Raw genomic sequence first — 1,153,433 nt, 5'->3', positions numbered from 1 at the left:
AATAAGGAATAAGCTTCTTTCAGTTTGGCAAGATTTGAACTGAATATTGAATGAAACAGCTTTCTCTCATAGAGTAACAAGCTTTTGAGCAGATTTGGGCTAGATTTCACTTCATTTGAACGGAAGCACTATTTCAACATTACTGGTCTCAGAAACCTGTAAACTGACAATCTTGAGCATTGAAATCCTAACATATGTTTTTGTACATATAACTTCTAACACATTAAAAACTGTCTCACTGCATTGCAGAAATCATTTTATTTTATAAGGCATAAGCATCTTTCAGTTTGGCAAGATTTGAACTGAATATTGAATGAAGCAGCATTCTCTCATAGAGAGACAAGCTTTTGAGCAGATTTGGGCTAGATTTCACTTCATTTGAACGAAAGCACTATTTCAACATTACTGGTCTCAGAAACCTGTAAACTGACAATCTTGAGCATTGAACTCCTAACATAATGTTTTGTGCATTTAACTTCTAACACATTAAAAACTGTCTTACAGCTTTGCAAAAACATTGTATTTCATAAGGAATAAGCATCTTTCAGTTTGGCAAGATTTGAACTGAATATTGAATGAAACAGCTTTCTCTCATAGAGAAACAAGCTTTTGAGCAGATTTGGGCTAGATTTCACTTCATTTGAACGGAAGCACTATTTCAACATTACAGGTCTCAGAAACCTGTAAACTGACAATATTGAGCATTGAACTCCTAACATAAGGTTTTGTGCATATAACGTCTAACACATTAAAAACTGTCTTACAACATTGAAAAAACATTGTATTTCAGAAGACATAAGCATCTTTCAGTTTGGCAAGATTTGCACTGAACATTGAATGAAGCAGCTCTATCTCACAGAGAGACAAGCTTATGAGCAGATTTGGGCTAGATTTCACTTCATTTGAACAGAAGCACTATTTCAACATAACTGGTCTCAGAAACCTGTAAACTGACAATCTTGAGCATTGAAGTCCTAACATAAGTTATTGTGTATATAACTTCTAACACATTAAAAACTGTCTTACAGCATTGCAAAAACATTGTATTTCATAAGGCATAAGCATCTTTCAGTTTGGCAAGATTTGCACTGAATATTGAATGAAGCAGCTTTCTCTCATAGAGAGACAAGCTTTTGAGCAGATTTGGGCTAGATTTCACTTCATTTGAACAGAAACACTATTTTAACATTATTGTTCTCAGAAACCTGTAAACTGACAATCTTAAGCATTGAAATCCTAACATATGTTTTTGTGCATATAACTTCTAACACATTAAAAACTGTCTCACTGCATTGCAGAAATCATTTTATTTCATAAGACATAAGCATCTTTCAGTTTGGCAAGATTTGCACTGAACATTGAATGAAGCAGCTCTATCTCACAGAGAGACAAGCTTTTGAGCAGATTTGGGCTAGATTTCACTTCATTTGAACAGAAGCACTATTTCAACATTACTGGTCTCAGAAACCTGTAAACTGAAAATCTTGAGCATTGAAGTCCTAACATATGTTTTTGTGCATATAACTTCTAACACTTTAAAAACTGTCTTACAGCATTGCAAAAACATTGTATTTCAGAAGACATAAGCATCTTTCAGTTTGGCAAGATTTGCAATGAATATTTAATGAAGCAGCTTTCTCTCATAGAGAGACAAGCTTTTGAGCAGATTTGGGCTAGATTTCACTTCATTTGAACAGAAGCACTATTTCAACATAACTGGTCTCAGAAACCTGTAAACTGACAATCTTGAGCACTGAAGTCCTAACATAAGGTTTTGTGCATATAACTTCTAACACATTAAAAACTGTCTTACAGCATTGCAAAAACAATGTATTTCATAAGGCATAAGCATCTTTCAGTTTGGCAAGATTTGCACTGAATATTGAATGAAGCAGCTTTCTCTCATAGAGAGACAAGCTTTTGAGCAGATTTGGGCTAGATTTCACTTCATTTGAACAGAAACACTATTTTAACATTACTGGTCTCAGAAACCAGTAAACTGACAATCTTGAGCATTGAAGTCCTAAAATAAGTTTTTGTGCATATAACTTCTAACACATTAAAAACTGTCTTACAGCATTGCAAAAACATTGTATTTCATAAGGCATAAGCATCTCTCAGTTTGGCAAGATTTGCACTGGATATTGAATGAAGCAGCTTTCTCTCATAGAGAGACAAGCTTTTGAGCAGATTTGGGCTAGATTTCACTTCATTTGAACAGAAACACTATTTCAACATAACTGGTCTAAGAAACCTGTAAACTGACAATCTTGAGCATTGAAGTCCTAACATAAGTTTTTTTGAATATAACTTCTAGCACATTAAAAACTGTCTTACAGCATTGCAAAAACATTGTATTTCATAAGGCATAAGCATCTTTGAGTTTGGCAAGATTTGCACTGAATATTGAAGGAAGCAGCTTTCTCTCATAGAGAGACAAGCTTTTGAGCAGATTTGGGCTAGATTTCACTTCATTTGAACGGAAGCACTATTTCAACATAACTGGTCTCAGAAACTTGTAAACTGACAATCTTGAGTATTGAAGTCCTAACATAAGTTTTTGTGCATATAACTTCTAACACATTAAAAACTGTCTTACAGCTTTGCAAAAACATTGTATTTCAAAAGGAATAAGCATCTTTCAGTTTGGCAAGATTTGAACTGAATATTGAATGAAACAGCTTTCTCTCATAGAGAAACAAGCTTTTGAGCAGATTTGGGCTAGATTTCACTTCATTTGAACAGAAGCACTATTTCAACATTACTGGTCTCAGAAACCTGTAAACTGAAAATCTTGAGCATTGAAGTCCTAACATGTGTTTTTGTGCATATAACTTCTAACACTTTAAAAACTGTCTTACAGCATTGCAAAAACATTGTATTTCATAAGTCATAAGCATCTCCCAGTTTGGCAAGATTTGCACTGAATATTGAATGAAGCAGCTTTCTCTCATAGAGAGACAAGCTTTTGAGCAGATTTGGGCTAGATTTCACTTCATTTGAACAGAAACACTATTTTAACATTACTGGTCTCAGAAACCTGTAAACTGACCATCTTGAGCATTGAAGTCCTAACATATGTTTTTGTGCATATAACTCCTAACACATTAAAAACTGTCTCACTGCATTGCAGAAATCATTTTATTTCATAAGGCATAAGCATCTTTCAGTTTGGCAAGATTTGCACTGAATATTGAATGAAGCAGCATTCTCTCATAGAGAGACAAGCTTTTGAGCAGATTTGGGCTTGATTTTACTTCATTTGAAAGGAAGCACTATTTCAACATAACTGGTCTCAGAAAGTTGTAAACTGACAATCTTGAGTATTGAAGTCCTAACATAAGTTTTTGTGCATATAACTTCTAACACATTAAAAACTGTCTCAACGCATTGCAGAAATCATTTTATTTCAGAAGACATAAGCATCTTTCAGTTTGGCAAGATTTGCACTGAACATTGAATGAAGCAGCTCTATCTCACAGAGAGACAAGCTTTTGAGCAGATTTGGGCTAGATTTCACTTCATTTGAACGGAAGCACTATTTCAACATTACTGGTCTCAGAAACCTGTAAACTGACAATATTGAGCATTAAAGTCCTAACATAAGGTTTTGTGCATATAACTTCTAACACATTAAAAACTGTCTTACAGCATTGCAAAAACATTGTATTTAATAAGGAATAAGCTTCTTTCAGTTTGGCAAGATTTGAACTGAATATTGAATGAAACAGCTTTCTCTCATAGAGTAACAAGCTTTTGAGCAGATTTGGGCTAGATTTCACTTCATTTGAACGGAAGCACTATTTCAACATTACTGGTCTCAGAAACCTGTAAACTGACAATCTTGAGCATTGAAGTCCTAACATATGTTTTTGTGCATATAACTTCTAACACTTTAAAAACTGTCTCACTGCAATTCAGAAATCATTTTATTTCATAAGACATAAGCATCTTTCAGTTTGGCAAGATTTGCACTGAATATTGAATGAAGCAGCTGTATCTCACAGAGAGACAAGCTTTTGAGCAGATTTGGGCTTGATTTTACTTCATTTGAAAGGAAGCACTATTTCAACATAACTGGTCTCAGAAAGTTGTAAACTGACAATCTTGAGTATTGAAGTCCTAACATAAGTTTTTGTGCATATAACTTCTAACACATTAAAAACTGTCTCAACGCATTGCAGAAATCATTTTATTTCATAAGACATAAGCATCTTTCAGTTTGGCAAGATTTGCACTGAACATTGAATGAAGCAGCTCTATCTCACAGAGAGACAAGCTTTTGAGCAGATTTGGGCTAGATTTCACTTCATTTGAACGGAAGCACTATTTCAACATTACTGGTCTCAGAAACCTGTAAACTGACAATATTGAGCATTAAAGTCCTAACATAAGGTTTTGTGCATATAACTTCTAACACATTAAAAACTGTCTTACAGCATTGCAAAAACATTGTATTTAATAAGGAATAAGCTTCTTTCAGTTTGGCAAGATTTGAACTGAATATTGAATGAAACAGCTTTCTCTCATAGAGTAACAAGCTTTTGAGCAGATTTGGGCTAGATTTCACTTCATTTGAACGGAAGCACTATTTCAACATTACTGGTCTCAGAAACCTGTAAACTGACAATCTTGAGCATTGAAATCCTAACATATGTTTTTGTACATATAACTTCTAACACATTAAAAACTGTCTCACTGCATTGCAGAAATCATTTTATTTTATAAGGCATAAGCATCTTTCAGTTTGGCAAGATTTGAACTGAATATTGAATGAAGCAGCATTATCTCATAGAGAGACAAGCTTTTGAGCAGATTTGGGCTAGATTTCACTTCATTTGAACGGAAGCACTATTTCAACATAACTGGTCTCAGAAACCTGTAAACTGACAATCTTGAGCATTGAACTCCTAACATAATGTTTTGTGCATTTAACTTCTAACACATTAAAAACTGTCTTACAGCTTTGCAAAAACATTGTATTTCATAAGGAATAAGCATCTTTCAGTTTGGCAAGATTTGAACTGAATATTGAATGAAACAGCTTTCTCTCATAGAGAAACAAGCTTTTGAGCAGATTTGGGCTAGATTTCATTTCATTTGAACGGAAGCACTATTTCAACATTACAGGTCTCAGAAACCTGTAAACTGACAATCTTGAGCATTGAAGTCCTAACATAAGTTTTTGTGCATATAACTTCTAACACATTAAAAACTGTCTTACAACATTGCAAACCCATTATATTTCATAAGGCATAAGCATCTTTCAGTTTGGCAAGATTTGCACTGAATATTGAATGAAGCAGCTTTCTCTCATAGAGAGACAAGCTTTTGAGCAGATTTGGGCTAGATTTCACTTCATTTGAACGGAAGCACTATTTCAACATAACTGGTCTCAGAAACCTGTAAACTGACAATCTTGAGCATTGACGTCCTAACATAAGTTTTTGTGCATATAACTTCTAACACATTAAAAAGTGTCTCAACGCATTGCAGAAATCATTTTATTTCATAAGACATAAGCATCTTTCAGTTTGGCAAGATTTGCACAGAACATTGAATGAAGCAGCTCTATCTCAGAGAGACAAGCTTTTGAGCAGATTTGGGCTAGATTTCACTTCATTTGAACAGAAGCACTATTTCAACATTACTGGTCTCAGAAACCTGTAAACTGAAAATCTTGAGCATTGAAGTCCTAACATATGTTTTTGTGCATATAACTTCTAACACTTTAAAAACTGTCTTACAGCATTGCAAAAACATTGTATTTCAGAAGACATAAGCATCTTTCAGTTTGGCAAGATTTGCAATGAATATTGAATGAAGCAGCTTTCTCTCATAGAGAGACAAGCTTTTGAGCAGATTTGGGCTAGATTTCACTTCATTTGAACAGAAGCACTATTTCAACATAACTGGTCTCAGAAACCTGTAAACTGACAATCTTGAGCATTGAAGTCCTAACATATGTTTTTGTGCATATAACTTCTAACACTTTAAAAACTGTCTCACTGCATTGCAGAAATCATTTTATTTCATAAGACATAAGCATCTTTCAGTTTGGCAAGATTTGCACTGAATATTGAATGAAGCAGCTGTATCTCACAGAGAGACAAGCTTTTGAGCAGATTTGGGCTAGATTTCACTTCATTTGAACAGAAGCACTATTTCAACATAACTGGTCTCAGAAACCTGTAAACTGACAATCTTGAGCACTGAAGTCCTAACATAAGGTTTTGTGCATATAACTTCTAACACATTAAAAACTGTCTTACAGCATTGCAAAAACGTACTCGGTTACTAAACGTAACCTCGGTTCTCTCTAGAAGAGCGAACGAGTACTGCGTCTTAGCTAAGACGCTACGGGAAAAGTCTCTTTTCCCGAAATACTGAAGCAAAAAATTATCCTTAATTTTGTATTTTTGTAAAGCGCATTTGCAGCAGTACACAGCCATAGGCGAGACGGCTCGTTCGCTCATTGGCTTGTTCTGCGGCAACTGCACAGCCTATCGAGCGCGGGCTGATGCAACATCAGACCAATAAGGGCGCTTCGCGCCCTTCTTGCCACTTCCCGCCGAAACGGGTGTGGCCCAACCTATAAAAGGAGCTCGAAAAGGCTGACTCACCTGATTTATTTCATCGCCGAAGCGAACCAGAGTGAATCGTACGCACGGCAGAGAACGCAGTACTCGTTCGCTCTTCTAGAGAGAACCGAGGTTACGTTTAGTAACCGAGTACGTTCTCTTACGAGAGCTCTCTCGTACTGCGTCTTAGCTAAGACGCTACGGGAACCCGATGTAAAACGCCGTGCGCGCAGGGATCACACACCGATAAACCTGAAGCAACGCCCAGGATTTACAGTGCACAGTCACCTGAGGGACTCACAGAGAGTCCGGGACAGAAAAAAGGGGGAAAAACCCTCCGTCCCATATCTAGCAGCATCCGTAGATGCGGCAATATGACATCACACAGCCGAGGCAAGGCCTGACCAATGTGGCAATGCGGGTCTTACGCAATACTGCCCATATAACAGTCGGCAGCGCCTAGCGCTCATGAATTCAGAATTCCCCTCAGGGCCCTGATTCTTCTATACCGACAGCAGCCTTGCTTGCAAGGCGGGAACCTCCAGGTTATAGAACCTGATAAATGTAGACGGCGAGGCCCAACCCGCCGCCATACATATATCCTGCAAGGAGATCCCAGTAGACCACGCCCACGACGAGGCGACGCCTCTTGTGGAGTGTGCTCTGACGCCCAACGGGCACTGAAGGCCCCTGGAAGCGTAAGCTAACGCTATGGCGTCAACTATCCATCTGGATAGAGTCTGTCTCGAAACAGCCATTCCTTTGGAACGTCCACCGAACGAGACAAATAGCTGCTCCGTCTGCCGAGAGGCAGCAGAGCGAGACACATAAGCTCTTAAAACCCTGACAGGGCAAAGAAGACTCGAGTCTCCATCCTCCCCTGACACCGGCAGGGCAGACAGGGCAATAACCTGAGCCCGAAACGGTGTGTTGAGGGATTTCGGCACATAACCGTGCCTAGGTTTGAGTATGACCCTTGAGTCATTGGGCCCAAACTCCAAGCACGACTGGCTCACCGAGAGCGCGTGCAAATCACCCACACGCTTCACAGAAGCGAGAGCCAACAAGAATACTGTCTTGAACGACAGATGCTGAAGGCTAACCGATTGGATAGGCTCAAAAGGGGGACCCTTCAAGGCCTCCAAAACCGCCGCGAGGTCCCACATAGGGACTGACGGATGTCTGGGAGGATTCAGCCTCCTAGCTCCTCTGAGGAACCGGATGACTAAATCGTTCCTTCCTATTGACTGACCGGACGCCGTTTCAGAAAACGCCGCGATGGCCGCCACATAAACTTTGAGCGTGGATGGGGCTCTGCCCTTATCCAACAGCTCCTGTAGGAAGGAGAGGACCTCCGTCACCTCACAACTAAGGGGTGAATAACCTCGAGCTGTGCACCAGCTGGAGAACACCGACCACTTCGAGGCATACAGACGTCGTGTCGACGGAGCTCTAGCCTGAGTGATGGTATTTAGCACTCCCCCTGCGAGATCAGCAGGTAACCGTTGAGTGCCCATACATGGAGGGACCACAACTCCGGTCGAGGGTGCCAAATCGAGCCCCTGGCCTGCGAGAGGAGATCTCTCCTCAACGGTACCGGCCATGGGGCGACATCTGCTAATTGCATCAAATCTGGGAACCATGGATGGTTCTTCCAAAGAGGTGCCACAAGCAGTATTGAACATCTCGTTTCTCTCACCCGTTCTATCACCTGCGGAAGGAGGGAGACGGGAGGGAACGCATAAAGCGGGCAGCCCGGCCATTTCCGTGACAGCGCGCTTTCGTTCTTGGAAAAGAATGTGGGGCAGTGAGCGTTTCCGTGGGACGCAAAGAGGTCCACCTCCGCCATGCCAAATCTCTCCCACAACAGCCGAACTGTTTGCGGGTGTAGAGACCATTCTCCCGTAGGGACATTGCCTCTGGACAGCCTGTCTGGACCCAGATTCTGCAGTCCAGGCACATGCACCGCTCTCAGCGAGCGCACGTTGCGTTGAGCCCAAATCAGGAGGCGTTCCGTCAGCCTGTACAGGTTTCGGGACCCGAGACCGCCCTGGCGATTTATGTAGGACACCACGGACATGTTGTCCGAACGGACTACGACGTGGTGATCCTTGATATGGGGACAAAAGCGCGTCAGCGCATTCTCCACTGCCAGCATTTCCAGGCAGTTGATATGATGGAGCTTTTCCCGTTCTGACCATAGGCCAAAGGACGGTCTGCCTTCGAGCAGCGCTCCCCATCCCGAAGTGGAGGCGTCCGTCGACACCATTTTCACACTCGGGGAAGTCCCCAGGCTTACACCTGATCGGTACCAGCCGTTCGCTGTCCAAGGTGCTAGAGCCGCAACACAGCTCTGATCGACCTTGAAATGCAGCCGGCCAGACGCCCACGCTCTGCGCGGCACCCGAGCCTTCAGCCAGAACTGCAGGGGGCGCATGCGGAGCAGGCCCAGCCGCAGAACCGGAGATGCTGAGGCCATGAAACCCAGCATCTTTTGACAGTGTTTGAGCGACACAGTCGCGCCACAGTGGAAAGAACTCGCTGCACGCTGAATGCCCATCGCGCGCTGTGGTGACAGCCGCGCCGTCATGGAACACGAGTTCAGAACTATACCCAGAAACAGGATCGTCTGACTGGGGTTCAGCGAACTCTTCACCCAATTGACACTGAGGCCGAGCTTCTCGAGGTGATCGAGTAAAACGGCTCTGTGGTCCATGAGCTCCGCTCATGACCGGGCCAGAACCAGCCAGTCGTCCAAATAATTCAGCACTCGTGTGCCTCTGAGTCTAAGAGGAGCGAGCGCTGCATCCATGCACCTCGTAAGCGTACGAGGAGCTACGGACAAGCCGAATGGCAGGACTGCAAACTGGTATGCCTGGCCCTCGAAGGCGAATCTCAAATATCGCCTGTGGTTTGACGCTATCTGTATTTGAAAATACGCGTCCTTCAGATCTATTGACATGAACCAGTCCCCTCTGCGAATCTGCGCGAGGAGCTTCCTGGTCGTGAACATTTTGAAACTGTGTTTCATCAATGCCCGTTCAGCTGTCTTAGATCCAGTATGGGCCGGAGACCCCCGTCTCTCTTGGGCACCAGAAAGTATCTGCTGTACAGCCCCCCCTCGCTTTGAGACACAGGCTCTACAGCCCCTTTGCTCAACAGTTTTGATATTTCGGCCCGCAGTATGTGTGCTACTTCTGTTTTGACCGTAGTTTCGACGCGCGCTGAAAAGCACGGTGGGCGTCGAGAAAACTGTAGCGAGTATCCTCTCTTTATAATGCCTAGCACCCAATCCGAAACCCCTGGAAGCACTGACCATGCATCTGCATGAATGGCTAAGGGCTGGATGCGAAACGCGCTCTGTTGACTGGGCAACGGCGGCGCTCGAGTGTGCTGCGCATCTGAGGCGGGGAGCGCGCTGATCACAGCGGGCAGATCACTATTCCTCGACCCCGTTCCGGCGCTTAACAGACTGGAGGGAGGCTGAGCGGGTCCCGTGGGACTCGATATATCTGCGAGTAACCGTGGGCTGCATGTGTGCACTTTTACCACTTTCAACTCGCTGTCTGCCTGTGCAGAATGTACGTGCACGGGTCTCATTTTTACAGAAGCCCCGCGCCGTATGTGACATAGTGTATGTGGGCACTGGGAAGTGGGCACGTTTACTATGCGGCGCGCTCGACCGATCTGTGTCGATCTTATGTGCGCTAGCCCTGTGTGCAGGGCTGTGCTTACATGTGGAGATGGGCACTGGGTAGTGGGCATCGTCACTGCATTTATAGCACCATCGGCCGTGGCCGGACGAGCATGCACGGGTTTCGTTTTTACAGAAACCACATGACGTGTGTGACATAGTAATTGTGGGCACTGAGGGGTGGGCACGTTTACTATGCAGTGTGCGCGACCGACTTGAGTCGACATTATGGGCGCAGGCCCTGTGTGCAGGGCTATGCTTACATGTGGAGATGGGCACTGAGGAGTGGGCATCGTCACTACATTTATAGCACCATCGGCCGTGGCCGGACGAACGTGCACGGGTTTCGTTTTTACAGAAACCACATGACGCGTGTGACATAGTGATTGTGGGCACTGAGGAGTGGGCACGTCTACTATGTAGTGCGCGTGATCGACTTGAGTCGCTTTTATAGGCGCGAGCCCTGTGTGAAGGGCTGTGCTTATATGCGGAGATGGGCACTGAGCAGTGGGCATCGTCACTACATTTATAGCACCATCGGCCGTGGCCGGGACACCAGAAATTACACCTTTTTCGGGAAATATCTGGGTAGCCGTGATAACGGTTTTCGTGTGCAGGTAAGCGGGCAACCGTACAGGCTTGCGCATTACAAACAACGCTGAAACAGTCACAATCTCTGGAAACTGAAACAGCGGCGCGCTTCGGTGACAGCCCGGCCGCAGCGGAACTCGTACACCGGCGCTTCGATGAAGCAGCCATCGTGTGTAGTGCCGACGCAGCGTCATGCAGCATGCGTAGATGGCTTTCCCAGGATGGCTTCGGGGCTCCCGGCCTCACCGTAATCCTCTGCCGCGGTCCCCGCGGCGCGGGGCGACGGCCAGTAGAGCGAGAACGGGGGTCTCGAGCTGCGTTGCTGAAGCTGTTGTGATAACGGCTTTTGTGTGCAGGCAAGCGGGCAACTGTGCAGGCTTGCGCATTGCAGAAAACGCTGAGACAGTCACAATTCCTGGAACTGAAACAGCGGCGCGCTTGGGTGAGAGCTCGGCCACAGCGGAACTCGTACACCTGCGCTTCGATGAAGCAGCCATCGTTAGTAGTGCCGACGCAGCGTCACACAGGAGGCTTTAGATGGCAACACCGCTTTTGCCGCCGTCCAGCAGAGGGCGGACAAAGGTGCGTCGCTATCGCCTGTTCCACCGGCGGAAGTGAGTGGTAGTTCCTGTTTTTAGCATCATCAGTGTGGAGAATGCTAGTGAGACAGACGAACGAGTTCGTGCTGAATATGGAGCGTTCCAAGCCTTCGCCACCTCTTCGTGAAGCTCAGGAAGAAATGAGGCGGGCTTTGAGAAGTACGCTCATCCGAAAGGGAAATACCATCCAGCCGGGAACGAGAGGGGGGGGCGCTGGTGCAAACCACTCGCGGCCGAGACACATCGCGGCCAACACGAGCATTCGCCCCGGCTCCTTCTCGATGTCAGCTCGTCTGCTGGGCTTCTGAGCAGAAGGCGCGAGATCCTCGGAGCTCGCCCAGCCATCACTGCCCGAAGCCAGCAGAGAGCGCGTGTCCTCTTCCCCCGACGCGGCCCTGAGATCGACTTCCTCGGACGACGCGCCGGCAAACAGCGGGCGCTGCCCACCGGGAAGCGATGCAGGGGGGGGCCGGTGAAGCAGGGCGAACCGGCGAGCTCGGTTGAGCTGAAGACGGTTCCGGAATCCGCTGGAAGCGATGCTTTTACGGCGCCTCAGCGCAGCGGAGAATGCAGGCTCAGAGAAAAAGGCCAGGCGAGTCCTCAGAGTCACCATGGCAACAGCTCGCAGTGGGGGCATCCGCCGTCAGCGAGCGAGCGCTGCATGATCTTCACCCAGGCAGGAGACACAGATGACGTACCGGTCTCCCTCGCTGAGTGGGGCTCTGACGAGCCGCAGGAAGGCATCTTAAAAAAGACGCGAGCTCTTTTACGAGTGTGTGTCGCAGGGCGAACACACACACACACATAAAGAACAGCTTGTATATAACAGGATTGAAAGGATATAGGCGCCGGATAGCGCAGCAGGAACGGCAATGGAAGGCGGCGATGCCAGCAGCTTCAGAATGGCTCGTCCTGCTGATGTGCTTTCTCAGACGGCGCTTGCTTCCTCCGTGATCCAGCGATGCGTGAGCTTCGCTGAAGAGATGAAAAATCAGGTGAGTCAGCCTTTTCGAGCTCCTTTTATAGGTTGGGCCACACCCGTTTCGGCGGGAAGTGGCAAGAAGGGCGCGAAGCGCCCTTATTGGTCTGATGTTGCATCAGCCCGCGCTCGATAGGCTGTGCAGTTGCCGCAGAACAAGCCAATGAGCGAACGAGCCGTCTCGCCTATGGCTGTGTACTGCTGCAAATGCGCTTTACAAAAATACAAAATTAAGGATAATTTTTTGCTTCAGTATTTCGTGAAAAGAGACTTTTCCCGTAGCGTCTTAGCTAAGACGCAGTACGAGAGAGCTCTCGTAAGAGAACAATGTTTTTCATAAGGCATAAGCATCTTTCAGTTTGGCAAGATTTGCACTGAATATTGAATGAAGCAGCTTTCTCTCATAGAGAGACAAGCTTTTGAGCAGATTTGGGCTAGATTTCACTTCATTTGAACAGAAACACTATTTTAACATTACTGGTCTCAGAAACCAGTAAACTGACAATCTTGAGCATTGAAGTCCTAAAATAAGTTTTTGTGCATATAACTTCTAACACATTAAAAACTGTCTTACAGCATTGCAGAAATCATTTTATTTCATAAGATATACGCATCTTTCAGTTTGGCAAGATTTGCACTGAACATTGAATGAAGCAGCTCTATCTCACAGAGAGACAAGCTTTTGAGCAGATTTGGGCTAGATTTCACTTCATTTGAATGGAAGCACTATTTCAACATTACTGGTCTCAGAAACCTGTAAACTGACAATCTTGAGCATTGAAATCCTAACATAAGTTTTTGTGCATATAACTCCTAACACATTAAAAACTGTCTTACAGCATTGCAAAAACATTGTATTTCATAAGGCATAAGCATCTTTCAGTTTGGCTAGATTTGCACTGAATATTGAATGAAACAGCTTTCTCTCATAGAGAGACAAGCTTTTGAGCAGATTTGGGCTAGATTTCACTTCATTTCAACAGAAACACTATTTTAACATTACTGCTCTCAGAAACTTGTAAACTGACAATCTTGAGCATTGAAATCCTAACATATGTTTTTGAGCATATAACTTCTAACACATTAAAAACTGTCTCACTGCATTGCAGAAATCATTTTATTTCATAAGACATAAGCATCTTTCAGTTTGGCAAGATTTGCACTGAGCATTGAATGAAGCAGCTCTATCTCACAGAGAGACAAGCTGTTGAGCAGATTTGGGCTAGATTTCACTTCATTTGAACGGAAGCACTATTTCAACATTACTGGTCTCAGAAACCTGTAAACTGACAATATTGAGCATTGAACTCCTAACATAATGTTTTGTGCATATAACTTCTAACACATTAAAAACTGTCTTACAGCATTGCAAAAACATTGTATTTCATAAGGCATAAGCATCTTTCAGTTTGGCAAGATTTGCACTGAATATTGAATGAAGCAGCTTTCTCTCATAGAGAGACAAGCTTTTGAGCAGATTTGAGCTAGATTTCACTTCATTTGAACAGAAGCACTATTTCAGCATAACTGGTCTCAGAAACTTGTAAACTGACAATCTTGAGTATTGAAGTCCTAACATAAGTTTTTGTGCATAAAACTTCTAACACATTAAAAACTGTCTCAACGCATTGCAGAAATCATTTTATTTCAGAAGACATAAGCATCTTTCAGTTTGGCAAGATTTGCACTGAACATTGAATGAAGCAGCTCTATCTCACAGAGAGACAAGCTTTTGAGCAGATTTGGGCTAGATTTCACTTCATTTGAACGGAAGCACTATTTCAACATTACTGGTCTCAGAAACCTGTAAACTGACAATATTGAGCATTGAAGTCCTAACATAAGGTTTTGTGCATATAACTTCTAACACATTAAAAACTGTCTTACAGCATTGCAAAAACATTGTATTTCATAAGGCATAAGCATCTTTCAGTTTGGCAAGATTTGCACTGAATATTGAATGAAGCAGCTTTCTCTCATAGAGAGACAAGCTTTTGAGCAGATTTGGGCTTGATTTCACTTCATTTCAACAGAAACACTATTTTAACATTACTGGTCTCAGAAACTTGTAAACTGACAATCTTGAGCATTGAAATCCTAACATATGTTTTTGAGCATATAACTTCTAACACATTAAAAACTGTCTCACTGCATTGCAGAAATCATTTTATTTCATAAGACATAAGCATCTTTCAGTTTGGCAAAATTTGCACTGAACATTGAATGAAGCAGCTGTATCTCACAGAGAAACAAGCTTTTGAGCAGATTTGGGCTAGATTTCACTTCATTTGAACAGAAGCACTATTTCAACATTACTGGTCTCAGAAACCTGTAAACTGACAATATTGAGCATTGAACTCCTAACATAATGTTTTGTGCATATAACTTCTAACACATTAAAAACTGTCTTACAGCTCTATAAAAACATTGTATTTCATAAGGAATAAGCATCTTTCAGTTTGGCAAGATTTGCACTGAATATTGAATGAAGCAGCTTTCTCTCATAGAGAGACAAGCTTTTGAGCAGATTTGGGCTTGATTTTACTTCATTTGAAAGGAAGCACTATTTCAACATAACTGGTCTCAGAAAGTTGTAAACTGACAATCTTGAGTATTGAAGTCCTAACATAAGTTTTTGTGCATATAACTTCTAACACATTAAAAACTGTCTCAACGCATTGCAGAAATCATTTTATTTCAGAAGACATAAGCATCTTTCAGTTTGGCAAGATTTGCACTGAACATTGAATGAAGCAGCTCTATCTCACAGAGAGACAAGCTTTTGAGCAGATTTGGGCTAGATTTCACTTCATTTGAACGGAAGCACTATTTCAACATTACTGGTCTCAGAAACCTGTAAACTGACAATATTGAGCATTAAAGTCCTAACATAAGGTTTTGTGCATATAACTTCTAACACATTAAAAACTGTCTTACAGCATTGCAAAAACATTGTATTTAATAAGGAATAAGCTTCTTTCAGTTTGCCAAGATTTGAACTGAATATTGAATGAAACAGCTTTCTCTCATAGAGTAACAAGCTTTTGAGCAGATTTGGGCTAGATTTCATTTCATTTGAACGGAAGCACTATTTCAACATTACTGGTCTCAGAAACCTGTAAACTGACAATCTTGAGCATTGAAATCCTAACATATGTTTTTGTACATATAACTTCTAACACATTAAAAACTGTCTCACTGCATTGCAGAAATCATTTTATTTTATAAGGCATAAGCATCTTTCAGTTTGGCAAGATTTGAACTGAATATTGAATGAAGCAGCATTATCTCATAGAGAGACAAGCTTTTGAGCAGATTTGGGCTAGATTTCACTTCATTTGAACGGAAGCACTATTTCAACATTACTGGTCTCAGAAACCTGTAAACTGACAATCTTGAGCATTGAACTCCTAACATAATGTTTTGTGCATTTAACTTCTAACACATTAAAAACTGTCTTACAGCTTTGCAAAAACATTGTATTTCATAAGGAATAAGCATCTTTCAGTTTGGCAAGATTTGAACTGAATATTGAATGAAACAGCTTTCTCTCATAGAGAAACAAGCTTTTGAGCAGATTTGGGCTAGATTTCACTTCATTTGAACGGAAGCACTATTTCAACATTACAGGTCTCAGAAACCTGTAAACTGACAATCTTGAGCATTGAAGTCCTAACATAAGTTTTTGTGCATATAACTTCTAACACATTAAAAACTGTCTTACAACATTGCAAAACCATTATATTTCATAAGGCATAAGCATCTTTCAGTTTGGCAAGATTTGCACTGAATATTGAATGAAGCAGCTTTCTCTCATAGAGAGACAAGCTTTTGAGCAGATTTGGGCTAGATTTCACTTCATTTGAACGGAAGCACTATTTCAACATAACTGGTCTCAGAAACCTGTAAACTGACAATCTTGAGCATTGACGTCCTAACATAAGTTTTTGTGCATATAACTTCTAACACATTAAAAAGTGTCTCAACGCATTGCAGAAATCATTTTATTTCATAAGACATAAGCATCTTTCAGTTTGGCAAGATTTGCACAGAACATTGAATGAAGCAGCTCTATCTCAGAGAGACAAGCTTTTGAGCAGATTTGGGCTAGATTTCACTTCATTTGAACAGAAGCACTATTTCAACATTACTGGTCTCAGAAACCTGTAAACTGAAAATCTTGAGCATTGAAGTCCTAACATATGTTTTTGTGCATATAACTTCTAACACTTTAAAAACTGTCTTACAGCATTGCAAAAACATTGTATTTCAGAAGACATAAGCATCTTTCAGTTTGGCAAGATTTGCAATGAATATTGAATGAAGCAGCTTTCTCTCATAGAGAGACAAGCTTTTGAGCAGATTTGGGCTAGATTTCACTTCATTTGAACAGAAGCACTATTTCAACATAACTGGTCTCAGAAACCTGTAAACTGACAATCTTGAGCATTGAAGTCCTAACATATGTTTTTGTGCATATAACTTTTAACACTTTAAAAACTGTCTCACTGCATTGCAGAAATCATTTTATTTCATAAGACATAAGCATCTTTCAGTTTGGCAAGATTTGCACTGAATATTGAATGAAGCAGCTGTATCTCACAGAGAGACAAGCTTTTGAGCAGATTTGGGCTAGATTTCACTTCATTTGAACAGAAGCACTATTTCAACATAACTGGTCTCAGAAACCTGTAAACTGACAATCTTGAGCACTGAAGTCCTAACATAAGGTTTTGTGCATATAACTTCTAACACATTAAAAACTGTCTTACAGCATTGCAAAAACATTGTATTTCATAAGGCATAAGCATCTTTCAGTTTGGCTAGATTTGCACTGAATATTGAATGAAGCAGCTTTCTCTCATAGAGAGACAAGCTTCTGAGCAGATTTGGGCTAGATTTCACTTCATTTGAACAGAAACACTATTTTAACATTACTGGTCTCAGAAACCTGTAAACTGACCATCTTGAGCATTGAAGTCCTAACATATGTTTTTGTGCATATAACTTCTAACACATTAAAAACTGTCTCACTGCATTGCAGAAATCATTTTATTTCATAAGATATACGCATCTTTCAGTTTGGCAAGATTTGCACTGAACATTGAATGAAGCAGCTCTATCTCACAGAGAGACAAGCTTTTGAGCAGATTTGGGCTAGATTTCACTTCATTTGAACAGAAGCACTATTTCAACATTACTGGTCTCAGAAACCTGTAAACTGACAATATTGAGCATTGAACTCCTAACATAATGTTTTGTGCATATAACTTCTAACACATTAAAAACTGTCTTACAGCTTTGCAAAAACATTGTATTTCATAAGGAATAAGCTTCTTTCAGTTTGGCAAGATTTGAACTGAATATTGAATGAAACAGCTTTCTCTCATAGAGAGACAAGCTTTTGAGCAGATTTGGGCTAGATTTCACTTCATTTCAACAGAAACACTATTTTAACATTACTGCTCTCAGAAACTTGTAAACTGACAATCTTGAGCATTGAAATCCTAACATATGTTTTTGAGCATATAACTTCTAACACATTAAAAACTGTCTCACTGCATTGCAGAAATCATTTTATTTCATAAGACATAAGCATCTTTCAGTTTGGCAAGATTTGCACTGAGCATTGAATGAAGCAGCTCTATCTCACAGAGAGACAAGCTTTTGAGCAGATTTGGGCTAGATTTCACTTCATTTGAACGGAAGCACTATTTCAACATTACTGGTCTCAGAAACCTGTAAACTGACAATATTGAGCATTGAACTCCTAACATAATGTTTTGTGCATATAACTTCTAACACATTAAAAACTGTCTTACAGCATTGCAAAAACATTGTATTTCATAAGGCATAAGCATCTTTCAGTTTGGCAAGATTTGCACTGAATATTGAATGAAGCAGCATTCTCTCATAGAGAGACAAGCTTTTGAGCAGATTTGAGCTAGATTTCACTTCATTTGAACAGAAGCACTATTTCAGCATAACTGGTCTCAGAAACTTGTAAACTGACAATCTTGAGTATTGAAGTCCTAACATAAGTTTTTGTGCATAAAACTTCTAACACATTAAAAACTGTCTCAACGCATTGCAGAAATCATTTTATTTCAGAAGACATAAGCATCTTTCAGTTTGGCAAGATTTGCACTGAATATTGAATGAAGCAGCTTTCTCTCATAGAGAGACAAGCTTTTGAGCAGATTTGGGCTTGATTTCACTTCATTTCAACAGAAACACTATTTTAACATTACTGGTCTCAGAAACTTGTAAACTGACAATCTTGAGCATTGAAATCCTAACATATGTTTTTGAGCATATAACTTCTAACACATTAAAAGCTGTCTCACTGCATTGCAGAAATCATTTTATTTCATAAGACATAAGCATCTTTCAGTTTGGCAAAATTTGCACTGAACATTGAATGAAGCAGCTGTATCTCACAGAGAAACAAGCTTTTGAGCAGATTTGGGCTAGATTTCACTTCATTTGAACAGAAGCACTATTTCAACATTACTGGTCTCAGAAACCTGTAAACTGACAATATTGAGCATTGAACTCCTAACATAATGTTTTGTGCATATAACTTCTAACACATTAAAAACTGTCTTACAGCTCTATAAAAACATTGTATTTCATAAGGAATAAGCATCTTTCAGTTTGGCAAGATTTGCACTGAATATTGAATGAAGCAGCTTTCTCTCATAGAGAGACAAGCTTTTGAGCAGATTTGGGCTTGATTTTACTTCATTTGAAAGGAAGCACTATTTCAACATAACTGGTCTCAGAAAGTTGTAAACTGACAATCTTGAGTATTGAAGTCCTAACATAAGTTTTTGTGCATATATCTTCTAACACATTAAAAACTGTCTCAACGCATTGCAGAAATCATTTTATTTCAGAAGACATAAGCATCTTTCAGTTTGGCAAGATTTGCACTGAACATTGAATGAAGCAGCTCTATCTCACAGAGAGACAAGCTTTTGAGCAGATTTGGGCTAGATTTCACTTCATTTGAACGGAAGCACTATTTCAACATTACTGGTCTCAGAAACCTGTAAACTGACCATCTTGAGCATTGAAGTCCTAACATATGTTTTTGTGCATATAACTTCTAACACATTAAAAACTGTCTCACTGCATTGCAGAAATCATTTTATTTTATAAGGCATAAGCATCTTTCAGTTTGGCAAGATTTGAACTGAATATTGAATGAAGCAGCATTCTCTCATAGAGAGACAAGCTTTTGAGCAGATTTGGGCTAGATTTCACTTCATTTGAACGGAAGCACTATTTCAACATTACTGGTCTCAGAAACCTGTAAACTGACAATCTTGAGCATTGAACTCCTAACATAATGTTTTGTGCATATAACTTCTAACACATTAAAAACTGTCTTACAGCTTTGCAAAAACATTGTATTTCATAAGGCATAAGCATCTCCCAGTTTGGCAAGATTTGCACTGAATATTGAATGAAGCAGCTTTCTCTCATAGAGAGACAAGCTTTTGAGCAGATTTGGGCTAGATTTCACTTCATTTGAACAGAAACACTATTTTAACATTACTGGTCTCAGAAACCTGTAAACTGACCATCTTGAGCATTGAAGTCCTAACATATGTTTTTGTGCATATAACTCCTAACACATTAAAAACTGTCTCACTGCATTGCAGAAATCATTTTATTTCATAAGGCATAAGCATCTTTCAGTTTGGCAAGATTTGCACTGAATATTGAATGAAGCAGCATTCTCTCATAGAGAGACAAGCTTTTGAGCAGATTTGGGCTTGATTTTACTTCATTTGAAAGGAAGCACTATTTCAACATAACTGGTCTCAGAAAGTTGTAAACTGACAATCTTGAGTATTGAAGTCCTAACATAAGTTTTTGTGCATATAACTTCTAACACATTAAAAACTGTCTCAACGCATTGCAGAAATCATTTTATTTCAGAAGACATAAGCATCTTTCAGTTTGGCAAGATTTGCACTGAACATTGAATGAAGCAGCTCTATCTCACAGAGAGACAAGCTTTTGAGCAGATTTGGGCTAGATTTCACTTCATTTGAACGGAAGCACTATTTTAACATTACTGGTCTCAGAAACCTGTAAACTGACAATATTGAGCATTAAAGTCCTAACATAAGGTTTTGTGCATATAACTTCTAACACATTAAAAACTGTCTTACAGCATTGCAAAAACATTGTATTTAATAAGGAATAAGCTTCTTTCAGTTTGGCAAGATTTGAACTGAATATTGAATGAAACAGCTTTCTCTCATAGAGTAACAAGCTTTTGAGCAGATTTGGGCTAGATTTCACTTCATTTGAACGGAAGCACTATTTCAACATTACTGGTCTCAGAAACCTGTAAACTGACAATCTTGAGCATTGAAATCCTAACATATGTTTTTGTACATATAACTTCTAACACATTAAAAACTGTCTCACTGCATTGCAGAAATCATTTCATTTTATAAGGCATAAGCATCTTTCAGTTTGGCAAGATTTGAACTGAATATTGAATGAAGCAGCATTCTCTCATAGAGAGACAAGCTTTTGAGCAGATTTGGGCTAGATTTCACTTCATTTGAACGGAAGCACTATTTCAACATAACTGGTCTCAGAAACCTGTAAACTGACAATTTTGAGCATTGACGTCCTAACATAAGTTTTTGTGCATATAACTTCTAACACATTAAAAAGTGTCTCAACGCATTGCAGAAATCATTTTATTTCATAAGACATAAGCATCTTTCAGTTTGGCAAGATTTGCACAGAACATTGAATGAAGCAGCTCTATCTCAGAGAGACAAGCTTTTGAGCAGATTTGGGCTAGATTTCACTTCATTTGAACAGAAGCACTATTTCAACATTACTGGTCTCAGAAACCTGTAAACTGAAAATCTTGAGCATTGAAGTCCTAACATATGTTTTTGTGCATATAACTTCTAACACTTTAAAAACTGTCTTACAGCATTGCAAAAACATTGTATTACAGAAGACATAAGCATCTTTCAGTTTGGCAAGATTTGCAATGAATATTGAATGAAGCAGCTTTCTCTCACAGAGAGACAAGCTTTTGAGCAGATTTGGGCTAGATTTCACTTCATTTGAACAGAAGCACTATTTCAACATAACTGGTCTCAGAAACCTGTAAACTGACAATCTTGAGCATTGAAGTCCTAACATATGTTTTTGTGCATATAACTTCTAACACTTTAAAAACTGTCTCACTGCATTGCAGAAATCATTTTATTTCATAAGACATAAGCATCTTTCAGTTTGGCAAGATTTGCACTGAATATTGAATGAAGCAGCTGTATCTCACAGAGAGACAAGCTTTTGAGCAGATTTGGGCTAGATTTCACTTCATTTGAACAGAAGCACTATTTCAACATAACTGGTCTCAGAAACCTGTAAACTGACAATCTTGAGCACTGCAGTCCTAACATAAGGTTTTGTGCATATAACTTCTAACACATTAAAAACTGTCTTACAGCATTGCAAAAACAATGTTTTTCATAAGGCATAAGCATCTTTCAGTTTGGCAAGATTTGCACTGAATATTGAATGAAGCAGCTTTCTCTCATAGAGAGACAAGCTTTTGAGCAGATTTGGGCTAGATTTCACTTCATTTGAACAGAAACACTATTTTAACATTACTGGTCTCAGAAACCAGTAAACTGACAATCTTGAGCATTGAAGTCCTAAAATAAGTTTTTGTGCATATAACTTCTAACACATTAAAAACTGTCTTACAGCATTGCAAAAACATTGTATTTCATAAGGCATAAGCATCTTTGAGTTTGGCAAGATTTGCACTGAATATTGAATGAAGCAGCTTTCTCTCATAGAGAGACAAGCTTTTGAGCAGATTTGGGCTAGATTTCACTTCTTTTGAACAGAAGCACTATTTCAACATAACTGGTCTCAGAAACTTGTAAACTGACAATCTTGAGTATTGAAGTCCTAACATAAGTTTTTGTGCATATAACTTCTAACACATTAAAAACTGTCTCAACGCATTGCAGAAATCATTTTATTTCAGAAGACATAGGCATCTTTCAGTTTGGCAAGATTTGCACTGAACATTGAATGAAGCAGCTCTATCTCACAGAGAGACAAGCTTTTGAGCAGATTTGGGCTAGATTTCACTTCATTTGAACGGAAGCACTATTTCAACATAACTGGTCTCAGAAACTTGTAAACTGACAATCTTGAGTATTGAAGTCCTAATATAAGTTTTTGTGCATATAACTTCTAACACATTAAAAACTGTCTCACTGCATTGCAGAAATCATTTTATTTCATAAGGCATAAGCATCTTTCAGTTTGGCAAGATTTGAACTGAATATTGAATGAAGCAGCATTCTCTCATAGAGAGACAAGCTTTTGAGCGGATTTGGGCTAGATTTCACTTCATTTGAACGGAAGCACTATTTTAACATTACTGGTCTCAGAAACCTGTAAACTGACCATCTTGAGCATTGAAGTCCTAACATATGTTTTTGTGCATATAACTTCTAACACATTAAAAACGGTCTCACTGCATTGCAAAAACGTTGTATTTCATAAGGCATAAGCATCTTTCAGTTTGGCAAGATTTGAACTGAATATTGAATGAAGCAGCTTTCTCTCATAGAGAGACAAGCTTTTGAGCAGATTTGGGCTAGATTTCACTTCATTTGAACAGAAACACTATTTTAACATTACTGGTCTCAGAAACCTGTAAACTGACAATCTTGAGCATTGAAGTCCTAACATATGTTTTTCTGCATATAACTTCTAACACATTAAAAACTGTCTCACTGCATTGCAGAAATCATTTTATATCATAAGGCATAAGCATCTTTCAGTTTGGCAAGATTTGCACTGAATATTGAATGAAGCAGCTTTCTCTCAAAGAGAGACATGCTTTTGAGCAGATTTGGGCTAGATTTCACTTCATTTGAACAGAAGCACTATTTCAACATAACTGGTCTCAGAAACTTGTAAACTGACAATCTTGAGTATTGAAGTCCTAACATAAGTTTTTGTGCATATAACTTCTAACACATTAAAAACTGTCTCAACGCATTGCAGAAATCATTTTATTTCAGAAGACATAAACATCTTTCAGTTTGGCAAGATTTGCACTGAACATTGAATGAAGCAGCTCTATCTCACAGAGAGACAAGCTTTTGAGCAGATTTGGGCGAGATTTCACTTTATTTGAACAGAAGCACTATTTCAACATTACTGGTCTCAGAAACCTGTAAACTGACAATATTGAGCATTGAACTCCTAACATAAGGTTTTGTGCATATAACGTCTAACACATTAAAAACTGTCTTACAACATTGAAAAAACATTGTATTTCAGAAGACATAAGCATCTTTCAGTTTGGCAAGATTTGCACTGAACGTTGAATGAAGCAGCTCTATCTCACAGAGAGACAAGCTTTTGAGCAGATTTGGGCTAGATTTCACTTCATTTGAACAGAAGCACTATTTCAACATAACTGGTCTCAGAAACCTGTAAACTGACAATCTTGAGCATTGAAGTCCTAACATAAGTTATTGTGTATATAACTTCTAACACATTAAAAACTGTCTTACAGCATTGCAAAAACATTGTATTTCATAAGGCATAAGCATCTTTCAGTTTGGCAAGATTTGCACTGAATATTGAATGAAGCAGCTTTCTCTCATAGAGAGACAAGCTTTTGAGCAGATTTGGGCTAGATTTCACTTCATTTGAACAGAAACACTATTTTAACATTATTGTTCTCAGAAACCTGTAAACTGACAATCTTAAGCATTGAAATCCTAACATATGTTTTTGTGCATATAACTTCTAACACATTAAAAACTGTCTCACTGCATTGCAGAAATCATTTTATTTCATAAGACATAAGCATCTTTCAGTTTGGCAAGATTTGCACTGAACATTGAATGAAGCAGCTCTATCTCACAGAGAGACAAGCTTTTGAGCAGATTTGGGCTAGATTTCACTTCATTTGAACAGAAGCACTATTTCAACATTACTGGTCTCAGAAACCTGTAAACTGAAAATCTTGAGCATTGAATTCCTAACATATGTTTTTGTGCATATAACTTCTAACACTTTAAAAACTGTCTTACAGCATTGCAAAAACATTGTATTTCAGAAGACATAAGCATCTTTCAGTTTGGCAAGATTTGCAATGAATATTGAATGAAGCAGCTTTCTCTCATAGAGAGACAAGCTTTTGAGCAGATTTGGGCTAGATTTCACTTCATTTGAACAGAAACACTATTTTAACATTATTGTTCTCAGAAACCTGTAAACTGACAATCTTAAGCATTGAAATCCTAACATATGTTTTTGTGCATATAACTTCTAACACATTAAAAACTGTCTCACTGCATTGCAGAAATCATTTTATTTCATAAGACATAAGCATCTTTCAGTTTGGCAAGATTTGCACTGAACATTGAATGAAGCAGCTCTATCTCACAGAGAGACAAGCTTTTGAGCAGATTTGGGCTAGATTTCACTTCATTTGAACAGAAGCACTATTTCAACATTACTGGTCTCAGAAACCTGTAAACTGAAAATCTTGAGCATTGAATTCCTAACATATGTTTTTGTGCATATAACTTCTAACACTTTAAAAACTGTCTTACAGCATTGCAAAAACATTGTATTTCAGAAGACATAAGCATCTTTCAGTTTGGCAAGATTTGCAATGAATATTGAATGAAGCAGCTTTCTCTCATAGAGAGACAAGCTTTTGAGCAGATTTGGGCTAGATTTCACTTCATTTGAACAGAAGCACTATTTCAACATAACTGGTCTCAGAAACCTGTAAACTGACAATCTTGAGCACTGAAGTCCTAACATAAGGTTTTGTGCATATAACTTCTAACACATTAAAAACTGTCTTACAGCATTGCAAAAACAATGTATTTCATAAGGCATAAGCATCTCTCAGTTTGGCAAGATTTGCACTGAATATTGAATGAAGCAGCTTTCTCTGATAGAGAGACAAGCTTTTGAGCAGATTTGGGCTAGATTTCACTTCATTTGAACAGAAACACTATTTTAACATTACTGGTCTCAGAAACCAGTAAACTGACAATCTTGAGCATTGAAGTCCTAAAATAAGTTTTTGTGCATATAACTTCTAACACATTAAAAACTGTCTTACAGCATTGCAAAAACATTGTATTTCATAAGGCATAAGCATCTCTCAGTTTGGCAAGATTTGCACTGGATATTGAATGAAGCAGCTTTCTCTCATAGAGAGACAAGCTTTTGAGCAGATTTGGGCTAGATTTCACTTCATTTGAACAGAAACACTATTTCAACATAACTGGTCTCAGAAACCTGTAAACTGACAATCTTGAGCATTGAAGTCCTAACATAAGTTTTTTTGAATATAACTTCTAGCACATTAAAAACTGTCTTACAGCATTGCAAAAACATTGTATTTCATAAGGCATAAGCATCTTTCAGTTTGGCAAGATTTGCACTGAATATTGAATGAAGCAGCTTTCTCTCATAGAGAGACAAGCTTTTGAGCAGATTTGGGCTAGATTTCACTTCATTTGAACAGAAGCACTATTTCAACATTACTGGTCTCAGAAACCTGTAAACTGAAAATCTTGAGCATTGAAGTCCTAACATGTGTTTTTGTGCATATAACTTCTAACACTTTAAAAACTGTCTTACAGCATTGCAAAAACATTGTATTTCATAAGGCATAAGCATCTCCCAGTTTGGCAAGATTTGCACTGAATATTGAATGAAGCAGCTTTCTCTCATAGAGAGACAAGCTTTTGAGCAGATTTGGGCTAGATTTCACTTCATTTGAACAGAAACACTATTTTAACATTACTGGTCTCAGAAACCTGTAAACTGACCATCTTGAGCATTGAAGTCCTAACATATGTTTTTGTGCATATAACTCCTAACACATTAAAAACTGTCTCACTGCATTGCAGAAATCATTTTATTTCATAAGGCATAAGCATCTTTCAGTTTGGCAAGATTTGCACTGAATATTGAATGAAGCAGCATTCTCTCATAGAGAGACAAGCTTTTGAGCAGATTTGGGCTTGATTTTACTTCATTTGAAAGGAAGCACTATTTCAACATAACTGGTCTCAGAAAGTTGTAAACTGACAATCTTGAGTATTGAAGTCCTAACATAAGTTTTTGTGCATATAACTTCTAACACATTAAAAACTGTCTCAACGCATTGCAGAAATCATTTTATTTCAGACGACATAAGCATCTTTCAGTTTGGCAAGATTTGCACTGAACATTGAATGAAGCAGCTCTATCTCACAGAGAGACAAGCTTTTGAGCAGATTTGGGCTAGATTTCACTTCATTTGAACGGAAGCACTATTTCAACATTACTGGTCTCAGAAACCTGTAAACTGACAATATTGAGCATTAAAGTCCTAACATAAGGTTTTGTGCATATAACTTCTAACACATTAAAAACTGTCTTACAGCATTGCAAAAACATTGTATTTAATAAGGAATAAGCTTCTTTCAGTTTGGCAAGATTTGAACTGAATATTGAATGAAACAGCTTTCTCTCATAGAGTAACAAGCTTTTGAGCAGATTTGGGCTAGATTTCACTTCATTTGAACGGAAGCACTATTTCAACATTACTGGTCTCAGAAACCTGTAAACTGACAATCTTGAGCATTGAAATCCTAACATATGTTTTTGTACATATAACTTCTAACACATTAAAAACTGTCTCACTGCATTGCAGAAATCCTTTTATTTTATAAGGCATAAGCATCTTTCAGTTTGGCAAGATTTGAACTGAATATTGAATGAAGCAGCATTATCTCATAGAGAGACAAGCTTTTGAGCAGATTTGGGCTAGATTTCACTTCATTTGAACGGAAGCACTATTTCAACATTACAGGTCTCAGAAACCTGTAAACTGACAATCTTGAGCATTGAAGTCCTAACATAAGTTTTTGTGCATTTAACTTCTAACACATTAAAAACTGTCTTACAGCTTTGCAAAAACATTGTATTTCATAAGGCATAAGCATCTTTCAGTTTGGCAAGATTTGCACTGAATATTGAATGAAGCAGCTTTCTCTCATAGAGAGACAAGCTTTTGAGCAGATTTGGGCTAGATTTCACTTCATTTGAACGGAAGCACTATTTCAACATAACTGGTCTCAGAAACCTGTAAACTGACAATCTTGAGCATTGACGTCCTAACATAAGTTTTTGTGCATATAACTTCTAACACATTAAAAAGTGTCTCAACGCATTGCAGAAATCATTTTATTTCATAAGACATAAGCATCTTTCAGTTTGGCAAGATTTGCACAGAACATTGAATGAAGCAGCTCTATCTCAGAGAGACAAGCTTTTGAGCAGATTTGGGCTAGATTTCACTTCATTTGAACAGAAGCACTATTTCAACATTACTGGTCTCAGAAACCTGTAAACTGAAAATCTTGAGCATTGAAGTCCTAACATATGTTTTTGTGCATATAACTTCTAACACTTTAAAAACTGTCTTACAGCATTGCAAAAACATTGTATTTCAGAAGACATAAGCATCTTTCAGTTTGGCAAGATTTGCAATGAATATTGAATGAAGCAGCTTTCTCTCATAGAGAGACAAGCTTTTGAGCAGATTTGGGCTAGATTTCACTTCATTTGAACAGAAGCACTATTTCAACATAACTGGTCTCAGAAACCTGTAAACTGACAATCTTGAGCATTGAAGTCCTAACATATGTTTTTGTGCATATAACTTCTAACACTTTAAAAACTGTCTCACTGCATTGCAGAAATCATTTTATTTCATAAGACATAAGCATCTTTCAGTTTGGCAAGATTTGCACTGAATATTGAATGAAGCAGCTGTATCTCACAGAGAGACAAGCTTTTGAGCAGATTTGGGCTAGATTTCACTTCATTTGAACAGAAGCACTATTTCAACATAACTGGTCTCAGAAACCTGTAAACTGACAATCTTGAGCACTGAAGTCCTAACATAAGGTTTTGTGCATATAACTTCTAACACATTAAAAACTGTCTTACAGCATTGCAAAAACAATGTTTTTCATAAGGCATAAGCATCTTTCAGTTTGGCAAGATTTGCACTGAATATTGAATGAAGCAGCTTTCTCTCATAGAGAGACAAGCTTTTGAGCAGATTTGGGCTAGATTTCACTTCATTTGAACAGAAACACTATTTTAACATTACTGGTCTCAGAAACCAGTAAACTAACAATCTTGAGCATTGAAGTCCTAAAATAAGTTTTTGTGCATATAACTTCTAACACATTAAAAACTGTCTTACAGCATTGCAAAAACATTGTATTTCATAAGGCATAAGCATCTTTGAGTTTGGCAAGATTTGCACTGAATATTGAATGAAGCAGCTTTCTCTCATAGAGAGACAAGCTTTTGAGCAGATTTGGGCTAGATTTCACTTCTTTTGAACAGAAGCACTATTTCAACATAACTGGTCTCAGAAACTTGTAAACTGACAATCTTGAGTATTGAAGTCCTAACATAAGTTTTTGTGCATATAACTTCTAACACATTAAAAACTGTCTCAACGCATTGCAGAAATCATTTTATTTCAGAAGACATAGGCATCTTTCAGTTTGGCAAGATTTGCACTGAACATTGCATGAAGCAGCTCTATCTCACAGAGAGACAAGCTTTTGAGCAGATTTGGGCTAGATTTCACTTCATTTGAACGGAAGCACTATTTCAACATAACTGGTCTCAGAAACTTGTAAACTGACAATCTTGAGTATTGAAGTCCTAATATAAGTTTTTGTGCATATAACTTCTAACAAATTAAAAACTGTCTCACTGCATTGCAGAAATCATTTTATTTCATAAGGCATAAGCATCTTTCAGTTTGGCAAGATTTGAACTGAATATTGAATGAAGCAGCATTCTCTCATAGAGAGACAAGCTTTTGAGCAGATTTGGGCTAGATTTCACTTCATTTGAACGGAAGCACTATTTTAACATTACTGGTCTCAGAAATCTGTAAACTGACCATCTTGAGCATTGAAGTCCTAACATATGTTTTTGTGCATATAACTTCTAACACATTAAAAACGGTCTCACTGCATTGCAAAAACGTTGTATTTCATAAGGCATAAGCATCTTTCAGTTTGGCAAGATTTGAACTGAATATTGAATGAAGCAGCTTTCTCTCATAGAGAGACAAGCTTTTGAGCAGATTTGGGCTAGATTTCACTTCATTTGAACAGAAGCACTATTTCAACATAACTGGTCTCAGAAACCTGTAAACTGACAATCTTGAGCATTGAAGTCCTAACATATGTTTTTGTGCATATAACTTCTAACACTTTAAAAACTGTCTCACTGCATTGCAGAAATCATTTTATTTCATAAGACATAAGCATCTTTCAGTTTGGCAAGATTTGCACTGAATATTGAATGAAGCAGCTGTATCTCACAGAGAGACAAGCTTTTGAGCAGATTTGGGCTAGATTTCACTTCATTTGAACAGAAGCACTATTTCAACATAACTGGTCTCAGAAACCTGTAAACTGACAATCTTGAGCACTGAAGTCCTAACATATGTTTTTCTGCATATAACTTCTAACACATTAAAAACTGTCTCACTGCATTGCAGAAATCATTTTATATCATAAGGCATAAGCATCTTTCAGTTTGGCAAGATTTGAACTGAATATTGAATGAAGCAGCTTTCTCTCATAGAGAGACATGCTTTTGAGCAGATTTGGGCTAGATTTCACTTCATTTGAACAGAAGCACTATTTCAACATAACTGGTCTCAGAAACTTGTAAACTGACAATCTTGAGTATTGAAGTCCTAACATAAGTTTTTGTGCATATAACTTCTAACACATTAAAAACTGTCTCAACGCATTGCAGAAATCATTTTATTTCAGAAGACATAAGCATCTTTCAGTTTGGCAAGATTTGCACTGAACATTGAATGAAGCAGCTCTATCTCACAGAGAGACAAGCTTTTGAGCAGATTTGGGCGAGATTTCACTTTATTTGAACAGAAGCACTATTTCAACATTACTGGTCTCAGAAACCTGTAAACTGACAATATTGAGCATTGAACTCCTAACATAAGGTTTTGTGCATATAACGTCTAACACATTAAAAACTGTCTTACAACATTGAAAAAACATTGTATTTCAGAAGACATAAGCATCTTTCAGTTTGGCAAGATTTGCACTGAACATTGAATGAAGCAACTCTATCTCACAGAGAGACAAGCTTTTGAGCAGATTTGGGCTAGATTTCACTTCATTTGAACAGAAGCACTATTTCAACATAACTGGTCTCAGAAACCTGTAAACTGACAATCTTGAGCATTGAAGTCCTAACATAAGTTATTATGCATATAACTTCTAACACATTAAAAACTGTCTTACAGCATTGCAAAAACATTGTATTTCATAAGGCATAAGCATCTTTCAGTTTGGCAAGATTTGCACTGAATATTGAATGAAGCAGCTTTCTCTCATAGAGAGACAAGCTTTTGAGCAGATTTGGGCTAGATTTCACTTCATTTGAACAGAAACACTATTTTAACATTATTGTTCTCAGAAACCTGTAAACTGACAATCTTAAGCATTGAAATCCTAACATATGTTTTTGTGCATATAACTTCTAACACATTAAAAACTGTCTCACTGCATTGCAGAAATCATTTTATTTCATAAGACATAAGCATCTTTCAGTTTGGCAAGATTTGCACTGAACATTGAATGAAGCAGCTCTATCTCACAGAGAGACAAGCTTTTGAGCAGATTTGGGCTAGATTTCACTTCATTTGAACAGAAGCACTATTTCAACATTACTGGTCTCAGAAACCTGTAAACTGAAAATCTTGAGCATTGAAGTCCTAACATATGTTTTTGTGCATATAACTTCTAACACTTTAAAAACTGTCTTACAGCATTGCAAAAACATTGTATTTCAGAAGACATAAGCATCTTTCAGTTTGGCAAGATTTGCAATGAATATTGAATGAAGCAGCTTTCTCTCATAGAGAGACAAGCTTTTGAGCAGATTTGGGCTAGATTTCACTTCATTTGAACAGAAGCACTATTTCAACATAACTGGTCTCAGAAACCTGTAAACTGACAATCTTGAGCACTGAAGTCCTAACATAAGGTTTTGTGCATATAACTTCTAACACATTAAAAACTGTCTTACAGCATTGCAAAAACAATGTATTTCATAAGGCATAAGCATCTTTCAGTTTGGCAAGATTTGCACTGAATATTGAATGAAGCAGCTTTCTCTCATAGAGAGACAAGCTTTTGAGCAGATTTGGGCTAGATTTCACTTCATTTGAACAGAAACACTATTTCAACATAACTGGTCTCAGAAACTTGTAAACTGACAATCTTGAGTATTGAAGTCCTAACATAAGTTTTTGTGCATATAACTTCTAACACATTAAAAACTGTCTCAACGCATTGCAGAAATCATTTTATTTCAGAAGACATAAGCATCTTTCAGTTTGGCAAGATTTGCACTGAACATTGAATGAAGCAGCTCTATCTCACAGAGAGACAAGCTTTTGAGCAGATTTGGGCGAGATTTCACTTTATTTGAACAGAAGCACTATTTCAACATTACTGGTCTCAGAAACCTGTAAACTGACAATATTGAGCATTGAACTCCTAACATAAGGTTTTGTGCATATAACGTCTAACACATTAAAAACTGTCTTACAACATTGAAAAAACATTGTATTTCAGAAGACATAAGCATCTTTCAGTTTGGCAAGATTTGCACTGAACATTGAATGAAGCAGCTCTATCTCACAGAGAGACAAGCTTTTGAGCAGATTTGGGCTAGATTTCACTTCATTTGAACAGAAGCACTATTTCAACATAACTGGTCTCAGAAACCTGTAAACTGACAATCTTGAGCATTGAAGTCCTAACATAAGTTATTGTGCATATAACTTCTAACACATTAAAAACTGTCTTACAGCATTGCAAAAACATTGTATTTCATAAGGCATAAGCATCTTTCAGTTTGGCAAGATTTGCACTGAATATTGAATGAAGCAGCTTTCTCTCATAGAGAGACAAGCTTTTGAGCAGATTTGGGCTAGATTTCACTTCATTTGAACAGAAACACTATTTTAACATTATTGTTCTCAGAAACCTGTAAACTGACAATCTTAAGCATTGAAATCCTAACATATGTTTTTGTGCATATAACTTCTAACACATTAAAAACTGTCTCACTGCATTGCAGAAATCATTTTATTTCATAAGACATAAGCATCTTTCAGTTTGGCAAGATTTGCACTGAACATTGAATGAAGCAGCTCTATCTCACAGAGAGACAAGCTTTTGAGCAGATTTGGGCTAGATTTCACTTCATTTGAACAGAAGCACTATTTCAACATTACTGGTCTCAGAAACCTGTAAACTGAAAATCTTGAGCATTGAAGTCCTAATATATGTTTTTGTGCATATAACTTCTAACACTTTAAAAACTGTCTTACAGCATTGCAAAAACATTGTATTTCAGAAGACATAAGCATCTTTCAGTTTGGCAAGATTTGCAATGAATATTGAATGAAGCAGCTTTCTCTCATAGAGAGACAAGCTTTTGAGCAGATTTGGGCTAGATTTCACTTCATTTGAACAGAAGCACTATTTCAACATAACTGGTCTCAGAAACCTATAAAACTGACAATCTTGAGCACTGAAGTCCTAACATAAGGTTTTGTGCATATAACTTCTAACACATTAAAAACTGTCTTACAGCATTGCAAAAACAATGTATTTCATAAGGCATAAGCATCTTTCAGTTTGGCAAGATTTGCACTGAATATTGAATGAAGCAGCTTTCTCTCATAGAGAGACAAGCTTTTGAGCAGATTTGGGCTAGATTTCACTTCATTTGAACAGAAACACTATTTCAACATAACTGGTCTCAGAAACCTGTAAACTGACAATCTTGAGCATTGAAGTCCTAACATAAGTTTTTTTGAATATAACTTCTAGCACATTAAAAACTGTCTTACAGCATTGCAAAAACATTGTATTTCATAAGGCATAAGCATCCTTGAGTTTGGCAAGATTTGCACTGAATATTGAAGGAAGCAGCTTTCTCTCATAGAGAGACAAGCTTTTGAGCAGATTTGGGCTAGATTTCACTTCATTTGAACAGAAACACTATTTTAACATTACTGTTCTCAGAAACCTGTAAACTGACAATCTTGAGCATTGAAGTCCTAACATAAGTTATTGTGCATATAACTTCTAACACATTAAAAACTGTCTTACAGCATTGCAAAAACATTGTATTTCATAAGGCATAAGCATCTTTCAGTTTGGCAAGATTTGCACTGAATATTGAATGAAGCAGCTTTCTCTCATATAGAGACAAGCTTTTGAGCAGATTTGGGCTAGATTTCACTTCATTTGAACAGAAACACTATTTTAACATTACTGTTCTCAGAAACCTGTAAACTGACAATCTTGAGCATTGAAATCCTAACATATGTTTTTGTGCATATAACTTCTAACACATTAAAAACTGTCTCACTGCATTGCAGAAATCATTTTATTTCATAAGACATAAGCATCTTTCAGTTTGGCAAGATTTGCACTGAACATTGAATGAAGCAGCTCTATCTCACAGAGAGACAAGCTTTTGAGCGGATTTGGGCTAGATTTCACTTCATTTGAACAGAAGCACTATTTCAACATTACTGGTCTCAGAAACCTGTAAACTGAAAATCTTGAGAATTGAAGTCCTAACATATGTTTTTGTGCATATAACTTCTAACACTTTAAAAACTGTCTTACAGCATTGCAAAAACATTGTATTTCAGAAGACATAAGCATCTTTCAGTTTGGCAAGATTTGCAATGAATATTGAATGAAGCAGCTTTCTCTCATAGAGAGACAAGCTTTTGAGCAGATTTGGGCTAGATTTCACTTCATTTGAACAGAAGCACTATTTCAACATAACTGGTCTCAGAAACCTGTAAACTGACAATCTTGAGCATTGAAGTCCTAACATAGGTTTTTGTGCATATAACTTCTAACACTTTAAAAACTGTCTCACTGCATTGCAGAAATCATTTTATTTCATAAGACATAAGCATCTTTCAGTTTGGCAAGATTTGCACTGAATATTGAATGAAGCAGCTGTATCTCACAGAGAGACAAGCTTTTGAGCAGATCTGGGCTAGATTTTACTTCATTTGAACAGAAGCACTATTTCAACATAACTGGTCTCAGAAACCTGTAAACTGACAATCTTGAACACTGAAGTCCTAACATAAGGTTTTGTGCATATAACTTCTAACACATTAAAAACTGTCTTACAGCATTGCAAAAACAATGTATTTCATAAGGCATAAGCATCTTTCAGTTTGGCAAGATTTGCACTGAATATTGAATGAAGCAGCTTTCTCTCATAGAGAGACAAGCTTTTGAGCAGATTTGGGCTAGATTTCACTTCATTTGAACAGAAACACTATTTTAACATTACTGGTCTCAGAAACCAGTAAACTGACAATCTTGAGCATTGAAGTCCTAAAATAAGTTTTTGTGCATATAACTTCTAACACATTAAAAACGGTCTTACAGCATTGCAAAAACATTGTATTTCATAAGGCATAAGCATCTCTCAGTTTGGCAAGATTTGCACTGGATATTGAATGAAGCAGCTTTCTCTCATAGAGAGACAAGCTTTTGAGCAGATTTGGGCTAGATTTCACTTCATTTGAACAGAAACACTATTTCAACATAACTGGTCTCAGAAACTTGTAAACTGACAATCTTGAGCATTGAAGTCCTAACATAAGTTTTTTTGAATATAAATTCTAGCGCATTAAAAACTGTCTTACAGCATTGCAAAAACATTGTATTTCATAAGGCATAAGCATCTTTGAGTTTGGCAAGATTTGCACTGAATATTGAATGAAGCAACTTTCTCTCATAGAGAGACAAGCTTTTGAGCAGATTTGGGCTAGATTTCACTTCTTTTGAACAGAAGCACTATTTCAACATAACTGGTCTCAGAAACTTGTAAACTGACAATCTTGAGTATTGAAGTCCTAACATAAGTTTTTGTGCATATAACTTCTAACACATTAAAAACTGTCTCAACGCATTGCAGAAATCATTTTATTTCAGAAGACATAGGCATCTTTCAGTTTGGCAAGATTTGCACTGAACATTGAATGAAGCAGCTCTATCTCACAGAGAGACAAGCTTTTGAGCAGATTTGGGCTAGATTTCACTTCATTTGAACAAAAGCACTATTTCACCATTACTAGTCTCAGAAACCTGTAAACTAAAAATCTTGAGCATTGAAGTCCTAACATATGTTTTTGTGCATATAACTTCTAACACATTAAAAACTGTCTCACTGCATTGCAGAAATCATTTTATTTCATAAGGCATAAGCATCTTTCAGTTTGGCAAGATTTGAACTGAATATTGAATGAAGCAGCATTCTCTCATAGAGAGACAAGCTTTTGAGCAGATTTGGGCTAGATTTCACTTCATTTGAACGGAAGCACTATTTCAACATAACTGGTCTCAGAAACTTGTAAACTGACAATCTTGAGTATTGAAGTCCTAATATAAGTTTTTGTGCATATAACTTCTAACACATTAAAAACTGTCTCAACGCATTGCAAAAATCATTTTATTTCATAAGACATAAGCATCTTTCAGTTTGGCAAGATTTGAACTGAATATTGAATGAAGCAGCTTTCTCTCATAGAGAGACAAGCTTTTGAGCAGATTTGGGCTAGATTTCACTTCATTTGAACAGAAACACTATTTTAACATTACTGGTCTCAGAAACCTGTAAACTGACAATCTTGAGCATTGAAGTCCTAACATATGTTTTTGTGCATATAACTTCTAACACATTAAAAACTGTCTCACTGCATTGCAGAAATCATTTTATTTCATAAGGCATGAGCATCTTTCAGTTTGGCAAGATTTGAACTGAATATTGAATGAAGCAGCATTCTCTCATAGAGAGACAAGCTTTTGAGCAGATTTGGGCTAGATTTCACTTCATTTGAACGGAAGCACTATTTTAACATTACTGGTCTCAGAAACCTGTAAACTGACCATCTTGAGCATTGAAGTCCTAACATATGTTTTTGTGCATATAACTTCTAACACATTAAAAACTGTCTCACTGCATTGCAAAAACGTTGTATTTCATAAGGCATAAGCATCTTTCAGTTTGGCAAGATTTGAACTGAATATTGAATGAAGCAGCTTTCTCTCATAGAGACACAAGCTTTTGAGCAGATTTGGGCTAGATTTCACTTCATTTGAACGGAAGCACTATTTCAACATTACTGGTCTCAGAAACCTGTAAACTGACAATATTGAGCATTAAAGTCCTAACATAAGGTTTTGTGCATATAACTTCTAACACATTAAAAACTGTCTTACAGCATTGCAAAAACATTGTATTTAATAAGGAATAAGCTTCTTTCAGTTTGGCAAGATTTGAACTGAATATTGAATGAAACAGCTTTCTCTCATAGAGTAACAAGCTTTTGAGCAGATTTGGGCTAGATTTCACTTCATTTGAACGGAAGCACTATTTCAACATTACTGGTCTCAGAAACCTGTAAACTGACAATCTTGAGCATTGAAATCCTAACATATGTTTTTGTACATATAACTTCTAACACATTAAAAACTGTCTCACTGCATTGCAGAAATCCTTTTATTTTATAAGGCATAAGCATCTTTCAGTTTGGCAAGATTTGAACTGAATATTGAATGAAGCAGCATTATCTCATAGAGAGACAAGCTTTTGAGCAGATTTGGGCTAGATTTCACTTCATTTGAACGGAAGCACTATTTCAACATTACAGGTCTCAGAAACCTGTAAACTGACAATCTTGAGCATTGAAGTCCTAACATAAGTTTTTGTGCATTTAACTTCTAACACATTAAAAACTGTCTTACAGCTTTGCAAAAACATTGTATTTCATAAGGCATAAGCATCTTTCAGTTTGGCAAGATTTGCACTGAATATTGAATGAAGCAGCTTTCTCTCATAGAGAGACAAGCTTTTGAGCAGATTTGGGCTAGATTTCACTTCATTTGAACGGAAGCACTATTTCAACATAACTGGTCTCAGAAACCTGTAAACTGACAATCTTGAGCATTGACGTCCTAACATAAGTTTTTGTGCATATAACTTCTAACACATTAAAAAGTGTCTCAACGCATTGCAGAAATCATTTTATTTCATAAGACATAAGCATCTTTCAGTTTGGCAAGATTTGCACAGAACATTGAATGAAGCAGCTCTATCTCAGAGAGACAAGCTTTTGAGCAGATTTGGGCTAGATTTCACTTCATTTGAACAGAAGCACTATTTCAACATTACTGGTCTCAGAAACCTGTAAACTGAAAATCTTGAGCATTGAAGTCCTAACATATGTTTTTGTGCATATAACTTCTAACACTTTAAAAACTGTCTTACAGCATTGCAAAAACATTGTATTTCAGAAGACATAAGCATCTTTCAGTTTGGCAAGATTTGCAATGAATATTGAATGAAGCAGCTTTCTCTCATAGAGAGACAAGCTTTTGAGCAGATTTGGGCTAGATTTCACTTCATTTGAACAGAAGCACTATTTCAACATAACTGGTCTCAGAAACCTGTAAACTGACAATCTTGAGCATTGAAGTCCTAACATATGTTTTTGTGCATATAACTTCTAACACTTTAAAAACTGTCTCACTGCATTGCAGAAATCATTTTATTTCATAAGACATAAGCATCTTTCAGTTTGGCAAGATTTGCACTGAATATTGAATGAAGCAGCTGTATCTCACAGAGAGACAAGCTTTTGAGCAGATTTGGGCTAGATTTCACTTCATTTGAACAGAAGCACTATTTCAACATAACTGGTCTCAGAAACCTGTAAACTGACAATCTTGAGCACTGAAGTCCTAACATAAGGTTTTGTGCATATAACTTCTAACACATTAAAAACTGTCTTACAGCATTGCAAAAACAATGTTTTTCATAAGGCATAAGCATCTTTCAGTTTGGCAAGATTTGCACTGAATATTGAATGAAGCAGCTTTCTCTCATAGAGAGACAAGCTTTTGAGCAGATTTGGGCTAGATTTCACTTCATTTGAACAGAAACACTATTTTAACATTACTGGTCTCAGAAACCAGTAAACTAACAATCTTGAGCATTGAAGTCCTAAAATAAGTTTTTGTGCATATAACTTCTAACACATTAAAAACTGTCTTACAGCATTGCAAAAACATTGTATTTCATAAGGCATAAGCATCTTTGAGTTTGGCAAGATTTGCACTGAATATTGAATGAAGCAGCTTTCTCTCATAGAGAGACAAGCTTTTGAGCAGATTTGGGCTAGATTTCACTTCTTTTGAACAGAAGCACTATTTCAACATAACTGGTCTCAGAAACTTGTAAACTGACAATCTTGAGTATTGAAGTCCTAACATAAGTTTTTGTGCATATAACTTCTAACACATTAAAAACTGTCTCAACGCATTGCAGAAATCATTTTATTTCAGAAGACATAGGCATCTTTCAGTTTGGCAAGATTTGCACTGAACATTGCATGAAGCAGCTCTATCTCACAGAGAGACAAGCTTTTGAGCAGATTTGGGCTAGATTTCACTTCATTTGAACGGAAGCACTATTTCAACATAACTGGTCTCAGAAACTTGTAAACTGACAATCTTGAGTATTGAAGTCCTAATATAAGTTTTTGTGCATATAACTTCTAACAAATTAAAAACTGTCTCACTGCATTGCAGAAATCATTTTATTTCATAAGGCATAAGCATCTTTCAGTTTGGCAAGATTTGAACTGAATATTGAATGAAGCAGCATTCTCTCATAGAGAGACAAGCTTTTGAGCAGATTTGGGCTAGATTTCACTTCATTTGAACGGAAGCACTATTTTAACATTACTGGTCTCAGAAATCTGTAAACTGACCATCTTGAGCATTGAAGTCCTAACATATGTTTTTGTGCATATAACTTCTAACACATTAAAAACGGTCTCACTGCATTGCAAAAACGTTGTATTTCATAAGGCATAAGCATCTTTCAGTTTGGCAAGATTTGAACTGAATATTGAATGAAGCAGCTTTCTCTCATAGAGAGACAAGCTTTTGAGCAGATTTGGGCTAGATTTCACTTCATTTGAACAGAAGCACTATTTCAACATAACTGGTCTCAGAAACCTGTAAACTGACAATCTTGAGCATTGAAGTCCTAACATATGTTTTTGTGCATATAACTTCTAACACTTTAAAAACTGTCTCACTGCATTGCAGAAATCATTTTATTTCATAAGACATAAGCATCTTTCAGTTTGGCAAGATTTGCACTGAATATTGAATGAAGCAGCTGTATCTCACAGAGAGACAAGCTTTTGAGCAGATTTGGGCTAGATTTCACTTCATTTGAACAGAAGCACTATTTCAACATAACTGGTCTCAGAAACCTGTAAACTGACAATCTTGAGCACTGAAGTCCTAACATATGTTTTTCTGCATATAACTTCTAACACATTAAAAACTGTCTCACTGCATTGCAGAAATCATTTTATATCATAAGGCATAAGCATCTTTCAGTTTGGCAAGATTTGAACTGAATATTGAATGAAGCAGCTTTCTCTCATAGAGAGACATGCTTTTGAGCAGATTTGGGCTAGATTTCACTTCATTTGAACAGAAGCACTATTTCAACATAACTGGTCTCAGAAACTTGTAAACTGACAATCTTGAGTATTGAAGTCCTAACATAAGTTTTTGTGCATATAACTTCTAACACATTAAAAACTGTCTCAACGCATTGCAGAAATCATTTTATTTCAGAAGACATAAGCATCTTTCAGTTTGGCAAGATTTGCACTGAACATTGAATGAAGCAGCTCTATCTCACAGAGAGACAAGCTTTTGAGCAGATTTGGGCGAGATTTCACTTTATTTGAACAGAAGCACTATTTCAACATTACTGGTCTCAGAAACCTGTAAACTGACAATATTGAGCATTGAACTCCTAACATAAGGTTTTGTGCATATAACGTCTAACACATTAAAAACTGTCTTACAACATTGAAAAAACATTGTATTTCAGAAGACATAAGCATCTTTCAGTTTGGCAAGATTTGCACTGAACATTGAATGAAGCAACTCTATCTCACAGAGAGACAAGCTTTTGAGCAGATTTGGGCTAGATTTCACTTCATTTGAACAGAAGCACTATTTCAACATAACTGGTCTCAGAAACCTGTAAACTGACAATCTTGAGCATTGAAGTCCTAACATAAGTTATTATGCATATAACTTCTAACACATTAAAAACTGTCTTACAGCATTGCAAAAACATTGTATTTCATAAGGCATAAGCATCTTTCAGTTTGGCAAGATTTGCACTGAATATTGAATGAAGCAGCTTTCTCTCATAGAGAGACAAGCTTTTGAGCAGATTTGGGCTAGATTTCACTTCATTTGAACAGAAACACTATTTTAACATTATTGTTCTCAGAAACCTGTAAACTGACAATCTTAAGCATTGAAATCCGAACATATGTTTTTGTGCATATAACTTCTAACACATTAAAAACTGTCTCACTGCATTGCAGAAATCATTTTATTTCATAAGACATAAGCATCTTTCAGTTTGGCAAGATTTGCACTGAACATTGAATGAAGCAGCTCTATCTCACAGAGAGACAAGCTTTTGAGCAGATTTGGGCTAGATTTCACTTCATTTGAACAGAAGCACTATTTCAACATTACTGGTCTCAGAAACCTGTAAACTGAAAATCTTGAGCATTGAAGTCCTAACATATGTTTTTGTGCATATAACTTCTAACACTTTAAAAACTGTCTTACAGCATTGCAAAAACATTGTATTTCAGAAGACATAAGCATCTTTCAGTTTGGCAAGATTTGCAATGAATATTGAATGAAGCAGCTTTCTCTCATAGAGAGACAAGCTTTTGAGCAGATTTGGGCTAGATTTCACTTCATTTGAACAGAAGCACTATTTCAACATAACTGGTCTCAGAAACCTGTAAACTGACAATCTTGAGCACTGAAGTCCTAACATAAGGTTTTGTGCATATAACTTCTAACACATTAAAAACTGTCTTACAGCATTGCAAAAACAATGTATTTCATAAGGCATAAGCATCTTTCAGTTTGGCAAGATTTGCACTGAATATTGAATGAAGCAGCTTTCTCTCATAGAGAGACAAGCTTTTGAGCAGATTTGGGCTAGATTTCACTTCATTTGAACAGAAACACTATTTCAACATAACTGGTCTCAGAAACTTGTAAACTGACAATCTTGAGTATTGAAGTCCTAACATAAGTTTTTGTGCATATAACTTCTAACACATTAAAAACTGTCTCAACGCATTGCAGAAATCATTTTATTTCAGAAGACATAAGCATCTTTCAGTTTGGCAAGATTTGCACTGAACATTGAATGAAGCAGCTCTATCTCACAGAGAGACAAGCTTTTGAGCAGATTTGGGCGAGATTTCACTTTATTTGAACAGAAGCACTATTTCAACATTACTGGTCTCAGAAACCTGTAAACTGACAATATTGAGCATTGAACTCCTAACATAAGGTTTTGTGCATATAACGTCTAACACATTAAAAACTGTCTTACAACATTGAAAAAACATTGTATTTCAGAAGACATAAGCATCTTTCAGTTTGGCAAGATTTGCACTGAACATTGAATGAAGCAGCTCTATCTCACAGAGAGACAAGCTTTTGAGCAGATTTGGGCTAGATTTCACTTCATTTGAACAGAAGCACTATTTCAACATAACTGGTCTCAGAAACCTGTAAACTGACAATCTTGAGCATTGAAGTCCTAACATAAGTTATTGTGCATATAACTTCTAACACATTAAAAACTGTCTTACAGCATTGCAAAAACATTGTATTTCATAAGGCATAAGCATCTTTCAGTTTGGCAAGATTTGCACTGAATATTGAATGAAGCAGCTTTCTCTCATAGAGAGACAAGCTTTTGAGCAGATTTGGGCTAGATTTCACTTCATTTGAACAGAAACACTATTTTAACATTATTGTTCTCAGAAACCTGTAAACTGACAATCTTAAGCATTGAAATCCTAACATATGTTTTTGTGCATATAACTTCTAACACATTAAAAACTGTCTCACTGCATTGCAGAAATCATTTTATTTCATAAGACATAAGCATCTTTCAGTTTGGCAAGATTTGCACTGAACATTGAATGAAGCAGCTCTATCTCACAGAGAGACAAGCTTTTGAGCAGATTTGGGCTAGATTTCACTTCATTTGAACAGAAGCACTATTTCAACATTACTGGTCTCAGAAACCTGTAAACTGAAAATCTTGAGCATTGAAGTCCTAATATATGTTTTTGTGCATATAACTTCTAACACTTTAAAAACTGTCTTACAGCATTGCAAAAACATTGTATTTCAGAAGACATAAGCATCTTTCAGTTTGGCAAGATTTGCAATGAATATTGAATGAAGCAGCTTTCTCTCATAGAGAGACAAGCTTTTGAGCAGATTTGGGCTAGATTTCACTTCATTTGAACAGAAGCACTATTTCAACATAACTGGTCTCAGAAACCTATAAAACTGACAATCTTGAGCACTGAAGTCCTAACATAAGGTTTTGTGCATATAACTTCTAACACATTAAAAACTGTCTTACAGCATTGCAAAAACAATGTATTTCATAAGGCATAAGCATCTTTCAGTTTGGCAAGATTTGCACTGAATATTGAATGAAGCAGCTTTCTCTCATAGAGAGACAAGCTTTTGAGCAGATTTGGGCTAGATTTCACTTCATTTGAACAGAAACACTATTTCAACATAACTGGTCTCAGAAACCTGTAAACTGACAATCTTGAGCATTGAAGTCCTAACATAAGTTTTTTTGAATATAACTTCTAGCACATTAAAAACTGTCTTACAGCATTGCAAAAACATTGTATTTCATAAGGCATAAGCATCTTTCAGTTTGGCAAGATTTGCACTGAATATTGAATGAAGCAGCTTTCTCTCATATAGAGACAAGCTTTTGAGCAGATTTGGGCTAGATTTCACTTCATTTGAACAGAAACACTATTTTAACATTACTGTTCTCAGAAACCTGTAAACTGACAATCTTGAGCATTGAAATCCTAACATATGTTTTTGTGCATATAACTTCTAACACATTAAAAACTGTCTCACTGCATTGCAGAAATCATTTTATTTCATAAGACATAAGCATCTTTCAGTTTGGCAAGATTTGCACTGAACATTGAATGAAGCAGCTCTATCTCACAGAGAGACAAGCTTTTGAGCGGATTTGGGCTAGATTTCACTTCATTTGAACAGAAGCACTATTTCAACATTACTGGTCTCAGAAACCTGTAAACTGAAAATCTTGAGAATTGAAGTCCTAACATATGTTTTTGTGCATATAACTTCTAACACTTTAAAAACTGTCTTACAGCATTGCAAAAACATTGTATTTCAGAAGACATAAGCATCTTTCAGTTTGGCAAGATTTGCAATGAATATTGAATGAAGCAGCTTTCTCTCATAGAGAGACAAGCTTTTGAGCAGATTTGGGCTAGATTTCACTTCATTTGAACAGAAGCACTATTTCAACATAACTGGTCTCAGAAACCTGTAAACTGACAATCTTGAGCATTGAAGTCCTAACATAGGTTTTTGTGCATATAACTTCTAACACTTTAAAAACTGTCTCACTGCATTGCAGAAATCATTTTATTTCATAAGACATAAGCATCTTTCAGTTTGGCAAGATTTGCACTGAATATTGAATGAAGCAGCTGTATCTCACAGAGAGACAAGCTTTTGAGCAGATCTGGGCTAGATTTTACTTCATTTGAACAGAAGCACTATTTCAACATAACTGGTCTCAGAAACCTGTAAACTGACAATCTTGAACACTGAAGTCCTAACATAAGGTTTTGTGCATATAACTTCTAACACATTAAAAACTGTCTTACAGCATTGCAAAAACAATGTATTTCATAAGGCATAAGCATCTTTCAGTTTGGCAAGATTTGCACTGAATATTGAATGAAGCAGCTTTCTCTCATAGAGAGACAAGCTTTTGAGCAGATTTGGGCTAGATTTCACTTCATTTGAACAGAAACACTATTTTAACATTACTGGTCTCAGAAACCAGTAAACTGACAATCTTGAGCATTGAAGTCCTAAAATAAGTTTTTGTGCATATAACTTCTAACACATTAAAAACGGTCTTACAGCATTGCAAAAACATTGTATTTCATAAGGCATAAGCATCTCTCAGTTTGGCAAGATTTGCACTGGATATTGAATGAAGCAGCTTTCTCTCATAGAGAGACAAGCTTTTGAGCAGATTTGGGCTAGATTTCACTTCATTTGAACAGAAACACTATTTCAACATAACTGGTCTCAGAAACTTGTAAACTGACAATCTTGAGCATTGAAGTCCTAACATAAGTTTTTTTGAATATAAATTCTAGCGCATTAAAAACTGTCTTACAGCATTGCAAAAACATTGTATTTCATAAGGCATAAGCATCTTTGAGTTTGGCAAGATTTGCACTGAATATTGAATGAAGCAACTTTCTCTCATAGAGAGACAAGCTTTTGAGCAGATTTGGGCTAGATTTCACTTCTTTTGAACAGAAGCACTATTTCAACATAACTGGTCTCAGAAACTTGTAAACTGACAATCTTGAGTATTGAAGTCCTAACATAAGTTTTTGTGCATATAACTTCTAACACATTAAAAACTGTCTCAACGCATTGCAGAAATCATTTTATTTCAGAAGACATAGGCATCTTTCAGTTTGGCAAGATTTGCACTGAACATTGAATGAAGCAGCTCTATCTCACAGAGAGACAAGCTTTTGAGCAGATTTGGGCTAGATTTCACTTCATTTGAACAAAAGCACTATTTCACCATTACTAGTCTCAGAAACCTGTAAACTAAAAATCTTGAGCATTGAAGTCCTAACATATGTTTTTGTGCATATAACTTCTAACACATTAAAAACTGTCTCACTGCATTGCAGAAATCATTTTATTTCATAAGGCATAAGCATCTTTCAGTTTGGCAAGATTTGAACTGAATATTGAATGAAGCAGCATTCTCTCATAGAGAGACAAGCTTTTGAGCAGATTTGGGCTAGATTTCACTTCATTTGAACGGAAGCACTATTTCAACATAACTGGTCTCAGAAACTTGTAAACTGACAATCTTGAGTATTGAAGTCCTAATATAAGTTTTTGTGCATATAACTTCTAACACATTAAAAACTGTCTCAACGCATTGCAAAAATCATTTTATTTCATAAGACATAAGCATCTTTCAGTTTGGCAAGATTTGAACTGAATATTGAATGAAGCAGCTTTCTCTCATAGAGAGACAAGCTTTTGAGCAGATTTGGGCTAGATTTCACTTCATTTGAACAGAAACACTATTTTAACATTACTGGTCTCAGAAACCTGTAAACTGACAATCTTGAGCATTGAAGTCCTAACATATGTTTTTGTGCATATAACTTCTAACACATTAAAAACTGTCTCACTGCATTGCAGAAATCATTTTATTTCATAAGGCATGAGCATCTTTCAGTTTGGCAAGATTTGAACTGAATATTGAATGAAGCAGCATTCTCTCATAGAGAGACAAGCTTTTGAGCAGATTTGGGCTAGATTTCACTTCATTTGAACGGAAGCACTATTTTAACATTACTGGTCTCAGAAACCTGTAAACTGACCATCTTGAGCATTGAAGTCCTAACATATGTTTTTGTGCATATAACTTCTAACACATTAAAAACTGTCTCACTGCATTGCAAAAACGTTGTATTTCATAAGGCATAAGCATCTTTCAGTTTGGCAAGATTTGAACTGAATATTGAATGAAGCAGCTTTCTCTCATAGAGACACAAGCTTTTGAGCAGATTTGGGCTAGATTTCACTTCATTTGAACAGAAACACTATTTTAACATTACTGGTCTCAGAAACCTGTAAACTGACAATCTTGAGCATTGAAGTCCTAACATAAGTTTTTGTGCATATAACTTCTAACACTTTAAAAACTGTTCTTACAGCATTGCAAAAACATTGTATTTCAGAAGACATAAGCATCTTTCAGTTTGGCAAGATTTGCACTGAATATTGAATGAAGCAGCTTTCTCTCATAGAGAGACAAGCTTTTGAGCAGATTTGGGCTAGATTTCACTTCATTTGAACAGAAGAACTATTTCAACATAACTGGTCTCAGAAACCTGTAAACTGACAATCTTGAGCATTGAAGTCCTAACATAAGTTTTTGTGCATATAACTTCTAGCACATTAAAAACTGTCTTACAGCATTGCAAAAACATTGTATTTCATAAGGCATAAGCATCTTTCAGTTTGGCAAGATTTGCACTGAATATTGAATGAAGCAGCTTTCTCTCATAGAGAGACAAGCTTTTGAGCAGATTTGGGCTAGATTTCACTTCATTTGAACAGAAACACTATTTTAACATTACTGTTCTCAGAAACCTGTAAACTGACAATCTTGAGCATTGAAGTCCTAACATAAATTATTGTGCATATAACTTCTAACACATTAAAAACTGTCTTACAGCATTGCAAAAACATTGTATTTCATAAGGCATAAGCATCTTTCAGTTTGGCAAGATTTGCACTGAATATTGAATGAAGCAGCTTTCTCTCATAGAGAGACAAGCTTTTGAGCAGATTTGGGCTAGATTTCACTTCATTTGAACAGAAACACTATTTTAACATTACTGTTCTCAGAAACCTGTAAACTGACAATCTTGAGCATTGAAATCCTAACATATGTTTTTGTGCATATAACTTCTAACACATTAAAAACTGTCTCACTGCATTGCAGAAATCATTTTATTTCATAAGACATAAGCATCTTTCAGTTTGGCAAGATTTGCACTGAACATTGAATGAAGCAGCTCTATCTCACAGAGAGACAAGCTTTTGAGCAGATTTGGGCTAGATTTCACTTCATTTGAACAGAAGCACTATTTCAACATTACTGGTCTCAGAAACCTGTAAACTGAAAATCTTGAGCATTGAAGTCCTAACATATGTTTTTGTGCATATAACTTCTAACACTTTAAAAACTGTCTTACAGCATTGCAAAAACATTGTATTTCAGAAGACATAAGCATCTTTCAGTTTGGCAAGATTTGCAATGAATATTGAATGAAGCAGCTTTCTCTCATAGAGAGACAAGCTTTTGAGCAGATTTGGGCTAGATTTCACTTCATTTGAACAGAAGCACTATTTCAACATAACTGGTCTCAGAAACCTGTAAACTGACAATCTTGAGCATTGAAGTCCTAACATAATGTTTTGTGCATATAACTTCTAACACTTTAAAAACTGTCTTACAGCATTGCAAAAACATTGTATTTCAGAAGACATAAGCATCTTTCAGTTTGGCAAGATTTGCACTGAATATTGAATGAAGCAGCTTTCTCTCATAGAGAGACAAGCTTTTGAGCAGATTTGGGCTAGATTTCACCTCATTTGAACAGAAACACTATTTTAACACTACTGGTCTCAGAAACCTGTAAACTGACAATCTCTTGAGCATTGAAGTCTTAACATATGTTTTTGTGCATATAACTTCTAACACTTTAAAAACTGTCTCACTGCATTGCAGAAATCATTTTATTTCATAAGACATAAGCATCTTTCAGTTTGGCAAGATTTGCACTGAATATTGAATGAAGCAGCTGTATCTCACAGAGAGACAAGCTTTTGAGCAGATCTGGGCTAGATTTCACTTCATTTGAACAGAAGCACTATTTCAACATAACTGGTCTCAGAAACCTGTAAACTGACAATCTTGAACACTGAAGTCCTAACATAAGGTTTTGTGCATATAACTTCTAACACATTAAAAACTGTCTTACAGCATTGCAAAAACAATGTATTTCATAAGGCATAAGCATCTTTCAGTTTGGCAAGATTTGCACTGAATATTGAATGAAGCAGCTTTCTCTCATAGAGAGACAAGCTTTTGAGCAGATTTGGGCTAGATTTCACTTCATTTGAACAGAAACACTATTTTAACATTACTGGTCTCAGAAACCAGTAAACTGACAATCTTGAGCATTGAAGTCCTAAAATAAGTTTTTGTGCATATAACTTCTAACACATTAAAAACTGTCTTACAGCATTGCAAAAACATTGTATTTCATAAGGCATAAGCATCTCTCAGTTTGGCAAGATTTGCACTGGATATTGAATGAAGCAGCTTTCTCTCATAGAGAGACAAGCTTTTGAGCAGATTTGGGCTAGATTTCACTTCATTTGAACAGAAACACTATTTCAACATAACTGGTCTCAGAAACTTGTAAACTGACAATCTTGAGCATTGAAGTCCTAACATAAGTTTTTTTGAATATAAATTCTAGCGCATTAAAAACTGTCTTACAGCATTGCAAAAACATTGTATTTCATAAGGCATAAGCATCTTTGAGTTTGGCAAGATTTGCACTGAATATTGAATGAAGCAGCTTTCTCTCATAGAGAGACAAGCTTTTGAGCAAATTTGGGCTAGATTTCACTTCTTTTGAACAGAAGCACTATTTCAACATAACTGGTCTCAGAAACTTGTAAACTGACAATCTTGAGTATCGAAGTCCTAACATAAGTTTTTGTGCATATAACTTCTAACACATTAAAAACTGTCTCACTGCATTGCAAAAACGTTGTATTTCATAAGGCATAAGCATCTTTCAGTTTGGCAAGATTTGAACTGAATATTGAATGAAGCAGCTTTCTCTCATAGAGACACAAGCTTTTGAGCAGATTTGGGCTAGATTTCACTTCATTTGAACAGAAACACTATTTTAACATTACTGGTCTCAGAAACCTGTAAACTGACAATCTTGAGCATTGAAGTCCTAACATAAGTTTTTGTGCATATAACTTCTAACACTTTAAAAACTGTTCTTACAGCATTGCAAAAACATTGTATTTCAGAAGACATAAGCATCTTTCAGTTTGGCAAGATTTGCACTGAATATTGAATGAAGCAGCTTTCTCTCATAGAGAGACAAGCTTTTGAGCAGATTTGGGCTACATTTCACTTCATTTGAACAGAAGAACTATTTCAACATAACTGGTCTCAGAAACCTGTAAACTGACAATCTTGAGCATTGAAGTCCTAACATAAGTTTTTGTGCATATAACTTCTAGCACATTAAAAACTGTCTTACAGCATTGCAAAAACATTGTATTTCATAAGGCATAAGCATCTTTCAGTTTGGCAAGATTTGCACTGAATATTGAATGAAGCAGCTTTCTCTCATAGAGAGACAAGCTTTTGAGCAGAATTGGGCTAGATTTCACTTCTTTTGAACAGAAGCACTATTTCAACATAACTGGTCTCAGAAACTTGTAAACTGACAATCTTGAGTATTGAAGTCCTAACATAAGTTCCTTTTCAGGAACTCGAGCTGCGTCGAAACGCTTTTGGGGAACGTCCCTGACGAGACCGACTCTGAATATCGTGTGCAATCAGTCCATCGGAAAGGCGTGACGTCACGGGCGGGGTGACGTAGCGACCAGGAAGCTATAAAAGCACGTGCCGTGCAGCTGGCTTCAGCTTCGAATCTGTCAGCAAGCGCTCTGTGTGCTTGTGTCATGTGTGCATGTCAAAGTCTGTCCTGTTGGTCCTATTTATTGTTGTCTGTCCCTTAGCCATTAAAAGATCGCTAAAACAGTTCAATATGCCAAAACAAAAGCAAAAGACCTAACATATGAAGGGTGATTCCAAGCCACGTTATAAATTGTGTGTTCCTCCCTGCCCTCGCTACATTACGAGTGGTGATACACTCAGTTTGTGCATGGCTTGCCTGGGATCGAAGCATGCTGAGTCGGCTCTCGAGGGGGCCGACTGCCCGCATTGTGAACGAATGCCAATGCGGACGCTTCGATCCCGCAGGGCTCTCTTCGAGAAGTGAGCCTTCGCAAGCGTTCCTCGCGATGCCGGTTCCGCTTTCGCCGAGGCGAAGCCGCGCCGGCATTCGTTGGGTTCGCAGATCGATCTGCTGGAAGGTATGGAGACGGGCACGTCCTTATCTCTTACCGTTCCCACTAGATCTGCCTGATCCCGGGGTTTGGAAGCCCGAGCTTCGGCTCTTCCCCCCGAGCATCGGGCTTGACGCTCTGCCTTTCTTGCTCCGAGGAGATTGACACGGAGGGCGTCGGCTAGCTTGTAGTTGCACAAACAAAGTTGCATAAGCACAGTATAAAACAAACAGTGTCATTACAGGATCGAGTCGATCCTCACATCAGTCGAGAGAGTCAAAGAAGGCCAGTCACTCACTGTCAAACAATTCCAGAGATTGTTAGGGCTGATGGCAGCTGCGTCCAACGTGATACCTTTTGGCCTGCTGTACATGAGACCCCTACAGTGGTGGCTCAAGTCCAAGGGCTTTTCCCCGAGGGGAAATCCACTTCGAGTTATCAAGGTCACGTGGCGGTGCCTCCGTGCCTTAGACATGTGGAGGAAACCTTGGTTCTTGAATCAGGGCCCGGTGCTGGGAGTTCCTTGTCACCGTGTAACGCTAGCGACAGATGCGCCCCTCACCGGTTGGGGTGCGGTCATGAGCGGCCACCCTGCCCGCGGTCTGTGGAGTGGTCGCCATCTAACATGGCACATCAATTGCCTAGAGATACTAGCGGTCTATCGAGCATTGAAATATTTCCTCCCAGACCTGAGAGGTCACCATGTGTTGGTGCGCACCGACAACACATCAGTGGTCTCTTATATCAATCACTAGGGGGGTCTGCGTTCGCGCCCCTTGTACAAGCTGGCACACCAGATCCTTCTGTGGTCCCAGGGCAAACTCCTCTCGATCAGAGCAGTGTATATTCCTGGGAGATTGAATGTGGGAGCAGACATACTGTCGAGACAGGGGCCGAGGCCCGGGGAATGGATGCTTCACCCCGAGGTGGTGAAGCAGATATGGAGAGTATTTGGCACAGCCCAGGTGGACCTCTTTGCGACTCAGGAGACATCGCAATGTCCCCTCTGGTTCTCTCTAGTTCATCCAGCTCCTCTGGGACTGGACGCTATGGTACAGACCTGGCCGAGGCTTCGTCTGTACGCTTTTCCCCCTATCGCTCTGCTCCCGGGAGTTCTGGCGAGAGTACGCCGGGACGGGGCCCGTCTATTACTAGTAGCCCCGTTCTGGCCGGGCCGAGTATGGTTCTCAGATCTAGTCTCGCTCCTCGACGGCTCTCCGTGGGAGATACCGATCAGGACAGACCTACTCTCACAGGCGCAGGGCACGATAGTTCACCCTCGCCCGGAGTTGTGGAAGCTGTGGGTGTGGCCCCTGAGGAGGCACAGCTGTTAGCAGCTGGTCTCTCAACCGAGGTTGTTGAGACCCTACTCCAATCCAGAGCTCCCTCTACGAGGAAACTGTACGCCCTGAAGTGGAAGCTCTTCACTTCATGGTGCAGAGACCGCCAGCTTGACCCAGCAGACTGCCCAGTTGGTACAGTTCTGGAGTTTTTACAAGCCAGGCTCTCTGCGGGGTTATCCCACTCCACCTTAAAGGTTTACGTGGCGGCCATAGCTGCTTTCCACGTCCCTTTCAATGGTCAGTCAGTGGGTAGACACCCCCTAGTTACACGTTTCCTCCGCGGTGCGCTGAGGCTGAGACCTCCAGTACGATCCCGTGTTCCCCCCTGGGATTTGGTTGTGGTCTAGAGGCTCTTTGTAAAGCTCCATTCGAGCCAATACAAGATATCTCAGATAGACATCTGACACTTAAAACTGCCCTGTTACTGGCAATCACCTCTCTAAAGAGAGTTGGAGATCTTCAGGCCCTTTCGGTGGCCCCTACTTACTTAGACTTTGCCCCTGGTATGGCCAAAGCATTCTTATACCCTCGAGCGGGTTACGTTCCGAAGGTTCCCTCTTTACACCACAACCTATTGTACTGCAGGACTTCTGTCCTCCTCCCTTTCGGGAGCCAGACCAAGAGAAGCTAAACGGTATGTGTCCAGTGCGAGCACTGGACGCATACGTCCACAGAGCTGCCCTGTGGAGAAAATCAGACCAATTGCTTGTTTGCTACGGTCCTTCTAACAAGGGTTCTCCTGCCACCAAGCAGACCCTTAGTCGTTGGATAGTCGAGGCTATCAACGTCTCCTATGAGTCCTCTGGTCTTCCCCCTCCTTTGGGGGCCAAGGCTCACTCTACTCGGGGTATGGCGGCCTCCAAGGCCTTCTCAGCAGGTGTGTCCCTCTTGGACATCTGCAACGCTGCGGGGTGGTCCACGCCCTCCACATTTGTCCGATTTTATGATCTTGACATGCGAGCCACGCCGGGCTCTTCTGTTCTCTCGTCTTAGCTGTGCTCTTTTGACTACACACTAGGCAGGGATTTGGAAGTCTGGCAGCGTGGGCACATCGTTCCCCAAAAGCGTTTCGACGCAGCTCGAGTTCCTGAAAAGGAACGTCTCAAGGTTACGTATGTAACCCTAGTTCCTTGAAGGAACGAGACGCTGCGTCGCAGAGCCATACTCCCAGCACCCCTGCCGGCGCTTGCTTCCCTACTCGAAGCTGAAGCCAGCTGCACGGCACGTGCTTTTATAGCTTCCTGGTCGCTACGTCACACCGCCCGTGACGTCACGCCTTTCCGATGGACTGATTGCACACGATATTCAGAGTCGGTCTCATCAGGGACGTTCCCCAAAAGCGTTTCGACGCAGCGTCTCGTTCCTTCAAGGAACTAGGGTTACATACGTAACCTTGAGACGTTTTTGTGCATATAACTTCTAACACATTAAAAACTGTCTCAATGCATTGCAGAAATCATTTTATTTCAGAAGACATAGGCATCTTTCAGTTTGGCAAGATTTGCACTGAACATTGAATGAAGCAGCTCTATCTCACAGAGAGACAAGCTTTTGAGCAGATTTGGGCTAGATTTCACTTCATTTGAACAGAAGCACTATTTCACCATTACTAGTCTCAGAAACCTGTAAACTGAAAATCTTGAGCATTGAAGTCCTAACATATGTTTTTGTGCATATAACTTCTAACACATTAAAAACTGTCTCACTGCATTGCAGAAATCATTTTATTTCATAAGGCATAAGCATCTTTCAGTTTGGCAAGATTTGAACTGAATATTGAATGAAGCAGCATTCTCTCATAGAGAGAAAAGCTTTTGAGCAGATTTGGGCTAGATTTCACTTCATTTGAACGGAAGCACTATTTCAACATAACTGGTCTCAGAAACTTGTAAACTGACAATCTTGAGTATTGAAGTCCTAATATAAGTTTTTGTGCATATAACTTCTAACACATTAAAAACTGTCTCAACGCATTGCAGAAATCATTTTATTTCATAAGACATAAGCATCTTTCAGTTTGGCAAGATTTGAACTGAATATTGAATGAAGCAGCTTTCTCTCATAGAGAGACAAGCTTTTGAGCAGATTTGGGCTAGATTTCACTTCATTTGAACAGAAGCACTATTTCAACATAACTGGTCTCAGAAACCTGTAAACTGACAATCTTGAGCATTGAAGTCCTAACATAAGGTTTTGTGCATATAACTTCTAACACATTAAAAACTGTCTCACTGCATTGCAGAAATCATTTTATTTCATAGGGCATAAGCATCTTTCAATTTGGCAAGATTTGCACTGAATATTGAATAAAGCATTTTTCTCTCATAGAGAGACAAGTTTTGAGCAGATTTGGGCTAGATTTCCTTCATTTGAACAGAAGCACTATTTCAACATAACTGGTCTCAGAAACCTGTAAACTGACAATCTTGAGCATTGAAGTCCTAACATATGCTTTTGTGCATATAACTTCTAATACATTAAAAACTGTCTCACTGCATTGCAGAAATCATTTTATTCTATAAGACATAAGCATCTTTCAGTTTGGCAAGATTTGCACTAAACATTGATTGAAGCAGCTCTATCTCACAGAGAGACAAGCTTTTGAGCAGATTTGGGCTAGATTTCACTTCATTTGAACAGAAGCACTATTTCAACATTACTGGTCTCAGAAACCTGTAAACTGACAATCTTGAGCATTGAAGTCCTAACATAAGGTTTTGTGCATATAACTTCTAACACATTAAAAACTGTCTTACAGCATTGCAAAAACATTGTATTTCATAAGGCATAAGCATCTTTCAGTTTGGCAAGATTTGCACTGAATATTGAATAAAGCAGCTTTCTCTCATAGAGAGACAAGCTTTTGAGCAGATTTGGGCTAGATTTCACTTTATTTGAACAGAAGCACTATTTCAACATAACTGGTCTCAGAAACTTGTAAACTGACAATCTTGAGTATTGAAGCCCTAACATAAGTTTTTGTGCATATAACTTCTAACACATTAAAAACTGTCTCAACGCATTGCAGGAATCATTTTATTTCAGAAGACATAATTATCTTTCAGTTTGGCAAGATTTGTACTGAACATTGAATGAAGCAGCTCTATATCACAGAGAGACAAGCTTTTGAGGAGATTTGGGCTAGATTTCACTTCATTTGAACAGAAGCACTATTTCAACATAACTGGTCTCAGAAACCTGTAAACTGACAATCTTGAGCATTGAAGTCCTAACATATGTTTTTGAGCATATAACTTCTAACACATTAAAAACTGTCTCACTGCATTGCAGAAATCATTTTATTTCATAAGGCATAAGCATCTTTCAGTTTGGCAAGATTTGAACTGAATATTGAATGAAGCAGCATTCTCTCATAGAGAGACAAGTTTTGAGCAGATTTGGGCTAGATTTCCTTCATTTGAACAGAAGCACTATTTCAACATAACTGGTCTCAGAAACCTGTAAACTGACAATCTTGAGCATTGAAGTCCTAACATATGCTTTTGTGCATATAACTTCTAATACATTAAAATCTGTCTCACTGCATTGCAGAAATCATTTTATTCTATAAGACATAAGCATCTTTCAGTTTGGCAAGATTTGCACTAAACATTGATTGAAGCAGCTCTATCTCACAGAGAGACAAGCTTTTGAGCAGATTTGGGCTAGATTTCACTTCATTTGAACAGAAGCACTATTTCAACATTACTGGTCTCAGAAACCTGTAAACTGACAATCTTGAGCATTGAAGTCCTAACATAAGGTTTTGTGCATATAACTTCTAATACATTAAAAACTGTCTTACAACATTGAAAAAACATTGTGTTTCATAAGGCATAAGCATCTTTCAGTTTGGCAAGATTTGCACTGAATATTGAATGAAGCAGCTTTCTCTCATAGAGAGACAAGCTTTTGAGCAGATTTGGGCTAGATTTCACTTCATTTGAACAGAAGCACTATTTCAACATAACTGGTCTCAGAAACTTGTAAACTGACAATCTTGAGTATTGAAGTCCTAACATACGTTTTTGTGCATATAACTTCTAACACATTAAAAACTGTCTCAATTAATTGCAGAAACCATTTTATTTCAGAAGACATAAGCATCTTTCAGTTTGGCAAGATTTGCACTGAACATTGAATGAAGCATCTCTATCTCACAGAGAGACAAGCTTTTGAGCAGATTTGGGCTAGATTTCACTTTATTTGAACAGAAGCACTATTTCAACATAACTGGTCTCAGAAACTTGTAAACTGACAATCTTGAGTATTGAAGCCCTAACATAAGTTTTTGTGCATATAACTTCTAACACATTAAAAACTGTCTCAACGCATTGCAGAAATCATTTTATTTCAGAAGACATAATTATCTTTCAGTTTGGCAAGATTTGTACTGAACATTGAATGAAGCAGCTCTATCTCACAGAGAGACAAGCTTTTGAGCAGATTTGGGCTAGATTTCACTTCATTTGAACAGAAGCACTATTTCAACATAACTGGTCTCAGAAACCTGTAAACTGACAATCTTGAGCATTGAAGTCCTAACATATGTTTTTGTGCATATAACTTCTAACACATTAAAAACTGTCTCACTGCATTGCAGAAATCATTTTATTTCATAAGGCATAAGCATCTTTCAGTTTGGCAAGATTTGAACTGAATATTGAATGAAGCAGCATTCTCTCATAGAGAGACAAGTTTTGAGCAGATTTGGGCTAGATTTCCTTCATTTGAACAGAAGCACTATTTCAACATAACTGGTCTCAGAAACCTGTAAACTGACAATCTTGAGCATTGAAGTCCTAACATATGCTTTTGTGCATATAACTTCTAATACATTAAAATCTGTCTCACTGCATTGCAGAAATCATTTTATTCTATAAGACATAAGCATCTTTCAGTTTGGCAAGATTTGCACTAAACATTGATTGAAGCAGCTCTATCTCACAGAGAGACAAGCTTTTGAGCAGATTTGGGCTAGATTTCACTTCATTTGAACAGAAGCACTATTTCAACATTACTGGTCTCAGAAACCTGTAAACTGACAATCTTGAGCATTGAAGTCCTAACTTAAGGTTTTGTGCATATAACTTCTAATACATTAAAAACTGTCTTACAACATTGAAAAAACATTGTATTTCATAAGGCATAAGCATCTTTCAGTTTGGCAAGATTTGCACTGAATATTGAATGAAGCAGCTTTCTCTCATAGAGAGACAAGCTTTTGAGCAGATTTGGGCTAGATTTCACTTCATTTGAACAGAAGCACTATTTCAACATAACTGGTCTCAGAAACTTGTAAACTGACAATCTTGAGTATTGAAGTCCTAACATACGTTTTTGTGCATATAACTTCTAACACATTAAAAACTGTCTCAACGCATTGCAGAAACCATTTTATTTCAGAAGACATAAGCATCTTTCAGTTTGGCAAGATTTGCACTGAACATTGAATGAAGCACCTCTATCTCACAGAGAGACAAGCTTTTGAGCAGATTTGGGCTAGATTTCACTTCATTTGAACAGAAGCACTGTTTCAACATTACTGGTCTCAGAAACCTGTAAACTGACTATCTTGAGCATTGAACTACTAACATAAGTTTTTGTGCATATAACTTCTAACACATTAAAAACTGTCTTACAGCATTGCAAAAACATTGTATTTCATAAGGCATAAGCATCTTTCAGTTTGGCAAGATTTGCACTGAATATTGAATAAAGCAGCTTTCTCTCATAGAGAGACAAGCTTTTGAGCAGATTTGGGCTAGATTTCACTTTATTTGAACAGAAGCACTATTTCAACATAACTGGTCTCAGAAACTTGTAAACTGACAATCTTGAGTATTGAAGCCCTAACATAAGTTTTTGTGCATATAACTTCTAACACATTAAAAACTGTCTCAACGCATTGCAGAAATCATTTTATTTCAGAAGACATAATTATCTTTCAGTTTGGCAAGATTTGTACTGAACATTGAATGAAGCAGCTCTATCTCACAGAGAGACAAGCTTTTGAGCAGATTTGGGCTAGATTTCACTTCATTTGAACAGAAGCACTATTTCAACATAACTGGTCTCAGAAACCTGTAAACTGACAATCTTGAGCATTGAAGTCCTAACATATGTTTTTGTGTATATAACTTCTAACACATTAAAAACTATCTTACAGCATTGCAAAAACATTGTATTTCATAAGGCATGAGCATCTTTAAGTTTGGCAAGATTTGCACTGAATATTGAATGAAGCAGCTTTCTCTCATAGAGAGACAAGATTTTGAGCAGATTTGGGCTAGATTTCACTTCATTTGAACAGAAGCACTATTTCAACATTACTGGTCTCAGAAACCTGTAAACTGACAATCGTGAGCATTGAAGTCCTAACATAAGGTTTTGTGCATATAACTTCTAACACATTAAAAACTGTCTTACAGCATTGCAAAAACATTGTATTACATAAGGTATAAGCATCTTTCAGTTTGGCAAGATTTGCACTGAATACTGAATAAAGCAGCTTTCTCTCATAGAGAGACAAGCTTTTGAGCAGATTTGGGCTAGATTTCACTTCACTTGAACAGAAGCACTATTTCAACATAACTGGTCTCAGAAACTTGTAAACTGACAATCGTGAGCATTGAAGTCCTAACATAAGTTTTTGTGCATATAACTTCTAACACATTTAAATCTGTCTCACTGCATTGCAAAAAACATTTTATTTCATTAGACATAAGCATCTTTCAGTTTGGCAAGTTTTTGCACTAAACATTGAATGAAGCAGCTTTCTCTCATTGAGAGAGAAGGTTTTAAGCAGATTTGGGCTAGTTTGCAGTTCATTTGAACAGAAGCACTATTTGAACATTAGTGGTCTCAGAAACCTGTAAACTAACAATCTTGAGCATATAAGCTTTAACATAAGTTTTCGTGCATATAACTTCTAACACATAAAAAACTGTCTTACTGCACTGTAAAAAACATTTTATTTCATAAGACATAAGCATCTTTCAGTTTGGCAAGTTTTTGCACTAAACATGGAATGAAGCAGCTTTCTCTCATTGAGAGAGAAGGTTTTAAGGAGATTTGGGCTAGTTTGCAGTTCATTTGAACAGAAGCACTATTTCAACATTAGTGCTCTTAGAAGCTCTATACTGACAATCCTGAGCACTGAAGCTGTAAGATAACTTTATGTGCATAGAACTTGTAAAACATTAAAAACTGTGTTTCTGCATTGCTAGAAACACATTAGTTCATTAGTCAGAGAGATCTTTCATGTTGGCAAGTTTTGCAGTTAACATTGTAAAAAGCTACATTCTCTCACTGAGATATAAGCTGTATTGCATATGTGGGCTTGTTTTAGCATCGTTTCACCAGAACCACTAACTAAACATTAGTGCTCTCAGAAGCTCTATACTGACAATCCTGAGCACTGAAGCTGTAACATAAGTTTATGTGCATAGAACAAGTAACACATTAAAAACTGTTTCTTCACTGCAAAAAACACATTAGTTCATTAGTCAGAGAGATCTTTCATGATGGCAAGTTTTGCAGTTAACATTGTAAAAAGTTTAATTCTCTCACTGAGAGATAAGCTGTATTGCATATGTGGGCTTGTTTTAGCATCGTTTCACCAGAACCACTAACTAAACATTAGTGCTCTCAGAAGCTCTATACTGACAATCCTGAGCACTGAAGCTGTAACATAAGTTTATGTGCATAGAACATGTAACACATTAAAAACTGTTTCTTCACTGCAAAAAACACATTAGTTCATTAGTCAGAGAGATCTTTCATGATGGCAAGTTTTGCAGTTAACATTGTAAAAAGTTTAATTCTCTCACTGAGAGATAAGCTGTATTGCATATGTGGGTTTGTTTTAGCTTCATTTCACCAGAACCACTAACTAAACATTAGTGCTCTCAGTAGCTCTATACTGACAATCCTGAGTACTGAAGCTGTAACTTAAGTTTATGTGCATAGAACATGTAACACATTAAAACTGTGTTTCTTCATTGCAAAAAACGTACTCGGTTACTAACGTAACCTCGGTTCTCTCTAGAAGAGGGAAAGAGTACTGCGTCTTAGCTAAGACGCTACGGGAAAAGTCTCTTTTCACGAAATACTGAAGCAAAAAATTATCCTTAATTTTGAATTGTTGTAAAGCGCATTTGCAGCAGCACGCAGCCATAGGCGAGACGGCTCGATCGCTCATTGGCTGCTCTGCGGCAACTGCACAAGCCTATCGAGCGCAGGCTGATGCAACATCAGACCAATGAGGGCGCTTTGAGCCCTCCATGCCACTTCCCGCCGAAACGGGTGTGGCCTAGCCATAGAAAGGGAGCTCGAAAAGGCTGACTCACCTAAATTTTATTTCATCGCCGAAGCGAACCAGAGTGAATCGTGCGCACGGCAGAGAACGCAGTACTCGTTCCCTCTTCTAGAGAGAACCGAGGTTACGTTAGTAACCGAGTACGTTCTCTTACGAGAGTTCTCTCGTACTGCATCTTAGCTAAGACGCTACGGGAACCCCATGTAAAGCGCCGTGCGCGCAGGGATCACACACCAATAAACCTGGAAGCAACGCCCAGGATTTACAGTGCACAGTCACCTGAGGGACTCACAGAGAGTCCAGAACAGGAGGGGGGGGGGCCCTCCGTCCCATATCTAGCAGCGTCCGTAGGCGCGGCAATATGACATCACACAGTCAAGGCAAGGCCTGACCCATGTGGTAACGCGGGTCTTACGCAATACTGCCCATATAACAGTCGGCAGCGCATAGCGCTTGCGATCTCAGAGTTCCAATCAGGGCCCTGATTCGGCTATACCGACAGCAGCCCTGCTTGCAGGGTGGGAACCTCCAGGTTATAGAACCTGATAAATGTAGACGGCGAGGCCCATCCTGCTGCCATACATATATCCTGTAAGGAGATCCCACTAGACCACGCCCACGACAAGGCGACGCATCTTGTGGAGTGTGCTCTGACGCCCAGTGGGCACTGAAGGCCCATGGAAGCGTAAGCTAACGCTATGGCGTCAACTATCCATCTGGACAGGCTCTGTCTCGAAACAGCCATTCAAGCGAGAGCCAACAAGAACACTGTCTTGAACGACAGATGCTTGAGGCTAATGGTTCGGATAGGCTCGAAAGGGGAACCTTTCATGGCCTCCAAAACCGTCGAGGTCCCATACAGGGACTGACGGAGGTCTGGGAGGATTCAGCCTCCTAGCTCCTCTAAGGAAGCGGATGACCAAATCGTTCCTTCCTATGGACTGACCGAGCGTTGTCTCAGAAAACGCTGCGATAGCCGCCACGTAAACTTTGAGCATGGAGGGGGCTCTGCCCTTATCCAACAGCTCCTGTAGGAAGGAGAGAACCTCCGTCACCTCACAACTAAGGGGTGAACATCCCCGAGCTGTGCACCAGCTGGAGAACACCGACCACTTCGAGGCATACAGCCATCGTGTCGACAGAGCTCTAGCCTGAGTGATGGTGTTTAGCACTCCCACTGAGAGATCAGCGGGTAACCGTTGAGTGCCCACACATGGAGGGACCACAACTCCGGTTGAGGGTGCCAAATCGAGCCCCTGGCCTGCGAGAGGAGATCCCTCCTCAGCGGCACTGGCCACGGGGCAGTGTCTGCTAGCTGCATCAAATCTGGAAACCATGGTTGGTTCTTCCAAAGTGGTGCTACATGGAGTACTGAGTATCTCGTTTCCCTCACCCGTTCTACCACCTGCGGAAGTAGGGAGACGGGGGGGAAAGCATAGAGCGGGCAGCACGGCCATCTCCGTGACAGCGCGCTTTCGTTCTTGGAAAAGAACACGGGGCAGTGAGCGTTTTTGTGGGACACGAAGAGGTCCACTTCCACCCTGCCAAATCTCTCCCACAACAGCTGGACTGTCTGCGGGTGTAGAGACCATTCGCCCGTGGGAATATTGCTTCTGGACAGCCTGTCTGGACCCAGATTCAGTAGCCCAGGCACATGAACTGCTCTCAGCGAGCGCAAGTTGCGCTGAGTCCAAACCAGGAGGCGTTCTGCCAACCTGTACAGGTTTCGGGACCTGAGACCGCCCTGGCGATTTTATGTAGGACACCACAGACATGTTGTCTGAACGGACTAAGACGTGGTGGCCTTTCATTCGGGGACAAAAGCGCGTCAGCGCGTTCTCCACTGCCATCATTTCAAGACAGTTGATATGTTGGAGCTTTTCCCGTTCTGACCACAGGCCAAAGGACGGTCTGCCCTCGAGCAGCGCTCCCCATCCCGAAGTGAAGGCGTCTGTCGACACCATCTTCACTCTCGAGGAAGTCCCCAGGCTTAAACCTGATTGGTACCAGTCCTTCGCTGTCCAGGGTTTCAGGGCTGTAACAGCTCTGATTGACCCTGAGACGCAACCGACATATCCATGACATATCCATATCCATGCTCCGCGCGGTACTCGCGCTTTCAGCCAGAACTGCAGGGGGTGCATGCGGAGCAGGCCCAACTGAAGAACTGGAGATACTGAGGCCATGAGACCTAGCATCTTCTGAAATTCTCTGAGCGAGAAGGTCGCGCTGCAGCGGAGAGAGCTCGCTGTGCGCTGAATGTCCAACGCGCGCTGTGGCGACAGCCACGCCGTCATGGAACGTGAGTCCAGAACTATACCCAAAAACAGTATCGTCTGACTGGGGTTCAGCGAACTCTTCGTCCAGTTGACACTGAGACCGAGTTTCTTGAGGTGATCGAGTAAAATGGCCCCGTGTTCCACGAGCTCTGATCGTGATTGAGCCAGAATCAGCCAGTCGTCCAAATAGTTCAGCACTCGCATGCCTCTGAGTCCGAGAGGAGCGAGCGCTGCGTCCATGCACCTCGTAAACGTACGAGGAGCCGTGGACAAGCCGAACGGCAGGGCTGTATACTGGTATGTCTGGCCATCGAAGGCGAATCTCAAGTATCTGTATTTGAAAATACGCGTCCTTCAGATCCATCGACATGAACCAGCCCCCTCTGCAAATATGCATGAGGAGTTTCCTGGTTGTAAGCATTCTGAAACTGTGTTTCACCAATGCCTTGTTCAGCTATCTTAGATCCAGTATGGGCCTGAGACCCCCGTCTTTCTTGGGCACTAGAAAGTATCTGCTGAAAACCCCCCCTTCGCTTTGAGCTTGAGATACAGGCTCCACAGCCCCTTTGCTCAACAGTTTTGATATTTCGGCCCGAAGTAGGTGTGCTACTTCTGTTTTGACCGTAGTTTCGACGCGCGCTAAAAAGCGCGGAGGGCGTCGAAAAAACTGTAGCGAGTAGCCTCTCTTTATAATGTCTAGCACCCAATCTGAAACCCCTGGAAGTGCTGACCATGCATCTGCATGAATGGCTAAGGGTTGGATGCGAAGCGAGTTCTGTTGACTGGGCAACGGCGGCGCTTCGATGTGCTGCCACATGGGCATTATGCCTGTGTCGTTTGAGGCGGGGAGCACGCTGATCACAGCGGGCAGATCGCTCTTCCTCGACCCCGCCACGGTGCTTAACCGAGTGAGGGAGGGCTGAGCGGGTCCCGTAGGACTCGTGATGTCTGCGAGTAACTGTGGGCTGTAAGCGTTCACATTTACTGCCTTGGACTCGCTGTCTGCCTGGGCAGAGCGTACGTGCGCGGGTTTCGTTTTTACAGAAACCACGCGCCGTGTGTGCCATAGTGTTTGTGGACACTGAGGAGTGGGCACGTTAACTATGTAGTGCGCGCGATCGATCTGAGTCGATCTTATGGGCGCGAGCCCTGTGTGCAGGGCTGTGCTTATATGTGGAGATGGGCACTGAGACTCTGCCATGTCTGAAAGCGTTAGCCATAAATGTCTCTCAGCCACAGTAGCGGAAGCCATAACCCGTCCCATGGCCTGTGCAGCAGACTTAGTAGCGCGGAGGGAGAGATCCGAAGCACTCCTCAGATCCGCGAGACAGATTGCTTCAGGTCCCATCTCATGCAGCTTGCGGAGGAGATCACCCTGGAAAATCTGCAGCGTGGCCATGGTGTGCAACGCAGACGCGGCAGGCTTTCGATGGCAACACCGCTTTCGTCCGCCGTCCAGCAGAGGGCGGGCAAAGGTGCGTGGCTATAGCCTGTTCCACCGGCGGAAGTGACTGGTAGCCTCTGTTTTTAGCATCGTCCAGTGTGGAGAATGCTGGCGAAACAGACGAGCGAGTTCGCGCCGAGTATGGAGCGTTCCAAGCTTTGGCCACTTCTTCGTGAAGCTCAGGAAGAAACGGGGCGGGCTTTGAACTAAGAGAAGTACGCTCATCCAGACAGAAAGCTACCATCCAGCCGGGAACGAGAGGGGGGCGCTGGTGCAGACCACTCGAGGCCGAGGCTCGACGCGGCCAGCGTGAGCACTCGCATCAGCTCCTTCTCAATATCAGCCCGTCTGCTGGGCCTCAGAGCAGAAGGCGCGAGATCCCCGGAGCTCGTCCAACCCTCACTGCCCGAAGCTAGCAGAGAGCATGTGTCCTCTTCCCCCGACGCAGCCCTGAGATCCACTTCCTCGGAGGACGCGGCAGCAGACAGCGGGCGCTGACCATCGGGAAGCGATGCAGGGGAGGCCGGTGAAGCAGGGAGAACCGGCGAGCTCGGTTGAGCTGGAGGCGGTTCCGGTATACGCTGGGAGCGGCGCTTTTTACAGCACAGCGGGGGATGCAGGCTCGGAGAAGAATGCCAGGCGAGTCCTCAGAGTCACCATCGGCAGTAGCTCGCAGTGAGGGCAGCCGCCGTCAGCGTGGGTGATCCTCACCCAGGCAGGAGACGCAGATGACGTGACGGTCTCCTTCGCAGAGCGGGGCTCTGCACGAGCCGCACGAGGGCATCTTTAAAAAGACGCAGCTCTTTTATGAGTGTGTGTCGCAGGGCGAACACACACGAGGATACAGAAAAGGATATAGGCGCCGGAACGCGCAGCAGGAATGGCAGTGGAAGGCGGCGTAGGCCAGCGGCTTCAGAATGGCTCGTCCCGCTGAGATGCTTATCAGACGGCGCTTGCTTCCTCTCGTGATCCAGCGATGCGTGAGCTTCGCTGAAGAGATGAAAAATCAGGTGAGTCAGCCTTTTCGAGCTCCCTTTATAGGGCTAGGCCACACCCGTTTCGACGGGAAGTGGCATGGAGGGCGCGAAGCGCCCTCATTGGTCTGATGTTGCATCAGCCTGCGCTCGATAGGCTTGTGCAGTTGCCGCAGAGCAGCCAATGAGCGAGCGAGGCATCTCGCCTATGGCTGCGTGCTGCTGCAAATGCGCTTTACAACAATTCAAAATTAAGGATAATTTTTTGCTTCAGTATTTCGTGAAAATCGACTTTTCCCGTAGTGTCTTAGCTAAGACGCAGTACGAGAGAACTCTCGTAAGAGAACACATTATTTCATTAGTCAGAGAGATCTTTCATGATGGCAAGTTTTGCAGTTAGCATTGTAAAAAGCTACATTCTCTCACTGAGAGATAAGCTATATTGCATATGTGGGCTTGTTTAAGAGTCTTTTCACCAGAACCACTAACTAACCAATAACTAACTAATAAGTGCTCTCAGAAGCTCTAAACTGACAATCCTGATCACTGAAGCTGTAACATAAGTTTATGTGCATAGAACATCTAACACATTAAAAACTGTGTTTCTGCATTGCAAAAAAACACAGTAGTTCATTGGTCAGAGAGATCTTTCTTGTTGGCAAGTTGCAGTTAACATTGTAAAAAGCTACATTCGCTCACTGAGAGAGAAGCTGTATTGCATATTGAGCATCACAGTCTCGCCCACAGCCCGAGAGAGCTTTGGTGCCGGAAGTAAATTTCCCATTCATTTTTCCCATTGACGTTTTGGAAAATCCGTATCTAAAGAGCTTTAGAGCATGTCTGAAGACAACCAACTACGGCTGAACTCATAAGCATACAACATATCATTTCGAGTGAAAAAACGAAGAGAAAATCCAAAAAAAGTCAAAGGTACAAGACTGTGTACATATTTCCGAGCGAAGGAACTATTCATCCCATAAACCACCGCGTCTCACTGAAGTCGACTGAAGCCACAACCGCGAAAGAGCCTTTTGAGCGACTTAAATCTGATAATGGCCACGCAAACTTTTTCCTCCAGTGAATTTTATATAGTGAATGTGCAGTTAATAGCAGTTTTTTTTCAGTAGTAATCGTGTAAATAATGGTGTTTTATATAGGTATTGTGTATTGAATTTTATATTTATAATTGTGTATTTTATCGTGTATTTTATATTGTGTGCGTGTGTGAAAGAGGTTAATGATAACGTTAGCAACATGGTGCAGTGCTTTGTACCTGACTGCAATCACCCCTCAGTCGTCAACACATTTCGTTTTCACCGATTCCCCAAGAGTGATGCCGTGAGGAATCGGTGGATAAGATATATCAAGTTAGTATGTTATTTTATTATTTTTTTCAAATGAATGTAAGAATGCAATCAGGGTGTTGTGTGCTTAATAGTAATGTTAGGCATGGCTGCAGGGGAGTAGCAGCCACCAGTGTTTTTTGCTGCTCACATGTGCTCTTAGGATGTCCAATTTTTCAAGTGACATAAGTTTATTTATTTATACAGTAATGCATTTATTTGTATTAATGCATTTGTTCATGCATTTATGTATACACATTACCTATCTTATGTTCGTGTTACGGTATAAAGGACATCGACGAGGTGTACATTTAAATCCATTAATGCATATTTATGACAGTAGTGCATTAAAACATTTGTTAAATTCATTTAGGTATTAATAGGAATGGCTGCATAGACCATGCAGCTAGCGATGTTTCTGGCTTCTGAATTTCTGCCTCTTAAGCTTCTACTTAGCTTTGATATTTAATAATGCAATAATAATTGCATAACTGTATTTGCTTAGGCTTTAACGAATAACTGTTTTGGTTTATGCATTAATGCATACATGTACTTGTTTAGGCATTAATGCATAACTGTATTTTTTTATGCTTCAATGCATACATGTATTTGTTTATGCATTAATGCATAACTGTATTTGCTTAGGCTTTAATGCATAAATGTACTTGTTTAGGCATTAATACATTAGTGTATTTTAAAAAATGCTTTAGTGCATACATTTACTTGTTTAGGCATAAATGTATTTGATTATGCCTTAATGCATATAAGTAAACCATGAATATGAATAACAATTGTTTTTTTTTGTTCAATCAGGCGTGCAGACAGGGCACCCAATCCCTACTCCAGAGTGTGCAGCTGCCATTTCAAAGATGGTCTTGAAAGGGGTCCAACTATGTTCCTAGGGCGTAGTCACAATGAACCTGTCGAGGACAGCCCTAGTCAGCCCCTGGAGCCCAGCACGAGTCAGCCCCTGGAGCTCAGCACGAGTCAGCCCCTGGAGCCCAGCACAAGTCAGCCCCTGGAGCCCAGCACGAGTCAGCCCAGCACAAGTCAGCCCACAGAGGAGAGCCTGCCCATGAAGTCCAGTCCCATTCGACATATGCATCAATGTTCCAGCTACTCTGCATCAATCCTTGATGAAAATGTCCTACGAATGGAAACTGGCTTCCCCGATAGAACCATTCTTAACATCTTTGTTGGCTATGTGTTGCGATTCAAGGAGTCTATCGTGTACTATGCTGGGTGGAAGGTAGAATGTCTGTCAATTGATGACCAGATCCGGAAGACTCTGATGAAGCTTCGTCATAATTACACTAACCTGCATCTTGGTCATCTTTTTCAATGTGGCTCATCCTGTGTGGCTAATGTAGTTCTGACTTTTATCTATGTTCTACATGAACTTTGGTTCAAAGACATCATGGCTGCTGTGCCAAGTCAGGAGAAAAACCAGACGAGCCTACCATTGTCTTTCCAGATGTTTCGTAACTGCAGGATGGTGATAGACTGCACTGATATTGAAATTGCTAGTCCAGCCTCAATGGACCTTCAAAAACACACCTACTCGTCATACAGAGGCATGCATTCATTCAAGATCCTGCTAGGTGTGGCACCAAACGCTGTCATTACATATTGCAGCAGATTGTATCTTGGGTCAGTCTCTGACAAGGCCATTGTGGCTAAGAGTGGCATCCTCAGTGTCTTCAAGCTGGGTGATGTCGTCCTTGCTGACAAAGGCTTTCTGATTCGAGATCTTTTGCCAGAAGGAGTCAGCTTGAACATTCCATTCCATTCTTGCACCATGGCAAGTTAACCAAGAGTGAAGTGAAACTCACAAAAGACATTGCAGGGACAAGAATTCATGTCGAAAGGGCAAATGCTCGTTTGAAAGAATATAAAATCCTGCACTTTATTCCTCACTCCTTACGAAGCCATGCTGACGTGGTGGTACAGCTCTGTTGTGCTTTGGTGAATCTCCAAAATCTCCTGATAAAGGAAGTGAATTTGAATGAGTGACTTTTTCCCTTTGGTGCTGAGCCCACACACACGCGGAGGAATGGACGCTGGGGAGCAGCGACTCTCGCTCACACACACACACACAAAGGAATGGATGCTGGGGAGCAGCGACTCTCGCTCACACACACACACACACACACGGAGGAATGGACGCTGGGGAGCAGTGACTCTCGCTCACACACACACAAACACACACACACACAGGAATGGACGCTGGGGAGCAGCGACTCTCGTTCACACACACACACACACACACACACACAGAGGAATGGACGCTGGGGAGCAGCGACTCTCGCTCACACACACACACACACACACACACACACACACACACACACACACACAGAGGAATGGATGCTGGGGAGCAGCGACTCTCGCTCACACACACACACAGAGGAATGGACGCTGGGGAGCAGCGACCCTCGCTCACACACACACACACACACACACAGAGGAATGGACGCTGGGGAGCAGCGACTCTCGCTCACACACACACACACATACACACCGAGGAATGGATGCTGGGGAGCAGCGACTCTCGCTCACGCACACACACACACACACACACACACGGAGGAATGGACGCTGGGGAGCAGCGACTCTCGTTCACACACACACACACACACACACACACAGAGGAATGGACGCTGGGGAGCAGCGACTATCGCTCACACACACACGGAGGAATGGATGCTGGGGGAGCAGCGACTCTCGCTCACACACACACACACAGAGGAATGGACGCTGGGGAGCAGCGACTCTCGCTCACACACACACACACACACACACACACACACACACACACACAGAGGAATGGACGCTGGGGAGCAGCGACTCTCGCTCACACACACACATACACACTGAGGAATGGATGCTGGGGAGCAACGACTCTCGCTCACAAACACACACACACACATACACAGAGGAATGGACGCTGGGGAGCAGCGACTCTCGCTCACACACATACACAGAAGAATGGATGCTGGGGAGCAGCGACTCTCTCTCTCTCACACACACACACACACACACACACACAGAGGAATGGACGCTGGGGAGCAGCGACTCTCGCTCACACACACACACACACACACACACACACACACACACAGAGAAATGGACGCTGGGAAGCAGCGACTCTCGCTCACACACACACACACACATACACACACACAGAGGAATGGACGCTGGGGAGCAGCGACTCTCGCTCACACACACACGGAGGAATGGACGCTAGGGAGCAGAACTATTACATTATATACACTATTTATACAAGTTTTGCTCAATATTTGGGAGCATATGAGCTCTGTAAAATGCCTCCAAAATCCCCAAGTTAGGCAGCCAGGAGTCATCACGGGAGATTGGCAATATCATGCACTGCTTAGGTGTCCAAATTATAAAATGGCATGTGGTCTTCCCTGTAATGTGCAGCTGCCCCTGCACTTGGTGCCTGTAGCTGTGGTCCCTTTTCAGGTGGTAGGTGCCACCTTCCTGGTGAAGGTAAAAGCTCTTCTCTTTCACCGCTTCCTCAAAGGTACTGTCCCTCCATCTGTTTGGACACTTCACCTCAATAATGCCCGTCTCTCCAACAAGACCATCAGGGGTGGCACCAAGGATCCCAGAGTCAGCCAACCATAAACCAGACCCTCTGACCTCCAGGCCGGTGCCCTCCTCGAATGCAGCAATACCCTCTGTTTCATTCACTATGCCCCACTGCACAGCCAAAACTCCAGAAAGGTCCCGGTTCCCACAGAGCCTGTTGATGAGGGAAGGGGTGGCACGTTTTGCGGACAGCACGCATCCAAATTTGCTGGCCGTTAGGCGACCTTTCCGCAGGGCATGCCAGAGGTAATTATCCCTTTGGCCCACTGTTGCTGTCTGGATGGCCATTATCTGGTCCAAGGACAGCCTTAAGGCAACAAGAACAGCATCACTGCCCAGGTGTTTATTGGCAGTTACAATGCTGTGACTGCAGAGATGAAGAAGGGATCCCTCCTGAGTTTTTGGCTCAGGAGTGAGCAGCCAGGAAATCAGGAAGTCACCAGTTGTAACCTGAAGAGAAGATAAATAGTGAAAAATCACACTCAACCACCTATTTATTTCACAAATGTCTGACAACTTCATTTATATGTTTAATGGATCAATGTGATGGTTCTAAATAAACTGAAATGATGCAACACACTTTACATTGTTATTCATTTGTTTATTCATTCATTCATTGATTTAATGTAGAATATTGTCACAGCTGATAGGTGTTAGCTGGTGAATGTCAGATGATTGTATAATGTATAATTTCATGCCATCTGCTGTAGCCATCAGTACCACTGCCAATCTCAAAACAAGCACTCAACCTTAACTAACAATGAGAGTAATTGGTTTTATCCTGACAAAGACTATTAGTAAAATTCATCCAGTGACTTCAAACTAAATTAAAAAAGAAGAAAAGAAAATCACAATTATTTTGTGAAAGACATTAAGCTGTGTTTAATTAGATGGTTTAGCATGTGTGTTCACTGTGTAGTTTGTGTTTATTTCAAAGCCCTTTATGACACAGGACAGGTTGAATATGTTTCTGTTCAAAGGTTCCAAAACATGTAGCATGCATTCTACAAATTCACCAGACCCGACATGTCAAACTCTACAACAAAACAAAATCAAACAAACAGATGGCCGGCACACACTAACCCAACTCTTGATGTTTGTTGGCATTTGTTGGAGCAAGCTCCTTATGATGCAGTAGATCCGACTTCTTTCAGTAAGTGATGAGGGCTGGAGGGAAATGGAAGTACTGCAGCTGCCTGACCCATTCTGGAGATCCAATCCACCACAACCCATCCAAAATTTCCTATGCATTAAACCCAAACCCGACACGAGAAGCTCTCACTCACTCCCCCCACACACGCACACAACATAGGCTACAACTATCCCACATATTTCATACCTCTAAGCAAGTAGGCTCCGCTTTTCTTGTTGACCTTTCAAAAAGAGCCTAATGTAAAGGAAAACGTAGGCCTAATCACAAATTAATAAAATAGGCTGGATTGGGCTGTGAAATATTATGGACCGTTGTAGCCTATGGATGGGAATCACCTGTGCATGCCATTTGAGCCATAAAAGAGGAAAATTTTGCACAGATATTTTCCAATTTTTAAACAGCAATTTTGACCCGACCCATACACATTATTTGGCATGTTGGCCTGCACATAGGCTGTCAACCTAAGCAAGTCTTATGTGAAAACCTATGTTAAAACAGGATAGGTGGGTTAGGCTGCCTAGCCTAATTTAAAATTATTTTTAATGTCTAGCATGTTGTGTTGTGTGTGGATGTGTTTATGAAACTGCTGGTAGCCGGGTCACGCTCTTAGACCAAGCTGCGAGGGTTGGAGGAAAAAGAAAAGACTGTCTGGGAGTCGGATAGCAAGGCTGGTGTACCATGGCTCACGGGTGCAGATCTGGCGGTCCGTGGCGTTCTGCTCATCAGTTTCAGCGGCCCACGGGCAGGTTGCTGACAAATGCCTCAACAATTTCCCACTTGTGGTCCATGCTCATTTTATTCATGAAGTTATAGTTATAGTTCATCCTTTAATGTATTTTCTTAATATCCACAACAAGTGAAAATTAAAAAGTGATGGTCAGCAAACCAAAAAGTGCACCACGCCAGCAGTCTGATGCATGGACCAGTGCATGGTCTGCTCTGGACCACCATCATATTCAGTTTATTAACTTGCCATGAATTATTACATAAATGTTCAGTAAATGCATGAAGAGGTATGCCTATGCTAAATATTGTTTTGACAGTGGCATCATAAAATGCTTGATATGACTAATACCATATGAAGACTACAGTAGCCTAGCTAAAGTGGACGATAATGCTAACTAACTTTACCAATCTCCCTGCAAAACTCACCACAACTTTGTAGGTCTTGTCCCTCATACTGGCCCTTACAAAACCCACAAGCTGACCCTCGTACAGGCTACACTCAACTATATGACCCAATTTGAAGTGGTTTTCACCCCTTTTAACACTTTTGTTTTCCTCCTTGAAAAAAGCCATCATGGCAGCCAAGGAAATCATGATTGCACTGATAAGTCTACCGTGCAAAAACGCAACATAAGGTTTTGTTTTTTTGTTTTTTTATTAATGATCTTCAGTCTTCATGGACCTTCACAGTGTTTAACCAGACAGTTCCACGAGTTCCACCAATCAGATGCATCACCGTGGGATTGTTCAGGATTATGTTATTTAATTTTTTTTATTAATGATCTTCAGTCTTCACGGACATTCGCTGGGTTTCTTTTACTCTCTATGGGTTTAACCAGACGGTTACACAAGCTCCACCAATCAGATGCATCACTGTGGGATTTTGGAATTGTTCAGGATTGTGGGTAATGAAGTACTTATCCAAGACATCGTGAATAAAAGGCATTTATCTCAAAACAAGGTTAGTGCCCCATGAACCTTTGGCGTTTATATGAGCATATACTATCACTTAGTACAGCCGTAGCTGGTTTTAAGTCTACCATGTATGATTACGTTTTTATGGCTTATACCCCAACTGTCAATGAAGAAATTGTATTGAATTTTTACTTCCGGCACCAGCTGTGGGCGGGACTGTGATGCTCTATGTGGGCTTGTTTTAGCAGAACCACTAACTAAGAATTAGTGCTCTGAGAAGCTCTAAGCTGACAATCCTGATCACTGAAGCTGTAATATAAGTTTATGTGTATAGAACACCTAACACATTAAAAACTGTGTTTCTGCATTGCAAAAAACACTTAACATTGTAAAAAGCAACATTCTCTCAATGAGAGAAAAGCTGTATTGCATATGTGAATTTTTAGCATCATTACTCCAGTCACATGATCCTTCAGAAATCTTTCTAATATTCAGATTTGTTACTCAAGAAATATTTATTATAAGGGGCCAAGTACTGAAGGTGCGAGGCACCTATTGAAATCGTTGGTGTTATTCTTCTTCTTCTTCTTCCACCGCAAGTCTATGGCAGCCAATAGAAACAATTGCGGGAAAGTTGTATAATTTGCCACGCTGATAGAGGACAGTCCCCAAATTAACTATAGCATATTTGAAGTCTCTAACTCCTATCCCTCTAGCGCCACCACTTGTCCATAAGTTTTAATATTTTTATGCTATTAAATTTTGAACCATAAGCCAGAAAAATGAAAATTCTTTTTTCCTCTTAATCCTTGGCCCATGCCAAGTCTCTAAATTCAAAATTAAACTAAGGTTTAGTTTTTTCGCTATTTAAAATCTTTCGAAAAATCTCCTTTTTCGAATTCGTCTAGACGGTTAGTCTGGTTTTTGCAAAAATTGGCTTAGATCATCTTCATACAATGCTGGCAAAAAGTTATGGAATTCAAGTTGATTTGTCCAACCGTTCTCAAATGACACGTGAACAAATTTGACAAAAAGCATGCAAGAATGCATGTGAGGCTATATCTATTTGCACCAAACTTTGTATGTGTCATTGTCACCTCACATTGACCATGCCACATCAATTTGGAAACAGCACAACCTATTAGTCAAGAGTAATAAACCATTCATTAACGGTTAATAATTACACTTATTAAAATGCTAATAACTTTATATTACATTAGCCTATTGCAATGAAACTAGTCTCAAAATATTCCCTGGCTTATGCCGATAATATAGATACCTAATATGCCAGAGTAAGCTGAACTTCCTGTCCGCTATTTTGATTTATGTTGAAAACCTACTTTTTCAAACTTCTCATCAACAATTGGTCCGATTTTCACCAAAATTGAATCAGATGATCTTTAGACTGTGGTAACAAAATTTTATGGATTTTGTATCAATATACAAAACCGTTTATTCGCATACCACCGTGACACATTTGAGCATCATGCCAAAATGACACTTCAGCCTGTGTCTCTGCTATGCTTTGGAATATTGACACCAAACTTTGTGTGTGCCATTGTCATCTCTCACAGAACAAGCCAAAATGGTTTGATTACTGCGCCACCTGTTGGTCAAAAGTGATAAGCCATTTAATCTTATTACTAGTGGTTGTATTTATGATTTTTCAGCCATTTCAATTACAATCATCCTAAAATTGCTTTAATTGCTCATTGTTGCACTTCGTGTAATGCTCCATGCCATGCTTAGCTCCTCAACTTTCCGCTGGAGTGCTTGGCCCCGTAATTGCTGCTTGCAACTATACTTATTATTATTATTGTTGAAAAGAGCTGAGATTTTTTTTTTTGATTAATTGAAATAACAGAATCATTTGTAACATGATTATTGTATTTATCATCACGTGTGTGCTAAAAAGTTTTATATTTCTATATATACTGACTCCTAGCTTTTGAATGATATAGTATATACGGTTACACTTGGAGTAAGACTGTTATGATGCTGAAAATTTTGGATCACAGGAATAAATTACATTTTAAAATATATTCAAAGAGAAAGCAGTTATTTTAAATAGTAAAAATATTGCACAATATTACTGCTTTATCAAACTGGTATTGACTGGTATTGTGTCATGTTGAAATATATAAATGAACATGACATAACTAGCATTTTCAAAGTGTATATTGTTTATGTGCTCTCAAATAAACTACATGATAATCTACATTATTAACATTATTGTGATGGTCACTGATAACAGTAGAACATTTAGAAGATGTGAATGAAACTTCATAATGTTTCACTTGATTATCAAGTCAAGTCTGCTTTATTGTCAATTCTTCCACATGTACAGTACATACATACAGATAATTGAAATTGCATTACTCTCAGACCCTTGGTGCATACAGATAACACTAACAGCAGAGCTTAAAAATCTAGATCAAATATAAAATACAACTATACAAAAAGGGCATGTAAAAAAAAAAAAAGGTAAATAATAAAGCAGCGCAAGGCACATGGCAGTGTAAGGAAGGTAGTGGGCGGACCAAGTTCGGGAGCGAGTTCAGCTTCCTGACAGCCTGATGGATGAAGCTGTCCTTCAGTCTGCTGGTCCTGGCCTGGAGACTCTGCAGTCTCCTCCCTGATGGCAGCAGACTGAAGAAGCTGTGTGATGGGTGGGTGGGATCAACTGCCATGCAGAGGGCTTTGCGAGTGAGATGGGTTCCGTAAATGTCCTGGAGGGAGGGGAGAGAGACACCAATGATCTTCTCATCTGCTCTCACAATGCGTTGCAGAGTCTTTCGGTAGGACGCGTTGCAGGCGCCATATCACACAGTGATGCAGCTCGACAGGATGCTCTTGATGGTGCCTCTGTAGAAGGTGTACATGATGGGGGGCGGGACTCTGGCTCTTCTCAGTTTGTGGAGGAAGTAAAGATGCTGTGATTTCTTGGCCAGTGCTGTTGTGTTTTCAGTCCAGGAAAGGTCCGCTGTGATGTGCACAGCCAGGAACTTGGTGCTGCTCACTCTCTCCACAGTCGCACCGTTGATGGTCAGAGGTACGTGCTGAGTGTGTGCTCTCCTGAAGTCAACAACAATCTTCTACGTCTTCTCCACGTTCAGAGAGAGATTGTTGTCACTGCACCATCTGGCCAGGCGGCTCACCTCGCTCCTGTAGTTTGTCTCATCTTTGTTGCTAATGAGACCCACCATAGTCGTATCATCTGCAAACTTAATGAAGAGGTTGGAGTTGTGTGATGGTGTGCAGTCGTGGGTCAGCAAAGTGAAGAGGAGTGGGCTCATGGTGCATGACTAGCCGTTCAAAGCACTTCATGAGGATCAGTGGTGGACAGTAACGGAGTATCTTTACTTCGTTACTGTACTTAAGTACATTTTTCAAGTATCTGTACTTTAATGGAGTAGTTTTATTTTGAGTAACTTTTACTTTTACTTCACTACATTCCAAAGCATAAAATCGTACTTTTTAACTTCACTACATTTCACAAAACATATCGTTACCCCCTATAATATATCACGTGCTCTGACTCGCAGAAGCGGTGTCTGATTCATCATGAACGAACTGAGTCTTTTCAAAATAAACTTAAATCGGATCGCAAATCGCACCAAACGATTAGTTTACGAATTAGAATGATCCGATTGCAGCCTACTGTCTATGGATTGCAGCTGTTCTGGAGTCGACCACTCACTGATTCAAATGAACCGTTTAGTGCGAGTCTACAGTAGTAAGAACCGGGAGATCTTGTGAGCGCGCGTGCGTCTGATGTTGCTAAAAGTAAGTTACTAATGTCGAAATTTTGGATTAATTATTGTAACTGAAAATCATATTTAGGTCAAAATTGTCAGTTGTTTGGGAACTAAATCCGTTGTAAAGAGGGATCTATTTAAGCCCACTGAAATGCTCGAGTGCAGACGATGCAGACACATAAATTTTAGGCAAAAAACTAAATAAATAAAAAATCAAACATTAAAATTACACAGATTAAATACAATAACTCATGCACGTTCAAATTCCCCGCTGCCATAATGTTAACAGTTTTATTAAAATGCTACCATCCATGTCAATGTCAATGTCAATGTCACCTTTATTTATATAGCGCTTTAAACAAAATACATTGCGTCAAAGCAACTGAACAACATTCATTAGGAAAACAGTGTCAATAATGCAAAAATGATAGTTAAAGGCAGTTCTTCATTGGATTCAGTTATGTCATCTCTGTTCAGTTAAATAGTGTCTGTGCATTTATTTGCAATCAAGTCAACGATATCGCTGTAGATGAAGTGTCCCCAACTAAGCAAGCCAGAGGCGACAGCGGCAAGGAACCGAAACTCCATCGGTGACAGAATGGAGAAAAAAACCTTGGGAGAAACCAGGCTCAGTTGGGGGGCCAGTTCTCCTCTGACCAGACGAAACCAGTAGTTCAATTCCAGGCTGCAGCAAAGTCAGATTGTGCAGAAGAATCATCTGTTTCCTGTGGTCTTGTCCTGGTGCTCCTCTGAGACAAGGTCTTTACAGGGGATCTGTATCTGGGGCTCTAGTTGTCCTGGTCTCCACTGTCTTTCAGGGATGTAGAGGTCCTTTCTAGGTGCTGATCCAGCATCTGGTCTGGATACGTACTGGATCCGGGTGACTGCAGTGACCCTCTGATCTGGACACAGACTGGATCTGGTGGCCACGTTGACCTCGGAACAAGAGAGAAACAGACAAATATTAGCGTAGATGCCATTCTTCTAATGATGTAGCAAGTACATAGGGTGTTATGGGAAGTGTTTCCGGTTCCGGTTTACCTAATTAATGCAACCTAAAAATCATTTAACAGATTTGGATAATAAAAGCATATTAGTATGTTATGTGTATGCCAGGTTAAAGAGATGGGTCTTTAATCTAGATTTAAACTGCAAGAGTGTGTCTGCCTCCCGAACAATGTTAGGTAGGTTATTCCAGAGTTTGGGCGCCAAATAGGAAAAGGATCTGCCGCCTGCAGTTGATTTTGATATTCTAGGTATTATCAAATTGCCTGAGTTTTGAGAACGTAGCGGACGTAGAGGATTATAATGTAAAAGGAGCTCATTCAAATACTGAGGTGCTAAACCATTCAGGGCTTTATAAGTAATAAGCAATATTTTAAAATCTATGCGATGCTTGATAGGGAGCCAGTGCAGTGTTGACAGGACCGGGCTAATATGGTCATACTTCCTGGTTCTAGTAAGAACTCTTGCTGCTGCATTTTGGACTAGCTGTAGTTTGTTTACTAAGCGTGCAGAACAACCACCCAATAAAGCATTACAATAATCTAACCTTGAGGTCATAAATGCATGGATTAACATGTCCTATGTGACGTCTGTTTTTATATTGTTTATCAACAGTAACTTTTGGATTAACTAGACGAGTAGACAGACATGAATGTTTATTCATAACCGTACTGAAAATAAGTAAATATTGTTAGCTGATGCTAACTGTCTTAGCTAACAAGCTTGCTGGTGCTAAGTTGAGGTAATTTTTATAAATAATGTCCAAATATTTTTATTCAACCACCTATATATATAGATTACATCTGGAGAGAAAAGAAAGGATGTGATGTTCAGAACATGGTAACTACAGTAATTATCAAAGTGGGAAGAGATGCACCCTGTTTGGCCAGGGGTGTTTTTACACCACAGACATGGTTTGAGAAGGAAAAAAATCCAGGGGTGTAGCCATTTTTTCAGAAGTGAGGGGGACAGAAATTATATATATATATATATATATATATATATATATATATATATATAGGCTATATATGTAGGCTATATAACATTTCTTTAATCTATATAGCTTATCAATCAACAGTTTTTGAACAGTAAGATTTTTTATGTTTTTAAAGAAGTATCTTCTGCTCACCAAGCCTGCATTTATTTTATCCAAAGTACAGCAAAAAACAGTAATATTGTGAAATATTTTTATATTTAAAATAACTTTTTTCCCTATTTGAATGTATTTTAAAATGTAATTTATTCCTGTGATCAAAGCTGTATTTTCAGCATCATTACTCCAGTCTTTAGTGTCGCATCCTTCAGAAATCATTCTAATATGCTGATTTGCTGATTATCAATATTTAAAACATGAGTATTTTTTTCAGTATTCTTTGATGAATATAAGGATCCAAAAATTAGCATTTATGTGAAATAAAAAGATTTTGTAACATTGTACACTATATCATTCAAAAGCTTACAATCAATATAATTTTAGTTTTTTGGAAAATAAATTATAGAAATGAACACTTCTACTTAGCAAGGACTCTTTTGTGGGTTCGAGTCTCAGGCCGGCAAGACCATGACTAAGGTTCTCTTGAGCAAGACACCGAACCGCAGCATAAATGATGCCCACTGCTCCGGGTGTGTGTTTTTGGTGTGTGTGTGTTCACTGCTGTGTGTGTGCACTTTGGATGGGTTAAATACAGAGCACAAACTCTGAGTATGGGTCACCATACTTGGCTGTATGTCACGTCACTTCACTTTACATTGATCAAAAGTGATGATAAAGACATAATTTTCTATTTCAGATTATTCCAGATTTCTATTTCAAAATAAATGCTGTTCTTCTGAACTTTCTATTCATCAAAGAAACCTTCTTTTTTTTTATTATTTCTGAAGGATTGTCTGACTGGAGTATTGATGCTTAAAATTCAGCTTTGAAATTTCAATAAATTACATTTTGAAATATATCCAAATAAAAAACAGTTAATATAAATAGGTTAGTAAAATATTTCAAAATTTTTCTGTTTTGCTGTACTTTGGATCAAATAAATGCAGAAGAGACTTCTTTAAAAAATATTAACAAGCTTACTGTTCAAAAACTGTTGACTGGTAGTGGATACAATAGGCAACTTCAATTTTTCTCAAATTTCTAACTTTTAATTGGCTTAGAAATCTATAACTGCTGGACAATAACAAATATACTTTAAATAAAGTATATTTGTTCATACTTTATTTATCACCTGCTGAAGATGACTTGAAAAACCATATATTGTTGCAATCGTATGTTTAATGTCTTCGTGTTTCCAAAAGTTTCTGGCCTTTTTTTTTCTGTTTAAAAACAGTTTTCATACAGCCATAGCTGGACGCTTTTGCCCATATTAGGAATTTCCTGATATGACTTTCTGCGCGAGAGCGCCCTCCGGCTTCGAGTATGAATGAAACACACACTGCAGGAGAAATGAACTCTGTGATGTTCATCTCGCTGTATTCTGAGTCCGAATAAAATATAAAATCATGTGCAGACTATGCCGTCTCTTTGAGTTTAAATCTATATTTATTCACACCAGCTCTTGAAAACCTCTATGCGAACACACTTGACCGAAAAAGTGCGGGGGACGAATTTCCGTGATATAAAAAGTGATTATAATCTACGCCCCTGAAAAAATCATTATGAAAATATAAATATATTTTCCTTTAAAATGTTCTTCCTAACTTCAGGCCTTATTATCATGTCATATATAGGCCTAACTGTGATGTTCTGTAAAACAACAAACTTTAAAATACTTTGTTCTTACTGGTGAAAGTCAGATGGTCATCTCTGTTTTCTCTCATGTACATCACAGTGTAAGCTTTCACAGTTAACATCACTCTCATCAGCGTTGTCCATATCAACAACAAAAATATATCTTGACTCCATATAGTGGTTATTTTGGAAAAAATCCCAGGTATTTTGAGCAGTAGGATTATTAAAAATATGTGCTAATATAAAATGTAATTAAGTAGCCTATATAAAATTTCAGTACTTTTTTACTTAAGTACATAAAAAATCGAGTACTTTTGTACTTTCACTTGAGTAAAATTGAAAAAGGAGTACTTTTACTCTTACTGGAGTAATATTTTATTATATGCATCTGTACTTTTACTCAAGTACTTGATTTGTGTACTTCGTCCACCACTGATGAGGATGGGAGTAAGTGCAACAGGACGGTAGTCATTGAATCAAGATGGAGATGGCTTCTTCGGAACTGGAATGATGGTGATAGTTTTGAAACATGTGGGAACAACAGCCTGACTGAGTGGACGTTGAAAATGTCTGTAAAGACATCATTGAGTTCTGCTGCACAGTCTCTCAGTACATGCCCAGGGATGTTGTCAGGACCCGGAGCTTTGCGCGCATTGATCCTGCTGAAGGATCTCCTCATGCTGTCCAGGGTCAGCATCATCACCTTGTCGCCGGGAGGAGGTTGAGTCTTCAGTGCAGTGGTGCTGTTTTGTTGCTCAAAGCGAGGGAAGAAGGTGTTCAGCTCGTTCAGCAGAGAGATGTTGCTGTCACATGTCCGTGGTGGGGGCTTGTAGTCCGTAATTGTCTGTATCCCCTGCCACAGGCTCCTAGTGTCTCTGCTGTTGCTGAATTGATGGGCTATCCTCCTGGAGTGCTGTCTCTTAGCTGCTCTGATGCCGCGGGACAGGTTGGCCCTGGCTGTTCTCAGACCCACCTCATCTCCAGCTCTGAAGGCAGCGTTCCGTGTCTTTAGGAGTCTGTAGACCTCCCCTGTCATCCACGGCTTCTGATTGGCCCGGACAGTGATGGTTTTTGTGACTGTTACATCATCAATACACTTGTTAATGTGGGCAGTGACAGTCTTTGAGTACTCCTGGAGGAGTTATTGTATGTGGCAGCCTGCTTAAACATGTCCCAGTCAGTTGTGTCGAAGCAGTCTTGAAGAACCTCTGATGATCCTTCTGGCCATACTTGAATCTGTTTTTGAACTGGTTTAGCGACTTTAATGAGCGGTCTGTATGCAGGCATTAGCATGACAGTGATGTGATCTGAGGATCTGAGGTGGGGGGAGGGGGAGGGCTTTGTAAACACCTCTCTGTGTGGTGTAAACAAAGTCCAAAATTGTATTACTTTGTGTTGGAAAGTTAAAGTGTTGGTGTATTTTTGGAAACACACTCTTTAAGTCAGCATGGTTGAAATCCCCAGCTATGATGTGAAAAGCATCAAGGTGTGCTGTCTGCTGCTCACTGATGTGCTCGTACAGTTCATTTAGTGCATCGTTCCTGTTGCTGTTTATGTTGTTTGGGGGAATGTAAACCCGTAATGAGCAGTATGGCAGTATATTCCCTTGGCAGATAGAACGGCCGGCACCTAATAATCATAAACTCCACCAATGGTGAGCAGTGTTTGCAGATCACAACAGCATTGCGGCACCACGCGTCGTTGATGTAAACACAAAGCCCGCCACCACAGGTTTTTCCTCCCGCAATGAGAGCTCTTTCCGCTCAATAGCACGTCAGCTGGTCGAGCTGAATAGCGCTGTCTGGAATGCTGTTGCTGAGCCATGTTTCCGTCAAAGTCAAAGTCACCTTTATTTATATAGCTCTTTAAACAAAATACATTGCGTCAAAGCAACTGAACAACATTCATTAGGAAAACAGTGTCAATAATGCAAAAATGATAGTTAAAGGCAGTTCATCATTGGATTCAGTTATGTCATCTCTGTTCAGTTAAATAGTGTCTGTGCATTTATTTGCAATCAAGTCAACGATATCACTGTAGATGAAGTGTCCCCAACTAAGCAAGCCAGAGGCAACAGCGGCAAGGAACCGAAACTCCATCGGTGACAGAATGGAGAAAAAAACCTTGGGAGAAACCAGGCTCAGTCGGGGGGCCAGTTCTCCTCTGACCAGACGAAACCAGTGGTTCAATTCCAGGCTGCAGCAAAGTCAGATTGTGCAGAAGAATCATCTGTTTCCTGTGGTCTTGTCTTCTTTTTCAGTTTGCATCCCCCAGTGATTGGGGGGTGTGGCCACATTCAAAGGTTGTTGCAAGCTATTTTTTTTGTCCAAAAAATCTTTTATTGTGTGGTATCATTATGATCATTGCTCATCTAGTGTGTCCCAGGCCTTACTCTTTCTTCATCTGTTATAGTAATAGGCTATGTTGTAACGCAGTGTTACAATGTGCCCCACTTGCCCAAATGGAATTTTAACCTGGTTAGTGTCTTTGGCTAGTTAGATAAGCATTAAAATAACAGATTGGAAATTAAAACAACAGCATATTTATCTCTTTTTAAATCAACCCTAAAAACTGAGATAATATATATATATATATATATAACTGGAGTAGGCTAAGAAATGTATCTTTGCCTTCGATTTGAATTTTGGTGCAGTTGTTTCCCTATAGAGCAGTGGTTCCCAATCTTTTTCTACTCGCGGCTCACACAACCACAAACATATGTTTGCGCGGCCCACTTCAAAAAAATTAACTTACCCCGCTATTGTTGGGTTCATAACTTAGTACTCAGAAGCTAGATTGTTAACTGTATTTATTGAATGAACTAGGGCTGTGCAATATGAAAAAAAAAAAAAACAAAAAAAAACTATCGCGATTTATTTGATCAATTTTGTGATTGTGACACACACTGGTATGCACTGGTATGCTTTTACAGTCATAAATGCATTCAGGATTAATTTGAAACATATTTCGAAAAGAATAGATACAGACGGTTAGTATGGGAACGCCCCCGGGAACGCCCCGTCACGTGATGTGAATTTAGCCCGTGGGGGAAAACATTGCATTGGCGCCAATTGAAATACACGGGACAATCATGCTGAAGAGTTGTTGTGTCGTTTTCTGTACCTCCAATCAACTAACAAATTATGAAAGGAAGTTCTACATCCTTCCTAATAAACATACAGAACCGGAAAGGATGACAAAATGGCTACAAGCAATAAGTTGTGAGGATGAGCAAGGGAAGTTATGGAAATCCCAAGACTAAGCATGTGTATGTGTGCAGTCGGCATTCATCACAGGCAGGCTACGTTAACATTGTGTTCATTATTAACGCTATCAAAACTGTGTAAGGTTGTTTCAGAAAGTGGCATGTTTAGCATAATTAGCCTTATCATTCTACCTTAAGCAAAACTATGTAACGTTAGCCTAGTGTCGAACATAAACCCATTTACCCACTTAAAAAAGCGTGTGGACACGTAACAACTTAGTTTTGTGTCAGAACTTTTATACTTTCATTCATAAATTCACCCTGTCTGTGTTTGTGAAACAATTGAATCGCGGAATCCAGTCAAAAATGGAACTTGCTGTATTAAGCAGAACTTCACGGAATTTGGCTATTTTTGAATGAATACATCTATATTAGTGCTGTAAAATGAATCAAATATCGATATTGACTTGTGTATATGAATATTAAAGTTAAAAGAGACTAAAATTGTTCTACGCGTCTCTGGGAATGAACGCTCAATATGTGCATTTTTGTCATTCGGATACACACGATGTTCGCAGTGTTTTCCCCCACACCGACTCCGCCCTCGCCACGCCCCCAGCTATGACTAGATGCCGACTGTATGTATACCAATTAGAGCTTTATCAAAAAGTTGTAACGTCAGAACAGACATAAGTCAAATTATCACTATAGTAAAGATGTAACAAAATGTATAGACTTATGGCAAAAAAAAAATCCCGTGTACAGGGACTTTTTTTTTCTTTTTTGCCATGCATTGTTCATAGAGCTCATTAATTAGCGGTGCCTCAGGTGTTTGCAGTGTGTATACAGTATGTGTATGCGGTCAGCAGTGAGATCGCATAAATATAACGCAAAAGCACATTAAAATAATGCATGAGTGCGAATCTCTTTGCTCACACTCAGATTTCCTTTGCTCTGTCACAAAACCAGATACACGCTTGCTCAGATACACGCTGCTCTGCGCGGAGAGAGTGTGCGCACTTAAAACGTGTCTCCTCTCACTTAAACTGCGTCCTGTGCACTCACAACTCTCTCTATGCTCATGTGCTAGATATTAATTATTTTTGCACGTTTTTATTTCTAGCCTTTCTTTTAATCGCACAGCCCTAGAATGGACTGGAAATTAACAGAAAATAATTGGCGGCCCACCTGCAATACCACCCACTAGGGGGCCGCGGACCACAGGTTGAAAACCACTGCTATAGAGTGTTGATATGGCAGTTAGTAAATACAGTATGTTTCAACATTCTAGAATGTTTGTGTGAACTTTTAAACCATGTGTGTTACATCTTGAGCCTGTTAGGCTGTGCTTATTGCTGGTTTATGACATTAAGCTGTGTTTTTTTTTTTTTACATTTTGTTTGTCAGTATTTTTCCCCAAAAAGGATTGCACATTTACACATTAAATTCACCAGTCTCAGTCACTTGAATTTATTCATCATGTTTATGACCATCAGCGGAGCAACGTATTGGCTTGTGAATACAAAAACACATACAGAAGCCACAGCCATGTTTTAATTTGTATACATTAACATGGTCATAATTTCCTTCCACAACAAGCCATTCTTAATTTTTATAGGCTATTTTAAATGAACTGAATTGAACTGCATTCTGAAAATACAATTTTGAAAAATTTTAAACAAACATATTATTATTTTACATTATATTACAAAGTGTAGATTTTAAATGTATTGAAAAATTCAACAGATAGAAATAGAAGCATTTGCAATAGTGGTGACAGACTTTTTCAACATCACTGTATATACAGTTCAGTATTTTCCTCTTTCTTTTACATTCCTTTCTCTTTGAGGATTCATTTAAGAAATTAATCTCAATTAAATGGCCAGTGTTACTTGGTCATGTACATTACATCACCACTTGTAAACTTGATATTCAATTTGCTTCCCTGCCAATGTCAAAAAATATGAAAGTATGGCCAATGGTGTAATACTGACTCTTGCTGACACAGTGTCTTTTTAGCTTGTACAAACAAGTTGCCACACAGTCTCTCAATGAATCAAGGAAGGATTTGGCGCATGAGTCTAATATTGATTACTTTAAAAAGCCAGTAAATTATCTTTATTATTAGGAAGTATTCTTGGAAGAACTGTTAGTGCAACTTAGCAATTATGTAATTATAATACTATTAAGTTCATTATTAGTACCACTGGTACACATTTATGTTTTTCTATTTGCAAAATGCAAACTATTAGCTATAGTCAAGCAGCAATAATACGCTTGCAATTAGTATATAAATGTAATCACTCAAAATCAGTCAACAATGAAAGTTGGTACTGGTTTCTTTGTCTTTTATATGCAGAAAAATGTCTCAGGTTATGCATGTAACCATGGTTCCCTGAGAATAGGGAATGAGATGCTGCATCCTCTAGAGGGCGCTTTGGGAATGCTGTCAGCATAACCGGTGCCTGAAACATGAATGAAATAACGTCAATGAGCTTGACATTGGCATCCTCTTTTTTGTATGAGGAGACATGGGCATGATACCGAAGCATGGCAAAGAGGCGCAGTGTCTCGTTCCCTATTCTCAGGGAACCATGGTTACATGCGTAACCTGAGATGTTCCCTTTCTTTTCTTAAGTAGTGGATTTATACGAGCCTGTCTATATGGAGGAGGAGGCCAGACTTACTCAACATAAAGACTGTCAATCAAGGTGGCCCTCCCGAGGGCAGAACAATTGATTACGAGCTTAGCTAGAGCTCAGGTGAGCGGAGGCCTCAGCAGAATGAATCTCTGAAGCGAGAGGAGGCCAAACCTACACACTCAATCCTAGTTTGCACTCAAACCTATTTTGAGCTCTTAAGAGTGGAGGCCTCATCATGACGACTCCCTAGAGTGAGAGGAGGCCTAAACAACACTCAATGCTAAAGACAGCTAGCAAGGCTCAGAAAAAAGGAGCCTACATACCAAAGTACTGTCTAAGTGGAGCTCCGGGGAGCAGAGGCTCCAGCAGGATGACTCTCTAAAATGAGAGGAAGCCTTACAACGCTCAACCCTGGTAGAGGAGCTCTTAGGAGTCGAGGTCTCAGCATAACGACTCTCTAAACCGAGAGGAGACCTGGCTACTCTCAGCGCCAGAGGCAGTTAGCGAGGCTCAAGAAAGAGCGTATATTAATTGCAATTAAATAAAATTGTATTTTAATTCACATTTATTTTAAATACAGTTGCTGAATTGTATAACACAGCTGAGTAAAGATTGGCTTTGCAGTTATAAAGATTTGCTTTACATAAGTACATTTTAATATGAAATCTCATAATTACTTCTGTTGATTGTCTTTGAAATACAACTAATGTTAAATTTAAATCTTATATTGAATAAGGCACTTCAGTGTCTATAACTTTTAATATTTTTGAGCATTATCAAATCTGGTTGATAAAAAGTAAATCCCAAAGGGTCTTCTTTCCAAAGACATGTTTGTAACACACTGAAGTAGGAAACTGTTACAATTATAAGTTAGGTAGAGCACTTTCAGCTGTGAGTCCCATAATGGGGGGTGCTGGCTAACAGGTTAATTGTCCAAAAACATTTCATTAATTTGCACTTAATCGTATTCTTTTTCAATATAGAATTTCTGTAATATATGCAATTTTTCAGAAGGAAAAGAAAACTATAAATTATTAATGGCATCTCACTGCTATTCTAAACAATTTATGTTTAACATATATCATGTACACAAAATTACTGAAATGTATTATGCAAAACATATTGTTACCAAAGCAAAAATCATCGCTTGGAGTGTTAGAGATTTTATTAATGAGCAAAATCCAGCAAACTGACATGAAAACAATTCAGAAATGTTTTGAAGCCTGTGCTGACACAGTAAAACAAGTAAGATGTTTTATGACCATTGTTCTGTTTTCCCCATGGGGCTCCCTTAAAACAAACACTATCAAGGTCAGGGAGACATTTTCAGTGAAAAACAGACTATGTCACTGTTTGCTCCATGCAAGACCAACAAAACCATTCCACTGAACACATAAAAACAAGACTCTCAATTGTGAACTACCATTAGATGAAACACATTTCTCTGGAACACAAAGCATCTAATTTCAATACCAGGAAACTGCAAATGCTGGGCTAGGGACCAAGAGAAGTGTTAGCCATCCCTTCCCATCCCCGAGTGCCTTGTCCTTGAACAAAATATACATTAGACATGAAAATACGTAAGTATATAAATGTTCAGTCTCAAAGCATTCTTCTAGGTCGTCCTCAGACGAGCCTTCCATCGTTGCCTCCAGTCATCCTGATTCTCCATGCATCTGGCCAGTTCATTGGTGCTCTGGGCTCCTGCATCCCTCTTGAGTATGTCCACGTAAGTTAGCGTGGGACGTCCTCTTGACCGATGGCCATGTGTTGGTTCCCATAGCACCAGCTTGCTGGCTGGCAGCTCTCGATGCCTTCGGCAATGTCCGGCAAGTCTCATTCTCCTCACAGCAATCTTATTGCTCACTCTTGGTATTCCCTCATACAGGATTTTCTTGGTTACATGCTCACTCTTGCTGATGTTAAGCACTGCACGCAACATCCTGGTGTAGCACCCGTCCAGGGACTTCTCTAAGGTTTGGATTCAGGGTCCAGCATTCACTGCCATAGAGGAGAATGGACTCTACCATCGTGTAGAAGAAGCGGAGTTTGATTTGGCGGGAAAGGTTGGAGTTCCATACACTGTTCGTGCCGTTCAGGGCCCTCCATGCAAGTGCCTTCCTCACTTTTAGATCTTGCTCAGTTGAGTTGACCCATGCGCCCAGGTATTTGAAGTCCTCAACTTCTTTCAGCACAGTGTCTCCTGCTGTTATCAGAGGTTGATGTTCTCGTGGAACGTTGTAGGTCATGACCTCAGTTTTCTTTGAATTTATCCTAAGGCCAACCTTGGTGCACTCTAGCTCTACCCTGTGTAGTAGTTCCTGTGGTAAAGCATCAAAAAAGCAAAATGTTTGAATATCAAAACATCAACATGAAATATAGGAGTTTTCACTGGCAAAATGATAAAACAGCCCCCCCCCCCCCCTCCCCAAAAAAGATAAAGAAAAAAAGAACAATAAATAAATAAAATGTGTTACAGGTACACACAAATAAATATCACACATCTGCTAATCAACTGACATAATTTGAATATGAATTTGAGTTTATGAATTGGATTCGAATATATCATTTATATCTACAGTATATATCGCAACTCTCCACATCTGAAGTTTACATTAAGTTTACATTTACATTACATTAAGTGGTTTTTACTATTGTTTATTTTTTCTTCTGAACAAAGGGAGCGACGTCAAGGTTCCTTGTCCGTCAGACCAGACGACTCCCGAGGCTGAAATCATGTGGATTTTTAAAACTCAGGTTTAGCCTAACATTCCATACACATCTCCCCAGTGTTCCCCCTTGTTGTGTTCCTGTCTCCCGCTCCCTCATAATTTGTGATTTCTGATGGGTTTCTGGAGGAGGGAAATAATTATTATTGAATTAATAATTCTTTTTTATGTATTATTGTTTTGCACTGGAAAGAAAGTTAATTATAATGGAAGTATAATTATATAAAGATTTTGCACTACACTTCCTTAAAATGTTGTCCAATTAAATTACAAATATTATTTTTTGCACTGTAAAGAACATTCTAGAAGTCTAATTGAATAAGTTTATTGAATAAGTTTGCACAAGGCTACAGAAAACTGATGTGTTTATTTTTCTTCAAATGCAGTCTAAGCCAATGAGTTTTGAATGTTATATTTTGTATTTAAGTGAAAATTAAAACGTATTATAAACTAAACAAATCCATGGTTCATTGTTGGCAAAATTATCATGATAGCCTTTATATTTTACATCTATGTGGTTCAGTCTTGTATATTTATTAGGGCTACTTTGCTATTCTATAAATATATAGGCCTAATAAATTGTATTATAATATGCTATAATGTATTAAATATATTTATCTAAATGTATCAATTAGTTTCCACAATATTCACCATAAGTCATCATTTCAGGTGTTATTTTTCAAAATTCTCTTCCGTGGGGGCATGTCACCGGGAGAGAATTCAATTTGTAAATGCTGGTTTTGAGACCATGAACTTGAGACGGTTTTGCACAGGGCACTTGTCCTGAGTTCAGACCCTGAGGTCTTAAAGTGACAGAAGCTGCTAATAAAGCCATTTGTGTCAATGTTAATCAAACATCAGAAAGAAAGTAATTAACTGGGGGGGGGGGGGGGGGGGGGTACTGTAAAGTACTGTAAAGTACTGTACAGTACTTAAGTACTGTAGAACTAAGAACTATTTGTCAATATACCATTGTCGGTACTAGTCTGACATTTCAATATTAACTAAAACATTTTTACCCAAATTCTTCCAAAGCACCACTAAATATTCTATTCTATCCACATTTTATAGCTCCAGACTCTTAATTTCAACAAAACAGTTGAAACACAAATAAAAACTCCAATAAGAGGAGATGCTTTTATTTAATATTAAATAATACAATTACAAATTCAAAGCTGTTAAAAGAGTTGAGTTAAGTTAAGTTGTTAAAAATAGTTTGCACCTTGCACACTATATAATCATTTTTTGCCCTCTGTCTTCTCTGTCAGAGGAGGAGGGACCTATCCAGGATGTAGGAGGAGCCATGGTTAGTCAAATATGATAGTCATGATGGCACCAGCTCGTAAGGAACAGCACAACTGCCTCTCTCTCACCTCTTCAGTGCTCACAGCATAGAATGCCCCTGAGGCTACTGCTGGAGACAACAAGACAGAGCAGCAAGGAACTGGGTGGGCCAGGAAATAGACACTCAGATGAAGCAAGTCTGACTTGCTTTTGCACTGTCACACTCAGAGAGAACTGCATGCTGTCTACAGGTGCTGCCCAATCACTGGACAATCTGCGGGACTTATAACAAAGAGAGCTAATTTAAAGGATACTTCAAGACGAGTCTGGGAGGAAGTTGGTAAGCATTTGGGAATGCTTTAATTAGTATTTTGGACAAATATATTTGTTTTCCTTCAATGGGATATACCAGGAGTGGATTCTAACAGGACTACTCCCTTTGGCTGCATGTGGATGATATTGTTCAAGTCGAACCAGAGGAAATGACTGTGTGAATTGAAACTTTGAAATGAGTAGCTGCTATGCTTGGGGCAACAATCTTGTGGTGTGGCTAGGGAAAGGACAGAAGGAAGAGGGAGGGGAAAGAGGTAGTCAGGTCTTCAACATTAGGCTTTGTTGAAGAATGCTGCAGAGGAGTGTTTAGCACAGTTTTTTTTTTGAGGAAACTGAGGAAAAGTCTGCCTTAGTGTGCCTTTGTTTCATTGAGATGTACAACACCACTGTTCAGATGGAGGCTTTGACACAGATATGGACTGGCAGTGCCAGCAACAAAAATTCCTCTCTGCAGCTATATAACATCACCGACTGCCCAAAGAATGACAACTTCAAATATCCACTCTACAGCATAGTGTTTTGCATTATCTTCATGGTGGGACTCATCACCAATGTTGCAGCCATGTACATTTTTACTTGTTCACTGAAACTACGGAATGAGACCACCACGTATATGATGAATCTTGTGGTTTCTGATTTATTATTTGTGCTCACACTCCCTTTGAGGGTCTTTTACTTCATCCAGCAGAACTGGCCATTTGGCAGCCTGCTCTGCCAGCTCTCTGTCTCACTCTTTTACACCAACATGTATGGGAGCATCCTGTTCCTAACATGCATCAGCGTGGACCGTTTCCTCGCCATCGTTCACCCCTTCCGTTCAAGGGGGCTCCGGACCAAACGCAATGCTAAAATTGTGTGTGCTGCTGTTTGGGTTCTAGTGCTGTCTGGAAGTCTTCCGACAGGCTTCATGCTGAACAGTACTAACAAGCAAAAAAACAACACAATAGCCTGCTTTGAGAACTTCTCCTCAAATCAGTGGAAGAGCCATCTCTCAAAGGTAGTCATCTTCATAGAGACAGTGGGATTCCTTATCCCCTTGATACTGAACGGTGTTTGCTCCGCTATGGTACTCCAAACTTTGAGGAGGCCACAGACTGTTAGTCGGGGAGGGAAGCTGAACAAGAAAAAGATCTTGAGGATGATCATTGTCCACCTCTCCATCTTCTGCTTTTGTTTCATCCCCTACAACGTCAACCTCATCTTCTATTCACTTGTGCGGACAAAAACTTTGGAGGGCTGTGCAGTAGAATCAGTGGTTCGGACAACCTATCCGATTGCTCTGTGTATTGCTGTGTCCAACTGCTGTTTCGACCCCATAGTCTACTATTACACGTCAGAGACGATACAAAACTCCATTAAGAGGAAGTCTCAGATGAACCGTTCCTTGATGTCAAGTTCTCTGAGGCTTTGCAGTCAGAGACAAACTCATCTCTTCAGTTCAGCCTTAGGTCCATAAAGAACAACATGTTTCACAATGAGTCTAATGTTTAAGGACAAGTACTGGTCAAATGGGTGTAAAGAAACTGAATATACAAAAAAGCACTCTGCAGTGGATGAAATGAGGCATAAAACATGAATTTTCCCTAAATTGTTTTGTTAACATCTCTCAGTACAGTAATTACACAACACACTTTTAGAGGGATTTAATTCCCTCCTAAAGTCATCCTTCAGCCCAGTACTCAGGGCACACCTGTTGTCAAAGGAATTATATTCAAACATTTGGAATACTTAACTTTGGAGTAAGAACAATATAAATATTCTGTAAATCAACTAGAACTTGATTAAAGTAGACCAGTACCTCTAACTATACAACTATATGTATATGTACTTTTTTTGACATTTACATAATGGTAAGTAAATGTGAAAATAACATACTAAGATATAAGCACTATTTAATTAAACCCACATACAAAATAGAATGATGCCATTTTATGCAATGCCTGAAGTGTAATAGAATTAACAAGCTGAAAACTTTTGTTGTCACTTTATATAATACTGTATATTAACTTTGCACTGACATTGATACTGTCATAATGCACAGTGTTTTTTTTCTGTTACAAACTTCACTTGAAAATAAAGTTAGATTATAAATATAGTTAGAGGTGTTTTACTATCGCTCCTTCTTGTGCATTTTCAATTCAAAAAGTACTATATAGTCTGTATATTGCAGCTTCAAAGTTTAAATATCATCTTAAAATATTTAGCAGTTACTGTTTAAACTCTTAATATCTATATGCCTCCATAAATGTACTAAATGCATTGTAAGAACAACATTTCCACCACTCAAAGTGTCAGTAACTGAACAGTGAATCAGAAGTAATTCATTCACTTTGATGTGAGGTGTGTTCATGAACCAACTGAGCTTTTTCAGAATTCTTTTCTCTGCATTGTTATAAATATGTCATCTGCTGCAGGCAAAAATAAGCTAAGCTTTCGGGTAAATGAGGTTGAAAAATATATTTGTAACCGCACAATTTGTGACATGATAGCACAGTGCTAGGTTTGGCAGGAATTGTTAACATCCAATCATGACCAAAATCCTCCCTTCTAAACATGCCTGTAAAAGTCTGTATTTAAGTGTTGCTATATCTGTAAAGGGAGATCCACAGCTCTTAAGCTGTTGGCACAACTGAAATGTCAGCTCACCCGTACCCATTGTGTTGCCACGCCATCCACAGGTAGTTTAGTTTAGGATTTGAAAAACAAAGAAAAAGAGGAAATGAAAGAGACTTAAAAAAAACTCTAATGAGAAGTACTGACTTCACTCTTACTCACTTCAAATGCAACTGTTCGCACTTAGTCATGCAAGGGACGTAGTGTTTTGCGTTCAACAGCACTGAACGTGACTGGATCATATTTTATGTATGTGTCCTCCGCAAAATTCAGAACTGGTGAATTACTTTGGGTTTTTAAGTTATAGATTCTTCTAATATTATATTTGGTTACACAAATATTTTAATACTTTGTTACATCCTTGACTAAACTTTATTTATCCTACATACACATCTCATTGGTAAGGTCCAATAAGGTCAAAAAGGTAGATTTTGTGTAGTCTCAGAACCTGTAGTTGGTCCACCAATTACTAAGATCGCATTTTGTATTCATGATTGTCTTAGACAATTTAACATTTTGGCAAGAAAGTTGCCCATGCTACACTTAACACATTTTGAATGCATTTTAAGTACGTTTTAGGCAATTAGCTAGATCTATTAGCAAAGATCTAAATATAGAAAACATCCTCAATGAGCAGTGTGTTAGTTCCCTAATATCAAACTGAAATTCTGTTTTATTTTCACTTCCTCAAGCTTGTCTTGTTTCAGCATGCATGTAGGTGAATGTTATAAAAATGTGCTGATAATTTTTTACTAAAATAAAAAAAAAAAAAAAATTCAGCATAAGAATTTTTTTTTTGCATTGTGACAGTATTTACATGCAAATTATTCAGAATTTATCTCCAAATTGTAATTATGATAGTGTGAAAAATCACTGTAATCCATCCATTTTTAAAGATCTGTTTTGGAACTACAGTAAAATAAAGTTTACTTAATTTTTTTTTATTGAAATTAATATTATTATAGAAAAACAAGCTTAATTTTCAAATTAATTCCTTGACAGCTGTTCTGAGACCCACCACTATGTACATTTTAATGGATGTCTACTGGTTTAAGTTGATTTTGCATAATTTCTTCTCAGCAGATTGTCATTCTGGCACTGAGGATGGAGCTGGTGTGCTTTTGATAAATACCGGATTAGATCTCCAAATTTAAAACAAGCATTACACACACATATTTTTTTTCCTGCGGCTCAGCAGCATACATATATTATTTAGGCTGTTTAGTCAGTCTGTTAGATTCTATTTTATCTGGATTTTGCAATAGTTGATACATTTTTTTTTTTATCTTTCATTTGCAATGAAGATGAGAGCAAACAAAGAGGCCAAAAAATCATAACAAAAGTAAAAAAATAAATAAACAATAATATATATATAATATAAATATGAGTATATGTTCAGTTCATACAGCTAGAACTTTCTAAAGATATATATAAACAATTATCTCATCAAGTTTGGTCCAAGATGTTGGGACAATCTTTGACAACAAGCTGACCTTCAAATACCACATTGCAGGAACTATGATGAAGTTTTGAATTGCACAAGTTTCAGATATTGATTTTTGCATACAGAACAGCCGCAGACTCCACACCCTCCTACATAGCACTCAGCCTTATCAGTATACATCCCATCCAGAAGGGTGAGGTCAGTAAGTGAGTGACGCCTCATGGTAACAGGCACAAAATCATAACTCATCTCTCCTTTCAGCCCTTAACTGCACCCTGCTGAGAAAGAAAAAAAGAAACCTCCCTCTATGTACTCAGTACTCACTAAATGTATGAGCTATGTTGAGTCTCCATTATTTAAATGTATGTGTAACGATAAAGACCTTCATATTCGGAAGAAGGAGGCGGGAACCGGCGGACAATCAACATGAAACTTTAATTACAAAAATAAACACAAAACCGTGCACCAGCCCCTCACGGACGACTGGTGCGCTCAAATAAAAACCAAAACACAACTAAAAGCCCAGGCCTGGTCCTCTCTCGTCCTTCACTGTCGTCGCTCTAGTTTTATATCCTTCCATCTCCTCCATGGGCCTCGAGACCGGTGGGTCGAACAGGTGTAGTTCATCTCCAATCACTCCCCCGGCCTCGCTCCCATGTCCCTCGGCCCCGCCCCACTCGTCACATACCCCCATCGCCCCTCGCAGGCCGGGGGGTACTCCCGAGACTGCGCTCTACTCCCCCCCCCCCCCTCCCTCCGGGGGGGCCGCTCACGGGGACCTGCGGGAACCTGGGGGTAGGACAGGCGAGGCGAGAGAAAAGGAGATGGAAGGAGGAGCGACAGAGACGAGAGAGGGGAGAGAGGAAAAAAAAAAAAAAAATTCCGGTTCCCAGACGCACCGCTGCTCGGCCCTCCACCAGCTGGGTGATCTCCTCCGCGGTGCCTGGCGGTGGCACTGGACGGCCCTCGGCGGACGGCACGACACTCCTCCGCCGCCCGGTGGACAGCGACGGCTCCTCCGGTTTTGGGCAGCCGGCAGGAGTCCCCCGTTCCCTGCTCCTCCCCGTGACATGGCGGCCGGCTCCGTCCCACCTTCTCCCGGGCTTCGGCACCACTGTAACGATAAAGACCTTCATATTCGGAAGAAGGAGGTGGGAACCGGCGGACAATCAACATGAAACTTTAATTACAAAAATAAACACAAAACCGCGCACCAGCCCCTCACGGACGACTGGTGCACTCAAATAAAAACCAAAACACAACTAAAAGCCCAGGCCTGGTCCTCTCTCGTCCTTCACTGTCGTCGCTCCAGTTTTATTCCTTCCATCTCCTCCATGGGCCTCGAGACCGGTGGGTCGAACAGGTGTAGTTCATCTCCAATCACTCCCCCGGCCTCGCTCCCATGTCCCTCGGCCCCGCCCCACTCGTCACAGTATGCAAACATGACTTGGATTTTAAGGATTATGTTGTTTTTTTGTCCTTTTTATGCTGCATCCTTAGAGCACAAGCCTGCAAAGAAGGAATAGGTCATAACAAAGCAAAGAGGCAAGTGTATATTTGTGAGTGACCTTCTGGCATTTCAACATTAGCACCACATTACAAGAGATGCTGTGAAGCACAGCAGTTGTCCAGAAAATAGCTCAGCCATCATAACTGTTCTCAAATCACCCCTGGCCCCATTTCGGCAGCACATTAAAAGCATAGTTGCTGTTAGCAACTTGGTTGGCAATGGGAAATTGTATTGCAACCAACAAAGTTGCTAACTTAGTTAGCAACTATGGTTTTGGGAAACGCACCCCAGTTTAATATTGCTTTAGAGTGGTTGGGATTAAATGTAAGATTGTAGGAATGTAAGAAGAGTTTTAGAATGAAGTGCTTCTGCACAACTGAGTTGGCTCAGAGCAGCTATTATGTTAGAACATATGCATTGTTACAGTGTGTCTTTAGTGCATGTATGTAAACTTACCATTGTGCAAGAGTGTCTATAGTACACAGCTAAGTGAAAGTGCAGAGTGCAGATGTACGTTAAAGACCATTGGAATGTGTTATTTTATTTTTATTTTTTTTCTGTAGACATGGTGTATGAAGGCAGTTTATGATGGATGTAGGATGCTGGGTGGTATTAGTTTATTCAGGATTCTGACAACCTGGGGGAAAAGCTGTTGCAGAACCTTGCCCCGTGGGTCTTGATATGATAACATGATCACTGATCATAATCTAGATGTGCTCTGTTTGACAGAAACCTGGCTAAGACCTGATGATTACATTATTTTAAATGAGTCCACCCCCCAAGATTACTGTTATAAACATGAGCCGCGTCTAAAAGGCAAAGGGGGAAGTGTTGCTTCAATTTATAACAACGTTTTCAGGATTTCTTAGAGGGCAGGCTTCAAGTATAACACGTTTGAGGTAATGGTGCTTCATATAACATTATCCAGAGAAACAAATGTTAATAAAAAAACTTCATATAAAAGTGCAAACTTCATATAGCCAAAATTGTAAATTCTACTTCTTGTTACAAGTAAGGAAGAACCATCACTTCTACCACAAAAGACTGCTTTTTAAGTTATTTTCCTGATGTATCCGAATTCCTTAGCATATCCAAAACCTCAGAACAACTTGATGATGTAACAGAAACTATGGACTCTCTCTTTTCTAGCATTTTAAATACAGTTGCTCCTTTACGCTTAAGGAAGGTTAAGGAAACCAGTATGACACCATGGTATAATGAGCATACTCGCACCCTAAAGAGAGCAGCCGGAAAAATGGAGTGCAGCTCGAGGAAAACAAAACTAGAGGTATTTCGTATTGCTTGGCGGGAAAGTAACCTATCCTATTCTAATTTTAAAATCTAAATCACTTCTAAAATCGATACTATTAGAGATAAAATTGCAACCATTCAGCTGTCAGCTACAGTATCGCATCAGACACTGTAGACCCCCTGAGGAAAAGTTCCACTCATTCTCTACTATAGGAGAGGAAGAATTGTATAAACTTGTTAAATCATCTAAACCAACAACATGTATGTTAGACCCCATACCATCTAAGCTCCTGAAAGAGGTGCTTCCAGAAGTCATAGACCTCTTCTGACTATTATTAATTCCTCATTGTCATTAGGATATGTCCCCAAAACCTTCAAACTGGCTGTTATTAAGCCTCTCATCAAAAAAACCCATCTTGACCTCAAAGAACTAGTTAATTATAGACCAATCTCGAATCTCCCTTTTCTGTCCAAGATACTAGAAAAGGTGGTATCCTCACAATTACATTCCTTCTTAGAGAAAAATGGTATATGTGAGGATTTCCAGTCAGGGTTTAGACCATATCATAGTACTGAGACTGCTCTCCTTAGAGTTACAAATGATCTGCTCTTATCATCTGATCGTGGTTGTATCTCTCTATTAGTTTTATTGGATCTTAGTGCTGCGTTTGACACGATTGACCACAACATTCTTTTGCATAGACGTGAACACTTTGTTGGCATTAATGGAAGTGCATTAGCATGGTTTAAATCGTACTTATATGACCACCATCAGTTCGTAGCAGTGAATAAAGATTTATCATATCGATTACAAGTGCAGTATGGAGTACCTCAAGGCTCAGTACTAGGGCCGCTACTCTTCACGCTTTATATGTTACCCTTGGGAGATATCATCAGGAAACATGGTGTTAGCTTTCACTGTTATGCAGATGATACTCAGCTCTATATTTCTTCGTGGCCCGGTGAAACACACCAATTTGAAAAACTAATGGAATGCATAGTCGATATAAAAAACTGGATGAATTGTAATTTCTTACTGCTAAATTCTGAAAAAAAACAGAGGTGTTGATTAAAGGACCTAAAAACTCTATATGTAATAACCTAGAACACTGTCTTAGACTTGATGGCTGCTCTGTAAATTCTTCGTCATCAGTTAGGAACCTAGGTGTGCTATTTGATCGCAATCTTTCCTTAGAAAGCCATGTTTCTAGCATTTGTAAAACTGCATTTTTCCATCTCAAAAATATATCTAAATTACGGCCTATGCTCTCAATATCAAGTGCAGGAATGTTAATCCATGCATTTATGACCTCAAGGTTACATTGTTTTAATGCTTTATTGGGTGGTTGTTCTGCACGCTTAGTAAACAAACTACAGCTAGTCCAAAATGCAGCAGCAAGAGTTCTTACTAGAACCAGGAAGTATGACCATATTAGACTGTTCCTATCAAGACTGCACTGGCTCCCTATCAAACATCGTATACATTTTAAAATATTGCTTATTACTTATAAAGCCCTGAATGGTTAAGCACCTCAGTATTTGAATGAGCTCCTTTTACATTATAATCCTCTACGTCCGCTACGTTCTCAAAACTCAGGCGATTTGATAATACCTAGAATATCAAAATCAACTGCGGGCGGCAGATTTTCCTATTTGGTGCCTAAACTTTGGAATAACCTACCTAACATTGTTCGGGAGGCAGACACACTCTTGCAGTTTAAATCTAGATTAAAGACCCATCTCTTTAACCTGTCTTACACGTAACATACTAATATGCTTTTAATATCCAAATCTGTTAAAGGATTTTTAGGCTGCATTAATTAGGTAAACCGGAACCGGGAACACTTCCAATACCACCCGATGTACTTGCTACATCATTAGAAGAATGGCATCTACGCTAATATTAGTCTGTTTCTCTCTTATTCCAAGGTCCCCGTAGCCACCAGACCCAGTCTGTATCCAGATCAGAGGGTCACTGCAGTCACCCGGATCCAGTACGTATCCAGACCAGATGGTGGATCAGCACCTAGAAAGGACCTCTACATCCCTGAAAGACAGCGGAGACCAAGACAACTAGAGCCCCAGATACAGATCCCCTGTGAAGATCTTGTCTCAGATGACGATCAGGACAAGACCACAGGAAACAGATGATTCTTCTGCACAATCTGACTTTGCTGCAGCCTGGAATTGAACTACTGGTTTCGTCTGCTCAGAGGAGAACTGGCCCCCCAACTGAGCCTGGTTTCTCCCAAGGTTTTTTTCTCCATTCTGTCACCGATGGAGTTTCGGTTCCTTGCCGCTGTCGCCTCTGGCTTGCTTAGTTGGGGTCACTTCATCTACAGCGATATCGTTGACTTGATTGCAAATAAATGCACAGACACTATTTAAACTGAACAGAGATGACATCACTGAATTCAATGATGAACTGCCTTTAACTGTCATTTTGCATTATTGACACACTGTTTTGCTAATGAATGTTGTTCAGTTGCTTTGACGCAATGTATTTTGTTTAAAGTGCTATATAAATAAAGGTGACTTGACTTGACTCTAGTTTTCCTGGTCTCCGCTGTTTTTCAGGGATGTAGAGGTCCTTTCTAGGTGCCGATCCACCATCTGGTCTGGATACGTACTGGATCCGGGTGACTTCAGTGACCCTCTGATCTGGATACAGACTGGATCTGGTGGCTATGGTGACCTCGGAATAAGAGAGAAATAGAAAATTGGTGACCTCGGAATAGGCGCCAAATAGGAAAAGGATCTGCCACACACAGTTGATTTTGATATTCTAGGTATTATGAAATTGCAATTATCAAAGGTATTAAAAAATGAGTTTTGAGAACGTAGCGGACATGGAGGATTATAATGTAACAGGAGCTCATTCACATACTGAGGTGCTAAACCATTCAGGGCTTTATAAGTAATAAGCAATATTTTAAAATCTATACGATGTTTGATAGGGAGCCAGTGCAGTCTTGACAGGACCGGGCTAATATGGTCATACTTCCTGGTTCTAGTAAGCTCTAGCTGCTGCATTTTGGACTAACTGTAGTTTGTTTACTAAGTGTGCAGAACAACCACCCAATAAATCATTACAATAAGCTAATCTTGAGGTCATAAATGCATGGATCAACATTTCTGCATTTGACATTGAGAGCATAGGCCGTAATTTAGATATATTTTTGAGATGGAAAAATGCAGTTTTACAAATGCTAGAAACGTGGCTTTCTAAGGAAAGATTGCTATCAAATAATACACCTAGATTCCTAACTGATAACGAAGAATTGACAGAGCAGCCATCAATTCTTAGACAGTGTTCTAGGTTATTAAATGCAGAGTTTTTAGGTCCTATAATTAACACAACAAGAAATTACTCGTCATCCAGTTTTTTATATCGACTATGCATTCCATTAGTTTTTCAAATTGGTGTGTTTCACGGGCCACAAAGAAAAAACGTCCTCTGCGTTTCAACAGCCTGGTCTCCACCTCTGTGAAACTGGCACGTGCATATCTGTTGACACAGGAATCACAGACTCTGCTGGTCAAAGGGTCAATAGAATGTGTTCCTCTGCCAGACAGACAGTCAGGTTATTACAGTCGGTATTTCTTGATTCCCAAGAAAGATGGGGGGCTGCGTCCAATCATAGATCTAATGTACGTGTATTTTCATTTTGAAATATTGCCACAACTCAGGAGGTTCCTGAGGTTCGCTTTTGGGGGCGAAGCTTACCAGTATCAGGTTCTTCTATTTGGCCTAGCTTTGTTATCCCGCACTTACACAAAATTCATGGATGCAGCTCTGGCTCCTCTACGACTCCAGGGCATCCACATTTAAAATGTATATAAACGACTGGCTGAATTGGACCCAGTCTCAAGAGCTTGCACTTCGACATTAGCATGTCGTCCTAGCTCGAATCTCTGGGGTTGAGACTCAACGCCAAGAAAAGTGCTCTCTCTCTGGCTCAGAGGACAACGTATTTCCGGTGCGGTATGGGATTCGATCACAATGCGGGCACAGCTGTCTCCTGCACACGTCGAATCCATTCTTAACACCCTAAAGAACATCAAGCTAGGCCAGAAAGTCACTGTTCATCATTTTCAGAAGGTTTTATGTCTCATGGCAGCTGCATCCACTGTGATACCTTTGGGCCTCCTGCACATGAGATCATTCCAGTTGTGGCTCAGAGCCAAGGGAATTTCATCCAAGGGCCAATCCCCAGAGGCAAATAAGGGTTACGTGCCAGGGGCTTCGTACCCTATCTATGTGGTTCAGACCCCAGTTTCTGACTTTGGGTCCCACTCTAGGTCCATGTTGTCATCGCAAGATGCTAATGACAGACACTTCCCTCATGGGCTGGGGAGCGGCCTTAGTTGGCCGTCCAGCCCAAGGGATCTGGAGAGGTCATCTTCTCGAATTGGCACATCAATTGCCTCGAAATGAAGACTGTATTTCTGGTCCTGAAATACTTCCTCCAGCAGTTGAGAGGCTACCATGTCCTAGTGCGGGTGGACAACACATCTGTAGTCTCTTACATAAATCACCAGGGCGGACTGCAGTTGCGCCGCTCAAACGAGTTAGCGCACCAGGTTCTGCTTTGGGCACAGGACAAGTTCCTGTCCCTAAGGGCGATTTACATTCCTGGGCATATGAATGTGGGAGCAGACTTGCTGTCCAGGCAAGCTGTGAAACATGGGAAATGGAAACTCCACCCCTAATTAGTCACTCAAATCTGGGAAAGATTTTAAGTAGCAGAAGTGGACCTAAGTGCTTCACAGGAGATGGCACAATGTCCCCTCTACTTCTCCCTGACTCATCCAGCTCCCCTGGGTCTGGATGCTATGGCACATGCGTGGCCCAGACTGCGTCTTTACGCCTTTCCTCTGATTTCTCTACTCCTGGGAGTCCTGGCCAAGGTCCATCGACAGGGGTCTCGCCTCTTACTGATAGCGCCCCATTGGCCGACCGGAGTTTGGTTCTCAGATCTAATATCCCTCCTCGATGGCTCACCATGGGCAATTCCAGTCAGGAGAGATCTTCTCTCTCAGGCACAGGAGACAGTATTTCATCCCCGGCCTGAGCTCTTGGAACCTTGACGTCTGGCCCCTGAGGGTGAACAACTAAGAGATGCTGGCCTTCCAGCCAAAGTAATAGAGATTATTCTAAGTGCTAGGACTCCCTTCACTAGAAGAACTTATGCCCTCATATGGAGTGTTTTTGAGGGCTGGTGCATGACACACCATGTAGACCAGTGCTGACCATGTGCCTTTTCCAGGAACTGAGCAGACCTCAGATGCTGAGAACCAGAGACTACTGGTCGCCGGACTTGTGTGCTTTGCAAAGTAAGGCATGGTAAGAGGCAGGAAACTCCTTGGAAATGCCAGGCATGTGATGTGCACTTGTGTGTCCAGGTGAAAAGGAACCAAATGACTTTTACCAACAAAAATTGGGTGAGTAAACAAGATGATTTTCACAGCATTTAGAAAGAAATATTCTAGGCTACAAGCTCCAGTTCTCAAAAGTCCCGGGAACCAATGTTATGTATGTGTTTTATGGCTTTATTCAAGTGATTTAACATTTTTAGTTTTTCACTAACCACACATTTTTTTTCTCAAAAACACAATCATGTATAAACATGCTGTTAACATATATATAACATAGCCCAGTTTGTGCTGATTACAGTGATATTAGACTTTAGCCATTTAGATGTGTATAAGAAACTGAACAAAGCACAAATGTCAGGGCATGACAAAACTTCTCCAGGCCCCCAAAATACCTTTAGACTCCAGAGGGTTAAGCGTAAAGGAGCAACTGTATTTAAAATGCTAGAAAAGAGAGAGTCCATAGTTTCTGTTACATCATCAAGTTGTTCTTAGGTTTTGGATATGCTAAGGAATTCGGATACATCAGGAAGATAACTTAAAAAGCAGTCTTTTGAGGTAGAAGTGATGGTTCTACCATACTTGTTACAAGAAGTAAAATTTACAATTTTGGCTATATGAAGTTTGCACAAAACTTAATAATGATGTGAGATATCATCACTTGGCTGCATAATTTCAACACTATCAACATCAATTCCATGTGACAGTATTAAATCTAGAGTATGATTTCGGCAATGAGTAGGTCCTGAAACGTGCTGTCTAACCCCAATAGAGTTCAGAATGTCTATAAATGCTGATCCCAGTGCAGCTTTTTCATTATCAACATGGATATTAAAATCACCACTATTAAAACTTTATCTGCAGCCAGAACTAACTCGGATGTAAAATCACCAAACTCTTTAATAAAGTCTGTATGGTGCCCTGTCGGCCTGTATACAGTAGCCAGTACAAACATAACAGGGGATTTATCATTAACATTTGTTTCTCTGGATGATGTTATATGAAGCACCATTACTTCAAATGAGTTATACTTGAAGCCTGCCCTCTGAGAAATCCTGAAAACGTTGTTATAAGTTGAAGCAAGACCTCCACCTTTGCCTTTTAGACGCGGCTCGTGTTTATAACAGTAATCTTGGGGGTTGGACTCATTTAAAATAATGTAATCGTCAGGTTTTAGTCAGGTTTCTGTCAAACAGAGCACATCTAGATTATGATCAGTGATCATATTATTTACAAAAAGTGTTTTCGTAGAAAGGGATCTGATATTCAATAAGCCAAGCTTTATCATTTGTTTATCCGTATTGCATCTGTTTTTTGTTTGTTGAACCTCAATTAAATTGTTACTCTTAACTTGGTTTGGAAGTTTTTTGTATTTTCTAGTTCGGGGAACAGACACAGTCTCTATAGTGTGATATCTAGGTGAAAGAGTCTCTATATGCTGAGAATTAACTGACCTCTGTGATGTGAAGCAGCTAGCAGACGGTTGGTTTAGCCAGTTTGTCTGCTTCCTTACCTGGGCCCCAGTTAGTCATCCATAAACTCTAAGACTATTTGGCATATTTCTAGAGAGAAGAGCGGCGCCACCCCAGGAGGGATGAAGATCATCTCTTTTCAACAGGTCAGGTCTGCCCCCAAAGCTTGTCCAATTGTCTATGAAATCTATGTTATTATGCGGGCACCACTTAGACATCCAGCCATTGAGTGATGACAATCTGCTATGCATCTCGTCACCATGGTAAGTAGGGAGGGGACCAAAGCATATTACAGTGTCTGATATCATGCTTGCAAGTTCACACACCTCTTTAATGTTATTTTTGGTGATCTCCAACTGGCGAAGTCGAACATCATTAGCGCCGGCATGAATAACAATCATAAGAAGAGAAGAGCGGTGTTTTGACCCACGACTATGCTGTCTCACTGTCACCCAGTTGCCCTGCTGCAGGGGCTCTATTGCCGGAACCGAACAATGTACAGGAATCCCTGAGCTAGATGCATCCAAAGCTGTATCTAAAGCCCTAACATTCTTACTGTCCTCAATTAAAGTTTGGAATGCGTGTCTCTAATTCTGAAATCTTCTATGTCAGCCTAACTATTTCCCTGCATTTATACCATGTGAATCCCTCATCAGCGACAGAGATAGATAAACCGCACATGTGGCAAGAGGTGCAAATAACAATAGCAGGAGAAGCCATTACTCACCGTGCTTGATGAAATATTCTTACCACAGTTGTTTGATGAACTTGTGAAAAACTGGAGCAAGAGAGAGGAGATGAGAAAAGAAAACAGTGATAGGTTCGAATGAAAATGCTAATGACAAGCTAACGAGTGCTAACGCAATGCAGGTGCACTGCACTCGCGGATATAAAATAAAAGTGAATGATCAAAATTAATCTGAAAATATCAATAAGATCGATAATATTGATAATATCAGAAATATGGTGTGAATTAAGTTATATACAAGCACCAAGACACTGTCCGGTCTCGTCTATGCAACCTTGATAAATCCCCTGTTATGTTTGTACTGGCTACTGTATACAGGCCACCAGGGCACCATACAGACTTTATTAAAGAGTTTGGTGATTTTACATCCGAGTTAGTTCTGGCTGCAGATAAAGTTTTAATAGTTGGTGATTTTAATATCCATGTTGATAATGAAAACGATGCATTGGGATCAGCATTTATAGACATTCTGAACTCTATTGGTGTTAGACAACACGTTTCAGGACCTACTCATTGTCGAAATCATACTCTAGATTTAATACTGTCACATGGAATTGATGTTGATGGTGTTGAAATTATTCAGCCAAGTGATGATATCTCAGATCATTATTTAGTTCTTTGCAAAATTCATATAGCCAAAATTGTAAATTCTACTTATTGTTACAAGTATGGAAGAACCATAACTTCTAACACAAAAGACTGCTTTTTAAGTTATCTTCCTGATGTAACCAAATTCTTTAGCATATCCAAAACCTCAGAACAACTTGATGATGTAACAGAAACTATGGACTCTCTCTTTTCTAGCACTTTAAATAAAGTTGCTCCTTTACGCTTAAGGAAGGTTAAGGAAAACAGTTTTACACCATGGTATAATGAGCATACTCGCACCCTAAAGAGAGCAGCCCGAAAAATGGAGCGCAGCTGGAGGAAAACAAAACTAGAGGTATTTCGTATTGCTTGGCGGGAAAGTAACATATCCTACAGAAAAGCATTAAAAACTGCTAGATCCGATTACTTTTCTTCTCTTTTAGAAGAAAACAAACATAACCCCAGGTATTTATTCAATACAGTGGCTAAATTAACGAAAAATAAAGCCTCAACAAGTGTTGACATTTCCCAACACCACAGCAGTAATGACTTTATGAACTACTTTACTTCTAAAATCGATACTATTAGAGATAAAATTGCAACCATTCAGCCGTCAGCTACAGTATCACATCAGACAGTGCACTATAGACCCCCTGAGGAACAGTTCCACTCATTCTCTACTATAGGAGAGGAAGAATTGTATAAACTTGTTAAATCATCTAAACCAACAACATGTATGTTAGACCCTATACCATCTAAGCTCCTGAAAGAGGTGCTTCCAGAAGTCATAGATCCTCTTCTGACTATTATTAATTCCTCATTGTCATTAGGACATGTCCCCAAAACCTTCAAACTGGCTGTTATTAAGCCTCTCATCAAAAAACCACAACTTGACCCCAAAGAACTAGTTAATTATAGACCAATCTCGAATCTCCCTTTTCTGTCCAAGATACTAGAAAAGGTGGTATCCACACAATTATATTCCTTCTTAGAGAAAAATGGTATATGTGAGGATTTCCAGTCAGGATTTAGACCGTATCATAGTACTGAGACTGCTCTTCTTAGAGTTACAAATGATCTGCTCTTATCATCTGATCGTGGGTGTATCTCTCTATTAGTTTTATTGGATCTTAGTGCTGCGTTTGACACAATTGACCACAACATTCTTTTGCATAGACTTGAATACTTTGTTGGCATCAGTGGAAGTGCATTAGCATGGTTTAAATCGTACTTATATGACCGCCATCAGTTCGTAGCAGTGAATGAAGATGTATCCTATCGATCACAAGTGCAGTATGGAGTACCTCAAGGCTCAGTACTAGGGCCGCTACTCTTCACGCTTTATATGTTACCCTTGGGAGATATCATCAGGAAACATGGTGTTAGCTTTCACTGTTATGCTGATGATACTCAGCTCTATATTTCTTCGCAGCCCGGTGAAACACACCAATTTGAAAAACTAATGGATTGCATAGTCGATATAAAAAACTGGATGACGAGTAATTTCTTACTGCTAAATTCTGAAAAAACAGAGGTGTTAATTATAGGGCCTAAAAACTCTGCTTGTAATAACCTAGAACACTGTCTAAGACTTGATGGTTGCTCTGTCAATTCTTCATCATCAGTTAGGAACCTAGGTGTGCTACTTGATCGCAATCTTTCCTTAGAAAGCCACGTTTCTAGCATTTGTAAAACTGCATTTTTCCATCTCAAAAATATATCTAAATTACGGCCTATGCTCTCAATGTCAAATGCAGAAATGTTAATCCACGCATTTATGACCTCAAGGTTAGATTATTGTAATGCTTTATTGGGTGGTTGTTCTGCACGCTTAGTAAACAAACTACAGCTAGTCCAAAATGCAGCAGCAAGAGTTCTTACTAGAACCAGGAAGTATGACCATATTAGCCCGGTCCTGTCAACACTGCACTGGCTCCCTATCAAGCATCGCATAGATTTTAAAATATTGCTTATTACTTATAAAGCCCTGAATGGTTTAGCTCCTCAGTATTTGAATGAGCTCCTTTTAAATTATAACCCTCTACGTCCGCTACGTTCTCAAAACTCAGGCAATTTGATAATACCTAGAATATCAAAATCAACTGCAGGCGGCAGATCCTTTTCCTATTTGGCGCCCAAACTCTGGAATAACCTACCTAACATTGTTCGGGAGGCAGACACACTCTTGCAGTTTAAATCTAGATTAAAGACCCATCTCTTTAACCTGGCATACACATAACAAACGAATATGCTTTTATTATCCAAATCCGTTAAAGGATTTTTAGGCTGCATTAATTAGGTAAACCGGAACCGGATACACTTCCCATAACACCCTATGTACTTGCTACATCATTAGAAGAATGGCATCTACGCTAATATTTGTCTGTTTCTCTCTTGTTCCGAGGTCACCGTGGCCACCAGATCCAGTCTGTGTCCAGATCAGAGGGTCACTGCAGTCACCCGGATCCAGTACGTATCCAGACCAGATGCTGGATCAGCACCTAGAAAGGACCTCTACATCCCTGAAAGACAGCGGAGACCAGGACAACTAGAGCCCCAGATACAGATCCCCTGTAAAGACCTTGTCTCAGAGGAGCACCAGGACAAGACCACAGGAAACAGATGATTCTTCTGCACAATCTGACTTTGCTGCAGCCTGGAATTGAACTACTGGTTTCGTCTGGTCAGAGGAGAACTGGCCCCCCAACTGAGCCTGGTTTCTCCCAAGGTTTTTTTCTCCATTCTGTCACCGATGGAGTTTCGGTTCCTTGCCGCTGTCGCCTCTGGCTTGCTTAGTTGGGGACACTTCATCTACAGCGACATCGTTGACTTGATTGCAAATAAATGCACAGACACTATTTAACTGAACAGAGATGACATAACTGAATCCAATGATGAACTGCCTTTAACTATCATTTTTGCATTATTGACACTGTTTTCCTAATAAATGTTGTTCAGTTGCTTTGACGCAATGTATTTTGTTTAAAGCGCTATATAAATAAAGTTGACATTGAGTTCATGTGTGGACTAAACCTGACTCTGTCTTGCTCTCTCGTCGTCATCAAGCGGATACTTTGGAAAACCAACTCCCTTTCTGCACCTGGTGGCTCTGAAGAGTGTCTGTGTGCTCGTGACTTAATCCTGGACTGCCATTCATCCCTCATCTACCAAACACTCTCATCCTTTCAATAAACTGTTCAGGCTTTAATTCAACCTCTGTCTCCGTTGTCTTCTGTCTTTGACACACCCCCTCTCTTAGGAAATGGTAGCTTATATAGTGCTCTTCATTCTGGTCTATAATCCATACTAAGACCAAGAACATTACGCCATGGTGTATCACTCCTATTACTTAAAACCTTCCTATTTAAAACTTTGACAACTTTTATACACGTCTTTTACATTAAACAAATCAAAGCTAAAACATCTCTTTTCATATCGCATATCACAAGGCCTTCACAATCATCCATTTTAGGTGACAAAATTTAATTATAAAAGGGGTCCTCTTCATTAGGTTTTATGAAACCTTGACAAAATTCTGAAAGGATCTTTACCTCCTGGTCTTTTAAGGCTGACCGCCACTTCATCAACAATTGATGAAGCAACCTGATAGATTTAAAACCAAACTTTGCAGCTGTCTCTTCAATGTTTTCAAAGTCCGGTTCAGCAGTATTCACTAAATGTCCAAGTGTTGTAAATCCTGCTTTAATTAATCATCCGGCATTTGCAGAAAAAAAAGAAAGTTTACCACTTCATCAAAACGGGTTCCATAGACCAGAGGTTCTTGAAGGAACCAAAAAAGTGACCTTGCGTTTTGTCCAGTCACAGCACCAAATATATTCCAAACTTTAAAAACATTCTCATAAAAAATTGGTGCATCTGATGCGAATTTCTTAGGGTCCATCAAAAAAAGAGACTTATCAAGACTTCCCATTTTTCTGTTGTCATTCTGTATAGATGTTCTTGTTCAGATAATGTTGCCTCAAGCCCTCTTTACTTTTTCTTTAGTTTTCTATACTTCCTTTTACGATTCTCTTTCCTTAAAAGCATTAGGGTGTTGTGTGAAAGACTAATAATATGTTTGTTTCAAGAGACAAGACTGACAAGAGCAAGGGTATCATCTAGTGGTTGGCTCAAGGAAGTTGCTTTGTATATATATATATATATATTAGGGCTGGTAATTTAACGCATTATTTAGATTAATTAATAATGGAGAAAAATATTGCACAACCAACCGAGAGAACCGCAGTCTTATGAGGATTATCAAGCAAAATCGATTCAAGAATTTGAGTGTACTTCACAAGGAATGGACTGAGGCTGGGGCTGAGGCTTGACACACAGACATGTCAAGGAGTTTGGCTACAGTTGTTGCATTTCTCATGTTCAGCCACTGCTGAACCACAGACAACGTCAGAGGCGTCTTACCTGGGCTAAGGAGAAGAATAACTGGACTGTTGCCCAGTGGTCCAAAGTCCTCTTTTCAGATGAGAGTAAGTTTTGTATTTGATTTGGAAACCAAGGTCATAGAGTCTGGAGAAAGGGGTGGAGAAGCTCATTGCCCACGTTGCTTGAAGTTCATTGTTAAGTTTCCACAGTCTTTGATGATTTGGAGTGCAATGTCATCTGCTGGTGTTGGTCCATTGTTTTTTTTTGAAAACCAAAGTCACTGGACCCGTTTTCCAAGAAATTTTGGAGCACTTCATGCTTCCTTCTGCTGACCAGCATTTTGATGCTAATTTCATTTTCCAGCAGGATTTGGCACCTGCCCACAATGCCAAAAGCACCAAAAGTTGGTTAAATCACCATGGTGTTGGTGTGCTTGTCTGGCTTACCAGACCTGAATATTGTCAAGAGGAAAAAATAACCAAAGACTTAAACTACTTCAGTTTGTGTGCATTGAATTTAATACACAAGTTTTACAAATAGAGTTGAATTACTGAAATAAATTTTTACACAACATTATAATTTATTGAGATGCACCTGTATATATTAGATAAATGAATTAATATTGTTATATGAATGTATGGCCCTCTCTCTTTTGTCATTGGTTGGAGGTTCGAGAACAGGTGGCCCAGGCATTCCTGTCAAAGTTCCAGTTGTCCGCCATTGAGATGGCCACATTATGCTCTGTGCGAGATGACCACTGAGGTAACCTCATGTTATCCTGCAAAACCTGCTTGTCATTGCCCATAAAATGACATTTGAGATCCAAAACGTACTCGGTTACTAAACGTAACCTCGGTTCTCTCTAGAAGAGCGAACGAGTACTGCGTCTTAGCTAAGACGCTACGGGAAAAGTCTCTTTTCACGAAATACTGAAGCAAAAAATTATCCTTAATTTTGTATTTTTGTAAAGCGCATTTGCAGCAGTACACAGCCATAGGCGAGACGGCTCGCTCGCTCATTGGCTTGTTCTGCGGCAACTGCACAGCCTATCGAGCGCAGGCTGATGCAACATCAGACCAATAAGGGCGCTTCGCGCCCTTCTTGCCACTTCCCGCCGAAACGGGTGTGGCCCAACCTATAAAAGGAGCTCGAAAAGGCTGACTCACCTGATTTATTTCATCGCCGAAGCGAACCAGAGTGAATCGTACGCACGGCAGAGAACGCAGTACTCGTTCGCTCTTCTAGAGAGAACCGAGGTTACGTTTAGTAACCGAGTACGTTCTCTTACGAGAGCTCTCTCGTACTGCGTCTTAGCTAAGACGCTACGGGAACCCGATGTAAAACGCCCTGCGCGCAGGGATCACACACCAATAAACCTGAAGCAACGCCCAGGATTTACAGTGCACAGTCACCTGAGGGACTCACAGAGAGTCCGGGACAGAAAAGGGGGAAAGCCCTCTGTCCCATATCTAGCAGCATCCGTAGATGCGGCAATATGACATCACACAGCCGAGGCAAGGCCTGACCAATGTGGCAATGCGGGTCTTACGCAATACTGCCCATATAACAGTCGGCAGCGCATAGCGCTCATGAATTCAGAATTCCCCTCAGGGCCCTGATTCTTCTATACCGACAGCAGCCTTGCTTGCAAGGCGGGAACCTCCAGGTTATAGAACCTGATAAAGGTAGACGGCGAGGCCCAACCCGCCGCCATACATATATCCTGCAAGGAGATCCCAGTAGACCACGCCCACGACGAGGCAACGCCTCTTGTGGAGTGTGCTCTGACGCCCAACGGGCACTGAAGGCCCCTGGAAGCGTAAGCTAACGCTATGGCGTCAACTATCCATCTGGATAGAGTCCTTTGGAACGTCCACCGAACGAGACAAATAGCTGCTCCGTCTGCCGAAAGGCAGCAGAGTGAGACACATAAGCTCTTAAAACCCTGACAGGGCAAAGAAGACTCGAGTCTCCATCCCCCCCTGACACCGGCAGGGCAGACAGGGCAATAACCTGAGCCCGAAACGGTGTGTTGAGGGATTTCGGCACATAACCGTGCCTAGGTTTGAGTATGACCCTTGAGTCATTGGGCCCAAACTCCAAGCACGACTGGCTCACCGAGAGCGCGTGCAAATCACCCACATGCTTCACAGAAGTGAGAGCCAACAAGAATACTGTCTTGAACGACAGATGCTGAAGGCTAACCGATTGGATAGGCTCAAAAGGGGGACCCTTCAAGGCCTCCAAAACCGCCGCGAGGTCCCACATAGGGACTGACGGAGGTCTGGGAGGATTCAGCCTCCTAGCTCCTCTGAGGAACCGGATGACTAAATCGTTCCTTCCTATTGACTGACCGGACGCCGTTTCAGAAAACGCTGCGATGGCCGCCACATAAACTTTGAGCGTGGATGGGGCTCTGCCCTTATCCAACAGCTCCTGTAGGAAGGAGAGGACCTCCGTCACCTCACAACTAAGGGGTGAATAACCTCGAGCTGTGCACCAGCTGGAGAACACCGACCACTTCGAGGCATACAGACGTCGTGTCGACGGAGCTCTAGCCTGAGTGATGGTATTTAGCACTCCCACTGCGAGATCAGCGCGTAACCGTTGAGTGCCCATACATGGAGGGACCACAACTCCGGTTGAGGGTGCCAAATCGAGCCCCTGGCCTGCGAGAGGAGATCTCTCCTCAACGGTACCGGCCATGGGGCGACATCTGCTAATTGCATCAAATCTGGGAACCATGTTTGGTTCTTCCAAAGAGGTGCCACAAGCAGTATTGAACATCTCGTTTCTCTCACCCGTTCTATCACCTGCGGAAGGAGGGAGACGGGAGGGAACGCATAAAGCGGGCAGCACGGCCATTTCCGTGACAGCGCGCTTTCGTTCTTGGAAAAGAACGCGGGGCAGTGAGCGTTTTCGTGGGACGCAAAGAGGTCCACCTCCGCCATGCCAAATCTCTCCCACAACAGCCGAACTGTTTGCGGGTGTAGAGACCATTCGCCCGTAGGGACATTGCCTCTGGACAGCCTGTCTGGACCCAGATTCTGCAGTCCAGGCACATGCACTGCTCTCAGCGAGTGCACGTTGCGTTGAGCCCAAATCAGGAGGCGTTCCGTCAGCCTGTACAGGTTTCGGGACCCGAGACCGCCCTGGCGATTTATGTAGGACACCACGGACATGTTGTCCGAACGGACTACGACGTGGTGATCCTTGATATGGGGACAAAAGCGCGTCAGCGCGTTCTCCACTGCCAGCATTTCCAGGCAGTTGATATGATGGAGCTTTTCCCGTTCTGACCATAGGCCAAAGGACGGTCTGCCTTCGAGCAGCGCTCCCCATCCCGAAGTGGAGGCGTCTGTCGACACCATTTTCACACTCGGGGAAGTCCCCAGGCTTACACCTGATCGGTACCAGCCGTTCGCTGTCCAAGGTGCTAGAGCCGCAACACAGCTATGATCGACCTTGAAATGCAGCCGGCCAGACGCCCACGCTCTGCGCGGCACCCGAGCCTTCAGCCAGAACTGCAGGGGGCGCATGCGGAGCAGGCCCAGCCGCAGAACCGGAGATGCTGAGGCCATGAGACCCAGCATCTTTTGACAGTGTTTGAGCAACACAGTCGCGCCGCAGCGGAAAGAACTCGCTGTGCGCTGAATGCCCATCGTGCGCTGATCGTCTGACTGGGGTTCAGCGAACTCTTCGCCCAATTGACACTGAGGCCGAGCTTCTCGAGGTGATCGAGTAAAACGGCCCTGTGGTCCACGAGCTCCGCTCGTGATTGGGCCAGAACCAGCCAGTCGTCCAAATAATTCAGCACTCGTATGCCTCTGAGTCTGAGAGGAGCGAGCGCTGCATCCATGCACCTCGTAAACGTACGAGGAGCTACGGACAAGCCGAATGGCAGGACTGCAAACTGGTATGCCTGGCCCTCGAAGGCGAATCTCAAAAACCGCCTGTGGTTTGACGCTATCTGTATTTGAAAATACGCGTCCTTCAGATCTACTGACATGAACCAGTCCCCTCCGCGAATCTGCGCGAGGAGCTTCCTGGTCGTGAGCATTTTGAAACTGCGTTTCATCAATGTCTTGTTCAGCTGTCTTAGATCCAGTATGGGCCTGAGACCCCCGTCTCTCTTGGGCACCAGAAAGTATCTGCTGTACAGCCCCCCCCTCGCTTTGAGCTTGAGACACAGGCTCTACAGCCCCTTTGCTCAACAGTTTTGATATTTCGGCCCGAAGTATGTGTGCTACTTCTGTTTTGACCGTAATTTCGACGCGCGCTGAGAAGCGCGGTGGGCTTCGAGAAAACTGTAGCGAGTAGCCTCTCTTTATAATGCCTAGCACCCAATCCGAAACCCCTGGAAGCGCTGACCATGCATCTGCATGAATGGCTAAGGGCTGGATGTGACACGCGCTCTGTTGACTGGGCAACGGCGGCGCTCGAGTGTGCTGCGCATCTGAGGCGGGGAGCGCGCTGATCACAGCGGGCAGATCGCTCATCCTCGACCCCGTTCCGGCGCTTAACCGACTGGAGGGAGGCTGAGCGGGTCCCGTGGGACTCAATATATCTGCGAGTAACCGTGGGCTGCATGTGTGCACTTTTACCACTTCCAACTCGCCGTCTGCCTGTGCAGAATGTACGTGCACGGGCCTCGTTTTTACAGAAGCCCCGCGCCGTAAGTGACATAGTGTATGTGGGCACTGGGAAGTGGGCACGTTTACTATGCGGCGCGCTCGACCGATCTGTGTCGATCTTATGTGCGCCAGCCCTGTGTGCAGGGCTATGCTTACATGCGGGGATGGGCACTGGGTAGTGGGCATCGTCACTGCATTTAAAGCACCATCGGCCGTGGCCGGACGAGCGTGCACGGGTTTCGTTTTTACAGAAACCACATGACGTGTGTGACATAGTAATTGTGGGCACTGAGGGGTGGGCACGTTTACTATGTAATGTGCGCGACCGACTTGAGTCGACATTATGAGCGCAGGCCCTGTGTGTAGGGCTGTGCTTACATGTGGAGATGGACACTGAGGAGTGGGCATCGTCACAACATTTATAGCACCATCGGCCGTGGCCGGAACACCAGAAAAACACTGTTTTTGTGAAACATCTGGGTAGCCGTGATAACGGCTTTTGTGTGCAGGCAAGCGGGCACTCGTGCAGGCTTGCGCATTGCAGAAGACACTGAGGCAGTCGCAACTCTTGGAACTGCAACAGCGGCGCGCTTGGGTGAGAGCTCGGCCGCAGCGGAACTCGAACACCGGCGCTTTCCCAGCAGTGCTAGGATGCTTTCGGGGCTTCTGGCTTCACCGCGATCCTCTGCCGCGGCTCCCGCGGCATGGGGCGACGGCTCGAAGAGCGAGAACGGGGTCCCGAGCTGCGTTGCTGACGCTGTCGTGATGCCACAGCAGGAGGCGGTGGGCGTGACTGAGAGCTCTGTGGGGCCGGTCTAGAGCGGCTAGCTGCAGAACTGGAGCGCTTCGGCAAGAAGTGCTTGAACGCCTGTGAAGCTTTCTGGTCCTCGCGAATCTCTCCACAAACTGTGTGTAGGGCTGTGCTTACATGTGGAGATGGACACTGAGGAGTGGGCATCGTCACAACATTTATAGCACCATCGGCCGTGGCCGGAACACCAGAAAAACACTGTTTTTGTGAAACATCTGGGTAGCCGTGATAACGGCTTTTGTGTGCAGGCAAGCGGGCACTCGTGCAGGCTTGCGCATTGCAGAAGACACTGAGGCAGTCGCAACTCTTGGAACTGCAACAGCGGCGCGCTTGGGTGAGAGCTCGGCCGCAGCGGAACTCGAACACCGGCGCTTTCCCAGCAGTGCTAGGATGCTTTCGGGGCTTCTGGCTTCACCGCGATCCTCTGCCGCGGCTCCCGCGGCGTGGGGTGACGGCTCGAAGAGCGAGAACGGGGTCCCGAGCTGCGTTGCTGACGCTGTCGTGATGCCACAGCAGGAGGCGGTGGGTGTGACTGAGAGCTCTGTGGGGCCGGTCTAGAGCGGCTAGCTGCAGAACTGGAGCGCTTCGGCAAGAAGTGCTTGAACGCCTGTGAAGCTTTCTGGTCCTCGGCGAATCTCTCCACAAACTCGTTGACGGAAGATCCAAAGAGGCCGGCAGGAGTTAGCGGAGTGTCAAGAAACGCAGCGCGCTCAGACTCCTTGATGTCAGAAAGCGTCAGCCACAAATGCCTCTCAGCCACCGTAGCGGAAGCCATTACCCGTCCCATGGCCTGTGCAGCGGACTTAGTAGCGCGGAGGGAGAGATCCGAAGCACTCCTCAGATCCGCGAGACAGATCGCTTCAGGTCCCATCTCATCCAGCTTGCGGAGAAGATCGCCCTGGAAAATCTGTAGCGTCGCCATGGTGTGTAACGCAGACGCAGCCTGCCCAGCAGCAGAGAATATCCGTGCGAGCAGCGATGACGTCATGCGGCAGGCTTTGGATGGCAACGCCGCCTTAGTCCGCCGTCCAGCAGAGGGCGGGCAAAGGTGCGCTGCTATAGCCTGTTCCACCGGTGGAAGTGACAGGTAGCCTCTGTTCTTAGCACCGTCCAGTGTGGAGAATGCTGACGAAACAGATGAGCGGATTCTCGCCGAGAATGGAGCGTCCCAAGCCTTTGCCACTTCTTCGTGAAGCTCAGGAAGAAAAGGGGCGTGTTTTGAGCTTGAGGAAGAGCGCTCATCCGGAAGATAGCTACCATCCAGCCGGGAACGTGAAGGGGGCGCTGGTGCAGACCACTCGAGGCCGAGGCTCGCCGCGGCCAACGAGAGTACACGCATCAGCTCCTTATCGATATCCCCCCGTCTGCTGGGCCTCTGAGCAGCGGGCGCGAGATCCACGGAGCTCGCCCAACCCTCACTGCCCGAAGCAAGCAGAGAGCACGTGTCTTCTTCCTCCGACGCGGGCCTGAGATCCACTTCCTCCGATGACGCGTCGGCAAGCAGCGGACGCTGAGCATCGGGAAGCGATGCAGGGGAGACCGGCAAAGCGGAGGGAACCGGCGAGCTCGGCCGAGCTGGAGGCGGTTCTGGTAGGCGCTGCGAGCGGCGCTTCTTACGGCGCTGCGGCGCAGCGGATGATGCAGGCTTCGAGAAGGATGCCAGGCGAGTCCTCAGAGTCACCATAGGCATCAACTCGCAATGAGGACATCTGCCATCAGCGAGCGCGAGCGCTGCATGGTCTTCACCCAGACAGGAGACGCAGATGACATGACGATCTCCTTCGCTGAGCGGGGTTCTGCACGAGCCGCACGAAGGCATCTTTAAAAAGACGCAGCTCTTTTGTGAATGTGCGTCGCAGGGCGAACACACACAGAGAATATCACAGAACAAGGATTATAAAGGATATGGGCGCCGGATAGCGCAGCAGGAACGGCAGTGGAAGGCGGCGGTGCCAGCGGCTTCAGGATGGCTCGTCCTGCTGATATGCTCTTCCAGACGGCGCTTGCTTCCTCGTGATCCAGCGATGCGTGAGCTTCGCTGAAGAGATGAAAAATCAGGTGAGTCAGCCTTTTCGAGCTCCTTTTATAGGTTGGGCCACACCCGTTTCGGCGGGAAGTGGCAAGAAGGGCGCGAAGCGCCCTTATTGGTCTGATGTTGCATCAGCCTGCGCTCGATAGGCTGTGCAGTTGCCACAGAACAAGCCAATGAGCGAGCGAGCCATCTCGCCTATGGCTGTGTACTGCTGCAAATGCGCTTTACAAAAATACAAAATTAAGGATAATTTTTTGCTTCAGTATTTCGTGAAAAGAGACTTTTCCCGTAGCGTCTTAGCTAAGACGCAGTACGAGAGAGCTCTCGTAAGAGAACACATGAATGAACCATGATATTGATTGGCAACATTAAAATATAATTATAAATGTAATACAAAATAAAATAGTTCATTTTTTTAATTACCCATTTAAAAAAAAAAAAAAAAAAAGATATTTTTTTAAGTGTATTTCTTATACTGTATCGGCTATGACTATTTTAGTTTTTCAAAGGACAAAATGAGTGAAAAAACTTTAACAGTACTTCAAACCTTAGAACTGTACATGAATTATGAGCTTCTAGAATGTGTGACCTTCTAACTGAACTCCTTTTCACAAATTGAATATATAATAAAAACAGCATAAATACAAAAAATACACAACACTTCTTTCTAACAGTCATTAAGTGCAAACAATAAGTGTTTTCTCTATATTCAAAATGCAAATAGAGACCCTTTTTTTCAAGCATGATGTAGAGCTATAGATAACTACAAAACCTATTATAGCCTACGTACTAATAACAGCCTAGATATGTAGCCTAATTTGCGTGCATCAGGGAGTCGCTTTCAAAGTGCAGGGGTATTAAAATCGCTTTTGAATGTGTGTGCACATTTTACTTTCTGTTTCGATTTAACAATCGCGCTAACTGTCGGCGTGGCTGTGCTTGTATTCTACAATACAAGACATTCATTTTGTCAGACGCTCTACGTACAATGAATTCTCATTTGATGTTTCCTATGGGCCAATAAGGGTCTTTGTTGTTTGTGCTGAAGAAAATTTAAAATAATTAAAAATAGTCTGGCCAATCCGAGACACATGTACATGCACATGTGGGGCCCATAGGCTGCAGCCTAGGCAAGCCTGTGCATTAATCCCTGCCTGATCTCACCTAAATGACTGATTAAAGCAGTGCATTTTTGCTTTTAAAATGGGGCAATTGCTGCACAATAGCTTACACATTGCACAAGCCTGATTATGTGAGCTGCATGTGAGGTGGCCTTATGAGTGTGAGCTTTGAGTGCGCATGAGCGCATGTCTCTAGGAGAGCATGCGACTGCTGAATGGTTTAAAAAGAATGGTTTAAAAATAAATTTTAGTGATGATACGACACTGCTTTTATTGTGCAAGTGACAAATCCTGTGTCAACTGTCAACTGTGTTAACTAAATATGAATTGTACTTCACCTAATTATTTTACCCACATCAGACAGAGTTTGAGACATTGTTGCTGCATGTCATGCAAAAACCTGTCACGGTAGGTGCGTCATCAGCTTGAGACTTTAAGATTTTTTTTTTCTTTTTTAGGAAAAGAACAGAATTACCAAGCAAGTATATCAAAGCTAGCAAAAGCAATGAAAAGAACTGCCTGGTTCCCAAAGGTAAGTTTGGTGGTAATTAAGTTTTTATATAGGGATGTATGATTGCTGAAGATGTGGGGGGAGTTGTGCTTTATAATTGGTGTCATTAAATCACACACCATTGTGTTATGTAAAAGAAAAGCTTGAAACAGAAGTTTCTACGCTCTCCTCATTCTTCTGCATTGTTGATTTTTCAACATAACAGTTACTATATGCAGTACATTCTCCCAAGGTGAAAATCATTCAGTGTATAATTGTTTTACCCAACCTCATCACTTTTGTGCAACTATGGGGAATTTTGTAGAGACACTAACCTAAAAAAAACAGGGCAATCAGGGCATTCATCATCCTCCAGGAGTTAAACAGGAAAGATGAGACAGTTTGTCATGAACTTGTACACTCAAGAATTCATGAAAGGTCAAAGCTTTATACTTAAAGTTACGGAGAGCATATCAAGTACTAGAATATTACCTGTTTGTTGAATGTAATCAAGAATATAGTAATTTTTGCAACACTTCATAAAAAAATAAAATTATATATATATATATATATATATATATATATATATATATCACACACATACACATGTTAACAAGTTAATAAGACAGATATTCTAAACTGATAACAAAATAAAACAAAAACAAACAAACAAACAAACAAAAACTACTGGTATCGGATTGGCATCTGTACTACCAGATAGTCAAAGCTGCAGTATCGTTATCATTATTGGACATGCAAAAACATGATATTTAGCATCCCTAACAGCTTGAACTGGCTGCTATAGAACAGTATTTGAGATGCAAAAATCCTTTTTGGTCAGTTTCCAGCTCTAAATCAAGACCCAGAAATACAGCTTGGAGAAAGTGTCTGAACGTTTTACAGCCTGAATGTTTTGAGTGTTTCTTGCTTCCTATCAATGGCACAGAAGTAATGTGAATATTGAAAGCTGCCATAAAAATTGTGGATATATCTGATAAATTAATATAAATGCAAAGCACTGATCTATATAATGACTGGATTGCTCATTGTGTTCTAAGCTGTCAATTCATAGTTTTCCTGTGATGTCACACACTTACAGGAGTGCCTACATGGAGGGAAAAACAAGGTCTTCATCCACTGATTGCCAGTTTTTTTTATGAGGTTTGAATTAAGTAGTAATGTAGTAAGACGTGATATTTAACCCCTTACCAATCACCCCACATTTTTGGCATGGAGACAGAAATTACATACCCAAAATAAAAAGGTTTCTACTCATGATTCTTTCTGACTAGATACATAATCAACATTTGTTTGTAGGCAGTGAAGTCACAGAAAGTGTTCAAGTGGCCATATTATTATCCTCTACCAGCAGAGGGCATCATTGACTGATAGCTAAAACTTTGATCTAAAATCACCTGATTGGAAGTGTATCAGTAACACAAGATTCATTTTTAAGATGTGTACGTAAATTTATTGTTACTTTAGATGTTATCTGAAATGTTTATGGCAGGATAAGCCATATATTTAAATCCTTAAGATGGGTGTGTCTGCTGGACACTTGCCGACACAAATAACTGATCCAGCACAAATTAGCAATTTGTCCTTTGTTATACAAATGTTGAGGATCTCATGTGTCTGATGTCTGCATGTTCATCTAATGTTCACTAGTCTACTGTACAGTTTAATGAATATGATGTGTAACTTTTTAATATGCAGAGGAAATTCCTGACATTAAGGAAATAACTGTTTACATGCTTGTGTTTTAAGAATGTACAGGGAAACTTCACATATAAAAATGCTGACTCGTTAAGTGATGTTTTCTCATTAAAATCAAACTATCTCTTGTTAATTCAATAGAATGTAAGGGAATACTATGGAATACCAATGTGATGGTGTGGTGGTTTAATGCTTTTATGACATCATGAGCAATTCAGTTCTCTTTTGTAGATAAGTGATGTAAACTGTTAGCAGTCTTTTGAACAATGTCTAATGAACAATGTTACTTGGTGAAAGACCGAATTAATTCATTAATTATTCAATCATTATTATTATTCCATTATTTGCAGTGTCATTCATGTAATGCACAAGATTAATTTAAAAAATAAATAAATAAATAAATAAATATATATATATATATATATAGTTACTAATAATTGTAATTTAATAATTGTAATTAATTATTGAACATTTGGTGTATTTTTGGTTCTGTTCTTGCTGCTGTTTTGTAAAAGTAAGAAGCTCTGGAAGGCTATGTGTTACAATTATTATTATTAAGTTGGCTTGAGAAAGCCAACTTACTGATATTGTACTTAAACGTATTATTATTTTTATTTAATTTTTAATTTAATTTATTTTTCTGAGACTAAATTTCTGACCCTAACTCCTCCTAGAGCTTTAACTCTACAGACTCCAAACTCAGCCCAGCTCTTCAGACTGATCTGAGTGTTTCTATCTATCTATCTATCTATCTATCTATCTATCTATCTATCTATCTATCTATCTATCTATCTATCTATCTATCTATCTATCTATCTATCTTCATAGTAACACTCTAGCAACTATCCAAACCAACCTAGCAACCACATAGGAACACCTTAGCAACCACACCGAGTACCCTAGCAATAGCATAGCAACACCCTAGCAACCACACAGAGTACCCTAGCAACAGCATAGCAACACCCTAGCAACAATCCAGGGTACCTTAGCAACCACATAGCAACACCCTTGCAACCACTCCGGGTACCCTAGCAACCACATAGCAGTACCCTAGCAACCACTCCGGGTACCCTAGCAACCACATAGCAGCACGCTAGCAACCACTCCAGGTACCCTAGCAACTGCATAGCAACACCTTAGCAACCCCCTGGTACCCTTGCAACCACAAAGCAACTATCTATCTATCTATCTTTGACAGACTGTATTGCATTAAAACATGCTTTTAAAACTTATTCAAATGTTTTACTATTTCATACTGAAACTGTCAAACTTAAAACTTTCTGGCCAGGCTTTCTCAAGCCAACTTAAAGTTTGTCTTGATGAACTTTTTTATCTAGTTATTATTATTTTACCACCATTAAGCGAAAGCAGATGAAAATGATGCAAAATGTTATGACATTACTTTAACAGTATTTTGATGTTTGTGAAATTATAATCTTTGATAGTTTGATCTTTGAGCTCTCTTTTGCAAAACACAATTTGTGGCCACCTTTCCCCTTTCATATCACCTCCATTACAAATGTACACACTAATAGCGCACATTACTTCCTTATTATCTTTCTTTCATTTCACAGGAATAGTCTTTATTGTTTATACTGTATGTCTCCAATTTGGACTTTAATATCATGGTTACCCTATGGTTAAGCTCATTAATAAAATCACATAGTGCAGATTTCCACTCAAATTCATCATATAGCAGGATATCTGAGACTGAAATAGAACACAAAATAGAGCTTATTCTGTAAACATGATTACCTGTCCACATCTGTGTGCATATAGCAGCCTGTGCATTTACTAGTTAGACAGAGCAAATTATTTATTTTTGTTTTGTTGCTTTGCACAGCTGATGTTCAGAGCATTCAGCATCTCTTCTAACATTTTGTGACATATTGTTAAAATATTTAATATAACAAAAAGTTGTAAAAAATAAAATAAAAATTATTGTAATAGGTTACTTACCATTTATGAGAACAAAGAGAGCAATGAATGGCTCTCATGAGCTTTTTTTTTTTTTTAATCATTATTATTATTATTTTTTATTAACAGATTCCCAAAGGATTGATTTCTATGAACCAGTTTATTTAAATGAATCAACACTGTACAGTCTATTATAATAGATGATAATTTATAATAATAAATTCTAATTTATTTTGAGTGAAACAGCACAGCTGTTGTAAAGTGAGTGGTTCTGAACCTGTTCTTTTGAGCCAATCTAATGCACACTTTACAGTGCAACCAGTGTGATCTGATTCCCAAATGACTCTTATGAGCCACTTCTTTTTTTAGTGATTCAGAAACATATAGCGGAACCACTGAAGTCTGATTTTTGAATGAATGAATCTTAGGAGCTGATTCTTTTGAGTCCAGTTGGTCTGCTCCACCCTTTGCCCATGCCTTCCTGCCCCTGGTCACTCTTGGCCCTTGATTTTGTCACCGGCTACCCTGAATCTAAGGGTAACACCGTCATTCTCACAGTGGTGGACCGTTTCTCCAAGGTTGCCCATTTTATTCACCTTCCCAAGCTCCCCTCAGCCAAGGAGACTCCTCAGGTGGTCGTTGATCATGTGTTCCGGATTCATGGTCTTCCAGTTGACGTGGTCTCTGATAGGGGTCCCGAGAAACATACAATGCAACAAGTGTAGTTGGATTCTTGAACGAAATATTCTTCCAACAATGAAGTGGCATGAATGTTGCAGTTCTTTTTAATTAATCAAAAACACAGTGCAACCATTGTAGTCCAATTCTCAAACAAATGACTCTTAGGACTTTAGTGAATCAGACGTTTATTTTAGTGAATCAGAAATAGTGAGACCAGTGTAGTCAGATTCTCAAATGAATTCTTCTTCTTCTAATGAACTAATGAGCCTGTTCTCTTTAATGGATCACTTAGAGTAGCTACTATATTGCTAGTTATTACTTTCATCATGACTTTCTAAACAAATAATTGTTACTGTCTTCAATGAGCCAAAAAAAGCTCACGTTACTCCTCTCTTCATCAGGTTACACTGGCTACCAGTAGCTGCTCGCATCAAATTCAAGGTACTGATGCTAGCCTACAAGACGACCACTGGCACGGCACCAACTTACCTAAACTCATTGGTTAAATCTTATGTGCCCTCCAGAAGTTTGCACTCTGCAAGTGAACGACGCCTTGTGGTTCCATCCCAAAGAAGTTCAAAATCACTCTCACGGACCTTTTCCTGGACTGTGCCCAGCTGGTGGAATGACCTCCCAATCTCAATTCGCACAGCTGAGTCTTTACTCATTTTCAAGAAACATCTAAAGACTCATCTTTTTCGCACTTAACCAACTAACACTAGCACTTTTCCTTTTCTTGTCTTTCAATTTTATAAAAAAAAAAAAAAAAAAAAAAAAACCTACCTATGCGTTCTATACTAGACTAACTGAGACTTGTCATGGCACTTGTATACTGTTGTTGTTCTCTTGTTGACCTGACTGCTTCTATTGTTCTCATTTGTAAGTCGCTTTGGATAAAAGCGTCTGCTAAATGATTAAATGTAAATGTAAATGTACTGTTATATGCTGTTCCAATGGATTTTGAAACATACTCTCTTTTATGAATGTCCGAATTTACCAACCAGCTTTTTCTTTTAAGTTTAGTTGATTAATTTTTCAAGTGAGCCAGTGAACTTTGTGACTCTTTTGGACATGTAGCAGCACTTTAAACAAGGTGTTATATAATTGAAAACAGGTGAGAAACCAGAGGCATTGAAAGTAAGCATGATTTTGTGTGTGGGTCTTGGCGGAGCAGTAATAATAATAATAATAATAATAAAAAATATATATGTGTGATGCATGTCCCATCATGTTTTTATTGTCATTATTAAGTGATGTAAAAAGCAACATAAATAAATAAAATTAGTACAAATAAAAAGTTAAATTATATTAAATAGTCAGTAAACTATTTAAATGTTATGGCTGTTAAATAATAAATGGCCAATATTTTATTTCATTTATGTTCTTTACTATTTTGTCTAAATAAAACTCTAAAATTTAATGGTTTTTAATGCTACAATTATATTTAGGCATCACAACATTACAGTGTGAAATGGATATTCATTTTGAGATTTGTTAAAGATCACATTTAACAGTGTCTTTGATGATGGAAAGGATAATCTTAAAAAAAATGTATCCAATATTGGCTGATAAATAAAAAATCTCTAATATCCTTCCATAACATGGCCCAGTATTTTACAGATATATTGAATGTTCCTAGACCGAAGACATAAATGAATAATGAGTAGTGTAATTTATTGAACAGTTCAAACTAAGCAACTTAAAACTTTATGTTGGTCAGCACAGCCAATTTGCATGAAAAAGTTGAGCCTGATACAAAACCTAAATAGGGAAATGGCCTTACGTGAAATTCCAGACTGCGCTGATTTCTGATGAAACGACACAAAATTTCACTTGTGCAATAATAAATTTGATGTTTGGGTTGTAGTGACTGATATAATTAATATAAAACAGTGTAAGTATTTGCAAGAATCTGAGCATAAACATTTATTTGTATGCAAGCTGGAGTTAATATTTGCTGCATTACAAAATGTCTAAACTCAATTTATAATGCAACACAAGGATGTGCTGTATGCTCAGTGTTAAAGGGGTCATATGATGCAATTTCAAATTTTCCTTTCTCTTTGGAGTGCTACAAGCTGTTCGTGCATAGATAAGATCCCTAAAGTTGCAAAGACTAAAGTCTCAAACCTAAAAAGATATTCTTTATAAAAGTTAACATTTGTCTACGGCCTCCTAAATGACTTTTTTAAACATGCCCCCATGTTAACGCAAAGAGTAACTTTTATTCTTGTTGTAGTTTTTTTGTTGTTGCCGCCGCCGTGAAACTACTTTGTTGGGTCTTCCAAAAGAGGACACAACTAAAAATTAGTGGTTAAGTTGAATTTACAACACTGTTCCAGAACAATTCAGCCCAAATATTCAGATGTGTGTAGTATTACGGAGGACTGTTTCCTGAACCTGCAGAGTAGCCTACATTGATGTCTGTGCACAAAAGCTGTTTCTGTAAAGTGGAGCAGTTCCAACTTTGGAAGGACAATCTGGTGCTTCTGAATGACAGCCTATAATTATATTCTTTATATATATATTTAAAGAATTTGCCACTGAAGATTCAAATGCAGTTCAAGTTTTGAGAGTTTAGTAGCATTGTATAGTAGCGTTTGTTGTTTGTCGTTTCTCCTATCACAAATGGAGACATGGTTTTATGTTTATGTGGCGAGATATGCAACTTAGTGCTTAAAACAACATTATAAATCATTATAATCCGTAATTATGTCCCCACTGGATGCAACAAATGCCTTATTTGTAATGGGTTTTATTGTTTTTGTCTTGACATGCCAGGAGAGGGCATCACAGTATGGAAAAGGGCATAACATTTCCGTCACATGCTTGAGGTATTCAGCCAATCACAATGCACTATATAGCCAGCCAATCAGACACCTCGCTTATCAGAGCTTTGTAAAGATCTATGTGTTTCAGAAAGGTGGGCCATAGAGGAGCAACAATAATGTACATTATGTGAAAAAAATGTGTTTTTTGAACCTTAAGCCACATAAAACATTGCATTACACCATATGGGTGGGTGGTTTCTTGGGCAGTTCTCAAGATTTTTAAATCAATACGAAGTTTAATAGGAGCTAGTGCAGTGTTGACAGAACTGGGCTAATATGGTCATACTATCACGACACAGAGGCAGGATGCAAGTGCAAGGCGATTTAATGACAAGATATATAATAGGTCAGACATACAGACTACAATGAATAATGAACGCAGATGGAGATCGGCGACGATCACAAGCTCTGATGGTGGGTGACGCATGGACCTCGGTGGACAACAGTGATAATCCTCGGTGATCCAGTATTTAATCCCAGTGAAGGTGCTCGTGATTCCAGTGCAGGGAACAAGAAGACACGATAAAGAACAACAGGGGGAATCCACGATCCAACACAACCAGGGGACAGAAAGGAACACAGGGAAGAACCACAATGATCTGACAACATGAGACACAAGTTACTGCACTTAAATAGACACAATGGGAAGCAGGTGGTGCTGTAATCAGACGTGATCAAGGACCACGTCCACAGACACACACCTGCACACTAAACAAGCCAAGAGAGAGACAGCGAATTCATGAACCGTGACACATACTTTCTGGTTCTAGTAAGAACTCTAGCTGCTGCATTTATTAAGCATGAAGAACAACCACCAAATAAAGCATTACAATAATCTAACCTAGAGGTCATGAATGCATTAATGACCATTTCTGCATTTGACAGTGAGAGCATAGAACATAATTTAGATGTAATTGAGATGGAAAAATTATGTTCTACAAATGCTAGAAACGTGGCTTTAAAAGGAAATATTGCTATCAAATAGCACACCTAGGTTTTTTTTTACTGATGATGAAGAATTGACAAAGCAGCCATGTGTTTTTTTTTCATAATTTAGCAGTAAGAAATTACTCGTCATCCAGTTTTTTATAATGACTTTGCATTCCGTAAGTTTTTCAAATTGGTATGTTTCGCAAAGCTATATAGAGCAGAATGTCATCAGCATAACAGTGAAAGCTAACACCGTGTTTCCTGATGATATCTCCCATGGGTAACATGTAAAGTGTGAAAAGTAATGGCCCTAGTACCGAGCCTTGAGGTACTCCATACTGCACTTGTGATCGATATGATACCTTTTCATTCACTGCTACGAATTGATGGCGGTCAGATAAGTATGATTTGAACCATGCTAATGCACTTCCACTAATGCCAACAAAGTTTCTAGTCTATTCAAAAGAATGTAGTGGTCAGTAGTGTCAAACACAGCGCTAAAATCCAGTAGCACTAATAGAGAGATACCACCACGTTCAGATGATAAGAGCAAGCCATTTGTTACTCTAATGAGAGCAGTCTTGGTACCATGATATGGTCTAAATCTTGCCTGAGCTGACACCTACAAATCTGGACCTTGTAGCCTAGAATCTTAGCTTAAAAATGATGTGAAAATCATTGTTTACTCGCTCAAAGAAAACAATATATTATCTAAAACACTTTTTGTTTTGAAAGGACATATGCAAATAGGCATGAATGATCATGAATAATAGTGTGATTTACACCTGAGAAGACAAAGGCCCAAATAATAAGCAGCATAATGAGTCTTTCAGTCAGGTGTGTGACTGAGAGTTACAAGAAAGAACGTAAGGACAAAATAAATGTATATATTTTTGTTTGTAGTTTATTTAGAATATGTTTACAAAACATATTACAATATATTACAAAATAACTTGAGATTAACTTGCGAGTGCAGTTAATCAGTTTATTAGGAACAATCAAAGCTGACTTTCAAAGCCAAATTCTTAGCTGAAATCATTCTAATATTCTGATTTGTTACTGAAAAAACTTGTATTATTATTATTAATAATAATGTTGAAAAGAGCTTTTTTTATGAATAGAAAGTTCAGAAGAACAGTATCGTTTGTAACATGATTATTGTATTTATCATCACTTGTGTGCTAAATAAAAGTTACATTTATATATATATTGACTTCAAGCTTGAATGGTATAGTGTACAGTATATTGAAAGTGAAAGTGAAAGTGAAAGTGAAGTGACATTCAGCCAAGTATGGTGACCCATACTCAGAATTCGTGCTCTGCATTTAACCCATCCGAAATGCACACACACAGAGCAGTGAACACACACACTGTGAGCACACACCCGGAGCAGTAGGCAGCCATTTATGCTGCGGCGCCCGGGGAGCAGTTGGGGGTTCGATGCCTTGCTCAAGGGCACCTAAGTCGTGGTATTGAAGGTGGAGAGAGAACTGTACATGCACTCCCCCCACCCACAATTCCTGCTGGCCCGGGACTCAAACTCACAACCTTTCGATTGGGAGTCCGACTCTCTAACCATTAGGCCACGACTTCCCTTGTTACACTTGGAATAAGACTTTTGTAATGATGCTGAAAATTTAGCTTTGATCATAGGAATAAATTAAAATTTTAAATATATTTAAAAGCAAAATTATTTTTTAAAAGCAGTTATTTTAAAGGGGACCTATTATGACCCTTTTCACAAGATTTAAAATAAGTCTCTGACATCCCCAGAGTTTGTAACTTTTGTAACAGAGTTTTAACTCAGATACTTTAGAGATCTTTTGTATGGCTTGTTAAAATTGCCACTTTTAGGGTATAAGCCCAAACACATATTTTTTTGTGTCTTTCCCTTTAAATGCAAATAAGCTGGTGCTCCGAGGAAGAGGGCGGAGCTTCAAGAGCTCAAGCTCCGGCAATTAGTGATGGGAAGTTCAGCTCTTTTCAGAGAGCTGGCTCTTTTGGCTCAGCTCCCAAAGAAGAGCCGGCTCTTTCGACTCCTGAACGGCTCTTAATTTAGGATTTTTTTGTAGGCCTTTATTTTACCATAACTTTGCAAAAATTAATGGTTTGTGTGTTGAAAACCCTTTCATGTGCAGTGTTTTTATGAGAATCCTTATAATTGCCTTATTTTGTGCATTTATTTTGTTACAAAACCATTCTTTTGTTTAATATTTTAATCAAACATTTTATTGCACAAATTAAAAAAAGAAAAAAAAAAAAAATCCACAGAACTAGAACCAAACTCAAGCAAACAGTATTAATGTCCTCAGTGAAGATTGGCATTCAAAAAAATCAGATGCCTCTGCTTTGATGGACTGATCCTATTTCTTCTTTCTGTGATTATCTGCCCTGTTTTTGAGAAGATTCTCTCTGAAGGAACCGATGTTGCCACAATACACAGTCTCCCCTCCATTAACATTGTCACGAATCGTTAACTTCAGTGGAGTGCCGCTTCACTTTATCCCCCTCTCTGTTTTTACATAATGGTATGATCCCATATACTCACATCTGATTGGCCGCGATGCGATTGCTGACCAATCAAAACAAAGTTCTGCCTTGAGGTAAGCAGCCAAAGGAAAAAAAACTGGGAGCCTGCTCTCACTTGATGCAGCCGGCTCTTCTGATTCACTACAAAGCATCGTCTCTCAGAGCCGCATCTTTTGCGCATGACCCATCACTACCGGCAATACAGGTGCTAGACTAGAAGAAAGGTGATTTGGAAAACTAACGCATGATACGTACTACTTCTGGAGGTGTAGCTGGATCACGAACAGTTGTCACTGCTCCATCCTTCAGGAGAAACTTTTGTGCAAAAAACTGCTTTATACTATCCCTCATTCACAAAGCAGTAAATGATTTGCGCAGATATAAGTGAATTTTGGTAGAGTTGAGAGAGCATCTTCTTCAAAAATAAAATTAATCCACCTCATCTTCAGCTGCTCAGATTTCGGGAGTAAGGACATATCTATGTGGATTCATACATCCAGCTACAGAACACCCTTCACATAAACACAGTCCACAGCAATGGCGGACCGTGTTTAACTCGCTGTGAACTTGCTCAGGGTGGTACTTTGTATGAACGGCAGTGTCTGTAAACTTTCGTGGGCGAGGCCTGTGGCTAATGTGACGTCACATTAGCAGCAATGCTGAAAACAGGTAGTTGGGATACACTGCTTTTTACTTATGGGGATAAAAAAAAGGAGTGATTGGATTTTTATCATTATAGGGTGATTTTGTGTACACACTGCCAACACACATTTATGTCCAAGCAAAATGTGAAAATGAATTTTGCATAATAGGTCCCCTTTAAATAAAAAAAAAAATATTTCACAATATTACTGCTTTAGCAAATGCAACTTGTACATGCAATAATGTATTTTTGATTAAATAAATGCAGGCTTGGTGAGCAGAAGATAATTCTTTACAAAAACTGCTCAAAAACTTTTGACTGGTATTGTGTCATGTTGAAATATATAAATGAACATCACATACCTGCCATACTACAAAGTGTATATTGTTTATGTGCTCTGAAGGACATAAAAAACTTTTTTTTTTGAAGAGACTCATGGGAGTGTGTGCCTCGCTTGGTCTTAGCTGTGTTCCAGGTTCCTGAGTGGGCTGCTTATTTGCATTGGCTCACTTTCTTTTGCACAGTTTTGTAAAGAAGTTAAAGCATGTTGTTTACACAAATAAACTACATCATTAACATTATTGTGATGGTCCCTGATACTAGAAGTAATTTATAGGAAAAAAAGAACACAAATACCATATAGCACATTTATTATCAGTGATATTTACAGCTTACTTGATTAATTTACACATCAGATGATCGCAAACAAAATGACAAGTATAAAACATTCAAAATATTTACACCACAGCAGACATTAATGAACAGAAGTTAAGTTACATTCAGAAACACAAGTATGCTTTGTATGTAGGCCTATACAATCCAAAAACTATTTAGAAACACATATGGCTATATTCGTGAACAGAGAATCACAGTAAAGTTTTGTCTAATCATTCTTAGGCTAGCAACATTATAACACATATTACTTTTATATTTTATTGCTGTCTTTTATAGAATAATAATAATAATAATAATAAAAAACATCCTGGCATCTTGGAACATTTAGATGATGTGAATGAAACGTCATAATTTTCATAAAGTTTCACTTTATTATACATTTAGTCAGCAATTATAGTTTGGAATTAAAGCTGAAAACAGCAATGAATGGATTGCCCCCTCGCACCCGGGCTCACCGGCAGAGAGTGGCTTTAGTAAAAAGGTGAACAGATAGAAATATGCATTTAAAGTCATTAATATAAGTGGAATATATCAAAGTATATTCCATATATGTGCCAATCTTCCTGTTGCCAGCAGGTGGCACTATCATTATAATGGTATATTGGCCTTCAGATGTGTTCAGGCCAGGACTCTTATCAAACGTGAAGTTTGGGGTAGATCGAACATTTTATGCCTTTAAAAAATTTACAACAACTTCTCTTGCTGTGGTGAGATATCTAATTTTGTCATGGCGCCATGGACACACCCTTTAACAAAAACTCAAGATCTCCACAATTTAACATTGCACAGGCCTTTAGATTAGACTGACCACAAAAAATACTTTAATGTCAAAACATTTCTAGGAATATTTTGTCGCAGCGTAAAACATATCACTTCCTGTTGCCTGCAGGTGGCGCTATGACTATAATTGAATATGGGCATGTAGATCTGTTAAGGGCAGAAGTCTTATCTAACATGTGAAGTTTGGGGCAGATTGGACATTGTATGTCTGAGTTACAGCAACTTTTTCATGGCGAATCATCAAAATTCGCTAGGCCTCCACGGACACGCCCTTCCACGAAAACTCAAGATCTTCGCAATTTAACATCGCAAAGGCCTTTAGATTAGGCATACCAAATTTGGTGTTGATCTGAATAAATCTCTAGGAGGAGTTCGTTAAAATACAACGCATGGAAATGACAAAAATTACACAAAATTTGCTCATAATATAAAAAATAACCAACTTCCTGTTGGGTTTAGAATTTTGCTCCAAGAGTCTTTTTTGTAGGTATTGGTGTGTTACATGTGTGTACCAATGTTCGTGCATGTATGTGAAACATAGCTGGAAGGCTGTTGATATTTTTAGTATAGGTGGCGCTGTCGAGCCATTTTGCCACACCCTCTTCCTAATCCTATATCAGACGTAAATTTTTAACGTAAATGACTTTTTGAGCATGTTTAAGCCCTCAGAAATGCGATTCATTTGGGAGAAGAAGAAGAAGAATAGACAAAGCAGATACAAGAGGGCTAATAAAAAAGACTTACTCATACAATGCATGTATATAAACCAATTATAATTAAGTTGCTTAAACAACTATAAATAAAACAGTGTCATGCATGCATGCATAGTTTAATACAAAGAACGGAAAGCCAATCACACAGAGTATATTTTACATTTAAAAACATGAGATGCAGTAGGATGGGGAAAAACCCACCATAAAGTATCGAGATATGTTTTTAAAAAGTTAAACTTAAATTAATTTTACATGACTTTCTAAACACGTGGCTCTCTTGTGCGAGTTCTTCTAGAAAATGTGCGAAATATGCGTCCGTTGTGAGCGGCTTGGTTTCAGTTTTGATGTAAACTAGACCTTCTCCACATTGCTGTTCTATTTTTCCGCAATATTTTGAAAGAACATCACAGCAGCACTGAATCTAGTGGCTTTGACTGAATAGGCTAACAAGAAAATTATAATGCAATGAAACTTACATTGTCATTGCATCTCGTGGGCCACTGATAAAGGCCAAAATATACTTGAGCCGACCGCATCCATGCACCGTCCGCATTTAGACATTTTCGTCATCAAGAGGGCTCGCGGACAGCCGCGCACCCCGCCTGCATGCAGGCAATTTTTGAGACCGCGCGGACGGTGAGTGTACAACAGCACACGCACGAGGAGAATAATGAGACAGAAGTGGTACTGCTTGTTGAGCTCGTCAGTCTTTTGAAAGATGTGCAAAGGCAAGACGGAACAGAGCACGGAATGTAAAGTATACCCGGGTCTGGCCTTAAAGCAGCTTCCTTAGCACACACCTAAAATTCGAATGCAACGTTTGTGCATTCGAATGTGGATTTTGATTTTAAATTTGACGAATATTCGAAATTCACATTTTTTTGACAGCCCTAGTGCTCTGTGTGTGAATGCTCTTATTAGATATAATTAAGGGAGACGTGCAAGACTGGACATTGTGTTTTCATACGGATTATTTTTTTACAGAATATTAGTTTAAAGGTAGACATGTGAATCTTTCTATAGATATATCTCTTATGTCTCTTTGTTGAGTATTTGCTGAGTTACAGTTTATTTTAATGACGTATTTCTAAATGAAGATCATGCAGACCAAGGTGGCAGACAGCGCACCCTGTTTGTTTTCTTTATTTTGTAAATACACAAAGTTTTGTTGTTATTATGTGTGTATACAAATAAAAGTAGATCCTTTACAGATTCGAATGATGTATTGCTCTTATCTGTGTATCCGCGTTTTTCGACCCCAGATGGTTGAGCAGAACACGAACCAGTATTTTTAACTTAAGCCATTGCAGTCTATTATCAGTCTTACTGTATGATGTAAGTGGATGGGAATCATGGTTAAAATATACAATAAAACAAAGCAAAACTTGGCTCGTGACAATACATTGATTTGTAAAGACACCAAACGATTGGTCTGTGCAAGAAACTGAACAGTATTTATACAGTTTTTTTTTACCAATGATTCACGCAAGGTCCCAACTCTCCTGAGCTCATCCTACTATGTGCGTTCTCAGCAGCAGGTGTGTGAGGTGGCTTCTTCTTATTCTTGAGTGTCAATGGCCCATTTGAGAGATTGTTGACAGTAATGCACTATAAGTCTGTGCCTCACCTGCCTGCTTGAGAACGTGCTCAAGGGTGACGTGCTCAGGAGAGTTTGAACAGTTCAGACATTGCATATGTTTTAGCCGTGATTCACATCCACGTACATTTTAAGACTGATAGACTGCAACGACTTGAGTTAAAAATATTGTTTTGTGTTCTTCTGAAGAAACAAAGTCAAATACATCTTGGATGCCCTTGGGCATAGCAGATAAACATAAAATAAAAATTTTGGGGTAAACTATCACTTTAATACAGAACCCCTAAAGGGTCATAGTGGTGGAAATAAATCAGAGTGAGTGAAAAAAATTTGGGGTAGAGGATTTTTTTGATTTTTTGCGTTTTCTCTCGCAAAACTTTTGCATTCTCTTACAAAGATATTTGCATTCCCTCACAAAATTATTTGCACTCCCTAACAAAATTATTTGCGTTCCCTCGCAAAACTTTTGCATTCCCTCGCAAAACCAGCTGAGCTCGGACATACACTTCATGTTTACTTTACAGCTTGTAGTGGTTCAAACAGCTCCATTAGTTCACAATCGAGTGGTTCATAGAGCTTTGTTTTGAACTTGGAATATTTTGGATATTCAGGGAAAATTGCATTCTCGTATAGGTTCCAGAGTTAAATGAGAATGTAACAGTGTTTGCTTTATAACATTTCTAATAATCTTTTATATTATTGAATCTTCAAACTGAATTCAAGAAAATTACTTTTCATACAGTATTCTGGGCTATTCTGCTGGTCTGTCTGCTTTAATAATATTGTGTGTTATCTGTGTACTGAATTTTTTCATCCAGTGTGTAACAAACGTTCGTAGTCACGGGAAGAAGGAGGCGGGAACCGGCGAACATTTAAACAAAACTTTAATAATAAAATATACGGTAACACTTTAGAATAGTTAACTCTTGTTTACTATGAACTACGACATTTTTCTCAATAAATTCTTAATTTGCTGCTTATTAATAGTTAGTATGGTAGTTGTTAGGTTTAGGTATTGGGTAGGATTAGGGATGTAGAATAAGGTCAAGCAGAATAAGGCATTAATATGTTCTTAATAAGCACTAATACATGGCTAATAATCTAGTAATATGCATGCTAATAAGCGACTAATTGGTGTTACCTATTCTAAAGTGATACCAAATATACCTAAAAGAGCACAACAGCCCCTCCTCGTGGACGACTGTTGTACACAAACAGAACCAAAACACAAAATAAAGTCAGAGCCTGTCCTCTCTCGTCCAACACTGTCGTCAGTCCTGCTTTTATCCTTCCGAAGTTCCTATGCTGGACTCGATACCGTGAATGGCGCAGGTGCTCCACCGGCCTCACTCCATTCCCAGGGCTCTCATCACACAGTGTTTTACATTAAGCGACATTTAGTATGTCCCAAAAACCGTGCCTTAATAAGCATACACTGACTATTTCTCCAAGTGCAAAACAAAGCTCTATGAACTGCTCCAATATGAAGTTATGGAGCTGTATGAACCAAATGTTTTGGGAAAGAATGCAAATGTTTTGCGAGGGAACAAAAATATTTTGCAAGAATGCAAAATTTTGCGAGGGAATGCAAATATTTTTGCATGAGAATGCAAAAGTTTCTCGGGGGAAGAGAACGCAAAAAAAAAAAAAAAATTGTTTCTCTCTTACCCAAAATTTTTTCACTCACTCTGATATTTTTCCACCACTATGACCCTTTATGGGCTCCGTACTAAGTTCTACTTGAACATTAATACTTTACATTCAGGAGGTCATATAAATTAATGGTTTCCAATGTATTTTTTATTTATTTTTAATCACACAACCGGCAAAAACAAATTACCTAATGTTTTTTTTTTTTTTCAGCTAACTGATTTCGTCCATTTGTGGTTTTAGATTTTTTTCTTAAGTCTAGGAGAAGTCTCATTTCACATGAATGAAATCACAATCATCTTTTGTTAATAGTTATAATACGAGTCAGCTTGCTTTTTGCACACACATTTTTTCTATAATACATGAAAAATTCTCGCAAAGAAGATGAAGATGAATTTTTTCCTATAATGTTACAATTACACACAATTACTTTCTTCTGCAGGACACAAGAGCACTTGTTTAGCAGGATTGGGGCTATTACACTATAAAATTGACAAAAAATAAAGTAAATGCAGCATTCTTAGAACTTAACTCTAAGTGTGAAAAAGTATAAGATCTATAAAAACGTCTCAGGTTACGAATGTAACCATGATTCCCTGAGTAGGGAATGAGACACTGTGTCCTCTAGGGGATGCTATGGGGAACACCTCGTCGTGACCTGTGTCTGAAGCATACATTGAAAAAAAACAACGACTTGGTCGGTGACAGCCTCCGACGTCACAACCGGCATGACTATAAATAAGCGCCCAGAGAATACGTCATTCACTTATTGGTCTGAAGCTTGCGTCCGAAGCATGGCAGGGAGCTAGAGGACGCAGTGTCTCATTCCCTACTCAGGGAACCATGGTTACATTCGTACCCTGAGACGTTCTAACTGCATCCTCTAGGGGTCGCTATGGGGAACAGTATACCCACGCCGCCATGCTAAGGGGAGTGCAGGCCAGAATCATGGCAAACACTAAGTACCAACTCTACCATTCCATGGGAGTTGCCCCTGGGACATTTAGATGGCTATCCCTGACATTATCCAAGATGAACGGGGCTTTTACCAACTCAAGAAAGGGCATGAAGCAACCGCGTGAAGCCCTCACCATATAGGATTTTAGAAAGAATGCAGAGCACTAGCGTGCGAACTTACCACAGTGTGGATTTCAGAAAATGAACAAAGACTTCACATTAGGGCTGCACGATGTGTCGTTTAAGCATCGATATCACGATGTATGAATCCACGATAGTCACATCGCAGGATGTGCGATGTAGGCTGTCGTAGTTGATCCGATATTCATTAACTGCACGGGCCAGCTGCTCCCCGGCCCTTGACGAATGTGATTCGCGGATTAATTGCACAGCTTAACCATCATAGAGTGAAAGTTTATCATTTGCATGTGTTCCTGTTAGTTTAGAGAGAGAGAGCGCGAGAGAAAGCGTGCTAGAGAGAGAGAGCGCGCGCGATAGAGAACACGCGAGAGAGAGAGAGAGACAGAGGGAGAGAGAGAGACAGAGGGAGAGAGAGAGAGAAAGAGAGAGAGGGAGAGAGAGAGACAGAGGGAGCGAGAGAGAGAGAGAGAGAGCACAAGAGAGAGCATGCGAGAGAGAGCACGAGAGAGAGAACGAGAGACAGAGGGAGAGAGAGAGACAGAGGGAGAGAGAGAGAGAGAGAGAGAGGGAGAGAGAGAGACAGAGGGAGCGAGAGAGAGAGGGAGCGAGAGAGAGAGAGAGAGAGCACAAGAGAGAGAGAGAGAGCGAGAGACAGAGGGAGGGAGAGAGAGAGAGAGAGCGAGAGGCAGAAAGAGAGAGAGAGAGAGAGAGAGAGAGAGAGGGACGGAGAGAGAGAGAGCGAGCGAGCGAGCCCCATTCGCACGCTCACCGTCTTCAAACAACAAGAGCGTATATTAATCAATTGACACGATGGTGTCGATGTTTAAATAATTTAAAATGAGCATGTAAGTGTGCTCAGCCCATTTTTGTTTGTAAGAAAAAATTAGATTAGATTTCATATCGCAATATATATCGCAGAAAAATTAAATATTGCAATGTACTTTTTTCCAAAATCGTGCAGCCCTACTTAACATGCACACTAACCATAACATGGATTTTCAAATACTGTTCTAAGGAGGGGCTCTTGTGGCACTCTGATTGAGCAGCTCATAGATGGATTGGTGCATCTCAAACAATATGTTTGAGATTCATCAACTCAATCTGTGGAAATAATACTGGAGCGCTATGGGGAAAAAACGGAGAACTCAGTCTAATATGAGAGGAGAACTCCGGATTCAGAGTAGCGCACTCATAAGCTACCCTTCCTGGAAAAGGGGAGTGCTGCTAAACTACCACGAGAATTGGCCAGATAACCCCTCAGGTTGAGGGAAGCGATGCTTGAAGTGTACTGTATAACAAATACACGCTGACTGAATGGAGCCCCAGGAACCAAGGTCTAACCATCTCGAAAAGGGAACGGAGTTGAGCGCGTAACCCTTACCATACTGTAGCAACAATCACTTTCTGGGGAATAATTAACTCAAATGAAGGGAATATTCATGAGTCTATGAATATAATGTGCTTATTGCTTACAAATATTAAGTTATCCAAAGAGGTAATATTTAATCATTTGAAGGTAACCTTTACTAGAATTAATTTAAATTAATCTAGACAATCTGTTCGTCCCGCGAACTGGAAGCTAGACTTCCTTATCAAAATTCAATAAAAATACCTTTCTTACAAACTCCAAGAAATATTAATCTTCTGATCAGGAAAAAACAATATTTTCTGTGTCTGTACTACTTAGATTACTGAAATTAATCCATAGAAAACAAAGCTTGTAGCTTAGATCACACGATTCAGGGTAATAGAGACCCCAAGTCATTGAATAATTTCACAAACATGGAATAGCCTAGACAACCTTAAACAGCAATTTTAAGTTGCGATATAAGAAAGTACTTGCTTTGATCTGGCTCTTGTGTGTAGCTGAGTTCAAATTGTCCGTCGGTGCGGCTTCAGCGTTGTTCTTTCCAGAGCAGATGATGCGTGAGCTCGATGATTAACGCGAATGTAAACTTTGCCAAAAGATGATTAGACTTAAGTTCGTTTGGCTCGTGAAGACAATTGAACGAAGTCAAATATCAGAAGACAATAAAGAAAAACTAAAATGAAACGAAAAGTAAAGAAGAACAAACGGAGAAACTTCTTGAAGTCCGGTTGCGAAGCTGGGAACCCCCTCTTTCTCTGGCGGAATGCCATGAACACCGGCTTCCCTTTGTTTTTATGTAAAAGTAGGTTTACACCTATCTTTCCGTATGAATCAATGAAGTGTAAGAAACTGAGGCGGGAAAAATCTTCTTTGTTTGCTGATTTCCACCCACTGGACTAATTTATGGCGATGACAAAATTAAACGTTTTTCTTAAGCAAGATTGTTCCTCTGAAACAATGCATCTTTTTGTAATTTGCTGTCAAGATTCGTTACAGTCGTGTTTTTACGATTATACAGACACCAAAAACTATGATTCTGCAAATCACGTATACAGAGATACAGAGTTGTTCCTAACTACATGTATATATAGTTTGATTAAACACACAGTAACATTTATATATTCCACTATGCCACATACATACATTTGAGCACATAAAGGGAGACATTAAAATACATTTAGAGCTAGTTTTATGGAAACAGGTCCATGGGCTAGCCAAAAATGCTCGTGCCTGTTACTGAATGTGTATGTGTCTGTTCTGTGGAATGTGTGGTCGCGCCATGAGTGAAAAGGGCGGGTGTTTGTCTTTCCTTTGAAGTTCGATCTTGTATCTTCTGGAGAGTCTCAGAGGCGTTATAATTCTCATCCACGCCAGGATGTTGCCGCCATGGCGGCGCCCGGGTGGTGAGTTATGTTGGAAGATGTCGTAAAACGAAGTTCCTTGTTTTTTTTTATCTCACGTTCTGGTCTTTGAGTGCAGAACGTGTTAGAGAGTCAGGATTCATTAATATGGAACAGATGGTTGAATACCATCCGCTCATTGGTGTTACATTCCGGTGTTGTCGGATAATGCCCTGTGGTCATTATCGGACAACACCCATCACAATGGCCGGATGGCAGGTGAATCATGACAGTCGGAGAGCAGGTGTTTGTTAGGGCTGAGGACTCAGCTCAATGAGGTCCTTATCCGTCTCTGGTGTGGTACCTTCCTTCCGGGGTTTCCATCGGAGACTTCCAATCCTGGTTGTCTTGAGTTTGGCTGCAGAGATTCGCCTCTCGTTGAGTTTCCTGTATAGGACTAAGGCCACGCCAAGGGTCAGGGTGTGGCCGACGACCATGGACACAGTGCTGTGTCAGCTGCAGTCCAGGCTTGGACAACAGGTGAGGTGTTCAGGATGGGCAATCGAGACAAGGCTTGGAGGGCTGCGTCGACGGGAGCAATGTCAATGAGCTGAGGCCCCCCTTTTTCAATCCACAGTTCTAACTCTGGACCTAGGGTGAAGTTGTAGTTCTTGAAGAAGGATGGGATTTCTAGTTCTGATTGATACTCTTCACTCGGAAGATGGTATAAGGCCAGATCGTCAAGGTGGAGGATGGCCCCTAGTGGGACTTGAATCCACATGCTCTGGTCAAGCAGGTTGACACGGGTGGCTGTGTCATGCTGGTCGTAGGTCAGTGTAGCGGTACGTACTGGGGTGTTAATGAGCCATGTATCACCTACAATCTCAGCTTGCGTCTCGGTGACTTGGCTGCGAGGCTGGGAGTCAGCAGGGCAACGCGTGCCGCTGATCATGGGTTGCGACCCGCAGATTCCATCAGTATTGTCTCTGAGAAACGGTTTGCTGGGGCAGAGGTAGTGGATGTCTTTAGTCAGGGTGCACATGTGCAGGTTTGGGGCTAAGTACAGCTGGGTGTTGCTGTCATGGTACGCCACCGCCTCAGGGGTACGTATCTTGATATGAGTGTTATCCTTCCAGAACCCCACATTAACAATGTCTTTGAGTCTGTAGATTCGGCTCGACTCTATGATGGGTAAGTTCAGGAGGAAACTCATCTCCTTCTGCTCAGGATCCACATAAAGGGGAATAGAGCTACCCAGAGAGTAGGCAAGGTGGATTTGCATAGGATCAGTGGGTGTGGTGATGGCGGAAGCCAGCACATTTTGCACCAGGCTTAAGGGTATCAGGTATGGTGGAATTCTTCCCATGGCTAGACTGTCGATGGAGGAACTCACTTCCCGTAACATGTCAGTCATTAATGCTGTGACCAGCTGCGTTTGGGCAAAGTAATTCTGGAAGACAGTTAACAGCTGTTTCATGTAATACAAGACCCTGTCGCCCACATTCAGTTCCTGGTGTGACGCTTTCCGGTCGTAGTATGCTATCTGGCCTTTAGCGCTTTTTTGCAGGTGTTGCTGGGCAAAAGCAAAAGTTGTTTTCAAGTGTCTAAGGAGCTCGTCAAGGTACTGGAATGTGGTGTAAGCTGTGACAAGGTTGGAGTCTCCTGGTTGATACAGCAAGTGTAGTGGCAGGGTCATCTGACGCCCAGTCATGAGTTCAAAAGGGGACACCCGTGTTGATTCTTGCGGGGTGGCTCTGATGGCCATCAGCACAAGGGGTAGTTTCATATCCCAGTCTATCTGGTTAGCAGACACATACTTTTTCAGCATGGCGACCACCGCTCTGTTCAATCTCTCTACCTGGCCGGACGTGATTGGATGGTGGCTGATGTGTAGTTTAGTTTGTACCCCTAGACATTTCCAGATCTGTTGCATGATCTCGGCCGTGAAGTGGGTACCTCTGTCTGAGTTGACTCTCAGTGGCAATCCGAACCGGGAGAAGATATGGTTCATCAGGAGGTATGCCGTGGTTTGGGCAGTGTCATTGGGTGCTGGCAGACACTCTACCCACTTGGTAAACTGGCACACCACCGTGAAAAAGTACTTGTTGCCTCTTGTTGACCTGGGCAGGGGTCCTACCCAGTCAATTTTTGAGGTCTGACCATGGGAACGTGATCCCTCTGCGTTGCAGTGGGGCTCTGTGGTTTGGGTTCGCTGGTGTGAACTGGCAGCACACAAGACATTCTCTGACGTACTCTGCCACATCTTGCTGCCTGCCGGGCCAGAATGCCACCTGTCTCAGTGTGTCATTTGTGGCTCTGGCACCGTGGTGTCCAGCACATGGTGTGTCGTGGGCGTACATTAGCATTACCCCCTTTTGGCATCATGGCACCACGAGCCGTGGCGATGTGCTGTCATCAGGTGCAAACCACAGAATGTCGTCTTGGACATGCAGCATGTGTCTGGTGTTATATAGGTGTCGGAGGCACGAGTCATCATTGAGCTCAACCTCAGTGATAGGGTGGTTGGAGGGGTCAGAGAGGTGGTTAAGAATTGTCTTTATGGCAGTGTCAGAGGCTTGCATATCCTCAATGTCGTTGTTGGAAATCTGCGGAGTTAGCGATAGTGACTGTGAGGCGGGCACTGCCACAGGTGAAGGTCGTTTGCTGCGGGTTAACACTGCAACATCAGGGCTGGGTGTGGGTTCTGGGGGTGACCACACCTCCCCATGTAGTGCGCCTGTTTTGGCGAGGGCGTCGGTTTGATCATTTAAGTCTTTGTCCAGCCCTGGTAGCTTCAAGTGTCCTTTTATCTTCTTCCAGTACACCATCATATTGTTCCTTTTTTGATGTTATCACATTCCTGGAACAGGTGTTGGTGTTTGACTGGCTTGTTGTTTGCCGTTTTGAAACCATTCTGTTTCCAGGCTGGAAGGTGCTAGAATTCAAAGGTACCGCACGCACATCCAAAAACTTTAAAACTGGGTGCTGGGCAGACAAGTAGTTGCAAAGGTAAACAATGAGTCCGCACACCAGAAAATGCTCCTTAGAAATTTTAATGGTTGCTCACCACGTGTAACGTTTTGGGCACAAGCCCTTCATCAGACGTGAAAACAAGTGGGAAGACACACCTCCATATATACAGCCATGCATGATCACATGATCACATACATCCATGATTAATCACATGACCAATCAAGTAAATTGCAATTACAACAGGAAAACAGATATATATATATATATATATATATATATATATATATATATATATATATATATAAACCGACATTTGTAATACAAAAAATATATTAAGTGGCTAAGAAAAGGCCTGCAGTGCTTGAAGCATAGCCTAGAAAGTTTTTTTTTTAAAAATGTCTCTACCACTGTAGGCAGTCGTAATAGATGAGCAAGAATGTAGATACATAAGGGGTACCACAAAAGTGTGTTACATATATCAAGTCAGCAAAACAATATTTACAATATTAACAAAATTACAGAAGTTATTTACAGAAATGGCCTCAGGTCAAAGTCTTCATTCAACCCTTTTGGAGCTAAAGTGTCCAGGGTATAGATCCAGAATGCTTCTCTTTTGAGTAGCAGACAATTAACATCTCCTCCGCGGGGGGGCTGTTTCACAAGTCGGAAGGTGGCACACAAAAGTCTGTACAAATGAGGATTTCTCTGATGTCATGGGCTGATGCGATCTGCAGAGTTATGAGAATGGCTGCTATTTCTGCATATTGTGATGACTGGGGACCTAATTTGAAATGTTGAGGGGGACATGGCTGGTCGTTGACCCACAGCACTCCTGCACCTGCCTTAAGGATGCCGTCGTGGTTGTAGGAGCATCCATCGACGTAGGCTGTGAGCATGCCTTGACATGCATTCTCTTCAAAGTACCTGTGACAGGTTGGTTGTTGGTGTTGGGGTTCTTGTACACCCATTTCTTCCGCAGATGTGTTATCAGAGCAGTTTTGGCATGCGGCCAGGCCATTGCCCAGTGCAGACTTGTGATTCTGTGCATACCGTGCCTCAACATTGCGTCCTTGGAGAGCCATTAACCATGTGGCTATGCATGAATTGGTGACCACGCCATCTCGGATTCGCTGGCTGTTGAGGAACATTACTGGCTGGTGGCAAGTCTCTATGATAACTTTATGTGCACCAATGTAGTTGGAGAATCGCTGAATGGCCCATACAGTGCAGAGCAGAGCTTTTTCACAGTCTGAGAACTTACACTCTGGTGAAAGCAGTGTCTTGCTGGCATAGGCAACAACTTTCTTGTCTTGGTCATGCCATTGGTAAAGGCCAGCACTGAGACATTGGTCGGAAAACTCAGCTTCCAGGTAGAATTCCTTTTGTGGATCGGGGTAAGCAAGACATGGAGCTGTGCATAAATGTCTTTTTAGTTCTTTCATGGCGTGTTCTTGAGCCTTCAACCAGACGAAAGGGCAGTCTTTGTTCAGAAAGATGTTGAATTCAGCTGGTGAGTTGGCGTAGCCGAACGGACACCTGTTGAAGGTGAACTGTCGGTTGCCAATTAGCCTCACCGACGTTCTGGTGGGAGACTGTGTATATTGTGAGGTGTTGGTCCTCGGTCAGCTCCATTCTGCACACCTGGTCTTTGGACACCGACATGACAGATGTGATGGCGATGAGTTTGAACGGTGCGGTGAACAATGTGTTGTCTGTACTCCCTTCGGGTATCAGTGCAGGTGGAATGGGCCCAATGACAGGTAGTACAAGTTCAAAGTCATGAAAGTCATGGCTCACTAGCCATGACAGCCGGTAGGCCTTGGGAATGTTGATGTTAGTTGCCATGCAGTTGTTGAACAGGATGTATACTACACAAGATGACACTTCAGTGAGGGGTGTGGCTTCCAGTGTGAGTCCGAGTTCCACACATTCAGGTGAGGGTTCGAAGAAACCCAGCGTGTGGTTTAAGGTTTGACCCCATCACATGTTGAGCCGAATAGCGACCCCTTTGGTGTAAGCTGGTACCACCATTTCCTGTTCGTTGACTAAGATGCAGACTTCTGGAATGGTCTGCCCTGACATGAGGTTGCCATGATTGATGGAAACGTGTGGCTGCAAAGTCAATGGGGCCCATACAACTTCATTAAAAATGTTCACATGAGCCTTGAGGTGAATCAAGAGGTCTGCTCCAATGTAAACATCGTGGGGCAGGTCCGGAAGGACCAGGAAATAATGAGTCAGGCATCGGTAATTTCATTTCACGTGCAAAGCGCAGATTCCTCTGGCAGACACCATAGAGGATGGGTGTGAGTTCAAAGGGAAACGTGTGCGCTTGCTGGTATAAGGGAGGTCAGGTGTCTTCTCAATGATTGCATTGTATAGTGAGAGACTAATGGCTGAGTTGTCTGCCCATATGGCCAGAATACTGTCCGCTGTGGTTATATCATGCAGCTGCAGTTCGGTCTTGACCTTGGGGCAGTAGGTATCAGAGTCTTTGGTGGCCTTGAAGGTGCAGAGGATTGAACTTGAGCCTTGGTTCGTTGTTGAGGCTGGGTACCCATGGCTGGCTGCTGGGGTTCCCGTGACCTTTGTGACCTGACAGTCTGGCTCTGTGGGAATTCCCGTGACCTGACAGTCTGGCACTGTGGGAGTTCCCGTGACCTCTGTGACCTGACAGTCTGGCACCGGCGACCTGTGTGGCTGGAGGGGAAGAGGTTCTCGCACTTGAGCCCAGACTTTGAGCTGTTTGAAGTCTAGTAAAGGCTCAAAGCGATCTAGCAGGTCTTTCCCGATGAGAAATGAATAATTGTTCATTGGTGAGACATAAATAGGATGTACTAGACTCATAGGACCGATCGTCAGGTGGATGGGAGCTACATTTCTGAGCTGGATGTCATTTTGGCTGTATGACTGCACATTCAGCTCGCAAGTGTGAAAATTAAGAGTTCGATTCTGTCTCTGAGCTTCAAATTTGAGCTTATCAAATAGTTGAGCCGAAATCAACGTGAGGTCTGAGCCTGTGTCCACAAGGGCTTCGAGTCTCATTTCCTTTTCTAAAGTGATGGTTAGGTAGAGTTTCCGAGCCACTCCCTTCTCGATCAGGTTCCCCAGGAGTTTTGGTGTTGGGGCTTGTGTGTTGATCGATAAGCAGGTAGGGTATGTTTTGTGTGTTGCCTTGTGGGTACAGATGACCAAAACAGCACTTTCTGGTACGTCAGTGTGTGGGATGATGCTTTCTTGGTCAGGAGTTGCAGGCGTAAGCTGGACTGAGTGGGTGTTGCTATTGTTTGATGATGCAACAGCTAGTTCAATAGTTAGTGGTTGAAAAACAGTGTTCTGTGTGCTTGGATCAGTTGCGGAGACGTGGGGAGTGGTGTTGGTTCCAGGCATAAGGTTTAGTCATGCGGTGTCTGGTTTATCCTTCTTGTCTTCCTTGTGAGGTTTCTTTTGAAGGAACTCTCTCAGTATACTCAGAAGTTCTGCAGCTTCGGACGTGGCTGCACTTTTCTTGTTAGATGTGGGTTCAGCCTTGAGTTTCCAAGCATCACGTCGAGAGTGTTCCCCCTCCCGGCTCCCTGGGCTTGGTGTTCTGGAGGCTGGAGGTCGGCTATTTCTGGGTTGCCGGCCAGCTTCCCAGGTGGCCCCCCCTTTTGGTTGTGGGAGGGGCGAGGCGGGTCCCAGGATACTCCAGAGCGGTCGTTCTGGTGCCTTGGACTGGCACCACCACCGCGACCGCGCTGCCCTCTGCTGGCTTGGAACGGTCTTGACTCTCGGTTACTGGGTCTATAACTGTGGTGCTGTTGGGCGCCCTCTAGGGTCAACTTTGAAGAGGACTTAGAGACAGGGCAAATAGTTGGGTGTTTTACAGTCTTTTCTGACACAGTCTTTTGTTTGGTGTAAGCCTTATGTGCGAAATCACGTAACTGTTGCTTTGACATGCTACGCGGGCACGCTAACACTCCCAAATGGTGGCTGACAGTAGGATGGAGGTTTCGCAGTTGCTGGTAGTCTGTTTTGACAGTCTCTGGTTGACGGTCTAAGAAACTGCGTACCTCACGACTGGATGTAATTCTGAGCAGGTACAGCTTGTCCCAAGTGGTTACGTTGGTGACAGTTTGTAAGTGAAAGTCTATATCTTGTAAGTAAGCGTGAATGTCGTGGCCTCCTGCAGGATCTGGGTTGAACGTAGGGATGTTTCTAGCCAGCTTGTCCAGTTCTTTGGGAGTTATGTGTCCATGGCCGGTGACCCGGACTTTCTGGAAGGGTTTTCCCTCCCCCACTGCTGACAGGGGTTCGTGCAGGCTGGCTGGTGACATTTTGAAAAGCAGGCTTTCACCCCCTTTTTCAGCTCAAAGTTCTTGGCTGGAAGGCTGGGGTTCACTGGCCAGGGGAAACTCTGTGGAGAGTGTTTCCTCTTTCTGGTCACTTTGCAGTCTATAAGAATGTTTGGTTACACTTTATTTTGATAGTCCACTTCAGACATTCTACTGACTATAAGTAACTTTGTAACTACATGCCAACTACATATCAACTAAATCTCAGAAATTTGCAACTACATTTCTACTATCTCTCAGAGTAGACTGTTAGGGTAGGTTTAGGGTTAGTGTTAGGGGTAGGTTTAGGCTTAGTATAAGTTGACAAGAAGTTGACAAAGAAAGTGTTAGAAGATATTAAGAAGACAGTCTACTAATACTCTACTAACTGCTAGTTGGCATGTAGTTGCAAGTTACTTACTGCTAGTAGAATGTCTAAAGTGGACTATCAAAATAAAGTGTTACCGAATGTTTCAGTTCTCTGTGAACCATGTTAAGTTCATCTTTTAGAAAGTCTTTACGCTGCTTAAGGTCATGGATTTTAGCTTGGGCCATTTTCAGGTGATTTTCATAGGCCTTAGCTTTAGCATCTCTTTCTTTCAGTTCGATTTCAGCCCTCTCAAGGAGGGCTTCACCTTGTCAGAGCTTTGCCTCGAGTCCCTCTCGGGCTTCTCTCTCCAAATGTTCTCTTTTGTCTGTGTCCAGATGAAGATTCTCCAGGGCATTTTGAAGTCTTTCCACTTCTTACTGTAGCTTTGGATCTGTGGCGTTCTCTTTCACTTGCTGGTCTTGGGTCTCGAGAAGTAACTTATCTAGACGACTCTGGGTGTGGGCCTGATGCTTCAGGGCTTCCTCCGCTTGAAGTCTTAGAGCCGTGGGTTCCTGCTCCAGCTCGTGGTTGCTCTTTTTGCTGATCCGTGCCTGGGCGATGAGGAGGGGAGCTAAGGTCCCTGTGATCCTGGCGAGTTCTTTGTGCGTGTAACTCTGTGTCGGATCGTTTGCCATCAGCTGGTCCATCTCAGTGTCCAGTTGTCTCTGGCTCAAGTGCTGCAGGTCACTGGTGTCCTTGGGCAGGAAGGAGGTCGTCATCATCTCCAGCCATGTCGCTAGCTGATCCCAAGGGACTGCGGGACTGGATGACCGCGACATCCTGGCTCACTGCGGACGAGAGAAACACAGCACACACACAAAGAGGCCAATGCAAGTGTGTTTTCTGGCTAACGAGCTATCGTACGGGCTATGCCGTCTATACGAATTTTGGCTAACTGATGCAGACAGTTAGACAGTTAGGCGGGTCCAATTAGGGGTCGGCACAAAATAGAGACTTGACAGGGGGTAGCCTCGTGGGTCACCTGGTGACACCGGCTGCTCGGTTGTCGCTCTACTACTTAGCTCTCCTTGGGGTCTCTCGGTGAACTGTAAGAAACAAAATCACAACAGCATGCAAAAAGGTGAAGATAGGAAAGAGCACAGTGAAAACAAAACACCAAATAGATTGGTCTGCAATGAAATGGACTGAATAAGAACGCTGGAAGTGTTAGGTAAAGAATAAAAGGGACTAAGCCTGCTCCTTTTTGCAAGAGTTTCTGCTAGGGCCTACAGCACGTGTGGCTATGGGAGTAAGAGACCTAGGAAAAGGGTGTGGCTTAGAGAGGAAATGGACCAAACACTTAACATATATATCTGGGGGAATATCTAATATTCTGTGCCTTATAATAAGTGGATAGGTTTTATCAAATTTGGTTCACCTGGTGGAAACCAGTGGCCCGGTCAGCCTCCCTGGCGCTCGCAAACACTCAACCGCAGTGTCCCTGGCCCTCCGTTACTCTGGCGCTGCGCACTCTCAAACAGCTTTTGACTTTAAACACAACCGGGCAACACCAAGATGTCAACCGCCAGACAGCACTACAAAATTGGGCTGTTCCCTAGAACCCTCTCTTAAAAAGAGAGTGGCCCCGATTTAGGCCCAGGTTTAGGTACTGGTCCCAGAGATTGCGTCGTGTGTCGGCTGGACTGATTGACTACCGTTGGAGTGCCAAATTGCTGATGTCTCCACTGCGTGCCGCAACGGACAGAGATAAGAGGAACCGAGTTTCACTCACAGCCAGTGTTGGTAACGCCGGTCGGCCCCCTTGCTCACTGGAAACCTGAGATGACTGTCCAATCACCAAGGGAGCTCTTACAATCAAATACACCAAGGATGAACAAAGGAAACTTGAAGTGAATTAAGGTTTGGTTTGTTTAATCATCAACTGAGTAAATATATATGTAGAAATGAGAGGTAACAGCTTTACCTAATAATTATAAAACAAAGAAAAGTAATTATGATAATGATGGTAATTATCAAAATAACCTAAGCCAAAAGAGAGAAAAGAGACAAAAAAAAAAAATAATAATAATAATAAAAGAGAAAAAAAAAATAATAATAATAATTAAATAATAATAAAAAAATCAAAATAGCAAAAGACAGGAATGAAACACGGTAGAAGAAGTGGCTGGTTTTCACCACAAGAGGGCGTATTCACTCTCTGGGCTTAACCTGGTGAGCAGAAAACTTAATTCAAATTAAAAATTCAAAACTGGTTTAAAATCAAAATTTAAAATAAGCATGCGAGAAGAATTAAAAGGAAAATCTGAATAATACCCTATAATAACCAATGAAAACAGTAAGGTATCATTAATTATTATGAAATTAATCAAAAAGGGTAAAAGTAGACAAATGCAATTCAGAACAGAATTGAAAAGAGAGAGAGCAGAGAGCTGCAAGCTGTGAACTGACTAAACAGGAGACTGCCACTAGATGGCTTACTTCCTTCTAAGTAGGTTAATCAGTGGTTGGCCTGAGACACTTAATGTACACTATTAAACAATTAAATTCTAATTCAAATCATGTTTGAACCAAATTCAAAGTAAATGTGAACAAAGGCAGGCAAAAATGGTCTAATACTGAAATAATATTCGCACGAGCAAAGCTGTAAATGCAAATAATTATTGAGAATTTAGACAGCTAATTCAATAAATCGCAGGGAAATAGAGATTAGTAATTAGAGCGCCTTATCTGAAAAGGCCACGAGATGGCACTCATGCAAGCTGGAATCAGAAGACAGGGCAACTTGAAACTTCTAAACAAAGGACCCCCCCCCCCCCCCCCCCCTGGTGTTTAGTCAGCGGAATTACAGCCAATTTCAATATGACTTAGAATCTGATCGTTTGTCAGGCTGATTTTCTGCATCAAAATCACAACTAACAAACAGACAAAGGTTTTATGACCCTTGAGGTGCTATATTAAACAACGCGTGAGACAGGAACCTTTCACTGACGAACACACGACTGTTAACAACAGGTTTTGTCCATCTGTTGACTCCCATAAACATTTAACAAAATAGCACTTATGATTTAAATGTTTTAGGTTTACAATCGGGTAGCTAAGCCAATTTTAGACCAGGAGTTTTTATAGTTTATTTTTGAATATCACTGTGGTTCACCACGAATTCAATAACGATATTTAATAAGCAAGGCCTTTTTAACTGAATCAAAGGAACATCGCTCATGTTCAGATTTAATTATTCATATTAAAATGTTCTCACTGCAGAGAGATCTTGGTCTTTCTTAACAGGAGACTTTTAACTTTATATTGCAGTTTACTTTTATTAAAATAACAGTGACTATAGGTATTTTTAGAGACTGTTAATGTGCTGAACAGCTGGCTTTGTGCCGAATGAGCTCGCTCGCAGCATAGATAATATTAACATCCAAGATATAGGCAAGAATATGACAATGAATATTGCTCACAAAAACAAAGTTTGAACGCTGCCTGCATTCTCCACCATAAAATATGTAGCAACAATCACTTTCTGGGGAATAATTAACTCAAATGAAGTGAATATTCATGAGTCTATGAATATAATGTGCTTATTGCTTACAAATATTAAATTACCCAAAGAGGTAATATTTAATCATTTGAAGGTAACCTTTACTAGAATTAATTTAAGTTAATCTAGACAATCTGTTCGTCCCGTGAACTAGAAGCCAGACTTCCTTATCAAAATTCAATAAAAATACCCTTCTTACAAACTCCAAGAACTATTAATCTTCTGATCAGGAAAAAACTATATTTTCTGTGTCTGTACTACTTAGATTACTGAAATTAATCCATAAAAAACAAATCTTGTAGCTTAGATCACACGATTCAGGGACTTCGATCTCGATGAGCAATAAAACAGTTCAATTCAAGCAAATTATGGTATTTAATAAAAACAGACTAAAGAGTACATAACTACACTTCACACGGAGTAAATATGAGTATATAGCAAAACGAACATTACAATTTAAACAAGATAAACAAACAAGAATAGTAATGAGATATAGAGGGAGAGAAATGAGAGAGAGAGAAAGTGAAGAGAGAGAGAGAGTGAAGACAAATCTCAGCATGCCAATTTTCAAACAGTTAACTTTGCAAGAGACCCCAAGTCATTGAATAATTTCACAAACATGGAATAGCCTAGACAACCTTAAACAGCAATTTTAAGTTGCGATATAAGAAAGTACTTGCTTTGATCTGGCTCTTGTGTGTAGCTGAGTTCAAATTGTCAGTCGGTGCGGCTTCAGCGTTGTTCTTTCCAGAGCAGATGATGCGTGAGCTCGATGATTAACGCGAATGTAAACTTTGCCAAAAGATGATTAGACTTAAGTTCGTTTGGCTCGTGAAGACAATTGAACGAAGTCAAATATCAGAAGACAATAAAGAAAAACTAAAATGAAACGAAAAGTAAAGAAGAACAAACGGAGAAACTTCTTGAAGTCCGGTTGCGAACCCCCTCTTTCTCTGGCGGAATGCCAAGAACACCGGCTTCCCATTGTTTTTATGTAAAAGTAGGTTTACACCTATCTTTCCGTATGAACCAATGAAGTGTAAGAAACTGAGGCGGGAAAAATCTTCTTTGTTTGCTTATTTCCGCCCACTGGTCTAATTTATGGCGATGACAAAATTAAACATTTTTCCTAAGCAAGATTGTTCCTCTGAAACAATGCATCTTTTTGTAATTTGCTGTCAAGATTCGTTACAGTCGTGTTTTTACGATTATACAGACACCAAAAACTATGATTCTACAAATCACGTATACAGAGATACAGAGTTGTTCCTAACTACATGCATATAAAGTTTGATTAAACACACAGTAACATTTATATATTCCACTATGCCACATACATACATTTGAGCACATAAAGGGAGACATTAAAATACATTTAGAGGTAGTTTTATGGAAACAGGTCCATGTGCTAGCCAAAAATGCTCGTGCCTGTTACTGAATGTGTGTGTGTGTCTGTTCTGTGGAATGTGTGGTTGCGCCGTGAGTGAAAAGGGCGGGTGTTTGTCTTTCCTTTGAAGTTCGATCTTGTATCTTCTGGATAGTCTCAGAAGCGTTATAATTCTCATCCACGCCAGGATGTTGCCGCCATGGCGGCGCCCGGGTGGTGAGTTATGTTGGAAGATGTCGTAAAACGAAGGTCCTTGTTTTTTTTTTATCTCACGTTCTGGTCTTTGATTGCAGAACGTGTTAGAGAGTCAGGATTCATTAATATGGAACAGATGGTTGAATACCATCCGCTCATTGGTGTTACAATACAGTATTTCAGAAAAGTTTTGCATGCACACTTACCACTTTTGTGTACCCCCTCGGCTACTTCGTCAGCTGAAAGGCCCTCGCCTTTATCCAGGTCCTTCAGCAAATCAGCTTGATAAGCCTGAAGCACTGCCATTGTGTGCAACGAAGCCACAGCCTGACCTGATTTTTGAAAAAGTTGTGTCTGTTCAATTGAGCTCCTTCCTGCTAAAAAATTATCTGTATGAAGAATTTCAGTCATGTTTCAGGCCCCACCATAGCACAGAAACTGCACTTGTTAAAATTACAAATGACCCGCTTCTTGCGTAAGATCAAGGCTGCATCTCATTACTAGTTTTACTTGATCTTAGAGCTGCGTTCGACACCATAGATCATGACATACTCATAGATAGATTACAAAACTATACAGGTATTCAAGAGCAGACTCTAAGATGTTTTAGATCCTACCTGTCCGATCGCTACCATTTTGTTTATTTAAATGGGTCATCTCATTTATCACCAATAAAATATGGAGTGCCACAAGGATCCGTCCTAGGTCCCGTTTTATTTTCATATATACATCTTGCCCCTTAGTAATATTATTAGAAAATACGGGATTAGTTTCCACTGTTATCCTGATGATACTCATCTATATATCTCAGCGAGGCCAGATGAAACTTCTAAATTATCTAAGCTAACAGAGTGTGTTAAAAATGTAAAAGATTGGATGGCCAATAATTTTCTCCTATTAAATTTGGATAAGACAGAGATATTAATTAATGGACCAAAAAAGAGGACACAGAATTTTGTAGATTACAATTTGCAACTAGATGGATGTACTGTTACTTCCTCTACAGTCAAAAATCTTGGTGTTATATTAGACAGCAACTTGTCTTTTGAAAACCATATTTCCCATGTTACAAAAACTGCATTCTTCCATCTTAGAAATATTGCCAAGCTACGAAATATGTTACCTGTTTCTGATGCAGAAAAGCTATTTCATGCATTCAAGACCTCTAAACTGGACTATTGTAAAACACTTCTATGTGGTTGTCCTGCATAAACAAGCTACAGGTAGCCTAAAATGCAGCAGCTAGAGTCCTTACCAGGTCAAGAAAATATGATCATATTACCCAAATTTTTCAGTCTCTGCACTGGCTACCTATTAAGTTCCGTATCAGTTACAAATTATCATTAAAGTTGCACGAATACAGGCATGTTGATGTATTTAGGACAGGGCCCTTGTCAAACGTGTGAAGTTTGGGGCAGATCGGACATTGCTTGCCTGAGTTACTGCAACTTCCTTTTTCACTGCATTAGTAGCATGCTTTAGCACTTAGCTAACTGTTGCTAGCTTGTTTTAGTATGCTTCTTGAATGTTGCCAGCCTATTTAACACTTGTTTACACTTTTAATATGTTCCTAGGAGTCCTTAACAGTGTTAACCATGTCACTTCCTGTTACCAGCAGGTGGCGCTATGACTATAAATGAATTTGGTCATGGGTGTTTTTCATGACAGAACTCCTATCACATATGTGAAGTTTGGGGAAGATCGGACATTGTTTGCCTGAGTTACAGCAACTTCCTGTTTCATGGCGAAACATCAAACTTTGTAAGGCCGCCATGGACACACCCCTTGATGAAAACTCAAAACCTTCGCAATTTAACATCACAAATGTATTCTGATGACCCTCACTAAATTTGAAGACAATCTGATTAAAACTGTAGGAGGAGTTCGTCAAAGTACGAGGCATGGAAATGGCAAAAACTGCACAAAAATTGTTCAAAATTCAAAATAACTTACTTCCTGTTGGGTGTTGGATTTTGTACCAAGATACTTTTTTGTAGATAATGGTGTGCTACATGTGTGTACCGATTTTTTTATGCATGTACGTGAAACGTAGCTCGAGGCGCACTCCGTTGAATTAAAACAGGTAGCGCTATCGAGCCATCTTGCCACACCCACTTCTGGAACCTGTATCAGATGTAAATTTTCGCCAGTCCTGATGCGTGTGCAAAGTTTCGTGAGTTTTGGAGCATGTTTAGGCCCTCAAAAATGCAATTCATTTTGGAGAAGAAGAAGAAGAAGACGAAGAAGAAGAACAATAATAAATTAAAGCTGCAATACTTAGAATTGAATTTTGGCCTTTAGTTGTGTTCAGGCCAGTACTCTTATAAAACATGGGATGTTTGGGTAAGATGGGGAATTGTATGCATGAGTTAAAACAACTTCCTCTTTTATAGTATTAATAGCATCGTTTTGCAAATACTAAGTGTTGCTAGAATGTTTGAAAATATTTCTAGCATGATTAGCACACAATGGCATATTTTACTGTGTTGCAAATAGTGCATAAAAGTGTTAAAAATAACACTTCCTGTTGCCAGCAGGTGGCGCTATGACTATAACCGAATATGGGCATGTTGATTTATTTATGACAGGACCCTTGTCAAACGTGTTAAGTTTGGGGCAGATCGGACATTGCTTGCCTGAGTTACAGCATCTTCCTTTTTCACTGCATTAGTAGCATGCTTTAGCACTTAGCTAAGTGTTGCTAGCATGTTTTAGTATGCTTCTAGAAGGTTGCCAGCATATTTAACCCTTTTTGACAAATTTTAATTTGTTTCTAGGAGTCCTTAACAGCGTTAACCTTGTCACTTCCTGTTACCAGCAGGTGGCGCTATGACTATAACTGAATTTGGTCATGGGTGTTTGTTCAGAACAAAACACCTATCACACGTGTGAAGTTTGGGGAAGATCGGACATTGCTTGCCTGAGTTACAGCAACTTCCTTTTCACTACTTTAGTAGCATGCTTTAGCCCTTAGCTAAGTGTTGTTAGGATCTATTAGTATGTATCTAGCATGTTGCCAGCCTATTTAACACTTGTTGATGCTTTTTAATATGTTCCTAGGAATCCATAACAGTGTTAACCTTGTCACTTCCTGTTACCAGCAGGTGGCGCTATGACTATAACTGAATTTGGCCATGGGTGTTTGTTCAGGACAGAACACCTATCACTCGTGTGAAGTTTGGGGAAGATCGGACATTGCTTGCCTTAGTTACAGCAACTTCCTTTTTCACTGCCTTAGTAGAATGCTTTAACACTCAGCTAAATGTTGCTAGCATGTATTAGCATGCTTATAAAATTTTGCCAGCCTATTTAACCCTTGTTGATGCCTTTTATTATTTTGCAAGGAGTCCATAACAGTGTTAAACATGCAACTTCCTGTTGCCAGCAGGTGGCACTATAAATATAATCAAATATGGGCATGTTGATGTTTTCAGGACAGGACTCTTGTCAAACATTTGAAGTTTGAGGCAGATCGGACATTGTTTGCATTAGTTACAGTAAATTCCTTTTTCACTGCATCACTAGCATGCTTTAGCACTTAGCTAAGTGTTGCTAGCATGTATTGGTATGTTTCTAGCATGTTGCCAGCTTATTTAACACTTGTTGGCACTTTTTAATATGTTCCTAGGAGTCCATAATTGTGTTAACCATGTCACTTCCTGTTACCAGCAGGTGGCGCTATGACTATAACTGCATTTGGTCATGGGTGTTTGTTCAGGACAGAACACCCATAACACGTGTGAAGTTTGGGATAGATCGGACATTGCTTGCCTGAGTTACAGCAACTTCCTGTTTCAGTGCATTAGTAGCATGCTTTAGCACTTAGCTAAATGTTGCTAGCATGTATTAGCATGCTTATAAAATTTTGCCAGCCTATTTAACCCTTGTTGATGCCTTTTATTATTTTGCAAGGAGTCCATAACAGTGTTAAACATGCCACTTCCTGTTGCCAGCAGGTGGCACTATGAATATAATCAAATATGGGCATGTTGATGTGTTCAGGACAGGACTCTTGTCAAACGTTTGAAGTTTGAGGCAGATCGGACATTGCTTGCATTAGTTACAGCAAATTCCTTTTTCACTGCATCACTAGCATGCTTTAGCATTTAGCTAAGTGTTGCTAGCATGTATTGGTATGTTTCTAGCATGTTGCCAGACTTTTTAACACTTGTTGACACTTTTTAATATGTTCCTAGGAGTCCATAACAATTTTAACCATGTAACTTCCTGTTACCAGCAGGTGGCGCTATGACTATTACTGAATTTGGTCATGGGTGTTTGTTCAGGACTGAACACCCATCACACGTGTGAAGTTTGGGGACAGATTGGACATTGCTTGCCTGATTTACAGCAACTTCCTGTTTCACTGCAATAATATGATGCTTTAGCACTTAGCTAATTGTTGCTAGCATGTATTAGTAGGATACTAGCATGTTGCCAGCTTATTTAACACTTGTTGGCACTTTTTAATATGTTCCTAGTCCATAACTCTGTTAACCATGTCACTTCCTGTTACCAGCAGGTGGCGCCATGACTATAACTGCATTTGGTCATGGTTGTTTGTTCAGGACAGAACACCCATAACACGTGTGAAGTTTGGGGCAGATCGGACATTGCTTGCCTGAGTTACAGCAACTTCCTGTTTCATTGCATTAGTAGCACGCTTTAGCACTTAGCTAAATGTTGTTAGCATGTATTAGCATGCTTATAAAATTTTGCCAGCCTATTTAACCCTTGTTGATGCCTTTTATTATTTTGCAAGGAGTCCAAAACTGTGTTAACCATGTCACTTCCTGTTACCAGCAGGTGGCGCTATGACTATAACTGAATTTGGTCATGGGTGTTTGTTCAGGACAGAACACCCATTACACGTGTGAAGTTTGGGGCAGATCGGACATTGCTTGCCTGAGTTAAAGCAACTTCCTGTTTCAAGGCGAAACATCAAACTTTGTCAGGCCGCCAGGGACACACCCCTTGACGAAAACTCAAAACCTTCGCAATTTAACGTCACAAAGGTCTTATGATGACCCTCACCAAATTTAAAGATAATCCGATTAAAACTGTAGGAGGAGTTCGTCAAAGTACGAGGCATGGAAAAGGCAAAAAAATGCACAAAAATCATACAGGAAATTCAAAATAACTTACTTCCTGTTGGGTTTTGGATTTTGTACCAAGAGACTTTTTTGTAGGTAATGGTGTGTTACATGTGTGTACCGATTTTCATGAATGTACGTGAAACACAGCTCGAGGTGCACTCCGTTGAAATTTAACAGGTGGCGCTATCGAGCCATTTTGCCACACCTACTTCTGAAACCTATATCAGATTTAAATTTTCGCCAGTCCTGATGCGTGTGCAAAGTTTGGTGTGTTTTGGAGCATGTTTAGGCCCTCAAAAATGCGCTTCATGACGGAGAAGAAGAAGAAGAAGAAGAAGAAGAAGAAGAATTAAAGCTGCAAGCAGCGATGAACGGGCCCTCGCACCCGGGCTCACCGGCAGCGAGTGGCTTTAGTAAATAGGTGAACGGTGAGAAATATGCATTTAAACTCATAAATATAAGTGGAATATATCAAAGTTTATTCCATATATGTGCCAATCTTTCTGTTGCCAGCAGGTTGCGCTATCATTATAATGGAATATTAGTCTTCAGATGTGTTCAGGGCTGCACTCTTATCGAACATGTGAAGTTTGGGGAAGATCAAACATTTTATGCCTGAGTTACAACAACTTCTCTTGCTGTGGCGAACAATCAAATTTTGTCATTTTTGCCATGGACACACTCTTTAACAAAAACTCAAGATTGCCACAATTTAACATTACACAGGCCTTTAGATTAGACTGACCACAAAAATACATTAATGTCAAAAAATCTCTAGGAGTAGTTTGTCTCAGCGTAAAATATGTCACTTCCTGTTGCCTGTTGGCACTATGACTATAATTGAATATGGGCATGTAGATCTGTTAAGGGCAGAAGTCTTATCTAAAATGCGAAGTTTGGGGCAGATTGGACATTGTATGTCTGAGTTACAGCAACTTCCTTTTTCATGGCGAAACATCAAAATTTGTCAGGCCGCCATGGACACTCCCTTTAACGAAATCTCAAGATCTTCCCAATTTAACTTCGCAAAGGCCTTTAGATTTAACTGACCAAGTTTGATGTTGATCTGAATAAATCTCTAGGAGGAGTTCGTTAAAGTACAACCCCTGAAAATGCCAAAAACAACACCAATTTTGAAGAGAACATTCTAAATAACTGACTTCCTGTTTGGATTCGGATTTCGTACCAAGAGACTTTTTCGTAGATATTGGTGTGTTACATGTGTGTACCGATTTTTGTACATGTACGTGAAACATAGCTTGAGGCGCACTCCGTTGAAAGTGTATATGCACTCAGTTGAAAGTGTATAGGTGGCGCTATCGAGCCATTTTGCCACACCCAATGGAATATTGGCCTTCAGATCTGTTCAGGCCAGGACCCTTATCACACATGTGAAGTTTGGGCAAGATCGGACATTTTATGCCTGAGTTATAACATCTTTTATTCCCATGGCGACACATCGAACTTCGTCACGGCGCCATGGACACGCCTTTTTTAACGAAAACTCAAGATCTTCACAACTAAACATCACACAGGTCTTTAGATTAGACTGACCACAAAAACTAACATTGATGTCATAAAATTTCTAGGAGTAGTTTGTCGCAGTGTAAAATATTTAACTTCCTGTTGCCAATAGGTGGCGCTATGACTATAACTGAATATGGGCATGTAGATCTGTTCAGGTTCGGAGTCCCATCAAACATGTGAAGTTTGGGGCAGATTGGACATTGTATGTCTGAGTAACAGCAACTTCATTTTTCATGGCGAATCATCGAAATTCGCCAGGCCGCCACGGACACGCCCTTCAACGAAAACTCAAGATCTTCGCAATTTAACATCACAAAGGCCTTTAGATTAGGCATACCAAATTTGGTGTTGATTTGAAGAAATCTCTAGGAGGAGTTCGTTAAAATACAAGACATGGAAATGACCAAAATTACACAAAATTTGCTCATAATATTAAAAATAACCGACTTCCTGTTGGGTTTAGAATTTTGCTCCAAGAGTCTTTTTTGTAGGTACTGGTGTGTTACATGTGTGTACCAATTTTTGTACATGTACGTGAAACATAGATCGAGGCGTACTCCGTTGAAAGTGTATAGGTGGCGCTATCGAGCCATTTTGCCACACCCGATGGAATATTGGCCTTCAGATCTGTTCAGGCCAGGACTTTTATCAAACATGTGAAGTTTGGGGAAGATCGGACATTTTATGCCTGAGTTATAACATCTTTTATTCCCATGGCGAGACTTTGAATTTTGTCACGGCGCCATGGACACGCCCCTTAACGAAAACTCAAGATCTTCACAACTTAACATCGCACAGGCCTTTAGATTAGACTGACCACAAAAAAGACATTGATGTTATAAAATTTCTAGGAGTAGTTAGTCGCAGTGTAAAATATGTCACTTCCTGTTGCCAATAGGTGGCGCTATGACTATAACTGAATATGGGCATGTCAATATGTTCAGGTTCGGAGTCTTATCAAACATGTGAAGTTTTGGGCAGATTGGACATTGTATGTCTGAGTTATAGCAACTTCATTTTTCATGGCGAATCATCGAAATTCGCCAGGCCGCCACGGACACGCCCTTTAACGAAAACTCAAAATCTTCGCAATTTAACATCGCAAAGGCCTTTAGATTAGGCATACCAACTTTGGTGTTGATCTGAATTAATCTCTAGGAGGAGTTCGTTAAAATACAACGCATGGAAATGACAAAAATGACACAAAATTTGCTCATAAAATTAAAAGTAACACACTTCTTGTTGGGTTTCGGATTTTGCTCCAAGAGACTTTTTTGTAGGTATTGGGGATATACATGTGTATACCAATTTTCATACATGTACGTGAAACGTAGCTCGAGGCGCACACCGTTGAACGTGTATAGGTGGCGCTGTCGAGCCATTTTGCCACACCCACTTCTGAAACCCATATCAGACGTAAATTTTCGCCAGTTCTGAGGTGTGTGCAAAGTTTCATGACTTTTCGAGCATGTTTAGGCTCTCAAAAATGCGATTCATCTTAGAGAAGAAGAATAATAATAATAATTAAAGCTGCAAGCAGCGATGAACGGGCCCTCGCACCCAGGCTCACCGGCAGCGAGTGGCTTTAGTAAATAGGTGAACGGTGAGAAATATGCATTTAAACTCATAAATATAAGTGGAATATATCAAAGTTTATTCCATATATATGCCAATCTTTCTGTTGCCAGCAGGTGGCGCTATCATTATAATGGAATATTGGCCTTCAGATGTGTTCAGGCCAGGACTCTTATCGAACATGCAGAGTCTGGGGAAGATTGAACATTTTATGCCTGAGTTACAACAACTTCTCTTGCTGTGGCGAGACATCAAATTTTGTCATGGCGCCATGGACACGCCCTTTAACAAAAACTGAAGATCTCCACAATTTAACATTGCACAGGCCTTTAGATTAGACTGACCACAAAAAATACATTAATGTCAAAAGATTTCTAGGAGTAGTTTGTCGCAGCGTAAAACATGTCACTTCCTGTTGCCAGCAGGTGGCGCTATGACTATAACTGAATATGGGCATGTGGATCTGTTAAGGGCAGAAGTCTTATCTAACATGTGAAGTTTGGGGCAGATTGGACATTGTATGTCTGAGTTACAGCAACTTCCTTTTTCATGGCGAAACATCGAAATTTGTCAGGCCGCCATGGACACGCCCTTTAACGAAACCTCTAGAACTTCGCAATTTAACATCGCAACGGCCTTTAGATTTAACTGACCAAGTTTGGTGTTGATCTGAATAAATCTCTAGGAGGAGTTCGTTAAAGTACAACCCCTGAAAATGGCAAAAACAACGGCAATTTTGCAGAGAAAATTCTAAATAACCGACTTCCTGTTGGGATTCGGATTTCGTACCAAGAGACTTTTTTGTAGGTATTGGTGTGTTACATGTGTGTACCGATTTTTGTACATGTACGTGAAACATAGCTTGAGGCGCACTCCGTTGAAAGTGTATATGGACTCAGTTGAAAGTGTATAGGTGGCGCTATCGAGCCATTTTGCCACACCCAATGGAATATTGGCTTTCAGATCTGTTCAGGCCAGGACCCTTATCACACATGTGAAGTTTGGGCAAGATCGGACATTTTATGCCTGAGTTATAACATCTTTTATTCCCATGGCGACACATCGAAATTCGTCACGGCGCCATGGACACGCCTTTTCACGAAAACTCAAGATCTTCACAACTAAACATCACACAGGTCTTTAGATTAGACTGACCACAAAAATAACATTGATGTCATAAAATTTCAAGGAGTAGTTTGTCGCAGCGTAAAACATGTCACTTCCTGTTGCCAGCAGGTGGCGCTATGACTATAACTGAATTTGGGCATGTAGATCTGTTAAGGGCAGAAGTCTTATCTAACATGTGAAGTTTGGGGCAGATTGGACATTGTATGTCTGAGTTAGAGCAACTTCCTTTTTCATGGCGAAACATCGAAATTTGTCAGGCCGCCATGGACACGCCCTTTAACGAAAACTAAAAATCTTCGCAATTTAACATCGCAAAGGCCTTTAGATTAGGCAGACCAACTTTGGTGTTGATCTGAATGAATCTCTAGGAGGAGTTCGTTAAAATAGAACGCATGGAAATGACAAAAATGACACAAAATTTGCTCATAAAATTAAAAATAACCGACTTCCTGTTGGGTTTCGGATTTTGCTCCAAGAGACTTTTTTGTAGGTATTGGAGAGATACATGTGTATACTGATTTTCATATATGTACATGAAACGTAGCTCGAGGAGCACACTGTTGAAAGTGTATAGGTGGCGCTATCGAGCCATTTTGCCACACCCGATGGAATATTGGCCTACAGATCTGTTCAGGCCAGGACTTTTATCAAACATGTGAAGTTTGGGGAAGATCGGACATTTTATGCCTGAGTTATAACATCTTTTATTCCCATGGCGAGACTTTGAATTTTGTCATGGCGCCATGGACACGCCCCTTAACGAAAACTCAAGATCTTCACAACTTAACATCGCACAGGCCTTAAGATTAGACTGACCACAAAAAAGACATTGATGTCAACAAATTTCTAGGAGTAGTGTGTCGAAGTGTAAAATATGTCACTTCCTGTTGCCTATAGGTGGCGCTATGACTATAACTGAATATGGGCATGTAAATATGTTCAGGTTCGGAGTTTCATCAAACATGTGAAGTTTGGGGCAGATTGGACATTGTATGTCTGAGTTATAGCAACTTCATTTTTCATGGCGAATCATCGAAATTCGCCAGGCCGCCACGGACACGCCCTTTAACGAAAACTCAAAATCTTCGCAATTTAACATCGCAAAGGCGTTTAGATTAGGCATACCAACTCTGGTGTTGATCTGAATTAATCTCTAGGAGGAGTTTGTTAAAATACAACGCATGGAAATGACAAAAATGACACAAAATTTGCTCATAAAATTAAAAATAACTGACTTCCTGTTGGGTTTCGGATTTTGCTCCAAGAGACTTTTTTGTAGGTATTGGAAAGATACATGTGTATACCAATTTTCATACATGTACGTGAAACGTAGCTCGAGGCGCACACCGTTGAACGTGTATAGGTGGCGCTGTCGAGCCATTTTGCCACACCCACTTCTGAAACCCATATCAGACGTAAATTTTCGCCAGTTCTGAGGAGTGTGCAAAGTTTCATGACTTTTCGAGCATGTTTAGGCTCTCAAAAATGCGATTCATCTTAGAGAATAATAATGATAACAATAATAATAATAATAATAATAATAATAATAATAATAATAATAATAATAATAATAATAATAATAAACGGAGCAATTCCAAGAGGGTCCTCACACTATCGGTGCTCGGTCCCTAATTAAAGCTGCAAGCAGCGATGAACGGGCCCTCGCACCCGGGCTCACCGGCAGCGAGTGGCTTTAGTAAATAGGTGAACGGTGAGAAATATGCATTTAAACTCATAAATATAAGTGGAATATATCAAAGTTTATTCCATATATGTACCAATTTTGCTGTTGCCAATAGGTGGCGCTATCATTATAATGGAATATTGGCCTTCAGATGTGTTCAGGGCTGCACTCTTATCGAACATGTGAAGTTTGGGGAAGATCAAACATTTTATGCCTGAGTTACAACAACTTCTCTTGCTGTGGCGAGACATCAAATTTTGTCATTTTTGCCATGGACACGCTCTTTAACAAAAACTCAAGATTGCCACAATTTAACATTACACAGGCCTTTAGATTAGACTGACCACAAAAATACATTCATGTCAAAAAATCTCTAGGAGTAGTTTGTCTCAGCGTAAAATATGTCACTTCCTGTTGCCAGCAGGTGGCACTATGACTATAATTGAATATGGGCATGTAGATCTGTTAAGGGCAGAAGTCTTATCTAACATGCGAAGTTTGGGGCAGATTGGACATTGTATGTCTGAGTTACAGCAACTTCCTTTTTCATGGCGAAACATCAAAATTTGTCAGGCCGCCATGGACACTCCCTTTAACGAAATCTCAAGATCTTCCCAATTTAACTTCGCAAAGGCCTTTAGATTTAACTGACCAAGTTTGATGTTGATCTGAATAAATCTCTAGGAGGAGTTCGTTAAAGTACAACCCCTGAAAATGCCAAAAACAACACCAATTTTGCAGAGAACATTCTAAATAACTGACTTCCTGTTTGGATTCGGATTTCGTACCAAGAGACTTTTTCGTAGATATTGGTGTGTTACATGTGTGTACCGATTTTTGTACATGTACGTGAAACATAGCTTGAGGCGCACTCCGTTGAAAGTGTATATGCACTCAGTTGAAAGTGTATAGTTGGCGCTATCGAGCCATTTTGCCACACCCAATGGAATATTGGCCTTCAGATCTGTTCAGGCCAGGACCCTTATCACACATGTGAAGTTTGGGCAAGATCGGAAATTTTATGCCTGAGTTATAACATCTTTTATTCCCATGGCGACACATGGAACTTCGTCACGGCGCCATGGACACGCCTTTTAACGAAAACTCAAGATCTTCACAACTAAACATCACACAGGTCTTTAGATTAGACTGACCACAAAAATAACATTGATGTCATAAAATTTCTAGGAGTAGTTTATCGCAGTGTAAAATATTTCACTTCCTGTTGCCAATAGGTGGCGCTATGACTATAACTGAATATTGGCATGTAGATCTGTTCAGGTCAAGAGTCTTATCCAACATGTGAAGTTTGGGGCAGATTGGACATTGTATGTCTGAGTTACAGCAACTTCCTTTTTCATGGCGAAACATCGAAATTTGTCAGGCCGCCATAGACACGCCCTTTAACGAAACCTCAAGTCCTTCGCAATTCAACATCGCAAAGGGCTTTAGATTACACTGACCAAGTTTGGTGTTCATCTGAATAAATCTCTAGGAGGAGTTCGTTAAAGTACAACCCCTGAAAATGGCAAAAACAACACCAATTTTGCAGGGAAAATTCAAAATAATCGACTTCCTGTTGGGATTAGGATTTCGTACCAAGAGACTTTTTTGTAGGTATTGGTGTGTTACATGTGTGTACCAATTTTTGTACATGTACGTGAAACATAGATCGAGGCGCACTCCGTTGAATGTGTATAGATGGCGCTATCGAGCCATTTTGCCACACCCGATGGAATATTGGCCTTCAGATCTGTTCAGGCCAGGACTTTTATCAAACATGTGAAGTTTGGGGAAGATCGGACATTTTATGCCTGAGTTATAACATCTTTTATTCCCATGGCGAGACTTTGAATTTTGTCACGGCGCCATGGACACGCCCCTTAACGAAAACTCAAGATCTTCACAACTTAACATCGCACAGGCCTTTAGATTAGACTGACCACAAAAAAGACATTGATGTCATAAAATTTCTAGGAGTAGTTAGTCGCAGTGTAAAATATGTCACTTCCTGTTGCCAATAGGTGGCGCTATGACTATAACTGAATATGGGCATGTCAATCTGTTCAGGTTCGGAGTCTCATCAAACATGTGAAGTTTGGGGCAGATTGGACATTGTATGTCTGAGTTATAGCAACTTCATTTTTCATGGCGAATCATCGAAATTCGCCAGGCCGCCACGGACACGCCCTTTAACGAAAACTCAAAATCTTCGCAATTTAACATCGCAAAGGCCTTTAGATTAGGCATACCAACTTTGGTGTTGATCTGAATTAATCTCTAGGAGGAGTTCGTTAAAATACAACGCATGGAAATGACAAAAATGACACAAAATTTGCTCATAAAATTAAAAATAACCGACTTCCTGTTGGGTTTCAGATTTTGCTCCAAGAGACTTTTTTGTAGGTATTGGAGAGATACATGTGTATACCAATTTTCATACATGTACGTGAAACGTAGCTCGAGGCGCACACCGTTGAACGTGTATAGGTGGCGCTGTCGAGCCATTTTGCCACACCCACTTCTGAAACCCATATCAGACGTAAATTTTCGCCAGTTCGGAGGTGTGTGCAAAGTTTCATGACTTTTCGAGCATGTTTAGGCTCTCAAAAATGCGATTCATCTTAGAGAATAATAATAATAATAATAATTAAAGCTGCAAGCAGCGATGAACGGGCCCTCGCACCCGGGCTCACCGCCAGCGAGTGGCTTTAGTAAATATGTGAACGGTGAGAAATATGCATTTAAACTCATAAATATAAGTGGAATATATAAAAGTTTATTCCATATATGTACCAATTTTGCGATTGCCAATAGGTGGCGCTATCATTATAATGGAATATTGGCCTTCAGATGTGTTCAGGGCTGCACTCTTATCGAAAATGTGAAGTTTGGGGAAGATCAAACATTTTATGCCTGAGTTACAACAACTTCTCTTGCTGTGGCGAGACATCAAATTTTGTCATTTTTGCCATGGACACGCCTTTTTTAACGAAAACTCAAGATCTTCACAACTAAACATCACACAGGTCTTTAGATTAGACTGACCACAAAAACTAACATTGATGTCATAAAATTTCTAGGAGTAGTTTGTCGCAGTGTAAAATATTTAACTTCCTGTTGCCAATAGGTGGCGCTATGACTATAACTGAATATGGGCATGTAGATCTGTTCAGGTTCGGAGTCCCATCAAACATGTGAAGTTTGGGGCAGATTGGACATTGTATGTCTGAGTAACAGCAACTTCATTTTTCATGGCGAATCATCGAAATTCGCCAGGCCGCCACGGACACGCCCTTCAACGAAAACTCAAGATCTTCGCAATTTAACATCACAAAGGCCTTTAGATTAGGCATACCAAATTTGGTGTTGATTTGAAGAAATCTCTAGGAGGAGTTCGTTAAAATACAAGACATGGAAATGACCAAAATTACACAAAATTTGCTCATAATATTAAAAATAACCGACTTCCTGTTGGGTTTAGAATTTTGCTCCAAGAGTCTTTTTTGTAGGTACTGGTGTGTTACATGTGTGTACCAATTTTTGTACATGTACGTGAAACATAGATCGAGGCGTACTCCGTTGAAAGTGTATAGGTGGCGCTATCGAGCCATTTTGCCACACCCGATGGAATATTGGCCTTCAGATCTGTTCAGGCCAGGACTTTTATCAAACATGTGAAGTTTGGGGAAGATCGGACATTTTATGCCTGAGTTATAACATCTTTTATTCCCATGGCGAGACTTTGAATTTTGTCACGGCGCCATGGACACGCCCCTTAACGAAAACTCAAGATCTTCACAACTTAACATCGCACAGGCCTTTAGATTAGACTGACCACAAAAAAGACATTGATGTTATAAAATTTCTAGGAGTAGTTAGTCGCAGTGTAAAATATGTCACTTCCTGTTGCCAATAGGTGGCGCTATGACTATAACTGAATATGGGCATGTCAATATGTTCAGGTTCGGAGTCTTATCAAACATGTGAAGTTTTGGGCAGATTGGACATTGTATGTCTGAGTTATAGCAACTTCATTTTTCATGGCGAATCATCGAAATTCGCCAGGCCGCCACGGACACGCCCTTTAACGAAAACTCAAAATCTTCGCAATTTAACATCGCAAAGGCCTTTAGATTAGGCATACCAACTTTGGTGTTGATCTGAATTAATCTCTAGGAGGAGTTCGTTAAAATACAACGCATGGAAATGACAAAAATGACACAAAATTTGCTCATAAAATTAAAAATAACACACTTCTTGTTGGGTTTCGGATTTTGCTCCAAGAGACTTTTTTGTAGGTATTGGGGATATACATGTGTATACCAATTTTCATACATGTACGTGAAACGTAGCTCGAGGCGCACACGGTTGAACGTGTATAGGTGGCGCTGTCGAGCCATTTTGCCACACCCACTTCTGAAACCCATATCAGACGTAAATTTTCGCCAGTTCTGAGGTGTGTGCAAAGTTTCATGACTTTTCGAGCATGTTTAGGCTCTCAAAAATGCGATTCATCTTAGAGAAGAAGAATAATAATAATAATTAAAGCTGCAAGCAGCGATGAACGGGCCCTCGCACCCAGGCTCACCGGCAGCGAGTGGCTTTAGTAAATAGGTGAACGGTGAGAAATATGCATTTAAACTCATAAATAAAAGTGGAATATATCAAAGTTTATTCCATATATATGCCAATCTTTCTGTTGCCAGCAGGTGGCGCTATCATTATAATGGAATATTGGCCTTCAGATGTGTTCAGGCCAGGACTCTTATCGAACATGCAGAGTCTGGGGAAGATTGAACATTTTATGCCTGAGTTACAACAACTTCTCTTGCTGTGGCGAGACATCAAATTTTGTCATGGCGCCATGGACACGCCCTTTAACAAAAACTGAAGATCTCCACAATTTAACATTGCACAGGCCTTTAGATTAGACTGACCACAAAAAATACATTAATGTCAAAAGATTTCTAGGAGTAGTTTGTCGCAGCGTAAAACATGTCACTTCCTGTTGCCAGCAGGTGGCGCTATGACTATAACTGAATATGGGCATGTGGATCTGTTAAGGGCAGAAGTCTTATCTAACATGTGAAGTTTGGGGCAGATTGGACATTGTATGTCTGAGTTACAGCAACTTCCTTTTTCATGGCGAAACATCGAAATTTGTCAGGCCGCCATGGACACGCCCTTTAACGAAACCTCTAGAACTTCGCAATTTAACATCGCAACGGCCTTTAGATTTAACTGACCAAGTTTGGTGTTGATCTGAATAAATCTCTAGGAGGAGTTCGTTAAAGTACAACCCCTGAAAATGGCAAAAACAACGGCAATTTTGCAGAGAAAATTCTAAATAACCGACTTCCTGTTGGGATTCGGATTTCGTACCAAGAGACTTTTTTGTAGGTATTGGTGTGTTACATGTGTGTACCGATTTTTGTACATGTACGTGAAACATAGCTTGAGGCGCACTCCGTTGAAAGTGTATATGGACTCAGTTGAAAGTGTATAGGTGGCGCTATCGAGCCATTTTGCCACACCCAATGGAATATTGGCTTTCAGATCTGTTCAGGCCAGGACCCTTATCACACATGTGAAGTTTGGGCAAGATCGGACATTTTATGCCTGAGTTATAACATCTTTTATTCCCATGGCGACACATCGAAATTCGTCACGGCGCCATGGACACGCCTTTTCACGAAAACTCAAGATCTTCACAACTAAACATCACACAGGTCTTTAGATTAGACTGACCACAAAAATAACATTGATGTCATAAAATTTCAAGGAGTAGTTTGTCGCAGCGTAAAACATGTCACTTCCTGTTGCCAGCAGGTGGCGCTATGACTATAACTGAATTTGGGCATGTAGATCTGTTAAGGGCAGAAGTCTTATCTAACATGTGAAGTTTGGGGCAGATTGGACATTGTATGTCTGAGTTAGAGCAACTTCCTTTTTCATGGCGAAACATCGAAATTTGTCAGGCCGCCATGGACACGCCCTTTAACGAAAACTAAAAATCTTCGCAATTTAACATCGCAAAGGCCTTTAGATTAGGCAGACCAACTTTGGTGTTGATCTGAATGAATCTCTAGGAGGAGTTCGTTAAAATAGAACGCATGGAAATGACAAAAATGACACAAAATTTGCTCATAAAATTAAAAATAACCGACTTCCTGTTGGGTTTCGGATTTTGCTCCAAGAGACTTTTTTGTAGGTATTGGAGAGATACATGTGTATACTGATTTTCATATATGTACATGAAACGTAGCTCGAGGAGCACACCGTTGAAAGTGTATAGGTGGCGCTATCGAGCCATTTTGCCACACCCGATGGAATATTGGCCTACAGATCTGTTCAGGCCAGGACTTTTATCAAACATGTGAAGTTTGGGGAAGATCGGACATTTTATGCCTGAGTTATAACATCTTTTATTCCCATGGCGAGACTTTGAATTTTGTCACGGCGCCATGGACACGCCCCTTAACGAAAACTCAAGATCTTCACAACTTAACATCGCACAGGCCTTAAGATTAGACTGACCACAAAAAAGACATTGATGTCAACAAATTTCTAGGAGTAGTGTGTCGAAGTGTAAAATATGTCACTTCCTGTTGCCTATAGGTGGCGCTATGACTATAACTGAATATGGGCATGTAAATATGTTCAGGTTCGGAGTTTCATCAAACATGTGAAGTTTGGGGCAGATTGGACATTGTATGTCTGAGTTATAGCAACTTCATTTTTCATGGCGAATCATCGAAATTCGCCAGGCCGCCACGGACACGCCCTTTAACGAAAACTCAAAATCTTCGCAATTTAACATCGCAAAGGCGTTTAGATTAGGCATACCAACTTTGGTGTTGATCTGAATTAATCTCTAGGAGGAGTTTGTTAAAATACAACGCATGGAAATGACAAAAATGACACAAAATTTGCTCATAAAATTAAAAATAACTGACTTCCTGTTGGGTTTCGGATTTTGCTCCAAGAGACTTTTTTGTAGGTATTGGAGAGATACATGTATATACAAATTTTCATACATGTACGTGAAACGTAGCTCGAGGCGCACACCGTTGAACGTGTATAGGTGGCGCTGTCGAGCCATTTTGCCACACCCACTTCTGAAACCCATATCAGACGTAAATTTTCGCCAGTTCTGAGGTGTGTGCAAAGTTTCATGACTTTTCGAGCATGTTTAGGCTCTCAAAAATGCAATTCATCTTAGAGAATAATAATAATAATAATAATAATAATAATAATAATAATAATAATAATAATAATAATAATAATAATAATAATAAACGGAGCAATTCCAAGAGGGTCCTCACACCATCGGTGCTCGGGCCCTAATTAAAGCTGCAAGCAGCGATGAACGGGCCCTCGCACCCAGGCTCACCGGCAGCGAGTGGCTTTAGTAAATAGGTGAACGGTGAGAAATATGCATTTAAACTCATAAATATAAGTAGAATATATCAATGTTTATTCCATATATGTTCCAATCTTCCTGTTGCCAGCAGGTGGCGCTATCATTATAATGGAATATTGGCCTTCAGATGTGTTCAGGGCTGCACTCTTATCGAACATGTGAAGTTTGGGGAAGATCAAACATTTTATGCCTGAGTTACAACAACTTCTCTTGCTGTGGCGAGACATCAAATTTTGTCATTTTTGGCATGGACACGCTCTTTAACAAAAACTCAAGATTGCCACAATTTAACATTACACAGGCCTTTAGATTAGACTGACCACAAAAATACATTAATGTCAAAAAATCTCTAGGAGTAGTTTATCTCAGCGTAAAATATGTCACTTCCTGTTGCCAGCAGGTGGCGCTATGACTATAATTGAATATGGGCATGTAGATATGTTAAGGGCAGAAGTCTTATCTAACATGCAAAGTTTGGGGCAGATTGGACATTGTATGTCTGAGTTACAGCAACTTCCTTTTTCATGGCGAAACATCGAAATTTGTCAGGCCGCCATGGACACTCCCTTTAACGAAATCTCAAGATCTTCCCAATTTAACATCGCAAAGGCCTTTAGATTTAACTGACCAAGTTTGATGCTGATCTGAATAAATCTCTAGGAGGAGTTTGTTAAAGTACAACCCCTGAAAATGCCAAAAACAACACCAATTTTGCAGAGAACATTCTAATTAACTGACTTCCTGTTTGGATTAGAATTTCGTTCCAAGAGACTTTTTCGTAGATAATGGTGTGTTACATGTGTGTACCGATTTTTGTGCATGTACGTGAAACATAGCTTGAGGCGCACTCCATTGAATGTGTATATGCACTCAGTTGAAAGTGTATAGGTGGCGCTATCGAACCATTTTGCCACACCCAATGTAATATTGGCCTTCAGATCTGTTCAGGCCAGGACCCTTATCACACATGTGAAGTTTGGGCAAGATCGGACATTTTATGCCTGAGTTATAACATCTTTTATTCCAATGGCGACACATCAAACTTCGTCACGGCGCCATGGACACGCCTTTTAACGAAAACTCAAGATCTTCACAACTAAACATCACACAGGTCTTTAGATTAGACTGACCAAAAAAATAACATTGATGTCATAAAATTTCTAGGAGTAGTTTGTCGCAGTGTAAAATATTTCACTTCCTGTTGCCAATAGGTGGCGCTATGACTATAACTGAATATTGGCATGTAGATCTGTTCAGGTCAAGAGTCTTATCCAAGATGTGAAGTTTGGGGCAGATTGGACATTGTATGTCTGAGTTACAGCAACTTCCTTTTTCATGGCAAAACATCGAAATTTGTCAGGACACCATGGACACGCCCTTTAACGAAACCTCAAGTCCTTCGCAATTTAACATCGCAAATGGCTTTAGATTACACTGACCAAGTTTGGTGTTCATCTGAATAAATCTCTAGGAGGAGTTCGTTAAAGTACAACCCCTGAAAATGGCAAAAACAACACCAATTTTGCAGGGAAAATTCAAAATAACCGACTTCCTGTTGGGATTAGGATTTCGTACCAAGAGACCTTTTTGTAGGTATTGGTGTGTTACATGTGTGTACCAATTTTTGTACATGTATGTGAAACATAGCTCGAGGTGCACTCTGTTGAAAGTGTATAGGTGGCGCTATCGAGCCATTTTGCCACACCCGATGGAATATTGGCCTTCAGATCTGTTCAGGCCAGGACTTTTATCAAACATGTGAAGTTTGGGGAAGATCGGACATTTTATGCCTGAGTTATAACATCTTTTATTCCCATGGCGAGACTTTGAATTTTGTCACGGCGCCATGGACACGCCCCTTAACGAAAACTCAAGATCTTCACAACTTAACATCGCACAGGCCTTAAGATTAGACTGACCACAAAAAAGACATTGATGTCATAAAATTTCTAGGAGTAGTTAGTCGCAGTGTAAAATATGTCACTTCCTGTTGCCAATAGGTGGCGCTATGACTATAACTGAATATGGGCATGCCAATATGTTCAGGTTCGGAGTCTCATCAAACATGTGAAGTTTGGGGTAGATTGGACATTGTATGTCTGAGTTATAGCAACTTCATTTTTCATGGCGAATCATCGAAATTCGCCAGGCCGCCACGGACACGCCCTTTAACGAAAACTCAAAATCTTCGCAATTTAACATCGCAAAGGCCTTTAGATTAGGCATACCAACTTTGGTGTTGATCTGAATTAATCTCTAGGAGGAGTTCGTCAAAATACAACGCATGGAAATGACAAAAATGACACAAAATTTTCTCATAAAATTAAAAATAACCGACTTCCTGTTGGGTTTCGGATCTTGCTCCAAGACACTTTTTTGTAGGTATTGGAAAGATACATGTGTATACCAATTTTCATACATGTACGTGAAACGTAGCTCGAGGCGCACACCGTTGAACGTGTATAGGTGGCGCTGTCGAGCCATTTTGCCACACCCACTTCTGAAACCCATATCAGACGTAAATTTTCGCCAGTTCTGAGGAGTGTGCAAAGTTTCATGACTTTTCGAGCATGTTTAGGCTCTCAAAAATGCGATTCATCTTAGAGAATAATAATGATAACAATAATAATAATAATAATAATAATAATAATAATAATAATAATAATAAACGGAGCAATTCCAAGAGGGTCCTCACACCATCGGTGCTCGGTCCCTAATTAAAGCTGCAAGCAGCGATGAACGGGCCCTCGCACCCGGGCTCACCGGCAGCGAGTGGCTTTAGTAAATAGGTGAACGGTGAGAAATATGCATTTAAACTCATAAATATAAGTGGAATATATCAAAGTTTATTCCATATATGTACCAATTTTGCTGTTGCCAATAGGTGGCGCTATCATTATAATGGAATATTGGCCTTCAGATGTGTTCAGGGCTGCACTCTTATCGAACATGTGAAGTTTGGGGAAGATCAAACATTTTATGCCTGAGTTACAACAACTTCTCTTGCTGTGGCGAGACATCAAATTTTGTCATTTTTGCCATGGACACGCTCTTTAACAAAAACTCAAGATTGCCACAATTTAACATTACACAGGCCTTTAGATTAGACTGACCACAAAAATACATTCATGTCAAAAAATCTCTAGGAGTAGTTTGTCTCAGCGTAAAATATGTCACTTCCTGTTGCCAGCAGGTGGCACTATGACTATAATTGAATATGGGCATGTAGATCTGTTAAGGGCAGAAGTCTTATCTAACATGCGAAGTTTGGGGCAGATTGGACATTGTATGTCTGAGTTACAGCAACTTCCTTTTTCATGGCGAAACATCAAAATTTGTCAGGCCGCCATGGACACTCCCTTTAACGAAATCTCAAGATCTTCCCAATTTAACTTCGCAAAGGCCTTTAGATTTAACTGACCAAGTTTGATGTTGATCTGAATAAATCTCTAGGAGGAGTTCGTTAAAGTACAACCCCTGAAAATGCCAAAAACAACACCAATTTTGCAGAGAACATTCTAAATAACTGACTTCCTGTTTGGATTCGGATTTCGTACCAAGAGACTTTTTCGTAGATATTGGTGTGTTACATGTGTGTACCGATTTTTGTACATGTACGTGAAACATAGCTTGAGGCGCACTCCGTTGAAAGTGTATATGCACTCAGTTGAAAGTGTATAGTTGGCGCTATCGAGCCATTTTGCCACACCCAATGGAATATTGGCCTTCAGATCTGTTCAGGCCAGGACCCTTATCACACATGTGAAGTTTGGGCAAGATCGGAAATTTTATGCCTGAGTTATAACATCTTTTATTCCCATGGCGACACATGGAACTTCGTCATGGCGCCATGGACACGCCTTTTAACGAAAACTCAAGATCTTCACAACTAAACATCACACAGGTCTTTAGATTAGACTGACCACAAAAATAACATTGATGTCATAAAATTTCTAGGAGTAGTTTATCGCAGTGTAAAATATTTCACTTCCTGTTGCCAATAGGTGGCGCTATGACTATAACTGAATATTGGCATGTAGATCTGTTCAGGTCAAGAGTCTTATCCAACATGTGAAGTTTGGGGCAGATTGGACATTGTATGTCTGAGTTACAGCAACTTCCTTTTTCATGGCGAAACATCGAAATTTGTCAGGCCGCCATAGACACGCCCTTTAACGAAACCTCAAGTCCTTCGCAATTCAACATCGCAAAGGGCTTTAGATTACACTGACCAAGTTTGGTGTTCATCTGAATAAATCTCTAGGAGGAGTTCGTTAAAGTACAACCCCTGAAAATGGCAAAAACAACACCAATTTTGCAGGGAAAATTCAAAATAATCGACTTCCTGTTGGGATTAGGATTTCGTACCAAGAGACTTTTTTGTAGGTATTGGTGTGTTACATGTGTGTACCAATTTTTGTACATGTACGTGAAACATAGATCGAGGCGCACTCCGTTGAATGTGTATAGATGGCGCTATCGAGCCATTTTGCCACACCCGATGGAATATTGGCCTTCAGATCTGTTCAGGCCAGGACTTTTATCAAACATGTGAAGTTTGGGGAAGATCGGACATTTTATGCCTGAGTTATAACATCTTTTATTCCCATGGCGAGACTTTGAATTTTGTCACGGCGCCATGGGCACGCCCCTTAACGAAAACTCAAGATCTTCACAACTTAACATCGCACAGGCCTTTAGATTAGACTGACCACAAAAAAGACATTGATGTCATAAAATTTCTAGGAGTAGTTAGTCGCAGTGTAAAATATGTCACTTCCTGTTGCCAATAGGTGGCGCTATGACTATAACTGAATATGGGCATGTCAATCTGTTCAGGTTCGGAGTCTCATCAAACATGTGAAGTTTGGGGCAGATTGGACATTGTATGTCTGAGTTATAGCAACTTCATTTTTCATGGCGAATCATCGAAATTCGCCAGGCCGCCACGGACACGCCCTTTAACGAAAACTCAAAATCTTCGCAATTTAACATCGCAAAGGCCTTTAGATTAGGCATACCAACTTTGGTGTTGATCTGAATTAATCTCTAGGAGGAGTTCGTTAAAATACAACGCATGGAAATGACAAAAATGACACAAAATTTGCTCATAAAATTAAAAATAACCGACTTCCTGTTGGGTTTCAGATTTTGCTCCAAGAGACTTTTTTGTAGGTATTGGAGAGATACATGTGTATACCAATTTTCATACATGTACGTGAAACGTAGCTCGAGGCGCACACCGTTGAACGTGTATAGGTGGCGCTGTCGAGCCATTTTGCCACACCCACTTCTGAAACCCATATCAGACGTAAATTTTCGCCAGTTCGGAGGTGTGTGCAAAGTTTCATGACTTTTCGAGCATGTTTAGGCTCTCAAAAATGCGATTCATCTTAGAGAATAATAATAATAATAATAATTAAAGCTGCAAGCAGCGATGAACGGGCCCTCGCACCCGGGCTCACCGCCAGCGAGTGGCTTTAGTAAATATGTGAACGGTGAGAAATATGCATTTAAACTCATAAATATAAGTGGAATATATAAAAGTTTATTCCATATATGTACCAATTTTGCGATTGCCAATAGGTGGCGCTATCATTATAATGGAATATTGGCCTTCAGATGTGTTCAGGGCTGCACTCTTATCGAACATGTGAAGTTTGGGGAAGATCAAACATTTTATGCCTGAGTTACAACAACTTCTCTTGCTGTGGCGAGACATCAAATTTTGTCATTTTTGCCATGGACACGCCTTTTTTAACGAAAACTCAAGATCTTCACAACTAAACATCACACAGGTCTTTAGATTAGACTGACCACAAAAACTAACATTGATGTCATAAAATTTCTAGGAGTAGTTTGTCGCAGTGTAAAATATTTAACTTCCTGTTGCCAATAGGTGGCGCTATGACTATAACTGAATATGGGCATGTAGATCTGTTCAGGTTCGGAGTCCCATCAAACATGTGAAGTTTGGGGCAGATTGGACATTGTATGTCTGAGTAACAGCAACTTCATTTTTCATGGCGAATCATCGAAATTCGCCAGGCCGCCACGGACACGCCCTTCAACGGAAACTCAAGATCTTCGCAATTTAACATCACAAAGGCCTTTAGATTAGGCATACCAAATTTGGTGTTGATTTGAAGAAATCTCTAGGAGGAGTTCGTTAAAATACAAGACATGGAAATGACCAAAATGACACAAAATTTGCTCATAATATTAAAAATAACCGACTTCCTGTTGGGTTTAGAATTTTGCTCCAAGAGTCTTTTTTGTAGGTACTGGTGTGTTACATATGTGTGCCAATTTCCGTGCATGTACGTGAAACATAGCTGGAAGGCTGTTGATTTTCTTAGTATAGGTGGCGCTGTCGAGCCATTTTGCCACACCCTCTTCTGAATCCTATATCAGACGAAAATTTTCACCAGGTTTGACGCGTGTGCAAAGTTTCATGACTTTTTGAGCATGTTTAAGACCTCAAAAATGCGATTCATTCGGGAGAAGAAGAAGAAGAAGAAGAATAATAATTAAAGCTGCAAGCAGCGATGAACGGGCCCTCGCACCCGGTCTCACCGGCAGCGAGTGGCTTTAGTAAATAGGTGAACGGTGAGAAATATGCATTTAAACTCATAAATTTAAGTAGAATATATCAATGTTTATTCCATATATGTTCCAATCTTCCTGTTGCCAGCAGGTGGCGCTATCATTATAATGGAATATTGGCCTTTAGATGTGTTCAGGGCTGCACTCTTATCGAACATGTGAAGTTTGGGGAAGATCAAACATTTTATGCCTGAGTTACAACAACTTCTCTTGCTGTGGCGAGACATAAAATTTTGTCATTTTTGCCATGGACACGCTCTTTAACAAAAACTCAAGATTGCCACAATTTAACATTACACAGGCCTTTAGATTAGACTGACCACAAAAATACAATAATGTCAAAAAATCTCTAGGAGTAGTTTGTCTCAGCGTAAAATATGTCTCTTCCTGTTGCCAGCAGGTGGCGCTATGACTATAATTGAATATGGGCATGTAGATCTGTTAAGGGCAGAAGTCTTATCTAACATGCAAAGTTTGGGGCAGATTGGACATTGTATGTCTGAGTTACAGCAACTTCCTTTTTAATGGCGAAACATCGAAATTTGGCAGGCCGCCATGGACACTCCCTTTAACGAAATCTCAAGATCTTTCCAATTTAACTTCGCAAAGGCCTTTAGATTTAACTGACCAAGTTTGATGTTGATCTGAATAAATCTCTAGGAGGAGTTCGTTAAAGTATAACCCCTGAAAATGCCAAAAACAACACCAATTTTGCAGAGAACATTCTAAATAACTGACTTCCTGTTTGGATTCGGATTTCGTACCAAGAGACTTTTTCGTAGATATTGGTGTGTTACATGTGTGTACCGATTTTTGTACATGTACGTGAAACACAGCTTGAGGCGCACTCCGTTGAAAGTGTATATGCACTCAGTTGAAAGTGTATAGGTGGCGCTATCGAGCCATTTTGCCACACCCAATGGAATATTGGCCTTCAGATCTGTTCAGACCAGGACCCTTATCACACATGTGAAGTTTGGGCAAGATTGGACATTTTATGCCTGAGTTATAACATCTTTTATTCCCATGGCGACACATCGAATTCGTCACGGCGCCATGGACACGCCTTTTAACGAAAACTCAAGATCTTCACAACTAAACATCACACAGGTCTTTAGATTAGACTGACCACAAAAATAACATTGATGTCATAAAATTTCTAGGAGTAGTTTGTCGCAGTGTAAAATATTTCACTTCCTGTTGCCAATAGGTGGCGCTATGACTATAACTGAATATTGGCATGTAGATCTGTTCAGGTCAAGAGTCTTATCCAACATGTGAAGTTTGGGGCAGATTGGACATTGTATGTCTGAGTTACAGCAACTTCCTTTTTCATGGCGAAACATCGAAATTTGTCAGGCCGCCATAGACACGCCCTTTAACGAAACCTCAAGTCCTTCGCAATTTAACATCGCAAAGGGCTTTAGATTACACTGACCAAGTTTGGTGTTCATCTGAATAAATCTCTAGGAGGAGTTCGTTAAAGTACAACCCCTGAAAATGGCAAAAACAACACCAATTTTGCAGGGAAAATTCAAAATAATCGACTTCCTGTTGGGATTAGGATTTCGTACCAAGAGACTTTTTTGTAGGTATTGGTGTGTTACATGTGTGTACCAATTTTTGTACATGTACGTGAAACATAGATCGAGGCGCACTCCGTTGAATGTGTATAGATGGCGCTATCGAGCCATTTTGCCACACCCGATGGAATATTGGCCTTCAGATCTGTTCAGGCCAGGACTTTTATCAAACATGTGAAGTTTGGGGAAGATCGGACATTTTATGCCTGAGTTATAACATCTTTTATTCCCATGGCGAGACTTTGAATTTTGTCACGGCGCCATGGACACGCCCCTTAACGAAAACTCAAGATCTTCACAACTTAACATCGCACAGGGCTTTAGATTAGACTGACCACAAAAAAGACATTGATGTCATAAAATTTCTAGGAGTAGTTAGTCGCAGTGTAAAATATGTCACTTCCTGTTGCCAATAGGTGGCGCTATGACTATAACTGAATATGGGCATGTCAATCTGTTCAGGTTCGGAGTCTCATCAAACATGTGAAGTTTGGGGCAGATTGGACATTGTATGTCTGAGTTATAGCAACTTCATTTTTCATGGCGAATCATCGAAATTCGCCAGGCCGCCACGGACACGCCCTTTAACGAAAACTCAAAATCTTCGCAATTTAACATCGCAAAGGCCTTTAGATTAGGCATACCAACTTTGGTGTTGATCTGAATTAATCTCTAGGAGGAGTTCGTTAAAATACAACGCATGGAAATGACAAAAATGACACAAAATTTGCTCATAAAATTAAAAATAACCGACTTCCTGTTGGGTTTCAGATTTTGCTCCAAGAGACTTTTTTGTAGGTATTGGAGAGATACATGTGTACACCAATTTTCATACATGTACGTGAAACGTAGCTCGAGGCGCACACCGTTGAACGTGTATAGGTGGCGCTGTCGAGCCATTTTGCCACACCCACTTCTGAAACCCATATCAGACGTAAATTTTCGCCAGTTCGGAGGTGTGTGCAAAGTTTCATGACTTTTCGAGCATGTTTAGGCTCTCAAAAATGCAATTCATCTTAGAGAATAATAATAATAATAATAATTAAAGCTGCAAGCAGCGATGAACGGGCCCTCGCACCCGGGCTCACCGCCAGCGAGTGGCTTTAGTAAATATGTGAACGGTGAGAAATATGCATTTAAACTCATAAATATAAGTGGAATATATAAAAGTTTATTCCATATATGTACCAATTTTGCGATTGACAATAGGTGGCGCTATCATTATAATGGAATATTGGCCTTCAGATGTGTTCAGGGCTGCACTCTTATCGAACATGTGAAGTTTGGGGAAGATCAAACATTTTATGCCTGAGTTACAACAACTTCTCTTGCTGTGGCGAGACATCAATTTTTGTCATTTTTGCCATGGACACGCTCTTTAACAAAAACTCAAGATTGCCACAATTTAACATTACACAGGCCTTTAGATTAGACTGACCACAAAAATACACTCATGTCAAAAAATCTCTAGGAGTAGTTTGTCTCAGCGTAAAATATGTCTCTTCCTGTTGCCAGCAGGTGGCGCTATGACTATAATTGAATATGGGCATGTAGATCTGTTAAGGGCAGAAGTCTTATCTAACATGCAAAGTTTGGGGCAGATTGGACATTGTATGTCTGAGTTACAGCAACTTCCTTTTTAATGGCGAAACATCGAAATTTGGCAGGCCGCCATGGACACTCCCTTTAACGAAATCTCAAGATCTTTCCAATTTAACTTCGCAAAGGCCTTTAGATTTAACTGACCAAGTTTGATGTTGATCTGAATAAATCTCTAGGAGGAGTTCGTTAAAGTATAACCCCTGAAAATGCCAAAAACAACACCAATTTTGCAGAGAACATTCTAAATAACTGACTTCCTGTTTGGATTCGGATTTCGTACCAAGAGACTTTTTCGTAGATATTGGTGTGTTACATGTGTGTACCGATTTTTGTACATGTACGTGAAACATAGCTTGAGGCGCACTCCGTTGAAAGTGTATATGCACTCAGTTGAAAGTGTATAGGTGGCGCTATCGAGCCATTTTGCCACACCCAATGGAATATTGGCCTTCAGATCTGTTCAGGCCAGGACCCTTATCACACATGTGAAGTTTGGGCAAGATCGGACATTTTATGCCTGAGTTATAACATCTTTTATTCCCATGGCGACACATCGAACTTCGTCACGGCGCCATGGACACGCCTTTTTTAACGAAAACTCAAGATCTTCACAACTAAACATCACACAGGTCTTTAGATTAGACTGACCACAAAAACTAACATTGATGTCATAAAATTTCTAGGAGTAGTTTGTCGCAGTGTAAAATATTTAACTTCCTGTTGCCAATAGGTGGCGCTATGACTATAACTGAATATGGGCATGTAAATCTGTTCAGGTTCGGAGTCCCATCAAACATGTGAAGTTTGGGGCAGATTGGACATTGTATGTCTGAGTAACAGCAACTTCATTTTTCATGGCGAATCATCGAAATTCGCCAGGCCGCCACGGACACGCCCTTCAACGGAAACTCAAGATCTTCGCAATTTAACATCACAAAGGCCTTTAGATTAGGCATACCAAATTTGGTGTTGATTTGAAGAAATCTCTAGGAGGAGTTCGTTAAAATACAAGACATGGAAATGACCAAAATGACACAAAATTTGCTCATAATATTAAAAATAACCGACTTCCTGTTGGGTTTAGAATTTTGCTCCAAGAGTCTTTTTTGTAGGTACTGGTGTGTTACATATGTGTGCCAATTTCCGTGCATGTACGTGAAACATAGCTGGAAGGCTGTTGATTTTCTTAGTATAGGTGGCGCTGTCGAGCCATTTTGCCACACCCTCTTCTGAATCCTATATCAGACGAAAATTTTCACTAGGTTTGACGCGTGTGCAAAGTTTCATGACTTTTTGAGCATGTTTAAGCCCTCAAAAATGCGATTCATTCGGGAGAAGAAGAAGAAGAAGAAGAATAATAATTAAAGCTGCAAGCAGCGATGAACGGGCCCTCGCACCCGGTCTCACCGGCAGCGAGTGGCTTTAGTAAATAGGTGAACGGTGAGAAATATGCATTTAAACTCATAAATTTAAGTAGAATATATCAATGTTTATTCCATATATGTTCCAATCTTCCTGTTGCCAGCAGGTGGCGCTATCATTATAATGGAATATTGGCCTTCAGATGTGTTCAGGGCTGCACTCTTATCGAACATGTGAAGTTTGGGGAAGATCAAACATTTTATGCCTGAGTTACAACAACTTCTCTTGCTGTGGCGAGACATAAAATTTTGTCATTTTTGCCATGGACACGCTCTTTAACAAAAACTCAAGATTGCCACAATTTAACATTACACAGGCCTTTAGATTAGACTGACCACAAAAATACAATAATGTCAAAAAATCTCTAGGAGTAGTTTGTCTCAGCGTAAAATATGTCACTTCCTGTTGCCAGCAGGTGGCGCTATGACTATAATTGAATATGGGCATGTAGATCTGTTAAGGGCAGAAGTCTTATCTAACATGCAAAGTTTGGGGCAGATTGGACATTGTATGTCTGAGTTACAGCAACTTCCTTTTTAATGGCGAAACATCGAAATTTGGCAGGCCGCCATGGACACTCCCTTTAACGAAATCTCAAGATCTTTCCAATTTAACTTCGCAAAGGCCTTTAGATTTAACTGACCAAGTTTGATGTTGATCTGAATAAATCTCTAGGAGGAGTTCGTTAAAGTATAACCCCTGAAAATGCCAAAAACAACACCAATTTTGCAGAGAACATTCTAAATAACTGACTTCCTGTTTGGATTCGGATTTCGTACCAAGAGACTTTTTCGTAGATATTGGTGTGTTACATGTGTGTACCGATTTTTGTACATGTACGTGAAACATAGCTTGAGGCGCACTCCGTTGAAAGTGTATATGCACTCAGTTGAAAGTGTATAGGTGGCGCTATCGAGCCATTTTGCCACACCCAATGGAATATTGGCCTTCAGATCTGTTCAGGCCAGGACCCTTATCACACATGTGAAGTTTGGGCAAGATCGGACATTTTATGCCTGAGTTATAACATCTTTTATTCCCATGGCGACACATCGAATTCGTCACGGCGCCATGGACACGCCTTTTAACGAAAACTCAAGATCTTCACAACTAAACATCACACAGGTCTTTAGATTAGACTGACCACAAAAATAACATTGATGTCATAAAATTTCTAGGAGTAGTTTGTCGCAGTGTAAAATATTTCACTTCCTGTTGCCAATAGGTGGCGCTATGACTATAACTGAATATTGGCATGTAGATCTGTTCAGGTCAAGAGTCTTATCCAACATGTGAAGTTTGGGGCAGATTGGACATTGTATGTCTGAGTTATAGCTACTTCATTTTTCATGGCGAATCATCGAAATTCGCCAGGCCGCCACGGACACGCCCTTTAACGAAAACTCAAAATCTTCGCAATTTAACATCGCAAAGGCCTTTAGATTAGGCATACCAACTATGGTGTTGATCTGAATTAATCTGTTGGAGGAGTTCGTTAAAATACGACGCATGGAAATGACAAAAATGACACAAAATTTGCTCATAAAATTAAAAATAACCGATTTCCTGTTGGGTTTCGGATTTTGCTCCAAGAGACTTTTTTGTAGGCATTGGAGAGATACATGTGTATACCAATTTTCATACATGTACGTGAAACGTAGCTCGAGGCGCACACCGTTAAACGTGTATAGGTGGCGCTGTCGAGCCATTTTGCCACACCCACTTCTGAAAAAAGACCATCTCAGACGTAAATTTTCGCCAGTTCTGAGCTGTGTGCAAAGTTTCATGACTTTTCGAGCATGTTTAGGCTCTCAAAAGTGCGATTCATCTTAGAGAATAAGAATAATAATAATAATAATAATAATAATAATAATAATAATAATAATAATAATAATAATAATAATAATAATAATAATAATAAACGGAGCAATTCCAAGAGGGTCCTCACACCATCGGTGCTCGGGCCCTAATTAAAGCTGCAAGCAGCGATGAACGGGCCCTCGCACCCGGGCTCACCGCCAGCGAGTTGATTTAGTAAAACGATGAACGGTGAGAAATATGCATTTCATGTCATAAACATAATTGCAATATGTCAAAGTCATTAATATGTGCCAATCTTCATATTGGCAGCAGGTGGCGCTATCATTATAATGGAATATTGGCCTTCAGATGTGTTCAGGCCAGGACTCTTATCAATCATGTGAAGTTTGGGGAAGATTGAACATTTTATGCCTGAGTTACAACAACTTCTCTTGCTGTGGCGAGACATCAAATTTTGTCACAGCGCCATGGACACGCCCTTAAACAAAAATTCAAGATCTTCACAATTTAACATTGCAAAGACCTTTAGATTAGACTGAACAAAATAAAATGTTGATGTCATTAAATTTCTAGGAGTAGTTTGTACAACGTAAAACATGTCACTTCCTGTTGCCAGCAGGTGGTGCTATGGCTATAACTGAATATTGGCATTTAGATCTGTTCAGGTCAAAAGTCTTATCCAACATGTAAAGTTTGTGGCAGATTGGACATTGTATGTCTAAGTTACAACAACTTCCTTTTTCATGGCAAACATCGAAATTTGTCAGGCCGCCATAGACACGCACTTTAACGAAACCTCAAGATCTTCGCAATTTAACATCGCAAAGGCCTTTAGATTTAACTGGCCAAGTTTGATGTTGATCTGAATAAATCTCTAGGAGGAGTTTGTTAAAGTACAACCCCTAAAAATGGCAAAAACAACGCCAATTTTGCAGAGAAAATTATAAATAACCGACTTCCTGTTGGGATTCAGATTTCGTACCAAGAGACTTTTTTGTAGATATTGGTGTGGTACATGTGTTTACCGATTTTTGTACATGTACGTGAAACATAGCTCGAGGTGCACTCCGTTGAAAGTGTATATGCACTCAGTTGAAAGTGTATAGGTGGCGCTATCGAGCCATTTTGCCACACCCAATGGAATATTGGCCTTCAGATCTGTTCAGGCCAGGACCCTTATCACACATGTGAAGTTTGGGCAAGATCGGACATTTTATGCCTGAGTTATAACATCTTTTATTCCCATGGCGACACATCGAACTTCGTCACGGCACCATGGACACGCCTTTTAACGAAAACTCAAGATCTTCTCAACTAAACATCACACAGGTCTTTAGATTAGACTGACCACAAAAATAACATTGATGACATAAAATTTCTAGGAGTAGTTTGTCGCAGTGTAAAATATTTCCCTTCCTGTTGCCAATAGGTGGCGCTATGACTATAACTGAATATTGGCATGTAGATCTGTTCAGGTCAAGAGTCTTATCCAACATGTGAAGTTTGGGGCAGATTGGACATTGTATGTCTGAGTTACAGCAACTTCCTTTTTCATGGCGAAACATTGAAATTTGTCAGGCCGCCATGGACACGCCCTTTAACGAAACCTCAAGTCCTTCGCAATTTAACATCGCAAAGGCCTTTAGATTAGGCATACCAACTTTGGTGTTGATCTGAATAAATCTCTAGGAGGAGTTCGTTAAAGTACAACCCCTGAAAATGGCAAAAACAACACCAATTTTGCAGGGAAAATTCAAAATAATCGACTTCCTGTTGGGATTAGGATTTCGTACCAGGGTACTTTTTTGTAGGTATTGGTGAGTTACATGTGTGTACCAATTTTTGTACATGTACGTGAAACATAGATCGAGGCGCACTCCGTTGAAAGTGTATAGGTGGCGCTATCGAGCCATTTTGACACACCCGATGGAATATTGGCCTTCAGATCTGTTCAGGCTAGGACTTTTATCAAACATGTGAAGTTTGGGGAAGATCGGACATTTTATGCCTGAGTTATAACATCTTTTATTCCCATGGCGAGACTTTGAATTTTGTCACGGCGCCATGGACACGCCCCTTAACGAAAACTCAAGATCTTCACAACTTAACATCGCACAGGCCTTTAGATTAGACTGACCACAAAAAAGACATTGATGTCATAAAATTTCTAGGAGTAGTTAGTCGCAGTGTAAAATATGTCACTTCCTGTTGCCAATAGGTGGCGCTATGACTATAACTGAATATGGGCATGTCAATCTGTTCAGGTTCGGAGTCTCATCAAACATGTGAAGTTTGGGGCAGATTGGACATTGTATGTCTGAGTTATAGCAACTTCATTTTTCATGGCGAATCATCGAAATTCGCCAGGCCGCCACGGACACGCCCTTTAACGAAAACTCAAAATCTTCGCAATTTAACATCGCAAAGGCCTTTAGATTAGGCATACCAACGTTGGTGTTGATCTGAATTAATCTCTAGGAGGAGTTCGTTAAAATACAACGCATGGAAATGACAAAAATGACACAAAATTTGCTCATAAAATTAAAAATAACTGACTTCCTGTTGGGTTTCGGATTTTGCTCCAAGAGACTTTTTTGTAGGTATTGGAGAGATACATGTGTATAGCAATTTTCATACATGTACGTGAAACGTAGCTCGAGGCGCACACCGTTGAACATGTATAGGTGGCGCTGTCGAGCCATTTTGCCAAACCCACTTCTGAAACCCATATCAGACGTAAATTTTCGCCAGTTCTGAGGTGTGTGCAAAGTTTCATGACTTTTCGAGCATGTTTAGGCTCTCAAAAATGCGATTCATCTTAGAGAATAATAATAATAATAATAATAATAATAATAATAATAATAATAATAATAATAATAATAATAATAATAATAATAATAATAAACGGAGCAATTCCAAGAGGGTCCTCACACCATCGGTGCTCGGGCCCTAATAATAATTAAAGCTGCAAGCAGCGATGAACGGGCCCTCGCACCCGGGCTCACCGGCAGCGAGTGGCTTTAGTAAATAGGTGAACGGTGAGAAATATGCATTTAAACTCATAAATATAAGTGGAATATATCAAAGTTTATTCCATATATGTGCCAATCTTTCTGTTGCCAGCAGGTGGCGCTATCATTATAATGGAATATTGGCCTTCAGATGTGTTCAGGACTGCACTCTTATCGAACATGTGAAGTTTGGGGAAGATCAAACATTTTATACCTGAGTTACAACAACTTCTCTTGCTGTGGCGAGACATCAAATTTTGTCATTTTTGCCATGGACACGCTCTTTAACAAAAACTCAAGATTGCCACAATTTAACATTACACAGGCCTTTAGATTAGACTGACCACAAAAATACATTAATGTCAAAAAATCTCTAGGAGTAGTTTGTCTCAGCGTAAAATATGTCACTTCCTGTTGCCAGCAGGTGGCACTATGACTATAATTGAATATGGGCATGTAGATCTGTTAAGGGCAGAAGTCTTATCTAACATGCGAAGTTTGGGGCAGATTGGACATTGTATGTCTGAGTTACAGCAACTTCCTTTTTCATGGCGAAACATCAAAATTTGTCAGGCCGCCATGGACACTCCCTTTAACGAAATCTCAAGATCTTCCCAATTTAACTTCGAAAAAGGCCTTTAGATTTAACTGACCAAGTTTGATGTTGATCTGAATAAATCTCTAGGAGGAGTTCGTTAAAGTACAACCCCTGAAAATGCCAAAAACAACACCCATTTTGCAGAGAACATTCTAAATAACTGACTTCCTGTTTGGATTCGGATTTCGTACCAAGAGACTTTTTCGTAGATATTGGTGTGTTACATCTGTGTACCGATTTTTGTACATGTACGTGAAACATAGCTTGAGGCGCACTCCGTTGAAAGTGTATATGCACTCAGTTGAAAGTGTATAGGTGGCGCTATCGAGCCATTTTGCCACACCCAATGGAATATTGGCCTTCAGATCTGTTCAGGCCAGGACCCTTATCACACATGTGAAGTTTGGGCAAGATCGGACATTTTATGCCTGAGTTATAACATCTTTTATTCCCATGGCGACACATCGAACTTCGTCACGGCGCCATGGACACGCCTTTTAATGAAAACTCAAGATCTTCACAACTAAACATCACGCAGGTCTTTAGATTAGACTGACCACAAAAATAACATTGATGTCATAAAATTTCTAGGAGTAGTTTGTCGCAGTGTAAAATATTTCACTTCCTGTTGCCAATAGGTGGCGCTATAACTATAACTGAATATTGGCATGTAGATCTGTTCAGGTCAAGAGTCTTATCCAACATGTGAAGTTTGGGGCAGATTGGACATTGTATGTTTGAGTTACAGCAACTTCCATTTTCATGGCGAAACATCGAAATTTGTCAGGCCGCCATGGACACGCCCTTTAACGAAACCTCAAGTCCTTCGCAATTTAACATCGCAAAGGGCTTTAGATTACACTGACCAAGTTTGATGTTGATCTGAATAAATCTCTAGGAGGAGTTCGTTAAAGTACAACCCCTGAAAATGCCAAAAACAACACCAATTTTGCAGAGAACATTCTAAATAACTGACTTCCTGTTTGGATTCGGATTTCGTACCAAGAGACTTTTTCATAGATATTGGTGTGTTACATGTGTGTACCGATTTTTGTACATGTACGTGAAACATAGCTTGAGGTGCACTCCATTGAAAGTGTATATGCATTCAGTTGAAAGTGTATAGGTGGCGCAATTGAGCCATTTTGCCACACCAAATGGAATTTTGGCCTTCAGATCTGTTCAGGCCAGGACTCTTATCACACATGTGAAGTTTGGGTAAGATCGGACATTTTATGCCTGAGTTATAACACATTTTATTCCCTTGGCGAGACATCGAACTTCGTCATGGCGCCATGGACACGCCTTTTAACGAAAACTCAAGATCTTCACAATTTAACATCGCACAGGCCTTTAGATTAGACTGACCACAAAAAAGACATTGATGTCATAAAATTTCTAGGAGTAGTTAGTCGCAGTGTAAAATATGTCACTTCCTGTAGCCTATAGGTGGCGCTATGACTATAACTGAATATGGGCATGTCAATCTGTTCAGGTCAGGAGTCTTATTAAACATGTGAAGTTTTGGACACATTGGACATTGTATGTCTGAGTTATAGCAACTTCATTTTTCATGGCGAATCATCGAAATTCGCCAGGCCGCCACGGACACGCCCTTTAACGAAAACTCAAAATCTTCGCAATTTAACATCGCAAAGGCCTTTAGATACCAACTTTGGTGTTGATCTGAATTAATCTCTAGGAGGAGTTCGTTAAAATACGATGCATGGAAATGACAAAAATGACACAAAATTTGCTCATAAAATTAAAAATAACCGACTTCCTGTTGGGTTTCGGATTTTGCTCCAAGAGACTTTTTTGTAGGTATTGGAGAGATACATGTGTATACCAATTTTCATACATGTACGTGAAACGTAGCTCGAGGCGCACACCGTTGAACGTGTACAGGTGGCGCTGTCGAGCCATTTTGCCACACCCACTTCTGAAACCCATATCAGACGTAAATTTTCGCCAGTTCTGAGGTGTGTGCAAAGTTTCATGACTTTTCGAGCATGTTTAGGCTCTCAAAAATGCGATTCATCTTAGAGAATAATAATAATAATAATAATAATAATAATAATAATAATAATAATAATAATAATAATAATAATAATAATAAACGGAGCAATTCCAAGAGGGTCCTCACACCATCGGTGCTCGGGCCCTAATAATAAATGGAGCAATTCCAAGAGGGTCCTCACACCATCGGTGCTCGGGCCCTAATAATAATAATAAACGGAGCAATTCCAAGAGGGACCTCACACCATCGGTGCTCGGGCCCTAATAATAAACAAAGCAGATACAAGAGGGTCCGCGCACCTCGGTGCTCGGGCCCTAATAATAATAATAATAATAATAAACGGAGCAATTCCAAGAGGGTCCTCACACCATCGGTGCTCGGGCCCTAATTAAACAATAATAACCCTGAATCAACAAACATAACTAACAAATATTGCTACAAGTGTGACTGCGTCATATAATAATTGCTGTTAATAATGTTCATCATCTGGCTGACTACGTCTTATATACATTTTTCTGAAAAATCCTGTCATATGTGCACAAACTGACAGTCACCACTTATAAGCTACTAATAAATATTGTAGAAACATAATTTTCTGTAAAGTTGCTTTGTAATGATTTGTATCGTAAAAAGCGCTATAAAAATAAACTTTAATTGAATGAATTGCTAGTGGATGTCATGGTAAACAGAGAAAGATTGCTTTTACCGTGGTCGTTTCTCAGTCATTGAAGACCAAGAAGAGAATGATGTCTTCTCCGGGTACTTATTTATAGTCGCGCCGTTAGTGATGTCAGAGGCTGTCGCAGGCCAACTCGTTGGTGTTTTTTCAGTGTATGCTTCAGCACACGGGTCACGACGAGGTGTTCCCCATAGAGCCCACTAGAGGACGCAGTTACAATTAGTTCCTTGAAAGGGAACTAATCGTAACACTTTACAATTATATTATACATACACTACAGTTACATTATTTTGGGTCAATAAGATTGTTTTTAAGAAATTATTTTATTTAGTATTAAAGTGAAAGAGTGACAGAAAATATGCGGTAACACTTTAGAATAGGTAACACCTATTAGTTGCTTATTAGCATGCATATTACTAGATTATTAGCCATGTATTAGTGCTCATTAAGAACATATTAATGCCTTATTCTACTTGAACTTATTCTACATCCCTAATCTTACCCAATACCTAAACCTAACAACTACCTTACTAAATATTAATAAGCAGCAAATTAAGAATTTATTGAGTGAAATGTCGTAGTTAATTGTTAACAAGTGTTACCTATTCTAAAGTGTTACCAAATATGCTTATAATGTTGTAAAAGATTTGTCAGATAAATGCTGTTCTTTTGAACACATCATTTTCAACATATTGTTTTCAGAATATTTCTAGACTACCAAATCACCATATTAGAATATTTTCTGAATGGTCATGTGACATTAAAGACTAGAGTAATGGCTACTGAAAATTCAGCATTGCAATGAAAGCAATAGATGCGATTTATAACTGAAAACTCTAAATTGTAATAATATTTCCCATTATAACTGTTTTTACTGTATTTCTGATTAAATAAGAGACTTATTTTAGAAACATTGAAAAATCTTTACCAAGCCCAAACTTTTGAACGGTAATATAAATTAACATTGAAAATAGTATATTTAATGGTATTTCACAATTCAATTTTAAATGTTCACCTTAGGTGCAAAAGGGAATTTTAAGCACAAAAAGAAAATAATTATAATAATATTTTTTTAAATAATTTACATATTACATGTATTCTCTTAAAAAATCAGCAAAGATGTTTAAACAGGTCATATGATGCTTTTTAAAGATCAGTATTTGATGTAACAGAATATGTTGACATGCTTTAATGTTCAAAAAACACATTATTTTTCAAATGCTGTACATTATTGTAGGTCCTCTATGACACACCTCTCTCAAACGCATTGTGTTCGACAAGAGCAGTCTGCTGCAACTGACCCAGTGCATTGTGATTGGCCGATCACCGCAAGCACTCGTCGGAAATTTAAGGCCCCTTTCCAAAGCTTCATCTTTCAAAATAAATGTAAAGACAGAGCCGTGTGACAGACACAGTGATGAAGCTAGTTTGTGTTTACAGTACACAAGCCACGGACGGTTAAGACAGCTGACTCCACTGTCTCTCTCTCTCTCTCTCTCTCTCTCTGTCTCTCTCTCTCTCTCTGTCTCTCTCTCTCTCTCTCTCTCTCTCTCACACACACACACACACACACGTGATGTGCAAAACTCCGTATTTGAACATTTGACTCCGCAAATACTTAAACTAATAAGAAAACATCCTTACAGTAGCTGATTCAGAATCGCCAGATTGTCATAGCAAAGTCAGAATTACCTCCTCTCAAGAGCAAAGGGCTCAAGAGCAATTATTTTATTTAACTGACTGATGAGGTAGTAGAATGACGTCAGTTCCATGGTGAATGAGGTTGTGAGCAGACCAATGCTGCACAAAATTACTGGTGCATGTCATCGTATATTAGTGTGTGTGTGTGTGGGGGGGGTCCTGGGGATGTGGGATCTGGGTTGGGGGGTCCTGGGGATGTGGGATCTGGGTTGGGGGATTCATAGTTCTGTGGTGCCTGGGGCAGAAGAGGGAAGGGGGGGCAAGTTCAGGAGCGAGTTCAGCTTCCTGACAGCCTGATGGATGAAGCTGTCCTTCAGTGTCCTTCATGGCAGCAGACTGAAGAAGCTGTGTGACGTGCTAGAGGGAGGGAAGAGAGAGACACCAATGATCTTCTCAGCTGCTCTCACTATGCATTGCAGAGTCTTTCGGCAGAACGCATTGCAGGCGCCATACCATACAGTGATGCAGCTCGACAGGACGCTCTCAATGGTGCCTCTGTAGAAGGTGTACATGATGGGGGGTGGGGCTCTGGCTCTCCTCAGTTTGTGGAGGAAGTAGAGACGCTGTTGTGATTTCTTGGCCAGTGCTGCAGTGTTGTCAGTCCAGGAAAGGTCCTCTGTGATGTGCACACCCAGGAACTTGGTGCTGTTTACTCTCTCCACAGTCGCACCGTTGGGAACGTGCTTAGTGTGTGCTCTCCTAAAGTCAACAACAATCTCCTTCGTCTTCTCCATGTTCAGAGAGAGATTGTTGTCCCTGCACCACCCGGCCAGGCGGCTCATCTCACTCCTTTAGTTTGTCTCATCTTTGTTGCTAATGAGACCCAGTCGTGTCATCCGCAAACTTAATAAAGAGGTTGGAGTTGTGTGACGTTGTGCAGTCGTGGGTCAGCAGAGTGAAGAGGAGGGGGCTCAGCACACATCCTTGGGGGGCCCCAGTGTTCAGTGTGATGGTGCTGGATGTGTTGCTGTCGACCCGTACTGCCTGAGGTCTTCCAGTCAGAAAGTCCAACAGCCAGTTGCACAGCGAAGTGATGAGCCCAAGTTGGACCAGTTTGTAAATGAGCTGTTGAGGGATGATTGTGTTGAATGCTGAATTGAAGTCTGTTAACTGATTATGCTTGACTGTAACAAAGCTGGTCATTGTTTCAAAACCTGCTGTTAGATTTTTAAAATGTTATCTATTTTTACGTGTAACGTTAATCCAAATAATGTAATGCAATTGAAACATTTGGTTTAATTACCAAATTCATTTTTCAATTTAATAATCAAAACAGTGGATATATGAGGATAACTGCAGTGTCCACTACCATGCATTACATATCAACCGTATAAGGTTTAGAATTAATTTTGTCATTGTAGGAAACACAAACAAACAAAAACATTATGTGTAAACTTTGCGTTACAGAGAGTTCAAGTCTGGGTGGCCAAAAGTTACATTTCAGTGACCTGGTTACCGCCTCTCTCTGCAAACACAAAGGATTTTTTTTTCTATGCATCAAGATGTGTAATTTATTGTGTCTGAAGAATTTTGACTAATGTGTGTTTGTGGGTGGGTCTTTGTGTGGATAAATTATGTTCATACATAAAAGGTGGACATTTGCAACAGCGCTTGTCCCTAAAATTGCTCCAGGGGTATGGTCAGAGACTGTCCTAAATGACAAATGTTGGAATGTAAATGACATTACATTCTGTGGACGTCTCACATAAATGTACATTGTATTTTAGTTAATGTTAATGTAACAAGGAGTCGGAGGCGTTCGGATCCATATGCAGCATTTATTAAACAGGAATGGCGTCAGGTGTGTCAGGGATAACCAGAATTGTAACCAGAAACAAGCCGAGATCGGGACAGGCAGCGGAGAATCAGAGTCGGAATACACAGTCCAAAGGTCAAAACACAGGAATAACAAACACAGGGAAAAACGCTCGGAAATGTCAGACTGGCTTAACAAGACTTTGCAGTGAGTGAGAGTGAGTGTGCTGCTTTTATGTGTGTGTGTAAATGAGGTGCAGGTGTGGCAAGGAAATTGGCTGATGAATGAGGTGCAGGTGTGGCAGGGTGATTGTGATGCAGTGACTCATGGGTAATGTAGTTTGGGTGTGGTGCAATAGTATGAGAGGTGCTAGTGTCCAAGTGACATCTGGTGGTTGATGGGTGGAATGGTCCTGAGTGAAGTGCCCTCTACTGAAGCTCATGGGCACTCCATCTAATGATCGGGACATAGCCCCCCCCCCCCCCCCAAAGGAGTGGCTTCCAGAAGCTCAAAACAATCTAGGAGGGCGGTGGAGCGGAGGTAAGAACAGGGGGAGGGATGGAGGGCCAGGTCCATGAGGAAGTGCAGTGGTCGGGGCCCGGGGCAGAGCAGGCGGAACTGGAGCCCTTCCTGGGCCTAACTCAGGAAAACAGGAGCCCCTCCTGGGCTTAACTCGGGAACAGGAGCCCGCCATGGGCCTAACTCGGGAACAAGGGTCCACCAAGGCAGAGCAGGTGGCATGGGAGCCCACCAGAGTGGAGCAGGTGGAGCTGGAGCCCACCAGGGAGGAGTAGAGGACCACCACAGCCGAGAAGATGGGAAAGAAGCCCACCAGGGGGGAGCAGAGGACCACCACAGCTGAGAAGAAGGGACAGAAGCCCACCAGGGCAGAGCAGAGGACCACCACAGTGGAGTCGATGGCACAGGAGAGCAAGTCTGCTCAGGTGGGACTGAAACAGAGAACATTAACAGGTTAATAGCGGCCTCCGTGGCCGTGATGAGATGGTAGCTGGCCTCCGTGGCCATTACAGGGCAGGCGGTGAGTTCATGGAGGACCTCCGTGGCCATGACAGGACAGACAGAGAGTTGGTGGATGGTCTCCACAGCCCTGACCAGAATGAATGAGAGCTCATTGACGGCCTCCCTGGCCGTGACAGGATAGGACGAGAGCTCTGAGATGTGACAAGGCTCTGTAAAATCGGCTGAGATGTGACGAGGCTCTGGTAGATCTGTGGTGATTTGATTGGGTTCATGAACATCAACTGTGACATGACTTAGTTCATGAAGATCAACTGTGACTTGACTGTGCTCATGAAGATCGTTGGTGACTTGACTGTGCTCATGAAGATCAACTGTGACTTGAATTTGTTCACGGAGGTTAATGGTGATTTGACTTTGCTCATGAAGATCATTGGTGACTTGACTTTGCTCATGAAGATCGTTGGTGACTTGACTTGGTTCCTGAGGATCAACTGTGACTTGACTTGGTTCCTGAGGATCAACTGTGACTTGACCTAATTCACGGAGGTTAATGGTGACTTGACTTTGCTCATGAAAATCGTTGGTGACTTGACTTGGTTCCTGAGGATCAACTGTGATTTGACTTGGTTCCTGAAGAACGACTGTGATTTGACTTAGTCCTTGAAGATCACCAGTGACTTGACTCGGTCCTTGAAGATCACCAGTGACTTGACTCGGTCCTTGAAGATCACCAGTGACTTGACTCTGTCCTTGACGATCACCAGTGACTTGACTCTGTCCTTCACGATCACCAGTGACTTGACTCTGTCCTTGACGATCACCAGTGACTTGACTCTGTCCTTGACGATCACCAGTGACTTGACTCTGTCCTTGACGATCACCAGTGACTTGACTTGACTCTGAAAGGTCAACGGTGACTAGCCTTGGCTCTGGAAAGTCCATGGTAACTAGTCCTGACTCTGGAAGGTCAACAGTGACTAGCCCTGATTCTGGAAGGTCAATTGTGACTAACCCTGACTCCGGGAGGTCAATGGTGACTAACCCTGACTCCGGAAGGTCAATGGTGACTAGCCCTGACTCTGGAGGGTCCACGAGCACCTGACTAGACTCTGAAGGGTCAACCGGAACCTGACTCAACTCTGAAAATTCAACGGTCACCTGACTAGACTCTGGAAGGCCAACAGGAACTAACCCTGACTCTGGAAAGTCGACGGTGACTAACCCTGACTCTGGAAGGTCGACGGTGACTAACCCTGACTCTGGAAGGTCCAGGAGCACCTGACTCGACTTTGGGGGGTCCACGAGCACCTGACTCGACTCTGGAGGGTCCATGAGCACCTGACTCGACTCTGGAGGGTCAACAGGAACTAGCCCTAACTCTGGAAGGTCAACGGTAACTAACCCTGACTCTGGATGGTCAGCGAAGACTTGACCTGACTCTGGATGGTCAAAGGTGACCTGATCAACGGTGACCTGACTAGACTCTGGGAAATCAACAGGGACCTGATCAATGGTGACCTGACTAGATTCTGGGAAATCAACAGGGACCTGAGTTGACTCATAAAGTTTAACTGTTGTCTCACTTGACTCTTGGGCGTTAATGGTGACCTGACCTTGTTCTGGACGGTCAGTGGAGACTTGACCTGACTCTGGAAAGTCGACTGGGACCTGACTTGACTCTGGAAATTCAACTGAGGCTGCCATCTTGTGCAGCGGCGCTTGGCTGGCGGCCATCTTGTGCAGCGGCGCTGGGCTGGCGGCCATCTTGTGCAGCGGTTTTGGGGCTTTAAAGTCCTCTGCCTCTCCCACAGTGAAAGGAGAACCACATAACAAGAGTGCAAAGTCCATTATGTCCCTTAAGCTGCAATTAAACTCCCCTCTAGGTAACCATGATTTTACTGGTTCATTGAGTCCAAAACGGAATCAATCCTTAAACAAGACTTCATCGTCTAGAGGAACTCGATAAACCAATTCACAGAACTGTTGAACATAGTCCTCAATAGATCGATCTCCTTGCTTTAGATCTAACAGCAGGTCAACTGGATCTGTGGTTAGGCTGGATTGGTGATATGCTGACATTGAAACAGGAACCGATACCTCAGTGACAAGGGGATACCGGGCTGCTGGATCCTGTTATGGCGAAGTCTTCTGTAACAAGGAGTCGGAGGCGTTCGGATCCATATGCAGCATTTATTAAACAGAATGGTAATACAGGCAGAGATCAGGAATGGCGTCAGGTGTGTCAGGGATAACCAGAATCGTAACCAGAAACAAGCCGAGATCGGGACAGGCAGCGGAGAATCAGAGTCGGAATACACAGTCCAGAGGTCAAAACACAGGACTAACAAACACAGGGGAAAACGCTCGGAAATGTCAGACTGGCTAAACAAGACTTCGCAGTGAGTGAGAGTGAGTGTGCTGCTTTTATGTGTGTGTGTAAATGAGGTGCAGGTGTGGCAAGGAAATTGGCTGATGAATGAGGTGCAGGTGTGGCAGGGTGATTGTGATGCAGTGACTCATGGGTAATGTAGTTTGGGTGTGGTGCAACAGTATGAGAGGTGCTGGTGTCCAAGTGACATCTGGTGGTTGATGGGTGGAATGATCCTGAGTTGATTGCCCTCTACTGAAGCTCATGGGCACTCCATCTAATGATCGTGACAGTTAACTTGTCAACAGTGAATTATTTTAGGATGTCATTGGACTGAATGTTTAGTGACAAATGACACTTCATTCCAGTAAAAATATAATCCATAGCCTTGGAGTGAAAGCAGCAGCAAAGTGTTCCAGTGCTGATAAAAATCAAGCAGGTTAAAACCCCAGGTTCCTTAAATATCTGTTCTACAAGACAGTTTGGGGTTGGACAGATTTTGTAATGGTTTTGAAGTCACCAGGCCTTCATTTATTTGTTCAAAAATGCAGTAGAAACAGTCATATTGTAAATTGTAATAATATTGTACAATAACTCTTTTCTATTTGAGGCAGCAGCGGATCTACCCCAATCATCATTAATGGGACCCCAGTGGAGAGAGTGAGCAGCTTCAAATACCTTCAAATGCCCTGCAAAGAGTAGCTGAGTACATCCCCAGAACATCTCTACCTTCTCTGCAAGACATCCACACCAGAAGGTGTAAATCTAGGGCTGTTAAGATCCTTAAAGACCCCACCCACCCTGGAAATCCACTGTTTCATCTGCTACAGTCAGGCAGACGCTTCTGCAGTCTGATGGCAAAAACAGAGAGGCTCAGGAGGAGTTTCTTCCCTCATGTTATCAGACTACTAAACATGGACATTAAACACACTGAACTTTATAGACTGATGTGTAGGGCTACCCAATAACTCTCTGCACACTGCACTTTTTTGACACAACCTAACTATGCAGCTCATCCTCACTGCACATTGTTTACATCTCTGCACATCATCTGTGTAGCAGTTTCTGTGTAGCATCTCTACAAATCATCTGTGTAGTAGTTTAATATATTGTGTATATTTCATTATTTGTATTTAATTATCTCCAAAAAAATTTCCTTTTTATTTTTTTCTGTTGTTTTATTATTTGGATGTAATTTTCTCTTATTTTTTTTGCACAGTCTAAAAAGAGTATGCCAGACTTACATTTCAACGCTTTTTGTATGTCATATAACAAATAAAACTGCAGTCTTGAATGGTGTGGAGCGTTACCTTTGATTGAGTTGGTGATAAAAAGGAGATGAGCAAAGGAGTGTCTTAAATTGGACTTTAGTACCATTAATATTTTCCTCTTAAGTATTGGAATGTTTTTTGTTTTTTTTATTAATTCTTGTATTACTATTTAGATTTTTTATTTTATTTATTTTTTATTAAATGTTTATTTGTAAAATGTACTTCCATGTGTGGCCTTTTGTAATGTTGCTTCACCTAGAGCCAGGTAGTTGTAACAATCTAAACAATATAATTCACCCTCAGATTTCAAACTTTAAACAACATTAAAAACATTAAAGACAAACAACATACAGTAAACATTTTATTGCTCTAAATTACACATTCATTTTCTTGATACTGATATAATTATAAAATTAATATCATTTAATATACTTGAATGTTTGCAGTTGTCACAAAATTATATAACAACCACTTGTTAATAAAATTTAAACTAAAATAAAAAAAACAATAAATCTGTTTTTCATTAGTATCGCTACTTCATGCCATCCGCATTCACACGCACCCCGGCAATGACGCAATGTGAGATTTCCATTTAAACCCTGCCCATTTGTAAAGTCCCGCCCACTAGCTGCAAAAGTTCCTCCCACTTGGAGGTCTCCATGCAGTCCAGCCCACTTGCGGCAATAGCTCCTCCCATTTGGAGGTCAAAGTCAAAGTCACCTTTATTTATATAGCGCTTTAAACAAAATACATTGCGTCAAAGCAACTGAACAACATTCATTAAGAAAACAGTGTCAATAATGCAAAAATGATAGTTAAAGGCAGTTCATCATTGAATTCAGTGATGTCATCTCTGTTCAGTTAAATAGTGTCAAGTCAACGATATCGCTGTAGATGAAGTGACCCCAACTAAGCAAGCCAGAGGCGACAGCGGCAAGGAACCGAAACTCCATCGGTGACAGAATGGAGAAAAAAACCTTGGGAGAAACCAGGCTCAGTTGGGGGGCCAGTTCTCCTCTGACCAGATGAAACCAGTAGTTCAATTCCAGGCTGCAGCAAAGTCAGATTGTGCAGAAGAATCATCTGTTTCCTGTGGTCTTGTCCTGGTGCTCCTCTGAGACAAGGTCATTACAGGGGATCTGTATCTGGGGCTCTAGTTGTCCTGGTCTCCGCTGTCTTTCAGGGATGTAGAGGTCCTTTCTAGGTGCTGATCCAGCATCTGGTCTGGATACGTACTGGATCCGGGTGACTGCAGTGACCCTCTGATCTGGACACAGACTGGATCTGGTGGCCACGGTGACCTCGGAACAAGAGAGAAACAGACAAATATTAGCGTAGATGCCATTCTTCTAATGATGTAGCAAGTACATAGGGTGTTATGGGAAGTGTTTCCGGTTCCGGTTTACCTAATTAAAGCAGCCTAAAAATCCTTTAACGGATTTGGATAATAAAAGCATATTAGTATGTTATGTGTATGCCAGGTTAAAGAGATGGGTCTTTAATCTAGATTTAAACTGCAAGAGTGTGTCTGCCTCCCGAACAATGTTAGGTAGGTTATTCCAGAGTTTAGGCGCCAAATAGGAAAAGGATCTGCCGCCTGCAGTTGATTTTGATATTCTAGGTATTATCAAATTGCCTGAGTTTTGAGAACGTAGCGGACGTAGAGGATTATAATGTAAAAGGAGCTCATTCAAATACTGAGGTGCTAAACATTCAGGGCTTTATAAGTAATAAGCAATATTTTAAAATCTATACGATGCTTGATAGATGGAGGTCTCCGGGCTGCAGCGATACCTACTTGGGTTTCCTGCTCATGTTATTTTTTTGTGTGTGCTTGTGGTCTTTTCCCCTTTGCTCTTGTTTCCACGTTCTGCGCTTGTGTTTCTAAAAGTTGCAGTTAGAGTTTTAGGTAAATCAGGGCAGGCTTCAGTGTCACCATTGGTCCGCTAGTTCTAGATTGACAGCTGCTCCTCTAGCCAATAAGTTCAAGGGGGATTGACGTCACTCCAATGCGACTCGTGGCTATATAATTTTAATTGCTTTTACATTTTTGATTTACGCTTATTATTTTTCAATCCATGACTGCGCTGCTTGTTATTTAAAAAAAAACATTTGTTTTTCGGTTTTGAAAACGTATTAGCATTATTTGTTAGAACACTGGCATTGTAGGCTACTCTCCCAGGAAACCCTTTTCTGAAACCCAATTCTGAATATTTTGGTTGAACTGTTCTGGAATAGTGTTGTAAATACAACTCAACCACTGATTTCTAGTTGTGTCCTCTTTTGGAAGGCCAAACAAAGTAGTTTCGCTTTCACAACAAAACATGACATGGCGGCAGCAACAACAGAGAGAATAAAGTTACACTTTCTTTCTTTCCTTAACATTTGAGCAGTGTTATGCAAATCTTCCCACACAGTGATGTAGACGTGGGGGTGTGTTTGAATTAGTTATTTTAGGAGGGCGTGGTCAAGTCCTAAATTATATAAAGAATATCTCTTTGGGTTTGAGACTTTAGTCTTTGCAACTTTAGTTTAGTTTTGCAACTGTCTCTAGTATATTGTCTTTGCATATGAAATTAGATTGGGGGGTTCAAGAGAAGAATCTTTAAGATTCTTATAAATCTAATGTGTTGCATGGGTATCAACATAATAATATGCACTCTTATTTAGTTATATTAACTAGTGATCCATCATAAGCATGCATAAAACATATGCAATTCACGAAAGACAATATACAAGAACAGTAACAGCATACAAAATGCCCTAAAGTATATGTAAGTTCATTCAAAGAAAGGTTTTTGAGAGACTTGAGTTAGAAGTTGCTTTGCCACATACCTGTAGAGCCATAAACCTAGTGTTATCAGATAAATTTGGTTACTATGGAACCAGAGGTCTGTTCTGCCTTTTTATAGGTGATAGTTGCATTTTGGAGGAAGGGCCCATAGACCCTTTGGTTAGATATTATTTGTTAAATATAGCACATAGTGATGTGTCTGATGAGGTCCAAATGCTTGGGGTGTCCCCAACTAAGGATTTTCATAGTCGAATCGGAATTTTCAAATCTTGCCAATATTCGACTGATAGTCGAATCATATGTTTTGGGGCGGGGCAAAATACATTAACAAGAGTTAAGTCAGACATTCAAATAACATAATTACTGATGTTAACACACAGGGAAAATGTGTAATGAACACCTTGCAGATATAAATAGGGTATATAATGTTTTATGTTTTGATGAACAGATAGCTAACAAAACGCCAGCGAAAGCATAACAATTAACAATTTTATTTTATTATTATTTTTTTTTTAATAGTGCTCTCATTATAACATTAGCCTAAAACGTTAGCAGTTAATGTTCATTTCTGTTTTGAGCTGCACGTGCTAAAGATGACCAGCAGAGTGACACATATGATAGCAAGTTTTTAATCAATGAGATTCAACTCATAATTTCATATAGATTATGCTTGGTTATTTATACAACATAACATTTCTTCACGAAACAATGTGCAGAAACACGGCAGCTAAACTCTAAAAATGCACAGCATTTTAGTATAATGGTCTTCTCATCATAATAGTATGTATATAACAGTCCCAGTCATACTTATTAATATTCTGCATTTTAGTTTGACCTGCTCGCGCTGTGCGCTGAAGAGATATCACAAATATATATCACCATACATATCACCGTAGTACTACAATGAAGCGCTTGACTCAAAACCAAATGTATCTTATATCAGGTAAATAATATATCCAAAAAATCCAGTCTCTGCCTGTGTCAGTTTGAGTCTTGGTAAGCTTTAAATCCCTGCCGCCAAGATGCTCCTATGTCGGTCACGGATTATGGAGAGTGAAACATAAATCTATATGGGTGGTTGGATTTATTCACGCACTTTAAAATATTAATTTGAAGCTTCTTTCTTTTCAGATTCTGACAGCTTTATCATAATAGGCTGTATATTAACTTATTGGGAGAAAAACAGTAGTTCATTGTGAAATCAGACATTTGAGCTCCCCCATATGGTATAAATGTATGTCAATAACACCCCGCGAATATTTGACTGTTAGATTGGTAGTCGAATCAGGCTCCTCGAATCAAAGCATCGATTCGTTGACTATTCGGGGTTTATTATGTATTATTTACATTTACATTTATTCACTTCGCAGACGCTGGAAGCAATCAAAAACAACAAAAAGAGCAATGAAATATAAGTGCTATAACAAGTCTTAGTTAGGTTAACACAGTACACGTAGCATGGGCTTTTAAATAATATAATAAAACAAAACAGATGTCTAGTGTTAGATGTCTTTACACACACACACACACACACACACACACACATATATATATATATATATATATATATATATATATATATATATATATATATATATATATATATATATATATATATTCACACACACACACACACACACAATTGCATAATAAATTAAAAGAAAATAGAATACAAAAAGATTAGAAAGGTAGTTAGATTTTTTTTTAAGAATAGAATTAGAATAGTGAGTGTTAAAGTTAGAGGGTCAAACAAAGATGGAAGAGATGGGTTTTAAGCCAATTCTTGAAGATGGCTAAGGACTCAGCTGCTTGGATTGAGTTGGGGAGGTCATTCCACCCGGAGGGAACATTTAATTTAAAAGTCCGTAAAAGTGACTTTGTGCTTCTTTGGGATGGCACAATCAATCGACGTTCACTTCATCAATTTCTTGAATTTTATGCGACCAGCTATTGGAAGCCAGTGAAAATTGATAAACAGAGGTGTGACGTGTATTCTTTTTGGCTCATTAAAAATAAATCTTGCTGCCGCGTTCTGGATTAATTATAAAGGTTTGATAGAACTGGCTGGAAGACCTGCCAAGAGGGCATTGCAATAGTCCAGCCTGGACAGAACAAGAGCTTGAACAAGGAGTTGTACAGCATGTTCCGAAAGAAAGGGCTTGATCTTCTTGATGTTGAATAATGCAAATCTGCAGGATCGGACAGTTTTAGCAATGTGGTCTGAGAAAGTCAGCTGATCATCAATCATAACTCCAAGGCTTCTAGCTGTTTTTGAAGGAGTTATGGTTGATGTGCCTAACTTGATGATGAAATTGTGATGAAACGATGGGTTTGCTGGGATCACAAGCAGTTCTGTCTTGACAAGGTTGAGTTGTCAAGTTACAGTATATATACTGTACTGGCAGAAGTGTATCTGTAGAGGACAGTGTTACAGTAGTCCTGAGCTGAAGCCGGATCAGTGTTTTGTGTGGCTCTACTGTCTTTGCTCACTCAGCCAGCATTAATTGGACCAGTTTATGTAGTTTTCAATTAGGCTGATTCATGTGTAACGTGTTTCCAAGAATCCAGAACAACAGAAGTACCCTCAAAAACCAAAACAGTACCAAATTATGGCTACCGTCGTGTTCCTGGAGTCATGTATGGTAAATAGTTTCAATGGCTCCTCATTTTATTATTTGGTAAACACTTTACCTTGTAGTTTCTGTCTAACATGATACATGAAAGTGTAGTCAGTTACAATAGATTCATGGTGTTAATCCATTTTTTTATTAGGGCCCGTGCACCGATGGTGCGAGGACCCTCTTGTTTCTGCTCCGTTTATTAGGGCCCGAGCACCGATGGTGTGAGGACCCTATTGTATCTGCTCTGTTTCTTATTATTATTCTTCCGCTTCTCCAAAATGAATCGGATTTTTGAGGGCTTAAACATGCTCAAAAAGTCATGAAACTTTGCACACGCGTCAAACCTGGTGAACATTTTCGTCTGATATAGGATTCAGAAGAGGGTGTGGCAAAATGGCTCGACAGCGCCACCTATACTAAAAAAATCAACAGCCTTCCAGCTATGTTTCACGTACATGCATGAAAATTGGCACACACATGTAACACACCAATACCTACAAAAAAGACTCTTGGAGCAAAATTCTAAACCCAACAGGAAGTCGGTTATTTTTAATAGTATGAGCAAATTTTGGGCAATTTTTGTCATTTCCATGTGTTGTATCAAACTCCTCCTAGAGATTTATTCAGATCAACACCAAATTTGGTATGCCTAATCTAAAGGCCTTTGCGATGTTAAATTGTGAAGATCTTGAGTTTTCGTCAAAGGGCATGTACGTGGCGGCCTGGCGAATTTTGATGATTCGCCATGAAAAATGAAGTTGCTATAACTCAGACATACAATGTCCAATCTGCCCCAAACTTCACATGTTTGATAAGACTCCTGACCTGAACAGATTAACATGCCCATATTCAGTTATAGTCATAGTGCCACCTACTGGCAACAGGAAGTGACATATTATACACTGCGACGAACTACTCTTAGAAATTTTATGACATCAGTGTCTTTTTTTGTGGTCAGTCTAATCTAAAGGCCTGTGTGATGTTAAGTTGTGGAGATCTTGAGTTTTTGTTAAAGGGCGTGTCTATGGCGCCATGACAAAATTTAATGTCTCGCCACAGCAAGAGAAGTTGTTGTAACTCAGGCATAAAATGTTCGATCTTCCCCGAACTTCACATGTTCGATAAGAGTCCTGGCCTGAACACACCTGAAGGCCAATATTCCATTATAATGATAGCGCCACCTGCTGGCAACAAGATGATTGGCACATATATGGAATATACTTTGATATATTCCACTTATATTTATGACTTTAAATGCATATTTCTCACCATTCACCTTTTTACTAAAGCCACTTGCGGGCGGTGAGCCGGGGTGCGAGTGCCCGTTCATCGCTGCTTGCAGCTTTAATTAGGGTTCAAGCCCGAAGGGGCGAAGAGCCCTATTGTTCCCATAAGGATTATTCTTATTATTCTTCTTCTTTTTCTTATTATTATTTTTTTTTAAACCTTCCGGGGGTTTTTGGGGGCCTTAACATGCTCAAAAACTCTTGAAAATTGGCGCACGCACATTGGAATCTGCGGCCATCAGGACGCCACAGAGACTTGGACCTGGGCGTGGCACAGGGGCTCTACAGCGCCCCCTGGAACACATTCAGAAATCTTGAACTATAGCTCACACACACTTGCATGTATTTATTTGAAACTCAGTACACTTATAGATCTCATTGAGCTGAACAACTTTCGTGCTCTATTGCCTAGGCTCCGCCCAACAGGAAGTCAGCTATTCAGGGCTGTTTAAAAAAAGCATGCTCTGGAATTTGATATATTTGTCATAGGTTTTTTACTTGATTGCCACCAAACTCGGTCAACATGATCTCAAGACATTGGGGATGAAAAATTGCCAGGGGATTTTTGATATCTCGAACGGTTTGCCCATGGTGTGGCGTTGAATTTAGGGCAAAAAATGAGAAACAGGAAATGCCTAATAACATCCACATACATTGCCTGAGTTTGATCAAAATTCATCGGTTTGTTCGTTGTATGATACCGAACGTAAATATGTTAATATTAAGAGTCAAAGTTATAGTGCCACCAACTGGCAGCAGGAATTGAGTCATTTTCAAAATGCTTTGAATTCAGCATCTTATTTTTACTCTATTTGCTTCAAACTACGTCAAAATAATGACAAAATGGCCTTTGTAAATCTGTTGTGGGGATATTGATATCTTATATATTGTTGCCATGGCAACGTGTCAAACTTGAATATTCTGTTATGGTGATTTTGAGGCAGATAACAACCTCAGATTTACATGAAACTCAAAACACATATCAGTATTATTGATAGCTAGACAATGCAAAAAGCTTTTAAAAGAGTGTGGAAGAGGCACTCTATAGCGCCACCTTTTGTCAAAAGTGGGGGGGTTAGTTTTAGTTACAGACACCAAACTCGGTACGTATATTGTTCTTATCAAGACGAACAACTTTCTAATTCACAGTCATCAGCTACGACCAACAGGAAGTCGGCTATTTTGATTTGAATGTGTATTTTTGAGATTTTACAGTTGTGAATTAATGCATACTCCTCACAGGGGAAGTACACTATACACACCAAACTTTGTCTACATGAAGAAAAAACATAGAGGAACTGAAATTGCGAACGGATTTTGGTTAGCTTGAACGGTTTTGTTGTGGTGATTTTTTGAAATGACAGTAAAAAGGGAATCATTAATTGTCTTGTATTTTTAAATTGCAGCTTCCAAACACTTTTTTGGAAGCAAACAAGCATTTTTTCATACAGAGATACAGAGAGGAAATATGCATAGTTTCATGACTTTACAGCACTGTATGATTAAAAGAAAATTAAAAAAATGTCAGACATCTCAACTCACTCTGTCCCTCTGTTTGAGGAATGTATGTGTGCTGACTGAGTGTGTGTGTGTGTGTGTGTGTGTGAGAGAGTGGGGGATGGGCATGAGCTGAGTGGCAGACAGACAGAGAGAGAGAAAGAGAGAGAGAGAGAGAGAGAGAGACTTAAACATCTCTTTAATCACCAGAAAAAAACCCTGTATTTTACATTGTTATTTTTTTGTTTGTTGTTGTTGCTAATTGTGCTGTTTTCATTACAGAAATCTCAGAAATACTTAAGAAATCTCTTAGGCCTTATCCTTTTCTGACAGTTTCAGGAATTAAAAAAAAAAAAAACTTATTTGTGCTGCAAATAATAATTTCAAACTCATTTGATACTGACCTCTGACACCTTGTGACATGACATTTATCTGATTTTACATAATCTCATGGATGTAACAGTAAAACTGTTCAGCTCACAGATGAAGACTAAGCTGTAATGCAAGCAAAACTATTTCACAAATGCTTATAGGTAAATAAAATCATAACAAAACACTTTTAAATTATTTAAGGATCTGGTAACACTTTAAAATAATGTCTCATTTGTTAACATTAGTAAATGCATTGGTAACACTTCATAATAGCTGCACTCATTAGCTAAGCATTAGTAAATAGTCAGTTCATGCTTTATATAGCCTTCTCCCAAAATTAATAGTCGTTAGTAAGCATTTTTTAAATACAGCCATAACTAAACTGTTCATGGTTTATATGCACATTTATTTTGAGGAGATTAAAGGCTGTAATCTTATAAAAAAAAATAAAAAAAAATAATAAATAAATAAACAAACACAGAACTCAGAAATATTTATTTCAAGATGCAATAAAAGAAAACTGTACACTTTAATTTATATATATATATATATATATATATATATATATATATATATATATATATATATATATATATATATATATATATATATATAATATATAATATAATATAATATAATTGCATACGTTTATATTTAATTTTTTTTTATCAAGTGTACAGCTGTACGGTTTCATTTTTTGCATTTTGAAAAAATATTTCTGTGTTCTTTATCCCTCTGTGTTGTGTTTAACTTTTCAGTTTGGAAGATCAATGATTCTTTAAATCTCTTTTGTGAATGCTATAAATGTATAAATAGTCCTCACTTTAGATGAGCTCACAAAAATAGATCGCTGGCAATTACTAAATGTTTTATAAAAACCTGACTTTATCATGAATTACAGCTGGAATATATGTCAATAAAGCAGTTATTAGCAAACTGACCAACTATTATCATGTGTCTAAATAATAAGATTTATATATTTACACTAAAATATATTAGTATATAAAATATATTTTAGTAAAACTACTAAAATAGTTCATTAATCATTTAATTTCACTTTCTTAATGATCTCATAAACCACTGACTTAACTCCTTAATAACTGGTTTGTAAATAATGCAATAATTTATAAATGATAAATTGATCCTTAAAGTATGAAAAAAATACAATGATTGAACTTTATAGATATGCTCAATAACAAAATATTTATAGCTGTATGTATGAACTGCTTAATAATGCCTATTAAAGGAGTGCTATTAGGCTTTTTCACTTTTTCAACTTTAGTTAGTCTGTAATGTTGCTGTTTCAGCATAAAAAAGTTCTGCAAAGTTACAAAGCTAAAAGTCCAATTCAAAAGGAGATATTTTATTTAACAAAAATCACTTTTTAAAAACTACAACGAACAAATTGTTTGGACTACAACAAGCATTTTCCGGGATTTGTGAAAACACAAATATTGACGAATGGGATGTGAAAAAGACTGGAAAATAAAAAAAAAACTCATTATATTCAGTTGTGCAGAATTATGAGGCAGTTTTTCCTATACTGATAAAATGAGCCAAAAAAGACATTTCTGTCACAGTGTCTGGGTTGTGTCCCTGGGTTTCCACTAGATGTCCCCCTTTCTCACGGTGTCTGTCACCTTATCACTTCCTGTTCCCTTATTTGGTCACCTTCCTCCTTGTTAGTAATTGATTGTTCCCCACCTGTCTCCTGTTCCCTCATTATCCTTCTGTGTATTTATACCCGGTCTGTCTGAGTCTGTGTTACGGAGTCCTTGTTTAATGTTGAAAGTTTATTCATGTCCGTCGCCTTGCCTTGCCTTGCCTTGCCTTGCCTTTGTGTCTTGTTTATGTTTGGATTTGGATATTCTGGTTTTGACCCTGCCTGGACTGTTTACCCCTTTTGGATTACCCTTTAATAAATGACTTACCTGCGATTGGTTCCTTCTCCTGTGTTTTCTGTAACACCGATCGTGACAGAAGGACTCCGTCAAAGTAGGAACCAGCGGTATGTCATTTTTCCGTTCCCCAGCCAAGATGGCGGAGCGGCGAACCAAGTACATTCGGTTGATCGTGAAGCAATGAAGTGGGTGCCCTGGCTCAGGTGTTCTGGTCCCTGGCCGAGGGCATGGGCTACAATGATGCGGCCCTCAAGGACTATTTCAATGGCGGGCTGGATGATCCAGTGTCTCAGGAGAAGATGGCGCAGTTAGAGACACTGGAAATCTGGGAATTCGTGCGCTACCTGCAGCATCGGCTTCGGTGGGATGCCCCAGCCACTTCTGTCTCTTCCGGCGGGGTGGTCGTCAGCCCAGCACCACTGCCCAGGATGGCAACCAGCCAAGCGCCACAGCACAAGATGGCCGCTAACCCAGCGCCAATGCCCAAATTGGCCACCGTTCCAGCGCCACAGCCCAAGATGGCCGCCAGCCCAGCACCAATGCCCAAATTGGCCACCGGTTCAGCGCCACAGCCCAAGATGGCCGTCAGCCTAGCGCCACAGCACAAGATGGCCGTCAGTCCAGCGCCACAGCACAAGATTGCCGCTAACCCAGCGCCAATGCCCAGATTGGCCACCGGTCCAGCGCCACAGTACAAGATGGCCGCCAGCCCAGCGCCAATGCCCAAATTGGCCACCAGTTCAGCGCCACAGCCCAAGATGGCCGTCAGCCTAGCGCCACAGCACAAGATGGCCGTCAGTCCAGCGCCACAGCACAAGATGGCCGCTAGCCCAGCGCAGATACCCAAATTGGCCACCGGTCCAGCGCCACAGTACAAGATGGCCGCCAGCCCAGCACCACAGTACAAGAGGGCCGCCAGTCCAGAGTCATGGCCCAAGATGGCTGCTTGCCCAGCACCGCTGCACAGGATGAGAGTCTCAGTTTACCCTCCGGAGTCGAGTCAGGTTCCAGTTGAACCTCCGGAGTCGAGACAGGTGCCAGTGAACTTTCCAGAGTCGAGACAGGTGCCAGTGAACTCTCCAGAGTCGAGTCAGGTGCCAGTGAACTCTCCAGAGTCGAGTCAGGTGCCAGTGAACTCTCCAGAGTCGAGTCAGGTGCCAGTGAACTCTCCAGAGTCGAGTCAGGTGCCAGTGAACTCTCCAGAGTCGAGTCAGGTGCCAGTGAACTCTCCAGAGTCGAGTCAGGTGCCAGTGAACTCTCCAGAGTCGAGTCAGGTGCCAGTGAACTCTCCCGAGTCGAGTCAGGTGCCAGTGAACTCTCCCGAGTCAGGGCTAGTCACCGCTGATCCTCCAGAGTCAGGGCTAGTCACCGCTGATCCTCCAGAGTCAGGGCTAGTCACCGCTGATCCTCCAGAGTCAGGGCTAGTCACCGCTGATCCTCCAGAGTCAGGGCTAGTCACCGCTGATCCTCCAGAGTCAGGGCTAGTCACCGCTGATCCTCCAGAGTCAGGGCTAGTCACCGCTGATCCTCCTGAGTCAGGGCTAGTCACCGCTGATCCTCCTGAGTCAGGGCTAGTCACCGCTGATCCTCCTGAGTCAGGGCTAGTCACCGCTGATCCTCCTGAGTCAGGGCTAGTCACCGCTGATCCTCCTGAGTCAGGGCTAGTCACCGCTGATCCTCCTGAGTCAGGGCTAGTCACCGCTGATCCTCCTGAGTCAGGGCTAGTCACCGCTGATCCTCCTGAGTCAGGGCTAGTCACCGCTGATCCTCCAGAGTCAGGGCTAGTCACCGCTGATCCTCCAGAGTCAGGGCTAGTCACCGCTGATCCTCCAGAGTCAGGGCTAGTCACCGCTGATCCTCCAGAGTCAGGGCTAGTCACCGCTGATCCTCCAGAGTCAGGGCTAGTCACCGCTGATCCTCCAGAGTCAGGGCTAGTCACCGCTGATCCTCCAGAGTCAGGGCTGGTCACCGCTGATCCTCCAGAGTCAGGGCTGGTCACCGCTGATCCTCCAGAGTCAGGGCTGGTCACCGCTGATCCTCCAGAGTCAGGGCTGGTCACCGCGGATCCTCCAGAGACTAGGCTGGTCACCGCGGATCCTCCAGAGACTAGGCTGGTCACCGCGGATCCTCCAGAGACTAGGCTGGTCACCGTTGACCTTTCAGAGTCTGAGTCAAGTCACCGGTGATCTTCAAGGACTGAGTCAAGTCACCGGTGATCTTCAAGGACTGAGTCAAGTCACCGGTGATCTTCAAGGACTGAGTCAAGTCACCGGTGATCTTCAAGGACTGAGTCAAGTCACCGGTGATCTTCAAGGACTGAGTCAAGTCACCTCTGATCTTCAAGGACTGAGTCAAGTCACCTCTGATCTTCAAGGACTGAGTCAAGTCACCTCTGATCTTCATGAACAAAGGCAAGTCACCTCTGATCTTCATGGACAAAGGCAAGTCACCATTGATCTTCATGAGCAAATACAAGTCACCAATGATCTTCATGAGCAGTGTCAGGCCAGCACCAATCTTCTGGAGTCCAGTAAGGACACCAGGGGATTACCAGAGTTTCGTTGTCCCGTTGATCCAGCCGCACGGAGTTCTGCTCCGCCCTGGGGGGCTTCCATCCTGACCACACGGTTGTGGTGGTCTTCTGCTCTGCACTGGGGGGCATCCGTCCTGACCACACGGTTGTGGTGGTCTTCTGCTCCGCCCTGGGAGGCTTCCGCCCTGACCACACGGTTGTGGTGGTCCTCTGCTCCGCCCTGGGGGACTCCAGTCTCCACCACACGGACGTGGTGGTCTTCTGCCCCGCCCTGGAGGGGCTTCATGTTGTTTTTTGTTTTTGTGTTCACTCCTGTCCCTGTTCCTCTCTGTGAGCCTGGCCCTCCGTCCCTCCCCCTGAACCTCCTCCTGTCCTCCTCCCTCCTGGTCTCTCTGTTTTGTGTCTACACTTCTGGTATCTGTTCCCCATGATTTTTTTTCTGGCCCTCCGTCCCTCCCCCTGAGCCTCCGCCTGTCCGCCTCCCTCCTGGTCTCTGTTTTGTGTCTGTCGTGGAGCGTCTGGGAGCCGCTCCGTAGAGGGGGGGGGGTACTGTCACAGTGTCTGGGTTGTGTCCCTGGGTTTCCACTAGATGTCCCCCTTTCTCACGGTGTCTGTCACCTTATCACTTCCTGTTCCCTTATTTGGTCACCTTCCTCCTTGTTAGTAATTGATTGTTCCCCACCTGTCTCCTGTTCCCTCATTATCCTTCTGTGTATTTATACCCGGTCTGTCTGAGTCTGTGTTACGGAGTCCTTGTTTAATGTTGAAAGTTTATTCATGTCCGTCATCTTGCCTTGCCTTGCCTTGCCTAGCCTTGCTTTGCCTTGCCTTGTCTTTGTGTCTTGTTTATGTTTGGATTTGGATATTCTGGTTTTGACCCTGCCTGGACTGTTTACCCCTTTTGGATTACCCTTTAATAAATGACTTACCTGCGATTGGTTCCTTCTCCTGTGTTTTCTGTAACACTGATCGTGACAATTTCACTCAGACTGAAAAATTTAAATTATTAGATCCTCATGAAAATATTCAAAATTAGATCACTGCATTAATTGCAAAGTAAAGACATGACCACTGGACAGGAAAATGCTTACTGGGTCAGAAGGGTCAGAAAAAAAACAGGTGGAGAAGACCAGAAGCACGTAAACTGCAAAAGAATTAAGAATTAAAGTGAAGGATTAAGTGTGAAACAATCAGGGAGCATTAGTCTACAGTGCCACCATTTTCCAGAACTGCAACTTTCCTGGAGTCTACGAATTACAATGTGTCAGGTTCTGAGAGACGTAAAAAGATCCCAAAAAATGAATTAATTAGAATAGCACAACGTATTGTGGAATACTATATTAAGACTTTATATATAGGCTTTATGAACAGATAGGTTTTGAGAGATTCTTGAAGGACTAGCATCCATGGGCGGATCTACAGGGGGGCAAGGGGGGGCAGCTGCCCCCCTAACTTTAATGATCCAAAAACTGTACTTACAAAAACAACCCACCACTATGTCCAATACACTTACCAAAAGTGAACAATTTAATTTTTAATTTTAAATGTATTATTCGCCCTTCCCCCCTGCCCCTCAAATACTTAGTTACGTCCCTGATTCAAACGTGCAGAGCGGCGTTCGCTCAATCTGGCTCATACACACAGCGAGTCTGCTTCGGTGCGGTGGCCCTGCAACCAGAGACTGAACTGCCCCGGACAGATCCTCTGAAGGTGAAGTGAGTTTCCCCAGGTGTAGTTTAAACACAAGTTTAACTTAAAGTTACATTTGTAATGAATGTATTGTATGCTAAAGACGATTCAGCATCAGCAAAAACAGCGAGTCTATTACGTTAGGCAAAATCAGCGGTCAAATCGCTCCCTCGTGATTTGTAAGAGCACTCTTCTCTTTGATTAGCCTGATTTTGATTTTAGTAAAGACAAGAACAGCTTAATAAAAAATATAAAATATTGAGGGGCAGCGCTAGGGCTGGGCTAATGGGGCTTAAGCCCCGAAAGTTTTTAGTAAAGCCCCGAATATTTTGTTAAATTGTCTTTCTCACAGAGCAAAACAATTCATCAGAAAAACAAATGTGAATAAGATAAAAGCGGCCGCGATTAACTAATCATGAACAGTGCATATTACATTTTTATTTATATTTTTCCCTTTGCATTAAAGGTACTTTTGACGTGCTTTTGCAACGTTGAGCATTGTAGCCAATCACAGACATGTCTGTTGATCACATCGGCCAATCAGAGGCGTTTAAATGAGTCGCTGTGCTGAAGATGTGTTTTGCACGAGCTCACCGAGTTCACGTTCTTAAACCTGTCATTATTATTGGCAATAAACTTAAGATGCAGATAAGAGATTCACTTGATATTATTATTGATGCTGCTCTGATGCACTACATTACGCAACGCTCTGTTTGTTGTTAGGAAGACTAAAAGTTCAGCGGTCTAGCTCATCAATGTCAAAATTATTAAATAAGTTAACAAATGCCTGGTAAAATGTAAGTAGATAATTTAATATTTGACTGTTTTACAATAGAAAAGTTCAACTTTTTTATTTATTTATTACATTTTGCCTTTTTGAATTGAAAATATGCTATAATTTCCTTGATTCATTTATGTAAATTAAAAATAAAATATTAGTTGCAAATAGTTACAATTATTTCACTAATACAACGAGCCTTTCTTTTTCTTTATTCCCTTAAATCGCTTTAATAATTAATTAATTAATTACTTTAAATAAAAATACCCAATTTTAGTTTGGGCTGTTACGTTACAACACACAATACAGTGCCAGTTAGGAGATCGATCATTTGATTAGCTAAGCCTAAGCAGTCCTATTAAATCCAATTCCTCTCTGATATCACAGCAATGAAACCAGGTTACAACTGGGGAAATAACAAATACAATAGAATTAAGTAGTCTAAACATAACTGGTGTGTGTGTTGTGAATTAGAAAACGTTGTAGTGTGTAAGGGCATGATTAAACAATAACTACTGTAGTTTAAAAGTGTTTCTGTGGTTTTTTTTTAAAAACAATTCATATATAGGGATTCCATGTACCCCTGCCACCCTGCCAAGACCTCTTGCCACCCCTTTGCCCCCCCATGCAAAATTTTCTAGATCCGCCACTGCTAGCATCACCTCCTCTTGTACGACCGTTTGAGGAATATATCTTTCAGATAGTACCGCTGCTCCCTATATGCAGAGTACGCAGTCTTCGTAGGGCATCAACTCCCAGAGGGGGCACCATCCCAGTTGCCATTCTCCCATCCGCGTTCGCGACCGCTTGCACCTCATGTTTGCGGATGAATATTCGTTATTGATGGATGGACATCTATGCCCATGTAAAGGACATCAGCAATCCGGCACAGAGAAAAGAAAAATAAAGAAAGTAAAAAACAAAACAAAAACAGGCATAAAGTTGGCTTGACATTGGACATTCGAGAGTCTCAAATTTAGGGACCGTCTCTAAAGTTACATGTGAAATTGTTATACACTTTTCTAACGTCAGTAGCATTTGAAGAGAATGACTTACAGTCATAAAAACAACTGTAATTGTTCATCTAGGTGACAGCTATAATGCACAATTAAATTGAATGTTTGATATTTATTAAAACAAACTGTAAGTCATATGTAAATTATGCTACTTTTTCACATGGGCTCAAACGCAAATTTGAAGCTCAATAGCATTTGAGGAGAAAGACTTGCAGTCATAAAACAATTGTTATGTGTTAATTTAGGTGTCAGCTACGATGCACACCTTATACATTTTTTATATATATTAAAATAAAGTGTTACTAAAGTTATATATATTGTTCTGTGTATGTGATTTCAAAGTCTAGATGGGTCGGATTAACCCTTTAACTGCCGTATCCCTTAAAACTTGATTGCCAGAGGGTTACTGTAAATGCTTATGCCCGCTGGGCACAGTCTTCCCGATGCCACCGGGGTGGCGTTTGCACTGATGGCTTGAGCCCGCCATCGCTGCTTGCAGCTTATTATTTTTTTTTTATGAAACTTTCTCGAAAAGTCATGAAACTTGGCACACACGTCAGAACTGGCAAAAGATTAGGTATGATATGGTTTGCTAAGGTGGGTGTGGCAAAATGGCTCGACAGCGCCACCTATAAATTTTCAACGAAGTGAATCTTGAGCTACGTTTCACGTACTTGTACGTAAATCGGTATACACATGTAACGCACCAATATCTACAAAAAAGTATCTTGGTACGAAATCCAAATCCCAACAGGAAGTCAGTTATTTTTTTTTCTCAGCAACATTTTTTGTCGTTTTTGCCATTTTCAGGGGTTGTACTTTAACGAACTCCTCCTAGGGATTTATTCAGATCAACACCAAAGTTTGTCAGTGTAATCTAAAGGCCTTTTTGATGTTAAATTGCGAAGATCTTGAGTTTTCGTTTAAGGGCGTGTCCGTGGCGGCCTGGCGAATTTCGATGATTCGTCATAAAAAATGTAGTTGCTATAACTCAGACATTCAATGTCCAATCTGCACCAAACTTCACATGTTTGATAAGACTCCTGACCTGAACAGATCAACATTCCCAAATTTATTTATAGTCATAGCGCCACCTGCTGGCATTAAGAAGTGACATGCTTTACGCTGCAATGAACTACTCCTTAATACTTAATAAAATTAACATTTTATTTTGGTCAGTCTAATCTAAAGGCCTTTGCGATAGTGAATTGTGAATATCTTGAGTTTTCGATAAAGGGCGTGTCCTTGGCGCCGTGACAAAGTTTGATGTCTCGCCATAGGAATAAAATTTGTAACTCAGGCATAAAATGTCTGATCTTCCCCAAACTTCAAACGTTTGATAAGAGTCCTGGCCTGAACACAGCTGAAGGCCAATATTCCATTGGGTGTGGCAAATTGGCTCGATAGCGCCACCTACACACTTTCAATATAGTGCGCCTCGAGCTCTGTTTCACGTACATGTACGAAAACCAGTACACACATGTAACACACCAATACCTACAAAAAAGTCTCTTGGTAAGAAATCCGAATCCCAACAGGAAGTTGGTTATTTTGAATTCTCTCTGCAAAACTGTTATCGTTTTTGCCATTTTCAGGGGTTGCACTTTAATTAACTCCTCCTAGAAATTTGTTCAGATAAACACCAAAGTTAGTCAGTGTAATCTAAAGACCTTTGCGATGTTAAATTGCGAAGATCTTGAGTTTTCGTTTAAGGGCGTGTCCGTGGCGAACCTGACAAATTTTGATGTTTCGCCATGAAATAGTAAGTTGCTATAACTCCGACATACAATGTCCAATCTGCACCAAACTTCACATGTTTGGTAAGACTCCTGACTTGAACAGATCTACATGCCCATATTCAGTTATAGCCATAGCGCCACCTGCTGGCAACAGGAAGTGACATGTTTTACGTTGTACAAAACTATGAATGTTTGATTTGATGACACCAACATTTTATTTTGGTCGGCCTAATCTAAAGTTCTTTGCAATGTTACATTGTGGAGATCTTGAGTTTTTGTTAAAGGGCGTGTCCATGGCACTGTGACAAAGTTTTATGTCTCGCCATGGGAATAGAGGTTGTTGTAACTTATGCATAAAATATCCAATCTTCTCCAAACTTCAGATATTTGGAAAGAGACATAGCCTGAAGACATCTAAAGGCCAGTATTCAGTTATAATCATAGCGCCACCTCTTGGCAATCGGAAACATCATGCAGGAAGATTGGCACATATAAATTGACATATTCCACTTATATTTACAACTTCAAATGCATATTTCTCGCCGTTCACTTTTTTACTAAAGCCACTACCTGGCGGTGAGCCGGGTGCGAGGGCCCGTTCATCGCTGCTTGCAGCTTTAATTATTATTATATTGATGTCAACATTGTGACTAGTACTGTTACGTAAACTATAACTATTGTTTAATGTAATGAGTTAACTCAAATTGAAAGTGTAAATTTAACAAAGTAATCACTCATGCAACAAAGGCACTCCAGTGACAGTGAGTATAAAGAAACATATCGGTCTAGATTTCTTAATTGTCGACACTGTTGTTTGTTATAGGAGAGGAGAGGACAGCTCACAATGATTTTTTTTCTCTTCCCCATGTGAAGGCAGATTTCCACTAGCAGGCCTAGGGAAGCAAACTATAGACAATTTAATTGTCACACATATATTCACATACACTCAAATATACATACAGTCAATAAATTACATACACAGGGGCTTTTTCTTCAGTAATCAGACACAGTTCTGCCTTTCTTCTCATTAAATTATATATATTTTTAAAAACTGCATTAAAATGCACACTTCAGAGTGTTCAGAGGCTTGTGTGTCTTTCAGTTTTTCCCACACAGCCTCTTTTGACAGAGATTTAAGAAAGAGTTAAATTATATTTTGTGGCCACCCAGTCAAGTCAACCAATGAGGAGAAAGTCGAAGGCATTCCCTCAAACAATGGTGCTTTCATGTCAGTGGCCCAATGGGCCTAGCAGAAGTGCAGGGTGACAGATAAAAACCATTAGGATGTGAGTGTGTGAGAGTCGCTGGGGGCTATATGGCCTCTGATCTGGTGGAATATTTTCAGTGTGTCACATGGACGCATTAAAGGGACTCTCCCTGCGGTGCCCATAGCCAAGACGCCCCTAACATGCCTCGCATTCAGCTTGAGGTTTTCAGCTATCGAAAAGCAAAGTCAAGTGAAGTACAAGTGTGACTCTATGTTGTGGTGTACTGTGAAATGGGTTATGAATATAGATGACTATTTTTAACCAGATCACATCTGTGGGAGGCACGGAAACCAATTTTGAATATCACACAGCACAGCATCTAAACCTACAACACACCATCTGAACTGGAAACATTTTGTGTGCATACAGTGCAGGGTCAGTCTAGGTAGGTTTCAAAAGTTAGATTTTTTTCAAACCCTTAAATGCAGTTGAGGAATAGGTACATTAAACCGTGAAAGGAATGACTTGTGAAATAATAGTAGGGTTTTTTTTTTTTTTTGGGTTACAATCTATCGAACATTTAATAATATGATATAGTGAGAATATGGAGTTCATAGTTAAGGAGGGAGAATAAACACCTCTATATTATTTAGAGGCCCAAACTAATCAAAATTATGCAATTTGGTGCAGGTGATTATATTTATATGGCCAAAATGTAAGATGAAATTTTGATAGCTTATAATACAAATCAATAAATCTTTTTAATCAGTGCATTACAATATTGCCTTACTCCATAAAAATTGCAACTAATTGTGTTGCTCAGTTACTTTTTATTGAAGAGAATGCACTGCATTACTTTGCATTACTTTTGCATTACCTTTTCTCATCTGGGCTGGGAGTTGGTTGTTTGTTTTTATTTTTTTTTATTTTATTTTTTTTTTTGGCAAAAGTCAAAGCCCTTTAACACCAAAAGTGAAATAAGGTTTTGTTTGTCTAAAGTGATTTTTGCTTATTAGTATCGTTGAATTGGATCATTGAATGTCAGCAGCAAATACATTGGTTAATAAATTGGGATTGAATACCTAAAGTATATCTGTGTTAACATATTTAAAAACTGCAGGTTTGCTTCATATTCTAAGTTTGCATTTCACAGTTTTTATTCATTTTGAGGAATACTAAATCTGTCCTAGCAAGTGAGATAGAACTACAGGCATTTTGTTTACACTGCACACACATACCTCTGCATTTACTCCAAATTTCTCCCAACATGAGGACAGGAGAGCTGCCAGTCAATAAATGGTAAAACAAAGTAACTTGCGATTCTTATTAAAATAAAAATAAAAGTCTGATATTTTCTTGTAAATAAAAAAGTAATCTTTTACTTTACTGAAAAAAGTAATCTGATTACGTAACTGAAATTACATGTAATGTATCACCCCCAACACTGTTTATAAAACAGAGCTTAAACTTTTCCTGTGCTATGCCCAATTTCGACCCCCTGCCAAATTATTACCCCCCTCGTTGAAGTTGTTACCTGATTGCCTAATCCTAACCCCTCCCCTACACCTACTCCTAAACCTACCATTATACTAGGGGGCTGATAATCTAAATTCAATTCAATTCAAGTTTATTTGTATAGTGCTTTTTACGATACAAATCATTGCAAAGCAACTTTACAGAAAATTAAGTCTACAATATTTAGTAGTAGCTTATAAGTGGTGACTGTCAGTTTATGTGCAAATGACAGGAATTTTCAGAAAAATTAATACAAGAAATAGTCAACCAGACGATGAACATTATTAACAGCAATTATTATGTGATTCCATAGTAAGTAGCAATATTTGTTAGTTCTGTATGTTGTTTCAGGGTTAGCATCATCTGAGGTCCTCTGAGGGGTTGGCATAATCTCTTCTCAGGTGTTCTGGATCCAGACTGGAGCTTGTGTAAATCTCAAAATAGAGAAACAAATAGAGGTCCTCTCTCGTCCTTCACTGTCGTCGCTCCTGTTTTATATCCTTCCATCTCCTCCATGGGACTTGAGACCGCTGGGTTGAGCAGGTGTCGCTCATTTCCAATCACTCCACCGGCCTCGCTCCATTCCCATGGCTCTCGGCCCCCGCCCCACTCGTCACATACCCCCATCGCCCCTCGCAGGCTGGGGGGTACTCCCGAGACTGCGCTCTACTCCCCCCCCTCCTCTCCCTCCGGGGGGGGGGACCGCTCACTGTGACCTGCGGGAACCTGGAGGTAGGACAGACGAGGCGAGAGAAAAGGAGATGGAAGGATGAGGAGCAACAGAGATCATTTGTAATTTTAACAAGTGCAGTTTGCACTTGTATCGTCTGAATTTTTTCGGTTCCGATTCTGATTCCGATTCTGCTTATCGATTCCGATTCTTATCGATTCCTAGTTTCGATTCCAATAAGACAAAAAATCCAATATAAAAAAATAAATAAAAATAAGTCAAACATTTAGATGTCAAACATGTATTCAGTTTTTTTTTTTTACAAAGCATTTTGTTGCAGCTAAATAATAAGAGCAAAAAAGTTATTGTTGAGATCCAGGTGCAACTGAGTCCTAGGCTGGCCGCACACTAGGCGATTTTAAAGGGTTAGTTCACCCAAAAATGAAAATTCTGTTATTAATTACTCACCCTCATGTCGTTGCAAACCCATAAGACCTCCGTTCATCTTTGGAACACAAATTAAGATATTTTTGATGCATTCTGACAACACTCTGACCCTTCCATAGACTGCAAGGGTCTTTATACGATCAACATCCAGAAACGTAGCAAGGAGATTGGTAAAATAATCCATGTGACATCAGGGGTTCAACTGTAATATTACGAAGCTATGAGAATGCTTATTGTGTGCAAAAGATAAAAAAAAAAACATAAAATATAATTAATCATAACTAGTTTATGATTAATAACTATGATTAATTATAATTATTTAGATCCACTATAAGTATTTATTGACATCTCAGTGTCAACTGTCTGTCAATTCTAAGAACGTTACTTTCCTGTTTAAGGAAAACAACTTTCTTACTGTACAATACTACTCAAAGCAGGTAGCAAAAATCTGCATGATTAAGGACTCCAGTTATGAACAAACAATGAACAACCTCAAGTGTGATACAAGTAAGACTTCATTAACTACATAAACACTTAAACTGATCTAACACACACACTCATACAGTGAGCATAGGAAAAAGGGTTAAAGTGTAAGCAGTAAAGAGAAGAGAAATAAAACATGAAGCTATCATACAATTTGATATCCAGCAGATCTACAGCCTGAAGGAAACATCAGTTTCTTAGTTCAAACACACCTTTGTAAAAGGTGCATATGATCCTTTAATGAATCAATTAATAAGACTAAGTTTGATGCTTGCACATCTCACCTGTTTGAAAAAGAGTCCTGGTGCACTTTGGGGCTCCATTTAGTCTCCATTTAGACTCACTGAAGTGAGTTGATGAGAAAGACCAGTTTGTATAAGAGAATCTTGGTGAATGCAAAGTCAATGCTTAAGGCCTGGCGCAAGCTCAGGGTGGTTTTTAAGGCTCTTAGCCAGAGGTGGAAAGTAACGAATTACATTTACTCGCGTTACTGTAATTGAGTAGCTTTTTTGTGTACTAATACTTTTTGAAGTAATTTTTTAAATCTGTAATTTTACTTTTACTTAAGTATATTTTGTTTGAAGTATTGTACTTCACTACATTTTAAAACACATTAATTACTGAGTAAAAAAAAAATAATAATAATAATATTAAATCACTCCCTGGAAACTACGACATAATGGGCAGGAGGACAAACTGGCGCTAAAATCACAAGAAAGATGCAGACGGACAAAACAGGCGTTAGTGGTGCAGACAGCGCTGAAAACGAAACCCCGTCATATTCTGAAGTTGAACTCGAAGGAAATGAAGTGAACCCCTGGCCATATGTATGCTCTATTATGCAGTGTAAGCTGTACTTGCCTAGGAAGACCAAACTAGCAGCTTATAAAATCTCGACAAGACATCAACCCTTCGCAAGAATGTAGAGGTAAGCTAAATAATTGCATCGCTGCATTGGTGGTTAAAATGAAGCTTTGACATTTTAGCAAGAGGTTTTGCACAAATTAGTCAAAAAGATAGCGGTGAGGAGTGTGCTATTTTTGTTTTAATGATGTGCACGCGCATTTATAGAGCGTTCTTTCACTGTGTGATTCAGTGTCCTAAAATGCATTTAGAATGATCACAAAATTGAAGATATAGGGGCAGAAAATTCACATGCTGCATTGCAACGTGATCTCATGAGAATACGTGTCTATTTTTACGTTAAATGTGGTTCTACCACACGTACATTTACTTACGTTTTCATGTACATAAAAACGTACAACTTAGACGTATATTAAATCAAAATCACACAAAGAATGCCATCTTTTCCTCCAAAAATCATCATGAATATATACATACATATACATAACAGTTCAGTAAACAAGTTAATTAAGAGACTTGCGTTTTAGACACCATATTGCCTTTTTTAGCTCTATTTCTACAACAGAAAATAATTCCAAACACAACCGTTTAAATGATTCGGTTCAATCGCAATGACTCGCTTATTAACAGTGACTTGCTGACACATACTGGCCATTTTAATTTCACATTTAAAGTATCTTTTGATTTTTTTAAAATAATTAATTTCTTATCATTGCAAATGAGTATTCAACATTTTATGTCTTGTATATCAAAACATTATTCATGCATTTGTAACTGCAGGTTAAATGCATTCTTGTCCTGCACTAAACAGTGTAATACATCTAAATGCCACTTCCAATGAATCTTCTGCATTTCCTCTGCATTAAAAGATGAGTTTGTTGATACTGATTTGCCTGGTAACAGCCCAAATGTTTTATTATTCTAAATAACTGATTCCTTTAAAAACAACTAGTTTGAGATTAATAGACCTATCCCAGGGGTGTCAAACTCAGTTCCTGGAGGGCAAAAGCCCTGCAGAGTTTAGTTCTAACCCTGCTCCAGCACACATATCATGTAGTTTTCAAATAAACCTAAATGATTAGATTAGCTGGATCAGGTGTGTTTAATTAGGGTTAAATCTAAACTGTGCAGGACTGTGGCCCTCCAGGAACTGAGTTTGACACCCTTGGCCTGTCCCATTTTTGACTCCCTCCCACTGTTAAAATGTAACTAAGTAATTTTTACTCTGAGTAAATTTTAAATGAGCTACTTTTTACTTGTACTTGAGTAAAATTTCATTAATGTAATGGTACTTTTACTTGAGTAGAATATTTTTGTACTCTTTCCACCTCTGCTCTTAGCTCAGCATCTTCTCCTGGAATTCCTGAATCTAAAAGAACTGCCCTGATCTGGTGATCAGTGATCTATATAGGGTGATGACCCTCAGGATTTGAGTGAGCCAATGAGGAATGGTACCTTTTGGAGGGAAGTTTTACAACTCTTTGTTACTAGTATGGTGTCTTGCATACGAAATTAGATTTGGGGCTTCAAGAGAAGAATCATTAAGATTCTTATAAACTAATGTGTTGCATAGTTTTCAACACATAATATACACTCTCATTTAGATCATGAAAATACAAACTCATAGATACCAAACATCATATAGATGAGGTTATATTAACTAGTGATCCATCATAAGCATGCATAAAACATACAATACACAAAAGACAATATTGAAGAACAGTAACAGCATACACAATGCCATAAAGTATATGTGAATTAATTCAAAGAAAGGTTTTTCTATGAATTTTTTAGAGAAGAGTTGCTTTTTATGTGCATTATGTATCTGTTATTGAGAGATTTGAGTAAAAAGTTGCTTTGCCAAATTACTGGGAGCTGTAAACCTAGTGTGATCATATAGTGTGCCTTTGTTTGCTGCACTGTAAAAAAAAAAATTGCGTCAACTTAAAAAAACAAGGCAACTTATTGCAAGCACTTTTTTGAGTAAACTTAACAATGGGGACTAAAGTCCACCCAACTTAAAATAATAACTTAATATCACAAGTTGTCACAACATAAATAGTCATGTTTACCTAAAAAATATCAGAACAAAATATTTTTTGTTTACTGAACACAAGGCCTATTATCTATAAGCAATTTTAAAGTGAAAAAAAGTGACATGACATTCAGCCAAGTATGGTGACTTATACTCAGAATTCATGTTCTACATTTAACCCATCCAAAGTGTGCACACACACACACACACCATGAACACAAACCCGGAGCAGTGTTCATCATTTATGCTGCGGCACCCGGGGAGCAGTTGGGGGTTTGGTGCCTTGCTCAAGGGCACCTCAGTCGTGTTATTGCTGGCCCAAGTTTCAAACCCACAACCCTAGGCTTAGGAGTCAAACTCTCTAACCACTAGGCCACGAATTTATATTATTAAAATAGTCTAAATAAATAAAAGACCATAACACAGATCAAATAACTTTTTTTATTATTGAAAGTTGTGTCCAAAGCACAAGGACATACCAAGTCTTGAATATTAACTTTACTCAATGCATTTTAGACTGAACTCAACACATGGTACATAATGCATGTTAAATAAATCCAGTGTTAATTATACCTTAATACGTTAGCAGTCTTGTGGCATGAAGTCACATGTATTTAACATTTAACATTCAGATTAGCATGGTCACTTGCGCCAAAGATGACACGCATAATCGTGAAGCGTATCCAATCTTTTTGGGGAAGTCGTGGCCTAATGGTTAGAGAGTCGGACTCCCAATCGAAGGGTTGTGAGTTCGAGTCTCGGGCCGGCAGGAATTGTGGGTGGGGGGAGTGCATGTACAGTTCTCTCTACACCTTCAATACCACGACTTAGGTGCCCTTGAGCAAGGCATCGAACCCCCAACTGCTCCCCGGGCGCCGCAGCATAAATGGCTGCCCACTGCTCCGGGTGTGTGCTCACAGTGTGTGTGTGTGTTCACTGCTCTGTGTGTGTGCATTTCGGATGGATTAAATGCAGAGCACAAATTCTGAGTATGGGTCACCATGCTTGGCTGAATGTCACTTCACTTTTTTTTTTTTTTTTTTTTTGTTTGTTTTTAAAGGAACTATTATGTGAAAATTACTATATTGCATATTTTAACATCAATTAATCCACTGGGCAAAGTTACGTCCAGTGGACATCTTTTTATGTCTTTGCAGACGTTGAAAAGACGTCCACTGAGGAGACAGAATGTTTTTATGACGGCTTTTTTTTAAATGTTTTTTATGTCTTCTGTACGTCCGATATAGATGTTCAAAGATCCTCCTTACAAGGTTCTATGACTTTATTTCAGTCAGACATCTAGAGAAGCTCTTATTGAGAATTAACAGAGGTTTAAATGTTGATACTTGATTCATTTGAAGTCACCATTGTGGTGGAAAGTGTTTGGTTTAGTTGTGATCTTGGTCCATTTACTTCTTGTGTTAGCTTGTCTCTTGTTGCTGTAACGGTATATTTTAAAACACTGTTTTTGTGGTGAAGACAGACAAAATTTAAAAGAGCTCAAGTGTTATCAGCTCTTTGTTGGTGATGAGAAAGTCATCACATAAGTATTTGAGATCATAAAATAAGTTTTGTAATAATTTGAGTAAAAGGATCATGTACTCACACACACACACACACACACACAGATTTCTAGATTTAGCATATGCATCACAACAACGGTGACAATTAAAACAAACAAAAGAGCTCCATACCACAAACTCCTTCTTATTTTCCATGCCCAGTGGATTAGGTTGATGCTAAAATACGCAATATAGTAATTTTCACGTAATTGCTCCTTTAAAAACACACAAAAAACCATGCAGTCTAAAATGCATTGAGTTAAGAAGTTAATATAAAAGACTTGGTATGTCCTTGTGCTTTGGACACAAACTTTCAATAATTAAAAAAGTTATTTGACCCGTGTTATGATCTTTTATTTATTAAGACTATATGAATAATATAAAGTTGTGGCCTAGTGGTCAGAGATTGACTCCTAATGCTAGGGTTGTGGGTTCGAAACTTGGGCCGGCAATAACACGACTTAGGTGTCCTTGAGCAAGGCACCAAACCAACAACTGCTCCCTGGGCGCCGCAGCATAAATGATGAACACTGCTCTGGGTGTGTGTTCACTGTGTGTGTGTGTGTGCGTGCGCGCTTTGGATGGGTTAAATGTAGAGCATGAATTCTGAGTATAAGTCACCATACTTGGCTGAATGTCACATCTCTTTTTTCACTTTAAAATTGCTTATAGATAATAGGCCTTGTGTTCAGTAAACAAAAAATATTTTGTTCTGATATTTTTTAGGTTAACATGGCTATTTATGTTGTGACAACTTGTGATATTAAGTTATTTTAAGTCGGGTGGACTTTAGTCCCCGTTTGTTAAGTTTACTCAAAAAAGTGCTTGCAATAAGTTGCCTTATTTTTTTAAGTTGACAAAACTTTTTTTTTTTTTTTTTTTACAGTGTTTACAGAGACCTGTTCTGCTTTTTTTTTAGGTGATAGTTGCATTTTGGGGGAAGGGTCCATAGATCCTTTGGTTAGATTAGGGGACATTAGACATTATATAAATATAACAAATAGTTGTGTCTGATTGGTCCAAATGTTACATAATTAAATTTTTCAGACTTAAACTAGATTTACTATTTTTTTTTTTTAATACACATGAAAAAAACAAAAACAAACAAACTTAAAACACACTATTTTAACTTTTCACTTTTCCCATTCATTTTGGGTCAATGAAGAAAAATGGTTAAAAACATTATTTTTTTTACACATCTTTAGAACAACCAAATCAAGTCTTTTTTTGTGTGTTTTTAGACCTATTATTTAGGAAAAGTCATCAAGCCTCTGAGATGAAGGGAACATTGGAAAGTTCAGTTCAGCTTGACCCCAAGGAGAGCTTAAGAAGAGCTTCTATCACACCAGAATTGCGCCTCTGAAAATTGTGAATTAAAAATCTGCATGAGCATGTACAATGAAGAAAACAATTTACCATACATGATCTCTCAACTGTTTGGAAATCTGTGTAAAAAAAAAAATATCTGAAAACAGAACCATGTATTTGTGTCCACCTCCGCAACCCTTCGCCTGCCCTACCCCACCACTGGAAAAAAAAAGTCTAGGGTCAGGATTTTTTTTTTTTTTTTTTGCCTGTAACAATATATCAGACTATTTAAAATGCATATAAATATCAGTTGTATCTCCCAATATTATATCTTAGTAAGATGATATTTAAATGCTTAGTTTTATGATCAAAGTCTCTGTATTTTTTAATTGTATGGGGCAAAATGTATAATCCAATAAAGTACAGTGATGATTCAGACGTGTACAACTAAACATTCCTCAAAAGCCTGATGTATCATACTCACATTTATACTCACACTGGATTAGATTCTGTTCTGAAAACGTGAGCGAATTCATGCTGATTTAATTAGATAATGTCTTATTTGCATATTTAAACAATATTACATAACACTAACACAAAACAATTGTCCTAATGCACTGTGATTAATCAACTGTGGAAGTATTGTAAAATCTATTACAATTATTTAAATCTACATTTGTACATTGTGTGAATGTGGCTTAAGTGTCCAAATATTTTTTGGGTCAGTGTACAACACTAGTTTGGGATTTAAGAAACTACATACAGTTAAGTTTATTTTAACTTAAGTTTTTAAGTTTTTCCCTACAGGCCGCACTGTACCACTTATATTATAAGCAGACAGGTTTTGTTGCCCAAAATAAGTTATAATTATAAAGTCAAAAGTCAAAGTCAAAGTCACCTTTATTTATATAGCGCTTTAAACAAAATACATTGCGACAAAGCAACTGAACAACATTCATTAGGAAAACAGTGTCAATAATGCAAAATAATAGTTAAAGGCAGTTCATCATTGGATTCAGTTATGTCATCTCTGTTCAGTTAAATAGTGTCGATATCGCCGTAGATGAAGTGTCCCCAACTAAGCAAGCCAAAGGCGACAGCGGCAAGGAACTGAAACTCCATCGGTGACAGAATGGAGAAAAAAACCTTGGGAGAAACCAGGCTCAGTTGGGGGGCCAGTTCTCCTCTGACCAGATGAAACCAGTAGTTCAATTCCAGGCTGCAGCAAAGTCAGATTGTGCAGAAGAATCATCTGTTTCCTGTGATCTTGTCCTGGTGGTTGTCTGAGACAAGGTCTTTACAGGGGATCTGTATCTGGGGCTCTAGTTGTCCTGGTCTCGGCTGTCTTTCAGGGCAGTAGAGGTCCTTTCTAGGTGCTGATCCACCATCTGGTCTGGATACGTACTGGATCCGGGTGACTGCAGTGACCCTCTGATCTGGATACGGACTGGATCTGGTGGCTACGGTGACCTCAGAATAAGAGAGAAACAGACAAATATTAGCGCAGATGCCATTCTTCTAATGATGTAGCAAGTACATAGGGTGTTATGGGAAGTGTTTCTGGTTCCGGTTTACCTAATTAATGCAGCCTAAAAATCCTTTAACGGATTTGGATATTAAAAGCATATTGGTATGTTATGTGTAAGCCAGGTTAAAGAGATGGTTCTTTAATCTAGATTTAAACTGCAAGAGTGTGTCTGCCTCCCAAACAATGTTAGGTAGGTTATTCCAGAGTTTAGGCGCCAAATAGGAAAAGGATCTGCCGCCCGCAGTTGATTTTGATATTCTAGGTATTATCAAATTGCCTGAGTTTTGAGAACGTAGCGGACGTAGAGGATTATAATGTAAAAGGAGCTCATTCAAATACTGAGGTGCAAAATCATTCAGGGCTTTATAAGTAATAAGCAATATTTTAAAATCTATACGATGTTTGATAGGGAGCCAGTGCAGTGTTGACAGGACCGGGCTAAAATGGTCATACTTCCTGGTTCTAGTAAGAACTCTTGCTGCCACATTTCGGACTAGCTGTAGTTTGTTTACTAAGCGTGCAGAACAACCACCCAATAAAGCATTACAATAATCTAACCTTGAGGTCATAAATATAATTAACACCTCTGTTTTTTCAGAATATAGCTGTAAGAAATTACTCGTCATCCAGTTTTTTATATTGACTATGCATTCCATTAGTTTTTCAAATTGGTGTGTTTCACCGGGCTGCGAAGAAATATAGAGCTGAGTATCATCAGCATAACAGTGAAAGCTAACACCATGTTTCCTGATGATATCTCCCAAGGGTAACATATAAAGCATGAAGAGTAGCGGACCTAGTCCTGAGCCTTGAGGTACTCCATACTGCACTTGTGATCGATATGATACATCTTCATTCACTGCTACGAACTGATGGCGGTCATATAAGTACGATTTAAACCATGCTAATGCACTTTCATTGATGCCAACAAAGTGTTCAAGTCTATGCCAAAGAATGTTGTGGTCAATTGTGTCAAACGCAGCACTAAGATCCAATAAAAACTAATAGAGAGATACACCCATGATCAGATGATAAGAGCAGATCATTTGTAACTCTAAGGAGAGCAGTCTCAGTACTATGATACGGTCTAAATCCTGACTGGAAATCCTCACATATAGCATTTTTCTTTAAGAAGGAATATAATTGTGAGGATACCACCTTTTCTAGTTTCTTGGACAGAAAAGGGAGATTCGAGATTGGTCTATAATTAACTAGTTCTTTGGGGTCAAGTTGTGGTTTTTTGATGAGAGGCTTAATAACAGCCAGTTTGAAGGTTTTGGGGACATATCCTAATGACAATGAGGAATTAATAATAGTCAGAAGAGGATCTATGACTTCTGGAAGCACCTCTTTTAGGAGCTTAGATGGTATAGGGTCTAACATACATGTTGTTGGTTTAGATGATTTAACAAGTTTATACAATTCTTCCTCTCCTATAGTAGAGAATGAGTGGAACTGTTCCTAAGGGGGTCTATAGTGCACTGTCTGATGTGATACTGTAGCTGACGGCTGAATGGTTGCAATTTTATCTCTTATAGTATCGATTTTAGAAGGAAAGTAGTTCATAAAGTCATTACTGCTGTGGTGTTGGGAAATGTCAACACTTGTTGAGGCTTTATTTTTCATTAATTTAGCCACTGTATTGAATAAATACCTGGGGTTATGTTTGTTTTTCTTCTAAAAGAGAAGAAAAGTAATCAGATCTAGCAGTTTTTAATGCTTTTCTGTAGGATAGGTTACTTTCCTGCCAAGCAATACGAAATACCTCTAGTTTTGTTTTCCTCCAGCTGCGCTCCATTTTTCGGGCTGCTCTCTTTAAGGTGCGAGTATGCTCATTATACCATGGTGTCAAACTGTTTTCCTTAACCTTCCTTAAGCGTAAAGGAGCAACTGTATTTAAAGTGCTAGAAAAGAGAGAGTCCATTGTTTCTGTTACATCATCAAGTTGTTCTGAGGTTTTGGATATGCTAAGGAATTTGGATACATCAGGAAGATAACTTAAAAAGCAGTCTTTTGTGGTAGAAGTGATGGTTCTTCCATACTTGTAACAAGAAGTAGAATTTACAATTTTGGCTATATGAAGTTTGCACAGAACTAAATAATGATCTGAGATATCATCACTTGGCTGAATAATTTCAACACTATCATCATCAATTTCATGTGACAGTATTAAACAATATAATAATCACTCTCACATCACTATTCAGTGCAGAGTACTGTTTATCGCTCATCGTGTAATAGCTACTTTACAGAGCCATTCTAAATTCCTGAATCTAGTTTAGCCTTGTTCTTAGTCTGTTTACCCGTGTCTTGATTCTTGCCTGTTATCTCATTTTTGTCTGATCTCTACTTGCCCTGAAGTTTATAGCCTGTTTTGGAATTAGCCTTTGCCTTGCTGTTTTGGACTGTGTTTTCACCTCGCCTGGACTGTCGCTCATGTTGTTGGATTACCCCTCTTGTCAAGCCCTCTGGATACTGTTAGCCACCGATCGAACACTCTTGTCTGGCCCTTGATATACCTGTGTGCCATTGTCTGACCCTTGCCTGTTTCGAGCTTGTTTAAGAATAAAGCTTTGCAAATGGATCTACATGTTTCATGTCTCTGTCACTCCGTAACAGCTATAATAGTATATAAATAACAGTATTTGTGGAGAAATGCAATTATAAGCAAAAATATCCTTAGTTTTGTCTCAGTTTTGAGTTATGTCTTTTTATATTACAAAATTCGCACAATAAACATATTTTCTACTCTTTAAAGGGGCCCTATTATGCTTTTTACATTTTTTAACTTAATTAAAAAAAAATCTACAAAGTTAAAAATATCAAAGTCCACTCCAAAGGGAGACATTTTGTTTTTTTAAAAATCCCTTTTCAAAGCAGTGCCCAAAGTTCCTACCACTCCCTTTAGGGATCAGGTGGTGAACTTGCAAGCACTGCCCCTGGAGGAGGCAGACCCAGCCCTGGCACTGCTCTGTCCAGTACGTGTGCTCCGCACCTACGTGGACAGACCTCAGACCAGCTCTTTGTCTGTTACCGAGGCCAGCAGTAGGGAAAGGCTGTCTCCAAGCAGAGGTTATCCCACTGGATAGTGGATGCTATTGTCCTGGCTTATCAGGCTTAAGACCTGCCATGCCCCTTAGGGGTGAGGGCTCACTCAACTAGGAGTGTAGCTTCCTCCTGGGCGCTGGCGCATGGCACCTCACTAACAGAGATCTGTAGAGCTGCGGGCTGGGCGACACCTAACACATTTGCAAGATTTTATAATCTCCGTGTAGAGCCCGTGTCCTCCCGGGTACTCGCCCCTTCGGGCCAGCAAGGACCTGCTCGGTGTCAATCCACTTGCTGCGCCATTTCACTCCGCGGACTGGATGCGTGTGCTATTCTCCTCAGGTGAGTTCCTAGTCAGAACCCTGGGTTCCTCCAGTACTGTTGATGTCCAACACTTGCGTACATGCCCTTTGGTCAGCCCTGTGTGGGACTAGGTGCCTCCATGTGTTGTGACTTGAATGCGAGTTGCTTGCGCTGCTCCTTATATACCCGCTCTGCGGGGCGGAGCTTGCGATGCAAATTCCACAGGCCAAGGTACTTTTTGTACCATTGTCTCATTTTGTACCACTCGAAGGTGATTGGGCTTTTGGGCGTGATCCCATTCGTAACGTCTCCGTTCCCTCCTTCAGGGATGAGGGTTACATACGTAACCAAGACGTTATTTATTATACATTGTTATTACCACTTCAGTTAATGGGTATTCGTGAAATAATCTATGATGGCAGCAATTTTGATGACATGTTCATAGTGCTGGGTTAATCATAGGTCAACATATGAGACACTTTGCAATTTATTGTTTAATCCAAACCATAATATAAGTGTTTTGCCTATATAATCTTAAAATTGCACATAAAATTTACATTTATATACATTTAAAATTTATAAAAAGTTACACTCTTAGAAGCGGTCTTTTAGCAGCAAGAGAGTTGCGTCAGCCCCAGGGTGGCCAGTGTCTGAGGGGGTATGAGTGGTTATAATAATTAATGAGTTGAGTGCGTTGGGTCCGTGGAACATACTGACGTCCGGGGAGGAAGCCCGGTGGAGCAGCAAGAGGAGCTTCTGCAACGACTGGTGGTGAGGTCCACTGAATAGGGCTAGAAATGAGTTGAGTAGGGATTATATTTTCAGGCTCATTCGTACTGTCTTCGGGAGCATGGAGTCGGGACAGGGCATCAGCCTTGATATTACGAGGGCTGGGTCTATAGGAGATAGTGAAACTGAACCTTGTGAAGAAGAGAGCCCATCTAGCTTGGTGGGGATTTAGGCGTTTTGCTTCTCTAAGGTATTGTAGGTTCTTATGATCTGTAAGTACAGTGAATGGATGAGCCGCACACTCTAGCCAATGTTGCCACTTCTCTAATGCTAACTTGATAGCAAGCAGTTCCCGATTCCCGATTTCGTAGTTCCTCTCTGCCGGGCTGAGCTTCTGTGAGAAGGCGGTGCATGGATGAAGTCGAGGAGGAGAGCCCTGCCGTTGTGAGAGAACTGCTCCCACTCCGGTGGTAGAGGCGTCAACTTCCACTACGAATGGGAGTTCAGGGTCTGGGTGAACTAGGAGGGGAGTGGTTGTGAAGGCTTGCTTTAGGGTGGCGAAGGCCTCAGTGGTGGCTGGAGTCCAGGACAGAGACTTGGGCTTATTGCGTAGGAGGTTGGTGATGGGACTAGTGATGGTACTGTAGTTCTTTATAAAGTGGCGGTAGAAATTTGCAAAATCTAGGAAGCGTTGGAGTTCTTTGACTGTGTAGGATTGAGGCCAGGAGGTGATTGCTTCAATCTTCCCCTCGTTCATGTGGATTCCTGATTCACTGATTATATACCCCAGGAAGTGCACTGAAGATTGATGGAAGGAGCCCTTTTCGGCTTTGAGGAAGAGTTGCAATTGTCTGAGTTGAGATAGGATGGTCCTTAAATGCACGCATGAAGTCCTGGAAGATGGACTGGGTGTTAACCAGGCTATACGACATGACCCTGTATTCATAGTGGCCAGTAGGGGTCACGAATGCCATCTTCCATTCATCTCTCTGGCGTATGTGGATGAGATTGTATGCACTGCGTAAGTCTAGTTTGGAGAATATGGTGGCTCCTTGGAGTTGTTAAAGTGCCGCTGGGATGAGGGGAATAGGATACCGGAACTTGACAGTAATTTGGTTAAGTGCACGATAATCTATACAGGGCTGCAAGCCTCCGTCCTTCTTCGAAGAAACTTGAAACGGCAGGAGAGTTGGATGGGACAATGTAGCCTTGTTTGAGAGCTTTCTCCACATTTCCTCCATGGCCTTCTGTTCTGGAATTGAGAGAGGGTAGATCTTTCCACTAGTCACTGGCTCACCGGGAATCAGATCAATTGCAGTCCCAGGAGCGGTGAGGAGGCAGTTGTGAGACTTTGTGAGGGCAGAAGACATCATGGAATTCTTGGAAGCAGGAGGGAATGTTGACAGAACGTTTCTCAGGAGGACTTTCAACGGAGGTGGTGTTCAAGTGTAAGTTTTGTTGGCGTGACTTCACTGGAGCTGAACGAGTGGGAAAACATGAAGGGAAACACTGATCACCCCGTCGTAAGATCTCACCAGAGATGCATTTGTCACTGCATTTTGGACTACCTGTAGCTTGTTTATTGAAGATGCAGGACAACCACTTATAAGTGCATTACAATAGTACAATCTAGAGGTCATGAATGCATGAACTAGCTTTTCTGCATCGGAAACAGGTAACATGTTTCGTAGCTTGACAATGTTTCTAAGATGGAAGAATGCTGTTTTTGTAACATGGGAAAAATGGTTTTCAAAGGACAAGTTTCTGTCTAATATAACACCCAGATTTTTGACTGTAGAGGAAGTATAATCTGTCTAGTTGCAAACTGTAGTCTATTAGAATCTGTGTACTGTTTTTTTGTCCAATAAGTAATATCTCCATCTTATCCGAATTTAATAGGAGAAAATGATTGGTCATCCAATCTTTTACATTTTTAACACACTCTGTTAGCTTAGATAATTTAGAAGATTCATCTGGTCTCGTTGAGATATATAGTTGAGTATCATCAGGATAACAGTGGAAACTAATCCCGTATTTTCTAATAATATTACCAAGGGGCATAGCAGAAAATAGCAGAGGACCTTGGACAGATCCTTGTGGCACTCCATATTTTACTGGTGATAAATGAGATGACTCCCCATTTAAATAAACAAAGTGGTAACGATCAGACAGGTAGGATCTAAACCATCTTAGCACAACTGAGCAGATACAACATTTTCTAAAATTTTAGACATAAATGGACGATTTGAAATGGGCCTATAATTTGCCAATACACTAGGATCTAGTTGTGGTTTCTAAATAAGAGGGTTAATAACCACCAGCTTGAATGGTTTTGGGATGTGACCTAAAGATAACGATGACTTAATAATATTGAAAAGCGATTCTACAGCTACAGGTAACAACTCTTTCAGTAATTTAGTGGGTACAGGATCTAATAAACATGTTGTTGGTTTAGATTCAGTGATAAGTTTATTTAGCTCTTCCTGTCCTATAGTTGTAAAGCATTGTAGTTTATATTTGGGTGTGATGGATGAAATGGAAGTATTAGACACTGTAGAAACTACATTTGTTATTGTATTTCTGATGTTATCTATTTTATCAGAAAATAAATTCATAAAGTCATTACTATTGATCATTGATGGAATATTTGAATCCGGTGGTGTCTGGTTCCCTTTCAAGGGAACTTAAAACTGTGTCCTCTAGGGGTCGCTATGGGGAGCACCGCGTCGGGACCCATGTCTGAAGTAACATTGAAAAAACACCAATGAGTTGGCCGGTGACAGGCCCTGACGTCACTACCGGCATGACTATAGATAAATAGGCGCCGGGAGAATACGTCATTCTCTTCTTCGTCTTCAGTGACTCTTCTGTTTGAAGCATGCACCTGAAATAACTGGTAAGAGCGATCTTTCTCTGTCTATCATGGCGACTACTAGCAAGCGTTTAGACCAGTGGTTCTCAACCTTTTTTTCCAGCGGGCCACACTCTGGTCCAAGTGCAAGTCTAGCGGGCCGCACACATATAATTTACATACTACGTCACCAATACAAACCAACCTGATTTATAATATTATGGCCTAAATATGATCATATCTAATCTATTACATTCATTGAAATAAATAAATAATTCTACTCCCCATAAATAAAACACCTGATGCTGTCGGGATGCTGATGTATAGTGTTTCTATTTGCCTGAACTTGTTCAAGTGAGTTGCGGGGCAAACCGAAAATCCAGCACTTCTCCTTCACTACTGATACTGCGACTATCCTTGTTTGTACATGTTCATTCGCTGGCATTTTTCACATTTCTTTTTTTCTCCCTTAAAAACTAATTTGTCCATTCTATTGCGCTGTTTTACCTTAACTGATGGCTGTTGATAACTATTTTAATTTAATTCTGCCAAAGTGCGCGCTTGTATGTGTTCGTTAAATGAGTAATGTTATGTGAGTAGGTCTGCTCATGTCTGAAAATAATATATGAAAAAAAAAATCACATAAAAACATTAGGATATAGCTTATATTTCATTAGTAGCCTATTTTTTTTTTAATTAACGTAAAAAATAAAATTAAATGTAAAACTGAAAGTTTTTTATTTTTTATTTTTATTTTTTTTAATTCAGCATATGGTGCGGGCCGTATTTGAATTCGTGACGGGCCGCGGGTAGAGAACCACTGGTTTAGACAATGTGTGCATCATGTGTGTCTGAGTTATTTGACACCCGATGATACACATAATCTTTGCGTCATTTGTTTGGGTGAAGAGCACGCATGCAATGTCTTTGAGGAGGCAATTTTCAATGAAAAAGCTCATCTCTCATTCATCTCTTTTCCCCGAGAAAAAAGAAAGAAAAAAAGGGCAGTCATCTGCTTCCCGTGGTTCAGGACACACCGTTACTGAGGCACGGAGGAGAATGAGCTTGTGTGAATCAGAGGTGGATCTGGCTGACGAGTTTATGAGAGGGACTTATTCCTATCGCGCTCGTTGGCGGCAGACGAGAGACAGCCTTGGAAGGATGATGTTATATCTTTAACACTTTCTGATACTGAGGTAAGTGCTCTGCCGGGTTTTTACACAGGATGAGCAGGAGATGTTTGAGGATGGCAAAGAAGCTGAGGCTAAGCCTTCTCAATCCTCCTGCCCTGCATATGTAGAGCTGTTGGAGGTTATGGATCTCACCTCAGCAAAGCTGGACTTGCCATGGAAGTGCGCTAACAAGGTGACGCCGTGAAGCCAAGTTAATGAGATAATTAAGTGACTAACTAAATGAAGACGCATTAGTGATGAACACCTGCTGTTTACAATCAACATCACTGAAGAAAAGAGAAACACAAGAACTACAACTGACTTTAAGCACAGCCTTGGATGAAATCAATTGAAAGGAAAAAAAAACTTTGCCACCATAATTGTGGTGAGTATTTGCTTTAGTTTAGCTCTTGAGCCTTTAAGCAGTTTTTATAAATTTGCTTCTAAACAATTGCATAATTGTTTTGCAGCAAACATTTGTGTAATGCAGGTGACTTATCCCTTTGATGGCTATGATCTTGATTAAATTTCTTGATTTTACATTTAAAGAAAAGGATTTGTGGTTTAGTTGTTAGAGAGGACTACCGTGTATTCACTGCTCTGTCTGAGCACTTTGGATGGGTTAAATGCAGAGTACAAATTCTGAGTACAGGTCACCATACTTAACTGTACGCCACTTTCACAAGAAAGAGAGAAATCTATTATGCAAATACCACCATATAATGCTTCAATATTAATACACATTTTGGAATTAGGCATTTAGCCATGAACATTTATCATGTGGTCCTCAACAGTGGTGAAAATTATTATTCATACTGTAGTGCATTATGGGAGTAATCCATGTATTGCAACATGAAGCATTTTATTGATTGTCACCATTGTAGAGATTCATATGCTGGTTCTTGATATATGTGTGTGTGTGTCTAAAAAGCACTGGAGTTCAAACTTCTGTATGTGTTACACAAATGTAAAATTCATACCCTGTAAATATTAGAGCAATGCTTTTTTGCGCATGCTGTAGTTTCACTGGAATTATTCAAAACCTAAACGTGATATTAAAGAAAATTAAACCAGCTCATTGTGACTATATGTTCCTCATTTGTCACAGTTCTCTCTTTACCACAACACCACATGCAGAGCTACAGAGAGCAATCTAGCACAACAAGTCAAGGGTCAAGAACACAACTAAACCAAACACTGATCTCCATGATGGTGGCATCATTTTAACCAATAAAACATCAACATCTTATCCTCTGTAATTCTCAATCACAGCAGGTGTTAATCAATAATGCACAATCATCATTTAATTAGTCACTTAATCATCTCATTAACTTTAACTCTTTGAGGACTTGGGATTTAACTTGAGAGTCATTTGACTTGGAAGGAATGACTTGCTTCCTCTGGTGAAATCGGCTGCTGGACTTTTACTCGTTGGCCCCTGGACTTCCCACCTCTGTACAAAACTGGTCTCTTAAGGTACAAATCACAAGGATACAAATTTGTACCCTATGCCAAGGGTACAAAAGCTGTACCCTTGAGGGTACAGCCCCAGTGACAAGTTATTGTACCCCTAAAGGTACAATTATGTACTTTATTTTCTGATAGTGTAACCTCAAGGGTACAGCTTTTGTACCCTTGGCATAGGGTACATAAAACATCAGCATCTGATGCTCTGTAATTCTTAATAACAGCAGGTGTTAATCATTAATGCACAATCATCATTTAATTAGTCACTTAATTATCTCATTAACTTTGTGACTTGGAAGGAATAACTTGGTTTCTCCTCTGGTGAAATCGGCTGCTGAGTTCTTGGGTGGAACAAAAATATGGCAGGACTTTTACTCTTTGGCCCCTGGACTTCCCACCTCTGGTTCTTACAGGGCTTTCAACCAAGGAGTTCCTTCAAAAAATATCAGAAGCAGGCATAGAAGTAACCGACATCGAGATTTACTGCATTCTGAGTCTATTCCTTTGTTTTGGCAAATTAAGTATCCCTTTAACATAGACACCATGTGGATCCTTTGTGGAAAAATGTTGAATCCTTTGTCCTATGAGCGTCATTTTCATGCATGCAGTGTCAAGGCTGATAAAAAAGGATTATACTGAAACCCGGAGATGAAATGGATTTTCAGGCAAATTACACTCACTCAGTAGATGATTGTTTCTATGTTACAGTTAGACATCGTTTTTAAAATGAAAAGGATTTAGTAAATTCTGATTTTAATTCAGCGTGTATGTGTTTATATATATATATTACTGTTAAATAAAAGTACAAAATTGTCACCACAGGTACAAAACTGGTCTCTTAAGGTACACATCACAAGGGTACAAATTTGTACCCTATGCCAAGGGTACAAAAGCTGTACCCTTGAGGGTACAGCCCCAGTGACAAGTTATTGTACCCCTAAAAGTACAATTATGTACTTTATTTTCTGAGAGTGTAGAAAGGACCTCTACATCCCTGAAAGACAGCGGAGACCAGGACAAGAGCCCCAGATACAGATCCCCTGTAAAGACCTTGTCTCAGATGACCACCAGGACAAGACCACAAGAAACAGATGATTCTTCTGCACAATCTGACTTTGCTGCAGCCTGGAATTGAACTGCTGGTTTCATCTGGTCAGAGGAGAACTGGCCCCCCAACTGAGCCTGGTTTCTCCCAAGGTTTTTTCTCCATTCTGTCACCGATGGAGTTTCGGTTCCTTGCCGCCGTCACCTTTGGCTTACTTAGTTGGGGTCACTTCATCTACAGCGATATCATTGACTTAATTGCAAATAAATGCACAGACACTATTTAAACTGAACAGAGATGACATCACTGAATTCAATGATGAACTGCCTTTAACTGTCATTATGCATTATTGACACACTGTTCACCTAATGAATGTTGTTCAGTTGCTTTGACGCAATGTATTTTGTTTAAAGCGCTATATAAATAAAGGTGACTTGACTTGACATACTTCCTGGTTCTAGTAAGAACTCTAACTGCTGCATTTTGGACTAGCTGGCATTTGTTTATTAAGCGTGCAGAATAACCTACCAATAAAGTATTACAATAATCTAACCTTGAGGTCATAAACACATGGATTAACATTTCTGCATTTGACATTGAGAGAATAGGTTGTAATTTAGATATATTTTTGAGATGGAAAAATGCAGTTTTACAAATGCTAGAAACGTGGCTTTCTAAGAAAAGATTGCTATCAAATAGCACACCTAGGTACCTAACTGAGGACCAAGAATTGACAGAGCAGCAATCAAGTCTTAGACTGCATTCTAGGTTATTACATGCAGAGTTTTTAGGTCCTATAATTAACACATCTGTTTTATTAAAAATTTAGCAGTAAGAAATTGCTTGTCAACAAGTTTTTTATATCGACTATGCAGTCTGTTATGTACAAATTGGTATGTTTCACCGGGCCGTGAAGAAATATAGATCCGAGTATCATCAGTGTAAAAGTGAACGCTAACACTGTTTCCTGATGATCCCAAGGGTAACATGTAAAGTGTGAAGAGTAACGGCTCTAGTACTGAGCCTTGAGGTACTCCATACTGCACTTGAGATCAAAATGATACCTCTACATTCACTGCTACGAATTGATGGGGGTCATATAAGTAAAATTTAAACCATGCTAATGCACTTCCATTAATGCCAACAAAGTGTTCTAGACTTAGAAGAATATTGTGGTCAGTAGTGTCGAACAAAGATCCAATAGCACTATTAGAGAGATACAACCATGAGCAGATGATAAGAGCAGGTCATTTGTAACTCAAAGGAGAGCAGTCTCAGTACTATGATACATTCTAAATCCTGACTGGAAATCCTCACAGTTACCTTTTTTTTTTTTCTAAGAAGGAATATAATTTTGAGGATACTACCTTTACTACTATCTTGGACAGAAAAGAGAGTTTCAAGATCAGTCTGTAATTAACTAGTTTTTTGTGGTCAAGACAGTTTGAAGGTTTTGGGGACATATCCTAATGACAATGAGAAATTAATAATAGTCAGAAGAGGATTTATGACTTCTGGAAGCACCTCTTTTAGGACATGTTGTTACATGTTGTTGGTTTAGATGATTTAACAAGTTAATACAATTCTTCCTCTCCTATAGGAGAGAATGAGTGGAACTGTTCCTCAGGGACAGTCTGATGCGATCCTATAGCTGACGGCTGCGTGGTTACAATTTTATCTCAAATAGTATCAATCTTAGAAGTAAAGTAGTTCATAAAGTCATTACACTGCTGTGATGTTGGGAAATGTCAACACTTTTTGATGCTTTATTTTTCGTTAATTTAGTCACTGTATTGAATAAATATCTGGGGTTATGTTTGTTTTCTTCTAAAAGAGATAAAAAGTAAAAAGATCTAGCAGTTATATTGCTTTTATGTAGGATAGGTTACTTTCCCGTCAAGCAATATGAAAAAAACTCTAGTTTTGTTTTCCTCCAGCTGCGCTCCATTTTCCGGGCTGCTCTCTTTAGGGTGCGAGTGTGCTCATTTTACCAAGGTGTCAGACTGTTTTCCTTTATCTTCCTTAAGTGTAAAGGAGCAACTGTATTTAAAATGCTAAAAAAAGAGAGAGAGAGAGTCCATAGTTTCTTTTACATCATCAAGTTGTTCTGTGGTTTTGGATACACTAAGGAATTGGGATACGTCAGGAAGATTTCTTACAAAGCAGTCTTTTGTGGTAGAAGTGATGGTTCTACTATACTTGTAACAAGAAGTAGAATTTACAGTTTTAGCTATATGAACATATAGCTATATGTTTGCACAAAACTAAATAATGAGCTGAGATATCATTGCTTGGCTGCATAATTTCAACACCATCAACATCAATTCCATGTGACAGTATTAAATCTATAGTATGATTTCGACAATGAGTAGGTCCTGAGACATGTTGTCTAACCCCAATAGAGTTCAGAATGTCTATAAATGCTAATCCCACTGCATCTTTTTCATTATCAACATGGATATAAAAATCACCAACAATTAAAAAGTTATCTGCAGCCAGCACTAACTCGGATGTAAAATCACCAAAATCTTTAATAATGTCTGTATGGTGCCCTGGTGGCCTGTATACAGTAGCCAATATAAACATCACAGGGTATTTATCATTAACATTTGTTTTTCTAGATGATGTTATATGAAGCACCCTTACTTCACCATTACATTAAGCCAAGCTTTATCATTTGTTTATCTGTATTGCATCTGTTTTTTATTTGTTGAACCTCAATTAAATTGTTACTCTCAAATTGGTTTGGCCGTTTTTTGTATTTTCTATTTCAGGGAACATTCACAGTCTCTATAGTGTGAAATCTAGGTGAAAGAGTCTCTTTGTGCTCAGAATTAACTGACTTTTGTGACGACGGTCGGTTTAGCACGTCTGTCTGCTTCATGACCTGGGCCCCAATTAGTCAAGTACAAACTCTAAGACAATGTGCTATATTTCTAGAGAGAAGAGCGGCACCACCCCAGGAGAGATGAAGACCATCTCTTTTCAACAGGTCAGGTCAGCCCCAAAAGCTCACCCAATTGTCTATGAAACCTGTATGTTATTCGGCACCACTTATACATCCAGCCATTGAGTGATGACAATCTGCTTTGTATCTCACATTCATACAAGTTGCAGGAAGATAGAAAGTTAGGGAAGAATTAGTTTAAGAGAATGGAAATGTGGAATCCCAAGTTTACAGCAATACGTGAAATTGAATAGACATTAACAGCCATCAATCACATAGTTAACCCTTGCATTGAGTTCCTCAATGAGGTTAAAATTATATTAGATACACCAGTACAAATGTCTGGAGGAGTTCCTTGCATCTCCTGTGTAAAGGGGTTCCCTTTGTTGTCGTTGAAAGGGGGTTTCCCGATGTCGCTGATTGGCTGGAAGTTCAGTAGTCACTGAAGTGACGCCTTGGGAAGCCTGTGGTTGGGCGTTGGCTGACGATGGGGAGTTGTGTGGGCTGGTTGAAGTTGAACGGGCACTCGAGGTCAGACTCGGAGACACAGCATTACAAAACTTAACTCAGAACACAAAACTCTCAAACGGAAAGAAAAGAAACTAAAGTAAAAGAAGTAAAGTTTGACGAGACTAGGTGGTGTTTTTTCTCATCGTGCCTAAGTAGCAGCAGGCATGCAGGCCGACGCATGCTGGAACCGTGCTCAAAGAACGCTAGTGATGACTAAGAGCATGACTAAAAGCAAAGCTAAAAGCAAGCTAAAAGCTAAAAATTAAAAGCCAGATTTGATGGTGTCCTAAGTATTTAAACTGGCCTTTTGACCACACCTCAAAATTTTGTCTTGACCTATTAGATATTGTCTTTGCTCGGGGTATCATAAATCATATGTTATCTTATCAAGCACGTGGTCCGAATTTTTCCGCTCTTGCAGGGTATAATTTTGGATATGATTCCTATAACAAGAATATGATACATTTGACAAATAACTGATGGTCAGAAACATTTCAAGCAAGCAGATTGAAGCACAAATATACTAAACATGAATATGAAACCTTAAGCTATCCCATAGTTATTAAAAGACATACACAATAAGTGATTATAAACATGATAGTCAAATGTGTGGATTGCATATAAATGAATATGGAATTAAGCGATGGACTGATATTCATTTATAAGTCATTTTGAGTTCATTTTGGTCCATCTATATCTAGAAAAGACAGTTTCTGTGCCATTCTCTGACAAAATATGTTCTGTGGTGACCAGAGATTAAGGAGGTCCCCTTAGGAATTTCAGTCTGGTTCTGCTAGGTGGGGGAAGTCAATCCAAGGATCTTGTTTATTACTCTCATGGGTTTACATGTGCTGGCCGGCATTGCACCTTGATTACTTGCCCCAAATTTGACAATCTCTTCTCCGAATTGAAATTGTAAATAATTGTTCTAGCGGTGTTAATGTTGAAAGCTGTTCTGTGAAAGAGTTGGTTGGTTGGTTATCTTGCTTCTGACTCTGGCACTAGGAATGATTTACAACCTCCTGTTGCCTTTCTGAGGAATTCGGCTCGTGTTTCAACCACAGTCCTGATCGACTCTTTAATTTGTCTGGTTCGGGTCTAATACGCTACAGAACCTTTACAAAACCGCTTACATAATTTCCAAATAGTGCCACTTCAGACTTTGTTTCTGGCTCTGTTGTGGATTATTGTTGTGCTTTTTTCCCCCTATTTCTGATGCTCTGTGCTGGGTGGCAGGAAGGTGGTGACACAGTTGTAAATATTCAGCTCTGAGAGCTCCGGCATAATCTCTCTTGGCCTGAGTCATGTTGTACTACATCGGAATACTGATAGTAAAATTAGTTGGAGTCGGGTTACTCATTCATGACTTTATATCTGGCTGTGTGAAACAATGATGTTGACAGTTACTTTCACCATAACAGTTACTAATTAGTTTATAATTGTTAATAATATAATATTAGTTGATAATTCAAGAGGGATGATTAAAAAAAAAGTTTTCCAGTTAAAGTCCGTTCATCATTGATTCAATGATGTCATCCTCCAGCTCAGTTAAATTTAAACAGTATCTGTGTAATAAAGACAACAATGTTGCCAAAAATAAGGTACCGTCAACTAAGCAAGCCAAAGGCAATAGTGGCAAGAAACCAAAACTCAACTGGTTACAGATTGGAGAAAAAAACCTTGGGAGAAACCAGGCTAAGGGGGCCAATTCTCTTCTAGCTAGATGAAACCATGATGGCATGCTTTAATTCCAGGCTGCAATACAAGACAGAATTGTGGAGAAAACTCATCTGGTTCCTGTGGACTGTGCTGATGTCCGTCAAGGTGACAAGGTCTTCGCAAGTGAACTGTCTCTAAGGGTGCTTTCACATCTCTAGTTCGGTTCATTTGGTCCGAACCAAGCAATTATACAATTATGCTTTTTTGGTTCCTTTTCAAACCACACTGATAGCTTTGGTCCGAACCAGTTGAAACGAACCAAAATGCAGTCACATGACAACATCCACATCACACATTGGCGATGACGTATTTCCTAAACTACTTTTCGATTGGTCAGAATTTACGTGTGGGAAAATTCCAACATAAATGGAAAAGCCAGCAAACAACACAGAGACAACACAACTATAGAGAGACGACTGTGCAGGCTGGTTTTGCCCCTGGCCCTAATATAGTACATTGTTTGTATACACCACAATATGGCAAACAATACATTTCTATAATGAAGCGCAGATGTGGCTTGAAAACAACGTTCTAATGCACTACAAACGGCAAGTGGGCATCGCTCGTAACTTCAAGCAGAGGCGTGCATTAATTCTTCTTAACTCTGACATGCTCATGGTCATCTGACCAAATTTCTCCTACTCCATATTCACTACTCCAAGTTTGTCCACGAGCTGCCATGCTAAAGTGCAAACTGTCAACAAACACTTCCTCATCCCATAATGCACAGCGCAGCTGACTACGGCAGCTGGCTTAGTCCAAAAATGGATCACGTTCTCACCACAAACACACCACTCCAGAGTTCGTTTGAAAGCGTACCGAGACCACCTCTTCAAGCAGGTCTTGGTACACTTGTTTGGTCCGCCTTTGGTGCGCACCCGAGTGCGATTGCTGCTTTCACACCTGCCCAAACAAACCGCACCAAAAGGGGAAACGAACTCTGTTACGATTCAACCGATCTAAATGAGGCAGGTGTGAAACCACCCTATGGCTCCATCTAGTTGTCATAGTCTCCTCTGAGATTCAGAGATGTTGTGGTCGTTTTTAGCTGCTGATCCACCATATGGACTGGATCCAGGTGACTGCAGTGGCCATCTGATTTGGATACAAATTGGATCTGGGTGGCTATGGTGACCTCGGAATAAGAATGAAACAGAATAGATGTAACAGATGTAGATGCCATTCTTATGATGTAACAAGTACATCAGGTGTTATGGGTAGTGTTCCCGGTCCCGGTAACATATTTGAATTATAGAAATGTGATAGTGTGTTATGTGTGAGCCAGGTTAAAGAGATGGGTCTTTAATCTAGATTTAAACTGACAAAGTGTGTCTGCCTCCTGAACAGTGTTAGGTATATTGTTCCAGAGTTTGGGCGCTAAATTGGAAAAGGATCTGCTGCTCGCAGTTGATCTTTTTTTTTTTTGTGACCAAATTTTTTTTTTCCAACAAAACAACATCCATTCGAACAAATAAAACAGGGAAGGAGGAACAACAGACACATCAATATTTTTACAATTTGAATGAAAATATGTATAGTCATTCCTTTATATAGTCTAAAATTTTGGACGAAAAACATTGCCATGCATCAATGATACTGTCACGATCATCAGCTGGAGTGCCCATGAACTTCAATTCAATTCAATTCAATTCAAGTTTTTTTTGTATACCGCTTTTTACATTACAAATCATTACAAAGCAACTTTACAGAAAATTACGTTTCTACAATATTTAGTAGTAGCTTATAAGTGGTGGCTGTCAGTTTGTGCGCGTATGACAGGATTTTTCAGAAAAATTAATACAAGACGTATTCTGCCAGACGATGAACATTATAAACAGCAATTATTATATGATGCAGTCACATTTGTAGCAATATTTGTTAGTTCTGTTTGTTGATTCAGGGTCAGCATCATCTCTTGTTGATACCATCATCTGAGGTCCTCTTAGGGGTCAGCATCATCTCTTCTCGGGTGTTCTGGATCCAGACTGGAGCTTGTGTAAATCCTAGTTACATTACATTTACATCTCGTGGCAAAACATAGAAAAAAATAGAGACATCATTAGCATAGCTGCTGTTCCGACAAAGTAAAATTAATTAAGGAAGACAACCACCTAGAAGTGCATTACAATAGTCTAGTCTAGATGTCATGAATGCATGAACTAGCTTTTCTGCATCAGAAACAGGTAACATGTTTCATAGCTTGGCAATGTTTCTAAGATGGAAGAATGTTGCTGCCTAATATAACACCCAGATTTTTGACTGAAGAAGAAGTAGCAGTGCATCCGTCTAGTTGCAAATTGTAATCTACAAGATTCTGTGTACTGTTTTTTGGTCCAATAATTTATATCTCTGTCTTTTCCGTATTTAATAAGAGAAAAATTATTGGTCATCCAATCTTTTACATTTTTGACACACTCTGTTAGCTTAGATAATATAGAAGTTTCATCTGGTCTCGTTGAGATATATAGCTGAGTACCATCAGCATAACACTGGAAACTAATCCCGTGTTTTCCAATAATATTACCAAGGGGCAACATGTATATTGAAAGTAGAAGGGGACCTAGGACGGATCCTTGTGGCACTCCATATTTTACTGGTGATAAATGAGATGACTCCCCATTTAAATAAACAAAATGGTAGCGATCGGACAGGTAGGATCTAAACTATCTTAGAGCCTGCCCTTGAATACCTGTATAGTTTTTTTTATTTATTTTATTTAACCTTTATTTAACCAGAAAAAGCTCTCTGAGATTAAAAAATCTCTTTCACAGGAGTGTCCTGGCCAAAATGTGCAGCAGTACAATCAATTACATCACAGATAAACATCACACAAACAGATTAAAAACACTTAAAAGCAGTTGCATATAGTTAGATCAACTTCCATTTGAACTTCCATAGACTTCCATAGAGTCAGCAGATTTTCTAATTTTAATTTAGATTGGAGGAAATTCCAATCAAACGGCGCTGCATACATGAAAGACTTCTTACCTAGCTCAGTTTGAGTAAAAGGAACAGAAAGAGTATAAAAGTTATGCGAACGAAGAAAATAATTCTTGATAATTTTCTGTTGCATAAAACAACAAAGATAAGAAGGCAACAACCCCAAGATGGCTTTGTAAATAATTAAGTACCAGTGCATTTTTCTTCTGGTAGACAGAGAAGGCCAACCTACTCTGTGGTACAAGGTGCAATGATGAGTTGAAGATTTACAATTTGATATAAACCTTAGAGCACCATGATAAACGGCATCTAAGGAAGAAAGAAGATAAGAAGGTGCAAACTGATATACAACATCGCCGTAATCAAGGACAGGGAGAAAAGTAGCAGAGACTAATTTCTTTTTTACATTAAAAGAGAAGCAAAACTTGTTCCTGAAATAAAACCCAAGCTTGATTTTCAGTTTTTTCTTCAGTTGAGTGATATGAGAGCTAAAAGATTGGGCATCATCAACTATGATGCCTAGATATTTGTACTCTTTTACTAATTCAATCACTGTACCTTGAAAGGTCTGAAGAGATACTAAATTATTTTCAAGTTTTTTTGATTTGGAAAATAACATATACTTGGTTTTATCAGTATTCAGAACAAGTTTTAAACTGTGGAGCCTTAACTGAATAATATTAAAGGCTGACTGAAGCTTAGACAAGGCTTGCTGTCCAGAGGAAGCGCTGCTATACATGACAGAATCATCGGCATAAAAATGAAAGTTAGCATCCTGAATGTCATAATCAAGGCTATTTATATAAATGGTGAATAAAAGGGGCCCCAGCATCGATCCTTGGGGAACACCTTTGGAAATCTCTAATGAATCAGATTGTTTACCTTCGGCTTGAACACACTGGGTTCTTCCACTCAGATAGTTTTTAAACCAAGGAATAACGTGACTTGATAAACCAACAACCTTCAATCTGTGCAGCAATATTCCACGATCCACTGTATCGAAAGCCTTTGATAAATCAATAAAAAGCGAGGCACAAAATTCATCATTATCCATTGACCCTACAATATCATTTAAAACTTTCAAAATAGCCGTTGTAGTACTGTGTTTTTTGCGGAACCCAGATTGATTGATAGACAACACTCTGTTTGCATTCAAATAGCATGTCAACTGTTCACTAATAAGGCTTTCTAATATCTTTGATAAAACGCAGAGCTTTGAGATTGGTCTGTAATTGTTCATTATAGTGGGTTCCCCCCCCCCCCTTTTAATAAAGGAACAACAAATGCTGATTTCCAAATTTCTGGAATAACACCAGTATTTAAAGAAAGATTAAAAATATAAGTTAAAGCGGAAATAATATAATCTGCTGCTAGTTTCAGATACACAGGCTCCATACAATCAGGACCTGAGGATTTGTTTATGTCAAGCAAACAGAGTGCTTTATAAACGTCAGTGCTCTTAATTTGTTTAAATCTAAACTCTTCCTTTTCTAGATGACTTTCTGCATTAATAAAATCAGGATCAGAGCCTGTAAAATTTAGTGATTTTAATAGAAACCCACAGGCAATAAAATGCTTATTAAAGCAATTTAGCATATGTTCTTTATCTGATATGCTAGTGGAATCCATTTTTATACATGAGGGAAAGCTAGACTTGTTTTTACTACCTGATATCAGTTTTATATTCTGCCAAAATGTCTTGGGATTATTTGAGTTAATAGTAGTATTTTCAATAAAATAATCAGCCTTTGCTTTTCTAATAGCGACCGTGCATTTATTCCGGAGCTGCCTAAAACGGATCCAATCGGAGCCAACATCAGATTGTCTAGCTTTTGCCAAAGCAACATCCCGCTCACGAATTTGAACAGAAAGGGCTTCAGAAAACCAGGGATTATCCCTACCTTTAACACAGAATTTTTTATAAGGTGCATGCCTGTTGATGATTGATAAGAATCCATCATAAAAGTATTTCCAGGCAGACTCAACATCGGGAATAAGAAAAATCCTGTCCCAATCATAGCGTGCTACATCAAAAAGAAAGGCTTGTTCATTAAAGTGTCGTGTACATCGTCTAGTGATAATAAGTGGTTTAAGCTTGGGTAATTTGGTATCTCTGACTATGGCTACGACGCAGTGATCACTAACATCATTAGCATATACAGAGGCCAAAGAGTACTTATGAGGCAAATTGCTAAAAATAAGATCAATTAATGTGGACTTTTTGTAATCCTTCAAGTTAGGTCTAGTAGGTGTCTCAACTAGCTGAAAGAGATTTAAAGAGACACAAATTGCTTTGAAACAATCAGATACTGACTGTAGCCAGTTCACATTAAAATCACAGAGAAGAACAAGCTCCTTGTAGTTCAAAGAAGTCACCGGGTGCATCAGAGAGGAAATGGCATCAGTACTAGCTGATGGGGGTCTGTAACAACCAACTACAGTAAGATGTCTTGGAAACGATAAGATTTAAAGCTAATAATTCATACTTTTTAACTACTGACTCAGAGAGCAACACAGTAACTTCAAAACTGTCCTTAACATAAATTGCTACCCCCCCTCCCCTTTTTGGTCTAACAGTCCTATAAACAGTATAACCATCAATATCTATGGCATTATCTGAAACTGTTTTTTAAGCCATGTTTCGGATATTACTATAACATCAGCACTGGTATTTTTTGCCCAGATACGCACCAAGTCCAACTTAGGAAGCAGGCTTCTCACATTCATATGAATAAAACCTAGTCCTAATCTAGATTTAAAATCAGCAGGAACTTTAAACGTTAGGGAAGCGTCATTAAAAGGACCAGGATTTGGTAATACATTTCCTGATATGAGTAACATAAGAACTATAAAACTCCGACGCCTTACTGTTTCACTTACATTTCCAACAGAAAAATTCAAACAAGTGGAACAGTTGAAGATGCTAGGCTCCTTATTTGTTTGAACAGAGACTATAGAGTCCTCGTACGTAACAGATGTCATATTTATTAATTAATTTCACTCAAAATCTCCCTTTCTTGTTACCATTTCTTATATTTCTTTCATTATTTTGTATTCTGGAATTTTATTTATTCTTCTAATATTGATTTATATTGATTATTCTTCTTCTATTAATTGAGATGTCATATTTCTATGGTTACACGGTCATTTTTCAGTTTTGTTTAATACGGTGCGTGGCTCCTTTAAGACTCTTTGCAATGTTCTGTCATGTTCCGGTTCCGGTTGCTCTCCTTCAGTTCGCGGTAAATGCGACTGAAGAGAGGTGGGTTTTACTGACGCTCTGTCTGAAAAGTTTGAAATGAGTTTTGTTTAACGTAGTATAACATGTACTTTGTTCTGAAATGTACTTTAATCGTATTCAAACATGTGCGAAGTTTGTGTGAATTATGTTATGAGTTAAAGCATGTATTGTTGAAGAGAAATCATTAATGTAAACATGAGTGTGCAAGCTCTGTTGGCTAAAATAATGCCTTTCACTGACAGGCTGAAATGTGAAAGAAGGCCACAGACTCGAGCTTGCAGTGATCTTTTATTTTTATTCATACAGGTATGTTCATTTTCATGTTTCTGTTTCTATTGTTTTTAATTTATGTAAAATGCTTTATTTTTTTTATGAAATGTTAAACAATATTGAGTTGTTTATTTTAGAAACTCAAATACATCAAAATGAGTAAATGGTTTCAGTTCGCGGTAAATGCGACTGAAGAGAGGCTGAAATGTGAAAGAAGGCCACAGACTCGAGCTTGCAGTGATCTTTTATTTTTATTCATACAGAATAAAATCCGGTCCGTGAAATTTCTGTTGTCCGGTCTCCTTCATTATAACACAACGCAGAGTCCCGACAGAGACCGGTCACATTGGTGCCGTGACTTTTGTTTGATGCAAGTCATCGTGGATCCTCATCGATCAACATCAGCTTGGTCGCCGGGGTTTGCTGCATTCTGGAACATCCAAATTCTGCCTGTATCTGTGTCAAAGGGAAGACAGGTTGGACATTAGACTGTATATAATTTAAAAAAAAAAAAGGTTGAAACTTCATATTTAAAAAAAAAAAAAAGTTTAAATTTGAAAAAGAACAATTTTTGTTTGATAATTTGATTGTATATTACTTTTAGGTGTGTACACATGTGAACAGTTTTTTTCTGTGGTCACTATCTGTTTTAATTTATTTTTGTTGATCTGTAAAACTCAAGATGTCACAAAATAGTGAGAAGACAAGTTACTTCCCTAATGATGGGTTTGAATTGGGTTTTGCTAGGGGGCGTATTTTTGGTGAATTTGAACAGACACCACTCAGAAGGACTATTAATATTGGCTCTCCTGATTTCTGTTCTACCCGTAATTCCGGTAGAGTACATACTACTGAATCAGAAAAGTGTAAAGGTGCTGCTTCAGACAGCCGAGACCACAGTAACGCTGACTTGAGTAAATTAATCACACAGCTTGCTCAACAAATAGGGCAGTCAATATCTTATCAGCTGAAAAAAAGCAGTGATAAAAAAGAGTGTCCTGATATTCAAACGCAGAGCATAGGGACCAGCCAGGTTCGCATGGAGTCACCTTCTCTTAATTTGACCGGCATGAAGTTAGTGATGAAGCCTGATGTTAAGGCACCTCCCTGTTTCAGAGGGGATGGATCTGACAAATTATCAGTACACGAATGGGAAGAACTCATGGATGTTTATATGAGAAAGAAAGGTGTTCCTTTAGCCGAACAAGCGGATGAGATCATCTCGAACTTAATGGGAAGAGCCAAAGATGTAATCAAGATAGCACTACGCAGCAATCCATCGCTGAAGCCTGAAACAAACCCAAGAATTGTCACAGACATACTCAAACAACACTTCAGTGAATTGACATATTCATCTATGCCGCTTGCTGACTTTTATGGCACTTTACCTGTAGCAGGAGAGAATGCAATGGAATATTGGATTCGGCTTAACAAAGCTGTTGATGTTGCTGACGAGGGTTTGAGAAGGCAGGGCAGAAGTATTGAAGATCCTACTCGTGAGGTGACACAAATGTTTGTTAAACATTGCCCTGACCAATCTCTGTCTGCTATCTTGAGGTTCAAGTCTGCTGATAGGTGGACAGCAGCTGAAATACAAGAACGTCTTGATGAATATCAAGCTGAGAAGAGAGCACAGATGAAGGCGCAGTCTAATCCTTCTGCCTTTGCGAAGACTGTAGCTGCCAATGCCCAAATGTCGAATTTGGATGATGGAACATCTGGAAACGTATTGAAAGTGTCAACAGGTCGAAGTGAGTTGCCAGTTACACCATCAGGTCAGACAGGTGACAGCTGCACTCAGTCTCTTATCAGTTTGCTTGATCGTGTGCTGAAACAAAGCATGCAAACCCCCTCTGTACCTGTAGATTCATTTAGGCATGGGAATGTGAGCAGGAAGTTTTGCAAAGTGTGCAGAGGCATGGACCACTCTACAGTTGCACATTGTAGAAGAGACGGTTTATGTTTGTTTTGTTTCGAACATGGACACAGGAAAATAGAGTGCCCGAAGTGGAGTAGTCATGACAGTCTGGAGGTAAACTACCCTCCACGAGTAACTGGTCCTTTAAACCATTAGACCCACATTTGGAGAGGGGATGTGTGGGTGATGATCAAACCCTCATAAGTGATCTGGAGCTGCAGTATGTGAATGCATGCCATACTGCATCTGATGGTACTTGCGTGATATATGCACAAAATATGCAGACAATAAAGGCTTTTGATGAGCTTTTCTATACTTCTGTGATTTTAAATGGTCAGTTCCATATGAGAGGAATGCTTGACACTGGCTCCATGTCTTGTACCCTCAGTGAGACAGCTGAACAAAAGTTGTTGGCTGAAAATGCTATCTTGGACAAGAAATCACTACCCGAGAATATCGTTCTTGTCTGTGTTGGGGGTAGGACCGCACAGCCAAAAAGTTTGTACGAAGTTAGTATGAAAGTGTATGGCATCAGCTGTCGAGTTCCAGTTCTCGTTGTCCCAGGACAACATGATGATTTAAATATTGGCTCCAACTTGATTAAACATGTTGTGAACAGAATGAAGAACACAGATGAGTATTGGGACTTCATATCGCAACGTGCTACACAGTTATCACCGGACGGTGAACACTTTTTAGATGTTATGTCAAATCTCACACGCTGGCGACATGATGAGATCCCTAGCAAAATCGGAACAGTAAAGCTCCATCATGCTGTCACTCTTGCTGCTAACCAGGAGCATTTAGTGTGGGGAAGACTGCCCAGCAACACTCCATTGTCCCTTGGGAGCACCATTCTCGTTGAACCAACTGCCTCTAAGACTATGCCAAGAAACATCATGGTAGCTCGTGTGATAACATCTATGTGGGGTGATAGGTGGGTACCTATGAAGATAACCAATTTGTCTGACCAACCTGTCAATTTAAGAAAGAATCGGAAATTGGCAGATGTTTCACCTTGTCTGGCTGTAGAAGATTTCCCAGTTTTCCAGGGCACTGGAAAGATAAAGGAAGGTAGTTCAGAGGTGGAAGCTACCCCAAGTTGTGCTTCAGATTTGAGATTGCAAGATGTTGGGTTAAGCGAAATTGACATCAGTCACTGCAAAGTTACTGAAGCATCCAAAGAGAAACTTGTGCAGTTGTTGTTGAATTACAATGATGTGTTCTCTAAGCATCCCTTAGACTGTGGTGAGGCTAAGGAATTTGAACATCGCATCCGACTTACAGATGAGAGGCCATTCCGGTTGCCATATCGGAGGATCCCTCCTGCTCACTACCAGAAGTTGCGCGAGGTGTTAACCGAAATGGAGGAGCAAGAGATAATTAGAAAATCTGTAAGCGAATATGCATCGCCATTAGTACTGGTGTGGAAAAAGGATGGAAGCCTCCGCATTTGTACAGACTTCAGGTGGCTTAATGCGAGAACACTCAAAGATGCTCACCCACTCCCTCATCAGTCAGACTGCCTTGCTGCTTTAGGAGGTAACAATTTCTTCAGCACTTTGGACTTAACCTCTGGATTCTATAATTTGCCCATGCATGAACAAGACAAAAAATACACCGCTTTCATTACTCCTATGGGACTACATGAGTATAACCGCATGCCACAAGGCTTGTGCAACAGTCCAGCTTCATTCATGCGGATGATGCTTAGCATTTTTGGAGATATGAACTTTACCAGCTTACTGTGCTATTTGGACGATTTACTTGTGTTTGCGCCCACAGAGCAAGAGGCCTTGAGCAGGCTTGAAATGGTTTTTCAGCGGCTCAGGTTACATCACTTGAAACTGAGTCCCAAAAAATGTCATTTCTTGCGTGATTCAGTGAAGTTCTTGGGCCATACTATTTCTGGCCATGGTGTCTCTGTGGACTTCACGAAGGTGGATGTTATATCCAAAATGTCCAAAATGCAACTTATGGAGGAAGATGGTTGCACTCCATCAGCACGAAGAATCAAGTCATTTTTAGGAATGATTTTCTATTATCAACACTTTATTCCTAATTGTTCTTCGATCGCCAAGCCTCTCTTTGCTCTGACTGCGGGTCAGAAGAGATGGAGTAAAGCGAAGGTTAGGAAGCCTGTGGGCACGTTTAGAAAGCTGAATCCAAGTGATTGGACAGTGGAATGCGATATTGCTTTCAATACACTCAAGGAGAGGTTGCTGAACTGTGCTGTGCTTGCGCATCCTGATTTCTCCAGGCCTTTGATTCTTTCAATTGACAAGTCTCTGGATGGCTTAGGTGCTGTGCTATCCCAAGTTCCAGCAGGGGAAGAAATAGCTCGGCCAATTGCCTTCGCCAGTAAGACCCTAACTGTGTCACAGAAGAAGTACCCTGCACACAGGCTCGAGTTTTTGGCTTTGAAGTGGAGTGTGTGCGAAAAGTTCAGTCACTGCCTCAAGGGGCACACCTTCACAGTTTGGACTGACAACAATCCACTTACGCACATTATGACTAAGCCGAAACTCGATGCCTGTGAACAAAGGTGGGTTTCAAAGTTAGCCCCTTATTCTTTCGACATAAAACATATCGCAGGAGTCAAGAACATTGTGGCCGATGCCCTAAGCAGAGATCCATTTGCAAGATCAATTAGTCATAGGCTCATGAATGAGAGTTACAACCGCTTACTTACCGAAGCTGATGCTGTAGGAGAAGAAGGGATACAGGATGTGTTTCGTCTGAAGGTTGATTGCCACAAGATAAGTGATCAGGTTGGATGTCAATCGAGCTGTCATGTGCAGTCATGTGATCCAGTTGCCGTCAAGACACTTTGCCATGTCCAAGATGACTGGGAAATGGCGAAGGTGACACGAGCAGTTCAGCTGGTGCAGTTAGTTCAGCAGATTGCAGACACTAGCCATGGTGAACAGCCTCTGCATATGTTCTCTCATGAAGAGTTGGAAAGAAGTCAAGAGCTAGACCTTACCATTTCCAAGGTTCTCCCTTTTGTGCTTCGTAAAAGACGCCCTTCAAGAAGAGAGAGGGAAAAACTCGACTATAGAGCTTTAGCCCTTGTCAAGCAATGGGATCACTTAAAAGTGTGTGATGGGATTCTGTACAGGGTGACTAAGGAACCTATAAGCAGACAGAAAAGACATCAGTATGTTCTGCCTGAGAGCATGGTAGAAAAAGCTCTACATGGTCTTCACGATCTTGCCGGTCACCAAGGACAGGCTAGAACAGTTCACTTGGCAAGACAGCGCTTCTTCTGGCCCAAGATGGAGCGCGAGATCAGAGAATATGTGAAGTGTTGTAGGAGGTGCATTCTGGCAAAAACACCTGAGCCAGCTGCTCGAGCTCCACTGGAGAGTATTCAGACTTCTGCACCTATGGAGTTGGTTTGTCTTGACTTTTGGAGTGCAGAAGATAACAAACAGCGTTCAGTGGATGTGTTGGTCCTGACGGATCATTTTACGAAACTTGCACACGCCTTTCCTTGCATCAATCAGACAGCTAAGCAAGTTGCTTGGAAGATATGGGACCATGTGTTCTGTGTGTATGGGTTTCCTGAGCGGATCCATACGGATCAAGGAACAAATTTTGAGAGTGAGCTCATTGCTGAACTGCTTGCACTTTCTGGAGTCTCCAAATCTCGTACAACGGCCTATCATCCTATGGGAAATGGCATTACAGAGCGGTTCAACCGAACATTGGGAAGTATGCTTCGCTCCTTGCCTCTGAGATCTAAGGATAAGTGGCCACAACAAATTCAGACTCTGACCTTCGCTTACAACTCAACAATACATGAGACGACGGGTTACGCACCTTTCCAACTCATGTTTGGCCGTGTCCCACGCTTACCTGTGGACATAATGTTCAAGCAAGTATCGAAGGATCCAGTGATTGTTGATTACAGCAGCTATGTCGCCACTTTAATGTCTAATGTCTAATGTCAGCTGAAATTGCTCAAAAACATGCTGTACAAGAACAGAGGAAACAGACCAAGATGTATAACCGCAAGATCAAGGGAGTACATTTGAACAATGGAGATAGAGGGCTCATTGCCAATAAAGGAGAAAGAGGAAAAAGGAAGTTGGCGGATAGATGGGAACCTACTGTGTACACCATTGTGGATAATGATCCCCAGACACACATGTACAAAGTGAAGGATGACAAAGGACACATTAAAGTGATACATCGAAACATGCTCTTAGACATCAGTTTCTTACCTGTGACATGTCCTGAGGATGAAACATGTGATTCAACGGTTGCCGATTGCTCGAGCGATTCAGAGTGTGAGAGCCAATCAACAAACTCCACTGATTCCTTGGAGGATGAAGATCCTAAAAACGAAATGCATTCATTAGTATTGAATGAGGATGTTTCAAAGAGTTCAGAAACATTTGACGTACAAATGGAACAGGACACAGAGAAAAGCGATGATACTTACTGTGTTAATTCTGGTCAAGACAGCCAAAACCAGATGCTCCCTGAAAAAACATTGAGCACCGGAACTTCTGATTGTGACAATGTATTGGCAACATTTGACTTTACTAATTCAGGTATCATTGACTCTGACTTACCTGTATGTGATGATGTGTCAATGCCAAGTCCTGAACAAGTGCAAGACACTATTACAACACGGGCTGGTAGAGTAGAAAAAAAGTCAACCGTCTGATTGAGACCATGGCTCAAAAGCCATTTAAAATGCCAAGTTTGTCAAACAGGTTCCAGAAAAAGTCACAGTCACTTTTAAGCCTATTCTAATATCCGTGATTGGGTAGGAAGTTTATTTTATGTTTCTTTTGACGATACGTTTTTTTTTGTTGCCATGTGATATGAGAATAATGTGAATGAGGATTTGTTGCAAAGGTTAAGTGTGGTATGGTGTATTTGGCAACATACTTTACTAAGTGGTTTTGAGGCCTGATCACCCTCAAATATCTCTGTATCTGTCAAGACAGATAGCTTTCATTGCTGTAACTGTGGAATTTTTGCATTGTGATTCTTTAGTAAATCCTCTTTATGCACATGCATAATTTTGGTGAAATTAGGGGAGGTGAATGTAACAGATGTCATATTTATTAATTAATTTCACTCAAAATCTCCCTTTCTTATTATCATTTCTTATATTTCTTTCATTATTTTGTATTCTGGAATTTTATTTATTCTTCTAATATTGATTTATATTGATTATTCTTCTTCTATTAATTGAGATGTCATATTTCTATGGTTACACGGTCATTTTTCAGTTTTGTTTAATACGGTGCGTGGCTCCTTTAAGACTCTTTGCAATGTTCTGTCATGTTCCGGTTCCGGTTGCTCTCCTTCAGTTCGCGGTAAATGCGACTGAAGAGAGGTGGGTTTTACTGACGCTCTGTCTGAAAAGTTTGAAATGAGTTTTGTTTAACGTAGTATAACATGTAATTTGTTCTGAAATGTACTTTAATCGTATTCAAACATGTGCGAAGTTTGTGTGAATTATGTTATGAGTTAAAGCATGTATTGTTGAAGAGAAATCATTAATGTAAACATGAGTGTGCAAGCTCTGTTGGCTAAAATAATGCCTTTCACTGACAGGCTGAAATGTGAAAGAAGGCCACAGATTCGAGCTTGCAGTGATCTTTTATTTTTATTCATACAGGTATGTTCATTTTCATGTTTCTGTTTCTATTGTTTTTAATTGATGTAAAATGCTTTATTTTTTTATGAAATGTTAAACAATATTGAGTTGTTTATTTTAGAAACTCAAATACATCAAAATGAATAAATGGTTTCAGTTCGCGGTAAATGCGACTGAAGAGAGGCTGAAATGTGAAAGAAGGCCACAGACTCGAGCTTGCAGTGATCTTTTATTTTTATTCCTACAGAATAAATTCCGGTCCGTGAAATTTCTGTTGTCCGGTCTCCTTCATTATAACACAACGCAGAGTCCCGACAGAGACCGGTCACATACACAAAGTTTGAAAGCAGTGACTTCAAACGGCAGTCCGAGAGAACGTTAAAGTTTGTATATATACCAATCCCCATCCAATTTGTCCATTTTAAAGTAAAAAAAATATCGTTATATGACGAAAAGTCTGAGTCATACCTGTAGCCGATGTTTCCCTGGTAGAGTATCACAACCAGAAATGCCACCAGAGCCGCGCAATTAGAAGAAACGAACCGCATTGTCCTTTCAAAGTCCAACTGAGCCGACAAACAAAAATAAAATATGAAGGTTTCTTTGCTGACGTGTAGTCTTGTGGTGCTCCAACTCTTTTCAAAGAGCGCTGCCTGACACCATGATGGAAAGAAGAGGGATCCACGCTGACGTCAAACCGCGTCCCGCACTGAAAGAAAATCAAAACAAAGACAAACAGAAAAGGATCAGTGCCAGAACAACAAACAGCGACCAATTTCTCAAAACGCTAGTTTATGGACAAGGCCACGAGCGTTGAAGAAATAAGCACTTTCCTTAGCGAAGTAGAGCCTAATACATTTAATCCAGTGGGTCGGCGTCTCCCCTTTGTTAGTAAAGATAAAGATATCCCGGCACGATCAGCTCTTCTCTTCCGTTGGTGGAGGTATAAAACCACACACGATCAGCAAACAATCCCCGGCTTGTCTTAACATAAGACGGCAAACTCCATAGGTAAAAAAGTAGATAAACATAAAACAAATAAAATTATCTTTGACATAATTTTAAGACAAGCTAAAACGTGCTACACACAAACGTGGACATGCTGCCATCTTGGATTTGGGTGCCATCTCGTGCCATTAGTTTTTTGTAATAGGTTTGTAATCAATCTAAGAATATGTCATATGTCACGCAGCACTAAGATCAAGTAAAACTAGCAATGAGATGCAGCCTTGATGTGACGCAAGAAGCAGGTAATTTGTAATTTGAACAAGTGCAGTTTCTGTGCTATGGTGGGGCCTGAAACCTGAAATTCTTCATACAGATAATTTTTTTGCAGGAAGGAACTCAATTGAGCAGACACAACTTTTTCTAAAATTTTTGACATAAATGGAAGATTTGAAATAGGCCTATAATTTGCCAGTTCACTAGGATCTAGTTTTGGTTTCATAATAAGAGGCTTAATAACCGCCAGCTTAAATTGTTTTGGGATGTTACCTAAAGATAACGACGAGTTAATAATATTTGAAGCGGTTCTTCGGCTACAGGTAACAACTCTTTGAGGAATTTAGTGGGTACAGGATCTAATAAACATGTTGTTGGTCTAGATACAGTGATAAGTTTATTTAGCTCTTCCTGTCCTATAGTTGTAAAGCACTGCAGCTTATCTTTGGGTGCGATGGATGAAACTGAAGTGTTAGCCGGTGTAGAATCTACATTCGCTATTGTATTTCTAATGTTAATTATTTTATCAGTGAAGAAATTCATAAAGTCATTACTATTAAACATTGATGGAATATTTGAATCAGGTGGCATCTGGTTATTTGTAAATTTAGCCACTGTGCTAAATAAAAACCTTGGATTGTTTTGGTTATTTTCTATGAGTTTGTGTATATGCTCTGCCCTAGCAGTTTTTAGAGCCTGTCTATAGCTGGACATACTGTTTTTCCATGCAATTCTAAAAACTTCCAAGTTAGTTTTTCTCCATTTGCGTTCAAGACTATGAGTTTCTTTCTGGGGAGAGTGAGAATTACTGTTATACCATGGCACAGTACGTTTTTCTCTAACCTTTTTCAATTTGATGGTGGCAACATCTTCTAATGTATTAGAGAAAATAGTGCCCATGTTGCCAGTCCTTTCGTCTAGTTCATGTGTATTTTTGGGTACAAATAGGAGTTGAGATGGATCAGGCAGGTTATTTGCAAATCTGTCTTTGGTGGCCGGAACAATAGTTCTGCCCAGACAGTAACGCTGAGACATATAGTTAATATCAGTGATACGCAACATGGTACGATATCTATATCAGTAAGATCGATTCCATGCAATATAATTAAATCTAGTGTATGATTAAAATGAAGAGTGGGCCCGGTGACATTTTGCTTGACTCCAAAATAGTTTATTAGGTCAGTTAACGCATCATTTGTATTATCAACGTGAATATTAAAATCTTCCATGATTAGCGCTTTAACAACTGAAGGTCTGAAGGGAAATCTGCAAATTCTTTTAAGAATTCTGTATACGGCCCTGGTGGTCTATACACAGTGGCCAGAGCAAAAGATACATTACATTTCTTTTGCATGTCTGACAGTGTAACATTAAGCAGAAGTATTTCAAATGAGTTAAACCTGTATCTTGTTCTCTGGGTAACATTGAGAACATCGCTTTACTGTATATTGTTGCAACACTTCCACCACGACCAGTCTGACGGGGCTCATGCTCATAACAGTAGTTTGTTGGAGAAGAATTGTATAAACTTTTTAAATCACTAAACCAACAACATATATGTTAGACCCTGTTCCATCTAAAATCCTAAAAGAGGTGCTTCTTTTAGGATTAGATCCTCTTCTGACTATTATTAATTCGTCATACCCTTGGGAGATATCATCAGGAAACAGTGTGAGCGTTCACTGTTATGCTGATGATACTCAGTTCTATATTTCCTTGTTGCCCGGCAAAACATGCCAATTTGAAAAACTAACTGAATGCATAGTCGATGATGGGTAATTTCTTACTGCTAAATTCTGAAAAAACAGAGGTGTTAATAACTTACTTACTTAGGCCTTTTACTATATATATTTCTCCACCTTGTCCTATTCTGTGCCAGCTTCTCCGAATCTTCTGTTGCCAGCGCTTTTCATCTCCGCTGTGACACTCCTCCTCCAGGTGTTTCTTTGTCTCCCTCTACCACGTTTGCCCTGTGGGTTCCACTGCAGGGGTTGGCATGTGATGGAATTCTTTGGTTTCCGCAATGTGTGCCCAATCCATCCCCATTTTCATTTCTTTATTTCCACTTATATTGCAGGCTGCTTTGTTCTTCCCCACAGCTCTTCATTCTTTATTTTATCAAGCCATCTGATGTTAAAAATATGTCTGAGGCAGTGGTTATTGAAAGTCTTGTAGCTTGTTCAGGAAGTTCTTTGTTGTTTTCCACGTTTCAGATCTATAGAGGAGTATGGTTTTTATGCTTGAGTTGAATAGCCGTATTTTGGTCTTGAGTGTGATGTTACGTGCTCTTCATATGGCCCCCATCATGCCAAATGCATCTCTTGCCTTGCCTGTTCTCTTCTTTACATGTCTTTACATCTCCGCCATCACTCGCTACCTCACTTCCCAGGTAAATTAAGGAGTTCCTCTAGTGGTTGGTGGTTAACCATCAAGATGGCCAAAGTCTTTATATTGGCCTTGAGCACTTGAGGCTTAGGTTGCCTTTCTTGGTTATTTTTACCAGGTGGCCTTCATTCCATTCCCCAGGCAGACATTCCAGATTCTACCAAACAGGTCATATAGTATTTATGAGGACATTTCTGCTTTAAGAGCTTCTGCTGGTATATTATCTGGACCTGGTGGCTTGTTGTTCTTGGCTCCCTATCACTGGCTTCCTATAAAACGTCATATATATTTTAAAATATTGCTTATTACTTAAAAAGCCCTGAATGGTTAAGCACCTCAGTATTTGAATGAGCTCCTTTTACATTATAATCCTCTACGTCCGCTACGTTCTCAAAACTCAGGCAATTTGATTATACCTAGAATATCAAAATAAACTGCGGGTGGCAGATCCTTTTCCTATTTGGCGCCTAAACTCTGGAATAACCTACCTAACATTGTTCGGGAGGCAGACACACTCTTGCAGTTTAAATCTAGATTAAAGACCCATCTCTTTAACCTGGCTTATACATAACATACTAATATGCTTTTAATATCCAAATCCATTAAAGGGTTTTTAGGCTGCATTAATTAGGTAAACCGGAACCGGGAACACTTCCCATACCACCCGATGTACTTGCTACATCATTAGAAGAATGGCATCTACGCTAATATTAGTCTGTTTCCCTCTTATTCCGAGGTCACCGTAGCCACCAGAGCCAGTCTGTATCCAGATCAGAGGGTCAATGCAGTCACCCGGATCCAGTAATTTTCCAGACCAAATGCTGGATCAGCACCTAGAAAGGACCTCTACATCCCTGAAAGACAGCGGAGACCAGGACTAGAGTCCCAGATACAGATCCCCTGTAAAGACCTTGTCTCAGATGACCACCAGGACAAGACCACGGGAAACAGATGATTCTTCTGTACAATCTGACTTTGCTGCAGCCTGGAATTGAACTACTGGTTTCGTCTGGTCAGAGGAGAACTGCCCCCCCCCCCCCCCCCCACTGAGCCTGGTTTCTCCCAAGGTTTTTTTCTCCATTCTCTCACCGATGGAGTTTCGGTTCCTTGCCGCTGTCGCCTCTGGCTTGCTTAGTTGGGGACACTTCATCTACAGCGATATCGTTGACTTGATTGCAAATAAATGCACAGACACTATTTAAACTGAACAGAGATGACATCACTGAATTCAATGATGAACTGCCTTTAACTGTCATTTTGCATTATTGACACACTGTTTTCCTAATGAATGTTGTTCAGTTGCTTTGACACAATGTATTTTGTTTAAAGCGCTATACAAATAAAGGTGACTTGACTTCCTTTCCTCTGTTCTGATCAGGGTGTCAGGTGAGGGAGCCATTCCTGGAGTTTTCTTTTCTTGGGTTCAACTGTGCTTTGCAGGTCCCTGTAAATGCTTCCTTTACTTGCTGCCAGTGGTTTTCTATTGTTCTGGGTTCCTCTTTAATTTCTTGTAGTGCTTTAAAGTGGCTTCTAAGTTCTATTTGGAAGTCTGCTTGTTTATCTTTGATGGTGAGTAGCAGTGGCCGTTTCTCCATTAGGGTGATTGGGCGACGCACCACCAAAGCACGAAAGGGAGGGATTTTTTAAATTTACATTTAACCACAGTGTTACACTAGCTTTCACTATTCTAGACTGTTTGTTCTGCCTCTAAATAGTCCAATCAGCGTCAAGTCGCGTTTTGTGTAATACCCCCCCTTTTTGTGCGATTTCTGTCAAACTGAGTCCTCTCATTGACTTCCACACAAAGATAATTTTTTTATAACTGCAGGCACTGCAATGCAATCTCAATTAGTTCTGGGAGGGCTTTCGTCATCGTGCGTAACCTTAACTTGAGCAACGACTGGTGGGAACAGTGACATCCAATAATATTTAAAAACTATTTTGAATTTTAACAACAAGAACAAATGGAAAACTACTTTAATGTCTTTATCAAATGTGAAAAACAAACCAAAAAAAGAAAGACGGGGACAGCTATGCCTTTGCCAGCTCAAATTTAGTTATCAGCTGAACTTGATCGACACATCACGGCGAACGTTACGTCAGCGCAGATTAATTCTATCGTGTCATTGAAAGAAATACCATTCACTCGTCTTAGTGATTAATTTGCAATTAAAGAATTAGGACCACCAAGTCCAAATTTAAACATCAAACAAGTATCTACAAAGGGCAGGAAGTCGTATAAATGAGGATTTTCGAGGACTTAGTATGAGCGGAGAAAAACCCTAGCAGGCTGCGAAGAAGCTGATGCTTTATTCAGCTCATTTATTGCTGCATTTTGTTCCATCGCGAGACCGTGACGGACATCACATGGACAACTACACGTGTCACCGAAATGCACCATCTCTCGGAGAAGGTGAAAAAACACAGAGCAAAGATGAATATGGATAGTAGAGAGCAGTGTAAGATAAGTGAGCAATGTAATATAAGTGAGTAATTTAAGTAAGCAGTGTAATGTAAGTGAGTAATGTGATATAAGTGAGCAGTGTAATACAAATGAGCAGTGTAATATAAGTGAGTTGTGTAAACAGTGATTTATGTGACTTCAATTATTTCTTATTAAACTGAAATCGAAGTAAAACACTTTTTTTTTTGTTGGAAAAACCACGTCCTGGTGCCAGTCTTCATTTGCTGCTGAATTGTTAACATGCATATAGAAACCTAAGGACAGCAAGAGATTGATCCCTAATGTCAGTTGTAATAATATAATAGTTCAGTTCCCATTACATATTTTTGTAGCCGTTAATTTATCAATTGAATGGGTGACCTATCATCATTAATCATGCAAACATTTGGTTAAAAGAGATTCCCTGGTCTACAGTTTTGTTGCGGTTTGGATGTGTGGCTCCTTCGTGTAATCAAGGTGTTGGACCGCTTCTGGGTAGTCATGCGGTGTACTACTGAAGGTCTTGGGCAAGGCACCTGCCGGGTAGCTGTACCACAATTAGGCCACAGCATCTAAAAGGATCGTGAAGATTGGCACAAGGGCTCCTTTTCCACTGGTCATCTCGTATGTTACATGGAGGCAGATTGCTCCTGCTGCTTTGCCTTGCCTAAATAAAGTGTATTGATAGCTGTGCCTTTTATATTTTCTTTTCTTTCTTTTAAGTTATTTTGTTGTGCCCCTGTTGGACTGTTGTGGTATTGGCTGTTCCAGTAGTATACATAGTGTGGGATTACAAATTTATAAAATGTTAAATCTAGGTTCCAATCTAATAGCATATAAACTGAAAACGTTTTGATATACAGTACATTTTGATGTAAATCAGGAAAATCAGGTGTCTGAGATAATGTCCTTTTGTCTTAGTGCTCTTCCTTGCCATTTGGCTTTTTAAGCTAAAAGGCATAGCTGTGCCTTTTGTCTCTATGATAATGTGAAGGTATCGGCGATACTGTCAGGCACCTCTGTATTTAAATGACAATGTTATGCTGACAAGATCAAAGATGGGAAAATGGCCAGTATCAGGCTGATCCCTGTATTGCATTTGCATGCTTTGTTTAGGTTGTCTCCACCTCTGTGTATTCCACCCCCTTAAAATTTATAAAAACTACAATGTCTTAAGGACAAGTTAGACTTTTGATGACTACAGCACCATGCAGAGTGTTCTCAAAAAAGAATTCTGCTGAAGATTACCCACGAGTCTCCTGGTCTTCGTTTCAGAGTTCCCAACAATAGTCTTAAGATTCTGTCTAGCTGTATACCTTATCCATCTTGCTAGTGATAACGACTTCTTTACCTTCCATCATTTTCCAGAGTATTAAAGCAGCTGCTTATAGGAGAGGTTCCTGGGTCCATCTTCATGCACTGCACCTCGTATTTTAGTGGTAAACTTCACCTCACAATATTGATTGAATCACTTGTTTGCAGTGGTTGTGCCTATGTGTGTGTGTGTGTGTGTGTGTGTGTGTGGTGTGTGTATGCTTTTGACTGTAGGCACCAGAGTTTAGAGCACGGTTGGTGAACTTCACGTTTATCCCGGACAGGAAACCTATCCTGACAGTGAATTAATATGGCCCTGTTACACTGCTAATTATAGTGTTCCTGGTAGCAGCCAATACCAGTCCTAGTCATCTTCTGTAAGTCAAGTCTTTTTGTTGCAACTACTGTGCCTCTACCATGACTGTGTGGCTCTTTTAATTGTACTATTTACTAATGAAGTGTCTTATTCTTTTACTGAAAGCACGTCTCTGTTTAGTTCATCTTTTGGTGTATTTCTATGAACCTGCTTGCCTTAGGTTAGGTATTCAGCAGTTAATAAGCAAAGTATATCTTGTTGTGAGAGGCACCAAGTGGCGTAGTCAAGAACTGTTAAGCCTAGATCTGGTTAAAGTTCTCCAAGGTAACACAATGTTTCTAGCATTTGTAAAACTGCATTTTTCCATCTCAAAAATATAAAAATATATCTAAATTATGACCTATGCTCTCGATATCAAGGTTAGATTATTGTAATGCTTTACTGAGTGGTTGTTCTGCAGGCTTATTAAACAAACTCCAGCAAGTCCAAAATTCAGCAGCTAGAGTTCTTACTAGGACCAGGACCATATTAGACTGGTTCTGTCAACACTGCACTGGCTACCTATTAAACATCGTATAGATTTTAAAATCTTGCTTATTTCTTATAAAGCCCTGAATGCTTAAGCACCTCAGTATTTGAACGAGCCCTTGTTACATTATAGTCCTCCACGTCCTCTGCATTCTCAAAACTTTGGCAACTTGATGATACCTAGAGTATCACAAGTCAACTGCAGCCGGCAGAACTTTTTCCTATTTAGCGCCTATACTCTGGAATAACCTACCTAACATGTTCAGGAAGCAGACACACTCTTGCAGTTCAAATCTAGATTTAAGACCCATCTCATTAACCTGTCTTACTAGGGGTGTAACGATTCACTAGTTTTCTCGATGCATCGATTACAAACCCTGACGATTCATTTGCATCGATCTTGAAACATGATTTTTGAATCGTGAATCGCCGATCTCGGACAGTAATCGATTTAAAACGCTAAGAATCAAATGAATCGTGATTTCTATAGCAATTCAATGCTTTCAAAATATATTCACATTAAATTACTACAAGCATGAATTAATGGAGACTGTTTACCACCAGAGCCTGTCACAGGATTGCGTTTGCGCTCCGTTCGTTTCTGTCGCAGCTGATGTGTGATCTCTCCTTAAGGACTCGTGGACAGTAATAATAAAGTGAATTAGTTTAATTTTTCTGTAGTTTGTCAATGGCTCTCTGCATCTTACTGACGGCGTTACTTGAGCAGTCGAAAGCTGCATATTTATTGCATGGACGGATTAACCGAATGTACTATAATTAACACCTCTGTTTTTTCAGAATTTAGCAGTAAGAAATTACTCGTCGTCCAGTTTTTTATATCGACTATGCATTCCATTAGTTTTTCAAATTGGTGTGTTTCACGGGGCCGTGAAGAAATACGGAGCTGAGTATCATCAGCATAACAGTGAAAGCTAACACCATGTTTCCTGATGATATCTCCCAAGGGTAACATATAAAGCGTGAAGAGTAGCGGCCCTAGTACTGAGCCTTGAGGTACTCCATACTGCACTTGTGATCGATATGATACATCTCCATTCACTGCTAAGAACTGATGGCGGTCATATAATTACGATTTAAACCATGCTAATGCACTTCCATTAATGCCAACAAAGTGTTCAAGTCTATGCAAAAGATTGTTGTGGTCAATTGTGTCAATTGCAGCACTAAGATCCAATAAAACTAATAGAGAAATACACCCACGATCAGATGATAAGAGCAGATCAATCAGATGATAAGAGCACACACACACACACACAATTAATCCCATTGTTATTGTTAAGGTAAGAACGATGGAAGACCAGGGCGGGATACAGTTAACAGTCTTCAATGAATAAAGTAAATTGGCTTCAATCAGAGCCAGAACAGAATAGTCAGACGACTGGATCTAAGAAAATCTACATAAACTTCCATGAGGACAGAGGCAGGGACCCCGAGATGTATACAGCCAGTCCGAAACAGTGAAGAGTGAATTGTGAATTGAATTGAATTGAACTACTGGTTTCGTCTGGTCAGAGGAGAACTGGCCCCCCAACTGAGCCTGGTTTCTCCCAAGGTTTTTTTCTCCATTCTGTCACCGATGGAGTTTCGGTTCCTTGCCGCTGTCGCCTCTGGCTTGCTTAGTTGGGGACACTTCATCTACAGCGATATCGTTGACTTGATTGCAAATAAATGAACAGACACTATTTAACTGAACAGAGATGACATAACTGAATCCAATGATGAACTGCTTTTAACTATCATTTTTGCATTATTGACACTGTTTTCCTAATGAATGTTGTTCAGTTGCTTTGACGCAATGTATTTTGTTTAAAGCGCTATATAAATAAAGGTGACTTTGACTTTGACTAAGTGATAGGCGTTGCGTAAATCGAGCTTTGTGAAAATCTTAGCTCCCTGCAAGACTTCGAGGGCAGATGACATCAGTGGTAATGGATAACGATTCTTGACAGTGATATCATTTAAACCCTGATAGTCTATGCAGGGATGCAGGGTGCCGTCTTTCTTTTTAACAAAGAAGAAACTGGCTCCCGCTGGAGACGAGGAAGGAACGATGGTACCGGCGTTGAGCGAGTCAGAAAGGTATTTCTCAAGCGCCTCCCGTTCGGGAGCAGATAATGAGTATAGTCTACCCCGGGGGGCCATTGTACCTGGGAGAAGATCTATACTGCAGTCATACGGGCGATGAGGGGGGAGAGAAGTGGCCCGGGAACGGCTGAAGACCTCCCGCAAATCGTGATACTCCTCCGGAACTCCAGACAAATCACCTGGCTCTTCCTGAAAAACAGTTACGGGCAAGACAGGGGGCACAGCAGAAGACAGACAATCGACATGACAAGACAATTTCCAAGAAAGAATAGTGCCCTCCGCCCAGTTAATCTGGGGGTTATGGAGAACTAACCATGGGTGGCCTAAAACCACAGGAGTAAAAGGGGAAAGAAAAATAAAAAAATAAATAGTCTCTCTATGATTTCCTGAAACAGTAAGAGTCAATGGAGCACTCATCTTCTGTACCCTAGGAAGGGAACTGCCATCTAGGGTGAACAGGGGGGTGGAGTCTTGTAAATCTAAGAGGGGAATACCTTGTTCCGTCAATGAAGTTCCCCTCCGCCCCCGAATCAAGCAATGCAGAGCAGGAAACTGACGATCCCAGCCAGCGGAGGTGCATGGGAAGGAAGTGCAGGACTTAGACGGAGAGACCCATGATTTAGCGCTCACCAGAAACCCTCCGCCTACTGACGAGCGCTGGCTTTTACTGGGCACCTAGAGACAAAATGATCAGCGGCAGCACAGTACATGCATAGGCGATTCATAATCCTGCGTTGGCGTTCCCGTGTGAATATACGAAGCCCCCCTAGCTGCATCAGCTCGGGATCAGCAGCAGATGGCATTGGCGGCTGGGTCGCTGTGGAAGGGGGAAGTAACGAAGCCTCCATTCCGCGAGCCCTTCGTCGCATGTCGAAGCGTCTTTCGATGCGGAGAGCCAACTCGACAAGGGAGTCGAAACTGTCAGGAACCTCTTGGACAAAGACCTCATCCTTAATCTCAGAGTTCAGGCCCTCAAGAAAGCGGGAGATTAGTGCCGGGCCGTTCCATCCACTCGTTGTGGCCAGGGTTCGAAACTCAATTGAAAAATCTGTGACTGACCTCCTCCCCTGGCGCAAGGTGAATAGGAGGCGGGATGCTTCGTCACTATGTGCAGACCGGTCAAAGACTCGGATCATCTCTTCCTTAAACAGAGAAAACTGAAGATGCAGTCTACCTCTGCCCCCAGTTCACTGCCGCCCACTCTCGAGCTCGTCCATTGAGAAGAGAAATCACATAAGCCACCTTAGATCGATCCTTGGCATAAGTGGACGGCTGGAGAGAAAATACAACCTCGCATTGGGTGAGGAAGGCTCAACACTGTGAAGGCTCGCCAGAGTAGCACGGCGGGTGTTTGATGCGTGGCTCAGAAGTGTCGCCCTGTCCAGCTGAAGCAGAGGTTTCATGACGGTAGTGGTAGAACTGCTGGGTTAGACCCGAGAGCTGGGCGGTCAGGGATTCAACGGCACGTCTCGTGGCGGATAAATTCTCCTCATGTTTACCCAGCAGAGCACCCTGGAGCTCAACAGCATTGTGAAGGGGATTACCACTCACCTGGTCCATCTTCTGGTCAGATTATTCTGTTAAGGTAAAAACAATGGAAGACCAGGGCGGGATGCAGTTAACAGATAGGCTGGTGTATCGCCATCTGGGCCTGGTGCTTTTCTTCTTTTGTTCTTCTTGAAGACCTGGCGCACATCATCTTCACATATTTGAAGAGCAGGAGGTGTGGAGAGGGGGATTGCAGGAGGTGTTAACGGATGTGTAGGGAGATGGTCAGAATGGGGGGTTTCAAATCTACAATAAAACTCATTCAGGTCCTTAGCAAGTCGTTGATTAGCCTCAGTGCAGGGGGATGATGTCTTGTAGTTTGTGATGGCTCTCAGTCCTCTCCACACTGAAGTTGAGTCATTGGAAGTAAACTGGTCTTCCAACTTTTTAGCGTAGGTCTTTTTAGCCGCTCTAATCTCTTTGTTCAGTGTGTTCCTGGCCTGATTGACCTCTGTTTCGCTGGTCCATCTCTTCACAGTCTTTACTGCAGGTTTAGCAGATTTAAGTTTCTGCTTATAGATCGGTATAAGATGAACCAGACAGTGATCAGAATGTCCCAAAGCTGCTCGTGGAACAGAGTGATATGCATCCTTTATTGTGGTGTAACAGTTATCCAATATATTACTGTCTCTGGTGGGACATGTAACATGCTGTCTGTATTTTGGCAGTTCACGGGAGAAGTTGGCTTTATTAAAGTCCCCAGGAATGATTAAAACAGAGTCCGGGTGTTGTTGTTCTGTCTCTGTGATCTGATCAGCGAGTTTCTGTAAAGCTGAGCTCATGTGCGCTTCACAGCCCAGTGAAACACACCAGTTTGAAAAACTAATGGAATGCATAGTCGATATAAAAAACTGGATAACTGGAGTAATTTCTTACTGCTAAATTCTGAAAAAAAAAAAACAGAGGTGTTAATTAAAGGACCTAAAAACACTGCATGTAATAACCTAGAACACTGTCTAAGACTTGATGGCTGCTCTCTCAATTCTTTGTCATCAGTTAGGAACCTAGGTGTGCTATTTGATTGCAATCTTTCCTTAGAAAGTATTGTTTCTAGCATTTGTAAAACTGCATTTTTCCATCTCAGAAATATATCTAAATTACGGCCGATGCTCTCAATGTCAAATGCAGAAATGTTAATCCATACATTTATGACCTCAAGGTTAGATTATTGTAATGCTTTATTGGGTGGTTGTTCTGCACGCTTAGTAAACAAACTACAGCTAGTCCAAAATGCAGCAGCAAGAGTTCTTACTAGAACCAGGAAATATGACCATATTAACCCGGTCCTGTCAACACTGCACTGGCTCCCTATCAAACATTGTATAGATTTTAAAATATTGATTATTAATTATAAAGCCCAGAATGGTTTAGCACCTCAGTATTTGATATATGAATGAGCTCCTTTTACATTATAATCCTCTATGTCTGCTACGTTCACAAAACTCGGGCAATTTGATAATACCTAGAATATCAAAATCAACTGGGGGTGGCAGATCCTTTTCCTATTTGGCGCCTAAACTCTGGAATAACCTACCTAACATTGTTCGGAGGCAGACACACTCTTGCAGTTTAAATCTAGAAATAAAATCTCATACCAAGCTTTACTATCGTAATCACAGGTTTATTATTTACATTTATTCATTTAGCTGACGCTTTTATCCAAAGCGACTTACAATTGCTATATGTCAGAGGTCGCACGCCTCTGGAGCAACTAGGGGTTAAGTGTCTTGCTCAGGGAAACATTGGCGTCTCACAGTGGATTCGAACCCGGGTCTCTCACACCAAAGACATGTGTCATATCCACTGCGCCAACACCACCACCAGCAAACAGCGTAGTCGGCAGGATATTTCGTGCATACAGAGGTGTATCACTGTTGTTATGGCCAGATATTTACCAGGAAGTGTACAAGAAGCATGTGACACAATGTGGCAGTGTCCGGTTATGACACTCTAAAGATTGACAAGGCGAAGGACCAATCAGAGTCTGTCTGACACACAGCATGAGCACCGAGGAGCAAACACACAGAGACAGCGCTGGGCTGAGGCTGTGTATCATCAGATCGCGTAAATCAGTGGAAAATGAATATGAATGACAATTCTGTCTGAAGAAATATGAAGTAAACATCAGTTAATATATCCATATATCTCCGTAGATATGCATCTTTGGTCTATAAATCCTTATTGACGCTGTTCGGTGAGTCTATGTGAACACAAATAAACCACTGCTGACGTGACTGAATATGAATGAGTGGTGAATTACTATTCAAAATGTGGCATAATACGGATTTATTATTTTGCACTCCTGACATAAATTACTAAATAACTGTCACTGCAACAATGTTTTATCAAAACATTGGTCAAATATCGAAGCTAGAGTCTTTAAACTTTCAATTGATGCACAGTTTGTCCAGATCAAGTAAGAGAATGATGTTTAATGTGCTGTAAAAGTGAAACAACAATAAACTGGGGCCGTCGGCGATGCTTGAATGCAAAGGGGTTAAAGACCAATCTCTTTAACCTGGCTAACACATAACATACTAATATGCTTTTAATATCCAATTTTTAGGATTTTTAAGCTGCATTAATTAGGTAAACCGGAATCGGGAACACTTCCCATAACTACTGATGTTCTTGCTACATCATTAGAAGAATGACATCTACGCTAATACTAGTCTGTTTCTCTCTTATTCCGAGGTCACCGTAGCCACCAGATCCAGTCTGTATCCAGATCAGAGGGTCACTACAGTCACCCGGATCCAGTACGTATCCAGACCAGATGGTGGATCGGAACCTAGAAAGGACCTCTACATCCCTGAAAGACAGCGGAGACCAGGACAACTAGAGCCCCAGATACAGATCACCTGTAAAGACCTTGTCTCAGATGACCACCAGGACAAGACCACATGAAACAGATGGTTTTTCTGCACAATCTGACTTGCAGCCTGGAATTGAACTGCTGGTTTCGTCTGGTCAGAGGAGAACTGGCCCCCCAACTGAGCCTGGTTTCTCCCAAGGTTTTTTTCTCCATTCTGTCACCGAAAGAGTTTCGGTTCCTTGCCGCTGTCGCCTCTGGCTTGCTTAGTTGGGGTCACTTCATTTACAGCGATATCGTTGACTTGATTGCAAATAAATGCACAGACAGACACTAAACTGAACAGAGATGACATCACTGAATTCAATGATGAACTGTCTCAGGTTACGAATGTAACCATAGTACCCTGAGTCGGGAACGAGACACTTCGTCCTCTAGGGGTCGCCTTGGGGAACACCTCGTCATGACCCATGTCTGAAGAATACATTGAAAAAACACCAACTTGTTGGCCGGCGACAGCCTCCGACGTCACTACCGGCGCAAGTATAAATAAGCACCGGGAGATCACGTCATTCACTTTTTCGTCTGAAGCTTGCGTCCGAAGCATGGCAGGGCGCTAGAGGACGCAGTGTCTTTTTCCCTACTCAGGAAACTATGGTTACATTCGTAACCTGAGACAGTTCCCTTTCGAGGGAACTTCGTACTGCATCCTCTAGGGGTCGCTTTGGGGAACAGTATACCCATGCCGCCATGCTGAGGGGAGTGCATGCCAGAATCATGGCGAGCACTAAGTACCAACTCTACCATTTCCATGGGAGTTGCCCCTGGGATGTTTAGATGGCTGTCTGCAAGTCTTGCCTGTCACACAGGGGCTACCGCTAGCTTAAGCATAAGCTTGCTGAAAGAGCTGTCTCAACAGTTCTCTAGTAGCAAAACCCTGTTTAGGAAGGTATCCGAGGATACATAGGTGGAGTGGTGCCCAAGATGAATGGGGCTTTTACCAACTCAAGAAAGGGCACAAAGCAACTGCGCGAAGCCCTCACCATATAGAATTTTAGAAAGAACGCAGAATACTAGCGTGCGAACTTACCACAGTGTGGATTTCATAAAGTGTGCAAAGCCTTCACGTGCACACTTACCATAGCATGGATTTTCAAATACTGTTCTAAGGAGGGGCTCTCGTGGCACTCTGATAGAGCAGCTCATGGATGGAATGTTGCATCTCAAAACAGTATGTTTGAGGGTGATTAACTCGATCTGTGGAAACAATACTGGAGTGCTCTGGAGAAAAAACAGAGAACTCAGTCTCATATGAGAGGAGAACTCCGAGCTCAGAGTAGCGCGCTCATAGGCAACCCTTTTTTGGAAAAAGGGGAGCGCTGCTAAATTAACACGAGAATCACCCAAATAGCCCCTCATGTTGAGGGAAGCGATGCTTGCGGTGTATAAACAAATACACACGGGCTGAATAGAGCCAAAGGAACCAAGATTTAATCATCTTAAGAAAGGGAACGATGCGGAGCGCGTAACCCTTATCGTACAGGATTTCAGAAAGTTCGCAGAGTCTTGCGTGCAAACTTACCACTTGCACAAAGTGTTTTCACGTTCACACTGACCACCATGTGGTTTTGAGAAAGTACACAAAGCTTAGCTTGTGTACTTAAAGGTTCCTAAGCATCGCAGAGGCACTGAATCGCACGGGAAAGGCAAGCTCAACTTTACAAACCTCGGCGAGGGGAGCCTCACCTGAGGCAGCATATACAAGAAGACTTCTGTAACTGCCACCTCCATTTCCCGCTAGATGCGTCAGCACCACTGAGCGGCCAAGAGACCCCTCAGGGTGACCTGGCCGGACAACCATGAAATTCCCTGCAGTGCTGTGCCAGGCCTATTGATCAAGGAGGCTCCCTCAGAAACCTGTGATCTCAGCCGCCTAATACCGGAACATGAAGCCAGATGGCTGGTGCTGGCGAGTGTTTAGTAAACACTGTAACTGAGCACTGCAAAGGAAACTCACAGAGTTTATTAGTAGACACGTAACCACCAGCAATTTAATACACATAAGTATATACAGAGAGGGTTACATTTACTCACCCACCCTCCTGCGATGGAGCACCGCTCAAGGGGCGCCTCCTTTTAGTCTGGATCATCAGTAGGGTGGTTGCTATGAACATAGAACCAGCCAAAAACATTATAGGTCCAGCGTAGGAGACTGTTATGCGAGAGGTTTCCACCTAAACTGGATCAGGTGGAGAGCTGGTGGTTACAGGGGAATTAGGAAGGGGAGGATAAAAGCAGAAGTTAACCCTCTGAAGTCGATTAACACATATACGCGTTATGAGGCTATTTTCTCCTGATAACCTCTTAGACTCCAGAGGGTTAAAAATCCCCAAAGGGAACGTGTAGATACTTCGGTATTACTCCGATTCGGATGAGAACGCTGCCTCGTCTAGATCACACCCCTTAGGTTCTGCTTACCTCCTTGTGACCCACGATTCCACTAACCCCGGCCCGCAGGTGGGGGAGAAGGTTGCTACACTAGCCTTCTGTGCCCGTCTTTGATCCTCAGATCGAGACAGGCCAGAACCCCTATGTTGTTCGGGCTCAGACCTGGAACTTCGTGGAATGAAGGATCTGAAAGCAAGCAGAGCGCGCCTTCATCTCCCTGAACTTCTCAAGTTGCCGTCTCAACGGAAATACCAAAAAGTTCAGAAGGCGAAACCTGAGCATCGAGAAGAAAGCCTTTTCATTCCTCTCGATGTCTGCCAGGTTCATCCACAGATGTCTCTCCACTGCCACCATGGCCACCATAGTCACGCCCATGGTGGAGGCGGCCTGCTTGGTAGCATGTCCTTTGTGTAGCAGTGTAATCCAGAATTCTCTTTAAACTGCGTGTGTTGACAGAGAAAAGGAGGAAGTGCCGGGAGGAGGGATGCAACCCCACTGAAGGCCCCTAATGAGCAGCTCCTGTGGAATGCAGTGCATGTGAGTTCCCTTTCAAGGGAATTTCGAACTGTGTCCTCTTGGGGGCGCTATGGGGAACACATTGTTGTGACCCGTGTCTGAAGCATACTTTGAAAAAACACCAATGAGTTGGCCGCCGACAGTCTCTACCAGTGCGACCATAAATCAGCGGCAGGAGAACACGTCATTCTCTTCTTCGTCTTCATTGACTGTTTTGTTTGAAGCGTGCATCTGAGAAAACGACCATGGTAAGAGCGATCTTTTTCTGTTTATCATGGCATCCACTAGCAAGGTGTTTAGACAGTGTGTACATCAGTGTCTGCGTTATTTGACACCTGATGACACACACAGTCTTTGTGTCTCTTGTTTGTGTGAAGAGCATGCGCGCAATGTCCTTGAGGGGGCAAACTGCGTGCATTGCGAGCATTTTTCTATGAAAAAGCTCCGCTTTCGTCTGTCTCTCTTTTCGAGGAAAGAGGGACAGCCAACTGCTTCCCGCATTTCAGGACCTGCCGCTGCTGAGGCACGGAGGAGAGTGAGCTTGTGGGGAATGCAGGTGGATCTCGCTGAGGAGTTTAAAGAGGGACTTTCCCTTTCATGCTATTCGGCGGCAGACAAGAGTGAACTTCAGGAAGAAGATGTGTTGTCATTAACCCTTTCTGAAAATGAAGTTAGTGCTCTGTTGGGTTCTGCCCAGGAAGAGCAAGAGATGCCTGAGGGTAGTGAAATTATGGATTGTGCAACGACAAAGTTGGATTTGCCATGGAAGCGTGCCAGCAAAGTGACGCCACAAGGTTGCCTCGACGAGCGTTATTTGTCTGATCATAGCCCTCCAGCCCAGGTTAGCCTTCCATTCTTGCCTGATTTACATGCAGAAGTCGAAAAAGAATGGAAGAGGCTGTTTTCTTCTCGCATCCATCGGTTTCAGCATACGAGTTATGCCAACATCGTGGCGATGCGTGAAAACGGCTATGAGAGAATGCCACCTGTAGAAGAGACGCTGGCTAGCTATATATCTGTGGGGGAAACATCCTCTCTTAAATATCCCTCTTTGCCATCTAAGCCCCTCCAGGATACATCCCGCTTAAACGGCAGAGCATGAGCAGCAGCAGATCAGGCTGTGGCTTCGTTGCACACGATGGCAGTGCTTCAGGCTTATCAGGTTGATCTGTTGAAAGGACCTGGATAAAGGCGAGGGCCTTTTCAGCTGACCAGGTAGCCGAGCTGCGATGCACAACAGACCTCTATCTCCGTGCTACCAAGCAGGCTGCCTCCGCCATGGGTAGGTCTTTGGCGGCCATGGTGGTAACGGAGAGACATCTGTGGGTGAACCTGGCAGACATCGGGAGGAAAGAAAGGGGCTTTCTTCTCGATGCTCCGGTCTTGCCTTCCAAACTTTTCGGTACAACCGTCGAGATGGTGGTTGAGAAGTTCAAGCTTATTTACTTAATAAAGTGCGCATAAAGTGGGTACTTTAAAATCCCATGAGGCCACAGAAGAGGATTTGTGAATGCCAGTGAAGCAGCACATCATGATGAATAGTACGCCCAGATTACATTCATACTACACGCATTTATGCACTCTTCAGAAAAAACAGTTCTAAATATTTCATAAAGAGCATAAAGAACCATGCTTTAAAAGTCTTACATGATACCTTTATGCTGTTATAAATAACATTTTAAATAATAGTTTGCCATAAATATAAGTATTATTAAATATTGTTAAATATTATTTATCAATATTTTTCCCCATATTTAATATTTTATAGCACACACACACACACACACACACACACACACACACAAACACACACATAATGCAAGTAATGACTAAACCCAAGTAATATATATATCTTTCAATTCGTACAGCTAAGTCTTTACTCATTTTCAAGAAACATCTAAAGACTCATCTTTTTTACCTGCACTTAAACAACTAACACTAGCACTTTTCCTTTTCTTGCCTTTTATTTATTAAAAAAATAAAAAAATAAAAACCTGGCTATGCTTTCTATACTAGACTAATTGAGACTTGTCATGGCACTTGTATACTGCTGTTGTTCTTTTGTTGACCTGACTGCTTCTATTGTTCTCATTTGTAAGTCGCTTTGGATAAAACGTCTACTAAATGATTAAATGTAAATGTAAATATATATATATAATAAAAATAATAATCTATCAATATGGATCATAAATTGTTACTTGAGGAGGAGAGGGTATCATTAAGTGAACAGAGCTGATTATACATGTTCTGTTAAACTAACAAGAGGAAAAATAAACATGACTGGTTTATGCTTTTTAAACATACATATTTTATGGAATTTTAAGTTAAAATCTATCTATCTATCTAATGTATATATATACACACACACACACACACATAGAACTTTCACTTCTTGTAATTAATTGTTTTTTTTAGAACATTTTTGTTTGTGTGGTTATTTTTTAATTTAAATTTTTCACATTTTCTTGAATCATCTTTTAATATACATAACAACTCAAGTATTTGTATTTAAATATATAATATAAAAATAAACAGAATATGTATAATTATAAAAATTAAAATCGCTGATTTAAAAACAAAAAAAAACAAAAAAAAAACACAATGATATATTAAACCAAGGTTCTAAGGTGTAAATTTGACTTTTGTGTAGGAGATTTTTTCACACTGTTTGGAACCCACTTTCAGTCCATGTGTTGGTCATGGTGTGGCATGAGTCTTCAGTTCTTTTATGAGAAGTGCATTAGACTATTCAGAGAGAGTCTAATGGTTGATCATATTATGGTATTTTGGAAGTGCCATAGCTCTATAATTTAATCTGTTTCCTCTTTTGAAGACTGTGTGGTTAGGAGACTCCTGTTGAATTTCCAGACTGCACCTCATGTTACATGAACACAACAACAAAACTAACTACAGCACAGGTTTTATTTTTAATTGCACTTTGTAAACCAGTTAAAACAAGTTAAAATAGGTGACAAAATATCGGAATAAATTTTTGGGAACCTAAGCATGCGACACTGCTGCATGCGTCAGCGACATTTTATCACTATGAAATAATGCAGCATTTCTGCATTATCTAAGATAGACCAGTTCCAAAGAAGGTCATGGAGTTTACACTGGGGAAGTGAAAGATATCTGGCCACATGTTATTGCTAATAACCAACAAAAATATTTCACAAAAACTTTACAGGTTCATCTGTATGACTGTAGCTGAGAATTATTACAGAAAAGTTCAGTTTTAGCAATATTTGATGTTGCAATATTAGTGCTATGATTTAATGTTTTGATGATAAATATTTAGTTTTGCTCAATATTGTAGCTGAAATTCTAAAAACAAAACAAAAACGAAAAAATTACTTCTAAATAATAAATAGGATCAACCTTTTTTTTCTTCAAACAAATAGAGTAATTCAACCCTGAAGTAACACCTTGATGTTTTTGCACATCCACAGCCAGTGCAGCCCATCTGTTTTTAAAAATCGTTAGGCCAGCGATATAAAAACAGTAATATGAAGATTAAACAGTATATAGAAGTTCATTTTAACATTAACAAATAATTTAGCCTTATTAAATTATGACATTCACACAAACACACACACACACACACACACACACACACACAAGGTCAACAAATGCTCAACAAGAACATTTACACATTTCATTCTGCAACATTAAATAAATCAGTAATTTCCCTTTGTGATTCTTTAAAAGCTTTTGCTTGTCTTCAAAAAAGGCTGTTGTTATCAAAAAGGCTGTTGACTAAGTCAGACTACAGAGGTTAATGTGACATTAAGCATTATCACGCTAAACAGGGAAACATCCACTCACTAACCGATTTCACAGCCTTGTTGTGTATATTTTATAATTATACTCTTGCACACTATTGTAACTATTCTTAAACTTTCAAGGATTTTTATTTTTAAGACTGAAAGTGTCTAACTCAATGGTGGTTATGTTGAATTAATGTGACTGTGGTGTAGTTTAATTTTATAGGACAAAATTAAGCTTTTCTGGTGATTGTATTTAGGCTTCAAAATTCATTAGAAAGTTGTATATATTTGTGAAGATAATTATGATGAAAAATTAGAGAAAATCTCTCACACATCATAAGTGAGTTTTTGGACAGTAATGAACAAAGATATATATATATATATATATATATAAAGCATTAATGTCCTTCCACTTTATGTGGAACCATTCCCATAACACAACTGGTCCACCTTCACGTTTGATCATAGAGATGATGTTCTCCTACTCATAAAACTTGCCTTTTTTGCACCAGACATAGCTCTGATCCATGGGTCCAAAAAGTTCCAGTTTGGTCACATTGTGGCAGAACGGAATCCGTTAGCCACTTTATTTTTTATTTTTATTTTTTGTTTTCTCTTTAACCAATCAAAAGAGGATAATCAGTGTGACGAACTATTTAAGGAGGGGAATTGTGAGAGGAAGAAAACTGGTAATGGGGAAGTGAAGTGTGTTGGTGGTTCGAGGAAGGTGCTGTTTTTTCGAGGAACGTGCAGAAGTACCGTGCTTTGGTATGAGAAATTGTATGACAGAAGTATGACAGAAGTTTGCAGTATCCTGGAGGTGGGATTTATCGGGGTGCGGATGACGTGACGGTGGGAATGAAAGTGAAACTGTGAGCGGCGTGGACGCTCTCTATCTCGGCTGTCGGTAGAGGTGCGTTGCCTTGGATTAGTCCTCATCGCGTTTCCTGGATTGTGCTGAAAACGAAGTTCCTGTACCTACTAAAGGCCCAAAACGAAGTCAAAGTCAAAGTCACCTTTATTTATATAGCGCTTTAAACAAAATACATTGCGTCAAAGCAACTGAACAACATTCATTAGGAAAACAGTGTCAATAATGCAAAAATGATATTTAAGGGCAGTTCATCATTGGATTCAGTGATGTCATCTCTGTTCAGTTAAATAGTGTCTGTGCATTTATTTGCAATCAAGTCAACAATATCGCTGTAGATGAAGTGTCCCCAACTAAGCAAGCCAGAGGCGACAGCGGCAAGGAACCGAAACTCCATCGGTGACAGAATGGAGAAAAAAACCTTGGGAGAAACCAGGCTCAGTTGGGGGGCCAGTTCTCCTCTGACGAGACAAAACCAGTAGTTCAATTCCAGGCTGCAGCAAAGTCAGATTGTGCAGAAGAATCATCTGTTTCCTGTGGTCTTGTCCTGGTGCTCCTCTGAGACAAGGTCTTTACAGGGGATCTGTATCTGGGGCTCTAGTTGTCCTGGTCTCCGCTGTCTTTCAGGGATGTAGAGGTCCTTTCTAGGTGCTGATCCACCATCTGGTCTGGATACGTACTGGATCCGGGTGACTGCAGTGACCCTCTGATCTGGACACAGACTGGATCTGGTGGCCACGGTGACCTCGGAACAAGAGAGAAACAGACAAATATTAGCGTAGGTGCCATTCTTCTAATGATGTAGCAAGTACATAGGGTGTTATGGGAAGTGTTTCCGGTTCCGGTTTACCTAATTAATGCAGCCTAAAAATCCTTTAACGGATTTGGATAATAAAAGCATATTAGTATGTTATGTGTATGCCAGGTTAAAGAGATGGGTCTTTAATCTAGATTTAAACTGCAAGAGTGTGTCTGCCTCCCGAACAATGTTAGGTAGGTTATTCCAAAGTTTATAGGCGCCAAATAGGAAAAGGATCTGCCGCCCGCAGTTGATTTTGATATTCTAGGTATTATCAAATTGCCTGAGTTTTGAGAACGTAGCGGACGTAGAGGATTATAATGTAAAAGGAGCTCATTCAAATACTGAGGTGCTAAACCATTCAGGGCTTTATAAGTAATAAGCAATATTTTAAAATCTACACGATGCTTGATAGGGAGCCAGTGCAGTGTTGACAGGACCGGGCTAATATGGTCATACTTCCTGGTTCTAGTAAGAACTCTTGCTGCTGCATTTTGGACTAGCTGTAGTTTGTTTACTAAGCGTGCAGAACAACCACCCAATAAAGCATTACAATAATCTAACCTTGAGGTCATAAATGCATGGATTAACATTTCTGCATTTGACATTGAGAGCATAGGCCTTAATTTAGATATATTTTTGAGATGGAAAAATGCAGTTTTACAAATGATAGAAACGTGGCTTTCTAAGGAAAGATTGCGATCAAATAGCACACCTAGGTTCCTAACTGATGACGAAGAATTGACAGAGCAACCATCAAGTCTTAGACAGTGTTCTAGGTTATTACAAGCGGAGTTTTTAGGTCCTATAATTAACACCTCTGTTTTTTCAGAATTTAGCAGTAAGAAATTACTCGTCATCCAGTTTTTTTATATCGACTATGCAATCCATTAGTTTTTAAAATTGGTGTGTTTCACCGGGCTGCGAAGAAATATAGAGACCAGCAGCATCGGGTACAAAATTTACACACCCACAATACATGCACACGTCCACAACAAGCACACACAATTAATCTAACTTTTTCCTTGACTATCGGAGAGTATAAAAAGAGTGTGAATTGAAACTAAGCTGTGAATTCATCAATGGATGGGTTGCTTGGACATAGACTTTCTTTTACCTCGTTTATTGTGACTGTCTGAGAAAGTTCATAGAATTTGCCAGTGTCAACATCATTGCTGTCTCTGTGCAGATCATGTTTTCCCCTCTTATAAAGAGAAAATGTATATTTCTTTATAGTTTATACTGATTGTTTTTTTTTGTTTTTTTTCTTGTTTCCATGGAAGTGTGTTGTTGACAACAGTGATGTTGGAATGTTTTTTTTCTTTGTGTGGAATTTAATTGGGGCTGAATTCCTAAAAATAAATGGTTAAACGAATCTGTTGGTTTCTAAAAGTTTGATTTGAGTTTCCCTTTTTCAATGTCTTCATATGTAGCTGGTGGGTTGTGAGAATTTATTTATTGCCAGGATTACATGCCTGGCTGGCGCCCGAACAAACCAAATTAAATATAAAAGTAAACATAAATGTTTAGTAATGGGCCACCATCGTTACAACATCACTCCATAAAACATCCGTACTGAACCACAGGTCTATCCAAATTACTTTTGGCATATTCAAGTTGGCTATTTATATTCTTCTTGGTCAAGTGTAGCGTTTGGTAAGGTGTCCTGACATGAAGGCCATGCTTGTATATTATTCTTCTTATACTCAGCATTGAAATTCTCTCTCTCTCTCTCTCTCTCTCTCTCTCTCTCTACTTTCATCGTGTCATTTAGCAAGTCTTTGGTTGTAGGGTTTTTCTCAGATGCTCTCAACAAACATTTTATCCTTCTTGAGGATATTGTGCTTTTTCTTCAACGTCCTCAAAGTTTTTCTGGTACAATAAATGTTAAACTTGAATGACTGTCTCTAGAAACATTTAGTGTTTTGGAAATCTTCTGGTAGCTACACCTTTCTAATCTTATTAAACACTTTCTACTTTATAGCCTTTGTGAGCGCTTTTGCCATATTTGCTGTTCTAGTACATACATTGTTTAAACATATGTATAAGTTAATTAAGTTATAGAGTTGACAAAGACTTTAATGAAATTTTGCATTTTACCACGCAAGTTAATTAAAATCAATCATGTTGAATAGGGGTTGAATAATTAGGTCAGCTGTATTATACAAATATTTTATAACTCAAAACATTACATTATATATTGACATTACCACTTTTAATATACTAATAAACTGTTGTAGATGCAATTATTATTATTTTAAATATGGATGTTTGCATTTGTAAATTATTAGTCTCTGAAAGTTGGAATTTAAATGTATTTATCATGTATATGAATCTATATGTAAAACTATATTGAATCTGCATGTATTGTAATTCATACTTTAAATAAAAGAAAATATTGTTCCTCCTGCATTAAAATGTAAATTAAAAGTTCAAAGGAAAAAATGCAAAGAATAAAAGCAAAAGTTAAATCTAAAATTATAATGTACAAATGTTATGATTTTGCACATTAATAGTGATATTGACATTAAATAATGACATTAAATATGATGATTTTAATGGTTTTGCAATTCTAAGTTATGAAAAACAAAATGATACTAAAATTATTATTTAAAGGTTCTACTGACCTTATCTGACAGATGATCATCTGGCATGACTCAGGGCTACAGACTTTGAGACTTTTGCAACATCTTGTGTGTGCACTCTATAAATCTGTTAAAATGTGTGGATATCCCTGATAATAATACACGTAAATGTGTATGTTTAAAAATGTTTATGATCAAAATAATTTTATTCCAGGTTTGTCACATACATTTATTGTTTATTGTTGATGGCTTACATTTCTTATAAGCCATCAACACTTTCAAAGCTTCCTTGTGAATGAATAAAGAGACACTGTATTCTTCTTTATATAACATCATTTATATACATGTGGCTTTTTACTGCTGTAGCATGTTTCTTGTACAGGAAAACAAGTACAACATCAGCATAAAGAACATAATCAGAGCACTATGGCCTCACATTTCACAAACTGTTTGCTCACTGCTGATGAACATAAAGAATAAAGATATAATATAAATATGTCAGTACTGGCATGTCAGCTTAATAACATAATTTCTCTTACAGATTATTACTTTCTCCACTACTTAAACAAACTGCACCTTTATCGTTTTTTGATTGTTAATCAAATAGTTTATGTACATAAGTTAAGAAATGTAACAGTTTATTTCAAAATAGTTAATCTTCCCTTTTTCATCTATATGAGAACTCATAACATCTACAGACAAAGTGCAATATTTTAATTTATATATATATATAAATTTTTTTTTTCATTAAATATTGGTCCTAACTCCAAAATCTGAAGAAAAACTGAAAAAAATTCTCTTTCAATTAATATTAGTTTTTCTTTTTTTTTTTTTAGGTGTCCATGTTTTTTACAAACTGCTGCTAAACACAATAACAGTCTACAAAAAGCTGTGCATGTAAATTATCTTCTACTCTCTAAATATACTTCATATTCTTCAGAATTATTAACTAACATCTGTGACATTAACACGACTCAACAGCTCTATCAAACATGAAATATCAAATATCTCCTCATTGTTAAAAAATACTGGAGATGAATGTAATAAAGCCATTAAAGTACATGGATGTGCATAGGTGTGGTCACCTGCTAAATTCACAAAGCAATGTTCATGATGTTGGGCACAAAGCAATCTGGTTTTCTTCTTGTGCTGAGTGATGCAGTGTGGGTCAGCGGTTAATAATAACATTTTAATAATGACAACTGTTTAAGTTAACAAACGTCTGACATTCTTTTCATGACTCTACCTCACTGTGTCCCAACCAGGTGCAACAATGAATTTTTTTGTCCATACTGAAAGTGAAAATTATGGAACAGCCAATATTTTATTTTATATACTGAGTTATGAAGAGTGGGATTTTGGACCAATGACATTTCACAGTGGGTGGTACACAGTACGAAGCCACAGGAACAGAAACCAAAATACTAAAGAGTAACATGAGGGGCTTGATCTATCACATTACACCTGGTTAGAAAACAGTGTTAGCTTCCTTGAACACCTCTAATAAAATTAAGCAAATTATATTTTACAATTGGCCAATAATGAAAACCAAACATATATTACATATCTTAGTTTTCTACAAAGTACTAAATGCCTGCAACATTTTTTATAACACTCTTTAAAACCATGTTTCTTGAAAAATGTTGAGTATTTTCAAGTCTTCAATTAATTGTCTTATTAATTACTTGTCAATTAATATCTGCAATTTTTGCAGGACAAAATGTTAAAGTCTAGAAGTGAATATGGGTGCAAATTTTTGAAATTAATGGTAAAGGGAATAAGAAACTAAAAAGAAGTGGAAAATAAAAATAAAAGTTGAGGCACCACAGACCTGGAAAAACCATGTATAAATCACAGGACCTGCAGTTTGAGAGAGATGTAAATTAAAATAGAAATATAATACAACAGCAAATGATACACCATGATGATACAATCACACCACTTTCCTTTTCCAAAAAGGCAGAGACCTGTAGCTTTACTACAGCAACATATTAAATTGTAGTCACCTAGCACTGTAGCTCTAAACTAGGGATGCGCGGTATACCAGTACTGCAAAAATACCGGTATACATTGTATTTCAAACAGTACAATATCATAATTTTGCTCAATTCTGTATTTGATGCACTGCAGCATTGCGCTACCCAAACAGACGTAGGTCACTTGAAACTGGCAAAAAGTGACAACAGAGAAACAAGATGGATCGAACTGATCAAGCTAATTCTACACGCCCACAATTAATCAATAAAGAAGGCAGTAGGAGTGAAATATGGCATTACTTTGTCTACAGAGGTAATGAAAAAGGTGAAGCTACAGACGTGAATGCACCACTATGCAAATGCTTTTTGAAATCATGTGTCACAACGGGAGGCAACACTTCAAATCTGGCTAAGCATTTGTCCCTAGCTCATTCTAACTTATTCAAGGAGTTCAGAGATCGACAGGTGAGTCCATCATTCAACTGGTTTAATTTAGACTTTTATTCACAACACTGATCAGCGCACATAGCCTACTTATAAGATACGGTAAACACGAAAGCTCAAATGTGCTTGCATGACACGCTAGAACCAATGAATGAAGATTAGGTCTCATTATTTTTGCACTTTTAAACAATAATATATTAATTGAATTTGAATGAATAAAGAGATTAGTAATATAAATTTCAGTGATAGTAAAATAAATGGCATATTACTATTACTGCCGCTGTGGCAACCCTAGAGGAATCAGCCGAGAGATCGAGAGTAATAGTAGTAATATGAATATCACTAATATTAATGTTAGAATAACACTTTACAATTAAGCTACATTTGTAAACGTTTATTAGGTAACCTGACATAACAGTATTATAACATTTATTAATCTAGATGAAGCAGTAATTATTATTTAAATATACTAATACTAGTTTAGCATGTTAACATTACTTTATGGAATGCATTAAACTAATTTGAACCCAAACACAAACCAAACAGTAAGCATTATTTTTCCTGTCCAAAAATCTGCAGCTGTCAAAGGAGCTGTCAAAAAAATAAAGATGTGATGATATGAACAGGTTTTTTTTTTCTTTCTGCAAAATCAAAATTGAACCTACAACCCGAATTCCGGAAAAGTTGGGACGTTTTTTAAATTTTAATAAAATGAAAACTAAAAGACTTTCAAATCACATGTGCCAATATTTTATTCACAATAGAACATAGATAACATAGCAAATGTTTAAACTGAGAAAGTTTACAATTTTATGCACAAAATGAGCTCATTTCAATTTTGATTTCTGCTACAGGTCTCAAAATAGTTGGGACGGGGCATGTTTACCATGGTGTAGCATCTCCTTTTCTTTTCAAAATAGTTTGAAGACGTCTGGGCATTGAGGCTATGAGTTGCTGGAATTTTGCTGTTGGAATTTGGTCCCATTCTTGCCTTATATAGATTTCCAGCTGCTGAAGAGTTCGTGGTTGTCTTTGACGTATTTTTCGTTTAATGATGCGCCAAATGTTCTCTATAGGTGAAAGATCTGGACTGCAGGCAGGCCAGGTTAGCACCCGGACTCTTCTACGACGAAGCCATGCTGTTGTTATAGCTGCAGTATGTGGTTTTGCATTGTCCTGCTGAAATAAACAAGGCCTTCCCTGAAATAGACGTTGTTTGGAGGGAAGCATATGTTGCTCTAAAACCTTTATATACCTTTCAGCATTCACAGAGCCTTCCAAAACATGCAAGCTGCCCATACCGTATGCACTTATGCACCCCCATACCATCAGAGATGCTGGCTTTTGAACTGAACGCTGATAACATGCTGGAAGGTCTCCCTCCTCTTTAGCCCGGAGGACACGGCGTCCGTGATTTCCAACAAGAATGTCAAATTTGGACTCGTCTGACCATAAAACACTATTCCACTTTGAAATAGTCCATTTTAAATGAGCCTTGGCCCACAGGACACGACGGTGCTTCTGGACCATGTTCACATATGGCTTCCTTTTTGCATGATAGAGCTTTAGTTGGCATCTGCTGATGGCACGGCGGATTGTGTTTACTGACAGTGGTTTCTGAAAGTATTCCTGGGCCCATTTAGTAATGTCATTGACACAATCATGGCGATGAGTGATGCAGTGTCGTCTGAGAGCCCGAAGACCACGGGCATCCAATAAAGGTCTCCGGCCTTGTCGCTTACGCACAGAGATTTCTCCAGTTTCTCTGAATCTTTTAATGATGTTATGCACTGTAGATGATGAGATTTGCAAAGCCTTTGCAATTTGATGTTGAGGAACATTGTTTTTAAAGTTTTCCACAATTTTTTTACGCAGTCTTTCACAGATTGGAGAGCCTCTGCCCATCTTTACTTCTGAGAGACTCTGCTTCTCTAAGACAAAGCTTTTATAGCTAATCATGTTACAGACCTGATATCAATTAACTTAATTAATCACTAGATGTTCTCCCAGCTGAATCTTTTCAAAACTGCTTGCTTTTTTAGCCATTTGTTGCCCCCGTGCCAACTTTTTTGAGACCTGTAGCAGGCATTACATTTTAAATGAGCTAATTAAGTGGATAAAAGTGTAAAATTTCTCAGTTTAAACATTTGCTACGTTATCTATGTTCTATTGTGAATAAAATATTGGCTCATGTGATTTGAAATTCCTTTAGTTTTCATTTTATTAAAATTTAAAAAACGTACCGACATTTCCGGAATTCGGGTTGTATGTTCCCTCTAGGTTTTTTTGGTTTGTCACATTGATACGTTTTTGTTTTTTTGCACCATGTGATAAAGAGTAAAGACTTACAAGATATGAAGATATTTAACTATTTTAATAGTATCTTTCAAAATTTAACCTACTGTGTGTTCCCTGGCTTGGCTGTAGGTTTTTTTTTTTTTTGTGTGTGTGAACATTTTGATGCTTTTGGTTTGTACATTTGGTGCAGCAGAGTTTCAAGCAGTGTTTTTAAAATAAAATTGTTTCAATTAATTTAACATTTGAGGCTGGTTATTGGTCACCTGTGGTATAGATTTAGTATCGATACCAGGGTATTAGATTCTGGTATCATACCGAAGCCAACATTGTGGTATCGAGCCATCCCTACTCTAAACTACATTAACCACTGAAAAAAAGCCATTGGTGGTGAAACTCTGGATTAGTTTTTTAAAGATCCCAAATCTCAAAGTAATGTTTCCAAAATGTCAAATTCTGGGATCATTTGTTTGCCCTCATGTTGTTCCAAACCTGTGACTTTTTTTCAATGACACGCAAAATAATTATGTTTATGAATCATTGTGGTATCGAGCCATCCCTACTCTAAACTACATTAACCACTGAAAAAAAGCCATTGGTGGTAAAACTCTGAATTAGTTTTTTAAAGACCCCAAATCTCAAAGTAATGCTTCCAAAATGTCAAATTCTGGCATCATTTGTTTGCCCTCATGTTGTTCCAAACCTGTGACTTTTTTTCAATGACACACAAAATAATTATGTTTATGAATGTTTTGGCTGCTCTTTCTCATATAATGAAAAATAAATAAATAAAAGAATTATATATATATATATATATATATATATATATATATATATATATATATATATATATATATATATGTGTGTGTGTGTGTGTGTGTGTGTGTGTGTGTGTATTTATATATACATATATATAAGGATTGGGTCAATTGAAATTTGTAATTTTTCACAGAAATCCTCCAAAACAAACATGGCTCTATAGGACATGCAAAGAAACACAAAACCCAGTGGTGTTTGCCATCAAATGGTGGTAATGAACCAAAAGACTTGAGAGACTTAGTCCCCATTCATTTTCATTACATGGCAAAGAGCAGCCAGGATATTGTTCAAAATGTAAACTTTTGTATTTCACAGAAGAAATAAATTGGTTTGGAAAACAAATAATAATTAAAACATTTTGTAAATTATGCATTTTTTATTATTGGGTGAGCTATTTCTTTAAATAACAAAAATCTCAAACTGAAGGCAATAATATACAGCAAGAAGAATTGTGATAATATATATATATATATATATATATATATATATATATATATATATATAGGGGAGAGCGGGGTAAGTTGTCACACTTTTCAAACTGTCTAACATTTAATGAGCACCGTAGATCAAAATGATATAAATGTCATATCAAATGAAAGAATGAAGTCTTCGGCACATATGTTGTTTTCATTACATTTTCATATCTTATATCATTACGGAGTTGTAGACTGTTGAATAGAGATTGTGCACTTGTGACAACTTGCCCCATCGGCAGGTTGTAGACTATCTAAAAATAAGAACACAACTATTTAATTCTGATTATTGATTTTAACTTTAAAATTCAACCAGAACTGGAAATGTAAAAAAATCATGCCTATAGAATTTTGAAAAAACTATTATTTCAATCCAAACAATACACATTTCAATCAAAACACGTTTTAATGGGCAAGACCACTTTACTTTGAACTTTAAACTCAAACGTTCTCTGGCTTGCACATAGATCCATGATAACTGAATGAAATACTGCAGATAACTCGCTTAACTTAACATGTTTAACTTCTGAACAAAACAGATTCCCTGTATCTGACTAATCAGACTCATCTTCAGTCACAATTCTGGCACACCTAAATTGCTTGGACTGAAGTGCAAGCATCATGGGCCCATTTGTTGATTTTTACACATTTTACCCAGGACTCTTTTGGACGAATGTTTGAAAATGGCAGAAGCACTCTTCATCATCTGATGATGACTCTTCTATTATTTTTCTTCTTTTAACTGCCTTGTTTTTAGTAGGTCCAGATTTTGACTCGCATACAACAATTTTGAAAACGTTTTTTTTTTAAATTTTGAAACCTATTTCTAAGAATTGCTCTGGAGTTGGTAGTCCGCTGTCAGCAATAGCATTGCTGGGTAAGGGTGAGCTGGTGATAGCAGAAGCATAAATGGGCATGCTAGACAGAACAGATTTGCTGCTGGGGCCTGGCAGGGCAGGGTTCTGAATGGGTCGATCTGTGACATAGGATGGTGCAAAACCAGTTTCCAGAAATACATCTAAATGTTTTTTGAGCATGTTCTATGTGTTTTTTTTGTACTGGGGCAAGTTGTCATATGTGACGACTTGCCCCAAAGTCATTGAGACAACTTGCCCCAAACTGACTTGTGTGCTAAAGTTGGCTAAATCTCAAGGTTAGCTCAATATAGCACGTCAGCTAAAGTATCAAAAGAAACGTTATTGTCTCCTCTATTTTGTGCAAAATAAAAAAAATTTACATTCATACCTAACAAAGTTGTATTGCATACAATTTAGAGTGGAACATTTTTACTCTTTAAGCCAAAAAATAAGAAAATTGTGCTAAACTCAGATTAGAGCGATCTTGACCACATTTGAACAGGAAATTGACTATAGAAGAAGTCATCACACAAAGTGGCTATTTGATTTTTGAGATTTGGAGTTATGAACAGTGTGACAACTTACCCATGTGACAACTTACCCCGCTCTCCCCTATATATATATATATATATATATATATATATATATATATATATATATATATATATATATATATAAAATAGCCTTCTCATAGTTCTACTTTATGTTTTTGAAATTTCAAGTATTTATAAAAAATGTGGAAAGATGTATATAATTCAGATGAGAAATACTATTCCATGTAAGCCTACCAATATGTAAAATGTCAAGTCCAGTTTCTCTCAGATATACAAAACAACATTAAATATGTTGCCCTGATTGTTGATATCATTGTGTAAACCCTCTGTACACCAGTTGATAGTGACACACTCATTAGAAATGTATACATCTGCCCTGCGTCAAATATGCTGAGACAGAATGAAAGTGTAACAAGACAGAAATGAAAGTGTAATGATATGCTGAATGTGACCTTATGCTGAACTAGTCTGCAACAATTTACCTATGTTTTCAAGGTTATGATTTTGCAGAACTATTTCTAAATAAATCTGTTTACAGTCATTCCGGCCTACTGTTGTCCCAGTTTTTCTTCCTATTAAGGCCAGTGACTCCAGAGTCTCCATGAAGCACAGCATGAATGTGTTCTAAAGTGTATCAAATGAACCTGAGGTGTCATTACTGAAATGTGGACATTGGTAAGTTTATGTTGCAGCAGATGTAATGGCCTCAGGTTTTCATTGCCCTGATTTGACAACTGATTCTCTACAGTAAGAAGAAGGCAGCAAAATAAAGCTTGTCAATTTGGCTGTGCAGCATAGGCACCTGGGTTTGGCACTTTTGAATTTTTGAACATGAGCCCCAATGTCTGAGGAAAACGTCCTTGCAATTTAGCTCTGTACTGAGCCAGTGTGCTTGGCAGGGTAAGGTTGTATCTCAGACGCCTCTGCTGAAGAAAGTGAAAGAAAAATGGAGGTTACGTTCCCTGACGAGGTGTTTGAATGCGTTTGGGCAGCCACTAAGCATTGCTGTTCTATAGTTCCTTCTTTACCTGTAAAAATCAAAAGAATCAAATTCATTGACTGCCCAAGAGGCCACGTTACATATCATCTAGTTATCTACAGAGTTTTTAAATGTGTGTTTTACAAAACTACTTAAGAAGTAATTTTGAAGGTCCTGTTTTATGACTTCAGATACTGTTGAGTTGTTAAATTTTATAAGTTTAATAAAAGTAGCTCCTACCCAGACACCCAGCCGTGAGTGGTGGTCTTTACACTGTGAGTTGGGAACCCCTGTTGGGTGGCCGTAGGGTCAAAGTTGAAGTCCAGCGATTCTCCGTCCATGAGCGTATCATGCAAGATAGACTCAACATCACATTCAAATCGCTCCAGAGGCATCCCATCCAGATCACTGGGCAGTTTCCCCAGGTGTTGCTGTTGCTGGTGGGGCATCATCCCAGGGCTGCACCCATATCTGTTGCTGTTAACACTGCAGTAAGGAGGAAGCCCACCTCCAAGGTGACTGGATCCTTCATACTGCATCTGCATGGCTGACTTGATGTTTCCCAAGCATCCACCAGCACCGCTGTGACCAATGCCGGTCAGAGGCTGCAACGATCGCCCATTCAGTACCAGAGATGTGGCTTGTCCGTGCATATTGTGTGGATGAGAGAGGGTATGACTGTGAGATGCACCACCTCCCATAAGTTCATTCCGCCCACTGCTGTATGGAGCCAACATACATCCGCTGCCTCCAGCTGACTGGGAGACAACTGTGTCCACTGAGGGCACTGAGAGATTTACAGGCTCTCCATCAGATGTAAGGAGCTCCTTTAGCAGCCCTGCTGTGCAGTTAAACTGGCCCATATTTCCTGGGTCCGAAACAAAACAGGGCTTACTTTCTGGCAGAGGCTGCATCGTCATGGGGGACATGCTGCCCATTCCTGGCTGACTGTAGAGACACTTACAATAGTCTTGTTGGGTCTGCTGGTTGACTGCTGCCAGATCTGGGGAACTGTAGGGGGAGTAACCAGGGCTGGGCTGCATGAGCGAAGAGGGTGAGGACTGGTTGGATCCTGACCCAGGCCCTCCTGTGGAACCCACTGCTGGGTTCTTAGGTGAGAGCAAGTTGAGGTTATCCAGAAGGTTCTCCATCACATTTTCAGAGCCCCTGTGACTGAGAGAACCAGCCATTTTAGACAAGCTGGGGAGAGTGGAGGTCATTTTGGCACCTGACCCAGGGCCTGGGTAGACCATGTGGACATCAGAGTCGCCAAGTTCATCATCAATAAAGGGCGAGAGACGGCCACTCAGTGTGCTGGAATTGGAGCTGGTGCGGGGACGGAAAGCCGTCCAGGCATCAAAGTCCTCGTTGCTGTGGGAGTTTGGACTGCCAGGCCATTTGCTGTACTGAGAGCCTGGGCTGTTTGCGCCCCCCTCAGCCCCTCCCTGAAGAGCAAGCTATAAAGTTAAACGTAACAATTTGTAAGAAACATAAATGTATACACTAATATATAGTGTGTACTGTTTGTGAAAGATTACAGCAGATCTGCTGAGCAGCTTTTACCTTTTTCTTTGCTGCTCGTCCTCTGCTGTTGGCAAACTTGCTGTTGCTGTCCATGGACGCAGCCCGGGGTCTAGGCCTCTTGCCGCTTTTGCCGCCTTCAGGATTGAGCATCCACCAAGAGCTCTTACCTGACCCCTCATTCTGCACTCGGATAAACCTACTATGTAGGGACAGGTTGTGTCTGATAGAGTTCTGTGGAAGAGAGCGAGAAACATTTTTGAGTGTAATGCCAGCAGTTTGCCTTGTTCCCCTTAAATTCCCCTCTGATGCTAAATCAGCAAAGTGCAAATCCTCACAGCAGCTGTTATATTAAAGCCTTTTTTTCTCTTCACCTCCATTTTCGTCCACTCACCATTTCCTTCACCCATATGCATAATTTTCTGACATTCAAAGAAGACTTGAGGATAAATTTCTTTGACCACTGGCCATTCTTATAAACATATTCTTGTAAACATTTACAGATTGGTCTCAGTGGTCCATTCAAACAGAATGAGAGAGTTCCTTCGAACTTTTTGTTTACTATGTTTTAGTGTGAATCATGAAAACATAATTCTATTTTTAGTGACAGATATTCCTATTTTAAGTGTAATCCTCAGATTTAGAGCTCCAAGACTATTAATGATATGTCCATCCTGAAGAACCTCTTCCTTCAAAAGTGGATGAACTGATTTGAAGGTATTACAGATGACATACCCTCTCAATTTTATGTGCAGATGCAAATATGTGTAAGCCATTTAACATATGTGTAAATCAGTCGATTCACTAAAAGAGCATAGCACTGTGTCGTTTTCAGAACATTGCTTTGTTTGTTTGAGTGGGTTGGCTTGTCAGTTTCTGCCCTCAACCAATAACATGAATTTCTTTTAGGGCAAATTTAGGGTAGTAAAAATTATGTAGTTTCTTTCACTCTGATGAGCTCACATCTCATAATGTCTGCCAAACACAGGTAAACATTCAACCTGGCATAGACAAATTGCCTGTTTTGTCATGGTGATCCCAATCATTAAGACAATCTTTTTTAAGAGAGGTGGAAAATGGGGAATTTTTGAAATGCTGGCCTAATGCCTCCTGTGTCTAGTTTAGAGTTGTTAATGGATAGTTACAGGATGTGATGGCAGCTTAAGATAGTCTTTGCAGTTCTTTGTGAACTAAAGGGCTTCATGAAGCACATGCAGCAACACATTTAAAAATGTAAAGATCAAATGTAATTCATGTAATTCATATAACCTATATGTTCTCAATGTCTTTCTAACTATGAATAAAATAATTTTTAATCAAATCAAATGTATCAATTGTAAGGCTGCATCCTAGTGAGGCTGCATATAGTCTGGTCTTTCTCAGAGTCTTCCTCAGCATTAAACTCTTAAATGAGACAGTCTAGTAAGTCATTAAAGCTTCCACCTCTTGCTCACAGCAGAAATATAATATTGAAATGTTTTAAAAGTTTTTTTTATTAAACATTATATTTCAGATTGCTAAGGCAACATTTCTCATTTTCATTTAACTTGTTGTGCTAAAATAAATAAAATTAAAACGGAAATAAAATTGCAAGTGTCAGTACATTTTTAAAAAGATCCATATTTTGACGTTTTTACAAAATTTATAGTCAAAAGGAATAACCTCAAGATAAAAAAAAATTGTAAAAAAACGCATGAAAAAAAAACTAGACTACTACTACTCGGTTACGAAACCCTCATTCCTTGAAGGAGGGAACAGAGATGTTATGTTAGTGACTGACGAATTGGGGGATCTCACTAGAGAAACGAATCGCCTTCGAGTGATAACAAAACAAGCCAATGAATGTTGGCGTGCGAGATTTGCATTGCGCACCCCGTCCCACAGTGCGGGTATATAAGGAGAGTGCGTGCAAGTCGCACATTCAGTTTTTCACTGAGGAGCCAAGACACTGTGCCTCGGCCATACAGCAGTGGTACAGCAACTGTGGTGATGGAACGCATCTCACTTTCAGTCAGTCACGTTCGATGTTACATCAGTGACTTAAGAATTGGGGATCCGTATGGAAAGCGTCAGTATTGCTGACCCCCTCCAGTGCCCTGTGAAAACCAGCAAGTCCTCCCATACCAGATAGGGTGGAAAATAGGACAGGACTTAGGGAGAGGAATCCACCACTGCTGTTCCATAAAGTAGGATATTGGATAACACTGGGAAAGCATACCCAAGTAGTGGAAACTGCGGAAGCCACGTTCTGTGTGGAATGGCCATAGGGCAGTACTACATATGGAAATCCCTGCGGCAGACTTAGTCCACCTGGTGTGAGGTCAATGCACAGCAGAAGGACTCTGCCAGGGAAAGACACTGACTTACCATGAGGAAAACTATACCGTGGAAGAATACATATGTGGGATCACCCGAAAGGGGAATCTCTACACACGGGCACCTATCCCAGCACAAGGGCTGACCTTGGGCATACACACGAGTGCTGAGCCTGGCATCTCGCACCCTAAAGAGAGCAGCCCGAAAAATGGAGCGCAGCTGGAGGAAAACAAAACTAGAGGTATTTCGTATTGCTTGGCGGGAAAGTAACATATCCTACAGAAAAGCATTAAAAACTGCTAGATCCGATTACTTTTCTTCTCTTTTAGAAGAAAACAAACATAACCCCAGGTATTTATTCAATACAGTGGCTAAATTAACGAAAAATAAAGCCTCAACAAGTGTTGACATTTCCCAACACCACAGCAGTAATGAGTTTATGAACTACTTTACTTCTAAAATCGATACTATTAGAGATAAAATTGCAACCATTCAGCCGTCAGCTACAGTATCACATCAGACAGTGCACTATAGACCCCCTGAGGAACAGTTCCACTCATTCTCTACCATAGGAGAGGAAGAATTGTATAAACTTGTTAAATCATCTAAACCAACAACATGTATGTTAGACCCTATACCATCTAAGCTCCTGAAAGAGGTGCTTCCAGAAGTCATAGATCCTCTTCTGACTATTATTAATTCCTCATTGTCATTAGGACATGTCCCCAAAACCTTCAAACTGGCTGTTATTAAGCCTCTCATCAAAAAAACACAACTTGACCCCAAAGAACTAGTTAATTATAGACCAATCTCGAATCTCCCTTTTCTGTCCAAGATACTAGAAAAGGTGGTATCCACACAATTATATTCCTTCTTAGAGAAAAATGGTATATGTGAGGATTTCCAGTCAGGATTTAGACCGTATCATAGTACTGAGACTGCTCTTCTTAGAGTTACAAATGATCTGCTCTTATCATCTGATCGTGGGTGTATCTCTCTATTAGTTTTATTGGATCTTAGTGCTGCGTTTGACACAATTGACCACAACATTCTTTTGCATAGACTTGAATACTTTGTTGGCATCAGTGGAAGTGCATTAGCATGGTTTAAATCGTACTTATATGACCGCCATCAGTTCGTAGCAGTGAATGAAGATGTATCCTATCGATCACAAGTGCAGTATGGAGTACCTCAAGGCTCAGTACTAGGGCCGCTACTCTTCACGCTTTATATGTTACCCTTGGGAGATATCATCAGGAAACATGGTGTTAGTTTTCACTGTTATGCTGATGATACTCAACTCTATATTTCTTCGCAGCCCGGTGAAACACACCAATTTGAAAAACTAATGGATTGCATAGTCGATATAAAAAACTGGATGACGAGTAATTTCTTACTGCTAAATTCTGAAAAAACAGAGGTGTTAATTATAGGACCTAAAAACTCTGCTTGTAATAACCTAGAACACTGTCTAAGACTTGATGGTTGCTCTGTCAATTCTTCGTCATCAGTTAGGAACCTAGGTGTGCTACTTGATCGCAATCTTTCCTAAAAAGGATTAATAAGGATTAGAAAGGATTTTCCCTTAAAGGATTTTTAGGCTGCATTAATTAGGTAAACCGGAACCGGAAACACTTCCCATAACAACCTATGTACTTGCTACATCATTAGAAGAATGGCATCTACGCTAATATTTGTCTGTTTCTCTCTTGTTCCGAGGTCACCGTGGCCACCAGATCCAGTCTGTGTCCAGATCAGAGGGTCACTGCAGTCACCCGGATCCAGTACGTATCCAGACCAGATGGTGGATCAGCACCTAGAAAGGACCTCTACATCCCTGAAAGACAGCGGAGACCAGGACAACTAGAGCCCCAGATACAGATCCCCTGTAAAGACCTTGTCTCAGAGGAGCACCAGGACAAGACCACAGGAAACAGATGATTCTTCTGCACAATCTGACTTTGCTGCAGCCTGGAATTGAACTACTGGTTTCGTCTGGTCAGAGGAGAACTGGCCCCCCAACTGAGCCTGGTTTCTCCCAAGGTTTTTTTCTCCATTCTGTCACCGATGGAGTTTCGGTTCCTTGCCGCTGTCGCCTCTGGCTTGCTTAGTTGGGGACACTTCATCTACAGTGATATCGTTGACTTGATTGCAAATAAATGCACAGACACTATTTAACTGAACAGAGATGACATAACTGAATCCAATGATGAACTGCCTTTAAATATCATTTTTGCATTATTGACACTGTTTTCCTAATGAATGTTGTTCAGTTGCTTTGACGCAATGTATTTTGTTTAAAGCGCTATATAAATAAAGGTGACATTGACATTGACATCTGGCGCCCAGCCGGCAGCTCTACAGATGTCTGCTATCAAGGCCCCCCTGTGCCAATGCCCAGGAAGAAGCCACACCTCTCATAGAATGTGCTTTCACTTTGAGGGGACACGGTAAACGTTGGGCCTGATATGCTAAGACTATAGCCTCCACTATACAGTGGGCAAGTCTTTGTTTGGAGACAGCCTTTCCCTTCTGCTGTCCTCCGAAGTAGACAAAGAGCTGGTCTGAGGTCCTGAAGCTCTGCATGTGGTCCACATAAATGCATAAAGCACGGACGGGACAGAGCAGAGCTAATGGCTGGGTCTACCTCCTCAACATGAGACCTCATATGCTTCTGACTCCAAAGGAGGAGATGGCGGGAGAGTTGCGACATGCGATAGAAACATAAACGGTTGATGTACACAACGGTCACAGTATTGTCAGTCCGGATCAGTACGTGCTTGTCGTGTAGCAGCGATTTGAAGCGGCGCAGAGCAAGTCATACCGCTAGCAACTGATATGCCACTGCAGATGTGGCCTTGACCAGGTGCCTGATGCTGCATGCCCATTGCACATGGCTCCCCAGCCTATGGCAGAGGCATCTGTTGAGAAAACAACATGCCTGGACACTTGCACTAGGGGAACCCCTGTCCATAGAAAAGCAAGGTCTGACCATGGGTTGAAAGTCTGGCAGCAGGATGGGGTAACTAAGACCCAGTGTTTTCCATGTTGCCATGCCCATCTCGGGACTCAGTCATGAAGCCAGCGCTGAAGGGGTCTTATATGAAGCGATCCGAGCGGCGTGAAAGCAGCAGCGGATGCCATATGCCCCAGGGGCCTCTGAAACTGTTTCAGTAGAACCGCCCTCCTGCTCGCCCCTCAAATGCAAAGCGGAGAAAAGGCCTGTGTAAGGGGAGAATCGATACATGAAAGTACGCATCCTTTTGGTTGATCGCTGCATACCAATCTTGTGGATGAATGCATCGAAAGATAATTTTCTGCATCAACATCCTGAACGGAAGCTTGTGAAGGGCCTAGTTCAGAACACACAGGTCCAGGATTGGTCATACACCACTGGTTTTCTTGGGTACAATAAAGTATCGGCTGGAGGGACCGGCTCTGTCGTATCCTTCTCTACCAGGACTGCGATTTCTGCTCGCAAGACGGGAGCATATTTGTCCAGCACAGATGTGAACCGGATGCCCCTGAACTTGGCAGGACGCTGGGCGAACTGAAGCACATAGCCAAGTCTGATGGTTCTCGTAATCCTTTATTGTACCCAAGAAAAGCAGGATCCAGAGTCTCCAGGTCATCCGTCTCAGGGGTGCAGCTTGCCATGGTGCTTTACAGCCCGGGCTGAGGCGATGACAGGCTGCGCTGCTTTCCCTCTGTGATGAGCAGGCGGAGGTGCTGATTCCAAGAAGAGGTGCTTTTCAGTCTCTCTCATATCAGCCAGGGTAAGCCAAAGGTGGTATTCCTGGACCACCAAAGCAGACATCGTCTGACCCAGGGACCGCACCGTCACATTCGTCACCCGTAAGGCAAGATCCATTGCAGTGTGCAGCTCCTGCATCACACCTGGGTCAGAACTACCCTCGTTCAGCTGCTTTAGTGCCTTGGCCTGGTAGACCTGCAGGAGGGCCATGGCATGCAGGGCAGAGTCGGCTTGTCCAGAAGCTCCGTAAGCCTTGGCCATCAGAGTGAATAAGAACTTACAGGCCCTGGATGGGAGGATTACCCCGGCAGGCAGCAGTGCTTTGCGGGCAAAGTTGCATCACAATAGCGCTTGACTTGGGGGATCTCCACATACCCCTTAGCCGCCCCACTGTCAAAGGTAGTTAGGGCGGAGGAGGCACTAAATCTGTATCGGGCAGAAAAAGGTGCCCTCCAGGAACCAATTATGCAGCCTTGAGCGTTCTGGAGATGGAGGGGCCTTCCATTGCAACCCGATGCTCTCTGTGGCCTGGGCAAGCATAGCGGTTAGCTCTGGATCTGACCAGGCACGCGGTGCAACGATCATGACCATCAGATGGACATGCAGACCAGAAGTACTCTTTTGAACTCTTTTGTCTTGACGACACTCTTGCTTTGTAGGTGAAAGGCTCGGCTCCAAAGCGAAAAGCTGAATGTGCGACTGCACGCACTCTCCTTATATACCCGCACTGACTGTTGTGTCCTCTAAATAGCACAAGCAAGTAGAGTTCCTCCAAATCGCAGTTTAGTTTGTCCATAAAACTATTAGGAGAAACAGGCAAAAAAAAAAAATGACAAAGAGAGCCCAAATTATATCAATGCGCGCTCATCCTGTGTGCAGGTCTGCAGTTTCCTTCCTGACTGACACATTTTTAGACTGTTTTGACAATAGTTGATGTATTAGTGGCGGTAGAACATGACTTCGGAACTTTGACATTCCAGCTAATCACTGTGTTCAAAGTTTAAGCATCATCACAGCTAGCCCGCTAATTCCCTATCTCTTCTGCAACTACAGTGTCCCAATACACATTCCTGTCTGTGGATACTAAACCCCAACCATCACTTTCATTGTGTGAAGATCCTATAATCTTGGGTTTGCAATGATAGTGCCATTACACGAATACCAAAACAGTACACACAATGAGAAGACATTATATAAAAGATTCTATAATGTTATGATCAAGTAAGAACACAATGTGCCAATGTGTCACAATGTGTCATCTATGCAACTGAATCATGTCATGATACTGACCTACAGTGAAAATGTGGTATATTGTGCTGTGATAAAAATTTCAGTATTTCATATTGTTAAATATGTTTATTCAATATACCTTTAATACAATAACTGTAGAGTTATACATTCATAAATTCAATCAATGAATGAATAAAATAATAAAAAACTAAAATAATGTAGAAGAAATTATTTTATGGTGTCCACATTATAAATAATAATAAAACTGTAGTTCTAACTGTAGTTGTAGTTTTTATGATCATATAAATTGCCTCTATGTTTCAACGTGCATTAATTATGTTTTAAAATGAATTGAATTTAACTGTGTACATTTCTGCCGGTGCTGCAATGTTCACTTGAGCTCATACATCAGGACGTCTGACTTCAAATGGCATACTGTTGTACTTTTCCCTTTTTTGTTTTAAATTATAATTTTCATTTACATGGAACATACTGGCTACTGCAGGAATATTTTAAAACCTTCTAGCATTGTATGAAATAAATTTCATATAAATTTTCTGAGCAAAGTATATTTTGAACTTACCCCTTAAAAAAAAAAATTTGATTAATTATTTAGTTGCATGACTGTTCTAAATAAAATGTACTAAAATGTTGGCAGAATTGGACAAATTCACATTTCTCCATTTAAATTCCCTTATATTTCCATGTTGTCCAAAATGTGTCAACATACCCTCACATTTACCACTATTACATATTCCAAGTGTTTTCACAAACATTCAAATTTCACATACACATTTAAAGCCCCTGCTACAGGAACAATGAAAAAAGTTAACAGCAAGAGCATAACACCAGGAAGTGACCACATGAAAGAAGACTGTCAGAGGAAGCCGACCTCACTTCCTGTCTTTCAGGAAGCAGTGGTTGTGTATTTGAGCCTTTGAGTTTGTGTTTGTGGAATGGACTGGAATGCCAGGCCACAGAGCCAAGCTGGGGGTGGAGAGAGAGCTGCCGTACTGCACTCCTCCTCTGGCAGACTTCTGTTTGGCACCAGATCCAGCCGTAGTCATTCTCACTCCAAAGAGAATAAACAGACCTACAGACCACAGATTCAAACCCAAGAGCTCAACTACAGCCAAAGCAGAGCCCACTTCATGACGTTAGATATGCTTTATAATGTCTCTGTAAAACACGGTCCGACTGGTCACGACAGACAAGTATACTATAAATCTTACAAAGAGCAGCTTTAAAGGAACATTTAATGTAAGTACTGCACGTGTAGCCTCAGATATCATGTCTCGCATGTGAAACATAAGGGTGAAATTAGGGTGAAAATAACTTAAATATAGGATATTTCAGTATGCATACTCTACACAAGTATGTGAACTCAAATGATTTTTTTTTTTTTTTTTTTTTTTTTTTTTTATTAAACAAACACAAAACAAAGTAACAAATCGCCCGACATACAACAAATATAAACACAAAAGTATACATAACATAAGGCATTCTACAGTGAACAGAAATGTGCAACAGGACCAGAAGAGTAATAGATCATCTGAAGGCACTATATCATACCAAACCTCAGAATATCAGAAATAGAGGCATTTATGCTGTCCAAATAAGGTGTCCAAGTGCGAGTAAAAGTATCAGTCGTAGATTGAATAAAAGATGTTAGGAGTTCCAGAGGAATAGTCTCTCTAATAACTGAATGCCATCCCTTTATAGAGGGGGGTTTATCGCTGATCCACGACAAAAGTAAATTCTTCCTGGCAGCAAAAGTTAACAGGTCAAAAAGACGTCTTTTATGCTTATTAGAAATAAGCTTACATGGGAAACCCAGGAGAAGAGACAAAGGGTCAGGATCCAAGGCCAAACCTAAGATATTATTCAATTGAGCTATGATTCTGGACCAGTAGGTCTGGATAACATGACAATCCCATATACAGTGAATATAATCTCCTATGTTAGATTTAACTGGGGCAGAGTGGTGAGTGAGCGGAGTTGAACTTGTGTCTTAGAAGAGGCGTAATGTGTATTCTGTGGAGAATCCTAAGCTGAATGGCTCTTACTCTATTGCAAACTGAAAGCCTATTGGCTAGAGACCAAACCATCTCCCAATCATTCTCCGAGATAACCACCCCAAGATCTCTTTCCCATGTTAATCTGAGGTGCGAGGTATTAACTGTAGAATAGGAGCATAGGGCTTTATAGAAGAAGGAGATCAACTTTTTTGTAGGAGGGTTTAAAAGCATCCTCTCAATTACTGAAAGTGAATATTTGGAAGTGAGTGTAGTATTTTTGAATATGTAATCTCTAATTTGCAAGAATCTAAAAAAATGTTGCCTAGGTAAATTATATTTTGAGGCTAAAATATCGAAAGACAATAGTAATCCCTCCTCAAATAAATCACAAATCCTACGTATACCATTAGCCAGCCAAAGGTTAAAACCAAGGTCCATAGTACTTGGCAGAAACTCTGGATTGTTCAGGATTGGCAACAGAGGAGAGGTTGTGTCGATCTTGTCTTCTAATCTTTGAATAGCACGCCATGCCTTAAGAGTATTACATACTAAAGGGTTATCACACATAGCTCTCCTCAGCTTAGAATCACGGATAAATAGTAAGTTTTGCAAAGGGCATTTAGACTGTGAAGATTCAAGATCAAGCCAACCTGATTTAGGATCTTCATTAAGCCACTCAACAATGAATCGAAGCTGGCAAGCCAACTGATACAGTTTAAAATTTGGGAGATCCAAACCACCCTTTGCACCAGGGAGCTGAAGCTTTGATAATTTCAACCTGGGTTTTCTTTTGCTCCAGATAAATGAACTTAACCACCCATTAAGCTCTTTTATAACCTTATTAGACAGTAAAATAGGAATCATCTGCATAGGGTATAGTAGCCGAGGTAGGACATTCATCTTTATCATGGCAACCCGTCCCAGCCAAGACAGAGGGAGAGTCATCCACCTGGTCAAATCATCTCTGATTTTTTCGAGCACTGGTGTAAAATTAGCTTTGTATAATTTCCTAAAAGTAGGGGTTATATTAATACCTAAATAAATAAAACCTTCCTCGGAATATTTAAAAGGAAAAGAGGAAGGTTGATTTTGGGATTTCTTATTCCCTATAAATAGGGCAACTGATTTAGAAAAATTTATCTTGTACCCGGAAAATTGTCCAAATTCCTGAATGAGGTCAACAACCGCTGGTACAGAGGTCTTGGGGTCCGAAAGAAAGAGTAACACGTCATCTGCATATAAGGAGATTTTGTGCCGCCTACCCCCCAGAGACACCCCCAACACAGCTGCACTCTCTCTTATCCTCTGAGCAAATGGCTCCATTGCTATCGCAAAGAGCAATGGAGAGAGGGGACAGCCCTGTCTTGTACCCCGGGATAAGGAAAAATTAACAGATCTATGACCATTGGTAATAACCGCGGAAAGGGGATCTTTATAGAGTATTCTCACCCACTTAATGAAATATTCACCAATGCCAAATTTTTCCAGTGTGTAAAACAGATACGGCCACTCCACAGAATCGAAAGCTTTTTCCGCATCTAGGGATAAAATACAAGAGCTAGAGCTGAGGTTATGGGAAAGCTCAATAATGTTTAAAAGCCTCCTGACATTATGGGTGGAGCTTTTGCCTTTAATAAACCCTGTCTGGTCTTCATGAATGATATATGGCAGAACCTTTTCCAATCTTAACGCTAAAATCTTAGATAACAATTTTAAATCTGAATTAAGTAAAGCAATTGGCCTATAGGAGCCACAATTTTCTGGGTCCTTGCCTTTTTTTAAAATGAGAGAAATATTTGCTTCGCGGAGTGAGGGGGGTAACCTGTCAGTCAAGAATGAATGATTGAGCATAGCTAAAAGAGGGTCTAGAAGCACATACTCAAATTCTTTATAGAGTTCGCATGCAAGGCCATCAGGCCCAGGAGATTTACCAGACTTCAAGCTATGGAGTGCGACTATAGCTTCCTCCCTTGAAATAGGTGCATTGAGAAGTTCCCTCTGTTCTTCTGAAACGACAGGGAGGGTTAGGCAGTCAAAGAAAGATATCATGTAGTCATGTTTTTGGGAAGAATGATGAGACTGATAAAGAACAGAGTAGAACTGTTTAAAAATATTGTTAATAATAATAGGATCAAAATAACGCACTCCCATGGGGTCTACTATAGAAGTAATAAATTGTGAGTCAGAATTGGACTTTGTTAAATATGCTAGATATTTACTAGGTTTATTACCCCATTCATATAATTTTTGCTTTGAATAACATATATTTGAATGAGACTGATAAGTTAGCAATGAATTTAAAGAGGTTCGCACAGCACTTATTTTTTCTAACAAAGTTGGGGAGGGATCGTTCAAGTAGCTACTAGTGGCAGTATTTAATTCTGACTCCAGGTGTTTCTCTTTCTCTAACTGCTTTCTTTTTTTGGTTGCAAAGTATGAAATGGCAAGGCCTCTGATGTATGCTTTAGTCGTCTCCCAGAGAAGTGAGGGATTGTTTGTAGATTCTGAGTTAATAGATAAAAATATCTTCAACTCTGAATTAAAGTATGAGAGAAATGTATCATCTTTGAGTAATAAATTATTAAATCTCCAACATCTAACAGGTCTAAGAAACCCCCTCACACAAATATCTAGCACCACTATAGCGTGATCCGATATAACAATATCTCCTATGTTGCAGCGTGTAATTGTATGCATTATAGTCTTAGGCGCAAAAAAGTAGTCGATCCGAGAGTGACACTTATGTGGGTGAGAAAAAAAAGTGAATTTATTTTGATGCGGGTTGAGAGTGCGCCAAACATCCAAGTATTCTAAGTCATCACACAGTGCAGCAAGAGCTTTGGACTGTTTGGTGTAGAGAGAGTCCCTGGGGGGAAAGCGGTCTAATAATGAATTCAATAAACAATTAAAGTCTCCTCCAATAATACACAATCCAGATGCGCGTTCTTTAAATTCAAGAAAAGTTTTTGTAAGAAATTCTGAGGAGTAATTTGGGGGACAATATATGTTTAAAAGTGAAATTTCCTCTGCGTTCAAAGTCCCCTTAATAATGATGTATCTTCCATGTTTGTCCTTAATACTCTCTGTGACATTAAAAGGTATACTTTTACTAATTAAAATTGCTACTCCTCTACTACTTTTCGTAAAGGATGAGAAGTGAATTTGACCAACCCATTTATAATGTGTTAGATTCAAATGTTCGCTATCACTCAAATGGGTTTCTTGTAATAAAGCTACATCTATATTTTCCTTATGAAGTCGTGTGAGCACTTTACGAATTTTAATTCGCCCGTGTAAACCCCTTACGTTCCATGTACAAAGTCTTAAGTTACCAGCCATTACTTAAAGAATAGAACAGATGGTGCTCTCCCCCTTTCAAACATTTCCATATTGTCATTAGGTCCAGTAAACAGATATGCGTGTGTCAGGGCATTACAGTAAACAATAACATAAATCAGAACAAGCCAAACTGGCAACATGAAAGGAAAAAAGAAAAGCAAAAAAAGAAAGCACGGTACGGAAATAAAAAAATAGGAAAAAAGGGGCTGTTTCCCCACGTCAAGGGGAACATTCTTCATCCCAAAAACAGTCAGTTACTTCTCCAGTAGCAACGGTACAAAAAAGTACACTCAAAATACAAAAAAAAAAGTTATCGAGATAGCCCCCGTCACTCAAAAAAAAAAGAGAGAAATAGAAAATAAAGTACGCAAACTAAAACTCACGTCGCTATTAGAACTCAAGAAGCTAGGTCCGCCAGGCACTCGTCTGGTCAAAATCCCAACACGGATCAGGTGCTCGTGCTGGAATTTGTATCACTCTTATCCAGGTACTGCGAGACAGCAGCCGCCGTCTCGAATACTTTAAGGGTACTTCCTATGTTGACTCGTAGCTTGGCTGGATACAGCATCGCATAGCGAGCACCCATATCTCGGAGTCGCTGCTTGACCGCGTTGAAATCCTTGCGCTTCCGTATCACTGAAGCCGAAAAATCCTGGTAGCATGATATTTTTCTGTCCTCATACTGCAAATCCCCATCCGCTGAACGTTTCCTGCAGGCATCGAGAACCCTCTGCTTGTCACCATAGTTGTGGAACCGGACAATCAGTGGCCGTGGCCTATCCTTAGCACCCGGTTTTGGAGCCAGCGCACGATGCGCCCTTTCAATCTTGATGCGACCACTCTTAGTATGCAGGCCAAGAAATTCGGGGATCCACGATTCAAGAAAGGTAACTGCATTGGTACCCTCTACCTCTTCGCGAAGGCCCAGGATTCGGATATTTCTGCGCCGGCCTCTATTTTCCAGGTCGTCGATATGTTCGGTAAGCATGGCAACTTGTTTTTCAAGAGTGAAAACGCGAGATTGCGCGTCCTCCGAAAATGCCTCAACCGCCATGATTCTCCGCTCCGCCTCATCCAATCGACCATTAACACTTTCCAGCTGCTGGGTATGATTATGCACTGTTTCTGCCAACGGGCCAAGTTTTTCATCTATTGCATTAGAGATCTTCTCAGTCATAATTTGAAGTGCTTTTGCAAGCGCCGGGCTAAGGTCAGTCTCGCTGCCCGCATCTGCCTGACTCTGTTCGGGCTCGTCGGCCGATCCCTCAACGGCCGAGTCTTTTTTCGCCGTTTTCTTAGCAGGTCTTGGCATTTTCGGCAAAGATTGCGGCCAGAAAGTCTCTAGCGACATACTACAGAAGATTTATAATTGAAATCCAGAGTTTGCGTACCTTATTAATAGAAAATAAATAAGCGTGACAGGAGCAACCTTAAACTGCTGCTACTTCCAAGCCGCCATCTTGCGCGCCCCTGAACTCAAATGATTTGATTTTATGTGTCATTACATTTAGAAATATGCTTCATCATAATTTATAATCCTGTGCAAATGAACAATGCATTCTCAGTTTTGCCACAAGGGGCAATATTGTGGGCATTATATAATGGCTTCATATATACAATGACTTAAGATTTACACAAACTCAGAAATGTTACTGTAATATAACTACCCAGATATCAGGTGATGTCACACCCCAAAAACATATTATGAATGATTCAATTCACCAAAAATACTTTTTGAATATATATTTCATTATTTTCATTTAATTTAATATATATATATATATATATATAAAAATAATCATTAAGTAAAAAAATTTTGTTTATTAGTTTATTATTATTTGAATAATGTGTATCTTTATAGTGTTACATCACTATAAAATTTTAGAATCGCTCAGTGCAGAGATGTAAACAATGTAAAAAAATGGTATTATAACATTCACTATATAAACACTGTGTACAGTGGACGTGAGCAGTGCAATGGGACACAATTACAGATAACCCATTATAATTAGTGATGGCCCAATGAGACTCCAACAGTAAACTGGTGCCATATTCAATTTCTGAAGTAATCCATGTGCTTGCCATTTTTTCGACAACAGTACAAATGGATTTTGAACTTTCGCTTTTATGTGTTCAGTGTAGACTAGTTGCCAACTTCAGAAAATGAAAATAAGGGACAATAGTGATTCTTTATAGGTAAATAAGGGACACTCAAAATATTTGTACTGTACCAAATAGTGAATGTCATTTCTGTGTATCAGCAGTTAATAATATGCATAAAAGGTGTATAAAAGGCTCTCAGAAATAATCTCAATAAAAATTTTGTACTAAAATGTTATTGCATTTTACTGCATTCTGTATAGTTAGTTGAAATCAGTTAAACTATTGGCATGTTTATAACTAGCTTAGCTACCTGAATAATATAGCGCAGATATTTCAAAGTAACTCTATCATCCCCTTGAGTACTGACATTGGATTCCGCCAAGTATGCATGCTTGCAATACTCTGACCAAGTATTTATATCTGCTACTTGCATATATTTCTTGCTTAGGTGTGTGGTTGTATATGTAAATTTGATTATACACTAAAATGTTAGTGATTTTACGTGACACACTAACATACACTAGTGTGTGTATTTGAGTGAGTGTACATGTCACTGTAAACTGCATAGGCAGATGGAGGTCATGTGTTCAGGCAGTCCATAAGCCAAGAACACTGAGTTCCTTTTCTATTTCTCTCCCTCCTTACTTCAGTCCCTTCATCCAAGGAGCATGAAAGGCCACACTGCACTGTGACTGTGACCCCTCCTTCTCCCTCTCATTCCATCTCTGTACATCCAAGATTTACTGAATACATCATCATTGGGAATCAAAACCCAGTTCCTTATCAGAATAACAGATGAGAAAAACAACATCAAAACAATGAAAATTCAGTACTTATACATGGTGGTCTGCCTGAAAGACAACTAGTCAGCCTTAACTCAGAGTCTTGTATAATTGGGCTGGTTTAGGGTTTAGATGTTTCTTACGCAGAGCAATAGCAAGTGGGTTGAAAGGTGGTGATGATTATAGGGGCTACGGCTGAGGGGGGCCCACTGGCGATCTTAACCGACTGGTTGAGGTCAGCCTAAAAAGCTCAGGACAGTTGACGGACCACTGCTGCTCATCGTCACGAAAGCCTTGCCAATTTTAACATTCAAAAGAGTTTAAAGCATTCAAACACAAGACGTGGAAAAACTAAACTGTGTATTCGCGCACTCGTGTTTGGTGCGCACGCAGAGAGTTGCATCTCATGGACAGCAACACTGAACTGAGCTGATGTGAAAGAGACAAATTCAGCACCTGCGGTGTTCTGTGACTACATGGTGCATGCAGAGAGATGCGTCTCAAAGTGCCTGAACACCGAATTTGCCTCTTCTTGCTTTCGTACCGACAAATACAAAATTATGTCAAAATACCCGTCTTGGAGATTATCCTCGAAAAAAATTGACGGTTACCTATTAAGTGAAAGTAAACAGTGAAGAAAGAAATTGGATGTATATCATTATAATAGATGCATTGTCTCTTAAAGTGACCATGCCTGAGGATAGTGAGGATAGCACAATAAAATAAACTGTGAAATATTATACCCAAAAATTCTTCATACAGTGGACTTCCAGTAAAATTCATAAAAAAAAAAAAATATTGGACCAAAAATTATTTAGACACTTTGACCTGAACATGTTTTGCCTAAGTGTTTTTTCTTTAATTGCAAATGCAACCTTTTTATACCACAGACTGAACAAAATTAAGCATTGCTTGGTAATTGGTCAAAAAAGTATTGATAGTTGTTTAAATATTTGGTTGATTGTAATTCATTACATATCTTTTTATCAAAGTTATAGGACATTTACTTGCTACATCATTAGAAGAATGGCATATACGCTAATATTAGTCTGTTTCTCTCTTATTCCGAGGTCACCGTAGCCACCAGATCCAGTCTGTATCCAGATCAGAGGGTCACTGCAGTCACCCGGATCCAGTACGTATCCAGACCAGATGGTGGATCAGCACCTAGAAAGGACCTCTACAGCCCTGAAAGACAGCGGAAACCAGGACAACTAGAGCCCCAGATACAGATCCCCTGTTAAGACCTTGTCTCAGAGGACCACCAGGACAAGACCACAGGAAACAGATGATTCTTCTGCACAATCTGACTTTGCTGCAGCCTGGAATTGAACTACTGGTTTCGTCTGGTCAGAGGAGAATTGGCCCCCTAACTGAGCCTGGTTTCTCCCAAGGTTTTTTTCTCCATTCTGTCACCGATGGAGTTTCGGTTCCTTGCCGCTGTCGCCTCTGGCTTGCTTAGTTGGGGTCACTTCATCTACAGCGATATCGTTGACTTGATTGCAAATAAATGCAAAGACACTATTTAAACTGAACAGAGATGACATCACTGAATTCAATGATGAACTGCCTTTAACTATCATTTTGCATTACTGATGAATGTTACCTAATGAATGTTGTTCAGTTGCTTTGACGCAATGTATTTTGTTTAAAGCGCTATATAAATAAAGGTGACTTGACTGGACTTGATTTATTCGGACACAGTTTAACTGATTTCTAGTAATATTTCATTACCATTTTCTAAACTATAGAGAATAAACTGTGATAATGTGAAGGTGAAGGTGTCTGAATACATTTTTGTTTGACTTTATTTAATTTTTACACTGAAGACTGTGCAGTAATATTTTTTTTATTTGATTAATCGGTTTCTGTACCTGGACATTAAAAAAATAAATAAATAAATAGAATGAACATACAAATTAAACAATTTCAAAAAAGGGCCCACTGGTACAAGCTGCACTGGGGCCCCGCAAACCCCAGCTATGACCCTGTTCTTAAGCACTGTTTTTATGTGTCTTTTTGTGTTAAAAAACAGCTAGACGGAGAACAGTGGGATGTAACCGACAGGAGAGGTCTTTAAAATGTAGACAGTTTTTATACTGGATAATTAACATTTAAATGCAATGCTCGTGGTGGGTTGTTTAAAAGATGCATAAAGATGATTAAAGAATGTGCATTGCGGTAGTGGTAGTAGTGGCCATGGTCACACTAGATTTATTTTTGTTTTTCATGCAAAATTTTCGGACAGCAACAAACAAGATAGAATGTCATGATCAGTGATGTCTTTTTTTTTTTTTAGATCAACTTCATAATAAAAAAATGTGAATATACATGATCTGTGCCCTGCTGGTGGAATGACCTCCCAATCTCAATTCATACAGCTGAGTCTTTACTCATTTTCAAGAAACAGCTAAAGACACATCTTTTTTTCCTGCACTTAACCAACTAACACTAGCACTTTTCCTTTTCTTGTCTTTTAATTTAAAAAAAAAAAAAAAAAACCCTACATATGCGTGCTATACTAGACTAACTGAGACTTGTCATGGCACTTGTATACTGTTGTTGTTCTCTTGTTGACCTGACTGCTTCTATTGTTCTCATTTGTAAGTCGCTTTGGATAAAAGCGTCTGCTAAATGATTAAATGTAAATGTAATGATCTGTCCACTTCCATGCATTCAGCACTGCAAGCCTGTGGCTTTACTGTATACGTTCTTTCAATTCAAATTTGCAGGTCAGAGTTCAACACAACTGAGCATTGGAACATAAATATAAACCATATAACAATTTAATTATTTTATTTATAAATTAATAATCCTTTTTTCATAACACACTTTATATTCAAGCAGAATCCCAAAGTGCTACAAATTAAAAACAAAAAGACAAAAGAAATGTTAAGAATCAATTAAAAGCATCTAACATCTAAAAGCATACAAAGTCTGTTGAGTCCTCAGATGGTCAGTGAGAGCATTCCACTGGTTCGGAGCATATAAGCAGAACGCCTGATCTACAGAGCTTGGTCCTACTAAATAAGTATCTAAATAAATTAATAACTAAATAAAACACTGATTCATCCAAATGATTTTCATGACAGAGCAAAATACTAAAGGTGGCAAATTAGCATATCAAAATAAATTGTTTTTCAGCTGAACTGTAAGCTTGCTGTCTGGTTTGAATGTGATGATAGAACCTGTAGGCCTGTAGAAGCAAGGAACAACTTCTAAAGCAGAACTAAAATGCCATTATAATTGTCTTCTTTGTGCACGAAAAAGGGAAAACTCCCAAGGAAAAGACAGCAGAAAGAAGGGCTGTGTGACTCAGATGTAGAGAGCTTCTCTAATAGTTAAAATACACAAAAAACTATTTCCAGCCTGCTCTTTATAATCAGACGTCAAAAAGACTAAAAACAAGTAACACCAATGTTTGATGACATAACATCATTCCTAGAGGACTTAAAAGCTTTATGCAGCCATAGGAGAGTGAATGCCATGACACCGGTGCAGGAGGAAAGCAGAGGCAGCAAAAGGTTATAACAAATGCAGTTATGCTCCTCATGACGGTCAAATCTCCTTCAAAAGACAAAGTCCTGAATAAAACGAGGGTCTAATTATGCATTCATTCTGAGTGTTAGCCTTGTGTTAGGTTATGTCTGGTGTAGACAGTGCTGCCTTCTGCTGACAGACATTAAGAATGTGTGAGTGTGGTTAGCAGGAGACAGAGAGTGCGCCTAGACTTGTCATTAGCTCATCACTTGCTCAGCAGGTCTCACACATAATTAGTATAACCAAAGCCCCAGAAGTGAAGAAGTCAGGTGTAAATGAACCCAAATGCTCCAAAGTATTAGCCCCGGAGAACTAGAGGTTTAGCATTTAGAACAAAATCTTAAAATGACGGTATCAAGTATTGTTACAGCACAATAAATAAAATAACTTTTGAGGCAAATTCCATGGAAGAAAATGATTTCTATAATTATTACTCACTTGCTAAGGCATAATTTTGGATAATCTAAAAAAATGAAATACTTTACAAATAGAAGGTAATCTCATTTGACTTGAAAACAACAGTATCATTACAAAAATCTGCTCATGCCTTTCAGGAGGTGTCACGTTTACCATGACCACTAATATGCTATAATGTGTTATGCTTTCACAATTACTGTAACTTTGTGGTGGCACACAACTAGTTGTCCCCAACTAGACATGACACTATTCGATGACTGTTGTTTGTCATGTTGTAAGAGCTCAGTTTTTGAGTATGCATTGCATTGTGCTGATTTGTAATAAAAGCATTAAACATCAATCTCTCTTTGTTTTTTTCTTTGTCACACTGTAAACCCTAATGTTGTCTTTACTTAAACAATCAAGTGTACTTGACTAAACATTACTTTAAATTTAGCATTTTGGTCCTGTCACTCAAAAATATAAGTTCAAATAACTTATTTACCTTCAAAATACATAAACTTAAGATTTCAAGTGCTGTGAGCTCAAAATCATGATTAATCCTTACAAAAGGTCATTTTCACAAATGTTGTTTTTTTGACTGTGAAATAATACATTCATACATGCTTTCAGTGCAAGGTGTCATTCTTGTTTTACCAGAAAACAAATGGCTTTCATTATATTACAATTATTGATCTTAATGAAAATAAACTGATTTTTATAAAAAATAAAAATAAAAAAATAAATAAAAAAACCCTGATACTTTAAACTTGATAAATAAACTTTAATACTCATAAACAAGTGTTTTTGTAATACTGGGGGTTGCACAGCTTGCAGTAGCCTTTCAATACAAGCTCATACATTTGTATTACAGGCACGTGCACATATATGCCACGTGCCAAAATGCATGAAAGAGTTCCTCACAGCCACCTCCCAAGTCTGATTAAAATATACAAAATAACAGAAATACAGCGAGGAGACATTATGTTTAACGTTAAATCAAATTAATTTCAAATCGGTTTAATTAAAATGGCTCTCTTTGGTCTTCCTTTGATGCGATCAGCCACGCAAGCAGTTCTGCCTGGCAACAAGAGAACTAATGCACTGATTGGTGGATTACAAAATTTGTGATTTTCGCATCGTCTGTTGCTGACACCAGTGCAAATTTCAAGACGTCACGGGAGTTTTTCTTTGTGTACCATTCTCGGTAAGTACAATTATTAAGATATAAAGTTATTTTGTGTGACTTTTTAAAACTGAAATATGTTTATTTAAATCCTTGCACGTTTCTATAATAAAAGAGAACACAGCCATAACGTTAATTACAATATTTCCTGGTCAAACTTTTCCGACATAAATGTTAGCCACTAATTAACGTTATTTTATTGATGGTTGGTTTTGTGATGATATGATAACTGCGATATCAAACGATTATTTATTTTATTAGTAATACTAGTAATTAGTAAAATATAAACTTAATCATTGTATAAGAGTGTATTTCTCGGCAAAAGAACATGGCAGCTAGAGTTACTTGAGACCAGTTAACGTTAGTGATGTTTTTTTTCTGGTCAAACTTTGACAACCTCGACATTAATTAACGATATTTTCTTCATGATTTTGTGATAGTATGATTATTGAAATGTCAACAGCTTATTTCTTATTTTACCTGTGAGATACATATTTGATGATTTTTTTTCTGTGTAAGAAAGAACATGGCAGCTACTGCTTAGACCATGTGGGTTATTTTTCCCGGGCAAACTTTGTCAGTTTCACCAGTAGGCCCTAATTGACAATATTTTCATGATACATTTCTGATTGATTGAGAAATCGACTTATTTGATATTTTGACTTGTAAAACGTAATATTTCGTAAAGTATCTATCATAAGTTATAAGAACATTGTTACTATAGCTACGAGTCTATGACGAATTAGTGATGTTTCGTAGATGGTAAAAATTAACGTCATGCTTCTCTCTAATAATTAGCTACAAAGCGATTTAGTCTCATCATCTGATCTAGGCTACCTTCCAGGATGATTGCCTTTTTTTATTATTATTAATCAGGGACCTTGATTCGCTGGTTTAGGAGCATTTTGAGTAACACTGTAAGATTACCATTTTAATTATAATGTAATTTTCTTTGTTTGACTTTGAATTAAACGTAATATTTTCATCTGTTTTTCTGTTACAGGTGATATGAGACAAGAACATTTGGAAATGTAAGTGTTGCATTTTTAACTCTGCAAAAAGAGGGGAACTTCTCAAACATTATCGTTTAAAACATGGTGGTCATACAAAAAACTGTACCTTTTCCATGCCTACACAATGACTGTCTTTGTACGTTCAACTCCATAAGTAGTTTAAAAGTTCATCTGTCAAAAATTCATGCAAAAACACACTTGAGACATGATCGGGAAATAGCACCACTTACATTTACTTGTCAGCATTGTGAATTTTCTGAGCCCTGCACTGAAGCAGATTTTCTGAAGCACTTGCGCAGTAGACATTTGAGTAAAAATCAAAAGATACAGTGTCCCTACAAAGATTGCAAGTTTCAGAGCAGTGTATATGCGACTTTTAATTCACATAGAAGTAAGAAACATGGTGAACATGACTGGAGAATGTTAAAGCCAGAAATAGTTTCTGGCCAAATATACGAGAGTGATAGTGAAGTACCAGAACAGATTTCTTTTGATGAGATTGAAACAGAAGACAATGAAGGCAACTCTGATTCTGCTGATTTAACTCATTCTGATTTAGCACATCAGTTGGAACACAATTTGGCTGGTCTTTTTTTAAAGATGCATAGCCTTCTTCATATTCCGGAAAGTTCTATTCAAGAAATCATTCAGCAATTGAATCAGATACATGAATTGTCTCTGCCACTGTTAAACAAAACAGTTTCTAGTGTCCTGAAGAGGTGTCATCCAGATGCTGATGAGTCCCTTATTGCAGAGGTGGTAAATGCTGTCTCAGAAAGCAATGTGTTTTCCAAATGCTGTGACTCCGGTGGATGTTTGTCAACAATTAAAAGAAGAAACTCCTATGTTTTAGCTGAGTTTCCTTTGGTTGTTCCAGTAGAGTACATGATTAATAGGGAAACAAAACCTGTTGTATATGTACCAATCCTACCTATGCTACAGAAAATCTTCAACAAGACAGACATTTTGGACAAAGCACTTTCATTGCAAGAATCTGAACCCAATACGTACAGTTCTTACAATGATGGTGACTACTTCAAAGACAATAGCCTTCTCAACAGTGAAGAATTTCGAATAGCTCTAGGACTCTATGTTGATGAATTTGAGGTAGCAAATCCGTTAGGAACCTCCAGAGGTAAACACAAAATTTGTGCAGTTTACTGGGTGTTGGCAAACATACCTGTAAAATATAGGTCAACGTTACGATCTATCCAACTTGGTCTTCTCTGCAATGCTGGTACAGTAAAGGAATATGGCTATGAAAAAGTCATGCAACCACTTGTTAAGGACCTTGTTCATTTGGAGCAGAGTGGTTTATTCATTGATCAGTTGGGATCAACTGTGAAAGGAACTGTCCTATATGTGTCAGCCGATAACCTTGGTGCTCATTCTATGGCAGGATTCCTTGAGGGTTTTACTGCGGAGAGGTTCTGCCATTTTTGTATGACAACCAGAACTGAGGCTCAGCACACAGATGTAGGTTGCAGAAACTTTGAACCTCGCACTAAAGACAGTCATGACAGGCATGTTGAGGAGGTTAAACAGGATCCTTCGTTGAGTAAGCTGTATGGAGTGAAACGAAGCTGTCCACTTACTGATACTTTGCAACATTTTCATGCTGTCACTGGCTACCCACCAGATATTTTACATGACCTACTAGAGGGCATTGTGCCAGCTGAACTCTGTCTCTGCCTTTCAGAGTTGATTGAAAATAAATACATCTCTCTTGAGTCAGTGAACCACGCAGTTAAGACCTTTGCTTACACTTTCTCAGATAAAACAAACAGACCTCAGCCAATTCCAAAGGCTTTTGCCACCAAAGGAACAATTGGTGGCAATGGCCATGAAAATTGGACCTTGCTTAGACTTCTTCCTCTTTTAATTGGGGATGATGTCCCAGAAGGATATAGTTCATGGGAAATTTTGATGCTGCTAAAAGATATAGTAGAATTGGCTGTGGCATCAAAACATACAGAAGAGTCCATTGATTTCTTGAGATGCAAAATAAAGGAGCACAGAGAACTGCTGCAATCAACATTCCCTGGTTTTAGATTGAAACCAAAGCATCATTTCATTGAGCATTACCCCCAGATGATTAAAGCCTTTGGCCCACTGTCTGATGTTTGGACAATGCGTTTTGAGGGCAAACACAAATTTTTTAAAAAAGTGATTCGTGAATCTCAAAACTTTAAAAATGTGGCCCTCACACTAGCTGTCCAACATCAGAGAATGATGGCATACTATCTCGACTCTAGCTCATTTTTCAGACCTCCAATTGAAATGAACAAAGTAAAAAGCGCACTGGTTACATCATTTCCTGATCACATTCAGCAGGTGTTTCATCAAATGGCACCTTAGCTAAAGACCGTTCTGATTGCTTCCTCTGTGACAGCTGATGGAATTGAATACCGTGCCGATATGGTTATCTCTGCTGGGTCATTGTCTGGTCTCCCAGATTTCAAGCTGATATCACAGATTGTAGCAGTGAACTCTGAGATTCTGTTTGTCTGTAAATCAATGTCAGCTTGGTACATTGAGCATATTCGGTCATATGAACTTTGTAGCAGCCATGTCACTTCCCTCTGTGTGATTCGGATGTCAGAGCTCAATGAGGTTTTCCCTCTATCATGTTACATTGTAAAAGGCAGGATGGTGGTGACACCTAAACGTTATATCTTTTGCTAAGTGAATGATCAATGTTTCATGTTTTTGCATGGAATTAACCCATTTTTTTTCACTCTGTTTTTTTCCGCCAAGTGTGTTGCAGTGAAGTCCTAAAGTCTTGAGGGTTGTCATCGAACTTCATATGGTATTTATAGCCATTCCAACTTTAAAGGGTTAGTTCATCCAGCATTGAAAATTCTGTTTTTAAATACTCGCCCTCATGCCATTCCAAATCTGTAAGACTTTTGTTCATCATCAGAATACAAATGTAGATATTTTTAATGAAATCTGAGAGCTTTCTGTCCCTCCATATACAGCCTATGCGACTACTGCTTTCAAAGTCCAGAAAGGTAGTAAAGACGTCATTAGAACAATCCATATGAGCAATCCATATGACATATGCAGTCAGTGGTTTAACTTCAATTTATGAAGTTACTCGGGTGGTTTGTTTGAGAGTAAAAATAAGTTTGCCACTTCATTTATAAATTATCCAAAACAAGTTTACGTAACATCTCTCACATCAACACAACATGCATGTATTGTGATGCTCTTGTCAAGTTGGAGAAGAAAGCCCTGTGAATAAAGTGTTATTTTTTCCCCCTGCAAACAAAGCACTTGAATCACTTCATAAAAAAGAGGTTAAACCACAGAAGTCTTTATCCACCACAGAATTACTTTAATGATGTCTTTACTACCTTTCTGGGCCTGGCTAGTTACATCAATCAAGTTACATCAAGGCTGTCAATCAAGGGACATAAATCTCTGAGATTTATTTATTTATTATTATTTTTTTTTTTAATATATATATCTTAATTTGTATTCTGAAGATGAAACGAAAGTCTAAAAGGTTTTTGACATTTGACACCGTTTTCCTGAGTGTGTTCATACATCAATCAATAGTAATTATTAATGTCTTAATTTGCTTGTTAGATGTCTTCTCAAGAGAAAACTCTCCTAAGAGTTATACTGACAGAAGGGGACATAAGGAAAGTCTCCCTTGCCAAGCACCTGACTCAGTTGACAACTTGGTTCTTGCTCTAAAAGAGAGTTTGGGGCTTAATTACAACTTTTCGCTCCAGTATGAAGATCTGGACTTTGGGAATGCACTTTGCAACCTAACAGACATATCAGAGCTTCAAGATAGAGCTACACTGAAAATCATTCCTATAATTGAACTAGTACCACTTGATCGAGAGAATGAACTGGATGACAATGCGAGCACAGCTGACACTGAGATACTTTCTACCTCATCACAGGAAAGGAAAAACCAATGGCCAAAAGAATTTGAGATCCCTTCCTTCACAGTTGATGTTGAATACCGCCTGCAACAGGGCAACCTGGCCTACCTCAAAGACAACACATACCTGAAACTGACCAAAGAACTAAAGCATGAAATCCTGGAAAAATTGGCAGAAACCATATTCAGCTTCAAAGCCTATCCAACAAATGATGACTATACACAGGTTGCTGCTGCTCTTGTAAATAAGCATCTATGTCTTCTGGAAAGTGGCTCATTGTGACGAGTGGGGCGGGGCCGAGGGACATGGGAGCGAGGCCGGGGGAGTGATTGGAGATGAACTACACCTGTTCGTCCCACCGGTCTCGAGGCCCATGGAGGAGATGGAAGGATATAAAACTGGAGCGACGACAGTGAAGGACGAGAGAGGACCAGGCCTGGGATTTTAGTTGTGTTTGGGTTTTATTTTATGCGCACCAGTCGTCCGTGAGGGGCTGGTGCGCTGTTTTGTGTTTATTTTGTTATCATTAAAATGTTTTTGATTGTCCGCCGGTTCCCGCCTCCTTCTTCCATATGAAGGTTGATATCGTTACAGTGGTGCCGAAGCCCGGGAGAAGGAGGGACGCGCTGCTGAAGATCCCTCGCCGCTGTGGTGAATCCGCGGTGCCATCGAGCTGGCGAGGAGTGTGCCGCCATGGACGCTCGAGGCGGTGGACTGGAGCGAGTTGCCGGGGACGGGCGAGCTCGCTACCGGCCGCCCACGATGTGGAGAGACGGCTGCCGTCCGTGAGGGAGCGGAGGAGTCGGCGCCGTTCGCCAGGTGGCCGGAGCCTGCTGCCTCCGCCGGAACGGGGAGGAGCAGGGAACGGGGGACTCCTGCCGGCTGCCCAAAACCGGAGGAGCCGTCGCCGTCCACCGGGCGGCGGAGGAGTGTCGTGCCGTCCGCCGAGGGCCGTCCAGTGCCACCGCCAGGCACCGCGGAGGAGATCACCCAGCTGGTGGAGGGCCGAGCAGCGGTGCGTCTGGGAACCGGAATTTTTTTTTTTTTTTTTTTTTTTTTTTCCTCTCTCCCCTCTCTCGTCTCTGTCGCTCCTCCTTCCATCTCCTTTTCTCTCGCCTCGTCTGTCCTACCCCCAGGTTCCCGCAGGTCCCCGTGAGCGGCCCCCCCGGAGGGAGGGGGAGGGGAGGGGGGGGAGGGGGGGGGGAGTAGAGCGCAGTCTCGGGAGTACCCCCCGGCCTGCGAGGGGCGATGGGGGTATGTGACGAGTGGGGCGGGGCCGAGGGACATGGGAGCGAGGCCGGGGGAGTGATTGGAGATGAACTACACCTGTTCGTCCCACCGGTCTCGAGGCCCATGGAGGAGATGGAAGGATATAAAACTGGAGCGACGACAGTGAAGGACGAGAGAGGACCAGGCCTGGGATTTTAGTTGTGTTTGGGTTTTATTTTATGCGCACCAGTCGTCCGTGAGGGGCTGGTGCGCTGTTTTGTGTTTATTTTGTTATCATTAAAATGTTTTTGATTGTCCGCCGGTTCCCGCCTCCTTCTTCCGGAAGAATATGAAGGTTATATCGTTACACTCATCTACCGGCTGGGGGGGCTGGAAGAACAGTTTAAAATTTAAAATGGGAAATTATCGGTCCAAAATGAGAAACTTGGGATACCCTGATGTAACCATTAATGGAAGAAAGCGAGGCATAAACAACCCTGAAGGAATTCCATCAAGAAAACACATAAAGAAGCCAAAGAAATGTGAAATAAACTTTCTGCCAAACTTTCCAGAGGGACATAATGATGACAGCCTTGAATCAGTTCGTGAAAAAATGCAAGATGAAATGAAGATGAAAACACCCAGTTCATCTCTTCTGGCACAACAGATGGACCTGACTTTCGCGCTTCGACGTAAAGAGATTGTTGAGACCACACCTGCAGTCAGTGATGTGCTTGAACGTTGGCCTGCTCTCTTCGGTGAGGCTCAGGTAAGTTGCCTTTCTGTTTTCAATATATTAATAGGACACATTTGAAGAAGATAGACTTAAAGGGATAGTTCACTTTGAAAATAAATTTTGGTATGTTTTAGCTTACCTCAAGGGCATCCAAGATGTAGGTGTCTTTTTTTCTGCAGTGGTTTCAATTTTGATATTTTTAGGTCAAACTGTTCTTGTCTGTCAGTCATATAATGCAGGTCGATAGTCACTGTCTCAAAACACAAGCACAGAGTCCAAATTAAAACAATTCCCCATAGTCCAAATGAAACAATTCCCCATCATAAGTACACATTGATGGCCTAAGACACGAAACGAGCGGTTTGTGTAAGAAAACGAACAGTATTTATATCGTTGTTATCTCTTGAAAACAGCACACGTCCAAATGATCTGACGGCGCGGGCGGGTATAGATATATACACTAGATGTCGCCTTGGCTGCTGCAGTTCATTGGAACGAAACCGTAGCCAAGGCGACATCTAGTGTATATATCTATACCCGCCCGTGCCGTCAGATCATATGGACGTGTGCTGTTTTCAAGAGATAACAACGATATAAATACTGTTCGTTTTCTCACACAAACTGCTCGTTTCGTGTCTTAGGCCATCAATGTGTTCTTATGATGGGGAATTGTTTCATTTGGACTATGGGGAATTGTTTTAATTTGGACTCTGTGCTTGTGTTTTGAGACAGTGACTATCGACCTGCATTATAAGACAAAAAAATGAAAAACCAAACTGTTGCTGGTATTCAGACTTCAGTTCTATGGAAAATAATATAGAAGTCAATGGGAACTAGCAACTGTTTGGTTACAAACATTATTAAAAACATTATTTTTGTGTTCAGCAGAACAAAGAAAATCATGCACGTTTAGAACTGTTTGAGTATGAGTACATGATCATTTTCATTTTTTAGTGGTCTATTCCTTTAACATGTTAAAAATATTTCTTAGCCTCTATATTATTTCCTAATTATTTAAAGCATTTCTATGTGCATTGTCTCCCCCCAGATCTGCTTGGAGTTCAACAGAATTACTGGCAAAAACGTAAAGCAAGAATTCTACGAGAACCTTGATAGACATAGTCCACGATTCATGGACCTTTTTAAAGCCAAAAGGGGGACTCCTGGACGGTACTTGGCTAACTTTTTAAATCAAGTAAAGGTTAGTAATTTTGTCTTATTTAAGATAACTTAAAAGATAACTTTTACTCACCCTCTAGTTGTTCCAAACCTGTATACATTTCTTTGTTAATGCTGAACACAAATGAAGATATTTTGAAGAATGTTTGTAATTGAACAATTTTTGGGTATAATTGATGTTCTTATTATTTCTTTTTAGCATGTAGTAGTCAACAGTGGCCCAGAACTGTTTGGTTACAAACATTCTTTCAAATGTATTCTTCCTTTGTATTCAGCTGAGCAAAGAAATTTATACAGGTTTGGAATAACTTGAGGATGACTAAATGATGACAGAATTTTCATTTTGGGGGAACAATCCCTTTAAAAGCATTTAATTTTGTCAGCATTTAATCGTATATTCTCATAAAAGTGCTTCAAATATATTGGTTAGTTGTTAGTTGTTCTGGCATTAATGGAATTTCGTGTTTTCCTCTACAGTCAGCCCAGCCAATGGAGGTCCGAACCCTTGTGATTCGAGGACTACCTATCATGCTTGGAGATGATGACTCCTCTTTCTTCAAGTCATGTTTAGTAAGTGCATCTGTTCTTAACCTGTTTACATTAAAATAACCACGTGTGCTCCCATTAGTCTAAGCATTTGTCAAGCATTTGAAAATCATTTTGATTTTAAAGCATTAGTTTACCCAAAAATATAAATTTGCAGGAAATGTTCTCATCTTCAGACTATTCAAGATCAAGATGAGTTTGTTTCTTCATCTGAAAAGATTTGGATAACTTTAGCATTACATCACTTGCTTACAAATTGATCCTCTATAGTGAACAGGTGCTCAAACTCGTTCAAACAGCTGATAAAAACATCACAATAATCCACAATTAATCCACATGTTCGCTCTTTGGACTCTTACTTACAACACCCATTCACTACAGAGGATCAATTTGTGAGCAAGTGATGTGATGCTACAGTTCTCCAAATCTTTTCAGACGAAAAAAAAAATCCTCTATATATTGCATGGCCTGAGAGTGAGTGCATTTTCATGTTTGGGTGAACTATTCCTTTAAAATACAAATGTGTCCAAGTCTTCAAATTAATAAACGTCATTTATTCTGCATACTTGAAAAAAAAAAGTATTGTCTTTGCTGGAAACATTTTTATAAAGTCAAATGCATACTTGTCCATATAATTTGGGATTAGGGTTAGTGATTTGTGTTTTTAATAACTCTAGTGCACGTTCTGATAAACATGCATTGAAAAACATTTGATTCCTGATCGCAATACTCTTTTTATGTCTGTTTTTTCACTAGGTGTCTGATCATCGCAACTCCATCCTTGATGTGCCAGTGGGCATCTTATTTGAGGACAATGAACTCCAGCCCCCAAATTCCTTGCATTTAACTTCTACGATTGGGATAATACTTGAAGGTCAAGTGGTGATGGAAAAAATGCAGGACCTCCCACAGGCTATGTGTCTCCTCTTCGGTCTGATCTACGCACTAGACCTGAATTACCCAAAATCATTTGCCAACACATTTGATTTCATCCAGCGTGTGCTAATGTCAATGGGACCGAATTCTCTCAAGCCTAAATTGCAGTCTCTGGCAAAACAGCTTTTTGTTTAAAAAAAACTCTGTGAGAAAACTGTCACTGTGAGACTTTAACACCACTGTGAGAATGTTCTACAAATGATTTGCAAGAGATAATATGGTATATTGTTACCATTGTTACTACCTCTTCAGTTTGTGACCCAGAAATGTTTTGTTTCAAAAACCGTCACTGTGAGACTTTAATATCCATTATCTATTATGAAGGAAAAAATGGTTTAAATTGTTCTATAATTAATGTCCAGTCGTTAATTTAGTATATTGTTACCATTGTTGCTACCTCTACAGTGTGTTTGTGACAATAATATTTCAATTACAGTATAGTTTGTACTGTAATATTGAGCAAATTTGGTCAAAAACACTGACTATGGTCAGTATGTTTTATTGTGATTGCATAAAGCTTAAATCAGTAAAATGTAAAAATGTATACATTACGTTTACATGTTCAGTACATTAACACAAATGTGAGACTTAAGTGTAATGTTTAAGTGATCAGAGTTGTACAATTGATGTAGTTCACAACTTAATGTTGGACATTGTTGCCACTTGCCACCTGTACAGGGTGTGACTCGTTTCCATTTGACATTTTGGTCAATAAAGACTCAAAGGATCAATATGTTGTTCATTGTTTTATTCAAGTGCAGTGTGCACAAAGCTTAGTCAAAAATAATAACTTTAAAATTAAAGAAATAGAATTAAAATTAATTCTTTAGAATTAAATTCTAATTTCAGTTAAATTTTCATGTTGACTTTACTTAAATATACAAGTACACTTGAAATGAACACTAAGTTAAGTGAACTTTATTGTTTAAGTACATTAAATAATCGTCAAGTTTGGTGAACTAAACAATTTAAGTCAAGTCTACATAAGCACCAAGTTAAGTAAACTTAAATATACACGTTTTGGGAGACCCCATTACTCAATTAAATTGAGGGAACGAGTTTACTCAAATCATTTGAGTTCAATCAACTTGTTAGGGTTTTCAGTGCATAACAGCCCTGATGGACACAAATTAACCTGCAATTGTATCCCTTTGTTAGAACTGTTATATTGTATTATACTATATTATGTGACGTGGCATGTAGCAAAGTGGTGTCCCATACTCGAAATTTGTGCTCTGCATTTAACCCATCCAAGTGCACACACAGCAGTTTGTAGTGAACACACACATACACACACACACACACACACACACACACACACACACACCGTGAACACACACCCGGAGCAGTGGGCAGCCATTTTTGTTGTGGCACCCAGGGGGCAGCTGGGAGTTCAGTGCCTTGCTCAAGGGTTTTACATTACATTACATTATATTATATTGTATTATATTAGATTACTTAGCAAGGATACATTACTCAAAATGACAATAAAGACATTTCTAATGTTGCAAAATATTTAAGGTAATATGTTTTTTTTAAGTTTCTATTCAAAGAATCACAGTTTTCCACAAAAATAAGAATTGTTTCTTAAACTGAAAATCAGCATATTATAAACATTTCTGAAGGATAATGTGATAAATAAATCCAGCGTTGTCAAAACAAAACAAAATCACATTTTAAAATATATTGACATAGGAAATGATTATTGTTCATTTGTAAAAATATTTCTGTTCAACAGTATTTTTAATCAATAAATACAACCTTTTGAGTATGAGTCTTACAGACCCCAAACGTTTGAATGGTAGTGTATTTAAATAATTGTTTTAAAGCAAATATTGATATAGTTGTTATAATGTGTTAAAAATATTCACCATATCATGTAATTAACTTGATCAAAATGTTTAATCAATTGACAGTTCTGTTTCTTATGCAAAAACATTTCATTAGGCAGCACATCAGGGAGTTCCTTGAGCTGGCAACAAGACTGGAAACTCAAAAATAATACCTGTGCCAAGTTCTGTCCATTTTAAAATTATTGTTCAGCTGTTTGGCTTTATATTTAGCCCCCCCCTCCATCGGTGACAGAATGGAGAAAAAAAAACTGTACTCAGCAGACAAGAGACTTTGATTCATTGCCAAATAAAAGTAAACACACAAATTATTTATCCTGTCACAGAGATTCAGAAAGAATTCAACTTTTGCTTTCTCTATCCTTATGTCCAGACACACAGGTGCAGATGATTTCTAGCATGCAAGTCAGGTCAGTCAGAGTGTCAGGTGTTCAGGACTAACAAGGAAACAATCTTCTCTTAGATTTGTACTATGCAGGCATACTGTGTTGACCACTTCCTGTTGTGCACTTCCTGTAAATTCTGTCAGTGGCATGCTGAAGAAGAATAAAAAATGTATAAAAATTCACACCTGATACTCAAAGTCTCAAGCAGGTGGGATGCATATCACCAGCTTCCTCACTATATAGTATGACTGTACAATTAATCAAACAAATGAAGATTATTAATGGCATTTAGCAATGAATTATCATTGGAATTATTCAAAATTCACTAGATATTATGGTTGCAACAATGTCTGTTCAGAACCTATGTATTAGACTGCAACAATTTTCTTGTAAATCGGAACAATAAACATGCAGTAACCTACTCAAACATGTCTTTCAAATATGTAAATGTCAATTATACAATATAAATGAGCATCAAAATAAAGCAGCTTTTTTTTTTTTTAATTGGACTCCAGACATCGTCATTTATGGGGGTCTTGGCAGCAAAAATCCCTGCTCAATGTAACTTCTATAGTATGGTTTTATGACATAGTAAAACAGGAAATTCATTACTCGTGGAAACCTCCAACCACCAAAAATTATCTGCTTTTGCATAAGCAAAGTTAATTTTTTTATGAATTCTACAGTAAAATGTTTATTTACATAGTAAAGAACTGAATTGTCCCTTTAAGTAAAGCTGTAAAAAATTATCTTTAGTATTCCACTAAAAATAGCCGCTGTTTTTCAGAAAAGGGTGACATTTTTAAAGCCTTTCAGAATAGGACACTAAACCGGCTTGGAGTGATAGCTGCGAAGTCCTTCATGACTGGCCTGAATGTGTATCTGTGGGGCTGCCTGACTCACGGGATCAGAATGTTTCCCAAATCAGAACCAGCTCCATCTGAGGTCTCACCAGGCCTCTAGTCTGTCTCTCTGATTCGGATTCCACTCCAGGGAAATGAAATATCGGACTCCAGCTGAACTCAATACATCCAGTCAATAGTGGAACACAAGACTTCAGTGTGGGCTCATTTTCCTTCCAAAAAAAGATCATGCTCAGTAATCCTGTAATCTTTTTTGTGTGCTTTTAAATACAAACTATTCCTATGGTTGGCCTTCAAAGCATTCTGAATTTATATACAGTGACCCCCCTTGTTTACCGCTAGACTTTGGCCTAGTGATGTAGTCAATCTCAAGCTGCTAATAAGGGGAAAAAAAAAATCTTAATATCTATTCCAGTGTTAATGTGCACATTAGACAGTTGTGTCTCCTCAAGCCTGTGTTGATTTCCTAGCTTGTGTTTGCACTTTGATAAGTTATCTTAGCAAACGGCACAATCATGGTAATACATGCTGGCCTACTTTTGAAAGTCAATAGAGCAGCTCTTAAACAGCCTGCGGGGGAGAGGTGGATGGGGAAATGTGACACACCTGGCATCCTGTTGTATTTACAACTGCTTTCATTAAAAACCATCAACAGAGCTGGAAATGACAATCGTCTTTACAATTCTCACGTACCTGGCAACTGCAATGTGTTGCCAAAGAAAGGCAGCTAAGGACACGTGACAGTTCAAGAGGAAATCCCTGAACAGAAACTGACCTCTGAAAAAAGTTGTGTAAAAATGAACCAGCATGATTTTGTGGTTTAGTCAGTTGGGTGTAACCTTCTTATTGACTATTAAACTGCATAAAGAATACAAATTTCATGCATGTGATAAGCTAATACTGTTATAATATATTTAATAATATATAAGTATTTAATAATACTAATAATTTTGCTGACAACATTGCAATATATTTTTTTTTACGTTACAATTAAGACATGACATTTTTAGACAATTCTTTTTTTTCTTAATCATCTCTTTTTTTCCTTTTGTCCCCTTTTTCTCTCAGCGTCATCTAGAAACACGGCATTCTGACACACCATCAGCTCATGAGCCAGCTGATCACACACTCTTGCTGCCATGGCCAGCCATCACAAAAGAAAACCTGTGTCACACGATTACGTTGGCTCCTACTAATTTAATTTTGGCCAAGGAGAAGCCTACTAGACAGAGCTCCCAGTGTGCGACTCCTCAATCCAGTTTTCTCTTATGTGAGGGGGGTTCCTGGAAGAAACCTAGTTTTTGCTGATATCCATGAAATACCCCTCTTTCTACTAATTTACCAACATTCTCATGCAAAATTAACATACAGAGTCAGTAAATTCTTGATTACTTTGAACTGTATGACAGTCTGACCCTCACTGATTTGAACAATGTGAGTGACTCTAATTATAGATCTTCTCATTTTTTACCTAATTGGAAAAATATCATCAGGAATTTATTGAGGACACTTATATATTGTTCCCTTTAGAACTCCATCTCTGTGTCCCAAACCACATAATTCCATACTTTATATAATATGAAAAGCAGAATGCATGAAGATTGGATCTCTTCCTTGAGTGTGCTATAGCATTTAGCTTGATAATATGTTCTCGCACAAGTGATGTTGGAGGCAGAGTTTTGATACGTTGTGTGAAAAGACGGTCTGCCATGACTGAAGGGTTGCTGGCAATTTTCTAGAGCAGCGCGTGAGCTCGGCGCTATAAGCAGCGCATGCGCAGCTCGTGAACCGCTCTGTGAACTGTTTCCTGTCAAAGAGTTTCTCAAGAAAGATGTGACGGAGCATGTGATTTGTTGAATGTAGTGAAAGAATACGATCTTTTCGTAGGTGAACGAGTTGAATGAACTGATACATCTCGTTCGAGAAAGAAATGAATGAAAATATATTTAGTGTCTGTTGGCCAAGCATGTAAATCTCGATCAGCAATCAGCAGATACAAAGTGCAGTTTTAGTTGGCCTACTGTGCACATACGCTTGTTTTCATATTTAGCATACAGACCATAACTCCACTTTTAATCCCCGATTTATTAATGTGAATATATTATATATGAACTGTCTGACCAAACAATTAAAATGTTTAATTATGCAAGAAAACCTTGTGCTTTGTTCATCGGAACAACTTGCCTAGCCTATTTAGACTATTTATTTAATGCGATCACACACTTTAATAAAGCCAAATCAGTTTTTGTCACAAGTAAATACGTTCGTTGACTTAAGACATAACAAGACACTCTTTTTCGCCACCTGCTGTGGCTTATTTGTGTGATATGAAGAAATGGTCACTGAACAAATCAGTGAACGAATCTGAACGAACCATTTTGGTGAATGAACTGAAAATCAACGAATCTCTTGAAAGATTCTAAATTTCCTCCACTAAATTCCATGCAACGTAAATGGATTTTTAAGAATTTAGTTTTTAGTGACCCGCCCCGCAAATAAAGTGACAATTTCTTAACCCGCCCCGACTTGACAGGTTACCCGCACGGACCGCAGGTTATGACACTACCCGCGCATCACTAGTACACACAACCCAGACAATATCAGCCAGCTAGCTTAGCTGAGCATTAGCCAAGCACTTTATGTGCTTGCCAAAGGGCACTTCTTTGGTATTTCAGAGCAAACTCCTAGTAGGATACACCACAGTGGTTTCCTAAGTGAGCCCTTTAGTGTTATGCAAATTAGTAACTAATTTTTTTTGGATAAATCATCTTCATGTTCCAGGTTTTACAGTTTAACCTACCTATATTAGCCTGCAAAGACAAAATAGCCACAGAGGGCAGAGTCTTAAAGATATCTGAACTCTTTATCAGGTTCTAAGGATGTATAAAACCCCCTTTTTTTTTTTTTTTTAATGGACTAGTCTATAGAAAACTATTAAACTTTGCTAACCACAGATGACCACAGAATGCTAACAATCCTCTGAGAAGTTGTCTTTTAATTAATCCCTTTTAAACCATCACTGCTAAAAACATTCCCTGTGAAAATGTGCACTTAAATGTATTGGATGTGCACTTGTTGTGTACTTTAAAACTTAGATGTAGGCCTATATTTATATTTATATATATATATATATTTTTAAATCATTGTTTTAACAATCTTTTAACATTCTATAAAGAAGAACACTTATTTTGATGTGTTGACTAACATACCAAAGCACATATAAAGTACTTGATTATAATTTTAATATATTTAAACACAAGACACACAGGTTTCAAATGAAATAACTATAATGTATATTTTAGTTTTGCATACAGCAGCGGTGTCCAAACCAAGTCCTGGAGAGCCACTGTCCAGCAGAGTTTACCTCGAACTTGCTTCACTACACCTGCTTGGAAGTTTCTAGTATGCCTAGTAAGACCTTTATTACTATAGCTGGTTCAGGTGTGTTTAATTGGGGTTGGAGCTAAACTCTGCATGACAATAGCTATGTTTCTTATGCGCAAAACTAGAATATTGCATATAACATTTGCAAATAAAGCACCATATCAATCCAACGAGTCAAAGAGAAAAATACTAAATATATCTAAGAAAACTAGAAGTCACTGAATATAATAATTTTCACATGTAATAAATTACTTCTGAAAAACTAGGAGTAATGATACTAAAATATCATTGCTTCAGAGAGAGCAGACGTAACACAATAAATGCAGTCATTGCTTGTAGAGGTGGATGCTGCTGTTTGGGAATACAGTCATGTAAGACTAATTATACAGAAAAACTTTGATGACAGACTTTCCTCAGGCATATCAGAATGACCAAACAACATACAGATGCTGTGAACGAGATTGGTCCACTAATTAGTCAAGTTATCCCGTCTCATAGCGCAAAGTCACATGACTTTTTCAATGCACATGATGGAATTTATTTATTTATTTATTAATTTATGATATATTTATATATATATATCATAAATATATCATATATTTTTAGCGACAAGTACACATTTCCATTGCCAACACTTAGTGTCAGATACCTTAAAGGGATAGTTCACCCAACAATGAAAATTCTATCATCGTATAATAATCAGATCAACAACTTGAGGGTGAGTAAACGATGATAGAATTTTCATTTTTGGGTGAACTAACCCTTTAAAGACATTGCTATTGCTACATTGCTATGCCATTGCTACACTTTTTATGCTATGACTGCTCCACAGACTTCTTGTTGCAAATTTTGCTCACACACACACACACACACACACAAACCTGGACCTGGAGATGGACACACACACACACACACACTCAAACTCACAAACTTACTGACACACTCAAACACAGGCTCACACACTCAAACATTCAAAAAGACTCACACACACACACTCACACACACAGACTCAGACACACACAGGCTCACACACACACACACACACACACACACACACACACACACAAACCTGGAGATTGAGGTGGACAAAAACCAACACACACCAACCTGAACCTGGAGATAATAATAATATAATGTCTAGTCTGGTGGCTGTGATATATATAAACCTACCAACATCCGTTGTCATGATTTTTGGAATGACTGATCGCGAGAGGAAAAAAATGATGTTTTAGTCGCATAACATCGGTAAATGGAAACGCCGTCATTTCGCAATAGTTGTTTATCGATATTTAGAAAAAAAAAACACAAAAGTTTTGCGCGAATCTGTAATGGAAACGCAACAGCGCTTAACATAGACTAACTTCTCAGAGTTATCTTGAGCAACAGTGTTCATTACTAACCATTCAACTCCGGATTGATTCTGGAATCTTCGCTGGGGGAATAAGCATTAAGCACCGGCAACAATCCGTCCTCTAACTAACGCATGCTCATGTTTTGATTCAGATCGTGTTCGAAGAGGAGGGGCTAGTCGTGCGTGCCTCCGTTGTCAGTTTGTGAGAGGGAGGGAGCAAGCAGCGCGCAGCTCTACAATAAAATACAATTGTACCCATATTAAATAGTTAAAAAATCTGAATCAATCCGTGGCAGTCAGCGTTGATATTGTGGCGGGCCGCCACAAATTAATGAATGTATGGGAAACCCTGATTTTGGAAAATAATCTAATTGCGAATTTGTTTTTTTGGGGGTTTCTTTTACCAATATAGCAATTTAATATGTGATTATATTTAAAGCTCTTTATATTCTGTATTATTCAGCAATGACAAGCTAAAAATCATTGTATAGTATGACCAACACAATATTAGATAGATTAAACATAAATGTCCTTTTCTGTAGGCCATGCCTGTTACAATGAAATTAGGTGATGCATGAAGTGATATGAATGACATTTGTATTAAACAACTAGCCTATAATCACAGTAGTATATTGACTGATTTGTTGAACTTTCAATCTTGTAAGCATGTGATAATTATGACAGCATAAAGCACTGACAGATAAGCCTGGTGTAAACATTAATATACAAATCACACATACTGAAGAAGATTGCAGAAATATAAAAACAAATCTGTTGCTTTACCACACTACTCTATATAATTCAAAGTCCCTGTAATAAACATATGTACATATGTGGACTGCACTTTTTAAACACTGTCTGTTAACTTTAAACCAGTGGTTCTCAAACATTTTTGGTCATGCCAAATAATTTCACAAAATATTATGAACAATTAATGCTTTTTTAATTAAAGAAATCCTACAGAGAAAAAAACACCAGTATCACTTGAAACATTGAAAAATAGCATAGAAAGAATAACTGTTATTATTAATATTCTCTCTGTTATTTATGTATTTATTGTAGGTGTCATGCTGTCTGCTAAGGTGTAGCAGAAATGACTCGAACCAGACAAATTAAAGAGTCGATCAGGGCTGTGGCTGAAACACGAGCCGAATTCCTCAGTAAGGCAACAGAAAGTCATAAAACATTCTGTGCCACAAGTCCCAAGCAAGATAACCAACCAACTCTTCCACAGAACAGCTTTCAACATTAACACCACTAGAACAATTATTGACAAGAGATTGTCAAATTTGGCGAAATTAATTGAAATGCTACGCTGGACATCACATGTAAACCCATGAGAGTTATACACCATATCCTTAAGCACTTCCCCCACCCAGCAGAACCAGACTGAAATTCCTAAGGGGGAGTGGGGGGGTGGGCTTTTAACCTCTGGTCTCCACAGAAATCTTTGTCAAGAGAATGACAAAGAAATTGTCTTTTGTACATATATATGGACCAAAATGAACTCCAAAATGACTTCTAAATGAATATCAGTCCATCGCTTCACTCCTTATTCATTTATGTGTAACCCACACATTTGACTATCATGTTATAATCACTTATTGTGTATGTCTTTTAATAACTATGGGATAGCTTAAGGATACATATTCATGTCTAGTACAGTATCTATGTAATCGAATCTGCTTGCTTGAAATAGTCCTGACAATCAGTTATTTGTCAAATGTATCATATTCTTGTTATAGGAATAATGTCCAAAATTAGACCCTGCAAGAGCGGGAAAATTCGGACCACATGCTTGGTAAGATAAACATATGATTTATGATACCCCTGAGCCAAGACAATATCTGATTGGTCAAGACAACATTTGAGGTGTGGCCAACAGGCCAGTTTAAATACTCAGGACACCATAAAATCTTGCTTTTAGTCTCTAGCGTTTAGCTTCTGCTATTAGTCATGCCTGCTTTTAGTTTGCTTTTAGCTTTGCTTCTTAGCTTTAACTTTTAGCCATGCTGTTTGTCATCACTGTTCTTTGAGCGCGGTTCCAGTGTGCTTCAGCCTGCACGCCTGCTGCTACTTAGCCACGATGAGAAAAAACACTACCTAGTCTCGTCAAACTGTTTGTCATATTGAAAAGAGAAGTATCTTGTGTTTTGTGCTTACAAGTTAATGTCTTAAACTGCCGATCTTGTTACTGTGCTAATTGATAGTGTTTTCACTATAGTTTGGATATTAATATCCAGCGCAGATTTGATGTTAAACGGCTCGTTCAGTGAATCGTAGGGCGTCTCAGTGATCAGCCGTGAAACATTGATTCTGTTCAAATTCCCTTTAAAATCTTAAATGATTCCCTTTGAGCTAAATTGACCTGTTTCCCTTACATGTTTCCCATACAAAGGCATAGGACAAACACAGGCTTTCCTCCTCACCAGCGACATTAAACACTGTGTCTACACCGGACGTGAGCGGCAAACATAGTAGATGTTAGTAGACAACAAAGATGTTGTCCCAGGAACATGTCTCACTTGGTAAAATCAGGTTCTGCGCGATGTGACTACTGTAGCGCCCGTTATAGACCCAGTGAGTGAAGCCGAGGGCAAGATATGACTCGTCATATTTTCTGCGTTTAGCTTTTGAATGACCAGCATCTGCCTGGGTCTGTGCGACATTATTTATGGCATTTCACACACCGATCCATCTCAAATTTTAAGTTACATCTTTTGGCTTTTTATGGTTTTATTTCTTTTCTTTTTCTGCTGATGGCCTGTGAACCCCACACTTTGAGAACTATTGCTTTAGAAAGACTTTAAATAAATATATTAACTTAGCTAAACCCATAGAATTTACAAATGGCGGCGCCCATTTTTATACCAGGAAGAAGGTGGACAAGACAGCATACGTCTCCTTTTGCTTTCTCTTGCCGTAGTTTGATGTCATACACCAATCGTTCTTCAAGTCCAGTCGAACACACCTCTTTGCTTTCGCATGTCACGTGACCGAGTTTAATCGCAGCCTCTGTGATTAAAAAATCTCATTTTTTTCATATTGCGATATTATTGCAAATGCAATTAATCGTTCAGCCATACCATCCAGCATTTATGCTATAATGCAAAATGCGCATAAAAACATGTAGATGAAAACATAGCTAGTGGCCCTTCAGGACCAAGTTTGGACACCCCTGGCATAGAAGATAATTATAGCAATTTAAAGATGTAATCAAGTCCCATTTAAGTGGGTTAAAAAAATCACTCTAAAGTATTTAATATAAATTTTAACTATTATAAATTTTCTAATAACTGCTAACAAGGGTTGAAGCTAATCAATTAATCTACTACACTAATCAAATTAGTGTTGTCAAAAGACCAGGTACTTCGGTACCAAGTCGGTACTAAAAAAATGTAAATGTGACGGTACCAGGTTTATTTAAGTACCGGTGGTACCGAGGCCCCGCTCATCCCAGTTCTTGATGCACAAAGCGCTATGATTTCCGCGAAGCAGAAAACGCAGACGGAATCTCAAAATCCAGTCATGATAATGAAACTTAAATTTTAATATGGACAATCACGGAATTTGTCAAAGTTAGCATAAATTAATCAAATCAAATCTCCGTATGGACCCTTCTTTAAATGTTGAGCCCCAAAAGATGGTTGAAATATGAATCCTGCATGTTCTGCGCGTCTCTGTGTGAATGAATGAATGGCAGAGACGTGCGGGTTTGTTTACTACATAGACTGAGCGTGAAACTTGCAGTAATTTCAGAATCTCAATGAGGACATAAATACATAAACTACATTACCAGAACTGTTTTGAGTCACTTCACAAGCATAAAACCAGTGTCAAAATAAAAGTAGCCCGTCAAAATAAAAGTTCATTTTTATATAAAGGCATTGTGCTAGATATTACTATTATTTAGTAGAATGTATGTGATACTGCTACTACTGTGGAAAAAATTTATAAAACTTTATTTGTTAAAGAAATAAATCACACAATTTTTTTCCATGTTTAAAATGTAAATGTTTAAATTTCATTAATTAAAAGACAAATTAAATTTGGGTGAAACTTGTTTACTGTTTTTCATAATTATATTACATGTAGAAAAACTTTAAACATAATTGTAAATAAGTATAAAGAATGGTATTGGTTGTATTTTTAGTGATACATTTTTATTTTTATTATAATATTTTTGTGTTTTGCTTTGGTACAGAAATTGGTACCAAGAACTGTGGATTTTCACTGGTATCGGTACCGAATACTGACATTTTGGTACCGTGACAACAATAAATCAAATAATTATTTGCTGAAAGAAGTCAACTAGCTGACTATCCTGGCCAATTACTGGATCAACTAAAAAGTAGAATATCTTCACACTGTATACATGTGTGAACGGTCTATTTTATGCCTCCAATGGACCTGTCATGGCATACAAAATGATGGAAAGAAGGTTAACAGGGTTTCAAGAGCAAAGCAAAGTGTGTGAGTTTAGCATTATTAGTTAACTTCCTCTCCATTGTATTGGAGCAGGAAGTATTGGGTAGCAATGATATGCATCCAGCTAATATGACCATTCTGTGCAAAAACACTCGAGCAACAGTCTACCTCACAAGGGCAAGTAGCACATGCTGCCCTGAGGAGGACAGGTTTGAGAGCTAATGCTTCCTAATCAAAACACAGCCGTCCGATAGCAGAAAAGAAGGGAGAAAGGGAGGAAGAAAGCACAGGGTAACTCAGGGTAACATATGATGATGATTACTAAAGGCGTAGGCCTACATTGAGATACAAACAGCACTGCTAACAATGAACTTCCATGACTGTAATACACCCCATATTTTAAGAAAATATGGCGTCATTCTGGAGGCCATTTTCTTTGAGCATTTGTACAGCTGTTTATTCAGAAAACATGCTAATGTTATAAATAAAGGCCCTGTTTTGGTCTCAAAGGACTCACCTTAACATCAAGAAGATTGCTAATCCAAGTGACCTTTCTTAGGAGCAAACAAACAACACAACCTCTTCATGTAAGAAAAAAATTCTATATTTTATCTATGTTTGCAGTTAACTGGTGGAAAACTGTGGTTTGACCACAAGGTGTCAAGCAAGCTAGACTACCCAGTGAATCAGGCTGACGTCAGCAAATGCAGGTGATGAATCAAACCAAGAGAGCTGCCAGAGCCATGGTGGGCGGACTCAGAAGGAAACAGATATAGCACCTCTCACGCTTATTTTCTCACACATTTTGCAGGTTGTGAATGCTTCCTCATTGGCACGAAGTGCATCAACGTGACCTTTCAGTGAAGTCCCTGCACCAACTGCACCAGCCCTTGTATTTTCTGATCTAACATAGGTTTCATTGCTTATTTTAAAATGGAAAGACTGAGAATAAAAATATAAAGGGGGAACTGACCCTAAATCTATCACAAGTCACTGTGGCTCATGCTCTATGACTACTTAGCGAAGACTGCAAGACCTCTATGGCCAGCTTCAACTCACCCCATATGCTGTACCACAGTCTTCTAGCTAGCAGAAGGAACTGAATGAAATATTCTGAATATTACCAATCTACAATTATGACTTGAGATGCAAACTTGGGAATTAAACCACACCATGTTTGTCTGGCCAGAGGAGAACTGCCCAGCCTGACTGAGCTTGGTATCTCCCAAGTTTTTTTTTTTTTCTACATTTATGGTACCTTTTGGACTGTCGCCTATTGGCTTGCTTAGTTGGGGACTCTTAATATTCAGTAATAAATAAACACTGAACTGATTTCAACTGAATAATAACGGTCTACTATTGTACTTTTAGAGCTGCTTTAAATTGAAATTAAATTCTGTTTGCATCAGTGAATCATTATTTCCTGTTTATCACTATAAAACTATTTGTACTGTATAAAGTAGGGCTACACGATTAATTGAAATCAAATCGAAATCGCAATTTTCCGCAAGTTTTTTTTTTCTTCTTCAAAGTGGATGTATAAAAAGCCTCATATTTCATATTAAAGACATGCAGTCCATTTTTGATTTTACATACCTCCTGAAAAAAAGTTTTTTTTTTTTTTTTTTATCATAACATTATCATATGATATACAGTTATAGGCCTATATGTTAAAAAGTACCCTGCAGTTTTCTGTAAAACAATAGTTTTCTGTAAAATGAAATTAGTATTGTTATTATATTAACATTAATTTTTATATAATTATTATATTATTTTTTAACAATTTGTTTTAAAAATTACATTTTAATCGTAAATCTCAAATTGTAAATTTTAACCAGAGAAATCACAATTAGATTTTTTCCCCCAAATCGTGCAGCCCTAGTATTAAGTGATATATAATTAAAGGTGACTTGAAGTGGCTTACGATTTATCTAAAGCTTTATCCAAAGCAACTTATTATTAATGTTTTAAGCCTTGAATAAAGTAAAGTTTTGAAAACACTACCATTACATTTAGTGTTTCTGCAGTATAAATATGGTGTGCTGTATTTACATAGAATATCCAGATAGGTAGTGTGCAATCGATAAAATACTGTACCCACAATACAATACTCTCCGCCTGAACTTCCATAAAAATTAATGAATCAAACGTAATATCAGACACTGATTTTTTGGCTGAATGTGGATTAGCATACTAGCATACCACTCTTATTATCTCACTAGCATATTATAGCACATTAAAACACAATTTTAAAGGGTTAGTTGACTCAGAATTAAAAATTTTGTCAATGTTAACTTACCAATAAGGTTTGTTCTTGCTTGTCAAAAAAGATAAAAATATTATATACAATAATATAAAAATATATGATTGAGATTCCAATTCCCCTATTTGATTTGATGTATGTAGGCTACTGTATGTTTGTTGGTAAGTGTTTATATGTGAATTAGAGCCCATAAAATCAGTTCCTATGCATATGGATTATTTTTAAGATATCTTTATGAACTTTTTGAAGATTCAGTTTGGGTAAATGGACCCTATCGAAGTTACATTAAAAATATCTTTAAACACATTTTGAAAATGAATGAAGATCATTTGGGTTTGTATGACACAGGGTGAGCATTTTATCTTTTGTGTGAACTAGCCCAGTAGTTCCCAAAGTGGGGAACTTGTTTTTTTTTTTTTTTTTTTTTAGACGTTAATGCGAGATGGTGAGAAAAAAGTCCGAAATACACATTTAGGTCTTTATTTTATTATACTTTGTCTGTTTGCGTCTGTAGATTTCGCGTAAATTCAACAAAAGTTAGCGTTGTAAATCATCCTGCCGATCCGCGATCTCTGTCTGCTCTCTTTCATCACAGGCACGGATGGAAAGCTCTCTCTTCACTGTACAATGCTGTCAGATCGAAATATAGTCATTTCCTTTTTATCAGCAACCAATCGCGAAAGTAAAAGGGCTGAATGCGCAATCTCATTGGCTGATGATAAATCTTTAAAGCTTGTTTTCTCAAAATGACCTTTCTCTCATACTCCAAGTACGAAATCTCCACTTTAGTAGCACCTATATACACCAAGCTTTCCAGTCTTGTACCTAGTTATATTATGAAGACATTTACAGAGGGATATGTAAATATATTATTCCTAGCCTGATTTATATAACATTTTATTACAAAAAACATGGCGAAAATCATTTTTTAAGGCTATTGATAATATATTCTGAAGCCCTTGCGTGCAAAACCCTGAATGCAGAGTTTAAACATGTTCTTGACACTGCTGTGAAGATTGTTAATTACATAAAATCACGTCCACTGAACACACGACTGTTTTCCACTCTCCTTAATGAAATGGGATCAGAGCACAAAGGCCTGCTCCTACACACAGAAGTCAGGTGGCTGTCGTGAGGGAAATGTGCTGAGACGCCTGTACGAGCTGCGGGATGAGGTGCGCATTTTTCTCACAGACCAAAGATCCCCACTAGCTGACCATCTGTCTGATGCTGACTGGGTGACAAGACTGGCATATTTGTCATGTATTTTTGAAAAACTCAACGGACTAAATGTGTCCCTGCAAGGTGAAAACACAAACATCTTGTACCTTAACGATAAAGTGCAGGCATTTGCGAGAAAGCTGGTGCGTTGGAGAGAGAGAGTGGAAATGGGACGCATAGACATGTTTTCTGAACTGGAAGAATTCATGGAGGAAAATGCACTCAGTGTTAACAGCATCAAGGCGTCTATTACGGCTCACCTTCAGTCCCTTTTGGATCACTTTCATAAGTATTTCCCTGAAGGAGACGCTCCCGACCAATATGACTGGATAAGGTCACCATTTAATGTAACCACGGCATCTGGCGTCAGATATGGAAGATGCGCTGATAGAACTTTCAACCGATCGAACCCTGAGGACGCCATTTGAAAGCAAGACACTGGATGAGTTCTGGGTTTCTGTCGCGCTGGAATATCCACAGTTGTCGAAAGCCACGTTGGATGTCCTCATGCAATTCGGCTCAACGTATTTATGTGAAAAGACATTCTCCGCGCTGACTTACATTAAAAATAAACACAGGTCACGGCTTAACGTGGAAGATGATCTGCGGGTTGCGATCTCCAAAATTAAACCTTTGTTTTTGTCCATAATTTGTTAATAAAATAGCCTGGCTTAGAGATTGTGTTCCTTTTTGTTTTAGCATTGTCAGTATGTAACCAAATCGCAAATCCTCACAAGAGGGAAACACAGAGAGGGGGGGGGGGGGGGGTCGCGGGTCGTCAGCAATCTAATATTGGGGGTCGCGGTCTGAAAAGTTTGGGAACCCCTGAACTAGCCTATTGCTAGAATGCAAAATAATTGGTTATTAAAATTGTATTTTAGTTTTTTAATGATTTCTTGATTATACAATAACTGTACAGCTATTACCCCCCACCCCATATCTTACATTTCTCCTACTTTTAAGTACACTGTACTACAAGTCCCTTAACACTGCCATGTGTACTGCTTCTACACCCAAAATTAACAAATATTAAAACTACTAAAGTGACTTATTGATTATGTTTAGTTGCATCCTCTGGGCTGCACATATCGTATTAGTATCCATATAACCAAAGGTTGTACAGAATGGCACTGTGCATGGACAAAGCCACATTTGTGGCGGTCAAGGTGGGAGATATTTTCGAGTGTGCTCAGGAGAAAGTGTATTTTTCTGTGCTTGCATAAAGATTCAGTGTGGTAACAACAAACTACTTCATGTTGTGCGGTGGCGTTTCATAGGTGGGTCCTAGTGTATGCAACAGCAAAGCTACGGTACAGTGGACGAATGTAGCCTGACAGATGTCTGCCTTTAGGGTGTTATTACATCCAGCCTGCAAGAGACCTAATCTGGGCACCGTAGAAGCTTACTGTCACGCAACATTGAAATGTGGGTGGTTAGACTGAAAGGTTTTAGTAAGAATTACAGCTTAGAGTGAGAGTGCTAATAGCTATTTAACTAATTCGTCAAATATGAACATTTTGGTTGTTTTGGCAGCACTGTCCATCCTTGCTGGAAGTGAGTACTATGATCTTGCTGAGGAAAATGCTAATTGTATCAAGAGTGATGATCCCTGACATGCATTCACTTTGAATGCGAGTTAACGATTCTTTAATTTAATTTGGGGTCATGCAAGTTTGAACTGTGGGAGGTTGGCCTGCAGGGTTTTAGATGAAGCACATTTCTAAATGTGAGGTCTGTAAGATATTCAACTCATGTTACAAATATAATGTTGCTGCTTAACTCTGCATCATCTTTAATTATTTCAGTACAATCAATTAAAATTGACAACAATGCACTAGGGATGTGCACGGATAGTCGAACATTCGAATATTCGTTCTGCTCTAATTATTCGATAAATAAAAATGATATTCGAATTTCGCAAAAAAAAAAAAAAAAAAAAAGTTCACAATAAAACCTAATTTGGTCACTTTCTGTGATTCTCCACGGCATATTTGAAGGTGTATGCAAGCAAAAAATAATTAATGAATGATTAAGGGGCCATTCACATATCGCGCCTAATAAGGCGTGGAAAAGGCTATGCGCGCCGCTTTCTCCTTCTTTCCAAATCGCTCGGGCAGAAGCGCTCCTGAGGCGACGCGTTCTCTCCATGAAGACGGAAATTTCAGCAAAGGATAAATGGATTTGCAGCACAAAAAAAAAATCGCTTTCAGTATTTCTGCTACTAAATTTATTTCAAAATGGCAATCCATATACAGCTATGATCAGCTGTTCCTTCATCTTGGCTGAGCTTTCAACGTTGTTACAGGAAAGGATGAAGCTGAATGTTTAGTTCTTGTCACATGACCTGCGGTGCGCTTGTAGCATTCTGAAAGTTGAGATGTTTTTAACTCGATGCTGTGCGGACGCTCCTGGAAAAAAACAGGACCGCGTCGCACCGCGTGCGCATCGCGACCGCGTCGCTTCCATTATGAGCGCGCATACCGCGCGCCTACATTGGAAATAACGAACTTGAGCATGCAAAAGACGCGATATGTGAACGCCCCCTAAAAGAACTGCGGTCTTCTACAGTACTTCAAATATGCTGTGGAGAATCACAGAAAGTGATCCAAGAACATTGTTGCAGCATCTATCAAGCAACGAATAAACACTGCTAACTTGGAGAATGCAGTGAAAACTCCTCTTCTCGCGTCTGCCCTAGACCCTCGGCACAAACATCTCAGGTTTCTCAATGAAGACATGAGAGAAGTAAGAAAAAAAAACTTTTTTGAACATTATCAGAACATTTTCCTTGATGCGAGTGGTGCGGATGCAGTCGCCACGATGAAGCGGATGCAATGCCCACTCGTCGGAAAAGGCTGAGCCAGTTCTCCAGCGATGATTACAGAGAGTCCAGCCGAGACGAGTGGGAACAGTTCTTGCTGGAGCCATGTATTCCACCAGATGAGGATCCCATTCAGTGGTTAACGAAAACACGAAGCGCTTCACAAAACTGATTCGCTTAGCACACCGTTATTTGTGAGTCCCGCCAACGTCTGTGTCGTCAGAGCGCGTTTTCTCCACGGCCGGCCTTATTGTTAACAGACTAAGGAGCCGACTTTCCCCCAATCATGTTTACATGCCCGTATTTCTTAACAAGAACATTTGAAACAATAGAAAAAAAGCAAAAAAGATTTGCTGACAGTTTAAAAGTTAAGTGTAAGCTACATTCTGTACAATAGCCTAATTGCTGCAGGCTGCTTTACGTTTTTTCTTTGTTCACTTTTTTTTTTTTTTACTTTTAATCTGTACTTTTGTTTGTTTGCACCTATTGTTAAAGGTTTTCAGCTACAAAACACGATGTGTAATGTTCAAGCTTATTGTAAGCTTGTTCAAAATGACGAAAACAAATGTTGCTGAAAAATAACGTCTGACTCATTAAACTTAATTTAAATAAACGAATATTCGAATATTCGTTTTTTGTGAGCTCAAATATTCGAATGTGATATTTGTGGAAAACGCCCATCCCTACAATGCACGTCTCTTTAGAGGTGCGATATAAAGGATGTCAGTACTATACAATAGACAACTGATGATGATAGGTTAAATGAATGTGTTGTTGCACAAAAAAATGACTAACAATGTGTTGCTTAAGTCTGTCATGAAACTATATGTGTAAGAGGGGGAAAAATACTGTAACTAATTACTCAATGCTTGGTTTGTATTAAATTTGTCCATCTGCCTTGAGAAATCATACCAGATGCCTTGTGTATGACTGGATCTGTCAGCGCTCATGGGCCACATCCAAACCGACAGGTATATGAAGTGAAGGGAAGTGAAGTAACGTGACATACAGCCAAGTATGGCGACCCATTCTCAGAATTCGTGCTCTGCATTTAACCCATCCACAGCACACACACAGCAGTGAACACACACCCGGAGCAAACCGACAGGTATATAAGTATGTAATGAAGCATTTATGGTGAAAGAATATGAAATATTTACCAAAGGGTAACTGAGGGCACAGAAAGCATACTGAATGAAGAGAATACTTATTTTAAGCAACAGCAAGTGGTCAAATCAAGGATGCAGGTTAATTCAACTACAATCAGTATTTGCAATTCTTTGTATATTATTACTTATTTATGGACAACACAAAGTAAGTAAAATATTCATAGGCGTATTCACGACTTAAGAAAGCCCTATCAAAGTATATGTTACAGAATTTTAGTCGAGTTATATTTTACCCCAAAATCAAACAGATAAATGACAAAATGGTTCAGTTCAAGTAAAGATGTTTAGATCAGAGACCAGATCTAATTGCATGTTGAATTCGATCCCTCTTGGCTTCCCTGAGGCATCATCCAAAAATCCTATCATGCAGATTGCACTGCATTTGCTGTAACATTCCAATGGTTCCTTGTGGGAGATGAGGCATGTGGAAGAGGAAAGAGTTTAAGAAAGGGAAAGATGAAAGGAAGGCTAGGGAAGAGGAAAAGGAAGAGGGCACTCACATATATATACACATACATACATACACATATATATATATATATATATATATATATATATATATATATATATATATATATATATATATATATATATATATATATATATATATATATATATATATATATATATGTCCTGATCTAGAAATGCAGTTTGTCAACTGCAAGCCATTCTATTCGCCGCAGGAGTTTCACTCGTTCATTCTGGTGAGTGTTTACATCCCTCCGCAAGCACACGTGAGCTCAGCTTTACAGAAACTCGCTGATCAGATCACAGACACAGAACAACAACACCCGGGCTGTGTTTTAATCATTCTTGGGGACTTTAATAAAGCCAATCTCTCCCGTGAACTGCCAAAATACAGACAGCATGTTACATGTCCCACCAGAGACAGTAATATATTGGATAACTGTTACACCACAATAAAGGATGCATATCACTCTGTTCCACGAGCAGCTTTGGGACGTTCTGATCACTGTCTGGTTCATCTTATACCGACCTACAGGCAGAAACTAAAATCTGCTAAACCTGTAGTAGAGACTGTGAAGAGATGGACCAGCGAAACAGAGCAGGATTTACAAGCTTGTTTTGACCTCACTGATTGGAGTGTTTTTGAAGCTGCTACCACCGATCTGGATGAACTCACAGAGACTGTAACATCCTATATTAGTTTCTGTGAGGATATATGCATTCCTACCAGGACTTATTTAACATTCAACAATGATAAGCCATGGTTTACAGTAAAACTCAGACATCTTCGTCAGGCCAAAGAGGATGCCTACAGAAATGGGGACAGGGTCTTGTACAATCAGGCCAGGAACACACTGAACAAAGAGATTAGAGCGGCTAAAAAGACCTACGCTAAAAAGTTGGAAGACCAGTTTACTTCCAACGACTCAACTTCAGTTTGGACAGGACTGAGAGCCATCACTAACTACAAGACACCATCCTCTTGCACTGAGGCTAGTCAATGACTTGCTAACGACCTGAATGAGTTTTATTGTAGATTTGAAACCCCCAACACCCATTCTGACCATCTCCCTACACATCCGTTAACACCTCCTGCAACCCCCCTCTCCATACCTCCTGCTCTTCAAATCTGTGAAGATGATGTGTGCCAGGTCTTCAAGAAGAACAAAAGAAGAAAAGCACCAAGGCCCAGATGGCGTTACACCAGCCTATCTGAAAATCTGTGCTGACCAGCTGGCCCCCATCTTTTCACAGATCTTCAACAGATCCCTGGAGTTGTGTGAAGTGCCTTCCTGCTTCAAACGCTCCACCATAATCCCCATTCCAAAGAAACCCAAGATAACCGGACTTAACGACTAACGACCTGTGGCTCTAACGTCTGTCGTCATGAAGTCGTTTGAAAAACTGGTTCTGGCTTATCTGAAGGACATCACTGGACCCTTACTCGACCCCCTGCAGTTTGCTTACCGAGCAAACAGGTCCGTGGATGATGCAATCAACATGGGATTGCACTTCATCCTGCAACATCTGGACAAAACCGGGACTTATGTGAGGATCCTGTTTGTGGACTTAAGTTCAGCTTTCAACACCATCCTCCCAACAGCCCTTCAGACCAAACTGACCCAGCTCTCTGTTCCTAGCTCTATCTGTCAGTGGATCACCAGCTTTCTGACAGATAGGCAACAGTTAGTGAGACTGGGGAAATTCATGTCAAACAGCTGCTCCACCAACACTGGTGCCCCTCAGGGATGTGTTCTCTCCCCTCTGCTCTTCTCCCTGTACACCAACGACTGCACCTCTAAAGACACCTCTGTCAAGCTCCTGAAGTTTGCAGACGACACTACAGTCATCAGCCTCATCCAGGAAGGTGATGAGTCTGCTTACAGACAAGAGGTTGAGCAGCTGGCTGTCTGGTGAAGTCTTAACAACCTGAAGCTGAACATGCTCAAAACAGTGGAGATGATTGTGGACTTTAGGAGAAACCCCCCTGCACTTTCCCCACTCACCATCATGAACAGCACTGTGACTGCAGTGGAGTCATTCAGATTCCTGGGAACCACCCTCTCTCAGGACCTGAAGTGGGACAATCACATTGACTCCATTGTGAAAAAGGCCCAACAAAGGTTGTACTTCCTTCACCAGCTGAGGAAGTTAAACCTGCCACAGGAGCTGCTGAAACAGTTCTACTCAGCCATCATTGACTCTGTACTGTGTACTTCAATAACTGTCTGGTTTGGTTCAGCAACAAAATCAGAAATCAGAAGACTACAGAGACTGTTCGGACTGCTGATAGGATTATTGGTGCTCCCCTGCCCATCCTTCAAGAACTCTAAACATCCAGAGTGAGGAAAAGGGCTCAGAAAATCACTCTGGATCCCTCACATCCAAGTTACCCCATCTTTGAACTTTTGCCATCTGGCCAGCGCCTCAGAGCCGCAAATACCAGAAAAGTCAGGCACAAGAACAGTTTCTTCCCCCAGGCAATCTACTGTACCTCATGAACAGTTAAATGTTCCCCACTTATGCTTATGCAATAAAAATGTGCAATATCCTTATATTTATTTGTTACCCCTCCATCCTAGTACATCCCTGCATCTTACTCAATCCTATTCCATAATCATTTATAGCACAATTGTTTATACACGTATTTATTAGCCTAATTTATTTTTTTTGTCTGTGTGTTGTTGTCTCCGTGTACTGGAAGCTTATGTCACTAAAACAAATTCCTTGTATGCGCAAGCATACTTGGCAATAAAGCTCTTTCTGATTCTGATACAGTACAGACCAAAAGTTTGGACACACCTTCTCATTCATAGAGTTTTCTTTATTTTCATGACTATGAAAATTGTAGATTCACACTGAAGGCATCAAAACTATGAATTAACACATGTGGAATTATATATGGAATTATATACATAACAAAAAAGTGTGAAACAACTGAAAATATGTCATATTCTAGGTTCTTCAAAGTAGCCACCTTTTGCTTTGATTACTGCTTTGCACACTCTTGGCATTCTCTTGATGAGCTTCAAGAGGTAGTCACCTGAAATGGTCTTCCAACAGTCTTAAATGAGTTCCCCGAGAGATGCTTAGCACTTGTTGGCCCTTTGGCCTTCTGTCTGCGGTCCAGCTCACCCCTAAACCATCTCGATTGGGTTCAGGTCCGGTGACTGTGGAGGCCAGGTCATCTGGCGCAGCACCCCATTACTCTCCTTCTTGGTCAAATAGCCCTTGATGCCTTCAGTGTGACTCTACAATTTTCATAGGCATGAAAATAAAGAAAACTCTTTGAATGAGAAGGTGTGTCCAAACTTTTGGTCTGTACTGTATATATATATATAGTATTAATTATTAGTATAAGAATAAAAAAATAATAGAACAATAAATTAATAATAATCACTAATATATATTTTGATAACAATATCAACGATATATTTTGATCCATCTTCTACGCAGCCATGATGTTGTAATTAATGCAGTATGTGGTCTGGCATTGTCATGTTGGAAAATGCAAGGTCTTCCCTGAAAGAGACGACATCTGGATGGGAGCATATGTTGTTCTAGAACTTGGATATATCTTTCAGCATTGATGGTGCCTTTCCAGATGTGTAAGCTGCCCATGCCACACGCACTCATCAGAAATGTAGGCTTCTGAACTGAGCGCTGATAACAAATTGGGTAGTCCTTGCCCCTTTTAGTCTGGATGACATGGCGTGATGATAACTTCAAACTCTTTGCAATTTTTCTCTGAGAAACTCCTTTGTGATATTGCTCCACTATTTTTCACCACAGCATTGGGGGAATTGGTGATCCTCTGCCCATCTTAACTTCTGAGAGACACTGCCACTCTGAGAGGCTCTTTTTATACCCAATCATGTTGCCAATTGACCTAATAAGTTGCAGATTGGTCCTCCAGCTGTTCCTTATATGTACATTTAACTTTTCCGGCCTCTTATTGCTACCTGTCCCGACTTTTTGGGAATGTGTAGCTCTCATGAAATCCAAAATGAGCCAATATTTGGCATGACATTTCAAAATGTCTTTCAACATTTGATATGTTATCTATAATTCTATTGTGAATAAAATATATGTTTATGAGATTTGTATATTATTCGATTCCTTTTTTTACTCACAGTTTGTACAGTGCCCAACTTTTTTGGAATCAGGTTTGTAAAACGATTAATATTCTTAAAAATATCATCCTTATAAAAATGCCATAATTAAGAAATGTATAATGTTAACTATATTACAATAAATATTGTTGAATATTTAATTGTCCTTTTTTTCACTATAGAGGTCTTAGACTTTTGTGTCTTTGACTCTTAAGGCACGTTCACACCAAGAACGATAACTATAAAGATAACTATAAAGATAACGATATTAGTCCACACCATCGAACGATATTGTCTGTGTATTCTAAGCAGACGCGCGTCTGCTGCTTTAAATTCTCGAGCTCATTACAGCAGGATTGATCCTGATTGGTTGGCAATGTTTTATCGTTCATCAGGAAAAAAAAAAATCGTTCTGAAAGTGATTCCAACGATATCGTTTCTCTGTGCCTTTATCGTTATAGTTGTGGTGTGGACTCTGCTATTCTTTAATATTGAGAACAATTTTTAGAACTATATCTTTATCGTTATCTTTATAGTTATCATGCTTGGTGTGAACGGGCCTTTACTCTTTTAATTATATTACAGAGACTTTTAATATATATGTACATAACTATTTTGCATATTATCAGGAAGCAGTTTGAAGTTGTTTTTGTAATTTTGGAACTGGTTTTTGGATTGTATTCAACATTCAATTCAAATTACAGTCACTATAATATGAACATCTAACACTACAGACACACTGAGAGGTCGATCCAGCTTTTCACTCCAAGTTTTGTGCAGAGTGCACATGTGGGCACACGTTTAATCTGCCCAAATGGCTCGGCCTCCACCCAAGAATTCACTATAACAAAAACAGCTGCCACACACACAGAGTTCAAAAGAACCAGTGAAAAAAGGTTACAGTCACAGGTAGGGTCTATGAAATCATTAGTTCCTTTTCAGGAACTCGAGCTGCGTCGAAACGCTTTTGGGGAACGTCCCTGACGAGACCGACTCTGAATATCGTGTGCAATCAGTCCATCGGAAAGGCGTGACGTCACGGGCGGGGTGACGTAGCGACCAGGAAGCTATAAAAGCACGTGCCGTGCAGCTGGCTTCAGCTTCGAATCTGTCAGCAAGCGCTCTGTGTGTGCATGTGCAAAAGTCTGTCTGTTGGTCCTATTTATTGTTGTCTGTCCCTTAGCTTAAAAAGATCGCTAAAACAGCTACAATATGCCTAAACAAAAGCAAAAGACCAAACATTTGAAGGGCGATTCCAAGCCGCGTTACAGACTGTGTGTTCCTCCCTGCACTCGCTACATTACGAGTGGGGATACACACATGCTGTGCGTGGCTTGCCTGGGATCGAAGCACGCTGAGTCGGCTCTCGAGGGGGCCGACTGCCCGCATTGTGAACGTTTGCCAATGCGGACGCTTCGATCCCGGAGGGCTCTCTTCGAGGAGGGAGCCTTTACCAGCGTTCCTCGCGGTGCTGGCCCCGCTTCTGCCGAGGCAGAGCGGCTGCTGCACTCGTGGGGCTCGCAGGTGGATCTGTCAGAAGGAATGGAGACGGGCCAGTCCTTATCTCCTTCCTCATCTGCCAGATCCGGCGCCCAAACCCTGGGTTCGGAAGCACGCTCGTCGGTTTCTTCCCCCCAGGGTGAGGGATCAGCTCTTCACCTCTCGTCCTCCGAGGAGGTTGATGTGGAGACTGTTGCTGGGGATTCGCCACCCCTGTCGCCCCAGTATGAGGAGCTGTTGGAGGTGGTCACGCGGGCAGTAGATAAATTAAAAATTGACTGGCCTGCTGAAAAACAGACTGAGCCGCAGAGAAGCAAATTAGATGAACGCTTTCTGCGGCCGCAGCAACCACCTCCACGTCGGAGCCTTCCATATTTTCCCGATCTCCATGACGAGTTATCGAGATCGTGGAAACACCCGTATTCGACCCGCCTCTTTGGCCCTGATTCACTATACTATGGCAACGTGATGGGGCTGGGAGAGCGTGGTTATAGAGCGATGCCACGGGCTGAACAGACGCTCGCGAGCTATCTGTCACCCGGTTCGGCCTCGTCTCTAAAGGCTCCAACATTGCCCACTAAGCCGCTTCGAGTTACATCATCGCTAGTGGGCAAAGGTTATGTGGCAGCAGGTCAGGCTGGGGCGTGCCTTCATACTATGGCAGTCCTGCAAGCTTATCAGGCTGACCTGCTGAGAGATGTCGATGAGGGGGAGGGGATTAAGTCTGAGGAGATTGAAGAACTCAGGAAGACCGCTGATCTCTCCCTCCGCGCCACTAAGGAGACCGCTCGTGCAATTGGGCGGTCTATGGCAGCTTTAGTGGCCACGGAGAGGCATTTGTGGCTGACCCTGTCAGAAATTAAAGAACGGGACAGGGTCTGCCTCCTGGACGCCCCGCTTCAAGCCTCGGGCCTGTTCGGCGACACAGTTAATACTGTCGTCGACAGGTTCCAGGAGGCGCACAAGCAGGCGGCGGCGTTCCAGAGTTTCCTCCCTCGTCGCTCTCGTGGTACATCTGGGCGGGAGATGACCACGCCACATACCGGCTCCTCACACCGGGTAGCGCAAAAACAGAGCGTCGCCACTCGTGCTCCCCCACGTCGGGACCGAGGGCAACGACGCTCTGAGTCGGGGGCTTCTAGGGCGAAAGCCGATTTAAGATCTGTCATCGAAGCCCGGAAGTCCTCGACGAAACGATCCTGACGCCAGGATCCAGAGGGTAGCCCCTGCTGGGGTAGAGCGCGGTTCACCTCATTACACGGTGCCCGTCTCACCTCAGTACCCTCAGGAGGTCGGTCTGCCAACCCTGCCAGAGTTTCAGGGCGCAGCGGCCTCCAGCGAGCACCACTCCCAGTTACTTCCGCCCGTGACCGTAGCGGAGCTGGGATGCTCGCCGCCCCTTCGGGGGCCTCTTACACCAGAGGTCAGTCTCGAGAGACTGATTCCCTTAGTAGATTATTTAGCAGCGTGGAAGCTACTGCCAAATGTATCTCAATGGGTCCTGCGTACAATAGAAAGAGGCTATTGCATTCAGTTCGGTCATCCACCACCGAAGTTCAACGGGGTTACACCGACTGTGGTCGGCCCCCAGCAGGCTCTGGTTATGGAACAAGAAGTGAATACCCTATTAAGGAAGGAGGCCATCGAGGTGGTCCCTCCTCTAGACAGGGAATCCGGATTTTACAGCCGGTATTTCATAGTTCCAAAGAAGGATGGGGGGTTGCGTCCGATCCTGGACTTGCGTCTCCTGAACCGCTCAGTTATGTCACTGAAGTTCAAGATGCTCACTGTCAACCAGGTTGTAGCTCAAATCAGATCCGAGGACTGGTTTGTCACAATAGATCTCAAAGATGCATACTTCCACATATCCATCCTTCCACAACACAGGAAGTTTCTGAGGTTCGCTTTCGGGGGCAAAGCTTATCAATATCGAGTACTTCCCTTTGGCCTCGCACTCTCACCCCGCACGTTCACGAAATGTATGGATGCGGCTCTGGTATCCCTCCGTATGCAGGGCATCCGCATTTTAAATTATATCGACGATTGGTTGATCCTAGCTCAATCAGAGCAGATGGCGGCTCGACATCGAGATGTCGTTCTCGCACACATGGGGGAGCTGGGTTTGAGACTAAACGCCAAGAAGAGAGTACTTTCTCCAGTTCAGAGAACCACCTATCTAGGCGTAGTGTGGAATTCGGCCACGATGCAGGCACGCTTGTCTCCTGCTCGGATCGAGTCGATCCTCACATCAGTCGAGAGAGTCAAAGAAGGCCAGTCACTCACTGTCAAACAATTCCAGAGATTGTTAGGGCTGATGGCAGCTGCGTCCAACGTGATACCTTTTGGCCTGCTGTACATGAGACCCCTACAGTGGTGGCTCAAGTCCAAGGGTTTTTCCCCGAGGGGAAATCCACGTCGAGTTATCAAGGTCACGCGGCGGTGCCTTCGTGCCTTAGTCATGTGGAGGAAACCTTGGTTCTTGAATCAGGGCCCGGTGCTGGGAGTTCCTTGTCGCCGTGTAACGCTAGCGACAGATGCGTCCCTCACCGGTTGGGGTGCGGTCATGAGTGGCCACCCTGCCCGCGGTCTGTGGAGTGGTCGCCATCTAACATGGCACATCAATTGCCTAGAGATACTAGCGGTCTATCGAGCATTGAAATATTTCCTCCCGGACCTGAGAGGTCACCATGTGTTGGTGCGCACCGACAACACATCAGTGGTCTCTTATATCAATCACCAGGGGGGTCTGCGTTCGCGCCCCTTGTACAAGCTGGCACACCAGATCCTTCTGTGGTCCCAGGGCAAGCTCCTCTCGATCAGAGCAGCGTATATTCCTGGGAGATTGAATGTGGGAGCAGACATACTGTCGAGACAGGGGCCGAGGCCCGGGGAATGGATGCTTCACCCCGAGGTGGTGAAGCAGATATGGAGAGTATTTGGTACAGCTCAGGTGGACCTCTTTGCGACTCAGGAGACATCGCAATGTCCCCTCTGGTTCTCTCTAGTTCAACCAGCTCCTCTGGGACTGGACGCTATGGTACAGACCTGGCCGAGGCTTCGTCTGTACGCTTTTCCCCCTATCGCTCTGCTCCCGGGAGTTCTGGCGAGAGTACGCCGGGACGGGGCCCGTCTACTACTAGTAGCCCCGTTCTGGCCGGGCCGAGTATGGTTCTCAGATCTAGTCTCGCTCCTCGACGGCTCTCCGTGGGAGATACCGATCAGGACAGACCTACTCTCACAGGCGCAGGGCACGATAATTCACCCTCGCCCGGAGTTGTGGAGGCTGTGGGTGTGGCCCCTGAGGGGGCACAGCTGTTAGCAGCCGGTCTCTCAACCGAGGTTGTTGAGACCCTACTCCAATCCAGAGCTCCCTCTACGAGGAAACTGTACGCCCTGAAGTGGAAGCTCTTCACTTCATGGTGCAGAGACTGCCAGCTTGACCCAGCAGACTGCCCAGTTGGTACAGTTCTGGAGTTTTTACAAGCCAGGCTCTCTGCGGGGTTATCCCACTCCACCTTAAAGGTTTACGTGGCGGCCATAGCTGCTTTCCACGTCCCTTTCAATGGTCAGTCAGTGGGTAGACACCCCCTAGTTACACGTTTCCTCCGCGGTGCGCTGAGGCTGAGACCTCCAGTACGATCCCGTGTTCCCCCCTGGGATTTGGTTGTGGTTCTAGAGGCTCTTTGTAAAGCTCCATTCGAGCCTATACAAGATATCTCAGATAGACATCTGACACTTAAAACTGCCCTATTACTGGCAATCACCTCACTAAAGAGAGTTGGAGATCTTCAGGCCCTTTCGGTGGCCCCTACCTACTTAGACTTTGCCCCTGGTATGGCCAAAGCATTTTTATACCCTCGAGCGGGTTACGTTCCGAAGGTTCCCTCTGTTACACCACAGCCTATCGTACTGCAGGCCTTCTGTCCTCCTCCCTTTCGGGAGCACGACCAAGAGAAGCTAAACTGTATGTGTCCAGTGCGAGCACTGGACGCATACGTCCACAGAGCTGCCCTGTGGAGAAAATCAGACCAATTGCTTGTTTGCTACGGTCCTTCTAACAAGGGTTCTCCTGCCACCAAGCAGACCCTTAGTCGTTGGATAGTCGAGGCTATCAACCTCTCCTATGAGTCCTCTGGTCTTCCCCCCCCTTTGGGGGCCAAGGCTCACTCTACTCGGAGTATGGCGGCCTCCAAGGCCTTCTCAGCAGGTGTGTCCCTCTTGGACATCTGCAACGCTCCGGGGTGGTCCACGCCCTCCACATTTGTCCGATTTTACGATCTTGACATGCGAGCCACGCCGGGCTCTTCTGTCCTCTCGTCTTAGCTGTGCTCTTTTGACTACACACTAGGCAGGGATTTGGAAGTCTGGCAGCGTTGGCACATCGTTCCCCAAAAGCGTTTCGACGCAGCTCGAGTTCCTGAAAAGGAACGTCCCAAGGTTACGTATGTAACCCTAGTTCCTTGAAGGAACGAGACGCTGCGTCGCAGAGCCATACTCCCGGCACCCCTGCTGGCGCTTGCTTCCCTACTCGAAGCTGAAGCCAGCTGCACGGCACGTGCTTTTATAGCTTCCTGGTCGCTACGTCACCCCGCCCGTGACGTCACGCCTTTCCGATGGACTGATTGCACACGATATTCAGAGTCGGTCTCGTCAGGGACGTTCCCCAAAAGCGTTTCGACGCAGCGTCTCGTTCCTTCAAGGAACTAGGGTTACATACGTAACCTTGGGACGTTTTTTACCCAAACTGTTTTATTTCCCAATAGTCCTGTCTAGGTTTCATTTAAATGGTTTAGATAATAAATTAAAAAGCATATTTGATAAACTGAATTCATAAAACTTTAATAATTTCTTGATTTATTAACTTTTTACAGTAATAAGGCCCTATGAATTTATTTTTTATTTTTACCTTTTCAGGAATTCTGCCTTGTCTGTATTATTATTATTATTTAAATAGCAGTGTTTTTGTACTTATACATTTACATACACTTGACAATTTCACAATCTTGTATAGTCCTTTTTTGTATTAATTCATCAAAAAAAAAAAATCCATTACATTCCACAATATGAATCCTATATTTATGACTGAATTCCGATTCAGTTACTGTTTGTGACCATAGGGCTCTACAGAGGTTGTTGTAAAACCAGTTATACAAATTGTCTGTTCTTAAAAAAAATGGAGATATGTAAATTATGTCGAATGAAATCCCACAGTTGTATGCCTGTTAAAAATAAAAGGCCAACATATCCCTATTCTCTAGCGATCTTAAAACAAAATCAAGATGAAGTACTTGATATGCTTTTTGGCACGTAAGTGGGTCAACGTTTGAATATTGTATGTAAAGCCATGTCTATGTGTGTAAGAGTATGTATGTGTGAGCATGAGCCAGTCACTCTGTGTCTATGTGTCATAATAGTGGGCCAGTCTGACAGGCACCACGTATAATCGCTTTAGGGCAGGAGTTGCACAACAGTGGAGAGGATAATGCCTGCAGTTTGGGGCCTCGGCAGCTGGCCGCTTCATAAAAGTGACGGCTACAATATACTCACACACAAATACTGCCATGAAGATACATATTTCTCTCTCTCTCTCTTTTACTTCCATGCACAAAAATCACCCAACAAGGGGCTAAGTGTAACTTGAGTGATTGCCCCTGTGATCAGTCTGGGTGGTCCCATCCGTCACTCTTACCGGTCTGACTCCCTCATTTGTCACTCAGCAGCAGATGAACCTCTTCTTTCTAACAAGAAATGTGATGTGACAGCTCAATCTTCTTCCAAATGAGTGCTGCCTAATGACAAACTATTTCTGCTGGCAAAGTGCACAAAGTGATTTTCTTTTCATCAGGACTTGGCTCTCCACACCTATACACCAATTATATTTCCATTATATTGTACTGACCTACTGTACATACACATAATTACAGGTTGACCAATTGATCGGTTTTGCCCATTAATCGGCACCCATAGTCAATTGCTTGAACTATAAGCTATTGCAAATTTCCATGTGGATATTTTGTCCAGGTCGTGTCCATTGTTGGAGCAGCTGTGTATGGAAGCATATGGGTAGCAATATTCAATTTGCGATGTAATATGCAAAATGACAATGCAATATGTAAAATGACAATGCATTTCTGTATTTACATTTACATTTTCCAATACATTTGTGCAACGTTTGGTGCAAAATGAAAATTAAATTACATAATTTTCATTTGCCATTTCATACACCAGTTTTAATATGTAAAATGAATACTAATTTGAACGCTTTATAAGTTGCAAAATTAAAATGAAAATGTATTACAGAAATGATTAGATATGTATAACATGTTCAAGCAAAAACTGTGGCAAAATAATCATTTAAATGCTATTTTTCTTAAATGCATTATTACTCACAGTCAAGACACTTACGATTGCATTTTCATTCAATGTCCCGCAATGAATGTAGCAAAATTCAATGTGCACATTGAAAATTCATTCCAAGCCGATCACGTGTCCGCCCCCTCCCATCATGTCAATCACTGCGTGACCAAGACAGGGCTTGCAGAAGGTCAAGAGACTCAAATCTCAAGAAGAGGATTCAAGTGAGAGAACATGGACAAGACCGTTGGTCCGTGTACGTTTTGATCATTTCGGTTTATGGCTTCAATATTTAATTCGCACTTGTGGGCAGAGCTGAAACGCTGCTTTCATCTGATTGGTCAAATCGCTCCACCTTCAGCTTGGTCTTTTCATTCTTTCAGGCAGAATAGGAGTCAGTGCGAGTGAAGCACTGTAATGTCTGAAACCACCACTCACTGTTAATTAGAATAATATTTGAATCAGATGATGCTGGCCACATAATTCGTGCTGCTGCGACTTGCAAGAGACCCCGTTAAATTATTTCTAGGTTATAGTATTGTATAAATATTTAAAAACGGTTTATTAATCAGTTATTGGCCAGTGTGGTACAACCTAGTTATCGCTATTGATAAAATCCACTATCAGTCAACCTCTACTCATAAAAGTGCCTGTATACAAGGAGCAAAAAGAGTGTCAACGTTTTTTTTTCCAGTATGCAGTGACACATGATCCTTCAGGAATCTAATATGCTGTTTTGCCCTAAATATGTCCCTAAATTTGTCTATTCATTTTTTTATACAATATTATACAGTTGAAAAATATTACATAAGCAAGAGTGCTGTTTTTTTCTTGAATATCTGCATGATTGCAAATGTGATCTTGTTGGTTTATTGAACTGTTAAATAAAATAAGTTAATATTGTGTTACATTTTGGACACAATATTGTTAGTATTGCCTTGACAGCAGTGTTTCTGTCACTTATTGAATCAGTCATAACCTTAATTGTTATTTAACTTCCTTTCAGCTGAAAACAAGAAAAAATTATCTTGAGTAATCAGGCAGGCATCTAAAATAATATGGTCCCTGGGCAGATTTAGATCTCTATAATTGTGCTGTGAAGAGGAAAGAAGTTTCCTTTGTTAATGATCTCATCCTCTATATCTCTTTGTATTTCCGTTACTTTCATCAGGTTGTTGGTTTATAGCTCCCTTGGCCAGAAGGAAAGCTTACAGTAATAATTTTATCTGACAGCCATTTCTATTTTAAACAAGGCCAAATAGTTATATTAGTAAATTGTATTTTAGTCTTGTATGTATCCTTAAAGGTGTGTTCTTAGACTAATTGTGTTTTGTGTTTTTGTATTGTGTATATGTGAGCCATACCTATAAGAAACATTTCTATCACTGCATGATAGACAATAAAGTTTTGGAATCTTCACAGACAAAAATAGTTCTAAACAAAGCCAGAACTATTGTGCCTTTCAGAACAACACACAGTGTTACTGAATGAAGATAGACAGACAGACAGACAGGCAGACAGATAATTGCATTTAGTTCAAAATGACCTGGTATGTTTTCATAATGATAATTATCTATAGTATGTATTTTCCGTCTCAAAGAAAATCTTGTTTTCCATCACATGATGAGCCCTTCAATGGTATATTTGATTTACAGTGACGATGGGATAGATAAGTTTCTGTGCCGTATTCACCTACTGCCATCATACCATACTACTTTGTGACTCAAATGGGCTCCAAATGTCTACATCACTGCTGAAACATATAATCAGTGGTGAAACTGTCCTACATGTATGTCCAGTATTTGCCATCTTTCTTTCTTCCGCCATCTTGTATTTATATGTTATGGAGCTGGGGGAGTATGTACCAACCCAAACGGCAATCCTGCCAACATGCAGCTCTGTGGCCTGTTACCTCATGCTACATACCCAACCCTGTTAAAATTAATCATTAGGATGTGATGTCCTGTCCCTGGGCTGTGGCCAGCAGTCCGCCGAGATATCAGCAAGTTCTGACAACAGCAAGGGCGGTTATGCCACCCTGGCCAGACAGGCAGATGGGCACAGGAAGGTGTGGGGAGAGTCATGCTAAGCCCTGTTGGCTCTGTCGAGCCCCCAAATACTTCCCCCCTCCACCTCGTCCAACGTTTAAATGCAGCAGATAGTTTTAAAGGTCTGCTACAGACTTGGCGGAAATGTCCTACTTGGAAGGGTTTACCAGAGTGCACTCTTACATCATAGGTGAGGGAACTCAGATCCCTATGTAATGTGGCTCAAAATACACTGCCTTGCCTAAGCTTATTGTTAATAAACAACATAAGAACAACTGTTAGTAAACTCTAAAACGAGTTCACACAAAGGTCTCTCCCTTAACAAATACTGTAATTGCAATGAATTGCTTGAGTCTGATTTCTTTGGACACTGTACCACCAAACACTTGCGGGAGAGCAGAAATTTGCAAAACATATATACAGTGCTAGCAAATGTGTCCCTTGGATCCCACAGTACTTGAAGAATAACAAACATTGCTCTTGTTAATTCCTTTTTCTCTGTAAGTGGTATGTTTAGCCTGGAGAAGGGTGCAACATAAAATCTCTTCTTGTCGCTGGTTCTTCTGCATTCTCAGGTCAAAATAGTAAACAGAGTATTGAATAAATAAAAGGGCTAGCATTGTCATCTTGACTTCCATGCATTTATATGTGCCAAGCCAAGTCATTTTTTGTTTTGTTATCATGACATTAAAGCAGGGATGTCCAATCCTGCTCCTAGAGGGCCACTATCCAGCAGAGATTAGTTCAAATCCTAATTAAACAAACCCGATTCAGCTAATCAAGGTCTTCAGGATTACTAGGAACTTCCAGGCAGGTGTGTTGGGGTACCCCTGCTTTAAAAAGTCTGAAGTAAAGCAAAAAAAAAGCCTTTAAGATTAAACATTACTTTTTCGTTCCATACAACTGTATGATGCTGTTTTTTCATACACCTTCACAGACCTATGCACTTACACAGATGTGGCTACTACTCGCATGCAATTAGGGATTCAGCACATAAAACATTCACCATAACAGGGTGTAGACTGAAAGAAATTATAGTGATACCTGTGTGTTCCCGTGGCTCAAGTGGTAGAGCTTTGCTTCAGCAGCGCAAGGTTGTGGGTTCGATTCCCAGGAAACACATGTTAGGTAAAAAATGTTAGCCTGAATGCACTGTAAGTCGCTTTGGATAAAAGTGTCTGCTAAATGCATAATAATAATAATGCCTTAAGTTGACACGAGGAAGGGAAAGGTAAAAGAGGTTTATTGCAAGACTAAAGGCCTGGAATAGAATATGTTCCAAAATTACATGTCCACCAGCTCTTGTTTGTTGGGTCTGTGACTTAGATGAGTAGGGAGGTGAGGTCAGTGCTTTTGGACGAATGAATGTATCCTTCATACAGTACTCAAGTACAAGGGCTGACTGCACTGTCCCAGCAGGAGCTTCACAAGCAAGACACAGATTTCCTTCGGCCAAAATATGTGATTCTTGGAATGATGTTACATCTAATGTTCCCAGCTTTTCAAAGAATTAACTGCTCTTTCTCACAGTAATAGAGTGGGAGACAATGTGAAAACATCACAGGGAGCAGTTATGGTCAAATTCTCGAACCCAACTTGCCTCCTCAATGAAAAAGTTATCTCAAAGTGAAAGTTGCGACATTTGCCAAGTATGGCAACCCATACTCAGAATTGGTTCTCTGCATTTAACCCATCCAAGTGCACACACACACAGCAGTGAGAAGTGAACACACCATGAACCAGTGAGAAGTGAACACACACCCAGAGCAGTGGACAGCTATATCCAGCACACAGGGAGCAAATGGGTGTTCATTGCCTTGTTCAATGGCACTTCAGCCATGGGAATTGAGGGAGCAAGAGAGCACTGTTTATTCACTCTCTCCCACCTACAACTCCTGCCAGCACCAAGACTCGAACCTGCAACCTTCAGGTTACAAGTCCAGCTCTCTAATCATTAGGCCACAGGTGCCCCAAAAATGGCATAAATAAACTAAATAAATAAATACTCATGATAAAATTAAAATGCAGTATTTATGTAATTTCCTAATGTGCATGTAAATGTTTATTTACAACTCATTTGAGTGTTGGTTATTAAACAAATTTGGTTCATTAATAAACTTTAACTTTGGTTTCAGTAAAACATTTATTTTGCTGCATCGATTATATAAACACTATACAGGGTCATGTGGATTCTGCCAATTTTCTTCCAGATTTTATCCATTGGACGAGGATCTGCACATCAAATTGAATTAATAGTTATAAATTGATATCAGCCCAGTGTTTAGCCATTATAGATATCATTAAATGTCTATAATTATAATAATAATAATCATTCAAATTAGGTAATAAAAAATATCTAGACCTGTTAGACTTGTCAAATAAATATAGCTTAATATAGTACAATTAACATTTCTGTAACTTTATAATTTTAGTGAACATATTTATTATTATTATTATTATTATTATTATTACTTGTATACCATAACTACATTACATAGATATTCTAATCTTTAGTTAACATATCACCACTCAGCAGAGGTGGAAAGTAACGAATTACATTTACTCGCGTTACTGTAATTGAGTAGCTTTTTTGTGTACTTCTACTTTTTTAAGTATTTTTTTTAATCTGTAATTTTACTTTTACTTAAGTATATTTTGTTTGAAGTATTGTACTTCGCTACATTTTAAAACACATTAATTACGGAGTAAAAAACAAAATCGCTCCCTGGAAGCTATGTCAGTAAATAATGGGCAGGAGGGCAAACTGGCGCTAAAATCACAAGAAAGATGCAGACGGACAAAACAGGCGTTAGTGGTGCAGACACCGCTGAAAACGAAACCCCGTCATATTCTGAAGTTGAACTTGAAGGAAATGAAGTGAACCCCTGCCCATATTTATACTCTATTATGCTGTGTATGCTGTGCTTGCCTAGGGAGACCAAACTACCAGTTTATAAAATAAACTGACAAGACATCAACCCCACGTAATGTAAAAAAAAAACTGTCAAATATGTACTATTGTGTATTATGTATTGTGTTAATCAGCTACATGTCGGCTGACTCGATTTTCTTCTCATACATTCCCGTAGCGTCACAGTGCATTTCCCTGATGAAGCCGAGCGACTTCAATGGGGCTGCTTTGAACAGTTTTTTTCAGTGCTCCGAAGCTTGACGGTCATTGGATAAATGCTGCGATTATGTCCCGCCCACGGACGCTCAGCGTCTCTGGAGGTGAATGAAGACTGGGCTTCCGCGTGATGATTGGAGGATCTGTCGATCTCCTTTTGACTGACAGCGGTCTGCACCATAAGAAGTCGGTGAAGCTGTTTCACGCTCAGTCCCATGATCGCGGATTTCTCAAGTGTATTCGAAAGACAAACTGCGGCAATATTTCTTGATATTTGTAAAATGCAGAACCACCACAAAATTGAATTGGTAACTAAGACAGATTGAAAATGTGCGAGCACACACACACACACAGATAAATGCTAAATTCTGAAAAAACAGAGGTGTTAATTATAGGACCTAAAAACTCTGCTTGTAATAACCTAGAACATTGTCTAAGACTTGATGGTTGCTCTGTCAATTCTTCGTCATCAGTTAGGAACCTAGGTGTGCTACTTGATCGCAATCTTTCCTTAGAAAGCCACGTTTCTAGCATTTGTAAAACTGCATTTTTCCATCTCAAAAATATATCTAAATTACGGCCTATGCTCTCAATGTCAAATGCAGAAATGTTAATCCATGCATTTATGACCTCAAGGTTAGATTATTGTAATGCTTTATTGGGTGGTTGTTCTGCACGCTTAGTAAACAAACTACAGCTAGTCCAAAATGCAGCAGCAAGAGTTCTTACTAGAACCAGGAAGTATGACCATATTAGCCCGGTCCTGTCAACACTGCACTGGCTCCCTATCAAGCATCGCATAGATTTTAAAATATTGCTTATTACTTATAAAGCCCTGAATGGTTTAGCACCTCAGTATTTGAATGAGCTCCTTTTACATTATAATCCTCTACGTCCGCTACGTTCTCAAAACTCAGGCAATTTGATAATACCTAGAATATCAAAATCAACTGCAGGCGGCAGATCCTTTTCCTATTTGGCGCCCAAACTCTGGAATAACCTACCTAACATTGTTCGGGAGGCAGACACACTCTTGCAGTTTAAATCTAGATTAAAGACCCATCTCTTTAACCTGGCATACACATAACATACTAATATGCTTTTATTATCCAAATCCGTTAAAGGATTTTTAGGCTGCATTAATTAGGTAAACCGGAACCGGAAACACTTCCCATAACAACCTATGTACTTGCTACATCATTAGAAGAATGGCATCTACGCTAATATTTGTCTGTTTCTCTCTTGTTCCGAGGTCACCGTGGCCACCAGATCCAGTCTGTGTCCAGATCAGAGGGTCACTGCAGTCACCCGGATCCAGTACGTATCCAGACCAGATGCTGGATCAGCACCTAGAAAGGACCTCTACATCCCTGAAAGACAGCGGAGACCAGGACAACTAGAGCCCCAGATACAGATCCCCTGTAAAGACCTTGTCTCAAAGGAGCACCAGGACAAGACCACAGGAAACAGATGATTCTTCTGCACAATCTGACTTTGCTGCAGCCTGGAATTGAACTACTGGTTTCGTCTGGTCAGAGGAGAACTGGCCCCCCAACTGAGCCTGGTTTCTCCCAAGGTTTTTTTCTCCATTCTGTCACCGATGGAGTTTCGGTTCCTTGCCGCTGTCGCCTCTGGCTTGCTTAGTTGGGGACACTTCATCTACAGCGATATCGTTGACTTGATTGCAAATAAATGGACAGACACTATTTAACTGAACAGAGATGACATAACTGAATCCAATGATGAACTGCCTTTAACTATCATCTTTGCATTATTGACACTGTTTTCCTAATGAATGTTGTTCAGTTGCTTTGACGCAATGTATTTTGTTTAAAGCGCTATATAAATAAAGGTGACATTGACATTGACACAGACACACACACACTATAGCCATCTAGTGGTTAAAGTGATTTATTACAATTTTTAAACTGAATTTCCCCAAAAATGGGCAAAAATCTTACATTAAACCTTATAAAATTATCCATGGTATCCCCATGTATGAAAGTTAGAAATCTGGGTCTTTTATGAAGTGAATTTTACCTGAAATGCTTTTTTCTTTTTTTGTAAAAAAAAAAAAAGCCTATTTAAATAAATATTTATTTATTTATAGAAATGTAAAAGATTTAAATCCTCCAAAAACTGTACAAAGTTTAGTAAAAACATAAATGAACAGAGTAAAATTATATTTGTAAAAAATTTAAATATTTTACTATTACAAAATGAAATGTTATTGTCTGGGGTCAAAAAGACCCCGAGTGTCACTACAAATGAAGACCATCAGAGGGTTATAATGTAGGCCGAAAATGAGCTTCCCCTCTTTGAAAGACCAGCAGCCGCCACTGATATATATATATATATATTTATATATTTATATTTATTAAATATATATTTATATTTATATATATATATATATATATATATATATATATATTTATATATATATATATATATATATATATATATATATTTTTTTTTTTTTTTTTTTTTTTTTACAACAGGACAGTAAACTAAGAGACTTGCGTTTTAGACACCATATTGCCGGTTTTTGCTCTATTTCTACAACAAAAATTTATTCCAAACACAGCCACCAAAGCAAAATTTTGCATCTCTGAGCAACATGACAGTGTTTCGTTTCTGAATGAATCAACCGTTTAAATGATTTGGTTCAATCGCAATGACTCACTTATTAACAGTGACTTGCTGACACATACTGGCCATTTTAATTTCACATTTAAAGTATCTTTTGATTTTTTTTTTTTATAATTAAGTTTTTATAATTTCAAATGAGCATTCAACATTTTATGTCTGGCATATCAAAACATTATTCATGCATTTGTAACTGCAGGTTAAATGCATTCTTGTCCTGCACTAAACAGTGTGTAAATACATCTAAATGCCACGTCCGATGAAGCTTTTGCATTTCCTCTGTATTGAAAAGATGAGTTTGTTGATACTGATTTGCCTGGTAACAGCCCAAATGTTTTATTATTCTAAATAACTGATTCCTTTAATTAAAAACTACTAGTTTGAGATTAATAGGCCTATCCCAGGGGTGTCAAACTCAGTTCCTGGAGGGCCATAGCCATAGTTTAGTTCTAACCCTGCTCCAGCACACATATCATGTAGTTTTCAAATAAACCTAAATGATTAGATTAGCTGGATCAGGTGTGTTTAATTAGGGTTATATCTAAACTGTGCAGGACTGTGGCCCTCCAGGAACTGAGTTTGACACCCTTGGCCTGTCCCATTTTTGACTCCCTCCCACTGTTAAAATGTAACTAAGTAATTTTTACTCTGAGTAAATTTTAAATGAGCTACTTTTTACTTTTACTTGAGTTGATTTTTTAGACTGGTACTTTTACTTGTACTTAAGTAAAATTTCATTAATGTAATGGTACTTTTACTTGAGTAGAATATTTTTGTACTCTTTCCACCTCTGCCACTCAGAACTGAAAAACCTATGGTTAACTACTTGCTATACAAATGACGATTAAAATATGACATCCACACAAATCTTTTACAATATTTCTGATCCCAGCTGTTTTCTATGATGGACGGGGTCTTTGATGGACGGGGACTGGGATGAACTGAGGTCTTTGTTTTGAAAACTGTTTTCAAAAAGTACCATGTGTTGATTGGAGGATGGGTTATCACACGAGCAAAGTGTGATGTAGCACAGGACAGGAAAATCGATTGCGGACATCAAAGAGCGCTCAAATTATTGGCGACAGAGACCTGCAGCAAATATTTACACTGCGAGAGTGACGTATGTTTCATAGATATAGCAAGAGCAAATGTAAAAACAACACAGCACAGATCAAACCAAACTGTCTAGGCATGTTTGTTTAGAAACACTCAAAGAGACCTCATGACACGTGTGACTTTTCAAAACCAACACATGCAAGAGCAACTTTAGTTTACCATACAGACAGATAAACACCACAGGAGCTTCACAAAAGACTTCACAGCACAACACAAGAGCCTGTCTACAGAAAGAATCAGACTCATGAGCATTTTCATAGTTTGAGCCTGTGCAAATTCTGAATTGAAAACTCAAACTAGGCTGAACCTGTGGATTAGTAGTTAGTGCACGTGCTTATTCATAACAGAGGAGTAAACATTATGAAATAAATAAAACAGCAATGATCTGGTCTGAAAATTCCCTTGATGGTAAATAATGTGCAATGGATATTCTCTGTTGAAAAAAAGATGAGCTATCATGTCAAGTTGCTCAGATATGCCTGACTCACTAGGTTTTATTTCCTATTAATAGAGGTCCTATTAATATAATTCATGAAAATCTGGAAAGAAAATGCTGAATGTCTAAATGCTATGTCTAAATGTGACAGTTATATCTATAGATATTAAAATAGCTATTTCAGTGAGAATTCTAAATAGAATGTATGATGCCAAATACATTATTGTATTTAATTATATTTATTTTTATTTAATAAATTGTAATCACTCATATTATTATTTATTCAGATTAGTAGTAAGTGTATTAAGTGAAAAATAGATATTCTAACATATCATTTATATGTGTGTATGTGTGTGTATGCGGGGGTTGACCCTGGACCACAAAACTTACGTCGCTAGGGAAAATTTTTAGCAATAGCCAAAAAAAACATTGTATGGGTCAAAATTATCTATTTTTCGTGACGTGACATACAGCCGGATATGGTGACCAATACTCGGAATTCGTGCTATGCATTTAACCCATCTAAATTGCACACACACACAGCAATGAACACACACAAACCGTGAACACACACCCAGAGCAGTGGGCAGCCATTTATGCTGCGGTGCCCGGGGAGCAGTTGGGGGATTTTTTATGCCAAAAATCATTAGGATTTTAAGTAAAGATCATGTTCCATGAAGATATTTTGTAAAATTCCTACCCTAAATATATCACACTTAATTTTTGATTAGTAATATGCAGTGCTAAGAATTCATTTGGACAACTTTAAAGGTCATTTTCTCAGTTTAGATTTCTTTTGCACCCTCAGATTCCATATTTTCAAATAGATGCATCTCAGCCAAATATTGTCAGATCCTAATATAGCCACTTTGGTGGGTTGAATAATTGCCAGTGTGTGAGTTGGAGGCTAAGTATAAGTTTAGCACAGATATATTTTCACTTGCGAACACTCTGACTCTGATTGAAGGCTTAAGAGTTTCACTCTCCGTCAAGCGATCTGTGATATTTCTCAGTTCATCTCAATGGATACACAGCGCAGCTTTATTTGATGTACCGTAAACTCTAGTGTGAAGACGCACGAATCGCCGTCGCATTCTCTCACACACACGCAGAGACCGAGAGAGAGAGTGAGTGAGTGAGTGAATTGACTGGCTACATTTAAACAATATTCTTTGTTGTATTTTCCTGTCAAAATAACAGAGTTCCTATGGAAGTCTTCACCTTTTAGGAACAGCCGGTTTTTCCAGTAGTGGGTGGAGTTAATGCGATCTCATTTGCTGATGCTCACCTATTATCATCCCTGTTTTGATTTCAGCAAATCAGTTCAAGCGAACACACAAAACCTGATTAATATTCATGAATCCAGCAGCTCATTAATCCTTAGTGTGTTTTATAGTTCTTATTATTAGAATTCGTATCATTATTGTCCTATCAGTATTTTTGTTACTTTTTTCCTAATTTCTTTTTTGTCAGAAACATTGAATGACAGAAAAAACAACCACCTCTCAAGTTAAATTTTCAGTTAAAATGACTAATATGGATTCAAACATGGTTATCAAATTTACTTCTAATTACGGTACCTAAGTTATATTAAATAATACTTGATTATTATAAAGCTTGACTGACTGATGTAAAAAGTGTACTGATGTTAAAAGTGTATTTAAAAAAAACTGCCATTTTACAAATATTTTATATAAATATATATATATATACATATATATGTATAAGTATATATATATATATATATATATATATATATATATATATATATATATATATATATATATATATATATATATATATATATAAATATATACAGGACAGACCAAAAGTTTGGAAACATTAATATTTTTAATGTTTTTGAAAGAAGTTTCTTCTGCTCATCATGCCAGCATTTATTTGATCAAAAATAAATGCTTAAAATAATTAAAAAAGTTTTCTATTTGAATATACTTAAAAAAAAAAAAATGTATTCCTATGATGCAAAGCTGAATTTTCAGCATCATTACTTCAGCCTTCAGTGTCACATGTAACATCCAATCTATCACATGATCATTTAAAGGCTACGTTCACACTGCAGGCTGAAACGACCCAATTCCGTGCGACCTGTATCTGTTCTTTTCATGACAGTCTGAACGACACAGATCCGATCTTTTCAAATGCGACCCAGGCCACTTGAGTATGTGGTCCTAAATCCGATACGTATCCGATCTTTAGAAATGTGACCTCCGTCTGAACGGCCAGGTCACATGTATCCGACCCGTACGTCATTGATACGCTACAAACGTCATAATTCTGCGTTGAAGTAGGTGGGAATGAGAAGATAAACAACAACCATGGCAGACGATGCTGCTTAAATAACTTTAATATTGCTAAACGAGCTCCGCTGTTGATTACACTGTTGTTATGACATCCATGTTTAGCTACTTCCGCAAACAACGAGTGACGTCGTTGGCCGTAGAGTACTCTTCTGCGCATGCGGATCACTTCTGGGTCATTTCACGTTCACACAGGAGATCACAAAAGGTCGCATTTAATTGGAAATGTGAACGGCCTTGCAAAAAAATCAAATTTTTTCAAAAAATCGGAATTGAGCATTAAGCCCTGCAGTGTGAACGTAGCCTTAGAAATCATTCTAATATTCTGATTTATTATGAGTGTTGGAAACAGTTCTGCTGTCTAATATATTTGATGAATAAAATGTTAAAGAGAACTGCATTTATTCAAAATAAAATAAAAAATTATAATAATATATTTTCTTTACTATCACTTTTTATCAATTTAACACATCCTTGCTGAATAAAAGTATTGATTTTATTTAAAAAGAAGAAAGCAAAAAAAAAAAATTACTGACCCCAAATTACTGACCAGTAGTGTATATTGTTATTACAAAATATTTATATTTTAAAAACATAGCTTCTTTTTTTTTTCTTTTGATACTTTTTATTCATCAAAGTATCCTAAACAAGTATCACATGTTCTGAAAAAATAATAAGCAGCAGAACTGTTTCCAACTTTGATAATGAATCATCATATTAGAATGATTTCAAAAGGATCATGTGATAATGATCCTAAAAATTCAGCTTTGCATCACAGAAATAAATGATAATTTAAAGTATAATAAATTTAAAAACAATTATTTTAAATTGTAATAATATATCACAAAATTACATTTTTTCTGTATTTTTGATCAAATAAATGCAGGCTTGATGAGCAGAAGAAACTTCTTTCAAAAACATTAAAAATAGTAATGTTTCCAAACTTTTGATCTGTACTAATATATACATATATCCAGTGATGCACGCGTACAGGAGTGATTGACAGTTCGCGGCACTGTGTACAAAAAATAAGTTTAAGCTCATAAGCATTAGCGTTACAGAAAGGTCTGATTTACGCACTGTTACAACAGTCATTGTTTTTTTGTTTTTTTTTTACAATGACATTTGCGTTCATGATTTTAATGTTGTTGTTTCTTGTGGCAGACTAAAGAGTAATGACAGACCGTTGATCTTTGAATAAAAATGTGTTAAGTTAAGGTTTGAAATTCATTATCTTTTATTATAGGCTACGAAGTCTAATATCATAAGCCCCCCATCCCGTCACCCAAGACCGCAGACACCCCCCTTAAAATGTATTAAATATGAATGAATTCTTTTATTTATTTATTTTTTTTATATCGGCTATCAGCACCCCTGCTTTCCAAGGTATTGGCATTGGCTTTCAAAAAAAAAAAACAATATCAGTCGACCACTACTTAAAACAACTCAAAATCAACGATTTTCAACAAATGAAAACCTCTCCTTCCTTTCAGCATATTGGTTTGGAGCGATAGAAGCTGTGCCCCCAAGGGACCCTTTAACTGATCATTACCAGCGCCATATTGTTTATCGGATCAGAATAAAATTCTCAAAAACATTTCCCCATCATGAGTCACACATAGAGCATCCAATCCCTGCACAGATAATTTCAGGTTTACAACCTCGACGCAAACACACACAGATTTGACATTGGGCTTTTCAGATGTGTTTCCGATAAGAGTGGGAAAGCCGCTGAGTACTGCCTGTGTTACTAAGAATTTTGTGTCGTCAGAGGTAAGAACGCTCCCTTTTCCAAATGCATTTAGTCATCAATACCCCACCAATGGATCCACAAAAGCATTACAACTGTGGAATGCTGGCACACAGACACACAATAAATCAGAGGGTGGAGCAGATCTTTCCTTGTATGCGTAGACTGCAATGCTTGCATACTTTGCAAACATCAGAGGAGTATTGACGGTTAATCCTGTGGATATTAACAGTGTGGATTGTGATGATACACTACACCTAACAACACAACTTTGGAACCACTTAATGAAGAGGTTTCCATGGATATAAAAGCACTGTTTTCCTGTTTCTCCGGTTGCAGGGTGGTTCAGGCATACTGGTGGTACAACAACTTAGACAATGTGTCAACCGAACTGATTTTTTGGGATCCACGTATCTTCTGCTAGTGTTTGAAGTCAATCTTCATAACACATAAACATGACCAAAGCTCAGTCTTATGGATCACAATTATGTTGAACTCAACTTCGAGTCAATGAAGACTCAACCTCAGAAAAAAACAACAAACAAACTCAACCTCTAGTCTGTGTGGTCTCTTTTCATGACCTCAAAAACTTTATTTACTCCATTTAGGCTTTTTTTTATTGACAATACTTTAGTTAATCAAAACAATTAATATAAAATTTGTTTGGAATATTATCATTTCTATATTATAATTTTTTGAAAAATGTAAATGTTGAATTCTGATTCTCTTGATTAGGCCTAAAGAATATAATAAATTCAACCCGATCTGTTAAGAATACAACTAGTTATGAGGTAGCGATTTTGCATGAATTTGTACAATGTGATTTGTATGAAAATTTACAGATTTTAGAAAAAAGTATGAAGTTCCAACACTAAATCTATCCGTCAGTGGGCAGGATTGTACGTAAAAGTACAAATGAGTTTCATACAAATTAATACTAGCCACCAATTTGGCAAAATTACTTAAGGTTTAGAATTTTCTGGAATGTGTTGGATAAATGCTGCATTTTCCCAGTAATACTCTAGGTCTGACTCTGAGCCTTGAAGGGCCTTGTCTTGGTCTGCATCTTACTGTAAAAGGACATGTACTGGTCTGAGTTTTAAGGGTTTCAAGGTGTGGTCATATTTATCATTGTTATGCAAATTCTTGCTGGAGAAATACAGGGTTAAAGTTAGTTGCCTGAGTTTGATTGTGTTAACCAACATAAAGTGACATCTGTCTGAGCTTGTACTTCAGACTTTACTACATTACTGACAATAAACAAAACACATTTTATTGTAAAAAAAAAAAAAAAAAAAAAAAAATTGCTAATGTGACCAGACCTTTAGCAGGTTTTGTAGTGATCTGGCACTTAGGGGGTCTGGTATTGGGAATGGGTCCAAACTTTTGTCTTGTCCTAACTTCCAATACAACAAGTTCTACCTGGAAATGTGGAAAGAACCTCAAGCATTTGTGTCAGCAGGTTATGTCATGTGACGTGTCACCACTTGAACTATTGACTGCACTGCACTACCTTGCCATGTGCTGCCTGTAATGAGAAGCAATCATCTTGAATGGAGATAGCCCAAAAGTTCCCATGTCATGGGGCCATTCACACAAGACCCGTTTTTGTTTACATTACAGCTGGGTGGGAGCAGAACTGAATGGTAACCATGGTAACCAAAAGCGTTTAAAGAAGCTGAACTGGTTGGCGCCAGAGCCGTTGAAAAACAGAGTTGCGACACTCCCATAGACTGCCATAGGAACTTTGGAATGCGGAAGTAAAGCATGTCGTGGAGCAGCCAATAGTTCCAAACACTGATAGTTCCAGCGCTGAACTCCACACATTTTCAATGTGTCTGAAGTACGCTCGCTGGTAAGTTGATGAAATTACTGTATTTTCGACATTTAAACTCATTAGCCGACCTCTCATGAATCTATATAATAGTTGTATTTTATGTAGCCAGCTTTATTAATGTTTATTGGAGGTTGGTAGACTCTTAATCACTTCTATCTTAAGTAACAAACACTTAACTAATATTAACTACCATAATCTGATGTTGGGCTACATTTACCTCAAATTTTCTTTAAGTTCGTTGGCATATAACGTTTATCGTCAGTTATTAGATTTGTTGTTAAAGTGATTTACACTTGTATGCGACCGTATTAGTACACCTGATTACAATTAACTTTAGTCAGTTTAGCTAGTATTCTTTTTTTTTTGCTAGCTCAACTAGATAACATGGGTAGCTTGTATCTTGCAAGATTGTTCCTTGGTTACTTTAGTCATGAAGTTAGACATACCGTTTGTTAGACAGTGCATTGTGATTATATGATATGTAGCATAAATGTGGATTATCCCAGCAAATAAAAAGTGTAACTGCAAAAAGAAAGATTATTAATCTGTTTTTAAATTGAAGAGGCTGACATTTGACCCAAAAAACTGAAATGATTTTGATAGTTGTTATTTAGAATACAGTGAAGTATTTCAGCTGCATAACTCATGTTCATGGCTCTTTAATCTAACAGTCTCCTGTGTATAATGGGAAGTATACACATGAAATCAGAATACATCTTTGTAAATATTAAGTATTTTTTGATTGCATTAAATTTTACAATATTTCACTTTTTTCTCTCTTTAAGGAGGTGAAAAATAAGTCTAAACCAAGACTTATACCTAAACAAAGTAACAGTAATTTAAGTTCCAGCTGTCGAACAGGTGGGATTTAATTTGCAAAGCCATACACTGTAAGCCATCACTGTGTGTGTGTGTGTGTGTGTTGTCCTGTTTGTTTTCAGCAGGATGGATTATCAGTGGGGAGTGGAGCAGTGGCCAGGCTGGGGAGCTTATGGTTCCTTTAAGCAATGGAGTGATGATTTACTTACCCTCTCACAGGATGTAACGTTTAATTAAATGTTTTGTTGAATGCAATTGGTTGCCTTGAATATTTTTCACTGTTGACATTCTTTCTTGCCTTAAAACTGAGCAGCTTCTGGCATTCATTCATATTCACTTGTTGTGCATGTTTATATTTATGTGAATGTGTCTTAGAAATATATACAGTAATATTAACATTAACACAACTGGGTGAAAAACAGCCAAACTCAGCTAACAAGGTTGCTGAAGACAGTTTACTGTGAAAAAAACATAAAACCACGGCAAGACGCAGCAACAAGACACAAGGCAGATGTGCTGCCCAAGCTCTGTTGAAGAAGCACAAAGAAATTGAGGACTGGTCAGCAGTGTCACCCAAAGAAACTTACTGCAGCAGATGAAAGGCACATCATGCTTGCCTCGCAATCGGAAGATGTCCAGCAGTACCATCAGCTCAGAGCTGAAGAAAACTAGGTTTTAAAACAACCTTGATTCACTTTTTTTGATCCATTTCAAATGTTGACTACTCTATATTTTATATAAATTTATTTATTTTATTATATATATGTATAATAAACACATTTCATATAGTGTTTGTTTGTACATATATATGTACAAACAAACACATGTATGTGTGTTTATATTATATTATATATATATAAAGTTTTTTAAATGTATATATAATATAACCTAGAGTAGTCAGTGAAATGAAAATTTAATTTCTTTTTTTTAATTTTTTTTTTTTGTATGTGTGTGTGTATTTATATTATTAGTATACAGACATACTGCAGGTAAAAATAAACAGTACACTTATGTTTAGGAAATGTTTAGCCTATGTGTAGGGGAGGATGAAGGGGTTAACCATGCTGAAATTAATCCCGTTAACAGAAACGGTAATGTTATGGATCGTATTTAGGAAAAGAGAACACACTGTAAGTGTAGTAAGCATAGTAATCAATGCATACGCGTTAATATTTGCCGAAAAAAATACTGTCATTTATAGTCGTTGCTGTAAATGTATTTTACGCTATAGGAGAAGCCCGATCTTCCCTCCAAAATCAAACACAAAAACTGTTTAATGCCGTGTTTCGGCCACTCCCCAGAAAATAATGCTATATATTTATGTAATGCAAGTGTCAAAGTAATAATCAATGTATATTATGCGTCAATATTTACCGATAATTTCTGCAAATATAGTTGCAGCTGTCTGTCCAGCTTAAACCATTCAAACTGGTTGACAGCGCGGAGTTGTTTGGAACTATTGAGAGCTACGTGAACCACGTGACAGCGTGGCGGCGAGATCAAAGAGTGTCGCAACTCTCATATTTAACGGCTCTGGTTGGCGCTAAAGCCCAAAACACAAGGCGCAACTTGACGCATGACAGAGCAAGACTGAAAACATAAATACCTTCCAACCAGCGGAGCTGTTACTATCCCCCTTGTCTTTAAAATAAGGGACGCTTTTCACCATCCAGTCGTAGATCTGAGACAAGGTGAGACGGTTTTCGGGGGAGCTCTCGATGGCTTTGGTAATCAGGTCCGCGTATGACATATTCCCCCAGGCGTTGCGTCTGGACGAGCTGCTCTTGCGCTGAGCGGCTGCAGCGGCAGCGGACACTGGAGAAGAACGTACGGGCACCTGTTGCTGTAGACTCGGGATCTGCTGCTGGTGGATGCAGTTCTCCTGGCACTGGAAATCTCTGCACAGCATGAGGGGCTTCTGATCAGGGAAGTCCTCATTCTCTTCCAGCAAACTGAGGTTGTTAATAAAGTCCCTGTTGCTGGAGGACTCTTGCTTGTCTGACGGAGCAGGGGACGATGTGTTGGAGTCGGTTGCGGCGGGGTTGGGAAACTCCGGCCGAGGCAGCGGCCAAGTACAGGAGCGGGGTCTGGAGAGCGGCTCGAAGTCCGGGTCGATCTCGACCATCTGGTTTTGGGCTGCGTCAGCCATGGTACCAGCAATAGCCTACAATTTATCTCTTAAAATTTCACATATAATCGTAAAAATAAAATATGACGTGAAACGCGAAAGAACAAACAAAAAGAAAATACAGTTACTTTAAACCGAATTAATTACATTGGACACGACTTAAAAGTCACAATGTTTTTAGAAAGGCATCATATTGGTGCTGTTATAAAGTTTTGTAGTCCAGTATTATGTAATAGTCCTGTTGCTGTCGTTTGTTGAATGTCTCTGTGTGTACTAAAACTATAAGTGCTCTTACTGGAACTCACTATCTTATGTCACCTGACACCGCCCACGTACATGATTGACGGCAATGCCGACAGCCAATCGCAGGCGCTCTTTTGAAAGCGAAACAAGCGTTGTTGTTGTACATTAAAAATTAGTAAACAAACTTTCACAGAGTTTGGATGTTATGAAAACGCTTAATTGCTATTTGGACCGCATGGCTTCTAGCTATGTTATATTGCTTGTGAATACACACAGTTGGTTTTGTTTGTTCGATTACGCTGTAACAAAATATTAATCGAAATCAAAGAGAGGAACCAAAAATAACAGAAGCTGTCTCGACGCTTAACTTTCCAACAAATATGTCTTTACGAATAAAGATCTCTTTAATGCTAATACAACTGGATATATTGGATATATGGACTCGTATCATAAACAGTATGTTATATTATATTATATATAATATAGTATAGCATACTGTTAACATATAGTATAGTATATAGTAATCATATATATATATATATATATATATATATATATATATGATTACATTTTAAATTATTCTATTGAGTTGAATGGTTTTTACATTAAAAAAACTAAACTATGTGTGCAAAGGTAATTTTAGTCTTACATTAATATCAATAGACAAAACTGTACCTACATAAAATGTTTTCAAGAATTCACGACCGCATATACTGTAATCTGTACATCGTTTTGATGCTTAGGTATCTGGCATTATACTCAAAACTATTCTGCCATCTAGTGGTTAAAATACCTCAGTGTCCATGGTATTTGTTGTGCTCAAATATCGCGTTTGATGAAGTGACCTTGTGTAACAATCTTGGTGTTTATTCAACAGCTTCTGCAGGATATGACAGCAACACTACCGCCTTCTCTTATTTTCAGGGCTCATGGTTCCAGAAAGCCCCTGCGTGACGATAAACACCCCTGCCCTGACTTTGTTTCGATGCCCTTGAACCAAGTGCATGATTGGATATAGTCTGTAGAAGTGTCTGCTACCAGGACAGTCAGCGATCCAGAAGAAGGGTGCTCTGCTCTGTGTGATCTTGCAGAACATATGAGTTTAATGTTGCTAAGACATTCTGATCTGGGCATGTGAATGTTGGCACATAAGATGGTTCAGATGGTCAGTGTTGGGCTCAAAGGGACTCTTTACCCCTCCCTGAGGATTCCCTTTAAATCTGGTTTAAAGATTAAGACTATTAATAGAGAGCTCACAGGTCAGAAATACCCTCTTCTTACATAGGCACTAAACCTATTTAATGTTCTGTGACGGGTTATGTTAAGGGTTTTTATTTTTTTCTCTCTACACATAAATGTGTTACTGTATGCCACTATATGTACTTTTGGACGTGTAGGATCAGGGTATACCTGTTTTACCTTCTTTTTTTGTATGTATCATGGTATTTGCACTAGTCCTATATTTCTTTGGAAATTTTCTTTTTCAAAGTTGTGCATAAAACACATTGTAGGATTATGTTTAACAAGAAAATACTTAAAAATAGTCTAAATAGAAAAGTGTTTCTAATAAAAAATAAAAATTAATGTTTAATTCAGCATTTGTTGCCATTACTTTGTAAGAAAGTGTGAAAATTATGTGTCTAAGTACAAATGATTTATACACCATTGCTTCCCAGTGTGCTGGGCACAGGGCCCCCATCAAAATATATATTTTAAAAAGTTATGTTGATACTCAAGTAACCCTGAACACCTTGATTAGCTGGTTCATGTGTGTTTTATTGGGGTTGGAGCTGTAATCTGTAGGATCGTACACTGTAAAAACTAAAGGTTCCTGGAGGCACCTTTTGGGGTTCTTCACTTCGCCACACTGGCGGAACCCTCTGAAGAGCCTCTAGGCACCGCTCTAAATGGGGGTGGTTCTCTGAGGAACTTTCAATGGTTCCTGGAGGAACCCTTTTATTAGGATGACCAGGAACCACCTGGGGTGCTTCATGGCACCATTTCCCTAATTTCAGTTCTTTAATATCCCCACCCCACCGGTTTATTTGTCATGCTATTGACATTTTTAATTATTTTAAAAAACAAACTGAAAAAATAAAACAAATGCATATAAAACATAGTTTATTGATAAACAATCACCTTAAATAGTCAATACTGCACATCACAATCCCATTCATGGAAACATCAGTGTTAATACTGCTATAAACAACTTTAAACAAAAAAAGCATTTACACCTTGGTAAAATTATAAACAAATAAATTTGACTCAATTATCTTAGAACTTTAAAAAACATTTTATGTACCTAAAACAATGATACAATTTAAATTTATAAATTCAATTAAATTTTAGACACAATGCAATTAACAGTAACATTTTCTTTCCCGGAGAATCCACACAGGACATTTTAAGAAATTGATAAGCCTCAAGATAGATGTATTTAGCTTAATAAACCAGTTTCTCAGCAGCATAAGTTGTTATAGTTGGGTTAACTTTGAGAGCAGTGAATGGGAGAGTATCACAAATACATTTTTGCATTCTCATTTACTCAAATAGCAAAATGAAAAACTCTACAATAGCTTTTTCACAACTTTCAATCAAAGGAAAAAATCTGACTGAGACCGATAACAGCAGTCAGAAGAGAGAACAATGTCAAATTTAGCATTCCTCCCAAAGACTCTGGATTAGAAACACCTTTGCATTAGCATTAACTATTTTTTTCTGTAATTTGATACGAATTTGATATAATACAAAGTATAGTGTTATAAATGCACATAATTTTTTTTAAATCAAAATATACAAACATTGTGAAGATTTACGATGAAAACACAGCTGAAACACATCATCAGTCTTGTGAAAATGGTCCATGATCTCCTCCTGAATGGCCAACACATACAGCAGAAAAACAGTGCACTTTAGTGTACTTTGAATTGCTTTTCTGTATAATGTTGAACAGAACATAGGCACTCATAGTAAGGTGAACTCATGTCGGCAGGTTCATCAGCAAGAAGCTCCTCACCATCAGGAGTCTGTAGTGCTGCTCTCACCAAATGGATCTCCTGTTATTACCACAGCTGTTCTGAGATTATGTGTAGGCTGTTAATTGAAAAAAAGATTGATTTACATAAAATTAAAAAAATAAAATATTACATTTATTCATTTAGCACAGGTATTTTTTTTATTATCTTAAAAATGAGGAACACCACAGGAATTATTTTTGTCATATTAGTGCATTGATTAATGGTTGTTGACTAATTAAGTGCACAATGTGTGTAAAATGTGTGTACACTACATATACACACATGGACAAACTCATATTAACCTCATCATATACAGTCCAGGACAGCAGGATCATCATGTTACAGGAAGGGCAATTTTATAATTTCTCTGAAAAAAAAAGAAAAAAAAAAGAACTGTTAATAAACTATAAATATGTTTTAGAAGGGTTTCTGGTGTGTGTCTGCAACCATTCACTTATTTACACACCTGCAAAAGATGAGGTACGTCCAGAGAGGTCTGTTTATTGTCAGCCGGCATCAGACATCAGCAGCTGTCTGTCCACTGCCTCACAGGTGTCCACTACAGAGCCACATTTCTTTATTAACTAATGAATAAAAAAGAACATATGGTTGTTTTTTTATTGTTTAATTCAGTTCAGTGTAACAGTGTATACAGTCATATATAATTTTGGATTAGGCCAAGCTGAAACACTATTTCAGTTATTTCAATGTCAAATAAATAATTAAATACTTACATAGTGCTGCTCTGTAAACCTTTTGAGATTTTTAGAGAAGTCATACTGGATTTTCTGAGGAGAGAAAATGATCAAAACCAGTTTTATGTACGTTATGTGCAAATGACTCGAAAAATAGGCTAATAGCCATATCGGTTACATATGTAAGCACGGTTCCCTTGCCTTGCGTTGACGTCACCGTATGGGGAACACCTCTCAGTGTTGACGAATGTCTGAAGCCCTATACCATCCCGCCAATACTATTGGCCAAATAGCGCTTGGCACCGCCCCACGCCTGCGTACGCATCGTATACCTGGGTGCCGCATGCTATTTCGCTCAGATTTCATGAACTGAAGAAGAATGCTATCAAGGTATGGAACTGCCGGGACCACAGCATCTCGTTCCCTATTCAGGGAACCGTGGTTACATACGTAACCGAGATGTTCCCTTTTATAGGTCACTTCGATGCTGCGGTGACGTCACCGTATGGGAATTCTATACCATAACGCCTGACGTACCTGATAGCTGGGATCCAAGGAAGCATCTGCTCAAGCGGAGAGAACCCGGGAGCCAGGAGCCGTCCTCACATCCAGACTGTAAAACTTGATAAAAGTGCTCGGTGAGGACCATCCTGCCACAGCACAGATATCATCCATAGAAGATCCACTGAGAAAAGCTTGTGCAGAAGCCACTGCTCTCGTGGAATGAGCTCTAACTCCTAAGGGTGAAGCGAGTCCGCGCGCCTCATAGGCCAAAGATATTGCCTCCACCAGCCAATGGGACATGCGTTGTTTTGTGACAGCATGGCCTTTATTCTTGTGTCCGAAACAGACAAACTGCTGGTCAGACTCGCGCCATGGGGCTGTTCGATCAACATAAGTCTTTAGCGCTCTGACAGGGCAAAATCTCCTGGCCCCGCCTCTGCAGGGGGTAAAGCCTCCAAGACCACTTGTTGAAAGCGGAAAGGGTTAGAAGCGACCTTAGGGACATAATTAGGCCTCAGTCACAGCAATACCTTCACAGAGCCTGGTGAAAATTCCATGCACGAGGGTGAAACAGAAAGAGCCTGTAAATCCCCAACTCTCTTGAGGGAGGATAAAGCCACAAAAAGAACTGTCTTTAGAGTCAGGATTTTATCCGGTATAGTTTCCAAGGGCTCAAACGGATGCCCTGATAAACCTTGCAACACAATGGATAAATCCCATGAAGGAACTTGCACAGGACGGAAAGGCCTCAGCCGTCGCGCACCCTGTATAAAACGAGAAACCAGCGGTTGACGGCCCACTGAAGCACCATCTATATATACGTTGTTAGCTGAAATGGCTGCCACGTAAACTTTCAGAGTGGCTGGTGTTACTTCATCAGAGAAACGGTCCTGAAGGAACTCCAGTACTGAAGCCACTGGGCAGTAAACTGGATCCATATTACGAATTCCACACCAGGTCGTAAACAGTTTCCATTTGAAAGCATATAAGCGTCTCGTAGAAGCGGCTCTAGAATGCATTATAGTCTCGGTGGTTTCAACAGAAAGACCGGGACATACTAACTCACTCCGCTCAGAGGCAACGCCCACAACTTCCATAGATCTGGCCTTGAGTGCCAAATCATTCCCTGTGCTTGCGATAATAAATCCTGTCTGAGGGGAATCTCCCATGGAGAGCCCGCTAACAGACTGACCAGGTCCGCAAACTACAGCTGTGTGGGCCACCACGGAGCCACCAGCAGAAGCTGCTCCACTCTGTCCAGCCGTATCCTGGATAACACTGCTGGAATTAGACGAATCAGGGGAAAAGCATACAAGCTGGTTCTGGGCCAATTGTGAGCTAACGCATCCAAGCCCAGGGGCGATGGAGGCCATAGGGAGAACCACAGTGGGCAATGTGTAGTCATGCTCAACGCGAATAAGTCCACTCTTCCATAAGAGGCTCACCGTTTGGGGGTGCAACTGAGTTGAGTCAGTTTCCAGTTGACCCTCCAGAGTCGAGTCAGGTGTTCATGGACCCTCCAGAGTCAGGGTTAGGCACCGTCGACCTTCCGGAGTTAGGGTTAGTTATCGTTGACCCTCCAGAGTCAGGGCTAGTTCCTGTTGACCGTCCAGAGTCGAGTCATGTTCCAGTTGTTCCTCCTGAATCAAGTCAGATTCCTGTTGACCTTTCCGAGTCGAGTCAGGTGCCCGTTGACTTTCCAGAGTTGAGTCAGTTTCCGATTGACCCTCCAGAGTCGAGTCAGGTGTTCATGGACCCTCCAGAGTCAGGGTTAGTCACCATCGACCTTCTAGAGTCAGGGTTAGTTACCGTTGACCCTCCAGAGTCAGGGCTAGTTCCTGTTGACCTTCCAGAGTCGAGTCAAATTCCAGTTGACTGTCCAGAGTCAAGTCAGGCTCCTGTTGACCATCCAGAGTCGAGTCACGTTCCAGTTGATTCCCCAGAATCAAGTCAGTTTCCGGTTGACCCTCCAGAGTCGAGTTAGGTGTTCATGGACCCTCCAGAGTCAGGGTTAGTCACCATCGACCTTCCAGAGTCAGGGTTAGTTACCGTTGACCCTCCTGAGTCAGGGCTAGTTCCTGTTGACCTTCCAGAGTCGAGTCAAATTCAAGTTGACTGTCCAGAGTCAAGTCAGGCTCCTGTTGACCATCCAGAGTCGAGTCACGTACCAGTTGATTCCCCAGAATCAAGTCAGATTCCTGTTGACCTTCCAGAGTCGAGTCAGGTGTCCATTGACTTTCCAGAGTTGAGTCAAGTTCCGGTTGACCCTCCAGAGTCGAGTCAGGTACTCGTGGACCCTCCTAAGTCGAGTCAGGTGCTCATGGACCCTCCAGAGTCAGGGTTAGTCACCGTCGACCTTCCAGAGTCAGGGTTAGTCACCATCGACCTTCCAGAGTCAGGGTTAGTCACCGTTGACCTTCCAGAGTCAGGGCTAGTTCCTGTTGACCCTCCAGAGTCGAGTCACGTTCCAGTTGATTCCCCAGAATCAAGTGAGATTCCTGTTAACCTTCCAGAGTCTAGTCAGGTTCCGGTTGACCCTTCAGAGTCGAGTCAGGTGCTTGTGGACCCTCCAGAGTCAGGGTTAGTCACCATTGACCATACTGAGTCAGGGTTAGTCACCTTTGACCTTCCAGAGTCAGGATTAGCTACCATGGACTTTCCAGAGACAAGGCTAGTTACCGCTGACCTTTCAGAGTCAAGTCAAGTCACTGGTGATCTTCAAGGACTGAGTCAAGTCACCGGTGATCTTCGAGGACTGAGTCAAGTCACCGGGGATCTTCAAGGACTGAGTCAAGTCACCGGGGATCTTCATGAACAAATGCAAGTCACCAATAATCTTCGTAAGCAGAGTCAAGTCAGCACCGATCTTCTGGAATCCAGTAGAAAAACCAGATGATTACCAGAGTTTCATCCTCCCGTTGGTCTGGCCACAAGGACGTGGTGGTCTTCTGCTCCGCCCTGGGGGACTCCGGCATCGACCACAAGGACGTGGTGGTTTTTTACTCCGCCCTGGGGGACTCCAGCCTCGACCACAAGGATGTAGTGGTCTTCTGCTCCGCCCTGGGGGACTCCGGCATTGACCACAAGGATGTGGTGGTCTTCTGCTCCGCCCTGGGGGACTCCGGACTCGACCACAAGGATGTGGTGGTCTTCTGCTCCGCCCTGGGGGGCTTCTGTCTTGACCAAATGGTTGTGGTGGTCCTCTGCTCCACCCTGGGGGACTCCGGCATCGACCACAAGGACGTGGTGGTCTTCTGCTCCGCCCTGAGGGACTCCGGCCTCGACCACAAGGATGTGGTGGTCTTCTGCTCTGCCCTGGGGGACTCCGGCATCGACCACAAGGACGTGGTGGTCTTCTGCTCCGCCCTGGGGGACTCCGGCCTCGAACGCAAGGACGTGGTGGTCTTCTGCTCCGCCCTGGGGGGCTTCTGCCTTGACCACATGGTTGTGGTGGTCTTCTGCTCCGCCCGGGTAGGCATCACGTGATGTCCTTCATGGACCTATGTTTTTGTGCTTTTGTTTTCTTTTGTTTTTCTCTCTGTTTCCTTCTTTGGACCTGGCCCTCCGTCCCTCCCCCTGATCCTCCGCCGGTCCACCACCCTCCTGGACTCCTTGTTTTGTGTTACACTTCTCTTGTCTCTGTCTTTCCATTTTACCTGGTTGTCTTGTCTCTGTCTCCCCATTCTACCTGGGTGTGTTGTCTCTGTTTCCCCATTCTACCTGGTTCTCCTGTCTCTGTGTACTATGTTTTCTGGCCCTCCGTCCCTCCCCCTAGTCCTCCGCCGCTCCACCTCCCTCCTAGCTTCTTTATCTGTTGGGTTTCCCTGGGTTTCAGGTGGAGCATCTGGCAGCTGCTCCGTAGGGGAGGGGGTAATGTTACGCTGTCAGTCTGTTTTCCTGGGTGTCCACTAGGCACTTCATCATAGGCACTATAATTCCTCTAGTCTGGTCCTGTCTTCACAGTAATTGCACTCCAGTTAATCGCACAGGTGCAGGCAATCTATTGTCATTAGTCTCCTTATAAATACCTGTCTTTCCCTGTATTTTGTATGGAGTCCTTACCCTTCGTGTTACTAATGTTCTCGTCTCCCGAGACTTACCCTTGCCTTCTCGTTCCTCCGAGTTCCCGTTCCGTTCCTTCCGGTTCCCTCTTTTATTTTGTTTGTCTCCTTGGACTGTTTATTTTGGATTACCCTTTTTGTTTAAAAAACTACCTGCAATTGGATCTCTCCCTCTCCTTGTGTTTCTATGGTGCACGAAATTCACAACGTGCGCGCGAGCAAACTGCAGGAGCTCGAGGACGCCAAACCTCATGCATTTTCTTCTTGACAACAGCTGAACAATTATTTCGGAATAATTTAAACTTATTTTATTAGGCAAATTAAAAAAATCTAAATATTACTATTGTACCGATTGTTATAATTAGAGTGTTTTTTTTATTAAATTAATGCGTTGAACCGTGTTTTCAGAAATAATTGTAACATTTTAGTTGGATATACTGGCTGTTTAGAAGATTTTGTATGTACTTTTGTTATTTTATTTATTTATTTATTTATTTATTTATTTATTTGATGTTTTGACAGAACAAGTGTTAAGATTTTCACAAACATTTAGTTCTTTTTTTCACATGGAAAGTCATTGTTCCATCACATTCCTAAAAAGTAAATATTAATAATAATAATCAGTCAAATTTAATTTTTGTCAAATGAATCTCTGGGTTCTTCCAGATGCTGGCTTTTACAAGTGAGATCTTCCAGGAACCACTTTAATGTTAACAGAACTTACAGTAGCCCGTTTTTAAACTGTGAGTTCCTCCAGGAACCTCCAGAGCACTTTGAGGTCTCAGTGTAATGAAAGGGTGACTCCAGAACCTCAGAACTGGGAACAAAATGCTTCAAGGATCCTATGAGTTCCTGCACGAACTGCAAAGACTATAATGGTTCCTCCAGGAACCATATTATGAGAAAAAGAGCTTTGAGGCACTTAAAATACATTTTAAGGTTCCTGGAGTACTCAAAAGGATTCCTGAGGCACCTTTAGTTTTTACAGTGTAGTTTACCAGGAGCAGGGTTAGAGATCCTAGACCTGTTTTATGTGTGTTTACAAAAGATGCTAGAAGTTATTGCGTACAGTAAAATACATCAATCTGTCACATGTTTACATAGGAAAACAATGGTAATGCTTTCTCTGCGAATGTTCTGTGTGATGATTAACAATTTTTCTTGTTGTTTGCTGCCTTCTAAAGTATCCTGTTACATTGTGAGAGGCAACTGCAAACTATTCAGTGTGTGTCAGTGATGCGCGGGTCAATGTATTAATAATCCGCACCCGACCGACATTTTCAACTAACCCGCCCGCAACTCGGACCGCAAAAAAAAAAAAAAATTGTACCAGACCCGCTTCCTGACCCGCATTTTTTAAAAGCAGTAAATGCTCATCGTAGCGTCATTGGTCCATAGGAACGTAGGCAAAACTAACTAGGAAAAAAGAAAGAAAGAAAAAAAACCCAACAAAACTTAATATATTATAATTTTGTCAAGAATTATAAAAAAATCGTCAGTAAGCTCATAATTTGTACTAAAATAGTCTAGTCTGGCTATGTCTATTTGTTTGTTTCTGCAAGGTCAGCAGACATTAAGGCTCGGGTTTATATGGCATCATTATAAATTTCTTTGGCGGAAGGCCCCGTCCATAGTTCGTAATCCGAGGGTAGCGGACCAGCATTTCCTGCCTGAAGACGAAGGCAGGGGCACAGCCGACCCCCTTGGAAGGTAAGGACAGGACCATCCTGGTGGTGGTGGGGAGGGTGGAGGTTGTTATCGCGTCGGCATCTGCGAACTCAAACATGTGTAAGTACCGATCTTTTATACCGAAGTATAAAGACGTGATTGGATAATGATGAAGGTAATTAGTGACGAAGTAACTGAGTCTTCCTGGCAGAACTTAGGCTAAAGCTTTCATTTCTACCAGAAAGACTCAGGAGATAAAATGTACGAAGCATACATTTATTGACAACTCAGCAAGCATTATTATAAATTTCTTTGGCGGAAGGCCCCGTCCATAGTTCGTAATCCGAGGGTAGCGGACCAGCATTTCCTGCCTGAAGACGAAGGCAGGGGCGCAGCCGACCCCCAAAAATAGGTGCATTGTGAAACCACCGGACGGGGCCAGCCTTCCCCCCAAAATAAGTAGGTGAAGGTATACACACCGTTTGTGAATCCTAAGGTTCCTGGAAGATATAAAGAGAGTTAACATAATCAGTATGATAAACGTTAGATTAAACCTCATATGCCTATGTTTAATATAATGTTTTTTTTTATTTATTTATTTTTTATTATTAATTAGCCACATTAGCCAGACATAAGCAGCCTCGATAGATCATGCAGGAATAGCCACGATAGGCCAGACATAAACAGGCCTCGAGACCGCACAGATATAGCCACAATAGGCCAGACATACATATACAGGCCTCGATAGACCATACAGATATATATATATATATATATATATATATAGATATATATATATATATATATATATATATATATATTTTTTTGTTTTTTTTTTTTATATAAATATACTGTCAGTAACACCACCACCAGTAATTGCATGAAAATTTACCTGATTTGTTACTGGAGAGCTTGCTGAGCTTTGAGAATGGTTTTTTTGAATCAGGTCTGCTGTATGATTCAAATACTGAGGAAGACCATCTGCCTATGATCTTAATAGCTGACGTAGAGATTCCTCGTTCAGCTGCTGTAGTAGCTACCCCAATTCTGAATGAATGGCCGGTATAGAGAGAGGGGGATAGACTGCAGCTTTTGATAATAGTGGTTAAGTGTGTTCTAAAACAAGCCTTGGAAAGGGGTGCTCCGTTAGGTAAAATAAGAGCGGCGCGTTTTTATATCGGATTATATCTTAAAAGGACAGAGCAGTGATGGGGGCCGCGATAGGCCAGAGCAGTGATGGGGGCCTCGATAAGCCAGAGCAGTGATGGGGGCCGCGATAGGCCAGAGCAGTGATGGGAGCCGCAAAAGGCCTGAGCAGTGATAGGGGCCACGATAGGAACGGCCACAGTGGGAATGGCCCCGGCGGGCCACAGTGGGAACCGCCCCGGGCAGGCCACAGTGGGAACCGCCCCGGGCAGGCCACAGTGGGAACAGCCCCGGCGGGCCACAGTGGGAATGGCCCCGACGAGCCAGAACAGTGATGCAGGCCACGATAGGCCACAGAAACAGCCCCGGCGGGCCAGAACAGTAATATGGGCCACGAGAGGATGCAGTGGGAACGGCCCCGGCGGGCCACAGAAGATGGAACGGCCCCAATTGGCTTTAGGAAAAGCCTAGCTAGGCAGAGAAAACCATCACTGGCCAATTTTGCGAAGGTCATTAATAGACAGTTGTAAACAATTCACTTACCTGAAGGTTACTTTAGGTCAAATGAGCAAAGATTGCTTTGGGGTGAGTAATGTGAAGCCTCGTTAGGCCATGTAAAGTGAGGCCCGACGGACTGTGATGTGAAAGCCTTGTGTGTAGATTACCGCGATAGGCCATTGTATGTGAAGACCGTGATTGACTTAACATAAGGAGCATTTGAAAAGGACCACCGCCATTAGTTTGCGAAGAGTACCTGTACCTTGAGTTTTATGTGAAATAGTTTAGAGACTAATCTTGACAGAAATATGGTGGGGACGATCATGTTCAATAGCAATTGATGCAGATCATGATAATTCGAAACCACCGCATTGAGTGAGAGAGGCCATTAGTTTAGGTTAAATGATAGAGGTAGAATTAGGGTCCTAGCAGTGACTTAAGAGCATATACAGATACATAACATTCCTTAGGCTAGACTCCTGTGCACGCTTGATAGAACTCCATCTAACTGAGAGAATCCGCAGAAGAAACAGATTCCCTCCCAAAAATAGAAAATGAGCCAGATTAGCAAGACCATAAAAAAAAAGAAATGACTCAATGTTAAGCGAAGACCTCGATAGACTATAATATGTGAAGGCCAAGATAGGCCGAATTTCATGAACAGTAATTGGTCAAATTTACCTGATAGACCACATGGTAGGAGTTATGCAAGGTGCCACAACAGTGCGTGTAATGTGAAGGCCGCAACAGCCAAGTAAGACAGAAGTCGATAGGTATGAGAGACAGAATGAACCAACACCAGTAGATGCCCGAAATAAACAAGCCTTGATTGTAGCTTAAAGTCCGCATAAAATCGAAATTGACTTAAACTTACCAGCACACATTGCTAATCTTGATGTAAACAATTAATCATTGTTTGTCTTCGTAATCTTTAATCGAAATCTGAACATTTATTTCCACTCTGTAATGCATTGTTTTTCTGATGACGTCAGTTTGACAGCATGTGCAGAACATCCTTAAACACACCCCTCCAGCCATTAGTTTACTATGAGTGAGGCGGAGACCAGGAGCGCAAACAAAACCATGCCTGCTAATTAATATTCGGTTTAAACTGGAGATATGTCACTACTCTGAAATATAGTCAGTAGCAGCTTCCGTGTCAAGTGGACTTTAAGATGCCTGCTGAGCATTGAGCCGAATCTTACCTACAACTCAAATGAAAGGGTCCATATTTACGTCAGCTTGATGGATCCAGTGTTCATAATAGCGCCAGTCCAAGAGTAAGCCGTGTAAAGATGAGGAGAGAGCAACGGTTCTCTGCATCTGCAGCCATAGAATCCCATTCCAGTACGAAGCATTCAGGAATAGACGCAAATGAACAATGACTGAATAAACAAAGATTTGTTACGATCGTGACCCAGTAAAACACGGGGAGAGAGAGATCCAAGAGCAGGTATGTTTATTAGGGTAATCCAAAACGTAATCCAAACAAGCTGAGGTACAAACCAGAAATAAACCAAATAAACAAATACGGAAGGGACAGGAAGGGAACAGGAACTCGGAAAGCGAGGAACACGGGAGACAAGAAGACTGGGTATGGCAGGAAACGTAAAGACACGTAAGGCAAGGACTCCATACAGACAACAGGAAAAGACTGGTAAATATAGGGAGGCTAATGACTATTAAATGAAGGCACCTGGTGCAATTAATAGGAGTGCAATTACTGTGATGAAAGGACAAGGCTAGTGGGAATTGTAGTGCCTACGGTGAGGTGCCTAAGGGGAAGTGAGCCCACTAGTGGACACCCAGGGAAACAAAGATCAGGCAGCGTGACATTACCCCCTCCTCTACAGAATCAGAATGAGCTTTATTGCCAGGTATGTTCACACATACGAGGAATTTGTTTTCGTGACAGAGCTCCGCAGTGCAACATAACAGCGACAGAACAAAAAACACAATAAGGAATAAAAAATACAAAAAAATACAAATAGGTGGGTAAGGATTGACAATATACAAATTGACAATGTATGGCAGGTATATTAAAATGAGCATTTATGTATGTACATGTATATTATGTGGAAAAATTTTAACTGTACGCTAAGTATGTGTGTTTGGATAAATAAGTGTATGTGTATATAAATATAAATATAAGTAGTATAGTGTGTTCCATGTATGTACATGTATATTATGTGCAAAAGATTTACGTGTACGCTAAGTATGTGTGTTGGATAAAAAGTGTAGTGTCAATGTCAATGTCAATGTCACCTTTATTTATATAGCGCTTTAAACAAAATACATTGCGTCAAAGCAACTGAACAACATTCATTAGGAAAACAGTGTCAATAATGCAAAAATGATAGTTAAAGGCAGTTCATCTGAAAGGCAGTTCATCATTATATTTATAGTGTATATAAATATAAATAGTGTAGTGTGTTATTATCAGCTGTTTTTACCACAGTTATTATCAGCTGTTCATAAGATGGATTGCCTGAGGGAAGAAACTGTTCCTGTGTCTGGTCGTTCTGGTGCTCAGTGCTCTGTAGCGTCGACCAGATGGCAACAGTTCAAAGAGGGAGTGTGCTGGATGTGAGGGGTCCAGAGTGATTTTGACAGCCCTTTTGCTCACTCTGGATAAGTACAGTTCTTGAATAGATGGGAGGGTTGTACCGATAATTCGCTCAGCAGTCCGGACTACCCTCTGTAGTCTTCTGAGGTCAGATTTAGAAGCTGAGCTGAACCAGACAGTTACTGAAGTGCAGAGGATGGATTCGATGATGGTGGAGTAGAACTGTTTCAGCAGATCCTGTGGCAGGTTAAATTTCCTCAGCTGGCGAAGGAAGTACAACCTCTGCTGGGCCTTTTTCACAATGGAGTCAATGTGAATGTCCCACTTCAGGTCCTGAGAGATAGTGGTGCCCAGGAACCTGAATGACTCCACTGCAGTCACAGTGCTGTTCATGATGGTGAGTGGGGGGAGTGCAGGGGGGTTTCTCCTGAAGTCCACAATCATCTCCACTGTTTTGAGCGTGTTAAGCTCCAGGTTGTTGAGACTGCACCAGACAGCCAGCTCTTTAACCTCCTGTCTGTAAGCAGACTCGTCACCGTCCTGAATGAGGCCGATGAGTGTGGTGTCATCTGCAAACTTCAGGAGCTTGACAGAGGGGTCCTTAGATGTGCAATCGTTAGTGTACAGGGAGAAGAGCAGTGGGGAGAGAACACAGCCCTGGGGAGCTCCGGTGCTGATTGTACGGGTGCTGGATGTGTATTTTCCCAGCCTCACTAGCTGCTGCCTGTCTGTCAGGAAGCTGTTGATCCACTGACAGACGGAGGTGGGCACGGAGAGCTGAGTTAGTTTGGGCAGGAGGAGGTTTGGGATGATCGTGTTGAAGGCAGAGCTAAAGTCCACAAACAGGATCCTCACATAGGTCCCCGGTCTGTCTAGGTGTTGCAGAACATAATGCAGTCCGATGTTTACTGCATCGTCCACAGACCTGTTTGCTCTGTAGGCAAACTGAAGAGGATCCAGCAAGGGTCCAGTGCTGTCCTTTAGGTGGGCCAGCACCAGTTTTTTTTAAATGACTTCATGGCTACAGACGTTAGAGCCACAGGCCTGTAGTCATTTAGTCCTGTAATTTTGGATTTCTTTGGGATGGGGATGATGGTGGAGTGTTTGAAGCATGAAGGGACTTCGCACAGCTCCAGCGATCTGTTGAAGATCTTTGTGAAGATGGGGGCCAGCTGGTCAGCACAGGATTTCAGACAGTCTGGTGTAACACAATCTGGGCCTGGTGCTTTTTTCCTTTTCTGCTTCCTGAAGACCTGGCGCACCGCATCCTCGCTGATCTGTATTGCATGTGTGGGGGAGAGGGGGGATGCAGGAGGTGTGAATGGTGAGAGTGCTTGATTGGAGAGGTGTTCAGGGTGGGTTGCAGGAGTTGTGAGTGGTGTGAACAGTTGTTTGGAGAGGCATTCAGGGTTGGTTGCAGGAGTTGTGAATGGTGAGAGTGGTTGATTGGAGAGGTGATCAGGATAGGTTGCAGGAGCTGTGAATGGTGTGAACGTTTGTTTGGAGAGGCATTCAGGGTTGGTTGCAGGAGTTGTTATTGGTGTGAACGGTTGTGTGGAGAGGTGTTCAGGGCAGGTGATGGGTGTTCTTTCAAACCTGCAGTAAAACTCGTTCAGATCGTCTGCCAGTCGTTGATTTTCCACAGTGCTGGGGGGTGGTGTCTTGTAATTGGTGATCTTCTTTAGGCTTTTCCACACTGATGCGGAGTCGTTCGAAGTGAACTGAGTCCTTATTTTTTCAGAATAATTCCTCTTTGCCACTTTGATCTCCTTTTCCAGTGTGTATTTAGCCTGTTTATACAAGACATTGTCCCCCTTCACGTAAGCATCTTCTTTGGCCTGACGGAGCTGTCTGAGTTTTGCAGTGAACCACGGTTTGTCATTGTTGTAATTTAGTTGAGTCTTGGTAGGAATACACATATCCTCACAGAAACTGATATATGATGTTACGGTCTCTGTGAGTTCGTCCAGATCGGTGGCAGCAGCTTCAAAAACACTCCAATCAGTGAGGTCAAAACAAGATTGTAAATCCTGCTCTGCTTCATTAGTCCATCTTTTTACAGTCCTTAATACAGGTTTAGCTGATTTTAGTTTCTGCCTGTAGGTCGGTATAAGATGAACCAGAAGGTGATCAGAACGTCCCAAAGCTGCTCGTGGAACAGGGTGAAATGCATCCTTTATTGTTGTGTAACAGTGATCCAATATATTACTGTCTCTTGTGGGACAAGTAACATGCTGTCTGTATTTTGGCAGTTCACGGGAGAGATTGGCTTTATTAAAGTCCCCAAGAATGATTAAAACAGAGTCCGGGTGTTGTTGTTCTATCTCTGTGATGTGCTCAGCGAGTTTCTGTAAAGCTGAGCTCACGTACGCTTGAGGAGGGATGTAAACACTAACCAGAATGAACGAATGAAACTCCCGCGGCAAATAGAACGGCTTGCAGTTAATGAAGAGCGTTTCGAGATTTGAGCAGCACGTCTTCTTTAACACAGTTACATCTGTACACCACCGTTCATTGATGTAAAAGCATGTCCCGCCGCCGCGCGATTTCCCCGTTGATTCTGCGTCGCAATCCGCTCTAAACAGCTGAAAGTCCGGCAGATGGAGCGCGCTGTCCGGTATGGTGTCATTCAGCCAAGTTTCCGTGAAACACAGAGCAGCAGAGTGAGAGAAATCTTTATTTGTCCGAGAGAGCAGAAGCAGTTCGTCCGTTTTGTTGGGAAGAGAGCGGAGATTTGCCAGATGGATGCTAGGCAACGGCGTTCGAAATCCGCGTTTTCTGAGTCTCACGAGCGCTCCCGTTCGCTTTCCCCGCCTGCGCGTCCTCTTGAAGCGTGTGATCAGCGCAGCCGCTCCGCCGACAAGAATGTCTAGCAAAACATCAGAATAGTCGAAAACCGGTGAAATATCGGGAGATGTGTGTTGCCGAATATCCAGCAATTCGTCCCTGGTGAAACTGATTGCAGGAATATAACTAAAGACAGGACAAACTAACAAAAACACAAAAACAACTGCAGAGCATGTCACGGAGGCAGCCATCCTGTATCGGCGCCACTCGTAAGCCAGTCCGGAGCAGCTACCAGATGCTCCACCCGAACCCAAGAAGAAACCAAAGACACAAAGAGACCAGGAGGGAGGTGGAGCGGCGGAGGATCAGGGGGAGGGATGGAGGGCCAGGTCCTTAGAGGGAAACAGAGAGAAAGACAAAGACAAGGAACCCAGGGGGGAGGTGGAGCGGCGGAGGATCAGGGGGAGGGATGGAGGGCCAGGTAAAATGGGGAAACAGAGACAAAAAAAAAATCGAAAACAAAACAACAACAAACACAAGTCCAGGAAGGACATAACGTGAAGCCCACCAGGGCAGAGCAGAAGACCACCACATCCGTGTGGTCGAGACAGAGGCCCACCAGGGCGGCGCAGAAGACCACCACATCCGTGTGGTCGAGACAGAAGCCCACCAGGGCGGCGCAGAAGACCACCACATCCGTGCGGTCAAGACCGAAACCCCCCAGGGCGGAGCAGAAGAACATCACATCCGTGTGGTCGAGACAGAAGCCCCCCAGGGCGGAGCAGAAGACCACCACCTCCGTGTGGTCACGACAGAAGCCCACCAGGGTGGCGCAGAAGACCACCACATCCGTGCGGTCGAGACAGAAGCCCACCAGGGTGGAGCAGAAGACCACCACATCCTTGTGGTCGAGACAGAAGCCCACCAGGGCGGCGCAGACGACCACCACAGTGGGATCGAATTAACAGGAGACCAAGTCTGGTTAGGCAAGTCTGAAACAGAGAACATGAACAAGTTAAGGGTAGCCTCCGTGGCCACGACAGGATCAGTCGGGCACTCAGAGAGTTCGGCTGAGACGTGACGAGGCTCTGGAAGTTCCGCAGAGGCGAGGAGAGACTCTGGTAGTTCAGCCGAGACGAGGAGAGGCTCTAGTAGTTTAGCAGAGACGTGGAGAGGCTCTGGTAGTTCAGCAGAGACGTGGGGAGGCTCTGGTAGTTCTACAAAGACATGGAGAGACTCTGGTAATCCCATGGTGTTTAGACTGGATTCCCATGGTGTTTAGACTGGATTCCAGAAGATCAATGCTGACTTGACTCTGCTCATGAAGATCATTGGTGGCCTGACTCTGCTCATTAAGATCATTGGTGACTTGCATTTGTTCATGAAGATCATTGGTGACTTGCATTTGTTCATGAAGATCAATGGTGACTTGCCTTTGTTCATGAAGATCATTGGTGACTTGCATTTGTTCATGAAGAGTACTGGTGACTGGACGTTGCCCATGAAGATCATTGGTGACTTGCCTTTGTTCATGAATTTCACCGGTGACTTGACTTGACTTCGGAGTGTCAACGGTGACTAGCCCTGACTCTGGAAGGTCAACGGTGATTAGCCCTGACTCTAGAAGGTCAACGGTGACTAGCCCTGACTCTGGAGGGTCAATGGTGACTAGCCCTGACTCTGGAAGGTCAACGGTGACTAGCCCTGACTCTGGAAGGTCAACGGTGACTAGCCTCGACTCTGGAGGGTCCACGAGCACTTGACTCAACTCTGGAGGGTCCACCTGACTCGACTCTGGAGGGTCAACGGGAACCTGACTCGACTCTGGAGGGTCAACGGGAACCTGACTCGACTCTGGAGGGTCAACGGGAACCTGACTCGACTCTGGAGGGTCCACGGGAAACCTGACTCAACTCTGGAGGGTCCACGGGAAACCTGACTCGACTCTGGAGGGTCCACGAGCACCTGACTCGACTCTGGAGGGTCCACGAGCACCTGACTCGACACTGGTGGGTCAACGGGAACCTGATGCCATGTATCTAAACAAGATATCCAGGACCTCCAGCAGAAATATAGGCCCACAACATCAAAAATACAACAGTATATTTAATTGTACACATGGGGTAGTTTTTATCTCTGTGTTCACCAACCCATCTTGAGTGTTTGCTGCCAAAAAGCAAAATTGTTTGTTTAATCTCACCATAGAAGCCAGTCCCATTTGAAGTTCCAGTCAAGTCAAGTCAAATCACCTTTATTTATATAGCGCTTTAAACAAAATACATTGCGTCAAAGCAACTGAACAACATTCATTAGCAAAACAGTGTGTCAATAGTGCAAAATGACAATTAAAGGCAGTTCATCATTGAATTCAGTGATGTCATCTCTGTTCAGTTTAAATAGTGTCTGTGCATTTATTTGCAATCAAGTCAATAATATTGCTGTAGATGAAGTGACCCCAACTAAGCAAGCCAGAGGCGACAGCGGCAAGGAACCGAAACTCCATCGGTGACAGAATGGAGAAAAAAACCTTGGGAGAAACCAGGCTCAGTTGGGGGGCCAGTTCTCCTCTGACCAGACGAAACCAATAGTTCAATTCTAGGCTGCAGCAAAGTCAGATTGTGCAGAAGAATCATCTGTTTCCTGTGGTCTTGTCCTGATGATCTGAGACAAGGTCTTTACACGGGATCTGTATCTGGGGCTCTAGTTGTCCTGGTCTCCTCTGTCTTTCAGGGATGTAGAGGTCCTTTCTAGGTGCTGATCCACCATCTGGTCTGGATACGTACTGGATGGACTGCAGTGACACTCTGATCTGCATACAGACTGGATCTGGTGGCTACAGTGACCTCGGAAAAAGAGAGAAACAGACGTAGATGCCATTCTTCTAATGATGTAGCAAGGACATTGGGTGGTATGGGAAGTGTTCCCGGTTCCGGTTTACCTAATTAATGCAGCCTAAAAATCCTTTAATGGATTTGGATATTAACCCTCTGAAGTCGATTAACGAGGATACGCGTTATGAGTCGTTTTCTTCTGATAACCCCGAAAAGAACTTAAATTACACTTTCAGTTTTAATTGTACAGATAAGAGCAATACATCAATCGAATCTGTAAAGGGTCTACTTTTTTTTGGATACAGATATAATAACAACAAAACTTTGTGCACTCATAAAATAAAGATAACAAACAAGGTGTGCTGTCGCAGCCTTTGTCTGCTGATCTTCATTTACAAACACTTCATAAAAACTGTAACTCCGTGAATACTCAACGAAGAGACATGAGAGAGATATCTATAGAAAGCTTGACATGTCTACTTTTAAACTAAACAAGTGCCGCCGAAAACAGATATTCTGTGATAAAGTAATCCATACGAAAACAACGCGATGTCCGTTTTCCATGTCTCCCTTCATTATATCTAATGTGACCACGCCCCCGAGCTGAACGCTCTATTCAGATTCAAACTGAAGCGCGCGGCTTGAATACGCCCACACAGAAGAAAACTGTCACGGCTTACGCTGCTGGAAGGAACACGGAGCCGAGGGATAAACGAAACAAGGATTTATTAAATCAAACATAGGCAAGGTAAGTAGCAAATAACAGGTGGCAAGTGGCAAGTGGCAAGTAACAGGTAACAAGTGGACAAGTAGACAAGTTGACAAGTAACAAATAGACGAGTAGACCCGACAAAACAGAACTGAAAGGACAAGGCTTTTATACAAGGGATAATAGGGAAAACACAGGTGGATGGAATGACTAAATTAACAGGGACATGGAACACATGCGGAAATGACTAGACACACCTGGGAACTAATCAAACCACATAGAGACAGAAACTGGGTCACAGGGGCAAAAACACACAAAATGAGTCCAGGTGTGTGACAGTACTCCCCCCTCCCGGTAGGTGCGTCCTCGCACCGTATAAACAACAAAGGGAGGCCAGCAGACAGGGACCACAGAGGAAGGAGCCAGGGAGGAGATGACGGAGAGAGGAGCCAGGGAGGAGACAGGAAGGATCTGAAGCAGGAGGCACCCAGCAGGACCCAGGCCACAGCCATAATGGCCCAAGGTGGAGCCGACGGTGGATGGAGCCATGGAGGAGGAATGGTCACCGACTCCAGGGACTCGACCCACGGCAACAGAGCAAGTGGAGGAGGAGCCCGAGGCGGAGACGGAGAGCCGAAGAGCCAGGGTGACGGGGAGGAGCCGGAGGTCCTAGGCGGAACTGATGGCTCTGGTGACTGACGCGGCGATGTGGATCCGGAAGGCCGTGGTGAGGCCAGAGTGACCGAGGACTGAGGTGTAGCCGAGGGGATGAAGGAGCCTGACGGAGCCGGAGGGACGGAGGGATGAGGCGAAGCCGGAGGAGTGGAGTCCCGAGACATAGGATGGACGACGCCAGACCAAGGCGGAGCCGGAGGGACGAGGGAGCCAGGCAGAGCCTGCAGACTGCCGGGCCACGGCGGAGAGGAAGGAGCTAGGAGCCATGGTGGAGCCGACGGGTCAACGGGCCGAGGCGGAGTCCAGGCCTCAGAGGCTGGAGGCGGAGGTGAGGGAGACGCCAACCAAGGCGTCGCTGGAGGATGGCGGTCCCGCTGAGCTCGCACCACAATGATGGTAGGCTGAGGGCGAGCAGAGGGGCAGCCAGACGACAGCGGAGGAGGAGGCAGGAGTGGGTGGGAGGGTGGGAATTTTGGAAGAGCAGGCATTGGAGTAAGCTCTGGGGCTGGAGCCCTTCCTGGGCTTAACGGAGGATCAGGAGCCCGTCTTGGGCTTAACTGAGGATCAGGAGCCCGTCCTGGGCTTAACGGGGGTTCAGGAGCCCGTCCTGGGCTTAACGGGGGTTCAGGAGCCCGTCCTGGGCTTAACGGGGGTTCAGGAGCCCGTCCTCGGCTTAACGGGGGATCAGGAGCCCGTCCTGGGCTTAAAGGAGGATCAGGAGCCCGTCCTGGGCTTAACGGAAGATCAGGAGCCCTTCCTGGGCTTAACGGGGGTTCAGGAGCCCGTCCTGGGCTTAACGGGGGTTCAGGAGCCCGTCCTGGGCTTAACGGGGGTTCAGGAGCCCGTCCTGGGCTTAAAGGAGGATCAGGAGCCCGTCCTGGGCTTAACGGGGAATCAGGAGCCCTTCCTGGGCTTAACAGAGGATCAGGAGCCCGTCCTGGGCTTACAGGAGGATCAGGAGCCCGTCCTGGGCTTAACGGAAGATCAGGAGCCCTTCCTGGGCTTAACAGAGGATCAGGAGCCCGTCCTGGGCTTACAGGAGGATCAGGAGCCCGTCCTGGGCTTAACGGAAGATCAGGAGCCCTTCCTGGGCTTAACAGAGGATCTGGCATAGGTGAATTGGAAACCCCCTCATTTTGACCCATTTGGCGCTCCACATTTTGCTCCCTCGTGGTGGGCAGTGTCGCCGGCTCTCGCACCTGCTCTGACGGGTTGCTCTCTGGCTCTCCGTCATCGGTGGGCTCGGGCTTATGCCTCGTACCGTGGGGAGATTGTAGGCTGGGCTCTGGGTCCAGAGTGGACCTGGCGAGATCCTCCATTGGGCCGACCGTGAGAGGTGACCCATTTCTCACCAGATTCCACTCTATGAATGCGGCGAAATCCTCCCGAGGACCATCTTCGGGCGACAACGCTCTGCACCTGGAGTTCAGGCTGGCGTGATAAAAGGTGCAGAGCGCGTGGTCCGGGTAGCTGGTGGCATTAGCTATCAAGAGAAACCGTCTGGTATGGTCCTCGAGAGACAGTCCCTCCTGCTCCAGCAGGAGGAGGAGGTATTCGGGGCGATAGAGGGGATCCATGACACACTACGGAAAGAAAAAGACTGTGAAAAAACGGAAAACAAAAAGGAGGGAAAACACGCAGTTTTTAACTTTTTAGGTCGGGTCTTCTGTCACGGCTTACGCTGCTGGAAGGAACACGGAGCCGAGGGATAAACGAAACAAGGATTTATTAAATCAAACATAGGCAAGGTAAGTAGCAAATAACAGGTGGCAAGTGGCAAGTGGCAAGTAACAGGTAACAAGTGGACAAGTGGACAAGTGGACAAGTAACAAGTAGACGAGTAGACCCGACAAAATAGAACTGAAAGGACAAGGCTTTTATACAAGGGATAATAGGGAAAACACAGGTGGATGGAATGACTAAATTAACAGGGACATGCAACACATGCGGAAATGACTAGACACACCTGGGAACTAATCAAACCACATAGAGACAGAAACTGGGTCACAGGGGCAAAAACACACAAAATGAGTCCAGGTGTGTGACAAAAACACAGCGAGACTGTTCAAGTTTTTTTATTTTACTGTTTGCTTCGCGATGAGAGGAATAAGACATAAATCACCCCAAAAAGATGCGATGTGGTTGAGGATTTGAGAAATGGATTTCCTCAGAAAAAAAAGAATGAAGCACTTTATTCAGCAGAGATCATAAACATGAGTAAGTCTCTTTTTATTTATTTATATACTTGTACTAGTTTTGACATAACGTGTAAACATTTTACTAGTTAGACTTTTTCCAAACTATAATTCCTGACTAAATGTATAATCAAATGAAATATTATGAAGTTTCAATAACAATATACAATACTATACCATTCAAAAAGCTTGATGTAAATAATATAAATGTAACAAATAAATGTAACTGTAACAAATGTAACAAAAAATGGTGTTCTTTTAATTCATCCCCCCTAAAAAACCTGAAAAATATTCTCAGCTCTTTTCAACATTAATAATAATAATAATGGTAATAATAATAATAACAATAATAATAATAATAATAATAACACTAATTTACTTTTTTCTTTCTTTTTTTTTTTTTGTAGAAAATAAGATTGTTAAAAGGATTTCTGAAGGATTGTGTGACTTGAGTAATGGTGCAAAAAATTAGTTTAAAAGTCAGCTTGGATTTTTCCTTATAAACTGTTTAACTGCTCCCCCAAGTGGATATTAAAGTATGTTGTGGGATAATTAAATATATTCTAAATAAACTACAAACATAAAATTATATACATTTATTTTGTTTTCACATTCTTTTTTTTAACACCTCCCTCACAGTGGCACAGCTGACTGAAAGGCTCATTATGCAGCTCATTATGCAGGCCTTTGTCTTCTAAGGTGTAAATCACAATGATATTCATGATAGTTGACGCCTACTCGCATGTGACTTTTACCAACAAAAAGTGTCTTAGAAAATTTCAAATCAATATATTGTTTTCTGTAAGTGAGTAAACAAGATGATTTTCACATAATTTAGAAAGAAAAATTCTAGGCTACAAGCTCTAGTTCTCAAAAATCCCGGGAACCAATGTTCTTTATGTGTTTTTTTGCCTTATTCAAGTGTTTTAACATTTTTTGTTTTTCACTAACCACGCATAAAAAATTTTTTTCTTAAAAACAAAATCATGTACATACATGCTGCTCACATATTACAGTGAGATTAGACTTTAACCATTTAGATATTTATAAGAAACTGAAAAAAGCACAAATGTCAGGGCATGACAAAACTTCTCCAGGCCCCAAAAATACCCTTAGACTCCAGAGGGTTAAAAGCATATTAGTATGTTATGTGTAAGCCAGGTTAAAGAGATGGGTCTTTAATCTAGATTTAAACTACAAGAGTATGTCTGCCTTCCAAACAATGTTAGGTAGGTTATTCCAGAGTTTAGGTGCCAAATAGGAAAAGGATCTGCCGCCCGAAGTTGATTTAGATATTCTAGGTATTATCAAATTGCCTGAGTTTTGAGAACGTTGCGGACGTAGAGGATTATAATGTAAAAGGAGCTCATTCAAATACTGAGGTGCTAAACCATTCAGGGCTTTATAAGTAATAAATATATTTTTTTAAATCTATACAATGTTTGATAGGGAGCCAGTGCAGTGTTGACAGGACCGGCTAATATGATCATCCTTCCTTAGAAATATAGAGCCATAGGCGTCGATTTCGGGGGGGATGTGGGGGTTTGAAAACCTCGAGTTCAATTTAGCCGTTCTGCTGCTGCGCTGGCTACACGCTTTTCTGTTCATTAAAACTGCAACAACTGTAACATTATTTTCTCTATATGACTATCGCGCTTCTTTTTTTATAGAATGTTTTTCAAATGAGTTGACAGTTTGGAATGGACAGTGAACGAGCGGGAACGAGGCTACCTAGTCTTTGCTGGGATTGGCCAGAATTTCTGGCGAATGTATCATAGACGAGCAAGTTAGTTAGAACAGTATGTAATAGAAAAAAGATTATAACTATCAAAACATAAACTGCATGTAAAAGAAATAAGATGAGTATAACTATCAAAGAACATAGGCTATCAAACAGAGCAGAGTTATAATGTACATAAACATGTCATGCAAATTTACTTCTGCAGGAGTAGCAAACACACCACTCCCCACATGTGTACACACATGTGCCCTAGTAATCTTCAAGTGACTTATTGTCAGTTTACACACTGACAGAGGTTTGTACATGGCAGCTTATGCAGTTTACATGTGCGTCTACACTTAACACAATTCGTTTTTTACACAAGCAGTGCACAAGTTCCAGTATGGCCTCTGAAGCTGGCGGAAAAGTCATCCAGTCCACTCCGTAGAAATCTCTTACCATCTTCCAGCCATGATTTACAGGAGGAGGAATGTCAGGCATGCACTCAAGACTCCTTCTGTGTACTGCAGCCTGATAGCCTGCCCGCCGGATGTGTTTTTTCTTTTATCTATTCTTTTTTGTTTTCTTTCTTTCCACCTAATTTTTCTTTCTTTCTACCTATCTATCGAAATGTATTGCCTTAACTTTTGGGCTAGGCTTTTTCAAGCCCACTTAAAAGTTTGCCTATAAATTTCATCTAGTTTTTTGTACTAATCTTATATTGTTACTGCACACATCTGTATATGTTGTTCATACTGTATATCTATTCTGCTCTTATATATATTTTAATTTGTATTACTGTTAACCATACTAAGCTGTATACTACTGTCCATACTGCACTGTACAGTACAGGTCAAAAGTTTGGAAACATTACTATTTTTAATGTTTTAAAAAGAAGTCTCTTCCGCTCATCAAGCCTGCATTTATTTGATCAAAAATACAGAAAAAACAGTAATATTGTGAAATATTAATACAACTAAAAATAATAGTTTTTTAATTTGAATATACTTTCAAAAATAATTTATTCCTGTGATGCAAAGCTGAATTTTCAGCATCATTCCTCCAGCCTTCAGTGTCACATGTAACATCAGTCGATCACATGATCATTTAGAAATCATTCTAATATTCTGATTTATTATGAGTGTTGGAAACAGTTCTGCTGTCTCATATATTTGATGAATAAAAGGTTAAAAAGAACTGCATTTATTAAAAAAAAAATTTTTTTAAATAATATAAATCTTCATTATTATCAATTTACACATCCTTGCTGAATAAAAGTATTGATTTTATTTAAAAAAAGAAAGAAAAAATTACTGACCAGTGTTGTATATTGTTGAATACTTTTTATTCATCAAAGTATCTTAAAGTATCACATGTTATGAAAAAATATTAAGCAGCAGAACTGTTTCCAACTTTGATAATGAATCATCATATTAGAATGATTTCTAAAGGATCATGTGATAATGATTTAAAAAATTCAGCTTTGCATCACAGAAATAAATGATAAAGTATAATAAATTGAAAATGTAATAATATATCACAATATTACTTTTTTTTCTGTATTTTTGATCAAATAAAAGCAGGCTTGATGAGCAGAAGAAACTTTTTTCAAAAACATTAAAAATAGTAATGTTTCCAAACTTTTGACCTGTACTGTATGTCTAATACTGCACCGCCTGTCTATACAATATAACACCAATCTTCTTTTGCAGTTTCTTTAACTAATACTGCCTTCTCTTCTCCTTTGTTTCGTTTTATCTTCGTGATATTTGTGAAATGGCTGTAGCACTCCCTGCGAGAGCCAGTGTTGGCTGGTTTTACTAACTGGTTTGTAGGTTCCTGACTTCGTAACTTCTATGCCTTCTACTGCCTCTTTTGCAATGATACCTTATCTGCCCTCAAGGTCTTTCCACAGAAACACTGATTTAATAAATTTCTCCCAACTTATGTCTGCGAAGGGAATGGTGGGTCCACCACTTCCCTCAAATATATGCATACAGCACTTCATGTTTTGCCATTTCATCCAAGTAAACATGGCGGGAAAAAGAGTATTGTCTGTCTCGTTCTTTCATGACGTTGTGCTTCCAAGCAAAAACATTGTCAAATGTGTTAAATCAGAAGGGTGTATTAAATATTACAAAGAAATAACAGGACATCGTATGACAAAAGGTGGTTACATAAAATAAAAACAGTACAAATGGATAACGTTACCTCTACATTCTGAGGTAAATGTCTTAAATAGTACAATCTTAAATCCTGGGCGCGAAGCTCGCCAGTGTGTTCACAAACGCGTCACCAGCACCGACACTTTCTGTATTTTTGATCAAATAAAAGCAGGCTTGATGAGCAGAAGAAACTTTTTTCAAAAACATTAAAAATAGTAATGTTTCCAAACTTTTGACCTGTACTGTATGTCTAATACTGTCAGGAGAAAGCAGGCTGGATTCAGGTGCGGGTAAACTCAAGGCTTTATTCACAAGGCGGAGACAGAGAAGAAAGAGTCACGCTCCACAGGTTTCACTCGCAGTGACAGGATGAACAGCAGATGAGTCACGTTTCATAGGATTCACTCGTAGTGACAGGATGAACAGCAGATGAGTCACGTTTCATAGGATTCACTCGTAGTGACAGGATGAACAGCAGATGAGTCACGTTTCACAGGATTCACTCGTAGTGACAGGATGAACAGCTGAAGCTACTAGGAGCTCTGGGCTTGTAAGAACTAGAGCAGAGAAATAAGCCAAACACACTGGAGCCTGAGGACAAGACACGACAGGGTGAGTACAAAGAACTGCTGGATGATCGGAGCTATTGGAACGAATAACAACAGTCTGACAATAGACAGAGAAACACAGGGAATAATAAAGGGGAAAAAATTAGAAGGACATAGAGAACAGGTGGCGAGCAATTATGGTTAACCACGGGGAACAAGGGAGGCGGGGAAAACACAAACAGGCAGACGTGGTGAGCAGTCACCATCCCAACACACACACCCACACCAAAAAGACAGGTGATTAGCCCCGAGACCCGACAGTACCCCCCCTCCCAGGAGCGTCACCTGGCGCTCTAGGAAGGGGCCTACCTCGATGCCGCCGGAAGTCCTCAATCAACGAACGGTCCAGAATGTCCCGGGACGGCACCCAACACCTCTCCTCTGGACCATACCCCTCCCAGTCCACAAGATACTGAAACCCCCTGCCGCGGCGCCGCTCATCGAGTAATCTCTTAACCGTATAGGTAGGAGATCCATCCACAAGACGAGGGGGTGGGGGGGTGGGGCGACTGCAAGCAGGATTAAGGGGGGAAGAGAACACAGGCTTGACCCTGGAAACATGAAACACCGGGTGAACCCGACCAAGAGTAGGAGGGAGCTTGAGCCTGATCGCCACCGGACTAACCACCTTGGTGATGCGGAAAGGCCCAATGAATCTGGGTGCCAGCTTACGAGAAGGCGCCCGGAGAGGCAGATCCTTGGTAGAGAGCCAAACCCGTTGACCACACACATAGGTAGGAGGAGAGGACCGGCGACGATCAGCTGCAGCCTTGGTTCTGTCAGAGGCTTGGACCAAAATCCTCCTGACTCTCTCCCAGGTGCGACGGCAGCGCTGGACGAAAGCCAGGGCGGATGGAACCGCTGCGTCGGGTTCCTGTGATGGGAACAGAGGTGGATTATAACCAACAGCACACTCAAAAGGGGACATACCTGACGCGGCCGCAGGAAGGGTGTTATGGGCGTATTCTGCCCAGGAGAGCTGCTGACACCAGGAACTCGGATTGTTGGATGCTAGACAGCGGAGCATTCTTCCTAGATCCTGGTTGGCCCGCTCACACTGCCCATTGGTCTGAGGATGAAAACCAGATGACAGACTAGCAGAGGCCCCAATCTGTCTACAAAATTCCCTCCAGAACCGGGAGACGAACTGGGGACCCCTATCAGAAACCACATCCACCGGTAACCCGTGGAGACGGAAGACGTGATCCACCACCAGTTGGGCGGTCTCCCGGGCGGAGGGTAGCTTGGGCAGGGGAATAAAATGAACCGCTTTGGAAAAGCGATCCACCACCGTGAGAATTACAGTGTTTCCCTTCGACGGAGGAAGCCCAGAGACGAAATCAAGGGCAATGTGTGACCAAGGACGGGAAGGGATAGGGAGAGGATGCAGTAGACCATCAGGGGGGCGATTGACAGGCTTACTTTGGGCACATGTGGGGCAGGCCAACACAAACTGTCTAACATCTGCGGCCATAGTAGGCCACCAAAAACGCTGTCGGATGGCAGACAACGTTCTCCGAATACCTGGATGGCAGACTAACCTGGATGAGTGACCCCACTCAAGGACCTCAGAGCGCAGCGCAGCCGGCACCAGCAACCTGCCCGCCGGACACTCTCCCGGCACCTGCACCCCTCGACCGGCCTCCTCAACTCGCTGCTCGATACCCCACGAAAGAGCCCCGACCACCACCCCCTCAGGAAGGATGGCCTCGGCCGCAAACTCTCCCCCCGGAGCACCGAACAGGCGAGAGAGGGCATCAGGCTTGGTGTTCTTTGATCCCGGCCGGTACGAGAGGGTGAAATTGAATCTGGCAAAGAAGAGCGCCCAGCGGGCCTGACGCGAGCTCAGCCTCTTGGCCGAACGGATGTATTCAAGGTTCTTGTGATCCGTCCAGACCAAGAAGGGCTGCGCTGACCCCTCCAACCAATGACGCCACTCACCCAAGGCCAATCGTACCGCCAGCAGCTCTCTGTTGCCGATGTCATAGTTACGTTCTGCAGGGCTGAGACGACGAGAGAAGAATGCACAAGGATGAACCTTCCCATCATGGAGGGAACGCTGAGATAGAACTGCGCCAACCCCAACGTCAGAAGCATCAACCTCGACAATGAACTGGGCCTCCGGATCTGGAACCATCAGAATAGGTGCAGAGACAAAACGGGACTTTAAAATGTCAAAGGCTACCTGCGCTTCCCGGTTCCACCTGAAAGACACCTTAGTGGAGGTTAAGGCTGTCAGCGGTGCAGCGATCTGACCAAAATTCCGGATGTAACGCCGGTAGAAGTTGGCAAAACCCAGGAAACGCTGCAGAGCCTTCCGGGAGTCAGGGACCGGCCACTGGGCAACAGCTTCAATCTTAGCGGGATCAGGCTTGATCCCCTCCGTAGAAATAATATGGCCAAGGAACGTAACAGACTCAGCGTGGAATTCGCACTTCTCCGCCTTGACAAACAACTGGTTCTCTAGTAACCGCTGGAGAACCCGTCTGACATGCTGGGTGTGTAATTGGAGAGAAGAAGAAAAAATCAAAATATCATCCAAATACACAAAGACAAAATGATTAATCATGTCACCCAACACGCTGTTGACGAGTCCCTGGAAAACGGCTGGAGCATTGGTCAGACCAAACGGAAGAACCAAGTACTCGTAGTGTCCCGAAGGGGTGTTAAATGCCGTCTTCCACTCATCCCCCTCCCGAATGCGCACCAAGTGGTAGGCGTTGCGCAGGTCTAACTTGGTGAAGACCCGAGCTCCCTGTAACAATTCAAAAGCAGAAGACATTAAAGGTAGGGGGTACCTGTTCTTGATAGTAATGTCATTCAAACCTCTGTAATCAATACAAGGGCGCAGGGAGCCGTCCTTCTTCTGAACAAAGAAAAACCCTGCACCAGCGGGAGAGGAGGAATGGCGGATGAGCCCAGCCTGAAGTGATTCACGTATGTACTTGTCCATGGCCTCTCTCTCTGGACCTGAAAGGGAATATAAACGACCCTTAGGCGGAGAAGAGCCCGGGAGGAGATCAATGGCACAGTCGTAGGGGCGATGCGGAGGTAGCGAGGTGGCCCGGGCCCTACTGAAGACCGCCCGAAGATCGTGGTACTCCGCCGGAACACCAGTCAGGTCAGAGGGATCCTCCTGAGGAACACAAGACACAGAGACAGGACAAAAAGCAGCACCCAAACATGACACGTGACAAGACTGACTCCAGGCTAAAACAGAATTATAGACCCAATCAATGTGGGGATTGTGCTTGTGCAACCATGGGTGTCCCAGAACTAAAGGAGCCTTAGGGGAATCAATAATAAACAGTTCAATCCGCTCATGATGACTGCCAGCAATATGGAGGTCTATCTTGGGAGTGACGTGGGTGATGGTGGTAAGGGGACGGCCAGCTAATGACCATGCTGAAACGGGGCTAGCCAAAGGAACAAGCGGGATCTTCCAACGTTGAGCAGAGGCAGCATCAAGGAAGTTCCCCTCAGCCCCTGAGTCCACAAGGGCGAGTCCAGTGTGTGAATGACTCTGGAAGGAGAGTTGGAACGGCAGCTGAGTGCGTGTTGCAGGAGAGCTTGAGCTGAGAACAGTGCCCACCAGGACGCTCCGCCTCACTGGTGGACCCTGGCCCTTTAATGGGCACTGAAGGGCGAAGTGGCCTCCCTTGCCGCAGTATAGACACGCCCCCGACAACAGACGCTCCTGCTTCTGCCGTGGTGTAAGCCGTAGACGACCCAACTGCATGGGCTCCTCCTGCGAGGGCTGTCGGCTGGCTAAACTGGCTGAAGAGAGCTCTAAGTGGCGCCACGGGGCGGGTGTTTGCCGTTGTTTGCGGCGCCGGCTGAGACGACCCTCAATGCGGAGCGCGAGACTAATGAGCCGATCCAATTCCCGCGGGAGTTCTATGGCCGCGAGCTCATCCGAAATGGCGAAATCCAACCCCTCAAGAAAACGAGCGCGCAGCGCGCTCTCATTCCAGCCGCATGCCGCAGCTAAAGTCTGGAACTGGATAGCATAGTCAGTCACGGAGCTCCTCCCCTGAGACAGTCGTGATAACTGGGCCGCCGCCTCGTCACCCTGAGCAGAGCGATCAAACAATTTGGCCATCTCTTGACTGAAAACCGCGAAGGTGGCACAACAGGGAGCCCGCGATCTCCAAACGGCGATACCCCATTCGCGGGCACGGCCCGAGAGGAGAGTAAGGACGTAAGCCACCTTGGTCTCTTCATTAGCGTAACGCCGGGGCTGCAGAGAAAACACCAGCGAGCATTGGGAGAGGAACGCTTGACAGGCGTTAGGATCGCCATCGTAGACCGGTGGATTGTTGGCATGGGGTTCGGACTCGTGTGACATACCGGTGTGAGGAACGGGACCCCGGCTCGTTGCCTCTTGCTGAAGATCGTCCACCCGTGTGAGGAGTTCGGAGACTCGGGCACTGAGAACTTCCACATCCAGCGCGGTGGTGTTGAGCTGAGTGGCATGCTGCCCGATCAACACTCCCTGTTGAGCGAGAGCCGCGCGAAGCGGACCAGATCCCGCTGAATCCATAATATGGTCAGACTGTTCTGTCAGGAGAAAGCAGGCTGGATTCAGGTGCGGGTAAACTCAAGGCTTTATTCACAAAGCGGAGACAGAGAAGAAAGAGTCACGCTCCACAGGTTTCACTCGCAGTGACAGGATGAACAGCAGATGAGTCACGTTTCATAGGATTCACTCGTAGTGACAGGATGAACAGCAGATGAGTCACGTTTCATAGGATTCACTCGTAGTGACAGGATGAACAGCAGATGAGTCACGTTTCACAGGATTCACTCGTAGTGACAGGATGAACAGCTGAAGCTACTAGGAGCTCTGGGCTTGTAAGAACTAGAGCAGAGAAATAAGCCAAACACACTGGAGCCTGAGGACAAGACACGACAGGGTGAGTACAAAGAACTGCTGGATGATCGGAGCTATTGGAACGAATAACAACAGTCTGACAATAGACAGAGAAACACAGGGAATAATAAAGGGGAAAAAATTAGAAGGACATAGAGAACAGGTGGCGAGCAATTATGGTTAACCACGGGGAACAAGGGAGGCGGGGAAAACACAAACAGGCAGACGTGGTGAGCAGTCACCATCCCAACACACACACCCACACCAAAAAGACAGGTGATTAGCCCCGAGACCCGACAAATACTGCACCGCCTGTCTATACAATATAACACCAATCTTCTTTTGCAGTTTCTTTAACTAATACTGCCTTCTCTTCTCCTTTGTTTCGTTTTATCTTCGTGATATTTGTGAAATGGCTGTAGCACTCCCTGCGAGAGCCAGTGTTGGCTGGTTTTACTAACTGGTTTGTAGGTTCCTGACTTCGTAACTTCTATGCCTTCTACTGCCTCTTTTGCAATGATACCTTATCTGCCCTCAAGGTCTTTCCACAGAAACACTGATTTAATAAATTTCTCCCAACTTATGTCTGCGAAGGGAATGGTGGGTCCACCACTTCCCTCAAATATATGCATACAGCACTTCATGTTTTGCCATTTCATCCAAGTAAACATGGCGGGAAAAAGAGTATTGTCTGTCTCGTTCTTTCATGACGTTGTGCTTCCAAGCAAAAACATTGTCAAATGTGTTAAATCAGAAGGGTGTATTAAATATTACAAAGAAATAACAGGACATCGTATGACAAAAGGTGGTTACATAAAATAAAAACAGTACAAATGGATAACGTTACCTCTACATTCTGAGGTAAATGTCTTAAATAGTACAATCTTAAATCCTGGGCGCGAAGCTCGCCAGTGTGTTCACAAACGCGTCACCAGCACCGACACTTTCCACGCACGCTATTGGATGAAAGCACAAATACGTCATGCAGGTCGGACCCCGCACGTAGCTGCTTGCTCTTTTCGCCGGGAAAATAACCTGAAAAAAGTTACCGATATTACAGTAATGGACAAAGTGTGTGAGTGGCAACAATTTTTATTTGCTTTGTTAAAAAGCGTAGCGGTTACATATAAAAAACTGGGTTATCCCTCAACACAGATCGTTTGAAAACACGAAATCTCCCCTCGGCCCACCGTCTATAGTGCCATGGACTATAACATATCAAAGTGATAACCTGTAGAACAAATGGATGTTGTTGTACACACAGCATGGGTCTGCAGACCATTGACACAAAGGTAAGACGCGATAACTTATGTTTATTAAGATTTGCTGGTATTATGGCTAGGTCTTGTGCATTTGCACACAAGGGATCAGCTGTTTTAATTCTTCTCTTGCAATTAATGTTACGTTAGACTTCCTTAGTCACCAACTTAATTAGCTAGTTACGGTTTGCGTTCATACAGCAAGTATTGGGGGAGATGATTGTTGAGTAGTCAGTATCTTGTTTAATTATTGCTTGAATCTATTGCTGAATTCTGGAATAGTTGTGATGATGATGATGATGATGAGGAATGGATCAAGTTTTAGTCAAAATGCCTGATGTAGATTGGATGGATGCATGTTGTTGTGAATTGAGAGCAGTCAGATCATGGTGTGATAGTCAATAGTGTTCATCTGTGCTACACATATTTTTGCTTTTTCAATCTTGATAAAATTTGTAGTGCTTAAGTTGTGTTGTGTGTAGATATGGTAAATTGTACTGGGAATTAAATCGAATTATTACATGGCTTGGTTGAATATCACTGTAGAATGAAGTCTGTTATTTCTTGATAATAACACCGTTGCCATGAAAAACAGAGCGTTGCTATGGACGCGGCAGGATTCTAATCGTAGAGACGGAACTATTTTCTTTAGCGGAAGCAATACAATCGTGTTTAAATCAATAAACTCTTTTTTAAATCAATATTTTGTGTCAAATTATTGATTTATTTGGTGGGTAGCCATGTAATAAGCGGGATAATGTAGAGCGAGGCCCGATTTTGGGTTAGATTTTTTTCCCCGTTTTCAGTGGTTATAATAAAGCAACATGAAAGAGAAATTTGGTAATCATTGTTTAGGTACATTAAACCACGTCATGGCCATGTCATATTGTCAACATGGTACTTATATGATGATATGAAGCAGATTAGTGGGTCATATATCATATGTCTAATGCTTTGTACGGCTTTCTTCTTCATAAAACGAGTCGGACATCATCACATTTTTGTATACATTCTTATTTATTTACATTAATAAGATACAGGACGTCTTTCAAAACATGACCTGCGCGAAAGAGAAAAAAAAAATGCATCATTGTACCCAGCACTTCTGAAAATGCACTTCTGAATGCGTCTCTGTCCCCACCACATTTCAAACCAAACTGACGCCCATGTATAGAGCTGAGTATCATCAGCATAACAGTGAAAGCTAACACCATGTTTCCTGGATGATATCTCCCAAGGGTAACATATAAAGCGTGAAGAGTAGCAGCCCTAGTACTGAGCCTTGAGAAACTCCATACTGCACTTGTGATCGATATGATACATCTTCATTCACTGCTACGAACCGATGGCGGTCATATAAGTACAATTTAAACCATGCTAATGCACTTCCATTAATGCCAACAAAGTGTTCAAGTCTATGCAAAAGAATGTTGTGGTCAATTGTGTCAAACGCAGCACTAAGATCCAATAAAACTAATAGAGAGATACACCCACGATCAGATGATGAGAGCAGATCATTTGTAACTCTAAGGAGAGCAGTCTCAGTAGTATGATACGGTCTAAATCCTGACTGGAAATCCTCACATATACCATTTTTATCTAAGAAGGAATATAATTGTAAGGATACCACCTTTTCTGGTATCTTGGACAGAAAAGGGAGATTCGAGATTGGTGTATAATTAACTAGTTCTTTGGAGTCAAGTTGTGGTTTTTGATGAGAGGCTTAATAACAGCCAGTTTGAAGGTTTTGGGGACATATCCTAATGACAATGAGGAATTAATAATAGTCAGAAGAGGATCTATGACTTCTGGAAGCACCTCTTTTAGGAGCTTAGATGGTATAGGGTCTAACATACATGTTGTTGGTTTAGATGATTTAACAAGTTTATACAATTCTTCCTCTCCTATAGTAGAGAATGAGTGGAACTGTTCCTCAGGGGGTCTATAGTGCAGTGTCTGATGTGATACTGTAGCTGACGGCTGAATGTTTGCAATTTTATCTCTAATAGTATCGATTTTAGAAGTAAAGTAGTTCATAAAGTCATTACTGCTGTGGTGTTGGGAAATGTCAACACTTGTTGAGGCTTTATTTGTCGTTAATTTAGCCCTGTATTGAATAAATACCTGGGGTTATGTTTGTTTTCTTCTAAAAGAGAAGAAAAGTAATCGGATCTAGCAGTTTTTAATGTTTTTCTGTAGGATAGGTTACTTTCCTGCCAAGCAATACGAAATACCTCTAGTTTTGTTTTCCTCCAGCTGCGCTCCATTTTTCGGGCTGCTCTCTTTAGGGTGCGAGTATGCTCATTATACCATGGTGTCAAACTGTTTTCCTTGACCTTCCTTAAGCGTAAAGGAGCAACTGTATTTAAAGTTCTAGAAAAGAGAGAGTCCATAGTTTCTGTTACATCATCAAGTTGTTCTGAGCTTTTGGATATGCTAAGGAATTTGGATACATCAGGAAGATAACTTAAAAAGCAGTCTTTTGTGGTAGAAGTGATGGTTCTTCCATACTTGTAACAAGAAGTAGAATTTACAATTTTGGGTATATGAAGTTTGCACAAAACTAAATAATGATCTGAGATATCACTTGGCTGCATAATTTCAACACTATCAACATCAATTCCATGTGACAGTATTAAATTTAGAGTATGATTTCGACAATGAGTAGGTCCTGAAATGTGTTGTCTAACCCCAATAGAGTTCAGAATGTCTATAAATGCTGATCCCAATGCATCTTTTTCATTATCAACATGGATATTCAAATCACCAACTATTAAAACTTTATCTGCAGCCAGAACTAACTCGGATGTAAAATCACCAAACTCTTTAATAAAGTCTGTATGATGCCCTGGTGGCCTGTATACAGTAGCCAGTACAAACATAACGGGGGATTTATCATTAACATTTGTTTCTCTGGATAATGTTATATGAAGCACCATTACTTCAAACATGTTATACTTGAAGCCTGCCCTCTGAGAAATCCTGAAAACGTTGTCATAAATTGAAGCAACACCTCCCCCTTTGCCTTTTAGATGCGGTTCATGTTTATAACAGTAATCTTGGGGGGTGGACTCATTTAAAATAATGTAATCATCAGGTTTTAGCCAGGTTTCTGTCAAACAGAGCACATCTATATTATGATCAGTGATCATATTATTTACAAAAAGTGTTTTCGTAGAAAGGGATCTGATATTCAATAAGCCAAGCTTTATAATTTTTTTATCCATATTGCATCTGTTTTTATTTGTTTAACCTCAATTAAATTGTTAATCTTAACTTGGTTTGGACGTTTTTTGTATTTTCTAGTTCGGGGAACAGACACAGTCTCTATAGTGTGATATCTAGGTGAAAGAGTCTCTATGTGCTGAGAATTAACTGAACTCTGTGACGTGAGGCAGCTAGCAGACGGTCGGTTTAGCCAGTCTGTCTGCTTCCTGACCTGGGCCCCAGTTAGTCAAGTATAAACACTAAGACTATTTGCCATATTTCTAGAGAGAAGAGTGGCGCCACCCCAGGAGGGATGAAGACCATCTCTTTTCAACAGGTCAGGTCTGCCCCAAAAGCTCGTCCAATTGTCTATGAAACCTATGTTATTCTGTGGGCACCACTTAGACATCAAGCCATTGAGTGATGACAATCTGCTATGCATCTCATCACCACGGTAAGCAGGGAGGGGACCAGAGAATATTACAGTGTCTGACATCGTGCTTGCAAGTTCACACACCTCTTTAATGTTATTTTTAGTGATCTCCGACTGGCGAAGTCGAGCATCATTAGCGCCGGCATGAATAACAATCTTACTGTATTTACGTTTAGCATTAGCCAGCACTTTTAAATTTGCCAAGATGTCAGGCGCTCTGGCTCCCGGTAAACATTTGACTATGGTGGCTGGTGTCTCTATATTCACGTTCCGTACAATAGAATCACCAATAACTAGAGCACTTTCATCAGGTTTCTCAGTGGGTGCATTACTGAGTGGGGAGAACCTGTTTAATGTTTTGATCGGAACAGAAGAGCGGTGTTTTGACCCACGACTACGCTACCTCACTGTCACCCAGTTGCCCTGCTGCAGGGGCTCTGTTGCCGGAACCGAACAATGTACAGGAATCCCTGAGCTAGACGCATCCAAAGCCGTATCTAGAGCCCTAACATTCTTACTGTCCTCAATTAAAGTTTGGATGCGTGTCTCTAATTCTGAAATCTTCTCTGTCAGCCTAACTATTTCCCTGCAATTTATCACATGTGAATCCCTCATCTGCGACAGAGATAGATAAACTGTACAAGTGGCAAGAGGTGCAACTAACAATAGCAGGAGAAGCCATTACTCACCGTGCTTGATTAAATATTCTTACATTCGAATGTCTCATGGGTTTTTTTTTTTTTGGTGGGGGTGTGGGTTAGTCTCGCAATATACAATTTAAATACACAGCATACAGGTGCTTCTCAATAACTTAATTTAATTTATTTATTTCAGTAATTTAACTCAAATTGTGAAACTCATGTATTAAATAAATTCAATGCACACAGACTGAAGTAGTTTAAGTCTTTGGTTCTTTTAATTGTGATGATTTTGGCACACATTTAACAAAAACCCACCAATTCACAATCTCAACAAATTGGAATACTTTATAAAACCAATAAAAAATAATTTAGTGAATTGTTGGCCTTCTGGAAAGTATGTTCATTTACTGTACATGTACTCAATACTTGGTAGGGGCTCCTTTTGCTTTAATTACTGTCTCAATTAAGCGTGGCATTGAGGTAATCAGTTTGTGGCACTGCTGAGGTGGTATGGAAGCCCAGGTTTCTATGACAGTGGCCTTCAAGCTCATCTGCATTGTTTGGTCTCTTATTTCTCATCTTCCTCTTGACAGTAGCCCATAGATTCTCTATGGGGTTCAGGTCTAGTGAGTTTGCTGGCAAGTCAAGCACACCAACACCATGGTCATTTAGCTAACTTTTGGTGCTTTTGGCAGTGTAGGCAGGTGCCAAATCCTGCTGGAAAATGAAATCAGCATCTTCAAAAAGCTGGACAGCAGATGGAAGCATGAAGTGCTCCAAGATTTCTTGGTAAACAGGTGCAGTGACTTTGGTTTTCAAAAAACACAATGGACCAACACCAGCAGATAATATTGCACCCCAAATCATCACAGAATGTGGAAACTTAACACTGGACTTCAAGGAACATTGGCTATGAGCTTCTCCACCCTTCCTCCAGACTCTAGGACCTTCGTATCCAAATGAAATACAAAACTTGTTCTCATCTAAAAAAAGGACTTTGGACCAATGGCAACAGTCCATTTCTTCTTCTCCTTAGCCCAGGTAAAATGCCTCTGACGTTGTCTGTGGTACAGGAGTGGCTTAACAAGAGGAATACAACAACTGTAGCCAAATTCCTTGACTCTTCTGTGTGTGGTGGCTTTTGATGCCTTGACCAGTCTCAGTGCATTCCTTGTGAAGTTCTCTAAAATTCTTGAATCCAGTTTGCTTGACAATCCTCATAAGGCTGCGGTTCTCTCGGTTAGTTGCGCATCTTTTTCTTCCACACTTTTTCGTTCCACTCAACTTTCTGTTAACATGCTTGGATACAGCATTCTGTGAACAGCCAGCTTATTGACAATTCATTTTCGTGACTTACACTCCTTGTGAAGGGTGTAAATGATTGCCAGAGACCATTTTGAAGGCTCAGGAAACTTTTGCAGGTGTTTTGAGTTGATAAGCTGATTGGCATGTCATCATATTCTAATTTGTTGAGTTTGGGAATTGGTGGGTTTTTGTTAAATGTGTGCCAAAATCATCACAATTAAAAGAACCAAAGACCTTATAGACTGCCTTGGTCGAAGGTGGCAGCCTGAGGATTAACAGTAGACCCAAAAACGATGATCTCGGTCTTGTTTTCACTTAGAAAAAAAAATGGTCCAGCCAAACTTTAACTTCATCTAAACAACTTAGAAATGATAAAAGGGCAGAAGGATCATTTCTCTTGATTGGTACATACCACTGGAGGACGATACCTTTTAACCCCACATTATGCTCTAGTCTGGATATCAGAATAGAGTGATCGACAGTATCAAAAGCTGCTGATAAATCTAAAAGCACAAGAGTCACCAGTATCAGTGGATAAATAGATGTCATTTAAAACTCTCAACAAGGCAGATTCAGTACTGTTAGCAGACTTAAAACCAGATTAAAATTTTTCTGAAATATTATTACACTTTAAAAAAAAACTGAACTTGGTCAAGAACAACTTTTTCCAACACCTTTGAAACAAAAGGTAACGCAGAGATAGGAAGTTATTTAGCACGGCAGGATCCAGTGAAGGCTTCTTGAGTAACAGTGTGACCGTGGCCACCTTATGAGCAGCAGGGATGGAGCCGATGAGGAGGCACTTATTTACAAATGACACCAATCCTGTCCCTACTGAATCAACATTTAATTTTAGAAACTTAGGAGAAATTATGTCGAGAGAGCAGGACGAAGGTTTCATATTTCCTATAATTTCTTTGAGGAGATTCAGAGTGATTGGCTCAAAAGTATCCCAGGTAACAGAATTCAGCAACTGACTAGAGAGTTCAGTATGAGAGGGGCTAGCTTTGCATCTCAGACTAGATATTTTGTAAATGAAAAATCTCAAGAAGCTTTCACATAGCTCATCAGAAGCCACCAGAACATTGTATTTACCGGAAGATTTAAAACAGAGAAAAAAAACTTTGATCTAGAGTGGTTTGCTATAATCATGTCAGAAAAGTATATGGCTTTAGCAGACTTTACAGCATTCTGGTAAGTCGACAAACTGCATTTAAACAGCTGAAGTGAAATATGTAGCTTGTCCTTTTTCCATTTGCGCTCAGCCTTTCTGCTAACTTGTTTTGGTCGACAAATATCCAAGTTGAGCCATGGTTCTGATTTGGGATCTGGGGGGAATAGGACCGAGACAGTCTTACATCTGCAATAGTGTAGTGAGAAATGCAAGGAATAGTTGTAGAAAATAATATTGGCTTATGATTCGAAAGCATAAAATCAGATATAACAACATCACTGATTGTCATCCCATAGGAAAGTACAAGGTCCAAAATGTGATCCTGAATGTGAGTGGAGTCATTTATCCACTGAACCAGGTTAAAAGATTCAATGAGGCTGAGGAAATTAGGGTTGTGCCAATAGATGATAGAATCATGTATCGACGATAGTCAGAGATATCAACATAAACAGATTTCTCTGTCGATAATCAAGATGATATAAGGCTCATTTTCCTATTAATGTATTAGATTATAATAATAATAACTATATATATATATTTTTGTGGCTTATTATAATTCGGCTATCAAACTGCTCAGCTATTTCACTTCAGCACACACGTTTGTTTTTGTTAAAAGTGGGGACATCCCATAGGGGTAATGGTTTTTATACTGTACAAACTGTATATTCTATGGCCCTACACCAACCCTACACCTTACCCTAACCCTCACAGGAAACTTTGTGCATTTTTACTTTCTCAAAAAAACTCATTCTGTATGATTTATAAGCGTTTTGAAAAATGGGGACATGGGTTATGTCTTCATAAGTCAACCTCTCCTTGTAATTACCTGTGTCATACCCATGTCATTATACAAAGTTGTGTCCTGATATGTCACAAAAACAAGAGCACACACACACACCGCATGCGCAGGAGGATCAGATCCTGTAGTCGCTGGAGTTGTAATGCTCGCATAACTAGTTAAACTCATGAATGAAAGAGATAGAACACAAGGAGTCGGTGTCACACACATTTAATGGCTGATACACGACAACGTGCTCTTCTCATACATGAGAGATTAACTCTTTCTTGGCGTTACAAATAAAGTAAAGACAAAATAATAACAAGGCAGCAGAGCGAACTTATCATGCATAGTGGTTCTCACGGGGTCCCTCTCTTAAGAGACTGATCACTTAAATTATAACACTACTGCCGCGTTTCCACCGAAATTACCCGGAACATTTGTACCAGGAACTTTTTTTCCCAGGAACTTTTTTCCCCCCAGACCTGTTGCTTTCTGCGTTTCCACAGCGGTGTAAAGTACCGGGAAGATTAGGCAAATAGACTGGTGACGTAGGTTTGCGCGCGTTTCTCAATACAAAGTACGCTGATTTTGGACGTGCATCCTCGGTAGTTCAGACTTTGCGCATTCGACTCCGGAGTGTGATGTCCGCAACGACGCAAATCGGGTAAATCTGCAAACAGCACCATACTTGATAACTTCATTCAGCTCGTCTTGGCTACTGCAATTTTCCTCTCTGTATGTTTACAATAAAACGAAATAGGATATCAAATACCACTGCCTCCTTTCGTTTTCATTTAAACATAAACAGCTGGAGAAATGTACTTAGTTCAGGGATATGTGTATATATACAGCCATTACAATGAAACAAAATATTACATAAATTTGCCTTTTTTATTTTCATTTTAACATATAGATAAATTGAATACAGACCAAAGATAACCTGTTAGATTTACCCAAAATGAATTATATTTTATGTTTAACCACTAAAGAGACATCAGAGCCAGTGGCACATATCAGAAGGTCTTGCCGAGGTGAGGCTGCTTCTCATCGGATAGATGATCACTGAGCTCCTGCTGATCACGTGGAGCTCATGTCTCCGAGATCGGCGAAATGCATTTTTAAATAGGCGCTGTCTTTATAAATAAACCACAGATTTGAGTTTTAAACAACTACATTCTCGCTTGAAATCCTTTTAAAATTACATTTCATGACACAATAACAATCAGCATGTTTAGCCCTCAAGTCCCGCCCCCCGAAAGTTCCGGAACTTTGAAAAAGTACTACATCGCCAGCAGGGACTTTCTGAGGGGCATTCTTTTACCCGGAACTTTATTAAGTACCTGGTTCCTGCGGTGGAAACACACCGAGTACCAGGCCAAAGTCCCTAGTTCCTGGGTCAAGTTCCTGCGGTGGAAACGCGGCATATGTGGTGATGACGTAGGAGGACTACGTGAGAACCACTATGGATGATAAGTTCGCTCTGCTGCCTTGTTATTATTTTCATGCACTCCGCACTATAATGTGATGCATGCAAAATACATAGTTTTGGGAATTACAAAGTCTCCATCCACAAACAGATGTACATTGTCTGCAGATGTAAGTTATTTAACACTTTAACAATTAATCTGAATGGCCTATATGTGCAATATTTTAAACGAGCCCTCACTAACTGAGTTTAATGGCACAGTTATGTTAGGATGCATCTCCTACTTGTTTCTGTGGCGGTGCGTCGGGCTCGTCATGAGGTGCGTGGTCCAGAGCGCTTTATGACTGATGATCAGTTCAATTCAACTTTACTCCATATATATGAACTTACCTGTTTTTAATACTTTATATTTAACATGTTCGTTTATGTCCAATATTAGTGTTAAACTGTTGGACTTTAAAAGAAATCTACTATTGATTTTCACTGTTGACTGATTTTGCTGAATATTTAGACTGATAACTTCTGTGCGCAGATGCGACAGATTTGTCACAGGACGCGATATGACACTATATATATGAACTAGCTGTTTTAAATACAGTATTTTTTATATTTAACATTAGTTTATCAGTATGTTTGAAAGTATATTTTTCCAATTATTGGTGGTTTAAAACACCAAATAGTTATGCTATGAACAAAGAGTCTCTCTCTTGCTCCACCCTTTATTATTATTTTCCCTAGAAACAACTATGATGGACACTTTGTGATAATAATGTTTGCTCCAAAAGGTTTGTTTAAATGCAAGAACTAAACCACTTTATTAGATATTCAAAATATAAATTGTGACAAGACTGGCTGTCAGTCTCTTTGTTAGGATTTTTCAAAGATTTCTGTGCAGTTTACATAGTTAGGTCCAGTAGGTGGAAGCAAGGCACTGTTATGATTGAGTCTGTCAGTCAGCAGACTATTCAACCATTTCAGTCCAAACGTTTTCATTCAGGAACTAGCTATGGCTGTCAATATATCAGTCATAGCTATTTCAAGAGTGAATCCCGCATTTATATGCCGATGTAGTTCCCAAAACTTTGCAGCGTGTATGTGGCTGTTGATCTTAACAGCATGAAAAACAAGTTTTATACAATTCTGAATGGATTATATATTGCACAGAAAAAGTACAACGAGCACTCCCTTTATAATTACTAAAAAGCTGTCACTCATCTTAATCGAGATCTGTAGCACTCCTGAACCTGTCAGGATCCTGCCCTGACAGTCATGTCCATATTGTCTCTGTTCCATGTTTCTTTGTTTGTTTTGTGTCTAAGCACATGGTTTTGTCTCAAAAAAGTCAGTAAGAAGCTTCCTCTTCCCGACTGCGAATGATGGTTTATTATTCTCCATTTTTTAAGCTGAAGTTAGCTTCACTGAAGCGGCACCAATCAAGCAGTCATATAAACTATGTCCTTTAGATGTGGTATGACATGACAACTAGCCCATAAACAAATTTTATACAAATTATTGTAAATAATTAAGTACCATATCCATTGCATGAATTTAATCACATTTGTTATATATATATATATATATATGACAGTAAATTGTTTTAATATACCACTGATGCAGAGCAAACTTGTAAATTCATGGTAAATTCAAAATTCACGGTATCATGAATAACAAATATCAAATTAGCCTTAACAAGACAATGTAGTGAGCCATTGAATTTATACAAATATTTGTAAAATATTAAGTGTAATTTTCATGTCAGAATGCTATTAAACACAATATGATTTGTATTTTGGTGAAAATGATACTGTGATGGGAATTTTCAAAATAGTCCAGGTTCAAAAGTGTCCATAGTTGACTGATATTTTACTTTGTACATTCACATAAATGGAAAACAAAATGATATAACCATGATAGTACCATATCCAAAAACCCTTTTGGTCCTTATTTGTTAGTGCTTGTCCACATGCTGGAGTAACCGTAAAGATACAGTGAAATAATTTTAAAAATCACTGTTTGACACATGAACTGTTAATGTTATATACTGTATATGGTGAAGTGTTGAACCTCCTCCCCTTTTTGCTACATATAGTAATTCTGTGTGATTCCAGTAATTAAATGTGCTTATGTTTCACTTGTCCACTCAGTATGCATGATGTAATTAAATCCTTAAGAACAGACGCTATGTCATGTGATCCACGGCCTGCACTTTCAGATGTTTATAGTCAATAAAGGGTTACAGTTTCTTACATGTTACCTCTTAAAATACTTTGTACAACTTTGTAATAATAATAGATTTCAGTAATGGGATCATATGTCAATACCAGTAGCAGTACATTTTAATTCTAAAAGGCATAATCTTTTCACACTTAGGTAAATTGAAATTGAACATGTTAAAGTACCTAGGAGAGGTGGCGATGTCAACCATATCTTATTAAAAAGAGAAGCTTATTATATTTACACACTTAATACTTTCACACTTTTCCCCTAAGGGCTTGAATTTAGAACTTAACTTTAATTAATGTTTCTAATTGATATATATTTTGTATTTAAAGGTGAATGTTGATGATATGGTCTCATTTTGTACTTAAATGTATGTTGTATAGTTATGCATTGATCAATTCTAGGACTTAGAAAGTGATTAAAAAAGATGGGTGAGTGTTTGGGTGTTGTCTTACGATGTTCTGAGGTGTTGTTTTAATGTGATATACTATAGCTGTTCACTTGATTGATTTTGATTGTTAACAGGTGTAATCAATTGAAACGGTTTGAATCTGTGAATACTTATTGAACTATTACCTTTGCTTGTGTGTGCGTTTCCCTGATGAAGGTCTTTGACCGAAACGTTGCTATTTTTAACTTTTTGAATAAAGGGAGCGTAACAGTGTGCAAATCTATTTTTAAAAAATTATTTACACTTTGATCTTGCTCCTGGCCAAGACTTTTGTGTACTTTGATTTTTTCTTTATGTAATACCATGGTACTTACCATGTGATATATATGAACCTGATATTTTACTATATAATAATAGATATTTCTAAAAATAATAAAAATTATCCTGTGTTTTTGTTTTTGTTCATGGAGATTTACTCTGAAGTTTAGTGTTCCTTTGGTTTCTGATCTTCATCGTATGTTTTTGTGAGTTATCCTGTGTATTTCTATCCCTTACTTACCACTGTTGATTGCAAGTCATTGTCTTTGTGTTAGTTCAAAGCTGTTTCATTGATGTTAACCTTATGGATTATTCCTCATCCGGAATTGCCTTCTTGTTTAAATAAAGAGCTGCACTTAGATCTGTGCCAACAGTTAAGGGAATCCCCATTCACCGTGGATTAGGTAGATGAGGATCACAATCACCCAGTGACCCCCCAGACCTTGGATATTCTCCTTTAGCTCTCCCAACTATTCCTTGCACCTGTCATGGACCCCAAGCCAACATCATGACTGCCACTGACACGATGCCTGGCCGCACACACCATGGACCTCAGCAAATGAGGCCCAAACCTCAGGCCAAGGCATTTTCACCTCGGGCTTCCCATTCTCCAGCTCTTCTGTTGTCAGCCACTCCTCATGCTCCATCGTGGATTTCCATTACTCTGGCTCTGCCTTTTTCATCCACACCGCTGATTCCACCTTGGGCTTCTCTTCTACAATCTTCTTCTTTGGGGTCTACAGCTACGCTGTGGTTTTCTCCTCCTGCAGCTCTGCCAGTCTCTTCTCTGCCAGCTGATCTACTGTGACAATCTCCTCCTCCTCCAGCATCTACTCTCCATCAGTCTCACAATGGTTGTCGGTGAATACTTATTGAACTATTACCTTATTGAACTATTACTCTTATAATGTCACTGAAAATTTCACTTTCTCCAGGAAAATAGTTTTATGTTTTTTTGTGTGCTGTCGCTGTTGTTTCAGAAATGTTAGTATATCTTGATTTATATTTGGTCATTCTGATTACCTTTGATTCAACATGAAATTTGACATAAACTATAACAATGTCAGTGCGACCTCAACTGAAGTTCAACAGTGTGTGCGATTATCAGCTGTATTTTGTGTTTCAGTGATGTTCAGAAGGCCTGCTCAGGCTCGGTTGCTTCTGTCTTCTCCTCTTTGGCTTTATGCCCCACTGAACTGATTAAATGTCAGCTGCAGGCCATGCATGAAATGGAGGCATCTGGCAAGATCGCCAGCGAACAGAAAAGGTCTTAAGATTTAAAAAAAAAAACATGTATATTTTTTTATTTTAGATTATTGTATTTTAAAGGGTTAGTTCACCGAAGAAAAAAAAAATATGTCGTTCCAAACCCGTAAGAAGAGTTTAAGATATTTGAGATTTAGTCAGAGACCTCTCAGGTCTCAAAGAGGTTTACGGGTCTGGAACAACATGAGGGTGAGTCATTAATGACATAATTTTAATATTTGGGTGAACTAACCCTTTAACAGTATTCATACTTCTCCAGTACATAGTATATGTGTTTAGACTCAAATCAGAAATATATATTAAAATATATATATTTTCAAAGTGTTAATACTTTTGAAACCTGGGACAGAAATCAGGATAGTTGTCATATGAAAATGTATTCATAAGATTTAAACAATCATTGTGTTTGGATACAATTTTTATTTATTAGTATCAATAAGAATTAAAGCAATAACAAGTATACCATGATGTATGAATTCATACTCATACATACTTTTTTATGCATCACACCAATGAGAAATGTTCACATTACGCTAACAAGAAAATCAAAATATTTTTTATAATCAAGAAAAAAAATGTAAGACACTTTTCTTATGCAAATGTTTTTTTTTTATTTATTTATTTGCATGTTTTTGACAGCTCTTGAGAATTCCCAGAAATACTTATTTTGTTCTGTTTTGTTTCAATTAAAATCCTGTCATCATTTACTCACCCTCATGTGGTTACCATGTGCATTTTTCTTTGGTAGTCAAAGGAAGGTATTTTTTAAGGATGTGGGTAACCAAAATGTTCTGGTGACCATTGAATATTCAGATAACACTGAAATATTTATCAAAATATTGATTGATTGATTGATTGATTGGTTGGCTGTTACACATACATGTTTTTAATGACATGAGTGTGAGTAAACGATGACCTAATTTTAATTTGCTGGCAAATTAACCTATTAAGGTGCTGAATTTGGTTGAAGCCATCTACTGTTCCTAAGTGCAGAGTACCTATTATGTTATTGAACTAGGACAAATACAACCTTGAAATCATAGTTGTGCAGTAGTTTATATCTAGCTGAAATTCCTTTCTCTCTTTCAGCACAGTGTGGTCTGTTGTGAGAAATGTGCTACGGACAAATGGTCCTCTGGGTTTCTATCAGGGTCTCACCACCCCTATAGTCCGTGAGGTACCTGGATACTTCTGTTTCTTTGGAGGATATCAACTCAGCCTCTCAATGTTTGCCAACCACATGGGCAGAGACAAAGAGCACATAGGTCAGTTCATGGGAAGGCCACTTAAAATTCAAAATTCTGTCACCATATACTCACCTTCATTTCATTGCAAACCCATATGACATTTTTCTTGTGTGGAAGATATTTTAAAGTATGTCCAAGCTGCCTTTTCATTAATTTCATTGTTCTGTGGAAAAGAACAGCTTGGATGATTCTTCTCAATAAACAGGAAATTCTGCTCAGTATCCATGTGTTTCTGACAGCTGTTTTGCCATTGATGTTCAGCGATGGTTTTGGCGGTGCCTGTCTGTGGTTGGTTGTGTACCCCATAGACTGTGTGAAGTCTTGCATCCAGGTTCAGTCTTTAGCCGGGAAACAGGAAGGCTTCCTCAAGACTCTTATGGGGATTTTACGAAATGAGGGTGAGATTTCAGTATTTATCTTTGTTTCAAAACCAAGTGATGCATACTGTATGCAACACCCTGTTTGTCATGAAACCTCATAATTGATGAAACTCAGCTTATTGTTTAATACACTTTGTCATTACCTAGTATAATAGTGTGGTACACTAATAAGCATACAACTGCACAGTACACAAAAAGTGAGTAAAATAATTAATTTACTACTATCTTTTAATTATTGAATGAAATATATATTATGAACTGTAATTATGATCAGAGGCATCATGCCAATGCCTCTGCAGCTTCCAAAAGACAAACAATAAATATTTTTATGTTTGATTATTGATAATTGATCAAGTTCCTTGATCATTGCAGGTACAAAATTATTGTTTTGAAGATGTTTTCAGATCAGTTATTCTCAAGAAATTTTGCCACTTTTGCCAAAAAATTTTATAATTTCTATGGTGTCTGACACTCTTAATCCCTGTTAAACCTGACATATGATATAATAGTCAGAAAATAATCTCTCTTTCTTTAAATGAACAGTTTAATGAACCAAATTTATTTAGAAACAGAAAGAAACCTAAATAATAAAGTTGGCATATGCATTTGCACTTTATATTGATTGAAGCATGCAATTTTGTAATGTAAATCAAGGAGTTCTTCTTAACAGTATAGCATACTATTTACATACAGTATATCAGTTATCACTCTATATCTCTCAATAATATGCCTTAGTAAGATGATATTTAAATGCTTAGTTTTATGAGCTCAGTTTTTATTCTGGGGTCAAAACATGTATTGCAATGCAATTCAATGATAATTCAGAGAACAAACAAACTTAAAAGTCTGATGCATCATATTTGATGCTCAAAATTTTGCTGAGTCATTCCAGTAAGCGTTCATCTTGAAATATTACTAACAGTATAAAATTGTAAACTCATAAAGACACATTTACCACAACTTGAAGAGGAATGTTTGTAGAATTATGCTGAAATCCTTTTTACTTGCTACAAAAGTATAAACTATTGATCAGACAATGCAGTTGATTTTGTACAGCACAATTTAGCACATTTTTATCATGTTGACATTATATGCTCAGATTTGTCTGTATCAGATACAGTAGGCTTATTAATTGTTTTAAAGGTGGACATGTCACAAAACAGTGCATAACAGTGCATGTTGAATAACAGTGCATTAATAACTAGTAAAAAAAGAAAAGAAAAAAGTATTTTATTTAATTTCTGCAATATTTAAAGCTTTTTAAAAAATCTACATATTTTCTTGGACTTATAATCAAAGTAAAAATATTTAAGTTACCATTTCATTTTAAAATTCGAATGATACAGTATTAATAGTATCAGTATAGTACGACATGAGGACACCTATATATGACACATAATGGGCATTGGCACTGTTCCCTGAGAAATAATTTTTCTTTTATAAAACTGGATCATATCAATAACTGCATCATATGATAACAAATAATAATGTGTAATATTCTGACATTTTGTTTGCAGGAGTGGCACCTCTGTATTCAGGTCTGACCCCAACTATGATCCGAACATTTCCTGCCAATGTAAAATCTTCATTCTTCCAGGAAGTAGCGCTATAAAGATTTTACAATTCATTTTGCATTACTCACATTAAATAATTGTTTTAAATATATTAATAAAATAACAGTTTTATTAGCTAGAGGGCATGATGGATTGTGTGATATCATAGGCAGCAAAACTCTTGAATACATTATGCAGTACAAGCGACAACACATAATGTCATAATGCCAAGAAAAGTTTTTAATTTATATATAGGCAGTGTTCATTGAGTTGATCTAATGTTTACAAACGGCTTATCTCTATGGTGAGGTGTTCTCGATTGCATGTGTCTCTGGAGACCCAAAGCTCTTCACAGTTACCTTTAGTGAGGTCTTGGTATACACATATCTGAACAACTTGGAAGGCTGAAAAGGCCTGTGTTTGCCAAATGTGTGGGCTTTATTAAATATTTTGAATTGTTTACAAAGTAATACTTTCAATATTAATTCATTTCTGTATTTTATTAATGAGAGAATTATTATATATATATTTTTTAACTAGAGATTATAAAATATACAATCTATCAAAAGGTATACCTACTGTACAAACTTTATAAAAGAAATCGTAGATGAATGACAAAGAAAATGTAAATGTGATATTACAATAAATATCAAACCGTGGTTTTAACAAACTGAAATTTCAATTAAAATAGTGTATATATAAAATTTGTGTGACAGCATGCCCCAACATTCCAAAAATAAAAATACAAACCATGTCTGCATACCAAATTGCATACATACACTATTTTCCACAGTCATCCACATAGAGGAGCAAATCTGTGCCAAAAGGGGCTAAACGTTATATGGTCTAGCTTCAACCAATAGCTACAGCAATAATATGATACTGGAATTTCAGTTTGGAGAACAGAACACACAGGTTATATCTAGTCATGTATCAGCATTTGTCATGTGATTTAACAACTCATATTTCCTCTGCCATGTAACCTATCCAGTAATCTAGGATTTATAAATGTCCAACTACAACTATAACAAACTGCAAAGCATTTATAAACTACAAATTTTGGTTTTAAATAATTTCTTTTGCACCAAGTAATATTCAGGTTCATGGTATTCGCATCTGATATGTAATGAGTTGTAATGTAATCCAGTTTTGCTCTGCATGCACCATGTCTAATATGAAGCAGGACACACCCTTATGGGAAGGTGAGCACATATTGCAAGCTCCTGTTACCTGCTGCCTGTAACAACACATCTCAAGTTTGGTATCACTCTTCAAAATGACCACCATAATCAGGGTCCAAAACCAGGAGACTGGGAGCAGCAGACATACAACACAAGGTATCCCTTTGAACGTTTCTATATCTTAAACATAATCTTAAAACTATTCAAATTGACTGTTAATATTTTTTTTATACTGTAACTGTGATAATTGAAAAAATTGCAATAAAATAAAAAGTATGTGTATATATTGTATGATAACAATGCTCCATGGCAGCAGTTTTACCCTTGTTTCAGTTTTTTATGACAAGTTCATAAGCAGAGTGAAACACGGTTAAGCATGAACGTTAACACATGGTAAGTCAGTAGGAGTGTCTCAGTGGTATTTGATATGTTTACCTGACATTCAGTCTTCAGTTAAAAATAAATGTAATACCCCACTGATTAAACAATATCAGGGCATCATCATAATGCCTGGTTTGCATGTATTATACCTTCACAGGTAAGATTTCAAAAGGCTTCTTTAATAATGTTAGAATGTTGTACATTACATTTTGTGGCACAAAACACAAAAAGGAGGTGGCAAAAGGTTTTTTTTTTTTTTTTTTTTTGAGTAAGTAATGAAGGCTGATCTGACTAACTGCAATATGAAAATGTAATTTTGAAAACTGATACTTGTATTTCCATGTCATTAATGAGACTGAATAATGAAGGGGAAAAGTAGTAAGTAACATGATTGTAAAATGTTACAAGACAGTAGATATAGCAGACAAATAAATATTATGGTTTGGTTCAATATTAATGCAACTGAGGTGATATCTAACAATTCTTAAGGAATGTGGTATTTGTGCCTCATGTTTTTAAAAACAGTAACTGGACAACAAAGTGTACCATATTCAAGGATAATTCATGTTGGCTCCATGTCTTTCAGATGATAAACCTCCCTCACTGGGATGCTTTGGCTGGTTCATTATCTTTATCGCCATCATTATCACTATAGGGTTGCTTCCTGTTACCATGTTTATGTGCATCAAGGTAGATTTTCCATAGACAATAAATGTATTGTTCAATACAAAAAAATTATCATCTATGTAAATGATGACTGTATGTACAATGTACTCCACTGGCTCACTCTTAGATTGTGAAGGAGTATGAAAGGGCTGTGATCTTTCGATTAGGTCGTATTGTGGACAAGAAACCAAAAGGACCTGGTATGCCAAAGTTTATCATTTATATATATATATATATATATATATATATATATATATATATATATTATATATATATATATATATATATATATATATATATATATATATATATATATATATTATATATATATATATATATATATATATATATATATATATATATATTATATATATATATATATATATATATATATATATATTATATATATACTCATACATACATACAATATCTCACAAAAGTGAGTAGACCCCTCACATTTTCAGCTACCATACTGGTATATCTTCTCAAGGGACAATACTATAGAAATGAAACTTGGATATATTTTAGAGTAGTCAGTGTGCTGCTTGTATAGCAGTATAGATTAACTTTCCTCTAAAATAACTTAACATACAGCCATAATTGTCAATATAGCTGGCAACAAAAGTGAGTACACCCAAAGTGAACGTTAAAACTGTGTCCAAAGTGTCAATATTTTGTGTGAGCAAAATTGTTATCTAGCACTGCCTTAATCCTCATGGGCATGGAATTCACCAGAGCTACACAAGTTGTTGCTGGGATCCTCTTCCACTCCTCCATAGTGACATCACAGAGCTACTGGATGTTAGACACATGGTGCTTCTCCACCTTCCACTCAATAGGGTTCAGGTCTGGAGATCTAATTGACCACGCCATCACTTTTATCTTCAACTTCCTCAGCAAGGCAGTTGTCATCTTGGCAGTGTGTTTGGGGTCTTTACCATGTTGGAAAACTGCAATTCTACCCAGTTTCTGAAGGTAAGGCGTCATGTTCTGCTTCAGAATGTCACAGTACATGTTGGAATCCATGTTTCCCTCAATGAAGCGCAGCTCCCCAGCACCAACCGCATGCAGCCCTAGACCATGATGCTACCACCACCAAGTTTGACTGTAGGCAAGACACAATTTTCTTGGTACTCCTTGCCAGAGTGTCGCCACACATGCTGGACACCATCTGAGCCTAATAAGTTTATAGTATGCTCATCAGACCACAGGAAATGGTTCCAGTAATTCTTGCTCTTGGACAGGATGTCTCCAGTAAACTGTTTGCGGGCTTTCTTGTGAGCTAGCTTCAGAAGAGGCTTCCTTCTGGGATGACAGACATGCAAACTGACTTGTTGCAGTGTGTGGCCTATGGCAGAGCACAGGCAAGCTAACCTTCCACTTCTGCAACCTCTAAAGTCATGCTGGAAGCACTCATGCATCTGTTTTTGAAGCCAGCTTCTGCACCTGATTCATAACATGAGGACTCGACTTCTTTGATCAACCCTTGCAAGGTCTGTTCCAAGTGGAACCCATCTAACGCAGTTTCAGGGTAGAAAGCAACAATTCTAATTCTAAATCCCCCAGAGAGTCCTTAGCCATGAGGTGCCATGTTGAGCATACAGTGGTCCATATGAGAAAATTGTGCTCAAAGCACTAAATCTTAACTACTCTAAAACAAGATACACAAATTTGTATGGTTCTGTCAAGCAGACAAAAACATAAAGATTATGAATAGGACATGCGGCTTTGTTGTCACTTATGGTGTACTCACTTTTGTTGCCAGCTATATTGACAATAATGGCTGTATATTAAGTTATTTTCAGAGGATATTAAATCTATACTGCTACAAAAGCAGCACATTGACTACTCTAAAATACAACCAGGTTTTATTTCTATAGTATTTTCCTTTGAGAAGATATACTAAAATGGTTGCTGAAATGTGAGATACTGTATGTATATACAGTATAAATTTGTTATAATATAATGTTATTAATAAAGAGCATTCCTCGATTTAATTTATATAAATATATAACTGTCTACATTTGTATATTATTTATACATATTATAGGAATTTTCTTTGTGCTGCCATGTACTGATACATTCAGGAAGGTGGACTTAAGAACGGTGACATTTGATATTCCTGCTCAAGAGGTACGCATTATTATATTATTAATTATGTAATGTACATACTATTATAGGATTTTTAAAAGCTAAAAAAAAAGTAAAAAATTAATAAAATAAAAAAAAACTTTTTCATAGTTTTAGTCAACAGGTTTAGTTACAGAGAACCTTATTACTGAATTAGAGCCCTTATGACAATACAAAGTTTGCCAAATTAAACAGGCATACCAATAGAAACTGAAATAAGATTTGGCAAGCTAAACCTGAATGTATAATGTGAAGTTTTGGATCATTATATGAAAAGATGAGTATCTACATGTTTTTATGTGAGAACAGTTTCTGACAAAGGACTCTGTGACCGTAAGTGTGGATGGTGTGGTGTACTTTCGTGTCTTTGACCCGATCTGTTCCGTGGCCAACGTGTCGAATGCAGACCATGCAACACGGCTGTTGGCACAGACCACCCTGCGAAATGTTCTGGGCACAAAGAGCCTGTCAGAGCTGCTGTCTGACAGAGAGGGCATTTCATACAACATGCAGGTACATGAACTCTCAGAGCAGCAGTACAGGGGCACCGTTACTGTGGGGAGCTTAGGACAATTTCAGTGGCCCTGACCAGAAAGGGTGCCCAATGGGGGAATAAATAAATATTAATGTAACAGTATGAAAATAACTAAAGGAATACAAGATAAATAAAAATATGTATTCCAAAAACACATTTACATTTAAAAAACTTTATTTTATTATTATTTTTTTTGTTAATTTATTGTTTTATATAATTATTATTTTTATATTTTCATTTTTTTTATTTGATATTTTCTTATTAATATATTTATTTATTTGTGTCTTTGTTTATTTATTTGGTTGTTTTTAATTTCTGCAAGTTTGGCCCTCCATAGATGTAGCTCCTTTCCATACAATGACCACATCTGTTAACTTCCAAAGGGACAAAAAGACGCTAAACATATCACAAAGCAGTCGATTGGATTTATGAAGCTAAACCAAGAGATCTACCCACAAGAAAGGTATATCATATTCCTAGATTCTGACAGCTATTTATCATCTTGATGACAGATGGCCTTGGATGAGGCCACTAGCGTGTGGGGCATTAAAGTGGAGCGAGTGGAGATAAAGGATGTTAAGCTGCCCATCCAGCTTCAGAGAGCCATGGCTGCAGAAGCTGAAGCTGCTCGAGAAGCACGTGCAAAGGTGAGACCACCACAACAAACTCTCTTGCAGCCATTCATGTACAAATATTTAATTATGAAAGTCAATACTGCCCAAATAATGGACCCAACATTGCATTTAGGGTGCATAAATAACACAGGCGCAAAATAGTACACTCAAAGTGAATATTTAGTTTCAACAAAGCCAGTGTATTCAGAAGACCTCTATTGTTGCAGTGCATTGTCTAAGCAAATAAATATAATATACAGTACACTGAACACAATGGCAACTGATCCTTATATGTATCTGATTTTAACTGTAACTGTAAATGTAAAAACTGTAGAATGATCTTTTTTTCTGGATTCATGTGGAAAATAAAGTTTATCAGTTACTATAAACCAAAATTTGGTGCCATACTAGCTAAGTGATACAAATAAGCACATTTGCAATACTGTTACCCATTATGGCATAGGTTTTAATCATTGCATTATTATTGTTATTATTATATACATTTCTGTCATACCCACTTATAAATTGGGATATTTTTATATGGGATTTTTATATTAAAAATGTCACACTTGTCAATAGTAATAAGTTTCACCTTAATTGAGATTTCTCACAAAAGCATTACTCTAAGGGGCTTTTTAGAATCATTTGGTGAAAATCAGTGATTACGGCCCTACGGTTTAATATTGAGAGGAATACATTATGCAGAAGAAAATACATATCAGGCACAACATATGACACAAGCGACTCAAGTGTATTATTCTCTGTTTAGGTGATTGCAGCTGAGGGTGAGATGAATGCCTCGCGGGCACTGAAGGAAGCGTCTCTAGTGATCTCTGAGTCACCATCAGCTCTGCAGCTGCGATACCTCCAGACTCTAAACGCCATAGCAGCAGAAAGAAACTCCACCATTATCTTCCCCGTGCCTATTGATCTCATTCAGCATTTCACATCAAAAAAGAATGAATGATTTCCAGATTTCCATGATTCTAGTATTTTTAAAAAGCTGTAATGTGATGTTTATTTTTTTCCTTTTTCTGTGAAACCGAATTCAGTGAGAAAAAAATGCTGCCTTTGAAGGAATAGTTCACCCATAAATGAAAATATGCTGAAAATTCTCTCGTCCTCAGGCCGTCCAAGATGAGTTAGCATCCTCTGTTGTGAATGGGCGCCATCAGAATGAGTCAAAACAGTTGATAACAACATCACATTAACACTTTAGTTAATAAAATGTGACCGACATCACAATAATCCACAGTAATCCACTCCGGTCCATCAATTAACATCCAAGGTGTTAATCCAAGGTTTTTTAATGACTTCATAGATTGATATATTTCTCCAAATCTGTTCCAATGAGGAAACAATATCATCGACATCTTGGATGGCCTCACTCAGGGCTGTCACTGGGGTATACATGGAGTAAATTTTCAGCACATTTTGGTTTGAGTGAACTATTTATTGAGTGAAAAGGCTTCTGAGGTATTAACTAATGTATTATATTAGTAATTATATATATATGTATATATATATATATATATATATATATATATATATATATATATATATATTTATTTATTTATTTATTAGTTCATACTAATATAATAATAATATACTATCAATAATAATACATTAGTTAATATTGTTTTTCTAGACTCTTGAAAACGGTCTTCTATCGAAAGTTGTACTTCTTTTTAAATGAGTTGAAAGTCAGCTAAGAAACAACAGTATGCTTTTGCACTGTCTTTTAATATTTAAACCTAAAGTGCAATAAAGTGCAACATAATCATCAAAAAGAGTTTTTGAATGCATCACAACAGTGATTAGAGAGATTGTAGAATACAAGTGCATATACACTTTGATACACGTAATATACAGGACAGTTTTTGTAGGCCATTTAGGGAAGAACAACGTGTACATTAAATAATTTATGGTTATTATTCACGAATAAACAGCTTCCTGTCCTGAGACCATGGCTTTGACACAGTAAACCCTGAATGTATTGCAATAAATGATAAGTCTCTGTAGAAGCCTGCATTTTCATTTCAAGAACTGAGGTACTCATGATAACCTGCATGTTGCTAAATTAACATGCTAATGTAATGTTCTGTATTACTTTCACAAAAACCTTTGGGTTAAATATGATGCAGGACATTCTCTATGAAATGGGACAAAAGCCCTCATAATGTCCACATGAATGCAGTTTAAGCATATTATCTGAGTCAGAGCAACCAGAAAACTTATGATACATACTCTGCAGAGAAGAGGGACATAAACAGCCATGACTGATAACTGTGGTGTCAAGTTCACAGGCAGTTCTTACAGCTTAATGCATTTTCTGTAAACATGAACAGTTGAGATGAAGGCATTAGGATTGTTTACCCTTACAAAAAAAGAGATGAAGGTAAAGACAGCAGGTTGAATTTTTGCAGATTGTTTACACAATTGCACTGTCAGTCCATGCTAATATTAGCATCCTCGTATGTAGGTCACAAAACGTGAAGGAACCACCTTAAAAAGTGTTAAGTATTGTACATCTTAAACTCAAATTTGTGTCAACATTTAAGACCCTAGACTACATAACTATTAGTTGACATTATGTTTGTCCAATCCTAAACTTGCCCTTAAAGATCTTCCTGTGTTTTCCTGTTCAGTGTATTGAGTGAGGTAATGCCTGGGGTTGCACAGAAGGTTGCTGGTGGAAGGTTTTCCTTCTTAAGGCAAATTCCTAGTAAAATTTATGTCCAGATCAATCTTTGGAAAGCTTGAGACCATAGGCAAAGGTTGGAGAACAAGCGCTGTAATGCCCAATAGCCAAATCCGTTAGAGCAGAAGGTACATTTTCCAAAATAGCTTGTGACATCATGCACAACATTGTGATGGACACATACAGTCTTAAAGTAAATAAGGAAGAATAATGTTCCTTTTTCGATTCTCTCTACTGCAGGATCATGTAAATTTAACAATTTTCCCAGTATTTCTCACTGAAGTTCCAAACTCATTTGACTGACTTTCCTCTGTGAAACACAAATGAGGAAATGTTGAAGTATGTGCTGGTTTATATTTTCCATGTAATTACATCTAATGAAGATTGATGCTTTCAAACCACCACAAAAGTGTAATAAATGATCTATGAAACTCATGTGCTACATTGTAAGTCAAAAGACTATAAGAAGGGATCAGAATTTATTTGTTGTTATCTACTACATATTGACATATCTCCTTGGTTTTTGGATTGTTAACGAGAAAAGCAGTTATGTCCAATTCATTAACTAATTCAAGAGCTATTTATTGCCTGAAAGCACATTCACTTTTTAATCTTTTGCTCAGACCGTTAGTTCAACAATAACTGTCATTAGTGACTCACGCAGGTGGTGCAATACTAACTTCTGCTAATTAATCAGTTGGAGATCAAAATAATTTAAGATTATTGGTTTAAATAACAAACATGTCATCTGAAGACTACAGTTAATGTGTGTGTGTGTGTGTGTGTGTGTAAACACATACATATATAGATAGATATAAAAAATAAAAGATAGACTATACTGCATGTTAGCTTGTTTATTTTTTTCTCATGAGCATGAGCTATCATGCAATAATAATAATAATAATAATAATTAATCACAATCCTAATCACAGGTTGAAGGCTGTAGTTCCAACCAAACAACTTTAAGATGGTTTGCAAACAATTATTAGAACTGCAGTTTCAAATACAAATGCTGAATCATTGAACTATGTGGATAGAAATGGAATTTTCAACCATAATTGGCTTAGATTGCTGATTGATTCTTGAACCTGATTGATTCTTCATGAATCAGACTGACTTAGTTCTCGAGATAAACTCACTGATTCAACTATCCAGTAACACTATAGGCGGAGTATTACAATGAAGTATTTAAAACTTAAAAGCTTCAGTCGCAATTCATTGTAATTGCGCGAAAAAGCAATCATAAATTAATAATTTCTCCATTTATGCTCCACATAAGTCAGTCATGCAGGTTCAGAATAAGTAAATTATGATAGAATGTTACATTTTTGGGTGAACTATTTACATAATTACGTATATCCAACTCAAATCCTGACCACTGTATCAACTAACTAATACAGTAACATCGACATTGGCATGAAACCGAAAGCACTATGACCATATCTATGATATCAGAGGTGTGAGAGCATCCTCTGTTCCATCTAATCAGAATCCACAATGAGAAACAGGAGTTAAAAGAAAAAAATAGAGTGTGAGAGACACTCATCTAGGGAAGGGCTGTTGTCGGGAGGGTGAAGCTGGACTAGAGGCTGATCTATGAAGGGGCGACTGGTTGGGAGACATTCGAGGACTCAATTCGCCCGTTTGAAGACGCCACATCAGCTCTTCATTGGTGCGACTCAGCCGTTTCTTCTCGTTGCTCTCTTTCTCAACATACACCTGGAGGTTGGCATTTTCCTCTGATAGTTGCCTAGTAGAATAGAGGAAACAATCACTGAGCATTCCTTTGTAGCTTTAAAGGGGTCATACACTCTTAAAACTAAAGGTTTTATAAGGCAGTTTTCACAGCGATGCCAAAGAACCTTTCAGTAAACAGACTAATGTGCCTTTAATGGTATAAACTATAAATGTTTTATAAAGACCTGGACATGGCAAGGTTGCGGTCAATCCTGTTCTTCAGGTCTTCATTTTGCTGCTGTAACACCTGAATACGCTCCTCCAACATAACATTCTTTTGGGCCTGTGTAAAAACATTACCAACACACTAAATCACTGAAAAACTCAACATTTCTAATTTCAAAGGGGCATTTTAGCTTTATTCATCTTTATGTACATTAAAAACCTGGAAAATCCAGTCATATCAGAGGCCTAAAATTGTGTTTTACTGTATATTGCAGGCAAGTTGACTGGTGACTAAAAATTGTGTCTTTGTAACTCTTTGTTGTTACTGGATACTTTTTATGGTTGACAAATACAACTATACAAATATATATATATATACAAATATGGGACATTTTTAATTTCCAATAATACTGTAGATAGGCTTGGCTGTGGGGTCTCTGCCTTTCTGAGTACACCTTTAAAGAACTCATGAAATCTGTATCATCTAGACAAATTCCCTTTTGAGACAGCAAGTCTGAGTGAGACAGATGGTAGGAGTGGTCTTTTATTTAATTTTTTAAAATAAGCTTTAATTACACCATGAACCACTCTTGGCTATGTGCTGTTTGGCAGGGGGAGGGATATTGTCATTCTAGAGCATTTGACTGGTCAAAAATCTGTGTACAGCACACATACATTTTAAGTAAGGAATAATTGATGATGGGCCGTTGAATTTTAAGAATTCATTCAATGCATTGGTGGCTGCACCTCAGGCATGCTTAATTTCTAATAATGGAGTCAATTATTCTTATACTACAGTTTAACAAATCTCAATACATTGTATTTCAAGACACACGTCAGGTTTTTGTCCTTAAAATGCTTGTGCATAGGATACATTTCTTGGTCATCTAATCCACCACTTCCGTTGCTAATTCCAAAATGACATTTTAGACCTAGTAACGGAGGCTTGAGCCGTTGATAGTGTAGCATTTGGACCAATCAGATCAGACCATTTTTCATTAGGTTAAACAAATCAATTATTCATTAGATTAACAAATAGTCACAGACCCCTCACCCAATAAACATACTGTGTTCCAGGATGTCTGCGAACAACACCAGGCCCCTGGTTACGATGGCAACCACTACCCCTCAGTCAAGTCAGATAAACTTTTACTACCTAAAAGTATGTAGAGATAATCGTCCTCCTCCTTGGTTCTCTCTAAAACAGACATATAATGCCCATAAAAATGGACTCTTCTCTAATTAATTCATAGGAAAACCTTCCTTTGAATGATCACAATTATACTTCAGGTCACTGTGTATGTTGTTACTGTTCTTGTAAATTGTCTTTTGTATTGTATACTGTTTTATGGATGCTCATGATAGAACCACTCATTCATGTAATCTTACCTATATGTAATCTTACCATGTTTAGTATCTATGAATTCGTCTTCTGATGATCTAAACGAGAGTGTATATAATATGTTGGTACATAGTAATATATATAGTAGTGTTCTAAGAATCCTTAGTAATTTTGCATCAACACCTAATTGAGTTCAATATGCAAATTACCATGCTCTCAGACAAAGGGCCATAAAACTCTCAAGTATTTCCAACCTCCCACTTGAAATTTCAGCCTTTCTCATTGGTCAAGGCCATCCTGAGAGGCGTGAATCTTCTCAGGCCTCACATCAGTGACCTGCCTTCAGTCGGTGGTTCTGTTAGATTCTAAGAAAATGGGGATGCTGAGCTAGTCTTCTAAGGGCACCCTAAGTTCCTGCCAGGACTCAGTCTTGGCATTCCATTCAGCAAAGATCCCTAGGATCTCAGTTGTGTCAGGACTCGGGTATGATCTGTCCTTTTTCTTCCTTATTTTTACTTTGTTTATTTTTTATTTATTTTTTTTTAGTTTCGACTCATTTTTTCACACTTGTATACGTTTTGTTTCATTTTTTTCTCTCCCTCTGAGTTTTATAGATTTTCTCTGTTTTTTTTTCCCTTCGCCCTAGCGCCAGCTGATCTCGCTCAGCAATCTAGGCAGCGGCTTGTCTGACGCACCTGTTCCCTCTATCTCGTTAGTACTCACCCTATTTATTCTGTTTGATTTTCACCTCTCCTTGTCAGTGTGTTCTGTGACGTTTTGGGCGTTTGACCTCCATCCTGTCCTGTTCCTTCTTTCTGGTCTGTACGCTTGTTGGTTTGTCTGCCCAGTTGGTGTAACGTGTGCTTTGCCCTCAGAGGATTTCGGACTGCCCTTCTGGTATTCGACCTGGACTGGTTTTGACCCTGATACTGCCTGCCGTTCTCAGCCCTGTCTGCACCTCGCTTGACCCCTTGTCTGTTCGACCATTCTCCTGCTTACTGTTTTTTGGATTTGTTACCTCCCTCTCTCCTGGTGCGCTCGGGGGCTGAGCGCACGACCTGCCCACTGTGCGGTTGAAAGATAAGACTGTGTTTTTTCCCCTCTCCCCGAGGGGTTCTTGTTTTGTTTGTTGACGCCAAGACGTTCCATTTAATAAAAAAACTATTTTTCAGCCTCATTCCGCTCTTGGGTCCTCATCTGTCCTGACACCACACACTGACCAAAAATGGACCCAGCGGAGAAGTCAACTTGGCAGTCGGCTTTGGAGCATCAGGGAGCGATGTTGGGCCGTCACGAGATGGAACTGTCTTCCACCCGTCACTCTGTGGAGACCTTGTCAGCTCAAATCACGGATTTGGTGGGTCGATTCGATCGTCTCACCCAACGGGAGTTCCCTTCACCGCCTCCTGGGCCTCTCCCATCCGCTCTCTCCTCTGAGCAAAGAGTTAACAACCCCCCCGTGTATTCCGGTGAGCCTACTTGTTGCAAAGCCTTCCTTATTCAATGCGAGGTGGTGTTTTCTCTACAGGCTCGAACCTACGCATCGGATATCTCCAAGGTGGCCTATGTCATCTCCCTGCTCTCAGGTAGAGCACGTGATTGGGGTAATGCAGTATGGGGATCACAGGCAGGGTGCTGTTCTGACTTCGGTTCTTCTAAAGAGGAGATGATTAAGACTTTTGATCAGTCGGTTTTTGGCAAAGAGGCGTCCCGACTGTTAGCGCGTCTTCAACAGGGCAGACGTTCAGTGGCAGATTATTCTGTGCAGTTCCGCACCCTCGCCGCTACTTGCGGCTGGAACGCCGAGGCTCTTATCACTCGCTTTTTAGAGGGACTCAACGACTCTGTCAAGGATGAACTGTTTGCCCGCGAGGTCCCTGAACGGTTGGATGATGTGATCAGTTTGTCCCTCCGCATTGACGCCAGGAGAGAGTTACGCCGTCGAGTCCGAGCGGACTCCGAGCCCATCCCAGAGTGTCGAGGAGTGTGAGCCTATGCAGGTGGATCGCCTACGCCTCACACCCAAGGAGAAACAGCGCCGCCTGCTGGAGGGTCTCTGCCTATATTGCGCAGCTCAGGGACACCGAGCTCACTCCTGCCCTGCTGTTCTTACCTCCGGGAACCACCGGGAGGACCTCAAATTCCTAGTTTGTAAATCTCCATCTGTCCCTTTGGTATTGGGTCATCCTTGGCTCGTTCGTCACGGGCCGAACATTAACTGGGCAGACAATTTAGTTTTGTCATGGAGTCAATATTGTCATACACATTGCCTTCTGTCTGCTTTCTCCCCGCTCTCTGTTTCTGTTTCCCCACAGGAGGAGGCGGATCTTTCTCGAGTTCCTGTTTGCTACCATGATCTGCGGGGGGTCTTCAGCAGGTCCCGAGCTGTGTCTCTTCCTCCCCACCGGCCATACGATTGTGCCATCGATCTCCTCCCTGGCACTTCTCCGCCTCGCGGACGGCTGTACTCTCTCTCCGCGCCCGAACGCGAAGCAATGGAGAAGTATTTAAGTGATTCTCTGGCAGCCGGTATTATTCGTCCCTCTTCTTCTCCGGCCGGGGCGGGGTTCTTTTTCGTGAAAAAGAAGGATGGCTCTCTGCGCCCCTGTATAGACTATCGAGGGTTGAATGACATCACAGTTAAGAATCGTTACCCTCTGCCGTTGATGTCTTCGGCTTTCGATCTCTTGCAGGGACGAATGGAAGACCGCGTTTAACACGCCTCGTGGGCACTTTGAATATGGGGTTCTTCCCTTCGGGTTATCCAACGCCCCAGCTGTCTTTCAAGCACTTGTCAACGACGTGCTGAGGGACATGATCGATAGATTCGTTTTTGTTTATTTAGATGACATTTTAATTTTCTCTTCTTCTCTTCAGGATCATGTTCAGCACGTCCGACAGGTGCTTCAGCGGCTGATAGAGAATCAGCTGTTCGTTAAGGTGGAAAAGTGTGAGTTCCATGTTCAGTCAGTTTCGTTCTTGGGACACATCATCTCGGTGGGGGGGATTCGCATGGATCCTGCTAAGGTGGGGGCCGTCTCCGAATGGCCGGTACCTGATTCCCGCAAGGCGTTACAGCGGTTCCTGGGTTTCGCCAATTTCTATAGGCGATTCATCAGGAACTTCGGGCAGGTGGCGGCCCCTCTGACCGCGCTAACCTCCACCAAGGTTAACTTCCACTGGTCAGCGGATGCCCAAGCGGCGTTCGATGAATTAAAACATAGATTCACTTCAGCCCCTATCCTGGTTACTCCGGATACTTCCCGGCAGTTCGTGGTGGAGGTGGATGCGTCAGAGGTCGGTGTCGGTGCCGTGCTCTCCCAGGTATCCTCTTCAGATAATAAATTGCATCCTTGTGCTTTCTTTTCACACCGTTTGTCTTCCGCAGAACGAAACTACGACATCGGTGATCGCGAGTTGTTGGCGGTTCGTCTGGCCTTGGGGGAGTGGCGTCACTGGCTGGAGGGAGCGGTTGTTCCGTTTCTGGTGTGGATTGACCACAAGAATTTGGAGTACATTCGGTCTGCACGCCGGCTTAATGCCAGACAGGCTCGATGGGCGCTCTTTTTCGGGCGCTTTGACTTCACCCTCTCTTATCGACCAGGGTCCAAGAACGTTAAACCTGACGCGCTGTCTCGTCTTTTCGCTTCTCCAGGCGAGCCGCCCCCCGACACTATTATACCTCCGGGGTGCGTGCTGGGGGCGCTTTCCTGGGGAATCGAGAAGCTCGTCAGACGAGCGCAGGGGGGAGTTGGGGTGCCCGCGGGGTGTCCCACGGGTCTGCTCTTCGTGCCCAGGTCAGTTCGCTCCGCCGTTCTCCAGTGGGGTCACTCCTCCAAGATCATGTGCCATCCAGGAGTGAGGAGGTCGCTGGCTGCCATCCGCCAGCGGTTTTTGTGGCCTGCCATGGCGGAGGATGTACGCCGGTTTGTGGGGGCGTGCCCGGTCTGTGCTCAAAATAAGTAATCTAATTCTCCTCCCGCTGGTCTGTTAATGCCGCTTCCCGTCCCATCCCGCCCCTGGTCCCATATTGCCCTGGATTTTGTGGTTGGACTCCCTCCATCCAGTGGCAATACTGTAATTCTCACCGTAGTGGATCGCTTATCCAAAGTGGTCCACTTCGTTCCCCTTCCTAAACTCCCCTCGGCTAAAGAAACGGCCCGGGTGATCATTGATCACGTCTTCCGGATTCACGGCCTTCCGGAGGACGTGGTTTCTGACAGGGGTCCCCAGTTTGTTTCGCATTTTTGGAGAGAGTTCTGTCAACAGATTGGAGCCTCCGCGAGTCTGTCGTCAGGCTTTCATCCACAGACCAACGGCCAGACTGAGCGCGCCAACCAGGATCTCGGTCGGATGCTCCGCTGCCTGGCATCCCATAACCCCTCCCCCTGGAGTGATCAACTCACCTGGGCCGAGTATGCTCACAACTCATTACCGGTGTCGTCTACAGGTATGTCCCCGTTCATGTGTAGTCTGGGTTATCAGCCCCCTCTGTTTTCTTCCCAGGGCTCCGAGGCAGCTGTCCCCTCAGTTCAGGCTTTTGTTCAACGTTGTCGCCGCACCTGGAGGAGGGCCAGGGAGGCGCCTATCCGAGCTAGGGGACGCGTTAAGACTGCCGCAGACCGCCACCGTAGGTTGACGCCTCATTATGTCTGCGGACAGCGCGTGTGGCTCTCCACCAAGGATTTGCCATTGAGGGTCCCGTCACGAAAATTGGCGCCTAAGTTCGTTGGGCCGTACCGTATTTCCAAGATCGTCAACCCGGTGATGGTCTGTCTCCGGTTGCCCAATTCTCTTCGTCGTGTGCACCCTGTCTTCCATGTGTCCAAGGTTAAGCCTGTCTTGCGTTCTCCCCATTCCCCTACTGTGTCTTCCCCTGTCGCCCCCCCTCCCCCTATTATGGTTGACGGTTCTCCTGCATATAAGGTTAGGAGAATCTTAGACTCCAGACGTCGTGGGCGGGGACATCAGTACCTGGTGGACTGGGAGGGGTATGGTCCGGAGGAGAGATGTTGGGTTCCGGCTCGGGACGTCCTGGACCGCTCGCTCATCGACCAGTTTCACCAACGCGGCCCTTCCTCGGGGGCGCCGGGAGGCGCTCCTGGGGGAGGGGGTACTGTCAGGACTCGGGTATGATCTGCCCTTTTTCTTCCTTATTTTTACTTTGTTTATTTTTTTCGTTTCGACTCATTTTTTCACACTTGTATTCGTTTTGTTTCATTTTTTTCTCTCCCTCTGAGTTTTATAGATTTTCTCTGTTTTTTCTTCCCTTCGCCCTAGCGCCAGCTGATCTCGCTCAGCAATCTAGGCAGCGGGTTGTCTGACGCACCTGTTCCCTCTATCTCGTTAGTACTCACCCTATTTATTCTGTTTGATTTTCACCTCTCCTTGTCAGTGTGTTCTGTGACGTTTTGGGCGTTTGACCTCGATCCTGTCTTGTTCCTTCTTTTGGTCTGTACGCTTGTTGGTTTGTCTGCCCAGTTGGTGTAACGTGTGCTTTGCCCTCAGAGGATTTCGGACTGCCCTTCTGGTATTCGACCTGGACTGGTTTTGACCCTGATACTGCCTGCCGTTCTCAGCCCTGTCTGCACCTCGCTTGACCCCTTGTCTGTTCGACCATTCTCCTGCTTACTGTTTTTTGGATTTGTTACCTCCCTCTCTCCTGGTGCGCTCGGGGGCTGAGCGCACGACCTGCCCACTTTGCGGTTGAAAGATAAGACTGTGTTTTTTCCCCTCTCCCCGAGGGGTTCTTGTTTTGTTTGTTGACGCCAAGACGTTCCATTTAATAAAAAACTATTTTTCAGCCTCATTCCGCTCTTGGGTCCTCATCTGTCCTGACAAGTTGATGTTTCTCTTAGCTCTTTTTTCACTTTCCACTGGGAAGAAACTCCCAATAAACAGAGTCAGAACATCTTTGGATTCATCACTCTTCAAACCCTGAAGAAAGTTATCGCAAGTCCAAAACCTTGAAACCATCAAGACTTTCTTCCAAGACTGCATCCGGACACTTGTCAACAACCAAGGCAATGCAAGTATTGTACATTTAACTAAATGAAACAGGTTTATAAGTATAAGTATAAGCTATAGACCCCGTTATAAACGGCACTGTTGGTTTTACCCAGGTGGATAACTGACTCTTTTCTCAGATTTCTCTAAAGGCTTCATGGCAATTTAATTCTGCTACAGTTACTACTGGAAGCTCACAGATAATTGTAATTAATCATAATTGTAATTATTTATATACATTTCCCTTTTGAGCTAATTTACTACAATAGTAATGCAGGTATGAGAGAGATGAAGAGTGTGTGACTTACAGGAGTCTGTGCATCTCTCAACCGTGTTTAGCAGCAGCGTCTCCACTAATAGCGAAACTGTAAGCTCATCTCATTCAAAAACGTCATTAGTACCTCGCTTGTGAGAAATGACAAACATATTTTAAGTTGCTAATTAATTTTTCTAATAAAATTGTTAGAGCAGCGCTGACAACACATTTCTGTGTGTGTGCATGTTTCCGTGTGAATGTATGTCATACTGTATGTGTGCATGTTTCAGTGGGAGAGAACAGGACAAATAAAACAAAATTTTAAAAACATGGAATTAATTTGTCTTTTTATCTTCTTGTTGTTTGCATGGTCAATGCCATTGTTCCAGGCCCCGTGTAGCTGTTTTTTTCTCTCTCTAGAATCTTTATCTTACTATCACTCTCTGTTTTTTTAAGTGATAAAATATAACTTAATTCACACCATATTTCTGATATTATCGATCAATCTTATCAGATTAATTTTGATCGTTCACTTTTATTTTATATCCGTGAGTGCAGTACACCTGCAAAGCGTTAGCACTCGTTAGCTTGTCATTAGCGTTTTCATTCGAACCTATCACTGTTTTCTTTTCTCCTCTTAGAATTAGAGACACGCATCCAAACTTTAATTGAGGACAGTAAGAATGTTAGGGCCCTAGATACGGCTTTGGATGCGTCTAGCTCAGGGATTCCTGTACATTGTTCGGTTCCGGCAACAGAGCCCCTGCAGCAGGGCAACTGGGTGACAGTGAGGCAGTGTAGTCATGGGTCAAAACACCGCTCTTATGTTCCGATCAAAACATTAAACAGGTTCTCCCCACTCAGTGATGCACCCACTGAAAAACCTGATGAAAGTGCTCTAGTTATTGGTGATTCTATTGTACGGAACGTGAATATAGAGACACCAGCCACCATAGTCAAATGTTTACCGGGAGCCAGAGCGCCTGACATCTTGGCAAATTTAAAAGTGCTGGCTAATGCTAAACGTAAATACACTGTAAAAAATGACTGTGATTTTAACGGTAAAAAACTGTGAAAATGCTACAGTACAAACCTGTTTACTGGTTAACGGTAATTTCCTGTAAACTTTACAGGGAAAAACCGTAAACTTACGTTCCCAGAATTCTCTGCGTTGCATTTCAAATTTTGTTTGAATTTGATGTTTTTTCTTTGAAATAACTATGTTTCTTCTTAATTTTTTCTCATCTGTTATGTTTATTAGGTTTGTATGTTACATAAAATGTTGTTAAATTAATGTTTATTGCATATTTCAGTTTAATGAGTCTCACCATGATGGTGTTTAGTGCTTGTGTGAATGACACCGTGCACCTTCTATGTATCTTATTATTTAAAAGCTGCTTGTGATGGGCTTTGTTTCACCACATGACTCTCTCATCACCACCTGCTTTTGGTGGTTACCAGTGTAATACAAAGGTACAAAACAGATTTCAGTGCTTCAATAAGTTCGTATATTAATATTATATCAGTTAAATTATGGTATTAAACTGTAAATATAAAGTAAAACCGTTAAACCTACAACAATGTAACTGTATTTTTTAAGGTATAAAACCGTTGTTTATAAAAATGTTTTTTCCTAAAGTTAATACTTTTTATTTTACAGTAAATCATTGACTCAAGCACCAGATTTAACCGTAGAAACAACAATGACAATGGCTGCCAACCGTAAAAGAAAAAAATGTTTTACCCGTAACTTTACGGTGGAATTCTGGCAACCCCAGCTGCCAGCGTTTTGCTGTAGAATCTACGTTTTTTTTTTTACAGTGTACAGTAAGATTGTTATTCATGCCGGCGCTAATGATGTTCGATTTTGCCAGTCGGAGATCACTAAAAATAACATTAAAGAGGTGTGTGAACTTGCAAGTACGATGTCAGAGACTGTAATATGCTCTGATCCCCTCCCTGCTTACCGTGGTGACGAGATGCATAGCAGATTGTCATCACTCAATGGCTGGATCTGTTGAAAAGAGACGGTCTTCATCCCTCCTGGGGTGGCGCCACTCTTCTCTCTAGAAATATGGCAAATAGTGTTTATTTTAGTGTATGGCAAATAGTGTTTATTTTAGACCGACCGTCTGCTAGCTGCCTCACGTCACAGAGGTGAGTTAATTCTCAGCACATAGAGACTCTTTCACCTAGATATCACACTATAGAGACTGTGTCTGTTCCCCGAACTAGAAAATACAAAAAAACGTCCAAACCAAGTTAAGATTAACAATTTAATTGAGGTTCAACAAATAAAAAACAGATGCAATATGGATAAACAAATGATAAAGCTTGGCTTATTGAATATCAGATCCCTTTCTACGAAAACACTTTTTGTAAATAAAATGATCACTGATCATAATATAGATGTGCTCTGTTTGACAGAAACCTAGCTAAAACCTGATGATTACATTATTTTAAATGAGTCCATCCCCCAAGATTACTGTTATGAACATGAGCCGCGTCTAAAAGGCAAAGGGGGACGTGTTGCTTCAATTTATAACAACGTTTACAGGATTTCTCAGAGGGCAGGCTTCAAGTATAACTCGTTTGAAGTAATGGTGCTTCATATAACATTATCCAGAGAAACAAATGTTAATGATAAATCCCCTGTTATGTTTGTACTGGCTACTATATACAGGCCACCAAGGCACCATACAGACTTTATTAAAGAGTTTGGTGATTTTACATCCGAGTTAGGTTCTGGCTGCAGATAAAGTTTTTATAGTTGGTGATTTTAATATCCATGTTGATAATGAAAAAGATGCATTGGGATCAGCATTTATAGACATTCTGAACTCTATTGGGGTTAGTCAACACGTTTCAGGACCTTCTCATTGTCGAAATCATACTCTAGATTTAATACTGTCACATGGAATTGATGTTGATAGTGTTGAAATTATGCAGCCAAGTGATGATATCTCAGATTATTATTTAGTTTTGTGCAAACTTCATATAGCCAAAATTGTAAATTCTACTTCTTGTTACAAGTATGGAAGAACCATCACTTCTATCACAAAAGACTGCTTTTTAAGTTATCTTCCTGATGTATCCAAATTCCTTACCATATCCAAAACCTCAGAACAACTTGATGATGTAACAGAAACTATAGACTCTCTCTTTTCTAGCACTTTAAATACAGTTGCTCCTTTACGCTTAAGGAAGGTTAAGGAAAAAAGTTTGACAACATGGTATAATGAGCATACTCGCACCCTAAAGAGAGCAGCCCGAAAAATGGAGCGCAGCTGGAGGAAAACAAAACTAGAGGTATTTCGTATTGCTTGGCGGGAACGTAACCTATCCTACAGAAAAGCATTAAAAACTGCTAGATCTGATTACTTTTCTTCTCTTTTAGAAGAAAACAAACATAACCACAGGTATTTATTCAATACAAGTGTTGACATTTCCCAACACCACAGCAGTAATGACTTTATGAACTACTTTACTTCTAAAATCGATACTATTAGAGATAAAATTGCAACCATTCAGCCGTCAGCTACAGTATCGCATCAGACAATGCACTATAGACCCCCTGAGGAACAGTTCCACTCATTCTCTACTATAGGAGAGGAAGAATTGTATAAACTTGTTAAATCATCTAAACCAACAACATGTATGTTAGACCCTATACCATCTAAGCTCCTAAAAGAGGTGCTTCCAGAAGTCATAGATCCTCTTATCCTCTGACTTGATTGCAAATAAATGCACAGACACTATTTAACTGAACAGAGATGATATCACTCAATTCAATAATGAACTGCCTTTAACTATCATTTTGCATTATTGACACACTGTTTTCCTAATAAAAGGTTATTCAGTTGCTTTGACACAATGTATTTTGTTTAAAGCGCTATATAAATAAAGGTGACTTGACTTGACATTGTGGGTTTTGTTTATTTTGCTACTGTAGGCTGTAAGGACTTTTGGAGCAACAAATCATTTACAAAGGGATATCAACATGGAAATACTTCAGCTGTGCATTTCCCTGAAAATAATTGCATATCTTACAATGTTCGTTAACCAAACAGATTCAAACGCTTCAACAGCCCGTGGTATAAATGTGTATATCTGATAAAGTGAATTTTGTTTATGAGTACAGGAACAGAATCTTCATCACATCTTTAATATTTAAAGCTATCTTTAACATTTTTTTTATGTTTCTCAATTTTATTTACCATTTTTTCCAGCTCTGAAATTTTGAGCTCCTGTTGATGAATCTGCTGATTCTTCATCTCCAGAACCCCTTTAAGACTCTTCAGGTCCTCCTCAATATGCTGATACGGAGCAAGAGCATCCTGTACACACGCAAACAAAAAACAGATGCAAACTACTACATATATACATCCCAGAACTATCCATATAATTAAAGTCAAAGTCAAAGTCACCTTTATTTATATAGCGCTTTAAACAAAATACATTGCGTCAAAGCAACTGAACAACATTCATTAGGAAAACAGTGTCAATAATGCAAAAATGATAGTTAAAGGCAGTTCATCATTGGATTCAGTGATGTCATCTCTGTTCAGTTAAATAGTGTCTGTGCATTTATTTGCAATCAAGTCAACGATATCGCTGTAGATGAAGTGTCCCCAACTAAGCAAGCCAGAGGCGACAGCGGCAAGGAACCGAAACTCCATCGGTGACAGAATGGAGAAAAAAACCTTGGGAGAAACCAGGCTCAGTTGGGGGGCCAGTTCTCCTCTGACCAGACGAAACCAGTAGTTCAATTCCAGGCTGCAGCAAAGTCAGATTGTGCAGAAGAATCATCTGTTTCCTGTGGTCTTGTCCTGGTGCTCCTCTGAGACAAGGTCTTTACAGGGGATCTGTATCTGGGGCTCTAGTTGTCCTGGTCTCCACTGTCTTTCAGGGATGTAGAGGTCCTTTCTAGATGCTGATCCACCATCTGTTCTGGATACGTGCTGGATCCGGGTGACTGCAGTGACCCTCTGATCTGGATACAGACTGGATCTGGTGGCCACGGTGACCTCGGAACAAGAAAGAAAAAGACAAATATTAGCGTAGATGCCATTCTTCTAATGATGTAGCAAGTACATAGGGTGTTATGGGAAGTGTTTCCGGTTCCGGTTTACCTAATTAATGCAGACTAAAAATCCTTTAACGGATTTGGATAATAAAAGCATATTAGTATGTTATGTGTATGCCAGGTGGTTAAAGAGATGGGTCTTTAATCTAGATTTAAACTGCAAGAGTGTGTCTGCCTCCCGAACAATGTTAGGTAGGTTATTCCAGAGTTTGGGCGCCAAATAGGAAAAGGATCTGCCGCCTGCAGTTGATTTTGATATTCTAGGTATTATCAAATTGCCTGAGTTTTGAGAACGTAGCAGACGTAGAGGATTATAATGTAAAAGGAGCTCATTCAAATACTGAGGTGCTAAACCATTCAGGGCTTTATAAGTAATAAGCAATATTTTAAAATCTATGCGATGCTTGATAGGGAGCCAGTGCAGTGTTGACAGGACCGGGCTAATATGGTCATACTTCCTGGTTCTAGTAAGAACTCTTCCTGCTGCATTTTGGACTAGCTGTAGTTTGTTTACTAAGCGTGCAGAAAAACCACCCAATAAAGCATTACAATAATCTAACCTTGAGGTCATAAATGCATGGATTAACATTTCTGCATTTGACATTGAGAGCATAGGCCGTAATTTAGATATATTTTTGAGATGGAAAAATGCAGTTTTACAAATGCTAGAAACGTGGCTTTCTAAGGAAAGATTGCGATCAAATAGCACACCTAGGTTCCTAACTGATGACGAAGAATTGACAGAGCAACCATCAAGTCTTAGACAGTGTTCTAGGTTATTACAAGCAGAGTTTTTTGGTCCTATAATTAACACCTCTGTTTTTTCAGAATTTAGCAGTAAGAAATTACTCATCATCCAGTTTTTTATATCGTCTATGCAATCCATTAGTTTTTCAAATTGGTGTGTTTCACCGGGCTGCGAAGAAATATAGAGCTGAGTATCATCAGCATAACAGTGAAAGCAATACGAAAGCAATAGTAGCGGCCCTAGTACTGAGCCTTGAGGTACTCCATACTGCACTTGTGATCGATAGGATACATCTTCATTCACTGCTACGAACTGATGGCGGTCATATAAGTATGATTTAAACCATGCTAATGCACTTCCACTGATGCCAACAAAGTGTTCAAGTCTATGCAAAAGAATGTTGTGGTCAATTGTGTCAAACGCAGCACTAAGATCCAATAAAACTAATAGAGAGATACACCCACGATCAGATGATAAGAGCAGATCATTTGTAACTCTAAGGAGAGCAGTCTCAGTACTATGATACGGTCCAAATTTTTCTTTTAATACCACTGGCAATACACACACTCACAAAATAATATCAAGAACAGTACCACTATTTGCTCATCTGTGCTTCTGCGCAGTGCTTCTTCAAAGCGTTTGGCCCGGTCTCGTAGAGCACAGTTCTGAAATGTCAAGGTGTCCACCTGATCCTAAACACAGCAGAAACAGAACATAAACACACACCCTTACACATGCCATTATACATAAAAGGGTCAAGACAATGTACAATGCATGATGGCATTAAAAGTGAGGACACACAGTACCTGCAGTGAGAGCCTGAGCTTCTCAAATTCCTCTTCCATTGACTTCTTTTGCTGCTCATGTGCCATCTTCAGGTCTAAAAACAAATAATCAGTTCATGTTAGTACCTGATGAAAATTTGTGCTGTCAAACAATTAATCACATCCAAAATAAAAGCTAGTTTTTGTTTTTCTAATATTTTGTAAACAAAAACTAGACTATACACATATACATACACACAGGTGCTGGTCATATAATTAAAATATATAATAATAGAATGGAATATATAATTAGAATATGTAAGCAACATTTTAATTTTCTTGGATGTGATTAATCGTTTGACAGCACTAAAAATAATTAACATTTAACCGACAGATTTTTTTTTAGCTGTCTGTAGTTGTGTTGTTAGCAGGGACTTCCACCAGATATCAATAGAGCTCTCATAGTGGTAAATGAGAGCTAAACCTATATGGTATTGTATAGCTTTTAGGCCAGGAAGCCCTAATAATGATGTTTAGAGCCTTGTTTCCACCACAGGAACTTTACCCAGAAACTAGGGACTTTGGCCTGGTACTAGGTGGGTTTCCACCGCAAGAACCGGAAACTAAAAGTTCCAGGTAAAAAAAAATGCCCCTCAGAAAGTCCCTTGCCGGACCTGCGATAATTCCTACCCAGCCAAACACGGTCGTTGAGCACCATTAAGCATCATCGCGACAGCTGCTCTCCTCGCCAAGCCACACGTCGTGGCAAATAGACCGTGCAAGCCCCGAGCTCGCCTCGCTCGACACAACGATCGTGTCGCCCAAGACCGAGCGCTCCTCGAGCAGCAGTAGCAGCCATTCAACCAGCCTGGGCCGCACCCCAGTTCTCACCGCAGCAAGCCTCTCTCACTTCCCGCCGCGGCTCAGCCTTTCACCGCAGCTTTTCCGGCCGAGGCTCAGTTTGAGGCCGCTTCCTCTAGCGGCGCAGACCACGTGACGTAAACCAATACATTTTCAGGCAAAGACGCTAAAAGCAGGTTCGCGGCTAAAGTTCGTTAAACGATGTCATGACGCAGTTCCGTCTTCTTCTTCTACTAGTGTTTCATGGCGGTTTTGGTAAACCAGTAGGTGCGTTACTGCCACCTGCCGATCTGGAGTGTGGAGTGCGCATAGATTTGGAAGACAGACACAAACGTAGTTCTGTCGGACGACGATGCCACTTTAACCACGAAGCCAAGGCATTATTTCCAGAGTCTTCATCCACACCGAAATGTCCAATACATTACATTCGCCTTACCGCGCATGTTTAAACCTCACTGAAATGATACAGACATAAGTTTCATGATATATAAAAAAAATTGAAATTTTAATTTCCATGCAAGTATTCTGGCAGGACCAATTTATTTAGGGACCAATTTCACCATTCACTGGCGTGATCTCTCAAAATTCATCCAAAACGCAACTGCCCTCATGTTTTGACGCAGGACAGCAAGCGTGAGTAAAATTTCTGTTGCCTTTTTAGGACCGTAATACAAAAACAGGCAAGTAAATATCTTTAGAAACCACTTGGAAGCGAATAGCACACAACTGATATAAACCGATTTGCTCACAAACATCGCCAACGGCCCAAGTTTATCATCGTTTCACTTTCACAGCACGTTAAACATCACTCTCTTACTTGATCTGGACAAACCGTGCATAAATGGAAATCTAAAGACTCTAGCTTCGATATTTGACCAATGTTTCGATAAAACATTGTTTCAGTGACAGTTATTTAGTAATTTTATGTCAGGAAAACAATTCCGATTCCTGAAGGGTAAACGTTGAAGTGTCAGCTCGTGGATCATGTATCTAGTCAGAAAGAATCATGAGCAGAAACCTTTTTATTTTGGGTATGTAATTTATGTCTCCATGCCAAAAAATGGGGGGTGACTGGTAAGGGGCTAACGTTACTGCTATAATCATGTCTTTCGGTACAACGTCTTACAAGACTAATCATGCTCCATCGTTTCCAAAAGCCTCTGTTTCCACAGTCCATACTACCATGTGAAAGCAACGTTCCAAATGTATCCGTTGGAGACTAAAAAGGCCGGAGGCCAAATGAGAGGAAAGATGCTTTTCCAACAGGAACATAATAATGTGGAAAAGGCTTGAGGAATTGTCAAATCAGGCAACCAATTGCTAAGCTGGCAACACAGTAGGCTACCCATTCATTTTTTAGCTTGCCCCATCAAATGTTACTAACCCTTTTACTCTTCCCACAGCCAACATCTATAGCAGCCGGAGCATGCTCCGCAGGCGGCCCAAGCAGCTATCTCTCCTCCGCTCCGCTTCTCATGCTCCCCTTTACTTCTCTGTTCTCCGCATCTCCCCACTGCTGCTGCAGTGTCTGCTCCCCTAGGAGACTTTTCCGTATCTCCTCACTGCCGCAGCAGTGTCTGCTCCCGCAGGAGCCTTTTCCGTATCTCCTCACTGCCGCGCAGGAGCCTTTTCCGTATCTCCTCACTGCCGCAGCAGTGTCTGCTCCCGCAGGAGCCTTTTTCATATCTCCTCACTGCCGCAGCAGTGTCTGCTCCCGCAGGAGCCTTTTCCGTATCTCCTCACTGCCGCAGCAGTGTCTGCTCCCGCAGGAGCCTTTTCCGTATCTCCTCACTGCCGCAGCAGTGTCTGCTCCCGCAGGAGCCTTTTCCGTATCTCCTCACTGCCTCACATCACCTCCGCTCGAAAGGTATGCCATGCATCCTAGGTTGCGGTGATAGTATCATGTATTGACAATAGCCAAGACGATATTTGGCTCATTCTCCAATCAATGTTTTTTATTATCATTATTAGGTGGCCTACCATAAATCAGCTATCAAACTGCTCCGTTATCCCATCTCAGCACTGCATTTCACGCTCTCCCGTGCTCTCAAAGGATGATTCGAGCCCATAGGCGGTGAAGAAGTCTCCATCCACAAATAGACATACATCGTTGCAGATATAAGGTATTCCATCGTACTGTAACAGAAAAATCCGATACGTGCCATATTTTAAACGAGCTCTCACTAACGGAGTTTAATGCCACAGTTACGTTAGAATGCATCTCATTCTTGTTTCCGGGGCGGCGCGTCGGTCCCATCATGAGGCACGTGGTCCGGAGCGCGCATGACCAAGGCATCAGTTCACTCCACTCCAAATATATGAACTTACCTGTTTTTGAATACCTTATATTTAAAGCGTTCGTTTACGTCCATATTAGGGTTAAATCGTTGGACTTTAAATGAAATCTACAATTGTTTTTGCACCGGTGACTGATTTTGCAGTACATTTAGACTGATAACTTCCGTGTGCAGATGCGGAAAATTTGTCACAGGACAAGTGAGATGACAGTAGTGCCAACTACATGAACTAGCTGTTCTAAATATAGTATTTTATATTTAATGCCAGTTATCAGTACGTCTGAAAGTATATTTTTCGATTATTGGTGATTCCATAGGCTCTTTTTCGTGCACCTGCATGGTTAAAATTGCAAATAGTAAGCTCTGACAAGAATAAAGAATCTTTCTCTTACTCCACCCATGCACGATTACATCGTCGATATGTAACATCGATCTCACATGCTGACAATATGATGATTTGACAATGACCACATCGCTGATTCATGGCACCTATTTGGGGTACACTGGTACAGGAAATTCAACTTATATTTTGCACGCTTAATTTCAAATACAATGACTGCACCAAGATTTTTCTGACTCGTTATCGGAAGCAGCTCATCAGATTTGCTAAACAATTATTCAAGTAAGCCTCACAGCGTCTACCCTCGTAGACAACCAAATCGTCCTTAGTATTGAACTAAGGCAGGCGGTGCAAGAGTGCTCCTGGTTGAGCCAACCTTTGCCTTCTCCGTTCAACTATCAGCAAAGCTTACTCGTATGACATCGTGAGTATTAAACTCCTGTCAGATGCTGCAAGAGCTTTCCCGCTTCAATATTGGACTTTCCGTCCGACCACCAGCAAAGCTTACCAGATTAAAAAAAAATAATAATAATTCAGTTTGCGACACGTACCTATCGAACACCAATGAGTACATCGCAGCTAAAACAAATTTTCCCTCCGATGGCAAGACGTAGCCATCCAATACCGCAAATTAAGCTTTCGCCGAACACCAACGGGTGCTTCGCAGATAAAACAATCTCAATTTTCCCTCTGATGGCCGGAGAGACTACCCATCCGGTGTCTCAAATTTAAAAAAACAAAACAATAAAAAAACACCGGATGCTGGCCATAGCCTCCCAGCCAGATAACCTTAACTTTTCTATCCTATGGTCGGCGAGGCTTCTCTCTTCGATGCCAGGAGCTCGAGCTCCCATTGGATGCTGATGAGAGCCTCCCGGCCAGACAACCTCACCTTTTCCATTCTGCGGCCAGCAAGGCTTACCCGTTTGTTGACAGGAGCCACACTCCCTTCAGACGTAGGTGAAGCCCCCGGGTACCATTCTTGCCTTTCTGTCTTACGTACGGAGAGGTTTACCCATCCAATGCACGTAGGTGAGAGCCTCCTGGCTAGACAACATTATCTTTTTTAGACAACCTGGCCAGCGAGGCTTAACCGTTCGATTCCGGGAGCTAAGCTCCTGTTGGATGAAGGTAAGAGCCTCCCGGCTAGACAACCTTTTCCATCCTTCAGCCAGAGAGGTTTACCCGTTCGATTCCTGGAGCTAAGCTCCTATCGGACGTTGGTCAGAGCCTCCCGGCTAGACAACCTGACCTTTTCCATCCTTGGCCAGCGAGGCTCACCCGTTCGATGCGAGTGCTCCCATCGGACGCCGGCAAGAGCCTCCTGGCCAGACAAACACGACCATTACACGTGGTTTAGGTCGCAAAACCCATAAGCAAGCCGTCTGATGCCGCAAGTACCAAACACACAAATAAACCCTCCCTCCTTCCTACGGTCGTCAAGGCTTACCCGTCTCATGCCGTGAGTAGCAAACTCCCATAAGACGTCGACGAGAGCCTCAAGACCACACAAACTTACCTTTTCCATCCTACGGCCTGCGAGGCTTATCCAGTTGTTTCCGGGAACAGGAAGTCCCCGTTGGATGCTGGCGAGAGCCTCCTGGCCACCTAATGTGGCTTACCCGTTCGATGCGTGTGCTCCCTACGGACGCCGGCAAGAGCCTCCCGGTTAGACAACCTTACCTTTTCCTTTTCTATGGTCAGCGAGGCTTACCCGTTCGATGCTTGTGCTCCCTTCGGACGCCGGCGAGAGCCTCCTGGACAGACAACCTTTACCTTTCCACTCTACGGTCGGCGAGACTTAACCCGTTCGATGCATGTGCTCCCTTCGGACATCGGTAAGAGTCTCTCGGCCACGCAACTTACCTTTCCATTTGACGGTAGGCGAGGCTTAACCATCCGACGCTACGAGTCTCGACCTCTCGCCAAATCCTGCAAAAAAAAAATAAATAAAAAAAATAAAATAAAAAAACTCTCAGCTACCCTCACATCTTTTAACCCCGCCTGGCGAGGCTTACCCGTTCGATGTTCTGAGTTTAATGCCCCATCAGATGCCGCGAGAGTCCTCCATGGCGGGTTTTCCTTTCCACTCTCCCCGTCCGGCGAGGCTTACCCGTCTGATGCGTGCGCTCCCTTCAGACGGCTGGCGAGAGTTCTCCCGGTCGGGCCTATGCTTGCCGGCTGCAAGCGAGTCTCATCCATCCGATGCCGTGAGTCGGGATCTCCCTTCGGATGTCGTCAGAGTCCTCCTTGTCGGCCAGCCCAAAGCTTTTTATCTGCCAAACTGAGAGGACCCAGACGTCCGTCATCCTGAGTCTCAATCTCCTGTCGGAGGCTTCATGGGCCCTCTCGGTCAGCATTAGGCCCTTCACCCACTGAATAGCAGGGGCTATCAGCCAGTAGGGCCCGTATGCCGACACTGTGACCTATTCTGGTCGAGGCAACTCGGGTCCTCCCGGTCGGGCACCACAACTACGCTGCTCCTCCTCATCAGCCGGTAGGGCTCACCGTTCCAACACCACAGCTCCCGTTGAGCATCGGCTCGAGCCCTCGAGGGCCCACTCTCCCAACGCCTAAGTCGCTCCCTCCGGAGTACATAGGCCCTTCCAGCCTGCCAACGAGATGAATTCTCAGAAAACCAAATCAGCCCCCGCCAGTACTCTATGCTATTTTTGGGGGGTGTTCTTTAAACTGGCGGCACTCCTCTTATACATTTGGGGGGTACTCTAGGTTCGGGCCATTCCCAAGCTCAAAGCCCTTCCCCGTACAGCACGCCAAATACGCATACCATACCTCAGCTAATTATATGTACGCATGAACTAGTGAAATTACGTTTTTATTAACAAGATTCGGGAGGAGCGCGTCAAATACTTAGCCTAATTAACACAGGTGGACCATAATCAAGTAATCAATCCCATAGTATAAATATCGCTGACTTACCTCTATCCTTTGACGGTTTATCAGCATCCCTCCTCCACCCCATCTCCTCACTTTGAGTTCACTTTATAAATAGATGGGGAAGGGGGGGTACTCTAGGTTCGGGCCATTCCCGAGCTCGGAGCCCTTCCCCGGACAGCACGCCAAATACGCATACCATACCTCAGCTAATTATATGCAAGCGTGAACTAGTGAAACATAGTTCACGCAGCATTGTGATTTCAACCACCATTTATTCAGATCATTTTCAAAATATTACTGTTATTGTGTCATGAAATGTAATTTTAAAAGTATTTCAGGCGAGAATGTAGATGTTTAAAAGACAGCGCCTATTTAAAAATGTTTCTCGCTGATTTCGAGACAGTCAGCTCCACGCGATCAGCGGGAGCTTAGTTTTCATGTATCCACTGAGAGTAGCCTCACCTCGGCAAGACCATCTGATATGTGCCGCTGGCTCTGATGTCTCTTTTTCGGTTCAACATAAAATATAATTTGTTTTGGGTAAATCTAACAGGTAATCTTTGGTCTGTATTCAATTTATCTATATGTTAAAATGAAAATAAAAAAGGCAAATTGATATAATATTTCATTTCATTGGAATGGTTGCATATATATATATATATATATATACACACATTTCCCTAAATACCGTAATTCCTCAAATAAAAACCGGTAGTCAAATAAACGCTGGGCCTCTTATAGTATCTAACACGGACAAATAAAGGCCGATCTTAAATAATGGCCAGGGAAAATTTGTGCAGCAGAGCCAGATAATGAACGTACATGCCCACTGCCGGAGCGTTTCTCGTTCTCGAGTCAAGAACCAGTTGCATCGGTTTTCGGATCACCAGTACACTGAACCAAGAACCGTTTCTGTCAGACGCGTCTGATTCGAGAACAGAGGAGAGGAGCTGATGATACTGCGCATGCGTGATTCAGCGTGAAGCAGACTGACGCACAGAGCGTCTGAACCAAACTGATTCTTTTGGTGATTGATTCTGAACTGATTCTGTGCTAATGTTAGGATCTCTGTCCACTGGAACGCTATCGTTTTAAATTTAAAACGGGTTATTTAAAACAATTACTTATCAAACAGATGGAATTAGAAATAAAGGCCTGCTTCAAATAAAAGCCTGTTACCTTCTGCAGTTCAGGTAAATAAATGACCCGGCTTTTATTTGAGGAATTACGGTAAGTACATTTCTGCTGCTATTATTATGCTAAATGAAAACGAAAGGAGGCAGTGGTATTTGATATCCTATTTCATTTTATTGTAAATATACAGAACAGAAAATTGCAGTAGCCAAGACGAGCTGACTGATGTTATCAAATGCGCTGCTGTTTGCAGAATTACCGGATTTGCCTTAACTACCGAGGATGCAAGTCCAGAATCAGCCTTTGTATTGAGAAACGCGCACAGACCTACATCACCAGACTATTTTCCCGGTACTTTAGACCACGGTGGAAACACAGAAAGCAACAGGTCTGGGGGGAAAAAAGTTACTGGTACAAATGTTCCGGGTAATTTCGGTGGAAACGCGGCATAAGTAGGCAGCTCTCTAGGTCTTTAGAGACAGTTGCTTCAATTTCTGGGAGTGTGATGGATATGTCTGTCAGCAGGACTCACTCTTGACAGTTCTTGTGTGTTCTTCCTGTAAAGTGACCAATGTGGCACCATGTGTCGCTTCCATCTCCATCACGGCCCTCTCATGTATTTCATTCATTTCCTCGATCTAATATGAAAAAAAAAAATGGTTGTCATTAAAAAAAAAAAAAAAAAGTTTTTACAAGACACTCGGGAATATTGGCTCTGTATCCTGACTGGTCATTTAAAACATTTTACAATGTATATTTGACTGTTGTCTATAAAAAATACTGTAATAAATTGTTTTAATCTCATATCACTCTGTTGTCTCTCTCTTTATTAATACCAAACCAATTTAGATTAGCACTATGTTTCATTTGAGACTTGTGGACAGTTTGAACAGTTTTCTGAAAATTGTCTTTGTGATCTTCCTTGGTGAACTTAGAAGCTTTGCTACTAAGTTATAAATCTCCACTCACACAGATGCCACTGGTGAACCAAGATGGTTGTTATTGGCTGGTTGCAAAATTTAATCAAGCAATGGCGACAAAATATGCTATACTTTTTATGCATACACTAGAGTATGTATACAGTGCACATGATGCTAACTTAATAAAGTGTGTTTTTCTGTACACATACTCTGAGCATTTGTGTCAAAACTGAAGGATATTTTGGGCTTAAGGGAAGAATGATTAGTGCATCATCAGACTACAAAGACATGTAACCACCTTCAGGGCTTTCTTAACCCAAGCCTTTATACCTTGAAGTCCTTTGTTTACAGTGCTAAAATAAATGACTCTTCCAAGGTGTGTCAATGATAATCTTGGCCTTTACACCCTGTTACTTCCTCATCTCACCAGTTCCTGGTGCTGGGAACGCAGCTGCACCAGGTGGCTGTTCTGCTGTTGCTGGAGTCGCTGTATCTCAGAGGTACACTCCTCTACCAGTCTCTGCTGTAGGGCCTTGAGCTCCTGCTGTTGCTCCTCTTGTAGTCCTTTCAGCTCCCACTCAAAACTCTACTCCAGTTGAGCCTTCTCACCCTGCAGACACTCCCACCGCTGAACACTGACCACTAGAGATACAAATAATTTGCTAAAGTCAGTGAAAGGGCCTGTTTAACCTTCAAAAAATGTTGATGTTGATAAATTTGCAACCCTGTCACTTTTAATCTTGGTACTTATTCTGGTGGAAAAAAAAAAAAAAAACATGAGCCGTTTTATTTTCTATTCATTAAATATGGGGTTTGTAAATTGCAAAATTTGCACTTTAAAACACATCTACATTTTTTTATCTTAGCATTAAAAAATCTGATTTGTGTGATTTTTTATTTTATAGCAAACAAATTAATAAATCAAAATCAAAATGTCACTTAATCAAAAAAAAAGGAACAGAAAAAGAAAAAGGAAAAAAGATTCAGATTAAGCATATTTAAATCTATCACTTAGGTAGCCAATTATGACACCAAATACTGGTTTGATAAATTAAAATTTCCCATTAATTAAAGTTTTTTTAACCTCAGAGCCAGAGCAGATGTAACCACATCATCTCTGATCCTGGCTAAGTGCAGGGACAACTCTCTCTCCTTCACGGCAGCATTCTCACTCTGCAAAATATACACAGAACCTGCAAGCTCACATGAGTGTAAGGGACAATTACGGAGAGGAATGGATTTAAAAATGTGCTCAAAGCATTGTCTAATTATTTATTTAGTAATAATGAACAATTTAGTAATAAATCGACATGAATGAATGAATCTGAGGAAAACTACAGAACCTTGTGCATGCCTTTTAAAATAAAATAAAAAATAAAATAAAAAAACAATATTTGCAAGCAATCATTTAAAGTGCAAGAGACAATGATATTACAGTAAAGTAAGATAAAACACATTTAGTAAAAGTGGAATTCGACACACACATAAGAGAAAGAGAAGAGCTTCCCTCTCCTTGAACAACCTGTAAACAACATTTTCTTTAAACCTAACACTAGACACTAAAATATTATTGTGCATTAGCCAGGATGCATTAGCCATTTACTTCAGCATAATAATCTATTCTTCATATTGTAAAACTTTTAATTTAAGAAGACACACAAAACTGACCTTCTACAGACAGAAACAAGAGGTGGGCAGCATGGCCAAATTTTTTATTTATTGGAACGATGTATATCAAAATATAGCTATTTTTAATTTATTTGATCTTCATTATTAAAAATAATCACAAAAATGCAAATAAACAATAATGTAGGACTAATACAATTTAAGATAGATGTAGATGTAATAAAGATTATTATAAAGATCCTTGATGTTATTCATGTACAGTAGTCTAACAGCATTTCAGTAAGAAATAAAATATTGATTAAATGTAAAATAAGACTGCAGTTTCTACACTGAATTAAATTAGATAATTGTTAAAGCTGCTTAAGTAATTCAGTCAAGAGCAGTGCGTTTTCTCTTTGTCTTATTGTCAGATTACAATTAAGGATATAGACAGCAGTAGGTATGTTAGGCTACTGTCACTTCAAGATGCATACATGGATCCAACATATTGATACATAATTACATTTTTTATGTTTACTTAAGACACATTTACATTTACATTTATCCATTTAGCTGACGCTTTTATCCAAAGCGACTTACAATTGCTATATATATGTCAGAGGTCGCACGCCTCTGGAGCAACTAGGGGTTAAGTGTCTTGCTCAGGGACACATTGGTGTCACACAGTGGATTCGAACCCGGGTCTCTCACACCAAAGACGTGTGTCTTATCCACTGCGCCAACACCACCACCACAGACACAACTGACTGTGTTTGTGTGTATACCATCAAGCATATCTACCCTTTATTATTTCACTTCCTTTTTTTTATTGCGTCAACTTGTCAAAAATTAAACAGTCCTGTGGAACAATCCAGTGCAAGAGGATGGCTCAAGTGTTTTCACAGTCAACAATGAAGATTAGCACCTAAAAATGTGGATATTTAGCTGTTAAAGGGGCTCTATGTAGAATTCAGAAACTCTTGTTATTAGCGACACCAGTGGCCATTAAATGAACTGCAGCCAGCAACTTACTGCTTGTGCTCGTGCACACACTCCATAGTCATGCAAGCGAGTGATGGCCAAAACAGTGAGTGAACATGACTCACTGACATCATGTCAACAGATGAGGATCATTAAATTTATGAAAGCTAATGGAGTTCTATCAGTCAACAGGTTTCATCTTGTTTTTTTTTTTTTTTTTTTGTGTGTTACATGCTGTTGTCACATTGGCAATAAAAAGTGATTAAAACTTGAAAATGCTTTCATAAAGCCCCTTTTAAAATTTCATTTTGCCCATAGAAACAAAGTAGTTAACTTACAAGCAAGCAATTTCCTAAGTTCATCAAGCAGCATAGCTATTTACAAATTGCTCTTTTCTTCTGTCCTGTAATAACATTCTGTGATCAATATCTGATCGTATATATTGTAGTACATACTAAACCAGGACCATATCAGTTTCTTTCATTGTTTTTTTTGTTTGTTTGTTTTTTCAGTTGGATCCAACCATGAGCGAATTAAGTCTCCATCTATGGATCCAACAGGATGTCATTTGATTCACTTGCATCCAGCCAAAAACTGTAATATGCTAGAGTTCATCACAGGTGAAGAAAGTTACTCTATTATCTGAGAATAAAATTACGTAATTGAGTATTTTAAGCATTTTAAATACAAAGTATTGTCTACAAAAGACATCCGATTTATTTATTCATTTATTTTGTTCACATATCCAATATGCAAACAATATGCAAACAAGCACTCACAACAGCTTAACAACAACATGGAAACATCCTATAATCCACCCTGTGTAGTGATCACACAGCAACATGTAAAAAAAGAACTTACAACACTGTGGCAACTACAGAACATCCTAGCAACCATGTAGCAACACTACGTGGCAACTACCCAGAAAATCCTAGCACAAACAACCACTCACAACAGAAACCATCTAGCAACACCCTAGCAACGACCCCAAATACATAAGAGGTCACACAATAACCTGCAAAAAACAACCCACAACACCTTAGAAACCACATAGAATCCAGCCACTCTAACATTGTCATAGCACATTTTGCAAAAGCAACAATAACACCTTCAAATGTTTTTATATCCAATTAGCCATGTTATTAATGCCATCTAATATCAAATACAACATGTTTTTATTTAACAGGTCAATAAAAAATCAGAATTACGAGATCACAAAGTAACAGAGGTCAGAGTGGTCAGAGTGGGGGTTTCCCTCACTATACGTGCACATGTTTGTCTTCACTGACAGCACACACACACCACACACAACCATCATCACAAAGTAGGAAGTAGACACAGAGAAAGATTACAGCAACTCAGGTTCATGCTAGGGTAGCTTCATAAAAACCTGTCTGGGGAATACCATACGCACACCACATGAGATGAGAGAAATGAAGAGAAAGGGAGGGAGTGGAGGAAAGACGAACAGGCAGAGTGAGGGAGAATGTGAGCGAAAAAGACAAAAATTGCCCAACAACCAGCCTTACCTCATCCTGTGTTTAGCAGCCTGACTAGTGCAACAACGAGTACCGTGAGTCTGCGATTCTACATATGTTCTTCAGACAACCCCCAAGCTTCTCACCCTCTCTCCCTCACATACACATACACACACACACACACACACACACACTCAATGATGTTGGGAGGAGGAGGGGTAAATGATGAAGAGATCAAGGAGGATGAGATCAATAAAGAACAAAATAACACGTGTGCATTGTCTGACACCAAAGTCTACTAGGAATGAACATACATTTTAATAAGCTTCCAATCAAATGAAATAAATCATTCCAGAAGAAATAGGATTAAGAATTTGTTCTATAGTACAGTTGTAACACAAAACACTTGTTAATTGACTTGATTATGATCTTGACATTTGCGCTTTTACAGAATGTGAAACGTCACGCCACATTGATTTCTGGGAAGCTGCTTTGTTTATCCACCATACTGAGAGGATCACGCTGCCTCTCTGCTATTGAGTTCATGGCAGTAATTTGATTTTCTGTCTTGATTGTGGAAAATTTCTCCATTGTTTATCATTCATGCTTGCATTGAGAATTGCAATAGTAAATCTGATCGTCGATCGAGTTTTTTTTGTGCCTTTTCTATGTCTAAAAACCCCAAGGGAAGCAGGTTGCGGAAATGACTATGAGACGCAGATAGTAAATTTATTAATAATGTCATCGATTAAACACACTGCATGTCACTCAATAAAGTAATCATATTGATAAGTTGAAAGGTTAGATTTTGTTTGGTTTGACAATTAACATCACCTTCACGAGTGTTCTGCAAACACATGCGAGCTTGTGTTTGCCATGCCACTCTGTTCACCTTTCGGGCTTGAACTGATGGTAAAACTAAGGACATTATTAACTGTCTTTACATTTATTTTAAAAGCTCATGATTATGGAAAGGGGCATTTATGATGAGTGCTTGCGGTGTCTGGCCAGTCTCAATATACTGGGTCAGTTGGCCAGTCAGATCAGACTGTCCTTGTAGGGAAGGAGGGACTTTGTAAAAAACAATATGTTTTAGTTGTTATTTGTTGAAATTCAATTTAAATTTAAATTTAAATTTTATGTGTATAGCAACAGCCTCCAAGCTGACCAAAGTGCTTTACAGAAGAGCAAAAGTATTAAAACCATCCAGTTAAAATTCTTACATATCACAGTAGTCAATACGCTAAAGAAAATAAAAAGGTTTTTTTAGCAAGGACTTAAAAATAGACAAGGAAGGGGCCAGTCTAATCTCTAAAGGCAGGGTATTCCAGAATCGTGGCCCTGCCACCGCAAACGCACGCTCCCCTATATGCTTTAGTCTAACACCAGGGACCAACAACAAAGCCTGGTCACAGGATCTTGGGCTTCTAGATGGAGTATACGGATGAAGAAGTTCAGATAAATAGACAAGAGCTTTGTTATGAAGGGATTTATAAACAAAGAGGAGAATTTTAAAGTCTATTCTCGGACAAATCGGCAACCAGTTAAGGGATCTAAGAATTGGAGTGATGTGTTCACCCAACAAAATGGATGTACTCCTTCTGCTCTCTCGGACAAATAAGGATTTCTAAAACTCTGCTGCTCTTGTGTTTCACGGAAACCTGGCTGAATAACGCCATACCGGACAGAGCGCTCCATCTGCCAGACTTTCAGCTTTTTAAAGTGGATCGCGACGCAGAATCAACGGGGAAATTGCGTGGCGGTGGGGCATGTTTTTACATCAATGAATGGTGGTGTACAGATGTAACTGTGTTAAAGAAGATGTGCTGTCCTGATCTAGAAATGTTGTTTGTCAACTGCAAGCTGTTCTATTCACCGTGGGAGTTTCACTTATTCATTCTGGTGAGTGTCTACATTCCTCCACAAGCGCACATAAGCCTGGCTTTACAGAAACTCGCTGATCAGATCACAGAGACAGAACAACAACACCCGGACTCTGTTTTAATCATTCTCTGGGACTTTAATAAAGCCAATCTCTCCCGTGAACTGCCAAAATACAGACAGCACATCACATGTCCCACAAGAGACAATAATATATTGGATCACTGTTACACCACAATAAAGGAAGCATATCACTCTGTTCCACCGGCAGCTTTGGGACGTTCTGATCACTGTCTGGTTCATCTTATACCGACCTACAGGCAGAAACTCAGCTAAACCTGTATTAAGGACTGTAAATAGACGGACTAATTAAGCAGACCAGGATTTAAAATCTTGTTTTGACCTCACTGATTGGAGTGTTTTTGAAGCTGCTACCACTGATCTGCACGAACTCACAGAGACTGTAACATCTTATATCAGTTTCTGTGAGGATATATGTATTCCTACCAGGGCTCATCTAACTTACAACAATGACAAACCGTGGTTCACTGCAAAACTAAGACAGCTCCGTCAGGCCAATGAAGATGCTTACAAGAACAGGGACAATGTCTTGTATAAATAGGCTAAATATACACTGGAAAAGGAGATCAGAGTGGCAAAGAGGAATTATTCTGGAAAAATAAGGACTCAGTTCACTTCCAACGACTCCAAGTCTGAAAGAGATCACCAACTACAAGACACCATCCCCCAGAACTGTGGAGAATCAATGACTGGCTGATGATCTGAATGAGTTTTACTGCAGGTTTGAAAGAAGAACACCCATCACCTGCCCTGAACACCTCTCCACACAACCATTAACACCATTAACAACTCCTGCAACCCATCCTGAACACCTCTCCAAACAACTGTTCTCACCATTCACACCTCCTGCATCCCCCCTCTCCCCCACACCTGCAATACAGATAAGCGAGGATGCTGTGCGCCAGATCTTCCGGAAGCAGAAAAGGAAAAAAAGCACCAGGCCCAGATTGTGTTACACCAGCCCGTCTGAAATTCTGTGCTGACCAGCTGGCCCCCATCTTCACACAGATCTTCAACAGATCACTGGAGCTGTGTGAAGTCCCTTCATGCTTCAAACGCTCCACAATCATCCCTATCCCAAAGAAATCCAAAATTACAGGACTAAATGACTACAGGCCTGTGGCTTTAACGTCTGTAGTCATGAAGTCGTTTGAAAAACTGGTGCTGGCGCACCTGAAGGACATCACTGGACCCTTGCTGGATCCTCTTCAGTTTGCCTACAGAGCAAACAGGTCTGTGGACGATGCAGTAAACATTGGACTGCATTATGTTCTGCAACACCTAGACAGACCGGGGACTTATGTGAGGATCCTGTTTGTGGACATCAGCTCGGCCTTTAACACGATCATCCCAATCCTCCTCCTACCCAAACTAACTCAGGTCTCCGTGCCCACCTCCATCGGTTAGTGGATCAACAGCTTCCTGACAGACAGGCAGTAGCTAGTGAAGATGGGGAAATACACATCCAACACCTGTACAATCAACACCGGAGCTCCCCAGGGCTGCGTTCTATCCCCAATGCTTTTCTCCCTGTACACTAATGATTGCACATCTAAGGACCCCTCTGTCAAGCTCCTGAAGTTTGCAGACGACACCACACTCATCTGCCTCATTCAGGACGGTGACGAGTCAGCTTATAGACAGGAAGCTAAAGAGCTGGCTGTCTGGTGCACTCTCAACGACCTGGAGCTTAAACTCAAAACAGCTGATAGTGGACTCTCCCCCCACTCACTATCATGAACATTGTGACTGCAGTGGAGTCATTCAGGTTCCTGGGCACCACTATCTCCCAGGACCTGAAGTGGGACATTCACATAGACTCTATTGTTAATAAGGCCCAGTACATGTTGTACTTCATTCGCCAGCTGCGAAAGTTTAACCTGCCACAGGAGCTGCTGATACAGTTCTACTCCACAATCATTGAATCCATCCTCTGCACTTCAGTAACTGTCTGGTTCAGCTCAGCTTCTAAATCTGACCTCAGAAGACTACAGAGGGTAGTCCGGACTGCTGAGCGAATCATTGGTACAACCCTCCCTTCTATTCAAGGACTGTACTTATCCAGAGTGAGCAAAAGGGCCAGTAAAATCACTCTGGACCCCTCACATCCAGCACACTCCCTCTTTGAATTGTTGCCATCTGGTCGACGCTACAGAGCACTGAGCACCAGAACGACCAGACACACGAACAGTTTCTTCCCTCAAGAAATCCATCTAATGAACAATTGATAATGACTGTGGAACACACCACACTATTTATATTTATGTACACATACACATATTTATCTAACAAACATACTGTGTTAGATAAGTGTACACTTAAATTTTGCACATAATATACGTACATACATAACTGCTTTTTGTAATATGCCTGCCATACAATTGTCAATTTGTATATTGTCATTCCTGTCAATTTTATTTTTTGAATATATTTTTTTCTTTTATTGTGTTTTTTGTTCTGTCGCTGTCATTCTGTTGCACTGCGGAGCTTCTATCACAAAAACAGATTCCTCTTATGTGTAAACATACCTGGCAATAAAGCTCATTCTGATTCTGATTCATGTTTATGACACTTTAAAAGAAGTCTGGCTGCAGCATTTTGGACAAGCTGAATTCGCGAAATTTGAGATTTAGATATACCGCAATATAAAGAATTGCAGTAATCTAGACTCGATGTAACAAACGCATGAACAGCCATTTCTAGAGATTTTGGAGAGAGAAAGTGTTTAATTTTAGACAGTAAATGAAGCTGATAGAAACTGGATTCAATAACAGAGGAGATATTTACATTTACATTACATTACATTTATTCATTTAGCAGACGCTTTTATCCAAAGCGACTTACAGATGAGGACAGTGGAAGCAATTAAAAACAACAACAATGATATATAAGTGCTATAACAAGTCTCAGTTAGGTTAACACGGTACACGTAGCATGGGATTTTAAATAATATAATAAATAAAAAGAAAACAGATAGAATAAAAAAAAAGAATAGAGCAGGCTAGTGTTAGAGGTCTTTACACATACACACACACACATACAATTGCATAATAAATGAAAAGAAAATAGAATACAAAAAGATTAGAAAGGTAGTTAGATTTTTTTTTAAGAATAGAATTAGAATAGCGAGTGTTAAAGTTAGAGGGTCATATAAAGATGGAAGAGATGTGTTTTTAGCCGATTCTTGAAGATGGCTAAGGACTCAGCTGCTCGGATTGAGTTGGGGAGGTCATTCCACCAGCAGAGGTTGGTAGTAACGAGTTACATTTACTTCGTTACATTTACTTGAGTAATTTTTTGGGGTAACGAATACTTTTCGGAGTATATTTAAAGATGGGTACCTTATACTCTTACTTGAGTAAATTTTGGGGGGAAAATCTGTACTTTTACTTCGTTACTGTGGGAGAATAGAAGTGATCGCAGTGGAGTTGTTTTACTTAACTGGAAGATAAATTTGAGTGTCATCTGCGTAGAAATGAAAAGAAATAAATATTAACATACAGTGTGCTTGTGTCTGTCTGCTGAATGTGACCCACAATCTATGATTCTCCTCCGTGGCCATGGAAAAATGTATATTTACAATGACAACAATTATAATTAGCCATTAAAACATTTCCAACAAAGAAATGGATCGACTTCTGTCATCTTGTTTACATGTCTTTGTACTACATAACAACACCCTATCAACCACATAGCAATATGCCAACAACCAACATCCAGAAAATAGACTTTGATTTGTGCATGTAACTTGAATCAATCTATGGAATGTGTGGTGGATGCTTCGTCCTACAGAGCATCTTTCTCAGGCTTTTGGCTGCTTTATTTTTTACTCACCACCAGATGACGCTGCTTTCGACACTCTCGGAACTTTAAATCTTTTCCCGAAACAGTCAGAGAAAAGCCTCAGTGGTTCACAAGGCTTCATTTGCCCATCACTACCTAACAGTATAGTAGCATGCAATAATTACTCTGAACATTTATCATTCACACAGTAGAAAAACCAAAGCAATCACCCAGAAAAACCTAGTGCAGAGGTTCTCAACTCTGGCCCTTAAGATCCATTTTCCATTTTCCTGAGATCCAGAGTTCAGCTCCAACCCTAATCAAACACACCTGAACAATCTAAGCAAGGTCTTTGGGATCACTTGGAAACCATTCAGAATATCTTATGCTGCAATTCATGTGCTATCGGAAATTTCCTACTTCTCAGTTCTGAAGTAATTGTATGTTAGTCGCGTTCATGTGCTGTGTTGTCGAAAAGAATAGGAATCATGGAGCATGGCCCATTCATGAGTTCATTCTTGCCTATTTCTTGGGGAAATCTTATTAAAGCCAAAATATATTTAGTCAATATCCAACAGGTTTAAATGTAACATCTCATTCACTGGTAACCATATAAACATTTACTGCACAATCTAGATAGTAAGCTTACTGACGATTCTGAAATTCCGATCAAATATACGCTATTTTTCACTGTGTTACATACAATATGAATCAAATGGTTTTTATTTACTTATACATAACTGTAATGGCAGGAGAAAACAGTGTAGATTTTGTGGGTAAAATGAATAAAACTTATCAGAATTTAACTTATAAACTCTATCTCTCCCTCTTCCACCATGTTTCAAGGTTATGACCCTCTCAAATCGGAAACTTGGTTATCAAATACAGGATCCCAGTTGTAAATGTGACTTGAGAGGTCGTCTAGGTCCAATTTCCAACTAGGAAACTCATATTTATGATAATTCCAATAGCATGTGAAGTCAGTGTAACGGTGGTTACACTAACTATTGGAAATTAGTTTAAAAATTAATTTCTCAAAAATAATCTTCACTAATTCGGGCGCCAGGCAGACTTAAATCCACCATTTACACACACATAGATATCAATGTAATGAAACACACACAAAAGAAAAATTCAATTTCATCAAATTGTAATGTGCAATATCAAGATGAAAAAACATTTTTACAGAGAATCAAATGCATATACACAAATCACTCCTGTGGTGTGGTGCATCAGGTACCAGAAATGATTAGTCCATGGGGAAAGAGTTTGTTACTCAAAAATAAAAATAAAAAAAATGACAAAACTCTTCAATAATTTCAATAATCAAACAGACAAAATCAAAATATTCAAAAACAGTTCAGAATATTTAAATGTTTCCCCCAAAAAAAACCAAAATAAATAAAGCTTTGAAGGCAAAGGAGACTCTGTGTGTGTGTGTGTGTGTGTGTGTGTGTGTGTGTGTGTGTGTGTGTGTGTGTGTGTGTGTGTGTGTGTGTGTGGGTGTGGGTGTGGGTGTGGGTTCTTGAATTATATGTGAATAATGATGGGGGAGATTTTGGAAGTTTTAAAGTGCGTCGTTGGTAATGAATACCTGAGTTGAGTTGAGTCTCAGCAGTTTTATGAATCAACACTCTCTGCTATGGACATCGGTGAGACAATACGCCAGGATAGCGATTAATCCTCTTTGTCCGTCGAAATCGAAGACCCAAGGCAGAATGCCAGCGAGTGGACTTATTCACGCCCTGCAGTCGGCGTCAGAAATGCAAGAGCTCAGCAGACGATCACAAAAGCGCTAGGAACCAGCAACTCTCTGTCGTACGTGTCAGGTAACGCTCTGCTGTCGGCGTCAGACACACAGGATCAAACAAGTTCAGCAGGTAAACCATTCCACTTTCGGTGCTGTAGTACCTTTTGCAAAAACTGGCGTGTACATGATAATTTAAACAGCCTGCAACTCGGCAGCCTGCCTGCCCTTTCACTGCAACTCAACACGTCACCATCTTTTTTTTCGCTTCTCCTTCCACTTCCTCTTTTATTCCTCCATTTCCGCTCATAATCCTTCACACCTTTCTCCTGATTGGCTCTTACATTTAATACATTTACAAACAGTGCGGTTTATTCCAAAACCATCACAGTAGCGTTATTATTAGCACGACAAATAATCAATAGGAGACCTTGACCAATGGTTGTCAAGATCCAAAAGGTATCCAGAACACCCTAGTAACTACATAGTAACATGCAAACAATCACTCATGACAGCTTAGGAATACACTACATGACTTTTGTCCCAATATACAGTTGTGGCCAAAAGTTTTGAGAATTACATAAATATTAGTTTTCAAAAAGTTTGCTGCTAAACTGCTTTTAAACTGCTGCTAAACTGCTTTTCTGTAATGTACTGAAATATAATTAGAAGAAGTGTGAAGTGAAGTGAAGTGACATTCGGCCAAGTATGGTGACCCATACTCAGAATTTGTGCTCTGCATTTAACCCATCCGAAATGCACACACACAGAGCAGTGAACACACACACACACACACTGTGAGCACACACCCGGAGCAGTGGGCAGCCATTTTTTATGCTGCGGCGCCCGGGGAGCAGTTGGGGGTTCGGTGCCTTGCTCAAGGGCACCTCAGTCGTGGTATTGAGAGAACTGTACATGCACTCCCCCCACCCACAATTCCTGCCGGCCCAGGGCTCGAACCCACAACCCTTCGATTGGGAGTCCGATTCTCTAACCACCAGGCCACGACTTCCCTTCACAAACATTACATTACAAGCACTTCATACATTTCAAAGGCTTTTATCGACAATTACATGACATTTATGCAAAGATTCAGTATTTGCAGTGATGGTCCTTCTTTTTCAGGACCTCTGTAATTCGACTGGGCATGCTCGCAATCAACTTCTGGGCCAAATCCTGACTGATAGCAACCCATTCTTTCATAATCACTTCTTGGAGTTGTCAGAATTAGTGGGTTTTTGTTTGTCCACCAGCCTCTTGAGGATTGACCACAAGTTCTCAATGGGATTAAGATCTGGGCAGTTTCCAGGCCATGGACCCAAAATTTCAACATTCTGGTCCCCGAGCCACTTAGTTATCACTTTTGCCTTATGGCACGGTGCTCCATCGTGCTGGAAAATACATTGTTCTTCACCAAACTGTTGTTGGATTGTTGGAAGAAGTTGCTGTTGGAGGGTGTTTTGGTACCATTCTTTATTCATGGCTGTGTTTTTGGGCAGAATTGTGAGTGAGCTCACTCCCTTAGATGAGAAGCAACCCCACACATGAATGGTGTTAGGATGCTTTACTGTTGGCATGACACAGGACTGATGGTAGCGCTCACCTTTTCTTCTCCGGACAAGCCTTTTTCCAGATGCCCCAAACAATCAGAAAGGGGCTTCATCGGAGAATACGACTTTGCCCCAGTCCTCAGCAGTCCATTCACTATACTTTCTGCAGAAGATCAATCTGTCTCTGATGTTTTTTTTGGAGAGAAGTGGCTTCTTTGCTGCCCTTCTTGACACCAGGCCATCTTCCAAAAGTCTTGGCCTCACTGTGCGTGCAGATGCGCTCACACTTGCCTGCTGCCATTCCTGAGCAAGCTCTGCACTGGTGGCACTCCTATCTCGCAGCTGAATCCTCTTTAGGAGACGATCCTGGCGCTTGCTGGACTTTCTTGGACGCCCTGAAGCCTTCTTTACAAGAATTGAACCTCTTTCCTTGAAGTTCTTGATGATCCTATAAATTGTTGATTTAGGTGCAATCTTAGTAGCCACAATATCCTTGCCTGTGAAGCCATTTTTATGCAACGCAATGATGGCTGCATGCGTTTCTTTGCAGGTCACCATGGTTAACAATGGAAGAACAATGATTTCAAGCATCACTCTCCTTTTAACATGTCAAGTCTGCCATTCTAACCCAATCAGCCTGACATAATGATCTCCAGCCTTGTGTTAGTCAACATTCTCACCTGAGTTAACAAGATGATTACTGAAATGATCTCAGCAGGTCCTTTAATGACAGCAATGAAATGCAGTGGAAAGGTTTTTTTTTGGGATTAAGTTCATTTTCATGGCAAAGAAGGACTATGCAATTCATCTGATCACTCTTCATAACATTCTGGAGTATATGCAAATTGCTATTATAAAAACCTAAGCAGCAACTTTTCCAATTTCCAATATTTATGTAATTCTCAAAACTTTTGGCCACGACTGTACAGTCTAGAGAAGTTGAAGATAGTTGCTGAAAGTCAGAGCCAGTCTGCAGATTTGAGTTGGCAGGTTTCATAGAAAATCGCATAATGTATGATGATCACAGACTCAGATTTGTTTTAGCTGTATGATTCCCTCTAGTCGGAGGATATCAAACATGTTTGATATTTTGAGCTGATTTTAGAACACATCATTTCATTTGTCATGCCTCTTCCAGCAACAATACACATGTTTCTGTTCGAGTTTGTTATAATTGGAACAACTTTAAAGTCTGGTAGTGTGAGATCATTCATCTAGTGTATGAAGGACAGTTTTTCCTCTGTGATCATTGCTAAGTTGGTATTGTATGATGCCCAGTTTTTTGTAATCCCTTTAGATTTTATAAGTCATGTACTGTATTCCAGCCTTTAGCAGCAACATAATACCCTAACAACCATCCAGAAAGCCCTAGCAACCACATAGCAACACACCAATAAACAGTCACAACACCTTAGCAATGCCAGAGCAACCATCCAAAACAATCTAGTGACTACATAGCAACATGCTAACCACCACTATTCAGATGTTTCTATTCAGTTGCTATATGGAGTTGTGGGTGGTGGCTTGGCTGTTACAACTTTTTTGATTGTTGAAGCATTTTGAGTGGTTTTTTACCATGTTGCTATGCAGCCAGTCACTAGGGAGTTCTGGATGGTTGCTTTTATATTTTTGCAAATATCTTGTTATAGTATTTGTATGTTGTAGTTAGTATGGTACTCTAGATGGTTACTAGTCCATTTTGTAGTTGCTAAGGTTGTTTGAGTTTTTGTAGCAACATGCAAACAAACACTCATAAGACCTTAGCAATGATAAAGTACTGCCCTAGCAACCACGCACAACACCCTAGCAACTGCATAGCAACAGGATTAATTATTATTATTATTATTATTAGTATTATTATTATTATTATTACTATTATTATTTAATACAGGCAATACATTAACGTCACTTTCCTGCCAGGACAGGAACCCCCTCAGCCAGACTGAGTGGCAAAACATTCTGCAACATGACTGGCTAGTGATCTGATAGTGATCCTTACAACTTAGTAAACAACCACTGGACCATGGAAAAGTCAATCAACAGGTCATCTGGAGCTAAATTCAATCAGTTGATCCATCAATCAATCAATCAATCAATCAATCAATCTATCTATCTATCTATCTATCTATCTATCTATCTATCTATCTATCTATCTATCTATCTATCTAGTTTTGTACAAAAACTGGGTTTGTCTAACCACCTAAGGCTCCTCATTATAAATATATGCTGACAAAAACTTTACAGCTATGCAGAATATAAGTAAATATTAAATTGATTAGTTGTCAGTACAATGAGTTTTTGGTTAAGGAGTTATCCTTTGACCCCTGGGTTCTTGATAAAATTGCATTGCCCCAAAATGGCCTTCTTTTAAATAAGTATTCTACAAATTGTAGATAAGATGTTTGAGTTTAAATGACAAGTAATCTTTGTATTGTCCCTAATGTGACATGAAACAGGAATTGAGTTACCCTCCAACCAGCATCACATGATCTGATGATTACATCAAGCAGGGGATCAAAAGCTCTGCTTTTGTAATAGTGATGGGAAGTCAGGTTCATTTCAAAACAATTATTCAGCAATTTACAATGCCATTTACAACTTTAAATTTACATTTTGGGTCATTCCTATCTAGGATTGTTCCAGGTTGCAACACATGTGGGTCTAAACTATTAAGTTATCAGCACTCTAGCATTTACAGCTTTGACAGTGTGTTACCTTCTGGCAGAAGTGTTGTGTGGTTATGGTGAACACATCCAGGCATCGTGAGGACTTCCTGAGCTTATCCTGCAGGGTGATCAGCTGACGAGCCTGATCTTCACATCTCTCTTTCAGTTTCTGTACCATCAACTGCTCCGGCTCAGCATCCACACCTTCTGCACGCCCACCCAGACGGGCCACACATGACTTCTCGCTGTTGGACAGTGTTGGTCGCTGTTGGACAGTGTTTTCTCTACTTCCTGTTGGCCTTCTGTAGCAAATTGTAGCTCCGTGTAGCTGTTTTTATTTTATTTTTTTCTCTAGAATCTTTATCTTACTATTACTCTCTGTTTTTTAAAGTGGTAAAATATAACTTAATTCACACCATATTTCTGATATTATCGATCAATCTTATCAGATTAATTTTGATCGTTCACTTTTATTTTATTTCCGTGAGTGCAGTACACCTGCAAAGCGTTAGCACTCGTTAGCTTGTCATTAGCGTTTTCATTCGAACCTATCGCTGTTTTCTTTTCTCCTCTCCCTCGCTCCAGTTTTTCACAAGTTCATCAAACAACCGCAGTAAGAATTTTCATCAAGCACGGTGAGTAATGGCTTCTCCTATCATTGTTTCTTGCACCTCTTGCCACATGTACAGTTTATCTATCTCTGTCGCTGATGAGGGATTCACATGTGATAAATGCAGGGAAATAGTTAGGCTGACAGAGAAGATTTCAGAATTACAGACACGCATCCAAACTTTAATTGAGGACAGTAAAAATGTTAGGGCTCTAGATACGGCTTTGGATGCGTCTAGCTCAGGGATTCCTGTACATTGTTCGGTTCCGGAAACAGAGCCCCAGCAGCAGGGCAACTGGGTGACGGTGAGGCAGCGTAGTCATGGGTCAAAACACCGCTCTTCTGTTCCGATCAAAACATTAAACAGGTTCTCCCCACTCAGTGATGCACCCACTGAGAAACCTGATGAAAGTGCACTAGTTATTGGTGATTCTATTGTACGGAATGTGAATATAGAGACACCAGCCACCATAGTCAAATGTTTACCGGGAGCCAGAGCGCCTGACATCTTGGCAAATTTAAAAGTGCTGGCTAATGCTAAACGTAAATACAGTAAGATTGTTATTCATGCCGGCGCTAATGATGTTCGACTTCGCCAGTCGGAGATCACTAAAAATAACATTAAAGAGGTGTGTGAACTTGCAAGCACGATGTCAGACACTGTAATATGCTCTGGTCCCCTCCCCGCTTACCGTGGTGATGAGATGCATAGCAGATTGTCATCACTCAATGGCTGGATGTCTAAGTGGTGCCCACAGAATAACATAGGTTTCATAGACAATTGGACGAGCTTTTGGGGCAGACCTGACCTGTTTAAAAGAGATGGTCTTCATCCCTCCTGGGGTGGTGCCACTCTTCTCTCTAGAAATATGGCAAATAGTCTTATTGTTTATACTTGACTAACTGGGGCCCAGGTTAGGAAGCAGACAGACTGGCTAAACCGACCGTCTGCTAGCTGCCTCCCATCACAGAGGTCAGTTAATTCTCAGCACATAGAGAATTTTTCACCTAGATATCACACTATAGAGACTGTGTCTGTTCCCCGAACTAGAAAATACAAAAAACGTCCAAACCAAGTTAAGATTAACAATTTAATTGAGGTTCAACAAATAAAAAACAGAAGCAATATGGATAAACAAATGATAAAGCTTGGCTTATTGAATATCAGATCCCTTTCTACGAAAACACTTTTTGTAAATAATATGATCACTGATCATAATATAGATGTACTCTGTTTGACAGAAACCTGGCTAAAACCTGATGATTACATTATTTTAAATGAGTCCACCCCCCAAGATTACTGTTATAAACATGAGCCACGTCTAAAAGGCAAAGGTGGAGGTGTTGCTTCAATTTATAACAACGTTTTCAGGATTTCTCAGAGGGCAGGCTACAAGTATAACTCGTTTGAAGTAATGGTACTTCATATAACATTATCCAAAGAAACAAATGTTAAAGATAAATCCCCTGTTATGTTTGTACTGGCTACTGTATACAGGCCACCAGGGCACCATACAGACTTTATTAAAGAGTTTGGTGATTTTACATCCGAGTTAGTTCTGGCTGCAGATAAAGTTTTAATAGTTGGTGATTTTAATATCCATGTTGATAATGAAAACGATGCATTGGGATCAGCATTTATAGACATTCTGAACTCTATTGGTGTTAGACAACACGTTTCAGGACCTACTCATTGTCGAAATCATACTCTAGATTTAATACTGTCACATGGAATTGATGTTGATGGTGTTGAAATTATTCAGCCAAGTGATGATATCTCAGATCATTATTTAGTTCTTTGCAAAATTCATATAGCCAAAATTGTAAATTCTACTTCTTGTTACAAGTATGGAAGAACTATCACTTCTAACACAAAAGACTGCTTTTTAAGTTATCTTCCTGATGTATCCAAATTCCTTAGCATATCCAAAACCTCAGAACAACTTGATGATGTAACAGAAACTATGGACTCTCTCTTTTCTAGCACTTTAAATAAAGTTGCTCCTTTACGCTTAAGGAAGGTTAAGGAAAACAGTTTGACACCATGGTATAATGAGCATACTCGCACCCTAAAGAGAGCAGCCCGAAAAATGGAGCGCAGCTGGAGGAAAACAAAACTAGAGGTATTTCGTATTGCTTGGCGGGAAAGTAACATATCCTACAGAAAAGCATTAAAAACTGCTAGATCCGATTACTTTTCTTCTCTTTTAGAAGAAAACAAACATAACCCCAGGTATTTATTCAATACAGTGGCTAAATTAACGAAAAATAAAGCCTCAACAAGTGTTGACATTTCCCAACACCACAGCAGTAATGACTTTATGAACTACTTTACTTCTAAAATCGATACTATTAGAGATAAAATTGCAACCATTCAGCCGTCAGCTACAGTATCACATCAGACAGTGCACTATAGACCCCCTGAGGAACAGTTCCACTCATTCTCTACCATAGGAGAGGAAGAATTGTATAAACTTGTTAAATCATCTAAACCAACAACATGTATGTTAGACCCTATACCATCTAAGCTCCTGAAAGAGGTGCTTCCAGAAGTCATAGATCCTCTTCTGACTATTATTAATTCCTCATTGTCATTAGGACATGTCCCCAAAACCTTCAAACTGGCTGCTATTAAGCCTCTCATCAAAAAACCACAACTTGACCCCAAAGAACTAGTTAATTATAGACCAATCTCGAATCTCCCTTTTCTGTCCAAGATACTAGAAAAGGTGGTATCCACACAATTATATTCCTTCTTAGAGAAAAATGGTATATGTGAGGATTTCCAGTCAGGATTTAGACCGTATCATAGTACTGAGACTGCTCTTCTTAGAGTTACAAATGATCTGCTCTTATCATCTGATCGTGGGTGTATCTCTCTATTAGTTTTATTGGATCTTAGTGCTGCATTTGACACAATTGACCACAACATTCTTTTGCATAGACTTGAATACTTTGTTGGCATCAGTGGAAGTGCATTAGCATGGTTTAAATCGTACTTATATGACCGCCATCAGTTCGTAGCAGTGAATGAAGATGTATCCTATCGATCACAAGTGCAGTATGGAGTACCTCAAGGCTCAGTACTAGGGCCGCTACTCTTCACGCTTTATATGTTACCCTTGGGAGATATCATCAGGAAACATGGTGTTAGCTTTCACTGTTATGCTGATGAAACTCAGCTCTATATTTCTTCGCAGCCCGGTGAAACACACCAATTTGAAAAACTAATGGATTGCATAGTCGATATAAAAAACTGGATGACGAGTAATTTCTTACTGCTAAATTCTGAAAAAACAGAGGTGTTAATTATAGGACCTAAAAACTCTGCTTGTAATAACCTAGAACACTGTCTAAGACTTGATGGTTGCTCTGTCAATTCTTCTTCATCAGTTAGGAACCTAGGTGTGCTACTTGATCGCAATCTTTCCTTAGAAAGCCACGTTTCTAGCATTTGTAAAACTGCATTTTTCCATCTCAAAAATATATCTAAATTACGGCCTATGCTCTCAATGTCAAATGCAGAAATGTTAATCCATGCATTTATGACCTCAAGGTTAGATTATTGTAATGCTTTATTGGGTGGTTGTTCTGCACGCTTAGTAAACAAACTACAGCTAGTCCAAAATGCAGCAGCAAGAGTTCTTACTAGAACCAGGAAGTATGACCATATTAGCCCGGTCCTGTCAACACTGCACTGGCTCCCTATCAAGCATCGCATAGATTTTAAAATATTGCTTATTACTTATAAAGCCCTGAATGGTTTAGCACCTCAGTATTTGAATGAGCTCCTTTTACATTATAATCCTCTACGTCCGCTACGTTCTCAAAACTCAGGCAATTTGATAATACCTAGAATATCAAAATCAACTGCAGGCGGCAGATCCTTTTCCTATTTGGCGCCCAAACTCTGGAATAACCTACCTAACATTGTTCGGGAGGCAGACACACTCTTGCAGTTTAAATCTAGATTAAAGACCCATCTCTTTAACCTGGCATACACATAACATACTAATATGCTTTTATTATCCAAATCCGTTAAAGGATTTTTAGGCTGCATTAATTAGGTAAACCGGAACCGGAAACACTTCCCATAACAACCTATGTACTTGCTACATCATTAGAAGAATGGCATCTACGCTAATATTTGTCTGTTTCTCTCTTGTTCCGAGGTCACCGTGGCCACCAGATCCAGTCTGTGTCCAGATCAGAGGGTCACTGCAGTCACCCGGATCCAGTACGTATCCAGACCAGATGGTGGATCAGCACCTAGAAAGGACCTCTACATCCCTGAAAGACAGCGGAGACCAGGACAACTAGAGCCCCAGATACAGATCCCCTGTAAAGACCTTGTCTCAGAGGAGCACCAGGACAAGACCACAGGAAACAGATGATTCTTCTGCACAATCTGACTTTGCTGCAGTCTGGAATTGAACTACTGGTTTCGTCTGGTCAGAGGAGAACTGGCCCCCAAACTGAGCCTGGTTTCTCCCAAGATTTTTTTTCTCCATTCTGTCACCGATGGAGTTTCGGTTCCTTGCCGCTGTTGCCTCTGGCTTGCTTAGTTGGGGACACTTCATCTACAGCGATATCGTTGACTTGATTGCAAATAAATGCACAGACACTATTTAACTGAACAGAGATGACATAACTGAATCCAATGATGAACTGCCTTTAACTCTCATTTTTTGCATTATTGACACTGTTTTCCTAATGAATGTTGTTCAGTTGCTTTGACGCAATGTATTTTGTTTAAAGCGCTATATAAATAAAGGTGACATTGACATTGACTTCTGACGCACTGAGGGATGAACAAAAAATATGAAAAAAGTGCATAAAGATAATGAAGCTTGTTAGTATGAGGATGAGATTATTTTCTGAAAATTATTATTATCATTTACATTTGGCTTCAAATATGTCCTCATGTTTGTGACAGGCTTTGTGAGATTCTCTCAGTTTATTTTTAAACAATAAGTATGTTTGAAATGTGACTGCAATTCATTGGATTTTTGGTGTCATACATGTGTTACTTAAGTCAATATTGTTTCATTAAATGTATAAGGTGATGTATAAAGTGTTCATAAAAACTATGATCAGGTCAAACATTCAGCAGTAACTGCTGGCTTGCTTCTTATATGTATTAAATATATGTAACATGTGTGTGACTGCAATTCATTGGATTTTTGGTGTCATACATGTGTTACTTAAGTCAATATTGTTTCATTAAATGTATAAGGTGATGTATAAAGTGTTCATAAAAACTATGATCAGGTCAAACATTCAGCAGTAACTGCTGGCTTGCTTCTTATATGTATTAAATATATGTAACGTGTGTGACTGCAATTCATTGGATTTTTGGTGTCATACATGTGTTACTTAAGTCAATATTGTTTCATTAAATGTATAAGGTGATGTATAAAGTGTTCATAAAAACTATGATCAGGTCAAACATTCAGCAGTAACTGCTGGCTTGCTTCTTATATGTATTAAATATATGTAACATGTGTATGGTAGTGATGCCCACAAGGGAAAATACTTTATATATATATATATATATATATATATATATATATATACAGACCAAAAGTTTGGACACATCTTCTCACTCAAAGAGTTTTCTTTATTTTCATGACAATGAAAATTGTAGAGTCACACTGAAGGCATCTAGGGCTATTTGACCAAGAAGGAGAGTGATGGGGTGCTGCGCCAGATGACCTGGCCTCCACAGTCACCGGACCTGAACCCAATCGAGATGGTTTGGGGTGAGCTGGACAGCAGACAGAAGGCAAAAGGGCCAACAAGTGCTAAGCATCTCTCGGGGAACTCCTTCAAGACTGTTGGAAGACCATTTCAGGTGACTACCTCTTGATAACTACCTCTGGTAACCTTGTGTTACCAGAACTTTCTTAGATAAATACACTGTAAGTATACTATAAGTACATGTTAGTACACATACTGTAAAATAAAGTGCAACCATAATTTCAATCCAAAAACTCTGCAATCAAAGTCAGTTTTATATTTTAAAATAATAATAATAATAAAGTAAACACCTAAGGTGTCCACTAGCTAGAGCCCTTAGCTCACTCATGTTCTCTTTCCTACACTGTGACTGCAGTGTCAAGTGAGCATGGACAGCTATGATGATATGATATATGATATGATATGGCAGCCAATAAAGATAGCTACTAATATTCTCTTTAAGAATATTTTTTTATAAAATCATTTTTTTCTACATCACCACTTGGAAACATGTTTATACCCAACGTTGTATTCATCAAATAGTAATTAAAAAAATATATTAAACAAAAAATATTAAAACTATTTTCAGAAATGTTTCTTGAGCAACAAATCAGCTTTTTAGAATAATTTCTGAAAGATCATGTAACACTGAAGACTTCGAGCAATGGCTGCTGAAAATGTAGCTTTGCATCACAGAAATAAATTAAATTGTAAAATATATCAGTTAGTTTAAATAAATAATATTATTTCACAATATTTTTGTTTTTACTGTATTTTTATCAAACAAATTAAATTCAGCATAACATTCAGCTTAATAAGTATACAACACTCATTGAAATTTCATCTTATTGGTATTAAAATCATAAGGGACAAAAAAAAAAAAACATTTAAAATCGAAGAAAATAAAATAAATGAAAAAAGTATCAATCTCCCTCTGTGTAAGCCATGAATTGTTTTTGTCCGTAATTGCTAGGTTTGCTCAATCTTCTGGAACAGTCTACAGAGTGAGAATGTTATTCTGTTATCATTCTAATGTCTTCAACTATCATCAAGCTTCTACTTTAGTGATTTTTAAACCATATAGACTACAGAATAATGTACATGTGTGTCACGGCTTATGCTGCTGGAAGGAACACGGAGCCGAGGGATAAACGAAACAAGGATTTATTAAATAAAACATAAACAAGGTAAGTCGTAAATAACAGGTGGCAAGAGGCAAGTGGCAAGTAACAGGTGACAAGTAGACAAGTTGACATTTAGACGAGTAGACCCGACAAAACAGAACAGAAAGGACAAGGCTTTTATACAAGGGATAATGGGGAAACACAGGTGGATGGCATGACTAAATTAACAGGGACATGGAACACATGGGGAGATAGAATAGACACACCTGGGAACTAATCAAACTGAACACGGAAGACAGAAACTGGGTCACAGGGGCAAAAACACACAAAATAAGTCCAGGTGTGTGACAGTACTCCCCCCTCCCGGTAGGTGCGTCCTCGCACCGTAGAAACAACAAAGGGAGGCGTGGGTGGGAACTTGGGAGGAGGTTCCGGTGGAGGACAGCCTCCCAGGAGGGGGCCAGCAGACAGGGACTACAGAGGAAGGAGCCAGGGAGGAGATGACGGAGGGAGGAGCCAGGGAGGAGACAGGAAGGATCTGAAGCAGGAGGTACCTAGCAGGACCCAGGCCACAGCCATAACGGCCCAAGGTGGGGCCGACGGTGGAAGGAGCCATGGAGGAGGAATGGTCACTGACTCCAGGGACTCGACCCACGGCAATGGAGCAAGTGGAGGAGGAGCCCGAGGCGGAGACGGAGAGCCGAAGAGCCAGGGTGACGGGGAGGAACCGGAGGTCCTAGGCGGAACAGATGGCTCTGGTGACTGACGCGGCGATGTGGATCCGGAAGGCCGCGGTGAGGCCAGAGTGACCGAGGACTGAGGTGTAGCCGAGGGGATGAAGGAGCCTGACGGTGCCGGAGGGACGGAGGGATGAGGCGAAGCCGGAGGAGTGGAGTCCCGAGGCATAGGATGGACGACGCCAGACCAAGGCGGAGCCGGAGGGACGAGGGAGCCAGGCAGAGCCTGCGGACTGCCGGGCCACGGCGGAGAGGAAGGAGCTAGGAGCCATGGTGGAGCCGACGGGTCAACGGGCCGAGGCGGAGTCCAGGCCTCAGAGGCTGGAGGCGGAGGTGAGGGAGACGCCGACCAAGGCGTCGCTGGAGGATGGCGGTCCCGCTGAGCTCGCACCACAATGATGGTAGGCTGAGGGCGAGCAGAGGGGCAGCCAGACGACAGCGGAGGAGGAGGCAGGAGTGGGTGGGAGGGTTGGAATTTTGGAGGAGCAGGCATTGGAGTAAGCTCTGGGGCTGGAGCCCTTCTTGGGCTTAACGGAGGATCAGGAGCCCGTCCTGGGCTTAACGGAGGATCAGGAGCCCGTCCTGGGCTTAACGGGGGTTCAGGAGCCCGTCCTGGGCTTAACGGGGGTTCAGGAGCTCGTCCTCGGCTTAACGGGGGATCAGGAGCCCGTCCTGGGCTTAACGGAAGATCAGGAGCCCTTCCTGGGCTTAACGGGGGTTCAGGAGCCCGTCCTGGGCTTAACGGGGGTTCAGGAGCCCGTCCTGGGCTTAAAGGAGGATCAGGAGCCCGTCCTGGGCTTAACGGAAGATCAGGAGCCCTTCCTGGGCTTAACGGAAGATCAGGAGCCCGTCCCGGGCTTAACGGAGGATCAGGAGCCCGTCCTGGGCTTAACGGGGGAACAGGAGCCCGTCCTGGGCTTAACGGGGAATCAGGAGCCCTTCCTGGGCTTAACAGAGGATCAGGAGCCCATCCTGGGCTTACAGGAGGATCAGGAGCCCGTCCTGGGCTTAAAGGAGGATCAGGAGCCCGTCCTGGGCTTAACGGGGGAACAGGAGCCCGTCATGGGCTTAACGGGGAAACAGGAGCCCTTCCTGGGCTTAACAGAGGATCAGGAGCCCGTCCTGGGCTTACAGGAGGATCAGGAGCCCGTCCTGGGCTTAACGGGGGAACAGGAGCCCGTCCTGGGCTTAACGGGGAATCAGGAGCCCTTCCTGGGCTTAACAGAGGATCAGGAGCCCATCCTGGGCTTACAGGAGGATCAGGAGCCCGTCCTGGGCTTAACGGAAGATCAGGAGCCCTTCCTGGGCTTAACAGAGGATCTGGCACAGGTGAATTGGAACCCCCCTCATTTTGACCCTTTTGGCGCTCCATATTTTGCTCCCTCGTGGTGGGCAGTGTTGCCGGCTCTCGCACCTGGTCTGACGGGTTGCTCTCTGGCTCTCCGTCATCGGTGGGCTCGGGCTTATGCCTCGTACCGTGGGGAGATTGTAGGCTGGGCTCTGGGTCCAGAGTGGACCTGGCGAGATCCTCCATTGGGCCGACCGTGAGAGGGGACCCATTTCTCACCAGATTCCACTCTATAAATGCGGCGAAATCCTCCCGAGGACCATCTTCGGGCGACAAGGTATTCGGGGCGATAGAGGGGATCCATGAAACACTACGGAAAGAAAAAAGACTGTGAAAAAAAACGGAAAACAAAACGGAGGGAAAACACGCAGTTTTTAACTTTTTCAGGTCGGGTCTTCTGTCACGGCTTATGCTGCTGGAAGGAACACGGAGCCGAGGGATAAACGAAACAAGGATTTATTAAATAAAACATAAACAAGGTAAGTCGTAAATAACAGGTGGCAAGAGGCAAGTGGCAAGTAACAGGTGACAAGTAGACAAGTTGACATTTAGACGAGTAGACCCGACAAAACAGAACAGAAAGGACAAGGCTTTTATACAAGGGATAATGGGGAAACACAGGTGGATGGCATGACTAAATTAACAGGGACATGGAACACATGGGGAGATAGAATAGACACACCTGGGAACTAATCAAACCGAACACGGAAGACAGAAACTGGGTCACAGGGGCAAAAACACACAAAATAAGTCCAGGTGTGTGACAATGTGTTTACATTACATTACATTTAATCATTTAGCAGACGCCTTTATCCCAAGCGACTTACAAATGAGAACAATAGAAGCAGTCAGGTCAACAAGAGAACAACAACAGTATAAAAGTGCCATAACAAGTCTCAGTTAGTCTAGTATAGAACGCATAGGTAGGTTTTTTGTTTTTTTTTAATTAAAAGACAAGAAAAGGAAAAGTGCTAGTGTTAGTTGGTTAAGTGCAGGCGAAAAAGATGAGTCTTTAGATGCTTTAGATGTACGAATTGAAATTGGGAGGTCATTCCACCAGCTGGGCACAGTGTTTAGAGCAACTAATTATAGATAACTGTATTTACAATTCTGATATCCCATAATAAACAGACATCAGTAAGGTGAGAATACGTACAGACAATATTTACAGAATTTTTGTAAAAAAAACAATTCATGTTCTTTTTTTTTTTTTACACAGAGGTGTAAATGTGTGTAAAGTATGAATGCTGTTGTCATGGTGACAGCCACATGCTCTGTCACACTTCCTCACGTGACTTCTGTCATGTGACTTCTGCGAGACACAACATTGGTCATATAATAAATGAGCTGGCAGTAGCGTCACTTACCCACGGGTGAGGCACAAGGGGACGGGTGCAGAGATCGGCGGGCTGGGGGGGGGGGCGGTGCTGCTGCGGTTCTGACTCCTTCTGCTCTCAGCAGGAGGGAGAGGAGAGAGTGAGTGGAGAGTTTCATCACTGCTGCTGTGTGGACCTGTGCAGAGAGAAATAAGAATCTTGTAAAGCTTTTAGGGGGAAAAATCCTTCTCAGCTGTCCTATATCCTATTATACAATTAAATACAATTTAGTATATATTTAAACTTACAATACAATTAAACATTTCTATGCTATCAGCACTTGCATTGTTTTCTCCCTTTAATTAATCACTTATACTTTCATATTATTTTCATTTACAGCTCACTTTGGATAAAACATCTCTTAAATGAACATTTGAAAACAAAACAAAAACAGCTCTGTTAGAGCTGTGATGCTCATTGAGCAATATATACAGTACAGACCAAAAGTTTGGACACACCTTCTCATTCAAAGAGTTTTCTTTATTTTCATGACTATGAAAATTGTAGATTCACACTGAAGGCATCAAAACTATGTATTAACATATGTGGAATTATATATGGAATTATAAACATAACAAAAAAGTGTGAAACAACTGAAAATATGTCATATTCTAGGTTCTTCAAAGTAGCCACCTTTTGCTTTGATTACTGCTTTGCACACTCTTGGCATTCTCTTGATGAGCTTCAAGAGGTAGTCACCTGAAATGGTCTTCCAACAGTCTTGAAGGAGTTCCCCGAGAGATGCTTAGCACTTGTTGGGCCTTTTGCCTTCTGCCAGCGGTCCAGCTCACCCCTAAACCATCTCGATTGGGTTCAGGTCCGGTGACTGTGGAGGCCAGGTCATCTGGCGCAGCACCCCATCACTCTCCTTCTTGATCAAATAGCCCTTGATGCCTTCAGTGTGACTCTACAATTTTCATAGTCATGAAAATAAAGAAAGCTCTTTGAGAAGGTGTGTCCAAACTTTTGGTCTGTACTGTATATTGCTCTGCGGATGGTGCAGACGAGTTGTCTCCACCTTCCCATATAGCCTGGTCATCTCAGATTTATAACAGATTTCTAGCCAGGTATCCTGATTCAACAAAAGTTCTTGAAAATGCTGACACAAGAAAACTCTTTGAGTGAGAAGGTGTGTCCAAACTTTTGGCCTGTACTGTATATATACATACATACATACATACATACATACATATATATATATATATATATATATATATATATATATATATTTATTTATTTATTATTATTATTATTATTATGTTTTATCTTCTGCGTGGCTGTTATAAGTTGCACTAAGTAAATACAGCTGGATAAAACAAAAAATGTGTCCGTCTTCATCTCAGGCTACAAAGCAACAAAATGTGATTATTTTACCAGGGGGTGATTCTTTTCTATACCACTGTACATTTTACAAGTTGATATTACTCTTGGCTAGCTCTGATTTCTTAGAGAGGACAACGTGACTTTTTGATATGCCATCATGCCGTGCTCATTTTATTCATAAGGTTTACACTCATCGAGGAGGAGGTACAGGAGATGCTGAGGTTAGGGGTAATTGAACCATCTCACAGCCCATGGTCCAGCCCCATCGTCATGGTTCCAAAGCCCGACGCCACCTTCGCTTCTGTAACGACTTCCACCGCCTCAACGAAGTCTCTGAGTTCGACTGCTACCCCATGCCCCGCGTCGATGAGTTGTTGGACCGTCTGGGAAGGGCCCGGTTTATATCAACCCTCGACCTCACTAAGGGCTACTGGCAAGTCCCTCTGTTGGAACAGGCCAAGCCGAAGACGGCCTTCTCGACCCCAAACGGACACTGGCAATACCGGGTCCTTCCCTTCGGCCTCCACGGAGCACCGGCCACCTTCCAGAGGCTGATGATGTCCTCCTCCGGCCGCACCAGGCCTACGCGGCGGCCTACATCGACGACGTCGTCATACACTCGGAGACTTGGGAGGACCACCTGGAGCGGCTGCGGAGGGTGCTATCGGAACTGCGCCGGGCTGGCTTGACCGCCAACCCCCGGAAATGTCACTTGGCCCTCTCTGAAGCTAAGTACCTGGGGTACCAGGTGGGTCGCCGCCTAATTAGACCTCAGGAGAATAAGGGGGCAGCAATCCTCTCCGCGCCGCGGCCCACCTCTAAAACACAGGTACGGGCCTTTTTGGGGTTGGCAGGGTATTACCGCTGCTTTATCCCTAACTTCTCCTCCTTAGCCTCTCCCCTGACAGATCTGACCAGGAAGGGGCAACCGGAGAAGGTCCCATGGACCCCCGAGACGGAGGCGGCATTCCACCGGATAAAGGCAGCCCTCACAACGGAGCCGGTACTCCGAGCACCCGACTTCAACTGTCCCTTCCTGGTGCAGATGGACGCATCCGACACCGGGTTGGGAGCCGTCCTTTCCCAGGACCACGACGGCGAGGAAGACTCGCTTCATATCTACATAAGCCAAAAGCTGACCCCCACGGAACAACGGTACGCTACGGTGGAGAGGAAGGCGCTGACTGTCAAGTGGGCAGTCCTCGAGCTCAGGTATTACCTCCTCAGCCGCCCCTTCACTCTCATTACAGATCACGCCCCCCTGCAGTGAATGGCCCGGGCCAAGGAGACGAACGCGAGAGTGACGCGGTGGTTCCTGGCGCTCCAGGACTTCAACTTCACCGTGCAACACCGAGCGGGGATGGCCAACGCCAACGCCGACGGACTCTCTCGGATTTGGGCAGCTTTCGCAGGTCTGTCAGGGTCCACTCCCCGCCTTCCCCCAGTTTCCCCGCTTCTCCACAGGAATAGGACGACGCTTGGGGGGGGGGGGGGGGGGGTGTGACACGTGTCCCGAGCTCTCATCTGCGTCGCCCTGGAAACTGAGCAGTCACACCTTCTCCTGCTCATCACAGGCTGAGCGGCCACACCTGCGCCCCATCAAGAGCTGCCTTCTTAAGCACAGCAAACGAACACAGAGGTGAGAGATGTCTCCACGAGACTCGGCTAATCCCAACTATCTGTCTTGCTTACAGAGAGCAGTGTGTGACCGCCAGCCCCACCGCACACGGGAGAGCACAAAGGACCCACACCGCCACAGCGCACAGACCAAAGAGGAAGCCGAGCACCCTGCACCAAACCACCTCACGCCACCGCCTTCGGGCCCACTCTTTGTCAATAAAATCCACCCTTCGGGGAACTCACCTGTACCTACTCGTCGTGTCCTTCTTCACCCCGCCACAATATATATATTCAAGGTAATTTGTGTCAGAAAAGTGGCATCTCATGCATTAAAAATGGACACCTACATCATCAAAGTGCTAGAAAGTTTTTACAGGAAAGATTTTTCACCAGCACTTCAATACAGTGACTGGGAGCTAATAAGAAGATAAAGAACCAGAAGAAAAACACACACACACAAAAAATATCTGAAATGGGCCATTATCATGGCAGCGACAGGTAAGTTATACTGTAACTTGGGCTATTATATATACAGTAATTGATCATGTGACTGACTAAGTAAGTCACGCAGTCCTGGGTTCGTAGGATTACAAACTCAGACGTCCCCTGCAAATTTATCTTTACCCGAAAGCATGTGTTTAATCACTGAGGAGCTATGGAGACTATTTTTTACAGACCTCACCCATGAGAAACAATTACCATCTGAATAGGGCTCTAGTCAGACAGAGCCTAGACTTAAATCCCATTGAAAATCTGTGGAACATCCTGAAAACTGCAATCCACAAATGGTCAATTTGAACTGAACTTCAGCAGTTCTGCAAAGAAGAGTGGGCAATTATTACAAAGTCTAGATGTGCAAAGTTAGTAGAGACATATATCCCAGCAGACTAAAGGCTGTAATTAAAGCAAAAGATGGTTCAATAAAATACTCACACAAGGGGGTGATCCTTTTTCCAAATCAGTGATTCTTTTTTTTTCTCTCTCTCATGTTCATGTTATATCTTTCACTTGGATGTTATAAGTTGCACTGAGTAAATACAGCTGGATAAAACAAAAACTGTGTCTGTCTTCATTTCAGTCTGCAGAGCAATAAAATGTGATTATTGTAAAGGGGAGTGATCCTTTTCTATTCCCACTCTATGTTATGTTTTTGGTTTCATTGTGTTGTTGGTTCTGTTTCCTCCGTCGTTTGACCTAGTTTTCCTGTGTGTTTGATTCAGTCTCTTTAAGTTCACCTGTTGCTTATTAGTTAACTCATTGGCTCTCTTTTTTTATTTAAATGCTTTCAGTTTGTGTAGTGTCCTTCATCCGGTATTGTTTGTATGTTACTACGCCTTGGTTGTGAACTGTTATCTCTTCTTTGTGGATTAATTAATGCCTGTTTGGACTCGCCTTTGTCTTCTTTGCTGTAGTATGACTGTGTCCATCTCAGCAGGAAGTAGAAGGCATTGGCTGGCATAAGAGAAAAGGACTGATACACACTACAGGACATGTGCATTATTTATGATGGAGCATTAAAGTTTTTACTGTCTTATGTGAAGGAACAGAACAGAACAGTATTGTTTGTTTGTTTTTTCTCACTCCCTGGAATGAGAAACTGCCAAGGTGGCTACAGGATAAAGTATTTAAATTAATACATGATTAATAATATTTTAAAATAACTTTAATTTAAATGTAAACACTAGAACCACATTAAATAAAGATTAAATAATACCCCCCCCCCCCCACCTCAACTATTGTATATATTGAGGAACAAAAAATTATTTAAATTTCTGGAAACACAAAATGGTTAATGAATTTAATATAGCAATACTGTTAATAAAAGTGTAAAAACAAACATTTTTGTAATAATTACAGCTTAGGGGGAAAGGTGGAATTCATCACTTACAAGAAGACAAGTGTTACAACCCGTTGTTTTGCATTTTGTCATATGTCTCCTTTTCTAAATTTGAAAGTGTTTGTGTCCAGGTAGGATGCTGATTGGCTCCTGCAGGTTAATGATTGGTCCATCTGGATTGGTGCATTCAAATTTAGGCACACCTTAAAAGCCCTGATGTCATTTCCTTTCTCCAGTGCAGAGCAGAGAGAGAGAGAGAGAATTGTTGGTTTTGGCTGTTTGGTCTCTGTTGAACTTTTGATACTATTTTTGTAAGTAGGAACTGTTTGGTATTTTGACCCTATTGCTTGTTATGACGTGGATTTGGATTCTCCTTGTAACTCTGTTTGCCTGATCTTGTAAATAGTTGTATATTATTGTAAATATAGAGGGTTGGGAGGAAGTAAGGAGTTTGACGCCATTTTGTTTATTGTAACCTTTTGATCTCTGTTTTTGGTTAGGGAGTTAGGTTAAAATATTGTACTTTTATTTTGTTTAGGGTTTAAGGAAGAGGTCTTAAACTACAGAAGTTTTGTTTATTATTTTGGCCTGGTCAACTCCTGAAGAAAATTCCCCATTTACTTATTTTGTTGGTTGTATTTTTTGTTTGGTTCAATTAAAAAACCCTCGAAAGAATCTCCGTTTCCTCCCTTCTCTTTTCATGTTATGCCTTTACCCCTAGACAGGGCGTAACATGAATTGGGGGCTCGTCCGGGATTCGGATGAAATTAGAGCTTTATCACTCATCCATCTGAATGAAGTTGAGTATTTGGGTACTCACTGTTTTTGCAGAGTTGTGTTTTCTTGTGTTTGCCTGGTGGTTTTCATCTAGTGTGGGAGGAAGCTTATGGTTTACAATGTCAATAAAATTTGAACTTGAAAAATTTACGATCGCGCCTACAGAAGAACAGTTTGAAAAGTGTCGGAAGGATGATTTATTGTTAATTGCAGATTTTTTTGATATAGGCTTGTCTCGTAATGCACTTAAGAAGGAGATTAAGGAGGTCTTGCACAAGGAGGTAAAGCAAAGGATTTTACCTGGTGAAACTGAGGTAATGGGTGTTGCAACAAATCCAGTGTTTTCTGACGACTTGGACGCTTTAGAAAAGGAGCTCAAGTCTGATGAGGACAAGCGCATAGATCCTGATAATCCCTCTTCACCAAAAGAGAAAATGTTAGCAAATTGCAGGGAAATGCTACTCCTGTGCAGGCTGTTACTTCATCACCTCTTCCTGCAGCATCGTATACTTTACCGGTGAGTCAAACTGAATTTGATGTTTCAAGACAAATTTCGTTAGTTCCTACATTTAGAGAAAGTGAAGTCGATGCTTATTTCACTGTTTTCGAACGTATCGCTGCTACTCTGCAATGGCCCAAGAATATTTGGCCTTTACTTTTACAGTGTAAACTAGTGGGTAATGCGCAGGAGGTAAGTTCGGCATTGACTTTAGAACAAAGTCTAGATTATGATGTAATTAAGTCTTCTGTGTTAAGAGCTTATGAGCTTGTTCCAGAAGCCTATCGACAAAATTTAGAAAGCATATGAAAACCTCCAGCCAAACTTTTGTTGAATTTGCCAGAGAAAAGACTATTCTGTTTGAGAAGTGGTGTGCAGCAAGTAAAATCAGCACGTTTGAACAACTTAAGGAGTTAATCCTCGGAGAGGAATTTAAGAATTGCGTGTCTGAAAAGATTGTAGTTCATTTAAATGAGAAAAAGGTGACATCACTCACCGAAGCTGCCATCTTTGCAGATGAATTTGTTCTTACACACAAAATTGTGTTTTCTCCTTTACGTCCTACTCGTCGTGTCACTGAGCGGAATCACAATCCTAAAACTGTGATTGGCCAGAATGATGAGCAGGGTCCTGATTCTCGTGAGTGTTTTTACTGTCATGAGAAAGGTCATTTGATCGCTTTATGTCCTACATTACAGCTTAAGAACCAGAGGAAAACACAGACCACACATAAAAGTGTTGCTTTTGTGCATACCCACCCTTTATAATGAGAGTCCATGAGAGTCCATGCTTGCGATTGATCCAACCTTTGAACCATTTGTGTGTGATGGTACAGTCTCGTTTTCTGAGTTAGACACAGAGCATAAACATGTACACATTTTGAGAGATACGGGTGCGGCACAGTCGTTCATCTTGACAGATGTACTTCCTTTTTCGACACAGTCCAGCTGTGGTTCAGATGTCCTAGTTCAAGGAATTGAACTTGGGGTAGTTAGGGTTCCGCTCCACAAGATATATTTGCATTCTCATCTTGTGCCTGGGTTAGTTAAAATAGCTGTACAATCTCAGTTGCCACTGAAGGGCATTTCTCTCATCCTTGGTAACGATTTAGCCGGAAGTAAGGTGTCTTGTCTTCCTGAAGTAGTTGATATACCCTGTGTATCAAAAAGTAATGCGCTATTGACTCAGGAGTTTCCTAAGGTATTTAATTCCTGTGTTGTTACACGAGCACAAGCTCGTAAGTTTGAAGAAGAACTTGATCTGTCCGACTCATTTATGTATTCTGATCAGTCAGATGTTGAGACTAGTTTAAACGTAGACAAACAAATTTTGAGTTTTGGGTCAAATATTGATTTTCCTTTTGATAGGAAGCACCTAATCAAAACACAAAAATCTGATGGTACACTGACAACTTGTTTTAATGCTGTGATAGATAAAACCTTGTTAGATGATCATGTTGTTGCTTATTTTCTAGATGATGGACTACTTATGCGTAAATGGAGTTCGGAAGGAAAATGTGACTGGAACTCTGTTTTCCAGGTAGTTGTGCCTAATTCTTACAGAGAATATGTTCTACGTGTTGCTCATGACCATGAATTGTCTGGACATTTGGGGATCAAGAAAACCTATAACAATCTGCTAAGACACTTTTTCTGGCCTGGCATGAAAGCTAGTGTAACTAAGTATTGTCGATCGTGTCATGCTTGTCAGGTTGCTGGAAAGCCTAACCAGGTTGCTGCCCCAGCACCATTAAAGCCTGTTCCGGTAATGAGCGAACCTTTTGAGAAACTGGTAATAGATTGTGTTGGTCCCTTGCCGAGAACTAAGTCCGACCATTCGTATCTGTTAACTTTAATGTGCTCTGCTACCAGGTTTCCGGAAGCAATTCCACTACGGACCTTGAAGTCTCCTGCAATTGTGAAGTCCATCATTAAGTTCTGCACCACTTTTGGTATGCCAAAAATAATTCAGTCAGATCAAGGATCTAATTTCATGTCCCATGTGTTTCGTAAGGTAATGAAAGAATTGAATATCAAACATTGTGTATCCAGTGCAGGGTCCATATGTAATTGAGGAAAAGTTAAGTGACACTGACTATGTGGTAAAAACCCCTGACCGGAAGAGGAAAGAGAGGGTATGTCATATTAACATGCTAAAATTGTATGTTTCTCGTCCTAAGCCTGAATGCACCGTTCCACTTCCTGTTATTGTATCTGTGAGTGCAGTCTCCTCTGACTATTCACCTAGTGTAGAATCAGAATCAGAATGAGCTTTATTGCCAGGTATGTTCACACATACGAGGAATTTGTTTTCGTGACAGAGCTCCGAAGTGCAACATAACAATAACACAATAACAAAAAACACAATAAGGAATAAAAAATACAAAAAAATACAAATAGGTGGGTAAGGATTGACAATATACAAATTGACAATGTATGGCAGGTATATTAAAATGAGCATTTATGTATGTACATGTATATTATGTGGAAAAGTTTTAACTGTACGCTAAGTATGTGTGTTGGATAAATAAGTGTATGTGTATACAAATATAAATATAAGTAGTGTATTGTGTTCCATGTATGTACATGTATATTATGTGCAAAAGATTTAAGTGTACGCTAAGTATGTGTGTTGGATAAAAAGTGTAGTGTATATAAATATAAATAGTGTAGTGTGTCCCACAGTTATTATCAGCTGTTCATAAGATGGATTGCCTGAGGGAAGAAACTGTTCCTGTGTCTGGTCGTTCTGGTGCTCAGTGCTCTGTAGCGTCGACCAGATGGCAACAGTTCAAAGAGGGAGTGTGCTGGATGTGAGGGGTCCAGAGTGATTTTGCCAGCCCTTTTGCTCACTCTGGATAAGTACAGTTCTTGAATAGATGGGAGGGTTGTACCGATAATTCGCTCAGCAGTCCGGACTACCCTCTGTAGTTTTCTGAGGTCAGATTTAGAAGCTGAGCTGAACCAGACAGTTACTGAAGTGCAGAGGATGGATTCGATGATGGTGGAGTAGAACTGTTTCAGCAGATCCTGTGGCAGGATAAACTTCCTCAGCTGGCGAAGGAAGTACAACCTCTGCTGGGCCTTTTTCACAATGGAGTCAATGTGAATGTCCCACTTCAGGTCCTGAGAGATAGTGGTGCCCAGGAACCTGAATGACTCCACTGCAGTCACAGTGCTGTTCATGATGGTGAGTGGGGGGAGTGCAGGGGGGTTTCTCCTGAAGTCCACGATCATCTCCACTGTTTTGAGCGTGTTAAGCTCCAGGTTGTTGAGACTGCACCAGACAGCCAGCTCTTTAACCTCCTGTCTGTAAGCAGACTCGTCACCGTCCTGAATGAGGCCGATGAGCGTGGTGTCATCTGCAAACTTCAGGAGCTTGACAGAGGGGTCCTTAGATGTGCAATCGTTAGTGTACAGGGAGAAGAGCAGTGGGGAGAGAACACAGCCCTGGGGAGCTCCGGTGCTGATTGTACGGGTGCTGGATGTGTATTTTCCTAGTCTCACTAGCTGCTGCCTGTCTGTCAGGAAGCTGTTGATCCACTGACAGACGGAGGTGGGCACGGAGAGCTGAGTTAGTTTGGGCAAGAGGAGGTTTGGGATGATCGTGTTGAAGGCAGAGCTGAAGTCCACAAACAGGATCCTCACATAGGTCCCCGGTCTGTCTAGGTGTTGCAGAACATAATGCAGTCCGATGTTTACTGCATCGTCCACAGACCTGTTTGCTCTGTAGGCAAACTGAAGAGGATCTAGCAAGTGTCCAGTGATGTCTTTCAGGTGGGCCAGCACCAGTTTTTCAAATGACTTCATGACTACAGACGTTAGAGCCACAGGCCTGTAGTCATTTAGTCCTGTAATTTTGGATTTCTTTGGGATAGGGATGATGGTGGAGCGTTTGAAGCATGAAGGGACTTCGCACAGTTCCAGCAATCTGTTGAAGATCTGTGTGAAGATGGGGGCCAGCTGGTCAGCACAGGATTTCAGACAGGCTGGTGTAACGCAATCTGGGCCTGGTGCTTTTTTCCTTTTCTGCTTCCGGAAGACCTGGCGCACCGCATCCTCGCTGATCTGTATTGCAGGTGTGGGGGAGAGGGGGGATGCAGGAGGTGTGAATGGTGAGAGCGCTTGATTGGAGAGGTGTTCAGGGTGGGTTGCAGGAGCTGTGAGTGGTGTGAACAGTTGTTTGGAGAGGCATTCAGGGTTGGTTGCAGGAGTTGTGAATGGTGAGAGCGGTTGATTGGAGAGGTGATCAGGATGGGTTGCAGGAGCTGTGAATGGTGTGAACGGTTGTTTGGAGAGGCATTCAGGGTTGGTTGCAGGAGTTGTGAATGGTGTGAATGGTTGTGTGGGGAGGTGTTCAGGGCAGGTGATGGGTGTTCTTTCAAACCTACAGTAAAACTCGTTCAGATCGTCTGCCAGTCGTTGATTCTCCACAGTGCTGGGGGGTGGTGTCTTGTAATTGGTGATCTTCTTTAGGCTTTTCCACACTGATGCGGAGTCGTTCAAAGTGAACTGAGTCCTTATTTTTTCAGAATAATTCCTCTTTGCCACTTTGATCTCCTTTTCCAGTGTGTATTTAGCCTGTTTATACAAGACATTGTCCCCCTTCCTGTAAGCATCTTCTTTGGCCTGACGGAGCTGTCTGAGTTTTGCAGTGAACCACGGTTTGTCATTGTTGTAATTTAGTTGAGTCTTGGTAGGAATACACATATCCTCACAGAAACTGATATATGATGTTACGGTCTCTGTGAGTTCATCCAGATCGGTGGCAGCAGCTTCAAAAACACTCCAATCAGTGAGGTCAAAACAAGATTGTAAATCCTGCTCTGCTTCATTAGTCCATCTTTTTACAGTCCTTAATACAGGTTTAGCTGATTTTAGTTTCTGCCTGTAGGTCGGTATAAGATGAACCAGAAGGTGATCAGAACGTCCCAAAGCTGCTCGTGGAACAGAGTGAAATGCATCCTTTATTGTTGTGTAACAGTGATCCAATATATTACTGTCTCTTGTGGGGCAAGTAACATGCTGTCTGTATTTTGGCAGTTCACGGGAGAGATTGGCTTTATTAAAGTCCCCAAGAATGATTAAAACAGAGTCTGGATGTTGTTGTTCTGTCTCTGTGATCTGCTCAGCGAGTTTCTGTAAAGCTGAGCTCACGTGCGCTTGAGGAGGGATGTAAACACTAACCAGAATGAACGAATGAATCTCCCGCGGCGAATAGAACGGCTTGCAGTTAATGAAGAGCGTTTCGAGATTTGAGCAGCACGTCTTCTTTAACACAGTTACATCTGTACACCACCGTTCATTGATGTAAAAGCATGTCCCGCCGCCGCACGATTTCCCCGTTGATTCTGCGTCGCGATCCGCTCTAAACAGCTGAAAGTCCGGCAGATGGAGCGCGCTGTCCGGTATGGTGTCATTCAGCCAAGTTTCCGTGAAACACAGAGCAGCAGAGTGGGAGAAATCTTTATTTGTCCGAGAGAGCAGAAGCAGTTCGTCCGTTTTGTTGGGTAGAGAGCGGAGATTTGCCAGATGGATGCTAGGCAACGGCGTTCGAAATCCGCGTTTTCTGAGTCTCACGAGCGCGCCAGCTCTTTTTCCCCGTCTGCGCGTCCTCTTGAAGCGTGTGATCAGCGCAGCCGCTCCGCCGACAAGAATGTCCAGCAAAACATCAGAATAGTCGAAAACCGGTGAAATATCGGGAGATGTGTGTTGCCGAATATCCAGCAATTCGTCCCTGGTGAAACTGATTGCAGGAATATAACTAAAGACAGGACAAACTAACAAAAACACAAAAACAACTGCAGAGCACGTCACGGAGGCAGCCATCCTGTATCGGCAGCCATCCTGTATCGGCGGGAAGTCGTGGCCTGGTGGTTAGAGAGTTGGACTCCCAATCGAAGGGTTGTGGGTTCGAGTCCCGGGCCGGCAGGAATTGTGGGTGGGGGGAGTGCATGTACAGTTCTCTCACCACCCTCAATACCACGACTGAGGTGCCCTTGAGCAAGGCACCGAACCCCCAACTGCTCCCCGGGCGCCGCAGCATAAAAAAATGGCTGCCCACTGCTCCGGGTGTGTGCTCACAGTGTGTGTGTGTGTTCACTGCTCTGTGTGTGTGCATTTCGGATGGGTTAAATGCAGAGCACAAATTCTGAGTATGGGTCACCATACTTGGCCGAATGTCACTTCACTTCACTTCACTCGTTTATATTCGTAGATGATCTACTAATAGGAAGTGCCTGTTTGTCTGACATTTTCCTGAAAAATTCTGAATCCCTTGCGGTAATCAGTGCAAAACTGTCTCATTTATCTAGATCATCTCAAAAGGAACTAATGCAGTTGATTGAAAAGTATTCTTTACTGTTTTCTGATGTGCCCACTGTAACAAATGTGTTGGAGCATGACATTGATGTGGGTGATCATCGTCCTGTTAAGCAAAATGCTTATCGTATCAATCCAGTGAAGCGTGAGATCATGCAGAAGGAAACGCAGTACTTGATTGAGCATGGTTTAGCTGTGCCAAGGTCAAGTCCCTGGTGTTCCCCATGCCTTTTAGTTCCTAAACCAGATGGAACATCACGCTTCTGCACAGATTACCGAAAAGTTAATCAGTTGACTAAATCAGACTCATTCCCTCTTCCTAGAATAGATGATTGTGTTGACCGCATTGGTCAGGCCAAATTTGTGACAAAGCTAGATTTACTAAAAGGATATTGGCAGGTGCCACTCACTGATCGTGCTTCGGAAATCTCCGCTTTCGCTACTCCAGATGTTTTCCTGCAATACAAGGTTCTTCCCTTCGGCCTGAAAAATGCTCCTGCCACTTTCCAGCAATTAATGAGCAAGGTGCTGTCTAATGTAAAAAATTGTGAAGCCTACCTTGATGACGTTGTGTGTTACTCTGATACATTGGAAAGTCATTTAAAGACTATAAAGGAAGTCTTCTCTAGGTTCCAAGAAGCTAATCTCACCCTCAATTTAGCAAAATGTGATTTCTGTCATGCCAAGGTCACCTATCTAGGTAAGGAGGTCGGTTATGGTATGGTTCGACCAGTGGAATCTAAAGTTCGTACCATCATGGATTTCCTAAATCTAAAAGAGAACATCGGCGTTTTCTTGGCATGGTCGGTTATTACAGAAACTTCTGTAAAAATTTCTCAGATGTAGCAAAGCCTCTCACTGATAGTCTTCGAAAAGATGTTTCTTCTGTTTGGAGTCCTAATTGTCAAAATGCTTTTGATTCACTAAAAACATTGTTGTGTAGTTCTCCTGTCCTTGCTGCTCCAGATTTCACCAAACCGTACAAACTTGAAGTGGATGCCAGTGGAACCGGTGCCGGTGCTGTCCTCCTACAAGAGGATGGTCATGGGATCGACCACCCTGTATGCTTTTACTCCAAGAAATTCAATCGACACCAGTTAAATTATAGCACTATAGAAAAAGAAGCTTTAGCTCTTTTATTAGCATTACAGCAATTCGAAGTGTACATCGGTTCAAGTTCACAGCCTGTTGAGGTATTTACAGACCACAATCCACTTGTTTTTCTTCATCGCATGTGCAATAAGAATCAAAGACTCATGCGATGGGCTCTTATTTGTCAAAGTTTTAACTTACAAATCAGATACAAGAAAGGTGTAAATAATGTCATTGCTGATTCTTTGTCCCGGTGTTATGTATAAACCTGCTGCCATGTTTATTCTTATGTGTGGGGGTGTTACAACCCATTGTTTTGCATTTTGTCATATGTCTCCTTTTCTAAATTTGAAAGTGTTTGTGTCCAGGTAGGATGCTGATTAGCTCCTGCAGGTTAATGATTGGCCCATATGGATTGATGCATTCAAATTTAGGCACACCTTAAAAGCCCTGATGTCATTTACTTTCTCCAGTGCAGAGCAGAGAGAGAGAGAGAGAATTGTTGGTTTTGGCTGTTTGGTCTCTGTTGAACTTTTGATACTATTTTTGTAAGTAGGAACTGTTTGGTATTTTGACCCTATTGCTTGTTATGACGTGGGTTTGGATTCTCCTTGTAACTCTGTTTGCCTGATCTTGTAAATAGTTGTATATTATTGTAAATATAGAGGGTTGGGAGGAAGTAAGGACTTTGACGCCATTTTGTTTATTGTAACCTTTTGATCTCTGTTTTTGGTTAGGGAGTTAGGTTAAAATATTGTACTTTTATTTTGTTTAGGGTTTAAGAAAGAGGTCTTAAACTACAGAAGTTTTGTTTATTATTTTGGCCTGGTCAACTCCTGAAGAAAATTCCCCATTTACTTATTTTGTTGGTTGTATTTTTTGTTTGGTTCAATTAAAAAACCCTCGAAAGAATCCCCGTTTCCTCCCTTCTCTTTTCATGTTATGCCTTTACCCCTAGACGGGGCTTAACAACAAGCTTTTAATGAAACTTGACCGCCTATTCAGTAGAAATGTAGGGAAAAAATAATCTGTGCGACATGACCAGAGAAAACAGAGAAAATGGGCTGTGGCATACACTCTTGAAAAAAAAAAATAATAATTAATACTCATGATCTACTTTTGATTTTGGCACCAGCCACTCTGTGACCAATACAATTCATAGTTCTCCTTTGATGTCACAACCTTATAGGAATGCCCACATGGAGGGCAAAACAAGGCTTTCCTCCACTGATGGCCAGTTATTTTGATGAGACTTTCATTAAGTAGTAATATAGTAAGACCTTATCAGTAAACACCTTATTGATGATTCACTTTGTACTTTGTACAGGCAAGCAGATGAACCCAGGATATAAATGCAGTGCGCAAAGTTTCACATTTAATGTTTTCCCATAGAAAACAATTATAAAGAAAACACTTAACCATTTAGTGCATAGCATTTATATTCCGAGCTCATTTGCTTGCCTGTGTAAAGCATGCATCATCAACAAGGTGTGTACTAAATTTGATCTGTTGCACTGTTCACTTTGTGCTTTCTCATTAAACGTTTTAGAATGTGATTGAAATATTGCAGCGGGTGCTTTATATGGATTGCTAATGGCCAAAACTTGCATTTTGTTCACATATCTTTGTTTTATTCTTTTATATAGATCAGCCAACACTCCGGATGCCCATCTCTTAGCCAGCCCCCCAAATGTTCCCTAGTCAGCCGATCCTCCTTAAAGTCTCAAGCCAGCCAGTCTACCTGAGTTAGTTTCTTCTGCTCTGCTGTGGTGGTCTCCAGCTCCACTGTGGAGATCTCCTGCTCAGCCAGCCCCCCAAAAAGCTATCAAGCCAGCCAATCATCCCGATAGTCTCAAGCCAACCAATCGACTTGGGGTTAGTTTCTTCTGCTCTGCTGTGGTGGTCTTCAGCTCCACCGTGAGGATCTCCTGCTCTGTCAGCTCAACATTGGTAGTTTTCTACTCTGCCCTGCATCATGGACTGACTGCTATAGATTCTGTCTTGGCGCATTTTGTCCTGGATTCTTCCTATTCCTTCCACTCCCAAGTTAGACTTACTTTGGTGCAAGGTTGCACTTTTGGGGAGGAGGGAATAAAGGAAAATTAAGGAAAGGTTGTGACATGACACGTGTCCCATTCTTGAAATTTGTGCTCTGCATTAAACCAAGTGCACACACATACAGTAGTAAGTAGTGATCAAACATGCACACACACACACACCGTGAACACACACCCGGAAGCAGTGGGCAGCCAATACTGCGGTGCCTAGGGGGCTTGGCACCCAATGCCTTGCTAAAGGATTTCACATCAGTCGTGGTATTGAGGATGGAGAGAGCACTGGATATTTACCCCCCCACATACAATCCCTTCCAGGTCTGAGACTCGAAAACCTTGACCTTTAGGTTACAAGTCCAACTCTCTATGCTTTAGGCCACGACTGCCCTGTATTGTCACAATCTCCAGTCACCAGCCCTGTCACCACCAAGTCTTTTTGTTTTCATTGTTCCCTGTTGTTCCAACCAATGCCTGCATGAGATAAGGAATTATGTTATTTGCATTTATGAACTACTCACCTGCGGCTATCACTTGTGCACCACTTTACCTGTCAATAAACCACTGTTTTGGAAGTTATTGTGTCCACATTGAGGTATAATTTTATTTTGATTGTATTTTCAGCTACAGGAAGATGACAGGATCAAGCATTACAAACAGCTGACTTGAGGTCCAAATGGGATATTCTATAGAGGGAATTGAGGAATTTAGAAAATAGCCATCTGGTGAAAATTGCCACATGTTTAGAACATTATGTGTATTTCACAGAAGAAAACTGCATTCATCATAGAGCTTTAAAACAAATGTATAATGTAACATATAAACTACATATAAATATCTTGGAGAGGTGAGGTGTCCAAGTCACAACATCTAATTACTGGGGTTCCTCAGGGCTCAGTTCATGGACCACTTCTCTTCTCTGTCTACATGGCATCATTAGGATCTGTCGTTCAGAAACATGGCTTTTCATACCCCTGCTATGCTGATGACCAGGGGCGCCGGACTGGGGGTAAAACCAGTACAGTACCAGTATTTTAGGGTTCAGTTTAAGATTCTGTTGTTTGTTTTTAAAGCTCTTAACAATCAAGCTCCATGTTATCTTAAAGATCTTATCATCCCTTTGTCATCTACCAGACTTTTAAGATCTGCTGACAGGGCTCTTTTATCTGTCCTTCGTTCCCGTATGAAAACTAAGGGTGACAGAGCCTTTTCAGTCACTGCCCCCCATCTGTGGAACCAATTGCCTCTAGACTGCTGCCTTGCACCTTCCATTACCATTTTTAAATCGATGTTGAAAACACATCTTTTCTCCTTAGCATTTTAATTTCACTTCATTGCTGTTTTATTGTATTATATGTCTTGTTTGTTCTTTTCTGTTTCCTCTTACTTTTAATTTAATTTTACATTGTTCAGCACTTTGGATAGCTTTGCTATGTTTAATGTGCTATATAAATAAAATTTACTTACTGATTACCAGGGCTCCAATAGAAGAGAGGGCCCTTGAAAAGTCTGGAATATATATTTTCGGGAGGGGGGGGGGGTGCATTAGGACTGCCTATGCATAGCTACTCCCATCTCAGCTTGTCTAACAGACATTTCTTGCTGGATGATGGACCATCACCTTCAACTCAACCTTGCTAAAACAGAACTGCTTGTGATTCCAGCAAACCCATCGTTTCATCAAAATTTCACCATCAAGTTAGGCACATCAACCATAACTCCTTCAAAAACAGCCAGAAGCCTTGGAGTTATGACTGATGATCAGCTGACTTTCTCAGACCACATTGCTAAAACTGTCCGATCCAGCAGATTTGCTTTATTCAACATCAAGAAGATCAGGCCCTTTCTTTTGGAACATGCTACACAACGTCTTGTTCAAGCTCTTGTTCTGTCCAGGCTGGACTATTGCAATGCTCTCTTGGCAGGTCCTCCAGCAAGTTCTATCAAACCTTTACAATTAATCCAGGCTGGACTATTGCAATGCTCTCTTGGCAGGTCCTCCAGCAAGTTCTATCAAACCTTTACAATTAATCCAGAACGCGGCAGCAAGATAAATTTTTAATGAACCGAAAAGAATACACGTCACACCTCTGTTTATCAATTAGCACTGGCTACCAATAGCTGCTCGCATAAAATTCAAGGCATTGATGTTTGCCTACAAAACTACCACTGGCTCTGCACCCATTTACCTAAATTTGTTACTTCAGACTTATGTGCCCTCTAGAAGCTTGCATTCTGCAAGTGAACGTCGCTTGAATTTGCCATCCCGAAGAAGCACAAAGTCACTTTTATGGACTTTTAAATTAAATGTTCCCTCCTGGTGGAATGACCTCCCCAACTCAATCCGAGCAGCTGAGTCCTTAGTCATCTTCAAGAATCGGCTTAAAACCCATCTCTTCCATCTTTATTTGACCCTCTAACTTTAGCACTCACTATTTACTAATTCTATTCTTAAAAAAAAACTACCTTTCTAATCTTTTTGTATTCTATTTTCTTTTCACACACACACACACACACACAAATATATATATATAAAGACCTCTTACACTAGCTTGCTCTATTCTTTTTCTATTCTATCTGTTTTCTTTTTATTTATTATATTATTTAAAAGCCCTTGCTACGTGTACTGTGTTTAAGCTAACTTGTTATAGCACTTATTTATCATTGCTCTTTTTGTTGTTTTTGATTGCTTCCACTGTCCTCATTTGTCAGTCGCTTTTGATAAAAGCGTCTGCTAAATGAATAAATGTAAATGTAATGTGAATGTTATACACAGCAAGTATTTTCAACCAACTGTCCCAAGGTCGTCACACAAAACCTTGTTTGTGAGGAGAAATAGAAGAATTGAATGTGAAGCTTTATGATTTGGAAAGTCTTGCAGTTCCCTGGAAAATGTGAAAATAAAATGTTCATGTCTTTCTGACTCGGTAATGGCAGCTAAGGTGGCAATTAAGGAGGCAGCACAATGCTTTGAAGCTGGCAAGCTCATGCTTGAGGCCTTTATTCAGCCAAAAAACTATTTGAGCATTAATGCAGATTTCCCGAGCAGCAGTCAGTTACTGGGAAGAAGGAAAGACACTCATATATATGATTAGACTCTCATTGTTGAAATGGACTACCAACAGTAATATAAATCGACAGAAAGTGGTCAAAAAATTATTTTTTTAGATTAGATAGGTCATCGTATTTCTATTTCTGTGTCTTTATTGATTGCTAGAATGATGAATTATTTTCCCCTATTGTCTCTCATCTCACTGTCAATCTTCCTTTAAGAACACTTACATAAACAAGATCTATTGCACTTTATGTATTTATAAATGAACAAAAATAAAGAAATCTCACCTAATTTATTTGTGTACTGAGATGTTTGTTTGTATGTGTAATTAATTTGATCTCAATTAATGTTTACAATCCAAGCATATGCTGCAGTAGCACAGCTTGCCTATAGACTGTCTGGTTATAACAATCAAATCAGTTTCACAAAATTTGTATAGGCTCATTTATTGAAAGGGGTCTCATAACAATTTATAGTCTTATAGATGTTTTCTAGAAAAATCTGTAGATAAGTGCTTCCTGCTTATTTATATAATTTGTGCACAGATGCCAGACAGAGGCAGATTTCTGCAGTAATGTCTCATTTGCACTTCTATCTTCTTCACAACATCTGTTTATGTTCAGCACTTCACATACCTCAGCCAACCACAGCACAGACACCAACATCAAAAGCACATACAATTAGAAAACAACACACACGGACTCTATAAGTAATATAACATGTCTTATAACAAGTGGTCTTTCCTTTAAAAGGAATATTATGATGGTAAAATGACATTTAAGTCTGCTTTAATCATTTAAGTCTGCTATGATATTTCAGATTTACTGGGATTTTGATACTAAGTAAATTACATTTTTTTAAGAGTGGAATAAACTACTTTATTTGTCTTATGTTTTGAGATGCACTGTCTTGAACTGTCTTACAGACAATGGTTGTATTTTCTACTAGGCAGAAGGCTTATGACAGGAAGAGTTGGATAATCCACAAGGCCTAAACAAATCCTGACACAATTCCAGTACAAGAGCATGTGGTCTGAGAAATGGCTGCTTTGGTAATTCCTTACACTTTTGAGAATTTAGATTGACACGCAAAGCATTTGCAAACGGAACATCATTCTTATAAGAGCTTAAATGAAAAAACAGTACAATAAACATCACAACTAGCAGAAGCTAAGAAATCTGTGGAACCCAAAGCTGTTAAATTCGGGTGTCCCAGTCAGACATCTGTGTACCCCAGCATGCAAAGGGTGTTTTGCATGTGGCTGACAACAGTTTTATGATGAGTTGTAACACTCACGGCTGGATTGGCAGGGGTCACTGTGTATGCTGTCATTCGACTGGTTGCTAGACACAGAAGACACACTAGCACTGCGGACAAAGCCAAAGGTGGCAAGTTGAGCAGGAGGGAGATGGCAGAAGCCGGGAGGACGCAGTCCAGAATGACCCGGTTTGGGAAGCATAAATTTGGGGGCCCCACCCAATGAGCGACCTCGAGCGTCCATGGCGGCATCCTCCTCGCCAGCTCGATGGCACCGTGGATTCACCACAGCGGCGAGGGATCTTCAGCAGCGCGTCCCTCCTTCTCCCGGGCTTCGGCACCACTGTAATGATACAAACATCCTAGTCATCAGCAAGAAGGAGGCGGGAACCGGCGGACAATCAAACGACATTTAATAATTCACAATAAACACAAAACAGCGCACCAGCCCCTCACGGACGACTGGTGCGCTCAAATAAAAACCAAAACACAACTAAAAGCCCAGGCCTGGTCCTCTCTCGTCCTTCACTGTCGTCGCTCCAGTTTTATATCCTTCCATCTCCTACGTGGGACTCGAGACCGGCGGTGAGCCGCAGGTGCCAATGATTTGCCCAATCACTGCCGGCCTCACTCGTGTTCCCACGTCCCTCGGCCCCGCCCCACTCGCCACATTTAGTATAGCATTTTATTTCACAAAAATGTATTGAAGTCAATGGGAATTTCATGTTTTGTTCTATTATAGTGTCACCAAGAGGCTCAGTCCCACCATTTTTTTAATGTGTCCTCAGAGTGAGCCCATACATATGTGTGTCAATTTTGATGAAAATATCTCAATTCACTTCAGAGTTATAGACATTTATATAAAAAAACACGTAAAAAATGACTGACACATGACTTTGATTGAATTTTACTACCCCTTACTATCAATATTTTCGCATTTGGGCATTGGCATATGGCTATCAAACTATGTTTTCGAACTTCTGACGGTGGTTTCGTCTCGATTGGACAAACGGTTTCGAAGATATAGCCAAATGGTTTTTAAGCGCTAAATCACAACACTACACAAACCGTAAGACGAAACCTAGCATGTTTGGTATCGTGGGACTCGGTAAGGTTTCAGGAGCCTAATTAAATGAGTCTTGTGAAAATAAGTCGACTACACCCAAAGTTATAAGCATTTAAAAAAAGATAATCATCACTAGGTGGCGCTGTTTCGAAACTTCTCACTCTCCTTCAGGACATTATGCTGATGACCCATACCATGTTTTGTAACAATCCGTTGATGCGTTCTTAAAATACAGCATTTTAGCACAAAATTCAAAATAGCCGAAAGTCAAAATGGCCAAAATGGTAAAATTGGACATGAGTCGACTCGGCATGTTGCCCTGAATCTAACAAGACATTTTATGATTTTTGGACAAACTGTTCAGAAGTTATAAGCAAAAATAGCAATTTTTCATATCTCCGAACCAGTAGGTGGCGCTGCGCTGAAACGCAGCATGTAGCCTCAAGTCATGACTTTTATGACATGTACCAAGTTTGGTCTGAATACGATAAATTGTTGCAGAGATACAGCCTTACGACTGTTTTTGCAAGCGTTATGTAAAATTTGTTCAAGCGTTTATCAAAAACGCTTTGACGAATAAATTTGAATTCCATAACTTTTGGTCAGCACTGAATGAAGATGATCTGGTTCAATTTTCGTGTAAAGCAGACAAACCGTCTAGGACGAGTTCGAAAAAGTATGTTTTTCAAAAAATTCAAAATGGCAGCCATATTTCTATGACGGGAAATGACTTCATATGGTGCAATCGAATCATCATGAGCTCAAGAATCAGAGGAAAAAATAATTTTGTTGATTGGCCTTACGGTTAAAAAGTTATTAACAAAACATAAGTGAAACTTTGGACAGTTGGTGGCGCTAGAGGGAATGACTTAGACACACCAAAATTGGTGTACTTAATGTTGGAACTGTCCTCTATCAGAATGCCAAACCATTACAACTTTCCCACAATCGGTTCTATGGGCTGCCACAGACTCCTAGTCAGAGGAAGGAAGAATAATAATAAGAACGGGAACAAATACAATAGGTGCCTACGCACCTTCGGTGCTTGGCCCCTAATAATTTACAGATAGCATGGCTTGGGATTACTTTCTACAATCCATAAAAAATAAATTAATTAAACAATCTTGACCTAATCTGCCTTTCAAATCATGACAGTAATACAATGGAATCACTAGCATATAAGGAGCAGAAAAATAAATTGTACACACATTTAAAAAATTTTAAATGTTAAATGGTCCTCAAAATTTAAAGGGGTCGTATGATGCGATTTCATGTTTTCCTTTGTCTTTGGAGTGTTATAAGCTGTTTGTGCATACAGAAGATCCATAAAGTCGCAAAGATTAAAGTCTCAAACAAAGTGAATGCTCATCCACGCCTTCCTAAAATGCCTTGTTCAAACATGCCCCCACTTATCTATGTCACTGTGTGCGAAGATTTGCATAACACCATCCAAATGAATACGCAAAGAAAGAAGGTATAACTTTTATTCTTGCTGTAGTATTGTTGCATGTGTGTTTCTTTGGGAAAACCAAACTACTTTGTTTGGCCTTTCAAAAGACGACACAAATAGAAAGTGGTTAAGTTTTATTTACAACACTTCCAGAACAGTAGGCTACAACCCAAATATTTGAGTGTTTGCAGCAAATTTTATGGAGGAAAGTTTCCTGAACCTGGTAAGGGGAATAACAGTTCCTTCACCTGCTTGATGTATTCAGCCAATCACAATGCACTAGATAGCTGGCCAATCAGAACAAACCATGCTTTTCAGAACGTCTTCAGCTTCGTAAATACTGACATATTTCAGAAAAGTGGGGCATACAGGAGCATAGTACAATTAAAAATTGTTTTAATTTATTAGGTTAACTATGGGACACATACACTGATCTACGTATAATAGAGAGTGGGGGCACATCATTTTTATTCATTTACAGTAGCTGACGCTTTTATCCAAAGCAACTTAGAATTGCTATATATATACGCGTCACACACAGAAGTCACAAACCTCTGGAGCAACTAGGAGTTAAGTGTCTTGCTCAGGGACACATTGGTGTCTGTCTCACAGTGGATTCAAACCCAGGTCTCTCACAGCAAAGGCATGTGTCTTATCCACTGCGCCAACACCACACCCACAGTCATTTTTTTTAGTATGCTGTCATGCACAAGCATTAAATAAAATGATCATGAAAGTATTTTAATTTTTTATTTAAATCCTGTATCCATTTGATACTTGGTGCGAGGAACAGATCCAAATTCAAACCGCATTCATTGGCAATATTTATCTCATTCCTCTGTAGCTATAGTAACTATTTAAAAAATGTGCCATTAAGGAGTTTTACAACAAGTTTTATGGCAGCGATATCAAATGCTCATTGGCTCTCGTTGGTTTCGTCAGAGATTGCGACATGCCGTGTTTATGGTGATGCGTTTTAAATGAGAAACACGCGCCTTGAGGGAGTGGTTTGGAATAGTATTTTCAGAATTTAACAACTTAAATTATGCCCTGCTCCTCACACTAATATTATACACATCTGGCCCACATGGATCTGGGCCTACACTGCTTGCTGTCTGGGTTGGGTGTGGCTATATAAGGCTCAGGTGTGGCTCAGATTTGTGGATTCTGGTTTACTTAAGGCTGAGACTTAGCACCAATAATAAAACCTGTTTTGGCCCAGATCAGGGCCAACTAAGGCTGATTAACTGGCTGAGATTTTCGCCAGTTATGGCCCATGTGTGCCCCGAGTCTTTAATCCAGTTCTGGGCCACTTCCGGTCCGTCATTCTTTGCGGTACTTGGGCCGAGGGAAAAGTCATTGTGTGGCCCGGGTCTGGGCCAGAAGACATTTGCTATGTGGGAACAAGCCATTGGTTGCATCCAGTGGGGACATAATTACGGATTATAATGACTTACATGTAAATTTACATAAATTACAATGTCATGGAAAAGTTCATTTATTTCAGTAAAGTCAACTCAAATTGTGAAACTTGTGTATTAAATAAATTCAATGCACACAGACTGCAGTAGTTTAAGTCCCTATTCACTAGCTCAACAAATTAGAATACTTTCTAAGACCAATAAAAAATATTTTTTTGTGAATTGTTGGAATTCTGGAAAGTATTTTTATTTACTGTACATGTACTCAATACATGGTTGGGGCTGCTTTTGCTTTAATTACTGCCTCAAGTTGGTGTGGCAGTGAGGTGATCAGTTTGTGGCACTGCTAAGGTGGTATGGAAGCCAGGTTTCTTTGACAGTGGCCTTCAGCTCATCTGCATTTTTTGGTCTCTTGTTTCTTATTTTCCTCTTGACAATACCCCATAGATTCTCTATGGGGTTCAGGTCTGGTGAGTTTGTTGGCCATTCAAGCACACCAACACAATGGTCATTTAACCAACCTTTGGTGCTTTTGGCAGTGCGGGCAGGAGCACACTGCCTCGGTCCATTCCTTGTGAAGTTCTCAATTCTTGAATCGATTTTGCTTGACAATCCTCATAAGGCTGCGGTTCTCTCTCTATTGGTTGTGCATCTTTTTCTTCCACACTTTTTCCTTCCACTCAGCCTTCTTTTAACATGCTTGGATACAGCACTGTGAACAGCCAGCTTCTTTGGCAATGAATATTTGTGGCTTACCCTCCTTGTGAAGGGTGTCAATGATTGTCTTCTGGACAACTGTCAGACCAGCAGTCTTCCCTATGATTGGTAGCCTAGTGAACCAAACCGAGAGACCATTTTGAAGGCTCAGGAAACCTTTGCAGGTGTTTTGAGTTGATTTGCTGAATGGCATGTCACCACATTCTAATTTGTTGAAATAGTAAATTGGTGTTTTTTTTTGTGTGTTAAATGTGGGCCAAAATCATCACAATTAAGAGAACAAAAGACTTAAACTACTTCAGTCTGTGTGCACTGAATTTATTTAATACACGAGTTTCACAATTTGAGTTAAATTACTGAAATAACTGAAATAAATGCACTTTTCCATATCAACATTCTAATTTATTGAGATGCACCTGTATACTGTCTTTTTACATGTTGCGTTGCATCGCACAGCATAAACATAAGTCCATGTCTGCATTTGTGATCAGAGAAACGGCAATCAACAACCGCTACTCTACACTGCTTAAAACTCATGTTTAAATCATCAGTGGCATATCCTTTACATATGTAAATGTACTTACAGTCTTTGAGTCAGAACAGCCAGCACTGTAGTCTTCTCTTACAGGATCAGGAAACAGTCCTCCATAAAATGTATGCACACATCTGAATGTTTGGGTTGAACTTTTCTGGAACAGTGTTATAAATACAACTTAACCACTGATTTTCTACAAACCCGATTCCAAAAAAGTTGGGACACTGTACAAATTGTGAATAAAAACAGAATGCAATGATGTGGACATTTCAAATATCATTATTTTATTCTGAATACAACATAGATGACATATCAAATGTTTAAACTGAGAAAATGTATAGTTTTAAGGGAAAAAATAAGTTGATTTTAAATTTCATGGCATCAAACACATCTCAAAAAAGTTGGGACAAGGCCATGTTAACATCTGGGGACTGAGAAGACAAGTTGCTCAAGTTTAGGAATAGGAATGTTGTCCCATTCTTGTTTAACACAGGCTTCTAGTTGCTCAACTGTCTTAGGTCTTCTTTGACGCATATTCCTCTTTATGATGTGCCAAATGTTTTCTATGGGTGAAAGATCTGGAATGCAGGCTGGCCATTTCAGTACCTGGATCCTTCTTCAACACAGCCATGATGTTGTAACTGATGCAGTATGTGGTCTGGCATTGTCATGTTGGAAAATGCAAGGTCTTCCCTGAAAGAGATAACATCTGGATGGGAGCATATGTTGTTCTAGAACTTGGATATACCTTTCATCATTGATGGTGCCTTTCCAGATGTGTAAGCTGCCCATGCCACAAGCACTCAAGCAACCCCATACCATCAGAGATGCAAGCTTCGGAACCAAGCGCTGATAACAACTTGGGTTGTCCTTGTCCTTTTTAGTCCGGATGACATGGCTTCCCAGTTTTCCAAATAGAACTTCAAATTTTGATTCGTCTGACCACAGAACAGTTTTCCACTTTGCCACAGTTCATTTTAAATGAGCCTTGGCCCAGAGAAAATGCCTGCGCTTCTGGATCACGTTTCGATATGGCTTCTTATTTGACCTATAGAGTTTTAGCTAGCAACGGCGAATGGCACAGTGGATTGTTTTCACCGACAATGTTTTCTGGAAGTATTCCTGAGCCCATGTTGTGATTTCCATTACAGTAGCATTCCTGTATGTGATGCAGTGCCGTCTAAGGGCCCGAAGATCATGGGCATCCAGTATGGTATGCTGAGTCTTTGGATGATATTATGCACTGTAGATGATGATAACTTCAAACTCTTTGTGATTTTTCTCTTATAAACCTCTGCCCATCTTGACTAAGAGAGACACTGGCACTCTGAGAGGCTCTTTTTATACCCAATCATGTTGCTAATTCACCTAATAAGTTGCAAATTGGTCCTCCAGCTGTTCCTTATATGTACATGTAACTTTTCCAGCCTCTTATTGCTACCTGTCCCAACTTTTTTGGAATGTGTAGCTCTCATGAAATCAAAATGAGCCAATATTTGGCACGACATTTCAAAATGTCTCACTTTCAACATTTTATATGTTTTATGTATTCTATTGTGAATAAAATATACGCTTATGAGATTTGTAAATTATTCCATTCCTTTTTTACACAATTTGTACAGTGTCCCAACTTTTTTGGAATCGGGTTTGTAGTTGTGTCCTCTTTTGGAAGGCCAAACTAAATATTTTTGCTTTCACAATAAAACAATATCTCCACAACATGGTGGCGATTGTCAACAGCGATAATCAAAGTTATGCTTTCTTTTTTTGCATGAACATTTGGACGGCATTATGCAAATAAAGAATTTCTCTTTGGGTTTGAGACTTTAATCTTTGCAAATTTTGGTATTTTAACTATTCAGGAACAGCTTGTAACACTCCAGAGAGAAAGGAAAACTCGAAATCACATCATATGACCTATTTAATGTAAAATTAGCTTTGTTATATAAAGTTTTATTTATAAGCTATTTTCCTTTCCTATTTTTGTCAATACTGATAATTATTTTATATTTTGATGAATGTGTTTTTGTGCTGGCACAAAATAATTTTGCTGAATTATCCAAATCAAATGATTCTTTCGAAAAGGCTGAAATGAAAAATGGACTGCTGAATCACTGGCTCATTCAAATCGTTCAATAACAGATTAATTCAAGAAATTAAAATCTTTGTTGCTCTACACTGTTGTATAAAATTAACAGCATGTGCTGATATTTAGTACATTGCTTATGTGGTGAATATATAAAACTCATAAATGGGTATTTTTCTTTAATTGATTAAATTATAAGGGCATTCTAATTGAATTATAATAGGCTTCATCACTCAGTGAATGCTTTTCGACTCTCAAGACAAAGTCGGTGGCATACATGATAATGGCAGCTCTCCAATAGTGTGTCTCAGTCCCTCATAGTAACACATACAGCACAATAACATAATGTCAAGGGAACGTCTTTAAATTCTTATCAAGGAAAAAAATCATACCTTCTTTTTTCAAGAACTTCAAAAGTTGCACGTAAACTATTTTATGTGAAAAATTACAAAAACTTGCTTCAGCTTGTGCATTGATTGGCCAATTGCCAATCCAATTTAATTGTTATTAAATCTGCAAACTATCATACGTAGATAATTTACCATTTTAATTTGCATAATAAGTTTTACATAATACACAACGTTAATAATCAAAACAGAATAGTGGGTGGGGGTGGGGGGTTACAGAAGGGGATGCTTTTTGTCTTTTTTTTCAACGAGTGGGATGCCATCCCCCTGTATCCACCCTCAATTCAAGCCCTGGCAATAAGTATGTGACAAGGTATCTCTGCAGTCTCCTGGAAAACCTGGAAGAATCAATACAGTTCTATACAGAACCAAAATGAAGGCATAACCTCAGCTGATGTAATGTCTGTGAGTGGCCATTTTGATATGAAATTAGTCTGATTCTGGGTACTGGTAGTATAAAGCTGTGTAGATAATCATTTAAATTCTTGTCTAGCTTTACTTACATTTAGTCGTTTAGCAGACACTTTTATCCAAAGTGACTTATAAATGAGAAAAATAAAAGAATTCAAACCAACAAAAGAGCAATAATATGTAAGTGCTGTGACAAGTCTCGGTTAGTCTCGTTTGTTTAATTAAATATTGCACATTCTGAAGAAGCTCAAATAACTGTGGACTTGACTTTGAGAATTTTAGCACCTACTGACCTGCAAGTTCCTGGTGACTACTTGGTTCCTGAACAGCTTGACCCATATAACTGAAGGGTGACGCTGACCTTTGACCTGCTAACACCATCCAGTTCTTAGTAGCAGGGTGTCTGGTAACAGCTCCAAGGCCAAGCTGAGGCTTTAGGGCTCTGGTAAAGCGAAAAATGGCAGCAGCATCATGGGTATTTAGCTGAACAACTCTACCACCCTGAAACCATAAGCAGCATCGATTGATGTCTTTACTACAACAAATTTAAAAAGCAGTTGAGAGAATTAATGAATTATGCTTACTGCTCATGCTGTCACAAGAACAACACATTCATATAGAGTTCAGTAGTGCTATGTTAGCAACTGAGAATGTCTACTACACAAGTCCCACCTGTAAATATTGATCTGGCAGTTCCCCGTGGAAACTTTCTGATTTGCCCAACAGTTTATGAGGAACAGTGTGGCTCAGTGGCCTGATCCCAGATGCTTTCGGTCCTGGAGGGGAGTAGTACCCTGACCTCTGTACTTCCTGACGATACTTTTCATAAAGGATATTAGGAGCTCAGCACAGGTGAGCACAGGTGAGGAGCTCAGCACAGGTGAACATCTGGACCCCTCAGACTTGGAATCTTTTGAGGTTGGTGAGCTACTGTAAAGTATAAGTCTTGGCGGTAGCGTCGATACTTCATAGGGAACTTCAGACATTGGTTTCACCTGAGGGCTTTTGCGGACATACTTTATGATTTTTGGTCAAACATTTTTGGGCTTTTGAGGTGGAGAAGACTTCTTAGATTCACACTCTGCTTTAGTGGGTTGCTGAAGAGTGGCAGGTTTTGGGAGACTGCTACTACTACTTAGAAAACTTTTACTTGGTTGCCTCAAACCAGTGGTTCCACTATGTAAGGTTTCCTTTCATTCCTGACTTGCTTCTCCTGTGCTAATAGGCTTGGCTGGTGATGAAGGTGGCTGTTTCCGAGGTAAACGGATGGTTTTAGGGGATGGAGGGGTCTCAGGGCGAGACGGGCTACCCCAAGGTCTTCGCCTTTCCAAACTCGATGCACTAGAACTTCGGGTCTTTTCAAAAGAAGCTTGCTTCTTGTAAGGTTGGTGTTCACAACCACCAGAGTGCACAGGTGTATCCTTTGAGGTTATTTTTGAGGTTTTAAGAGCAGTTTTAGGAGATTTATCATTCTGGGATTTGAGTTTATTATTTATATCACCAGAGTAATCATGTGAGAACCATCTGTTATGTGCAGCAGACTGTGTGATGTCTGAGACAAGAGGTTGACAAGGTTTGTTCTCAGTTGATATTGTTTTCAAATTTGAAGCCTTGTCTTCTGTTCCACGGTACTCTTTTACATGAATTCCAGGTTCTCCTAGATTGTACTGATTGGTAATTCCTGATTCATTAGGGACTTTCTTGATCCTTGCAATTTTACATTCACTCATGCCATTTGTCAGTTGACCTGAGCTGTCATATGGTACAAAGTCTGTAGCTGGTTGGTTATCTTGTGCTTCCAAAAGGGGTGCCTCAGGCAAGGTAGTAGAGTTAAGATTGAGATCAACACTGCCGATGTGTTTTGTACTTTTTCCTTGCTGATGATGCATGCCCTCAATATGTACAGAGCTCCGGCTTTTATCTGAAATAGTTAAACCGGACTGTGAGGCAAGGGTAAGGTCATCAGAGAGAGTTCGGTATGCCCCTGAGAGAGCATGCCATGAATCAGGGCTTTAGGTTCGACCGGCGTGGTCCAGGGCACTAGCAAGACTTCCTCCAAGACTAGACTTGACTTCCTGTTGGCCTTCTGTAGCAAATTGTAGCTCCGTGTAGCTGTTTTTATTTTATTTTTTTCTCTAGAATCTTTATCTTACTATCACTCTCTGTTTTTTAAAGTGGTAAAATATAACTTAATTCACACCATATTTCTGATATTATCGATCAATCTTATCAGATTAACTTTGATCGTTCACTTTTATTTTATTTCCGTGAGTGCAGTACACCTGCAAAGCGTTAGCACTCGTTAGCTTGTCATTAGCGTTTTCATTTGAACCTATCGCTGTTTTCTTTTCTCCTCTCCCTCGCTCCAGTTTTTCACAAGTTCATCAAACAACCGCAGTAAGAATTTTCATCAAGCACGGTGAGTAATGGCTTCTCCTATCATTGTTTCTTGCACCTCTTGCCACATGTACAGTTTATCTATCTCTGTCGCTGATGAGGGATTCGCATGTGATAAATGCAGGGAAATAGTTAGGCTGACAGAGAAGATTTCAGAATTAGAGACACGCATCCAAACTTTAATTGAGGACAGTAAGAATGTTAGGGCTCTACATACGGCTTTGGATGCGTCTAGCTCAGGGATTCCTGTACATTGTTCGGTTCCGGAAACAGAGCCCCAGCAGCAGGGCAACTGGGTGACGGTGAGACAGCGTAGCCGTGGGTCAAAACACCGCTCTTCTGTTCCGATCAAAACATTAAACAGGTTCTCCCCACTCAGTGATGCACCCACTGAGAAACCTGATGAAAGTGCTCTAGTTATTGGTGATTCTATTGTACGGAACGTGAATATAGAGACACCAGCCACCATAGTCAAATGTTTACCGGGAGCCAGAGCGCCTGACATCTTGGCAAATTTAAAAGTGCTGGCTAATTCTAAACGTAAATACAGTAAGATTATTATTCATGCCGGCGCTAATGATGTTCGACTTCGCCAGTCGGAGATCACTAAAAATAACATTAAAGAGGTGTGTGAACTTGCAAGCACGATGTCAGACACTGTAATATGCTCTGGTCCCCTCCCTGCTTACCGTGGTGATGAGATGCATAGCAGATTGTCATCACTCAATGGCTGGATGTCTAAGTGGTGCCCACAGAATAACATAGGTTTCATATACAATTGGACGAGCTTTTGGGGCAGACCTGACCTGTTTAAAAGAGATGGTCTTCATCCCTCCTGGGGTGGCGCCACTCTTCTCTCTAGAAATATGGCAAATAGTCTTAGTGTTTATACTTGACTAACTGGGGCCCAGGTCAGGAAGCAGACAGACTGGCTAAACCGACCGTCTGCTAGCTGCCTCCCGTCACAGAGGTCAGTTAATTCTCAGCACATAGAGACTCTTTCACCTAGATATCACACTATAGAGACTGTGTCTGTTCCCCCGAACTAGAAAATACAAAAAACGTCCAAACCAAGTTAAGAATAACAATTTAATTGAGGTTCAACAAATAAAAAACAGAAGCAATATGGATAAACAAATGATAAAGCTTGGCTTATTGAATATCAGATCCCTTTCTACGAAAACACTTTTTGTAAATAATATGATCACTGATCATAATATAGATGTACTCTGTTTGACAGAAACCTGGCTAAAACCTGATGATTACATTATTTTAAATGAGTCCACCCCCCAAGATTACTGTTATAAACATGAGCCACGTCTAAAAGGCAAAGGTGGAGGTGTTGCTTCAATTTATAACAACGTTTTCAGGATTTCTCAGAGGGCAGGCTACAAGTATAACTCATTTGAAGTAATGGTACTTCATATAACATTATCCAAAGAAACAAATGTTAATGATAAATCCCCTGTTATGTTTGTACTGGCTACTGTATACAGGCCACCAGGGCACCATACAGACTTTATTAAAGAGTTTGGTGATTTTACATCCGAGTTAGTTCTGGCTGCAGATAAAGTTTTAATAGTTGGTGATTTTAATATCCATGTTGATAATGAAAACGATGCATTGGGATCAGCATTTATAGACATTCTGAACTCTATTGGTGTTAGACAACACGTTTCAGGACCTACTCATTGTCGAAATCATACTCTAGATTTAATACTGTCACATGGAATTGATGTTGATGGTGTTGAAATTATTCAGCCAAGTGATGATATCTCAGATCATTATTTAGTTCTTTGCAAAATTCATATAGCCAAAATTGTAAATTCTACTTCTTGTTACAAGTATGGAAGAACCATCACTTCTAACACAAAAGACTGCTTTTTAAGTTATCTTCCTGATGTATCCAAATTCCTTAGCATATCCAAAACCTCAGAACAACTTGATGATGTAACAGAAACTATGGACTCTCTCTTTTCTAGCACTTTAAATAAAGTTGCTCCTTTACGCTTAAGGAAGGTTAAAGAAAACAGTTTGACACCATGGTATAATGAGCATACTCGCAACCTAAAGAGAGCAGCCCGAAAAATGGAGCGCAGCTGGAGGAAAACAAAACTAGAGGTATTTCGTATTGCTTGGCGGGAAAGTAACATATCCTACAGAAAAGCATTAAAAACTGCTAGATCCGGTTACTTTTCTTCTCTTTTAGAAGAAAACAAACATAACCCCAGGTATTTATTCAATACAGTGGCTAAATTAACGAAAAATAAAGCCTCAACAAGTGTTGACATTTCCCAACACCACAGCAGTAATGACTTTATGAACTACTTTACTTCTAAAATCGATACTATTAGAGATAAAATTGCAACCATTCAGCCGTCAGCTACAGTATCACATCAGACAGTGCACTATAGACCCCATGAGGAACAGTTCCACTCATTCTCTACCATAGGAGAGGAAGAATTGTATAAACTTGTTAAATCATCTAAACCAACAACATGTATGTTAGACCCTATACCATCTAAGCTCCTGAAAGAGGTGCTTCCAGAAGTCATAGATCCTCTTCTGACTATTATTAATTCCTCATTGTCATTAGGACATGTCCCCAAAACCTTCAAACTGGCTGTTATTAAGCCTCTCATCAAAAAACCACAACTTGACCCCAAAGAACTAGTTAATTATAGACCAATCTCGAATCTCCCTTTTCTGTCCAAGATACTAGAAAAGGTGGTATCCACACAATTATATTCCTTCTTAGAGAAAAATGGTATATGTGAGGATTTCCAGTCAGGATTTAGACCGTATCATAGTACTGAGACTGCTCTTCTTAGAGTTACAAATGATCTGCTCTTATCATCTGATCGTGGGTGTATCTCTCTATTAGTTTTATTGGATCTTAGTGCTGCGTTTGACACAATTGACCACAACATTCTTTTGCATAGACTTGAATACTTTGTTGGCATCAGTGGAAGTGCATTAGCATGGTTTAAATCGTACTTATATGACCGCCATCAGTTCGTAGCAGTGAATGAAGATGTATCCTATCGATCACAAGTGCAGTATGGAGTACCTCAAGGCTCAGTACTAGGGCCGCTACTCTTCACGCTTTATATGTTACCCTTGGGAGATATCATCAGGAAACATGGGGTTAGCTTTCACTGTTATGCTGATGATACTCAGCTCTATATTTCTTCGCAGCCCGGTGAAACACACCAATTTGAAAAACTAATGGATTGCATAGTCGATATAAAAAACTGGATGACGAGTAATTTCTTACTGCTAAATTCTGAAAAAACAGAGGTGTTAATTATAGGACCTAAAAACTCTGCTTGTAATAACCTGGAACACTGTCTAAGACTTGATGGTTGCTCTGTCAATTCTTCATCATCAGTTAGGAACCTAGGTGTGCTACTTGATCGCAATCTTTCCTTAGAAAGCCACGTTTCTAGCATTTGTAAAACTGCATTTTTCCATCTCAAAAATATATCTAAATTACGGCCTATGCTCTCAATGTCAAATGCAGAAATGTTAATCCATGCATTTATGACCTCAAGGTTAGATTATTGTAATGCTTTATTGGGTGGTTGTTCTGCACGCTTAGTAAACAAACTACAGCTAGTCCAAAATGCAGCAGCAAGAGTTCTTACTAGAACCAGGAAGTATGACCATATTAGCCCGGTCCTGTCAACACTGCACTGGCTCCCTATCAAGCATCGCATAGATTTTAAAATATTGCTTATTACTTATAAAGCCCTGAATGGTTTAGCACCTCAGTATTTGAATGAGCTCCTTTTACATTATAATCCTCTACGTCCGCTACGTTCTCAAAACTCAGGCAATTTGATAATACCTAGAATATCAAAATCAACTGCAGGCGGCAGATCCTTTTCCTATTTGGCGCCCAAACTCTGGAATAACCTACCTAACATTGTTCGGGAGGCAGACACACTCTTGCAGTTTAAATCTAGATTAAAGACCCATCTCTTTAACCTGGCATACACATAACATACTAATATGCTTTTATTATCCAAATCCGTTAAAGGATTTTTAGGCTGCATTAATTAGGTAAACCGGAACCGGAAACACTTCCCATAACAACCTATGTACTTGCTACATCATTAGAAGAATGGCATCTACGCTAATATTTGTCTGTTTCTCTCTTGTTCCGAGGTCACCGTGGCCACCAGATCCAGTCTGTGTCCAGATCAGAGGGTCACTGCAGTCACCCGGATCCAGTACGTATCCAGACCAGATGGTGGATCAGCACCTAGAAAGGACCTCTACATCCCTGAAAGACAGCGGAGACCAGGACAACTAGAGCCCCAGATACAGATCCCCTGTAAAGACCTTGTCTCAGAGGAGCACCAGGACAAGACCACAGGAAACAGATGATTCTTCTGCACAATCTGACTTTGCTGCAGTCTGGAATTGAACTACTGGTTTCGTCTGGTCAGAGGAGAACTGGCCCCCCAACTGAGCCTGGTTTCTCCCAAGGTTTTTTTCTCCATTCTGTCACCGATGGAGTTTCGGTTCCTTGCCACTGTCGCCTCTGGCTTGCTTAGTTGGGGACACTTCATCTACAGCGATATCGTTGACTTGATTGGAAATAAATGCACAGACACTATTTAACTGAACAGAGATGACATAACTGAATCCAATGATGAACTGCCTTTAACTCTCATTTTTGCATTATTGACACTGTTTTCCTAATGAATGTTGTTCAGTTGCTTTGACGCAATGTATTTTGTTTGAAGCGCTATATAAATAAAGGTGACATTGACATTGACATTGACACTAGACATGGTGGAAAGGCAAGAGACAAAAACATCATTTTCAGAGCTAAACTCAGTCCTGGCTATGCTGGTCACAATTACTTTGTTAGTGGACTGAGGACAAACAGTAGACTCTTGCTTATGTGAAATAAATTGGAAGAACATTTTGCTATTCTTCAGAGACTTTGCCTCAGTCTGTATCATATTTGTGGATATAGCCCTCTTCATGTCACCTTCAGGAATACTGTTCTCTTCGTCATTCTTTAGTTCCTTACTTTCCAGCATCTCAAACTCAGCCAACTCTGGGTCATCACACAGGGAATCTGGATAATCACCCGTTCTTCAGTGCGAGATACCACAGAGGACAGTGTTTCAGTTACCTCGAAACTTGTTCCTCCATGTCCTCTTTGGATTTCATTAGCATTGCCATCACCATCCAGGGAATCTTCAGCATGTTGGTTGTTGTTCCTGATTTCCTTAAAGCCATCTTCAATGCTGGTCCCGAAGGGTCTGTTGTATTTATCATTCACACTCATGTTTCCTGATGTGGTCTCAAGCTTTCATGTAGAGTCTTGTTGATGACTCCCTTGTGATCTGGAGCTCTCTCCCATTTCAAATTTAAAGCTAAATTAAGTATTGGCATCTTTCACACTGTAAGTTGAGATACTGATTTTAAGTAGATTACATCAGGGGTTGTCTTCAAGGTGGGTAAACAATAACGCATTTAGAAAAGTCTTGACATACAACCTATAACAGAAATACAAATAAGAAATAATCTAGATATAATCAGATGTGTTCATTCAATATTCTTATTTTATACCCATAAAAATTTGGTGATAGTAAGTTTTGATATACACAAAGCCTCTCGTTTGTACAGAATCTATTTATGTTTCCCTTAAAGGGGAAATTAGGGGCAATTTATAGTCTGATGGTCAGTGAATAGTGTGTGATAATTTGGTTGATCTAATTGACTGTTAATTAAGCAATTTTAATTTACATAATCCTTAAGAAAGCAGTATAAGCTTCAAATTTGGTTCTCGGAAAACCTTTCTAATTATTAATTCACTTGAAAATGGTTGTGGTGCTAATTGTGAAAATGTAAGTTTAAAAAAAAATCCTAAAGCATTAAGAACTTTCATGTTTCATGTCCTTTTGCACTTGAATTGCACAATTCCGTGAAAAATCTACATTAACATTGCTTATCGGATAATTCCAATGGATAAGTGCAAACACTGACATTTTCTTCACATAAATGACAACATGATGTCTTAAAATGATTTCACAGTTAAAAGACTCCTTGGCATAATACATATTTTAATGCTTCAGTAAAATGGGATTTAGTGTAATATTTTATCCAGATCATGAAATTCTTTCATACACAATTCTAAACACACTGACAGTTCTCCGTGCAGTGACAAAAGTACACTCATCCTTCGTTCTCCCTAGCAACAAGAACAGCACCTACATCCAGAACGTCAACTGTAGGAGGTCATTCCCTGAGGTAACGGCAGACAAATGTTCTATGTTCAAGACAAATGTCTAAATTATTCAATTATTCTAATAGATACCATGCTGAAGAAAGACTATTATTCAACAAGAAGGCTAATTAACATGATGTTATTATACAATTTAAAATGTGACACTATTACAAATTATATATTTTACCAAAAACTTAAACCAGACTAAATGCTGTTAACAAAAAACAATCCATCATCTAAATCTATCATTAAGACATTCTGCTAGTCTGGCCGCTGACAGACCTAGTTAAATGAAATATATTTTGTGCTTTTATACTTCTTGAAATTGTCAATTTTCTCGACCTACTTTGTGCATCTGATGGTTTAGTGCATCTGCAATCAACAATTACTGTTTACTTATTATCATAATGATGTCTCATCATCTCTCTATGTCTATAATCATTTTGTTTTTACATATGAAATACTTACTTTCCGTATAATTATACATTTCATAGTGACCAGTTCTGCCAAGATAAAAAAAAAAAAATCCTTGCTTATTTTTAAAGACACTGTCACTAATCTTTGTTATTTTGTGTAAACTATTTCAATTCTCTTTGGCTATAGTAAGGATGAAAGTGACAGCCAAGTCATTCAAAATAAATAAATAACATAAAACTGACATAATGACATAAAACTGACAAATCCCCCAATGAGCAACTGTTTAGTGACATGCTTATGCTAAATGTTATGGAATAATTTAAACAGTCACTGTTAAGCACTCAGAGACAATGACTAACTGTCACAGAATTATTGTCTGCATGACCGTTTGTCAGTCGCATGTGACGAGTCACATCATTGTCAGGTCTGCAGGTCACAGTAACGCAGCACTATATGACAGGATGAAGAGATGATCATCACAACCATTTAGAGCCAGGAGCTCAATTATTTACAAGACGAATGTAGACAGAAAGAGAATGAAAACACCAGTGTCAGGAAAGCTACTTAAAAAATACAGCTTGTCAAGCAACAAGCTATACTCAACATTTAAAAGGACCACAGAGTAGAGCATTATTTATCTGGTACAAGGAGAATAAAAATCCCCCCAAAAGGCTCACACTTTTTTAATATAAAAAAATATAATAAAACAAGTGTATCAATTTAATCACACTTTTAAAAACAAAAGTTATTCAGTGGAAATAATTGTTCTGATTAAAAATTGGTTCTTTAAATGGCATTGCAAAAAAAACCTATATGGAACATTTATTTTTAAAAGTGAAGTTAAAACAGTTATGCATAGTAGCATTTAAATAAATAATAAATAATTCTATATTCTATAAATTATTTATTATTATTGTAATAAATAGTAAATAGTTTTGTAAATACAACATAAATGATTCACAAAATAATTTAATTATTAACACAAACCAATTAAATGTTTTGGACATCCCAAAGCTCTACTTGGAACATCCATGTAAACATCCATGTAAAAAAAAAGGTCTAGACGCATAGAGAAGTGCACCAGGCAATTTAGTTTTAATTACAGAGTATATCTGTGAACTACAAATTTACAACTTGTTCATCCACATTGGGCTAATGAAAAATGTATACATAAGACATGCCTCATATGTTTATATGTTTATGCTAAATAAAGGCTAAAGACACAATTCTCAGCATGTATAAAGCTTAAGTATTTTACCAGCCATTAACAGCATCTAGAGCCTTGCAATTCAATGACTCTCAACCATGATCAGTCAAAATAAAGCCTTGTTGTTACTATCTCATATATTAGTGCATCGATAGAGGGAACAAAGCACCAGTCACATGAACTGAAAAAGCCTAATTTAAAATAAGACTCTTATATTGACTGGTGGAATCTCTACATGGCTCAATCAGCGGGGATGAGGTTTCCTCCTGGTTTATGGATGTTGAGCTGACAGTGAACAAATCAAAAAGCACAGCAATGACTTGTTTCGACTTTGTTCAAGTAAGCATGCATGATGAATTCCTGCTCTGCACTTCTCTGCGGCGGACTGTGACTTATTACTGCAAACCAAGCTTACTACTGTAGAACAACACAATATATAAAATGGGCCAAACAAGATGTGGTTTTGTGTGCCAAAGTTTGTTTAACTCTAATTTGACTTTGACCATAACATTGTGTTTTACAGCATAATCGCTTAATCTGGGAGGGGGTTAAACATACTTTGCTACAGTTTTTTTTAACTGAATTCACAATTAAAGTGCTTTAAAAAGGGTGACACATCTAAACTGTTCAATGTTTTTTAACAATTTGGTTGAGTAAATAATACAATGACTCATTCATAAAGATCAACTTAATCACTTGCTAAGTTCTGGAATGAATCAGCATTTTTTAAACAAAGTGAATGAATCAAATGACTCACTCATAAACACAATCTCTTGTCGCCACCTTCAGGTGCCCAAACTAATAGTCTGTCTGAATATGCAGCCACAGACAAGGTACTTTCAGGTACTTCCAGAATTCATAGATCCCCTTATGAATATCATTAATTAATCATTGTGATTAGAAAATGTCCCAAAAACCTTCAAACTGTAAGAGACTGCTCTCATCAGAGTTACAAATGACCTGCTCTAATCATCCGATCGTGGTTGTATCTCACTGTTAGTACTACCGGATATTAACACTGAGTTCGACAGTATCGACCACAACATTCTTTTGAATAGACTAGAACAGTGGTTTTCAACCTGTGGGGTTGCAGTGGTATTGCAGGTGGGCCGCCAATTACTATTAAAATAAATAATAATATTGTTAATATATGTAAAAATGTGTATGTCATAACACAATTTCATATATATATATATATATATATATATATATATATATATATATATATATATATATATATATATATATATATTAAACTGTAACTATGCTTCCACTATTCGAGCTCGCTGATTGGTTTAAGAATAAACCGCCAATTTATATTTTTGCTACATATCCTACAGAACAACATTCAAACATATCCTACAGAACAAAATTCAAACATGCATAAATGGCTGTCAACGTGTTCCCTCCTGACTGCTTGCTCCGCTGACTGTCTACCCGCTGCTGAGCTCTGCCAGGATCTGGTTTTCTCATTTTGCTGAGCGGTGCCAGCCCGAGTTATTTATTTCATTGCCAGTTCTTTCTAGGGCTGTGCAATTAATAGAAATAGTCATAAAATTACGATTTGAGCGAGAACACCTAGCGCGAGAACAGAACAGACTGGGCATATGCCTAACTCCAGGTTCACACAATGTCTGTGATGCGCCTTTTTTCCAAGCCCATGTTAATGGACCAGAGCGTTCACACTGCAAAAGGCTAGAAATAAAAATGTGCGAAAATAATTGATATCTAGCATATGAGCATAGAGAGAATTGTGAGTGCACAAGATGCAGTTTAATTGAGAGGAGACACGTTTTAAGTGCTTGCACTCATTCTGGGCGAGAGCAGCGTGTGTCTGAGCAAGCACGTCTGGTTTTGTGACAGAGCAAAGGAAATCTGCGTGCGAACAGAGAGATTCGCGCTCGTGCATTATTTTAATATGCTTTCGCGTTACATTAATGCGCTCTCGCTGCTGCTTCTGCACTGCGTACATATACAGTAATACATACGCACTGCAAACGGAGTAGGCCTACGTGTGAACCTGGATAATGTATAACAATTTTATTCCAACACCTGAGGCATCGCTACAATTAATGAGCTCTATGAACAATGCATGGCAAAAAAGAAAAAATGTTTATATATATATATATATATATATATATATATATATATATTTAGTTTTTATTTTTTTTGCCATAAGTCTAGAAATTTTCTTAAACCTTTACTATAGTGATTATTTTGACTTATATCTGTTCTAGAGACATTACAACTTTTTGATAAAGCTATATTGAATGCATTTATGACTGTAAAGCATATCTGGGTCAAAATTGTGATTAAAATTGAAATCGCAAAATTGATCAAAGAAATCGCGATAGTTTTTTTTTTTTTTTTCGTCCATACCTGTGTCAAAATTGTGATTAAAATTGAAATTGCAAAATTGATCAAAGAAATCGGGATAGGTTTATTTATTTATTTATTTATTTATTTCATATCGCACAGCCCTAGTAAATACAGTTAACAATCTAGCTTATTAACAATCTAGTTTATTAACCCAACAATAGCGGGGTCAGTTCATTTTTTTGCAGTGGGCCGCGCAAACATATGTGTTTGGTTGGCCGCGAGTTGAAAAAGGTTGGGAACCACTGGACTAGAAAATTAAGTTGACATTAGTGGAGTTGCATTGGCATAGTTCAAATCATACATATCTGATAGTAATCAGTTTGTAGCAATGAATGAAATAGTATCATATCGTTCACAATTGCAGTATGTAATAGCACAATTCTCAGTACTTGGACCATTGCTTTTCAAGCTTTATATGAAACCCTTTGGAGATATCATCAGGAAACAGGGTATTTTTATTTTTTTTTCTCCATTCTGTCACCGATGGAGTTTCGGTTCCTTGCCGCTGTCGCCTCTGGCTTGCTTAGTTGGGGTCACTTCATCTACAGCGATATCGTTGACTTGATTGCAAATAAATGCACAGACACTATTTAACTGAACAGAGATGAAATCACTGAATTCAATGATGAACTGCCTTTAACTATCATTTTGCATTATTGACACTGTTTTCTTAATGAATGTTGTTCAGTTGCTTTGACAAAATGTATTTTGTTTAAAGTGCTATATAAATAAAGGTGACTTGACTTGACTATTATCTTTCACTGTTATGCTGATGATACTCAGTGCAACTCAGCTGATGATACTTATTCACGGCCCAACAAAACACACCATTTCGCAAAACTAAGAGAATACATAGCTGATATAAAAAAAAACTGGATGACTAGTAAATTCCTGCTGCTGAATTAATTATCGGACCAAAATCCTCTGCATTTAATAATCTGAACACTTGATGGCTGTTCTGTCAATTCTTCATTATAATTAAGGAACCTAGGTGTTCTATTTAATAGCAACCCTTCCTTTGAATGTCAATGTTTCTAGCCTTTTTAAAACTGCATTTTCCATCTTAAAAGTATATTTAAATTACAACCTATGCTCTTATTGTCATATGAAGAAACATTAATTTAAGCATTAATAAATGCAAGTTTTCATAATTTAGGGTGACCATATGAGCCATTTTCCCAGGACACATCCTTGCCAGGATTTTTATTTTGCCTAAAATATCCAGATTTTGGCTGTTTGTCCTGTGCAGATCGATCATTGTATGACATTCATAAGAGCTATAGAGAGCAGAGCAGATGGCTCCTTATGCATTAAAATCACTCTCTTGGTACTTTGGTGTCATACAATGATCGGTGCACAGCGACGCTTCAAGTTGAATGAACGAACAAACACCTAACATGTACGTGTATTTGCATTGCTTTGATCGTTCTCTGTAGATCTCACCTTCTCACACACCACGACTGGTACCATACCTGCATGTTATTGGTCAAACTACTTTGGATGTTTTAGGCAATATAGAAATCCTGGCAAGGACACGTCCTGGGAAAATGGCTCATATGGTCTCCCTAAGATAATTGTAATGCTTTATTGTGTGACAGCATGACAATGGAGTAGGGGATCCAAATGCAAGCTTTATTAGAGAGCGTAGTCAAGACAGGCAGGGTCAAAACACCAGCTATCAACTATGTCCTAGACCTAGGGCACACAAAAGAGTAATCCAAACAACAGGCGATGATCTGGGATCTCAGGCAGCAAATGATCACAAACCAGGGAAACAGTCCAGAGTAAAACACAGGCAAGGCAAAACTAAGGAACCAGAAAAACACAGACACAGAAAGGCTAGGAATGTAGCTACAGAACAACAGTTCTAAGCCAAGTGTGTGTGTGTGTGTATGTGTGTGTGTGTGTGTGTGTGTGTGTGTGTGTGTGTGTGCAACTTAATCCTCCTAATGGGAACCAGGTGTGTTCATAATCATTTCTAGGGCAGAGGGTTATTTGAAATGGAGTACAGGGTAAAAAGGTGATCTCTGGTGGAGAGCGGGAGGAAAAGCCCAGACCAGATATGCGACAGGTGGTTGCTCTGTGCACTTAATAAGCAAACTGCAGCTGGTCCAAAATTCATCAGCTAGATGTCTTACTAGAAACAGGAAGTATGCCCATATTAGTCCAGTTGTGTCAACACTAGCTCCCCATTAAAAACTGTATACATTTTAAAATCTTGCTAATTACTTATAAAGCGCTGAATGTTTTAGCTCCTCAGAGACTGAGCGAGATCTTATGGCCTTATAGTTCTACATGTCCGCTGCATTATCAAAATTCTGGCAATTTGATAATACCTAGAATATCTGCAGGCAGCAGATCCTTTTCCTATTCAGCACCCAAACTCTGGACAAATCTACCAAGCATTGTTCGGGAGGCAGACACACTCTGTCAATTTAAATCTAGATTAAAGACCTATCTCTTTAACCTGGCATACACATAACACACTATTACTTTTACTTTACACTATTATACAGAACCATTTAATATTTAAAATTTAAGATTGTTAAGCTGCATTAATTAGGTCAACCAGAACCGGGAACACTGCCCATAAAAACACCCAATGTAATTGTTACATCGTAACAAGAATGGCATGTGCTCATATTAGTTTGTTTTATTCTAATTCTGTGGTCACCGTAGCCACCCAAATCCAGTCCATATTCAGACCAGATGGTCACTGCAGTCACCTGCATCCAGTCCGTATACAGTCCAGATGATGGATCAGCAACTAGAGACAACTTCTACAGCCCTGAATGTCAGCGGAGACCATGTCAACTAGACAAACCCTAGAGACAGATCCCCCAGTAAAACCTCGTCAGCCATCAGCACAAGACCACGAGAACCAGACAAGTTCTCTGCTCAATCTGACATGCATTGCAGCCTGGAATTAAACCACACCATGCAGGTTTCATCTAGCCCCCCGACTGTGCCTGGTTTCTACCAAGGTTTTTCTTCTCCATTTCTGTCACGGATGGAGTTTTGGTTCCTTGTCACTTTGCCCTTTGGCTTGCTTAGTTGGGTACACAATTTCTAGCAACATTGTTGACTTGACTGCACAGACACTAATTGAAGAGAACTGAACTGAGCTAGATGATGACATCAGTGAATAAACTATGAACTGACTTTAACTTCTTGCATTACCAGCACATATTTTTCTTGTTTAACACTGTTAAATTGCTTTGAAACAATCTGTATTGCATAAAGCACTAGATAAATAAAGGTGACTTGACTTTACTTGACAAGCAGAATAATACAAACAGTGAAATGTCCCAGTGCTGCTGGATTGTTATCAGCACTCTTGGAATGCTACTCTGCCCATCAAGATTCCAGAACCAGAACTATATTTTTTTAACATATTAGCTTTCAGCAAACAGCTTTTAGAAGATGTTAACAATGGCCAAAGACAATTGTTGTTGGGTCTATCTAAAGACTGAAGAAAAGTTTAATTTCATCCACTTTGTAAATGGTGCTATACCGGTGTAAAACATGCAATGTGCATTACATATTAAAATATAATTAAAAATAGCAATATGAATGGTAATGTTGAGTTTATTATGGGTTAAATTCATCATTGTGCTTGGATTGCAATAATTGATGCATAAAGACATTTGAAATGAAAACTGCACAAACGTGCTGAAGTGCAAGTATTTAAGTTTTAAGGTTTTTTAAGCATTTACACATAATACAGTGCTGTCAGAACCACGACAAAATGATGAAACTGTAAACTTTATATGATGTGTGCAATAACTCAAAAGTACATTAGCATACAATAAGAGCAGCCTATTTTAATACAAATTTTAGTTTATATATTCTGTACATTTTATTTTTGCATCTTCAATGTTTGACAGAGATCTGGCCCACTATAGATACAAAGGAAGCTTCCTAAGAGTTCAGTCACTCGATACATGCAATCCCTTATGTAGTTTCTCGTTGTAGTCTGCAGCATCTGCCCTGCAGTGATCTTCTATCCTGATACCAGAAATACATGCAAATGCTTTCATGCTATATTGATGCCTTAGCATTTCATAATGTACTGTTCACTGTTAGCCATGTGAAATAAAAAAAAATTTAACAACAAAAGTTGATGAGTTTGTTTGATATCAAACTACTTCAGCTACTATAAAGCCATGACATGGATAGCAACAATAAGAATTCTATCTATCTAAACCCACAGCCAACGGCCATGAGAAATTGTCTTTGTTACTTGCACCTCATTGTTTTTCTTTTTTCCTTACAATGTAACACATTCAGAGCACTACTGGCAGTAATGCAGCCGGCAGCAGGAAGTTTAAGTGGCAAATTGCTGTCATAGGCTGTGTCCAAATTCAGGGTCTGCATCCTTCGGAGTACTCATTTGAAGGATGTTACGTCACAGCGCCGCGACGAAGGCTGTCCAAATTCGTAGGATCCTTCAAATGCGGCCCACAAATACGTCCTCCTTTTCCCCGAATTGGAAGGATGGATGTGGTGGATCCTTTCCCGTCCTACCTATCCCATAATTCTTTTCGGCAGAGCGTAATGGTGGACGAAGCGAGCGGTAGCGGAGTGGGAGAGGAGTATGTTTTTTAAAAACTGGCTTTTCAAAAAAATATTTTTTTTCAGTGGTTGTCTAGTTAGGCATTTTGTTTTAAAACATAAATGAAAATAGGCTATAATGGCTTACCTGGATATGACTGTCTTGTAGTCTGATATAAAAAAAACTCTCCGACAACGAGCAAAGAAAGTATTTGATTTATTTAATTGCTTTATTCCTTCAAAAAGATTTAAAATGAGGAGAATAACTTTGTTTGTCCATTTTCCCGCTTCTTGCTTAGCGCTGTCACGGTTGCTAGGCGACAGGATATGAGCAACGGGTAAGGGAGGGAACTGAAAGAAGGGTAGGCTGTCCAAATTCACAAACACCGACTTCCAGGTTTCGCGGTCGTCGGAGGACCCCTCCTCCTTCAACCGGGTAGGAAGGATCCTAAGGAGGATGCAGACCCTGAATTTGGACACAGCAATAGTCATTAAGATGCATGAAATTCCCCTCATTTCCCATGATGCATTCAGAGCATGTCCACTGCACCATAGGCATGTATAGAAAGGCTAGATGGCTCAAGGCGGAGTCAGCTGTGTCGTCACTTGGCGGCCATCTTAGGTCAGGAGACTGCGCTGCTGCTCCCTGCTGCTGTGGACGGAAGGTGAGTGACATACGCCAACTAAAATGCTCGTAACTTGCTGAATTCTTGACGGATTTACAAACGGTTTGGTTTATTACAAACCTTATTAACGTGGCTATGATATGTGCTGATGCCGATGTTTAAATTGTAGCTTCACGTTTTGAGAAACGCTTAACATTGCAGCGTAGCTGTGTGTTTCATGGCTGCCCTCTACTCTAAAGTGATACCACAGTCGACATTTTCAATTATTAACAGGTTTCCTGAGACCAACAACGTTCCTTGACAACCTAATCTTTTGTCTAAATGTCATTTTGTGGATGTGGTTGTATTTATTTGCTGGCTAGCAGTGAAGAGGTCGTAAGTGAGTCACCAAGCAATTGTAAATTGGTGGGAGAGGCAGGGTTAGTCTTTCGTTTCAACATAGCTTTGAGTTACACATGATTTCCAAGTGGTTTGGTTTCTTAAAAACATCTTTACATTTGGATTACTTTGTTGGTTTTTTGTTTACAGAATTTCTGATTACGCTTGTGGAAAATGCCTGATTTTTGTGCCGCCTATGGCGGCACCAACGCACGGAGCCTCCAAACCAGAACGCGTGGGATCACCTTTCACAAGTAAGAAAAGAAAATATTATGACTATTATTAGGATACTTAGTAATACAAGTTCTGCTAGGAATAGTGTAACTGAGACAACATTACAAGATTGGCTACATATATTTGCATACTTGCAGTACATAGAATCAAAATGATAATATATTTTATACTGTATTTTAGTCCATATACCCTCAATGTTGTGTATGGGTATACCTAGTACTTTACCTGTCTAGTCTACTTAATATACTATTTTCTTAATAAACTCCGTGGCTATAATTTTTCACAAGTATGCAGTTAAATAGCCGCATCCCTGAAGTTTATGACACACCAAGCCGTTTGAAAATCGGTTGAAAATTGAGCAAAATATAGTTATTTCAGCACTACATGCACAATAGACTTTAATGTTATAACTGGACGAGCGGTCCTGTCCTAAGATGGCCGCCGTGTGACGTCGTCGGGTCCCATTGGCTCTCAGCGCCGGTAAGCTATCTAGCCTTTCTATACATGTCTATGCACTGCACCTGTTCACTAATCAACCAGCTAACCTAGAAGGGACCTGGATTAAAAAAACATGTTACACCTGTCTTTCTTTATGTGTGTGCATCCTTTTTTTTTAACCCCTTTCCTCAAGCATCTCCAAATGGAAGCTACGTTTTCCACTCTCAGAGCAGGAGCGGTAATTAAATATTAACATCCAAATTAAACCAGAGGCCACACCTCCATTCCCTTTCAAAAGTAAACCCCTCATCAACTTTGTGTGAGGGGATTTGTTGTGTATAAATGTCTTTTACTTAACTCAAAGGATTTTAGATGTTCAATTTCACCACCTCACACAAAGTGTATACAAAAGCAAAATGCAGAAATTGTGCTCTGTGTTCACTTTGTGTCACTTGAGTTATGATGCATACTGTTTATGTATTTTACCTGGTGTTGTCTAAAGCAAACATGATCTGCTGACAGAATCAGAATAGCTGACTCAGAACTGATAAAAAAGTTAGAATTCTTCACAATGGCATTGCAGGGAATACATGATCATTTCATGCTAAACGATCAGCCTGTCAGTAAGTTGTATACTTTCCTTTCCATTTTTACGTTCTTATATTTAAAAAAAAGGAGGAGGAGGAGGAAAGCAAGAGTTTTCATGGAACACCACCACACCATTGTGGTTTTAAGCCACAATAGGAACATTTATCTGCATACAACATTTCCTCATTGGACATGTTTTAAAAGCAGCCTTTGTATTAATATTAAAAAAACGTGATTAAAAGTGATTAAAAACGTCAACAAATGTTGATACATCATTAATTATGCATTGGTAATGAAATAAAATAAATTTTCATTGATATAATAACATTAATATGAACAAATACTATACAAGTAGCTTTATAATTAACCAAATTGTTATTATTATTACTATTATTTATAAATCACAAGTACACAATCACAAAGACAAAGTCTAATTTTATAACAAAAATGACAATTACGATAATATAATGTAATAAAATAGTACTATTACAGTATCATTATAGTAAAAACATTGATATACTAAGTATAAATGAATTATATACATAAGTAGTATATATTATGATAGTTGTAAGATTAAGATTATTATTGTAGGGTATTAAATGTACAGTGATATTTCAACACACGTATAGTCTATATTTAAATGTATTTAATGTGACGTAGGCTAACTGGTATGTTAATCAGATTATTATAAACACGTGCATACAATCACTAAAAATAATGATAATTATAGCAGAATTGTAACATCATATAAATGTTAAAATTATATAGTACCATGGGCGGATCTACAGGGGGGCAAGGGGGGGCAGGTGCCCCCCCACTCTAGAGCCTTGCCCCCCCATCTGCCCCCCTAACTTTAATGATCCAAAAACTGTACTTACAAAAACAACCCACCACTATGTCCAATACATTTACCAAAAGTGAACAATTTAATTTTTAATTTTATATGTATTATTCGCCCTTCCCCCCTGCCCCTCAAATACTTAGTTACGTCCCTGATTCAAACGTACAGAGCGGCGTTCGCTCAGTCTGGCTCATACACACAGCGAGTCTGCTTCGGTGCGGTGGCCCTGCAACCAGAGACTGAGCTGCCCCGGTCAGATCCTCTGAAGGTGAAGTGAGTTTCCCCAGGTGTAGTTTAAACACACGTTTAACTTAAAGTTACATTTGTAATGAATGTATTGTATGCTAAAGACGATTCAGCATCAGCAAAAACAGCGAGTCTATTACGTTAGGCAAAATCAGCGGTCAAATCGCTCCCTCGTGATTTGTAAGAGCACTCTACTCTTTGATTAGCCTAATTTTGATTTTAGTAAAGACAAGAACAGCTTAATAAAAAATATAAAATATTGAGGGGCAGCGCTAGGGCTGGGCTAATGGGGCTTAAGCCCCGAAAGTTTTTAGTAAAGCCCCGAATATTTTGTTAAATTGTCTTTCTCACAGAGCAAAACAATTCATCAGAAAAACAAATGTGAATAAGATTACAGCGGCCGCGATTAAATAATCATGAACAGTGCATATTACATTTTTATTTATATTTTTCCCTTTGCATTAAAGGTACTTTTGACGTGCTTTTGCAACGTTGAGCATTGTAGCCAATCACAGACATGTCTGTTGATCACATCGGCCAATCAGAGGCGTTTAAATGAGTCGCTGTGCTGAAGATGTGTTTTGCGCGAGCTCACCGAGTTCACGTTCGCAAACCTGTCTTTATTATTGGCAATAAACTTAAGATGCAGATAAGAGATTCACTTGATATTATTATTGATGCTGCTCTGATGCACTACATTACGCAACGCTCTGTTTGTTGTTAGGGAGACTAAAAGTTCAGCGGTCTAGCTCATCAAGCATCAGCGGTCTAGCTTTGGGAAGTCGTGGCCTAATGGTTAGAGAGTCGGACTCCCAATCGAAAGGTTGTGAGTTCGAGTCCCGGGCCGGCAGGAATTGTGGGTGGGGGGAGTGCATGTACAGTTCTCTCTCCACCTTCAATACCACGACTTAGGTGCCCTTGAGCAAGGCATTGAACCCCCAACTGCTCCCCGGGCGCCGCAGCATAAATGGCTGCCCACTGCTCCGGGTGTGTGCTCACAGTGTGTGTGTGTGTGTTCACTGCTCTGTGTGTGTGCACTTCGGATGGGTTAAATGCAGAGCACAAATTCTGAGTATGGGTCACCATACTTGGCTGAATGTCACTTCACTTTCACTTTCAATGTCAAAATTATTAAATAAGTTAACAAATGCCTGGTAAAATGTAAGTAGATAATTTAATATTTGACTGTTTTACAATAGAAAAGTTCAACTTTTTTATTTATTACATTTTGCCTTTTTGAATTGAAAATATGCTATAATTTCCTTGATTCATTTATGTAAATTAAAAATAAAATATTAGTTGCAAATAGTTACAATTATTTCACTAATACAACAAGCCTTTCTTTTTCTTTATTCCCTTAAATCGCTTTAATAATTAATTAATTACTTTAAATAAAAATACCCAATTTTAGTTTGGGCTGTTACGTTACAACACACAATACAGTGCCAGTTAGGAGATCTATAATTTAATTAGCTAAGCCTAAGCAGTCCTATTAAATCCAATTCCTCTCAGATATCACAGCAATGAAACCAGGTTACAACTGGGGAAATAACAAATACAATAGAATTAAGTAGTCTAAACATAACTGGTGTGTGTGTTGTGAATTAAAAAACGTTGTAGTGTGTAAGGGCATGATTAAACAATAACTACTGTAGTTTAAAAGTGTTTTTGTGTTTTTTTTTTAAAAAGCAATTCATATATAGGGATTCCATGTGCCCCTGCCACCCTGCCAAGACCTCTTGCCACCCCTTTGCCCCCCCATGCAAAATTTTCTAGATCCGCCACTGTATAGTACAGCACATTCACCCATTTATTAATTCAGTGTCTATGCGTGCTAATTGAACATATACGTAACACGGCAGATAGATTCGAACGCTTTCAGACCACAGCATGTGATATAAACTCACATTAAGTTCTGCTGCATATTACACACGACAGCAGGTGGATGTGATGAGTGTGTCACCATCACATTATCCACAAACACGCACAGTCTTACCTGGTCTTCAGCATCAGCGAGGAAAAGGTGCATGACTGATGCAGAAGCTGAATGATTGTTTGATTCCGCACAGCATCCTCAGGACGGGTGAAAAATCAAGCTGCGAGGATGAGAAGAGAGCCAGACGCGCACTACAGGATGCTGATCGCAGAAATGAATGGTAAGAAATGAATTACATAAATATGGCTGTCCCAAAAAATGGTGAGCTCCCTAGCTAGACAACATTTTGATATCGGTCAGTTATTGTTGCAATTCACCAGCGTTTTGGACAAAATACTAGGTGCATCTATGACATAATAAAAAAATTAAAATAACAATAATTGTCTCAGAAGGCGCTTGCGAAGACCAAAATGCTGACTAGGTAGGCGGCTCACAAGGTTTTAAAATAACCTATGTGTTAAATGTGCATAGAGCGTCACTCATAGGCACAAAATATGTCTTACACCAGAAAATTGTAAATACATTTTAAGTCACAGTGGCTACAGCCCTTAGTGTATGAAGGTTTAATTTGGACGGTAATGAAAATACAATGCTTTCAATGGATTGTAATTTAACAACGTACCGATTTTTTAACTGACTAAACTTCCTGAAAAGACTAGACACAAACTCCATAAAAAACACTTTTTAAAGATGGAAGTAATGAACGTTACCTAAAAGTCTATCCCTCACATCGCTTCAATCTGCGTTAAATTATTTAAATAGTAGGCTACTTCTTTTTTTTTATGTATAATGTGAAAACATGCCCTGCTATTAATGCCTGCTGTTCACATCATAGACTGTAAAAATGTAAAATAAACAATATCAAACATTGAAGAAAATAATATACAGCCACTATGATACATGATAATGAATTGATACTTTATTAAATAAAAACGTGAAAAAAGTGCAATATTTATACTGCAATATTATATTATAATTGTAAAAATAACTTTTCCAAAACACAATAGCTTTAATATACAGGACATTTATTCAAATATTCAATAAGTGCAGTATGACATTTGCTTGGAAAAGTATCATCTTAAAACAGATTATTCAAATGTTAAATTTTTTGAAGTCCCCATTCATAACATGACCACTTGGGGACATTTAACACACCCATTTCTTGGCAATCAGGCAGGGTTACCACTCCTGACCCTCATTTATGGGGTTCCTAAAGTAGAAAATCATGTAGAAATTTCTACCACAGAACAGAAAACCCTGACTGTGTAAACAAGTATGAACAGACTGTAGATTGTATCAACTGACCATTAAGAAGACATTGTGACTTTGTGAGAGAGAGTGAAAGCTGTCTCTGATGTCAAGTATTTTGTTTAACACCTGAATATATATATATATATATATATATATATTGTTTCGAGTGCTATTTCAAGATTAGGTTGTTTGGCAGATGTTATAATAAGTGATAAAAAAATCTCTGTCTGGAACCTGGATTAACTGTTGGTAATAGAAAGTGTTCAGTGTCAATGGAAAGATATCAATAATGACACAATATGGGTAAATGATTGATTTTGCATCAAAGCCACCAGACGGCACCATTTCCTAACCACACGGTCTGCAGGAACAAAAGCACTGAAGATGTCCGGCTCATATGCTCCACACAGAGATCTGATCTTCCCATCATCCAGTCTGTCTGGAATGCCATGAAGAAACAGAACAAACTGAGAAAGACTAAATCCAGAAGAACTGTGTCAATGTCTCCAAAACACTTCAAGAAACCTGCAAAGCTACAGTACTGTGCAAAGTTTTGTTCTTGGGTGCCCTTGAGCAAGGCATTGAACCCCCAACTGCTCCCGGGCACCGCAGCATAAATGGCTGCCCACTGCTCCGGGTGTGTGTTCACAGTGTGTGTGTGTTCACTGCTCTGTGTGTGTCCACTTAGGATGGGTTAAATGCAGAGCACGAATTCCGAGTATGGGTCTCCATACTTGGCTGAAGGTCATGTCACTTTCACTTTTCTTCATGTTATTCCAGACAGACTGGATGATGATGAGATCAGATCTCTGTGTGGAGCACTGGCTGTTGTCAGACTCCTTGTGCAAACAAAAATCTCACTGGATTATTACAATTAACAGCAAAAACTATTTTTGGAAATGCAAACTGATATTTATTACTGACACACTACAGCAAAAGATAAAATTAACTGACTTAAAACCATTTTTTGTTGGTGAAAATACTAGTGGCCTAAGAATTTTGCACAGTATGGTGTGGACTGTTCCCCGGAGAGTTTCTGTGAGATTCACCCAAAGATTCGTGTTAGTACTTATAAAAATGTGACATTGACAGACGCTGACCTTTCTGACATATTCAAAACAATACTCTTACACAGAAAGAGTGCAAAAATATTAAAAGTATATTACATTAGTTGGATCTGTAAATTAAACTGAAGCCACTTGATACAACATTTTAAAATAATGCTATACCACTATGACATATTACTGTGTAAAGTTTCTTCTGATGCATGAAAGTAAAAAATCAAATCATAATATCCTATGACACAGGTTTATCTTTGAAACCCCACAGGAGGTTCGGCTGTTGTCCTGCTTAATAAAGGCCATCATTACAATAAAAAAAGTGACGTGACATACCCACCAACAATTCCTGCCAGCCCAAGACTCAAACTTGCAACCTTTGGATTGCAAGTCCAACACTCTCACCGTTAGGCCACGACTGCCCCAAATGGGTAATAATGGATGTATGTGAGATGGACCACCTGTTTGGCTGTTTTTCCAATATGTTTTATATTTAAAGACTGGAAATATATTGCAAATTAATATGGTCTTGACCAAACAATAGTTCAGTAGCAGAAAAGCAACTCTTTCTCCATCAACCATCTCCTACATGAGATGGTCTTCCCTTTTGCTTATGCATAGATGAATCCCTTGCTCATAAAGCACCTCAGAAGCCTTTCTTTTTGTTTAGCTATTTCAATACAATCTTTTCAGACTTGTCTGGTCCCTTTGAATCCAGTCTTGAATTCTTCTGCTTAAATAGGGCTTCAGGTGACCAGGTAATTTAAAGGCACTGGGACCCAGAAGACAACCAGTGCACCAGGGCAACCAGTGCCTTTCCCACTTCTTCACACTCGAACCACAAGAATTTGGCTCCTCTAACTCCACATCTGAGGTTTTTGGGATAACTTGCCTTGATGTTGCAGAGCCAAACCAGTATACCTCCTTTGACTATATCTTTCTGTTAGTTCTTGAAAGCCCCGTAGCGGCTGGCTTTGCTGATGAAGTTCTTCAGCAGATCGTGGTCCATGTCAGCGAAGGCCTGTGTCTGAGTGACAGCTGTCAGGTGATTAACGCAAAACTTGAAACAGAACTCTTCCAAATCCTGCACATGAAGAATGGATGGACTGATTCAATGAGAAAGAGAAACACCACTAAAGACTTACAGAATAGTATATAAAACCACAAATGTATGCACATGTTTAGGGCTCTGTTCCAAAAACTAGTGAGCTGCCTACCAAGACATTTTTAGACATTGTATGCGGGCTACCTTTAGTTACAGTGCTATCTTATGGTTTTATGTTTATGCGGTTTAAGGGAAAAAAACACATTTTCCACATATTGTACATTATTGTTGTTCCTCTATGCCCCGCCATTCTGAAACGCAGCGATTTTTACAAAGCTCATCGTTCCGAAAACCAAGGTGCGCTCTGATTGGCCAGCTATACAGTGCATTGTGATTGGCTGATTGGTGTAATAAAATATTTAACGCCCCTTACCCTACTGTGATGCAGTGTCCCAGCAGGAAGAGACAAAACCAATAAAACCTATTATAAACGAGGCATTCATTGCATCCAGTGGGGATATGATTACTGATTATAATGACTTATACTGCATTTTTACGAGTTGCGTATCACACTGCGTAAACATAAAACCATGTCTGGAAAAATCGACAAACAACAAGTGCTACTCTGCACTGCTCAAAACTCGCGTTTGAAACATCAGTGGCAAATTCTTTAAATATGAAAACATACTTAAAGACTGTGAGTCATAAGCGCCAGTCTGCCCTTGCAAAGTTGGAACTGCTCCACGTTATACAAACAGACACCGGCATTGTAGGCTACTCTCACAGGAAACAGTTTTCGTTTTTCGTTTTTCACAAAATGTGCTGCACACATCTGTCCTCTTTTGGAAGGCCAAACAAAGTAGTTTCACTTTCACAACGAAACACACAGTGTCTCCACAACATGGTGGTGGCAGTAACAGCAAGAATATAAGTTACGCCTTCTTTCTTTGAGTAAACATTTGGGTAGCGTTATGCAAATCTTCCCACATTGTGATGTAGACAAGTGGGGGGGGGGGGGGGTGTTAGAATGAGCTGTTTTAGGTAGGCGTGGTTGACTCTTTAGTTTTATAAAGAATCTCTTTGTATTTGAGACTTTAGTCTTTGCAACTTTACAGATTGTCTTTATGCACCAAGAGCTTGTAACACTTATTATGCATTTAGCAGACGCTTTTACCAAAGCGACTTACATTGCATTCAGGCTTACAATTTTTCCCTAACGTGTTCCCCGGCATACGAACCCCCAACCTTGCACTTGCTAACTGTGGCGAGTGGGGCTGGGCCGAGGGACGTGGGAACAAGGAGGGAGGCCGGCAATGATTGGGAAATCAGTGACACCTGCGACCCACTGACGGTCTCGAGTCCCACGTAGGAGATGGAAGGATATAAAACTGGAGCAACGACAGTGAAGGACGAGAGAGGACCAGGCCTGGGATCTTAGTTGTGTTTTGGTTTTTATTTGAGCGCACCAGTCGTCCGTGAGGGGCTGGTGTGCTGTTTTTGTGTTTATTTTGTATTAAAATGTTATTTGATTGTCCGCCGGTTCCCGCCTCCTTTTTCCCGATGATTATTAGAGTTTAATTCATTACACTAACGCAATGCTCTATCACTTGAACTACAGGAACACTTTAAAGAGAAAGGGAAATTTGAAATCGCATCTTATGACCCCTTTAAGAAGTTTCTTAAGACAAATACCAATAAGTTCATAAGAATGGTTTTAAGTTCTCAAATATTTTAAGAAAATCTATTTTTTCCCCTTAAGAAGAAAATTAGAAGCTTTTTAGTGTTATCTGATTCTATGGAGGATCCTGCTTAATATTCCCTGATTAACTCAATGAAAAAATACCCCATCTTTGTTGGTGCTGCCTGTTTTTTGTGAATCTGTCCGGGTGAACACAATCTCTATGGAGGATCCTGCTTAATATTCCCTGATTAACTCAATGAAAAAATACCCCATCTTTGTTGGTGCTGCCTGTTTTTTGTGAATCTGTCCGGGTGAACACAATCTCTATGGAGGATCCTGCTTAATATTCCCTGATTAACTCAATGAAAAAATACCCCATCTTTGTTGGTGCTGCCTGTTTTTTGTGAATCTGTCCGGGTGAACACAATCTCTCGAGTACGGAGTTGTTATCTTAGCAATATTCTAACATCAAACTGTGAATGTTAGTTAAGTCTTCTTTGAACTTCGAGTGAGCTATTTTAACCAAGACAAATATTGTTTTTTAGATTATCTTATTAGAGTATAAAGTCATTAGCTTACCAATATGTATTACTATGCGTGTGTATTTTTAAGATATTTCACATATTTGTGCTCGTCCTTTCCTGCTTTTTAAGAGTATTAAGTCATTAGCTTAGTAATATGAAACTGTACTAAAGCAATGTAATAACATCAAAATCTAGTAAATCAACCATGAATGTTGGTCATGTCTCCTGTGTGCTTCATGTAATTTTATTTTTTTGCTTTTAAGAGTATGAAGTCATTTGCTTAGCAATAGACTAACATCTAATTCTGCTTGTAATTCTACAAGCAAACTGGCCGATTCCAATACCGATTTCCAATTGTTTTTTTACTCTTTAAGCAACGAACAAGAAAGAAGGAAAGTGTGCATTAACAAGATGTTTATTTGGTATTTAATAGGCCAAACTGGCTTTTGGCTATTGAAAACAATAACCGTAACCATCTGAAATTAAACCCAGTAACTGCACAGTAAGTAGCCTACATTCAATACAAACATAGATGGTACAGACAATCAGCATTCATCTTTTGTTTTGAATTGGGTTGAAACTACATAGAACTGGCCTTAAATGAAAAGATTAACTGTAACTAGGGGTGTAACGGTACGTGTATTCGTACCGGACCGTTTCGGTACAGGGCTTTCGGTAGTGCACCGAATGCAATATTTTGTGCGCTGAACATAGGTACATTTTCGTGTTTCCAAACGAACATATTAAGTGGCGGAAGTCTCCGCGTTCAGCGCAAATCCAGCCCTGCAGCTGATTCTAAGGCCGGTGACACACTGGCTGCGTGGCGTGAGTGTGGCGTTTCTGCTGCGTGTCAGTTGCGTGACGGCTGCTTCGCGTTTTCTGTGTCAACAGTATTGACGGCAAAATAGACTATGTTTGACAGGTGCAATATGCCAGTGTGTCACCGGCCTAAGGTTTTCAAAAGGCATCACGCGAGTGTGAACATCACTACAACTAGGAAAAAACGATTGTAATTCAAACGCAGCTCCCGTCGGCATTTAAACAGACCTTTGCTCTTAATTCCGATCAGGCAAACGCAATAACGAAATCTGAGCAGGTCTAAAAACTGAAACTGTCGATGCTGCACTTCACACTTTGGAAAAGTTATATATACGTTTTAAATTTGAGCAGGCCTACAAGGTGGGATTGGTAATGCTGCACTGTAATCATAGTTATTTATTTATATTTTTCATTATATTTTATTATATGATATTGGTTTGAGACTGTATTTTATTTAGTGGAGAACTTTGCAGCAGTATTTTATTTCTTATTCTTTTTTTATTTTATATATATTTTATTAAAAAGTATTTAAAAAAAAAAAAGTGTAAACAAATTGTAAAAAAAAGCCTAGTAATAGTAATAAACAACCTGCAGTTTAATGTTTGCATTTCTTTCCCTTACTGTACTGAAAATGAAACGAACCGTGACTTTAAAACCGAGGTACGTACCAAACCATGATTTTTGCGTACCGTTACACCCCTAACTGTAACCATGTGAAATAACTGCATAGTTCTACAGTCCAAACAACACAATCAACACACATATGTGTTATGTTGGACTCTATATCTATTTCAAACGGTATATATTTGTGGATAAAAAAAAATAAAAATTCAGCCCAGATCATGGATGTTTCTTAATCAGCATTCAGTATTTGTTTTAGTTTTTACATTTGGGTTTAAATCTAAAAAAAAAGGTCTTTACCAGTGAGACTAAATAAAAGTATGCTATATAAATACATTATTCCAAAATGTTCCAAAGTGTTTCATTCATCCAATAAAAAAAAAAAATTAGGGTAATGATTCACATCTATATTTTTTTACTTGAGCCAATGAAAAATAAATAACTTATTGTCTCAAGAAAAAAATATTGATGTGAATCATTACCCTTACATTTTTTAATTGGATGAATGAAACACTTTTTTTCAGTGTGCTACAGCAGGTGATTTTTAAATCAAATTAATTTGAAGGTAAAATAAAAATAATCATCCTAATGCAGAACTGACATTTACTTCTGGCTTTTCAAACGTGTATGCAAGTTCTAATAAAAAAAAATAATAATAAAATAAAAAAATTCAGTTGTCACAGTTTAGTCAGTTTTGTTTCTCATCCAACACGTGAGAATTTGACCTGAACATCTCTTCACCGTCTACTTGTGTTCAGGGCATGGACCGACACAGTATGCTCGCACAGCTTTAGTGCGCGGAGAAAAGGGGCTCTTATTTGTGCGTCAGTACACCTACAGATGATCACTTTCTGCTATCTGTGCCACAGACATGAAGCTCTGCATTTCCAGTTCTGAAAGTCAGCCCGTGTCCTGCAAACAGATTTTGAAATACTTCCACACAAATGACATAGCGAACGATTACAATGTAGTATTTGCACGCGGGTGCACTTTCGGAAAAATCGGCCGAAAAAATACCAAAAACCGGCCGATTGCCGATCGCGTATTTTAAGCCAAAACCGGCCGGTTCCGATTTATGGCCGGTCAACCGGTGCATTCCAAATATATATATATATATATTGGAGTACTTACAAACAAGCTAATGTTAATCTCACTAACATTTGGAACAGGACCTGTAATTTAACTGAATGGATGTGTGTGCGCATGCTCACCCGTGCTTCATACTTGACAGCAGCTGAAAGCAGTGTTATAGCGTTCTCCTCTGTGATGCCTCTCTTGATGGTCTCCTGGCAGAGTCTTTTCAGACGGCTCTCACGGTAGTACGTGGACAAATCCAGAAGACCTTTACAATTCAATGATCATAGGATCATAAAGATCAACCAACATCAATCTGACATTTTTATATTCAAGTGCTGCTCTACAGGGTAATTAAGTTTTTCAATGTGTTATGTTGGACTCTATATCTATTTCAAACGGGTATATATTTGTGGATAAAAGGATAAAAGGAATAAAAAATTCAGCCCAGATCACGGATGTTACAGTGATCTATCAGTCATGAATTGTGCAGTTTACCAATGGCATCCTCAGGTGGGAGGTTGATGGTATCAGTGTACAGGTACTCCAAAAATGCACGATACACTAGAAAAGAGAACTGATGAATCTCTATGGTCTCTTCATCAGTCTCGTTCAGCAATGCTCGGAAATGCTCACACCTATCAAGACAACCACAAAATTATATATATTTTTAATGCTATTCATTATTATTTATTTTTTTTGTATTTAAAGTTACATTTAAAGGTTTTTTTAACCAGCTTTTAGCTCAGAAGAATCATTTGTTCACAAATATGAAGTGTATGTTAGAACACAATATTCTTAGTCCACCACTATACATAATATATATATATATATATATATATATATATATATATATATATATATTAACAGTGTGTCTGTAGAGAAACAACGAGTAATACTTACACAACAGCTCATCTATACAGTCGTGGCCAAAAGTTTTGAGAATAACATAAATATTGGAAATTGGAAAAGTTGCTGCTTAAGTTTTTATAATAGCAATTTGCATATACTCCAGAATGTTATGAAGAGTGATCAGATGAATTGCATAGTCCTTCTTTGCCATGAAAACCAACTTAATCCCCAAAAAACCTTTCCACTGCATTTCATTGCTGTCATTAAAGGACCTGCTGAGATCATTTCAGTAATAGTCTTGTTAACTCAGGTGAGAATGTTGACGAGCACAAGGCTGGAGATCATTACGTCAGGCTGATTGGGATAGAATGGCAGACTTGACATGTTAAAAGGAGGGTGATGCTTGAAATCATTGTTCTTCCATTGTTAACCAAGGTGACCTGCAAAGAAACGCATGCAGCCATCATTGCGTTGCATAAAAATGGCTTCACAGGCAAGGATATTGTGGCTACTGAGATTGCACCTAAATCAACAATTTATAGGATCATCAAGAACTTCAAGGAAAGAGGTTCAATTCTTGTAAAGAAGGCTTCAGGGCGTCCAAGAAAGTCCAGCAAGCGCCAGGATCGTCTCCTAAAGAGGATTCAGCTGTGGGATCAGAGTGCCACCAGTGCAGAGCTTGCTCAGGAATGGCAGCAGGCAGGTGTGAGTGATCTGCACGCACAGTTAGGCCAAGACTTTTGGAAGATGGCCTGGTGTCAAGAAGGGCAGCAAAGAAGCCACTTCTCTTCAAAAAAAAAAACCATCAGGGACAGATTGATCTTCTGCAGAAAATATAGTGAATATACTGCTGAGGACTGGGGCAAAGTCATATTCTCAGATGAAGCCCCTTTCCCATTGTTTGGGGCATCTGGAAAAAGGCTTGTCCGGAGAAGAAAAGGTGAGCGCTACCATCAGTCCTGTGTCATGCCAGCAGTAAAGCATCCTGACACCATTCATGTGTGGGGTTGCTTCTCATCCAAGGGAGTGGGCTCACTCACAATTCTGCCCAAAAACACAGCCATGAATAAAGAATGGTACCAAAACACCCTCCAACAGCAACTTCTTCCAACAATCCAACAACAGTTTGGTGAAGAACAATGCATTTTCCAGCACGATGGAGCACCGTGCCATAAGGCAAAAGTGATAAGTGGCTCGGGGACCAGAATGTTGAAATTTTGGGTCCATGGCCTGGAAACTCCCCAGATCTTGATCCCATTGAGAACTTGTGGTCAATCCTCAAGAGGCGGGTGGACAAACAAAAACCCACTAATTCTGACAAACGCCAAGAAGTGATTATGAAAGAATGGGTTGCTATCAGTCAGGATTTGGCCCAGAAGTTGATTGAGAGCATGCCCAGTCGAATTGCAGAGGTCCTGAAAAAGAAGGGCCAACACTGCAAATACTGACTCTTTGCATAAATGTCATGTAATTGTCGATAAAAGCCTTTGAAACGTATGAAGTGATTCTAATTATATTTCAGTACATCACAGAAACAACTGAAAAAAAGATCTAAAAGCAGTTTCGCAGCAAATTTTTTGAAAACGAATATTTATGCAATTCTCAAAACTTTTGGTCACGACTGTACATGCACAAGAATGTCTCTGCACATGTTCGTGTCAAAAGAGTTCAGCTGCCAAGTTTTAAATTAAACAATGGAATGACACCAGTGGGGAAAACCCCAATTTTGTTGATAATTCAGAAATAATTTTCATATGCTGTTTACACAACTGAGGAAAAACGTCTCAGGTTACGAATGTAACCATGGTTCCCTGAGAGGGAACGAGACACTGCGTCCTCTTAGGGGACACTATGGGGAACACCTCGTCGTGACCCGTGTCTGAAGCATACTTTGAAAAACGCCAACGTGTTGGCCGGCGACAGCATCTGGCATCACTACCGCTGCCTCGTCTGAATCACATCCCTCAGGTCCTGCTTACCTCCTCGTGACCCACGATTCCTCTTGCCCCTGCCCACAGGTGGGGGAGGAGCGCGAGCCGCGACACTAGCCTTCTGTGCCCGTCTTTGATCCTCAGAATGAGATGCATAACTCGTATGCTGAAACCGATGGATGTGAGAAGAAAATGGCCTTTTCCTTTCTTTTTCGACTTCTGCATGTAAATCAGGCAAGAATGAAAGGCTCACCTGGGCTGGAGGGCTATGGTCAGATAAATAACGCTCATCAAGGCGACCTTGCGGCGTTATTTTGCTGGTACATTTCCATGGCAAGTCTAACTTTGCTGTGGCACGATCCATAACCTCAAACAGCTCCCCATACGCAGGGCAGGAGGATTGAGAAGGCTCAACCTCAGCTTCTTCGCCATCCTCAGACATCTCCTGCTCTCCCTGGGTAGAACCCAGCAGAGCACTAACTTCAGTATCAGAAAGGGTTAATGACAACACATCTTCCTCCTGAAGTTCACGCTCGTCTGCCGCCAAAGAGCGTGAAAGGGAAAGTCCCTCTCTAAACTCCTCAACGAGATCCACCTGTGATTCCCACGAGCTCATTCTCCTCCGTGCCTCAACAGCGGCGGGTCCTGAGCCGCGGGAGACAGATGGCTGTCCCTCTTTCCTCGAAAAGAGACAAACGAGAGCGGAGCTTTTTCATAGGAAAACGCTCACAATGCACGCAGATCGCCCCCTCAAGGACATCGTGCGTATGCTCTTCGCCCAAACAAGAGACGCAAAGACTGTGTGTGTCATCAGGTGTCAAATAACGCCGACACGGATGCACGCACTGTTTAAACGCCTTGCGAGTGGATGCCATGATAAACAGAGAGAGATCGCTCTTACCGTGGTCGTTTCACAGATGCACGCTTCAAACAAAACAGTCAAAGAAGACGAAGAAGATAAGAGATGGGTCCTACGGGCGCGTATTTATAGTTGCCCCGGTAGTGACGTCAGAGGCTGTCACCGGCCAACACGTTTTTCAAAGTATGCTTCAGACACGGGTCACGACGAGGTGTTCCCCATAGTGTCCCCTAAGAGGATGCAGTTCGAAGTTCCCTTGACAGGGAACTCAGGTTTAGAGGAAGGCAGCATGGCATAAACCATTTTTACTTTATATACAAAAAATAGGGCTAAAAACTGAGAAAAGGACTTTGGAGATGCTGATACTTGATTGAAGGCTTCAGTTTACCTGATTTTAAGAAGGGCTTTGTGCACGTGAATACTCTTCCCATCAACCAGGAACTTTAAGTCAGAGATTTCTGGGCTGTCGAACTCTCGCTTTAGCGACTGGGCAACAGTCAGGTAGTCATCTCCATCTAATGAGCAGAAAAAAACATTTTTTAAAGCAACATTCTCTCAAAGTGAAGCAGTAATAAGTGTAAAAAAAAAAATCTATGTTTTGTCATTATTGTATTTCACCAATAAGTACTGTAAAAATTACAGTAAAATCATATGTTGCCCCATAGAAAGTAACATTTTACAGTAAAGCATTGGTTTTGAGTTACTCTTAATTACTACCAAATTTGGTCCAGCTTTAAGAACCTTTCGTCCACCCCAGAGAGATGAGTGATATGACCACAGTCTTATTGTTCATGATAGAAATTATATATTAAGTATATTTTGTTGGAAATAGGGTTTCTATGCTGTTAAGATGATAAATACAAGTGAAAATTCACTATTGTTGATAGAAATTTTGATACCACAGTATAAGCTTATACTAGGATAACAAAAAATGCCTCAAACAACAATTGAAGACTAAAACAGTCAATAATACAATACAATATGATAATACAAAAAATAAAACAAACACGTCTTCCGCGTCCCACAGTCAGCAGAAGTTAGAAAGTGTTTATTATGTTTAAAATCTGGATGTTTATCTTACCAAAACGCATGGATTCGCTTACAGGGGGACTTTATCCCCCCGTTTGTATTGGTTGTATGATTGTCCAGAAAATACTGTGGACTGTGAATGACATGACCAATGAAATCTTTAAAATCAGCTGCTGGGAGGAGTTTGCATTGAACTGGACTGGGAAATGAAATCATGCATGCATTTCATATATCTGTCTGTCAATTAGAGAAAGCCACACCCTGTCTTGGAGCTCCCACCCCAATTTGGAGCTCTCCAGGCCTTAGTTATACACTTCTTTTTTCCAGTAAATTATATCCCTTTGTACTAATCCGCTCCCTTGTTTTAAATCAGTAACTACTTTTTTTTTTTTTACTGACTAATCTCAGAGCCAGTTGAAGATATACTTCAGAAACCAAGGCTGCTGAAAAAGTAGCCAGAATAATGCTCTTACCCACAGACAGGAGATGCCAGGTGACTGCTGGTGTGGCAAAGCAGGCAAAAACATCATCAGTGCTGGTGAAGTGTGTGAGATGAGGGTAGGCCACAGCCTGACCCCGACACTGACCCCACATCAGCACCTGACCACTCTGTGTTTTCGCCACTGATGTGTGACTGGTGTGACACGCAGCAACCTCCACCATTCTGCAGGAGACAAATGGGTGACAGAAATAGTGTTGTTATATGATCAAGCATGTTAAAGCTTTTTTATATGTTCAGTCTAAAATATAAATTCCATTTTTGATTGGTAAACCGTTAAACTGGCAGGAAATGACATTAAAACAACCCACCACATACAGTTATTCATTGTTTATGATGAAACAAAAAAAATAAAAATCTTTGGTACTGGGAAAAACTACAGAAATAGAACATAAAAGGTTTATTTAAAGAATAATCATTTTAGATTAATCTAAACATGTTGAATTGAGTGACATAAACATAAGTGAAGTAAATTTTGTTAATCATCTCCTGACTAAATCACTTGAAGGTCTGGGTAATTTATATGGTAAATGAAAAATCCATTCAAGTAGTCAATGTATTAGTGCAGGAGAGATGGGTAGGAATAAAGATCTGAGTGACTTTGACTAAAGCCAAATTGTTGTGGCAAGACAGCTGTGTCAGAGCATGTCTGAAACAATTTGTAATAATTTCTTCAAGTTAAACTAAACTTTTAGTTCGTCTTGAGGATCCTGAAGACATATTGTGTACTGTCTTTGACGGTAAACCTCACATGTCCCACCAGAGACAGTAATATATTGGATCACTGTTACACCACAATAATGGATGCATATTACTCTGTTCCATTGGCAGATTTGGGGCGCTCTGATCACTGTTTAGTGTTCCTCTTACAGTGAAAAAGCAGCTATTGACTCCTTTGTGAAAAAGGCCCAGCAGAGGTTCCTTCGCCAGCTGAGGAAGTTTAACCTGCCACAGGAGCTGCTGAAATAGCTCTACTCTGCCATCATTGACGCCATCCTCTACACTTCAGTAACTGTCTGGTTCAGCTCAGCTACCAAATCTGACCTTAGAAGACTACAGAGGGCAGTCCAGACTGTTGAGCGAACCACTGTTATAACCCTCCCCACTCGTAAATTCCTCTTATGTGTAAACATACCTGGCAATAAAGCTCATTCTGATTCTGTTAGTCTTTCTCAAATGAAAGAGTTTAAAAAGCTTCACAAGCTTTCCACAAAGGAGCTCTAGAGATGAAGTTCTAGTGTTCATGTCTTCATATACTGAGATAATGAAAACACTGAGGATCACATGCATTAGAGTTTGTGTACTAGACCAAAATACATCATTCATTTACAGAGAGACAAGCAGAACATGCAGACTTCTTAGCAACACTGACTGGCTGCTGTCACATTTAGTTATGCTATGTGATAGGCTGTTAGGTTAATCCATATTAAGCAAAAATCTCTGGAGCTTGTCATCGTTATCAACAAATTTTACTGTGAGCTCGATACTTTTTTTGCCCAGTACTACAACCCGAATTCCGGAAAAGTAGGGACGTTTTTTTAATTTTAATAAAATGAAAACTAAAGGAATTTCAAATCACATGAGCCAATATTTTATTCACAATAGAACATAGATAACGTAGCAAATGTTTAAACTGAGAAATTTAACACTTTTATCCACTTAATTAGCTCATTTAAAATTTAATGCCTGCTACAGGTCTCAAAAAAGTTGGCACGGGGGCAACAAATGGCTAAAAAAGCAAGCAGTTTTGAAAAGATTCAGCTGGGAGAACATCTAGTGATTAATTAAGTTAATTGATATCAGGTCTGTAACATGATTAGCTATTAAAGCTTTGTCTTAGAGAAGAAGAGTCTCTCAGAAGTAAAGATGGGCAGAGGCTCTCCAATCTGTGAAAGACTGTGTAAAAAAAATTGTGGAAAACTTTAAAAACAATGTTCCTCAACGTCAAATTGCAAAGGCTTTGCAAATCTCATCATCTACAGTGCATAAATTCATCAAAAGATTCAGAGAAACTGGAGAAATCTCTGTGCGTAAGGGACAAGGCCGGAGACCTTTATTGGATGCCCGTGGTCTTCGGGCTCTCAGATGACACTGCATCACTCATCGGCATGATTGTGTCAATGACATTACTAAATGGGCCCAGGAATACTTTCAGAAACCACTGTCGGTAAACACAATCCGCCGTGCCATCAGCAGATGCCAACTAAAGCTCTATCATGCAAAAAGGAAGCCATATGTGAACATGGTCCAGAAGCGCCGTCGTGTCCTGTGGGCCAAGGCTCATTTAAAAAGGACTATTTCAAAGTTGAATAGTGTTTTATGGTCAGACGAGTCCAAATTTGACATTCTTGTTGGAAATCACGGACGCCGTGTCCTCCGGGCTAAAGAGGAGGGAGACCTTCCAGCATGTTATCAGCGTTCAGTTCAAAAGCCAGCATCTCTGATGGTATGGGGGTGCATAAGTGCATACGTTATGGGCAGCTTGCATGTTTTGGAAGGCTCTGTGAATGCTGAAAGGTATATAAAGGTTTTAGAGCAACATATGCCTCCCTCCAAACAACGTCTATTTCAGGGAAGGCCTTGTTTATTTCAGCAGGACAATGCAAAACCACATACTGCAGCTATAACAACAGCATGGCTTCGTCGTAGAAGAGTCCGGGTGCTAACCTGGCCTGCCTGCAGTCCAGATCTTTCACCTATAGAGAACATTTGGCGCATAATTAAACGAAAAATACGTCAAAGACGACCACGAACTCTTCAGCAGCTGGAAATCTATATAAGGCAAGAATGGGACCAAATTCCAACTTCCAAATTCCATAGCCTCAATGCCCAGACGTCTTCAAACTGTTTTGAAAAGAAAAGGAGATGCTACACCATGGTAAACATGCCCCGTCCCAACTATTTTGAGACCTGTAGCAGAAATCAAAATTGAAATGAGCTCATTTTGTGCATAAAATTGTAAACTTTCTCAGTTTAAACATTTGCTATGTTATCTATGTTCTATTGTGAATAAAATATTGGCTCATGTGATTTGAAAGTCTTTTAGTTTTCATTTTATTACAATTTAAAAAACGTCCCAACTTTTCCGGAATTCGGGTTGTACTTTACTGTCACTTTTAATGAATTTAATATCAGATTAAATATCTGATTGTGTCGACAAATAGTAACACAGCTTTGAACCCTTGTAAAATAAGAATATTCTACCTTCTATTAGAACATAGTAGTAGGGTAAGGGGCAATCGAATATTTTAGTAATCGAGTATTCTACCAAAAATTCCATCAATTAATCAAGTAATCGGATAAAATTTGTTTGCTTAATTAAAGTGCAATATTAATTATGCAAGAGAAAATAAGACTCCTGGGTCTCTTAAAATGACCAACTAAGTTTCCTTTTTTAGAAAAAAAAATATTTTTATTTTTTTAAATGCACAGAATGCAATGCATACATCAAAAATAAACATTTAATTATTACCCATTGTTTCTGTATTGTGTCTATACTTGTACTGTGAACAATGACAAAGTTGACAGATGAATTAAGTGCATTTAAGTGCCATTCAGTTGGGTTTTAAATAAAGCATTTTCTGAGATGCACATTAAACATTAAACACATAAAACATGAATTTATTTCATCTTTTAATTATTGAAAATTAAGCAAACGTTTTGGTAAACAAAGGGGATTTACTATTAAAAATAAAATATGGAAGAAATGTTGTGTGATTAAACCTTAACAAAAATAATGTTTGATTTTCTTTGTTTTAGTAGTAGGCTATGTACATTCTGCTGAACAATAGTAATACATCTCTGGCAAATACTTGTCTTTAAACTAAACCTAGACTTTTATTTTGACGGGTTGACGTACCTTTACAGTTCTGTGTATGTGATGTGACGCTAGTTTTACTCGAAACAAACGGTCAAATGCTCATGAAGTGACTGTCAGAGCAGTTCTGGAGATGTTGTTTGTGTGTTCACGTCCTTATTTAGAGAGACGACAGATGCTGAAATCACCGCAAGCGTCACGCGCGCTTCCGTGTGTTTAATGAATGAAGAAGTGCTTCTGCGCCATTCATTAACACAGACACGCAGAACATGCAGGATTCATATTTAAATAGACTGTTCCGGCTTAATATTTACATATATTAGTCCATATCGTGATTTGATGTAAGTGCAATGACCTATTTTTGATTAATTCATTCAAAATTTGGCAAATTCCGCGATTCCCTCCGCGTTTTCTGCATCGCGGAAATCATAGGGTCCTAGTTGTGGTATGTTAACTCCATCTTGCAATGGACACACGCCACGACGTTCTCTTTACGTTTGCCCGCGCCCTCAAATCAAAACACTGCTGGTGACTCCTTGCAGTATGTGATTTTGGACACAGCACTTGGGTCTCCTCTGTTTTCTGGGTGACGTAAACGCGTTGTGTCACATTAAAAAAAATCATTGCGAAAGAACCTGACGTGAGATTTAAAATGCATTAAAAGAGGCTTCGAGGCAGATGAGTTTGCCTCGATCATTTTTTTTTTATCGAGTTACTCAAGGAATAGTTTCAGCCCTACATAGTTGTATACATATTTCTATTTATTTTTATCTTAAAGGGATACTCCACCCCAAAATGAAAATTTTGTCATTATATCACTTACCCCCACGTTGTTCCATACCCATCAAAGCTTCATTCATCTTCGGAACACAATTTAAGATATTTTGGATGAAAACCGGGAGGCTTGTGACTGTCCCGTAGAATGTCAAGTAAATTATGCTGTCAAGGTCCAGAAAAGTATGAAAGACATCGTCAGAATAGTCCATCTGCCATCAGTGGTTAAACCGTAATGTTACGAAGTGACAAGAATACTTCTTGTATGCATAAAACTAAAATAACTATTTTATTTAACAATCTGTCTCCTCTGTGTCTCTCATCATCACCATAGCGCCATTTTGGAGAATTTGGAATGACATGGGGGTAAGTGATTAATGATGAAATTTTAATTTTGGGGTGGAGTATCCCTTTAATATGTTTAATATGCATTTTAATCTATATAAAGTTACTGATTTATGGTCTGATGAATCTATAATCTACATGACTGGTCTAGAGCTGGAATGTTATATATTGTGATATAAATGTTTATTTTATATATACCCATATATATTTAATTTGATACATTTTAAAAAGTAAATTAGTATTTTCAAATGGCATTGTAAAACTGTGGGGCATGTTCCGTTCCAAGTCTTAAGAATTAAAAAATGATAGATAAGCCAACATACTGTAGATTATCTTCAGTGTTTTAACATGATTTCAAGCGGTTACAAACTAAACAAAAAAAAATAAAAAATTCTAATAAGAGTTCTCTAAGTTTGCCACAATTGAGTTTCTGGTGAAGTGACTTCTGTAGACTACATACTTCACTTGACCTACTTTTTTCTTCAGTTTCATTGTTTTTGGTAAATGTTCTGGAAATGCATGAAAGAAACTAAGGATATAAATTTTGTTATGTGCAAAATGACACCGACATGTATTCAAATGCACAGAAAACCAGGTGAGATGACAAATTATTTCCCCCCATATCAATTATGGGAGGCTACAATTTGAATATTACCTCTCCTTGTCCATATTGATGAGGGTGGGCACAGCCTGGTTGCTTTTGTTGCCAGTACCCAGCTGCCCATATGAGTTTGCACCCCAAGAGTAAACAAATCCTTCATCTGTAAGAGCCAGTGTGTGTGCATATCCACATGCCACCTGTAAAAATTAGACAGTTAAGGGATGATAGAAACACGTTATTTGCTGGCATATCTGTCATTCAAGATTAACTTATTCTGCAACTAAATATTTTTAAGAATGCGGGGTAATTGAGATAAATGTGAGTAGTATTTTACTACTCATGTGGTTTTAACTAAATTAAATAAAAGTTCAAGTTGAATTACTAAAATTAATAAAACAAATAAAAGTTACAGACATTGACAAAAACACAAAAAAGCACTTTTTATTTTAGAATTAAAATAAAAATCTAAGTAAAAAAAAAAAAGCTAATTCAAAACAATATACTATAATAGTATATAAATATTAATTACTGCATTTCACTGTATTTGGCCTGGTACTCGTTGTGTTTCCACCGCAGGAACCAGGAACAAAATAAAGTTCAGGGTAAAAAAAAATGCCCCTCAGAAAGTCCCTGCTGGCGAGGTGGCACTTTTTCAAAGTTCCGGAACTTTGGGGGGCGGGACTTGGGCACTAAACATGCTGATTGTTAGAGTTCATGCAGCATTGTGATTTAAACCACCATTTATTCAGATCATTTTCAAAATATTACTGTTATTGCGTCACGAAATGTAATTTTAAAGTATTTCAGACGAGACTGCAGTTGTTTAAAACTCAAATCTGTGGTTTATTTATAAAGACAGCACCTATTTAAAAATGCATTTCCCCGATTTCGGAGACGGTCAGCTCCACGCGAGCAGTAATCACGTATCTGCCGAGAGCAACCTCACCTCGGCTAGACCTTCTGATATGTGCCGCTGGCCCTGATGTCTCTGTAGTGGTTCAACATAAAATATAATTCTTTTTGGGTAAATCTAACAGGTAATCTTTGGTCTGTATTAAATTTATCTATATGTTAAAATGAAAATAAAGGCAAATTGATAAAATATTTCATTTCATTGTAATGGCTGTATATATACACATATCCCTCAACTAAGTACATTTCTGTGGCTATTATTATGTTTAAATGAAAATAAAAGGAGGCAGTGGTATTTGATATCCTATTTCATTTTATTGTAAATATACAGAGAGGAAAATTGCAGTAGCCAAGGCGAGCTGACTGATGTTATCAAGACACTGCTGTTTGCAGAATGATTTGCATCGTAGCGGACATCACACTCCTGAGTTGAATGCACAAAGTCTGAACTACTGAGGATGCAAGTCCAAAATCAGCGTACTCTGTATTGAGAAACACGTGCAGACCTACGTCACCAGTCTATTTGCGTAATCTTCCCGGTACTTCAGACCGCGGTGGAAACACAGAAAGCAACAGGTCTGGGGGGAAAATAGTTCATGGGAAAAAAGTTCCTGGTTCCAGATGTTCCGGGTAATTCCAGTGAAAATGCGGCATATGATATGACTTGGCTTTAAGGAAATACTATATACATGTTAATAGGAACATAATATTACATTTTGATATAATGTATAATGTATTGTTCACTCCAAAGTAATGCTGTCACCTAAGCCTTTCTCACAGAAGCCACCTCATTTCAGAAGACCACCATATCCTATTGATTAATACCCAGAAGTCTTTGTTTGTCACCTGTACGATGTTGATTCCCTGTAAGGCGGCGATCCGGCAGGGGGTTTGCTGATTGCCATTGTTGCCCAAACCAAGCTGCCCATTGCAGTTATAACCCCAGCCGTATGTCTGTGAACACAGAGCCTTGAGATAAACCAAGTGCTCATTACAGCAACAATTACAAACAACAACAACAGTCATGGCCAAAAGTTTTGGCCGTGACATGAATTTTTTTTTATTATTATTAAGTTTGCCACTTAAGCTGTTGTGGTGTTCATTCAAATTATTGTGTAGAGTGTAGAGAGTTTTTTTTATCCTGCTTCAAAATGACCAGCTAATATTAATTGACTAATCAGCAGCACATATGAAAGTGTGAGTATTAGTTAGATAAAATCACTATCATACTAAATGGATTGTAAAAGCAGATTGATTGATATAAAAGGAGGAAAGAAGCCCTGGTTACCTCTAAAAAAAACACGTGCAGCCATCATCATTTTGCATCAAAATGGCCTCAAATCCAAGAAGATTGCTACAAAGAATATTGCACCTAAAATAACCATTTACCAGGTCACCAAGAACTTCAAAGAGAGAGGTTCAACTACAGTGAAGAAGTCTCCAGGACGTCCCAGAGTGTCCAGCAAGTGCCAGTGCCACCAGTGCAAAGCTTGCTCAGGAATGGCAGCAGGTTGGTGTGAATGGCCTGGTGTCAAGAAGGGAAGCAAAGAACCCACTTCTCTCCAAGAAAAACGTCAAGGACAGACTGAAATTCTGCAGGAAGTACAAGGATTGTACAGCAGAAGACTGATCTAAAGTTATTTTCTCTGATGAAGCTCCCTTCTGACTGTTTTTGGGACATCTGGAAAATTGATTGTTTGGCGAAGAAAAGGTAAATGTTACCATGAGTCCTGTGTTGTGCCAACAGTGAAGCATCCCGAGACCATCCATGTGTGGGGCTGCTTTTCATCCAAGGGAGTGGACTCTCTCATAATTCTGCCCAAAAACACTTCCATTAAAAAAGAATGGTATCAAAACGTCCGGCAAGAGCAACTTCTTCCAACGATCGATAAGCAATTTGGTGATGATCCGTGCATTTTCCTGCATGATGGAGCACCATGTCACAAATCAAGAGTGATAAAGAAGTGGCTTGAAGATCATTACATTGAAATTTTGGATCCGTGGAGTTGCCTGGCCTGGTGTTCAATCATCAAAAGGTGAGTGGACAAGCAGAAGCCCACAAATTGTGATCAACTCTGATAACTTATAAGGCAAATATGGATCGTCATCAGTCAGGATTTGGCCCAGAAGCTAATATCCAGCATGCCAGAGTGAATTGCAGGGGTTATGAAGAACAAGGGTCAACATTGTAAATACAGACTAATATTTTTTGCCAATAAAAGCCTTTTAAACTTATGATATGCTTATCAGTGTTTTTCTTTGAAAAACACCAAATTAGGGATATGCTGGTATCCAGCATGTTAACATTTTCTAACAGTATGCTCAATCTCATGTTAATAAAAGGTTTCTGAAGTTTTTAACACATTATTTTAGTGCAAATAATTATTTAAAACACACACAATAAAAACTACACGATAAATCATGCCTCCTGACACATGCATATATTCCGTTATAAAGAATTCTGTCTTTATTTGGTGGCCAATTACTTTTGAAAACATAACATATCTTTAATCATTTATTATTTTATTTATTATTTTTGTCTTCTGTAGTTCTTGATTAAACTCTTATTTTTAATTTAAACTCACCTCTCCATTGTCCAGGACAGCCATGGAGCAGAGCTGTCCACAGGCGATGTTGACCACCACCTTATTCTGCAGGCAGCTGCTGACCCTGCGTGGGGTGGGCTGGTTAGCCGTGGATCCAGAGCCCACCTGCCCAGAGTTGTTGTATCCCCAAGCATACACCTAAGAAAGGACAGGAAACAGAACCAAAAAAAAAATTTAAGTAACTGAAGGGCTGTAAAAAAAAAAAAAACAACAACAACAAAAAAAACAACACATTAAGTAATCTGAATGCAAGATACCTATACATATCCAGTATGTACATATACAGTATGTGTGTATATGTTTATAATACTGAAAGAAGTCTAAGCATAAGTGCTTAGGGTTGAGTAATAAATAAAAATTTATTTTGATTTTGGCTTCCAACGATTATGTAAGGAATAACTGACAACAGACCATTGAATTATTGAAAAAATACTGGACACACAGTCCCAATGTGGTAATGCAGCCACGACGCAAAGTGGAACAAGGTCTTAAAGGAACACTCCACTATTTTAGAAAATAGGCTCATTTTCCTTCTCCCCTAGAATTAAACAGTTGAGTTTAGGGCTTCCCCCTAATAGTCGACTAAATGTTAGTCGACACAAGAGGCTTGGTCAAAAATTGCATTAGTCACTTGGTCACAGAAAAAAAAAAAAAACATTTAATTCCACAGGTGAACTTACGCAGTCCGTGACTAACAGATCATTAACTGGTCGGCTAGTGTATGTGGTAATCAGTGTTTGGAATAACAGCGTTTAAAAGAACAGCGTTAGCTAACAACGTTATTTTTTCAGTAACAGGGTAATCTAACTAATTACTTTTCCTGTTGTTACAACGCCGTTAACGTTACTGAACGTTAAATGCGGTGCGTTACTTGATTTAATATGCAATCCGAACGCACCCCTGGCTCACACAGCGAGTGAGCAGGTGGGTTAATAACGAGATAAGCGATTATGATTGGCTAAGGCAGAGTCATGTGTTTCATGGTAGCCAATCAGAGCCAGTGTTTTTACACACACGCGCCAGCGGCGCCAAACACACACAGTCACACACACACGCAACAGCTACACAGAGATTCGCAGCAGCAGGAGAAATGGCGAGTCAGGAGCAATCCGATGAAAAGTTGGCATTTTCAAGGTGGAGATATAAGCACTACTTCAAATTCATTGTAGTCAAAGGCAAGAACGTGCATGTGATGTGTGACACACGCATCTACAAAGCTAGTGGCCAAAAACACTTTTCTTACAAAGAGTGCAGGATAAAACTCTTGCTGTCTGTTGACGTGCAATAAATCTCGAAAGTTATGTACCTGTCTGTTCTACTTATTTCAACTGACTTGTGAAAACTGCTAAAAAAAAAAAAAAAAAAAAATTCCTTGACATAGCAACTTTTTTTACAGTAACGCAAATAGTTACTTTCCCTGGTAACGAGTTACTTTTATTATAGAGTAATTCAGTTACTAACTCAGTTACTTTTTGGAACAAGTAGTGATTAACTATAACTAATTAAAGTAACGTTCCCAACAGTGGTGGTAATATAGGCTAGTTACATCGGACAGCCTATTATGATCAATCTCAAATATGACTTATCATCATAAAAGTATTAGAAACTTTACATGGCCGCTCAATCTAATGTTAACCCAGAGAAATGTGTCCTACTTGGCAACACTGGTGGGCATTTACTACACCAAGCCGTAATTCACTGACAATCTACACAAAATCGATGTTAAAATCGCAGGCGATTCTTTGTCGATTTTGAAAACGATTTTGTGTTAGTTGTCGGTAGACTACGGCTCTGTGTAGTAACTGCCACTCCACCTGAACCAGTGTTGCCAAGTCTGCGATTGTTTTTCATGTCCGCAGTTTAACCCTCATACCCTGTTCACATAACAGCCCTTAATTGTTTGTTCGTGGACAAATGTGGGCACAGAGGTCTCAGGTGTCATCCAATTTTTTATTTATTATAAATGTTATATCAATGTCTTCGATAAAATTTATTCTATCCATTTATGGTATTTTTTTTTATTTTGGGGGTATTTTTGAATTTATTTACCTCTAAAAGTACCACAATTTCTATGTAAATAATGCTTATTTTATGTTATGTTATATTTATTATTTCTTTACCTACATTAAAAATATCATTCCACTAAGTTCTGAGAGTTAAATCCTAAAGATGAAGTGTTTTTGCTGGCATCTAGTGCCTTTTATTGGTATTAAATCAAGAATAAAAAACAATAATATCAATAGCCACTAGATGGCTATAGTACTACTCATACTCAATGGCTGCATAGACTACAGGATCAGCCCTTCATTTGTGTGTATGTTAGATATACATTGTATGGGATTTATTGATTTTATTTTACAAAAAAACAACAAGAATGCTCTGAATTACAGGTTTTCCCATTCATTCCTATGGGTGCCCATTTTTGTCCACGAACAAACAATTAAGGAGTTTTTTTTTTTCACCCACTTAACATTGTAGAATCGAGTCATTTTTGTGTGTGTGTGTTCAGGTGGTAAACTTAGGAAAAGTAGCCAAGTCTTGTACCGCTCAGATCAAGGGAAGTATTTTTTAAAAATAAATCAAAATTATTTTGCCCACATTTGTCCCCAACAGGGTTTTAGGGTTAAAGCAACCCCAATACAAATAACATGATATTTAGCCCCTAAAATGCGAATTTTACCAAAGCAACCCTTCCAAAAAAATGTATATTTTAACCCAAGGAAGCAATTTTTATCGGGGAACTTCCTGGAAACGCGATTGGGCTAGTTTTGGACTAGTTTTAAGAAGCAACTGGGCAGGATTTGTTGTGAAAACCTGGCAACCCTGATCTGAACGCATGTGCTGGAGATATACTTCTAATCACAGGAGCATCTTTACTGATGAGATGCGCATGAAAAATCGCATTCGATTTTTTGCACAGCCCTAATCAAATCTTTGCATAGCTATGACAGAAAACATTGGCATCACAGAGGTCTCTACTCGGAAGATGCCTATTATAATGTTATGATCGAGGCTCTGGACTCTAAGCATAACTTTTTTCTACAAACTATAAAATATTTTCTATAAAAACGTTAATGTCCTGGCAGTGACAAATAGCTTGTTTTATATTTAATTACATTAATGTTATAAGTTAAGATTTACAAGAAATATTGTAACTGCTACTATGTAAAAGGAATACTGCTGTAAAAGAATTTGTTTAAAGCGTTTACAAACCAAGTGTTATTGTACTTTTGTTCATATAACAGTACTTTAAAATGAAAAAAGTGCACAATACACTGTTTTTGAATGCATTATTAGTTTTGTGCAAAACAATGCGATTAATTGCAGGCAATCATGCGATTACAAAAAAAAAATTTTTACCTCTCCCTCTGTGGTGAGGGCTATGGTGTGGTGAGAGCCACAGGCCACCTCTGTCACCCTCTTGCTGATGAGGTTGGTGGAAACCAAGGCAGGAGTAAGGCCGTGGTTAGTGGTGCCATTACCCAGCTGACTGTAGCCATTGTGACCCCAGGAATATACTTCTCCATCTACAAACACAGAAGACACGATACAGATCTGAGGATGACAAATCTTTGACTCAAGTGTTTGTTTGGGAGACAGAAATAATGGAAATGCAGATCTTGAATCTATTCAATTCAATTTAAGTTTATCTAAAAGTTTATCAAATCTAATATACAAGGCCTAAATTGGCTTTGAGGAGTATAAAATATAACCTGAACAGTTGACATAAGTGATTTAATCAAAGACACAGGCGTAAAGCTGATCATCTTAAAACTTCTGTGGAAAATGAACCATTTGGTGTTTACCAGGTATGAAAACATTATAATTTTTAATTATAATTAAAAATAATAATTTTATTAATTAAATAAATTTAATTTAATTTTTTTTTTATATTTGTGTGTATTTGACATTTAAGCGTGCATCTGAAGCCCTAAGCATACTTTGCTGATCCTTGTCTCATGAGTGCACAGAAAATGCTTTGGGAACAGTGTAAGCTCTGTTTCACAGATTTAAAGTGCTGTAATACATTAAAGAGTTAATAATTTAACTTATTTTTTATATAAAACATGTCCCGCAGTAGACTGCATTTGACATCAGTCACATAATTTGACTGATTTGGACATTACGTTAAGGCTAGAGATCTCAAACCATGCTCCTGGAGAGCTATCCTCCTGCAGACTTCAGTTCCAACCCTGCTCAAACCAGTGATGCGCGGGTTGATCCAAAATGAGTGGGTGCCTGCGGTCACCCGCGGTTGCCCGTGGTTACGAGTCATCCAAAAATATTTTTAATGATATTCGGGTCACGAACGGTCGGGTCGTTTGAAATGAAGATGCCAATTAAATCTTTGTAATTAATATAGTACTAGACACAAGTTTGAAAAACATAGGCCTACACTTTATTGGCTGAATAACTGGCGCGAAGATGATGCACGAGCTCAGTCTGCAGGTAGAGATGGAGGCGGCAAGAAAAAAGGTGAAGACGCTGTTTTTGGTAAAACATGATTTTGACGACTTCATTAAGTTTTGGGGAACCGGCGGACAATCAAATGATACTTTAATGATCAAAATAAAGACAAAACAGCGCATCAGCCCCTCACTGACACGCACAAATAGCCAGACTAGACTATTTTAGAACAAATTATGAGCTTATTGACGATTTGTTTTTTTTATAATTCTTGACAAAATTAGAATAGAAGGATTTTTTTTTTTGCCTAGTTCCTACGTCTATGGCCAAATGACGCTATGATGAGCATATACTACTTTTAAAAAATGCGGGTCAGGAAGCGGGTCGGGTAAAATATTTTATTTTCCTTTTTTTTCCGGTCCGAGTTGCGGGCGGGTTAGTTGAAAACATTGGTCGGGTGCGGGTTATTAATACATTGACCCGCGCATCACTGGCTCAAACACACCTTGTAATTACACCTGACTGTAATTATCAAATAACACTGAACAATATTAGCTTGATTAGCTGGTTCAGGTGAATTTGATTAGGTTTGGAGCTGAATCTTCAATGAATGTGTATTACATCTCCCATTAAATTCTGTGATGTAATCTCATAATCGCATAAACACTAGATGGAAGATTAAACGTCAGTGATAATGTGCCGCCACAATAAAAACTGAAATGCCATTAACACAATCTTTCATGTAAAAACCATGTTTTTCAGTTTTTCTAATAATTTACAAATTCAGATCACACCCACTTCCGCAAGGATCTTAATAAACTACAATAAATATAGGAATGTATCGGTACAGGGAATGTCAAAATCATGTATTATAATATCTGAGCTCTGACATTAGGGCTGCACAATAATATATAACGATAATGTATATTTTTGATAAAAAAAAATTATAATATTCATGAGTTTTCACCATAGAAGGGTTTCTAATTTTGCCATCATGCAACCAAAATGATTTGGTACAGCAAAATACCAAATCATTGCCTTTGTTTCATGTCAAAAAATTTGTCCAACCTGCGGTGGCGATGACTACATGTGGCCCTGTGCCATAGCTCAAAGACACAATTTTCTTCCCACACAAGATGTCTATTCGTCTGGGTTCAATGGTGCTCTGCATGTCCCCAAGCCCCAGGCAGCCACTGCAGTTCGTCCCCAGTACAAATACCTGTGGGCAGACATAATTTAGGTGGTTTACAACTTGACAAGAACTTTTCATTACTATTATATTATATTTAATTACAGTTAGTTCTGTCGTATTGATTATAATTATACTGTATTGATTAAAAATAAATAAATACATTCTGTAATCGCATATTAATATAATACACTAATATTGTCAATTTCACACTGAACCTCCAAATTAATGTAGAAAGAACATAAATATGGTATATTTTTTTTATGTTTTTAATGGCATCTTTTTACTAAGTAGCCTATTACTAATGAAGACCAGTATGAGACCAGTACTGATACCAATATTTATACTGATGTCTCTATTAAATGCATTTTCCCTCATTTTAGCCATTCATTATAGCAATTCAACATTACTGTATAAATGAGTCATTTTTTAATAATTAAAAGGATCTGAAAAATAATTTAAGTTAACTTAATCTTCACATAAACTATAAATTGTATTCAGATAAACTAGCTTGATAGCTTATTCATAATGGTCTACTGTAACGCTAGCCAAAGGAATGAAAAAAAGGATGCTGCGTTAATAACATTAAATTTGTTATGGGTTAAACTGAAAAAACAAATTATAATAATAACAAGAATATCACAATTAATGTGTAAATTTTGACAGCCTTATAGTTCATTATACCACTGACTATCATTTAATTATAGAGGGAATATCGATCAAGTCCATCAAGTGGCTTTAAAATCTGATTTGGATGAGCAGCAATCAGCCTCTCAAAGCTAAACTCTAACCGCTCCTTTTACATAACTACAATTCTGTTTACACAGCATTCTTAAAGACACTTTGTGCTTTCAGTTTGGCACTTGATCCTTTCTTAGAGTATGTACGTGAGATAAGATGAGAGTTTTTTTTTTCCTTTGACTCCATCTCTTTCCTAACAGTACATATGTGCATGGCTCAAAATGTTTATTTATTTTTTTATTGTAGCTTATTTTACTTTCCCTGACAAAATTTTTGACTGACTCCACACACACACACATATATATATTTATTTATTTACAAATAAAATAATTATAAGAAAAATAAAAGGTAAAATTTGTTTTTTAAAGGAAAAAAATAGTTATGGTCACCAAGGCCATTCTTACTGATGCATCCTTATCATTGAGTCCTGATGTGTGTGAGAGAGCAAGAGCTCCACCCAACCTAAGGAACAATTTCCAGCACGGATCTGTGCTCATTTACAGTTCATCTGTAAATGGGGAAAGTCATGGCCTAGTGGTTTGGCTCCTAAGGTTGTGGGTTCGAGTCTTGGGCCGACAATACCACGACTGAACCCCCAACTGCTCCCTGGGCAGCGCAGCATAAAAATGGCTGCCCACTGCTCCGGGTGTGTGTTCAGGGTGTGTGTGTGTTCACTGCTGTGTGTGTGCACTTTGGATGGGTTAAATGCAGAGCACAAATTCTGAGTATGGTTCACCATACTTGGCTGTATGTCACGTCACTTATTCACTTATTGGTCCAATAAAAGCTTTTACCTCATCACTGACGGTAACGTAGATAGCCTCATTTGCAGCACTACCGAACACACAGGCTTGACGGATGAGCCGCAGTTCTTCAGGGGGCAAGAGGGCGAACACCGGCCACTTTCCCACGTCCAGCATACTACTCTGTGATGTAACACATAAACTCACAATAAGAAAGCATTAGCTGCCTGCATCTCATTTTTTTTTGTTCGAATTTTTAAACACCAATTTCTCACTCTCTCTCTTCATATCATATCATATAATTTTGATAAAAATAAAAGCCATCACCACATTTAAATTATATGTTCATTAATATGAATCAACTTAGAACCATGACGTTTGTGGAAAAATGTACCATGATACCACGAAAGTTCTTTATTCTCAAGGAAATCACGTGACATTCAAATTTGAATTAAATATTTGAATTTTGACCTGAAATTAAAAAGCTACTTTTTTAATACATGTAACATTTGCTGAAGTAATGTAGCTGCCACACTTGTTAGTTTTAAATAAAAGAAATACTTACAAAGAAAATAAATAATATGTGACCAAACAACAAACTTTTCAATAATAGTTGTAATCAAACATCTAACGCAGTCAGGGCTAGAAAGTATAACTTAAATGTTTATGTAACTTACGTTACAACGGGCGTGTTGTTAAACAGTCTATGGTTGTCACTCAGCTGTTAGTTAGCTAACAAACTAACTATCGTTTACATTCATAAGAAATAAAAACAGTCAAAAAGTCTGCCCAAGGCTCATTCTAAGATGTTAAATTACACTATGTACCGCTGAATAGCAGCTGATATAACATATTTGAATTTGTAAATCTGCTAGCTGATGTTAGCCGGCTGCATAGACTGACGTCATGGAGAAGTGTTAATCCAATATCAGCGCGAGGTTTTACATTATAAACTCTCTAAATGTTTACCGTGTGTTAACTTAAACTCCCAAGTCTTCATTCCTGGTGACAGAGGATGATGTAGGAATGGTAAAACGGTCAGTTTTGCATGACTACGAGTGAGGACAGCGGAGATGTGTCCAGTGTTCTTCTTCTTCTTATATATCTTTCCGGCAGTGTAGACGCTACTGAGCGTATTACTGCCCTCCATAGGTCAAAGTATAAACTAAATTATTACAGTACATACAGTCCTGTATTATGCAAGAACGGAAACTGCCTCAGAGATCAGTTTATGCTTTTATCAGTTTATGAGTCCAAACAAAGAAGTAACAGAACACTTAAACTCCAAGTTCTGCCAATTTATCAATAAGTGCTTTTCTTTCTACATTATACTTCATACGTTCCAAGAAAACATGACCTACTGTTTCCATTTTCCTTAATTCACATAATCCAGAAATATGCTTTCCTACAATATACAAAAACTAATTTAACCCACAGTGCCCCAACCTCAATCTACACAGTTTAAGTCTCTACGGGATGGAAAAGTACAAAAACATATTTTCCTAACTTTAGGTTGAATAGAAAAATAATGTCTACCCTTGATTTCCTTTCCCCATCCTCTCTATCATTCTTTTATTAAGCCCTCCAACTTCCCTAAATTCCACACTCCCCAAGGAAACATTCACTATATAATCTGCCGGCTAATTCCCTATCACCCCAGCAAGCCCAGGCACCCAACAGAAAGTGATATTGCAAGCAACCCCAACTCTAAAAAACACACTCAAGATGTAATTTACAATATCAGGTTGAACTTTAGATTTTCCTGCTCTTAAAGTTTTCCAGAGCTGCTGCAGAGTCAGAACAGATAAAAACTTCTGGCTTGTTCAATCCACCATAAAGCCCATAAAATTGCCATTAACTCAGCAGTAAGAACAGAGCTTCCATTCAAAATATGTCAACCAAATTATTACCCTAGTTTCTCCACATACACCCCAAACCCAGCTCTCCTATTAACTGGATCTCTAGACCATCTGTAAAAATGATTATACTACTCTGATTAAGATACCACTAATCTTGGTATGACCTCCCTCTTATTCTTTTCCTGAAGAAATGCAAATTCAATTTTCAACTCTGGCATTACCCAATATGGCATAGGTAACCATCCTATATGCTCTGCAATGTCTCCTTTTCTAATCCCATCTTCTTGGCCCACTGATTTACATTACAAAAAAAAAAAAAAATAAACATATATATATATATAGTTATATATATATATATATATATATATATATATATATATATATATACAATTGGGATTTCTAGGAAATTACATTACACCTTGCTGGATAAGTATAATTATAAATACCAAGTTTTACCCAGTACTGTTGTCGTAATTTAATCCGCTTTAACGATAAGGGCATTTCTCCCATTTCAATAAGCAAGGCTGAAACTGGGGAAGTTCTGAAGGCCCCACAATAAATCCTTAAAGCACTTATTTGCATTACATCTAACAAAAATGTTTTAGAAGCAGAGCCATAAATCAATAATGGACCTGATCATGGCCTGATGAATTAGTAATTAAGTCTCCCTATTTGTCCCCCGTTCGCATCCAGCTAGACTTCTCATAACATTCAAAACCTTTTCACACCTCTCTACCATCTTATTTACATGTGCAGCCCAAGTCATACATTCTTCAAACCAAACACCCCAAAATTTAAAAACTTCAACCTTCTCTGAAGGAGACTCACAAATTAGGTAACTTTCTTTTAAAACCTAATATCATATGTTTTGTCTTAGATGCCAAAATTTTAAATCCCCATGTACCCCCCCCCCACCCCCCCGCCCATTCCTCCACCAACCCTAACATTCTTTGAATCTGTTTTAAAACAACCCTACATTATGCCCCCTTTTCCAAATGGCCCAATCATCTGCAAATAAAGAAAGCCCAAATCCTCTCTCTGTTTTGTCAAAGATATTTACTTTTACATTTAATCATTTTGCTGACGCCTTTATCCAAAGCGACTTACAATTGGAGTATACATGAAGTGATTCTTCTTAAAGATGCTAACAGACATAGGAAACACTTGTAATACTAAGTTTTAGACATTGTTCAAATACAAGCTAGAAAGAGAAGGAATAAATAAAGAGAAATACTTTTTTTTTTCTTTTTTTACGATGAAGCCAAGTAGTTTTGAAAGACATGAGTTTTCAGCTGTCACTTGAAAATTGTCAGGGATTCTGCATTCCGGATAGGGGTGGGAAGATCTTTCCACCACTGCATTCTGAATCATTTGTAGAGGTTTGATTGTGCTTGATGGAAGTCGAGCCAGATATAATCAATCAGTATATTAAATAACACTGGACTGATAACACTTCCCTGTGTGATTCCATTCACTATTTCCACATTCTTTGAACGAACACTACCAACCTTTACTTGAATTGTTCTTTTAAGAAAACATTCTTCCCCTAACTCCTCAATCAAAAATATTAAACATCAATCCCTCCTTCTACTAAGGATCATATGCTTTCTCAATATCCGAAAACACTAACAACTACTACTTTATTGCCAAATTCTCCTTTAATATCCTGATCCAACACTGCATCTGATTCCATTGTAGACCTTCCATTCCTAAAACCATTCCGAATATCAACAGACTCCTTTAGTTTCTAAAAAATATACTAACCTATTTTTAAGCATCCACCATAATCATCTGGTTCCCCACAGTCAGCAGAAGTGATAAAAAAGTGTTTATTAGGTTTGAAATCTGGATATTTATCTTATAAAAACACATGGATTCATTATAGGGGGCCTTTGTGAAGGGTGTTTTATTAAAGAAGCACGCACTTTATTTGACGTCTTCTAAACATGTTAGAATGCTGTTTATCGGCTTTAGCTCTGTATTCAAAACAATAATACCACAACAGCCCATTAACAAACTAAACCTGCTGGGCCTAAATACCTCTCTCTGTAATTGGATCCTGGACTTTCTAACTGGAAGACTTCAGTCAGTCAGTCTGGAACACCTCGAGCACTACCACACTGAGCACAGGTGCTCCACAAGGCTATGTGCTCAGCCCACTGCTCTTCACGCTGCTGACCCACGACTGCACTGCCAAGTTCAGCTCCAACCACATCATCAAGTTTGCGGATGAAACAACTGTGGTAGGTCTCATCAGCAACAGCGATGAAACACTCTACAGAGAGCTGGCTGAATGATGTGGCACTAACAACTTGTCCCTTAATATGAGTAAGATAAAGAAGGTTGTGATGGACTTCAGAAGAAACTCTGTTGACCACCCGCCACTGTCCATCGGCAGCCTGACTGTGGAGAGAGTCAGCAGCACTAGATTCCTGGGGGTGCACATCACAGAGGATCTCACATTGACCACCAACACCATGTCACTCTCCAAGAAGGCACAACAGCGCCTACACTTTCTCAGCCGGCTGAAGAGAAGAGCCAGAGCCCCGGCCCCCATCATGTAAACCTTCTACACAGGCACCATCGAGAGTATTCTGACGAGCTGCACCACTGTGTGGTATGGCGCCTGCAACGCGTCCAGCCGAAAGACTCTACAATGCATAGTGAGAGGCCAGGACCAGCAGACTGAAGGACAGCTTCATCCATCAGGCTGCCAGGAAGCTGAACTTGCTCCCAAACTTGCCCCCCCCCCCTCCTTTTTCTGCCCACAGGCACCACAGAACTATGACTTGACTTGAAAAGAGCAAGTCTCTCTCCACGCATCCTCACCATATTTTACAGGGGCACCATTGAGTGTGCTGACCAGCTGCATCACTGTTTAGTATGGGTACTGTAGTGCAGCAGACCGCAAGACCCCCCAGTGGACAGTGAACACAGCAGCAAAGATTGTCGGTGCCCTTCTGCCCTCCATCCTGGACATTTTCCTTACATGATGCTCCAGCAAAGCCAATAGTATCGTGAAGGACCCCACCCATCTCTCCCACAGTCTCTTCCAGCTCCTACCATCAGAAAGATGGTACTGGTGCATCAGAGCATGCTCTGCCAGACTGCTCAACAGTTTTTACCCCCAGGCTGTGAGAACCCTGAACTCAAACCACCCTGCCCTCCTCTGAAACCCCACACAAACATACCTCCTGAAACATGGACCATACCATTCTTTATTCCACCAAGGAACCAGTACACACGACTTAAGTTTCTGCTTCATTGTAATGGCATAACAAGCAGCCTCATGTATCATATGACTAATGGAAGTATTTCAAGTATCTACAGAACCCTTACTTTTAAAACTCTCCTAATAAGCTTAAAAGAGAAATTATATCTAGGGAGTATCTCTTCACTTCCCAATTCCCTACCAAATTTACATAATATTGGGTAATGATCACTGCCCATTGTATATGAATCTAAAATATCTCATTCACCTCTAGCTAAGTTTGAGGAAGCAGTTGATAAATCTAAATGGCTACAAGTATTTCTTACAATCTGATACACAATTGGCCTTCCATAATTTAACACAACAAACTCATACTTATAAATTATTGATGTGCCCAGTCTTCTCGGCTGGCAGTGTGTCATATGGGTGGATTTACCCACACGGGATTAAAGCCAAACTTCCATGGCAACTAAAGTAAAATCGTATATTTACTATGGGTTCTACTGTAAAACCATAATAAATTGTGGTTAAATGTGAAAATGCCTATATAGACATACACAGTGTGAGCTACATTAAGACAATCATATGATCATCACAGGCATCATCACTGACAAAAAGTTACATAAAAATTACAGTTTGGTACATTTTCGGTAAAGCAAATCTTTTATTTTATTTTATTAAACTGTGGTTTACAGGACAAATTGTGGCTTTGTGTTAAAATAAATTAAATTGGGCTATGATAATTTTAAAAAATACTTGAGGATTAAAAAATCTAATAATCTCAGCTAATGCTGTAAACTGTACAAGAAGCCCTGTTGTTTCTTTGCTCACTTTATACTTTTTGGAATTAGCAGTGGAGGCTTGGGATGAGATGCATAAGACATTAGTTCCGTACACAAGTGTTTTATGTCAAATGTCTTGAATTAATGTTTTGAGGTGTGGAAACTGTGGTCTAAGCAGAACAGGGACATAGTTGGGTTATGCAGGGCCCTGGTGCAGGTAGTAGCTCTGAGCTCTGGTCCCCTTGGTTTAAACCACATTCTTGGGGACCTACCAACAGCTGGGGGCCCCTAGAATCGTCGTCAACTTTCTCCCCTAGCGACGACCCCAAAGCAGAATAATGTGCATTATTTCAAATGTTCCTTACATATAGATAGATAGATAAATAGATAGATAACTTGCATCATCTAGTGTGACAACATCCCCCGGTCTCAAGCAACTGTGAACAGTTTCTTTTTCCTGGGTAATAGCATTTAATGGCTTCATTGTAGCAATACTTTGTGTCTATACAAAAACTCACTTTCGAATACACTGAGAAATACTTGCTGGAGTAAAAAAAAAAAAAAAAAAAAATCCATTCTCAGTCTCCCCATGCTATTATGCCTACCATTTGATATGATACCACCACAGTACACAGTACATTTCTGTAAGGAATAAGTAAATAAATCCCAGTGTCTGGATTATATTTCATACCAAATTTGCAAGTAATAAAAAGATCAGTATCATGCATTTAGAAAATAGAAAATAGTGAATTTCCATTTCATGCTAACTTCAAAGAAAATAAAGCAATGTTAGACCCATTAAAGTGCTTTAGACTCAAGCAGACCCAAACTGTGTTTATCTTAGTTCAGGCAAAAATGTATACTTCTACAGCTCTTTGGTTTCCATAAGATTGATAATTAGGTTTTAGTTTATTTCATATCCTGTATATGTTTGTATGCATTTACCACTTCTGATACCTCCAGAAGAAGATCAGTAATTATTGGGTGTGTCTGTTGTTTGAAAAACGGAGTAATTTCTCTAGAGCAGCAGTCGTGTGTAGAGTCATGTCATTATATGGCTTCATCTCACCACTCTTACTTTTGCACAGGATTTAGCTAATATATGTGGGGACAGGACTTTTTTCAGACTTTGGTGGACTTCATTTTTTTGGCTACCTCTTCACAGGTAAGTGTATTTGATGTTTTTAGTTGAAGATATATATACTATATATATACTATATATACTTTATATATATATATAAGAACATTTTTTTTTCTTGTTTAAAGAACATTTTAATCATCAAAATAACCCCTTGTCCACAATAAATAACCTAAAGGTTCTTCAAGGAACTATCAAGGCCAATAAAGAACCCTTGATTTTAATAGTTTACTTATTATTATAATTTATTATAAAAACAATGGTGTTAAAAATATCTCTTTGTAGATGGTGCAGATAAATTTGCACATTTTTCTTTGCATGTCAGTACAGATCCATAGACTCTGATCACTCATGGCTGACTGCCTTGGGTTGTTGTGCTGCAAGGGAATATTCACATATAATAAAAATAGTAAATTTTTACTGCAGATATCAGCTGTGCATTTTTTTGCTTTTTATTTTAGTTTCTATTTTAAATGGGGTACAATTGCAGTTTGTACTATAAGATGAACATCTAACTAATTAATAGAGGATGGTTTTCAAACCATCAAACAAAGTTTAACAGAAATATCAATAATAATACAGTCCATCCATGTATGTCCAATAGTGGACAGGAGTGATATGCAAATGATGTATTGCATTCAGTTGTACTATGTGATGAAAATAATGATTTCTAACATTTTGGAATAAAATGGCTCATGTCTTTTTTTTTTTTAAAAAACCCACCAATTCAAGATCTCAACAAATTAGAATATGGTGACAATGTCAATCAGCTAATCAACTCAAAACACCTGCAAAGGTTTTCTGAGCCTTCAAAGTGGTCTCTGACAATCATTGACACCCTTCACAAGAGTGTAAGTCACAAAAATGAATTGCAAGTAAGCTGGCTGTTCACAGAGTGCTGTATCCAAGCATGTTAATAGGAAGTTGAGTGGAACTAAAAAGTGTTGAAGAAAAAGATGCACAACCAACGAGAAAACCGCAGCCTTATGAGGATTGTCAAGCAAACTGGATTCAAGAACTTTAGAGAACTTCACAAAGAATTCACTGAGGCTGGAGTCAAGGCATCAAGAGCCACCACACACAGACGTGTCAAGGAATTTGGCTACAGTTGTCGTATTCCTCTTGGTAAGCCACTCCTGTATCACAGACAATGTCAGAGGCATCTTACCTGGGCTAAGGAGAAGAAGAAATGGATTGCCATTTGTCCAAAGTCCTTTTTTCAGATGATAGCAAGTTTTGTATTTCATTTGGAAACGAAGGTCCTAGAGTCTGGAGGAAGGGCGGAGAAGCTCATAGCCCAAGTTGCTTGAAGTCCAGTGTTAAGTTTCCACAGTCTGTGATGATTTGGGGTGCAATGTCATCTGCTGGTGTTGGTCCTTTGTGTTTTTTGAAATCCAAAGTCACTGCACTCATTTACCAAGACATCTTGGAGCACTCCAAGCTTCCTTCTGATGACCAGCTTTTTGAAGATGCTGATTTAATTTTCCAGCAGTATTTGACACCTGCCCACACTGCCAAAAACACCAAAAGTTGGCTTAAATGACCATGGTGTTGGTGTGCTTGACTGGCCAGCAAATTCACCAGACTTGAACCCCATAGAGAATCTATCGGCTATTGTCAAGAGAAAGATGAGAAACAAGAGACCAAACAATGCAGATGAGCTGAAGGCCACTGTCAAAGAAACCTGGGCTTCCATACTACCTCAGCAGTGCCACAAACTGATCACCTCCATGCCACGCCGAATTGAGGCAGTAATTAAAGCAAAAGTAGCCCCTAAGAAGTATGAGTACATGTAGAGTAAATTAACATACTTTCCAGAAGGCCAACATGTTTTTTTTATTGGTTTTATGAAGTATTCTTATTTGTTGAGCTAGTGAATTGGTGGGTTTTTTGTTAAATGTGAGCCAAAATCATCACAATTAAAAGAACCAAAGACTTAAACAATTTCAGTCTGTGTGCATTGAATTTATTTAATTCACAAGTTTCACAATTTGAGTTGAATTACTGAAATAAATGAACTTTTCCTTGACATTCCTTGACAATTTTTTGAGAAGCACCTGTAGATGAGTTTGTTTCTTCATCAGAACAAATTTGAGGAAAATTGTTATTACTTCACGTACTCTCCAATGGATCATTAGCATTGAATTGGCCCCTTCACGGCAGAGGATCCAAAGTGATTTAATGCTAAATCTCTCCAAATCTGTTTCTATAAAGAAACAAACTCATCTACATCTTGGATGGCCTGTGGGCTAGTACATTTTAATTTTATTATTAATCCAAATCCACCCTTGGGACATAAACATGTCTGAAATTGAACAAACACTCATTTAGCTGTCTAATGTGAAAATGCTTCAAATTACTCATTCATTTTAAATTTGATCTCTGATTTTGTTCACAGAAATCCCCAACCCAACAATGACTCTTTATTCATCGAATTTCACAAACTGCTCCATCAGTGATTTCAAGCACAACGTCTACCCAGTTGCTTATCTGCTCATCTTTTTCCTTGGGCTTTTTGGCAACCTAATATCTCTGTTCTTCTTCATTTCCTCATCATACAGAAGAAAAGCCTCTTTTTCTCCAGTCAACATCCTCATGCTCAATCTCCTTCTATCTGACCTGATGATGGTGTGCTCGCTGCCATTTTGAGCTGCCTACTATCTCATGGACTACTGGGCCTTCGGAGACATCACCTGCCGGATCATGTCCTATGTCTTCTACATCAACATGTACGGCAGCATCTACTTCCTTGCAGTTCTTAGCATTGTTCGCTTCGTGGCCATCGTGAAGCCATTCACATGCGTGCGCTGGCAAAGCTCTAGGAGAGCCTGGACATTATGCATTATAATCTGGCTGATTGTGTCTGTGCCATCCATCCCGCTTCTGAAAGCTGGAACTTATGAGGATTCTAATCAGACCAAATGCCTGGATCTGAGGCCGTCCCATGTGGGGACCATTATCATGTTGAATCGAGGGGTTTTGTTTTTAGGCTTTGTAATGCCCTTTGTGGTCATCTCAGTCTGTTACATTTTTGCAGCCTTGTATTTGCTAAAGTTAAGGAAGTCCAGGCAGAATAGAAGATCTCAGATCAATCACAAGAAATCCTGTTCTCTCGTCATTATTGTTCTGCTGATTTTCCTTGCATGCTTTATGCCATATCATGTCGTCCGAACTCTGTTTCTGGAGGCCGAGATGGACATTCAAAACAATGGTTATGACAAGTCCTGCCATTATATTGAAAGTCTGAGAAAGGTAGCGGTCATCGCACACTGTCTAGCCTCTGGAAACAGTTGCCTGGATCCATTGCTTTTCTTTTTTGTTGGGGAAAACTTTGTTAACTTTTGGCGACAACATACACCAAGAAGACAGAGTTGTATAACTGAGCAGAATGTGAAAGTGTTGGAGAAGATAAAAAACAATAAAATAGATCAACGGTTTAGTCTAGTATAGAGTGCTTGGGACCAGCTGGGACTTGAGGGGGAAATTCCTGGAAAAGAGCATATCACATATCTTGTGGGTCTGTTGTCTCATGCAGGAAGACCTCAATTAGCCTCCAGTAAAGCACAGTTTCCATCCCAAAACCTTTTGCTCATGCATTTAAATATATGTCTAAAACAACATATTTGATAGTGTGCAATGATTTTGTTCCACTGGTTTCTCCAGTTATCCAATCACATGACCTGTGAAGGAAAATTTACTTGAGGGTTTTTTTTTTTTCCTTTTTTTTTGAGCATAAAGGAATTGTTTTTGGTACATGCGTTATGAGTTTATTTTATGCATATTTTTTCTCATCAGATAAAAATGTGCTGCTTCAACTGGACATAGATGTTTATTATGCATGTTTTTGTAAAGACCTATGTGATAGTAAGTGCTTACATATGTACAGTTCAAAAGGATGCATTTGAAGTACAGAATCAGTGCTGATGATATATTTTAAACTTGTTTTGATGTGTATCAGCAGATTATACAACTGCACTTTATTGTTATCTATCTATCTATCTATCTATCTATCTATCTATCTATCTATCTATCTATCTATCTATCTATCTATCTATCTATCTATCTATCTATCTATCTATCTAATAATTGTACATATTAAAATACATTGTCTGTCATCTATGGATTTGTATTAGTAATTATTTTTAATCATATATATATTTATTCTACAGTTTTTTTTAATTTGTAGTCATTTTCTGTAATACTTAATATAATAAAATAAGGCAATTTAATTTAAAAGTATTAGAGGGACTATCCAAACATCAAAAATCTATTCTGCAGTGCATTTCAAATTCAATTCAAATTCAAAGAACTTTTCTAAATTGCTTTCCATGTTACAATTTCTAAAAAAAAAAAAAAAAAAAAAAACAACAACAACGATATACAGTATATATATATATATATATATATATATATATATATATATATATATATATGAATGAATAATTAAATTATAATAAATTTAAATTAAAATGAATAAATATAAATAAATATATAGCCATCAATAAATTTCAAATTAATATATACCAATCAATAAATTAAAATAAATAAAAAATGAATAAGACATACAAATAATAATATAAGACTATACCAATAAAATGGTAGTTTAAATCAAATGTAAAACTGATTAGGTGCAAAATGTAAAAATGTAGCCTCTTTAGGAGAATGAAAGGCATTGTTGTGAAAAGTCATGTGAAGAGTCATATTTGGTGTTTGCTAAAAGCCATCTGAATAATTCATTTTTTTAAAGGTTTTTACAGTAATCCCTTATGCCCAAAAATATAATTAAAAACTGTGATGCCAAAGCTGAATTTTCAACCATAAACTCCAGTATTCATCACACGATGATCATTCTAATGTGCCGTTTTGCTGAAACATTTGTTATGAATGATTGAAACATAATTATGAATGATGAAAAGTGCTTTTTTTTCTGTGGAATTTTATGGAAAGCCTGACAAACTTTTGATCAGCAAGAATGCGTTAAATTGGTCAAAAGTGACAATGTTATTTACAATGTTACAAAATAATTTCCATTTTAAATAATTTATTTTCTTATTCTGAATGTATGAAATTTTGTATGTTTTCCATAAAAAATATTAAGCAGCAACATATAAGAACAAAACTCTAAAAACATTACTGAAAACTAAGCACCAATAATAATTGATAATGACTGAGTAGCAAATCAGCATATTAAAATTATTTCTGAAGGATCATGTGGAGTAATGAAGCTGAAAATTCAGAACTGGCATCACAGGAACAACTTAAAATAAACTGAAATAGAAAAAAAAGTTATTTTAAAATGTAAGAATAGTTAATAATATCACTTAGAGAACAAACTTTTCACCTTCTGCCAATTGACACCTATCTTCGATTCCCAAACAACTGGATGCAGCGCCACCTGCCGGGCGTGAATCATTTTTATCATCACTTTACAATTTATAAACATAGTGTTGTAAAATTTTAAGTAAAGTTTCTACAGAGCTTTATTTAGAAATTTTGTACATTTAAGACCACAAATGTGAGCACTGGGTTAGGATTAGCGTTGGGGTGGAGTAACCTATTGGTTAGCTGTAGATATAGTGACAGATCAGTGGTAGTGACGGGTTTTCACGACGACGTTGCGCCCTCTGCCGGTAGATAGAAGGAACAGTCGCCACTGCGATTTCAAGATTATGGTAGTTTGAAAATATATTTCAGATCTGAAAAGTGACAAATTGACAGTAGCAGCAAATTGCAGTTCAGTAATAAAAGATGTATTTCACCCAAAAATGAAAAATCTGTAATTATTTACTCACCGTTGTGTTGTTTCAAATATATATATATATATATGGATTGTTGTATTGACGAGGTTTATTTATTTACACTTAAATTTATTAATTCAGCAGCCTTACAATTAAGGAATATACAACAAGCGGTTCATCATAAAGAGGCAAATAAATACAGCAAGTGCTCGTAACACAACGTTTCAGACATTGTCCAGAGAAGTACAAGCTAGGCAGGGAGGGATTAAGGAAAGAGAAAACAAGGATTTTTAGTTATTTTTTTCAAATTAGGATGCAGTCATATACTGACAAAAGAGATGAGTATTCAGCTGTTGCTTGAAAATTGTCAAGGATACAGCAATTTGGATGGGGAGGAGAAGACCATTTCACCAGACAGGAACAGTTCTGGAAAATTATTTTGTGCTTCTCTGTGATGGTACCATGATGCATTGCTCACTTTTAGATCTCAGGCTTCTGGAGGGGATGTACACTCGTAACAGTGGTACTGATCCTGTGGTTGTTCTATACGCAAACATCAATGTTATGAACTTGATGTGAGCCACAGCTGCTAGACAGTGCAGAGAGATTAAGTGAAGTGTGATGTGGGCCCTTTTCTAACTGCACTTCATTGGATAATTGCTGATGAACCTCAGTGGATGGTGAAATCACGCTGTAGAGTTAGAGTAGCAGGGAAGACAAGAAGTTCAATCTTTGCAAGGTTGAGCTACAGGTGATATTCTTTAATCCATGACAAGATGTCTACCTTGCAGCCTGAGATCTTGCAGCTACTGTTGGATCATCTGGTTGAAATGAAAGATAGGGCTGTCATCAGCACAGCAAAGGTAGGTGAAACCATTTGCTTGTTTGATGGATCCCGGTTATGTAGTGTATGAAGAAGAGTAGGGGTCCAAGAACTGACCCCTGAGGAACCCCTGTGACCAGTTCATGTGCTCTGGATTGATGTGCTCTAGACCTCCCTGTTAGATAAGATTCAAACCAGTGAAGTGGATTCCTGTAATGCCCAGTGATGAGAGGGTGGAAAAAATAATCTGTTGATTCACAGTATCAGAGGTGGCAGATAGATTCAGCAGAATGAGAATTGATGTTTTAAAATTAGCTTTTGCAATCCATAATGCATTCTCAGTTGAATGGCTACTTCTGGGGTACAAAGAATGCCATTTTGTGTCATCCACAACATAAGGATACGTTTTCTACATGTATTTACACTTTGTTTTGAAAGAAAACAGCGCATCCCTGCAGTGAGGCTGACACAGAAGAGTGTATGCTGCGTGCGTCTAGCAGATATTCTCCAAAATGCCGCTATGGTGATGCGAAGAGACACAGAGGAGACGAATTGTTAAATAAAGTCATTATTTTTGTTTTCTGTACAAAAAGTATTCTTGTTGCTTCATAATGTTATGGTTGAACCACTGATGGCAGATGGACTATTCTGACAATGTCTTTCTTACTTTTTTGGACCTTGATAGTGTAATTTACTTGGCAGTAAATGGGACAGTCACAAGCCTACGGGTTTTCATCCAAAATATCTTAAATTGTGTTCCGAAGACGAAAGAAGCTTTATTGGGTTTGGAACAAGATGGGGTAAGTGATTAATGACAAAATTTTCATTTAGTAACCCTTTAAACCTGATTGGTTAATTTCTAGTTGGTTATTCTGTGAAAGAAATAATGATACCTGGTTGAAAAAATTTGTTTAAGTGTGAAATATGAATGGTAAGAGAAAGACAGGTCTTTAACTATCTACAAGTTAAGTGTTTAATGTAGTTCTTTTTAAGCAGTGGATTTCTGCCTGCTTGAATGGTGGGAAAAATGCCAGTGAGAAGTGATGTGTTGATGATATGTTTGAGTGCTTGTTAAAGTGTAAGTAAAAGGTTTGGTTTGTTTTATTTTTCCTATCAGTGTTTTCATTTTGCTTTACATATTCATGTATTAATTTATTTGTGTTATTTTATCTGTATTTAACTGTATTATTTTTTACTTTCATTTATTTTATTAATCCATTTGTTTATTTTGCTTATGTTTGCCATTATGTGCTTACTTGTCCTCTCTCCTCATCCCTGAATTTGAACGTTCAGGGATGTGCAGTAATTTTATTATGGGTTTCCCTGTTGCTGTTTCCCTTGCGACTCCAACTGTGGGAGGGGTTACACGAACACTGACACCTCCCACATTTAAGACATTTTCAGGTAATGTGGAAATTGAATTTCAAGTTATTTTCTTGTGCCATGACAAATAGTTTAAACACTATGCAGCCTTTAGGTCAGTTTTTGTTTATTTTGCTTATGATCGCCATTATGTGCTTGCTTGTCCTCTCGTATTATAACGATAAATTCGAACGTTTGGGGATGTGTGGTCACAAACGTGTTAGATTCGAACATTGGAGGGCGCTGTAATGACAAAAAATAAAATAAAATAAAATAAAATAAAATAAAATAAAATAAAATAAAATAAAATAAAATAAAATAAAATAAAATGAAATGAAATGAAATGAAATGAAATGAAATGAAATAAAATAAAATAAAAATGTCAAATCAAATTCTAGGACTTTTGTAATGACTAAAAAGTGTGATTTGAACGTTCGAATGTCTTTATGTCTTTTTGTTTAAATTTTTTTGTAATTTTTTTTTTATTAAAAATAAAATCACATTTATAATTGTAGGCTATTTATTTTACTTTCATGTATTTTAATCATGCATTTTTTATTTTTTTGCACATGGCTGCTTTGCCTCTGTGTGTGTTTGCTCTTGTTTTGTTACATATGAAATCTTCATTGTTTTTACAGTATCACTTCTGTTTCTTAAATAAAAAAGTTACAGTCAGTAAATGAGTAGACTCAAAACTCTTATACAACTGTTATAACTCCAAATTTAGCTCACACCACAATTCATTTCTTATGGCAAGCAGAAATTAACCCCCAATAGCAGTCATTTTATTATGGGACGAGCTGTTTCCCTTGCGACTCCAACTGTGGGAGGGGTTACACGAACACTGACACCTCCCACATTTAAGACATTTTCAGGTAATCGGACATGTGGAAATTGAATTTCAAGTGATTTTCTTGTGCCATGACAAATAGTTTTAATATGTATACCTATAGCAGGGTATTGTAGGCTAGTTAATATAAACTGGTAGCGACTTTAAACAATATGCAGCCTTTAGGTCAGCTTTTTGCTTTGATTGCACCATTGCCCCGTCAACAACACGTCTGAAAAAACAAATATTGCATAACTGAAGACAGAAAAGGGAAAAGAAATGAAAGTTGACGACGCTGTGATACGCATGCGCAGTGACGTGTGTGTACATTCTTGAGCGGAAAATGATGGCGATTATCCAGACGCTTGAAGAGCCTGTGCTCGGTATGGATGGTGGAGGTGACCGTAAAAACTAACAACACTCTCGGGGAAAAGTTGTTTGATTTGGACGATCGCGACCTGTCTCGACTACCGGACGTTTTCAGACGCAGTAAAAAAAAGACGAGTGGATGAGGGTTGAGACTGTAAACTGGTGTAATATTCAAGTGTGAAAGAGCCACGTAGCTTACAGAGATCCAGATCACACACACTGGCCTAGTGCTTTTAAAGGCTCCGCACACATATACATCAACCTGAAGAAGAGGAGTGAACGAGAAAAATAAGATATAAAAAGCGGAACGAGCTGTTGGTGAGTCTATACACGTTTGCAAATTATTTGGATTTACAAAATATGAATTTGCTCTGCATACGTAAGAGAATGTGCGTTTATTTACTCCCTGCATGTAGATGTGTTTGGTTAGCTGCACTTTTTAGCCACCTTTAGTGTGCTCTGACAGGCATGTTTAGTATAAGGTTTAAAAGTTTATATGAAAAAAAGTAGGGCCTGAAGTGCACACGTCAACGTCATCTGATCACAGAGCTGCAGATTAAATACTGCTGCAGTCACTATACTCACTCTGACTGTGTCTCAAATCTACAGAGCTTTCTAGCTAGGCTGTATTTTTAGGCATTATTGGAGCGTGTAACGTTAGCAGCTTTGGTCTTCAAAGTCGCGTTCTAAATTCCGGCGTTTAAATACAACTTTTATATGTTCTAATGTTCAATTCGAACGTTCAAAAACTTGACATACAAGTGTTCGATTCGAACATTGGAAGGCGCCTCTGTTGGCAAAAACATTCAATTTGAATAGACGTTCACTTAGAACAAATGATGTCCAAAATGTTCAATTCCAAAAGATCTAAGGCTTCTGTCATAAAAAAACAAACAAACAAACAAACAAAAAAACAACAACAATTCCGATTTTACAGTTCGTTTCTTTGATCTCTATAATATACACAGGTGCACACACATTCCAAGTCAAATCAGATTGTCTTTGTAAAATGGCACAGTTTATTTAAAGTTTCTTACATATGAGGACAACAGAAGCATGAAATAAGAATACTTTTAAAACAAATAAACTTGTAAAAAATGTTAGTAAAGCAAGCATGTTTTAAATAATAGAAGCTTTGTTAAATAAGCTTTGTTCTAAACAAATCTGAACTTTTTTTCCACCTCTCTATTGAAAATAACACCACTCCAAGACAGACATCCGACTTGTAACCTTGACCTCAGCGAGTCATTTGACATCATTTCCAAAATAGGGGTGACCAATAAACAGAGTGTGCAGCTAGGTTTGGTGGAACTTTTATGTTTTTCTGCAGCTCAAATAAAACTAACATGCAATATCCAAAAATATACTGAATTATGTATCAATTTATGTCTAGGTTTTCACCTATTTTGAAAGTTTCACCTAGTAAACAGCTATCTAAACTCTGCAGTAGACTTATACCTGACTGTCAAAGTGGCATTATGTCACAAAATTGTGTACTCCGAGAAAGACCACAAGGGTTTAGTGTGTGATTTGGGACAGGGCCTTTGTCTCAAATCCAGCATTACAACTAAAATGTGGCAACCAAAACTTTAGTTTTGCTCAAACAGATTTGCAAAAGGGTTAAGTTTCTGAAACCTCTAGTGTCACTAAATTAAATTACAGAGTTAGAAGCTGTTTTACTATGATAAAACCATGGTTTATTTTTGTAAGGGTTGTGATGTCCACGTTTTTTGTTGTTGAAGAAATTATAAAGGCTGTGTCATCTATAGCAAAAATGTGTCCAAAAATGAAAGATTAAGTGAATATTTGAATTAAATGTTTGGTCAGTAGCCTAAACAAGGATTTGATTGTCCTGTAAGTGTAACAGCAGCAATTACATGGCATTTGGCTCCCTTTGCAGGCATTTGTAATAACATGGACATAAATTGTTTATTTTGTATTTGCCTACATTATGTATTTTAAAAGTGTTATTATTAACCAATCATTATTGCCTCATTGTGTTTTTTTTATATAATGTATTTTAAGTCATTTTAAAGGAAATTAATGGTTTAGGTCTGTTTTTATAGCAACAACAACAAAAATATTACAGTATATTAATACTTCTTTTAAAATTTTTATTTGAAGTCACAAAACCATGGTTAATTTGCAGTTACCATGGCTACAAGAATGATGATTTGTGGTGTTATTGTTTAAACCATGGGTAATTTTCGTAAGGGAACCTGAAAAAAAAAAAAAAACTTTCACAGGAATGTGCCTGAAATTGATAAACGGGCCTCGTTTTTACCTAAATTATATATAATTTATTGTAATATATATTAAAAATGTATAATGTGTGCATTGTAGCTGACACTTAAATGAACACATTACAACTGTTTTATGACATCAAGTCTTTTTCCTCAAATGCTATTGAGCTTCAAATTTGCGTTTTGTGCCCATGTGAAAAAGTAGCATAATTTACATATGATTTACAGTTTATTTTAATAAATATTAAACATTCAATTCAATTGTGCATTATAGCTGACACCTAGATGAACAATTACAGTTGTTTTTATGACTGTAAGTCATTCTTGAATGCTACTGATGTTAGAAAAGTGTATACCAATATCGCATGTAACTTTAGAGACGTTCCCTAAATTTGACTATCGAACGTCCAACGTCAAGCCTGTTTTTTTTTTTGTTTTTTTTACTTTAGTTTTCTTTTCTCTTTGCTGGATTGCTGATGACCTTTACCCAGGCATAGATGTCCATCCATCAGTTATGAACATTCAGCCGCAAACATGAGGTGCGAGCAGTGTCGAGTGTGGATGGGAGAATGGCGCATTTTTTTTTTTTTGAGCAACTGGGATTGTGCCCCCTCTGGGAGTTGGTGCCCTACGCAGACTGCATACTCTGCCTATAGGGAGCGGCGGTACTGATTATTATTATTATTATTATTATTATTATTGAATGGTCCCCCTTTTTTCAGTCTAAATGCATTGAGTACTTGTATACTGTATCCAGTGTAAATGGCATTGGAGTCATGTATTTGCCCGTGCGTCATCACAAATCCCACAACATTCAAACAAACTGTTTTTGCAGCTTGGTTACTTGAATGCTTTTTGTACTAAAGAGGATGTATAAAATGAATAGTTCACTTAAAAATGAAAAATTAGCTGAAAATGTACGTAAGATTAGTTGATTTGGAGAAAATATGGCATGTAATTTGCTTGCTCACAAAGGCTCCTGTGCAGTGAGTGGTGCATAAGTGATATTGCGGATTGTGAACTTTTAGCCAGAAGAAACCGTTTGAAATGTAAAAAAAAATGTTTGATGGATTTGTTTCCATACGAACACACAGCTTTTTAACTTCACCAGACATTATATGATGGACTGTAGTCATGAAGGTTACTCGTGGATTATTGTGATGTTTTCATCAGCTGTTTGCACTCTCATTCTGATGGCACCCATTCACTACAGTGGATCTATTGGTTTGCAAGTAATTTAACTATAATTTCTGATAAAAAATACAGTCATTTACATCTTAACTTGCATGGCCTTGGGGTGAGTAACTATTACATTTACATTTACATTTAATCATTTAGCAGACGCTTTTATCCAAAGCGACTTACAAATGAGAACAACAGAAGCAGTCAGGTCAACAAGAGAACAACAACAGTATACAAGTGCCATGACAAGTCTCAGTTAGTCTAGTATAGAACGCATAGGTAGGTTTTTTTTTTTTTTTTTTTTTTTAATTAAAAGACAAGAAAAGGAAAAGTGCTAGTGTTAGTTGGTTAAGTGCAGGCGAAAAAGATGAGTCTTTAGCTGTTTCTTGAAAATGAGTAAAGACTCAGCTGTACGAATTGAGATTGGGAGGTCATTCCACCAGCTGGGGACAGTCCAGGAAAAGGTCCTTGAGAGTGATTTTGAGCTTCTTTGGGATGGTACCACAAGGCGTTGATCACTTGCAGAGCGCAAACTTCTGGAGGGCACATAAGATTTAACCAATGAGTTTAGGTAAGTTGGTGCCGTGCCAGTGGTCGTCTTGTAGGCTAGCATCAGTACCTTGAATTTGATGCGAGCAGCTACTGGTAGCCAGTGTAACCTGATGAGGAGCGGAGTAACGTGAGCTTTCTTTGGCTCATTGAAGACAACCCTCGCTGCTGCATTCTGGATCAATTGCAGAGGCTTGACAGTACATGCAGGAAGGCCCGCCAGGAGAGCATTACAATAGTCCAGTCTGGAGAGAACAAGAGCTTGGACAAGAAGTTGGGTTGCTTGCTCTGACAGGAAGGGTCTAATCTTCCTAATGTTGTATAAGGCAAACCTGCAGGACCGGGTCGTTGTAGCAATGTGGTCTGTGAAGCTTAACTGATGATCCATCACAACTCCTAGGTTTCTAGCTGTCCTCGAAGGAGTAATGGTTGATGAGCCCAGCTGTATAGAGAAGTTGTGATGAAGCAATGGGTTATCTGGAATCACCAGGAGTTCTGTCTTCGTAAGGTTAAGCTGAAGGTGATGGTCATTCATCCAGCTAGAGATGTCACTCAGACAGGCTGAAATGCGAGCAGCTACCGTCGGGTCATCTGGTTGGAATGAGAGGTAGAGTTGGGTGTCATCAGCATAGCAGTGATAAGAAAAGCCATGCTTCTGAATGACAGATCCTAATGATGTCATGTAGATGGAGAAGAGAAGTGGTCCAAGTACTGAGCCTTGAGGAACCCCAGTAGCAAGGTGGTGTGACTTTGAAACATCACCCCTCCAAGACACACTGAAGGATCTGTCAGAGAGGTAGGACTTAACCCACAGGAGTGCTGTTCCAGAGATGCCCATCTTTCTGAGGGTGGACAGGAGAATCTGGTGATTAACAGTGTCAAAAGCAGCAGAAAGGTCCAGTAAGATGAGTACCGAGGATTTTGAAGCTGCTCTTGCTAGTCGCAGGGCTTCAGTAACCGAGAGCAGAGCAGTCTCAGTTGAGTGGCCACTTTTGAAGCCAGATTGGTTGCTGTCCAGGAGGTTGTTCTGTACAAGGAATATAGAAAACTGGTTGAACACAGCTCGCTCAAGTGTCTTTGCAATGAATGGAAGAAGGGATACCGGTCTGTAGTTTTCAAGAAGCGCTGGATTTAGTGATGGTTTCTTGAGCAGTGGGCTTACCCGAGCCTGCTTGAATGCTGAGGGAAATGTTCCAGAGTGAAGAGAGGAGTTGATAACGTGAGTAAGCAAAGGTATGACTGAAGAAGAGATCGCTTGAAGGAGGTGAGTGGGGATCGGATCAAGTGGACAAGTAGTAGGATGATTGGACAGGAGAAGTTCGGAGACGTCCATCTCTGAGAGTGGGGAGAAGGAGGAGAAAGAGTGTGCATCGGTCATTGTGAAGTTGTCCTCAGTCTGCGGTGTGGAGAATTGGCCGCTGATGGATCTCGTCTTATTTGTGAAGAAAACTGCAAAGTCGTCCGCTGTAAGAGTCGATGGAGGAGGTGGTGGCGGCGGATTAAGAAGAGAAGAGAAAGTCTTGAAGAGTGTCCGAGCGTCACAACAGCTGTTAATTTTGTTGTGGTAGTAGGATGTTTTAGCAGTGAAGACATTTGCAGAGAAGGAAGAGAGGAGAGACTGATACACACTGAGGTCTGTAGAGTTTCTTGATTTCTGCCATTTCCTCTCTGCAGCCCTGAGCTTAGAGCGATGTTCACGGAGAACCTCAGACAGCCAGGGGGCAGATGGGGCAGTGCGTGCTGGTCTAGACAACAGTGGGCAAAAGTTGTCCAAGCAAGATGTTAAAGTGGAGCAAAGAGTGTCCGTAGCGCTGTTCGTGTCCAGAGCAGAGAACTGAGAGAGTGCAGGAAGTGAGGATAAAACCACAGAAGATAGGCGAGATGGAGAGAGTGAGCGTAGGTTCCGTCGAAAGGTGACCTGCGTTGGAGTGTGAGGCACTTCAGGAGTAAGTGCTAGGTTAGCAGTAATGAGGAAGTGGTCTGAGGTGTGCAGTGGAGCAACTGAAGAGTTGTCCACAGAGCAACAGCGCGTGTAGATGAGGTCCAGTTGGTTGCCTGATTTGTGAGTCACTGTAGTAGACACTAGCTTGAGATCAAATGAGGCGAGCAGAGTTTTGAAGTCAGCAGCCTGGGGTTTATCTAGGTGGATGTTGAAGTCACCAAGCAGTACCAGAGGAGTACCATCTTCAGGAAAGTTTGATAGCAGCACATCCAACTCCTCCAAGAAGTTTCCCAATTGACCTGGGGGACGATAAATGACCACAAACTGGATTTTAACAGGGTGGGTTACAGTAATGGCATGTGATTCAAATGAACCAGTACCTGTAGGTGATGGCTGAAGATCAAATTTCCATTCTTTTGATATAAGGAGACCTGTTCCTCCACCCCTCCCAGTGGTACGAGGAGTGTGGGAACGAGTGAAATTAGTGGAGAGGGCTGCAGGGGTGGCAGTATCTTCAGGTTTGATCCAAGTCTCTGTCAGTGCCATGAGGTTGAGACCGGAATGAGTAGCAAGAGAAGAAATAAAGTCTGCTTTGTTAACTGCAGACTGGCAGTTCCAGAGACCAACTGGAATAGAGAGCGTAGTAGTAGAGGTCAGAGGGACAGGCCGTAGGTTTGTCAGACAGGCCTTCCTGCGACGTCCGTAGCGTGCTCTCCGAGTGTTAGTAGTGATAGTAGAGATCTGAAAGCACATAGTGATTATTAATGGTACAACTATTAATGGTACAAATGGTACAATGGTATTAATGGTACAAAAGACCTCTTAAATGTCAAAAGACTTAAGTAAAATGATTTCTCATGACCCTTTTAATAAATATTTATGTTTAGGCAAAATGAACTAAAATAATAATAATAATAATTTAAAAAGTTTCACTTTGGCACTAGCTTTTAATTAATGATGATAATGGTTAGATTAGCCTTTTTTTTTTTTTGCACAAAATAACTGTCTAAAACTAAGGCTGTTTTACAGCTAGAGTTTCCCATCACTGCGCTGGAGGGCACTTGGTTATTTATTAATAGAACCATGGCTAATACTTGTGCAAACATCATTGCTTGTTTTAGACCTTCATGCTGTGCTAGATTTACTCATCTTGTTTTGAGTCTCAGAGTATCTGCTTTCCTTTCAATGAGTCTGCACTTTTCTCTAAAATATTATAGGCTCTTTATGTACAACGGCATGGTTATTTCATTAAGTATCACTGCCAAAATGTGTCTTTTAATTTATTATTAATATGTTTGGCTTTGTAACGGAATCCCATTTACTTGCAACTTTAAAATCATCTGTTATTCATTTTGTTCCCATCCGCTTTATTCCTGTCAAGCTTCCTTTTCCAGCTGTCATTCACAGCATATGTCATGCATCAGTGCTTTTTTTACTGATTTGTGATCCATCACAGTGTGGAGCAAACTTTTTATTCTTTTATCTTTGAGACTGTGTGCATATAATCAGATTGCAAGTAAATTTTTAAATGTGTTGACCGTTCTAGTCACACCCCCACTGCCCATTTTAGTTAGAATAGTGTTTTTCTTTCTTTTCTGGTCCTTTTATGATGCAGAATGTCGTAACTGTGGTGGTTACACAAGCTTTATGAAACCGTTTCAAATACCCAAGGACACTCACAGTGTCTCTAAACCATTTATGTCCTGTTTAATAAGAACATTGGAATTGACCTGGTCACTGTTTGCATTACAGTTTGATTGAAAGATTGTCAGCTGCAGCTCAACAGCTGCGCAGACCAAACTGCGACTGAAACCACCTTGTTTTGGACAATCTGAAAACTCATGTTCTAACCACTGAAACTGAAATGTTGACTCACAATCAGAAAGTCCGTTTGCAAGAACATCTGATAGGCTGCCATATTGTCTGATTTTATTGGAAATTCGTGGGAACCTTTTTTTTTTTTTTTTGCACTTGTGTTTTGAGAACTGCGTTGTTTGGTTGATTTCATAGTACATCTTTTCAGTTTTTTCTCTTCTAGCAGTTAAACTAAAATAAATAATTTAGCTTGTTGCATTTTTACCTATTTTTTTTAAAGGATGGAAATCATCTTCTGAAATAATTATTTAACTGACATGCACACAATGTAAATTCATTTTTTTTTATAGTAAAAATCAAAACCTCAAACATGCTAAAAAGATTTATTATGCTTTTATTACTATAGATTTTGTTTAAATTTTGCCTTCCTAACTCGTAAATTCTGGCATCCCACTGTTCGTGTTTTGGGAAACATTTTTTATTTATTAATTTTATTTTCCTTTTTCTGGTAGGATAATTTACATTTCATTTTGGCATCTGCATAAGGGACTTTCTGATCACTCCCCAGAATGTTTTTCTTTTAACTGACAGGCAGATGTTGTCATGCTTGATGCTTTCTCTCTTAGCCTCTGATTTTTTTGTTTTTTTGTTTCATGTTTAGTCATAATCTTGATTTTCAGTAACCACAGTATGTACAAAATCAGCAGATAAATATAGTACACTATCTGAGTGGTTCTCTGTGTTTAAGATCTTTTATTCTTGCTTACAGGTTCAAAAATCTTATAAACTAGGACATTAAGTGATTTTGACCCTTTAAAATGGACATGCTAAGTCTCTTTTTTTATACTTCCTGACAAAAGCAGGACGTTTTAGCACTAATGTAACAAACTAAAGTGCAAATGGTTCACATTAGGTGTGTAATTGATACTTTATCTGTGTATGTATCATTTCTGTGTAGAGAATTGTGCAATATGTAGTCTGTCTGCTCATAAACCAGCTAAATGACTAGTTCTTTCTTGCAAGCTCTTCAACAACAGTATGCAAAATAAATTATTCAGTTAGCATTCACAATTACAACTTATAATAATCAATACCAATTTTCTTCCATCATAATTCTGTAATCGACACACCCTCAACATTCCCAAGTCATTTCCTAACGGTAATTATGACTTTATGGCTAAATGATTATTATGACAATGCAACACAAGCCCTGTTCAGTACAGAGTAACGGTCTCATTCTACAACCAAATTCACTCACAAATTATTAATACAGTGAAAATGCAGCTTGTACATAGTTGAACTGAGCAACTAGTTGTATAAGTTGTCATTATAAAGCACATCTCAGATGTGTTTCACTCTCTTTTCTGAGTGTTTTATTAACATCATGCAACTTTCACTGTAATTTGCTTGCAAGTCTGTACACCTTAGTAGTGCCCAGAGGTCTCAGGGTAACACATGCATTATACTGTAGGCCTCATTCATGAAACGAGCAGAATGATTTTTTTGTGTAAATAGCTCTTATTTCCATCCTGATATAAATGTTAAGATTCAAGAATATTTTAGTATTTTCAAAATGTTAGATGGTGCATAAATAAATAAATAAAATAAATAATAAAAAATCAGCTTTATGTGTAAAACATCCAAATGTTGTGTTCTTTTGTGGTCTGCATTTTAATAACACTATGGTCCCTATAATACACCCGGCGCAATGCGACACAAGGTGCAGTGCAAGTGTCTTTGCTAGTTTCAGTCCGGCGCCGTTTGCATTTTCCCATCTAGCGCAGGTGGGAAGGAAGTCAACCGGAAGTTGAAGTCGGCCGCGTGCCGCCATCTTGTAGCAGAACTTCACTTGCGTTAGCATCCCATTGACTCCCATTCATTTTGGCGTCACTTTGACAGCGAATAACTTTACATCTGAGGCATTTAAAGACTCCATTTGTCCATTATTTATTCTCTGTCGCACAGTAGAGAAATTACCATACAGACAGGAGGAGAAGCTCGCAGGCAATCGGGGAGACGTCAAGAGAGAAGCCCATAGATACAAGCCCTGGCGTTACATTTTAAAATACTATACAAAATAATTAATCAGAATACTTACTCCTGCTCACTCACGCCAAAGAACTCCCCACTCAAGCTCGCCGTCTCTGCAAGATTAACGATGGCAGTTTGCACGCACAGCTACTAGAAGATTTACATCTGTCAGACAGGTTGCTGACGTCATCAAGCTTAGTTTGAGTCTGCGCGTCAGAAACGGAAGTGCTAAAAATCGCTAAAAATGGGCTTCACTTGTCTCAATTGAGTTCCAATGGGGTCGCTGTGTCCATTTCTTTTACTGTCTATGATCTAGCGCCACGTCGTTTAATTAGCAAATGCATTTGCACTCATTTGTGTGCCCATAGGCGTGCTGGTCTAAAAAAGAGGTGTGTTCAGGCGCATTGCTATTTTATAGAGCTGAAAATAGACTGCACCATAGACCAACTCAAACCTGGTCTAAAGTCTGGCGCAATGCTTTTTCTTTATTTAAAGTGCATGTTAGTAAAGGCGGGTCTGCAACGCGCGTACACGCTGCTTATTAAACATAGGGACACACAGCAGCACACAAACATGGCAAATATTAAAAATTAAAGGATTGCAATGCACAAGATTTTTTTGTAGGCAAATTAAATATTTAAATATATATAAATGCCTACATGTCATAATGGATAGTCATCGCATGTATCAGAATTAGGCTATCTATTTGTTCGCACACGAACCGCTCTGTTTCAGCTCGGAGACGTGTTCTTTCTTTGCGCTTGCCAAAATCCGCTGTGTAAATAGCAAATCCATTATGGCACGAGCGCAACTGGGGACAAATTTCAATTTCAATTGAATGCTTTTTTGTTTTAATTTTCCATTATCTTTTAGAATTTCTTTAGAATCCCCCCCCCCCAAAAAAAGGTTCTTTTAAATTGTAATAAATCATACACTTACTGTACTTTTAATCCGATAAATGTAGCTTTCTTGTGCAGTAGTGTATCTATAGTTAAATATAATAATTCATTAAATGGCAGATATTTCAAGTGTTTCTAGTTAGATTGCCTCTGGTTCAGTTAATTATTCAAGACAAATACTCATTCAGCAATAAGAAACAATGAAATTATAGATGTATTTAACTTTTAATATTTCAGTTTTTATAATAATGCTATACTAGAAACTAGTATACTATACTAGTAATTTCCTGAGTAAAAACAGTTCTGTATAAAAACCTGTTTCAAGGTTTCAATGAAAACTTGGTAAACAAACAATGCAAGTACTGTATGTTTTAATTAAGTCTGAAGTCAGACGGTGGTAATGTATTACATGGCATAGCATTCAGTCTCTGAAGATTTTTAACCTTTCTCGCTATAATTTATTATTATTATTATTATTATGATTATTATTATTATTATTATTATTATTATATTTTTTGTTTGAATTTAATAAGAAAGATTTCTAATGATGGTATTTTTAGCAGTTCTTTTTTATTCCTCACTATGAAACATCAACACTTGTTCAAAGCAAAATCAGAAAGGCCAATTTAATTCAAGTTTATTTGTTAGAGCTTTTCACAATACAAATCATTGCAAAGCAGCTTTACAGAAAGTTTCTACCATATATTTAGTAGTAGCTTATCAGTGGTGACTGTCAGTTAATGTACATATTGCTGAAATGTATGGAAAAAATCTATTAAAGACGTAATCTAACAGACGATGAACACTATTTACAGCAATTATTATATGTTGCAATCAAACTTATAGCAAAATTTGGTTGTTCTGTATGTTGTTTCAGGGTTGGCATCATCTGAGGTCCTCTGAGGAGTGGGCATCATCTCTTCTCGGGTGTTCTGGATCCAGACTGGAGCTTGTGTAAATCCTATTTACATCCAGTGTCAAAAACAGTGAAACAAATACATAATTAGCATAGCTGCTGTTCCAACCAAGTAAAATTGATTTGTTTAACCAAAGCTAATGAATAACGATGTGCATTTGATCAGATAAAACTGCAGTACAAGATTATGAGATCCATTATTTGAATGCTTGGCCAAAGAGATGTCTTTAATCGAGATTTAAACAGTGAGAGTGTGTCTGAACCCTGAACATTATCAGGAAGGCTATTCCAGAGTTTAGGAGCCAAATGTGAGAAAGCTCTACCTCCTTTAGTGGACTTTGCTATCGTAGGTACTACCAAAGGTCCAGAGTTTTGCGACCTTAGGTAGCGTGATGGATTGTAGCGTGGTAGAAGACTAGTTAGGTTTGCAGGAGCTAAACCATGAAGGGCGTTGTAGGTACTTAATAATATTTTGAAACTGATACGGAACTTAATAGGTAGCCAGTGCAGAGACTGAAGAATTAGGGTAATATGTTCATATTTTCTCGCTTCATTTAGGGCTACCTGTAGCTTGTTTATTAAAGATGCAGGACAACCTCCTAACAGTGCATTACAATAGTCCAGTCTAGAGGTCATGAATGCATGAACCAGCTTTTCTGTCTCAGAAACAGATAACATGTTCCATAGCTTGGCAATGTTTCTAAGATGGAATTAATGCTTTTTTGTAACATGGGAAATATGTTTTTTAAAAGACAAGTTGCTGTCTAATAAAACCATATTTCTGATTGTATAGGAAGTAACAGTACATCTGTCTAGTTGCAAATTGTAATCTATGAGATTCTGTGATTTCTATGAGTTTTTTTTGGTCCAATAAGTAATATCTCAGATTTTCAGAATTTACAGGGGTCATATAACGTTGCTAAAAAATAACATTATTTTGTGTATTTGGTGTAATGAAGTGCATTTATGCAGTTCAAGGTAAAAAAAAAAAAAAAATCATTTTCCACAAACTGTACATTTATTGTTGTTCCTTTATGCCCTGCCTTTCTGAACACCTCGATTTTTAAAAAAGTTCTGAAACTTCTCATCGTTCTGAAAAGCGAGGTGTGCTCTGATTGGCCAGCTATCCAGTGCATTGTGATTGGCCAAATACCTCAAGCGTGCGACGCAGGGATGGAAATGAACTTTTTTTTTCAAAATCTACCAGCCACTCAATGTTTTTACCAGCACAACACCTCTTGTTTTTAACCGACAATGTGTAACTGCATGTGAAAATTAATACAACAAGATCTACAATACTTAAGCAGTTTATTTAATCTCAAGTCTCAATGAAATACTGACATTTTCTCTTTCAGTGATGCTCAAAAATGCTGCCTATCTAGGTTTTGAAACAGCCGACTCTTGCTGCAGCAGCTCATCTCTCAGCTCCGTAGCCCAACCGGATGATACACTGCACTGAACTTTTTTAATGCACAGAAACATTTTTACGACATTATAAACAGTTTTCGTACACATTAATAATGTTGTATTTAATTCCAAAGGAAAGGATTCACCTGTATTTTTTTTTTTTTTTTTGTGTGTATTATTTTTTTTTTTTTGTGGTTGAGGTAACACGTGGGGAAAAGTCCCCTGTTCAACACTGTATCACTGAAAGAAATCTCGGCTCGCAAACTTTTACGCCGTTGACAAACGAATGCACAGCGTTTTTACGCGTCTCGTCATGCCAGAGCTGTCAAACATGTGTAGCGATACAATGTTGTTTCTACATAACTTACAACCCTCTTAGGACACCTTGGCAATTGAATCGCCATTGGCTGGTAATTATTTTAGTTTACTCACCAGTCAGTCAAGCTTTATAATAATCAAGTATCATTTAAGAATAGAACTTAAGTAATTAGAAGTAAACTTGATAACCATGTTTGAATGCTTATTAGTTGTTTTAACTGAACATTTTAACTGGACTGGTGGTGGTGGTGCTTTTTTGGTCATTCAGTGTTTCTGTAAAAAAAAAAAAGAAAGAAAACTTCAACTTCAAAAACAAAAATACTGATATGATAATAATAATAATACGATTCCTACTAATAAAAACTATAAAACACACTAAGGATTACTAAGGATTAATGAGCTGCTGGATTCATGAATATTAATCAGGTTTTGTGTGTTCGCTCGAACTGATTTGCTGAAATCAAAACATGGATGATAATAGGTGAGCGCCAGCCAATGAGATTGCCATTTGTGCATTAACTCCACCCACTACCGGAAAACCCAGCTGTTCTTAAAAGCTGAAGTCTTCCATAGGAACGCCGTTATTTTGACAGGAAAATTCAACAAATAATATTGTTTAAATGTAGCACGTCAATCCCCTCTCTCTCTTTCTCTATGCGAGTGTGAGAGAAAGCGAAGGCGATTTGTGCGCCTTAACACTAGTTTACGGTACATTATACAGGTGCATTGCGGATCCATTGAGGAAAAAAAGCACAGATTAAAATCAGATGGCTAATAATAGACCTCATTTAGTAGCCAGAAGGAAGATTTAGTCGCATATGCGAGTGATTTACTCGCAATGTAGAGGGTTGACTTAATAGCCACAGAGCTAACTTCTGAAAAAGTACTTGAAGACTGGAAATAAAATGCATCCCCAGGACAGCAGTTATTAGACATGCCACCGATAATACTGTTTGTTAGTTTGCTTATTATGCCATTTAAAAACAATAAGATAAACTCAAACTGTCCATATAATCTAAAATGTTGCAGAATGCTGGAGGAAAATGAACTTACCGGGGTTTGACAGAAACGTGACAGTATGTGGAAACTTGTGCGCGATAACAAATTCAACTCTTCACGCGATCTTGTATATCATGAGCGCGTGCTATAAAACGTACTGTAAATAACCAACAAATATATCACTCCACCGGCGGCACTAACTTCAGCTGCAAACACTGTACTGGGAACAACACCGCCGTTTCGAGCCCAGTTTACACCGCCTCTCTCCGCGGAGCTGCTTCGGATTATATTACACTTTATTGCGTGTTGTACACACACCCGGGATGGAAATTAACTTTTTTGTCCACCGGCCGGGTGAAACAGTATGCTGTTTTTATTTACCCGCCACAGTGGCCGGTAGGTGAAGCGAGTTTACCCACCACAACACAAAATCACTCGCATTTGGCTGGTGGCGGGTGCTAATTTCCATCTCTGGTGTAACACTAAACCCGTTATAAACTAGGCATTTGTTGCATCCAGTGGGGACATAATTACTGATTATAATTAATGTTTTTTTACGGTTCTCCTGTGGCCAGACAAAACCAGCAGTTCAATTCCAGGCTTCAGCAAAGTTAGATTGTGCAGAAGAATCATTTGGTTCCTGTGGTCTTGTCCCAGTGACTGTCGAGGAGACAAGGTCTTTATTGGGGATCTGTCTCTGGGGCCCATTTAGTTGTCCTGGTCTCCGCTGACATTCAGGACCATAGAGGTCCTCTCAAGGTGGCTATCCACCATCTGGGCTGGACACATACTAGATCCGGGTGACTGCAGTGACCATCTGATCTGGATACAGACTGGATCTGGTGGCTACAGTTACCGCGGAATAAGAGAGAAATAGACTAATATCAGCATAGATGCGATTCTTCTAATGATGTAGCAAGTACATTGTGTGTTATGGGAATTGTTCCCAGTTCCAGTTTTCCTAATTAATGCAGCTTTAAAATCCTCAGATTTGAATATTAGAAATGTGTTAGTGTGTTATGTGTAAGCCAGGTTAAAGGATCGCTCACCCACAAATGAAAATCTGATGTTTATCTGCTTACCTCCAGGGCATCGAAGACTTTGATTCTTTAGTAGAACACAAACATTGATTTTTAAAACAAACCATTGAGAGATAGTTAGCGGCAATGCAGTTATAAGTCTGCGATCCGCCATAAAGGAAGAAGACGCCTCACATGCAGGCAGTGTTTTGAGATGCTCATACAGTTCAGACAGTTCAGGCATTGAAGTGCATCAGAGGTAAAAATCAATATAAATAGGTTCTTGCACAGACCGATCGTTTTGAGTCTGTACACCTCAGTGTATTGTCACGAGCTGCAGAGTTTAATTTGGTTTTGTTTGTGTATGTTTTTTTTTTTTGTATGTTTTAGCCGTGATTCCCAACCACTTGCATTATATGACTAACAGACTGTAACGGTTTGTTTTAAAAATCTCTGTGTTCTATTGAACAAAAAAGTCACCTACATCTTGCATGCCCTTGGGGTAAGAAGATAAACCATTTAATTTTCTTTTTTTGGGTGAACTATCCCTTTAAAGAGATGGGTCTTTAATCTAGATTTGAGTATCATCAGCGGAACAGCAGAACTAATTCTGTATTTTCTAATAATATTACCATGGAGCAAGGTGTATATTGAAAATAGCAGAGGACCTAGGACAGATCCTTGTGGCACTCCATACTTTAGAAATACTATTAAACTGCCTCATGTTGTAATCACATTTTTACTTATTGGATTTAATATTTGAATTAAAGAACTTTAAATGAACAAACATTGATTAGTAAATTATTAGTAGTTTCTTTGCTAAGATGCACATTGTGCTACAGTTATTTACTTAAAGTTAGGGATTTGAACAACCTCTATAACACTATCAATCTTTCAAATGAATCACATCTGTCACACATCCTGCTTCGGAGATGAATTATACTTCAAATTGTTTTGTTGTGGTGCTATTAACTTTATAAGCCATCAGACTTAGTTTTCACTCAGAAAATATTTAGTTAAATTTAAGATTTATGTATTTTAAGTGCATTAAATATTCATACATTTGGATATCTATTTAACTAACTAATAAACTTAATGTAATTTCATATTTTTTCATTTTTATTTTAACAAAAAAATGACTTAATTTTAACTGCATTTTAAAGCATTTTTTGTGTGACTTTGAAGACCAAATAGACAATTAAATAATTGTTATTCCCTGTCAAAATATATCACGGTCATAATCATGGTGGAAGCTTTTTACATGGTTTGTTCCTGCTGTGAAGCAGTCAGTTTTTTTTCATGGAATTTCATACCCACTCACTAGATTTGGGAAGCGTGGGAAAGAAACAGAAGCTGTACACTTTATTTTGAAGTCAGTGTTCCATCGGAATTATTTATAATTGATATTTTAAGTTTTTATTTTATATACTACAAAAAACAACAACAAATACAACTTTCATACAGTTGCTTGATGCAGATTTATGTTTTTCATTAATAAGCATCTATGATCATTGATTTTTGGAGTGCACTTAGCAACATTCAAGCAACTACCTACATCGCCCTAACATTAAGGTGGAAAGTTTTGCAGATAAGCAATGCTTATATTTTCTTCAGAAAGTATAAAAATCTGGTATGTCATTGTTCATTTCCACTAGAGATTTCCATCTTTTTCCTCTGTAGGCATAGATGACAAACAGTGCTACTGTATGCACAGAAATAGTTTTTTTTGTAAGTAATGGTGACCTGAATCAAAAAAGTGCTGTATTCTAATCTCTGAGGTCATCCCCTCCTCCCCCGCACTTCCTGCTGATGTCACACCATTATTCATCATTTTCAGGTACTACCAAGTTGCAGTAAGAGCTCTCCTTGTGCACTTAGATGGGTTGGAGGAGTTTGCCACGTAATCACTTAAAACAATTGCAGTTCCAGTGAATGTAAGAGGCTGTCATTCAAAAACAACCCCCCACTCTCCCCCTTCCCAGTTTTCTCATTACACCTCTTAATAGGAAGCCATCACCTCCGGTGTCTGACCTTTTGCCCTTCCAAGAACAGATTTGCACCCTTAGGCCATGCTCCACTGTTAGTGTCATCCGCTCTCTTGCTGAGAGGAGGAACTAGACCACAGAAAGCACTCAACTGTTAGTGCTTAGTGAGAGTGACTTCTACCTTCTTTCTGTCTTTTTTTTGCCCCCCTGCTGTGGCCTCCCTTCTATTATGGTGTTGCAGTTTCAAAATAGCGGGTTTACTACTGAAAAGAAACAGTACGTTGTTTCTCGGTTTCTTTGTTACTCAACACTTGTGCACTGGAATTACAGTACCTGACTGTTAAATCAGTGACCCTTCAAATATGTTCAACCTTATTACATCTGTTCAGATGTTACTGTATAAGGTTGTAGCAATCACAGAATTTCACTAGTCTGATACCAGTACCAGATTGTTGATGCTAAGTTCAATACCAAAGGAATAACTAAAAGTAAAATTTATAAATAAGGGCTGTCAAGTGATGGCAATTTTTTATCTAATTAATTATATGACGTTTCCATTTTGGCTTAGAAATTATCCCCTCAAAATAATTCAAATTAATAATTGTTTTAAACGAGACAAGCATTGAATATACATTGAATATAGCTTCAGAAATAAATAGTTTGATTCAGCATTATTACATAAAGGTTTAAGGCTATGTGGCAGTAACATTGTTTTCAGAAGCTGCATTTGAAGTGGCATTTAGGTATACAATATGCACACAGACTTTTCAGAGGTGGCATGGATGCAGTTAGAATTGCATAAATGCTACGATATTAATGGGTTAAAAAAAAAACAATATTGATATATTAATTGTTTTAATGAAATATGCTAAAAAAGGAAAATAATAAAAATGTTGAAAATTAATTTAAAATAATGAAAAATGTAAATGTTTAATTGAACTGTTGTAAAAAAAAAAATCAGTGTCATGTTTACAATGATGCAGATATTCCTGAAAAAAAGAAACGTTTCTCGTGTGATATTGCTGAACTGTGCCATAAGAAATGAATGAAAGACGAAAAATCCATACAGGAGCATTTTTTGCTCAAATATCTTGAATTTAAGGGGCATCTAACTGAATTCTGATTCCACAGTCTCCATCAAACACACTGCTGTTCAAAAGTTTGGGATCCGTAATCTTTTTATTACTTTTTAAAGAAGTCTATTATGCTTAAGAGGACTGCATTTATAAAAAAAAAAACATTGATAAATCAACATATTAAAATTATTTATCTGAAGGATCTGTGATCTGAAGGATCATGTGACACTGAAGACGGAGAAATGGATGCTGAAAATTCAGTTTGCATCATAGAAATAAATTATATTTTAAAGTATATTAAAATAGAAAACAGTTATCTTAAATTGCAATAATATTTCAAGTGTCTTGGGTGGTTGTTTACTGACCCAAGTCAAAGAGCACAGCCCCAAGTTTCTGTGATTCTTGACCCTAGATATGGCTCTGGTTCCACCTTCACTTCATAAAGTCTATAGGATTTTCTGTCTCTTTCAAGATCTGCCAGGATCTGGTTAAAAATGTTGTATGATGCCTTAAATATACCATATTTTAGTGTTGACTTGGAAGGAAAGGGCCAAACGTGTTGTGCATATTGTTCGACTGAATTAAACCCCACCGACAGGCACAGGTGCTGCATTTACCCATTTTCCTAAAGCCTGTGTCTGCTGAAAAGCAGTTTAAGTCTTAGCAGGATTCGTCTTATTGAGCATCACCCCCATAACCTGCCTTTGTGTGCGGGTTTAAGTAGGGGACTAGCTAACGGATTAGGCTGATCGCTGCGGCTGGCGATAACGCATGCGCTAGATACTAATGAGCTTCAAGGACACATGTCATTTCCTCCTTATTACCTTCTGCTTCTGACTCACTGCAAGACTGATACATAGGAGAGAGAGCATGCTCACCCAGGGCCGTACTCCATACAATGAGTTGATTTAGTTCATTTGAATTAGTTTCAGAGTGTGTGCGTGTGGACGTGGCAGGGAACAAATGGTGCATTTTCATTCCTCTGCTGCGTTGCTCCCAGACAGGTCAAACAGTCCCAGAGTACAATGAATGGAGCTTAAAATAGTTTATACTTTCTATTACAAACAATTCTAAAATAAGAAAGAAGTGGAGATCACGGTCTCTTGTGTTTGATGTCCCACTCGAAACCATGACTGACCCTGAGAAGAAAATACAGTTTGCTGAACTGCTATTAAAGCTAAGTATTAGGGCACAAAATAGTCAATGGAAATACTTTGTGCTTTTAATGTTCATCCCCTGTAAAGTTATGAACGTATAAACTCAACAGTGAAATAAAAAATCAAGCCTGAAGTAGGGCTGGACGATTATGGCCTAAAATCAAAACCTTGATTAATTGAACATTTTACCTCGATTACGATTAATGAACGATTATTTTGTTTCGGTTTTGTTTTTTTTTGCCCTCATAGTTCACTGACAAGGTTTGTACTGTAAATATGATTGACTATCAGCAGTTATTTTATCTATGTTCGTAACATTTCTTACTAGGGTTGGGTATCGTTTGAATTTTAGAGATTCCGATTCTTATCGATTCCTAGTTTCGATTCCAATAAGATAAAAAAATCCAATATAAAAAATATTGTCAAACATTTAGATGTCAAACATTTTTACAAAGCATTCTGTTGCAGCTGAATAACATGAACAAAAATAAGCAGCCTACAAAACACTGCAAGAGGAATTTTGCCTGTGATTTAAAAAAAAAATACCATAGCAAAAACAACTAGATTAATATAAATGTCAAATATTAAAGTGTTAAAGACAAGTAGTAAGATAGGTCAGTAATGAGAAAGGAACAAACAAATCAATTAGCAATATCATAAATAAACACAACCTAACTAAATTTCAGGTACATAAACTGTAATTAAAAGTTTAAAAACACTGCATAGTTTTCTTTTTATAAATAAAATAAAGAATAATCAAGTTATTAAATATATTCAGTCAAGATCAGTGAATTATTTTCTTTTGTTCTTTGATTAACATTAATGACAGGCAGCGCGTTTATTAGGCTGTTGTCTCTTTAAGCAAAAATACTGCACATGTGTGTTTTCTTTCTTTCGTTCACATAAGACAAAAACGGCTCTGTTTATGATGATATACTGATGTAGTTTTCTTTATCGTAGTTTCGACTCGGAACAACCTTTTCTACAGTTAAAATACACAAAACAGTCTGAGAACAGACACAAACCGGGAACCCGCAGCGCGAGCACCGACTGCTGCTCTCTATGCACGTGCTTGTGCTTCATGTGCGCTGCACACAAACATGCTATAATAAGTTTTGAGATTCTAAGCTACTTTTGTGGTAAATCACAGGAAAGCGCTGACAACTAGTTTCTATGTTCCTCTGTGCGCGCGATCTTCATAGCTACTGTTTATATGAGTGTTCGTGCCACAATGCAGCTGCGCGAACATGGTAGCTCTATATAAGAATACACATCCGTTCATCTAATCGCTTGAATGTCCAAACCATAAAACAAATACAACTGACAAAGTTTAGTGAAGACGCAAGGCTCACCGCTCAGGCGCCATCAGTATGTGTTGAACCGGCGTTCACCTTTGTGTTTTGCTTTTATGCCACTGACTGGAGAGCAGAGTCATGTATGTATACTTAAAAGCGCTAGTATGCTTTTAAGGGGGAAGTGTTAACAGGATAAAAAAAAACGAAATAACCGACATGGGAAAATTACGTCGGTTAGAGGTTATGAATTTTGGTTTTGATTATTTTTTTTATTATTTTTTTACCGGATTTTTCGAACTATAAGTCACACCTGAGTATTAGTCGCATCAGTCCAAAATGACGTCATGATGAGGAAAAAAACATATATAAGTCGCACTGGACTATAAGCCGCATTTATTTAGAACCAAGAACCAAGATAAAACATTACCGTCTACAGCCGCGAGAGGGCGCTCTACGCTGCTCAGTAGGGGTGTAACGATTCACTCGTTTTCTCGATGCATCAATTACAAACCCTGACGATTCATATGCATCGATCTTGAAACATGATTTTTGAATCGTGAATCACCGATCTTGGACAGTAATCGATTAAAAATGCTAAGAATCGAATGAATCTCGATTTCTATAGCGATTCAATGCTTTCAAAATGTATACACATTAAATTACTACACGCACAAATTAATGGAGACCTTGAAGAGTGTTCGTGAATCGTGCCTCTTATCTGTCCTTCACGCACTCCACTGTTTACCGACTGAGACTGTCACAGGATTGCGATCGCGCTCCATACGTCTCTGACGCAGCTGACGTGTGATCTATAGGACTCGTGGCCAGTAATGCTAACGTGAAGTAGTTTTACTTTTCTGTAGTTTGTCAATGGCTCTCTGCATCTTTCCGACGGAGTTACCTGAGCCGTCGACAGCTGTGTTTATTGCATGGACGGAGCAGAAATGTAAGTGTCTAAATCATACGCACAGATCCATTGAATGATAAATGTTTTTAAACAATGTGGATGAACCGAATATACGAAGGAAACTTTTAAAATTAACCACAGCATTAACAACAACCTTGAAATAAGAGCGCGAGATTTATCTGATAATCAGATGCATGAAAGTAGTGTTTGTTTCATTAGCAAACAGACATCTGGCACGTTTTCTCTCAGAATCATTCGTGATGGAGAGGAAAAGTTAAATAGAGATGAAGACGTTTTCACACTGAAAGAGAAGCGATCTCGCTCTCATAGACGTGCCAGGCTATATCTACAGCTAAACTGAATGAAAGCAGAATGAGCTGATGAAAAAAAAAAAAAAACACAAACAATTTATGAATGATGCAGTGCTAATTTACATTTATTACAGTACAGAAACTATAAAGTATATTTTCTACCTTATTCTGTGCAGAAAATTTAAATAATTGCTAATTAAATGTAGCCTAGTATATAAAACAATCATAAAATTGCCATTAGGAAAAAAATATCGATTACAAATGATTGATTATTGTCCAGCAGTGTATTTGATTTATTACAGCTAATTAAAAGTAATTAAAAAAGATAATTCCTTGTAAAAAAAAATAAAATAATAATAATAATTATTATTATTATTATTATATAGGCTACATACATAAAATGATTGTATTTGACATTTCTGTCACTTCTGAAATTATGGCTACGCCCCTGGTGTGACAAAATGTTAGCTTATACATAATACTCTTTAAGCTCTTTTTTAAAAACTTGGCTTACATACATTTTTACGTATGCCATGTCGCATCATTAAACTAGCATTTAACAATGGACAAAAGTGTTTTTTTTTTTTAACCTATGGTTCTCTAACCGTAAATGCTACTGTAATTTGCCCCCTGACATTTAAAGAATTTAGTAGAAGCATTTAAATAATCCCGTGAATGCACTTAAAGAATGCAGAATCGAATCGTTATAATCGAATCGAATCGAATTTAATTGTGAATCGAATTGAATTGAATCGTTCTAAATTTGCAAAAATCGTTCTTGAAACGAATCAAAATCCTATGAATCGTAATCGAATCGAATCGCTTGCCAAAGATTCACAGCCCTACTGCTCAGTGGTAGACTACAGGAGCACTGAGAAGCATAGGGCGCCCTCTCGCGGCTGTAGACGGTAATGTTTTCTCTTGGTTCATTTCTCTCGGTTCATGTCAAATTAATTTTGATAAATAAGTCGCACCTGACTATAAATCGCAGGACCAGCCAAACTATGAAAAAAAGTGTGACTTATAGTCCGGAAAATACGGTAATTGTACAGTCCTAGCCTGAAGGATGTCCATATACCATTGTGGGTGTAAGGTTAAAAATTACCTCATGAGCAAAGGAATGAGATGATGTTAATGAGATGCTCAGTTTTGGAAACATAATTTAAATGGCTCTCCACAATAAAATGTATATAGCACTTTTTTGCAGGGTTATTTATAGGGAACAAACACTGCTGTTCAAAAGTTTGAGGTCGGTAAGATATTGATTTTGAAGTTAATACTGCAGGATTACTTTACCAACACTTTAAGATTGTTCAAAATTCATATTTTTGTTACAAAAATACTTTGAATTTCAAATAAATGGTATTCTTTTTGAACTTTCTATTCCTAAAAAAAAAAATAATACATAAAAACATGTAGCATGGTTTCCACAAAAATATTATACGGAACAACTGTTTTCAACATAATAATAAGCATATTAAAATAGTAGGGGTGAGAATCACCACAGGCCTCATGATACTTGTCACGCTACGATATTATTGTGACTTTAAATATATTGCAATATTCTGCAATATATTGCAGTTTATTACCTTTTTTCCAACTTCAAATTATGACCTCAAAGGAAAACTTTGGCAACAACTGCTTTAACTAAAAATAAACATTTCTCAGTGTGTTTATCTCACTTCAGTTTTATTGCTGCAGTGGAAAATGTTATTGTAAAGCAGACAAACTGACAAACACTTTCTTGAAAACCTGACATAAATGTTGTTTGCACCTTTCAAATTGTATTATAGTCTAGACTAGTCCACCTTAAATGTAAACAGGTATGCACTGCTGTGCTACTACAGGTATTTTGAACAATGCTACTTGAACTTGTACTTAAGTTGTGCAGGCCCTTTTGAAAGTAAATTGTTGTTCAATTTAAATAGAATTAAATTAAACGTAGTCTTACAGTACATCTAGGGATGCCCAGAAATGAAAATTCTGGGCCAAAACAGAAATGGAAAATTCTGGATCGCTTGACTGAAATCGAAAAGGCTTTGTAATGATTATTTATTATTTTATTTAATAATGTAAAGTAATTTTATATGACCTTTTAAATTTAACTCAATTATAATGATACTGAATTGAAAAACCAAAAAAAAAAAAAAAAAGATTTACACAATAAAACTGGACGTAATTTATATTAATATTGGCAACTTTACAATAAGGTTCATTAGTTAGCTACTAGTTAATTAATTTTACATAATATATAAGTGTGAACTGTGTATATTTATTATGTGTATATATAAATCCAAACACATGCATGTATATATTGAAGAAAGAATATGTTGTATATATATTAAATGTACTTCAATATAATATAAAATAAAATAATCTAAATATATATGTATATACATGTAAATATTTTCTAAATATATACTGAATATGTGTATATACAAAATAAAAAAACACAGCACACAAATATATTATGTAAACAACTACTTTAGTTTTGGATGCGATTTAATCGCAATTAATTGTTTGACAGCACTATATTAAAATTATATCTGAAGAAAAATGTGACACTGAAGTAATGATACATTATGAATATCTATCTAAATCTTGTACTTGTGAGGAGTTAAATATTTCACAGTTTGAAATATACATGCTTGCATGCAGCCATTGTGGCAATTCTGAACAATTAGTTGTTAATGGTGGAATTGAATTATTGACTGAATTCTTTGTGGTTTCAGGAGCTACATCCTCTGTAGTGTGGATGTGGGAGTCATGGCTGACCACATCTCCCCACTGGAGTCCGGCCAGTTGCTCAACCAAGACATCCCAATGCTCACCTCCCCACCTCCCCTGCCCAACATCGTCAATGGAGAGGGACCGCAACAGGTAGGATAAATCAGCATCGCTTCTTCATGCTCACTTGTGTGTTCTTGAGTCTGTAAACTATGTTCTGCAGAAAAAGCTATTTTCTACCTAGTAGGCTACTGAAGTTCTGATGAAATAATTTCTCATGGCAAACTCACTTATATGGTTATGTTGAACACAGGAGAGCAAGCTGAGCCAGGTCTGTCTGTGGATAACAGTGATCATATATGAGAAAGATACATCAATATAGGCAATATAGTTAATGTTGATGTTTATTTTGTACTAAAACATTTTAAAACCGGAAAATGGCATGCTGTAATTTTGCCCTGATAATTATGGAGTTGTGACACTTACACTACTCATTTACTCTAAAATAACGTCTCTACTCTATTTGCCACCTTTAGTGCTCAGTTCACAGACGCTTTCTCTAGGGATGCACAATCAACCACCTCCAATAGCTTTATCTGTGACTTGATCACATTTTGATTTTACAGTCTCCATTGGAAGGGACTGAAATAATAATAATGCAGATTACAAGTATTATTCAAACAGATTTATTAATAAACTTATTAATCTTATTCATTTATTTATTTTTAAACTTATTTATTAATAAACTCCTGACCAAATAGCATAGCACCAGTTTAATACAGACAAAATTATCAACTGATAAGTAATATTACCAGCATCCAACAAAATAAAAAGAGAAGGAATATAATGAAAAAAAAATACGGTATTAAGTTTTTATGAAATAAAATTATAAACATCTTACTACTGCTACTACTAATAATACAAATGGCAAAGCATGAAATTATAATACCATAGCTTCCCAAGTGGTCAGGGAACTGCAGAAGATTTGTGAGTTGATGAAAAGCCAATTAAATCCTAAACATTTCAATAAATACAGTGGCAAAATTAAGTAAAATTGAATTGGATCTAAATTTTGATGCGCTATGTGCTTAATTTCTATACATTTACGTGCCAGCAGCTCAATAACTTCTTAAATAATAAATACTAATATCAGCTGATTTTAAGATGACATGGAAACTGTAATGAGTATCAGCTGTAAATTCTGATCAGAACAGACTATTTATGTCACAAGTATAAACACTTTGTTTGTTTTTGTTTTTTTTTTCTTTCTTTTTTGGGTCGCTGCACTGCAAATCTTGTGATTAGTATGCTTAAAAGTGTTACTATTCCGTCATTGTAGATAAGGAGTGGTGTGACTCCCAAAGTGTCAGCATCAGCTCTTGTGGCTCTGGCTTGTCCTTATGTCACTAGTCTCACGTAGCCAGACCTTCAGGCTGAGGGTCTGGAATTCATGGCAGCTTTCATTGGCCAAGGCCGCCCATGAGGCCGTTAGACCGACATGTCCAACAACCAATCACAGTTCGTTTAGTTCATCATCACATTTTCTAGGCGTGAAAATGTCACCACAATAACAGACAGTTAAAACTCTGAAATATTTTAAAGATTCTATGTCGCAAACTTTTTTTACATAATTTTGAAAATGTAGCGTTTAGTTGAACCTGATAAGAGCTCTTTGTCACAGTTGTAAACACGACGGCTTTATTTCATGAGGGGGTTTGGCACCACGGTATCTTTGTTTCCATGCAGAACGTTAAAGAACATGACACACACGTCTCATGGAAATCCTGTAGAATTCAACCAATCCGATGACGACTTCCACACTCCTGAAGTGTTTCCACTTTTGGAAGTGGATTTGTAGTAGTGGCTGATATTTGGCATTTAAAAAAAAAAAAAATGTTCTCCGCCGATGTGTTTGAGGTGGGACTTTTATTTTGACGGCGCTGAAAACGGCAGCGCCTAAGAACACAGTCGTCGTTAACACTTACATTTACATGAATTCATTTAGCAGACACTTTTATCCAACACGACTTACAAATGAGGACAATGGAAGCAATAAAAAAACAACAAAAGAGCAATGATATATAAGTGCTATAACGAGTCTCAGTTAGCTTAAATGCAGTTCACGTAGCAAGGGCTAAAAATAGACCAAGCTAGTGTTAGAGGTCTTTTTTATTTTTATTTTTTTTATTTTTTTGTTTTATTGTATAATAAATGAAAAGAAAACTGATAGAATACAAAAAGATTAGAAAGCTAGTTAGATTTTATTATTATTATGATCTTCTTGTTTGCTGTCAGCATTAAGCAAATACACATTTATATAATTTAAAAAAATCTTTGAATGACTAATGAATATTTAATTTCACAAACCTTGAAAACTTAGTCGAATCCAGGTGTGTGACCTGCATGATTGCATGTTCTCTGTTTGACGGTCGGTCTGTGTAAATTGAATGATTTCAACTTTAAACTCATGATTAAAAATTAAACTGTGCTTTATGCATTTGCCCACTGTCATATTTATGTCCTTTTCTCTGTGTGCTGTATGTTAAATGAGTGTTACTCTGGCTTTATTTGAAAAAATAATTCCCAATGTACACAAACTTCCCAAAATTCTGAGTGCCCTGTTGGTTACAGTGTTTATTTCCTTATAGTCGACCACCAATTTATGGTGCTCTCTGATAAGTGTTAACCACTCTTTTAGACTCTTTAAAGGGATACACCACCCCAAAATGAAAAGTTTGTCATTAATCACTTACCACCATGCCATTCCTAACCGTAAAAGCTTCGTTCATCTTCTGAACACAATTTAAGATATTTTGGATGAAAACCGGGAGTCTTGTCAGGGTCCAGAAAAGTATAAAAAATATTGTCAGATTAGTCCATCTACAATCAGTGGTTCAACTGAAGAGTTATGTATCTCTCCGCATCACCGTAGCGCCATTTTGGAGAATATCCGCTGAATGCGAGCAGCTTACACTCTTCTGTGTCAGCCGTGCTTCACAAATACGCTGTTTTCATTTCAAAGCATGAATAAATGTAGAAAACGTATCCTTGTGTCACAGCTTACACAGAATAGCGTAAGTTGCTTGGATTCAGCGTATACTCCCCAAAATGGCTACGATGATTCTTGTCGCTTCATAACGTTACGGTTGAACCACTGATGGTAGATGAACTATTCTGACGATGTCTTTCATACTTTTCTGGACCTTGACAGTGTAATTTACATGGCAGTTAATGGGACAGTCACAGGCCTCCTGGTTTTCATCCAAAATATCTTAAACTGTGTTTGTTAGATGAACAAATCTTTTATGGGTTTGGAACGACATGGGGGTAAGTGATTAATGACAAAATGTTCATTTTGGGGCGGAGTATCCCTTTGAGATATAAACCAAGTCTGAAAAATGTTTTACTCACCCACTATGTGTAGTGGAAGTGTATGCTCAGCAAGGCTGTGTTGTTATTATCGTGCTTTTGACTTTTCAACTCCCTAAGGTGATCATGTGACAAGCCTTGTCCAATCATCCTTATGGTTCGCTGAGCACTTAAAGAGGCAGAAAATGCATACGCACCATCCCCTGCTCAAATCTTCCATTCCTATGACCCTTTTCATCCCCGTCATTTTTATCACCTCCTGATCGCCTCATTCATAAAACCACAGGTTGTGGAAGTGCATTGCCAAGCAAACTTATTTATAGAATTGGCTTCATTAGAATGTGGCATCTTTAGCTTTTTTTGGTATCTAGACAGTGGAAAGCAAGATTAGAATGCAGACGCACACTATCATTCGACTCATTTACCGGGTGTTTTGAAGGCAGATCAACGTTCACGATAAAAAAAGTGCAAATTGCATTGTCTTCTCTTCCGGGTCTGTTGTGAGTGTGACTGTTGACGTACGACGCTGCTGACGTTTTTTCTGGTGCGCCCAATAGTGTTGGGCGATATGGTCATTTTTCATATCGTCATATCGTCAGCCTGTGAGATCGACGATTCACGATATTATTGTGCATGGGTGGAGCAAGAGAGACCTGTGACAAATCTGCCGCATCCGCGCATGGAAGTTATCAGTCTAAATCAGTCAACATTGAAAATCAATAGTAGATTTCATTTAAAGTCCAACAGTTTAACACTAATACAAACATAAATGGACACGTTAAATATAAAGTATTTAAAACAGGTAAGTTCATATATATGTAAAGTCATCAGTCATACAGCGCTCCGGACCACGCACCTCATGACGAGCCCGATGCACCGCCACAGAAACAAGAATGAGATGCATCCTAACATAACTGTGCCATTAAACTCAGTTAGTGAGGGCTCGTTTAAAATATTGCACATATGTAGGCAGTTCAAATTACTTGTTAAATTGCAATAAAATACCTTATATCTGCAGACGATGTATGTCTGCTTGTGGATTGAGACTTTGTAGTGGCCAAAACTATATATTTTGCATGCATCACATTATAGTGCGGTGTGCATGAAAATAATAAGGCGGCGGCAGAGCAAACTTATCATCCATAGTGGTTCTTAAAAAAATATCAAAAATTCCTAGTGGTTCTCACGTAGTCCTTCACGTAGTTATAAGTTAAGTGATCAGTCTTCAAGAGAAGGACTCTGTGAGAACCACTATGGATGATAAGTTCAATCTTTTTTTATTATTTTGTCTTTATTTTTAATGCCAAGAAAGAGTTAATCTCTCCTGTATGAGGAGTATGCGTTGCCGTGTACCAGCCATGTGTGGGACATCAACTCCTTGTTTTCTATCTGTTTCATTTCAGGGATTTAACGAGTTATCCGAGTCAAAGCGTTACAACATCTTCATTGACAAGCTCTTTTGCGTGCGTGCTCTGTGTGTGTAGTGTGTGTGTGTGTGTGTGTGTGTGTTTGAAATGCGGCGCTGAAGTGAAATAGTTGGGCAGTTTGATAGCCGAATTATAATAGGCCGCCTAATAAAAAGAAAAAATATTTATTATTATTGTAATTTAATACATTAATAGGAGAATGAGCCTAATATCGCCTTGATTATCGCCAGAGAAAACTGCTTATGTCGATATCTCTGACTATCATCGATACACGATACTATCATCTATCGGCACAACCCTAGTGCCCAATAACAAAGATAACACGTCTGCAGCGTCACACGTCAGCAGCGCCACTGCAGTGTTGTGAACGCTCTCACAACAGACACGGAAGAGAAGAAATGCTAAATAAAGTCGAAATTTTTGTTATTTTTGGACCAAAATTTATTTTTAATGCTTCAACAAATTGTGACTGACCCTCTGATGTCACAAGGACTACTTTGAAGATGTTTTTCTTACCTTTCTGGACATGGACATTATACTGTACACACACTTTCAATGAAGGAACAGGAAGCTCTCGGACTAAATCTAAAATATCTTAAACTGTGTTCCGAAGATGAACGGAGGTCTTACGGGTTCGAAACGACATGAGTCATTAATGATAAAATTTTAATATTTGGGTGAACTAATTCTTTTAGTGAAACAGAATGTGTCACATTACATGTCACATCGTAATGTCAAGTGTCTTTATAGGATCTTTACATGATGTGTGTGAACGCACACACAGATTCCGGAAAATCACTGGTAGTGGGAATGAACCACAATCAAACGATCCCGAGACAAATCATGGGACACATTATCTGTGTATTTCCCGGAATATCTGTGTAAAAGTAGCTCAAGAATACAAATGAGGCTTTGCTGGTGCGAAAAGCCAGGACTAGTTCAGGGTTAATTACCATGAAAGCATTTTCCTGTCTCCGTGTTTGTTTGTGCCCTTTGCATTTGTCTTTATATGTGGCCTTTTACGCCTACAACTAATCATGAGTGTGGCGCATCTCCAGGTGTGCGTTTGATGTTTGCAACAGGGAGAGCTCGAGTCAAAATAAGTGTAACTAAGTGACTCCTGGTGTTAGCTGGTCTGTGTGTCAGAGGAAATGTGCTTGTGCAAGAGAGGTTGGTAAAACGGTGCGTGTGAGAATACAAAACTGACGGCAGGAGTTTTCTGAGTCTCTGTGACCCGGACCGAGTGACACATCCTTCCGAAAACAGTAGTGACAATGTGCCATGATGACTTATGCCTCTGACCTGACCTTTCCCACTGGACTCTCACTCGGCAACCGGGTTCCCTCCTCCCTCTTACTGTGTGCCGCGTAGCACTTGTGCATTTGACATCGCAGTTGAAATGAGGAAAGCTAAATATCAATGTGGATTACTCCTGGCAACACTGTTGCTGCTCTTTCATATAAGTGGATTGCATGCACAGGGATTCACAGTACATTTTACATTTACATTTATTCATTTAGCTGACGCTTTTATCCAAAGCGACTTTCAATTGCTATATATGTCAGAGGTCAAATCGCCTCTGGAGCAACTAGGGGTTAAGTGTCTTGCTCAGGGACACATTGGTGTCTCACAGTGGATTCGAACCCGGGTCTCTCACACCAAAGGCATGCGTCTTATCCACTGGTCCTGCCTGTCTGTTTGTCAGTGCTAGAACCAGGACAAGATGAATCAGGCCGTTGTTTGTCAATACTTACTATTAGCCCAGGTGCCCAGCTGTTCTCTTCATTGTAAAGATTTGATGGAACCCTCCCTCCTCCCAGCAGCCGACTATAAGCACTGACGTCTGGCCTTTTACACTTTCATTTATTAGCCTTTACCTCCCTCTGGCTTGGGTTGTTTCAGGTTTTTATGTGGTCTTCAAACAATTTGGTTTTATGTGCACAAGGCTTTTTGAAGCAGCAGTCAGGCTAACCTTAAGAGCAAAGACTCTAAGCAGGCTAGAACGGGCCACTCTGCAGGAAGTCTGTGCTGGATAAGAACTGAGTGATGTTAGTTGTGCCTAAAAAACCCTTGTATAAATGGCTCTAAATCGACCAGAAAGCACTTATATGTTTTTGATTCCCTTTCCTTTTGATCTTGTACACTCTTTCTTGTTAACATTGTACTTGCCACAGAAAAAACTAACCATTAAAGCGAAGCAAAAGCTTTTCTTGCCTAAAGCTAACAAAATGTTTACTTTTATTGATTCGTAAATGCAATTACTGTTGTCCCAATACATTCCGATCTTGATATATGTCATTTGTTTTTAGGTTTTTCATTGTTTATTTGCACGTTGATAATTTATTCTACAGTTCAGTTCGTACAGAAATAAATAAGGGAAAACTCTGAAACTGACATTTCCCAGTTAGCGTTAATTGTACGAATCCGCATCCTGGACAAAAATAAATCATGCTAGAGAGATGCCAAAACTGGTTATGAAGGTTCAGTCTTTCTCACCTCCTACAGTTTTTTTTTTTTTTTTTTTGAGTGTGTCAGTCAGGTTATATGAAAGTGAATAACCCCTCACCCCCCACCGCTCCACTTAATGCCATCCTGCCGTGATGAGGTGGATGGAAGACGCACAGCTGGGCCTAAGGCCAGAGCTGGGAGTGGATTCATGTGTAGTGGCCGTGATACCACACAGTGCCTTGAGTTTTGGCCATTCATCGAGCCGTGCCCTCTGAAAGCATAAAATGGCTGAACCAAACATTAATCTTTCCCTTTGTCCCCACATGTTACTCCTCCCTGTGCACACTGGTGAACTAAGCAATGTTTCCATAGCAATGAGATTCTGGCTTTCTCTCTCCCTCTCTAGAGTGTCTCACTTATCACCTAATAGGAGAGAAAATGGACAATTATTTGTAGAGCTGGTCATCTCAAGTAACCGTCTCCCATTCACTGTTGTGGAGCAGAATTCTCACTCTTGTCAGCACCATCATGTAAAAGGAGTTTGATGAATAGGATGAGGTTGATTTCACATAATGACTCTGTACAATGCTGCTTCTCTCCCATTCACCTTTAGTTCAGTTTCACCTTTACTATGTGTCATGAAATACAAATTGCAGCTAGCAAATATCCAGCTTTGATGCTAGCAGGTTATTCTGTGTAATCCGTTGAAGGTTAAGGTCATACCTTGCAGAAGAGGTTTGTGCCTCGGGTTGACCGTCAGAGATAAGTTGCTTTTCACAGTTTTGCATTCTGCTTTTACTGCTCAAAAGTGCTTCTTTTGTGAGAGGTTTCCTGTTTTACTTCTACATTCATTCTTTTAGCAGACACCTTTATTTTTCTATTTTATCATAGTGTTCTTTTCCTATAGATAATCACCTGTAATTGCTTTTCAAATGCAGTGAACAATGACTTCAGCTGATTACAATCAAATTCCTTACTGACACCTTTAATTCAAGCTGACAATATTTAGCAGCACCCTCTGTGTGTCACATCAGGCTTGAGGAGAACAAGTCAAGGGAGGAGGACATGGCAACTAACTGCAGAAGGCTTTATTGGACCAACAGCATCACACATTGCTTTAGGTGTCAAGAAAATGGTCATCCTCTGTAACGATCAGTCATTGATGTCTTGAGGCTCTTTGCTATTTTAATCAATACGTCCTACAGTGTCATTGTAAGGCTCTTCTGCCAGAGCTCATTTACCTGAGGCTATTTGAGCCCATGTCATTATGGTTCTTGCTCTTTTCTGCATGGCAACGACATCCAGTGGCTCCTCTTCAACGTCACATATTTCAGTTTCGTGTCAGCTAAGCTGCAGTGCCACGTCGCCACGCTGTTAACAATTAAAGAGTAACAAATAGTGAGCAACCTGAGCTCTGACTCATTGGAGAAGCACAGACGTCAGGGGCTAACAGCCGAGTACGCAAAGGCACCACTGGCCCATCTCCAGGGTAATAAAGCCAGCGCTAACCACTGTAGCTGTGTTTGCTAATCACTCTCGCTTCCCACCGCCTCCTGATGGCCTTGTGCCTAAACCAGGCAAGTTCAGCCTGGCCGTGACGCATTAGAGAAACAATGTTCCCATCTCTAATCTTTGCTCATGCAAATCATTGTCACTCAACCACCTGGATACTAAATCTCTTATCTGACATTTTACTGCCCCAATTTATAGTCCGAACATATTAAAGAAACTGGCTTCCAGTTTGCTTTAATATGTACAGATACAAAATCAGAACACGAACAACTTAAAAAGCTTTTATTCTAGGATGATGAGTCAGGAGGATTGACTATTAAAGCAAAAAAAAAAAAAGAAGTCTTATAGCACTCATACATGTAGGTGTGGAGATGCTTTTACCGAGTTACTGTGGCAGTAACGGTGCATCATGAATTGACAACTTCATTATGCAAATGTAGCAGCATCGTCATGAAGTTCCACAGCATTAGAGTAAATTCATTGGCGCAAATAATACATTTCAAGACAATTATAATGAAAAATTTAATGAAAAATGAAAAAAAAAGAATGGCAGATATTTAGGCCAAAGTGGGCGGAGATGAAAATGTCATTATTTGATCTTTAATATTGAAGCTTATTAAATTTAAAACCAATATACACATTACAAATACACATTAAGCAGTGCTTTATTTTTCAGGTAGAGTAAGTGTATTTAGCAGTAGCATTCAATAAATGGAATGAACAAATATATAAACAGAACACTACATTCACTTCACTGTATAAATCATACATTGATTTTCTTACGGCACTTCTGGATTTTGAGAGTGTCAGATATGGAAGTGAGGCGTGATGGTGTGAATGTGTCCCAGCCCCCTTAGATGTAAGGCTATATTTACACTGGTGCGTTTTTGTTTTTAAATAAAAATGATCCTTGGCCATGCTGTCTTTCCACTATCTCTGACAAACTTTGGAAGTCATTAATTTCCAATGGAGTGCTCGGTAGCTGCGTGAAGTTCAGATCATATGCAAATGTCTGTTCATACTACCGGACCGAAAGTGCATATTACGTACATACATAATGTACAACATAAGACAACAAATACAATTTATATTCCACTTTTACTCGAAGCTTGCTTTGAACCACCATCAAGTGTTTGTAATAACTTCTGACCGCAGTCTAAAGTGTGTTTTGGCCATGTAATGTTGCTGAAATTAAATATGTTATTACCTCTGAGTTAGAGAAACGATCATGAAAGCGAGAACACTAGTAAATGTAGGCTACATTTACTAGTGTAAATGTAGCCTAACAGAGCTTCAGAATATTTGCACTGATTTACTGTGTTGGTTACAGTTTGTTCCTTTGTGCAGTGACTCAGGAGATGAGTTTTTGAGTCTGTACAAACATCAACAAGCGGAAAAATAATAAGGTAATATGATCTTGTTAGAATTGATTTCATAAAATTGGTATTGAAAAAATGATCATTCAGGAACTTGATATTGAAGTCAAGGTATCTGTATCGATATTGAAATTTTTTGAGTGATACTCAGCCCTAATAAAACACTGCAAGCTGCCTTTGGGCATTCCCATCATAAGAGGAAGTTCTAGTCTAAGTACTGTTTTTCATGGCTTGAAATGTCAGAGAAACTTGAATCTTCTTTTACCTCCCTTCTGTATTCAAGATTATATAGGACAAGTTTCATTTATCTTTTTCAGAAGGAAACCAGTAGGTTCATATTATCCAGGGATGTCACTACTATTTATGTGGATACCCATCACACCTCTCTTTCCACGCTGTCTCCTCCACCGATAGGAACAGATCACACTGATTTAATAGTTTAGGGCTGAGGTGCTCCTCCACGCCAAAGAAGCTGTTGCATTACCTCAACTTAATTTCCCTGTGCATTGATCATGGTATTAATAGTAGCAGCATCGCTCTGTGAATGGAGAATAGAAAAATGACAGATTCTTTCTAGAGGGGGAGGGAGGATGTGTGTGAGTGTCTGTCGGTGAATGAGTGCGTGTTGCTCTGTGCTTCATCACTATTGTCGTCACCAGAGCAAAACGCAGAACAAAGGAGACACGGATAACTTGAGGACCCCCATCCTTGTTTTTAATTACTGGATCCATGCCAGTCCAGTATTTGGCACTACCTGAAGGTGTGTTGTAAAGTCTGGACGACATCCATATTCACTCGCTTTCACACACATACGCTCGCCACAGAACAGTCACGAGTCAATGCCAGTATGGCATAGAGGGAGAGGGGAGAATTACAGACCCAAGAAGGAAAGAACAATTGCATCCACTCGTCTATGGCCTTCCTCCCTCGCTTCTTTTCGTTCTCCTCCTCCCCCTGTGAGCATAACACGGGCGTTTAGCTGTCCTCCTCATTGGTGGCGTGCTGCGGACATCGTCAGGGCTTATTTGTTGAAGGGGTTGCCGTGGAGACTGGCGGTGGTGGCGAGGCAGAGTTGGAGCCAGAAAGAGAGAGAAGGGGAGAGTCATCTATCTACTGCAGAGAGAGCAGGAGGAGAGATAAAAAAAGAGAAAGGGAGAGCACAAACATGGGCTTCGCTCCTGATATCTTGTGAACGGCTTCCAGCTAGCGCACTTAGGCGAGACCTCTATCCCTTCCTCTCACCGGGGCTTTGCTTTAGAGGGTGAAGAGTTCACACAGGCCCCCATGTTTCGAGCACACCGCCCAGACCTTCCAGTCTCATGAGCACCGGGTGAAGCCAGAGAAGGGTGGCTCGGACCCCCGGAGCACAGGGGAGGGTAACAGATACCTTTAAATATCGGCCAGCCTGTTGAAGCAGCTTTGGCTGGATGAGAGGGAGATGCGTGCTACAGTAAGTGAAGATTCAGCATTTTTTTTTTTTTTTTACATTTGTGTGTGTAAACACACATTGCTTTGTCTAAAACTGCATGCTGGCGTAGGAAAGGGTCATGAAGAATGTATCAGTAATGCAGTATATTAGAGTTGTATCAGAGAGAGTGGGGAATAAGAATAACCAGCTGTGTTTTGAGACAAAGGAGTGAGCAAGGCAGAGCAGAACGAGTAATTGTGAGCTCACACACACACACACACACACACACACACACACACACACACACACGTGAACGCAACAGTATGTAGCTGCTTGAACCTAATTCAATAAAACCTCCCTCAGCCACCCCCATCGTTGCCTGTGCTGTTGCTCACGCATCGCTCTTTGTCGCTGCGCTTGTGGTCAAGCGAGAACATACTCGTGTGTATGTGTGTGTGTGCAGCAGTCAAGGAATAGCTGGTGTGTCTCAGTGGCACTCATGAATGGGAACAGAGAGTGAGACGGAAGTACAGAGGATGGCTGTATTAGGGGAGACCCGCAGTTGGAGCCCCAAGCCGTGGGAGTTCAGGCACTATAACTGTGACTTCTACCACAAGTCTGAGGTAAATAAATTGCACTTACTGCCAAATTTATTTTCTTTGAGATGTACATTGTGCTTATTTTTTTGGTTAGGCTGAGAGGCTGAAATTAATCTGTGTTGTGTTTGTCTCTATTGAGTAGATAAATATTCTCTTCTGATTAGACTTTTTTTTCTCTCATTGTTTTAAAGACTGCTGTTGTTGGCTTTAGATAAGAATGAGGTGCACAAAAGCTGGGCACTGTTGATTTGAGGCTGGGGTTTTGGTCCTTTCGTTCAGTTCAGTTATGATTTTACCTCCGGAAGGACTGTCAGTTCTTAACCCTCGGCTGAGGTGAGAGCCACACGTTCCTGTTGGTCTTGGCATGACATGCTATTTACAATGGTTTTGTGCCGTTTTTTTTTTTTTTTTCTCTCCAAGAGTTCAACTCTTTTGACAACACATTTATAACAACTTAAAACTGATGCTGATGAAACAAAATCCTCTAACTCTTTAATGATCTTTATGCCAGAATTCCTGAAAAATTATTTTCTCTTTTTGCTTTCAACAATGTTGTGTTGACTGTTTTTGAATGTCAATGTGACAGTTTTAGGACTCTACATTTTCCTTGTTTATTCTACCTGTTGACTGATATCAGAGTGCATTTGTCAGTCTTGGTATGACATTTATTATGGTTCATCCACACCTTTGAAGTGACTCACCCCATTCCATATCCTTTCATGAGGAATGCACAAACATTGAGACCTTTAGCCAAAGACAGATCTCTGAGACAGATGTGTCATCAATAGTGCTTTAACAAAAGCTCAGTGGAAGACTGACTCAGAGCGATTTCATGGAACAAGTGGTACTCTGATGAGCACTGAACCTGCCTCTCCATCTCATTTCAGACCCATGCGAGTGACGTGGGTTTGGACGTCACATCCAGTGATGTTGTCCTTTCCGCTTCTTCATCATTCATGCTTATAATCTAATGTCAGAGATTTGCATCCTGTCTGTTGAACGGTGGAGCACTGCTTTGCCCTTTTTTTTGTGGTATTGTAGAGGCCTGTCATTTGAAAAGAGATTTTGGTGTTTATTTTTTGTAAGACTCAAAAATATACCACAACGATTGAGCTATTAATTTTTTAACAAAAAATATATATTTTTTTCAATCTATAAGTATAATCAGCATACCTACTACCAGTCAAATGTTTTTGAACAGTAAGATTTTTATTATTATAATTAATTTTTTTAATCCTCTAAGAATTTTATTTAAAATAACTGTTTTCAATATGAATATATTTATGTAATTTATTGCTGTGATCAAAGCAAAATTTTCAGCAATATTACTAGTTTTTATGAGGCTTTTTAAAAATAGTGTTCATATATGGGTTATCGGAATAATATCGTATCGACCGAAATGAAGAAGTATATCGTGATATAAATTTAGACTTTATCGTCCAGCCCTGTGTGTGAGTTTAATTTGTATATTGTTAGATTGTTCATGTGATTGTTAGTGTTCATGTAATTAATTATTTAATGAACTGAGCTGTAGTGACAACATTCTCCAGCTGCAGAATGTTCCTTTTTTTTAGCAAAAATAAAACTAATTGCTAGTCAAATTAGGTCAATATTTTTTTACTGATAATTTGTATCATCTGTGATCTCATTATTTATATGTCCAAACATGCTGTCCACCAATAACATTAAAGTGACCGCAACAGCAACAAGTTGCACTTACAGTACGGACTAGTGGCAACAAGCAATAAAAACGCTGCAAGTATATATCTATTAAAGGTACAGGTTATGATGCCTTGCGTTTGGAGTCTATGCCCCATAATACTAATCTTGTTGATCGTTATAATAGCACACGTTTTCTATAAAGATACGAATCAAAACAACTCACCTGTCGAGTAAAACACAAGCGAGATCGTCATCTCTTTCTAGTTGAAGCTTGTAGCGAAGCTCACTCCATCTAGAAAATGCAACACCGATATTGATCCTCGCTCTCTCTCTCCTCTTGTCCCAAACTCTTCTTGGGTCGTTTGGTTGGCCCGTACGCTTACGTTTACGGGAGCTGTCCTTGTCGACAGAACCAGCGGCAGACGGTAAACAGTAATTATGTTCCATAAATAAGTAACACAATCCACCATAAAACTTGCAAGAAGAAGTAAATAAGGAACTGCTTGAAGCAAGCTAGTGGTTTGCTGGACGCTAGACACTACTTCTGCATTTGTCCACGACATGGTTGTCATGTGGTTTCTACATCAGTAAAGGCGGTAACAAAGGGTAACTAACATCATTGACAGGCGACTGCACTGCCCCGTGTCACTGTTTAAAATGGGATTTTCTCATGATTTACAAGTAGTTGAAAACACTAGAGATATTGTTAGTAATCAGCTGGACAAAATATACAACACTAGCAGAGTGGTTTTTGGATATTTTACTGCAAATACCTTACAAATTGTACCTTTAAGGTGTTGCTGGTGTGTGGCTTTCATGTTGTTAGGATATTTATAGAAGTTGCAATGTAGTTGCTTACGTCCAAAGGTTTTGTTATTTCTGTTTTTATCATTTTATTGTCATCAATATTCTAGAATGTTATGAAAGAGTTCCAAAGATTGTGAATTTGTTTTTGTGCATTATTTAAATCTTCACTTTCCTTTTGGAATAGATTTGTGCTGTTTATGATTGGATATTATTGCTTAAACTATGAATTAAATTGGTTGTGCTGTTTCTGATTCAGCTGTGTCAGATTCACACATGATGATGACCCCTGAGCCGCAGCCACTGATCAGAAAACTGAGTTTAGAGTGCCTCAAAGACAATGACAAATCCATTTTGATGACATTTCTATCAATTCTCAGATCTCGTAGGAAACAGACACTTCCATATTTGGTATTGTTTAAAAAAACAACAGCACCACCAACAAAAAAGTAAAACCTTTATTTTGCAGCACATTGCCACCACCCCATGGCTGGAATGCATTTGTTTTTTCCTGTTTTTCCCCTTCTTTTTTCTTGGAATCGGAGCATTTTTGTCATTGCAGTAAATAATGTTTTCATGTTCTGCTGCCCTCAGAAGTGGATGTGTACAGTATGTTTTCATCTGTTTGCATTTCAGTTATGTATAGCCATGAGAAAATGAGGGTAATAGAAGCATGTTTGTGCCTGGCTGAATGATGGCCAATTTTACGCTAGATATATTAGCCTGGAATAAAACTGAGCCACGTGGAGCACAGTGCTGACATTAGATAGGTTAAGATAAGGGCAGAAGGAAGTTTAGTCTTTAATTTTATTCACAGAGCCCTCACAGGTTGAGCCATTCAAGTCACTATATTTTATCTTTATTCAGTGTAGTGTTGTCTTTCATCCAAGCAGTTCATTTTTATAAAAAAAAAAAATTAAATAAGGGGATGTGTTGAGTTAAGTTTTGGAGATGAGGTGGTCTGAATAGACTGGTTTCCTCTAACAGCATCTTTCTTGCTTTCTTCAGGTAATCTTGGTGCAGGTAAACCCAGGAGAGGCCTTCACGATCCAGCGAGATGATGGTCAGATTCAGTGTATCACAGGTAAGTTTTAAGTTTCTCTTGTATTAAGAAAATTCCGTTATTTCATTATTCTATGAACAAGTGGCAGTTAATTTTTGCCAAATCATGAGTTCAGATGATTGTAATTGTCACTCTGAGACTTACCCCGTAATTGTCTAATGTTAAAGTGCCGATTAATACCTGTAAATTATTTTATTTGATTGGAGAGATTTGAGTCTCCTTGTTCCCAGATACTTGAGGGAACCATTTTTTCTTTTTAAACGGTCGTAAGGAACACCCAGTTTCCTTAAATGCCCTTCTAAACTGTGAACTATGGTGTGATTTTCCTTTTTAATCTAGAGTTTATATATATTTGTAATACAACTTGAATTTTCTATTTTGGTTGAGTACAAAACCAAAAGTACTTGATTCAGGAAACTTGTTGCAGCATTCCTGGTTGGGTCAATGTCCTGAATGTAAAATAAATATTTTACTGAACTACTGTAGAATCCCTCCACTGAACTCACTTTCCACATGACTACTGTACTTCATGACTCCTAGCAGATCTTAGTCTGAATCAACACATCCTCATTCACTAAGAGAGCCATCCAGTGTTGGGTCTAATTGCCGTATGCGTTGAAAGCTCAGTCACAACAGTCAGCTAGTGTTTGGTGGGTCTCGGCAGGGTTGCAATGAGATGTCTTACACCCCCTTAGCTTACGGAGAGCGTTTTTTGTCTGCAGCCATTGTGTGGGATGGTGCAAACACACTACGAACTGCCAACCTCCCTGATTGGCAGTTGCTGCAATAGGAAGAAGTGGAGCTTGACTGTAATTGAAAGATTACTGTGCCTTGGGAAGCTATTGATTATAAAAACAATAGCATCCATCTCATTGTATGCGCTAAAGCTTGATTAGCTTGGCAAGGATATGAACTTGTGAAAGTAAGCATCATTTCTTTTCTTTTGCTGTTATGACTAGCACTTAGAGGTCTTCTCGGGTCATAAAATATTTTCCCGACCCGAATCACTTCTTACCCAAACCTGATGTGCATAAATAAATACATTTTTAAAAAGAAAAACCCAACCTGAGTCTGACCCGACCCGATGGCATTTAATTTCGAACTGGACCCGAACGTAAATGGCATTGACTTGTGTACAGCCTGCAGCCCCGCAGTCAGTCATGAAAAATCCCAGTTTCCTGCTGACTGTTTTGGCCTCTTCTCCATTACTTTGATTTATTTTACATTTATTCAGTTTATTATTAGGCTACTTTATATTAGTGCCTTTCTGATGGAAACAAGTTATTTCTGAGCTTGGCTTTCAAATTTGACCATTGGATTTGAAAAATAAATGTGATAGTTTGAAAAAAAAATATCGATAGCCTAATAATTCATGAATTAACTAGCATTGTCGTCAACCTGATCTCTGGTAAAAGGCTTCTGCACACACACAAAAAAGCCCTATATGAACAGGCAGCATAATTAAGCAAGTGGATTTTCCTGATGGATCTCTCATATCTGTAAGATGAATTCTGTGTGCAAGGTTACAAACGTATGCTCCTTTTCTATATGCGTTCCTCACTTAACATGAAAGTGAAATTAGCGTACAATACTACCTAATCCGACCCGTGCCCGAGCTACTTGTTGAAGTTTTGGACCCGAACCCAGTCATTCGGGTCTCAGGTCGGACCTCGAGTTTTTGGATCCAAGTGGACCTGTGAAGGCCTCTTCTACTAGCACTTTGTTTGCTTGTCACCTATCAAGGAGTGACACATCATCCAATCCATATGAATATTACAGCAGAAATGCCACACTACTCAGAGTTTTCCCACATGATTTGGGGAAATTATGGAGGTTGGACCTTGGCCCCCTTGTTTTTTTTTTTGAAAGTGGAAGTATAGTGATGTGTAAGAACTGGATTTCAAAGGATTTCAAAACTCTGCTGTCTTATGTCATATCCTTGTCTTTATTTTACATATTGACTGTGCATAATTTCGCTAGCTTCTGCGGCAGATCACACTATAAATAAATGCATAATTGCTTACTTTATGTTCTCCGTTTACTTCCATATGACAGTATGCTGCGCAAGTGTTGCCAGTTTTCCAGTGGAATTGGTCTACTTTTTCATTATTGCCTTGGGTTGTTTTCAACTCTGCAGGTTAATGCGACCCCAATAGCACAATGTTTATCCAACTTGTAAAGGATTTAATACAAGTGAGATTTAGCTAGTTTTGGACTAGTTTTGAGTTGAGCGAATTTTGTTGTGAAAACTTATTGTTCTTTTGCACAGTTCAGTTCAGGAACATGATCTGTTCACACTGGAAGTCTGATATTGGCCACATTTAAAACAATGTGAGCAGCTATACAAAAAGAAATCTGATCTGAGCTAGGGCTGGGCGATATTATACAAGCTACAATATCGCGTTCATTATTGCAGATGAATTGCCTTCGATATTGAACACGATATTGTGTAGCTTGTCAGTGATCTACGGCTTTGTCTATTAAATGCCGCTCCATTTAAAACCAGGTGATGGTGATTTAGCAGTAATCACAGAACCAGATTTACTGACTAGATGCGCATGATCATATCGTTAGGTATATCGCCCATCCCTAATCTGAGCAAAAATCTGAATTGAGCACTAAGGCTCGCAGTGTGAACGTAGCCAAAATCTTGTACATTTTAAAGTTAAATGCATCAATCTGGTGTACTTGGAGAGTTTAAAATTTAGAGCCAATCCATTTGTAGGCCAGGACTTTGTTTTATCCATTAGTTGGATTTTGAGAGATGCGAATTGCAGTCAAAAGTCTCAAAAAAACAAAAAAAAAACAATTATATACATGTATGTGTGTGTGTGTCACACACACACACACACACACACACACACACTTGGAAGAATTGTTCACACTACAGTCTATGGAAAACCTCTGAAGTTGGCACCCCATAAAAAGAAAAAAATCACCAAAACTATGCCATTAGTTTTGTGCTCCGTTTGTGCTACAAAAATGAACATTTGTGCTGGTTTGGTGTTTGAGATATTAAACATTAAATTTTTTTGACCATGTGATCACTCTCCACCCTATGTTGCCCAAATCGCTCCAAACTAGCATAGTTCGTTTGTGCTCTATTTGAGCCGTTAAAACAAACACTGTATCGATTTTCCTTTCTTTGATATAACCAAAATATTGGAGTGGCAGTGACGTCACTCTCCACCCCTAGTTTGTCTAAATCGCACACAAAACTAGTGTCATTCGTTTGTGCTTGATTTGTGCTGGTTTGCGCTGTTGAAATGAACGTCAAATATATTTCCCCTTCTTAGAAATAAGAAAAACAATTCTGGGCAGTGACGTCACTCTCCACCAAATGCTATCCAAATCTCTCCATGCTGGTATCGTTCGTTTGTGCTCGATTTGTGCTGGTTTGTGCCGTTAAAAGAAACCCTGTAACTATGATCTCTTCTAAAATATATATACATCTTAAATCAAGTTGAGTTGATGAGGAAGAGTAGCGTGAGGGGGAGTGGGGCTGTTGTGTGCTGGTCTGTCACTGGAAGCTGTTGTCTGTCAGTGACGTGAATGGAGTGATGACTCACCTTTGTGAGAGCCGAGGGAAGTGTTGTGTGTGTTTTTGTGTGTGTTTAACCCATAACCTTAGAGTGAGTTAGAGGTAATGCTAAAATCCACAGGATAAACCAGAGGGAACTGGTTTGTCCCTCTCTTCCTGATTTCTTTTTTGGCCCAGATGGTCGTTTGTTCTATTTCTGAATAAATGCATGCGTTTTCAGTAGCTGGAAGTACTTTTATGCCACACACGCACTACAGAGCTTCATAACTGTCTGTTTAATAAGAAGCACTAGCCTTATGATGGGAAGAGTGAATATTATTTAAGATATCTCAGACTGCTGGGTGTGAGCTGTGGTTGAGAATGACATCAGAGGGGTGAAACATGTTTTTTTTTTTTATTATTATTAAAAGCATCTCAAGCACAGTACAAGTATCAGACTGTTACACAATTAAATGGGAAAATTTAACAAGCATAATAAATACTCACATAAGTAACATATGCAGAGGGGTGAAACTTGTTAACACAGCCCATTAACATCACAGCCCTAAAGTTTCTTTGAATGTTTGCCACCCCAGATGTGGATATCGGTGTTCGGTCTGTAAATGCCATTTTGTTGATTTGTGCACACTTATTTGTTTGTTTTTGTCTCTTGATTACTCATGTAGGATGTTGGCCAGGAGTTTCCGGTTACTAGCTAGAAACTTACATCTGAACTTATGGACAACAGTGTTGTAACAATAGTTTTCTTCACCACCTCTTTTCTTTTCATTAATGTTTTCTAAGCATGAAATTTGGGCCACCTGCAGCACTTCTTAAACAGTTTGCTTGCTGAAGTAACATTTGATTGTATTTCAAAGAACAAGCATGCATTTGTTTGGCTGTTTGTTCAAATGTTCATTAAGCTCACTCTTACACCGGGAGTGCATTTCAGTATTCAAGTGTCATGTTCTCACACTTTCAGGACTCTCTGTGTACTTTAAAAGAATGTTGCCTACGATTTGTTATATATTCAGAATTGACTCAGGAAGTGTTTCTGAGTGTGGCTTTCTTACTGGTATACTGTATTGTGCATTGGAAATCAATTGTGACAATTGTGTCCCCAACTAAGCAGGCCAAAGGCGACAGTGGTAAGGTACCAAAACTCCACAGGTGACAGAAATGGAGAAAAAAATATATAAAACCTTGGTAGAAACAAGGCTTAGTCGGTGGGCTAGTTCTCCTCTGGCCAGAAGAAACCAGCATGTTGTGGTTTATTTCCAGGCTGCAACAAAATTCAGTTTGTGCAGAGGACTCATCCAGGGGTGTTTATTTGTCACTTAAGCTGCATTTCCACTGCACACAACATTTGGACACGATAGTCGGATTTCTACCCCTAGTGGCAGTCACACTGAACTTTCAAACTGGGCGTGAAGCAACTGTTACCTCTGCATTTTCACCATGGTAAAATGAATGATTTTAATGCATATAATTAATGTATGAATTAGGGGTGTGCACGGATAGTCGAACATTCGAATATTCGTTCTGCTCTAATTATTCGATAAATAAAAATGATATTCGAATTTCGCAAAAAAAAAAAAAGGTTCACAATAAAACCTAATTTGGCACTTTCTGTGATTCTCCACGGCATATTTGAAGATGTATGCAAGCAAAAAAATAATTAATGAATGAATTAGGGGCCTTTCACATATGGAAAACATATGGCGCGCTGCTTTCTCCTTCTTTCTAAAGCCCTCGGGCATAAGCGCTCCTGAGGCGTCTGCCGTTGCCAAGCAACAATGACGCGCTCTCTCCATTAAGACGCGGAAATTTCAGCAAAGGATAAATGGATTTGCAGCACAAAAAATCGCTTTCAGTAAATTTATTTCAAAATGGCAATCCATATACAGCTATGATCAGCTGTTCCTTCATCTTGGCTGAGCTTTCAACGTTGTTACGGGAAAGGATGAAGCTGAATGGTTAGTCACATGACCTGCGGTGCGCTTGCGGCATTCTGAAAAGTTGAGATGTTTTTTTACTCGATGCGGTGGGGACGCGCCTGGAAAAAACGGGCGCGTCGCTTCCATTATGAGCGCGCATACCGCGCGCCTACATTGGAAATAACAAACTTGAGTGCGCAAAAGACGCGATATGTGAACGGCCCCTAAGTACTGAGGTCTTCTACAGTACTTCAAATATGCCGTGGAGAATCACAGAAAGTGACCTTGTTGCGGCATCTCTCAAGCAACGGATAAACACCGCTAACTTAGAGAATGCAGTGAAAACTCCTCTTCTCGCGTCTGCCCTAGACCCTCGGCACAAACATCTCAGGTTTCTCGCTGAAAACATGAGAGAAGAAAGAAAAAAAAAACTTTTTTGAACATTATCAGAACATTTTCCTTGATGCGAGTGGTGCGGATGCAGCCGCCGTCACCAACGATGAAGAGGATGAAATGCCCACTCGTCGGAAAAGGCTGAGCCAGTTCTTCAGCGACAATTACAGAGAGTCCAACCGAGACGAGTGGGAACAGTTCTTGCTGGAGCCATGTATTCCACAAGATGAGGATCCCATTCAGTGGTGAAACCAAAACACGAAGCGCTTCACAAAACGTATTCGCTTAGCACACTGTTATTTGTGAGTCCCAACAACGTCTGTGCCGTCAGAGCGCGTTTTCTCTGCGGCCGGCCTTATTGTTAACATACTAAGGAGCCAACTTTCCCCCGATCATGTTTACATGCCCATATTTCTTAACAAGAACATGTAAAACAATAGAAAAAAAGTAAAAAAAGATTTGCTGACAGTTTAAAAGTTTAAAAGTTAAGTGTAGGCTGCGTTCTACAATATCCTAATTGCTGCAGGCTGCTTTAAGTTTTTTCTTTGTTCACTTTTTTTTTTTTGCTTTTAATCTATACTTTTGTTTGTTTGCATGCATTGTTAAAGGTTTTCAGCTACAAAACACGATGTGTAATTTTCAAGCTTATTGTGTGTAAGCAATTCCATGTTCAAAATGACGGAAACAATAAATGTTGCTGAAAAATAACGTCTGTTTCATTAAACTTAATTTAAATAAACGAATATTTGAATATTCGTTTTTTGTGAGCTCAAATATTCAAATGTGATATTTGCGGAAAACGCCCATCCCTAGTATGAATGTATCGTTACAAAGCAAATGACCCCCAAAATGAAAAACAGTAGGTTTTATGGGGCTAATCATTGTAAATAATGATTTAATAATTATAAAATATTTTTTTTTGACATTATTATTCTAAAGCACCATTTTAAAGAAAAAGTATTTAAAGAATAATGATAAAATGAACAAAATATTGTCAGTTCTAACGATACACTCATAGTTTTTGATAGAATACATCACATCCAGTCGGGCAGTCGCATATTGTCTAGCTGCAGAAGTTCAAATATTTTAATGTATCCGCAGAAAATCTGATCTGAATTTTCTGCATACGCATACAGTACATGTATGACCGGAATTCCACGTAGCTCCCGCGCTACTCTCCATTGGAAAAGATTGACTGTCACTGGTCGCTGGTCATTTGTAAGAGACAGTGGAAAGGCAGCTTAAGACAAATAAAGGGTTTTCTAAATTCAGAGGGGTTTAGCATGACTGGCAGCAGAATCTCATGGAGACTCTTTTGGTTTGTGCCAGTAAGCAGTTGTTTAACAACCACCTGGGACACTTTATTAACTGCAGAGAAAAATCCCCACACAACACTGTAGCATTGTTTCCTCCACTTCTTTAATGTTTTGTCATCCTCTTCATCTCTCATAATGAGTGCTTAACTTTACCTGTGATGCTGTTTGCAATGATCCACATCTGCCACTGTGTGTTTTCCATTCCGACATTCAGACGACAAAGTGCTGATCACGTACTCCAGGTGAGATCACACACTTTACTGTTGACTCATCGTATGCTTGTGCGTCACCATAAACCTACCATCGTACTAAAAACCTTTTTTAGAACCTTTTTTGATATTACAATCAGATATCATCAGTCCAGTCTTGCTTTTGTAAATCGTAAGTGTAAATGTTGACATACTAATAATTATGAGATAAAAAGATGAAATGGACAAAATTCCAAATTATGAGATGATAAAAGCCATAGTTAAAAAGTGCAATGTTTTGCACTTATATGTTTTCATTATAGCGGCATATTTCTTAATTGTGATGATTAGTAACTCATAATTTCAATTGACATAATAGGTGGCTTTTTGTGTAATTGTAATTATGTATATAATTATAATTTTGTAATAGATTAAATTCAACTTAATTGTCATTGCACATGTAAGGTACATAGTAAATGGTGACATTCATTATTATAATAATTATTATTGTCATAATTTTGACTTTATATGTCATAGTTATGACTTGGTATCTCATAATTAACTTTATAAGAATGAATGATTAATCAATTAATTCTTTATCAGAATTAATAATGATTTACCAAAGCATGATGTAGCGTAAATGGGCTTCCATTGTGTACAGCTGGGTTGTGAGGCCACTATGACTATATTTTAACATCTAAAAATGAAATACTTTCGAACAGACTATGTGGTAGAGCTGTTGTGTTTATGGTTGTGTCTGCTGTCTGATGTGTGCGTTGACACAGACATCCTCTGTGTTATGTGTTTTGGAAGGCATTATAGTGCATTTATGTGTGTGTGGTTAGGAACATTCCCTGTGAGTGGACATTAGTGTGGGTGTATTTATAAGGAGTAACTCACTCACCGGAGCAGCTCGGATTGCGACTGAAGCCAGTGGTGAGCTCTCAGTACTGTGACCCGTTCTATTCAGCCCTTACTAATGTCACCATGTGTGGATACACTGTGTGGCTTTATTCCATAAGCATTTAATTGTGTGTAGAGCTCTTCTCTCTCCCACTAAACATAAAAAGGCAAAATAACTCGTTTGAGGCTAAACAGAACCATTGTTTGCCTATAGGTTAACATCAAAGAACATGTTAGTCTTTGTTTCAGGCTCTTTTGAGACTAAACAAAATTATTTTTTACCTTCAGGTTGGCACTAATACTGTTTTACACACAGATTGATGCACTAGTAGTGATGCACCCATGTATAAATTGACTGATTTTCAATTCATTTGTGTTGAAATTATTCTATGCACTTAAAAGCACCCTGGAGTGATACAACACCTAATGGGGCGGTCACACTGCACTTTTCGTTCCATTGACTTCCATTCATATGCATGCGAATGTGTCAGACCGGAAACTCAAGCTCATGCAAAAAATTTGCATTTCGCTGCGTTCCAAAGTTCAAGTTTGGTGAACTCTGAGCTGCGAATTCGCATCACGTGAAGATGTGGGAGCAGTAGAAGATCGATACGTCACAGCGTGACCTCTTTGTACAGAAATTCAAAAATGAAGGAACCGCTATATAACTTTAGCTGTAGCGCAGCGTCCTATTTTATATAATACATATTTAAAAGATTATAAAAATAAAATAAAAAAAGAAGCTGCATGGTTCGCAGTGTCAGTGGAAACAGGAACAGATGGTACATTTGAATGAGGACGTTTTAGAATATTTTATTGCTTAGGGTGTATATATTTATATAGAGAGAGATGCAGAGAATACAATATAATAAGACTCTTTCGACGCCGTCACAAAAGACACAGTACAAGCACATATTAATCCATGTTGTGATAATAGAGGAGAGACCGTTTTATCTTGCTCCCGCCCATATTCGCAGCGGTGTCCAAAATAATTTCGCACGTTTAAAGTCTAGTGTGACCGCCCCTTAAATCTATCAGATCAGAAAATGAGTAGCCTGGAACAGCAGCTAATTATATATATGGCCATAATATAAAAATATTTGACCACAGAGAATGCTGCAAATGACCAATCAGAATCAAGTACCTCAGAGAGCTTTGTAATAAAACATTTTTTTTTTTTTTTCAGAAAACAAGACAAGACACCATATTTGTTCACAATGAAACATGCAATATTGTGTTTCATGTGCTTTAGACCTGTAAGTGTGATGGACTACATGTGTCAGGTGTAAATCAGACAGCAAAAGATTTATATATGATGCTCAGGCTGATACAACTTACTAATTCAAATAATTAAAGTTGAAACATACGTAGCTTCATACCATATTGTAATGTTCATCTGAGTGAAGTGGATTATTGAATTAAAAAATAAATAAATAAAACCTTGGCCAGGAACTTGGTTCTATCCATCGGTTATTGATTGGATGGATGTAGATCTGAATGCAAGGTTTCAGTCATTTGTAAGAAAGGGGTGGAGTTTCTGTGAAATAATTGGGTTTATGCAGATTACATGAAGTCTGGCATACGCCACCATTAATGCCAATAATGTGGTCCAAAAAAAAAATAGAAGAGAGAGAGTGTGTGTGTGTGTAAATGTTGTTCACAATATGATCATTAACATTTCGAAGACAAATGTGAATTTTCATTTCATGGTCTACTGCCACTCCTGTTTCATTGTAACTTTAAACTGGTTTTTGCCAATATTAACATAATTTATGTAACGTTGGATTTATGTGGGGTTCTACTCTAATTCATGAATGAACCTGATGCATCTGTGTATGTGGGGTCTTTGCAGAAAGATTGTAATATATATTTGTTTATGAATTCACTCTCGGTTTCTCATGCACATGCTTCATTCAATGAAACTGCAGCCCATAGTTTTTGGAATGAATGAGTTGATGACTCATTCCACTTGCCACAGCCTTTAGGGAAGGAGGGAGAGAGAGAGATAGGATGAGAGATTTGGAGAAAGATCCAAAAGCTTTTTTGTTTATGTGATGATAATCCCTCAACAATTATATGGGTGCAGGGTTCAACAAGCTTAATCAATATGCTTATTTTATATACTACATGCATGTACACCTCTGCATGCCATGTTGTCTTTGTTTAACTGGGGCAGTAAACACAAACTCTGTGTACTGATAAATCTGTGTGGGCTTTTGAAATTAGACAAGGGAATTATCATACCCCATTGAATATGGTCCAAGGAATGAGGAAAAAAGCATATTATCCCATTGAGCTTGACTTCCCCCATTCTCTCTTTCTCCATTGCGTTATTCTTTGAAGCATCACAAGAGGAGACAGAGGGAGGTTAGCCAAATCGAGTTTCTTGCGTGTTCCATAAACATCGCTGTGGTCTTTTCCTCCCTCCGTGCATGTAGACGGACGTCACTCAGTCTGTCGGGGCGTGACGGGGTGCTTGTTATGCCACTGTGCAGGATGCAAATAAAATATTTAGCTTTCAAAAACAAGAAGAGACTCCTTGTTAAATTCTGTATACTTCAGAGAAGGGTTTTGGTCATTAAATTAGTATTGTGTAAGCATAAATAGTATTTTTTGGTAATCCTTCTATCCAGTGGTTGAATTGTGAAAATATTTCAGGGGGATGGTGTGGTCATTTTCTTTTTTGGCAGGGTGAGGCGGGGTGTTCCTGTAGTTAATTTTACATAATGATTACAACATTTATGTAATTTTTAAAAAGGTTTTAATGAAAAATTAGCCTCATTAAATGAACCATTATTTTTAAGCTTTTGTGCTCGCACATGTGCTGATATTTAGAAAAGTACATTGCTTGTGCAATAAATATAAAAACTTAAAAGCTCATACATAGGTTTTTTTTTTTCCTTTCATTGCTTGAATTTTAAAGGTATTCTAACAGGCTTCATCACACAGTGAATGCTTTTGGACTCTCAGTGTGTTTTTGTTTGGTTTTTGCAGTCGGTGACTCGATAATATTAGTCTCTCAATCCCTCACAGTCACACATACAGCACAATAATATAATGTCGGGGAATGTCTTTAAATTATAAACCAGGGAAAATCATATCTATTCTGTTTTTTTCTTTTTAAAGCACTTCAAAAGTTGCACTTGACGAAATGACGAAAACTTACTTCCGTTTGTGAGTAGCTTGTTACAGTACCAAGTTCTGATTGGACAGTCGCCGCTATTTAGATTATCATAGAGAATTGTAACTTTTCATTTGCATAAGTTTTACATAACACACATTATTAATCTAAAGATGATGGTAATTGGTAATGAGTGGTTTTACCAAGGGGATGCTTTTTCTATTTTTTCTTTCACATCCCCCCCTCAATTCGAGCCCTGCTTCTATCTATTTGCCCAAACTGTATATCATCTACCTTAAACGATGTCGGACAGCACTAGCAACTCTCTAATCTACGAATGGAACATTGTAGGACCCTCCTATATTTATAATGTTTCGTATTTGAACGTTGTATTAATGCAGAATTATAAATAATTCATTTTCAAGTTAGAAAGGTGAGCTGCTGCTTGATTTGGTTAAGTTCAAGAAGGAACACCTACTCTCAACAAACAAAACAGCAACTAGGTGACCAACAGAACCCCCAGTTGGACATGCTCTACTGATTATTTAAGGAAGACCACTACATTGTTTACATTGTACATTCTCTCAAGATTCAAATCTAGAATTAAGAAACGGAGAGCTGCATTGGGACTGTGTGTCTGGATATCAGCTGAGGATGAGATTGTTTACAACTTGAACACCTCAAGTGACACGTCTGTCAGGTTGTAGCTTAGTTTTCCTGTTCATCTGTTGGATTTCACTAGAGTGTTTGGAGGCGCAAAGTTTCATTGGTTTGTGTTTGCTGTCAGCTCTAGTGAGCAGATCTCTATGTTGGCTTTCGTATTAGCTAGTCCACAAACTATTTCAGAGTTGCTGAGTGATAGTTTACAGTATGTTTAAACTTGCCAGTTCTCGGTTGTGTTTGTGTCTGAGAGAGATTATTTAAAGGGGTCATATTATTAGAGTTGTTCCGATTCCGATACTAGTATCGGAAATATCACCGATACCACAACAATATCTGGCATCGGCATCGGTGATTACATGAACCCATATACCGATCCGATACCATTTTCTTAAACAAGACCATTATGAACGCAAGCTTGCCTAATCGTGCACGGTTCTTCTTCACTGCTCAGAATGCACACTTGTGCTGTGTTGCCACAAGCAACCCCTGTTTAGAGCAGCAAAGAAGAAATGAAAACGCGTTAGCAGCACTGATCTATATATGACTGGATCGCTCATCGCGTTCTAAACTGCCAACAGACAGTGAAGCCGCTTCTATATTATAGATCAGTGGATAGCAGTATGTCCGCTGTTTAGCAGTATTTCAGACTGGACCAACCAGACAGTAACACGGCGACTAGGGATGCCACAAGTACTGCCACTTCACTACCAAGTCGGTGCTGAAAATTAAAAAATGTGATGATACCAGCGTCTCTGTAGCACCGGTAGAGAGTTCGAGTATATTCGGTACCCGCAGCTGCGTTCAGTCACTTCCATGTTAGTCTAAGCGCAGGGCTCCAGACTGTAGCCGAATATATACTAGTGTCTGTGAATATTAAACTGCAAAATAATATTTAAATATTACTCCTGCAAATTCTACATCTCTGTGGGTGACGGGCGCAGATGCGCGGGAGCTCGCTGTTTTGTAGTCTCTGCCGTGTGTCACGAACAGGACACGAACACATAAACTGTCACTTCATGAGAATTTACCATTTCATTTGAGAAAACTGTCATATCATAAAAACAGACACTCAAAGAACTTAATGGCAACCCATCAAAATAAATGTAGCTTTAGCTATGTCTCTATGTAGTAATAATAATACGTCTCTATTAATAATAATAATTATGCCTAGACGCATGCTTGTTTTTTACTTGTTTTGTTGTAAAGAGATTATCTGATTAATATATAATTTTTTATATTCATAGGCTTATTTGTTGCAGTTTTTTATACAGTTATATTGTAAAACTAAAATACCTTTTTTTAGTTTGCGGTGTTAGATTTTTGGCTGCATTCGAAGTTCTTTTTCGCTTAAGAAAATAAATAATATTACTGTCAAATTCATTTCAGATAATAAAAATACTGTAATAAATACAGTAGTTCACCATGTATTTGTTCATGTTTTATTAAGGGAAAAGACTGAAGCACACCATAAAACAATTCTAGCAATTTACACAGGGCTAGTAGTACACTAAGTAGACATCCAAAAGGCCCTTTTTACCGCCGCACGTACCGCCACACGTACCGCCACGGCGGCGGTATAAAGTGCATTTGCAACCTTTGACCGCTGAGTGGCGCTTTAACCACAAGTTATCAAACAAGCGCATCAAAGCACATTTTCGCTAATAGACGTCAGTTTTGCCTCACTGATGTGTTAGATTTGATGGCTTCAGTCAGGGAAAATGAAAGAAAAACACTGTAGTTAAAATATTTAATATTTAATATCCACAGACGAAAGTTTGGTACTTATGAAGTTATGTGCATTTCTTAGAACGAATTCAAGCAGGATAAATGTCAAGCCTGTGCCTGAACCTGTGATTTATATTTTCTCTAATCTACATGGTATTAAACCATATTTTAGATTTGACACATTTAAAAGGTGTGAAGTATTATTTATATTATATTATGCGTTTTATTATTTAAAAGAAATAGTGGTTTACTTTGCATCGGAGCATTAAAAGTGGTAGCCTATTTTAGGGGGGTTGGCTACATGGATTAATATGCAAAATGTCAATATTTTCATAAATTATGCCTATATTTTAATTTATATTTTCAATATAAATATATTTTGTTGTTTTCATAAGGATTACTTTATCACAGAATATCTGTTTTCAGCGGCACTTGTTTAGTTTAAAAGTAGATATGTCAAGCTTTCTATAGATATCTCTCTCATGTCTCTTCGTTGAGTATTCACGGAGTTACAGTTCATTTTAATGACGTGTTTGTAAATGAAGATCAGCGCAGACAAACCTTGTTTGTTATCTTTATTTTATAAGTGCACAAAGTTTTGTTGTTATTATGTCTGTATCCAAAAAAAAGTAGACCCTTTACAGATTCGATTGATGTATTGCTCTTATCTGTACGATTAAAACTGAAAGTGTAATTTAAGTTCTTTTCGGGGTTATCAGGAGAAAATGACTCATAACGCGTATCCGTGTTAATCGACTCCAGAGGGTTAATAAAACAACATGCATTTTTGTTATTCGTTACCTGTCCTTTAACTTATTGGGGAAAAAACATTTGTCTGTAAACTGATTAAGAAATTGTTGCATGTTTAAACATGAAGCACTGTATAATTTCGTTCCCATTATTTAGGCCTAATTAGCCTAAAACAGGAAACGAATAAAATTAAACCTGCACGATTAAATCTTTGAAACTCTAATAAATGGACAGATTAATAAACTGTCCTCACGATTAAACTCAAGTTCTCTCATTATAATCAACAAAATACACACGATGTAAAAAAGAGCTTCATTAACTGACAACATAAGTGATTTTAAAGGGAGCCTTCTTTACTTGCTTTTAGTGCTGGGCGATAGCATATGGCCTAAAACAAATAAATAAATCCGATTTATGATTTAAATCGATTTTAAAATCAATATTCAAATGACAAAGAAATTTTTCAAAACAAGTTTTAATATAGTTATAAACTTATAACTGAGACAAGATGATAAAACAACTGTGATGTTATTTCCTTAATGCTGGAAAGACCTTTATTTTATTATTATTATTTATTATATATTATTTTTCATTATTATTTATTTTTTGTTAATACTAGCCCATCAGCTGTGCAAATTTTTTTTGTGAGGAAAATAACAGTACATTATTGTCAGTTATTTTATCTAAACGGATCGATTAATTTCTTCAAGTTTTCAAATCAAAAAGCCTACTGATGATGTAGTAGCACTGTAAGATTACATTTGTTTGAATGCATTATTGCTAAAGCGATTGCGTGTGAATGTGCTTTATCTGTTTAAATCATGCTTTAACACGAAAATAATCAGTAAAAGAAACAGACAAACTCATATAGCCTTTAACATCCCGCTCGACTATTGCAGTCATTATAACCTGATCAAGCCATAGCTAAATATGTTTAACATGAATTCTTGCTGAATATGCAGTTATATTACGGGCTCCAGTCAGAATCACACCGCTCAGCTCATCCTCTGCTCAGCGGCGTGTCTCTGTCTCAGACTCACGGGGAGGGTTGAGCCACTCTACGGGAACTACGGGAGCCTGAGTGGTGCATCGGTGGATGTTAAAAAGAAAAACGATTTTCATTCAAACAAACCGATGTAAATTACAAATTCGAGTTAATTGATCAAATAGATTTATCACCCAGCCCTACTTGCTTTCATATTATTTAATGAAAAAAAAATGCAGCTGCATTTAAATGCAGGTGTGTAAAATATGTGCAAGATTTGCACTGCAGTTGTGATGGTAGATGTGCAGCTTTTATTCTTATTTATTTTATCTTCATTACAAATCTTGATTGGTTTCATTTTGGATAATTGCATGTGAAAATAATTAATTATTATTCATATTAATATTCATATGCAAGTATTTGTGCAAAAATTATTAATTCGCATTAATGACAGGGCTCATTAATATTCAACATTCAACAATCAGTGAATGTTGCATTTCTCTGTCGGAGAGGGCCAGCACTGTGAATTTCATCTTGCAGCAGACAAGAAAACATTTGTTTATTAATAAATAATTAAAATGTCTCATTTTTCACAATTATTAGGCTACTTCATGTACTTTGTGGCAAACTTAATGGATGTGCTTGAGCGCGGAATATATTAAGATTTGATTATGTAAATTTTATATAAACCTCTGATTAGTTGAATATAACAAATGAACGACTAGAACTAGAAAAATCTTACCTGGGGACAGAACTTTTTTTGTCTAACCAAAACAACAGTCCTATATAAACCGGTTCAGCAACTTTGAAAGCCTCATAAGACACTGTCCATATGAAAGAGCAGTTCACACCTTTATATCGACCCCCAAAGGCCACACATAACTAACCCCAAAAACCCAACCCCCTCCAGCTGAACTGAATTCGGTCAGTGTTTTGGCTCTGAGGAACGGTGTGTTACTGGGCTGAAACATGCCTGCAGCACCAGGCTACTCTTTGTATTCATTATATTCTCGCAACTCGTATTATTATAGAATAAAACTAAACATATGCACACAACTTTTTAGCTCATAAGTACTGGAGGTTTAGATTTTTTCTTGACTGATACACACAAACACACATTCACACAACAAGCCGGGTTGGGCTTTTGCAGCGACAAATGCTTTGATTGCGTCCTCAAGTTTAACTTGTACGTCGGAGATAATTTTTAATCAGTTTAAGCTTTGAGAAACCGCGTTCTCCAGAGATCTCAGTGACAGTGAGAAGCACTCTCAATGCTACAAAAACATTTGGAAAAATTTATTCCATCCCTTTTTCACAGATGAATTTAAGCGCATCCAGTGGTTTAGCAACCAGGCTCCAGCAACCAGGCGTCTGCCCAAAGTCAGCTCTTCGAACAATTCATGCCCGCGAAACTCCATGAGTCAGGGCCTTTTCCAGTCTTAAGCAATCCTGAAGAGTCTTAAGCAATCCTGAAGAACTATTGTATTCTCCTTTTCTTTGAGAGATGCGATGTCATTTTAAAATCCAAATACGCGCCCATGGTCTCGAAGCAGCGAAAAGTGCTCTTTCACAGAACGGAGGCGACAAATTTCAAAAAGGAGCCTCATTGTTTCTCATTTAAAAGCGGTCGTCTTTTTTACTCATGACCAGATAGCCTAATTTTATTCATTTTGACATTTTTGAATATACATTGGCCAGGCGGGAATTTTTATTCTAAATTTAAAGTGAATTTAAATTTGTACTAATGGAGTGGGTAAAAAATGCTTTTGATATAAGTGCGATAACTGTAACCTAATGTAAAACAAACAAATAAATTAATAATTTTCTCTCTCTCTCTCTCGCGCTCTCTCGCATTCTCTCTTTCTTGCCGCCCTGGCTGAGCTGCCGCCCTAGGCGGCTGACTAGTTCGCCTATAGGCATGCGCCAGCCCTGTGTGCACGAGACACCAGCGCGAACAAACAGCTGAAACAGAAAATACTAAATTGACAATGAGGAATTAATAATAGTCAGAAGAGGATCTATGACTTCAGGAAGCACCTCTTTTAGGAGCTTAGATGGTATAGGGTCTAACATACATGTTGTTGGTTTAGATGATTTAACAAGTTTATACAATTCTTCCTCTCCTATAGTAGAGAATGATTGGAACTGTTCCTCAGGGGGTCTATAGTGCACTGTCTGATGCGATACTGATGCGATCTAGCAGTGTTTAATGCTTTTCTGTAGGATAGATTACTTTGCAGCCAAGCAATACGAAATACCTCTAGTTTTGTTTCCCTCCAGCTGCGCTCCATTTTTCGGGCTGTTCTCTTTAGGGTGCGAGTATGCTCATTATACCATGGTGTCAAACTGTTTTCCTTAACCTTCCTTAAGCGTAGAGGAGCAACTGTATTTAAAGTGCTAGAAAATAGAGAGTCCATAGTTTCTGTTACATCATCAAGTTGTTCTGAGGTTTTGGATATGCTAAGGAATTTAGATACATCAGGAAGATAACTTAAAAAGCAGTCTTTTGTGGTAGAAGTGATGGTTCTTCCATACTTGTAACAAGAAGTAGAATTTACAATTTTGGCTAAATTGAGTTTGCACAAAACTAAATAATGATCTGAGATATCATCACTTGGCTGCATAATTTCAACACTATCAACATCAATTCCATGTGACAGTATTAAATCTAGAGTATGATTTTGACAATGAGAATGTCCTGAAACGTGTTGTCTAACCCCAATAGAGTTCAGAATGTCTATAAATGCTGATCCCAATGCATCTTTTTCATTATCAACATGGATATTAAAATCACCAACTATTAAAACTTTATCTGCAGCCAGAACTCACTCGGATGTAAAATCACCAAACTATTTAATAAAGTCTGTATGGTGCCCTGGTGGCCTGTATACAGTAGCCAGTACAAACATAACAGGGGATTTATCATTAACATTTGTTTCTCTGGATAATGTTATGTGAAGCACCATTACTTCAAACAAGTTATACTTGAAGCCTGCCCTCTGAGAAATCCTGAAAACGTTGTTATAAATTGAAGCAACACCTCCCCCTTTGCCTTTTAGACGCGGCTCATGTTTATAACAGTAATCTTGGGGGGTGGACTCATTTAAAATAATGTAATCATCAGGTTTTAGCCAGGTTTGTGTCAAACAGAGCACATCCATATGATCAGTGATCATATTATTTACAAAAAGTGTTTTCATAGAAAGGGATCTGATATTCAATAAGCCAAGCTTTATCATTTGTTTATCCATATTGCATCTGTTTTTTATTTGTTGAACCTCAATTAAATTGTTAATCTTAACTTGGTTTGGACGTTTTTTGTATTTTCTAGTTCGGGGAACAGACACAGTCTCTATAGTGTGATATCTAGGGGAAAGAGTCTCTATGTGCTGAGAATTAGCTGACCTCTGTGACGTGAGGCAGCTAGCAGACGGTCGGTTTAGCCAGTCTGTCTGCTTCCTGACCTGGGCCCCAGTTAGTCAAGTATAAACACTAAGACTATTTGCCATATTTCTAGAGAGAAGAGGGGTGCCACCCCAGGAGGGATGAAGACCATCTCTTTTCAACAGGTCAGGTCTGCCCCAAAAGCTCGTCCAATTGTCTATGAAACCTATGTTATTCTGTGGGCACCACTTAGACATCCAGCCATTGAGTGATGACAATCTGCTATGCATCACGTCACCACAGTAAGCAGGGAGGGGACCAGAGCATATTACAGTGTCTGACATCGTGCTTGCAAGTTCACACACCTCTTTAATGTTTTTTTTAGTGAACTCCGACTGGCGAAGTCGAACATCATTAGCGCCGGCATGAATAACAATCTTACTGTATTTACGTTTAGCATTAGCCAGCACTTTTAAATTTGCCAAGATGTCAGGCGCTCTGGCTCCCGGTAAACATTTGACTATGGTGGCTGGTGTCTCTATATTCACGTTCCGTACAATAGAATCACCAATAACTAGAGCACTTTCATCAGGTTTCTCAGTGGGTGCATCACTGAGTGGGGAGAACCTGTTTAATGTTTTGATCAGAACAGAAGAGCGGTGTTTTGACCCACGACTACGCTGCCTCACTGTCACCCAGTTGCCCTGCTGCAGGGGCTCTGTTGCCAGAACCTCACAATGTACAGGAATCCCAGAGCTAGACGCATCCAAAGCCGTATCTAGAGCCCTAACATTCTTACTGTCCTCAATTAAAGTTTGGATGCGTGTCTCTAATTCTGAAATCTTCTCTGTCGGCCTAACTATTTCCCTGCATTTATCACATGTGAATCCCTCATCTGCGACAGAGATAGATAAACTGTACATGTGGCAAGAGGTGCAAATAACAATAGCAGGAGAAGGCATTACTCACCGTGCTTAATGAAATATTCTTACTGCAGTTGTTTGATGAACTTGTGAAAAACTGGAGCGAGAGAGAGGAGTGGAGAAAAGAAAACAGCGATAGGTTCGAATGCTAATATCAAGAGCTAATAGTCCTCTATGCTCTTTGTATTACAAGGCTTATTATAAGACAGGCTAATGATTTTATTAGGATGCATTATTGAGTAATGTTGTTTATGAGTAGTGCTGTTGTATTTTTTTTTTAATATTAGCATTAGTGGTTGACTGAAATGGTGTTTTAAAAGCTGATGCGGTTATCTAAAGAGCAGGGTGTTTGTGAGTTCAACCAGTGACGCTTTTAGTGACATTTGTTTGACTGGATTATGGGAAACAGGGTGTGTGTTCAGGAAGCCTGTCTGAAACCATTCATCATTTTGTGCAATTTAACTTTTGGCCACTAGTGGTGCTGAAAAAAAATAAAAAACTACATGTATTTTGTTTCTGCAGATTCTTTCTTACTGTGCGTTCACACCGCCTCCGTCGAGAGTTTCAAAAATCGCTCTGGCCGCCCTGCTGACAGTGCTGCAGAAAGATTCATGATTGAACGTAGATTGAATGCTTAAATTGCATTTAAAGTGGCTGCAAAGCAAACAAGCTTGTTGATCTTGTGCAGACTAACCACAATGAGGGTAACATTATAAGTTAACCTCATTAAATATTGTTGTGGACGAAGTATTAAGATCCTTTACCTAATAATGTATAAAGTAGGGTTGGGTATCGATTGGGTTTTATACGATACCGGTGCCATTTTGATACTTTTAAAACGGTACCGGTGCCTATACGGTGCCTGAACCGATACTTACATCTATAAAAAAATAAAAAAATAAAACCTAAAAAGGATAACATTAAAGAACATTAAAAAGATTTAAAATAAATCCATAGCTTTCACACGCTCCTTGGATGCTCTCATTTCCCAAGCTTCCCTTACTCTAAGGCTAATAAATGTATTTCATGATCTGGGTCATTATTTAATACAAAACCACACATAATGTTTCTACTGTATCTGTCACTCACTCTGATATTTAGTTCAAATGAGTGCTGTCTGTCACTGTCTTTAATCAGTGCTATGAATGACTGTATGGTCATTCATTATAAAGTTTCAACAATGTCGTTTGTAAAGTACAGTCTTAGGCACATTAGTATTCTCACCCAAAAAAAAGGGTTTTAAGCCAGTTATTTATATCTTTTGCTTTAGTATGTCAGTAGGAAATATCAGTTTAAATTCATTTTGCCATTAATTTTAATAATAATCTAGTGAGATTGTTGAATGCACAGTAGTGTATGTATAAAGTACGTATAATTAAATTAAGTATATTTAAATAAGTGTAATTAAAGTATGCGCTCATATGTGTTAGAGCTAGATTGTCGCTGGAGGAAACAGCTGCGCAGTGTGATGAGCGATGAATGGAGCGAAAACTTTACATTAGATGGGAAACTTTCTTCCTTGTTACCTTTTGTAAACTGTATTTGACAAAGAACTGCACAGATACAGCTATTCTAATGATCTATCGATAAACACACACCTCGTGTCCTCTGTCTCTGTTTAAGTGCGCTTGCGCTGCTCCGCCACGGTCTGTGGATTGAAGTGCGTGCTGAAAGATGAAGAGAAGACCGGTCTGACGCCGGTTTCATATGAAATTTAAGTGGACTGACTCTGAGGCGATCGCGACTTTGTGTACAGTTTATGGAACTAAATGCTATAGCCCTGCTAAAAAAGCATTTCGATGCTCCTGCCTCTTGTGCACATTTCGGAGAACCAGGACAAATATTTAAATCGATTGCCCAGGCATTTAAGAGGCACCGAAATGAGGCACCGAAATCTGCGTTCTTATTCAGTTCAAGTAACAGTCCTGCATTGAAAATGTTACTTAAGTAAATATAATCAAGTATAAACATTACTTAATGTTAGTATAATCAGGGAAATTTGTTTAAAAGTAAACTGGGACTACTGTACTATTATTTGTACTATCATTAGATTATTATTCCTATATCGTTACTGCACATCAGCATCTCACCAGGAACATGAACAATCTCAGACACCTTGGTCCACGTATCATTTTTTATGTCCCTGTATGCAAACAGGGACACATCATAGATTATTGCAAACCCACCATGGTCGGAGCTGCGTTCTCTGGAATCCTCTCAAGCGTTCTGATTGGTTCCCTCCAAACCACGTCATAGCTCAGTACCATAAAGTTGCCCTGATTGCCCGCTGCTCAACGCCGGCTCACATTGAAAATGAATGACTTCCGGCCACTTTGACGCTCTCAACGGTGGCTCACAGTAACGTCTGAGAAAACATAATAATGTGTTGAAGAATTGACTCTTAAGTAGATTTTTGAGTCAAAACTGTACAGCACGTCTTATCCCGGTCATTGGACCAGGTTTTTTTTTTTTTTTTCAGTAAATCACACAAATACAACACAAACCATGTAAATGAATACAACTTAAATTTACTAGGATTTACTCTGATTTAACAAAAAATATAAGTTAATTCATTGTACTTACTTGACTGGTTGTTCATATGAAATGTTATCATGCAAGGCTCCAGACAAAAAAAAAAATAGAAAAAAATTAAAGCTAATTTAAAATTAAAGCTGGTACTTTGTTTATTAAAAGGTAATGGAGCACAAAGCTCATTGTGATTATTGGACTGCAAGTGTGCTACAAATATGAAGTTCACACATTTACAAAACAGAGCATATAGACTAAAGATCTTGATAACATGTTTTTTTGTGTGTGTGTTTTTACAGTTATACAGTCAGTCAGTCAATCACATTTTTTAAAATTTTTACACTTTTCCAGTAATTTTTCCTTAACAAATAGAAAAAAATTAGAATAGAAATGGATACAATAGAAAAAAATATTTCTTAGTTTCTGTTTGTTCCAATGAGTGATATTGTTTCAAATCATGAAATGGATAAAATCCATGGTAAATTATCATATGACTGTATTACCCTAATAGTAAAAGAAAAATGTCCACAATAGGGTTTCTGTGACTTTACAAAATGAAAAAAAAAAAATTGTTTTAAACTGTTTTTAAAAATGAAGATTTACTACAGTATGTTAATAGCAGGAAATGCCCCATCATATTCTGTGTAAAGGTTCCGTAAATTTCATTGCATTTATGCCACCTCTTAAATAGATTCAAGTAGTATGCAATAATTTTAGAATAACAAAATGTTCAAATGTTATGTCAATCTTATGATTATAGCAATGTCATTTTTCCCAAATATTTCTTCTCAAAATACTGACAGAATTGCAGACAGAACCATTAGTAAACATAATCATTAAATTTGATCATTCCTGTCTAGGGATATGCCGGTATAAAGTTTTCCTGTTGCAATTAATTTGCTAATGGTTTTTTTTTTATCACAGTATACAGTATTATAATGGTATTGACATTTAGTTAAAAAAATACATTATAACAGGTTAAATAACTTTTTTCTTATAACAAAAATAACTGAACAATTAAATATAATAAAGCAATACAGATAAACATATAAAGTTAAACGTTTTACACTGATTAAAGTGCAAAAGAACTATAAAGACCAATCGGTATCACTTTACAATAAGACGTCTTTAGTTAACCATTAACATTCACAATGAGCAATAACTACATTTATTTACAAGTTATTAATCTTTGTTAAAACAATACATGTCTTAGTTCATGTTAGCTCATTAAATAACACAGCTGAAACTTTCGATTTTAACAATGTGTTATTAAATATTGGAATGACTAAGATTGATGAATGTTCAGAAGAATTTTTAATTGGCAGTTTGTTAACTTATTAATTAACATATTAACTAATGAAGCCCAAACGTAAAGTGTGAATGAACAATAAAGAATCAAAACACTTTCAAACAAATAAATACAATGTATAATTAATAAGGGAATTAAGATCAATATAACTCAAAAGTGATTGAATTACAGTGAATAAGAACCGAATTAACATGCAAATTATTAAGAATTAATATTTAACACTTTATCAACTGTTCGTCAACCGATAAGTTGAGGTTAGGGTATTTTATCAATCCTGGACAAAATATTATCCCGTGGCCTACGGTAATATCATGAAATTATGATAACTGATTATGAGCAAGGTTACAGAATCTACAGTTTAAGGGCAGTAACTTGTAAGCACACAGCACAAGACACTGGTATGTAAAATCAAACAAGGCTTTATTGAACTACTCTAATACACAAAAACTAAACTAACGAAAACACAAACATTCATTCAAACAGTGACAGAGAAAAGTGTTATGTAATGTTATTAACGGAGGATGAATGGAGTGCCAAGTGTCTAGAGTTAGACACTATTTCTTGACCGCAACCTGAGAGAATCAATCTATTAGCACTTTAATCTTAGTTCGTTTTCTTAATAAGATTTGCACCAGTTTCAGCCAGAATTAGGAGATATTGTGTACTTGCGTTTGGATGCTCCTTGTGGTTTTGGGTGCGTTCCCTTCTGTAACGAAGTTGCTGGAGAGGAATTCTCTGGCGCTGATTGGCTGGCAGTCGGTCGATGAAGCGTTCTGAGGGACAGCACTCGATGGTGATTGGTTGGTTGGCTTTGCCGGGTGGCACTTCGTTCGCGAGACTTCCTGGATTGCGGGTTGCTATGGAACAGAGTTTTCTCCAAGTCTGGAGTGACTCTTTCTTTAACGAAGTTTTGCGAAGGATCTTACGGAAGAGTTGATGAGTTTTGAGTGAGCTCTTGGTGGTTTGAAGACTGCACGCTGGATGATGGAAAGGTCAGCACAAAACAGGCAAGACCGCAAGTCACTGCAAGCAGGGCAAATGACTAGGCACGAAAGCTACGCATAGCGGCTTGTCATTGGGTTATAAGCGTGTCCATCTGACCCGTCCTTCTTAGTGTGACAGCCAATCAGATATTGTCTTTGGCGGGACCTACGCCCCGTTCTCCGGTTCTTGCATGTAATTAGCGTAATGTCCACGTGATTGCGTGTGTCCAAACTTCTGAGAGTTTAGTTTAAATGCTTTAATAAGCAAACTTAATAGTTTAAATATGGTGCATCCTACACGCATCTACTTTATATCAAAATTTTAGAAATCATTTACCCATCAAGTAGGTACCAAAATACATATACTTCCCATAGTTGAGGTGGAAGTAAATAAGGATTTAGCCGTGATAAGAGTTTAACACACAAACTTACTTGAGTAATATAAAGCATGCATAATACAGAGAATACACATGTATGAGGCAACTTATGGTGATTAATTCCTATAACTGAGGTAGAAAACCCTATGAATAGGCTGTGTAATGAAAGTTAAACACACAGAAATAATTCAACAGGTTATATAAAACATACATGATACTCAAGAAATGTGTGAGGTAAATACTTGTAATCAATTCAGATTATTGGAAGGAAATTTTGAGACCGTTGTTTGTTTGCATTAAACCACAAGTGGGGTAAATTTTAGTCTGTTGGTTTTGGGAGACAAAGTCTATGGTTTAAGGGTTTTGGTGATCCTGGGCCAAAGGAATGCCTTAGCATCCTTCCTTTCATGGTAAGGCTGGGGAGCTATGCATTGGGGTCACCACAGGGTTCCTGGCCATTTAAGTTTGGGGAACAAAGAGAAATCTTTTCCTGCTGTCCTGACGTCGCTGGTATGAGATTAGACCAACACGAGAAGGAAAAGGGGGGTGACATCTCCTTTAGCCATCTTGGCACCATGACTGTGTTTTATGACGCACTAACGGTTTGATGGGGAATCGTTCTGAACTGTGGAATGCGGTGTTGGGTTCTTTTAATGAAATGGACTGTTCAGGGATAATCTTACACAATAAATAAATAAATAGCCTATTTAGTCTAAATATTTATGTATTTGTCACAGTGATGAACACCATAGTGAATCCACAAAATCTGAATGGCTATTTAAAATTATTAAAATATGTTTTAGAAAGTAGTGCAGCTGCTTTATTTATGGGGTTTCCAGGGTAAGGGCTGCATTTTCTTCAGTTTAGCGCCATCTACTATCAGAGAGTGAATGTGCTTTTATTCAGCGCCCAGTCTCTCACGTGTTCCCCCATGTGTTTCTCATGCATGCTCGTTTACATCAGAGCGGCACACGTGTCTTTCAAGCACCATAGAGCTGTGTTGTGCATTTTTACCAATTGATGTGAAAATTATTCTTAAAATGCAATTTCCAAATTCTGAATAATTTGTAATATAATAATTCACGGTATTTGGAAGTGCCCACAATAACATGATTGTGCATGTTCGTTACCATGATGTATCACATTACTGAATACCGGCACATGTCTATTCCTGTCCCTATTTGTTGTGAATGTTGTTGTTTTGTCATTATCTTAGTCAACTAATTTCAACAAAGCATTAAACCCTTATTTCCCAAACCCCCCGAAAGAAAATCATGTATGGGGCTGATTTGCATAAACCTCAGAATGCATAAAATGTCAACTATAAAATTCAAAAAATCTGACATTTCATACACAGCAACCCACTTTTATGCTGATTATAGAGCAGTGACGGCTTGTGTGTGCCATAATTACTTCCAGCAAGCACTTTCTGATTATGTGAGTTAGTCTGTTCATGGAATGAAAACAGCCACGATCTGTGCGAGGAGGATGTGAACTGAGAGCTAATACAAGAGTGACACATGATGTAGAAACAAGAAGCACTAAACAGCCTCATGTTTGTGTGTTCATCTGACATCCTTGCTGTATGTCGGAGATATGATGTTTACAACAATCTGACTAAACGAATGCTGTGTAGATCAGTTTCCTGATGCTCAGGTGGAACGTGAGGGTCCTCAGCTAATGGAAATGCTAGGACAGGACTCTCCTGGCTCTGGCTAGATTAACAAGGTTTGTTTATGGTCAGGTTGAGCGAAGCAGGTCAGTGTGTTCCTCCATTATGCTATATGCAGGTGCATAGGCCCAATTTTATCTTTTCATTGTGTTTCTCTCAGATAGCTTGTACAAATATTAGTGCTGCTGTTTCCACGAAAGTCAACGTCAGAGAAATTTGTGGAAAATGTGACTTGAATAGTGATCTAGATGTTTGGACTGAATGGTCATAATAATTCTGCTGCTGTCCAACTATCAAAAAACACAGGAAAACATATTATATTATAGATTTATAAGTTATAAAGTGATGTTTTTTTTTACATTAATGACACAGACAGCAGTAGGTTTATTAGGCTGCTGTCTCTTTAACACCGAATGCATGGATCTAATATACTTACATCTGATTTCTTTCTCAATTGTTTGTTCATTTAAGACATAACTGACTGTCTTCATGTAAATACTCATGAGAACAGAAGTTATGACATTATCTATCTATCTATCTATCTATCTATCTATCTATCTATCTATCTATCTATCTATCTATCTATCTATCTATCTATCTATCTATCTATCTATCTATCTATCTATAATATAAATCTTGTATTTTATTTTTATTTATTTTTGCCCACAGAACAGCATAATTATGGTATATACTAACAGTAATTAACTTGACCATGTCAGTCAGATCTTGATCCACAGTTTGTAGTTGTAGTGCAGAGGATTTGTACCTTTTACCTGTGACTGACAGATCTAGTCTGGAAAGGTGAAGTTAGAAACCTTTGCACTAAAGAGAGGGAAGAGGATGAAAAACAAATACAAGCCCACACGCACATTCCTATTCTTTATGGAGGGCTGTTATTTTCTCTTCTGCTTTGCCCTTTAACCATGAACTGCACCTGCACAGCAGGATGGAGGTCTGTGTTTACTTGTGTCCTTTTGCGTTCTTGTGTGTTTGCTGTCCTTTGCATCATCCAGCTCTAACAAGCTCTTCAATTCTTTTCTGAAAGTGAAAGTGTCAGAATGCAAAGGAATACATGAAAGAACTGATCTGTTACAGGCTTTGCTGAGTCAAAGTTTTTCCTGCACAAACCCTAAAACTAAACTCTAGCATTTTATCAACTGCTATGCAGACACATTCAGCTTAGTGTGCTTCTTTAACCAGCTATGGAAATGTCAGAAATTGTTTGCACTGATGTACTAAATATATTTATCAGTGTTGGGGCAAAAAACTCTTTTCATGTGAAAGTGAACTGCACACTGCACTTGATATTACCCATTATGATAGTTTTTCTGAGCTGCTTTACATTTAAAGTACAATCAGACATTTGAGCCCATCATAATTGTTCTCACTCACACTGGTCAATGAGTGTCTAAAATAAAGAAAATGAAAAAATGTAGGTTTAGGTTTCTTAGAAATACACCCTTTGTATTAATGTTGGCTCAATGGTTTTTTGAAAAATCACATTTTAAGTGATCACATGAATGTTACACCACATGACATTTTTTTCCAAGTAAAAACCAATGACATTTTCCTTAAAAAATGTGTACAAATCTTAATTATTTTAAAACTTTTGAAAATATTTTTTAAGTGAAAATTTTTCATTTATGGTTGCACCACGATTTCACCAATAAATGTTTTTTTTTTTTTCTGCTTTGCTTATAATAACAATAAAAAAATTCATAATAATAAAATATTATGCCAAATTAATTTTTTTATAAATTTTACTAATTTTTTTATTTTTTTTTATTTTTTATTTTTTTTTGTGGGAAAAAAAAAGTTATTTTAAGTTGGATCTTATCAATGTAGTGGTTGGTCCAGTTCAATAAGACTGTCTGAATTACTCGGTCACAAATTTATGATCTATTAAATTCTCAGTGTATATAAAAAATAAGTCCTGTTTCACTCCAAGTTGTGACATATTACAAAAGTAAAATGGATTACATGATTTGAAGAGCTGTACTGTACTTGGATCACATGTAGCAATTTGAAGCTGCATTGAAACGATCTGTATTGTATAAAGAGCTCTAGAAACAAAGGTGACTTGACTTTACATGGTGTGTGCTTGACAATTTTATATTTATTGTTCATAATGTTTACTCTGCAGGTCCTGCTCAGGTTCCCATGATGTCCCCAAATGGTTCAGTGCCTCAAATCTATGTGCCTCCTGGATATGTTCAACAGGTAAGTCATAATGGAACTAATTTCAGATTATTTTTTATAGGAGTTGTTATTTTTCTTTCTTATTTACATCTGTATTTCTCTAACCCAAACATGTTGAGCGCCCAACCTAACAGAATTTTCCGGCATCATAGGCACTGTCAAAGTGAAGACTGCTGCCTTAGGACACATTCTTGCCTGCCTATAAAAGAGCTAGATGGAGCGCATTGGAATAGATAAAAAATTAAATAAACAATTCTAAAATGCTGTACATTTCAACAAGATATCGAAATATTTACGTCAAATCAGTCCACAAGTATGGTATGTTCAGTATGCCCTGTTTAATTTTCTCTTCATCTTTCCATATAGATCATTGAGGAGAACGGAGTGAGGCGGGTGTTAGTTTTACCTCAGACGGAGTTTCATCCGGGAGGCCATTCCCCGCTTCACCACCCGCCCCCTCCGCCACCCCACGCCCACCTGCAGGCCTTCATCCCCCACCCGCACATCATGCACCCTCACCCTCACCTGTACTCAGGCATGGCTGGAGGAACCGGAGATATGAACCCTCAGTACATCTCTCAGTACCATCCAGCACACACGACCATCTACTCGGAGCAGGGTCAGTTCACACACACACACACACACACGCACACACAGACAGTAAATAGTCAACACAACAAAGACTAAATCCTGTAGGGAAGACTTGACTTTACCATAGACTAGGGACACTTTACTAAAATTTTGGTATGCTATAAATGCACATAAAAAATATATATATATATATATATATATATATATATATATATATATTTTTTTTTTTAATAGATTTATTAATTAATATAATTAAGTTTAATTATTAGCAGCAATTTAGTTAATATTAGAAGTTAATGTTGGTCATTAATCCTGTATGAACATTAATACTGGTAATTTTAATATTATTACATAATACATAATAAAAATAGATTAAATCAATTGCATGTAGTCATTTTGAATTGAATATTGAGTTTTTGAGTTCAGTATTAGAGTATTAAGTTTTAAAAAGTAAACAATTAGTAATAAAGAGAAAATAAATAAATAGTAAGGGCAGTAATATTTTTTCTTGATAGCATTGCCTTTTTATTAATATTAATGGCATAATCAGTGTTATTGTTAATTGAAACGTAAACTACTGAAATAAAATATTAATAATAATAGTAATTATTATTATTATATACATAATAATAATTATATATGCATATATAATTCTAGAAGAAAAACTAAACAAATTAATAAAACTTAAAATAAAAAAAATAAGCTTTTAAATCAACTTTTAGCATTTCTAGGATATTTTAATGAATAATGAATTTATACATTTATGCATAGATGCATGGACACTTCGCTCCATGGCTCAATATCACCTATACGTTATTTTTCAGTAATTCAATAATCTGTTGCACATTATTCCTAACATGTATCTCTGTTTTCCGATTTCCTCAGATACTCACCCTCCACAGGGACGTGCGGCATTTGCTCACAGAGATGAAAGGGCTAGCAAAACCTATGAGCGGCTGCAGAAGAAACTGAAGGAGAGGCAGGGGGTGGGGGGAGGGGGAGGGGTAGGTGGAGGCCTGGCCCTCTCCAAAGACAGTCCCCCTGCATCCCCACAGAAGAGCCGTGGGACACCGCCGTCGGGAGGAGATCTCCAGAACGGGTTGGGGGGTAAGGCCTCAGAGGAGCAAGCACAGCCCAGCACTACATTCACCGCTCTGGGCAAAAGTCCAGGGAGAGGGAAGGAGACAGAATCTGGAGGTAGGATATACTTTAGAGTTCCTAGATCCAATTAGAGTGAAGCCACAGGATGCTGTGTGTTACAGTGTTTTTACCACAGTTAAGAGGTGTGAGGCTCAATATGAAGCAGAGTGCCTAAAGCCCATGTGAAAATGGAACACGCTGCTTCTTGTCTTACTGCTTTCAAAGAATAGTAGAATCAGCGATATTTTTACTTAAATTTTTTACTTGTTTTATTTTACCTTTTTGTGAAGTGACATTCAGCCAAGTATGGTGACCCATACTCAGAATTTGTGCTCTGCATTTAACCCATCCGAAATGCACACACACAGAGCAGTGAACACACACACACACACACTGTGAGCACACACCCGGAGCAGTGGGCAGCCATTTATGCTGCGGCGCCCGGGGAGCAGTTGGGGGTTCGATGCCTTGCTCAAGGGCACCTAAGTCATGGTATTGAGGGTGGAGAGAGAACTGTACATGCACTCCCCCCACCCACAATTCCTGCCAGCCCGGGACTCGAACTCACAACCTTTCGATTGGGAGTCCGACTCTCTAACCATTAGGCCACGACTTCCCACGTTACAAATGATATTATCTGTATAAGATTTTAAGTGAAAAGCATGACATAATGGAACTTATCACTGTCAACCTATTTGTTCACATATCAATAATCAAATACTACTGCTTTCTTTTACTTCATGCTTGTTTTAATCCAAAGCTTCATGTATTTGAAGGTTTACATAATTTTTCAGTATTGTCCTTGGAACCCCACTGCAGTTTATTAAACTGATCGTGAGGTATTATGTATAGATATATAGTCTTGTTGCATTAATAGGTTTGTGTTAATCAGCTATTTGGTATCAACTTTGGCTCATCCAATAACATTTTAGCATGAGAATAGTTTTACAAATTAGACTTTAATGATAATCTCCTACTACATCTAATTAAAAGATAAACTTGCTTAAACCGACCAGGGAATTAAATATTTACTATTTATCTCTCCTTCAATTAATAACCCACCAGAGTTACTCATGCATATGATCACTGATTGGGATATTATTAGGAAATAGCTTTTAGCATTAACAGACATCAATGTGCCATTAAGTCTTATTTTTCCTAGGATGATTATATCTTAGGGTCCAGAAGCGGGGCTCGAGGGATGGGCCCTCTCTCCGGCCCCACTGTAAACAGGCCCAAGCAGCTCGGCTCTGGTCTCATTAGCTCCTTCAGCTTTAGGCTGCTGCAGATAACATTAGCTGTAATTACTCCTGCACTGACTCAGTCATTTATCAGTGCTAACTAACTCCAGCCTGGAGGAACTCAGCTGCAGATACAGTATGCCAGCTAAAATTGGGGTATCTATTAATCCATTGATTGAAAATAAATGCCTTTTGTGTGATTAAATAGGTGAGACTGAGCATGAAGCCTTGTCCTCTTTTTGAAACAATTTATAAGGGAGAAGTCTTATCTAGATATTGTTTTTTTATTTGTTGTTGTGTGTTTTCTTTTATTTTTTATGTAGAACTGGATGAAGATGCAAAGGCTCTCCAGGAACGATTAAACTCCATCTGCAAGCCAGTGGTAAGGGGATGATTTTATTTTAATGTTCATTTGTTAATATTTATGTGCATACAGTGGGGAAAATATTCATTTGATCCCCTGCTGATTTTCTAAGTTTGCCCACTTACAAAAAAAAGGGTCGGTAATTTGTATGGTAGGTTTATTTTAACAGATAGAGACAGAATATAAAATATATATATATATATATATATATATATATATATAAATCACCATAATAGAATATTATCTGAAGAATCGTGTGACAAAACACAGCTTTGCAACACAAGAATAAATTATGATTAGCAATGTATTATTTACTCTACAGTTTATTCTGCAACTAAATATTAATACAGGATATGTTAATTTTAAATAAACATTTTAATACAATTTTATGTTCAGAAAAAAAGCATTGATAAGCTGGTGAACCAGAGAAGATTGGCATATTTGTCCAAAGATGGAGTAGACCAGATGTTACCTTTCAAGCTTGATGAAGTTTAAATATATTTTTCTGCTTGCTTAGAATCTAGTCAAATAGATAATGGCTAGTTGCTTGGCTTGAAAACTCTCTGTTGGGAAAGCAAAATAAAACGATTGGGCACACTCTGTTCACTATTTTACTGAATATGTATTCAAATTCCCCTCATCAAAATGTTTGAAAAAGGATCCATTGATGTGGCTTGACATTTTAAAAGGGTGGACAGTCTGATAATCAGCCTGCTTGGTCACCGCATTAGACTATCACTGGTATAATCATACTGAAATATGAAAGGCCTTTATGCTACATTTGACAGTCCTCTTACTGAGAAACCACCTTCTGAAAAACTATGGTTTTGGTATGGTATGGTTTTCTTAATCCCAGTAATTTCCACGGTCTCAAAAACTCTACATCCATGCATGATTATAGTCCCACCAAGAAGACAGTTTTGGCTCTCCCTAAAGGGTCATTAATGCTGTATTTGATTTGATGCATAGAGGAAGCTAAATGGCTGTCTTTTCTGGTGTGGTGGGATCTGGTTTATTGCTGTTTTCAGGAAACATTGAGTTTAACTTTGGCAAAACAGCTCTGTCCATTTCACTATAATAGTGATTACCGATCCTTTTTCCATTAGACATTTGCACCATTTTTGAAAATTATGTCCTGAACATTTTTTTTTAAAATCTTAGTAGGCCATGAGATATAAATAAATTAATAATGGCACTACAGATAAAATTAAGCATGGCTTTTAAAATAGTATTCATAAAATACAGTATAGTACACAAGCTCTTTACCACCATTTGCATGCAAGTGATATATACAGTAGAAAAGAGATTCATTTTATTTAATTGTTTTCTTAGAAAATTTAAAGTCATGTTCCAAACATTTCACAATTTTCTAATTGGAATAAAAAAAAAAAGAAGGAAATAAAAGAAATATATTGAAGAGGAAAATTATGAAACATCTGATAGATTTAGGAATTGGGAATTATAATTTAAAAGGGGAAAAAAATAGAAAAACTATTTTGCAGACGGCACGGTTCTGTACAATTCCATACGGTACGCAATTATTTCCGTTTCCACTGTCAGAAGTTGTGAATGGTACCAAAATAGTGAACCGTACCGTACCACTTTTTTGGTACATGAGATACAATTTGTTTTGGGTTGGCTATACTTAACATTCGTGGTCTCATGAATCTTATTATTTGTTCCTGGTCATCATTTTGGCTGAGCACAAAATTATTTGAGTATCGTTCTTTTTTAACACTATGAAGAATGAATAAATTAAGGCCACTACAAATCAATTTAAAAGATCTACAAGAGTTACTTTTGCATAATGACCCATTTTCCTGAATTTTTGGTGAAAGTATTAAGCAAATGCAGTTCATGTTCATTTTCACTAAGTATGCTGACCTTGCCTGCTCATAAAACATTACCTACTATATTTATTGTCACATATTTGCCTTCTCAGAAGGATATGTCAAACATATGTCAGATTTATATAGATCAGTTGCATTACTAACTGAAAAGTTATTTCCACAAATAAAGCAGTGAGAAAAGTTGTAGCAAAAACTGTAGAGGAGAGAATCATGCCCCCCAAGGCATGGGCTCAGTTAACTTGAGCTATTCTTGTCTGAAAACTCTAAAGGTACATAGTCATGCATCCATAACTAAAGGAGACGCTTGTTTCTCAACTGGAATAAGACTAAAAATATTCCTTCTTGCATAACAGGAGTTCTCTTGTGTTCCGGAGGGGAAGTGACGCATGTCATTAAAATAAACTAAAGTTCCAAGCGAAACAAGCAGACGTAAACATGTGCATGTAGTTAAATATATAGCCGATTAGCCCCAGGGAACAATTAACCTCTGAAAGTAGTTGAACACAACACAATGGGTTTCACTAAATCAGACAAATTGAGTTTGAATCAATCATGCATCTTGTTTTCTCACATTTAAAACTTTTACTTTTTATCTGTGTATATATAGTCCTTTTTCTGTCCTTGCGTCTCACAATCACTCAGTTTGCACATCAGTCCATTTAGGGGACCTACAATTAAAAGGGCTTCTTTGAGACAGACTAGTTGCACAGACAATCCTCTGTCGTCAGTTATGAAAATATTTTTTTCTTAATTGTAGTTTTGCTTTTCCTTATTGCTAAATTTACTCAACGAGACAAGAAACACAATCAGTTTTATTTGCGCATAAACGGAGAGTGCTTGATATTTCCTTTATTTTGCCAAGATAGATTGTGATATCCATCTTTTCAATCAGCTCTGTTGAATTAGTTTGGGCGAAAACCAAAATTCCAACCAGTAACTTTTGTGAGAGTTGTTCTAAATATTATGAGGCACATATTGTGAACAAAATTTATTTGTGGAAAAAAGTGTATTATATATTCATTCAAATTTAATTATAAAATGTATCTCATGGGTCAGTATGGGCCTTAAATCAGCTGTTATTTGACATTAAATTGTTTTTACATTTAGATTCACTGTCTGAAATTGAGATTTCTAGTGTTTTAATGCGTGTTAGAAGACAACAGTTACTGCTGTAATTCCTAACTGTTGTCTTCCAACAACAAACTCTGATTTCAAATCTGAAAAAAAAAAGAAAAGAAAACGTTTAATATAATTTACACAAGTTTAGGGGTGCACCAATACAAAAATTCTTGAAGATAACAATAAATATAATCATGGCTGTTAATTGATAAATTATATTAAACGTTTTCTTTTCTTGTTTTTTTTTCTTTTTCAGATTTGAATATAGTTGGACTCATTAGTTTTTTTCTTATCAACTGATAATATAGGATCTGTGCCACAACTTCCAATTCAGAAGTTTCATTTGAAAACATTTAAGTTTCATATTTTCCCCCTAATTGAAAGGTTTACAAATGTGCTAATCTGCTGAATTATATATTATATGTATTTTGCTGCGTGTAAAATCTCTGTCATCTTACGTCATCAGGTGACAGACATCCAGGCCAGAGGGGCCAGTTTGAGTTGGGTGGCCCCATCACAGACCGAAGGTGACGATGAGGCAGACGATGGAGTAGAAGGCCCTGTGGAGCCCAGCTTCACGTACGAGGTCTCAGTCTCGTACAGTGGCAAGGATGGGAAGTACAAGAGCGCATACAGGTGAGATGCTCCGTGTCATGCTGCGGTGGAGTTCTGGGCAGGATGTGGAGAAGGTGTGGGTGCAGTAGAGGAACTCGCTGTTGTTTTTTTGTGGTTTGCTGTGGGTTTTCTGAAATCAGTGATAGCTGAAGGCCAACTGCAGTTCACCTGACAATATGCAGCTCTTTCAAGATCACAACGATAGATGAATCCTGAAGAGTTGTTTTATTTTGTTTACATTCTTCAAAAATATTACTAGGATTTTCTGTCTTTTGTCTTTTGTTTGTGTCAGTGGTGTGGAACTAAGTGCAACCTTACAAGACTTAAGACCAGCAACAGACTACCATGTCAGGTTTGTGTCCGTTTTGATTTTTTTAAATGCACAAGACATTTGTTTCACACATTCTAGTTTTACAGCATAGCTCAGTCAAGAATATCATTTATTTAAAAATTAAATGATTTATAAATACTTAGTTATTTCGATAGGTTTGCTGCAGTAATCATTGTTAGCACCTGTTCAGCAATATTTCTGTTTAATACATAGTGAGAAAATAGAAAGTGAGTTTGTCTTTGTTTTATTGTTGTGATTTTCATTAAGAATAATCATGAACCAAAATTAAGCATTCATTTTTAAGTAAGGGGGAAATCCAGATCTTTGGTTTATTTGCGTTACAACACAATGTATACTGTATACTGAGCCCCTCATATGACATGAGGGAGAAAAAACAAATCTTTGCCACAAAATAAGAATTAATTCCCAAATTTGAAATAAATTGTGGCCATGAAATTAGGATTTGTTCCTTTGTTTTATGAAATCATGGCCACAATGTAGTAATTTGTTTCTTCATTTTAATCAAATAAAAATTATGTAACGAATTAGTACAATATGACCCCAATTCAGTGACGGAACAAATTAAGTTGTAGGAACAAATTAATAATTTGTGACCACAATTCATATATTTTTTTACACATCTCATGTGCATGGCTCCATACATCTCCCATCTTAATTTTGCTAAGAAAAGTTTTTTTCAATAAGAAGAATAACGATTCTATAATTTTCAAACAATTATTTTGTTCAAAGAGAGAGAAAGAGGTAAAGATCATAAGTGCTACAGATCCTGAACATCATTGACAAATATCTTGTAAAATGTGTATTGTAATTGGTTATATCGCTGTTATATCTTAAGTTGTCACAAGTTTATTATTCGGTAGGAAAATGTCCTCACTGCTGCCTCCCTATATATTAGTAATAACAATAATATATTTATATTAATTGTATTACAGGAATATTCATTCTTTATTAATAAAATTCTTCATAGTATGTAGTAATATTAATAAGTTACTGTCACATTGGCTGGTTGCAGCTGCTTTAAAAATAATAATAAATGTGGTTATATTAATTACAAGAATGTTCAGTTTTTACAAATAAAAAAGTTTAAGTTCTAGAACTATTCCCTCATTTGCTGTTGGTAATTGTATTATTTGTGTATGCTAATATGAGTGTATGTGCTGTGTGTATTTAGGGTCCAGGCCATGTGTAACTGTTTACAAGGCATCCCTTCAGAGCCTGTGAGCTTCACCACTCTGAGCTGTGAGCCAGACAGGCCCGGCCCGCCACGCAAAACCAGCGGGACTAAGAGCAGCCTTGTCCTGCAATGGAAGGTGTGTGTACACATTAACACCGTTTGCACATCAACAATCCCACATAAACGTTATATAACATATTTAACTTGACATATTAAGTGCATAACAAATTTTTGTTTTTCTAGGCTCCATGTGACAACGGTTCCAAAATCCAAAACTATATTCTTCAGTGGGATGAGGTGCATTATTTTCCGTTATTGCTATTTGTGTTCATATTTCTTAAGCCTATTTTTAGAAACAATTGCATTATGACAATTAAGTACATTCTCATTAATGTAATGTGTGAAAATATGCATTATAAAATCTGCCCCTTATTACTAAATCTAAATACTTATTTTGATAAAACCAAAAACATTGTGCACAAACAGGATTCTTTTTTATTACTGTATTACAGTGATGGGAATATTGTTAGTTACAAAAAAAAAAATGTAAGTAAATCATCTAGACACATTATAATGAGTACTGGAGGGAAATGTGCCATCACAAAAAAAAAAATCATAAATGTGCAAAACATCATAGTGGTTTAAAAAATATGATTAATTGCTTTATGCATAACACAGTTCCTCAGCTGATCTGGGGTCATGCATTCGTGTAGTATAATGTGCTAATCCTGGCTGTGATCTGTGAACAGGGGAAGGGGACGGGTGTGTTTGAACAGTGCTACTATGGCCCTCTGAAGACGTACAGACTCACCAAACTCTCCACAGCTTCCAGATATTCTTTTCGGCTGGCGGCCAAAAATGACATGGGGGTGAGGTATGTATCAGTGGATCAAAATGTTCCAAAATCCTGCTCCTAAAGAAAAAGACTGTAAAATTGTTCATAATTCACTTTTTTTTTTTTTTTTTACAATTCCTGCTAATGGCAGATATGTTGAAAAAAATCCTGAACATGAATAGAAATGTAAAAAAATATATATATACCATCATACCGGGCAAAAATTGCATTGTTGATAGAAAAAAGACACTTGACTTTTGCAAGTAGACAAGTTGCATCGGTGTGTAAGTCGCATGACACAGGTTATGATTGCATTCAGAAAGAATGTGAAATATTGATGAATAAAATGCTTACAGATAATATAAACATTATAGTGGTATTCATTATAAATAACATTTAGGCCAAATCTATAAACAAACGTAAAACTGCAACTGGCTCACGTGCCTCTCTGATTTGGCATGATGTTTTCATCTTCCCGATGTAGCCTAATGTTTGGTTGCTAAACTATTTTGTAATATGTAACCGAGTCTTGTACTTTACTTGTGTCCCAATATCCACATAAAACAGCATTCTTCACAGGCGCATGTTTAAAATAACAATACAGTGGTTTATCAAGAAAGCAATACTAGAACTGACATGTTGTGTGTGTGCATATTTATGTGCGTTTTGCAAGCTTCATGTTCATGTCAAGCTTACATTATATACCTGGAATATAATTTACAGCATGTTTCAGATGATAAAGTGACTTATGTTCCGTAAAACGCAGTATACATACAGTATATATTTTGTCTTTTTGATTATTTACTTGTGTGTACTTTTTCCATAGTGAGTTCAGTGAAGTCGTCCACATCATGACATCATGCAGTGTGCCTGCTCCTCCCTTGAGCCCTGAGCTGATTCAGTCCGGGGTCACATGGCTCTGTGTGCGATGGCACAGGCCAGCCGGCTCGCCCAAAGAGGACGAAATCAGCTACGTGCTGGAGATGGAGGAGGAGGGCTCAGTGAGTGAGAGATGCACACACACTTTTGCAGAAATGCAACACGCACTCCAATCAGCAGCAGAAAAACTGACAAATAAAAGCCCTGCTTATACCTGGAATGAACACCTATTTCTGATTTTAGAGGTAGTCACAAATATATTTTTGCCACATCAAATATTAAGTTATCCTGATGCATCCTTGACTGAGCTTGAGAATGCTGCATGTAATGTAAAAAATGATATTGGGTGTGTAGTAAACCGTGATCTGTCTCATATATTTGAAGGTAAATGTTAAATTGTGGTATAAAAAAAGGGCAAAAGGTTTGTTTTCCATTAATGGGTTAGTTTTAATGCATTTTTACATGAATATGTCATGTGTTCCACAGGGTTATGGGTTCCAAGCCAGTTATGATGGTGATGAACTGTCACATACTGTCAGAAACCTCCACAGGAGCACCACATACAGGTTCAGGGTAAGAACACACTCTGATTGCCTTTTGCCCTTATGTTGTATGTTTTTCTTTAGCTTGCTAGTTCTTTCATTTATTCAGTTTCTTTTTTGTTTGAACATTCTTTGTCATTTTTTCTTTCTTTCATTTTCTTTTTTCATTTTTTTTTTCAATCAAATGTATTTTTTGCTCTTCCGTTTTTTTCATTCTGTCAATTTATTATTGCTGTCTAATGTTTTTTTCTCTTTATCAGTTTCTTTTGTTTATTATGTTTCTTTCTTTTTCTTCCTTTATCAGTTTGTTTTGTTTATCCTTTTTTTTCTCTTGTTTGTTTTGTCTTTCATTTTTTACTTATTTTATTAGTTAGTTCTCTCTTAATTTTTTTTAATACTTTTTCATTTATCTTTACTTATTTTTCTATTATTTGTCTTTAGTTTTTGCTTTTCCGTTTGTTCATTCTTTGTCATTCTTTTTTTAGTCTATATTCTCTTATTCTATTTTTTTTTGTTCTCTTTCTTCCATTTATCAGTTTCTTTTGTTTGTTTGTTTCTTTTTTCTTTTTTGTTCCATTTGTTTATTTATTTTGTCGGTTTGTTGTTTTATTTGTTTTTGTTGTCTTTCATTTGTTCATTTGTTATTCCTTTTTTTGTTGTTGTTAGTCCATTCTTTTTTGCTCTGGTTTTTTTGTTTTCCTCTCCTCATCTCTTGATCACCCCATCCCGTTCATGATTGAGACTCACCTGTTGCCAGCGGCTATGAGATGAAGCAGGTGGTGTAGTGATGCGACTTTTATGGGTGGGTTGATCATAATCATGTTTCCAAAAACAAAAGTGTATTAATGCGATCAGAATGGCTGCATGTATCCTGATGAGAGGAGCTGATTACCTGCCGAGAGCTCACATCCCCAATTACTGCCAATTACCATGACAGATGACATCACAACAGCACGGTTTATTTCTGAACCGTGAAACACTTCCTCATCCTGTGCTTTTATCGGGGGGAAACTGTTTCAGAGTGAGATCAATTTGGGGGTGAATATAAATGGTTTTGAAAGGCTCTAGAGATTTGCATTCCCTGTGCACCCAGTGTTTGGGTGAGTCATAATGAAGCCTATTTTTAGAACCATTCAGAGTTTTCGCATTGTGACATTTTGTATCATTGATAAATCCAAAAACCCCACACCCCCTCCACACCAATATACACACACACTCGCACACTCTCATTACTATAATGGATTGCATTCTGCCTCTTTTTTTTATTTTATTTTATAATCATTGCAGGTTATCGCCTATAATGCAGAAGGGAAAAGTAACCCCAGCAGTGTGTCCGAGTTCACCACGGCCCCTGACAGACCATCCTGCCCCTGCAGACTTGCAGTGAAGGGAAAACCTCACCCAACCAGTTTCCGTCTAACCTGGGGTCAGTTCAGCATAAACGCACAAAAATCGATCTTTGTCTTAGCAAAACCAAAACTTATCTAGAAAACACCTTCATATACTTTGACTGTTTTTATGGCGCAGTCATGAAACTTAGTGAGTTGCCTTTCTAAGCAATGTTTTAGAAATGTATTTTTTGTGTATACAAAAATTTCCTTCCAAGATGAAGTGAAATTTGGGTTAATTATATTAAAATGTTACAATAGCAAAACAGAATGTACTGAATAACCAGGTGGTTATTATTATTTAAATGATATATAAACATTTAGTTTTAAAATAAAAAAAATGTAAGCTTATTTAATTTTACCTAGTTGCATTGGCTTTCTCATTTCTGCTTTCTTGAGGTAAAGTTGAGGTACTAAAATAACTTAATCTGTAAGTAAAAATTAAACAAAAATATATAAACATCTAAATGAAAATATTAAAATAGTATCTCGGCACTAAAATAACACTTGAACTGGCTGCTAAAATCGTGTGTGTGTGTTTGTTTTGTGTGTGTTTTTTTGTGTTGCCTCAGATCCTCCCAAAGACAATGGTGGTTCAGATGTGACGAAGTATGTGGTGGAGCTTTCTGAAGGGTTAAGTGGTACGTTCTATTAGGTTTTCTGGTGTGTCTACACATGCTCAATGTGATCCTGCCAGTATGATGATTATTTATTAATTGCTTGTGTGTGTTATTAGTGTGTATTTCAGGTCCTTCTTGGAATCAGGTGTACTGCGGTTCAGCTATGGAGTGTGTTTGTGATGATTTGAGCCCAGGATGTTCATACCAGGCTAGAGTCCACTGCATCAGTGCGGGAGGCGAGAGTCAGGTATGTCTCACAAAAACATGGAATGCTTATTTCTTTAGGGAGTTTCTCCAAGTTAAACCTTACTTTTAAATATTTATCCTCATTTTGCTGTAAAAAAATATTTCCAAATCAAATACTCTCTACAATGAGAATGACTCATGCCTTAATGTCACCTGCATCACTGAGCTGTATAGTACACCGCAAGTGACTAGTAATAATGCGAAAATCATGGTTCATTAGTGTGGCGTAAGCTAAATGTAAAATCTTATTTCAATATTGCATTTGTCAGTAAAGGAAATAAAATTTAGTTTATTGACTCCCTTTTGTACACTTTAAAAAAAAAAGTTTAATTTTAAAGAATATACTTTCACAATGCATCCCCAAGAATTCATGTTAGAAAAAGTTTCTGGATCATAAATGGGAGTTTTTTTTAATGGGGACTTTAACTAACATTGTCCAACTACTAACGATCTTCACTGTTCTCTCTGTGGTGGAAATTACATTTGAAGCTTTTTTCCAAACAAGTCTAATTTTATAGCCAACATTTTAAGCACTCTAATTGCAATTAACATGTTTGCTTATTTTGCATCTTTGGTGTAAACATTTGTCACCTTTTTTTCCTTAGCTCCACAACTTTATCGTTACTTTAATCCACCTTCCTTTTATCGATCGGTTTGTTTCCACACAAATCGCTTAATTGTTTCCCCTGTTCAATCATCTCCACGCCTTCAAAATCACAACATGCTTTTATCAATGGAGCGCTTTTGAAAAGCGGTTGATAATAATTTGTCTTCCGTCTTCTGATCCTAGCTGTTATGGCATTGTTGGGACTTCGCAGATGCATATCTGCACGCGGGACTTGCCAGCACACAGATAATGGCTCATGTTGGCACTGAATTTCACAGCCGTGAATGCTAGAGAATGCTCACATGGCTGTGGTCTGCTGTCACTGTTTCAGCTGGTGCCTACACACTATTCTCATTGGAACATGGTGTGCACTATTAACGTATATCAAGACTTTGTAGTTTTTCTAATATCTTATACTATTTTTTTTTAGTTGACGGAGCCCTTGCAGGTCCAAACACCACCTGTTCCTCCTGGTCCATGTCAGCCGCCCAGGGTCATAGGCAAACCCAAAGCGAGAGAGGTGCAGTTACGCTGGGGTAAGCGTTGCCTGTGTGTGTGTGTGTGTGTGTGTGTGTGTGTGTGTGTGTGTGTGTGTGTGTGTGTGTGTTTATTGTGTATAACAAATTAAGTATTTCTTAAAATCATGTTATTTTTAGAATGTATTTAAGTTTAACTGGGGATTGAAGGGTATATATACACAATCGTATAAAAGTTTGGGGTCATTCATTCAGATTTTGTGTGTGTGTGTTTCATTTTGAAAGAGGCTACTTTTATTTAATCAATAATATAGTAAAAAAAATTAATATTATTACAATTATAACTGTTGTCTCTTTGAATATATTTTAAAATGCAATTTAATCCTGTGATGGCAAAGCTGAATTATCAACAGATGATCCTTCAGAAATCATTGTCATATGCTGATTTGCTGCTCAAGAAACATTTCTTAGTATTTTTGTAGAAACTGTGATACATTTTTTTCAGGCTGTTTGTTTTTTCAGAAAATTATTATTATTATTATTATTATTTTGGTAAAAATTTTAAAGTCTTTACTTTTACTTTTAAACATTTTAAAAGTGTAATTTTTTGTTAATTTTTTGTTTATCTCATTGCGTGTGTTAGCGCCCCCTCTGGTGGATGGAGGTAGTGCAGTGTCTTTGTACAGCGTAGAAATGTTCGCTCAGGTGGATGAGGGCTGGGAAGTTTACCAGGGCTCTGAACTGGACTGCACTGTGGGAAGTTTACTGCCCGGCAGAACTTACAGCTTCCGTCTCAGAGCTGCCAATAAAGCTGGGGTGAGTGTAAGCTTTACAAATGTCACTGATATTATTTGTTTTTATAGTTGCTAATAATCTTTTTTTTTTCATAGAATGTGCCACATATAGTTGACTAGCAAATTGTTTTATATTTTATTGGTGTTCAACAGTACGGCCCTTTTTCGGAGCGGTCTGAGGCCACGACCGGTCCAGGGGCCCCTGAGGCATGTCGCCCCCCTCATATCAACTGTAAATCTCCGACATGTGCTGTGATCAGCTGGGAGGTGAGAATATCCCATGATGCAAAGTTTTCTTTTTTTATCAAGCAAGTCTTTTATTAGCTTTAAGAGGACAGCGAAATTAGTGAATTACTTCATTGTGAGTGAATTAGGGTTATCATTTAACTCAACTAAAACCATATAAAAAAAACCTAAACCTATAAAAAAAAATTACTTAAATATTTACTGAAAATAAAATAAATATAAAATAATGAAGAAAAAACAAAACAGTAAAAATAAATAAATACAAATTACTAAAACTTTAAAAGCTTTTTTCGTTTTGCTTCTTGTTTTTTCTTACACATTTGCTATGTTTTGCATCCATGAAGGCCCCTCCCTGTAACGGAGCAGCAGTTTCAGAGTATCGCCTGGAGTGGGGGGCGGCAGAGGGCAGTATGCAGATGTGTTACACCGGTGCTGCACTGTCCCATGAGATGAGGGGTCTGCTGCCAGCCACCAACTACTTCTGCAGAGTACAGGTGAGAAACACTATCATACACACTTATTCATCTGAATGTTTGAGCTGTTGACTGACTTGTTCTGCCATGTGAAACTAACCAGGAAATATCTGTCTGCTGACTGATTATGCTTTTACTTCCTGTGCACACAATATCGGCTTGATTCATACAAATGAGATATTGGGACGAGTGCCAACTTTTATATTGTCAGTGCCACCCAGTGGATGAGAGAGACAAATGCATTGTTTTTTTTTTTTTTTTTATAATAGCTGTTTATTACTATATTGAGGGCTGTTATGCACTAATTGTTGGCTGACATTTTATTCAATAAAATTATTTTGATACAATTTGTAATTATAATAAAATTTACAAAATTTACAAAATTACCGATTTACAAAAACAAAACAATTCAAAATCACTTCTTAGGAACCAAATTTAAACTATTTATAATATAATATAATATAATATAATATAATATAATATAATATAATATAATATAATATGTTTTATAACGATAGTTATGATCAAATAAAAAATTCTATGATTGATGTTTTACATTTTTACTGTCCACTTTCATTGTGCATTTCTACACTAGACTTGGTCAAGACAGTGGCACATTAAATTTCACATAAAAGAGTAACAATAAGACAACACCACAATTTACAACAATCAAAAGTAGAGTAAAACCAGATCAACTAAAACAATTACAAGTATCCGATAAAAAATTTCGCAAAAGACGATTAAAAGGGCTTAGGGTTGGAAGTGCATCTAAATTTTGCAATTCAGGCCCAGGGAGCATAAAAGGAAAATGCAATAGTTATTTGTGTAGTAAATTAAGAGTTTTGATACATAAAAGGGTAATTTCCTAAATTGGCCTGTTTTAAATTTTAGTCACTCACTCACTGTGTGTGTTTTGTGCCTCAGGCAGTGAATGTGGCTGGTGTGGGGCCCTTTAGCGAGGCTGTGCTCTGCCAGACACCCTGCTCTGTGCCAGCACCAGTCAGCAGCGTCCACACTCTCCGTGAATCAGAGATGATAGTGGAGGGCAGCAGGACCATAGAGAGGGGTGAGGATGAGGAGGATGAAGAGGCCAGACCTCTCCTTTACTCTCCATCCACCTGCCTGGGGCTGTGCTGGGAGGCGCCGTGTGATCACGGATCAGAGATCACGTCATACCTGATCGATCTGGGAGAAAAACAACCCATTCTTACTGGGCCTGTAACCAAATACATCATCCAGAACCTGCAGCCCGACACCACCTACAGGTACAGTGACATCTCTGTTATAGAACAACAGCAAAAGTAAAAACACAGCGTGACTTGTGTAGTCCATTTCATGCACGTATGGCTCTTATGAACCTTATGAACTGACTATTAAAATTCCAAACCATTCCAAAAATGAGCATGGAGCTGGAATGAATGAATGTGTATGAACGGAAACTGAATCTTGTGCTTGTGCTTGAAGGATAAGGATCCAGGCTCTGAATAGTCTGGGAGTAGGACCCTTTAGTCACACCTTTAAACTGAAGACCAAGCCACTGCCACCCCTCCCTCCACGACTGGAGTGCACCGCCTCCAGTCACCAGACCCTCAGGCTCAAGTGGGGTGATGGTCCAGCCAAGGCCCAACCCACCGATTCCTTACAGTACCATCTCCAGATGGAGGATAAAAATGGGAGGTTTGTAGATGCATTGTTTGTGCTTTGCAGTATATTTTAACACTGTGTCCTATCCAGGCATGACAGAAGATTCAAATATTTTTATCTGTAAGCGAAATGCTAAGATTAGCCAGATAAACAAATATATAGTGTTCAAAGGGTTTTTTTTTTTTTTTTTTTTTTTTTATGGAGTTTATACTTTTGTTAGGCAAAGATGCATTAAACTGATCAAAAGTTACTTTTAAGCAAACACTTTTAATTTTACAGAAGATTTATACTTTTGAAAAAATGTAAGCAGCAAAAATAAGCAGCAAAGCTGTTTTAAACATTTATAATAATAATAAATGTTTCTTGAGCAGCAAATCAGCCTACTAGAATTTTATTTCTGAACAATCATGTTACACTAAAGTCTGGAGTCTTGCTGCTGATAATTCAGCTTTACAATCACTGGAATAAATTACATTTTAAATATAATAAAAATAGAAAACAGTTTATTTAAATTGTAATACTATTTCACATTATAACTGTTGTTTGATCAAATAAATTCAGCCTTGGTGAGCACAAGAGACTTCTTTTAAAAAAAATCATACCAACCCACAACTTTTGAAAGGTGGTATAGTACAAAAATGCAGTTTGCAAGGGATTTGTTCAACTTCATAAATGATTCAAATGAGAATTATTTTTACATGTGTATTTATTATCCATTCATTCAAAACTCACTCAGATTTTGTCTGCCTTCAACTCTTATAAAATTTTGATATTGTGGATTTTGTGGCTTTATAGAGGTCCACTGTATAACACTATCTCTGTCTCTCTTTGTTGTCTTTCCTTAAAGGTTTATTTCCTTGTATAAAGGACCCTGTCACACTCACAAAGTACAGAGGCTAAATGAGTCTACCTCATACGCGTTCCGCATCCAGGCCTTTAACGAGGCGGGCGAGGGGCCCTTCTCCACTGTTTACACCTTCACTACCCCACGCTCCCCACCTGCACCCCTAAAAGGTACAACATCCCACCTGCAGCAGCCATTCACTTGCCCCATAAACTTCCATTGATACACTGAATTTAATTTGTTGAATTTTCCGGCTTTCTATGTTACGATATCCTTCAGAAATCAGTCTGTTATGCTGATTTGCTTCCAATATTATCAGTGATGAAAACAGTTTAATATTTTTGTGGAAACCATGGTATATGTTTTTTTTCAGTATACTTTGATAGAAAGTTCAAAACACAGCACATTAATTTAAAATAGATTTTTTTGTAACTTTTTAAATGTCTTTGTCACTTTTGATCAATTTATTGCAAAATAAAAAGCCTACTTATCCCTATTGAATGCACTGTAAGTTGCTTTGGATAAAAGCGTCTGCTAAATGCATAAATGTAAATTTTATAAGGGAGCTAATTTATGTGCATAAATAACAATATTTGTGCAGCTCTGTTTATATTAGTCATCAACCAGTCATTTTAAATGTATGCACTGCGACAACAACATCCTAAAATACAAGTTTAATGTTCTGCAATTTGACCTTAAGTATTTGTGCATGCAAGTTTAGTTCAGTTTGTTCTCATCATCTCTTCATCTGTCTGTGTCTGTCTTCAGCTCCTCGTGTGGAGCGTGTGGACGAGTCGTGTGAGGTGAGCTGGGAGACACTGCCACCTATGAAGGGAGATCCAGTCGTCTACTGTCTGCAAAGCATGCAGGGAAATTCTGAGTTCAAACAGGTACCTACACCACACTATATAATCTGCATATATGTGTTTCAGTAAAAAAACATCCATTTTAACCTCAGTGAGGCATCTCAATTGAAATATTTCCATTCACAGTGAGTAAGCTCATTACACAGAGGTCACTGCTCTCAGCAGGTGCGCTCAGCAGACAGCAGGTGTTGGGTTCAGCAGTTTGGATGAATATTATTATAGCATAATGGCGATCCTGTGATCATTACTTGAACGGCTTAGTGACAGTTATTACACTTAATGTTAGAGCCAAATCAAATCTGTCCTCTCACATTTGTGCTGTGATTGTGTATGCTCTTTATTCTGACAACATTTTGTAAAAATGGCCTTCATAACCTTTGTTTATCAAGACCGCCATAAATGTTAAGAAGCACCAAAGTACAAAATAAAATAACTAGGGTTGGTGCTTAAAATGAAAATACACATAAACTCATTATATTTTCATACCCTTGTTGAGGTCATATGATAGCTTTCTTTGAGAAACAGACTGTAAATACAAATCTCAGTTGTGCTGAATTTAAAACATTTAAATGTGTTATGATTGATTGTGAAGTGCATTTGGACCATATTTATTGAGAATGTTTTGGTCAAACTTGCCACAAAATTAGGTAACACTGTATTTTGCTGTTACTGTCCTTGTTAAATAGCCAGAAACTCATTGCACCTTGAAAAAAAGTCCAAAATGAGGACTAATCCATACAGATAAACATTCAAAAAGAAACCTGATCACTCAAATAAAGATTTAGAAACATTCAATGTAAGATGAAAAGCACTACTATAATGAAAAAGCAGTAAACATTTCAGTCATGTGACCCTTCGCAGTGCCTGGTTACAACACTTAGTGCTGTAAAATTATGCATTATGCAATTATGCAATATGCAGTAAATTATGCAGAATTATATGCAACTAACCCAAAACCAAACCCTAATCCTAACACTGTAGCAAGTATATGTAGTTAATATATTAATCTGTACTAAATTGAATAACCATACTGTAACTATATTATTAATGTGTTACCCAAACTTGTGGCACCATGTTTAAATGCATAATATACAAAAACAGATTAGATTTGATTACTTCTTTTTATGTATTTATTCATTTATTGGGTCTCACAAAATATATTGCGTCTGAAGACTTTGGATGCTACTTTTATGTTACATTTTTTATTAAAAAAAAAAAAAAATTCTACTTGAACAATCTGCAAAACATCTCCTGTTCTCATCACAAAAAAACTCACTAAATGGATTCGGAAAGACATGAGGAATTAACAGTGACTATGACAGAAATTTCATTCTAAACGTGGGTCCTAAGGGGCCCACTGGAGAGCCAGGTAAAAGCATCACCCAGCTGTCTGTAGCTGCAGTGTTGAATTCCTAATAGTGATTGTCACTAAATATATTATCACTGCACTATGTGTCAGATGGGGCCCGGCAGAACTGTTTGATTTAACTTAAAACCACTCTACCGTGAACACCTGTGAGTGACTGTAGATAAGAGGGTAATGGAAGGGTAAAGCAGTCTCACTGGCTCTGACTCATCACCCCCTGCTGAGAGACACTGTAGGAGACTGCAGGCGTGATGGAAGGCTTGTGTATTTGTGTTGATGCAGCCCACACACACATGCGGGACTTCGTATTCATATTCTCTGCTTAAACATTTGCTTCCTCAAAATAGAATTCCTCAGCTCCTTTCTTTTTAGTATAGTATCTCTATAAAATTAATGCAGTGCTGAATATTGTTCTATATAAATTATAATGTTTACTGATCTATTCGAAAATTAGAAAATTTTAGGTCTAAGCAAATTATGATTATTTTTCATTTAAATTGGGCCCAAAATGTGCAGAACAATATTTCTATTAGCTGCGCTATTAAATTAATCTAGTTATATAGCACGTTTAACAATACAGATTGTGACAAAGCAACTGAACAGCATTAAATAGGACAATAGTGTCAATGATGCAAAAAGGCAGTTAATCATTGATTTGGGGGCCAGTTCTCCTCTGGCCAGGCAAAACCAGAAGTTCAAATCCAGGCTGCAGCAAAATCTGATTGTGCAGAAGAATCATCTGTTTCCTGTGGTCTTGTCCCGGTGGCCATCGAGGAGACAAGGTCTTTACTGGTAGGGCTGTAGCTATCGAATATTTTAGAAATCGAGTATTCTACCAAAAATTCCATTGATTAATCGAGTAATCGGATAAAATGTGTTTTTGCTAAATTAAAGTGCAATATTAATTATGCAAGAGAAAATAAGACTCCTGGGTCTCTTAAAATGAACAATTAAGTTTACTTTTTTAGAAAAAAAATATTTTTATTTTTTAAATGCATAGAATGCAATGCATACATCAAAAATAAACATTTAATTATTACCCATTGTTTCTCTGTCTGTACTTGTACTGTGAACAATGACAATAAAGTTGACAGATGAATTAAGTGCATTTAATTTGGGGTTTTAAATAAAGCATTTTCTGAGAAGCACATTAAACATTAAACACACAAAACATTAATTTAATTTATCTTTTAATTATTGAAAATTAAGCAAACTTCACTTTTTGGTGAACAAAGGGGATTTACTATTAAAAATAAAACATGGAAGAAATGTTGTGTGATTAAACCTTAAAAAAAATAATGTTTGATTTTCTTTTTTTTAGTAGTAGGCTATGTACATTCTGCTGAACAATAGTAATACATCTCTTGCAAGTACTTGTCTAAACCAGGACTTATTTTGACGGGTTGACGTACCTTTACAGTTCTGTGTATGTGATGTGACGCTAGTTTTACTCAAATCAAACGGTCAAATGCTCATGAAGTGACTGTCAGAGCAGTTCTGGAGATGTTGTTCATTTGTTATTTAGAGAGATGACAGATGCTGAAATCACCGCGAGCATCACGCGCGCTTCAGTGTGTGTTAATAAAGGAAGATGCGCTTCTGCTCCATTCCTTAAGAGACACGCAGAACATGCAGGATTCATATTTAAATAGACTGTTCCGGCTTAATATTTACAGATATTAGTCCATATCGTGATTTGATGTAAGTGCAATGACGTATTTTTGATTAATTCATTCAAAATCTGGCAAATTCCGTGCCATTCCGTGTTAAACTGTAAATTCCATTTTTATGACTGGATTCCGCGATTCCCTCTGCGTTTTCTGCATCGCGGAAATCATAGGGCCCTAGTTGTGGTATGCCAGCTCTATCTTGCAATGGACACACGCCACGACGTTCTCTTTACGTTTGCCCGCGCCCTCAAATCAAAACACTGCTGACTCCTTGTAGTATGTGATTTCGGACGCAGCGCTGGTGTCTCCTTCCGCTTTGTGGGTGACGTTAACGCGTTGTCACATTAAAAAAATCATTACAAAAGAACCTGACGTGAGATTTATAATAAATTAAAAGAGGCTTCGAGGCAGAGGAATTTGCCTCGATCATTTTTTGTAATCGAGTTACTCGAGGAATCGTTTCAGCCCTATTTATAGTGCTGGGCGGTAAACCGGTTCATACCGAAAACCGGTGTATATTTTCGCTACGATGTTAATTTTGAATATACCGCCATACCGGTATATTTTTAGTATTTAATTACTCAGCATTCGGAATGAACGTTATGCTTTGCCGCGGCCGCGAGACACTGTTTCAGACGGACCCTTTACAGTGTCGCACTTCTAAGCAGCGACTGCGAGGCGTGGTGAGGGTAAACTCAGCAGTGCTCTGGTGTTACGTTATAACGCCTGTTTCACACAGTTCGTCTGCAGTGCGTATTAACCCTAGGTATTAACGGATTCCAGCTGCACGAGGTTGCGTTCTGTCAGTGCGTTCAAGGAGCGGTGCTCTGCAGCAGTGCAGCGATTGTTAACGTACTGAGTCTATTTTTGCTGTGCTGCAGGCGCTGAATTAAAGTGAAAGCTCATTGTTCGCGGGAAAAATGAACATGGATTGACATGGAAACGCAGTCACATGGGTTTTTGGCTAGGTTTAAAACAAGAAAAAGAGCACTTTTAGATAAACAAGGAAAAAAATATATATGTTCACTTTTATGGAAGCAGAAAAGCAAAGTTCATTAAGACCCGTGGGATTGCTTGTGATAAAGATTTAAATGCAAAATGCACGAGACTGTTTCTGTCTGTGGTGTTTTAATTTTAAATATTTTAACAAGAAAAGTAGGCTAATTATTGTGTTTAAATGTTTTGCCGCTTGCTTGAGCAGCTTATTATACAAACCTAGAAGTAAAATGCATGAATTATGCGTTGTTTATATTTATTGAGTTTAAACTAATGTCTATATGAAAGATTGTTACTGTTCTGTGATAAAAGACTTAGGATGCTGAAAAATATATATATATATATATATTTTTTTTTACATATGAAATCAAAACAATGAACAAATGTTGTGTTTGTGGACTAAACAGACGTGGATCAGTAGCTGGCTGCAAACACGTCCTGTGTGAAAGCACAATGAGTCCGTTCTGCGGACTGCATATGCACCGCAGGCAGATTATGCATATATAATATCCATTTTATGCAGGTGCTGTCGGGCTAAAATTGTCGCCAACACGAGCAATTTGCTCCAGCACCTTAGCCGCAAGCACTTCTTGGAATATCAACCGGCAGAAAATGCATTGTACACCTGATTATGCATGAAAAAAAACCCCGTCATAAACCAGAAAACCGGTATAATTTTGAAAAAAAAAAAACGGTATATACATTTTTGGTCAAACCCCCCAGCACTACCTATTTACTGGGAATCTGTCTCTGGGGCTCATCTAGTTGTCCTGGTCTCCGCTGACATTCAGGGTTGTAGAGGACTAGAGGTCCTCTCTAGGTGCTGATCCACCATCTAGGCTGGACACATACTAGATCCGGGTGACTGCAGTGATCATCTGATCTGGATACAGACTAGATCTGGTGGCTACGGTGACCTCTGAATAAGAGATAAACAGACTCATATTAGCGTAGATGCCATTCTTCTAACGAAATATAGCAATATAATATAGCAAGTACATTGTGTTATGGGAAGTGTTCCCAGTTCGGGTTTTCCTAATTAATGTAGCCTAAAAATTACGGATTTGAATATTAGAAGTGTGTTATGTGTAAGCCAGGTTAAAGAGATGGATCTTTAATCTAGATTTAAATTGACAGAGTGTGTCTGCCTCCCGAACAGTTAGGTAGGTTATTCCAAAGTTTGGGCGCTAAATAGGAAAAGGATCTGCCGCCCGCAGTTGATTTTGATATTCTAGGTATTATCAAATTGAGTTTTGAGAATGGAGCGGACATGGAGGATTATAGTGCATTAGACAATTTTCAAAAAGTTTCATGGTTTCCACAAAAAATATTAAGTAGCACAACTATTTTCCAAATTGATAATAAGAAATGTTTCTTGAGCACCAAATCAGCATATTAGAATGATTTCTAAAGGATCTTGTGACACTGAAGTAATTGCTCCTGAAATCTTATCTTTGGATTACAGAAATAAATTACATTTCGAAATATATTAAAATAAAAAACACATTTAAAATTTAATAATATTTCATATTACCTTTTTTTTTCTTTTCTTTTTCTCTATTTATGATAGAATAAATGCAGCCTTGGTGAACACGAGACAATAGTGCATATTTATACAATACTGCAGTATATTTGTCTTTAGTTTTGAATTAAATATTTAATTGTCATTTCTTATCCTTTCAGATCTACAAGGGCTCAGCCACTTCCTATCAGCTCCCTAACCTGAGCTCATCCACAGAGTACCGATTTCGCGTCTGCGCCATCAGGCAGTGTCAGGATGCCCCCGAAATCATTGGGCCCTACAGCTCCACTATCATCTTGCTCCCACCTCGTGTCGACACCCCTGGGGTCTCTGGCACCACAGGGTCCAAAGCAGCCGAGGCCCAGAAGCAAAAACGCAGCCTGACAGATGAACAGTTTTCTTTTCTCATCATCGCCCTTTTGGCCGTGACCTCCATCCTCATCGCAGTCGCCATTCAGTACTTCGTGATCGAATGAGCCTCGGCCCTGCATTACATCGTCAAAACAAGTTTTTGTTTGTTGATGTTTGTTTTTCTTTCTTTATTTTTCGTTCCGGCATCAGCGTCGAGGAGCCGCGTTAAGGATTGAGAAAAGGAAGTTATAGAATCACTTCACCCGATCTATTGTTCTATCTTTCCGCTCACCGCTGTCCCTTCCAAGCATGCTGTTGAAAGAACGCCGTTCACTCTGTCAGATTCGGAGGGCGATTTATTGAAGGATCAGCAATGAAGCTTACCGCTCATCGCATAGTCATCGTACTACTTCATTTATTTGTGTAGCTGTAGTCCTTATTATTTATATCTATAATTTCAGTTGTAAAATGTTGAGTGTAAGTTTCGTTCAAAGCTAGCTCGGTTGTTGCGTCGCTCACCGGTTTAATATCTTGGGCCTGGGACTTGAGGGCCAGTGACTACCCTGTCGATGATGGGGTACGGGCAAACAGAAGACCTGCCGGGGGTTCTGAGCGAAGTCTATAAGTCCACAACTTAGAAAAGGGGAGACGAGACCGATAACGCTGAAATTAACGAACGTTGATTTAGCACTTTCCTCAGAACTTTTTTGATGTTCAGAATGTGTAAAGGATGCAAAAATAACTAGAGATATGATAGTATATTTTTGTACAGTATGATACGAGGACCTGAAATTCTGGCTTAGTACGGGGGAGTAAGACTATGAATACCAAACTAACTCAGCTTAATAGTTAGTTTTACTATCACGTACGTAAACTGTAGCTTGTTTTTACAATCAAGCAGCTGCTTTGCTCCAAAATGTCGTCGTTCAGCACAAACAATGTATGCTTCTCGGAAACCTTTCCTATAGTTACCTTTGCACCTTAGTGAGAAGAAAAAAAAAACGTATCGAATGCGTCTTGATCTTGTGATGCGTTTTATGGAACATGTTCTCCAGTTGTGCAAGCCCTCAATGTGTTTTGGCTGTTTTTAAATGTAGTACCACAAAATTTGTTCATGAAATGGTTTATTCAGCCAATAATCATGATTTCCAAAAGTCAAATTATTTTCTTAAATCTCAGTTGTTGTTTTTTTTGTTTGTTTGTTTGTTTGTTTGTTTTTTAGTTTTAAAAACATCACATTGTGTTAAACTTTATTTTTAGCAATATAACTTTTTGATGTCATCTTGAGCGTACTGAATATAGGACTAAATATAAATTTTTCAGATATCTTTTTTTTTTCTTGTTTAAATCACACATTTAAACTTTATTTTTATATGGAAATAAAACCTTTAAGTTAATTCTGTCCAGCAGAGAAATTAAGAAAAGTGCAAGAAATGAAATGCAAACAGCAGTAATGAATTGTGTTAATCCAACATGTACATTCTGTGAAACAAAATTTTTGCCTTTTTCTCTGTGTGTTCAAGTCTTGTGACTGTCAGCGCTGTGACAACAGCATGATGGTCTGGTCGTAGGGTTTTGTGTCGTGCTTTGGTTATGGGAATATGAGTGCTGTAAACAACTGTTATCAACTAAAGGTACCTTGCTAGAAGTCTTGAATGAAAATGAATTACATGATTTGGTCTAATATATATACTGCAGATGTCTTCTGTTTGTCATTGAAAGGAAAAAAAATTTCAAATTCCTATTTTTGATAGTGATAACATGTAATTTGCAAAGTGTGCCATCTCCGCACCATGGTAGGCGTTTGGTTCTTGGGAGAAAGAAAAACTACAAAAAAATCAATAAAATATGCACAGAAAATGAGACCATTTTTATGTAATTTTAGTTGCAGTTACCTCATACACATTACATTCCAAAATAAAAATTTGTTATAGTATACATACTATCAGACATATCACTTTAAAATGTTCTTTATCAGATAGGAAATGTATAATCATATATATATATATATATATATATATATATATATATATATATATATATATATATATATATATATATATATATATATATATATATATATAAAGTGTGTCTGTATAGTCATGATATCTACAGACGGATCCGTGCACAATAAAAGATTTATAATTCTTAATTGTCGTCTTTTACTGCATCTTGCCATATATGTAGATTTAAATTTCACCCACAAAGAGCGAGGTACCAGGGTCAATGGGTTGAAGTGATGACTCCAGACAAATTGTCTATTAAATTAGATTATTCTTCAGCACCTGAATCAAGTGTTACAAAGACATTAAGATGATCTAAATGTATTTCTCTGTAATGTTTCAAAACAGATCTGAAGGGAACACAGTGCACCTGGCACATCAGGAGCTTCTTTCTGCATCAACATAGTGTATGAATTAAGATTGTGTTAAACATTGCCAATGTTTGTATTAACTGTTCGTAAGAAAAAAAAAAGAAAAATGCACAATTATTCAGTATATCTTTTGAACTGAAAACAAAAAACAAACACATGCTTCTTGAAATTTAAGCGAGTGTTTCTATGAAAGGGTACATTAGACTGTTGAGATATGCTTGGGTCACAGCTCGCATGTTTTTTCATTAATTTGACAGGTTTTCATTTTAGATGTTGATTTGACAAAATGACATCATCTTAACCAAATTAGTGAAGGAAAAAAAAACACCTTTATTCCAGGATTATTTAGATACTATTATTTAGCTTATATATATATATATATATATATATATATATATATATATATATATATATATATTATTTTATTTTATTTGAAGTAAGTTTCCTATGTTTTAGTTAATTATAATAGCCCTGCTTTATGCTTTAATTATAATTCTGAGAGAATTCTTAATATGATTTTTATTTAAAGATTGCGAGTGCAATATTTTAACCAAGTTATTTCATTGGATAAAATGTATTAAATACTGATATGCAAAAAATTCATATTAGTAGACAGTAAAGGATCAAGAGCTGTTCATTTACATGCACACATTGAAAGCCAAAGCCCCACCTCTCACCTCTTTCCATATCTGTCTACTGTCTCCTCCTCTTGTGATCTCACTATTTAATTAAGAACTGGACTAAGTGATATTCTGCACGCACACAGTCGGGTAGAGGCAGAAATAACGTCCACCTGTCTCGTCTTTTTCATCTCCTGTTCAAACGCACCACCTCTTTGGTTCCACCTTTCCTGATGCTGAAACGGACTTTCAGCGAAGGAGTCACAGTAGAGTTCTTCTTTCTCAATCTCTTTTAAAAGTCTTTTGTACACTTACCACAATCTCTTAGACCTTATCAAGACCTGCAGACTTGCATCAATATGGAGGACCAACATTGCGGAGACTCTCTCTTCCCAACCTCCACCCTCATTCCGGTCACCACCATTTGCATCCTACTCTTCATTATTGGCATAGTTGGCAACACCATGACCATCCTCATTATCAACCGCTTCAAGGACATGAAGACCACCACCAACCTGTATCTCTCCAGCATGGCCATCTCAGACCTGGTCATCTTCCTCAGCCTCCCATTCGACCTTTACCGCCTCTGGAAGTATGTACCCTGGGTCTTTGGGGAGCTGGTGTGCCGTCTATCACACTACACCAACGAAGGATGCACCAACGCAACTATCCTTCACATCACAGTGCTCAGCATGGAGCGTTACCTGGCCATCTGCTTCCCTTTCAAAGCCAAGGCTTCCATCACCAAGAGAAGGGTCAAGTATGTCATTCTAGCTCTCTGGAGCTTCGCTCTATTGTCTGCTGCACCAGTGTTCTTCCTGATGGGCGTGGAGTATGAGAACGAGACAATTCCTGACCCAGGCACTAGGCAGTGCAAGCACACGCGCTATGCCATTGAATCGGGGCTGCTGCACACCACTATCTGGGTGTCGACAGCCTACTTCTTCTGCCCCATGTTCTGCCTGCTCTTTCTGTATGGATCCATTGGTCGAAAGTTGTGGAAGAGTCGTCATGAGCTTCATGGGCCCAATGCAGCAGCCAGACAGAAGGTCAACAGGCAAACCGTCAAGATTCTAGGTGAGTGGATCTTGGGAAGTGTTAAGGCTAGAATACACTACGTTCATTTAACATCAGAACTGATTTTGAAGCACTAGGCACAGTAGGCAGCATACATTTGCAGACTTGAATATGGTCACAGAGAAAAAATGGGCATCATACACTAAACCAGGGGTGTCCAGTCATATTCAGGGCCACTTTCCTGCAAAGTTTAGCTCCAACCCCAAATAAACAAACCTGAACAAGCTAATCAAGGTCTTTCTAGGCACAATAAAAACTTTTAGGCAGGTGTGTTGAGGTAAAGACTGGAAGACAGTGGCCCTCCAGGACCGAGTTTGGACACCCCTGCGTTAAACAAATGAGAATCGCACAAAAGACTTTCAAGCCGTTCTAAACGCATAAACTTTTGCAAAAACAAACATTGTCGTTAGGAAGGTGCATGACAAATGAAAACAACATGTTCTTATATCGGCTCAAAAGATCAGATCAGTTTGTTTGATCGCATTGTCATTTTTTCCGCATTTAAAGTGACATTGCTTTATCTATTTTGTTTATTAGATGCCTTCATAAATCAGTCAGACAAATCTCATTCTTCTATTAACCCCATGTCCTGTCACCCTTTATTCTCCTAGCTGTTGTTGTGTTGGTTTTTGCCATCTGCTGGCTGCCTTACCACATTGGTCGGTTCCTCTTCACACATGTGGATGACTATCACTCCGCCCGCCTCAGTCAGAACTTCAACGTGGCCTCCATGGTGCTCTTCTACCTGAGCGCCTCAATTAACCCCGTCCTTTACAACCTCATGTCCAACAAGTACCGCTCTGCCATCAAACGCCTCTTTCTGTTGCCTCACAGGAGCCAACATAGACCCAATCAGAGACATATCTCAACCTGTGATGACATCACCATGTGCTCAGAAATGTTCAATGGGGTGAAAGAGACCACGATGACAGAGGAGGGCTTACGGTAACATCATCCTTGCTGAAGAGGAGCTCTGGAACCTGGGAGAAGTGAAGTTGTGGGCTTATTGGATAAGAACTGGATAATTGGTGCGACGGAAATGAAAAATTAGATTGGAACTGTCACACATTATGAGGAAACAGCTTGTGACAGTGACTGTGCTGGGGGAAAGGACTCATAAATGAAGGGTTTTACATGAATGCATAATATCACAGTTATCACTGTAGTGATAATCATGTTGTCTATAGAATGATTAGATTTTGTCATTTTCATAATATTTGTTTTTTTGTGTAATAAAATGTAATATTAGCATAATAGTACTGTGTAATCATTATAATATAGTGTATTATGTATTATATTATCATGTAATCATTATAGTGTATTTTAATAATTAAATAATATAATTGTATTATTTTATAGATGCAAGGTAGTTTACCAGAATGATTAGATTTTGACATTTTCATAATATTATTTGTTATTTGTTTATATTATTATTATTATTATTTTTGTATATATATGTACTTGTGTCATGAATCTGTTTTGCTCTGTTGGATGTCATTTGCTTTGCACATACTCATATCAAGTATAGTATTAATACAGTATGTGTATTGTCCTGTAATAATGAAAATAAAAACTATATAATATTAGTATAAAAGTATTGTGTAATCATTATAATTTAGTGTTTACTTGTTTGTCTCAATGTCTTAAGGTTTTTTTTTTTTAATACAATATTTTACCTTAAATGTACTGTAGCTCGAAGTTACATCCTTTATTTCAACCCCCACAAAAGATGACATTTTATTTTAATTATTTAATTATAACAATATTGACATCATTCTTTGCATGAATTGCATTAGTAATCTTGATTTAACAGCCACTCTTTTCAAGAAATCAGATGAACATTAGCAGTGCATTTCCAGTGGGGGGAACCACTATCTCACATTGCTTAACTATTGCTTACCTTTTGGGAGTTGAGAGTAATATTTTGTATTCATAAAATAACATATTTAATTGAATAAATCAAATTAAATACAATATTTAATCAAATATATCTAATAAAAATCATTTAATTCATATATTTCATTTTATTTCAACAATTTATGGATTTAAATAAATAAAAAAATATATATGAATAGGCTTCCAGACAAGATTTGCATAAAATTAGTTTACAGTATTTGGTTATAATGATTTTTAGCGTTTACATACACATTCAAATCCCAGTAACTATGAAACCTTATTTGTAGTTTAGGTCTTCTAGTTTTATTAAAATTTGTATTTATGGAATTCAGTATTTTAACGTGCATGCTGTAAGTATATATCTATCAGTCTGTGAGAACATGATTTTCAATAGTCCAGCTGTTTTACTGCCTGCATGTGTTTTAATGAAACAATACTGTGTAAACTGGTGTGATATCATTAATACATGTTTGGTCCCACATGACTGAAGTATCTGGTTAAATCTCAGGAAAGAAGGGTCACAGAAAGCATTGAGACATTATTTCCTCCGTCAGACAACCATGCACTATTATCAGGACCTTGTTGTGTTCCCTTTTGACCAGCCTCTTGACAGAGAGCTTGTTTGTTCTAAACTAATCTCACACTCCACAGGACATGAGCTCCCTCAGCTGTGGCCCTGTTTATAAATTTAGGTATAAAAAAGAGGAAGGGGTCTTTATCACAACATAGCCACGAAAGAAAAGGAACTCTGGATTTCGGTCTCCTTGTAAATGAACTGGCCACTCAATCGTATTCTTGACAAACAGATTCAAGAAAGTACATTTTTGTTCATTTATAAAAAGGATAATTCCAGTCATTGATTATGATTGATTGAGCTGCATCTGAAGCTGTTGTATATTATTCTAGAAACTTACACCTGTGACCTCAGTACATCAGTATTATTCGCCCAAGCATCTGTATGTTGGCAACCATTCTACTATCTGTATTACTGGGCCAAAGAAATTGTTAAAAAAAATGTCAGATTTTTGTGGTGAATTTTGACTTATTGTGTGGGCTAATAGCATGCTAACCATTTTATAAAAGCAATAATCTCCACTCCTTGTCGTTCCTAACACCACTTAGCTGTTCTAAATTCACTGTAAACCACGACTTGTTGGGGCTGATTGTTTTAGTTTTTTAGAATCTTACAGCCTACACATAAGGCCAATTTTTATCCAGTCCAATTTCAGATTTTGAAAAATCTGTTTGTGTTAACCCTAAATGTTGCAGTGATCCAAATGCAGCGATTTGTTTATTAAAATAAAAACAAAAAACTAAAGTAAAGATTTCAAACATGAGATAAACAGGACTAAGAGGATTAAGGACAATCAGACAGAGACCACATATTCCTTCTGAAATCTCACACTGGGAGTATGAGTATGAAGGAAATTCAGAAGTACTACACCCACCATGTCGTTATTATCCTGAGATTTGCCAGCAACAGTTGGATTGTTTCACTGCCATTCATACATTTTCTCCCTTGGCCTCATTGGATAGTACAGTATCAGTAGAATAATAGTAGGTCATCCAGGTGCTTTTCGTCTTCTGTTTTTTGAATACAATGAATTTAACATGTACCTCTTTTTTGCATACTGTTTAGTAGGAATTATCCAATTTCAGATGCAGTGCAATAGAAGCAATGCAGTATAAATGAATTAACAGGGTCTTGAAAAGGGACAGGTAAATTAATTTCTTTGAAAACTAGCAAGGTAGCAAGGAAACAGGAACTAAACACAGGAAAACATAATATAAGAACAGTGAGAACAAAACAGCAAAATAAAACAAAAAACAAAAAAACACGGGAGCATATAACTGTCATGCCCCTGGACTGTTTGTTGTTTGTGTTTTTCTCCCCACGTGCTCTCCATGACCTAGTTTTCCCTCATGTTTGATTGTGTTATTTGGTTCAGGTGTGTCTTGTTAATTACCCTCATTTGCATTAGTACTTATACCCCCGGTTTCACAGACAAGGCTTAAGCCTAGTCCTAGACTAAAATGCAAGTCTGAGTTGTTTCAAATGAAAGAAACTTGTACTGATTGATCTTAAAATATATCAGTGCCTTCGTTTTGTCTCAAGATGCACACCAGTAATGTTTTTTCTAAGGCATGTTTATAAAAATTACTTAAATGTCTTAATTGAACTATGGCCTAATCCTGGTTTAGGCTAAGCCCTGTCTATGAAACCAGGCCATAGTGTAGTCTTTCCTGTGATTCTCTGTCTGGTATTGTATGTCTGAATGTCTCTTTGTAAGGTACTCGGTGTGACTCCTGCCTTTCTGTGTTAACCACATTCTGGAATATTAAAGTGTGTTCATCGAAAACCTATTTGACTTCGTTCTCCTTGCTCTATCACAGTAGTATTGTGACAGAATACCGGACTGACAAAATGTTTAATTGTGTGTTCCACTCCTTTTTTTTTCACTGCCCTAGCCCATAAGGACTTTCCCATTGCCATCTCCACACGGAGCGACATAGCTGAGGATCCCCGCGGAGCTGGAACTGCTAGTGACATCAGACCAGGTGTGAGAGCTGGCTACAATGCCCACCATGAGGGGAAGAAGCCTTGGACAGCGAGAGTGTGAAGAGAAGCTCTACCCACTGCACCATGTCTGAGGGTGAGCTTATTGCGTATCTGGGACTGCTGGACTTTGAAGGGGACATAATAGACTGGGAGGCAGGTACATGTCAAGTTGCAATTTGGTGTGTGGGCACCACAAACCAGCCATGAGAGCCTGGAGGCTCAAAAATGCCCAACCACTCTCCCGCTCCCACTCCTGCCTTCTCCACTGCTGTCGTCTGGCAGCACCTCTGCTCACACTCAGCCCACCACCTGTTTGGTGTGAGCACCGTGGGTCTGCCATTCTCCATCCTTGGTGTGGCTGGAGAATCCCTTGCCTCCCTCTCCAGCCTCTGAGTCCCAGACTCCGCCTCTACCCATCGACCCAGCAGCTCCACCTGGGCCTGTCATCAACCATCCGTCTCCTCGGGACTCCACTGCACCTCGTACCTTCATTCATCTGGCTCCTTCAGACTCCTCCTTCACTTCAGCTCCACCTTTGCCCTCTGTAACTCTGTTTCCACACAGCCTTCCGGATCCCCACCTCTGCATTGGTCACTTGATCCATCTGCTCCACCTTGGCCCTCCGGATCCTCCCCATTGCCCTGGCTCATTTGCTCTCCGTCTCTGCCTCGGGCTCCTTCTCCACCTACTCTGCCACCATTGGTCAGGCCCCTGTGTCACAGAATACCCCAAAACAAGCAGATCCAAGTGCAGCATTTATTGTATAACATTCAAAAATTAAAGAATAATCCAAATCCGGGCAAAACAGAGCATCAGAAAACACAACATAAAATAATCAACCAGCAAACAAGAAAAAGAAAACCAGCCTTATATTAACGATGTTAACAAGGTTAATGAGACACAGCTGAATGAAATGAGACATGATTGTCAAAACAAAGGGTGATGAGAACTGAAGTCCAGAGGAAAAAAAAAAAACTACAAAGTGTGCCCTCTTGTGGCACACCAACCAAACCCTTTGATATTCCCCCCTCTATTGAAAGGATACCAGACGCTCCATAAAAAGTCAATGAAATCCAGGAGGGAGGTGGACCTGGGGGAGGGATGGAAAGCCAGATCCATGTAGAGGCCCAGAAACAGAGGTAGGCCAGACTACCAGGGCAGAGCCCGCTAGGCAGGCGGCCAAGGCAGGGCAGGCAGAGCATGAGGCCAGGGCAGGGCCGTAGGGACAGACCAGCGAGGCTCTGGTAGAACAACAAACCCGGCGGTTGACCAGGGCAGAACCAGGAGCTTAGCAGACCACAAAGGCGGAGCTGATGACCACCTCAATGAAACTGATGGGGCAGATTAACCTCCTAGCAGCTCAGGTAGTACTGCTAAGAAATACTACTTGAGTGGACTCTTAAGACTCCCAGACTGGAGTGGGCCCATGCTTGCAAAACAGCCCTGAGGTGAAAGACAAAGATGACCTTGATTATGGCAGCAGTAGTGAAATCAGGCGGCTCTATGGTGACATCTGAGACCACTGTGAGGTCCTCCAGCACCACCAGACACGAGGTCACCAGAGTCGGGGCCTCCAGGACTACTGGATTTGAGGCCACCGGAGTCGGGTCTTCCAGGACTACCGGACTTGAGGCCGCCAGGGTAGGGTCCTCCAGTACCACTGGACATGAGACCACCAAAGTCTGTACCACTGGGGTCGTGTCTTCCAGGACCACCAGACTCGGAACCACTAGGGGTAGTCTTTGCCGCCCTCTTCTTCTTCCTTGACATTCACTTGCGACGCAGAGACTGTGAAGATTCATTATCAGCTGGAGCAGACTTGGGTATCTCCGGGGACATTGCAATTGGTTCAGATCGACATGACATTATTAAATTGCGGTAACAGAGATAATCAATGAAGCCCCAAAAGTCGAGAGTCTTAAGCCCCTCCATCTCCCGAGGATGCAAGGGATTGTCTAAGCTATTATGAAAAAAACAGACTCAGCTCAGAATCACAAAGTTCCAATCCTACCGCCAATGTCCAAAAAGTCTGTGCCAGTCCAACCACTTGCATCCCCTATTGGCGAAGATCCGCCAACATCCTAAAACCAAGCTTTCTGCTCCTTCTTCGAAACAGGAGGAAGAATTAGAATGCCCATGGTCCACAAGTCAATATCTCAGTCTAGCTGCTGGATCTGTAAATGGCTGGTTGATTCTGTCATGGAATGCTCCAAAACAAACAGATCCAAGTGCAGCATTTATTGTAAAAACACAAAAAACAACAAAGAATAATCCAAAACAGAGCATCAGAAAACACATAACAGAAAATAATCACCAGCAAACAAGACAAATAAAACCAGGCTTATATGGAGGATGTTAACAAGGTAAATGAAACCGGTTAAATGAAATCAATTGAAAACTATGGAATGATATTGCGGACTTTATTCAAAAGGAATTGCAAATTGTATTTGCAATTGCGTTTTCAATTTGTGGATGCATAAAATGTGACATAATCCAAACACAAATGCAAATCGCGCATTACCGTTTTCATTTTCGATTAAGTGAACGCACAGTGTCTGCCAAATTTAAAATGGAAATGCAAAGTCCGTTTGCAATTGTGTTTCCCATATCTTACGAGCTATGAGCCTGTCATATTTAAATAGCAATATTAATTACCACATTTGCCTTTTCACTCTCTCTGCACTGTGCATGTAAACTGCCAAAACTCAAATGGAATCGCAATACTTTTTGCATTTGAATTTCCAACGTCTACATGGAAACCTGTCAATCAAGTGATAGGGGTGGGGCCATTTTATTGGGCATGTTTCCATTGGGAAGTGACGATCGTACTAAAATGTACCATGTTTTTACTAGGGTAAATATGAGTTAACGATAGTGTTTATAATTAAGCCACAGTAGCCACAAATGTACAGTTGTCTGAGACGTTATGAAATGTTCTTTAACATCATGAACCATAAAATGTAGTCAGTGTTCTGCTATTGTTTATTTTCATAATAGGTAAACACAGGCCACAAGTTAACACGGTCACATTTCCTTGATTCACCAGCTGCACGATGTAAAGCCGAGAGTCCTGTCTTGAATCTAGAGATCTGTTGCTGATTCAGTGTAGCTTGGTAGCTCAGTGGTTAGTGACTGTCATCTCTCATGGCATACTGTCTTTTGGCACGTGTTCGAAACCTGGGCCAACACAGACGTTCTTTATTTTTTTGTTTATCCTACTAACTTCAGCCGCCAAACGGGCGATCATACTAATAACTTGTAATCAATAACAAGAATATCTGAATCATGCAATCAGCAAGTCTGCGTTTATTAACACTTAATATCACGTCAGTTTGTGCTTTCAGAATCGCCGAGTCTGCTGCCGTCATTCCAGCACATCTGCAGCGGAGACCAGAACCAGAAAGTTGGTCACCAGATAACACAGTAACCAGTTAAACCGTAACACCGGGAAGATTAGGCAAATAGACTGGTGACGTAGGTCTGCGCGCGTTTCTCAATACAAAGTACGCTGATTTTGGACTTGCATCCTCAGTAGTTCAGACTTTGTGCATTCGACTCGGGAGTGTGATGTCTGCGAGGACGCAGGTCCGGTAATTCTGAAAACAGCAGCGTACTTGATAACATGTCAGCTCGCCTTGACTACTGCAATTTTTTCTTCACTGTATATTTACAATAAAATGAAAAAGGATATGAAATACCACTGCCTCCTTTCATTTTTCATTTAAACATAATAATAGCAGCAGAAATGTACTTAGTTCAGGGAAATGTGTATATATACAGTCATTACAAATGAAACTAAATATTATATCAATTGCCTCTTTTATTACCGTCGACTGTGAGTGACATCACTTCCCAATGCAAACACGCCCAATAAAATGGCCCCGCCCCTTTAACTTGATTGACAGGTTTCAGTGTAGACATTGGAAATTCAAATGCAAAAGAATTTGCGATTCCATTTGAGTTTTGGCAGTTTACATGCACAGTGCAGAGAGAGTGAAAAGGCAAATGTGGTAATTAATATTGCTATTTAAATATGACAGGCTCATAGCTTGTAAGATATGGGAAACACAATTGCCAACGGACTTTGCATTTCCATTTAAAATTTGGCAGACACTGTGCGTTCGCTTAAACGAAAATGAAAACGGTAATGTGCGATTTGCATTTGCGTTTGGATTATGTCACATTTTATGCGTCCAAAAATTTAAAACGCAATTGCAAATACAATTTGCAATTCCTTTTGAATAAAGTCCGCAATATCATTCCATAGAAAACAATACATTTTTTTTTTGTTTAATGTACAAAATGGTCAGCTTATTGGGACAGCACCACTGTCATTACAAGTCAAGTTGATTATTAATCTGCAATTTTCTTTTTCTTGCTTTGCTTTGTTGGTTTCTCTCTTGTACATAGAGCCTCTTCATATTCCTGTCACATGCTTGACATATGAACTGCCCTCACTGCTTCCTTACTCTGATGACGAAGTGCAGAAAATAAACATGATACAAGTTATCATCTTAAATGCCAACTTCCCTTTTCCATAGGTATATTTACAGTTATATACCACATTTTAAAGTGTGCAGGTTATAGTGTTGATGGTGTCAGAATTGAAGATAGAATGTAAGCTATGGCATTAATAAATAAATAAAATAAAATAAACATCTACTGTATGTTGCAGAAATACAACTTTAGTATAACATTTGAACACACCTTAAAAAGTCTGTTTGGAAAATTTGAATTCAATATATACAAAACCAACATTCACCCTTACATACTGAATAGAACAAAATGCATGCAAATAATTACATATTTGGTATTTGAAATATCTCTCTCTCTCTCTCTTTCTCTCTCTCTCTCTCTCTCTCTCCATATATATCAATTAGGGCTTGGCAAGTTAACCCATTATTATTAAATTAACGCAGCATTAAATAATTAACACAGACAATTATTTTTCTCACGCATTAACACAGTTAATTATTATTAATTAACAAACCATGGGTCACAGGAGGGGTGGGATGTTGATCAGTGCTGGTTTGGGATGGGCATCATCATGCGTCTCAACCAATGAGAGCATTTGGGGTGGGCCTAACACCGTGTCTACAGTACACAGGATGCGAGTGACGCGGTGCAACAAAATACAATTTAAAATAAAAGTGTGCAACTTTTGAATTCATTAATGAATTTTGCGCATTATGAAAAGTCAAGCAATTATTCGCTATAAAAAAATGTTGTTGGATCTTAGAAAACTCATTGATTTTGACTGTGAAGACACATTGACCATTCAAAGAATGTGTTGGGAGCTATCAAATGTGACGTGTATTCATATCTGTGGTTCCCCTAATATAATATCTTGAGGCCACAACTTAACATTGTGTGGCCATGACATATAGATGAAAAATAGGCTAATATATTACTTATGACAAGCTATGTTGCTCATAGACATAATAAATACCTAGACGCCTCATTGACAGCTCGACCTTACATCAACGTTGCCGTCATATTGCTCCAGGCAACTCTACATAACTCTCATATCAGGACAGAAGAAAACATACCTGACTCGTTGGCAGCTTGGGGATCTACAGACCGTCCCACAGTACAGTTGTTTCTAGTTTCTCTGTACCCTGTAAAGACCTTGTCTCCTAGATGGCCATCAGGATAAGACCACAGCAACCAGTTGAGTCCTCTGTACAATATGACTTTGCTGCAGCCTGGAATTTAACTGCTGGTTTCATCTGGCCAGAAGACAACTGGCCCCCCGACTGAGCCTGATTTATCCCAAGGTTCCCTTTCAAGGGAACTTCTAACTGCGTCCTCTAGGGGTCACTATGGGGAACAACTTGTCGTGACCCGTATCTGAAGCATACATTGAAAAAACACCAATGAGCTGGCCGGCGACAGTCTCTGACGTCACTAACGGCGCGACTATAAACAGGCACCGTGAGAACACGCATTCACTTCTTCGTCTTCACTGACTGTTCTGTTTGAAGCGTGCATTTGAAAGAACTGGAAAGAGCGATCTTTCTCTGTCTATCATGGCGACTACTAGCAAGCGTTTAGACAATGTGTGCATCCGTGTCGGCATTATTTTACACCCGATGTCACACACGATCTTTCTGTCATTTGTTTGGGTGAAGAGCACGCACGCAATGTCTTTGAGGAGACAATTTGCATGCATTGTGAGCAGTTTTTTCAATGAAAAAGAAAAGCTCTGCACTCATTCGTCTCTCTTTCAGAGGAAAAAAAGGAAAAAAGGCAGCCATCTGCTTCCCGCGGTTCAGGACCCGTCCACTGCTGAGGCATGGAGGCGAATGAGCTCGTGAGAATTTCAGGTAGATCTGTCTGAATGGTTTACAGAGGGACTTTATTAGAGCCCCTCATTAGAAAATATTTGAAAATCTATGCTATGGTAAATGTTCATCTTAGGCCGTATCCCTTTAAAGGAGTCTTTCCTGATTCCAAACCTTCAGCTCTACTGAGTAGGGAACGAGACACTGCGTCCTCTAGTTCCCTGCCATGCTTTGGACACAAGCTTCAAACGAAGAAGTGAATGATATGTTACTCGGTGCCAGGTTTATAGTCACGCCGGCAGTGACATCAGAGGCTGTTGCCGGCCAACTTGTTGGTGTTTTTTCAATGTATGCTTCAGACACGGGTCACGATGAGGTGTTCCCCATAGTGACCCCTAGAGGGTGCAGTGTCTCGTTCCCCACTCAGGGGAACCATGGTTACATTCATAACCTGAGACGTTTTTTCGCCATTCTGTCACAAGTAGAGTTTTGGTTCCTTGCCACTTTCGTCTCATTTCCAGCGATATCGTTGACTTGATTGCACAGATAATATTTAAACTGAACTGAACTGAATGATGACATCACTGAATTCAATAATGAACTCCCTTTAACTGAAAAATGAGTGCTTACTATTGTCATTTTGCATTATTGACACAATATTTTCCTAATTAATGCTGCACAGTTACTTTGACAATCTGTATGTATAAAAGCACTATATAAACAAAGGTGACTTGACTTTGCTTTTTGGTCATTTTTAAGTCAAGTCAAGTCAAGTCACCTTTATTTATATAGCGCTTTAAACAAAATACATTGCGTCAAAGCAACTGAACAACATTCATTAGTGTGTCAATAATGCAAAATGATAGTTAAAGGCAGTTCATCATTGGATTCAGTTATGTCATCTCTGTTCAGTTAAATAGTGTCTGTGCATTTATTTGCAATCAAGTCAACGATATTGCTGTAGATGAAGTGACCCCAACTAAGCAAGCCAGAGGTGACAGCGGCAAGGAACCGAAACTCCATCGGTGACAGAATGGAGAAAAAAACCTTGGGAGAAACCAGGCTCAGTTGGGGGGCCAGTTCTCCTCTGACCAGATGAAACCAGTAGTTCAATTCCAGGCTGCAGCAAAGTCAGATTGTGCAGAAGAATCATCTGTTTCCTGTGGTCTTGTCCTGGTGCTCCTCTGAGACAAGGTCTTTACAGGGGATCTGTATCTGGGGCTCTAGTTGTCCTGGTCTCCGCTGTCTTTCAGGGATGTAGAGGTCCTTTCTAGGTGCTGATCCACCATCTGGTCTGGATACGTTTAACATTATGTTGGCAATTTAATTAGCCACCAGTGTCAGACAATAGATAGCTAGTGATATCGCTAGTTAGCTGTGAAAGCTGAGACTTTATAAGAAATGAAAGTTTAAATGAATTCTTATTAAGTTTTAACTTATATTGAAGTTTATATTAATTATTATATTAAGTAAATTTGTAGTGATCAGTTTGACAAGACAATGTCAGACTGTCAAGATTAAGGATGGAGCTAAAGCATCTTTTTATTTTCACTACTCATTTACAAAGAAGTTTATTTTGTAGAGTAAGAGTAAGATTATATGGATTTGATAGCTTATTATAAAACTATATATATATATATATATATATATATATATATATATATATATTCATTTTTAGCCAATTTTCAAACAAGACAACACAAGCCTCGAGGAAAGCTGAAGAAAGCCTGCATTTCCAAGAGAGTATACCTCCATAGCCTTATGTTGTATTTGTATTAATTAAAGCTCAGAACATCCTGGAATGAATGGCAATAATGACCCTGATCACACTGTCATATTCAAACCATGTCCGTTCTCTCGCTCCCTCTGTCTCTCAGTCTCTGCCAGGGTCAGAAATGATTTTTTCTATTGTGGGGCAATATTTGTGCTTGTCATATTTTGGTCTGTGTTAAACATAAATATACTTTGACATTTTATTGTAAAAAGTAAACTGCACACACTCACACCCCAAACATTCCTATGTAGTAACATGTATTGAAAAATAAACAACCTTTTCAAAATGTGTGCTTTCTGCATTGGTATGTGTAATTTGCCTTGTATAGCTGAATTTCAAGATTTGTCAAGTTGTTTACAACAGACCGTATTTTACTCATTAATTTGAAAACCCCAATATAAAATATAGGTAAAGCTTGAGGGACGCAGTGGAGAATTAGTGTTTATTAGTCAGGTTTTGACATCACAACTAAACCACTCTATTCCCAGGGAAAGTTAGAACTGAAAACTGAAATAAAATGTCATTGAGATGTAGATTGATTCCGAATATTTATATATATTAGTGGTGGGCCGTTATCGGCGTTAACGTGCTGCATTAACGTGAGACTCTTATCGGGCGATAAAAAAAATATATGTGATGACTTTCACCCTGCTATTTTAGCGCGGATGTAAACCTAGCCGAATCTGTAGGGGGCGAGAACGAGTCTTTAAACCTGTATGTATGCCTACTGTGAAATTAGCACATCAAATGTGATGTGCTAACATGGATGCAGCTAAGATGCCGCCGGGTTTGCTTCAGGGATTTTTTTTTTCTTTTTTTAAAGAAGCTTCCCAATGGAAACCTCGACAAGACTCATGCCTGTTTCACACATAATCCATCTGCAGTGCGTATGTAGTCTGTGTGCATTACATATGTGGCGCAGAAGCAGCACAGACTCATACTCATTGTGCTTTCACACATGACGCGTTTGCAGTCCGCTACTCGGTACGTGAACAATCGTTGCACTGCTGCAGACGCCACGCTCCTGGAATGCACCGACGGACCGCAACCGTGTGAATGCTGGAATCCGGTCACATGGGTGCGTAAAAAAATACGAAACGCATACGCACTGCAGACGGATTATGTGTGAAACAGGCGTAAGGTTGTTTGCACCTTGTGCAATGTGGAATTCGTTTACCGCTTTCTCAAGCAGTTTGTGATGCATTTTGGAAACAGGAGATGAGCCCCTGGTCTAATGCACCACCTGGCTTGAGAAACCCATTCTCAAAGACTTATTTTTAGTCATTATTTTATTTGCGTAGCACACATATTCTGAATGCTTTTGGCAGAATTCAAATGAGCCATTTTAATCTAGATGAATCTAAAAAAATACAATTTTGAATTGACAACTATAATTTTTTGCTAGTCTTTAGTTGTGTCTTTGCTTAATAACTATTACACAAATACTATTATAAAACTGTACTTTTCACTATTATTTAATTTACTATAATTAACTATTCATTTATTAATTCATTATTGTCTATTCTGCATTATTCCACCTGTGATATTATATGTTCTACTTGCTATTATTCATCTTTCATTCATTTAATATGGTATTATACATATACTGTAATTGTTGCCATTATAAATCTATGATATCACTTATGTTATTGTACTCGCTATTTTATTACATTATTCACTTTACTACAAATTGTACTACATATACTCTTGTCACGGTTGGTAAAACCGTCATCTCTGTTAATCACTATGTGGGTTGGGTGTTGTGTTTGTCTTTCATCAGCACTGATCGTTTCATGTGGGCGCCTCAGTTAATTGTTCATCAGCCACAGCTGCCACTCATTACCTCCTCCATATTTATTGACCCTGTCTTTCGTCTTGTGTTTGTCAGATCGTTGTTTGAAGCTCAATGTTGTCTGCCTGGTTTCTCGTTCCCGTTTCTTTCTGTCTCGTCTCCTCGTTGTATCCTCACCCCTCTGGAACCCCATCCACTCCACTCAACATCGGATCGCTCATCTCAGTTCCTGCGTCATGCTATCCTGCTCACTCATCTCATCACCTCCTCCTGGACACCTGTGACATCATCTATCTTCATCCCGTTTGTTCTGCTTTTCACCACTGTTCACTTGTGTGCCTCTCATTAAAATACATACCTTGTGGGGAACGGCCGTGTGGGAGAACCGAGATTCATGCTGCGCCTCGTTCCACACTCTCGCGGCCAAGATGAAAAGAGTATTTGACAGTGCAGTAGCCGGCAAGGAGGCTGCCAGAAGACTCACAGATCTCAAACAGGGGGACCGTTCCGTTGCGGACTACTCCATTGAGTTTTGTACCTTGGCCGCCGAATGCAAGTGGAACGAGGAGGCGCAGTGGGATATGTTCCTGAATGGGCTGGCTGACCATGTTCATAAGGAGATCTATTTGCTTGAGTTGCAATCAACACTCAATGGGCTGATTGACTTGGCGCTTCGGGTGGATGCCCGCATTTAATGACTGGGACAGCACGCTTGTTCTACACGCTTCCCCGGCAACCCTGAGATTGGCAACCCGAGCAGAGAGAACACAGCCGGCCCCATCCTTGATCACGAGTCCATTCAGGTGGGTAGAGCTCAGCTGTCCCGGGAGGAAATAGAGAGGCAGAGGTCCCAAGGACTCTGCCTATATTGCGGTGGCTCTGGACATTTTCTACTCTCCTGCCCGGTAAAAGAGCAGACTTCCGCCGGGAAGTCCTCATCATCCACTCTCCTTCCAGTGAAACTTAGATGGGCCAACAGCCACAACACTCACTACTGTCAAGCTCTCCTGGATTCCAGTGCTGAGGGTAATTTCATCGACACACATCTCGCATGACTGTTGAAACTCCCCATCACTTCCCTCTCACACCAGATCTCCGTCAGGGCAGTCAACGGCCAAGAACTCCCCAACATCACCCTCACTACTGGACCCATAACTCTGATCAATGAAATCACGTTGAAACTATTCCCTTCCTCCTCCTGGACTCCCCCGTAGCACCCATTGTCCTAGGTCACCCCTGGCTTGTTAAGCACAATCCACGAGTGGAGTGGGGTTCCAACTCCATCACCATGTGGAGCGAACGTTGTCACGAGTCCTGTCTGGTGTCTGCTTGTTCTTCTGTGTCTGGTTCTGTTTTTCAGGAGGAGGCAGCAGTTTGGTCAAATGTGCCAGCAGAGTATCTGGAACTGAAGGAGGTGTTCAGTAAGTCCCGCGCTGCTTCTCTTCCTCTGCATCATCCATATGACTGTGCCACAGAGTTAGTACCAGGTAAGTCCCCGTCTAAAGGCAAACTTTACTCTCTTTCTATTCCTGAGAGAGAGGCCATGGAGAAATATATTTCTGATTCTCTAGCAATGGGGTTCATCCGCCCTTCCTCTTCTCCAGTGGGGGCGGGATTCTTTTTTGTTGTTAAGAAGGATGGTTCTCTGCAACCTTGTTATGATTACTGAGAGCTGAACAACATCACAGTGAAGAATACTTATCCATTGCCGTTGATGTCTTCAGCCTTCGAGAGGTTACAGGGAGCGTCCATCTTCACAAAACTGGATTTACGTAACGCTTATCATTTGGTCCGCATCAGGAAGGGGGATGAATGGAAAACCGCTTTTAACACCCCCAGAGGGTACTTTGAATATTTGGTTATGCCATTCAGGCTTTCCAACTCTCCAGCAGTTTTTCAAGCCCTCGTTAATGACGTGTTGAGAGACATGGTAGATCAGTTCATACATGTTTTACCTAGATGACATATAGATTTTTTGTCTCTCCAGGAACACGTGCAACACGTAAGGCGAGTACTCCAGAGGTTGCTGGAGAATGGGCTTTTTGTCAAGGCGGAAAAATGCATGTTTCATGCACTGTCTGTTTCTTTCCTACGTTACATCATCTCGTCTGAGGGAATACGTATGGATCCTGACAAAGTTAAAGCTGTGATAGATTGGCAAAGTCCAGATACCCCTAAGGCCCTACAGCAGTTTCTGGGGTTCGAAGCTGTATTTACCAACCTCAAAAGTCACTTCATTTCTGCTCACATCTTAGTCGCCCCTGATCCCACACGTCAGTTCGAGGTGGAGGTCAACGCGTCAGAGGTGGGAGTAGGTGCAGTGCTTTCCCAATGCGCTTCCTCAGATGACAAGATGCACCCTTGCTCATTTTTGTTCCATCATTTATCTCCCGCCTAATGTAACTATTACATTGATAACAGAGAGTTGTTGGCCGTCAAGTTAGCGTTGGAGGAGTGGCATCATTGGTTGGAAGGGTCGGGGGTAACTTTTATTGTCTGGACCGACCACAAGAATTTAGAATATATTAGAACTGCCAAAAAACTCAACTCCAGGCATGCTCGGTGGGCACTTTTTCTCATACATTTGGACTTTTCTGTATCGTACCGCCCGGGTTCCAAGAACATCAAACCCGATTCTTTGTCACGCATTTTTGAAAACGGCCTTAGAAGGGGTAAAGCCTCTGCCCAGGTTTTCCACCAAATCGGTTGTTTGTTCCGGAGGGATTGCGGTCCGACGTTATTCAGTGGGGTCATTGCTCCAATGTCGCTTCCAATGTCATCCAGGAGTAAGCCATACTAGATGCTTAGTAAAGCAACGATTTTGGTGGCCAATTATTGTTTGCGACATTCACTGTTTTGTTTTGGCCTGCTCGGTTTGTGCCAGTGGTAAGACGTCTAACCGACCTCCATATGGGTTACTCCAACCGCTGTCTGTCCCTTCGAGACATTGGTCCCACATCGTTTTTTACCACCCTCCCGCCCTCTAAAGGCATGATGGTTGTTTTGACCGTAGTGGACTGTTTCTCGAAGGCGGCACATTTCATTCCCTTGCCCAAATTACCTTCAGCCAAGGAGACAGCGGTTACTGTAATTGATCACGTCTTTTGGTTACATGGCCTCCCGATGGATGTGGTCTCTGACATGAGTTACCAGTTTGTGTCTAAATTTTGGCAAGAATTTAGTAAATTATTGGGAGCTACAGTTAGCCTGTCTTTGGGTTATTATCCCCAGAGCAAGTCAGTCCGAGCGTGCCAACCAAGATTTGGAGAGAATGTTGCGATGTTTGGTCTCCAAGAATCCTTCATCCTGGAGCCAATGACTCTCTATGGTTGAGTACGCACATAACTCATAACCAGTGTCATCCACGGGCCTCTCTCCGTTTGAGTGCAGTATAGGTTACCAGCCACCAGTTTTTCCTAGTCTGGAATTTGAAGTGGCTGTCCCCTCTGCTCATGCTTTTGTCCAGAGGTGCCACCGCACATGTACCAGAGCCCGTGAGACTCTGCTCCAGGTGAGGGCGCGCACTAATGCTAAGGTCGATCGCCACCGGTCAAAGCCTCCCATATATATCGTGGGTCAAAAAGTGTGGCTTTCTAGCAACAACATTCTGCTTCGCTAGGTTTCTAACAAGTTAGCTCCTAAATTTATTGGCCTGTTCCCTGTCACCAAAATTATTAATACGGTGACGGTCCGCCTCAAACTTTCTCCGGCTTACAGGAGGAATCATCCCACCATCCATGTTTCCAAAATTAAACCCGTGTTTTACTCCCATATTAATCTGCCTACCCCGGATCCTCCCCCGCCGCGACTCGTAGATGGGGAACCTACCTATTCGGTAAATCGCATTCTGGACTCAAGACGGAGGGGAGGAGGATTCCAGTACTTGGTGGACTGGGAAGGTTATGGTCCTGAGGAGAGGATGAATACAATCGACAGGTAGGATCGTCAGGGAGCGCCAGGAGGCTTTCCTAGAGGGGAGGGTACTGTCACAGTTGGTAAAACCGTCGTCTCTGTTAATCATTATGTGGGTGGAGTTTTGTGTGTCTCTCGTCAGCACTGATCATTTCATGTGGGCATCTCCATTAATTGTTCATCAGCCACAGCTGCCACTCATTACCTGCTCCATATTTATTGCCCTGTCTTTCGACTTGTGTTTGTCAGATCATTGTTTGAAGCTCCATGTTGTCTGCCTGGTTTCTCGTTCCCATTTGTTCCTGTCTCGTCTCCTCGTTGGATCCTCACCCCTCTGGAAACCCATCCACTCCACTCAACATCGGATCGCTCATCTCAGTTCCTGCATCACGCTCTCCTGCTGCCTCATCTCATCACCACCTCCTGGACACTTGTGAAATCATCTATCTTCATCCCGTTAGTTCTGCTGTTCACCAATGTTCACTTGTGTGCCTCTCATTAAAATACACTATTATTACTTGCAATTGCTTCCTCATCCTCCTTACCGTTACAACTTTTTAATATTACATATCACTTTTTGTATATGTATATTCACCAAGATCGCCTTTAAAGTTGTCCAAATGAAGTTCTTAGCAATGCATATTACTAATCAAAAAATAAGTTTTGATATATTTACAGTAAGAAATTTACAAAATATCTTCATGGTACATGATGTGGTGGGTGTGTCTGCTGCGCACTGCCGACACAGGTAACTTATCCAACATAAAATATAGCCAATTTCTTTATGTGCGTAATTATTCAGAAATTATTCAATATGAACCTATTTATATCAGAAATTGATTTGAATATACAATGAACAATACAGCCTATGTTACTATATTTCTCTATACTGAAATGAAAAGCTTAACTTACCATCTTGATATAAAGCTTCATGTCCGTACTGTATGTAATCAGTTATTTCTCTGAATAAATTATATGTATATTTTTTATGTCCTGATTGAGCAACATCTATTTCAGTCTCTAAGATTGCGCAAATATGTTTACTGTTTCCATTTAAAATGTTTATTTTAAATTAATAATAATTTAACCACCATTTAAATCATTACCTGCTTCAAAATGAATGCTGTTAACGAAATCATTGTTGAAACATTTGCAGTTAGTGCCTACTGTACGAATAAAAACACTTTAACAAAAATTATATTTACAATGAATAAGCGAATAAAGCTATACAGTACAGTATATACAAAGCATAATTCTTTCTTCAGATTTCAGAATGAGCACTTGTCATTTGTTATATATGTTGAGGTCATGTCCATCTGATGTTTATCATGTTCATGATGTTTGCTACTGTAATGAACGTTGCTGTTTAATAAGTAGGGGAAATTCAAAACATTACAAAAATAACATGCCTAGGGTGTTTGTGTTGTGAGAATGTACATACTGCATATACTTCAGATTGAAAAATGCTTACTTGTTAGGTGATGTATCTTCTCATTAAGTTTGTACGATTTCATATTAATTCAATGGATGGGAAGTCTAGAAATTACCATTATGGCGACGCGGCGGCTTCACTTTCGTGATGTCATGAGCAATCCAGTTGTCTGATCAGTGCTTCGAACCCCCAACAGCTCCCCAGGCACCACAGCACATGAGATGGCTGCCCACTGTTCCTGGTGTGTGTTCAAGGTGTGTATGTTCACTACTCACTGCTGTGTGTGTGTCCACAGATGGGTTAAATGCAGAGCACAAATTCTGAATATGGGACACCATACTTGGCTACACGTTATGTCACTTTCATTTTGTAACATAAAAATCAGTTTCAGTTTTGGGGGATTTTTGATTACTTGATATATATATATATATATATATATATATATATATATATATATATATATATATATATATATATATATATATATATATATATATATATATATATTTGCAATTAAGGTCACAATGTTAGTCAAATTTGAACATGTATATTATGTCTGTTATATGTGTATGTCTGTATAAATGTCTTATAAGGCTTTGTTTTGTTGAATGTCTGAATCTGTTTTTCATCTGTTTGTCAAAATAGTTTTAGACTATGCTTTATAGCTGTGTTTTGCAGTGTGTTCATCATCAAACTCCTAAATTAGTTTATTTTTAGTTATTAAAAAGGCATTATTTTATATATATTAATAATAGTGTTTTGTTGATTAAATATTTCAATTTATAGATCTCAATTGGATTTACACACTTAGAAAGCTAAATTTGTTAGTACCGCTCTCTACGTTTTCATACACATTTTCAAATTTTATCTACATCTTCCTTGCAGTATTTTATGCGATATCGCGCATATGGCAGTATGTTTGTGACACAGCCGGTCTTTTTTGTCATAATAGTTCATTACTGCGATTAGGGTGATCAGAGGCAGTTGGACACAGTGTTGCGCAGCTTACTTGCCCTCTCAGCACCCCACAGTTTCTCTTCCTTTGTCGTTTTGTGTTTTGAAGTGTTTGCAGATCTGGGATACTGACTAAAGAAGCGGAAAGTGTAGTGAAGCTGCTGTAAGACTGGAGGACAGAGAGACGCATCTCGGTCCTCCGCTTGGCTACAGAAGATCAACGCGGATAAACGTGCTTGAGGATGGAGGTATGATCTCGTTTTATGTATGTATTCATTTTAGCTTCATGGTCCTTCAATAAAAATCTTTTCAGATTCGACTGCGTATTGAATGAAAAAAACTGCACAAGACATTTATTTTAATAGCGTATATGAATTCATGTAAATGGGACTTCAATGGACCTGATAAGTGAGAAATTTAAATCCAGTGACTCACGTGTTAATACTTAGGTAATAGTTTATAATAACTTTGTAACATACATAACAGTAAATAACAGGAAATAGTAATAAACTACTATAAATAACAACAATAACGTATATGTCTAGAGTTGGAAAATAGTAGTAAAATATAATATTTATTATCATGACTACTCAAATTGCATTTGTGTGCTTTAATGACCTATTAAGCCTTGTTTCAATACGTGTAAATGTAATTTAATTATTTAGTGTAGCCTTTACTGTTTAGTTCTGGATAGTTTAAGGGTTGGTGCTTTTTGAGAAATTTATGAGACCATGACAACAGGCTATATGGTGTTTAGAAAGTGTCTTTTGGTCAGCCCTGCAACTATAATCATTTAACTGTGACCCATATGTCCTCCAAAATATCTGCTCCATAAATCACAATTAGTCCACAGTGGCTGAAGTAAGCTACTGCAGATACACTATAACAGACATGTGCTGGGAAAATCATTACTCAGACTGTTTACCCAAAATGTAAGTTTTAAAGTGAGACAGGAAGAGCCGTCTGCAGAAAATCTTCCTCTGTTGGTAAAGTAAGAGCTTAGATTTTTTTTCTCTCTCTTAACCATAAGCATTAAAGGTCCTCACGTGGCATGTCGTGGTTGGGTTGTTACTTCTGCAAGTGTAATCAGTGAGCATTCAACTCTTTCCTCTGTGTTTATCTTAAGGCAGAGGTATGCTTTTCCACAGAATGTCTGCAGTTAAAAGTTTGTACACAAAAACACAAATCTGAATATAGATTTCTCATCATGATAATAAAAACCTTATCTAATGACTTTTGCTTTTATTTAAAGGACTGAAAGTTTTGTGGACAAATACATGAACATGACATATATACTTTATATATTTAAGGAATACAGGCAGGCAGTTTCAGTAATTCAACAGAATGGAGTCATTTATTCTGATTATACCATACTTACCACACCTCAAGATCTTGTTCAGATGTTTCAAGATATTTGTCTTTTTTTAATTGTTAAAATGATCTTGTGTGTAGAACCAATTTCTTACACATTTTGTTAATTCCAGTTATTGGAAAGAGAGAGAAATTAAGTGAGTGTGAAATAAATATTTGTTTTGCATTATTTTGTTAGTAATTCATAAAATATATTATATAATGTATTTTTTCTACTAATTCATAAATCATTTTACACACACACACACACACACACACACATACAGACACACAGACAGACATACAGTATACAATAGTCCACAAGAGAAATTAATAGTTGAATTTGTAAATAAATAAAAAAATTATAAAATTTCTTTAAAAAAATCAGTTCAAACGCTTACATATGCTTGATTCGTAAAGGGGTCATATGATGTTGCTAAAAATAACATTATTTTGTGTATTTTGTGTAATGAAATGTGTTTATACAGTTTAAGGTTAAAAAAACACATTATTTTCCACATACTGTACATATTGTTTATCCTCTATGCCCCGCTTTTCTGAAATGCGTAGTTTTTTTACAAAGCTCATCGGGCTGAAAAGCGAGGTGTGCTCTGATTGGCCAGCTATCCAGTGTGTTGTAATAAGCCGAATGCCTCAAGTGTGTGACAGAAATTTTACGCCCTTCACTAAACTGTGATGCTATTTCCCGGTTTGAACACCAGTGCCACAAGACAAAAACAATAAAACCAAATAACCAACGAGCCATTTGCTGCATCCAGTGGGGACATATTTACAGGTTATAATGACTAATACTATGTTTTTACACGTTGTGTTGCATCATGCCAAGTAAACAAACAATGTATGCATTTGCGATTGGAGAAACAACAAACAACAAGCGCTATTCTACACCAGCGGTTCTCAATTCCAGTCCTTGCACCACCCCTCCCCCAGCTCTGCATATTTTGCATGTATTTCTTTGTTAACACACCTGATTCGGATAATCAGCTCATTAGAAGTGAGCTCCATGCATGAACGATGTTCCATGTTGACATGGTCCCTACACATTGTTCATTGCCCCCTACTCCCTGAGATTAGATTAGATTAGATTCAATTTTATTATCATTATGCAGAGTACAAGTACAGAGCTAATGAAATACAGTTAGCATCTAACCAGAAGTGCAAGAATATAGTGTTTTATATACATAAAAGTGCAGAGTAAGTGAAGCTATGATGTACAGAATGTACAGTGGAGTTGCTATATACAGTATTGAGCAGAGTATGTACAGAATATAAATAGGAATGCAAATGTAGGGATTGTATGTACATTATGAACAGAGCAATGTAGGATTATATATACATTATGAACAGTAGCAATGTGAGAACAGTGATAATAAATACAGTTGGATGAGTGTGTAAAAGTATTGTTAAACAATGTATTACAGTATATACAGAATAACAGTAGTGCAATGATGTTTTTATAGAAATAGTTTACTGTGCTTTGTACAGTAACAGCTTTAGACAGTTTACAGTAATAGCTAGAACAGTGTGCAGTCTGTGCAAAATATGATTAGTGCAAATGCATGTGTGTAAAGTACTGTGACCAGTGCAGTAAAAGAGCAGATGCAGGTTAGATTGGTGGTGTGGTGTTCAGAAGTGTCACAGCCTCGGGGAAGAAGCTCTTCCTGAGCCTGAGCAGGAGAAATGGGAAATCTGTTTGAGTTTACTTCACTTTCAGGAACATTCATTCACAAATTTGCGCTGTGCAACATTTTCACACATGGACAAGTGTGACATCATATACCTCTGTAAATAAATAAAATTTAAATTCATGTCTCGTACATTTCAGTGCACTTTGAATGGAACATATATGATAGCTTCGAACTGAAATCATGCGAGAATATCCTTAGCAGGGCACTTACGTTCGAATAGAAAAAACGTCTGAAGCGATAAGAGAAACGTGCAGAGCAGGGGTTTTACGAGGACTGGAACTGAGAACCACTGCTCTACACTGCTCAAAACTAGCATTTGAATCATCAGTGGCAAATCCTTTACATATGTAAACGTACTTGCAGTCTGTGAGTCAGAACAGCAGGCATTGTAGTCTTCCTTCCCAGGATCAGGAAACAGTCCTCCATAAAATGTGCTGCACACTAAATATTTGGGTTAAACTGTTCTGAAACAGTAAATACAACTTAACCACTGATTTCTAGTTGTGTCCTCTTTTTGGAAGGCCAAACTAAATATTTTTGGCGCCGGTAGCAACAGCGAGAATCAAAGTTACAACTTCTTTCTTTGCGTGAACATTTGGGCAGCATTATGCAAATCTTCCCTCATCATGACGTAGACAGGCGTGTTAGAACGAGCCATTTATGGATATAATAATTTCTCTTTGGGCTTGAGACTTTGGTCTTTGCAACTTTACAGATATTCTTTAATGCACAAAGAGCTTGTATCACTCCATAGAGAAAGGAAAACTTGAAATCACTTCATATGTGTTACGTTCATGGATTTCTGTTCCCTTATTTGGTCACCTTCCTTTTCTTGTTTTGGTTAATTGATTATTCCAGTTCCCTCATTACCTCCTGTGTGTTTAAATACTCGCTCTGTTCAGTTCTTCCTCGTCCGTGATTGTATATGTCTATGTTAAAGCTGTTATTTGTATGTTAACGAGATATTGTATTGTGAGTGTAGTACATTGTCTGTATTCTCCTTCTCTTGTCAGTAAACTCCTCGTTTGATCCCGATCCTCCTCAAGCTCTTTGTCTTTCATTTAGCATACACACCCCACTTGTAACAGAATCATGGACCAAAATAGTTTATTTAGCTGCGTTTTTTCTTTCTTTTGATTTTTTATTTTCCTCCCTCTCCCGCAATGGCCATTCCAGCAGTCCGTCTCCTATGCCTGGAGCAACTGGACCGTTCGCTGGAGGACCATACCAGGAACTTTCTAGATCTGGCGTGCCTTATCCACTTCCCCGACCGCTCGCTCTCTAACTTCTTCTTCACCGGCCTGAGCGAGCGGTGTAAGGCACGCCTACCAGCGAACGGTCCCCGAGAGGATTTTGCCGCTTTCGTAGAGTGGGTGCTGGAGAAAAATGGATCTTCATGGACCATCTGCACCGTCGAAGAGGATATCTCCAGCCCCACTCCCGACCCAGAGACCAGCCAGCCACCATCACGCCGCACGGAGCCAGAGCCCACCGCAGCCGCAGAGCCCGAGCCATTCACGGACAGGAAGCACGACCTCGAGAGCGCGACTGACCAGGTGTGTGAGCCGGCAACACCGTGCGTCGTGGGAGTCTTAGTGGAGATCGAGGGCGCGGAGGAAAGCCCTGCCCACACTTCCGCGACTGAGGGTGAGCTGTATTCGGTCTCGGGAAATGATATGGAGCAACTATTGGATCTAATGGGCTGGTCTATGGAGGTAATTCCTGAATCCCCTGTTTGTCCGCTGGTTCCGTCCAGCCCTGATCCCCCTGTATACCCTCTCAGTCTCCCACTCCTACCTCCTCCAGTCAGTTCCTCTGCTCCATTTCCGCTGGTTCCGCCCAGCCTTGAATTTTCTGTTTCTCCGCTGGTTCCGCCCAGCCTTGAATTTCCTGTGTCTCCTGTATTCCCTCCCAGCCTCCCTCTCCCACCTCCTCCTAGACCTGCCAGTTCCTCTGCTCCACTTCCGCTGGTTCCGTCCAGCCCTGATCCTCCTGTGTTTCCTCCCATCCTTCCTCTCTCTCCTCCTCCTAGACCAGCCAGTTCCTCAACGTCATCTCTGCTGGTGCCAGTCTGTCCCGCAGCTCACCCTCAGTCCGCGCCATCTGGGCGCGATGGTTCGCCGCTGGACTGTCAGTCTCCAGCTCCGCCTTGGCGTGTTAAGGCCCTGTCTCCACCCCCAGCCTCCGAGCCCTGGACTCCTCCTCGGTCCTTCGACCCAGCAGCTCCGCCTTGGCTCTTAGCTCCCTTGTTTCCACCGTGGCCTGGCATCCCACCTGCTCCACCAGGCTCCCTCGTCCCTCCGGCTCCACCTTGGTCAGTCGTCGACCATCTGCCGCCTCGGGACTCAATTCCTCTGGCTTCACCTCGTCACTCCATCCCTCCGGCTCTGTCAGGCTCCTCCTTTCCCTCTGGTTCCACCTCCATCCTCAGTCACTCCAGCTCTGCAGCAGTCTTCCAGGATCCCACCTCCGCCTTGGTCGCCTGAGCCTTCTGCTCCACCTAAGCCCTCCGGATCCTTCGACGTCACCCTTGCTCTGCGGCTGCTCTGCTCCATCTTGGGCTCCTTACCCACCGGTGCAGTCTCCTCCTGTCAGCCCCCTGGTGTCGTCGGCTCATTCTCCACCATGGCTCCTCCCGCCGTCGACTCAACCTTGGATCTCCGTCCTGGCTGGTCTCTGGAGGACCATCTGGCTCCTCCTGCTCCGGGCTCCTCCCTGGCTCCTCCCTCCATCCACTCTGCCCTGGTTCCATCCTCCTTGCTCCCTCTTCACCTGCTCCTTGCCTGCTCCTCGCCCGCCTCCAGAACCCCCACTCTCCCTCCGCTGGTATTCCTCTTGCGGTGCGAGGACGCACCTTTCCGGGAGGGGGCGAACTGTTACGTTCATGGATTTCTGTTCCCTTATTTGGTCAAATACATGCGCTTTGTATTTCATCAGCACCTGTGACTGTTACCTGGATGATCCACAGCTGTTTTTTTGTGTGTGTGTTTGTTTTGTTTTATGATAGTTGTTCATGAGTCCATTGTTTGTCCTGAACAGTTAAACTGCCTGCTGTTCTTCAGAAAAATCCTTCCGGTCCCACCCAGAAGAATCTTTCAGTATCCACCAATCTTTTGCATATTTGAACCCTTTCCAACAATGACTGTATTATTTTGAGATAGATCTTTTCACTCTGATGACTGGATGGGAAACTGAGGGACATACATGCAACTATTACAAAGGTTCCCCTACAAACCCAACAGGACGTCATCGCCTTTGCTCTCCACACTGCCCTGAATTACGGGATAAAACTGTGAATCACAGTTGCAGCCTCTCTCTCTGCAACTGGACCTTGGACTTTCTTGGTCACAGACTTTAGCACTGGCTTACCACAGGGCGGTGTTCTGAGCCCAATTATTTACTAATTTTTCACCAACGACTGCATACCTGCACATGGCTCTAATTCGATAATCAAGTTTGCAGATGACACCACGGTGTTAGGCTTGATCAGAGGCGATGATAAAACTACAGGGAGGAGGTCTAGCACCTGGCATTATGGTGTGCCATCAGTTATCTCACACTCAACACCAAGAAGACCAAGGAACTGATTGTGGACCCCTGGCGGACTAGGAAAGACCTAACACAACCACACCCATGTGCACTGATGGGGCCGAAGTAGAGTGTTTGTCCAGTTTCAAATTCCTGGGTGTCCATATCTCTTTCCTGGACCCTTAACACATTCACTTTGGTCAAATCTATAAATACAGCAGCAGCTGTTATTATTGTTGCACATTCCTTTGCACATTCTACATCATCATGCCCATTGCACTGAAATGGTCACTGACCGTATGTTTATATATTTACAAATACCTCATTCTGAATAATGCACCTGCTGTGTTTTATACTTCTCATTTGCACCCTACTGTGCTGTATGCACATTATATTAAGGTAGATTTAAATTGCACCTTTTTCTGTATTTCATAGATAACTGCATTGAGCTTGTCTCTGCATTTGTCCCTCAAAAAGGTTTACTGTATATACACACACTTACATTTATATATATATATACACACAGGTGCTGGTCATATAATTAGAATATCATCAAAAAGTTGATTTCACTAATTCTATTCAAAAAGTGAAACTTGTATATTATATTCATTCATTACACACAGACTGTTTATTTATTTTAATTTTGATGATTATAACTGACAACTAAGGAAAATCCCAAATTCAGTTTCTCAGAAAATCTGAATATTACTTAAGACTAATACAAAGAAAGGATTTTTAGAAATCTTGGCCAACTGAAAAGTATGAACATGATAAGTATGAGATACTTATTTGGGGCTCCTTTGGCCTGAATTACTGCAGCAATGCGGTGTGGCATGGAGTCAATCAGTCTGTGGCACTGCTCAGGTGTTAAGAGAGCCCAGGTTGCTCTGATAGTGGCCTTCAGCTCTTCGGCATTGTTGGGTCTGGCATATCATATCTTCCTCTTCACAATACCCCATAGATTTTCTAAGTCCTGTTGGAAAATGAAATCTGCATCTCCATAAAGTTGGTCACCAGCAGGAAGCATGAAGTGCTCTAAAACTTCCTGGTGTACGGCTGCATTGACCTTGGACCTCAGAAAACACTGTGGACCAACACCAGCAGATGACATGGCACCCCAAACCATCACTGACTGTGGAAACTTTACACTGGACCTCAAGCAATGTGGATTGTGTGCTTCTCCTCTCTTCCTCCAGACTCTGGGACCCTGATTTCCAAAGGAAATGCAAAATTGACTTTTATCAGAGAACTGAACTTTGGACCACTCAGCAGCAGTCCAGTCCTTTTTGTCTTTGGCCCAGGCAAGACGCTTCTGAAGCTGTCTGTTGTTCAAGAGTGGCTTGACACAAAGAATGCGACAGCTAAAACCCATTTCTTGCATACGTCTGTGCATAGTGGTTCTTGAAGCACTGACTCCAGCTGCAGTCCACTCTTTGTGAATCTCCCCCACATTTTTTAAGGGTTTTGTTTCACAATCCTCTCCAGGGTGCAGTTATCCCTATTGCTTGTACACTTTTTTTCTACCACATCTTTTCCTTCCATTACATTTTTTTTTTACATTTTTATTCATTTAGCTGACAGTTGCTATATATGTCAGAGGTTGCACGCCTCTGGAGCAACTAGGGATTAAGTGTCTTGCTCAGGGACACATTGGTGTCTCACAGTGGATTCGAACCCGGGTTTCTCACACCAAAGGCATGTTTCTTATCCTCTTCGCTTACACCACCCCTACACCACCCCTCCTTCCCTTCACCTCTCTATTAATGTGCTTGGACACAGAGCTCTGTGAAAAGCCAGCCTCTTTTGCAATGACATTTTGTGTCTTGTCCTTCTTGTGCAAGGTGTCAATGGTCGTCTTTTGGACAACTGTCAAGTCAGCAGTCTTCCCCATGTTTGTTTAGCCTACAGAACTAGACAGAGAGACCATTTAAAGGCCTTTGCAGGTGTTTTGAGTTAATTAGCTGATTAGAGTGTGGCACCAGGTGTCTTCAGTATTGAACCTTTTCACAATATTCTAAATTTCTGTGATACTGAATTTGGGATTTTCCTTAGTTGTCAGTTCTAATCATCAAAATTGAAATAAATAAACATTTGAAATATATCAGTCTGTGTGTATTGAATAAATATAATATACAAGTTTCACTTTTTGAATGGAATTAGCTAAATATTTTTTTTTTGATGATACTCTATTTATATGACCAGCACCTGTATTTCTTATTATTCTTTTTTTTTTCATTTATTAATGCCCTCCAGAAGCAACAGAAGATACGTACATGTATCCCAAGTTCCACAAATTAAGTTCAATTTACCCTGATCTTCAGATTCAATATTTATTTTTGCCTCCAGCTCTTAAGGCAACCCCTTCTGGAGCTTCAGTGAGTGATTGAACCTTTTGTAATATTCGTACACGAGTCCCTCAGTTGTCAGATGGATCTTAAAATGACAAACATGGGGAGTCATGAATAACTATAAAAATAAAAAAACAGCTGTGGATCACCAAGGTAACAACACAGCATTAAGAATCGAGCATATGTAAACTTTAGAACGGGGTTCTATTATTATTTTCTCTATATGTAAATGTATTTTATGTGAAATATCTTAATTCTGGTCAGTACTAAGCAAAACATTATGCATTTTGTATTATCCCTTTTGTTTTGCAGATGTAAGAAAGCAGACTGTACACACTAAATATATAGGCCATTAATAACAGTTTTCTGTTATTAACAGAGGTGGAAATGTCTGCATGTGGATATTACTGAATGTCACCCAGAACACTGTAGCAATCATATAGCAACACACTAGCAACCACCCAGAATAACCCAGGAACTGTTTAACAGAACATAATTACAGCACTCAACAAAATTATTAGTCAAGGTACTTTGTGAAGGTACTTGACTAAACAAAATAATACCTCAGAGGATCTCGGCTTTAGCCTAGAAGTAGCAGTTTTCTGAATTATGAATAAATAGTACATTTGCTTTGGTGCTCAGACCAAAATTGTGAATAATATGTAAAATCTTTAAAGTACAAAGTAAAAATCTCCCTGGGAATTGATATTTATATGTCTATGAAGGTTCCAAATCGATCATCTTTAAGCTTCCATGACAGTTGGAATGCTGCTTAAAGGTGCAGTTACACGTTATATATAATAAATTTGTAAGGAATCTGCATGATCAGGAGTTTTGAGTGAGGGTGAAAAAGTTTCAGACACAGATTTTGCTCATCTTCAAGTTGGGCTTATGAATTCATTGCATTAACCAACAGATATCTGCTTGGTTTGACGTTGACCTTTGTGTGAGCTGTGCTTCATTGAACCTTATTTACCAGTGAAATTTCACTAAAGTGTCACTAATGGGACCGCACCTTAATGAACGTGGCAGCTTTGTGGCTAACAAAGTTTTGAAATGGAACTTATGCGTTTTAACATATTTTTTTTGTATATGTCCTTAAAAACAAACACACAAAAAACAACAACAACAGTATTTTTGTATATGTTTTGTTGAAAGAAATATATATTTTTAATTTTTGCAAATTTAGTTCGTCATCTTTTAGGACTACACAATGCAGAAGGCCTTCAAAAAACAATTTTGAAGTTGTTGATACATAATAAAGAATAAATATCCTGCCCAGCTTATTTTTACTAGTATACAGCTTGTCTTACTGCATTTAGCTTAACTTTTAAACATTGGTATTAATTCCTGGTGCACACCTAGTTTGTCATAATATTTCCTCCTGTCAGGCCTCATAATGTGGTAGTTGTTTCTCCCACTGCTTTTTAGTGAATTTTTTTTTTTTTTTTGTTACATAGAGAACCTTTGTAAAAACACAAGCTGTGTGTTTGTAAAACACATCATGTTTTCCTGGAATGGCTAAGATGGAGACTTACTTCCCTGTTCTCATATTAATGAGTCATGATATGAGCATATTTATTGAGTTTTAGCTGGCATGACCATTCGGCGAGAGAGAATCAGTCCAAATGACAACTTTTTGAAATTTTAATATCTATTATCTTTTCTTAGTTATTTTCCCCCTGTTTTTTAGTTTATGTGTTTAGTATTTCCACTTTTGCCTCATACATAGTGTATATCCTCATGACCCCATATGGGTTTGAACCTTGGCTGAACTCTCAGAGGCATGTGTCCAGAAAGCATGAATTAAAGTAAACTGCATCATGTGTCTACTGATAGTGTTTACTCAAAGACTCTCTTTAATAGAGGCATATTGTAAATGTATCAAGAGGTCAGCTATAAAATTTTACTGCACATGATTAGGGGCACAACAAAAAGTACTGTGGTGTGATAGTATTATATTTACATGGTAGTCAAAGATTTTTCTAACCAGAGTACAGAGTACTTTTCAAACAGGTCTATAATAACTGGATAAAAATGTCCATTAGCATTCATATTTATCTCAATGGAAGTTACTCAGATAGGGCAGGGGCTAACTGGGACATGCTAATTAGCTAAACTCTTAGCTAAACAGTGGTAAAATCACTGTAATACAATTACTGGAGTGGTGTACTGCTGTAATAAATCATAATAATTGACTGTTTACAGTGTAAATTGTAATACATTGTCTGCAGATTTCACAAAACTATAGGCTTTTATTTTATTTATTTTTTTATTTTATTTTTTTGGTATTCTCTTGTGCAATTTATGCAATTCCAAAGGATGATTATATGACAGATGTGTCTGGAGCCATAAATTCAGCTGTCTCTGGGTCAGCTCTGCTGTTGGATCCCCTTGTGACTGTGATTTGGTCACTAATCTTGCCAGTGAGAGAAACATCTGCTGAAATAGTACAGCCCTGTGGGAAAACTAGTGGTTTTTCTTAAAAAATATTGTTTGGTTGGAGGTAAAAGGGGATTTACAGTCTGATACCTTCATTAAGAACTTTGTTCGTTCTTTTGTAAACCGTCTTTGTAGTGGTGCTTTAAAGTATAATAAGTACTTGTGCATTAATCTGAATCTTAAAGATACAGTTAAAAATCTTTATTTGCAGATAATTAGTATTTATTAAGCTAGATTAATAAAGTTTGTGACTGAACTTTGAAGTTGGCTTGAAAAAGCCTTGACTAGAAGTTTAAAGCCTTTTTAAAAGCTTGAAGTTTGAATGGTTAGTTAAATTATACACGTGTAAGCTTGTTTTGATTGCAAGTTTCTAGCATGATTAGCATGTTTTTAACATGTTTTTAGCATGTTTACACTGCAAAAATGCTTTTCAAGCTTGGATTTTTTTTTTGTCTTGTTTACAGCCAATATATATATATAAAGCTTAAAACAAGCAAAATAATTTTCTGTTTGAAATAAGATTATTTTGCTCACCCCATTGTCAGATATTTTTACTTCTTGATTCAAGAATTGTATTAGTTAGAAGATATAGAATAGTATAGAAGTATAGAATGTAGTTATAGAATGTAGTTAGTATGTTTCTAGCAAGATTAACACATTTTTTTCATGACTAGGGTGACCATATTTTATTTTTTCCAAAAAGAAGACAGTGGATGCGGGTGGGGTGGGGCAGGGGGTTGTGGTGTGGTTGGTTGGTGGTTGAAGTAATGCCGAAAGTGCCCAAAGTAACACAATTCCAAATATCAAAACTCAAAATATGTCATTTCCAATACCAAAATACATATTTTATAGTCACTTTTATGCATAGCAATCTTAAACATCCACCACTACCAGTGGCCTCCTTCACAAAATTTAACATCTAGCAAAGTTTTATCATAGGTCGAATCAGGGGCTTAGCTGGGGTTTGCAGGGCCCCGGTGCAGGTTGTACCCATGGGCCCTGTTTGAAATCATGTTAATAGCACACACAAATAAATAGTACAAAGATATAAATTATTATTATTATTATTATTTTAATTTTATAGACATTCAGGTACACCAAATAATCAAATGTAAAATAGCATTGCACAGTCTTCACTGTATAAATTAAATATAGGTTAGGGTAGTTCTTGTTAAAACTAAAAATTATTCAGTCAAGAGCAGTGAGTAATTTTCTTTCTTTTATCTTCTTGGATTAACATAAAGGACACCGACAAAGCCATGGCTGCCGTCAATGTATTCGTCACCACCCTTTTACTAGCTATGGCCCTGGGTAGAATGTAAAGTATTTTGATACAAGCATTTCAGTCAAATTTAATTAATGCTGAATTTTAAACCAACAGGGGAAAATCAACCCATGGCAACAGTTTAAAAGAAGCCTAATTCCATGGGGGGGGGGGGGGGGGGGCGCTGACTTCACTGCATCCAACACTAGCTGCAGGTGTCAGATTTGACTGATCACGGGGGGTGAGAGGAGATATGGCTGACAGATCATGCAGGAGGATATGCTGAAAAATTTGCTGCTCAACAGATCCTGAGCTCATTGACAAATAACTGATCTTCCTTTACACAGAGCACATGTGATCACAAAATCGAAAGTGAACAGGGAGCACTCATTGCAAAGAGATTTAAATACTCTGCATACTGATATTACTGCATACTCCCTGATGTTGTTTCAGGGTTGGCATCATCTGAGGTCCTCTGAGGGGTTTGCATCATCTCTTCTCAGGTGTTCTGGATTCAGACTGAAGCTTGTTTAAATCCTAGTTACAACAGGATTCCAATAGCTGTTGTTCCAACCAAGTGAAATTAAAATTTTTAACCCAAGCTTAAGAATACTAATGTGCATTTGATCAGATATAACTGCAGTACAAGATTATGAGATGCATTATTTAAATGCTTGGCCAAAGAGATGTGTCTTTAATTTATATTTAAACAGAGAGAATGTGTCTGAACCCTGAATGTTATCAGGAAGGCTATTCCAGAATTTGGGAGCAAAATGTGAAAAAGCTCTACCTCTTTTAGTGGACTTTGCTGTTCTAGGTACTACCAAAAGTCCAGACTTTTGTGAACTTTTTGTGTGATGGATTGTAGCGTGGTAGAAGACTAGTTAGGTATGCAGCTAAACCATGAACCGCCTGATAGCTACGTAATGATATTTTTGTAACTGATACGAAACTTAATAGGTAGCCTATGCAGAGACTGTACAATTTGGGTTATATGATCATATTTTCTTGACCTGGTAGATTTTTGACTGTAGAGGAAGTAACAGTACATCCGTCTAGATGTAAATAGTAATCTACGAGGGTCTTGTCTGAAATTAATAGGAGAAAATTATTGGTCATCCAATCTTTTACATTTTTAACACTCTCTGTTAGCTTAGATAATTTAGAAATTTAATCTGGTCTTGTTGAGATATATAGTTTAATATCATCAGCATTACAGTGGAAACTAATTCCGTATTTTCTAATAATATTACCAAGGGGCAACATGTACATTGAAAATAGCATAGGACTTATGACAGATCCTTGTGGCACTCCATATTTTACTGGTGATAAATGAGATGACACCCCATTTAAATAAACCAAGTTGTTGTGATCGGACAGATAGGATCTTCAGGATCTGAAATTCTTCATACAGATCTTTTTTTTTTTTTTTTTTGCAGGAAGGAGCACAATTGAGCAGACACAACTTTTCCCTGTCCTTGTAAAGTTGTAAAGAACTGTAGTTTATCTTTGGGTGCAATTGGGTTGGGAGTGAATTGGGATGAATGCATTTTTGATATTCATTTTAATGTTTATACGATTGGCTCATTGATCAAGGAATTTTATTGTTATGCTTGTTTTCCTAACACCTGTTTATGGACTAATGAGTGACTTAGTGTCATAAGTTGGTTGGCAAAGAAGGTGGAGACTGTTGCCCTTTGAAGACCGTGCTTAAGAGACTGACAGGTGTGTTGTTTGGATTGCTTCACTCAAGTGGAAGTCGACGCCCTGTCGAGTGTATTGGGCACAGGTACTGGCATCTGAGAAAGAACACAGCGCAGTGGAAATCGAACATTTTACAGCTGTGTGGAACGAGTGAGTCGAAGTGTTGCGAAACTGTGACGTAGAGCATTCACAGGCGCAGCTGTTGGAGATGAGTGAGTCTGCGATTGTTTGGAGACGAGGCTTCCGCGGTTTGTGAGCACAACGGTGACTAGCAGATTCGTACAGCTGGTTTCCCTCTAAAGATCGCTTTTACAACTCCTCTGGGGCTATTTGAATTTCAACGTATGCCTTTTGGCCTGTGCAATGGACCAACTACATTCCAGCGATTAATGCAGCACTGTTTGAGTGACTATATTGTAGACTTTTTGTTGGTCTATTTGGATGATGTCATTGTATATTCCATACATTTGACACCCATCTTCCAGCGGTTGGCACAGTATGGACAGCTTAGACACAGTGTCAGTTCCTTCAGCAGCAAGTGAAATTCCTGGGGCATGTAGTGGACAAGAACGGTATCAGCCCAGAACCTGGTAAAACAGTAGCGGTATAAGAGTGGCCTGTTCCAAATATAGTCCGAGAGGTGAGGGCGTTCTTGGGCTTAGCTGGCTATTATTGACAGTTTATTGCCAACTTCGCTCGGCAGGCACAGACATTAAATGCCCTGTTAGTAGGAGTTCCAGTCAAGAAGATGTCAAATAATCATAGGATTGAGTGGACTGCTGGTTCCCAGTAGATCGAATGGCTCCTATTGAGGTACGATGAGTTGAGGTAACAGAAGATGCCTGTTAGCCAGTAATTGACCTCCCAGATGTTGAGGAATGGCGTAAGAGCCGAGGCGAAGATGAGGAACTTCAACAGGTATGGAAGTATGTGGAGTCAAGTAGTATACCCTCGACCATGGAGCATGCTAATATGTTTCTAATGGTGAAACGTCTACTTCGAAAGAGTGTTAAGCTTGTGACTCAAGATGGTGTTTTGTATAAGAGAATGATTGACCCCAGTACCCATGAGTTGCACCTACAGATTATCTGTCCGGCCTCTAGAAGTGAGGAAGTATGGTGACAATACCATGAGGCGTCTGCACATGCAGGAGTGTCATGGACACTTTCGAGGGTCAGACAGCATTTTTTCTGGCCGAAGATGGAAGAGACTGTCAAGGGGTACCATCTGGGTTGTGTCGTTTGTGGCCTACAGAAAGGTAAGAATAAGAAGGCCCCCCTTAATCCAATCCTGGTATCGTTCCCCTTAGAAGTGGTGTCATTAGATTTTTTGACATTAGGGCCGTCCAGCTGATTGGTGTCAAAATATTTTAGTAATTTTTTATTTATGCATGGGCTATTCCAGGGGTAGGCAAGATCAGTCCTAGAGAGCCGCAGTCCTGCAGAGTTCAGCTTCAACCCTGATCAAAGACACCTGAACAAACTCATCAGTGTCTTCAGGATTACTAAGGCTACAGGCAGGTGAGTTTTTTTTTCAGGGTTGGAGCTGAACCCTGCAGGAATGCGGCTCTCTAGGACCAAACTTGCCTATCCCTGGGCTATTCCTACAAGGGATCAAACGGCTAAGGCGACAGTCATGGCTTTGTGGGAACAAGTCGTCCAGATTTTTGGTTGTCCTTTGAGATTCCATTCTGATATGGGCCCAAATTTTGAATCTGCATTGATGAAAGATTTTTGCCACTTGTACGGTACAGCTAAGAGCCAAACAACCCCTTACCATCCGGCTGGGAACGGTAGAATGGAGAGGTTGAATGAGACATTATTGGGCATGCTGCATACTTTAAAGCGAGATAAGCAGGATAGGTGGCCAGAATTTCTCCCCAAGTTGATGCAGGCATATAATAATACCATACATGGGGCTACAGGGTTTACATCGTATCTGATGTTTGGTCATTCCTTGCGGACACCTCTAGATATGAGCCTTGGAGTAGGAGTTGGACAAACTAGAAAGAATTTGACTGGGTGGGTACAAGAGCACCATGAAAAATTGAGTTGGGCTTATGTGTTGGCAAAAAGAGCCATGGATAATACTGCAACACTATCTAAACAGATCTATGATCGTAAGGCCAAAGCTGCCCCATTTTTGGCGGGTTAGCGTGTTTGGGTTCAGGACCAAAATAGGCAGGGACGTGGGAAGTTGTGCAGTTGGCGGGACCCTATGCCTTATGTTGTACTAGGAACTTTGGGAAATACTGGACTGGTGTATTGGGTGAGACCTGAACAAGGGGGTAAAAAGAGAGAAAATTGCATCAAAATGCCCTTAAGTTATGTTCTGCCCTGGAAGTAAGACACCCACAACAAACAGTACGTGAAGAGACTAGGCGACCGTTGGATCCCATGCCTTATAGCCTATGGGTTGCCTCAGAGCCTGGTCATGTGAATGAAGAGAACCAAGTTAGATGTTCTATATGTCCGAATTTAGGGCAACATCCCTTGTAGTATAGATGAAGGGTTTCAAGTAATCGCAGGGTCTTCTGACATTTTAGTGTGGGGGAATGTGAGTTAATTGGGATGAATGCATTTTTGATATATGAGATATATGTCGCCTCACAATGAATGAAGTATTAGACACTGTATAATCTATATTTGTTATTGTATTTCTGATGTTATCTATTTTAGAAATTAAGAAATTCATAAAGTCATTACTTTTAAACTGTGAGGGAATATTTAGATTGGGTGTTGTCTGGTTGTTTTTTAATTTAGCCACTGTGCTAAATAAAAACCTAGGATTGTTTTGGTTATTTTCTATGAGTTTGTGGATATGCTCGGCCCTGGCAGTTTTTAGAGCCTGTCTATAGTTGGACATACTGTTTTTCAACGCAATTCTAAACACTTATAAGTCAGTTTTTCTCCATTTGTGCTCAAGACTATGAGTTTCTTTCTTGAGAGAGTGTGTATCACTGTTGTACCATGGTATAGTATGTTTATGTCTAACCTTTTTCAATTTGATGGGGGCAACAGCTTCTAATGTATTAAAGAGTCCTGCAGCTCCAATCCTGAAAAAAAACCTCACCTGCCTGTAGCCTTAGTAATCCTGAAGACACTGATGAGCTTGTTCAGGTGTGACCAAAACTTACCTACCCCTGGTCTAGTTCATATGTGTTTATGGATACACAGAGCAGTTGGAATAAATCTGGCAGGTTATTTGTGAATCTGTCTTTGGTGGCTGGAACAATAGTTCTGCCCAGACGATAACATGGGGCCATATAGTTAAAATCAGTAATACGCAGCATGCACGGCACGAGGAAATGGTCAGTAACATTATCACTTTGAGGTACGATATCTTTATCAGTAAGATCGATTACATGCAATATAATTAAGTCTAGTGTATGATTAAAACGATCAGTGGGTGACATTTTGCTTGACTCCAAAAGAGTTTATTAGGTCAGTAAACGGAAGTCCTAATGCGTCATTTGTATTATCAGTGTGAATGTTAAAATCTCAGACAATTAGTTCTTTATCAACGGTAACTAATAGGTCTGAGAGGACATCTGCAAATTATTTTAGGAATTGTGTATACGGCCCTGATGGTCTATACACAGTAGCCAGACCAAGAGATAGCAATAGATTTATTTTGCATATCTGACAGTGTAACATTAAGCAGAAGTATTTCAAATGAATTAAACCTGTATCCTGTTCTTTGGGTAACATTGAGAGTATCACTATATATTGTTGCATCACCTCTGCCACGACCAGTCTGACAGGGGTCATGCTTATAACAGTAGTTAGGAGTAGACAGGAGTTCAGTCCAACTCTGCTGGGGTGAAGACCATCAGCGTGAAAAAGCCTAGGATACTCCTAGAAAAGATTCCAATTATTAACAAAGAGCAGTTTCTGTTCTTTAAACAACGACAATAGCCATTCATTTAAAGCAAAAAGTCTACTGAACCTTTTGTGTCTTTGTCGATACATGGGAAAGCGGTCCTGACACGATCATTGTCGTAGCTGGCAATATGCTTCGCACCTTCTCAGTCAGGCTCCTGAAGTCCCTCTTCAGTGTCTCCATCTGCCACAGTGTGGTGTCGTTAACCTCTGTGTGAAGCACGAGCACACTGAGGCTCTCGTTGCACTTCAGAATCATGGGTATCTGCACAGAAACATTGAGAACATGAGAACCAGGGAAACAGTGAGTGTGCACATTACCTTCGGCTAAAGTAGCATGGACGTGCCAGACGATGGAGTCTCAGATGATCACAGTGTCAGCGAAACGGTTCCTGGTGGAGATCTCGAAGACCAGAGGCGACGGAGGGGGATAAGTCGTCGACCAGATTATATGCACAATAGAATGTTTGCGGAAGCACTAGACACAAAAAGTGTCCGGTACTGGGCAATAATGGTCAGAAATTCTGCCAGACCGGGATTAAGAAAATGCACATAATGAATGGTGACTGTAGAAAAGCCGAATCCCGGACATTTTGGCCGATCTAGAAATTCTGTTCAGACACATTTTAGGTCCAAAAGAGGACATGTCCAGAAAAAAGAAGACATATGTTCACTCTAAGAATGACTGTTAACATGTTGTTAGCATGTTGCTAGAATATTTTTAGCCTGATTAGCATTTTGCTAACATGTTTCTAGCATAATTAGCATGTTGTTAGCATGTTTCTAACATGATTATCATGTTGCTTGCTAGTGTTATCAAAAGACCCAGTACTTCGGTACCAACTCTGTACTAAAAAAATGAAAATGTGACGGTACCAGGTTTCTTTAAGCACCAGTGGTACCGAGGACCCGGTCAACCCGGTTCTTGACACATACATCGCTATGATTTCCGCGAAGCAGAATAGAATCTCAAAATCCAGTCATGAAAATGAAACATTTTTCATGTTTCATAAGGTAAGCCGCAAAAGTTGGTTGAAATCTGAATCCTGCATGTTCTGCATCTCTGTGTGAATGAATGAATGGTTTGTTTACTACATAGACTAAAGTGCGTGATGCTTGCAGTAATGAGGACATAAATAAAAAAACAGAACTGTTCTGCGTCACTTCACAAGCATTTTACCATTTCATTTGAGTAAAACCAGTGTCAATTTAAAGGTATTCAAGACAACCCGTCAAAACAACCCTCTACATTGCAAGTAAATCACTCACATATGCGACTAAATTTTACTTTGGGCGACTAAATTGTGTCTATTGTTAGCCATTGGCTAATAAATTCTAGATTTTACTTGCTAGTGTGTGTGTGTTCAAGGCCATTATAAGATTAGCACATTTTCACTCGCTTAACACTGACTGAGCGCTTCAGAGTTCTCTCTCCATCAAGCGATCTGTACTTTTCAATTCATCCCAATAGACGCACAGCGCACCTGTATTTGCCGAACTGTAAACTCTTTGTGAAGGAGCACGACTCGCCGTCACTTTGCTGATAGCGCTGTTTCTCAGACATGCAAAGAAAGAGAGCGAGAGTCTCACCACGCTGAATCGACACGCTACATGTAAACTATTATTTGTTGTCTTATCCTGTCAAAATAATGGAGATCATTTAGAATTATTCAGCTATTTGGAACAAGCAATATGTCGGTTTCTCTGGTAGTGGGCGGAGCTAATGCGCAAATGGCAATTTCATTGGCTGGCGCTCATCTATTACCATCCCTGTTTTGATTTCAGCAAATCATTTCGACCGAACGCAGACAATGTGATTAATATTCATGAACCCAGCATGTGTAAATGTGTAAGAAGAAATACTGACTAAATTTTGGCTCAGAAGAAGAAGCTTATATAGCACATCAGTAAAGTGGCTTTTTTAAGCCAACTTAATAAAAGGCCAATTAACTATAGGAGAGTACACTATCTTGACAATTTTTTTAATCAAGGTTCTTATTACATTCTTAAGTGCATTGTAATAATGGTAAATTAAATGGTAAATTTGCTTTAAATAAGTACACTTATTTCGATGTGTTGATTAACATACTAAAACACATGTAAAGTACTTGATCATACACTTGACCAGTGTATTGTTGTTTTAATAAAAAAAATATATATATTGTCATCATTTAATCGCAGTTGTAAAATTTTGATTAAAATCGATTTTTTTATGGCAAAAAAAATAAATAAAAAAATATATATATATATATATATATATATATATATACCGTCACAGGCCAGTCTGTGGTTTATTTCTCAGTCCACAGCACCCTAAAATAGAGCTTCCTGTACTTCCACTCCCAAAGCTAGCCCATAATTCTCTCCCACCCTACAGATTTATCCAAACATAGGTTTAAAATGATCTCTGGCTAACTGATGTAGGTCATAATTTGTGTGTCTTGTTTTGTTAACAGATTTTAATGTATTAATTGGAACTTGGTGTTTCGAATGAATCTGCTTGACTATAATATTACTATACATTCATTATGCAAAAAAACGTCACATTTAAGTATAATGATTCATCTCCTAAATTCCTTGGAACAAATAAAAAGTCATAAATGAGATAATTATTTTCACGGGTTCCTTCTCCAGTCCACCAACAAGGGTGGGTTTGAAAAAACATTAAACAAATTCTTGACCCTATTGTCCTCATTGTAAAGTTTACAATTTTTACAGTCGCTTTGTTTTCGAGGGACAGGAAAGAGTTAACAATCATGGGCTGAAAAATAACGAGTCAGGAAATGGAAGGGAAGTGGATTGGATGAAAACACATCTTCTTTCTGTCCTTGTGTGCAGTGGTATTTAGAAGGTGTGTGATATTAAGTGAGAGGGTGCTTTTTGTGGCTGGAGAAAGCAAGGTGAGTGTGGTCATCATGTTTGTAGAAATGAAGTTAAATTGCGGAAAGTGACCATATTTGGGAGATTTGGGAAGAATGATGATGGGGAGACATGTTTCTGTTTGCAAAGTCTTCCAGAGCCACATGAAGACAAAAAGGCAAGTGTAAGATAAATAATTGCCAAGAACAAGTGCTTACTCTTGTATTTGAGGCTTTGAAGCATGATATAGGTCAGGATAATGTTCAGCACAAATTCAGCCATGTCCAATGCTTTTATAAAAATGTTCTTCACACAATGAAACACTGATATGTAGCTTATTGTTTTTGATGAGAGAGAGATAGAATCCTTGTGACGAGTGGGGCGGGGCTGAGGGAGTGATTGGAGATGAACTACACCTGTTCGACCCGCCGGTCTCGAGGCCCATGGAGGAGATGGAAGGATATAAAACTGGAGCGACGACAGTGAAGGACGAGAGACCGGCGGGTCGAACAGGTGTAGTTCATCTCCAATCACTCCACCGGCCTCGCTCCCATGTCCCTCGGCCCCGCCCCACTCGTCACAATCCTCCTGGCAGAAAATGTGATGCAGGTCAGCTGTGTTGCTGATATACTCAGAATACATCCATCTTTGTTCTTCATCACAAGAATGTCCAGAATATACAGTACAACTAGTGTGCTGCATACTACTGACTGGAACTTTATAGCCCTCATTCACAAATTGATATGTCCTAATTGTGAGAAAAAAAAAAAAAAAGTTCACGTGACATGTGCCCAAGTATGGTAACCCATACTCGGAATTAGTGCTCTGCATTTATTAGGTGCACACATAGAGCAGTGAACATTGATATAACAAATTGGTATCACTTTTTTTTTTTTTTTTGCTGCAGCACAGTTGGGGGTTCAATTTCTTGCTCAAGGTCACCTAAGTGATGGTATTGGAGGTGGGAGAGAGCACTGTACATTCACTCCCCCACCTACAATCCCTGCTAGTACCAAGACTCGAACCGGCAACCTTTGGGTTACGAGACCAACTCTTTAACCATTAAGCCACAACTTCCCTTTATGACTTTATATCTTAAAAAAACAAATTGGTATCACACATTCAACTTTTATTTCTCATAAATGCAACTTTCAATCACAAATTTATATCCAGTGGTTATAAAAAAAAGAATCAACCCCCTTTAAAAATAATCACTTTTTTTTTTTTTTTTGCTTTACTGCCTGCAATGAAGATGGACAGTTTTTGTTTTATCCAGCTGTATTTACTCAGCCCAAAATACAGTATAGCTTCCAAGTGAAAGATATAACACCTACATGTCAGAAAGAATACAAATAAAAAAACTGAATAGGAAAAAGGATCACCCCCCTTGTGTCAGTATTTTGTTGAATCACCTTTTGCTTTAAATAAAGCTTTAGGTCTGTTGGGATATGTCTCTTTGCAAAGACCTTGCAATATTTGCCCATTCTTTTTGGCAGAACTGGTCATGTTCAGTTCAATTTGATGGTGATCATTTGTTGACTGCAGTCTTCAAGTCATTCCAAATATTTTCAATGGGGTTTAAGTCTAGACTCTGACAAGGCAATGCAATCACCCTTTTCTCCTTCAACCACTCTGTGGTCAGTTTTGCTGTTTTCTTTGGATCATTTTCATGTTGCAAGGTAAAGCTTTTTCCCATTGACAACTTTTTGGTAGAGTGCAGCAGATTTTCCTTAAGAATTTGGTTATTTGGTGGTATTTTGCCCCATACATTTTTCCTTCTATTCTGACATGTGCTCCAGTCCCTGATGCAGAGAAACACCCCATAACAGGATATCACTACCTCCTTGTTTTACTGTAGGAATGGTGTTATTTGGATGGTGAGCTGTATTAGATTTCTGGCATACATATCATTTGGTGTTGAGGCCAAATAATTCAATTTTAGTCTCAACTGCCTCAGAATCTTCAAGGAGCGTTTTGGCAAAGCTCAGTCGTGACTGTACATGGCCTTTCTTGAGGAGTGTCTTTTTTCTTGCAACCTTCCTATACAAGCCACATTTGTAGAGAATTTGTTATTTTGTTGTCACATGCACACTATAATCATTCTTTGCCATAAATTCCTGCAACTGCTTCGGAGTAGCTGTAGGTCTCTTGGTCACCTCTCTGACCAGTTTCCACCTGACTTTGCTGCAGCCTGATTTTGAACTGCTGGTTTTGTCTGGCCAGAGGAGAACTGACCACTCCCCCACCAACCCCCCCGACTGAGCCTGGTTTCTCCCAAGGTTTTTTTTCCATTCTGTCAGCGATGGAGTTTGGGTCCTTGCCGCTGTCGCCTCTGGCTTGCTTAATTTCCAGAGATTTCGTCGACTTGATTGCACAGATACTATTTAAACTGAAATGAGCTGGATGATGACATTATTGAAGTCAATGATGAACAACCTTTTGCTTTATTGACACACTATTTTCCTATTTAATGCTGTTCAGTTGCTTTGTCACAATCTGTATTGTTAAAAGCGCTATATAAATAAAGGTGAATTAACTTGACTCTAGTCAACCTCTCCACCACCCCACTTTTTGTGGTTCTGATGTCATCATTTCTTTGTTTTGAAAGGTCTTTTATTATCCAGTTGTTCTTAATAATAATAATAATAATAATGCATTACATTTATATAGCGCTTTTCTAGGCACTCAAAGCGCTTTACATAGTCTGGGGGTATCTCCTCATCCACCACCAGTGTGCAGCATCCACCTGGATGATGCGACGGCAGCCATAGTGCGCCAGAACACCCACCACACACCAGCTTACTGGTGGAGAGGAGACAGAGTGATGAAGCCAATCAGCAGATATGGGGATTGTTACGAGGCCATGATGGTCAGAGGCCAATGGGCGAATTTAGCCAGGATGCCGAGGTCACACCTCTACTCTTTTCGAAAGACATCCTGGGATTTTTTAATGACCACAGAGAGTCAGGACCTCGGTTTAACGTCTCATCCGAAGGACGGTGCTTGTTGACAGTATAGTGTCCCCATCACTACACTGGGGCGCTAGGACCCACACAGACCACAGGGTGAGCACCCCCTGCTGGCCTCACTAGCACCTCTTCCAGCAGCAACCTAGTTTTCTCAGGAGGTCTCCCATCCAGGTACTGACCAGGCTCAGCCCTGCTTAGCTTCAGTGGGAAACCGGTCTTGGGCTCCAGGGTGATATGGCTGCTGGCTTAAGAAAACATATCTAGTAAAAACAAGCACATGCTGAAATTTGATCCCATTATTGTATCATACTTGTCTTATGTAATGGGCCCAAAAAAGTCATCCATGTGTAAACTGAGCAGTAGTGTGTTTACTTCCCCCCATACCCCCACCCCCCGCAAGCTCCTCGCTTGTGTTTGGTGGTCTGAGCTTAACTACAGGCCCTGTGAGATTCTGTGTTAATAAAGTAAGATCAGGATGCTTTGGTCCATCAGAAAAGAACATCCAACAGCAACACCGTTGAGTGAAACAAACAGTCAGAGACCCTGCTTTTCTGTTTGCAGGAAGATGCGCCAGTCAAATCGTCAGTGGCTCAGCTGGCTGGAAAACTCAAAGGTCATGCTCTGCCAATGCCAGGACTGGAGGTAGTTGAACATCTGAAGTTTTTCTGTTAGTCTCTTATTGGTTGTTCCTAATCCAAATTATAGTTATTTTTCTTCATTTTACTGAATTACTGTAAATGGTACTGAAATAGTTTGGGCAAAACAAACACTGAGGAAGGGTTCATGAAGCAACATGTCCCAATGTCTTCAAGACTGAGGAGCAATTACATGGTCTAAAAACAACCTTGTCAGTGGAGAATGTACATTCTCTATTTTCAGTTCCACTAGTGATCATGTATTATAACCTGTATGGCACTGAATTGCAGGTGAAATCTATGAGAAGACCCCCATGTTCTCTGGTGATAAACAACCAAAAAGATGAAGAACATGAAGAGGTGAGCATGGAATTGTCAGCACATCAGTTACTATGAGTTATAAATATCAATAATCGATTCATGTTCAAACATATTGTTATATATTGATGTCATTTGAAATATTTGTTTTATTTTCTTCTGGTGCAGAACGTGTCCATTTGTCCTCATCATCCTAAATTGAAGATAAAGAGTTCACCCCTCATTGAAAAACGACAGGTGAGATTTTCTTGATTATCCACTTCACACAAGATCTTAGTTTCAGCCAGCTGTTTTCTCAAGCATTCACCATACATTTGCATTTGATTGATTCTGACCTTGCAGGTTTTTGAGGTTGCTTATCACTTTAACATATCATTTCCGAAGTGAACTTTCATTCAGGAAACAGCAAATGTGTTGTGTGGTGAAACTATTAGCTGAAATATGTAGTTTATATATACATGTATAAAGCAGGGAGTTTTCAGTACATTTTAAATGCATATGCTTCCTGCAGCATTAATAGAAATATTCTCCTCCGGGTTGGGTTTTTTTTCTTTTTCTTGTAAATGCCAATTCATTGTCTATTTTTAACACCAAAGTATTAATCATAGAATTTTGCAAGTCTCCTGTCACACAGTGTTGAAAATGTGCTATTGTAAAGGCATATCAAAAACAAGACCACACACAATGGCCTAAAATGTTCAGAATGGCAAGCTACAAGAAACACTCTTAATATTTATGCAGTATATAGATATTCATACAGCAGTATGTAGATACAAAATCTTCTATTTTGACCAATGAACAATAAATAATATCCACCAAGATATATATTATATCATCTATTTTAGTCTCTATTTTATCAAACTGACAAAATGTGAAAACTAGACACACTTTTACTTAAAACCAGTAGGAGGACCAGTAAAAGACATTTCTTTTATAACAAAGCCAAGGTTTTTAATGCAACTCTACTGCCACCTACAGTTTATATTGCACTCCTGCAAGGTCAATACCTGCAACTGAACCCCACACATCTAGTTGTCTAGTTAGTTTGAACTGTCATTGGTCCATGGGATACGTCTGCTCATAAAAGGGACAGGTCCGCATTCGCTCCTCCAATTGGTAAAGACAAGGACTCTAATGAGATAACAGCTTAGCCACAGTTGCTGAGTCCTGAGCTGTGCTAGACTCAATTTAGCGATCAGGCAGTCATGGGACAAAAGGGTTACCGTTTCTCTCTCTTTTTTTTCTCCTGTACAGGTAGGAGATATTTATTTCGGAACAACATCTTTCATTTTACAGTGCAAGCTGTTTTAAGTTGCTGTTCCTTGAGGTGTGTTTGTGTATTTCTGTGTGTCATCCAATGTCATCTGCTCACTAGATTTAGATAATTTGTTGCCTTTTTTGTTTGTTGAGATTAGGCTAATTTATCTTAGACAGAACTGGTGGAATACAAACTAGGCCCAGTCTGTGTCCAGCAGCCTATGGCAGAGGTAAACCATGGGTAAGACACAGGTAGTCATGTTAAAGATGATTTAAAAAATCTGGATACAGTACTACTGTGAATGGTGAGGAACTTGTCTTTTAATTTACATTTAAAAACAATAATAAAAAAAAATGTATTTTTATTTATGAAAAAATATTTTAACACTTAAGTATATTGCATTTTCTATTTTTATTAAAATATTAACTTGCTATTAATATGTGACCCTGGACCACAAAACCAGTCTTAAGTCGCTGGGGTATATTTTTAGCAATAGAAAAAAAAAAAAAAAAAAAACCATTGTATGCGTCAAAATTATATTTTTGATTAGTAATATGCATTGCTAATTCATTTGGACAACTTCAAAGGCAATTTTCTCAGTATTTAGATTTGTTTGCACCAGATTCCAGATTTTCAAATAGTTGTATCTTTGACAAATATTGTCTGATCCTATTAACCATACATCAGTGGAAAGCTGGTTTATTTAGATTTCAGATGATGTATAAATCTCAATATATATATATTTTTTTTAATCACTTAATCACTGGTTTTGTGGTCCAGGGTCACATATCTACTTTTTATTTTTTTTTTTTTTTTTTTTAGTACTCAGTTTTAAAAATAATTTTTACATGAATAACATTTCATCTTATATTTCCATATTAAAATATTGTTTCTATTAACAATTTTGTCAAATAATTTTGATTGATTACTTGTTTTTTTATTTTATAAATTCACTGTTTTCTTTAGTATAGGGAAATTGAGATTTTGACAGGAAATTGGTGGGAGAGAGAATAGGTTACATGACCCAGGTCAGGCTCAAACCTAAGTACCATAGAACCAGTGCTATTTTATTATCCTTGATATACTATTATAGTTTTGTTATTACTCTAATTTAATTTATATTATATTTTATTTAACAGCATTTTTATTGATTTATTTTTATGGTTTTAGTTGTAGTTTTAACCATAATAATACAGGTGCATCTCAATAAATTAGAATGTCGTGGAAAAGTACTGAAACACAGACTGAAGTAGTTTAAGTCTTGGGTTCTTTTAATTGTGATGATTTTGGCTCACATTTAACCCACCAATTCAACAAATTAGAATACTTCATAAGACCAATACAAAATTAGATTACTTAATAAAAACCAATAATAAAAAAGTTTTGTAAATTGTTGGCCTTCTGGAAAGTATGTTCATTTACTGTACATGTACTCAATACTTGGTAGGGTGTCTTTTTGCTTTAATTGCTGCCGCAATTTAGAGGGATCAGTTTGTGGCACTACTGAGGTGGCATGGAAGCACAGGTTTCTTTGACAGTGGCCTTCAGCTCATCTGCATTAATTTGTTTCTTGTTTCTGATTTTCCTTGTGACAATACCACATAGATGGACCCTCTATGGGCTTCAGGTCTGGTAAGTTTGCTGGCCAGTCAAGCACACCATCACCATGGTCATTTAACCAACTTTTGGTGCTTTTGGCAGTGTGGGCAGGTGCCAAATCCTGCTGGAAAATCTTCATAAAGCTGGTCAGCAGAAGGAAGCATGAAGTGCTCCAAAACTTCTTAGTAAAAGGCTGCAGAGACTTTGTTTTTCAAAAAACACAATGGACCAACACCAGTAGCTGACATTACACCCCAAATCATCACAGACTGTGGAAACTTAACACTGGACTTCAAGCAACTTGGGCAATAAGCTTCTCCTCCCTTCCTCCAGACTCTAGGAACTTGATTTCCAAATGAAATAAAAAAGCTTGCTCTCATCTGAAAAGAGGACTTTGGACCAATGGCAACAGTACAGTTCTTCTTCTCCATACTTGGGTACAGCACTCTGTGCAAAGTCAGCTTCTCTTTCTTGTGAAGGGTGCCAATGATTTTCTTCTGGACAACACTTCAGATCAGCAGTCTTTCCCATGATTGTGACCATTTTGAAGGCTCAGGAAACGTTTGCAGGTGTTTTGAGTTGATTAACTGATTGGCATGTCACCATATTCTAATCTGTTGAGATTGAATTGGTGGGTTTTTGTTAAATGCAAGACACAATCATCACAATTAAAAGAACCAAAGACTTAAAATACTTCAGTCTGTGTGCATTGAATTTATTTAATACACAAGTTTCACAATTTGAGTTGAATTACTGAAATAAATGGAACTTTTCCATGACATTCTAATTTATTGAGATGCACCTGTATGTTTTGAACAACACACTGCCCTGTTTGTCACTAAATACCTATTTAATCATTAAAAGTAAATACAGAAAATTACTATTAAACTCTCACAATGTTATATACATCTCATCATCAGTAAGTTGCATTAGGTTAATGTGCATTAATCATCTGCTCTGTTCTCTAGATATCAGCGTTTAAAAACGATTTCATTTGAAAACTAGTTTAGTTTCTATTCAAAAGAACCTCATGAAGGAGCCTTAAAACATTATTTCTTTCTCTCTTTAAGGCCAATCTTGCTCTCTCTCCAACTGTCCTGCTCTCCCCACCCAAAAGTCCAGAGTCCAAACAGCCGTCCACAGCCTGCAGTCCCATCAGCCCCTGCAGCTCCCTGAGCTCCACCCTGCAGCCCATCCTGCAGAACACTCAGCTGTCCTGTGAAGATGAGGCACCAGTTAGCTTCGAGCAGCCATTTGAGGGTACTCCACTGCCAAGCATCAACAAGGTCAACTAGTATAGTATATATCATATATATTTTTAAATTATTATATTTTATCAATATCAAAATATCTTGCTTTCCAAAATACATTTTGTCCAATATGTATATTTACATATATTTAGTCTTGTTTGGGAACTTCAGATTCAGATAAAGTTGTGTCATTCATTTACATTCGGTATAAAATATTTACACTTAATAAGCAACAAATTCCTAACTTCTTAGCAGTGAAAATGTAAATGAAAATTAGATGGGAGGAAAAATTATATTTCAGTGCTTTTGCATTTCCCCAAGAAACTTTGGTGGGAGGAGAATGGAAAGTTTCTTGGGAACAATGCAATATTTTTGTCAATAACATTTAAATAATAAAATAATTATACAAAAAAAAAAAAAGAATTTAGAATTTACTTTACAGTAAGTATATGCATTCCAAATATACTGTGATGGGTTTAGGGTTTATTCAGGAAATCATAACTGGTTCCGCATGGCTGTGATCACATATTTTGGACCATAAGTAGTTATTTAATTTTAATTGGTCATTGAAAACCCTGTTATGAGTGGCAAAACATGATCTCTTGAAAGTTGTTTCTCGCGTCACCACCCGTCACTCCTGCTTAATCCAAAATGTGCAAAGAGGCAGGAGCTGGTTTCTGAAACCACTCCCACCTAGCTCAACAGTGGTGACAGCAGCAGCAATCCACCTATCACTCAAGTGGCCACACCCTTAATTTACAGAACTTTAAGACCTAATATAATTTAAACGGATGAGTTATAAAAAAAAAATTCAACCTTTGCAAAGTTGTCATGAATGGCAAAATTAGCTAAATAGACGAAAACCACTTTTTGAACCAGGCTGTAAACATTTTTTTTTTTCTGCTGTAAAGTTGGGCATTTTAACATGGGAGGTCTATGGGACTGACTCCCTTTTGGAGCCAGCCTCTAGCGGCCAGTTGCAGTTTTACTTTTAGGTTTCAAGAGAGACCAGAAGGTTGCCGCTTAGTTCTGTCCAATCAGCGTCAAGTCACATTATGTGGAGTACTGCCCCTTTTTGGGCAATTTCACTCTCGCCACAATAGACTTTAGTGATGGGAAGTTCGGATCATTTTACCGACTCTGACTTTTGAGTCTTGTTCAGCAAAATGAACGAATCATTTTTCGAGTCATTTCGTTCATTTCATTCATTTTAGTTACTTCCCCAACACATCTAGTACTTACGCAAACGTTGATCACACTAAAAACAATACAAAACTAAAATGCTATAAGCTATATATAATAAATGCTATATATCTTTACCTGGGTCTTTAGTCTGTGATTAGCTCACCTCACCTCTCATCTGACAAGAAGTCCTCGGGTTTAAGTCATTCCTTAATCACGTGACAGCCCCATACGCAAAACTAACGCAGTCTTGAGCCGGAAAGAGAATTGATTAGTTCATCTCATGAGTCTCTCGGGTCTCGGGTCGAGTTTGACTCGTTCCTTAATCACGTGACAGCCCCATACGCTATTTCTGACATTTTCTGTCACTGTGTTTTTGTTACTGTTTGTTGAGGATCTGTGGTTTGTAATTATTTTATAAATAAATAAAACCCTGTTATAAATAAAATATTGATTAATTTGTCCTTTTGACTGTCTATCGGTAAATAAACACTAGGCTATATAATAATATAATAATTCAAGCTTACAATAAAAAGTATTTATTCTAGTTTGTTCATTTTTACTCCAATTTTGAGTTTGCTGGTATAATAATTGCTTTTCCTAGGCAGACTTGATATATTGGTGTAATATATGTATAAGAAGATTGCTCAAAAAAGGACATAATGACATATACATTAAAAGCAAATACAATTTTGAGTTTGAATTATTAATGTTAGTTTAAAACATTAAGGTTATGATAACTTCAGCTTTAACAGTTTTAACCCAGCTCAGAGTGAGGAGGATACTTCAGATCCTGGTGCGAGTGCCAGTGCAGGGGCCATGTTTTGGGAAGACTTTGACGAGAGGGTAGCAAGCTTGAGGCCTTCTGCTACCTCTTCTAAGACCTCAGATGCTATAAAGGTGCAGGCCTACCTTGCAGAGCCACTCTTACCCCGCACATCAGACCCTCTGGCCTGGTGGAGGAGATGTTCACCAGTATACAAAAGCCTTTCTGAAGTCACAAAGACAAGACTTTGCATTGTGGCCACATCTGTGCCATCTGAAAGAATTTTTTCTAAAACTGGGCAGATTATCTCAGATAGAAGAAACAGACTCAGCCCATCCAAGGTCAGGGAGCTTGTTTTTTTTAATGCAAACATGCCTTAAAGCAAGTCCTAAAAATATAGCCACAGTGTGTTATTTATTTTAAAGCTTATTTATTTTTATTTATTTAGAAAAAGACTAGCTTGTTGTGCAATATTTTTGTTGTTGTTGTGATTTTAAAGGTAATTTGTTATTGTTATAAGGCTCCGTAGCTTTAGTATCTCTTAATTTTCATTTATTTTTATTTAAATGGTTTAAAATTATTTGGGGAATAGTTATCCTCTTTGATATAAAGTTTTTATTTTGGCACAAAAGTGTTATTTATTTTAAAATGTATTCATTTTAAATTATTATATAAAAAAAGCAAAGCTTGTTGTGCAATATTTAGTTTTTCTTTTTTTTTTCTTTTTTTTATATTGTACTTTTAAAGTTCATTTGTTAAGGTTATTAGACCCTGTGGCTTTGTTATCTTTTAATTTTAATTTTAATTATTTACTTTTTTATTATTTTGATTTATTTTGGAATAGTTGTCCTCTTTGTTACAAAGCTTTTCTGGCACAAAAATAAACAATAAACAACAATTCAAAAGTATGTACACAGTGTTTTTTAATGTTTATAAAGTGTCATATGTTACAAAAGTATGGTTTATCTGATTTAATAATTACTCTAGCCAATGTTGTCACATTACGGGACAAAAGAACGAACAACCCGAAGAACCGAAAGATGAACTAATCAATTCTCTCTCCGGCTCAATACTGCATTCTTTTACTGTCTATGGTTTTAGCGTATGTGGCTGTCACGTGATTAAGGAACGAGTCAAAAACCCGATAGACACGAACTATGAACTAATCAATTCTCTTTCCGGCTCAGACTGCTTTGGGTAAGCGTATGGGGCTGTCACGTGATTAAGGAACGAGTCAAAAACCCGATAGACCCGAACTATGAACTAATCAATTCTCTTTCCGGCTCAAGACTGCATTGACTGACAGGTGAATCACTACTACTAGAACAGAACCTATAGAATAATGCGCATGCGCGACTGAACGAATCACTCCCCGAGACGACTCGTTCTTCCCGAGTCACATTAAAGATTCGTTCAAAATGAACGAATCGTTCAAGAACGACACATCACTAATAGACTTCCATATGTAGCAGAGTGAGGTATAGACCCAGTATGATTGGCTGGCATTACCCAAACAGGTGAATCTATCAATGTCTGGACTTAATCATGATTGGTCAGTTGGTTAAGTTTCATGAGCCAATTAGCCTGTGCATATAAAAGGGGGAAATTTTCGTTGCTTGGGATGCATCATCTTTGGTAACGCCCCTTTGTGACATGAGGTGCTTTGAATGAGTGCTAGTAGTTGGGTTATTGTTCTGTCTGTCATGTGCTGGCTGTTGGCAAGTTTTCAGATATGGGCCTGCAAGTAGCTGTAATCCTGCATGATCATGTGTATTGCAGCAGTGTACTGTTTGCTTGATTTTATTGCACATCCAAAGGTTTCCAATAATCTTAATTGAAACCTAACAATCATCAAGTGACTGCACTGCTGCTCTGCTCTGTTTTGTTATAGTTTTGCTGGAACTCATCTGGGTTTGTCTGATTTTTTTTTTTGTGCATGGATTTAGGTGGGAGGGGTTGGCCATGATACCCTGTACTGTGTGTCCACATTGAGTGCTGTGTTTAACATGTTTGGTTTTTCACAAGAGTGTGTGTCATGGGTATTGAGTGTGGGGTAGAAATCTGAGGGTCTTTGCTGTACACCTCCCCCTTATTTTTGTTATTTTATTGTTTTGCATCTTACTGGTAAAGACTTGTGATGTACAGTCGTGGCCAAAAGTTTTGAGAATTACATAAATATTGGAAATTGGAAAAGTTGCTGCTTAAGTTTTTATAATAGCAATTTGCATATACTCCAGAATGTTATGAAGAGTGATCAGATGAATTGCATAGTCCTTCTTTGCCATGAAAATTAACTTAATCCCAAAAAAAAACCTTTCCACTGCATTTCATTATTGTCATTAAAGGACCTGCTGAGATCATTGCAGTAATCATCTTGTTAACTCAGGTGAGAATGTTGACTAACACAAGGCTGGAGATCATTATGTCAGGCTGCTTGGGTTAGAATGGCAGACTTGACATGTTAAAAGGAGGGTGATGCTTGAAATCATTGTTCTTCCATTGTTAACCATGGTGACCTGCAAAGAAACGCGTGTAGCCATCATTGCGTTGCATAAAAATGGCTTCACAGGCAAGGATATTGTGGCTACTAAGATTGCACCTAAATCAACAATTTATAGGATCATCAAGAACTTCAAGGAAAGATATATATAGTATAGGTTCAATTCTTGTAAAGAAGGCTTCAGGGCTTCCAAGAAAGTCCAGCAAGCGCCAGAATCGTCTCATAAAGAGGATTCAGCTGCGGGATCGGAGTGCCACCAGTGCAGAGCTTGCTCAGGAATGGCAGCAGGCAGGTGTGAGCGCATCTGCACGCACAGTGAGGCCAAGACTTCTGGAAGATGGCCTGGTGTCAAGAAGGGCAGCAAAGAAGCCACTTCTCTCCAAAAAAAAACATCAGGGACAGATTGATCTTCTGCAGAAAGTATACTGAATGGACTGCTGAGGACTGGGGCAAAGTCATATTCTCAGATGAAGCCCCTTTCCAATTGTTTGGGGCATCTGGAAAAAGGCTTGTCCGGAGAAGAAAAGGTGAGCGCTACCATCAGTCCTGTGTCATGCCAACAGTAAAGCATCCTGACACCATTCATGTTCGGGGTTGCTTCTCATCCAAGGGAGTGGGCTCACTCACAATTCTGCCCAAAAACACAGCCATGAATAAAGAATGGTACCAAAACACCCTCCAACAGCAACTTCTTCCAACAATCCAACAACAGTTTGGTGAAGAACAATGCATTTTCCAGCACGATGGAGCACCGTGCCATAAGGCAAAGGTGATAACTAAGTGGCTCGGGGACCAGAATGTTGAAATTTAGGGTCCATGGCCTGGAAACTCCCCAGATCTTAATCCCATTGAGAACTTGTGGTCAATCCTCAAGAGGCGGGTGGACAAAAAAAACCCCACTAATTCTGACAAACTCCAAGAAGTGATTATGAAAGAATGGGTTGCTATCAGTCAGGATTTGGCCCAGAAGTTGATTGAGAGCATGCCCAGTCGAATTACAGAGGTCCTGAAAAAGAAGGGCCAACACTGCAAATACTGACTCTTGGCATAAATGTCATGTAATGGTCGATAAAAGCCTTTGAAATGTATGAAGTGCTTGTAATTATAATTCAGTACATCACAGAAACAACTGAAACAAAGATCTAAAAGCAGTTTAGCAGCAAACTTTTTGAAAATTAATATTTATGTAATTCTCAAAACTTTTGGCCACAACTGTATTGAGACCTTGTGTGAAGCTGTATTTGTTTCATTAATTGTATGTGATTGAAAGTGAATTTGTTTTGTTTCTTTATGCTCACCCTGCCTTTGACACCAAACCTGTGTCTCTTTTGCTTAGTGCTGTTATGTCTCAGTGTATTCTGAGTGGCGTAGTTGACTGTAGGATTTCTCTTATTATTGGTAACTTTCACATACCTGACCACTTCTTGCCACACATACTATTATTAATATATATATATATATATATATATATATATATATATATATATATATATATATATATATATATATATATATGTGTATTGTAGAACGTTGATTATATGTTCTTAGTTATATAGGAATCGCAATTGTACTTTTGGGTATTCCGTAGTGAGGACGTACTGTAAACACACGTATGGAATTGATTGGTCTAAAAAAAAATACATGTGATTAGTATATTCAGTTCTCCAGTAAATAATCAAAGTTATACTAAACTGGGTTATGTATCCAGTATTCAACATGGTGTCTGAAGGTGGTTCGTGGAACAGAGAACGCCTTTGAAGAAAGTCAAGTTTCATCGAAAAGACTTGATAAAAAAATAAATTAAAAAAAGTTTCAGATAGCACATCGGAAAGACCCAAACCTCTAGTGTTTGATGGCAACATTAGTGAGAACTGGCGCATATTCGAGCAAGAATGCAATATATTTATAGCAGCTGCTCACTCAGACAAAGATGCCAAGACACAGGCATTTATTCTCCTTAAGTTGGCCTGCTCAGAAGCCATCGAGCGGGAGTGCACGTTTGTGTATGCACCAGCCGTGTATGTGGGGGAAGGAGAGCAATGACGGATGAAACCAGAGAGAACCCGGAATGTAACAAACGGAAATTCTGTGAGTTATGCAACCCACAAACACTATGGAAAACTATGGAACACCACAAATTCAATATGAGAAACCAAAAACCTGGTGAAACCATAGAAGCATACGTGAGTGATTTAAGGAACAAAGCAAAGATGTGCTGATTTGGTGATCTAACAGATGAACTCATAAGAGACAGACTTGTGTGTGGCGTGACCAATGGTAGTATGAGAAAAATTATATTTAGAGACGGTGAGTTAACACTATCCAAAGCAATAGAATTGTGTCAATCCACAAACTAACAGATCTGCACACAAAGACTCTTGCAGCACCTAAAAGGAACACTAACGTGGACAAGACAGAGACTAAAAATACACAAGGATTTAAACAAAGATCCAACTCTGATCGCACAAGCTCTCAGATCATAAATTGTAATAGTTGTGGAGGTAAGCATGAAGCAAAGAAGGAAAAATGCTTAGCTTATGGACTTATATAAAAAATGGAGAGGATTTAAGCTCATTGAAGAAGACCAAACTCAATTCCTATGGAGGTGATACCCACAGCAGGCTTTGTTACTTTCATCTGCCACTTATCAGAAAGGGCATACAACTTCTCGTTTTACGTGATAAAAAGAAACATGCAACCATTGATAGGTCTGCCAGACTGCTTACATATGGAACTGGTCTCGTTCAACAAAGAAATTCATCATGTGACAGCAGATGAGGTTTCAAGCTTTGCAGGCAAAATTCATTCTGAATATTCAGACTTCATCAAGGATGAGATTGGTAAACTTCCATTAACATATTCAATGAGACTGAACCCAGCAGTTCACCCAGTTGTAAAACCTGCACGCAAAATCCCAGCAGCCATGCAGGGCAGGGTCGAAGCAGAATTTCGAAGAATGGTTAATATGGGTGTTCTTACCCCAGTCTCGGAACCCACCGAATGGATATCATCAGTGGTGGCAACCCACAAAAAGAATTCAGAGGAGATAAGACTATGCATTGACCCAAAAGAAGGCCCTCCTACATCCGCAACACCACATGCATACAGTAGAAGAAGTCGCATCTAAAATGCCAGATTCCTCTGTCTTTTCCGTTTTGGATGCGAAAAGCTCATTCTGGCAAATTTCTCTTGATGAAAAATCATCAATGTTGACAACGTTCAACTCCCCATTTGGGAGATACCAATTTCTACGCATGCCATTTGGAATCAGCACAGCGAGCGAGGTGTTCCAAAGGACAATGGAACAAATATTCGAGGGTTATCCATGCGCTATTATAGTAGATGACATCCTTGTGGGAGGAAAGGATGTTGAAGAACATTATGTAAATCTTAAAAAAAATGCTGGATCGTGCACAAAAGGTCAACCTTAGACTTAACCCTCTCAAATGTAAGTTTTGGCTGTCAGAAGTATGCTATGTAGGACATGCATTCACAAGTGAAGGACAGAAACCAGACCCTTCAAAGATCAAAGCCATCACAGAGATGGAAGTCCCAGAGAATGTCACAGCTCTACAACGCTTCCTAGGGATGGTTAACTATCTTGGAAAGTTCATTCCATGTTTCAGCGACCTCTCAGCACCCTTACGAGAGCTGACTCACAAAGATATGGAATGGTGCTGGCTTAAACAACATCAAGATGCATTCAACTAGCTGAAAGAGGTCATCACAAGCCCACCAACACTGAGATATTACGATGTCAAAAAACCTGTTACACTGACGTGTGACGCTTCACAATATGGACTTGGCGCGGCATGCCTTCAACAAAATGCTCCCGTAGCATATGCTTCAGGACCCTGACACAAACCGAGAGACAATATGCTCAAATCGAGAAAGAGCTTCTTGCAGTGGTGTTTGGATGTAGTAAGTTTCAAGACTACATATACGGAAAGAAAATCCACATTGAAACAGACCATCAGCCATTAGTGACGATACTCAACAAGCCACTGCACATGGCTCCAGCGCAATTACAATGCATGATGTTAAGACTTCAGAAGTATGACTTCATGATAAACTATAAAAGAGGAAAAGAAATGTTTCTGGCTGACGCTCTTTCACGTGCCCCAATGAAAAACAGAGAAGTGTTAAGCAGTGAGAAGGCCGACTTTGAAGTAATGTCTGTTGAGCACATCTCGCCATCAAGGCTCATTGAGTTGGAAGAGCCTACAGCCACAGATCCAACATTGCAACAGCTTTCCAGGACAATACAAGAGGGCTGGCCACACCGACTTTCTCTTCAACTCCACCAGTACTATCCATACCGAGATGAGTTGACAACGAAGGATGGGGTTGTGATGAAAGGCCCAAAAGCTGTGACCCTCAAGTCACTGCAGAAAGAATATATTACTATTCTTTATAGAGGGCATCCTGGAGTAGAATCAACAAAACGCAGAGCACGAAGTGTAGTGTTTTGGCCTTCAATGAACAAGGACATTGAGAAGGAGTGTGCTTCCTGTTCAGTCTGCAATGGTATGAAACAGCACCAACAAAAGGAACCACTGAAGCTACATGATACTCCAGAACTTCCCTGGTCAATTGTTGCAACTGATCTATTTGAATGGAATGGCCAACATTATCTTGTCCTGGTGGACTCGTATCCAAATTTGTTTGAAATAGATCTTCGCTGTGATTACAAAATTAAAGAGACACTTTTCAGTACCTGGCTGTCCCCAAAAAGTGATCACAGACAACAGAACATAATTTTCCAGTCAACAATTTAAGAACTCTGCAAGTTCCTGAGACTTCGTTCATGTAACATGCAGCCCGGAATATCCGCAATCCAATGGATTAGCAGAACGAGCGGTGCGAAGTGCAAAAGAGTTGATGGAAAAATCAAAGCGAGACGGAACAGATGTCTTCCTAAATCTACTCAATTTGAGAAACATACCTCGTGATGGAATTATCGGGTCACCAGCAGAAAGACTTCTGTGAAGACCAACATGGACAACACTCCCAATTGACAGAAAGTTGCTAGTCCCTTCCACCAAAAGTCATGTCATGGTCAGAAATCGACTTGCACAGAAGCGTCATCAACAGAAGCGGTTTTATGACAAAAGCAGCAAGCCACTCTGTCCTCTTTTTAAAGGTGAAGTAGTCAGGTTACAAACACCTCAAAGGTACAAAAAAGTGGGAATCATCAAAGACATCTGCAAGGAACCAAGATCGTATTTGGTGGAATCATAGGGGAGGGATTATAGAAGGAATCGTAGACACATCTTACCAGTCCCTGAGACGTTGCCACAACTAAATGATTAATACAACCTTACGAATATTCAAAAGTTTGTACACCAGGAAAATTTCAAAGTTTCCTTTCCGATCACCCAAGTGCACAAGTGACTGCTACTGACTCTGAGTTAAAATCGGAATCCACTGTACCTGCCAAAGAAACAGAAAAAAAACTTTGTGACTCACTCAGGCAGAATCTCGAAACCAAATCCAAAGTATATCTAGTGACTTACTAAGAGGCTGTTAAAGCATTTGGAGTAAAATGAGTTTTGTTTGTTCATAAAATCTGACACTTTAAGTGCCAATAGCACTTTTGGATTGGATTTTTGTCGTTATAAGCTGATGAGAGATTACTAAAGAAAGGGGATGTAGAACATTGATTATATGTTCTTAGTTATATATGAATTGCAATTGTACTTTTGGGTATTCCGTAGTGAGGACGTAAAGACACGTACGGAAGTGGTTGGTCTAAAAAAACTACACGTGATTAGTATATTCAGTTCTCCAGTAAAGAATCAAAGTTATACTAAACTGAGTTATGTGTCCATCATTCATATGTTTATATATATGTTTTTTTTTCTTTATTTAATTATTATTATTTTTTTCGAATTGCAGGGACTGCAGTGGGAGGGCTAGCATTAACCTGCTTTCGTCATCACACATAAATTTAACTTGTGAAATAATTGGTGGGAACAAACATACCTCTATTAATTTCTCTCTAAGCTGAAATCAAAACAAGTCTGGATGTCCTGAATAAAGCAAACCAGTGCTTCTTTTAAAAATGAAGGTAGACTATTCCAGTGACATAGAGGAGTCATATATACGTGAATAAGTCTGTTATTATTAGTGTGCAAATAGACAAACCGTGCATGTGCACTCTGATAGCTTTTTGCACGAGCACTTTTCAGTATGATTTCAGTATGGTAGACTGTTCAGTCTACATGACTTGCTGTCTGTCTTGAAGTTGTTGTGGTGTTCCGAGCGTGTCCAAACTTGGTCCTGGAGGGCTGGTGACCTGCAGAGTTTAACTCCAACTTGTCTTAACATACCTTCCTGTAAGTTTCTAAGATCTTGATTAGCTGGTTCAGGTGTGTTTAATTAGGGTTGGAGCTAAACTCTGCAGGACATTGGCCCTCCAGGACCTAGTTTGTGCACGCCTTATGTAAATGATCTGGTGTAAATGGGTCATACACTCAACCCATCCAAACCGTGAACACACACCCAGAGCAGTGGGCAGCCATTTTTATGCTGCAGCACCCGGGGAGCAGTGCCTTGCTCAAGGGTACCTCAGTAGTATTGCCAGCCTGAGATTCAAACCCTCAACCCTAGGTTTAGGAAACTATCTAACCACTAGGCCATGACTTTGTTTTCGGGGCATAGAGGAGAAACAATAATGTACAATATGTGGAAAATAATGTTTTTTTTTTTTTTTTACCTTAAACAACATAAACACTTTTCATTACAAATACACAAAATAATGTTCTTTTTATCAACATCATATGACCCCTTTAAAATAAAAAGAGTTGTGTAATTAAAAGACCATTTTATCATATTGAGAGGAACAGAAACAGAAACCTTGGAGTTATGATTGATGATCAGCTGACTTTCTCAGACCACATTGCTAAAACTGTAGTCCTGCAGATTTGCTTTATCCAACATTAAGAAGATCAGACCATTTCTTTCGGAACATGCTGCACAACTCCTTGTTCAAGCTCTTGTTCTGTCCAGGCTGGACTATTGCAATGCTCTCTTGGCAGGTCTTCAAGCCAGTTCTATCAAACCTTTACAATTAATTCAGAACGCGGCAGCAAGATTAATTTTTAATGAGCCGAAAAGAATACACGTCACACCTCAATCAATCAATCAATTTGCACTGGCTACCAATAGCTGCTCGCATAAAATTCAAGGCATTGATGTTTGCCTACAAAACTACCACTGGCTCTGCACCCATTTACCTAAATATATTACTTCAGACTTATGTGCCCTCTAGAAGCTTGCGTTCTGCAAGTGAACATCACTTGATTGTGCCATCCCAAAGAAGCACAAAGTCACTTTCACTGACTTTTAAATTAAATGTTCCCTCCTGGTGGAATGACCAGTCCAACATCTCTTCCATCTTTATTTGACCCTCGAACTTTAGCACTCACTATTCTAATTCTATTCTTAAAAAAAAAATTAACATGCTTTCAAATCTTTTTGTATTCTGTGTATTTTCTTTTATTTATTATACAATTATATAAAAAAAGACCTCTAACACTAGCTTTCTCTATTCGTTTTCTATTTTATCTGTTTTCTTTTTATTCATTATTATTTAAAAGCCCTTGCTACGTGTACTCCGTTTAAGCTAACTGAGACTTGTTATAGCACTTTTATATCATTGCTCTTTTGTTGTTTTTGATTGTTTCAATTGTCCTCATTTGTAAGTCATTTTGGATAAAAGCGTCTGCTAAATGACTAAATGTAAATGTAACAGACAACATCACCACCTAAATTTCAGATTTCTGTGAAACCCATTTGTTTTTAAATAAATGATTAATCGATCAAATGATCAAATTTTACATTTGGTCCCCTAAATCATAAATATTTGGTAAATTCCTTGATTTTATGCTGTTTAATAGCATGTAAAAATATTTTTCTGCTTATCACAGCCTTATGTTGTTAGCATAGCAACACTAGGGCTAGGGCTATTTGTGGGGCACGTGGAGTTGCAGCCAATTTCCAGTTTTATTTTTGATGTTCAGTCCAGTAAGCATGCTACTTATGTAGCATGGCAGCTAAGTAAGTTTGATACAAAGTAAATATGTCAGATGTAGTCTGTAGTTTTTTAAAGTTATGTATGAATTCAACTTTTACAAACTCAGCTAGTCTGATTTTGTGTCTTCACCCCACAGAGTCGGGCTAGGCTGTCTTTTAAGCGACGGCTGCCCACACGACAACACAGGAAGTCAGCATGTGAGGAGACAAAATGGAACGATGATTCTCCATGTGAACCAGATAGTCAACAGCAGAATGGAGATGAAGGGGAATTGTATAATGGGCCTTCACAGGAGGATACTGAGGATAAAACAGACTATGTTCAACCCACCAATGGCCTTCAACAGGAAAAAGACAGGACAGAGCACTTAGATGTACCCCAAGAAAATGAGGGGACTGAAGTAACCCATGTAGGAAGTAAGGAGGAAGTAACTGAGGGAGGATATGAACCTTCTGACTCTAAACAGGCTCAAGAAGAAGAAAAGGAAGAGACAGCAGAGGACAGGATAGAAGTGAAAGAGGACAAGGAAGTTCTGGATGAAAAGAACAACCCAGAATAGAAATAACAGGGTAATGGTCATGAAAAAAAAAATTAGCTTTTTTTAAATTTATTTCTAAATTTTTTTGCACAACATAAGGCATTGATTTAGCAACCTAGAATAATAAGAATGTTATGGCCGATAACAGTTGAATTAATGGTGTTTCTAACAAAATTTCAGATGGAATCGCTGAGAACAGACTCCAGAATAGATGAAGAGGGACAATGTCTAAATGCCAGAATTGATTTTTTTTCATTTAGGACTGTGGATTTGTGGACATATTGTCATAAAGTAAATATTACACAAAGGGTTAAATGTTACCAGCACACTCGTGGCAATTTGTTGCAATTTTATGTTTTGGAGTATTGGTGGTGAATTTTTATAATCTCATTTGTATGTTTTTGTAAACTCTGCTTGCACCCCACTGCTGGTTAGGTTTAGTGGTGGACCTTTAAAAAAAATCATAAATTTTTGTACAAATGAAAAACATCTCGGTTACGTATGTAACCTTGGTTCCCTGCGTAGGGAACGAGATGCTGCGATGACGTCATCGCCTTGGGAACACCTGTGGTGTGACGAATGTCTGAAGCCCTTATTCCATCACGCCAACAGCGCTTAGCACCGCCCATACGTATGTATGCTATATATGCGTGCTGAGCGCCATTTCATCAGATTTACACTATGACGAAGGAAGCGCTATCGAAGGTACGGAACGGACAAGCATCGCAGCATCTCGTTCTCTACTCAGGGAACCAAGGTTACATACGTAACTGAGATGTTCCCTTTCATAGGTTCACTTCGATGCTGCGATGACGTCATCGCCTTGGGAACGATATACCATAACGCCTGACGTACCTAAGATAGCTGGAGGACCAAGGAAAGAATCTGCTCAAGCGGAAGAGACCCGGGAGCCAAGAGCCATCCAGATAAGTAGAACTTGAAAGTGCTAGGAGAGGACTAACCTGCCACAGCACAGACATCTCATACAAAGCTCTTAAAAGAGAGCCTGAAAAGAAGCCATTGCTCTTGTAAAATGCAGCAGCTGAGCTGAAATAAATAGTAATTAGTCGGGCAAAATAATGTTGGTAGCTTGAAGCGCCAAAAATCACAGTGCACAACACGTCTGTGTGGGACTCCTCAGAGTCTGCATCTAAAACAGTACATGAACAAGACTTGGAAGCGTAAGCACCAAATCAAATGAACATGTCTGCATCAGTGCAGCGCAGCCGATAACAGAGAGAGAGCAAACCCTGCCATGTCACTGTTATAGCTTGCTATAATCACGCGAGCTCTTCCATTTGTTTCAGCTCAACGCAGCAGCGGAGCTGAATGAAGTAGTCAGGCAACTATTATTGGTAGCACTAAGCGCCAAAATAAGAGTGCACAACACACACCTGCTGCAGGGACTCCTCGGAGTCTGCGTCTTAAAACAGTACAGGAACAAGATTTGGAAGCGTAAGCGCCAAACCAAATGAACGTGTCTGCATTAGTACAGTGCAGCAGTTAACGTTAGGGAGAAAGGGGAATTTTTAACCACCTGCCTACTCACCGTTATAGAGATATTCTAAAGCACGTGAATTTATTATTATTTTTTTTACTTATTTGTTTCAGCTCAAGGCAGCAGCGGAGCTGAAATAAATAGTAATTCGTCGGGCAAACTAATGCTTGGTAGCTCTAAGCGGCAAGACCGTAGTGCATGACTTAACGTCCTCAAATCAGTACCTCTCATATATATAACATTTTTATAAATTTGAGAAAACACTTTATCCAGGGAGGAAGTAGAGCAACGGTGGATATTATATAGTAAGCTCGCCCCTTAACCCATAGCTTATATCTACAGCTTGTGTCGCCTGCGAGCTCATGAGCCAGGGGCTGCTGTAGAGTATGCGTCATCCAATCCGCAGCCGAGAGAATCGATTACGAGCTTCCGGAGCGGGAAACAGATATGACTAACCACCTGACTCACGAGGCGCTCTTCTGCTGAGCGCGCGCGGTCCAGGGAATGGAGCGAGAGAAAAGGGGGATTAATTCCGTTCTCTCACTCACTGAACACTCGGGCTCATCGCCGTCAACCCAAGCGTCGAGCTCGTGCGGCGCCTCGTCAACTGCAGAACTAGAACAGCGGGGGTTGAACGAACATCTCTCCTTCCTCACAAAAAGAGCGAGCCCAGAGTGCAACTTACTTATTTTAAGACACAGATATCACGGATACAACAATAGATAAAGGCCGCAAAGCGGTCTTCCTACCTGTTTCCTCGTGAGTCCGTGTAACGTGATCCATACATTCCGGAAAACTCATTGTGTCCGCCTTAGAGGAGTAAACTGCTCTATATAAATAGATGGCTTAGAACACAATAATCTCTTTCTGATGGGCAACAGATGATTCGCTTCCTGAAGGAATTAAAATCTGATGAAATGGCGCTCAGCACGCATATATAGCATACGTACGTATAGGCGGTGCTAAATGCTATTGGCCAATAAATTGGCGTGATGGTATAAGGGCTTCAGACATTCGTCACACCACAGGTGTTCCCAAGGTGATGACGTCAATGCAGCATCGAAGTGAACCTATGAAAGGGAACTGTACAAATTTGCCTCCAACTGCAAAAATGTGTATGTTTTCACAAGAGATCAGGTGGGATCTTGAAGCCATTATATCAAACCCTGAGTTTCTATTCAAACTCTGTAGAGTATGTCTGGGTTATTCATATTCCTTGATTATCTTGCTGGCTTTTTCTTTTAAATAAACTTTGATTTTTATTTGCTGTTCAGAGAACAGAAACACTTTCACCTTTGGAGAGCATTCTTCATTTTGAAAGTACATTTCCAGCATTCACCCTGTTTGAATATTCATGTGATTCAGTTTACAAAGTAACAAATATCACTGAAATAGGTGTAGTTTTACTGACTGTTGGTTAATTTGAAATATCTGACATGCCTCTGTGATATTCCTTGGGTCTGTTAACAGCAAAAGTTGACAATAAATGCTTCATAAACACTTCAGAAATGATTTATCAGTCATTTTGAGTGGTTAGGTTCACTGACATTGAGTTGGCTGAGAGGGCTGTGGAGAGGGTTTGGTTAAAGTTGCAAAATCATGAATCACTAAATACACTTTTATTTTCTGATGGTTACTGAATTTTAGTTTTTTTAATAGATATATAACAAGACAAATATAAATAATACAAAGAACATAGTGGCAGATATATTGTGAAGGCCAAATTTATTAGCAGTCTTGATTATTGTCATGTAAAGATACTTTATAATTAAATATAATGCCTGAAATGTATCACTGTGACTGCAAAGCTACTGTATTGCATCAATGATCTACTACTTCCCATATATGACTGAATAAAGAGCTTTATTTACACTTACCAGATGCTTTCCTTTATTTTTATTTTATTTATTTTTTTACTTTTTTTTCATTGGAACAAAGAACACAAGGTTATCATGGATGCTACAATATCAGACAGTATCACAAAATAATTCCAACATCTTGATATACAATATCACAGTTTCCTCAATGGTTTACATACATAATCCATTTTTCCCACAACTTGTTACATTTGTCGAATTTGAGCCTTAATATAAATGTAAGTCTCTCCATACTGTATATTTCGTTTATGATCCCTATAGCCATTGATCCTTCGTTGGAGGGTCAATCTGCAACCATTTACGGGTTATTGCTTTCCTACCACTTGCTAACAATATTTTTAATAAATATTTATCCTTGTCTACAATATTTCCTGGTATTTTACCTAAATATATAGTAGTGAACGAAAAATCAACCTCTACTCCCAATATTTTCCCAATCTCTGCCATTACTCCTTGCCAAAATAATTTAATTTTTGGGCATGCCCATAAAATATGATAGTGATTAGCCATCGGGGTTTCACATTGCCTCCAACAAAAGCCACGGCTCTGTGAGCCTGTATGAAGTGCTGTTAATTTGGGAGTTATAAAAAATCTTACTATATTCTTCCATCCAAATTCCCTCCAGGATCTTGAATTTGTGGTATTTGTCTGTATCACACATATGTCTATCCAGTCTTCATCTGTTATTTGTAAGTCAGACTCTTTCTCCCAGTTTTGTTTAATGTATATTGTTGAATGATTCTTGGAAACTTGCATACTTCCATACAATCTAGAAACCAGCTTTTTGTTATCTTTTAATGTGTACGCATTTGAAAATATTGTAATTAAATTATGATCTTCTGGCAGTGTACTTTTAATTTTTTTTTTAAAATAATCTCTGACCTGCAAATATCTATAAAAATCCTGCTTATCTAGTCCAAATGTATTTGAAAGTGTCTGATAACTCTGTAATTTCCCATTAGAGATTACTGAACAATGAGATATGATACCTCTCCAAACCCACTGTTTAAATCTCTCATCTACCCTAGCCGGCTCAAAACCTGGGTCAAATGCAATCCAACTTAAAACTCCAGTTTGATCCTCTAATTAAAGTTTCTTCAATACTCTGAACCTCAGTGAAAATACAGTCCAAGTACTCAATCTGTTATAGCTACTTTCAGCTAGTTTTTTATTTCCAAGTATCGACTGTATAGGTGTTTCAATCTGTGAAAATTCTAGGGTTTTCCATCTTGATTCATAGCTTGGTATACACCAGAAGCTTTCCTTTATTGTGTACAGTAATTGAGTCTGAAGCATAAATAGTTCACTTTTTAGTTACAACAAGCCTAATTACTTCTGCTTTTTGCTAAAAACGAAACCAAATGCACTCGGTCCTGTACATGTTGCGCTAACATTTTCAGTAATTATACTCTAACAGAGGTCACTAACCTCTGTTCGAGTATAGTAATGGCATTACTTAGGTAAAAATTAATCTGACTGGTTAAATACTGGTTAAAAAAATAATTAGAATCTTAACAGATGTGCACTAACTTCAAAGCATATCTCACACGCAACGTGTCGCTCCCAAGACGTGTATCTGCCACCCTTGGATCAGGTTGACTAAAGATGTCCATATGCATATTCCATCCTGGGTGCAGTTACGAATTTTCCTGGAGACTTGTCCTGCACAGACAGATACTAACTAACAGCAGACACTTGAATAGTTTTTCTACATTTTTTTGTTTTTTACATTTTTTTTAATGTAGCTCTGATGAAGCTCTTGCTCTCTGAAGCACGTATTCTCTGCATGCGTTCTACCTTTGAGTAATTTCCTCTTGACATAAAAGTTATGTTTGCACAATGAAAGTGAAAAAGTGAAAGTGAAGTGACATTCAGCCAAGTATGGTGACCCATACTCAGAACTGTGCTCTGCATTTAACCCATCCGAAGTGCACACACACAGAGCAGTGAACACACACACACACACTGTGAGCACACACCCGGAGCAGTGGGCAGCCATTTATGCTGCGGCGCCCGGGGAGCAGTTGGGGGCTCGATGCCTTGCTCAAGGGCACCTAAGTCGTGGTATTGAGGGTGGAGAGAGCACTGTACATGCACTCCCCCCACCCACAATTCCTGCCAGCCCAAGACTCGAACTCACAACCTTTCGATTGGGAGTCCGACTCTTTAACCATTAGGCCACGACTTCCCAATGAATTACCTGTTTCCATTACTGCCAGCTACAGTACAAACCCTAACCCTTCCTCCCAACCAAACCCATCTGCACCCCAGGACCGCCCCTAATACTAACACACACACACACACACATAGGGCTCTATTTTAACGATCTAAGCTCATGGTCTAAAGCGCATGGCGAAGGTGTTATCAGGACATGTCTGCATCCACTTTTGCTAGTTTAATGATGGGAAAATGGTCGGTGTGCCCGGGCACATGGTCTAAACTGGTTGTCCATTCTTAATGAGTAATGGGCATTTTTTGGGGGCCATAACGTGCAATAAACCAAACAGTCTCATCTCCCATCCCCTTTAAAAGCCAGTTGCGTTCGCGCCATGGTGGGTTCGCTATTTACAAGGTGAAATAAAATGTTTCATTTTAAAAATGTTTGTGTGCTGCTGCGCATCCCTATGTGTGTAATAAGCAAAGTGTTTGCGTTTTACATACCTGCCTATAGGTGCATATTACTAACATGCCCTTTAAATAACAGAGGAAAAATATTGACTTTAGACCAAGTTTGAGTTGGTCTTTGGCACAGTCTATTTTGAGTTCTTCAAAATAGCAACATGCCAAAAATGCGCCTGAACACACCTCTTTTTTAGACCAGCACACCCATGGGCGCAAGTGCATTTGCTTGCAAATGCAAATGCATTTGCTGCACCTTGCACCACATTTTGCCCAGGTGTGTGATAGGGGCCATTGAGAACATAGGTTTCCCAAAACTTCCCCAAAATATCTATTCATGAAGTACTTTTTCCTCAGCTAGATGTTTCAAACAATATTCTTCATTATTTTATTCAATATTAAGATAAATAAAGTAAATGCTTTAACTGTAAATTGGTCATGTAGATGAGAGGCCCTAATGACTTTTGTGACCTGTAGTAAGTCGAAGAGTAAATGTATGTTTTAATGTGTAGGGTGCTTTTCTCAAATCACGGAGAGAACACATGCAATTTTATACTATTTAAGTTTTACATGGGGACGTCCTTTTAATCATATAATATTCCAAATCATAATATTAATGAATATTAACTTAATTAAAATGAACTTAAACAACTCAAAAGGGTATTGAAGTAGCAGTGGATTCCAGAATCCACCCCTTCAACATTAAGAAACATATGGAAACATGTCATTTACAGTTCTAAAGTGCTGTAAAAGCTTGAAATTGCACCTTGAAAATGCTTGGAAATTGCTTGAATTTCACTTGGACAAAAGTGTAAGAACACTGCTGTCAGTTAATTTGCACTTAAATAAATCAATCTGTTGAAAACTAAAACTCAAGTAACTCCCCTTTTGTGTTCAACGGACATGAGTGTGAGAAGGTAAATTAATTCGTGCTTTTAAATGTGCAAAAAATGCAGATCACCTATGTGTCCACAAAGGCGATGTTTGTGTATATTTGGAATTACATAATTGCCATTAATTGCTGAATAGTGTCAAAGGAGCCACAGTGAATGATCCTAAATGTACAACATCGCAGTCAAAAGCACACGTTTTTCCATTTATCCATATACTGGTTTAGCCTGCTTCTTTATTTTATTTGCCTTCAGACAGCAAATGCCCTTTTCTCACAGTTCCTGTAAGTTGCCTAACGTGTGCTACAGTTTCGTTTCAATGTACACAGTCAATCTAACTGAAATACGAGACGCTCTTTAACACTTGGATTTCACCTGCAGGCTAGAATATCATTATCAGCCGCATCCACATTGAAAAGAAACCTGGAATCAACTTATTTATCATTTATTAGCTAAATGTGACACTTGGGAAAATTGTTCACTAACCACAACACAAAACCTGGTGAAATGATTTCGCAACCAGTCTTTTAACACGCCTCAGTTCCGGGTCTATCCGCAGGTTGGGATAGTGACTATGGAAGTATGACAGACGCGCTGGAGTTGAAGCCCATTCAAGTTGTCTGTGACAACAATAACGTCTCGAGTGACCAAACGATTGAGGTAAGTTGTCAAAATCTTTTATTCATCTTGTCTTTAGTTCATTGACAAGTTTGCTCATGATTGTGCAAGTGCGCAAACGTCCAACTCTTAACGTTTTACCCTGAGTGTCTTCCCTTGTTGTTTCGATTTGATCGTATAGATCTATGCAAAGAAAAACTTTTATTTTTTACTTTTTAATCCCGTACAAAAGGTACCGTGGTGGCACCTTAATGCTCAAGTAAATACATGCCATGACGTGAATGATTACCCTATTCATATTTATTTAGGCTACATGTACTCCAAGGTAGAATACCATGTTCCCAGATGAAAAGTCTTACCTCGTTTGCTGGTTTTAGCTCATTTAAAATGATATTCGCTGGTTTCAACTGGTTTCCCAGCCTAGCCAAGCAGGTCTTCATCTAGTTTAGTGGTTCTTTTGAAAAAGGATAGGAATACTATGGTACATGGCCATAACAAGTCAGCAAGTCTCTTGAAATATCTTATAATCTGGCCCTTATGACAAAGCAAGACTGGCCCAGGTTGTAAAATGTCATAATTCTAAAAAATGTAAAGTTGTTTCTAATAATTAATAATTATACTTTTTAAAACACACCTGGCACACTTGGGAATTTTTTTTTTCTTTATTATTTACCCTCCTTCATTGCTCCTGGCCTGTACTATTTTATTTAATGTTTTTACTGTTGCGTTAGTGGCTGTTGTCTAAATATATATACTGTACACTACAACTGTACAGACCAATGCCTTTCTCTATGTATATATTGTATAAGTTATGTCTGAAATGTTCACAGGTGATTCCAGGGAATGGCACTTGCTCGGACCACCTAACATCAGAGAGAAACGAAGTGTCCCCTCTTCTATCAACACCACAGGTATATGCCTCTTACTCATAACTTTTGATTGGCTGAAAAAAATTAATTGATCGAATGAAACTATGATGGTTTTGAACCAAAGCAAAAGCATTTTGAGATACAGTCACAATGACAGAACTTGTGACCATAGTTGCTTATTGGAAATGGTCCCCTGATTGTCAAACTAATCTATACAATACATTGTTTTCACTCATAATTAGGTTATTCAAGTAAGCTATTTATTTTCCACTATTGATGTCTGCCCTGACACCTTGTGCTGCATGCAGATTTTTAGGCTGCAAAACCATCCTTCAGTTTAGTTTGACTGGTCTGTCTGGATTTATGTGTTTTCAGGTCACTGAGAACAATAGTGAACAGCACCTCCATGTGGATAGAGGCGTCGATCCTGACTCTCTAACTCGACCCAAGGTAAATCTGAAAAGCAAAAAGCCATTACTTGGAGTATGTCTACATGTGGAAATAATACAATTTTGATGTCTCTCTTATCTGACATACACATCTGAGGTCTTGGGAGTCTTTACTAATGAGATGATGAGTTGAATCAGTTGTGTTGAACAGGGAGTCATCTAAAATGTGCAATGCTTGGATTTCTCCAGGACCAAGATTGGGAACCACTGACATAAGCAAATATGTCTAATGTAATTTAAACAGCTTGGCTTTGAACAATGCTGAGGTACAGTAAGAAAGCCTTGTGGCTGTTCCTCTGTAGGACCCTATGATTTCCACGATGCGAAAAACGCAATAAAAATTAAATGAAACACGGAATGTCACTAAATTTGCCAATTTTTGGATGAATAAATCAAAAGTATCTCAGTACACTTAAATCAAAATGCGATATGGATTAGTGTCTGTAAACATTAAGCCTTAAAATATGCATTTTAATATGAATCCTTCCTGCTCTGAAGGGGGAGTCGTGGCCTAATGGTTAGAGAGTCGGACTCCCAATCGAAAGGTTGTGAGTTCGAGTCCCGGGCCGGCAGGAATTGTGGGTGGGGGGAGTGCATGTACAGTTCTCTCTCCACCCTCAATACCACGACTTAGGTGCCCTTGAGCAAGGCATCGAACCCCCAACTGCTCCCCGGGCGCCGCAGCATAAATGGCTGCCCACTGCTCCGGGTGTGTGCTCACAGTGTGTGTGTGTGTGTTCACTGCTCTGTGTGTGTGCATTTCGGATGGGTTAAATGCAGAGCACAAATTCTGAGTATGGGTCACCATACTTGGCTGAATGTCACTTCACTTACTCTGCGTGTCTCTGTGTGAATGAATGGCACAGATGCAAGGTTTCGTTTACTACACACATACTGAAGAACCTGTGACATTTGTGTTGTTTTAAGCCTCTGCCGCCTCAATATATGAGTACATGAACATAATCTCTAGGTCTGCTGTGAGAGTCATTTCATAAGCATTTTCCCATTTACTTTGAGAAAAACTATTGTCATATCATATACAAATAGAAACTCAAAAGTCTTTACAGCAACTCATCAAAAATAAGTTTGGTTCAACTCGAAGAAACTGTGACAGAAATATATTGATTAATGTAAAGATAGTACCACTACAACTAATAAAATAGTTATTAAAACATTATTTAAAAGAATATTTACCAAAAAAAAAAATTATATATATATATATATATATATATAATTATCAGACAAATCTAAATACACAACACTAAATACAATAAACAAGTATTTCTAAGAAAAAAAAAATATAAAATAAGAATAGATTATTATTCATATTTTATTTTTTATGAAATATATTATTTAGAGGTGCTTTTATTATTATAATGCAATGAAACCATTAAAATGGAATCCAGAAAATTAATGGAAAATACAGAATTGGGCAAAAAATAAAATACATTTTTAGAAACAAAAAATAAAAATGTACATTGCTTCAAGTATGTAAATAATAAAATAATATATTTTTGTTAAAATGCTGTTATATTGTGTACACTTCATGATATCAATTCATTAGACATGCTTTTTGATTCATTCAATTTAATGTAACTATTTAAACAGAGTTTCTGTTTGTGTTTGCAGTGGTCAAGGGAGCTGCGGAGGGTCAAGAGAGAACTAAATGAGGTGGTGGTGTGGAAACTCAAATTATGGACATTGCTACTCTTCATCTTTATTGCCATTGCTCTGGTTATTGGAATCTCAATTATTTTGTGTGCAGGTACTGATGCTCCATTCATAATCTTGGTCTACTGCGAATGCTATTGATAATGTTACCAGTCTAATTTGTTAGGCTATATATTTTGCTGTTTTTATGCACTTTTAAAAGAAAACAAAATCTCAACTTTCAAATTCTGTCAATTTTATCACAAAATACAAACAATAAATGTTTAACACAAGCAAAACATTTTAAACCTTTAACACTTTTATTGTGGCTGATTGCATATGTTTCTCTTTAATTTTAGTTCTTGCACAAAATAAGCACGAATGAACATCATAATGTATTGTATGTTGAAAGAAACAAAACAACTTGCTGAAATATCTTGTCTTGTAATTGTTCAACTCATTTTTATTTGAGTGTTGATTTATTAAAAACATTTGATTAATTAATTGATTATTAAATAAAATTTATTTTTGATTTTTGATTTGGCCAAGTGCATCCTGAATTCTAGTCATATCTGGCTTGCTCTTCTGATACTGATGTTTAAAATTATGAGATCAGAGGAGCCTTCCTCTACACATTTACCAAAATGTCAGCTGTTTCCAAGATGACTGAACCACAGCATATGTTTCTTAAAGGGGTCATATGACATTGCTTAAAAGATCATTTTGTGTATTTAGTGTAATGCAATGTGTTTATGCAGTTTAAGATTCAAAAATCACATTATTTTCCACACAGTGTACAACCCGAATTCCGGAAAAGTTGGGACGTTTTTTAAATTTTAATAAAATGAAAACTAAAGGAATTTCAAATCACATGAGCCATTATTTTATTCACAATAGAACATAGATAACGTAGCAAATGTTTAAACTGAGAAATTTTACACTTTTATCCACTTAATTAGCTCATTTAAAATTTAATGCCTGCTACAGGTCTCAAAAAAGTTGGCACGGGGGAAACAAATGGCTAAAAAAGCAAGCAGTTTTGAAAAGATTCAGCTGGGAGAACATCTAGTGATTAATTAAGTTAATTGATATCAGGTCTGTAACATGATTAGCTATAAAAGCTTTGTCTTAGAGAAGAAGAGTCTCTCAGAAGTAAAGATGGGCAGAGGCTCTCCGACCTGTGAAAGACTGCGTAAAAAAATTGTGGAAAACTTTAAAAACAATGTTCCTCAACGTCAAATTGCAAAGGCTTTGCAAATCTCATCATCTACAGTGCATAACATCATCAAAACATTCAGAGAAACTGGAGAAATCTCTGTGCGTAAGGGACAAGGCCGGAGACCTTTATTGGATGCCCGTGGTCTTCGGGCTCTCAGATGACACTGCATCACTCATCGGCATGATTGTGTCAATGACATTACTAAATGGGCCCAGGAATACTTTCAGAAACCACTGTCGGTAAACACAATCCGCCGTGCCATCAGCAGATGCCAACTAAAGCTCTATCATGCAAAAAGGAAGCCATATGTGAACATGGTCCAGAAGTGCCGTCGTGTCCTGTGGGCCAAGGCTCATTTAAAAAGGACTATTTCAAAGTTGAATAGTGTTTTATGGTCAGACGAGTCCAAATTTGACATTCTTGTTGGAAATCACGGACGCCGTGTCCTCCGGGCTAAAGAGGAGGGAGACCTTCCAGCATGTTATCAGCGTTCAGTTCAAAAGCCAGCATCTCTGATGGTATGGGGGTGCATAAGTGCATACGGTATGGGCAGCTTGCATGTTTTGGAAGGCTCTGTGAATGCTGAAAGGTATATAAAGGTTTTAGAGCAACATATGCTTCCCTCCAAACAACGTCTATTTCAGGGAAGGAATGCAAAACCACATACTGCAGCTATAACAACAGCATGGCTTCGTCGTAGAAGAGTCCGGGTGCTAACCTGGCCTGCCTGCAGTCCAGATCTTTCACCTATAGAGAACATTTGGCGCATAATTAAACGAAAAATACGTCAAAGACGACCACGAACTCTTCAGCAGCTGGAAATCTATATAAGGCAAGAATGGGACCAAATTCCAACAGCAAAACTCCAGCAACTCATAGCCTCAATGCCCAGACGTCTTCAAACTGTTTTGAAAAGAAAAGGAGATGCTACACCATGGTAAACATGCCCCGTCCCAACTATTTTGAGACCTGTAGCAGAAATCAAAATTGAAATGAGCTCATTTTGTGCATAAAATTGTAAACTTTCTCAGTTTAAACATTTGCTATGTTATCTATGTTCTATTGTGAATAAAATATTGGCTCATGTGATTTGAAAGTCTTTTAGTTTTCATTTTATTAAAATTTAAAAAACGTCCCAACTTTTCCGGAATTCGGGTAGTACATTATTATTGCTCCTCTATGCCTCGCCTTTCTGAAATGCATACATTTTTATCCAGTGCATTGTGATTGGCTGAATTCCTCAAGCATGTGACGGAAATGCCGTCTCCAGGCACGACGAGACAAAACCAATAAAACCCATTACAAATGAGGCATTTGTTGCATCCAGTGGGGACATAATTACTGATTATAATAACTTATACTCTCTTTTTACTCGTTGCGCTGAGTAAACAAAAACCATGTCTGCATTTGTGATTGGAAAAATGACTAAACAACAAGTGCTACTCTACAGTACACTGCTCAAAACTCACATTTGAATTATCAGTGGCACATTGTTTAAATATGTGACCCTGGACCAAAAAAACAGTCTTAAGTCGCTGGGGTATATTTTTAGCAATAGCCAAAAAAAAAAAAAAAAAAAAAAAAAAAACTTGTAAGGGTTAAAATTATACATTTTTCTTTTATTCTAAAAATAATTAGTATATTGAGTAAAGATCATGTTTCATAAAGATATTTTGTAGATTTCTGACTGTTAATATATAAAAACTTCATTTTTGATTAGTAATATGCATTGCTAAGAACCTCATTTGGACAACTTTAAAGGGAATTTCTCAGTATTTAGATTTGTTTTGCACTCTCAGAATCCAGATTTTCAAATAGTTGTATCTCTGCCAAATATTGTCCTAACAAACCATACATCAATAGAAAGCTTATTTATTCAACTTTCACATGATGTATAAATCTCAATTTCGAAAAATTTACACTTGAGACTTTTGCGGTCTTGTGGTACGTATGTAAATGTACTTACAGACTGCGAGTCAGAAGCGCCAGACTATCCTTGCAAAGTTAGAATTTCCCCACTTTATAGAAACAGCCTTTGTGCACAGAAACATTGTAGGCTACAGTCCTCATCTTCAGTAAAAATAAATAAATAAATAATAATAAATAAACATTCCTTGACCTGTTCCGGAACAGTGTTGTAAATACAACTTAACCACTGATTTCTAGTTGTGTCCTCTTTTGAAAGGACAAAAAAGTAGTTACACTTTCACCATGAAGCACACAACATCTCCACAACATGGCAGCGGCAGCAACAGCGAGAATAAAAATGACACCTTTCTGTGCGTAAACATTTGGGCAGTGTTATACAAATTTTCCCACATCATAATGTGGGGGCGTGTTAAAACAAGCCGTTTTAGGAGGGCGTGGCTGACTCTTAACTTTAATAAAGTATATCTCTTTGGATTTGAGACTTTAGACTTTGCAACTTTACAGATCTTCTTTAAGCAGCAAGTGCCTGTAACACTCCAAAAAAAGGAAAAATGTTAAATCAAATCATATGACCCCTTTAAGTAATTCCTGTATAACATTTTGATTCTATTTTTGTTTTGCAACCCTTTGTGTTTTAAAGTTATTCATGATGACGAAGATGAAAAATATGACAAATCCTCATTTGTGGTGGCACGCTTCTTCAGAGGAAATTTTACTCTGGATGCTAACAGCTTCATTTCAAACTCTCAGGATGAAGAGACTATGAGAGAGCTGAAACAGCAGGTAATAACAAAAATGATCTATTCAGTACTAGAAATTGTAGATACCTGTGAAGCATTTTTGAGAAATCATTCATAAGCTTTACATAAATCAACACAGATCAAACTCTGAAGTATGAAGAAGTCAGAGACATACATTTTTTTATTTTATTTTTTTTATAAATATGGATTTAAAGATTAACCCCCCAACCCCCAAATGTTTCACATGATTTCCCTGACTAATCTTGAATTTGAATCTAAATAAATGTTCCATGTTTAGTACAAGCTAGACATGAACAAATAAAAAGTGCACTAACACCACTTAAATGGGGTGTCAATGAGGGTTTTTGACATTCCAGGGTTTAAAAGCAGAAAAAAACTGTAATATTGTAAAATAATAGAATTTAAAAAGTAACTGTTTAATTTATTTCTGTGATGTAAAGCTTAATGTTCAGCATCATTACTCTTCAGTCTTCAGTGTTACTTGATATGTTCAGGAATGAAATATGCTGATTTGCTGCTAAACCTATATATATATATATATATTAATCCATGTAAAAAATCCTTTATCCATTCAAAAGAGCAGCATTTATTTGAAATTGATATTTTTGTGACACTGCAAATCTTGAATCATTGACATCTGTCTTGAAGGAATAGTTTACCCAAAGATTTGTTGAAAATTCACTCATGATGTCATTTATTCACCCTCATGTCATTCCAAACTTGTATGACTTTCTTTATTCTGTGAAAAAGAATCTGACTCAAAAGAACTATGCTTTCATTGGACATCACTGTTTAAAGCTACTGCACAAATCAAGAGATTTTGTAAAAACCCACCATTTGTAGTCCACTGATGAAAGTAAGTCAGAGAGATGTGGAACAGTTTGAAGGTGAGTAAATAATGATGAAATGTTCTTTTTGTGGGTGAACTAATCATCCTGAGCGGCATGCTCCACAACTTGCACTTATGCTTTCACAGTAGTAGTGTTTTATTTATTTTTTTCCTTCTCATTTCTGTTCCTTAGGGGCACATCACTGCGTATCTGGGATGTTTTGCTTATCCAACACATCTGATTTAACAGAGCTCAGGAGTAGACTGACTCAACCACATGTTTTAGATAAGTTAAACATCCAGCAGTACAATGGAGAAGAAAAAAAACAGCACTGCTTTTATTTATTTATTTTGCTATGTACATGTATGATTACTCATTCACTCTATGTCTGTCTCTCCCATACACCATTATCAATCTTCAGCTGATAGAAGTCTACAGTTCTTCTCCTGCATTGGAGCGGTACTTTTACAATGTCACCATAAACAATCTCCAGTGAGTCAATTTCACACTCCAGTCACATTTTACACCTATTTGCTTGTCCATACCATAGTGTGACTTTAAGTCTTATCCACTCATTTTTGGTCCAGACAAACAAATCTCATTTATATCAAGGGAAAGTTGACCGAAATGACTTTTTAATGTTGTGTTTCGACACAGGGACACTGCAGCCCAGTTTAAGCTCCAGTTCATGATGCCTTTAGAACATGAGGAGCTGATACTCTACACTCTGAGTCTAAAGATGGTTAAAAATGTGCTGCTCCAAAACTTGTATGATCGAGACACTGCAGCCCCTTTCTATATCAAACCAACATCACTCCACATGGAAGGTGAGGAGATATTTATCAAATGAAATAATAATAACAATACATTATAAATAAATCATAAAAATCATCTGCGCTATGCTAAAAAATTATAGCTAATAATAAAAAAAATATAAGTATGGAAAGGATACAGTGACAAAACATAAATAATTGTAGCATTATAGAAAATGCTAATCTTTACATGCAGGACTGCAAAATAGATAAATTCGTTTTTTGTTTTATTAGTAAACCTTACTATGATTTTAATGTTTTTTGTTTGATTTTTTTCAGTTGGGTAGACATGCCAAACTTTAACTACAAGATGGATGTTGTAAATTGAACCTCTGGTATCTTCATCAGAAAACAGAACATTCCATGCATCACTTTATTTCATTTGATTGCCTTCTGGACTCTTTAAAATATCTCTTAATAATATTAATTATCCACCGTTAAAAAATATCTGTTTTATGGGTTCATTTCTAAATATAATTGCGGTAAGTTAGTGTTCATACAGTTTGTTTTATATAGAGGGTTCCCATGGGTCCTTGAAATCCTTGATAGTTTGTGAATCTGAAACATTTTTGTTGCGGCCCTGGAAAGTTTTTAAAAATAAATATACTTTGATGCAGGTCCTTGAAAGTGCTTGAATTTCTTTTGTGCAAGAAGTTTTCTGGAAAAAATTCCATATTAGTCCCTCTGGTCCGCTAATGTGTTATTTTGCCAACAATTTGTGGCCTATGCATAGAAGCTTGCTTGATTTACATTAGTTACGCGCATTTATGCGTTACGTTAAGTGTTTCACGTGTGAGGTACTTTGTGTTGTAGGCAGTATGTTGCCATGATGTTAGAGTGACCATATTTCCTCTTTTTCCTGGACACGTCCTCTTTTTGGACCTAAAAAAATTCATCTGAATTGCCCAAAATGTCGGGAATTCGGCTTTTACTTTCTACAGTGCATTTTTGTATTAGAGCGCTACGATGGACTGTTTTCTTAATCCCGCTCCCACTGGATTTCCCGCTCCCGTGATTCTAATATTGCATATTTTTTGCGCATCAGGGAGCCGCCTTCAATAAGCAGAGTATTTAAATCTCTTTTGAATCAGTCATCCCTCTCTCCTCAACCCCTGATCAGTCAAATTTGACTCCTGCAATTCGTGTTGTATTCAGGGTTGCAAAGTCCGCATTTTCTTTTCTCCTATGGCTACTTTTAAAATGTTAATGGATTGATTTTCCCCGTTGGTTAAAGGTTTGAAATGTTGCTTAATTACATTTGACTAAGATTCTACCTATGAAAAAACTGTGCTAGATATTTTGTGAAGGAGGGCCACTGGTACAGCAGGAATCTTTTTAGCTGTTTTTATCATCAATATGCATAACCGTGACTGTAAAATATGTATTTTAGGTATGGAAATGACATTTTCATGATATTTGATATTTGGGATATGGTCATTGCACTACTTTAACCACCAACCAACCACACCCCAGCCCCCTGCCCCACCGACTGTCCTCTTTTTGGAAAACTAAAATATGGTCACCCTGGCGTTCATGTGCGCACTAAACTACTAGGATGGTAGGCCTACCTCTGTGTTTCACAGACACAACTGGAAATTAATGTTGAATTGCTTTGCTTAAGATAATGTAAACCTATGAGGCAAGAAAAACTTCTGGTTACATGAGCCTAAGCTCTTTTCAATAAAATCCATGCAAAAGTTAATATCAGATCATTTTAGAATACAGTATAGGATGTACCGAATATTCTTCAGTTTTATGCAAAACAGAAATAAAACAAATAGAATATCAGATCTCTGTCATATGGCCAAAAATTAATGAAAAAAAAAAAAACTTGCATAGTTGTGTTTGACACATGAAAACTGTAACACTGCATCTTACAAGATAACATGATGTAACCTTGCTCTCACTTGAAATGTGTGTCCTTGAATTTGAGGGTATTGGACCTTGAAAGTCCTTGAAAGGTCCTTGAATTTGAAGGTAATCAAGGTGTGGAAAACCTGTATATAATGTATATAAACATTACTTTTTTAGATATTTATCATTTCAAAAAACTTATATCAATACACTTCACAACAGTATAGTAAAACAAGATTTTTGCATTTTATTATTTTTATTATTATATTTGAAAATAAATAGATGTAGCCTCCTGTTTAGGAATATTGAGGTTTAGATTTGTCACGGTTTAATTCTCAAAAGATAACCCAAACACTGAATATGGAAGTTTCAATTCTGTTAATATGATGTTAACTTTCATGTTGCTCCAGGATGATTTTCTGTAATAATACTAAGAGTATACTGTACTTTTATTGATTTATATTGATTCAAAACTGGACCATTTGTACACACGTGGAGCAATTCTTTGTATGTGTGTGAATTTTTTTTTTTAATAAACATTTGTGCTGAGATGCTATAATGGAATTATTTTACTGTATGTCTACATCAATTATATGCAATTTGTCTGTATTATAATCTAGACGTTAAGGCCCTTATGTGAGGCTTATATAACTACCCTGAAAGTTTCACATTCTATAAAAAGCTACAAATATAAAAGAGACAGTTTAACCCCAAATGAAACGTCAATATATAAACATTCTTTTTTTTCCTCGTTTTTGTTTTCATTGCATCTTTTTCTATAATTACTTTGAATAAGTGGTAGACATTCAAAATGGTACATTTTTTATTAAATAAAACACGTCATGTATGAATGGTCCTGGTTTTTGTGCCAGATTCTTATCTAAGTCAGTTATAAAAAAAAATGAGTAATGTTTGATGATTATATTATATTATAACCTCTAAAACAAATGTAAAAATAATCATATTTTATCTAACCTGAAATTAAAATATGTAGTTGATTCATAAACTTGTCATCCTTCTTACAGACAGGGTCTGTTATGTCTGATCTGGGTGGATGGATTGACATTAAACATCATCAAGATAATGAAACTGGTAATAGTTTTTTATTTTTATTTTTCTAATTTCTTTAATACTGTGAATGTATTACAATAAGTGTTATATAATACAACAAAAGTTACCCACTATTAAGAAAAAAAAAGTTATTATATAATCTTATATATTATACAATGTTCATACATGAGACCAGGTTGTGTGTCTCCACTCTTAATATTTACTGGCTGTTCAATAGACCGGACACCAGCACAGCTGAAATCTGGTGAATCTAATCTCTCGTGCAGTTACCTGTAATTAGAGTACAGATCTAAAATTTATGAAAATTGCAAAACTGACTATGTAGAATAATGATCGCATCACATCACCCCACATGAAAAAAATACTATAGTGTTTTTTAACCATACAGTAAAGTACTTGAATTAATTTATATAAGTTATATAACAACCATACTAATATAAATAAATTACTTTACCCAATACTGTACAGTAAAGTTTTCTACAGCTATAGTGTACAATATACTAAAATACACTACGGTTTACTGTAGTAAAAAATAAAGTATATTACAGTATTTATTAAAGTTTAACAGTTCACTATAGTTAATAATACATTCACGTAGCATTAATTAACAAAGTGCTGTAAGTATTATAATATATACAGTATAATACACTTTACTATAGTATGGTTCAGAAACACTACAGTATTTACTATAAATTACTATAGTATTTTTTTCATGCATGTAAGTAGGTTATATCCAACACAAAACACTTATGACAATATTTGCTAATACTACATGTGTTTGGTTGACACCCATAGGTATTGAATAAGCCACCATCTATTAATATTGTTGTATAGAAATCTAAATAATCCCATATTATTATCAGATGATTTTCCTCTAATGTTCATTCTGCATGTTTTCGTTTGTTGTGTCCTGTAAGGGGCGGTACTGTTTTATGACTAGTTACTCATCCAAAACTCTGGTACATTTAGGCTACATGACTAGAGACTTAATTTTCTGTATTTCGCATTCATTTTTGTGGGGTTGAAAAACCATCTTCTGAATAGTCTGAATAGTCTCCTGATAATCATAATGATTGAGTGTGTATAAGTTATGTAAATTAAAAGTCTTAAGTAAAATATTGTAAAGTTTTGTAATTATTTGACATTATTCTTTACTGTTTTGGATCTCTTGTATAGAGACAATATATTTAATCAGAGGCATTTTGAAATCTCAAAAAACAAAGATTGGGCTACTGGGTGAAATCTTAGTACTATCTCTAGAAGACACAAATGGGATAGAGATGCTCTTTTGTAACTTTGCTCTAATGTGGGAAAATAAAATTGGGAAACTTTAGCTTTGCAGAATTTTTTTTTTTACATTTGATATTATTATTATTTTATTTTTATTTATTTTATAAATAAACACTTATATAAATAAATAAATGCTACATTGCATGCTGGGTGCCTTCAGAGTACATATGCACTGTAGAAACACAGAACTGTATGTGTCTCGGTCTGGCATAACAGAGAATTTAGATGCAGTGGAGTTGTGAGAAGGGAGATTTTTATTCTCACCAGAAAACACAAAGTAAAATAAACAATAATTAAACACCGAACAGGTCAACAAATACAAGAGGAGCTGAGAAAGCACCCTGATCCATGACAGTATTTTGCTGTTTGTTTACAATACATGTTTGAGAGTGTAGCTAGATACAATAGAAATCCAACTATGAAATTTAAGACTTGGTGTTTTGTTGGAGAAATTTGTTTAACACAAAATATGTTTAAATATTAACAGTTCTCAGTACATAAGTCAAAAGCTCAAAAGCTATTACTATTGATTTTTAAATGTTCCACATCAGGTTAAAACTGTTTGCCTTATTATGGTCAAAATTTTTATATATTTTAAATATATATATATATATATATATATGTATATGTATATATATGTATATGTTGCAGAAGATATATTTAAGAAGTCCCAATTAAGAATCTCAACAGAAATAATGTAATCTGTTTTGGAAATTGTTAATCGTCTGAAGCCAGATTTACTATAATGGGAACACTGATCTTTGATAGTCTGATTAATTTATCCTCTGCATTTAATCTCAGTGTGGTTGCACTTTGTGTTCCTGAATGGATCATGCACATGCCAGTGGAATCTCATGCAGATCAGAGATCATGGTCACACTTTGCATGGGTCTGCCGTGTTAGATAAACATGACATGCAGGGTTGAGTTTAGCTTTGGCTAAAGAGGGTTAAATGCCACTCAGATATCCATTTTATGTTTAATTATAACTACTGGCATGCAGTATTAAATAACCATTTCAATATTTATTGTCTGAAAAACTTTATTCTTGTTCTGTCAAATATTGTGAACAGGTTTTTTTTTTTTTTCAATTAAGCTATCATTTTGTCAAATTTAGCAAAAAGTATATTTTTATTGTGTGCTTTATACATAACTATAAAATTCTAACATAAAATATATAAATTAACTTTAAATTAGCCATAGGAAGACAAATAAGTTGGATGTCTTATTCCATAAATATTAAAAATGTAGTTGTAGATATTAATCATGTTATAATGCATCACTTTGAGGCATTGTGAAAATGTTCCTAACTATTTTATATATATATATATATATATATATATATATATATATATATATATATATATATATATATATATATATATATATAATGTGAACTGTTTAGCAAGTTCATATAGTAGAGTTTGATATTCTCACAATAAGTGATTAACTTTTTTTTTTTTCAGATCAACTTGATTTACAAAACAAACACTAGTTTAACTGCATTTTCTAAAGAAAAATATAAATGTTTGCTCACAATAAACTTGCTGCCACAATGCTGAGTGTTTTGGGTGGTTATTATGGCGTTCATATGCAGTTATTTAGCATGTTGTAATTGGCGCTTTTCGTGCGCACAATTTAGCAAATCAAGGGAATGCAATAGTAAATCGAGGGAACACAATAGTAATCGTGTGCACGTTTTAGTACATTGAGGGAACGAATTAGTAAATTGTGCGCACAATTTATTTATTTTAGTATTATTTAACCCTCCGTAGGGTTGCATAGTGGAAGAATCAAATTAATTACTTTTTAACCATTGACTTATATAATTTCACTGCAATATTTACTTAAGTGAGACTGCTCTCCTTAGAGTTACAAATGATCTGCTCTTATCATCTGATCGTGGGTGTAACTCTCTATTAGTTTTATTGGATCTTAGTGCTGCGTTTGACACAATTGACCACAACATTCTTTTGCATAGACTTGAACACTTTGTTGGCATTAATGGAAGTGTATTAGCATGGTTTAAATCATACTTATATGACCGCCATCAGTTCGTAGCAGTGAATGAAGATGTATCATATCGATCACAAGTGCAGTATGGAGTACCTCAAGGCTAAGTACTAGGGCCGCTACTCTTCACGCTTTATATGTTACCCTTGGGAGATCTCATCAGGAAACATGGTGTTAGCTTTCACTGTTATGCTGATGATACTCAGCTCTATATTTCTTCGCGGCCCGGTGAAACACACCAATTTGAAAAACTAATGGAATGCATAGTCGATATAAAAAACTGGATGATGAGTAATTTCTTACTGCTAAATTCAGAAAAAACAGAGGTGTTAATTATAGGACCTAAAAACTCTGCTTGTAATAACCTAGAACACTGTCTAAGACTTGATGGTTGCTCTGTCAATTCTTTGTCATCGGTTAGGAACCTAGGTGTGCTATTTGATCGCAATCTTTCCTTAAAAAGCCATGTTTCTAGCATTTGTAAAACTGCATTTTTCCATCTCAAAATATAAAAAAAATATATCTAAATTACGGCCTATGCTCTCAATGTCAAATGCAGAAATGTTAATCCATGCATTTATGACCTCAAGGTTAGATTATTGTAATGCTTTATTGGGTGGTTGTTCTGCACGCTTAGTAAACAAACTACAGATAGTCCAAAATGAAGCAGCAAGAGTTCTTACTAGAACCAGGAAGTATGACCATATTAGGTCGGTCCTGTCAACACTGCACTGGCTCCCTATCAAATATCGTATAGATTTTAAAATATTGCTTATTACTTATAAAGCCCTGAATGGTTTAGCACCTCAGTGTTTGAATGAGCTCCTTTTACATTATAATCCTCTACGTCCGCTACGTTCTCAAAACTCAGGCAATTTGATAATACCTAGAATATCAAAATCAACTGCAAGCGGCAGATCCTTTTCCTATTTGGCGCCTAAACTCTGGAATAACCTACCTAACATTTTTCGGGAGGCAGACACACTCTTGCAGTTTAAATCTAGGTTAAAGACCCATCTCTTTAACCTGGCTTACACATAACATACTAATATGCTTTTAATATCCAAATCCGTTAAAGGATTTTTAGGCTACATTAATTAAGTAAACCGGAACCGGGAACACTTCCCATAACACCCGATGTACTTGCTACATCATTAGAAGAATGGCATCTACGCTAATATTTGTCTGTTTCTCTCTTATTCCGAGGTCACCGTAGCCACCAGATCCAGTCTGTATACAGATTAGAGGGTCACTGCAGTCACCCGGATCCAGTACGTATCCAGACCAGATGGTGGATAAGCACCTATAAAGGACCTCTACTGCCCTGAAAGACAGCGGAGACCAGGACAACTAGAGCCCCAGATACAGATCCCCTGTAAAGACCTTGTCTCAGAGGAGCACCAGGACAAGACCACAGAAAACAGATAATCCTTCTGCAAAATCTGACTTTGCTGCAGCCTGGAATTGAACTACTGGTTTCGTCTGGTCAGAGGAGAACTGGGCCCCCAACTGAGCCTGGTTTCTCCCAAGGTTTTTTTTTTTTTTCAAGGTGACTTGACTTGACTTAAGTGTTTTATATGAAGCACAGCTATTTTTTGCCCATTGATACAGTTAGGGTTAGGGATACAGTCTTAATCATTTCTTAAAATATCCACCATGTAGTTATGTTCCACACTGAACTTCTGTGGACTCAAATAAAGCCTCCTCTTCAGGGTTTCCCTAGACGAGAACTCACCATACTAAGAAATCCCACAAAAACGTCACACTGGGCGGGGTTTATTCAGAGAAGCCAGGAATATTTAAGCTTATTGGCCAGATCTTGAGCCCTCCATGGAAAGTGATTGATCATTCCCCGCTAAGCCCTCTCAGACAAGGTCAGGAAGTTCAGGATCACGGCAAATCATTACCTATCCTACCAAAGGAGAGGGGTAAATCCATCTGGAGACCATAGATGTCCTTTAGTTCTAGGAAGGTTTCAACAGTTATCCAATTAAAGGGTTATCTCTCCTTTTAGGTGCATAGTCTATAGGGCTTTAGACTTTGTGCCGTCATCAGCATTCAATACTGTCTTGGAGCAGCAAACTCCTCACAACTCATACTCAATAAACTGCAGCTACTGTTGGACTTCTGGATTTGACAAACCAATTCTACATTTCATTTATAAAGAGGTTCTCTGAGGAGTTATGGGTGCCCACGGATCCAGCCTGGATGAAGTCTTGGCTGAGGACATGCACCACTGGTACAACAAGTTCATGAGGGAATCGCCATCAGGTCTCATCACACTCTTTGAACTGAAGACCATGCTACAGATGCAGGGGATGACTGAGGAAGCCAGCGGCTATGTGGACCAAGTCTTCTACACTTTTGACATGGATGGGGTGAGACAAATGTGTGACTGGAACATTTAGGTTTATTATGCAGATTGGTCATTCAGTTGACACCAAAACCTCTTGTGCATGAAATAATATATATTTTAATATATTATAGCCTATTAAATTAATTTTATGAATAATTAATCAAATCACAGATAATTGCACATATCAATATTACAAATTGCGACAGATGAATAAATCATTTTTGTCCAGTGAAAACTGACCTTTTGGAAGACACTTCAAATAGAATGGTATTGTTGTGCTTGCTATTCACTTTCATAGGCCCTGTTTATGCCTGGTATTAATATGCATTTTCGTTAATTCGATCATAGTGGACAATGCTAAAAAAAGGTGTGAACAGGGTCTAAAACGTTTTGAGCTTGTTGAAAATGGATTGGAATGGATACTCATGCTTTCGAAAAGCCACTTTGCTGACTGAGCTCATTCTTAAACATTACAATGTTCATTTCTGTTCATCTGTTAACCATCAAAATCAGAATGTTAAATTACATTTAAATTAAATTACAATGGATAAATGTACGTGACCCATTGTCTGGTCTCTCGCTATCATCTCAGTGAGCTTTTATTACGTTTTATGCATACACAGTAACATGATTTAGCATTTTCAGGCATGTCATTGTGGACAAACTACTTTTTTAAAACCCTTAAAAGGCCGAAGTATACTTCAGTTTTTATGCATATGTTGCTTATGCTTACATTGCATGAGACAAATTTAATTGGCGCAGAGTCAGATTTTTCCAAACAATGAATGGTCAGCCTGCACACGTACCTTATTTTTTATTCTATTATATAATAATTATTATTATTATATAATTGTATATTTCTTTCTTTTATTCTAATTTTTATTTATCTATTTATTTTTTACCTCAGGATGGCTACATAGATTTTGTAGAATACATCGCAGCTGTAAGTCTGCTACTAAAAGGAGAGATAAACCAGAAACTGAAGTGGTACTTCAAACTCTTTGATCAGGATGGAAATGGCAAGATTGACAGAGATGAAATGGAGACCATATTCAAAGTAAAGTATATCCATTTTTCCTTTATTTAGTGATCCGTTTTTTCTGGTGTATGACCACTAATTCATACTAGAGTTCCATTTGATGTAGCACTAATGCAATGAAGCAAATGCACAGCTGTTTGAGTTGAGAAATGACTTAATGAAGAAAAAATATATCTGCACTCTTAATCTTCTTTTCTTCATAAAAAGAAGCTTAAGTGAGAGTGCAGTTATATTGAGTCATAACATCACATAGAAGCAGTGGTTTTCAGTTACTAAAGCCATTGTAGAAATACACTATTCAGAGTCAGTCATGATTTGTTTATTCTACAAGCAATCCCAACATGGAAGTCTCCATGACAGAGGTAGGCAAGTTCGGTCCTAGAGAGGACTGTGCAGGACTGTGGATCTCTAAGACCGAACTTGCCTACCCCTGCTACCTGAGGTGACCGTCCCCATGTAGAATAAAACATTTGTTATCAAACTTCTGATATGACTGCAATCCTCTTCTCATGAAAGTCTACATCATTAATGTAGTAGTAATGTAGTAACAAACAAAATTAAAACATACTATTATTTCTATTTATTTTTAAATTTATTTTGCCACCATAGATGTGTATTCCAAATCAGTGATTTTGTTGCCACAGAATGTTTATATGATAGAAGAATCTGATCTCATTAACAACTTCTGAAGCCACGCAAAAAAAAGCGTGGTTTAAAGCGGAAGGAAATTACACTGACGCAATGTGACTTGTTATGTTAGTAAAAGACAAAACATTAATATTTTTCATCTTTGCCCAAGCCATCCAGGATATTACCCGGAGTTATGACATTCCTCCAGATGATATTGTGACTCTGATCTATGAGAGAATTGATGTCAATAATGAAGGTTAGAGCTGCTAGATCATATTAACCTTCAGCATCATTTTTCAACTGGAATATTTCATTTGAAACAATTGACATACCACTAATTTCTCCTATTGTCCACTGTGGTGTTTGGTGTCCTTTAATTTTCAAGTAATTTCTGTCCAGGATTAAACTTGCAACCTTTGTGTAGTATTAGAAGCTCAAATCTAAAACCACCACTACTACCATTAACAATGGTCAATGTTTAAATTTCTTTATGGAACAAGGTTATTGGCTAAAATAAATATTCATTACAGCATCTATAGTGTATACACCGAGAACAAATTCCAGTGGTAAAATGTCTGGGTCAGTCAGTCTAGTAGTGATGGGAAGTTCGGATCATTTTACCGACCCAGACTTTTGAGTCACGTTCAGCAAAATGAACAAATCTTTTTTCGAGTCATTTCATTCATTTTAGCAAAATGTAATTAAAATGTTACGTGTTACTTCCCCAACACATCTAGTACTTACGCAAACGTTGATCACACTACAAACAACTGTCTATTGACCAGAACTATGAACTAATCAATTATTTTTCCGGCTCAGACTGCATTGGGTCTAGCGTATGGATCTGTCACGTGATTAAGGAACAAGTCAAAAACCCGATTGACCCGAACTATGAACTAATCAATTCTCTTTCCGAGAATTTAATTTCTCTTTTTAAATTCTTAGTATTCCATGACCGTTTAAATTATTTGCATTGTTTTATAACAATTTAATCCCAAACTTCAGTTCTCATTATATTGTAAATAATGTCATTATCATTTCCATAATGTACTGTAATACATTACAAAAATTATACCAATAAGTATCATAATAGGTTTTTTTTGTTGCTGTTTTTTTACATTATTGAGAATTAGTTTTTTTTTTTACATTTACATTTTAAAACATTTTATTATTAAAAACATAATATATTTACTCATATGTGTAAATTGTAATTTATTATATTTTACACTCTATAATCTTAGTTTTTTCTTTTAATTTTGTGTTGAAATCTGACCTTGGGAAGGATTCACGCCTAAAATGTAATGCCTATACTTTGGCAGGTGAGTTGACATTGGAGGAGTTCATCACAGGGGCTAAAGAACATCCTGATATCATGGAGATGCTCACTAAGATGATGGACCTCACGCATGTCCTGGAGATCATAGTCAATGGGCAAAAAAAGAAGGAGTGACTGCCAATTTCTGATGCATTGCACAATAAAAGGATCCCATCCTGACTAAAGATCAACTCTGTGGCTTAAAAGCATAAAACAGACTCAGTAGAGGGTGAAACCTGCTAGCAGTATCTCTGTGATTTCTTTCATACACTTTCTCTGTTTCTGTGCCTCCAGATATCCAGTTAGCAGAGCTCTTTTACCCTTCTACTTTTAACTGAATCACCTTTAAAAGTCTGAAAATGTCATTCTCAGAAATGATACAAGAGGAGATTAATTCATGGTAATTAATGGATCATTTGTCCTATTTGCTGGGGTGTGAAGCATGTTCTTAGCAAAGGATATGCTCTATGATCCGCTGCATTTACAGTGAAATCTAAAATGTTTATGGACACTTAAGCCTCAATTAAAATGCATCAAAACGACAGGCACTTTTAAATGTGACTTACTAAAGTAATTTAAATGTCCAAACACTGTTTAGTGGATACAGTGTAAAGATTTATAATAATTTGTACAGTTTTTCTATTGATGTATGTAATCTTCATTCTGACTTTTGACATTTTGTGCTAAATTATTTAGATAACACTACCGTTCTAACTTGTAACCATTGCCTTACATAAATAAATGCAGTATGCTGCACATTTGGACTGCTGTTTTCTGACTGTTACCGACTGTTGCAAGGGTTTTCATTTTGAAGTTTCATTAAGCATTTGTCATACTACAAGTGAAAAGTTTTGTTTGCAGCTGTTGCGTTAAAGGTAATTATGTGTATTTAAGAGATAACACAAAGGCTGTAAATAAATTTTTTAAATCTTTTTTTTATCTTAAAAAACTATATATATATATATATATATATATATATATATATATATATATATATATATATATATATATATATATATATATATATATATATATATATATATATATATATGTGTGTGTGTGATGGATCCCCTCCTTTGCCCGGAGTACCTCCTCCTCTGTTAATTCGCTCGGGGCACACACCAGTCTGTTCAGGACCATGGCAAGCCACACCAGCTACCCGGATGACGTGCTCTGTGCGCATGGAGCGCAGTCGTACAGGGATGGTCCCCGAGTGAATTTCGCCACATTTGTGGAGTGGACACTGGCTAGAGATAGATCTCTGTTCCCCACCTGTTCCCATGGATTGATCGCCAGTGCCATTCCCGACCCAGAGCCCATCTCCCCACGAGTATAAGCCCAGCCCACCATCTCCCCACGAGTATAAGCCCAGCTCACCATCTCCCCACGAGTATAAGCCCAAGCCCACCGATGAGTCAGAGCACAACCCATCAGACCAGGTCGAGAGACGGCGACAGGGCCCACGAGGGAGCAAGTCGTGGCCGGTGTGAGTGTGGAGTGGAGCCACCTGCATTACTAGAACCAGGAAGTATGACCATATTAGCCAGGTTCTGTCAGCACTGCACTGGCTACCTATTAAACATTGTATAGATTTTAATATCTTGCTTATTACTTATGAAGCCCTGAATGGTGTAGCACCTCAATATTTGAACTATTATGTCCTCCGCGTCCACTGTTTTTCTTAAAACGTTGACAATTTGATAATACATAGACTATTAAAATCAACTGTGGGCGACAGATCCTTTTCCTATTTAGTGCCCAAACTCTGGAATAACCTATCTAACATTGTTCAGGAGGCAGGCACACTCTGTCAGTTTAAATCTAGATTAAAGACCCATAATTTTAACCTGGCTCACACATAACACAGTAACACATTTCTAACATTCAATTCCGTTAAAGGATTTTTAGGCTGTATTAATTAGGTCAACCGGAACCGGGAACACTTCCCATAACACCCGATGTACTTGCTACATCGTTAGAAGAATGGCATCTACGCTAATATTAGTCTGTTTCTCTCTTATTCTGAGGTCACCGTAGCCACCAGATGCAGTACGTATCCAGACTAGATGGTGGATCAGCACCTATAGAAAACCTCTACAGCCCCAAAAGACAGCAGAGACTAGGACAACTATGCAGCGTTTCCACCAAAATTACCAGGAACTTTTTCTCCAGGAACTTTTTTCCCCCCAGACCTGTTGCTTTCTGCATTTCCACAGCGGTGTAAAGTACCGGGAAGATTAGGCAAATAGACTGGTGACATAGGTTTGCGCGCGTTTCTCAATACAAAGTACGCTGATTTTGGACATGCATCCTTGGTAGTTCAGATTTTGTGCATTCGACTCGGGAGCTTGATGTCCGCGACGATGCAAATCCGGTAAATCTGCAAACAGCAGCGTACTTGATAACATCAGTCAGCTCGCCTTGACTAATGCAATTTTCCTCTCTGTATATTTACAATAAAACGAAATAGGATATCAAATACCACTGCCTCGTTTCGTTTTCATTTAAACATAATAACAGCTGCAGAAATGTACTTAGTTCAGGGATATGTGTATATAAACAGCCATTACAATGAAACAAAACATTTTACAAATTTGCCTGTTTATTTTCATTTTAACATATAGATAAATTGAATACAGAAGAAAGAAAACCTTTTAGATTTACCCAAAATGAATTATATTTTATGTTTAACCACTAAAGAGACATCAGAGCCAGCGGCACATATCAGAAGGTCTAGCCGAGGTGAGGCTGCTTCTCGGCGGATAGATGATCACTGAGCTCTCGCTGATCGCGTGGAGCTCACGTCTCCGAGATTGGCGAAACACATTTTTAAATAGGTGCTGTCTTTATAAATAAACCACAGATTTGAGTTTTAAACAACTACATTCTCGCCTGAAATACTTGTAAAATTAAATTTCATGGAACAATAACAGTAATATTTTTAAATGATCCGAATAAATGGTGGTTGAACTCAACCAATGCTGCGTGAACTCAACCAATCAGGATGTTTAGCGTCCAAGTCCTGCCCCCAAAAGTTCTGGAACTTTGAAAAAGTACTACCTCGCCAGCAGGGACTTTCTGAGGGGCATTTCTTTTACCCAGAACTTTATTTAGTTCCTGGTTCCTGCGGTGGAAACACACCAAGTACCAAGCCAAAGTCCCTAGTTCCTGGGTAAAGTTCCTGCGGTGGAAATGCGGCACTAGATACCCTGTAAAGACCTTGTCTCAGATAGCCACCGGGACAAGACCACAGGAACCAGTTGAGTGTCTGACCAGAGCAGAACTGGCCCCCCTGACTGAGTCTGGTTTCTCCTAAGAAGGAAGACAAGGTCAGAAGTGCTCCCTGTGAGGACCCAGTGGCTCTATGTGTTCTCTTTGAGTGGTCCCGGATGGTATGGGGCTCCCAGGGGAGACAGACTTAGTGCTCTATGTCCTTCCCCTTGAGCCTTAATTGTCAAATACACACAAAACTGTCAATATGTCCATATGAGTATCTCACGTAAATACAGTAGGCTATGGCATAAGTAAACATAAACAGGTTATGTGTCAGTATGTTACATTCATTTGGTCTTAAAGGGACAGGAGCCTGATTAATGTTAATCAAATAACAACATATGTTAAATAAATGTATATATGTTAAACTTACTGTATTAAAAAAAATAGTTAATTTAATATTTCATTTGTATCTATCGTATTTGTCTTGTTGGTTTGTAATTTGCTTCATAATTTTTATAAAATTGTATAAAGTGTGTGTGTATAAAATTTCTCATATCGTGGTGGTCATATATCAGCTCAGCTAGCCTCAGGTCTAACCAGTGGCGTAGATTAAGTGGGGGATGTGTCAATAAAGTATCCATACATTGACAATCTGCTTTAGGAATGATCTTAATTTATGGGGTGTTCTTTCATTATTGGACTAATTTTATGTTTTAATGTGTTGTCAAGGATATACAAGAAACAGCCTAGGTTTATCTGGGCAGAATCAGGATGACACACAAGAAAAAGAACCTTCACAGGTGAGAAAGAGTGACTTATAACATCTGGCTGCTATTGCATTTTTTTTTCTTTCATTGTATAAAATCTATTAATACACAAGTGTTTATATGATTATATATGGATCAATCATAAAAAAATTAAAACGCAATTAGTAATATATAGAAACAAATATGTAGCACATTAGTATGATGAACGACTTCTCAGCTATAATTTTAAACTACAGTAGGTATTTATTAGCTTGAATATTGGCTGTTTATTAGTACTTATAAAGCACATATTAATTCCTTATTCTTCACGGCCACATTCTGTTTCCCATAGTCCTACCTAATACCTAAACTTAACAATTACAGCAACTACCATACAAGCTATTAATAAGCAGTAAATGAACAGTTTATTGAGGCAAAAGTCATAGTTAATAGTGAATGTGTACCCAATACTAAAGTGTTAAAAAATATGGTTACACTTTAGAATAGGTCACACTTATTACTTGCTTATTAGCATGCATATTACTAGAATATTAGCCATGTATTAGTGCTAATTAAGAACATATGCCTTATTCTACTTGACCTTATTCTACATCCCTAATATTACCCAATACCTAAACCTAACAACTACCTTACTAACTATTAATAAGCAGCAAATTAAGAATTTATTGAGAGAAATGTCGTAGTTAATAATTAACAATTGTTACCTATTCTAAAATGTTACCAAACATATTTTAGGATACAAATGATTGATTATTGTTAAGCAGTGTATCAGGGATAGTTCACTCAAAAATGAAAATTTGATTCACGCAATGTCCGAACTGTTAGCACTCTCTTAAGTGCTTCGTCCTATGTGCGTTTTAAGTAGCAGGAGCGTGAGGTGTCTTCTTCTTCTTGCTTTATGACAGATCACAGACTTATTAGTGCATTACTTCCACCTTTCGCTCAAATGGACCATTGATACTCTATCTACAATCTCAATTAGGAGTGTCAATGGTCCACTTGAGAGATAGGTGGCGGTAATGCAGTTTTAAGTCTGCGATCCCCCGTAAAGCAAGAAGAAGAAGACGCTTCAAGTGCAGACTGCTTGAGGAGGCGGTCATAAGTTATTGGATGCCCTGGTGTCAAGCAGATAAATATAAAAAAATATATATTTTTGGGTGAACTATCCCTTAAATTTTTTCTTTTTGTCTGTTTGTCACTATTCCCTGTATGTACATGTTTCAAACACTACTTTATTTTCAATAGACAGAGGCTGAAGTGAATTCAGAGTTGAGAGTGAATGAGGCAGACAGTTTCAATGAGGCTTCAGAGGTAAGGACAGATTATTTACAGCATTGTCTATAATAAGATATTTCTTAACTTTTAGCTTAAACTAATCAGAATAATTTGTACTTTTTTATAAACAGAACAGGGGGCATCAGGCATAGGGTTGGCTGCTGTAGAAGTAGGCAGGTCTTCTGTAACTATTAAAACCCCATCAGCTAGATCCTAAGACTATTGTGTGTCAGGTGCATCGGGACAGAACTAAAAAATTTCAGGCTCAATGGTACCAAGAATTTGCATGGCTTCATTTTGAGCCTGGTATTGATGGAGTATTGTGTGTGGAGCAGAATGTCTAGGTATAACACTAGACATTCTGCCACCCCCCCCCCCTTTGAAATGATGGCTGCGCCCGTTTCTAAAAAAAAATGCAAAAGCAAATTAAATATTTAAACTGTGATCTCAAGCAAAATGTTGAAAATGTGAGAGACAGCTGATTAATATGATTCCACACTCAGTCACGGCATCATCAAACTACGACTTTGTTTGTTTGTTTTGAATGTGCGCCCTCTAGCGGCAAAAACTTACATATTGTGTTTTTAAAGGGATTATTCTCCCAAAAAATGAAATTTGTCACAATTGACCCATTTATTCAAACACTCTTGAAGCATGTTTCATAATCTCACTAATTTGATATGTCAACTAATAATGTCCAACAGTTTAAACACTTTTTTTTCTGAATAATGTCAAAAAGTGTAATTTTTCTCAAAAGCTATAAAGATTTCCAACACAATTTAATCTCCACCACATCTCAAATAATGTATTATGTATAAATTAATTCTGTGGTGGAATTGATAGTTGATTGAAGATTTTTGGAATAAAAATGTCTTACTTCACTTCTGACAATTGTATATATTCTAAATACACAAAATATGATCATATTTTCACATATTTGCATCATCTGCAGCTTGGAAATGATGCATAAAAATATCTTTCCCATAAGTGATGTTTACTTTCATACTTATTTATTTTCTTTGCACATCAAATGTGCCATATTTCATCTAAAGCTATTCCCTTCACTGTTGTCTTCTTGGTAAGAAAATACTAAGATTCTAAACATTTTATTATTATTATTATTTATTCATATTAAATATTTTCACTTCACAGACCCTGTTCATTCTATGCTTCTACTGTATGCAGCAGAGCAGTGTTAAAATATTATAAATTATATAAAATATTTCATATTATATTTTATTTGGAATTGTATAGGGTGAACTTAACTAGATATTAACTTTAACTTGCTGTGCAAAAAGATTAAATATATCATAAAATTATTTTATGTTCCAATAAATGAAGTTTGAACATTTATTTCATCACAAACATTTGTGCAAACAATTTGACTGTTATTTCCAAATATGAGTGATGTTGTACAGTCTGGTTGCATCTGTACATGTGCAATCACAGTTCAGAGCCAATCCAAACAGGTCTGACCTTGAATGTCATTGCACTCTAATTGATTAGAAACATACTTTTAGATTATATTTAGCTTTCCATTTATAGCTTTTCATTGTTGTAGAATCATCGAAAAATAAAGCTTGCTCATTTAATGCAAAATATGATTAAAGTGTGCTGCTGAATGCATGCATGCATGACAAATGATCTTTAAAGCATGTTGATTTTAATTGTACTTATTGTGTTAGTAAAACTTTTAACTGGACATTATTACAAAATGCACTTTTTAAACGTGTGCACTTTTTACTTGTCTGTTATGAACAGTTGTGAAAATGTGCTTTTTATGCAATTCTGGCATTTAGATTCATTTTTAAATATTACTCTTTATGTTTGAGTTGTTTTTATTTTAGTTTTAAGCTTACATTATCTGCAGTTTCTAGTTTTTATATATATATATATATATATATGTATATATATATATATATATATATATATATATATATATATACTTTTAAGACTTGAAGTACACTATGAGTACATGTAACACATTTAAGCACACTTCTTATTCACGAGGGATGGTCTGATGTAAATGACCATTCTGGGGACAGTGGCCTTCAGTAAACTGCTCAGTCTCAGCATGGCAGCCAGAATGTCAGGCTGTGAAGAAATAAGGGGAAGGGAGGGGGGTAAGCTAAAGGGGGTGCTTTAACTGAACTCAACCACTAGCAGATCAGGCCACCATGTTGCGTAACTGTTCCATGCGACCCTGTCAGACAGGCTATAAAAAGAGCCTCTTTCTTCAGATTTTGCACTGCATCCAGGCCCCGGCTTCTACACCATCTAATCAAGAGACGCCCTCAGCCTGAAACCCACCTCCAGCAACCATGCAGTCTGCTGATGCCAAGCTCAGCCGAAGCTCCCTGCTGCTGGCCCTGAGGCGCTACGGCACAGCAGTGAAGAATATGGAGCAGACCGTCCTGCTTCCTAGCCTCCTCAGAGATGTGCCATACGATGACGGTTCGGACTGTGAGGGCGCCGACAACAGCATGGACCTGTACGAGTACTACCTTCTGCTGAAAGCCATCAAGAACACGGCAGAGAGTGGCCTCATCCCACATGACGATGCCAAAGCTACGAGTCACACTGCCCTGCACAAAGGCCTGGAGCCTCTGCTGGAGGCAGAACCTGAAGAGCTTTTCCACTTCCATCTGCAAGGCCTGTACACAGTCATGGCAACGCTCACAAAGAAGTCCCAGAACTTGACTGAGAAATACTTGGACATCATCGGGATCAGTCGTTAGGATTCAGCACATATTGAAAAAAACATCCATCTTGGGTTGTTGCAATTACCTGGAAAGCTGTTTACTTCCTTGTCACTATCTGTGACATGCAATTAAAATATTACAAATGATTTCAGAATTGTATTTATAATCTTTTTAATTTATAATTATTTTATAGATTTTTTTCATCCATTAGATTTGGCTTGTAATATTAGTTTACATTCTGTACACAGATTGTTAATGAACAGTAGACATTTTAAAATAGACAAACTGCTTCCCTCCAATATCAGGGGTTGCAGTATTAATAGGTTATGAAATTAGTTTTTTAATGAACACAATTTTGTAAATTACAAACACAAGATCACTGAAACACTTTAAAGACCTTCACTTGTTGTAACTGTACATAATTTGCATATATATTGTCAGATAAAACAACCAGAACAGGCAAGTGAAATCATTGAGATGTAACAAATTTAAGTTAATAATAAAAGACAAATGATCTAACATTGCCAAATAACTGTATGCACACCCGTATTGTTTTACTATTATTTATATCATATTTAATGAATCTCATTTAAAGTGAGACTTTATTTCAGCTCTAGTTATATCCAGTTAGTCATTTTAGTTCTTCACCTTAAACTTATTACTGTTAGTTGCCAAAGATACATTTCTATTATTATTATTTTTTTTTCATTCTATCATTTACTTTATTTCAATTAACAAAAATGCTTTTAATAGTTTTGGTCAATGACAATAACCCTGTTGTGTGCGCGCACACACACAAACACACACACACACACACACACACACACACACAGCTATTTCTCAATATTGCATGAGACAGGCTATCTGTAAAATGTCATGCTGTTCAGTGCTGCACAATTATTTGTACAATCAGTTCAGAGATACTGATGGCCTTGTTTATGCATGTCCTTTCAACATGTTTTCTATCATTATGGCAAACACACTCTTAAGAACATCAGATGCATAATCAGTATACTAATTACACACATGTACAAGACTAAACTCAAATTGTGAAAGGAGCACTTCACCAAAAATTAAAGTACTGTCTTTCTAAACTGCCGTGGAATCTTTTTTTTTTTTGAGGGTGGGTAAATTTTGATCATGTTTTGTGTTGACTATCCATACCACACAGTTAAAATATTCTGGTAATGTAAAAACAAATTGTACATTAAAAAAAAAAAAAGTTTAATGACACCGAGGACACAACTTAATAAATCAATACAAGAGTATTTTAACTGTAGACTCTGTTCAACCAGATTTGGTTTGCAACTGTAGTCTTCACATTCCTTACATCCTTTCAACGGATTGGATGAAAAGGCTCCACGATTTCAGCAAATGTCTTCGGTTCTGCTTTGAGAAAGTTAAATAAAAAAAAAAGTTGAAAGACTGAGAGTATTGTGGCGACATACATAAATATAAAGAACGTCAAGACAGAAAATAACACACTATCATGTGGCAGGATTTCCATGTGCTGTTACCTTTCTCTGGAAATACATCAGGATGAAGCCGCATGTACTCTTTCATGTCCCTGTCCAATGTGGCATATTTATAATTCTCATACTTTGTAAGATGATAACCAATGAACCATCCAACTGTTATGAACAGCACTTGGCGATGAACACCTGTATGTAAAAAGCAAAGTATATAAAAAAGGAAAAACATTAGAAATTCAAATATATGTTTGCACAATCAAATGGAATGGTTGATGTTTAAGAATACAATTGATGGTTTAATTTTCATTCAAAATTTTGCTAACTTAATAATAGGGCTGGGTATTGTTCAAAATCTTTCGATCCGTTGCCAATTTCGATACCTCAGTTTCGATACCGGTTCCTAAAGATACTTTTTTCGATACCATATGTTTTAAAATCCATTTCAACATCAACACAAATACATTAAACACAAAACTTTTATTTTTCACCTTAATTAAAACAAATTCTGGTATCACCACACTCAGGATAACATTATTAATACAACTGGTTTTGCTTTTTGGATAGGGGTACGCCATTCAGGGTCCGGACTGGGACCAAAAAGTTGCCCTGGACTTTCTGGCCCACAGCAGCCCACCACATCATAACGCAAACGCCCCTGTTTTGATGCCATTTATTAATTTAATATTTAAGTAAACAGTTTGGGGATTTTAACCAATAGGGCAAATGATCTTCTGTTGAAAAAAAAGAAAAAAAAAGAACAGCAGCTGTTCATTTAGCGACTCCTAGTGAGCCATACATGCTCATCAAGACAAAAACATTCTTCTAGAACTCACTTTGCATTCAGTTAGCAGATCTATACGAATCATTCATGAAATAGAAGTTTATGAACTCAAACGATAGCTTTATGTGCTTTACAGATGAACTTAAAGTCTTTATTCATTCGAGATGTTCAATAATAGATAATCTTTGGCTCGGTAATACAAGTTCATGATCCGATTAGTGAAACGATGATTCTTTTAAGTCAATCTTTTAAAATAATAATTTATTTTGTTTAACGAAACCTACAGTCTATGGTGGAAACCAGTGTTTCACAAACTGGATAGATCTGAGGTGCAGGTCTCGCAAAATCGTTAGCCCCACATCCCGGGGCTATTGTGTTTTCCAGTCCGATGGGCTATCGTGAATAGTGATGTAAAATTCCTAACTTGATTCGCGTTGTTCAATCGCTTGAAGGGGTGAAACGGATCGTAGCTGATCGTTTGCATTTGTTTCTAAATATTGCTGATTCAAGCGTTTTAAACAATTCGTGCACGTTCGGAGCTTGCGCTCACTCATTCAAAGCACGCGCTACTAGCAGCATTTCAGACAATGCGCGTACAGAGAATTAATTCATCTTTCTCGTATCGTAACTTCTGAATGAACACATACACACACAATTATATCAAAATAATTGTCTCTGCAAGTATTCTCGTAAACACAGTCGGTTATGTTTTAAGTGAACGTATACAGTGGCTTGCTGCTTAGAGAAATTCGCTGTACCGGATAAATCTGTCTCTCTCTCAAGTATAGCTCTCTGCACGAAAGTAATGGGAGTTACCAGATCAGGGTGTTTTTACACCTTGATACCTGGTTGGCTGACGTCATAGTGACGTTAGGTTTAGGGGTGGGGTTGGGTAAGGGGTATCATTTTGATTGCATGATTTAGAAACACCCAGCAGTTTGAAAACTTCATTATACTCTTATCGCATATGTTGCACTTTGCTGACTCGGCATCCACTTTTATAAAGTGTAGCCACACTTTAGACCTCTTTGGCATTGTAAAACGGAAACGTTTTGAGAAAAAACAACTACACGTGTGTTGTGTGACTGCGAGTATCTTCAGAAATCCTCCCCGTCACGTGGTGGTGGACAGCCAATCACGGCGAATTTAGGTCCTTACATGCACGTATTAGTGATGGGAAGTTCGGATCATTTTACCGACTCGGACTTTTGAGTCTCGTTCAGCAAAATGAACGAATCTTTTTTCGAGTCATTTCGTTCATTTTAGCAAAATGTAATGAAAATGTTATACTTCCCCAACACATCTAGTACTTACGCAAACGTTGATCACACTAAAAACAATACAAAACTAAAATGCTATAAGCTATATATAATACATGCTATATATCTTTACCTGGGTCTTTAGTCTGTGATTAGCTCACCTCACCTCTCATCTGACAAGAAGTCCTCGGGTTTAAGTCATTCCTTAATCACGTGACAGCCCCATACGCAAAACTAACGCAGTCTTGAGCCGGAAAGAGAATTGATTAGTTCATCTCATGAGTCTCTCGGGTCTCGGGTCGAGTTTGACTCGTTCCTTAATCACGTGACAGACCCATACGCTATTTCTGACATTTTCTGTCACTGTGTTTTTGTTACTGTTTGTTGAGGATCTGTGGTTTGTTATTATTTTATAAATAAATAAAACCCTGTTATAAATAAAATATTGATTAATTTGTCTTTTTGACTGTCTATCGGTAAATAAACACTAGGCTATATAATAATATAATAATTCAAGCTTACAATAAATAGTATTTATACTAGTTTGTTCATTTTTACTCCAATTTTGAGTTTGCTGGTATAATAATTGCTTTTCCTAGGCAGACTTTACATATTGGTGTAATATATGTATAAGAAGATTGCTCAAAAAAGGACATAATGACATATACATTAAAAGCAAATAAAATTTTGAATTTGAATTATTCATGTTAGTTTAAAACATTAAGGTTATGATAACTTCAGCTTTAACAGTTTTAACCCAGCTCAGAGTGAGGAGGATACTTCAGATCCTGGTGCTACTGCCAGTGCAGGGGCCATGTTTTGGGAAGACTTTGACGAGAGGGTAGCAAGCTTGAGGCCTTCTGCTACCTCTTTTAAGGCCTCAGATGCTATAAAGGTGCAGGCCTACCTTGCAGAGCCACTCTTACCCCGCACATCAGACCCTCTGGCCTGGTGGAGGAGATGTTCACCAGTATACAAAAGCCTTTCTGAAGTCACAAAGACAAGACTTTGCATTGTGGCCACATCTGTGCCATCTGAAAGAATTTTTTCTAAAACTGGGCAGATTATCTCAGATAGAAGAAACAGACTCAGCCCATCCAAGGTCAGGGAGCTTGTTTTTTTTTAATGCAAACATGCCTTAAAGCAAGTCCTAAAATATAGCCACAGTGTGTTATTTATTTTAAAGCTTATTTATTTTTATTTATTTAGAAAAAGAATGGACTGCATTTATATAGCGCTTTCAACAGACCACATGGCCATCCAAAGCACTTTACAATTTGCCTCACATTCACCCATTCACACACCGACTGCGGTGTCAGCCATTCAAGGCGCCATCCAGCTCGTCGGGAGCAGCTGGGGTTAGGTGTCTTGCTCAAGGACACCTCGACACCTGGTCAGGGGGAGCCGTGGAACCACCAACCTTCCGGTTTGTAGACAACCTACATGAACCACTGAGCCACTGCCGCCCCTAAAAAGAATGGTTTAAAATTATTTGGGGAATAGTTATCCTCTTTGATATAAAGTTTTTATTTCGGCACAAAAGTGTTATTTATTTTAAAATGTATTCATTTTAAATTATTATATAAAAAAGCAAAGCTTGTTGTGCAATATTTAGTTTTTCTTTTTTTTTTTCTTTTTTTTATATTGTACTTTTAAAGTTCATTTGTTAAGGTTATTAGACCCTGTGGCTTTATTATCTTTTAATTTTATTTTTAATTATTTACTTTTTTATTATTTTGATTTATTTTGGAATAGTTGTCCTCTTTGTTACAAAGCTTTTCTGGCACAAAAATAAACAATAAACAACAATTCAAAAGTATGTACACAGTGTTTTTTAATGTTTATAAAGTGTCATATGTTACAAAAGTATGGTTTATACAGACAATTTGATTTAATAATTACTCTAGCCAATGTTGTCACATCACGGGACAAAAGAACGAACAACCCGAAGAACCGAAAGATGAACTAATCAATTCTCTCTCCGGCTCAATACTGCATTCTTTTACTGTCTATGGTTTTAGCGTATGGGTCTGTCACGTGATTAAGGAATGACTCGACCCGACCCGAAGACTCATGAGATGAACTAATCAATTCTCTTTCCGGCTCATATTGCATTGGTTTTAGCGTATGTGGCTGTCACGTGATTAAGGAACGAGTCAAAAACCCGATAGACCCGAACTATGAACTAATCAATTCTCTTTCCGGCTCAAGACTGCATTGACTGACAGGTGAATCACTACTACTAGAACAGAACCTACAGAATAATGCGCATGCGCGACTGAACGAATCACTCCCCGAGACGACTCGTTCTTCCCGAGTCACATTAAAGATTCGTTCAAGAACGACACATCACTAGCACGTATGCCGGCCGCTTGGCTTTTGGCACCGAAAGATAAATAATTTTTCGATACTCATAGTATCATACCATAAAGGTATCGAAGTTCGGTACCCAGCCCTACTTAATAGGGAAATCAAATTTGTTGATTTTTTTTTTTATAAAGTAAAATTCACACTTATGCATTAAAGCTGGTATTACTTATGCATTAATTTAACATCACATTTGGGCATTTTAACTGGACTGGTCAGTTTGATTATATAGTACTGATATGCAAATTATATTAAGTCACAAGCAATGTTTATGGTTTAGCCCAAGTAACAAAGAATGCAACAGCAATTCCACTCGGTAATAAAAATGCTAGTATCCATGGTATTTTATAATGGTACCAAGTTATATGAATGTGGTATTCATTTAGTAGCACACAAATGGTCACCATTGTACCACGGTGCCAACCACAGTTCATTTGTGCAAGTAAAGTCAACCACACGAACGCATCAATTTGTTATTATTATGCAATTAAATTACATTATGTTGATGTTACATATATAATTGCATTGCTGTAGATGTGTTCCCACCGGCTTTGAGCGCAGGTCTGCGGTTTAAACTGTTGTGCAGCATCGCGGACGCCCAGCCGCACAGCCCAAACCACACTGAATTTCTGTTAACGACCCCCGGCGGAGGCAAAACCTTCGCTTCGTCAGGCAGAAGACCCATTTTGCCAAATAGCTGGCTCTTCTAAAGTAAGAATCCGTTTGACATTTAACTTTCCATATCACTTTCTAGAGGAAATCAAGGGCAATGTTTAGGCGGAAATGAAAACCGGTCCGGTCAGAAACACATGGCGGATTTACAAATGTTCCGTAGAGAACACATGGATAATCTATAAACATGAATATCGATTCTATGAACCAATTCAAGCTTTTCTTGATATACATATATAGTAGTATTATTATTACAACTACAAATAATGTATTTCACTGTAAAGTTACGTTTCCAGTCTTACAGTAGGCTACATTTAGACTAAATTCAAATGTGGATGGAACTAGAGATCAGAGCTAGATTTATATTGATGATGAATTACTTGTATATTATATTGTAATGTATTTTATGTACTGTAATAAAAAAAAATAAAGTATGTTTAAAAGTATGTGAATGTATCTTCACGGATTTATTGTATTTATTGTATACTGGGACTACAAATCCCAGAATGCACGGACACGGACTCGGCTTCCACTGGGGAAGCAGCACGACGTCATTCTCAAAAAAAAAAAAAAAAAAAAAAAAAAAAACCGAGGAAACTCTGCTGCGATCATTGTGCAACACTGGAGCCGAAAATCTTCCGAGGTTGCTGTTGATTTGATTGCTATTATCGCTTAGATTAAAAGCCTGAAGAAAAGAGTGAATGCATTCGGAATAATAGAAGCAGTGGGGAGAATCCCCTGCGTTTGGTAAGTGTAAAGATGATTTAATGTGACCTTTAATGTGAAGAGCATCCTGCTAGCTAATGGAGAACATTGTGCCAGCTGGTTTTATTCAATAATAAAATAAAATGTGCAGTTTTAACTATTTATAAATGGTCTAAATGTAAAGGAAAAGAATTAGGCCACATCTGTGTTTTTTCTACCTTTGCTCTGCTCAGAGATATCAGATTTCAGTTTTCTGCTTTGAGATATTGCACATCAGATATGTTTTCATCTATACCCAGTAGGGATCTTTTTGTTCTGTTCTATTTAATATCCTTATTTTTCCCACATAGCACATATCACAATCCTAATATTTGATATATAAGGAACAGTGAAGTTATATTTCATCTGTTTTCAGCATGTTGATTTCTGGATGAAAATGGAATACAGTTTAGAAGGTTTATTATTCACTCTATGAGAGGGAAAAAAGTTCTGCTCATGTTGTTGCAATACGTGTTAATGTGAGGTTTAACCAGCATAAAAAGTTTATTAAACAATCCAAATGAATTGCCAATATATAAATGCATAAATAAACCTCATTTTCTTTAAACATATTAATTACATACAAAATTAATGTGATATAAAATATATTTGCAGCGGTGAATAACAACAATAATAATAGATAATTAAATTAATATAGTATTATTTCTTTTTTATTTAAAATATTATTTACCAAACGACTGTGAGAAACTAATTTCTGCAGTGGTGATGACATGGATGTGTAATGTTGGAATGTTTATTCATGCAGCTAATTCGGTCAACTGTTTATTGAATCAAAAATGTATTTTAAAAGGTCTGTTTGTCCTCAACTTTCAAATTTCAGTTGCATTTCTTTTACATTTTGTATGCCTGCATCCACCATAATTCTTAATTAGCTGTTGAAAGTGTGTTTGCGTGTATGCATGTGTGTTGACAGGCCTCTGGGAGTTGTTCTTTATTCCTTGTGTTTTTATTGCAGTTCTCTCAGCATCCTGCCATAGGCCTTGGCAACAGCAGCGTTTGAGCACATGCATAGCAGCTTCTCCTATAGCAACACTTCAGAAACAAACACTGCTAATGTGTGCAGTGAAATACAGAGGCAGATGCACTGTTGATCTAATAAATTAAAGAATGGGCAGCAAAAAATGGTCCCTAGAGACATCAGGCGTAGTTTATTCCCTCGTCTGTTCTCAGTAATACATCACTGGTGTCACTGAAATGTTTGTTCTGTAAGGGCTCTTTTACTTCAAACAGTGTTTTATCAGAGGGATGTTGCTCAGTCATGTGTAGTTTGCATTGCAGTTCTTAACACCCACGTATTATCCGCCTGTCTCCCTCTCTCTTCATTTATGTTCCCTCAGCTGAGCGTGAGAATGGAAGATTATGATTACTTATTCAAAATTGTGCTGATAGGAAATGCAGGAGTGGGCAAAACCTGCCTCGTCCGACGCTTCACTCAGGTCTGTGGAATAACTCATTGCATTATCTATAATAATGCAACAACACTAGAGGTTTGCAATGTGTCTATATTTTCTTTATCTTGCATTTCCTAGGGGCTGTTCCCTCCTGGACAAGGTGCCACCATTGGAGTTGATTTCATGATTAAAACTGTGGAAATAAAAGGAGTGAAAGTGAAGGTAGGTAAGCCATTTTAGTTTTTGTTTCATTTTGAGGTTACTGTGTGGAAATTTAATTAAATAAATAAATAGCGACTTGAAGTACTTTTTATTTTTATTTGTAGTTTTAATTTTTTTAATGATTAATTTTTTTTAGTTTTCAGTATAAATATTCTATAAAGTTATTTTTTTGTCATTTAAAAAAAAATTGATATGGAAGCCACGCGCTGGGTCATAATTGCATTTGTCACATTATAATTACATTTAAATAGCATTCAATTATTACTTTCAGAAATTATTTGAAATATTGGCAAATAAAACAACATGTTTTAGTTCTGCTCATTCCACAACAAATCCTTTAAATTTGACAGTATTCAGAACAAGAATGGAACAGATATGTATAAAACAAGCTATGACATTCATTCTAAACAACATTTATTATAAGTGTCAAACCTAAAATAATTTATTTAAAGTGAAACTGAAACAGCCAGCACTACCAGTGTAGACAGTACGCTATACAAATAAACTTACATACCTTTTTTGCACATTTTGTGTGCTTGACATGCATTATATTATATTTTAAGTCACTTTGGAATATGAGACGCAGCATAGTTCAGAAGTAAAAAAATAATGCTAGTAATATTCAGGCCAATACTTGTTATATATCTTTTTTTAACAGTATACATGTGATTAATCTTGTCCTTGGAATGTAGCAAGCATCAATTTAGACTTGAACTTGACTGATTTAGCCCTTGTGTTTGTGCACCTCTGGGCCTTTTTCTGCATTTCAGTGCACTTCCTGCTAATGAAATAGACTGAAAGCTGTAGTTTGTTTTGGGTTCTGCTAGAAGTGCTAAGTGACTTCACTGATTATTTAATCCGCTCATTCCCACAGCTCCAGATCTGGGACACGGCCGGGCAGGAGCGGTTCCGCTCAATTACCCAGAGTTACTACCGCAGTGCCAATGCCCTCATTCTCACCTACGACATCACCTGTGAAGATTCCTTCCGGTGCCTTCCTGAGTGGCTGAGGGAGATCGAACAGTATGCCAACAACCAAGTAGTAACAATCTTAGTAGGTAAGTATCCAAGTTTTTATTGAACCATTTTCTTATATTAAAATAAATTATTTGCCTTTTAGCTGTTCGTTTTTTAGCTAGAGTGATGATACCAATTTCAAAATCAATTGTATGTGTTAGACACATTGTCCTTTATTGGAGAAGGTCATGTTTCCTTAAAGGGTTACTCCACCTGTAAAATGAACATTTTGTCATTAATCACTTACCCCCATGTCGTTCCAAACCCTGTAGAAGCTTCATTCATCTTCGGAACACAATTCAAGATATTTTGGATGACAACCGGGAGGCTTGTGACTGTCCCATTGACTGCCAAGTAAATAACAGTGTCAAGGTCAAAAAAAGTATGGAAGACATCGTCAGAATAGTCCATCAGTGGTTCAACCGTTACATTATGAAGCGACATGAATAATTTTTGTACACAAAGAAAACAAAAATAATGACTTTATTCAACAATTTGTCTACTCTGCGTCTCTCCGCCTCACCGTAGCAGCATTCTGGTGAATATCTGATGGACGCTATTCTGTGTCAGCCGCGACACAAAGATATGTTTTTCTACAAGTATTTACGCTTTGATTTGAACAAAAGAACGTAAGCTGCTTGCGTCCAGTGTTTATTTTCCAAAATGGCACTACAGTTGAACCACTGATGGCAGATGATGACTATTCTGATGATGTTTTTCATACTTTTCTGGACCTTGACAGTGTAATTTACTTTGGTACAGTAAATGGGACAGTCACAAGCCTCCCGGTTTTTATCCAAAATATCTAAAATTGTGTTCTGAAGATGAACGAAGCTTTTACGGATTTGGAACTAAGTGATTAATGACAAAATTTTCATTTTGTGGGTGGAGTATCCCTTTAAAATTGTCAGATTAACTCTACTTCACAATAGGCCACAGATTTTAGTAACAGTTGTTCAGTATAGGAACACGAGTACAGTAAGCTACATGTTTATTGATGCATTTACAAACTACTTAATAAATAGCTTATCATTTATCTGTCAGCAAGAATTCTGGCTCCCACAGATTGGTTATGTGCCCATGTGGAACACAGATTAGTCCTGTCACTTTAAGAATGTCAGCTCATTAGGTGTATAAGACACCTGTCCACACAATCTGTATCTTCTACTCCAACCTCTCCCACCACCATGGGCAAGACCAAAGAGCTGGCAAAGGATGTCAGAGACAAGATTGTAGATCTGCACAAGGCTTGAATGGGCTACAAGACCATCAGCAAGAAGCTTGGTGAGGAGACAACTGTTGGTGTTATTATTCGGAAATGCAAGAAATACAAAACAACCATCAATCAACCTTGGTCTGGAGCTCGGTGCAAGATCTCACCTCATGGTGTAAGGATGATCATGAGAAAGTTGAGGGATCAGCCCCGAAGTACATGGGAGGAGCTTGTTAATGATCTTAAGGCAGTTGGGACCACAGTCACAAAGCAAACCATTGGTAACACACTACACCGCAATGGACTAAAAACATCTAAATGACTCAGAGAATGCTTGGGAGAAAGTGCTGTGGTCAGATGAGACCAAAATTGAGCTCTTTGTAGGGCTGGGACAATGCGTCGAGGTCATCGCAAAATATGCGCATCGATTCGTCGACCTGTTTTTATTTCTCTAAAAACGTTTGCAAAACGTTTACCTTATGTGCGCTGAGAGAGCCCCGGCTGCGCGCGCAAACTCACAGTCTTCAAACAACACGAGCGCTTCTTGCTCTCTCTCTCCCTCGTGCATATTAATCAAAATCATTAAACACGATAGAAAAAGAAACACCAAAGTTTCACGTGCGCTCGCGCACTCACAGTCTTCAAACTACACGAGCGCTGTCTTGCTCTCTCTCTCTCTCTCTCTCTCTCTCTCCCTCGTGCATATTAACCAAAATCATTAGACACAATAGAAAAAGGGCGGAACGCCAAAGTTTCACGTGGAGCATTCGGAGATTTTTTTTTTCTCCATGACAGGCTGCTGGCTCCCACTGTTAATATTTTTTTGTTTTTTTGGAAAAGCACTCTCTGTATTAGCTTAAAGCCTTCAAGTTTACATTGGTTACTGTATTCTTTCAATTGCTCTAAACAAGTATTTTGGGTGACCTTTTTTATTGAATGCTAGACATCAAGTTGTTATTTTCATCTGAAAGAAGAACTTTTTTTCAGTAAGCTAGGCCCTATGTGTTCAGTAAGCTTGTTTCAGTAAGCTAAGTGTTTTCAAGGCTTCAAGGTTTTATTGAATGCTATCTCTATACAAGTGCAAATTAATGCATTCTTATTCAGTCTTTTATTTTGTAATTTTAAGAGCAATAAACATATATTGCAATGTTAAGGAATTCATGGTTTTTTCATTCAGATATGTAAATCAACATGTATAAATTGTTAGTAGTCAATTAATGGGGAGATAATAGGAATCGAATCGGTCTGAAAAATTAATCGTTAGATTAATCGATGCACCGGAAAAATAATCGCTAGATTAATCGTTTAAAAAATAATCGTTTATCCCAGCCCTAGCTCTTTGGCATGAACTCGACTCGCCTCGCCGTGTTTGTAGGGAGAGAAATTGTGACTATGACCCTCTAGAACACCATCCCTACAGTCAAGCACGGAGGTGGAAACATTATGCTTCAGGGCTGTTTTACTGCTAAGGGTACAGAACGACTTCACTGCATTTAGGGGCAAATGTACGGGGCCATGTACTGTAAAATCTTGGATGAGAACCTCCTTCACTCAGCCAGAACACAGAAGATGGGTCATGGATGGGTCTTCCAGCATGACAATGACCCGAAATCATGAAATGGCCAAGCTAGTCTTCAGACCTCAATCTTATAGAAAATCTGTGAAGGGAGCTGAAACTTTCAGTTTCCAAATGACAGCCAAGAAAGTTATTAGAGAGGATCTGTGAAGAGGAGTGGATCAAAATCCCTCCAGAGATGTGTTCGAACCCGGTGACCACCTAAAAAAAACATCTTACATCTGGTCTTGCCAACAATGGTTTCTGCACCTAGTACTAAGTCATGTTTTGCTTGGGGATCAAATACTTATTTCACTCACTGAAATGCAAATAAATTTTGAACCTTTATATAATGTTTCTATACGTAAAAAAAAGTGGGCAAACTTACAAAATGAGTAGGGTATCAAATAAATATTCTCCCCAATGTTTCTAGATCTATTGATCTGTCTGACCAGCAGGTTGGTCGGTCGGTCACAATGCACTCTGTAAACAAATGCAGGAAATTGTCCATCAACGTTAGTTTAATATGTTTTTGGAGCTGTTTGTCACTGAACAAACTAACTGGGTTACGTCAGACCTTCTAGCTGTCAACACATATTTGATGTCCTTGTAACCAGAGCGTTTGAGCCCCTTTACTGCTGTTATTGTTTGCAGGGAATAAGATAGACCTGGCCGATAATCGAGAAGTCCATCGGCAGCGAGCAGAGGAGTTTGCGGAGGCGCAGAGCATGCTTTATCTGGAGACCTCTGCCAAAGAATCGGACAACGTGGAGAAGCTCTTTCTGGATCTGGCCTGTGAACTGATCCTTGAGGCCAAGCAAAACACATTGGACAACAACGACTCCACTCCCATGCCTGGAGAAGGGAAAAACATCAGTTACTTGAGTTGCTGCAGCATAAACTAGTAGACTTGGCCACTCTGTCTGGCTGAGGGGGCAACACGGATTGCATACAAAGTGGTTGTATTGTTGGTAACCACTATGTATTTGCAGTGGTTACTGTTTTCAACTGTTGTTGAAATCTACATCTTTTACCCTTCTTAAATCTCTGGGTATTTTAAAATATTTGGGAAAAACATGATATCAAGATGATGCTGCTTTTAGAGGTGATGCTTTTGGCAAGGAAAAAGGGCCTTGTTACACAACATTCTTGCTGATAGGTCAGATAAAGAGATTTTCTATACTTCTGTACAATGCAACCGTTGGGATTTCCCTGCTGTCTTGTGAGCCAATGTATTTGTTGATTTAAAAAAAAAAAAAAGAACACGGGATTCCGGTTTTCATTAGCAGTCTTACCCACTTGAAGGACAACCTTATTCAAAAAAAGCATTCTTTCATCATTTATTCACCCTCATTTTGTTCAGAACTCATATTACTGACTTTTCTGTGGAACACAAAAGCAGATGTTTTGAAGAATGTTCACAAAGCTCTTTTCCAACCGCAGGTATCCAGTGACCAAAGCCGTCCACGTGACTTGCATGTTATATTCCAAATCTTCTGCTTATGGGTTTGGAATGACATGAGGGTGAGTAAATGATGACAGAATTTAAATTTTAGGGTGAACTGCTTCTTTAAGACCCATTGCCACAAAATTCATCTGTTGGTGTGCACATTTATTATTTGCACAAAATGCACTTCTTGATGATTGCTTGCGAGATTGTTTGAGGTTGCTTATGCATGCATGTTTTTTTTTTTTTTAATGAATAAGTCAATAATGTAAAGAGATGGCCAGCTCCCTTATGTAATCTTTGACAGAAAGATGTGAAGTAAAACAGCCTTTTTAAATCCTCATTTATCAGGTAGTCAGCTTGTAAGAATATAAACTCCCCTTTCTGCTTGCATGGAAGTCGAAATGTCATGTTGAGAAGTCGGCAAAAACCCAATGTGCCTCTGCCGTTCTTTTTTTTTAAGAACTTAATACTTTTATTCAGCAAGGATACATTGAATTAATCAAAATTGACAGTTATTTATTATGACAGACATTTATTATGTTACAGATGATTTTATCTTTCAAATAAATGCTTTTATTATGAACAAAGAATCCTGAAAAAAAAAAAAAAAAATATATATATATATATATATATATATATATATATATATATATATATATATATATATATATATATATATATATATATATATATATAATGCTTTCCACAAAAGTATTAAGCAGCACAATTGTTTTCAACATTGATAACAATTAGAAATATTTCTTTAGCAACAAACCAGCACCTATAATTTGTTTGTGAAAGATCATGTGACACTGAAGACTGGAGTTAAAATATTTCACAATATTACTATAATTGTTTTGTTTTTTTTAATTAAATACATGCAGCCTAGGTGAGCATAAGAGACTTCTTAAAAAAACAAAAAACAAAAAAAAACGTACTGACCCCAAACTTGTGAAGATAGTGTATGGCATGTTCTTGACCAGTTTCATGAGATCATCCGCTCTAGACAGAGGTTTTTAGTTGCCAAGTTCTAGACATAGGTCTTTAATATCTTTGCACATTATACGCTAAAAAAGGAAACAATGGGCTTATAATGCACTGTCTAAAATGCTTATTTCATTCCTCTAGTTTTTTTCCCAAGGATTACTCCGATTCCAATTTGGAAATATTCTGTCCTTTTACACATTTGATCTGTTATCAGAACCGATATATACCAGGATGCTTTGTAGTTAATTTAATCCAGTTTTGGTATTTTAGTAACCGTAGCGATGTTTAAAGCTTTTGGCACTTGAGAAGCCAAGAGAACAGTGTGTGTGTGTGTGCTTTTTGTGTGAATGAGATGTATTTCATAGATGTTTCGGTGAGTTCTTGCACAAAAAATGGTCTTTGTGTTCCAATGCATCATATTAAGGAAAAGATGGAGTTGTTTAACGGTGTGATAGAGTGTGAATCTGATTTCGGTTGGCCTTTCTCTGTTCTGGAGCTGTGTTGTGCATTTTAATGACTTTTAAACAGTTGGAACTTCACGTTTGCACCTGTGTCATTACAAAGGAACTGTGAATCTCCTCTTTTGTAGACTTTCAGTATTTAACTTGCTGCTACAGAGCTTTTTCCTCAATTTCTTTTTTCTTTTCTTTTTCTTTTCTTTTAACAAAATTAACAGAACTACAACTGAGGTTTTAGATGCCTTGTGCATGGGAATATTTGTGATGAACATGATTTAGTTATTTTGTGTAGAGTGTTTAGTGTTTTTTTTTTTTTCACAACAAAATGTATTCACTAAAACACTAAACAACGTTTAACTTGAGGACCAATTGTTTTGGATTTTTTGGTTGTCCATGCCATTAACTTTGCAATATAATGCATTTTCCTCATATTTACACATAGCTGCTTATATGATATTAAGCTTTTCTATTAACATTTTATTTTAAAGTGATAACCTTTTCTAGTTTTGTATAAACAGTTTTCTTTCTATGTTACATGATGTGCCATGCACAGTATTTTCTCTGTCAGGTATTTTTGTTTTACAGATATATGCCGTATTGTAATGTTGCATTGTGTACCAATGGGACTCTTTAGAATTATTTCTTTTCTATGTTAAATGCCCTAATTTCCAGCAAAGTATACATATTACTGAGCGCCTACTTTCTCTGTATGGAAACGCCATTCTTTCAACCCACAAGATTTGTATCCAAAGTAGTTAACTGTACATTTATTGTTTCAGTGTGTGCTTTCAATATATAAGTTGTGATGCATTATATGTAATACATTTATCATAATGAGACAAACCCCCATGACTGCAGCAATTCAGTAATGCGCTGTTTTCTTTGGGTAATCCTGTAACTTACATTTTAATTCTCAGCATATAGACTGTAAGTTAACACCTTTCTCCAAATAAATATGGGTATGACACTAATTATATTGTAGGAAATGTGTAAAAGATTTCTATGTTGATGGGGTGTGTGTGTGTGTGTGTGTATGTGTATATATATATATATATATATATATATATATATATATATACACACACACACACACACAGGCGCGTCGTGTTTTTTTTATAGCCCCGGATCTCAAAAAATTTAATTTATTGATAATTATTATTTTTTTTTAATAATTTGTATTTATTTAAAAAAAAATGGCCGGGTCTTTTAATCTATCCTTCGGAATCAATCATGTATTAAAGACGATTAAAATGTGTTCAAGCTGATCAAAGTTACTATGGTTACAGCTTAGAGTGCGCGCCTGAGGAGAAAGAGCTTTGGGCTTTACTGTCATTGTTGTTTGTGGCTTCTGGTGGTAGCTATGGACATTAGACACTTTTTAAAAAGTAAAATAAGGAGGCAAGAAGAGTTATCTACTGGCGCCGTTCCCTCATCATTAAGCTCAGGTCGGTGAAGGCTCTTTAGCAAACCCTGGTCTAACGTACCTATCCCTGTACTTACTGTGGTATTAATGCAGAACAACATGTACTGTATATATAAAGTACGTGGGACCTTACTATTTCGCCTATAACTAGTCCATTTTGTGAGCCATAATCCGTTTCTCGTGAAGAATGTAGATGAAGTAGCCTATACATCTGATTTGGCGATTGAAACATGATGTGTAAATTAACGTTATTCCCCTCAGATGGATAGCTAGCTAGAATACCAGGGGCCGTATTACAGAAAGAGTCTAAGATAGGATTTTCCCCAATTGGTATTACCGAAGCAAATACTAAATAACTTTAGGAATCATATCTTGCTTCATTCTTTTTATTTCAGCTCAACTTTTCTGTCTGATAGGCTACCTATAGCAACCGATGTCACTTTTCTCATCTCGCGAGACGCGAGCTAAACGGCTTTTAATCGCTGTTTTGCTGCCGTTTTTTAATGAAACATAAAGTGAAAATGGAGAATTAACAACAACTCATTCATTGTTTCATTCCTATCATTGAACTTTAAGTCAGGTGACTGGTTTCTTGGGGTGACCCGTGCTGGTTCTCAGCATCCCTCTCTGGTGCCATGCTTCCCGGAGGTGCATGAGGAGCTCACCAGGTCATGGATGGCACCTTTTACTGCTAGGAACCGGCCTGGTAGTTCCTCCTTTCTCACCACCCTCGACGGCAGAGCAGCCGGGGGTTTACAGAGTTGTGTCCTAGTACTGCCTCCACCTGGCGGGGTAAATTGTCCCTTCCCTCCCGGGCCTTTAGGTACTCATCTGGTCTGACCAGCAGTGCTTATAATAAATCCGGCCCTGTCTACATTTTTACATGGAAATAGGTAGTCAGTGGCGGACTGGGGCAGTAAATCAGGCCGGGAATTTGACTCCACCCCAGGCCACCTCTGTTGCTGCAGTCACCACCACCCAATTAATGTGTCCACCAGACTGTTAAACTCTTTGGCTCTTTCAGTTGTTTGAATTGGGTAATACTTAAAAAAAATAAATCAAAATCCTTAGACTGTGGACAGGCAAAATAATCAAATGGAGTATCGAGAAGTATCAAGGCATTCACTGTCTCTGTCATCTTTCCCTTAATCCCCCTCTTCTCTCACTCTGCACATGAGTTTCCCTGCAAAATTAAATAAGCACTTTCAATAATCTATATTAATTATGCAGCCATCAATTGTATGTCCCATTGATCACAGTCCTACTACTGATGACATATAAATCATAAAAGCACATATTTTTCTAAGAGTATAGGCAGCATGTTTAGTTTTGCTTAAACTTTACTTGAAGGTTCCTGCTCTGACTCAAATGCTAAAGTCCACCCCCTCTTGTTCAACAGTTCAACACTAGTGCTACTGTTGCTTCCTTCATCAACTTCAAAATAAATAAGCATTGTACACTAGGGTAGATATTGTAGGCTAGAAATAGACAAATTTGGCACTAAAAAATACTGTATCCCCATATGTAAAAAGTGTGCTCATTTGTCATTAAGATGCTCTTTTAAAACATCTATCATTATATACTAGAGGTGTAACGATTCACTCGTTTTCTCGATGCATCGATTACAAACCCTGTCGATTCATATGCATCGATCTTGAAACATGATTTTTGAATCGTGAATCACCGATCTTGGACAGTAATCGATTCAAAATGCTAAGAATCGAATGAATCGCGATTTCTATAGCGATTCAATGCTTTCAAAATGTATACACATTAAATTACTACACGCACGAATTAATGGAGACCTTGAAGAGTGTTCTGAATCGTGCCTCTTATCTGTCCTTCACGCGCTCCACTGTTTACCGACTGAGACTGTCACAGGATTGCGCTCGCGCTCCGTTCGTCTCTGACGCAGCTGACGTACGATCTCGTGGCCAGTAATGCTAACTTTTCTGTAGTTTGTCAATGGCTCTCTGCATCTTACCGACGGAGTTACCGGAGCCGTCGACAGCTGTATTTATTGCATGGACGGAGCAGAAATGTAAGTGTCTAAATCATACGCACAGATCCATTGAATGATAAATGTTTTTAAACAATGCAGATGAACCGAATATACGAAGGAAACTGAAAGTAGCGTTTGTTTCATTAGCAAACAGACATCTGGCACGTTTTCTCTCAGAATCATTCGCTGATGGAGAGGAAAAGTTAAATAGAGATGAAGACGTTTTCACAATGAAAGAGAAGCGATCTCGCTCTCATAGACGTGCCAGGTTATATCTGCAGCTAAACTGAAAAAAAGCAGAATGAACTGATGAAACTAAAAAAAAAACACACACAAACAATTTATGAATGATGCAGTGCTAATTGACATTTATTACAGTACAGAAACTATAAAGTATATTTTCTACCTTATTCTGTGCAGAAAATTTAAATAATTGCTAATTAAATATAGCCTAGTATATAAAACAATCATAAAACTGCCATTAGGAAAAAAATATCGATTACAAATGATTGATTATTGTCCAGCAGTGTATTTGATTTATTACAGCTAATTAAAAGTAATTAAAAAAGAAGATAATTCCTTGTAAAATAAATAAATAAATAATAATAATAATAATAATTATTATTATATAGGCTACATACATAAAATGATTGTATTTGACATTTCTGTCACTTCTGAAATTATGGCTACGCCCCTGGTGTGACAAAATGTTAGCTTATACATAATACTCTTTAAGCTCTTTTTTAAAAACTTGGCTTACATACATTTTTACGTATGCCATGTCGCATCATTAAACTAGCATTTAACAATGGACAAAAGTTTTTTTTTTTTTAACCTATGGTTCTCTAACCATAAATGCTACTGTAATTTTCCCTCTGACTAAGCATTTAAAGAATTTAGTAGAAGCATTTAAATAATCCCATGAATGCACTTAAAGAATGCAGAATCGAATCGTTATAACCAAATCGAATCGAATTTAATTGTGAATCGAATCGAATTGAATCGTTCTAAATTTGCAAAAATCGTTCTTGAATCGAATCGAAAACCTATGAATCGTAATCGAATCGCTGCCTTGCCAAAGATTCACAGCCCTAATATATACATTTGTAATTATATATGTATGTATGTATGTATATATATATATATATATATATATATATATATATATGTATATATATTTAAATAGATTTTATCTATTGTAAGTCGCTTTAAATGAAAGCGTCCATCTGCCAAATGATTATGTAAATATTTGGGTGGAACAGTTCAACTTTTTCACAGTTCGGTTTGTTTCACGGTTTTAGAGTCAAGGTTTTGGTACCGTTGTATGTGCTATGTTTATGGAAAAACTATACTTTCAAAAAATATATATATATATATTATCATATTATGAAGAATATTCTAACTACAAGCAACAGCAGAGTAAAGATACAAATACAATAAACTGGCTTTCAGTTTTTTCTTAGGTAGGTCTTGCATTAGTTTTTATGTACAGAAATTAAAGTAATCAAATGTAAAACAGCATTGCATTTTGGACTATAAATTAAAGATTATTCTTTATTAAAGTTAAAAAAAGCTTTTTAATCAAGAGCAGTGAGGGATTTCTTTGTTGTTGCTGTTCGATTAATATAAAGACTGTCACTTTAAGAGAATGCACTGATCCAGTGTTCGTATTAGTTTTGAACAAGAATGAATGATTTGTAGAGTTTTTTTTTTAATCGCTGTTGTTGTAATGTCTGGGAATCCAGAATGCGCATGAATTAACAGAAACATATATTATTTGAACCCTGTTTGTTTTTTACGTGTTATTTATAGTAAACCATATTACAGTTGCTTTGTTGGATTTAAAGGGTTAGTTCACCCAGATAGCAAAATTATGTAATTAATAACTTACCCTCATGTTGTTCCAAACCCGTAAGACCTCCGTTTATCTTTGGAACATAGTTTAAGATATTTTAGATTTAGTCCGAGAGCTCTCAGTCCCTCCATTGAAGCTGTGTGTACGGCAGTGTTGTGCATGAACGCGTTCAATGAACGACGTTCACTGAACTCGTTCATATTTTCGCCGAACGCTGAACTGAACGAATCACTTTTCATACAATGAACGTGAACGAGAGCGGCGCTCACTCTGGCAGGAATGAACAGAACGCGCAGTTCACGTTCACGCTCATTTGAAAAGTCAGGTTTTACCAGGGCTTAATTTGAGCCGGAACATGTTCCGTCACCTCCGACATTGGATCCGGCACCTCCTGTGTCACTAAAATTAATTGCCTAAATGAAAAAAAAAATTACTGTTTGTGTAGTGTTCAATGTTTGTGACACATGACTTGCGCGCGCGCTTGTTGTACTATTTGAGATTGCTGTTAGCCTCGATCGTTTCACGCAGGGGAAAAATGTCAAAAAGACAGGAAAGTTTGCTTAACTTTTTCAAATACGCTGGACAGTCAGATCCCAAACAAGCAAAAATCGTTTCCACTGATCAAAAAGGAGACCACGGTGGACACAGTAGCCTAGTATCGATATCTCGTTATTTCGACATAATAAGGGGACATTCTAATCTGCATTAAGCCACATTAAGCGTCCTTATAATGGTTTACTATGGGAGGAAAATGCTTAACCGTTCATATTATGGGCTCATCTGATTTTTTGTACATAGCATAGCCTATTTGTTAGGATTTTAGTATCATAATTATTAGGCTAATAAATGCACGCACAATTATCCGTGACCTTGATTTGAACAAAAGCTTTTCAACTTGTGTGTGCAAAATTCAGAATTAAATTAATGTGCAGAAATTTGTACAAATAGAGAGTAGAGTATGCAGGCATACTATACTGTTGTAGCCATTAAAAAAAGCGCGTTTCATATTTGTTAAAATATCATGTTATTTTTTTTTCCATTTATGTTGATTTATGAAAAGTGAACAGCATGACCGAGTAAGATAGGATGCGCAATATGAGACATGGAGCGGGTCAGACATGATTTTGACCGTTGAAGTTGAAGTTTTTATAGAAAGCCTTTCTTTGAAGTGGATTTCGTTTTGTATAAATTTAACAAATGAACGTGAACTAGTTTTAGATATGTGAACTTAGTTCATTTAAAAAAAAAAGAACTATGAACATGAACTAGTTCATTATCATCTGTGTGAACTGAACTTTGAGCTAGTTCTTTTTAAGTATGAACTGGCACAACACTGGTGTACGGTATACTGTCCATGTCCAGAAAGGTAAGAAAAACATCATCAAAGTAGTCCATGTGACATCAGAGGGTCAGTTAGAATTTTTTGAAGCATCGAAAATACATTTTGGTCCAAAAATAGCAAAAACGATGACTTTATTCAGCATTGTCTTCTCTTCCGTGTCTTTTGTGTGAGAGAGTTCAAAACAAAGCAGTCTGGATATCCGGTTCGCGAACGAATCATTTGATTCACCAAATCGAACTGAATTGTTTTAAACGGTAAACGTCTCCAATAAGCATTCATCTACAAATGACTTAAGCTGTTACCTTTTTTAATGTGGCTGACACTCCCTCTGAGTTCAAACAAACCTATATCCATTACTCCGTAATGCATGCACTCAAACAGTACACTGACTGAACTGCTGTGAAGAGAGAACTGAAGATGAACACCAAGCCGAGTCAGATAAGAAGAATCGAGGAGCTGATGATACTGCGCATGTGTGATTCAGCGTGAAGCAGACTGACACACAGAGCGTCTAAACCGAACTGATTCTTTTGGTGATTGATTCTGAACTGATTCTGTGCTAGTGTTATGAGCGCGGATAAACCGAAGGCTTGAATCAAGGGCAATCATCGCAAATGATGCCATTACGTTGAGCGCAAAAGAACCGGTGAACCGTTTTCTTCAACTGTTTTATTGAATCGAACTGTCCGAAAGAACAACTGGTGATCCGAAAACCGATGCAACCGGTTCTTGACTCGTGAACGAGTCAGTCTTTTGTTCGTTATCTGGCTCGGCTCGGTGTTCATCTTCAGTTCTCTCTTCACAGCAGTTCAGTCAGTGTACTGTTTGAGTGCATGCATTACTCCGGGATATTGGTTTGTTTGAACTCAGAGGGAGTGTCAGCCACATTAAAAAGTTAACAGCTTAAGTCATTTGTGGATTAATGCGTATTAGAGATGCGAACCGTTTAAAACGATTTAGTTCGATTTGGTGAACTGAATGATTCGTTCGCGAACCAGACTGCTTTGTTTTGAACTCTCTCACACAACAGACACGGAAGAGAAGACAATGCTGAATAAAGTCGTTTTTGCTATTTTTGGACCAAAATGTATTTTCGATGCTTCAAAAAATTCTAACTGACCATCTGATGTCACATGGACTACTTTGATGATGTTTTTCTTACCTTTCTGGACATGGACAGTAGACCGTACACACAGCTTCAATGGAGGGACTGAGAGCTCTCGGACTAAATCTAAAATATCTTAAACTGTGTTCCAAAGATAAACGGAGGTCTTACGGGTTTGAAACAACATGAGGGTAAGTTATTAATTACATAATTGTGCTATCTGGGTGAACTAACCCTTTAAGTTGAACAGCGGTCCCAGCGCGTGCCGAACCTTGTGTGGTGAACTGAGCTGTTCGGATTTTTTCAGAGAACCGTCCCATCCCTAGTAAATATAAATGTAATTCTGACCGACCTGCTCCCTTACTGGCGAACATGGCTGAGATTTTGCAGCAATTTGCTGCGTCTGTGGCCAGGACTTTTCTCCTTTTTATACGTTCTTTCTCTGTTCCTCCTTTGCGTTTACGCTCCATTTTTTTGCGCGATTTTCTAAGATAAAGCCTGCCTCTGGATATAGCCAATTAGGCAGTGCTTCGCTGATGTTTGGTCATGTGGTGGTGTCATTTTCACTCCGAGATTGCCTGATTCGTAGATTCATAAGGCCGTCAATTAATTCGCAGTTGCATACCAGCCTATTTCACGTCAGCCTGATCGACTGCACAGCGGCAGCCGGCAGGCCAGAATGACCGTCAGGCCACCGGGAAATGTCCGGTGCTCCCGATGGCCAGTCCGCACCTGTAGGTAGTAGATTGATGACTTGTTCCTCATTCCTCATTACAGGGCTGCACATTTGTTTTGGAAGTCTGTAACAACCAGAAGAGGGCGCTGCATTTCTGACCCAGTGTCCACAATGCAGCCAAAATCAGATGTTTTGTTTGGGGATTGCATTCAGTTCTCAAATCTGCCATAGTAATTTTAAAGATGATGATGATGAAGATTGAAATTTATATGTAATTTCACAACGGAGTGGGGATATTATATAATAAAAAAGATGTTATACTACAATTCAAAAGTTTGGGTCATTAAGATTTTTTAAAATACTTTTATTCAGCAAGGATACATTACATTTAAATACATTTATAATGCTGCAAAAGATTTAACATTCAAATAGAAGCTGTCCTTTTAAAATTTTATATTCATCAAAAAATCCTGAAATAATGTATTAAGGTTTGCACAAAAGTATAAATCAACAGCACAATTGTTTTCAACATCAATAATAATATGAAATGTTTCTTGAGCTCCAAATCATATTACAATGATTTCCGAAGGATCATGTAACACTGAAGACTGCAATGTTGATATTTGATGTGTATAATCCTGTTTCTGTAATTAAAAATAAATAAACAAATAAATAATACATGTAAATTTAATACAAGGTATTTTTTAAAGTATTAAATAATAGTATATATGTATATATAGTGTATATCTATTAGTATTTATTTTAACAGAAAATACATGCACATTTATGCTAAAATATTGTACATTTTTTTTCTTTTAAGTGAAAATGAAATTAATATGCTTATAAATTATGTAAAAATGCCATTTTCTAGAGCTTGAGGCTTCAGATGTAACAGCTTACACAGAAAATAATTAATTCTAATGCATGTGGATATAGCTGACACCCATTTGACCTGCAGCCAGCCTCTGACTGCTGTAGAATGAATGTAACTGTGAGCACTCAGTGTCCTTTTGCTGTCTCTGGCTCATAAAATTTCTGCCTCTTTTGTTGCCAGCGGGAGGAGAAAGAGCCAAGGTATTTACAAAAAAAAAAAAAAAAAACTCCGGAGGACATTCTTTATTTAGTGTTGGGTGGGATTTGGAAGAGTAAAACCTGTTAAGAACTGCATCATTGCAGCTCTGGGAATGGATTTTAACATTCTTTTTACTCCTTCACTCAAACTTGGAGAATTTATGGAAATGTAGAAGACAGTGAACGGCCCCTGGACCAGTTGAATGGATATTACAATTTTGCTGAAACTGGAACTAATGTGGCACCCCTGACGCTGGCACTATATTTTAATACAAATTGAGGCTAATTATCCCTCCATCCTGCTCTGACGTTTTACACTCAACAATATGAGATGCCTGAAGGCCAGAAGATTGAGGAGAACACCCAAGAATAAAGTGTAGTATCGTTAATGAACATTAAATGCAGACAGGGATGTGAAAACATTATAACTGCTTATGGTTAAAACAGCAGCAAAGCAACATTATTAAAGTAATAGTTCACCCAAAAATTTTAATTTGTTGGAAATGTATACAGCTTCAGGTCAACTGATATGTACAGTAGATGGGTTTTTTTTCTTCATCGGAACAGAAGTTTAGCGTTACATCACTTGCTCACCAATGGATCCTCTGCAGTGAATGGGTGCCGTCAGAATGAGAGTCCTCCAAACAGCTGATAAAACATCACAATAATCCACAAGTAATTCACATGACTCCAGACCATTAGTTAACATTTCATAAAGTGAAAACCTGTGTGTTTGTAATAAACAAATCCATCAAATCAACTTCAAACCGTTGCTTCTGGCTAAAATTTTTCTTATTAAGATGTCTTAACAATAGATTTGTTTATTACAAACATGCAGCTTTTTACTTCACAAGATGTTAAATGTGGTGTAGATTACTTGTGTATTATTGTGGTTTTCTTCAGTTGTTTGGACTCTTTCTTATGACACACATTCATTGCAGAGGATGCATTCGTGAAGATGCAAAATTTCTCCAAATGATATTGACATTAAACTCATTTTAATGCAAAAATTTTTTATGACACTTACTGAAATGTATGTGTGCTTATAATATATAATATTTTTTTTCTATGTGTATTTTTTTCTTTTTTTTTTTTTTTTTCTTCTAAAAAGTTATTTTCTTCATCAGACTTCTTTTATTACAGATTGACCATTTTGGCTTTTTGGAGAATGGCACATTCAAACAGAGGTACCTTCTTAATAACCAGCACTGGCACAAGGAAGGAGGCCCAATTCTGTTTTACACGGGCAATGAAGGAGACATCACATGGTTCTGTAACAACACTGTAAATATACATTTTCTTATATCTCAGAAAAAAAGGAATAGAGATTTTGGAACTGACAAAACTGTGAACTACCACTTCTGTTAATTGAACTGCCAAGCAGGAATGCAGCAAGGGCAACAGCAAGGTTCCTGAAGTAGAAAGAACATTATTTTTCTCTATAGGGGAATTTATGTTTGTGAATGATAACTTATAAACCTTTTAAATGCAGACCTACTGTGAGCTATGAGGTTGTTAATCAATGTTATATGCTTTTGTTACCATCAGCCCACATTATTTCAACTTATTTTTAAATAATCATGTTCAAAAGTGGAATTCCTTGTGGAAAAACAACTTTATTCATGATTTTGCAAAGAAAGTCTTGTACAGAGTCATGAACCTTTGTTGGTTTGTCTACTATTCACATACTTTTGCTTCAAATCAAAAAGTGTGTGAAGTTTTTAAATGGGTGGGGAAAATACTTCCAGAACCAAAGCCACTGAAAAAATGGACAGGCACTGTTATTCATTTTGGTGTTGATGATGCAGAAATGATCAACTTCACCTTTAACAGTTGATGATAATAATAAGCACAGTGTCCTTAGATAATCAGTATCAGCATAATGTACTTCATAATTATATAATTCTTAAAAATACTGCATCAAATACGAAATATTGCCATCTATAGGAAAAATGTCTTGCAAAAGTATTAAATTTAGTAGAGATAGTATGCAAACTCTTAGTCCAAACAAAAGCTCAATATCTCCATCTCTACTTTTTCCCAAGGGTTTCATGTGGGATTGAACTACTGGTTTCGTCTGGTCAGAGGAGAACTGGCCCCCCAACTGAGCCTGGTTTCTCCCAAGGTTTTTTTCTCCATTCTGTCACCGATGGAGTTTCGGTTCCTTGCCGCTGTCGCCTCTGGCTTGCTTAGTTGGGGACACTTCATCTACAGCGATATCGTTGACTTGATTACAAATAAATGCACGGACACTATTTAACTGAACAGAGATGACATAACTGAATCCAATGATGAACTGCCTTTAACTCTCATTTTTGCATTATTGACACTGTTTTCCTAATGAATGTTGTTCAGTTGCTTTGACGCAATGTATTTTGTTTAAAGCGCTATATAAATAAAGGTGACATGTAGCAAAAGAGCTGGGAGCCATGCTGGTTTTTGCTGAACATTGCTACTATGGAGAGTCTATGCCGTTCGGCGAGGAGTCAATACCGCTGTCGAGCAACAAGGGTCATTTAGCTAACACTGTCCTTGACCTTCTGGGCTTGTCTTTGCTTTCCTCCAGAATGCAAAATATCTGAACTTCCTGACATCAGAACAGGCTTTAGCTGACTTTGCAGTGCTCATCAAAGCTCTGAAAACAACCCTGCCCGGAGCTCAGAAGAGTTCGGTAATTGCCATTGGAGGCTCCTACGGCGGGATGCTGGCGGCCTAGCTAAGGATCAAATATCCCAGTGCAGTTGTAGGGTGAGCATTTGCCTTGTTCATGTTTATATATACATTTTACATTATATTATAATATATTCATAATAAAACACATTTTTATAAAGAATAAATTTCTATACATATACATTTATTCTACATAAATAAACATTGTACATAGGTATTATACATGTGCACATGCTAACAGTATATATGTGTGTGTGTGTGTGTTTGTGTGTCTGTGTTTCTATGTATGTATATAATTATACACAATACATACTGTATACATACATGCATTCACACACACACACACACACACACACACACAAACACAAAATATAAATCTATGAAATTCTTAAGGGTCACAGCTTGTGTAGTTTATATCTAAATGTGAACTATTAGGTTATTAAAAATTCATAAGTACAGTATATATTAATGGATTATTATGCCTAGAAACTGAATAATATGCCATGGGATTCTGGAAAATGCTTACCTGTAGTATGTACCCATGTGTTTAATTGAGGAAGGGGATGTAATTCAGCAGAGAAGTTCAGGATTATTGGTTGATTTTTCTACTGTGAAATAGGATGATCAGTGATTGTGACTGTGTTTTCAGTGCTCTTGCCACGTCCGCTCCCATCTGGCAGTTCATTGTGCCATGTGGAGAGTTTTACAAAGTGGTCACCCATGATTTCACCATCAGTGGTAGCAACTGTAGCAGCAACATCAGGAGGTCTATTGACAGGGTCTCAGCAACAGGTTTGTGAACTTGATTGCTATGCTGCTTTGCCCTTTGTTAAATATATTTTTTGTGATCATGTCATGCATGTGTAGATATCATTGTTGACATTGTTTGCAAGATGTGGTACTGATTACAAAAGACACAGTTAAAATGATAATCAATAATACTAATCAATAATTTTGGAAACTTCATATTTTTACTTAATGTATGTTTTGAACTAATTTTAAATTCATGGAACATTAGTATAGCAGTTAAATTAGTTAACTAGTCTAGTTTACTCGGGCACAATTAGTAAATGGTTAACCTATTTATTACCATTACCTCATACCTGGTAATCAGTCTGTAATTATTAAAAATGAATAAATAAAACATACATCTCTGTAATATAATTATGTGTGTGTCAATTCCAAGGACTAGATTTTTGTTTTGTTGATTTTGATTAGTTGAATATGTCGTCCGGATTACCTGTACTTCTTTACTAGCCAACACTGATAGTTGCAGGAATTTGTTCTAGTTTTTTAAACCAATGCTCTTCATGGTTTTGTTATTCTCTCTTTGAAGCTTATGGGTTTTTCTGGACTTATTTGATCAGCTTTTCTTTTGTAGGTGAGGGTCTGCAGTGGCTGTTTCAGGAGTTTGGACTGTGTAGTTCTTTAAAGACTCCAGACGAAGTGTACGTACGGTTTCAAGGCTTGGCTACAGGAAACCTGGGTGAACTTAGCCATGGTGGATTATCTATATGAAGCCAACTTCCTCCAACCACTTCCAGCCTGGCCTGTTAAGGTACAATAAGTTCGCTTCCAAGGTTACCCTTACAAAACATACTGTGGCAAACACCTTCTAAGTTTATACATTGAAAGCACTGTTTTGGGATGAAAAATGATCTGCTAAATGCATAAATGCAAAAATGTAATTTAAAATATACCATGTTGAACAAATTATCAAAATCATATACCATGGTACAGTATTTACATTGTACGTGATATATGAATTTGAAATATTTTTTTGTAACATTATAAATGTCTTTACTGTCACTTTTGATTTTGATTTAATGCATCTTTACATAAAACTACGAAAAAATGGTTTTACCATGGTATTTATTTTTTTATTTTTTAAGAGCTTTATCCTAAAAAAATTATCTTCTTTGTTTTTTGTTGGTAACTGTATCTTATCTCTAGCCAGTGGCGTAGCGTCTGGGCATGCAGGGTATGCAGGTGCATATGGGCCCGGGCAGTTTAGGGGCCCGCCAAGCCCAGGGGCCCGGCTGGCCCTTGTCCAACAGCTTATCAGAATTCTCGTCCCTAATCTGACTGGAGCCTGTGTCTTTTTTTTCTCTCTACCCCATACACAGCTGCTGTTGCAGCCATTACAGTATTTCAGTTTTGGTTTTTAATGGCAAAGTGGTCATATTTGTTTTTGTTTCTTTTAGTTAATTTAGAAATATGTTTGAATCATTTTATGTTTGTTAAATTCAAGGTTTTATTTTAATTTTTTTAAAGGAAAGACCAATTAAAAAATTTACTGAAACTCAGCGAATACTTTCCTTATAGACATGAAACATCTATAAAATGCTTTGAATTACTACTAATTACTACTTTAAAACAAAATAATTCAATTCGAAAACAAAAACTCATTCATAATGTAATCCGCAAAGAGGCATTTCTCTCTAAAGGCTCGTTATATTATTATATTGTTAATGTCACATTTAACATGAAAAACAGCAATAAAAAGTTGACTTATTGAAGTTTTTTTTAAATCGATTTCATGAGACATTCGTTTGTATTAAATTGTTCTGATTTTAAAAAATATACTTTTTACATACATTCAAATATTCATGTTTATTTATTGTTGCAAATATTAAAGCACCTTTATAAAAATAAATAAAATTTTAATAAAAACACCTTTATTCTATATATTTTTATCATAAAATAGTAGTAACAAAGCAAAAAGCTGCAATTATTGGGTGGCTTGCGTGCTCCAAATGGACTTGAAAACATTCAATATTATTTTCAAGCATTTATGCCATAAATAAAACAGCTTGTGAAGCATGATCCACAAAACTTTATTTACTTCATAAAAAATTAACAACAGGGCCTAGGTGAAGTGAACCGAGCTGGACATTTGGTGGGGCCCGTACAATTTTTTTTTCCATATGGGCCCGGACTGACACTGCCTTTAGCCCATATGAATATTCAGACTGTGTAGACTTTGCAAAAGCTCAGATGGTATACTCTTGAGTAGTTTTCTTTTCCCCTTCTCAAATCTGATAATGTATGCAACCCCTATGTGTGGTTAAAGTAGTTTAGGCAGTGGGTGCAAAGAGGCTTTTTAATGACAAAGCTAATGTGATTATGTGAGTGACTGAGAGAAGGGGGTATTGAAGGCTTAGGAGTGGGAAATCTGTTGCTGGAGATGAATGTGTAAGCCTAATCCCATCTGAAAAGTAGAGAGAAGGTGCTTTGGACAGCCTCTGCTGCTTTTGTTATAGTATAAATCTCTGCTCGGACATGCGTGTAGCATACATTGTTCTCAGACCACCATCTTGGAAGAATAGGTTAGCAACAACCTCAAAATAAAACATGACAGATGTCAAACAAGACATCCCATTAAGGGTGATGTGTGTTAATGTATGTGATGTGGGTAGCAATGTTAAAATAAATTGTACTATCCTAGTTTAATTTGTAGAGATAACAATGGGTAAAATTGTGGTCACATTTACTGATGCATGGCGAAATTTCGCATTTGAATTCATTTTAGTAGGAATCTGTGTGATTGGGAGTTTGAAATGAGAGCGGAAAATTTCTCCACTAAGACGCGAACGATGGTGAAAATTTGCGATAGCAGACAACAATACTCAAGGTGACGATAGTATCACCTTATGGCAAATTTGTTATTATTCTGGAAGCTGGCTTAACTATTACATTTAGCAAACATAAACATTCTTCACCATCACAGTATTTGAAATGAAAGAGAAAACAGATGGTAGGAGAGAGTTTGTGTTAAAATTCAGATGAAACGGTAGTGGCAATAAATCTTTTCTTCCATATTGTGACAAACATCTGAGTATAATGGATTATTGAAAAAAAAAAAAAATATATATATATATGCAGGCCAGGGATTTGGATTTCTCTGTTGTTTATTGATTGGACTTTGAGGTGTTGGCGTTGCACTCAAAAATGAATTAAAACTTGCGGTTGATTGTTGAGGAATGGGATACTTTAAACTTAAGATTTTGACCTTTTCAATGTCATTTTTTAAATAAATGTAACAAAATGAATCATTCACAATAAGATCTGTAACATTAATTTACAATTCATATCAATTTTCATTTCATGCCAACTTCAGTTCTCTTTATAGGACCTCCTGTGGCAACACTGTCAATGCATCACATATTTGCATTATGACATGATTGTGCTCCAGTCCTATTTCATGTGGTGCTAGTTTCTCTAGATAACTGTGTAGCTTGATATATTTATCAAGGGTTTCTTTTTTTTTTTTTTTTACAAGTTCTTACTTTGTTCCAGCTTGACTGTGATAAATTCCACTCCAGCAGTATGATTCCACAAAAAAGCTGCATGGGGGGATTTTCACAGCAAGATTGTTTTAAAAGAATTGGAGTTTATGGAACATCTTGATGCAGATAAAGCTTTGCTTGTTTGCAAACCGTAATTTGCACCTTTGTTATGCAATAAAGCTGAACCGTTGTCATCTCTCTGAACATAAAGCCAGCTGTTTGTTCTGTGACTTATGTGTTTTTTCCTGATCCTCAGGTGGTGTGCAAAAATCTTAATTTTGATACCGGTGTATCAGACAAACAGCTGTTGAATGGTATTTCTCAAGCCATAAAAATGTACAGTCGTGGCCAAAAGTTTTGAGAATTACATAAATATTGGAAATTGGAAAAGTTGCTGCTTAAGTTTTTATAATAGCAATTTGCATATACTCCAGAATGTTATGAAGAGGGATCAGATGAATTGCATAGTCCTTCTTTGCCATGAAAATTAACTTAATCCCAAAAAAACCTTTCCACTGCATTTCATTGCTGTCATTAAAGGACCTGCTGAGTTTTTCAGTAATCGTCTTGTTAACTCAGGTGAGAATGTTGACGAGCACAAGGCTGGAGATCATTATGTCAGGCTGATTGGGTTAGAATGGCAGACTTGACATGTTAAAAGGAGGGTGATGCTTGAAATCATTGTTCTTCCATTGTTAACCATGGTGACCTGCAAAGAAACGCTTGCAGCCATCATTGCGTTGCATAAAAAATGGCTTCACAGGCAAGGATATTGTGGCTACTAAGATTGCACCTAAATCAACAATTTATAGGATCATCAAGAACTTCAAGGAAAGAGGTTCAATTCTTGTAAAGAAGGCTTTAGGGTGTCCAAGAAAGTCCAGCAAGCGCCAGGATCATCTCCTAAAGAGGATTCAGCTGCGGGATCGGAGTGCCACCAGTGCAGAGCTTGCTCAGGAATGGCAGCAGGCAGGTGTGAGCGCATCTGCACACACAGTGAGGCGAAGACTTTTGGAAGATGGCCTGGTGTCAAGAAGGGCAGCAAAGAAGCCACTTCTCTCCAAAAAAAAACATAAGGGACAGATTGATCTTCTGCAGAAAGTATAGTGAATGGACTGCGGATGGACTTTCCGATTGTTTGGGGCATCTGGAAAAAGGCTTGTCCGGAGAAGAAAAGGTGAGCGCTACCATCAGTCCTGTGTCATGCCAACAGTAAAGCATCCTGACACCATTCATGTTCAGGGTTGCTTCTCATCCAAGGGAGTGGGCTCACTAACAATTCTGCCCAAAAACACAGCCATGAATAAAGAATGGTACCAAAACACCCTCCAACAGCAACTTCTTCCAACAATCCAACAACAGTTTGGTGAAGAACAATGCATTTTCCAGCACGATGGAGCACCGTGCCATAAGGCAAAGGTGATAACTAAGTGGCTCGGGACCAGAATGTTGAAATTTTGGGTCCATGGTCTGGAAACTCCCCAGATCTTAATCCCATTGAGAACTTGTGGTCAATCCTCAAGAGGCAGGTGGACAAACAAAAACCCCACTAATTCTGACAAACTCCAAGAAGTGATTATGAAAGAATGGGTTGCTATCAGTCAGGATTTGGCCCAGAAGTTGATTGAGAGCATGCCCAGTCGAATTGCAGAGGTCAGATTATGATCCTTTTGCAGATTATGATGCTGTTCTTTTCCATACATATAAATCAATTATGGGAGGAAGAAGTTGAGCTCCAAAAATGAAATTTTTTGTGCTGCATTCCAAAATTCAAATGTCGAAGGATAGGTGTAACAGCATTTGTAGATCGGAAAGAAGGAGGTGGGAACTGGCGAGCATTTAAACTAGTGGTGGGCATAGATTAATTTTTTAAATCTAGATTAATCTCACTGTAATCTTGGAATTAAACTAGATTAATCTAGATTAAAATGCCTCATTTGAATTTTGCCAAAGGCATTCAGAATATGTGTGCTACCCAAATAAAATAATGACTAAAAGTAACTCTTTTAGAATGGGTTTCTTAAGCCAGGTGGTGCATTAGCCCAGGGGCTCATCTCCTGTTTCCAAAATGCATCACAAAGTGCTTGAGAAAGCTGTAAACTAATTCTACATTGCACAAGGTGCAAACAACCTTACGCTTGTTTCACACATCCTCCGTCTGCAGTGCGTATGCGTTTCATATTTTTTTACGCACCCATGTTAACGGATTCCAGCGTTCACGCGGTTGCGTTCCTGGAGCGGTGCGTCTGCAGGAGTGCAGCGATCTGCAAGTGTAGCGGACTGCAAACGCGTCCTGTGTCAAAGCACATCGAGTCCGTGCTGCTTCTGCACGACATACGTAACGCACACGGACTGCATACGCACTGCAGATGGATTATGTGTGAAAATCACCATAGTTCGCCTAGTATAGACCCAGCTCTCAACCCAACTTTGAGAATAGATTAATGGCGATATTTTTTTTATCGCCCGATAAGTCTCCCCTTTAACACAGCACGTTAACGCCGATAACGGCCCACCACTAATTTAAACATAAAAATTTAATAATCAAATAAACTATGATAAAAAGAAAGTAAAAGCGGCAGCCCCTCACGAATGGCTGTCACATAAAACAACAACATCATAAATGGTCCTTGGGCCTATTCTTCGTACCTTACTTAAAACGTTTGCTGAAAACTGGTTTTCCAGCTTTTTAAAGTAGCTCCTCATAGCCAATCTGATCTCCTTTGTTAGTGTATTCCTTGCCTGATTATATAAGATTCTGTCCCACTCCTGTAGGCATCCTCTCTGGCTTGACGAAGCTGTCTAAGTTTTGCGGTGAACCATGGTTTTATGTCATTTTCGGTGTATTTTCATTTGTTATAAGTCTAAAAAGCTCATTTCTGGATATTAACATCATGTTGGTGAACATTCCATGATATGGTGTCATATTTGCAGAGCTACACAGAGCTGGTAATGCCATTGTGTACAGACACATTGTGTACATTGTGTGCATCATTGACATGTTTGAGCCACAGCCATGGAACTTCCAGGCCTTCTCAGATGAGTGCTATAACCAGTTTTGGAGTGCGGCCACGGGAAGACTGGGCAGAAATTGTATACGGTGGGAGAAACAGAAGTGCTCACAGCAATATCATCTTCAGGTAGGACCTTTCGTGTTTGTATAATATTAAGCACTGCCTTCATAAATCTTTAGTTTAGTAAATCTTCAGAATATTTGGAATATAGTTGTAGACAATGTTTATTCTGGTTTTAAGTTTCCTTGTTGTTCTTTTTAGAGCTTAACAGCACACCCTGGTTGCTACAAGCCTCTGTTGCATAGAAAACAGCAATGTGAACATTCTTCATACTCCTTTGGTATTCCATGAAAAAACATCATAAAGGGTTGGAACGAGAGTGTGAGTAAATGATGCCAGAGTTTTCATTTTTTGAGGGTAAAGTATTCGTTTTAATTAGTTTGAACATTTTAGGAATCATTTCTATTATTTAGAACTCAAACTATTTGAAATAGTCACTAAAAATAGCTGGATCTATAGTGTTATTTTCAATGTCCATACACAATCAACACAAGTCTTCTGTTTTCAAAAGAAACAGTGAACACTCCTGATTGTACTACCTGGTTGTGTTATTTTCTTAATTTTGCACTATTTTTTAATGGAAATTATGTATGAATAACAGAATAAATGCAAATGAATGGAAGTAACTGTACACGTCCCATTTCCTGTTACTCTTCAATTGCTGCTCCATTGTGATTTAATGAAAACCAGGCAATGAGCAATCAAGTAGCGAGCGGAAGGCATGTGGTGTACCTGCAGGACTCCACCAGACCATCATTCACACACTGGCAGCTCCTGCTTCTCCAAACTGTGGTACGTAGACATCATCTGCTCTGTGCCAAGCTGCCTCCTGCTAATATTATTATAAATATCCCAGCCAGAGTGCAGAGCAGGTTAGTTTGTGGGGTTTGGTAAGGTCATGAGGAGGAGTAAATGAGTGTTTTTTTGTTTTTGTTTTTTACATTGTCTGGAATTATATTTAAAGGAGTTAGTGTGTCATTTAAAGTTCTGTGCCACTAGTGTAACTTGTGCGAATAGAATTAGTTAAAAGAGTGATTGTTTACACACATATTTCTCAAAAGCAACTATCATCTGCCATTGGTCAGGTAAATATATAACCCTGCCCCAAACTTACATGACTGGGTGAACCACTGCTGTGTGTCAGTTTAGTCAGGAGGCTTAAACAATGAAAAGTATCACTAGTGCTGCAAAGCCACAGTAGTTGCACTTTTGGGGGGATTCAACTGCTTACTTGTATTTTTTATATTATGCTGAGTCAGGGGAAAGTATTGTAATACTGAAGCCGCAGCTATATCACCCTGTAGCCCAAGACTGGTAGCCCACTGAAGCTAATCAAGGTTGAGCTTTGTCAGTACCTGGATGGGAGACCTCCTGAGAAAAGAAGGTTGCTGCTGGAAGAGGTGTTAGTGAGAACAGCAGGGGGAGCTCAACCTGTGGTCTGTGTGGGTCGTAATGCCTCAGTATAGTGATGGGGACTTTATACTGTCAAAAATCACCTTCCTTTGGATGAGACATTAAACCGAGGTCCTGACTCTCTGTGGTCACAAAAAATCCCATGGCACTTCTCGTAATGTGTAGGGGTGTATCCCTGGTGTCCTGGCCAAATTCCCTCCACTGGCCCTTGTCAATCATGGCCTAATAATCCGATACACTGAATTGGCTCTATCTCTCTCTCCTCTCCACCTGTAGCTGGTGTGTAGTGAGCACACTGGTGCCGTTGTAGTGTGGTTGCCGTCGTATCATCCAGGTTGTAGTGGCTGAGGAGAGACCCCCTCATATGATTGTAAAGCACTTCGTATGTACAGCAATACACAATAAAGTGCTATATAAATGCCTCAATCATTATTTCATTCATACCGAAACAATTAACAACTTTTTTCTCTGTTGTGACATTTATCAAAGTGAAATTACTTATCAGACAAGAAAAAAAATTGGCTGCTGGGCTTAATTTTGTCCAACAGAAATTGATTGGCTTGTCATCATCCCATGTTGAGTGACAGGTTTCTGGAGAGGAAGGAATGAAACTCATCAGGCATTTGGATAACCATATGCTGCGTTCAGAGCGTAGATGAATTCGGTTGATGGAGCTGGGAATGAACCCCCCCCCCCCCCCCAAGTGGACCGAGTTCCAGTAGAGAAGTCAGAAAAACAAGATAGACGCATCCATTGTTAGCAATACCAGTCAATTAAAAGCAGATTTTTGCACAGATAACTCCATAGTATCATGTCCACATAGAGGTTGTATAATACTGTGTGCACCAGTGTTGAGTTCAGTGAGACACAAAGTGCTAATAAGCAATACATTAATACTGTTTCTCTTGTGTTGATGCACTCTGCAGTCTCATTGGATTTCGAAGTTGGAGTTGTTGCAAATCCTCAGAGATTCCAAGTCGGAACTCTGACTTGGGAGGGCGTTCCAGTTAAAAGTTCCAACTGAGAACTCAGAATGTCCTACTTCCTATCAAAAATGGAACACACCATCATTCTCCAGCCCTTATGCTGATGCACACCTCATCAAGAAATGTCATTGCAAGGGGACAGTAATGTTTTTGATTAAAGGGTACCTGAAGTATAAAACATTTATAATTAATATTCCATAAAAAATTGGCAATTTAGATTTCATTGTGACTTTAAAGCATCTATATAAGTAACTATAGAGGTTCAAATACATTTGTACCAGGTCTGCAACTCAGTACTTTAGTGTATTCATATTGTCTGACATCAATGGAACAATTGATCTGAACAAGAATCTCATGTCAATGTAGGCGGACCCCAGAACACACTCACCTATTCCGTAATCATCATGGACTAATGGGAATTTGAAGGTGTTTCCCAGTCAGCACAAAATTTGAGCTGGGAAACTGTATTGAAGCACCAAAAGAAACTTCGAAAACCAAAGGTTTGTCTAGATTTTCTTTGAAATTATGTCACACCAGTTTGTTCTTTGACTTCAGGTTTACATAACCAACGGTTAAAACATAACAGATGGAATGTGTCCTGTGTAATGGTCCCACATCATGAAACCAGGGATGGGCAATATTTCAAATACATGTATTTGAAATACTATTTTTTATTTAAATACCTTTGAAAAAAGTCAATTGTAATTTGTATTTAAATACATTTACAGTAATCATAGTAATCTTGTTTTTAGTATTTTTGTAGACTTGTTGATACAGGAAATCCAGTCTAATTAAGAGGTTGATTGGCAAAAGGTTTTTCATGTATTTTGAAACTAAAAACATACTAAGATTAAATTTATTTAAATTCAAATTTCAAGGGCTCTATAACAGATATTAAAGTAGAGGTTTCTATTCTAGGTCAACTACTGTTATGCCAGAGCAACAGTTTAAAGAGTATCTTGCTGATCAAGTTAGCTAAATTGTGTGTATAGCTAACTTAATTATTTCTCATTTTAATGTGCGCGAGGAGACTCTATTACCCCCTTGAATACTGATGTTTGTTGCTGCCACAGTAACACAAAAATGCATTTTTCCTTGTGCTTGGCACCCTTGAATAAGGTCAATATCCGTTTGGAAATCCGACTTGAGAAGTGTCCCAAGATGCCATTAATTTAACATCCTTTCTTATCACCTGACAGTTTCATCAATCAAATATGTTACTAGTATTTTGCTAACTGACAGTCTTTAGTGCTTGATGTGAAAGTGAAAAAAAAAAGTGAAAAAGTGAGAAAGTGTGAAAGTGAAGTGACATTCAGCCAAGTATGGTGACCCATACTCAGAATTTGTGCTCTGCATTTAACCCATCCGAAATGCACACACACAGAGCCGTGAACACACACACACTGTGAGCACACACCCGGAGCAGTGGGCAGCCATTTATGCTGCGGTGCCCGGGGAGCAGTTGGGGGTCCAATGCCTTGCTCAAGGGCACCTAAGTCGTGGTATTGAAGGTGGAGAGAGAACTGTACATGCACTCCCCCCACCACAATTCCTGCCGGCCCGGGACTCGAACTCACAACCTTTCGATTGGGAGTCCGACTCTCTAACCATTAGGCCACGACTTTGATGTGTTGATGGTTAAACTGGGACCACACACCAATGAGAAAAGATGTGTATGTGTGTGTGTAACCCATTGCTGTTTAGGAGAGCATGGAAATGGAGGGGGATGTTGTACTGTGAGTAACTATAACCAAACAATACTCACTTTCAATGGTCTGTTTGCATAAGCAGCTTTCTTTCCATGGATGTGAATCAAAAGTGGAAAGATGAATGTTTTTCCCTTGGCCATCTCATTTGTTCTGCCTCCCTGCTGAGTTTGTTCAACTTAGTTTGACCTTGTTGGTTGCTTTTTCTTCTTTATAATTTGTTTTCCACAAGTGTTTCTTTTTTTCCCTCTCTCTCTTGGATTTCAATTTCTACTCATGCAAGGACCAAATCATCTGATGCTCTAGGCAAATATGTATTAGGGGTCGATGACAAATTAAAGCTGTCCAAGACTATAAAAAGAAAATCTATATAAAAAAAAAAAAAATCACAATTTTGATGTTAAGTTCAATGTAATATATATATATGCATATATATATATATATGTATATATATGTATATATATATATGTATATATATATATATATATGTATATATATATATATATATATATATATATATATATATATGTGTGTATATATATGTGTGTGTATATCAGCCTTTTGTCATTCAGTAAAAGTGACCATGTGATGTCGGTTTTCAAAAAGGACAAAAAAGCACAATAAAAACCCCAAAAATGTAGTCCACTCCGCTAATATGTTTTTTTGAATCTGTATATTAGCTTTCTGAACAAAGTAAACTACTACAAGTAAATAAATTATAAATTAACTTTTCTTTTTCTTTTTTAAAGTTCCTTTGCTGCATTATACACAGATATAGTAATATTATTTTATTATTATTTCATGTAAAAAATAAAGTGCTCAGTGCAATTTAAATTTTACTATTTTATATATATTTTCAACCTCATTCGTTGGACTGGCCAGTGTAACCTGCACATTTGCAAGTGTTTAGGAATCCCCTAGTTTCTTTTCTTTAATGTCACACAAATGTTTCTTCCTTTTTTTTTGTTTTTTTTTTTGGTGTCAGTATTCTACTCCTCACCCTCTTTGATCCCCTCAGCCATTATGTGGCCATAGAAACTTGTTTCCGGCATTAGTGCGTCAAGCTCTTAAACTTAAATGACTAGCATGCACAAAAGCTCTGTGCGGGAAGAGAAGAAAATATCAGCCATTAGTCTGGTGATGTCACTGTGCCAAAATTAGGCTCTAGAAGAAAGTGGGGAGGGGGTGCTTGTTGAAAAAGAAAATGAAAGGACCGAGTAAATACCCCAGGGACTACTATATTGATTTTTTTTTTTTTTTTTTTTTTTTTACAAAGTACAGGCTGAGTTAATATTAATTCACAAAAGTGAAAATAAATCCATTTATTACACAGCTCTCTGGAATTCTTGATTCTGACTATTCAAAGCAGTAGTCTGCTAGAGAAAAAAATCTAAACAAAACATAATTTATCCCAGTTACCCAATTTCCGAGCTGGACTAGTTTTTAGCTAAACTTTAAGCCTACAAATAATCCAAACAATTTAATAATATTGTATAATTATTATATTTTAAGCATAACAATTTGACCATTATCATATTACAGTGGTCACTTTTATTCTGTGTGAGGGAAATGGACATCAGTGTGGTTTAAAATAGCATTAGAAACTATGGAAATGTGCCTGTTTTTACACTATTGGTATTTTTCTATTGTGGTACAACTGTTTATTGTGAGGCCATGGCAGCTTCTCTGGGACCCCCATTCTGGACCAGGGCTTGAGCCGGGCTACAGATAATTAGATCAGTGCTATCAGTTTCACTGTCTCTTTTCTTTATCACGATTTACATGATAATAACACTCTCAACGGTCCCCCTTTCTCAAAAGCGCTTAGACTTTCTCTTTTTTCCCCTTTCCAACATCCAAATGATTCACTGCCTCACCTTAAAATGCACTAATGGGGTGGGAATAAAAAAAAAATCCCTGGGAAAACCTCTCAAAGTAAGAGAGAAAGAGAGTACGGCAGAAACTGTCCATTGGCACGTGATTTCACAACATGCAAAGTGCAATGAATGTGATAAAAAAAAAATATATGTTTAATGTCTGGGAAAGTACAGTTTAGTGGAATGAATTGAAATTAAGATTAAGGACATAGTAACTAACTTAACATTAGTCTGCTTAGTGAGCTATTGAAAGATAAATAAGTGAAAAACTATGTGTTTAAAGGTCATTATTTACTTAAATTTCAAAGCTTTGGGCCAAAAGTATAAATGATCAAAAATTCTTGTTTCTGGGCTAATTTATTGAGATAAACACAAAATCAAACATTATCCTTTTTATACTGAATGATGGAAATCTCACCAATCTCCCACTATCCTAAGTGTTCTCTTAAAGTGTTTTCTTTCTAAGCCCACCGTGTTCCAAACCAGAGCTACATCCTTTAAGTGCTTCCACTGAAATCAGGATCTGATCAGACCCCAACGAAAGTCCCAGTCTTGGATCCCTCCTCAGTATTCACTGCTGGCCAAGAAACTTCCTGCAAATGCTGAATTGTTTACAGCGGCTATTTCACTCATGCCCAGGATTTCTTAAGGTCAACATTTCTTCTGGCACACTGGGCTTGAACTGCCCTTTATTCCCCTTTAATTTAACAGCTCCGGCAGCTTTTCTAGTTAAATCGACTGTTCATTATTGAGCCTCATTTTACGAAGGGGCTGTGAGGTGCAGTTTAATGAATCTCTGGCACAAAGATCCCTTTCACTGCCCAAGGAAGAATAGAAGCCATTTAGACCATGCAGGGCTGTATGTCAAAGGCAGCCTATAATAGTTGTCAGGCAGAGGCTAAAATTCCCACTGTTGCGGGAATGCACGAGAAATCAATGTCTATTGCGAACAGATTGAGATAGTTTTAGGAAGTTAGAGGAACATGTAGAAAATTCTGCCGAAAGCTGGAATTTGGGGGAAGGGAGGATTATTTTAGAGGGCAGGGCCAATGAAAACCTGTCCCAAAGCATGTTTTTCCATTTACCTTTATTCAGGACCTAATGCCCATGTTGTGAATTTCTTGTCAAGTTTATGATATATGATATATGCATACAAATTCAAGAGGTGGATTTTGTGAGACATGTGGACAAGTATATAAAATGTAGATCAAATTGCAGGAAACTTACACAATGCCCAGTATTATTCAGTCCATCTTAAAACTAAACAACTTTATAATCTCCCATCAAGTTTTATTGTATTTCAAGACCTCAGAGGGATTCAGCATTTGTTACATTAAGTATTTGTAGTTAACTAACTTGAACAATTTATAAACTACATTGTGTCTGGAAATGTTAGATATTTTATCAATCATGTTTTAACATTTTGAGTTGGATGTTTAATTTACAAGCTATTAAACTCTGTCCTTTTCAAAAGATTAAATATAAGCAATTCAGATGCCCTGAGGACAGTCCAATTTAGCTGTTCTCATAGATTATATATAAAAAATAATGTGTATATACATTCATATACAAGCAGACTTGACCAGGGCAGATGAACCCAAGACTATTGTCTTTTTACTCTGTTGGATGCCTCAGACTAATCCCTTTTAGTTGCAGGTGGTCAGGCGTGAGCAAAGAGTTAAGTCTTCTGGTCCCTCTGCCCCTCCCCTTTGATGTCCTGACATCATTGGCCCTGCCCTCTAAAATAATCCTCCCTTCCCCCAAATTCCAGTTTTCGGTGGATTGCAGAGGAACTGTAAGGGTGTCCTGCACAGGACCAAGGCTTAGCAAACCACCCTGGAAATGCAGATAATAAATATGCTTTAGGGTCTCTCAGAGACAATTGTATATATTCACTGCGAAGGTTTTGTGCTTGTGGCAGAGAGAGATGGCTGTTCAGGCAGCCATCATGAACTCGCAGTTCTTAAACTTTTGTTTTCCTGGCTCGGTCATGGATTATGAGGTGGAAAAGGGTCTGGAAGGGGGACTCCTGGGTGAGGTGGACTGTGAGGGTGACTTTAAGGAGACCACTAGAGACCTGCTTAGCTTCATCGACTCAGCTTCCAGCAACATCAAACTTGCACTGGACAAACCTGTCAAGTCCAAGAGGAAAGTCAACCACCGAAAGTACCTGCAGAAGCAGATTAAGAGGTGCACTGGAATCATCTCACCAGGGAGCACACCAGTTCAGGAGCCATGCAAGAGACAAGGCTCGCCCCATAACCCAACAAGCAATCTCTCCAGCAAAATGCCTCCCAAGAAGGATGGGATGCAGGCCAACCTGCAAAGCAAGAGTTTGGCTGCCCTCTTCAACTCGGCGAAAGATGTACGAGCAGAGAAAGCCAAGAAGCCCCCGCTGCGGCATCGAAACCTTCCTCCATCCTTCTTCATGGAGCCGGCCAACAGCTCCAGAGTTACATCTACTTCTGGCATGTCACTCAAAGACCTGGAGCGAGGGGCTCCGGAAGCAGCAGAGTTCTTGGAGCTTCTTGGACCCGAGTACAGCAACATGGTCTCAGAGCAGGATCTATTCCACACCCTACCTAACAGGATTCAACAGGAGGTGACTGTGGGCCCAGAGCCATATGACTCCCACCATTTTGTAACTGGTGGGTTCTTGTACACAGAGCCTTGGAGCACTTGTAGCAGCACCCCCAAAAAGTCAGGAGACATGCGGACAGTACCTCTACAGCCAAATCTTTATACTCACACAGACCTTTCTGGCAGCATGCCTGTGGAACAGAGCTCACCATGTGCACTTACCTTTTCAAACTTCTTTACAGACTGCACGGCAGCTCCGGTCTCCTACGATCTAGTGAACGGATACAACAGAGGGAGCTTTTCTTCTCTTTAAGCCAGAGATTTTCTGTTTCTTGGGCATTATATTGGAACAAAAACACGTATGCATCTTTCAGTATGATATTGATAAAGGACGCTACCAACATGTAGTTGCCCTTTTAACCTTAAAACATTTTGACTCAAAAAAGGATCCCTTTTAAACCATTGCTTGATGGGATAACATGCATACAGTAGACACCTATAAAAAATTCAATCTTAAGAAGACCTTTGCATCTAAGTACAATTTTTTCTCAAATTATTGAATGAAAACAAAATGCATTTTACAGATTTCTAATAATAAATTAACAAAACTATATGCTTCAGAAATTAATTTTTATTGCTCCCTGAAAAAAACAAAAACAAAAAAAAAACAAATCTTGGACCTTATCCTATAACATGCATTGTTTGATTTATAATATTACCAGTTTGAAGCAACAGCTTGTTACAGAGCTGATCTCAGGGGGTTCTGCTAATTTGTTTAAATATATCACAGATCAAATAGTCACAAATATACAGTGACCCTTTTAAGTATTTGAATGCTTAAGCCACACTAAAAATGTATGGGTTTATATCCATGAGATAACAAAAATATAAAATGAAGTGGCATCTGCAAACAAATAACTACGATTTAACGACCATGTTAGTCTTATTATAAACAGTATTTTGGTTATTTCATAATTTAAAAGCAAACCATCTGATATTTTGTATTTAAAACCATGGCGTTTATATATTTTAAGTAAAAAAAAAAAAAAGTTAGGGCCAAGACAAAAAAACATATATGCAACATCCTGCAATAGAGGAAAACAAGACAATCGGTCTGTATTTTATTTTTTATCACTGTTAATCCACAATTTATTGTTTGTTGACTGCTAATTGTGCAATATCCGGTTTGCACATCTAAAGCAATGACTTTTGCCAGTTGACAGTTGCCTAAAAGTAAGTGCTTGAATGAATATACTTAAAGAAAAAGTTATAGGACTGGATTTTGGAGTTTCTTGGTATTCTTAAAGAAATGGAAAATGGCACAAAATGAAAGAAAGAAGTTTACAACATTGTTTTGTAACACCATGGCCTATTGGTTTATGATTAGAATTAAAATAGGAATCAGACATTTCCAAATGCACTGGGAATCAACAAATAGTTAAAATACATGAAGCTAATACATTTTTAGTTAGTTGTAGTTTTAAATTAATTTCATGTGGGATAAATCAGCCAAGATTAAAAAAAAAATGCTATGCTGAAATTAGTGCTTACTCTTTACTCTTTTGTGAAGAGTACAATTTTGTGTGCAGTAGCTACAGAATCAAAATAACTCTTGGTTTGTCTGACGTTTACATGTTCAAGGGTACTTATTGTCTGTTTACTAGTAATGAATCCCACACCTAAATCTATGAATTTACAGGGGCACTGGATTCAAGTTTTCTTTGGTTATGAAGTGATGGGGTAAAATAAAGCTGGTCTTTGTTTATTAAAGAAAATATCTCTTTGCATGTTTTTTTCTTTTATCATAGCAAACATAAATATGTGTTTATTAAACTCAAAACAATTAAAAGACATGTTTATTATCAAGTGCAGGCATGTCCATTTCATTTGAACCTTTAAGGATTTCAACCAGCAAACAAAGGGGTGTCAAGCCTGTGTTATACTTTCCTCACTTTACCGACACTTTTCAAGTTATGGCTCCCTCTGTTGGCCAAAAGAGGTCTTCATCCTCATTTGATGAGTTCAGAGTCGGTGTGTTTCCTTAGAAATTACCTGTTTAAGTATATATTTACATGTAGGAAGTCTATGGCAAACTTTTATTTTAAATTTTTTTTTAAATTCCCATCATGCTCAAACTATCATTTTATCCTTTAATATCTAAATCTATTTAAAATTATGGTCTGCAAAGCACACCGTAGAATCAGTTTTAAGGATCAGTTTTAAGGACTAATAAGGATAACTACTAATACAATGTGATACTGTACAGAAAGATATGTCATATATGTCACAAAAAAACAAAAACAAAAACAAAATTCTTTGAATAATCAAAATACAATAAGTAATAGCCATTATTATTATTATATTTGTAAATTTTTGCTGTTTACTTTAAGTAGCAATAAGACCACCACCATTAATAATAATAATAATAATAATAATTTACAGTTCCATTATGAGCCCCTGGTTGAGAAACTCTGCTCTCGATCTTTCAGATTCACAATTACTAAAAGGTGTGGTGGATTTTAACACCGTTTGTGTGTGCGCGCGCACAGCTATAATAGATTATAGTTAAGAAATAAATATAAATTTCAGAATTTTAGTCAAGTTAAAACGTTAGTACTGCAATTAATGTAAATTTAGACTCAAATTAGATTTTCTATACTTGTTTTATTTGATGTACTTTATTTTTATTGCGCAACCTTATTTTTCAAAATCCTTAATGGATCCTGCAAAGCAATCTCTAGTTTAATCCAAGCCATGTGGTATCATAAGAACTTCTTCAAATGCCATACATATTTCACCTGTTAGGTCTATTAAATAGTAATGTTTAATTTGTGTTACCAGTTTATATGTCTCACCTCAGTTTTAAGATATTAGCATGCTTTCTACAACTGCATAACTTAAATCACGGTGAAATGCTTTACAACATCATACACACCTCACACAAACATTACATGACATGACTTTGTTGCAGGATTAGTTGTTGTTTTTCTCATTTACAAAAGATGGCAGTATTGCTTCTTTGAGCAAACCCTTCCTTTACAGTACATCAGCAGGACAATATCTACGGTATAAGTAAAATATTTCTTTGTATCATCCCACTGATCTTCTATATTCATATATTTTATATTTAATTTAAACAAAGTAGGATATATGAAGGCACGCTATATATGATCAAATAAAAAAAAAAAAAAAAATACAAACCATTTTTTTCTGTAATTCTGACTGTTATGAGGACAGACTGCAACCTAAAAATTATCTTACTGTTTAACAAATAACACATGTGATTGTTTTATTGGTCATACATAATTGCATAATAGCTTCTGTTTTATTGGCAGAGGTGGGTAGAGTACCCAAAAACTGTACTCAAGTAAAAGTAAAAGTACTTATAGAAATATTTACTCAAGTAAAAGTAAAAGTACTAGTCTGAATAGTTACTTGAGTAAGAGTAAAAAAGTATTGGATAAAAAATCTACTCAAGTAGTTAGTTACTAGTTACTTTGGGTCATATATACTGAGCCTATTTTTATTTAGATATATAGATAAAATGTATGTAATGTATGTGTGTGTGTATATATAATGCACATTGACGGATCTTCTTTCATCTGTTCTGCAAAATGTAAACAAATGTATATTTCTGCAAGCGTAATATTGTGGAAATATCATTATTAATTGTGTCTAGGCATATGGGGGTCGTCATGTGACACAGCAGCCACAGCATATTGGCAAATTATTATTAAGCATTATTATTATTATTTTATTTATTTTTATTTATTTATTTTTTTCATTTTTATTAAAAACATTCCCAGAAGCATGAACTATATAATGAAATATCTCGATTCTCACATTTCATAAATTGTTAATAATTATAATATGCGATGGTCAAAGTAGCCTAATTATGTCATTTATTATAAAAACCTGTCTGTTTACTTAAGTAATATAGGTGTCATGCCATAACATATTTTTAATACGAATTGAGAGAATTCGCCAGAAAGAGGTATTCCGTCAGTGAGCGAGTGAAGGAAGCACCGGCATTTCAGCGATGACTCATCGGAACACCTCTGATTGGCCAATGCTTTAATAAGCTCAACAGAATCTTGTGTGATTGGTTATAATGCGCATTGCTGTAAAAACGCGTCTGTCTCTGGCTCACCGGCAGCCAGCGAACGCAGATCTGAATTTAGCAGCTAATGATATGACTCACTGAGTTCTCACGCCGGTGTGATTGTATCAAATATAGAAAATATTAATCGACTATTTTTTGTCTTTTGGAAGCTGCATTCAACTTGGTTCCCCTGTTATAAGTTACGTACAACAAACTAATGTCACAGTGGTATCGTGTTCTGTAATCGAATGTAGCCCAAGTTATTACCTGTTAAACAGTAGACAGTAGACAGCGCACGTGGTGTTCATCCTATACAGATCTTCATCGCAAGCAAATAATAGCCTTTGCAGATTTGCTTTCAATTCAGTGCAGATCAAGCCACGTCTACAACGCTCTTTCTGTTCATAAACGTTACAACTCTGAGTGAACCGTTTCAAACGCTCAGCGCGCGCTGTAGGATACTGAACGAATCATTCAAACTGATTCACGAACCAATTCAATGGTTAGCAAACTGGTTTGATCAAGCCTTTGAACAGAATTGACTCAAAAGAATGAATCACTCGCAAATGGGCATCGCTCATTGCCCAGAGAAAAGTAGACGGCGCGTTTGGATCAAACTGAAGCATTTATAACTGTTATTGCATTAAGATAAAGTAACAAGAGGAGCGTGGCCCACAGTAATGAAGTAAAAGTACAGATTTTCCCCCAAAAAATTACTCAAGTAAGAGTTAAAGTACCCATCTTTAAATATACTCCAAAAAGTATTAGTTACCCAAAAAATGTACTCAAGTAAATGTAACGAAGTAAATGTAACTCATTACTACCCACCTCTGCCCACCAGTTGTGCCTTCTCATGTTTAATATGCATTTGGGGGCAGAGTTTTTTCATCAAATGCATTCAAGTATTTCTTGACATTACTTCAAGTGATTTTCATGAGGTGTGTGTATGTGTGTGTGTGTGTGTGTTTTCTTCGTGTCTTAACATTGTGACTGATTAATTAAGCATCTTGCATGTGTTTAAGTTTTGTTTTGTTCAGAGCAATGCACAAGTAGACGAAGATTTTATTCGAATTTCAAAGTTTGTATTTAAACTACTTTTAGCTACTTCATGGCTGGACTGGGACGCAATTTCAGGCCCGGAACATCTCACACTCAGCCAAAACTGTACCTTTTGGGGTACAACAGCTTGACACTGTGGCAGTACTCTTAAAAGAACATCTTTGTACCCTTTTTTTTTTACCTATAATAGGAACATATTAGTACCTTAGAGTAGTAATTCATACCTTTAAGATACTAATTTGTAGGCCTACATATTAAGGGTAAAAAAGGAACAAATATGTCCTTTTAAGAGTACTGCTACAGTGAAAAACTGTTTTACCCAAAAATGAGCAATTTTGGCCCCTTTTTCTGTATATAGCCTATATATCCACAACAATTTCTGAAACCACAGACAACCCTATTATTTGTATGGCCATCAAAAAAAAAAAAAAGTCTAAACCTTTAGTCTAAGGCCGTGGGAAATAATCAAAGGTTGTCTCTCTCACTGTACCTTCACTTCCCTTTTCAACCCCCCCCCCCCCATTTTATTACATGTCACTTCTTCACCAACAGGTCTACTGTTATGAATAGAACTGTGCCGCCTTGTTTTCAATGTGCTATTAGCACAGAATGTTATTTATCTTAAAATGACTTAAATACCCTAGATTTAACAAACCTGTATTACATAATGTTACAAAAAATTTCTATTTCAGATAAATGCTGTTCTTCTGAACTTTCTATTTATCAAAGGAACCTGAAAAAAAACGAATCTGTTTAGATTTAGATAATACTACTACTGCTACTGCTGCTAATAATAATAAATGGTTTTTTTTTTTTTTTTTTTGAGCAGCAAATCAGCTTTTTAGAATGATTTCCGAAGGATCATATGACATTGAAGACTGGCTAATGATGCTAAAGAATTCAGCTTTGAAATCACAGGAATAAATTACATTTTAAAATATATTCAAATAGAAAGCAGCCATTTTAAATATGAAAAATATTTCACAATATTTATATTCTTGCTGTATTTTGGATATATAATAATAATAATAATATAATAATATGAATAATAATAATAACTAAAAAAAACAGGGCAGTGGGCCAATTCAGCCGCAAGGTCACCGGGAATTCTCCCGGTGCTCTCGATGGCCAGTCCGGGCCCGGGCTACTTAGAGGATCTGAAATCAGATTATTCATTTTGACAGCTGTGTAGGAAGTTCCAGCAAAAAACAGATGAAAAAAATAAAAAATGAAATAATAATAATAATTAATAAATGTACAAAAATGTGTTTAGCCTACTAATAGTATATATAATACTAATAGCCTACTATAAATACATTTACATATTTATGTACTTAATAGAAATATGCTGCAATTGTACATTTAGTATAGGCTACTAGACTGGTATACTTAAAGTCTACTAAATTGGAACAACTAATTTTTTACTTAATGCACTTTAATTGCATGGAAGTAGTGGTGATATATTGAAGTATATTTGATTGTGCTAAAGTGGAGCTATAACAAGTATAGCTTACTTCAGGTACTCTTTAAATATATTGCATTTAAAGACTGATATTATTCAAAGATCATATAATCCTCATCAATAATGATATTAAATCACATTTTAGGCTTAATATTAAGAAACGTGCGTTGTGCACAAGTTGTACTTGTATAAAGTTTAATCATAATTTTTTTAGATCAGTAAGTTTCGAGCGATATGACAAATAAATATGTAATTAAATTTGAACTGTACTTAGTATGAAATAAATGTATTTTAAATATATTACTTTTTACTAGGGAAGTCATCTACAGGTTTTTATTCCACACAAGTATTCATTTCTGTCTGCTACACATGGACATGTTTATCATATGAACATGACCGAAACTTTATGCTTCAGATATTTCCCCTGAGAGAAAAGAAAATCACACAAAAATCTGCAGGTGAGCTGTTTAACATCACAATCTGATCTGATACCAATACTGATAAGTGAACAATTTAGTGACAGTCTTCACACTTCACCTTCTCTTGACCCACGGTTTTTGTATTTTGTGGTTTGCTGAAAGTGTAATGTGTCTTACAGCATGACATTCACAGGTTTTTCGATGTTTTCAACGACTCATATCTGATATTGTACATGGTTCTGTATTCTAATACAACAAGTGTAAATACTTTTTAATAAATCCTTAATATTAAATATTTGAAACAGTGATGCTAGTCTTCGCAAGTTAGCCACCACCACTAATCAGGTTTATCCAGTTTAATTGCACGTATAAACAGTGGGACTGCATTTTTACGTTACAACAATTTTATGTTGCTTTACTATTTTGTCTTAATCTAAGGAAAATGTTGCTAAACAGCAGGGATAGCGAATCCCCTTTAAACTGACTGGCACAAACCTCCAGGCTAAATCACACTAATAAATCTTCCTCTAAATACTTTTTCCTGTCTAGCTGCCAGACCTCTTTTCTCACCCAAAAACATAAAGAAATAAGAGAAGATAGATAAACTCCATTTCATTCTTACCCATGCATAATGCTTCTCCGTGAGAGATTTAGTCTTATTGCAGTGAAATAGTCTTCTGCATTTACACCATTTGGAGCCCTTTCATCCATCACTGGACAGCTAAAATTTCACAAGAATATATTCCTATGTGTTTGGATTGGGTTTTTAAGAATGTAGTAAAACTTGTCACTAAAACTATGTCAAAATGCATTGTCTCCCAGTTCTATTTTGAATTCTCTGCAGTGTTGTGCAATGATAAATAAACAATCTACTGCACCTGTCTTTCTATCTAATTTGCAGAGGAGTGAAAGTAATTGTAACAAGCTGACTGTTTGCTGTTAACGACTGGCAGAGGATTCAGATGACACCTTTAATGAATGCCGAATTTCTGCCCTGATGCTGGAAGGTCACGGTGTAAGATAAATGTCAAGGATATCATTATGTGAGAGCAGCAGAAATGATAAACTTATTTCTCTAGTATGTTTATGAATTAGAGAGTTTGTGTTTTAAATCATCATATACTGGATTTATTGCAGTGCCTTATAACCACTATAGTGTAGGAAAATGTAAGGAACTATGTTCCCTAACAATGTTAGGAAATAAGTCATTCTGATGGATTACTTACATTGAAATGAAATAACATTGATTGTATGTGCATCTTGAAAATGTTAGGTTTAACATGAAATCCATATTGCACATTTCTGGTCTAAATGTGAACAATGCAGTGCACATTATTCCAAATAATCCACATCACCCAAAATTGCTAAATATCTTTGTAATCTTAAATCCAAATGAAATAACTTGCTCTTCCTCTGAAAATATTTTCCATCTTTATCTCCTTCTCTTACTTTACCTCACTTAAAGGAAAATATTCTGGTTTCAATACAAGTTCATATGGTGAGGCATTAATAAGCGAAGGGCCAATTATTATAATTTTTTTTTTTTAATATTCAGAAGTAAAATTGTAAAGCTTATTTTATAAAAGCACTTACATTAATTCTTCTATTAAAATTTGTGTACTTGAACTGTAAAGTTGTTTTTGTTTTAGCTGTTGTATTGTAATGGAAACAAAGTTCTAAAATAGGATTTAATTTTGCAATGTAAAGCTTAGTAGACCATTTTAATGTTTATACCTAGTCTAATTATTAATATTTCTGTGCATATTTCCCAATATTTCATTTTTGTAATCTTTAATCAAAATGTAATAACTTGTAAAATTTTATACAACCAGGAAATGATTAATACATGATATAATGTTTACATATATTGTTTAAATATTGTTATATTATTTATACAGTGAATATTTAATATTTATGGATTGTCTCAGTTCTATTCTTATTTCTGTTGTGATTCACACAGATTTATTTTTATTTTTTTAAGAAGTTTACAATTATTTTCATGGTAATCAATATTATGCCACATAATATTGTTTTAATAAAAGGTGCATTCATGGCTCCATTCAGGTAACTGTCCAACCAACCCAGTCACCAGCCCTCTCACTTCAGAACTGTGCATTTCCCAGCAGGCCTCCTGGTTCCCACCTCTACTTAGTCAGCCATCACCACACCTGCCATGGATTACCTTCTCATCAAGAGTCCCATTTAAAGGTGGAGTACTGTTAGTGATTTCTGGTAGCCAATTTTGATATTTCAAATCACCAAAACAAACACGCCTCTACCCCAAAAGAGTGTTGCCCTTACTTTAGTAGCTCCGCCCCACACATACGTACGCAACCTTGGCACAATTCTGTGAAACAAAGCAAAACCAATGTTACACCGTGTGGATCTACAAAAGACATGTAATACACCAGACATATAACTCAGAAGATCCGGTTACATCGAATGATTCGTTCACGAACCGGATATCACTAAACTGCTGTGTTTTGAAATATCAACAGACCCGGAGGAGAAGACAATGCGGAATAAAGTCGTAGTTTTTGCTATTTTTGGACCAAAATTTATTTTCGATGCTTAAAAAAATTCTAACTGACCCTCTGATGTCACATGGACTACTTTGAAGATGTTTTTATTACCTTTCTGTACATGGACAATATACCATGCAGTTTCAATGGAGGGACTGAGAGCTCTCGAACTAAATCTAAAATATCTTAAACTGTGTTCCGAAGATGAACAGAGGTCTCACGGGTTTGGAACGAGGGTAAGTTATTAATGACATAATTTTGATTATTGGGTGAACTAACCCTTTAATTCCACCTTTGTCTAGTCTTGTTGTGCACTACCTGTGAGCTACTTACCCAACCACCTAGCTGCTTTACTTATGTGTTGTCATCCTGTTTTCTGTTTTCTTCAGTCCATCCAGTTCAGCTCCTGTAAAGGAAAGTACAGTTATATTACAAGTTAGTGATGGGAGAAACAAACCTTTTCGAAGCTTCAAATCAACTGGACCAATTGCTTCGCAAAATGATACACTATTTTGAAGTGCTTGAAACACCACACACTGTGTAAATGCAACAAAAACTCAAGCCAAAACATATGCATAAAAATGCATTATATATTAGTCTAGTATAGGTGGGCAATATGGAAAAATATAGTATCACAATTCTTTGTCATGTTGGTTTTACTTTTGCAAGTTGTCTGAGCACTAATATACAGGATATATATACGCATCTAATATACAGACAAGTATACGTTTTTATCTCAACTGTTTACTTTCATTTTAGACATAACCAACTGAATCTACATGTAAACCTTGTGTGTTTTGACAGTATTAGCACAAAAGAAAAATTAGTTCAATAATCAGGCACTGTTTGACAGGCTTTAGCATGCGTGTGCTTCGGGTGTATGCAGTGCTCAGAAAAAGCACAGATCAGACCAGCGTACTAATAAAACATTTAAAAGCAGAAGCAAATAATGAGAGAGTAACTCTACCACTGAGTTAACACTGCTGTGAATTCATGTGGCGTTGTACAGTATATGACTGAGGCGGCAGAACTGCAGCTGATAGAATGTGCGCTGTAGCACGATATTACGATATTTCTTCAAAAGCAGGTCGTGGAGACATTTTTATCGTCCACGATCAAAAATTGTCATATCATACACCACTAGCCTAAAAGCAATTACAATAATTAAATAGCATTAAATATGTGTGTACAACATGTTTTTATTTTATTTCTTTTGCAGGGCTAGTTTTGTCTTTTTTATATAAAAACAGACTAATAAGAGAACGTTAACTACTACTCATGCTTTTAATTACACAAATGTTTCATTAAAATGTCTACAAATTGATAAAACTGATCAGAGATCAGGTAGAAGACATGTATTCTGATTCAATGGTTTGCTTCTGGGAAACTTCATGAAGCAGTGTTTCATGAAGTGGCCATCACTATTACAAGTGTTTGATGTCATTCCCTGGTCTCAGTATCTCACCTTTTGACTTCACTTATTCCATTAACTCACCTGTCAATAAATATCTGTTTGTTGACGTTACTTATGAATCCACTTATTTCCCAATAGATGAAATAAATCCACCTCCACATTTATTCTCAATCAATATCAAGGTTTCATATGTTGTGAACAGAGATTCACGTTAACTTTGTTTTTTTGAATGATAAACAACTTTGATTCTGCATCGCTGTATATGGTGCAAATTGTCCACATCCTCCTTGCAGTCAGGCTACAAACTGACAGCAAGATCCAATCTAAAATGGCAAACTATGTCCTGAGCTCCTCTAAAAAGGGTTTCGATAACCCTGAAGAGTCCTTAGAGAGGAATACGATCTTATAAATCCTATTCCCCACCACAGACCTCTCCTTCGTAACAACTAGATCTGCCCCTTCTCAAAGGTGAAGGACACTCTTCTCTACCATGTGGGCCATTTAAGTTTCAGACTACTTTATGGTCATTCTGTGTATTTATAATTCTTAATGACTAATTGGATTAATTCAGATCATCTTAAACTGTGTCCACTGCAGAAAATTTTACTTAAAAAGATGGTCAAATAGTGAAAAAAAGAGAAGAAAGTAGCAATGGACAAGAAGTTATAATTATTACTTTACTTTCTCACAGTTATAGCAAAGTTTGAAATTTAATTATAAGAGTAGATATGTTTCTGGCTCTAAAACATGAATGGATAAATAATTTTCGAATCAATCAAATAACAACATCAACATATTTTGTCATATAATACTGTATGTTGTTTTATTCCTGACATGCACTTGATCTTTGTTCTTCAATAATGCATGAGTAAATGGATCAGAGGACATGTTTGTGAAGTTTATTTGTGATAGTGTATATGATTGATATCTGACTCTCACTGACTTACTGACAATTCTGAATTCTGATTGAATGAGCTGTGATTGAAGCCGTAAAATGCTGATAAACATGTAGCTGTGACAGCTTAATCTATATGTAAAATAAATATTGATTCTATTGATGATTATACCATGTGTATGAGCCATATTCATTTGGTATTGTATGTAGTTTTGTCCTGTGCCACTAGTGGGCTGGATGTGTTTTGTGGCCTAGCTGATCTCAAGTCAGCCAGGTATGTAATTTAACTCAGAGGAAACTCAGACACAGGTGTTGCTGATTTGGGAAGCAAACAGTTTTCGACTGTGCTTTTGTGTCTTGCCTTGATGGTGAAGAATACGGTTTGTTGTTTTGGTTACATGTAATATGAGTTAAGATATTGCCGCGGTATGATATATGGAGGAAAATAAATTTGCTAGATAATACTAACATTACTGAACTCTCCGTTTGTATTATGTGAGGTCGCAAGGGCACAAGTCTAAACTTAATCCGTTGTATTAGCAACCAGTACTAGACTTTGTTTAGGACTTAGTACAATTAGGCCAAAAACTGCTTCAGCTTGGATAATCTCTACTCGTGAGGACCTGTTATATTGTGGATTTAACGGTGTTCGTTTGGAAACCACGGATGTGAGGTGGGAAAATGTTTGGAGTTGCCGATTGCTGAAAGGAGCTGTACCGGAGTGAGCTAAAGGGTCACCGGAATACCAGCATCATCACATCGGGACATCATTCATCAAAGCTGGCCAACGCTCTATTGGGGTACGTGGTGATCAGCGCTGATATTATGAATGGTCGTGGTAATTTGTGTGCACATATTCGCGTAAAACCAATGCATTGGTAGCAAACTTGCAACCGTCTACAAATAACTGCACGTCTAGAGGAGTTGTTGCGCAACACAAAAATATTTGCGGGTGTATTGAATAATAAGCCAACTTTGTGTGGTCATTATGGACGAAAAGGAAAAAGGCCAACTTGGACTTGAGACTGAACTTTGTGTGGGTGTAGGGATAAAATCTGTAACTGAAAAATGTGTGGTTAAATTAACACCCAAAGCTTTGTTGGAAAAAAAATAAGCGCTTTAGAAAAGGAACGAATTTCTAAATTTAGTAAACTGTCGAATGCAAAAACATCTATGGTTAAATTGATGGATGATAAAGAGCATGTAAGTGAGGTTGAAAATGAATTTTAAGATGTTCAATAAGTTGTATGATGAGATAAAGCATATACACACATCTTTATTGGGTTTACTGCCTACTGATGAAGCAAACAAACATGATGAAATGTTGAATTTGAATGACTTTTTTGTGGGTACAAAACAATGGTTGTATGATACTAAAGCTCAGTTCAGTTCAAGTTCAGTTATTAAAGTGCATGATGATTTGCTGGGTCAAATTGAAATAAAAACTGTTGATGTCAATGCTGTAAAAGGAAATGAGGTTGATGCCAGCAATGGAAGAAGTGCTGCTGGTGGAAAGAATGAGGAAGAGAATGATCAGATTCAACCTCAAGACAGCATTTCAAACGTGCAGTCAAGGCACCATGGCTCAAGTAGCTGATGCTCCAGTAGCAGATCTTCCACTTCAGCCAGACGCATGGCGAAGGCGGAACAGGCCGCGCTCTTGGCTCGAGCTGCTGCCTTAAAGGATAAGCATGTGTAGCGGGGCGAGGAGATCGGAGGAGATCGACTACGCCACCCTGGAATCTTGCCAGGGACAATACAATGGAATTTCTGCTTTAAGACAACACAGGTTCGTTCACAGTAAAGTGGCAGGAGACGTGGACACAAATATATATATATATATATATATAAATTTTATTCAAAATAAATACTTTGTATAAGATTCACAAGACACAATCAACAACACATAGACAACAATGTCACTATTCAACAAGACACACCGAGCGACCTGAGAAGTCAGCGAACAAGGAGCCGAGGCAGGGCAGGGGATAAAGGGCACATAAGGCCTCCACTGCAAGTCACCTTGCCCGTACACCTGTGCGCGCACACACACACACACACACACGTACACACGCCACTCATGACAGCACTCGTGAGAAAGACCACCACCAGCAATCCGCCCCTGCTTTACGCACTCAGCTCCTGTAACGACAGCATGAAGTTACACAGAGAATTGTCACAGTTGAAACACTCAGAATTGTCACTGTTGAAACACACTCAGAATTGTCACTTTACAGAGACAACGAATGGAATAGAGGTGTTAACAGCAAAGCAACAGCGCCTTCGGACAGTAGTTCCACGCAGTCCAACCGCAAGAAAGCTAATCGGCCATGCAGACGCCATCCATCCGTACTTGATGCATCTATAAAATTACAAGTTAACAATCAGATGAATTAACTACGAGCAATTACTTCAAATCTGTTTCTCTTGACAAAAGATTGCCACGCGACCCAGGCAAGAATGACTTAAATCACATACCTTATGGGTAAGGTTCCTGGAAACCAAACCAGTCAGGCAGAGAAACACATACATGCAGACTAAGGGCTCGTCCAGTCGATCGGGAGGACAGCGTGTGCCAGCGGAAATGAAGCACTTCCATATTAAAGTGTAAACATTCATACTGGACGTACTTCTCACTTCAAACTTTGACAGAGGAGGAACAACCTCAATAAACTGCCAGCTGCAGGAAACTCGTACGCCACTCTGAAAATAGGCTAATGTTAGCTACATTATACCATAGACAACCCAGCTAACATCACACAACATACCTGGATGGCGACCGAATGATGACCCGTGAAGGGGCGGTGACTCGTTAACACCATAGCCAGCCTATTTATATATGCTGCTACAGCCCACTGATAGGAGGAAACTCAACAAGTGGACTAACCAACCACATGCAGGCAGGAAGAATTTCATTGGCCCTGCCACACATGCATTGGAGGAGCAGGAGCTCATCTTGAGGAGAAAAAAGCCGCAGCTTGAGCTGGACATTGAGATAGCTGCCACTTCTGCTAAGCTAGAAGTGCTACAGGGTGGTAGCAGCGTCCATTCCAGGCAATCTGATGGAATGGCTTCTTATATTGGAGAAGGGGCTAGATCTGAGCTCCCACCCACCTCTCTCAATCCACAGGCCTCAATATTTGTTCCTCTGCCCTCACAGCGACATGTATCTCTACCACTACAAAGTAATGCTTCACCATTAGGGACACCAACTGTCTTGCCAAAGCCAACTGTCATTCAAGGCTCTCAACCTTCTCAGTTACAATCAAAGACAACTTTCGGTCAAAGCTTTCAACCCACTCTAACCAACAAGTGTTTCAACCCCTGCAAGACCAGCATCAGACAGCAGGTCTCTACAATTTGCTGCAACAACAGAATGACATAACAACTCTCCTTGCTAAAATGCAAAAGTTACATTTGCTGCCGAGAAATTCCAATTTATGATGGAGATCCTCTAAGGTTCAACACATTTATAAAGGCGTATGAACATTGCGTGGAAGCAAACACCAGCTGTAAACTGGTGGACAGCCAAGGGATATCGTGCGCAGCTGCCTTCATATGACTGCAGATAAAGGATTTGCAGTTGCTAAAAAATTGCTCAAGGAGCACTTTGGAAATGAGTTTAAGATAACAGAGGCATACATGGAGAAGGTCACAGGATGGCCAAGTATCAAAGCTGAGGACCCCAAAGCGCTCAAAGCTTATGGACTTTTCCTCTGTGAGTGTTCCATTGCTATGGATGATCTTCAGTACTTGGAGGAATTAAACATGCCAGCAAACATAAAGATTCTGAGTCAGAAGCTTCCGTATAAACTCAGAGACTAGTGGAGAGCAAAGGCATGTGAGATACTGGAGAAAACTGGAAGAGCATGATTTTCAGACATTGTGGAGTAGATTGAGCGCCAGGTCAGAATCACTTCAGATTCAGTCTTTGGTGACATACAGGACACTTCACCTGTTATCAAAAGAGCTATAAAAGTAAGTAAGTCACAGGTGAAACCTCACCTGGGAAGAAACAGCTTTGCAACACAGGTGGTCATTTAGGATGGATACTGCAAACCAGATAGTAACAAGAAGGAAAAGGCTAAGAACAAAGTGACATCCTTTACCAAGACTGATTCTATTTCCTGTCTGTATTGTGCTGCTGGTAATCATGTTTTGTAACAATGTTTTAAACTGGGAAGAAAGACACACAGAGAGAAACTGGACTATCTAAAGGAGAAAGGTTTGTGTTTTAGTTGTTTGTGCACAGGACACTTGAGTAAGAATTGTGACAGGCGCATCATTTGCAACAAGTGCAACCGAACGCACCCCAGTGTTTTGCACATAGGAGAGAAGGAAAGTTATTCAAAAGGTTCAGAAGGATGGTGAGCAGAAAGTTACTGAGCAGTCCAATACTTCTGACAGCTATACAGCATCCTCTGCTTGTTGTCTTACAGGGGCTGGCCACTGCAATGAAATTCTTCCCATTTTGCCCGTTAAGGTAAAGTGCTTAAAGGGAAACAAGGTTATTGAAACCTATGCTTTTCTGGTCCCAGGGAGTACAGGAACTTTCTGCACCAGGAAGCTCATTGACAAATTGAACATGGAAGGACGCAAATGCAAGATTCATATACGCACCTTGGGCCATAATAACGCAGTAGAACGCTCCGTTGTTGATGGTTTGGAAATTTCTGGATTTTTTGGTGAGTGCTTTTATCCACTTCCCAAAGTGTGTATCCAGAAAGAGATGCCTGTCTCCACAGCCAACATAATCAGTGAAAGGGAGCTGAGAAAATGGCCTTATTAAGAGGATGTAAAAATTCCCCATATAAATGCTGACGTTGACCTGTTAATTGGCACAAACGCCTCCAAGTTGATTGAGCCTTGGGAGGTGATTAACAGTTGTGAAGGTGAAGGACCCTACGTGATCAGAACCCAATGGGATGGGTGATAAATGGTCCGTTACTTGAGGGCGACTCTGGAAGTGACCACCCTTAAGTTTGTGCCAACAGAATTTCCATTGACAGAATTGAAGAACTGTTAACTAGCCAGTACATCTGCAACTTCAATGAGCAAGCTTCTGCAGAACAGGAAGAAATGTCAAGGGAAGAAAATAAGTTTGTGGAGATAATGGAAAGCTCTGCTCAGCTTCAAAACGGACACTACACGTTTCAAATGCCTTTCAAAGGGAAAGATGTTTCGATGCAAAACAACCTTGGTGCTGCCATGCAACGTGTTCATGGTCTAAAAGGGAGACTTCAGAAAGACGCAGGCTTTCATGAAGACTACAACAACTTTCTTGCTGATGTCATTAGCAATAGCTATGCTGATGAAGTGCCGAAGCATCAGTTGGAAACACCAACAGGGAAGGTGTGGTACATCCCGAACCACGGCGTGTACCATCCATGGAAAGGAAAGCTACGAGTGGTGTTTGACTGTGGAGCAGAATATAAAAAGGGATCTCACTCAACAGTCAGCTCTTGCAAGGACCGAACCTCACCAGCTCATTGGTTGGAGTTCTTATGAGGTTTAGACAGGAACAGGTGGCCATAATGGCGGACATAAAGGCTATGTTCCACCAAGTTAGCGTGGCAGAGAAACACAGGGACTACTTAAGATTCTTATGGTGGCCTCAAGGTAACCTGGAGCAAGGTCGTGTAGAGCATTGCATGACTGTCCATTTATTTGGAGCCGTTTCATCACCCAGTGTTGCCTGCCTTGCTCTTAGAAAAACTGCTGAAGACAATCAGGCCAACTTTCCAACAGAAGGGATTGAAACGGTCAACTGAAACTTCTATATGGATGACTTACTGAAGAGTCTACCCTCTGAAGAAGATGCAGTCACCATGGTTAGGAACCTTATAACCATTTGCGGCAGAGGAGGGTTTACCCTCACTCAATGGATTAGTAATAGTCAAAGTACTGCAAAGCCTCCCAGAGGATCTCAAGTCCAAGAACCTGTATGAGCTTGATCTGGACAGGGATAAGCTGCCGTTGGACATAGCTTTGGGTTTGCAGTGGTGTATCGAGATGGATATTTTCAAATTCAAGCTGAAAGTCAAGGAGAAGCCGTCAACCAAACGAGGCATGCTATCCATCATCAGTTCAGTCTATGATCCATTGGGGTTCCTCGCAACTGTAGTACTCCCTGCCAAGCTGTTGTTGCAGGGGTAATGCAGGACGAAGTGTGATTGGGATGATCCAATACCTCCAGCTTTCCAGCAGAAGTGGAACAAATGGCTGACAGATCTTGAACAGGTGGCATATTTAAAAGTCCACAGATGTGTGAAGCCTGCAGGATTTGGGAGGACTATCAGTGCCCAATTGCATCACTTCACCGATGCGAGCGAGAACGGCTATGGTACGGCTACTTACCTGAGGATGCAGAACATGGATGAGAGGGTTCATGTTACTTTCTTATTTGCCAAATCCTGAGTGCCCTTCCTAAAGACTGTCACCATTCCCCGTTTAGAGCTCACCGCCACCGATGTTGCAGTACAAGTGGACAATATGCTTCAATCGGAGCTCCAGTTTCCACTAAAGAAGACTTGCTTTTGGACTGATAGCACATCAGTTCTTAAGTATATAAAGAATGAAGACTGAAGATTTCAAACCTTTGTCACAAACAGGGTAACCACCATCAGGGACATCTCGGAAATTGAGCAGTGGAGATACGTTGACGATGACGATGCTTCACGTGGATTGAAGGCAGAAGATCTTGTAAAGCAAAGATGGATAGAAGGCCCAGAATTCCTACAGGAACCTGAAGAAAAGTGGCCAACATTTCCTGGGGATACAAGTGTCACTGCCGACGACCCAGAAGTAAAGAGATGTCTGACGGTCAATGCGATACTTGTTGACACCAACGCCACATTGCAACTGATGACCCATTTCTCTAATTGGCAAAGATTGAAAGTTGCAATTGTGTGTCTCATTAAGCTGAAAGGAAATCTGCTCAAACTGAAAGAAAAGAGTTGGAGCAAGCAAACACCAATGCTATTGGAGCAGCAAGGTTGGATGTGCAAAAGGAGATGCAAGCTTTCTCAAGATCGCTTGGGAAGCAGAAGGTGTCTCTGGAAGATCTCTTGGAGGCTGAGACCTCCATAATCGCTTTTTGCCAGCAAGATAGATTCCATACTGAATTTGCTACACTAACCTCTGGCAACTCACAAGTGCCGAGAAGTAACAGCATCCTCAAATTGGATCCGGTTCTAGAAGGAGGACTTCTACGAGTTGGGGGATGGCTGAAAAAGGCAGCAATCCCTTAGGACATTAAACAGCCCCTCATCTTGTCAAAGGACCAACATATCTCCGATCTTATCCTTCGTCATGTCCATTTACAGCTTGGACATGGAGGTAGAAATCATGTGCTTTCCGCTACAATGAGAAAATACTGGATCACAAGTGGACCTACTGCAGTAAGGAAGATCATATCAAGATGCCTCATTTGTAAGCTCCATGGTGGAGAAACTGGTGAGCAAAAAATGGCAGACTTGCCAGAAGAGAGAGTGGTTCCTGATTTACCGCCATTTACTAACGTTGGTGTAGATTACTTTGGGCCAGTTGACGTGAAAAGAGGGCATAGCATCGTGAAAAGATATGGAGTAGTATTCACTTGCATGGCGAGCAGGGCTGTGCACCTGGAAGTGGCCAATTCTCTTGACACAGACTCGTGCATCAACACTTTGCGAAGGTTCATCTGTCGAAGAGGACAAGTCTCGCATTTGAGATCTGACAATGGCACCAACTTTGTGGGTGCAGAAAGGGAGCTGCGAGAAGCCTTAGCCTCTTTGAATCATGACCGCATTGAAAGAGCCTTGTCTAAGAAGGGAATCAAGTGGAGCTTTAACCCTCCAGCTGGGTCACATCACGGTGCCGCATGGGAGCGTATGATACGGATGATCAGGAAGATCTTGTGCTCTGTGCTCCGTCAGCAAACCTTAGATGATGAAGGGTTCCATACCGTGCTCTGTGAGGCTGAAGCTATGCTTAACGATCGCCCCATCACAGGACTGTCAGAGGATCCCAACGATCTTGAGGCGTTGACGCCAAACCATCTGCTACTCCTTAAAGGAAAACCAGTTTTCCCACCAGGACTGTTTGACAAAAGGGATGTTTACGCAAGAAGAAGGTGGTAATAAACCCAGTACATCTCAGATCTCTTTTGGAAGAGGTGGATCCTCGAGAACTTACCGCTTTTACAGGTGTGTCAAAAATGGAACCAGGAGAAGAGGAATTTTGTTCCTGGAGACCTGGTCATGGTTGCGGACTCCACAGCACTACGTGGGTCATGGATGCTAGGAAGAGCCATAACTAAACGACCCATAACTAAAATATACTTGCTTAATGAAGCTAAAGAGTAATTGGTTCCCATTCATATAAGCTATATTTCTGGTATTTATGGCTCTTTTGAATTTGGTGTAATTGCTCTGGGAGATGCAATTAGGGGCTGGAGTGTATGAGCCATATTCATTTGGTATTGTATGTAGTTTTGTCCTGTGCCACTAGTGGGCTGGATGTGTTTTGTGGCTACCTAATCTCAGGTCAGCCAGGTATGTCATTTAACTCAAAAACCAAGACACATGTATTATGAGTTAAGATATTGCCGCTGTATGATATATGGAGGAATCTAAATTTGCTAGACAATAGTAACATCTCCGTTTATATTATGTGAGGTCGCAAGGGCACACGTCTAAACTTAATCCGTTGTATTAACAACCAGTACTAGACTTCGTTTAGGACTTAGTCAGTACACCATGATTATATGTAATGAAGTGTTTTAAATGTTTTAATAAAAGTAAATGTATATTGTAGCCTAAATCTCAACTTATAACATTAATATAAATATAAAATAAATAAAAATTTGTCACTGCCAGGACCAGAAGTGTCAAGTAACGAAGTACAAATACTTCGTTACATTACTTAAGTAGAAATTTTGGGTATCTATACTTTACTTGAGTAATTATTTTTCAGCCGACTTTTTACTTCTACTCCTTACATTTTCACGCAAGTATCTGTACTTTCTACTCCTTACATTTTAAAAATAGCCTTGATACTGCTATTTCATTTCGGCTTTTTTTCATTCCGGGTTGTCATCATTCCAAAAAAATACAAATAAATAAACTTATCCAGATAAATCGCGCCATCCGGATGGAGTGAATTTGATTGTGGTTGGATGAGAAGTATAACCTATTGGTTTGTACGCGATCCATAGCACCTGCTCATGACACAAATCACATCGCACTCCAGCAAGGACAGTTTTGGGTTCGTTTATCAAAAAATATATTTCTTAAAAGTAGGGTTGGGTCATTACTGGCCACTGGAACCGGTATCCGATCGCCTCAGAGTCAGTCAAGCCTTAAATTTCATATGAAACTGGCGTCAGACCGGTCTCCTCTCCGTCTTTCACCACGCTCTTCAATCCGCAGGCAGCGCGAGCTTAAGCAGAGACAGAGGACACAAGGTGTTTGTTTATCGAAAGATTGCTAGAATATCTGTATCTGTGCAGTTCTTTGTCATAAATACAGTTTACAAAAGGTCACGGGAGCAGTCGGTTTCTCATCTACTGTAAAGTTTTCGCTGTTCACCGCTCATCACTAAACAGCTGTTTCCTCCAGTGACAATCTAGCCCTTAACACATATGAACGAACACTTTAATTACACTTATTTAAATATACTTAATTTAATCATACATACTTTATACATACACTACTGTGCAAAAGTTTAAGGCACGTTAGTATTTTCGCTTAAAAGAATGGCGTTCGGCCAGTTATTTATATATTTTGCTGTAGTGTGTCAACAGAAAATATCAGTTTACATTTACAAACATTCATTTTGCCGTTGTCGGACTGCTTGTGCATTCAAAATCGCACTAGATTATTATTAAAATTAATGGCAAACTGATATTTTCTACTGACACACTACACCAAAAGATATACATAACTGGCTTAAAACCCTTTTTTGGGGTGAAAATACTAATGTGCCTAAGACTTTTGCACAGTACTGTATTTTAAAAATGACATTGTTGCTACTTTATAAAGAATGAGCATACAGTAATTCACAGAACTGATTAAAGACAGTGACAGACAGCACTCATCTTAACTAAATATCAGAGAGAGTGATATAGATACAGTAGAAACATTATGTGTGGTTTTGTATTAAATAATGACCCAGTTTGTGAAATACATGTATTAGCCTTATTTTAAGGGAAGCACCACTTGGGAAATGAGAGCATCTAAGGTGAAAGCTATGGATTAATTTTAAATATTTGTAATGTTCTTTAATGTTATCCATAGTTTTTTTTTTTTTTTTTTTTAAGTATCGGTTCAGGCACCATTTAGGCACCGGTACCATTTTAAAAGTATCGAAATGGCACTGGACCCTACTTAAAAGTTATTATTTCTCACTAATGGCTCATTTACCAAATGGGAGCTTTCTCTTCGTCCTCCACAAATTAAGCTACTGTAGGTAGTTCAGTAACGAAGTTTTAATAAATTATCGTTTGCGATTGACGACGCAAATGACAATGTTGTGATAAGTAGGCTATACCAACTTTGTAACTCGTTACCCCCAAGAGGAAGCAGATTTCAGTGCCTTTTAAATGCCTGATCGATCGATTGAAATGTTTGTCAGACCCAACAAACAAACAAATAACAACCAGCATAAAGCATTGTTAAATGGCTGAAATAGTTATAGTTATTCATAAGAAAATGCTATGAATCTCCATCTTTAAAGCATAATTGCTGCCTTTTCTTACATCACTCTGCTTGATCATACTGATGTTCCAAAGAACAGTACCTATTAAATGGGAGAGCCTGTTCGTGGCATTATTTCTGCATTTCCTGTTTGTAGACTGGGGGCAAGCTCCGCTTTGAATTAATTGTTTACCAAGCGTGCCTTGTTGCACATTGCTTTTGATGCTTGCTGAAAGCTGACAGAGAAAGTTGAAAGCTGCCTGCTTTGTTTCATTTCAGTTTTCTTGTAATCGTGAACATAAAACAGAAACAGTGAGAAACTCTGTACCATGGGCGTAGGTTTAGGGGGGGACGCTAGGTACTAGTCCCTATCAATATTTTGAGATGACAAATTTGTCCCCACCATTATTTAGCAAGCTCCTTTGAACTGCTATTTGGATCGATTCTAATGGCCAGGACTACGACAGTACAAGAAACACCGTAACTTGATTGGCAGCGGGATATCTGACAGGCTACACGCGCGGGCCGGGACTACTTTTGTGCTTGCACTAGCAGCAAGCGAGTGTTGTGTGTGTGTGTGTGTGTGTGCGTGCGCATGTTGCCGACGCCGACGGTAAGTTACACAGGGCTGTCTCTCTGTCACATACAAAGGCCAGAGTAAAAATATTTTAACATTCAGGGTTTTTGCCCCTTTTTGTACTTTGTAGATGCCACCCAAGAAGAATAAAGGGGACATAAGAAGCTTTTACATAAAGCAGAGTCAGAGTGCAAGTAGCCAAAATAACTAGCTAGCCACACAAATAAACTAGCAGTAGTGACTGACCAGGCTTTCAAATGCAAATTCTACTGTGCAAAATAGTATTAACTGGTGATAGTATGTGTTACTCAGGATGATAGAATGCTACGTTAGCAAGTAACTGAATGTCAATTAGCCTGTACCTTAACTTAGAATCCTGCAGTCAACATAAACATGAGTGTACTGGAGGGTAAATAGTGTTTATAATAGAAAAAGGTTATTTTATTTATTTAGATTTTTTTCCTTGTGGCAGAGTATTTTTTGTTAATGTAAATACTAATGTACATAATTTATGTTAATAAAACATTTGGTTGTTCAGCATTACACAGTCAGCATTACACAGTCCCACCAAAGCTGAGACCAAACCTACGCCCATGCTCGGTACCAATGTGAAATGCTTCAGAAATGGGTCATGACAAGGTGATCCCCATAGAGATCACTAGAGGATTCAGTGTCTCGTTCCCTACTCAGGGAACCATGGTTACATTTGTAACATGAGACGTTATATATGACATGAGAACAAGGCCTGAAGTTAGGAAAATATATTTTCATAATGATTTTTTTTCTTTTCAAACCTTGTCTGTTGTGTAAAAACACCCCTGGACAAATGCCCCAAGAAGAGATCACTTCCCACTTTGATAATTATTGTAGTCACCATATTCTGAACATCCCCCCCCCCCCCCCCCAGATGTAATCTATCTAGGTGGCTGAATATAAATATTTTGACTTTATATCTAAAAAGTTCCTCAACTTAGCACCAGCAAGCTTGTTAACTAGACAGTTAGCATCAGCTAACAATATTTACTTATTTTCAGTATGGTTATGAATAAACATGCATATGTTTACTCAGCTGGTTAATCCAAACAATTAAACAATTTATACTGTTGATACTATACAAACAGACATATAGGGCTAAATCCGTAGCATTTTAATACAACTGTTAACGTTATGGCAGTGGGGAATTTAAAAGGCAAAAGTTATTTTAATTAATCTGTGTTATTTTAATGTTTTGTTTTATTTTTATTTTTTAATCTAAAACAAACTGTGGAGACACTGATGATGATGTGTCTGCATTCAAGCATTTCAGTGGGATTAAATAGCCCACCAAGAAATTTTTCATGTTCTGGGAATGTGTTCAGTGGCCAGTTTTATTTTAGTTCCCCGAACGTTCTGCTAAAAGGTAGGATATCATTCTCTAGAAACATTCTAAAAATGTCTATTGATAACATTGTTAGAACATTATCCTCTAACATTGGATAATGTTCTAACATGGGCTTCCCATCCCACTAGATGTGGACTTACATTGCTCAGAAGTCAAATGTTGGTTGAAAGTGAAGACCCAACCATTGTTTGATGTCAAAGTCCAGCATAAATAACTCCAAAAACAGTATTACCAACTTCACGTATTATAAACGAGATTGACTTTATATCTGTCATAAATGTAAAAAGGTTCTTAATGAGATTTTCAAGGTTACTTTTTGTTTAACTGCTGTAACTATCTTTTTTTTTTTTTTTTTTTTTTACTGCAAAAACAGTGAGAAGAAAAATCACCAGGTGATGCTGGCTACTTGATGTTAAAAATTTCATCATATAACGATCTGATTAACCGGTTTTATCTAGAGTCTAATCTGTGCTATTAATTTAATATTAGTAACTACAGCAAATGTGTTGTAATGCATAAGATCCTGCAGATTTATATCATATGTATTTTTGTCTGTTCTTCTTAAATTACATTGTTCATGAACCTCAGAATGCTTAGACACACAGAGACCTCAGTAATTAGTGTATTTGAAATCGTGACATGTTTGGGCACTATTGGACACAATGGTGGCATGCTGCATGCCGCAATGCATTCTGTGTGCCATGGATGAGTTTTGTATGATGTACCCAGAATACATTGCAGCATAAAGCATGTCACCATTGTTGAGATTCATACACTGAATCTTGATGTTTGTGTAACAAAGAAAAGCAATTATTTCAAATCCTTGAAATGATCTGCTTTAAATTCAGCTGGGTCTCAGACTGTTGACCCATTGAATCACTTAAAAAAAATAATATGCAACTAACACGATACATTGGATTGGGTGAAACCAGGTAACCAGACGACATATGTGATGATGTCTTAATCATCAGCAAGCAACCAGCGTCATCTAACCACATGTTCTCTTGCTGTTTTTGCCATAATAAAGATTACAGCAGCTAAAGAACAACACTGACAAGTCAAGTGTCACATTGCAGAACTAAAGCCAACATTTACCCCCATTATGGTCACATCAAACCAAACTATTACTTTTAAACAGACATCAATATCTAAACCTCTGCTTAAATCTTAATTGGAATGCCAGGGGATAATGTTCTAATAATATTATTAATAAACATTTTAGAATGTTTTTAGAGAATGTTATCCTATCTTTTGAAAACTACCCGCTAAAAACATTGTTAGAACAATGCATGGTAATGTTCTTAGAACATTTTTAAAAATCTAGCTGGGAGATTACCCTTTAAAGCAGATTTAGTTTCACAAACAACTAAAAGTTTTGACCTAAATATGATTTTTAGTTACAATATGTAATCCTAAAATTCGACAATAGTAACTTTTAGCAGCATCAGTCACGCGCGCTCTTAAGATCTCCCGGTTCTTACTTGTGAATTCATTTGACTGGAGAGTCTTCTGGGATTGACTATAATAGAAAGCAGTGATGTCCAATTTGTAAATAAAACACTTCTTTGAGTCCATTTTCAGTGAATCTGAATCATACTGAGTGGTTCTCAAGTCAGCGGCCCATTGTCTTTCTGAATCAGATTTTTTTTCAGCTATTATTCGAGAATCAATGACTGAGCTCAAAGTAAAATAACTCTGAAAGAATAATTTTGCTTAAGTGAGTCATTAATAGCCAATTGGCTCTGTATTGGAAAAGAGAAAAGAGAGGCAGCTAAAGACATTTGACGTCTTTCGTACAAAAAGTAATAACCTCATTTAAACTTTTTCCATAGAGATGACCTTTATGCATTGTGTTAAACAAAAATAGTTTTCTGGACGTTTGATATCTTCTCTGAGACTGTAAGTTCCAAATTTGTTATTTTTTTAAATGAAAATGCCCGCTTTTTTTTATTTTTACTTTTTTTTCTGAAAGGTGAACTACAGCATTGTACTAACTTGTGAACTCGCTGCTCTTGTTTCTCAGGGAACAGAAGCATTAATTATCTTTATGCAAAATAACACACTTTAATTAAAGCTCTGTGTGCTAAGTTTCAATTCTGAACATATAAACTTATCATTTAATAAAAAAAGTCAAAAAGAAAGACTTGACAATATTATACTGACAGAAATAGCTGTTTCATAAAATATATAATATTTGATTAAAAAAAAGCTTACTGTAAACATGTCCTCAATGCAACAACTAGAGACATATCAGGCATGTCTATACTCACTTGACAGTAGATAACAGTGTCATTTCTTAATAATTAGGAAATTATAAATAGTCAGTTTTAATAAGCAGTGACATTAAAGGGAGATTTATTGTAGTTTGAAGAGCTACACAGAAGTGGAAAATGATCTCAGATTGGCATTTAGATTTCATTCTAATCAGGTTAGACATCACAGAGGCTTGTAAACTAAAGCCGAGTGTAAATGGAGGTGGTAAAACTTTATAACAAGGTGACCTCATCCTGTAAACTCTGTTTTTGAGAACAATTACAAGACACAGCTGCAAAAAAAAACTGGGAGAAAAATCACAGCCGTTGACTGACACAGTCGTGAATGGTAACTAGTTTAACACCGACATCTTCATTAGTCTTTGGTACAAAGAATATCTCTCCTTAAATTGCATACCAACAAAGTCATTTTATGTTGATTTCAAACAACTAGTGCAAAATCCTTATACAATTTTAGGCTTAAAATGTCAAAATCTGTGAGTTTTTTATTAATCAATTAATCCTGATTAATTAATACTGATTTTCACCAGTCAGGAAAAAAAGTGTTTTACAGTCTGTTGTTTTGCAGAGCATCACAGTTATATGAGACATGAGAATAAGGCCTGAAGTTAGGAAGAACATTTGAAGTTCAAAATGCTATGTGAAAGTTTGAAACAGAAAATAGTGATTTTCATCTTGCCACATTATTGGTATAGAAAACACTTTTTTTCCAGATTAATCAAAATTGATTTATTGCCTTTTTGAACAAAACTCTTTTATTCATTTTTGCCATTTCATGAGTTGTTTGCTGCAACACTTTACATTTTTATTGTGGATGTTTTCTCTTTCTTTCGTTCGTTCTTTCTTTCTTTCTTTCTTTCTTTCTTTCTTTCTTTCTTTCTTTATAATTATGATTTTTAAAGCATTATAATAAAAAAATATCATCAATGTGTCCATATAATATATTTTTTTCATTCGTTTTTACTGATAAATTTCAAAGACTTTCAAAGACATATTTAACATCACACTGTATGTTATGTTTGCTCTTAGAGTGACTGAACTGAAATACATTGCTGTGGTGAACACACAATACCCCTTTTTATGTCCTTGCTAGTTTTTTTTAAAGATGCAAATTTATGGAAATTCTTCCTACATTTGCATCTTCATCTCTGAGGATATGTCTGCATACATAATGTTACATTTAATGCTAATGATAGATTATATATCAAAAGCAGAAAAAAGAAAAAATTGCGGCATCAAGTCTGTGCTCAGGTTCATCTTTTATTGTAACAAAACAATAGACCCTCACATTGCTCATAAAGACAGAAACTTTTTACTTTCAATAAAACAAAGGCAGGAATACCATCTGAATTGTTTTGCATGTAAAATCAATCAAGGCTGGGTCTATTTGCTCTCAAAAGAATCTCAAACCAATATGCACCAGTACACATCAAATCCTCTGAATGTATTTCATCATATTCACCATGCCTGGTGATATGCACATTCTAGACCAGAGATAACATACACAGAGAAACAATATTGACATGCAGAGAGAGTGTATTAATCAAATAGAGATAAATCCATCCGTTAAGAGCCGGCACAATGGGAGATGGACACCAAGTGGAGCACTCAAGCTCTGTAGACCGCAAACTGTGGCCGAGAGTGGGGCAAGGACAACGGGAAGGTGAGTGGCATTCAATTCATTATGTATCTGTCATAATGTATCTGGAGAGGAAATAGTTCTCAGCAGTCCTTGAAATGTAAAAAACAATACATTTAATATATGCATGTCCACATATGAGCCTGATTGTAGTGATGGTGTAGGTCTACTTGCTTGTTTTAGCTAATTGCACATTTAGAATTAAGATTATTGATTTGACAGTATTCACTTAATTCTAATTTTAAATATATGGGCATACTTAAAGCTGCCTTTGTGCAAAATAAATAGCTATAATAGTGCCATCAATAATTCATCACACACTGATCAGTTATTATGAACAATTTCATCATGTTTCTCCAAATCAGGCCACAAAAGCAGGATGACACTGAAACCAAGGGAAAATTTTATTAATTGTATTCCTTAAAGTGAATTTCTGTATATATCCATGCCTTAAAGTCTTTACTACAAAATGCTGTTTAACTTCTTGCCACTTTTCAATGAACACTTTATTTTGGAGCATGATGTCACAATGGGGAACTCATTTTATTCACACTGATTTGAGAGATTCATACATACATACATACATTTATTCAGAAAGAAATTAACAAAATACTACCTAGAGTTTTAAAAATTGACTTTGAGACTATTTGTGATTACTCTTAATTAAAAAAGTAATTAATAAAATAAAAAATAAACTCCATTAGCCCTGATACATTTGTAGTACATTTATGTCATGTAGAATGTTTTTTGATGTACAGTGGTAATAAATGCGTTAAATTGTATACATGTGGACTTCACCTAAAAGTATAACGCTGTAGTGCCGCATAGACCATCTGAAGCTTCTCGGTTGAGTTGCATTACCTTGGCCTGGAATTCACTGAGCGATGAACTTAAACAAGGTTTCTTTTTTTCTTCTTTTTCTTTTTTGAGAGGTGGGACTGCAGTGGGGAAAACCAGCTGTTATCCATTTGTCTTCATATGGTCAATGAACCATTAGTCAACACAGCTGCTCCAGAGGATCCTACTTATCAAGCACATCTGTTGTGCTACTGAACATGGCTGGCAGAATTTTCTTCTGAAGATGAAAAATTAAAACTTTTTAAAAATGTTTTATTCAAAATAACTACTGTATAGAAAAACAATGCACATTTATGACATAATTATCATGATGTAATTGCAAAGTTATAATACTGTCCATGCAGCTATACCATTTTATGCATATAACTGATATTCTGTATTATTAATCTCATTTTATTGTGTATGACAATTTTTACCTCTAGTTTTGTTTTTTTGGGGTGGTGTTAGCGCAGTGGATAAGACGCATGCCTGTGGTGTGGGAGAGCCGGGTTCGAATCCACTGTGAACCGCCAGTGTGTCCCTGAGCAAGACACTTAACCCCTAGTTGCTCCAGAGGCGTGCGACCTCTGACATATATAGCAATTGTAAGTCGCTTTGGATAAAAGCGTCAGCTAAATGAATAAATGTAAATGTAAATGTATCAACAGACTATACAAAATCAATCTATGCAATATAATTTCATGCACTGTTTCTATATTAATAGCCATTTATAACTATTAAAAGGACTTCATTCAAAATTAGAATGTCATTGTTTTGCCACAGGAGTAAAATGTCCCATTTATGAATAAAACACAGTGTCTGAAAAATAGCCAAAAATAAATGCAAGAATTCAAAGGCTATGATTTAATTATTTTTTTTTTTTGCAAAGATTCTTAAATATTATATTATGCAGTTGCACACTGCAAATAAGCACATTTTTGTCACTTTAAAGCCTATATTAAGTGTCTTTTTTATTAGATTATATGCAAATTGCATTCAACACAGATTTTTGGATGTTTTCTCTGTTGCCTGATTTGCATCATTTCTGCAGTGAAAAAGTTGTAGCAATGCTAAAGCAATGCACCCAGTACATGCAGATAAACAGTGCTATCAGTGAATGCAATCCATTTTCAGTGATTCTCTCCATTTGTTTTATCCTGAGCTCCACTGAATGTAAGGTGGAACTGAGATGTCGCAGTGCCACAGATTGTAGAGTTGACAGGTCTTTAAGTCTTGGAGACACTGGGCTGTGAGATGTCGAGCTTCAAATCGTCTTTTGTGTCAAGCGTCACGAGACTTTCTGCCAGTGACCAGGAAGACTCCATGAATGTCATGCCATAGCTGTTTACTGACTATTTGCTATATATGCCATAATGTGGAGCAGGAATACCAATTGTTGAGTGTACAGGCCAGCCTGTGTAATCCACATGGATCAGTATGACTGAAGAAGTTTAGTGTGGAATCTGAAGTGTTTCCCTATCCCAGTTTAATATGTAAAGCTACAGAATTAGTAGTACATAAGGACCTTTCATTAAATATATCTTAAAGTCCATTAAACAAGATTAATTTACTTAACAAGCAACTTAGTTATTAAGATTTTTTTTCTTTTGCAGTGCAGAAACATTGGCCAATGATGTGAATTTTGGGGGCGAGACAACCTGTTATTCTAACCATAATTTTTAATACAGTATCATATTCATATCATATACAGTTATTTTAAATGAGTTTATCCCCCAGGATAGCTTTTATAATCATGATTCACATCCAAAAGGTAAAGGGGGAGGTGTTGGTACAATTTATAAAAATATTTTCAGTATTTCTCAGAGGGTGGACTTCAGGTATTACTCATTTGAAGTAATGGTGCTTCATATAACATTATCCAGAGAAACGAGTGTTAATGATAAATTCCCAGGGATGCTTGTACTGGCTAATGTTTACAGGCCACCAGGGCACCATACAGAATTTATTAAAGGATTTGCTGATTTTATATCTAAGTTAGTGCTGGCTACAGATGAAGTTTTAATAGTTAGTGATTTTAATATCCATGCTGATAATGATATAGATTCATTGAGATCAACATTCACAGACATTTTGAACTCTATTGGGATTGGACAACAAGTGTCAGGTCCTACTCATTGTCAAAGTCATACTCTAGATTTAATATTGTCACATGGAATTGATGTTGATGGTGTTGAAATTATGCAGCCAAGTGGTGATATCACAGATCATTAACTAGTTTTGTGTAAACTTCATATAGCTAAAACTGTAAAATCTACTCCATGTTACAAGTATGGTAGAACCATCACTTCTACCAAAAAAGACTGCTTTGTAACTATCTTCCTGATTTATCCAAATTCCTTAGAACATCCAAAAACTCAGTACAACTTGATGTAACAAAAACTATGGACTCTCTCTTTTCTAGCATTTTAGATCTGGTTGCTCCTTTATGCTTTCAGGAAGATTAAGGAAAACAGTCTGACACCGTGGTATAATGAGTACACTCGCAAAATGGAGCAGCGCTGGAGGAAAACAAAACTAGAGGTATTTCATATTGCTTGGTGGGAAAGTATGCTATCCTACAGAAAAGCATAAAAAAACTAGATCTGATTTTCTTCTTTTAGAAGAAAACAAACATGTATTTATTCAATACAGTAGTGTAAGGATGAAAGAAAGTCCGATACTTTGATCTCCTGAGAAACAGACAGTACAAACATACATGGGCATATTTGAGACACCCCACAGAGTGGAGGTGCAGGAAACACTTCTCTCACATATGTTATAAGTTCCTTCTCATTCCCTTCCTTACCCATTCTCCCTCCACTTGGTTCACTCAGAATGGTCAATAGTATAATGCTCTACATGAATGCAAGTAATATTTATATTTGGTATCATTTGAATAGTCTCAGGGTGATTGGTACAATGGTCTCAATCTTCCAAAAGTAGATTAAAAGATAGTACAGATCCTAAGAGTTAAGAAATATTTTGCTTACTGTAATTGGAGTGCCCTTTTCTAGGGTCTTCCATGTAAATTACCTTCGGTTCCATTTGAGGTGTAAACTACCCCGGTCTGGGACCTGGTTTAATGCAAATTCCAATTGTTTGTACATGCCTCCTTTTGGGGGATGTTTTATGTTTGGTTTTGTATTTAAAGGCGCAATATGTAATTTTTCTGCTTTAAAAATAGCAGATATCACTATATCTATGTTATATATATATATTTTTGTTTTGTATTTACATTATCCCGACAGTTTCCACGAACTTTAAAATCCGGAGAAAATTATAGTTTAATTAGAAGACACGGCACGTTTCTTTATTTCCTTTTTGTCGCCCGTCTATGGCGTCATATAAACTTTGACCCCTCTAGTTTATCTAACTTCCTGCGGAACCGCCAAATACAAAGGTGAACAGAAGCAAAGACGAAGAAGAAAAAGTAGTAGCTAGGCTTGATCGAGACTATTATATTTTATATTTATATTGTTTATATTCGTATTTATACCTCAATCAATAACTTAGTTATGGATCATGATTATGCTTTGCCTGCACGTTATGTGAAGCGCAAACGTACGGGTGAAATAAATGACCTGAGAAGGTTTTGGCACGAAGAAGAAACGAGACATGGGTAAATATTGGAGTTGCATTTCCAAGATAGAGAGAGCTTCGTGACGAGCTGAAACTACAGAGAGATGCTTGCATTCTAATAAACAGGTATTCATCCATTCAGCTAACTATATCTATCCGTATATTTTGTGAAACGATGATGTCTTGTGTAAAACGCAGACGGACTAGCTCTCATGTAGAGTATACTGTAAATCTACATGTGTTCTAACGTTATATCTAGCTGGATAAAGTAGCTTCAAATGCAGTTCACTATCTTGTTCGATATCATAGTATAAACGTAGCCTAATTATAATTATTAACGAAAGGCAACCGTGTTTTTTTAAACATATTACTACTAGCTAGATGGAATATTGATTTGATAGGGGTCTGATAATTCATATATCTCTCCGTTCAAAAATACGTGATTGTCAAAATACTAACCCGGTGACACACTGGCTGCGTGGCGCCTCTGCTGCGTGCCAGAAGCGTGGCACGCTGCTGCTGCTGCTGTAGGTGACACAGAGGGAGACCGCCGACAGACCAGGCTCTTGTCTTCATGACAACAATATCTATACTTCATGTTGAACATAAATATAAAGCCTACTGATAAAGGACACCGTCAACAGTATTGACGGCAAAATAGACTATGTTTGACAGGTGCAATATTTGAAAATCGATAATTATTTATTTATTTTTTAAATTACATTTGTATCTGAATTTGTCAACCTATAGACTTTCAAACATCAAAATGTCATGAATTAATATGTATTTGTGTACAAAATGACATATAAACATATTTTCCTATTATATTTTGCCTGGAAACGCTTCCAACACGCGTGCGTGTCGTGTGAAAAATAGGTGTCGGTTCTATTCCTAGCATGCACACGTTTTCTGCGCGGCTCGAGCCGGGCCTGAGACACGCGTCTCACGCAGGCAGTCTGCAAGCTCTAACCTATTAACATGGGAGCCGAATTTAAAAACTGACACGCCACGCAGCTGAGACGCTTGCGCCACGCATCCAGTGTGTCGCCGGCCTTAGTTAAAATGAGTGAGGAATGTGGGGAGCGACAGAGCGCGTGTTCCAATGAACAACAACTCCCATGAGCCTACGCTCTTTCCCGACGTCATCAAAGTACGTCTCATGTTATTATTTTGATTGAGTGACCCCTGGTTGCCAAAAATTCCATACTGCACGTTTAAAGAATTTGCAGCAAAAGTGTCGGGGCCTTCCGTAGCAAGCATGAGCCCATAGCATGAAGTGTGTCCACACACTTCATACTATGTATTTTTCTAAAAGCCAGGTATGCATCTAAGGCTACGTTCACACTGCAGGGCTTAAACCTCAATTCCGATTTTTTAAAAAAATGCAATTTTTTTGCAAGGCCGTTCACATTTCCAATTAAATGCGACCTTTTGTGATCTCCTGTGTGAACGTTAAATGACCCAGAAGTGATCCGCATGCGCAGAAGAGTACTCAATGGCCAACGACGTCACGCCGGAAGTAGCTAAACATGGATGTCAACAACAGTGTAGTCAACAGCGGAGCTCGTTTAGCAATATTAAAGTTATTTAAGCAGCATCGTCCGCCATGGTTGTTGTTTATCTTCTCATTACCGCCTACTTCAACGCAAAATTATGACGTTTGTAGCGTATCAATGACGTACGGGTCGGATACATGTGACCTGGCCATTCAGACGGAGGTCGCATTTCAAAAGATCGGATACGTATCGGATTTAGGACCACATACCCAAGTGGCCTGGGTCGCATTTGAAAAGATCGGATCTGTGTCGTTCAGACTGTCATGAAAAGATCAGATACAGGTCGCATCGGGGCAAAAAAAAAATCGGAATTGGGTCATTTCAGCCTGCAGTGTGAACGTAGCCTAACTCTTAAATTCATCTTTGAAAATTTGATGTCTTGTATTGATTTGCGATCTTTGAATTGCCTTTGGAGTCGATTAACGCATATATGCGTTATGAGTCATTTTCTCCCGATAACCCCGAAAAGAACTTAAATTACACTTTCAGTTTTAATCATACAGATAAGAGCAATACATCAATCGAATCTGTAAAGGGGCTACTTTTTTGGGTACAGACATAACAAAACTTTGTGCACTTATAAAATAAAGATAACAAACAAGGTGTGCTGTCTGTAGCCTTTGTCTGCGCTGATCTTCATTTACAAACACGTCATTAAAATGAGTTGTAACTCCGTGAATACTCAACGAAGAGACATGAGAGAGATATCTATAGAAAGCTTGACATACTTTTAAACTAAACAAGTGCTGAAAACAAATAATCTGTGATAAAGTAATCCATATGAAAACAACTTGATGTCCAGTTTTCAAAGTCTCTTTTTATTTATTTATATACTTGTACTAGTTTTCACATAACGTGTAAACATTTTACTAGTTAGACTTTCCAAACTATAATTCCTGACTAAATGTATAATCAAGTGAAATATTATGAAGTTTCAATAACAATATACAATACTATACCATTCAAAAGCTTGATGTAAATAATATAAATGTAACAAATAAATGTAACCGTAACAAATGTAACAAAAAATGGTGTTCTTTTAATTTATCCCCCCTAAAAAACCTGAAAAATATTCTCAGCTCTTTTCAACATTAATAATAATAATGATAATAAAAATAATAACAATAAATGTTTTTTTTTTTTTGAAGAAAATAAGATTGTTAAAGTATTTCTGAAGGATTGTGTGACTGGAGTATTGATGCAAAAAATTAGTTTGAAAGTCAGCTTTGATTGTTCCTAATAAACTGTTTAACTGCTCCCCCAAGTGGATATTAAATTATGTTGTGGGATAATTAAATATATTCTAAATAAACTACAAACATAAAATTATATAGATTTTTGTCCTCACATTCTTTCTTGTAACTCTTCCCCCCTCAGTGACAAACCTGACTGAAAGGCTCATTATGCAGCTCATTATGCAGGCCTTTGTCTTCTCAGGTGTAAATCACAATAATATTCATGATAGTTGACGCCTACTCGTATATGACTTTTAGCAACAAAAAGTGTCTTAGAAAATTTAAATCAGTATATTGTTTTTTGTAAGTGAGTAAACAAGATGATTTTCACATAATTTAGAAAGAAAAATTCTAGGCTACAAGCTCCAGTTCTCAAAAATCCCGGGAACCATTGTTCTTCGTGTTTTTTTGCCTTATTCAAGTGTTTTAACATTTTTTGTTTTTCACTAACCACGCATAACATTTTTTTTCTCAAAAACACAATCATGTACATACAGTCGTGGCCAAAAGTTTTGAGAATTACATAAATATTTTTTTTCAAAAAGTTTGCTGCTAAACTGCTTTTAGATCTTTGTTTCAGTTGTTTCTGTGATGTACTGAAATATAATTACAAGCACTTCATATGTTTCAAAGGCTTTTATCGACAATTACATGACATTTATGCAAAGAGTCAGTATTTGCAGTGTTGGCCCTTCTTTTTCAGGACCTCTGCAATTCGACTGGGCATGCTCTCAATCAACTTCTGGGCCAAATCCTGACTGATAGCAACCCATTCTTTCATAATCACTTCTTGGAGTTTGTCAGAATTAGTGGGTTTTTGTTTGTCCACCCGCCTCTTGAGGATTGACCACAAGTTCTCAATGGGATTCAGATCTGGGGAGTTTCCAGGCCATGGACCCAAAATTTCAACATTCTGGTCCTCGAGCCACTTAGTTATCACTTTTGCCTTATGGCACGGTGCTCCATCGTGCTGGAAAATGCATTGTTCTTCCACAAACTGTTGTTGGATTGTTGGAAGAAGTTGCTGTTGGAGGGTGTTTTGGTACCATTCTTTATTCATGGCTGTGTTTTTGGGCAGAATTGTGAGTGAGTCCACTCCCTTGGATGAGAAGCAACCCCCCACATGAATGGTGTCAGGATGCTTTACTGTTGGCATGACACAGGACTGATGGAAGCGCTCACCTTTTCTTCTCCGGACAAGCCTTTTTCCAGATGCCCCAAACGATTGAAAGGGGCTTCATCGAAGAATATGACTTTGCCCCAGTCCTCAGCAGTCCATTCACTATACTTTCTGCAGAAGATCAATCTGTCCCTGATGTTTTTTTGGAGAGAAGTGGCTTCTTTGCTGCCCTTCTTGACACCAGGCCATCTTCCAAAAGTCTTGGCCTCACTGTGCGTGCAGATGCGCTCACACCTGCCTGCTGCCATTCCTGAGCAAGCTCTGCACTGGTGGCTCTCCGATCTCGCAGCTGAATCCTTTTTAGGAGACGATCCTGGTGCTTGCTGGACTTTCTTGGACGCCCTGAAGCCTTCTTTACAAGAATTGAACCTCTGTCATTGAAGTTCTTGATGATCCTATAAATTGTTGATTTAGATGCAATCTTAGTAGCCACAATATCCTTCCTTGCCTGTGAAGCCATTTTTATGCAACGCAATGATGGCTGCACTCGTTTCTTTGCAGGTCACCATGGTTAACAATGGAAGAACAATGATTTCAAGCATCACTCTCCTTTTAACATGTCAAGTCTGCCATTCTAACCCAAGCAGCCTGACATAATGATCTCCAGCCTTGTGCTCGTCAACATTCTCACCTGAGTTAACAAGACGATTACTGAAATGATCTCAGCAGGTCCTTTAATGACAGCAATGAAATGCAGTAGAAAGGTTTTTTTGGGATTAAGTTAATTTTCATGGCAAAGAAGGACTACGCAATTCATCTGATCACTCTTCATAACATTCTGGAGTATATGCAAATTGCTATTATAAAAACTTAAGCAGCAACATTTCCAATTTCCAATATTTATGTAATTCTCAAAACTTTTGGCCACAACTGTACATGCATTTCACATATTATTATAGCCCAGTTTGTGCTGATTACAGTGAGATTAGACTTTACCCATTTAGATATTTATAAGAAACTGAAAAAAGCACGAATGTCAGGGCATGACAAAACTTCTCCAGGCCCCAAAAATACCCTTAGACTCCAGAGGGTTAATTGGCATAATACATATTTACCTGACTTAATAAATTGTTACATTTGATTCTTTTCCGTTTTACACTGTAATTATTGACTCTAGTAGATTATGCTATATCCTTATCGCATTTCCTGCCTCAGGTTAGTAACGGACTAAAATGTGGTTGAGATGGAGCATAGGGAACACCAACTGTATCTTTAGAGATCCAGCTAATACTAACCCTTTAAGCCTCTCATCAAAAAACTACAACTAGACCCCAAAGAACTAATTACAGAATTAATTACAGGCCGATCTCGAATCATCCTTCTCTGTCCAAGATACTAGAAAAGATAGTATCCTCACAATCATATTCCTTCTTAGAGAAAACTGGTATCTGTGAGGATTTCCAGTTAGGATTTAGACCGTATCATAGTACTGAGACTGCTCTCCTTAGAGTTTTGAACTACTTCATGTAACAGGAAGTAGAATTTACAGTTTTAGCTATAAGTATGGTAGAACCATCACTTCTACCACAAAAGACTGCTTTGTAACTAATCTTCCTGATGTATTCCAATTCCTTAGCATATCAAAAAACCTCAGAACAACTTAATGATGTAACAGAAACTATGGACTCTCTTTTCTAGCATTTTCAATACAGTTGCTCCTTTACTCTTAAGGTAGGTTAAGGAAAACAGTCTGACATGGTGGTATAATGAGCACATTCACACCCTAAAGAGAGCAGCCCGGAAAATGGAGCCCAGCTGGAGGAAAACAAAACTAGATGTATTTCGTATTGCTTGGCGGGAAAGCAACCTATCCTACAGAAGAGCATTAAAATCTGATAGATCTGATTACTTTTTGTCTCTTTTAGAAGAAAACAAACATAACCCCAGGTATTTATTCAATACAGTGGCTAAATTAGTGAAAAATAAATTATCAACAAGTGTTGACATTTCCCAACATCACAGTAGTAATGACTTTATAAATTACTTTACTTCTAAGATCGATGCTATTAGATATAAAATTGTAACCATGCAGCCGTCAGCTACAGTTTCGCATCAGACAGTGCACTATAGACCTCCTGAGGAACAGTTCCACTCATTCTCTACTATAGGAGAGGAATAAATCTAAACCAACAACATGTATGTTAGAACTTATTCCATCTAAACTCCTAAAAGAGGTGCTTCCAGAAGTCATAGATCCTCTTCGGACTATTATTAATTCCTCATTGTCCTTAGGATATGTCCACACTTAAAAACTGGCTGTTATTAACCTGTTAACCTGAACCCTCATTAAGGGACTCACAGCTGAAAGTGCTCTACCTAACTAAAAATTGCAACTATATTGTTTCCTACTTCAGTGTGTTACAAACATAATTTTGGTGTCTTTGGAAAGAAGACCATTTGGGCTTTACTTTTTATCAACCAGATTTGATAATGCTCAAAAATATTAAAAGTTATAGACACTGAAGTGCCTTGAATTTTTTTTTTTTACCACACAAATATTTTTTTTATTTTATATAAAAATATATGAAATCAGTCCTGTAGCAACCTAGAAAAGTAATGGGTTGAAAGTCACATGTCTCATGAGTTTCTATTTCAAATCTGAATAAGATATCATGAAAAATGAGACTCCTGCTAATATTTTTCTGAGACTGTCTACACCCCCCCCCCAAATATAAAAAAATTATTTACCAACTATTTTGAAGGCTTCTACAAACTATTAATCAGTAAACATACCACTGCATAGTTTTTTTATTTATAAAACACTAGACAGAAACTTAGACATCATATAAGTGTTTTTATGTGTGTTTTATTTATTTGAGCACTAGAAAAATACAATAAGAATAATTTGAGTAAGAAAAATAAGAATAATAAAAAAAGATTTAATTTTGTATGCCAATTACAGAAAATTCTGAGATTGCTAGAAATGTAGCATTTACAATAAATTACAATGTAAATAAGTGCTGATGGCCACTTATAGAGGGTTTTCACGACGCATCATCAATCCGGAAGTCCAATATTTTGGAGGCACTGAACATAAACAATGCCACTGAACAGACTCGCAAATTTGGCTGATTATCGCTGCTGAAAAATGGTTGAGTTTTGGTCTGTACAAATCGGTCGCATAGGTTAAAAAAATTTTGAGTTCTGTCAAAAGTTAAAGAGAAGAGAGCAAAAAAGCTCCTCGCGGACGACTGTCGCGCACAAACAAAAGCAAAACACAAAATAAAGCCCAGGCTTGGTCCTCTCTCTTCCTTCACTCTGTCGTCGCTCCTCTTTTGTATCCTTCCAATCTCATCCGTGGGACTCGAGACCGGTGAGTTGAGCAGGTGTCACTCATTTCCAATCACTACACCGGCCTCGCTCCATTCCCATGGCTCTTGGCCCCGCTCCACTCGTCACAATGATGAACTGCCTTTTACTGTCATTTTGCATTATTGGCACACTGTTTTCCTAATTAATGTTGTTCAATTGCTTTGACACAATATTTTAAAAAAAGTGCTATAAATAGAGATGACTTGATGTAACAATATATAAACTTCATAAGCACTGGAAGGAGGAGACTGGAACCGGCGGACATTCAAATGATGCTTTAATGAAAAAAATAAAAAACAAAAAACAGCGCGACAGCCCCTCACAGATGACTGCCGCACACGAACAAAACCAAAACACAAAATAAAGCCCAGGCCTATTCCTCTCTCGTCCTTCACTTTCGTAGCTCCTCTTTTTTATTACAACATTCTCTTGCATTAGCATGGTTCAAATCATACTTATCTGACCACAGTCAATTTGTTGCAGTGAATGAAGATGTATCATGTCGATCACAGGTGCAGTATGGAGTACCTCAAGGCTCAGTTCTAGGGCCATTACTTTTCACGCTTTACATGTTACCCTTTGGAGGTATCATCAGGAAGCACGGTGTTAGCTTTCACTGTTATGTTGATGATACTCAGCTCTGCATTTCTTCGAAGCCCGGAGAAACATTTTAATTAAAAAATTAAAATTTGGCCATTATTCATGTGGTAGGATGGTCGATGCAGTGGCTAACTGACAGCTAATGATGTGGCAATACTCCAGAAAAAGTCCATGGAAAGTCCTTTTTTATTTTTGCCACAAGTTTCAAATAAACATAGCAAAAACCAAGGCAACCTATCCAATAAATGGGCAAGTTTAACCCAGGGAAAAAAACAAAAAACAAAGAGAAACAAAACTTAAAGTACAACTCAAGACATAACAAAAAAACTAAAGAGAAGACTAAATGATTGGCTACTGTTCCAGCAAACACCCGTATCCCGTTCAAACACTTCAGTTGCTCTTTTATACTCTTACCAATCATAATACTCCATTGGTTAAACAGTACTTTTCACACTTCACATAGACTTTCAACCTCACAAGTCACACCCAAGATGAAGTTCTCCTTTAACCAAAGGCTTCTCTCCATAATAATTCAAAGTATACATGTAAAAGACATTTTAATCCACACATTCTTAATTGTGTAACTCCTCCTCTTCAGGATGCCATAAAACTGGTTTCCTGTTCGTGGGCCACTCCTTTTGGGCTTTCCAGGAACCGGTAAGACACAGAAACGAAGCACATGTTATTATTCACACATTTTTTTTGATTCTCACCATATTGAATGCTTCACATAACCAGCAGTCACCATGGGATTTGCGCCTTACATGTTACTTCTTCTAAGTAAAACAAATAAAATAAAGATCTTGCCAAACAGTTCTATGGTGTTTTCATTTGACCCATGTGTGACACATCACAATTCACTTTTTTTTTTTTAAATGAAGGTCCTTGTGAAAAAGAAGTACATTTTAGCATACTTATAAAAATAGTGCTTGCAAATAAATCCAAATGTATTATATTTTAAATTTGTATTAAATGCAATTATCTAAACTATACTTATCGAAGTATAACATTTCATAATAACTTCTATTGAAATTATAATATGGTTAAAATGTACTGCCAAGCTGAATATATATTTACACGTGCTTTAGTTAGTCAACACATTAAAATAAGTGCACTTCTTTAAAGCATTACAAGCATACAAAGTGCACTACTTAGGTAGACATGAAAGTGAACTATTTCTTTAAGAACATGTCAACAATGTATTGCAAAACAGTGTTGAAGTATTGATTCAGCTGTCAAAATAGGTAACAATACAAAGTTGTTTTGAACTTAATTTTATTCAAAAAAACAGAGGAACTAAAGTAGACACTGGCCTAAAATACATTAATGTATGTTAATAGCTCCGCTGCAGAACTGCCAAAGGTTTGACCTCCCACTTACCTTTTCAGACACTTTATTGCAGTCAGGCCACACCAAACTCCAAAAGAAGTTGCGTCTGACCCCATTAATTGGATTTCTCAAAGTTCCTTAAACACCTAAACTGCAACAGCTGTTTGTAAGAGGCTGCAGTAAGGATGCCAGCATGATTATACAGATTTTAAGGCCAGCAAGATAAATTTGAATTCCATAAAAAAAAATAAAAAATACACACACACACACACACACACAAACACACAGCTATTTATTATTCACGCAACAATACATATTACTTTTACAGTTTTTATTAATAACCATTGTTATAGATGATGTTTGTCTAGTGCTCGTATGATTATTTTAAGAATGACTTGTGAAAATGTAACTACTGAATTGAATGTATTTTAATTTAATATCTAATTTATAACATCTCATTTAAATGAACTAATTTCACTACTGAATGACATAGCACAGACTTCATGGCTAATTTTTTTTGCATATTTCATTTCATTCTGGAACTTACTTGTTCTACAGATCTGTGTACTAGTGTAAAATGCTACTGTTTTTTGACAGCATTGATAACAATTAAGGGGAAGTCGTGGCCTGGTGGTTAGAGAATCGGACTCCCAATCGAAGGGTTGTGGGTTCGAGTCCCGGGCCGGCAGGAATTGTGGGTGGGGGGAGTGCATGTACAGTTCTCTCACCACCCTCAATACCACGACTGAGGTGCCCTTGAGCAAGGCACTGAACCCCCAACTGCTCCCCGGGCGCCGCAGCATAAAAAATGGCTGCCCACTGCTCCGGGTGTGTGCTCACAGTGTGTGTGTGTGTTCACTGCTCTGTGTGTGTGCATTTCGGATGGGTTAAATGCAGAGCACAAATTCTGAGTATGGGTCACCATACTTGGCCGAATGTCACTTCACTTTCACTTTCACTTTCACATTTCTGATAGATAATATCATATTTTTTTTGCGTTTCCCTAACTGAATATTGTATCCTGTCAGCAATAGTCTGTCTGTGGGATGTTTTTATTACTGTCTAGAAGGAAAATTGCTATTTTTATATACTTAACGCTTTTATTTATTTATTTATTTTTTCAGATTTTCAACAAAATTGGCTCAGATCTTCAGACCATGCTGGCAAAAAAAAAAAAAAAGGTATTCAAATTGATTAGTGAAACCGTTCTCGAATAATGCGTGAACAAATTTGACGAAGAGCACCTAAAAATGCATGTGAGGTTTTATCTCCGTAACGGTTTGGTGTATTGAGACCAAACTTGGTGTTTGTTATAACAACCATGACCTGAGCCAACCTGCACAGATTGGTGCTGTGCCACCTAGTGTAGAGGAGATATGAAAAATGACTATTTTTGCTTATAACTCCTGAAGGGTTTGCCCTAAAATTAGTCTCAATAGATTCAGGGCAACATGCAGAGTCAATTGATATCCAATTGTCCCGTTTTAGCCATTTTGGACACAGCATTTTAGTACAAATTTCAAAATTGCTGATATTTTATAAATGCACTAGCGTATCATTACGAAAGTTGGTAAGGGTCATCAGCACAATGACCCGAAGGAGCCTGAGAAGGTTTTTTTTTTTTTTTTTTTTTTTTTACAGAAGTCATCCTTTAATACTCCCAAACTCCCAAATACTCCCGAGTCCAGTGATGCCAAACATGTCAGGTTTTGCCTTATGCTTTGTGCAATGTTGTATTTTAGTCCTTAAAAAAACGTTTGCCAATATCTTAGAAACCTATTCTTTCAAACTCCTCATAGATCTCTTGCCATACCACATATTTTTTTTTTACCACAAAAACATATTTCTAATGACTGTATTTATGGTTTATCAGTCAATTTGCCTAAAATCAACTTAAAATTCTTGCTTGTTGTTGCAGCTGGTCTGAAGCGCTGAGCCATGTTGGCATGGTTTATTCTGCTCTCTGTTTTTGGTCCTGATTTTTGACTCTTGTTTTACTAGTTGTTGTATTTATGATTTTTCAGCTGTTTTGACTAAAATCATCTTGAAATGGCTTCAATTATTTATTTCTGCAGTTGGTCTGTGTAGCATCTTTTTGATATTTAGAAGCTCAAAAGTGCATACATCCATCATAAAAAGTGCTCTACATGAAACCAGGGGTTAATAAAGACCTTCTGAAGCAAAGTAATTTATTTATGTAAAATATACATATTTAAAACTTTACAAATCATAGTCTCTAGCATATTGTCTTATGCACATTCACAAGTGGCTTTCCAGTGACACAGGTGCAATGTAAGCTCCAGTGAGAAGAGATGAACACAGAGGCGTAGAGATGAGAGCAAAATAAAACACCGGTCACGAATTAGAAGTACAAAACGATGATTTGTATGTATAAATGTCAGAAGATTTTGATATAAATAAAGAGGAGACTGGTTTTCCTTTGCAGTAAACAAAACTTGGTTCTCTCAAAACTATAATATTTTCTCTGGAGCTTATGCAATGCCTACATCCTAAATCATCTGCGGGACCGCCTCTCTCTCATGAACGGGTGTACGGACACCAGCAGTCAGGGTGTAGGACTTTTTTTTTTATATAACTCTGATTGGATTCGTCTGACAGAAGAAAGTCATATACATCTAGGATGGCTCGAGGTTGAGTAAATCATGGGGTAATTAAAATTTTTAGATGAACTATTCCTTTACCCAAAACAAATGATATTTTATGTTTAACCACTAAAGAGACATCAGAGCCAGCGGCAAATGTCAGAAGGACTAGCCGAGTCGAGACTGCTCTCGTCAGTAAACATGAACACTGAGCTCCCATTGATCACGTGGAGCTGATAGTCTCCGAAATTGGTCAAACACATTTTTAAATAGACGATGTCTTAATAAATAAACCATAGATTTGAGTTTTAAACAACTACATTCTCACCTGAAATACTTTTAAAACTACATTTCAAGGCACAATAACAGTCATATTTTGAAAATTGTCCGAATAAATGGTGGTTGAAATAACATTGCTGCATGAACTCAACCAGTCAGCATGTTTAGCCCCAAGTTCCGCCCCCAAAAGTTCTGGACCTTTGAAAAAGTACTATATCGCAAACAGAGACTTTCTGAGAGGCAATTTTTTACCCGGAACTTTATTTAGATCCTGGTTCCTGCAGTGGAAACACACGGAGTACCAGCCCAAAGTCCCTAGTTCCTGGGTAAAGTTCCAGCGGTGGAAACACAGCATAACATGTGGTACAATATATGCATATGACATTATACACAGAATTCTTGCAAATCACACGTTTGTTATGCATGCATCAATTAACATATTTGCTCAAATAAGCATTGCTAAAAATTAAGCAAGTAAGAAGAGTAAATTATAGGATTGTCCTCAACAGCCATGTGTGCATGGTTAAACAATTTCATGGATGTTTTTGCATCTAATATGAAAAAATATTAATCACTAGGTAGTAAAGCAATCATCTAAACTGTGGTTACAGTGCATCACAGTTGCAAAAATTCTTTTTTTTTCATATGGTAACATTTAGTTGAATAATGCTTAGAAAAATAAAAGTGAATGAATGCTGTCAGAAATATTAATGTGCATTTTTGTCTGTAACACACATAACAGTAATGGCCAACAATATCGGCACCCTTTGTAAATATGATCAAGGAAGGCTGTGGAAATTAATCTGCATTGTTTGATCTTTTATAAAAATATATATATATATATATATATATATATATATATATATATATAAAATGCTAACCTTTCATTGGATAATAAGAATTTAAAATGGGGGGAAATATCGTTATGAAATGTTTTTCTTAAATACACGTTGGACACAATTATTGGCAGCCCTAGAAATTCTTAAGAGTAAAATATCTCTGAAGTATTTTCCCATTCATATTTACAGGCTTGAACTGATGGTAAAACAAAGGACATTATTAACTGTCTTTACATTTATTTTAAAAGATGAAGCTCACGGTTATGGAAAGGGCCATTATATTTACAACTAGTGATTGCGGTATTCAGCCAATCACAAAGCACTGGGTCAGTTGGCCAATCAGAGCAGACTGCATTTGTCTGAAGTAGGGACTTCGTAGAAAACGATGCGTTTGAGAGAGGCAGAGCACAGAGGACATACATTTATGTACAGTATTTAAAAAGTAATGTGTTTTTGAACATTAAAGCATGTCAACATATTCTATTACACCAAATACACAAATAATGATCGTTAAAAAAAAAACATCATATGACTCCTTTAACAAAAGCCTTACTAACTATCAATAAGCAGCAAATTAGGAAACTTCTACTTTGTTGCTTATTAACAGTTAGTATTAATATATATATATATATATATATATATATATATATCGTAGACTAACCATGTTCCGTACACTTTTCGCTATTCACCGCATGCCAGGGACCACTCCTCCGGTGTTGAAAGACAGACAAGCATGCTTGTGTGCTCATTCTCCGGGGGAATACCTATTATACAGTCTACACTTTGATTGATGTCTTTAGGAGCAATAGTTTTTGAGAAAACTGGAGAAAAGTACCACCTCCGCTAGTATACGGAAAAAGATAGGGGTTAACGGTGTTCTGTACAGGCTTATAATGGTGTTCCGTACAGTGCTCGTAACTTGATTTTATTGGCGAAAATTGACATTTAACTGATCAAAAGTGAACTGTTTATTTATTTTAACTGCAAGAAAACATAATTTCAATAAATATCAAAGATTAGTACCTTTTTATTTAATTAAAATACAAGTTAATTGCTGCTTTAATAAAGGGCGCATGCGAGTTAGGCATGATTGTGTCGTGATATTGATTATGACATGCGAGTTAAGCATGAGGCAGTTCTATGCAAAGTGAGTTCAGAGTACAGCACATTTCTCATACAGTCAGTTTCTCCTCAATCTTTGGATGCCATCCTTTGATTTGTGTTTGTAAAAGCATCATCTGTAAGTTAATTATTCTTTATATAATGCTTGATTATATATATTTGCCCATATTTGTGGTGGAATGCTTTTGGAGCTTTGATTTGATGTGATTTTAGTGGTAGCCTCTAGCTGTTAGCCTAGCCTTTATTTGATATGCCACTCAATGTGTTGATTTCATTCTACTTTGCTAAAATAAGTTCGCAATACCAGTTAATATTTGTATTTGCTGCTATTTTTGGTTATGTGGTAATCTCATTAAGTAAAATGAGTACATTGATAACATTTGACCCTTTTTTCAGATATAAGTCAGAGCTGCTTGTATGCATATTCTTTGGTTGTTTTATAATAATTCTGATTATTGTTTGTTTACTGTTTTTACAGTTTTACTCCTAATTCATAATGTACACTTCAATGGCATCTTATTAAAACGACAAAGACTAAGATGAATCCTGACTCTTCTGTACTTTATGGATGGAGTTTGGCTGACTGTTAAATTGCATTCGCACATGCGAGAAGAACAGTACAGTAAAAAGATGAGAATCCTACAAGCAAATCAAGTTACATGGCAAAAGATTGCAGTCACATTTGCACTATGAATCACGATGAGAAGCTTACAGCCTCTGCGGAGGGAAATGCAAAGGAAACCATGAGTATCATAGACCGAGCTTCTGAAGCAGGCTCAAAATGCTCCCGTTCATCACGAACATCACAGTCCTCTAGATCATCGCGGTCGTCAAGGATTTCGGCTAGCATTGCTGCGGCCACTGCACGGGCTCAAGCAGAAGCAGCACGTACTCGTGTACAGTTTGTAAAGAAAGAGAATGCAATGAAACTGGACAAAATTAAATTGAAATGACCCATAAACTGGACAAAGCTAAAATGGAGGCAGATTTGGAAGTGCTCCAACATGAAAAGGAACAAGCTGCTGCGATGGCCCAGGCAGAAGTACTGGAAGCAGCTGTGGAAGCGATTGATGATTGTATTTCCAGTGCTAGCTTCTCTTTGTCTTCACATACCAGAGTGGAGCGCACCAAAGACTATGTTGAGACTCAAACTCGAGTGGACTTAGATAAGCCAAAAGAAAAAGACATGCAGAATTCAAATTTCAGTAACAATTTGTATCCTGAAGACTCGGACATTATCAGTACTGCTCACCATCTCTCTAAGATGAATTGTGTACAGGATGTGTTCACCGAACTGCCATCTCAGCCACTTGATCAGTCAGTCAAAAAGGAAGTTAAGCAGGAAATATATGACCCATGTACTTCATGTTTCTCTCAGAGGGAACCTGTCATGGTATGTCCACAGTCAACACCAATTTACCAGAATGCAGCCTCGGGTATGTTGGATTTTGCTAAATTTCTAGCACGTCGTGACCTTGTAAATACAAGTCTAGTTAAGTTTGATGACCAACCTGAGTGTTTTAGAGCATGGAAATCAGCCTTTGTTGGAGCCACAGAGGACCTAGGCCTGACTGCTGGTGAAAAGTTGGACCTGCTTATTAGGTGGCTCGGCAAAGAATCATCTGACCACGTGAAAAGATTACGATTAGCCCATGTCAGTGATCCTGAGGCAGCTCTAAACGTGGCCTGGGAGAGATTAACAGAATGTTATGGTGCTCCTGAGTTAATTGAAAATGCACTCCTGCAAAGGCTAGAAATTTTTCCTAAGATTCTTAGCAAGGATTATGTCAAATTAAGAGAGTTAGGCGATCTTTTGACAGAACTACAGGTGGCTAAACAAGATGGCTATCTCCCTGGCTTAACATATCTGGACACCGCTAGAGGAGTAAATCCCATAGTTGAAAAGCTACCACACTTTCTTCAAGAGAAATGGCTTTCACACGGCATGAAATACAAAGAAATGTACAATGCCTCTTTTCCTCCATTCTGGTATTTTGTTAGCTTTGTCTGTTACGAGGCAAAAGCCAGAAATGATCCAAGCTTCTCAATTGCTAGTTTTCCTAAAGGAGAGAAATTCTTGAGCAAACAAACACATCAGAGAACACCCATTTCTGTTCATAAAACCGATGTTTCGCAAAAGTCCTACCCTAGTAAGGACTTTGGCATCAGTGATGAAAGCTCAAAGAACTGCCCGATACATAAGAAACCTCACCCACTGAGAAAATGTCGCAGTTTCCGGATGAAGCCATTGGAGGTACGTAAGGCCTACCTAAAGTAGAATGGAATCTGTTTTCGATGTTGTGGGTCTTCTTCTCACATTGCACGTAATTGCAAAACTGTAGTCAAGTGTACAGAATGTGACAGTGAAGATCACACTGCTGCCCTTCACCCAGGACCAGCACCATGGGTCTCAAAGCCTTCCATTTCCTTTCCTTTCCTTTCAGAGCAAGATATGTGGTGAAGGTTCACCAGCCAAATCTTGTTCTAAGATATGCCTAGTTAGAGTGTATCCCAAGGGCAGTCCAGAAGCCGCTGTTAAGATGTATGCAATGCTCGATGACCAGAGTAACAGGTCTCTAGTGAGGTGAGTTTTTTTAGCTTTTTTGCATAAATAGTCAGGCTTCTCCATATCTTTTGAAAACCTGTGCTGGAACTATTGAAGCTTCTGGAAGGAGAGCTGATGGATTTAAGATATAGCCTGTTATCGGTGATATTAGCTTGACACTACCTACTCTAATTGAGTGCAATGATATTCCAGATAACAGGGTAGAAATACCTACTCCAGAGGTTGCTCGAAATCATCCTCATCTTAAAAGAATAGCTTCTGAGATTCCAGAAATGGATGACAATGCCCAGATCCTCATGCTGTTGGGTCGTGATGCTCTGAGATTACATAAAGTGATAAATGGGTCTCATAATGCCCCTTTTGCAATTAAAACCGATCTAGGCTGGCTGATAGTTGGAGACGTATGTTTGGGTGATTCTCACAAACCAACTGTGTTGAGTTACAAGACACATGTGCTGGACAATGGTAGAACCTCATATTTTTCCCCATGTCAAAGTCACATCAACGTGAAGGATAGTTTCAGTCTCACGCCTGAAGTACAAGGAATCCCTCATATCTACAAGGGTGCATGTACAAACAAAGGAAATCACCTTGGCTGTTCTGTGTTCAAGCGCACAAAGGATGACAACAAGCCTGCTCTTTCTGTTGAGGATCATCTTTTCCTGGAGATCATGGACAACGATTTTTTCAGAGATAGTGACAATAGCTGGGTGGGTCCTCTTCCTTTCAGATGCCCAAGGCCACTACTTCCCGATAACAGAGGCCATGCTGTCTCTCGGCTCTACTCTCTCCGTCGCACTCTGCTCAAGAGAACAGAGATGAAACAGCAATTCACAGACTTTATGCAAAAGTTGTTTGAAAATAATCATACTGAGTATGCTCCTCTCTTAAGTGATGACCAGGAACGTTGGTATTTGCCATTCTTTGGGGTTTATCATTCTAAAAAACCCAACCAAATTAGAGTGGTGTTTGACTCCAGTGCACAATATAAGGGTCTCTCACTAAACAGCGTCCTTTTGACTGGACCAGATTTAAACAATAGCTTGTTAGGTGTCCTGATTCGATTCAGGAAGGAGCCAGTTGCTGTGACTTTTGATATACAGCAGATGTTCCACTGTTTCACAGTGAAGGAAGAACACAGAGATTATTTGAGGTTCTTATGGTTCCGTGACAATGATCTCGACAAGGATGTAATTGAATGCAGGATGAAAGTCCATGTATTTGGAAATAGCCCTTCCCCAGCAGTGGTGATTTACGGACTTGGCTTGAGCTGGGAAATATCAACAGACACCTTTACATTCCATTCACCAGATAATAGCAAACCTCTGACTCGACGTGGCATTCTCTCCACTGTTAACAGCTTATATGACCCTTTAGGCTTTGCAGCCCCTGTCACGATCCATGGAAGATTCCTGTTGAGACAATTGTCAAAAGGAACAGATGACTGGGATGAACCCCTCCCTGAAGAGAAATGCAGAGAGTGGGAAATGTGGAGAAATTCACTGCAAGACTTGGAAAGAATTCATGTTCAGAGGACGTACAGCCTGAAGTCACTCTCAAAAGCAAAATCTACAGAGCTGGCAATATTTTCAGATGCCTCTTTCAAGGCCATTGGAGCAGTAGCATACCTCAAGAATACCCATGAAGATGGAAAGATTAATGTTGGTTTCATTCTGGGTAAAGCTAAACTAACTCCACCAGGTGAACCTACTATCCCTAGGTTAGAGCTTTGCGCTGCTGTATTGGCTGTCGAGATCTCAGATTTAATCTTGGATGAGATTGATTTTAAACCAGACTCTGTAAAGTTTTTCTGCGACAGCAAGGTCGTACTGGGTTACATACACAATGAAAGTAGGAGGTTCTATGTTTATGTTCACAATCGTGTCCAGAGAATAAGGCAGTCATCAAATGCTGAGCAATGGCATTACGTGCCTACCGAGCACAATCCAGCTGACTTTGCCTCAAGGTCTGTTCCAGCCTCTCTTCTTGCAAACTCCATGTGGCTGACAGGACCTGAATTTCTTTATAAAACTTCAGCAAGTACTTACACTTTGCAAGAGACCTTTGAGCTGGTAAATCCAGAGACAGATTCTGAGGTTCGTCCTTTACCACATGTGAGCACTGCTGCCACAAGTGTAACTGAGAAACCACTCAACCCCAAACGGTTTGAACGTTTTTCTACATGGAAATCTCTGTTGAGAGCAGTGACGTGCTTGATCCATATTGCACGCTCCTTTCATTCTGTGACTAAAGGGCAGACATGTAAAGATATAGGCTGGCATAGATGTAATCAATCCGACCGCCTGAATGAGTTGGTCCAAGCCAAAAAGATCATCCTTCTTTCAGTCCAAAAGTCTGTTTTTCCTGAGGAGTATAGTGCACTCAAGAGACATGTCGAAATCTTTCAGAGCAGTCCATTAATAAAGTTAAATCCTGTTCTGGGCGAAGATGGACTAATCAGAGTTGGTGGCTGTCTAACACACGCACCCGTGACTAGTGATGAGAGGAATCCCATTGTTTTACCTGGACGACATCATATCTCCACCTTACTAATTCGTTACTTCCATGAACAAGTGAAGCATCAGGGCCATCTGTTCACAGAAGGGGCCCTACGCACTGGGGGATTCTGGCTAATCAATGGAAAAAGATCCATAAGCAGTGTCATACATAAGTGTGTTGTATGTAGGAAGCTGCGTGGAAATACAGAAAATCAAAAAATGGCTGATCTTCCAGAGGAGCGTCTCAGTCCATCCCCACCTTTCACTTATGTTGGTCTGGATGTGTTTGGTCCTTTTTCAGTCTCAGCTCGACGCACAAGAGGAGGTTATGCAGAGAAAAAAAGTTGGGGAATTCTCTTCACTTGTATGTCAACACATGCTTTTCACATAGAGCTAATGGAATCTCTCAACACTTCCAGCTGTATAAACGCAATTCGGAGATATTTTGCCATTAGAGGGCCCGTTAAACAATTCCGATCGGACTGTGGAACTAACTTTGTAGCTGCAAGCTAAGAACTGGGGTTCTCCAAAGTGGGGAAAGACCCAGAAATGCAAGAATATCTCACAAGCTGCTCTTGCTCATGGGAATTCAATCCACCGCATGCTTCGCACATGGGGGGAGCTTGGGAGCGTTTGATAGGAGTAGTGAGGAGGATCCTGGATTCAATGTTGATGCAGCATGGTTCTCATCGTCTCTCACATGAGGTACTAAGCACATTCATGGCAGAAATTTCTGCAATAATTAATGCAAGGTCCTTAGTTCCAATCTCCTCAGACCCTGACTCCCCTCTTATGCTGACCCCTGCCATGCTTTTGACCCAAAAGGTCGGTGTTCCTCCATCTCCGCAGAACTTCTTAGGTGATGGAATGTTCAGACAACAGTGGAAGCAGGTGCAAAATCTTGCTGATAATTTTTGGTACCGCTGGAGACGTGAATATCTCCCAACACTTCAAAATCGTCGGAAGTGTAATAGTTCTCAACCTGACATCCAAGAAGGAGATCTCGTACTTCTTAAGGACAACCAGAGCCCTCGTAATAAGTGGCCTATGGCTCTTGTGTCCAAAGTCTTTCCAAGTGTTGATGGGAGAGTGCGGAAGGTTCAATTGAAAGTTTCTAAAAGTGGATCTGGAAAAGATGTAACATATCTCAGACCAATTACAGAGGTCATTCTTCTGGTGTCTAAGGAGAGTTGAACTAAATGAGACATCCTTAGGATGTCTGGCGGGGAGTGTTCTGCTCCAAGTTTGTCACTTTAATAGGTTTGACGCCACCTAGTGGTAGTTCTATGCAAAGTGAGTTCAGAGTACAGCACATTTCTCATACAGTCAGTTTCTCCTCAATCTTTGGATGCCATCCTTTGATTTGTGTTTGTAAAAGCATCATCTGTAAGTTAATTATTCTTTATATAATGCTTGATTATATATATTTGCCCATATTTGTGGTGGAATGCTTTTGGAGCTTTGATTTGATGTGATTTTAGTGGAAGCCTCTAGCTGTTAGCCTAGCCTTTATTTGATATGCCACTCAATGTGTTGATTTCATTCTACTTTGCTAAAATAAGTTCGCAATACCAGTTAATATTTGTATTTGCTGCTATTTTTGGTTATGTGGTAATCTCATTAAGTAAAATGAGTACATTGATAACATTTGAGCCTTTTTTCAGATACAAGTCAGAGCTGCTTGTATGCATATTCTTTGGTTGTTTTATAATAATTCTGATTATTGTTTGTTTACTGTTTTAACAGTTTTACTCCTAATTCATAATGTACACTTCAAATGGCATCTTATTAAAACGACAAAGACTAAGATGAATCCTGACTCTTCTGTACTTTATAGATGGAGTTTGGCTGACTGTTAAATTGCATTCGCACATGCGAGAAGAACAGTACAATATATATATATATATGTGTGTGTGTGTGTGTGTGTGTGTGTGTGTGTGTGTGTATATATATATATATATATATATATATATATATATATATATATATATATATATAATATGTATATATATATAATTTTTTGTTTTCAAACAATGTAATGGAGGTTTCTTCAATTCCTTTTTTTATTAAAACAATATAATGGACATTTTGTGGTCTTGTTTTGCAAAAATAAAATTTAATGGCTGTGTTAATTTGACTGTATTAATCGTCAAGAAGAAAAAAAACGTAGAGTAGGTGGTAACAGTAGCACTCTTTGTACTTGATACTGATTTACATATTTTAGCGGTAGGCAGAAGATTCAAAAACTATTTATTTTTGTAGTAAATACAAGTATTAATAGATCCTATAAAGCTGAAGTACAAAGTTTTTTAATTCCTGCTCTCCCCTACATTTAAAAGTGGCGTGCTATTCAAGAGACATAAAAAAAAAAAAAAAAAAACGGGAATATTCTGGAATATGATCACGGAAGCCAATACGAGAAATTTCATTGACAATCACATTAACTAAACATTTGTGGTGCACTCCTTTAGCTATCAGTATTAATTGTACAAATGAAGGATGACTAGTTACTTCCATGACTAATGAACGTATCTTTTCTCAACAAACCAGTACAAAGAGCTTCTTCCGGGGCATTCCATGACACAACTGTCCTAGACAAATGTTAAAATACTCAACAGACTCTCTGTTATTGGGCAAGGGTATTTTGAAGTTGCAGCTTGCTGCATCAGCTGTATTTCAATTAGAGATGTGCATATTTGGTCTTTTTGACTACTGGGGTTTGAAAGGATGTGGTGATGGAAGGAGTTCTGTTTGTGCTGTTTTTTAATTGTGCTGTTAATTATAACACAGAAATTAAACAAATTTCAAATGCTATTAAACATCCTGTAACCCATGATTAAAAATGGTTCTGAGTAATGTTTGGAAAACAAGGGAAACTAAAAATGCTTAAACATTCACCCCATTCAGCTAGATAGGAATGGGCCTATGAATGCAAATTATAGGCTGCTGAGTGCTTTTTAACTCATTGTTCAGTTTTGCATTCAGTAATATTTGAACTGAAATTATAGATAGTGATTTTATCTGTCTTCTGGGATGCCGAAGTACCTGAAGACATGGTTAAATAATAACTCAGCCATTTCCATGGCCGTGGGCAGACCTTTTCGTTGGGAGAAGACAACATGACTTAGAAAATCTATCCACTTTGACAAGAATGCAGGTATTATTATCTGAAGGAGGAAGATCAGTAATAAAATCCACCCCTAGATGTGACCACGGGCGATTAGGGACGGGCAGAGGATGGAGCTTGCCTGATGGTAGATGGCATGGGCTTTTGGAGTCTGCGCAGTCTGTACATCCATTCACGTACCTTCTGACATCCGAGGCCATGTTGGGCCACCAGAAGCGTTCCCTTAGTAACGAGAGGGTTTCATTGACCCCGTGGTGACCAGTGCCAAGACATGTGTGAGCGGAGGGAATGAGTGGAGTGCGCCGTGTCCTGGGGATGTACTGGTGTCCCAGTGGGCAACCCGGTGGGGTGTTGGTAGCAGGATCGGTAGGTGGAAGGGTCTCGGCAGACCAGGTAATTGGGCTGATGATGACCTTTTCTGGGAGAATGGTTTCGGGTTCCTCTAGATTTTCTTCGGGGGCGTGACACCGGGACAGGGCGTCAGCCTTCACGTTCTTTGCCCCTGGGCGATACGAGATGGTAAAGTGGAAGCGGGTGAAGAATAGTGCCCAGCGGGCTTGTCTCGGATTTAACCTCTTGGCGATCTGAAGATACTCTAGGTTCTTGTGGTCCGTGAGAACCAGAAAGGGGTGTTTGGCTCCCTCCAGCCAATGCCTCCATTCTTCCAGGGCCAACTTGATGGCCAACAGCTCACGGTTGCCGATGTCATAATTTACCTCCGCCGAGTTGAGCTTCCGGGAGAAGGCGCATGGGTAGAGCCGACTGGGATTCCCCTGCTGCTGAGATAAGACCGCTCCCACTCCGGTGGTAGAGGCGTCGACTTCAACGACTGTTACGACCCTGTTTAGGGACCAACATAAAAAAGCCATTCTAAAGGCAACAGACACCACAGTGGCCAGGGCAAAAGTTTAAGCTTTATTATACAGGTAAAATTAATATCAAAAATAGGAAAACAGCAAAAAGGGTATAACAAACTAATCCTAAATAAGGACTGGTGAGCTAATTAATTTAAACTACCACTAACTTAAGAGTCAAGGAAACTTCCTATCTCCCGAGGAAGAAATCAAACACAGCAAAAGTCTTCCGGGTCAGCTCACTTACCCATGCTTTCTATGTACTCTGTGGTAACTAAACAGGCAGTCACTCACCATCCTTAAACAAAAGAGAATGCGAAACGAGACTAAACACAAACCAGAGTTCCCAGGGCAAGTCGCCATTGAAGTGCAGCAGCTCTTAAATAGGAAGAGGCTTCAGGTGTTTGTAATAGTCTCCGCCCACATCCAATTAGCAGCTGCACTCAGGAAAGGAAAGAGCAGGGGCTCGTAACAACGACGAAGGGTCGGTCGGGGTCAGGATGGACCAGGAGTGGAGCGGTCATAAATGCCTTCTTGAGGGAGTTGAAGGCCTCTGTGGCGACTGGAGTCCAAGAGAGTGATTTAGGCTTATTTCGGAGGAGACTAGTGAGAGGGCTGGTGATGGCACTGTAGTTCTGGATGAACCGTCTGTAGAAATTGGCAAAGCCAAGGAATCGTTGGAGTTCTTTGATGGTCGTAGGAGTGGGCCAATTCCTTACGGCATTCACCTTCCCCTCGTCCATTCAGAATCCACTGCTATTGATGTTGTAACCAAGGAACTGCACTGAGGGCTGATGGAAGGAGCATTTCTCGGCCTTGAGGTAGAGCTGAAAGGCCCTCAGGCATTGCAAGACCTCTGCAACGTGGCGACGATGTTCCGCTAGGCTCCGGGAGTATATGAGGATATCATCAATGTAGACGAGGACGAACTTATGGAGGAACTCCCGAAGCACCTCATGGATAAAATCCTGGAAGACGGAGGGGGCGTTAACAAGTCCATACGGCATCACGCAGTACTCATAGTAGCCATTAGGGGTTATGAAGGCAGTTTTCCACTCGTCCCCCTCTCGTATCCGGATGAGGTTGTAGGCACTGTGGAGGTCCAACTTGGTAAAGACAGTGGCACCACGGAGATGTTCCAGGGCAGCTTGGACGAGAGCCCGATAATCGATACAGGGTCGTAAGCCTCCATCCTTTTTTTCGACAAAGAAGAAGCTCGAAGCAGCAGGGGAGGTAGATGGACGAATGTAACCCTGGGTCAGCGCCTCCTTGATGTATTCCTCCATGGCCTTCTCCTCCAGAATGGAAAGGGGGTAGATCCTTCCTTTAGGCACTGGTTCACATGGCAGCAGATCGATGGCACAGTCCCACGGCCGGTGTGGAGGCAGCTTGGAAGCCCGTTTGGGGCAGAAGACGTCACTGAAGAGGGCGTAGCATGTAGGGATGGAAATGGATTGGTTTTCCACTGGGCTCTCAATTGAGGTAGTATAAACTGGAAGAGGTGCAGGGGAAGGTATGGCTGGGACAGGACAACCAGTGATGCAGCTCTTCAAACAGGAATCGGCCCACTTCAGGACTTGACAGGGTTGTGCTGCTCCAGCCATGGGTGCCCTAGAATGATGTCAGCGGTGGATTCCACCAGAACCAGCAGATGGATCTCCTCGTGGTGGAGTAGTCCGGTTTGGAGGATAATGGGACCCACACTATGACACACACATCTTCTACTCAGCGACCTGACGGTTATTGTGTGGACCTGGTAGGCTGACGGCGTTGCCGTGGTAGCGAGTTTGAGTTGACGGCAGAGGGCGCCTGAGATGAAGTTGCCGGCTGACCCAGAATCGAGGAGGGTGGAAACTGGAAGAGAGATGTCAGCGGCAGTAAGTGTCACAACAGTAGTGAGTGGTTTCATTTGGTACTTTGAAGGGAGAATGGCACTCACCACGGGACGAGGAGGACGGACTGGGCATACAGGGATGATATGCCCCGGGGAAGCACAGTAGAGGCATAGATTCTGGACCAGCCGTTATTGTCTTTCAGCCGTAGAGAGTCGATAGGAGTCGACTAGCATAGGTTCGCTGGCTGGTTCTGGGGAGCTGACGGCCTCTGGTCGGCAGAGTGGCGAGGTGGAATACGCCTGGCCCTGGTGCTCTTCTAAGCACGACTGCATACGGGTGGCGAAGCGGATGGAAAGTCGGAAGAACCGTTCAAGCCCGTTGGTGTCCTCGTATGCAGCGAGATGCAACCGCACTCGAGGTTCCAATCCCTGATGTGTAGGTAGTCAGCAAGGCCTGTTCGTTCCATTCACTGGTGGCCGCTAGAGTCCTGAACTGAAGAGCATATTCAATGACAGACATTTTTCCCTGTTTAAGATTATACAGCTTCTCACCAATTGACAAGTCCCAAGCTGGTCTGCCAAAAACGTCCCGGAAATGGTTGATGAAGCTGGAAAAAGACTGGATAACTGGGTTATTCTGATACCAGATTGAATCTGCCCACAGAAGTGCTTTACCTTGCATTTGAGAAATTACGAATGCTACCTTGGATCTTTCGGTTGGGTATAAGTGCGGTTGCATGTCCAGGACCAGTGAGCATTGAAGGAGAAAACCGCTGAAATCCTCCGCCGAACCAGAGTAGGGCGCCGGCCTGGCCATGGGACTGGCGTGCACGGCAGGTGAGGAAGTGCTGGCGTCGTTGGCGGAAGTGTTCGCTGGTGTTAGGGATGCGGGTAGAGTGGTGAGTGTCCTACGTAGTGCATCGACCAGGTCTTGAAAGGGGTCCGTGAGGCTCATGCTTGTGCCAATCTGTGTTGGTCCGGTCTTCTGTTACAGAATACCACAGGAGGCTAAGGGATAACAGAAAGACAGTTTGAGGCACAAGCAGAGGAGCGGGTAGTGCTGGGTAGAGTGATATGGAGTATGGCAGTGATGAAGTGATCCGTAGTAGCAGGGTAGAGACGTCAAAGGAGGGAGGTGTACTACACACACGCACAGAGATGGCTGGGGACTTCAGGAGATCGCTGGAGAGAGGTAAGTAGAGATAGAGTTAGTCCTTAGAGTTAGCATACAGGTAAGACCTTGTTGCGAATAAGACCCGACGCTGACTGAGTTTATGTGTGTGGTATTTGTAGTGCAGAGGTGATCGGATGATGATGAGGGTCAGGTGAAAGTGCTCAGTATTCAGGTGAGGGCGTGCGTTGTTAATGAGTGGAGGTGGAACCTGGCGTGTTTGTAATACAAACATATATACACACACACACACACACACATACATGTGGCTTTTCAAGAAGTCAGAGAGCGGGGGTACAGGATCATGTTTATGTCTGGATGTACAGTGAACTGTAATGACACCCAGCAAACGTTCTGACCTAATCTGCATGTTTCTAGTGTGTATATATATATATATATATATATATATATATATATATATATATACACACACACACACACTTCACAATGTTATTTTATGGACTGGAGTGGTGTGGATTACTTGTGATGGTTTTATCAGCTGTTTGGACACTCATTCTGACAGCACCAATTCACTGCACACAGTCCAATGGTGAGTAAGTGATGTAGAGCTAAATTATTTACATCTTGGGTGTCCTGTTAGTGAGTAAATTATTGGATGATTACAGAGAAAATCAGGGAACAAATATTTTTATTAAGCAGAATCAAAAGATTTATTGGGATGAATCAAAATATATATATATATTTCTAAACTTCTAAACTTTGATTTCTAAACATAACAACTACCTTATTAACTATTATTAGGCAGCAATTTCAGAGCTTGTTCAGGGGAAACTCTTAGTTAACAGTGAATATGTGTTCCCTATTCTAAGTGTGTTCTTTCAACCAAATGACTGTTCGAGGCATTCTGCTTCAGGACTGGGATTTGTGTTGACATTTAATTATGTACATATAATCTAAACAGCAAATACAAACTTGAGTGCATGCAGTAAGATAAGTTGTCAACGCTCATTCAATAAGGGTACATTAATAATCATGTACTAATACCTAAATCAATACTTAATTCATCATATACTACTGATTATTAAAGGTGTTAACTAATCATGAACTAATGAAGAGCTATCCTGAACTCATATGGAGTCATATGGATTCAGGCAAGCATAACAGCAGCCTTAACGTTATTATATGTTTGATACTTAATGCAATGATGAACATTTATGAGTAAAGTAAATCAAACAGCCGCTTTAGGATGAAATACGAAATACTCTGACTTTGAAATTAATTGAAATAATTTAATATCATAATTTGAGCTTTTGACATCTTCAGTATTGTCATAATCATTAATGGTTGGTGAAGGATTATTTGATTCTCATCAAGTGTAGAAAATACTAAGTACACTAATAACTGATCTTGTCTGTTTTGTGTTGGCCTCTTTCCCTTTAAATTCACCATACTTTGACTATATGCTGCTAAATAAATAAATAGAAACTCAAAACCCACAAATAATATTTGTAGAACGATTCCAAAAGAAATGGCCAAACTAGAAACATGCAGATTAGGTCAGAACGTTTTGCTGGGTGTCATTACAGTTCACTGCACATCCAAACATAAACATGACCCTGTACCCCTCCTCTCTGACTTCTTGAAAAGCCACACCACGTCTCTTAATTGGACTCAATACTCAATGTGTTAGTACATGTGCATTTGATAGAAAGTATAAAATAAATGAGTTTAGTAAGTAGTTAACAGTTAAGCAATTATGATTGGGCCCCCTCAAGTAAAGTCATGTCAGATGTTAAAGTAACTACTTGAAATAATGCATCATTTACTGTTTTATAGTAAATGCATGAAACAAGGACACATTAAGATAAAGTGTTGCCAAAAATAGTTTCTGTGTGCCCAGAATCTAAAATGTATGTCTGAAAATACAGAGAAATGCATGTTTGCTGAGTATGATTGCGATCATCCTATAGCTAATAAAGTACAGAATTCTCCAAGGTACTATATTAGTTTAATTCAGTATTACTTTACTACTGAAATTAATCTAATATTGTTTTATATGGTACTTCCAAGAATACCACACTAACATTGTACATGTGCAAAAAAAAAAAAAAAAAAAAAAAAAAAATAATTCAAAGTACCATTCCATGGTACTTTGTTGATATGGTCATTGACATTTTATTATTGTTTATTTCGAGTAACAATATGTTTGTTCTGTTCCCATAGAATGGTGTTTGTTATTATTTTATTTTATTTTTATTTATTTTTTTGCAATAGCGAAATAATGCAAATGTAAATTATTTCAGTAGTAGTAGTAGGGTGAAATGCATACATAAAGGCCGGCGCTGGATGTATGTGACCTAATGTAATTCTGCAGTGAAGTGTATTCACCAACAGAGAGTTATGACAGCAATGGAAGCCAGCAGGCAAGGAGCCTCCCAAATAGCCTTTCACACATGATTTCTCCAGTAGCATTATAATGCAGGTAGGAAAACATGCTTGACTGCTTAGCTTTAATGCTCCACTGCGTCTTGGCTGGCTCTCAGGGTGCTGTGCTTTAACGATGTATTCCTCTTCACCATGGTTACATATTGAAGCCTGTTAGGAAAGCGACTGCATTGATTCAGAGCACTGCTCAGGCGTACAGCCCATGCTTTAAACCCAGATTGGCTTCTGTCAAAGGCCGTTGCGCCAACGCCAACAAAATAGGCAGCACCACGTGAAGAGCTGCTCTGACACGCATACCCCATAAAAAGGGGGAAAATGGATCCAGTCTGAGAACACCTGAGAAGAGATGATGCTGACCCTCAGAGGACCTCAGATGATGCTAACCCTGAATCAACAAACAGAACTAACAATTATTGCTACATGTGTGACTGCATCATATAATAATTATGAATTAATAATATTAATAATGTTCATCGTCTAGCTGACTACGTCTTTTATTATTTTTTTTCTAAAAATCCTGTCAAACGTGCACAAACTGACAGTCACCACCATAAGCTACTACTAAATATTGTAGAAACATAATTTTCTGTAAAGTTGCTTTGTAACGATTTGTATTGTAAAAAGCGCTATACAAATAAACTTGAATGAATAAATAAACTTGAATGAATGAAAATGCTGAAATAGAGATGTGCTCTTCTTTTTCTTTTTAGGGTATGGCTGCGTCTCTGCTGCATTATGGTTGTTGATGGCTAACTTAGCATCTGGCTACACTACGGAAATAGCAAATTAATAATTGGGGAGGTTGGCACATAAAGCTGAATTCTACTTTAATAATGAATGTAATATTTCATTTGGACCATGGAGTTTGCCATGGTTACTCATCGTTTTCATTTTTTTAAATTTTTTTTTTACTTTCAAAGTTGGAGTTTTATTGTTTTCAGTATGTAGAAAAAATAATTAGGTTTTAGATGAAAGCAATGGCTAAATCAAATAATATAAAAACCTTGCTTGGGTCATATTTAACACTAAAATTAAAAGGAAAATAAATCGGGATAGGAACAGGAATTAAACAAGAACAATCCTTTTTACAGATTGCCCCTCTCTCAGACAGCGCATCCCGCACCATAACAGTACCATCGGGGAGGGGGTACAGGCACCCTGGAACTGGAAGAGGGTGGAGACAAGAGAAGCCTCCAGGGCAGGTCAGGTCAGGAGGCAATGGTGGAGCAGGCAGTTCAGGGGGCCATGGCAGATCAGGAGACTCAGGAGGCCATGACAGATTAGGAGACTCAGAAGGCAATAGTGGATCCTCGGTGACATTAGCTGGCTCGGCCACAAGCATATGCACTCCTGGGGGGTGCTCTGGAGAAGCGGGCACTTGAGGGCGATTCTGAGAACTTCCTGGGCTGAACTGGAGATCAGCTTCCCTTCTTTTGGCTGAACTGGAGATCAGGAGCCCTTCCTGGGCTAAACGAGGAATCCGTATCCCTCCCTGGGCTTAACTGGGGATCAAGAGCCTTTCCTGGGTTAAAATCGGGAACTGGAGCCTCCCCTGGGCCGGACTGGGAAGCACTTACGAGGAACTGGCAATGGAGGGTGCTTTGGAGGAGCAGGCACAGCAAGGTGTTTTCAAGGAGCTGGCACTAGAGGGTGCTCTGGAGGAGCAGGCACAGCAAGGTGTTTTCAAGGAGCTGGCACTAGAGGGTGCTCTGGAGGAGCAGGCACAGCAAGGCACTTTCGAGGAGTGGGCACATTTCAAGTATTTTAGTTCATACAATAATACATTTAACGCTTAATCAGTCCTCAAGTAGGGATTACGTTTTTGGTCCTTGGGGTCAGATAGGCCAAACCTTTACAGAGTGATTGCATAAGGAAATATACATTTTGTATATGACAAACTATATATCAATTTTTTTTTACCTATTAACTGCACAATTACTTAATTAGGCTATAAATTGGCTTATGATTTTTTTTTTCTTTTTCTTTTTTTTATCACTTAAATGATGACCTGAATTAAATATAAAAGGTTTCTAGATATTGGCCCATGTGCTAGGGATAGAATATTGCCATCTGCAGGTTAGAGGAAAATGTTTAGGAATTACAGTTAAAGAAAGAAAGTGCAATGACCACATATATCCAGCAGAGGTACAGTACATATGGACTCATTCATTTTCAGTTCAGTTTCTACATTTTTCTTCATGTTTCTACTTCTCCTCGTAACTTTGATACATATTTTGTATGTATATATATATATATATATATATATATATATATATATATATATATATATATGCGCTTGATTATGTAGATGTACATTGTTACATTTCAATAAATCTCTCTCTCTCTCTCTCTCTCTCTCTCTCTCTGTGTGTGTGTGTGTGTGTTATGTCTAACCCCTTCACACTGTCACACATTTATGTTCTGTGCAAGTGTGTGTTTGTATGAGTGAACACGCTTGTTCCATGTAGCATTTGTGCTCTAGTACCAGTCCTTTATTTATGAATAGAATTGTTTTAGATTCATGCCAAATTTGTTGATTTTATATGCCAATTTCTATAAAAATGCACTGAAAATGTGTGTGTGTGAGTGCACGTGAGTGAGATATAATATTCGTTCCAATTTGCATTTGTGCTTAAGATCCAGGCCTTTATAAAAATGGAAAACATTTCAGATTTACTTCATTTTTCTGCGTTAAATTTTTTTGATAAAACAGCAAATATAATAATTATGAATTTGTTAGGGGGAAAAGAGTCTTTACAGATAGAAAGGATGCATTACTCTTATAAGTATGACCAAAAATGATGAAGTAATTTAATGGCACATGATCACAGCAGCATTTGTTATGACCAGCCTTCCCAAATTCATCCCCCTCCTGCTGGAGCAGGGGGAACACACTCTCAGGGAACATACTAAACTATTCCTTGAAGTAGCTAATTACACCAGCTACCCGGATGGCTGCCTCTGCTCATTATCTTCTCATTCTGTGCAGAGCACAGTTGTCCAGAGATGCTCCTCGAGAGGATTTTGCCGCTTGTGTGGAGTTGGTGTTGGCGAGCTGTACCTCACCATTCACCATCAGTCTCGAAGAGGACTTCACCAGCTCTTCTCCGGACCCAGAAACCAGACAACCATCACCCCGTTGTGCGTCATGTCAGCCAGAGTCCACTGAAGATGAAGAGCCAAAACCCACTGCGACTGACGGGCCATCGCCACAAAGAGAGACTGAGCTAAGGATCGCCCTGTTAAGTGTTTTGGATCTCCCTGTACTCCTGGGATTATAATTAAAAGATATTATATTCAACTCTGTCTCCATTCACTTATGTTACACGAGAGCCCTGACATCCACTCAGTGGTTGAAAGATAATAAGGCGAATGTCCTTGCATGGTCTAGTCAGAGCCCAGACTTAAACCCCACTGAAAAGCAGTAGAATGACATGAAGAGCCCTATTTTAATGATCTAAACACAAAGTGTAAAGCACATGGCGCAGGTGCACTCAGGCCATGTCCAAATCCACTTTTGCTATTTTAACGACGGAAAAACGGTTGGTGCCCGGGTGCATGGTCTAATTGGGTTGTCCCTGTTCTCTTAATGAGTAATGGGTGTTTTTTGGGCGTAACGTAAAAAATTCTTATGCATTGCAATCCTTTAATTTTTTATATTTGACATGTTTGTGGTGCTGTTGTGCGTCCCTGTGTTTAATAAGCAGCGTGTACGTACGTTGCGGACCCGCCTAGACCAACATGCTCTTTAAATAACAAAGAAAAAAACATTGCGCCAGACTTTAGACCAGGTTTGAGTTGGTCTATGGTGCAGTCTATTTTCAGCTCCTTAAAATAGCAATGCACCAGCAATGCGCCTGAACACACCTCTTTTTTTAGACCAGTACGCCCATGGGCGCACAAATGGGCGCAAATGTGTTTGCTAATTAAACGGCGTGGTGCTGGACGGGAAAATGCAAACATCGCCGGACTGAACCTAGCAAACGCAAAATGAAAGCAATTTAATTGTAATTAAAGTAAAATGTGGTTAAATTTTTTAAAATAAAACATAAATAAATCTTATTAATATAATCTTCATTGCAATGTGACATTTATTAAGCATATTTCCTCTCTAAATTATCTGCCAGAAATTTTTACATTGTATTTGATTGTGATTTCTATTATTCTCATTAGATTATAATAACTGTAATGCAGCATGTATTTGTTTATTTATATATTTGCATTCATTAAAAGTGACACAGCAAATACTACTTTAAATGTACATCTCACTGTAAAAAATGATTGCGCCAATTAGCTATCATAACTTATAATTTCAAGTTATAAGAGATGACTTATTGAAGTATGATGATTAATTTATTGAGATGACTAAAATATCAAAGTTTTCCTTGGCTGAACTTATCATACTTAAAATAATGATTCAACTGAACTTAGATATATCAGTTAACATAACTGCTTCAAACATTTGAGCTTTAAATAGTACAAATACGTGCAAATGGAAACAAATTTTAACTAATATTTAATGATATCGATACATTTCAAAATTGTATTTGTAAACTTTTTTAATATTTATTGTTATTATTTTTAATGCATTTATTTTATATATTTCTATGCATGCCATTTATAATCTAATGTCCATGAACCGCAAAATGTAAATATCAGTGTAATGTTCAAGCTATTTTTGTCACAGTGTCTGGGTTGTGTTCCCTGGGTTTCCACTAGGTGTCCTCCTTTTCCACAGTGTCTGTCACCTTATCACTTCCTGTTCCCTTATTTGGTCACCTTCCTCCTTGTTTGTGTTAATTGATTGTTCCCCACCTGTCTCCAGTTCCCTCATCATCCTTCTGTGTATTTATACCCGGTCTGTCTGAGTCTGTGCCACGGAGTCTACCGTTCCTCAAAGCCCGGAGAACGTTCCCGAGTGGGCCGCTGCCGTCCAGGAGGACGTTCCCGAGCGGGCCGCTGCCATCCAGGAGGACGTTCCCGAGCGGGCCGCTGCCATCCAGGAGGACGTTCCCGAGCGGCCGCTGCCGTCCAGGTGGACGTTCCCGAGGCGGTGGCCGAGGCCGTTCCGGAGGCTGAGGCGGTGCCCGATGCTGTTCCGGAGGCTGAGGTGGTGCCCGATGCCGAGGCGGTGCCCGATGCTGTTCCGGAGGCCGAGGCGGTGCCCGAGGCCGTTCCGGAGTCAAGTCAGATTCCTGTTGACCTTCCAAAGTCAAGTCAGGTGCCCGTTGACTTTCCAGAGTTGAGTCAGTTCCCGGTTGACCCTCTAGAGTCGAGTCAGGTGTTCATGGACCCTCCAGAGACAGGGTTAGTCACCGTTGACCTTCCAGAGTCAGGGTCAGTTACCGTTGACCCTTTAGAGTCAGGGCTAGTTCCTGTTGACCCTCCAGAGTCGAGTCAGGTTCCAGTTGACCATCCAGAGACGAGACAGGTTCCAGTTGACCCTCCAGAGTCGAGTCAGGTTCCAGTTGACCCTCCGGAGTCGAGTCAGGTTACAGTGAACTCTTCAGAGTCGAGTCAGGTGTTCGTGGACCCTTCAGAGTCAGGGCTAGTCACCGCTGACCTTCCAGAGTCAGGGCTAGTCACCGCTGACCTTCCAGAGTCAGGGCTAGTCACAGATGAACTTCCAGAGTCAGGGCTAGTCACCGATGACCTTCCAGAGTCAGGGCTAGTCACCGTGGACCCTCCAGAGTCAAGTCAAGTCACCAGTGATCTTCAGGGACTGAGTCAAGTCACCAGTGATCTTCAAGAACAAGTGCAAGTCACCAATGATCTTAAGGAGCAGAGTCAAGTCAGCATTGATCTTCTGGAATCCAGTCCTAACACCATGGAACTACTGGAGCCTCTCCTCGTCTCAGCTGGATTACCAGAGTCTCTTCACGCCTCTGGGGAACTTCCAAAGCCTCGTCACGTCTCGGCTGACCGACCAGAGTCTTTCCTCGCCTCTGCGAAACTCCTAGAGCGCCCGACTGATCCTGTCATGGCCACGGAGGCTACTCTTAACTTGTTCAGATTCTTTGATTCAGACTTGCCCAACCAGACTCGTCCTCCTGTTGACTTGACCACACGGTTATGGTGGTCTTCTGCTCCACCCAGGGGGACTCCGGTCTTCACCACACGGACGTGGTGGTCTTCTGCTGCGCCCTGGAGGACTCTGGCTTCGACTACACGGTTGTGGTGGTCTTCCGCTCCGCCCTGGAGGACTCTGGCGTCGACCACAAGGATGTGGTGGTCTTCTGCTCTGCCCTGGGGGGCTTCATGTTGTTGTTTTTGCTTTTTGTTAGGTGTTCACTTCTGTCCCTGTTCCCCTCTGTTAGTTTGGCCTTGCATCCCTCCCCCTGAGCCTCCACCTGTCCGCCTCCCTCCTGGTCTCTGTTTTGTGTCTGTCTTGGAGCGTCTGGGAGCCGCTCCGTAGAGGGAGGGTACTGTCACAGTGTTTGGGTTGTGTTCCCTGGGTTTCCACTAGGTGTCCTCCTTCTCCACATTGTCTGTCACCTTATCACTTCCTGTTCCCTTATTTGGTCACCTTCCTCCTTGTTTGTATTAATTGATTGTTCCCCACCTGTCTCCAGTTCCCTCATCATCCTTCTGTGTATTTATACCCGGTCTGTCTGAGTCTGTGTCACGGAGTCCTTGTCTATGTTTCATGCTTTCCGTAGTCTTACCCTTGCCGTGTGTTATTGTCTGTTTTCATGTTGTTTGGATATTCTGGTTTTGATCCTGCCTGGACTGTTTACCCCTTTGGATTTGCCCTTAAATAAACATCGTACCTGCAATTGGATCTCTCCTTGTTTCTATATCACCGTACGTGACAATTTTAAGATACAAATGTATGAACTTCTGTATAATTTTCGGATTACGTCAGAGGATGAATGTCCTTCTGCAGTAATGCCATTTTCTCACTTTAACGATGCGTGTTCTCGTCTGCAGGTTCTCCTCTAAAACCTGCTTCTTTATCAGTTTAAAATTGGCAACCTGTTTATTTGGTATTAATTGAACAACGGACCGTCATCTCGATTTTAGGAATTTAAGGTAATTAATGCCAAGTATCTGTCAATTTATGTAAAATGTTAAACAGAATAGATTTGAATATTGATCCACATAAATATTCAGAACTTTGTGTACGCACTTCTAATATATAATTTTAATATATTTAAAGATAATAATCCAACAACAACCACCGCCTTATTTCAGTTTTGAGTGCAAAATCATGTGATCATTATAAGACAATGCAACTTTCATATTTAAAATGTAATACTATATCTGCAAATTATATAAAATGTATTGTATTATTGATTAGGAAAAGTAGTAGGAGTAGGAGTTTTTTCTCAAATACCTGCGTCATTTATCTTTCAAATTAGTTTTAGCAGACAGTATAAATCAGATCTTCATCGTGTTAATTGAGCCGTGGACCTTCAACTTGGTCAGGTGAGTAATGCAAAATCTGTTTAATATCTATCATCATTGATAATTGTGAATACCAGAAAGATACGTTTTCCATTGAATTACATGAAATAACTTAAAAGATTTTTTATTATTTGGAGTGCTTCTGTACTCCTCTTTTAAATTGTTGTTTCAATATATTTAATTTAATCAACTATTTGTAGTATAAACAATGCCTTAAACAGTTTAGTGCTCAAAAATTACTTAAACTTTGTAAGCCAGTCATGTAACATTAATGCTTTTCATATTGCACATTTAATACTCGGTGGGAAAATAATTTGCTTTCAAACATTTCTTTCTATCATTAGAAATGTAATTAATTATTAAAAAATGTTCTACATGACGTCAGACGATGAACGTGTTTGCAGCCAACGGCATTTTCTCATGTTTACTCTTCCATGTGCTTGCTCCAGTCTTGAGTTTTTCTTCAAATGTCAACGGCGTTAATCTGTTAAGTTAGTCTTTTAGGGTTAGCAGAAACCTGCTTTTAAATGTATTAACTGAACCTTCGAGCTTCATCCTGACCAGTTTTGGGTGAGTAGGCCAACTAGTCCTAACGTTACACATTTTAATGAAAATGATTTTTAAGCCATTTAACGGCTTTCATTTTGCAATCGGGGAACTATTTTATTTATTTATTTTTGTTTAAATAAGTCAAATTCATTAGAGACAAATAAAATAGATAATGTTTTTATTTTATTTTATAGATGATGAACTAAAAATGCACCTGCAACATCTGATATTTCCTCAATTTAACCCTGCAGCCTCACTATGTGTGTTGGTAATTTATGTGTGCTTGTCTTGGCTCTGAGGATTGTTTATCTGTTAAATGTAATATATTTCTGCAATCTTTCTTGCTCTTTACTTGATTAATTAAGCTTCGTTGTGCAGTTTAAGGTGAGTAATAAAATGTTAATGAAGGCCTGGGCGATAAACAGCATTTATATAAATAGACGATATGACTTTATCAATTAAATTTTAACTTCAGGTTAAAATTTTAACTATCAGGTTAAAAAGTGCAATAAAACATTTGTTAGTTTTACCTAAACAGTCACTTGAAATGTAACTAAGTTACATGACTTTAGTTGCATTAACAAACCTCGTTTGGTGTGAAGCCTGCCTTTAGCTGTATTATAAGCAACAGATAATTTTTGAGACTGTGAGTGCAACCAGCATAAAAGCAAATTTGGATTTTTCTCTGCTTTGTGTGCGTTCATGCAGCGCAACCCCTATTTAAGTGTATAGCAAACATTGCAGTTATTAGTCATCACCGGTAATCAAGTTTATTGCACAAATAGTCAGCTGAATCTCAAAAATGTCAGGATGTCAAACATGATTTTCTTAAAAATGCTTGACAACAAATTTACTTTTTATTTATTAAAAACAAGGTCTGATATGTTTAAATGCATTTTAACAATAATAATAAAAAAAAAAAGTAAAAAAAGGGCCTAAAAATCTCATTACCGCAACCATAGAGTTAAAAGACATTATTGAAGTTCTTGCATCATCTGTTAGGAGAAAATTGTTAGCTTGAATGCAATGTAAGTCGCTTTGGATAAAAGCATCTGCTAAACGCATAAATGTATTAAATTTATTTATAGTTAACTTTGCTACCTCGAGGCCAAAATTCACGAGCACAGACAACTTCTGCAGGAGTTTAAACTGAGACTCAAGCACCATTTTATAGAACATTACCCATATCTCATTCGCTGTTTCAGACCTCTGCTTGACTTCTGGACCATAAGGTTTGAAGCCAAGCATAGTTTTTTCAGAAGGTTGTACGGGATGTAAATAATTTCAAAAACATTCTACACACTTTAGCCTGCAGGCATCAGCTTATGTTGGCTTATTACATGGACACACTCACTTTGTTCAAGCCAGCAGCTGAAGTGGAGAAAATTTCAGTGGTGGCACTTCACTGTTTGGATTCTTCTGTAAAAAGTACCATCAAGAGTCAATTCAGTAGTGTGACGACTGTATCTCTTGCTACATAATTCATGGAACAAAGTACACCGGAGGGATGTCTCTTCATTTTATGATTAATGATCATAATTACAATCTATTCATTTTACAATCCTGCTACTAGCCTTTTATTTAGACTTAGCCCTTTCATTTGGGTGAGGAAGTTGGCATTATACATTGCATATTAGCATCCCTAATTGGTATCGAAATATTTAACTTAAATATCATATCAAAGTAAACATTTTGGTATCGCGACAATGCAAAGAGTCACAAAAACTTATCTCATGTAAAGAAAAAATGTCATTTGTTTTTGATTTCTCCATTCTGAAAATGTATTGTAAATAGACAGATTGAGACACAACTTCGCTGCTCTCTCCTGAGTTTACACATCAAGGGCTCTGCCTTTCAAAGGGAGTAATGTGTAGGGATATTTGCATCAATTTGCCCTGGAGTAAATCATAACACTTTTATAATGCAATTTAACCAATCATAATCAAGGACCGGGAGTAGTTACTACTTTGAATAATTTACTTAAAAAAAATTACACTCCTGGTTTATTTTCATGATTTAAATTCCACTTGTCCATATTTTCTTACGAATTAAACGGCCTTTGTGCTTTGAAAGGTATTACTTGCATTTTTATATTATCAACAATATAATATATCATCAACGATTTATATTATAAACCCTCCCAAACAACGTGGTGATATAGGTGCTGTTTGCTATTTGTTTAATTTTTTTTGACTTGAGAGATATTTTACTCATTAGAATTTCTTGGTGCACCAGTAATTGTCCAGTTAGTCTCATGATGAGAGTGATGTGAGACACTATCATCCAAAGGCTAAATTTTTGTTAGCAAATTTCTTTGTTTAATATTTAATATTTAATAATTTGTCTTTATTGTTACTGTTTTTTCATTAAAGACAAATTAAACAATGAGACACAAACTAAGCAATTCATTGAAATAATGGGAAAATCAATAAACCTTGTTACAACGCTAATGTCTTATTTGTTCTGTTAATGTTTTATGGTTAATATAATTATTCATAAATATTATATACATTATATAAAATGAATATTTTGGTGTAAATGAGTCCACTCCACCAAACTACTGGTATAAGCATAAGGCCCGTCAGACTGGTCGTGGCGGAGGTGTTGCAACAATATATAGTGATATTCTCAATGTTACCCAGAAAACAAGATACAGGTTGAACTCATTTGAAATACTTCTGCTTAATGTTACACTGTCAGACATGCAAAAGAAATCGAATGTATCTCTTGCTCTGGCTACTGTGTATATACCACCAGGTCCATATACAGAATTCCTAAAATAATTTGCAGATTACCTCTCAGACCTTCTGGTTACAGTTAATAAGGCGCTAATCATGGGAGATTTTAATATTCATGTTGACCAAGCAAATGATGCATTAGGACTTTGACCTAATGAACTCTTTTGGAGTCAAGCAAAATGTCACCGGGCCCACTCATCATTTTAATCATACACTAGATTTAATTATATCGCATGGAATCGATCTTACTGATATAGATATCGTACCTCAAAGCGATGATGTTACAGAACATTTCCTTGTATCGTGGATGCTGCTTATCACCGATATTAACTATATGTCTCAGCGTTACCGTCTGGGCAGAACTATTGTTCCAGTCACCAAAGACAGATTTGCAAATAACCTGCCTGATCTATCTCAACTGCTATTTGTACCCAAAAATACACATGAATTAGACGAAAATTAGACAACATGGGCACTATTTTCTCTAATACATTAGAAGCTGTTGCCCCAATCAAATTGAAAAAGGTTAAAGAAAAACATACTGTGCCGTGGTATAACCGTAATACTCACTCTCTCAAGAAAGTAACTCATAGTCTTGAACGCAAATGGAGAAAAACTAACTTGGAAGTTTTTAGAATTGCATGGAAAAACAGTATGTACAGCTATAGACAGGCTCTAAAAACTGCTTGGGCAGAGTATATACACAAACTCATAGAAAATAACCAAAACAATCCAAGGTTTTTATTTAGCACAGTGGCTAAATTAACAAATTACCAGACAACACCTGATTCAAATATTCCACCAATGTTTAATAGTAATGACTTTATGAATTTCTTCATTGATAAAATAGATAACATTAAAAAATACAATAGCGAATCTAGATTCTACAGCGTCTAACACTTCAGTTTCCATCACACCCAAAGATAAACTGCAGTGCTTTACAAATATAGGACAGGAAGAGCTAAATAAACTCATCACTGTATCTAAACCAACAACATGTTTATTAGATCCTGTACCCACTAAATTACTGAAAGTACTGAGTTGTTACCTGTAGCCGAAGAACCGCTTCTCAATATTTTTAATGTGTCGTTATCTTTAGGTCACGTCCCAAAACCATTCAATCTGGCGGTTGTTAAGCCTCTTATTAAGAAACCAAAACTAGATTCTAGTGAACTGGCAAATTATAGACCTATTTCAAATCTTCCCTTTATGTCTAAAATTTTAGAAAAAGTTGTGTCTGCTCAATTGAGCACCATGACCTGCTTCTTGCGTCAGATCAAGGCTGCATCTCATTTCTAGTTTTACTTGATCTTAGTGCTGCGTTCGACACCATAGATCATGACATACTCATAAATCGATTACAAAACTATACAGGTTTTCAAGGGCAAGCTCTAAAATGGTTTAGATCGCTACCATTTTGTTTATTTAAATGGGGAGTCATCTCATTTATCACCAGTAAAATATGGAGTGCCACAAGGATCCGTCCTAGGTCCCCTTCTATTTTCAATATACATGTTGCCCCTTGGTAATATTATTATAAAATACGGAATTAGCTGCCACTGTTATGATGATGATACTCAGCTATATATCTCAACGAGACCAGATTCTACTTCTGAAATATCTAAGCTAACAGAGTGTGTTAAAAATGTAAAAGATTGAATGACCAATAATTTTCTCCAATTAAATTCGGATAAGACAGAGATATTAATTATTGGACCAAAAAACACTACACAGAATCTTGTAGATTACAATTTGCAACCAGACGGATGTACTGTTACTTCCTCTACAGTCCAAAATCTGGGTGTTATATTAGATAGCAACTTGTCTTTTGAAAATCATATTTCCCATGTTACAAAAACTGCATTCTTCCATCATAGAAACATTGCCAAGCTACGAAACATATTATGTTTCTGATGCAGAAAAGCTAGTTCATGCAATCATGACCTCTAGACTGGACTATTGTAATGCACTTCTAGGTGGTTGTCCTGCTTCTTCAATTAACAAGCTACTGGTCCAAAATGCATCAGCTAGAGTCCTTACCAGATCAAGAAAATATGATCATATTACCCCAGTTTTACAGTCTCTGCACTGGCTACCTATTAAGTTCCGTATCAGTTACAAATTATCATTACTTACCTATAATGCCCTAAATGGTTTAGCTCCTGCGTACCTAACTAGCCTTCTACCACGTTACAATCCATCATGCTCTCTAAAAAATGCTGGACATTTGGTAGTTCCTAGGATAGCAAAGTCCAATAAAGGAGGTAGAGCTTTTTCACATTTGGCTCCCAAACTCTGGAATAGCCTTCCAGATAATGTTTGGGGTTCTCTCTGTTTAAATCTAGATTAAAAAACGCATCTCTTTCGCCAAGCATTCGAATAATGTATCTCTTAAATTGTGAGTGTAGTTGCATCTGATCAAATGCGCATTCTTATCCTTTAGCTTGTGTTAAACTAATTAATTTTACTTTGTTGGAACAGCAGCTATGCTAATGATGTCTCTATTTGTTTCTCTGTTTTGCCACGGGATTTACATCAACAAACAGAACTAACAAATATTGCTACAAGTGTGACTGCATCATATAATAATTATTAATTATTTATAATATTAATAATGTTCATCATCTGGCTGACTACGTCTTTTATTAATTTTTCTAAAAATCCTGTCATACGTGCACAAACTGACAGTCACCACTTATAAGCTACTACTAAATATTGTAGAAACATAATTTTCTGTAAAGTTGCTTTGTAACGATTTGTATTGTAAAAAGCGCTATACAAATAAACTTGAATTGAATAATTACTTGATCATTAAAATATTGCCGTTTTTGCGTGTAGGATTTTTTTTTTTTTTTCATTAAAAGTAATACTGAATCAACCTTATGCATTAATTTTGTTCCAAGAATAGGAAAGATCTAATGTTAAAAATCTAAATAATTGCCGCAGGTCTGAGAAGGCGAGACTGGTTTCATGCTGAGGTAAATAGACGCTCTCGTTGTTTCTCTGCCATATTTGTAGAAACGGTCAATAATTCTTGATTTGATTACAGCACAGACAGATTACAGGTAATATGATCAAAAAGTATTGCGAACAAATGACTTCAACAATCAATTTGATTCAACTTGTTTACTGTTGTTTCTTGTTGTAGGTTTTTCTTTCAATTTCAACTAATATACAAATTATTAATATTAATTTTTTTATTTTTATTTTTTATAAAATTTTCATTTAACATTGCACCACCAGCACCCCGCATTTTTTCATGGGCTACATGCAAGCAGGTGCTGCAGCACCCCTGCTTTCCGCGATAATGTTTATAAAGCAGTTACGTTGTCAGCCTTACCCTAAATCAATCTAATTTTTCTTTTATTTAAGAATTCCATGTCAATGAAAAGGGCCGTTGTTCTTCAAGGCCTTCCACATTACCTTGGCGAGGATCTATCAGATGTCTTCAAGTCAGCAGAGGTAGACTTGCATGTTAATATTATACCTTTGCTTAAAATAATGTTCTGTATATTTTTAATCAGGACCATGTCTATGAAATGTATTATAGTTTTATAATCTAATTATGAGATAAATGTCAAAGTTGAATTTTAGCTGTTAATTTTACTGTGATTTCAGTCTTTTGACATGGCCTTGGTCAGTATTAAAGATATCAGGGTTATATTTTCATAGAATTTTCATACATTATAGGATGATTTGATGTAGAAAACGGTAAAATACAAACAAGACAGGGTCTCAGAATTAAGATACTTTCACTTCATAAATTTTGGGAAAAAAATTGGTTATACACTTTCAATAAAATAACTAACATTCTCAGTAAATGTTTTAATAATATACTTGCTGTAGGAAACTGACATTGAAGACCATGTGATGGCGGAAATGGACATGGGCATTCTCATAATGCCTGATGGAGATGATGCCTTTGACTATTACATGGTACTGGAGGAACAGGTTGTCCTGAGTGATGCCAAAGACCTCCCTCATGCTGTGGCTTTAGTCAGGCTGATTTTTGCGCTTAATATTGATTATCCCAAAAAACTATGCTACACATTTGAGGTCATTCAAAAGATTTTAATTGACCTCTGAGGTGATCAGTGTTCTGTGAAGGTGCATGGACTAAAAAATAGACTCCTTCACAAAACTGTGTAGTGTCCTAACTGAAAGGTATAAGTTCAGTGCCTTTTTGTTGTTAATGATTTAGCCTGGTGAATTTCTGGTTGTTTTAAAACCGATGAATGTTCAATGAATTTTTTTCTTAAAGTGGTAAATGTGCAGTACATTTGTTTTATGCAGTACAGCACTGTATGCTTAATACAGTGTCATTCATGCAGTGCATTACTCTGTATTGTATGCTGTTTTGTTTATGCAGTACATCACTGTATGTTTAAAGTATCAGTTAATGAACTGGTTTTAATGGAAAAATAAAATCCAGATGATTTATCCTCTGTTAAGACAACTTGTCAATTTAAATGTTAAACTGATATTGTTCATTGCACTTTAGTCTATTCAGCTTTATTCTTAGTTAAGCGAACTTAATTTAAGTTCACAAAACGTATTGTTTATTGCACTTGTTTTATAAAGTACTGTCAACTTCATCCTCAGTTAAGACAACTTCACAATTTAAGTCCACTAAACTTATGTTCATTGTATTTGCTTTGTCAATTTAATAATAAAAATAATAATAATAATAAACTTATGTTCATTGCACTTGTATTTTAAAGTCCAATCAGTTTTATTCTTAGTTAAGGCAACTTTACAATTTAAGTTCAGAAAACTTAAATGATGTTTATTGCACTTGTTTTTCTAAGTTCTATCAATTTTATTCTTAGTTAAGACAACTTCACAATTTAAGTTCAGAAACTTAAATTATTCTTATTACACTTGTTTTTATAAGTCATATCAACTTTATTCTTAGTTAAAGCAACTTCAAAATTTAAGTTCAGAAAACTTAAATGATGTTTATTGCACCAGTTTTTGTAAGTAGTGTCAACTTTATCGTCAGTTAAGACAACTTCACAATTTAAGTTCACAAAAATTAACATTTGGAGGCAGCACGAACGATTACTTTTTTAAGTTGAAACAACAATTTTTATTTTGTCCTAATGTCCTAATTGAACTATGGCCTTATCCTGGCATAATCTAAGGCCTGTCTGTGAAACCAGGCCTAGATGTACATTTAAAGTAGTATTTGCTGTATCACTTTAATGAATGCACATATATATATATAAAAAAAACAAATACATGCTGCATTACAGTTATTATAATCTAATGACGATAATAGAAATTATAATCAAATACAATACAATACAAAAATATGGATAATAATTTAGAGAGGAAATATGATTAATAATTCTCACATTGCATATTGAAGATTATATTAATACTTTTTTTTTACTTTAATCAAAATTAAATTGCTTTAATTTTGCACATCTAGACTTTGCAATATTTGCCCACTCATATTTCAAGAAATGCTCAATGATGGTGACCATTTGTGGACTGCAGTCTTCATGTCATTCTACTGATTTTCAGTGGGGTTTAAGTCTGGGCTCTGACTAGGCCATGCAAGGACATTCACCTTTTTCTCCTTCAACCACTGAGTGGATGTCAGGGCTCTCGTGTAAGATAAGATAAGACCTGATGGTCAAATGTTGCATCATTAAATTATTTTTATGGAGCATTTACATCAATGTGTGGACAATAAGTTTGCATTTTTGTCCTGCACTTGAGCCCTGTGGAGATTTGTGGGATGTGCGCTACTTTTTTATACTTTGATATTTTACGATCAGTCTTTCTTTCAGTTGAAACAGCACAGACTAACATTTTAGTCTAGGCTTAAAGGGATAGTTCACCCAAAAATGAATATTTTATGTTTATCTGCTTACCCCCAGGGAATCCAAGATGTAGGTGACTTTGTTTCTTCAGTAGCACTCAAACCAAGATTTTTACCTCAAACCATTGCAGTCTATCAGTCTTATAATGTAAGTAAATGGAAATCACGGCTAAAAAATACAATTAAATAAAAAATAAAAAAGCACACACAAACAGAACCAAATATTGTGACTATACATTAATGTGTAAAGACATAAAACGATCAGCCTGTGCAAGAAACTGAACAGTAGTCATATAATGTTTTACCTCTGATTCACGCAATGTCCAAACTGTTAGAGCTCTCTTGAGCATATCCTGTTGTGCGCGTTCTCAGCAGCAGGCACGTGAGGCATCTTCTTCTTCTTCTTCTTCTTGCTATACGGTGGATCGCAGACTTATAAGTGCATTACCACCACCTATCTCTCAAATGGACCATTGACACTCTATCTACAATCTCAATTAGGAGTATCAGTGGGTCTTCCAGCAGGACTCATTGCAGGTGCCATACCACACAGTGATGCAGCACGTCAGAATGCTCTCAATGGTGCCTCTGTAGAAGGTGCACATGATGGGAGCCGGGGCTCTGGCTCTTAAACAGATAAACATCTGATTTTTTTTATTTTTGGCTGAACTATCCCTTTAAGCCTTGTCTGTGAAACAGGGGGATAATGTTCTTAACAAATTTAAAATGCAAAATGATTCCTCATTTTAATCAAATATTGTTGCTCAAGGTAATTTTCACAATTTAATTCAATACAAATAAAAAAATAATATAAACTTATAAGAATATAATATATAATACATAAAATATAATACATTAGTTAATTTTGATTTTGAGGTGAAATCCAATGTTCTTGACAAGTTTTTCACAAGGGATTTCATTCAAGGATGCACATGAATTTAATTCAAGCTGTCATGTCTTTGAATGTTTTGGATCATTAAGCTGCATTCCAAAGCAAGGTGAACAAAAGGAGAAAAAATAAATAAAACCATAAACTGAGCAGGCAGACTATAAATTGAATAGTATATAACATAAATTGAATAACAATGATGAGAGTACTATTCTTATGCATTTGAGGCATCCCCAAAGCTTTTTGGAATGTCATATGTGTCACTCATAGGAACTATGGGTAGAAAACACATTCTCCGTCTGCCTGCTGTGGAATAACCATATCAAGTAGCATTGTCCTTCAAGGTTTTGTCATAAAACAGATACACCGCAATGATAAGCACAGCATGCTATCCATCACACATCCCAGGACTGTCAGTTTATGGAGCGGCTCCCGTCTGCCCATGAATCATGCAACAGACCGCAATCTAAATGCTTTGATATGCTTCCACCCCCACCTAGTTAACTGGACATGTGGACTGTAATACGTCTTCACAGTTTCCAATGGTCATGACCAATTTCTTGTCAGAAATGGGTTTTATGAGTGAGCTGGTGAAGTACATTGTGGGAAAGCAAATAATTTTCTCACTTGTTTTTTCCCCAATTACTTTTTAAACAGTTTTGGTCTTAATTACATTTTATTTACAATGAGCCCTTATATTGATTAATTATCCTTGACAACTACATTAATTTGGATACAAGCAAAGAGTATGAAGGACATGTCATTACCTTAAGTGTTAATTACTCTGAAAAAGCATGAACATATCAGTTCATAAGCACCTTCCTCACTTCATATTGACCACAGCAGGACATAAAGAGAGGGAAATAATGGCGGCACCAGACGAATCGGGATCCATGTTTAAAACTGATTTAAAACAGAGATGATGTCCTCAAAGGTTAACCTTCAAAGCAAGGCTATTACATTTCCCTGCAGAAAATGCATCTGATTCTAATCAGGCCTTAAGGCATAGAAATGTGCTGATGAAAGTCAACCAATAAATGAACATTATCACCTTGTGGCATCTGAACCCTTGCTGTTACTTCCTGCTCAAGCCCTCTGCAGCAGTCATGTGCTTTAAGAATGCATGCACGGGATAATTAGAAAAGCCCAAAAGCTGTCTGATCCACAGATGGTGGGGTCGATAGACTTTCATTATTAAGCACCAAGCAGTATGGGGTTTGGGTAAAGCATCAATGATCTGACATCAAGAGACTCATAACTTTGACTTTTGGACATGCTTGACTTTGTCCTTCAACTGTTTATATTGAACGTGTGTGTTTAATAAAAGTGTCAGTTCACCCGTTGACGCATTTCGTAAGTGATAATGTTAACTTAAAAATCTGAGTACTCCATTTGTGTTATGTTCACATTGATGCCCTTTTGGTTTCCATGCAATTCACAAAAAAATGTAGCTAAACAATGAAAAACACTAAATAATCTTATAAAATAAGGAATAGTGGTGGAAAGTTTAAATCTCAAATAACATGGCCCTGCTTCATATTTAATGAATGAAATCTAATACTTAGATTTCTACTCATTTCGGGGTGCAGTTTTCCAAAGTAGTGCCTGTTTTGCTTGAACATGTTACACATTCTCATGAGCATTCTTTTATTATCCCTTAATCACCAAAAAAACGGCCAAAAAGAGAAGATTCCCGTCTTCCTCAAGTCAGTTTAATATTTGTTCAATTCTTAGCATACTGTCAATTGTATGAATGATTCCGAAGACAATATTTTATGCCTAATCCTGATTTCAAGGTTGGAATTATGGTCAATGCAGACCCAAAAGTTTTCTGCTACATCTTTGGGGTGGGGGATTTGTGGCATAACACTTAAAACTGTAAAACTGATATTTCATATTTTTGAAAATTTTTATTTTAAAATAGCTGCACACAAAATGAAAAATAAATGAAAAATAAAAAAAACGACATTTATTTTGTCACAACTACTTGTAGTGACTATTTGCACTACAAATAACCACAGCTATGTATAAACAGTCATCCTTTCACAGACTTTCGACTCTGAATTCTTCTTGGATGATTCAGAATTCTTAGATTTCTAAAACATTATCATATATTTAATACTGTAGTATTACAATACATTAAAATAAATAACAATATTTTCTCTTTTTATCAGACTCTGCTGTTTCTCAAAGTGTTTTTTTTTGGCAAATTGCATGGAAAGTAGAATAAAACGTAGAATAAAACACAAAAATATATTGTGCTTGTGAAAAAAAAAAAAAAAAAACCTTTTACTTCAGGATGATGGAAAAAGAAGTGCAACAATGCTAAGTCGGGGAAGTCGTGGCCTAATGGTTAGAGAGTCGGACTCCCAATCGAAAGGTTGTGAGTTCGAGTCCCGGGCCGGCAGGAATTGTGGGTGGGGGGAGTGCATGTACAGTTCTCTCTCCACCCTCAATACCACGACTTAGGTGCCCTTGAGCAAGGCATCGAACCCCCAACTGCTCCCCGGGCGCCGCAGCATAAATGGCTGCCCACTGCTCCGGGTGTGTGCTCACAGTGTGTGTGTGTGTGTTCACTGCTCTGTGTGTGTGCATTTCGGATGGGTTAAATGCAGAGCACAAATTCTGAGTATGGGTCACCATACTTGGCTGAATGTCACTTCACTTCACTTAACTCATTTTTGGGTTTTAACACTCATTCCCGAAGTACCACAAGATCAAATATGATTCAGTGAATAAGATCTAGCAGAATGGATGGGACAAAAACAGTGCATAATGGGTGTTCATTATAGGATATGACAAAAAAAAAGAAAACAAAAAAAAAAGAAAATGCAATACTTATACAGGTATGTCTTGAATGTAGTAAGATGATCTAAAACAGCTATTAAGTATTAAGATGTATTCAACAACCTGTAACATGTCTGAAAAAATTACGGCATACTGAATAAAGTTAAATGTTGTTTTGCCCATTTCACACGTCAAGTCAAGTCACCAAGTCACTCTAAATCCGGAAGATTTTCATCTTCCGGATTTAGAATCTACATTGTGTTGACGTCACGATTTTTGACGTGGCAATGGACTATAGTACATTGATAACGCGTCGGTGTCTATTCAATTATTCATGAGATTGCGTGTTTGTCCTATGAGAAGACGCTTCGCTTAATTATTCACAACAGCATGTGTTGATTTGCTATGAAAGACTCATCAGACATTGTGAAATGACATCACACACATTAACAGAGAAACATTCATGGATTGCAGAAGAGTGTTTGTTTTTTTCTTTGTAATAAGAGTTCGGCACAAACGCGATTCATTCACTTGGTGAGTGTAACCGTTTTTATAGCTCTGTGACACAACCTGTCAGAAGGCTTATAAACGCCACAGAATAATATATACGTCTCATTTGTGAGTCGCTTTGAATAAAAGCGTCTGCTAAATGACTGAATGTGTAATATGTTTTCGATGCAGAGTGCAAATGGCTGTGCATTTATTTGTGCTTTTAGCTCGAAGGGAGCGAAATGAAACTTTCTGAACGCAAAGCTTTGTGTGCTGTCTGTCTCCCCTCTTTCTTCCCCCTCCCCCAGTCCACTGCACACCACGCCCACTTTTTTAGCATTTTTTAAAACCGTGGTGAGAACTAACCAGTGCAGAAATGGGGGGTTTCATGACCCTTTAAATGTGACGTCCAAAGCCATTGTTGATTTCACTTCTCAGTTCTCTGAAACATTCACATTTCCAGGTAATTTGCTGATGTTATTCTAATTCAGATAGGAATGACTGTGATTGTGAAATTTCACGGTCCCACTTTATATTGTGTCCCTAATGCCGGTGTTCACTAAATGTGTACGCAGTATGTAACCACAGTGTAAGTACATTTACATTGGTACATAGTATCTACAGCTGTAATATTTATGTAACTACACACATGTAACAACCCTCAGGATTGTTTAAGTACAAATGTGTAACAGGACATTGGTAACAACACTTTTTTTCACTTCACTAAGTACTCATGTAACAGGAATTATATAACTACATTTTGAAACAACAATATGTATAAGAGTAATTGGAACCATTTGATCCAGGTGGTGTTGATGGGTAGGTTTAGGGGTGGAAATGGGATCCAGGGGGTGGAGATTGGTAGGTTTAGAGGTGGAAATGGGATCCAGTGGGTGGAGATTGGTAGGTTTGAACATGACCGCATTTGTCACAAAAATTACACTTAAATTACACTTTCAGTTTTGATCGTACAGATAAGAGCAATACAGCAATCGAATCTGTAAAGGGTGTACTTTTTTTGTATACAGACATAATAACAACAGAACTTTGTGCACTTATAAAATAAAGATAACAAACAAGGTGTGCTGTCTGCAGCCTTTGTCTGCGCTGATCTTCATTTACAAACATGTCATTAAAATGAACTGTAACTCTGTGAATACTCAACGAAGAAACATAAGAGAGATGTCTATAGAAAGCCTGACATGTCTACTTTCAAACTAAACATGCTGCCGAAAACAAACATTCTGTGATAAAGTAATCCAAATAAAAAAAAACGCGATGTTTGTTTTTCACGTCTCTCTTCATTATCTCCTAATGTGAAATTCAGATTCTAATGTTTCTAATGTTCTAATGTTTCTAATCTATCTATCTATCTATCTATCTATCTATCTATCTATCTATCTATCTATCTATCTATCTATCTATAATCTGTCGGTTTCTTATCTATCTATCTATCTATCTATCTATCTATCTATCTATCTATCTATCTATCTATCTATAATCTGTCGGTTTCTTATCTATCTATCTATCTATCTATCTATCTATCTATATATCTATCTATCTATCTATCTGACTGTTTCTATCTATCTATCTATCTATCTATCTATCTATCTATCTATCTATCTATCTATCTATCTATCTATCTATCTATCTATCTATCCATCCTAACAACATGCTAATCATGCTAAAATCATGTTAGCAACATGCTAGTTGCATGCTAGTCATGCTAGAAACATGCTAGCAACATGGTAATCATGGTAGAAACATGCTAGCAACATGCTAATCATACTAAAATCATGCTAGCAACATGATAGTCACATGCTAGTCATGCTAGAAACATGCTAACAACATGCTAATCATGCTAAAATCATACTAACAACATGCTATTCATGCTAGCAACTTGCTAGTCGCATGCTAGTCATGCTAGAAACAAGCTAGCAACATGCTAGCAACAAGCTAATCATGCTAAAATCATGCTAGCAACATGCTAGTCGCATGCTAGAAATGCTAGAAACAATGTTAGCAACATGCTGATAATGCTAGCAACATGCTAGTCGCATGCTAGTCATGCTAGAAACATGCTAGCAACATGTTAATCATGTTAGAAACATGCTAGTGACATGCAAACTATATATTAATCATGCTAGAAACATGCTAGCAACATGCTAATCATGGTAAAATCATGCTAGCAACATGCTAGTCGCATGCTAGTCGCATGCTAGTCATGCTAGAAACATGCTAGCAACATGCTAATCATGCTAGAAACATGCTAGTGACATGCAAACAATATATTAATCATGCTAGAAACATGCTACCAACATGCTAATCATGCTAAAATCATGTTAGTGACATGCTAACAACATGCTAATCATGCTAGAAACATGCTAGCAACATGTTAATCATGATAGAAACATGCTAGCTACATGCAAGTCGCATGCTAATCATGCTAGAAACATGCTAGCAACATGATAATCATGCTAAAATCATGGTAGCAACATGCTAATCATGCTAGATACTTGTTAGTCGCATGCTAGTCATGCTAGAAACAAGCTAGAAACATGCTAGCAACATGCTAATCATGGTAAAATCATGCTAGCAACATGCTAGTCGCATGCTAATCATGCTCGAAACATGCTCGAAACATGCTAACAACATGCTAATCATGCTTAAATCATGCTAGCAACATGCTAGTCGCATGCTAGTCATGCTAACAACATGCTAGCAACATGCTAATCATGCTAGAACAATGCTAGAGACATACTAGCAACATGCTTATCATGCTAGAAACATGCTAGCGACAATATAGCAACATGCTAATAATGCTAGAAAAATGATAACAACATGCTAATCATGTTAGAAACATGCTAGCAACATGCTAGTCGCATACTTGGCATACTATAAACATGCTAGCAAAATGCTAGTCAATGCTGAAATCATGTTATTAACATGCTAGCTACATGCTAATCATGATAGAAACATGATAGCAACATGCAAGTCGCATACTAGTCATGCTAAAAATATGATAGCAAAATGCTAATCATGCTAAAATCATGCTAGCAACATGCTAGTCGCATGCTAGTCTTGCTAGAAACATGCTTGCAACATGCTAATAATGCTAGCAACATGCTAGTCGCATGCTAGTACTGCTAGAAACATGCTAATCATGCTAGAAACATGTTAGCGACATGCTTGCAACATGCTAATAATGCTAGCAACATGCTAGTCGCATCTTAGTCATACTAGAAACATGCTAGCATCATGCTAATCAATGCTAGAATCATGCTAGAAAGATGCTAGCAACATGCTAATCATGGTAAAATCATGCTAGCAACAATGCTAGTTGCATGCGAATCATGCTTAAATCATGCTAGCAACATGCTAGTCGCATGCTAGTCATGCTAACAACATGCTAGTAACATGTTAATCATGCTAGAAACATGCTAGCGACAATCTAGCAACATGCTAATTATGCTAGAAACATGCTAACAACATGCTAATCATGTTAGAAACATGCTAACAACATGCTAGTCGCATACTTAGCATACTATAAACATGCTAGTCATGCTAAAATCATGTTAGTAACATGCTAGCAACATGCTAATCATGATAGAAACATGCTAGCAACATGCAAGTCGCATGCTAATCATGCTAGAAACATGCTAGCAACATGCTAGCAACATGCTAATCATGATAAAATAATGCTAGCAACATGCTAGTCGCATGCTAGTCATGCTAGAAACATGCTTGCAACATGCTAATAATGCTAGCAACATGCTAGTCGCATGCTAGTAATGCTAGAAACATGCTAGCAACATGCTAATAATGCTAGAAACATGTTAACGACATGTTAACAATATGCTAATCATGCTAGAAAAATGCTAACAACATGCTAATCATGATAAAATCATGCTAGCAACATACTAGTCGCATGCTAATCATGCTAGAAACATGCTAACCATGCTTAAATCATGCTAGCAACATGCTAGTCGCATGCTAGTCGTGCTAGAAACCATGTTAGCGACACGCTAGCAACATGCTAATCATGCTAGAAACATGCTAACAACATGCTAATCATGTTAGACACATGCTAGCAACATGCTAATAATGCTAAAATAATGCTAGCAACATGCTAGTCGCATGCTAGTCATGCTAGAAACATGTTAACAACATGCTAGTCACATGCTTGTCATGCTAGAAACATGCTAACAACATGCTAATCATGTTAGACACATGCTAGCAACATGCTAGTCGAATGCTAATCATACTATTAACATGCTAGCAACATGCTAAAATCATGCTAGTGACATGCTAGCAACATGCTAATCATGCTAGAAACATGCTAGCAACATGCTAATCATGATAGAAAAATGTTAGTAACATGCTAGTCGCATGCTAATCATGCTAGAAACATACTAGCAACATGCTAACAGTGTTGGGGAAAGTTACTTTTAAAAGTAATGCCTTACAATATTGCGTTACTCCCTAAAAAAGTAACTAAATACGTTACTTAGTTACTTTTTATGGAAAGTAATGTGTTACATTACTTTTGCGTTACTTTCACGTTACTTTTTAAATATGAGCAGGGCTTGATTGTTTTTAATATAATAAGTTCTATTTATAGCAAATGTAAAAACCCTTTCACACCAAAAAGTGTAATGAATAAACCTCAGGCTGAAGGAAAAGTAAATTCACGTCTGTACAGTAGAACACAGGAGAAGAAGGTTCAACACTCTTCAGCAATAAAAAAAAACAATGAAGCACAATTGTTAGTTTATCTAAATGCGTTACTTTCACATTACTTTTTAAATATGAGCAGGGCTTTATTGTTTTTAATATAATAAGTTCTATTTATAGCAAATGTAAAAACCCTTTCACACCAAAAAGTGTAATGAATAAACCTCAGGCTGAAGGAAAAGTAAATTCACGTCTGTACAGTAGAACACAGGAGAAGAAGGTTCAACACTCTTCAGCAATAAAAAAAAAACAATGAAGCACAATTGTTAGTTTATCTAAAGTCATGTTTTAATTATTAGTATGGTTGAACTGGATCATTAAAGGTCAGCAGCAAAGACACTGTTAATAAAATGGGAATAGATACATTTGTGTTATTTAATATATTTAGTTATAGCAGGTTTGCGTCATATTCTGAGTTTGCATTTCACTGTTTTGATTAATTTTGATGAATACGAAATCTGTTTTGTTTTTTGTTTTTTTGTGAGTGGGATGAATTAATGCACATTCACATTTAGCCTAGAACTACAGTAACATCATGTTCACACAGCGCACACAACGCCTCCATACTTCCGATTTCTCCCAATATGGGAACAGGAGGCTTGTCAGCCAAAAAATGGGAATACAAAGTAACTGGCGTTACTTTTTTGAAAAAGTAACTCCGATATTTTCTTGTAAATTAAAAAGTAATGCGTTACTTTACTAGTTACTTGAAAAAAGTAATCTGATTACGTAACTCGCGTTACTTGTAATGCATTACGCCCAACACTGCATGCTAATAATGCTAAAATAATGCTAGCAACATGCTAGTCGCATGCTATTCATGTTAGAAACATGCTAGCAACATGCTAATCGCATGCTTGTCATGCTAGAAACATGCTAGCAACATGTTAATCATGCTAAAATCATGCTAATCATGCTAGTCGCATGCTAGAAACATGCTAGAAACATGGTAGCAACACGATAGCAACATGCTAATCATGCTAGAAACATGCTAGCAACATGCTAGCAAAAATGCTAATCATGCTAGAAACATGCTAGATACATGCTAGTAACTTGCTAATCGTGCTAGCGACATGGCTATTCACTTGCTAATTATGCTAGCGACATGCTAGATACCTTGCTTATCATGTTAAGTACATGCTAGTCACTTGCTAATCATGCTAGCAACATGCTAGCAACTTTGCTAATCATGCTAATAACATGGTAGTCACTTGCTTGTAATGTTAGCAATATGTTAATCACTGTCTTTTTTAAACTTCTTAAACTTTTAAAACTTTTTAAACTTTTCACATTTTCAAACTTTCTAAACTTTTTAAACGTTCTGGTCAGGCTTTCTCAAGCCAACTTAAAGTTTGCCTTGACAAACTTTTTTTATCTAGTTTATTTATGTACTTGTACTAGTTTTCACATAACGTGTAAACATTTTACTAGTTAGACTTTTTCCAAAGACTTTTCCAAACTATAAATCCTGACTAAATGTATAATCAAGTGAAATATTATGAAATTTCAATAACAATATACAATACAATTCAAAAGCTTGATACTGTTATGAGTCTGGTTCTCCTCTCTGTCTCTCCTTTCCTTTTCCTCCCTCTGCTGGTCATTACCTCGCTCTTTCCCTTTCCCTCTTCAGCTGTTTCTCATTTGTAGCCTTTCGCTGATCCTTTCCACCTGTTCCCCCTCTAATTCACTTGCTATTTAATGTCCTCTGTTTTCTTGCCAGTTGTCGGATTATTTCATCGGAGTATGATGCTGTTGGCTTTCTACAAACCCTGCTGTTTTCGTCTTGTCCTGTCACAGCCCTGTCTACAGTCAGGTTCAGGTCAGCTACACCTTATCACTGCCTATTAACCTCTCTTCTACTGTGTCCAGCCCTCCCGCTGTCGAGGATCTACCTGAGCAGCGCTCAGAGCATTGCGGCCGCCCAATACGTGGGAACGAGAGGTCAAGGCTCCGCTAGCCGGTCCCCCTGTTAACCTGCTGCATTCCTGCCGTTCACTAATTCAGAGAGAGCCCCTGACCCATTCATCGAGGACCCTCTACGGAGACCGTCCCGTGATCTATCCTTTGTTCTTAGCTATTTGCTGTTTCTGTTCTGAGTGACCTTTTCCCTGCATAACCTGCAGCAACCTGTGTTCCCGTTTTACAGAGACTTGTGTCGTCGCTCTCTCTCAATAAACTCTTTCATTGCACTTGTATCCTAGCTCTTCCTTATTACAGAATAATCCGACCCTCATGGATCCAGCTAAGGAAAGAACCATTCACACGGCTGTCGAACTGCAAGGAGCGATGTTAGGAAGACATGATGAGGAACTTACCGCTACTCGTCGTGTGGTCGAGACGCTGGCCGCTCAGCTATCTGATTTATCCACCCAGGTTCAGCTGCTCCGGAGAGCTACTCCGCCCTCTCCGGGGACGCCAGAGACACCGGAGCCGCGTGTGAATAACTCCCCGTGCTATAGTGGAGAGCCCACTCAGTGTCGTCCGTTTCTCACGCAGTGTGAGGTGGTTTTCTCTCTCCAACCAGCTACCTATGCCCAAGAGCGAGCCCGGGTTGCCTATGTCATCTCCCTTCTGACTGGGCGTGCACGCAATTGGGGAGCAGCGGCGTGGGAGGCGAGGGCGGAATATACCATGCGCTTCGATACTTTCAAGGGAGAGATGTTGCGGGTATTCGACCGTTCGGCCCATGGTGAAGAGGCCTCCCGTCAGCTTTCCTCACTCCGTCAGGGAGGACGATCCGTGGTGGATTACTCCATAGAGTTACGTACTCTCGTGACCACCTGTGGGTGGAACGAAACTGCCCTCACGGCTCGCTTTCTGGAGGGACTGAGCGCTCAGGTCAAGGATGAGGTCATTGCCCGCGAGCTACCTACGAGTCTCGACCAACTCATTGATCTCGCTATCCGGGTGGAGAAGAGGTTTGATCAACGTCGCCGCGTCAGAGGTGCCGACTCCACCTCCCGTTCTACGGGTGCAGCGACTTCTCCTCCCCGCTCTACTCCGGTTCCAGAGCCGATGCAGCTGGGCGGTCTGCGTATATCAGCGAAGGAGAGAGAACGGCGCCTTATCCATCGACTTTGCCTGTACTGCGGATCGGCCAGTCACTTTGTTTTGAACTGCCCCGTAAAAGCCAACGCTTGCCAGTAGAAGAGGGGGTACTGGCGAGCGCAACTTCCTTGATCTCCTCGTCCACGTCCTGCACATCCATTCCTATAACCTTGAGCTGGGCTGGTACCACCGTTTCATGCAAGGCTTTAATAGATTCTGGAGCGGAGGAGAATTTCCTCGACGAAGCTTGGGCACGTAGACAAGGTATTCCGTTGAGGAGCCGTAAGCAGACCACACCCCTTTTTGCTTTAGATGGTAGTCCTCTGCCCAGTATCGACCTTCAGTCTATCCCGTTAGCTCTAACCGTTTCTGGTAACCATCATGAGACCCTTTCCTTCCTAATTTTTCATTCCCCTTACGCCCCGGTAGTTCTAGGCCACCCCTGGTTAGCCAGACACAATTCTCACCTCGATTGGTCTAGTAATAGTATTCTGTCATGGAACCTGTCTTGCCATGTCAATTGTCTGTTATCCGCTAATCCTTCTGTCTCTCCCATCTCTGTCTTTCAGGAGGAGCCGGCCGATTTGACTGGGGTCCCGGAGGTGTATCACGATCTGAGGGCGGTCTTTAGTCGGTCCCGGGCCACTTCTCTTCCTCCTCACCGTCCCTATGATTGTAGTATTGATCTGTTGCCCGGTACTTCGCCCCCTCGTGGTAGTTTGTATTCTCTAACGGGTCCAGAACGCAAAGCTCTAGAGAGTTATCTGTCAGACTCGTTAGCCGTGGGAACTATTGTCGCATCGTCTTCGCCTGCAGGTGCGGGGTTTTTCTTTGTAAAGAAAAAAGACGGCTCTCTTCGGCCCTGTATCGATTACCGGGGGCTAAACAAGATTACTGTTAAGAATCGTTATCCCCTGCCGCTTATGGCATCCGCGTTCGAGCTTTTACAGGGGGCTAGGGTCTTCACTAAGTTAGATTTGCGTAGTGCGTATCATCTGATCCGCATAAGGGAGGGGGACGAATGGAAGACCGCTTTCAATACCCCTCTTGGGCACTTTGAATATCGGGTGCTTCCATTCGGCCTCGTCAACGCACCTGCAGTCTTTCAAGCGTTTATCAACGACGTTCTGAGAGATATGCTTAACGTTTTCGTCTTCGTTTATTTAGACGATATTCTGATTTTCTCGCCGTCTCTCCAGGTTCATGTCCAGCATGTTCGCCGTGTTCTCCAGCGCCTCCTGGAGAACCGTTTGTTCGTTAAGGCCGAGAAATGCACGTTTCATGCCCACACCGTCACCTTTCTTGGTTCCGTAATCTCTGCGGGGGGGATAAGCATGGACCCCGGTAAGGTACAAGCCGTTACCGAGTGGCCCATTCCTGAGTCGCGAGTCGCGTTGCAGCGTTTTCTTGGATTCGCCAATTTCTATCGGCGCTTTATACGCAATTTCAGCCAGATAGCCGCGCCCCTTACCGTTCTCACATCGAATAAGACCAGCTTTAGGTGGACTGAGTCTGCTCAGCGGGCTTTTGATCGTTTAAAGCATCTATTTACCTCCGCGCCCATTCTCATGACCCCTGATGTATCCAAACAGTTCATAGTCGAGGTTGATGCGTCTGAGACGGGCGTTGGGGGCGTTCTTTCTCAACGTTCAGACTCTGATAATAAGATTCATCCGTGCGCGTTTTTTTCTCGTCGCCTCTCGCCTGCGGAACGGAATTATGATGTGGGTGATCGTGAACTCCTGGCCATTCGTTTAGCGTTAGACCAGTGGAGACAATGGTTGGAGGGCTCTACCGTTCCGTTCATAGTCTGGACTGATCATAGAAATCTAGAGTACATTCGTTCTGCCAAGAGACTCAATGCGCGCCAGGCACGCTGGTCGTTATTTTTTGCTCGTTTCGATTTTACTATCTCCTATCGACCTGGCTCTAAGAACGTCAAACCAGACTCCTTGTCTCGTCTATTTGACCCCTCTGGCGACATCCCCACGCCCCGGGAGATAATCCCTCCGGGGCGAGTGATTGGTGCAGCTGTCTGGGGTATAGAGAGGCTCGTTAAGCGCGCACTGTCCCATTCTATTGCTCCGCGTAACGTTCCTAAAGACCTCCTTTTTGTCCCGGTTTCCGCTCGCTCGGCTGTAATTCAGTGGGCCCACTCTTCCAAATTAACTGCCCACCCCGGCGTTAGGGGCACGTTAGCTACGGTCCGTCAACGATTTTGGTGGCCCACTTTAGAACCCGATGTACGTCGCGTCGTGGCCTCTTGCGCTATTTGCGCTCAGACTAAGTCTGGTCACTCCCCGCCTGCCGGCCTCCTTAGACCACTTCCTATTCCTTCGCGTCCTTGGTCCCACATTGGCCTTGACTTTATTACCGGCCTTCCTCCCTCGGCTGGTTATACTGTTATTCTCACGGTGGTAGACCGGTTTTCCAAGTCCGCTCACTTTATACCGCTCCCTAAGCTCCCCTCTGCCAAGGAGACCGCTCAAGTACTGGTATCTCACGTTTTTAAGAACCACGGGCTTCCCTCTGACGTAGTTTCCGATAGGGGACCCCAGTTCGCGTCTCAATTCTGGAAGGAATTCTGTCGTCTGATTGGTGCGTCCGTCAGCCTCTCGTCAGGTTTTCACCCCCAAACCAACGGGCAGGCGGAGCGCACTAACCAGATAGTCGGCCGGTTGCTGCGCAGCCTGGCGTTTCGGAATCCCTCCTCGTGGGTCGAACAATTACCTTGGGCAGAATATGCTCACAATTCGCTCCCGTCCTCTGCTACTGGTCTATCGCCGTTTCACTGTTGTCTGGGATACCAACCCCCCCTGTTCTCCTCGCAAGAGACCAAGTCCAACGTTCCCTCCGTTCAGGCTTTTATTAAACGCTGTAAGGGTACATGGAGACGGGTGAGAGCATCCCTGTGTCAGTCTAGGGCTCGTACTCTAAGCAATGCTAACAAACGTCGCGTCAAGAGTCCTAGGTACGTGTGTGGTCAACGGGTGTGGCTTTCCACTACCAATTTGCCTCTCCAGGCACCGTCTCGTAAATTAGCTCCCCGTTTTATCGGACCTTTTCAGATTTCCAAGGTCATTAATCCTGTCACGGTAAAGTTGAGGCTTCCTCCTAAGCTCCGGCGCATTCACCCGGTTTTTCACGTTTCCTGCATTAAATCAGTCGTTCGCGTTCCTTCTCGTGTTTCCGTTCCTCCTATTCAGGCCGTTGGCACGTCTGTCTACACTGTACGCAAGATTCTTGATATGCATCGTCGCGGTCGTGGCCATCAATTCTTAGTAGATTGGGAGGGTTACGGTCCTGGGGAGAGAAGCTGGGTACCCTCCCGGGACGTCCTGGATCGCTCTCTCATTGATGATTTCCTCCGGAACCGCCAGACCCCTCCCTCGGGAGCGCCAGGGGGCGCTCGTTGAGGGGGGGGGGCACTGTTATGAGTCTGGTTCTCCTCTCTGTCTCTCCTTTCCTTTTCCTCCCTCTGCTGGTCATTACCTCGCTCTTTCCCTTTCCCTCTTCAGCTGTTTCTCATTTGTAGCCTTTTCGCTGATCCTTTCCACCTGTTCCCCCTCTAATTCACTTGCTATTTAATGTCCTCTGTTTTCTTGCCAGTTGTCGGATTATTTCATCGGAGTATGATGCTGTTGGCTTTCTACAAACCCTGCTGTTTTCGTCTTGTCCTGTCACAGCCCTGTCTACAGTCAGGTTCAGGTCAGCTACACCTTATCACTGCCTATTAACCTCTCTTCTACTGTGTCCAGCCCTCCCGCTGTCGAGGATCTACCTGAGCAGCGCTCAGAGCATTGCGGCCGCCCAATACGTGGGAACGAGAGGTCAAGGCTCCGCTAGCCGGTCCCCCTGTTAACCTGCTGCATTCCTGCCGTTCACTAATTCAGAGAGAGCCCCTGACCCATTCATCGAGGACCCTCTACGGAGACCGTCCCGTGATCTATCCTTTGTTCTTAGCTATTTGCTGTTTCTGTTCTGAGTGACCTTTTCCCTGCATAACCTGCAGCAACCTGTGTTCCCATTTTACAGAGACTTGTGTCGTCGCTCTCTCTCAATAAACTCTTTCATTGCACTTGGATCCTAGCTCTTCCTTATTACAGATGTAAATAATATTAATGTAACAAATAAAGATAACTGTAACAAATGTAACAAACAATGCTGTTCTTTCAATTTATCCCCCCTGAAAAAAACTGGAAAAAATATTCTCAGGTCAGGTTTCCATTAAATACCTAGTAGTATCATGGTTTTGAGAACAAGTAATGAAATGGCAAAATAAAACTATAAAACTTTCAACCCTGTTACTGTACCATCAACCCCTTTGTTAAGGACACAGCCTAATCTTAACATACACAATTAGGGGGAAGTCATGGCCTAGTGGTTAAAGAGTTTGATTCCTAACCCAAATTCTGAGTATGGGTCATCATACTTGGCTTTGTCACTTCACTTTACTTCACTTCACAGCATTTGCTTAACAACGATAACAAACATGATCAATTCTTGCATGTCAAACAAGCATGTGTGAGATTCTATTTAATATATTCGATGTGCTCTATTTATTTGTGTTGATTGGTGTTTATATGTGAATAAGAGCCTAAGCTTTTCATCATATAAAGTGATTGTGTTTTTAATCACAAGGCTTAGATTTCACTGCTCAACTCATACTTTATGATCTGTTTATTAACTTTTTTAAACATAAAAGTTTAAGGGGAATGGTAAAAGGTAAATGGACTGCATTTATATAGCGCTTTCAACAGACCACATGGCCATCCAAAGCTCTTTACAAGTTGCCTCACATTCACCCATTCACACACTCATTCATACGCCGACTGCGGTGTCAGCCATTCAAGGCGCCATCCAGCTCGTCAGGAGCAGCTGGGGTTAGATGTCTTGCTCAAGGACACCTCGACACTTGGTCAGGTGGAGCCGGGGATTTGTAGACAATTTACATGAACCATTGAGCCACTGCCGCCCCATGCCGGAATAGATTATTTTGGGTTAAATTAAAATAATCTCTATTTGTATTTCAAAGAAGAATGAAAGACTTAGAATGACATGTTTAGAATGACATGAACGTGGTGACTTTTTTTATTTTTGAGTGAACAATCCCTGTAACATATCAACTATATTTTGTGATTTCATAGGCGATTTATTAGCATTTAAAGATCATTTCTAAGGAACATTTTAAATAATGCAGTTATGGACTTGTGCACAGCGTTACCTGTTGTCAAAACCTGAAAACCTTATGAAATCACAGAGTCTTTTGCAACCAAAATTGCAATTGATAAAAATAATAAAAATTCCACCTGAAAGAAGCAGCTAAGAGAACAAAAATTATTGATGAACATTTATTATTTATAAAAACTATGATTTGATTTTTAATGAGAATTAAACCAAAATAAACACAACATATCTAAACTTGCACCTCAAGGTTAGATTATTGTAATGCTTTATTGGGTGTTTGTTCTGCATGCTTAGTAAACAAACTACAGTTAGTCCAAAATGCAGCAGCAATAGTTCTTACTAGAAACAGGAAGTATGACCATATTAGCCCGGTCCTGTCAACCCTGCACTGGCTCCCTATCAAACATCGTATAGATTTTAAAATATTGCTTATTACTTATAAAGCCCTGAATGTTTTAGCACCTCAGTATTTGAATGTGCTCCTGTTACATTATAATCCTCCATGTCCGCTACGTTCTCAAAACTCAATTTGATAATACCTAGAATATCAAAATCAACTGAGGGCGGCAGATCCTTTTCCTATTTGGCGCCTAAACTCTGGAATAACCTACCTAACATTGCTCGGGAGGCAGACACACTCTTGCAGTTTAAATCTAGATTAAAGACCCATCTCCTTAACCTGGTTTACACATAACATACTAATATGCTTTTAATATCAAAATCCATAAAAGGATATTTAGGCTGCATTAATTAGGTAAACCGGAACTGGGAACACTTCCCATAATACCCGATGTACTTGCTACATCATTAGAAGAATGGCATCTATGCTAATATTAGTCTGTTTCTCTCTTATTCCGAGCTCACCGTAGCCACCAGATCCAGTCTGTATCCAGATCAGAGGGTCACTGAAGTCAACCGGATCCAGTACGTATCCAGACCAGATGGTAGATCGGCACCTAGAAAGGACCTCTACATCCCTGAAAGACAGCGGAGACCATGACAACTAGAGCCCCAGATACAGACCCCTGTAAAGACCTTTTCTCAGATGACCACCAGGACAAGACCACAGGAAACAAATGATTCTTCTGCACAATCTGACTTTGCTGCAGCCTGGAATTAAACTGCTGGTTTCGTCTGGTCAGAAGAGAACTGCACCCCCAACTGAGCCTGGTTTCTCCCAAGTTTTTTTTCTCCATTCTGTCACCGATGGAGTTTTTGGTTCCTTGCCGCCGTCGCCTCTGGCTTGCTTAGTTGGGGTCATTTCATCTACAGCGATATCGTTAACTTGATTGCAAATAAATGCACAGACACTATTTAAACTGAACAGAGATGACATCACTGAATTCAATGATGAACTGCCTTTAACTGTCATTTTGCATTATTGACACACAGTTTTCCTAATGAATGTTGTTCAGTTGCTTTGACGCAATGTATTTTGTTTAAAGCGCTATATAAATAAAGGCTACTTGACTTGCACTAATATTATAACACACATTCAGTTGCTACTGTATGCTCCATCAACACAGAGGCAAGTTTAGAATTCAACTTGGATTCTGCATCAAGAATCACACTTTCTATGAAATAGTTTGAAAGTATACAATACTTCACTTCAAGGGACAATACATTTTCCAACCGTCTACATTTTTTGTATTTGCTGTCTATGGGCCCTGTTGTTTGATCCTGAAGTTATCTTTACACAATGTCCACAATGATGTGTTTGCAGACTCCAATGCCTTTGAGCATCAGATAAGCAGTAATGAACAGCAAACCGTGAGGTTTGACGGAGAGGGTGGACCATCAAAATTTAGAGACTAGGAAGAGGCTGGCCACATGCTGTTTGGATCATTACATCACCTGAGTCCAGACCTCTGCTGCTGGTCTGATTTATGGACTCGGATAGCCCAAATCAATCATTGGAGGCATCCCATCCTGTCCAAACCGAGGCCAATCCATATTGGGTCTTGAAGTCGGGCTGCCTTTCAGTACTTTACATATTGTTTAGCTGTGTTTGCCTCTTCAGTCTTAATCTCACTCCCTGATTTAATGAGCACATTGAGGGCAGGACTCAATACAGTATGGTAAATTACTGCAGGCTTTCCATGCAGATAAAATAAATAAGGCAGCAAATCTGGAGTTACCAGTTGATCATTGCACAACTTTCTGTAATTCATGGCGGTAGTGTAGGTGGCCTAAGATAAAAAAAAAAAAAAGTTTAATTGATCAGTTTACACATTTGAGTGACTGTCTTGTTGAAAATAACAAAAAACACATTTAGTGTCATGAACAATTTGTCCCACCTGCTGAGTTCCCTCAGGACTCCAAGGGGAAAATCCATAATACAAATAAAAACAAAAAAACAATATAATATTTATGTAGAGTATAGGCTAAGTTCAGAGGGAATAATAGTAATTGGTTGGCCTTGTTTTTTTTTATTAAGCGCTAAATAGACGGGGTTGCCAACTATGTTTGCCTAGAAGTGAGAATTTGTGTATATTCAAATTGCAGGCAAATCTTTTTTTTTCTCTCTCTTTTCAGGCAGACTGTCCACACAATTAATTGAAATTGATCAAATCAGATTTGTGTGTCCAGACATAACTAACTTATCTGCATTAGTTGTTTGGATATGACGAGACAAACCAAGAAGTTGAAATCGAAGTTGGTATATATACATATTGTGACGAGTCAGCTGCCTCCTCCCTGATTGTCACCGGCACCCCGTCCTAAATCGCCGCCCTTCACCAGGCTCCCAACTGGAGTGGGTGTGTGAGAGGAGGGGTGCTGGACGAGTCAGGGTTGGCGGCGTGTGATGGGGCACACCTGAAGGAAATGGAGCCTCATCACCGCAGCTGTTTAAAAGCTCCAATGCGCCTCTCTTCGGGAGACCGGTCTCTTCCCCGTGCATGCACACTGGTGTCCTCGTGGGTCCAGGAAGGGTGCGTTGAGGGACTCCGGCGCCACTAGAGACGTGAGCTGCCGGACCCGCGATCCGGATGGGAACCGCACCCGTTTACACGGCCGACAGGCCAGGATGCCGGGCCGTCCATCCCCTACCAGCGCCGCGGCCAATGAGAGTGATGCGACCGCTAGAGGAAGCCGCCGCCCCTCGCGCCCCGGACCGAAGAGGGGAGCGCGTGCGGCCGCCGGACTCCACCCCTTATCTGGACCCTTCCTCCATGAACACTGCCCGACCTACACAAACCCCGCAGCACGACGAGGACACCAGATTCCCTGTTTATTTTGGACACTCTTCCCCTTTGGCCACTTTTATCCCCTGTTTTATTTGATTTTCTGTTAATAAAAGCCTCTCCAAAGCCTGATGCCACACCCACTGTGTCTGTCTTGTGCTCCTCCCGTCACAGTGGTGGATAATGCGGGCAAGGCGGAGCCTAGACAGCGCAGTTGGGAAACATCTGGTGACGTCACTCCCTCTCGCTTGCAAACGTTCGTGAGAACCAGGACTGGAACGGAGGAAAACCAGGGACAGCCTCCCAGCCACAAAAGGGGTAAGTGACTTCTCTGTTATTGTCATTTTACCCTGTGGTTGGTTGAGGCTGTCACTAAAACCCGGTTTCTCTGTCCCTGTTCCGGTGAACTGCGAGAGGGAGGACTGCCCGGAGAGGAATCCCCGCCCACTCCGACTGTTTGGAGCCTGGTTGAGGATGGTAGCACTCTCGTGTGGGCGGCGCCCTGATGATGGGGATGTCGCTTGGGAGGGGGAATGTGATGAGTCACCTGCCTCCTCCCTGATTGTCACCGGCACCCCGTCCTAAATCGCCGCCCTTCACCAGGCTCCCGACTGGAGTGGGTGTGTGAGAGGAGGGGTGCTGGACGAGTCAGGGCTGGCGGCGTGTGATGGGGCACACCTGAAGGAAATGGAGCCTCATCACCGCAACTGTTTAAAAGCTCCAATGCGCCTCTCTTCGGGAGACCGGTCTCTTCCCCGTGCATGCACACTGGTGTCCTCGTGGGTCCAGGAAGGGTGCGTTGAGGGACTCCGGCGCCACTAGAGACGTGAGCTGCCGGACCCGCGATCCGGATGGGAACCGCACCCGTTTACACGGCCGACAGGCCAGGATGCCGGGCCGTCCATCCCCTACCAGCGCCGCGGCCAATGAGAGTGATGCGACCGCTAGAGGAAGCCGCCGCCCCTCGCGCCCCGGACCGAAGAGGGGAGCGCGTGCGGCCGCCGGACTCCGCCCCTTATCTGGACCCTTCCTCCATGAACACTGCCCGACCTACACAAACCCCGCAGCACGACGAGGACACCAGATTCCCTGTTTATTTTGGACACTCTTCCCCTTTGGCCACTTTTATCCCCTGTTTTATTTGATTTTCTGTTAATAAAAGCCTCTCCAAAGCCTGACGCCACACCCACTGTGTCTGTCTTGTGCTCCTCCCGTCACAGTGGTGGATAATGCGGGCAAGGCGGAGCCTAGACAGCGCAGTTGGGAAACATCTGGTGACGTCACTCCCTCTCGCTTGCAAACGTTCGTGAGAACCAGGACTGGAACGGAGGAAAACCAGGGACAGCCTCCCAGCCACAAAAGGGGTAAGTGACTTCTCTGTTATTGTCATTTTACCCTGTGGTTGGTTGAGGCTGTCACTAAAACCCGGTTTCTCTGTCCCTGTTCCGGTGAACTGCGAGAGGGAGGACTGCCCGGAGAGCAATCCCCGCCCACTCCGACTGTTTGGAGCCTGGTTGAGGATGGTAGCACTCCCGTGTGGGCAGCGCCCTGATGATGGGGATGTCGCTTGGGAGGGGGAATGTGATGAGTCACCTGCCTCCTCCCTGATTGTCACCGGCACCCCGTCCTAAATCGCCGCCCTTCACCAGGCTGCCGACTGGAGTGGGTGTGTGAGAGAAGGGGCGCTGGACGAGTCAAGGCTGGCGGCGTGTGATGGGGCACACCTGAAGGAAATGGAGCCTCATCACCGCCACTGTTTAAAGGCCCAATGCGCCTCTCCTCGGGAGACCGGTCTCTTCCCCGTGCATGCACACTGGTGTCCTCGTGGGTCCAGGAAGGGTGTGTTGAGGGACTCCCGCGCCACTAGAGACGTGAGCTGCCGGACCCGCGATCCGGATGGGAACCGCACCCATTTACACGGCCGACGGGCCAGGATGCCGGGCCGTCCATCCCCTACCAGCGCCGCGGCCAACAAAAGTGATGCGGCCGCTAGAGGAAGCCGCCGCCCCTTGCGCCCCGGACCGAAGAGAGGAGCGCGTGCAGCCACCGGACTCCGCCCCTTACCTGGACCCTTCCTCCATGAACACTGCCCGACCTACACAAACCCCGCAGCACGACGAGGACACCTGATTCCCTGTTTATTTTGGACACTCTTCCTCTTTGGCCACTTTTATCCCATTTTATTTGATTTTCTGTAAATAAAAGCCTCTCTGAGGCCTGACGCCACGCCCACTGTGTCTGTCTTGTGCTCCTCCTGCCACAATATATATATATATATATATATATATATATATATATATATATATAATTTTTTTTTTCTGGTTAGACTTTAAAATCCCATATGAATAATATCTGCAAAAAAAAAAAGATAGAAACTGCAGAAAGACAGTTTAAAATTACTGAATTATAGATAATATTGAAAGAAAAAAGGTGCCATCTTAAGTGTTAACTGGTCAGAGGTATAAAGATCTGTAAGAACACACATTCAATATCAATATGATAACGAGATGGTTACAAATACATTTTGACAGTCACACACTTGAAGGTGTACAACGTGCTTGTCGCGGAAGGATTACAGGAAGCAAATGCAAGTAACAATATTTATTGATCGGGTGGAAATGAGAAGACTTCAGCTGACGACAGGTGGTGCAGGGACTTCGATTGACAGCACGGGACTGGTGCGTTGGTGAGTAGCATGTGTTGGTGAACAGATGATGAGATATCCAGAAGATGATGCCATAATCCACACTGAATACGGAACCGGAACAAACGAACGAAAAAGGAATGCTAAACAGGAGGGAGACAGACATGCAGCACGGAGGACCTCAAACAGTGATCTGACAAACAAGAGAAGAAAGACAGGGCATTAAGTAAGCAGATGGAATGAGATGCAGCTGCCACGCCCACATTAAAAATCTGCGAACAAGGTAAACATGAGACAAGCAGGAAACAATGCATTCGTGAACCGTGACAGTACCCCTCCTCCTAGAGACGCCTCCTGGCGTCCCCAGACTCCCTTACTTGTCTATTGTAATCATCGATAAGGGTGTGATCCAGGATGTCTCTAGCAGGCACCCAACTTCTCTCTTCCGGACCGTTACCTTCCCAGTCCACCAAGTCTTACTTGTCTATTGTAATCATCGATAAGGGTGTGATCCAGGATGTCTCTAGCAGGCACCCAACTTCTCTCTTCCGGACCGTAACCTTCCCAGTCCACCAAGTACCGAAATCCACGTCCCCTCCATCTTGAGTCCAGAATACGATTAACCGAATATGTAGGTTACCAATGTCATAATTACGTTCAGCAGGGGATAACCAATGGGACAAAAATGGGCATGGGTGCATCTTGTCATCTGTGGGAGAACGTCAGGACAGCACTGCACCTCAGACACGTCGACCTCCACCACAAACTGACGTGATGGATCAGGGGTAATTAAGATGGGGCTGAAACAAAGCAACCCTTCAGTTTGGCAAACATAGCCTCAGCTGTGTCTGACCACCTGAACATAGTTCTGGAAGTTACGGCTAGTTGGCAGAAGTTGTGAATAAAATGCCGGTAGAAGTTGGCGAACCCCAGAAACCTCTGTAGGGCCTTACAGGAATCTGGACTTGGCCAATCTACCACAGCATTAACCTTCTCAGGATCCATACGCATTCCCTCAGTCGAAACGATGCACTCCAGAAAAGGAACCGACTGTGCATGAAAAGCGCATTTCTCCATCTTGACAAAAAGCCCATTCTCTAGCAACCTCGGAAGCACTCATCAGACGTGCTGCATGTGTTCCTGGAGAGAAGAGGAAAAAATCTCATCCAGGTAGACATATATGAACTGGCCGACCATATCTCGCAGCGCGTCATTGACGAATGCCTGGAAGAATGCCGGGGGGTTGGACAAACCGAAAGGCATGACCAAATATTCAAAGTGCCCACTGGGGGTGTTAAAAGCGGTCTTCCACTCATCCCCTTCCCTAATGCGGACCAAATGATAAGCATTACGTAAATTCAAGTTTGTGAAAATCAACGCTCCCAAATCAAAAAAGAACCCTGCCCCCGCTGGAGAAGAGAAGGGGCGGATGAACCTCCAAGCTAGAGAATCAGAAATATATTTCTCCATAGCCTCCCTTTCTGGAACAGAAAGTGAATATAATTTGCCTTTAGGCTGAGACTTACCTGACAGTAAATCTATGGCACAGTCAAAGGGACAATGCAGAGGAAGAGAAGCAGCACAAGACTTTCTGAACACTTCCTTTAGGTCGAGGTACTCTGCGGGCACATTAGACAAATCCACTGCTTCCTCCTGAAACACAGACACAGAAACAGATGGACAGGCAGAAACAAGACAAGATTCATGACACTTATTGCTCCAAGTTAAGACAGATCGCAGTTGCCAGTCCACTTCAGGGTTGTGACGGATGAGCCAGGGGTGTCCAAGGACTATGGGTGCAAGGGGAGAGTATAATATATAAAAGAAGGTGATCTCAGATTGGTTGCCTGACGTGATAAGGTTAATTTCTCCAGTGGTGAGTGAAATGATAGGAAAGTCTTGGCCATTGAGGGCATGAACAGTGATCTCGTGAGTGAGTGGTTTGAGAGGAATCTGAAGTTTGGGCGCAAGTGCATGGTCCATGAAATTACCTTCAGCCCCGTAGTCCAGAAGTGCTTGACAGTCATTGGTGTGTGTTGACCATCTCAGTCTTACCGGAAGGAGCGTAGATGACGATGAGGTGTTTTCGGTGGAGATCCCACCCGATAGTAGCCTCATACTTACTATCGGGCTTGGCCTTTTACCCGACAGATGTATGCGTGATGAATGGCTCCCCTGCAGTAGAGGCAAAGGCCCTGGGATCTCCGCCTTTCCTTCTCCTCCCGGGAAAGCCAACTCGCCCTACCAGTATGGGCTCATGATCGTAGACAGGGTTGACTGCATCCCCGCCACTGACTCGTGTACCAGCAGGATCTCTAGGAGTATGACTAGGCAGGGTCCGTCGCTCTACTCGGGACAGTCGTGCATCTGCTCTTAGTGCCAACTCAATAAGTCCATTGAGAGAAGTCGGAAGATCGTGGGCATAGATCTCTCTCCAGACGTGGTCAGCCAACCCATGCAGGAACATGTCCCACTGCACCTCCTTGTTCCATTTACACTCTGCCGCTAAGGTTTGGAACTCGATGGAGAAATCCGACACTGATCTCTCTCCCTGTTGCAGGTCCGCAAGCATTCTGGCCGCCTCTCTCCCAGCGACGGCCCGTTCGAACACCCGTTTCATCTCAGTGGCGAGCATCTGGAACGAGGCGCAGCATGGGTCTTGGTTCTCCCACACTGCCGTCCCCATAATGCCGCTCTCCCAGTCAGCAGCGTTAAAACGAAACTGACCATGGCTCATTCATTGTTGAAGGTCCTGGGTTGAAGAGAAAAATGCATAGAGCATCGTGTTAGAAAAGCTCTGCAGTAATTCGGCTCACCAGAATATGGTTCTGGAACAGGAAGGCGGCGTTCCAGCTGGGAGGGGCTCTCTGGTGGTGTGGGGGAAAAGGATGGTGTGGGTGGTCCAGTGAAAACTCGCACTGTTGTAGTTGTAGTTGCTGGGTGAGCTCGGACACCTGCGCGACCGTTAAGATTCCTCTCCTGGGAATCCATCCGACGAGCACTGGCACTGAGAAATTCCTCCAGCGATGAAGAGGGTTTACTCGCTGCTTCCATGAGATCAGATCATTCTGTAACGGAAGGATGACAGGAAGCAAATGCAAGTAACAATATTTATTAATCGGATACACATGAGAAGACTTCAGCTGATGACGGGTGGTACAGGGACTTCGATGGACAGCACAGGACTGGTGTGGTGGTGAGTAGCGTGCGTTGGTGAACAGATGATGAGATATCCAGAAGATGATGTCGTAATCCACACTGAACACGGAACCGGAACAAACCAACTAAAAAAGAACGATGAACAGGAGGGAGACAGACATGCAGCACGGAGGACCTCAAACAACGTAAACATGAGACGAGCAGGAAACAATGCATTCATGAACCGTGACAGTGCTACAGTTTACTGCATATATAGAATAGTGAAATTTCCATATTCTAATGTATTGGTACTCTACTGTAATTATACTGTATTTGTAAATATAAAACACCTTTACTGTAGGTCATGTTTGGCTTAGCTCTCTCCTCTCTCCATTGTTAGGATGCAGCGATTCTGATTGTTGTGTCATCAGATTTGCTACCTAATGTTTAACTTACTCATTAAACTTTCTGAGAAATGTGTCTTTGTTTTGAAAACTGAATTAATGGTTTGGGTAAAAAAGTGCTAACTAAGATATATTAACAATCAAGACTGCAATACAACTAGATTCTTACCTAACTCTGCTATTAGTTTCTGTGATCGGCATCTTATTGATCTTATGTTATTGTTACGACTTATATCCATGATGAAAGTGTAAAGAGCATTTGGAGAATCGGAACCCCAAACAATTAAGCGATGAATCTCAGACATATTCAGACAAGATGAGATTTCTCAGAGGACTTCTGAGTTACCTGAAAAACAGTAATTATCTGATTCACGAACAAATGTAAAAACAACTTGTTATTGAATTGTTATCGTTTCTTAAAAGATGTGTTTTTGCCGTTATTTTGTAATCGCTGCAGATGAAATGTACCATATAAAACACTGCTTACATTTATATTTTATTATGTGATAATTCTGGGTTGGCAGGTGGGGTTAGGTAGATCTGCTCCTGCTGACTGGTCCAGCTTTGGTTCTCTAACTCAGAATAAAACCTGCTCAGGAGCAGGGTAGCCAAGTAGCATACGTTACCATGGTGATGAAATCCACTCAAAATCAACCCACATTCTTAAGCCCTGAGAACTCGAGTTTGCTCACACTGAACACAAACTTGCCATGGTAAAAACTGAAACCGGCTTCCTGCTACAGGCCACTAGTTTTCTTAGTTATCTTATTCGTCATTATATTCACCTGTGTCTCATTAGTTCCTTGTTTGCTTAGTATACTTAAGCCTTCGGTTCTCCCTCATTATCTGTTGGTTCTTATTAACGTTAAACGTCCGCCCCACCAGACAACATCGTGTCCATGCAATTGCTGAGCAACAACAACACGGAAACATGTAGAGAAAATGGTTTTCGGTGGATGGATGTCAGGAAATTACATCATTGCACAGGCTTCCGAACAACATTAACACGAGTGGCTAATGTTAATTTATTCAGAAATACCACAGCAATTTAGTTCAAACTTAACCGTCTGTTCTGCACATTTCACAAGTGAATGCTTCATCAGTCAGGCACAGTTTAATGCCGGTTTTTCAAAGACGCTTATCATCAAAAAGATGCTGCAGTCCCTACATTGTTGGTTCCGGCCTCAAATTCAGCAACAACAGGCCAATCAGAAAATAGGTTCATGAATATTAAGGCCAAAATCGACCTGTTATTAGCAGAGCTCCAGAGAGAGGAGCTGTAAAAATATATTGAGATGGTTTTTGGTACTTATACCACAAATATATATTCTTAAGGACGTCAAAACATAAAATAAATATCCAGAAAGGTGTAAAATATGTGACCTTTAAGTGTGTGATTTACTGCTGTTTTTTCCTGTATCCAGGGTGTTGTTATTAAAGTCTATTTCTTAGTATTATACCTAGTCTTCATGAGCTTCTTCATCATGTTATGTTGTATAAGAACTGACTCTCAAACTACCAGCTTTCCAACTGCTCTGTCTTGAGCAGGAGAAGCTATCTCTAGAGGCCCACAACTGCACATTCCTCGACTTGGTGTGTCTTACCTCCTTCCCTGAAGCATCAGTGCAGAGATGAAGGCACAGAGCAGTGTGAGACACTTTTTTTTATTATGGACGGATGTGTTTTATTGCACTTCTTTTGGACTATTGACAAAAAAACACCCACTCACTACTATTATAAAGCTTGGAAGAATCAGGATATTTTTTACATTTTGAGTTTGTATACAGATAACATTCAGCTCGAGACTTAGCAGAACTTCAGGAAATGTTATGGCTTGTCCTGTTACATATGTAGGAAAAAAATGCTGTGAATTAAACCCAACAGCCTCAACTAAGTGAAGACATTTGCTTCTTGTTTGCGGGACAACCTGTTTGCATAAGCCTCGTGCACAACATCAAGAGATGCATAATATGTGAGAATGTTAATCATATTAGCCGCAATAAACAAATTCTCTTATGTAATCACGGGTTGTGGCAATGAGTGCTTTTTTGTGTCAGAGAGAGTTTAATCAAATCTGACAAGATTGTTTTGAAGCAGCAGCTGTTTGGGTTCTTGAATATTACTTCCACTCGCACTCAAAAACTAAATCATAATTCCTATGAATGTACAGCTTGATCAAGATGAAGAAACTGACCATTGTAAACTGGCAACAATAGGCAACAATAAATAAGATGGTGTTGGCATGCTAATGCTAATAGCTGGTCAATCTAGAGGTTTAGAGTGGATGGAATTAATCTATAACGCAATTGTTCATGTATAACACAAATAAAGCCTTGTGTTCCCAGTGTCCCGTGCCTTGAGGAGTATCTGCCTTCTGACATATAATAAATCTAGCCGACTACATATCGAACAGCTTACAGTAATGCCATGATACTCAATGAGATCAAGGCTAGAAACACCCCGCCCATCTGCAATGTGTCAAAAACAAATGAAAAGAGCCCGTCCCTCGCTGACTCCGTGCACTTCACCCCTGAATCCAGCTGCATTAGCCAGATGCACACAGCTTGTCTGCTTCCTTTGCCACCCCAGTAATTCTCATTACAGTAATTGTTGCTTAATGTTTTCATAATCTACTGCTTAGAGGAAACAGTTTCCCTTCTTCTAATATGATTGCCGGCTCCCTGCGGCCTCCTCCTTGATGCAGGCCTTGCATTTTTATTTCTTATTCTCACCTCCCTGTAATGAATTAGGATCTGTCCCAGCTGGCTGACTTCCCTGATCGGGAGCTGTCTGGGCAAAGGGACGGTTGGCTTGACTGAGCCACAGAGCTCATTTGACATGGAAGCGCCAATGGGCTCACTCCTTCTGGCTTAATGAGGCAGTCACATGTCCACACTCTGGCAGGCTTGGCTGGCATCTGGTACTCGAGCAACTGAGCAACGCGCGCAGAGTTTACTTACAATTCACCTGCACAGTTAATCAAAATGAGCGATGAGCTACTTAAGCGGTCCCCTCAGGGTGTGATTCTGCTGAAAGATGGCCATACATACTGGAGCGTGGAATTATGTGGTAATTACCCTGAAGACAATAAGGAGTCAGTCTGCGTTTGATACACTGTCTGATTATACAACTTCCAAACTACCGTGCTAACAAGACCTAAGAAACAAACTGGTTTACACCAGCTGGCTTATGATATAGGTTAGTACTAGTTTTGGCTAGTTTCATTACTTGAAATAAAATAAACCTTGAAAAAACTAGTTGCCAAGGAAACATTTATAATTTTTACATGGTTACTTAAATTATTAAACTTACTATACAGACATATTTAAAATAATAATAATAATGACAAAAATACAAAACAAAATTACTAAAATGTAATTAAATTAAAACAGAAAATATAAACATGAAAACTAAATACAAATATTAATACAGAATATAACAGTATCTCGATAATAAAATGACACTGGTGCATAACACTGCGGTTCAGCAAAATTTTGTCAGTGATGTTATATCCCAGTTGTGATAAATGCATTTCCATTTAAAAGGAGCAAACTGCAGCAGAGTAAGTGCATGTTGTCTAAAGCACTTTATAAGTGTTTCAAAGGTCAAGGGCCAAGCATTTCATGTGAATTCTCAGGTGTGTGTGTGTGCGGTTTCATAGTTTTAAGAGGTGTTTTGCCCAGTGCACATTTGAAAACATCTCTATTTCCGCAAAATATTAAATGTTCAGCAACTGTTTACAAATGATTAATAATAAGCACTTTTTTAGCAGCAAATCAACATACAAGAAAGATTTCGAAAGAATCATGTGTGAATGATGAAATTTCAGTTTGCTATTAGAGGAAAAAATACATTTATAAATATATTAGAAACTTTTAATTTTAAATTATGATATTTCACAGTATTACTGTGCAAACATGGTGAGGACGAGCTCAAAATATTTCTTAAATATCTGAAATATCTTACTGAAACCAAAGTTTTGACAAATATAATTCACATTTGGTAAAATTGGTGATATTTATATTTGTTTATGAAATTATTTTGATTATGAACTTGATGTATATAGGGTTATGAAATTATACTGAGTTACACTGTCTGCTTCTAAATTGTGTTTATTTTAGTTTTTTTTTTAGATGAAAATTACATTTGCATTTAAGAAAGTTTTGCCGGCTAAGCCAGTACCTGAAGTGCTGCCTTTATGTAACGATCGGGACACATGAGACGAGAGATCCAAGAGCAGTGTGTGTTTATTGGGTAATCCAAAATTCAGAATCAAAACAAGCAGGGGGTCATAACCAAAAATCAGTCCAGAAACAAACAAACAAACAAACAAACAGGAACAAGAAACTCGAAAAAAAAAGGAACGTGAGGAAACCAGGTGACAGAAAATAAAGACTCCATAACACAGAGAGAAAACAGACAGGTTTAAATAGACAGGATAATGATGATCAAAGTGAAGACAGCTGAGTGCAATTAACAGGTGTGCAATTACCGTGATGACGGGACAAGGCTTTGTGGGAAATGTAGTGCCTGCGGTGAGTTGCCTATGGGGAATTGAGACCACTAGTGGACACCCAGGGAAACACAGACCAGACACCGTGACACTTTAGCCCTATTCCGATGGGACTAGTTTTACAGGGGGTCGTTAGAGAAGGTGACAGGTGCTTGTCATATAATTAGAATATCATCAAAAAGTTGATTTATTTCACTCATTCCATTCAGAAAGTGAAACTTGTATTTTATATTCATTCATTACACACAGACTGATATATTTCAAATGTTTATTTCTTTTAATTTTGATGATTATAACTGACAACTAAGGAAAACACCAAATTCAGTATCTCAGAAAATAGTAAAAACTATAGAAAACACTTGTGCCTCTACATGTTCCTCTTTCTCACCAGCCTCTGTCTCCTGGCTTGCTTTTCCCTGCTCTCTTTCTGTCACTTGTGCCTCTACAGTTCCCTCTTTTTCTTCCTCTTTCTCCATCTCCTCATTTGATCTATTACTTTCCACTCTATGTCCATCTAGGAACAAGGCTCAATTTACTATTTCAGCACTAATCGATTATTTTAACCATGACTACTACTCTTGCACCTAATCAATTAGTCCACCTTAAATATTGAAACAAAACATTAAAAAACTGATACACTGGAATATAGTGATTAATATTATTATTACTGTTGTAGTTGTTGTTGTCTAAAATTGAACACCTTTGCAATGTAAACAAATGACAGGCTACATCTGTTGTTCATATCCTTCACACTGCACTTTGATTTCAGGTATATTATGCATTTTTTCACATTTAAAATATCACTCGTCACATTTAAAATATAATTATATTTTAATTCATTTCTGAATTGTTTTTATTTTTATAATGATAATTCAGAGAATGAGAAAATCTGAATAAGCCTTACCAGTGTTGTGATAATTATTTTTAAGGCACTCTATAGCCCTATGTGATTGTGAAATATGTGAAATATGTGTTTCACAGACGTACTTGGTGATTTTAATCCCGTCCGAATCTGCCACGTCTGTGTTTTTCTCACACAACCTCTGTGATAATTCCAGAGCAAATTACCTACTGTTTTTCAGCAAACTCAGTGATCCTCTGAGAAAACGAATCCCATCCGAATGCGAATGTCTGTGATTGCCGGTGATATTTTATTACACAACGCGTTTCCTTTAGTGTTTTGGCCAACGTGAATTACCGTAGTTGCTCTTACCGCGCGCATGTTTGATATATTTGCTTACCGGCAAAGAAATAATAATTAAAAAATAATACAAATAATAAAATCAAGAGCAAGATCAACTAAACTGTTAATACCGGCTATTGTAATATCAGCATCAGGTAAGATTACTCACATTCATTTATGTACTCAGTTACATAATGTTTTAATTACATTTAATAAAAAAATAAAATAAAAAAAGGAAACCAAGTTAAAAGGAACCACACATTAACATGGTTTTGCTATACTAGCCATTTAGTATTTATTGTGTAATAATACTAATGGCAATCATTCAATCATCTCTGCACACATACAGAGTGTGTGATCTCTGTGACACCCAGATGCACAAAACAGACCCTCCCACCTCTGTAATAAACACAGAGATGTTAGTACATGAAAATCGCAGACGTCAGGTGGTAAGAATCTAAACTCAAACGTAGTTTAGAAAACTAGTCCCGTCCGAATAGGGCTTATATGTTAAAAAATAAATAAGTACTGTAATATAATAATAGTTTAGTCAAATAACATAAAAAAGACCAGACCCCTCGATGCCTGTGAAACTTTTCTCCCTAAAACAGCACGCTAGTGTTACTTCTACACTACAGGCTACACACAGCAATATAAACAACATATCTGCATGTTCTCACATCACATCGTCCTTGTAAAATAATAATGAGTAAATAAACATCAAAATCACTTCGCTGAGAATGAAACACCACTTACCAGCTCCCGCGGTGTTGAAAATATCCTCTAGCAATTAAAAAATCCGCGTGCGGCATGAGGAATCGTCCCAATCGGATGAGGTCGTCATCGTCAGGTGAAAGGTCATCATGTTGGTCATTTTATATAAGGCTAAATTATTATTAATTAATTGTACTAATATTATGATTGGGCGTGGGCAGGCATTCACAAAAAGGAATGTTATTATAAAATAAATCTAGGAATTTTGCTTTGACAGAAGGGCACTTAAGGGGCAAAGGAGCAGGTGCTCAAGTGAACCGGTTCTTTCGGACAGTTCGATCAAATAAACCAATTGAAAAAAAACAAAAACGGTTCACCGGTTCTTTTGCGCTCAACGTAATGGCGTCATTGGCGATGACTGCCCTTCATTTAAGCCCTCGGTTTACCCGCGCTCATAACATTAGCACAGAATCAGTTCAGAATCAATCAACAGAAGGACCAGTTCAGTTCAGACGCGCTGTGAGTCAGTCGGCTTCACGCTGAATCACACATGCACAGTATCATCAGCTCCTCGGTTCTCGAATCGGACACGTCCGAAAGAAACAGTTTTCGGTTCAGTGTACTGATGATCCGAAAACCGATCTAACCGGTTCTTGACTCGAGAACGAGAATCAGCTCATCAGTTCTCAAATCGGACGCGTCCAACAGAAACGGTTCTCAGTTCAGTGCACTGGTGATCCGAAAATCGTTTCAAACGATTCATTTAGACTTGGTGAACTGGTTCAACTGGTTCACTAAGAAGAACCGTATAAACGATTCGTTCATGAATCGGACATCACTACATGGCACCGCAAACCATCACTGACTGTTGAAACTTTACACTGGACTTCAAGCAACGTATACTGTGTGCCTCTCCTCTCTTCCTCCAGACTATGGGAACCTGATATCCAAAGGAAATGCAAAATTTACTTTCATCTGAGAACATAACTTTGGACCACTCCTGAACACTTTGGACCACTCAGCAGCAGTCCAGTCCTTTTTGAAGCAAGACGCTTCTGATGCTGTCTGTTGTTCAAGAGTGGCTTGACACCAGGAATGCGACAGCTGAAACCCATGTCTTGCATACGTCTGTGCGAAGTGGTTCTTGAAGCACTGACTCCAGCTGCAGTCCACTCTTTGTGAATCTCCCCTACATTTTTGAATGGGTCTTGTTTCACAATCCTCTCCAGGGTGCGGTTGTCCCTATTGCTTGTACACTTTTTTTCTACCACATCTTTTCTTTCTGTTACAATCACGCCAGGTTCCACCTTCACGCAATCACTACGCACGCCCTCACCGGAATACTAAGCACATCCACCTGATCCTCATCACCACCCAATCACCTCAGCACCATAAAACAGCACATGCGTGTGTGTGGTTCACCTTCCTCCTCTGACGTCTTCACCCAGCCTGCACGGATCCATCCCTCACTCCACCGTACACTACCTGCTCCTCTACTTGTGTCTGTTCAATAAACCATTCTGTCTGTTACTCCTCAGCCTCCCGAGTGATCCGTAACCGAAGACCGGACCTACACCGCCAGGCACAAGCATGAGCCTCACGGACCCCTTTCAAGATCTGGTTAATGCACTCCGGAGGACACTCAAGGCTACAACTGCATCTCCAACACCAGCGAGCACTTCCATCAATGATGCCAGCACTTCCTCACCTTCCGTTCATGCCAGTCCCATGGCCCGGCCAGCACCCTACTCTGGTACGGCGGAGGAATGCAGCGGTTTACTCCTACAGTACTCTCTGGTCCTGGAGATGTAACCGCACTTGTACCCCACTGAGAGATCTAAGGTAGCTTTTGTAATTTCTCAACTGCAAGGTAAAGCACTACTGTTAGTATATAATATGGACTCAAAATAACTCAGTTATCCAGTCTTATTCCAGCTTCATCGACCATTTCCGTGAAGTTTTCGGCAGACCAGCTTGGGACTCTTCCATTGGTGAGAAGCTGTATAATCTCAAACAGGGGAAGATGTCTGTCAATGAATATGCCCTTCAGTTTAGGACTCTAGCGGCCTCCAGTGGATGGAACGAACAGGCTTTACTGACTACCTACTGTCAGGGATTGGAACCTCGAGTGCACTTGCATCTCGCTGCATACGAGGACACCATCGGGCTAGAACGATTCATCCAGCTGTCCATCTGCTTCGCCACTCGTATGCAGTCGTGCCTCGAAGAGCACCAGGGCCAAGCATATTCCTCTATGCCACTCTGCTGACCAGAGGCCGTCAGCTCCCCAGAACCAGCCAGTGAACCCATGCTACTAGACTCCTATCATCTCTCTATGGCTGAACGACAAAGACGGCTGGCCCAGAATCTGTGCCTCTACTGTGCAGTCCCGGGGCATGCCATCGCTGTATGCCCCATCCGTCCTCCTCGTCCCATGGTGAGTGCCATTCTCCCTTCAAGATACCAAATGAAACCACTCACCACTGTTGTGACACTTACTGCCGCTGACATATCTCTTCCAGTTTCCGCCCTCCTCGATTCTGGGTCAGCCGGCAACTTCATCTCCTGCGCCCTCTGCTGTCAGCTCAAGCTCGCTACCACGGCAACGCCGTCAGCCTACCAAGTCCACACTATCACCGGCAAGCCATTAAGCAGTAGATGCGTGCGTCATAGTGTGGGTCCCATATCCCTCCAAACCTGACTACTCCATCACGAGTAAATCCATCTGCTGGTTCTGGAGGAATCCACCGCTTAAGTGATTCTAGGGCGCCCGTGGTTAGAGCAGCACAACCCCGTAATCTCCTGGAAGACGGGCAAAGTCCTGAAGTGGGGCGACGCCTGTTTCAAGAGCTGCATCTCAGGTTGCCCAGTTTCAGCCACACCTTCCCCTGAACCTCTTCCAGTCTGTTCCACATCAATAGAGAGCCCAGTGGAAAACCAATCCATCGCCATCCCTCACTGCTACGCCCCCTTCAGTGACGTCTTCTGCCCCAAACGGGCCTCCAAGCTGCCTCCACACCGGCCGTGGGACTGTGCAATCGATCCGCTGCCGGGTGAACCAGTGCCTAAAGGAAGGATATACCCCCTATCAATTCCTGAGGAGAAGGCCATGGAGGAGTACATCAAGGAGGCGCTGGCTCAGGGTTATATTCGTCCATCGACCTCCCCTGCTGCTTCGAGTTTCTTCTTTGTGGAGAAAAAGGACGGAGGTTTAAGACCATGCTTTGATTATCGGGCTCTCAACAATATAACAGTGAAGTTCAGGTACCCACTTCCCCTCGTCCCAGCTGCCTTGGAACATCTCCGTGGTGCCACTGTGTTCATCAAGTTGGACCTCCGCAGCGCCTACAACCTCATCCGGATATGAGAGGGGGAGGAGTGGAAGACCGCCTTCATAACCCCTACAGGCCACTATGAATACTGCGTGATGCCGTATGGACTTGTTAACGCCCCCTCAGTATTCCAGGACTTCATCCACGAGGTGCTCCGGGAGTTCCTCCACAAGTTCTTCCTAGTCTACATTGATGAAATCCTCATCTACTCCCGGAGGTTTTGCAATGCCTGAGGGCCTACCAACTGTATCTCAAGGCCGAAAAGTGATCTTGTGATCCTCAGTGTAGTTCCTTGGATACAACATCAGCAGCAGTGGTATCCGGATGGACGAGGGGAAGGTAAACGCCATCAGAGATTGGCCCACTCCAACCACCATCAAGGAGTTACAGCGGTTCCTTGGCTTTGCCAACTTCTATAGACGATTTATACAAAGCTTCAGTACCATCACCAGCTCTCTCACCAGTCTCCTCCGTAACAAATCCAAATCTCCCTCCTGGACTCCTGCCGCCACAGAGGCCTTCCACATCCTTAAGGAGGCCTTTACGACCGCCCCCACTCCTGGTCCATCCCGATCCCGACCGACCCTTCGTCGTGGAAGTCGACGCCTCGACCACCGGAGTCGGTCCTTTCTCAGCAGCAGGGGAATCCCAGTCGCCTCCACCCATGCGCCTTCTTCTCCCGGAAACTCAACCCGGCGGAGGTCAACTATGATATCGGCAACCGGGAACTGTTGGCCATCAAACTGGCCTTGGAAGAATAGAGGCATTGGTTGGAGGGAGCCAAACACCCCTTCTGGTCCTAACAGATCATAAGAACTTAGAGTATCTTCGAGTTGCCAAAAGATTAAATCCGAGACAAGCCCGCTGGGCGTTATTCTTCACCCGCTTCCATTTCACCATCTCATACTACCTGGTCCACTGAGACCCTTCCTCCTACCGAGCCTACCACCAACACCCCACCGGGTTGCCCACCGGAACTTCAGTATATTCCCAGGACACGGCGCACTCCACTCATACACTCCGCTCACACATCGCTTGGCACTGGTCACCTGGGGGTCAATGAAACCCTCTCGTTGCTGAAGGAGCGCTTCTGGTGGCCCAGTATGGCCTTGAATGTCAGGAGGTATGTGAATGGATGTACAAGCTGCGCCATATCCAAAAGCCCTCGCCATCTTCCATCAGGCAAGCTCCCTCCTCTGCCCGTTCCCAATTGCCCGTGGTCACACCTAGGGGTGGACTTCATAACCGATCTTCCTCCTTCAGATAACAATACCTGCATTCTTGTCATAGTGGATAGATTTTCTAAATCCTGTCGTCTTCTTCCTTTGAAGGGTCTGCCCACGGCCATGGAAACGGCTGAACTGTTATTTAATCATGTCTTCAGGAACTTCCCAGAGGATATCGTCTCGGAGCGGGGCCCCCAGTTCATCTCCCGGGTATGGAAGGCTTTCCACTCACTCCTAGGTGTGGCCATCAGCCTGTCCTCCGGGTACCATCCCCAGTCAAATGGGCAGACGGAGAGGAAGGTTCAGGAGATTGGACGCTTCCTCCTTACCTTCTGTCACGGCCACCAGAACTCCTGGAACCAGTTCCTTGGGTGGGCCGAGTACGCACAAAACTCCCTTCGTCAACCTACCACCAGACTCACTCCATTCCAGTGCGTACTCTGCTACCAACCACCTCTATTCCCCTGGTCAGGTGAACCCTCGGATGTCCCCGCCATCGACTACTGGTTCCGGGAGAGCGAGAGGGTCTGGGACACGGCACACCACCAACTCCAGCGGGCTTTACACAGACGTAGAACGACAGCCGACCTTCACCGATCAAGGCCCCAATGTACCAACCTGGTCAGAAGGTCTGGCTGTCCACCCGGGACATCCGCCTGCGTCTGCCCTGCCGCAAGCTAAGTCCCAGATTCATTGGCCCATTCACCATCATCCAGCAGATCAATCCGGTCACGTACAAACTCCAGTTACCCCCTGAATACCGGATTCACCCCACATTCCATGTGTCTCTCCTTAAACCTCACCATCCTTCTGTCTCTCCCTCCACAGAACCTGGCGAAACGGAAGCCCCCCCTCCACTCCTCCTAGATGACGGCGCAGCCTATGCAATGAGTGACATCCTGGACTCCCTGCGGCATGGTGGACAACTGGAATATCTAGTGGACTGGGAAGGATACGGTCCAGAGGAACGTTCCTGGGTCCCACGCAACGACATCCTGGATCCTAACTTACTTGACACCTTCCACTCCAATCATCCTGACCGACCAGCACCCAGGGGAAGAGGACGTCCACCACGTCGTCTGGGTCCTCGGCCCTCAGGAGTGGGCCGTGGGGAGGGGGGTACTGTTACAAACATGCCAGGTTCCACCTCCACGCAATCACTACGCACGCCCTCACCGGAATACTAAGCACATCCACCTTATCCTCATCACCACCCAATCACCTCAGCACCATAAAAACCACACGCACTCAATCGATGTCCAGTCTCGTTCGCAAACAGCCAGACTCTTTTGCAATGACCTTTTGTGTCTTCCCCTCCTTGTGCAAGGTGTCAATGGTCGTCTTTTGGACAACTGTGAAGTCAACAGTCTTCCCCATGATTGTGTAGCCTACAGAATTAGACTGAGACACCATTAAAAGGCTTTGCAGGTGTTTTGAGTTAATTAGCTGATTAGAGTGTGGCACCAGGCACAATATTCTCACACAACCTGTGATTGCCGGTGATATTTTATTTCACAACGTGTTTCCTTATGTGTTTTGGCCAACATGAATTACCATAGATGCTCTTACCACGCGCATGTTTGATATATTTGCTTCTCGGCAAAGAAATAATAATATTAAAAAATAATAATAATAAATAATAAAATCAAGAGCCAGATCACGTAAACTGTTTATACTGGCTATTGTAATATCAGCACCAGTTAAGATTACTCACATTCATTTATGCATTCAGTTACATAATGTTTTAATTATGTACCTTTATGAAAATTAAACATGTGTTTAGCCTACTACATAAAATAATTAAACTAAAGAACCCTCACATTAACATGGTTTTGCATTTAGTATTTATTGTGTAATAATAATAATGGTAATCAATCCGAATGACTGTATGCAATGCACACATATACTCCATGTGTATATACTCCATGCGTGATCTCTGTGACGCCCAGATGCACACTATTTCTGTTCCACTGGACAATACCACTCTTAAACTGTTTGTCTTTGAAAGGTTTTGCTCCATCACTTTTGTTATTACTCAGTTTTCTACAAATTCAGAATTCCAAGCCTTCAGCTGCTTTTTTGCTCTGATGTCTGTCATTTGTTTTATGACTTTAATCGAAGGATCCATGGTTCAATTCCTGATGGATTCTTCTCTGTGCTGTTTTGCTCTTTAAATTTTATCACATCATTGATTGAAACACACACACATGCACACATACAAAGACAGACAGACGGGAGTATACAGCAAGCTTCCAGCTATGCACTGATGGCAAGAGCTCTCTGTCAGGATCCCCCGTAGGGTCAAGTAAATTGCTTCTCCTTGTCATTTCTCTGACTGCTGTACACTCAATGCCAACAACCCCCAAACCCCTGTTCAATCATGCACCCAAACACATCCTCAGTTAGATAAATTTTACCTTTTAACTTTTAAAAGATCAAACTGATAAATGGAGTGATACTTGCTGAAGTACTGTTACATAAAATTCACAGTGAGACCATTTGGGACAGTGCCATAGTTTCTGATTGTACTTTTCAATAGATTCTTTGTAAAATCAATCTAGTTGCATCAAATTCTGATGCACGGTAGCAGTGTAAACTTTGCACTATATAAGTCTAGATATACTGTATTTTAGCATATTTATAAAACAGAACAATACATGAGCAGAAGCCGGTGAAAACAGCATTTGACACAAGCTACAGTATTATAGAATCAATACAACATTTGATGCATTATGTTCTCCTTGTATGGAGGCCCTAGCATTTTGGGGGCCCTAAGCAGATTTTCAAAAGAGGGCCCCCCATAACCCCCCCCATCCTCCATTGTATACATCTTACACTGAAACTTTAAAGGTGCTATTATAGTTTTTGTTAATATATTTAATTATTTTTATATTTTCTGCTGTCGTTTTCACTTTAACGCTTTAGTAATTGTATTGTTTGTTTTTGTTGTTTTTATTAGTTTTGTTGATTTTAAATATATAGTCTATATAGTTATTATACTGAACACAATTATAATCACAACACTTTTGTTTTTGCCCCCATTTTTTATTAGCTGAACTCAAAGATCTAAGACTTTTTCTATGTACACAAAAGGCTCTCTCAAATATTGTTCACAAATCTGTCTAAATCTGTGTTAGTATCTGTGTCCTTTGCAGAGATAGTCCATCCACCTTACAGGTGGGGCATATCAAGATGCTGATTAGACAGCAAGATTATTGCACAGGTGTGCCTTAGGCTGGCCACAATAAAAGGCCACTCTAAGATGGCAGAATCCCACAGATGTCCCAAGTTTTGAGGGAGCGTGCAATTGGCATGCTGACTGCAGGAATGTCCACTTGTCATGATCTGGTCTATGAACTTCCATTCACTTACCACCAGAGGTCACCCGCTCACTACATGGACTCTTGCACCACACTACTGTTGCACGTCACCCACACTATAGTTCCCATCATCCATTGCACTAATAATACACATACAGCTGAAGACACTGATTACACACACACAGCTGTATGCACCGATTGCATACAGCTGTAACCCATCACACATTCACTTTATAACACTTTCAAACTGCTGAGTATTGTTCAGCACTTATCCCTGTCCAAGCGATAGCTGCAATTCAAAGCCATTCCTTGTTAGTTTTCATAGTCTTGTTTCGGTTTATAGTGTTCATGGTCTTGTTTCAGTTTATAATTTTCATAGTTTAGTCTTTTTCTTTCCTTTGCCCTGTTACTCCATTTGCTCTGGATACTGTATTACCCCTCTTGCTTAGCCCTCTGGATATTGTTTAGCTCATTGAAGACCCATTGCAAAATGGCAGCCATAGTGGACATTCACGAGTGAGGTCAACTCGCAGCTGATCTTCACGAGTCAGGTCAACTCGCAGCTGATCTTCACGAGTCAGGTCAACTCGCAGCTGATCTTCACGAGTCAGGTCAACTCGCAGCTGATCTTCACGAGTCAGGTCAACTCGCAGCTGATCTTCACGAGTCAGGTCAACTCGCAGCTGAGCTTCCTGAGTCAGGTCAACTTGCAGCTGATCTTCCTGAGTCCAGTCAAGTCACGATTGATCTTCATGAGTCAAGGCAAGTCAAAGCTGCTGGTCTAGAGTCTCATTACGCCTCTGCTGATCTTCCAGAGCCTCGTCAGGTCTCAGCTGATCATCCAGAGCCTTGTCACCACTTGGCTGATCATCCAGAGATTCATCAAGTCACAGCTGATCTGCCAGAGCCTCACTGCGTCACAGCTGACCTGCCAGAGCTTTGTCAATCACAGCTGATCATCCAGAGTCTTGTCTCATCCTGTCTGTTGCACCCAGATATTCAAGGTGGCCGAGACTTTCTGTCCTGTCACGGCTATGGAGGCTGTTTATGAACTCTCTGTGTTCCCTGCCTCGTTCCCTAAGATGAGCAATGCACTGCTTGTGTTGTCTGTCTCTGCTTACTCTAGGTCCCAGTTTCTGCTATGGGTCCCGGCCTCATCTGCTTTGCCCTGGTGGGCTTCTGTCCCATCTGCTCTGCCTTGGTGGGCTCCAGTTCTGCCTGCTCCGCCCTGGTGGGCTCCATTTCCCTCCCCCTGTTCCGCCTCCGCTCCACCACTCTCCTAGATTGTTTAAGAGCATCTGGAAGCTGCTCCTTGGGCAGGGGCTATGTCATGATCTGGTCTATGAACTTCCATTCACTCACCACCAGAGGTCACCCGCTCACTACATGGACTCTTGCACCACACTACTGTTGCAAGTCACCCCGGACTACATTTCCCTTAATCCATTGCACTAATTACACACATAAAGCTGAAGACACTAATTACACACACACAGCTGTATGCACTGATTGCACACAGCTGTAACCAATCACACATCCACTATATAACACTCACTTAGATCATTTTCTAACTGCCTACGATTTGTTCAGCACTTAACCCTCTCCAAGCGATAGCTGCAATTCAAAGTCATTCCTTGTTAGTTTTCATAGTCTTTTTTGGTTTATATTGTTCATAGTCTTGTTTCAGTTACTAGTTTTCTTAGTATTGTCTTGTCTCTGTTTCTAGTTTTCATAGTCTTGTTTCATTTTTTAGTTTTCATAGTTTAGTCTTTTTCTCTCCTTGCCCTGTTCCTCGTGTTTTGACCCATTTGCTCTGGATACTGGATTACCACTCTTGCTTAGCCCTCTGGATATTGTTCGCTCATCGAAGACCCACGCTTGCCCTAGGATTATTCTTGTGTCTTGCCCTCTATATACCTGTTTGCCAGTATCTGACCCATGCCTGTGTAACAAATTAGCTCAAAGTGAGATGTACATAAATAATCATAACAGGTTATTATTAACTACATTCATCTTCAGGAATTACTTGTAGCATTATAGCATTAATATAGTACAATAAAATTATTTGTTCATCCGCAGGGCGCACAGTGTTAATCATTGATTGTTTATTGGCCAAGAAAAATTATTTTACTACTAATACATTGCTCCCAGAGCATGTAACGAAACCGGAAGGTTAAAGTGACCTCGTCCTCTGAGCAGAAAATACAGACAACCAAGTGTGAATACATATGGATGTTTATTAAACTACACTACAGGGGAACATGAAACATTTTATTAAACACAAACATACACACATTAAACATAGATGCCAACGCAAGGAAGGCATGGATAGAGAGAGAGAGTGAGGGAAAGAGAGAGAGAGAGAGAGCGCACGCACTGCAGAGAGAGAGAGAGAGAGTGGGCGCGCACTGCAGAGAGAGAGAGATGGAGCGAGCGCTCCCGTGCAAGACAGGGGAGAGTCATGGCAGTATTTACTCATAAACTAAATCACAACCTGTTAAGAACCATCATAGAATCTCACCACCTTAATTAAAAGGGGTTAAAGCCTAGAAGCGCATCTAAAGAGTTAACAAGCGGTTACTTGCATTGGTTCTGTAGTTGCTGAGTAAAGTGTCCCGGTGCATGTATAATGCGTAGATTGCTGTCAAATCCTGTTAGGAGTAAAACCTTCATTTCATCCATGGGTTGACTGCTCCAAAGTGAATCAACAAAGTTGCTGAAAACTGCCAGAAGATCGGACTCCCCAGAAGGGGAGTCACGAGTTGTTCAAGGTGATGTGTGTCTCCAGGGAACCGCAAGTTAAGAGAAGACTTTTTGGGTGTGGAAGAGGTTTTATCTGGTTATCTGGTAACCCAAACTATGGTACAAATTGTATTAAGCATTTTAGGATCACATGGTGTACATAATTGTTTGGGGAATAAAAAGCAGATAGTTTTGATACCAAGGACAACATATGTTGGAGATCTTACAGCAGAGTTACTCTCCTATACCTGAATATAAGCGTTGAGAGTCAAATACAGATGAGGAATTGTAATTAGGCTACTACAATAGTGAAACATACAAAAGATACAGGCATATCCTAGATACATTTGTAACTGATTAATTATAGTCTAAATTAATAAAATGTATGTGTGTGTGTGTGTGTGTGGTGAGAATGTGAGTTGGCTGCTCAGCCAGGCCCCTTTGGTGTCTGGCATCAAGGGCTATCTAGTTATCTCGGACTCAGTTTGAAGTCGGATGGGAAGACCTGTTCAGTATCATCCAGATAATGGGGGTAAACATAGCCATTAAGCACTCATATAAATGTATACCATGGGGCCAGATGTGTGTATGTGTCTGTATATATATATATATATATATATATATATATATATATAGCATTGCAGACCAAAAGTTTGGACACACCTTCTCATTCAAAGAGTTTTTTTATTTTCATCACTATGAAAATTGTAGATTAACACTGAAGGCATCAAAACTATGAATTAACACATGTGGAATTATATATGGAATTATCTGCATAACAAAAAAGTGTGAAACAACTGAAAATATGTCATATTCTAGGTTCTTCAAAGTAGCCACCTTTTGCTTTGATTACTGCTTTGCACACTCTTGGCATTCTCTTGATGAGCTTCAAGAGGTAGTCACCTGAAATGGTCTTCCAACAGGCTTGAAGGAGTTCCCCGAGAGATGCTTAGCACTTGTTGGCCCTTTTGCCTTCTGTCTGCCGTCCAGCTCACCCCTAAACCATCTCGATTGGGTTCAGGTCCGGTGACTGTGGAGGCCAGGTCATCTGGCGCAGCACCCCATCACTCTCCTTCTTGGTCAAATAGCCCTTGATGCCTTCAGTGTGACTCTTTGAATGAGAAGGTGTGTCCAAACTTTTGGTCTGTACTGTATATATATATATATATATATATATATATATATATGTATATATTGCTGTTTTTCCTATTAAAATGAGAACATGTAATTAAAAGGCTAAAGGAATCCCTACAATATACAATCCTAATGATTGTACATCATCCTAAGCAGATGCTACACCTGTTAAGACCACGTCTCTGTACAATAAAAGCTTGTATATGGATCCGCACATCTCACGTCTCATCAGCTCCCGTGTTACACCACCAGAGCTGTTGCCCATGAAATGAATGTTCATGTCTCTACCATAAGCCTTTCAAAGGCATTTCAGAAAAATTGGCAGTACATCCAACCGGCCTCACAACCACAGACAACATGTAACCACACCAAACCAGGACCTCCACATCCAGCATCTTCACCTACAAGATTATTTGAGACCAGCCACCCGGACAGCTTCTGCAACAATCGGTTTGCATAACCAAAGAATTTCTGCACAAACTGTCAGAAACCACCTCAGGGAAGCTCATCTGCATGTTTGCCATCCTCAATGGGGTCTCGACCTGAATGACTTTGGAGAGGTGTTCTCTTCACCGATGAATCCTGGTTTTTACTGTACAGGGCAGATGGCAGACAGCATGTATGGCATCGTGTGGGTGAGCGGTTTGCTGATGTCAACATTGTAGATCAAGTGGCCCATGTTGTTGGTGAAGTTATGGAATGGGCAGGTGTATGTTATGAACAATGAACACAGGTCCATTTTATTGATGCCATTTTGAATGCACAGAGATACCGTAACAAGATCCTGAGGCCCATTGTTGTGCCATTCATCCACAACATGTTGCAGCATGATAATGCATGGCCCCATGTATCGCTTTAACCTGGTAAGCCACACCCAGATGCGGGCGCACTGAACTCTCCTTGTTTTCACGTCAATGTTTATGAATAGAATAAATAAAACAGAACAAATTTAATTTTGACAAACTATATATCATTATAAAGATCTAAGCCTCGAGCATTGACAACAGATCGCTGTTTCAATGGAAAGCATATAAAGAATGTATTTGCTAGATTTGTATAAGCAGTACACTTCAAAACATGAAGAATGAAAACACAGTACATACCAGATCCGTCGTAATAACGAGTCATAAACACATCCATAGCTGTAAATCCTGGTTTAGTAAGGAAGGTAAGGGTCCAGTGAATGAATTCTCATGGAGCACGTTTAGTCCAATGAAGCAATAACATTGTAATATGGATAATAATTCCTTTGTTTAAGTTTCAGCTCTTCAGGGACAGTATTGTTTATGTCCGTTATGGAATAACTCACGCTCAGAAACTGTGTCTTGGTGGTAAAAAAAAATGGCATGGTTTTGTAGCGTACAGTGTCACACACATAATGAGACGATCCACTAAAAAAAAGTGAAAGATAGGCGTAAGATTGTTTATTTGAATTTTGGCTTGTGATGTGCGCTCTGACACACCTGTCATCTGATGGAGGCGTAACTTAACTTAACTTTGGTCTTAACTTAGCCTTTTTCTTTCTTTTTTCATATCAAATAAATAAATAAAAATCAGTGTGGTAAAGAAAGAAAATGTCAAGGCACTTCAGTGTTTATAACTTTGAATATTGTTGAGCATTATCAACTCTGGTTGATAAAAAGTAAAGCACAAAGGGTCTTCTTTCCAAATACACCAAAATTATGTGTGTAACGCACTGAAGTAAGGAACTGTTACAAATTTAAGTTAGGTAGTGCACTTTCAGCTGTAAGTTCCATTATGGAGGATCTGGTTAACAGGTTAAAACATAAGTTATGTCATATTCTATGATTGTCTCTGAAGATCACGAGCCTTCACATGTGACGCTTTGTGAAGTACATGCAGACTGAACGGATTGTCAACACATCCCACCACTGTATGGCCAGTTGAGATGCAAACTACGTTTTCTTAACTGGATAACCAGTGTCTGATTAGTAAAGCTTTGATAGATGAAGACTGCAAACAAGGTTAAGACAATTGCGGTGGCGACCACTAAAAGAGGTCATATGATGTGATTACAATTTTTCATTTCTCTTTGGAGTTTTACAAGCACTTGGTGCATAAAGAAAATCTGTAAAGTTGCAAAGACTAAAGTCTCAAATCCAAATAGATATTCTCTATAAAAGTTAAGACTCGTCCACACCCCCCTAAAACGACTCAATCTAACGCGCCCCCACATCTCTACGTCACTATGTGGGAACAGTTGCATAATGCCACACAGATGTTCATGCAAAGAAAGAAGGCATACCTTTTCTTCTAGTTGTAGTATTGTTGTTGCCGTCGCCGCCATGTCGCACATACTCTGTGTGTTTCACTGTGAAAGTGAATCTACTTTGTTTGGCCTTCCAAAAGAGGATGATATGCGCTTCGTCATGCCTGGAGCTGATCCATGCTGGCCGATGAGGAAACCATCAACTTTGCACTGTGGATTGCCGGATCGGCTTTCACAATGGACAAAGCAGAGTCCAGCCCGGGATCATCACATGTGGTTGTCGCAAGCCCAATGGACTCTCCTTTGTAGAATCTGCCGGCCGCGCCTTTCTCAAGTCCGCCTTCCTCTGCTCACTCAAGCCGGCAACCGCTCACTCTAGGCCATGGCTCACTCTAGACCTCCGGCCTCCACTTACTCAAGGCCACGGTGAGTGATGCTGTTTCATTGAGAAAGCAAAACTGCTTTGTTTGGCCTTCCAAAAGAGGAAACAACTAGAAATCATGTTTATATAATGTTTATATTGGGTTTTATGTTTATGTCTCGTCGCTCCGGCTGGACAGGACATCACAATATGTTAAGGGGCTTAACATTACTGTCACAGTATTCAACTGTGAGATTGGTAGTCGAATCAGGCTCCTCGAATCGAAGCATTGAATAGTCGACCATTCAGGGTCAGCCCTACATGTTATTAATCAATATTACTTGGTGCTTAAATGTACAAATAAAAGTATAACCAAATAACAGACAATGAGAAATCAAACATGTGAATAATGATCATAAAGTGAGGACATTAATCAGCTGCTCAAATCATGTTTAATCTGTAAAGGTCCCCGCTCATCTCTCAGTCAGTTTATGGAATAAGCTTTGTTGACTGTTGGTTCAAAGTTCACTGTGGGTATCATTTATGTAATGGCACCCACACTAGAGCATGCTTACTATATGGTGGACACAACAGCGCCCCGTTATGTCACAGCTGCCAATCCTAAATCAAGTCTAGTCACAGCTGATCTTCATGAGGCAAGTCAAATCCCCGTTGATCGTCATGAGTCTAGTCGCAGCCGATCATCATGAGTTAAATCACAGCTGATCTTCTTGAGTTAAGTCAAGTCACAGCTTCCATTGCTGAGTCAAGTCAAGTCTCAGCTGATCTGCCAGAGTCTCTTCATGTCACAGCAGACCTGTCAGAGCCGCGTCACATCTCAGCTGATCTCCCAGAGCCTCGTCACGTCTCAGCTGTTTGTCCAGAGTCTCATCACGTCTCAGCTGTTTTTCCAGAGTCATGTCACATTACAGCTGATCATCCAGAGTCTTGTCACATCTTGTCTGTTGCACCCAGATTATTATGGTCAGTCCTCCAGTATCCCAGTCCGGTATCCAGTATGAGAGATGCACCACTGGCTTCTGAACGCACAGGTGGTATTCCCACATCACTTCATGGTGTGTTTGGGCTGCATACACCACCACAGAACCTCTTGAGCTGGAGGCATTCACTTCAGCTCCTTGCATGGTGGTGGCGCCCAACAATGCACTCTCAGCCGGTCGTGTTGTGGTCGAAGAGACTGTTACAGACTTCTCCCTGTTTCCTAATGTTACTGCTATAGAACCTCCAGAGGTGGCGGCAACCTCTGCAGAACCTCCAGAGGTGTCAGTAGTATCCTTTTATGAACTCTCTGCCTGCCCAGCCATGGCAAAGGAGGCCGTTTATGAGTTCTACATCTGTCCTATTGCGGTAAAACGGACCTTTGTTGAACTCTGTACCTGTCCTGTTAAAGAGAATATTAATGAACTCTCCCTGTTTCCTGTTGGTACTGCACACTGCTACTGCCAATCACACACCCTACATAAGCCATGGACTACCACTCTCTCACTGCAGAGTATTGTTTAGAGTTTATAACTCACCATGTGATAACTACACTACGAAGCAAGTTCCTGTTTTCCTAGTTTAGTCATAGTCTCGTCTTGCCTATTTTCTTGTGTGCAGATTCTTGCCTGTGTTTTCAGATTACCCTTTTGTCTTGCTGTTTTGGACTCTATTTGCCCCTGCCTGGACTATTGCTGTTAACCTGGATTATCTCTTGCCTTGCCCTGTTGGATTATGTTGCCGTTGATTGACCCTTGCCTGTTTCTTGGACTATCTTGTGTCTTGCCGGTACCATACCCATTTGCTGGTGCTCGACTTTGCCTGTGTTTTGACCATGTTTATTAATAAAAGCTTGCAAATGGATCTGCACTTCTCACGTCCCTGTTGCCACGTAACAGTTGTACTGAATGCTGATTTTCAGTTCATTTTCATTATTTCAACTGCTGCCAGTGAAGTTTGTAATTTCCATGCTAGCAATTCTGCAAAACAGAAAAATATGGACATTTACATAACTCGAGTTGCCCTTTAAGTTGGTTACAACCACCCAATAAAGCATTACAATAATCTAACCTTGAGGTCAAGAATGCATGAATTAACATTTCTACATTCAACATTGATAGCATAGGTATATGCAGTTTTAAGATTGAAAAATGTAGTTTTAAAAATGCTAGAAACATGGCTTTCGAAGGAAAGGTTGCTATCAAATAGCAAACCTAGGTTTTTTACTGAAGATGAATAACTGACAGAACAGCTATCAAGTGTAAGACAGGGTTTTAGGTTATTGCATGAGGAGATTTTTGGTCCAATAATTAACACCTGTTTTTTTTTTTTTTTTTTTCCAGAATTTAGCAGTAGAAAATTAGTAGAAAATTACTAGTCATCCAGTTAACTATGCATTCAGTTAGTTTTGCAAATTGGCATGCTGAGTATCATCAGCCTAACAGTAAAAGCTAACACCATGTTTCCTGATGATATCTCCCAAGGGTAACATGTAAAGTGTGAAAACAATGGACCTAGTACTGAGGTTTGTGGTACTACATACTGCACTTGTGATCTATATAACTCATCATTCACTGCTATGAATTAGTGTCATAGCATGGTTCTGTATGGTTGCTAGAGTGTATTCTAAATGGTTGCTAAGTGGTTGTTTATTTTGTGAAAACCTATATATTCATGATTGGGTTACACCATCAATATAAGTCCATGGGATTTCTTCTCCTCTTTTATCATCTTCCAGGCATGATCTTGGCATAAAATTATTGGACACCAGATGGACTCAAATCCATCAAGTGAAATGACTCATCACGATCATCACTTTTGGCCAAAACACAAGTCTGTAAACCATATTAATGCTTCCCTCAGTCCATCCCCCGTTGTCCTCTCACATCGAAATAAACTGACATATTTGTTTAGATATTTTGACTGTTTTTGCTTTAAAACAGTGCTTGATATGTGCATATTTTCTCCTGATTCAGATGAGACAACTTTTTCAATGGAGAGTAAAAAAAAAAAAACATATATATATATATATATATATATATATATATATATATATATATATATATACAGTCATGGCCAAAAGTTTTGAGAATTACATAAATATTGGAAATTGGAAAAGTTGCTGCTTAAACTATTATAATAGCAATTTGCATACACTCCAGAATGTTATGAAGAGTGATCAGATGAATTGCATAGTCCTTCTTTGCCATGAAAATTAACTTAATCCCAAAAACCTTTCCACTGCATTTCATTGCTGTCATTAAAGGACCTGATGAGATCATTTCAGTAATCGTCTTGTTAACTCAGGTGAGAATGTTGACGAGCACAAGGCTGGAGATCATTATGTCAGGCTGATTGGGTTAGAATGGCAGACTTGACATGTTAAAAGGAGGGTGATGCTTGAAATCATTGTTCTTCCATTGTTAACCATGGTGACCTGCAAAGAAACGCGTGCAGCCATCATTGCATTGCATAAAAATGGCTTCACAGGCAAGGATATTGTGGCTACTAAGATTGCACCTAAATCATCAATTTATAGGATCATCAAGAACTTCAAGGAAAGAGGTTCAATTCTTGTAAAGAAGGCTTCAGGGTGTCCAAGAAAGTCCAGCAAGCGCCAGGATCGTCTCCTAAAGAGGATTCAGCTGCGGGATCGGAGTGCCACCAGTGCAGAGCTTGCTCAGGAATGGCAGCAGGCAGGTGTGAGCGCATCTGCACGCACAGTGAGGCCAATACTTTTGGAAGATGGCCTGGTGTCAAGAAGGGCAGCAAAGAAGCCACTTCTCTCCAAAAAAACATCAGGGACAGATTGATCTTCTGCAGAAAGTATAGTGAATGGACTGCTGAGGACTGGGGCAAAGTCGTATTCTCCGATGAAGCCCCTTTCCGATTGTTTGGGGCATCTGGAAAAAGGCTTGTCCGGAGAAGAAAAGGTGAGCGCTACCATCAGTCCTGTGTCATGCCAACAGTAAAGCATCCTGACACCATTCATGTGTGGGGTTGCTTCTCATCCAAGGGAGTGGGCTCACTCACAATTCTGCCCAAAAACACAGCCATGAATAAAGAACGGTACCAAAACACCCTCCAACAGCAACTTCTTCCAACAATCCAACAAGAGTTTGGTGAAGAACAATGCATTTTCCAGCACGATGGAGCACCGTGCCATAAGGCAAAAGTGATAACTAAGTGGCTCGGGGACCAGAATGTTGAAATTTTGGGTCCATGGCCTGGAAACTCCCCAGATCTTAATCCCATTGAGAACTTGTGGTCAATCCTCAAGAGGCGGGTAGACAAACAAAAACCCACTAATTCTGACAAACTCCAAGAAGTGATTATGAAAGAATGGGTTGCTATCAGTCAGGATTTGGCCCAGAAGTTGATTGAGAGCATGCCCAGTTGAATTGCAGAGGTCCTGAAAAAGAAGGGCCAACACTGCAAATACTGACTCTTTGCATAAATGTCATATAATTGTCGATAAAAGCCTTTGAAACGTATGAAGTGCTTGTAACTATATTTCAGTACATCACAGAAACAACTGAAACAAAGATCTAAAAGCAGTTTAGCAGCAAACTTTTTGAAAACTAATATTTATGTAATTCTCAAAACTTTTGGCCACGACTTATATATATATAGGTTCATCTCAATAAATTAAAATATCGTGGAAAAGTTCATTTATTTCAGTAATTCAACTCAAATTGTGAACATCATGTATTAAATAAATTCAATGAACACTGACTGAAGTAGGTTAAGTCCTTGGTTCTTTGAATGGTGATGATTTTGGCTCACATTTAACAAAAACCCACCAATTCACTATCTCAACAAATTAGAATACTTCATAAGACCAATAAAAAAATAAAAATAATAATAATAATAATAAATAATATGTTAGTGAATTGTTGGCCTTCTGGAAAGTACTGTATGTTCATTTACTTTACTTGTACTCAATACTTGGTAGGGGCTCCTTTTGCTTTAATTACTGCCTCAATTCAGCATGGCATGGAAGTGATCAGTTTGTGGCTTTGCTGAGGTGGTATGGAAGCCCAGGTTTCTCTGAAAGTGGCCTTGAGCTCATCTGCATTTTTTGTTTGGTCTCTTGTTTCTCATTTTCCTCTTGACAATACCCCATAGATTCTCTATGGGGTTCAGGTCTGTTAAGTTTAATGGCCAGTCAAGCACACCAACACCATGGTCACTTAACCAACTTTTGGTGCTTCTGGCAGTGCTTGAAAATCTTCAAAAAAGCTGGTCAGCAGAAGGATTCTGCATCTCGTATTCCGAGTTCCCTTTTCCTGTCCCTTTCATTTGTTTGTTTTGTTTGGACTGTTTATTGGTTTTGACCTTGGCTGTATTCGACTACGATTTGGATTACCATATATTAAACTACCTGAAATTGGATCTCTCGCTCTCCCTGTGTCTTTCTGGGTACAGGAATCGTCACAGAAGGACTCCATCTATACATAGATCCAGCGGTATGTCTAGTCATATTTCCTCCCCAGTCACCGAGCGGGTGAGGAACGGTTTAGAGGGTACTCGCCTGGTGGTGTTTCGTGGGACCAGGGGAGGTCGCTCAGGAGTGAGTGGTCGAGAGGAGGTGCGGCATCACTCTCCAATATGGGAGCCGCCGTCTCACCATTGTGGATGGAGGAGGGAAAGGAGGCGCAAGTCTGCCGAGCCAGCGCCGCTGCACAAGATGGCCGCCAGTCCAGTGCCGCTGCACAAGCACCGCTGCGCAGAATGACCACCGACCCAGCACCATTGCACAGGATGGCCGCCAACCCAGCACTACGAGGCAAGATGGAAGCCAGCCCAACACCACAGCACAAGATGGCCGCCAGCTCAGTGCCACGAGGCAAGATGGACGCCAGCCCAGCGCCACAGCACAGAAAGGCTGCCGGCCCAGCACCACTGCCCATGATGGCCGCATGTCCAGCGACACTGCACAAGATGGCCTTCAACCCAGTGCCACGAGGCAAGATGGATGCCAGCACAGCGCCACAGCACAAAGTGGTCACCAGTCCAGCGCCACGGTGCAAGATGGTTGCCAGCTCAGCGCCAACGCCCACGATGGCCACTGAGACGTTTTTGGATTATTTCTCCATGCTGTCAAGGATCCTAGAGATTCCCAGGAGTGTTCACGTCGCATCTGCCGATCCAGAGACTGTTCACGTCACATCTGCTGAGCCAGCACCACAGTGCAAGATGGCCAAGTCAGTACAAGATGGCCAAGTCAAGTCAGGTGCCTGTTGAATTTCCAGAGTTGAGTCAGTTTCCGGTTGACCATCCTAAGTCGAGTCCGATCCTCGTGGACTCTCCAGAGTCGAGTCAGGTGCTCGTGGACCCTCCAGAGTCAGGGTTAGTCACCATCGACCTTCCAGAGTCAGGGCTAGTCACCATCGACTTTCCAGAGTCAGGGTCAGTCACCAACGACCTTTCAGAGTCAGGGTTAGTTCCTGTTGACCTTTCTGAGTCGAGTCAGGGAATCGTGGACCCTCCAGAGTCGAGTCAGGTGCTCGTGGACCCTTCAGAGTCAGGGTTACTCACCATTGACCTTCCAGAGTCAGGGCTAGTCACCTTTGACCTTCCAGAATCCGGGCTAGTCACCATTGACCTTCCTGAGTCAGGACTAGTCACCATTGACCTTCCTGAGTCAGGGCTAGTTACCGTGGACCTTCCAGAGTCAAGGCTAGTCACTGTTGATCTTCAAGGACAGAGTCAAGTCACTGGTGATCTTCAAGGACAGAGTCAAGTCACTGGTGATCTTCAAGGACCGAGCCAAGTCACTGGTGATCTTCAAGGACCGAGTCAAGTCACTGGTGATCTTCAAGGACAGAGTCAAGTCACCGGGGTTCTTCATGGGAGAGTTCAAATCACCAGTGATCTTCATGAACAAAGGCAAGTCACCACTGATCTTCATGAACAAAGGCAAGTCACCATTGATCTTCATGAACAAATACAAGTCACCAATGATCTTCATGAACAAATGCAAGTCACCAATAATCTTCCTGAGCAGAGTCAAGTCAGCACCGATCTTCTGGAATCCAGTATAAACACCATGGGATTACCAGAGTCTCGTCACTTCTCTGTGGGACTACCAGAGTTTCTCCTCGCCTCTGCGGAACTTCCAGAGAATCGTCATGTCTCAGTCTAACTCTCTGAGCACCCGACTGTTCCTGTTGTGGCCACGGAGGCTACCCTTAACATGTTCATGTTCTATGTTTCAGACTTGCCCAACCAGACCTGTCCTCCTGTTGGTGCGGCCGCAAGGATGTGGTGGTCTTCTGCTCCGCCCTGGGGGCCTTCTGCCTCGACCACAAGGATGTGGTGGTCTTCTGCTCCGCCCTGGGGGGCTTCCGCCCTGACCACATGGTTGTGGTGGTCTTCTGCTCCGCCCTGGGGGGTTTCCGCCCTGACCACACGGTTGTGGTGATCTTCTGTTCCGCCCTGGGGGGCATCCGTCCCGACCACACGTTGTGGTGGTCTTCTGCTCCGCTCTGGGGGGTGTCCGCCCTGACCACGCGGTTGTGGTGGTCTTCTGCTCCGCCCTGGTGGGCGTCACAAGATGTCCTTCTTGGACTTGTGTTTTTGTGTTTATTTTTTGTTTTTCTTCTGTCTGTGTCTTTCTTTCTGATCTGATCATCACTTTTGGCCAAAACACAAGTCTGTAAACCATATTAATGCTTCCCTCAGTCCATCCCCCGTTGTCCTCTCACATCGAAATAAACTGACATATTTGTTTAGATATTTTGACTGTTTTTGCTTTAAAACAGTGCTTGATATGTGCATATTTTCTCCTGATTCAGATGAGACAACTTTTTCAATGGAGAGTAAAAAAAAAAAAACATATATATATATATATATATATATATACAGTCATGGCCAAAAGTTTTGAGAATTACATAAATATTGGAAATTGGAAAAGTTGCTGCTTAAACTTTTATAATAGCAATTTGCATACACTCCAGAATGTTATGAAGACTGATCAGATGAATTGCATAGTCCTTCTTTGCCATGAAAATTAACTTAATCCCAAAAACCTTTCCACTGCATTTCATTGCTGTCATAAAAGGACCTGATGAGATCATTTCAGTAATCGTCTTGTTAACTCAGGTGAGAATGTTGACGAGCACAAGGCTGGAGATCATTATGTCAGGCTGATTGGGTTAGAATGGCAGACTTGACATGTTAAAAGGAGGGTGATGCTTGAAATCATTGTTCTTCCATTGTTAACCATGGTGACCTGCAAAGAAACGCGTGCAGCCATCATTGCATTGCATAAAAATGGCTTCACAGGCAAGGATATTGTGGCTACTAAGATTGCACCTAAATCATCAATTTATAGGATCATCAAGAACTTCAAGGAAAGAGGTTCAATTCTTGTAAAGAAGGCTTCAGGGTGTCCAAGAAAGTCCAGCAAGCGCCAGGATCGTCTCCTAAAGAGGATTCAGCTGCGGGATCGGAGTGCCACCAGTGCAGAGCTTGCTCAGGAATGGCAGCAGGCAGGTGTGAGCGCATCTGCACGCACAGTGAGGCCAATACTTTTGGAAGATGGCCTGGTGTCAAGAAGGGCAGCAAAGAAGCCACTTCTCTCCAAAAAAACATCAGGGACAGATTGATCTTCTGCAGAAAGTATAGTGAATGGACTGCTGAGGACTGGGGCAAAGTCGTATTCTCCGATGAAGCCCCTTTCCGATTGTTTGGGGCATCTGGAAAAAGGCTTGTCCGGAGAAGAAAAGGTGAGCGCTACCATCAGTCCTGTGTCATGCCAACAGTAAAGCATCCTGACACCATTCATGTGTGGGGTTGCTTCTCATCCAAGGGAGTGGGCTCACTCACAATTCTGCCCAAAAACACAGCCATGAATAAAGAACGGTACCAAAACACCCTCCAACAGCAACTTCTTCCAACAATCCAACAAGAGTTTGGTGAAGAACAATGCATTTTCCAGCACGATGGAGCACCGTGCCATAAGGCAAAAGTGATAACTAAGTGGCTCGGGGACCAGAATGTTGAAATTTTGGGTCCATGGCCTGGAAACTCCCCAGATCTTAATCCCATTGAGAACTTGTGGTCAATCCTCAAGAGGCGGGTAGACAAACAAAAACCCACTAATTCTGACAAACTCCAAGAAGTGATTATGAAAGAATGGGTTGCTATCAGTCAGGATTTGGCCCAGAAGTTGATTGAGAGCATGCCCAGTTGAATTGCAGAGGTCCTGAAAAAGAAGGGCCAACACTTCAAATACTGACTCTTTGCATAAATGTCATATAATTGTCGATAAAAGCCTTTGAAACGTATGAAGTGCTTGTAACTATATTTCAGTACATCACAGAAACAACTGAAACAAAGATCTAAAAGCAGTTTAGCAGCAAACTTTTTGAAAACTAATATTTATGTAATTCTCAAAACTTTTGGCCACGACTTATATATATATAGGTTCATCTCAATAAATTAAAATATCGTGGAAAAGTTCATTTATTTCAGTAATTCAACTCAAATTGTGAACATCATGTATTAAATAAATTCAATGAACACTGACTGAAGTAGGTTAAGTCCTTGGTTCTTTGAATGGTGATGATTTTGGGCTCACATTTAACAAAAACCCACCAATTCACTATCTCAACAAATTAGAATACTTCATAAGACCAATAAAAAAATAAAAATAATAATAATAATAATAAATAATATGTTAGTGAATTGTTGGCCTTCTGGAAAGTACTGTATGTTCATTTACTTTACTTGTACTCAATACTTGGTAGGGGCTCCTTTTGCTTTAATTACTGCCTCAATTCAGCATGGCATGGAAGTGATCAGTTTGTGGCTTTGCTGAGGTGGTATGGAAGCCCAGGTTTCTCTGAAAGTGGCCTTGAGCTCATCTGCATTTTTTGTTTGGTCTCTTGTTTCTCATTTTCCTCTTGACAATACCCCATAGATTCTCTATGGGGTTCAGGTCTGTTAAGTTTAATGGCCAGTCAAGCACACCAACACCATGGTCACTTAACCAACTTTTGGTGCTTCTGGCAGTGCTTGAAAATCTTCAAAAAAGCTGGTCAGCAGAAGGATTCTGCATCTCGTATTCCGAGTTCCCTTTTCCTGTCCCTTTCATTTGTTTGTTTTGTTTGGACTGTTTATTGGTTTTGACCTTGGCTGTATTCGACTACGATTTGGATTACCATATATTAAACTACCTGAAATTGGATCTCTCGCTCTCCCTGTGTCTTTCTGGGTACAGGAATCGTCACAGAAGGACTCCATCTATACATAGATCCAGCGGTATGTCTAGTCATATTTCCTCCCCAGTCACCGAGCGGGTGAGGAACGGTTTAGAGGGTACTCGCCTGGTGGTGTTTCGTGGGACCAGGGGAGGTCGCTCAGGAGTGAGCGGTCGAGAGGAGGTGCGGCATCACTCTCCAATATGGGAGCCGCCGTCTCACCATTGTGGATGGAGGAGGGAAAGGAGGCGCAAGTCTGCCGAGCCAGCGCCGCTGCACAAGATGGCCGCCAGTCCAGTGCCGCTGCACAAGCACCGCTGCGCAGAATGACCACCGACCCAGCACCATTGCACAGGATGGCCGCCAACCCAGCACTACGAGGCAAGATGGAAGCCAGCCCAACCCCACAGCACAAGATGGCCGCCAGCTCAGTGCCACGAGGCAAGATGGACGCCAGCCCAGCGCCACAGCACAGAAAGGCTGCCGGCCCAGCACCACTGCCCATGATGGCCGCATGTCCAGCGACACTGCACAAGATGGCCTTCAACCCAGTGCCACGAGGCAAGATGGATGCCAGCACAGCGCCACAGCACAAAGTGGTCACCAGTCCAGCGCCACGGTGCAAGATGGTTGCCAGCTCAGCGCCAACGCCCACGATAGCCACTGAGACGTTTTTGGATTATTTCTCCATGCTGTCAAGGATCCTAGAGATTCCCAGGAGTGTTCACGTCGCATCTGCCGATCCAGAGACTGTTCACGTCACATCTGCTGAGCCAGCACCACAGTGCAAGATGGCCAAGTCAGTACAAGATGGCCAAGTCAAGTCAGGTGCCTGTTGAATTTCCAGAGTTGAGTCAGTTTCCGGTTGACCATCCTAAGTCGAGTCCGATCCTCGTGGACTCTCCAGAGTCGAGTCAGGTGCTCGTGGACCCTCCAGAGTCAGGGTTAGTCACCATCGACCTTCCAGAGTCAGGGCTAGTCACCATCGACTTTCCAGAGTCAGGGTCAGTCACCAACGACCTTTCAGAGTCAGGGTTAGTTCCTGTTGACCTTTCTGAGTCGAGTCAGGGAATCGTGGACCCTCCAGAGTCGAGTCAGGTGCTCGTGGACCCTTCAGAGTCAGGGTTACTCACCATTGACCTTCCAGAGTCAGGGCTAGTCACCTTTGACCTTCCAGAATCCGGGCTAGTCACCATTGACCTTCCTGAGTCAGGACTAGTCACCATTGACCTTCCTGAGTCAGGGCTAGTTACCGTGGACCTTCCAGAGTCAAGGCTAGTCACTGTTGATCTTCAAGGACAGAGTTAAGTCACTGGTGATCTTCAAGGACAGAGTCAAGTCACTGGTGATCTTCAAGGACCGAGCCAAGTCACTGGTGATCTTCAAGGACCGAGTCAAGTCACTGGTGATCTTCAAGGACAGAGTCAAGTCACCGGGGTTCTTCATGGGAGAGTTCAAATCACCAGTGATCTTCATGAACAAAGGCAAGTCACCACTGATCTTCATGAACAAAGGCAAGTCACCATTGATCTTCATGAACAAATACAAGTCACCAATGATCTTCATGAACAAATGCAAGTCACCAATAATCTTCCTGAGCAGAGTCAAGTCAGCACCGATCTTCTGGAATCCAGTATAAACACCATGGGATTACCAGAGTCTCGTCACTTCTCTGTGGGACTACCAGAGTTTCTCCTCGCCTCTGCGGAACTTCCAGAGAATCGTCATGTCTCAGTCTAACTCTCTGAGCACCCGACTGTTCCTGTTGTGGCCACGGAGGCTACCCTTAACATGTTCATGTTCTATGTTTCAGACTTGCCCAACCAGACCTGTCCTCCTGTTGGTGCGGCCGCAAGGATGTGGTGGTCTTCTGCTCCGCCCTGGGGGCCTTCTGCCTCGACCACAAGGATGTGGTGGTCTTCTGCTCCGCCCTGGGGGGCTTCCGCCCTGACCACATGGTTGTGGTGGTCTTCTGCTCCGCCCTGGGGGGCGTCCGTCCCAACCACACGGTTGTGGTGGTCTTCTGCTCCGCCCTGGGGGGCTTCCTCCCTGACCACACGGTTGTGGTGATCTTCTGTTCCGCCCTGGGGGGCATCCGTCCCGACCACACGTTGTGGTGGTCTTCTGCTCCGCTCTGGGGGGTGTCCGCCCTGACCACACGGTTGTGGTGGTCTTCTGCTCCGCCCTGGTGGGCGTCACAAGATGTCCTTCTTGGACTTGTGTTTTTGTGTTTATTTTTTGTTGTTCTTCTGTCTGTGTCTTTCTTTCTGTTTCCTCCTATGGACCTGGCCCTCCGTCCCTCCCCTGATCCTCCGCCGGTCCACCTCCCTCCTGGGTTTCTTGTCTGTGTCTTTCGTTCTGTTTCCCTCTAAGGACCTGGCCCTCCGTCCCTCCCCCTGATCCTCCGCCGGTCCACCACCCTCCTGGACTCCTTGTTTTGTGTTGCACTTCTCTTGTCTCTGTTTTCCCATTCTACCTGGTCGTCTTGTCTCTGTTTCCCCATTCTACCTGGTCCTCTTGTCTCTGTTTTCCCCATTTTACCTGGCCCTCCGTCCCTCCCCCTGGTCCTTCTTGTCTGACAGATGGAGGCCTTTCTATTTCTTTCTCAGAAAATCTTTCAGCAATATAAGACACGGCAGATAGGCCACAGCGTCTCACACAGGTCACCTGGTGTGAAAGAAAACTTTTGACTCCTGGCAACAGATGTAGCTGCACATAGCTGTAAACATGTGAATGATGAACTGAAGCAACAACTGGGTCAGATATCCTACAAATAATCCACACCAAGCAGGTATTGTACGAGTAGAACGATAAATGAAAGACATTGAAATGCATTGCAGGGGAAGGTGGAGCTACTTTTCATGCTTTCTATGCCTTATTTTTCACAATACACAAAGCTGTTTGCATAAACCAAAAAAACATTGAAACAATAATCATTTTAATCTCATTGTGTCTCATTCGGTGAATATACATTTCACTTTCATATACTATTTTTTGAATTAAGTAGAGTAAACAGACTTGTAATATAAAAAAACAATTGTCTTAACGTACTGTGATTAGTCAACTGGTGATATCTATAGTATTAGTTGATTTTTTTACCCTGTTCACTTGTGGTGTCTTTTCTTAAAATAAACAACTGAAATTATGTAGTGATACTTGCATTACGTAACTTAATACCTGCATTCCAGATACTACCTTACTTACTAACCATGCTTTCAGATTTGTGAGATACAAGCTTAGAATTCAAAAACAGATTCATTTATTTAAGGGCATCATCTAGTTTTGTGCCACTAAATTGTTCTGTCATTATATGGTGCCTGTTAAACACAAAAGATTTCCACTTGTTTCTGTGTAAATAGCGTAACGCATTTTAAGGCTATATGCATGAATCAGCAATAATTATGTTTTGTTCTTTACTGATGTTTATGGAGCCATGACAATTTCTGATTAAAAAGCCAAAAAAAAAAAAACAAGAAAAGAAAAGAGCTGATGTGGAGGTTTCAAAATGGACTTCAAAATCACTGCTTTACTTTGGATGAAAGACATTTTCTTGATTATACTGTAATTTCACACAATGGGTCATTGCTTATTTTTACCGCTTCATGCAATTTATCACAAAAAAAAAAAAAAAAAAAAAATTCCACATATTAGGGGAAGTCTTGGTAAAGTGAATCTCATGATAATGTGATTTACCTTTCACCTCAAAATCAAAAGTAAAAACAGTACATTATATAAATACAAATTTATATAAATTTATATAAATTTACGCTATAATAAATTTGATTTAATTACAATTAACTTGTGATTATGTGTCAATATATTATTTCCGGAATATGTGTTCTTCTTAAAAGTTTGCTGAAGTACTGTATACTTGTTTTCACAAGGGAAATATAAAAATAAAATATATTTTTTCAGATCTTTTTTTTCTCACTTACCATTTGAAAATAAAATTCCAGTAACAGATAAAAAGGAAATAAAAATCTGAATTTATATTGTCTTAATTCTACAAATCAATTTAGCACCATGGAACAAACATCTCAACACAGATACAATTTCCATAAATTTACATAAGTTTTTTTTTCAGGCAACTAAACTAAGAGGAGGTAATTATTTGTACCCCTGATTCCACTATTTACAACCATTCGTAGTGATGAAATACATATTACATTAGAGTTGATGCATACAAATGATTAATGATGTGCCTCTGGGGTTGCTGAAATTAATTATAAGATGAATGACATTTTCTCACCTTACCTTCCAAGAAAAGAATGGTTAATCCATGAGAAGAAAAATGACTAAAGCATTTGTTTGTCATGCAGAACACATTGATTTTGAATGCCTTTTATTTCACACGTGTTGATTAGGATCCTTTGTTTGCATCTGTTGTTTAATAATTTGCAGTGATTGCTAATCGTGATTTGGCATATTGCTTGCTTTGTGCTGAACATAACATTCGTTTTACCAACTCATATCAGTCTGATTTAAACAAGAAGTGTCTGAGAGAGTTTTCTATCTTAATTATGCCACTAATTGCAACATTAATTTGTAATGCTTGGTGAAGGTAAACGTCCTTTTTGCATGGGGGAAAAAGTGCCTGGCTATCATTAGCAGATGCCATCTAGCCCTAATAGTTTTCCAGCTCATTAAATATGGTATCTTGTGTCACTAGGTCCTCACAAGTACAGCCACGTTTGGACATGGACTTTTTAAAGCCAATAACGTGAGCTGTAAATGCCATGCGAGTTATCACACTGGAGCTGTAGGAAAGTGACACTGATTAGCGCATAACAACAACAGAAGAAAAATCAAAACTGATTATGTCAAAAGGGGAAAAAAAGTGAAAAGAATAAAATGTTATTTATAAAAAAATTATATAACACTTTTGTTTACAAATGAAAATGCAGTAATTACTTCTTCTTTATTCATGCTTATGAAGGCATGACAGTTTCTGATTAAAAGCCACGTTATATTGCTTAAATGGTGATGTAGATATTTTAAAACGAAATCACTTCTTGATAAAGACATTTCCTCAATTATCATTTCTCATGGAACTGAACATAGTTTATTTCTGCCATTTCATGCAGTTTACCATAAAAATCTAAATATGTCTACAAATGACATGAAGTAGAAAATCTTATAATAAGGTGAATCTCATAAAAATCCAGATCACATTTAGCCTTGAAATCAAAAAACAAAAAAAAAAAAAAAAAAAAAAAAAAACAGCACTAACCTACCCGAAATATGCAGTAAATACATACACTACAATAAAAAACAACTAAATAGCACACTACCTATTGTGCAACATACCTGTAATCATCATCATCATCACATATAGTTACAATGTACAGAAAAAAAACAAAAAACTAAAAAAAAAACATAATATAATTATTGACCTCTACTGTAGCTTACTTATCATTTAATACTTTGCTGGACAAAGGAGTTCTTAAAATGGTTAAGCTTACTCTGAGGAAATCAGAGAAAGCATCTTCCTGAAGGAAGAAGTTGGTATGCAGAGGGAAGGACATGAGTGGGGTCTGAAATTATTTTTGAGCCTGACTGATAACTGTTTCATCAAAAAGAGCCTGAAGTGTTGGATGCTGCTAACTTCCCATACTTTTCATGGCTCTCTGTGTTAGCCATGTAATCTGAGCTTTCAAATGTACACTAAACATAGTGGAATCCACCAGCTGGTTGAATCCACCAGCTGAGATTTACTGCTAGTCAAGTGACCAACCAAATCACGACTCCTTGGTCTTGAGGAAATTTAAACACTAGAAGTTGCAGCTTCGGGGAACTAAAAGGCATTTGCAAATGCTTTGCAGTTGCTCACCAGAGATGGCAGTGTTGCGCTGCTGATATTCTCAAGTAGGGCTCGAGTGCAGCCTGAGAGAAAAGGGCTGATGAAATCTCATACAGTGTACTTCTGGGAAAGACTTTTGTCAGAAATTACATTATTAAAAACCTACCCTATAGAAATAGCACATCGAAAAGAATAGCCTTTTCCATCTAATCAACCTGATTTTAGTAAAGCAAAGGATTCATTATTATTATTATTTATTTATTTTATTTATTTATTTTTTGTGGACTCTGCTGTTGATTTGATATTATGTTATTTGGTCTATTCTGAAAAAATAAATAAAAAAATAAATAAAATCTTGCTATCAGTGTCTATAATTAACATTTTCTTGCACCTGTCAATGATGAATTTACCAGGAACTATATTTTGCAATATATTCTTAACACTATGTGAATTTGGTTATATTAAACATTGAAAGACAACTGTATTTTTTTAACTAACTATTAACTACAACTTTTGCCTCATTAAGTTCCTTATTTGCTGCTTATTTATAGTTAGCAAGTTGATTATTATATTTAGGTATGGATTAAGGGATCTAAAATAAGGTCATGTTTTGCCTCTGTTTCTGTTTGTCCTTATTTGGTCATGTTCCTGTCCTCGTTAATTTGATTATTAGTCATCCAAGACACCTGTGATTTCCCAATTATCCTGTGTATTTAAGTCCTGGTCTGTGTAGTGTGTCTCTGTCGGGTCTACTATGTTGTGTTCATGTGCATTCCTCGTTCCTAGTTCCTGAGTTGGATACCCCTGTGTCTTGGATCTAATAAAGACTATTTTGTGTATATTCCATGGCTTCCGACGGCGATCATGACAGAACACCCAACTGAAATAATTACCTCACTGTGTTCCCTCCATTTTGTTTCCATTTTTTCCTTAGTGTTCTTTGTTTCTCATGTGTCTATGGATCCCCTCCTTCATCCTGAATACCTCTTCCTCGTGCTGGAGCAGGGAGAGAGATCACCAGAGGGCCACACCTGGAGCTTGCCAACCTCTCCAGCTACCCAGATGCTACCTGAATGCGCTGTGCATTCTATGATGCCAGTTCAAACTCTGTATACAAAGCGCCGTCGTCCATGGAATACCCTTGAGAAAATTTCACTGCATTTTTGGATTGGACACTGGTGTCACCCCAGATCCAGACCCCAGTTCCCTCATCCCTGTAGCTCTGCCTTGGTCTGGCGTTGTCCTGCGCCATGGGACTCCACTCCTTCGGCCGCTCCTTGTACCTTCAGCCCTCCGGCTAATTCAGGCTCCTTTATCTCTTCAGGTCCTTCTCGGTCTTCTGTTGCTTTCTCGCTAATCGGATTCACTCCTCCATGTCAGTCGGCGGCACCATCTGCTCAGCATTGACCCTCCGGTTCCTCCCCATCTCCCTGGTTCATCTGCTCGCCATCTCCACCTCTGGCTCCTCTGCCACCTGCTCCACTGCCATTGGTCAGCTGGAGTTGGTGGCCATTCCTTCTCCATGGCTCCTCCCTCCGCTGGCTCCACCATTGGCTCCATCATGGTTGTGGCCTGGGTCCCGCCAGGCTCCTCCTGTTCAAGCTCCAATTCCTTGCTGTTTCTTCCCTGGCTAATCCCTCGTTCGTCACCCCCCTGGAATCTCTCTTGATGGGCCCCTCCTGGGTGTCTGTACTCTTCCTGAGCTGGCTCCCAAGTTCCCACCCACTGTGAGGGGGAGTAATGTCAGTATCCTGGACTGTCTTTGATGTGTTTTGCCCCTGTTTATTTTTCTGTTTGTCCTTATTTGCACGTTACTGTCCTCGTTTAGTTTGATAATTAGTCATCCAATACACCTGTGTTTTCCCAATTGTCCTGTGTATTTAATCCTAGTCTTTGCAATCTGTCGCTGTCTGTCTATGTTGTGTTCGTGTGTCATTCCTTGTTCTAAGTTCCTGAGTTGGATTTACCCGTGTCTTGGACCTAATAAAGGCTATTTTGTGGATTCCACAACTTACTAGAAAAATTCAACACAAAAACAAATACTTAAATTGACTTAAATACTAAACAAACTAATATATTACCTATGTCCTTTTTCTTTAATTAATATAAGAGATGCTATGTCTTATATAAATTATCCCTGGTTAGATTAACTTACCAAAGTTTGGATTTTATGAATGCACATGGCTTCCCATGATTCAAACTAGATCATTTGGTAGGGTCAGAGTTTGATTCACTTGGTTGGGAAGTTTAAATATACATCTGACATAAAACAGTCAGTAATCAAACAATTAGCCATTCTAGTTGGTTTAATTTTGTGCGCTAGTGCTAGTGTCCACAAAACATAAGCTAAGAAAGATCATTCAATCTGAAGGACACTTTCTTGTAACTCTTTGTGACTTTGTGCTTTTGACAGCTGCACAGGGAAATTCAAATGTATTTAATCTTCAGCTTGAAAGATGACTTGGCTTTTAAGTGTTCTTTAACTGGGGTAAACACAACTTTTTTATGCTAATCAGCTGACCCTTATGATGGAACAACTTTGTTCTTTGCATCTTTTATGAATACAGCATTATCTTACCAAACACAGCACATTTCTGGTATCAGCCGTTTATGTCAATAGCGAGTTGGAGTGATTAAATATTCTGTTTGGGTGGCAGTAATCTCAGTGCTGTAGGTCTAATATCAGGACACAGAGGTTTGCCACCTTATTGCTGTTTTGGGATATCAGCTTTACAAAATAGAGGCATCTGTTATTGATAAAATAATGGGACAGCTGCTGTAATTGGAGAGGGTAAAAAACTATAGTCCAATAATGTGCAGTGCTGTGATAAAGCTTATCTGCTCTGCAGTAAAAGTATGACCTCCATAACATTCCAGTCATGAATCCTGACATACTGAGATGAATGGAGAGACACAACAGGCTGAAATATATATATTATAGTGGTGGAATGGTTCAACTTTTACATGGTTGTTTCATGGTTTTAGAGTCATGGTTTCGGTACAGTTCGTTATGTGCTATGTTTATTGAAAAAATATGCTTTCAAATAAATAAAAATTAAAAATAAGAGTATTCTATCTAGCTACAATCAACAGCACAAATAAATACAATAAGAGTAAAGATACATACAATAAACAGTGATTTTCGGTGGGGGGGGGGGGGGGGGTAGCTATAGCATTAGTTTTCAGGTACAGAAATTAAATAAAGTAATTAAATGTAAAACAGCATTGCATATTGGACTGTTTAAATTAGAGATTTTTCTTTATTAAAGTTACAAAAGCTTTTCAATCAAGAGCAGTGAGTGATTTCTATGGAGCTTATAATATGACAATACTATTTTAATTTAAATTGTCTAAATTTGAATTAATGACAAGTGTCATTTAACAAAACTGAATTTTATGTGACATTTAACAGTTTTGAATTTGATACTTGAATTTTTAACATTTAAATTTAACACAATTGAAATTTTTTATGCCAGTTTTCTTAACAGCAGATGTTTTGTTCTGAATTTGTTAGACTGCAAATATCCAGTTTTTAAAAATACAGCTTTAAGTTTTCAATATGAAAAAGAAATTCGGAACATCAAATTTAATATTCAAAATTCAATACGCAGAAATTCAGTTCGTACAGAATGTAGGTCACAGGTTATCCACAGGGAAGAGTAGATGATCTCTGAAAAGTCTAACTAATCATTTAGGGTGACAGGAGCAGACATGTTTGGTTCACTTAGGCTAGTTTTGGTATGGCCACAACATATTAACTTGTGGAAATGTGGTCACGAGATCATTTTGTGGAGATAATTGAGATGATGGACATCCAGGAATTGCTGCACAGCTGCCGCTTTCTCTCATAGTGGAGGTGTTTGTCTCGGGGCAGACATTGCCATAGTTACAATTAATAATCTGCCCAGTAATAGGTTAAAAACGATAATTTGAATTTGTCCATTTAAACACAATACTTCAGAGACTTCTGAGATGCTGGTTTGCGTGATTCGGATGAGTGCATGCACAAATCTTTTTACTACCGCGCAAGCTTGCAGATATCATTGCATACGGCATTCACAAGAGTGAATTGTTAATTTTTTTTTATTATTATTATTATTATTTTACCTGGTGTAATGGCTGGCAAGCCAGAATGCACATTCATCAACAGAAACATATATTAGCTGAACCCTGTTTGTTTTGCATGTTATTTATAGACTTTTTGTAAGATTACGTTGAACCATGGTTCCAGCACATGCAGAACCATGTGTGGAGAACTCAACGGTTCAGCGGTTCAGTTAAGTAAGGCTTTTGACACTGTTCCACATGATATTTTGATTTCTAAGCTTAATAGATATGGAGTGGAGGGTACTGCCTTAGTTTGGTTTCGCAATTACTTTATTAACAGAGAACAATTTGTTTATCTCAATGGTTTCTTTTCTAAAACTTCTAAAATTTAATTTGGGGTTCCTCAGGGTTCTATTCTGGGTCCTTTATTGTTTCTAATTTATATTAATGATTTATTCCTCTGTTGTGATCATTTTCTATCCATATTATTTGCAGATGACACCAATCTCATTGCAGTGCACAAGGATTTTGTCACCTTGATCCAACATGTTATAATGACGAGTTAAAAATATTATCAAATTGGTTTCGCACTAACAAGCTAACGCTCAATGTCAAAAAATTAAATTTTATGATATTTCACAATATTTATAAATTCTACCCCAAAGAACATGCTTGTATAGAAATTGATGGAGCTCCAGTTACTCAAGTGGCTTCAACAAAATTTCTCGGTGTCCTGATTGACGAAGGTTTAACTTGTTCCAAACATGTTGATCTAGTCTGTACAAGATCCTTTAAAATGTTAAATATTCTAAGAATTGTTTTTCCTTCAATTCACTCATCTGCTCATCTAACGCTTTACTACAGCTTTTTATTTCCCTTTATGAATTATTGTAATATTGTCTGGGGTGCTACTTTTCCAACTTATCTCGCAAAAATTGCTAAAATTCAGAAGAAGTTCTTGCGTATGATTTCCTACTCTTCTAAATATGCTCCTTCTGCACCTCTATTTCTCAGATACAAGATTTTATCAATTGAGAAAGTCAATGTTTATTTATCATTCATATTTATTCATAAGTTTATTTATAAGAGAGAAGATTTCCCACCAACATTACAACACTTTTTTTACTTTTATTTCAGATACTCATATCCATCAAACAAGGCATAGAGAAATAAATCTTGTCTTACCGTTCCCTAGAACTTCAGGTCATAAAACTGACCTCAGCTTTAGGGGTCCTCAACTATGGAGTAAATTAAGTTTGTCCCAAAGATCTATGTCTTCTTTGCTTGTCTTTAAAAAACAGTTGAAAGATCTTTTGATTTTACAATGACAGCTTTTGTTATAGTACTCTGCAGTATACTATAGCCTTGCTGACTCTCATATGCTGCTCTTTACTTTTGATTCTCCTTTACTATTACCCTTTAACATCTGTAACTTTAAGTTACTTTCATAAGGACAATCATGTTTCTGAAAATATGTTTTTCCCCTCTTTTTTTTCATTTAAATTATTTGTCTGCGTGCCTTTTTCTGTTTATTCATGCAAGTGGAGTGGAACTCTGTATAAACCCAATTGGGTTTCGTTCCCCTCCTTGTACTGTATCCATGTGATATCCGTGCAGAACAAAAAAAAAAAAAGTTTTATTCAGAGAACCGTCCCACCCCTACAAACCATATTACAGATGCTTTGACATTTAACTGCATTCCCAGCGTGTGCTGAGCCATGTGTGGAGAAACGGTTCCATTTTTATTTTCAGCAAACCATCCCACACCTAATATATATATAAGTCATTAAGTCTTTTAAGTTTTTTTTTTTTTTTTTTTTTTACAGTTTAAGCTTTTTTATTCAATCAATTATTATTATTATTATCATTACTATTATTTCTTTCTTTTTTTGTTTTAAGTTACAATATTTACCCTAGTTATTCCAAAGAGAGAAAATACTAAAGATGTAGTGATTATACATTTTTTAACAAGACATTTCTTTATCAAGTCAAGTCACCTTTATTTATATAGCGCTTTAAACAAAATGCATTGCGTCAAAGCAACTGAACAACATTCATTAGGAAAACAGTGTGTCAATAATGCAAAATGGTAGTTAAAGGCAGTTCATCATTGAATTCAGTGATGTCATCTCTGTTCAGGCAAATAGTGTCTGTGTATTTATTTGCAATCAAGTCAACGATATCGCTGTAGATGAAGTGAACCCAACTAATCAAGCCAGAGGCGACAGCGGCAAGGAACCGAAACTCCATCGGTGACAGAATGGAGAAAAAAACCTTGGGAGAAACCAGACTCAGTTGGGGGGGCAGTTTTCCTCTGACCAGACGAAACCAGTAGTTCAATTCCAGGCTCCAGCAAAGTCAGATTGTGCAGAAGAATCATCTGTTTCCTGTGGTCTTGTCCTGGTGGTCCTCTGAGACAAGGTCTTTACAGGGGATCTGTATCTGGGGCTCTAATTGTCCTGGTCTCCGCTGTCTTTCAGGGCAATAGAGGTCCTTTCTAGGTGCTGATCCACCATCTGGTCTGGATACGTACTGGATTCGGGTGACTGCAGTGACCCTCTGATCTGGATACAGACTGGATCTGGTGGCTACGGTGACCTCGGAATAAGAGAGAAACAGACAAATATTAGCGTAGATGCCATTCTTCTAATGATGTAGCAAGTACATAGGGTGTTATGGGAATGGGTGTTATAGGTCTATAGTGCACTGTCTGATGTGATACTGTAGTTGACGGCTGAATGGTTGCAATTTTATCTCTAATAGTATCGATTTTAGAAAGTAGTTCATAAAGTCATTACTGCTGTGGTGTTGGGAAATGTCAACACTTGTTGAGGCTTTATTTTTCGTTAATTTAGCCACTGTATTGAATAAATACCTGGGGTTATGTTTGTTATCTTCTAAAAGAGAAGAAAAGTAATCGGATCTAGCAGTTTTTAAATCTTTTCTGTAGGATAGGATACTTTCCGCCAAGCAATACGAAATACCTCTAGTTTGGTTTTCCTCCATCTGCGCTCCATTTTTCGGGCTGCTCTCTTTAGGGTGCGAGTATGCTGATTATACCATGGTGTCAAACTGTTTTCCTTAACCTTCCTTAAGCGTAAAGGAGCAACTTTATTTAAAGTGCTAAAAAAGAGAGAGTCCATAGTTTCTGTTACATCATCAAGTTGTTCTGAGGTTTTGGATATGTTAAGGAATTTGGATACATTAGGAAGATAACTTAAAAAGCAGTCTTTTGTGGTAGAAGTGATGGTTTTTCCATACTTGTAACAAGATGTAGAATTTACAATTTTGGCTATATGAAGTTTGCACAGAACTCAATAATGATCTGAGATATTATCACTTGGCTGATTAATTTCAACACTATCAACATCAATTCCATGTGACAGTATTAAATCTAGAGTATGATTTCGACAATGAGTAGGTCCTGAAACGTGTTGTCTAAAACCAACAGAGTTCAGAATGTCTATGAATGCTGATCTCAATGCAGCTTTTTCATTATCAACATGGATATTAAAATCACCAACTATTAAAACTTTATCTGCAACCAGAACTAACTCGGATGTAAAATCACCAAACTCTTTAATAAAGTCTGTATGGTGCCCTGGTGGTCTGTATACAGTAGCCAGTACAAACATAACAGGGGATTTATCATTAACATTTGTTTCTCTGGATAATGTTATATGAAGCACAATTACTTCAAACGAGTTATACTTGAAGCCTGCCCTCTGAGAAATCCTGAAAACGTTGTTATAAATTGAAGCAACACCTCCACCTTTGCCTTTTAGACGCGGCTCATGTTTATAACAGTAATCTTGGGGGGTGGACTCATTTAAAATAATGTAATCATCAGGTTTTAGCCAGGTTTCTGTCAAACAGAGTACATCTATATTATGATCAGTGATCATATTATTTACAAAAAGTGTTTTCATAGAAAGGGATCTGATATTCAAAAAGCCAAGCTTTATCATTTGTTTATCCATATTGCTTCTGTTTTTTATTTGTTGAACCTCAATTAAATTGTTAATCTTAACTTGGTTTGGACATTTTTTTTTTTTTTTTCTAGTTCGGGGACCAGACACAGTCTCTATAGTGTGATATCTAGGTGAAAAAGTCTCTATGTGCTGAGAATTAACTGACCTCTGTGACGGGAGGCAGCTAGCAGACGGTCGGTTTAGCCAGTCTGTCTGCTTCCTGACCTGGGCCCCAGTTAGTCAAGTATAAACTCTAAGACTATTTGCCATATTTCTAGAGAGAAGAGTGGCGCCACCCCAGGAGGGATGAAGACCATCTCTTTTCAACAGGTCAGGTCTGCCCCAAAAGCTCGTCCAATTGTCTATGAAACCTATGTTATTCTGTGGGCACCACTTAGACATCCAACCATTGAGTGATGACAATCTGCTATGCATCTCATCACCACGGTAAGCAGGGAGGGGACCAGAGCATATTACAGTGTCTGACATCGTGTTTGCAAGTTCACACACCTCTTTAATGTTATTTTTAGTGATCTCCGACTGGCGAAGTCGAATATCATTAGCGCCAACATGAATAACAATCTTACTGTATTTTTGTTTAGCATTAGCCAGCACTTTTAAATTTGCCAAGATGTCAGGCGCTCTGACTCCCGGTAAACATTTGACTATGGTGGCTGGTGTCTCTATATTCACGTTCCGTACAATATAATCACCAATAACTAGAGCACTTTCATCAGGTTTCTCAGTGGGTGCATCACTGAGTGGGGAGAACCTGTTTAATGTTTTGATCAGAACAGAAGAGCGGTGTTTTGACCCACGACTACGCTGCCTCACCGTCACCCAGTTGCCCTGCTGCAGGTGCTCTGTTTCCGGAACCGAACAATATACAGGAATCCCTGAGCTAGATGCATCCAAAGCCGTATCTAGAGCCCTAACATTCTTACTGTCCTCAATAAAAGTTTGGATGTGTGTTTCTAATTCTGAAATCTTCTCTGTCAGCCTAACTATTTCCCTGCATTTATCACATGTGAATCCCTCATCAGCGACAGAGATAGATAAACTGTACATGTGGCAAGAGGTGCAAATAACAATAGCAGGAGAAGCCATTACTCACCGTGTTTGATGAAATATTCTTATTGTTGTTGTTTGATGAACTTGTGAAAAACACTTTAAAAAACAGAGAGTGATAGTAAGATAGAGATTCTAGAGAAAAAATAAAATAAAAACAGCTACACGGAGCTACGATTAGCTACAGAAGGCCAACAGGAAGTAGAGAAAACACTTTCCAACAGCGATTATATAATAATTAAATAAATTAACTGGATTTATTTGGAACATTTTTTCTAACTTAATAGACTATTTGTAATTGCATAGAAAATAATGATTATTGCATCATGTAGAAGTAAAATTACAGATGGTGAATAATAATATACAGGTGTGTCTCAATAAATTAGAATGTTGTAGAAAAGTTCATTTATTTCAGAAAATCAACTCAAAATGTGAAACGTGTATTAAATAAATTCAATGCACACAGACTGAAGCAGAAGTCTTTAGTTATTTTAATTGTGATGATTTTGGCTCACATTTAACAAAAACCCACCAATTCATCTCAACAAACTAGAATTTTGAAAAAATTGTGAATTGTTGGCCTTCTGGAAAGTATGTTCAGTTACTGTATATGTACTCAATACTTGGCAGTGGCTACTTTTGCTTTATTTACTGCCTCAATTCAGCGTGGCATGGAGGTGATCAGTTTGAGGCACTGCTGGGGTGGTATGGAAGCCCAGGATTCTTTGAAAAAGGCCTTGAGCTCATCTGCATTTTCCTCTTGACAATACCCCAGGTCTGGTGAGTTTGCGGGCCAGTCGAGCACACCAACACCATGGTCATTTAACCAACTTTTGGTGCTTTTGGCAGTGTGGGAAGGTGCCAAATCCTGCTGGAAAATGAAATCAGCATCTTCAAAAAGCTGGTCAGAAGGAAGCATGAAGTGCTCCAAACTTTCTTGGTAAATGGGTCCAGTGACTTTGGTTTTCAAAAAAAACAATGTACCAACACCAGCAGATGACATTGGACCCCAAATCATAACAGACTATAGAAACTTAACACTGGACATCAAGCAACTTGGGCTATGAGCTTCTCCACCCTTCCTCCAGACTCTAGGACCTTGGTTTCCTAATGGTATACAAAACTTGCTCTCATCTGAAAAGAGGTCTTTGTACCACTGGGCAACAGTCCAGTTCTTCTTCTCCTAAGCCAAGGTAAGATGCCTATGATGTTGTCCGTGGTTCAGGAGTGGCTTAACAAGAGGAATACAACAACTGTAGCCAAATTCCTTGACACATCTGTGTGTGGTGGCTCTTGATGCCTTGACCCCAGTTTCAGTCCATTCCTTGTGAAGCTCAATCTTAAATCGATTTTGCATGACAATCCTTATAGGCTGCAGTTCTCTCCGTTGGTTGTGCATCTTTTTCTTCCACACTTTAGTCGAGCTGCGCCACGCCACAAATCCCTCTCTCTGTGCTACCAAGAAGGCCACCTCCACCATAGGTCTATGGCGGCCATGGTGGTAATGGAGAGACATCTGTTGGTGAACCTGGGAGACATCGGGAAGAAAGAAAAGGTTTTGTTCTCGATGCTCAGGTTTGCCTTCCACACTTTTCGTTACCTCCGTTGAGGTGCTAATCGAGAAGTTCAGGGAGGCAAAGGGGCGCTCAGCTGCTTTCAGATCCTTCATTCCACGAAGGTCCAGGTCTGAGCCCGAACAACATAGGGGTCCTGGTCCATCTCGATCTGAGGATCAGAGACAGGCACAGAAGGCTAGTGTCGCGACTGATGCTTCTCCCCCACCTGCGGGTATGGGTAAAAGGAATCGTGAGTCACGGGGAGGTAGGCAAGACCTAAGGGATGTGATCCAGACGAGGCATCAGCGTTCTCGTCTGAATCAGAGTGATACTTAGTATATACTCTGTCTATACTATCTGCCTTTATCCTCCCCTTCCTAATTCCCCTGTAACCACCAGCTCTCCACCTGACCGAGGTGAGGTGGGAACTTCTTGCATAACAGTCTTCTGTGCTGGACCTATGATGTTTCAGTTTTATGTTCATACTAACCAACTTACTGATGGTCCAGACTAAAGGGAGTTGCCCCTTGAGCAGGGCTCAGGCACAGGAACCAGGGTGGGTCAGTATGATCTATTCAGTATATTCTTGTATATGTATCAAATTGCTGGTGGTTATGAGTGTACTAATCTTCTGTGGGTTTCTTTGCAGTGCTCAATTACAGTGTTTACTAAACACTCGTTGGCATTATGTCCAGACAGTATGATAGCCCTGATTCCAGCTTCATGTTTCTGGTATCGGGCTGACAGATCACTGGTTTTCTGCGGGAGCCTTCTTGATCATCAGGCCCGGCACAGCACTGCAAGGCTGGATGTCCTTGGTTGTTGCTGATGTGTCAAGTGGGAAGTGGAGGTGGCAGTTACGGAAGTCTTACTAGGGATCTGTTGAGACAGCTCCTTCAGCAAGCTTATGCAAGAGCAAGCAGTAGCCCCTGTGTGAAAGGCAAGACGTTTTTTTTGCCATATCCCTTTAAAGGAATCTTTCCAACTTACTGATGGTCCAGACTAAAGGGAGTTGCCCCTTGAGCAGGGCTCAGGCACAGGAACCAGGGTGGGTCAGTATGATCTATTCAGTATATTCTTGTATATGTATCAAATTGCTGGTGGTTATGAGTGTACTAATCTTCTGTGGGTTTCTTTGCAGTGCTCAATTACAGTGTTTACTAAACACTCGTTGGCATTATGTCCAGACAGTATGATAGCCCTGATTCCAGCTTCATGTTTCTGGTATCGGGCTGACAGATCACTGGTTTTCTGCGGGAGCCTTCTTGATCATCAGGCCCGGCACAGCACTGCAAGGCTGGATGTCCTTGGTTGTTGCTGATGTGTCAAGTGGGAAGTGGAGGTGGCAGTTACGGAAGTCTTCTTGTGTATGCTGCCACAGGTGATGCTCCCCTCACCAGAGGTTTGTAAATTTTAGCTTGCCTCTCCCGTGCGGTTCAGCACCTCTGCGATGCTTAGGAACCTTTAAGTACACACGCTATGCTCTGTATACTTTCTGAAAATCACATGGTGGCGAGTGTACACGTTGAACACTTTGCACACTGTATGGTAAATCCTGTATGGTAAGGGTTACGCGCTCAGCTTTGTTCCCTTTCTTGAGATGGTTAGACCTTGGTTCCTTGGGCTCCACTCAGCCAGTGAGTTCAGAGTTCTCCTCTCATGTGAGATTGAGTTCTCTGTTCTTTCCCCAGAGTGCGCCAGCATTATTTCCACAGATCGAGTTAATGACTCTCAAACATATGGTTTTGAATGCACCATTCCACCTAGGAGCTGCTCTATCAGAGTGCCACGAGAGCCCCCTCCTTAGAACAGTATTTAAAATCCATGTTACGATAAGTGTGCATGTGAACTCTTTGTGCACTTTCTGAAATCCACACTGTGGTAAGTTCGCACGCTAGTGCTCTGCGTTCTTTCTAAAATCCTATATGGTGAGGGCTTCGCACGGTTGCTTCGTTCCCTTTCTTGAGTTGGTAAAGCCCCATTCACCTTGGGCGCTACTCCACCTATGTATCCTCGGATACCTATCTAAACAGGGTGTTGCTACTAGGGATCTGTTGAGACAGCTCCTTCAGCAAGCTTATGCAAGAGCAAGCAGTAGCCCCTGTGTGAAAGGCAAGACGTTTTTTTTGCCATATCCCTTTAAAGGAATCTTTCTTGATTTCAAGCCTTCAGCTCTACCCCGGGCCGAAGCCCTAATGAGTAAGGTTGGTATGTAGCCTAGGCTTTTGGGCATAAGGGGTAATGTCACGGACAGCCATCTAACGTCCCGGGGTAACTCCCATGGAAATGGTAGAGTTGGTACTTTAGTGTTCGCCATGATCCTGGCGTACACTCCCCTCAGCATGGAGGCGTGGGTAAAATGTTCCTCATAGTGACCCCTAGAGGACGTAGTTCAAAGTTCCCTTGAAAGGGAACGTCTCAGCCATGGTTCCCTTAGTAGGGAATAAGACATTGCGTCCTCTAGCTCCCTTACATGCTTTGGACGCAAGCTTCAGACGAATAAGTGAATGACGTGTTCTCCCGGCACCTATTTATCCATAGTCGCGCCGGTAGTGATGTCAGGGGCTGTCGTTTTGGTGAAAAAACAATTAACAATCTCAGGAACAACAACATTACTTTGTTGTTTTTATTCCTTGAAAACTGACAAAAGTTAAAATAAACCTGGTATTAACTAAACACGAAGCATTTCTAAATCTCTATCCAGCTGTTTATTATAGCACAGGTAACGTATGCTGCAGCATATGCCACAGTATTAAGCAGTCAGGTCCAATACAGTTTTAAATACCCCATATTTCTATAGCATTGTATTAGTAAGGCCTAATTAATGTGTTGAACAAAGATATTATCTGCACTGGTTATAAATCAGTGGCCTTCTTTAAAAAGAAACTTCATTTATGCAGAATTTTTTTTTTCTAACCCAGTGTTATCATTATAACAAACTATTAAAAGTATTTTCTCAGTAACTGAAATAAAGGTGGAATAAAATAAAATGTAAATTGTAGAAAATTTTAAATTTATAAATGTTGCCTACAACTAACTGAAATAAATACATTTAAACTGAAGCTACTAAAATTAAATAAATAAAAAAACGAACAAAATGTTAATATATATATATATATATATATATATATATATATATATATAATGACAAATGCACATAATAAAATTAAAATTAAAACTGAAAAAAAGGTAATTCAAATTATTAATAAATATTATAATAGTAGACAAACTAACCCAAAATATCAATGTTCACAGACAGAATGAGCACACACACACACCACACACACACACACACACACACACACACACATATGTAATAGAGCAAGCCCTATCTTGTCACTATGTATATATATATATATATATATATATATAGAGAGAGAGAGAGAGAGAGAGAGAGAGAGAGAATAAAGTACATACTGTACATAAATAAGTAATGTTCTATTAATGGATGTATGGTGAATGAATTTAAATTATTAATTGGTACAGCTCTAATTAATTTATTATTCTCTACTGCCTGCATCTGTTATCTTTTCATCATCAGTCCCAAAAGAGCCAACAAAATCTCTAAAGTCTATTCACTTGCAATTCTTTTGTTTCCCGTTTTATAAATTCTGGATTTTATTAATACATTTTAATAAGGAATAGAATGGGGTATAGCTGTGATTTTGGAATGGAACAGTCCAATCTGTCCTTTTTGTCTGCGTTTGATACCACAGTGCATTTTGTCTCTCATGGAGATTTGGGAGATTTATGCCCCATGTCACGATTTCAGGCTGATCATAAGCACTGTCAAATTCTTAGTTAGCCAACAGGCTCTTAGAGTCTCTTTCTCCATTGAAAACTGGAGTTCATATGATAAGAAGGGAAGTGTGTTGGAAGATCCGCAGGGGCAAGTTGGTCTGTCCTCAAATACTAGCCCTGCCTCATTAGGATGGGGGGAAAGATTCTGGAAAACTAGAGGCTTAGTCTAAATCTGAGAGACAAAAGGAGTGGAACCATCACAAGAGCTTTGACGTTTTCTGAAAAGTGTCAGCCTTATAAAAAAAAAAATATAATAATCTTTTTTCCCCAACATTTTTAGCCAGTGGTGAATGAACAGGTTTAAAGAGCTCTTACGGAAAAATAAATATATATATATATATAAATATATATATATTTTTTTTTTTTTTTTTTTTTTTTATTTATTTTTTTTTTTTTCAATCAGGACCACTTCCGTCAAGTATATTTATGATAATTATAATTGCATACAGTTAGTGTTGCTGGTATGGTTATGTTCTGGCCAACACTCCACATGCCTGTCCATGCAGCCATGCTTGGACAGAGCGGGGAGAGCAGCAAGACAAACCCCTCTGGGGTACAGAACAGAACCATTATAAGCATATATATATATATAATTACAATTCACAATTACATCAGTTGTAAACAAAATGTCATAGAGACTGCTTCCAATGAAGACACTGTAAAGAAAGAACAAGTTAGATCGGATTTCGGGTTCAGTTGGTGGAGTTGGGGTTGGAGGAGGGAGTTAATTGCAAGCAGCAATGCGATTGAAGAGACACTGAATAATGGGAATTTAAATAGACCGCAGGTGATAGGTGTCAAGACTGGATTGGTACACGTAAGGAAAAGCTGACTGTCAGCTGATGCAAGCGTGACTAACATGGCCTTACTGAACTAACGCGATGTTTGATATATAAATGTAGTTTATATTTAACACGTTTGTATTTTATTAAAGTGATTTGTGATGCAATTTTAATCTAACAGTCATTCTATTTAGGATGTATAGAATGTAAATTGGGATGTAGCCCAAATCAATCACATGCCCATCAGCTCCTTTGTTTCATCCAAATATGCTTGAATACACTACAGCACCCAGTAAATAATGGTGTTACTAAATTAAATTGTAATGTATTTCATCTCAAAGTTGTCAAGTTTTGAAATGCAAAATGAAAGATCTGTTCCAGTAAATCTACTAGAGATTCTGTCACATCAAAATATGAAGTGCTCAGACGTGACAATAACCAATTAGCACTTGGCTTTATTTGTGATAGAAACTGTGAATTCAGAACAATCTGTGTCAGATCTCAAAATTGTCCATACATTTGATTGAAAGAAATATAATAATCAAGGCAATTAGAAAAAAAATGTTAACTCGGTAATAAATGGTAATAATCAAACTAGACCAAATAGACCACTGTCCGTCAGGGATTTAAGAACAGCGGAGACCGTGAAACACCTGGCGAGCCATCAAAACAAAAAGCCATGTGCTCCAGGGCAATAAAAGCCTAAGACCCCACCGAGATCGTGACAGTACCCCCTCCCCCAAGGAGCGCCACCTGGCGACTTAAGGGAGGGGCTTACTATGTCTCCGGCGGAAGTCATCGATCAGCGACAGATCCAGAATATCCTGAGCCGGAACCCAACTCCTCTCCTCCGGACCGTAGCCCTCCCAGTCCACCAGGTATTGGAAGCCCCTGCCACGGCGACGAACATCTAGTAATCTCCTAACATAATAGAAAGGAGAACCATCCACTAGACGAGGGGGAGGAGGGGAGGGGATGAAATGTTGGTATTAAGGGAGTACCTGAAAACAGGCTTAACCCTGGATACATGAAAAACAGGGTGCACCCGACCAAGAGAGGAGGGCAACTTGAGCTGTATCGCAGCCGGATTAAGGACTTTAGTGATCTGGTATGGACCAATGAACCTGGGTGCCAATTTGCGAGAGACAGCCTTGAGAGGCAGGTCCTTGGTAGACAGCCATACCTTCTGACCACAGACATAACACGGCGCCGGAATCCGGTGACGATCAGCTGCTGCCTTAGTCCATCTGGAGGCCTGGATGAGGGCCTTTCTAGCCTTCTTCCAGACACTATGACATCTCTGGACAAAGGCTAGGGCAGATGGCACTGCAGCATCGGGGTTCCTGAGAAGGAAATAAAGGGGGTTGGTAACCAACTGAACATTCAAAGGGTGACAAACCTGTGGATGCCACTGGAAGAGTATTATGGGAATACTCAATCCAAGTGAACAATCAAACTAGACCAAATAGACCACTGTCCGTCAGGGATTTACTCTCAGGGGTTTAACATTTGAAACTTTTTAGAGCAGTTTCAGAGTTTTTCTTTTTCTTTTCAGAAAATATTGTAATTGTCTTTTACTGGAATAATACTGGGTGCTATGTATAATATTAGACTAGCTGATGTGTGCCATATGTGCAACACTACTAATATCATACATTATTGACAAAATATAAATAAAATAAATAATTAAAATAATATAAGATTATTTCCAAAACTTTTCCCACTTTTATTGTTATCAAGTAATCTCATCCCAAAATCATGCTATTGGTTAAGCCAGAAGATTGACTTAAGGGTTGTTGGTTTGTTCAAGTGCTACAGAGAAGTTTTTAAAATAAAGAAGTCTCAGTTATGATGTCAGCAGCGTTCAAATCAGTTTGATCAGAACAAGATGATTACTTTTTCAACAACATAAAACAAAATAAAAGTAAATAAATACAGCAGCTTTTTTTAAGCTCTACTTCTAAAAGTATATATTTTTTTCATGTATTTATTAAATTTATGATGGTTCTGTAAACGTAATAGTTATATATTCTATCATAATTGTCCAATAAAATTGGATTATGCACACCATGTGAAAACAAGACCAGGATCCAACAGCGGATGAATGAATAAGTGTTTATTTAAGCTGAGGACTAATCAGAGAAACAAGACCGCCAGCACTCCGTGAGGAAGACCAGTGGGGAAACTTCACCGGTATCCGTCAGACAGCGGCGAAGAGAAGTGACGAGCCCGCCGACAGCCAACGTCAAGGCCGGGAGAGAGGTGAGTAGACTCGGCTGTATAGTGGATGCTGGCCTCAGCAAGCGAGAAATACCATACAGGCAAAAAAACTCCCCAGAGTCCTTGAGGTGCCAGGCAGACAAAGGGGGCAAAGACAGGGACACCAGACCGACAAGACAGGGAAACAGCAAATTAATAAAGCAGGTTCAAAAAACTCGGTAGGCAAGGAGAAGATTAGAGCTTCAAACAATGCTTATGGACTGACACAGGACAGCAAACACAAGGGCATGATAAAGGGAAGATAATAAGTGCAGAACAGGTTGCAGGTGAGGAGGAACATGTTAATCTGGGGTAACAAGATGGGCGGAGAGAACAGCGGAGACCATGAAACACCTGGCGAGCCATCAAAACAAAAGCCATGTGCTCCAGGGCAATAAAAGCCTAAGACCCCACCGAGATCGTGACAGTACCCCCTCCCCTAAGGAGCGCCACCTGGCGACTTAAGGGAGGGGCTTACTATGTCTCCGGCGGAAGTCATCGATCAGCAACAGATCCAGAATATCCTGAGCCGGAACCCAACTCCTCTCCTCCGGACCGTAGCCCTCCCAGTCCACCAGGTATTGGAAGCCCCTGCCACGGCGACGAACATCTAGTAATCTCCTAACATAATAGAAAGGAGAACCATCCACTAGACGAGGGGGAGGAGGGGATGAAATGTTGGTATTAAGGGAGTATCTGAAAACAGGCTTAACCCTGGATACATGAAAAACAGGGTGCACCCGACCAAGAGAGGAGGGCAACTTGAGCTGTATCGCAGCCGGATTAAGGACTTTAGTGATCTGGTATGGACCAATGAACCTGGGTGCCAATTTGCGAGAGACAGCCTTGAGAGGCAGGTCCTTGGTAGACAGCCATACCTTCTGACCACAGACATAACGTGGCGCCGGAATCCGGTGACGATCAGCTGCTGCCTTAGTCCATCTGGAGGCCTGGACGAGGGCCTTTCTAGCCTTCTTCCAGACACTATGACATCTCTGGACAAAGGCTAGGGCAGATGGCACTGCAGCATCGGGGTTCCTGAGAAGGAAATAAAGGGGGTTGGTAACCAACTGAACATTCAAAGGGTGACAAACCTGTGGATGCCACTGGAAGAGTATTATGGGAATACTCAATCCAAGTGAACTGTTGGCTCCAAGAGGCAGGATTGCGGAATGCCAGGCAAAGGAGAACTCGTTCGAGATCCTCGTTCCAGACGTCTACCGGAAGACCATGGTTCCGGAAGACGTGGTCAATTACCAGTTGGGCTGTCTCCTTGGCAGAGGGGAGTTTAGGTAGGGGCACAAAATGAGCCACCTTAGAGAAGCGATCCACCACCATAAGAATAACAGCGTAACCTCTCGAACGGGGCAAGCCAGAGAGAAAATCTAGGTCAATGAAGAGTACCCAGCGAGCCTGGCACAGACTAAGCCTCTTGGGCGAACAGACATATTCTAAATTCTTGTGATCCGTCAAGACCAAGAAGGGCAGCACCGACCCCTCCAACCAGTGACGCCATTCACCCAGGGCCAACCTCACCACCAACAGCTCACGGTAGCCAATGTCGTAATTTCGTTCTGCAGGGTTAAGGCGATGGGGAAAAATATGCACAGGGGTGCACCTTCCCATCCTTACTGGAGTGTTGGGACAAGACTGCGCCTACCCCAACCTCAGACGCATCCACCTCAACAATGAATTGCTGTTCAGGATCTGGAACAGAGAGAACAGGAGCAGAGATAAATAGGGAATTTAAATTATCAAAGGCCTCCTGAGCCCGATCATTCCAGGTGAATGCTACCTTGATGGAGGTGAGCGCTGTAAAGGGTGCAGCTACCTGGCCAAAGTTCCTGATGAATCGCCGGTAGAAGTTGGCAAAGCCCAAGAAACGCTGCAGAGCCTTCTTGGAGTTGGGGACTGGCCACTTGGCGACAGCCTCAACCTTGGCCTGATCCGGCCTAATCTCCCCATCTGAGACTTTATAACCCAGGAACGAGACTGGCTTGGCGTGGAAGTCGCACTTCTCCACTTTGACATAAAGCTGGTTCTCCAGCAGCCGTTGGAGGACCTGACGCACGTGCTGAGTGTGTACCTGAAAGGATGGAGAGAAGATGAGAATATCGTTGAGGTACACAAAGACAAATCGATTAATCATGTCTCCCAACACACTATTGACCATGCCCTGGAAGACAGCAGGAGCGTTAGTAAGCCCAAAGGGAAGGACCAGGTGACATGGTGATTGCCTGAGACAACAAGACTTACACGAGGGGTGGAGTGGGTGATAGTGGCTATAGGCTGACCAGAGAGACCCCAGACAGTGACGGGAGAGGAGAGAGGAACAGCAGGAATGCCCCAGTCCTTGGCAGTACTGTAGTCCAGGAAGCTGGCCTCGGTGCCAGAGTCAATAAGAGCCTTGCAGGAGTGGACAGAGCCTTGGTATATAATGGTGGCAGGCAACTGGGTACGCAACTTGGGGGAGAAGAGAGGAGAAACACCCACTAGGACTACCCAGTTGACTAGTGGGCTTTGGCTTTTAACGGGCATGCTTGAGCAAAGTGGCCTGGCCTCCCACAATAGAGGCAGAGACCCTGCATCAATCTCTGTTGTTTCTCATGAGCAGATAGTCGAAGTCGCCCCAACTGCATGGGCTCAGGTTCCATTAAGGATGATTGAGGCAGACATTGAGCCTTGAAAGACTGTTCTTCTACCTTCAATGATGGGCGTTGAGCCAAGTGTCGCTGACGCAAATGGAGGCGGCGCTCAACTCGAGTGGCCAGATCCATAAAGCCCTCCAGGTCTTGCGGTAGGGCGTGTGTGGCAATTTTGTGCTGGATGTCAAAATTAAGCCCCTCTCGGAAGTCAAGTCAAGTCACCTTTATTTATATAGCGCTTTAAACAAAATACATTGTGTAAATCATTACTAATAAATGGTAGAAACAAACCGAATGCATGTAGCGGCTGGCCTTTTGCTGTAGAGATTTTCAATTTACTACATACAGCAGGCACTCTGATTCCGTGCATGGGTCACATATATATTATTCATATGACACACAAACACAAGTAGACAAGACCTGTTTAGTTCAAAAGCTATGCTCCGTGTCACATCGCCTCTGCTACTGCTATGAGAACCGTGGCCAGATCTGACTCTCGCACGCGCGCCGAGTGTGCACAGCTCAGACTACTGTCATTGTCATTGCGACTCCCCACCCTGCCTCCACGCTGCCCCCTAACTGTCCTATTAATACTTTGACCTTATCTAACATACCCAATGGCATTAGACAAAGTCTCCACTACAATACTGTCGCCCCGATTGCAGAGGCACACGGTCAGAAGACAAAACTACATGTCTAGCGCGCCTGCTAATTTCGCGATGAACACTCAAAGGATTTACCGTTTGTGCTTGGTGTAGGGCTATACTTTCACTGTCAGAATCACCGCCAATCAGGGTCCGCCAATAGTCCCAACACCTCATTGCGGCTTTATTGAAGCTTTATTGATGCCATTAGATAATAATAATAATTATAATAATAATCTAATGCCAATACTCGCTGACTAGCTCAAAGATTTTGTATAGAAGCATGACATTTTTTTGAGTCAGAGATAAAGTATTACTTGTCTGTCATCTGGTGCAGGTCGCAAATGAAATTTGACACCCTATTTGACACCTCTATTTCACTCTCTTTAACAGCATGCATGTGTGTACGCATGTTCCTGTCATTTCGGTCCGCTGCAAAAGATACAGTGGATAAGTAGAGAAAACGTTTTAAATGCACTACATCCCTTAGCTACGACTGAACGATATTACTTTAATGTTTAAATAAACAGACTCGTTTTACATCAGTTGTCCGGCGGTTCTTGTTTATTTACGATTAGTATTACCAGAGCTGTGTCTTTTCTGAAGATGCAGAGTGAGTTAGGCGACACCCTACGTGATTGTTAACCCCAAAAGGCATGCCCTGTGATCTAAATGCTTATTCAGACATCCGCAGAACCATAAACATTTTATTACCCAGCACAGACCCGTCCTTAAGGTATGTAAACAAATATCTATTCTAACCGTGACGAAGCACCTTATGTTTTTGTCGTCACGCAGGATACAATCACAGCTTCAAAGGGGCTATGAAAACACGCTGTGTTTTCACATATGTTATAGCGAGGACAAAACTATTTCACAGCTGCAGGATGAGAAACTGTACCATAGAGCTTGGCCGCCATCTAGCGGTTATTTATAAAATTACACCCTACGCGTGTACTGTGACGTTCACGGTTTAAAGTTTATTCAATATGAAAACAAATATTTTGTCAGTTATTCATGAAGACTTAATGTGGTATTCTTTCATTTAAATCCAAACGTTTTAAAAACTCAATATTTATAAGACAATTGATAGAACTTTCACAGCTGCAGGATGAGAATCTGCACCGTAGAGCTCGACTGCCCTCTCGAGGACATTTATAAAATGTGTATACATACCATCGCAAGATTTGGTCTATTCACAGTTTAAAAGTATAATATTCACTACGAAAAACAAATCTCCTGCGTGGTGATCTCAAATAGCTTTAATATGCTATTTTTTCCATAAAATGTAAACGCCATGCAATATTTATCTAGGAGATCTCCTAGGCTCTATAAAAGTAGACACGCCCCTCGCCGGACGGTTTAAAAAGTCAAGCCCTTCTGAGATCTATTCATTTTCTGATCGTATTTTGAACGACTGAGCTTGTATTTTCCCTGAGACGCTATGGAACGCCAAGGTGAGTTTAAATTATTTATTAAAAAATCAGATATAATTTGAATTTAAGGATTAAAGGGTTGATTAGACATTTTCCATTTGCTCTCTATTTTAATAGATTTAATCTTATAGGATACACGGAGAAAAATGCTTTTAGCCAGATTAATAAATGTAAGTAAATCTCTTTTCCGATGTTTAATACACGGATAATGTTACGCGAGAATATGATTTTCATTTTATTGTTTTTTATTTTTGTAGTGGCAGCACAACTGATCGATGAAAATGGTGGTAAAGTAATTTATTTATACATGTAAAGATTAACTTTAAACTACAAATTTGGCTCTTTTGGTCGGTATTCGAACATCTGTTGTTATGGACCAAAGTCAGAGATATTAGCGCAGAGCCATACACTGGATTAAGTTCTTTGAGACTATTCATCCATTTTTAATTTTTAAATACCTCAGCTAGAATACCTGTGCTTATCTATAGATAATGTACCTATGGTTGAGGACCCAGCTTCGCAAAACGGTTAAGTAGATATTTCATACTTTTAAACTTAATTTTCTAACTAAACAGCATGTACTTTTGTAACGTATTCGAGTATCAGCTATTATGCTTCGGAGTCAGCGGTGATGTTTACACAGAGCCACATGCTGAATTACTTTTTTCTTATTTTTATCTATAGAAGATGTCCGCATGATTGAAGGGGAAGTCTCACAAAACGGTAACTTATTTATTTTATACTTTTAAAATGAATCTTTCTTCTGACTATGTATATATTTTTAAATAAGTATGCCTACAACATAGTTGTTTTTCATTATTTATAACAGAGGTGCAACTCATTTGGGAAACGGGTACCCAGAATGGTAAGACAAAAGCTGTATATATATATATATATATATATATATATATATATATATATATATGTATATATATATATATATATATATATATATATATATATATTTTTTTTTTTTTTTTTTTTTTTTATTCGATATTTCTTTTGACTTTCTACACTTGTTCTAATTGTGAACGGAGCAGTATCAGTTTTTGTTTGTAACTGTTACCTGTAGCTAAATACTCTGATTTGTATGATGAGAACTTATTTTCTTTATTTTCTAGAGTTGCTTCGTGTAATTACACAACCTAATTTCGTGGACCTGACTCAGGACGAGGGTGAAAGTGATGACCGTGCTGGCCTAGCAACGCTACCAATAGCATAAATCCATCACATAGCCCCTTGAGAAAGAAAAGGACGGTTGTATCAGTCCAACCATCACAGAGAGCAAATTCACATACAGGTAATTAATTATTAAAATATTAAATTATCCGTAAGATAATATGCTTACAACTTTTGGTGCAATTTATTCGTTTAATATATTTATTATGATAAATATATTTCTAATTGTTGTTATTATTAATATTTTATTTATTTATAGGTTATTTATTTATCTATTGGTTATTTTTTATTAGTTTATTTATGTATTTATAATTATTTTGTTCATCAATTATTTATTTATTTATTTATTCATTTATTTATTTATTTATTTAATTTTTATTTATGTAATGTTTTATAATTTAATTATTTGTTTATTCATTTGTTTATTCTATTTATTTATTTACTTATTTATTTATTTTATTTTTTTATTTATGCAATCTTTTAATTTAATTTAATTTTTATTTATTTATTTTATTTTGTATTTATTTATTCATTCTATTTATTTCCTGTTTTTTTTTTTTTTTTTTTTTTTTTTTTTCATTGTTTATTCGCAACGTTTTAACCTCTGATTATTCTATACAGTTAGCTCGGCAGAGTCTGTCAGATCCGCTGACGATGCTGTGCCCGAGATAGATCAAGGTATGGTTGCATAATGTGTTTAGATTATATTTTTTCATGATTTTGTTAAATCAAAGAAATTGATTGTTATAACTGTAAATATTTGAAATGGTAATGGATATTGCAATTTTCATCTGCTAATTATTTAAACTGCTGGTATTCTTTTCAGATGCTGTATCCAATGGTGTGGACAATGCCGCTAACTGGACTGATACTCAAATAAATGACTGGCAAAACGCTGATTGGTCGAGTGTTCGCAGCGACGATTCGGCACAGACGGGTAGGCAGACTCCGTACGCTTCCGACGACGTGTCCGGGGAGGAGCCAGAATTAAGGTCCGAGTTACAACGTAATGATGGTCGGAATGATTCTGTAAATGAAAGAATTGCATCTTTGTTCGAAGAGTTGGTTGAAAGGCAGGACTCTATGTACAATGAGATTCTTAATAGGCAAGAGGCATTCTTCGCTGAAATAAATAGCAGTGTGGACGCCAGACTTCATGAGCTTCAAGACAATCTACACCAGTCAATAGAGATTCGTCTGCAGCGGTTGCAAGAGCAAATGTCTGAAAATCACTCTTCGGTACGAGAGATATTACAATCGCAGCTAAGAGAGAGAACACTGATCGTACAGTTGCTGTGTGCAATTAATGGACGTCTTCAGCATCGATAAGACAACGCTTTTGTAATTTTCTATATTAATACTGTTCCGTTTATGCATGCTGTACCTACCTACACTCTGTTGTATGCTATATACTTTCAATGTCTCATGATTTATTTCATATTATCATTTGTATGTAATCTTTTGCTGATATTTTTTAATTGTACTCATAGTCTTCTCCTACACATGATTTGTAGTTCTTTCTATGTACCATGACATTTTGATTCGTAGTTTTTGTAAACGGTCATCTTGAATCGTAGTCTTTTCCTATACTCGATATGTAGTTTTTTCTATGTACCAACTAATATGTGTGTGACCTTCTGTTTGTAATCATATATGCTATGATGTGATTGTGATTTATATTTCCTCATAGGTTTACTATCTTTTTACCTTTTTCTATGTACCATGACATTTTGATTTGTAGTTTTTGTAAACGACCATTTTGAATCAGTCTTTTCCTACACTTGATTCGTACTTTCTCTAGGTGGTATGCCATTTGAATTGTGGTCTTGTCCTATACTTGATATGTAGCTTTTTCTATGTACCGACTAATTTGTGTGTGCAGCCTTCTGTTTGTAATCGTAAATGTTATGATGTGATTGTGATTTATATATCCTCATAGATTTACTATCTTTTTACCATCATTGTTGCTATTGTAACTATATATATATATATATATATATATATATATATATATATATATATGTATATATATATAAAGAACTATACATAAAAGAACTATATATATATATATATATATATATATATATATATATATATATATACATATATATATATTACAATGGATGTCGGCAGTGTCCATAGATGTCATACAGACCAATCTCTGGTAGACCTGTTGCAGAAAGCTATAGAAATGCACACAGTACCACCCCATGACTTGTGCGATATATTACAACGATTGATAGATCAGCATCCAAATTTGACTGAAATTACATTCAATAGCGGTAATCTTGAAAATACTCATGATTTACAGCAATTAGAATCGGAAATAGAGCAAAGTCCTAACATTGATTTGTGTATGCTGTTGCAGAACGCTATAAGTCAAAATGTCACACAGAACGGAGGCGCATTAACAGTTTCCGATCGCACCGCTGATCACCCTTCTGCCAGAGTATACCCATCTACTAGTTCCATGTCTAATAACCGCGATCCGTCCGGTAATAGCGACGCTGAGCGACCGTCGACGTCCCGCGCTGATCGCCCTTCTGACAGAGTATACCCGTCTACTAGCTCCATGTCTAATAACCGCGATCCGTCCGGTAATAGCGACGCTGAGCGACCGTCGACGTCCCGCGCTGATCACCCTTCTGACAGATTATACCCGTCGACTAGCTCTATGGCTAATAACGGTGATTCTCGGACTTCAGGTGTGATAGAAACAAATCGTGAAAACATCGACGCTCTTAGACGACATGGTGGATTCATAAATGGTTATCAAATAACCCCTAGGCCGCGGTTTAACAGTATACAATTGCGCAGGAGTATGAATATGCGTGAGATGAGGTCTACAGATTTGGCAGCCCTTCATGTATTATTACACAACAAAATTGAGGAGATCGCATCATTTGCTAGAACTATCGGCGGTGACGCTTGTGTGATTAATTTAATGATGAATGGTGAAAACTTAAAATCGCCCGTTAGCGCCATTTTAACAGATGGCAATAATTACGATGTGGAACTTTTTACAGATCAAATCGAAAACATTTTACAGAGCGATGATCAGTTATTATATGACGATACTGTTGAAATCGTAGTCAGCGTGGTCATGAACAGACATGGTGGTGGGGGGCAGAGGCGTAAACTCACAGATGTTCCACTTCAACAGGTGATTAAACGAAAAAAGTCGAGTCTATTCTGTCCTATAAATATATGCAATAAATTGTGCCTATCTATCTGTCTAGCCCGCTTTCTCGACCCGCAATTACCCGAGAGCGAATTAGAAAGTCGGGCAACCGTCATTCACAATGACGCAGGATTTTCGATCCAGGACAAGATCGGTCTTCATGATATTGCGAAATTTGAAGATCTGTTAGGCATCAAAATTGTCGTATTTTACAGGACAAGTGCAGGAGCGTTAGAAACGTTCAAAAATAATACAGAAATTCATCCTAAAACTGTATTTCTTTATTTGCACGACGAGCATTACTACATGATTCTCAATCTGTCTGCGTTCATAGGCGCTTCCTACGTTTGTCAATTCTGCTACAAAGGATATTCAAAAATCCAAAATCACCATTGTAAACATGTCTGTAACATTTGTTTTGACCAAGAATGCTACAAATACCCTAAAAGAATCATTCACTGTCACGATTGTCGGCGCTTTTGTAATTCAAAGCACTGTTACGACATGCACAAGAAGACTCCGCTTGGCAGAGACAAACCCCCATGCGATGTTATAAAATATTGCAAACTATGTAACAGACGGTACGACATTATCGGTCCCATAGACGATCACAAATGTGCACCCTTACGATGCAAGGATTGCAGAGCTCCACTGCATGACCAGGGGATACAGTTCTGTTTCATACAGCCCCTGCACCCCAAGGAACCTAGCAAGGCTTATATTTTTTATGACTTCGAAACTCGTTATGAAAACATGAGACATGTTGCTAATTTTGTTTGTGCGATCACTTTTGAAGGAGAACGTTTTGTAGCCAAAGGTAGCAACTGTGTGGAGCAGTTGATCGACCATTTCAGACAACCCCGATACAAAGGTTACTGCTTTATAGCCCATTACGCATCCAAATTCGACTCTTTTCTAATCCTAGAGTATTTTTGCAAGGCGGGCCTTACTCTCGACATCATCATGCAAGGCTGTAAATTAATCTTCATGTACGACGAAGCTTTTGCTCAGCGATACATAGACAGTTACAGTTTCATCCCAATGGCACTGTTTAAGATGCCCGCCGCTCTAAACTTGACCACTACTGAAAAGGACACTTCCCTCATCATTTCAATAGAAAAGAATATGAGAACTACGTGGGGGCCTATCCAGACAAAAAGTTTTATGGGTATGAAAACATGTCGGATAAAGATCAGACAAAGTTCGACGCATGGTATAACACTTTATCGGGCAAATTGTTTGATTTCAGGAAAGAGTTATACGAGTATGGTGTCAACGATGTTGTCTTATTACGCGAAGCATGTATGAAATACAGAGAGGCCTTCATAGACTGTACCGAACTCGATCCATTCGTCTTCACCACTCTTGCGAGCTGTTGTATGGGCGTCTTCAAAACCCACTACCTCAACAGAGACACACTAGCCCTGACACATAATAACATGTACGTCCAACACAACAAATCTTACTCAAACATGTCGATCGAATGGTTAGAGTATGTGAAAAAGATCAGAAACGTAGACATTCACCATGCAATAAACCATGGTGAAGTACAGATCGGACGTTACTTTTTAGACGGCTACTACGAACAGGATGGGGTGAGACACGGGCTTGAATTTAATGGATGTCTATTTCATGGCCACGAATGCTGTTTTGAGCCCCATAATACCCATCCCATGTCAGGTGTGCCTTTCAGCGTTCTTAGAAGAAGGGTTGACGATAAGGTTGACATTCTACAAAACGCATACGGTTTGAAAATAGAGGTCCTGTGGGAATTTGAATGGAAATAGATGAAACAGAATGATTCCTCGGTGATGTCGCTTATGAGTACTTATGTGGCTCCTGAGAGGTTGAAGCCTCGAGACGCACTTTTTGGCGATTGCACTAACGCTTACAAACTCTATCACAAAACGAGCGAAGGGGAGAAAATAAGTTACGTCGATTTCACCAGCTTATATCCCTTCTGTCAGGCTAGGAAGAGCTATCCGATCGGTCACCCCGAAATAATTTTTTACGATTTCGAACCGATTGAAAATTATTACGGTCTTATCAAGGCCACCGTCTACCCACCACGCAAATTACTACATCCTGTCCTACCTTACAGGTGCAAAGGAAAATTAATGTTTCCTTTATGTCGCACCTGTGCACACACTGAAAACCAAACATCAGTCTGTAACCACACTGATGAGGAGACCACTCTCTCTGGGTGTTGGGTCAGTATCGAACTTTTAAAAGCGATCGAGAAGGGCTATGTCATGAGCAAGATCGATGAAGTTTGGCATTTCCCGCAAAGGACTGATAATCTGTTTCGAGACTACGTAAAAAAGTTTCTGTGTTTGAAACAGCAAGCATCTGGCTATCCGTCCAACGTGATCACATATGCTGACAAAGCATCTTACATCAACGAATATTATGAAAAAGAGGGGATTCGTCTCGACCCTGAAAAGATCAGTCACAACCCTGCTCAGAGGTCTATAAACAAACTATTGCTTAATAGTTTATGGGGACGATTCTCTATGAGAGAGGATTTACCACAAACCACCCTGGTGAAAGATCCCGAAATATTCACCGATATTGTTTTTGGTAAAACCGATACCCTGCGTTACTTTACATTCGTCTCAGATGACGTAGCGCTTGTCCAGCGTAGACCCAACAAAGGTGATGTTCGCCAGACAAGTAACATTAATGTGTTCATATATGCCTTTACAACAGCCCATGCCCGACTGGAGTTGTACGACCTGATGGATAAACTTGACGACCGCGTATTATACTCTGACACAGACAGCGTCATTTTTCTGTCTAAGGATGGTGACTGGACTCCTCCCCTCGGAGACCATTTGGGGGATCTGACTGATGAGATAGGGGACGGCGACTACATCACAGAGTTCTGTTCTAGTGGTCCGAAATCTTATGGCTATCGCACTGCCAAAGGAAAAGTGTGCATGAAAGCTAAGGGTATAACGCTGAATGCTGTAAATTCCCGAGCTATCCACTTACATTCACTGATTGGTCTGGTTGACAGCTATGTGACGTCTCACGATGATACGCTATACATCATGGCCCGTTCTGAAAGCATTGTAGGGGATAAAAAGCATCTCACCCTGCACAACAAGTCAGTCGAGAAAAGGTTCAAAGTGGTGTATAATAAGCGCAGACTGTTATCTGATTTCAATACTGTTCCTTATGGCTACTGGTTCGATGATGCATAGAGGGCTTCGGGATGTCTCCGGGCTTGATTTTAGACTTATTTATCCTTTCTCATGTGTGATCAGTGGACCGTCCAATAGCGGCAAGACCTATTTTGTAAAACGACTGATGGAAAATGGTCTAAATATGATTTCTAAAAAAATTAAAAACATTGTATATATTTACACCTGTTGGCAACCTCTGTACGATGATCTGCTTAAACTGTACAATATTAAATTTGTTGAGGGAATACCCCCGTCTCTGAATGATAATCATGTACTACCACCCAATAAGGTTAATCTTCTCATTTTGGATGACGTGATGAGTGAGGCTAGCGGAAATGGACAGGTTGAAAAGGTCTTCACGCAGTTTGTACATCACCGTAATCTTAGCGCTATTTATATAGTGCAAAATTTATTTGCTCAAGGTAAATCTAGCAGAACCATCAGCTTGAACACATATTATTTAATTTTGTTTAAAAATCCTCGGGATGCAAATCAGGTGATGGTATTAGCAAAGCAGATGTATCCAACCAATGCGAAATACTTTATGGAGTGTTATCAGGATGCTACGAGTCAGGCTTACGGATACCTTATGATAGACTATAAAGCAAAAACACCAGAACAATATCGACTCAGAACTGGATTGCTTTCTGATCGCCAAGTGGTCTACCTACAGAAAAAAAGAAGAATCTGATCATTGACCATGTCAGCCAAGCTTTGTAAGCATCTACCTCTGTTAAAGATGCTACATAAAGCTACGCCTAATCAACGACGTCTTATTTTACAGTCGTCATCCGACGAGCTCATTTTAGCACTCTGCGAAGTAGCACTTAACATACTTTATGGTACGATTCCTATCAACGGCCAGCAGTACCGAAAACTATAGAGGCGAAAATCAGAAATTAAATTTCTAGCCAATAAGAAAATAGGTATAGCCACTAAGAAACGGATTTTCAACCAGAGTGGTGGCTTTCTTTTACCACTCCTGAGCGTAGCTGTACCATTTATTTCCAGCTTAATATCGTCTAGACGTGGCTGAGCATGGAATACACAGAGAAGATGTATCTAGTCCCCCAGAACCAGCTAGAGATGTTGAAATCCGGAACCAGTCGGGAGAACATTCACCAGGTCGTAGAAAACGATTTGGATATCGCTATAAGAAATATTTTACTCAGAAATGATTTGGATCAGAGTGAAAAAGTCAAACTTTACTCAAACATCCTCACACGGTTTTTGACACTCGTTAAACAAGGTGATCGTGAGAACTCTGTTTTAACACTCTCATTACCGACTCCTGAGCCCAGTCATAAAGATGATCGCATCACTACTATACCCCGAGATAATGAGGTCACTGGAGATGTTGTAGCCGAAGTTCTGAAGAACGTACCATCGAGAAGCTTGAAAAACAGCCGATACATATTAGACAAAATGTCTAAAGCTAAAGGACTCTGCTCTTGGAACAAAGCGGGTGAATTTGTGTTTAAAGACAAACCCATACATGGTTCGCACATGCTCGATTTGATAAAAAATGTTACAGCTCCGCACCAGGTCCGAAATGACAGAAGACCTCTAGGATGGTCTGAATTTCTACAATCGTTTGCAGAATTAAATATACCGTTTTCTACTGTGCCGAATCATCATGTTAGACACGTGATAAATTCTTTAAAATCAAACCCTGGATCGATCTCTCACAGACCTGTTACTACTCCCCCTCCTAAAAAAATAGTCAAAAAGAGAATTATGCGTACTACAGCCCTGAGGACTGACGAACCCTTGTTCAAATCACCATCGCTCGATCGAAGACAGTGGTTAGAATTTTAATGATGTATTTTCTTTAAAAAGTATGTCTCTGTGAAATGACCAGTTCGCCTTATGTATGAATATTTAAGAATAAAAGACTGTATAGTGATATGTCTTAAAGAGCTTTTATTCATTATCAATCACATACAATGGATAATTCAATCATGGATCATAGACGTGCTACATGTTTGCACACAATTAATACACGGATACATTTTTTCATTACAAGTATTAGATCTTAGTCTTTTCGCAAAGAGCGAAACCATTTCATCATTTTTTATATAATCGTCACTGTACAAATTGATCACATAGTTATAGTCTCGACCCCTGGCTAGGTGATATAGAAAGAACAAGCAATGTTGTCCGCATGTATCAGTTGAAAAATTCTGAACCCTTTTGGTAGAATATAGCACTACACGGGCATTGTTCGTCAGAAAGTTTATGATTGGGAAGCGCTCGCTGTCAGGAGCATATCCAAAACTATCAAAAAAACAGCCGTAACCATCCAGGGTTAAATAAGTGGCGAACCAGTGTTCGCCAGCTTGGGTCGAGGGGTGAGTGTTAACGATAGCCATCGCTGGTAAGTTCCTTAATGGTATCTCAGGCAAATGATCACTTGGGAGGACTCCGAGAAAATGAGTGTTACATGCGATTTTGTCCATAATAGCGGTGAGTTGCAACGTGTTCATTTTTTCTGCTCAGTAGTAATCGACCAGGACCTGTCTGCGGTTAGACACTTCGATGATACTGTCAAACACAGCGTAAACTATGAGATTAATAGTATGTTGAAGCGGTTGTTTGAAGCGTGCTTCAAGTCTGATAGTCCCTGACTTGATGAGCGATATGTGTTGACCGCAATCTTCGTCAGGCGTTAGGTTAAAGGTGTAAAGCGTGTATCCTTTTAGAAAATCTTCCCTGTTGATAGAGAGAGCCTGATTTTTAAGATGTCTCCCGGTAGCGGTCGCCAGCTGATAAAATTCACGGACGGCAGATCCTGAGGCAAAGTCTGGCTGTAGAGGTTTGGCAGGGAATTGTTGACCGTCGACGTACACGGCTAGGAACTCCAAATCATAATGATTAAATGCGAATGGATTTTTATCGTAGGTACCGGTGAATGAGTCGTTATCCACCATAGCTAGGACAATGGATTTGGGTAAGGTCCCCAAAAAAAGATTTTCCTGATTTGATACACGGGACCCCGTCGGTATGGAGAAATTTTTCAAGCACACCCTATCTATGGGGTACTTGGCAGTGGTTGAGAGCAAGGTCTGGGCATGTGCCAATCTTACGAATGGTGATACGGTCACTTTCTTGACGAAAAGCGCAGCTGACATGATATTTAATTTATAGGCCACATCCTCGTCATTCATCAGACAGAATTCGTCTTTACCTCTGATCATTCTTATTTTTATGTCGATGCCGTTTAGCATTAATTTTTCTTGAAAGAAAATATCACTGTGAATAGGTACCAACATTTCCACAACCTTGCTTCCAGCTGTGTAAATCCATCTCTTGGTCAGCCCCGTGTTACGACCCAGAGGATCGGTCTCATTCATATGCCCCGCTGTGTCTTTGAAAAACAGACCCGCAGAGAAAAGCGATTCCAGAGCATCTTTGCTATAGTTGAGAAGACTCTCGATGATACACCGGTAAGGATATGTACTCGAACTCTGAGATATCAAACGATCACCAAGACTGATGTCGACTTGTGAAAATATAGTCGCTCCGGGGTAATTTATTAGTGATACCTTTGCAGTGTCTGCAATGTCAGCGCCATTAGGTTTTGTGATTTTGAGGCGTAGAAACAACATTGTGTTATTTAGGTCAATATAATCTTCACCAGTCCCCGGGATAAAAAACTCCAAAGGGGATGAATCCGATATAGTCGATAAAGGAGGTACTTCTAAATACACATTTTTCTCAATAACCGTCTGTGTCAACGGTACTGTGAATAAATCAAGTTCGGACTTGATACACTCTCCTGACATGCGATGCAGCAACGCCATGTTAGAATATGGTTTTAACCAACCTCTTAAACGCTGTGTTTCGCTTCTTAGGCTTCTTGCGCTTTCTCGGCGTAACTGAGAGCTTCTTTGTCCTTCGCTTTGTTTTCTTTAGTGAAAGACCACGCCTCCTTACACCCGGCGGTTTAGACAACCTCTTACGTGCCATGACCATGAGACCTGAACCGTCTTGAGCTTTAGGATCAGCGTTATAAGGTCTAGACATAGCGTCTGAGACAACTTCAGAGACTATGTTTTTAGCAGCCGTTTTTAAGTGTGGTTTAGCGATGCTAAAACCCTTTTTTAACAACGGTACTGCCATCCTAAACAGACCTCTGAAAAGCCCGCCTAGACCCGCCCCGTACATAACAGCTCCTCCGGCATATCCGGGTAGTCCGCCGCCTGCCTGATTTCGATAATAGTCAACGTAATCAGTCACATTCGACCCTCGGTCGTGGTAGAAAGACATTTTTTATTTATTTACTTTTTTTTTCTTTTAAAAAACAGTTTGTTTCGCAGGTCTAAAGTGTAGTTTTACAATCACTTTCCCGTAGGTGAATGGTATTTCGCGGTTTTGGTCGTCCTTTAATTCTACGGTAATATCCGTGATATGAGACTTGTTTACCGATGCGTAATGGGGCTTGTCATATCTAACACTGATGATATCATTCTTCTCCCCGGTTATATGTACGCATCTTAAAAGGGGTACGTATGAATCGCCGACTGATTGGTATTCAATAATGTCTGTATAAACGTACATCGTATAGAAGCCCCCGTTGATATCAGCATGATAAGGAGCATTGGTAATAATGCTTTTGGTAAAATCTGCATTTTCATGGTAGGCTGAATGTCCTAAACTTTCGTCAGGCTTTGTACCTATAATGGCAGCAAGTTTCTCGTAGAAGCTTATTTCAATATTAGGTTTAGCAACCAGTTGTACTTTGTTTAGTAATTTATCATAAGACAAAAGCGCCGGTGGTGCGATAAGCTCATTTATCTTTCGGACCACGTCGCGAACATTCTCGTAGTGTCCTCCATATGGTATTTCTTTGATACATGAAACCCTTTGATCTCTTTAAACACAGCTGCGCCGGGTTTATTAGCATGTTTCTGGGGCGGGGTTGGTGCGGTGTTTAGGCTGAAGTATCCCTCGTCGTCTCGAAAGGTGTACCAGCTTCTAGGATATTCAATCTCAACGAGGCCTACTTGCCACTCACCTTTCAGGTCTATAGTTTTAGCAAGTCTGGTCGTATAACTAGATATACGATTTTCAGGTAAACAGCTAAAGACGCATTGCAAGGTAACGTAACGTAGAAACCGCGTTCATCCATGGTAGACTTTACTCGAATTAATTGATTCGGTAAAGATTTGTACGTTTTAAGGTTTTTGCAGATCCACCAATGCTTTTTTGTCTATATAGCTATTAAATTTCGAAGGCCACCCCACCCATTTTACTAAAACTAGTGTAGACCTCCCCTGTTTTTTTTCGCCTAAAATCTTCTCTACCTTAAACGCTTTGTTTTTGTTTACGATTATTTTTTGTTAACTCTTTTTCATAAAACACCCCATCAATAGCGTCACCGTCATAATCAGAGAGTCTATATACAGGAGGATCACGTGGCACGCAGGTGGAAATAGTGAAGAATTCGTCTGTGTAGTTCTGTTCATAACCCTTGGCGAATGGTCCTCGTACTTTAGAAATCCTGACCACGTCACCCACTTTATATTTAAATAGGGCACGAGTATTCTTTTTCATACCGCCGTACAAGTTTAGAAATACGACACCTTCATTTTCTTTACAGACATCCGTGGGTCTCATCTTAATACTTCTATGATAGCTGGAATTGTAGCTCTGCATAATATCTTGCAAAACGTCTATGTATCTCCGCGAATTCGTGGCCGATAAAAATCGCCACATTCCACTTTTTAACGTTCTATTAAATCGTTCTACGATGCTGGCCTTCAAATCAGATGCTGTAGCAAAATGCTGAATGCTGTGTTTTTTCATCAAATCTTGAAAATGTTTGTTAAAAAATTCTGTTCCTCTGTCCGTCTGCAATTTCTTTGGAACTCTCCCCTGCTCGAATATAGACTTGAACGCTTTAGTAACTTCGACACCGCTCTTATTCTTCAGTTCTCTAGCCCAGGCATACTTGCTAAATATGTCGATACAGGTTAACAGAAATTTATTATTATCATTTTCCTTAGAGTATGCCGACATGTCGACTAGATCTGCCTGGTACTGCATGTCCACACCATAGACCAGAACTTTGTTGCGTTTGTAGTTTATAGGAGCTGTTCTGTGTAAAGTGTATGCATCTTCCCCTGCTAGCCAGTCTGAGACCTGTTTATCGCTCAGCCGAATGCCAGTATCATTTAACACTGCATCTTTTAACCTCTTTTTACCTCCTAACGATCCAGGGTTCGCTGGGTTGTAATAGACTTTTTTCATGAGCTCTGACATGTCTCCGTTACAACCTTCTGCAAAAGAATAACAAGTACAACTGTAGCGTTTCAGGCTTTTATTTAAAAAATAATAAAGAGATAGTAACAAGATTTTTTTTTTTTTTTTTTTTTTTTTTTTTTTTTCAAATCGGATACATAATGACCAGGAAAAAAGGGTTACATAATGAAACGAATAGATTTTTAATTGGTTACATAATGATCAGAATAAAAATAAAATTGGTTACATAATGTATGATATAAGTAATAATGATAAAACTGCTAGAATAATGTCACAGACTGTCTAACCAGTAAAGACAATTTACACATGCCATATAGCCACGGTCTAGTATGTAGTCGACCAGAATTTCAACCATTTCGTAGACCTTGTTTTTCTCATTTTTCGAAACAAGTTTAACGCATACATCGGTTACATATGCACACATACATAGTACCTCGCTAACTCCTATTTCTTGATCATATGCGGATATCTCATCTAGAATTTTTCTGAGCATTACAGCCGGGGGATCAGCACTGTTAACACACATATCAGTCAATGAAGTCCATGTATCGGTAACTCTTCTCATAACATCCATTTGATTCTTGAGGTTCTTTATACGTTTCATTTCCCCCTCGTAATCTTTCAGGGGGTCACACGTATGCTCTATAGCCGTAAGTATCATTCCGATCATCTGCTCTTTATAACGGGGTATAAACACGGCATCTCTGAGAAAATTCTTCAAGCTACATACAGACCCCATGTTGACCTTTTCACTGCCCTGAGGGAGTCACACTACTTTGCCAGAGATCTACCGCATCGTAAACAACTTTTTTGTAGGAATCGTCCAGCAGCTTTTCCCTAATTTCTTGTAGCTTTGCGACAATGAATGGTTCGTCTCTTAATTCATGTAGGATAGCTCCGGCAGTTCCTTGAATCCGCAGAATGTTGTTGGTCATTAGACCGCAGCGGCGTAGAGTGAAGTCAATAATGGTCTGAAGATCAGGTTTAAACAGTTTGCGGGACAGCTCGTCGAAGCGTGCATCGAAATAGTAAGCTGTAGGCTCAAACAGACAGGAATGCTGCAGTTGACTCGGATGGTCCGTCGCACAACCTTCACACTCCTCCCTCAGTTTGTTGTCGATAATATGTTGCAGTAGCATCACGATCGTAGCTTTTATGATTTTGAAGCCGATACCACTGAAGCACCCGTCTGTGGTGTCGAACCCGGTGTGGGATGAGGTGCTACACAGATCCTTTAGGTAGGTCAGGTTGCGATATCCAAGCTCTGTGCAGAATTTATCCAAGCATTCTTTGTGCAGGTCCGGTGATGGGGTTAGTCCTGTCAGGGTATAATTAACAGCATTATCATCAGGATCAACGAGGTTGAAAGGAGTGTAATCACAACACAAAGAGTCTTCTTGAGACATGGTGAGAAATGTTGTGGCAGGAGGGTACTCACTGTTCCTTATAATGGCGATAATAAATGGGCCGGAACTTTGCTAGGATACCGCTCGGGGTGAAACAACTGTGTTTTAATCTTTAATTGCATTTAAACAAAAATTGCAGGGTGAACATATCGTGATATTCCTTGAGCTGGTCATCACCCGAACAACCACTGAGCTTTGTCTTGTCTTCGCAGGCAAATATGTACACGCAATCATCCGGACTCTTTTGGGTATGATCACCGATCACTCGGTATCGGATATTTGGGGCCACTCCATCCCACTCCGCAATGTACAAGGGTTCTTGTCCACAATCGTTCAGATCTTTCCAAATATAGTTGAAAAATAACCGCCAGTCTTTATCAGGAAATACCAGGCATGGATCTTGACCCTGTACAAATTCGTTGGTCTCATCAGCCGTGTAGAGTGTGATCGTTCGAGACGGTTTGTGAAATATGTACCCAAACACACGTCCACTAATTAGAACAAATTCGTCTCTCAAAAATTTGGTATTTTCATGGAGAAATTTTGTTAAATACAGAGTAGCATTGTACGGCTTTCTCGGAGCCAAAGTCAGATTTTCCATCATCTCTTCATCCCATATCTTCTCGGGAGTTTTAGGTGAGTGTAAGCCATCCATGACTATGTATTTCGCAGCTCTCTTCTATTTCTCCACAGATCACCCTGGTCTATTTATCTATGAACATCTCTGGAATGCATCCGGACACTGGTGGGGAAAACCCATGATGCTGTACAGACCATATAATTATCAAAGACATTCCTCACGTCAGACCATATAATCTTCAAACAAATTCTTCAGCTGAACTCATTCATCACTTGGTCACTGAACAACCAACATCACCTCCCGGAACTCAAAGCACGACGGATCAATTTCACGCATGCCGGATGGGGCGCATCTGGACATAATTCATAGGTCAAAGGGCACATCTGGAAATAATTCATAGGTCAAAGGTCTCATCAATCATAATGCTGGACGTTTGCTGGCGCATAATAACTACTTGTGTGAGTGCATGTGCTTATGTGTTAGATTAGTCTATATGTCTTAGATTTATCTAATGAAGCCTTATTCATATTGAAAAGAGAAGTATCTTGTGTTTCATGCTTACAAGTTAATGTCTTAAACTGACGATCTTGTTACTGTGCTAATTGATAGTGTTTTCACTATACTTTGGATATTACAGTTCCTCTTCAGGAACTCGAGCTGCGTCGAGCACTTTTGGGGAACGCCTTTGGCAAGAATAACTCTGAATATTGTGTGCAATCAGTCCAATGGAAGAGCGTGACGTCACAGGCAGGGTGACGAAGCGACCAGGAAGCTATAAAAGCATGTGCCACGCAGCTGGCTTCAGCTTCGCGTCTTTCAGCAAGCGCTCTGTGTGTGCATGTTCAAAAGTCTGTCTTGTAAGTCTTATTTAGTGTTGTCTGTCTCAATAAAGCAACATAATGCCTAAGAGCAAAGCTAAGACCAGACATATGAAGGGCAAAACCAAATCACACTATAAATTGTGTGTTCCTACCTGCCAACGCTACATCACGGCTGGGGATACACATGATTTATGCGTGGTTTGCCGGGGGTCGAAGCACGCTGAGTCGGCTCTCGAGGGAGCTGACTTTCCGCATTGTGAACGATTGCCGATGCGGACGCTTCGATCCCGGAGGGCTCTCTTCGAGGAGGGAGCCTTTGCCAGCGTTCCCCGTGGTGCTGGCCCCGCTTCTGCCGAGGCAGAGCGGCTGCTGCACTCGTGGGGTTCGCAGATGGATCTGGCGGAGGGTATGGAGACGGGCCAGTCCTTATCTCCTTCCTCGTCTGCCAGATCTGGCGCCCAAGCCCTGGGTTCGGAAGCACGCTCGTCGGTTTCTTCCCCCCAGGGCGAGGGGTCAACACTCCTCTCTTCATCTGATGAGGTGGATGTGGAGACTGTTATTAGGGACTCGCCACCCCTATCGCCCCAGTATGAGGAGCTGTTGGAGGTGGTTACTCGTGCAGTTGATAAATTAAAAATTGAGTGGCCTGCAGAGAAAAAATATGAACCGCAGAAAAGTAAATGAGATGAGCGGTTTCTGCGGCCGAGACAGCCACCTCCAGCCTGGAGCCTTCCCTTTTTTCCCGACCTCCATGAAGAAATAGCGAGGTCATGGAAACACCCCTATTTGTCCCGTCTCTTCGGCCCGAATCTCAGTACTACGGCAATGTCGCGGGGTTCGATGAGCGGGGGTACAGAGCGATGCCCCGGGTTGAGCAGACACTTGTAAGCTATCTGTCACCCGGTTCGGCGTTGTCTCTGAAGGCTCCGGCCTTGCCCACAAAACCGTTAAAGACAACATCTACGTTAATGGGCAAGGGCTATGTGGCAGCAGGTCAGGCGGTCCTCCAAGCATATCAGGCTGACCTGCTGAGAGATGTAGACGAGGGAGAGGGGATCAAGTCCAACGACATTGCAGAGCTTAGATCTCTCCCTCCGCGCCACCAAAGAGACCGCTCGTGCGATTGGGCGGTCTATGGCAGCCTTGGTGGCCGCGGAGAGGCATTTATGGCTGACCCTGTCTCAGATAAGAGAGCGTGACAGGGTCTGCCTCCTGGACGCCCCGCTTCAAGCCTCGGGCCTGTTCGGCGACACAGTCAATACCGTTGTCGACAGGTTCCAGGAAGCGATCAAACAGGCGGCGGCGTTCCAGAGTTTCCTCCCTCATCGCTCTCGTGGGTTATCTGGGCGGGAGATACCCACGCCACAAGCGAGCTCCTCATACCGTGAGGCTCAAAAGCAGAGTGTCGCCACTCGTGCTCCCCCACGTCGGGACCGTGGGTCTAAGCGTCACTCTGAGTCGGGGACTTCCAAAGCAAAATCAGATCTTCGTGCAATTATCGAAGCTAGGAAGTCCTCGACAAAGAGGTCCTGACGCCACAGGCGCAGTGACCATGAGGGTAGCCCCTACTAGGGTAGAGCGGTGTCCACGGCGGGTGTCGCTGTTGGACAGTGTTTTCTCTACTTCCTGTTGGCCTTCTGTAGCAAATAGTAGCTCCGTGTAGCTGTTATTTTATTTTTTCTCTAGAATCTTTCTCTTACTATCACTCTCTGTTTTTTTAAAAGTGGTCAAATATAACTTAATTCACACCATATTTCTGATATTATCGATCAATCTTATCAGATTAACTTCGATCGTTCACTTTTATTTTATTTCCGTGAGTGCAGTACACCTGCAAAGCGTTAGCACTCGTTAGCTTGTCATTAGTGTTTTCATTCGAACCTATCGCTGTATTCTTTTCTCCTCTCGCTCCAGTTTTTCACAAGTTCATCAAACAACCGCAGTATAGAAGTTTCATCAAGCACGGTGAGTAATGGCTTCTCCTATCATTGTTTCTTGCACCTCTTGCCACATGTATAGTTTATCTATCTCTGTCGCTGATGAGGGATTCACATGTGATAAATGCAGGGAAATAGTTAGGCTGAAAGAGAAGATTTCAGAATTAGAGACACGCATCCAAACTTTAATTGAGGACAGTAAGAATGTTAGGGCTCTAGATACGGCTTTGGATGTGTCTAGCTCAGGGATTCCTGTACATTGTTCGGTTCCGGAAACAGAGCCCTTGCAGCAGGGCAACTGGGTGACGGTGAGGCAGCGTAGTCGTGGGTCAAAACACCGCTCTTCTGTTCCGATCAAAACATTAAACAGGTTCTCCCCACTCAGTGATGCACCCACTGAGAAACCTGATGAAAGTGCTCTAGTTATTGGTGATTATATTGTACGGAACGTGAATATAGAGACACCAGCCACCATAGTCAAATGTTTACCGGGAGCCAGAGCGCCTGACATCTTGGCAAATTTAAAAGTGCTGGCTAATGCTAAACGTAAATACAGTAAGATTGTTATTCATGCCGGCGCTAATGATGTTCGACTTCGCCAGTCGGAGATCACTAAAAATAACATTAAAGAGGTGTGTGAACTTGCAAGCACGATGTCAGACACTGTAATATGCTCTGGTCCCCTCCCTGCTTACCGTGGTGATGAGATGCATAGCAGATTGTCATCACTCAATGGCTGGATGTCTAAGTGGTGCCCACAGAATAACATAGGTTTCATAGACAATTGGACGAGCTTTTGGGGCAGACCTGACCTGCTTAAAAGAGATGGTCTTCATCCCTCCTGGGGTGGCGCCACTCTTCTCTCTAGAAATTTGGCAAATAGTCTTAGTGTTTATACTTGACTAACTGGGGCCCAGGTCAGGAAGCAGACAGACTGGCTAAACCGACCGTCTCCTAGCCGCCTCCCGTCACAGAGGTCAGTTAATTCTCAGCACATAGAGACTTTTTCACCTAGATATCACTATAGAGACTGTGTCTGTTCCCAGAACTAGAAAAAACAAAAAACGTCCAAACCAAGTTAAGATTAACAATTTAATTGAGGTTCAACAAATAAAAAACAGAAGCAATATGGATAAACAAATGATAAAGCTTGGCTTATTGAATATCAGATCCCTTTCTACGAAAACACTTTTTGTAAATAATATGATCACTGATCATAGTATAGATGTACTCTGTTTGACAGAAACCTGGCTAAAACCTGATGATTACATTATTTTAAATGAGTCCACCCCCCAAGATTACTGTTATAAACATGAGCCGCGTCTAAAAGGCAAAGGTGGAGGTGTTGCTTCAATTTATAACAACGTTTTCAGGATCTCTCAGAGAGCAGGCTTCAAGTATAACTCATTTGAAGTAATGGTGCTTCATATAACACTATCCAGAGAAACAAATGTTAATGATAAATCCCCTGTTATGTTTGTACTGGCTACTATATACAGGCCACCAGGGCACCATACAGACTTTATTAAAGAGTTTGGTGATTTTACATCCGAGTTAGTTCTGGCTGCAGATAAAGTCTTAATAGTTGGTGATTTTAATATCCATGTTGATAATGAAAAAGATGCATTGGGATCAGCATTTATAGACATTCTGAACTCTATTGGTGTTAGACAACACGTTTCAGGACCTACTCATTGTCGAAATCATACTCTAGATTTAATACTGTCACATGGAATTGATGTTGATGGTGTTGAAATTATTCAGCCAAGTGATGATATCTCAGATCATTATTTAGTTCTGTGCAAACTTCATATAGCCAAAATTGTAAATCCTACTTCTTGTTACAAGTATGGAAGAACCATCACTTCTAACACAAAAGACTGCTTTTTAAGTTATCTTCCTGATGTATCCAAGTTCCTTAGCATATCCAAAACTTCAGAACTTGATGTAACAGAAACTATGGACTCTCTCTTTTCTAGCACTTTAAATACAGTTGCTCCTTTACGCTTAAGGAAGGTTAAGGAAAACAGTTTGACACCATGGTATAATGAGCATACTCGCACCCTAAAGAGAGCAGCCCGAAAAATGGAGCGCAGCTGGAGGAAAACAAAACTAGAGGTATTTCGTATTGCTTGGCGGGAAAGTAACATATCCTACAGAAAAGCATTAAAAACTGCTAGATCCGATTACTTTTCTTCTCTTTTAGAAGAAAACAAACATAACCCCAGGTATTTTTTCAATACAGTGGCTAAATTAACGAAAAATAAAGCCTCAACAAGTGTTGACATTTCCCAACATCACAGCAGTAATGACTTTATGAACTACTTTACTTCTAAAATCGATACTATTAGAGATAAAATTGCAACCATTCAGCCGTCAGCTACAGTATCACATCAGACAGTGCACTATAGACCCCCTGAGGAACAGTTCCACTCATTCTCTACTATAGGCGAGGAAGAATTGTATAAACTTGTTAAATCATCTAAACCAACAACATGTATGTTAGACCCTATACCATCTAAGCTCCTAAAAGAGGTGCTTCCAGAAGTCATAGATCCTCTTCTGACTATTATTAATTCCTCATTGTCATTAGGATATGTCCCCAAAACCTTCAAACTGGCTGTTATTAAGCCTCTCATCAAAAAACCACAGCTTGACCCCAAATAACTAGTTAATTATAGACCAATCTCGAATCTCCCTTTTCTTTCCAAGATACTAGAAAAGGTGGTATCCTCACAATTATATTCCTTCTTAGAGAAAAATGGTATATGTGAGGATTTCCAGTCAGGATTTAGACCGTATCATAGTTCTGAGACTGCTCTCCTTAGAGTTACAAATGATCTGTTCTTATCATCTGATCGTGGGTGTATCTCTCTATTAGTTTTATTGGATCTTAGTGCTGCGTTTGACACAATTGACCACAACATTCTTTTGCATAGACTTGAACACTTTGTTGGCATTAATGGAAGTGCATTAGCATGGTTTAAATCGTACTTATATGACCGCCATCAGTTCGTAGCAGTGAATGAAGATGTATCCTATCGATCACAAGTGCAGTATGGAGTACCTCAAGGCTCAGTACTAGGGCCGCTACTCTTCACGCTTTATATGTTACCCTTGGGAGATATCATCAGGAAACATGGTGTTAGCTTTCACTGTTATGCTGATGATACTCAACTCTATATTTCTTCCCAGCCCGGTGAAACACACCAATTTGAAAAACTAATGGATTGCATAGTTGATATAAAAAACTGGATGACGAGTAATTTCTTACTGCTAAATTCTGAAAAAAACAGAGGTGTTAATTATAGGACCTAAAAACTCTGCTTGTAATAACCTAGAACACTGTCTAAGACTTGATGGTTGCTCTGTCAATTCTTCATCATCAGTTAGGAACCTAGGTGTGCTATTTGATCGCAATCTTTCCATAGAAAGCCACGTTTCTAGCATTTGTAAAACTGCATTTTTCCATCTCAAAAATATATCTAAATTATGGTCTATGCTCTCAATGTCAAATGCAGAAATGTTAATCCATGCTTTTATGACCTCAAGGTTAGATTATTGTAATGCTTTATTGGGTGGTTGTTCTGCACGCTTAGTAAACAAACTACAGCTAGTCCAAAATGCAGCAGCAAGAGTTCTTACTAGAACCAGGAAGTATGACCATATTAGCCCGGTCCTGTCAACACTGCACTGGCTCCCTATCAAGCATCGTATAGATTTTAAAATATTGCTTATTACCTATAAAGCCCTGAATGGTTTAGCACCTCAGTATTTGAATGAGCTCCTTTTACATTATAATCCTCTACGTCCGCTACGTTCTCAAAACTCAGGCAATTTGATAATACCTAGAATATCAAAATCAACTGCGGGCGGCAGATCCTTTTCCTATTTGGCGCCTAAACTCTGGAATAACCTACCTAACATTGTTCGGGAGGCAGACACACTCTTGCAGTTTAAATCTAGATTAAAGACCCATCTCTTTAACCTGGCATACACATAACATACTAATATGCTTTTATTATCCAAATCCGTTAAAGGATTTTTAGGCTGCATTAATTAGGTAAACCGGAACCGGAAACAATTCCCATAACACCCTATGTACTTGCTACATCATTAGAAGAATGGCATCTACGCTAATATTTGTCTGTTTCTCTCTTGTTCCAAGGTCACCGTGGCCACCAGATCCAGTCTGTGTCCAGATCAGAGGGTCACTGCAGTCACCCGGATCCAGTACGTATCCAGACCAGATGCTGGATCAGCACCTAGAAAGGACCTCTACATCCCTTAAAAACAGCGGAGTCCAGGACAACTAGAGCCCCAGATACAGATCCCCTGTAAAGACCTTGTCTCAAAGGAGCACCAGGACAAGACCACAGGAAACAGATGATTCTTCTGCACAATCTGACTTTGCTGCAGCCTGGAATTGAACTACTGGTTTCGTCTGGTCAGAGGAGAACTGGCCCCCCAACTGAGCCTGGTTTCTCCCAAGGTTTTTTTCTCCATTTTGTCACCGATGGAGTTTCGGTTCCTTGCCGCTGTCGCCTCTGGCTTGCTTAGTTGGGGACACTTCATCTACAGCGATATCGTTGACTTGATTGCAAATAAATGCACAGACACTTTTTAATTGAACGGAGATGACATAACTGAATTCAATGATGAACTGCCTTTAACTATCATTTTTTCATTATTGACACTGTTTTCCTAATGAATGTTGTTCAGTTGCTTTGACGGAATGTATTTTGTTTAAAGCGCTATATAAATAAAGGTGACTTTGACTTTGACTTTGACCTCATTATACTGTGCCCGTCTCACACCAGTGCCCTCTGGAGGCCGGTCTGCCAACCCTGCCAGTGTTTCAGGGCGCAGCGGTCTCCCGCGAGTGTTACTCTCAGTTATGTCCGCCCGCGAGCGTAGCAGAGCTGGAAAACTCGCCACACCTTCGGGGGCTTCTTACACCAGAGATCAGTCTCGAGAGACTGATTCCCTTAGTACATTATTTAGCAGCGTGGAATTTACTGCCAAATGTATCTCAATGGGTCCTGCACACAGTAGAAAGAGGCTATTGCATTCAGTTCGGCCGTTCACCGCCGAGGTTCAATGGGGATACACCGACAGTCGTCGGCCCCCAGCAGGCTCTGGTGATGGAACAAGAAGTGAATACCTTATTAAGGAAGGAGGCCATCGAGGTGTTCCCTCCTCTAGACAGGGAATCCGGGTTTTACAGCCGGTATTTCATAGTTCCAAAGAAGGATGGAGGGTTGCGTCCGATCTTAGACTTACGTCAATTAAACCTCTCAGTAATGTCACTGAAGTTCAAAATGCTCACTGTCAAACAGGCTGCAGCTCAAATCAGATCCGAGGATTTCTGAGGTTCGCTTTTGGGGGCAAAGCCTACCAATATCTAGTACTTCCCTTCGGCCTTGCACTCTCAGCCCGCACGTTCACGAAATGTGTATATGCGGCTCTGGTACCCCTCCGTATGCAGGGCATCCGCATTCTGAATTATATCGACGATTGGTTGATTTTAGCTCAGTCAGAGCAGATGGCGGTTCGACATCGAGGTGTCGTTCTCGCCCATATGGGGGAGCTGGGTTTGAGACTGAACGCCAAGAAGAGTATACTTTCTCCAGTTCAAAGAACCACCTATCTAGGCGTAGTATGGGATTCGACCACGATGCAGGCACGTATGTCTCCTGCTCGGATCGAGTCAGTCCTTTCCTCAGTCAAGAGAGTCAGAGAAGGCCAGTCACTCACTGTCAAGCAGTTTCAGAGACTGTTAGGGCTCATGGCAGCTGCGTCCAACGTGATACCTTTTGGCCTCCTGCACATGAGGCCCCTACAGTGGTGGCTCAAGACCAAGGGGTTTTCCCCGAGGGAAAATCCATTCCGAACTATCAAAGTCACGCGGCGATGCCTTCGTGCCTTAGACATATGGAAGAAACCTTGGTTCTTGAATTAGGGCCTGGTGCTGGGAGCTCTTGGTCGCCGTGTAACGCTAGCGACAAATGCGTCCCTCACCGGTTGGGGTGCAGTCATGAGTGGCCACCCTGCCCGCGGTCTGTGGAGTGGTTGCCATCTGACATGGCACATCAATTGTCTAGAAATGCTAGTAGTATATCGAGCATTGAGATATTTCATCCCAGACCTGAGAGGCTGTCATGTGTTAGTGCGCACCGACAACACATCGGTGGTCTCTTATATCAATCACCAGGGAGGTCTGCGTTCACGCCCCTTATACAAGCTGGTACACCAGATCCTCCTGTGGTCCCAGGGCAAACTCCTCTCGTTAAGAGCAGTGTAAATTCCTGGGAGATTGAATGTGGGAGCAGACATGCTGTCGAGACAGGAGCCGAGGCTCGGGGAATGGATGCTTCACCCCGAGGTGGTTAAGCAGATATGGCAGATATTTGGCAAAGCTCAGGTGGACCTCGTCGCGACTCGAGATATCGCAATGTCCCCTCAGGTTCTCTCTAGTTCACCCAGCTACACTGGGACTAGAAGCCATGACACAGACTTGGCCGAGGATTCGTCTGTACGCCTTTCCCCCCATCGCTCTGCTCCCGGGAGTTCTGGCGAGAGTACGCCGAGACAGGGTCCGTCTGTTATTAGTAGCCCCGTTCTGGTCGGGCCGAGTATGGTTCGCAGATCTGATCTCTCTCCTCAACGGCACTCCATGGGAGATTCCGATCAGGACAGATCTACTCTCTCAGGCGCAGGGCAAAATAATCCACCCTCGCCCGGAGCTGTGGAAGTTGTGGGTGTGGCCCCTGAGGGGGCACAATTCATAGCTTCCGGTCTCTCAACTGAGGTTGTTGAGACCCTCCTCCAATCCAGAGCTCCCTCTACAAGGAAACTGTACGCCCTGAGGTGGAAACTCTTCACTTCATGGTGCAGAGACCGCAAGCTTGACCCTGTTAACTGCCTGGTTGGTACAGTTCTGGAGTTTCTACAAGCTAGGCTCTCTGCAGGGTTAACTCACTCCACCCTAAAGGTGTATGTGGCGGCCATAGCTGCTTACCATGTCCCTTTTGCTGGTCAGTCAGTGGGTAGGCACCCCCTAGTTACACGTTTCCTCTGCGGTGCACTGAGGCTGAGACTTCGAGTACGGTCCCGTATTCCCCCGTGGGATTTGGTTGTGGTATTAGAGGCTCTCTGCAAAGCTCCATTCGAGCCAATTCAAGATATTTCAGATAGACATCTCACCCTTAAGACTGCCCTGTTACTGGCGATTATGTCTCTAAAGAGAGTTGGAGACCTTCAGGCCCTCTCGGTGGCCCCTAACTACTTAGACTTTGCCCCTGGTATGGCCAAAGCATTCTTATACCCTCAAGCGGGTTATGTTCCTAAAGTTCCCTCTGTTACACCACAACCTATCGTACTGCAGGCCTTCTGCCCTCCTCCCTTTTGGGAGCCAGACCAGGAGAAGCTAAATTGTATTTGTCCAGTGCGAGCACTGGACGCATACTTCCACAGAGCTGCCCTGTGGAGAAAATCTGACCAATTGCTTGTTTGCTACGGTCCTCCTAAAAAGGGTTCCCCTGCCTCTAAGCAGACCCTTAGCCGTTCGATAGTCGAGGCTATCAACGTCTCCTATGAGTCCTCTGGTCTTCCCCTTCCTTTGGGAGCCAAGGCTCACTCTACGCGGGGTATGGCTGCCTCTAAGGCCTTTCTAGCAGGTGTCCCCCTCTTGGACATCTGCAACGCTGCGGGATGGTCAACGCCCTCTACATTTGCCAGATTTTACAATCTTGATATGCGAGCCGCCTCTGGCTCTTCTGTCCTCTTGCCTTAGCTGTCCTCTTCGGATACACACTAGGCAGGGGTTTGGTAGTCTGGCAGCGTTGGCACATCATTCCCCAAAAGCGCTCGACGCAGCTCGAGTTCCTGAAGAGGAACGTCCCTAGGTTACGAATGTAACCCTAGTTCCTCGAAGGAATGAGACGCTGCGTCGCAGAGCCATACTCCCGGCACCCCTGCCGGCGCTTGCATCCCTACTCGAACCTGAAGCCAGCTTCGTGGCACGTGCTTTTATAGCTTCCTGGTCGCTACGTCACCCCGCCTGTGACGTCACGCTCTTCCGTTGGACTGATTGCACACAATATTCAGAGTTCTATTCTCTCTCTCTCTCTCTCTCTCTCTCTCTCTCTCTCTCCTCTCCTTCCATGCGCTGTGCTGTGTGGGTCCGTGATCTCCCTTCGTGGCGGGGTTGGCGGTCACACGCTACTGTCTGCGGGAAACAACAGAGGGTATGGTTAGCCGAGTCTTTGGAGACATCTCTCACCTCTTTGCCGATGAGAGATCGGGACACGTGTCACAATATATATATATATATATATAAATATATATATATATATATATATATATATATATATATACAATCTTTCACATTTAGTACATTTGTTCTTGACAATTATGCCACAGGTTCCCATCAACATCGCATTAAAAGTTTTCCCTTGCAATGCACCGAGGGGAATACCTCCTTGCATGGCGTATCCATTCCTGACAGTCCTCTCCACCTATTGCCAGGCAATCAGCATTCATTGCCTCCAGGAGGGGCATCTGCTCATATGGCTGGTGATCATACACCTTCCACCTCCAAGCAGAGAAGAACTCCTGGATTGGGTTCAGAAAAGGCGAGTATGCAGGGAGGAATTGCATCATAATACGAGGGTGTGCTGCAATCCATTCATTCACATGGCAAGAGTGGTGGAAAGCCACATTGTCCAAAATTCATGCCAGGCCTCAACAGCCCTCTCTCTTCAGGTGGTATCAGTAATTCTTTCATGAAAAATGCATCAAGTAATGTGATGAGGCGTTCTGTATTATATGGGCCTACAGTTGGTATGTGGCAGAGAACTCCATCATTGGAGATGGCAGCACACATGGTGATATTGGCACCCCTCTGCCATATGATTTTCCTCCCGCGTCGCCACACTTTACAGAGGTTGAAGCCTGCTTCATTCACAAAAATGAATTTGTGATGTGCCCCTTCAGCTTCAAGCTCCATTATTCTCTAAGAAAAAGAGCAAATTCATAAAGCAAATTATTCCAGTCGCATGTAACTATGGTAAACAAGGTATTACAATAAAAAATCTGTACCTGCACATACCGGAATCGTGCTCCTTTACGATGTCAGAGTTTCTTTGAAATGGAACTCTGTACAGCTGCTTCATTCTGACATGGTTTCGTTTATGAACTCGATCTATAGTTGCCAAACTCACACTGTTTATATTTCTAAATGCTCCCTGATCTGCAATTACTGCTGCCTGGATTTCACATCTGATTGCGTTGTTTGCAACTACCATATCTACCACTATACCATATCACAATGGCAGACTCCTGTTCAATACTAAATATGTGTGGTAATGTGTGCATTCTATAAAGTAAAAGCAAAAAGCATGTAAAAATTGACATTACTATATGACAGTCACATAAATGGGATTGATAAAACAACTGCATTACTGTAGACACAGTTTGTTCTGCTAACAGGGCAGTACAGTAAAGCTGAAATACACAGTGGTATACATTACAGTAACACTGTGAATTACCGGTTCTTATTCCGAAAAAGCCTGACAATAGATGCCACAATTCTCTGACTCAGAATGGGCTGGACCCTTTGTCCAGCCTTTCTAAAGGACAAGCCATGATTGATGACATGGTGAATAATTGTTGCCCGAATTTTATTTGAAACTTGAGCTCGATTTCGTCCTTTTGCTGCTGCAGCTCCTCCACCACGCATACAAACTCCTTTTCCTCGGGCCCCTCTGCCATGGCGTCTTACTCTCCTTCCGTGCCTATGGCATCTTTGATCCATTCTTGCAAATTGCAACACAGAGGTGGAATCTTTTATAGATGGATGAGGACTGATTGCTGATTGGAGTGTTGTGCAAATGAGTTTCACACAGGTGCACATAGATTTATAATTATGCAAGTTCTTTCTATCAGCTGTGAATAGATTTCTTTTTTCTTTTGTTCAACACAGTGAATCCAATAGTTTGGGGTCTTTCAATGAGATCTGTGGTAACAGCTTTGACAAAGGGTGTGAAAAATGTGTGAAACAAATGAAAAAAGTGTTAACACATTTGCAAGAGAAGACTTCTGCTGTGCTGATAATCTGATTATGAAGATCAAGCGGATCCCAATTTCATTTAGTGTGTCTTAGCAAATGAGAAAAACTGTAATATCCATTGCAGAGTTGATGTTATACAGCACGTTCAATGAATCGCTGGCAATCTCAGTGATCAGCCGTGAAACAGTGATTCATTTCAAATTCCCTTTAAAATCCTAAATGATTAAATGATTCCCTTTGAGCTAAATTGAATTAAAGTTTCCCTTACAGTAGCATTCCACCATTCGGTTGCAATCACAAATTGGTTTGTAGCCCATCCAAGAATTAATTCCCTTTTTCTTCCTCCTTACTCTCCTTTCCTCAACCCCATTGAGGATTTTTTTTCTGCCTGGAGGTGAAAAGTACAAGATCATTGACCACATGATCAAATGTCCCTCCTGCATGCAATGTAGGCTGGCTGCAATGACATCTCGGCTGAAGACTGCCAGGGGTGGATAAGGCATGCTAAGCATTACTATCCAAGGTGCATAGTGTAACATAGACTGACTCGGTTGAGTATTCGAATCCATTTGCAGAGAGGTTTATTACAGATCTCATCACACACTGGGATATGGCAGATAATCATGGTCAAAAAACATACAAGGGTCGATATAACAGCAGGTTATATATAACTGTTCAGCAAACAAATTAAAATCGAAATCCAAAAAGCAAGGTCAAGAACAGGCATTTAAACATACACGTGGAAACAACAATTGCAGTGAGAAAACGCTTGGTAGAGACAGGGTTTAGCTGGCAATACTTTGCAATGTGCTGCACTACTGAGATGGCTTTTAACAGAAAGCTACAGGAAGTGGAGAGAGAAGAACAGCACAGTCAGTATTGGGGAGCTGGCTCCTTCTGGCGGCGGGATGAATGGATGGCTGATGTTACAGAACCCCCCCCCCCCCCCCCCAATAAAACCTCCCGGTGTTCTTCATGGACGTCCCATGGACGAAGGGTGAGCAGGTTTCAACAGGGATACATGAAATGAAGGAGAGATACGGTAATGAGCTGGAAGCTCGAACCTGTACAGTATGTTACTGGATTAATTTGTTTTATTATACAAAATGGGCCTACATACCGTGGACTGAGCTGTTTGCTGGGTAGTCGTAAACATAGATTTCGAGTTGATAACCACACTCTCTCACCCGGTTGATAGTTTGGGTGGGGACATCTTTTGCGGTCTGCCAGGATCTTCTGGGCTCTGATTGCCTTCTATAGCTTCACATGAGCGCTGTTCCAGACCCTTTCGCTTCTTCTGACCCAGTCCTCCACCGCCGGAACTTCGCAAGGTTCACCCAACTAAGGGAACATGGGGGGTTGATATCCTAAAACACACTTGAAGGGGGTGGGTCCTGTGGATGAGTGAGTGAGTGAGTTTCTTGCATATTCTGCCCAGGGTAGGAATTCATTCCAATGTTCTTGTTCTTGATGACAGTAGGATCTAAGATAATGCCCAAGTTTTTACTCGCTCCACTTGTCCATTAGCTTGAGGATGATAACCTGATGCTAAGATTACATTAATGTCTAATTGTTTGCAAAAAGCTTGCCACACTCGAGACGTGAATTGTGATCCTCTGTCTGAAACGATATCCTCTGGTATGCCATAGGCTCGAAAAACATGTTGAAATAAAGCTTGTGCCGTCTCCATAGCTTTGGGTAAACCTTTTAGTGGGACCAGACGACAGGCCTTAGAAAATCTGTCAACAATTACCAGTATTGTGGTGAAGCCGTTAGAGTTGGGTAGATCAATGACGAAATCCGCCGCCAGGTGAGACCAGGGCTGCTGAGGGATAGGTAAGGGTTCCAAAAGACCAGCTGGAAGCTTTCGTAGTGTCTTTGACTGTGCAAACACACTACAAGATTTGACATACTTAGAGACATCATTCATTAAATCAGGCCACCAAAATTAATTCCGTACCAGTTCCTCTGTCCGCTGAATGCCCGGATGTCCGGAGCTCAATGACGTATGGACCCATTGCATGATGCGCTGACGGAGAGGTCCTGGAACGTATTGACGGTTAGGGGGGCATCCTGATGGTGTGGGTTCTGTTAGTTGTTTTCTTTGAATTTCCTCCATTATATCCCAACGGATAGGTGCCACGATGACTGATGGAGGTAGAATTGGTCCCTGGCAGCAAGAAGTTTCTTCTGGCTCCTATCTTCGTGACAACGTGTCGCCTATACCATTCTAACTTTCCAGGGTGATACGTGACTGTGAATTGAAATCTGGTGAAGAATAATGACCACCAATCCTGTCTTGGGTTCAAAAGTTTAGCACTCTTGATGTACTCCAAATTTTTGTGATCTGTAATCACCTGAAATGGATGACGTGCTCCCTCCAACCAGTGTCTCCACTCTGACAGTGTTTCCTTGATGGAAAGTAATTCCTTGTTTCCTACATCATAGTTTCTCCCCGCTGTGGTTAGTTTTCTGTAAAAGAAAGCACATGGAAAAATTTTACCAGGGATTCCTTGTTTCTGAGATAGAACTGCTCCGATGCCGATGTCAGAAGCGTCTACTTCCACTATGAATGGTAGGTCAGGGTTTGGGTGTTTCAGAATTGGAGCAGTGGTAAACCTGGTCCTCAGAGTATAAAATGCTGTCTGGGCAAGTGGTGTCCACGGTAGTTTCCTTGGTTTTCCTTTAAGCAAAGCGGTGTGTTTCGGATGAATCTCCTGTAAAAGTTAGCAAATACTAAGAATCTCTCTAATTCCTTTACTGTAGTTGGACGTGGCCGCTCTGTAACTGCCTCAACTTTCCTTGTGTCCATCTCCACTCCATGATGACTGATCTTGTAGCCTAGAAAAGTGGTATTCGAGACATGAAATTAACATTTTTCTGCCTTAACATATAAATGATTTGCCAGCAATGAAGACAAAACATCTTTCACATCTTGGATATGTTGTTCACGTGTCTTTGAATATATTAGAATGTCATCAATGTAGGCGATATCATGGTGGTTTAGAATTTCCTGAAAGATCTCACTGATAAATGACTGAAATGCAGACGGTGAATTGGATAGGCCATACAGCATCACAGAGTATTCATAGTGCCCCCTGGTGGTGATAAATGCTGTCTTCCATTCATCACCTTCTCTGATCCTGATTAAATTATAGGTAAAAATTGTGGCTTCACGTAATTGTTCTAAGGCTGAGGGAACTAATGGGAGTGGGTACCTGTTCTTGATAGTGATTGAGTTGAGACCACGATAGTCGATTCAGGGGCGGAGGCCTCCATCCTTTTTTTCCACAAAGAAAAATCCAGATGCTGCTGGTGATGTGGATGTGCGGATAAAGCCAGACTCTAGAGCCTCTTCAATGTACTGTTCATGGCTGTACTGTACTTTACATGGCGTGCGTTTCAGGTATAGTTAATGGGTATACTTTGCTTCTGGGAGGTGCAGTGTTGGGTAATAAGTCTATAGCACAGTCCCAAGGGCGGTGCAGAGCTAATATAGCAGCTTAAGCTTTGCTGAAGACTTCCCGGAATTCGATGTACTCTGTGGGAATATGAACTAGTTCGTTATTTCCTGGACTTTCAATAATTGTGGTTAGACATGGAAGTTGTCTATGCCCTTATAGGCAATGATCGTGACAATGCGGAGACCATTTGGTAAGTTCCCTGGAACCCCAAGAAATCTGTGGGTCGTGGATGGTTAGCCAGGGATTTCCTAGTATTACTGGATGCTGAGGTGTAGTTGTAACATAAAAGGAGATGTTTTCTGAATGGAACAGACCAATCTTTACTGTAATAGGGATGGTTTGATGAGTGAGACCTTTGCCAATGGATTGACTGTTGATGGCGGTGATGTTAATAGGTAGTATGCAAGGAATGATAGGGATGTTGAGTTTAGCCACCAATTCATGATGAATTAGATTCAATGCAGATCCTGAATCAATTAACGCTGAAACACATTGTACATAAGTTGCATAAGTGAGGGTGATAAAGAGAGTAAAGCACTTGGCGAGAAGATTACTTGACTGTACACTCACTTTATGTTGTGTGGGCTTGTTGGGGCAGTAAAGGCATTGGTGACCTGGTTGACCACAGTAAAAACATTATCTTTGTACACGTCGTCGTTCACGTTCCTCCATGGAGATCTCTGTAAGGCCTATTTGCATGGGTCCGAAAGGTTCTGGACAACTAGTAGTCGAGGCAGGCATTGACGTGGTTGGTGGATAGGTGGGATTTTTACGTATCAGATTATCAATACGGATAGCGGTGGTTATCAGTTGTTGTAAATCCATATCCATGTCCTCACAAGCAATCTCAGACTGTAATTTGGGATGAAGACCTCGCTTAAAGGTAGGTTTTAGCATGGTTTCATTCCAGCCACTTTGTGCTGCTATGGTGTGAAAATCTATTGCATACTCTGCGGCCGTATGGTTTCCCTGACCCAACTCCAACAAATGCATAGATACATCTCTCCCTCCAGACGGGTACTGGAAAACTTCAGTAATTTGCTTCGAAAAATAAGTAAATGAGGTTCGTAGCATATCATCTTGGTCCCACACAGCAGATGCCCATTCGAGAGCTTTACCCGTAAACGGTGTCATCATAAATGAACATTTTGTGGTATCGCGTAAAAAGGCCTCAGGCTGGTTCTCAAAATAAATGGAACATTGACATAGAAACCCTTTACACTTTTCCGCTGTACCATCAAATTTATCGGGTAATGAAAATCCTACCACCTCAGGTTGAGTTGCTGGGAGAGATTGTATGTAGCGGGTGAGATGTTCATTAGCAGCTCGCAATGATGAAAGTTGAGCTTGGAAATCCGTAATCGTCTCGTTTTGGTAAGCGAATGTGGCCTGCAGTTGTGAAATCTCTGCTGGATTCTGGTTAGGCGAAGTATTCTGTAACATAGACTGACTCGGTTGAGTATTAGAATCCATTTGCAGGGAGGTTTATTACAGATCTCGTCACACACTGGGATATGGCAGATAATTGTGGTCAAAATACATACAAGGGTAGATATAACAGCCGGAAGTCCGTTCAGCAAACAAATCCAAATCGAAATCCAAAAAGCAAGGTCAAGAACAGGCAATTAAACATACACATGGCAACAACAATGGCAGTGAGAAAATGCTTGGTAGAGACAGGGTTTAGCTGGCAATACTTCGCAATGTGCTGCACTACTGAGATGGCTTTTAACAGGAAGCTACAGGAAGTGGAGAGAGAAGAACAGCACAGTCAGTATTGGGGAGATGAATCCCTGTGGATGAATGGATGGCTGATGTTACACATAGCAAGAGACAATTACAATCTAAAATTAATCCACACATTTGCACAAACACACACACACACACACACACACAAAATGTAGAGTTCAGCTGACTGAATTATTATTATTTTTTAAACGGATCTCATATTGTATGTTCTATACAGGTCGCACTGAGACATTAAAAGTAATGCAGTTTTTGTAATGCCATTAATTGTTATCATTTTGACAGTATATGCCAGGAATAGGCAGCTTCGGTCCTGGAGGGCCACTGTCCTGCAGAGTTTAGCTCCAACCCTAATTAAACACACCTGGACAAGGCAATCAGTGTTTTCGGGATTACTAGATAGATACAGGTAGGTGAGCTTTTATGAGGGCTGAAGCTAAACTCTGCAGGATAGTGGCCCTCCAGGACCGGAGTTGCCAATCCCTGGTCTATGCACTATGATTGACTCTATGTTCCTATTGGATAGAAAAACTGCTAATGTTTTGACAGAATGACTCAATTTTGAATCGGGTTTGCTGGGTTTTGATAGAGTTAGTATATGTGTAAAAAAGGTGTGTGTGTGTGTGTGTGTGTGTGTATGTAAGTTGGCTGTATACATATTTACTTTTGTGCTTATTATTAGCTCAACGTGTTCCAATTGTTCTGTATAAGCTGATTATCTGAACATGCTCCTCCTGAACTTGAATAATAAAACATCACATTTGTGTTTTCTAGAGTGTCATTCATTTGTTTTTGTTATGTTGCTAGGAGATTTGAGGGTGTTGCCGGATGGTTACTGTTGTGGCATTGGTTTAAAACGTTGTTGCTAGATGGTTGCTAGCTTGTTCTAAGTCTTTTTCTTGTGTGTTGATTAGCGGTCACTATCATGTAACTAATTGGTTTGTTGGGTTTTGTCAGATGGGCACTTGCATTAGGGGTTAGTGGTTAGAGAGTCGGTGGTTTGAGTCTCTGTACCGGCAGGGATTGTAGGTGAGGGGAGAGACTGACCAGCACTCTTTTCCAACTTCAATACCATGATTGAGGTGAGACTCTTGAGCAGGGCAACAAACCCCCAAATGCTCCCCGGGCACCACAGCACATGGCTGCCACTGCTCCGGGTGTGTGTGTTCTATGAAGATAATTTAATGTCAAAAAGATTTTCATATGCTGGGTAAGAGTTGCGGAAGTGTACATAAGACTGAAGGTGTAAATTAAATTTGCATGTGCAAGAGAAGCTTTGTAAAGGTGTATATCCTGTTTCAAGCGTAAGAAAATATTAATTGCAGCATTTTACTGTTACTCAGAAGTGTTATTTAAGTTTTGTGAAACTGCAGCTTCATGCTAAAGCAAAATAAACATGATCTGCATTCTTCTGACTTTCATTATCAGCGCTTACACTTTTGAAACGTTTTCGCAAAAAGACGGTCAAAAGCACTGCAAGTCTGTGATACTGATATGTACAGCTCTGTCTCTCTTTTCTCTGCGCTTACAATTATGGCATGATTCTCACACTAACTGAGTTTTGCAAGCATGAGGGGGAGGGCGGGTCCACCACCTTCTTGTAGCCAATCAAATGAGGCTTTCGCTGAGTCTCCATTTACTCTTATCCAATTGGTTCAATAAAAACACGATACGACAAAACATTAATCTTTCTTTAGTTCCGGATCGTTCTCGCTGCCAGAATGGTACTTTTAATGTACACATAGTCTACATTGTCTACATACATATGAGCATGACAAAGTATAATTCTTTAGGTTAAGGGTTTGAAAAATCATAGCCCTAAGTACAAGCAATAGCAAAGCTTGCTTTATCAACCACTACTAATTATTGCAAGTAACAGCAGGTCTCTCAACCGTAGTAACTCACTGCTCTCTGGAAGTTCAGCTCAATCATGTGGCACCTCGTGGTGAATTTGCTCTCTCTCCTCACCGGTGCTGGACCAGGAACCAATTATCTGGAGATGTGTCTTGGGTACCAAAATATCGTTGACAGGCTGCCACACACAAAGAGATATAAGAGAATGAATGGAGTAAAATCCCAAAGTGACATGACAGACTACCTACTTTTTCCCTCTCTCCACCAAAAAAAAAAGAACCGATGTAAGGACGCTGCTATGTCCTAAATATTGAAATATTTAAAATTTCTTTAGACTCCTATAATGTTCACAGAAAATAATTTCAATGCTACACTTTTTTGTTACATTAATACAATACTGTGGAAATAAAATGTTTTAAAATTATAATGACATAGTATGCTACCATAGTGTGATATATTCACGAACTGGTCTTCTCTTTGTAAGAGTTCCAAGTTCCATCTCTTTTTGACCAATACATTTTCATTAATTTTTCATGAACTTTCCATAAATTTTCCATGTACTGTCAGTACTTGATAATGTTTCATGATTTGACTTATACTTATACTGATACTTTTACTTGAAACTTTTTACATGCTCTGTAGAGACATCCCTTGTGGATTAAATGTTTTCACAATGAGCATAACAGGGGAAAAAAAACTAGAAAAACCTAGAAACTGAAATAATAAAAAAAGCCTAATATTTCAAGGTTTTCCAGTTGTAACTAATTAGGTTAGATGGAAACTGGTATTAATAACCCATCAGTGACCGGGTTTACTATGCATTACCTACTGTGCTGTACAATTAGCTTTATTTAAAAATAAAAATCCAAAAGCAATGAGTCAAAAGTATTTTCTGTGGTAATCTACTGTAGCTTTCCATAGATATATATTAATCATATGTTGTGGGTTGATAAGATATATTTATTCATTCTGAGGCGATATTAATCTCGCAGCCTTGCAATGGGAGAAGGTATTCTCACATCAGAGCCTGAAAGCTTGCATTAGTGTCACAAATGTGGAAGAAAAAAAAAATAGGCACGAGACTGCTTCACAGGCCATTTCCTGACTCCCTTCAGATCTTAAGAACTGACTGATGGGTTTGATGTTCTGAGGTCATGTTTGAAAAATCTGCTTTGACAAAATGTACTTGCATATTGAAACACGGATGCTATCCCATAATGCTTTGCTTCTTCTCTCATGATAATTATCATTCAATTCAATTCAATTCAATTCAAGTTTATTTGTATAGCACTTTTTACAATACAAATCGTTACAAAGCAACTTTACAGAAAATTATGTTTCTACAATATTTACTAGTAGCTAGTAGTTTGTGCACGTTTGACAGGATTTTAGAAAAAATTAAAAATAATAATAATAATACAAGACGTAGTCAGCTAGACGATGAACTATCAATATTATTAATTAATAGTTATTATATGATGCAGTCACACATGTAGCAATAATTGTTAGTTCTGTTTGTTGATTCAAGGTTAGCATCATCTGGGGTCCTCTGAGGGTCAGCATCATCTCTTCTCAGGTGTTCTGGATCCAGACTGGAGCTTGTGTAAATCCTAGTTACCACGGAATGTAAATCCCGTGGCAAAACATAGAAACAAAATAGAGACATCATTAGCATAGCTGCTGATCCAACAAAGTAAAATTAGTTTAACCCAAGCTAATGAATAAAAATGCACATTTGATCAGATGCAACTACACTCACAATTTAAAAGATACATTATTCATATGCTTGGCGAAAGAGATGTGTTTTTAATCTAAACAGAGAGAGTGTGTCTGAACCCCGAACATTATCAGGAAGGCTATTCCAGAGATTGGGAGCCAAATGTGAGAAAGCTCTACCTCCCTTAGTGGACTTTGCTATTCTAGGAACTACCAAAAGTCCAGCGTTTTGTGACCTTAGGGTGCGTGATGGGTTGTAGCGTGGTAGAAGGCTAGTTAGGTACGCAGGAGCTAAACCAATTAGGGCCTTATAGGTAAGTAATGATAATTTGTAACTGATACGGAACTTAATAGGTAGCCAGTGCAGAGACTGTAAAATTGGGGTAATATGATCATATTTTCTTGACCTCGTAAGGACTCTAGCTGCTGCATTTTGGACTACCTGTAGCTTGTTTATTGAAGAAGCAGGACAACCACCTAGAAGTGCATTACAAAAGTCCAGTCTAGAGGTCATGAATGCATGAACTAGCTTTTCTGCATCAGAAACAGATAACATGTTTCGTAGCTTGGCAATGTTTCTAAGATGGAAGAATGCAGTTTTTGTAACATTGGAAATATGATTTTCAAAAGACAAATTGCCGTCTAATATAACACCCAGATTTCTGACTGTAGAGGAAGTAACAGTACAACCGTCTAGTTGCAGATTGTAATCTACAAGATTCTGTGTAGTGTTTTTTGGTCCAATAATTAATATCTCTGTCTTATCCGAATTTAATTGGAGAAAATTATTTGTCATCCAATCTTTTACATTTTTAACACACTCTGTTAGCTTAGATAATTGGGAAGTTTCATCTGGTCTCGTTGAGATATATAGCTGAGTATCATCAGCATAACAGTGGAAGCTAATTCCGTATTTTCTAATAATATTACCAAGGGGCAACATGTATATTGAAAATAGAAGGGGACCTAGGACGGATCCTTGTGGCACTCCATATTTTACTGATGATAAATGAGATGACACCCCATTTAAGTAAACAAAATGGTAGCGATCGGACAGGTAGGATCTAAACCATCTTAGAGCCTGCCCTTGAATACCTGTATAGTTTTGTAATCGATCTATGAGTATGTCATGATCTATGGTGTCGAATGCAGCACTAAGATCAAGTAAGACTAGAAATGAGATGCAGCCTTGATCTGACGCAATGAGCAGGTCATTTGTAATTTTAACAAGTGCAGTTTCTGTGCTATGGTGGGGCCTAAAACCTGACTGAAATTCTACATACAGATCATTTTTATGCAGGATGGTGCTCAATTGAGCAAACACAACTTTTTCTAAAATTTTAGACATAAATGGAAGATTTAAAATAGGCCTATAATTTGCCAGTACACTAGGATCTCGTTTTGGTTTCTTAACAGGTAACAGCTCTTTCAGTAATTTAGTGGGTACAGGATCTAATAAACATGTTGTTGGCTTAGATACAGTGATCAGTTTATTTAGCTCTTCCTGTCCTATATTTGTAAAGCACTGCAGTTTATCTTTTAATAATAAACTTTAAAATAATCATGGAGTTGAATTCTCCAGTGGCAGAAATAAGATGTTAAGACATTGTTTCCTGTGTGATAGTTGTCCTGAAATTTAATTAGAGCTATACAATAAAATCAATAGTGCTCCAACCATTTCAGAAAAAAAAACTATAATGACTTGAAGCCGATTACCCTTAATAATTTTCTAATGTTGAGCAGCCAAAACTTCATTGAAAAATATCAAGCAATGGGTGCGAATCAGATGAGATATAAAGTAGATTAAACTCTCCCCTTTGGCTGTTTATTTATTGGTCATGATGACATGTCTGAATAGAATTATGAGGCAAGGTGGGTTGTGAACTGATTTAATACTGGAACCTAAAATTTCAAAATGCTTTTAATCAAACACAAACATACGTTGAACACACAACCGGAGCAGTGGGCAGCCATATGTTGTGTTGAGGGGGTCCGGTGCCTTGCTCAAGGATCTCATCTCAGTCATGGTACTGAAGGTGGAAGAGAGCACTGGCCATGCACTCCCCCCACCTACAATCCCTGCCGGTACCGAGACTCAAACCTGCAATGCTTGGTACAAGTCTGACTCATTTGCCATTATGTCATGACTGCCCCAGTTTCTCATCCAGCCCACCAGAGACAATTAACTGGAGCTACAAGTCTATATTTTGTTTGCATTTTGGTTATGGTAATGATCCTTTGTCTGTTGTTTTGGATTTGTTTGCTGGTTTATTTCTGAAGTCAAGACTTTGAGCAAACAAAATGACTTCACACACTACAATGAATGAAATATGCAAGCTCTCTGGAGCCTTTTTTATCAGCATAAAAAATAATAACAAATCCTAGTTCATCAAACTTGAACTCTGTGAAATGCAAAAACTTTTTAACATGAGCTTGCATTTCTGTTCCCCCCATGTCAACAAGCTTGGCCCCCCGTCTGGCCATTTAAAAAAACTAGTCACATATGTTTGCCTTGAGCTTATGAATGCAATGGCCAATCATAAGCATTCAGATGAGTTATTGCTGAAACGCTGGTGTTTTGATCAGTGTACGTGCTCGCTGACTGATTTCTGCTCTATGACAAATTTTCTTATCAGAAACAGCAAAGTGGAGATGTGCATACGAATGTATGATAGTCATTTCTCAATTTAAACAGCTTCAGTGATTTAAATGGGAGTTTTTGAGAGTGCTAGAACTCTAGCACTAAACTGACTAGACTGAAGGCAATGATGATGTTCTTTGATAATGTAAATGTTCCCTTTTGATACTACACTCTTACTGCATCTTGCTAGATTCTCAGATTTCTTCTCCTTCAGCGACAACTATATGCTCATTGCTGATCCGGAAAGCCTGCTTGCCATTGACACACCTTCAAAGCTGGAATTGGGACCTCTCAGAACAACTGACCTGCTTCTCCACCACTACAGCGACACAACAGTTCTGGTCCATTTCCCCTGCTGTTATCTGGCAAATCTGAAAGAGCTTATTTCTAGCAGGTAAGTCCTACAAAAGAAAATTCTATTGACATTGTTACAAATCTTGCTTTGCGAGTGTGGCCCGTGCAGGGGAACTTGCATGATGCAGAAGGGCAATGAGTATGTCATCTCCCTGTGCAGACCCCACGCAGAGACTCCTCGGTCACTGAGACAGAATGTTCAGTCTCGCTCTTTTTCACTCGCAGAATGCCTCCACTGGAGTCAGCCCCGCTCACCCATTTCTCCTCTCTCTGCGAGCCTCTGAGTGAAAAACAGCGGAGTCAGGGAGTTAAGCAACCAGGTCTGAGCGATCGCATGAGTCATCTTGTTATATGAGCAGGTTAAATCCTCCCAGGCAGAACAAAGCAAAACTCGGGCAGCTTTACATTTGTGTGCGTTGCTGAGTCCCGCCTTCCCCACTCTTGTGTTTCTCAACGCCCAGTTACTCAGAAGTAGAAATGTTAAACTCTTGGGTATGATCAATCAATCTTGAGTGATTTAAAGCCAGTGTCCTGACATTTGATCCTACCCATCAGATTTTCCTACCAGGGTTTCCTGTCTTTTTTGTCATGCTAAACAACATTTAATGTATTTCCTTTACTGTAAAGGTAGGTTTAGGGTTGTGGTAGGTGTAGACATTAATAAACCATCATTTTACCGGTAGCCTTTTTTGTTGTTGAATTGTTGTTGAAATGCGAGGTAGCAAAATCTGACAGGACAGGACAAATAAACAAACGCCCCTCTTCTCATCCGCTGTGAGTGGATTTGAGAGAATGCACGCAGCATTTTTGATCTGCCATAGTGTTTACACATTAAGACCATGAAAACATATCTTCTAATGAGCAGTTTGCTCTTTTTTTGGCAGATTAAATGTGATTACTGTCACTAGTCAAGTCAAGTCAAGTCACCTTTATTTATATATTGCTGTAAACAAAATACATTGCGTCAAAGCAACTGAACAACATTCATTAAGAAAACAGTGTGTCAATAATGCAAAATGACAGTTAAAGGCAGTTCATCATTGAATTCAGTGATGTCATCTCTGTTCAGTTTAAATAGTGTCTGTGCATTTATTTGCAATCAAGTCAACAATATCACTGTAAATGACGTGACCCAAACTAAGCAAGCCAGAGGCGACAGCGGCAAGGAACTGAAACTCCATTGGTGACAGAATGGAGAAAAAAACCTTGGGAGAAACCAGGCTCAGTCGGGGGGCCAGTTCTCCTCTGCCCAGATGAAACCAACAGTTAAATTCCAGGCTGCAGCAAAGTCAGATTGTACAGAAGAATCATCTGTTTCTTGTGGTCTTGTTCTGGTGGTCATCTGAGACAAGGTCTTTACAGGGGATCTGTATCTGGGGCTCTAGTTGTCCTGGTCTCCGCTGTCTTTCAGGGATGTAGAGCTCCTTTCTAGGTGCTGATCCACCATCTGGTCTGGATATGTACTGGATCCGGGTGACTGCAGTGACCCTCTGATCTGGATACAGACTGGATCTGGTGGCTACGGTGACCTCGGAATAAGAGAGAAACAGACTAATATTAGCGTAGATGCCATTCTTCTAAATATGTAGCAAGTACATTGGGTGTTATGTGATGTGTTCCCTGTTCCGGTTTACCTAATAATGCAGCCTAAAAATCCTTTAACAGATTTGGATATTAAAAGCATATTAGTATGTTATGTGTACGCCAGGTTAAAGAGATGGGTCTTTAATCTAGATTTAAACTGCAAGAGTGTGTCTGGCTCCCGAACAATGTTAGGTAGGTTATTCCAGAGTTTAGGTGCCAAATAGGAAAAGGATCTGCCGCCCGCAGTTGATTTTGATAATCTAGGTATTATCAAATTGCCTGAGTTTTGAGAACGTAGCGGACATAGAGGATTATAATGTAAAAGGAGCTCATTCAAATACTGAGGTGCTAAACCTTTCAGGGCTTTATAAGTAATAAGCAATATTTTAAAATCTATACAGTGTTTGATAGGGAGCGAGTGCAGTGTTGACAGGACCGGGCTAATATGGTCATACTTCCTGGTTCTAGTAAGAACTCTTGCTGCTGCATTTTGGACTAGCTGTAGTTTGTTTACTAAGCGTGCAGAACAACCACCCAATAAAGCATTACAATAATCTAACCTTGAGGTCATAAATGCATGGATTAACATTTCTGCATTTGACATTGAGAGCATAGGCCATAATTTAGATATATTTTTGAGATGGAAAAATGCAGTTTTACAAATGCTAGAAATGTGGCTTTTCTATGGAAAGATTGCGATCAAATAGCACACCTAAGTTCCTAACTGATGACGAAGAATTGACAGAGCAGCCATCAAGACTTAGACAGTGTTCTAGGTTATTAGATGCAGAGTTTTTAGGTCCTATAATTGACACCTCTGTTTTTTTTCAGAATTTAACAGTAAGAAATTACTCGTCATCCAGTTTTTATATCGACTATGCATTCCATTCGTTTTTAAAATTGGTGTGTTTCACCGGGCCGCGAAGAAATATAGAGCTGAGTATTATCAGCATAACAGTGAAAGCTAACACCATGTTTCCTGATGATATCTCCCAAGGGTAACATATAAAGCGTGAAGAATAGCGGCCCTAGTACTGAGCCTTGAGGTACTCCATAATGCACTTGTGATCGATATGATGCCTCTTCATTCACTTCTACAAACTGATAGCGGTCATATAAGTACAATTTAAACCATGCTAATGCACTTCCATTAATGCCAACAAAGTGTTCAAGTCTATGCAAAAGAATATTGTGGTCAATTGTGTCAAACGCAGCACTAAGATCCAATAGAAACGGGGGAAGTCGTGGCCTAATGGGTAGATAGTTGAACTCACAATCGAAAGGTTGTGAGTTCGAGCCTCGAGCCGGCAGGAATTGTAGGTGGGGGGAGTGCATGTACAGTTCTCTCTCCACCTTCAATACCACGACTTATGTGCCCTTGAGCAAGGCACTGAACCCCCAACTGCTCCCCGGGCATCGCAGCATAAATGGTATGTGTTCACAGTATGTGTGTGTGTGTGTGTTCATTGCTGTGTGTGTGCACTTTGGATGGGTTAAAAGCAGAGCACGAATTCCGAGTATGGGTCACCAGACTTGGCTGTATGTCACGTCACATTTAGAACTAATAGAGAGATACAACCCTGATCAGAAGATAAGAGCAGGTCATTTGTAACCCTAAAGAGAGCAGTCTCAGTACTATGATACGGTCTAAATTCTGACTGGGAATCCTAACATATACCATTTTTCTCTAAGATGGAATATAATTGTGAGGATTCCACCTTTTCTAGTATCTTGGACAGAAAAGGGAGATTCGAGATTTTTTATTTGGTCTATAAACTATAACTAGCTCTTTGGGGTCAAGTTGTGGTTTTTTGATGAGAGGCTTAACAACAGCCAGTTTGAAGGTTTTGGGGACATATCCTAATGACAATGAGGAATTAACAATAGTCAGAAGAGGATCTATGACTTCTGGAAGCACCTCTTTTAGGAGCTTAGATGGTATAGGGTCTAACATACATGTTGTTGGTTTAGATGATTTAACAAGTTTATACAATTCTTCCTCTCCTATAGTAGAGAATTAGTGGAACTGTTCCTCAGGGGGTCTATAGTGCACTGTCTGATGCAATACTGTAGCTGACGGCTGAATGGTTACAATTTTATCTCTAATATTATCAATTTTAGTAGTAAAGTAGTTCTTAAAGTCATTACTGCTGTGATGTTGGGAAATGTTAACACTTGTTGAGGCTTTATTTTTTGTTAATTTCGCCACTTTATTGAATAAATACCTGGGGTTATGTTTGTTTTCTTCTAAAAGAGAAGAAAAGTAATCGGATCTAGCAGTTTTTAAAGCTTTTCTGTAGGACAGGTTCCTTTCCCGCCAAGCAATACAAAATTCATCTATTTTTGATTTCCTCCAGCAGCGCTCCATTTTTGTGCTGCTCTCTTTAGAGTGCGAGCATGCTTATTATACCATGGTGTCGTGCTGGTTTCCTTAACCTTCTTTAAGTGTAAAGGAGCAACTGTATTTGATAGAAAAGAGAGAGTCCATAGTTTCTGTTACATCATCAAGTTGTTCTGAGGTTTTGGGTATGCTAAGGAATTCGGATACATCAGGAAGATAACTTAAAAAGCAGACTTTTGTGGTAGAAGTGATGGTTTTCCATACTTGTAACAAGCAGTAAAATTTACAATTTTGGCTATATGAAGTGTGCACAGAACTAAATAATGATCTGAGATCAACACTATGAACATCAATTCCATGTGACAGTATTAAATCCAGAGTATGATTTCGAGTATGAATGAAGCACCATTTCTTCAAACGAGTTATACTTGAAGCCTGCCCTCTAAGAAATCCTGAAAACGTTGTTATAAATTGAAGCAACACCTCCCCCTTTGCCTTTTAGACACGGCTCATGTTTATAACAGTAATCTTGGGGGGTGGACTCATTTAAAATAATGTTATCATCAGTTTCTGTCAAACAGAGCACATCTAGATTATAAGCAGTGATCATATTATTTACAAAAGGTGTTTTCGTAGAAAGGGATCTGATATTCAATAAGCCAAGCTTTATCATTTGTTTTTCCGTATTGCATCTGTTTTTTTATTTATTTGTTGAACCTCAATTAAATTGTTAATCTTAACTTGATTTGGACATTTTTTGTATTTTCTAGTTTGGGGGAACAGACAGAGTCTCTATAGTGTCATATCTAGGTGAAAGAGTCTCTATGTGCTGAGAATTAACTGAACTCTGTGACGTGAGCCAGCTAGCAGACGGTCAGTTTAGCCAGTCTGTCTGCTTCCTGACCTGGGCCCTAGTTAGTCAAGTATAAACTCTAAGACTATTTGCCATATTTCTAGAGAGAAGAGTGGCGCCACCCCAGGAGGGATGAAGACCATCTCTTTTTAACAGGTCAGGTCTGCCCCAAAAGCTCGTCCAATTTTCTATGAAACCTATGTTATTCTGTGGGCACCACTTAGACATCCAGCCATTGAGTGATGACAATCTACTATGCATCTCATCACCACGGTGAGCAGGGAGGGGACCAGAGCATATTACAGTGTCTGACATCATGCTTGCAAGTTCACACACCTCTTTAATGTTATTTTTAGTGATCTCCGACTGGCGAAGTCGAACATCATTAGCGCCAACATGAATAACAATCTTACTGTATTTATGTTTAGCATTAGCCAGCGCTTTTAAATTTGCCAAGTGGGTGCATCACTGAGTGGGGAGAACCTGTTTAATGTTTTGATCGGAACAGAAGAGCGGTGTTTTGACCTACGACTATGCTGCCTCACTGTCACCCAGTTGCCCTGCTGCAGGGGCTCTGTTGCCGGAATCGAACAATGTACAGGAATCCCTGAGCTAGACGCATCCAAAGCTGTATCTAGAGCCCTAACATTCTTACTGTCCTCAATTAAAGTTTGGATGCGTATCTCTAATTCTGAAATCTTCTCTGTCAGCCTAACTATTTCCCTGCATTTATTACATGTGAATCCTTCATCTGCGACAGAGATAGATAAACTGTACATGGGGCAAGAGGTGCAAATAACAATAGCAGGAGAAGCCATTACTCACTGTGCTTGATGAAATATTCTTACCACAGTTGTTTGATGGACCTGTGAAAAACTGGAGCGAGAGAGAGGAGAAGAGAAAAGAAAACAGTGATAGGTTCGAATGAAAACGAGTGCTAATGCAATTCAGGTGTACTGCACTCACTGATATAAAATAAAAGTGAACGATCAAAATTAATCTGATAAGATTGTTCGATAATATCAGAAATATGGTGTGAATTAAGTTATATTTTATAACTTTAAAAAACAGAGAGTGATAGTAAGATAAAGATTCTAGAGAAGAAAAAAAACATCTACACGGAGCTACGATCAGCTACAGCCAGCAGGCCAACAGAAAGCAGAGAAAACACTGTCCAACAGCGACACCCGCAGTCAGGGAGGATTATTATCACTGACAGCTTTGAATTAGATGCGACTAGGCCATGCCCATGCTGAGGCAGCATGCACATGGGCTGACTGCTCTGTTATGAGAGCATTAAGTCTAGCAAAGCATTTTCTGAAAGCATTCTGAGGGAAAGCAAATTTCCTCTTCTGAGTGTGGGGTAACCATACAGTGACCAGCCTCTCAATTTAACACAGGGCCTGACAGGACATCCCTGTAGTGCCAAACTGGGTGTTGGAGACTATAAAACGAGGTTATTCAATGCAATTCGCTCAAATACCCCCCGATTCAACTGCTTGGTTCCCACCTCAGTTTAGAGTAACTCTGATGCACAGTCCTGCACCTGAGAGGTGATGACTTTGCTGGAGATATGAGCCGTAGAAGGCCTGACAGGACATCCCTTCCAGTTGGCGCCGTGGATGGCAGCCATGGTTTGTTGGTCCTTGGTACTTGTACTCTTTATGTTTGTTTGTCCTGTCTTAAGCAATGTTTTTCCAATCAGCTTTACTAGGAACGAACTACTGGACATCAGAAATAGCACACCAAATAACTTTCTAACGACATTTGAGTATTCAGGTGTTTTACTTGACATTTTAGTCGGAGGAGCTGCGTTCCTATACAAGCGCTCCAGACGACACAAGCAAGGGAAGCGGGCCAGCGCGCTCATTAAATTCTGACAATGTGTTTTTAGGCATTACTGCGGAGCATTCATCTGGCAAATCTCCGCTTCCTAGTAAATAAATCAGATGAACTACGTCTCCTCACATGCACAAACAATGATTTTTTAAACTCCACTGTGCAAAGTTTTAAAGAAGATGTGCTGCCCAAATTTGGAAGCTTTCTTTTTTGACTGCAAACCTTTTTATTCACCGTGGGAGTTTTCCTCCATTCTGGTGAGTGTATACATTCCTCCTGATGTGTGTGACTGTTGTGCTAGAACTGTTTGCTGATCAGATCACACACACAGAACAACGCTATACGGACTCTTTCATGATCGTTCTCTGTGATTTTAATAAAGCTAATCTCACACGTGAACTGCCTAAATATAGACAGAACAGCACATGCCCCACCAGAGACAGCAATAAACTGGACCACTGCTACACTGTTTTAAAGGATACATACCACTCTGTCCCCAGAGCAGCGCTGGGATTCTCTGATCACTGAATAGTTGATATTCTACCAGCCTACAGGCAGAAACTGCAAGCTGCTAAACCTGTAGTAAAACCTGTAAGGAGATGGACTGCTGAAGTGGAGCAAGATTTACAGGCCTGCTTTAACAGCTACTGATCTGGATGATTTTACTGACAACGTGACCTGATCCTACACGTGATCCTACATCAGTTTATGTGAGGACGTTGTTCCCACCAGGACTTATTTAACTTTTAACAATGACACACGTTGGTTCAGTGCAAAGCTCAAACAGCTTTGTCAGGCCAAAGAGGACGCCTACAGGAGTGGGGGCAAAGACTTGTACAAACAGGCCAAATACACACTGAATAGGAGGATAAGAGTGGCAAAATTAAACTACTCTGAAAAGCTAAAACCACAGCTTTCAAGTAATGACTCCGTGTGGAACGGCCTGAAAGCCATCACCAGCTACAAGTCCCGATCCCCCAGCACTGAGGCCAGTCAACATCTGGCTGATGACCTGACCAAGTTTTACTGCAGGTTTAAAAAACAAAATCTTTGTCTGACACCCCACACCCACTCTGACCATCTCACAGCACAACCATCTACACCCTCCCCCTCCCTCCATCCTATTGTTTCTCAGCCTGGAATCAAAATCTGTGATTAGGATGTGTGCAGAGTCTTCAGGAAGCAGAAGATAAGGAAAGCCAAAGGCCCAGACAGTGGCTCACCAGCCTGCATCAAAGCCTCAATCATCCATCTTCACATTGATCTTCAGCAGATCCCTGGAGCTATGTGAAGTCCCCTCCTGCTATAAATGCTCCATCATCATCCTCTTACCCAAGAAACCAAAATTCACAGGACTTAATGACTACAAACCTGTTACTTTAGCATCTGTGGTCATGAAATTATTTGAGAGACTGGTGCTGGACTACTTGAAAGACATAACTGGACCCTTGCTGGACCCCCTGCAGTTTGCTTACAGAGCAAACAGGTCTGTGGATGATGCAGTCAATATGGAATTGCACTATATCCTCCAACATCTGGACAAAGCAGGGACTTATACAAGGATCTTGTTTGTGGACTTCAGCTCTGCTTTCAATAATATCACCCCGTACACCCTTCAGAATAAACTCACACAGCTCTCTGAACCTACCTCCTTCTGTCAGTGGATCTCCAGCTTTCTGACAGACAGGCAACATCTAGTGAGGCTGGGAAAACTCACACCCAGCACCCATATAATCAGCAATGGAGCTCCTCAGGGCTGCATTCTCTCCCTACTGCTCTTCTCCCTTTACACAAATGAGTGACCTCTAAAGACGCCTCTGTCAAGCTCCTAAAGTTTGCAGATGACATCACAGTCATCAGTCTCATACAGGACGGTGACAAGTCTGCTTACAGATGAGAGGTTGAGCAGCTGGCTGTCTGGGGCAGTCACAACCACCTGAAGCTGAACACGCTCAAAACTGTGGAGATGATCGTGCACTTAAGGAGGAACCCCCCTGCTCTGCCCCCACTCACCATCATGAGCAGCACTGTGGCTGCAGTGGAGTCATTCAGGTTTCTGGGCACAACCCTCTCTCAGGACCTGAAGTGGGACATTCACATTGACTCCATTGAAAGGCTCAGCAGAGGTTGTAATTTCTTTGTCAGTTGAAAAGTTCAACCTGCCACAGGCACCTGGACACAACCTGTTTGCACTTCTCCCCTCAGGCAGACGCTACAGATCTCTAAGCACTAGAACATCTAGACATAAAAACATAGCTTAAACAGCTAACATATCAATCATTACCTGTGTTCTGTAGTTCATTTCCCTAAATCATTCTACATCTTTAATTATTGCCTTCTCAAGTATTATTTAAATACATATGCATATTTCTATTATTTATACAGTTCTATATAGAGTAAAAATGCACAAATCTGTTCATGAATGAATCTACTGTTCCGGATTCTTTCACATTATTTATTGCTAATTCTTGCTAAATGTATTTCTATTGTTTGTTCTCATGTCAGATGTGTATGTATGCATGCATTTTTATGTACCAGGAGCACCTTAAAAAACACAACAAATTCCTTGTGGCCACTGGCCCATCCTCCATCTCAGACACCTGAATCAAACCCCAATGATAAGGTTGTTCAGGATGACTACGCTGAAACAGATCGTTCCGCAAATTGGCTCAAGAGACTAATTATTTCACTAGATGCATACTTTCTACAACCTGCCTCCCCACCCACACTCTTTTACAAAATACATGAACACGACTCTTTCCCCTTTCTGAGACATGGGAATCTGCAGTCTCAAATACCTCGACGACTGGCTCCTTCTGGCCCAGTCAGAAGCAGAATTAGTATCATACAGGAACCTCCTCCTCAGCCACCTGGATTGCCTGGGGCTCAAGGACAATTGTGTCAAGAGCTTGTTGTTCTCCAGCCAGCAAATTTTGTTCCTGGTAGGGGAGGTGATGTTCCATCCGCAGACGGTTCAGAGGATCTGGGAGACCTTCGGCAAGGCGGAGGTGGGCCTCTTCGCCTCAGAAGACAACTCTCACTGCCCAATTTATTTTTCAAAGGCCAAATATGCTTGGCACATGATTGGCCCAACCTACTCCTTTTATGCTTTTTTCCACTATCGCCCTGTTCCCATAGCTAATCAGGCAAGTAAGGGAACAGAAATACAAGGTTCTCTTGGTGGCCCTCCTTTGGATGAACCAGCTGTGGCTATAAGAGCTAACTCAGCTGTTGATAGCGGCCCCTTGGCCTGTTGCACTTAGACTGGACCTCCTCTCTCAAGCGAATATGACAATATTGCACCCTAGGCACAACCTATGGGCCCTGCACCTCTGGCTGCTCGACGGGAGTCTTCCAGCCTCCCAGAGCAAGTTTTAAACACAATTTTAAACACAATCTCCGTCTATGAGATGCCTCTATGGCTTAAAGTGGTCTTTTTTCTCCGCTTGGTGTCTAAACTGCTGAAAAGACCCTCAGACCCTCAGAGGTATTGTCATTTCTGCAAGAGCTGCTGTATAAAGATACACACCCATCTATGCTCAAAGTATATGTAGTGGCTATATCAGCTTCTCAGCTTCTCAGATTTAAAAACTTGACAGCGAGGGAGCAAGCCTCACATTAATAGGCAGGCTATTCCAGAGTCTGGGAGCTGTGGCAGTGAATGCCTTTGACTGTATTTGGTACTTTCTCACTTCCTCTTTTTTCCACCTGAAAGTTTTTCACAAACCACCCTTCACCTCCTCTGACAAACTAATACTGATTACAATTAGCCAAGAGCTATTATACCAGTTTAAAAGTATAAAGGAACTTTTCCCAATTCAGTCTGTCTGACAGTGACCACACTCATTAAGTGTTTATTACCTCGGTGTTATTCTGTGACTGCATTCACAGGCTTTGGTGACAATGTTATTATCCTGACACCTGATAGATCAAAACAACTCCAGGGTGGAGACGGATGGGCTTCATTGAAAACAGCCTTTTAACCTGTACACAATAAAACAAGGCTTCCGTCACGGTCACTCTGCTCTGCCGCAGCAGCATCACTGTTTTTTGTCACAACAAGCCCTGTCCTTGAGAATCATTCCTCACCTCTATTATTTTCTTTCTTCATTCTTGTAGCTCTTTCTGGTCTTGCTGGGCTTTTAAAACATATTTCATAATAATAATAAGAATAATATCATGTTACTCTAAGTAAACATTCACTGTCACTGTGGGGAAATGTAAAATATTATCTACTGGTGGTGGTTTATTCAGTTTCCTCATACCTATTGGCTTCGGTCTTACTCAGCTGTTGTGGCCTTAACATTACACAGACTATTGTGGCACTTTGCATATCTCCGCTATGGTGGTCATCAGGTAAGTTTATCCATTACAGTTTGTGAAGTCCGGCCTATCGTGGCCTTCACATATTACATTTTCACTTAATATTGAGTATCTCTTCTACTTATGGTCATGCTGATCTGGCTCATTTTCTATTTTGTGGGGATAGGTTTCCTTGTGGGTTCCGGCAGTTAGATGGAGTTCTATCAAGCATGCGCAGGAGTCTCACCTAAAGAATGTTTATGTATCTTTGTATATGCTCTTAAGTCGCTGTTAGAACCCTAATATCTATCATTTAACCTAAACCGATGGCCTCTAACACAATGCAGTGGTTTAAAATTCCATAATCTGCCATCAAGCTGCTATGCACATGTTCTGTCAAGATCGGACTCTAAACTATTTAACATAATACTCAAAATACAGTACGATACTCTTGGCAAACTAATGGAGTTGTTTACTTCTCACATGCTACTCATGTCCAGTCTATCGTGGCTTTCACATACAATGGCCTATCACATCACATAGTTTTTAGAAACATATGTAGGCCATCATTGTAATTGCAAAATTGGACAGACAGACAATTCAAAAACTGATTCATAGGTTGATCCTGGACAGACTGACAGTTCCTGATTAGATAGAGTGACAGAAAGAGGTAGATTCAGAACAAGGCAAGAGTTCACTGACGGCCTTCATAGCCATGACAGTACAGGACAAGGGTTCATAGGCAGCCTCCATAGCTGTGACAGGACAGGACAGGACAAGGACAGGCTTAGAATACATTGCTGGGCGCCACCACCATACAAGGAGCTGAAGCGAGCACCACCGCTTTGGGAGGTTCTGCGTCATGTACCCCAAGAGGTTCTGCAGCATCAACTGCCAGCTGTGGGGACATCACAGTGGACATTGCCACCTTGGGCAGTTCTGTGGTGGTGTACGCGTCCCAAACACAACATAAAGTGATCCCCATCATGGGAAGCAGACAGGGGAATTAGTTCAGGAACAAAAATGTTAAAGTGAGTGGGTTTGGGGAAACCAGCTGTGCTTGCAGACACCAGTGGTGCATCCCTCACACTAGATACCAGACTGGGATACCAAAAAGACTGACCTTGAAGATCTGGGTGCAACAAACACGACCTGACAAGACTCCTGATGATCAGCTGTGTCATGACAGGATCAGATGAGACGTAACGAGACTGTCTCCATGTGAGCTTTTATTGTGAAACATGGTCATAACACAGGCAGGGTCGAACAAAAGTAAACAAGTATAGCATGGGCAAGAGTATTCCTACAAAAAAGCGAGGGTCCTCGATCTGTAAACATTATCTAAAGGGCTTGACAAGAGGGGTAGTCTGATAATGTTAGCAATGATCAAATTGGGGAACAAACAGAGTCCAAGTGGTGAAGCAATGGTTAATCTAAGGAACACGGGCAGGAATCAGGAAATAGGAAACAAGGCATCATGAAATGACAAGATTAAACTACAACTAGAAACTAGGTTGAGGATTAATCTAAGGAACACTAACAGACTAAACTAGATGGAGAAACTAGGCTCTGTAAAGCAGCTATCATTTGGTGAGTGATAAAAGCAGAACAATACTAGACACTAAACCAGAAAATAAACACAGAATGGCTTGGTAAAGTAGCTAACACTCGGTGAGTGATAAACACTAGACAATACTCAGCAATCTGAACAGGAACTGAAGTGGGTGTTAAATAGAGTGTGTAATAGCTCTGAGCTGAGCATGTGATTAGTGAGAGCTGTGTGATCAGTGCATCAAGCTATGTCAGTGCAATGGATGATGAGAACTGTAGTCCAGTGTGATTTGCAACAGTCTTTGTGGTGAGAGAGTCAATATGATGGAAGGGGCGACCTCCGATGGCGAGTGAACGGAAGACCATGAACCAGATTTGTTACAGCAATGCTGAATTTTAGTGGGCATTACTCCAGTCTTAAGTGTCACATAAACCTTCAGGAATATGTGTAATATTCTGAATTGCTGCTTAAGAAACATTCCTTATTATTATCAAATTTGAAAACAGTTGCTTATTTATTGTATATTTATTTATTTATTTACTTATTTTTCAGGATTGTCTGATTAACAGAAAATTAAGAAAGAAAAATATTTGTTTTTTTTTGTTTATGTGCGTGCATATGTGTGTGTGTAAAATGAAACAATTCCGGATTTTCAATTATTACATTTTACTAAATCAAATAATTTGAATAAACATCATTATTTTTCCAGTAACTGAACGCTAATTTTAGTTATTAATAATTATTACAAAAGATGAAAAATTTTTTCATAATTTTAACCTAGATACTATCTAAACTTATGTTTACAATCTTATATAAAATCTTATATAACACAATAACACATATGGGTACAACTACCCATTTGTTGAGTGTTAAGCAACACAACCCTTTAAATATTTTACATAAACCTTTTTTGCATCTCATTATGCAGCTGCATAAACTGTACAGGTGCATTTAAAAAAAATGTAATCTCATGGAAAGGGTTTATTTTTTTGTAATTATTTTTTTTTAGAAAGCAAACTTTCTTATATTCTAGATTCATTGCACATAAACTGAAATTTCAAGATTTTTATTGTTTTAATTCTGATGGTTACAACTTACAGCTTAGAAAAAAAATGGTGTCTCAAAAAAAATAAAAAAATAAAATAAGAATAGTCAATTTTGAACTTGATTAGTTTGATTAATTTTAAGGCATAAATACTGGGTACTTCTTGGGCTATTTTAGAATATACAGCCATAATTATGGGAAAGACTACTGAATTGACAGTTGTGCAGAAGACAATCATTAACACCCTCCACAAGTAGGGTAAGCCACAGAAGGTCAATGCTGAAAGGGCTGGCTGTTCACAGAGTGCTGTATCAAAATATATTCATAGAAAGTTAACTGGAAGGATAAAGTGTGGTAGGAAAAGTTGCACAAGCAACAGGGATGACCACAGCCTTGGGCAGATTGTCAGGAAAAGCAAATACAAGAACTTGGGAGAGCTTCACAAGGAGTGGACTGAAGGTCTTCAAGAAAAGGGCTACAGCTCTCACATTCCTAGAACCAAGCCACCCCTGAACCAAAAAAAAAAAAAAAACCCTCAGAAGCATTTAACCTGGGGTAAGAAGAAAAAGAACTGGACTGTTGCTCAGTGGTCCACATTCCTCTTTTCAGATGAAATAAATGTACCATTTCATTTGGAAATCAAGGCCTGGATAAAGACTGGAGAGGCACAGAATAGCTAAATAAATTTATCACTGCATCTTTACCAACAACATGTTTATTACAAAACTATACAGGAATACCTGTCCGATCGCTACCACTTTGTTTATTTAAATGGGGAGTCATCTAATTTATCACCAGTAAAATATGGAGTGTCACAAGGATGTGTCCTAGGTTCTCTGCAATTTTCAATATACATGTTGCCCCTTGGTAATATTATTAGAAAATATGGGAGTAGTTTCCACTGTTATGCTGATTATACTCAACTATGTATCTCAACGAGACCAGATGAAACTTCTAAATTATCTAAGCTAACAGATTGTGTTAACCTGCATCACTACCTGGTTTGGGAATTGCATTTAGGCAGGCACACATGCACTTTATGTAATCTGTAGAAAAAGAATAAATACTTTCTTCTTCTTTTCAGTTTTAGTATTATGTTAGATTATTTAAGATTTAATTTAATTTAATTATGCATATTCTTTTGTAGAGTAAATGCAGCGTTTTGTAGTTAATGTTGTCTTGTGTAGCACCATGGTCCTGGAGAAACACTGTTTTGTTTCAATGTGTACAAGCTGTATAGAGCTAAAATGATAATAAAGCCTGTCTGACTCTGATTCTGGTGGAATAATAATAATAATAATAATAATAATAATAAAGATTAAGTAGAGTATTATACTAATTTGAGTTGGATTTTTGTGCTTGTGGTCAAGTATACAATCAATAATCAGTCTTATATCTTGAATGCCATCCAATCTACAGTATATCGACTTAAATACACATTTTTCTTTTCTTCATACTTTATATATTCCATTCATTTCTTCAGTAACCATTATTCCTTCAACACAAAAGTCAGTCTTCTCAGTCTTGGGTGGTTTGACTCTGAACTGTAGTTCAAATGGCTGTTTCTCTTGCTTATGCCTTTCTCGCTTAAACTAATAATTTTAAAGTTTTGGCTGCACATTCCTGCCCAGCCCATGTGTCTAAGATGATGCTTTACATCTTCCTAAAGGACAGAGCTACTGGAGACTGGATCAATCAGTTTGAACCTCCAGCACAGGACTCTGCCAGGCATGTGAAGCTTGAGTCACTCTGGTAGTGATTATGCAGAGCTCTTTGATGACCTCATTGTTAAGGTCTTCTCAGGAACAGGAATAACTACATGGATTGATTAAGAAGTTGATCTGTCTGTTCAGCCAATGGCTCAGCATGCCACTATTAATTATGTGAGAGTAAACAGGAACTCCTGAAATATTAAGAAAAAATGGCTATTCTTTGTGCTTTTAGAGTTGCGATGAAATGCAAGTAAGTTCAAGTCTTTTCTGCCGTATTATGACATACATCTAAGTGTAACGGATTGTCAAAAAAAAAACACAACAAAAAGAAGAAAAATGAAGGCTGCAGACTTGTTTCTCTTCATCGGTTGATGATTGGATTTTGAAATATTGGCATTTCACTCAGAAAATGGGAGGTGAATATCACCAAACCTAAACATAACCCACATTTAAACAATATAAAAAAAATTTACTTTAAGAAAAATGTACGCGCTGCTCAATGTGACATCTAAGTGACATCTTTTTCATGTAATTTTTGGACGTCCAAATTCTGTCCATTGAAGGGGTTGTTTTGTAACTCCAGACAACGTCTTTTTTTTGTCTGTGGGACCTCAGTGTAAGGGCTATTTATAGTGCAAATGTGGTCGTTTGTGGACGTTGTTTTTATAACTGTGGTTCTATAACATGGGACTACATACAACATTACAGTTATACAAATATAAATAAATCACAATTCAATATTACCATTTTCAACTTTATTAAAAATAATTGACCATTCTCGGCTATAACGTTAACCACAGCAGGTTTGTTATGGAATAAAATCACTGTCAAAAGTAATCGTACGTAATTCAAAACATTTGTGTGTAATTTTAATATACTCGTGCGTAATTTAAAACTATTGTACATAATTCAGTTTTTTGTCAGAGTTGGATTCCAAAATCTACGGCCACGACAGTTTACAGATACGCGATTTTGTGTGTTTTTTTAGAGTACAACTCTAAAATGTACGACTGTGACAGTTTACAGACACGGCGCTTGTTTTCACAATAGCTCTGTTACACACACGACATGCAAATTACGACTACAAAGTGCGGTGTGCAAAACGACTGAAAAATACATGTATGCATAAAGAAATAACTTGATTACTTGGCTACTTTAAATAAACCAATTAAAGAAAAACAGGAAAATGTAAAAAAAAAAAAAAAACATGGCTTGACTAAACAAATAGGCATTCACATAATAAATCGTGAAGATGCTTTTTTCTTGTGAAAGCGAAACTACTTTTTTTGGACACAATTAGAAATCAGTGAATTTACAACACTGTTTCAGAACAGTTCAACCTAAATATGTGTGCAACACATTTTACGGAGGATGAGGACTGTTTCCTTTGAGAGGAGCTTACAACGTGATGTTTTATTAATACATTTCGGGAGGAGCATGTGCAGATAATCAACTCGGCCAATGCACTATCAATAACCGCATCATCCAATCAACCACCTCAAAAGAGAACCACGCGCAGATAATCAATGTGACCAATTCACCAGTAATCAGTAATCACATCATCTGTCCAACCACCACAAGAAAGAACCCCAATAAATAATCATAGCAGCCTTACCTTCATTCTCTTTAGTCTTTCAGCATCACTCCACCAACCTGACTCCTCATCATCGACCCTTCCCGGAGGGAGCACTCAGCGTTCGGGCCGATGCCGAGCTCAGAACAATAATGTACAGTGTGTGGAAAATTATGTTTTTTTAAACCTTAAACCATATAAACACATTTCATTACACCAAATGATGTTCTTTTAAGCAACATAATATTACCCCTTTAATAGTGAGAAATGCCCTCTAAACTAAAAGTATTACTATTCAAACATATACAGTAATTAAACTGAAACAATGTCATAACTGGTGATAAAGGAGATAACCAATGAGCACTTGATATCACTGAAACAAAACTGTTTACTTTTATTGTACTTTTGTCCTATTATTAGAACTGCTTTACAGCAGAACTGAATTGTGTTTACAATATTGACATTATGTTCCTGTTTAACACTGTAAAGCTGCTTTGACAATCTGTATTGTATAAAGCACTGTACAGATAAAGATGAACTGACTTAATGCTTATTGTATGAAGGTATTTTTGATTCAAAATGACTGAACACCTGTGACAGTGCGATTTGTAGTTGTAGAGAAAAGCCACACATGTGTATCAGTAAATTTGAAGTCACAGAGAGAAATATTTTAAGAGTTGCAAACCTTTTTTTCTCTCCCACAAACACAACACAACAGTTACACCTTCTCAAATTCTTCATTGCGTAAAACTGCTGTATATCTACCGGCTCCAGGTCTGCAGCCTTCCCCTACTCAGCAACGAGCCAAAGTAGCTCTTCTGATTGGCTGAAATTCTGTAATCTCTAAACAGTCCCGCCCACTACCTCTACAGATGCACAAATACCTTTTAAACCAAATATCTCAGTGCAAAAGGGAGAGCGCGAAACTTGTCACTTAAAAGCGAAAAACAGTGTTTGAGATTCATCGCAGCAGATTCAAGCAGCTGTAGTTATGTACTTTGTGTTTGTGTTAGAAAAATATACAAGATATTTCTGAGAAAATATTCTACAAGTGTGCAACTCTCATTGGATGAATTCACGTACTGATTTGCGGATGGTCAACATTTCTCCACGACTTCACATTTCTTGATGCGTAAATGCGTTTTGCACCATATTCACTGCAGCAATTGTATCAAAAATATGAGCGTACAAGTTTCTTAATTTGTGATTTGTAGAATAGGATTTGTGCACCTGCAATGAAGAATTTGAGAAGGTGTAACTGTTGTGTTGTGTTTGTGGGAGAGAAAAAAAGTCTACAGGTTTGCAACTCTTAAAACATTTCTCTCTGTGACTTCAAATTTACTGATACACATGTGTGGCTTTTCTCTACAACTACAAATCGCACTGTCACAGGTGTTCAGTCGTTTTGAATCAAAAATACCTTCATAGTATGGCAACTGAAACTATAATCTCATTGATCATAAATTCACTAAAATCAACCAATTAATCCCATTCATTAAATATTCCTAGATAAAATTATTCATAAACATTTGTATGTCTGTAAAGTTCATATTTAAATAATTTACATTATAGATGCTGTCAGTATGCTAATATTGTATGTTTTATTGCACATTCTATGCAAATGTAAGTAAATATAAAGGCAAATTTGACAAAATGCATAGGAAAAAAAACTGTATCGCATTGCAGAAACAGGAGGAGGTTTAAGATTGTAATTTTAGCACTAAAAATAAACATATTAAATGTGACATTTAAGTAATGTCTTTTGCATGGCAGAATGTAATAATCAAAGGTCAGAAAACATTGGTAAATAAAATGAGATAAGTTCATAGCTAGTATTTGCATAGTTTAATATCTAATAAATTTTTGCAGCTTTGCATAAAGTTCAGTGTTTGTATTTTTCCTGTCCATTTGATTCATGTCAAAGAATACAGAAACTGAGCAACTCTAACAGGTTAGTGCAGCAAAAAAAAAAAAAAAACACTGTCAAACCCTTCTCTTTTGTCCTTTGACTCACATAAGGTTTTTATTATTAGTAGTATTATTATTAGTATTATTATTAATAAAATGAACCATATACATTAAATGTAAATGCAAAGTATAAATGCTAAAAAGATGGAATTACATTTTGTAATTAAATGCAATATTAAGAAAATAGCTTTTACATAGAGGTACATTGCAGTGCCAGACAAAGAAAAAATGCATCAACATACACATTGAAGAGTAAAAAAAAAGAAAGAAAAAAAAACTTTATTATGTGATTCTCAGAATGAGTTTGTGTTTTTGTTCTTGTTGGATTTATTGCTGACCCTCATAGCATGTCAGCTTTGTGTTGTTGGTTTAGTACAGTTTGTAACCATAGCAATCAGAGTGCTGTTGCGCTGACATGGGGGTGGAGTGGAGTTCAGTTAGCATGATAGCGTTGAAGTAATTACTCTAATTATATGACGAGCAATGTTGCTGCTGCAAGACAAAGATAATCAGTCCCCTTCTTTTTCATTTTCGTAAAGAAATCTTGAGAAGAAAGCTGCACAGCAATACTATCTAATTTCCTGTAAAGAAGTGAGATTATATTGTTTTCAATTCAATTCAATTCAAGTTTATTTGTATAGCGCCTTTTACAATACAAATCGTTACAAAGCAACTTTACAGAAAATTATGTTTCTACAATATTTAGTAGTAGCTAGTAGTTTGTGCACGTTTGACAGGATTTTAGAAAAAATAAAAAATAATAATAATAATACAAGACGTAGTCAACTAGACGATGAACTATCTATATTATTAATTAATAGTTATTATATGATGCAGTCACACATGTAGCAATAATTGTTAGTTATGTTTGTTGATTCAAGGTTAGGATCATCTGGGGTCCTCTGAGGGTCAGCATCATCTCTTCTCAGGTGTTCTTGATCCAGACTGGAGCTTGTGTAAATCCTAGTTACCACGGGATGTAAATCCCGTGGCAAAACATAGAAACAAAATAGAGACATTATTAGCATAGCTGCTGATCCAACAAAGTAAAATTAGTTTAACCCAAGCTAAAGAATAAAAATGCACATTTGATCAGATGCAACTACACTCACAATTTAAAAGATACATTATTCGTATGCTTGGCAAAAGAGATGTGTTTTTAATCTAGATTTAAACAGAGAGAGTGTGTCTGAACCCCGAACATTATCAGGAAGGCTATTCCAGAGTTTGGGAGCCAAATGTGAGAAAGCTCTACCTCCTTTAGTGGACTTTGCTATCCTAGGAACTACCAAAAGTCCAGCGTTTTGTGACCTTAGGGTGCGTGATGGGTTGTAGCGTGGTAGAAGGCTAGTTAGGTACGCAGGAGCTAAACCATTTAGGGCCTTATAGGTAAGTAATGATAATTTGTAACTGATACGGAACTTTTTTTAGTTGTTTATTATTTTAATTAATTTTAAACTCTTCTGAATAATTTTAAACTCTTCTGAGTCTTAACCTGCTGCTGGATTTCCATATATTTACCTTTACTGAGCCAGCGTTTTAAAGTGTTTCCCCCTGGTCTATCTGCTGCTGCTCACATCTGGTTGCCGTGATTCACCTGCACTGTCTCTGCCTGTTGCTGCTGTCTCCGTGTGAGATCAAACGAGTCACTGGAGTTGCGTCAAGTTCTCCGTGTGCAATGGCTGTGTAACAACTCTTGGATGTTATCATGCGACTTCATATGATCACCTGGATTATTTGCGATCTGATTTTATCAGGAACCAGCGTAAAGCAGTGGACCGTACTTCTGGACTTCACCATGCTGAGGTACTCTCTCTCTGATCTTTTGTCCCTGGGACACCATTACCGTCCAGATATCAGCGTCATACAAACTTTGCGTTCCATGCAGCTCCTCCGCCGGCCTAGTTATAATCATAGAGGGTCTCGTCAGAGTCGCTCTACTGCCGGTGCTGGAGTCACTGCACTTTGGTCTAACCGCAGGCGCTCGCTGCGTCGTACTTCGGGTTCCCGTGGAATCGGCCATAGTAACCTACGCTCTCCAGAGGTTCTCTCTCAAAAACCCGCGGCGAATGTGTGCTGTAGCACTATAAGACTCGCTCACTTCAACACGAGGTCAATAAATAATAAAACGGCACTTATCACTGACACTATCCTTGACAGGAAAATTGATATTCTCTGTCTCAGTGAAACTTGGCATAAAGACAATGACTATCTTAATTTGAACATGTGTGCCCCATCTGGATATAAATATATTGACGTGCCTCGAGCTTCGGGTAAGGGTGGTGGCTTGGCTGCAATATTTGTATCTAATATATCAATTGATGTTATTGATGCTCCTACTGTTTCATCATTTGAATGTCTGGTTTTTAAAGTCAATGGTGCTTCACCTGTTCTTGTGCTGCTAATTTATCGTCCACCAAAACCTAATCCTTTATTTTTTTCTGAGTTTACTGAGTTGCTGACACTTCTTAGTTCACTCTGTCCGTCTATGGTCTCGACTGGCGATGTCAATTTCCATATTGATAATCCAAACTGTGTCAAAACTGCTACCTTTTTGGACATTTTGGATGGTTTTGACTTTAAACAGCATGTTACTTTTCCGACCCATAGGCTGGGCCATATATTGGATGTGGTAAGTTCTGCTGGTGTTGGTATCCAATCTCTGGATAGTATCGACATGAGTATAAGTGATCATAGACTTATTACTTTTGACATAAATGTTATGTCTTCACGATCTATTTCTGAGTGCACTATCAAATTCCGTAACATCAAGCACATGGACTTCACTCTTTTTTCGACTTTTGTCTCTGGGCTTCCCACTACTAACTCCGTGGAGCACTATAATTCCATGCTTTCCTCACTTTTGGATGAGTTCGCACCTGTGCGAGAACGGCTTGTTACTTTTAGGAAACCCTGTCCATGGTTTACCCCGGATTTACGTTTAATGAAAGCTGCCGGAAGACAATTAGAACGGCAGTACAAAAAATCTGGCCTGACGGTGCACAGGCTTCTTTACACTGAACAACAGTCTGCTTACCATTCTGCTTTGAATACTGCACGTAAGAGCTACTATTCAAGCATTATTGGTAACGCTGCAACAAATACTAAATCGCTGTTTAAGACTGTTGACAATCTTCTCAAACCGACTAAGGCCGTTGTTCATTCCTCTGTTGAACAGTGCAATAAGTTTCTTCATTATTTCACTGGTAAGGTTGAGGATATATATAGCACTTTAAATACCATCACTCCTCTTGAGCTAGTTAATATCCAGCCTTCAAACTTCCCAACTACTACCTTTTCAAACTTTGAAATGGTCGGAGATGATTTTATTATAAGTACAGTGAAGTCCATGAACTCTACAACCAGTATTTTAGATCCGGTTCCCTGCTCGGTCATCATGAACTGCCTTGCATCAATCTGCCCTTTTATGACTTCAATTGTGAACTTGTCATTGACCTCTGGAATTGTTCCTCCAGAACTAAAAATAGCTGCCATTACACCAGTCCCTAAGAAGAATGGTTGTGATGTATCTGATTTATCCAATTACAGGCCGATTTCTAACCTCCCATTCTTGGCTAAAGTTCTTGAGCGTGTTGTGGCTGTTCAGTTAAATAATCACCTAGCTCTTAACAGTCTCTTTGAACCTTTTCAATCTGGGTTCAGAAGAGGGCATGGTACTGAAACCGCTTTAATTAGGGTCATAAATGATCTTCTTATCACAGCGGATTCAGGTGCATACAGTATTTTGGTCTTGTTAGACCTCAGTGCTGCTTTTGACACTATATGTCACTCTCTTCTGCTTGACAGGCTGGAAAATTGGTTGGGTCTTTCTGGAGCTGTCCTCAATTGGTTTCGGGCTTATTTAACTAAACGTGCCCAGTTTGTTGGCTTGGGTAACTATAAATCAGATACCGTGCCTGTTCGACAGGGAGTTCCTCAGGGTTCAGTACTGGGTCCAATATTATTTAATATTTATATGCTTCCACTTGGGCAGATCATTAGGAAACATGGTCTTGGGTATCACTGCTATGCGGATGATACGCAGATTTACATCACCACTAGTCCTGATGTCCATTGCTCATTAATAGCTTTACGTGGTTGTTTAGCAGAGATCAGTAACTGGATGCATAACAACTTCCTGAAGCTGAATGGCTCCAAAACTGAACTGATGCGGATTGGTACAGTGGCAGCCACACGTAAGGCCGAGCAGATCAGTTTGATTGTTGATTCCTGCACGGTAATCCCCACTTCACAGGTGCGAAATCTTGGTGTCATTTTTGATTCACAATTATCATTTGAAGCACACATAAAACACATCTCTAAAACTGCATTTTTTCACTTGAGAAACATAGCTCGACAGACACAGAAAGGCTTATACATGCCTTCATAACAACTAGGTTAGATTATTGTAATGCCTTGTTCTCTGGCCTTCCAGCTAAATCGTTGAGCAAGCTTCAGTATATACAAAATTCTGCAGCTCGTGTGCTCACTTGTACTTCTCCTCGTGAACACATTACACCGGTTCTTTCACAATTACACTGGCTTCCCATAAATGCGAGAATTGATTTTAAAATTCTTACTTTAACATACAAGGCACTTCATGGGACTGCACCTGAGTATCTTTGTGAACTCATCAGCCCTTATATTCCATCACGCTCTCTTCGCTCTACTAACTCTCTTTCACTTAACCAGCCATCATGCAAGCTAAAGACCATGGGGGAAAGAGCCTTTTCACATAAAGCCCCTAAGCTATGGAATGTACTTCCTCTGCACGTCAGAAATGCACCAACGTTGGATGATTTTAAAAAGTTGATTAAGTCACATTTATTCAAGACTGTCTTTCTATAATGAATTGTTGTATTGCTTTTGGTGTTTTGTTTTGTTTTACTTTATTTATTACTTTATTACTGTAGCGCTTTGGGTCTAAGAAAGCGCATTACAAATAAAATGTATTATTATTATTAATAGGTAGCCAGTGCAGAGACTGTAAAATTGGGGTAATATGATCATATTTTCTTGACCTCGTAAGGACTCTAGCTGCTGCATTTTGGACTACCTGTAGCTTGTTTATTGACGAAGCAGGACAACCACCTAGAAGTGCATTACAATAGTCCAGTCTAGAGGTCATGAATGCATGAACTAGCTTTTCTGCATCAGAAACAGATAACATGTTTCGTAGCTTGGCAATGTTTCTAAGATGGAAGAATGCAGTTTTTGTAACATTGGAAATATGATTTTCAAAAGACAAATTGCTGTCTAATATAACACCCAGATTTCTGACTGTAGAGGAAGTAACAGTACATCCGTCTAGCTGCAGATTGTAATCTACAAGATTCTGTGTGGTGTTTTTTGGTCCAATAATTAATATCTCTGTCTTATCCAAATTTAATTGGAGAAAATTATTTGTCATCCAATCTTTTACATTTTTAACACACTCTGTTAGCTTAGATAATTGGGAAGTTTCATCTGGTCTCGTTGAGATATATAGCGGAGTATCATCAGCATAACAGTGGAAGCTAATTCCGTATTTTCTAATAATATTACCAAGGGGCAACATGTATATTGAAAATAGAAGGGGACCTAGGACGGATCCTTGTGGCACTCCATATTTTACTGATGATAAATGAGATGACACCCCATTTAAGTAAACAAAATGGTAGCGATCGGACAGGTAGGATCTAAACCATCTTAGAGCCTGCCCTTGAATACCTGTATAGTTTTGTAATCGATCTATGAGTATGTCATGATCTATGGTGTCGAACGCAGCACTAAGATCAAGTAAGACTAGAAATGAGATGCAGCCTTGATCTGACGCAATGAGCAGGTCATTTGTAATTTTAACAAGTGCAGTTTCTGTGCTATGATGGGGTTCTTCATACAGATCATTTTTATGCAGGAAGGTGCTCAATTGAGCAGACACAACTTTTTCTAAAATTTTAGACATAAATGGAAGATTTGAAATAGGCCTATAATTTGCCAGTACACTAGGATCTAGTTTTGGTTTCTTAATAAGAGGCTTGATAACCGCCAGCTTGAATGGTTTTGGGACGTGACCTAAAGATAACGACGAGTTAATGATATTGAGAAGCGGTTCTTCGGCTACAGGTAACAGCTCTTTTAGTAATTTAGTGGGTACAGGATCTAATAAACATGTTGTTGGTTTAGATACAGTGATAAGTTTATTTAGCTCTTCCTGTCCTATATTTGTAAAGCACTGCAGTTTATCTTTGGGTGCTATGGATGAAACTGAAGTGTTAGACGCTGTAGAATCTACATTCACTATTGTATTTCTAATGTTATCTATTTTATCAGTGAAGAAATTCATAAAGTCATTACTATTTAACGTTGGTGGAATATTTGAATCAGGTGGCGTCTGGTAATTTGTTAATTTTGCCACTGTGCTAAATAAAAACCTTGGATTGTTTTGGTTATTTTCAATGAGTTTGTGGATATGCTCTGCCCTAGCAGTTTTTAGAGCCTGTCTATAGCTGGACATACTGTTTTTCCATGCAATTCTAAAAACTTCCAAGTTAGTTTTTCTCCATTTGCGTTCAAGACTACGAGTTACTTTCTTGAGAGATTGAGTATTACTGTTATACCATGGCACGGGACGTTTTTCTCTAACGTTTTTCAATTTGATGGGGGCAACAGCTTCTAATGTATTAGAGAAAATAGTGCCCATGTTGTCAGTAATTTTGTCTAATTTATGTGTATTTTTGGGTACAGATAGCAGTTGAGATAGATCAGGCAGGTTATTTGCGAATCTTTCTTTGGTGGCTGGAACAATATTTCTGCCCAGACGGTAACGCTGAGACATATAGTTAATATCAGTTATACGCAGCATGCACGATACAAGGAAATGGTCTGTAATATCATCACTTTGGGGTACAATATCTATAGCAGTAAGATCGATTCCATGCGATATAATTAAATCTAGTGTATGATTAAAATGATGAGTGGGCCCGGTGACATTTTGCTTGACTCCAAAGGAGTTTATTAGGTCAGTAAACGCAAGTCCTAATGTATCATTTGCATTATCAACGTGAATATTGAAATCTCCCAAGATTAGCGCCTTATCAACTGTAACTAGAAGGTCTGAGAGGAAATCTGCAAATTCTTTTAGGAATTCTGTATACGGCCCTGGTGGTCTATACACAGTAGCCAGAGCAAGAGATACATTAGATTTATTTTGCATGTCTGACAGTGTAACATTTAGCAGAAGTATTTCAAAAGAGTTAAACCTGTATCCTGTTTTCTGGGTAACATTGAGAATATCACTATATATTGTTGCAACACCTCCGCCACGACCATTCTGACGGGGTTCATGCTTATAACAGTAGTTCGGTGGAGTAGACTCATTTAGACCAAAATAATCATTTGGTTTTAGCCAGGTTTCAGTCAAGCAGAGTACATCAAAACTATTTTCTGTGATCATTTCATTTACAATAACTGCTTTGGGTGTGAGTGATCTAATATTTATGAGCCCAAACTTTAAAAATTGTTTTTGTTCATTTACTTTACATTTTTCTGGTTTAATTACGATAAGATTTTTTCTAGATCCTACATTATATTTTTACCTCACTATTCGGGGAACAGACAGAGTCTTAATAGTTTTTACAGCACAAGTACTTTTATCATTTAAGCGGGTGGAACAAAACTCATCATAATAGTTATTAGAGAATTGTCTTACTAGTCACATGGAGCGAAGTGTCCTGGAGATGTTGTTAGAGAGCAGCTCCGCTCCGATTCTGCTGGGGTGTAATCCATCAGCGCGAAACAGCCTAGGACATCTGGGAAGATCGCGTCCTGGGTGCACCGGGCCTGTGCAGAGAAACACACGGAGTAGACGTGGTGGGACTGTTAGCAGCACGCTGTATACTTACCCCGGACTTGTGAGCGACAGCCCGGGATGATTCCAGCGCGGCTCTCCGCTCTCTCAGCTGGGTCTGCCTTTCCTCCAGGTCGCGAATCTGCTTCCCCACGGCCTCGAGCTCGAGCTGCACAGAGTGGAGACATTCATCCACCATTAAAGCAAGTAACAGTGAGTACAGCAGTGGTAATGTGTGTGAATAGAGTATTAGCAATGTAAGCGCAGTTAGCAGCAACCACGCTTGCTGATGCTAACGGGCTAAAAGCTAATAGTGGACCCAGGAGATCAAAATAAAACTAGTTATAGCGAGGCGCTCTGATTGTTTTTGTTGTAGAATACAATAGAGGATATATTCACACGTTATATAAACGGAAACGATGATGTATAAAATTGATTTTTAAGTTAAAAATAGTCAATGAAAAGAATATAGTGACGGAGCTCAAACGCAGTACAGCTGCCAACAACAAACAGGAAGTGACATTTTTTTCTCGTATAAAATTCAAGGCATTGATGTTTGCATACAAAATTGTTGTATAAGTCTCTTCTTCAACTCTGAGCACTCTTTCTGTGATGGAAAGAGAAATGAGAAAATGGTGTGTAGGAAGGTGAGAGACTGTATAGTTTGGTTTGACTTCCACCTGCCTTAGGGCTGTTTTTATTTATTTATTCATTTATTTTAGGTGCAAGCATTGGTGCTAGTAGGCTAAAAAAACGTTGCAAATTAAAATGAATTGTCACACAGAAGAAGATAAATTTCTTCTGAAATTGTTGTATAGGTATATTTAACTGATTTAAAATATTTTACTGATTTAGGAAAAGCAAGATAGTGCCCCCCGAGGCAGACGAGTTTTGCTTGCTCCACTCTTGAATGCCATTTTTTTTCTTTTTTGTTTGTTTTTTGTTTTACCTGCCATGCACAAATGTGGTGCACTGTTAATGTACAGCAGACAGGCATGACTGGACATCGCCAATTGAGCCAACCATCTTGAATTTACTAGTTTTATGTCTCCATAGCTACACCACATTACCACCCTTCGGAGACGTTGACACAAGCGAGGCAAGGGAGGGCTTCATCCTATGCTAAAAGCTTGCACTAGCCAACCACCGCTGCCCAGCCTGTTGTTAGACGACAGAGATCATACAGCTAATGCAGAGGTGGGTAGTAACGAGTTACATTTACTTCGTTACATTTACTTGAGTATTTTTTTGGGGTAACTAATACTTTTCGGAGTATATTTAAAGATGGGTACTTTATACTCTTACTTGAGTAAATTTTTGGAGAAAAATCTGTACTTTTACTTCGTTACTGTGGGCGACGCTCCTCTCGTTACTTTATCTTATTGCAATAAATGTTATAAATGCTTCAGTTTATTCCAAACGCACCGTCTACTTTTCTCTGGGCAATGAGCGATGCCCATTCGCGAATGATTCATTCTTTTGAGTCAATTCTGTTCAAAGGCTTGATCAAACCAATTGGCAAACGAGTGAATTGGTTCATGAATCAGTTTGAATGAGTCGTTCAGTTCCCTGCCGCGCGCGCTGAGCATCTGAAGTGGTTCACTCAGAGTTGTAACGTTTAACATCAGCAGCGTTGAAAACGTGGGTATGGAACTGCACTGAATTGAAAGAAAATCTGCAAAGGCTATTATTTGCTTGCGATGGAGATCCTTATTAGATGAACACCGCGTGTGCTGTCTACTGTTTAACAGGTAATAACTTGGGCTACATTTACAGTACACAATACCACTGTGACATTAGTTTGTTGTACGTGTGTGGCTTATAACAGAGGGGAGTCAAGTTGAATGCAGCTTCCAAAAGACAAAAAATAGCCGATTAATATTTTATTAATTTTAATACAATTACACCGGTGCGAGTACGTTCAGCAAGTCATGCCATCAGCTGCTAAATTCAGATCTGTGATCGCTTGCTGGCGCTGAGCCAGAGATAGATGTGTTTTTACAGCGCTTCGCATTATAACCAATCACACAAGATTCTTTTGAGCTTATTAAAGCATTGGCCAATCAGAGGTGTTCCGATGAATCATCGCTAAAATGCCGGTGCTTCCTTCACTCGCTCACTGACTGAATACCTCTTTCTGGCGAATTCTCTCGCAGGAACAACAAAGTGCAGATGTGTGTACGAATCTTTAATTAAGATATTGATTTCACAGTGTTAACAGTTTCAGTGATTTTAATGGGAGTTTCTGAGAGTGATTGAAATCTAGACTGTCAGTGAAAATGATCTTTAATAATGTAAATGTTATTTGCTCTCTTTCTGAACAATGAAAGATTAGTAGCAATATTTATATCACATTAACGTTCAATGTTAATTTCACATTTAATATAAAGTCAGTCGTATTAAAAATATGTTATGGCATGACACCTATATCTGTTACTTAAGTAAACAGACAGGGTTTTATAATAAATTACATAAATTGGAGTAAAGGCTGATGAAATATATACATTTATACACACACACATACATTACATACATTTTATCTATATATCTAAATAAAAATAGGCTCAGTATGTATGACCCAAAGTAACTAGTAACTAACTACTTGAGTAGATTTTTTATCCGATACTCTTTTACTCTTACTCAAGTAACTATTCAAGACTAGTACTTTTACTTTTACTTGAGTAAATATTTGTAGAAGTACTTTTACTTTTACTTGAGTACAGTTTTTGGGTACTCTACCCACCTCTGAGCTAATGTATGATCTCTGGAAAACAAACTGGACGAGCTGAGAGCAAGGGTTACATCACAGCGAGAAATAATATATAATAATAAATGGTTTTCAGAAAAAGTCCCGGAATCTTCTGTTCAGCTACAGACTCCATACACCGAGGAGACTGGACCGCAGCCTCCGGTAAGGCTAAAGGGGGTGGTGTGTGTGTGTTTATTAACAACTTATGGTGCGGAGACTGTTTTTAAGCACTGCTCACCAGACGTGGAGTTTTTATTGGTGAAATGTCATCCCTATTATCTACAAAGGGAATTTACTGCTGTGTTTATACACCCCCCAAGTGATCTAACTCCACAGTAGCGCTAGGCAAGCTCCATCATGTACTAAGTGCAATAGAGGTGGCTTACCCTGATGCCGTTTTTATCGATGGCGACTTTAATCAATGCAAATTACATTGCAAACAACATCTGACCCACCATACAAGTCAGGAAGTTTCACAACCAGAAGCCCTGGATAATCAGTCACCTGTGTGCTCAATATCTTGCTTTTACATCAGGCAACAAGACAGAGTACGGAGATGCTAAGTTCAGACTGAGAAAAGCCATAAAAGCACCCAAGAGACAGTACAGAGTGAGGCTGGACAGTTTCTACTCTACTGCAGATGCCGGGCAGATGTGGCAAGGCATGCAGCACATCACAGACTACAGGACCACCACGAGCACTACTATTAGCTCCTCAGACAGCCTACCAGATGACCTTAACACCCTCTATGCCTGCTTTGAGACCTCCAGCGTCAACTGGAGGAGACATTCACACACATGGACCACTCACCACAGCTGGACCAGACAACATCCATGGATGGGCCATCAGAGCTTCTGCTATGGAGCTGGCTGACGTACTCACTTCCATCTTCAACCCCTCACTCAGTCAAAGCATCATCCCCACCTGCTTCAAGACCATGAACATTGTCCCTCTTCCCAAGTAGAGCACCCCGCCCTGCCTGAATGACTACAGACCAGTAGCACTCACTCCAATCATCATTAAATGTTTTGAGAGAGTGGTGCTGACTCACATTCAGAGCAGTATGCCGGACATATTAGACCCACTGCAGTACACATACCAACAGGTCCAGCTCAGAGGCCATTGCTGCTTGCCCTCCATATTTCCCTCTCTCACCTGGAAGATAAGGACACTTACATCAGAATGCTCTTTACTGATTATAGCTCCGCCTTCAATATGGTCATCCCTCACAAACTCACCCAAAAGCTGCTTGTACTTGTAATACGACCCACACTTTGTGACTGGCTCCTAGACTTCCTGAATGGTAGACCCTGTTAGGATTGGACATGGGATCTAAGACACTGACATAACAAACATTGGCTCCCCACAGGGGGGCGTTCTCACTCCCATCCTCCACACACTGTTCACACATGACTGTGTTGCCTCCCACAAGAATAACATAATACTGAAGTTCGCTGATGACACCGCACTGATAGGACGGATCACTGGCGGGGATGAAGTAGCCTACAGGAGAAAGGTGGACAGTCTTGTGATATGGTGTGAGGACAACAATTTTACCCTCAACATGGACAAGACAAAGTAGATGATAGTAGACTTGAGGAAAAAGAGGAAAACTCACCAGCCACTGTTTATCCGATAGCTTGAAGGGGAATGGGTGAGCAGCTTTAAATACCTGGCTTAGGGGACTGACATGTATTTATTTCAGAGAACAGTCGGTCCAAATTATTTAATCTCATTTGAACATTTGTAATGCTATTGCTGTTATTACTACCATTGTATATTTGTTGATATTACTCATGTAGCCTCAGCTCAATTTGCACGTGTTACTGTTGTCATAATGTAGTTGGATTCAATTTGCATGTTTCCGCACTATTGTTTTTTGCACAGAAGTTAATACTGTACATTCACATATATAGATATCATATCAATAGTCTATATTACCTTTGGTTGCTATGGAACCAGAGGCCTTTTTCTGATTATAGTCGCATTTTGGGGGAAGGGTCGATAGACCCTTTGGTTAGATGAGGGGGCATTAGATATTATTTGTTAAATATAACAAATAGGTTTGTACCTTGCACTCAATAAAATTCCTAGTAATAAATCTCCCGGGCCACTACTATTCAACAGAGTAATTATAGAAATTAAAACGTCATCTACCATACCCACACACATGAATACAGCAGCCATGACATTACTGCTAAAACCCAACAAAGATCCATCTCACCCTTCTAGCTACCGACCTCTCTCACTATTGAATACTGACTTGAAAATTATCACCAAAGCACTAGCAACCAGAATAGAACAGTCACCCCCACACTCATTCATCCAGATCAGACAGGCTTCATAAAAAATAGATACGCCACAGACAATGTTCGCAGATTTTTTAATCTATTTAATAAAACCACAAGAAAGACAACAGAAAACCATTATCATTTCACTTGATGCAGAAAAAGCTTTTGATAAGGTAAACTGGTCTTTTTTTTTCAATACACTTCACAAGTTCGGTTTTGGAGAGTCGTTCATCCACTGGATTAAAATACTGTACACATCACCCAGGGCCACCATCACCACTAACCGAATCACTTCACAGAGTTTCGCACTGCATCAGGGCACCAGACAGGAATGCCCACTCTCGCCTTCTCTCTTCGCAATTTTCATTGAACCACTCGCAGCAGCAATAAGACAAAACATCATAATCAAAGAAATTCAGGTAGACAACGCACAACATAAAATCAGTTTATATGCAGATGATCTTTTACTTTATTTATAGAACCCATGAGTATCACTTCAAGAAACGTTCAACATTATCAGCAGATTCTCCCTTGTTTCACATTACATTATCAATGTCACGTTAATGAACTTTTGTTCCCTTATTTGGTCACCTTCCTTTTCTTGTTTTAGTTAATTGATTGATCCCCACCTGTCTCCAGTTCCCTCATTACCTTCTGTGTGTTTAAATACCCATTCTGTTCAGTTCCTCCTCGTCCGTGATTATATGTGTTGAATGTATACTGAATGTACTGAATTTGTTCCATATCCTCCTCGAGCACTTTAGTCTTTTGTTTAACACTAACTCATTTGTAACAGAATCACGGACCAAAACAGTTTAGTTAATTTAGCAGCATTTTTCTTTCTTTTTGGTTTTTTATATATTTTTTTCCCTCTCCCGGAATGGCCATCCCAGCAGTCCGTCTCCTGTGCTGGAGCAACTGGACCGTTCGCTGGAAGACTGTACCAGGGACTTTTTAGATCTGGCGTGCATTACCCACTTCCCCGACCGCTCACTCTCTAACTTTTTCTATACCGGCCTGAGCGAGCGGAGTAAGGCACGGCTACCAGCGAACGGTCCCCGAGAGGATTTCGCCGCTTTTGTGGAGTGGGTGCTGGAGAAGAATGGATCTTCATTTACCATCAGCACCGCCAAAGAGGGTATCTCCAGCCCCACTCCCGACCCAGAGACCAGCAAGCCACCATCCCGACACACGGAGCCAGAGCCCACCGCAGCCGCAGAGCCCGAGCCATTCACTGACAGGAAGCAGGATCTTGAGAGCGCGACTGACCAGGTGTGTGAGCCGGCAACACCGTGCATCGTGGGAGTCTTCGTGAAGATCGAGGGCGTGGAGGAAAGCCCTGCCCACACTCCCGCGACTGAGGGTGAGCTGTATCCGGTCTCGGAAAATATGGAGCAACTTCTGGATCTTATGGACTGGTCTATGGAGGTAATCCCTAATTTTCCTGTTTCTCCGCTGGTTCCGCCCAGCCCTGAATTTTCTTTTTCTCCGCTGGTTCCGCCCAGCTATGAACTTTCTGTTTCTCCGCTGGTTCCTCCCAGCCTTGAATTTTCTGTTTCTCTGCTGGTTCCGCCCAGCTATGAATTTTATGTTTCTCCGCTGGTTCCGCCCAGCCCTGAATTTTCTGTTTCTCCGCTGGTTCCGCCCAGCCCTGAATTTTCTGTTTCTCCACTGGTTCCGCCCAGCCCTGAATTTTCTGTTTCTCCACTGGTTCCGCCCAGCCCTGAATTTCCTGTGGCCCCGCTGGTTCCGCCCAGCTCTGAATTTCCTGTGTCCCCGCTGGTTCCGCCCAGCTCTGAATTTCCTGTGTCTCCGCTGGTTCCGCCCAGCTCTGAATTTCCTGTGTCTCCGCTGGTTCCGCCCAGCTCTGAATTTCCTGTTTCTCCGATGGTTCCGCCCAGCTCTGAATTTCCTGTGTCTCCTGTATTCCCTCCCATCCTTCCTCTCTCTCCTCCTCCTAGGCCAGCCTGTTCATCGACCTCATCTCCGCTGGTGCCAGTCAGTCCCGCAGCTCACCCTCAGTCCGCGCCATCTGGGCTCGATGGTTCGCCGCTGGACTGCCAGTCTCCAGCTCCACCTTGGTGTGTTAAGGCCCTGTCTCCACCTCCGAGCCCTGGACTCCTCCTCGGTCCTTCGACCCAGCGGCTCCGCCTTGGCTCTTAGCACCCTCATCTCCACCGTGGCCTGGCATCCCAACTGCTCCACCAGGCTCCCTCGTCCCTCCGGCTCCAGCTTGCTCAGTCTTCGACCATCCGCCGCCTTGGGACTCCATTCCTCTGGTTCCACCTCGTCACTCCATCCCTCCGGCTCTGTCAGGCTCCTCCTTCCCTCTGGTTCCACCATCATCCTCAGTCACTCCGGCTCCACAGCAGTCTTCCAGGACCCCGCCTCCGCCTTGGTCGCCAGAGCCTTCTGCTCCACCTAGGCCTTCCGGATCCTCGGCTTCACCCTGGCTCTGCGGCTGTGCTGCTCCATCTTGGGCTCCTCACCCACCGGTGCAGTCTCCTCCTGTCGGCCCCCTGGTGTCGTCGGCCGCTTCTCCACCATGGCTCCTCCCGCCGTCGACTCCACCATGGATCTCTGTCCTGGCTGGTCTCTGGAGGACCATCCGGCTTCTCCTGCTCCGGGCTCCTCCCTCCATCCACTCCGCCCTGGTCCCTACCTCCATGCTCCCTCTTCACCTGCTCCTTGCCTGCTCCTCGCCCGCCTCCAGAACCCCCACCCTCCCTCCGCTGTTATTCCTCTTGCGGTGCGAGGACGCACCGTTCCGGGAGGGGGCGAACTGTCACGTTAATGAACTTTTGTTCCCTTATTTGGTCACCTTCCTTTTCTTGTTTTAGTTAATTGATTGCTCCCCACCTGTCTCCAGTTCCCTCATTACCTTCTGTGTGTTCAAATTACCTCATTACCCATTCTGTTCAGTTCCTCCTCGTCCGTGATTATATGTGTTGAATGTATACTGAATGTAAATGGGTCAAAGCTATATGTGACTTGTATGTGCATGTTAACCCGTTAGTATTGTGAATGTGTATTGTATTGAATAGTATATTGTCTGTTATTCTCCTTCGTTCTTAGTAAACTCCTCATTTGTTCCATATCCTCCTCGAGCACTTTAGTCTTTCGTTTAACACTACCTCATTTGTAGCAATCAACTGGAACAAGTCAATTTTACTACCACTTTCAGATGATGCATGGGATTCGGGAGCTCAGGACACATCCCTCCACCTTCACACAGGCAACATCAAGTACCTAGGGATTCAGATTTACCCCAGGCTTTCAGAGCTTTTCACCCTCCACTATACTCCACTCCTAAAGAAAATTGAAGATGAATATAAACGCTGGTCTAAACACCCACTCACACTCATCGGAAGAATAGATGCTGTCAAAATGAAAACCCTACCCCAAATAAACTACCTTTTTTCTATGATCTCCATCACTCCTACAGATAAATGGTTCAAAACTCTTAATTCATTAACAACACAATTTTATTGGAAAAAACAAAAAACCCAGGATATCACTCTCAACACTACAAAATAAAAAAATCACATGGGGGGCTTGAGGCACCAAACTTCCATCACTACTTTCTGGCAAATCAATTAAAGTACATAGTTAAATGGATCAATATACACAAGCATAATTACCCTGGGCTAGAACTGGAACAAAACCAATGCACAGATATCTCAGTTGCAGACCTCCCGTTCCTCTCACAATCAATCAAGAAATCCAAACTTTGCCAACACATTACCATCCATTCAACTCTGACAGCCTGGTGGAAAACGAACCAAATCACAAAATCATCACTAGAATTAAACAGGTTTACCCCACTCTGGCACAACCCAGAATTCATGATACAGAATAAACCTCTTTATTTCTCCACATGGGCACAAAAAGGAATCACACATCTTCACCACTTATTTGAGAACCAACATTTCATGTCATTTAACACACTCAGACAGAAATATGGGGTTGGGAGAGAACAATTCCTTCAATATCAACAACTTAGACTTCAAATTAAAGATAAAACCACACTTACCAATAATACATTACAACCTTCCCCAGCTTATAGAAGAAATTTAGAAAAATTAATTTACCTCCCAACTATATACATTGTTTTCCAACCAAAACACAACAATAACACTCCCAACAACCAAGTGGGAAACCGACCTGGCCGTCTCTTCCAACCCAGGTTACTGGGAACAAATCTGTAAGAATACATTTTCCATGACAGATAACACAAACCTGCAGCTTGTACAATATAAAGTCATTCATAGAACTCACATCACCCAAAGTAAAATGTTCAAAATGGGCCTACACAACACCGATATCTGTTCACAATGCACTTTAGGTAGCACAGACGACTATTTGCACACCATGTGGCATTGCCAACCAGTTTACTCTTTTTGGATTACAGTCACTGAGACACTGTCCACTATCCTAAACCACAGAATACCATCATCACCAACCCTTTGTCTCATAGGCGACTTTTCCGAAATCCATATCCCGCAAAAATACAGGAATCAGTTGCTCATTTCTCTAGCTGTCGCTAAAAAAGTAGTTCTCGAAAATTGGAAATCAAAAAAATCTTGCCACATCAAACACTGGACAAATTTAATCTCAGAATACATTTCAATGGAAAAACACAATGCACACAGAAGGAAGCAATCATCAGCCTTTTAAGACACCTGGTCCCCCTTTTTGACATTTCTTAATACATTTCTTCATACCACACAAACATAATTACAAGCCAAATGTACATTACCAGATATATACCTCACTACTTTCGTTATGTAAGTTTATATATTCTTTCTTTTCACTTTTGCTTTGCCCTTGCAGCTATCACTTCATACATACACATAGGCATACAGTATCCACACCTATGCATAACGTTTCCATATTTTTTCTAACATCCACCAGGGCTGTATTTTTATGTTGATGGAATTAGTTAATGCACTTTCATTGTACTGCTTTATGTTATGTTATGTTATGTTATGTTATGTTATGTTATGTTATGTTATGTTATGTTATGTTATGTAAAAAAAAAAAAATAGGTTTGTGTCTGATTGGTCCAAATGATACATCTATAATCACAAACAGGTGCTGATCATATAATTAGAATATCATCAAAAAGTTGATTTATTTCACTAATTCCGTTCAAAAAGTCAAACTTGTATATTATATTCATTCATTACACACAGACTGATATATTTCAGATGTTTATTTCTTTTAATTTTGATGTTTATAACTGACATCTAAGGAAAATCCCAAATTCAGTATCTCTTTTAAAAGTGGTGCTTTTAGAAAATTAGAATATTAGAATTTTGTATAAATAAAGCTAGATATTAGTCATAATATGTAGCAAATCAAAATAAATTATTAGTTTTAAACAATCAATGCACTTTTGCTGGAAATAGTCTAAAATTATACTGTTTGACATTTAAATCCAATCACCAACACCAATGGATTTTTGATAATACCATTGCAGACATCAGACTCCATGTGCAGTACATGTTCTTTGTTGCAATGTTAATATAGCTAGCATGCACAGATATTCTAAAGGAAAGAATACTGAGAACGTTCATTTGCCATGGTGCCAGTTAATTTCTCTTAGAGAAAATGAAAAGAAAATATATATTTTTTTTCCCTTAAATACTGTGGGAAGAAGCCTTTTTATATTCTATTGGGTTCACATAAAATCTTCTGTGTGTAATATGCACGGATGATTAGTTGATCTCATTTTATTTCAAGGTGCTACAACGTGCAGAATAACACCTTAAGCAGATATTCTGCTGATCCTTTGAGAAAATCACCCAAGTTTAATGAACTCCTACAGCTAAATGCAGCTAAATTTAACTTCACATAAACTAAACATCAGAGTTGGTTAGACATAGACGATTTCACGTTCACAGTGTCCACAAAAAAAGAAAGAAAAAAACTTCATCCAGTTTCAGTTTTAACTGTACCTGACCTGGTAGTGTCTTCAGTCTGTAATTATTCAAACTTAAGCCCAAGCTAATGAGGAGAGCACTATAACTGCTTGCTGTAAGGAGAGAATTAATTAAAATAAGACCAGATAAAGACAAAAGCTTTCTAAATCAAACCAGTGGGAAAAAGCAATATTATACACTGATGTGAATGTTGGATACAGTCCAAGGGAGCCAAAATTTAACTATTGCTGCTGGATATTAAAACACATTTATTCAGTTATACCAGAAAGTAGGTGTGGATAAAAATGTATTTTTTACCAAACCATACAAATAACAAAATTATTTTGGTGTAGGCCCCATCCGTAGCGTGGATCTGAAGTTTGTAGTTTAACAGTCCATAGTTCTGTTACTATGGTTTTAGTAGGTTGTAGTACTACTCCTGTCCTCTAGGGACCCTAAATTGCTCTTCTCCTCTAGTTTAAATCCCAGTGAGGTAGTAGAGGAAAGAGAGGGATTAAAAGAAAGTATTAACCAAATAATAGTAATGGAATATATAGTATAAACAGGATTAAATAAACAAATTTGATAGTTAAATAAATAAAGCAAAGGAATAGGGGAACACACAAGCTGGGTTTTTTTTTTTTTTTTTTGTCTGTCATGGGAGCTGAACACGCAGCAGCCAGAAATACAGCTTGGGTGAACCTGAAATAAAATTAAAAATAAAATAAATAAATAAATAAAATCTGAATAGAGGCAAGACTATCATCCATGTATGAATAGGAACAGTTGGTGGCGGTATGTGCCTAAGGTGCAGAATACGCCAAAAAATCCAAGGAAGAAGAAGAAGAGGAAAGAGAGATCTGTTTGGCAAAGTGGAAGCATGGTTTTCTTCTCAGGTATTCAATGCATTAGTCCAGATTGAGAAATATGTGTTTCAAGCTCAATCATGTAAGTGATTTTCTGTTTAAGTCTTGTATTTCTCTAACTAAAATACTTTATTCGTGTATTTTAATATTGTTTAGCATGGTTTCTCTGTGTAATATGGGTTTGTTAGCAAGCTAACATCTTTGTACATTCTGTTTAGATAGACTCTTTAGTATTGGTAGTTAATCACTACTAATATGTACAATGGGGATGTGAGGAGCATTTCCACTGTCCAGTGGATCTTTTGGAAATATTCATTCCACAACGACTAAAGCCTCAGTTGGGAAGCACATGGTGGATGGTTATCAGATGGGATTATTGTTTGATCCTCATTGAAAAAGACATTGTCAGCATCATTATCATCGTCCTCTACGTTGAGTTTAACGGACATTCTCAGTTGACAGTTGGGATTCTAAATGGACAATGGTCGTTTAAGGTTTTTCATACCAAAATTCACTTCGGTTTCTATGTTGTTTGTCTCTATGCTTACGGGGTTTGTTGATAGCACTTTAAAGTCTTCTTTACATGAGTAGGCTGGTTTATTATGCTTTATTTTTCCTTGTCTGTTGTTTTTGCCCATTCTTAATATTCAATAATAATCTGATATAACTCTTCTATCTGTGTTGGTACAAAATGTATTGCTTATCTTGGTTGACATTTGATTGAACAGTATTTTAGGTGCTTATACAACCCGAATTCCGGAAAAGTTGGAACGTTTTTTAAATTTTAATAAAATGAAAACTAAAAGACTTTCAAATCACATGAGCCAATATTTTATTCACAATAGAACATAGATAACATAGCAAATGTTTAAACTGAGAAAGTTTACAATTTTATGCACAAAATGAGCTCATTTCAATTTTGATTTCTGCTACAGGTCTCAAAATAGTTGGGACGGGGCATGTTTACCATGGTGTAGCATCTCCTTTTCTTTTCAAAACAGTTTGAAGACGTCTGGGCATTGAGGCTATGAGTTGCTGGAGTTTTGCTGTTGGAATTTGGTCCCATTCTTGCCTTATATAGATTTCCAGCTGCTGAAGAGTTCGTGGTCGTCTTTGACGTATTTTTCGTTTAATGATGCACCAAATGTTCTCTATAGGTGAAAGATCTGGACTGCAGGCAGGCCAGGTTAGCACCCGGACTCTTCTACGACGAAGCCATGCTGTTGTTATAGCTGCAGTATGTGGTTTTGCATTGTCCTGCTGAAATAAACAAGGCCTTCCCTGAAATAGACGTTGTTTGGAGGGAAGCATATGTTGCTCTAAAACCTTTATATACCTTTCAGCATTCACAGAGCCTTCCAAAACATCCAAGCTGCCCATACCGTATGCACTTATGCACCCCCATACCATCAGAGATGCTGGCTTTTGAACTGAACGCTGATAACATGCTGGAAGGTCTCCCTCCTCTTTAGCCCGGAGGACACGGCGTCCGTGATTTCCAACAAGAATGTCAAATTTGGACTCGTCTGACCATAAAACACTATTCCACTTTGAAATAGTCCATTTTAAATGAGCCTTGGCCCACAGGACACGACGGCGCTTCTGGACCATGTTCACATATGGCTTCCTTTTTGCATGATAGAGCTTTAGTTGGCATCTGCTGATGGCACGGCGGATTGTGTTTACCGACAGTGGTTTCTGAAAGTATTCCTGGGCCCATTTAGTAATGTCATTGACACAATCATGCCGATGAGTGATGCAGTGTCGTCTGAGAGCCCAAAGACCACGGGCATCCAAAAAAGGTCTCCGGCCTTGTCCCTTACGCACAGAGATTTCTCCAGTTTCTCTGAATCTTTTGATGATGTTATGCACTGTAGATGATGAGATTTGCAAAGCCTTTGCAATTTGACGTTGAGGAACATTGTTTTTAAAGTTTTCCACAATTTTTTTACGCAGTCTTTCACAGTTTGGAGAGCCTCTGCCCATCTTTACTTCTGAGAGACTCTGCTTCTCTAAGACAAAGCTTTTATAGCTAATCCTGTTACAGACCTGATATCAATTAACTTAATTAATCACTAGATGTTCTCCCAGCTGGATTTTTTCAAAACTGCTTGCTTTTTTAGCCATTTGTTGCCCCCGTGCCAACTTTTTTGAGACCTGTAGCAGGCATTAAATTTTAAATGAGCTAATTAAGTGGATAAAAGTGTAAAATTTCTCAGTTTAAACATTTGCTACGTTATCTATGTTCTATTGTGAATACAATATTGGCTCATGTGATTTGAAATTCCTTTAGTTTTCATTTTATTAAAATTTAAAAAACGTCCCAACTTTTCCGGAATTCGGGTTGTATTTAATGTGGTTGGTGGGCCCCTACCTTAAAAAATTATCAGTAACTGTGCCTTTTAAAAAAAGGAGGACGGTTATAGTAGATACCAGCTAATCCTGATGAAGGCAGGGCAGAGCCTTCCTCCCGCACGGACAGAGCCAACCTGGTGGTGGTGGGGAAGATGGAGGGAAACAACAGTGGAAGTATCTGCAAACACAATGGAATGTAAGTAGAGTGCTTTTATATCCCTCGTGTTGAGAGCCGATTGGCTAGATCTAATTGGAATGTGACGTGGCATTAAGTCTTCCTAGTAGAACTTATGGTTACACTTCCATTTCTACCAAAATGCTAATTTAGCAGGATTTCTGAATGGTCAGGGAGTTGGATCCTGCCCAGCTGATGGGCATAGACGTCTGAAAACCTGAAAACGAGAAAGTGCATCAGCTATGGTATTACAGTGGCCAGGAATGTGAATAGCTTTAAAGATAAAATTGTGGATAACTGACTGCCAGTTCAGACTCATCAGAATCGGCATAATCAAATGGCAGTTAGATCTCCCTTTATTGATAATGGCGACCGTGGCTTCATTATCGCAAAACATAATTAAATGCTTATAGGACCACGCTGCACCCCAAAGAGAACTGGCTACCATGATAGGATAGATTTCATGAAGAGCTGATGAGACGGAACCTGATGATTGTTTAGGAAAATCATTCGGCCAGTTTCAGTGAACATTTGCCCTTTAAAAAACAAGGGTGTGGGTGTGGCGTCTGTGAAAATGTTCTAAATCTAAATATTAAAGGTAATATATTCATTAACGCTAGCGTTAAAATTGGAATGGGGAGAAGACATGTCAAATATTAACGTTTTTTTTTTTCCCTGAATATTTCCGGGTGTAAACTCTGAGCGAATTAACCCTAAAGGGACTAAATGGAGGAGAAGAGAGAGGACCGATTACTTAACCTTTATTTACCTCTTTTTATTTCATGAGAAAATTTACAGTTAGGGAAGGAACACAGATTCATTAAAATTATTACATAAAGCAAAACCGTTAAAATTCAGAATGGGACGCCCTCTGGCATCTTTCCGTTTGCAGCACCATGGACAGCGTCTGTATCTTGGCTATTGTACGTTTTAGGGCAAAAAGATGCAGACTGACCGTGAAAGCTGCGGATTGGATATGCCAGAATTTTCTGGCCTCCAAAATGATGAACTAACAGTTCGGTATCCGTGATTGACTAGTCAATCCTTGAGTTAAATAGAGTAAGGAGAGATGCAGACTTTGTGGAGAGGGATTTATGATATTCGTAAAATAGCTTACCCCAGTACCTTTAAATGAAATCTGCCATCATTGCCAAATAAATGTCTAATTCCTCTCTACGTTTAGGAAATACTTGACATAAGATATCTCTGTAAATACAGAAAGCAATTAAGAATTTGACGAATGAGAGGTTACGTTGCAGTCTGGGATAGGACGGTTTGAGCTAGACTGCCACGTCACCACATTCTACCATTGATGATCGATTGAAGGCAAAGGAAGCAGCAATGAAGCTAGGTTAATGTATTTTCATTTCTTTCGGGGAAGTCGTGGCCAAGTGGTTAGATAGTTTGACTCCTAACCCTAGGGTTGTGGGTTCAAGACACGGACCGACAATAACATGACTTGGGTACCCTTGAGCAAGGCAACGAACCCCCAACTGCTCCCCGGGTGCCGCAGCATAAATGGCTGCCCACTGCTCCGGGTGTGTGTTCATGGTGTGTGTTCACTGCTGTGCATGTGTACTTTGGGTTAAATGCAGAGCATGAATTCTGAGTATGGGTCACCATAATTGGCTTTATTTCACGTCACTTTCACTTTTTTTATTTTTTTCCTTGGATAATATTTTGTCTGGTTTGGGGTTACACTGTTACTGCAGAAGGTGAAACAAACGCCTACCAAAAGCTTGTGCTGGAACTGCAGTAGATAGATTGTAATTTAATGTGATGTTGATGGTGGGGCATTAACATCTTGGCTTGAAGTGTTAGCCGACTGATTAGGTGCCTGAATTCCTGAGGATGTAGAGGGGACACTTAGTTGGTCGTTGGATCCGGAAGCATGAGGAAGAGCCGGGGAAGACTGAACTAAATATGGGTGGAGTAGAGCCTGGAGTGCAACCAGCGACAGCATTCTTGAAGATAGCCATTTTGGATTCTAGAAACTTAACAGTATTTGAAAGGCTTTTGACAGCCTGGATGAGTTGAGCACTGGCATCGGTAACAGCAGAATTGGGCGGAGGTTGCGAGGGCTGTGCGAATGTCATACGTTTTTTTAAATGGGCGAGGAGGAGAAGATTCAGCTGCCCTATTCCTACCAGTTTGTTTGTATTACCTTGGCATTGCTAAAGTTGACTGAGCTGTATCTGCAGGTGAATTTGGTGGGGAACCCAGTGTGTTGAATGCCAGAAGGACCAGATCATCTCTTGATAAATCTTAATTGATAGGAATGCTGGCAGCCTGTAGTGTATTGTTAATCCTTCCTGAGGACCACTGGGTCCATGGAGAATCGCGGTTCTGGAGAGGAATGCTACACTGAGTATCAACAGTAGATGGTAGCTCAAAATCATCATCTGATTCTGAGTAATCACAGATGACGAGAGGTTGCTGTGACATTTAGGTTTGAACAGGATGCCGAAACAACAGCGGCAGTATCTGCAAACACAATGAAATGTAAGTAAAGTGCTTTTATATCCCTTGTGTTGAGAGACGATTGGCTAGATCTTATTGGAATGCGACGTGGCATTAAGTCTTCCTAGTAGAACTTACACTTATGCTTCCATTTCTGGATGAATTGTCATTAGACTTGTTGCTGGTTAATGCTTTATCTGGATCAATTATTTGTAGTAATTGTTATTATTATTATAATTTTTTTTAAGAAAGAAATAGAGCTCATATTGAGATTTGCCTATTATAAGTGCTTATGGAGAGGTTTCTAGTTTCCTTAAATTCTTGTGAAATAGCAACCCGGCTTACAGTCAAACACAGAATACCTTTCTAAACTAGAGGTAAACTGTGCACATTGCACCATAATTTGAATAACAATGTGAACAGCATGTCAGAACATAACTGAATCAGGAGGGGTAATGGCAGAAATGGAGTCTTTGAGATATGATAGTGATGAAGGTTTTATTTGTTACCAGGTATAGTGAGATGACGGAAGGTTTCCCAGGAGCTGGTATCAGGGATTGGATGCAGGTTAGTAATTGGATCACATACAGGAACAGCAGGGGAGGACAAAGGAGATTTGGAACAGGAATTCAGGTAAGTAGCTTGGTGTGGGCATTGAGTCCTTATCCACAATGGAGACCAGACAATGTGCTTGTGTGAACTGCATACTCTTATACTGTGGTGCTGGCGATTAGTGAATGATGGTCAGGTGCGTGTGATCAGAACTCTGGTGACTGAGGTAGTTGATTGGTGGAAGAGCATGGTGTATCCATGACAGAACCCCCCTCTCCACAGCCCACTCCAGAGGGCTGGAAACCCCAACATTGTGGAGGATTATCTCGACCATGTGGCACTGGATCTTGGGGATGAGAAGCATAGAACTCTACCAGGAGATTGGGATCGAATATATAATCTGTTGGGACTCATGATCTTTCTTCAGGGCCATACCCCTGTCAGTCAACCAGATATTCAATTTTATCCCCATGATGACGGGAACTTAGGATCTCCTTTATTGAATAGACTGTTCCATCCTCCAACACCATCAGAAGTCGGGCTATGTCTATGGGACCAGGCTCTGTGAAGACAGGAGAAACTGGTGAGTGGAAGGACTTGAGCAGAGAGACATCGAATGTGGGATGAATACTGTATTGTGAAGGGAGCTTGAGTTTATACGTGACTGGATTAACTTGATGGATGATGGGGAACGGACCAATGAATCTGGGAGTCCATTTTTTTTGCAGATAACTCTGAACTCTGTTTGCATACATTATGAAAGTGCATTATTTACACTTGTTATTTTATTACATAATATGATCTGAATTATTAGCTATTCCTCTCACACAATGGTTCTACTGTGCAACAAATTAAAAAAAAAAAAAAAAAAATATGTTTACTTACTAAAACATGAAACATACTATTTGTAATGGGCAAAAATCAATTATTTTATTTTATTTTTTATTGTATTTTTTATTGAAAACGTGCACCTTCCACATGGTTCACAATGCTAGAAAAAGACTTTAAAAAGAATGTAGTGTGGACAAAAAAAAGAGCTAATTCAAAAGCCTTTCCTTAATTTTTAATCAGTTATTGCTATGTTATATACATCATGTCCTTGTGAGATTGAAGAAAAGAAAAGAAAAGAAAAGAAAAGAAAAGAAAAGAAAAGAAAAAAAGAAAAGGTTTGGTACAATGAAGCAACATTCTGCATTAGAGATTTAAGAAGTACTACTATATACAAGTGCTGGTCATATAATTAGAATATCATCAAAAAGTTGATTTATTTCACTAATTCCATTCAAAAGTGAAACTTGTTTATTATATTTATTCACACAGACTGATATATTTCAAATGTTTATTTCTTTTATTTTGAAGATTATAACCCTCAACTAAAGAAAATCCCAAATTCAGTACCTCAGAAAATTAGAATATTACTTAAGACCAATATAAAAATGATGTTTAGAAATCTTGGCCAACTGAAAAATATGAAAATGAATAGTATGAGCATGTACAGCACTCGATACTCCTTTTGCCTGAATTACTGCAGCAATGCAGTGTGTCATGGAGTGGATCAGTCTGTGGCACTGCTCAGGAGTTATGAGAACCAAGGTTGCTCTGATAGTGGCCTTCAGCTCTTCTGCATTCTTGGGTCTGGCATATCGCATCTTCCTCTTCACAAGACCCCATAGATTTTCCACTCTTTGTGAATCTCCCCCACATTTTTGAATGGGTTTTGTATCAAAATCCTCTCCAGGGTGCGGTTATCCCTATTGCTTGTATACTTTTTTCTACCACATATTTTCGTTCCCTTTGCCTCTCTATTAATGTGCTTGGACACAGAGCTCGGTGAAAAGCCAGCCTCTTTTGCAATGACCCTCCTTGTGCAAGGTGTCAACGGTCGTCTTTTGGACAACTGTCAAGTCAACAGTCTTCCCCATGATTGTGTAGCCTACAGAACTAGACTGAAAGATAATTTAAAGGCCTTTGCAGCTGTTTTGATTTAATTAGCTGATTAGAGTGTGGCATCAGGTGTCAATAATGAACATTTTTACAATATTCTAATTTTCTGAGATACTGAATTTGGGATTTTCCTTAGTTGTCAGTTCTAATCATCAAAATTAAAATAAATAAACATTTGAAATAAATCAGTATGAATGAATATAATGAATGAATATAATATACAAGTTTAACTTTTTGAATGGAATTAGTGAAATAAATCAACTTTTTTATGATATTCTAATTATATGGCCAGCACCTGTAGATAGTTTAAAAACTAGCAGTCAAGGACTAATGCTGCATCAAAGTCCCTTTAAAGCAAGTCAAGTCATTCAGTGGCCATCTTTGAAACACCTCTCGGGCACAATATTTTTTGAAACCTTCATATTGGCATAACAGCTCTGAATTTTCTCCTATAATGCCTGATGTGGTTGGAGAACACCTGTCAAGAGAGCAGAGACCACTCCTTCATCCAGAATCTCTCCAGACCCTTCAGATTCCCAGCTCCATGATGTTGCTTCTCCTCTTCAGTTCATCTCACTCATTTTCTACTGGGTTCAGGTCAGGAAACTGGAATGGCCATAGTAGAAGCTTGGTTTTGTGCCCAGTGACCAATTTTGGTGTAGTTTTTTCAGTCATACCTTCGCTTACTCACGTTATCAACTCCTCTCTTCACTCTGGAACATTTCCCTCAGCATTCAAGCAGGCTCGGGTAAGCCCACTGCTCAAGAAACCATCTCTAAATCCAGCGCTTCTTGAAAACTACAGACCGGTATCCCTTCTTCCATTCATTGCAAAGACACTTGAGCGAGCTGTGTTCAACCAGTTTTCTATGTTCCTTCTACAGAACAACCTCCTGGACGGCAACCAATCTGGCTTCAAAAGTGGCCACTCAACTGAGACTGCTCTGCTCTCGGTTACTGAAGCCCTGCGACTAGCAAGAGCAGCTTCAAAATCCTCGGTACTCATCTTACTGGACCTTTCTGCTGCTTTTGACACTGTTAATCAACAGATTCTCCTGTCCACCCTCAGAAAGATGGGCATCTCTGGAACAGCACTCCTGTGGGTTAAGTCCTACCTCTCTGACAGATCCTTCAGTGTGTCTTGGAGGGGTGATGTTTCAAAGTCACACCACCTTGCTACTGGGGTTCCTCAAGGCTCAGTACTTGGACCACTTCTCTTCTCAATCTACATGACATCATTAGGATCTGTCATTCAGAAGCATGGCTTTTCTTATCACTGCTACGCTGATGACACCCAACTCTACCTCTCATTCCAACCAGATGACCCGACGGTAGCTGCTCGCATTTCATCCTGTCTGAGTGACATCTCTAGCTGGATGAATGACCATCACCTTCAGCTTAACCTTACGAAGACAGAACTCCTGGTGATTCCAGCTAACCCATTGCTTCATCACAACTTCTCTATACAGCTGGGCTCATCAACCATTACTCCTTCGAGGACAGCTAGAAACCTAGGAGTTGTGATGGATCATCAGTTAAGCTTCACAGACCACATTGCTACAACTACCCGGTCCTGCAGGTTTGCCTTATACAACATTAGGAAGATTAGACCCTTCCTGTCAGAGCAAGCAACCCAACTTCTTGTCCAAGCTCTTGTTCTCTCCAGACTGGACTATTGTAATGCTCTACTGGCGGGCCTTCCTGCACGTACTGTCAAGCCTCTGCAATTGATCCAGAATGCAGCAGCAAAAAAAAAGCAAAAAAAGCTCACGTTACTCCTCTCCTCATCAGGTTACACTGGCTACCAGTAGCTGTTTGCATCAAATTCAAGGTACTGATGCTAGCCTACAAGACGACCACTGGCACGGCACCAACTTACCTAAACTTATTGGTTAAATCTTATGTGCCCTCCAGAAGTTTGCGATCTGCAAGTGATCGCCGCCTTGTGGTACCATCCCAAAGAAGTTCAAAATCACTCTCACGGACCTTTTCCTGGACTGTGCCCAGCTGGTGGAATGACAATCTCAATTCGTACAGCTGAGTCTTTACTCATTTTCAAGAAACAGCTAAAGACTCATCTTTTTCGCCTGCACTTAACCAACTAACACTAGCACTTTTCCTTTTCTTGTCTTTTAATTAAAAAAAAACAAACAAAAAAAAACAAACCTACCTTTGCGTTCTATACTAGACTAACTGAGACTTGTCATGGCACTTGTATACTGTTGTTGTTCTCTTGTTGACCTGACTGCTTCTATTGTTCTCATTTGTAAGTCGCTTTGGATAAAAGCGTCTGCTAAATAATTAAATGTAAATGTAAATGCAGTTTTTAAAGTGGAAGTGAAGCAGTCAGTTAAGTTAACATTAAGTCTACACACTCTAATATTTAGTTGGACTGCCTTTAGCTTTGATTACGGCACGGATTTGCAGTGGCACCATTTTGATAAGCTTCTGCATTTTCACAACATTTATTCCTGTCCAGAGTTGCATTAATTTTCGCCAAGATCTTGTATTGATGATGGGATAGTCGGACCGCTGTGCAAAGTCTTTTCCAGCACATCCCAAAGATTCTCAATGGGGTCAAGGTCTGACTCTGACAATCCAAGAGTGGAAATGATGTTGCATGCTCCTGTAGCATCGAGGCTGAGGTGGCATTAAGATCTATTTGCAGAATTTTATTAGGAAAAGATATCAGAGACAGAATCATTAAACCAGACAGAGAGTCAGTACCGTGATGGCATTCTAATCTTTCAACATACACTAGGGGAATTCACAAGACAGAGACGGGTATGCAGGCAAAAGGTCCAAAGACAATCATCAGTCCAATTCAGGCTATCAATCCAATGGGACAATCCAACAATGCATTAACAAGATCTCAGGGAGAATCATACACGGAACAGACAGGCAGAATAACAGTGGGAAACGTTTGGTAAGGCAGGTAAACTGGCAATACTTCACAAGGAGCAAACACACAGACTCTTGTTAACCTCTTAGCCTGCACCCCAACGCCCTCGTCCTGAACGCCTCCCAACTTGCAAGTGTCAGTGTTTATGAATAGATTAAATGAAATAGGACAAATTTAATCTTGACAAACTATGTATCATTATAAAGATCTAAGCCTCAAGCATCGACGACAGACTGCTGTTTTTCAATGGAAAGCTTATAAAGACTGTATTTGCTACATTTGTAAGCACTACACATAAAAACATGAACATTAGAAACGCAGTATACCAGATCCGTCGTAATAACGAGTCATAAACACATCCACAGCTGTAAGTCCCGTTTTAGTTAGAAAGGTAAGGGTCCACTGAACAATAAAGCAATAAGGTTGTAATATGGATCATAATTCATTTGTTTACGTTTCAGTTCTTCAGCGACAGAACTGTTTGTGTCCGTTATGGAATAACTCATGGTCGGAAACTGTGTCCTGGTAGTAAAAAACGGCATGGTTTTGAAGTGTACAGTGTCACAAACAGTGACAGTGTTTTCTCTACTTCCTGTTGGCCTTCTGTAGCTAATCATAGCTCGGTGTAGCTGTTTTTATTTTATTTTTTCTCTAGAATCTCTATCTTACTATCACTCTCTGTTTTTTAAATTGGTAAAATATAACTTAATTCACACCATATTTCTGATATTATCGATCAATCTTATCAGATTAACTTTGATCGTTCACTTTTATTTTATATCCGTGAGTGAAGTACACCTGCAAAACATTAGCACTCGTTAGCTTCTCATTAGCGTTTTCATTCGAACCTATCGCTGTTTTCTTTTCTCCTCTCCCCTCTCTCGCTCCAGTTTTTCACAAGTTCATCAAACAACTGCAGAAAGAATATTTCATCAAGCACAGTGAGTAATGGCTTCTCCTGCTATTGTCGCTGATGAGGGATTCACATGTGATAAATGCAGGGAAATAGTTAGGCTGACAGAGAAGATTTCAGAATTAGAGACACGCATCCAAACTTTAATTGAGGACAGTAAGAATGTTAGGGCTCTAGATACAGCTTTGGATGCGTCTAGCTCAGGGATTCCTATACATTGTTCGGTTCCGGAAACAGAGCCCCTGCAGCAGGGCAACTGGGTGACGGTGAGGCAGCGTAGTCGTGCTTTGCTTTGCGTTTTCTGTGTCCTTACAAACCAGAATCGTGCCTGACGCGGGGCGGGCGCGCTGCTGCTACTGTAGGTGACAGAGGGAGGCCGCCGGCAGACCAGGATGTCTTCACGACAACAATATCTATACTTCATGTTGAGCATAAATATAAAGCCTACTGATAAAGGACACCGTCAACAGTATTGACGGCAAAATAGACTATGTTTGACAGGTGCAATATGCCAGTGTGTAACCGCCCTAATGTTTTCACAAGGCATCACGCGAGTGTGAACATCACTACAACTAGGAAAAAAACGATTGTAATTCAAACGCAGCTCCCGTCGGCATTTAAACAGACCTTTGCTCTTAATTCCGATCGGTCCAACGCAATAACGAAATCTGAGCAGGTCTAAAAACTGAAACTGTTGATGCTGCAACTTTACACTTTGGAAAAGTTATATCTTTTTTAAATATGAGCAGGCCTACAAGCTGGGATTGGTAATGCTTCACTGTAATCATAGTTATTTATTTATATTTTTCATTATATTTTATTATATGATATTGGTTTGAGACTGAGAGTATTTTATTTAGTGGAGAACTTTGCAGCAGTATTTTTTCTTATTCTTTTTTTATTTTATATATATTTTATTAAAAAGTATTTAAAAAAAGTGTAAACAAATTGTTAAAAAAAGTTTATAGTAATAAACAACCTGCAGTTTAATGTTTGCATTTCTTTCCCTTACTGTACCGAAAATGAACCGAACCGTGACTTTAAAACCGAGGTACATACCGAACCGTGATTTTTGCGTACCATTACACCCCTAGTTATTGGTGATTCTATTGTACGGAACATGAATATAGAGACACCAGCCACCATAGTCAAATGTTTACCGGGAGCCAGAGCGCCTGACATCTTGGCAAATTTAAAAGTGCTGGCTAATGCTAAACGTAAATACAGTAAGATTGTTATTCATGTCGGCGCTAATGATGTTCGACTTCGCCAGGTGGAGATCACTTAAAATAACATTAAAGAGGTGTGTGAACTTGCAAGCACGATGTCAGACACTGTAATATGCTCTGGTCCCCTCCCTGCTTACCGTGGTGATGAGAAGCATAGCAGATTGTCATCACTCAATGGCTGGATGTCTAAGTGATGCCCACAGAATAACATAGGTTTCATAGACAATTGGACGAGCTTTTGGGGCAGACCTGACCTGTTGAAAAGAGATGGTCTTCATCCCTCCTGGGGTGGCGCCACTCTTCTCTCTAGAAATATGGCAAATAGTCTTAGTGTTTATACTTGACTAACTGAGGCCCAGGTCAGGAAGCAGACAGACTGGCTAAACTGACCGTCTGCTAGCTGCCTCACGTCACAGAGGTGGAGGTGTTGCTTCAATTTATAAAAAAGTTTTCAGGATTTCTCAGAGGGCAGGCTTCAAGTATAACTCGTTTGAAGTAATGGTGCTTCATATAACATTATCCAGAGAAACAAATGTTAATGATAAATCCCCTGTTATGTTTGTAATGGCTACTGTATACAGGCCACCAGGGCACCATACATACTTTATTAAAGAGTTTGGTGATTTTACATCCGAGTTAGTTCTGGCTGCAGATACAGTTTTAATAGTTGGTGATTTTAATATCCATGTTGATAATGAAAACGATGCATTGGGATCAGCATTTATAGACATTCTGAACTCTATTGGTGTTAGACAACACGTTTCAGGACCTACTCATTGTCGAAATCATACTCTAGATTTAATACTGTCACATGGAATTGATGTTGATAGTGTTGAAATTATTCAGCCAAGTGATGATATCTCAGATCATTATTTATTTCTGTGCAAACTTCATATAGCCAAAATTGTAAATTCTACTTCTTGTTACAAGTATGGAAGAACCATCACTTCTACCACAAAAGACTGCTTTTTAAGTTATCTTCCTGATGTATCCAAATTCCTTAGCATATCCAAAACCTCAGAACAACTTGATGATGTAACAGAAACTATGGACTCTCTCTTTTTTAGCACTTTAACACTCTGGAGTCTAAGGGTATTTTTGGGGCCTGGAGAAGTTTTGTCATGCCATGACATTTGTGCTTTTTTCAGTTTCTTATAAATATCTAAATGGGTAAAGTCTAATCTCACTGTAATCAGCACAAACTGGGCTGTAATAATATGTGAAATTATTGTACGTACATGATTGTGTTTTTGAGAAAAAAAATGTTATGCGTGGTTAGTGAAAAACTAAAAATGTTAAAACACTTGAATAAGGCAAAAAACACATAAAGAACAATGGTTCCCGGGATTTTTGAGAACTGGAGCTTGTAGCCTAGATTTTTTCTTTCTAAATTATGTGAAAATCATCTTGTTTACTCACTTACAGAAAATATAAACATAATGTACAATTTATTGATTTAAATTTTCTAAGACACTTTTTGTTGGTAAAAGTCATATGCGAGTAGGCGTCAACTATCATGAATATCATTGTGATTTACACCTGAGAAGACAAAGGCCTGCATAATGAGCTGCATAATGAGCCATTCAGTCATCTGTGCCACTGAGAGGAAGGAGTTCCAAGAAAGAATGTGAAGACAAAATAAATCTATATAATTTTATGTTTGTAGTTTATTTAGAATATATTTAATTATCCCACAACATAATTTAATATCCACTTGGGGGAGCAGTTAAACAGTTTATCAGGAACAAAGCTGACTTTCAAACTAATTTTTTGCATCATTACTCCAGTCACACAATCCTTCAGAAATTCTTTTAACAATCTTATTTTCTAAAAAAAATTTATTATTATTATTATTATTATAATTATTATTATTATAATTATTATTATTATTATTATTATTAATGTTGAAAAGAGCTGAGAATATTTTTTCAGGTTTTTTTAGGGGGGGGGGGTAATTTAAAAGAACACATTTTTTTGTTACATTTGTTACAGTTACATTTATTTGTTACATTTATATTTACATCAAGCTTTTGAATGGTTTATATTGTATATTGTTATTGAAACTTCATAATGTTTCACTTGATTATACATTTAGTCAGGAACTATAGTTTGAAAAAGTCTTTGGAAAAAGTCTAACTAGTAAAATGTTTACACGTTATGTGAAAACTAGTACAAGTATATAAATAAATAAAAAGAGACTTACTCATGTTTATGATCTCTGCTGAATAACGTGCTTCATTCTTTTTTTTCTGAGGAAATCCATTTCTCAAATCCTCAACCACATCACGTCTTTTTGGGGTGAATTATGTCTTATTCCTCTCATCGCGAAGCAAAAAGTAAAATAAAAGAACTTGAAGAACAGTCTCGCTGCTTTTTCTTCTGTTATGGGCGTACATGAGCCGCGCGCTTCAGTTTGAATCTGAATAGCGCGTTCAGCGTGGGGGCGTGGTCACATTAGATATAATGAAGGGAGACTTGAAAAACGGACATCGCGTTGTTTTCATATGGATTACTTTAACACAGAATATCTGTTTTCAGCAGCACTTATTTAGTGCAAAAGTAGACATGTCAAGCTTTCTATAGATATCTCTCTCTTGTCTCTTCGTTAAGTATTCACTGAGTTACAGTTCATTTTAATGACGTGTTTGTAAATGAAGATCAGTGCAGACAAAGGCTGCAAACAGCACACCTTGTTTGTTATCTTTATTTTAGAAGTGCACAAAGTTTTGTTGTTATTCTGTCTGTATCCAAAAAAAGTACACCCTTTACAGATTCGATTGATGTATTGCTCTTATCTGTACGATTAAAACTGAAAGTGAAATTTAAGTTCTTTTCGGGGTTATCAGGAGAAAATGACTCATAACGCGTATCCGCGTTAATCGACTCCAGAGGGTTAAATAAAGTTGCTCCTTTACGCTTAAGGAAGGTTAAGGAAAACAGTTTGACACCATGGTATAATGAGCATACTCGCACCCTAAAGAGAGCAGCCCGAAAAATGGAGCACAGCTGGAGGAAAACCAAACTAGAGGTATTTCGTATTGCTTGGCGGGAAAGTAACCTATCCTACAGAAAAGCATTAAAAACTGCTAGATCCGATTACTTTTCTTCTCTTTTAGAAGAAAACAAACATAACCCCAGGTATTTATTCAATACAGTGGCTAAATTAACGAAAAATAAAGCCTCAACAAGTGTTGACATTTCCCAACACCACAGCAGTAATGACTTTATGAACTACTTTACTTCTAAAATCGATACTATTAGAGATAAAATTGCAACCATTCAGCCGTCAGCTACAGTATCACATCAGACAGTGCACTATAGACCCCCTGAGGAACAGTTCCACTCATTCTCTACTATAGGTGAGGAAGAATTGTATAAACTTGTTAAATCATCTAAACCAACAACATGTATGTTAGACCCTATACCATCTAAGCTCCTAAAAGAGGTGCTTCCAGAAGTCATAGATCCTCTTCTGACTATTATTAATTCCTCATTGTCATTAGGATATGTCCCCAAAACCTTCAAACTGCCTGTTATTAAGCCTCTCATCAAAAAACCACAGCTTGACCCCAAAGAACTAGTTAATTATAGACCAATCTCGAATCTCCCTTTTCTGTCCAAGATACTAGAAAAGGTGGTATGCTCACAATTATATTCCTTCTTAGAGAAAAATGGTATATGTGAGGATTTCCAGTCAGGATTTAGACCGTATCATAGTTCTGAGACTGCTCTCCTTAGAGTTACAAATGATCTGCTCTTATCATCTGATCGTGGGTGTATCTCTCTATTAGTTTTATTGGATCTTAGTGCTGCGTTTGACACAATTGACCACAACATTCTTTTGCATAGACTTGACTTCTAGCAATCTCAGGATTTTCTGTAATTGGCAAACAATTATTTTTCTTATTATTCACTTAAATTATTCTTATTGTATTTTTCTAGTGCTCAAATCAATAACTTATATGATGTCTAAGTTTCTGTCTAGTATTTTATAATTGAAAAAAAAAAAACTATGCAGTGGTATGTTTACTGACTAAATAGTTTGTAGAAGCCTTCAATAATATTGGGAAAATTTATTTGCATATATTTGGGCCGTGTAGTCATAGTCTCAAAAATATTTGCAGGAGTCTCATGTTTAATGATATCTTATTCAGATTTGAAATAGAAACTCATGAGACATGTGGATTTCAACCCATTACTTTTCTAGATTGCTCCAGGACTCATTTCATGTATTTTTATATCGAGCAGCAATACGAGCGAAGATATATGCCCAGCTCTTGGTTTAATCGTTCAACCTGTCCATTAGCTTGGGGGTGGTATCCTGATGTGAGGCTGACGGTGATGTCAAGATGCTTGCAAGAAAGTGAATTTTGCAAGAAAGCGAAGTGTGCGGGATATTCGTGGATGGCCAGAGCTAATAGAAGTGTGGACCCATTGCATTATTCTGTGTCTTGATTTTGTGGAACATATTGTTTATTTGGTGGGCAGTTGACAGGGGCTGGTTATTGGAGTTGTTCGCATTGTATTTCTTCCATTATGTCCCAGTTGATGGGGCAATGACAACAGACGAGGGGAGAATGCATTCTGATGTTACGTTTTCTAGGGGAAGATCATACTGCCTGGAGAGAGCATCTGCCTTACTGTTCTTACTACCAGGGCAATATGTCACCGTAAACTGGAATCGTGTGAAGAAAAGGGACCAGCAAGCTTGGCGTGGATTGAGTCATTTAGCACCTTTGATATATTCAAGATTTTTGTGGTCGGTGATTACCTGAAAATGATGGATTACCCCTTCTAGCCAGTGTCTCCATTGCTCAGTGGCTGCTTTCATGGACATAAGTCCTTTATTCCCAACATCATAGTTTTCTTTCCGCTGCAGATAACTTTCTTGAAAAGAATGCACAGGGACATAGTTTACCAGGTTGGCCATGGCATTGGGAGAGCACGGCCCCAATTCTGTAGTCTGAAGCATCCACCTCCACCACAAATGGAAGATTGGGGTCAGGATGTTTAAGGATGGGGGCTGTGGTAAACCTGACCTTCAGGGTATTGTATGCATGGTTGGCCTCCTCAGTCCACTTCAGTTTCAAAGGCTTCCCTTTTAAGAGAGATGTCAGAGGAGAAGCAATCATACTGTAATTTCTGATGAAATGTCTGTAAAAATAGGTAAACCCCAGAAACCATTGAAGTTCCTTTATCGTGGATGGCTGCGGCCATTCTGTGACTGCCTTGACCTTGGATTCATCCATTTTTATTCCTTGATGACTGATATGGTAACCCAGGAATGACGTCTGTCGACATGAAACTCACATTTTTTTATGTATTATTTTTCTGCCTTGACATAGAGCTGGTTTTCTAGAAGTCGATTGAGGACTGTCCTGACATGATTGATATGTTCCTCTTCAGAATTTGAGTTGATCAAGATATAGTCAATGTAGGCTATTACATACTGATTCAGAACGTCTCGGAAAATCTCATTGATGAAAGACTGAAATACAGCTGGAGCATTGGCAAGCCCATATGGCATAACTTGATATTCATAGTGCCCCCTAGTGGTGAGAAAGGCAGTTTTCCATTCATCGCCCTTGTTGATTCTTATCAGGTTATAAGCACTCCGTAGATCGAGTTTGTTGTAGCCTCACAGAGCTTTTCTGGGGCCGAAGGAACCAGTGGTAGAGGGTATTGGAACTTCACAGTGACATTATTAAGTCCTCGATAATCAGTACAAGGCCTTAATCCTCCATCTTTATTTTCAATGAATAAAACCCCTACTGCAGGAGGAGATATGTATGGCCGAATGAATCCTGAGCTTAAGGCCACTTCAATATATTCCTCCATGGCTTGGGTTTCATTCCTGGACAGAGAGTAAATCCTACTCTTTGGATGCATTACATTGGAGAGTAGGTCAATGGTAAAGGTGAGGTAGTAATTGCGTAGCCTTGGTTTTACTAAAGACTTCTGCCAGATCGTCATAACAGTAGGGAATGTTAACTGCCTTGTTAATCGCGGGGCTTTCTACACTGGTAGTGTAGCATGCCTGGGGGACTAGGGAAAAGCAATGATTCTCACAGAAAGTGGACCACTTAATCAACTCACCCTGATGACAGGAAATGACAAGGTCATGAACGAATAACCATGGAAATCCAAGGATCAATTCGTGTTTGGGGGAGTCAGTGACATACAGGGAAATTAACTCTTGGTGAAATAAACCAACTTGGATGGTTACTTGCTTGGTTTGGTGACATATTCCATTTCCAATTGAGGTATCGTTGACCGCTTTGATCTTGATGGGTGGATTGAATGGCAGGATAGGGATATTATTATTTTTTTATGAGATCTTTATGAATGAGGTACAGTGCAGCTCCAGAATCGATCATAGCTGTTAATGGAATGGAAATATTTTCTGCTTTTAGTGTAAGAGAAAGTTTGAAGGAATGGTTACTCAGCAAAGAGAAGTGTTCAATATTTACCAGCGGGGTTGTTTGGGCATGGTGTGGGCATCCCTGACTGCAATGGCCTGATACACCGCTGTAAAACCATAATCGTAGTTGACCTCTCCTCATTCTTTCTTCCTCAGAAAGTCTGGAAAAACCCAAGAGCTTTGGCTCATCAAACGTTTTGGTGGTTGATGTTGTTATGGGTTGAGTAATACTTGGTGAAATATGTTGAATTTCTCTCATGTTCTTTCGTCTCATGGCTTGTCTCATTAGATTATCACTATTGATAGTAAGAGTTACAAAGTCAGAAAATGACAAATTCTCCTCTTTACAAATCAGCTCTGCCAGTAGATCAATGTTGAGGCTCCTTTGGAACACAGCTTTTAAGGAAACATATTTTCATCTACTCTGAGCGGCGAGGGTTCTAAACAAGATGGTGTATTCAGTGTCTGTATAATTGTGACAATTGAAGAATCTGTGTTGATATATCCTTGCCCCCTGCCTGATATTCAAACACTTCTTGCAGTTATTGAATTAAATAATCAAACGATCTTCTAAATTGCATATCCGTTTCCCAAATGGCCGCAGCCCAGTCAATCACCTTACCAGATAACAAAGACATCATGAAAGCACACTTCTTGTCATCAGATACAAATTTGTCTTCCTGGTTATCAAATTTTCGCTTGTCGAACAAAGCCTCTACATTTGGTCTGCAGATCCATCACATTTATCAGGTAATGCAAAACTCACCGTTTTCGGCCTGGTTGATAGAAGAGACTGAATGTAATTAGGCATGTGCTCATTGACAGACTGGAGTTTAGTCAACTGATTGTAACCCTTTAATACCTCACTTTGATAGGTGAATGTTGCTTGCATGTTTGAAAATTCCACTGTATTCAGTTGAGGCAAAGTATTCTGTAACATCAAGGCTGAGGCGGCATTAGAATCCATTTGCAGAAGTTTATTAGGAAAATATATCAGAGACAGAATCATTAAACCAGGCAGAGTCAGTACCATGATAGCAGTCAAATCTTTCAACATACACAAGGGGAATCCACAAGGCAGAGACGAGTAGGCAGGCAAAAGGTCCAAAGACAATCATCAGTCCAAATCAGGCTATCAATCAAATGGGGCAATCCAACAATCGTAAACAAGAACTCCGGCAGAATCATACACAGAACAGACAGGCAGAATAACAGTGGGAAATGCTTGCTAAGAAAGGTAAACTGGCAATACTTCGCAAGGAGCAAACACACAGACGCTTGTAAAATACTGTCAAAACAGGAAATTAATGTAGAAGCTGAGGGAGTGGTACTCAGTCAGTACTCAGGTGAAGGCTGCCTCTGCTGGTTCGGCGTTACAGCTCCCTGAACGACTCTTTCACAATTTGAACCTAATGAATTCTGGCATTATCATCTTGGAATATTCCCGTGCCATCAGGGAAGAAAAAATGAATTGATGGAATAACCTGATCATTCAGTATATTCAGTAATTATCCAATGGGAGGATCTTACATATTTGCTAACGTAAATCCAGGTGGTGACTTTTTTTTTTTTTTTTTGTACGGGCAATGTATAAAACGCTTCATACAGTATCATTCATGTCACATTTTATTGTTATGTCAGACCATTAAGACATATGTATTACTTTGACTGGTTCACCAGTTGTATGTATCATATTTTGTTCACCTGCGAATACAATTAGCTTTCCTGCTGATAACAGGACGTGGTGTTTAACTAATCAGCTATCTGAACAATCAGCGAGTGTTGCTTCTTCCATAAAGTTGATGATTTTCAAGTTTTTTAAGCCATCCAAGCATGAGACAGCATGGAATATATTTCAATGTGGTACTGACATGCTGTGATAAATCTGTTCTGAAAGACATTTAAATGCATTACTAACATGTTGTGAGTAACATGTTGACCGATATATCGATCGGCTGATATATATATATTTTTTTATTATATCGGCATCGGCCGATATCCGTGTTTAGTAGCGCCGATTTAAAGTCAGGCATGTCTGCGGGCAGCCCTGTGTTATTGGTGCGGTAGAAAGTGCTGCCGCTACATGTGAAGGACCCCAAGCCAAAACCTTTGGAAGATTCAACAACAGTCCTGGGAGATAAAGGTAGTCAGAGAATTTCACTCTGTAAATGGGGTGGAGAAGTTGGCAGCTCTCACAAACACTGCATCGTGATTGAGGGCTACGTTACACCTTCCCGCTCACAGACAGCACCGTGTTCAGAGAGACAGCTCTCCTGGAGCTGCCCAGAACAGTGAATGACATTTGTTCTGAAGCATGGTTTGATGCAGACAATAGCCAGGTTTCCATCCAACTTATTTGTATTTAGGGATGTCAATATTCGATAATTTCCATGATCGATCGTCGTTTAAATTAACGATCAATTAATAACCTTGATGCTGCAGAATGCATTTGCAGCGGTATTATTATTATGTGCAAAAGCCACTTGGAAAAAAGCTTTTGCACCCGAATTAAAGACGTTTTAGTCTGAATAAAATGCTAGTAGCAGGACTGTAAAATGAATAGATGTGATTATGATCATTTGATAAAATAAAGAGAGCGCGGCATACATTTGAGATCATTTTACTTTGTTGACCGTTTCCCGTCAAGGAGACCGCTGAATGCGCCTCTTTAAATGGTTTTGTTGTGCTCGTTGTTGTATTTTAAAATGTAATTGGAATGTTTTCAAATGACACTATAGTAGTGGCGCAACGGATCATCAATAATCCATGATCCGTTCAGATCAATATCTTCGGTTCGGCACACATGTGATCCGCGGATTGATTTATGAAAAAAAAATTGCCCTGGATCCTTTAAATACCCTGTAAGCATTTTTGGCTTCCCTGTCAGATTTAATGATAAGGGAAAGAGTTTAGAGTGAAAAACCTTGACTGTGTGTTGGCACTGTGGCACAAGAAAGCCATATGACAGTGGAAACACATCAAGCATGGCCACGCGTTTGAAGCGACATCGCCCCAGTGTTTCACTGATAGGAGTGAAAACGAAGGCTGCTCAACAACCTCTTATCACCGCGGCATTTAAGCAGCTCCTTGTTGCACAATCAGACCAGGCTAAAGCCATCACAAACGCTATCGGTGTGTTTATAGGTGCAGACATAAGGCCATATTCGGTTGTGCAAAACGAGGGCTTTAAACACATGCTAAAAGTGCTTGAGCCATGTTACGACATCAAGTCACGTACCCACTTCAGCTAATAGATTGTGCCAGATCTTTATGAACAGGAGAAAAAAGTTGTGGATGAACTATCCCGAGCATCCTCTGTTGCGCTCACGACAGAAGGGTGGACGTCCAGGGGGACGGAGAGATATGTGACAATAACTGCCCACTTCATAATGCAGACTAGGAGATGAGAAGTCCGGATATTATGTTAAAAAGAAGATTTTGTGCCTTGTGCACTTTAAGTTGATTTAATATATTTTAATTTAATAATTTAAAAGTGTTAATGAAAAAAGATAAAACTTATGTTTATTTGTCTTGTTTTTTTTTTCTGCTGATCCGAAAAATGATCTGATCCTTGACTCTGATCCGAGAAACGATCCGAACAGTTACGTTTTTGATCCGTTGCACCCCCACACTATAGTATTAAAAATAAATATATTTTTTTTTTATGTAAACTAGACGGAAAAGATCATCCTCTTCACTTGAGTAAAAACATCCTTGGCATAACAGCAGAGTGGACCGGTATACTACAGTCTATTTAAACTGACCAGTGTAACCTTTTATATGTTTGGTTGACTGTACTTTATTTTTATAATGAACAGACTGCGATGTAAGTTTGAAATTATAATAACACATATGTTTGCAAGGCCCACTGCAAAAAAATTAACTGACCTCGCTATTGTTGGGTTAATAACTTAGTACTCGGAAGGTAGATTGTTAGCTGTCTTTATTGAATGAACTGGCAATGAACAGAAAATAACTTGGGCTGGCACCGCCCAGCAAAATGGGAAAACCAGATCCAGGCAGAGCTCGGCAGTGGGTAGACAGTCAGTGGAGCAAGCAGTCAGGAGGGAACATGTTGACAGCCATTTATGTTGACAATGTTGACAGCCATTTATGCATGTTTGAATTTGTTGTTCTGTAGCAAATGCAGCAAAAATATCTAAGATAAATTGGCGGTTTATTCTTAAACCAATCAGCGAGCTCGAATAGTGGAAGCATAGTTACAGTTTAATATTTATTTTTTGTTATTTAATTATATATATATATATATATATCAAATGATATTATTATGTTATGACATTTTTACATATATTAAAAATATTATTATTTATTTTAATAGTAATTTACGGCCCACCTGCAATACCTTCGCGGCCCACAGGTTGAAAACCACTGCTCTAATGCATAGGCAATTGCACTTATTATGGACTTAACAGTGCTTTCAAGGTCTTCTTCCTCCATTTCAAAACAAGCATTTGTTCAAAATGTAAAATGCTCATATTGCTGCACTGGCCATCGGAGCGAACCAACCCTGTGACGTCACACGCTGTGGTACTGCAAGATGGCAGCGCCTTTGCTCCAAAAGCTTTAAAAAATATTCCCTTTTTCTTTAAAATGGTTACATTAATCATGTGTGTTATATATTTTATGTTGTTTTCCTAAATAATGCAAACTTGATTGACTGCTTCATTTACACTTTAAGGTTTGTTTCTGGATTATTGTCTGTGTGGCAGATACGAATTAAAGAAGGGCAACATAATTAAAAGCCCAAATAAAACCGGCTACGCCACCCCAAGTTTGATTACAGGGGAATTACTATAAACGAGAATAAAGCTCACAGGTTCATTTCGGTGGGGTCAGGTATGAGACACAAAAAGTTATATATAGATATTCACCTATCTAGAATAAAGAGAAAAAGGGCACACAAAATCCACACCCACCACATGTGCACACAAGCACAGACGCACTGCACCTCACTATGGAGCACAGCAATCAGTGAAGAATACCACCACCGAGAGTAATAGGAAACAACTCCTAGTCCTTCTACCTTCTGACGCCCCAATTCTAAAAGAAGGATACACAAAAACAATCACTAAAAGACATACACGCATCCCATACACTTAATCACCTAGTCAGACTGTAAAGCTGAAGAAACAGTCAAGGCTAAAAGGCAAAACCTGTACCGCTTACAAGCTGGGTAATATACCACTTCATACTCACACAATTTTTTTCGTGTACTCAAGTATAATGCACACATTTGAACATTACCCTTAGCAGGTGGCAACAATATAAAAGAGCATGCCACACCAAGGACCAAGGGAACATCAGTACAGCTTACAAGCCAGAAAATGTCTCAGTTAAGTCTATGAAAATACACTCACACAATTAAATAAATAATAATAAAAACGAATAAAGGAAAAAGAAAAAAAAGAAAAAACTTTTTAATCATACAATTCAACATTTAAAAAGTACAGAAAACCCCAACATAGTGGTCACTGAAAAGTAGATGTCTCGACATTAATCACAGTTGAGGAGAAATACATAGCTCGATCCGGTGCGGAGCAGTAGTCAAATTACACAATGTTTAACACAGACAGTCAGAAAGTAGTGCTTCAGTACGGAAGCAAAAGGATAAACGATCAGTCCATAACCACGGGCAGTTGAAGAAAAAAGCAAGGTACAATCACAGCACGATTGTCTTACAGTCCAAGTGGACAGCAGCACAACTAATGTCTTGTATTGTAAAATACAGTTAAGAAAAAAATATCTGATAAGAAATCATCAGAATGACGAACAGTGAACTCATGTCTCGTATTGCAATTACAGTTAACAGTAAAGAAAAATATAGCACTTGCAGATACCAGTTCTTGCACAGAAACATGTAACTGAATTGATGCATTTTTTAGTGTACCTTTTAAGTGTTGGGACATTTTTTGGGACAGATTCATGAAACTTTGCTATAGCTTTCAATGATATGCATTAAAAATAGATGGTAGAGTCTTGATCCTTAAATAATTTGTAAAGTTCCTAAGTGTAATGTTGAGACTTGTAATCAAAAGAAATAAATCAGACGAGAAGCTTCATTGTTTTCAACTACTTTCACTTTACTTCACTCTTCTTCTCCTTCCTCCTCCACACCCGTACAAAACTCTCTATCAGCCCCTAGCGGACTGGTTCCGTATTGCAGTCCATGAACATAAATTACAGAACATAACATTCCCCTCTTTCTTTAGGAAAGACTCTTAACAAGTAGAATTATTCAACCCCGTTTCCATCCACTTATGAACTCTGTCTATAACTATACATTTCTTCAGTATCTTAAACTATCAGTTAACCAACATATGAATAACATACGAACACATTCACCATATATTTTCGGTTACTTCCTTACTACAACTCTAGTGTTCTTTCATTTACTTTTCCTTTCAATTTCCCTTTACTCTGTAGCATAGTCCTTTAACCATACTGGAGGCTGTCTAGCCCGTGTGCTCTTAACTGGCTCATACACAACATTCTCTGTTCCGGGATTAACATGAGCATTCTCTAATGTCATTTGAGTGGTTTCTGGAACCAGAGACAGGTGAGCCGCATTCCATTTCTTCCCATCACTCAAGACATAAGTGCTCGATCCCAATTTCTTATTCACTAACATTGGAACAGTGAATTTCCTTCCAGCCTTCGGTACATGCATAGGTTTTCTTACACGTACCCGATCTCCACACTTGAAGGGTGGTGGTTTTGCTCCACGTTTCTTATCGGTGTACAGTTTCATCTTTTGCTGAACCCGATGTACACGGTCACGTATGCCCATTGCTCCTTTCTCACCCTGAGCTGCTGTGGTTGGTAGAGTGTTTAGCTTTGTACGCATCTTCCTCCCTCTTAACAGTTCAAAAGGTGATACACCTGTGGTCGCGTGCGGTGTAGCTCTGTAGTTCAGGAGGAAATCTGTGATTGCTTGCTTCCATGGAAGTTGTTGCATTTCAACTACTTGGATGCAGTTCTTTAAAACACGATTCCATCTCTCCACAGCACCATTCGCTTGGGGCCAGTAAACACTGCAACGAATGTGTTTTATTCCTCTTTCAGTCAAGAAATCAGCGAATGCCGAAGAAACAAATTGAGGACCATTATCACTGACTAATGTGAGTGGGTTACCTTCTCTCACAAACACAGATGCTAGAAACTTGTAACAGTGTTGGTTGTAACATTTCAGGTAAATGCAACCTCCGGCCACTTACTATAATAATCCACCATCGTAATAGCAAACCGACAATCCTGAGTGGCTCTCTCAAAAGGTCCAACAATATCTATTGCGACTTTCTGAAATGGACCATCTGGCAGGTCCACTGGCTGCAATGGAGCTGGACACGTCCGGGCGGTTTTGTCACAGGACTGACAGGCGGAACAAGAAGCAATGGACGAATGCACTTCATAGTCCATATGAGGCCACCAGTACAAGTCTCTTAGCCGTTGTTTAGTTCGTACCACTCCCTGGTGCCCCTCGTGTGCTAAGTGAATTAATTTAGAGCGCAATGCAACTGGCACCACTAGTCTCTGCCCTCTCAAGATGTACTTATCATCCACAGCTAACTCATGCCTGATCTGAAAGTACGCCATGATCGTTGGATCCATTTGTTTCTGTGATTTAGGCCAGCCTTGTGTGATCTGGGCATGCAGCTTGGACAACTCTGGACAAGATTTACATGCTTCCAGGAGATCTTTCATAGGAATGGCTTTTGAAAGGTCCTTTGAAATCTCTGCTACAAGGCCTAATTCCTCTTCCTGACCAGCATCTGAATCAGGTAACGGTAAACGTGACAAACAATCAGCAACACAATTTGTTTTACCTGGTCTGTATTCCAGATTGTAGTTGAAACACAGAAGTCTGGCTGACCAGCGCTCAATCCTCATTCCTGCTCTGTTCATTCCTCTGGTGGCCAGCAATGTGGTCAGTGCTTGGTGGTCCGTCTTCAGTGTAAACTTCCTGCCCCAAAGGTAAGTCCTCCAACGTTCTACTGTCCAGACACACGCTAATGCTTCCTTCTCAACTGTACTGTATTTTCTTTCGGCTGGCGTCAATGTACGAGAAGCGAATGCTATTGGACGCTCCGACTGGTCTGGGTGCCGTTGAGAGATGACACCTCCAATGCCATACTCGGAAGCATCAGTGGACACAAATGTTGGCAAGAAGGGGTCGAATAAAGCTAAGGCTGGACTGTGGACTAACAGTTGCTTTAGCTCTCGAAAACTCGCCTCAGCTGCTTCCGTCCAAGTAAATCCATTCTGAGATGATCTGAGTATCTCACGCAAAGGGTCTACTACCATTGCATAGTTCGGGATGAACTTGCTAAACCAAGACGTAAGTCCTAAGAAGGACCGTAATGAAGGTAGGTCGGTTGGTGCAGGTGCGTTTGCAATGGCTTCAACTGAGTCCGGGTTAGGATGTAGTCCCTCTTTTGAGATATCATGGCCTAGATACCGAATTCTGCTCTGGCCGAATTTGCTTTTCTTCATATTAAGTTTTAGACCAATGTCTGTGAGTCGCGTCATCACTGCCTGTAGATTGGCGTCGTGAATGGCTTTGGTTTGGCCATACACGATGAGATCATCCAAGTAGTTCTGTACTCCTGGTAAACCCTCAAGTACAGTTTTCATCATTTTCTGAAAGGCGGAGGGCGCCGAAGCCAACCCGAAAGGAACCTTTGTGAATTTGAATAACCCATCGTGTGTGATGAAAGGAGTCAAATTTTGACTCTCCTCATGGAGAGGGAGTTGATGGTATGCGCTTTGCAAATCAATTTGGGAGAACACGGTAGCGCCTCTGAGCTCTGTGAAAAGATCCTCCATATGAGGCAGTGGGAAACAGTCAGTAATTACAGCTCGATTAGGCTCTCTCAAATCCACACACACCCGAATTTCTCCTGACTTTTTCCTGGTTACGACAATCGGTGACACCCATGGTGAAGCATCAATCTTTTCGATTACTCCATCACTCAGTAACCGATTAATTTCCTTGGAAACCTCCTCCCGTACACTCAGTGGTAGTCTGCGTAGTTTGTGCTGCACTGGTTTTACAGACTCATCAATCTGTACTTTGTGCACAAATCCTTTGACACATCCTGGTGAACTGGCTGCTGCATTACATATTTCTAGCACTGGTGAAGCAGCGGGGCTCGATAATGTAACAATCCTATCCCCCACAATGTGACATTTTAGAGCTTTAATTAAGTCCATACCCAAAAGTGGTGAACCCGTTTTGACCACATAGAAATTTGCTGTGGTTGCAACCCCGTCATGTGACACAGAAACAGTGAAACATCCTAAGGTTGGTAATTGTTCACGTGAGTATGTGACTAACCTCACTTGAGGTTCCTTCAGTTCACAATGTGCAAAGTATTTCATGAACAGGGTCTCTGGAAGGATGGACACACTTGATCCTGTATCGACAATCAATTCCAGTGGTATTTTATTTCCTTGCGGTGCTTCCAACTGTACTTGGCAACGGATTTTGTCATGAGACTGATTTACACACAGTACAGTCAGTTCAGGCACCACCACTTCTCTGACAGCAGCAGATTTACATACCTTTGCAAAATGTCCTCTCTTTTGACATTGATGACAGGTGGCAGACGCAGCTGGACAAGTGTGTGCGTTGGCTAAGTGAGTGTTTGATCCACAGCGAAAACAGCGTCTTTTATTTGAATTCTGTGGCTTCCCAGTTTTACTGGCCTTTTGTCATAATTTTGTTTACCTCTTTTGAAACTGCCCTTCGTCTTCGAGATGGCTTGAACCTGGGCGGGAGATGAACCAGTATTTGAAAGAAGTGTAGCATTTTGTACTGCCGATTCGACTTGCAACGCTAACGCGGAAGCGCGATCCAACCTAAGTTCGGGCTCAAGTAACAATCTGTCTCTTACCGCGGCCAGAAAAACCCGTTCAATCAGTTGGTCTCTTAACATTTCGTCCTCCATTCCTCCGAAGTGACAATCAACTGCCAGATGACGTAACTCTGCTATAAATTGACTTACAGTTTCATCAATGCGCTGCGCGCGTTGTCTGAATTTATGCCGTGCAGCGTCAACATTCACTCTTGGCGTGAAATGAGCATCCAGTGCCGCCATGGCCTCATCATAAGTTGTACCGCCGTTTGGCAGCGTATAGAAAAGTCTCTGGCCTTCTGTACCGAGACAATGTAAAATAACTGCACGAAGTCTAGCATCAGGCCATGCGTCACCTCGCGCTCCGATGACAAGTAAATAGTTTTGGAAAATTTTCTTCCATGTAGAAAACGGTATAGCAGGCTCTCCTACCGTCGGAAGAAAACATGCAGGCATAGGTACGGATGCAGACATCCTCGTCGCCAAAATTTGTAATGTTGAGACTTGTAATCAAAAGAAATAAATCAGACGAGAAGCTTCATTGTTTTCAACTACTTTCACTTTACTTCACTCTTCTTCTCCTTCCTCCTCCACACCCGTACAAAACTCTCTATCAGCCCCTAGCGGACTGGTTCCGTATTGCAGTCCATGAACATAAATTACAGAACATAACACTAAGCAGTTTGCAAGTCAGTGCCTCTTTGGACTACTGTATATGCAGTATGTTTTACAGCTCCACCTACTTCATCAGGACCTCCTTTCCCATGCGATTTTCTCACTAAAGTTCCAAGTGACCCTTTTGAAGCCAGACAGAAAAGCACTCTGCTGAGTAGATACAAGTTTTTCTTGTTCCTGTATTGGGTCACTGGTCCATCACTGATGATATGTAGAGTACTAGGGGGTATGTTACATTTGCCTATGACATCCTTCAATGCAGGCTCCATGTGAGCCCACACAGTATGTTCATCATGGTGGAAAGAGGCAGAGATAGTGACATAGAAGGATGATGAGGCCATATACAGTACATCACACAGGTGTGGATTGAAACCTGCTTGCAGCTGCCAAAGAAATGGAAAGCCTGAATTTCACTGCTGAGCTTACAGCCATAGTTCTCAGAGAAGTTCACATGAATGCAGACTTCATCCTCACGTAGTGTTTCTTTCAGCTCTCTGAGCATTTTGGTTTGGTGGCCTACGTAGTCCAGCTTCCAGCAGCCAACAGATCTTCACACGTTGTGTGACTTTTGCAAAGTTAGCAAAGTTTTTTCAGATGTGACTTCTCTGGACCACTACTGCCATGTTATTTCAGTTTCCTCTAGAGGTCCTTCAAACTCAATCTTATTGTAACAGGACATCACACATGTGCTATACATGCTATACAAAGAAAGCCGACCACTTCTTCTCTTCTGACTCTTGAGGTTTTCATTTTGTCTCTGTTTCTTTCCCCTAACAGTTTGCTGTTTTTTTGTTTCACCTCTCTAGTTTCCTCTGTAACTTTTGTTCCTGTTGTTTAGCTTTTTGGAGATCCCTTTTAACTTTGCAAAATTCAGACCTCAGCCTTTCCTTTTATTTGAACAGTGAGCAATAGGATTTATTATTTCTTTCCTTCCCTTTGCTTGTAGGGGTTGAAGATGCTTGCGGACTCTCTGAAATTGGCTGCTCATAGTCATTATCACCAAGGTGATTATGCATGGGCTCAGGAATGTCAAGATGCTGAATTTGCTTATCTGCTGATGTGTTTATAGATTGAGGAGTTAGGTTAAGAACATCATTAAGCACCCTTTTGGGTTTTTTTTTCTGTAGTTTCTCTGGTACACTCTCCACTTTTCCCTTATCTTCTCCTGCTTTGTATTGGAAAGCATGGCTACTGGAATATGCGTTTGTCTTTCCCTCTCTTTTTCTCTTTTGATAACTACAAATACAATAAAATAAATAAATAAATAAATAAATAAATAAACAAACCCAAACCCGTGACACCTCAGTTTATCTTTGGAACACAGTTTAAGATATTTTAGATTTAGTCCGAGAGCTCTCAGTCCCTCCACTGAAACTGTGTGTATGGTATACTGTCCATGTCCAGAAAGTTAAGAAAAACATCACCAAAGTAGTCCATGTGACATCAGAGGGTCAGTTAGAATTTTTTTAAGCATGGAAAATACATTTTAGTCCAAAAATAGCAAAAACTACGACTTTATTCATCATTGTCTTCTCTTCCGTATCTGTTGTGAGAGAGTTCAAAACACAGAAGTTTGTGATATCCCGTTCACGAACGAATCATTCGATGTAACCGGATCTTTTTGAACCAGTTCACCAGATTGAACTGAATGGTTTAAACTGTTCGCGTCTCCAATACGCATTAATCTACAAATGACTTAAGCTGTTAACTTTTTTAATGTGGCTGACACTCACTCTGAGTTGAAACAAACCAGTATCCCAGAGTAATTAATTTACTCAAACAGTACACTGACTGAACTGCTGTGAAGAGAGAACTGAAGATGAACGCAGAGCCGAGCCAGATAACGAACAAAAGATTGACTCGTTTTCGAGTCAAGAACCGTTTCTGTCAGACGCGTCCAATTCGAGAGCCGAGGAGCTGATGATACAGCGCATGTGTTGTGTGATTGATTCAGCGTGAAGCAGAATGACACACAGAGCGTCTGAACCGAACTGGTTCTTTTGGTGATTGTTTCTGAACTGATTCTGTGCTAATGTTATGAGCGCGGGTAAACTGAAGGCTTAAAGGTCCCGTTTTTCATGCTTTTTTGAAGCTTTGTGTTTACAGTATTCAATATAACGTGTTCATGTTTCACGTGTAAAAAAAACACAGTATTTTTCACACAAATCACCTATCTGTATACCGCTGTTTTCACTGTCATAAAAACGGGCTGATGACTTCCTTGTTCTATGAAGTCCCTCCTTCAGAAATACGTAATGCGTTCTGATTGTGCCAGCGGTTCCTGTGTTGTGATTCGACAGCAGCTGAGCACAGGCTGCCCTCCTGGAAACGCGATTGGGCTGGTTTTGAGAAGCAAGTGGGCAGGAGCATGTGCTGGAAATTTACTTATAATCACAGGAGCGTTTTTACTGACGAGATGCGCATGAAAATCGCATTCGACAAAGCTAAACAGCATTGCCCTTTGTGTAATAAGTTACAGAAACTGTTAAACGCACCAACTTAAATAATAAAATACACTTACCGGTTGTGGTCCATAAACAACGCCTTCTCCAGTCAAAGAGGGAACTGCTCCATCTTTCAAGAATAATCTTTGTGCGAATCCGGCATTAAACTGATTGAGATTGAGGAAGCGGTCCTCAGCAAGCTGTCCTCAGCAAAATGTGTTGCACATAGTGTAACATGTGGATTATAATTTTCGGGAACCGAGTTAAACATAAATTGTAACCATTAATCTATAAGTACAGCGTCCCTGGGAAGGCCAAACAAAAAAGATTGGACTCAGAGATGAAAATAACAGCGTTTCGACGACATGGCGACAAACACAAACGCAACTCTTCCTCTCCTCCGTCGGAGCGCAACAAGACCACGCCCCCTTTTTGCGTATTCATGTGGGTGGAGGTTAGTCAAAAAACTGTTTTAGTGACATCATTACTGCTGGAACTAGAGGGATGTAGTCCAAACGGGTCGTTTTTTGTAGGCGAATTCTGTTAAATAAAATATCTCGCTTGGCATTGAACTTTGAGCTTTAGAATTTTACAGATATTATTTATACTCTTAACAACAACATTACACACTAACTAAAGTTTAAAACATGGGATCACGAAGAACGGGACTTTTAAATGAAGGGCAAACATCGCCAATGACACCATTACGTCGAGCGCAAAAGAACCGGTGAACCGTTTTCTTCAACCGGTTTATTGAATGGAACTGTCCGAAAGAACTACTGGTGATTCGAAAACCGATGCAAACGGTTCATGACTCGTGAACGAGTCAATCTTTCATTCATTATCTGGCTCGGCTCTGTGTTCATCGTCACTTCTCTCTTCCTAGCAGTTCAGTCAGTGTACTGTTTGAGTAATTGAATTACTCTGGGATATTGGTTTGTTTTAACTCAGAGGGAGTGTCAGCCACATTAAAAAAGTTAACAGCTTAAGTCATTTGTGGATTAATGCGTATTGGAGACGCGAACCGTTTAAAACGATTCAGTTCGATTTGGTGAATTGGTTCAAAAAGATCCGGTTACATCGAATGATTCGTTGGCGAACTGGATATAATAAAATGCTATGTTTTGAACTCTCTCACAACAGACACAGAAGAGAAGACATTGATTATTAAAGTCATAGTTTTTGCTATTTTTGGACCAAAATGTATTTTCGATACTCTGATGTCACATGGACTACTTTGATGTTTTTCTTACCTTTTTCATGATTTTCATGAGCTGTATGCCAAAATCATCAGTATTAAAACAATAAAAGACCTGAAATATTTCAGTTGGTGTGCAATGAATCTAAAATATATGAAAGTTTAATTTTTATCATTACATTATGGAAAATAATGAACTTTATGAATGAATTTTTCACAATATGCTAATTTTTTGAGAAGGACCTGTATATACGTGGCACCACTGCTTGGAAAAGATGCTCAACGGCTCGCAACCCTCACTCCCTCACCATTATAAGCACAAGCACATTACTTTGCACCTTCTAGCTGTCGTCTTCTTTGTTTCAGATCACTAAGGCTTCCAAAATCTTAGCTGGTATGGACCTCACTGCCGAACAGACACCCATCTTCATATTCAGGCTACAGGATAGACATCCCACTGCCACATCTACATGATTATCACTGTTTGCTTTAAAGACATTACTAAAAGTCTTAATTGTCATGTATTTCTAAACTCATGGTTCCGGGGGGTTAATGTTAAAGCTCTTGTATGTTCAATTATTCTGGGAGCCCCCATAAGGAACCATACCGCCAAAGATAAATTGTGTTCAGTAAACTCAAGTAAACTTGCCAAAGTGTTTCCTGTCTGAACTGATATTGTGTCATGAAATGTAGTTTTAAAAGCATTTCAGGCGAGAAGGTAGTTGTTTTATACTCAAATATGTGTTTTTTTTTATAAAGACAGCGCCTATTTAAAAATGTGTGAAGCCGATTTTGGAGAGAGAGCGGAAGCTCAGTGATCATATGTCCGCCTAGATAATTCTCAACTCAGCTAGTCCATCTGACATTTGCCACTGATTCTGATGTCTCTTTAGTAAAATATCATTTGTTTTGGGTGAATCTAAGGGGTATCTTTGGTCTTTATTAAATTAATCTATTTCTTCCAAGCAAGGAAGAAAAGTATTTTTATTCATGTTTCTGTAAAAGTATGAAGAAGTATCATACAGCGACTATTACTTTGTCCATTTTTGTTTTGGATTTTCCCCCCGCTAGCTACATCGTAATCACGTCACTATTAGAGCAAGCTCCTGATTGGTTAACATGGCGTGAAATTTTTCCAAAGTTCAGATTTTTCAACTCGCGCTCAATTCGCGCAAAACGTGCAGCAGGAATATATTTGCATCTTTGCATTGACTTAACATGTAAATCACTTGCGCTTAATGCTTCATTCGTGTCTTGTGTGAACGCACCATAAGAATACCCGTCAATACCCTAAAAAATGGCAATTTATCTCACATTTTAAAGAGAGTTACTAACCATTGCATGCAGCAGTGAGACTTAAGAGGGGTCCTTCTCTGTGATACAATTTCCTGTCACATGGTCTTCTGCACAATATTAAAATGGCTCCTTGAATCGTGGTTACACCATCTTGACACTTCAGAAATTTTACTTGTGTCCTATAATTCCCCAAATTAATTATAGTATTCAGAACAATGGTGCTCCATTTACCTTTATTTAATATTAAATATGTCTAATGTAAGGTTATGCAAAAGCTAGCTGATATGGTGTTTTATTGAGAACTACACTTTTTTTTTAACAAAATCAGTTATTGGGTGCAAAGTTTATACGATATACACCACATTGACATTTTTGCAAAAAGCCCACAGATTTTCTCTCATAATTAATTAAACTAGAAATTTTAGACTTGGTCCTCAAAAAGAGAATGTATGCAAATCATTTGCAAATATATTTTTAAATTTGAACCCTTTAAAATTGTATTTAACCAAATGGACACAAAAAGGAGTGTCACGTCATTGAGCCATTTGATAAAATCCATGATGCCATATATCTAAACAAGATGTCCAGGACCTCCACCAGAAATATAGGCCTATAAAATAAAAAAATACAGCAGTATATTTCACTTTTGCTTTCCAATCACTTAGATAAAGGTTAATCTTTGTCTAATCGGTCCATCGGCTCCGTTCCAAAACTCTACTGGTTCACTTTTGTGACGAGTCTTGCCTTTCTATTTTTGGTGCTGATCAGAGGTTTGCATCTTGCTGTGTAGCTTCTGTAATTCTGTGTCAAATTCTCCTGCGGACTGTAGACTGACAGATCATCACCCCAGCTTTCTGGAGGTTTTTGGTAATTTTACTTGTGTGTATTTCAGGGTTAATTTTGAAAGCTTTTATGATTTGTCTGTCATCAACTACTGTTGTTTTTCTCAGCCGATCAGGTCGTCGTTGGTTGCTGGTGTCGCCGGTAGTTTCCAAATTCTTGATTCCTCCATGCCCTTTGTTTGTCCTATAGTTCTAATTGATTTCCTCTTTTATTTTAGCATCTAAATTGCTTGCTTTTCTTTCAGAGTCGGCTTCCTCCTCTTCATCTTGGTTTGTGTGTGTCATCATTGAATGCAAGACTTAGGCCCAATCCCAATTCTATTTTATACCCCTTCCCCTACCCCTCCGCCTACCCCTTCCCCTTGTCCCTTGAAACAGAGTGTCAAGGGGTAGGGGAGAAAATATTCCACTAAGGATTGGGACACCACTACCATGCCGTCACACGTCATCATTTGTCGTCTAGCTCTTACAATACACACACATACTGGTGTGCATTAGAGCCTTTAATTATCGTTCTGTATTAATGAGCTGCTTACTGACACACACACACACACACATATCGGAAATCGCGCAGCTCACACATCCAGGAGAAAATAAACTTGTCAACGCTGCCCCACGACTTTTATTAAATACAGTTTAAATACTGAATCACTACATTATATTTTCCAGCGACGAGATACAATCGCTGTTTTTAAGTAAACTCACTCTAAAAATATAAACGCACAGACGTGAATACACACAACTTCCATTTCTCTCTCTCTCTCTCTCTCTCTCTCTCTCTCTCTCTCTCGGATAGGCAATATTTGAGAAAATGGTTTTTAGCGATTTCTAATTATTGGGGGGATTAGCCCCCATCAATGTCTAAGGCAGTTATCGCCCTGTGGTGTGTTTCCCAAAACCATAGTTGCTAACCTGTTAGCGACTTAGTTGGTTGGCAATGGGAAATTGCATTACAACCATAGGGGTCTTGTTGGCGCAGTGGATAAGACACATGCCATTGGTGTGAGCGACCCGGGTTTGAATCCACTGTGAGACACCAATGTGTCGCTAAGCAAGACACTTAACCCCTAGTTGGTCCAGAGGCATGTGACCTCTGGCATATATAGCAAGTGTAAGTTGCTTTGGATAAAAGCATCAGATGAATGTAAATGTAAACCAACAAAGTTGCTAACTTAGCAACTATGATTTTGGGAAACGCACCCCTGATCAGACATATGCTGTGGCACTATGTAATCTGTAATGATATGACGTTAGCAAATATTCATGATTTTTTGTAAACACTTCTTTGAGTAACATGACCATTAATATGAACTCACAATTGAATGTAACATATAAAACAAATGATTACTTTTCGTTAAAATCTTTATGCCAAAAAAGCTTACATTTATGTGTCTTTTTGTTCGCTGTAGCAGCCATGTTGCCAAGATAATTCATACCCCTTCGTTGGAAGTGTGGTCCCGAAAAATCTTTGTTTGTAGGGCTTTCTGGCCCTTACCCTTACACCTACCCCTCCAACCAAAAGAGAATCGAGACAGGGGAAAGGGGAAGGGCTAAGGAGTAGAATTGGGATTGGGCCTTAGAATGAGAAGCAATGGATATAACTGATAAGACACATTCCCTGCTTTTAATACCAGACCTGTGAGGCAACTGTTCCAATACTTATGCTCAGATCAGACAGGAAGATGAAACTCTATAAGTTCTGATCTGCTTAGCTGGTAAAACATCTTTGTGTTGAATCACCCATTAATAAAATGTGACATTTTGTCTCATATTCATCTTTTAATCATAATTACAGATTTCTTGACTCCACAGCAAACATATATATATATATGCAAACATAACCTATATATATATAGGTTCGGTACGTTTTAGATACAGCAAAAAGACAATATTGGCAGATAAATTTCCTTGATTTTTAAAAGTTTTATTTATTAAAACTAACAAAGTATGTTTTTTTTTTTTTTTACATTGAACAATGATGGAGCTATTCTTTACCCATCTTCTATGGTGTTTTCTTAGCAGCATACTGTATAAAACTAAAAAACAGCTCCTTATAAAAAAAAATGAAAATGTTATATTAGTTATGAACAAATACAAAGATGTAACTTTTTATATGGAACTCTATAACTCTTTATATTGAGTGTGTTTCTACTCAATTGGTTCTCTATAGGGCTTATGTTTTTTGGAACAAAGCAGGAATTACGGTCTGTCTGAAATGGGCTCGTGAAGGAATATTGTAACGGGGCTCAATTACATTAAGCATGTTCTTAAAACCTAGGCGCTCGCTCACTCAGTACGCGCTGAAGGCTCGTTGCAAAATGGCTAAGGCGTTTAACAGACCAGAAATAGAAGATCCTCTAATAACCAACAGGTCTGGTGTTTGGGTGCACTTTGGATTCCCTGTAAGCTATAATGGTGATGGTATAATGAATGGTAAATAAGTAAGGTCTCATATCCGCGGCTATAACATAAATGTAGCCTACCAGTCGCCGTGGTGATGTCTTTTGCCCTGTTTGAATCCGTTGGAAATGTCTGTCTAAATGCTGCGGGGATAGTTTTCATGCATGTATGTTTCTCCTTTTTTCCGTCTTTTCCCAGATACTGACACACTAAGGTGATGTCTGCGTAAATGAGTTGACATGTTTCAAGTATTCCCGCTGGTGTTTTTTTTTGTATTCCCGCTGGTGTAGGCTACCCTAGATGCGACATATCGTTGTTTTTTATCCACCACTCTCTTTCCATCACCATTATAGCTTACAGGGAATCCAAAGTACACCCAAAAACCAGACCTGTTGGTTATTGGAGGATCTTCTATTTCTGGTCTGTTAAACGCATTGGCCATTTTGCAACGAGCCTTCAGCGTGTATTACTGAGTGAGCGAGCGCCTGACTGAGTAGCCTAACATAAACATATAAGTTGGTGTTTTTTTCTTCTTCGGGGGTGTCAGGGGCGTTGCCTGTTACGTCGTTTGGGTTATTGGGCAACCTTGTTGAACGCATATCATTATATTTCACAATTTTTTTTTATTTTCCAAATATAATTAATTAGTCCAACGAACCGTTCGGTCCATACCGAATACGCGTATCGTTACAACCCCCTTATATATATATATATATATATATATATATATATATATATATATATATATATATATGTATATATATATATGTATGTATGTATGTATATATATATATATATATATATATATATATATATGTATATGTGTATATGTATATATGTGTGTGTGTGTGTGTATTAGGGGTGGAGCCGAACCCGAATACGGTATTCGGAAAGGCACAAATAACATGGTTTTTACAAATACTTATTTCAAACAAATACTTTAAAAAATATTTGTATTCGTTATATCAAAAAGTTGCGTTTTCTCATGAGACCACAGTACATGCCCGGATGAGTGAGTGAGAGAGAGAGAGAGAGTGACGTTCAGTTGGGGGAGGGGAAAAGAATAAAAGCGGTAACTGACACAGGCTGTTCCACACATCTCCATTCTAAACACAGCAACAGAGCTCGCTCGGCTGAGCGAAAAAACTTAACTGCGTCACAATTTTGTTTAATGTTTTTTGTAGCTTAACTGGGTTCCAAAGGCAATTTATAACTTTCAGGAAGCGGAGTTTGATCGGGATATTATTTCATTACGCTGCAATCGGGTGCTCTGTGTACGTAACATCAGCTCTGTGTTAGCTTGGCTATTTATAGACTGTTGACAGTAGCATTCACGTTTGGTAAAAAAAGTTAAAAAATGCTTGTGTAGTGTCGATTTGTATGCACTTGTGGGAGTTATATGCTACATTTAAGTTATGACAGTAAGTGCTGCAGATATTACTAAAGTGATATGTAATGTGTGCAAAAGTCAAATCAGCAGAGTCAGAGATATCAAACATCTGTCAACATCTGCTATGCATAATCACATGCACTTAAAGCATCCTCTCCTGGTACTGTCTGCCAACCCCACCACAAGCACAAATCCCCCCACCAGCACCAAATCATCATCACAGCCATGTTCTACCCCTGAAAGTCAGTTTCAATCACCTATATTAGCTGCATTTAATGCAAAACAGGCTTATCCACCCAATCACCCCACTGCAAAGCAAATAACAAACACAGTGGGAGAAATGATTTGCCTTGACCTGATGCCCTACTCAGTAGTGGAGAATAAAGGTTTTCGCAAGCTTCTCAATGTGGTTGCACCTCAATACCAACTACCATCTCGTTGGCATTTCTCTCGCACAGTTATACCACAACTTTACCAAGATGCGAAAACAAAAGTAAAAGAAGCTCTCTCAAAAATTGAAGGGAAATTTGTGCACTGCACGTCTGACATCTGGACGAGCAAATTTTCCACAAATGCATATCTTTCTCTCACTGGCCACTGGATAGAATGCAAACACAGTCCACAAGGAATAGATTAACATAAACGTGTGACAGCACTTCTCAAGATGGAGGTTCTTAATGAAGATCACACAGCAGCCAACATTCTATATCACCTTCAGGCCATTGTGAAACAATGGCAAGATGATGTTGGAGCGAAATTTTCTGTTGAGTATTTTGTCACAGATAATGCCACTAACATGGTTAAGGCAATGGCTGATGGTAACTATTTGCACATTAGGTGTATGGCTCACAACTTACACCTAGTTGTAACAGCTGCTCTAAAGGAGTGCCGGGGAGTGACCAATGTGATATTGATTGCTCGCAGGATCACTGGGTTTGTACACAGATCAAACAAAGCTGTGAACAAACTTCACAAAATCCAGGAAGAGCTTGGCCTTCCCAAGAACACTTTGGTGCATGATGTGTCAACCAGGTGGAATTCCTCCTTCCACATGCTCCAGCGGCTGTTGGAGCAGAGACGATCACTGACTGCCCTGAGTGCAGAGATGGATCTGGGAGGTGTAATGTCACACCATCAATGGGAACTAGTGCAGGCCACTGTGAAAATACTACAACCATTTGAGGAGGCAACACGCACTGTGTGTGAGGATGTGGCTTCTCTGTCGTTTGTTATCCCTTGTGTGCAGGCTCTCAAGAGTGCATTAACAAACTTAAATGTGCATGCGGATGTACAGGCTCTTCCAGGGGCTCTTAAAATGGTGACCACATTGCTGTCTCAGTTGGCTCAGCGCTTCCAGGCTGTCTTTGATGACTCCTCTGCTCATTACTTTAAAGCTACCTTACTGGATCCTCGATTCAAGAGCTTGCCCATGTCACTACTTAGTACATCAGAGTTTGACAGGCTCAAGGCAGATGTGGCTGCAGAGGTGGATGCAGAACTCCAAGCGGATGATGTTTCTGGGGTACCTGAAGATGCCAGTTCATCCTCAGTTGAGAGTGAGACCAGTGGGCAAAAAAGGGGGGCAATGCACAATCTTGCTAAACCAAAAGCCAAATCTGACTCATCTGGTGCTATGACCTCACTCAAGATAGTTGAGAGCTACTTAGCTGAGGACAGCACTGAATCACTGACCTCAGATCCTGCTGTGACCTTCTGGTCAAAAATGATGCAGCCACAGCCAGCTCTGGCTCATGTGGCAATGAAATATCTCACCTGCCCCCCAACAAGTGTCTCCTCTGAAAGGATCTTTAGCACAGCGGGAGATATTGTGTCCCCACATCGCTCCAGACTGCTCCCCTCACATGTGGAGGAGCTTGTGTTCACAAAATACAACATGGAGAAATTTAACTGAGAATGTGTTGGCAGAAGATATCTTCTTCCAAGTGAAATATGGTTAAGTTATGGATAACATAAAAAAAAATTATAACATAAAAAACACATAAAACATAAAAAAAAAACATTAAAAAAACATAAAACATAAAAACAAAAAAACCTTTGTGTCTGTTTTATTTTGGCAGAAAGTTTAAAATAGCAGGGCTGTATCTTTTAGTTTATAAGAGTATTATCTATAATACAACTTTTGTTCTGCCAGATCTCCAAGTCAGGAGTTGATAAAGTTAAGTTCTTGGAATTATGTGCATTAGAAATAAGTTATTTCAGAAAAAGAACAGTTCTTTGAATTATTATTTGTTTTTATTTTGTCTGGTTAGCATCCTCCAACAAGGACGGGTGGTGGTGGGGTTCATAATGTTCACAATGGTATTTTATTAGTTGTTGGTTTAACCATGGATGAGTTGGCTGTTATGTTATTTTCTTTTCAATGATGTTCCTTGTTATTCATTCTGTCTGTTCAGCGTCCTCTAACAAGGACGGGTGGTGGTGGGGTTCATAATGTTGTTCACAATGGTATTTTATTATTTGTTGGTTAGCCATCGATGAGTTGGCTGTTATGTTATTTTCTTTTCAATGACGTTCCTTGTTACATTTTAATTCTGTCGGTTCAGCGTCCTCCAACAAGGACGGGTGGTGGTGGGGTTCATAATGTTCACAAATGGTATTTATTAGTTGTTGGTTTAACCATGGATGAGGTAATGGCTGTTATGTTATTTTCTTTCAATGACGTTCCTTGTTACATGTTCATTACTGGATTTATGGAAAAATATCAACCAATATTTCCATATCCATAATTATTATAATAGATTTAATAAAAGAATACTTAGACTATAACGTAAATTAGAAGTGTAATGCAAAAAAACCCCGCAATTTTTACGCCTATTTTTAATTTGACTCGAATACAAATACAAATACAAATACTTTTTCCCCCTTAACAAATACAAATACAGATACAAATACTGGCTGCTCTGCACACCCCTAGTGTGTATGCATGTATATATACAGTAAGTAGACAGCCTAAAGGCCCTTTTTTACCACCGCGGGTACTGCCGCCGCGGTGTCTGTAAAGAGCATTTGCAGCTTTTGACCGCTGATTGGCGCCTTAACCACAAGTTATCAAACAAGCGCATCACAGCACATTTTCGCAAATAGACGTAAGTTTTGCCTCGCTGATGTGTTACATTTGACGGCTTCAGTCACGGAAAACGAAAGAAAAAGACTATAGTTAAAATATTTAATATATTTAATATGTAATATTCACAGATGAAAGTTTGGTACTTACGAAGTTATGTGCATTTATTAGAACGAATTTAAGCAGGTTAAATGTCAAGCCTGTGCCTGATCCTGTGATTATATTTTCTCTAAGCTACATGGTATTAAACCATGTTTTAGATTTGATATTTTTAAAAGGTGTGCAGTATTATTTATATTATATGAATTATGTGTTATATTATTCAAAAGAAATTGTGGTTTACTTTGCATCTGAGCATTAAAAGTGGTAGCCTATTTTAGGGGGGTCGGCTAAAAGGATTAATATACAATGTCAATATTTTCATATATTATGCCTATATTTTAATTTATATTTTAAAATTCCTTTAATAAAACAACATGCATTTTTGTTATTAGTTACCTGTCCTTTATTTTGACAGACATTTGTCTGTAAACTGATTAAGAAATTGTTGCATGTTTAAACATGAAGCGCTGTATAACTTCGTTCACATTAATTATGCCTAATTAGTCTAAAACAAGAAACGAATGAATTAAACCTGCATTTAGCTAAATCTTTGAAACTCTAAAGAATGGATGGATTAATAAACCGTCCTCATGATTAAACTCAAGTTCTCTCATTATAATCAACAAATTGCACATGATGTAAAAAAGAGCTTCATTAACTGACAACATAAGTGATTTTAAACGGAGCCTTCTTTACTTGCTTTTAGTGCTGGGTGACAGCATATGGCCTAAAAAAAATCTGATTTATGATTTAAATCGATTTTAAAATCAATATTAAAATGACAAAGACATTTTTCAAAACAAGTTTTAATGTAGTTATAAACTTATAACTGAGACAAGATGATAAAAAGCTGTAATATTATTACCTTATTGCTGGAAAAACCTTTATTTTATTTTATTATTATTTATTATTATATATAATTTTTTATTATTATTTATTTTTTGTTAATACTAGCCCATCAGCTGTGCAAATTTAGTTTGTGAGGAAAATAACAATACATTTTTGTCAGTTATTTTATCTAAACAGATCGATTAATTTCTTCAAGATTTCAAAATCAAATAGCCTACTGATAATGTAGTAGCATTGTAAGATCACATTTGTTTGAATGCATTATTGCTAAAGGGATTGCGTGTGAATGTGCTTTATCTGTTTAAATCATGCTTTAACCCGAAAATAATCAGTAAAAGAAACAAACAAACTCATATAGCCTTTAACATCCCGCTCGACTATTGCAGTCATTATAACCTGATCAAGCCATAGCTAAATATGTTTAACATGAATTCTTGCTGAATATGCAGTTATATTACAGGCTGTTGGCATGAATTGTACTCGTGATGGAGGTTCCAGTCAGAATCACACTGCACACTGCACACATCCTTTGCTCGGCTGCGTGTCTCTGTCAGACTCACAGGGGAGGGTTGAACCACTCTGAACTGCGGGAGAACTGAGTGGTGCGTTGGTGGATGTTAAAAAGAAAACCGATTTTCATTCAAACAAACCGATGTAAATTACAAATTCGAGTTAATTAACTTGTCGAGTTAAAAAAAAAAAAAATAAATATATATATATATATATATATATACACACATACAGTATATACACACTTTGTGGTGTGTTCTTTTGACTTGGGCCACCAAAATATGAACCATTTTCACAGCAATTTTATGTTTCAGAAATGTCTAAGTTGAACTAAACTTAACGAACTAGAAGAATTATCTATGTTAAGCGACTCAAGAAAAGTTGTATGTGTTCCCTTTAGTTACATAGTTTTAACTAACAATGGTGAAATCACAAGTAGGCCTACATCATAAATGTACACACATTTCATGAGCTGAACACTGAAAGTTTTTTTTAAACAAATAACAAACTAATCTGCAATGAAGTAACATATAAATCCGTGCATGATATAATAATTGATTTAATTATTAATGTTAAGTTGATATGGGCAGCTATGGCCTAATGGTTAGAGACTTGGACTAGTTATCGGAAGGTCAGCGGTTTGAGTCTCGGTGCTGGCAGGAGTTGTAGGTGGTGGGGAGTTAATGAACAGCGCTCTCTTCCACCCTCAATACCAATGGTTGAAAGTGCCCTTCACTGAACCCTCAGTTGCTCCCCGGGCGCTGGATATATAGCTGGGGGGGGGGGGTGTTCACTTCTCACTGCTGTGTGTGTGTGCACTTGGATGGGTTAAATGCAGAGCACCAATTCTGAGGATGGGTTACCATACTTAGCAAATGTCACGACTTTCACTTTCTTTCACTATATTAAGCATTCATATTAAGTTACAGAACTGAATCAGCAGTTCCTCTTTCATTTTGTATACAACATAAAGGCAAGATTGTAATCTACTTATAATGTTGTTATAGTACTGTTTTGGTTTTTCTTACCTTAGTAAGTTACTTAAAGTAGAGGTCTTCACAGTGCACCCGAGACCCGTACAAGTTCTGGTCTATATTTTAAATGATCAGCCGGGTCTGGGTCGGGTCCAAATCTATTACTTCGGGTTACGGGTCTGTTTAACAATTGTGTGTAATACCCGTGCGATCAGAGTCATCGGACTCTGAGAACACCCGACCGTGATCAGACACAGCTTGTGTTTCTTGTAACTTGCAACTTGTAAAATTAGGAAAAGTGTGAGCCAAAAAAAAGCGATCTCTCTCTCTCTCTGTCATTAGAAGCAGAGTGCACAGACTCAGAGTTAATGCAAGTGCACGCACGGTGTTAATGCTTGCAGACTTGACACGCTCATATTTTATATATTTCAAATCAGCAACAAAATCTGAGGTAAGCTGTCACATGAATGTTTTCTATGATGCTCAAATTGCGTTAAAAATCATATTTTAGGTTTATCCAGCTAGCACGCATGTGCAGTGATGCCAAAGTGCGCTTTACATTTTCTCCCATTTTTATAATAATATAAATGAACCATTTAATCCTAAAGTTTTAGCGGTCAGATTCAGACTTGACACAGAACAGAGAGCACAGAGATGATAGCAAATAAATAACATCAGCAGCCATGGCACTGAACGAGCAATGATTATTATAGTTAAAGAGGGCAAACAGTCGAAGTTGTTATGCAAGTTAACTCGAGTCATAATGTACATGTGCACAGTTGTTTTTGTCATCCGTCATCGTGACATCAAGTGGACTTTTGAAGCTGAAATAATGAGTGGATTAAGCTTGGACTTGGAATAACGAGAGGAATAACATGGATAACTTTCTTGTCGGAGGATTCTAATGCATCATAGGCAGTCAGGTACAAGGAAGAGAGACGGCTCCTTAAATTAGGTAAGACAAAAAAGTTGTATTTTTCGCAAAAGGTTCATTGACTTGTAATTTAAGGTGGAATATGTGAAAGGCGGGTCCAGTTGGGTCTGTGTCTTCCCGGCGGGTTCGGGTCCAGCTTTCAAATAATAGACAGGTCCGGGTAGGAATATCTAAAATCTACACGGGTCCGGGTCCAGCTTTTATAATAATAGACGGGTCATTACGGGTCTCTTTAGGGTTCGCGCACGAATTTTTGGACCCGTGAAGACCTCTAACTTACAGTACTAGCACTCATACTTGACATTTATCATTTGCAATACCTTGCACATGTACTGACTTTAGTATTAAAAATAAATTAGGCATTATTACAAGCAGCTAACCCTAAACCAAACCCTACTTCCAACCCAAAAGTAAGTACATTTATTAATTACTGCTAATCAGTAATTAATTGTGTAATTACACACTAACAAGGTGTGTCTTTTTTTTAGTTTCCCTCTTGCCAATCTCTTTCTTGAGTTTTGAAAAGTGTGGGCTAAATTAATTAATTATTGTTGTTCAAACAAAACAAAAAATCAAGAATCCGGCTTCATTTTTTGTTTTTATGTTCAGGCATAGAAAACAAATAAAAAACTTGAATATTTGATCTCTACTTGTGGAGCCCCTCTCCACTGATTGGTCAAACAAACATTACAATATAATAAAAGTTCTAAAAAACAACAACATAACAACAGTCATCCACTTCTATGGATTCTTAACATGTTTATTTCTATTACATTTGATCTCTTTCTCTTCATCAAACAGCCAGATTGGTAAATGACTTGACAAAAACCGTACCAAGGCAGAGTGGCTTAGTGTCTCAGAAGCTAGTGCCCTCTCGTGATACTGACTTGGCTACCATAACTGCTTTGAAAACAGCTTCAATATTTTTATGATCTTAAAGTGCCCCTATTATGCCCCCTGTTATTTCTAAGGTTCCTAGCATTGTTTTGGGAGTCTCAACAATAGGTTAACATGCATGCAAGGTCAAACAACTCTTTTGTTTTATCAAAATATGCATTTCACTTCATTTTCCCACAATTCTCAAATGATTGTTTGAGGCAGTTCTAAGATTCAGTCTCTCTAAACACCTCCTATGATTGAGCCTCATTGATTATAATGGATTTTTGTGAGATCCCGATGAACTGAAATGAATGTTTATTGGGAGTGCAGAGCTCTCTTTCTTGGCTAATTCATTTCAAATTTGAATTAATTTAGTTTTTCATGATGCTGTTGGACCAGTGATAGCTGCACGCTGTAAAGTTCCAGGAGTGACATCCTCATATAAACTGCGACCAAAATGGTTGCATTTGCGAGAGTTCAAATTTGATGTAGTCGCATTTGTGCTAGTGCATGGTCTGCCCTGCTCTGCTCCAAAGCATCTACTGCATACAGATTTCACTAATCAGGTGAAGAGATGTGCTTTCAGTGCGAATGCTTCAGGTGTAGAGCCTGGTTTATACAAGTATGAAGGTGCGATCTCCAAATACTGAGAAAATTATTAAAGACGGCGAATTTGGTTTTCACACTAAAATAAAATAAAAGACCACCGCATGAACCAGAGAAGGTGAACATGTTGGTATTCTTGTAAAAAAAAAAAAAAAAAGCCAGTTTAGTCCCACTTTTCTTTTTGTTTTCATTTTAAAAAGCTTGTTATCTTTGCTGTTTACCTCACGTTACACTATGGAGGCATTTTTTATTTTTATTTATTTATTTACTTGATTCCTCACTTTTTACTAAACATTCTGTAATGTATTAGTCAGTAAATAATAGGCCTATAGCATGTGGAGCCATGCCTCATCTTATTTGTTTTTGTTAAATGTTATATAAGGGAGCCTGTCATTATAGCCTACTGTTTTATTGTTGTTGTGATTTGTAATTAAGAATAACAATGAATCAATCTTTTGTTTTAGTCTTAAAAAGTGAAAAGTGTATAGATATAAGAAAAAAGGACCATCATCTTTTCTTGTAAAATGTGACACCAAAATCACAAATTCCAAAGTGAAAGTGAAAGCATCCTAAGTCTGGCTTATAACACAGCAAAAGAGGAATTCCAATTCACAAAATTCAAGTCACAAATAATAGCCTACTTATGAAAAAAAAACAGGCTGAATGTTGAACACCCATTACCATTTAACTATAAACTATAATAAAAGTTCATCAGCATGCATTGATTCATGGCATGTTATAGCAAAATAATAATAACAATAATAATAATAATAATAATAACACCGACACCAAATGATGTGCCAGTGCGAACAATTGAGAAAGTCGCAAAAGAGCAACCAGTGGGAAGAATGAGTCTAAAGCCCTGTATAGCCTATAAACGCGACATTTTGCTGAGGACACTATTGAATGGCAAAAATATGTCAAAATGTATAAGGCTAGAGCACCCTCACTGATTTCAGAAGCACCCTCAGTGATTTGATTCAAGAACAGGACCTGGCTGTATTTGGAGATTATAAATTTATATATTTATATATATATATATACCCCATAAATTAAACTGTGTGTAGCGCTCTAACACAGTGTAGCCTACTGTACGTGCATTGATCGACCATGCATGGTTCTCTCCAATAACGTACACATACAGTATAGCACACACAGTTATGATAAAATTATATCCCAGTTTTTAATTTCATGATGATAGATTTCCCTGGATTCTGCAATGTCTATTTTAAAAATCATATTTGTATTAAAGGGTTAGTTCACCCAAAAATGAAAATTATGTTATTAATTACATACTCACCCTCATGTCGTTCCGCGAGACCTCAATTTATCTTCGGAACACAGTTTAGGATATTTTAGATTTAGAGAGCTCTCAGTCCTTTTAATGAAACTGTGTGTATGGTATACTGTCCATGTCCAGAAAGGTAAGAAAAATATCATCAAAGTAGTCCATGTGACATCAAAGTGTCAGTTAGAATTTTTTGAAGCATCGAAAATACATTTTGGTCCAAAAATAGCAAAAACTTCTCTTCCATGTCTGTTGTGAGAGAGTTCAAAACACAGCAGTTTGTTATATCCGGTTCGCGAACAAATAATTCGATGTAACCGGATCTTTTTGAACCAGTTCACCAAATCGAACTGAATCGTTTTAAACGGTTCGCGTCTCCAATACGCAGTAATCCACAAATGACTTAAGCTTTTGACTTTTTAATGTGGCTGACACTCCCGCCGAGTTAAAACAAACCAATATCCCAGAGTAATTAATTTACTCAAACAGTACACTGACTGAACTGCTGTGAAGAGAGAACTGAAGATGAACAACTAGCCGAGCCAGATAATGAACTAACGATTGATTCGTTCACGAGTCAAGAACCAGTTGCATCGGTTTTCGGATCACCAGTAGTTCATTTGGACAGTTCAATTCAATAAACTGGTTGAAGAAAACGGTTCACCGGTTCTTTTGCGCTCGACGTAATGGCGTGATTGGTGATGATTGCCCTTCGTTCAAGCCTTTGGTTTACCCACGCTCATAACATTAGCACAGAATCAGTTCAGAATCAATCACCAAAAGAACCAGTTCGGTTCAGATGCGCTGTGTATCATTCTGCTTCACGCTGAATCACACAACACATGCGCAGTATCATCAGCTCCTTGGTTCTCGAATTGGACGCGTCTGACAGAAATGGTTCTTGACTCGAGAACGAGTCAATCTTATGTTCGTTATCTGGCTCGGCTCGGTGTTCATCTTCAATTCTCTCTTCACAGCAGTTCCGTCAGTGTAAATTAATTACTCTGGGATATTGGTTTGTTTTACCTCAGAGGGAGTGTCAGCCACAAAAAAATTAACAGCTTAAGTCATTTGTGGATTAATGCGTATTGGAGACGCGAACGTTTAAAACGATTCAGTTCGATTTGGTGAACTGGTTCAAAAAGATCCGGTTACATCGAATGATTCGTTCGTGAACCGGATATCACACACTGCTGTATTTTGAACTCTCTCACAACAGACACGGAAGAGAAGACAATGATGAATAAAGTCGTAGTTTTTGATATTTTTGGACCAAAATGTATTTTCGATGCTTCAAAAAATTCTAACTGACCCTCTGATGTCACATGGACTACTTTGATGATGTTTTTCTTTTTTTTTCTGGACATGGGCACTATACCATACATACAGTTTCAACGGAGAGACTGAGAGCTCTCGGACTAAATCTAAAATATCTTAAACTGTGTTCCAAAGATAAAAGGAGGTCTCACAAGTTTGGAATGACATGAGGGTGAGTTATTAATGACATAATTTAGATTTTTGGGTGAACTAACCCTTTAAGTCTCTGCATTGTTCCAAAGACGGCTCTAGTTCTCAACCAAACGTGCGGGAAAGCATCACTAAATTTGGCCAAAGGAAACTTGTTAAAATCAACATTTTTCTATATGAATTTGTGGATTTTTTAAATGTTTATTAAAAGTGCAAAAATTAATTAGCAAAAATCTGAAAATAAGTCAATATTTTACTTTTTCGGGCAGCATTTTGTGTATAGGGTTCTAGTTAACATTTTGGTTTTCAGCATAGCATTTAAAAACACAATAACCATTTTTTTAACCAACTATTTTTTTTTTGTAATGGTTAAAAAACTAAAAACAAATGGACACAAAAGTACACAGACCTTTTCTTTGTATTTCATTTCATTTTAATTCTTTCTTCTTTAATTAAAATTTAAATAAAAGCCTGTTTACTACATCAGTTCAATTTGATTTCTGGGAACTGAATTAGAATGTAAAAGGCATTGTCAGTTGATTTTGTAATGGCACATAACCCAACTGAACACCCACACACTCCAACTGTGTGTAATCCTCAGTGTAAGTATAGAGAGACTAATATCTCTTTTCCCTGTTACCACATTATCAGTCTCTATTCAGACTCAAATGATTAATGCGAACATTTGCATTCAGTATATGCTTGAGCCTAGAGTAAGAGAAGCTCTTAATTTATTAGCTTTCATTATGACCACCTTGTTGTGAATGTAACAACTCCGCCACTTAATGGCTTCTTCAACCAGGAAATAAATCTCTTCAACTGAAAGTGATAATTTAATATTAAAATAAGCACTGTAGGCAGCAGCTGCTAAAGGTTTCAATCACAAATAAAATTGTTAATATGGTTACTCTGTATTAGAACAAAGCACTGAAATAAATGGGCTGTCAAGCCAAAGAATTTGTACTGTAACATTTTTATTAAAATGCTGACATATAAAGACCCATGCCCTTATGAAAAATCTCACGACAACATGGCCACAACCTAACTCTCTTAGAAAACATTTCTTGTCCTGGCTTAACAGTAAACATGCCCCAGTCATTTTACTTACCCTAGGTTAAAGATTTGAAGGCCATCTCATAAGGGTTGTAAAAGTGATTCTCATGCTTTGCTTTGTTTTTCAAGATGGAAAACAATCATGTTGCCAGTGACTGACTATATGCATCCCAAGGCCAAGGAGATGGAAAATTAGGTGTTCAGCTTTGAATTTAAACTGGCACTTGTGAAAACATGGCCTTGGATGACTGATTAGAAGTGACACATTGACAGCATGAGGTGGGATCAATATCTTTATCCATGATAACATATGGATGAAGAATACAAGCTGTGTGATTAATGCTGGTTAAGTTGATGGCTGCAACACAGGGGTTTGGAGACTTAGTTGAAAGGTGATCCGTTCTTCATTTCTGGTTGAATGTTTTGGTTCAAATAAATTACTTATTAAATGCTAGTCTAAAGGCTGGGTTATGATTTACTCATTACAGATGGACCTTTTTACAGCTGCCAATTGATTTCCTGTTGAAATCATACTAACACAGTTCTAAATAAACGTTCAGGAAGGTAATGCTCATCGAATCCGCTCAATCACAACAAAGGGAGGCAGTTTACCTCACAGCTTTTCTTTTTTTCTTGACAGTTCTTCTGCCCATGCGGTCAAACTCATGTCATCAGAAAAGGAATGCAATTCCAGGGCGAAAGCAAATGTTTAGATTTTGATTAAAGATTACTAAAACACAATTTTTTTTCAGTGAATTAACAGAACAAGAAGAACAACATGATACACAGAACAACAACACCTGGACTCTGTTTTAATCATTCTTGGTGACTTTAATAAAGCAAATCTCTCCCATGAACTGCCAAAATACAGACAGCACGTCACTTGTCCCACTAGAGACAGAAATATATTGGATCACTGATACACAGCAATAAAAGGTGCATATCACTCTGTTCCACTGGCAGCTTTAGGATTCTCTGATCATTGTTTAGTTCATCTTATACTGTCCTACAGACAGAAACTGAAATTAGCTAAACCTGTATTAAGGACTTGCAAGATGGACTAATGAAGCAGAGCAGGATTTACAAGCTTGTTTTGACCTCACTGATTGGAGTGTTTTTGAAGCTGCTGCAAGGTCTCATCTAACTTACACTGTAAAAAATTACTGTGATTTTAATGGTAAAAAACTATGAAAATGCTACAGTACAAACCTGTTAAATGGTTAACGGTAATTTCCTGTAAACTTTACAGAGAAAAACCGTAAACTTGCTGTCACGGGCTGGCAAAGAAAGAACAGGGTCTGGGTCCAAATGCAGGGAAGTTATACTTTAATAAAACTTTAAAACAAACAAGGCAAAAACAAAACAGAACAGATAACAAGGACAAGAGCAGAATCAGAAGCAGCCGAAATGCAAAACACAATTAACATTAACATATGATACAGCCAGACAGAGTGGTGTGTGAGACGAGAATATATAGTCCATGACAATGAGCAACAGCTGTGTGTGTGATTGAGAGACAGGTGTGCAGAGTGAAGGTAAATGAGTCCGGGAGCAAGGGAGTAACAGGTGTAGCAACTAAAGCAATGATGAAATAACAAGATAGGCGGGGTAAGAAAAGAGACAGGACAAAAGCACATGGCACCAAACTAACAGAAGACAGTGACAGAAAGACAGAAGACTGTGACAGAATCCCTCCCTTAAGGAGTGGATTCCAGACACTCCAAAGTTAGAAATCACGGAGGGAGGCAGAACGGAGGTGGATCAGGGGGAGGGATGGAGGCCCAGACCTGTGTAGTTGGAGAGGGCCTGGAGAATGAGGTAGAAAGGTTCACCCTAAGGGAACCGAGAGCGGATGGCGGTGCCTCGGGGAACTGAGAGCAGACCCCGCCGCCAACTTGGGGGAACTGTGAGCGAACGCCGCCGCCGCCTCGGGGCAACTGTGAGCGGACGCTGCTGCCACCTCGGGGCAACTGTGAGGGGATGCCGCCGCCGCCTCGGGGCAACTGTGAGCGGACGCTGCTGCCACCTCGGGGCAACTGTGAGGGGATGCCGCCGCCGCCTCGGGGCAACTGTGAGCGGACGCCGCCTCCGCTGCCTCCACTTCGGTGGAACTGAGAGCGAACGGTGACACCCGAGAGGGTCGTGAGCGGACGCTGCCGCCTCGCGAGGGTCATGAGCAGACGCCGCCGCCTCGGGAGGGTCGTGAGCGGACGCCGCCGCCTCGGGAGGGTCGTGAGTGGACGCCGCCTGGGTCTAGCGAGAGAGTGGGGAACGGCTATGTTGGATAATGAGCAAAGCTACTGTTCCTCCTTTTGGAGTTTCTCGAAGGAACTACGCAAAATGTTTGATCTCTTGGCTCAGGGAACTGAAGTAGCACGAGCCTTGGCACTACTACGGCAAGGAGAGGGCTCAGCATCCTGTGGCTGGAATCACAAGGCTCTTTGTGATCATTTTCTCCACGGTCTGGCCGAGCTCGTCAAGGATGAGATTTATTCCCTTGAATTACCCTTGAGCCTGGATGGACTCACTGACCTTGCCATTTGGCCTCGTTTCCAGAATTGGAGGGGTGTTGTTTGTCTTGAGCCTGATAATAGAGCTGTGTCTGCAACATCAGGTGACACGCCATCTCAACTTCTTCACTACCCCTAGGATGAGACGATGCAGGTTGTAAGGACGTGGTTGACGTGGAGGGAGTGGCGTTGTCGCCTGGACAACCAGCTGTGTCTCTACTGCTGAGAGGCCAGTCACGTGGCTGCTGTTTGCCCAGCGCTTACCACTCAAGGGAGTGCAGAAGGTGAGCATTACTAGAGCTTGATTGCCCTCTGGTGGTTGGTCTGAGTTTCAAGCCTTTTTGCTGGTGAAGGGGGCTGCTCATCAAGCATTGATTGACTCCAGAGCAGACGGAAATTTCATGGATGCTAGGCTGGCCGGGAACTTGGGGATCCCCTCCATTGCTCTGGCTGAGCCTATATCGGCTAAAATGCTTTGTGGCACCCATTGTGGTTTTCCATATTCATGGCCTCCCAGTTAACGTGGTTTCTGACAAGGGTCCCCAGTTTGTGTCTAGGTTGTGTATATAATTCTGTCGACAGCTGGGGGCGACTGCAAGCTTATCCTCTGGTTATCACCCGCGGACTAATGGGCAGGCTGAGCGTGCTAACCAGGAATTGGAGAGGGTCCTACGCTGTGTGGCATCTGCCGAACCATCATCTTGGAGTTCCAGATTAACCATGGTAGAGTACACACATAACTCCCTCCTACTCGCATCTACGGGTTTGTCTCCCTTCCAATGCTGTTTAGGCTACCAGCCCCCTTTATTTCCCGGCCAAGAAACCAACGCTGTTGTCCCATCTGCGCATGCATTCATTCAGAGGTGCCTCCATGCTTGGAGGATCACCAGAGCAGCCCTCACCCGGACTGGCGAGAGGAACAAAGCATCGATGAAACGCGTCACTGTACTAAACCCCACATGTGGTCAAAAGGTCTGGTTGTCATCTCAGGATCTGCACTTCAGACTCCCCTCACGTAAAATGGTACCCAAATTCGTTGGACCATTTACCATTTCTAAAGTGCTCAGTTCGGTGTCGGTGCGACTCAAATTAACCCCACCTTTTAATAATATTCACCCGGTATTTCATGTATCTAAGATCAAGCCAATTATTAGCTTCCCCCTTTCAGCCACAGACCACTGCCCCCCCACCTCCTAGATTCATCGAGGGGTCACCTGCTTATACGGTACGGTGACTAAGCGATGTGAAGTGCAGGGGTAGAGGTCACCAATACCTGGTAGACTGGGAGGGTTATGATCTGGAGCAGAGATGCTGATTTCCGGCTCACTACAGTTTCAACCAGTTTCATCATGGTGCCAGGAGGCGTCCCTGATGGGAGGGGTACTGTCACAGGGGACAGGGAATGTACATGGTTACTAACGTAACCTTGGTTCCCTGAGATACAGGAATGAGTACTGCATTGCTAGCCATGCTGTCTAGCCACATGACTCAGTCATCGCTTCAGTCGAAGTAACCTGAGAATCCTGTGGCAAATGCCCGCTTATATAGCCAACGTCTCTGGCAGCTCCACTGCCTAGCCATTGGTTTGGTTTTTATACACTGCATAAACTAATGGCCGTGCAGTTTTACTGCATGATTGGAAAAATACTTCAGTTCAGGAGGAAAAAAAGCTTTTTCCCATATCGTCTTAAGCAGATGCAGTACTCGTTCCTATATCTCAGGGAACCGAGGTTACATTTGGAACAAGGTATGTTACTATGGTTTTACAAAACCGTAATGACTACTTAATTGATGTTACATTCCCCAGCTCTGATGTTTGTTCCTATACATGTATTTGAACGCAGTGTCTCTTCCCCTTCTCTTAATTACAAATGATCCACACCTGAGCGGACCCTGCTTGTGCTATAAAGGGCCCCCGAAACCACACCTGAGTGTGCACACAGAAAGCCAGAGAACAGAGCAGATGCACTGCAGTGCTGACTAACTTTATAATGATTATTGTCCACCCGGGTGTAGAAAACATTCCGCCTTTGTAGTTGTTTTTGTGTGTGTGTGTGTGTGTGTGTGTGTGTGTGTTACCCTATCTATCGTTTGTTAACCTTTCTATTAAACAAACATACCCCTACCTTTGACAAGAGCTGATCTGTGTGTGTCTCTCCTTGATGTTAAGGGTGGTGTCCGTTTGCCCGTAACAATTTATCCAACAATGCATCTTAATATGGCAGCCAATTTTAAGCTACATAGGGAACATATCCTTGACTAGCTTTGATTTAAAACTTTTAGTGCTTCTGTAACAAAATACATTGAAAAATAATATATATATATATATATATATATATATATATATATATATATAAAAGAAAAGAATATATAAAACTACCTTTTAAACCACATTAAAATGTGCTAACATAATATTTGTCATTTACATGTTATATACTCCTTGAAGTATCAATAAAATCACAATAATAGACTGGAGAAAAGAAAAATCATATACTCTTGCTCTTTCACTGCTCTTATGCAGTTCTTCAATCTAAACAACTTCTGTGTTTACCATCACAATTTATTTTTGAAATTCCAGAACTTAATTTTGTAATACTGTAAATGGGTGTGCATTTAAAAGCATTTGCAAAATCTAAGTTGGATGTTTTTTTATATGTATTATTTATTTATTTATTTATTACAGAACCTCTTAAAGGATATTCAAATATTGACTAACATGACTGACCTGAGGTTCGTTATATTAATCATCATGGCAGAGTCAGGGTAGCGTTCAGATAAACATAAATAACAATGATGAGTACAGAATATTTCTTTCTAAATGGAAGGATTTATATTTTTGTGTTGAAAGAAATGGAAAGCCATTCTTCTTAAAATGCCAAACTTGTCACATTTGAAAAAAAACTTAAAATCTTGAGTGCCATTTCACCTCTACTCCATCCTACAGTAGGATGAATTTCCCAAAGGCAGTGAACTTCGCAATCATAGGGTAAACACACTGAAATGTACATCAGTAAAGCAAACTTTTTTTTGGAAATTACCCAGCATTCAGAGACAGTCAGATTAGTGTCATATCAGCAAGCATGAAACATTGCTTGTACAAAAAAGCCATACAGTGTAGGGGAATTTGTTAAAAAGTGTCTAAGTGATGTTTTTGCTGTTCTTTGTCCCAATAATTTGAAAGTGTTCAGTAATAGACCTTAAACTGTAATTTATTGTCAGATCTTCAGAAGTGCCTATATTTCTGCATTGTGTTGGATGACTCCTGTGATGTTCAAGATAAGTCATAATTGAGAGTATTTGTACTGGCTGTGTCAGAAGACTTGAAATTGTGCAGCTGAAAGACAGAACTCGTGAAGTCGATCTGAAAGAGACACCGATGACTGTTGTTGAGAAAGCTTATATGTAGTTATCAAAACTAACAGCAATAAGCACGGACAGAGCTCCAGCAATGTTAGGATATGAGAAAGGCCTTCAGAATTCTGGAAACATACAGTAAAGAATATCATGAGCTGCATGATCCCATTCACTGCTGAATTAGTCTGTTTAAAAGCCTCTTTAGTGGAAGATGAATCAGCATCTCAGCTTGAAATGACTGAACTTTCTGAGGATGACCGATTTAAAAGTATTTTGAGGAATGAAACCATGGAGTTTTGGAAGTTTGTGCCAATTGAAAGATATCCCATCCCATCCCATGTCAAATAGGCTGCACTCAAACTATTGTCAATGTTTGGGTCAACTTACATCTGTAAATTGGAAAATATTTTTTTTTATTTTTATTTATTTTTTTCTGACACTGACTGAAACAAGTTAAATTAAAGTATGGCTCTGTTCTTACTGGCACACATTTGAAAGAGTTATTACGAGTATCCACAACTGAATACAAGCCAGGCCTAAAAAAAGACTTTGGAAAACAAAGACGGTCAGGTGTCCCACTGAAACAAGTAAAAGGAGGTAGGCTGATTTAAATGAATGAAAACTTTTGTAATTAAGCATATAAGCTATAGTAAGATACTGCTGTTTTTTGCACGATTTTCTAATTTGATGTGGTGTCTGTATCTTAATTCAGTCAGAGGTTAAATTAGAACAGTGGCTTACAGTGTCTTACTCAATTTGTTGATGGATTGCAAAATTATTTGTAGACAATTCTGATAGAAGCCCCCCTAGTGTTGCAACACTGTTAAAGGTACCGCAACATAAAAAAAGTCCGAGACACATCAAGGTTACAGCAGCACACATGTACTGAGCAATTCAGATTGATACACTCATCTTACATACCAGAAGAGGAAAAGCAATTCAAAAGCAATGTACCCTACTAGTGCATGGTCCTTTGCAGATAAAAAACAGGGTCATAAATCCAACCTTAGTGTGATTTGGAAAGTTCCAGCAGCATGGCATGTTGAGGTACAAAATGTTTCTGTTTGTTGATCATTGCCACATTCCGATAAAAGTGTGTTGCATTCTAGTAAAGAATACTGTCATTCTCACAGGATAGAAGGGGTCACATATTCAAATTCTGCTTCAAATGCCACACTTCACATTTAGTTGTTAGTAATGGCTAAAAATATTTCCTGAAATTATGCAGTTTAAACCAAGAGCTCAAAGTCTGACAGGTTAGCATGACCTCATGATCTTCTATTAGATAAGTATTAGTTTACTTATCTAATCGTTAATGGAGGGTTTGTGATTACAGGCATTCTATCAGTGTCAATAAGTCAATGCATTAGCATGTAATTCTCCTGTGGCTCCAAAATAATTTAAATGGCATTTACAGCTCAAGTGATTAATTTAAAAACACTTTTATACAGAACTACTAATGCTAATCAATCATTACTTCCAGGTGTTATAGGTCTACTTGGTTTGAACCATGTAAGAGATTGACATTTTGGTGACAAATCTGTTTTCTCACAACTCAGTGGGGCCTAGAACTGTTCCCGGAGGAACGCCACTCAGATATAATAGGCAAGCATCGGTCCTGCTGTCTGTCATATACCTTGAGACGCGAATATTAATTATGGGTAACATCTGAAGGACCTATCTGATCCATCTTTTGAAATGACATTCCATTTAGCACTAATTGAGTTGCTCTGTGTTTCAAATGATTGATTGAATAATCCAATTTTGATCTGTGCACTTTGTGGAAGCAAGAAATAATCCATTACTATTTGATCCCTATCAATCCCCTTGTTCTAAGTATCACAGCTCCTCCTTTGTTCTTTTTGGTAATATTATGATTGCGCTCCAGCAAGTTGAAAATGCAAGTAATTAAATGACACCGAAACCGTCCATTCATCATATCACCACCATACTTTTTACACAGTCAATGGGTGTCTCTTCTAGTGCATCAGTTCACTCAGTTTAGGTAGGTAGCTGACACATACACACATCGTCCCCTTGGAATTATAAGGTTCTATCTGACATTTTTGACAAAATTGAGTTATTCCCATATTGTTATTCTGTGAGAACTTATTTACATTATGTGATAAAAAAAATTTATGTTGTATACATTATGGTATTTTTATTTAAAAAACAATAAGGTTCTATCTACACAGTCGAATGGAATGCAAAAACTTTGAAGCTCAATATCTCAAAACTACTCGGAATGCAGATAGAACCTTATAATTCCAAGGGGATGACATGCCTACTCCATGCAGATTGCCTATGGACTAGATATTTTTAAAATCTCATTATTATTTATTTATTTTAATTTTTTAAAAGGTCCAAAACATGAAATCAACACCACTTGAGATGATAGGACCTTCTTGATATCAACCCCTTAATATTGATTGGATTGGACATATAAAAATATCTTAGCATCTATCCACTATACTGTGGCATCAGAGTGGAGAGGTTTTGTATAGGGAAGCATTTACATGTTTTTCATTAAATGTATTCAATTAGTTCTAAATCAATTTTAGATCAATTACAAGACAGTTTTATTTAGGTTGTATATGCGATATGAGTTTTTGTAACTTTGTTTTAGCAGTATCACGGTCATGCATGCACATTGATAAACAGGCCTTATGTGGTATTTACATGCAGCGCTAAGATATATATGGCTATTCCTTTTCTACTAAGAGTCATTATGGAAACGTAGAAGCCTGCTGGTTGATATGTCTCCCCTAATGTTAATATTATAGTGTATCAGTACTATAAACACTATGGAAGCCATCAGCAGTTGGACAAGCTGGGCTTTATTGCCCATGTCCAGTGTAATTTAAGAATATATTTTCCTTTTCTATTAACTGGGTTTCTACTCCCTCATAGCAGAGTATATGTTTTTAATATTGTATATTGTTTTAAAACACTGTTGTTAGATCAACAGACATGTATGAACTCATAATCAGTGACTGTGTATGAGTGTCAAAAAAGATAAAATGGCTTGTTCATTTAAAAAGAACCACCATAAACAAGATGTGCCTGATATGTTTTGAGTAGATATGAAAACCCATTTAAAATTGTGTAATTCAGTTGTGTGCTCTACACACTTCAATAAAGGTTCTAACTATAGATCTAAAATGGGTTTTAAGGCAAATTCCCTTTAAGCCATTAGGTCACTTGGAAATGTCCTCACAAGCTGTTTCCAAAGAAGACATATCCAACCCAAGAATCCTTAACTGAAAAATGTCTACAAATCAAGAACTTTATTTTTAAGATTGTACACTCTTAAAGGGAATATCTTAACAAAGCTCCAGTTGGAACAAGGATTGGTGATGGTCAAGTCAGAAAGACTTTTAGGAAGACCTAAAAAAAAAAAAAATGTGCATGCGTGCGCATATATGACAAGATGCACTGTACATACTTGACATGCAGTACGCTATTATTAAAAGAGCATCTTTGTTTTCTGTTTTGCATTTTAATTAGATTTTGCAAGTTTCTGACATCTTTACAAATATAATGCTTGATTTTAGTGAAAGAAGTCATAACAAATGACGTCAGATGCATATAAAGTGGAGGATCCTCTTAAATAGCAGGAGTTTTTTAGCAAACTCCATGGGGGCTTTCATGTGTCTTGCACTGAGGAGAGGCTTCCGTTGGGCCACTCTGCCATAAACACCCTGACTGGTGGAGGGCTGCAGTGATGGTTGACTTTCTACAACTTTTTCCCACCTCCCGAATGCATCTCTGAAGCTCAGCCACAGTGATCTTTGGGTTCTTCTTTACCTCTCTCACCAAGGCTCTTCTCCCCCGATAGCTCAGTTTGGCAGTTCTAGGAAGGGTTCTGGTCGTCTTCCATTTATTTATATAAATATATTGTGACACGTGTCCCGAGCTCTCATCAGCGTCACCCTGGAATTCGAGCAGTCAGACCTGCACCTGCTCGTCAAGGGCTGAGTGGCTACATCTGCGCCCCATCAAGCTGTGGCTGCATAAACCCAGCAAACGAATGCAGAGGTGAGAGATGTCTCCACAAGACTCAGCTAACCCCATCTTCTATTGTTTCTACAGAGAGCCATGTGTGACCGCCAGCCCCACCGCACACGGGAGAGCACGGACCCACACCGCACAGTGCACCAATTGAAGAGGAAGCCGAGCACCGAGCACCAAACCACCTCATGCCAACCCCCTTTCACCGCCTTTCCATTAATAAAATCCACCCTTCTGGGAAGTTACTTGCATCCTCGCGTCATCCAGAAGTCACCGATGGCCCCTCCACACACAGTGTTACCAGTTTTGGACAGGTTTGGACTTTTTTTCCTCCTCTTTCCCCTTTTTTACAAGCAGCAGCACGAGGACGACCGCTTAAAACACTGTTGGGCCCAAGTGAGAGTCGAAGAAGGGAGAGAGCTCCAGCCAGCGCCCCACCCAACTCCTCACTTTGTGGTGAAGAATGGCCTGCTTTACTGGGTCGCACAGCGGAGGGGGGAGAAAAAAAACCCTGCTAGTCATCCCGCACAGCAAGACAGAAGCAGTGATGGAAATAGCCCACCCACACCCTATTGCAGGCCACCTGGGGGCTCAGAAAACGATACAGTGCCTCGCGACTGACTCCACTGGCCAGGCCTGGAGGCCGAAGTCAGGCGTTTCTGTCAGGCCTGCCCAACCTGCCAACGGACATCACCTCGGTCCCCTCCCCCCAGCCCGCTGATACCACTGCCCATCATTGAGCTGCCCTTCGAGCGGATTGGGATGGATCTGGTAGGGCCGCTGCCGAAGTCTGCCCGGGGGCATGAACACATCATCGTCATCGTGGATTATGCCACCTGTTTTACTGAGGCCATCCCCCTCTGTAAAGACACCACAAAAGCCATCGCCCAGGAGCTGTTCCTTCTGTGTAGCCGGGTCGGCATCCCATCCAAGATTCTGACTGACCAGGGCACCCCGTTCATGTCCCGGATGATGTCGGACCTATGCAAGCTCTTAAAGGTCCAACAGCTCCGCACCACGGTCGAGTAATTTAACCAGACCCTAAATCAGATGTTGTGCCGAGTGGCGGCCGAAGATAAGTGGGACTGGGACAAGATGCTACACTACGTGCTCTTCGGTGTCCGAGAGGTCCCTCAAGCCTTCACTGGCTTCACACCATTTGAGCTCCTCTTTGGCTGACAGCCCCGCGGCCTGCTTGACATCGCCCGAGAGGCCTGGGAACAACAGCCTGCAGTACACCGAACAACAGCGGAACACGTGCGGGAGATGCAAGAGCGGATCGACCGAGTCATGCCCATCGTCCGGGGCACCTCATCAATGGCAACAGGCCCAGCAGCGACACTATAACCGGGTGGCCCAACCACGGGAGTTCCAGCAAGGCGACCAAATACTGGTTCTGGTCCCCAAAGCCGCCTGCAAATTCCTGGCCAACTGGCAGGTGCCGTACACAATCACAGAAAAGGTCAGCCCCGTTACCTACCGTGTGCGGCAGCCAGGAAAAAGGAAAGAGGACAAGCTCTAGGCCTAATGGTTAGAGAGCCAGACTAGTTAACAGAAGGTCGCTGGTTCGATTCTCGGTGCTGGCAGGAGTTGTAGGTGGGAGGGAGTGAATGAACAGCACTCTCTTCCACCCTCAATACCCATGCCTGAAGTGCCCTTGAGCAAGGCACTGAACCCCCAGTTGCTCCCTGGGCGCTGGATATATAGCTGCCCACTGCTCCGGGTGTGTGTTCATGGTTGTGTTCACTTCTCACTGCTGTGTGTGTGCTCTTGGATGGGTTAAATGCAGAGCACCAATTCCGAGTATGGGTAACCATACTTGGCAAATGTCACGACTTTCACTCTTATCACATCAGTCTCCTGAATCGCTGGGTCAGGACCGGGCCCCAGCTCTCTGCCTACACCAACTCAACTCCAAGAAGTCAGAGCTGCAACACCTGGTCAGTCAGTTTTCTGATGTGTTCTCCCCCCAGCCTGGGCTGACTCACGTCTTGGAGCACAATGTCCGCACACCAACTGGGGTCATCATCCAGCAGCGGCCTTACCGTGTCCCGGAGGCTCTGCGACACGACATAGAGGAAGAGGTACGGGAGATGCTGAGTTTAGGGGTCATCGAACCATCATGCAGCCCATGGTCCAGCCCCATCATCATGGTTCCAAAGCCTGACAGCACCCTCTGCTTCTGTAACGACTTCCGCCGCCTTAATGAAGTCTCTGAGTTTGACAGCTACCCAATGCCCCGCGTCGATGAGTTGTTGGACTGCTTAGGAAGGGTCTGGTTTATTTCGACCCTCGACCTCACCAAGGGCTACTGGCAGGTCCCCTTAATGGAACAGGCCAAACCGTAGACGGCCTTCTCGGCCCCAAGCGGTCACTGGCAGTACCAGGTCCATCCCTTCGGCCTACACGGGGCCCCGGCCACCTTCCTATATATATATATATATATATATATATATATATATATATTATGAAAACACAAAATCTTTATCTTTTTAATATGTTGTTAAATTATTTTTTCATCCACAAGCAAATTTGGCTTAAATCTCTTTTCCCCCTCTTTTTCTTGTTAAATTTAACACTCAGTTAATCCGTCAGCTCTATAAACAAATACTCAATCTTTTTTTTATGAATTATGATTACATGAATATTATGAATATTCAAATATATTTAACTTTGTCATTGTGCTCTTTCTGTGTATACAGTCATGGCCAAAAATATCGGCACCCTTGGTAAATATGATCAGAGGCTGTGAAAATGAATCTGCATTGCTAATCCTTTTGATCTTTTATGTAAAAAAAAAAATCACAAAAATCTAACCCTTCTTTGGATAAAAGTAATTTAAAATGGGGATAAATATCATTATTAAATAAATGTTTTTCTCTAATACACATTGGCCACAATTAACGCCACCCTTTTATTTATCAGTGTACTGGTTTTCAGATCACCAGTACTCTGAACTGAGAACCATTTCTGTCGGACTCATCCGATTTGAGAACCGATGAACTGATGATACTGCGCATGCATGTAATTTTTCAAGTATTTTGTTAAACATCGGAAAGTGTGATAAAATAACTATATTTTATTTTGCTTTTTTTATGATGAATGTTTCTAATATGTATATTGTAGATTATGTATAGGCCAAAGGGGTTTTCAGGGAAGTTGGACAATAATTAAGACTTTAAAGACTCTATGTTTAATAGGAATAAGGGATAATTTATGAAATATCTGTACTGTATTTATAGTTAGTGACACATTCACAAATTGAGTTTGTAGTAAACAGAACATGAATACGAGTAGAGCAGCTGATGATAATGAACTGCAGCACGTGCCAGTTAGAGTGGTTCTCGTTCTCGAGTCAAGAACTCTTTGCATCGGTTTTCGGATCATTAGTACACTGAACCGAAAACCGTTTCTTTCGGATGCGTCCGATTCGAGAACCGAGGAGCTAATGATACTGCACATGTGTGATTCAGCGTGAAGCCGCCTGATTCACAGCGCGTCTGAACCGAACTGGTTCTTTTGGTGATTGATTCTGAACTGATTCTGTGCTAATGTTATGAGCGCGGGTAAACCGAGGGCTTGAATGAAGGGCAATCTGGCGAAACTTAAATTCATTCAATAACAAATACAGCACAATGGATTATGTATAGTAAGTGGATCATGGTTTCTGCGCTGATGACACCTAATTTATTTACTTTATATCTTCAAGACTTAAATCCTTGTATGCACATTATTGCTGTTACCGTATTTGGGTGCGTTGTTGCAAAACTTAATTGTAAACATTTCATGATTATGAGGTTTTTAACTGATTAAAGTTATGATTACTGACTTTATATATTTGAATGATTGATAGACTTGATGGAATTACGCCATTGCCAATGACGTCATTACGTCGAGCGTAAAAGAACCGGTAAAAAAAATTTTTTCATCCGGTTTATTGAATCGAACCGTCCGAAGGAACCGGTTCGTGGAAAATAACCGATCTTCCCATCTCTACTTTGAAATTGTTTAATTTGTATGTTCTATTTATGTATTTTTGCAATTTACACAATGTTTACGTTTTTTCAAGTTTGTAGAGAACCAGCAGAGAAACAGGAGATTCAGGGCTGGGCAGAGCCAGCGGAGAGTCAGGAGATTCAGGGCTGGGTGGAAACAGCGGAGAGACAGGAGAGTCAGGGCTGGACTGAGCCAGCGGAAAAACAGAAGATTCATGGCTGGGCGGAGAAACAGGAGATTCAGGGCTGGGTGGAGCCAGCGGAGAAACAGGAGATTCAGGGCTGGGCGGAACCAGCAGAGAAACAGGAGATTCAGGGCTGGACAGAACCAGCGGAAATGGAGCAGAGGAACTGACTGGTCTAGGAGGAGGTGGGAGTGGGAGGCTGGGAGGGAATACAGGAGGATCAGGGCTGGAAGGAACCAGTGGAGACACAGGAGATTCAGGGCTGGGCGGAACCAGCAGAGAAACAGAAAATTCAGGGCTGGGCAGAACCAGCTGAGATTCAGGATTAACCTCCACAAAACAGTCTATAATGTCCATTAATTCCTCCATATAATTCCCAGAAACCAAGTGCAGCTTACCCTCAGTCGCAGGATTGTGGGTAGGGCTTTCCTCCACGCCCTTGATCTCCACCAGTAATCCCACAACGCACGCTGTTGCCAGCTCACACACCTGGTCAGTCGTGCTCTCAAGTTAATGCTCCTGGACAATGACAGGCTCGGGCTCGGGCTCTGCGGCTGCGGTGGGCTCTGGCTTTCACTCCATGCAGTGGGATGGCGGCTGGCTGGTCTTTGGTTCGGGAGTGGGGCTGGAGATATCCTCTTCAATGGTGTAGATGGTGAACAAAGATCCATTTTTCTCCAGCACCCACTCCACGAAAGCGGCGAAATCTTCTCTGGGACCGTTCGCTGGCAGACTTGCCTTACACCGCTCTCTCAGGCTGATGTAATAAAAGTTACTGAGCAAGTGGTCGGGGAAATGGGTGAGGCACGCCAGATCGAGAAAGTCCCTGGTATGGTCCTCCAGCGAACGGTCCAGTTGCTCCAGGCACAGGAGTTGGACTGCTGGTAAGGCCATTCCGGGAGAGGGAATAAACAAAACAAAAACTTTTCGGTCTGCGATTCTGTTATGGGCTGTATGTGCAGGGGTGGGACTCAGACGAACGAGGAGGATAATAAATCAAAAGAGGAGTTTAATAAACATCAAGAACTTCAACAGAGGTAACACTGACAGTAACATTGATAGTAACATCTATAACCGCGGAACGAAACTAAACAGGCTTTTAAACACAAGGGATGTAATCTGGGGAATGGAGAACAGGTGGGATTTAATCAATTAACTAAACAAGGAACGGGACATGACCAAAATAAGGAAACAAAGTCCATGAACGTAACAGTGGGATCAAAGATAATCTGCACAAATTTCCATCATGATCTGACAAAGATAAGGAACAGATAACGGCATCATGAACAGCTAAAGATAAATAAGTAGAAATTAAAATATAGTCTATTCCTAAATAGGATTCATGAGTAGCAGAGAAAAAGGTGAAAGACTTGGATTAGATGGATTTAATAAATGCCAACTATCCACCAATGAGGATGAGGTTACACATTACTGAAGTTTGTCATAACAAAAAGCTTAAGAGTGTGATTCTTTTGGTCCAGATCTATCTAGGATATGCGACATTACAGAATTCAAATCTGCACCCAATACAATTTCAAAACCCAAAAATTTCAAGAGATAGGTTGACAAAACAGAGAAAAAAGTAGGGTCAGGAGTACAAGGGGCATAAACTGAAAGAAATACAATATTCCTATTCTCCACTTTTTTTTGTGTTATTCTACCATCTATATCACAACCTTTTTCTAAAATAGTAATAATTAAAGTCCTCGGCACCAATATTTTAGGAGACCGTTGGTTTTAGTATCCAAAGATGAATGAGATACCTCTTCATAAAACGTATTATTACACCTGTGTACATCCTCCTCTTTTAAATGGGATTCTTGAACTAACACTATACACAAATCCGGCGAAACACGGAAGTAAAGCAGCGCTGCCATTACTGTGTGCCTTGCTGCTAAGGAAGTAGCAGATGTTAGCTGTACGAAAAGTTATTTTTATTTAGTTATTTTAGTGCGCATGTTGTCCAGTGATGCCAGGAAGAGCAAATTGTGTGGTTGGCTTTTTTAACAACAACACAAAACTACAGGCCTGGAATAAAACAATTTATGAAATTCACGAACCTTTGTTGCACATTGACTGCCCATGTTTACGGCCATTCGGATTACACAGAGTTCCTGGTCGAGATTTTCTGTTTGAATTTCGTAATAAAATTGACAGAATTTGAGAGCTCAGATTTTTTTTTCTATCATAAGTAACCTGCTCTGTCTAGTCTGTCGGTCTCCGTGTCCTCTTTGCTTCGCGATTTTTCTGTGCGTGAGAAAATGGATGGGTGGCGTCAATTGTGTGTGTCTCACATTTTATTGCATTTGTATTAGTAGTTTGAAGAGTAAAAAAGAATCCGTGGGTCTTAACGAAATTACAATCGGCAAGTCGTCGGACTAAAAGGGGAAAAAAAAATTATTACTTGGATCGATCCTAAATTGACAGGGTCGGTCGGGTTATGGCAAACAATATTTTTAAGGATGGCATAATAGTTGTTTGAAACTTGTGAACATATTAGCAACACAGCTCATAATGACAGCGTTCGGTTTTATTGTTGTCATCAATTAATACACTTCTTAATTACATTACATTACATATTTTTACATTATTACATTATGTTGTCAATAAATTACCTTTATCAGTAAGTTTTGGCCACTGCCTGACATCATCTACAGAATTTTCCCTTTCACCAGACATTTTCTTTAATGAGCAAGGATCCGCTTTTTGTTGAAATGTCATTAGAGGGCACCGGCAAGTGTCACACCGTCACACCGTCAGGCATGCAGTAATGGTGGCAGGCAAGATGCCAGCGACCATAGAATTCGCGGCGGATTTATGTATATCAATCTTTCGTTTTCGCAAAAAATCCAGAAAACCTGTACGTTTGTGCAGGCCATTTAGGCCATTAATATATATATATATATATAGTACAATTTTAGGTCATCATGGTTGCAGAAAACTCGGGAGTGAATTGCCTTTACAGATTACACGGATACAGTATAAAATTGTTAGGTTTAAAAAGATTGCCGATTATATTTTATTAGATGTAATTTTCAAAATGTTCATAGCATATTACAAGAGCTTGTCACTCAGCGATAAGCACTGTTATTCAACGAAATTGACGTTAGATATAGGGCTGTAGTACTCGAGTCCGGTCTCGTTGCATTTGCACTCGGACTTGTCTCGGACATGGCCATTGGACTCGCCAAGTCTTCTAGTTGGTCTCGACCGAGTCCAGCAAAAAAAAAAAAAAAACCCCATTTGCATGAAGTCGCGACTGAAAACGTGTGGAAAACGCTAGGTGCGCCGCTTTCTCCTTTTTTCCAAAGCACTCTGTGGCCTGCAATCTACACTTGCGCTCAAGTGGCGTCTGCTGCTGCTAGGCAACCATGACCCGCTCTCCATGAAGACGCAGAAGTTTCAGCAAAAAATAAATTGATTTCCAGCACTAAACACCTCTTGCAGTAGCTCTGCTAATAGATTCATTTAAAAATGGCTATCCATCCTTTTACAGCTATGATCATCTGTTTCTCCATCTTGGCTTAGCTTTCAATTTTGTTCCGGGAAAGGATGTGTAGGTGCAAGGTGAAAGGTTCACTTCCTGCGTTCTGAAAAGTTTAGATGTTTCTAATTTAATTTTATATCTGCTAGATTGTGTTTTATTTACATCTACACCTAGATAGCCTTAAACGTACCCTTTACAATAGTGAAATACTAATAGAGGTGGCAAGACTACAGATTTCTACCAGTCGATTTTTTTATAAAAAAGATGCTTGAGTTACTCGAATCACATTAAATAGTTTTTTTTTTTTTTTTTATCAATAAACGCTTATTAATGTATAGCCTTATGCAACAATTACATATGTAAATTTTAAAAACTTTATAATTATGAAATATTTAAATGATCATGTAACAGCCAGTATTTGTATCTGCAACAAACACAAAATTTTTCGTATCTGCATTCGGATACAACATCGTACATTTACTTGATAAGACCGTTATGACTTTTTATCTTTTTTTTCGTAGTTATCACTGAACAAGTATGTCGTGTTAAACTAAAATAATTATTAATTTCTAAACACATTTTCATTACATTAACTCTTTAAGCGAGTCTTCTAGTAAAGTAAACTGCGAGTAAACTTCACTAAACAGATGTGTGTGTGCCACGCAAACCAGCAAAAGGTAAAGATGCAAACATGTAGGCCAAATAGACAATGTATCTGTATCTAAGCTGATTATTAGCCTGCTCCCTCTCGAGAGAAGAGAGAACTTGTTTGGTGTTTGAGAGACTGAGAAGTGCAAAGCGGATGTTTGATTGGTGAGCGCGCTGTGCTTATTCCATTCATTCGTATCATATCATAGCCTAAGGTTTAAATCATTGCCTTTTAAATATATACAAATACTATAATGTGCATGATGTATTATAGGTAAAATTACTCTTGCAACGCTCTGATTTCTGAGAGATGCACAGAGAGGCGACAACAATGCGGTGTTTGATTTGCTCTCTTTTTGCTCATAAAGTTTACATTTATACACTTCACACTCGTGACTTTAGAGCTCTCCGTATAATATTGCGCTGATCCCCTGGCTCACTTGTTATCTAGCTAACACCAGACTGTGTCAGCTTCAGCCGAGTATTCAGGCAGAATTATTCCTTGTCTGTTATTCGTTTTTTAAGCCATTATCCGAGCCATTCCGAATAAGGTATTCGGCTTCAGGCACAACCCTAATTATTACATTACATAATTTATTTTTACATGCGACATAGATAAGGTCATAGAAAGTAACAGCTCCACGCAATATAATAATTCTAAAATTCACGTCGTACTTGTCGGAAACAATCAACTACTCCAGCATGCATTAATGCATGCTGGAGTAGTTGATTGTTTCCGACAGCGCTCGACTAGTCTATGCAAGCACTAGTATACTGTAGTGTGACAAAAATTTCGCTGTATTTATGTGCGCATGCCCAGTAGAGCCAAACGTATCCCTTCTAGCCTTGCTGCGCGCATTTGTCATATCCCGAGCTTTGCATGTGTGTGTGCACTGTGCCAAGGCATCAGTCATTTTAATTTTTGACCACAGACATAATGTCAGCAAAAGCAGCATAATTAAGTAAATAAAATGAAAATAAAGTACATAAAAATTATTTGACCTTACAGCTCCAAACTCTGTTCTAGAGGGCCAGTGTCATTTATAGTTTAGCTCCCAGGGTCGGACTGGGGGTAAAACCAGTACTCATTACCAGGGCCTGCTACTTTGCACATGCTTTTTGATCATTACAAATAATAATGCAAAATTATTTTCTTAGAATAGGAGATATGCTGTCTCTCGCATCACTTACATTATCAGTAATTAAGTATGTGGTCTTGAAGAGGACCTTTTTTTCTCTCATTTGGACTCGGTCTTGACTTGGACTTGAAACTTTTGGACTTGACTTTGACTCGAACCTCTTTGGACTCGGTCTTGACTCAGTCTCAACTAGTCCTGGACTTGGACTTGACTTGGACTCGACAAAGCTGGACTTGACTACAGCTCTAGTTAGATAGTGGGATAGTCTTACAGATCCGAAACGGGGATGACGTTTTATTGTGTGCAGTGACTATCTAGTGGCAGAAAATTATGGTTTTCAACTGGAATAAAAGAATAATAAAAATGTTAATTTGATTTTTTATTTCAAGATTCTGACTTTATTCGCACAGTTCCGATATTATATGTTACAATTCTAATAAGAAAAAACAACTCGTCATTCTCTCTTTTCCCCTCAGCTCTTGGTATTTTATTATTTTTTTTTTTCTCAGAATTGACAAACTAAACTCAAACTATTTTTGAGTTAAGTCGAGTTATAAAGTCTTCATTTGGATATATAAACTTGCAATTGCAAGGATAAAAAGGTCATAATTGAGAGATAAAATAAATAAATGTTATATAAAAATGTTAAAAGTAAGGTTTGTAGGGCTAATACAATACATAATTGAACAGCAAATGTGAATATTATGTAGACCTATTGTTTAAATCAAATGTATGCTTTAAAAGTTATCATAGCAGTTTTCATCCAAAATATGTCCATTTACACGTCAGCGTTTAGCTTCAAATGGCGTCTTTGACGACAGTATTATTAAAAAATTATTTGCATTCCGATCTTGACATCAAAAGGCACAAAAATATCTATATTTTTCTGTTATTCCATGGATTTTACCCATTTAACTTCACTTGTTCCCATTGTTTTTCTGCAACCACTATGCGCGCAACAGCTGCAAGTGACGTAACTGTGACGTCTACTCTGAATTGGTCTATACAAATTTGAAAATAAAACCAGTTGAGTCTACAATTAAACCACACCCCAACCAAACCTGCGCATTACATTGGCCCCATAGTCACATTATGACTAGGCAGAAACTCTATTTAATAATAAATGTAAAAAAGGAGAGAGAGAGAGAAAGGAGGAATTAAACTAAAAGATAAATAAAATAACAACATAATCAGTAACCAATACTGTATGCTCAATGAAAAGTAACTATGAATTGAGAAGTGAACATTACAGTGAATGGTAAAAGAGACTTTGGTCACAAGTCAAAGTCACTTAACCATTTTGAGCATCCCTTCTCCAATTAGACAGCAAATGTCCAACTAAAGTTCACTGAGAATTGGTGGATGAATGGGATCTGAGAAAACCGTTTAAAGATGAAAACCGTGGTTTAGCGCGATCTGAGAAGAGCCTTGTGTACAGTGCTCGCTCCACTTCAGTCTCTTTGCCCACCAGAGACAGGAGCCATGTCAGTAGGGATCTTTTAAAAAAATCCCATAGGGCTGTCCTTATCGGAACCTTCAGGCAATCCAAGCGGATTGCAACAGAACAGAACAATTGACATGTGAGAAGCGAACTCGTTCCACATTGCCGTCAGCTCAGTTCTGAGAATGTCCTCAAAGTGCAGTGCAAAACAGTAAACAAAACAGTGTTCGCCATCTTGTCCACCATATCACCTGTGGTCGGTGGCTTGGATTTCTTATTAATCGTCGACGGGGACAACTCCTGCTGTTTACGATTGTCATCAGGGAAAGTATTATTAATGAATAAAACTTAAAATAAAATGAAAAAAAGCAAAAAGGTGCCAAACATATGAAGCTTTGCTCAAGTGCGACTAAGTTCATGAGCACATCACGTATTTCCTCAATTTTGCACTCTTGCCTGGGTATGAAAACCTCACGTTGATGGATTCTTGGTGAATGCAGTCTGCTGTTTTCTTTTATATTACTTCTTCCGTCTTCAATTATTGGATAAAACAAACTCATTCCAAAAATAACACAGGCCAAAATGTCTTGTTAGCATCAGTATTTTCATATGAAATAAAAAGGAATAAATCAAATAAACACTAAGTAACTATAACTATGATTATTTTAGGCTTTCACAAGCACACACTATTATTGTGCTAGATTATCACCTTTTACTGTACCCTTTATCATATTTATTCTAATGTATTAAGTATACCAAACTTATCACAGTGATGTTTAAGTGAATAATAAAAGTATGGGAATCGCAGCAATTATTGCAACAAATACAGGAAGGATGCATTCTCCTCTTGGAAGCGTTAAAAAAAAAAAAAAAACGAGTACTCCGGGAATTTTCTGAGCCACTTTGTTAACAGTACCTCAACTTTTTACACCACTGCTTAATCTGTAATGAATAATATTGAGAGTAAACCAAGTGCTAATTAAAACCTGGCCAGCGTAAAATGTCTTATCAGTACACATCCTTATGAAGAGGATGATTTAACTGAAGAAGCAGCTATCTCGCACCAGACAGAAGACAAATCTGCTGTGAAGTGAAAAAAACAAAACAAAAAAAAAACAGAAAATGAACATCAACTTTCTTGATTAGATTAGGTGTGTGTGTGCTTGTGTGTGTAGATGTTAGTGGTAACTAAAGGCTAAACTGCTTTTGATACTCATGGTTTTCTATTAATGCCTATGGCAAATGTGTCAAAAAACTGCATAGCATTGATTACCACTAAATTTCAATGGTAACTTCTTTCAGCTTTTCCTTAAAACAAACAAACAAACAAACAAAAATAACCATGAATATGTATTACAGTGAGACACTTACAGTGAAAGTGAGTGAGGACAATATTTTATGGTTAAAATACCAGACCGTTCTCATCCCAAGGCGTCATGTACTGACCCTTTTGACATTTCGTCAACATCCTACGCACATGGCACCCTCTAGCGTCAATATTAGAAGCAGATAAAAATGGGCCAGAAGGCGCCTCCTAGCGGTCTAACCCTAACCCTCACCCTAACCCTAACCTTAACCCATAATCTGTGTCTCATATTGACGCTAGAGGGTGCCATATGCGTAGGATGTTGACGAAATGTCAAGCGGGTCAGTACATGACGCCTTGGGATGAGAATGCGTTAAAAATACTCAGTTTCAATAGTATAGCAAAAGTAAGCAATAGTAAAAATCTGATAAACCTTTTCTGTGCAAAGTTGTAATCCAATTTTATCATGACATCACAATGTCCATATATGTATTGATAAACAGCTTTAGATCAGAGTTGTTATTAGCCGTGTTTCCACTGTGTGGCACCTGAGTCTGTGTTGCTTGCACATTCACGTGAACCGCGCCACAGCTCGGGAGCAACCGAACTCAGACCACCTTCTCCAGGACCCCAGTGTGCACCAGGGTCCGATGACAGTGTTCACATTAGCGATTTTTCATGTGAACTGTGCCCCGTCCCGCACTAAACTGCCAGTGTGAAAGCCCCCTAATGTGAACGCTCTGTGCTGCCCTTGGACGTGGTTGGTTGGAAGAGCTGGGCCAGAACATGGTTCAGTTTAATTAGGGTGCAGTGTGAGCGCTAACTGCGCTGGAGCAGGAACTGCTGATACGTGCAGCATGATTACGTGAACATTTCTGAGCAGCAAACGCAATAGGTTTATAAAGTTTATAAGCAGCTAGAGTCCTTACCAGGTCAAGAAAATATGATCATATTACCCCAATTTTACAGTCTCTGCACTGGCTACCTATTAAGTTCCGTATCAGTTACAAACTATCATTACTTACCTATAAGGCCCTAAATGGTTTAGCTCCTGCGTACCTAACTAGCCTTCTACCACGTTGAAATCCATCACGCTCCCTAAGGTCACAAAACGCTGAACTTTTGGTAGTTCCTAGGATAGCAAGGTCCACTAAAGGAGGTAGAGCTTTTTCACAATTGGCTCCCAAACTCTGCAATAGCCTTCCTGATAATATTCGGGGTTCAGACACACTCTCTCTGTTTAAATCTAGATTAAAAACGCATCTCTTTCGCCAAGCTTTCAAATAATGTATCTCTTAAATTGTGAGTGTAGTTGCATCTGATCAAATGCGCATTCTTATTCTTTAGCTTGGGTTAAATAATTAATTTTACTTTGTTGGATCAGCAGCTATGCTAATGATGTCTCTATTTGTTTCTATGTTTTGCCACGGGATTTGTTTCCATGTTTTGCCATTGGATTTACATCCCGTGGTAACTAGGATTTACACAAGCTCCAGTCTGGATCCAGAACACCTGAGAAGAGATTATGCTGACCCTCAGAGGACCTCAGATGATGCTAACCCTGAATCAACAAACAGAACTAACAAATATTGCTACAAGTGTGACTGCATCATATAATAATTAATTATTAATAATATTAATAAAGTTCATCGTCTATCTGACTGTCTTGTATTATTTTTTCAAAAAATCCTATAATACGTGCACAAACTGACAGTCACCACTTATAAGCTACTACTAAATATTTTAATCATATTCATATCATATTTCTGAATTAAATTAATAAAGAATCTAAATGAAATATGACCACTTTGCTATTAAAAACCAAAAATAACTATTATAATGGCTGCAACAGCAGCTGTGTAATGAGGACAGCGACACCGTCCCGTCAAGAGACCAATATCACGTTCAACCACTGACCATGTCCAACAATGTTTGTCATTGTAGCGCCATTCCTGCGCAGTCTGGAGTCTGTTTAGTGGAGTGAGCAGCCAGGTTCTGAGAGGGTAAACAATGAAAGTGCCTAGCAAAAAATCAATAAAGTGCCTTATAAATCAAATTTAGTTTCTGAGACTCGCAGGAACTACTGTCTTACCAAGTAACCATCCAAAATTGGTGTTGCTAAATCACAAACACCACTAAGAGAGTTAGTCAAGCGTATTCAAAAATTTAAATTAAATATGTGATTTGTATATGTACATTTCTGAAATGCATAACTTGTACACAGTCACATCTGGTAACAGATCACTCTAAAATATGATGTAGACGTGATTTTCTGTAAAGCTGCTTTAAACCACATGTATTGTGAAAAGATATATAAATGAATGTGAATGAATAATTGTTTCTTTGTGTATTTAAGCATTTTAATTTATAATTTGCACCTGAAATTTATTAAATTTGTCAATGATAGGCTATAGGCTTACGTGGCAAGCAGGAAAAACATCAAGTTCAATTTGTTTATTAAGGAGATATATTTACGACTTTGTTGTTTTGAGTACATTTTTGTTTCCTCAAAATGAAATTTGATTTATTTAAATACTTTAAATGATCAATGGGTCTAAATGGTTATATAGTGAAGATATAGAAAATCGACTGTTCAGTCCTACAACCCAAATTCTGTTGCATTCATTTTCAATAAAGTTTATAAAAAAAAAAAAAAAAAAAAAAAAATTATATATATATATATATACAAAATAAAAATAAAATACTTAGCATCTTTTAAAACATTAATCCTATCTGTATCACCCTGGAACTCTCCTGGGCCCAGGTCAGGAAGCAGACAGACTGGCTAAACCGACCGTCTGCTAGCTGCCTCACGTCACAGAGGTCAGTTAATTCTCAGCACATAGAGACTCTTTCACCTAGATATCACACTATAGAGACTGTGTCTGTTCCCAGAACTAGAAAATACAAAAAAATGTATAGAAAACAGAGAAAACAGATGCAATATGGATAAACAAATGATATAGCTTGGCTTATTGAATATCAGATCCCTTTCTACGAAAACACTTTTTTGTAAATAATATGATCACTGATCATAATCTAATTGTGCTCTGTTTGACAGAAACCTGGCTAAAACCTGATGATTACATTATTTTAAATGAGTCCATCCCCCAAGATTACTGTTATAAACATGAGGCGCATCTAAAAGGCAAAGGGGGAGGTGTTGCTTCAATTAATAACAACGTTTTCAGTATTTCTCAGAGGACAGGCTTCAAGTATAACTCGTTTGAAGTAATGGTGCTTCATATAACATTATCCAGAGAAACAAATGTTAATGATAAATCCCCCTTTATGTTTGTACTGGTTATTGTATACAGGCCACCAGGGCACCATACAGACTTTATTAAAGAGTTTGGTGATTTTACATCAGAGTTAGTGCTGGCTGCAGATAAAGTTTTAATAGTTGGTGATTTTTGATGTTGATAGTGTTGAAATTATGCAGCCAAGTGATGATATCTCAGATCATTATTTAGTTTTGTGCAAACTTCATATAGCCGAAATTGTAAATTCTACTTTTTGTTACAAGTATGGAAGAACCATTGCTTCTACCACAAAAGACTGCTTTTTAAGTTATCTTCCTGATGTATCCGAATTCCTTAACATATCCAAAACCTCAGAACAGCTTGATGATGTAACAGAAACTATGGACTCTCTCTTTTCTAGCATTTTAAATACAGTTGCTCCATTAAGCTTAAGGAAGGTTAAGGAGACCAGTATGACACCATGGTATAATGAGCATACTTGCACCCTAAAGAGAGCAGCCCGAAAAATGGAGCGCAGCTGGAGGAAAACAAAACTAGAGGTATTTCGTATTGCTTGGCGGGAAAGTAACCTATCATTAAAAACTGCTAGATCCAATTACTTTTCTTCTCTTTTAGAAGAAAACAAACATTACCCCAGGTATTTATTCAATACAGTGGCTAAATTAATGAAAAATAAAGCCTCAACAAGTGTTGACATTTCCCAACATCACAGCAGTAATGACTTTATGAACTACTTTACTTCTAAAATCGATACTCTTAGAGATAAAATTGTAACCATTCAGCCGTCAGCTACAGTATCGCATCAGACAGTGCACTATAGACCCCCTGAGGAACAGTTCCACTCATTCTCTACCATAGAAAGGAAGAATTGTATAAACTTATTAAATCATCTAAACCAACAACATGTATGTTAGACCCTATACCATCTAAGCTCAGAGGTGCTTCCAGAAGTCATAGATCCTCTTCTTACTATTATTAATTCCTCATTGTCATTAGGATATGTCCCCAAAACCTTCAAACTGGCTGTTATTAAGCCCTTCATCAAAAAACCACAACTTGACCCCAAAGAACTAGTTAATTATAGACCAATCTCGAATCTCCCTTTTCTTTCCAAGATACTAGAAAAGATGGTATCCTCACAATTATATTACTTCATAGAGAAAAATGGTATATGTGAGGACTTCCAGTCAGGATTTAGACCATATCATAGTACTGAGACTGCTCTCCTTAGAGTTACAAATGACTTGCTCTTATCATCTGATCGTGGTTGTATCTCTCTATTAGTTCTATAGTCTCTCTCTTCTCTTCTGCTCTCAATGGAGGCAGTCACATTTCTCTCCTCTCCTCTCCCCATTGACTTCCCTGCTTTGCCTGTTCTCTTGTCTCGTCTTGTCTACTGTGTGAGGCTCTCTCTGCACTGCTCTCCTAAACTGGACTATGGATTTGATTAATTGGTCTCTCAACGCAATTGACACCATCTTCTCGACGAGAAGCTTGGGTTCGGGGGAACCTGACTGCCCTGCCGGAACGTTTGCTGCTGGCTACACGATGGACGCGTGGGCGAATTGGCGGGTCGTGTGTCTGGCTGCTCTTTCCGTGGAGGACATTGAAGACATCTACCTATTCGGAACCATGATAACAGGTCTTCTGCTGATTGGATTAGGCTTTGCCCTGGGTTATCGAAAAATTAAGAAGACGGGAACAGCTGTCCAAAGCCTTGCAAGGCTGCCTGTCATGACTGAGGCAGTGGGCAGAGCGGTCAGCATTGAGACTGAGACTATTAACCGCAATATGGATAACATCACGGTGAAGCTCACTGCTTTGGAAAAGAAATTGGAGAATTTGGAGACAAAATGGACAATGAACAATCATAGTGACCGTGAAATGGAATGCGGCTACAAGACAAAACAACTGGTATCTTATCTTCTTTCGGCTTTGCCAGCGCTGGCCTTGGCTAGCTTGGAACAACTAATTTCTCCCTGGGAGCACTGCAGCCAGAACTTTCTTGCATTCCTCGCCCCCTCCACAGACACCTGCTGATTGTTGACTCTGTCTAGGACCTGACCAAGGCCGTCTCCATGGTAACTTGCTGTGACGCTGTACAATCTGCGGACTGAGGCATCTAGAGAGAATCGCAACTCTCCAGGCCTACAAATACACAAACTCTTACACATAAACAGATATGCACTCACCCCCCCACCCCCATACCTCGCCTTCGCCGCTTTTTTCCGCCAGTCTGGCAAGCGGGTCTGACCTGCGCTGTAAAAATAGCTCATTCATTCATTCATTCATTTCATTTATCTGACGCTTTTATCCAAAGCGACCTACAATTGCTATGTATGTCAGAGGTCGCACGCCTCTGGAGCAATGAGGGGTTAAGTGTCTTGCTCAGGGACACATTGGTGTCTCACAGTGGATTCGAACCCCGGGTCTCTCACACCAAGGGCATTTGTCTTATCCACTGTGCCATCAACACCCTAGCTGGGCATTTGTCTTATCCACTGTGCCATCAACGACCTAGCTGTGTGACCGGATGGCTGTTTGCCTGCGCTGGATTACCTCGACCCCCCCAATTTCCTTCCCCAATTGCAAGTTGTGTGTTTATTGTGTGTTGATTATGTCCTTTTGTGCTGAGGTGTTTTTACGGTTCTCACACTGTGCTCCCATAGGAGTACAGTCTGGGTGTTGGTTTTTTTCTCCTCTCTTTCCTAATGTTTTTGTTATCTCTGTCTGTTATCTCTTCCCCTGTCTTACTCACTCACATTTCACTGCTGGTTATGTATGCTATATATAATCTTGTATGTGACGAATAAATCTTGAAATACTGAAATACTGGATCTTAGTGCTGCGTTTGACACAATTGACCACAACATTCTTTTGCATAGACTTGAACACTTTGTTGGCATTAATGGAAGTGCATTAGCATGGTTTAATTCGTACTTATATGACCGCCAGTTCGTAGCAGTGAATGAAGAGGTATCATGTCGATCACAAGTGCAGTATGGAGTACCTCAAGGCTCAGTACTAGGGCCGCCACTCTTCACGCTTTAGATGTTACCCTTGGGAGATATTATCAGGAAACATGGTGTTAGCTTTCACTGTTATGCTGATGATACTCCGCTCTATATATCTTTGCAGTCCAGTGAAACACACCAATTTGAAAAACTAATGGAATGCATAGTCGATATAAAAAACTGGATGACGAGTAACTTCTTATTGCTATTCTTCTTATTGCAATTCTTCGTCATCAGTTAGGAACCTAGGTGTGCTATTTGATAGCAATCTTTCCTTAGAAAACCACGTTTCTAGCATTTGTAAAACTGCATTTTTCCATCTCAAAAATATATCTAAATTACGGCCTATGCTCTCAATGTCAAATGCAGAAATGTTAATCCATGCATTTATGACCTCAAGGTTAGATTATTGTAATGCTTTATTGGGTGGTTGTTATGCACGCTTAATAAACAAACTACAGCTAGTCCAAGATGCAGCAGCAAGAGTTCTTACTAGAACCAGGAAGTATGACCATATATGCCCGGTTCTGACAACAGTGCATTGGCTCCCTATCAAACATCATTTTGATTTTAAAATATTGCTTATGACTTCTAAAGCCCTGAACGGTTTAGCACCTCAGTATTTGAATGAGCTCCTTTTACATTATAATCCTCTCCTAACATTGTTCCAGAGGCAGACACACTCTTGCAGTTTAAATCTAGATTAAATTCCCATCTCTTTAACCTGGCTTACACATAAAATACTTATGCTTTCAATATCCGTTAAAGGTTTTTAGGCTGCATTAATTAGGTAAACCGGAACCGCAAACACTTCCCATAACACCCGATGTATTTGCTACATCATTAGAAGAATGGCATCTACACTAATATTAGTCCGTTTCTCTCTTATTCCGAAGTCACCGTAGCCACCAGATCCAGTCTGTATCTAGATCAGAGGGTCACTGCAGTCACCCGGGTCCAGACCAGATGGTGGATCAGCACCTAGAAAGGACCTCTACATACCTGAAAGACAGTGGAGACCAGGACAACTAGAGCCCCAGATACAGATCCCCTGTAAAGACCTTGTCTCAGACGACCACCAGGACAAGACCACAAGAAACAGATGATTCTTCTGCACATCTGACTTTGCTGCAGCCTGTAATTGAACTGCTGGTTTCGTCTGGTCAGAGGAGAACTGGCCCCCCAACTGAGCCTGGTTTCTCCCAAGGTTTTTTTCTCCATTCTGTTACCGATGGAGTTTTGGTTCCTTGCCGCCGTTGCCTCTGGCTTGCTTAGTTGGGGTAACTTCATCTACAGCGATATCATTGACTTGATTGCAAATAAATGCACAGACACTATTTAAACTGAACAGAGATGACATCACTGAATTCAATGATGAACTGCCTTTAACTGTTAAACTTGCATTATTGACACTTGATCTAGGACAAACTGCGCTATATAAATAAAGGTGACTTGACTTATTCCCGTCTCGCCTATGAACACACTAACATTCGCTTCAAAGGCCAAGTGGTCAGTGTTTCCTTGACCACCACCAATCATGCTAATGCTGCATCTATGTGCAGATTTTTTTTTTTAATATATATGACCACTTTTTTCATGTTTGTTTGTTTGTTTATCTCTATAGCACAATTTAATATAACCATTGTTGCCCAATGTGCTGTACAGAGATATAGAGAGACTATAAATACCGTAATTCCTCAAATAAAAGCCGGGGCCTTTATTTACCTAAACTGCAGAAGGGAACAGGCTTTTATTTGAAGCAGGCTTTTATTAGAGGCAGGCCTTTATTTCTAATTCCATCTGTTTGATAAGTAATTGTTTTAAATAACCTGTTTTAAATTAAAAGCGATAGCGTTCCAGTGGACAGAGATCATAACATTTGCACAGAATCAGTTCAGAATCAAATCACAAAAAGAATCAGTTCGGTTCAGACACGCTCTGTGTCAGTCTGCTTCATGCTGAATCATTCATGCGCACAGTATCATCAGCTCCTCGGTTCTCGAATCAGACGCGTCCGACAGAAACGGTTCTCGGTTCAGTGTACTGGTGATCCGAAAACCGATGCAACCAGTTCTTGACTCGAGAACGAGAAACGGTCCGGTAGTGGGCGTGTACATTTGTTATTTGACTCTGAAGATTATCCACACAAATTTCCCCCCGGCCTTTATTTGTCCCTTGTTGACCACACCCCTGGCCACTATCAGAGGCCCGGCGTTTATTTGAATACCGGTTTTTATTTGAGGAATTACGGTATACAAAAACAATAACATCACACAGAAGAAACCCGAAGAATGTATAACTCAACACCCAGAAAGATAAAAGCCTGAGTTAATAAATATGTTTTTAAAAAGTGATTTAAAACTAGAGCTCAGAGCTGATCTAATATTCACTGGTAAAACACATTTTAAACTGCTTGCAAATGCTACTAAGTTGTCTGGCTAACTTCTATATATGTAGTATTCCAATAATCTTGTCACTAAAAAATAAATAAATAAAAAAAAGGCATGAATTAGTTTCTCAAAGTTGTTAAAACAAAGAAATGTCTTAACTTTAGCTATAAATCTCAGAAAAAAAAAGAAAAAAAAAATAACAACACTGTTAATTTGCTTATCAAATTTGCGTTCTCTGTCGAACGATACACCTACATTTTTCCCAACATCTTTGTTGTACACAGCCAGGGGACACAAATTTAGATTTAAGGAGGCCAAATTTTCAGTTCGTCCAAATGAAATAATCTTATTATAATAAGTTTTATTAGCATTACATTTCAGAAAATTTTAAGTCATCCAGCTTTTTTTGCATCCTTTAGGGCAGTCTAAAGAGGAGTTAAAGTGTTCTTGCCATTCTTTTGAAATGGCTTATAATTTTTTTTATTTCTGGGACAGTGCAAGACATTGATTTCTGCTCTTACCTGCTCCCATGCCACAGTTTTTCTTTTATTTGTAATTCCAGCAGAGAGCCCACCAAATAGGATTCTTTTTTTCTGCTTCCACTTCAGATAGCAGAACCTCCATTCAACAGTCTGAAAAGTTTCTTTTCTTTTTTTCTGCGTTTGTGCTTGTCCATTATTTTACGCAACAAATCTTTGAAAATGACTGTCCATTTAAATATGCAGTGAGCTCATAAATATAAAAACAGGCAGTCTTCAGCGGAGGCAAACTGAAACTACGTACATGCATGTGTGCACAATATTTAGATAATTGATTTTGCATAGGTTCTGGCTTACATGTGGTTTTATAAATCTGAAAACTATTACATATGCACACTTTTAGGATGAAGTCTACAAAAAGTTTTATATATGAGGCCCCAGGGCCCTCATTTATCAACAGTGTGTAAAAAAAGGTTCTATTTTTTGTATGTGTTTTATTGCCTTATTCAAGTGATTTAACGTTTTTAGTTTTTCACCAACCACACATAAGTTTATTTATTTTTTTCTCAAAAACACAATCATGTACATACATGCTGCTCACATATTATTATAGCCCAGTTTGTGCTGATTACAGTAAGACTAGACTTTAGCCCTTTAGATGTGTATAAGAAACAAATGTCAGGGCATGACAAAACTTCTCCAGGCCCCTAAATACCCTTAGACTCCAGAGGGTTAAAGGACACAGGACATACGCGGTGGCAATTTCTTTTTGTAGTATCACCCTTCTACCACTTGATTCTCTGCGTAAGCATGCTCAGAGTTGTGCTTATATTCACACACATTCCTACATCTAAGTACAAGTACATATCCCACACTTTGCTTGAAACTGTTCTTACACACTCATTATACACTGTTGAATAATGAGGCCCCTGGTCATTTCTGTCTCAGTCTGAACGTGACAGCTATTACACTGCACTTAAAAAAAAATATGTATATGGTTCTTTAAATGTTGTAATAATTCTACTTAGAAGCATATCATCCTGTTTTTATATTGTTTATATTTTTTTTTATTTTATCTCTTAAGAGTCTATACTGTATGCACATAATCATTCAGTACTGCAATATTTAAAAAAAAACCTGCTATACCATCTGATGCTGTATACTACAATATAATCATAGTACTTTTCTGCAAGGGTTGTAACAAATACAATGTTATGGTGATTAATATTTTCCATTATACCTATGTTAAATTTTCTCATATTCATATATTTGATGCCAAATTTAAGCTATATGTTCAGAATGTGTTGTTCAGTGGCGTTGGGTATGGATTTGCAGCAGTACTCAGTGGATAATGCTTTGGAGGGAGTTGGATAATGCATTTTTAATGACATGGATCTAAGTTCCAGCCACTTTTTCAAGTCAAGTGGGGCTGATGTGAAATGAAAATACAAAAGTAACAACGGACTGAAATATAAGAGGCATCAAAAAGTGAAATACTGTAACAACGAAAGGGCTTCCCTGCAGAAAGTATCTGTGGCTCCTTCTTTGATTTGGGAAGGTTTAATATGCTTTTTATTTTCTTTCTTTGTTTCATTACTGTAACCTTATTTCTGATTGCAGCTATCACTTAAAACAAAAAGTAGTTTACTTATTATTATTATTATTTTTAAATTAATAAATAATAAAAATTAATAATTATTTCAAATGTGACAGAAAAAAATAAAGATAAAAATAAAGAAATAACAATGAAAGATTATAGTAATCTAATTTAGATTTTATATACAATAAACTACTTTTGAATTAATTTATACAGACCTACATAAACACACACACACACACACACACACACACACACACACACACATAAATACGCAACAAACTGTACATATATTATCAGTTACTTTTAAAAAATCAACTATTAAGTATAGTACGTGTTCTTATAGCAAACTTTCCAAAGGAATTGTGTAACTCAGTAGATCTGGAGGCAGTGATAGATGATAACTACATAAAAAAACTGTATTTCACAAAAAAAAAAAAAAAAAAAAAAAAAAAAATCTTATAAAACTGAGTCATGGCAATGTAATAAACATGCCTCACTCCTAGTTGAAACTGACATGAACTAAATGAACCTGCAGTCTCCCCACAGACGTACAACCTTGCGCCTCGCAGAATTCTCTGTTATGGTAATAAACTTCCTGCGATGCGAGCCTGTCTGCTCTATTTACATTCACACATTCAGCCTTCGTCATTTGAACTGTTGTGGGTGTTTATATCAAGGATCTTGTTAAGCTAAAGCGAAAGAATAAATACAAGTGCTCTTGACATGTGATGCATCTTATAACTTCATCTGCAATGGTCTAGCATGTGGTGTTTTCCTCAGAGACAACAGCTATATATAGTTGTGCATTTCTACACAAAGATCTCAAGCACTCTTGTTCATTATTAAGATAAGCATGCTGCTTTAAGGTGGGCTCGGCTGCATTTATTTTGCTGACCTATTGACAGATTGATGCTAGGACCTGGGCTGATCTTTCATAGCACTTTGAGGGAATTTGTTGCATTTTTTCCATTGCTCCATACTTTTGCTTCAATGGATTTTGCTTTTCTATAACAAGAAAAGGAAAGTTTAGGGCTGAATGCTGGTTGATAGGGTGGTTGATAGGGTGTTCTGGCTGGCTGCTACGGAGTTTCTAGGTAGCTAAAACATTCTGGGTGCTTGCTAGAGTGTTAACAGTTGGAGTATTGTTAATAGAACATTACTAGCTGATTTCCAAAGTTTTATAAGTGGCTGTGATTGTGCTACTAGAGAATGCTAATTGCTGAGTGTTTGCTAGGGTGTTACTTAAGTGGTTGATAAGGTGGTGTAAGGAAATATTAGCTCATTTATTTTGAGAAGAATCAAATCTAAAGATTCAAATTGCTTTAATTGAACTGAGTCCAAATTGATTTAGTTTATACTTCATCAACAGTTCGTCCACCGAACGTAAAATTCAGTATATCCTTAAAATTTTGTTTAGATTACTTCATGAACAAGATAATACAATCAGAATGATAATTTATACGCTACAGGCTAGGTAGCAAAGGATCTGGGCAAAGTTTAATCTTAAAATACACCACGCAAGACAATACTTCTTTATAAATGAAACAAGAATTTATTGAGCTATTCTATAGATTATATGGATCTAAAACTAATGAACACACACAAACATACATACACACACAGTTACAACTGATTTATGAGGTGAGTTAATGAGAAAATGTCACGGTTGGTAAACCGTGATCTGGGTGAAGTCTGTGTGTTACGCGTCAGCACTGATTGTTTCTTGTGGGCGTCTCCGCTAATTGTCATCAGCAACAGCTGTCACTCATTACTCATCCCTATATATTGGCCTGTCTAGCGTCTTGTGTTTGTCAGAGCGTTGTTTCCTGTTACTCATCTGATGTTTTGCTCTCTTGTATGTTTCTGCGTTTGGATGTCTGTGTCTCCCCGGAACCCCGTCCACTTATCGCATATCACCATCGGATCATCACTTACCTCTCGGCTCGCTTCCCCGCAGTCCCTGTGTCACCCTCTCCTGCTGCCAACTCATCACCGCCCTTCGGATCCTTCACTCACCTGCGTCTTCCTGGACTGTGTATCCCTGGCCAAGTTTCATTTGTGTTTTGGCTCGCGTTGAGCTGAAAGGGGAATCCCGGCTGGGATACGCTGTTGCGTAGATGACGGGATACCCTTTGCCTTGATTGGTTGGTTGACTGCTCTTGACTTGACTGTGGACAAAGTTTCTACTGAGTCCTTTCACTTTGTGCGGCGTAAGCTTTGAAGATTCTGTGATGGATAGTTGAAGTTCTTTATGACTTGCAAGCACGCTGATGGCTAGAAGCTGGTGGTTGGAAAGGTAAGCAAGCAAGCAATTCGGGCATGGTTTCATTGTCACGAAGTTTCAACGGAGTGGTTTTGAGTTCTGAATGGCAAGAACGCTAGCAGCGGTAGTTCAAGCCATGGCCAAGATGGAAGAGCAGCCTAGCGCAGCGCACCGCATTTAAGCGACACGATACACGACACAACCCTCTACAAGAGACGACGCTGAATTAGTTTGAGCATTGAGGTTTTATCGAAGCAGATTTGGTCCATCCCACGGCTGTCACGGCAGGGATCCAATGAGGCACGGAGATAGAACCAATTGCAGATAAGTCTTTATTCAAGGGTTAATCCAAAAGAATAACAGTCCAGGCACAAGTGACAACGACATGATCCTCCAATCGACGGGATGCAAGGCGGAGCGTGCATACCTTAACATGACACTTCAATTTAATACATGGGGACATAACTTTGTAGGTTTGTTTAATAACTTCTCTAACGTTTCGTGCAACACACATCATTCAAAATACCATCTTTTTATTCAGTTCATATTCTTGCAGGTATCTCGGCCATTCGTTCAATACTAAACTTCCCATATCTTACACGCATTTAATAGCACTCCTGACAGGTATAAAAACCATACATAAAACACTGGTTAAAGTTGCGATTACCTTGAGCACATCAAACATATATAAGACATAAACATTATGTGTGAATATAGTTAAACCTTCAGATTTCTTAATGGTTGTCCTTTTGAGATAGTTTGTTGAAAAGTTCAGTTCGTAGAAAGATTATCAAGCAAACAGGAAGCAAAGTCATGGGATGATCCTGTATTGGTTCTTTGTTTTGAGGTCCACTAATTATAAACGATTCCTGTGGCATTTCCATACATCGGAATCATGTGATGCTGTGATACACAGGGTCCTTGTATCTTGTAAAAAGAGTTAATTAAATCAGCTCCTTTTTAGGGACTCAGGATGTCGATGTCCCATTAGTTTTCTCATGAGCAGGGACATTTTGCAACAGACTTTTTCTCTGTTGTATGATCACATTATCACTTCACTTAATGTTGCAAGGTACTTTAGCCATTTGTTTCCTTGACAGGAAAGGGGTCCAGACAATCTTGAGCATTGTTTTTCCTCAGCTAATCATTAACTGTGCTCAGATCGCAGATGGGAGGAAGTAGGCTTTTATAATTCCTTTGGCAGAAGTAGACGATTCTGCAGTTATTGGCATGAGTGTTCACCGAGGTCCCTACAAGTCCCCCTTTTGTGCGGTGATGTTCCTGGTGCGAACATCGACGGGCACTAGAACAAGAGACAGAGAGAACAGGCACACACACACACACACACACACACACAAGACACAAACAACATCTCCATGACTTGCTGAATTCTGGTGCTGGACTTGGTTAACTTGGGATAGATGGGTTAAGAACACTTCAAGTGACATGGGGCGCGTTTTCAAGGATAAGTTGTAATTGGGTTTTCAATTGATCTAACTGTCAGTGGTTCGGCGAAGCGGTATGGGCGTAATCTCAATCAGGTTGGTTGCGTTCTTCAATACGGGTTCCTGGTCAGTTTTAACATGTCGAGAAAAAGAAAATCCTCAGGACGCCAGACTTGCATTTACTGAGAGACTCTTGTACGACATACACTCACTTTGGATTACCTTAATTTGGATGTGGACGTCTTTTCACAATGATTTACTAAAAGGAGAGAAGAAAAAAAAATTTGGTGAAAGGAGTCAATCCTAATCTCTAGATCTGGATCATCTAAGGGAGTTCCTGATGGGTACTAGAAGGGAAGGAAGTTATAGTAAGGGAAGAAAGGGAAAACATACAGAGAAAGGGAAAATAAAATAAATAAACCCAAGAGGGACACAAGTACACTGACTGAGGTTAAGAATGTAAACAGAGTGTCACATATGTGGAGCAACTCCACTCCACTAGGAGCTGGTTCTAGCAGTGCTGTGGATGAGTCCGTGTAGGTTTTGTGTAAAACAAAACTATATGTTTCCTTAAAAGAATAGTTATAACTATGGGGTATAGAGCATGTTGTATAGGGGGTATAAATTTTTAGTCGATGTCAGTTGGTTTGATCTCCCCCTTTTCCTGTCAGTTGGAGCCCTTGTGCTTCTTTATCTGGTTTCGATGGACCCATCGAAGGACTGGCTCACTGCGCCCTTGTCTGATTTTGATCCGATAGGCAACAGGTGAGAGCTTGTCCACAATCTCGTGGGGTCCTGTCCAGTGAGGTAGGAATTTCTTTGACAGGCGATGGGGAGCATTCTGCCTTGGTTGGGCGAAGCTGTAGTACCACACTTGGTCTCCGACACAGAGTTCCTGGTGAGAGGCCTTTTGGTCATAGTAGGCTTTTCGACCTTCCGCGCTTCTTTGAAGGTATTTGTTGTGCAAAGGCTAAAGTTGTCTGTGGCCATCAGTACCAGGGGAAGCTTGACATCCCAATCCTTTTGATTGGCAGACACATACTTCTTCAACATGCTTGCCACTGTCCTGTTGACTCGTTCGACCTGAGCTGAGGAAATTGGGTGATGGCTTATATGAAGCCTAGCCTGTATGCCCAGGAGTTTCCATACTTCCTGCATAACTTCGGCGGTGAAGTGGGTTCCTCGGTCAGAGTTGACTCTTAAAGGCAGTCCAAATCTTGAGAAGATTTGAGAGATTTCTGCTGTGTCGTTAGGAGCTGGGAGACACTCTACCCACTTTGTGAATTTGCAAACCATGGTGAGGAAGTATTTGTTACCTCGTGTTGACCGTGGCAGGGGTCCTACCCAATCTATTTGGAGGTCTGACCATGGGTAGGTCATTCCCTTCCGTTGTAGTGGTGCTCGGTGGTTTGGATTTGCCAATTGGAACTGGCAACACACCAGGCGTCCTTTAACATATTCCGCCACGTCTTGCTGCATGCTAGGCCAGTATGCCACTTTCTTGAGTGTTTCGTAGGTGGCCTTGGCACCATGGTGTCCAGCGCATGGTGCATCGTGGGCGTGTGTCAGCATAATCCCCCTTTGGCCCTGAGGTACTACGAGCTTTGGCGTAGTTAGGGGCTCAGGGACATATGTGAGAACGCCGTCTTTGAGATGCAGCATGTGCTTGATTGAGTGAAGTTGGCGGATATCAGATGAATTGGATAGGTCGGAGGAGGAAATGGGATGAGTTAGTGGGTCAGAAATGTGAGTGGCAATGGTTTGTAGGATTGGATCCGATGCTTGGAGGGTGAGGAGATCATCAGCGGTGAATTGAGGTGAGAGTTCAATGTGGGAGGAGGTGGGGGTTTGCGCGCCAGTGGCGTGCTGGTGGCGGGTTATGGCCGGCACTGATGGGGTTGGTGGGAGGGCAGAAAATGTCCAGGGGCCTCATTTATAAAGCGTGCGTACGCACAAAACGGGGCTGGAAACGTACGTACGCCAGTTCCCACGCAAAGGTTGTGATCTATAAAAAACAAACTTGACGGGAGAATGTGCGCACCTTTAAGCAAACTTTGAGCCGTGCGTACGCACATTCTGGAGACAAAGGGAATTGGCGACACCGATGGTGAGGTCGTGAACTGAAGTTAGATTGTAGAAAATAAATGTGAGAAGAACGATTATAAGAATGAATGACATTTAATTTTCACTCCATTTCATACGTTATATCCACATTATCATGAAGATTAAATCCAACAGTGTTATTTGTGCCGATTGTTTTAGGCTATATACATCTAGTAAAATCCAAACGTAATTCAAAATGTATTAAAAGTAAAATAAAATAATAATCAGCGCTGCCTTACAGTCACATTGTCCACAACGGGAGCACAGGAGGACATGGCGCGATACATGTGATAGCCTACAGAATAGCATGAAATACCCTTTTATTAGAGAACTGCAGAACACAGTGTAAAAAGGAAATATTTTCCTTAATGTACATAGCCTATATCATAAAATGTCAAAGTCTGCAAATACAGTCATGAAGCACAATCGCTACTCATCATCTGTCCTAACTATTACGGTGTTCATTACAAAACCGTCAAGAAGCATGTGTTCACTATAACATTTTCGTCTTAAATTTTCGCCCACAAATTAATTAAGTGATTTTGTCAAGGTGTTAACGATCAGTCTATTTGCTAGAAACATATAAATTCTCCGGTGACCCGGGTATGTAATGCTTCATGATGGCACTCCTGGCACTGTTGGAGGATTACGCTAATGGCAGAATAAGGAGAGAACGAGTTTTCAGGGACCATGATGATTTCCTGGCCCATGATGATGACTGGCTAATAAGCCGATTTAGATTCCCTAGAGCTGTGCTCTTGGATCTATGTGCTGAATTGGGTCCAGTATTAGAGAGGGCAACACGCCGGAACCATGCCATCCCAGTCCAAATACAAGTCCTCACCACTCTGGGGTTCTTGGCAACCGGCTGTTTCCAGCGGGAATTGGCAGACAGGTAAATTAATAATATAAAAAAACTATAAGTAATCCTCAAATTTGTCTCTAAGACCTTTTTGTATATGAAATAATTCTATTGGAATCTATCATCTCACCCTATAGGTCTGGTATATCACAGCCGTCCCTGAGTGCCATAATATCTGTCGTTTTAAATGGTATACTTAATATGGTTAGTCGATACATCAGGTTCCCCTACACTGTGCGAGAACAGGCCGAAATTAAAACGCAATTTGCAGCAATGTCTGGTTTCCCAAATGTAATAGGCGCAATTGACTGCACTCATGTTGCTATAAGGGCACCATCTGAAAATGAATTTGCTTATGTTAATAGAAAGCATGTGCATTCTATTAATGTGCAAATCATATGTGACTCCAACATGACCCTCACAAACATTGTGGCATGCTGGCCTGGTTCAACACATGATTCCTTTATCTTGACACATAGCAGTGTAGGGAACAGACTAAATGCAGGCGCAGTACGTGATGGCTGGCTTCTTGGTGAGTTTAACAATATTAAAAAGTAGAAACTGTAACAATTTTGTTTTTAATATAATTATAACCTGCAGGTGACAGTGGCTACCCCCTGAGACGCTGGCTCCTCACCCCATTTTTAAACCCGCAGAGCGCAGAGGAAACTCATTATAACGAGGTCCACTCTCGTGCCCGCGCAGTTGAGGAGCGTGCCATCGGCATCCTGAAATGCAGATGGCGTGCTCTGGATGCCTCGGGTGGCAGACTTTTATACCATCCAGCAAAAGTGTGCAAGATTGTCAGGGCGTGTGGTGTTTTGCACAATATAGCACTGAGAAACGGTATTCCTCTCCCTCCTGATCTCCCTCTACCCCAGCATTACGACCCCGAGCCACAGCCCCCTGGCCGACAAGAGGGATATCAACGAGGTGCAAGAATCCGTGAGGATGTCATGCGGCGTTTGTAAAGAAAGACAAAACTCAAGGTTCATGTTTTAACTGCATCTTTTAATGATTGTGCAATTTCTTGCATCACTTCTCTCATCTGCCGTAGCTCATCTGCAACCCTGTTGACAGCGTTTATTGTCTCTCGCTGTAACTGCAGGACTGCGTCAGTGAGTACCCGACCACTTTTGGACGTG

At 39.6% G+C, this 1,153,433-nt stretch overlaps 16 protein-coding genes, 2 long non-coding RNA genes and 2 pseudogenes across 24 annotated transcripts; 14 read left to right on the top strand and 6 right to left on the bottom strand.

Annotated features, from left to right (window-relative positions):
• The first annotated feature begins 90,725 nt into the window (after positions 1-90,725).
• Positions 90,726-92,011, top strand: LOC132123323 (lysophosphatidic acid receptor 6-like). Its single transcript, XM_059533876.1, has one exon. The coding sequence runs from the start codon at positions 90,740-90,742 to the stop codon at positions 91,820-91,822; it is 1,083 nt and encodes a 360-aa protein (XP_059389859.1). The 5' UTR covers positions 90,726-90,739; the 3' UTR covers positions 91,823-92,011.
• A 52,462-nt stretch (positions 92,012-144,473) lies between these two features.
• On the bottom strand, positions 144,474-145,923 carry LOC132123322 (uncharacterized). 3 transcript variants are annotated; one of them, XM_059533873.1, is made up of 2 exons: positions 144,910-145,923; positions 144,474-144,876 (listed from the first exon to the last, which is right to left on the bottom strand). In XM_059533873.1, the coding sequence occupies exons 1-2, from the start codon at positions 145,669-145,671 to the stop codon at positions 144,535-144,537; spliced, it is 1,104 nt and encodes a 367-aa protein (XP_059389856.1). In that variant the 5' UTR covers positions 145,672-145,923; the 3' UTR covers positions 144,474-144,534. The 3 variants fall into 3 exon arrangements, with proteins under 3 accessions (XP_059389856.1, XP_059389855.1, XP_059389857.1); XM_059533872.1 differs by having other exon boundaries at positions 144,474-144,909; positions 144,943-145,923; XM_059533874.1 differs by having other exon boundaries at positions 144,474-144,867; positions 144,943-145,923.
• Positions 145,924-290,767: 144,844 nt separating this feature from the next.
• Positions 290,768-291,075, top strand: LOC132123312 (uncharacterized). The gene is made up of 2 exons (XR_009426495.1): positions 290,768-290,912; positions 290,947-291,075. It is a non-coding gene; the product is annotated as an uncharacterized LOC132123312 (long non-coding RNA).
• A 715-nt stretch (positions 291,076-291,790) lies between these two features.
• Positions 291,791-373,984, bottom strand: LOC132122956 (forkhead box protein O1-A-like). Its single transcript, XM_059533481.1, has 3 exons — positions 373,168-373,984; positions 293,152-293,343; positions 291,791-293,045 (listed from the first exon to the last, which is right to left on the bottom strand). Exons 1-3 carry the CDS (start codon positions 373,708-373,710, stop codon positions 291,825-291,827), a joined length of 1,956 nt encoding a protein of 651 aa, XP_059389464.1. The 5' UTR covers positions 373,711-373,984; the 3' UTR covers positions 291,791-291,824.
• A 2,473-nt stretch (positions 373,985-376,457) lies between these two features.
• On the bottom strand, positions 376,458-866,277 carry LOC132122955 (uncharacterized). Its single transcript, XR_009426455.1, has 6 exons — positions 866,226-866,277; positions 377,684-377,737; positions 377,416-377,533; positions 377,252-377,342; positions 376,949-377,025; positions 376,458-376,803 (listed from the first exon to the last, which is right to left on the bottom strand). It is a non-coding gene; the product is annotated as an uncharacterized LOC132122955 (long non-coding RNA).
• LOC132122990 (mitochondrial ornithine transporter 1-like) lies at positions 420,314-424,310 on the top strand. Its single transcript, XM_059533527.1, has 5 exons — positions 420,314-420,609; positions 420,932-421,072; positions 422,161-422,336; positions 422,558-422,716; positions 424,216-424,310. Exons 1-5 carry the CDS (start codon positions 420,314-420,316, stop codon positions 424,308-424,310), a joined length of 867 nt encoding a protein of 288 aa, XP_059389510.1.
• On the top strand, positions 425,321-430,857 carry stoml3a (stomatin (EPB72)-like 3a). The gene is made up of 7 exons (XM_059533861.1): positions 425,321-425,588; positions 426,400-426,503; positions 426,607-426,679; positions 428,530-428,612; positions 428,919-429,122; positions 429,657-429,791; positions 430,528-430,857. Exons 1-7 carry the CDS (start codon positions 425,528-425,530, stop codon positions 430,723-430,725), a joined length of 858 nt encoding a protein of 285 aa, XP_059389844.1. The 5' UTR covers positions 425,321-425,527; the 3' UTR covers positions 430,726-430,857.
• Positions 433,378-457,860, bottom strand: LOC132122989 (microtubule-associated tumor suppressor candidate 2-like). The gene is given in 8 exon segments (XM_059533526.1): positions 433,378-434,209; positions 434,382-434,479; positions 446,183-446,302; positions 448,393-448,491; positions 448,606-448,679; positions 456,626-456,731; positions 457,441-457,623; positions 457,849-457,860. Coding segments are annotated over 8 exon segments (900 nt in total). The 3' UTR covers positions 433,378-434,001.
• LOC132122952 (RCC1 and BTB domain-containing protein 2-like) lies at positions 536,785-564,644 on the bottom strand. Its single transcript, XM_059533477.1, has 12 exons — positions 564,482-564,644; positions 563,564-563,695; positions 561,908-562,058; positions 559,793-559,959; positions 556,412-556,570; positions 554,673-554,780; positions 552,969-553,111; positions 547,352-547,542; positions 546,238-546,364; positions 542,706-542,845; positions 542,345-542,475; positions 536,785-537,527 (listed from the first exon to the last, which is right to left on the bottom strand). The coding sequence occupies exons 2-12, from the start codon at positions 563,687-563,689 to the stop codon at positions 537,387-537,389; spliced, it is 1,584 nt and encodes a 527-aa protein (XP_059389460.1). The 5' UTR covers positions 563,690-563,695; positions 564,482-564,644; the 3' UTR covers positions 536,785-537,386.
• LOC132123310 (cysteinyl leukotriene receptor 2-like) lies at positions 570,419-574,459 on the top strand (annotated as a pseudogene).
• On the top strand, positions 604,397-675,620 carry fndc3a (fibronectin type III domain containing 3A). 4 transcript variants are annotated; one of them, XM_059533474.1, is made up of 25 exons: positions 604,397-604,554; positions 620,015-620,090; positions 648,891-648,967; positions 649,313-649,565; positions 650,423-650,734; positions 652,242-652,300; positions 655,718-655,887; positions 656,159-656,218; positions 657,390-657,528; positions 657,636-657,689; positions 658,142-658,266; positions 659,054-659,228; positions 659,593-659,679; positions 660,936-661,074; positions 661,609-661,677; positions 661,773-661,903; positions 662,940-663,045; positions 663,629-663,801; positions 663,933-664,046; positions 664,370-664,519; positions 665,423-665,763; positions 665,963-666,175; positions 666,990-667,156; positions 667,755-667,876; positions 673,568-675,620. In XM_059533474.1, the coding sequence occupies exons 1-25, from the start codon at positions 604,441-604,443 to the stop codon at positions 673,880-673,882; spliced, it is 3,741 nt and encodes a 1,246-aa protein (XP_059389457.1). In that variant the 5' UTR covers positions 604,397-604,440; the 3' UTR covers positions 673,883-675,620. The 4 variants fall into 4 exon arrangements, with proteins under 4 accessions (XP_059389457.1, XP_059389459.1, XP_059389458.1 ...); XM_059533476.1 differs by lacking the exon at positions 604,397-604,554 and adding an exon at positions 615,641-615,983; XM_059533475.1 differs by lacking the exon at positions 604,397-604,554 and adding an exon at positions 616,430-616,564 and having other exon boundaries at positions 650,423-650,644.
• mlnr (motilin receptor) lies at positions 677,111-678,858 on the top strand. Its single transcript, XM_059533525.1, has 2 exons — positions 677,111-677,828; positions 678,440-678,858. Exons 1-2 carry the CDS (start codon positions 677,111-677,113, stop codon positions 678,775-678,777), a joined length of 1,056 nt encoding a protein of 351 aa, XP_059389508.1. The 3' UTR covers positions 678,778-678,858.
• On the top strand, positions 698,281-741,052 carry LOC132122954 (capZ-interacting protein-like). Of its 2 annotated transcripts, none has more exons than XM_059533479.1 (6): positions 698,281-698,680; positions 723,048-723,128; positions 723,413-723,481; positions 723,608-723,676; positions 727,367-727,582; positions 740,169-741,052. In XM_059533479.1, the coding sequence occupies exons 1-6, from the start codon at positions 698,675-698,677 to the stop codon at positions 740,589-740,591; spliced, it is 864 nt and encodes a 287-aa protein (XP_059389462.1). In that variant the 5' UTR covers positions 698,281-698,674; the 3' UTR covers positions 740,592-741,052. The 2 variants fall into 2 exon arrangements, with proteins under 2 accessions (XP_059389462.1, XP_059389463.1); XM_059533480.1 differs by lacking the exon at positions 698,281-698,680 and adding an exon at positions 719,403-719,558.
• LOC132123308 (TPA-induced transmembrane protein-like) lies at positions 749,290-757,218 on the top strand. The gene is made up of 6 exons (XM_059533860.1): positions 749,290-749,391; positions 751,020-751,155; positions 754,829-754,971; positions 756,201-756,271; positions 756,437-756,606; positions 756,871-757,218. Exons 1-6 carry the CDS (start codon positions 749,305-749,307, stop codon positions 756,876-756,878), a joined length of 615 nt encoding a protein of 204 aa, XP_059389843.1. The 5' UTR covers positions 749,290-749,304; the 3' UTR covers positions 756,879-757,218.
• Positions 764,852-768,914, top strand: guca1c (guanylate cyclase activator 1C). The gene is made up of 4 exons (XM_059533472.1): positions 764,852-765,196; positions 766,082-766,232; positions 767,013-767,099; positions 768,163-768,914. The coding sequence occupies exons 1-4, from the start codon at positions 765,002-765,004 to the stop codon at positions 768,291-768,293; spliced, it is 564 nt and encodes a 187-aa protein (XP_059389455.1). The 5' UTR covers positions 764,852-765,001; the 3' UTR covers positions 768,294-768,914.
• On the top strand, positions 775,649-776,264 carry LOC132122949 (mid1-interacting protein 1-B-like). Its single transcript, XM_059533471.1, has one exon. It carries the CDS (start codon positions 775,738-775,740, stop codon positions 776,152-776,154), a length of 417 nt encoding a protein of 138 aa, XP_059389454.1. The 5' UTR covers positions 775,649-775,737; the 3' UTR covers positions 776,155-776,264.
• LOC132122948 (NADH dehydrogenase [ubiquinone] 1 subunit C2-like) lies at positions 777,337-782,804 on the bottom strand. The gene is made up of 4 exons (XM_059533469.1): positions 782,544-782,804; positions 777,636-777,779; positions 777,449-777,504; positions 777,337-777,399 (listed from the first exon to the last, which is right to left on the bottom strand). Exons 1-3 carry the CDS (start codon positions 782,680-782,682, stop codon positions 777,455-777,457), a joined length of 333 nt encoding a protein of 110 aa, XP_059389452.1. The 5' UTR covers positions 782,683-782,804; the 3' UTR covers positions 777,337-777,399; positions 777,449-777,454.
• LOC132122947 (ras-related protein Rab-30-like) lies at positions 783,251-790,095 on the top strand. Its single transcript, XM_059533468.1, has 5 exons — positions 783,251-783,416; positions 784,772-784,870; positions 784,964-785,047; positions 785,922-786,105; positions 789,487-790,095. Exons 2-5 carry the CDS (start codon positions 784,784-784,786, stop codon positions 789,735-789,737), a joined length of 606 nt encoding a protein of 201 aa, XP_059389451.1. The 5' UTR covers positions 783,251-783,416; positions 784,772-784,783; the 3' UTR covers positions 789,738-790,095.
• LOC132122987 (lysosomal Pro-X carboxypeptidase-like) lies at positions 791,622-813,671 on the top strand (annotated as a pseudogene).
• Positions 818,998-820,690, top strand: LOC132123307 (protein FAM181B-like). The gene has a single exon (XM_059533859.1). The coding sequence runs from the start codon at positions 819,144-819,146 to the stop codon at positions 820,107-820,109; it is 966 nt and encodes a 321-aa protein (XP_059389842.1). The 5' UTR covers positions 818,998-819,143; the 3' UTR covers positions 820,110-820,690.
• Positions 866,278-1,153,433: the final 287,156 nt, after the last annotated feature.

The sequence above is a fragment of the Carassius carassius genome, chromosome 41, assembly GCF_963082965.1.
Source record: "Carassius carassius chromosome 41, fCarCar2.1, whole genome shotgun sequence".
Classification (NCBI taxonomy): Eukaryota; Metazoa; Chordata; class Actinopteri; order Cypriniformes; family Cyprinidae; genus Carassius; species Carassius carassius.
The sequence above is the reverse complement of the archived record's forward strand: the minus strand, read 5'-3'. Positions and strand labels throughout refer to the sequence as shown.

What these genes read in the sequence shown, in the direction of transcription:
- LOC132123323 (XM_059533876.1), top strand. Translation starts at nt 90,740, where the DNA reads ATGTACAACACCACTGTTCAGATGGAGGCTTTGACACAGATATGGACT.
- LOC132123322 (XM_059533873.1), bottom strand. Translation starts at nt 145,671, where the DNA reads ATGCCTGGAACCAACACCACTCCCCACGTCTCCGCAACTGATCCAAGC. An exon ending in CCACAGTGCCAGACTGTCAG is followed by an intron (nt 144,877 to 144,909) that starts GTCACGGGAATT and finishes CCAGACTGTCAG; the next exon opens with GTCACAAAGGTCACGGGAAC.
- LOC132122956 (XM_059533481.1), bottom strand. Translation starts at nt 373,710, where the DNA reads ATGGCTGACGCAGCCCAAAACCAGATGGTCGAGATCGACCCGGACTTC. An exon ending in ACAGCTCCGCTGGTTGGAAG is followed by an intron (nt 293,344 to 373,167) that starts GTATTTATGTTT and finishes TCTCTTCCACAG; the next exon opens with AACTCTATCAGACACAACCT. An exon ending in GACGAGCAGCAAAGAAAAAG is followed by an intron (nt 293,046 to 293,151) that starts GTAAAAGCTGCT and finishes TTAACTTTATAG; the next exon opens with CTTGCTCTTCAGGGAGGGGC.
- LOC132122990 (XM_059533527.1), top strand. Translation starts at nt 420,314, where the DNA reads ATGACTGCCACTGACACGATGCCTGGCCGCACACACCATGGACCTCAG. An exon ending in ATCGCCAGCGAACAGAAAAG is followed by an intron (nt 421,073 to 422,160) that starts GTCTTAAGATTT and finishes TCTCTCTTTCAG; the next exon opens with CACAGTGTGGTCTGTTGTGA. An exon ending in GGGGATTTTACGAAATGAGG is followed by an intron (nt 422,717 to 424,215) that starts GTGAGATTTCAG and finishes TTTTGTTTGCAG; the next exon opens with GAGTGGCACCTCTGTATTCA.
- stoml3a (XM_059533861.1), top strand. Translation starts at nt 425,528, where the DNA reads ATGACCACCATAATCAGGGTCCAAAACCAGGAGACTGGGAGCAGCAGA. An exon ending in CAGCAGACATACAACACAAG is followed by an intron (nt 425,589 to 426,399) that starts GTATCCCTTTGA and finishes CATGTCTTTCAG; the next exon opens with ATGATAAACCTCCCTCACTG. An exon ending in CCATGTTTATGTGCATCAAG is followed by an intron (nt 426,504 to 426,606) that starts GTAGATTTTCCA and finishes GCTCACTCTTAG; the next exon opens with ATTGTGAAGGAGTATGAAAG.
- LOC132122952 (XM_059533477.1), bottom strand. Translation starts at nt 563,689, where the DNA reads ATGCTGGACGTGGGAAAGTGGCCGGTGTTCGCCCTCTTGCCCCCTGAA. An exon ending in TGTAGTCATCGCCACCGCAG is followed by an intron (nt 559,960 to 561,907) that starts GTTGGACAAATT and finishes CTGTGTTTGTAG; the next exon opens with ATGGAGAAGTATATTCCTGG. An exon ending in CCCACCTGAGGATGCCATTG is followed by an intron (nt 542,476 to 542,705) that starts GTAAACTGCACA and finishes TGAATTGTAAAG; the next exon opens with GTCTTCTGGATTTGTCCACG.
- fndc3a (XM_059533473.1), top strand. Translation starts at nt 616,445, where the DNA reads ATGGGAACAGAGAGTGAGACGGAAGTACAGAGGATGGCTGTATTAGGG. An exon ending in GCAACAGACTACCATGTCAG is followed by an intron (nt 656,219 to 657,389) that starts GTTTGTGTCCGT and finishes GTGTGTATTTAG; the next exon opens with GGTCCAGGCCATGTGTAACT. An exon ending in GAGCTGCCAATAAAGCTGGG is followed by an intron (nt 663,802 to 663,932) that starts GTGAGTGTAAGC and finishes GGTGTTCAACAG; the next exon opens with TACGGCCCTTTTTCGGAGCG.
- mlnr (XM_059533525.1), top strand. Translation starts at nt 677,111, where the DNA reads ATGGAGGACCAACATTGCGGAGACTCTCTCTTCCCAACCTCCACCCTC. An exon ending in GCAAACCGTCAAGATTCTAG is followed by an intron (nt 677,829 to 678,439) that starts GTGAGTGGATCT and finishes TTATTCTCCTAG; the next exon opens with CTGTTGTTGTGTTGGTTTTT.
- LOC132122954 (XM_059533479.1), top strand. An exon ending in AAGATGAAGAACATGAAGAG is followed by an intron (nt 723,482 to 723,607) that starts GTGAGCATGGAA and finishes CTTCTGGTGCAG; the next exon opens with AACGTGTCCATTTGTCCTCA. An exon ending in CACTGCCAAGCATCAACAAG is followed by an intron (nt 727,583 to 740,168) that starts GTCAACTAGTAT and finishes TTCACCCCACAG; the next exon opens with AGTCGGGCTAGGCTGTCTTT.
- LOC132123308 (XM_059533860.1), top strand. Translation starts at nt 749,305, where the DNA reads ATGTGTTTTCAGGTCACTGAGAACAATAGTGAACAGCACCTCCATGTG. An exon ending in CTCAATTATTTTGTGTGCAG is followed by an intron (nt 751,156 to 754,828) that starts GTACTGATGCTC and finishes TGTGTTTTAAAG; the next exon opens with TTATTCATGATGACGAAGAT. An exon ending in GTCACCATAAACAATCTCCA is followed by an intron (nt 756,272 to 756,436) that starts GTGAGTCAATTT and finishes GTTTCGACACAG; the next exon opens with GGACACTGCAGCCCAGTTTA.
- guca1c (XM_059533472.1), top strand. Translation starts at nt 765,002, where the DNA reads ATGGGTGCCCACGGATCCAGCCTGGATGAAGTCTTGGCTGAGGACATG. An exon ending in ACACTTTTGACATGGATGGG is followed by an intron (nt 765,197 to 766,081) that starts GTGAGACAAATG and finishes TTTTTACCTCAG; the next exon opens with GATGGCTACATAGATTTTGT. An exon ending in AATTGATGTCAATAATGAAG is followed by an intron (nt 767,100 to 768,162) that starts GTTAGAGCTGCT and finishes ATACTTTGGCAG; the next exon opens with GTGAGTTGACATTGGAGGAG.
- LOC132122949 (XM_059533471.1), top strand. Translation starts at nt 775,738, where the DNA reads ATGCAGTCTGCTGATGCCAAGCTCAGCCGAAGCTCCCTGCTGCTGGCC.
- LOC132122948 (XM_059533469.1), bottom strand. Translation starts at nt 782,682, where the DNA reads ATGGGTCTTCTGCCTGACGAAGCGAAGGTTTTGCCTCCGCCGGGGGTC. An exon ending in CAGACCTGCGCTCAAAGCCG is followed by an intron (nt 777,780 to 782,543) that starts GTGGGAACACAT and finishes TTTTACATACAG; the next exon opens with GTGTTCATCGCCAAGTGCTG. An exon ending in TGATGTATTTCCAGAGAAAG is followed by an intron (nt 777,505 to 777,635) that starts GTAACAGCACAT and finishes TTCTCAAAGCAG; the next exon opens with AACCGAAGACATTTGCTGAA.
- LOC132122947 (XM_059533468.1), top strand. Translation starts at nt 784,784, where the DNA reads ATGGAAGATTATGATTACTTATTCAAAATTGTGCTGATAGGAAATGCA. An exon ending in TAAAAGGAGTGAAAGTGAAG is followed by an intron (nt 785,048 to 785,921) that starts GTAGGTAAGCCA and finishes TCATTCCCACAG; the next exon opens with CTCCAGATCTGGGACACGGC. An exon ending in AGTAGTAACAATCTTAGTAG is followed by an intron (nt 786,106 to 789,486) that starts GTAAGTATCCAA and finishes TATTGTTTGCAG; the next exon opens with GGAATAAGATAGACCTGGCC.
- LOC132123307 (XM_059533859.1), top strand. Translation starts at nt 819,144, where the DNA reads ATGGCTGTTCAGGCAGCCATCATGAACTCGCAGTTCTTAAACTTTTGT.